Genomic DNA, 1,153,433 nt, shown 5'->3' with positions numbered 1-1,153,433 from the left:
CGACACAGTGAAAGGGTACAGTACCGCCCGACATTGAAAATAGGTACAACATACTTCATTATTCTTGTCTGAACAACATATTTTTTGTAAAAATAACTCAATTTCAATTAATACAGCGAAGCCGGATACCAGTGTGGGAAAGAATGACAATTTCTTTATTTAATTGATCACATGTGCACTCCCACAAAATAAATCCCTACATCCAGTTTGGTGAGACCTATGAAATGAATGAATGTATGGTCATCTGCTAACCGCAGATAGTGAATGTGAATATATGATCATCTTTGAGACGATCCTTTGGCCACCTTTGGTGGGACCAAAGAGATGAAATTTACCTGAGCTTTGAGCGCCTGAAATGTGGCTGACCAATACGGTAGCAAGGTGCTCCCCCACTTCGACAGAGGTGCGAGAGGACCTGAAGAACGGCCATGTTTCAGCACTCTGCCGCTGGATCTTGTGCTGTTAAGACCTGTCTTGGGTGTGCTCCGTAAAGACAAAAGAGTGGAGACATGGTATGCATGTGGAATATTTAAGAGTAGTTTGAAATAATAATTTCTCTATTTCAGGAACTTTTGTGGGGAGAATTAAATGTCGGGCAGGTAATATTGATGGGATCGTAGTAATCTTCGGAAGTGACCAACGGTCACAATGAAACCACGTGTAGCAATAAGTTGAAATACTTCCGTTTGCTTAAGTTAAGCTGAATTACTAGCGTGTGTACTATTAAGTTGAAATATTTAAGAAATAGCGTGGGTACCATAAGTTGAAATATTTAAGAAATAACGTGTGTACCATAAGTTGAAATATTTAAGAAATGGCGTGTGCAGCACTTGAAATTAGAGTCGAGTACTTCCACGTGGTGAGTACTGTTTGAGTCTCAATCTGTGTATGAGACAAAGGATAAAGAGAAGTACTCGTCCATGGTATCAGTTGAGGACTCGCGTGTGTGATGAATATGTTCTTAATATTACTTTGCGTGATATGATTCCGTGTGACGCTAGATTCAAACTCTGAGAGAGAAGCAAGGTGAGTCGGCCGTCTATCCAGCAACGCCACTTGGCTTGCATTGCACAGGAAGACGTGCATATATCTCCAGAGTTCATAGTAGGAAAGTAGAATTACAAAGTGGGGCAGTGTCGTGTGAAACTGGGATAAATACTAATTGAAGTGGGAAAGCTGAAAGTGATAGTGTTGTGACTATTTATTGTATTGTATTCCATGTTTTAGTGTGGTGTATGTCATGTAATTTGGGTATGTGTGGTTTGCATGGGAGAGTAGCAAGGTAGTTTCAAAAGATTAGTGGGTTATGCTTGTTCCTTCTGTACCGCTCGATCTGGAGGAAAGTTTCGTGATGATGATTGTGAGAGTCGAAGTGTGAGGTATAATAAAAGATCCACCATCCTATCCAGAAAGTGCACTGTAGCGTTAAATAATTACGGGACCATAAGGTAGAGAATTACCAATGTAAAGCCATGCCCACTGGGCGGAATTTCTCATGTGTTATTGTTGTAGGTTATAGAAGTTGTGTGTTTAGGTTAGAGAATTTATCGGAATAAATAAGATAGTGAAAAGAAAAAGATTGGTGGTCTTTTCCTTCGAACTGTATGTTGTCATGATGTCCCGAATTTATAATGTGTGCGCCATTCATATTCAGTGCGGTGGCCACGTGTTGATAAAAGCCGTTAAATAAAATAAAAAAAGAAAATGTGGTATTGCCAGTGCGTAGTGAACAGTCAGAGTTCTGTAAATTACTGATAGTCAGATGTGCGTTTCCGTTGCGTATTATTCATACAGGAGGTTGATTAGTGACTTAATTGTGAGTACGAGAGTTCATGTTACTCGATAAATAAGAATGAATCCACTCGCTTGGCCGACCACTCATCTTGCAGGCCTGACTGCTTGATGCCACAGTATGAGCAAGGCACGTGGGTGCCTCTCAACAGTCACGTTGATCACATACGTAAGCATACGATTCCGAAGCGATACGAAATCGAACGAGAACATAAGGTTGGTAGTGGGGAATGTGAATGGTAGATTTCGGCTTACAGGAAGAATTTTTGGGAAATGTAGCTCATCTGCACAACAGACTCTACAGAGGACGCTAGAGAGACGCAATATTGAGTACTTCTCAAGTGTTTGCGATCCGCACAAGCGAGAATGAAAGAGATGAGTCGTGAATTAATACTAGAATCCGTAGAGGGGAGGCTTGCGGAGTACGTATGTAGATGTAGAGATACATTCAAGAGCGAAAACATTGTGGCCACTGAAACTTCATGGCAGATTAAAACTGTGTGAGGGACCGAGACTCGAACTCGGGACCTTTGCCTTTCGCGGGCAAGTGCTCTACCAACTGAGCTACCCAAGCACGACTCGCGCCCCGTCCTCACTGCTTTAATTCCGCCAGTACCTCGTCTCCTATCTCCCAAACTTCACAGATGGACGGGGCGTGACTCGTGCTTGGGTAGCTCAGTTGGTAGAGCACTTGCCCGCGAAAGACAAAGGTCCCGAGTTCGAGTCACGGTCCCTCACACAGTTTTAATCTGCCAAGGAGTTTCATGTCAGCGCACGCTCCGCTGTAGAGTGAAAATTTCATTCTAGATTATGACCACTGTCCACTGTGAGATTCAGTGCCGATGTTCGCAGTTCACGATGCTGTAAAAATGAGTTCATATCCTTCCGCGTTGCTTTGTTAAGCTCAATAAGGCAACCATTCCCTAACCGCGAGAAACACCCAAATACCGTAACACCACTTCCTGCCTACTTCGATGCTGGCGCTACACATCATGGCAGCAGGAAACACCCTCCACTCTTTCATTGAGCGTTAACCGTTCCATCGAGGATTGAACCAGGATATACTGTCATTAATCACTCCAGGTCACTTGTCTTCAGTCACCAACGTCCACTGGCTTCACTCATTACGTCAAATCAAGCGTCCCTGAGGTCTGACTACAAAAATGTGTGGCTTATGAGGAGCTCTCTAAGGCTGTTCGCAGACGATGATGTTGTCTATAACAAAGCAGCAACGCCAGAAGATAATAACGATTTGGAGAATGACGTCCATAGCACTGATGAATGGTGCAGGCTCTGGCAGTTGGCCCTGAACGTAAATTAATGTAACATATTGCGCATCCATAGGAAAAGAAATCCACTAAATTGTAGCTACACTATTGATGACAAACCTCTGGAAACAGTATCTTTCTTCTTCTTCTTTTGCTTGTGCCTTCGTCCTGCAGTTTTCGCAGGGTCGGCATGGTTACAACGGAATTGGCAAGATTATCACGTGGCCGGACGCCCCTATTGTCGCCACCCCATACCCCCCGGGACAGAATCAGCGTAACCCAGCTGTCTGCATCTAGTGTGCACCATGAAATAGTGCGAACGCGTTTCAGATGCCTAAGAGTCGTATAACTGAGGCGGGATACGGGGACCAGCCAGGTATTCACCTAGTGGTATGTGGAAAACCGCCTAAAAACCACATCCACGTTGACCAGCACACCGGCCCACGTCGTTAATTCACCGGTCGGATTCGATCCGTGGCCGGCGCGCCTACCTGAGTCCAGGAAGCAGCTCTTGGATAACCTGGTGGGTCCAAAAAAAATGGTTCAAATGGCTCTGAGCACTATGGGACTTGTTATGGGGTCATCAGTCCCCTAGAACTTAGAACTACTTAAACCTAACTAACCTAAGGACATCACACACATCCATGCCCGAGGCAGGATTCGAACCTGCGACCGTAGCGGTCATTCAGCCAGTTATAAACCAAACGTTTATTTAATCGTTGACTTAGGTTTCGATATTTGTAAAAATACCGTCTTCGGAAGGAGTGGGGTCAAAAAATGAATATAAATGGTTACACACTATTTTCCATGTATAACAAAATATTAATAATAGAAAAAATATTTGTGAGGTAAGCGTACTCACATATTACATCACATCGTGGTAAACTAACATAGCTGAACCCGAGCGACTCTTGTCATGTATAAAATTGATATAAAAGCTGTAAACATCACATGCCATGGCTTATCAGAGCAGCCAAATTACTCGGCTTATGTCAGAAAAACGCATTAATGAACTCGCCCATTGGTAAAGGCATTTGTCTACATAAAATTATAACAGGAATCCAAAGAACAAAATATTTGCATATCGTAAGTATACACCATGCTAGAGATAAAGAACGACTGTTCAAAAGAACAGGCTCAAGCGATCAGGAAAAATTTGGATAAAGAGGGCGCTAAGTACATGCGCGTAACAACTCTAACATTCTGCGTGGTGTCTATTTGTTCTACGTCATGTCTCCCTATCACTTTCGCGCAACGACACTCTGAGCGTGTTTTTTAGGGAATTGACTAGTTTGAAACTGGGACCTGTTGCTGGTAAGGAGAAGCCAGACCACACATGACATGTAGAATACAGAAGAGTTCAGTGAGACTAGCGATGATATAACCAAATACTTAATGATTTCAGCGTCAGCTCCACTGCACTCCCTGTAAAAGAATCTTAATACTAACTAAATTTAATGGAAGGGGTTCAAGGCTTTCCTATTTTTAGTTAGCTGGTAAAACAACGTCGAAAAAGCAGTTAAGGTTACCATCGGAAATTTTATTCTACTCACAAAACATTGTTTATAAATTGCACTATTGATAAAAGGAAATGTTTTAATACAGGATGATAAAAACCAACTGCGTTCAACAAAAATGTGAACGAATATTCCCGGAATGGGTTTCCAAGTTCTACAATGGATCGAAGGATGACCTATGCCATATCACATCCCTAATCTCGGTTTAAATTAAGTTTCACAAAAGAGAAAACTATCAAAATGGTATACAGTGACCCTCAATTATCTTTAATTACTTATCTAACTTGTCATAAATTACAGTGGCTGATGTGGCTTCTCAATAACAATATAACAGAAAAATCATCGCGTTTCAAATTTTAACTTACGTAGCAAATGTGAATACCAAGAGCTTTAATTGACGATCGACACTAGTATTACGCAAAACGGGGGTGTAACAGATGAGACTTCTGCAGTTCTGAGTGAAGCTTTATGCCCTGTTATGCGGCATCGCGTGCGTTCATTACCTTGTCGTTGGTTAGGCAGTGTCAGGGGGCGTCGGACGGCACAGCTCCACGCACCTTGCCGACTCGGAAGCAACTCTCTCCTAACTTCTCCTTACTAGAATTTACCGAAGTTAGTTTAAAAAAAAAAACTATCTGGCTGTGTTTTCATCTGACCAATCAGGGTCTCAATGTTAACCTTAAGCTCCGCCTACAAAAATTCTGTCTATCCAATGACAAGCGTTATACTTTTCATGGTGGGGCAATGTTTTTAAAGTTTGCAACGTAACAGAGACGCGAAAAAGTCTCACGCTAAAACTTGCAGCTGGTGTGGCCCTTTTAGTGTTATCGTAAGATCTATACTGTTCTTCTGCAGGGCTCTATGTTATAACATGGGCTGGGGGTGGTCCTGATGGTTATCTGGCGACGTGGGTGTCTGTCCCTTATCGTAGGGCCTTCTCGCTTAACACGGTTCTGCTCTCGGCTTCTGTTCTCGTTTCTCCCCTCGGAACTGCGTCTGTCTCACGGTGGGAAGGTATGAAATGCATTTAGGCATTCTTGTGTTAGTCTGTGGTTTTCCATTTGCTCACTCGTTACTCGTATTACTTTGGTTAATTTATTGTCAGGATTTATTCGGAGCTATGTGACATACTGCCGGATTTGCTATCATGTCAGGGTTTTCATGGAAGGTGTTGGATTTGCCTGACACCTTACACAACTATGACTTGCTTGTGTCAAGTAACAGCATTCTGCATTAAAATAGGAATGAAAATTTCTTCTGTGAGGCTACTAATAATGAAATAAATTTCCACGTATACGTTACGTTTTAAACCTCTAATACATTTGCTGACAGAGTAGAGCTGCACGTAAACTCAGCGTGCAGAAGCTAGAGTTTCATTTACAAAGGACCACTGTAACAAATATTTGGGGAAAGAAGAGCAAATATGAGCTAAAACAACACCACTAAGAAGATAAATATCCGCTTAAGGAAAAATTGGATCGTGTTCGGAGTTATATACGTGCCCGCAAGCACTGCGTCTTGTCGGTATTAAGTCTATACACTATGTGATCAAAAGTATCCGCACACCCTCAAAAACATAAATTTTTCATATTAGGTCCAGTGTGCTGCCACCCACTGCCAGGTAATCCACATCAGCGACCTCAGCAGTCATTAGACATCGTGAGAGAACAGAATGGGGTACTCCGCGGAACTCACCGACTACGAACGTGGTCAGGTGATTGGGTGTCACTTGTGTCATACGTCTGTACGCATATTTCCAAACATCCCTAGCCCCACTGTTTCTGATGAGATAGTGGAGTGGAAACGTGAAGGGACACGTACAACACAAAAGCGTACAGGCCGACCTCGTCTGTCGATTGACAGACACCGTCGACAGTTGAAAAGGATCGTAATGTGTAATAAGCACACATCTATCCAGACCATCACACAGGAATTCCAGACTGCATCAGGATCCACTGTAAGTACTATGACAGTTAGGCGGGAGGTGAGAAAACTTGGATTTCATGGTCGAGCGGCTGCTCATAAGCCACACATAACGCCGGTAAATGCCAAACGACACCTAGCTTGGTGTAAGGGGCGTAAACATTGGACGCTTGAACAGTGGAAAAACGTTGTGTGGAGTGACGAATCACGGTACGCATTGTGGCGATTCAATGGCAGAGTCTGGGTAAGGCGTATGCCCGGTGAACGTCATCTGCCAACGTGTGTAGTGCCAACAGTAAAATTCGGAGGCGGTTGTGTTATGGTGTGATCGTGTTTTCCATCAAGGGGTTTGCAGCCCTTGTTGTTTTGCGTGGCACTATCACAGCACAGGTCTACATTGATATTTTAAGCACATTCTTGCTTCTCTCTGTTGAAGAGCAATTCGGGGATGGCGATTGCGTCTTTCAACACGATCGAGCACCTGCTCATAATGCACGGCCTGTGGCGGGGAGGTTACAGGACAATAACATCCCTGTAATAGACTGGCCTGCACAGAGGCCTGACCAGGATCCTATACAACAAGTTTGGAATGTTTTGGAACACCGACTTCGTGCCAGGCCTCACCGACGGACATCGATACCTCTCCTCAGTGCAGCACTCCGTGAAGAATGGGCTGCCATTCCCCAAGAAACCATCCAGCACCTGACTGAACGTATGCCTTTCGAGAGTGGAAGCTGCCATCAAGGCTAAGGGTGGGGCACTAGCGAAATTTGCCTGGAACACGGCAGTACGCTGGAATATTAGAAGAGGAGGAAGGACGTTTTGGAATCATTCATGCGATACTGCCACAAAATGAACGATGCAGGACATGAAGGCTGTCTGCCACTAGAACATGACCACAACCCAGCAGTTTCCCAAGGAATAAGAATCTTTCTACTATCAATGTAGGGACTACCGTTCATTAAAATCAGTAAAATGTATGCGCGTGTCACTTGCCTACTTTTCTAAACTATTTTCATAAAACGTTTGGCACTGGATCCAATAGAACGCAATGTTTTGCCTTTGCAGTAAACTATTAAAATCAAAAGCAGCTCAATAATCTTTATGCAAAGAATTGTTTCGCTTAATTCTTAATTAGTATTTACGTTTTGTGTGTGACAGTGTGCGTGGCTCCAATGGCTCTGAGCACTATGGGACTTAACTGCTTAACGACTTAAACCTAACTAACCTAAGGACATCACAAACGCCCATGCCCGAGGCAGTATTCGAACCTGCGACCGTAGAGGTCGCTCGGTTCCAGACTGTAGCGCCTAGAACCGCTCGGCCACTCCGGCCGGCAACAGTGTGTGTGTTTATTGTCTGTTCTATGACTATAAGATACTGTGCAATCCGAAGCGACGTACGCACAATCGTTTGGATCCTTTTGCCAACATTCCATTGCTGTCGAAGTTTTACTTACCACTGATTTCAAAGTTGTCATTACTTGCACAAGAAACAATATTTTTCTGTCAACTTGCAAGCCGGCCGCTGTGGCCGAGCGGTTCTACGCGCTTCATTCTGGAACCGCGCGAACGCTACGGTCGCAGGTTCGAACCCTGCCTCTGGCATGGATGTGTGTGATGTCCTTAGGTTAGTTAGGTTTAAATAATTCTAAGTTCTAGGGGACTGATGACCTCAGAGCCGGCCGTAGTGGCCGTGCGGTTCTAAGCGCTACAGTCTGGAGCCGAGCGACCGCTATGGTCGCAGGTTCGAATCCTGCTTCGGGTATGGATGTGTGTGATATCCTTAGGGTAGTTAGGTTTAATTAGTTCTAAGTTCTCGGCGACTGATGACGTCAGAAGTGAAGTCGCATAGTGCTCAGAGCCATTTGAACCATTTTTGTGACTTGCAATTTAGTTATAGGATGGCGCTGGGTAATTCGGTGCCCACAGTCACATTTTTTTGTACTATTAAATTATAAAATCCCGACAGCCCCGTAATACTATGGAGAATACCAACAGTATGTTGGCAGCGAAACCATAGCACTCCGTCTGCCTCAATGTGCGGGAGGGCTTACTGGCGACTGCCTCATGGGCCAGCCAGCCTTCCACAACGCCTCATAGGTGAGTCATATCAGGTCTTCCTGTGGGTGATTCTGCCTCGCCTGTTAGAGAATGTGCCTTTGGTGGCGCGAAGAGTAATGTGGCTTTTGCGTGATGGTACTCCAACTTACTTCCCTGTTGAGTGTGGAGCTACAACGTCAGTACAGACTAGAATTGTAAAACTACTGTAGGCTACCATAAGTAGCCGTAGACTGCGGCAGTCGTCCAGTCCGGATTGCGTTTTATTTTCTGACCAGCGGGTCGCTGCTGACTTGCCAGCGGACCTGCCATCTCTTTTAGGCAACACTCGGACGAATGTGGTTAAAGTTTTAAAGTTCTGTGCCCTGTCAAATGTTTTTACAAAGATTTTAGGGAGAGGATTTTAATTTGCTCACTGTGTGACAAGCTCGCCCATATTTTATGTAAGTGGCCAGCCAATAACAATTTCCTGTGACATTCTTGTTGCTATGTTTCCCCTTTCCTTAGGTTTTACTTTCTTAGGTAGCATTTTCCTTCTTTTCCTGCTTTGTTTGAATGTGTGCTTTAGTTTTCTTAGGTCTGTCCACATTCGTTCCTTTTAATTGTCAGGGCGCTGATGACCTCCATGTTGAGCGCCCATAAACCCCAACACACACACATCATAACCGCATTACCTGTACGTTAGGTGTGTTGCATACCTATTGGGGGTTACCTCGCTTCGATCGCTTTGTCTGCATATCCGATCAGTGTCTTATTAGGTTGCGCCAGAAACTGGAGGCTGTGAACTGTCTAGAATATGAGCGAGAACGTTTAAAGGGGCCGGCCGCTGTGGACGAGCGGTTCTAGGCGCTTCAGTCTGGAACCGCGTTGCTGCTATGGTCGCAGGTTCGAATCCTGCCTCGGGCTTGGATGTGTGTGATGTCCTTAGGTTAGTTAGGTTTACGTAGTTCTAAGTCTAGGGGACATGACCTCAGATGTTGTCCCATAGTCCTTATAGGCATTTCAACCATTTCGTTTAAAGGGCCGTATAGCCCACAAAAAAATGTTCAAATGTGTGTGAAATCTTACGGGACTTAACTGCTAACGTCATCAGTCCCTAAGCTTACACACTACTTAACCCAAATTATCCTAAGGACGAACACACACCCATGCCCGACGGAGGGCTCGAACTTCCGCCGGGACCAGCCGCACAGTCCATGACTGCAGCACCCTACACCGCTCGGCTAATCCCGCGCGGCTATAGCCCACTAAACATTCCTGTTCTACATAGTTATCTTACTGTTCGTTACTTAAAATTAAACGCTATTTGTAGCAAAACTGAATCTGGCAACGTTTAATTCAGGTTTTATGCCAAAATTGTTAATTTGTAATGTGAAACAGAGGGATCTTATAGGAAAGATGAAAAAAAAACAGTCCAAGTTTATCATACTGCGCTAGAAAACGCAATTTCCTCAAAAAAAGGTACAATTAAAATAACATATCAACATCGCTTCTGTACTTCGTCGAGTTTATATAAACCATGTTTCTGATATTCATAAACAAATTTCCCACTTTTTGTCATGACTGAAAACGTTCTATTGGCTACAAATCATAATAATTATCCAGATTTTATACCCTTGCGTATGTAAACCGTGCTTGGATCAGAAGTAATTGGTCTGGTTACATAAAAGTTCAGATGTTAGGCGATCAACTAATTTTTATTACTTATAAAATTCGATTTATGTTTCGTAAGGGTACACAATAGACTAACACTGAACGATGTTCTGCTCTAATTATGACAAAACAAACAAACAATAAAAAACAAATAGAAGAGGTCGGCTCCCAGTTTCTCTCTTTCACATTCATTTATGTATTCTTTCTTACCAGTGCTATCAGTACTACCGGTAATCTTACCATTTACTACGTCATTTACGTACTGTACAAAAACTACCGAACGTTAGTACTGGTGGAGCGCAATTGTAGTACAGACAGAACATTCCCACTTGCCGGTTGTGTTCTCATGGCTGACTTCAATTACTGAAACCCATACTCTGTCAAAGGCGTTTTATCTCCACCTTCAGGTGGGTCTACCTCCCTTGGAACGCATTTCCGACCATGTGTCCATACGACCATTTTTGCTCCTTATACTTTCAGCGATCGATTCCTGCAGTGTGTCTCCATTCTGCAAAGCCACCCTATATTCTAATATTGGTTCTTAATTTCCAGACTTTTGCCCTTGTTCTTGCACATACGTTTTTCAACCCTCCAATATTTATACATGGGGGTGGTGGATAAGTTTGCTGTGACCCTTCTAAGATAAAAGCAGGTAGATAAACAGAAATTTTAGCAGTATGAGATGGAAGAGGGGTTAATCTGTGAGGCTGTGTTACTAACATTGCAGCCATTTTGGCCGCCATCATCTTGGATGCAGCCAGCAGTTTTCAAATGCAAAGGCTTCGTGTCACGTCCCAACAAGCCCGAGAAAAACAATGGCGTCTTCCATCTGAACATAATTTTACTCACAGTCGTGTCATATTTTGTACAGGACCCAAAAGTGGATGATAACATACATAGTACGCTGTAGAAAGAATCAGTACGGAAGAAAGTGGGGTACTGAAGCAGTGAGGAATAACGAGGTACTTTTGAAGTCTGGTAAGGATGTGGATACATCCATAAGAAACACCAGAATGGACAGTACAGTTGAAGGGGAGTCGACATTTCTAAAAATGACAATCACATATGTTGGAGAGGAAAACATTGGTTCAAGGAACGTAGCTACGAAAGAAACCTCGGTCACAGATTAAATACTTCGACTGATCGACGAACGATAGAAGTGCAGAAATGTTCAGGGACATTTAGGAATACAGTAATACAAGTGACTGAGGAACGAAATAAATAGAAAGTGCAGGGAAACTAAGGCGAAATGGCTGCATGAAATATGAGAAGAAATAGAAAAAGGCATGACCGGCGGACGGTGTGACTCGGCGTACGGAAATGTCGAAACAACCTTCGGTGAAACTACAGGCAAGGGTGGCAACATTACGAGTGCAACGGGAATTCCATTGTCAAATGCACAGGAAAGAACTAATAGTTGGAAAGGTTACAATGAAGGGCTGTATAGGGGAAGTACTTGTATGGTGACATGATAGAAGAAACAGGAGACGTTGGGAACGAGATAGGGGGTCCAGTATTAGAATCAGGATTTGATAGAGGACTGAAAATCAAATAAGGCAGAAGGGATAGATAACGGTCCATCGGAATTTCTAAAGTCGTTGAGGAAAGTGACGACCAAACCACCATTCAACTTGTTGTGTAGAATGTATCAGACTGGTAATATGCCACAGACATTGGGAATAACGTTGCGGTTGACAGTGGAAGCAAGACTTAAGAAAAATCAAGACACGTTCACGGGATTTGTCGACCTGGAAAAAGCGTTCGGCAATATCAAATGATGCAATGACGAATATGCTGACTGCATTCATCTCTTGAGCTCCCTCTACTATTTTTGACCCTCACACTTCCCTCCAATACTAAATTAGTGATCCCTTAATATTCGAGCATGTGTCCTATCAACCTATCCTCTCGTCTAGTCAGGCTATGCCACAAATTTCTCTTCTCTCCATCTCGTACCTCCTCATTAGTTATGTGATTTACCCATCTATCTTCATCATTCTTCTATAGCACCACATTTCGAAAGCTTCTATCCTCTTCTTGTCTAAACAGTTTATCAGCCACATTTCACTTCAATACATGACTACAATCTGTTCAAATACTTTCAGGGAAGATTTCCTGACACTTTAATCTATACTCGATGTTAACAAATTGCTCTTCTTCAGAAACGCTTTCCTTGCCATTGCCAGTCTACATTTTATATTCTCTCTACTTCGGTCATCATCAGTTATTTTGCTCCCCAAAAAGCAAATTCATCTGCTACTTTCAGAGTCTCGTTTCCTAATATAATTCCCTCAGCATCACCTAATTTAATTCGTCTACATTGCATTATCCTTATTTTGCTTTTGTTGATGTCTATCGTATATCCTTCTGTCAAGACTGTCCATTCCTTTAACGGCTCTTCTATTTTGCAGAATTACAGTGTCATCGGAAAACCTCAGAGCATTTGTTTCTTCCCACTGTCTTTAATTCCTACTCCAAATTTTGCTTTGGTTTCCTTTATTGCTTGTTCAGTGTACAGATTGAATAACATCGGTGGCAGGCTAGCAACCTGTCTTACTTCCTTCTCAACTACTGTTTCCCTTTCATGCCCCTCGACTTTTATAACTGCAGTCTGGTTTCTGTACAAGTTATAAATAGCCTTTCACTCCCTGTATTTTACCCCTACTACCTTCAGTATTTGAAAGAGTATTCCAGTCAACATTCTCAAAAGCTTTTTTAAGTCTAAAATGCTGGAAGTGTAGATTTGCCTTTCCTTAACCTATATTCTAAGATACGTCGTCGGGTCAGTATTGCCTCGTGTTTTCGCACATTTCTCTGGAATCCAAACTGATCTTCCTCGAGATCGGCTCGTACCATTTTTTCCATTCTTATGCACAGAATTTGTGTTATTATTTTGCAACCATGACTTATTAAACTGATAGTTCGATAGTATTCACTTCTGTCAGCACCTGCTTTCTTTTGAACTTCAAATGGTTTACATGGCTCTGAGCACTATGGGACAACTTCTAAGGCCATGAGTCCCCTAGAACTCAGAGCTACTTCAGGACATCACACACATCCATGCCCGAGGCAGGATTTGAACCTGCGACCACAGCGGTCGCGCGGGTCCAGACTGAAGCGCCTAGAACCGCTCGGCCACCCCGGCTGGCTTTCTTTGGAACTGTAGTTATTATATTCTTCTTGAACTCTGCGAGTATTTCGCCTGTCTCATACATCTTGCACTCCAAATGGAAGAGTCTCATCAGGGCAGGTTCTCCCAAAGCTATCACTAGTTCTGACGGAATATCAGTATCGTCTGCTCCCAGGACCTTCTTTCGACTTGGGTCTTTCTCCTAATATCGTATCTCCCATATCATCTTCATTTACGTTCTCTTCCATTGCTATAATATTCCCCCCAAGTACCTCTCCCCTGGTGGCGCAGTGGTAAGACACTGGACTCGCATTCGGGAGGACGACGGTTCAATCCCGCGTCCGGCCATACTGATTTAGGCTTTCCGTGATTTCCCTAAATCGCTCCAGGCAAATGCCGGGATGGTTCCTCTGAAAGGGCACGGCCGACTTCCTTCCCCATCCTTCCCTACTCCGATGAGACCGATGACCACGCTGTCTGGTCTCCTTCCCCAAACCAACCAACCAACCTCTCCCTTGTACAGACCCTCTACATACTCCATCCACCTTCCGCCTTTCAGCTTTCCGTTCTTTGCTTACGACTCGTTCTCCATCTGTGTTCTTGATGTTCATACAGCTGCTTCTCTTTTCTCCAAAGGCCTCTTTAATTTTCCTGTAGGTGGTGTGTGGTTCTAAATCCTTTCATTTGTCCTCAAGTCATTACTGCTTATCGTTTTGCACTTCCTGTTAGACGTTTTATTCCTGCATTTTTATATTTTCTCCATTCATCAGTTAAATTCAATATCTCCTGTGTAATCCAAGCATTTTTACTTCGTCTTGTCTTTTTTCGTGTTTGATCCTCTGCTTCCTTCCTTCACTATTTCACCTCTCAAAGCTACCCATTCGCCTTCTACTGTATTTCTTTACTCTGTTCTCGCCGATCGTTGTCTAATGCTCCCTGTGAAACGCTCAACAACCTCCGGTTCTTTTAACTTATCCAGGTCCCATTTTCTTAATTTCCAACCTTTTTGCATTTTCTTCAGTTTCAATGTACAGTTCATATCAAATACATTGTGGTCAGAGTGCACATTTCCTTCTGGAAATGTCTTACAATTTGCCGGCCGCGGTGGTGTAGCGGTTCTGGCGCTGCAGTCCGGAACCGCGGGACTGCTACGGTCGCAGGTTCGAATCCTGCCTCGGGCATGGGTGTGTGTGATGTCCTTAGGTTAGTTAGGTTTAAGTAGTTCTAAGTTCTAGGGGACTTATGACCTAAGATGTTGAGTCCCATAGTGCTCAGAGCCATTTTTTTTTTTTTTGTCTTACAATTTAAAATCTGGTCCGTAAATTTCTGTTTTATCGTTATATGATCAATCTGAAATCTTCCGGCGTCTCCAGGCCTCTTGCACGTGTACAACCTTCTCTCATGGTTCCTAAACTAGGCGTTAGCGATAATTAAATTGTGCAATGTCCAACTTTTACCAGGCGGCTTCCTCCTTCATTCGTTTCCCCCACTCCAAATTCACTTACAATTTTTCTTTCTCTTCATTTTCCTATCATGGAATTCCAGTCACTTATGACTATTAAATTTTTGTCTCCTTTAATTTTCTGAACAATTTCTTCTATCTCATAATACATTTCTTCAATCTCTTCATCATCTGCGGAACTAGTGGGCATTATAAAGTTTTACGACTGTGGTGGGTGCGGGCTTCGTGTCTATCTTGGCTGCAATAATTCGTTCACTACGCTGTTCGGAGTAGCTTACCTGCACTCCTGTTCTCTGATTCATGATTATATATACTCCTACATTACCTCAATCTGAGCTTGCATTTATAATCCTGAATTCACCTGAACAGATGTCCTGTTCCTCCTGCCACCGAACTTCACTAATTCCCGCTATTTCTAACTTCAGTCTACCCATTTCCTGTTTTAAATTTTCTAACCTACCTGCCCGATTAAGGGATCTGACATTCCATGCTCCCATCCATAGAACGCCAGTTTTGTTTGTCCTGCTGAGTAGCCCCCGCCTGGAGATCCGAATGGGGACGTTGCCACATGTAGTAAGCGTTGCTTCATGCAGTAGAGAATGGCAAAACAGAGGCACGCCGGCGACCGAGGCGTTGCGAAGTAAGCAGGCACAGATAGCCTTGCTGACAGTAGCAGTCTACCAACAGGCTGACGCAAGGACGCACACAGACCGAGAGCCGAGCGAAGCCTGGAGAGTTCTGAGTAAGGGAACCTCCCCATCGCACCCCCCTCAGAATTAGTTATAAGTTGGCACAGCGGATAGGCCTTGAAAAACTGAACACACATCAATCGAGAAAACAGGAAGAAGTTGTATGGAACTATCAAAAAATAAGCACAATTTACAAACTGAGTAGTCCATGTGTAAGATAGGCAACATCCAGATGGGTGTAAACACATAAGCGCCGTGATCCCGTGGTTAATGTGTGCAGCTGCGGAGCGATAGGTCGTTGGTTCAAGTCTTCCCTCGGGAGAAAATTTTTATTTTTATTTTCAGACAATTATCAAAGTTCAGGTACTCACATATAATCATCTTCGCTCTCCAAAATTCCAGGACATGTTCAGATTTGCTTGGACATATGCAGGATTTGACGGTTTACACACGGAAAAATTTGAAAACGTTAAAAACATATGTTTTGACAAAGCACAGACAAAACTGTGCGACTGTGAAACTGTTGCATTCATTTGTTGCAGTTTATGTGACAAACTCTTATGTTTTCACACTTTTTCGGAAGTGATTATCACATCCACAAGAAAACCTAAATTGGGCAAGGTAGAAGAATCTTTTTACCCATTCACCAAGTGTACAAGTTAGGTGGGTCGACAACATATTACTGTCATGTGAAGCACATGCCGACACCAGTGTCGTATAGAATATATCAGACGTGTTTTCCTGTGGAGGAATCGGTTGACCTATGACCTTGAAATCAAATGTGTTCGGTTTCCATTGGACAGGCACGTCCTTTCGGCTACTAATCGCACGGGTTTGCGGTGCGGTCGCAAAACACAGACACTAAACTTCTTACAGTGAACAGAGACGTCAATGAACGAACGGACAGATCATAACTTTGCGAAAATAAAGAAAGAAAAATTTTCACTCTTGAGAAGATTTGAACCAGGAACCTCTCGTTCCGCAGTTGCTCACGCTAACCACGGGACCACGGCGCTCCTGAACACAGATTGTCCTAGACGTTGCCTATCTTATACATGGACTATACTTCACAATAAAGGATGACAGCCAAAAACAGTTGCAGGATAGAATTTTTTTATTAAAATTCTTGACCAAGGTTTCGGTACATATAAATATACCTTCATCAGAAGTAAAACTTCCTGAACATCAAGACACATTCGTTAGAAAAACCATATCAACGACAGTGAGAAACAGAAGCTTAAGTAACAGTGAAATTACTAAAGTAACACAGGCACAAAATCTTTAGTACTTACTAAAATTACATCATGCCATTGAGAATAATAAAACAATTATGCCAAAGGCGTCGTCAGTAATTTAAAACATCATCTCCATTTGTACAACATGTGTAATGGGCACAGGATCATAGCGAACAGTTTAACACCGTTACTTCGCCTATGAACTATTGAGACACGAGTGTGAAAGCACTAAGGTCGATTGTTTCGCCGCGAGAGGGCACTTGCATGTGCAAGACTCGCGTATATTAAAATCCATAAATACATACATAAGCGCATCAAAAATTATTAAAGGTTGTGTTAATTCAAACTCTGTCTTAATAATAAAACGTATCAGGCCAATTAAAGACATTTATGTAAAATAAAAATATAGAACCAAATTTACCTGTGTCCTAGTGTCAAACGGATAAAGCTTGCGCTTGGAACATCTAACGAGAGAGGGCACAAGTGTAATGCGCGAGAGTCTCGCGTAACGTAGGCATAAAATACATACTAGCGAAACAACCAAAATGTTATAATAAAACGAAACCATCTGTCATTATGAATAAAACATAGTAGTCATTTAACCACACATACACATTAAAATTCATAACTAACAAACATCACAATACTTGGAATCCCAACAAGCCAGGAAAAGCGCATTTCACCGGCATCAACAAGCAAGAAAATAATTACTAGTCAGCCAGACTAAATTACATTAAGGCAATGAGGGGTTTGAAACTGTCTAAAAAATTTTTGTTTCGAAGCTGCACCTGTTCATTAAGAACAAAACCATCTTTTAGAGACAGATGCTTAAAAATCTCAAATTCTTCGAGCAAGTCTAGTTTGTAACCTTTATTAGCTTCATGAAGCAGCTCTACGTCGTCCAGTTCACTTGGCGTGTGCTGTAAGAGCCATAGATGTTCAGCAAAGGTGGAATTGCCTGTATTACTTTAGTAATTTCACTGTTACTTAAGTTTCTGTTTCTCACTTTCGTTGATATGGCTTTTCTAATGAATGTGTCTTTCTGTTCAGGAAGTTTTACTTCTGATGAAGGTATATTTATATGTACCGAAACCTTGGTCAAGAATTTTAATAAAAAAATTCTATCCTGCAACTGTTTTTGGCTGTCATCCTTTATTGTGAAGAATTTTAACAGTTGCTGCTGTAGCCATGTTTAAAATCTTGACATTGACTATATATATTTTGCTTATTTTTTCATAGTTCCACACAACTTCTTCCTGTTTTCTCGATTGATCTGTGTTCAGTTTTTCAAGGCCTATCCACTGTGCCAACTTATAACTAAATCTGAGGGGGGTGCGATGGGGAGGTTCCCTTGTGAGTAAGGGAAGTGAGGCCAGCACGCTAAGTTACACTGCAATATACTGCGGGAGTAATAATAAAAAGCTACCACCGAGGGTAAGAAACGTCCTCCTGCCGGATATACATAGTGGAGCGCAGGCAGCAACAGGCAGAAGCCATCAGGAAGCAGTTCGGATCTGAGAACAGACGTGGTCCGTGTCCGAATGTTCAATCTTCGTAGGTGACGATTCAAGTCTGTTCCAGCTCGCAGGAGCCATCCGTTTGCCACCAGGTGTCAGCTTTAGCTCTGCAGGGCGGCCAGAGTTCGGTCGGCACCGTGGCTGAATAACTACAGCGAGAACTTCCAGCAGGACCGGCAGCAGCGCGGTCTCGGTCACTGGCGCCGCCGGGGACTGACGCCCGGACTTCACGGCATGCCCGGACCCACGGCGCGTGGTCCGTCCGTGACGGGAGCTCGCAGACATCGCGACTGACGGCTGCCCAGCCGCCGGTGCAGCAGGCGTCGGCAGCTGACCTCACGACGACGCGGCTCACAATGGGAGGCCGCCAATTGTCAAATTCAGATTCGATTCATACTGCGCATAATAAAAGCTCATGGCCAGAGGTGTAATGTGGCAAAGCACCAAGATGGACTTCTCAGCCGTTGTCGAGAAAATCGACAGTTAAAAGGTGAAATACTCTCTACGATTTGTAATTTCCTACAGCGTCGTGGCGCAGCGGTAAGCGCTTGGGTTCGTAATCCGAAGGTCGCCGGATCGAATCTCGCGCCATGGAAGTTTTTTTTAGTATTTGTTATTTGTAATTTATATATATATATATATATATATATATATATATATATATATATATATATAAAATTCCCGGCAGTCAGTTGCAACAATTATGCATATAATAAGTTGTTGAAAGTCGTTTGTCGTGGAAAAACTGGCGACTTCGAACATGATTATGTTTTCTGCAAACAAAGTTGTATTTCACAAATGTTATTAATTGTCTTCATAATGTTTACACGTGTAGTGAACGGAAGACGTAGAAACGATATTCCGAAACGAATACGTATAGTGTAAGTCAAACGTTCGAATTAGAGACCCCATATATATATATTTGAATTACAAAAAACAAATACTAAAAAAAAATTGCATGGCGCGAGATTCGATCCAGCGACCTTTCACTTACGAGCCGAAGCACTTACCGCTGCGCCACGACGGTATGTGAAGGTATACATCGTAGAGAGTTTTTCACCGCAACGGTTTCTATTAACTCGATTTTCTCGACAACGGTTGAGAAGTGCATCTTGGTGCTTTGCCACATTACACCTCTGGCCATGAGCTTTTATTATGCGCAGTATGAATCGAATCTGAATTTCACAATTGGCGGCCTCCCCTTGTCAGTGGGCGTACCTGTACTGGGGCGCCGAGCGGCGACGAGTTCATCTCAACCACAGGGCATCCCGGCTTCAGCAGAGCACTGGTGGCCTGAGGCTCCCAAGTGCGAGTGCGATCAGCGGCGCGCGTTGCACGCATTGTCCGAGAATCCACACAGCAGCAGCCAGGCGGAGGGATTCGCAGGGCCGGGCAGCGACGACGAGGGAGAAATTGTAAAGAAAGTTCAATAAATAATTGTGAGACGCCACGCTGTCTCAGTCTGCGGCGCAGCCACTGTGTCTGCTGCTAACAAGTGGTGCAGAAGTCATAACAGGAGACTATTTTACCTCTGGAATATTTTACCCAAGAGGACGCTATCATCATTTAAGGGGCTCCGGAAAGGTTCAAAATCATGAAAAGTTCAATTTTTACTTTTTTGCGTTTTCTGAATCTGCAGACTATTACCTTTTAATAGATATATAATTTATTCAATTCCGAAGACTACAACTATTTTTAAATTTTTTTTTGAAATGTGTTCTACATGGGCGTGACCCACTGTGGCGCTGTTAAACTGCTGTCAAATGGTGTTATTATTAACGTCCGTGTTCATCAGGTACATTTTAGTGATGTGAGATAAAGTATGTGTTGTGGCTAACCTGTGATGGTTCAATATATATCGCTGGTGTGATTGTCGATTGTTTCATGTTTATTTACTCTGTCGTTATCTCGAAAATATTCGTAATTAATTCTGTTTCTTGAGCCTCTGTTTTGTTGAGGTATAATAATGAGTAAAAGTAAAGTTATTAGAAATCCTCTGAAGGCTTTTAAGAAAAGGAGAAATGTTGGAAAGCCAAAGGTATGTGTTATTACTGTAAACAATAAAGACGATAACCAAGTGAGTGAACCTAACCTCTCAAGTACACCTGCCCATAGCAGTCAAAGTGGGAAAGAAAATACTTCACAGAAGAAGCTTGGTTCAATGAGTGAAAACTATGAATGTTTTATGGGCGAATCGGATGTGAATGAAATATTTGATATGTCGGTTCTCAAAGGAATTTTTTCAAACTGTGTAAGATGTATTCATTGTAGTGAAGTTGGTCTGGAACTCTCCATAATAAAGCACGTAGGACTTGCTAGTGAAATACAACTGAAATGTGATAAGTGTTCATACATGACCACCTTTTGGAACAGTGTTGCAGTAACTGCAACTGAAGAAAATGGTAGCAAAATCTACGAACACAACAACGAGCGATGCTTGCTTTAGACAAGGAACGCCTTCGGGCTGCAGACAGGGCTGTAAAGAGTCTAGAAATACAAGCAAGAGTAAACAGGAGGAGGAACAAGAGGAAGCTGGAGGAGGAGTTTGCAGAGGATGAAGATAATCCATCCTATGGACCTGGAATGCACTAAAAAGTTAATCCAATCTTTGTCGCTCGATTCCCAAAACTTTTATTTTCTCATACTAATTACATGTTTTCTAAGGATCTTCCAAACATATTTGTTTCAAACTTTCAGTAAATGTTACACAGTACCTTCTGCATAATTTAACACAGCCTTTTTTCAAAAAACTGTATATTTTTGAATATATAAATAAAAAATTGCAAAAAAATGTTGTGAATTTTCATTACAATTGAAAAAAATCATCTTTAATAACTGAACTAAAATTTTGTAAAATCCCTGTGTTAAGTTGTAGCCCATATTCCAATAAATAATCTGTAAAAAGTTCAACTTCCTACCTCAAATACTTTGTGAGGAAAGATGTAATTTATAAGCGTTATTTTAACATTGCAAGTATAGGGCGTTCCGGAGCCCCTTAACCATACAGGAGGGCTGTATGCCCTCGGGAAAAATTACGGTTGTAGTTTCCGCTTGCTTCCAGCCTTCGGTAGTACGAGCACAGCAAGACCGTTTAGGCTGATGTTATAAGTCCAGTTCAATCAATTATCCAGATTATTGCCCTTGCAACTACTGGAAAGGTTACTGCCCCTCTTCAGGAACCATACGTTTGTCTGGCCTATCAACAGATACCCCACCATTGCAGTTGCATCTGCGGTACTTCTGTCTGTATCGCTGAGGCACGTAAGCCTTCTCACCAACGGCAAGGTACACAGTTCATGGGGCAGGATGTGGATGGGAGGAGGGAGTATTTGAATACGTCTGCAATCACTACTCTGAGATGAATTGGCACACAATAGGAATTCTTGGCAGGCAGTATCAAATAAGACAGAGGAGAAGTGTTGCACGGCACGTTGTAAGTTTCTTGTAGTCCCCTTCAAAAATGGCTCTGAGCACTATGGGACTCAACTGCTGAGGTCATTAGTCCCCTAGAACTTAGAACTAGTTAAACCTAACTAACCTAAGGACATCACAAACATCCATGCCCGTGGCAGGATTCGAACCTGCGACCGTAGCGGTCTTGCGGTTCCAGACTGCAGCGCCTTTAACCGCACGGCCACATCGGCCGGCTGTAGTCCCCTTCACCCGGTTCTCATGCAACTTAACCAACACGGGTACTTGAATGCGAACGCAACCATCAACAGCCCGCTCCCTGAGGAATACAAGGTTCACCACATACTGAACTGCCTTTACATGTACCCACAGACCGAAATCCAATAGACTTAAATCCAGGGAAAGTGGCGGCCAACAAACCAGACTTCTACGACCTATCCATCTCCTGGAAAACTAGAGGTCCAGATACGGCTGGACAGCTAGCCCTTTATGGCGTGCGACACCACCGAGCTGAAAGAACAGTTGGAAATGTCCGATGCTCAGACAGCAGTGACGTCAAATAATGGGCTGTTGTTAGTTAGCTGAATGAACCCTATATTCCACACCAAATCATCACTACGCCAGCTACCTTGGATAAGTCCATGCAGAGAGGATTGACACCTGACCAGTATCTATGATTCTGTTAACTCCCCATTCACACGGAAATTTTCTTCACTCGCAAACAGAACGTCACTAGGGAAACGGCTGTTTTTGTCAGCTTTAGTGTCACCCATTCTCAATAGAACCTGGCTATCTGGATTAAGGGTGTCTGTGTTTGTACGGGGGGCCTAGACTTGGAGGTATGGAAAGTTGTTAATATTTCGGAAGACAAATGGTAACTTGCAAGTAACCACAAAAACTATCAGTTCCGATTCTGCTAAAAACCTCGGTAGAACCGACTTTGAAATTATTTTGTTGAAAGAAAAAAGCCTGACTAGACTACACTTTTTGCTTCAGCTGAGATAGTGATTTGGGGGGGGGGGGGGGGGAGAGGACGGCCCACTTGTCCCCATGGTATGTGGTCCCTTGATCTGGACAGTCTTCGGTGAGATGTTGTAACATTTGCATTTTGTAAACGTGCTGTCCTGAATGTAACTCGTAATTTTTGAATAGAAAGACGGTCAAATGGTGTAGACAGAAATTTACACAAGAAGGGCAATGGTGCTTTTCGTTTGAGCATAGTTTTATTTATTCACGTATTGTGTCGCAGGTTTTGCACAGCTATGCAAAAGTTGGTGATAACATCAGAAGCAAGGCTGTCCAACGCGCCACCCCCAAGCGCCCTGATGTTCACGATATGTTCCCCTGGCACCATTCATTAGCAAATTTCCATTCCAAAGATTTCTAATATTAAATCACATTTCAGAACAAAACTATTTTTTGTACGCTGTAAGCTGTATTCATTATTTTCCTTTACAAATATTAGACCTCGATTGCTGGGAATCATAGACAGTCACTTGAATCCTAACAAAGCTTTTCCATAAACAATAGCTTTTCTCTTTTTGAAAACAGTTGTTTGTACCGGTAGCCAATTCCCGTGCAATGTTTTTGGCACTATCCAGTATAGCTTTAAAGCTTGTGAGCATAGGTTAAGTTACGTGACTTATGTGTGGTTGATTATCCTTAATACAATATGCCTTAAGGAGAATGAACTCACAGTTTCAACAGTGACTGGGAGGAAGAAGATTTTTTTTTTCGAGTTCAGAAGAATAACTTTGAGTTTATTGTGCTACACTGTTGTGTGTAACCCCCAGAAAAGTAATGTAGAAAGTCGTTTTTCCATAAATCACGCAAACTTTAATAGTACCCTTTTAATTCTGAAAAACGAAAACATCAAGGTAGGGCTTTAAAATTTAAATCAACATACAGCGAAGTGTGTTTAGAAATCCAGCTCAGCGGAACAGTAACTTGACGATGGCCTCTTACAAATTTTATTTTGTTTTAGCGAAAAGAAAGAAACCTTTCAATGACAGGAAGAAGTTAAAGTGGCGATGGTCAGTGCCGTGGAATCTCTGTTCGATGGGCACAAACATAAACCTGCTCTTAGGTGTTCTCCAAAAGGATTTCGCCGGCCGCTGTGACCGAGCGGTTCGAGGCGCTTCAGTCCGGAACCGCACTGCTGCTACGGTCACAGGTTCGAATCCTGCCTCGGGCATGGATGTGTGTGATGTCCTTAGGTTAGTTAGGTTTAAGTAGTTCTAAGTTCTAGGGGACTGATGACCTCAAATGTTAAGTTCCGTAGTGCTTAGACCCACTTGAACCATTTGAACCAAAAGGATATCAGTTGTCTCACCAAACTGCTGCTACATGTGCTGAGCAGTTTTCAAAACATAAGTACCTGCATTCGTATCAATACGTTTCGTCTTAGTTGATGATATTTCCAAGATTCGAGATCTGTGTTTATTTCTTAGAACGATCTTTCATAATTTTACGGTTAACGAAGAGTCTGAAAAATACTGCCACTCCATAAACGAACTAGGAGGGACACATATTCACTGCATTACAGAAATTTGCGAAAGATGGCAACTTTCGACTCTCTAAACTTGTTGTTGTAACAATATATGGGGCACCTTCAATGACTGGAAGGAATACTGGGTTTCCTGCTCTTCGTGCATAAAATGATTCATTTCCGAAATTTCGATCTACCCATTGTATTATCCACAAGGAAGCTTTATGTGCGAAGCTTCTGAAGTTTGACTATCTCATGAACGTTGTAACTCGTGTAATAAATTAGATCCGATCGTCTTCAAAACTTACCGATCGCTCAGAAACCTTTTTAATATGTCAGGTTCCGAGCATGGTGACATAATTCTTCAAGCAGACGTAAGGTGGCTTAGTAGGAGGAAAATAATGTAACGATCCTGCAGTCTTCTGCATAAGAGATTTTCTCAAATCGTCTTCAGGACAATATTGTCAAGACCTTGGGAAGATAACGTGGCTTATAGAATAAAGTTCCTTGGCAAATACAGCCTCATCATTAAAATTAAACGAGATAAACCACCAACTGCAAATGACAATCGCAACATTTTAGCTATAAGTACACTAAATGTTTTACAGAAGAAACTAAAATCATGGACTGAAAATACAAAAATACTTTCCACATTTGAGTCAATTACGGAAACCGTAAATGTTGGCGAATGTGAGACATGGACTGTTGGAAAGCTGGCACTGAAGAGAATGGACGTGGTGCTACAGTAGAATGTTCAGAATTAGGTGGACTGATAAAATAAGAAACGAGGAAGAAAGAAGGTTCATATGGAAGTCACTGACAAAAAGAAAGGACAGGATGATAGGACATGTGTTAAGGCATCAGTGAAGAACATCCATGGTATTAGAGGAAGCTGTAGAGTGTAACATCTGTGGGGGAAGACACAGACTGGAATACGTGCAGCAAACAATTGAGGACGTAGGTTGCAAGTGCTGCTCTGAGACAAAGAGGTTGGGCCAGGAGAGGAATTCGTTGCGAGCTGCATGAAGTGAAACAGAGATTTGATGACTCACAAAAAAAGCAAATGTTGTTTTGCGACTTCGCGTTTTCTGCATCGCTGATCCTTTTAGGATAATTTGTGAACTTGTATTCGTTGTATATGTTCACTTATAACTCATGAATCACCTTTGTTTTCGTTTCAGTGATGTATAGCACTTGTTAGCTGTTTGGTAAATTGTATAGTCCTATTATTGTCTCCGACAGTTCCTGCCCGTGTGCAGAGACTGAAGCAATCCTGATCCCTCAGTTCCATGACTGACCAATGATTTGCATCTGCCCACACGTGCACACTGCGGTAATTTTCTAAGCCTCGTGAATTCTGCCTCATCTGTAAGTAAATCACAGTCTGTGAACTGCCAAAGGTCCGTATCTTATTAGGTCTTGGTTTCTGGATATATCATTATCGTAAATTTATTTCTAGTTTTGACTAATTCTACCTCTTGAGGGAACATCTGACACTCCGTTTAAAACAGAGCCGAAGAAATTTGTATAGGCTTGCGTATTCAGATACGATCGGCAACGCCTATTTAACACAACACGTGTCTAGTGCAGGTATAACATCGGTTACTGCTGCTAGAATGCCAGGTTTTCAAGATTTAAGTAAGCTTGAACATGGTGTTCCAGTCGGCGCACGAGCGATGGGACACAGCATCTCCGAGTTAGCGATGAAGTGGGGATTTTCCAGAACGATCATTTCACGAGTGTACCGTGAATATCAGGAACCTCGTAAAACGTCAAATTCCCGGCATCGCTGCGGATGGAAAAAGATCCTGCAAGAACGGGTCCAACGGCGAATGAACAGGATCGTTCAACGTGACAGAAGGGCAACTCTTTCGCAAACTGCTGCAGATTTCAATGCTGGACCATCATCAAGTGTCAGCGTGGGAACCATTCAACGAAACATCATCGAATAGGCTTTCTGAGCCGAAGGCCCCCTCGTGTACCCCTAATGACTGCACGACACAAAGCCTTACGCCTCACCTGGGCCCGTCAACACCGATACTGGACTGTTGATGACTGGAAACATTTTGCATGGTCGGACGAGTCTCGTTTCAAATTTTATAGAGCGGATGGACGTGTACGGTTGTAGATACAACCTCATGAAGCCATGGACCCTGCATGTCAGCAGGAGACAGTTCAAGCTGGTGCAGGCTCTGTAATGGTGTGGGGGTGTGCAGGTGGAGTGATATGGGACCCCTGATACGTCTAGATACGACTCTGACAGGTGACACGTACGTAAGCATCCTGTCTGATCACCGGCCTCCATTCACGTCCATTGTGCATTCCGACGGACTTGGGCAATTCCAGCAGGACAATGCGACACCCTACACATCCAGAACTGCTACAGAGTGACTCCAGGAACACTCTCCTGAGTTTAAACACTTCCGATGGCCACCAAACTACCCAGACATGAAAATTATTGAGCATATCTGGCATGCATTGCAATGTGCTGTTGAGATCTCCGCACCCTCGTACTCTTACGGTTTTATGGTGAGTCCTCCACGATTCATGGATTCAATGCCCTCCAGCACTAATTCAGGCATTAGTTGAGTCCATTCCACGTGGTACTGCGGTTCTTCCGCGTGATTACGACGGCTCTACACGATTTAGTCAGGTGTACCAGTTTCTTTGGCTCTTCAGTGTATTGCTGCATTCAAAACTCTCTAACGTCAAAAGAGAGCTAAGTGAATAACAATTTTACACAGGACCAACGAAATAATGTTGTATCACATAAAACTGCATTGATAGTAGCATTGTGATCTAATCCTGAAAAGGTCCAGCTTCATATTTTTCAGTGCCACACGTAAATAAAATGTTGACACAGCTTCGCTTATTTCATCTCCTGATTTATTTGCCCGAAGAGTATTCTTCCATTTTAACACGAACTTAACGCTGTTGACAATTTCAATAACTTCACAAACAAATAATAAACAGAGTACAAGAGCCGGCCGAAGTGGCCGTGCGGTTAAAGGCGCTGCAGTCTGGAACCGCAAGACCGCTACGGTCGCAGGTTCGAATCCTGCCTAGGGCATGGATGTTTGTGATGTCCTTAGGTTAGTTAGGTTTAACTAGTTCTAAGTTCTAGGGGACTAATGACCTCAGTAGTTGAGTCCCATAGTGCTCAGAGCCATTTGAACCATTTAGAGTACAAGATGTACATGTCTTTCCCATACTCACTGTGAGTCTATTACATCGTATGTGTATATGGCATCCGGATGGACACTAGAACTCTTGAATATCTCATTGTTTTATTTTAGATATAATTTTTTTTTTCAGAGCAAGCATATTTACAAGTTGGTTTATATAAGTACAGACTGCGAAGTACCGGGGTGGAGAAGTATGTGTAACACTTATATTCAACGGAATTTGCATTTGAGCTGCTTATCCACTCAACCCCCCCCCCCCCACCCCCTTCTTTAACCACCACCTTAACTTACTCACAACGGAAAAATGAGCGCTAAGAGAATTTATAGAATGACCCTGTAGTTGTTGTTGTTGTGGTCACCAGTCCAGAGACTGTGCAAGCTCTTCATCTCCCAGTACCTACTGCAGCCTACATCCTTCTGAATTTGTTTAGTGTATTCATCTCTTGGTCTCCGATTTTTACCCTCCACGCTGCCCTCCAATACTAAATTGGTCATCCCTTGATGCCTCAGGACACGTCCTACCACCCGATCCCTTCTTCTAGTCAAGTTGTGCCACAAATTTCTCTTCTCCCCAATTCTCTTCAGTACCTCATTAGTTATGTGATCTACCCATCTAATCTTCAGCATTCTTCTGTAGCACCACATTTCGAAAGCTTCTATTCTCTTCTTGTCCAAACTATTTACCGTCCATGTTTCACTTCCATACATGGCTACACTCCATACAAATACTTTCAGAAAAGACTTCCTGACACTTAAATCAATACTCGATTTTAACAAATTTCTCTTCTTCAGAAACGCTTTCCTTGCCATCGCCAGTCTACATTTTATATCCTCTCTACTTCGACCATCATCAGTTATTTTGCTCCCCAAATAGCAAAACTCCTTTACTACTTTAAGTGTCTCATTTCCTAATCTAATTCCCTCAGCATCACCCGACTTAATTCGACTACATTCTATTATCCTCGTTTTGCTTTTGTTGTTGTTCATCTTATATCCTACTTTCAAGACACTGTCCATTCCGTTCAACTGCTCTTCCATGTTCTTTGCTGTCTCTGGCGAACCTCAAAGTTTTTAATTCTTCTCCATGGATTTTAATTCCTAGTCCGAATTTTTCTTTTGTTTCCTTTACTGCTTGCTCAATATACAGATTGAATAACATCGGGGATAGGCTACAACCCTGTGTCGCTCCCTTCTCAACCCTTCCTTTTATGCCCCTCGACTCTTATAACTGCCATCTGGTTTCTGTGCAAATTGTAAATAGCCTTTCGCTCCCCGTATTTTACCCCTGCCACCTTCATAGTTTGAAAGAGAGTATTCGAGTCAACATTGTCAAAAGGTTTCTGTAAGTCTACAAATGCTAGAAACGTAGTTTTGCTTTCCTTAATCTAAGTCGTAGACCCTGTAGATGAGTAGTAGAAAGGAATGCGCACACACACAAATTAATAAAGTTATTAATCAATCTGTGTGATTAATAGTTATAAAAATGGACAAGAAATGAAATTTATCGTTTGACTGGTAAACGGTAAACCAAGTAAGTTTCACAAAGAGATGTACTATATCCAATAAAGATGTAAATATGCGATTCACTGAACAATGATTTAACAGAAGAAGTGCACAAGATAATGGTGTTGAGAATAAGTAGTTGACAGCTTTTTTAAAAGGGCATCTACTCTGAAGTACTGAATTCGGTATTGTGTTATAAGTGGGTTCAATCAACAGAGATAATGACATACCCCGAGTGTGCTACAGAAAGCTGCTGGGAAGTGAGAACACTGTGCAAAATCGTGGGTACCGTAGCGCCAAAACTAGAGCGTACGCTGCTGAGAGCGTCATAAAAGAATGACCGGTCCGTGTTACACCGATGCTCCAAATACGTAACCACCAAGATCTCAGTCAGTATATAGACAGCAAACAACAGTCATATAGTGCAGCCGCTGACCGCTGTACTGCTGGGTCTTTGATAATCGATAACCGCTGGTAAAACCCGATGAGGTGAACTTTAGAAAGAATATAAACTTCTGTCCGGATTACCGAGACAGTCTTACGCTTAAGTCGGCAAAGAGTATCTACAGACAAAGATACTATTAATACTATTAATGGGCCAGAGGAGACTCATTGCCGCTCGTGCACCGACACTGAAAACTAGTGCTTCGTGACCCCATCAAGCTCGAATGTTGCCAATCATAGAAGGCCACGGGAAAATGCGCCAATCATCTGTGTTCAGTGCACTCCACAAAATCAAACCAAGCTGGGTAACAACATTATGGTGCCAATCGTGGTCGTCGCTGCCAAACTTCAGTAGGGCTCTCTGACATCACATTACGTCTTCTCGAGTTGCCCAATCAACTGCCAGCATTTTGCGTGAAAATCGCAGCTAGAAACGAATAACATATCGTCCGGACAGTAAGTGCCTGTGCGTCGGGCATCCAATTGCTTCAGACCATTGAAAACAATACTACAAGCTGGTGTCGGTCGAGTGAAGCCCAGACGGCAAACATCAATAAAACGTCCGACGCTGGATCCAGAAAGCCGCGCTTGCCACCACTTCATGCCTAATACGATGGCCAAGAGCCGCAGGAGGCTGGCCGCCCTGAGCAACCAACACATGTTGTTGTCCACTCACCCTTGTATTCGCAGAAAACACGGCCCGGCTTGACCTCATGTTTTTATGACACACTCAGTGCAGATGGCTCTCGTCCAGCCCCAGCTCACCCTCAGAAGAAGGACAGAAGAGCAAGCAACGTCCCAACACCAGTTGAAATATCACAAATAAAAATCAGAGTCGTCATTACCTCTTTCATTTACATCAATGACAGTTCTTCTATCGCCCCCACTGAGACAGATTAATAAGATGATATCAAATCAAGAAAATAAGACAAATGAGACACGACGGGACACAAGACGCTTGTAACAAGATTTGTACACAAAGAGGCAAGACACTGGTGCACCTTCCTAATATGGTACATGGCCCCTTGCGAACACGCAGAAGCCCACAACACGACGTGGCATGGACTCGACTAATGTCTGCAGTAAAGCTGAAGACCGGCAGTTGAGGCCGAGCGGTTCTAGGCGCTTCAGTCCGGAACCGCGCTGCTGTTGCGGTTGCAGGTTCGAATCCTGCCTCGGGCATGGATGTGTGTGATGTCCTTAGGTTAGTTAGGTTTAAGTAGTTCTGAGCTCTAGGGGACTGATGACATCTGATGTTAATAAATCCGTAAGAGTACGAGGGAGATCTCTTCTGAACAACACGTTGATAGGCATCCCTGATATGATCCTTAACGTTCGTGTCTGGGGCTTTGCCGGCCAGCGGAAGTGTTTAAACTCAGAAGAGCGTTCCGGGGCCAGTCTGTAGGAATTGTGGACGTGTGGGGTGTCGCATTCTCCTGCTGGAATCGTCCAATTCCGTCGGAAAGCACAATGAACGTGAATGGATGCAGATGATCAAATAGGATGCTTACGTACATGTCACCAGTCAGAGTCATATCTAGATGATCAGAAGTCCCATACCACTCCAGCTGCACAATCCCCACACCATTACAGAACCTACACTAGCCTGAACAGTCCCCTGCTGAAATGCAGGGTCCATGGATTCATGAGGTTGTCTCCGTACCAGTACACGTCCATCAGCTCGATATAATCTGAAACGAGACTCGTCCGACCAGGCAACATGTTTCTCGTCATCAACAACCCAATGTCGGTGTTGACGGGCCCAGCTGAGGCGTAAAGCTTTGTGTCGTACAGTCATCAAGGGCGCACCAGTGGGCCTTCGGCTCCGAAAGCTCATATCCATTATGTTTCGTTGAATGGTTCGCACGCTGACACTTGTTGATGGCCCAGCATTGAAATATGCAGCAGTTTGCGGATGGGTTGCACTTCTGTCACACTGAACGGTTCTCTCCGGTCGTCGTTGGTCCCGTTCTTGCAGGTCCTTTTTCCGGCTGCAGCGATGTCTGAGACTTGTTGTTTTACCTGATTCCTGATATTCACGGTACACTCGTGAAATGGTCGTACGGGAAAGTCCGCACTTCATCGCTACGTTGGAAATGCTGTGTCCCACCGCTCGTGCGCCGACTGTAGCATTACGTTCAAACTCGCTTAAATTTTCATAACCTGCCATTGTAGCAGCAGTAGCCGATCTAACGACTGCGCTAGACACTTGTTGTCTTATATAGGCATTGTCGACCGCAGCGTCGTATTCTGCCTGTTTAGATATCTCTGTATTTGAATACGGATGCCTGTATCAGTTCCTTTGGCGCTTTAGTGTATTATTGAAGTATTTTTAATGCGAAAGTAACTGGTCATAAACCATTATTCAGGTAATTTTAATATGAAGTTTATTTCAAATAAATTTTGTTGGTCCGATTTTTCCAGTTGCATGACAACTTTACTGGATGAATATAACGAAACTAATTAAATCATTAGTATTTTGTTTTCAGAACAACAATTACCCCTACCACTTTTAAAACATACGAATTGAATGCTGGTATCAGTATTTTTCTTCAAATGACCAAATTACGAGATTTAGGAAAAGATGGGAAAATGTCAGTGGCAAAAGGATTTTGGGCTAACACAAATTTTTAATTACATGGTATTATCCAAATGTAAGGAAATAGCTAATAATTATTATTACCTTGTTGTTCTAATAGCTTCTACATTTGTTGGAAATGTTTGGTATTATCCAAATGTAAGTAAAGAGGTAATAATTATTATTACCTTGTTGTTCTAGTAGCTTCTAAATTTGTTGGAAATGTTATTTTCGAAGTTTGACTATGTATAAAAAGTGATTAACAATATAATACAAAAGGACTATGTACAGGACAGTTATTAGACTACTGAAATAGAAAATATAATTTTGCCTCTAGATGATTAATCTGTGTCTTTATAGACAAAAGTAACAGGCTGAGAGATATAAATGTAGAGTGTAACAGCATTCAGCAACCATAAACTAAGTTTTTACGTCCAAATAAAGATTGCACGACGCTTAATCCTATCACAATGTGAATTGAAAACTGGTTAGCTGTTTGAATAACTGAAGATATGAACAAGACTGCAAATCCCCTCACAGATCCCATACTGTTTTTGAGGACAGGTTTTGTGCCGTATCCACACTGGCAAACCCTCCTTGCCAGTGGAAAGCAACGGATATCTCGTTGCTGATGACAGGAGCCTCTTCCAGGAAGAACCGCTACCTCTGGCGCCGCTATTGATGCCGACGTTCCCGGAACCCAGCCTGCCGTGACGCGGCAGTTCCTGCTAATGCATCTGGTTCTCTCCCTCTCTCTCTCTCTCTCTCTCTCCACTTCTCTGTCTTCACCCCTAACCCACATCTCTCTCCCTCTCTCTCTCTCTCCACTTCTCTGTCTTCACCCCTAACCCACATCTCTCTCTCGCATTCTATCTCTCTCTCTGTCTCTCTCCTTTTAGATACAGAATTAGAGTTTCTGTGTGGCGTTATAGTAAGACTTGAATCTGGGTTCCAAACACGAAAGTTGTAACATTTATGTCTAAACTAATATATGATGTTTAAGTTTAACAAACAACGAAATTACAATGAAATGAACACCCTTAGCTGCTTACAGGCGTTGACATACGTCAACGGGAACAGATGAAAATGTGTGTCCCGACCGGGACTCGAACCCGGGATCTCCTGCTTACATGGCAGACGCTCGCCCATCTTTCTCTTTTTTTTTTTCATTTTGTTCGTTGTGTTTGTTCGTTGCGGACGTCACATGACATCCGGTTAAGTTCGTTTGTTGATCGTTTCACTCAGTTTCTTTATTATAGAGGCCAACCAGCTCTCTGACCGAACACGCTGAGCTACCGTGCCGGCTGTCCATCTGAGACACCGAGGACACAGAGGACAGCGCGTCTGCAGGGATTTATCTCTGGCACGCCTCCCACGAAACCCACATTCTCAACGTATTGTCCCGCACTACATTCGTAGTGCCCCCGCCCATTATACTCATTACTCGCGGCGCGTTGTCGATTCCCGTAAGAGTTCGGGCACTGTTTGTGCATTCGCACAGAAGAAGAAGATGGTCAAGTGGCCCGTGAGCCTTAACTATATACAGTGTTACAAAAAGGTACGGCCAAACTTTCAGGAAACATTCCTCACACACAAACAAAGAAAAGATGTTATGTGGACAGGTGACCGGAAACGCTTAATTTCCATGTTAGAGCTCATTTTAGTATCGTCAGTATGTACTGTACTTCCTCGATTCACCGCCAGTTGGCCCAATTGAAGGAAGGTAATGTTGACTTCGGTGCTTGTGTTGACATGCGACTCATTGCTCTACAGTACTAGCATCAAGTACATCAGTACGTAGCATCAACAGGTTAGTGTTCATCACGAACGTGGTTTTGCAGTCAGTGCAATGTTTACAAATGCGGAGTTGGCAGATGCCCATTTGATGTATGGGTTAGCACGGGGCAATAGCCGTGGTGCGGTACGTTTGTATCGAGACAGATATCCAGAACGAAGGTGTCCCGACAGGAAGACGTTCTAAGCAATTGATCGGCGTCTTAGGGAGCACGGAACATTCCAGCCTATGACTCGCGACTGGGGAAGACCTAGAACGACGAGGACACCTGACTGGACGAGGCAATTCTTCGTGCAGTTGACGATAACCCTAATGTCAGCGTCAGAGAAGTTGCTGCTGTACAAGGTAACGTTGACCACGTCACTGTATGGAGAGTGCTACGGGAGAACCAGTTGTTTCCGTACCATGTACAGCGTGTGCAGGCACTATCAGCAGCTGATTGGCCTACACAGGTACACTTCTGCGAATGGTTCATCCAACAATGTGTCAATCCTCATTTCAGTGCAAATGGTCTCTTCTATTGCTGTGTGTTTCCATTCCATGATTAATGTGATTTGAAGAGAAGTAATAAAATGAGCTCTAACATGGAAAGTAAGCGTTTCCGGACACATGTCCACATAACATATTTTCTTTCTTTGTGTGTGAGGAATGTTTCCTGAAAGTTTGGCCGTACCTTTTTGTAACACCCTGTATATACTAAGATGGTATCTGTTCTTGCGGTGGAACCGCGTGGCCGCTACGGTCGCAGGTTCGAATCCTGCCTCGGGCATGGATGTGTGTGATGTCCTTAGGTTAGTTAGGTTTAAGTAGTTCTAAGTTCTAGGGGACTGATGACCTTAGAAGTTAAGTCCCATAGTGCTCAGAGCCATTTGAACCATTTTTTTTTTTGTTCTTGCGGACATGCCCGAAAGAACAGATACCATCTTAGCATATAACAAAGAAAAGTTGTGCTGACTGCGTATCTGATTACGTGTACCTGATCCTGTTTCAAATCTGTCTACTAGCAAGCACACAATACCAATACACCCAAACTAATTGAAACCTGTGCGCGATAACGACAAATTAGCGGTAAATGCATTCAGATCTACGCGATCTTACTACAGCCCTGTAAATCTGAATAACTACAAAAGTGGTCCCTGTGCGAAAATACATAAACTGTGTAAAATAAATTTCTTACCTCGTATTGGTGTCACCTTGGATAACGCGTTGTCCTGCTCTCAGCACTACCAAATTAACTACAGTTGCTAAAGCTAAAATGCAAGATATTTGACTGAGACACTTTTAAAATTCGTTTACATAAAAACGACTTGGAATTCGGAGGTGGAACATGAACAAGAAGAATGACTGCAATATCGTACTTGAAAATTTCGTATATTGTGAAACTGATCTGCAATTGTTAAGCCTCTGTGGTGAACGTGTGGGTGCTATTCTGTCATTCTGCGCAACGGATTAATCTGGGATGTACCCTTTACCCTGTGGCTCCTGCAAGATGCAATTTCCACCTCCACACTGCTACAGCAGTCAGACAGACGCTTCTAACGTTCTAAAGAGAAATGCCTGAAAAACTTTCAGCAATAAATGTCTTCTGGAGTCGTCCGCTGTAAGGAAATGACACAAAAATTCACAAAATTTCTTACGTAACTAGTGGGATACTTGGGTACTGGAGTAGTGCTAGTTAGTGTAAGAAAAATATGAAACTAACGAAACTTATTATTTATTGTACAAAAATTCTGAGAAATCACAATGGCACTTTTAGTTATGAATTGAATAAGTTATATCCTGGTTCCTTTCGGAATGTGAAGTTACCTCTTGAGGATAGGATTCGCTAATGAAATTTCTATACAAAGTTTAAGATTGTTATTGACTTGGCAGAATGGCTGAGAGCCGCCCCTACTCAACTTGAATAATTATCTGTTAGAATGTTGCTAGGTACGGTCGAGGCTGTCACATGTGAAATGCAGTGAAGTGTACTGTTGTGGAGGAAATATGGGGCTCGCAAGAGCTGTAGCGCACAATACCGTAAGCTGTGATGAGTGCTGTCTGTGCCGCCTGCTGTTGACAAATAAGATAACTCTCGTTCTATCTGGATTGACCTACGCCAATCAAACTCTCCCTACGCCTTGTTGAAGTCAAGGACTCACATTCATCCCTAGTCTAACTATGGGCGTGGTACATCGGTCAGATAACCAGTCCACCGCGGTGCCACTCAAAAATTCGCTCACAGGCGTTTAAGTATAACTGTCCGTTCAGACCACACAATAAGTGTGGCGGCCAACACAGTGAACAACACTCAATCGCAAAGACTCAATATAGAGTCGCACTCTGGTTCGCTCTCGACAGAGGTGCTCTCCCAGTGAAGTACTGAGGAGAGACTTGTTCCTCGCTCTTTGAGTATACGTACGAGCGCACAAGCTCTCGTTATGTAGTCTCGCTCCAAGAGCAACAACGGAATAGCCCCTCTCCACGCCAGACGTGAAGGGGTATATCTTTCGGTCTCTTCCATTACTCCTTCAGCTCAAGGCGTCAGGAATAAGGTCTGCCAATCAGCATTGCTCTTCTAAATCGGGAGAATGACGTTTCGTTTAAGGCGACCAATCCGGAAATCTGTAGCATCGGCGTTTGGCGTTTGCTGTCTCCCTGTGAAAACCTCTGAAACTGCGTGCTATGTTTGTAAAGAATGCGTAGGCTGGGCGCTCCCACACAATGTAGCGGAATTTGTTTTTAAGCCGAACACGGGGCCGTTCCCCCTTTCACTCGGGCAAACGGTGTCTGCTCTAAGGGCAGTCGCAGGCCAATGTAGATAGGTTGACTCGTCCTCTGAAGTGACGGGCCTCCTGGCATGCGATTTGCCTCTCCCGAACTAAAAGGTTTTGTGACCGTTGTATCTCGATTGTGTGTGTGTACGCCACCCTCGTGTATTTCAACCTTGGTGCGCACTTGCGATTTACTTGTTATTTGCATATTGTTTACATGAATTCATACAACATTGACCTTATCTTATCGAGTTTTGGTTCGAATGAAGCGTCTTGATGTGCGGAATATGAGTGTGAGGGCGGAATATGTACACAATGAAGGTCAGGAGACCACAACGTTTTACATACCTCCCTCTTTCTGACAACTTTTGTTGGGGGTTTGTCAATGCAGAGGAAAACTTTGACAAAGTCAGGCAAAAATTTGGGTCAGTACCCACTCACCTACAATGAAGGGATCGATCCTACAAAACTGCAGCTCTGTAGGTGGCATCTGTGTGAGCCGAGAACACTGTCGTCACGTGTCATTTCGCTGCCCAGATCGGCACAGTGCGGACATTCGTTATCAGTGACATGTGCAAAACTTGCAGGAACATTGCATAGCCAAGAACAATATTGACTGCACGTCGCCCATCGCCGCGCGGGATTAGCCGAGTGGTCTCAGGCGCTGCAGTCATGGACTGTGTGGCTGGTCCCGGTGGAGGTCGAGTCCTCCCTCGGGCATGGGTGTGTGTGTGTGTTTGTCCTTAGGATAATTTATGTTAAGTAGTGCGTAAGCTTAGGGACTGATGACCTTAGCGGTTAAGTCCCGTAAGATTTCACACACATTTGATTTTTTTTGTCACCCATCATTTGCGACTACTCCCCGTAAATCTCCAAGTTAAGTATTGTCAGTCTGCTTTACAGAAATAAAACTATTAATGTTATTTATGTTATGTTATGTTAACCAGGGACCTAGAAACGACGGAGAGGCTCCGTCCCCGCCGCAGCCGCAGCCGACTACCGCAGTCCACTTCACCCCTCCTCCGCTCTACACCGAACCCAGGGTTATTGTGCGGTTTGGCCCCTGGTGGACCCCCCAGGAAACGTCTCACACCAGACGAGTGTAGCCCCCACGTTTGCGTGGTAGAGTAATGGTGGTGTACGCGTACGTGGAGAACTTGTTTGCGCAGCAATCGCCGACATAGTGTAGCTGACGTGGAGTAAGGAGGACCAGCCCGCATTCGCTGAGGCAGATGGAAAACCGCCTAAAAACCATCCACAGACTGGCCGGCTCACCGGACCTCGACACAAGTCCGCTGGGCGGATTTGTGCCGGGGACCGGTACTCCTTCCCGCCCGGAAAGCCATGCGTTAGACAGCACGGCCAACCGGGCAGGCATTAATGTTATTTGCTTAAATTGTTGTATAGCATTCCGAGAATGCAGCATCACTTAGGCACACTATACGAGACGACTGGACAAGACCCAAAACGTTATAGTGTCAATCGGAAGAAGAGAGATATAGAAACGACATTGTGACAACAGGTTTCGTTTACAGTCCCGCGCTCGCCGAGTGGTGTTTTCTGGTAGGCAGCAGGTAGTAAGACGAGGGGTCTGAGAACTCACGGACCTCTCCCCTTAACACTTAAATCCTCTTTCTTACTTTTTTTCGCTCAGTTTTTCTTCCTCCCCCCCCCGTCCCTCCCTCCACCCCTTCGTCTGCGCCCTAACCTGGGGCCTATCTCACCATGCCTTCGTTATGGCACTGCCTCGAACCATCATCCACTAACCACCCAAAAAATACAATAGATATTAACCAGCCGAACATGAGGAACAAAGTCCAACGACCATCGTCATTCGTCTTATTCTTTTGTATCTTGTTCTGAGCATCTTCCTTTGTCTGTTTGTATGTTTGTTCATTTCTAATGTTGTACGTGATGCAGAATCTCTTCCTGCCTCTTCGCCTCATTCATTCCACTATCCCTTCCATAATTCTTTGTTGCAGTCAATTCCTACGCAGTATATGTCCCAGCCAAGATGTTTTTTTCATCATTTGTAACTATTTTCTCTGTACCCTATTTCCTGCATTACTTCTTCATTTTTCTGTCAGTACACTTCAGTTTAAGCGTTCTTCTCCCCAGTTCAATACTTTCTAAACATCTCTCTTATTTCTTTTTATCTGTCCATGATTCACTGCCGTAAAACACTACACTCCAGACATAACATTTAGCAAATCACACTAGTACCATCCTATCTCACGCGGCATAATCCCACTATCTAGTTAAGCTGCAGTGCCATACTATACCGTCTGGCTAACGCACTGTACTCTCCCATCCTGGTACTGCGTTCAGAATTTTCCACATTTGCTCGGCTTCTACTATTGGTACAGGAAATACTAGTCATCAGAGACCGAAAATCGGCTGTTTCATAAGCTGGTTATTTTGAGCAGTTTCAACATTAAGGTTAAACTGGCGTGATTAAAAACAGATATAACTGAAAACCGGTTGTTTCAGCGTTAACCGCCACCCCTATCCAGTACATAAGGGTACTGTCCGCCCCCGGCAGCTGAGTGGTCAGTGCGACAGAATGTCAATCCTAAGTGCCCGGGTTCGATTACCGGCTGGGTCGCAGATTTTCTCCGCTCAGGGCAGGGACTGGGTGTTGTGTTGTCCTAATCATCATCATTTAATCTCCATCGACAAGCAAGTCGCCAAAGTGGCGTCAAATCGAAAGACTTGCACCCGGCGGTCCACCCGATGCGGGACCCTAGTCACACATAAGGGTACTAATCCCAAGGGGCAGTCTTCCTCCCTCCCAAAGACATCTTGTATGATTCACCTGTACATACGTTATTTCCAGTCTGTTTGGAACGTACAGCTGCAGTTAAGCATGGTTATAATTCCTCTTCTTCCCCCATGAACCATGTACCTTGCCGTTGGTGGGGAGGCTTGCGTGCCTCAGCGATACAGATGGCCGTACCGTAGGTGCAACCACAACGGAGGGGTATCTGTTGAGAGGCCAGACAAACATGTGGTTCCTGAAGAGGGGCAGCAGCCTTTTCAGTAGTTGCAGGGGCAACAGTCTGGATGATTGACTGATCTGGCCTTGTAACATTAACCAAAACGGCCTTGCTGTGCTGGTACTGCGAACGGCTGAAAGCAAGGGGAAACTACAGCCTTAATTTTTCCCGAGGACATGCAGCTTTACTGTATGATTAAATGATGATGGCGTCCTCTTGGGTAAAATATTCCGGAGGTAAAATAGTCCCCCATTCGGATCTCCGGGCGGGGATTACTCAAGAGGACGTCGTTATCAGGAGAAAGAAAACTGGCATTCTACCGATCGGAGCGTGGAATGTCAGATCCCTTAATCGGGCAGGTAGGTTAGAAAATTTAAAAAGGGAAATGGATAGGTTAAAGTTAGATATAGTGGGAATTAGTGAAGTTCGGTGGCAGGAGGAACAAGACTTTTGGTCAGGTGATTACAGGGTTATAAATACAAAATCAAATAGGGGTAATGCAGGAGTAGGTTTAATAATGAATAAAAAAATAGGGGTGCGGGTTAGCTACTACAAACAGCATAGTGAACGCATTATTGTGGCCAAGATAGACACAAAGCCCATGCCTACTACAGTACTACAAGTTTATATGCCAACTAGCTCTGCAGATGATGAAGAAATTGATGAAATGTATGACGAGATAAAAGAAATTATTCAGGTAGTGAAGGGAGACGAAAATTTAATAGTCATGGGTGACTGGAATTCGTCAGTAGGAAAAGGGGGAGAAGGAAACATAGTAGGTGAATATCGATTGGGGCTAAGAAATGAAAGAGGAAGCCGCCTGGTAGAATTTTGCACAGAGCATAACTTAATCATAGCTAACACTTGGTTCAAGAATCATAAAAGAAGGTTGTATACCTGGAAGAATCCTGGAGATACTAATAGGTATCAGATAGATTATATAATGGTAAGACAGAGATTTAGGAACCAGGTTTTAAATTGTAAGACATTTCCAGGGGCAGATGTGGACTCTGATCACAATCTATTGGTTATGAACTGCAGATTGAAACTGAAGAAACTGCAAAAAGGTGGGAATTTAAGGAGATGGGACCTGGATAAACTGAAAGAACCAGAGGTTGTAGAGAGTTTCAGGGAGAGCATAAGGGAAAAGTTGACAGGAATGGGGGAAAGAAATACAGTAGAAGAAAAATGGGTAGCTCTGAGGGATGAAGTAGTGAAGGCAGCAGAGGATCAAGTAGGTAAAAAGACGAGGGCTAATAGAAATCCTTGGGTAACAGAAGAAATATTGAATTTAATTGATGAAAGGAGAAAATATAAAAATGCAGTAAATGAAGCAAGCAAAAGGGAATACAAACGTCTCAAAAATGAGATCGACAGAAAGTGCAAAATGGCTAAGCAGGGATGGCTAGAGGACAAATGTAAGGATGTAGAGGCTTGTCTCACTAGGGGTAAGATAGATACTGCCTACAGGAAAATTAAACAGACCTTTGGAGAGAAGAAAACCACTTGTATGAGTATCAAGAGCTCAGATGGCAACCCATTTCTAAGCAAAGAAGGGAAGGCAGAAGGGTGGAAGGAGTGTATAGAGGGTTTATACAAGGGCGATGTACTTGAGGACAATATTATGGAAATGGAAGAGGATGTAGATGAAGATCAAATGGGAGATAAGATACTGCGTGAAGAGTTTGACAGAGCACTGAAAGACCTGAGTCGAAACAAGGCCCCGGGAGTAGACAACATTCCATTAGAACCACTGATGGCCTTGGGAGAGCCAGTCATGACAAAACTCTACCATCTGGTGAGCAAGATGTATGAGAAAGGCGAAATACCCTCAGACTTCAAGAAGAATATAATTCCAATCCCAAAGAAAGCAGGTGTTGACAGATGTGAAAATTACCGAACTATCAGTTTAATAAGTCACAGCTGCAAAATACTAACGCGAATTCTTTACAGACGTATGGAAAAACTGGTAGAAGCGGACGCGGGGAAGATCAGTTTGGATTCCGTAGAAATGTTGGAACACGTGAGGCAATACTAACCTTACGACTTATATTAAAAGAAAGATTAAGAAAAGGCAAACCTACGTTTCTAGCATTTGTAGACTTAGAGAAAGCTTTTGACAACGTAAACTGGAATACTCTCTTTCAAATTCTGAAGGTGGCAGGGGTAAAATACAGGGAGCGAAAGGCTATTTACAATTTGTACAGAAACCAGATGGCAGTTGTAAGAGTCGAGGGGCATGAAAGGGAAGCAGTGGTTGGGAAAGGAGTGAGACAGGGTTGTAGCCTCTCCCCGATGTTATTCAATCTGTATATTGAGCAAGCAGTAAAGGAAACAAAAGAAAAATTCGGAGTAGGTATTAAAATTCATGGAGAAGAAGTAAAAACTTTGAGGTTCGCCGATGACATTGTAATTCTGTCAGAGACAGCAAAGGATTTCGAACAGCAGTTGAACGGAATGGACAGTGTCTTGAAAGGAGGATATAAGATGAACATCAACAAAAGCAAAACGAGGATAATGGAATGTAGTCAAATTAAATCGGGTGATGCTGAGGGGATTAGATTAGGAAATGAGACATTTAAAGTAGTAAAGGAGTTTTTCTATTTAGGGAGTAAAATAACTGATGATGGTCGAAGTAGAGAGGATATAAAATGTAGACTGGCAATGGCAAGGAAAGCGTTTCTGAAGAAGAGAAATTTGTTAACATCGAGTATAGATTTAAGTGTCAGGAAGTCGTTTCTGAAAGTATTTGTATGGAGTGTAGCCATGTATGGAAGTGAAACATGGACGAAAACCAGTTTGGACAAGAAGACAATAGAAGCTTTCGAAATGTGGTGCTACAGAAGAATGCTGAAGATAAGGTGGGTAGATCACGTAACTAATGAGGAGGTATTGAATAGGATTGGGGAGAAGAGAAGTTTGTGGCACAACTTGACTAGAAGAAGGGATCGGTTGGTAGGACATGTTTTGAGGCATCAAGGGATCACAAATTTAGCATTGGAGGGCAGCGTGGAGGGTAAAAATCGTAGAGGGAGACCAAGAGATCAATACACTAAGCAGATTCAGAAGGATGTAGGTTGCAGTAGGTACTGGGAGATGAAGAAGCTTGCACAGGATAGAGTAGCATGGAGAGCTGCATCAAACTAGTCTCAGGACTGAAGACCACAACAACAACAACATGATTCCTCTTATCATGAGGTATAGGCCATATGTCTGGTGAGTATATACCGGGTGATCAAAAAGTCAGTATAAATTTGAAAACTTAATAAACCACGGAATAATGTAGATAGAGAGGTAAAAATTGATACACATGCTTGGAATGACATGGGGTTTTATTAGAACCGAAAATAAAACAAAGTATTGCTAGACACGTGAAAGATCTCTTGCGCGCGTCGTTTGGTGACGATCGTGTGCTCAGCCGCCACTTTCGTCATGCTTGGCCTCCCAGGTCCCCAGACCTCAGTCCGTGCGATTATTGGCTTTGGGGTTATCTGAAGTCGCAAGTGTATCGTGATCGACCGACATCTCTAGGGATGCTGAAAGACAACATCCGACGCCAATGCCTCACCATAACTCCGGACATGCTTTACAGTGCTGTTCACAACATTACTCCTCGACTACAGCTATTGTTGAGGAATGATGGTGGACATATTGAGCATTTCCTGTAAAGAACATCATCTTTGCTTTGTCTTACTTTGTTATGCTAATTATTGCTATTCTGATCAGATGAAGCGCCATCTGTCGGACATGTTTTAAACTTTTGTAATTTTTTTTTTTGTTCTAATGAAACCCCATGTCATTCCAAGCATGTGTGTCAATTTGTACCTCTCTATCTACATTATTCCGTGATTTATTCAGTTTTCAAATTTATACTGACTTTTTGATCACCCAGTACATTGTGTCCCAGAAGGAATGGTCATTTAACCGAAAAAAATTCATAGGGACATACACGTCTCATAAACAACTTAATGTTTATGAAAATAAAATTCTGGTTGCTTTGGTCGTAAGCTCTTCTCCCCTTTTGCATCTACACACAAAGAGTACTTGAGCTCAATCAGCCCTCAGTGGCTTATTTTCCAAATCTTTTCTTAATAAAATGAAACATAAATTTCGAGGTTTTAACTGCACGGAAAAGTGCTTCTTAAAGCGCCGCTCCTGGCACAGGGAGATGCTCTGGCCCTGGGTAGAATCTGCCTAGTAGATGAACAACGAGGGTTGGCGTGCCGACCAGCATGAATGTTTTTAGGCGGTTTCCCACACCCCACTAGATGAATACCGGGCTGATACCAACGTCCCACGTCCATTTCACGATTTCCAAACATTTAGAAAACTTTCACTTACTTCTACGTGAATAACATTACACAGAGAGAGTTGTGATACTCCTATTCTATTCTGTAGGGTAATGGGATTGCGAGAGGAAGGGAACCCAAACACCCATGAAACCAAGGGTGGCCAGGAATTCGGCTCATGGGCCATGCCCTGGCACGAGTGCCATAGTGCTCAGCCTTGTTGAACACTTCCCCCGCCACCACACCACACTGTCTGACGCTAAGGAGTGTTAAGATGAAATTCCGAACAAATTTTCGGTATTATTTAATTGTTTGTGGAGCACTGAAGACACAATATAATTTTTATGTGATACAGACCGTTAGTTGGTTGACTGATTTTGGGGAGGAGATAAAACAGTGAGGTCAACGGTCCCATTGGATTAGGGAAGGATGGGGAAGGAGGTCGGCTGTGCCCTTACAAAAGAACCATTACGGCTTTTGCCGGAATCGATTTAGGGAAATCAGTGTAAAAATCGGGACGGCTGGACGTGAGTTTGAACCATCATCCTCCTGAATGTGAGTCTAACCTGCTAAACACTGCGCCACCTCGCTCGATGGTACAGACTGTCAGCAGATGGGTAGATGCAGACTGTATCACGGGTTTTCGTGCGCGGTTGCTACGTAATGGTGACACACTGAAGTGGGAAAGAGACTGGTACACCCGCCTAATATCGTGTAGGGTCCCCGCGAGCACGCTGAAGTGTCGCAACACGACGTGGCCTGGACTCAATTAATGTCTGTATAGTGCTGGAGGGAAATGACACCATGAATCCTGCAGGGCTGTCCATAAATTCCAGGGTGGAATCTCTTCTGGACAGCACGTTGCAAGACATCCCAGAAATGCTCAATAGTGTTCATGTCGGGTGAGTGTGGTGGCCAGTGGAGGTGTATAAACTCAGAAGAGTGTTCCTGGAGCCGTCCTGTAGCAATTCTTGACGTATGGAGTGTCGCATTGTCCTGCTGGAATTGACCAAGTCCGAATGCACAATGGACACGAATGGATGCAGTTGATAGGCAGGATCCTTACACACGTGTCAGCTGTCACGTATCTAGACGTATCAGGAGTACCATATCATACCAACTGCACACGCTTCACATCATTACATAGTCTCCACCAGCTTGAACAGTACCCTGCTGACTTGCAGGGTCCATGGATTCATGGTCACCATACCTGTACACGTCCATCCACTCGATACAAGTTGAAACGAGACTCGTCAAAGCTGGCTACATGTTTTCAGTCATCAACAGTCGAGTGTCGGTGTTCACGGGCCAAGGCGAAGCGTAAAGCTTTGTGCACATGGACCGATGACATTAGCAGTTTGGTCCCATTGGAACTTACCACAAACTTCCAAATTTTTGCGAAAGATGCCACGCCGCAATACTAAATGAAATGTCGTCCTGTACCGGGTACGTCCTGGAAGGAACGAGCAAAGTGGAGACAGGCAGAGCCGTGGCCCGCAAACGGGGCCCGCATTGAGTTTTGCACGTGTGCAGCCTGCGCTGTCTTAAAGTAACCGTGTCAAATTTGTGACTAACCGTGGCCACCCTGCGCCGATGCGGGACAAAGGCACAAGGAAAGAAGAAGAAGAAACGAGCTGACTGGACATTTTTCTGTTATGTGCTTCTGTCACACAGATTATGAGTCGAAGAGAATTTTGAAATGTTTTGTTGTACTTATACGTATTTCGGCTTAATCCTTATCTTTCAATGTTGCTTCAAAAGGGATTCCTGAAAACCAATTAGGCAGGTGCAGCTGTTTCGTTTATACGAGGGCAGTTCAATAAGTAATACAACACATTTTTTTTCTCGGCCAATTTTGGTTGAAAAAACCGGAAATTTCTTGTGGAATATTTTCAAACATTCCCGCTTTGTCTCGTATAGTTTCATTCACTTCCGACAGGTGGCAGCGCTGTACAGAGCTGTTAAAATGGCGTCTGTAACGGATGTGTGTTGCAAACAATGGGCAGTGATCGAGTTTCTTTTGGCGGAAAACCAGGGCATCTCAGATATTCATAGGCGCTTGCAGAATGTCTACGGTGATCTGGCAGTGGACAAAAGCACGGTGAGTCGTTGGGTAAAGCGTGTGTCATCATCGCCGCAAGGTCAAGCAAGACTGTCTGATCTCCCGCGTGCTGGCCGGCCGTGCACAGCTGTGACTCCTGCAATGGCGGAGCGTGCGAACACACTCGTTCGAGATGATCGACGGATCACCATCAAACAACTCAGTGCTCAACTTGACATCTCTGTTGGTAGTGCTGTCACAATTGTTCACCAGTTGGGATATTCAAATGTTTGTTCCCGCTGGGTCCCTCGTTGTCTAACCGAACACCATAAAGAGCAAAGGAGAACCATCTGTGCGGAATTGCTTGCTCGTCATGTGGCTGAGGGTGACAATTTCTTGTCAAAGATTGTTACAGGCGATGAAACATGGGTTCATCACTTCGAACCTGAAACAAAACGGCAATCAATGGAGTGGCGCCACACCCACTCCCCTACCAAGAAAAAGTTTAAAGCCATACCCTCAGCCGGTAAACTCATGGTTACAGACTTCTGGGACGCTGAAGGGGTTATTCTGTTCGATGTCCTTCCCCATGGTCAAACGATCAACTCTGAAGTGTATTGTGCTACTCTTCAGAAATTGAAGAAACGACTTCAGCGTGTTCGTAGGCACAAAAATCTGAACGAACTTCTCCTTCTTCATGACAACGCAAGACCTTGAGAGGTGGCATGAGCCCCCTCTCATATTTCTATCTTACGATTCTCCTCTCTAGTTGCATGCGGTGGAGGGTTGCTTTTCCTTAACACGCGTACTTCCCACGCAGCGTCTCTCGTCACCCGGGTGGGCCGGTGACAGGCGGGCTCTGTGGAACAGGAGAGAGTTAAGCCGACGTGTGTGAGGCAGTCGAGTGAATGCTTTTCAGACGCCGACATTGTCAAGAGACACGCCCGCTGGGGTGTGAAGTAGCGGCTGGGCTAGAGGTTCCGTTACTTCAGAGAAACCTTGCGAAAACACTTTCTGGCGGGCTACCAGCGAGGCGTGGGAATGACTTGTGTACCCACGCAGTTGTGGCGGGAAAATTCCCGCACTTTCTGCAAAATCAGCACAGAAATTGGCGCCAAGAATCTCCATTGGTGGAATGGTAGTGCTCCGGCAATGGAGTGGAATTTCCGCCGGTTTTCGAGTTGCTGATTGGAACGTAACCACGGCCACTGTCGTGGGGGCGGGAATGTTCGGTGTTCGGCCTGTGCGGGTGCTCTGGGTAGTCAGCAGTCGCCTTTCGGTCGAGGACGTGGGAGCAACCAGCCCTCGCCTGCGGTACGCCAGATCGTGTTCTGGGAGATAAGAAGACTGTTGGTAATGTACGTCCGCAGCACCGGCAGATAGGGATTTTCCTAGGTGATAATCAGAGCTCAGCAGAGCGCGCCTGTTCATCCTTTTCTAACTTTGTTCAGTTTCGAGTAGCAGCAATTACTATTGGGTTAGCTGTGTGTCTCTCTTGAGATTTGAGTGGAAAGGAATTGGCTCCACATACCACTTCGTCTTAAACCTCACGATCTAAGTTAGGGACAACTTCACCTTTACTGTGTTTGTATGAATCTCCAATTTTAGCCAATTTGATGTTTTACATTTCCTGTGTCTCTTTTACTATTCTGCGTTTAATCTTAATAAATCATATTGTTATTTTGGACAGAACTTTCTTTCTGTTAATCAATAGAGCAACCCTATCATTCCTCACTATGCTAATGAAACCTTTGTTTATTTAACTTATTTATCAAATTAAATTATTGCAGGTGCCAAACTCTCTTCTACTCCACTAGCAGGGTTGATTAGAGTCAGTTCGCGTATTTGTTTTATCCTTGTGCAACAGCAAAAGTCGGAGTTAGAATAGGGGGGGCTTAGAGCATGATTTACACATGTGGATTCTAGTAGAATTTAGTGATAAATACACTACTAGCCCCGGCACCTCGCATAATATGGCGACCCTTGGCCTCGGATCTTTCCTGTGAATCTCTGATAAACAAACAGGATTCTTAGTAGGAACATTCAATTTTTTTTCTCTCTATTTTTTTTAATGATTAATACCCAAGTTTTTTTTTGGTAGTTCCGCGTTTAGTTTTAAGTAGCGGCGCATGACTACAGTTTTTGTTTTCAGTGTATATATTTTTTTGTTCATTGTTTTTTTTGTGTTTCGCTGATGTGGTGTCTGTACCGCATCGCACTTTGTCGGATTTGTGTGCGGTTTCTGTACCACATCAAATTGTGTTTGTGATTACAGCGTTGGAACAGCGTTGTTGAAATTTTATGTTTATGTGTAAAAAATATATGGAGTAGATTAATTTTATTGTGCATTTTAGATGAATTTGTTTTTATGAATGATAACGAGAAGTAAGGCACGACTATTATCGGGCGAAGCTAAAACAAAAGAGGATAGCATAATGGATAAGGGGCAGTTTACTGACGGGAATAGGTTCGGAGATGAGATGGGCACATTTTTAGCAGGACAGGACGCCAGGGGCATTGATGAGGAAGGTGATTTGGACGCGATCTCAGAGCAGCGTTGCGGCCGTGATTATGATAGTGAAGTAGAGGATGAAACAGAGACAGGCACACAGGTCGAGACGGTAGCAGAAGTTTATAGTCAAACGAACGAGTGCAGACAGAGGCCAGCTCGGTCACGTCAGAGCTCTAGCGCCCAGGTGTCCAGAGTTACATCGCCCATGTTTGAAGAGGATCAAGAAGATGACGTAAACCCAATACTGAGCTTCCTACGATCAATGAAAGAAGAAGCTGACGAACAACGTAAGAAGGAGAAGGAAGAAGCTGACGAACAGCGTAAGAGGGAGAAGGAAGAAGAGGAGAAACAACGTAAGAAGGAGAAGGAAGAAGCTGACGAACAGCGTAAGAAGGAGAAGGAAGAAGAGGAGAAACAACGTAAGAAGGAGAAGGAAGAAGCTGACGAACAGCGTAAGAAGGAGAAGGAAGAAGAGGAGAAACAACGTAAGAAGGAGAAGGAAGAAGAGGAGAAACAACGTAAGAAGGAGAAGGAAGAAGCTGACGAACAGCGTAAGAAGGAGAAGGAAGAAGAGGAGAAACAACGTAAGAAGGAGAAGGAAGAAGCTGACGAACAGCGTAAGAAGGAGAAGGAAGAAGAGGAGAAACAACGTAAGAAGGAGAAGGAAGAAGAGGAGAAACAACGTAAGAAGGAGAAGGAAGAAGCTGACGAACAGCGTAAGAAGGACACGGAGGCAATAATTTCGCATATAGGGGAAATTCGTGGGGAATTATTAACAATAAAGAAAGAATGTGGAGAAGCAAAACAAATGTCAACGGTAGCACAAAAAGTAGCAGGCCTTGCCAAAACTGCAGCAACAGGGGCAATGAAAGTCGCGGAAGCAACTTCTAAACTCGCAGGGCGCTTGCGACGTACAACACAATCCCACTCAAAATCCCTAGCATTCTTAAAAACTCAAGGTAATATCGCGGTTGCGAACTCCACGAAACGAATGGAAGAAGTAGAGAGTCGGATAGCAAAACTAGAGCAAAACGGGCACACGAGCACTGCGCGTTCGGATACCCATGATGGAGTACACAGAATTGTGTCTCCGAGGAAAAGCCCGCCGTGCTCTAGCCCAGTGACAGAGTGCGGAACTAACAATGCACACGCAGAAACAGCAAGTAATAGCTCCAATAATTATAGCCCACTTAGGAGAGTGAATTCTGAGTGCCACTTCCACTGTGATACAGAGGTTGCACATCACAGTTATCAGCAAGATAGAACAGGACACTCAGCAGACGTGCAAGTATCGGAAACGAGTGACAGCACCAGTGCGAGGATCAGACAGGATTTTGATCACAATCACTTCCTGTCGATACTGAAATTCCAGAAGTTCAAAGAAAATGGAGGGTCGATGTATCCGAAGAGCTGGGTGATGCAGTTTACAAATTCATTACCGGCATCATGGCCAACCCAGGCAAAATTAGAATTCATGTGTGGACACATCGAAGGCCAAGCCGCGGAAAAGATGCGGGGTGTGGCAGTGACGTGTCGGACTTATCAGGAATTTGTTGGTGCATTCCTGCGGACCTACTGGTCAAAGGAGACGCAAGATAGGATTAAAGAGGAAATAATATTTTGTCCTGAACTGGAAGTGTCCGGGCATAGGAGCGCAACCAAATTTCTTGATGATTTACTCAAGAAGAATCAATTTTTAGATAGTCCATATAGTAACGGAGAAATCATTAAATTTTGCTTTTCCAAATTGCCAGTTAGGTACCAACAGACACTTGTCGGCAAGTGTGGAGCTGACATAGAAGCATTCAAGATTCTATTGCGCGAACTCGAAGTAGTCTTTGATAAACAAGACGCAAAGGACAGGAAGAAGGGGCAAAGTAACAAATACCACCGGCCAGGAACAGAAGACGACAGCAGATTGCATAATCGCACTGGTCAGTTAGGAAACCAGGGTTACGGAAGTCAAGGTTACGCTATTCAAGGTTATGGAAACCAAAGACACGGAAACCAGAACGTCAGGGAGCAGGGTCAATCTAGACAAGGAATCTGGGATAGAAGGAATAACGAACGGCAAAGCGACCGTAATTGGAGAGAGCGAAACCAAGGACAACGGTGGAACCAGGAGATTGAAACCAGACCCGCAAATCCTAATGCACGTCAGAGGAGGGGGAGCCTAACTAGGGATTGACGCCAGACTAGTGCGAACACAGGCCGCCGGAATTTCGCACGTAATCTCGGACCTGGCCAACTACGGATGATACATTACGAAGATTTATCAGAAATCCTGCTCGAGGAACATAAAGCAACTCCTCGACATGATCGGCAGCCTCTTATCACAGTAGCAATAGCTGAAAAGAGTCTGAATGCGATAATAGATAGTGGAAGCTACATAACAGCAATATCTGAGGCAGCATACAAGAGGTGCTCTCAAGAGATGGACTGGCCTGTCCTATCGGTTAAGAAAACCAAAATAAAAGGGGCATTAGCGGGTAAATGTACGGAGGTCACCCAACAAACAAGACTGGAATTCTCCTGCCAAGGACACAAAATAGAGTCTAACTTCTGGATCGTGCCAAATCTGGCAATCGACATGATAATAGGAACGGACTTCCTAAATGAACATGAAGCGATAGTTGATCTAGGACGAGGTGAAGTGGTTTTGAGGAAAGGGAATCCCGTCCACATTAAGTTCGACGATCAGCTGATCCCAGCTCAACTACCGTCTAACTGTGTTCGGATAAACTATGCGTGTCTGAAAGACAGAAAGGAAGAACAGGACGACGTTGCGGATAGGGGAGAGGACACGGATGAGAATGAAGTCGGAATAATGGGAGAAATAAAGGAGAAAATAGGAGAAAAAGTGGAAGCAATAAAGAATATAAGGGGCGAACACCGCAAAGAACTTCATAAATTACTAGTAGAACATGCGGAGGTCTTCCTTCCCAAGACAGGATCAATAAAGAACTTCCAATATGAATTTCGTGTACGTCCGCACAACCAGTTTCGTGTGCCACCCTATCCAATCCCCTTGGCATATCGACAGAAAGTAGCAGCTGAAATTACGCGAATGCTGAGTGAAGGAATAATAGAACCTACGGCTTCAGCCTATAATAACCCGTTAAGAGTAGTCGAGAAGGCAGATGGTAGTATTCGTTTAGTCTTGGACTCGCGACAAATTAATACCATAATAGAACCCGAAACAGACAGACCGGAACGATTAGAGGAACTCTTACAAAACTTCCATGGAATATCAATCTTCTCATCAGTTGATCTAAAATCGAGTTTCTGGCAGATCGAGCTCCATCCAAATTGCAGACAGTACACAGCCTTTTTAGCATTTGGAAGATGTTACCGGTTTCGTCGTCTACCATTTGGTTTGAACGTTTCATCTGCCGCATTCATTCGGGGGCTGGACGGCATACTAAGCGATAATTTGAAACGTCATGTCACCAGCTATGTGGACGATTTGCTGATCGCGGAGAAATCTTGGGGAGAGCACAATGCGGTCCTCGGTGAACTCCTAGCGACATTCAAGGAATACGGTGTGACTATCAATATCGAAAAATCGAATTTTGGGACGTCCTCTGTGAAATTTCTAGGACATATCATCACGGGTGAGGGCATTGCGCCAAATCCCGAAAAGATCGAAGCGATTGAAAAGTTTCCCATTCCTACGACAAAGAAGCAGTTAAGGGGGTTCTTGGGGATCATAAATTTTTACAACCGCTTTATACATGTCAAAACTCAGAGCAGTCCTCGGTTGCATCAACTTACAGGAAAGAAGATTCCTTGGGAATGGGATGAGGCGGCCGAATCCGAATGGAAAACATTAAAATTCGCATTATTACAAGCACCCATCCTATCACACCCTAATTTAGCTGAAGAGCTTTGCATAGTAACGGACAGTTCATACTCCGGTCTGGGTGTCATGGTGTTCCAAGACTATGTACACGAAGGAAACAGGGTGTGGAAGACAATTGCGTTTGCTAGCAGAGTACTAGCCAAGAGTGAGAGGAATTACTCAGTAACCGAGTTAGAGGCGCTGGCTATTGTATGGGCGTTTGAAAAATTCAGATACCTTCTGTTTGGTCGCAAGACGAGGGTCTACACAGACCACAAGGCACTCGAGTTCTTGATGACTGCAAAGCTTAATCACAGGCGGCTCATTAGGTGGGCATCGTATCTACAGCAGTACAATTTTTCGATAGAATATATCCCCGGCAGTCAGAACATCATTGCAGACGCCTTATCACGGTCACCGATCGGATTTGAGCACAACATGGAAGAAGATCTGGAGGAAAATCACTACTGCCTTTACTATATGCAGAAAGTAGCCTTTGAAAATTTTATTACCTGTAGTATGCAGGACATCAAGGAGGAGCAAGACAAGGACCCTGCCCTGGTGTTATTGAAACAGAAATGGATAGACAGAAGACACGCCACCATCAGGCAGTTCTACCTCTTGCGGAAAGGCATAATTTTCCACCGAAATTATACCAATGACACTGAATGGGGGGTATGCATCCCTGAACACCTAATAAACAAGGTTATATGGCATACTCACCTCAGCTATGGACACTTCGGACCACGCAAGTGCAATCTCAAGCTAAGGACCATGTGTTACTTTCGAAACATGGAGCGTCGAATTCGGAGGGTACTGTCGGTGTGTAAAGACTGCCAAAAGGCTAAGCACACTACTGTGAGCATGCAGGCACCATTATACCCAATCGTACCGACCAAATTAAGACAATTAGCAGCAACAGATTTGATGGGACCTTTGCCAAGAACAAGAAGAGGATATACTTACGTATTAGTGTTTGTTGAACTAACGTCCAAATACGTTACCTTTACGCCACTGAAGAGGGCGACAGGACGAACTGTATCACGAGCCCTCATCCGGGATTTCCTACCACAGGTTGGTCATGTGAGTAGAATCATTTCTGATAACGGGCCACAGTTTAAGTCAAAAACATGGAAGGAGACGTTGCGTCGATGTAAAATTGATCCCATTTTTATATCTTCACACCATCCGAGCTCGAATGCTGCAGAACGGGTTATCAAAGAACTCGGAAACTTGTGCCGGTTGTACTGTAACAAACAGCACACGACATGGGACGTTTTCCTTAAAGACTTCCAGGAGGTGATCAATGAGGCACCCCATGGGATAACAAAATTGGCACCCATTACAGTACTGAAAAACCGGATTCCTAAGGACTTGATAACCAAGGTCGTAAACTTCCCACCAAGGGCGCGAACGCAGCACCAAGCCATAGTGGATTTGGCTCTCAAGAGGATACGGGCTGCAGCAGAGGTCAGGAAGAGACGTGCCGACAGGGGAGCTCGTCTACGACACTTCCAAATTGGACAAAAGGTGCTCGTTAAGTCTTTCCGACTTTCGAACAAACAAAAAATGAAATGCCAAAAATTCTATTCTGTTTACAACGGCCCGTACCGTATAAGGAGAGCAGCTCACCACAATGCTTATGAATTGGAGACGCTGAAAGGAAAGAAGTCCATAGGACTCCACCACATATCTCACATAAAGGAGTTCGTAGAATAGTAGTAGTGTAAGAAATGTACATAGTAGAATAGGCAAATATATGAACCTTTGTTCGGGGAACAATAATCGTTACATTAATAGATTAAGATTGCTAAAGTATTAACACGCTGCGTTGTCTTGCATAAGAATTTACTGCTGCTATCCTCTTTTTGTTTATGTTTGCGATCTCCAATGTCAATGGAGTAGGAGACACTACCTTTTCATGAGCAATGTTTTTGTCCTTTCCTATCTGGTGTCCATGTTAAGGGATAAGGATGAGTGACGAGACGTCGCACAAACGGGCGCATACAAGAACGTGCTCTTAGAAGCGTTCTGAGAGGTCGTGATACGCTCCATAGCGGCCACAACCAGTTCGTGAGACGTTCATACCAATGCTTGCAGGCACGCGTCAGTGCACTGCACGATTGTGGTATATTGCGCGATTTCGAGGGTGAATATGGGCAGTATAGTTTTTGCAGAGCTGCGCCGGTATCGTTGTCTTGCAAGTCGGGGTGAACCTGTGAGCATTTGACTCTAATGGTGCCCTAGACGAGAGAAATGAGGGCATAAAAGCCTACCATGTTAATGTGCTGGTTGGGGATTTAGCGTGCTGCTCGTTTTTGTCACAGATGAATCACCAAGGAATTGTACTTGGATATTCGTGACATACTGTGTAGCTGGCGTGTGTTGGGTGTCTGAATCCTCAACAGGAACCAGTCCTGGCTTGGTCATATTACATTGCTTCTGGAAAGGTGTACTTCGATCGCGAAAACCGCTTCACATAGAGAAGGAAGTTGCAACTATAAATTTATTGTCGTGTATAGCCATGGCTAACCCAGTCTCTGGAGTTTCAGTGAGGCGTAATGAAAACTCGGAGGTCATGTCGTACGGCGCGCACATCACTGTCGTCAATAGCGGCGAGCAGCAAGACATCTCAGCGTAACAGGAACTATGTAAGGGTATTGTATAAGGTAAATAAAAAAATAAATAAATAAATAAAATAAAATAAATAAATAAATAAATAAAAGGGAAAGTACGATACTAGGATAAGTTAAACGGTAGGATTTAACAATAACTAGATTAATATTGTGGGGGTTTTCTACCACAAGTGTGGCGCGCGCCTGTTGAGTTGCTATTTTTCAGGTCACCAAACCACAGCCCCGAGATGGAGGGACGACGGGCGAGCGAAAGTAGCGTAGTTGCATGTTCTTTATAGCACAGTAAAACTTAGACCTGCATAACAACATAATTTAATTAAAAGACGTAGAATGTAGATCGTTGGGATATGGTAGTTAATTCTTGAAGCATGTCTACTGTTGATCTATATAATTAATAGTAATATTAGTGCGGGCCCGCACATTTAGTTGTTCATCCATTACAAAGCATCAGTTATCACACACCATGTACATACTGAGATCGGTCTCTACACATATATCAAAATAAATTATTTCCATGTCTAGATTAGATGTTATAATGATTGCCATAGATTAATAACTATAAAAGTAAAATAAGAGTGTCTGAAATGACAGACCATCAATGTTTCATTAGGTAAATTTATTATAACATAGAAGGTCATGGGAAAAAGTTAGGCATAAGACTTTTGTAAGAATTGTACAGATGACGAGGAACGTGGCAATGCAGAGGCCAGCCAGCGCAAAAACAAGAGGTCTTCGGCTACCTGATAGAGGGCGAGCGTCCCGTCCTACACGCTGACAGTCACCCGGCTGCCTACCTGAGGGATTACACGGGACCCTTGCCCCGCCACAAGCGAAAGTGGGGCTGGCCGTTGACCCTGACACGCGACAGCCTGCTAGCTCTCCGGACGCGGCAGCCGCTTGGAGGGATTCCCTGCGGCAGACCACGTTGTCGTGAGTACACGAAGAAGATCACATATCGTGTCAGAACCTGCGCCTCATGTGCCTCAGGACAGAAAGGGACGCTCTATACTCACCTGTTTGGGTTTTTACAACTCACTAGCATTGGCCGATCTGCATACACAAAGCAGTATCGTGCCACACCAACAAATGTATGGTCTCATGTCTTACTTCTCCTCTCTATTAGAGAGCAGTTTTTAACAATAGTCGCTCCTAGTTCGATCCTGTATGGATGACCTCACACACTTGTGGAGTCACTCCACGTGCCATCATCCCTCGTCGAACTGCAATATTGGGAAACGTAAAGTTCTGTCCAGCGAGAGAAGAGACCTAGACTAGTGATGTATCCCAACAAGGAGATCTCAGAGACAATTAATCGACGTGAGGAGAACCTATCACTGTGTCTTCCTACCGTACTGCCGTGATCATATGCGTGGGTCTGACTACAATCTCAACAGCGTACTGCAGACACTCCAGAACTCCCTATTGCTGTTGCCACAACGTAGCAACTACAACCGACGTTTAGCCTTATGTGATGTCAGTACAGTGGAATCAGTGAAGTGCCACGGATATTTCTAACAATGTGATTTAGTGCCTCATTCTCAGCACAGTCGTGAACTTTGTGCAATGTGCACGCACAATTTGATGCCCCATGAACCTTGTTTTTTTGTTTTTCTTAAATTTCTTTCTCTTATGTTGTTTCTGTAATGTATGTTATACCTTGTATGCGTTTGTGTTTTACACTGTAATTCTTATTACAGATTACTGTATTGTTCTCCACATCATGTTTTTTTTGTATTTTGTGTTTATTGTTGTGTATGCTAACAGTGTGCCTGAAGTCCCCATAAACTGAAGCAGATACCACCACTGTCATTGTGAATGGACCATCAGTTCAGGGAACATTTTGTAAAGGTTATTCTTGCTGCAGGGAGACAGAATGAATCGGAGGTTGTAACTAGATTCTGAAAACTCACAAAGAGATTGTTAACTTAAATATTATCATGTGTGAATGAGGTCAGGTTAGTTTAATGATTAAAATTGTTGTAACATCTTGGGCATTTAATTGCGGAGCACTCCAACTCTGATTGTAAAGAATAAACTGCTCCATATTTGGCTCAGATGCCCGGGCCATGTTTAGAGCGTGAATGTCTGCGTGAATCGGTGTTTGGAAGGGGCTCCCTGGGTATGGATGTGTGATGTGAGTGTTAGTGTTCCATATTAAGAAGGTGAAGTTGGCTACATCATAAATAATCCTCCCTCTATGAGTTGCATTTTTCAGTTGCAATGATCTTTTTTTTATAGAGTGCGGTATGTGGAGTCACTTTGTAAGATTGTTCTTGGGCGATTGACTCACTACCTTGCTCCTAAGTGAGCCAACCGCTCACCAATTACAATCTAAAATGGCGTAGGGGCAATGAGAGGTGGCATGAGCCCCCTCTCATATTTCTATCTTACGATTCTCCTCTCTAGTTGCATGCGGTGGAGGGTTGCTTTTCCTTAACACGCGTACTTCCCACGCAGCGTCTCTCGTCACCCGGGTGGGCCGGTGACAGGCGGGCTCTGTGGAACAGGAGAGAGTTAAGCCAACGTGTGTGAGGCAGTCGAGTGAATGCTTTTCAGACGCCGACATTGTCAAGAGACACGCCCGCTGGGGTGTGAAGTAGCGGCTGGGCTAGAGGTTCCGTTACTTCAGAGAAACCTTGCGAAAACACTTTCTGGCGGGCTACCAGCGAGGCGTGGGAATGACTTGTGTACCCACGCAGTTGTGGCGGGAAAATTCCCGCACTTTCTGCAAAATCAGCACAGAAATTGGCGCCAAGAATCTCCATTGGTGGAATGGTAGTGCTCCGGCAATGGAGTGGAATTTCCGCCGGTTTTCGAGTTGCTGATTGGAACGTAACCACGGCCACTGTCGTGGGGGCGGGAATGTTCGGTGTTCGGCCTGTGCGGGTGCTCTGGGTAGTCAGCAGTCGCCTTTCGGTCGAGGACGTGGGAGCAACCAGCCCTCGCCTGCGGTACGCCAGATCGTGTTCTGGGAGATAAGAAGACTGTTGGTAATGTACGTCCGCAGCACCGGCAGATAGGGATTTTCCTAGGTGATAATCAGAGCTCAGCAGAGCGCGCCTGTTCATCCTTTTCTAACTTTGTTCAGTTTCGAGTAGCAGCAATTACTATTGGGTTAGCTGTGTGTCTCTCTTGAGATTTGAGTGGAAAGGAATTGGCTCCACATACCACTTCGTCTTAAACCTCACGATCTAAGTTAGGGACAACTTCACCTTTACTGTGTTTGTATGAATCTCCAATTTTAGCCAATTTGATGTTTTACATTTCCTGTGTCTCTTTTACTATTCTGCGTTTAATCTTAATAAATCATATTGTTATTTTGGACAGAACTTTCTTTCTGTTAATCAATAGAGCAACCCTATCATTCCTCACTATGCTAATGAAACCTTTGTTTATTTAACTTATTTATCAAATTAAATTATTGCAGGTGCCAAACTCTCTTCTACTCCACTAGCAGGGTTGATTAGAGTCAGTTCGCGTATTTGTTTTATCCTTGTGCAACAGCAAAAGTCGGAGTTAGAATAGGGGGGGCTTAGAGCATGATTTACACATGTGGATTCTAGTAGAATTTAGTGATAAATACACTACTAGCCCCGGCACCTCGCAACCTCACACAAGTCTTCGCACCCGAGAGGAGCTCACAAAACTTCAGTGGACTGTTCTTCCTCATGCACCCTACAGCCCCGATCTCGCACCGTCGGATTACCATATGTTTGGCCCAATGAAGGACGCAATCCGTGGGAGGCACTACGCGGATGATGAAGAAGTTATTGATGCAGTACGACGTTGGCTCCGACATCGACCAGTGGAATGGTACCGTGCAGTCATACAGGCCCTCATTTCAAGGTGGCGTAAGGCCGTAGAATTGAATGCAGATTACGTTGAAAAATAGTGTTGTGTAGCTAAAAGATTGGGGAATAACCTGGTGTATTTCAATGTTGAATAAAACAACCCCTGTTTCAGAAAAAAATGTATTGCATTACTTATTAAACTGCCCTCGTATTTTGCAAACACCTTCCAACCCATAGGTCACCTTATAGATCTTATAAGTACAGTTTTTCCGGAGACATTTAAGTCTCGTCTTTATCTGCGGTAATGATGGAAGCAGAGCAAAGGAATCAAAATTTGTACCACGGCTAGGACTGCACTATGGTCAACAGTGCTGCACGAACTACCCAAGTCGAGTACCCTCCCCAACATAAGCTTCAATTAAATAAGCTGAAGTTTCCAATCAAGTTAGAAAACATCTGTTATGGGTTCCATTTGAAATGTTGATCTATTTACCATTTCCGGCATTTTCTTGATAATCTTGTTCAGCGGGGCGAACGTGTTTAATATGAACTGAGGTAAGTGACCAGCCGTCCGTGTGAGGCTCTTTTGTTTAGGTTTTCCGCTGCCAAAACATCTGTCACGGTGGTGTCCTAGTTTCCGTTGCCAACGTTTTCCAACGCCAGTTTCAGATGCGAAATATGAAAGGTACCTTTTCCGGCGACTTACCGCCAACAGTGATCGAACATTAATGAATTTGTTCGTTTGTTCATGTGTAGTTATTAAGTTATTACGATAACTCGTAATGATGTGTAATGCATCATTTTACACTCACATCACAAATTAATTTGTAAATATGGCTACATGTTTAACGTTTCTAAGTTTTTTTTGTATTTTTTAAATATACAGACGCGAGTTGGTATTTCCTGTCCACCACATTCTACGCTTCACTGTAAAATAAATTGTTCGGAAGCGACGAGTTGTCAAGTAGAAGATTTCCTACTTTGTTTCGAAATTATACTTTGGTGTCTATCATACATTTCATATCACCGGATAAGTGATCAGAAACATTTGTTGCAGCTTTGTGCATCCCTTTTTATGCTAAAGATAACCTCAATGTGGAGTATCGCGTTTCTTGTATTGCATCTATGTACATCATTGTTCCTCTTGAACTGTACTGGATTACTTACAACAGATGTCTACACGGCGGTCCTGGGCGAGCACCACATATTATTCTTACAGCAAGTTTTTGAGCAATGAAGACTTTGTTTCTTAACGATGAGTTACCCCAGTACATTATTCCATATGACATTATTGAATGGAAATGTGTAAATTATGTCAACTCACTGATTTGTCTCTCCACAAGATTTGCAATGATTCTATGCGCGAATGTTGCTGAGCTGTTTTAAGAGTTTCCAAATGTGTTTTTTCCAGTTTAAATTCTTATCAGTATGGACACATAAGAATTCTGAAGTTTCCACCCTATTTATTATTTCTTCGCCATGTGTTACACATATCATTGGTGTGCAGAACTGAAAATGTTGTGCCTTTTTAAATCTGAGGGAGACATCATACGCAGAAAATCAGTCAATGAGACTTTTAAAAACACTGTTCTGCATTTCTTCTGTTTCTGTACGTATGCTTGTATTGATTACAACACTAATGTCATCTGCTTGTTGTATCTTAGATGGAAGATCATTTACCTACATGATGAACAATAGTGGACCTAAGATTGATCCTTGGGGAACCCCATGCATGATCTCTATCCAGTCAGAGTTACGTCCCTGGACTATATTGATTGGCTTAATAAGTACAACTTCCTGCATTCGTTTTATTGGAGATGACATTACTCATTGGATGGCTGCATCATCAGTCCCATAAAACGTCAAGTTATCTAGGAGAATACTGTGATTCAGACATTGAAATGCTTTCGATGAGAAGCAGAAAAAACTAGATGGGGCTATTTTATTATGAATACTTGTAAAATGTGGTAGATGAACATGTAAATGGCATTTTCAGTAGAGAAACTCTTCTGAAACCCAAACTGCGGTTTGCTGAGGGTATTATTTGTACTAAGGTGTGATACTATTTTAGAATTATGACCTCAAAAATGTAGAAGAATGATGTCAGCAGTGAGGCAGTTCTGTAGTTATTGACACCTTAAAGAGGGGTTTCAGAACAGCATATTTTGTTCTCTTTGCAAAACTGCCTTCACTTAGTGATGTATTATACAATTCAGATAACACTGGACGTATTATATGGGGTCAGATCTTTAGTATTCTAAACTTTTGACCGATTTTCAGATTCAAATGTGATTCTCAGGACTGTTTTTTTAACTTTTGTGCTATTCATGATAGTGAACATAGTGGCTTGTATGAAAGGCTTTCATGCTAATTACTACAACACATTTTATAACTCACAGCGGAAGTAATGGAGAAAATTGTATGTGGTCAAAGTTAGTAGGGATTTGGAAATACATTGACTAGCCTACACTTCCATCACAATTGTCAACTACCATTCCATTTCTGGTCAATGTTTCAAAAATACACTGAACTAAAGATTCCTTCAGTACTTTATTAAGCCTCATAAAAGAAAAAAAATCTAATATGGTGCATAAATCAAACGACATGATCCATCATCCAAATTATAAATATAATTTAAGGTACCAGAACGGAGCGCCATGCTCATCCAAATTTATTTGAGCATAATAACTTCTATTTCAGCCATATTAACCCTTGTTTCAAAACATCCAGTGCACTTAGAAATAAGGTTTTCTCTTTTGAACTTATGGAATCTATATGCTAACATGTGGTCAAATAAACATGTTTTCGGTGATATTCGACATTATATATTATCCCCAAATCACTGTCTCAACCACAATTGCTTGCAATTTGATCAATATATGCCTGACGTCTATTTACCTTATTTGTAGGAACAGTAACCATTACAAATGAGCCCTTGTCTACATACCGATGGTTAATGTTGGTATTCCTTAGTCCCATAATGTAATTGGCATCAACACTGTTTAATAAAATATGTGTTCTGGGGTAACAATGACCAGTGATCAAAGTAACTCCAAACCAGAGAAGTCATAAACATGACCTCAGAAATCGTAATATACTCTCACATATATACATGTCAACAGAAAGCTAACAGTGAAACTGTTTCGAAAGTTAACCTAGTAACAAACTTGATATAGTTGAAAACACAGGTTGCTTTCCAGGTAAATGATATCGGCGGGTTTTGCACCACCCGATTTTAAAACACTTTTTCGTATACAACTGTAAGTGGCAACATGTTCGACAAGTGTTGCGCAGGAAAATCGGTACTACATAGCGCCATCTAGCGTATATTGATGGAACTTTACCACCAAACAGTGTTGCTAAACACCCAACTGAGAGTCAGCAGAAAGCTGTAAATCTATAGATGCATGAGTGGTCAAACTAACCACGGCGGTCAAAACATACCAGGTTTACGGTACTCTATGGGATACACTATCAGAACCAGATGAGCTTTTATTTTTGAGAGACTTTATTTTTGCATTTACATCTTCGTTTATGTTAATACTCTGCAAGTCACACTTAAGTGACTAGCAGAGGGTTCATCGGACCCCCTTTACAATAATTCTCTGTTACTCCATTCTCTAACAGCGCGCGGAGAAAACGGATGCCAATATCTTTCCGCGCGAGCTCTGATTTGGTTTATTTTATTATGATGATCGTGTCGCCCTATGTAGATCGGCTTCAACAAAAAGCATGGCATTCGGAAGAGAAAGCTGGTGACTGAAATTTTGTGAGAAGATTTCGCCACAATTAGAAACGCCTTCGTTTTAATGGCGTCCACGACAAATTCTGTATCGTGTCCGTGACACGCTCTCCCTATTTCTCGATAATACAAAACATGTTGCTCTTAACGAAATTATCTCGATGTACTCCGTTAATCCTGTCTGGTAAAGATCACAGACCGCGCAGCAGCACACCAAAAGGGGACTGACAAGCGTAGCGTGTGCAGTCTCTTTAGCAGATCTGTTGCATCTCTTAAGTATTGTGCCAATACATCGAAGTCTTTTGTTCGCCTTTCGCACAATATTTTCTGTGTGTTCTCTCTCTCTCTCTCTCTCTCTCTCTCTCTCTCGCACGCGCGCGCGCGCATGTGTGTGTGTGTGTGTGTGTGTGTGTGTTGGGTCTTATGGGCGCTCAACGTCGAGGTCATCAGCGCTCTGACACACATTAAAAGGAACGAATGTGGACAAATTTAGTAAAATGGAAGCACACACGCAAAGAAAGCGGGAAAAGGTGAAAAATGCTGTATAAGAAAATAAAACTTAAGGAAAACGAGAAAGGAGTGTCAAGAATCCCACAGGAAATTGTCACTGGCTGGCCACTTACGTAAAATATGGGCTAGCCAGTCACCATTGAACAAATTAAACCCTCTCCCTAAAATCTTCGTAAAAACATTGGACAAGTCACGGAACTTTAACACTTTAACCACATTCGTTTGAGTATTTCCTAAAAGAGATGGCAGATCCGCCGGTAAGTCAGCCGCGGCCCGCTGGTCAGAAAATAAAATGCAATACATTTTCTATGTGGTTAAGGAGGGAGGTAATGGATTGTTATCCAAAACACCGATTTTTCAAAAATATTATTTTCTTGATCAACACAGTTTAATCTATGTTGTGTGTGAATTTTATCGTGATAGTAGCTTTAGAAATGCCTTTAAACTGATTAACTCTGCATTGGCAGCCACTCCCACCTTTTCCGACATTTGGGAAACTGCTTGCTTCAGCGGAATTTTTGCCAGTGTGAAGGCTATTTCCTTTCGATATCTTTGGCTGACCGTCTATATCTCTGGCTGACATCAATATCTTTGTCTGCAAACTTTCTTGTATGTGGTTTATTTACGTTTTGACAATACTAACACATAATAGTAAGTGGAAGGTTGAATTCGCAAACCTTTACGTGGAAGTCAATATTCATGCATAATCGGTGGTGGAAAAACTGTGTTTAGGAAACGGAGGTTTCATGTAAATCAGTCTACCAACAAAAAAAGTGGAAGCAGCTTGAAATGAAGAACATAAGCTCTCAGCTTCAGCATCGAAAGTTGGGACAGGAGAATTGCACAGGTGCGTGAATGATGTTGATATGGGTCCTACTGGATTCAGACTTGATTTAGAGCTTCTACGCCAGGCTATAAAGTTTTCATATTCATCTGTTAGCTCTAAAAATACGGAATGCACGATTGTTGTTGAAGAAAGAAGAGTGCGAATAGCTTGTGATTTTAAATTAATTTGTAATTCGTGTGGCTATGAATTTTCATTTTCCTCCTCCAAAAAAAAAAAAGTTACACTGATACCTATGAAGGCAATTTTAGGTTGAAAATGCTTTGAGATGCCTTGGGTAGGGCAGGGAACGAGGTAATTTCAAAAATGCCTCTGAGCACTATGTGACTTAACATCTGAGGTCATCAGTCCCCTAGAACTTAGAACTACTTAAACCTAACTAATCTAAGGACATCACACACATCCACGCCCGAGGCAGGATTCGAACCTGCGACCGTAGCGGTCGCGCGGTTCCAGACTGAAGCGCCTAGAACCGCTCGGCCACACAGGCCGGCACGAGGTAATTTATTGTGTGGTTTTCTGGACATGCTTCCACCTTGTGCAAGGTTTGAAAAAATAAATAAAGAAATGTTTGATGCTGTATGCGATACTGCCACAGTTCCTATGAAGAAAGCAGTGGAGGAACTGGTGGGAATAATCCAAAAAGAAATAGATCCTGGGGTAGATATTCATGACAGTGAATCTCTTACAAATCTTACTGATATGTGTCTGTAGATAGGACCTGGATGAAAAGGGGTGACATGTCTGTATGGATTTGCATCTGTTATTGATATTGACTCAGGTAAAGTTTTAGATGTAGAAATTATGTCTAAATTCTGCCACTACTTTGCAACAAGGAAAATGTCCAACAACGAAGACAATGAGAAGCTGTGGCAAGAAAAGCATGCAGTAGCATGCCTTAAAAATTATAGTGGCTCAAGTGGGGGCAATACAATAAAACGTGGTGCACAGTGACCTGCAAGCCAATAGCACCACACGTTGGAGGGTCCTCCCGTCGGAGCAGGAAGCCATGCGTCATAGGGCTGTGGCCTATCCGAAGCCGACTGAGGAGAACCTCGTCCAATTTACGGGCCTGGAAAGAAGCACACCACACACGCGTTGTCGGCGTAACTAAACGAAGGTTATTGTCAATCATTTCCAGCCACTCGTCCTCCCACCGACGCATGACTCGTGAGCTCAACAGCGACGTGAGTGCGTGCAGGTGGGATAACACACTGAAATACTTGCGGAACGAGACACGCTTCCTTGGTTGCGTTCGTTCCCAGCAATGCCAACGTGCCCTGGAACCCAGCAGAAAATCACCTCCTTCCCCAGGCGTTGTAGTCGGAGGAGTGCATCCTGGATGTTCTGGACTATTTTATCTGCTGGATACGAAACGTTGCAATGAGTGAAGGGCACTTGGTGAATCGGAACATACAAGAAATTTAGGGTGGGAAGAGCATCTCATCTGCTCCAGTGCCCGCAAGATCGCAAATTTAAGTTGTTCGTAGTTGTAATTACTAGGTATTTAGCTAAATTTATAGCCTTTAGATTTGATTTTTTTATCAGGTAACGGAAGTTTAACGGATTCCTTTTAGCACTCACGTGGATGAGCCCACACTTTTCATTATTTAGGGCCAATTGACAATTTTCGCAGCATATAGCTATCTTCTCTAAATCATTTTGCAAATTTTTTGATCTTCTGATCAATTTATTACACGATAAACGACAGCATCATCTGCAAACAATCTAAGGCTGAAACGTCCCCTTTTGAACAATTTTACAAGACTGTGCTTAAACTGAAGCACAATATTTTTAGCGCAACGCAATCTGACTTTCAATAATCTCTACAAGAGAATAGCCCTGACTAACATTAACCTGTACTTTTCACAAATCACTTACCTCACAAAAATCTTGGTTACTCCCACTACTGCAATACAGGGAGCGCCACTACTGCCAGCTAAATAAAAGATTCAAACTATGGAAGGCACTAACTACTGATAGGGATAGTTAGCAAATGAAAGATATTAATAGAGAACAACAAATGAAAGATATTAATAGAGAACAAACAATGTATTTACCTTGATATCATATATATATATATATATATATATATATATATATATATATATATAGAGCAGTTCATGACAAATTTCAAAACTCCGCCATCTCTCTCCCCACATCCACCACTGCTGGCGGCTCACCTCCAACTGCGCAACGCTACGCGCTGTTCGCATCCAGCTGCTGCTGCCCAACACTACAATGGCAGACAACAATGCAAACTAGCCACAGACTGCACACAGCACAGCCAGTGATTTTCATACAGAGGTGGCGTTACCAATAAAAAAAAACCTAAACAGCCTACTTACATAGCCCCCATGCTCCCCACAAAAAAAATTTTACAAATTGGTTTGGGCAGTGGCCAATACAGATTTGAAAAAATTTTTCATAATTACAATAACAAAGAAATCAAATGCACACACTTATTGATACAATGTTGGTCAAAAGCTAAAATTTTCTCACAGTCCATAAAGACAGTCCTGATCACTCATCACATTGCAGTGTTTTTCTCAAAGTCTGAGCAGTAAAAGAAAATGCACACGGAAGTAGTGGATTTCCATGCAGTCTTGAAAAAGTAGCGTTGTCCTTCCAACGGAAAGACAGTACTGACTCTCGACATGCAGACAGGTCATGGGCCACAACAGAGCAAACCCACAGCGGAGTCAATCGAAGTTTTGAAGAATATCGTTTGGTAGGTCATCATGTAAGTAGGCTGTTTAGGTTTTTTTATTGGTAACGCCACCTCTGTATGAAAATCACTGGCTGTGCTGTGTGCAGTCTGTGGCTAGTTTGCATTGTTGTCTGCCATTGTAGTGTTGGACAGCAGCAGCTGGATGCGAACAGCGCGTAGCGTTGCGCAGTTGGAGGTGAGCCGCCAGCAGTGGTGGATGTGGGGAGAGAGATGGCGGAGTTTTGAAATTTGTCATGAACTGCTCTATATATATATATATATATATATATATATATATATATATATATATATATATATATATGATATCAAGGTAAATACATTGTTTGTTCTCTATTAATATCTTTCATTTGCTAACCATCCCTATCAGTAGTTAGTGCCTTCCATAGTTTGAATCTTTTATTTAGCTGGCAGTAGTGGCGCTCGCTGTATTGCAGTAGTGGGAGTAACCAAGATTTTTGTGAGGTAAGTGATTTGTGAAAAGTACAGGTTAATGTTAGTCAGGGCTATTCTCTTGTAGAGATTATTGAAAGTCAGATTGCGTTGCGCTAAAAATATTGTGCGTCAGTTTAAGCACAGTCTTGTAAAATTATTCAAAGGGGACGTTTCATATGTCGACCCTTAGCCGAGGATACCTCACTGGAATCTTCTGATTTTTTTCTTGTAGTTTGTGTAATTAGTGTAGCTTTTGTTTATTGCTAGCGCGTAATTGTAGAGAAAATCTCCTTTGTAGTTGCAGTCTTTCATTGTTGTACAGTAAAACAGTTGTGGCATGCATGTAGATTTGCACCAAGTATTTCGCAGCTGCAATTAACTAGATATTATTTTCAGTGTTATGTTAATGTGTTCTCTTATTTTTGCTCTTCAAATTGTGTTTTTCTGTGTTGTCGTGTGAAATACTGTGACAATAATGGCGTGTGAAAAACGTAATACTAGGCTCCAAAGTAAACTGAGAAATGACAGTAAACACGAAAGCAGTGTGTTAGCGCCACCGAGTAATGAATTAACTATTGTTCAAAGTAGTAATTTGGTAATTGTGCATAGGGAAATGGAGCGGGCGACAAACAATGGTGTAGACAGTGAAACAATTAGAGAACAGGGAAGCATTATCGATCGATCGGTCGGCGACAGCTCGCCTCAGGAATCCGAAATGACAGGAAACAATCTCGCAAATGCTGTGGATTCAGGATTTGGGTCCTCAACGTTTTCTCAAATAAGTCAAGACACATTTTCTGCTTGTCAAAATGTGAATGTTGCCGGTGCAACTTCACTGCGGAAAAGCACTGAGGAACGTGTTTCAGACACCAGTGCATTGTTATTATAGTTAATGCAACAAATGGGACAAAGGCTACAAAAGTTAGACACAACGCTTGAACAAAATCAGAAACAAATGGAACAAAATCAGAGTCAAACACAGCAAAAGCTACAAAAGTTAGACACAATGGAACAACACCAGAGACAAACACAGCAACAGTTAGACACAATGGAACAAAATCTTCAAAAGTTAGACACAGTGGAACAAAATCTTAAAAAGTTAGACTCATTGGAACAAACTCTTGAACAAACACGTGAAGATTTAACTATTGAGTTACATAACATTGAATCGAAATGTCAAAAAGTCTGTAATGACGTAAAAACTCAAATTTGTGAGCATTTTCAACCTACTTTTTCGCGGCATGAAAATGCATTACAGAATCACGAAGCAGCCATAAAAGAACTGCAAACTATTGTTCATGAAAATCACGACACCTTGCAAGCTAAAATTGACTCAGTTGCATCTACCGATACCGTTATGCAACTTGCAAAAACTCAGGAAAACTTAAAGGACACAGTAGATACGATTTCAACACAAATGGACACTCTGAAACTTGGTTCAGAAAAACATACAGAGGAAATAATTTCACTATCGGATAAAGTAGCCGAACTTTCAGATCAGTTCACTAATTTATCTACAAAGGTAGATGATGATCTGAATGACACAACACCTGTAGCCTTTACTGACACTGAAGAGTATGAACAAATTAGAAAATTCAAACAAAATCAAAATCAAATCAATACACAGTACAAAAGAGAAATCCGGGAAGTACAAGATCAGTTGACGCAGGTAATACAAGAATTACATATTTCAGAGGACACTCGCGCTCCAGTACGGGAAGAGGGACATAGAAATACGGAACAACCACAAAATAATAACATAGGACATTTCGGAAATTATGAAAGAAATTGGCAAGGCGCATTGGATTTTGAGATGGAACCGCCGACACGACGTAACAATGACCGATATGCTACTCGCCGACACGATGATTTTGACTATAAGCTGTTCATTACTACACGTAAATTCAAAACGTTTAAGAATTCTGCCAACGACATTCATCCACAAGCGTGGCTCCATCAATTCTCTCATTGTTTTCCTCCCAACTGGTCATTGGAGCACAGGTTAGAATTTATGTGTGGCTACTTGGAGAATGAACCAGCTGTAAGAATGCGATCATTCACGATTGTCACAGTGAAGGAGAATTTTATCATGCCTTCCTCTCAGCGTATTGGTCTCAAGCTACACAAAACCGAGTAAAACATAGCATCATAATGATGAAACGTTTCGAACAATCTGAATTTTCCAGTCTTATGAAATATTTTGAAGACATGTTGCATAAGAATCAGTATCTTTCAAACCCATACAGCCCCTCAGAACTCATCCGCATTTGCTTAATCAAATTACCTGAACATTTACGGCATATTATTTTAGCAGGACGTTGCAAAGACGACATTGAAGCTTTTCAGGGACTGTTACAAGAACTGGAAATTGACACTGACAATCGCGGAACGCGAGAACAGGAGCACAACAATTACAGGTCACATCTGTTACAATTCCGCGATGACAGAAATAATACACGACAAGGCTATTCTTATAACGTAAATCGTGACCAAAACAGACACCACCCGTATGACAACCGTTGGCAGAGTAGTAATAATTACAGGGAAAGATCACCTCTCCGCGGTAATGACTATTACAGAGACAATCAGAGAAACAGACAATATGGGAACCAAAATAATTATTATTACGGGAGACAGAATAACTTTAGACGCAACGGTCCAGCGCGCAGTTACGATTCAAGGAGAAATTCTCCACCACTTAACCGACAAGAAAGAAACTATGGAATCTACCGACATGACGACAGACGATATGATCGTAACGACAGACCTGAATTGCATCAGAACTGGCGGGATTCAAACAGAGCTGGGCCTTCTCGTCAGAGTGAATTTGTAGAAGTTAGGTCTCCTAATCCCAATAACGACGCGCGCCAACAAAGGGACAGACAATGACTCGCACCGCAGGCAACAGCGTGCGTCGGCCGGCTCAGACAAAAATAACATAGACGCTAACCTTGAGAAAAATTCCAGTATTCTTTATCGACGTATACCGCATGATAATTGCATTCAACTTCAAACTCTGAGTACTATGAAGAGTAAAGAATTGCACCGCATTTCACATGTAAAACCGTTTATTGAAAAATAATCTGCTTTTTAACTTTGTCTTTGCCATATAACTTTTCACTTTACATTACTAGTATGCTTTGTCAGACTTAGAATCTGTTAATATGCAACAATGTTTGAAGTTAAATATCCAGTCAAGAACCAAGAGAACTTATTTAAACAGAAATTACGAATGCATTGTTATTGTGAACAGACGACACAGTGTTATTGTGTGTGTACATTCTTGCTTGTTAGTTGCACGTTTACGTAACGACTATAAGGCTCACATACTTAGAACATTTACCAGTACTGCTAATGAGATTTTAATGCAACATTTTGGCTTACTTGAAAATACATTATGGATTCAAGGTGCTTTCTGAGAGACACCAGGTGACACAGTGGTTAGTTTATTTGACAGCTACACGACTATATCACGACGCTACTAATGTGTGACACAATTTACCTTGTTGCTTTTGCGGTGTATCTGTTTTATATCTGTACAGTTTTTCTGAATTCTTCTGGAAAGTAAAACATGTTTTAGTAGCAACTTTTGTGGTATAGCTACAATGAGACAGCCTTTTCCATAGCACAACAATACGTTACAGCACAGTAGTTTCTTCTTCACGGCAATAAGCGTAATAACTAAAGAAATCTATACGCAAAGCAGTTCACTTTTGTTTATCATGAGGTAAGTACATTGACTTCTGCAGAACTTAGCTTTCGGAGGACGATAACTACACTTCCACAGAGATTATGTTGCAACAAGACGCACATTTAGCGCTACAGGACACGTATTTGAGTGATTAATTTTGCACTTAAATCATTTATTTTTAAAGATATTTGAAGTGCAATGATACAAGGGTTTTCCGTGATACATTTCATTCCATTGCTGTAATCTGTAACACCTGAGGGTATAATTACATTAATCCTCAGGGGGGTACACACCTACTTTGTGTACCATGTGTTTGGCAAGCACAAGGAGCCCTAGCTATTATGGCATTTGCTTATACAACTTAAACATCGGTACCATATTTCTCTAACACATAAATTACACAGCTATCTGATTATTTAACAAAGAAACAAACATTTTTTTTTACTACCTCAGTGACAGATGTTTACGTAATTATACCGTTGGATAACTTCACACTTACGAAATTGTATTTTGTCTGTACTTAGTGAACTGTTCATATTTTTTCAGACCCATTGTGATATTATGAGAGCTTTGAATGATATATTTGGTATGAGAGCATGATTTTAAAGTACGTTTGAGGTAGATGACACTATTGAAATGAGCAGAGAATATTTTTTAGGGTTTGAAATTATTGCAGAAAGCTACGACGTTTTTGAGATTTGACTGAGGTGTTATGATGTTATTTTTACGACGACGATGTGTATTATGCTGTTGAGGTATGTTTATGATCAATAAGCTGATGCTATATAAGGAATGTGATTACGTGTTTATATGTATATGAATAATGAATAGAAGTTAGGGACTATGGTTTGTGAAAAAGGTTGTTGGAAACCAAGAATCGTACTTTAAGAGTTATGAAATGTGTGTATATGCGTGAATGTATCACAATGCTGGCGAAAATTTTTTGCACGCTGTTATATTTATAGGATTTTGTTTCTACAGATTTGTAACCCAAATTCTTGACCTGTGAAATATATTTATATGAGACTGTCACTGTAGCGGAAACTGGTGTCATAAATATTTCGGTAAGAAAGTTCAGTGACCACCTGCACGTAATGCGTTGTGGGCACCCAGCTGAGCGGCCAGGTGTGTCAGACGCCTGGAGAAAAAGCCATTATTGCGAGCCCTTTTCAGCGGCACAGGTAAAAAAAAAAGGGAGGCCATTATCCTCGCTATTGACGTTTCTTTGTAGAGAGCATCGCAAATACGACACGCTCATTACTTGGAAACATATGATTACTCGTATTTTGTGCTACTTACTGAAATGCTTATGAATTGATGGGAAATATTCGTACAACTGCACACCTGATTAGGACAAGTGTCTTTCTACGAGAGTTGAGAGAATTTCTACTAACTTATGAAATGTCACATGACTATCGAATGATATTTTTATGCTTTGCTTTTCATAGTTGCTTATTTCATTTGATATCTAATTTCCAGCTGTGTTGCAGCATTGCTTTTATAAAATAAAATGCATTTGCTAATGTGAACACTTTCTGTCAACAGATCTATTAAATAATAATTTTGTAATCCACATTCTTAAAAAAAGGAGCTCTTGGAATGGAAAGAACAATAAGAAGGGAGTAATAACAGTAACTGCATATATAATTTTCTTTTCGAGTACTTGGTAATTTTTGTAGAATTAGTTTTAGTGGTGCACCACTTTAATTGCATAGACATTAAGATGTGAATAGACATTTCCCATATCTGTCTTGTTGTCTTTAGTGTAATATTTTTTTCTGCTTGAGCTTTGTCATGTTTAGATATAAGCTGCTGTTTGCCAGGCATAGTGTTACTGAATTTGACTTTGTGTTACTCTGCTAAGCCAGTTCACTGCTGATTTATTTTTCTTGTTTGCTGCTCATTGCCTGATATTAGTAGTAATATTGCAATTGATTTGCCAATGTCCATTTTTTTGTCATTACTGTTTGTGTTATTTGTTTTGTGCTGCTGCATTGCCTCGTCCCTTAGTTTAGAATCTGAGCTCAGTAGATTTAAGTTAGCTTAAGAGGGGGTAGACTATATAAGAAACAAACTATGATGAATTGGAAGCAATGCATTGACAAGGTATATAAAAAAAAGATTTGGGCCAAAATGAGTATTGTACAATGAGAAATAATTATTTTGAAAGAAATATGAATAGAATACAGGAAGGAGGTTTAGATAGGACTTTTTGGCAATGATGATGAATGAAGGGGGATCTCCAAAAAGTAAAGAAAGTTTTGTTTGCAAAATACTGCAGTAAAACAAACCCTGTCCTTTCCTTGTATTATTCCGCTATGTGTTTGTGTACCCTTGCGTATTTGTTTTCTTCCTGTCTCTGTGTACTGTTTCATAGAACTTTTTTCTCTTCTAATACTAAGTTACATTCACTATGATGAGGAATACTGTTATCCTCAAATATAATTGGCATTAATAATATGTTATTTTCTTTGTAAAGATGTTTAGACATTATTTATTCTGTTCTGTTTTAATGCTCATGTGTAAAGTTGATGTTTCAAAATTTATTCTGATCTTTTATGTATCTACTTATGTCTTAATTCCTGTAACACTGTTGTATATGTTATTTTGATTCTTTTGTAAAGCCTGTACTACAAATGTTATCTGTATTGTTATGTTCTTTAATGATGTATTTTCTACCTTTGTAATTGTATTCTTATGTTATAAAATTGTAATTGACACCAGTTCATCAAATTAAGTAACTTATAAGTTACATTTCACTGCACACGTTTCTGTTGGTCATAGTATATGGACAATATGTGAGAAGTAGGGACTGTTAGTGTTTGCGCGTGTGTTAATAATTCAGCAAGGGACTGGATAACAGCATTGCTGGTTCTAAGGACATTTCAAACAAATTTTTTTGTGAGTGGGCAAGTGGTGGTTTATGGACTTGCTATATTCTCCGCAAGACTCTTCGATGGTGATTGTGCACCTGCACAGTCACAACAGATGGCTGCTGGCCATCTCTATAAGGACTACAGTGGGTCTGCATCTTCGATGACCCACCAGTACCACAATCTCTACCAGGAATACACTGGGTCTGCACCTCTGGTGGCCCACCAATACCGTAATCTCTACCAGGACTACAGTGGGTCTGCTCTGTGATGACCTACCTACCAATCTTCTTCAAAACGTCGAATGACTCTGCTGTGGGTTTGCTCTGTTGTGGCCCATTACCTGTCAGCATGTCAAGAGTCAGCACTGTCTTTCCGTCGGAAGGGCAACACTACTTCTTCAAGACTGCATGGAAATCCACTACGTCTATGTGCATTGTCTTTTACTGCTCAGATTTTGTGAAAAACACGGCAATTTTACTGTGATCAACGATCAGGACTGTCTTTATGGACTGTGAGAAAATTTTAGCTTTTGACCAACATTGTATCAATAAGTGTGTGCATTTGATTTCTTTGTTATTGTAATTACGATTATGAAAAATTTTAACAAATATGTATTGCCCAGTGCCCAAAACAATTTGAAAAATTTTTTTTTGGGGAGCATGGGGGCTATGTAAGTAGACTGTTTAGGTTTTTTTATTGGTAACGCCACCTCTGTATGAAAATCACTGGCTGTGCTGTGTGCAGTCTGTGGCTGCTTTGCATTGTTGTAATACTCGCCATTGTAGTGTTAGGCAGCTGGCTGTGAACAGCGCATAGCGTTGCGCAGTTGGAGGTGAGCCGCCAGCAGTGGTGGATGTGGGGAGAGAGATGGCGGAGTTTTGAAATTTGTCATGAACTGCTATATTTATATATGATGATATCAAGGTAAATACATTGTTTGTTCTCTATTAATATCTTTCATTTGCTAACTATCCCTATCAGTAGTTAGTGCCTTCCATAGTTTGAATCTTTTATTTAGCTGGCAGTAGTGGCGCTTGCTGTATTGCAGTAGTGGGAGAAACGAAGATTATTGTGAGGTAAGTGATTTAGTGATTTGTGAAAGGTATAGTTTAATGTTAGTCAGGGCCATTCTTTTGTAGGGATTTTTGAAAGTCAGATTGCGTTGCGCAAAAAAAATATTGTGTGTCAGGTTAAGCACAGTCTTGTAAAATTGTTCGAAAAGGGGACGTTTCAAGGCGTCTGCTCAGATTGTCTCCTAACTCGTTCATATAAATAAGGATCAGCAGACAGCCTATAACACTACCTTGGGGAACGAAAGAAATCACTTCCGTTTTACTTGATAACTTTCCGTCAGTTACTATGAACTGTGACCTCTCTGACAGGAAATCACGTATACAGTCGCATAACTGAGGCGATATTCCATACGCAAGCAATCTGATTGCAAGCAGCTTGTGATGTACAGTATCAAAAGCCTTCTGGCAATCTAGAGATACGGAATCAATTTGAAATCCCTTGGCAACAGCACTCAACACTAGATGTGTTTCATAAGAACGATCTTTTCTAAATTCTTATCTCTTCTTTACAGAAGAATGGAAAAACTAGTGGAAGCCGACCTCGGTGAAGATCAGTTTGGATTCCGTAGAAATGTTGGAACACGTGAGGCAATACTGACCCTACGACTCATCTTAGAAGCTAGATTAAGGAAGGGCAAACCTACGTTTCTAGCATTTGTAGACTTAGAGAAAGCTTTTGACAATGTTGACTCGAATACTCGCTTTCAAATTCTGAAGGTGGCAGGGGTAAAATACAGGGAGCGAAAGGCTATTTACAATTTGTACAGAAACCAGATAGGAGTTATTAGAATCGAGGGGCATGAAAGGGAAGCAGTGGTTGGGAAGGGAGTGAGACAGGGCTGTAGCCTATCCCCGATGTTATTCAATCTGTATATTGAGCAAGCAGTGATAGAAACAAAAGAAAAATTCGGAGTAGGTATTAATATCCATGGAGAATAAATAAAAACTGAGGTTCGCCGATGACATTGTAATTCTGTCAGAGGCAGCAAAGGACTTGGAAGAGCAGTTGAACGGAATGGACAGTGTTTTGAAAGGAGGATATAAGATGAACATCAACAAACGCAAAACGAGGATAATGGAATGTAGTCGAATTAAGTCGGGTGATGCTGAGGGAATTTGATTAGGAAACGAGACACTTAAAGTAGTAAAGGGGTTTTGCTATTTCGGGAGCAAAATAACTGATGATGGTCGAAGTAGACAGGATATAAAATGTAGACTGGCAATGGCAAGGAAAGCGTTTCTGAAGAAGAGAAATTTGTTAACATCGAGTATAGATTTAAGTGTCAGGATGTCATTTCTGAAAGTATTTGTATGGAGTGTAGCCATGTATGGAAGTGAAACATGGACGATAAATAGTTTGGACAAGAAGACAATAGAAGCTTTCGAAATGTGGTGCTACAGAAGAATGCTGAAGATGGGTAGATCAAGTAACTAATGAGGAGGTATTGAATGGGATTGGGGAGAAGAGAAGTTTGTGGCACAACTTGACTACAAGAACGGATCGGTTGGTAGGACATGTTCTGACGCATCAAGGGATCACCAATTTAGTATTGGAGGGCAGCGTGGAGGGTAAAAATCGTAGAGGGAGACCAAGAGATGAATACACTAAGCAGATTCAGAAGGATGTAGGTTGCAGTAGGTACTGGGAGATGAAGAGGCTTGTACAGGATAGAGTAGCATGGAGAACTGCATCAAACCAGTCTCAGGACTGAAGACCACAACAACAACAACATGTCTTCGAGGTAATTGATAATGTTCAAATACAATATACATTCCAAAATCCTGCTGCATATCGACTTTAATGATACGAGCCTTTAATTTACTCGATTACTCCTATCGCCTTTCTTGAACATTGGTGTGACCTGTGGAACTTTCCAGTCTTTGGGTACGGATCTTTCGTCGAACGACCGGTTGTATATGATTGTTAAGTATGAGGCTATTGAATCAGCTTGTGAAGTGTAGTGATAGCGTATCACGATACTCTGAAAGTGCAGCATGGACCCGAAGATTTGCTTTTATTACGTGATTTAAGTTAGTTCATTACTCCGATGTTATTAATTTCTAAATTACTTATGTTGGCAGCTCTTCTTGATTCGAATTCTGGAATATTTACTTCGTATTCTTTCGCGAAGGAATTTCGGAAGACTGTGTTAGTTCAAATGGTTCAAATGGCTCTGAGCACTATGAGACTTAACATCTGAGGTCATCAGTCCCCTAGAATTCAGAACTACTGAAACCTAACTAAACTAAGGGCATCACACACATCCATACCCGACGCAGGATTCGAACCTGCGCGGTAGCGCGGTTCCAGACTGAAGGGCCTAGAACCGCTCGGCCACACCGGCCGGCCTCTGTGTTAATAATTCTGCTTTAGCAGCACTGTCATTTCCATTACTATCGCGCACAGAAAGTATTCATTGTGTCTTGCCGCTAACGTACTTTACGTACGACCAAAGTCTCTTTGGATTTTCTGTGAGGTTTCGAGACAAAGATTCGTGGTGGAAGCTGTTATAAGCATCTCACATTGAAATTGGCGCTAAATTTCGAGCTTGTGTAAAAAATCGGCGACCTTGGAGGTTTTGCGTTCGCTTAAACTTGATGTGCTCCTTTCGTTGTTTCTGCAACAGTTTTCTGATACCAAGGGGGACCAGCTTCGGTCTTTGTTAATTTAATTAGACTTTCCTCCAGCGCAGCTGAACCTCAGCTGCCGACATTGATAACTGCAGTGTTCCTTTTTTCCTCGACCGGGTCAAATCATTTCAGACGCAACTGGCAGACGGCTCGTTGACGCAAGTGGCGTGCAGCCGTAACACGGCTGATTCGCGCTGACGCTCGCACATCCGTCATAAACCAGAAATCGTCATCTGGGACAGTCGGCGCCGGATAGTGGCGTATCTCCCGTGATAAGGCCGGCAGTCGGTAGGTCTCCATGGTAGGCGCTGACGCATTCGCACCCGCGGTATCGCGGAACTCACACCAGAAACCTTCTCGCCAGCTGATACCCCTTATCGATATCTCGCAGCGTTCGCAGCCGTTCGATAGTGGCACATTTTCTCTGGTCAAGGCATCGTCCTTACGAAACGTTGTTTCGGTGACGTAATCAGGTAACGATCTACAGGAAGCGACAGACCACGTGCAGGAACTTCTCACAAACACCATCTGATAAAAAATACCCGAACACCCCTACGTAATACGCGATTGACGTTTAGACGTCACGGGAGGCGGACGCGCCCTAGAAATCTTATCCAGGGTGTTGGGAAATTCCCATTACAAACTGCAAGGACTTGTTCAGGGGAGTAGGTACATTATACAGGTTTCAGCAAATCATCCGATTTAGCACGTCTATATTTCTAATGTATATACGCAATTAATTTTATTTTTTGGCTACGAAGTCTTTCGCGACGTATTTCTTGAATAAAAATCTCTCGGTGTACATGCCGCGTCAATTCAGGATAAAACTCCAAGCTTTCGACCACTAACTCCATGGTCATCGTCAGGGCTGAAACTGACTGTCGTGAACTAGCGAGGCTCCCACTTTTATATACAAAGGACGGCTCCTGATTGGCTGGAATTTGTCATAGCAACAGCGATATGGCGCGTGGTGAAGTGGTGCCCTCTACTTCCATGCTTGCAGCGCCATCCCTTGAATCAGGAGGTAAAGTTCGGGAAGTTTTTCTCTGTGATTTTTCTTTATCCAGTGCACTCTTCCAAGTGTTGCTTAAGTGCATACGCGTTGTCTCTGTTAAAGTTATTATCGCTAAGTCTAATTTCGACTGCTTCCCGGATCACAGTCCCAGTAATTCGATGCGTGGGCTATTACTCTGGTTTCTTCAAATATAATCTTATGCTTGTTAAGCAAGCTATGTTCAGCCACCGCTGATTTTTCCAAATACCTGTATTTCAGGTGGCGATGGTGCTCGATGCAGCGGTCGGCAACGGTTGTTACGGACTGGCCCACGTAATTCTTGCCACATTCGCAAGGAATACTATAAATTCCCGGCACCCTTAAGCCGAGACTATCTTTGACTGGTCTCAACATTTCCTTAATTTTCCTAGATGGTCGGAAAACTGGTTTTATTCCTTGCCTCTTTAGGACTCTGCCTATCTTGCTTGTTGTAGCACCGCAAAAAGGAAGCCGCGCTGTGTGTTGGTCCTCTTCTTGTATGTGGTCGGCATCGTGTCTTACTTTCTTGGACGATACTGATTTAATGTCACCGGCAGAATAACCATTCCTCTTGTAAACAGTCGTCAAATGGTTAATCTCGGGACCGAGGTGGTCCTTGTCGGAAATAGTCCTGGCTCTGTGTACAAAAGTATTCAGCATAGCTCTCTTCTGAGACGGTTGATGGAAGCTGTGGCTATGCAGATATAAGTCTGTATGGGTTGGCTTCCTGTACACAGAATGGCCCAGTCGTCCATCCGGCTTTCGCTCCACCAACACATCTATAAAAGGTAACTTCCCATCCTTCTCTATCTCCAATGTAAATTTTATGTTTGGATGTACACCATTCAAATGTTCGACGAACTGCTGCAGCGTGTCACTGCCGTGTGGCCAGATTAAAAGTGGGAGCCTCGCTAGTTCACGACAGTCAGTTTTAGCCTTGACGACGACCATGGAGTTGTCGAAAGCTTGGAGTTTTATCCTGAATTGACGCGGAATGTACACCGAGAGATTTTTATTCAATTTTAATTTTTGATGAACGGGAAACAAAAAAATTTCTTTTTCATACCTTTTCATTAGTGTTCAATATGCTCCTCTTCAGATGCACGGCAATGTGGTATTCAAATTGTCCCCACACTGTAGCGAGCATGTCTTGAGTTACAGCTTCCACAGCTGCTCTTATGGGATGTCTGATTTCATTCACTTTTGTTGTTAACGGAGGCATATAAACAGAGTCTTTTATAAACCTTTCATACAGTCAGGTCCGGTGACTTTGGATGACAGTAACGTAAGGCTGAATCATTTGGTCCAGAGCGATACATCCATCGTTCAGTAATCCTTTGATTTAAAAATTCCCGCAATTCCAGGCGCCAGTGTGGTGGTGAGCCAGCCTGTTGGTAAATGAAGTCATTCGGATCAGTTTCCAACTGTGGGAAAAGAAAGTTCTCAAGCATATCGAGAGATGTGCTTCTTGTAACAGTGTTCTCAGCAAAGAAAAAGGACCATACACCTTTTCACAATAAACTGCACAAAGCACATTAAATTTTGGACAGTCCCTCTCATGTTGCACAACTTCATGTGGTTGTTCCGTATCTCATATTCTCACATTGTGAGGGCTCACCTTTCCATATAAATGGAATATTGCCTCGTCACTAAACAGTAAGCGCGGAAGAAAATTGTCATCCTCGATTTTTCCAAGAACTAAATTACAGAACTCCACACGTTGTTATATGTCACCTTCACGAAGAGCTTGCAGTAACTGAATTTTGTACGGTTTCATGTGTAAACGTCGACGCAACACGCGCCAGACGGACATCGGGGGCCTGTTGAGCTGTTGAGCTGCACGGCCAACGGATTTCTGTGAACTCCTTGTCAAACTATGGTGGATGCTTTCCACGCTTGTGTCAGACACTCCGGGACGGCCCGTCGATTTTCCTTTACACAAGCAACCTGTTTCTCAGAATTGTTCATCCCATCGTCTATTGCTCTGTGGTGTAGAAGGATCCACACCATACCTAGTACGAAAGTCACGTTAAACAGTTGTTACTGACCCGCACTGCGCAAAAAATAGAACACAAAGCCCTTTCTGATGTCGCGACACCATTTTTCCTTGAACTGAAGTGGGCGCACACTGCTGCTACATTGCGGGAACCATGTAAAACGCGAGAGTTTGCTCTTAAACAGTACGTCGTTCACGCACATATCTCGAATAACAAAATGGTTATGATGTTTTTAATCGGATAATTTTTTTTATATACACCCTGTATTTTGAATAGGAGACCATGTCCGGAATGGTGCCGTTTTCGTTCTACGACTGTTTCAGGTCAGATGTTTAACTCATCCACTTCTACTTGATGAATTGAATTAAGTGTGACGCAGTACAATTCGAAAGGAAACATAACGAAATATGCATTTCTCACTTAAGCACATTTGTTTGTATTAACAAAAAAAGAATTCAACATACTGTACATACAGAACAATACTGAAGCACCGGCTAGATGTGGCACCACCAACGTTGTTACAGACATCGTACCTGCGAAGCACGTTCTGGTACTCTCTGTGAGGTACTGTATGGGCTAAACAAAAAGTTTCGAACGCTTGGCATATTTTTTGATTTAACTAAAACATTTGATTGTGTTGATCACAAAATATTGCTCCAGAAGTTGGACCATTACGGAATACGGGGAGTAGCTCACAATTGGTTGACCTCTTACTTTAGCAACAGGTAGCAAAAAGTCATTATTCACAATGTTTATAACGGTAGCGATGTGGCGTCTGAGAGGGGTACTGTCAAGTGGGGGGTGCCCCAGGGATGTTGGGAACACTCCTGTTCCTTATTTATATAAATGATATGCCCTCTAGTATTACGGGTAACCCTAAAATATTCTGTTTGCTGATGACACTAGCTTGGCAGTAAGGAATGTTGTGTGCAAGATTGACTCGGTTTCAAATAGTGCGGTACATGGCCTAAGTTCAGGGCTTGTAGAAAATAAAGTTAAATCACAGTAATATTCAGTTTTTTACAGTTTCTGACACACAATTCAACAAGACCTGACATTTTAATCTCACAGAACGGGCATATGACTAGTGAAACTGAACAGTTCACATTTCTAGGTGTTCAGATAGATAGTAAGCTGTCGTGGAAAGCCCACGTTCAGGATCTTGTTCAAAGACTTAATACTGCCATTTTTACTATTCGAACGGTATCAAAAGTGAGTGATACTTCGACACATAAATTAGTCTACTTTGCTTATTTTCATTCGCTTAAGTCGTATGGTATTATATTTTGGGTTAAATCTTCCCATTCGAAAAGGATATTTTTGGCTAAGAAACCGGCGATTCGGGCAAAAAGTAGCGTAAGTTCACGAACCTCTTATTGGCCCCTGTTCGTGAGTCTGGGTATTTTGACACTGGCCTCTCAATATATGTATATTCCTTACTGTCATTGCTTGTTAACAGTAGTAGCTTATTCCCAAGAATAAGCAGCTTTCACTCGGTTAATACTCTGCAGGAATCAAACCTCCATTTGGATTGGACTTCCTTAACTCTTGTGCAAAAAGGTGTGCAGTATACTGCTGCACCCATTTTCAATAAGCTACCACTCCAATTCAAAAATGTTAGCAGTAATCCACGCGCTTTCAAATCGAAAGTGAAGAGTTTCCTCATGAGTCACTCCTTCTATTCTGTCGAGAAGTTCCTTGAAAAATTAAGCTGATTCTTATTGTATTGTTGATTAAGTTTACTTAAACTTATGGAACTCGTGTGAGTAGATCTTCCTCTGCCTCTACAGGAGTGTAGTAAATTAAACTTTGCATACGACCCAACGAGAAGTAGTCCGTAAGAGTTAGGTCCAGCGATCGCGGCAGCGACGCGGTTGGACCAGCTCAGTCTCTCCATCCTTCACCATATCGTCTGTTGAGATGTTTCTCAAACGCACATGAGAACAGAGGCGATGCGCATTCATCCAGAAACCGCGTTTCCTGGCGGACATTCAGTGTCACAGCTTCCAAGAACACATCGAGTACGTTTGTAGGAAGAGCAAGAATACAAGGCCAGTTAGTTTGAGTGGAAGGATGTTCAACCCAATCACATGACCGTCGAGAGTATCTGCCCACACGTTAATACCATACCGGTGGTGAAGTCCCTGAACATACGTGGTTCGAGTGTTTTCGTCTGCGCAGACATGGCCGTTTCGCAAATTGAGAACACAATCCCTAACGAACTTACATTCATCTGTGAACAGAACTCGGCTTGAAAACATGGATGTGTCCATACAGCGATGAAGGAACCACGTGCAGTAGGACGCGTGTTGTGGAAAATCGGCTGGAGCCATAGCGTGTACCCTTTAGGTGGTAAGGATGTACGAGGCTGAGTCAAATGAAAACCTTAAATTTGTAATAACAAATCGAAATTTCACGTCGTTACCCTGTAAGTTGGTAAGCGTGCTACAAACAGCGTGCAGAATGGCCTGTAGGTGGCAGCATAGTGCAGATGCACACATACCGTCGCAGTATCTGTATAAAGATGGCCGCCCCACTTGCAACTTGCACCAGGGAAGAACAGCGTTCTGTTATTCGGTTTCTGCGCAGTGAAGGTGTGAAACCTATTGAAATTCATCGACGAATGAACCAGTACGGTGATGCATGTTTGTCACAGCAACAAGTGTACGAATGGAGTAGGAAGTTGGCAAATGCTCCTCGTCCAGGTCAGGCACGAGTTGTGACTCCACAGAACATTGCAGAAGTTGAAGCCATAGAGAAGAAAAACCGCCGAGTGACACTGAATGACATTGCAGCATGTTTACAGATTAGTCATGGGTCAGCACACCACATTGTGCATGATGTGCTTCAGTTTCACCATGTGTCTGCAAGATGGGTGCTAATGCAGCTGACTCCTGAAACGAGAGAACGACGTGTTGATGCTTGTGAAGAACTTCTTCGGCACTTTGAACGAGAAGGTGATGGCTTCCTTGCAACAATCGTGACTGGGGACGAAAGCTGGGTTCACTTCCACCAACCGGAAACCTCATCACCAAAACCAAAGAAGTTTCGAACAGAACTATCAGCAGGGAAGGTTATGCTGACTCTCTTTTGGGACAAAAAAGGCGTCATTTTGGAGCATTATACGCATAGAGAGACCTCTGTCACCAGTGCATTATACACATATCTGCTAAAAAATCATCTGCGGCCTGCAATCAAATCAAAGCGACGTGGATTGCTGTCACCAGGTGTCCTTTTGCAACATGACAATGCAAGGCCCCACACTGCCCGTACAACAGTTGCAACAATCACAGACCTGCATCTTGAGCGTCTTGCTCGTCCACCATACTCACCAGACCTTGCCCCAAGTGATTGCCATATGTTTGGACCACTCAAAGACGCAATGGGTGGAAAGAAGTTCCGTTCTGATGAAGAGGTACGCCACGCGGTGTATGAGTGGTTGGACGGACTACCAAAAGAATTTTTTTCTAAACGAATTTATGCACTTTGTAAGCGCTGGAGGACTTGCATTGATCGTGGGGGAGATTATGTTGAAAAGTGATACAGCTTTGTACCACTTCTGCACAATAAATAATAATTTAAAAAATATTTAAAGTTGTCATTTGACTCACCCTCGTAACTGTTGGTCGCGCAGCACGTCCCAGACGATACTGTGGAGAACACCCATAGCACGTGCAACTAGTACTCGTTCACGGGTTCTCTTCAGTGCGGTGCGGTACGTCTTCTTCAAGTTAGGGCGTGCGGCGTTGCCATGTAACACCTCACTCGTGCCTCTTCAGGGTGAAGGTAACTGTTCCTCGGAGCGGCTGCGCAACTTGGGCAAAAAGTTTGTGTGATTGTGTGCTACTTCGCGGGAAGCGTTCTTGATGCAGCCGGCTACCACCGACTACCGCGAGCTTCGCCGTACACAAGGCGAATGTCTGTGTATTCTGAAAACGTGTACCGAACCATGTTCACTGTATCGGAGATGCAGAGTCATTGATAAGGTCTCTTAGTGACGCAGATGTTAAGTGACACCAGCTGCCCACGTGATGTACACGTATCCTGTCTCCACTATTCCATACCAGGACAAGGAACTCCGAGACTTGTCCCGTTCTCTCAGCAGATGTGGACGTATTGCACGTCTCAACTGAAACCGTCGTGGTGTGGGAGCGGTACGTTTCCGGACATGGGTTCCTATTCAAAATATTATGTACTCACTTCCCTCTACAAGTTACTATCAATAATTCGGCAACACCCCGTATCTATCTACATCTACATTTATATTCCGCAAGCCACCCAACGGTGTGTGGCGGAGGGCACTTTATGTGCCACTGTCATTACCTCCCTTTCCTGTTCCAGTCGCGTATGGTTCGCGGGAAGAACGACTGCCGGAAAGCCTCCGTGCGCGCTCGAATCTCTCTAATTTTACATTGGTGATCTCCTAGGGAGGTATAAGTAGGGCGAAGCAATATATTCGATACCTCATCCAGAAAAGCACCCTCTCGAAACCTGGACAGCAAGCTACACCGCGATGCAGTACACCTCTCTTGCAGAGTCTGCCACTTGAGTTTGCTAAACATCTCCGTAACGCTATCACGCTTACCAAACAACCCTGTGACGAAACGCGCCGCTCTTCTTTGGATCTTCTCTATCTCCCCGTCAACCCGACCTGGTACGGATCCCACACTGATGAGCAATACTCAAGTATAGGTCGAACTAGGGTTTTGTAAGCCACCTCCTTTGTCGATGGGCTACATTTTCTGAGGACTCTCCCAATGAATCTCAACCTGGTACCCGCCTTACCAACAATTAATTTTATATGATCATTCCACTTCAAATCGTTCCGCACGCATACTTCCAGTTATTTTACAGAAGTAACTGTTGCCAGTGTTTGTTCCGTTATCATATAATCATACAATAAAGGACCCTTCTTTCTATGTATTCGCAATACATTACATTTGTCTATGTTAACGGACAGTTGCCACTCCCTGCACCAAGTGCCTATCCGCTGCAGATCTTCCTGCATTTCGCTGCAATTTTCTAATGCTGCAACTTCTCTGTATATTATAGCATTATCCGCGAAAAGCCGCATGGAACTTCCGACACTATCTACTAGGTCATTTATATATATTGTGAAAAGCAATGGTCCCATAACACTCCCCTGTGGTACGCCAGAGGTTACTTTAACGTCTGTAGACGTCTCTCCACTGAGAACAACATGCTGTGTTCTGTTTGCTAAAAACTCATAAATCCAGCCACACAGCTGGTCTGATATTCCGTAGGTTCTTACTTTGTTTATTAGGCGACAGTGCGGAACTGTATCGACCGCCTTCCGGAAGTCAAGAAAAATGGCATCTACCTGGGAGCCTGTATCTAATATTTTCTGGGTCTCATGAACAAATAAAGCGAGTTGGGTCTCACACGATCGCTGCTTCCGGAATGCATGTTGATTCCTAAGAGTAGATTCTGGGTTTCCAGAAATGACATGATACGCGAGCAAAAAACATGTTCTAAAATTCTACAACAGATCGATGTCAGAGATTTAGGTCTATAGTTTGTGCATCTGCTCGACGACCATTCTTGAAGACTGGGACTACTTGTGCTCTTTTCTAATCATTTGGAACCTTCCGTTTCTCTAGAGACTTTAGGTATACGGTTGTTAGAAGGGGCGCAAGTTCTTTCGCGTATATAGAGAGAGATCGCACGTGATTGGCCAACCAGCTGCGACGCTATAATTTTGCCATGGGTTTCTCTCGATTCTTGTGTTCGCAGTGTTTTCTGGAGTTGGATGTTGTTTTGAAGATTTTTGGAAACCTCTTTCAGTCTATAGCGTACCAAGTCTACAGATTTCTTGTCTTGGGAAGAAACACACGCGACTACGAAAATTTCTGAGCACTATCATCTACAAAGTAGCATTCAAGTTTATAAATCGGGTTATCGGCAGTTCGATTCTCATTCGCACCAAATAGATTTTTTTGTAATTTTGTTCGAATTACATTTATCTACAAACAACCTCGTTGGCAGAACATCCGCAACTGAGCATTATAGCAGAGGCTTAAAATACCGCTTCAGTTGTAAATTTATTTATTTTCACACGACCGGTTTCGGACTGTTATAAGCCCATCCTCAGGTGTCGTACTGGTAATAGCAAAAGACGGGAGATAATTTTCACACGCAGCAACACACGTAAAAAACTAAAAACAATTTTTTCCAAAAAGTTTCAAAAAACTTTTAAAAAACATTTCGAAACCGCCAGTCGGGCTAGGCGCTATGAAACCTATGTCAATGTTCAAAAATGTTCAAATGTGTGTGAGATCTTATGGGACTTAACTGCTAATGTCATCAGTCCCTAAGCTTACACACTACTTAACCTAAATTATTCTAAGGACAAACACACACACACCCATGCCCGAGGGAGGACTCGAACCTCCGCCGGGACCAGCCGCACAGTCCATGACTGCAACACCCAAGACCGCTCGGCTAATCCCGCGCGGCTATGTCAGTGTGCAAGTGGCACCAGACAGTACTACGGACAACTGCCTGGGAAGGGAATATATACAAATATATACAAATGATATCACGACATTTACGCTGTGCTGTGGTCCCCGAGCGCCACATGTACCAGGCGCAGTGTGCTGCATATGAGCGCAGAGCAGGGAGTAGCGGATGCGAACGAGGAGGCAAATTGGTAAGCCAAAGTGGCAAAAGTGCTGCCATCTATTGACGGGAAGAACACGGGGCCACTAACCTGGCCGTCCACAATTTGAATATAGTGGTTTACATTTAAAATGAAGAAATAACAAAAAATTACATACAAAAAACACATGATATACAAGGTGCGACAATAAAGTAATGAGACTGGTTTTCTTTGCAAGATGTGGCAACCCTGAAGGCTTGCGTAGGCACAATATCTTTGACCTTGGTCTATAAGCTGCTTCTAGTCCAAGCGCCACATTGATGCAGCTGCTCAGTCGTGAGTTGTGCTATAATAAGTTAACACGTGTTTGTGTCTCTCGTCACGAAAATGGAACAGCATAATATTGTGCGACGGTATGCCATTTCCTTTTGCGTTAAATTGGATGAAAACGCGACGACAACTTATGGTAAGTTTCAGAAGGCTTTTGGAGAGGAGGTTACGTCAAGAGCTCAAGATTTTCGTTGGCATAAAATGTTTAGTGAAGGCAGAACGAATATTGAAGACCGCAGTGGACGACCATCAACCTCATGGTCGGATGTCAACTAGGCCAGGGTGAATGAACTCGTACGATCTGATCGAAGATTATCCGTGAAAATTATTGCAGAAGAACTGAACATCAATCGAGAAACGATTCGTCTAATAATAACTGAAGATCTTGGTATAAGAAAGATTTGTGCAAAAATGGTCCCCAAAAATCTCACACTACAACAGCGAGAAACACAAAAAAATGTGGCAGCCGATCTAATAGAGCAAACGGAAATCAATCCAGAATTGTTGAGCCGTGTTATCACTGGTGATGAAAGTTGGTTTTTTCAGTACGATCCAGAGACAAAACGATAAAGTTAGCAATGGTGTTCAAAGGTTCCATTTCCGTGACGAGAGACACAATCACTTGATAACTTATTATAGCACAATTCACGACTGAACAGTTGCATCGATGTGCTGCTTTTACTAGAAGCAGCTTATAGACCAAGGTCAAAGATATTGTGCCTACGCAAGCCTGCAGGGTTGCCTTATCTTGCAAAGAAAATAGGTCTCATTACTTTATTGTCGCACCTCGTAAGTTAAAAGTGCATTACGCGTAGTAAAAGAGCGTATTGAAGAGGTCGATCCAGAACTGTGGTAAAACTGAGTGGCAGGTGCGATATGAAATTATTATATAAACGGTAAAGCGCAATGAAACTTTCCTTTTACATGAGTGGCAAACAAATTTTATTATCTGCCGTCTTTTGCTATTACTAGTACGACACCTGAGGATGGGCTTATAATAGTCCGAAACCGTTCGTGTGAAAATAAAGTAATTTACAACTGAAGCGGTATTTTCAACCTCTGCCACATTCTTCTAATTGAAATGTCAATTAACAACTGGTGGAAGATAATCGTTTCACGTTTAATTACTAATCGCGTGAAAATGTGAGTTTCCATCATAATCTAAGTTTCATTTTCAAAACAAATCAGCTAATGTGAAATTGTTTTACCACGCTTTCATTCTCATTTCTAAACATCATTAGAGCAGTATGTCTTCTGGATTTTTACGGTACAAGACAGTTTCTCAGTGCACAATGATCTCATCTAAAATGTATAGCTGGGGAGGAAAAAATCCGCCTAAGTTCGAGCAGGACTCGCTGACCGAGGGCTCCACACAAATATAATTATACACGCTGTGAGTCACTCACTATTGCCACTTAAAATAACCCCGAAAGTATGGTAGCAGCTGAAAAGTTTGTGGGAAAAAAATTGCGTTGGCCAACGGGGGCCACAATATGACGACGGTTTTTTGTTGCTAGGTGGGGTCGCTTCAGAGATATGAAGGTCAACTTTCTTCTTTTTTTTTTAATGGCCTGCTGTAGTTTGTTACTTATTTTTTGATAGCGGCTATCGACACCATTCCAATCACGTCTAACAGTAAGGTCTCTGAAGGTCAACGAGGGTTACAAGACTAGCATCCATTTACAGAAGGTGTTCGAAGTGATGACCATTGGTATCAATGCAGTGCTGCAATCTTCTTATCACTGATCGACTGGTATTCCTTAACACATCGGCACATGCGCTGAGAATTCTCTCTCGCATATCTTCAAGTGTAGTTGGAACATCTTTATAAACAATGTCTTTTACGAATCCCCACAAGAAAAAAATCCAGAGGCGTCAAGTCTGACGAGTTGGCCACGACACATCTTCTCAGCGTCCAATCCAACGATCTGGGGATTGTCTCTGTAACTCATTTCTAGCCATCAGCGAAAAATGTGCTAGACGCCCATCATGTTGAAACCACATTCTGTTCCTTGTTGCTAAAGGTATTTCTTTCAATAACAGACCTAATGTTTCTTGCAGGAATTTGGTGTACTTCTGTCTATTAAGATTTCCTTCGAAGAAATAGGGGCCTATAATTCTGCCCTCAAGAATCCCACACCATACATTCACCGACCACGGTTTTTGGTGTGCGACTTGACGCAACCAACATGGATTTTCAGTTTCCCAATAGTGCATGTTAAGGAAATTAACATTTCCTTGGTTCGTGAATGTAACCTCGCCAGTAAATAAAATCATCCCTCTGACTCTGAAGTTGAGCGGACCGGCAGAATTCAATGCGTCGCATACAATTCGGATGGTTCAAATGGCTCTGAGCACTATGGGACTTAACAACTCAGGTCATCAGTCCCCTAGAACTTAGAACTACTTAAACCTAACTAACCTAAGGACATCACACACATCCATGCCCGAGGTAGGATTCGAACCTGCGACTGTAGCGGTCGCGCGGCTCCATACTGAAGCGCCTAGAACCGCTCGGCCACACCAGCCGGCGCATACAATCCGTACCAGTTAATTCTTGGTGGAGACTGATATGGTAAGGATGGTATTTATGGCGATGCAGAACACGAACAACACTACTCTGGCTCATGCCAGATTCCCTTACGATTTGACGCGAACTAACACAAGGATCTCGAAGCACAGTGGCAATAGAACCAATTTCCGTTTCCTCGTTAGTAACTTTCCTTTGCCGGATATGTTTCCGATGCGTTAAAAATCCAATTGTCCTCAATTTATCATACACATATTTAAATGGACGACGTGTAGGGTGAGTACGTTGGGGATATCTTTCAGCGTATAAGTCTCTGGCTCTCACTGAATTTCGTTGGTATTCTTCGTAAATGAGAAGCATATCGACTTGTTCTTCGGAGGAATACATCACTCGCATTCGCTTGATTCGACGACACTAGTCGTACCGTTCCTATTAGTGTTGTATTGCAAAACCGTCGAATGGTGTTTACATGTCAATGCCACGTTAGATGGATACGCCGTATTCGGCGAATATTTACTATTTGCACGATATGCAAGAGAGAATTGTCAGAACATGTGCTTCGATAAGTGTCTAAGTGGTAAGGAATATCACTTCCATGATAAGAATCTTTCAGCACTGCATTGATACCAATGGCCATCACTTCGAACATCTTCTGCAAATGGACGTTCATGCCACTTTTTTGACCTTCGTTGACCTTCAAAGACTTTACAGTTACACATCACTGGAATGGTGTCGATAGCCGCTATCAGAAAATAAGTACCAAACTATAGCATCCCATAAAAAAAAAGTTGACCTTCAGATCTCTGACGCAACCCCACCTAGCATAAAAAAAACAGGGTCATATTATTGCCTCCGTTGTCCCTTACAATATTTGTCCCACAAACGTTTCAGATCCTATCGTATTTTCGGAGTTACTGTAGCCGGCCGGAGTGGCCAAGCGGTTCTAGGAGCTACAGTCTGGAACCGCGCTACCGCTACGGTGCAGGTTCGAATCCTGCCTCGGGCATGGATGTGTGTGATGTCCTTAAATTAGTTAGGTTTAAGTAGTTCTAAGTTCTAGGGGACTGATGACCACAGCAGTTAAGTCCCATAGTGCTCAGAGCCATTTCAACCATTTTTTGAGTTATTGTAGGTGGCAATAGTTGGTGACTCACCCTGTACATATGAAACGTCCCCTTAGAAAAATTAATTAATTACTGTGCTTAAACCTCTTACATTATTTGATTTTCAAACAGCTGAGCAGAACTGAACGCACTCAGACATTTCGCTCTTTACCTATTCTGATCAACACTAAACTGACACAATATTTTTACCGCAACCCAACCGGACTTTCAAAAATCCCTACAAAAGAATGGCCCTGACTAACGTTAACCTATACCTTTCACAAATCACTTACCTCACCAAAAATCTTCGTTACTCGAACCACTGCAATACAGCGAGCGCCACTACTGCCAGCTAAATAAAAGACTCAAACTAGTGAAGGCACTAACTACTGATAGGCATAGTTAGCAAATGAAAGATTTTGATAGAGAACAAACAATGTATTTACCTTAATAGTGTTCAAAAGTCATAATATATATAGCAGTTCATGACATCCAGTCTTACAAATTTCAAATTGCGTTACAAATGCGTAGAAACAAAATCCTGTAAATATAACAGTGTCCAAAAAATTTTCGGCAGCATTGTGATACATTCACGCATATACACACATTTCATAACTCTTAAAGTACGATTCTTGGTTTCCAACATCCTTTTCATAAATCAGAGTCCCTAACCACTACTCCTTATTCCTTACCTTATTACACATGTACATATTCGTCGACACGTCAATCTTGCGGCGACACTTCAATATTTCATCATAATAAATACATAGCATAATCAAATTCCTCATATAACATCAGCTTATTGATCATAAACATACCTCAAAAGCATAATACACATCGTCGTCGTAATAATAACACCATAACACCTCAGCCAAATCTCAAAAACGTCGTAGCTTTCTGCAATAATTTCAAAACCTAAAAAAAATTCTCTGCTCATTTCAATAGTGTCATCTACCTCAAACGTACTTTAAAAATCATGACCCCCATACCAAATGCGACATTCAAAGCTCTCATAGTATCACAATGGTTACAAAAAAAAAATGAACAGTTCACAAAGTACAGACAAAATGCAATTTCATAAGTGTGAAGTTATCCAACGGTGTAATTACGTAAACATCTGTCACCGATGTAGTAAAATAAATGTTTGTCTCTCTCAGTTAAATAATCAGATAGCTGTGTAATTCTGTGTTAGAGAAACATTGTACCGATGTATAAAGTTGAATAAGCAAATACCATATTAGCTAGGGCTCCTTGTGCTTGCCAAACACATGGTACACAAAGTAAGTGTGTACCCCCCTGAGGATTAATGTAATTATACCCTCGGGTGTTACAGATTACAGCAATGGAATGAAATGTATCACGGGAAACCTTTATATCATTGTAATTCCAAAATCTTTAAAAATAAATGTTTTAAGTACAAAATTAATCACTCAAATACGTGTACTATAGCGCTAAACTGTGCGTCTTGTTGTAAGATAATCTCTGTGGAAGTATCGTAGTTATCGTCCTCCGAAAGCTAAGTTCTGCAGAAGTCAATGTACTTACTTCATGATAAACAAAAGTGAAATGCTTTGCGTATAGATATCTTACTTATTACACTTATTGCCGTGATGAAGAAAGTACTGTACTGTAACGTATTGTTGTGCTACGAAAAAGGCTGTCTCATTGTGGCTATACCACAAAAGTTACTACTAAAACATGTTTTACTTTCCAGAAGAATTCAGAAAAACTGTGTAGATATAAAAGAGAAACACCGCTAAAGCAACAATATAAACTGTGTCACTCATTAGTAGCGTCGTGATAAAATCGTGTAGCTGTCACATAAACTAACCACTGTGTCATCTGGTATCTCACAGAAAGTACTTTAAATCCAGAATGTATTTTCAAGTAAACCAAAATGTTGCATTAAAATCTCATTAGCAGTACTGGTAAATGTTCTAAGTATGTAAGCCTTATAGTCGTTACGTAATCGTGCAACTAACAAGCAGAATGTACACACACAATAACACTATGTCGTCTGTTCACAATAACAACGCATTCCTAATTTCTGTTTGAATAAGTTCTCTTGGTTCTTGACTGGATATTTAACTTCAAAAGATTGTTACATGTTAACAGTTTCTCAGTGTGACAAATTGTACTTAGTAGCATGAAGTGAAAAATTTTATGGCAAAGACAAAGTTAAAAAGCAGATTATCTTTCAATAAGCGGTTTTACATGTGAAGTGTGGTGCAATCCTTTGCTCTTCATAGTACTCAGAGTTTGAACTTGAATGCAATCATCATGCGGTATACGTCAGTAATGAACGCTAATATTTTTCTCAAGGTTAGCTTCTACATTATTTTTCTCTGAGCCAGCCGGCGCACGTGGCTGCCTGCGGTGCAAGTCATTGTCTGTCTCTTTGTTGGCGCGCGTCGTCATTGGTATTTGGAGGTCTAACTTCTACAAATTCACCTTGTCGAGAAGGCCCTGCCCTGTTTGAATCCCGCCAGTTCTGATGAAATTCAGGTCTGTCGTTACGATTATATCGTCTGTCATCATGTCGGTAGTTCCTGTAGTTTCTTTCTTGTCGGTCACGTGATGGAGAATTTCTCCCTGAATCGTAACTGCGCGCTGGACCGCTGCGTCTAAAGTTATTCTGTCTCCCTTGATAATAATTATTTTGGTTCCCATACTGTATGTTTCTCTGATTGTCTCTGTGATAGTCAGTACTGCGTAGAGGTGATCTTTCCCTGTAATTATTACTACTCTGCCAACGGTTGTCATGCGGGTGGTGTCTGTTTTGGTCACGATTTGTGTTGTGAGAATAGCCTTGTCGTGTCCAGTTATTATTTCTTTCATCGCGGAATTGCGACGGATGTGACCTGTAATTGTTGTGTTCCTGTTTTCACATTCCGCAATTGTCAGTGTCAATTTCTAATTCTTGTAAGAGTCCCTGAAAAGCTTCAATGTCGTCTTCGCAACGTCCTGCCAAAATAATATGTCGTAAATGTTCAGGTAATTTGATTAAGCAAATGCGGATGAGTTCTGAGGGGCTATATGGGTTTGACAGGTACTGATTCTTGTGCAACATGTCTTCAAAATATTTCACAAGACTGGAAAATTCAGATTGTTCGAAATTATTTCATCATTATGATGCTATGTTTTACTCAGTCTTGTGTACCTTGAGACCAATATGCTAAGATGAAGGCATGATAAAATTCTCCTTCACTGTGGCAATCGTGAATGACCGATCGCATTCTTACAGCTGTTTCATTCTCCAAATAGCCACACATAAATTGTAATCTGTGCTCTAATGACCAGTTGGGAGGAAAACAATGATAGAATTGATGAAGCCACGCTTCTGGATGAATGTTGTTGCCGGAATTCTTAAATGTTTTGAATTTACGTGTAGTAATAAACAGCTTATAGTCAAAATCATCATGTCGGCGAGTCGCATATCGGTCATTGTTACTTCGTTTCGGCGGTTCCATCTCAAAATTCGGTGTACCTTGCCAATTTATTTCATAATTTCCGAAGTACCCCGTGTTATTATTTTGTGGCTGTTCCGTATTTCTAAGTCCCTCGTCCCGTATTGGAGCGTGACTGTCCTCTGAAATAAGTAAGTTTTGTATTACCCGTGTCAGCTGATCTTGTACTTCCTGGATTTCTCTTTGGTGTTGCATATTAATTTGATTCTGATTTTGTTTGAATTTCCTAATTTGTTCGCACTCTTCTGTGTCATTAAACACTATCGGTTTTGTGTCATTCAGATTATCATCTACCTTCGTAGATAAATTATTTAGCTGATCCGAAAGTTCAGCTACTTTCTCTGATAATGAACTAATTTCCTCCATGTGTCTTTCTGAACCAATTTTCAGAGTATCTACTGTGTCCTTTAAGTTTTCCTGAGTTTTTGCAAGTTGCGTAACCGGATCGGTAGATGCAACTGAGTCAATTTTAGCCCACAAGGTCTCTTGATTTTCATGAACAATGGTTTGCAGTTCTTTTATGGCTGCTTCGTGATTCTGTAATGCATTTTCATGCCACGAAAAAATAGGTTGAAACTGCTCACAAATTTGTGTTTTTACATCATTACAGACTTTTTGACATTTCGATTCAATGTTATGTAACTCAGTAGTTAAATCTTCACGTGTTTGTTTAAGTGTGGTGTCTAACTTTTGAAGCTTTTGCTGTGTTTGTCTCTGATTTTGTTCCATTGTGTCTAACTTTTAAAGCTTTTGCTGTGTTTGCCTCTGATTTTGTTCCATTGTATCTAACTGTTGCTGCGTTTGTCTCTGGTGTTGTTCCATTGTGTCTAACTTTTGAAGATTTTGTTCCATTGTGTCTAACTTTTGAAGCTTTTGTCCCATTTGTTGCATTAATTGTAATAACAGTGCACTGGTGTCTGAAACATGTTCCTCAGTGCTATTCGGCAATGCATTTGAACCGGCAATATTCGCATTTTGAAAAGCAGAAAATGTGTCTTGACTTATTTGAGAAAACGGCGAGAACGCAAAACCTGAACCTACAGTATTTGCAGGATTGTGTCCTGTCATTTCGGATTCCTGAGGTAAGCTGTTGCCGACCGATCGATCGATAATGCTTCCCTGTTCACTAATTGTTTCACTGCCTACACAATTATTTGCAGCCCGCTCCGTTTCCCTATGCACAGTTACCAAATTACTACTTTGAACATTAGTTAATTCATTACACGGTGGCGCTAACACACTTCTTTCGTCTTCACTGTCATTTCTCAGTTTACTTTAGAGCCTAGTATTACGTTTTTCACACGCCATTATTGTCACAATATTTCACACGACAACACAGAAAAGCACAATTTGAAGAGCAAAATAAGAAAACACATTAACATAGCATTGAAAATGATATCTCGTTAATTGCAAGCGCAGCTGCGAAATACTTGGTGCAAATCTACATGCATGCCACAACTGTTTTACTGTACACGAATGAAAAACTATAACTACAAAAGAAATTCTCTCTACAACTACGCGCTTTCAATAAACAAAGGCTGCACTAATTGCACAAACTACAAGAAAAAATCAGAAGATTCCAGTGAGGTATCATGGCAGGGTCGCCATGAGAAACGTCCCCTTAGAAAAATTAATTAATTACTGTGCTTAAACCGCTTACATTATTTGATTTTCAGACAGCTGAGCAGAACTGAACACACTCAGACATTTCGCTCTTTACCTATTCTGATCAACACTAAACTGACACACAATATTTTTAGCGCAACGCAGTCTGACTTTCAAAAATCCCTACAAAAGAATGGCCCTGACTAACATTAACCTATACCTTTCACAAATCACTTACCTCACCAAAAATCTTCGTTACTCGAACTACTGCAATACAGCGAGCGCCACTACTGCCAGCTAAATAAAAGACTAAACTAGTGAAGGTACTAACTACTGATAGGCATATTTAGCAAATGAAAGATTTTGATAGAGAAAAAACAATGTATTTACCTTAATAGTGTTCAAAAGTAATAATATATATAGCAGTTCATGACATCCAGTCTTACAAATTTCAAAACTCCGCCATTTCTCTCCCCACATCCACCACTGCTGGTGGCTCACCTCCAACTGCGCAACGCTACGCGCTGTTAACATCCAGCTGTCCAACACTACAATGGCCAACAACAATGCAAACCAGCCACAGACTGCACACAGCACAGCCAGTGATTTTCATACAGAGCGCTTCGTGGTGTTACCAATAAGAAAACCTAAACAGCCTACTTACAAATATAGGTGGTTCATCCATCTTCAAGAATCTAGACAATTTTTGCCTGTGGTAGCAAAATATCTGTCCCAGGAATTCCAAGAATTTCGGGAATGACAAAAAAAATTCTTTTGTGTGATGTAGTTGTTGTTGTTGTGGTCTTCAGTCCTGAGACTGGTTTGATGCAGCTCTCCATGCTACTCTATCCTGTGCAAGCTTCTTCATCTCCCAGTACCTACTGCAACCTACATCCTTCTGAATCTGCTTAGTGTATTCATCTCTTGGTCTCCTTCTACGATTTTTACCCTCCACGCTGCCCTCCAATGCTAAATTTCTGATCCCTTGATGCCTCAAAACATGTCCTACCAACCGATCCCTTCTTCTAGTCAAGTTGTGCCACAAACTTCTCTTCTCCCCAATCCTATTCAATACCTCCTCATTAGTTACGTGATCTACACACCTTATCTTCAGCATTCTTCTGTAGCACCACATTTCGAAAGCTTCTATTCTCTTCTTGTCCAAACTGGTTATCGTCCATGTTTCACTTCCATACATGGCTACACTCCATACAAATACTTTCAGAAACGACTTCCTGACACTTAAATCTATACTCGATGTTAACAAATTTCTCTTCTTCAGAAACGCTTTCCTTGCCATTGCCAGTCTACATTTTATATCCTCTCTACTTCGACCATCATCAGTTATTTTACTCCCTAGATAGCAAAACTCCTTTACTACTTTAAGTGTCTCATTTCCTAATCTAATCCCCTCAGCATCACCTGATTTAATTTGACTACAATCCATTATCCTCGTTTTGCTTTTGTTGATGTTCATCTTATATCCTCCTTTCAAGACACTGTCCATTCCGTTCAACTGCTCTTCGAAGTCCTTTGTTGTCTCTGACAGAATTACAATGTCATCGGCGAACCTCAAAGTTTTTACTTCTTCTCCATGGATTGTAATACCTACTCCGAATTTTTCTTTTGTTTCCTTTACTGCTTGCTCAATATACAGATTGAATAACATCGGGGAGAGGCTACAACCCTGTCTCACTCCTTTCCCAACCACTGCTTCCCTTTCATGCCCCTCGACTCTTATAACTGCCATCTCGTTTCTGTACAAATTGTAAATAGCCTTTCGCTCCCTGTATTTTACCCCTGCCACCTTCAGAATTTGAAAGAGAGTATTCCAGTTAACGTTGTCAAAAGCTCTAGAAACGTAGGTTTGCCTTTTCTTAATCTTTCTTCTAAGATAAGTCGTAAGGTTAGTATTGCCTCACGTGTTCCAACATTTCTACGGAATCCAAACTGATCTTCCCCGAGGTCCGCTTCTACCAGTTTTTCCATTCGTCTGTAAAGAATTCGCGTTAGTATTTTGCAGCTGTGACTTATTAAACTGATAGTTCGGTTATTTTCACATCTGTCAACACCTGCTTTCTTTGGTATTGGAATTATTATATTCTTCTTGAAGTCCGTGGGTATTTCGCCTGTCTCATACATCTTGCTCACCAGATGGTAGAGTTTTGTCATGACTGGCTCTCCCAAGGCCATCAGTAGTTCTAATGGAATGTTGTCTACTCCCGGGGCCTTGTTTCGACTCAGGTCTTTCAGTGCTGTGTCAAACTCTTCGCGCAGTATCGTATCTCCCATTTCATCTTCATCTATATCCTCTTCCATTTCCATAATATTGTCCTCAAGTACATCGCCCTTGTATAAACCCTCTATATACTCCTTCCACCTTTCTGCCTTCCCATCTTTGCTTAGAACTGGGTTGCCATCTGAGCTCTTGATATTCATACAAGTGGTTTTCTTCTCTCCAAAGGTCTCTTTAATTTTCCTGTAGGCAGTATCTATCTTACCCCTAGTGAGACAAGGCTCTACATCCTTACATTTGTCCTCTAGCCATCCCTGCTTAGCCATTTTGCACTTTCTGTCGATCTCATTTTTGAGACGTTTGTATTCCCTTTTGCCTGCTTCATTTACTGCATTTTTATATTTTCTCCTTTCATCAATTAAATTCAATATTTCTTCTGTTACCCAAGGATTTCTATTAGCCCTTGTCTTTTTACCTACTTGATCCTCTGCTGCCTTCACTACTTCATCCCTCAGAGCTACCCATTCTTCTTCAGTTTCAATCTGCAGTTCATAACCAATAGATTGTGGTCAGAATCCACATCTGCCCCTGGAAATGTCTTACAATTTAAAACCTGGTTCCTAAATCTCTGTCTTACCATTATAAAATCTATCTGATACCTTTTAGTATCTCCAGGATTCTTCCAGGTATACAACGTTCTTTTATGATTCTTGAACCAAGTGTTAGCTATGATTAAGTTATGCTCTCTGCAAAATTCTACAAGGCGGCTTCCTCTTTCATTTCTTCCCCCCAATCCATATTCACCTACTATGTTTCTTTCTCTCCCTTTTCCTACACTCGAATTCCAGTCACCCATGACTATTAAATTTTCGTCTCCCTTCACTACCTGAATAATTTCTTTTATCTCGTCATACATTTCAGCAATTTCTTCATCATCTGCAGAGCTAGTTGGCATATAAACTTGTACTACTGTAGTAGGCGTGGGATTCGTATCTATCTTGGCCACAATAATGCGTTCACTATGTTGTTTGTAGTAGCTTACCCGCATTCCTACTTCCCTATTCATTATTAAACCTACTCCTGCATTCCCCCTATTTGATTTTGTGTTTATAACCCTGTAGTCACCTGACCAGAAGTCTTGTTCCTCCTGCCACCGAACTTCACTAATTCCCACTATATCTAACTTTAACCTATCCATTTCCCTTTTTAAATTTTCTAACCTACCTGCCCGATTAAGGGATCTGACATTCCACGCTCCGATCCGTAGAACGCCAGTTTTCTGATAACGACGTCCTCTTGAGTAGTCCCCGCCCGGAGATCCGAATGGGGGACTATTTTACCTCCGGAATATTTTACCCAAGAGGACGCCATCATCATTTAATCATACAGTAAAGCTGCATGTCCTCGGGAAAAATTACGGCTGTAGTTTCCCCTTGCTTTCAGCCGTTCGCAGTACCAGCACAGCAAGGCCGTTTTGGTTAATGTTACAAGGCCAGATCAGTCAATCATCCATGTGTGATATGGTTAGAAATAACACAGTTATAATTTTCGGATTTTTTCCTTTACTTGTACTGTGAAACATTGTTTTTTGGCAAATTTCATGATTCTAGGTAAACGGGAAGGACACCACAGGTTTTGATGAGTGAGCATGTGAGTATAAAATTATGTGACATAAATGCCCGTGTGTTTTGATGCTTTGAGTTCAAAGCATAACTTTTAAAATCAGTACCCTATAGTGAGTTTGTGGCTATCAAAATGTTTGACATAAATGTCCGTATCTTTTGATTACATTCACTTAGAAGCTTGAGTTTCACAGACCGCTTTGAGGCAATAGACCGAAGAATTTGGCATAAATTTAATTTTGATACGTCTACCCGTTCGCGAGAAGAACAGTTTTTAACACTCGGAGAGGCAGACAGGCTGACAGACACAAGCACAACAATGTGATCCTACTGGGGTTCCGTTTCCACCGATTGAGGTATGGACCGCTAAAAGATAAATAAAACTTAGGCACTACTAACTTCAAATACGAACTGCAAAGCAGAAAACTCTGAAATCGTTTCAGAGCGTATAACATAATCCAAATGAAACTTCCTTCATGGTCATTGCTTATTTTTTCGGAAGATTGTAATAAAAGACTAATACACTGCTTGACGCAGCACTTTAGTTTACTCCACTTCAAATGTGTAGTAGACATATACTAAATAACAAGCTAGAATTTTTGCTACAATCTCAGTGTCAAATACACGCCTTGAGACAGTCAATAGGCAACAGTATTTCCCGCGCGAAATCTGGCAAAAAAGTGGCGCCCACTTGCAAAAATTGTGTATGCTCTAACGTGAATTGACCCCTCTCTATATGTATGCGCATATAGACTCTCTAACGTGCTGGTATAAAGGGATGCTGGGAGCACAGTAACAGCAGAATGAGTCGGTCAGGGGAGTTCAGTGACTTTCAACGTGGAGTAGTCACCGTATGTCACCAGAGATACAAATGTGATCAAAAGTATCCGGACACCTGGTGAAAGTTCGTGGCACCGTCCATCGGTAATGCTGAAATTCTATATGGTGTTGGCCCACCCTGCACTGAGGAGAGGTATCGATGTCCCTCGGTGAGGCCTGGCACGGCGTTCCAAAACATCCCAAAGGTGCTCTATAGCTTTCATGTCTGGACTCTGTGCAGGCCAATCCATTACAGGGATGTTATTGTCGTGTAGCCACTCCGCCACAGGCTGCGCATTTTGAGCAGGTGCTCGATCGTGTTGAAAGATTTGTACGAAGTCTCAGACGGTGTTCAGGAAAGATAGATTAGGCAGAATTGGTGGTGGAGTGTTTGTGTCTGTCAGTAGTGGTTTATCTTGTAGTGCAGTCGAAGTAGATCTTCTTCTTAAGTTGCCAATCCTAAGATTGATTTGCAGCAGCTCTCCATTCAGTGCGATTGTCGGCCAGCCTCTTCAATTCCGTGAAACTTCCGCATCCTAGGTCCTGCATTATCCGGCTTATGTACTTTCTTCTAGGTCTGCCTCTTGCCCTTTTGCCCTCCACAAGGCCTTCCGTTATAGTGTGGAGAAGACTTTCATGTCTCAGAATGTGTCCCATCCATATATCTCTCCTCTTCTTGACCGTCTTCCAAAGAACTGGAACTTCCTCCGCTCTCTGCAGGACTTCTTCATTTGTCATCCTGGCCGTCCATGGAATTTTTAACATCCTTCGCAGACACCACATTTCGAATCCTTCAATCCTTCTTCTTTCGTCCTCTCCAAGTGTCCAGGTTTCGCTGCCGTAGAGAAGCACACTCCCAAGAAAGGTCTTCATTAACCGCTTCCTTAACGACAGACTTATCATATTTGATGTGAGGAGTCCTTTCCTTTTATAGAATGCAGTCTTTGCCTGATTTATTCTACTTATTACATCTTTCCTACTACGACCATCTGATGTTATTCTGCTTCCCAAGTAGACAAAGTCTTGTATTTCTTTCAGCTTCTCCGTGCGAATTGGTATGGGTGGAGGTTATACTTAACAGCCGAACTAAGCTAATAACTCGCTCCTTCTACCGACCCCCAGACTCCGATGATATAGTTCCTGAACAGTTCAGAGAAAATTTGAGTCTCGTAACAAATAAATACCCCACTCATACGGTTATAGTTGGTGTGGACTTCAATCTTCCCTCGATATGTTGGCAAAAATACTTGTTCAAAACCGGTGGTAGGCAGAAAACATCTTTCGAGATTGCCCTAAATGCTTTCTCCGAAAATTATTTCGAGCAGTTAGTCCACGAACCCACGCGAATTGTAAATGGTTGCGAAAACACACTTGACCTCTTAGCTACAAACAATCCAGAGCTAATAGAGAGCATCATGACTGATACAGGGATTAGTGATCACAAGGTCGTTGTAGCTAGGCTCAATACCGTTTCTTCCAAATCCACCAGAATCAAACGCAAAATAATTTTATTTAAAAAAGCTGATAAAGTGTCACTAGAAGCCTTCCTAAGAGACAATCTCCATTCCTTCCGAACTGACTATGCAAATGTAGACGAGATGTGGCTCAAATTCAAAGATATAGTAGCAACAGCAACTGAGAGATTCATACCTCATAAATTGGTAAGAGATGGAACTGACCCCCCATGGCACACAAAACAGGCCCGAACGCTGTTGCAGAGGCAACGGAAAAAGCATGTGAAGTTCAGAAGAACGCGAAATCCCGAAGATTGGCTAAAATTTACAGACGCGCGAAATTTGGCACGGACTTCAATGCGAGATGCCTTTAATAGATTCCACAACGAAACATTGTCTCGAAATTTGGTAGAAAATCCGAAGAAATTCTGGTCGTATGTAAAGTACACAAGCTGCGCAGTGCCGATGGTACTGTCACCGATGACTGTGAGTTATTGAACGCAGTTTTCCGAAATTCCTTCACAGGGAAGACGAATGGAATATTCAGAATTTGAAACACGAACAGCTGCTAGCATGAGTTTCTTAGAAGTAGATACCTTAGGGGTTGCGAAGCAACTCAAATCGCTTGATACGGGCAAGTCTTCAGGTCCAGATTGTATACCGATTAGGTTCCTCTCGGATTACGCTCATACAATAGCTCCCTACTTAGCAATCATATACAACCGCTCGCTCACCGATAGATCTGTACCTACAGATTGGAAAATTGCGCAGGTCGCACCAGCGTTTAAGAAGGGTAGTAGGAGTAATCCATCGAACTACAGACCTATATCATTGACGTCGGTTTGCAGTAGGGTTTTGGAGCATATACTGTATTCAAACATTATGAATCACCTCAAAGGGAACGATCTATTGATACGTAATCAGCATGGTTTCAGAAAACATCGTTCTTGTGCAACGCAGCTAGCTCTTTATTCGCACGAAGTACTGGCCGCTATCGACAGGGGATCTCAAGTTGATTCCGTATTTCTAGATTTCCGCAAAGCTTTTGACACCGTTCCTCACAAGCGACTTCTAATCAAGCTGCGGGCCTATGGGGTATCGTCTCAGTTGTGCGACTGGATTCGTGATTTTCTGTCAGGAAGGTCGCAGTTCGTAGTAATAGACGGCAAATCATCGAGTAAAACTGAAGTGATATCAGGTGTTCCCCGGGGAAGCGTCCTGGGACCTCTGCTGTTCCTGACCTATATAAATGACCTGGGTGACAATCTGAGCAGTTCTCTTAGATTGTTCGCAGATGATGCTCTAATTTACCGTCTAGTAAAGTCATCCGAAAGCCAGTATCAGTTGCAAAGCGATTTAAAAAAGATTGCTGTATGGTGTGGCAGGTGGCAGTTGACGCTAAATAACGAAAAGTGTGAGGTGATCCACGTGAGTTCCAAAAGAAATCCGTTGGAATTCGATTACTCGATGTTGTTGTTGTTGTTGTTGTGGTCTTCAGTCCTGAGACTGGTTTGATGCAGCTCTCCATGCTACTCTATCCTGTGCAAGCTTCTTCATCTCCCAGTACCTACTGCAACCTACATCCTTCTGAATCTGCGTAGTGTATTCATCTCTTGGTCTCCCTCTACGATTTTTACCCTCCACGCTGCCCTCCAATGCTAAATTTCTGATCCCTTGATGCCTCAAAACATGTCCTACCAACCGATCCCTTCTTCTAGTCAAGTTGTGCCACAACCTTCTCTTCTCCCCAATCCTATTCAATGCCTCCTCATTAGTTACGTGATCTACCCACCTTATCTTCAGCATTCTTCTGTAGCACCACATTTCGAAAGTTTCTATTCTCTTCTTGTCCAAACTGGTTATCGTCCATGTTTCACTTCCATACATGGCTACACTCCATACAAATACTTTCAGAAACGACTTCCTGACACTTAAATCTATACTCGATGTTAACAAATTTCTCTTCTTCAAAAACGATTTCCTTGCCATTGCCAGTCTACATTTTATATCCTCTCTACTTCGACCATCTTCAGTTATTTTACTCCCCAAATAGCAAAACTCCTTTACTACTTTAAGTGTCTCATTTCCTAATCTAATCCCCTCAGCATCACCCGATTTAATTTGACTACATTCCATTATCCTCGTTTTGCTTTTTTTGTTGTTCATCTTATATCCTCCTTTCAAGACACTGTTCATTCCGTTCAACTGCTCCTCCAAGTCCTTTGCTGTCTCTGACAGAATTACAATGTCATCGGCGAACCTCAAAGTTTTTACTTCTTCTCCATGAATTTTAATACCTATTCCGAATTTTTCCTTTGTTTCCTTTACTGCTTGCTCAATATACAGATTGAATAACATCGGGGAGAGGCTACAACCCTGTCTCACTCCTTTCCCAACCACTGCTTCCCTTTCATGCCCCTCGACTCTTATAACTGCCATCTCGTTTCTGTACAAATTGTAAATAGCCTTTCGCTCCCTGTATTTTACCCCTGCCACCTTCAGAATTTGAAAGAGAGTATTCCAGTTAACGTTGTCAAAATCTTTCTCTAAGTCTACAAATGCTAGAAATGTAGGTTTGCCTTTTCTTAATCTTTCTTCTAAGATAAGTCGTAAGGTTAGTATTGCCTCACGTGTTCCAACATTTCTACGGAATCCAAACTGATCTTCCCCGAGGTCCGCTTCTACCAGTTTTTCCATTCGTCTGTAAAGAATTCGCGTTAGTATTTTGCAGCTGTGACTTATTAAACTGATAGTTCGGTAATTTTCACATGTCAACACCTGCTTTCTTTGGGATTGGAATTATTATATTCTTCTTGAATTCTGTGGGTATTTCGCCTGTCTCATACATCTTGCTCACCAGATGGTAGAGTTTTGTCATGACTGGTTCTCCCAAGGCCATCAGTAGTTCTAATGGAATGTTGTCTACTACCGGAGCCTTGTTTCGACTCAGGTCTTTCAGTGCTCTGTCAAACTCTTCACGCAGTATCTTATCTCCCATTTCATCTTCATCTACATCCTCTTCCATTTCCATAATATTGTCCTCAAGTACATCGCCCTTGTATAAACCCTCTATATACTCCTTCCACCTTTCTGCCTTCCCTTCTTTGCTTAGAACTGGGTTGCCATCTGAGCTCTTGATATTCATACAAGTGGTTCTCTTCTCTCCAAAGGCCTCTTTAATTTTCCTGTAGGCGGTATCTATCTTACCCCTAGTGAGACAAGCCTCTACATCCTTACATTTGTCCTCTAGCCATCCCTGCTTAGCCAATTTGCACTTCCTGTCGATCTCATTTTTGAGACGTTTGTATTCCCTTTTGCCTGCTTCATTTACTGCATTTTTATATTTTCTCCTTTCATCAATTAAATTCAATATTTCTTCTGTTATCCAAGGATTTCTATTAGCCCTCGTCTTTTTACCTACTTGATCCTCTGCTGCCTTCACTACTTCATCCCTCAGAGCTACCCATTCTTCTTCTACTGTATTTCTTTCCCCCATTCCTGTCAATTGTTCCCTTACGCTCTTCCTGAAACTCTCTACAACCTCTGGTTCTTTCAGTTTATCCAGGTCCCACCTCCTTAAATTCCCACCTTTTTGCAGTTTCTTCAGTTTCAATCTGCAGTTCATAACCAATAGATTGTGGTCAGAATCCACATCTGCCCCTGGAAATGTCTTACAATTTAAAACATGGTTCCTAAATCTCTGTCTTACCATTATATAATCTATCTGATACCTTTTAGTATCTCCAGGATTCTTCCAGGTATACAACGTTCTTTTATGATTCTTGAACCAAGTGTTAGCTATGATTAAGTTATGCTCTGTGCAAAATTCTACAAGGCGGCTTCCTCTTTCATTTTTTCCCCCCAATCCACATTCACCTACTATGTTTCCTTCTCTCCCTTTTCCTACTGACGAATTCCAGTCACCCATGACTATTAAATTTTCGTCTCCCTTCACTACCTGAATAATTTCTTTTATCTCGTCATACATTTCATCAGTTTCTTCATCAGCTGCAGAGCTAGTTGGCATATAAACTTGTACTACTGTAGTAGGCGTGGGCTTCGTGTCTATCTTGGCCACAATAATGCGTTCACTATGCTGTTTGTAGTAGCTAACCCGCACTCCTATTTTTTTATTCATTATTAAACCTACTCCTGCATTACCCATATTTGATTTTGTATTTATAACCCTGTAATCACCAGACCAAAAGTCTTGTTACTCCTGCCACCGAACTTCACTAATTCCCACTATATCTAACTTTAACCTATCAATTTCCCTTTTTAAATTTTCTAACCTACCTGCCCGATTAAGGGATCTGACATTCCACGCTCAGATCCGTAGATCGCCAGTTTTCTTTCTCCTGATTACGACGTCCTCTTGAGTAGTCCCCGCCCGGAGATCCGAATGGGGGACTATTTTACCTCCGGAATATTTTACCCAAGAGGACGCCATCATCATTTAATCATACAGTAAAGCTGCATGTCCTCGGGAAAAATTACGGCTGTAGTTTCCCCTTGCTTTCAGCCGTTCGCAGTACCAGCACAGCAAGGCCGTTTTGGTTAATGTTACAAGGCCAGATCAGTCAATCATCCAGACTGTAGCCCCTGCAACTATTGAAAAGGCTGCTGCCCCTCTTCAGGAACCACATGTTTGTCTGGCCTCTCAACAGGTACCCCTCCGTTGTGGTTGCACCTACGGTACGGCCATCTGTATTGCTGAGGCACGCAAGCCTCCCCACCAACGGCAAGGTCCATGGCTCATGGGGGGGGGGGGGGGGGAATTACTCGATAAATACTACAATTCTCAAGGCTGTCAATTCAACTAAGTACCTGGGTGTTAAAATTACGAACAACTTCAGTTGGAAAGACCACATAATATTGTGGGGAAGGCGAGTCAAAGGTTGCGTTTCATTGGCAGGACACTTAGAATATGCAACAAGTCCACTAAAGAGACAGCTTACACTACACTCGTTCGTCCTCTGTTAGAATATTGCTGAGCCGTGTGGGATCCTTACCAGGTGGGATTGACGGAGGACATCGAAAGAGTGCAAAAACGGGCAGCTCGTTTTGTATTATCACGTAATAGGGGAGAGAGTGTGGCAGATATGATACGCGTGGTTGGGATGGAAGTCATTAAAGCAAAGACGTTTTTCGTCGCGGCGAGATCTATTTACGAAATTTCAGTCACCAACTTTCTCTTCCGAATGCGAAAATGTTTTGTTGAGCCCAACCTACATAGGTAGGAATGATCGTCAAAATAAAATAAGAGAAATCAGAGCTCGAACAGAAAGGTTGGGGTGTTAATTTTTCCCGCGCGCTGTTCGGGAGTGGGATGGTAGAGAGATAGTATGATTGTGGTTCGATGAACCCTCTGCCAAGCACTTAAATGTAAATTGCAGAGTAGTCATGTAGATGTAGAAGATGCAGTCGCCATCTCCGAATTGCTCTTCAACAGTGGGAAGCAAGAAGGTGCCTAAAACATCAGTGTAAGCCTGTGCTGTGATATTGTCACGCAAAACAACAAGGGATGCAAGCCCCCTCCATGAAAAACACGACCACGGCATAACACCACCGCCTCCGAATTTTACTGTCGGCACTACACACGCTGGCAGATGACGCTCACCGGGCATTCGCCATACCCACATCCTGCCATTGGATCGCCACATTGTGTACCGTGATTCGTCACTCCACACAACGTTTTTCCACTGTCCAATGTTTACGTTCCTTACACAGCGATGCGTCGTTTGGCATTTGCCGGCGTGATGTGTGGCTTATGATCAGCCGTTCGACCATTAAATCCAAGTTTTCTCACCTACCGCCTGTCATAGTGAGGCAGTTTGGAATTTCTGTGTGATGGTCTGGATAGGTGTCTGCCTATTACACATTACGACCCTTTTCAACTGTCGGCGGTCTCTGTCAGTCAACAGACGAGGTCGACCTGTACGCTTTAGTGCTATAGGTGTCCCTTCACGTTTCCATTTCATTATCACATCGGAAACAGTGGACCTAGGTATGTTTAGGAGTGTGGAAATCTCGCGTACAGACGATTGATACGACACCCAATCACCTGACCACGTTCGAAGTCCGTCAGTTCCGCGGAGCCCTCTATTCTGCTCTCTCACGATGTCTAATGACTACTGAGGTCGCTGATGTGGATTACCTGGCAGTAGGTGGCAGCACAATGCACCTAATATGAAAAACGTATGTTTTTGATGCTGTCCGGGTACCTTTGATGACAAAGTTTATCAGGAACATTTTAATCCTCCCAATGCTGTCCACATCGACTGTTGGTGGTGTGACTGTGAAGCTGTAATGCGACGGGACAGTCACAACTAAACCAAGAGCACATGGATCGTTGAACACTGCGGAGGGTGTTTGTAAAAAATCGCATATCAGCGGAGGGAATCACTCGTGAGTTCCACAGTGCTACCAACATTTCAGCTATGAACATGACTGTGCCTATGAAGTTAATAAGGATGTGGTCCAATGGTCCAGCAGATCCTTATAAGCCACATATTTCTGCAGCCAGTGCGGCACTTGAGGTGGTCTAAAGAGGGACACCATTGGGCAGTGGACGACCGGAAACGAGTGACATGCAGCAGTGCATCACGCTGCACCAGGTGAGAATCCGGCGCGCGAATCTGGGTTTGACGAATGTCTGGAGAATATTACCTGTCATTCTGTGTAGTGCCAACAGTGAACTGTGAAGGAGGAGGGTATTACGGTACGGGGGTGATTTTCATGTTACGATGTCGCTGCCTTACTACACTTAAGAAAACGCTAAATGCTGAAGGATACAGACGAGCAGTCTGTAATGCATATAGTAGAGCAATAGTTCGGAGTCGATTACTTGTTTCGGTGTGACAATGTCATAAAGCAGCATCTTTGAGGAAATGGTTTCTGGACAACTGCATTCCTGAAATGGATCGGTCTGCCCAGAATCTCCACCTGAAGCAAATGGAACACCTTTGGTGTGTATTCATATGTCCATCCTTGTAATGGATGGTTACAAGGACTTCAGCTGTTCAATATGAAATGAGAAAACACCTGCAGCTGTCACGCTTGCATTTAATTTATTTACTCAACCAGTTTCGGTGTTCCATTATACCATCTTCAGGCCGCTTGACCAACGTAAATTGGGAGAAATATAGTCCCGTGTGCTGTCATAACAGCAGCCAATATTGTGTAACCTGAATTTATAGATCTCTGGCTTCCGCAGCACTACCCCTTTGATAGTTAACTGACAGTTACATGACAGGGGGTACATCATACCAACATCAGTAATTGTTTACGATCCAGTGGGCCTACAGAACTGAAGATACCTTTTAGCGAGATTATGTAATAAAATTCAGATTGCTGCTGTAGTGACTTTGTCTTTTATTGTGATGGATCCATTTTTGCTAGAGAGCTATCTCTGATAACATTTGTGAAAGTTAAACAATATTTTTTATTTTATTTTAATGCTGTTTAATCGTGTTTTGTGATATACAGATTTAGTACTTACATCTCTACATCGTACACTGTACACTGTATTGAATTACAACGTGGTGTAGATTTAGGACTCTTATGCTATAATCTTTTTTGTGGTTTGCTGCTGTCATCAGTCTTCCCTTCTTTATAATATGACGTTTTATCACCGTATTTGACAGACTGACACATGTGACTGTTGACTAAAGAGGCTAAACAGTTACAATTGCTATGATGCTATCATTTTGGGCTGTATGTACGGTCTTTGTATTCAGTATGTCTGTGAATAGTTGTTTGTGTCTATCTGGTATCTTGGGTTAGGCATTCAATACAATATTGCATGAAATATTCATGTTTTAACTCGTTTGTTTATTTAAAATGATAGGCTGGTGATTCCTTTCAGTGATTTCATCCGATTTTTTCCCTCTACAACCGCTCTCCACAATTCTTGACAGTCTCTGTCCCTAGTCCATGAGGTCTACCTGCTCTTTGTTTAGCTGTAATTGTTCCTTTTATCTCTACTTAACAACCAACATCACAGACAGTCGACTTTGGCAGCTTTACAGTGGTTGAAATTGCCCTGATGAATTCGTTACTCATGATCTAATCAACAGTCTATGAAGTCAATGAGCTCTCCAGACGGCCCGTTCTGCTGTTACTATTTTTCTACTGATAACACAGTACTTCATGGTTTCTTTTGTACTGGGAATTCCCCCTTTCATGACATATGGTCGTGAATTTTGCACACGTAAGGGTGTTCTGATGATTTTGATCAAATAGTGTACATGCAACAAAAGTCCAAAACAGCTGCTGTGATTTACAATCTGGATTTTATACTTGAAAATACAATGCACATTCTTCAACTTATGTACAAACTGCAGTCAGTTTCATTGAATTTATGAGCTATTCAAAGGACATGATTAGCTCACCACAAAATACAAATCTTGCGCACTGCACATGGCATAGGGCTAGTAGCAAAAGCCCTTGTGAGACTCCAACATTGACATAAATCATGCTAGTGAAGTGATGTGCAGCTGCAAGTTGGGTGTGTGAAATATTTGCAGCAATATGGATCGACTTGGCATTGTGACAGAACGGCAGAAAGAAGCTCTCATGTACCCATGACCACAATGTGAACCAGGTTGCCTCATTTGTTGCTGTGTAACCACTGACTGTCGAGCGTGTCTGCACGGCATGGTGAGTAGGTTACCACTGCCGACTCAGGTGCGGTGACGATCTTGTCACACCTTGCGGCAAGTCTCACATCCAGTCTCTGGTTACACCGTTGCGTGATCTTTATCAATTTCCTGTAGTCTGTGTAACCTGCCACCAGATGTGACGAGATTGTTATCTGTGCCGGAACCACCGCTGATAACTTAGTACAGTATACCATCAATGAAAATGTGACCATATTTTGGCACTTCATTTTACAGGTCTGTCTTGATTACACAAACTTTTACACTCCACTGTGACCAGTTTCGGCTACTGCCATCTTCAGATCTGTTACAAACAAAAACAGGGTGTAACCACCTAAGTTCAGTTTGATGACGGTAAATCTATAGATTTAGCCGCTGGCGGGGTCCACGCGCGGTCAGAGTGTGAGGGGCTGTCCCCATTGCTACGAGGCCCGTGGCTCACCGGTCCCGGACACGAAAGTTGAGTCTTTACTAAATCTACCAGCCAGCCCCAACTGTTCACACTGTGTCGTTTGAATTTCGTTGTGGGCTGTTGGGACATTCCCGCGTGCAACAACACGTGTTTTCAGGTTGCCGAAATTCTAGCCGCCCTCCTGTGGAATTTAACTTGATTATTTTTCAATTTAAGTGCACCAGCGGAATCTTCTGCCTTGTGGCCGTTAACGTTCCGGTTACCTGCCCTGGCCGTTGACGTAAATTCAGGCAGTGTATGTTCCTCGTCGTGTTGTGGCTCTCCAGCACGGACAGCCGAATGTGTAATGCGTTGTGGGCGCCGATACCTTCTGCGTTGTTCCATTGAACTCCCTGTTGTGTGCTGGTCGGGTGGAGCGGAAGTTATCCTGTCGCTTGGTCCGTTGACTGTCTGTCGGTTGTGTTGCCGCCAGACTGAGAATTAAAAAACTTCCTGGCGGATTAAAACTGTGTGCCCGACCGAGACTCGAAATCGGGACCTTTGCCTTTCGCGGGCAAGTGCTCTACCATCTGAGCTACCGAAGCACGACTCACGCCCGGCTCTCACAGCTTTACTTCTGCCAGTATCTCGTCTCCTACCTTCCAAACTTTACAGAAGCTCTCCTGCGAAACTTGCAGAACTAGCACTCCTGAAAGAAAGGATACTGTGGAGACATGGCTTAGCCAGGAAGTTTCATATCAGCGCACACTCCGCTGCAGAGTGAAAATCTCATTCTGGAAACATCCCCCAGGCCTTGGCTAAGCCATGTCTCCACAGTATCCTTTCTTTCAGGAGTGCTAGTTCTGCAAGGTTCGCAGGAGAGCTTCTGTAAAGTTTGGAAGGTAGGAGACGAGATACTGGCAGAAGTAAAGCTGTGAGGGCCGGGCGTGAGTCGTGCTTCGGTAGCTCAGATGGTAGAGCACTTGCCCGCGAAAGGCAAAGGTCCCGATTTCGAGTCTCGGTCGGGCACACAGTTTTAATCCGCCAGGAAGTTTCATATCAGCGCACACTCCGCTGCAGAGTGAAAATCTCATTCTGGAGACTGAGAATTGTTGATCCGATTGCTTATCTCACCTAAACGAGCGTTAGTGTTTGAATTTCAGGCCGACTCTTGGAAACTTCTGAGCGCCGTTTGATGTGCTGCCTTCTCTTATTTGTCCTTGTTGTTTGTTCATGTATGGCGTCTAGCCGATTTTATATTATAGTAGTTTTGCTCTTAAGGCGTGAGATTGTTTTGGCCTTCAGCCTAATGTAGAGAAATGTTTTAAGATGAGGCCTTCTGCCTTTTAAAATTCAAATTCTTGTTTTTGAGTCTTAACTGATTATCCTTCAGCCGTTTTTAATTTAAAGTTGTTTTGCCCTTGAAGCGTGAGATTGAATGGCGCATTTAGCTGGGAATTAAGTTCTAAAATTAATGTTTAGCTTGCTCTATTTTTAATGTTTTCTTTACTCTTGTAATGTTTGTCAAATGAAGAAACTAGTATGTTAGAGTGCAACTGACAGTCACTCATTTTGGCCCCTTTCCACAAATTGAACTATACGCTCTGTCATGCGGGTATAGCACGGGATCTCACTTACTTTTCTCCGTCTCTCTCATTTACATTTGACTCTCCCTCTGGCGTTACGAATTTGCTTATTAATAATAATGATGCTGTAACTGTTGTTTGGCAATATTTACAGACAAAATGCAACCTAACGCTAGATTGCGTACTTACGGCTATACTGTGTGGCCGTTTTTTTGTACGACTTTAAAAGAGAGACATTATTAATTGATCACCGATGCATCGGTTCTCGATTGTGTTCAGGAGACGTACGTATTGATTGCACGAATAATTAACCTTTTGACCCGGATTGCCTTCACGCAGTCAGAATCTTCGATGAAAGTACCTAAGGGACCTATTTGAATATAAAAATGTAAATGAAAGAAAATTAGTGGAATTTCATAAGAGAAAGATTAAGAGATCGGAAATTGAACACATTAGTGGTCTCCCAAATACAATCGAGACACCGCGATAAAGGGCGAACCTGTAATAAAGCTCATATACAATTTGAACATCATTTTTGGTTAGTGAAAGAAAAGAATAAGAAGAAAATAACTGCATCGTAAAATATTAATATATTTTGAACAAATTGGCATTAAACTTCTAAACATTGATAAATACACAATAAATCCATGACTTACATCTGATATTTATTTTGTGGATGGCGCAGTCGAATAATCGCTGCTTTGTCAGTCCGTTGCTTCTTAAAATTAAATGCCCTTGCGTGTGCGTAACTACATGGTATCCTCACCCGAGTTACCGAAATGTTTGTTCGTCGTTTCACATAGTTTTTACACAAAATAAAAATACAACTTGTAGCAGTGCTATGCAGTACGTCTTAACATGTCGGCGACCAAAAGTACAAGGGATAATGAAGTCTCTAGAATATTTCTTAACCAAAGATAGATTGTTCTTTCTTCTGTTTCGCAGCTTCTTGCTATCAAGCGCCGCGGCAATGATTTTAAATATGTGCGTCCAGCGGGTCATAGTGTTTAGTTAGAGTATTTAAACGCTGGACGCGCGTTTTGGTATAGGCGCACATTAAAAAAAAAATATTTCATCTCTTTACTCTCGCGCTCTGATGCTTAGCATCTTTACGAACTACAGCTCGTTGGCTGTCCCTTTCTTTAATGACAAATATCCCACATGCAAAGTAGCTGAAATCCAATAATATTACACCCCTTATACCATGAACGCTGCCATCCTTCTCCACATGTACATAGTCTACATTGGTGAATGTACACAAGAAGTGTGAACGTAAGTTCGAGGTAGTTCACGATACAAAATGCAAACATGGATACAGTTACTCGAAGATAATTAACAACACAATTTCAGCAAATTTGCCAACGTGTGACACAGTCCAGAAACTGGAAAAATATCGAGTCGATTGCTTTTGTGCGTCTGACGTTACAGCTGACATGCCAAGACTCGAGACGGCTACATACTAAACGCTTTATCACTTACGGAAGGGCCGGGCGCGGTGGCCGAGCGGTTCTAGGCACTTCAGTCAGGAACCGGGCGACTGCTACGGTCGCAGGTTCGAATCCTGCTTCGGGCATGGATGTGTGTGATGTCCTTAGGTTAGTTAGGTTTAAGAATTTCTAAGTTCTAGGGGAATGATGACCTCAGATGTTAAGTCCCATAGTGCTCAGAGCCGTTTGAACCATTTTAGTTAAGGAAGGGTCAACTAGGTATCTCAGTTGCTTCGCTGCAAAGGATTGGTCCAAATAAAATAACAGTATTTTGAACGAAGTCCGGAAACGGTGTATCACTGAATTTCGTACAGCTATCATGTCCTGACACTAATGTTAGCGGTAGACTCACGAGTGCACCCTAGAACGCGCATATCGATATCGAGCGACGGTTACCTAGCAACACGACACTATAAGTTGTTGTGAGTACTTCGCTGGCCGCAGTCCCCACAACGCGTACGTCCACCTTGAAGAAGACGATAGCTGCTGTTATACGAAACATTGCCAGGAAGAATAAATGAAGTGAAATAAGATAAGCTTTAGTTCCAAATAGCATTACTGAAGCAAATCTATCATTCAATTTCAATGGAGTAATTACTTTTTCGTCACTTTTTCATACTTGTGGTAAATACTGTTTTATGATGACGGGACTACAAAAAATTGGTTACCAGAAGGCAACTTCCCTAAAAACACTTACTTGATGGAAGTTAAAAAAGTTCAATACAACTATACTGACAGCTCCACTCTACAAACTTTATCGGTTGACTTATGTGTATGTCATTACTTTAGTCGCTCCAGAGAAATGTAGTATCACACGAAGCAAGCCGGCCGGAGTGGCCGAGCGGTTCTAGGCGCTTCAGTCTGGAACCGCGCGACCGCTACGGTTGCAGGTTCGAATCCTGCCTCGGGCATGGATGTCTGTGATGTCCTTAGGTTAGTTAGGTTTAAGTAGTTCTAAGTTCTAGGGGAGTGATGACCACAGATGTTGAGTCTCATAGTGCTCAGAGCCATTTGAACACGAAGCAATATTAATTCTACGACTTACCTTTGACGAAAGATTGCAAAAAGGCAAAATCTAATTTATAACATTTCAGTATTTATAAAAGCCAAATAGTCCAGGAAAACTGGCTGTGCTGATCAATAAATATTCATAAGCTGCAAATGCTTTTAATCGACGTCTGGCAGCACAGATTAGAGTTAAATGCATTTGTGACGGTTTCTGCCTTCGATAAACTTTTGAGGACCAAAAAACAATAAAATGTTTGGACTTTTTTCAGTTTTTAGCGGCCGGCCGGGGTGGCCGAGCGGTTCTAGGCCCTTCAGTCTGGAACCGCGCGACTGCTACGGTCGCAGGTTCGAATCCTGCCTCGAGCATGGATGTGTGTGATGTTCTTAGGTTAGTTAGGTTTACTTAGTTCTAAGTCTAGGGGACTGATGACCTCAGAAGTTACGTCCCATAGTGCTCACAGCCATTTGAACCATTTTGTTAAGTCCCATAGTGCTTAGAGCAGGGATCCCCAAACTATTTTGAACAAGTGACCCCTTTTCCAAAATGAACTGTTACCTCAGACCCCCATGACCAAATTACCTACTTATTCGTAATGGTCCGCTAACTTAAAACAGCTGCTACGGAGTGTTATTTTTCATTCTGACTTAGGTCAATAGAAGAAGACAGAGTGAGAATTAGCAATGCTTTAAGTTAGCAGACTATTATGAATAAGGGGGCCTATCTTGAAAGTTTTAAATAAGAACTTGTGTTAATTTAATAGGGGTCGATTTTTAGACCTCGTCGACCCCCAGAAATCAGTTTTCGTTTATGTCGACACCTAGGAAACCGATATCGACCCCAAGGGGTCGATATCGACCACTTTGGGAATCCCTGGCTTAGAGCAATTTGAACCATTTGAATAACGTTTTAGCTTATGATCTATCCATTGGCAAAAGATTCCGGAATAGTCCCCCATTCGGATCTCCGGAAGGGGACTGCCGAGGGGGAGGTTACCATGAGAAAAAGATTGAATAATCAACGAAAGGATAACGTTCTACGAGTCGGGGCGTGGAATGTCAGAAGCTTGAATGTGGTAGGGAAACTAGAAAATCTGAAAAGGGAAATGCAAAGGCTCAATCTAGATATAGTAGGGGTCAGTGAAGTGAAGTGGAAGGAAGACAAGGATTTCTGGTCAGATGAGTATCGGGTAATATCAACAGCAGCAGAAAATGGTATAACAGGTGTAGGATTCGTTATGAATAGGAAGGTAGGGCAGAGGGTGTGTTACTGTGAACAGTTCAGTGACCGGGTTGTTCTAATCAGAACCGACAGCAGACCGACAACGATAGTTCAGGTATCCATGCTGACGTGGCAATCAGGAGGTGAAGAGACAGATAAAGTATATGAGGCTATTGTAAGGGTAATACAGTACGTAAAGGGAGATGAAAATCTAATAGTGATGGGGGACTGGAATGCAGTTGTAGGGGAAGGAGTAGAAGAAAAGGTTACAGGAGAATATGGGCTTGGGACAAGGAATGAGAGAAGAGAGAGGCTAGTTCAGTTCTGTAATTAATTTCAGCTAGTAACAGCGAATACTCTGTTCAAGAGGAGGAGGTATCCTCGGAAAAGGCCGGGTGATACGGGAAGATTTCAGTTGTTTACGTCATGGTCGGACAGAGATTCCGAAATCAGATACTGTATTATAAGGCGTACCCAGGAGTCGATACAGACTCGAATCACAGTATTGTAGTCATGAAAAGTAGGCTGAAGTTTAGGAGATTACTTAGCAAGAACCAATATCCAAAGAACTGGAATATGGATGCATTAAAGAATGACGAGATACGCTTGAAGTTTGTGACGTCGGTTGGGGATTCGTTGTCATTCGTTATATACAAAAGGAAATTTACATATATATATATATATATATATATATATATATATATATATAATATTTTTTTTATTTTTAATTTATCAGCATGCTTCTTTCTCTCAGGGATATTGTCTTTTCTTATCACTTTTACTTACGTGCATAAGTAAATATGAAACGGGTTCTTGAAGGGCCTCAGTTATTCATGTACCAACTGTAGATTTTGAACGTGATGACTAAAATATAGTTGCCGTTAACTGAATTGAATGTAATTTTGTTAATTTCTATTTATTGATTGCAAAGCAAGGCTTCAGAGAACTTCGATTGTTGCCGTGGAGCGGCCAAGATAAAACTTACTGAACTCATGGAATCTGTATAGTTTAAAAACATGAACTTTAACGTAAATTAATTATCTGTTGCAATTTTAAAAGGTTCGTACAACGAAATCTCTCGCATTTACATTTACTGTTAACACTTTGATAAATAAATTAATAGTTCGGCGCGTAATGGCCGCCCAGAGGCTCCATCGGAAGATGAGCTTCTCGCAGCGCAAATTACTGAAAAAATGCTTATTAAAAATAATTAGCCACTGCGAGCATTTGAGGTGACAAGTATTACAAAGAAATTCATTTTGTAATAACAATAACAAGTTAATTTAAGCAAAATACGAATAACTTACATAAAATATGCGTAGCCGCTCAATGGCTGCCTTCCGTACAGCGAAACAAAACAGTGTGTGTCTCATAAAATGCGTCCTTCCTCCTCAGCCGTACAATCGCGTCTCTTTCGATCCTTTTTTATTTTCATAGACATTAAATAAAGATGCTATCGCTGCATATCAGTTGTTTCAAGAACATTAACTATCTTTTACACTAATTATGTTCATAAAATACGTAAACTACGATTTACAACCGCTAAAAATGTCAATATTTATGTGACGTACCGTCACAAGTTCTATAAGGCTATAGATATAGCAATAAGGACTAGCTCAGTAAGCAGTTAAGTTGAAGAAAAATGGACCTCTCTACAAAAGGGCAATCACAGGTTGGAAATCAAACTGTCGGTACAAGGAAGGTAAGTGCGAAGAAACTATGAGTAACAGAAGAAATACTTCAGTTGATCGATGAAAGAAGGAAGTACAAAAATGTTCCGGGAAACTCAGAAATACAGAAATACAAGTCGCTGAAGAATGAAATAAATAGGAAGTGCAGGGAAGCTAAGACGAAATGGCTGCAGCAAAAATGCGAAGACATCGAAAAAGAAATGATTGTCGGAAGGACAGACTCAGGATACAGGAAAGTCAAAACAACATTCGGTGACATTAAAAGCAAGGGTGACAACATTAATAGTGCAACGGGAATTCCACTGTTAAATGCAGAGGAGAGAGCCGGTAGGTGGAAAGAATACATCGAAAGTCTCTATGAGGGGGAAGATTTGTCTAATGTGATAGAAGAAGAAACTTGAGTCCATTTAGAAGAGATAGTGGATCCAGTATTAGAATCAGAATTTAAAAGAGCTTTGGAAGACTTAAGATCAAATAAGGCAGAAGGGATAGATAACATTCTATCAGAATTTCTAAAATCATTGGGGGGAAGTGGCAACAAAACGACCATTCACGTTGGTGTGTAGGATGTAAGAGTCTGGCGACATACCAACTGACTTTCAGAGAAATATCATCCACACAATTCCGAAGACTGAGAGGGCTGACAAGTACGAGAATTATCGCGCAATCAGCTTAACACTCATGCATCCAAGTTGCTTACAAGGACAATGTACAAAAGAATGTAAAAGAAAATTGAGGATGTGTTAGATGACGATCTGTTTGACTTTAGGAAAAGTAAAGGGACGGGAGAAGCAATTCTATGTGGTTGATAATGGAAGCAAGTTTTTAAAAAAATCAAGACACATTCATAGGATTTGTCGACCAGGAAAAAGCGTTAGACAGTGTACAATGTTGCAAGATGTTCGAAATTATGAGAAAAATAGTGGTAAACTATAGGGAGTGACGGGGTATGTACAATATGTACCAGAGCCAAGATGGAATAATAAGACTGAATGACCCAGATCTAAGTGCTCGAATTAAAAAGGGTGTAAGAGATGCCGTTTTTCACCTCTATTGTTCAATCTGTACATCGAAAAAGCAATGATGGAAATAAAAAAAAGGTTCAGGAGTGGAATTAAAATTCAAGGTGAAAAGATGTCAATGAAAAGATTCGCTGATGACATTGCTATCCTGAGTGAAAGTGAAGAAGAATTACGTGATCTGCTGAACGTAATGAACAGTCTAATGAGTACATAATATGGATTGTGAGTAAATCGAAGAAAGCCGAAGGTAATGGGAAGTAACAGAATTGAGAACAGCTATAATCTTAACATCAGGACTGATGGTCACGAAGTAGATACAGTTGGAATTCTACTACCTAGGCGGCAAAATAACCAATGACGGACGGAGCAAAAAGGGCATTCCTGGCCAAGAGAAGTCTACTAGTATCAAATATCGGCCTTAGTTTGAGGAAGAAGTTTCTAAGAATGTACGTCTGGAGTACAGCATTGTATGGTAGTGAAATATGGACTGTGGGAAAACCGGAACAGAAGAGAATCGAAGCATTTGAGATGTGGTGCTACAGACGAATGTTGAAAATTAGGTGAACTGATAAGGTTAAAAATGAAGAATATATGGAGAACACTGACAAGGAGAAGGGGCAGAATCTCAGGACATCTGTTAAGACATGAGGGACTGACTTCCATGGTGTTAGAGGGTCCTGTAGAGGGCAAACACTGTAGAGGAAGACAAAAACTAGAATACATCCAGAAAATAATGGACGACGTATGTTGCAAGTGCTACTCTCAGATGAAGGGGTTGGCACAGGAGAAGAATTCGTGGCGGGCCACGAAAAAAAGCTTGTAAATCGAAAACGATACATCCTACAGAAAATTCTCGAGATACCAAAATGTACGAGCGCAAAATTTTTCCAGAATGGCCCGCTTAAAAGTCAGAATCGGTTCCACCGTTTAGCTGCAATCGATCGTCAAAGCTCGGCAATTTTCATCGACTTGACGGAAAAGTGAGTTATGCTCACGTTCCAACGCCTATAACTCAAAACCAGCTACTCAAAATAAAAACATGTCAGTTATGAATGTTGATGAACGTTAAATTCTGCGTAAAAAGTGCTCCCAAATTTCCAAATTGACTCATTCTTTTGTTGTGTCTAGTTCATACTGTCTAGACACAATGAGGTAGCTAGGTGCACGCTAAACTAACGCAGACGGGCTTGAAGTACTGGAACAGGAGACTTATTAATGCACTAAAGAAAAGTACGTAGTTTTATAATACTTAACTTTATTCTCTTGTTGGAATACATCTCTCTTGAATATTAGTACGCTATAAGCACTGATAGAAATGGCGCCTTGCTAGGTAGTAGCTATGGACTAAGCTGAAGGCTATTCAATCTGTCTCTCGGCAAATGAGAGGAAGGCGTCGTACTTCTGGTCGCAAGCAATGTCGTCCGTACAACTGGGGCGAGGTCTAGTCCGTTTGTGACCTGCCATGTGGTGGCGCTAGGTTTGCGATCACACAGTGGCGACACGCGGGTCCGACATGTACTAAGGACCGCGGCCGATTTAAGTTACCACCTAGCAAGTGTGGTGTCTAGCTGTGACACCACATTCCTCCCCCGCAAATCGGCGAACGGTCGTGAGATAAGGCTTCCGCCCGCCGTGGGGAGGACCCCATGTTGACGTATGCGATGAGGTGGGGAGCCTAACAACAGGCGAGGCTGTGCCACCCGCACCCGGCCATTCGGTCCGAGGGGAGCTAGGAAACGCCTGAAAACCTAGTCCAGGGTGCACGTCAACATGCGGTGTATGCGCACGTAATGAGACAGGAGGGGCCGAAGGGTCGACCTCCATTGCGTCGGGGAATCCGACGCGCGATGACGACATCTGGTCCGGAGCGGGCAAGAGTTCCATGGCGGAGGACGGCTGGTCACGGGAAGCGAGCGGCGGCGCGTGACCCAGGGAGGCGCGTGGCGGCTGCAGCGAAGCGTCCACTGCGGGCGGCGCCGGCGGCGGCTGCGGCGGCTGCGGCGGCGGCGCGACGCCATGGGGCAAAATGGAAGGCAGCGTCGGTAACACCTGGGGATGAGGCGAGCCAGTAGATGGGTCCCCAGGGCGCTGACCTGACGGCTCCGTCGCTGAAAGCAGACGGGGAGCGGCAGAACCCAGGCGACGACAGAGGCGCAGCTGATTGAGATGCCGACGCACCTCACCAGAGGCCCCCAAAACCAAATACATCGCGCGGCCGAGGCAGCGAAGAATGCGCCCTGCGAGCCAACGCTGTGAACCGCGATAGTTGCGATAATAGACAACGTCGCCAGGAGCAAAAGCAGGAGTCTGCCGCTGCACAGGAACCTGATGCGGCGGATGCAGCAAAGACATCCGGGTGCGATGAGGACGACCATGGAGCAATGCAGCCGGCGAGCGACCATCGCGGGGCTGAGAGCGATACGAAGACAAAAAGAGCAACAAAGCGTCCTCCCGAGAATGCGATTCTTTCAACTTCAACATCTGTGACTTGAAAGTCCGGACCAATCGTTCAGCGGCACCGTTTGACTGAGGCGAAAACGGCGCGGATGTCAGATGTTGAATACCATTGGCCTTGCAGAATGACAAATTCGGCGGACATGAATTGTGGGCCATTGTCGGAAACAATAGTCTGCGGAAGACCTTCAATGCAAAAGATAGCAGACAAGGCTTGGATTGTGGCAGAAGACGTCTGGAAGACATTCGGACAACAAAAGGAAAATTACTGAAAGCATCGACCACAACCAACCATCGAGCATTCCAGAATGGACCAGCAAAATCGATGTGCAAGCGTTGCCAAGGGGAAGTGGCTTTCGGCCATGCAAAGAATTTCCGCGGCGGTGCGGATTGTTGTTCGGCACACGCCACGCAAGAGGAGCACATATTTGTAATCGCAGCATCGATTCCGAACCAAGTACAGTGCTGACGAGCAAGTTGTTTCGTACGCACTATACCCCAATGTCCTTGGTGAAGAAGCTTTAAGACAGAGGACTGTAACGAACGTGGGACTACGACTCGGGATTGATCATTATCGGAACGCAACAACAAAACACCACGTCGGACAAAAAGTCTCTCCTTGTGAGCAAAAAAACGACGAACCAAAGGATCCTCGATCCGTGACTTTGACAAGGGCCATTGGGTAGCAACAAAACGCAAAACAGTAGCAAGGACAGGGTCAGCAGCTGTGGCTGCAGCGACACGACGAAAATCAATCGGAAACGATTCGACCACGTCATCGGTTTCCGAATCAATGAACATGCAAGCAAGTTCGGAAGAATCGAATGCTTTATCCTCAGCAACAGGCAAACGGGACAACGCATCAGCGTTTCCGTGCTTAGCAGTGGACCGATACAAGATATCGTAGCGGTACTGCGAGAGAAAAATAGACCAGCGAATGAATTTCTGCGCTGTACGTGGAGGTACAGGCTTGTTCGGATGAAAAAGCGATGTCAAAGGTTTGTGGTCCGTGATGATTGTAAAGTGACGACCATACAAGAAATCATGAAACTTTGTAACACCAAACACGAGAGCGAAAGCTTCTTTCTCTATCTGTGAATAATTTCTTTGCGCAGATGAGAGCAATGTTGACGCAAAGGCAATAGGGCGATCATGCGAGCCATCTTTGTGCGCAAGCACAGCACCGATCCCGAAATCCGATGCATCTACCATCAACAAAAGGGGTTTTCGGGGATCGAATGGCGTAAGGCAAGTATTTGAAAGTAACGCCGATTTCAACTGGCGAAAGGCGCGTTCGCATTCCGTCGTCCAGACGAACGGAACACCTTTACGGCGTAAGCGATGAAGCGGAGCTGAAATGGAAGAAGCATTGCGCACAAACTTTGCATAATAATTAATTTTACCCAGCACACTCTGTAGCTGTTTCAAATTCTGCGGAGCAGGTAAGTCCTGTATGGCACGGAGGTGCTCTGGACTCGGATGTATACCTTGGGCATTTATGACATGCCCCAGGTAGGGTAAGTCCCGAGCAAAAAACACACATTTGTCCTTCCTCAAGCGAAGACCATTTTGACGCAAGACCTGAAATAATGTTCGGAGGTTTTGCAAATGTTCGGCTTCTGTCTTTCCTGAGATCACAATATCGTCCAGATAGTTCGCAGCAGTAGGGACCGACGCACACACAGTTTGTAAATATTGCTGAAACAATGCAGGGGCGGATGCACACCCGAACGGCAGTCTTTTGAAGCGATACAAGCCAAGATGCGTGTTTACCACCAAGACGCGCTGGGATTCTTCGTCCACAGGTATCTGCAAGTACGCATCTGCTAGGTCCAATTTGGAAAAATATTTTCCCGGGCACAGTTTGTCAAAAAGATCTTCCGGGCGGGGCAAAGGAAAAGTAGCAGTCACTAGTTGGGGATTCACAGTTGCCTTGAAGTCCACACAAAGTCTCAGTTTTCCGGAAGGTTTTGGCAAAATTACTAAGGGTGAGGCCCATAGAGAAGCCTGCACACGTTCAATTACACCTTGAGATTCTAAATCGTGTAATGTTCTGGCGACCTCATCACGCAATGCGTGGGGAACATTGCGCGCTCTGAAAAATTTCGGTTGCGCGTTGTCTTTCAGTTCCAAATGCGCTTCATAGTTTTTAGCGCAACCAAGGCCTGGTGCAAAAATGTCTGCAAATTCTTCACAAAGACTAGAAACACTGGCGGAAGGCACAGTCTGATTCACTGATAGGACCTGATTGACTATAGACAAATTAAACAATTGAAACAAATCTAAACCAAACAAGTTCACTGCAGTAGAAGAACGAAGAACGTAAAATGATACAAATTTTGTTTGTCCCTTGTATGTTGCAAGAAGGCTGCACTGTCCTAACACAGGGATCTGCTGTCCTGAGTAACTAGTTAACTTAACATTTGCGGCACGCAATGGCGGTTGGCCCAGTAGTTTGTACGTGTCGTGATTGAGCAATGAAACTGCAGCTCCGGTATCGAGCTGGAATGGTATCACTTTGCCTTCAAAGTCTAAGTCCACAAAAAGTTTATTGTCCGGCTGACGACAAGAGCGACTGTCACGTGCAATTTGAACTGATACAGGTACAGAAGCACTTGCGACTTTACGTGATTTTCGGCGACGTCGACGCACATTTGTGGTGGGACGAACACAGTCACCGTTAGCTAAAGTGTCACGGGACGGGTGGGAATGAACTACATGAACGTCCATGGGTGAAGGTCCACGAGCCTGATTGTCCTGGGTTTGATTCCGGCGCGAAGCAAAAGGCCTGGAATTATTGTGATTGTCTGATCTAAGCTTTTTCTGGCAAACACTTTGAACATGTCCCTTCTTGTGACAGTAAAAGCAAATAGCTTGGCGTGACGGGCAATTTTCACGCGAATGTCTAGATGCACACCGCGGGCATGATTTCACTGCAGTTGCTTGCTTACGCGGCGCACGTGTTTGCAAGGTAGGCTGCCGCTGCTGCGATGGGCGCGAGGGCCGCTTAGCGTCCCGTGCAGCGGGCCCGGCGGGCCGGTTAATGTGACACACTGCTGGCGAAGTTTCAAAAGATGCCTGAGCAAAGTCAAGTGTGTCTTGCCTATCCAATATGTCGATCACTTGTTGAAGGGAGGGATTTACTAGTTTCAAAATCTGTTCCCGTATGCGAACATCTGAAACGTTCTGTGCTATTGCATCACGCACCATAGTGTCTGAATAAGGAAGTCCACATTCGCATTCAAATGCACACTCCCTAGTAAGTCCTTGCAAAGTTGCAACCCACTCCCTATTAGTCTGACCGGCCGTACGTTTTGTACGAAAGAACGTATACCGTTTTGCAACTACATTTACTGTTTCTTTAAAATAGGCATCTAAAGCAGACAATTTCTTCGTAGGACAGAGTTGCTACGTCGCGTCGGGGAAACAATTTCACTATCACACGGTAGGTAGACACACCGACACAAGAAAGCAAAAACGGCTGCCGCTCTTTACCTTGTATTCTGTAGGCTGCGAGATGAAAGTTGAACTGGCGAGACCACTCGTGCCAGGTCTCTTCGGCCGCCACGTATGGCCGAAAGGGAGGTGCAACAGCGTTTTGTGGCAGCGGTAGCGAAGAAGCGGCGGCCGCCACATCGGTTTGCAGCGCACGTTGACCCTGGACGAGCTGTCCAAGGGCTTCCAATAACGCCTGCGTCTGCTGATTCTGCAAGCGAAAAAATTCGGACAGTACATCTGGAGATTGTGGCGAAGCCATGACACAAGCAAATCAGAGCAAAGTGCAATCAATTTATGCAACGTGGGCGCGGCACCACTCCTCGGCGCCAAATAATGTTGTGTCTAGTTCATACTGTCTAGACACAATGAGGTAGCTAGGTGCACGCTAAACTAACGCAGACGGGCTTGAAGTACTGGAACAGGAGACTTATTAATGCACTAAAGAAAAGTACGTAGTTTTATAATACTTAACTTTATTCTCTTGTTGGAATACATCTCTCTTGAATATTAGTACGCTATAAGCACTGATAGAAATGGCGCCTTGCTAGGTAGTAGCTATGGACTAAGCTGAAGGCTATTCAATCTGTCTCTCGGCAAATGAGAGGAAGGCGTCGTACTTCTGGTCGCAAGCAATGTCGTCCGTACAACTGGGGCGAGGTCTAGTCCGTGTCTTGTGACCTGCCATGTGGTGGCGCTAGGTTTGCGATCACACAGTGGCGACACGCGGGTCCGACATGTACTAAGGACCGCGGCCGATTTAAGTTACCACCTATCAAGTGTGGTGTCTGGCTGTGACACCACATCTTTTGCATAGGTAAAAATAAAAACTGAAGTTACTATTTTTCGATAATGCTCTCCGGAACAGTTGCAGACGAATTTCATTCAAAGAGCTGGAGCTGACCCCCCTATACACAGTGAACTTAACTCCTGCCTCAGCGTCCTTATCAGATGTGGTGTTGGGATCCACGAAGTGCGAACCGAAGTGTTGGAGATTCACGTTCTTTTAAAATGTGGTTGTAAATTAGATTTTGACCTGTCAAAAAAGGTGGTTGGCTCAAAAAAAAAAATGGTTCAAATGGCTCTGAGCACTATGGGACTCAACATCTTAGGTCATAAGTCCCCTAGAACTTAGAACTACTTAAACCTAACTAACCTAAGGACATCACACACACCCATGCCCGAGGCAGGATTCGAACCTGCGACCGTAGCAGTCCCGCGGTTCCGCACTGCAGCGCCAGAACCGCTAGACCACCGCGGCCGGCAAAAAGGTGGTGTCAGAGCCACTGAGAGCATGAAGAAACAAGACGGCCGCCGAGTTGCAAGTCTTTTCACGTAACACCAAACAGGGCGACTAGTCTTCCCCGAGTGGAGAACACGTCCGACCCGCCCAGGTATCGAATCCGGGCCCGCTGCATGGTAGTCAGACGCTCTGAGCATTCAGCTAACAAAGCAGGCAGTTTAACATTAACTGGTGTGAACAGTTTAATGAGGGCTGATTTTCGTGTCTTGAGCATTATTCCGTCATTATCAGAAAGAGTTAATTGATACGGCGCTAGCTCAAAGGCGAAGTACGACTCGAAATATTGTCGTGACTTCGTATGGAAACGGATTTGACGGAAAATTGTATCAAATGTGTCAGGGTATGGTTCACCGCTCACATCATTCGAGAAGTGCTCTCCCTTAATGTTTTTCCCTTGAATATTTTTCATGCTCTTTTCCCTTTCATTAGATCATGCGTGTATGATTACCATAAACAAATGTAATTAACACAAAACACTATATATTACCTTCTTGAATAATTAAATAAATAAATTAAGCAAACTGCCTTGGTGGTTAAGCACCTAACTACATTGCCGTTAAATTTCAGTATTTGGACGAATGTGGATGATGTAACCTTCAAAACTAACTTGACTTCACAAAAACGTCTAAGGAGGAATTTAGCGCTTCGAAAATTTTCACGTTATTATTTGTATCTTTGCAAAGGAGTGAGCGAATTTTAAACTGAGGAGCTCTTTGTACGCAAAATTTAATGGTCTTCATCATTACGACTAGCCGTTTTTGAGTTACAGGCGTTGGAACATGAGCATAACACATTTTTCCGCCAAACTGGTAAAAATTTCCTGTCTTTGACTATCGATTGCGGCAAAACGGTTGAACCATTTCTATCTTTTAAGTAGCTCATTCTATGCGATATTTTGTGGTGTCACCGCTAGACACCACACTTGCTAGGTGGTAACTTAAATCGGCCGCGGTCCTGTAGTACATGTCGGACCCGCGTGTCGCCACTGTGTAATCGCAAACCTAGCGCCACCACATGGCAGGTCACAAGACACGGACTAGACCTCGCCCCAGTTGTACGGAAGACATAGCTTGCGACCAGACGTACGAAGCTTTCCTCTCATTTGCCGAGAGACAGATAGAATAGCCTTCAGTTTAGTCCATAGCTACTACCTAGCAAGGCGCCAATTGTATCAGTGCTAATAGCGTACTAATATTCAAGAGAGATGTATTCCAACAAGAGAATAAAGATAAGTATTAAACGCATCTACGTACTTTTCCTCTTATTCATTAATAAGTCTCATGTTCCAGAACTTCAAGCCCGTCTGCGTTAGTTAGCGTGCACCTAGCTACCTCATTGTGTCTAAGCTGTATGAAATAGACACAACATTATTTGGCGACGAGGATGGGATGCCGCGCCCACGTTGCATAAATTGATTGTACTTTGCTCTGATTTGCTTGTGTCATGGCTTCGCCACAATCTCCAGATGTACTGTCCGAATTTTTTCGCTTGCAGAATCAGCAGACGCAGGCGTTATTGGAAGCCCTTGGACAGCTCGTCCAGGGTCAACGTGCGCTGCAAACCGATGCGGCAGCCGCCGCTTCTTCGCTACCGCTGCCTCCAAACGCTGTAGCACCTCCGTTTCGTAGTTTCGACGCAGCTCAAGAGTCGTGGACTGAATGGTCCCGACAATTTGCCTTCCATCTAGCAGCCTACAGAATTCAAGGTAATGAGCGGCAGCCGTTTTTGCTTTCTTGTGTCGGTGTGTCTACCTACCGGGTGATTGTGAAATTGTTTCCCCGACGCGACGTAGCAACTCTGTCCTACGAAGAAATTTTGTCTGCTTTAGATGCCTATTTCAAAGAAACAGTAAATGTAGTTGCAAAACGGTATACGTTCTTTCGTACAAAACGTACGGCCGGTCAGACTAATAGGGAGTGGGTTGCAACTTTGCAAGGACTTACTAGGGAGTGTGCCTTTGAATGTGACTGTGGACTCCCTTATTCAGACACTATGGTGCGTGATGCAATAGCACAGAACGTTTCTGATGTTCGCATAAGGGAACAGATTTTGAAACTAGTTAATCCCTCCCTTCAACAAGTGATAGACATATTGGATAGGCAAGACACACTTGACTTTGCTCAGGACTCATTTGAAACTTCGCCAGCAGTGTGTCACATTCACCGGCCCGCCGGGCCCGCTGCACGGGACGCTAGACGGCCCTCGCGCCCATCGCAGCAGCGGCAGCCTACCTTGCAAACACGTGCGCCGCGTAAGCAAGCAACTGCAGTGAAATCATGCCCGAGGTGTGCAACTAGACATTCGCGTGAAAATTGCCCGTCACGCCAAGCTATTTGCTTTTACTGCCAAAAGAAAGGACATGTTCAAAGTGTTTGCCAGAAAAAGTTAAGATCAGACAATCACAATAATTCCAGGCCTTTTGCTTCGCGCCGGAATCAAACCCAGGACAATCAGGCTCGTGGACCTTCACCCATGGACGTTCATGTAGTTCATTCCCACCCGTCCCGTGACACTTTAGCTAACGGTGACTGTGTTCGTCCCACCACAAATGTGCGTCGACGTCGCCGAAAATCACGTAAAGTCGCAAGTGCTTATGTACCTGTATCAGTTCAAATTGCACGTGACAGTCGCTCTTGTCGTCAGCAGGACAATAAACTTTTTGTGGACTTAGACTTTGAAGGCAAAGTGATACCATTCCAGCTCGATACCGGAGCTGCAGTTTCATTGCTCAATCACGACACGTACAAACAACTGGGCACCCGCCATTGCGTGCCGCAAATGTTAAGTTAACTAGTTACTCAGGACGGCATATACCTGTGTTAGGACAGTGCAGCCTTCTTGCAACATACAAGGGACAAACAAAACTTGTGTCATTTTACGTTCTTCGTTCTTCTAGTGCAGTGAACTTGTTTGGTTTAGATTTGTTTCAATTGTTTAATTTGTCTATAGTCAATCAGGTCCTATCAGTGACTCAGACTGTGCCTTCCGCCAGTGTTTCTAGTCTTTGTGAAGAATTTGCAGACATTTTTGCACCGGGCCTTGGTTGCGCTAAGAACTATGCTGCACATTTGGAACTGAAAGACAACGTGCAACCGAAATTTTTCAGAGCGCGCAATGTTCCCCACGCATTGCGTGATGAGGTCGCAAGAACATTGCACGATTTAGAATCTCAAGGTGTAATTGAACGTGTGCAGGCTTCTCTCTGGGCCTCACCCTTAGTAATTTTGCCGAAACCTTCCGGAAAACTGAGACTTTGTGTGGACTTCAAAGCAACTGTGAATCCCCAACTAGTGACTGCTACTTTTCCTTTGCCCCGCCCGGAAGATCTTTTTGACAAACTGTGCCCGGGAAAATATTTTTCCAAATTGGACCTAGCAGATGCGTACTTGCAGATACCTGTGGACGAAGAATCCCAGCGCGTCTTGGTGGTAAACACGCATCTTGGCTTGTATCGCTTCAAAAGACTGCCGTTCGGGTGTGCATCCGCCCCTGCATTGTTTCAGCAATATTTACAAACTGTGTGTGCGTCGGTCCCTACTGCTGCGAACTATCTGGACGATATTGTGATCTCAGGAAAGACAGAAGCCGAACATTTGCAAAACCTCCGAACATTATTTCAGGTCTTGCGTCAAAATGGTCTTCGCTTGAGGAAGGACAAATGTGTGTTTTTTGCTCGGGACTTACCCTACCTGGGGCATGTCATAAATGCCCAAGGTATACATCCGAGTCCAGAGCACCTCCGTGCCATACAGGACTTACCTGCTCCGCAAGATTTGAAACAGCTACAGAGTGTGTTGGGTAAAATAAATTATTATAATAAATTTTTGCGCAATGCTTCTTCCATTTCAGCTCCGCTTCATCGCTTACGCCGTAAAGGTGTTCCGTTCATCTGGACGACGGAATGCGAACGCGCCTTTCGCCAGTTGCAATCGGCGTTACTTTCAAATACTTGCCTTACGCCATTCGATCCCCAGAAACCCCTTTTGTTGATGGTGGATTTCGGGATCGGTTCTGTGCTTGCGCACAAAGATGGCTTGCATGATCGCCCTATTGCCTTTGCGTCCAAATTGCTCTCATCTGCGCAAAGAAATTATTCACAGATAGAGAAAGAAGCTTTAGCTCTCGTGTTTGGTGTTACCAAGTTCCATGACTTCTTGTATGGTCGTCACTTTACCATCATCACAGACCACAAACCTTTGACATCGCTTTTTCATCCGAACAAGCCTGTACCTCCACGTACAGCGCAGAAATTCATTCGCTGGTCTATTTTTCTCTCGCAGTACCGCTACGATATCTTGTATCGGTCCACTGCTAAGCACGGAAACGCTGATGCGTTGTCCCGTTTGCCTGTTGCTGAGGATAAAGCATTCGATTCTTCCGAACTTGCTTGCATGTTCATTGATTCGGAAACCGATGACGTGGTCGAATCGTTTCCGATTGATTTTCGTCGTGTCGCTGCAGCCACAGCTGCTGACCCTGTCCTTGCTACTGTTTTGCGTTTTGTTGCTACGCAATGGCCCTTGTCAAAGTCACGGATCGAAGATCCTTTGGTTCGCCGTTTTTTTGCTCACAAGGAGAGACTTTTTGTACGACGTGGTGTTTTGTTGTTGCGTTCCGATAATGATCAGTCCAGAGTCGTGGTCCCACGTTCGTTACAGTCCTCTGTCTTAAAGCTTCTCCACCAAGGACATTGGGGTATAGTGCGTACGAAACAACTTGCTCGTCAGCACTGTACTTGGTTCGGCATCGATGCTGCGATTACGAATATGTGCTCCTCTTGCGTGGCGTGTGCCGAACAACAATCCGCACCGCCGCGGAAATTCTTTGCATGGCCGAAAGCCACTTCCCCTTGGCAACGCTTGCACATCGATTTTGCTGGTCCATTCTGGAATGCTCGATGGTTGGTTGTGGTCGATGCTTTCAGTAATTTTCCTTTTGTTGTCCGGATGTATTCCACGACGTCTTCTGCCACAATCCAAGCCTTGTCTGCCATCTTTTGCATTTAAGGTCTTCCGCAGACTATTGTTTCCGACAATGGCCCACAATTCATGTCCGCAGAATTTCAGTCATTCTGCAACGCCAATGGTATTCACCATCTGACATCCGCGCCGTTTTCGCCTCAGTCCAACGGTGCCGCGGAACGATTGGTCCGGACTTTCAAGTCACAGATGTTGAAATTGAAAGAGTCGCATTCTCGGGAGGACGCATTGTTGCTCTTTTTGTCTTCGTATCGCTCTCAGCCCCGCGATGGTCGCTCGCCGGCTGAATTGCTCCATGGTCGTCCTCATCGCACCCGGATGTCTTTGCTGCATCCGCCGCATCAGGTTCCTGTGCAGCGGCAGACTCCTGCTTTTGCTCCTGGCGACGTTGTCTATTATCGCAACTATCGCGGTTCACAGCGTTGGCTCGCAGGGCGCATTCTTCGCTGCCTCGGCCGCGCGATGTATTTGGTTTTGGGGGCCTCTGGTGAGGTGCGTCGGCATCTCAATCAGCTGCGCCTCTGTCGTCGCCTGGGTTCTGCCGCTCCCCGTCTGCTTTCAGCGACGGTGCCGTCAGGTCAGCGCCCTGGGGACCCATCTACTGGCTCGCCTCATCCCCAGGTGTTACCGACGCTGCCTTCCATTTTGCCTCATGGCGTCGCGCCGCCGCCGCAGCCGCCGCCGGCGCCGCCCGCAGCGGACGCTTCGCTGCAGCCGCCTGGCGCCTCCCTGGGTCACGCGCCGCCGCTCGCTTCCCGTGACCAGCCGTCCTCCGCCATGGACCTCTTGCCCGCTCCGGACCAGATGTCGTCTTCGCCCGTCGGGTGCTCCGACCACATGGAGGTCGACCCTTCGGCCCCTCCTGTCTCATTACGTGCGCATACACCTCATGTTGACGTGCACCCTGGACTAGGTTTGCAGGCGTTTCCTAGCTCCCCTCTGACCGAATGGCCGGGTGCGGGTGGCACAGCCTCGCCTGTTGTTAGGCTCCCCACCTCATCGCATACGTCAACATGGGGTCCTCCCCACGGCGGGCGGAAGCCTTATCTCACGACCGTTCGCCGATTTGCGGGGGAGGAATGTGGTGTCACCGCTAGACACCACACTTGCTAGGTGGTAACTTAAATCGGCCGCGGTCCTGTAGTACATGTCGGACCCGCGTGTCGCCACTGTGTAATCGCAAACCTAGCGCCACCACATGGCAGGTCACAAGACACGGACTAGACCTCGCCCCAGTTGTACGGAAGACATAGCTTGCGACCAGACGTACGAAGCTTTCCTCTCATTTGCCGAGAGACAGATAGAATAGCCTTCAGTTTAGTCCATAGCTACTACCTAGCAAGGCGCCAATTGTATCAGTGCTAATAGCGTACTAATATTCAAGAGAGATGTATTCCAACAAGAGAATAAAGATAAGTATTAAACGCATCTACGTACTTTTCCTCTTATTCATTAATAAGTCTCATGTTCCAGAACTTCAAGCCCGTCTGCGTTAGTTAGCGTGCACCTAGCTACCTCATTGTGTCTAAGCTGTATGAAATAGACACAACATATTTTATGCTTGGTCATTTCGATATCTTGAGAATTTTCTGTAGGGTGTATCGTTTTCGATCTATAAGCGAAAACGTGGAAAAAAGTCCAAACATTTCGTGATTTTTCGGCCCTCAGCGGTTTATCACAAGCCAGACACCGTCACAAACTCATTTAGTTCTTATTTGGGATGCCTGCTGGCGTAAACATTCCTTTCAGTTTGTGCGTATTTATTGATCAGCTCGTCCATTTTTGGGCTAATTTTCATGGACTATTTGGATGTTTGTAAATACTGAAGTACTATAAATTTGAGTTTGCCTTTTACAATTTTTTTTGAACGTAGGTCGTGGAAATAGTATTGCGTTGCGTGTCACTACATTCCTCTGGAGCCCAGACTGCTGTTCGCTGAAGTTGGGTTCTACCAGTTTTCCCAGCCTTCTGCGCATAATTACTGTCAGTATTTTGCAATCATGACTGATGGTTCAGTAACACCCCACCGGCCAGCACCTGTCTTCTTTGTAATCGGAATTTATCTTTGTTGAAGTCTGAGCATAATTCGACCATCTCACACACGAAAATGTCGGCAGCAAGGAATGGTAAGCGACTCTCGAAGAGAAACAGAGCTATGAAGCGTAAAAGTAGGTAAGTGATGTGCTTCACTCGTAATAGTACATAGTTTCCGGGTAAACTGAGAGATGACAGCCCTTTCTCAAATTACAGATTCTCGCCGATAGCAACTTTGTCGGTATGTGTGCGTGTAAACAGTGGTAAATGCCAGAAACATGGCTCCCGGTAGTAGAGTAGTAACGTGTGGTGGTGTCCTTGCAATGAAAGTGCTTTTCAGAGAGAATTTTTATGAGTCTGAGTGTGGTGTGGATAACTACGACTCAGGCAATGATCCTGAATATGTTCCTGAAAGCAAATGCGCTTCAAAAGTTTTTCCTAAACAGGTGAACAATGTTAAATTATGTCTAGATTTGTAAAACTACCGTTTGCTACTGTAGAATATCGTAACAAATATTAGACTACAATAGTTTTCCTATTAGCCTTGGTTAGTTAAGATTGTAACTGGATTACCTGTATGTTCGGGGTGTTGCATACATAGTAGGCGTTTCCTCATTTCGATCGCTTTCGTTACATTATGCAGTGTCTTACTACACTCCCCGAGAAACCGGAAGTGGTGAACCGTCTAGAAACTGAGTGACGTTATACAAAGGGCCATGTAACCTATGGAACATTTTTGTCCTAAATATTCTCCTCTTTGTTACTTAAAAGTAAACAGTATTTATAACAAAGTTGAAATTTATAATGTCCAGTTCAAGTTTTATTCGAAAATTGTTCGTTTGTAACATGAAATAGAGGGACGTTGAAGTAAAGATAAAATGATAGAGATTTATCATATAGCGCTAGAAAACTCATTTTCCTCAAATAAACGTAAAAGTTAAAAAAATTCAAAACAAGAACATATCAATACCGGTTCTACTGTATATTTCGTCTAGCTTATATGAAAGTGTTTCTGTCATTCATAAACCACTTTTCGCTTATTAATAATAACAGGAAACTCTGATCTTTATGAAGATCGTTCTATTGAGTACAAAATAACTGCAACAGCTATATAGATTTTTTATGAATGGGCTTGTAAACTGCACTTGCATCGAAAGTAATTTCTTTGTTTACATAAAACCACAGATGTTATGTGATCAACTAATTTAATTTTTATGCAATTTGTGCTTTCTAAGGACACCAAATACACAATGGACTAACACTGAACGATGTGTTTTTCTAATTATGTGCAAAATAAACAAACAAACAACAATGAAAAGTTACAGGCTCCGATTATCTCATACAGTCATTTATGTTTCTTTCCCTACCAATAGTACCAGTACTACCGGTAATGCTACTATTTACTATCGTAGTTTTGGTAGAGCGCAACTCTAGTTGTATCCCTTGCTACAGTTTACTCGAATTTCCGTGACAAGGTTACAGTAGAAACGTTAAGTGCCATCATGACATTGTTTATGTTCTGTAGTAAGGTGCTTACTAAAATTAATTTAATATTGTGCTGAATCTTAGATTGATATTTGATGATATTATACTTTGTTGTTGCAAAAATTGTTAGCTCAAATCTTAGTTTCGAAAACTAAGAGAATTTTTATCTTTCTATTTTTGAGGGTTTCACGGTAACGCTTCGAAAATTCGCACAGCAAGTGAACACTGGTAAGTCAAAGCTAATTCACGTTAATAGTACTCAGTTCGCAAGTAAACAATGTACAGTACCCACTGACCAACTTCTCGAATTTTTAAGAATACAATTTTGGACGGAATTTACCATTTTTAAAACAAATCGTTACTGTAAATATATTTGAAACAAAATGACTTAACTGAACAAAAAATCAAATTGCATGTACACTCCTGGAAATTGAAATAAGAACACCGTGAATTCATTGTCCCAGGAAGGGGAAACTTTATTGACACATTCCTGGGGTCAGATACATCACATGATCACACTGACAGAACCACAGGCACATAGACACAGGCAACAGAGCATGCACAATGTCGGCACTAGTACAGTGTATATCCACCTTTCGCTGCAATGCAGGCTGCTATTCTCCCATGGAGACGATCGTAGAGATGCTGGATGTAGTCCTGTGGAACGGCTTGCCATGCCATTTCCACCCGGCCCCTCAGTTGGACCAGCGTTCGTGCTGGACGTGCAGACCGCGTGAGACGACGCTTCATCCAGTTCCAAACATGCTCAATGGGGGACAGATCCGGAGATCTTGCTGGCCAGGGTAGTTGACTTACACCTTCTAGAGCACGTTGGGTGGCACGGGATACATGCGGACGTGCATTGTCCTGTTGGAACAGCAAGTTCCCTTGCCGGTCTAGGAATGGTAGAACGATGGGTTCGATGACGGTTTGGATGTACCGTGCACTATTCAGTGTCCCCTCGACGATCACCAGTGGTGTACGGCCAGTGTAGGAGATCGCTCCCCACACCATGATGCCGGGTGTTGCCCCTGTGTGCCTCGGTCGTATGCAGTCCTGATTGTGGCGCTCACCTGCACGGCGCCAAACACGCATACGACCATCATTGGCACCAAGGCAGAAGCGACTCTCATCGCTGAAGACGACACGTCTCCATTCGTCCCTCCATTCACGCCTGTCGCGACACCACTGGAGGCGGGCTGCACGATGTTGGGGCGTGAGCGGAAGACGGCCTAACGGTGTGCGGGACCGTAGCCCAGCTTCATGGAGACGGTTGCGAATGGTCCTCGCCGATACCCCAGGAGCAACAGTGTCCCTAATTTGCTGGGAAGTGGCGGTGCGGTCCCCTACGGCACTGCGTAGGATCCTACGGTCTTGGCGTGCATCCGTGCGTCGCTGCGGTCCGGTCCCAGGTCGACGGGCACGTGCACCTTCCGCCGACCACTGGCGACAACATCGATGTACTGTGGAGACCTCACGCCCCACGTGTTGAGCAATTCGGCGGTACGTCCACCCGGCCCCCCGCATGCCCACTATACGGCCTCGCTCAAAGTCCGTCAACTGCACATACGGTTCACGTCCACGCTGTCGCGGCATGCTACCAGTGTTAAAGACTGCGATGGAGCTCCGTATGCCACGGCAAACTGGCTGACACTGACGGCGGCGGTGCACAAATGCTGCGCAGCTAGCGCCATTCGACGGCCAACACCGCGGTTCCTGGTGTGTCCGCTGTGCCGTGCGTGTGATCATTGCTTGTACAGCCCTCTCGCAGTGTCCGGAGCAAGTATGGTGGGTCTGACACACCGGTGTCAATGTGTTCTTTTTTCCATTTCCAGGAGTGTACTTGAAATATCTTATTTTTGAGATTTTACTGAAATTTCACTGCGCAATTTCTCAAAACAACCAACTTGTCCTTTACCACTGTTTACACAGGAGGTCTTCGTAGCCTACCAGCTGGAAACAAACGAGCCCTTGTTTTTTAATGAGCTGTTGCATCTCGTCCCCTTTCCCTATTGCAACAGGGTCCGAGATTGGTTAGAGGAGTTAAAGAATTTTAAAAAATCAATTAAGTTTCAGCCAAAAAAAAACCGTAAAAAGGTAAAATGAAAACAAATTGTTTCTCGAACGACGTAACAGAATATTTCCAATTTAATGAAAAAAATTCCAATAACGTGGGCCTTTGTTAACGTCACACTCCAGTGAAATATTCAGTCCCGGTTCTCGAAAATTGAAGCACATGGCACCTCTTGAAAAAGTACTACACGAGCCAAATACGCAAAATTTTTCCATTCCCGACGCACAACAAAGAGCTGTATAAGTACCGCGCGCCAAAGCACACTACTATAAATTAGGTACGTTCGGATATTTCTGATATGAATGTCGCTACTGCTGGTTTGATATCTATGGTATCAATATAGATACAGTTATTCGATGACTTCATATCAGAGTATTGGGATCGAAAGAGTCGAATGGAGTCGCGGAAAATAACCTTTCACTATTAGGATAATGAGAATTAAAATGTTGCAGGATGTGCAGTACGCAGGAGATACAAGAGCTGTACTGAAAATACATACGTTGTAACGTCTGCAATTAACATTAATTTCCACAAGAAAAGCTAGCGATTTTTAAAGTGTACCCGCTACCGCGGGAAAGTGCTACAAGCATTCAGATATTTATAAATTAAATGTAGGTGAAGGAAAGACTTGCGTTTGTAGACAGCGCATCAACAAAAGAATAATTCAAGTGAACATTACGTTTCTATATAATAATAATTCTGCATCTAATAGTGGCACGTGTGTGTGTAGAATGATCTTTACGTAGATACGGGACAGACTGGGGAGGTCAACTGAATATAACACCAACACAGATTAGTGTACGACAACCCGATACCAAACGTCTCATATTTCTGTACATTTTACTTACGTGCATTGTCACAAACTATATGACGGAATGCAATGTTAATGACATCTATAAAGCTTTGAGCAGCTAATCAAGTAAGAGAGTAGTGTTTAAAAGGAATTTCTCTAACCGAATTGTAATCAAACAGTTTGTTTTCGTATTTTGATAATGCGTGCGTTTCATAAAAATCCATTTTAAAGATCATACCAAGCAATATATTTGGAATTTTAGGAAATGTTAGCTACAAAATCCGAATTGTAATTAATAAGAAAATCGACATCATATGTTTTGCAATATGGGATCCGGCATAAAATACTATTTTATATAGAAAATCACGAAATCCAAGATAATTATTATTATACGTTAATTTGGTAACTTATTCCACATAAAATCATAGTGACATAAACTTATGTAATTGACCTTATAATTACAAGCTTACGAAATTTATTGTAAATAGATATATTTTTGTATGTCGCCAAAATCTGTTCACTTCATAAAATACCAGCTTAATGCATATATCAAGCAATGTGCTTGGAATCCATAAAAACGTTATCCACAAAAGCCAGACTTTTATATTTATTTATCGGATCAGATATAAAACATTATTTTGAACAGAAAATTACGAAACTGTATCAAATTGGCAATTTGATTCATGTAAATCTACAGCAGGAAGAACTTTGAAATTAACTTTTTAATTGTACGTCCTGTATTTGGCAATTTCAGTAATTACTGTTCTGTTTATTTGATTGTTAATATATATATATATATATACTCGCGAGCTACAGATGCAAGAGAAAAAGGATTTAGTTGTTGATATGAGTTTTGTTATTGCTTATGGTGGAATGGAGAAAAATGAAAATTAAATACCGAGAAGATGTAAACCCACAAATTGTTATTACTCTGGCTGCGAGGAAGAAGCCTCACCAAGAGAAATAATGACAAAATATAGGAGGCAAATCGTGCGTCACTGACTTACAACAGAACGTCGTAATTCTTGTCGGCGATTGCTGCACAGGTATACAGCAGGATCTATGTTTGATACCGAAATAGTTATTTACAGTCGGAAGTTCCAAGAGGCTTTCCACGGATGATTCTGTTGTGCGCGGAGAAGTCGAAAAGTGGAAAATGCAGCGAAACGCAGGAAGAGTGCATTTAGTTCGACGCTCACTGGACTTGACTCTTAACACAAGCAAATGCAACGTATTACACATAAATAGGCAGAAACACACATTACTATTTCATTACACAATGGTGGAACAATCACTGGAAACAGTCACATCCACGAAATATCTAGAAGTAGGCATACCGAGCCAAGTAATCGTAGGTAAAACAGAGAACAGCCTGAGACTCAGTGCAAGAATCTTCTGAAGTGTAATTCACCCACAAAGGATGTAAGTTAAAAATTCTCGTTCCACCAACGCTTGAATTTTTCTGGCCAGTCAGCGATCCGTACCACATAAGTATTGACAGAGAAAACAGCAAAGATACAAAGAGAAGCAGCGCGTTTCATTACATGTTGATTTGGTAAGCGCGACAGTGGCACAGAGATCCTCTGGAGCCTCCAATCGTAGACGCAACAAGACAGGTTTTATGCATGTCATTGGCGTATTCTGTTAAAATTTGGATAGAGTACTTCTTAGCAGAACCAATATATTGCTTCCTCCCAGGTATACAAGATGTTAAAAAAAAGTAGTGACTATTTCAGGGCTGGTAGTAACAATCAAAATAAAAGAAAAACGTCCGAAAAACATAGGCTCTAAATGCTTACTTAAGAACTTTTCGCTTCGTGTCTCTTTTTTGTTTATTTATTTTGTTTTATTCTTCTTCTTATTATTATTCGCGTAACAACTCATATATTAAATGAAATATGTTACTATGAAAAGAGACCCGAAATACCTTTTAGTGATGCTGTGCTATGCCTTTCTTTGGATCATTACTTAACAAAACAAAATGTATTACGTTCCTATTGTTCTGGATCTGGCTTTCTATTAAAGGAACATTTTATCGTTACTGTAACTCGCCCTAAGGTTCAACATATCTTCCTTACTTTATAGTTATTGAAAAGGTTAATGAAAATTTCGTCGTTATCAATACTGATGTTACAGTACGCAATGATTGTTCAACGTCATAATTCTGCAGTGGATTTTTGTTAACAGTAAAACAACAATAAGTACCACGGCTAACACGAGAACATGAGACTATTATCGGAGAAAAAGATGTTTTTACTATAAGGTTGCCAGACCAGAACTGCGCACAGCAAGATTTCTTTTATGTGATGAAAATAAATTATCTCTTTTCACTATTAGTACTATATTATCAGCAGCCCGCGTCAACCTGTAAAACACATCATAAAATCTGCTGCTCTGCTCTGCAATTCCGAAGGCTGAAAGAAATAATTTTACTTCACTATTACCTGACCGCTTCTTTGCGGTATGATAGATTTCATTTACTGCAATTTAAATGAGCCGCGGCAGCGGCTGGTTCGTTCGTAGCGCCGCTCTGCACCACTAATAATGTTTAAACAACTGAAAATGTCTTAAAGGGATGGGATAAAATACCAGGCAAGCTTGACATAAATCATAATGCAAGGTTTCACTAAGTAACTCTATTCAAAACATTTAAACAATTTGATTAATTACACACCTTTTCAAAATCTTGCTTAATGGCGTCCCTCTTACAAACTTGCCAAAAGAATGCTACGCTAGCATACAATATCACGTCATAGGCTATCCTGCTCACGTAACTCCAAGAAGACGACAGAGAAATTAATGTTCGTTCTGTATTATTTATACTAGTCACATATTCTCATCTTTGTTTGATATTTATCGTCTGTGGCGGTTTCAGTACTCGCCGACACAGATGTTATCTAAAATAAATAATAAAAAAAGTAGATAATTTTATACAATAACAAAACATGATACACAATGTTTTCTCTTTATCACATAATATGTCTTTTGCTAAGAGACGTTACAAACTATGAGCTTCTTCATTATCGATACTATGTAACACATGTCTTTACTGCTAGCGCTTAGTTTCCAATTTCAGGGAGGAGATAGTGTAGACCAAAACAACAAAAACAAGTCAAGTAACATAGGTTTAAAACGCTATGAGCACTTCTTCATAATCGATATTGTGAAACATATCTCTTCCACTGCAAGTTCTGTGCTTCCTCTATTTCGGGAGGGTGTGGTACGGACAAAACTAAGAAAAAAAATGTCTAGTAGGAATGGGTGCCAATATGCATGTCTTAAGAGCTATGTTCAATAGAAGAGATGTGTTTCACAGTAGAGAGAGATGAACAACTGCTCCTAGTTATTAAGGTACTCATTTTGTAGCCCATACTTACTGGACTTCCTTTCTTGTTGTGATTTTTACCATTACCTCTCAAAATATTCGACACTTTTAACATCCTATATATGCTGAAGAGGCAAAGAAACTGGTACACCTGCCCAATATCGTGTAGAGCCCCCGAGAGCACGCTGAAGCACCGCAACACGACGTGGCATGTACTCGACTAATGTCTGAGTAGTGCTGGAGGGAATTGATAAATTATGCCTTCAGAGCTATCCATAAATCCATAAGAGTACGAGGGGCTGGAGATCTCTTCCGAACAGCACGTTGCTGGGCATCACAGATAGCAATAATGTTCATCTCTGGCGAGTTTGGTGGCCAGCGGAAGTGTTTAAGCTCAGAAGAGTGTTCCTGGAGCCACTCTGTAGCAATTCTGGACTTATGGGGTGTCGCACAGTCCTGCTGAGATACCCAAGTCCGTCGGAATGCACGATGGACATGAGTGGATACAGGTGATCAGACAGGATGCTTACGTACCTGTCACCTGTGAGTCGTATCTAGAGGTATCAGGCATCCCATACCATTACAACTGCACATTCTCCACATCATCACGTAATCTCCACCACCTTGAACAGTCCACTACTGACATACAGGCTCCATGGATTCATGAGTTTGTCTCCTTACCCGTACACGTCCATCCGCTCGATATAATTTGAAACGAGACTCGCCCGACCAGACAATATTATGTTTCCAGTCGTCAACAGTCCAATGTCGGTATTGACGGACCCAGACGAGGGGTAAAGCTTTGTGTCGCGCAGTCATCAAGGGTACACAAGTGGGCCTTCGGCTCCGAAAGCTGATATCGATGATGTTTCGACACTTGTTATTGGCCCAGCATTGAAATCTGCAGCAATTTGCGTCAGGACTGCACTTCTGTCACTTTGAACGATTCTCTTCAGTCGTCGCTGCTCCCGTTCTTGCAGGATCTTTTTCCAGCTGCAGATTTCATGTTTTACCGGATTCCTGAAAATTCACGGTACACTCCCGAAGTGGTCGTACCGGAAAATCCCCACTTCATCGGTACCTCGGAGGTGCTGTATCCCATCGCACTTGCGCCGACCTAACACAGCATTCAAACTCTTAAACCTTAACAGCCCACCATCGTAGCAGCACTAACCGATCTCTCAACTGCGCCGTATTCTGCCTGTTTACATTTCCCTGTATTTGAATACGGATCGATATACCATTTTCTTTGACGCCTCAGTGTATCTTCTTAAAAGAAGAAGTCCGAAATGCCACAGCTAAAGCGAAAAATAACAAAGCAGCGGGACCTGACCTTATTACTGCAAAAATGATCAAAGCATCTGGAGATCTTGATTTGAAAATCAGGCATGAAATATGAAACAGCATATGGAACAACGGAATATGGATAGAGGACTGGATCGTGTCGTAATAATTCCGTTTCATAAGAAAGGAAACCCACTGTGTTGTGAGAAGTACATAACCATTTCGTTGATTTCACATGCTGGGAAGATTCTTATAAATGTCATCTACGGATGTCCGAGAATCTACAGGGCTATTACAAATGATTGAAGCGATTTCATAAATTCACTGTAGCTCCATTCATTGACATATGGTCACGACACACTACAGATACGTAGAAAAACTCATAAAGTTTTGTTCGGCTGAAGCCGCACTTCAGGTTTCTGCCGCCAGAGCGCAGTGAGACAAAATGGCGACAGGAGCCGAGAAAGCGTATGTCGTGCTTGAAATGCACTCACATCAGTCAGTCATAACAGTGCAACGACACTTCAGGACGAAGTTCAACAAAGATCCACCAACTGCTAACTCCATTCGGCGATGGTATGCGCAGTTTAAACCGTCTGGATGCCTCTGTAAGGGGAAATCAACGGGTCGGCCTGCAGTGAGCGAAGAAACGGTTGAACGCGTGCGGGCAAGTTTCACGCGTAGCCCGTGGAAGTCGACGAATAAACCAAGCAGGGAGCTAAACGTACCACAGCCGACGGTTTGGAAAATCTTACGGAAAAGGCTAAAGCAGAAGCCTTACCGTTTACAATTGCTACAAGCCCTGACACCCGATGACAAAGTCAAACGCTTTGAATTTTCGGCGCGGTTGCAACAGCTCATGGAAGAGGATGCGTTCAGTGCGAAACTTGTTTTCAGTGATGAAGCAACATTTTTTCTTAATGGTGAAGTGAACAGACACAATGTGCGAATCTGGGCGGTAGAGAATCCTCACGCATTCGTGCAGCAAATTCGCAATTCACCAAAAGTTAACGTGTTTTGTGCAATCTCACGGTTTAAAGTTTACGGCCCCTTTTTCTTCTGCGAAAAAAACGTTACAGGACACGTGTATCTGGACATGCTGGAAAATTGGCTCATGCCACAACTGGAGACCGACAGTGCCGACTTCATCTTTCAACAGGATGGTGCTCCACCGCACTTCCATCATGATGTTCGGCATTTCTTAAACAGGAGATTGGAAAACCGATGGATCGGTCGTGGTGGAGATTATGATCATCAATTCATGTCATGGCCTCCACGCTCTCCCGACTTAACCCTATGCGATTTCTTTCTGTGGGGTTATGTGAAAGATTCAGTATTTAAACCTCCACTACCAAGAAACGTGCCAGAACTGCGAGCTCGCATCAATGATGCTTTCGAACTTATTGATGGGGACATGCTGCGCCGAGTGTGGGAGGAACTTGATTATCGGCTTGATGTCTGCCGAATCACTAAAGGGGCACATATCGAACATTTGTTAATGCCTAAAAAAACTTTTTGAGTTTTTGTATGTGTGTGCAAAGCATTGTGAAAATATCTCAAATAATAAAGTTATTGTAGAGCTGTGAAATCGCTTCAATCATTTGTAATAACCCTGTACTTATATAAAGAAATACCACCAAGGCAATCTAGGACTGTGCACAAAAGGAACGCGACAGCAGATTCTCAATGTCAGACAGCTAATGGAAAAATGCAGAGAATTCAATACCAATTTAATTGTTGTAGCAAGGCTTTCGACTGCATTCGCTGGAAAGAAGGGTGCTAGCAGAAATGGGCGTCCCTGATCATTTTATTAGGCTACTGACCATTAAAGTTGCTACACCAAGAAGAAATGTAGATGATAAACGGGTATTCATTGGACAAATATATTATACTACAACCACATGTGATTACATTTTCACGCAGTTTGGGTGCATAGATCCTGAGAAATCAGTACGCAGAACAACCACCTCTGCTAGTAATAACGGCCTTGATACGCCTGGGTATTGAGTCAAACAGAGCTTGGATGGCGTGTACAGGTACAGCTACCCGTGAAGCTTCAAAACGATACCACAGTTCATCAAGAGTTGTGACTGGCGTATTGTGACGAGTGACCAGGAGTTTTCAATTTGTGAGAGATCTGCAGAATGTGCTGGCCAGGGCAGCAGTCGAACATTTTCTGTATGCAGAAAGACCCGTACAGGACCTGCAACTTGCGGTCGTGCATTACCCTGCTGAAATGTACGTTTTCGCAGAATGAAGGGTAGAGCCAAGTATCGTAACACATCTGAAATGTAACGTCCACTGTTCAAAGTGCCGTCAATGCGAACAAGAGGTGACCGAGACGTGTAACCAATGGCACCCCATACCATCATGCCGGGTGATACGCCAGTATGGCGATGACGAATACACGCTTCCAATGTGCGTTCACCGCGATGTCGCCAAACACGGATGCGAACATCATTATGCTGTAAAAAGAGCCTGGATTCATCCGAAAAAATGACGTTTTGCCATTCGTCCACCCAGGTTCGTCGTAGAGTACACCATCGCAGGCGCTCCTGTCTGTGATGCAGCGTCAATGGTAACCGCAGCCACGGTTTCCGAGCTGATAGTCCATGCTGCTGCAAACGTCGTCGAACCGTTGTTACAGATGGTTGTTGTCTTGCAAACGTCCCCATCTTTTGACTCAGGGATCGAGACGTGGCTGCACGATCCGTTACAGCCATGCGGATAAGATGCCAGTCTTCTTTACTGCTAGTGATACGAGGCCGTTGGGATCCTGCACGGCGTTCCGTATTACCCTCCTGAACCCACCGATTCCATATTCTGCTAACAGTCATTGGATCTCGACCAACGCGAGCAGCATTGTCGCGATACGATAAACCGCAATCGCAATAGGCTACAATCCGACCTTTAGCAAAGTCGGAAACGTGATGGTACGCATTTCTTCTCCTTACACGAGGCATCACAACAACGTTTCACGAGGCAACGCCGGTCAACTGCTCTTTGTGTATGAGAAATCGGTTGGAAACTTTCCTCATGTCAGCACGTTGTAGGTGTCGCCACCGGCGCCAGCCTTGTGTGAATACTCTGAAAAGCTAATCATTTACATATCACAGCATCTTCTTCCTGTCGGTTAAATTTCGCGTCTGTAGCACGTCATCTTCGTGGTGTAGCAATTTTAATGGCCAGTAGTGTAAAATGCCGAAAGCAGCAGACCAGCCGTCCAAAACAACACCTAAACCCGGGGACGTAACCGGGAGTCACTTCCCATCAGGCGGCACGTCACAGCTTCTGTGCGCCGAAGCGGAACGTAGCGCCGCTCCCGCACACCCCGACTCGCAGAAAACTAGAACACTGACCACAGAAGACCCGGCAAACACCAACCAAACATCAATTAATATAAGTGGCTCTGAGCACTATGGGACTCAACTGCTGTGGTCATAAGTCCCCTAGAACTTAGAACTACTTAAACCTAACGAACCTAAGGACAGCACACAACACCCAGCCATCACGAGGCAGAGAAAATCCCTGACCCCGCCGGGAATCGAACCCGGGAACCCGGGCGTGGGAAGCGAGAACGCTACCGCACGACCACGAGATGCGGGCAATTAATATAAGTGAAGAGATCAATAAACAACAAGTAAATGAAGAATCAATTGCTCTGTTACTAATACTGAGTGCTTTCAAATAAATGCACGTATATAAAGGAAATACGTACAAATGGCTATCTCTACAGAATACGAGTCATTACTAGTAACTGAGTAAGTGCTTTCAATAGAAGTAACCCAAATTTTACAGCAATGTACAAGATACAGAGTGGCGCACGAAATGTGTTACCAATTGTTTCTTTCACAATTTACGATGCACATTAGATATCCCGCTGGGATCTCTACAGCAGTACCAGCAGAGCTTGGAAAAAGAAAAAAGTTACGAAATGATGTGTAATTCACGATACTGCCGCTAGGAGACTAGTGAAATGAAATTCGCCTGGTGCGGGTCTTTCGAGTTGACGCCACTTCGGCGACCTGCGCGTCGATGGGGATGAAATGATGATGATTAGGACAACACAACACCCAGTCCCTGAGCGTAGAAAATCTTCGACCCTGCCGGTAATCGAACCCGGGCCCTTAGGATTGACAGTCTGTCACGCTGACCACCCAGCTACCGGGAGCGGAGAGTATACTAGTAAGCAGCAATGGCTGACAATGGAAGACTGACGACATAGCAACGATCGGCTATTGTGTTACTTTTTCATGAAACGATCAGCCTTGTTGTGACTCAGAGGCGTTTTCGACAACAGTTTAACACACGATGGGTCCCTTGTGAGAAGACCATCCACAGGTAGTACGATAAATTTGTACTGGAAGGAACAGTATTGGAAGCGAAGCGACCTCGGCCTAAGCGTGTTTGTTCGCCGGAGAATATTGAAGCGGTACGAGTTGCTGTACAGAGAAGTCCCTGGAAGTCCGGGAATCTGACTTTTTTCTTTGGAGGTACCTAAAGGAAAAACATTTCCCGAAACGTGCACGTGATTTAATGGAGCTCAGAAGACTTATTGTTCAAGCTTGCAGTGAAATTACGGAAGACATGTGCCGTAGAGTAATCACGAACTTCAGTGTTCGTTTGAAGGAAGTTAGGAAACGAAATGCCCAAATCTCCAAGGACGGCTCTTCATTGCAGTATATGTTCCTTTCAGATTGTATTGACAACAAAGTTTGTATTCAATACCAAAATGGTAACACATTTCGTGCACCACCCTGTACGTCGATTTGATGGCAATCAAAATACACTGAAAATCTCATACAGGGAATACATGAACTTCTGGATACTGTCCAAAAAAAAAGTAACACACATAACTTCGAGCTAATCAGCTTCCTAATAGTAATCCAACCAGCGGATTTTTAAAAGGAAATAGTAACTGCCGGTCTCCATGCGGTTACACACTCTGCCGGCTGCTCTTACTTCAACAACACGTACATTAGGGCAACCAAGCAACACGTACACTCGCTCCAACGCAAATCGTTCAACGAAACGAAGGCACCAAAATCACTTACACATTCGATGGAGAGCGTTGCTCGAGATGGTCTCCAGGGATGGGTCTCTCAAGCACCAAAGCAATGCGACGAACAGCGCCCGGAGTTGACATCAGGCAGGTCCACCACAAACTCGCGACCGCCTTGCGAGGTAGACCCGCCGTGCCACTGCTGACCGAGCACGCGTGTTTTCCTCTTTCGTCCACGCAAGCACGTCCTTGCGCCTTGGAGCGAGTCCAACCAACACCGACTCAAAGGAAGGCCTCAGCGCTTGTTGGTGACGTCACGTCAGCTAGGCACGGCGAACGCCAGGTCTGTTGCAGGCAGAAACGCCTGGGCGTGCTTATCACTAATAAATCTCTTATTTTTGGACAAAGTGTTTGGTATTGTTATGGATTCGGCAGTTTTATTTAGATGAAAGATTTTCTTACTACCGTAAAGCTACAAAGGAAGATCATAGTTCTGCATTACTGAATCCTGTCGAAGCAAATGGTTCAAATGGGTCTGAGCACTATGGGACTTTACATCTATGGTCATCAGTCCCCTAGAACTTAGAACTACTTAAACCTAACTAACCTAAAGACATCACACAACACCCAGGCATCACGACTGTCGAAACAAACGTAAATCAATATGAGAAGATGCTTTGCCCCATTGCAAGCTTCTGAAATTTTACATTCAAGTAACTATATTTACTTGATCCATTTTGCTATCGAAACTTACCCCAACCCCCTTACATTGAACTCGTTTCTTTTATTTATTTATTTTCGTTTGACATCGTCACTGGAAATGTGAACTAATTTACATGTGTAAATGTCCAACTGTTGCCAGTCATTAGATTACAGTCGTTTTCAACCAAAGGAATTCTAAACAGGAAACAAAATAGCTTCATACATCGAAAATAATGCTGAGCTTAAACTTTTTTAAACATGCACATTATAAAAGATAAATATTCCCCTCTTGCAACTGAAAGGAGAAACTTTATAAGATAAAAAAATTTTATTTGATAAAACGAGGATCTAACTTTTGCCTCTTCTTCTGTCCCCCACCCCCTCCCCCAACGTGTACAGTCGCAAGATATTTCATTAACATTCAGTGCTCCTCACCCCATAGTCAACCAAGATACCTAAAGAAGAGAATATGTACACAGTTTCTTGTAAAATCAACCCAGTACAAACTTAACTTCCTTAGATTTACAAATAAGGTAAATGTGGTGTGCGTACTGTAAGACCTTCGGTACACACACCATCAGATTATTTGACTTCTCGCTCTAATGAAGTACGCGACTGTCAGCAATATGTCTCATGGTCTTATTGTGGCGTGTTTATCTTCTGCCGTTGGGTCAGACGATAGAAATGCCACTTGCACGCTTAGATAGCAGATTGACGGTGACCAACTTTAAACAGAACTTGATTAATTTTCACACACATTTATTAAAATAATAACAAGCGTAAAAATAACTTAACTTCGTTCTGGATGCTATTTATAATTGACAATCTGAAGTTCCTTTGGTCTTGGTACATTAATCTTATTCTCATATATCTCTGATACTTGACAAAAGTGTCTATACATTTATCTTCATGGCTATGTACAGGAATATGGTAATCTTATTAGGCGCAGACTGAAACTTGACTATAGACTGGTACAGACTAATGCAGACTGGTACAGACTGGTGCAGACAAATGCAGACTGATGCAGACTGACTAATCGGAGGTCTGTACACTCGTTATAATACCTCGCGCATTCCGGTATCACTGCGCGAGTGTGATCCGCGAGGAGAAAAGGTTCTACGTTAGCAGCAATCTCATTGGCTGCGTTACATGTTAATACGCGGATCGGCGGAAGCAGAATTTGGTCCGTCTCTATGGCAGCGCCATCTCGTAGTGTGGAGACGGACGAGCGCTGCGCCTGCGCTGTTGTGCTTAACGGGGCGCGCTCTAGTTGGAAAGTTGTGTACGCGCTGACTACGCGGAACTATGTACACAACAGTAAAGAAGCACGAATTCTGTTGCTGCTGGAGCACGAAGTTGTTTTTGTACGTCAATCCTTAAAACAGGTGGAAATTTAAGTTCAGGAGTACATTATTTGTTAAGAAGTGTAATGAATTGCGCAATTAATTGATTGCAGAAATCTCTCAGAACAATGTGTGTTGGTCAACTACCGCCAATAGTTTCACATTTTACTGTGTCCGAAAGGGAGACACCACCATTATGAGTAGGCCTGCAACAGACGCGTTCGCCGTGCCTAGCTGACGTGACGTCACCAACAAGCGCCGAGGCCTTCCTTTGAGTCGGTGTTGTTTCAACACCAAGTGCCACGAGCGCCAAACACCCGCTAGATCGCAACCGGGGCAAAGATCCTAGTACAGCCGGGTAATCGATAGTGTCGGGCCAAAGAGCTGTCGTGCCAGAAAAGGCGCACCACGGCTCAGTCGTGAGTGTTAGTTGCCTTTGAGATTGGAAGTGGTGAGTCGATGTTAGTCACTGATTCTGAACGAGGTGGTGTAACAGGGCTACGAGAAGCTGAATGTTCCTTCTCCGACACTGCAGAAAGACTTGGCAGGAATGTGGCCTCTGTACATGATTCCTGGTAGCGGTGGTCATGAAAATGTACAGTCACAAGAAGATCCTGCTCCGGTCGGCCATGTGGCACTGCCGGGAGGGAAGGCCATCGTGTTTGCCACATCGCTCTGGAACATCATACAGCATCTGCAGCAGCAGTCTAAGCAGCAATTGGCACTACAGTGGCACCACGAACCGTTACAAATCAGTTACTTCAAGGACAGCTCCGAACCAGGCGCCCTGTAGCGTGCATTCCACTGGCTTCGAGCGAGAGCTTCTTGAATACAGGGTGGTAGTTGTGAGCGTGGGGTTGATCAGAGATTCTGTTATTCTGCGCAACGGATTAATCTGAGATGTACCCTTTACCCTGTGGCTCCTGCAAGGTGCAATTTCCACCTCCACACTACTACAGAAGTAGCCCCCGGTTCGAGATGTTCCCTTGTCCAGTTAGTGGCTGACGCTACAGATCTTTATTTATGAAAATATACAGTAGAATCACCAACAAATTTTACATATTCACATACACCTTTACCTTTTATCCAAATAAATAGAGATTCATTAGGATTGAGTTTTCTCTTGTTACGTGTATACAATACAAGTGGAGACGTACAGTCATAAGCAGATTTACCAGTCTTTGTTAGCAAGTTCAGACACATGGTAGGTACGATAGGCAGTTACATCTCTATCATTAAAACGCAAGTCCAGGTACACTTGACACTCCACTACCACGTCTCACTATGGCAACAGTGAAACATCCATTTCCATGTGAGAAGGTATCGTTAATATCCAAGCTAAAATTAAGTGAACGTCCAAGAAATACACAAGGTCCATCGACGAGAGCGTGGGCTGCAACACTCTCCACTGGAATGCGATTCTTATTGTCCCCGGATGTTGTAGTAAGTTCGACGTTGTCTATGTTTTTGTAAACTGTTGTGCTTGGATATTAATGAAACATTCTCACATGGAAATGGATGGTTCACTATTGCCATAGTGAGAGGTTGTAGTGGAGTGTCAAGTGTACCTGGACTTGAAAGTTTTAATGACAGAGATGTAATTGCCTATCGTACCTACCATATGTTTGAACTTGCTAATAAAGACTTTGGTAAATCTGCTTATGACTCTACGTCTCCACTTGTATTGTATAACGTTCTAAAGAGAAATGCCTGAAAAACTTTCAGCAATAAATATCTTCTGGAGTCGTCCGCTGTAAGGAAATGACACAAAAATTCACAAAATTTCTTACGTAACTGGCTCAAATGGCTCTCAGCACTATGCGCCTTAACTTCTGAGGTCATCAGTCGCCTAGAACTTAGAACTAATTAAACCTAACTAACCTAAGGACATCACACACATCCATGCCCGAGGCATGATTCGAACCTGCGACCATAGCGGTCGCTCGGTTCCAGACCGTAGCGCCTATAACCGCACGGCCACTCCGGCCGGCTCTTCCGTAACTAATGGGATACTTGGGTACTGGAGTAGTGCTAGTTAGTGTAAGAAAACATGAAACTAACGAAACTTATTATTTATTTTTGCAAAAAATCTAAGAAATCACAACGGCACTTTTAGTTATGAACTGAACAAGTTATATCCTGGTTCTTTTCTGAATGTGAAGTTACCTCTCAAGGATAGGATTCGCTATACAAAGTTTAAGATGGTTGTTGACTTGACAGAATGGCTGAGAGGCGCGCCTACTCAACTTGGATAATTATCCGTTATGATGTTGCTAGGTACAGTCGAGGCTGTCGTATGTCAAATGCAGTGAAGTTGTGGAGGAAATATGGGGCTTGCAATAGCTGTAGCGCACAATACCGTAAGCTGCGATGACTGCTGTCTGCGCCGCTCGCTGCTGACAAATACGATAGCTCTCGTTCTATCTCTATTGACCTTCGCCAATCAAACTCTCCCTACGCCTTGATGAAGTGAAGGATTCCTATTCGCCCCTAGTCTAACTATTGGCGTGGTACACCGGTCAGGTAACCAGTCCACCGCGATGCCACTCAAAAATTCGCTCGCAGGCGTTTAACTATTACTCTGTCCGTCCACACCGCACAATAAGTGTGTCGGCCAACACAGTGAACAATGCTTAATCGCAAGGACTCAATATAGAGAGTCGCACTTCGATTCGCTCTCGACATAGGTGCTCTCCCAGTGAAACACTGAGGAGAGACTTGTTCCTCGCTCCAAGAGCAACAATGGAACGGCACCCCTCCACACCAGACGTGAAAGGGTACATCTTTCGGTCTCTTCCATTACTCCTTCAGCTCAAGGCGTCAGAAATATCGTCTGCCAATCAGCATTGTTCTTCTAAAACGGGAGAATGACGTTTCGTTGAAGGCGACCAATTTTTCTTTAGCTTTGCTTCCATTATTAGCCGTAACGTCAGAATTGCCTCTCTCGTCCCTTTACTTTTCCTAGAGCCAAACTGATCGTCACCTAGCGCATTCTCAATTTTCTTTTCCATTCTTCTGTATATTATTCTTGTAAGCAGCTTCGATGCATGAGCTGTTAAGCTGATTGTGCGATAATTCTCGCACTTGTCAGCTCTTGCCGTCTTCGGAATTGTGTGGATGATGCTTTTCCGAAAGTCAGATGGTATATCGCCAGACTCATATATTCTACACGCCAACGTGAATAGTCGTTTTGTTGCCACTTCCCCCAATGATTTTAGAAATTCTGATGTAATGTTATCTAACCTTTCTGCCTTATTTGACCGTAAGTCCTCCAAAGCTCTTTTAAATTCCGATTCTAATACTGGATCCCCTATCTCTTCTAAATCGACTCCTGTTTCTTCTTCTATGACATCAGACAAATTTTCACCCTCATAGAGGCTTTCAATGTATTCTTTCCACCTATCTGCTCTCTCCTCTGCATTTAACAGTGGAATTCCCGTTGCACTCTTAATGTTACCACCGTTGCTTTTAATGTCACCGAATGTTGTTTTGACTTTCCTGTATGCTGAGTCTGTCCTTCCGACAATCATATCTTTTTCGATGTCTTCACATTTTTCCTGCAGCCATTTCGTCTTAGCTTCCCTGCACTTCCTATTTATTTCATTCCTCAGCGACTTGTATTTCTGTATTCCTGATTTTCCCGGAACATGTTTCTACTTCCTCCTTTCATCAATCAACTGAAGTATTTCTTCTGGTTTCTTCGCACCTACCTTCTTTGTACCTATGTTTTCCTTCCCAACTTCCGTGATGGCCCTTTTTAGAAATGTCCATTCCTCTTCAACTGTACTGCCTACTGCACTATTCCTTATTGCTGTATCTACAGCGTTAGAGAACTTCAAACGTATCTCGTCATTCCTTAGTACTTCCGTATCCCACTTCTTTGCGTATTGATTCTTCCTGACTAATGTCTTGAACTTCAGCCTACTCTTCATCACTACTATATTGTGATCTGAGTCTATATGTGCTCCTGGGTACACCTTACAATCCAGTATCTGATTTAGGAATCTCTGTCTGCCCATGATGTAATCTAATTGAAATCTTCCCGTATCTCCCGGCCTTTTCCAAGTATACCTCCTGCTCTTGTGATTCTTGAACAGGGTATTCGCTATTACTAGCTCAATTAGTCTTTCTCCTCTTTCATTCCTTGTTCTCCTGTAGCCTTTTCTTCTACTCCTTCCCCTACAACTGCATTCCAGTCGCCCATGACTATTAGATTTTCGTCCCCCTTTACATACTGCATTACCCTTTCAATATCCTCATACACTTTCTCTATCTGTTCATCTTCAGCTTGCGACGTCGGCATGTATACCTCAACTATCGTTGTCGGTGTTGGTCTGCTGTCGATTCTGATTAGAACAACCCGGTCACTGAACTGTTCACAGTAACACACCCTCTGCCCTACCTTCCTATTCATAACGAATCCTACACCTGTTATACCATTTTCTGCTGCTGTTGATATTACCCGATACTCATCTGACCAGAAATCCTTGTCTTCCTTTCACTTCACTTCACTGACTCCTACTATATCTATATTGAGCCTTTGCATTTCCCTTTTCAGATTTTCTAGTTTCCCTACCACATTCAAGCTTCTGACATTCCACGCCCCGACTCGTAGAACGTTATCCTTTCGTTGATTATTCAATCTTTTTCTCATGGTAACCTCCCCCTTGGCAGTCCCCTTCCGGAGATCCGAATGGGGGACTATTCCGGAATCTTTTGCCAATGGAGAGATCATCATGACACTTCTTCAAATACAGGCCACATGTCCTATGGATACACGTTACGTGTCTTTAGTGCAGTGGTTTCCATTGCCTTCTGCATCTTCATGTCGTTGATCATTGCTGATTCTAGAGCCTTTAGGGGCAATTTCCCACCCCTAGGACAAGAGAGTGCCCTGAACCTCTATCCGCTCCTCCGCCCTGTTTGAGAAGGCCGTTGGCAGAATGAGGCTCTGACTTATGCTGGAAGTCTTCGGCCGCCAATGCTGATTATTTTTCAAAATTTAGGCAGTGGCGGGGATCGAAACCGGGACCGAAGACGTTTTTGATTATGAATCAAAGACGCTACCCCCAGACCACTGGCTGTTACACAGGTTATTAATTACCAGCATTTCACATTTCCATTAACCTCTGATCTCGCAACGTCAATTGCTTTGCCTAGACAAATGTATTCGCGAAACCTCATCATTCCACATTAAGTGTTTTTTTGGTGTGCGATTTTTTTCCCGTCTGTGTATCACGAGAGGTACTGCAGCTCTGCTCCTTTGGTTGAAGAACATGAGAGTCGCCATACTGGATTTCATCATGTTTAGTTAAAGCTTGTATTTGGAGTCTTTTATATTCAAATTTATATCTTATAAGTACTCGGTGTTTCGAAACAACAGAATCTTTCAGGAACATCGTTTGGAATAGTATTGTGTCCATCACTGAACATAATTGAGTCTGACACATTTTCCTGTAGTTTCCAAAGTGGTCTCTCCTGGTGTGAAGTCACATTCTAACAAACCATGTTCACTAGCAGTGTAAATAGATGCTAAAAACCAGCCGTTGTTCCAAATCATATTCAGACCTCCAAAGAGTATGTTTCAAATCATTTTGTGTCCAACATTAACGCTACATGGAGCTTGTTACTTACTTTGCTCAGCTCTTTATATTTACAACGAGCATACTTTTCTCGACAGTGCTAGATGTTCAGTAATGACAACTATCTTATGCATTGTATGTACGGGATCTGCTTTTTCGGTTATGCAGGAAGAAACTGTAAGCCAAAACTGTAAGCAGAAACAAGAAAAATAAAACCAAACATGCCCATCAGTAGAGGGAGTCAAGCAAAGAAGACTGAGGTAAAACAAATGCTATGTAAACGTTATGCAGTTATTGTGGAGGAACATAGAAGATTCAGATTTCTATGCTTACACTATCAAATCAGTTACTATCATAACAGGCAACAAGGAAGAAGTTAGTATATCTACTCGTGGTTGCTTGGCACAAGAAGGAGGGCTAAGCCAAATTTGAACATTCTACAAATCAAAACTTTTAACCAGAAGATTTAATTTTGAATTAAAAGTTTTGTTTAATAATAACACTAATAACCATTTAAGTAATACGGTATATCATTAAAGAAATATAGGAGAAAGATTCATTATTTTCAAAAGAATCATGCTCTTCACTCAGACCTTTGGCTGAATACAAGATTTTCTTGCAGACTACTTCTTTATATCAAGTCTGAAGAACAGACTTTAATGATTTCTTTTATCAGATTCATATTTTTTTGCTTTCATTCGATTTTATTTTATTTCGGGCTTTTCAGTATATAATGCTCCTGATCTGTATAAAATATTTGCATAGCTTGATAGATGAAAAGCATAAAATGTTGTGTCCATATCACCTACAGTAATGCGTTTTTTGGACAAAAGATTCATCTGTTCATCCATTTCTTCACATGTCTTTCCATCAATTGTTAACTGAATTCCATCGAATTCACCTCACAAGTTACTAAGATATTTAAACGCACAGTAAGGTCTTAACCCAAAAATTGAGTTTTCACTTACCTTTATTTTTAATGTCTCTACATTGCTATCTTTTTTTTTGTTTTTGATTTTTTCTTGGTTTTTTATGAATGTATCTTGTATCTCTGATTCACTTAGTGTGAAGACACACTATGGACTTTTGTCACAATTGCTGGAATGTGATCAAATTCTTCAAAATATTTAGAATGACTATAGGGAACCATTTGTTTTTCAGCTTCCCAGTTTTCTTCAATAACCATCAAAATATTATCACCTAAATCTTCGATTCCTTGTTTTACTTGTTCAGTTGCATCAACAACAAGGTGATCTTTTTTATATTTCTCATATTCAGTTCTTGGATGTTTCTTCTGTGACTGAAAAGCTTCCTTCAACTCTGCTTCTTTCTTTCTGTTTCATGTAGCTTTATTAACAATTTCCGAGTCATACTTCTCATTTAGATGATTCATATTTCGCCTGCATTTAATCACATAAAAAACGTAAGTTTTATATTTAGTATATGTCTATGACTACATTCAGTGTATGCTTATGTTCCGATTCATGTTCTTAAACAATTTCTAATTTGGTTTCTTTAATTTCTGCCATTGTGTTTACTTGTCATGTTTATCATCCAAAACTCAAATTGATCACCATTCCAAAATTTCACATTTCCTTAAAATCATCAAAATCCAAGTCGGCAACAAACGCATGGTAAAAATAACCTTCAGAAATATATTCAAAAAGGTATATCTCACTAGCGTTTTTTGCATTTTCGAATACATTTGACTCTAGTGAAATATTCTCTAACTACATGCTGATTTTCGAGAATGAAGTCGTCAAACACCACAACTGAAATGTCTTCAGACTCATCTAGTGGTATAATCTCATCGTTATTGTCAATAAATGTGGTAATTTTTCATCATTTTTGTCTTCCAGATTTTTTGCATATTTTCATAAATGCTTGAAATTTTGGTTGATCTAAACTCTTAGAGTATACGTACAACTAACTGATTTGTATCCTAGTTCAACCATCCTGGAGCTAAAATATTGTTGTCAATCATTAGCATTGTTTTTCCTCAGCCACTCTATCCTACTACTGCATATCAAATGTAATTAGGCAAAAGTTTGATATGCTTAATTTTTATCTCAGGAATTGTTACCTTTGGTTTCTAGTAGTAAATGAGAAGCTTGTGCAGTCCATAGATCATCACCTACTTCAATTGATGGGCAAGTCCTTAGTACACAAGAAAAATTTGGCTGTGCCTATGAAGGACAGATACAATCATGATGCACTAGTTGGTTTTTATACTACGTTTTTTACCCCAGACTCTACATCAAAACATAGTAAGCTGTACTGTGATGGAGAAACAATTGTCATTCCCATCACTCAATATAGACAGAAAAATCTAGACAAATCACCTTCCAAAAATTGTACCATTCGACTTAATTAACGCAAATTTTAATCCAGTCGATGGAATGTACATGGAGCATAGTGAACATTCTCATCAAAAAACCAACATTGCTTCATTCAAGCCCAATGCTGAGTTTGGGTTCAAATGGCTCTGAGGACTATGGGACTTAACTTCTGAAGTCATCAGTTCCCTAGAACTTAGAACTACTTAAACCTAACTAACCTAGGGACATCACATACATCCATGCCCGTGGCAGGATTCGAACCTGCGACTGTAGCGGTCGCGCGGTTCCACACTGTAGCGCCTAGAACCGCTCGGCCACAACGGCCGGCTGCTGAGTTTGGGCGCCAAACCACATCATCCACTGTTTGTACCAATCCATGACAAAATTCAGGACTTAAAAGTAACCACAAATTACGAAGATTACGATGTGATTCACTTAGGCAGTGTTACTGTGACAGTTATGATAGAAATGGTTCAGTAAAATCTTTGATTAAGTAGGTTGTTTTCCTTCTTCCGTGAACAAGATTTAAGATCTATCAATTTTACTCATTCCCAGCGAATGGGAAAAGTAAAAAATAACTTAAATATTCCTAACAAAGATGCCTAAACATGCCCAATTATACATCAGCTTCGATACCGTTCAAGTCGATGACGCAGATGATCCAACATATGTTGGAATCCTATAAAATTTGATTAATAACTCTGTAGCAAAGTTTTTCAACCTAATAACTACAAATAAATAAATAACAGCATATCTAGAATGGAGCTTCCATTTATTCCTTCATCCATTTTGTTGCATTTGAGATTGTCTCTCGCCAATGAATTAAGCATGGAAGGTCATGTATTCAACAGTATCAAGATAAAAAGTGAGAAAAATGAAGTATTTTATTTGCTGAACATTTTTCGTAGATTTTTTAAAACTTTTAAAGAAGAAGTTATGTAGGAAGGAGTTTTAACTGTTTTACTTGGAGTTCAAGTGCAAACGATACTGTTTATCTGTGGACTAATCACAATGTTGCTGGTGTTGAGATAAAAGATACACTTCCAAAAGAAAGTAAAATTCTGGTAGAAGACATGGAAATTTGTATACCTTTTGGTAAATATATATCTGAATATAGACTTGAATTACAGCAAGAAAGGCTTAAAAATCCGAAAATTCCCATATCTTTCTTTGAAGAAGAAACCAAAGATCGTGAGATTGACTAACAAAAGGAATTTTGAGTTATATATCGCAAATAACTATAAGTCTGAGAAGTTTGACTCGCCTTATTTCATATCATTTCTTGTAGACAAATCGTAAGAATAATTAGCTGACTGATTCTTCATTGTTTCATCATGTCAAACTGCAGAACATCTACTTGAAAAATTGAAGAAATTAACTTTTTCTCAAGAAATGTGGAATCTAAATCCACCTGTCAACATCCTGAAAGCTTACGATGCATTTCCCGATTTTAAAAGAGTTGAATAACTGGAGGCTAATGTTAACGTAAATCCATACACTTCTATAGAAAATTATCCTATCTCGTAAGCATATTGCAAAGGATGAACGTCTTGGCAACTCAAAAAGTTACTATGAAATTGTGTGTAAACTTCAACAATAAAATTCCGAAAGATGCATTTGCTTACAGAATCTTGAATGGGAAGAAAAATTTGACACCTCATGCATAGCTTCGAATTTTAAACGCATGTGCTTATAAGTTTAATTTTTAGCTTCACTATTTTTCATAGATGACAGTAGTTTGGTGTGTTCATCGTTTGAGCCTAGGTTTAGATGTTACTTGTAATATTCAAATGTAAAAGATTTTCCACATATGCACAGCACTTTATTATTTCTAAGATTCCTATTTTTTGATAGTTTTTATCACATTATTTGCATATATGTCGGCGTTTGTCTTTCATATAGTTGAGCGAGTGAAAGTGATTGACTGATTTCTCCACATTACCATTTTCATACGTTTTAATAGAAACCATCTACATTAACAAAAAAATATTTTTATAGAATTTTTCAGTATAAATGGGGACACTATTGAAGACAGTGTTAAATCCTTCAAAAAATTAAGTGTACTAGAAGTAAACATTTTCCAAAACATTACTGGATGTTATTACTTGAGTGGTAGATATCGAGAAAAAATCTGTACAGAAGATCAATATACACACAGAAAGTGAGACCTGTTCCTTAAGGACATAATGAGTTTAAAATTTGTTTGCCAGTCAGATACTTGATTCTGATGCATGGACACGATTTTTAGTATTTTGAAGATGGATATGTTAAACTGAGGTACAAAGAAATGAAGTAACATGAAGAACTCCATATTCAGAGTTCTTGACATAAATTCTGAAGACACAGAAAGTGGGTTTTTCTTCAGTTTTGCGTATCTTTTATAATTTTCGGTTAATGAACAAGCAACATTTAAAAATGATGTTTAATCATTGATGTAACATTTTTAATATTTTTAGCAGATCGTCATAATAAAGTTGATATGATTAATCTTCATCATTCATATGATAATCCACTAATTTAAGGGGCCATCCAAAAAGATTTTTTTTAGTTCTTTCTGTTTTTTCCCATTTTTCTATACGAGCTTCATTATAGTAATAAAGTGTGTACATATAGATATCGTCTCGATATGTAGATGTAATATAATCTACGCACCTTTCAATTGTTCTACTCTTAGGGATGGTTAAAAATGTTATTTGCAAATATTGCATTGGACTTGGTCATTCATCATATTGTCACTTTATTGTCTTAATTTAATAGGAAAAAATCTGCAACAGAATTATAAAAATTTATCAAGAAACAGCGAGAATGCTAGAAAAACGACGATTTTGCTTCTTTCATCATACTTTTTGGTAAAAACCTCGTTTTTTATCCCGAAACGTCAGAATATTATTCGATTTTTTGCTGATTAAAACAAAATATCGATATTGGGGTGGTTAGGGTGGTACCAGAAATTTATATGTATTCGCCTCCAAGGCAACTTTGGTATATAAAAGCACATAAAAAGTAAATTTATAGTACGTAAAAAAGCTGTATACTTAAATCCGCAAAATTATGGCAAATAGTTCTAATACTTGAAAGGAAAAGGGCTACATTTCACATTTCATCGGAAATGCTGTACAATCACAATAGTGTCTATTTTTCAGAGCAAGCTCATAATTTAACAAATGTTTTGAATCTAGGTAGAATTGTTTATATATTTAAAATTCTTCTAGAAGGCACATTTTGTAGCCCTTGTCATCCATATCCAAAATTTTCATGTTAAGCAAGCATGGAGGAGGAAATGTGTCTTTCTCGATTTTGAGATATTCTGCAAAAGCTGACTGGCCTGAAAGCCAATGCTCATACCCTTTTTGACGTTAGACAAATCGCTCTGTTTCCGCGTTACGTCAACTGCTCTGTTGTTCGTTTCCCCCAGACTCACTTTATAAACCCTCCACTGCTAGTGCTGCCACCTACCGTGTGTACTGTCATTGCACGTCGATGTCAAACATAGGCACTGGTCACATTAATGTAACTGGACCGTGTATGTAACCTCCTAATCTACCTCTGTCATTGTTGATCAACTGCTCGAGAAACAAGAATAGATGCATACTTGTGCTGATCCAATGTACCTCCCAGAATGACGCTATCACTCACGGAATACCACAGAAACATTCCCAGACCATAATGCTCACTCTGGCCTGGAGCCTTCCGACTATCGTTGCAGGATGTTTTCTGTCACACGCTTTACGCTGTACACGTCAAGAGCCATCTGTATTATGGAGCGGAAAACGTGATTTAATCTGGAATGACCACTCGCTGATCGTCAGGTAGCGGTATTGGCGTCAAATTCGAGCCTTTGTCACCGATGAACAGCAGTTGGTCCACGACCCACGCATCTGATGCGGAGACCCATATGCAGCAACGTTCGCTGAACGATCGTGAGAAGACGTTGCTGATAGCCGCTTGGTTTATCTGGGTAGTCAGTTACTCAAGAGTTGCACATCTATTAGCCCGTACGCATCCCTGCAGCCGTCGTTCACCATGCTGCAACGCAGTTGCCTCGGCGAAGGTTTTGGATACCGCAATTTTGCCTTGCACGGTATCAGAGTACCTGATGGCTCAACACAAAAGTTTTGCCTCACATTCAGATAGTGTTGAGGATCAGTGGACGAAGTTCAAAACCATCGTACAATATGTGTTAGACGAGTATGTGCCAAACAAGAACGTAAGAGATGGAAAAGAGCCACCGTCGTACAACAACCGAGTTAGAAAACTGCTGCGGAAGCAAAGGGAACTTCACAGCAAACATAAACATAGCCAAAGCCTTGCAGACAAACAAAAATTACGCGAAGCGAAATGTAGTGTGAGGAGGGCTATGCGAGAGGCGTTCAGTGAATTCGAAAGTAATGTTCTATGTACTGACTTGGCAGAAAATCCTAAGAAATTTTGGTCTTATGTCAAAGCAGTAGGTGGATCAAAACAAAATGTCCAGACACTCTGTGACCAAAATGGTACCGAAACAGAGGATGACAGACTAAAGGCCGAAATACTAAATGTCTTTTTCCAAAGCTGTTTCACAGAGGAAGACTGCACTGTAGTTCCGTCTCTAGACTGTCGCACAGATGACAAAATGGTAGATATCGAAATAGACGACACAGTGATAGAGAAACAAAATCGCTGAAAAGAGGAAAGGCCGCTGGACCTGATGGGATACCAGTTCGATTTTACACAGAGTACGCGAAGGAACTTACCCCTCTTCTTGCAGCGGTGTACCGTAGGTCTCTAGAAGAGCGTAGCGCTCAAAAGGAATGGAAAAGGGCACAGGACATCCCAGTTTTCAAGACGGGACGTCGAACAGATGTGCAGAACTATAGACCTATATCTCTAAAGTCGATCAGTTGTAGAATTTTGGAACACGTATCATGTTCGAGTATAATGACTTTTCTGGAGACTAGAAATCTACTCTGTAGGAATCAGCATGAGTTTCGAAAAAGACGATCGTGTGAAGCCCAGCTCGCGCAATTCGTCCACGAGACTCAGAGGGCCATAGACACAGGGCCGGCCGCGGTGGTCTAGCGGTTCTAAGCCCTCAGTCCGGAACCGCGCGACTGCTACGGTCGCAGGTTCGAATCCTGCCTCGGGCATGGATGTGTGTGATGTCCTTAGGTTAGTTAGGTTTAAGTAGTTCTAAGTTCTAGGGGACTGATGACCATAGATGTTAAGTCCAATAGTGCTCAGAGCCATTTGAACCATTTGAATAGACACAGGTTCCCAGGTAGATCCCATGTTTCTTGACTTCCGCAAGGCGTTCGATACAGTTCCCCACAGTCGTTTAATGAACAAAGTAAGAGCATATGGACTATCAGACCAATTGTGTGATTGGATTAAAGAGTTCCTAGATAACAGAACGCAGCATGTCATTCTCAATGGAGAGAAGTCTTCCGAAGTAAGAGTTATTTCAGGTGTGCCGCAGGGGAGTGTCGTAGGACCGTTGCCATTCACAATATACATAAATGACCTTGTGGATGAGATCGGAAGTTCACTGAGGCTTTTTGCGGATGATGCTGTGGTATATCGAGAGGTTGTAATAATGGAAAATTGTACTGAAATGCAGGAGGATCTGCAGCAAATTGACGTTTGGTGCAGGAAATGGCAATTGAATCTCAATGTAAACAAGTGTATAGTGCTGCGAATATATAGAAAGAAAGATCCCTTATCATTTAGCTACAATATAGGTCAGCAACTGGTAGCAGTTAATTCCATAAATTATCTGGGAGTACGCATTAGGAGTGATTTAAAATGGAATGATAATATTAAGTTGATCGTCGGTAAAGCAGATACCACACTGAGATTCATTGGAAGAATCCAAAGGAAATGCAATCCGAAAACAAAGGAAGTTGGTTACAGTACAATTGTTCGCCCACTGCTTGAATAGTGCTCGGCAGTGTGGGATCCGTACCAGATAGGGTTGATAGAAGAGAGAGTAGATCCAACGGAGAGCAGCGCGCTTGGTTACAGCATCACTTAGTAACCGCGAAAGCGTTACGGTGATGATAGTGGAAGACTCTGCAGGAGAGACTCTCAGTATTTCGGTACAGGCTTTTGTTGAAGTTTCGAGAGCATACCTTCACCGAGGAGTCAAGCAGTATCTTGCTCCCTCCTACGTATATCTCACGAAGAAATCGTGAGGATAAAATCAGAGAGATTAGAGCCCACACAGAGGCATACCGGCAATCCTTCTTTCCACGAACAATACGAGACTGGAATAGAAGGGAGAACCGATAGAGGTACTCAAGGTACCCTCCGCCATACACCGTCAGGTGGCTTGCGGAATATGGATGTAGATGTAGACGTAGATACCTTAACGACGGCGTCACGGGAACAATTGCATACTTTGATGTTTCAGAAATGCATCCCCCCTTGGCCTGAAAGCCAATGATCATACCCTTTTCGGCGTTAGGCAAATCGCTCTGTTTCCGCGTTACGTCAACTGCTCTGTTGTTCGCTTCCCCCAGACTCACTTTATAGACCCTCCACTGCCAGTGCTGCCACCCACGGTGTGTACTGTCATTGCACGTCGATGTCAGACATAGGCACTGGTCATATTAACGTAACTGGACCGTGTATATAACCTTCTAATCTACCTTTGCTATACTTTTTATACGGTATTATATGTGTTACCTGCTGCTGCCACAACAAATGGACGTGTACATAGATGTGATCCATTTGCTGTAAATTATTAATCAGTCAGTATCTGTTTAAAATAATCACATACAATATAAACATTTTTGGAAATGTCATGGTGTTTTGATTCTGTGAAAAAGATATTGACATCTGTTACACCGATACTAAGTAGGTTTCTGTAATGCATTTCTTATTCTTTAGATAAGTGTGTCGCCAAGGTCCAATGGTATATTTTTTAATTTTTGGTCATCAGTCTACTGACTGGTTTGATGCGGCCCGCCACGAATTCCTTTCCTGTGCTAACCTCTTCATCTCAGAGTACCACTTGCAACCTACGTCCTCAATTATTTTCTTGACGTATTCCAATCTCTGTCTTCCTCTACAGTTTTTGTCCTCTACAGCTCCCTCTAGTACCATGGAAGTCACTCCCTCATGTCTTAGTAGATGTCCTATCATCGTGTCCCTTCTCTTTATCAGTGTTTTCCACATATTCCTTTCCTCTCCGATTCTGCGTAGAACCTCCTCATTCCTTATCAGTCTACCAAATTTTCAACATTCGTCTTTAGCACCACATCACAAATGCTTCGATTCTCTTCTGTTCCGGTTTTCCCACAGTCCATGTTTCACTACCATACAATGCTGTACTCCAGACGTACATCCTCAGAAATTTCTTCCTCAAATTAAGGCCGGAATTTGATATTAGTAGACTTCTCTTGGCCAGAAATGCCTTTTTTGCCATAGCGAGTCTGCTTTTGATGTCCTCCTTGCTCCGTCCTCATTGGTTATTTTACTGCCTAGGTAGCAGAATTCCTTAACTTCACTGACTTCGTGACCATCAATCCTGATGTAAAGTTTCTCGTTGTTCTCATTTCTACTACTTCTCATTACCTTCGTCTTTCTCCGATTTACTCTCAAACCGTACCGTGTACTCATTAGACTGTTCATTCCGTTCAGCAGATCATTTAATTCTTCTTCACTTTCATTCAGGATAGCAATGTCATCAGCGAACTGTATCATTGATATCCTTTCACCTTGCATTTTAATTCCACCCCTGAACCTTTCTTTTATTTCCATCATTGCTTCCTCGATGTACAGATTGAAGAGTAGGCGCGAAAGGCTACAGCCTTGTCTTACACCCTTCTTAATACGAGCACTTCGTTCTTGATCGTCCACGCTTATTATTCCCTCTTGGTTGTTGTACATATTGTATATGACCCGTCTCTCCCTATAGCTTACCCCTACTTTTTTCAGAATCTCGAACAGCTTGCACCATTTTATATTGTCGAACGCTTTTTCTAGGTCGACAAATCCTATGAAAGTGTCTTGATTTTTCTTTAGCTTTGCTTCCATTATTAGCTGTAACGTCAGAATTGCCTCTCTCGTCCCTTTACTTTTCCTAAAGCCAAACTGATCGTCACCTAGCGCATTCTCAATTTTCTTTTCCATTCTTCTGTATATTATTCTTGTAAGCAGCTTCGATGCATGAGCTGTTAAGCTGATTGTGCGACAATTCTCGCACTTGTCTGCTCTTGCCGTCTTCGGAATTGTGTGGATGATGCTTTTCCGAAAGTCGTTTTGTTGCCACTTCCCCCAATGATTTTAGTAATGTTATCTATCCCTTCTGCCTTATTTGACCGTAAGTCCTCCAAAGCTCTTTTAAATTCCGATTCTAATACTGGATACCCTATCTCTTCTAAATCGACTCCTGTTTCTTCTTCTATCACATCAGACAAATCTTCACCCTCATAGAGTTCAAATGGTTCAAATGGCTCTGAGCACTATGGGACTCAACTGCTGAGGTCATCAGTCCCCTAGAACTTAGAACTAGTTAAACCTAACTAACCTAAGGACATCACAAACATCCATGCCCGAGGCAGGATTCGAACCTGCGACCGTAGCGGTCTTGCGGTTCCAGACTGCAGCGCCTTTAACCGCACGGCCACGTCGGCCGGCCCCTCATAGAGGCTTTCAATGTATTCTTTCCACCTATCTGCTCTCTCCTCTGCATTTAACAGTGGAATTCCCGTTGCACTCTTAATGTTACCACCGTTGCTTTTAATGTCACCAAAGGTTGTTTTGACTTTCCTGTATGCTGAGTCTGTCCTTCCGACAATCATATCTTCTTCGATGTCTTCACATTTTTCCTGCAGCCATTTCGTCTTAGCTTCCCTGCCCTTCCTATTTATTCATTCCTCAGCGAATTGTATTTCTGTATTCCTGATTTTCCCGGAACATGTTTGTACTTCCTCCTTTCATCAATCAACTGAAGTATTTCTTCTGTTACCCATGGTTTCTTCGCAGCTACCTTCTTTGTACCTATGTTTTCCTTCCCAACTTCCGTGATGGCCCTTTTTAGAAATGTCCATTCCTCTTCAACTGTACTGCCTACTGCGCGCTATTCCTTATTGTGAAACGTCCCCTTTGAACAATTATACAAGACTGTGCTTATCCTGACACACAATATTTTTAGCGCAACGCAATCTGACTTTCAAGAATCCCTACAAAAGACTGGCCCTGACTAACATTAACCTATACCTTTCACAAATCACTTACCTCACCAAAAATCTTCGTTACTCGAACTACTGCAATACAGCGAGCGCCACTACTGCCAGCTAAATAAAAGATTCAAACTACGGAAGGCACTAACTACTGAAAGGCATAGTTAGCAAATGAAAGATTTTAATAGAGAACAAACAATGTATTTACCTTAATAGTCATAACTGACATCCAGTCTTAAACATTTCAAAACTCCACCACCTCTCTCCCCACACCCACCACTACTGGCGGTTCACCTCCAACTGCGCAACGCTACGCACTGTTAACATCCAGCTGCCGCTGCCCAACACTACAATGGCAGACAACAATGCAAACTAGCCACAGACTGCACACAGCACAGCCAGTGATTTTCATACAGAGCGCTACGTAACGTTGCCAATAAGAAAACATAAACAGCCTACTTACATAGCCCCCATGCTCCCCACAAAAAAATTTTACAAATTGTTTTGGGCACTGGCCAATACAGATTTGAAAAAATTTTTCATAATTACAGTAATAAAGATATCAAATGCACACACTTCTTGATACAATTTTGGTCAAAAGCTAAAATTTTCTCACAGTCCATAAAGACAGTCCTGATCATTCATCACAGTAACATTGCAGTGTTTTTCTCAAAGTCTGAGCAGTAAAAGACAATGCACACAGAAGTAGTGGATTTCCATGCAGTCTTGAGGAAGTAGTGTTGTCCTTCCAACGGAAAGACAGTGCTGACTCTTGACATGCTGAAAGGTAATGGGCCACAACAGAGCAAACCCACAGCAGAGTCATTCGACGTTTTGTAGAATATTGGTAGGTAGGTCATCACAGAGTAGACCCACTGTAGTCCTGGTAGAGATTACGGTATTGGTGGGCCACCAGAGGTGCAGACCCACTGCAGTCCTTGTAGAAATAATGGTAATGGTGGGCCATCAAAGATGCAGACCCACTGTAGTCCTTGTAGAGACGGCCAGCAGCCATCTGTTGCAACTGTGCAGGTGCACAATCACCATCAAAGAGTCTTGTGGAGAATATAGCAAGTCCATAACCACCACTTGTGCACTAACAAAGTTTTTGAAATTGTCCTTAGAACCAGCAATGCTGTTATCCAGTCCCTTGCTGAATTATTAACACACGTGCAAACACTAACAGTCCCTACTTCTCACATATTGTCCATATACTATGACCAACAGAAACGTGTGCAGTGAAATGGAACTTACAAGTTACTTAATTTGATGACTTGGTGTCAATTACAATTTTATAACATAAGAATACAATTACAAAGGTACAAAATACATCATTAAAGAACATAACAATACAGAGAACATTTGTAATACAGGCTTTACAAAAGAATCGAAATAACATATACGTCAGTGTTACAGGAATTATGACATGAGTACATACATAAAAGATCAGAATAACTTTCGAAACATCAACTTCACACATGAGCATTAAATCAAAACAGAATAAATAATGTCTAAACATCTTTACAAAGAAAATAACATAGTATTTGAAAAATTCTACAACATATCTCTTATCAGACAAACACATAAAGACAGGAAGAACACAAATACACAAGAGTGCACAAACACATACCAGAATAACACAGGAGGAAAGGACAGGGTTTGTTTTCAGTGTAACATTTGGTACTGCAGTCCAACCCAAAACTTCATTCCATAGATCTTTCGTCTTATTTCAACATTTGTTTCCACCAAAAAAATCCTATCCAAGCATGCTTTCTGTATTTATATGTTCACATATTTCTTACCTCATTATTTATTTCCAAGAAAATCCTACCTAAACCTGTTGTCCCTAAACCCTACTTTTTTGGTTCATATTCTCTTTCAAAATACTTTTTTTTGGCCAAACCATTTTCTTACAGCTTCTCAATGCAGTTCTTCCAATTCATCACAACTCGTTCTCTCATATGGCCTACCCCATCTTAAGCTAACTTAAATCTACTGAGCTCAGATGCTAAACTAAAGGACGAGGCAATGCAGCAGTACAAAACAATTAACACAAACAGCAATGACAAAATATTCAAATTGGCCAAGCAAGCAGCAATATTACAACTAATATTACGCAATGAGCAGCAAACAAGAAAAATAAATCAGTAGTAAAACTGGCTTAACAGAGTAATGTAAAGTGAAATTTAGTAGTACTATGCCTGGCAAACAGCAGAAGCAAATGCAATAAATTATATCTAAACCTGACAGAGCTCAAGCAGAAAAATATTACAGTAAAGACAACAATGCAGATAAGGGAAATGTCTATTCACATCTTAATATCTATGTCATTAAAGTGGTGCACCACAACTTATTCTACAAAATAAATTACCAAGTACTTGAAAAGAAAATTATGAATGCAGTTCCTGTGAAGGTAAATGTCTTTTTGTGCTCCCCCATTTTTTTGAAAAAATTATTATTTACTCGATCTGTAGACAGAAAATATTTATATTAGTACATCTATAAAATTTTATTTTAACCAATGCTGCAGTGCAGCTAGAAACTAGATATTAAACAAAATGAGTAAATAAATACATAAAGCAAGCCATATAGCATTTCTCTCAATTAGCAAGACAATAGCCATGAAATGTTTCTCATCGTTTCATTAGGCATTTTAGTAAATATCATAAATTAAGAGCTCGACAGTATAATCATATGTTTTCAAGTTCGACCGTGTCGTTTTTTGCGATGCTTTCTACAAAGGAATGTCAATAGCGAGGATAATGGCCTCTTTTTTTTCACCTGTGCCTCTGAAAGGCACTCACTAATGACTTCTTTCCAGGTGACTGTCGCCCAACTGGGTGCCCACGACGCATTACGTGCAGGTGGTCACTTAACTTTCTTACGGAAATATTTACGACAGCAGTTTCCGCTACAGTGACAGTCTCATATAAAAATATTTAACAGGTCAAGAATTTGCGTTACAAGTGTGTAGAAACAAAATCCTATTGATATAACAGAGTCCAAAAAGTTTTCGTCAGCATTGTAATACATTCACGCATTTACATACATTTCATAACTCTTAAAGTACGATTCTTAGTTTCCAACAACCTGTTTCACAAACCAGAGTCCCTAACCACTACTCATTATTCCTTACCTTATTCGTCGACACTTCTTCATTATTTCATCATAATAGATACGTAGCATACTCAAATAACTCATATAACATCAGCTTATTGATCATAAACATACCGCAACAGCATAATACACATAGTCATCGTAATAATAACATCATAACACCTCAGTCAACTCTCAAAATCGTCGTACCTTCCTCCAATAATTTCAAAACCTAAAAAAAATTCTCTGCTCATGTCCAAAGTGTCATCTGCCTCAAACGTACTTTAAAAATCGTGATCCCATACCAAATATATCATTCAAACCTCTCATAATATCACAATGGGTCCGAAAAAATATGAACAGTTCACAAAGTACAGACAAAATACAATTTTGTAAGTGTGAAGTTACCCAACTGTGTAATTGCGTAAACATGTGTCACTGATGTAGTAAAAAAAGTTTATCTCTCAGTTAAATGATCAGATAGCTGTGTAATTTGTGTGTTAGAGAAATATGGTACCGATGTGTAAAGTTGTATAAGCAAATACCATATTAGCTAGGGCTCCTTGTGCTTGCCAAACACATGGTACACAAATTAAGCGTGTACCCCCTGAGGATTAATGTAATTATACCCTCAGGTGTTACAGATTACAGCAATGGAATGAAATGTATCACGGAAAACCTTTATATCATTGTACTCCAAATATCTTTAAAAATAAATATTTTAAGTACAAAATTAATCACTCAAATACATGTACTGTAGCGCTAAACTATGCATCATGTTGTAAGATAATCTCTGTGGAAGTCTTGTAGTTATCGTCCTCCGAAAGCTAAGTTCTGCAGAAGTCAATGTACTTACCTCATGATAAACAAAAGTGAAATGCTTTGTGTATAGATATCGTAGTTATTACGCGTATTGTTGTGATGAAGAAAGTACTGTACTGTAACGTATTGTTGTGCTACAGAAAACGCTGTCTCATTGTAGCTATACCACAAAAGTTACTACTAAAACATGTTTTACTTTCCAGAATAATTCAGAAAAAACTGTGCAGATATAAAACAGATACACCGCAAAAGCAACATTGTAAATTATCACTCATTAGTAGCGTCGTGATAAAATCGTGTAACTGTCACAGAAACCAAATACTAAGTCATCTTTAATCTCACACAAACTACTTCAAATAAGGAATGGCTTTTCAAGTAAACCAAAATGTTGCATTAAAATCTCATTAGCAGTATATGTTCTAAGTATGTAAGCCTTATAGTCGTTACGTAATTGAGCAACTAACAAGCAAGAATGTACACACACAATAACACTGTGTCGTCTGTTCACAATAACAATGCATTCGTAATTTCTGTTTAAAAATGTTCCCTAGGTTCTAGACTGGATATTTAACTTAAAAAATTGTTGCATGTTAACAGTTTCTTAAGTCTGACAAAGCATACTAGAAATGTGAAGTGAAAAATTTTATGGCAAAGACTAAGTTAAAAAGCAGATTACCTGGCAATAAACGGTTTTACATGTGAAATGTGATGCAATCTTTAACCCTTTCTAGTGCGCAGTTTCAGCTTCAACGAAATCATCGCGTGGTATGTGTCGGTAAAGAATACTGGAATGTTTCTCAAGGTTAGCGTCTACGTTATTTTTCCCTGAGCCAGCCGGCGCACGCGGCTGCCTGCGGTGCGAGTCATTGTCTGTTTCTTTGTTGGCGCGCGACGTTATTAGGATTAGGAGACCTAACTTATACAAACTCCCCTTGCCGAAAAGGCCCTTCCCTGTTTAAAGCTCGCCAGTTCTGGTGCAATTCAGCTCTGTCGTTACAATCACATCGTCTGTCATTATGTCGGTAGATTCCATAATTTCTTTCTTGCCGGTAACGTGGTGGGGAATTTCTTCCTGAAACTTAATTGTGCGCTAAACTGTTGTGTCTAAAGTTATTCTGTCTCCCTTGATAATAATTGTTTGTGTTCCCATATTGTCTGTTTCTATGGTAATCTCTGTCATATTCATTACTACGGAAATGCGATCTTTCCCTGTAATTATTACTACTCTGCCAACGGTTGTCGTACGGGTGGTGTCTGTTTTGGTCACGATATGTGTTGTGAGAATAGCCTTGTCGTGTCCAGTTATTATTTCTTTCATCGCGGAATTGTGACAGATGTGACCTGTAATTGTTATGCTCCTGTTTTCGCATTCCGCGATTGTCAGTGTAAATTTCCAGTTCTTGTAACAGTCCCTGAAAAGCATCAATGTCGTCTTTGCAACGTCCTGCTAAAATAATATGTCGTAAATGTTCAGGCAATTTGATTAAGCAAATGCGGATGAGTTCTGAGGGGCTGTATGGGTTTGAAAGATACTGATTCTTATGCAACATGTCTTCAAAATATTTGACAAGACTGGAAAATTCAGATTGTTCAAAGTGTTTCATCAGCATGATGCTCTGTTTTACTCTGTCTTGTGTAGCTTGAGACCAATATGCTGAGAGGAAGGCATGGTATAATTCTCCTTCACTGTGACAATCGTGAATGACCGATCGCATTCTTACAGCTGGTTCATTCTCTAAACAGCCACACATAAATTCTAATCTGTGTTCTAACGACCAGTTGGGAGGAAAACAATGAGAGAATTGATGGAGCCACGCTTGTGGATGAATGTCGTTGGCAGAATTCTTAAACGTTTTGAATTTACGTGTAGTAATGAACAGCTTATAGTCAAAGTCATCATGTCGGCGAGTCGCATATCGGTCATTGTTACGTCGTTTCGGCAGTTCCATTTCAAAATTCGGTGCACCTTGCCAATTTCTTTCATAATTTCCGAAATGCGCTGTGTTATTATTTTGTGGCTGTTCCGTATTTCTATATCCCTCTTCCCGTATTGGGGCGCGAGTGTCCTCTCAAATATGTCATTCTTGTATTACTTGTGCCAACTGATCTTGCACTTCCCGGGTTTCTCTTTTGTACTGTGTATTGATTTGATTTTGATTTTGTTTGAATTTTCTAATTTCTTCATACTCTTCAGTGTCAGTGAAGGCTACAGGTGTTGTGTCATTCAGATCATCATCTACCTTTGTAGATAAGTTAGTGAACTGATCTGAAAGTTTGGCTACTTTATCCGATAGTGAAATTATTTCCTCTGTATGTTTTTCTCAACCAAGTTTCAGAGTGTCCATTTGTGTTGAAATCGTATCTACTGTGTCCTTTAAGTTTTCCTGAGTTTTTGCAAGTTGCGTAACCGTATCGGTAGATGCAACTGAGTCAATTTTAGCTTGCAAGGTCTCATGATTTTCATGAACAATAATTCGCAGTTCTTTTATGGCTGCTTCGTGATTCTGTAATGCATTTTCATGCCGCGAAAAAATAGGTTGAAAATGCTCACAAATTTGTGTTTTTACGTCATTACAGGCTTTTTGACATTTCGATTCAATGTTATGTAACTCAGTAGTTAAATCTTCCCGTGTTTGTTCAAGAGTTTGTCCCAATGAGTCTAACGTTTGAAGCTGTTGCTGTGTTTGTCTCTGGTGTTGTTCCATTGTGTCTAACTTTTGAAGATTTTGTTCCATTGTGTCTAACTGTTGCTGTGTTTGTCTCTGATTTTGTTTCATTTGCTGCATTAATTGCGATAATAATGTATTAGTGTCTGGAATCTGTTCCTCTATGCTTTTCGGCAGTGCATTTGCACAGGCAACATTTACATTTTGACGAGCAGAAAACGTGTGTTGACTTATTTGAGAAAACGGTGGGGACCCAAAACCTGAGTCTACAGTATTTGCAATATTGTGTTCTGTCATTTCGGATTCCTGAGGCGAGCTGTTGCCGACCGATCGATCGATAATGCTTCCCTGTTCACTAATTGCTCCACTGTCTACGCCATTATTTGCCGCCCGCTCCATTTCCCTATGCACAATTACCAAATTACCACTTTGAATGTCTGTTAATTCATTACACAGTGGTGCTGATAAGCTACACTCGTCGTCACTATTATTTCTCAGTTTACTTTGTAGCCTAGTGTTACGTTTTTCACACGCCATTATTGTCACAATATTTCACACGATAACACAGAAAAGCACATTTTGAAGAGCAAAAATAAGAGAACACATTAACATAGCACTTAAAATAATATCTAGTTAATTGCAGCTGCGAAATACTTGGTGCAAATCTACATGCATGCCACAACTGTTTTACTGTACAACAATGAAAAACTACAACTACAAAGGAAATTCTCTCTATGATTACGCGCTAGCAATAAACAATAGCTACACTAATTACACAAACTACAAGAAAAAATCAGAAGATTCCAGTGAGGTATCCTCGGCTAAGGGTCGACATATGAAACGTCCCCTTAGAAAAATTATACAAGACTGTGCTTATCCTGACACACAATATTTTTAGCGCAACGCAATCTGACTTTCAAGAATCCCTACAAAAGAATGGCCCTGAATAACATTAACCTATATCTTTCACAAATCACTTACCTCACCAAAAATCTTCGTTACTCGAACTACTGCAATACAGCGAGCGCCACTACTGCCAGCTAAATAAAAGATTCAAACTACGGAAGGCACTAACTACTGATAGGCATAGTTAGCAAATGAAAGATTTTAATAGAGAACAAACAATGTATTTACCTTAATAGTCATAATTGACATCCAGTCTTACAAATTTCAAAACTCCGCCATCTCTCTCCCCACATCCACCACTACTGGCGGCTCACCTCCAACTGCGCAACGCTACGCGCTGTTAACATCCAGCTGCCGCTGCCCAACACTACAATGGCAGACAACAATGCAAACTAGCGACAGACTGCACACAGCACAGCCAGTGATTTTCATACAGAGCGCTACGTAACGTTGCCAATAAGAAAACATAAACAGCCTACTTACAATTGCTGTATCTATAGCGTTAGAGAACTTCAAACGTATCTCGTCATTCCTTAGTACTTCCGTATCCCACTTCTTTGCGTATTGATTCTTCCTGACTAATGTCTTGAACTTCAGCCTACTCTTCATCACTACTATATTGTGATCTGAGTCTATATCTGCTCCTGGGTACGCCTTACAATCCAGTATCTGATTTCTGAATCTCTGTCTGACCATGATGTAATGTAATTGAAATCTTCCCGTATCTCCCGGCCTTTTCCAAGTATACCTCCTCCTCTTGTGATTCTTGAACAGGGTATTCGCTATTACTAGCTGAAACTTGTTACAGAACTCAATTAGTCTTTCTCCTCTTTCATTCCTTGTCCCAAGCCCATATTCTCCTGTAACCTTTTCTTCTACTCCTTCCCCTACAACTGCATTCCAGTCGCCCATGACTATTAGATTTTCGTCCCCCTTTACATACTGCATTACCCTTTCAATATCCTCATACACTTTCTCTATCTGTTCACCTTGTAACCTCCCCACAGAAAATTTAAAAGACTATATTTATTAGTAATGGAGCCACAGCTAAGTGTGAACTCCCACAGAAATTTTAAAAACAATATTTATTAGAAATGGTGCCATAGCTAAGTATAAACTCCCCACAAGAATATTAATGGCAAAGACAATTAAATGAAAGCTCGCTATCTGACTCAAGTACAAGTTCCCATTAAATAATGAACGCTAATCCCATGATAATGAAACTGTAATGATAACCTAAACTCAATTCAACCGAAAAGTCGGTGTTTGCCCTGTGCGAAACGAGAATAAATTTCTTACCTTAGTGAAACTGCATGTCAAAATTCTGCTCTTATTGTTCTCTGGCGCTTGCATGAAAAGCATTGGAAGTACCTTTTAAAAATCTTTGTTAAAAGGAAATGGAAGGAAATTTGAATGATTGTCTGTAAAATTGCTTTTAAATCAAAATTATTATTGGGGGCGATTTTTGAAAGTTAAATTACAATGACTGTTCGTTACATTATCTGATGAGCGCAAAGCTGCATGATTATTTATTTAAATAAATTATACCTCGTCCTGAATCTCGACCATTGCGATGCCGACGCCCGCCGACTGCTCTCCGCTACTGCTAGCAACCGACTCCAAGCACTACTGAGGACTGACTGCTGCAGACTGACTGACTGCTCGCTACTGCGAGTCGAGCGCAACTGCTCTGGTCAGAGATTCTACAATGTCTCAGCATCGCTGCCGCACAACATACGTGTTTCATAACCCTCCACTGGGGGGGCAAAAATTTGGCAGCGATGGTGAGTCATTTGGACTTGCCATCGTAACAAATTTTTCCTTTAATTAACAAAATATTTAGATGTATCACATGAATTAAATGTTGTGCGCATGCACCGATTACAAAACATTACAGACAAGACAAAATATAAGTACAAAACAAATCAGGAAAGATGTATATACAAATTATTTGACAGATAACAAAGTGTACACACACTAAAAAATTCTTTAGCAGTTTCATAACAGGCAAAAAAAAAAAAAATCATGTTGACAAGTGTCATGAGTGCACATGCACTGCAGTGGAGAACATATCAGTAAAAGACGAAATGTATATACAAGAGTAACAAATGACATAAATCATAAAAGGTATACAGAATGAACACAAATCATATCGAAAATTGAGAAGAGTGCACAGGCACTGTAGTTCAGTTGAAAACATATTCACATAAGTGCACATGCACTGAAAATTTTTGAACATTTTCATAAGAAATAAACGCAAGTGTACAAAAAAAATCATCAAATCACAAAAGTATATACAATATAAATGACAAGAGTGCACACATACTGCACTTCAGAACAAATCAAAAAATGTCTTTAGTATTTTCACAATAAATAAACATAATAGCAAAAAAATCATGTCGACAGGTGACATAAGTGTACTCGCACTGGAGTTCAACAAATCGAGAAAAAATGTATAGGCCATGAACATACATGGTGTTAGTTAAAATTGATTTTCACTATTAGGATAGGAAAAGAAAGGATTGCATCATGGTTGTAGCACTTTAGTTTGCACATAGCTGCACTGAAAGTCCATATCTTTCCACAGAATCACAACTAAGTGATACAATCTGCAGTTCCGTTCCCAGAAGTATTTATCAGCGTATCAAGACAGCGAAACGTCGTAGTAGTATTCCATACTATCATTTGGCAGTATACCAGGTACACCAAACAGTGGGACCAGAATAACGTTTTCATCGCTTACGGTGGTGGACAGCATGTCGTGTCAACACCACGCTCTTAAGAGGCGGCACACAGTGCTCCATAACAAAGTCTTGATTAGTGATTACATAAGTAGTTTCTTCGCCTACAGTGGTGGACAGCATGTCGTGTCAACACCACGCTTTTAAGAGGCGGCACACCAACGTAGAATTAGTGCAAAAACCAAATATAGTGCTCCATGATAATGAGGATGGACAAGACAAATGGATGTTACAATAATTTCAGGTAGTTAGGTCAGAAGGTGAAGGACATTAACTAACACACAAGTCTTGATTAGTGATTACATAAGTAGTTTGCGGTATCCATACTCTAGTCATTGAACATTTCTGTACCATGAATGTAGTATTACAGAAAAATGTTCATTAATTAATTTATAGACAAGAGTGGTAATCAATCGTCATCAAGTATTGAGTATTACAAAACATTTTTCCTCATTCAAATGACATATTTACAAGTAACTATTAACACTCAGTGGCCTAGCAACTTTCGATTAGTACAAAATATTTATCATCATTCAGTATTAATATGGGAAGTCATCATTGAAAACACTAACAAAACGTTAAGTTACATTAATTATTGGCACTCAGTGGCCAGCAAGTATTGAATAGTATAAAACATTATTCATCATTCAGTATTCTTCATATCATTAAGAAATCATTATTAGAAAAATCAGTTAATTACAGTCATAGCATTAATAAGCATGGGCATTATAAGTTACATTAATTATGGGCACTCAGTGGCCAGCAAGTATTGAATAGTATAAAACATTATTCATCATTCAGTATTCTTCATATCATTAAGAAATCATTATTAGAAAAATCAGTTAATTACAGTCATAGCATTAATAAGCATGGGCATTATAAGTTACATTAATTATGGGCACTCAGTGGCCAGCAAGTATTGAATAGTACAAAACATTAGTAGCATTAATAAGCATGGGCATTATAAGTTACATTAATTATGGGCACTCAGTGGCCAGCAAGTATTGAATAGTACAAAACATTATTCATCATTCAGTATTCTTCATATCATTAAGAAATCATTATTAAAAATCAGTTAATTACAGTCATAGCCTTAATAATCATGGGCATAATAAGTAATTACATTAATTATGGGCACTCAGTGGCCAGCAAGTATTGAATAGTATAAAACATTAGTAGCATTAATAAGCATGGGCATAATAAGTACTCTCATTACAATAGATAGTGGCAATTATGTTTAGGTATCATTAAGAAGTCATTATTCAAGTGACATACTATTCAGAGCTGATCAGTGTTATTCAGAATTATCATAAACTAGTGACATTATCTGGGACTGTTAATACATTTTGTTTTTTCTGCTAGCAATGCATTGCTTTGGGTAATTATAAGGGAAAGCAAGAAGAAATAAGAGAAAAAATTGCTTCTAGGTTGTTCCTATAAATGAAAAGATTGTGTAACGTCATTCGTCATGAGTCAGCTGTAGCAAGGTTATCACATTTATAAATGATAGACACAAGTGGGTAAAAAAAATGCAAGTACTAGAACAGGTATAATAGGTAACAAGTTTAGTAAGTATCATAAAAAGCTTCTCCTGAAAGAAAAATACAAAATGGATTATTGAGCTGAAAGAAGAAACGCAGACTATGCTGAAAAGTAGTGAACTTCGAATTAACAGGTAGATGTGTATAAAAAATGTATTCCATAGCTGTCCTTTCCAAAACCTTCAGTCATCCTACTACGCAATATAACACCTGCTGTCAAAGCAAACTGCAACAAATACTTAAATAACTACATAGCATAAATACATAACTTCAACATTATCCTCATCTGTAAAGAAAAACTTCATTATTCATATCATCATAACTCCATCATTATCATCACCTGTAAACAAAAACTTCATTATTCATAGTACCATATTCTTCATCATTGTTCATTATCAGCATTCATTATCATCTGCAAAAATCATTTCATTATTCATCACACAACTATTCCTAATCCCTAGCATATTTCATCACTTAAAACTAAAATGTGTAGTTCTGTCTGACAGCTTGCATCAATCGCTTTGTATTCTGAAAGAAAAAATTAGTTAAGACTGCTATTCTGCGATGTGTATAATATATTCTGGTTAATGCTTGTTAATTCTGATCCATTTACTCGTCCTCATTAGCTTATTGCATCTTCTTTCGTTTATTCCATAGGTGAAATTCCCACTTCTGTTTAATTCATTTCCTGTACGCATCATTTATTTCTGAAATTGATGAACAAAGATTAATGTCTTGCATTTAAATCATATACCCATTAAATAGTGACTGGTTAATGGTGACTCAATTAAGCATACAACATAACATGACAGAAAACGTAATATCTCAAAGCACAGACAGTGTTTAAAGGCAAAAAGTGTACAGAGAATATCGTAATGCAGCAGCAAAAAAGGAAAATGTAAAACAGTCACGATGTTGAGATATCACAAGGCAAAATGTCAAAGTCAAATGGTGTGTGTTATACCTTAACTGGTTCACAGTACATATAAACAAAACATGAAAACAATCGTACGCACAAAAAAAAATGAAAAATGTGCACAGTCTGATGTGTAACGACAAAGAAAAGCGACCTGCTAACCTTACCTTGCCGAGCACTTGCCAAGAAAAAATACGATAGTCATCATCAGTAATTAGTCATATAATTATAATTGCATAAGTGGTCATAAAACGTGTAAGTTCATCTGAAAAATGTGCACGGTCTGATATGTAACGACAAGAAGAGCGACCTGCTAACCTTACCTTGCCGGGCACTTGCCAAGAAAAAATACGATAATCATCAATAGGTAGTCACATAAATGTAATTGCATAAGTGGTCACAAAATGTGTAAGTTCATCTGGAAAATATGCACGGTCTGATGTGTAACGACAAGAAAAGCGACCTGCTAACCTGACCTTGCCGGGCACTTGCCAAGAAAAAATACGATAATCATCAGTAATTAGTCATGTGAATATAATTGCATAAGTGGTCATAAAATGTGTAAACGGCCTCATAGCATGTTACATCGTAAAGTGGTTTCATTCGATAAAGGGTTTAATGTTTGACACATGATGGTTGCCTTTCGATTTTCTAGTTCTCAGAGTTTCGACGTGTACAACATTGGGGTGAGGAATGCTGCGAATCCGATATGGACCTGCGTATAGAAGTTCAAATTTACTGCACTTACCTTTTAATTTGCTGGATAAATAGTGTGTACGTACTAATATCTTCTGTCCAACGTGAAAGTCTCGGTGTCTACAAACCTGTTTTTGCTGTCTTCTCCGGCGCTCTGCGGCACGTTTGATGTTGTTCAGCGCAATGTCAATTATTTCGTGGTGTCGTAATCGACGAGATGTAGGAAAATTTACTAACTCTTTGATTTTGTTTGGTGGTTCAACGTTTTTCAGTATAACAGACGGAGATAGCATAGTGGATTCATTTGGTATTGAATTAATTACATCTTGGAATGAGTGTATGTGTGTGTCCCAATTAACATGTCTTTTGTGGCAGTATATTCTACATAGTTTACCAATTTCTTTCATTAGTCGTTCACAAGGGTTCGAAGAAGCGTGGTACTTGGATATATAAATCGGAGAAATGTTTCTAGCTCGTAACATGCGTGTCCATATAGCAGAACGAAATTGTGATCCATTGTCAGAAATTACTTTCATCACATGTCCTACATGAAATAAGAAATGCTTTACAAATGCTTTCGAAACAGTTTTGGCAGTAGCTTTACGTAACGGAGTGAAAGTAACAAATTTTGAAGTGAGTTCAACAGCGACAAAGATGTAGCAAAAACCTCTATTAGTTCTCGGAATTGGACCAAAAATGTCTACTGCGGCCATATGTCTTAATTTAACAGGTACAATGGGGTATAATGGAGGAATATGTGAAGTGGTGTCAGACTTAGCTTTCTGGCAAATTTTACATGACGCTAAAACTCGTCGTATACGTTTTTCCATGTTTGAAAAATAACAGTTCTGTCTCAGTATCAGAAAACATTTTCTTGCTCCATAATGTGCGTAGCTTAAATGAGTGTACCAGATTAATTTGTTAACCAGTTCGTCCGGAATGCATAATAACCAATTGCTGCTGTCTGGATGAGTGCGGCGAAACAGAATGTCATTGCGTACAGTGTAGTGGTTTCTAATCGTAACATTATTCTTATCTTGCCAAAGGTGTTTAATTTCTTTCCACACATTGTCTTTGCTTTGCTCTCGTGCTATGTCCTGTAATGACGATGAAATAAAATTTTCAAATGCAACTTGTTGAATGTACATGACGCTAAAATTTGCTTTGCAGAAGTTGGTTGCTACGTCTTGCTGATTGTTGCTGAGAGAACGAGAAAGTGCGTCTGCTATAACATTTTGTGTGCCGGGAATGTGAACAATCGTAAAATTAAATTCCTGTAAATAAAGTTTCCATCTACTTAACCTGTCGTGAGTGAATTTAGCCGAAAGTAAGAATTGAATAGCTCTGTGATCTGTGTAAACGGTCGTGTGTCTTCCATAAAGAAAATGCCTAAATCTCGTAAAAGCCCATACAACACATAATGTTTCTAGTTCAGTAACGGAATAATTTCGTTCAGCAGGTGACAAAATGCGGCTTGCAAATGCGATGTTTTTAATTACTATTGAGCCATCTTCTTCAATTTCCTGAAAAATGTGTACGCCTAAAGCTGTGTTGGAACTGTCGGTGGCAATAGAAAAATTTCTAGTAAGGTCTGGGTGCGATAAAAGTGGAGCATTCAACAAAGCATGTTTCAGGTTCGCGAATTCAGAGTGTGCTTGCTTATCCCATGACCAAATAGTGTTTTTACCTGTTAATTGGCATAATCTAGGCGTGTCTAAAGCAGAGTGATGAATAAATTTACGAAAAAAGTTAATTAAGCCCAAAAAACTGCGTAATTGTTTCTTTGTTGTAGGAACAGTAATGTCACGTAGAGCTTGAAGTTTTTCTGGATCAGGCGCAATGCCTTCTGCTGAAATTACGTGTCCAAGAAATTTTATAGAAGTTTTGCCAAAATGCGATTTACTGAGATTAATTGTAAGTCCTTGTGCATGGAAAGTTTGCAATAGTCGTTCTAAAATCACCTTGTGTTCAGACCAGTTAGCTTCTGCAATAAGAATGTCATTTACGTACATCGTAATTCTGTCTTTCATGCAAACGTGTGTCGGATGGCGTCAAAATTAATTAATGTTTTCGTGAACAAAATTCTGCGTGTCAAAATTATTGTTTACGTTACTGAAATATGCAATCTGTGCTGTATCTGGTTAAATTCTATCGTACGTGTTATTATTTACGGGAGGATGCTGTGGCATATCCACTAATTGAACTGCTATATTATTTCTTACTGACATGTTACGCTATAGATGACACCTATTGTCTGTTCATTCATCATAATATGCTGTTGCTGATGTTCTGGCTGCTGAAAAGATCGACTGTTATTGAATGTACGCTGAAAAATTGTGCTCATTAATTTTACGTCTGTCATAATAGTCACTTCTATACGGCGCATTGCGATAGGAATTGAAATAGTGTGTTTCTGTACGTAGTTATTCCTGCTGCTGTACGCTACCATTTGTTGTAGCTGGGACTATACGTGCACGTGGCGAAACATCAGAGCTTGGTTGACCTTGTAGACTACATTGTTGGTTACGTATGCTAAGCGACTGACTTTCATGCTGTTACGGTGAAAAACGTCTATTGTTACCAAAATGTGGTTGCTGTTACTGCTAATTTTACATATACTGATGATTACGATTTTTATGTTATTAAAATTACGGCGATAGTTGTCATTACGGGAGTGCCTAATGAAAATTGTCACATTCGGTAAAAATTGTCATATCCGGTGTTCAGTACATATTTTTAATTCTAGGTAGAGCAAAAGTTAAAGAGCTGTTTTGATAGATATAAAGGATAGTAGAAGAGAAGGCAGCAGTGCAGAAAACTAAAGATGAAACAGCACTACAGCAGCTCGGGGCCCTATGCTCGCTACGGCACATATTCATTAAAGCGTAATGAATCCCCTGAGGTCTATTACGCACTGCAAATACATTTTAGTTTTTGTGTTACAGGCAATAGCGGTAAAAATCCAATAGCAAATTGCTGTATCCATGCTAATTGCAGTTTTTGTAAAATAGGCAATGTTGATGAAAATACAAAAATAAATTGTCGTATCCAGTTCAAAGCCAGCTTCTGCATTACAGGCAATAGCGGTGAAAATACAAACATAAATTGTCTCATACAGTGCAAATCGTGTATCTGTGCTCTGTCATTATTAAATTCCTTACACTTTCTTACGGATAAAAATTGCTCGTAATCTACGTTCTCGCCACTGAATTTGAGAACACGTTCAGTTTTGTGTGTGAATCTGTTTGTCTGTGTCATTTCGGAATTCAAATTGCGTATCTTTTTAGGTTTTAAGTCGCGTAGCTTTTCGGATTTTAAGTCGCGTAGTCTCTGTAAATTGCTCACATTATACGCGCTGCGTGACTCTGACAAATGCTCGCAACGTGGCAGATTCTGTGACGTATTGGTGACTGAAATAGTTGTTAATTCTGTTACTTTAATACTTTCGTCAATTTGGTTGTTCTGACGTTCACTTTTATTATTGACTTCCGTATTCAGAGTGTGTGAAACTTCCACTGACTCTAAATTAAACTCGTCGTGTATCTGTACTGCGTTTTTAGGGCATTGTTCAATGACTGCATTAATTTCGTGTATCTGTGTTGCGTTTGCTGAACATTGTTCAGTGACTGCATTAACTTCGTCTTTATGTGATTCTGTTGTGCCTACACGTGCACTACTTAATTCTTGTGCAACAGTGCCAACTTCTTTATTACTGTTTTTAGCACAAGCCTTAGTATTCACACATAATGGTTCTTTAATGTCCTGACATTGCACGGTAACAGCTGTACTCTGTTCACTAACTTGTTTGTTCCGTTCGTTAAGGTTATCTTGTTTTTCGTTCGTCAGATTGAAACTTTCATTAATTGTTTCGCTAAGTTGTTTGAAATAGTTGTCGAACCTTTCATTCCTCTGTTTGAAACTTTCGCTAAGTTGTTTGAAGTGGTTGTCGAAACTTTCATTAAGTCTGTCGTACGTTTCATTCGTCTGTTTGAAACTTTCATTAAGTTGATTAAACATTTGTTGCAAAAATGCTATAATTTGAGCCTCAGTAGCATTACCTGCTCTATTCTCTGTACTGTTTGACGGTGTATCTCCCATTATCACTTTCTGTGTGACCATTTGGTCATTCCGTAATTTACAAAAAGGTTTATCAGTCGAACGTACCCTGTCAGTCACTGTTTCGGAATTAAATAAATCCGTCGCACTTTCAGTACATTGTCCGTTTTCATTAGAAAAATTTCTCTGCACGTTACTTGAATTTTCCAAACCGGGTGTGTTAACCTGGGCAGCGCTCATTCCAACAGAACGCCCCGCGTTATCAATTGTCGTCAAATTAACAGAGGAGACAATTGAGTTCGTTTGTTCATCAGTAAGATAATAATCATCATTAGAGGTTGCAACGCACTGATTGTCGGTGAACGCAGGATTGTCACAATTACTATCAGTCACAGTGTTTAAGTCGGTAAATTCGTTCACTACACCTCGCGACGTACTATTAATAGTCTTTCGCGGCATTTTTACAATAGTCACAATAAATCACAAAACAAATAAGTACAATACAAAAGCAACACACAAATACAACAGAGCAACGAATTGCCGTTGACCTGTAGTAAGAAAGTCACAAGATTAGTAAAAGCGTTGCGCCAAATTTTAATTATATCTAAGAAATAAGAGCAGATATCTGACTGTTTTTCAAAAGATTCTCACGAAATACGATCCTGGACTGGGTGTCGCCAAGTGTAACCTCCCCACAGAAAATTTAAAAGACTATATTTATTAGTAATGGAGCCACAGCTAAGTGTGAACTCCCACAGAAATTTTAAAAACAATATTTATTAGAAATGGTGCCATAGCTAAGTATAAACTCCCCACAAGAATATTAATGGCAAAGACAATTAAATGAAAGCTCGCTATCTGACTCAAGTACAAGTTCCCATTAAATAATGAACGCTAATCCCATGATAATGAAACTGTAATGATAACCTAAACTCAATTCAACCGAAAAGTCGGTGTTTGCCCTGTGCGAAACGAGAATAAATTTCTTACCTTAGTGAAACTGCATGTCAAAATTCTGCTCTTATTGTTCTCTGGCGCTTGCATGAAAAGCATTGGAAGTACCTTTTAAAAATCTTTGTTAAAAGGAAATGGAAGGAAATTTGAATGATTGTCTGTAAAATTGCTTTTAAATCAAAATTATTATTGGGGGCGATTTTTGAAAGTTAAATTACAATGACTGTTCGTTACATTATCTGATGAGCGCAAAGCTGCATGATTATTTATTTAAATAAATTATACCTCGTCCTGAATCTCGACCATTGCGATGCCGACGCCCGCCGACTGCTCTCCGCTACTGCTAGCAACCGACTCCAAGCACTACTGAGGACTGACTGCTGCAGACTGACTGACTGCTCGCTACTGCGAGTCGAGCGCAACTGCTCTGGTCAGAGATTCTACAATGTCTCAGCATCGCTGCCGCACAACATACGTGTTTCAACCTTCAGCTTGCGACGTCGGCATGTATACCTGAACTATCGTTGACGGTCTTGGTCTGCTGTCGATTCTGATTAGAACAACCCGGTCACTGAACTGTTCACAGTAACACACCCTCTGCCCTACCTTCCTATTCATAACGAATCCTACACCTGTTATACCATTTTCTGTTGCTATTGATATTACCCGATATTTATCTGACCAGAAATCCTTGTCTTCCTTCCACTTCACTTCACTGACCCCTACTATATCTAGATTGAGCCTTTGAATTTCCCTTTTCATATTTTCTAGTTTCCCTACCACGTTCAAGCTTCTGACATTCCACGCCCCGACTCGTAGAACGTTATCCTTTCGTTGATTATTCAATCTTTTTCTCATGGTAACCTCCCCCTTGGCAGTCCCCTCCTGGAGATCCGAATGGGGGACTATTCCGGAATCTTTTGCCAATGGAGAGATCATCATGACACTTCTTCAATTACAGGCCACATGTCCTGTGGATATACGTTACGTGTCTTTAGTGCAGTGGTTTCCATTGCCTTCTGCATCTTCATGTCGTTGATCATTGCTGATTCTAGAGCCTTTAGGGGTAATTTCCCACCCCTAGGACAAGAGAGTGCCCTGAACCTCTATCCGCTCCTCCGCCCTCTTTGAGAAGGCCGTTGGCAGAATGAGGCTGACTTCTTATGCCGGAAGTCTTCGGCCTCCAATGCCGATTATTTATCAAAATTTAGGCAGTGGCGGGGATCGAACCCGGGACCGAAAACGTTTTGATTATGAATCAAAGACGCTACCCCTAGACCACGGGTTTATAACGTGCCTAATTTTGTAGGTTTCTCAAATGACAGTTTGCCAAAACCGGTGCAGCAAAATAAAAATATTTGTCCAACTAACGACCTATTTTTATTCTGAGCTACACAATACAGTCGCCGAAAAACAACAGATGTGAATAAAATAATGAAATAATTACTTCATTAGAGCACATAATAAATTTGAAATACTCCACGCCAGAACTGTTGAACAGGTCACGTACAACAAATAGAAACAACGTAATCTGTCCAACATGCGCCATCATCATGCAGATACTTTGCTTGGTACGTTAACTGTACAATTTAGAAGACGGTACAGTTAGTAAGACTTTACCCTACATTAAGTTCAGGAGTGAAAAAAATGCAGAGAAAGGTCGGCCGGAGTGGCCGAGCGGTTCTAGGCGCTTCAGTCTGGAACTGCGCGACAGCTACGGCCGCAGGTTCGAATCCTGCCTCGGGCATGGATGTTTGTGATGTCCTTAGGCTAGGTTGAAGTAGTTCTAAGTTCTAGGGGACTGATGACCTCAGATGTTAAGTTCCATAGTGCTCAGAGCCATTTGAACATTTTTTTTTTCCAGAGAAAGCTGTTGTTGTTTTTAAAAACGGTTGGCTTGCAGGGCGCCTGTGTGTGCGGAACTGAGACTTGACACATTTTCGTGAAGCATGTTGTAGTCAGCATGAAATGGCAGAATGCACTCGCGGTAGTTCCTGCAATCTCATGCACATGAAACGGGTTTCGAGAGAGCTGCGTCCTTATTCGTACAGTAGATGGAGGAGGGGCAGAAGCTCCCATTCGCACAGCCAAGTCGTGACCGCGATGGAGGAACGGTTGCTGGCTACAAACGTTCAAGATCAAGATCTCGAGAATGAGATAGATATCGTGCCAGGGACCTTCGGAAGAAGAGACGTGACCGGGGTCGTTCTGAAAAGGATCCAGAGGGCCATTCTGCCCGATGCTGTGTCTAGACTGCAGTCTCATTCTTTCCCAATATGAAGCTCTTCGTTTGTAGCTTGTACACTTCGGACTAGGGCTGTTGATGTCGGGCATCCGATATATCGATATTTAAAATGGTGTCACTACTAGATAAGTTGGTAGCAATAGTTACACTATCACATCAGAAATTCCGACTGTATTGTAGCTCACGCAACGTTGACCCTGCAGACAGAAACAGTTAACTATACAAAGTTAACATAAAACTAAGAGTTAAAGCAAAATACTGAGTAAGTTGCGCTTTGCGGATACTACAATATACAGGGTGTTTCAAAAATGACCGGTATATTTGAAACGGCAATAAAAACTAAACGAGCAGCGATAGAAATACACCGTTTGTTGCAATATGCTTGGGACAACAGTACATTTTCAGGCAGACAAACTTTCGAAATTACAGTAGTTACAATTTTCAACAACAGATGGCGCTGCGGTCTGGGAAACTCTATAGTACGATATTTTCCACATATCCACCATGCGTAGCAATAATATGGCGTAGTCTCTGAATGAAATTACCCGAAACCTTTGACAACGTGTCTGGCGGAATGGCTTCACATGCAGATGAGATGTACTGCTTCAGCTGTTCAATTGTTTCTGGATTCTGGCGGTACACCTGGTCTTTCAAGTGTCCCCACAGAAAGAAGTCACAGGGGTTCATGTCTGGCGAATAGGGAGGCCAATCCACGCCGCCTCCTGTATGTTTCGGATAGCCCAAAGCAATCACACGATCATCGAAATATTCATTCAGGAAATTAAAGACGTCGGCCGTGCGATGTGGCCGGGCACCATCTTGCATAAACCACGAGGTGTTCGCAGTGTCGTCTAAGGCAGTTTGTACCGCCACAAATTCACGAAGAATGTCCAGATAGCGTGATGCAGTAATCGTTTCGGATCTGAAAAATGGGCCAATGATTCCTTTGGAAGAAATGGCGGCCCAGACCAGTACTTTTTGAGGATGCAGGGACGATGGGACTGCAACATGGGGCTTTTCGGTTCCCCATATGCGCCAGTTCTGTTTATTGACGAAGCCGTCCAGGTAAAAATAAGCTTCGTCAGTAAACCAAATGCTGCCCATATGCATATCGCTGTCATCAATCCTGTGCACTATATCGTTAGCGAATGTCTCTCGTGCAGCAATGGTAGCGGCGCTGAGGGGTTGCCGCGTTTGAATTTTGTACGGATAGAGGTGTAAACTCTGGCGCATGAGACGATACGTGGACGTTGGCGTCATTTGGACCGCAGCTGCAACACGGCGAACGGAAACCCGAGGCCGCTGTTGGATCACCTGCTGCACTAGCTGCGCGTTGCCCTCTGTGGTTGCCGTACGCAGTCGCCCTACCTTTCCAGCACGTTCGTCCGTCACGTTCCCAGTCCGTTGAAATTTTTCAAACAGATCCTTTATTGTATCGCTTTTCGGTCCTTTGGTTACATTAAACCTCCGTTGAAAACTTCGTCTTGTTGCAACAACACTGTGTTCTAGGCGGTGGAATTCCAACACCAGAAAAATTCTCTGTTCTAAGGAATAAACCACGTTGTCTACAGCACACTTGCACGTTGTGAACAGCACACGCTTACAGCAGAAAGACGACGTACAGAATGGCGCACCCACAGACTGCGTTGTCTTCTATATCTTTCACATCACTTGCAGCGCCATCTGTTGTTGAAAATTGTAACTACTGTAATTTCGGAAGTTTGTCCGCCTGAAAATGTACTGTTGTCCCAAGCATATTGCAACAAACGGTGTATTTCTATCGCTGCTCGTTTAGTTTTTATTGCCGTTTCAAATATACCGGTCATTTTTGAAACACCCTGTATGTGACTACACTGTTGTGACTTGGCAAGACAGCCAAGCCACTATGAGAGGAAGCCGAAAGGCACGCGTTTAAACCCACGCAGGCTGGCGTGAGGTCTGAAACAGGTCAAGGTCTTATTGTAGCAAAAATAGTACGTAGCTTCTGGAATACTGAACTTTAATCCATAATTGGTGAACATCGGTCTGACGGTACATGCATTACAAGATAAATAGCAAATGATAATGGCGCCTTGCTGGGTCGTAGCAAATGACGTAGCTGAAGGCTAACTATCGTCTCGGCAAATGAGTACGTAATTTGTCAGTGAACCATCGCTAGCAAAGTCGGCTGTACAACTGGGGCGAGTGCTAGGACGTCTCTCTAGACCTGCCGTGTGGCGGCGCTCTGTCTGCAATCACTGACAGTGGCGACACGCGGGTCCGACGTATACTAACGGACCGCGGTCGATTTAAAGGCTACCACCTAGCAAGTGTGGTGTCTGGCGGTGACACCACATACACTATGTGATCAAAAGTATCAGGACACACCCAAAAACATACTTTTTTCATATTAGGTGCGTTGTGCTGCCATCTACTGTCAGGTACTCCATATCAGCGACCTCAGCAGTCATTGACATCGTGAGAGAGCAGAACTCACAGACTTCGAACGCGGTGAGGTGATTCGGTATCACTTGCGTAATACGTCTGTACGCGATATTTCCACAACCCTAAACATCCCCAGGTCCACTGATTCCGGTGTGATAGTGAAGTGGAAACGTGAAGGGACACTACAGCACTAAAGCATACAAGCCGACCTCGTCTGTTGAACGACAGAGACCGCCGACAGTTGAAGAGGGTCGTAATGAATGGGCATCAGGATCCTCTGCAAGTACTGTGACAGTTTGGCGGGAGGTGAGGATTTCATGGTCGAGCGGCTGCTTATAAGCCACACATCACGCCGGTAAATGCCAAACGACGCCTCGCTTTGTGTAAGCATCGTAAACATTGGACGATTGAACAGTGGAATAACGTTGTGTGGCGGGACGAATCACGGTAAACAATGTGGCGATCAGATGGTAGGGTGTGGGTATGGCGAATGCCTGGTGAACGTCTCTTCCAGCGTGTGTATGCCAACAGTAAAATTCTGAGGCGGTAGTGATATGGTGTGGTTCTTCATGGAGGGGTCTTGCACCCCTTGTTGTTTTGCGCGGCACTATCACAGCGCAGGTGTACATTGATGTTTTAAGCACCTTCTTGCTTCCCACTGTTGAAGAGCAATTCGGGTATGGCGATTGCTTCATTCAACACGATTGACCACCTGTCCATAATGCACGGCCTGTGGCGGAGTGGTTACACGACAGTAATATCCCTGTAATGGACTGGCCTGCACAGAGTCCTGACCTGAATCCTGTAGAACACCTTTGGGATGTTTTGGAACGCCGACTTCGTGCCAGGCCTCACCGACCCACATCGATACCTCTTGCATGGGGGCTTAATTATAATAAATGAAAATAATTTTAATTTTTTGTTTAGTAGCTGTCTGTCCGATTACGAAGTCTCGTAAACGGTTGGCCCTGACTAGTATTATTACGCTATCTGACTGCATAGAACAACAACAAAGAATGAAATGGAAATTTTCATTAACACAATTAACTAATTAAGTCCCCAGCAACTATAAAACCTACGAAACCAAAGCACAAGTGTAACTGTTCTGTGTGTGGAAGTATGACTCAACGTACGCATCTGGCACGGTTCTTCTTCAATAACACAAGAAATTTTAAATATCATTTATACTGAATTAATTAAAGAAAATAAAAATACCATAATTACTCAAGAAAACCAGAATTACACTCTAATACAAGAACACAAGCCAGATGCTTTGTTGACTGAACCTGTAATGACGCATTATTTAAAACATGGAAATAATGAAAAATAAATCAAGTTTCGTTACCTTCATATATTGACCAAAATCACTCTAATCATTACAATATATCTCCACACCGACTCGCTATTACCACATCTCAACAAGAACTTTTCAGTATCACATCTCAGCAAGCACTCCCTACTAGCACATCTCAACAAACACTCTCTGCTACGAGTTCTTAACAAGCACTGACTACTACGAGTTCACCCCAAGCACAGTCCACTACGACATCTCAATAATCACTGCCAGTGGAGGCGGCGGAACAATACTCTCTAGCGCGATCTCTGGCGCTGTGGCTCAGTGTAGCCACCTTTCATATGCCCTTCCTCCACGGGCTAGAATTTGATGGTATTTTTGCCAGCATTGGTGGTGAAAATACCACCAAATTCGTCAAAAAAATACAGACAAAAATAAAAGATAATATTAATACGTAAATATAACATACTAGATAAAATTTTGGCTTTGCACTGACCTTTCAATAATCTAATATATAAAATACAGTAAGCAATACAAATTCCTTCATACATGTGACTTTACATAATAGTTTACACAAGTATTATGTGGTTAAACAGTTCAATCAATAGCGTCAGCAATGACGAATATGTGCAGGTAAGAGTCTCATAACTTTTCACAAACAGTAATACACAAAAAAATCAGTTTATACAAATATTCACATAAACGCTTTCTATAGCTCAAGAATAAGCAGTTGACAGTTCCAGCAGTAGCACCCAGCAATGGTCAACAGGTGCAAAAACCAACAAGTGACATTTTTTCAGTAGAAACAGTCCATCAGTGGCACCCAGTAATGTTGAATAGGTGCAGACACCAACAAGTAACACAATTTCAGTATAAGCAGTTCCATTAGTTGCACCAGCAATGTTGAGCAGGTGCACACACAACAGGTGACATCTTTTCAGTAGAAGCAGTCCACCAGTGGCACCCAGCAATGTTGAGCAGGTGCCGACACCAACAAGTGACATCATTTCGGTAGAAGCAGTCCATCAGTGGCACCCAGCAATGTTGAGCAGGTGCAGACATCAACAAGTAACACCGTTTCAGTATAAGCAGTTCCATCAGTGGCACCAGCAATGTTGAACAGGTGCAGATATCAACAGGTGACATCTTTTCAGTAGAAGCAGTCCATCAGTGGCACCCAGTAATGTTGAATAGGTGCAGACACCAACAAGTAACACCATTTCAGTATAAGCAGTTCCATTAGTGGCACCAGCAATGTTGAACAGGTGCAGACCGCAGTCCATAATATTCACTTTCACTAATCACACTGTTCATCAGCAGAAATTAAACATGACTAAATGTCACACATCATGTTGAAAAGTGCAGCACCATCACCAATCAGACAGTTCAGGCATGAACAATAGTTTGAATACACATACAATGCTTTTACACTAAACATACAAATCATAACAAACACACAAATGATATCAGATAATTGTCCTATTAACTATTACAATACACAAATACCAGTAAACCTATAATATTTATGGGTGTCAGTGCAAGCCACAACAAACAAGTAAAATAATATTTAGGAGATAGGTTGGGATCACTTCTCTGGGATTATAAAAGGAAAACACACAAAACACACTCACTCATCTTTCATCCACATTAGTGCTACTGTGTAATTGAATAGTGTTAACTGTGTAAATGCAATTCTGTCAAAATTTTATGTTCATCATGTGTATCAAGTAGTAGTGGCAGCAATGTATAACAGTCAATAATAGTTAGTCAACGTCATAGTCGTCATGTCAAGACCAATGTTTGCCAAGACAGATCAAAATGTACGGTTGCTGAACAACTGTCAGTGACCCAAGATATGCAATTGCTTCCTCTCTCCAAAAAAAAAGTATATACTGCTTAGTGATTTAACAAAGTGTGTGTGTAGACAATCTTCCTGCTACTTTAGTGTTCTAGTCTGCCATCTTTATCCTCCTTGTTCCATATAGACCAACGAAAAAAAAAATATGCTCCTCACTTACTTCACCTCTTATCCACCAAAACTCCAATAATCATCAGCATCACATAATCTCAATACATAACTAATACCTCTTCAATACGTCGATACATATAAACCTTATCATCAAAATCATTTACCTTAACTCTTGTCCACGAAAACTCCAATAATCATCAACTTCACATAATCTCAATAATACCTGTTCAATACGTCGAAACATATAAACCTTAGCACCAATATCGTTTCACTTCCATAACAACTCTTTCCTCTAGTCAGTCTCCTCGAACAAGTACAGACAAAATCCTAGTGCAAACTTCAATTCAGCATCCCATACAATCCGAAGACACAGTGTCCACACACAACCTCTGTATAATCCATCTGATCCAAATCTTCTACTCATTATAAATTATAAGATACATTTTGGTTCCTTGTCCATCATTAAATAAAAGAAATGCATACATGACCTCTAACAGACTTAGTTCGAATAACTCTCAGTAATTAAGTACGATTACGAAGTGTTAATGATCGTGATATTTCAGTGTGTACACCACTTCAAAAATTATGGCAAACAGAAGCAAACATGTGGAGTATTTCTTGTGTCAAGTGTCACTTCCTATTTCAATTACTCACGAAAAATGCAGTGTAATAACTGTCAATGGTCTAACCTAGTGTTGGTATGTCATGTCGTTAGCTTCCTTCCTATTAGCATAAATTTATACAGCTTCCATAAAACCTCCATCTCATGTGACTTCTATGAAGTTTCTTGTACTAATGTCGTTCGTAGCATTATAGCAGTTCATTTTCTTATCTTAAAAATATAAGGCACTGAGCATAAGCAAAACAAGCAATAGCGAGTAAATATACCAGTAGAGAACAGAATGTCAACAAATGGATACAGCACAATTCCTACAACGAGGCTCTGCCAAGCGAACAATCTATAATTAATACCACAGTGTAACCTAAACTCTATGTACGTACACAGTATATCAGCATTGCTATATTCTAAATTGAAGAGTAGTTGTGACAACAAACAGAAATGTGTAAATATGCAATCCATACGCACAGCAGCAAACATATATCTTACGTAATAAACAAGTCATTAGCATCATATCAGCATAAGCAAATAAATGTTCATATGTAATCTTAATAAGTAAACATGAAGGCGCAAGCAGATAAATCACAAAGTATAACTTACATACGTAACCATATCAGCACAATTAATCAGGTGACAATTAAAATGTAAATAAATAAGCACAGCAGGCACATAATAAAAAAATATGACATCAGTGAAAGAGCATAGCAGCCAAGCGATGCATAATATACATAAGTAATAACACTGTTCATTAATCAATAATTGTCAAAATCAGCAAATGTACACAAGCACGTCGCTTCACAAGTAAATTCATAGAACATGAAATTTAGCACAAAGTATGAGTCACGTAATCGCAAGCAGCAAATTACGTCTAAAGTACGTACCTAAGTGGAAATATGTTACCTGAAAAATAAACTCAATTAACAGTTACCTTTTTTTAGTTTATTACTTTTTTCTTCGAAATTACATTCCTCCTGAAACTTTCTCGATAGCAAGTCGTCTTAACGTCGGACACTCACAGAATTTACCTTAAGTTCTTAAATATTTTATACAACCATATCCTGAAAAATACTGAACGTTAATAACATAATTTATAAAGTCACCGTAGCTTTATACAGAATTTATTCGGAGAATTTAGACTGTGTATTTGTTTACGTCTGTCAGTGCATTCACACTGAGCGCTCGATCAGCTGTCGATGCGTGACGTAGAAAGTGATTGTTTGCGGTCAACAACTGCCTTGTGCGGCGCGCAGACTTCACTGTTGCTTTGAGTATCTGCCGCCGCCGGAACACGGCGCGGTATCCTTGTACTCTCTTCGTGTTTACATGTAGCTGTTAGTTTCTCACAAGTATGTCATTCCACAAAATTTTTTCAAAAGTATATCATTCCACAAAAATTTTAACGTTGCCTGTTGACATAATTTGCATTTGGCAAGAACAGATCGAATACGTTTTTCCATATTACTGAAGTAGCAATTTTCTCGTAATTTATGAAAGCATTTTCTGGGACCAAAATGTGCATAACTGAAATGTGTAAACGAGGTGTGGCCAAATTGTCCAATCTAACAAAGCGTCTAAGAAAATTACAGACACCAAGGAAACTACGAACATCACGTTTTGTGGAAGGAAAAGCATAATTACGAATAGCGTCTAGTTTCTCTGGATCAGGAAGAATACCGTCTGTAGAAACAATGTGACCGAGAAATTTCACCTGAGAACGACCAAATTCAGATTTTTTTTTTAAGTTCACTGTAATGCCAACTCTTGCAAAAATACGTAATAATGAATCCAAAATTTTGTTGTGCTCACTCCAAGAATGTTTAGCAATAAGAATATCGTCAACATATGAAGTAATATTGTCACGAAGATAATCAGGTAAATTTCGTTTAAATTACGAATGAATGCTGCAGAAAATATAGTAAGTCCAAACGGTAATTTCCGAAACTGGTAACAGTTACCAAAGGCTAAAAAGGCAGTATATTTTCTACAATCAGGGTGGAGTTCTATTTGCCAAAAACTTGCGCGCATATCAATCGTGGATAAAACTTTAATTCCATGGAAATGTTGAAGAAGTTCATCTAAATTTTGTGGACGGTCAGTTTCAGGAATAATAATATTATTTATCTGTCTGGAATCCAGAACCAAACGAATTGACCCATCCTTTTTAAGAACAACGTGTAATGGGCTGGTATAAGGGCTGACTGCTGGCTCAATAATGCCCTGATCTAACATGTATTGAAGTTCATTCTTAACCTTGTCTCTGTAAGCCAAAGGAATAGCGTACGTTTTTCCGCGAAATGGTGTGTGTTCTTTTACTTTAAATAAATATTTTAAGCCTTGTATAGTTCCTGTGTGATGACTAAACACTGTAGCATGTGAAGTCAAAATATGGTGCAGCTCTTCTCTTGCAACGTCATCTGGCACTTCAGCTTTTTTAACCTTTTCATTAATTAATTCTTCGCTACTAATTATATCCTCCATCGCGTCTCTGTATCTATTGTCATTGTCATGAATAAACACACTGTCGTCATAATGCTCAACGAAAACATCAGAAGTAAGAAACCTTAAACATTTTGTATCTGATTCAGATCTTGCTAAACACTCGAAAAATTTCAAACATTTCGGCATTCCGGCAACAGTCAAATTCACACTTCCTTCTTTAAAGTTCAAAATTGCCTTATGTGTGTTAAGAAACTCCATACCTAATATAATCCGTGTACTGAGTAATGGAACAATAATAAAATTAGCAGACAATTCGTATCCTTGACAAATGAAATTTAGGTTGGTCTGTTGTTTAACTTCCACACCTTTTCCAGAAATCGCTCCTCGAATTGTAGTTTTAGAAATAGGTAACACAGGACAGGCAATAGTTCTTTCACATATACGAAAAACTGATTCACTAATGACGTTCAATGGGCTCCCAGAATCTAAAACTGCAGTGAACTTATTCTTACCCACACATACTTCAATAACAGGATGTAAAAATGCGTCTACATTATTTTCCTTTTCGCCTAGCAAAATGTCTCTCATATCTTCCAGGCGTACGTAGTGTAAAGTTGTAGTGTCATTACTTTCTGAACCGTCTATATTGCTGCCAGAAGCCGAAGCTGCAAGTCATGGTCGATTGTTTGCGTCACGTCTTTGATTATTCCCGTCATTTCGCGGATCATTTTCTACTATTTCCACTTGTCTCTCTGAATTTCTGTCACGCGGAGGATGCCAATTAGGTCCTTCCTGTCTGTTAGATGCAAATTCTTGGTTGTGTCTGTTATTAAAATTTCTGTCTTCCTGTCTGTCTGCATAACTACTTCTCGTATAATTTCGACTGTCACTTCTGAAATTATTGTTAGACCAACTACCCTGGTTATTTCTGTAGTAAGAGTTTCTATTATTGTATGAATAATTTCTGTCTTGATGATATCGTTTACTGTTTCCGTATGATTGATCATTCCGGTAAGAATTACCGTTATTATAATTGTCTGTGTAATTTCTGTTAGAACGTCTGTTATTGTCATAAGGCTGGTATCTATTGTCCTGTCTGTTACGTCTGTCATTCTCAAAATTACCCATATAACGCCCGTTCCGATCACTATCCCTTTTCTCTGAAAATCTATCGTAATTACTGTTACTGAAAAAGTTACAAGAAGTCCCGTCGTCGTTGTCATACTCAAGTTCTTGTAACAAAGTCTTAAAAGTCTCAATGTCGTCTTTACATCTTCCAGCTAAAGCAATTTGTCTTATGGATTGTGGCAGCTTAGTTAAACAAATGCGAATTAATTCAGTCGGGCTATAAGGGTTGGACAAGAACTGATTCTTTCGAATCATGTCTTCAAAGTATTCTGCCGGCGTGCGGAACTCAGACTGTTTAAAATTACGCTGCATAATCAGACTATGTTTGACTCTGTCTTGTGTGTTTTCGGACCAATATGCCGATAGAAATGCATGATAAAAATCATTCAGATTATTACAATCTCTAATGAGTGCACGCATCCGCGTCGCCGGTTCGTTTTCTAAATATCCACACATAAATTCCAGTTTGTGACTTAGTGGCCAATTTGGTGGGAGTGCATACATAAATTGATCTAACCATGCACATGGATGTATGTCATTTTTAGAATTGCGGAAGATCTTAAATTTCCGAACAGTCAAAAAGTGTTTATAGTCAAAGTTTTCGCCTCGTGGCGACAAAGACCTACCGCGTCTGTCCCAGTCCCAATGTTGATTATTGTCAAGTTCGCGCGCCTGGCGCTCTCTTGTTGCGTCCCGTAAATGAAACAAATTATTTTCTTCAAAGCCCTCTGCTATCTGTGATTCTAAATTTCTTCTGCTGTCTTTTCCTACGATTTCGCCTTCAATTTGTTTGACTTGCTTTCGTAATGCCTCAACTTCCCTTTTAACGCGTTCATTAAATTTTCCCTGATTTTCAACATGCTTATTTATGTTGTGGTACTCTTCGGTTTCTGCAAATGGTAATGGAGCTGTATCATCTGAATCTCTATCCCCATTTAAACTAAGACTTGTCAATTTATCTGAAATCTCCTCAACTCTTTCCGATAAGTCACCTATTTTTTCTTTCTGTTTACTTACGTCTTCCGTAAGTGTCGCGACTCGGGTTTCAGTATTGACACATTTGGTAGTTAACTGTTCATATTGTTGTGTTAGGTTATTGAATCTGTCATTTGGTACGGATTCCTCGATTCTCTCAAATATTTCTTCTTTATCGTGTGCATGTTGTAAATTTAACTCTGAAAATTTTTGTACTATCACGCGATCTCTTTCTTCCTGTTCTCGATCCTGTTCCCTTTGTCTAATCTCTACTGCAATTAATCTATTATTGTGAGAATTCAAAATCGGTTGTACTTCTTCTCTGATTTCTTTCTTTAATTCATCTTTCATATTTTTGAAACATGTCCCTATTCGTGAGTCTAACCGTGTTTCCATTGTTCCCATATCAGTTTCTAACCGTGTTGCCAAAGTTCCCATCTCTGTTTTTAATTCAGCTCCTTGTGAGTCTAACCGAGATCCCAAAGTTCCTATCTCTGTTTTAAATTCAGATCGTAACTGTGATCCCACATTTAATATAGCACTCATCAACTGCTCCATAGTAACAGTTTCAAAATTCTTTTCACCCCTAAGATTTCCCACGAAACCAGTTTCCTTCGTCATAGCTGTAAAGCTATCTGAGTTCGATACTATTCCAGAATCTTCTGTCGTTAATCTCGGATTCTGAAAATTTTTTGATTGTGAAAAATTTTGAAATGGTTCTGGACTATTTTCCCGACTTATTACATTGTTTTCCACTTCATTATCCATCATACTGTTTTCCTCTGTTGGCGAGTTCGCCATGTTAACAATTTCGTCATTCTCACTATCCATCATTTTTGCCTTTTTCATTGACCGCGTAATCATTTACAAAACATACAAAACTCGTCACTATATGAAAATTACACACAATGACACTTTATCTCCAACAATACCATTCACACGAAATGTTTCCCTCAAACACGATTAATCGAACAATTGAAATAATTGCACTAAATTGTCAAACGCGTATACAAGACAACAAAATTAAATTCTGAAAAAAAATACCATTAGAAGAATGACAATTACCAAATCTACACATGCAAAATAGATTACAATTACTAAACTACAAATTACTACAACAATCCTACTGTCTACTATTTCTACAATCAGAAGAATTCCAAGGGACGATCCGAAGCAGCGGTCGCCACGTGCATGGGGGCTTAATTAAATGAAAATGCAAATAATTTTTAATTGGGGGCTTATTTAATATATAATGCAAATAATTTAGTTTTAAATTTTAGTAGCTGTTTGTCCGATTACGAAGTCTCGTAAACGGTTGGCCCTGACTAGTATTATTACGCTATCTGACTGCATAGAACAACAACAAAGAATGAAATGGAAATTTTCATTAACACAATTAACTAATTAAGTCCCCAGCAACTATAAAACCTACGAAACCAAAGCACAAGTGTAACTGTTCTGTGTGTGGAAGTATGACTCAACGTACGCATCTGGCACGGTTCTTCTTCAATAACACAAGAAATTTTAAATATCATTTATACTGAATTAATTAAAGAAAATAAAAATACCATAATTACTCAAGAAAACCAGAATTACACTCTAATACAAGAACACAAGCCAGATGCTTTGTTGACTGAACCTGTAATGACGCATTATTTAAAACATGGAAATAATGAAAAATAAATCAAGTTTCGTTACCTTCATATATTGACCAAAATCACTCTAATCATTACAATATATCTCCACACCGACTCGCTATTACCACATCTCAACAAGAACTTTTCAGTATCACATCTCAGCAAGCACTCCCTACTAGCACATCTCAACAAACACTCTCTGCTACGAGTTCTTAACAAGCACTGACTACTACGAGTTCACCCCAAGCACAGCCCACTACGACATCTCAATAATCACTGCCAGTGGAGGCGGCGGAACAATACTCTCTAGTGCGTATCTCTGGCGCTGTGGCTCAGTGTAGCCACCTTTCACTCTCCTCAGTGCAACACTCCGTGAATAATGGGCTGCCATTCCCCAAGATACCTTCCAGCACCTGATGCCCGCGAGAGTTGTAGCTGTCATCAAGGCTAAGTGTGGGCCAACAACATATTGAATTCCAGCATTACCGATAGAGGACGCCACGAACTTGGAAGTCATTTTCAGCCAGGTGTCCGGATACTTTTGATCACATAGTGTAGATGTACAGGCTGACAAAAGTATCGGCTGCACATTGTAAATGTACTATCAGTTTTGGAGCTGTATACATAAGTATTGATTTGTTATTAGATATTGTGTACATCAACTAGCTAGTAGCCTGCTTATTCCCGTCAGAGCAAGAAAAGAAAGGAAAACGATGCATGTTAACGCTTGGCGATAACCACTTTGATAACAAGGGAAACTGAATGTAAGTGGCCCAATAAAAGGTGTCCGATGGTTCCGTCGTTCGTTTTCGTCACATATCGGATACGTCCGGAACACTTCATGTCGCTTGCCCTATTTTTATTCATTTTTGCCAATGCCAGCGACCTACAGTAATAGTGTCAAAATTGCATGGAGAAGCTAAACGTTGCAGTTTCTTTTAGTAGCGCCGAGCGTCGATTGCGTCAGCATTTCCCCTCACATGTCTCTGGCCACCACAAAGACCAATCTTGTCATTTAGATTTTTATTCACAGTTTCTGCAATTGTTTTTGAAGAATGCCAATGTGAAGAAATAGCATACTAGTTGCGTTAAAAACTGTTTTTAACGCAACTGGTGCGCTATTTCTTGACAACGGGCATCTTGTTATTGCATTCACACCGCCACCCCACATTGCAATCGGACTGCTTTGTACCACCTATACTTCCTTCACACAGTCAAAGAGAAAGACTACTCCTGATGAAATCTCAAATAAGTAGTAAGACTCCTTCATACAGTGAAAGTAAAATTATGTTATACTACAACTACAAAAGAAATACTTCAAATATTTACCGAAAATTGCGAAGAAAACGTAACATGAAATAAAACTACAACTACATTGCCATTTTAGTATCGATGCATCGATATAACTGTAAAGGAAACGTCGCCGTTTTATATCGATATTTTCTAGGAAAATGTCGATGTTATATATCGATATTTTTTCAGCAGCTCTAACTTCGTATAGGCCTATTAAGTGAAACGCGAGAAAGAAGTCGGTGAGAGAATTGCTCGCGAAAGATAAGGTTCCTGGTTCAGGCCTCGGACTGGGGCACAGTTTTAATCTTTCAGGAAGTTTGAGCACATGCACTGGTGCGAAAGATTAATGGCGAAAGTAATTTTCGCATAATGTGATACTGTCGAGTAACATAGATCCATGAAACTTCGAACACACACCAACACATTTGGTGCTGTAGTAACGCTGACCTCATGTGCAATCCTTGTTTATGTGAGCCACGGCGATAAAATAGGAAACAGTGTTGTGTTGTGAAAATATGTTGAAGTGTGAAATGAAAGCCAATATACTGCGTCCACAACATGCAAAATGTATAAAGAATAGCTGATGACAATACTTGCTTTGGATAAACTCATCAACCTCTCTGGCGTATAAACATATAAAGCGCCGCCAGAGGGAAAATTGACAAACTCTCTTTGTTTCGCTGTACAAGTAGGAAGCTGTTGTGTAATAGTATCTCTGATGCCTGCTGCTTGTAAGGTGGAAACGAATGCATTGTAAATATATTACTTTGTGCTTAATTTCAGGATATAATTTAAAAGCCAAAATACTTACCCACTTTGTTCCTTTCTGAGAAGATCCTCTTCTTGAATTACGTATTAAGTAAATACATGAGTTTTCAAACGGCCAAAAGCCATTGAAAATCATTGCTGGATAGCGGCCACAAACCGCTGATAGCTTTATATTTCGGTGATAATTTGCGGGCTTCACCTGTCTTTCTGAATAATATTACAGGAATAAAAATCAGTAGAATATTTAGTTTTTTAATGATACCATAAAATATGAGTGCTCAGGAATAATTTTTTTTTCTTTATGTAATGAGATGCTCTGACTTAGTCGATTTCGCTTCATGAAATCTGATAACAGCGAATGTTTTATAAAAGAATAAACTTGAAGACAAATACTGAACAGATAACCGAAGTCGAGCTTTTTTTCATTCTAGATGCTCAAATAATAAGAATTATAGTGATTAAAATTCTTCTGGGTATTATGCCGCGTCATTGCAAAAAGCTAACAACAATAATGAACTAAAACCAACAGGGTCCTGAGGAAGGCCGTTGCTATTCGGCCGAAACGTCGGTTTTAGTTTATTATTGTTGTTAGTTTTTAGCAATGACGCGGCATAATACCCAGAAGAATTACAATAAGTATGACAGCGCCCGCGGGAGCCTACGTTCTTATAATAAGAATTACTTCATTACAGTAATTTTTCGTTACGTGAGTGTTTGTAGTGTTTGAATTGGCAATCACTCACGACAATGTGCGTTGTATGTCGAGCAAATCTTAACAATTTCATACTTTTGACGTCATGTACGCGAAGCTTTATCAGACACATTGGTTCGCAACAACATTTCAAAACCTTTTCCTCACGTAATGTCAGATCATTAAGAGCAACAAAAGCAAGGCAATTTTCTATGCTTTGTCGCTGCATTCATTTAGTTGTTTTCACGCGCTGAACAGTTGGTGCTCGCGTGTTATGTAAATCACTACAGACAATTCCAGTCGCGTAACCACTGAACAAATAAAGTCTATACAATCATTCATGCTTAAACATTATATATAAAATAAATCCAAATTCGAATGTACGCTAAGAGAGGGAAGGTCACGCTACGTGATGTTCAGCGTTAAGTGCACGACTGGGAGACCTATGGCAGTTTCCTCCCGAACTCTCACTCATTTCCACAGAGTTGTTAGTATCTTATGTTGAAACGTCCCCTTTTGAACAATTTTACAGGACTGTGCTTAAACTGACGCACAATATTTTTAGCGCAACGCAATCTGACTTTCAATAATCTCTACAAGAAAATGGCCCTGACTAACATTAACATGTACTTTTCACAAATCACTTACCTCACAAAAATCTTGGTTACTCCCACTACTGCAATACAGAGAGCGCCACTACTGCCAGCTAAATAAAAGATTCAAACTATGGAAGGCACTAACTACTGATAGGGATAGTTAGTAAATGAAAGATATTAATAGAGAACAAACAATGTATTTACCTTGATATCATCATTTATAAATATAGCAGTTCATGACAAATTTCAAAACTCCGCCATCTCTCTCCCCACATCCACCACTGCTGGCGGCTCACCTCCAACTGCCCAACGCTACGCGCTGTTCACAGCCAGCTGCCTAACACTACAATGGCGAGTATTACAACAATGCAAAGCAGCCACAGACTGCACACAGAACAGCCAGTGATTTTCATACAGAGGTGGTGTTACCAATAAAAAAAACCTAAACAGCCTACTTACAATGTCACTTCACCAGTCTCGCCCTAACGTTTCGCAGGACAGTGTAATTCGACGCTGAAAAGTTATGCCAGATGCGTATATTAGGTTAAGAAGTATGTCAGCCTGGGTTACATCACAATGTCATGCTGTTCCACACGATTGGTGACCGCGGAATCTAGAGTGATTCCTAAAGACGAGTTGTTGGGAAGTGGTATTCAGCTTGACTCCGTCACATGGATTAAGTATACAGTCGTAACGTTGCATAGAACGAATACAGGGAAGGCGAATGGTCTACTTCAGTTCATTGGGAGAATGGAAATGAATTGTAGCCCATCTGAAAGGGAGACCATGTACAGAAAGCTAGTGCCACCGATTCCTGAGCACTGCTGGAGGATTTGGGATCCACACCAGATTAGGTGAAAGTAAGACATCGAAACAGCTCAGAGTCGTGCTGCTAGAATTATTACCAGTAAGTATGCTCAACATGCGAATATCACGAAAATGCAGAATGAGATTTTCACTCTGCAGCGGAGTTTGCGCTGATATGAAACTTCCTGGCAGATTAAAACTGTGTGCCCGACCGAGACTCGAACTCGGGACCTTTGCCTTTCGCGGGCAAGTGCTCTACCAACTGAGCTACCGAAGCACGACTCACGCTCGGTACCCACAGCTTTACTTCTGCCAGTACCTCGTCTCCTACCTTCCAAACTTTACAGAAGCTCTCCTGCGAACCAAGCAGAACTAGGACTCCTGAAAGAAAGGATATTGCGGAGACATGGCTTAGCCACAGCCTGGGGGATGTTTCCAGAATGAGATTTTCACTCTGCAGCGGAGTGTGCGCTGATATGAAACTTCCTGGCAGATTAAAACTGTGTGGCCGACCGAGACTCGAACTCGGGACCTTTGCCTTTCGCGGGCAAGTGCTCTACCAACTGAGCTACCGAAGCACGACTCACGACCGGTACTCACAGCTTTACTTCTGCCAGTACCTCGTCTCCTACCTTCCAAACTTTACAGAAGCTCTCCTGCGAACCAAGCAGAACTAGGACTCCTGAAAGAAAGGATATTGCGGAGACATGGCTTAGCCACAGCCTGGGGGATGTTTCCAGAATGAGATTTTCACTCTGCAGCGGAGTGTGCGCTGATATGAAACTTCCTGGCAGATTAAAACTGTGTGGCCGACCGACACTCGAACTCGGGACCTTTGCCTTTCGCGGGCAAGTGCTCTACCAACTGAGCTACCGAAGCACGACTCACGCTCGGTACCCACAGCTTTACTTCTGCCAGTACCTCGTCTCCTACCTTCCAAACTTTACAGAAGCTCTCCTGCGAACCAAGCAGAACTAGGACTCCTGAAAGAAAGGATATTGCGGAGACATGGCTTAGCCACAGCCTGGGGGATGTTTCCAGAATGAGATTTTCACTCTGCAGCGGAGTGTGCGCTGATATGAAACTTCCTGGCAGATTAAAACTGTGTGGCCGACCGACACTCGAACTCGGGACCTTTGCCTTTCGCGGGCAAGTGCTCTACCAACTGAGCTACCGAAGCACGACTCACGCTCGGTACCCACAGCTTTACTTCTGCCAGTACCTCGTCTCCTACCTTCCAAACTTTACAGAAGCTCTCCTGCGAACCAAGCAGAACTAGGACTCCTGAAAGAAAGGATATTGCGGAGACATGGCTTAGCCACAGCCTGGGGGATGTTTCCAGAATGAGATTTTCACTCTGCAGCGGAGTGTGCGCTGATATGAAACTTCCTGGCAGATTAAAACTGTGTGGCCGACCGACACTCGAACTCGGGACCTTTGCCTTTCGCGGGCAAGTGCTCTACCAACTGAGCTACCGAAGCACGACTCACGACCGGTACTCACAGCTTTACTTCTGCCAGTACCTCGTCTCCTACCTTCCAAACTTTACAGAAGCTCTCCTGCGAACCAAGCAGAACTAGGACTCCTGAAAGAAAGGATATTGCGGAGACATGGCTTAGCCACAGCCTGGGGGATGTTTCCAGAATGAGATTTTCACTCTGCAGCGGAGTGTGCGCTGATATGAAACTTCCTGGCAGATTAAAACTGTGTGGCCGACCGACACTCGAACTCGGGACCTTTGCCTTTCGCGGGCAAGTGCTCTACCAACTGAGCTACCGAAGCACGACTCACGCTCGGTACCCACAGCTTTACTTCTGCCAGTACCTCGTCTCCTACCTTCCAAACTTTACAGAAGCTCTCCTGCGAACCAAGCAGAACTAGGACTCCTGAAAGAAAGGATATTGCGGAGACATGGCTTAGCCACAGCCTGGGGGATGTTTCCAGAATGAGATTTTCACTCTGCAGCGGAGTGTGCGCTGATATGAAACTTCCTGGCAGATTAAAACTGTGTGGCCGACCGACACTCGAACTCGGGACCTTTGCCTTTCGCGGGCAAGTGCTCTACCAACTGAGCTACCGAAGCACGACTCACGCCCGGTACTCACAGCCTTACTTCTGCCAGTACCTCGTCTCCTACCTTCCAAACTTTACAGAAGCTCTCCTGCGAACCAAGCAGAACTAGGACTCCTGAAAGAAAGGATATTGCGGAGACATGGCTTAGCCACAGCCTGGGGGATGTTTCCAGAATGAGATTTTCACTCTGCAGCGGAGTGTGCGCTGATATGAAACTTCCTGGCAGATTAAAACTGTGTGGCCGACCGACACTCGAACTCGGGACCTTTGCCTTTCGCGGGCAAGTGCTCTACCAACTGAGCTACCGAAGCACGACTCACGCTCGGTACCCACAGCTTTACTTCTGCCAGTACCTCGTCTCCTACCTTCCAAACTTTACAGAAGCTCTCCTGCGAACCAAGCAGAACTAGGACTCCTGAAAGAAAGGATATTGCGGAGACATGGCTTAGCCACAGCCTGGGGGATGTTTCCAGAATGAGATTTTCACTCTGCAGCGGAGTGTGCGCTGATATGAAACTTCCTGGCAGATTAAAACTGTGTGGCCGACCGACACTCGAACTCGGGACCTTTGCCTTTCGCGGGCAAGTGCTCTACCAACTGAGCTACCGAAGCACGACTCACGCTCGGTACCCACAGCTTTACTTCTGCCAGTACCTCGTCTCCTACCTTCCAAACTTTACAGAAGCTCTCCTGCGAACCAAGCAGAACTAGGACTCCTGAAAGAAAGGATATTGCGGAGACATGGCTTAGCCACAGCCTGGGGGATGTTTCCAGAATGAGATTTTCACTCTGCAGCGGAGTGTGCGCTGATATGAAACTTCCTGGCAGATTAAAACTGTGTGGCCGACCGACACTCGAACTCGGGACCTTTGCCTTTCGCGGGCAAGTGCTCTACCAACTGAGCTACCGAAGCACGACTCACGACCGGTACTCACAGCTTTACTTCTGCCAGTACCTCGTCTCCTACCTTCCAAACTTTACAGAAGCTCTCCTGCGAACCAAGCAGAACTAGGACTCCTGAAAGAAAGGATATTGCGGAGACATGGCTTAGCCACAGCCTGGGGGATGTTTCCAGAATGAGATTTTCACTCTGCAGCGGAGTGTGCGCTGATATGAAACTTCCTGGCAGATTAAAACTGTGTGGCCGACCGACACTCGAACTCGGGACCTTTGCCTTTCGCGGGCAAGTGCTCTACCAACTGAGCTACCGAAGCACGACTCACGCTCGGTACCCACAGCTTTACTTCTGCCAGTACCTCGTCTCCTACCTTCCAAACTTTACAGAAGCTCTCCTGCGAACCAAGCAGAACTAGGACTCCTGAAAGAAAGGATATTGCGGAGACATGGCTTAGCCACAGCCTGGGGGATGTTTCCAGAATGAGATTTTCACTCTGCAGCGGAGTGTGCGCTGATATGAAACTTCCTGGCAGATTAAAACTGTGTGGCCGACCGACACTCGAACTCGGGACCTTTGCCTTTCGCGGGCAAGTGCTCTACCAACTGAGCTACCGAAGCACGACTCACGCCCGGTACTCACAGCCTTACTTCTGCCAGTACCTCGTCTCCTACCTTCCAAACTTTACAGAAGCTCTCCTGCGAACCAAGCAGAACTAGGACTCCTGAAAGAAAGGATATTGCGGAGACATGGCTTAGCCACAGCCTGGGGGATGTTTCCAGAATGAGATTTTCACTCTGCAGCGGAGTGTGCGCTGATATGAAACTTCCTGGCAGATTAAAACTGTGTGGCCGACCGACACTCGAACTCGGGACCTTTGCCTTTCGCGGGCAAGTGCTCTACCAACTGAGCTACCGAAGCACGACTCACGCTCGGTACCCACAGCTTTACTTCTGCCAGTACCTCGTCTCCTACCTTCCAAACTTTACAGAAGCTCTCCTGCGAACCAAGCAGAACTAGGACTCCTGAAAGAAAGGATATTGCGGAGACATGGCTTAGCCACAGCCTGGGGGATGTTTCCAGAATGAGATTTTCACTCTGCAGCGGAGTGTGCGCTGATATGAAACTTCCTGGCAGATTAAAACTGTGTGGCCGACCGACACTCGAACTCGGGACCTTTGCCTTTCGCGGGCAAGTGCTCTACCAACTGAGCTACCGAAGCACGACTCACGCTCGGTACCCACAGCTTTACTTCTGCCAGTACCTCGTCTCCTACCTTCCAAACTTTACAGAAGCTCTCCTGCGAACCAAGCAGAACTAGGACTCCTGAAAGAAAGGATATTGCGGAGACATGGCTTAGCCACAGCCTGGGGGATGTTTCCAGAATGAGATTTTCACTCTGCAGCGGAGTGTGCGCTGATATGAAACTTCCTGGCAGATTAAAACTGTGTGCCCGACCGAGACTCGAACTCGGGACCTTTGCCTTTCGCGGGCAAGTGCTCTACCAACTGAGCTACCGAAGCACGACTCACGACCGGTACTCACAGCTTTACTTCTGCCAGTACCTCGTCTCCTACCTTCCAAACTTTACAGAAGCTCTCCTGCGAACCAAGCAGAACTAGGACTCCTGAAAGAAAGGATATTGCGGAGACATGGCTTGGCCACAGCCTGGGGGATGTTTCCAGAATGAGATTTTCACTCTGCAGCGGAGTGTGCGCTGATATGAAACTTCCTGGCAGATTAAAACTGTGTGCCCGACCGAGACTCGAACTCGGGACCTTTGCCTTTCGCGGGCAAGTGCTCTACCAACTGAGCTACCGAAGCACGACTCACGACCGGTACTCACAGCTTTACTTCTGCCAGTACCTCGTCTCCTACCTTCCAAACTTTACAGAAGCTCTCCTGCGAACCAAGCAGAACTAGGACTCCTGAAAGAAAGGATATTGCGGAGACATGGCTTAGCCACAGCCTGGGGGATGTTTCCAGAATGAGATTTTCACTCTGCAGCGGAGTGTGCGCTGATATGAAACTTCCTGGCAGATTAAAACTGTGTGCCCGACCGAGACTCGAACTCGGGACCTTTGCCTTTCGCGGGCAAGTGCTCTACCAACTGAGCTACCGAAGCACGACTCACGACCGGTACTCACAGCTTTACTTCTGCCAGTACCTCGTCTCCTACCTTCCAAACTTTACAGAAGCTCTCCTGCGAACCAAGCAGAACTAGGACTCCTGAAAGAAAGGATATTGCGGAGACATGGCTTAGCCACAGCCTGGGGGATGTTTCCAGAATGAGATTTTCACTCTGCAGCGGAGTGTGCGCTGATATGAAACTTCCTGGCAGATTAAAACTGTGTGGCCGACCGACACTCGAACTCGGGACCTTTGCCTTTCGCGGGCAAGTGCTCTACCAACTGAGCTACCGAAGCACGACTCACGCTCGGTACCCACAGCTTTACTTCTGCCAGTACCTCGTCTCCTACCTTCCAAACTTTACAGAAGCTCTCCTGCGAACCAAGCAGAACTAGGACTCCTGAAAGAAAGGATATTGCGGAGACATGGCTTAGCCACAGCCTGGGGGATGTTTCCAGAATGAGATTTTCACTCTGCAGCGGAGTGTGCGCTGATATGAAACTTCCTGGCAGATTAAAACTGTGTGCCCGACCGAGACTCGAACTCGGGACCTTTGCCTTTCGCGGGCAAGTGCTCTACCAACTGAGCTACCGAAGCACGACTCACGCTCGGTACCCACAGCTTTACTTCTGCCAGTACCTCGTCTCCTACCTTCCAAACTTTACAGAAGCTCTCCTGCGAACCAAGCAGAACTAGGACTCCTGAAAGAAAGGATATTGCGGAGACATGGCTTAGCCACAGCCTGGGGGATGTTTCCAGAATGAGATTTTCACTCTGCAGCGGAGTGTGCGCTGATATGAAACTTCCTGGCAGATTAAAACTGTGTGGCCGACCGACACTCGAACTCGGGACCTTTGCCTTTCGCGGGCAAGTGCTCTACCAACTGAGCTACCGAAGCACGACTCACGACCGGTACTCACAGCTTTACTTCTGCCAGTACCTCGTCTCCTACCTTCCAAACTTTACAGAAGCTCTCCTGCGAACCAAGCAGAACTAGGACTCCTGAAAGAAAGGATATTGCGGAGACATGGCTTAGCCACAGCCTGGGGGATGTTTCCAGAATGAGATTTTCACTCTGCAGCGGAGTGTGCGCTGATATGAAACTTCCTGGCAGATTAAAACTGTGTGGCCGACCGACACTCGAACTCGGGACCTTTGCCTTTCGCGGGCAAGTGCTCTACCAACTGAGCTACCGAAGCACGACTCACGCTCGGTACCCACAGCTTTACTTCTGCCAGTACCTCGTCTCCTACCTTCCAAACTTTACAGAAGCTCTCCTGCGAACCAAGCAGAACTAGGACTCCTGAAAGAAAGGATATTGCGGAGACATGGCTTAGCCACAGCCTGGGGGATGTTTCCAGAATGAGATTTTCACTCTGCAGCGGAGTGTGCGCTGATATGAAACTTCCTGGCAGATTAAAACTGTGTGGCCGACCGACACTCGAACTCGGGACCTTTGCCTTTCGCGGGCAAGTGCTCTACCAACTGAGCTACCGAAGCACGACTCACGACCGGTACTCACAGCTTTACTTCTGCCAGTACCTCGTCTCCTACCTTCCAAACTTTACAGAAGCTCTCCTGCGAACCAAGCAGAACTAGGACTCCTGAAAGAAAGGATATTGCGGAGACATGGCTTAGCCACAGCCTGGGGGATGTTTCCAGAATGAGATTTTCACTCTGCAGCGGAGTGTGCGCTGATATGAAACTTCCTGGCAGATTAAAACTGTGTGCCCGACCGAGACTCGAACTCGGGACCTTTGCCTTTCGCGGGCAAGTGCTCTACCAACTGAGCTACCGAAGCACGACTCACGCTCGGTACCCACAGCTTTACTTCTGCCAGTACCTCGTCTCCTACCTTCCAAACTTTACAGAAGCTCTCCTGCGAACCAAGCAGAACTAGGACTCCTGAAAGAAAGGATATTGCGGAGACATGGCTTAGCCACAGCCTGGGGGATGTTTCCAGAATGAGATTTTCACTCTGCAGCGGAGTGTGCGCTGATATGAAACTTCCTGGCAGATTAAAACTGTGTGGCCGACCGACACTCGAACTCGGGACCTTTGCCTTTCGCGGGCAAGTGCTCTACCAACTGAGCTACCGAAGCACGACTCACGACCGGTACTCACAGCTTTACTTCTGCCAGTACCTCGTCTCCTACCTTCCAAACTTTACAGAAGCTCTCCTGCGAACCAAGCAGAACTAGGACTCCTGAAAGAAAGGATATTGCGGAGACATGGCTTAGCCACAGCCTGGGGGATGTTTCCAGAATGAGATTTTCACTCTGCAGCGGAGTGTGCGCTGATATGAAACTTCCTGGCAGATTAAAACTGTGTGGCCGACCGACACTCGAACTCGGGACCTTTGCCTTTCGCGGGCAAGTGCTCTACCAACTGAGCTACCGAAGCACGACTCACGACCGGTACTCACAGCTTTACTTCTGCCAGTACCTCGTCTCCTACCTTCCAAACTTTACAGAAGCTCTCCTGCGAACCAAGCAGAACTAGGACTCCTGAAAGAAAGGATATTGCGGAGACATGGCTTAGCCACAGCCTGGGGGATGTTTCCAGAATGAGATTTTCACTCTGCAGCGGAGTGTGCGCTGATATGAAACTTCCTGGCAGATTAAAACTGTGTGGCCGACCGACACTCGAACTCGGGACCTTTGCCTTTCGCGGGCAAGTGCTCTACCAACTGAGCTACCGAAGCACGACTCACGCTCGGTACCCACAGCTTTACTTCTGCCAGTACCTCGTCTCCTACCTTCCAAACTTTACAGAAGCTCTCCTGCGAACCAAGCAGAACTAGCACTCCTGAAAGAAAGGATATTGCGGAGACATGGCTTAGCCACAGCCTGGGGGATGTTTCCAGAATGAGATTTTCACTCTGCAGCGGAGTGTGCGCTGATATGAAACTTCCTGGCAGATTAAAACTGTGTGGCCGACCGACACTCGAACTCGGGACCTTTGCCTTTCGCGGGCAAGTGCTCTACCAACTGAGCTACCGAAGCACGACTCACGACCGGTACTCACAGCTTTACTTCTGCCAGTACCTCGTCTCCTACCTTCCAAACTTTACAGAAGCTCTCCTGCGAACCAAGCAGAACTAGGACTCCTGAAAGAAAGGATATTGCGGAGACATGGCTTAGCCACAGCCTGGGGGATGTTTCCAGAATGAGATTTTCACTCTGCAGCGGAGTGTGCGCTGATATGAAACTTCCTGGCAGATTAAAACTGTGTGGCCGACCGACACTCGAACTCGGGACCTTTGCCTTTCGCGGGCAAGTGCTCTACCAACTGAGCTACCGAAGCACGACTCACGCTCGGTACCCACAGCTTTACTTCTGCCAGTACCTCGTCTCCTACCTTCCAAACTTTACAGAAGCTCTCCTGCGAACCAAGCAGAACTAGGACTCCTGAAAGAAAGGATATTGCGGAGACATGGCTTAGCCACAGCCTGGGGGATGTTTCCAGAATGAGATTTTCACTCTGCAGCGGAGTGTGCGCTGATATGAAACTTCCTGGCAGATTAAAACTGTGTGGCCGACCGACACTCGAACTCGGGACCTTTGCCTTTCGCGGGCAAGTGCTCTACCAACTGAGCTACCGAAGCACGACTCACGACCGGTACTCACAGCTTTACTTCTGCCAGTACCTCGTCTCCTACCTTCCAAACTTTACAGAAGCTCTCCTGCGAACCAAGCAGAACTAGGACTCCTGAAAGAAAGGATATTGCGGAGACATGGCTTAGCCACAGCCTGGGGGATGTTTCCAGAATGAGATTTTCACTCTGCAGCGGAGTGTGCGCTGATATGAAACTTCCTGGCAGATTAAAACTGTGTGCCCGACCGAGACTCGAACTCGGGACCTTTGCCTTTCGCGGGCAAGTGCTCTACCAACTGAGCTACCGAAGCACGACTCACGACCGGTACTCACAGCTTTACTTCTGCCAGTACCTCGTCTCCTACCTTCCAAACTTTACAGAAGCTCTCCTGCGAATCAAGCAGAACTAGGACTCCTGAAAGAAAGGATATTGCGGAGACATGGCTTAGCCACAGCCTGGGGGATGTTTCCAGAATGAGATTTTCACTCTGCAGCGGAGTGTGCGCTGATATGAAACTTCCTGGCAGATTAAAACTGTGTGGCCGACCGACACTCGAACTCGGGACCTTTGCCTTTCGCGGGCAAGTGCTCTACCAACTGAGCTACCGAAGCACGACTCACGACCGGTACTCACAGCTTTACTTCTGCCAGTACCTCGTCTCCTACCTTCCAAACTTTACAGAAGCTCTCCTGCGAACCAAGCAGAACTAGCACTCCTGAAAGAAAGGATATTGCGGAGACATGGCTTGGCCACAGCCTGGGGGATGTTTCCAGAATGAGATTTTCACTCTGCAGCGGAGTGTGCGCTGATATGAAACTTCCTGGCAGATTAAAACTGTGTGCCCGACCGACACTCGAACTCGGGACCTTTGCCTTTCGCGGGCAAGTGGTCTACCAACTGAGCTACCGAAGCACGACTCACGACCGGTACTCACAGCTTTACTTCTGCCAGTACCTCGTCTCCTACCTTCCAAACTTTACAGAAGCTCTCCTGCGAACCAAGCAGAACTAGGACTCCTGAAAGAAAGGATATTGCGGAGACATGGCTTAGCCACAGCCTGGGGGATGTTTCCAGAATGAGATTTTCACTCTGCAGCGGAGTGTGCGCTGATATGAAACTTCCTGGCAGATTAAAACTGTGTGGCCGACCGACACTCGAACGCGGGACCTTTGCCTTTCGCGGGCAAGTGCTCTACCAACTGAGCTACCGAAGCACGACTCACGACCGGTACTCACAGCTTTACTTCTGCCAGTACCTCGTCTCCTACCTTCCAAACTTTACAGAAGCTCTCCTGCGAACCAAGCAGAACTAGCACTCCTGAAAGAAAGGATATTGCGGAGACATGGCTTGGCCACAGCCTGGGGGATGTTTCCAGAATGAGATTTTCACTCTGCAGCGGAGTGTGCGCTGATATGAAACTTCCTGGCAGATTAAAACTGTGTGGCCGACCGACACTCGAACTCGGGACCTTTGCCTTTCGCGGGCAAGTGCTCTACCAACTGAGCTACCGAAGCACGACTCACGACCGGTACTCACAGCTTTACTTCTGCCAGTACCTCGTCTCCTACCTTCCAAACTTTACAGAAGCTCTCCTGCGAACCAAGCAGAACTAGCACTCCTGAAAGAAAGGATATTGCGGAGACATGGCTTGGCCACAGCCTGGGGGATGTTTCCAGAATGAGATTTTCACTCTGCAGCGGAGTGTGCGCTGATATGAAACTTCCTGGCAGATTAAAACTGTGTGGCCGACCGAGACTCGAACTCGGGACCTTTGCCTTTCGCGGGCAAGTGCTCTACCAACTGAGCTACCGAAGCACGACTCACGACCGGTACTCACAGCTTTACTTCTGCCAGTACCTCGTCTCCTACCTTCCAAACTTTACAGAAGCTCTCCTGCGAACCAAGCAGAACTAGGACTCCTGAAAGAAAGGATATTGCGGAGACATGGCTTAGCCACAGCCTGGGGGATGTTTCCAGAATGAGATTTTCACTCTGCAGCGGAGTGTGCGCTGATATGAAACTTCCTGGCAGATTAAAACTGTGTGGCCGACCGACACTCGAACTCGGGACCTTTGCCTTTCGCGGGCAAGTGCTCTACCAACTGAGCTACCGAAGCACGACTCACGACCGGTACTCACAGCTTTACTTCTGCCAGTACCTCGTCTCCTACCTTCCAAACTTTACAGAAGCTCTCCTGCGAACCAAGCAGAACTAGCACTCCTGAAAGAAAGGATATTGCGGAGACATGGCTTGGCCACAGCCTGGGGGATGTTTCCAGAATGAGATTTTCACTCTGCAGCGGAGTGTGCGCTGATATGAAACTTCCTGGCAGATTAAAACTGTGTGCCCGACCGAGACTCGAACTCGGGACCTTTGCCTTTCGCGGGCAAGTGCTCTACCAACTGAGCTACCGAAGCACGACTCACGACCGGTACTCACAGCTTTACTTCTGCCAGTACCTCGTCTCCTACCTTCCAAACTTTACAGAAGCTCTCCTGCGAACCAAGCAGAACTAGGACTCCTGAAAGAAAGGATATTGCGGAGACATGGCTTAGCCACAGCCTGGGGGATGTTTCCAGAATGAGATTTTCACTCTGCAGCGGAGTGTGCGCTGATATGAAACTTCCTGGCAGATTAAAACTGTGTGGCCGACCGACACTCGAACTCGGGACCTTTGCCTTTCGCGGGCAAGTGCTCTACCAACTGAGCTACCGAAGCACGACTCACGACCGGTACTCACAGCTTTACTTCTGCCAGTACCTCGTCTCCTACCTTCCAAACTTTACAGAAGCTCTCCTGCGAACCAAGCAGAACTAGCACTCCTGAAAGAAAGGATATTGCGGAGACATGGCTTGGCCACAGCCTGGGGGATGTTTCCAGAATGAGATTTTCACTCTGCAGCGGAGTGTGCGCTGATATGAAACTTCCTGGCAGATTAAAACTGTGTGGCCGACCGACACTCGAACTCGGGACCTTTGCCTTTCGCGGGCAAGTGCTCTACCAACTGAGCTACCGAAGCACGACTCACGACCGGTACTCACAGCTTTACTTCTGCCAGTACCTCGTCTCCTACCTTCCAAACTTTACAGAAGCTCTCCTGCGAACCAAGCAGAACTAGCACTCCTGAAAGAAAGGATATTGCGGAGACATGGCTTGGCCACAGCCTGGGGGATGTTTCCAGAATGAGATTTTCACTCTGCAGCGGAGTGTGCGCTGATATGAAACTTCCTGGCAGATTAAAACTGTGTGGCCGACCGACACTCGAACTCGGGACCTTTGCCTTTCGCGGGCAAGTGCTCTACCAACTGAGCTACCGAAGCACGACTCACGACCGGTACTCACAGCTTTACTTCTGCCAGTACCTCGTCTCCTACCTTCCAAACTTTACAGAAGCTCTCCTGCGAACCAAGCAGAACTAGCACTCCTGAAAGAAAGGATATTGCGGAGACATGGCTTGGCCACAGCCTGGGGGATGTTTCCAGAATGAGATTTTCACTCTGCAGCGGAGTGTGCGCTGATATGAAACTTCCTGGCAGATTAAAACTGTGTGCCCGACCGAGACTCGAACTCGGGACCTTTGCCTTTCGCGGGCAAGTGCTCTACCAACTGAGCTACCGAAGCACGACTCACGACCGGTACTCACAGCTTTACTTCTGCCAGTACCTCGTCTCCTACCTTCCAAACTTTACAGAAGCTCTCCTGCGAACCAAGCAGAACTAGCACTCCTGAAAGAAAGGATATTGCGGAGACATGGCTTGGCCACAGCCTGGGGGATGTTTCCAGAATGAGATTTTCACTCTGCAGCGGAGTGTGCGCTGATATGAAACTTCCTGGCAGATTAAAACTGTGTGCCCGACCGACACTCGAACTCGGGACCTTTGCCTTTCGCGGGCAAGTGCTCTACCAACTGAGCTACCGAAGCACGACTCACGACCGGTACTCACAGCTTTACTTCTGCCAGTACCTCGTCTCCTACCTTCCAAACTTTACAGAAGCTCTCCTGCGAACCAAGCAGAACTAGCACTCCTGAAAGAAAGGATATTGCGGAGACATGGCTTGGCCACAGCCTGGGGGATGTTTCCAGAATGAGATTTTCACTCTGCAGCGGAGTGTGCGCTGATATGAAACTTCCTGGCAGATTAAAACTGTGTGGCCGACCGACACTCGAACTCGGGACCTTTGCCTTTCGCGGGCAAGTGCTCTACCAACTGAGCTACCGAAGCACGACTCACGACCGGTACTCACAGCTTTACTTCTGCCAGTACCTCGTCTCCTACCTTCCAAACTTTACAGAAGCTCTCCTGCGAACCAAGCAGAACTAGCACTCCTGAAAGAAAGGATATTGCGGAGACATGGCTTGGCCACAGCCTGGGGGATGTTTCCAGAATGAGATTTTCACTCTGCAGCGGAGTGTGCGCTGATATGAAACTTCCTGGCAGATTAAAACTGTGTGGCCGACCGACACTCGAACTCGGGACCTTTGCCTTTCGCGGGCAAGTGCTCTACCAACTGAGCTACCGAAGCACGACTCACGACCGGTACTCACAGCTTTACTTCTGCCAGTACCTCGTCTCCTACCTTCCAAACTTTACAGAAGCTCTCCTGCGAACCAAGCAGAACTAGCACTCCTGAAAGAAAGGATATTGCGGAGACATGGCTTGGCCACAGCCTGGGGGATGTTTCCAGAATGAGATTTTCACTCTGCAGCGGAGTGTGCGCTGATATGAAACTTCCTGGCAGATTAAAACTGTGTGCCCGACCGAGACTCGAACTCGGGACCTTTGCCTTTCGCGGGCAAGTGCTCTACCAACTGAGCTACCGAAGCACGACTCACGACCGGTACTCACAGCTTTACTTCTGCCAGTACCTCGTCTCCTACCTTCCAAACTTTACAGAAGCTCTCCTGCGAACCAAGCAGAACTAGCACTCCTGAAAGAAAGGATATTGCGGAGACATGGCTTGGCCACAGCCTGGGGGATGTTTCCAGAATGAGATTTTCACTCTGCAGCGGAGTGTGCGCTGATATGAAACTTCCTGGCAGATTAAAACTGTGTGCCCGACCGACACTCGAACTCGGGACCTTTGCCTTTCGCGGGCAAGTGCTCTACCAACTGAGCTACCGAAGCACGACTCACGACCGGTACTCACAGCTTTACTTCTGCCAGTACCTCGTCTCCTACCTTCCAAACTTTACAGAAGCTCTCCTGCGAACCAAGCAGAACTAGCACTCCTGAAAGAAAGGATATTGCGGAGACATGGCTTGGCCACAGCCTGGGGGATGTTTCCAGAATGAGATTTTCACTCTGCAGCGGAGTGTGCGCTGATATGAAACTTCCTGGCAGATTAAAACTGTGTGCCCGACCGAGACTCGAACTCGGGACCTTTGCCTTTCGCGGGCAAGTGCTCTACCAACTGAGCTACCGAAGCACGACTCACGACCGGTACTCACAGCTTTACTTCTGCCAGTACCTCGTCTCCTACCTTCCAAACTTTACAGAAGCTCTCCTGCGAACCAAGCAGAACTAGCACTCCTGAAAGAAAGGATATTGCGGAGACATGGCTTGGCCACAGCCTGGGGGATGTTTCCAGAATGAGATTTTCACTCTGCAGCGGAGTGTGCGCTGATATGAAACTTCCTGGCAGATTAAAACTGTGTGCCCGACCGAGACTCGAACTCGGGACCTTTGCCTTTCGCGGGCAAGTGCTCTACCAACTGAGCTACCGAAGCACGACTCACGACCGGTACTCACAGCTTTACTTCTGCCAGTACCTCGTCTCCTACCTTCCAAACTTTACAGAAGCTCTCCTGCGAACCAAGCAGAACTAGCACTCCTGAAAGAAAGGATATTGCGGAGACATGGCTTGGCCACAGCCTGGGGGATGTTTCCAGAATGAGATTTTCACTCTGCAGCGGAGTGTGCGCTGATATGAAACTTCCTGGCAGATTAAAACTGTGTGGCCGACCGACACTCGAACTCGGGACCTTTGCCTTTCGCGGGCAAGTGCTCTACCAACTGAGCTACCGAAGCACGACTCACGACCGGTACTCACAGCTTTACTTCTGCCAGTACCTCGTCTCCTACCTTCCAAACTTTACAGAAGCTCTCCTGCGAACCAAGCAGAACTAGGACTCCTGAAAGAAAGGATATTGCGGAGACATGGCTTGGCCACAGCCTGGGGGATGTTTCCAGAATGAGATTTTCACTCTGCAGCGGAGTGTGCGCTGATATGAAACTTCCTGGCAGATTAAAACTGTGTGGCCGACCGACACTCGAACTCGGGACCTTTGCCTTTCGCGGGCAAGTGCTCTACCAACTGAGCTACCGAAGCACGACTCACGACCGGTACTCACAGCTTTACTTCTGCCAGTACCTCGTCTCCTACCTTCCAAACTTTACAGAAGCTCTCCTGCGAACCAAGCAGAACTAGCACTCCTGAAAGAAAGGATATTGCGGAGACATGGCTTGGCCACAGCCTGGGGGATGTTTCCAGAATGAGATTTTCACTCTGCAGCGGAGTGTGCGCTGATATGAAACTTCCTGGCAGATTAAAACTGTGTGGCCGACCGAGACTCGAACTCGGGACCTTCGCCTTTCGCGGGCAAGTGCTCTACCAACTGAGCTACCGAAGCACGACTCACGACCGGTACTCACAGCTTTACTTCTGCCAGTACCTCGTCTCCTACCTTCCAAACTTTACAGAAGCTCTCCTGCGAACCAAGCAGAACTAGCACTCCTGAAAGAAAGGATATTGCGGAGACATGGCTTGGCCACAGCCTGGGGGATGTTTCCAGAATGAGATTTTCACTCTGCAGCGGAGTGTGCGCTGATATGAAACTTCCTGGCAGATTAAAACTGTGTGCCCGACCGAGACTCGAACTCGGGACCTTTGCCTTTCGCGGGCAAGTGCTCTACCAACTGAGCTACCGAAGCACGACTCACGACCGGTACTCACAGCTTTACTTCTGCCAGTACCTCGTCTCCTACCTTCCAAACTTTACAGAAGCTCTCCTGCGAACCAAGCAGAACTAGCACTCCTGAAAGAAAGGATATTGCGGAGACATGGCTTGGCCACAGCCTGGGGGATGTTTCCAGAATGAGATTTTCACTCTGCAGCGGAGTGTGCGCTGATATGAAACTTCCTGGCAGATTAAAACTGTGTGGCCGACCGACACTCGAACTCGGTACCTTTGCCTTTCGCGGGCAAGTGCTCTACCAACTGAGCTACCGAAGCACGACTCACGACCGGTACTCACAGCTTTACTTCTGCCAGTACCTCGTCTCCTACCTTCCAAACTTTACAGAAGCTCTCCTGCGAACCAAGCAGAACTAGGACTCCTGAAAGGAAGGATATTGCGGAGACATGGCTTAGCCACAGCCTGGGGGATGTTTCCAGAATGAGATTTTCACTCTGCAGCGGAGTGTGCGCTGATATGAAACTTCCTGGCAGATTAAAACTGTGTGCCCGACCGAGACTCGAACTCGGGACCTTTGCCTTTCGCGGGCAAGTGCTCTACCAACTGAGCTACCGAAGCACGACTCACGACCGGTACTCACAGCTTTACTTCTGCCAGTACCTCGTCTCCTACCTTCCAAACTTTACAGAAGCTCTCCTGCGAACCAAGCAGAACTAGCACTCCTGAAAGAAAGGATATTGCGGAGACATGGCTTGGCCACAGCCTGGGGGATGTTTCCAGAATGAGATTTTCACTCTGCAGCGGAGTGTGCGCTGATATGAAACTTCCTGGCAGATTAAAACTGTGTGGCCGACCGACACTCGAACTCGGGACCTTTGCCTTTCGCGGGCAAGTGCTCTACCAACTGAGCTACCGAAGCACGACTCACGACCGGTACTCACAGCTTTACTTCTGCCAGTACCTCGTCTCCTACCTTCCAAACTTTACAGAAGCTCTCCTGCGAACCAAGCAGAACTAGGACTCCTGAAAGAAAGGATATTGCGGAGACATGGCTTAGCCACAGCCTGGGGGATGTTTCCAGAATGAGATTTTCACTCTGCAGCGGAGTGTGCGCTGATATGAAACTTCCTGGCAGATTAAAACTGTGTGCCCGACCGAGACTCGAACTCGGGACCTTTGCCTTTCGCGGGCAAGTGCTCTACCAACTGAGCTACCGAAGCACGACTCACGCTCGGTACCCACAGCTTTACTTCTGCCAGTACCTCGTCTCCTACCTTCCAAACTTTACAGAAGCTCTCCTGCGAACCAAGCAGAACTAGCACTCCTGAAAGAAAGGATATTGCGGAGACATGGCTTGGCCACAGCCTGGGGGATGTTTCCAGAATGAGATTTTCACTCTGCAGCGGAGTGTGCGCTGATATGAAACTTCCTGGCAGATTAAAACTGTGTGGCCGACCGACACTCGAACTCGGGACCTTTGCCTTTCGCGGGCAAGTGCTCTACCAACTGAGCTACCGAAGCACGACTCACGACCGGTACTCACAGCTTTACTTCTGCCAGTACCTCGTCTCCTACCTTCCAAACTTTACAGAAGCTCTCCTGCGAACCAAGCAGAACTAGCACTCCTGAAAGAAAGGATATTGCGGAGACATGGCTTGGCCACAGCCTGGGGGATGTTTCCAGAATGAGATTTTCACTCTGCAGCGGAGTGTGCGCTGATATGAAACTTCCTGGCAGATTAAAACTGTGTGGCCGACCGAGACTCGAACTCGGGACCTTTGCCTTTCGCGGGCAAGTGCTCTACCAACTGAGCTACCGAAGCACGACTCACGACCGGTACTCACAGCTTTACTTCTGCCAGTACCTCGTCTCCTACCTTCCAAACTTTACAGAAGCTCTCCTGCGAACCAAGCAGAACTAGCACTCCTGAAAGAAAGGATATTGCGGAGACATGGCTTGGCCACAGCCTGGGGGATGTTTCCAGAATGAGATTTTCACTCTGCAGCGGAGTGTGCGCTGATATGAAACTTCCTGGCAGATTAAAACTGTGTGCCCGACCGAGACTCGAACTCGGGACCTTTGCCTTTCGCGGGCAAGTGCTCTACCAACTGAGCTACCGAAGCACGACTCACGACCGGTACTCACAGCTTTACTTCTGCCAGTACCTCGTCTCCTACCTTCCAAACTTTACAGAAGCTCTCCTGCGAACCAAGCGGAACTAGCACTCCTGAAAGAAAGGATATTGCGGAGACATGGCTTGGCCACAGCCTGGGGGATGTTTCCAGAATGAGATTTTCACTCTGCAGCGGAGTGTGCGCTGATATGAAACTTCCTGGCAGATTAAAACTGTGTGCCCGACCGACACTCGAACTCGGGACCTTTGCCTTTCGCGGGCAAGTGCTCTACCAACTGAGCTACCGAAGCACGACTCACGACCGGTACTCACAGCTTTACTTCTGCCAGTACCTCGTCTCCTACCTTCCAAACTTTACAGAAGCTCTCCTGCGAACCAAGCAGAACTAGGACTCCTGAAAGAAAGGATATTGCGGAGACATGGCTTAGCCACAGCCTGGGGGATGTTTCCAGAATGAGATTTTCACTCTGCAGCGGAGTGTGCGCTGATATGAAACTTCCTGGCAGATTAAAACTGTGTGGCCGACCGAGACTCGAACTCGGGACCTTTGCCTTTCGCGGGCAAGTGCTCTACCAACTGAGCTACCGAAGCACGACTCACGACCGGTACTCACAGCTTTACTTCTGCCAGTACCTCGTCTCCTACCTTCCAAACTTTACAGAAGCTCTCCTGCGAACCAAGCAGAACTAGCACTCCTGAAAGAAAGGATATTGCGGAGACATGGCTTGGCCACAGCCTGGGGGATGTTTCCAGAATGAGATTTTCACTCTGCAGCGGAGTGTGCGCTGATATGAAACTTCCTGGCAGATTAAAACTGTGTGGCCGACCGACACTCGAACTCGGGACCTTTGCCTTTCGCGGGCAAGTGCTCTACCAACTGAGCTACCGAAGCACGACTCACGACCGGTACTCACAGCTTTACTTCTGCCAGTACCTCGTCTCCTACCTTCCAAACTTTACAGAAGCTCTCCTGCGAACCAAGCAGAACTAGCACTCCTGAAAGAAAGGATATTGCGGAGACATGGCTTGGCCACAGCCTGGGGGATGTTTCCAGAATGAGATTTTCACTCTGCAGCGGAGTGTGCGCTGATATGAAACTTCCTGGCAGATTAAAACTGTGTGGCCGACCGAGACTCGAACTCGGGACCTTTGCCTTACGCGGGCAAGTGCTCTACCAACTGAGCTACCGAAGCACGACTCACGACCGGTACTCACAGCTTTACTTCTGCCAGTACCTCGTCTCCTACCTTCCAAACTTTACAGAAGCTCTCCTGCGAACCAAGCAGAACTAGCACTCCTGAAAGAAAGGATATTGCGGAGACATGGCTTGGCCACAGCCTGGGGGATGTTTCCAGAATGAGATTTTCACTCTGCAGCGGAGTGTGCGCTGATATGAAACTTCCTGGCAGATTAAAACTGTGTGCCCGACCGAGACTCGAACTCGGGACCTTTGCCTTTCGCGGGCAAGTGCTCTACCAACTGAGCTACCGAAGCACGACTCACGACCGGTACTCACAGCTATACTTCTGCCAGTACCTCGTCTCCTACCTTCCAAACTTTACAGAAGCTCTCCTGCGAACCAAGCAGAACTAGCACTCCTGAAAGAAAGGATATTGCGGAGACATGGCTTGGCCACAGCCTGGGGGATGTTTCCAGAATGAGATTTTCACTCTGCAGCGGAGTGTGCGCTGATATGAAACTTCCTGGCAGATTAAAACTGTGTGGCCGACCGACACTCGAACTCGGGACCTTTGCCTTTCGCGGGCAAGTGCTCTACCAACTGAGCTACCGAAGCACGACTCACGACCGGTACTCACAGCTTTACTTCTGCCAGTACCTCGTCTCCTACCTTCCAAACTTTACAGAAGCTCTCCTGCGAACCAAGCAGAACTAGCACTCCTGAAAGAAAGGATATTGCGGAGACATGGCTTGGCCACAGCCTGGGGGATGTTTCCAGAATGAGATTTTCACTCTGCAGCGGAGTGTGCGCTGATATGAAACTTCCTGGCAGATTAAAACTGTGTGGCCGACCGACACTCGAACTCGGGACCTTTGCCTTTCGCGGGCAAGTGCTCTACCAACTGAGCTACCGAAGCACGACTCACGACCGGTACTCACAGCTTTACTTCTGCCAGTACCTCGTCTCCTACCTTCCAAACTTTACAGAAGCTCTCCTGCGAACCAAGCAGAACTAGCACTCCTGAAAGAAAGGATATTGCGGAGACATGGCTTGGCCACAGCCTGGGGGATGTTTCCAGAATGAGATTTTCACTCTGCAGCGGAGTGTGCGCTGATATGAAACTTCCTGGCAGATTAAAACTGTGTGCCCGACCGACACTCGAACTCGGGACCTTTGCCTTTCGCGGGCAAGTGCTCTACCAACTGAGCTACCGAAGCACGACTCACGACCGGTACTCACAGCTTTACTTCTGCCAGTACCTCGTCTCCTACCTTCCAAACTTTACAGAAGCTCTCCTGCGAACCAAGCAGAACTAGCACTCCTGAAAGAAAGGATATTGCGGAGACATGGCTTGGCCACAGCCTGGGGGATGTTTCCAGAATGAGATTTTCACTCTGCAGCGGAGTGTGCGCTGATATGAAACTTCCTGGCAGATTAAAACTGTGTGCCCGACCGAGACTCGAACTCGGGACCTTTGCCTTTCGCGGGCAAGTGCTCTACCAACTGAGCTACCGAAGCACGACTCACGACCGGTACTCACAGCTTTACTTCTGCCAGTACCTCGTCTCCTACCTTCCAAACTTTACAGAAGCTCTCCTGCGAACCAAGCAGAACTAGCACTCCTGAAAGAAAGGATATTGCGGAGACATGGCTTGGCCACAGCCTGGGGGATGTTTCCAGAATGAGATTTTCACTCTGCAGCGGAGTGTGCGCTGATATGAAACTTCCTGGCAGATTAAAACTGTGTGGCCGACCGACACTCGAACTCGGGACCTTTGCCTTTCGCGGGCAAGTGCTCTACCAACTGAGCTACCGAAGCACGACTCACGACCGGTACTCACAGCTTTACTTCTGCCAGTACCTCGTCTCCTACCTTCCAAACTTTACAGAAGCTCTCCTGCGAACCAAGCAGAACTAGCACTCCTGAAAGAAAGGATATTGCGGAGACATGGCTTGGCCACAGCCTGGGGGATGTTTCCAGAATGAGATTTTCACTCTGCAGCGGAGTGTGCGCTGATATGAAACTTCCTGGCAGATTAAAACTGTGTGGCCGACCGAGACTCGAACTCGGGACCTTTGCCTTTCGCGGGCAAGTGCTCTACCAACTGAGCTACCGAAGCACGACTCACGACCGGTACTCACAGCTTTACTTCTGCCAGTACCTCGTCTCCTACCTTCCAAACTTTACAGAAGCTCTCCTGCGAACCAAGCAGAACTAGCACTCCTGAAAGAAAGGATATTGCGGAGACATGGCTTGGCCACAGCCTGGGGGATGTTTCCAGAATGAGATTTTCACTCTGCAGCGGAGTGTGCGCTGATATGAAACTTCCTGGCAGATTAAAACTGTGTGGCCGACCGACACTCGAACTCGGGACCTTTGCCTTTCGCGGGCAAGTGCTCTACCAACTGAGCTACCGAAGCACGACTCACGACCGGTACTCACAGCTTTACTTCTGCCAGTACCTCGTCTCCTACCTTCCAAACTTTACAGAAGCTCTCCTGCGAACCAAGCAGAACTAGCACTCCTGAAAGAAAGGATATTGCGGAGACATGGCTTGGCCACAGCCTGGGGGATGTTTCCAGAATGAGATTTTCACTCTGCAGCGGAGTGTGCGCTGATATGAAACTTCCTGGCAGATTAAAACTGTGTGGCCGACCGAGACTCGAACTCGGGACCTTTGCCTTACGCGGGCAAGTGCTCTACCAACTGAGCTACCGAAGCACGACTCACGACCGGTACTCACAGCTTTACTTCTGCCAGTACCTCGTCTCCTACCTTCCAAACTTTACAGAAGCTCTCCTGCGAACCAAGCAGAACTAGCACTCCTGAAAGAAAGGATATTGCGGAGACATGGCTTGGCCACAGCCTGGGGGATGTTTCCAGAATGAGATTTTCACTCTGCAGCGGAGTGTGCGCTGATATGAAACTTCCTGGCAGATTAAAACTGTGTGGCCGACCGAGACTCGAACTCGGGACCTTTGCCTTTCGCGGGCAAGTGCTCTACCAACTGAGCTACCGAAGCACGACTCACGACCGGTACTCACAGCTTTACTTCTGCCAGTACCTCGTCTCCTACCTTCCAAACTTTACAGAAGCTCTCCTGCGAACCAAGCAGAACTAGCACTCCTGAAAGAAAGGATATTGCGGAGACATGGCTTGGCCACAGCCTGGGGGATGTTTCCAGAATGAGATTTTCACTCTGCAGCGGAGTGTGCGCTGATATGAAACTTCCTGGCAGATTAAAACTGTGTGCCCGACCGAGACTCGAACTCGGGACCTTTGCCTTTCGCGGGCAAGTGCTCTACCAACTGAGCTACCGAAGCACGACTCACGCTCGGTACCCACAGCTTTACTTCTGCCAGTACCTCGTCTCCTACCTTCCAAACTTTACAGAAGCTCTCCTGCGAACCAAGCAGAACTAGCACTCCTGAAAGAAAGGATATTGCGGAGACATGGCTTGGCCACAGCCTGGGGGATGTTTCCAGAATGAGATTTTCACTCTGCAGCGGAGTGTGCGCTGATATGAAACTTCCTGGCAGATTAAAACTGTGTGGCCGACCGACACTCGAACTCGGGACCTTTGCCTTTCGCGGGCAAGTGCTCTACCAACTGAGCTACCGAAGCACGACTCACGACCGGTACTCACAGCTTTACTTCTGCCAGTACCTCGTCTCCTACCTTCCAAACTTTACAGAAGCTCTCCTGCGAACCAAGCAGAACTAGCACTCCTGAAAGAAAGGATATTGCGGAGACATGGCTTGGCCACAGCCTGGGGGATGTTTCCAGAATGAGATTTTCACTCTGCAGCGGAGTGTGCGCTGATATGAAACTTCCTGGCAGATTAAAACTGTGTGCCCGACCGACACTCGAACTCGGGACCTTTGCCTTTCGCGGGCAAGTGCTCTACCAACTGAGCTACCGAAGCACGACTCACGCTCGGTACCCACAGCTTTACTTCTGCCAGTACCTCGTCTCCTACCTTCCAAACTTTACAGAAGCTCTCCTGCGAACCAAGCAGAACTAGCACTCCTGAAAGAAAGGATATTGCGGAGACATGGCTTGGCCACAGCCTGGGGGATGTTTCCAGAATGAGATTTTCACTCTGCAGCGGAGTGTGCGCTGATATGAAACTTCCTGGCAGATTAAAACTGTGTGGCCGACCGACACTCGAACTCGGGACCTTTGCCTTTCGCGGGCAAGTGCTCTACCAACTGAGCTACCGAAGCACGACTCACGACCGGTACTCACAGCTTTACTTCTGCCAGTACCTCGTCTCCTACCTTCCAAACTTTACAGAAGCTCTCCTGCGAACCAAGCAGAACTAGCACTCCTGAAAGAAAGGATATTGCGGAGACATGGCTTGGCCACAGCCTGGGGGATGTTTCCAGAATGAGATTTTCACTCTGCAGCGGAGTGTGCGCTGATATGAAACTTCCTGGCAGATTAAAACTGTGTGCCCGACCGACACTCGAACTCGGGACCTTTGCCTTTCGCGGGCAAGTGCTCTACCAACTGAGCTACCGAAGCACGACTCACGCTCGGTACCCACAGCTTTACTTCTGCCAGTACCTCGTCTCCTACCTTCCAAACTTTACAGAAGCTCTCCTGCGAACCAAGCAGAACTAGCACTCCTGAAAGAAAGGATATTGCGGAGACATGGCTTGGCCACAGCCTGGGGGATGTTTCCAGAATGAGATTTTCACTCTGCAGCGGAGTGTGCGCTGATATGAAACTTCCTGGCAGATTAAAACTGTGTGGCCGACCGACACTCGAACTCGGGACCTTTGCCTTTCGCGGGCAAGTGCTCTACCAACTGAGCTACCGAAGCACGACTCACGACCGGTACTCACAGCTTTACTTCTGCCAGTACCTCGTCTCCTACCTTCCAAACTTTACAGAAGCTCTCCTGCGAACCAAGCAGAACTAGCACTCCTGAAAGAAAGGATATTGCGGAGACATGGCTTGGCCACAGCCTGGGGGATGTTTCCAGAATGAGATTTTCACTCTGCAGCGGAGTGTGCGCTGATATGAAACTTCCTGGCAGATTAAAAATGTGTGGCCGACCGACACTCGAACTCGGGACCTTTGCCTTTCGCGGGCAAGTGCTCTACCAACTGAGCTACCGAAGCACGACTCACGCTCGGTACCCACAGCTTTACTTCTGCCAGTACCTCGTCTCCTACCTTCCAAACTTTACAGAAGCTCTCCTGCGAACCAAGCAGAACTAGCACTCCTGAAAGAAAGGATATTGCGGAGACATGGCTTGGCCACAGCCTGGGGGATGTTTCCAGAATGAGATTTTCACTCTGCAGCGGAGTGTGCGCTGATATGAAACTTCCTGGCAGATTAAAACTGTGTGGCCGACCGACACTCGAACTCGGGACCTTTGCCTTTCGCGGGCAAGTGCTCTACCAACTGAGCTACCGAAGCACGACTCACGCTCGGTACCCACAGCTTTACTTCTGCCAGTACCTCGTCTCCTACCTTCCAAACTTTACAGAAGCTCTCCTGCGAACCAAGCAGAACTAGCACTCCTGAAAGAAAGGATATTGCGGAGACATGGCTTGGCCACAGCCTGGGGGATGTTTCCAGAATGAGATTTTCACTCTGCAGCGGAGTGTGCGCTGATATGAAACTTCCTGGCAGATTAAAAATGTGTGGCCGACCGACACTCGAACTCGGGACCTTTGCCTTTCGCGGGCAAGTGCTCTACCAACTGAGCTACCGAAGCACGACTCACGCTCGGTACCCACAGCAAAGGTCCCGAGTTCGAGTCTCGGTCGGGCACACAGTTTTAATCTGCCAGGAAGTTTCATATCAGCGCACACTCCGCTGCAGAGTGAAAATCTCATTCTGGAAACATCCCCCAGGCTGTGGCTAAGCCATGTCTCCGCAATATCCTTTCTTTCAGGAGTGCTAGTTCTGCTTGGTTCGCAGGAGAGCTTCTGTAAAGTTTGGAAGGTAGGAGACGAGGTACTGGCAGAAGTACAGCTGTGGGTACCGAGCGTGAGTCGTGCTTCGGTAGCTCAGTTGGTAGAGCACTTGCCCGCGAAAGGCAAAGGTCCCGAGTTCGAGTCTCGGTCGGGCACACAGTTTTAATCTGCCAGGAAGTTTCATCACGAAAATGATCTGCAAACTCACATCATAATCTCTGGATGGAATACGACGTTATTTTTATGAAAGACTAGTGCGAAAATTTAGAGAAACGGCATTTGCAGCTGACTACAGATCGATTCTGTTGCAACCAACGTTACTGATGAGCCAAAACACTATGACCACCTATTTAATAGCTTCTTTGTCCGTCTTTGGAACGAAATACGTCACTGATACTGCGTATGAGGGATCCGACAGTTGGATGGTAGCTGTGTGGAGGTACGTGGCATTAGATGTCTACGTACAAGTCATGCAATTCGCAAAAGGGCCACTGATTTGCGTACGCGCTGATGGCGCCCGATAGCGACCCAGACTGGTTCCATAGGTTTTACAACGTGAGTTGACTATAATGCTCCTCAAACCACTGTAGCACGGTTGTGGTTCCGAGACACGGACAGTTATACTGCTGAATGATGACATCATCTCCGTCGAGGAAGACATGAAGCACGAAGGGTAGAGGTGGTTCGCAACTGCCAACGTGTCTCCGATTACTACCACAGGTCCCATAGAAGCGCAAGAGGTTGTCTCCCATACCAAAATACTGCTCCCGCCAGCTTGCGTCCGTGGAACTGCGCGCGGTTCGAGCCGCCGTTCACCTCGACGACGGCGTTTGTGGAGATAACCATTAACCCAATGTAATGTCCATTATAATTATCCGGGCTGTTATGCCGTGGTCGGTTGATGAATTCCGTATTGTTTCCCAACGTTTCGTCTCCGATTGCGGGAGACATCTTCAAGGGGGTCCGTAGCTTGATGGAAGGTCCAACACACACACTGGCTCGCTACTGACTGCCGCTAAATTCCGTGTCCGCGCGCCCCCGCGCCGCGGCGTGACGTCACGTGTTTTGAAAACGTCAGTGCAATTGGCCGCTGTCCGTCGCCGTCGATCGCCGTTGCCATCACCCAGTAGTGGACGAGTGGTACACATCATCTTTAACACCGGCATCCATATACCGTTTAATTTGACGCCCTCCTCCTTTCGGTTGAAATTATTTGGGTGTTTAGCGATTTCGATTGCCTCCCTGTAGAGCCTTTCGTAGTATCCGCTCGTGGCCGCTAGTACTTGCGTCTCCTCGAAACGAATATTGTGGTTCCCTGGCTGGAAAGCATGCTCCGCAACAGCTGATCGTTCCGTTTCTCCTATTCTACAATTTCCCTTGTGCTCTTCCAAACGTTTAGAAACAGTTCTTTTGGTGGTACCCACATAAACATCACCACAGCTGCATGGGATCCTATACACTCCAGATTTTTCCAATGGTTTGCGAGCGTCCTTGGCAGGCCTAAGGTATTCCTGTATCTTCCTGGTGGGAAACAATACGGAATTCATCAACCGACCACGGCATAGCAAAAATGGTTCAAATGGCTCTGAGCACTATGGGACTCAACTGCTGTGGTCATAAGTCCCCTAGAACTTAGAACTACTTAAACCTAACTAACCTAAGGACAGCACACAACACCCAGCCATCACGAGGGAGAGAAAATCCCTGACCCCGCCGGGAATCGAACCCGGGAACCCGGGCGTGGGAAGCGAGAACGCTACCGCACGACCACGAGATGCGGGCCACGGCATAACAGCCCGGATAATTATAATGGACATGATATTTCCGGCCGTGAAAGTTTACATTTTAGTATAACCCAATGTAGCACAAATGTGATTCATCTGAAGAGCCGACACGTATCTATTTATCGACGGTCGAATCCCGATGGTCCCATGCCCAGTGCAATCGTAATTGACGAAGTCCTTGCGTAACATGTGGACACGTAGGGATGGTGCGCTATGCAGCTCCATGTTCAACAATGTACAATGAACAGTGTGTTCCGAAACACTTCTGCGTGCACCAGCATTGTGCTCTTTCGGCAGAGATGCGATAGATCACGCTCCATCCCACTTTACAGAGCAGAGAAGCCTCCGAACCCCACGTTCTATGAAGAGTCGTGAATGTCCAACCAGTTAGCGCCTAGGTTTCACTATCCTTCTACCTCTTTCGGCAGCTGCACACGACGGTAGCACGAGAACATTCGACTAGCTTTGACGTTTTCGAGATACTCGTTCACAGGCTCTGTGTAAAAATAATTTGACCTTTGTCCAAGTCACTTATCTCAATGGATTTCCCCAGTTGCAGCCCATATCTTTGCTAGTGTGATCCTCTGTCTGTGTCTGCTCCCCTTACATGCTTTTGTTACCGCGTCACGTGTCAGCAACGCCAGTAGGCGGCATCGAACGTCGCGAAGGACAGTGGTCGTAACGTTTCGGCTTATCAGTGTAGTCGTTATTCATCATTCCATTTGCTAGTTGTAGTCTGCCCCCCCCCCCCCCTCCATCCTTCTTCCATCTATTGTCCACATTAAACAATGCCCAGTCCAAGTAATTAACACGCAAAGTCTTTTTTGAAGATTTGAGAGGAGCGAAGATTACAATAAACTTTCAGCTTTACTTAACTTGTCATGTTGATATGCCTTCAGCTCTTCTTGTCTAGAGGCCTGATCCTTGAAGCCGAAAAACTAACATCGGGTCCTCACGGTAGGTTTGAAGTTGAACTACATAAATTGGAAGACTGTTGTTGCACAATTTTTTACGTAAATATATTTTCCACTGATTTCCTCACATTTTAGTATATCATACAATATTTTGATTTTTAACATTAACACAGTCGAAATTACACTCTTCGCACCTATTATACAAAAACACGTCCGATCACGTCAGAGGGAAGCTTACGACTCTTACACTCTGTGGAAATAACAATATTTCAAAGGGTTTACTTTTTTCTTAACAAATGAATTTCTAGTAGTTTTCGTTACATTATTAATTTCGATTATTATTTCATAAATGAATCGAGAACCAAACATAGTAAACAGGACAGGATTGCGTAATTAATAATAGAAATTTTAAGTGCCCAAATAATTCGTAATTTAAAATGTTTCCAAACAAAATTTTTAACTGTACGTTCAGAACTAGTACTTATCGATCATAACATCGAAACTGCAATACACTACTGGCCATTAAAATTGCTACAACAAAAAGAAATGCAGATGATAAACGGGTATTCATTGGACAAATATATTATACTAGAACTGACATGTGATTACATTTTCACGCAATTTGGGTGCGTAGATTCTGAGAAATCAGTGCCCAGAACAACCACCTCTGGCCGTAATAACGACCTTGATACGCCTGGGCATTGAGTCAAACAGAGCTGGGATGACGTGTACAGGTACAGCTGCCCATGCAGCTTCAACACGATACCACAGTTCACCAAGAGTAGTGACTGGCCTATTGTGACGAGCCAGTTGCTGGCAACCATCGACCAGACGTTTTCAATTGCTGGAGAATGTGCTGGCCAGGGCAGCAGTCGTTCATTTTCTGTATCCAGAAAGGCCCGTACAGGACCTGCAACTTGCGGTCGTGCATTATCCTGCTGAAATGTAGGGTTTCGCGGGGATCGAATGGTCATAACACATCTGAAATGTAACGTCCTCTGTTCAAAGTGCCGTCAATGCGAACATGAGGTGACCGAGACGCGTAACCAATGGCACTCCATACCATCATGCCGGGTGATACGCCAGTACGGCGATGACGAATACACGCCTCCAATGTGCTTTTACCGCGATGTCGCCAAACACGGATGCGACTATCATGCCGGCCGCAATGGACGAGCGGTTTTAGGTGCTACAGTCTGGAGCCGCGCGACCGCCAGGGTCGCAGGTTCGAATCCTGCCTCGGGCATGGATGTGTGTGATGTCCTTAGGTTAGTTAGGTTTACGTAGTTCCAAGTTCTAGGGGACTGATGACCTCAGCAGTTAAGTCCCATAGTGCGCAGTGCCATTTGAACCACTTTTTTTTTTTTTTTTGCGACCATCATGATGCTGCAAACAGAACCTTGATTCATCCGAAAAAATGACGTTTTGCCATTTGTGCACCCAGGTTCGTCGTTGCGTACACCATCGCATGCGCAGCTCAGGGATCGAGACGTGGCTGCACGATCCGTTACAACCATGCAGGTAAGATGCCTGTCATCTCGACTACTAGTGATACGAGGCCGTTGGGATCCAGTACGACGTCCCGTATTACCCTCCTGAACCCACCGATTCCATACTCTGCTAAGAGTCATTGGATCTCGACCAATGCGAGGAGCAATGTCCCGATAAGATAAACCGCAATCCGACCTTTATCAAAGTCGGAAACGTGATGGCACGCATTTCTCGTCCTTACACGAGGCATCACAACAAAGTTTACCAGGCAACGCCGGTCACCTGCTGTTTGTGTATGAGAAACCGGTTGGATACTTTCCTCATGTCAGCACGTTGTTGGTGTCGCCACCGGCGCCAACCTTGTGTGAATGCTCTGAAAAGCTAATCATTTGCATATCACAGCATCCTCTTCCTGTCGGTTATATTTCGCGTCTGTAGCACGTCATCTACGTGGTGTAGCAATTTTAATGGCCAGTAGTGTTTTTTATAAAGTAATTCCTTTTCATAAATTTTAGCTTGAAATATAACATACTTCGTATAAAATTATATGAAAGTTTACAGAAAAGTAACTGAGATAACACTCACTGAAATAATACCGGTATCGACAACTAATGTTGAAGAAAGTAACGCTAGAGGAGGATCTCCCGTTACATAGGGGTAGCATTCATTTCACGCTAGGTGAGGAGAGCGCTACGTCAACGTGACGTAGGCACGCGTCATCATGAGTTTCAAGAGTTGTCCTATCGACTGTTGTGTGCATTCTGTATACATCGACTGTTGTGTGCGTCTTGAATCTGCACTGTTCATTGTTCTTAGTTGATTTACAACATGAAGGCAAAATTAAATCGAACTAGATGGTTTAATATTTCCAGCAACATTCGGAATTACTTCCAACTTCAGTTTCTCAGTTTAACGTTTCTGCCCACATGAATTATGTACAATTCATTGGCTTTTATAAAAATACGAAACACTTTAATTTCTCCCTATTTCACGTTTTTATCCACATGATTTATGCACGATTAATCGGACTAGAAATGCCTAGACACTCTCGTTACAGTTGTGATTCCTTCATTCAGATATTCGTAATGTTTATGAAACAGACAATAACATCCCATATTCTTTGGATTGCAGCATAATAATTAATTATTTCATGTTTCTATCCACAGGATTTAGACACGATTCATCGGATTTTTTGAAAAAAAAAGGGGGTAGCTTTCATTTCAGGCTAGAAAAATAACAAGACACTTTCGTTATGGTTATGATTCCTTCATTCAGATATTCGTTATGTTCATGAAACACACAGTAACATCCCACATTCTTTGGATTGAAGCTTAATAATTAATTATTTCACGTTCCTATCCACACGATTTATGCGCGATTCATTGGATTTTTTTTTTAATTGACTAAAAGCTTTTTTTTTTTACTTTTGTTATGGTTGCTTCGTTCAGACATTCATTATGTTCCTGAAACACATAATAATATCCCAAATTGTTGGGATTACAGCTTAATAATTATTCAACTGGGATGAGCGTAACAGATAACTCCTGTCACTTCGTTTGTACACATGTATTTACATTTAGCTTTGACGTTATCGCTACAACCGCAAAGATCGATATACGCACTCATGTGGTCGATTTAGGTTATTTACGTCACGATGACGTAGTATTACGTCACTATGACGTAGGGTTCTCTTCACCTAGCGTGAGAAGAATGCTACCCCGTTACATAGTGAAACAGGAAAGGGGATGACTAGCCAGTGTACCCTCCGCCATGCATCGTACGTTGGCTACCAGAGTATACGCGTAGATATTCGAGACTCAGATGTTGATCGCAGGCCCGTGGTAGCCTTTGCGGGCCACGGCCGTTGACGTCAGCGCCACGCTACTTTCCCCAGCGGCGTGCAGCCCTGTCGACCCCTCGCTTGAAACATGTCAGCGCTGCGACTCACGGAGGCGGCTGTGCGTGACGTTCAAATCGCTGCTCTCTGGCAGGAGTCGGACGGCCGCAGGCTCTGAGCTGCCAAGTCCCACTAGCATCTCGGCGGCAGCTGTTGCGAAAGGCAGGTCGGCGGGGCTGTGACGCCAAGTTCCGTGAAGGACTTAGTGCTCGCGACAGAAGCTCTGGAAACCATGGCTGCTGCAGGGGATTTTGCCGCACGACCACTTCGCGAGTCTACCGTATCAGGAATCCGGTAAAACATAGTACACTACTGGCCATTAAAATTGCTACACCACAAAGATGACGTGCTACAGACGCGAAATGTAACCGACAGGAAGAAGATGCTGTGATATGCAAATGATTAGCTTTTCAGAGCATTCGCACAAGGTTGGCGCCGGTGGCGACACCTACAACGTGCTGACATGAGGAAAGATTCCAACCGATTTCTCATACACAAACAGCAGTTGACCGGCGTTGCCTGGTGAAACGTTGTTGTGATGCCTCGTGTAAGGAGGAGAAATGCGTACCATGACGTTTCCGATTTTGATAAATGTCGGATTGTAGCCTATCGCGATTGCGGTTTATCGTATCGCGACATTGCTGATCGCGTTGGTCGAGATCCAATGACCGTTAGCAGAATATGGAATCGGTGGGTTCAGGAGGGTAATACGGAACGCCGCGCTGGATCCCAACGGCCTCGTGTTACTAGCAGTCCAGATGACAGGCATTTTATCCGCATGGCTGTAACGGACCGTGCAGCCACGTCTCCATTCCTGAGTCAACACATGGGGACGTTTGCAAGACAACAACCATCTGCACGAACAGTTCGACGACGTTTGCAGCAGCATGGACTATCAGCTCGGAGACCATTGCTGTGGTTACCCTCGACGCTGTATCACAGACTGGAGCGCCTGCGATGGTGTACGCAATGACGAACCTGGGTACACGAATGGCAAAACGTCATTTTTTCGGATGAATCCAGGTTCTGTTTACAACATCATTATGGTTGCATCCGAGTTTGGCGACATCGCTGTGAACGTACATTGGAAGCCTGTATTCGTCATCGCCATATTGGCGTATCACCCGGCGTGATGGTATGGGGTGCCACTGGTTACAAGTCTCGGTCACCTCTTGCTCGCATTGACGGCACTTTGAACAGTGGACGTTACATTTCAGATGTGTTACGACCCGTGGCTCTACCCTTCAGTTGATCACAGCGAAACCCTACATTTCAGCAGGATATTGCACGACCGCATGTTGCAGGTCCTGTACGGGCCTTTCTGGATATAGAAAATGTTCCACTGCTGCCCTGGCCAGCACATTCTCCAGATCTCTCACCAACTGAAAACGGCTGGTCAATGGTGGCCGAGCAACTGGCTCATCACAATACGCCACTCTTGATGAACTGTGGTGCATGGGCAGCTGTACATGTACACGCCATCCAAGCTCTGGTTGAGTCAATGCCGAGGTGTATCAAGGCCGTTATTACGGCCAGAGGTGGTTGTTCTGGGTCCTGATTTCTCAGGATCTATGCACCCAAATTGCGTGAAAATGTAATGACATGTCTGTTCTAGTGTAATATATTTGTCCAATGAATACCCGTTTATCATCTGCATCTCTTCTTGGTGTAGCAATTTTAATGGCCAGTAGTGTATCTCCGACATCGTTGCGGCCGGAAAAATATCCTGCAAGAACGGGACCAACGACGACTGAAGAGAATCGTCCTCAGTCAGGCAGTAGTAGCCGACCGAGACAGACGCAGCAACAGGGAAGTAACAGCTTTTGTGACATTTACGAGTTCCTAATGAGGAGCAAATTTTATTATATCATCTGTGTGCTTTAATATTTTAGTTTGTTGAGTTCTGAGTGTAAATTTAATATCTAATAGCCACAGTTCTCGCGTACTCGTTTTGCGTCGGAAAGTAAACCGATTTTGTGACATATTACAAGTTACTAATCAGGGGCGAATTATTTAATTTCACCTGAGGGCTTCGGTAGTTTGGTTTTTGAAAATCTGCGTGTTATTAGACACAGTTCCTGCGTTTTCGTCAGGATCTACAGTAGAGTTGCGCAGCACGAGCCGATTGTCCGTTTATGTGCATAGTTTAGTTTTCCACGGTCTTTAGTATGGACAGGGACTACGATTGTGGATGCGAGCCGAGTTGGTGACACTTCGCTCTCAGCTTCAGGCTGTGATGGCTTTGGTTACACAGCTTGAGGCTGCAGTGGATGGGCACCACTGTTGTGGGTCGGCCGTGTGGATCCAACGGACGACCAGGGCGTCAGAGTCCTCCGATCGGTCCTCACCGGTGTCCAACCCAGTTACTGCTCGCACTGAGGTTGACCCCTACCTGTGGTCGAGTGGGAGGTCGCCCCGGGTCGAAGCAGGTGGCGAAAGACTTCCCAGGCGGCCGCACATAAGACCTCCCCGGTTTGTCTGACAAACAGGTTCTAAGTGCTGTCTGTGGCTGTCACTGAGCCGGATGCTGTCGCCTGTCCTGTTTCAGAGGAAGATCCGGGCAATCGCAGAGGGTGGGATTACTGGTAGTTGGGAGCTCCAGCGTTAGGCGCTTTATGGGTCCTCTTAGGGACTTGGCTGACAAGAATGGTAAGAAAACAAACGTGCAAAAAAATGGCTCTGAGCACTATGGGACTTAACATCTGTGGTCATCAGTCCCCTAGAACTTAGAACTACTTAAACCTAACTAAACTAAGGACATCACACACATCCATGCCCGAGGCAGGATTCGAACCTGCGACCGCAGCAGTCGCGCGGTTCCGGACTGCGCGCCGAGAACCGCTAGACCACCGCGGCCGGCAAACAAACGTGCACTCCGCTTATATACCGGGTGGTCATTCCAGATGTGGAAAGGGTCCTCCCGGATGCCATGAAGCCGGCCGGTGTGGCCGTGCGGTTCTTGGCGCTTCAGTCTGAAAAGCGAGACCGCTACTGTCGTAGGTTCGAATCCTGCCTCGGGCATGGATGTGTGTGATGTCCTTAGGTTAGTTAGGTTTAAGTAGTTCTAAGTTCTATGGGACTGATGACCTGAGATGTTCAGTCCCATAGTGCTCAGAGCCATTTTTGATGCCATGAAGAGCACAGAGTGCAGCCATCTGTAGGTGGTTGCTCACGTCGATACCAATGATGTGTGACGCTTTGGATCAGAAGACATTCTCTCTGGTTTCGAGCGGCTAGCAGAAGTGGTAAAGGCTGCCAGTCTTGCTTGCAAGATGAAAGAAGAGCTGAACATTTGCAGCATAGTCGACAGGACTGATTGCGGACCTCTGGTACAGAGCCGAGTGGAGGCTCTGAATCAGAGGCTCAGACGGTTCTGCGACCGTGTACGCTGTAGATTCCTCGACTTTCCCCAAGGGTGGTTGGGTTTCGGGTTGTGCTGAATAGGTCAAGTGTCCACTATACGCAGGAGGCAGCTACATGGGTAGCAGGGGCTGTGTGGCGTGGACTGGGCGGTGTTTTAGGTCGGATGGTCTCGGGAAAACACAAGAAGGGCTTCAGTCACAAAGGGTGCAGACTGAACACAGGATGAACGTAGATACAGGAACAATTGGAATAACAGTTGTAAATTGTCGTAGCTATGTTGGGAAAGTGCCAGAGCTCCAAGCGCTAATACAAAGCGCTGATGCTCAAATCGTCATAGGCACTGAAGGCCGGACATAAGCTCAGCCGAAATTTTTGAGAAGAACCTAACGGTGTTCCGAAAGGATAAGCTAAACACGGTTGTCGGAGACGTGTTTGTTGCTGTCAGAAGTAGTTTAACTTGTAGCGAAATTGAAGTAGATACTTCCTGTGAGTTAGTATGGGCAGAGGTCATTGTTGGCAATCGGAATAAAATAATAATTGGATCCTTTTACCTACCTCCCATTTCAGATGATACAGTTACTGAAAGGTTTAAAGTAAACTTGTGTTTGATTTCAAACACGTACCCGACTCATACGATAATAGTTGGTGGTGACTTTAATTTACCCTCGATATGTTGGCGAAAATACGTGTTTAATTCCGGAGGTACGCATAAAACATAATCCGAAATTGTGCTAAACGCATTCTCTGAAAATTATTTCGAGTAGTTAGTCCATGAACCCACGCGAATAGCAAACGGTTGTGAAAACACACTTGACCTCTTAAAACACTCCGTCGTCAGGCCACGAGTGGCCTACCGGGACCATCCGACCGCCGTGTCATCCTCATGGAGGATGCGGATTAGGAGGGGCGTGGGGTCAGCACACCACTCTCCCGGTCGTTATGATGGTATTCTTGACCGAAGCCGCTACTATTCGGTCGAGTAGCTCCTCAACTGGCATCACGAGGGTGAGTTCACCCCGAAAAATGGCAACAGCGCATGGCGGCCTGGGTGGTCACCCATCCAAGTGCCGACCACGCCCGACAGCGCTTAACTTCGGTGATCTCACAGGAACCGGTGTATAAATAATCCTGAGTTAGTAACGAGCATCAAAACCGATACAGGGATTAGTGAACGAACACAGGGTTGTCGTAGTGGGATTGAATATTGTAATCCCCAAAACCTCTAAAAATGAGCGAAAAATATAATTATTCAAAAAAGCAGATAAAAATTCACTTGACGCCTTCCTGAGAGACAATCTGCACTCATTGCAAATTTATAATATAAGTGTAGACCAGGTGTGGCTTGAATACAAAGAACTAGTATTGGCAGCAATTGAGAGATTTATACCAAGTAAATTAACAAACGACGGAGCTGATCCTCATTGGTATACAAAACGGGTTAGAACACTGTTGCAGAAACAGCGAAACAAACTTGCCAAATTTAAACAGACGCAAAATCCCCAAGATTGTCGGTCTTTTAGAGAAACACGTAATTTAACACGGACTTCAATGCGAGATGCTTATAACAGTTTCCACAACGAAACTTTGCCTCGAAACATGGCAGAAAATCCAAAGATTCTCGTCGTATGTGAAGTATTTTAGCGGCAAGAAACAATCAATGCCTTCTCTGCGCGATAGCAATGGAGATACTATCGAAGAAGACAGTGCTGTCAAAGCAGAGTTACTAAACACAGCCTTCCGAAATGCCTTCACAAAAGAAGACGAAGTAAATATTCCAGAATTCAAATCGAGAACAGCTGCCCAGATGAGTAACTTAGAGCTGTGAGTACCGGGCGTGAGTCGTGCTTCGGTAGCTCAGATGGTAGAGCACTTGCCCGCGAAAGGCAAAGGTCCCGAGTTCGAGTCTCGGTCGGGCACACAGTTGCTGTTTGCAGCGCCCGTTGTTCAAAGTTCTCCATGAACACGTTAGCCACAGCTGGACTAAGAGGACTTCCCATAGCCAACCCGTCAATCTGTTCATGCTTCTTGTCGACTGAAGAGAGGGAAGACGCTTTCACCAATTGATTGGTCATTTTTAAAATCCTCGATGTCGGATCCTTCTGAAGTTGTTTGTAATTGTTGGGATCGCAAATGTCCATGATTTTTTCATGATAATCTTTACTCTTCATAATAACAGTAGCGTTGCCTTTATATGCAGAAAGCACGATGATGTTTTCATCTGCGTCGATGTCCCTCAGTGCCTTCCTTTGTGCCTGTGATAGATTACTATTAGGTGGCTTACGTGTGCAATGTAACAATGCGGACGCGGCCGAACCGCGGTATTGACCGTCTAGGCATGGCTGAACTACAGACAACACCCCAGCTGTGTACCTCCTTCCTGATGGAATGACTAGAACTTGTAAGTAGGCTGTTTAGGTTTTTTTTATCGGTAACGCCACGTAGCGCTCTGTATGAAAATCACAGGCTGTGCTGTGTGCAGTCTGTGGCTGGTTTGCATTGTTGTCTGCCATTGTAGTGTTGGGCAGCGGCAGCTGGATGTTAACAGCGCGTAGCGTTGCGCAGTTGGAGGTGAGCCGCCAGTAGTGGTGGATGTGGGGAGAGAGATGGCGGAGTTTTGAAATTTGTAAGACTGGATGTCAATTATGACTATTAAGGTAAATACATTGTTTCTTCTCTATCAAAATCTTTCATTTGCTAACTATGCCTATCAGTAGTTAGTGCCTTCCGTAGTTTGAATCTTTTATTTAGCTGGCAGTAGTGGCGCTCGCTGTATTGCAGTAGTTCGAGTAACGAAGATTTTTGTGAGGTAAGTGATTTGTGAAAGGTATAGGTTAATGTTAGTCAGGGCTATTCTTTTGTAGGGATTATTAAAAGTCAGATTGCGTTGCGCTAAAAATATTGTGTGTCGGTTTATGCAGTCATGTATAATTTTTCTAAGGGGACGTTTCAAATGAACACTATTAAGTTAAATACATTATTTGTTCTTTATCAAAATGTTTCATTTGCTAACTATGCCTATCAGTAGTTAGTGCCTTCCGTAGTTTGAATCTTTTATTTAGCTGGCAGTATTGGCGCTCGCTGTATTGCAGTAGTTCGAGTAACGAAGATTTTTGTGAGGTAAGTGATTTGTGAAAGGTATAGGTTAATGTTGGTCAGGGCTATTCTTTTGTAGGGATTATTAAAAGTCAGATTGCGTTGCGCTAAAAATATTGTGTGTCGGTTTATGCAGTCATGTATAATTTTTCTAAGGGGACGTTTCATATGAACACTATTAAGTTAAATACATTATTTGTTCTTTATCAAAATCTTTCATTTGCTAACTATGCCTATCAGTAGTTAGTGCCTTCAGTAGTTTGAATCTTTTATTTAGCTGGCAGTATTGGCGCTCGCTGTATTGCAGTAGTTCGAGTAACGAAGATTTTTGTGAGGTAAGTGATTCATGAAAGGTATAGGTTAATGTTAGTCAGGGCCATTCTTTTGTAGGGATTATTAAAAGTCAGATTGCGTTGCGCTAAAAAAACTTTTTTTCATGTGTGTATTTCCGGTAATTTCTACACTGTGTCAATACATGCAGTGCTCAAACAAGAAAAATTTGTATGGATGTGAAAGAGGGTAAGGCAGGCGGTAGACTTCGTTCATTGGCGGGATACTGGGAAAATGCAGTTGGTCTACAAAGAAGATTGCTTACAAATTAATTTATGGATGTCCATCTTACTGCATTGACTAGGGACGTCAGTTGGTGATATGTATGACAAGAAGTACCATCACGGCTGTATCTTGGGAAAGTCTACTGTTTCAGACGACAAGTTTCGGCGGCACATTACCGCTACCCTCAGGCCCCACCACTGCCAAAATTGTATTTGATTTCCTTGGCGCATTTACTGTGGGATCTCTGTCACCAGCACAGGTGGGCTAGCTTTCATCAGGAGTCTATACTCGACACCGCGTTGTCATGTGATTGGAGGTGGCGTCGAGTATAGACTCCTGATGAAAGCTAGCCCACCTGTGCTGGTGACAGAGATCCCACAGTAAATGCGCCAAGGAAATCAAATACAATTTTGGCAGTGGTGGGGCCTGAGGGTAGCGGAAATGAACCGCCGAAACTAGTCGTCTGAAACAATAGACATTCTCAAGATACAGCTGTGGCTGTACTTTTTCTAACACATATGCTTACAAATCACTTGTGCCTTTCACTCTGGTATATTGAACGATGTGTGGGACACGTACCAAATCGCGGGACCTTCAAAGTGTGCGAGTAAAGTCGTATGAATGTTCACAGGTTTGTTTGCAACACAAGAATATGCCACGGGAAAAAAGGAAGGAAGGAAGATTAGTTCTTTCATGTCCTATCGACAATGCGGTAATTAGAGGTGGAGCACAAACGAGGATTAAGGAAAGATGGGGAAGGAACCAACCTGGCATTTACCGCAAGTGACTTACGGAAATCACGGAAAATCTAAATCAGGATGGCTAGACGTGGACTGGAAGCAACATCCTCGTGAATGAGAGTCCAGTGTGCACCACCTCTCTCGATGATGCTGGATACCCTGAACTGGCAGACTGGTGGAGACCGACAGCAATTATCCTGCGATACCCTGACTGCAAAGTTTACGTGACCGCTTTTCAGGAACACTCACGGAACTTATGCAAACATAATGGAAGACCCATTTGATCAGAACATTTAATTGACACTGAGGAATGCGATAAACAACAATACTAGTCACCATGGGCTACTGAATAATGCAACCCTACACTTCCTTCAGATCAGTTTCGATTCCGTAGAAATGTTGGAACACGTGAGGCAATACTAACCTTATGACTTATCTTAGAAGAAAGATTAAGGAAAGGCAAACCTACGTTTCTAGCATTTGTAGACTTAGAGAAAGCTTTTGACAACGTTAACTGGAATACTCTCCTTCAAATTCTGAAGGTGGCAGGGGTAAAATACAGGGAGAGAAAGGCTAGTTACAATTTGTACAGAAACCAGATGGCAGTTATAAGAGTCGAGGGGCATGAAAGGGAAGCAGTGGTTAGGAAAGGAGTGAGACAGGGTTGTAGCCTATCCCCTATGTTATTCAATCTGTATATTGAGCAAGCAGTAAAGGAAACAAAAGAAAAATTCGGAGTAGGTATTAAAATTCGTGGAGAAGAAGTAAAAACTTTGAGGTGCGCCGATGACATTGTAATTCTGTCAGAGACAGCAAAGGACTTGGAAGACCAGTTGAACGGAATGGACAGTGTCTTGAAAGGAGGATATAAGACGAACATCAACAAAAGCAAAACGAGGATAATGGAATGTAGTCAAATTAAATCGGGTGATGCTGAGGGGATTAGATTAGGAAATGAGACAAAGTAGTAAAGGAGTTTTGCTATTTAGGGAGTAAAATAACTGATGATGGTCGAAGTAGAGAGGATATAAAATGTAGACTGGCAATGGCAAGGAAATCGTTTCTGAAGAAGAGAAATTTGTTAACATCGAGTATAGATTTAAGTGTCAGGAAGTCGTTTCTGAAAGTATTTGTATGGAGTGTAGCCATGTATGGAAGTGAAACATGGACGATAACCAGTTTGGACAAGAAGAGAATAGAAGCTTTCGAAATGTGGTGCTACAGAAGAATGCTGAAGATAAGTTGGGTAGATGACGTAACTAATGAGGAGGTATTGAATGGGATTGGGGAGAAGAGAAGTTTGTGGCACAACTTGACCAGAAGAAGGGATCGGTTGGTAGGACATGTTTTGAGGCATCAAGGGATCACAAATTTAGCATTGGAGGGCAGCGTGGAGGGTAAAAATCGTACAGGGAGACCAAGAGATGAATACACTTAGCAGATTCAGAAGGATGTAGGTTGCAGTAGGTACTGGGAGATGAAGAAGCTTGCACAGGATAGAGTAGCATGGAGAGCTGCATCAAACCAGTCTCAGGACTGAAGACCACAACAACAACAACACTTCCTTCACTCTTGATTAAAATTTGCGTGACATGTAGAAGTGAGAGAATGTTTAAATCATTCTGATCACCGGGTACAATAGAGTCAGTCGCGATCACTAGATCCGAATGGTGGAAGGCGAAGTGAGGACAGGTAGTCCACTGACAATGCGCCTGGACCTCCTGCTTTCTTCTCGAAGGAGAAATTGGAAATCTTTTGGTAAGGTCTTATCGGACCAAACTGCGGTCCCTAGCCTTACACACTACTTAATCTAACTTAAACTAACTAGCGCTAAGGACGACACACACACCCATGCCCGATGGAGGACTCGAACCTCCGACGGGGGAGCCGAACGGACCCTGACAAGACGCCTAGACCACGCGGCTACCCCACGCGCCTTTCTCAAAGGACACAGACAATTTTACCAGTGGTGTAAACTACTGTCAGAAACAGTTTACAACCGGGAAGTGGAATGACAAGTTTCGCTTCTCAGCAGAAGGCACTATTGTGCTCAAATGTAGAAAGATGACTGTTTCTCCAGAAAGCACTGGATGCCAAAGATAAACGTCTCGAAGCCTAAATGCGGCTCGCAGCTATTGCCCTTTGGAAACGTGAGACTCCGCTGAACGTATTGACTGTGCAAAAAACAAATGTTGAGACAGTGTAAGAACCACCAGGATTGGCTAACATACAGGGTGTCCAGAAAAGGACTCCCTGATTTCAAAATTAAATATCTCGAAAACAAAGATCGATAGAGGAATGCAGTAAACTGTATGTTTATTGTGAAAGCTGTAAGAAGTTTATACAGCAGTTTGAAATAATAGTTACAAAAGCTGCTAAAAGATGGCGCTGCCGGCCGCTTGTGGCCGAGCGGTTCTGGCGCTACAGTCTGAAACCGCGCGACCGCTACGGTCGCAGGTTCGAATCCTGCCTCGGGCATGGATGTGTGTGTTGTCCTTAGGTTAGTTAGGTTTAAGTAGTTCTAAGTTCTAGGGGACTTATGACCTCAGCAGTTGAGTCCCATAGTGCTCAGAGCCATTTGAACCATTTGATGGCGCTGTAATCGCCATGCGTAATGCCTAGTATAAATAGTGATCCGAAGCCCAGAGCGTTGAGTTCCACTATTGAAACGTGAAAGGAGGTTAGCGTACCGAAGGAAGAGATTAAAACCATGTACTCCATTGAACAACGCGTTTTTCTGGTGCTAGAGTACCACAGGTTAGAAGAGAGTCCTACGGCAACAAGGCGAAGTTTTCAAGCACGATTTAATGTTCCAAAAGGACCCGGTGCGAAAACCATTCGTACGCTCTTCGCAAAATTTCAACGAACAGGCAGCGTAACTGATGATCTAGTGGGGCATGTTGGCCGCAAGCAAACCGCAGTTACGCCTGAAAAAATCGCCACAGTTTCTGGAATTATTCAGTGAAATCCAATGTCACCCGTCCGTAGAATTGCATCTGAGACTGGTTTGAAGCGTTCCAGCACGCAGAAAATACTGAGGAAGAGCCTACACATGTTTCCATTCAAAATTCAAACGCACCAGGCCATACCCGTACGAGCTGTGCAACAAAGGGTTGCCTTTACTAATCAGATGCTCACAATGATTGATAGTGAAGGATTTGATGTTGGCTGCATCTGGTTTACAGATGAAGCACACTTCCACCTGAATGGATACGTGAATAAGCAGAACTGGCGATTTTGAGGTTCCGAAAAGCCATATTGGTGTGAAGCGAAACCCCTGTATTCTCCTAAAGTTACTGTGTGGGCTGCAGTATGCAGCAGAGGCATTATTGGCCCTTTTTTCATTCGAGAAACGGTCACTGGTGCACGTTACGTTGCAATTTTGGAACAATTTGTCGCCACACAGCAAGCGTTAGAGGAACGACAGGTACTGAATGGTTTATTCAAGATGGAGCCCGACCACATCGGACCGAACAAGTGTTTCGCTTTCTTGAGGAATACTTCGGGAATCGAGTCATTGCTTTGGAGTATCCCAAATTTACTGGTGCAGGCATAGATTGGCCTCCATATTCGCCGGATTTGACTCCCTGTGACTTTTTTTTGTGGGGCACAGTGGAAGACATGGTCTACCCGAAGCATCCTGCCATGCTGGACGAGCTTGAATCGGCGATCTCTGTGGCATGTGATTCCATTTCGGTCGAGACACTACGAAATGTGATGGCGAATTTCATTCTTCGTTTGCGCCACCTCTGTAGTGTCAATGGTGAACATTTTGAAAACATTGTGATGTGATTGTTTGCAAAGATTGTTTTCATACGATTATTTCACTTATGTATGCTGATATGAGCTGTACAGCGTACAGCGCCATCTGTTAGCAGCTTTTGTAACTATTATTTCAAACTGCTGTATAAACTTCTTCCAGCTTTCACAACAAACATACCGTTTACTGCATTCCTCTATCGATCTTTGTTTTCGAGATATTTAATTTTGAAATGGAGTCCTTTTCTGGACACCCTGTAAATAGACTACAGGTTAGATGGAGGAACAAACGGTGATGACGAAGACTGCCTCATTGGTCATATACGAAGGTAGACAGATTAGACAAGAGTGAAGCAACTTCTATTAAAACTAGACATGATTGTCTTAATGGGATTTCCGCGATCGTTCATTAAATAAAAATATGGCATTTCAGTCTTTGATTGCTATTTTTTATTTTCAATGACCGGTTTCAGGCTAGCTGCCCATCTTCAGATCATATATTGCAGTTACAGAGTAACTTGTCAGTGCAGAACTATCGGTTCGCTGTCATAAGAGTTATGAGAGCGAACCGATAGTTCTGTACTGACAAGTTACTCTGTAACTGCAATATATGATCTGAAGATGGGCAGCTAGCCTGAAACCGGCCATCGAAAATAAAAAATAGCGATCAAAAACTGAAATGCCATATTTTTATTCAACTTCTGTCTATTGAGGATGGTATAACGTACGGTGTTGGCTAATCAGCAAGAGGAAAGAGACTAGTGTTTTCTAAGGAGCGTGTAACCTCCCCATATATATATATATATATATATATATATATATATATATATATATATATATATATATATATATATATATATATATATAACATTCTGATTTAGTGTAACCTCCCAACAGATAAAATATGATTATATAATTCACATTTTTGCGTAACCTACCAACAGATAAATTCCGTAACCTCACAATAATAACGTGACTAATCTCTCAATAAAATTGTGGCTCACTTACATAACCCTTCATTAATTAACTGACTGTGAATTTAAACTGGTAAATTTTGGACGTCAGCAGTGCTGCGTCATGGCCCTGAGAGTGCATTCTGAATAAATTGAAAATTGTTACCTGATCAAGGTCGCCGGATAACGCATATATATCTGGTCCTATAAGAAATTTTTCTGGCGCAGCCCAGTGCAATGCTGGCCGATAGATTTTTCAAGCATAAAAAGAAACAACTGATTTTTTCTTTACAATAGTCGGGATGACCATGGATTGGAGAAATTAGTAAATTCTTTAAATTGAGATTAATTATTGTCAAAAGTTAATTTTTATAAGAAAGATTATTACAAAGATATTTTTTTTAAAACACATTTACATGGGACTTGATATAACAATACAACATATGCACGAGGCTGCTTTTACCTTATACTACAACGCTCAGGCTCCGCCATGGCTCCCCACGACCGGCCCAGCCAACTCCACACACACGACTGTTAGCTACTACTTAACTCCTACTCCCACACAGTTCCTACTGCGGTCAACACTTCTCTCTGGTCTGAGATTTTCTTATAGCTTACATGTCGCAGGCAGCGCGTGAGCAGTCCATCGAAATTACATCTGCTCGAGTGCGCTAGCAACAAATCCCTTAATCATGGACCTCTTACAAGCGTTTCCATCGATTTGCAGGTTGGAAGATCCGGGACCCAGCTAATCTGAATTTAGGAGAAGAGATGCAAAATGTGGCGATGCGAGCTTTCCTTTTAATGAACTTTCGATCAGAACTCACTTGATATTCGGGAGCCTACGCGACGAGCCTTCCAAGCCGAGAGCCGCCGTCGATTCGGCTGGCCTGCTGTATCACCTGAGCCGACGTATTAGGGACTTAGAAAAATGTTGGGCTGCTCTGCATTTAGCCTATGGTAAGGCTCGTTGGTTCCGCGAATGATTAATTCTGCAGCCAGCCTCCACCTGCAGTAGCAAGGTGATACCGAGCCACAGCTGTGATACGATGTCTGGGGATGCTGAAGTCATTTTATAACAGTTCAGCTACTTCAGACTTCGCTCAGAAGACTTGTATTTTAATGTCAATGAACAATCTGCTTGCAACTCTGACCACAAGTGTGACCCATTCCGTACTACTATCTGTTTTCAGTTAACACCATGACAATTCGCGTGCGGTAGCGTTCTCGCTTCCCACGCCCGGGTTCCCGGGTTCGATTCCCGGCGGGGTCAGGGATTTTCTCTGCCTCGTCATGGCTGGGTGTTGTGTGCTGTCCTCAGGTTAGTTAGGTTTAAGTAGTTCTAAGTTCTAGGGGACTGATGACCATAGATGTTAAGTCCCATAGTGCTCAGAGCCATTTGAACATGACAATTCGTTGACAGCCTGAGGTGCGACACTGTGTCAACTGCTTTCCTGAATTGTAGGAATATGGGATCTGCCTGCTGCCCTTCATCGATGGTTCATATGGTAGACTATCGTGTGAGAAAAGGGCAAGCTGATTTTCGCATGAGAGATCCTTTTATTCACGCCTTCCCGCTGCTGTTCACTTTATTATCAGAGTAATTCTTACTGCCTGATTCCCACTCTTCCTTGTTTGTTTCGTAGCGAAAATTATAACATCGAGAAAGAATGACTCGAAAGTGCAAAATCCTTCAGGGTATGTACAGGGTGTTTCAAAAATGACCGGTATATTTTAAACGGCAATAAAAACTAAACGAGCAGCGATAGAAATACACCGTTTGTTGCAATATGCTTGGGACAACAGTACATTTTCAGGCGGACAAACTTTCGAAATTACAGTAGTTACAATTTTCAACAACAGATGGCGCTGCAAGTGATGTGAAAGATATAGAAGACAACGCAGTCTGTGGGTGCGCCATTCTGTACGTCGTCTTTCTGCTGTAAGCGTGTGCTGTTCACAACGTGCAAGTGTGCTGTAGACAACATGGTTTATTCCTTAGAACAGAGGATTTTTCTGGTGTTGGAATTCCACCGCCTAGAACACAGTGTTGTTGCAACAAGACGACGTTTCCAACGGAGGTGTAATGTAACCAAAGGACCGAAAAGCGATACAATAAAGGATCTGTTTGAAAAATTTCAACGGACTGGGAACGAGACGGATGAACGTGCTGGAAAGGTAGGGCGACCGCGTACGGCAACCACAGAGGGCAACGCGCAGCTAGTGCAGCAGGTAATCCGACAGCGGCCTCGGGTTTCCGTTCGCCGTGTTGCAGCTGCGGTCCAAATGACGCCAACGTCCACGTATCGTCTCATGCGCCAGAGTTTACACCTCTATCCATACAAAATTCAAACGCGGCAACCCCTCAGCGCCGCTACCATTGCTGCACGAGAGACATTCGCTAACGATATAGTGCACAGGATTGATGACGGCGATATGCATGTGGGCAGCATTTGGTTTACTGACGAAGCTTATTTTTACCTGGACGGCTTCGTCAATAAACAGAACTGGCGCATATGGGAAACCGAAAAGCCCCATGTTGCAGTCCCATCGTCCCTGCATCCTCAAAAAGTACTGGTCTGGGCCGCCATTTCTTCCAAAGGAATCATTGGCCCATTTTTCAGATCCGAAACGATTACTGCATCACGCTATCTGGACATTCTTCGTGAATTTGTGGCGGTACAAACTGCCTTAGACGACACTGCGAACACCTCGTGGTTTATGCAAGATGGTGCCCGGCCACATCGCACGGCCGACGTCTTTAATTTCCTGAATGAATATTTCGATGATCGTGTGATTGCTTTGGGCTATCCGAAACATACAGGAGGCGGCGTGGATTGGCCTCCCTATTCGCCAGACATGAACCCCTGTGACTTCTGTGGGGACACTTGAAAGACCAGGTGTACCGCCAGAATCCAGAAACAATTGAACAGCTGAAGCAGTACATCTCATCTGCATGTGAAGCCATTCCGCCAGACACGTTGTCAAAGGTTTCGGGTAATTTCATTCAGAGACTACGCCATATTATTGCTACGCATGGTGGATATGTGGAAAATAGCGTACTATAGAGTTTCCCAGACCGCAGCGCCATCTGTTGTTGAAAATTGTAACTACTGTAATTTCGAAAGTTTGTCTGCCTGAAAATGTACTGTTGTCCCAAGCATATTGCAACAAACGGTGTATTTCTATCGCTGCTCGTTTAGTTTTTATTGCCGTTTCAAATATACCGGTCATTTTTGAAACACCCTGTAGATTAATACAGGGTGGGGGCAATAAAAGTGGCCCAGAGAACAGAGTTCCAAGGTACTAAGAAACACAGTAGAGGAAAGGAAATAGAGTACTAACCTGACTATAGCAGACGCTGAAAGTGACCACTATTCATCTCTTGGCACTTTTGGGCCCTGGTCAGTAAGTTGCTGAAGGCGGATCGAAGCTGGACTGCTGGAACTGCTGCAGTCTCATCCAAAATGTTCTGCTGCAGTTCTTGAAGGCTATCAGCGTCGTACTTGCTACACATCTTCAACTTGAGGGGTGCGCACACAAATAATCTCCCACTGACAGATCAGGTGATCTGGGTGGCCAGCTAGGGCCGCTACCAGACTGGTAACAACTCTGTGAGGCGTGAAGACTGTGGAAATGTGCTCCAAGGTTCGGCTGGACTGGTCACATTGTGACTACACTTCATTCACTTGCGCAATTATTAGCATCTTTCTCCGTGACGTCCATGTCACATATGCCGAGGCCTTATTATGCTCATACTAATGTTGCCACTGACTGTCATTTGTTTTGTCAATTTTACTACAATAAAGCAAAGTCATTTTAATTTATGGGTTATATAGTAGTCATAAGCTACCCCAGGTAAACAATAAAAATTCCAGTGTACTGTATAATCATACACAGTGAGATGTTAGAATCACAGAAAAGACAACCTTCTGTCAAAGTACCATATACAGACTAACCTTACTTAAAGTTACTTAACATCTTCCGACCCCTTGGACCGGTCGTGTCTTTGTACCACTCGTACTACACTTCTCAAGCCCGATTACCGGAACAATACAGCAAGTTACGGTTCGTGTCTTATTTCCACCAAATCAAATCAACTTATTCGCTACCGGCGCAATCCATATTTCTGCCCCTCCTAGAAGATCAGTTTCACAACACAGTTCTACGAGGTTCTAAAACGAGGTCACTTCATCGGGTGAAACCAAAACCAGTCCCCTCGTATTCAATGACCAAAAGTTCCAAAACCGACATACCATCATTCTACACAAGATGACTACCATAGCGTGGCGTTTTCTTCTTCCCATCTAGCGCCCTCCTTCACACACGCTCTCTCCTCTGCTCCCAGCAGCCTCACCAGAGCCATCCACTCGCTGACCGTTCATTATGCTGGCAAAATCTCCCTGTGCCTGCAGAGAGACTTCTCCCCCTCGCCGACGCGTGCCTTCCTTCTAGTTGGCCCCGGACGCCTCATCCTTACCACCAAACTCATTCTATGAAGACAAAAACCAGCCAATCGATCCCAGGAGAAACTCGAACCATCTAACATGGTTCAGTTGCGACCCAAATGTGGGCAAACTGAAGCCTACCGTCCCACGGCTGCTAATCCAACGTTCTACATTGGGTTTCTCATTACTTCTTATTGCTATTACTAAAGAATTATTACTTTACTCAGATACTGAGTAGCAGTACTGCAATAAACACCCATAACCCAAAGTTTTGCATCACCCCTTTACTTCCAAATTCACTCCACAGAAAACAAAAATATACTGTAGGGCGTGCATGTCCACTGGAGAGCCAAAGAAACTGGTACACCTACCTAATGTCGTGTAGAGCCCCGCGAGCATGCAGAAGTGCCACAACACGACGTGGCATGGACTCGACTAATGTCTAAAGTGGTTCAGGAGGGTATTGACACCACGAATCCTGCAGTGCTGTCCATAAATCACTAAGAGTACTGTAAGACGTCGTGGTCTCCCGACCTTCATTGCTTACATATTCCGCCCTCACAATCATATTCCGCACATCAAGACGCTTCATTCGAACCCAAACTCGATAAGATAAAGTCAATGTTGTATGAATTCATGTAAATAATACGCAAATAACAAGTGTGCACCGGGGTTGAGAGACTCGAGGCTGGCGTACACACACACATTCAAGACATGACAGTCACAAGAGCTTTTAGTTCGGGAGAGGCAGTCCGCACGCTGAGAGGCCTGTCCCTTCAGAGGACGATTCAGCCTATCTACGTCAGACGGCGACCACCCGTGGGGTGGACAGCATTTGCCCGAGTTAAAGGGGAGAATGACCCTGTTTTCGGCTTAAAAGCAAATTCCGCTTCATTGTGAGGGAGCGCCCAGCCTACACATTCTTTACAAACATAACACGCAGTTTCAGAGGTTTTCACAGGGAGACAGCAACCGCCAAACGCCGATGCTACAGATTTCCGGATTGGTCGCCTTAAACGAAACGTCATTCTCCCGTTTCAGAAGAGCAATGCTGATTGGCAGACGATATTCCTGACGCCTTGAGCTGAAGGAGTAATGGAAGAGGCTGAAAGATATACCCCTTCACGTCTGGTGTGGAGAGGGGCCATTCCGTTGTTGCTCTTGGAGCGAGAATACATAACGAGAGCGAGTGCGCTCGTACGTATACTCAAAGAGCGAGGAACAAGTCTCTTCTCAGTACTTCACTGGGAGAGCACCTCTATCGAGAGCGAATCGGAGTGCGACTCTATACAGAGTCCTTGCGATTAAGCGTTGTTCACTGTGTTGCCCACCACACTTATTGTGGGGTGTGAACGGACAGAGTTATAGCTAAACGCCTGCGAGCGAATTTTTGAGTGGCATCGTGGTGGACTGGTTATCTGACCAATGTACCACGGCAATAGTTAGACTAGGGGCGAATACGAGTCCTTGACTTCATCAAGGCGTAGGAAGAGTTTGATTGCCAAAGGTCAATCCAGATAGAATGAGAGTTATCTTATTTGTCAGCAGCGAGCGGCGCAGACAGCAGTCATTGCAGATTATGGTATTTTGCGCTACAGCTCTTGCGAGCCCCATGTTTCCTCCACAACAGTACACTTCACTGAATTCACACGCAACGGCCTTGACCGTACCTAGCAACATTCTAACGGATAATTATTCAAGTTGAGTAGGTGCGCCTCTCAGCCATTCTGCCAAGTCAATAACAATCTTAAACTTTGTATTGAAATTTCATTAGCGAATCCTATCCTTAAGAGGTAACTTCACGTTCCGAAAAGAACCCGGAAATAACTTGTTCAGTTCATAACTAAAAGTGCCATTGTGATTTCTCAGAAATTTTTGCAAAATAAATAATAATTTTCGTTAGTTTCATGTTTTTCTTACACTAACTAGCACTACTCCAGTACCCAAGTATCCCACTAGTTACGTAAGAAATTTTGTGAATTTTTGTGTCATTTCCTTACAGCGGACGACTCGAGAAGATATTTATTGCTGAAAGTTTTTCAGGCATTTCTCTTTAGAACGTTAGGAGCGTCCGTCTGACTTCTGTAGTAGTGTGGGGGTGGAAATTGCATCTTTCAGGAGCCACAGGGTAAAGGGTACATCTCAGATTAATCCGTTGCCCAGAATGACAGAATAGCACCCACACGCTGACAGTACAATGGAGAGAGCTCTTCTGAACAGAGCATTAAAGGCATCTCAGATATACTCAGTAGCCTTCACGTCTAGGGAGTCTGGTGACCAGCGGAAGTATTTAAACTCAAAAGAGTGTTCCTTGAGCGACTCTGTAGCAATTCTGGACGTGTGGGGTATCGCACTGTCGTGCAGAGATACCTAAGTCCGTCGGAATGCGGAATGGACATGAATGGAAGCAGGTGATCAGACAGGATGCTTACGTACGTGTCACCTGGCAGAACTGTATCGAGGCGTATCAGGGGTCCCCATATCCCACACCATTACAGAGCCTCGACCAGCTTGAACAGTCCTCTGATGACATGCAGGATTCACGGAATCATGAGGTTGTCTCCATACCCGTAAACGTCCATCCGCTCGACACAATTTGGAACGAGACCCGTCCGACCAGGCGACATGTTTCTAGTCATCAACAGCCCAATGTCGATGTTGACGGGCCCAGACGAGGCGCAAAGCTTTGTGTCGTGCAGTCATCAACGGTACACGAGTGGGCCTTCGGCTCTGAAACCTGATATCGATGATGTTTCGTTGAATGGTTCGCACGCTGGTTCTTGTTGATGGCCCAGCACTGTAATCTGCAGCAGTTTGCGGAAGCCTTGCACTTCTGTCACGTTGAACGATTATTTTCAGTCGTCGTTGGTCCCATTCTTGCAGGATCTTTTTCCGACCGCAGCGATGTCGGAGATTTGCTGTTTTACCGCATTCCTGAGATTCACTGTACACTCGTGAAATGGTGGTACGGGAAAATCCCCATTTCATCGCTACCTCGGGCACGTTGTGTCCCTTGCTCGTGCGCCGACTATAACACCATGTTCAAACTCACGTAAATCTTGATAATCTGCCATTGTAGCAGCAGCGATCTAACAACTGCGCCAGACACTTGTCGTCTTGTATAGGCGTTCCTACCGCAGCGCCGTATTCTGCCTGTTTACATATCTCTGTATTTGAATACGGAAGCCTATACCAGTTTCTTTGGCGCTCCAGTGTAGGAAGATATGGAAGATGAAACAAACCAATCATTAGGTAGAGGTCTAAAAGCAAAAATGGGAGAGCGTACGTTTCTAAGCCACGAAGCGAGCACCTACATGCTACTTTAGCGTCCGCGACCTTCTCCCGTAATACGCAGTCGCGCTGTGTAGAGAGAGTAAGCAGGCTGTCATGGGGACGATTCGGCGCCCGATTTGGTCTTCGGTAGGCGTGGTTGATTGCTGGCGTGAATCGATGGGTATATGAAAATTGTGGGCGCCCATACGATGTATCGACATTCTATCAATAGTCCTAGCTCGAACCATGTCAGAGGGTATAACGGATCTTTTACGTTGGGATAAAAATGGTTCAAATGGGTCTGAGCACTATGGGACTCAACTGCTGTGGTCATAAGTCCCCTAGAACGTAGAACTACTTAAACCTAACTAACCTAAGGACAGCACACAACACCCAGCCATCACGAGGCAGAGAAAATCCCTGACCCCGCCGGGAATCGAACCCGGGAACCCGGGCGTGGGAAGCGAGAACGCTACCGCACGACCACGAGATACGGGCTTACGTTGGGATAAATTTATTTTATTTTGTGTTAGATGTTTTCGTTAAATAGCTGAATAAATTGTAATTAGGAATAATTTAACTAAGCAGAGTAGAAAAGATAAAGTCAAAGAGATGTTCATTGGGCGGACATTGTCGTAATGTAACGTCATTGCGTTGTTCGGTTGTTAAAAAACAAGTCGTGTGTGTTCCGTTCTGCTGTTCGGTCGTCCGCGTATCTGAAAGGAATTAATTCGGGGACTAGAATAAACTTTCACATAATAGTTACGATTCGATGTTGCGACAAAAGTGGTTAACGTCAGTGTTAATTTGAATTGTGGGCAACTGGATTAGTTTTGATAGATACGTGAAAACGGACGTAACGAAAGTTGTTCGCATATCATCCTTGAACGTGAATTTTTTTTAATTAACGATTGCGGGCTCATTAAAAGCTATTATCTCATGATTAGGATCAATCCCTCTTTCCTCCTAGATAGTGATCATTCATTAACATTTACGTCATAAGAATAAGGATTATTAATAAAAGTGATGTTAAATGACAATTACGTGTTATTCCGTTAGCGTGGAACCGACGTAATATCTCTGAAATGACATTGATATATAATTTGTGTTAAATTCTGAACTGAGATAGGAAGTAAACTGAAATTAGTGATCATTTGAAGCGTACGAACACTTCGACTGAAATGTGCAGAAGCTCCATCGTGCATGAACCACATGTTGTGTCATACTTGTAGAGTCACATGTTCTAGCAGCACAGGTAGAGTATCCCGTATGAAACCATGATAACGTGCTCCATTGAGCGTAGGTGGAAGAACATGGGGCCCAATCAAGACATCACCAACAATGCCTGCCCAAACGTTCACAGAAAATCTGTGTTGATGACGTGATTCCAGAAGCGCTTAAGGTTTCCCTTCTCTAAAATGGCAAAATAGGTACGAACTTTAACTCAATAGTCGACATTATGTATTGCAGAGACATTAGCATTTCATACTTATTTGGACGACGCGCTGTTAAACAAAGGAACGTTGAGTCTCTGTACGAGTAATAAAATTAAATCTAAAAACATAATTAATAACGGCGAACTCCGCTTTAACAAACTGTCTTGCGTGTCGTCATCGGGCAATAACTGCTCAACCCTGGAGACTTGTGTGGTGAAATTAGAAGTCGGGCATATACAGGGTGTTACAAAAAGGTACGGCCAAACTTTCAGGAAACATTCCTCACACAAAAAGAAAGAAAATATGTTATGTGGACATGTGTCCGGAAACGCTTATTTTCCATGTTAGAGCTCATTTTATTACTTCTCTTCAAATCACATTAATCATGGAGTGGAAACACACAGCAACAAAACGTACCAGCCTGACTTCAAACACTTTGTTACAGGAAATGTTCAAAATGTCCTCCGTTTGCGAGGATACATGCATCCACCCTCCGTCGCATGGAATCCCTGATGCGCTGATGCAGCCCTGGAGAATGGCGTATTGTATCACAGCCGCCCACAATACGAGCACGAAGAGTCTCTAAATTTGGTACCGGTGTTGCGTAGACAAGAGCTTTCAAATGCCCCCATAAATGAAAGTCAAGAGGGTTGAGGTCAGGAGAGCGTGGAGGCCATGGAATTGGTCCGCCTCTACCAATCCATCGGTCACCGAATCTGTTGTTCAGAAGCGTACGAACACTTCGACTGAAATGTGCAGGAGCTCCGTCGTGCATGAACCACATGTTGTGTCGTACTTGTAAAGGCACATGTTCTAGCAGCGCAGGTAGAGTATCCCGTGTGAAATCATGATAACGTGCTCCATTGAGCGTAGGTGGAAGAACATGGGGCCCAATCAACACATCACCAACAATGCCTGCCCAAACGTTCACAGAACATCTGTGTTGATGACGTGATTGCACAATTGCGTGCGGATTCTCGTCAGCCCACAAATGTTGATTGTGAAAATTTACAATTTGATCACGTTGGAATGAAGCCTCGAAAATTTACAATTTGATCACGTTGGAATGAAGCCTCATCCGTAAAGAGAACATTTGCACTGAAATGAGGATTGACACATTGTTGGATGAACCATTCGCAGAAGTGTACCCGTGGAGGCCAATCAGCTGCCGATAGTGCCTGCACACGCTGTACATGGTACGGAAACAACTGGTTCTCCCGTAGCACTCTCCATACAGTGACGTGGTCAACGTTACCTTATACAGCAGCAACTTCTCTGACGCTGACATTAGGGTTATCGTCAACTGCACGAAGAATTGCCTCGTCCATTGCAGGTGTCCTCGTCGTTCTAGGTCTTCCCCAGTCGCGAGCCATAGGCTGGAATGTTCCGTGCTCCCTAAGACGCCGATAAATTGCTTCGAACGTCTTCCTGTCGGGACACCTTCTTTCTGGAAATCTGTCTCGATACGAAAGCACCGCACCACGGCTATTGCCCCGTGCTAATCCATACATCAAATGGGCATCTGCCAACTCCGCATTTGTAAACATTGCACTGACTGCAAAACCATGTTCGTGATGAACACTAACCTGTTGATGCTACGTACTGATGTGCTTGATGCTAGTACTTTAGAGCAATGAGTCGCATGTCAATACAAGCACCGAAGTCAGCATTACCTTCCTTCAATTGGGCCAACACTCGGTGAATCGAGGAAGTACAGTACATACTGACGAAACTAAAATGAGCTGTAACATGGAAATTAAGCGTTTGCGGACACTTGTTCACATAACATCTTTTCTTTATTTGTGTGTGAGGAATGTTCCCTGAAAGTTTGGCCGTACCTTTTTGTAACAGCCTGTAGAACAAACTTAAAAATCCATTCAAGCTACAGTGGAGTCGGCACAACACGACGTGGGCAGCTATAAGGGGCAGGATGGACGCCACATGACATCGGCCGATCCGACGTAAGCACCTTCCACCTAGCAAACATGTTCTCAAACGGTTGTAGCAAGGAAATGGTAGGTTTAAGGACATGGGCTCCAATTCAAAATACTGCCTACTGAGTCCCCTCTAGAAGTGCTGGTAATCTGTAAGGGGAATTTTGGAGTACCCATTATAAACGATAACTGCTTACAACGTATCACAGTCGTGCAGGTGAAGCCGAGACGAAGAAATTGATCCAAGACATTTGTGGTCTATCGAGCCGGGAAACAAGTCAAATCGAGCTACAAAAGCCGCCTATCTCCGTGCGATATTTTGTCTAAAACTGTCCTTGAATATTAAAAACTGTTTGTTCTTGCAGGTACGTATTTAAAATTGACGTTTTTATAAATATTACGTCCTAATATTGTGAATTTTAACAGCATAAAATTAAAAGTAAAATTGTTTTATTTGTCTGATCCTCTTACTAGGAAACTACCGAACTTGCAAGGGTTATGTTGAGATCGGAATGTGAACTAATTAGTTTTTTATAACGTTTGCAAATGTTTACTTTCTTTAATTACCCTCATGGTAAAGTTTAAATGAATAATGTTAACGCAATAATCGTCTCAGCTACGTAGGATAATTTGAGGTTATTCCCGGCTTGATAGACCGCAAATGCCCTGTGTGAAATTATTTGTCTCGACTTACCCTACACCACAGCGCTACGTCGTAAGCAGTTATCGTCTACGTCACGTATATTCCGAAGAGTCAGGTGTGTTGCACAACATTACAAATGGTTCAAATGGCTCTGAGCACTATGGGACTTAACTTCTAAGGTCATCAGTCCCTTAGAGCTTAGAACTAATTAAACCTAACTAACCTAAAGACATCACACACACCCATGCCCGAGGCAGGATTCGAACCTGCGACCGTAGCGGTCGCGCGGTACCAGACTGTAGCGCCTCGAACCGCTCGGCCACAATATTACAGTTCTTGGTCGAGTACGAGGGTGGTTTGATAAGTCTAATAAACCGACAAAATGAACTGTATCATTTTTGTTACGCCTTCATGGCTGGTAAACTGTATTATTCCAAGGATCGTATAAAGTTCAAAAATGTTCAAATGTGTGTGAAATCTTATGGGACTTAACTGCTAAGGTCATCAGTCCCTAAGCTTACACACTACTTAACCTAAATTATCCTAAGGACAAACACACACACATCCACGCCCGAGGGAGCCGAGGGAGGACTCGAACCTCCGCCGGGACCAGCAGCACAGTCCATGACTGCAGCGCCTTAGACCGCCTTTTTTTTTAAAAAAAAAAAAAAAAAAAAGAAAGATCTCATTTTGTTCTACATTGTTCGTTGAATTTGTTCGTTGCGGACACCCGATGACCCGTACAGAGGGTAGCTAAACCCTCTAACCGAACACGCTTTTTTTATTTCTTTTTTCTTATTTTGTTCGTTTTTGTTCGTTGCATCTGCTCGGTGCGGACGTCGCAAGACACCAGTTTCAGTTCGTCGTTGATCCATTAACTGAGTTTTTTTATTGCAGAGGGCCATCTAACCCTCTGACCGAACACGCTGAGTTACCGTGCCGGCGCTGAGCTACCGTGCCGGCACACCGCTCGGCTAATCCCGCGCGGCCGATCGTATAAAGAATTTCGAGAATGTGCAGCGTGCCTTTTCTTGTTGACGGCCGTCTGGGATGGTCAGTGTATTGGAGAAAACCGTGTTTCGTGTTATTATCAAACATTTTCTCTTGAAGGTTTGGACTGCCGCATAAACCAAAAGAGAGTTAAAGAAGTTCGCGTGGACTTTCCGCCGTCACTGGAGAACATTTATTTTTGGATTAATGAGTTTAAGCGTGGTTGGACAAGTACCGAAAACGAAGAGCACTCTGGCTGTTCAGTTGAGCTAACCAATAACAGAACCCATGGTATGGAAATACAACACCGCTGAATACAAAGTTGTGAGATTGCTGAGACTGAGCTAGTGCATAATATTCTGCTCGCAGAGATGACATTGAAGAAGCTGGGTGCTTGGTGGGCGCTGCGATTGCTCACAGTCGACCGAAAGGGCATCCGGCACAACATTGCACCACAATATATGGCTATGTTTAATCGCAGTGCGCAAGATCTTTTGCACCGATTTGTGACTCTTGATGAAACCTGGATCCATCATTACACACCAAGCGTCAAAACGGTTGTTAGAACAAAGGACAAAGGCTGGTGAAAATGCACCTAGTACGGCAAGAAAGGAAGGATGAATTGATTGTTGGTGTTAACAACGATCATCCTCCTTTACTGCAGATGACGTCACTGAGCACATTTGTTCTGTGCATGCAGTACACGTCAGGAGCCTAGTTGTTTCCACTGCACTGTGTGGAATGCGAAGGTTCTTTTATAGTTCACTAACCTGCTGTCTTCAAGCTGATGTCCCCAGCGCAGAAAACAGCACGCAGGTCGTAGGTTCTGTATCTTGAGGCTGAAACTGACTTTTAGCGAGGTTCTGTTCTGAAATAACGCATCACTTCTTTGGGATGCCACTCGCGTATTTTAATATAGCCACACGAGAAGACTACATGATCTTAATACAACCCTTTCTGATATAGCAAACACAATGTTTGTGAAAATGTATCTTTACACTATTTGTGGCACGTGTCTGTGCCTCATGACTATCGGAGTGAATCTTTTAATACTGAATACTGGCAAACACATCCTGCCACAGACAACATGACTGTACATCTCGACTGCCTAATCCAGAGTGACGAACCGAACTTAAATAAAAATTGGAAACACATCCTACGACAGACAACATGTCTGTTCTTCTCGACTGCCTAATCCAGAGTGACGAACAGGAACTTAAATAAAAAATTGGAAACACATCCTACGACAGACAACATGTCTGTTCTTCTCGACTGCCTAATCCAGAGTGACGAACAGGAACTTAAATAAAAAATTGGAAACACATCCTACGACAGACAACATGTCTGTTCTTCTCGACTGCCTAATCCAGAGTGACGAACTGCCCGAAACACTTCGCGCGCCATACCAGAAAAGGAGTGACCCAAACGCTTCCGAAGTGCTTCGTCTGCAATTTCGTCAGTCTTTTGTTTTTTATTTAAATTGTTTTTAACAATTCTAAAATGACTGACTGATAGCTGTTGAGATATTTTTATATTAAAAAGTGAAGCCATCCCAATGAGTAGTTTAACTAGTAATAATAACTACACTTTAACGTTTCGGCGCCCTTGCTCCGAACACAGCAGCCAATCACAGAGCAGTAGCATTATGCAGGCGGTCTTTTTCACGAGAATGGTACCGAATCTAACATCTGTCACAGGTACCTCACACCACATTTCGTGTCTATATACTTCTTGCATCTCCACTGCTCTGGTTCAAATGGCTCTGAGCACTATGGGACTTAACTTCTGTCATCAGTCCCCTAGAACTTAGAACTACTTAAACCTAACTAACCTAAGGACATCACGCACATCCATGCCCGAGGCAGGATTCGAACCTGCGACCGTAGCGGTCGCGTGGTTCCAGACTGTAAGCGCCTAGGGCCGGCCGTGGTGGCCGTACGGTTCTAGCGCTGCAGTCCGGAACCGCGGGACCGCTACGGTCGCAGGTTCGAATCCTGCCTCGGGCATGGATGTGTGTGATGTCCTTAAGTTAGTTAGGTTTAAGTAGTTCTAAGTTCTAGGGGACTGATGACCTAAGATGTTAAGTCCCATAGTGCTCAGAGCCCGTAGCGCCTAGAACCGCTCGGTCACCCCGGCCGGCTCCAGTGCTCTGGGAACAGCTTCTTGGAGCCTAATATATGTTGGCTGACTAAGCCAGAAATATTACACTAAGAAGGGAAACATCATTTGGGGGGGGGGGGCATCCTGAAGAAATAATCCTCATAGATTACTTGGAAAAAAGCAGAACCATAACTAGACCCTATTTTGCGTCATTGATGGATCGTCTGAGAGTTGCGTTGGCTGAAAAAATACCAAGGTTGCCACGCAAAAAAAGTGCTCTTTCACCGGGATAGAGCACCATCCCACACATCAGCGATAACAATGGCGAAAGTATATGAACTGCGGTTTGAATTGGTTGATTATCCACCCTGTTCACCAGATATAGTCCCAGCTTACTTCTTCCTGTTCTCTAACTTAAAACTTTGGCTTGCTGGGAAGAAGCTTTCATTAAATGAGGAACTGATAATTGCAGTCAACGAGTATCTTGCAGAGTTGGACAGAACCCATTTTTCCGATGTGGTGAAAATGGGGAGGATCGGTGCGCCTAGTGTGTATCCCTCCAAGGGGACTATGTCGAAAAAAATGTGAGCTGTTTACGAAAGAAACTTTTTTTTTGGGTAGTCATTAACCCATCCTCGTCAAAACCGCCTCGACTCTTCTACTTGCCACGAAAGTTGTGGAGCTTGTGAGTTTGGACTGAGGGAATGTTGGACCCCCCTCACCTTTTCCGGGCGCAAATTTCACCAGGTGCTGCTTACAGTACACCGAATTAGTGTACTTTCCGTGAAAATGCGCCGGCCGGAGCAGCCCAGAAATAACCAAACGTGCGACTTCCATTTGTTTATATGGTGTGCAGCTGCGGCAGCTCGCATGCGTGTCTCCACCCGCAGGTCGTGGCGAGGCCGGCGTATTTTCGGTCTCCTGTGTACCGAGCTCACGCCGCCATACGCTGATACCGGGCGCAAACACGGCACGCTGACGTCACGGTTTGCGTCAGTCATCTACCCGGCGCTAGCTCGCGGCGCTGCCGCCGGCGGCGCTGCGAGCGCTCCGCCGGGCGACGCTCGCGCATCTGCCGTCAGTCTGGTGCCGGCCGGCCGCGGGGAAGGATCGGGTGGGTGTTAGCGACTCTCGTCCCATACCCTCGCGGTCGCGTTTATTTCCGTTAACTTTTATTTTTTTTTATACACATTCTTTCGCTCGGCTTCCTCCATCACTATAGCGCTCCTATCAGTACAATTATGTTTTGTTATTATTGCATCTAGCATTTCGCTGCAGCAGAAAAATTACACGCGTGACGTATACCGTAGTTGATTGATGGAGGGCCTTTAAACGGCTCTGACCTGGTGCCGCGTGACAAAACCGCTCCGTCTCTGCATAAGTGAACCGCAGTGTGAAGGACCCCGGCGGTCACTAGCTGTGCACCGTCGCGGACGTACGGCAGTTTCTCGTTTATTACTTCCGCCCACCGGCGCGTCGCGCTGCGATGACGCCGCCCCCGCCACCCACGCCGCTGCACGCACACAGCCGGCCCAACAGACGCGCGTCGGCGCGCGAGTCGCAGCTCTGAGGGCGTCGACGTCATGGTCATCATGTCCTCGTGCGACGGCCGAGCGCACCTCCCGCTGCAGCAGCCGCCGGCCTCGGCGCCCATGGCGGCGTCTACGGTCGCGTCGTCGTCGCCGCCGCCCACTTCCGCCGCCACAGCCGCCGCCTCTTCGGGAGCGACGCCCATCCGCGTGGGTTTCTACGACATCGAACGCACCATCGGCAAGGGCAACTTCGCCGTCGTCAAACTGGCCAGACATCGCATCACCAAGACGGAGGTAAGACGTCAGACCGTCGTAATGCCAATCACACAAATTACGTTGGATGTGTAAAAACTTACACAGTACTGCCCTCTTACAATCTTTATAGATTATGTACAATGTACGTACAAAGTATGCACAATAATACTCGTCGGAGACTTCGGTTAGCTGGATATTTACAAAAAGAAACATAATTGGTTGGCTAGCGTATGATGTTGCACCCCCTTCCCACCTGAAATAATTAGCTACAGATATTATTATGTAATATAAATTTTTCTGGATTCACCTGGCTGTTTTAGGTCTTATAAACAAAAGACTGAAATGCGTAAAATATGGCACTCGAACATAAACAGAAGATTAAGCGTAGACCTCAGTCCCTTACCACAACCTTTATTTCGCCATCACACTCTACCAGCTATAAGGAAGTAATTTAATTTCAGTTGTTCACTTTGTTTAATGAACCATAGGACATTTAGAAACCTACTCCCCGACGTATGTGATGTAAAATTTGACGTTAAGTAAATATCATTTCGGCCTATGCAATGCAAAAAAGGTCTCTGCAGATCCGTAGATCAAACAAAAAGAAAGCTAGGATATACTTTAGAAATAGGCATACCTCTGTAACAACATATTACTTCTGTTCCCTAAACTTTTTGTTTAGGCGGAGTTGACTGTCAGAGTTTGTGTACGAATAATATTGTTAACACGAATACGTCGTTCAGACTGTGTATAAGTATCAGTTAACATTCTTTCACAGCTTCAAAAACAGTCTCACTTTAACAAGAAATGTTTACGTACAGAAAAAACCGGGTGTTGTCAAATGGTGAAAGCGCATCCTCTTTGTTTTCAACATGGCGAATTAGTCTGATGAATTATAAGTGTTACCGACATGTAATTGTTTCTGCTTCACTGAATTGGCACTTGAGCACTTTTTTTTATATATGTTTGGCTGGCTAGGTTTCAAAGTAATGTATACGGATATAGGAATGGCCAAGGCTAGAAAATTTATAGCAATTGTCTTTCTAGCGTGGAAACATCGAGATCAAATAGATCTTGTTAGGTCTTTAAACGCCAAGTAGGAATTTCTCAACGCTAAACCTCATCGTAATAGTAGGTAAAATGAAAACTATGTAGTGGAAGAAAAGTCTACAGCTATATTTCGAGCACTGCATTTAGCGGCACGTGAAAGACATGCTATACCTTTCCGAGCTATGAACGTGTACGCAACGGTAAGAGGTATGCCGGTATTCAAAATCGGTGCCGGCTTCTTATGCATTCCACTCGCATGCTTGTAGCACAGGTTAAAAAAAGATGGAACGGAAATGCTTCCATATAGTCACCTACAGATTCTGCGAAAAAGATCAATTGGTGGTTTCCTAATTATCTTCTTGTCATGTTTGTCTGCAATAAGAAAAGTTATTTTACGTGCGTGTTACAATCGTTGGAAAGTAAACGTATTGTTGACATGTTCTCCACATATGGTTTGCAGTCGAAGAAAGAAGGTTGCTTTACTTAATGTATCTATAATATGTATACATTTCGCAAGTGGATACGAGTAGACGGCAAAATGTGTTTATACAGAAGTTATGGTAACACGAGCATCATGTTATAAACTGAGAAGACAAAACTATTTTATATGGAATGAATGGTGCAGACATATGACGAACGTTTTCAGAAAACGACGGCTGTATATAAACCATGCATCAAGTTATGAATTTTAACGCATAGAATCTATACTTAACGATCATATAAAACCACTCGCTCGACGAAATATCCGTACCCAAAGATTGGAAAGTTGCACAGGTTACACTAATAATCAAGAAGGGTAGTGGGAGTCATTCACTAAATTATAGGCCCGTATCATTAATGTCGAGGGACATGAAAGGGAAGCAGTTGTTGGGAAGGGAGTAAGACAGGGTTGTAGCCTCTCCCCGATGTTATTCAATCTGTATATTGAGCAAGCAGTAAAGGAAAAAAAAAAGAAAAATTCGGAGTAGGTATTAAAATCCATGGAGAAGAAATAAAAACTTTGAGGTTCGCCGATGACATTGTAATTCTGTCAGAGACAGCAAAGGACTTGGAGGAGCAGTTGAATGGAATTGATAGCGTCTTGAAAGGAGGATATAAGATGAACATCAACAAAAGCAAAACGAGGATAATGGAATGTAGTCGAATTAAGTCGGGTGATGCTGAGGGAATTAGATTAGGAAATGAGACACTTAAAGTAGTAATGGAGTTTTGCTATTTGGGGAGCAAAATAACTGATGATGGTTGAAGTAGAGAGGATATAAAATGTAGACTGGCAGTGGCAAGGAAAGCGTTTCTGAAGAAGAGAAATTTGTTAACATCGAATATAGATTTAAGTGTCAGGAAGTCATTTCTGAAAGTATTTGTATGGAGTGTAGCCATGTATGGAAGTGAAACATGGACGATAAATAGTTTGGACAAGAAGAGAATAGAAGCTTTCGAAATGTGGTGCTACAGAAGAATGCTGAAGATTACATGGGTTGATCACATAACTAATGAGGTATTGAATAGAATTGGGGAGAAGAGGAGTTTGTGGCACAACTTGACCAGAAGAAGGGATCGGTTGGTAGGACATGTTCTGAGGCATCAAGGGATCACCAATTTAGTATTGGAGGGCAGCGTGGAGGGTAAAAATCGTAGAGGGAGACCAAGAGATGAATACACTAAGCAGATTCAGAAGGATGTAGGTTGCAGTAGGTACTGGGAGATGAAGAAGCTTGCACAGGATAGAGTAGCATGGAGAGCTGCATCAAACCTGTCTCAGGACTGAAGACAACAACAACATCATTAACGTCGATATACAGCAGGATTGTAGAATACATATTGAAGAGAACGGTCTATTGACACGTAGTCAACACGGATTTAGATAACATCCTTCTTGTGAAACACAACTAGCTCTTAACATACAGAAAGCGTTGAGTGCTGTTGACAAGGAATTTCAAATTGATTCCGGATTTCTAAAAGGCTTTTGACACTGTACAACCCAAGCGGCTAAACTGCGTGCTGCCACTTACGTGGCTAGATACGAGATTTCCTGTCAGACACACAGTTCGTTGTAACTCTCTGAAAGTCATAGAGCAAAACAGGAGTGGTTTCTGGCGTTCCTCAAAGTAGTTTTATAGGCCCTTTGCTGTTCCTTATTTATATAAACGATTTAGGGTAGAATCTGAGCCGACGTCTTAGGTTGTTTGCGGAAGATGCCGTCGTTTACCGTCTAGTAAATTCATTACAAGATAAAAACAAATACCAAAACGATTTAAAAAAGATTGTGAATGGTACGAAAATTGGCATTTCATCGGAAATAATGAAAAGTGGGAGGTCAGATGAGTACTAAAAGGAATCCTTAAACTTCGGTTACACAATAGTGTGATCTAAATGCCGAAAATTTAACTAAACACCTAGGAATTGCGATTACGAACAATTTAAATGGGAAAGAACACACAGAAAACATTGTGGTGAAAGCAAATCAAAGTCTGAGTCTGATAAACCTTGTGCGAGGTACGGTACTTAACGTGTTTTGCAGAGCATTCATGCGGATGTAGATGACTACGCGGTAAAAAGGTTGTGTAAAGATTCCAGAATTTAAAAGTGCATAAAATAATGGAAAGAGTAATTTTGCCGTTTAAGTAGTCGAACAACACACTGACGGTCGGCCGTATTTACTTCCTTCTCGAGTCAATAATGTTACGTTAGCTCCGTAGTGGCATTTGCTGCCATTTAATAATTGTTGCTATATGGGACACCAACAATGCTCTAAAGTAAAACTGCGACTTTTAATTCCCGTAGTAAAATTAAAATTTTCCGGTCTTGCCCTAAGAGTAATTTGTGCTGTTTATCGCTTAAGGCACTCGACCCCCCCCCCCCCCTTTTCCTTTGAAAAGGAGACTGCCGGTTTGCTACTCCCAGCTGTAAGAACATCGTCGACTGAACTTTAAACCAATTATCGTCTCACAGCTGGTGTGTGACGTCAATGTACATATTGATTTCAACTTTTTATCAGGCTTCTCAGCGCTACGACGTAATGTGTAAATATTATCGCAGTTTTTCTATCGAACTGCTAAGCGATAATTAAGTTCATCAGATAAATCTGAAAAATTGTTTGGCAGCATGACGTAAGTTTGATCTGAGGTTAATTACCGATCTTCTCCCGATATTCAGATGTGTATCTCGACTGAGGTATTTCCTTAACCTTGTGCGATATCTTGAGCGATTTGAAGAGGTCTGGGAAGCGACGTACGGGAAGATTAAGATCGGTTGGTTTGGGGAAGGAGACCAGACAGCGAGGTCATCGGTCTCATCGGATTAGGGAAGGATGGGGAAGGAAGTCGGCCGTGCCCTTTGAAAGGAACCATCCCGGCATTTGCCTGGAGCGATTTAGGGAAATCACGGAAAACCTAAATCAGGATGGCCGGACGCGGGATTGAACCGTCGTCCTCCCGAATGCGAGTCCAGTGTCTAACCACTGCGCCACCTCGCTCGGTGGGAAGATTAAGAACATCAGTCAAAAAAACAGTAACATAGAGCCTGACCGTTAGGCCTACTTCACCGAAATTGAATGCAAATGTCTGCCAAATAGATATCAAAAAAGAAAAGCATGAAAACATACTGAGTACCACTGAACAGATTATTATTACCGCAAAATATGTTAATAATTTGTACCCACCTTAACTCTTCCACTATACAAAAGAAAGATTTTAGAATAGCTGCGAATGGCAATAAATCTCAAAATATCTTAGTCCCTTGCTAGTGTGGATTAGCTCCCTCTTACATTCTTGTACACAATTAAGGCTCTCCTGAACAGTAAGGCTGCAGGTAATGACGTTATGTGCACTGAGGACATTAAATAGGATGGTGTGGCGATGGAAGATACCCTACAAAATAATAATGGATAGCTTGATGAACAGAAATATATAGAAAGATGAGATTGAAGGAACCTTACAATAGAAAAACACCCGAGAAAATGTGAGGGACATGATCAAAGTGGAAACGGAATGGCTTTCCCTAAGTAATGAGGGAATAAGACGAGAGTTCTGGATGGATGAGTGTGGAGAAGCAGTTGATTGTAGAAGAAAAAAGGGAGGAGGGTTTGGCAGACAACCGAGAAAGAAAAGGGCGTGAAAAATCTGAGTTTATGAGAAGAAGAACCGCTAAAATAATAGAAGATGCCAGGAGAAACAGGTGGAATGAAGAGTCAGAAGAAGCGGATGATGGATTCAAGAAAACAAAATAGGAGCCTTCTTTAAGGAGATGAGAAACGCGATAAAGAGCTATGAAGTGAGAGAGCCCTTTGTGAAAGGCTATAATGGTGAACTGAAAGGAGGAGCGAAAAATGTATGTGAGAAAATAAGAAAGTACGTCGACAATCTGGCGAGACTGGAACCCCCTACAGAAATGGCAAAGCTGCAGCATAAGAGGGAAAATGACGGAGGGCACACTCCGACCAGAATGGCAGTGGTAACAGCAATTCTGTGCTAGAATGCGAGATGGAGCTAACCCACAAATCTGTAAAAGTCCGTTATTGACACACAGATACTACTACTAATATATATTTATTACCGCAAAATATGTTAATAATTTGTACCCACCTTAACTCTTCCACTATACAAAAGAAAGATTTTAGAATAGCTGCGAATGGCAATAAATCTCAAAATATCTTAGTCCCTTGCTAGTGTGGATTAGCTCCCTCTTACATTCTTGTACACAATTAAGGCTCTCCTGAACAGTAAGGCTGCAGGTAATGACGTTATGTGCACTGAGGACATTAAATAGGATGGTGTGGCGATGGAAGATACCCTACAAAATAATAATGGATAGCTTGATGAACAGAAATATATAGAAAGATTGGAAGAGAGCCCTCGTTATTTCAGTACGTAAGGAGGGTGACAGAAAGGTACTGGGTAACTATAAAGGGATCTCACTATTAGGACAGTGTACAGTTCAGCATTGGAAAGCTCTGAAATAAAGACGGTTCGCAAGAGAGATGGATGTCGCCTACTATGTTCAGTTTGTTGCTGGATGAAGTGGTGGAACAATGGATTCAGTTGAGAAAAGCAATGGCTGTTGTTGAAACTACACCACAAGTTTCTACTACGCAATAGGCGATTAGTCACTGGAATTATTCACTTCCTTCAAGTATCTAGTATTTTTAAGTGGAGCGAATTAACGTAAAACCACCATACCACACCGTGGAGAAGGCAGCTCATGGAAGAATTCCAAGGAAGAGCGCTGAGTGAAAAGGGTATAAAAGAAACTCCACAAAAGCGATACCGGTATTCTTTTTGGAAGTGAGACCTGGACAAAATAGCTGAAAAGAACTATGGCTATAGAGTATCTGAAACGATTAAGAGTACAACAATCAGAGAAGAGCTAGGTCAAGGAGTATAGAAATAGCGAGATCATGTCACAAGAATGAAATAAAATAGTGCGCCTAAAATAGTAATGAATTATGTACCAATAGAGATCAGTAGAGGCCGGTGAAGAAGTGGAGAGATAAAGTAGAAACGAACCACCAACAATGGAGACACTGTGGCTTTTCTCGTTTGTGTACGGACTCGGACATCGTTCAAAGAGGCCCATACGATAGTTTATAGGCATTGGGGGGGGGGTTACACTGTGAGGTATGGAATATTTTAAATATTATGGAAGATTTGTAAGTAGCCGTAAGGGAGTCCCAGTTACTACCCAGTTAAAATCGTACATAACATCGACTTTTAAATCATTTTCTTGAAAGAAAACTACCTGGCTACACTACATTTTTTCCTTTGTCTGACAGCAGGGGTTGGGGCATGGGCGGTCTTGACGTTGTTACATTGCTTTCGGCAGTGTTGGTCCAATTTGGTAATCGGATACGGTTTCTGACACCACCATTCATCTGTGTACATCATTTGTCTGTATCTAGAGTAAACCTCATGTGCGGGTGTGACAAGGTATTCTAAATATACAACATGTACATGAACCAAGAGGAACAGTAAGTCTGGAAGGCCAAGAATGATGTGCTCGCATTAAAAAGGGTTAAGACAGGGATCTAGTCTGTCTCCCCTGCTGTTCATTCTATACATCGAAGAAGGAACGAGGAAATAAAATAAATGTTCAACAGGGAGTTTAGATTACAGGGTGAAAAGGATATCAATGACAAGATTCGCTAATGATTTTGCTATCGTCGATGAAAGTGACGAAGAATTACAGTATCTGTTTGGTGGAATGAAAAAAGGAAAGTAATAGGCAAGACCCTAACACCTGAAGAAGAAGTGGAGGAATTCTAAGAAGTGTAATTCTGATACGAAGGAGATCAGTCGATTAATTCTTGATTATTGTTCGTTGCCTGCATAAACGAAAGAGAATGCATAAACGCTGCTCGAAATGTATAAACTGAACGAGGAAAAGGTCCAGGAACAGCTGCCCCATTCAACAGTTTTTTTGTCGCGCGGTACTACGACAAATATTCAAGAGACAAATGAAATGAAATGATCGTACGGCATTGTTGGCTGGGAGGCCCCATTCGGGGGAGTTCGGCCGTCGTATTGCAAGTTCATTTTAGGTGACGCCACATCGGCGTCAATGATAATAAAAATTATATTGGAGGACACAAAAAACCCAGTCCCCTACCGAGAATCGAACCAGGGCCCCCTGCGTAGTAGGGTGTAACGCTACCGTTATGCTACGGAGGCGTACTTAAACAGACAATGTGGTTATGTACATAGCGTGGTGATCACAACGTTTAGAATACAGAAATTTGGTTCATACGGTTTTACACCGACAGTCATCCTTCCCGCTTACGATCCTCGAATTGATAGCATTGCTAAGATTTTTTATGTGATTCATTTTGCCAAATGGAATTTTTGGGCGTTTTGTTGTTTTGATTCCATAAACAACGCGCATAAATACGGAATTCTGTTGGTGATAGAAAGGCACGGTCGAGTGTTTTGGATATCCCTTGGTGTAGGCACTATTTGTATATCCAACAGAGGGATCGTCTTACAGCAACTGGTTCTTTAAACGCCGGATGTGTTATGCGATGCTCCTTAAGGGAAGTTCGAAGACAGTTTTTAGTCCATAGGCCGAAGAAATATGGTTTTTGGGTTCCGAAACCACGCCGCGGATTCCAAGACGACTACACACAGCAAGTGGCTGATATCTTTACGATGTAATCATAAGATCCAGATTTCGAACAACCTTGAAAATTTTCTTAACATTTTCATCTGTTTCCGAGATAGAAGAGGTTCAAAGTTGATCTAGTTGCATACGTAAAATCCAGTGTGAGGCGGAAACGTAGTTCATAGAGTGACACAGCACGGATAAATATGCTGTAAAGTGTCTCCGTTATCTTCTGGGAGCTCCAAGTTGTAGTACAGAAGCACATGCAAAATTTTTGTGCACGTAAAATTCTGACTCGGATGTAAAATTATGTATTTTTAAGTTATTTCAATTTCACAAAACCAAAGTATCAAAATTTTAATTACAGGCAAAGTTGTTTTCGTACGTGTGATGTGGCCTGCTGTAGCAGGGAAAAGAAGGAACCCGCGCAAAAATGCTCCTATCGGAGCACAAGCAAGGCAAATATGCTCCCTTCCTCAGCACTTTTAAAAATTTCCCCCAAAAATTTGGAATGTAAACATATCCGCGCTTTTTTATGCTGAATGCTGAGATAGAAGAAGACAGTGGCAGTGGAAAAGAGACGGAAAAGTAGTAAATACTGGCAGATAGCGGAACGTGGTTGTGGTATAGGAAGAAGGAATGAGACAAAGGCTGTGTTGGGAAAAGAATGAAGGAGAAAAGGACGTATAGGAAGAAGAAAGGAGATCGGCAGCGCTAGGAAGAGAGTGGAGGAGACTGCCAATGGGAGAGGAGTAAGAGAAAGTGGAAGTGGATGAGAGCCAGCGATAATAAGACAGGGGAAATAACAACGAGTAAGAGGGAGATAGTGATAGTGAGGTAATTAGTGAATAACTTTTATGTCCCATTTTGCACGATAAATCGTCATGATGTGGAACAAGTCATTTTACATTCATATTACAAATTAATTTGTACATCTGTTTGTACTCTAAACGCCGGCCAGGGTGGCGGAGCGGTTCTAGGCGCTAGTCTGGAACCGCGCGACCGCTACGGTGGCAGGTTCGAATCATGCCTCGGGCATGGGTGTGTGTGATGTCCTTAGGTTAGTTAGGTTTAAGTAGTTCTAAGTTCTAGGGGACTGATGACCTCAGAAGTTAAGTCCCATAGTGCTCAGAGCCATTTGAAACATTTTTTGTACTTTAAACATCACTATATAACTTTTTTTCCCCGAAATAAAAAACAAGATTACAGATTGAGTTAGCAATTCCTACCCACCACCTTTTACATATTACAAACCTAGAAATTCGTGTATGGAATAGAAGTTGTCAAGGAAAAGCTTTTTCAATTTATTATCAAATTTCACCTTGCTCTCTGTTAGACATTTTATGTCACTGGGTAAGTGGTCAAAATTTTTTGTTGCAGTGTGTGCACCCCTTTCTGTTCTAAAGACAACCTTAATGTTGAGTCATGAATTCTTCTAGTATTGTAATTATGTAGTGGATTATTTACCACAAACTTCATGAGGGAATAAATATACTGTGAAACAGTAGTCAGAATGCCCAACTCCTTAAACAGATGCCTAGAAGGTGATCACGGATGAGCACCACATACTATTCTTACAGCACGTTTTTACGCAATGAAGACCTTCTTTCTTAAAGATGAGTTACCCCAGAACATTATTCCATATGACATTACTGAATGAAAATAAGCAAAATATGTCTACTACTGATTTCTCTCTCGCCCAAATTTGCTGTGATTCTAAGTGCAAATGTGGCCGAACTAAGTTGTTTTAAGAGTTCCAAAATGCGTTTTTTCCAATTTAAATTATCATCAATATGGACACCTAAGACTTTTGAAGTTTCCACCCTATGTATTATTTCATCACGTGTTACACTGGTGCAGTACCCCTAGAGGTGCAGTACTGAATATGATGTGTTTCTGAGAAATTCAGGGTGAGACCATTCGCAGAAAATCAGTCAATGATACTTTTGAGAACTTTATTCACCATTTCTTCCATTTCTGTATTTCTGGTGTCATCTGCAAAAGGAACTAATTCTGCTTGTTGTATATTAGGCGGTAGATCATTTACGCATGAGAGAAACAGTAGTGGACCTAAGACTGAGCCTTGGGGAACCCCATACCTGATTTCTCCCCAGTCGGAATTATATCCCTGGATTCCGTTGGTTGAATTACTACTAACGCAAGTGCAACACCCTGCATCCTTTTAGTTAGATATGACATGATCCATTTGTTGGCTATACCGTCAATACCATAAAACTTCAAATTTATCTAGGAGTATACTATGATTTGAGTAGGTCACAGAAAATACCTACCGGTGCTATTTTGTTATTTAGTGCTTGTAATCTGGTGTGTGAACATGTAAATGGCATTCTCAGTAGAGCAACCCTTCCGAAACCCAAATTGTAATTTGCTGAGGATATTATTGTTGCCAAGGTGAGATACCATTCTAGAATTCGTCACTTCCTCAAAAATTTTGGAGAATGTCAGAAGTTAAATAGGTCGGTAGGTACTGACGTCTCTCTTCACCTTTCTTAAAGAGTGGTTGAACAACGGCGTATTTCAGGTTCTTTGGAAAAATGCATTGAGTTAAGTGATGCTGTACATATTTCGGCCAATACCGGACTTATTATATGGGAACAACTCTTTAGTACTCTATTGAAACACCATCAAAACCAGAAGAGCTTTTATTCTTGAGAGAATGTGTGACCCTCTTGACTTCAGAAGTAGAAGTCGGTGGTATATTCATATGATGTAATTTTATGAGAGTTACTTCAACATATTGCTGTGATGTTTCTCTTGAACTGTTGGTCCTTATGCTTTCTACTATATTTAAGAAATTATTATTAAATACATTTGCTATCTGTGAATTAAAAATTAAAAGGAAGGTCAGCGTTGGCCGTAATATTGATGTTTTATTGATAGCAGAATCGATTTTCGATCACATGATGATCGTCAGTGCTGTACAAATTAAACTGAGACACTGGCATCAAGTTATCAATAACCCAAACTGAGAAGTGATCACAATAAGCACCATGTGATCGAAAATCGATTCTGCTATCAATAAAACATCAATATTACGGCCAACGCTGACCTTCCTTTTAATTTAACATATATGGTCGTCGTGCACATAGCACTCCACGGAGTCGCCAGTCAATATCTGTGAATTGTAATTTATAACCCTTCCATTCAATTCAATAGTAATGTTATCCTCGTAGATTGTCCTGTCTCTTGCTTCACTATATTCCATATTGCCTTAACTCTGTTGTCAGAAGTACTGATTTATGGCATTATGTGCATGTTTCTAGATATACAGGGTGATTAAAAAAGAATACCACAACTTTAGGAATTTAAAACTCTGCAACGACAAAAGGCAGAGCTAAGCACTATCTGTCGGCGAATTAAGGGAGCTATAAAGTTTCATTTAGTTGTACATTTGTTCGCTTGAGGCGCTGTTCACTAGGCGTCAGCGTCAGTTGATGCTAAGATGGCGACCGCTCAACAGAAAGCTTTTTGTGTTCCTGAGTACGGCAGAAGTGAATCGACGACAGTTGTTCAGCGTGCATTTCGAACGAAGTATGGTATTAAACCTCCTGATAGGTGGTGTATTAAACGTTGGTATAAACAGTTTACAGAGGATGGGTGTTTGTGCAAAGGGAAAAGTTGTGGACGGCCGAGAACGAGTGATGAAAATGTAGCACGCCTCCAAGAAGCCCTGATCTTACCCCCTGCGATTTTTTCTTATGGGTGTATGTTAAGGATATGGTGTTTCAGCCACCTCTCCCAGCCACCATTGATGATTTGAAACGAGAAATAACAGCAGCTATCCAAACTGTTACGCCTGATGTGCTACAGAGAGTGTGGAACGAGTTGGAGTATCGGGTTGATATTGCTCGAGTGTCTGGAGGGGGCCATATTGATCATCTCTGAACTTGTTTTTGAGTGAAAAAAAAAACCTTTTTAAATACTCTTTGTAATGATGTATAACAGAAGGTTATATTATGTTTCTTTCATTAAATACACATTTTTAAAGTTGTGGTATTCTTTTTGAATCACCCTGTACAGTAGCAGCAGGGAGGTAGGAATGAGATATTAGCATCGAGAGAGCAAGAGGGAGACAGTGACAAGGAGAGGAGGCAGTAGTAGTAGGACAGAACGAGAAAGACCGTGACAGAGACGCGCGAAAGAGAATGACAGTGAGTTGGGCTGAATGAGTGAGAGAGACTGGGAGTGCATGGGTAAGAGCGACTTCCGATGGATTAGTGGATGTGAGGGACTTAGTCAGCTTTTGGGAGTGTGAGGTGAGTTGCATGTTAAAAAGAGGGCGAATATGTTGGCATGCCAGAATTTTTGGGAAAATTTTTAAAGGTGCTGAGGAAAGTAGAATGAGGCAACTGGTACCCCACTTATCAGTCAGAGCCTTTTAATGAACGGGAGAATACTGGACTTTCTTGTATTCCGATACGAGCAGTTTTCCGTTGATAATGTATAGTTACTTCCGTTCTATCCCTCTTGCTTGGCGTCTCTTGTTCTTTCTCTTGTCAAGTGGGATGCGGTACGAATCGAGAAACTGTCTTAATTGTATTACGCTAGGTTTTCGATTGATGACCACTTATTGTTACTGTTCACAGAATACTGTATGTCACTTTTTTTACCGCTCCCCAACGATTCTGCCGGTGGATTCTACTGCCCGCGGTGCGAAATACAAAGCAATATCCACACGTTTTTGTGGCCACAGGCGAAATTTTACTTATTGTCACAATGGGCCGATGCTGTTGCTTTACAGACTCCTATACACGTATCGATATTCGAACTGACTGAAAACCATCGTAAAACTTCTTCCAGTCAGTTGTCTTTACTTTTACTGTATGTGCACAGTAAATAAGAGATTTATGACTTACGTAATATTCCAGCAAACAAAGTTAACACTCGCCGCGGAGGCTGATGGGAACGACTGTAAATGGGAAAGGCCTTAACGGTTGCTCCCATCAGCCTCCGCGGCGAGTGTCAACTTCGTTAACACGTATAGTAACTCAATCTTCAGACAGTCATATGATTGTCCAATCAACTGACCTTGTAAAATAGCGAGCAAATCAAATAGCGTACTCAGAGAGAAATATATTACGGAAACCGTCTGTAGGTACACGTACGTTAAAGGAGAGCTTGCTAACAGAAGTATTGATGCCGAGATACATAGGCCTGTATTTTCTGTGTGTAGTTCTTGATTTGCTGGCTGTATTTCGTAGTTGATTGATTGGACAGTAGTTTAAACATCGAAGATAGGCACTTGTTTGGATCATATATTTTGATTTGTTGGCTGTATTACATAGTTGATTGATTGGACAGTAGTTTAAACAGCGAAGATAGGCACTTGACTGGATCATATATTGCTGATATACCAATGAATGTACTCTTTCACACAGTGCGGTGGCTGTGAAGTACAGATGTGCAGAGACTGTTTCCATTTATTTATTTATTTTTGAGCCATCGTTATTCTGATTGGTTTGATGCGGCCCGACACGAATTCCTCTCCTGTGCCAACCTCTTCATGTCAAAGTAGCACTTGCAACCTGCCTAGTCAATTATTTGCTGATTTTATTCCACTCTTTGCCTTCCTCTACAGTTTATTACACTCTACTGCTTCCTCTAGTGCCGGCCGCGGTGGTCTAGCGGTTCTAGGCGCTCAGTCCGGAACCGCGCGACTGCTACGGTCGCAAGTTCGAATTCTGCTTCGGGCATGGATGTGTGTGATGTCCTTAGGTTAGTTAGGTTTAAGTAGTTCCAAGTTCTAGGGGACTGATGACCACAGATGTTAAGTCCCATAGTGCTCAGAGCCATTTGAACCATTTTTGCTTCCTCTAGTACCATGGAAGTTATTCGCCGATATCGTAACAGATGTCCTATCATACTGTCCCTTCTTCTTGCCAGTGTTTTCCACACACTTCTTTCTTCACCGATTCTGCAGACGACCTCATTCCTTACCTTATCAGTTCACATAATTTTCAACATTCTTTTGTAGTACCACATCCCAGATGCTTCGATTGCCTTCTGTTCCGGTTTTCCCACAGTCCGTGTTTCACTACCATACAATTCTGTGGTCCAAAAGTAAATTCTCATAAATTTCTTCCTCGAATTAAGGTCGATATTAGATACTGTATTAGAGTTCTCTTGGCAAGGAATGCCCTCAGTGTCTGTGCTAGTCTGGGGCTAGTCTGCTTTTTGTCTCTTTCTTGTTTCGTCAATCATGGGTTATTTTGCTTCCAAGATGCAGAATCCCTTCGCTTCGCCTTCTTCGTAGTTTCAAATTTTCATAAGTTTATTGCTAGTATCATTTCTCGCACTGCTCATTACATCCGCCTATGTTCGGTTTATTGTCAATCCATATTCTGGTTTCAAATAACTTCCGGGAATTCAGCCAGGTAGCACTTTCAGCAACCGCCGATATTTCGGCGGGAGAACACCCCGCCATTTTCAGGGCAAACTGCAACGGACAGGCGGCGTACATGCAAATTTAATACCTCGGTTCTCCGACAGAAGCAGGAAAGATAACACACACACACACACACACACACACACACACACACACACACACACACACACTGAACACTAGTGCCACCAAAGATGACCAAAGTCAGAGCTATCGATAGTGAGACTATGAATTCGCAGGTGAGGCAGCATTGACTCTGTTCCTCTGTTTTTTGACAAGGGAGAGAGCCGGATTCCAAAGAGTTTAAACAGAAACCTCCATCCCTGTTAACAAGGTTGCTCGCTAATTTAATCTCAACTGCCTCCCTAATGACACTGTCCCAATAGCTGGACGTGCATGCCAATATCTCGGTGTTATTATATAACACGGGGTGACCAGTATCCAAGCAATGTTCGGCAATAGCAGATCTATTTGGCTGCTGTAATCGTGTGTGCCGTTTATGCTCAGTACATCTGTCCTCCACGGTCCTGATAGTTTGACCAATATATGCCATGCCGCAGCTACAAGGAATACGATATACACCCGCCTTACGCAGTCCAAGATCATCCTTAACGGAACTCAAAAGTGCTCTAATTTTAGATGGAGGTCGGAAAACACATTTCACATCGTATTTCCGTAAAATACGACCGATCTTATTGGACGTGTTTCATACGTAAGGCAAAAAGGCAGTAGACTTAGGTGTTGACTCAGAATTATCATCAATCACCCGATGTACAGTTGGTCGATAGCGCAACGCACGTTCAATCTGTCTATCACTATAACCATTTTGACGAAATGTAAGACGGCCGCGGTGGTCTCGCGGTTCTAGGCGCGCAGTCCGGAACCGTGCGACTGCTACGGTCGCAGGTTCGAATCCTGCCTCGGGCATGGGTGTGTGTGATGTCCTTAGGTTAGTTAGGTTTAAGTAGTTCTAAGTTCTAGGGGACTGATGACCAAAGCAGTTGAGTCCCATAGTGCTCAGAGCCATTTGAACCATTTTGAGCCACGAAATGTAACTTCAAGATGGGACAGCTCACCTGGCAAAGTCTCAGCGTCAGAAACGACATGTGCCCTGTGTACCAAGGTACGAAGTACCCCTTCAAGGCTGAGCCGAATGGTGACAACTATTAGCTTGTAAGTACAAGTCGGTGTGAGTACGTTTCCTGTAGACTGCATGTCCCAAGTTGTATACGCCAGGAGAAACTCGGGTCTCACATACTCTGGTGTACTCATTGGACTAGTCATTCCATTCAACAGCTTCTTTTTTGTTTTTTATTTTTATTTTTTATTTTGGTACTTGAGATTTCGTACATTTTTTTGGCAGTGTGTGAAAAGTGCGCCAGGACCGTCTTCCTCTAGCGCCCCTTCAGTTAAGTCCAGTATCGGTTTGTACGCAGCAACCGAGGTGAGCGGACACGGTTGCAACATAGTTCCTCAGCTGCGGAGGACAAATTAATTACCCTCTGCTCTGGGCGCTACCTACGTCATCACTTCGACATTTTGTACAACCATTGTTTTTTTTCAAAGATGTGAGCTGTGTAAGAGCAGAATAAGGTCTCACCTCTGGCCGCTGAAGCGGCAGGTTTGATCTATCAAAAATCACACCATTCAAAGTAGATTGAGCGCCGCGATTCGAATTGAGATAGGCTATACAATGAGTTACTGTTTCGTTTCCAGCAAGCCCGTCCTCCCACAAAGCTTATTACATTTTTCAGCGTCGCCGATTCTATACGGTGGTGTACGGAAACCGACCCCGAATAGTTGACTGCTCTTTGTCGTCCGCCATTTGTCATCTGTTGTGCGTAAAATTCCTCAAAGATTCGCGTATACGCAGCAGTGTTTACCGTTGTTCCAAAAAATGTGGGACCTACAATGCGACTTGTTGACACGACACATCATTCTACGAGCCATTTTTTTTATTTATTTTTTTTATTTTTATTATTATTATTATTTTTTTTCCACAGTTAAGAGGTGTTTGGGGAGTTCACATGTCCTGTCAAATGGAACGTGGCTTCATCACTCATGAAATACAACAGCAGAGCCAACATTCTACTGTCAACTGTTTGACAAAGCCACGTACAGTAACTCAAACTTTTTGCCTCATCTTGCTCCGCCAGTGACACGTGTCATTTTATAGGGTTTCCTCCCTATACGGTGTAAAACACGCTAAGACCTACGTGAAACGTTCAGCTTGTCGCTACAATTTCTGTGTCGACTTCTTTGGACTCTGGATCATTCGTGGTCGCATATCCGCGCTCACACTAGCAGTCCGAACAGACAGGTCTAGATTCCTTTTTTACCTTTGAAACTGACCCTGTAATACGCCGCTTTGTGACGAAATCCAGTATACTGCCCTTTCCTGGTATGGAAACACCAGGAAACTTCTCTGTAAAAATGTCATGCGTTACCTTAAATGAACAGGTAGACACGTATGCGTCCATTACTGCAATTCTTTCGTGAAGAGGTTAAATCTGGCTGTTATATTTGCTTCACACTCCTTAATCAAGTAGCAACGCCTTTCGTACTAACATGACATGACACGGAATATAAAGTTGATTTCAGGTACTCACAGGCGGTTTCCGGATAATTTGCCCTGTCAGGTCGCCAATTATAACAATCACCTGTGAATAGGGGAAATTAACTTTATATTCTGAAACTGATAATCAGGAGCATTAAATGTTAGGTAAAATTATCTATTGGAACTCTGTGGAGGTAACGTTGTAAGAAAACTGGGAGGCGACTTATATGTTACTCTTGTGAACATCAAGAATGATGGTATAGTGTTAGCTTTCATTTACTTAAAAAACTGCAAAATAGCTACGGCCCACAGTTTGCTTGGAAACAATTCGTTTGGTATTTTACTGACCGTGAAAAGAAATGAAATTTCCTTTCGGAGCATCTGAACTCAAGGAAGTTAACGTACTAGAGAAAAATTTCTGCAGGTTGTAATGAAAGTAAAATGCGAATAGTAATTGCATCCAAAATTGCTTTTGTAATAATGACCAACCAAACGAAAAGCTTCCGTATTCAAATACCTTACTTGCACCGAATGAAATTTATCTTCTCTTTTTGTCTAAAATGAAAGATGTTCTTCAAATGGCACACATTTGATAATGAAACTCGGCGACAGCGATCAAGAAAGACCCAATTCCCAACAAAGACGTAATCGTCAATCTCTCTCTCTCTCTCTCTCTCTCTCTCTCTCTCTCTCTCTCTCTCACACACACACACACACACACACACACACACAAATCGCACTGTCAAGGAAGAATGACACATCTACACACAACAAAATAAATACACACACACGCGCGCGCGCACCCGACAAATGACAATATCAAGCCACACACACAACACAAACAAAAGACGAGAGATAAACACGCAGCGACAGTTGGTAACATCACATACCGAAAACACTGACATGAAGAGAAAATGTAAAGTGCAAATGATGTATGCGATGTGTTGATCAAATGTTGGTGAAAGAATGCCGAAAATCGGCAAACTGGTGCACAGAGACTAACGAACACATCTCCAGGACCACACGTATGGGCTAACAGCGCTAGAAATTGTAACACCGAACGATAATTTCGCATTACGAAATTTTTGCTACAAAAATCGATTCTAACCTAAAAAAAACCTAAGAGAAAAACACGACAAAACGTTACATAGTTACATATTGTAACTAACACACAATACGTTTGTTGTATGTAGAAAAAGAAACACGTATTACAGGCCACGGAATATACTTTACAAATTAAAGATCGTCTACGAGGCTTAACCATGAGAGAGAGATATTTTACGTTGCCGATTACTTTTATGATGATATCATATACATTAGCATCTTCGTTTTTACAGTAGACACAAATAACGAGTTTAACATATCGCTGTTTTTCACAGACGAGAAATTTTCAGAAAATTAAATATTAGTTTTATTACGCGTTATTGATGGTTTCATTGATTCGAAAAATGGGGGAAATCTTTCAAGTACGGCAGTGACGCCACACAGTGACCTTGGCTTACTTTCAAGACCAGATTTCCTCCACTCTTCGTGAATAGGCTTGCTTACCCTCCACCGTCCAAGGGATACGGCGACCTCTTATTGCTCTTCCGTCTCGGTGTGGCACATTTGTCTCTTCTTACGGAAGAGACCGCCGTCACAGACCTCTTCGGGTTTGATTTGTAGAAGATGGAAGTCTTCTTTGATATTTCTAAACCAGGGAACTGTGGTTTTGCAGTTTGAAACAAAGATGTGGAAGATCTTCTTTGGTGAATGTACTCCCACCCATACATGAACGGACGGTGTGCACATGGTTTTGGTCATTTGTTGACAACCATGGAATAGCAAAACCGGACCGTGTTTTCGTCAACGGATACGTGAATAGGCAAAAATACAAGAATTTGTTCTACTGAAAATGCACGTGTATTTTGAACTGCCACAAAACTGGACTGTGGTGTGCCGTATCGCGCCATCGAATAGTGGGGCCCTCTTTTCTTTCATCTACATCATACTCTACAAGCCACATATTGGTGTGTGGCGGAGGGTACTATAGGTACCACTATCTGATCCCTCCAACCCTGTTCCATTCGCTATTAGTGCGTGGGAAGAATGATTGTCGGTAAGCCTCTGTGTTGGCTCTAATATCTCGAATTTTCTCCTCGTCGTCAGTACGCGAGATGTATGAGGGGGGAATTAATATGTAGTCTGTCTACTCCTGAAAAGAGCTGTCCCTAAATTTCAGTAGTAAATCTCTCCGTGGTGCACAACGTCTCTCTTGTAACGTCTGCCAGTGGAGTTTGTTTAGCACCTCCGTAAAGCTCTCTCGCCAGCTAAACGATCCCGTGACGAAACGCGCCGCTCTTCGTTGGATCTTCTCTATCGCTATCAGCCCTACCTCATAGGGATCCCAGATAGATAAACAATACTCAAGAATCGGGCGAACAAGCGCCTTATAAGTTACTTCTTTCGTGGAAGAGTTACATTTCCTTAAGATTCTTCCGATAAATATGTGTCTGCTTTTCCCACTATCTGTTTTATATGGTCATTCCACTAAAGGTCGCTCTGGAGTTTCTTTGAAACTACAAAGAACAATGTTACGTACCAAGAAATCATTCTGCGCTTTACTTCGCTGCTTCAGGAAGATTAGCGTTACTATTGGTTGCAAGCAAGTCGGTGTCGCTTGCAAAAAAAATTCATTTCTTAAGCGAATTTTTTTGGTGGTGGAATCACCTCTGAAAGTTTATGGCCCCCATGCGTATGTTGATGTAACGTGATCTGATTACGGCTATCAGACACATTCTTACATCGGACTAGGGCTTCACACATGTAGAATCCATTACTTCACAGTTACCTAATAGTAGTAGTAATAATAATAATAATAATAATAATAATAATACCCGTGGAGGCCCGGGAAAAGAATAGGCCTCCGGTATGTTCTGCCAGTCGTAAAAGGCGACGAAAAGAACAAACCACTAATAGGGCTAACCCCCCTTCAGTGTGATTAGTTGGTTCAGGACAGAACTAAAGAAGCCTCGGACAAGCGCCGTCATGGTCGGGGACGACGCTTGAACCCTATGCCCGCCCACAATGGTAACGACACTGCTAGCCAACTGGAAAATGATTTAAATCCAAATAGAGGTGTTTTGCAGGATATGCTTCCTGCAACCACCCTAGAAGGAAAACAAAGACAGAGGATGAGATGGTCAGATGAAGTTAATCGACACCTCATGTTCTGTTATTACCAAGCAACAAACCTAGGAACCAACACAACTGGATACAGATCACAAGTATACACAACATTTATTACCAGATACCCAGAATTAAAATTTTTAACAGAACAACGACTAGCTGATCAGATCCGTGTAATAATCAAAAATAACAGGATACCCCAGTCAGAATTAGAAAACATCAAACAACAAGTACAACAAATACCGGAACAAAATAATGTGCAATCAGAAGAAGAAGAAAATACAGTAATGGACTCAAACATCCCAGAGCAAACAAACAAAGAACAACACGCACCAATTAAACAATCAGAGGAAAACGAAATCTTAAGACAGCCACCAGAACAAGCACAAATAGAACACGAAGTGACACAGATGCTAGATATAGAAGAAAAATTTCAGCTAACATATATAGAATACAAAGACACAAATACAGACATAAGACCATTCTTGCATAGACCACCAAATAACCCACAAGTCGAAACAACAATAAAAACTATCAACACAATCATACACAACAAAATAAATGAAAAAACAACTATGGAAGAGTTACAACTACTGGTTTATATAGGAGCACTCACTACACTAAATATACACACTAGGCAGAGATCAGAACCAACCAACACAGAGAAGAAACCCACAAAACCAGCATGGCAACACAGGCTACAGATCAGAATAGAAAAACTGAGAAAAGACATCGGACAGCTAACACAATTTATAAGAAATGAAATCTCGGAAAAAAAAACGAAAAAGGTTAGGTAAAATCTCACAACAAGAAGCGACAGAGCAATTAGACGAAAAGAAGCAGAAATTACAAGCATTAGCCAAACGACTCAGAAGATACAAAAAAGTGAAAATAGAAGGAAACAAAACCAAACATTCAACACAAACCAAAAGAAATTTTACCAGACAATAGATAACACACACATTAAAATAAACAATCCACCAAACATAACAGACATGGAACACTTCTGGAGCAACATATGGTCTAACCCGGTACAACATAACAGGCATGCACGGTGGATACAAGCAGAAACAGACACATACAAGATGATACCACAAATGCCTGAAGTGATAATTTTGCTACATGAAGTCACCCAAGCAATTAATTCTACTCACAATTGGAAAGCCGCTGGAAATGATAAAATAGCAAATTTCTGGTTAAAGAAGTTCACCTCAACACATTCACATCTAACTAAATTATTTAACAGTTACATTGCAGACCCATACACATTCCCTGATACACTTACACATGGAATAACTTATCTGAAACCTAAAGATCAAGCAGACACAGCGAACCCAGCTAAATATCGCCCCATAACATGCCTACCAACAATATACAAAATATTAACTTCAATCATTAAACAGAAATTAATGACACATACAACACAGAACAAAATTATAAATGAAGAACAAAAAGGCTGTTGCAAAGGAGCACGAGGATGTAAAGAGCAACTGATAATAGATGCAGAGGTGACATATCAAGCTAAAACTAAACAAAGGTCGCTACACTACGCATACATTGATTACCAAAAAGCTTTTGATAGTGTACCCCACTCATGGTTACTACAAATATTGGAAATATACAAAGTAGATCCTAAATTGATACAGTTCCTAAACATAGTAATGAAAAATTGGAAAACCACACTTAATATCCAAACAAATTCAAATAATATCACATCACAGCCAATACAGATTAAGCGTGGAATATACCAAGGAGACTCATTAAGTCCTTTCTGGTTCTGCCTTGCTCTGAACCCACTATCCAACATGCTAAATAATACAAATTATGGATACAATATTACTGGAACATACCCACACAAAATCACACATTTGCTATACATGGATGATCTAAAACTACTGGCAGCAACAAATCAACAACTCAACCAATTACTAAAGATAACAGAAGTATTCAGCAATGATATAAGTATGGCTTTTGGAACAGACAAATGTAAGAAAAATAGCATAGTCAAGGGAAAACACACTAAACAAGAAGATTACATATTGGATAACCACAGCGACTGCATAGAAGCGATGGAAAAAACGGATGCCTATAAATATCTAGGATACAGACAAAAAATAGGAATAGATAATACAAATATTAAAGAAGAACTAAAAGAAAAATATAGACAAAGACTAACAAAAATACTGAAAACAGAATTGACAGCAAGAAACAAGACCAAAGCTATAAATACTTATGCCATACCAATATTGACCTACTCATTTGGAGTAGTGAAATGGAGTAACACAGACCTAGAAGCACTCGATACACTTACACGATCACAATGCCATAAATATAGAATACATCACATACATTCAGCAACAGAAAGATTCACATTAAGCAGAAAGGAAGGAGGAAGGGGATTTATCGATATAAAAAACCTACATTATGGACAGGTAGACAATTTAAGAAAATTCTTTATAGAACGAGCAGAAACTAGCAAAATACACAAAGCAATCACTCATATAAATACATCGGCTACACCACTAGAATTTCATAACCACCTCTACAACCCTTTAGACCACATAACATCAACAGATACGAAGAAAGTAAATTGGAAAAAGAAAACACTTCATGGCAAGCACCCGTATCATCTAACACAGCCACACATCGATCAAGACGCATCCAACACATGGCTAAGAAAAGGCAATATATACAGTGAGACAGAAGGATTCATGATTGCAATACAGGATCAAACAATAAACACCAGGTATTACAGCAAGCATATTATTAAAGATCCCAATACCACAACAGATAAATGCAGACTTTGTAAGCAACAAATAGAAACAGTAGATCACATCACAAGCGGATGTACAATACTAGCAAATACAGAATACTCCAGAAGACATGACAATGTCGCAAAAATAATACATCAACAGCTTGCCTTACAACATAAACTTTTAAAACAACAAGTTCCTACATACAAGTATGCACCACAAAATGTACTGGAGAATGATGAATACAAATTATACTGGAACAGAACCATTATAACAGATAAAACAACGCCACATAACAAACCTGACATCATACTCACCAATAAAAAGAAGAAATTTACACAACTAATCGAAATATCCATACCCAATACAACAAATATACAAAAGAAAACAGGAGAAAAAATTGAAAAATACATCCAACTGGCTGAGGAAGTCGAAGACATGTGGCATCAGGATAAAGTTGACATCATACCAATTATAGTATCAACTACAGGAGTCATACCACACAATATCCACCAGTACATCAATGCAATACAGCTACATCCAAACATATATATACAACTACAGAAATCCGTAATTATTGATACATGTTCAATTACCCGAAAGTTCCTAAATGCAATATAACACATACCGTACAGTTAATAGGAAGTGACGCTTGATCAAGGTCCGCGTCACTTTCCATTCTTAACCAGACCTAACGTCTGAGAAAGTAAAGAAATAATAATAATAATGCAGTGGCAGATACAAAAAACCTGTAGGTTTACAAAGCAGATCTTTTCTGGAGAAAGGAAATTTAAGGGGCATGCACCTGTTCAGAACACTGGAAATCAGAAAAAAGGATGTACAAGGGTAACCACTGCGTACAGGGACAATGCTAATCATTATTGTTGGCTTTCGTAGATATGTCACTAACTGTCCTCTGAAGCTGGAGATCGTATTCAGTTCTTTGGTATAACGCGGTAGGTTATTCCAGAGCCGGGTTTCTGCTACTTGAAAAGGACTTCGCAGAAGTGGCTGAGCCGATGGAGTCGGATACAGAGGATTTTGATCTGCTGGGAACTGGTGTTTCTGCCATGTTGTTCAGACAAGGGCGTTAAGGTCGACGAGAGATACGAGGAACAGTGTACGTTGATAAGGCAGTAGAGAAGACACCACGCAGCCAGAATAGCTGTGAATGTGATGGTGAAATACGATCAAAGAGTCGAACGTCAGAGATATAACCAACACTGGCATTCGTAATCAGTTCCAGACGCTGTGACTTTTCCTGAGGAAGACTTTGTAGGATACCATCGCTGTAATCAATAGCTGGAAGTATTTGTACAAGCTTAGTTTTCAGGTTGAAAGGAAAGACCTTTTTGTATTTTCCTAAGGAGTAGAGAGATGCTGACGCCTTCTAGCACATTGCAATTACGACTCAGTCCAATTTAGAATTGCCGCGCGGGGTAGCTGCGATGTCTTGGGCGTCTTGTCATGGTTCGTGCGGCTTCCCCTATCGGAGGTTCGAGTTCTGCCTACTTAGTGTAAGTTAAAGTTAGATTAAGTAGTGTGTAACCTCAGCAGTTTGATCCCATGGTACTTACCACAAATTTCCAATTTTTTCCAATTTAGAATTTAATCTGCTTTTTTTCTCCTAGACTCCTTGCTGAAGGAGACAAGTCGATGTTTGTCCCATTTAAGGTTGAAGATGGTAGGGATTCGTGGTATCTCGGGCTAATGAGCCTAGAATGACAGATCAGTACCGCTTGGGTTTTGCATGCTTTGGGCTTTCGTACACCCTGCGCCCATTTGATAATGTACACATGTCAGTATTGAGACTCTCGGCAGCTGTCTTCAGGTTTATTTGCTGCGCACTTAGATTCAGTTGGAGGCCATCAGTGTACATGTATCTGCAGTAGGACGCAACTGATACACCTCATAGACACAAAATGAAAAGATCATAGGCCCTAGTACTGACCCCTGTGGGATGTTCCTGTGGAGCTACCTTAAAGGTGGTCTATAAAAACAGGCCGCACGCCCTGACGGAACCAGAGATTACCGTAAGAACTGAGATTAACAAGATTTAAGTGATGCTGCTCTGCAAAGTGACCTCAAACATGGTAAAACTAATTCGTGCATACGTTACTGAACCTCGTTGATTGCGTCAGTTCTCGTCCGACAGAAGTTCAGCAACGTCGGGCCCGGTTAGCTCTTGGATGGGTGACCGTCTTGAGACACCATTGAGCAACCATTGTGACCATAGGCTATAAACAATCTACATCTACATGATTACTCTGCAATTCACATTTAAGTGCTTGGCAGAGGATTCACCGAACCACAATCATACTATCTCTCTACCATTCCACTCCCGAACAGCGCGCGGGAAAAACGAACACCTAAACCTTTCTATTCGAGCTCTGATTTCTCTTATTTTGGTGATCATTCCTACCTATGTAGGTTGCGCTCAACAAAATATTTTCGCATTCGGAAGAGAAAGTTGGTGACTGAAATTTCGTAAATAGATCTCGCCGCGACGAAAAACGTTTTTGCTTTAATGACTTCCATCCCAACCACGCGTATCATATCTGCCACACTCTCTCCCCTATTACGTGATAATACAAAACGAGCTGCCCTTTTTTGCACCCTTTCGATGTCCTCCGTCAATCCCACCTAGTAAGGATCCCACACCGCGCAGCAATATTGTAACAGAGAACGAACGAGTGTAGTGTAAGCTGTGTCTTTAGTGGACTTGTTGCATCTTCTAAGTGTCCTGCCAATGACACGCAACCTTTGGCCCGCCTTCCCCACAATATTATCTATGTGGTCTTTCCAACTGAAGTTGTTCGTAATTTTAACACTCAGGTACTTAGTTGAACTGACAGCCTTGAGAATTGTACTATTTATCGAGTAATCGAATTCCAACGGATTTCTTTTGGAACTCATGTGGATCACCTCACACTTTTCGTTATTTAGCGACAACTGCCACCTGCCACACCATACAGCAATCTTTTCTAAATCGCTTTGCAACTGATACTGGTCTTCAGATGACCTTACTCGACGGTAAATTACAGCATCATCTGCGAACAACCTAAGAGAACTGCTCAGATTGTCACCCATTTATATAGATCAGGAACAGCAGAGGTCCCAGGACGCTTCCCCGGCGAACACCTGATATCACTTCAGTTTTACTCGATGATTTGTCGTCTATTACTACGAACTGCGATCTTCCTGACAGAAAATCACGAATCCAGTCGCACAACTGAGACGATACCCCATAGGCCCGCAGCTTGATTAGAAGTCGCTTGTGAGGAACGGGTGTCAAAAGCTTTCCGGAAATCTAGAAACACGGAATCAACTTGAGATCCCCTGTCGATAGCGGCCATTACTTCGTGCGAATAAAGAGCTAGCTGCGTTGCACAAGAACGATGTTTTCTGAAACCATGCTGATTACGTGTCAATAGATCGTTCCCTTCGAGGTGATTCATAATGTTTGAATACAGTATATGCTCCAAAACCCTACTGCAAACCGACGTCAATGATATAGGTCTGTAGTTCGATGGCTTACTCCTACTACCCTTCTTAAACACTGGTGCGACCTGCGCAATTTTCCAATCTGTAGGTACAGATCTATCGGTGAGCGAGCGGTTGTATATGATTGCTAAGTAGGGAGCTATTGTATCAGCGTAATCTGAAAGGAACCCAATCGGTATACAATGTGGACCTGAAGACTTGCCCATATCAAGCGATTTGAGTTGCTTCGCAACCCATAAGGTATCTACTTCTAAGAAACTCATGCTAGCAGCTGTTCGTGTTTCAAATTCTGGAATATCCCATTCGTCTTCAATTATACGTTATAAACAATGTGTGTGAGGTTACGAAATAAAAAAGCGTATACACAAATTACTTTTTAATGTGCGTGACTCTTCCATCATACTTCGAGACTCTTCTATCATAAGGAAATATAGTCTCCTAATGCAATATACACAGTCCTTGTGTGTACTACATCGAGATATGCCAATTTACCGTACAAAAATTGCATAATTTTCTCAAAACTCTAAATCAGTGACACAAATTTTCACGCCCTACGAGAGCCTAGCATTTCGATTGCGCAGAGTAAAATGCAAACACTAGAACCGTCGTTACAGCATGTGAGTCAATTCGTCAAAGTACACATCGTTTTGGCGCCAGCTGTCGCGGTTGGTGAGCGCTGAGTTCACCACCAGACACAGAGCGAGGGCCACTTCAATGGAAACATACGGCATGTCGTGCAAAAACAAAAGCAGAAAGACCGAGGTGACATCAGCTGCTGGGAAAGTGATGTTCCGTGTTCTCTGGAAGTACGTGGGCATACTACACTCCGCATTCCAGTCTTAAGGTCAAACCGTGTGTGTCTGTTCCCACTGTAGCGTCTTCCGGGAAATTTTCAAGGGGCTTCAACGGAAGCGACTGGGATTTCTCATTTTCCGTTCGCGTAAGAACTGGAGTCCCCATGCTGCGAAATTTGAAACTGTAACCTGTCGAACATTTTTCGTAGAACCCACACATTGACTAGTTTTTCTTTTGGGTTCTTTTAATTCTCGCCTTTGGGACGAACATTTCGCCGGCCGCGGGGCCGACCGGTTCTAGACGCTTCAGTCTAGAACCGCACGCCTGCTACGGTCGCAGGTTCGAATCCAGCCTCGGGCGTGGATGTGTGTGATGTCCTTAGGTTAGTTAGTTTCTAAGTCTACGGGACTGATGACTTCAGATGTTAAGTCCCATAGTGCTTAGAGCCATTTGAACCATTTTTGAACGAACATTTCACACGACTCGTAGTTGTACGAAAGACGTAGTCACCCTGTAACTAGGAACAATAACATTTCGCGAAAACGATAACGCAAAAATGTGAAATTAGCGGTTTTTAATGAAATACAACAGAGTCGGCGATTTTCACAAAGTATCGCGAAATCGGCAATTTTTACGAAATATTGCGAAATTTGTCGTTTTCCCGTATTAAATAAGTTACAAATCTGAGGACAGCAGTTTACCAATATTCGTAAGTTATAGTTAGTCAGCGTTGAAATTGCATTTTGATTTCTTATTCCTTCAGTTTTAAAATTACGGTCCATTTCTCACATACCTATGATATGACATAAAAAACCACCTAAGTTGGGCAGAAACACCGTGGTTGGCATCAGACACCGTGTTTGGCAACAGAGTTTGGGCGAAAACAAGCACCGAATTTGCGAAAACATTAACGCCGAAATTGGAAAAAATAGCGATGTAATTATATAAACACAGAGTGTGGCCAAAAAACAACGATTGGCCAAAACTAATACCGAAACTGGCAGAGAGTAACACCGCAACTGGCTATAAAATAATACGATTTTTTCTTATCCCTACATATAACATACTTTTTCCTGGTGGCCCTTGTACGCTAGAGCTTTCCGCTAATAGTCACATCGGCTAGTTTCCGCTCGGAAGGACAAGAGGTTTTTGTTTCGTCCGAAGATGATAGGCACAGCTTTCCCCAGTGCTCCTAAGTTGAAGGGTGCTTGGAACCGACTAGGCTGATTTTAAGGGCGAATAAGTTGTCCATGACAGCCACTCCTTCTAGTGCCCTCTCAGATATCCGAATAGGAGACCATTCCGGAATCTTTTGTGAATGGGAAGAGCATCACGACACTTTCTCACTTAAAGGCCACATGTGCTGTAGATGCACGTTATGCGTCTTTAATGCAGTGGTTTCCATTGCCTTCTGCATCCTCATGCCGTTGAACATTGCTGATTCTTCCTCCGCCTTTAGGCCGGTATTACACTATCAAATTTCTTCGTCAAATATATTTGACAAATATTTTTGACGTGGCGCTAAAAAGGGGTATTACACTGTCGTCATATTTTTCGCCAAAGTTCAAGATGGCTGACAACAACTTGTTGTTAACCGCAACAGTTGCATGTACCATAATTGCACTGTGTGCACCTGCAGAAGAGAAGCTGGGGAAAAAAGAAACGTACCTGGGTGAAGCCTAGGGTTTTACGACGACACGATAAAAGCATTCGACAAAACTTGTTACGTGAGCTTATAGTGGAGGACCTTAAGTCGTACATCAATTACCTAAGAATGGATGAGCATACATTTCTGTTATGTGCTCAGTGAAGTGTATCCTCATATTACAAAGCACAATACTCACTTAAGAACTGCTATATTTGCAGAAGACTGGTTCACTGTAACACTGAGATTCCTTGCCACACGAAAGATTTAGGTTAGGTCAGGTCAGGTCGCCAATCTTATTTTTGTATTCATTGTGACTCACGTTGTAAAGCGCCTCATCAGCTTTATACATCTCTATTAATTTTGTAGTTGTCGGTACACACCAACTGTTTTTACCGGCAATGTTTATAAAAACACTACGGATGACTGAACGCTGCAGCGATGCTAGCGCTCCACGTGGTAACATGTCACATTGCAGTGAATAGAAGACAAGCGACTTCTCTGATGAAATCTACAGCGAGGCCCTAGATTTGATCAAATATTTGACGACATTTGACAAAGTTCCCTATTACACCATAAAATTTCTTTGCCAAAGATATTGGACAAAGAAATTTGGTAATGTAATACCGGCCTTAGGGGCAGTTTCCGACCCGAAGCACAAGTGTGTTCCCTGAACCTCTCTATGCTCCTTTGCCCTCTTTGATTATGCCGTTGACAGAACGAGTGTGATTTCTTATACCTAAAGTCTTCGTCTTCCACTGCTGATGATTTTGTTAAAAATTTGAGCAGTGGCGAAGTTCTATGCCTGGGTCCAAGACGTTTTCATTACTAGTCAAAGGCGCTATCCCCACTCCTCGTGATAAAAACAAGTTAACGAAACTGGACTGCACATATATTAGGAAAGGGGAGGCTTATGAAATTCAGTCGTAAAGGGGTATGTGGAAGACGAAACAGTTCCTGACTGATGTGATTGACAGCAGCACATACATCAACATTAAAAACGAAGTAGTGCATCGCAGGAGATGGAAGCACAATGCAGCAGAAAAGTAGTGATGCTTTTGTGAGACCTTTCCCTTGACTGACGTTGAATTAAGTATATTTCTGTTGCGCTATGTGGAGATTAGCCATGGGAGTTGTTAGGTGCGTGGGGGGGGGGGGGGTGGGGGGGGGGCAGTGTGCTGAAATGTTAGTCGGTTCTCGGAAACTTAATGGAAGTAGTGGGGGTCGCTACGGGTCTACTAGGTATACAACTTTGCTTCCGCCGTTTTCTCTCGAAGTTCGGGGCTTTACTGTGAAAAACTTACAAAAAAAATTATGATTTATAGTATTACCCATCGCTGGCCACCACATTCTCCCATCTTTCGGGTAGCATACGCATCCCTTGGCGGAAAAACTGGGCGTCTTTTGTGGGGATCGATGAATCGATTTCAATTTTGCACTTGTTCATTTGATCGGAAGTGCTGGTCAGCCAGACTGTATGCCACTGATAGAAAAATGTGGTAGTCAGAGAGAGCAACATATGGAGAATACGGCGGTAGGGATAGGACTTCTCATTTCAACGTTTCCATGTGTATTTTGACGCATTTTGCGACATGTGGTCGAGCACTGACCTGCTGTAAAATTACCTTCACGTGTCTATCGCTGTATTGTGGCCGTTTGTGTTTCAGTGCTGGGCTCGAACGCATAAATTGCTTTCGATAATGATGTCCAATCACTGTCTTCGTCTGTTGCAGTAGCTACGAAAACGGTCTGTCTTCCACCGCCATGCCAGTCTTCGACATCAAAACCACCGTTCTTAAGGCGTTGAAAATATTCTCTGCACGGTCTTCCACGAATAGTTCCCTCACCATTGGTCTTACCCAGCATTTTAAGAGCCACAGCCACAGTTTTTTCATGTTAAAGCAGAAACTTAAAACTTACCGCAAATGGCGAGAAATGGGTACGTAAGATGACGTACTTAATCGAGAATAACCTTATGATGGAATCACAAATCGACTAATATTTTTATGGCATTATGTTACAGATGCCTAAGCTTATTGTATCACACAAATGACTAACCACCTGAACCCCACTTGCCGCTACTGCCGTCTATGCAAAACGGCGGAAGCAAAGTTGTAGACCTAATAAATTTTGACGTTGGAACGGTGAGAGCATTTTAACGCTGTCTCGCGGATAACAGCTTGTGTAGCGAGCCTTGTTGAGACTAGTTAGTGTGTAGCAATGCGGAGAATTAATCCGGGTCTGCCAATAAACGATTCCTATGAAATCCGCGAAGCAGTACGTCGGGTAATTCGTTTCGCGCGCTCGAAACCGTCGGAAGTGCTGTGAATTCTGTGTGACGTCACTCGACTTCACGGAGAGTCCGAGCAACACCGACTCAAAGGAAGGCCGCGGCGCTTGTTCGTGACGTCACGTCAGCTAGGCACGGCGAACGCCAGGTCTGTCGCAGGCATACTCATAATGGTGGTGTCTCCCTCTCTGACACAGGAAAATGTGAAACTATTGGCCGTAGTTGACCAACACACATTGTTCTGAGAGATTTCCGCAATCAATTAATTGTGCAATTCATTACACTTCGTAACAAATAGTGTACTCCTGAACTTAAATTTCCACCTGTTTTAAGGATTGACATAGAAAAACAACTTCACGGTCCAGCAGCAACAGAATTCGTGCTTCTTTACCTTATTTATATATCTGAGGAAGTTACGTTTGTTCTGGGTTGCTTTTACAAGAAACTGTGAACATATTGGTGCTCTTCTTTAGGTATCTTGGTTGACTATGGGGTGAGGAGCACTGAATGTTAATGAAATATCTTGCGATTGTACACGTTGGGGAAGGGGGTGGGGGACAGAAGAAGAGGCAAAAGAGAGATACTTGTATTATCAAATAAAATTTTTTTATCTTATAAAGTTTCTCCTTTCCGTTGCAAGAGGGGAATATTTATCTTTTCTAATGTGCATGTTTAAAAAAGTTTAAGCTCAGCAGTATTTTCGATGTGTGAAGCTATTTTGTTTCCTGTTTAGAATTTCTTTCGTTGAAAACGACTGTAATCTAATGACTGGCTACAGTTGTACATTTACACATGTAAATTAGTTCACATTTCCAGTGACGATGTCAAACGAACGTAAATAAATAAATAAAAGAAACGAGTTCATTGTAAGGGGGTTGGGGTAAGTTTCGATAGCAAAATGGATCAAGTAAATACAGTTACTTGAATGTAAAATTTTCGAAGCTTGCAATGGGCCAAAGCATCTTCTCATATTGATTTACGTTTGTTTGAGCAGGATTCAGTAATACAGAAGTATGATATTCATTTGTAGCTTTACGATAGTAAGAAAATCTTTCATCTAAATAAAACTGCAGAATCCAAAACAATACCAAACATTTTGTCCAAAAATAAGAGATTTATAGTGATAAGCACGCCGAGGCGTTTCTGCCTGCAACAGACCTGGCGTTCGCCGTGCTAGCTGACGTGACGTCACCAACAAGCGCCGAGGCCTTCCTTTGAGTCGGTGTTGGTCCGAGGCGCGGACGGAAGGAGCGTTTCAACCGCCTGCTCCCGAGGGCAGCGCAGAGAATTTTACGGTTCTGAGACACAAAAAAAAAATTTACAAAAATCTGTCGAAAGCCCACTAGCTGTAAACGACCGGTGCATAGTGTTTAGTTTACTGCGGGATGCCACGCGATGCTGGGAAGCAGTGGATACAGCGTGTAAACGTCAGCGGCGGGAGATTAGGAGCGGCAGTTAGCAGCAGGAGCTGGCGGCGCGGTGGCGGCAAACATGTTTACACCAGGCGGCCACCGCCGCGGGCATTCTAGCCCCCTTATACACGGCCAGTGCGTATGCCGCGTTTCACGACTCACAAACAAGTCCCTGGGGAACGTGCGTAATTTTGGAAAGTGCTGCAACGGTGACCTTGTTGTTCCGCTCTTGCCAAAAAAGTTTGCCTCCGCCGCAGAATATGGAGTACTGCATACTTGGAAATTACACTGCGTTGTACACTCAGGCGACAAACAGCTCCCAATGCCGTTGCCTAACGTCCTTTCGGCCAGATTGAGATATTCACTCCGCAGCGGAGTGTGCACTGATATGAAACTTCATGACGGATTAAAACTGTGTGCCGGACCGAGACTCGAACTCGGGACCATTGCATTTCGCGGGCAAGTGCTCTACCAACTGAGCTACCCAAGCACGACTACTTCGGCAGACACCAACTAATTTAAATCACACTATAGTTAGAGCACAACTTTATTCTTATAGAAAGAATTACCAATAACATAAGTAAATATTTATGCCACCGATATATCGATATCAAAGTAACAATATCGAGTGCCGATATTATTATTTTTTACAATTTTTGATAAATATTTGAAGTTGTTTCTTTTGAAGTTGTAGAACAAATTTTACTCTCACTGAAGGAGTCTTACAACTTTTTGAGCTTTTAACACGTCCAGTCTTCCTGTTTTGACTGTGGTAAGCAAGTATATATGGTACAAAAGAAGCAGCATGAATGCCCTGGATGGGGTTGGGGGGGGGGGGGGAGGGTGAGTTGAATAACAAGATCTTCGATGTGAAGAAACAGCACACCAGCTGCGTTAAAAAACCGTGTTTAACGCACACATCGTCATTCTTCAAAAACAGTTGGTTAGAATGATGGAAAAAATCTAAATGACAAGACTGATCCTTGCTATAGGCGGAGACGTGTGGGGGAGGGGGCGGGGGGGTGGAATGCTGATTGGCGCTCGGCGCTACCAACACACAGTGCAACGTTCAACTTCATCACACAGTTTTGACACTATAACTGCTAGGTCGTTGGCGTTTGCAGAAATACAAAAAAATAGGGAAGTCTACCCAAGTGTTCCGGCAAATCTGATATGTGACGTAACCTAACGACGGACTCATCGCACGCCTTTTATTATGCCACTTACGTGCAATTAACACTGTTACCAAAGTAGTTACCGCCAAGCGTGAACGTGCATTGTTTTCCTTTCAATTCTTGCTCTGAGGGGCATAGACAGGCTGCTAGCTTGTTAAAGTACAGAATATCTAAAAATAAATCAATACTTCAATATGCAGCTTAAAACCGGCAGTATATAATGTGCAGCCGATATTTTTATAGGCAGATACGTCGTGTTTTCTCCGCCGATAGTTCGATACCTTTCCCGATATACGGAGGGCCGATAGTGATATTTTTTTTAAATATCGGTGTATAGGATTCCCGAGATTTTTAAAAATATCAACTGTCCTAATACCCACCCTCCACTGCTAGTGGTGCCACCTGCCATCTGTGAGTGGTTATTGCACGTTGATGTCGAACATAGGCGGTGGTCACATTAACGTGGCTGGACAGTGTACTACGAGGGCAGTTCAATAAGTAATGCAACACATTCTTTTTCTCGGCCAATTTTGGTTGAAAAAACCGGAAATTTCTTGTGGAATATTTTCAAACATTCCCGCTTCGTCTCGTATACTTTCATTGACTTCCGACAGGTGGCAGCGCTGTACGGAGCTGTTAAAATGGCGTCTGTAACGGATGTGCGTTGCAAACAACGGGCAGTGATCGAGTTTCTTTTGGCGGAAAACCAGGGCATCTCAGATATTCATAGGCGCTTGCAGAATGTCTACGGTGATCTGGCAGTGGACAAAAGCACGGTGAGTCGTTGGGCAAAGCGTGTGTCGTCATCGCCGCAAGGTCAAGCAAGACTGTCTGATCTCCCGCGTGCGGGCCGGCCGTGCACAGCTGTGACTCCTGCAATGGCGGAGCGTGCGAACACACTCGTTCGAGATGATCGACGGATCACCATCAAACAACTCAGTGCTCGACATCTCTGTTGGTAGTGCTGTCACAAATGTTCACCAGTTGGGATATTCAAAGGTTTGTTCCCGCTGGGTCCCTCGTTGTCTAACCGAACACCACAGAGAGCAAAGGAGAACCATCTGTGCGGAATTGCTTGCTCGTCATGTGGCTGAGGGTGACAATTTCTTGTCAAAGATTGTTACAGGCGATGAAACATGGGTTCATCACTTCGAACCTGAAACAAAACGGCAATCAATGGAGTGGCGCCACACCCACTCCCCTACCAAGAAAAAGTTTAAAGCCATACCCTCAGCCGGTAAAGTCATGGTTACAGTCTTCTGGGACGCTGAAGGGGTTATTCTGTTCGATGTCCTTCCCCATGGTCAAACGATCAACTCTGAAGTGTATTGTGCTACTCTTCAGAAATTGAAGAAACGACTTCAGCGTGTTCGTAGGCACAAAAATCAGAACGAACTTCTCCTTCATGACAACGCAAGACCTCACACAAGTCTTCGCACCCGAGAGGAGCTCACAAAACTTCAGTGGACTGTTCTTCCTCATGCACCCTACAGCCCCGATCTCGCACCGTCGGATTTCCATATGTTTGGCCCAATGAAGGACGCAATCCGTGGGAGGCACTACGCGGATGATGTAGTTATTGATGCAGTACGACGTTGGCTCCGACATCGACTAGTGGAATGGTACCGTGCAGGCATACAGGCCCTCATTTCAAGGTGGCGTAAGGCCGTAGCATTGAATGGAGATTACGTTGAAAAATAGTGTTGTGTAGCTAAAAGATTGGGGAATAACCTGGTGTATTTCAATGCTGAATAAAACAACCCCTGTTTCAGAAAAAAAATGTGTTGCATTACTTATTGAACTGCCCTCGTACATTAACGTGTCTTTTAATTATTAATTTTCATTCATTTTATGATGGAAGAATCTCTCTTGCGCTGTTTTAATGTACTCTGTGAATTACGTATGTCACGTTAGAGTACGAATTCCCTCCACCCCACTTCAGTCAAGTGTGACGTTAATTTTGCACTACTGTTGGCGAGATGCACTTCGGTCTACGTGGGTTCATAACATTTTGTTTAATAAATTGAAGGTGGGGGGGGGAGGGGAGGAAAGCGAGTGAAGTATTGATGTCAGCTGCATCGGGACCTTATGCACAATCAACAGCGACGAGTGAAAATGTGTGACGGATCGGGTTTCGAACCCTGCATCTCCTGCTTACTAGGCTGTAGCGTTAACCACTGCACCACCGGACACAGTGTTGGTCAGAATTCGCGGACTGTCGCGGCACGCCCTCGGCGACCGACATTCCCACCTAGCGCCCTCCATATCTACCACGCGCGGTACGTTGAGATTCCCGGAGGAGGTCAAACGTAATTGTGCATCAGCACTGAAGGTGGCGGATTCATTGCCCATCGAAACGAATCGATTATATGAATTCGTGGTGTATGTTCTTTTGGACACATCCAAAAGACGCTCAGGTGATGTCGTGCTCCTTGCCTTCAGGAAAGCATTTGACACCGTCCCGCACTGCCGTTGAGTGAAAAAAAAAAAAAAAAAAAGAAAACTTGCCGACTGTCGGAGCAGATTTGCGACAGATGAAAAAGTAATTTCCGTTGTACCCCAAGGAAGTGTGACTGGACCGTTACTGTTCACAATATATACGAGGGGCGTTGGAAAAGTCCGTACAAAGTCCGAGAGGCGGCACCACCAGCGCGTATCGAGGTCATTTTAGTTAGTAGCCTCTTTGGAAAGAATGCTCACCAAGTTTCAGGTGATATCAGGTGTTCCCCAGGGAAGCGTCCTGGGACCTCTGCTGTTCCTGATCTATATAAATAACCTGGGTGACAATCTGAGCAGTTCTCTTAGGTTGTTCGCAGATGATGCTGTAATTTACCGTCTAGTAAGATCATCCGAAGACTGTTGCAAAGCGATTTAGATAAGATTGCTGTATGGTGTGGCAGGTGGCAGTTGACGCTAAATAACGAAAAGTGTGAGGTGATCCACATGAGTTTCAAAAGAAATCCGTTGGAATTCGATTACTCGATAAATAGTACAATTCTCAAGGCTGTCAAGTCAACTAAGTACCTGGATGTTAAAATTAAGAACAACTTCAGTTGTTAAGACCACATAGATAATATTGTGGTGAACGCGAGCCAAAAGTTGCGTTTCATTGGTAGAAGATGCAACAAGTCCACTAAAGAGACAGCTTACACTACACTCGGGCGTCCTCTGTTAGAATATTGCTGCGCAGTGTGGGATGCTTACCAGGTGGGATTGACGGAGGACATCGAAAGGGTGCAAAAAAGGGCAGCTCGTTTTGTATTATCACGTAATAGGGGAGAGAGTGTGCCAGATATGATACGCGAGTTGGGATGGAAGTCATTAAAGCAAAAACGTTTTTCGTCGCGGCGAGATCTATTTACGAAATTTCAGTCACCAACTTTCTCTTCCGAATGCGAAAATATTTTGTTGAGCGCAACCTACATAGGTAGGAATGATCACCAAAATAAGAGAAATCAGAGCTCGAATAGAAAGGTTTAGGTGTTCGTTTTTCCCGCGCGCTTTTCGGGAGTGGAATGGTAAGGAGATAGTATGATTGTTGTGCCGGCCGCGGTGGTCTAGCGGTTCTAGTCGGGAGCCGCGCGACTGCTACGGTCGCAGGTTCGAATCCTGCCTCGGGCATGGATGTGTGTGATGTCCTTAGGTTAGTTAGGTTTAAGTAGTTCTAAGATCTAGGGGACTGATGACCATAGATGTTAAGTCCCATAGTGCTCAGAGCCAGTATGATTGTTGTTCGATGAACCCTCTGCCAAGCACTTAAATGTGAATTGCAGAGTAGTCGTGTAGATGTAGATCTAGATATTGGTCTATTTCTTTGTGTTTGGCATTCGTGTGAATCAAGGAAGTCGAGTGATTGTCAAAAAATGGACGAAAAAGAATTTCGTGTGATTAAACATTACTTTATGAAAAGCAAAACGCCTCAGCAGACTAAAGAGAAGCTTGATAAACGTTACGGTGACTCTGCACCTTTGATTAGAACAGTTTATAAGTGGTTCCAAAATGTTCGGAGTGGCCATATGGGCACAACTGACGCTGAACGTTCTGGACGCCCTGTGGAGGTTACGACTCCAGAAAGCATTGATAAAAATCCATGGATGACAGAACAGTTGAGGTACGTGAGATTGCTAGTGCTGTGGGCATCTCGAATAAACGGATAAATAATATTTTGCATAAACATTTGGACATAAGAAAGCTATCCACAAGATGGGTTCCGCTACTGCTCACGCCTGACCAAAAACGGAATAGCGTGAAGTGTTGCAAGGATGGTTTGCAGCTTTTCAGGAAGAATCTGCAGGACTTTGAGTGTCGTTTCGCCACTGTGGATGAAACATGGATACATTACTATACAGCCGGGCGGGCTGGCCGAGCGGTTCTAGGCGCTACAGTCTGGAACCGCGCGACCGCTACGGTCGCAGGTTCGAATCCTGCCTCGGGCATGGATGTGTGTGATGTCCTTAGGTTAGTTAGGTTTTAGTAGTTCTATGTTCTAGGGGACTGATGACCTCAGAAGTTGGAAGTCCCATAGTGCTCAGAGCCATTTGAACCATTACTATACTCCTGAGACCAAACAACAATCTAAACAATGGGTTACCAAGGGAAAATCTGCTCCAAAAAAGGCAAAGACCATTCCTACGGCCGGAAAGCTTATGGCGACTGTCTTTTGGGATTCGCAAGGGATAATCCTCATCGACTATCTGGAAAAGGGTAAAACTATTACAGGTGCATATTATTCATCATTATTGGACCGTTTGAAAATCGAGCTGCAAAAAAAAAAACGCCGGCAATTATCCCGCAAAAAAGTCCTTTCACGTCACGACAGAGCACCAGCGAAAAAAGTGGTCCAACTAAAACATTCATATTTCTTTTCGTACTACACGAATATGTAATAAAAATGGGGGTCCCTTTTTTAAAAAACTCTGTTGATATCCGTTTGACCTGTGGCAGCGCCATCTTGCGCGCCAACCATAGCGCCATGTGGTTTCCCCCTTCAAGCTAGACGAGTTTCGTACTTTGTACTTTTTTCGTTTGATTATTATTTCGTGAGATATTTGACCCGGTCACGATCGATGGACCACCCTGTATAGGCGTTGTGGACCGCAGTGCCATAGTCTGCGTGTTTACATAATTCTCTGTATTTGAATACGCGTGCCTGTAGCAGGTTCTTTGGCGCTTCAGTGTATTACAATTTTTTTGTTGCTGCACAGGGACATGAAAGGGAAGCAGTGGTTGGGAAGGGAGTGAGACATCGTTGTAGCCTCTCCCCGATGTTATTCAATCTGTATATTGAGCAAGCAGTAAAGGAAACAAAAGAAAAGTTTGGAATAGGTATTACAATCCATGGAGAAGAAATAAAAAGTTTTGAGGTTCGCCGATGACAATGTAATACTGTCAGAGACAGCAAAGGACTTGGAACGGAATGAACAGTGTCTTGAAAGGAGGATATAAGATGAACATCAACAAAAGCAAAACGAGGATAATGGAATGTAGTCGAATTAAGTCGGGTGATGCTAAGGGAATTAGATTAGGAAATGAGACACTTAACAGTAGTAAAGGAGTTTTGTTATTTGGGGAGCAAAATAACGCATGATGGTCGAAGTAGAGAGGATATAAAATGTAGACTGGCAATGGCAAGGAAAGCGTTTATGAAGAAGACAAATTTGTTGACATCGAGTATTGATTTAAGTGTCAGGAAGTCGTTTCTGAAAGTATTTGTATGGAGTGTAGCCATGTATGGAAGTGAAACATGGACGATAAGAGAATAGAAGCTTTCGAAATGTGGTGTTACAGAAGAATGCTGAAGATTAGATGGGTAGATCACGTAAGTAATGAGGAGGTATTGAATAGAACTGGGGAGGAGTTTGTGGCACAACTTGAGAAGAAGAAGGGATCGGTTGGTAGGACATGTTCTGAGGCATCAAGGGATCACCAATTTAGTACTGGAGGGCAGCATGGAGGGTAAAAACAGTAGAGGGAGACCAGGAGATGAATACAGTAAGCGGATTCAGAGGGATGTAGGCTGCAGTAGGTACTGGGAGATGAAGCAGCTTGCACAGGATAGAGTAGCATGGAGAGCTGCATCAAACAGTCTCAGGACTGAAGACCACAACAACAACTACTTTTTTTCATTTTCCAATATAGTTCTGAAGATTTATTTATCTGCAGCGTCAGATTGAAGCCGGTATTCTGTAAAAAAATGTGATCGAGACGATTGTTTATGTATTGTAAAATCGCGGTTGTGGTAGGTGCCAAATCCACCGCTACGGGCGGCGCTCCTTCTTTCGTCATACGGAGTATAGAAGGGCCAGGGAGGGGGCGCTTCACGGCACGTCCACGCGCCCATCGTGCTGAGCGCGTCGTGAGCTAAGCTGCGGCCTTGTGTGTGCTTGCTGTGACGCACGCAGCTGCTACAGGGCCCGGAATAGCGAGCCCTGACGCGCGACGCCCAGCCCTCTCACCTGCTACCAGCTGACAACACAGCCTCCTAGCGAGGCGCATACAGCACCCTGGACAGCAGACGCAACTCTCTGTACTCCGATCAGGCCTGCTTTCGGACTGACTACTCGGCAGGAGCGCGTGCAGGCGCGAGGCAGAGATGGCATCGTAAAAGGGTGGCTGCTCTGTCCTAACCGAGCCGAAAGCCGTCCTCTCACGGTACGACTAGCCGGTGACGTTAACAGTATCGAATAACACGTTCCTCTACAATGCGGAGCGTGAAATAAACAGTCTATCGTGTTAGATTCTTGCGTCGTGGACCGGAACGTGGTCTCATCACAAATACCCCTGCGTTGTGATTTTAAAGTTGATCTAAAGTAGGCACGCAAGCCACTTCACGGTCCATAGGTGTATGTAATTTATTTTTTTTTTATTTTTTATTTTTTTTTTCATCAAACCAGTCTTCTGACTGGTTTGATGTGGCCAGCCTTGTATTCCTGTGCCAACTCTTCATCTCAGAGTAGCACTTGCAAACAACGACCTCACTCACTTGCTTCATGTATTTCAATCTCTGCCTTCCCCTACAGATTTTGCCTTCTACACCTTCCTCTAGTACCACGGAAGTCATTCCCATCTTAATATACAGGGTGTTACAAAAAGGTACGGCCTAACTTTCAGGAAACATTCCTCACACACAAAGAAAATATGTTATGTGGACATGTGTCCGGAAACGCTTACTTTCCATGTTAGAGCTCATTTTATTACTTCCCTTCAAATCACATTAATCATGGAGTGGAAACACACAGCAACAGAACGTACCAGCGTGACTTCAAACACTTTGTTACAGGAAATGTTCAAAATGTCCTCCGTTAGCGAGGATACATGCATCCACCCTCCGTCGCATGGAATCCCTGATGCGCTTGTGCAGCCCTGGAGTATGGCGTATTGTATCACAACCGTCCACAATACGAGCACGAGGAGTCTCTAAATTTGGTACCGGGGTTGCGTAGACAAGAGCTTTCAAATGCCCCCATAAATGAAAGTCAAGAGGGTTGAGGTCAGGAGAGCGTGGAGGCCATGGAATTGGTCCGCCTCTACCAATCCATCGGTCACCGAATCTGTTGTTCAGAAGCGTACGAACACTTCGACTGAAATGTGCAGGAGCTCCGTCGTGCATGAACCACATGTTGTGTCGTACTTGTAAAGGCACATGTTCTAGCAGCACAGGTAGAGTATCCCGTATGAAATCATGGCGGTGAATCGAGGAAGTACAGTACATGCTGACGAAACTAAAATGAGCTCTAACATGGAAATTAAGCGTTTCCGGACACATGTCCACATAACATCTTTTCTTTATTTGTGTGTGAGGAATGTTTCCTGAAAGTTTGGCCGTACCTTTTTGTAACACCCTGTATGTCCTCTCCTCCTGTACAATCTCTATGTCAGTGTTCTCCATATATTCCTTTCCGATTCTGCACAGAACCTCCTCATTCGTTCCCTTATCACTCCATCTAGTTTTCGACCTTCGTTTGTAGCACCGCATCGGTCTAGCGGTTCTAGGCGCTCAGTCAGGAACCGCGCGACTGCTACGGTCGCAGGTTCGAATCCTGCCTCGGGCGTGGATGTGTGTGATGTCCTTAGGTTAGTTAGGTTTAAGTAGTTCTAAGTTCTAGGGGACTTATGACCACAGATGTTGAGTCCCATAGTGCTCAGAGCCATTTGAACCATAGCACCGCATCTCAAATTCTTCAGTTTTCTTGTGTTCCGGTTTTCCCACAATCCACGTTTCACTACCATACCTGTGCGGCTGGTCCCGGCGGAGGATCGAGTCCTCCCTCGGGCATGAGTGTGTGTTTGTCCTTAGGATGAATTAGGTCAAGTAGTGTGTAAGCTTAGGGAGTGATGACCTTAGCAGTTAAGTCCCATAAGATTTCACACAGATTTGAACATTTTTTGAACTACAATGCTGTACTCCAAACGTACATCCTCAGAAGTTTCTTCCTCAAATTAAGGCCAATGTTTGATACTAGTAGACTTCTCTTGTCTAGGAATGGCCTTTTATCCAGTGCTAGTCTGCTTTTGATGTCCTTGTCCCGTCCACCATTGGTTATTCCTTAACTCATCAACTTTGTTGACCATCAGTCCTGATGTTAACCTTCTTGCTGGTCTCATTTCTCCTACTGCCCACTACTTCCGCCTTTGTTCGATTTACTCTCAGTCCACATTCCGTAGTCATTAGACTGTTCGTTCCATTCAGCAGATCCGGTAATTCTTCTTCACTTTCACTCAGGACAGGAATGTCATCAGCGAATCGTTTGATTGATGTCCTTCCGCCTTGAATTTTAATTTCACTCTTGAACCTTTCTTTTATTTCCATCATTGCTTCTTCGATATAGAGATTGAACAGTGGGGGCGAAAGACTATATTCCTGTGGTACATCCATTTTATTCCGAGTACTTCGTTCTTGGTCGTCCACTCATTTTTCCCTCTTGGCTTTTGTACATATTGTGTATTACCCGTCTCTCCCAATAGCTTACTCCTATTTTTCTCAAAATTTCGAACATTATGTATCATTTTACACTGTCGGACGCTTTTTCCAGATCGACAAATCTCACGAACGTGTCTCGATTTTTCTTTAGTCTTGCTTCTATTATCAGTTGCAAGTCAGAATTGCCTCTCTGGTGCGTTACCTTTCCTAAAGCCAAACTGATCGTCATTTAACACGTCCTCAGTTTTCTTTTCCATTCTTCTGTAATATTAGAGGATGTAAAAGATAGAAGTATTTTAACCACGTCCAGTCGTGTAAATCTATACAGAAGCATAGAAACATTCTCTCTCATACAAGTTGCTCTAGTCCGACAACTATTAATAATGAATGGGCTGAGGTGTGAATGAGAATTTGGATTGAGCAGCGGGGCGGGGTAGTTAGTACAGTTTTGCAAAGCCATTGCGGGCTGCTGAGTAGCGCACCTGCCTACCGAACAGTTAACCCATATTCGAATGCCGGCATTGGCACAGATTTTCATTTGGTGCTCAATTCTGTATATGTACCTCATAGTTTCATTTGATAAATAAGTTGGTTGCAAAATCTTTATCTCGACGAAGTACTGCGTATCAAAGTGCTGCGGTGGTGGAATCAGCCCGTTGACAGTGTAATTCGAGAGGAGCGTGCAGCATACTGGAATAGCTGTGGGTCAGCAACTTCTGTTAATCAGGACCAAGCTGCAAATTTAACTTTTTTTTATTCACTCGGTAACTAGTTACGGGCCGGGGCCCATTTTCAAATCATCGTAACATAGTCCAAATGGTACCTTCTTAAATGCAGAAACTATGTAAAAAATGTGCAAACGATCAATTACAGTGCATACAGATAGAGATGCGCTGTATAACTGATAGTTTGCACATTTTTGATATGGTTTTTGACAAGGTCTTTGCATTTTCGGAAATACTGTTTTGACTACATTACGATGATGTGAAAATGAGTCCCAGTTCGAAACTAGTCATGGAGTGAATAAAAAAAGAGAAATTTGCTACTTTTGACTGGTTTTTCGTTGTACTGAAGTTGTTGAGCCACAGCTATTACAGCATACCGGAAGTTCGTATAGAATTGTACTGCTAACGAGTTGATTCCACCACCGCAGGTAACGTTTTGCAACCAGCTTATTATTATGCGCTGTAATTGTTCGTTTGCACGTTTTTGACATGGTTTTTGCAAACACTATGCCGACTGTGTTACGATTATATGAAAATGGGTCGCGGTCCGAAACGAGTCATCGAGTGAATAAAAAAAAGTGAAACTTGTAACTTTGGACAGGTTTTTCGTTGTACTGTATAATTGCATGCCGCATGTATAGCTGACGTTCGTATGAAATCAGAAAAATGTTAGCCCCTTTGAGAGCCTTCTCAGAACGGAAGAAATCATGGAATTCAAATACCACATTTCTGAGACGAACGTTGCCGGCCGGGGTGGCCGAGCGGCTCTAGGCGCTTCATTCTGGAACCGTGCGACCGCTTCGGTCGCAGGTTCGAATCCTGCCTCGGGCATGGATGTGTGTGATGTCCTTAGGTTAGTTAAATTTAAGTAGTTCTAAGTCTATGGGACTGATGACCTCGGAAGTTAAGTCCCATAGTGCTTAGAACCATTTATTTATTTATTTATTTTTTGAGACGAACGTTTGCTACAATTGTTTAGGTATGGCACTCATTGGCTTGCGAATTGGAGTAATTTGATAACGCAACCAATTCTTAACTTTCTTACTTTATTTACGTATGAAAAATACTACAGTTTCTAAATAATTTTTTGAAAGCTGTTGCAAAGTACGTTACTCGTTCTAAATAAACCAGACGAGAAGTCGTTCGCAGTAGCAAACCTTCCTTCACACGCAACCGTCTTTGTGTCTGGAGTAATGGCTCTTCAGTGTCCACAGCTGTTACGTAAGTGCGTGGTTTCTGGACTCTGCCAGATAACCTCAAGTCACCTACGAAACGGCTCGTAGTGTGTCCTGCTACGTTATTTTTTTATGTCCACTGTAAATAGCACGCGGCTAGGGTATATTTCTTCCTACCGTACATAACAGTCGGATACAAAGATGACTGCAATACAGAAAAGCATGTAGGATCAAGCACTTGGTGCAACCAATTCTGCATATCATTTTCACTTTTACTTTCTGGATATCCCTTCTCTATCCCTTCTTCTTTTACCACAGGGCAGCCAAGAATCCAATTAAGCCGCAAAATTAACTATACACATTCTGCTGAATTTTTGATGTCATTTCTTCCGTGCACTGTTTCAGCAGTTTCGTCCTGGAAAACTACTCACGTCTTAATTTTCTTTCTGTATTCTATTCTGTTTAGAATTTAATGCATGTTTATGAATATCTCTTCTGGATCTTCGTACTCGTGCACTTTCTTAAGCAATTTGCGCTTGCCTTTAAAATTTTTAAAAGTATCAAACAGATTTTCTTGACAGTTTGCTAGGATTCTTTTTTCGCTTTTAGCCACAGAACACTAATATTCTTTTTGTGAATTAAAAGATAATTATTTATAAGTATGTGTATGCATTGTTCTGTACTTAAAATTTTCTTCTCTTGTTCTGTTACATTAGATCTTTCTCAGAGTTTTTCTTTCCGCATTCTGGAGAGCCCATGGGGGTGTTTATCCTGTTTGATGCTTTCCCCTTCCCATGCTGGAAGTTGTCTGCTCTTTATGCTTCGTGTTTGGTTTTGGTGGTGCACTCTTGTTTGTTTCTACTTCAGGTTCCTCGTTAATGATTTACATTCCTGCGTTTCTTTTATTAAAGTATTTCTGTTTTCTCTACATTGTCCACCAGACACGTTAAATCGTCTGCAAATCCTGAAAAGCTATTTTTGGTACTGAGCAATTCTATAAGTTGGTGGCAGTATTAAATGGAATAGACTCCTAAGAATTCTGAAGTCAACAGGGATAAAATGTAGGTAGCGAAATGTTATTTAAAGCTTTAGTAGAAGCCAAACTGTAGTTCGAAGAATCGAAAGACACGAAAGGGAAAAGGGAAGCAGTGGTTGAGAAGGGAATGAGACAGACTTGTAGCCTCTCCCCAGTGTTAATCAACACTGAGCAAGCAGTAGAGGAATTGAGAAGAAATTTAGAGAGGGAATTATTCAGAGAAAAGAAATAAAAACATTAAGGTGTTGTCGACGACATTGTAATTCTGTCAGGGACGGTAAAGCACTTGAAAAAGCAGTTGGGCGGAAGCGGTAGTGTCTTTAAAAGATGATGTAAGATGAACACAATAAAAGTAAGGAAACGGTAATGAAATGTGTTGTTGTGGTCTTCAATCCAGAGGCTGGTATGATGCAGCTCTCCATGCTACTTCATCCTGTGCAAACTTTATCACCCAGTACCTACCGCAACCTATATCCTTCTGAATCTGCTTAGTGTATTCATCTCTTGGTCTCCCTCAACGATTTTTACCCTCCACGCTGCCCTCCAGTACTAAATTGCTGATCCCTTGATGCCTCAGAACATGTCCTGCCAACCGATCCCTTCTTCTAGTCAAGTTGTGCCACAAATTCCTCTTCTCCCCAATCCTATTCAATACCTCCTCGTTAGTTATTTGATCTACCCATGTAATCCTCAGCATTCTTCTGTAGCACCACATTTCGAAAGCTTCTCTTCTTGTCCAAACTATTTATCGTCCATGTTTCACTTCCATGCGCCGGCCGCGGTGGTCTCGCGGTTCTAGGCGCGCAGTCCGGAACCGTGCGACTGCTACGGTCGCAGGTTCGAATCCTGCCTCGGGCATGGATGTGTGTGGTGTCCTTAGGTTAGTTAGGTTTAAGTAGTTCTAAGTTCTAGGGGACTTATGACCACAGCAGTTGAGTCCCATAGTGCTCAGAGCCATATTTTTTTCACTTCCATACATGGCTACACTCCATACAAATACTTTCAGAAACGACTTCCTGACACGTAAATCTATACTCGATGTTAACAAATTTCTCTTCTTCAGAAACGCTTTCCTTGCCATTGCCAGTCTACATTTTATATCCTCTCAACTTCGACCATCATTGTTTTAAATCAGGTAATGCTGAAGGAATCAGATTAGTGAATGACTCACTGAAATTTGTTTTGTTATTTGGGCAGCAAACAAACGACGATAAGAAAAGTAACGTTGTAAAATGCAGAGCCGCAATAGTAGGGAAAGCGTTTCTGGAGGAGAGAAATATTTTAATATCTGATACAAATTTGTTAGGAAGTTAATTTGTCTCGATCCACTGTGTTGCCTTGTACGGAAGTAGGTGATTGGCGATAAACGGAACAGACATGAAGAGAACAGAAGCTTATGGAATGTCGTGTTCCCGTAGCCGAAAGACAAACTTTGGTGTGGGGGACCTGGGTTCGATAACCGGTACATACTCAAAATTTTCTTATGTAGCGATTTTGAAACTGTCTTCTCGTAGCCTCGTGAGATGCTTGAATAAAGAAGCAGCGGCATCAGCAGGATTCATCTGTAGGGAATAAGGGCTGGAGGGATTGGCAGTTTACTGACCGCATGTCTCACCGTCACAGATCGCTCGTCCTACCACCTCGGCTAATGCTGCGTTGACAGTGGCACCGGCAACGGTCGTCACAGTTCGCACGATAACATCGGACGAAAGCTTGGTCACGGTCAGGGCTTCCCAACCTTTTCAGCTGGCGGACCCCATCTTCAGTCGAAAATCCATGGCGGATCCCACATCAGTCAAGAGTACAGAAACTTTAAATTTCAGAGCGAAACCCAAAACTTTTTAATGCACGTGCCATTTTCCCAATTCGTCTAGCATGCAAGAAACAATATCATTAACACACGGCTTTATGAGACTTTCTGCAATGGTATGAGCTTTGCCTGTTTTTGCCACTCGATAACTAACCAAGAAAGAAGCTTTTAATGAATTTTTATTAATTGTTTTTGCATGAGTTTTCATGCAATGCTGAGAAGCAGCTAGTTCAGCACTCTTCCTTTTGAAAAAATCGATGTCTTTAGCCTGGAAATCCGGGTGAGTACCTTCAAAATGACGGTGCAATTTAACTGGAACCATTGAACTGTTCGGAAGGACTCGCGCACAAATTACACACTGAGCTTTACCCTCCTCTGTCTCCATAAACCCCATTTCTAAATAGCTTTCGTTGTATTTACGCTTCTTGGTTATTCCACTTCCATAGGATATTGCAACAAATGGAGTACTTGCAGCGTTTTCACATAATAAATCCGACAAAGCTCGCTACGCGCATGCGTAAAAGGTTTCAGCGCATCTAGCGCCGTGAGCCGGCGCAAAAAACGACCCCGTGTTGTTGCGAAACAGTCGATCAGAGAAGCCGCATTCTCCGGCACTAAACTGTGTATTCGTTCTCACTTAGGAACCGCAAAGGCTGCTTGGGAATACGACCTGAAGTAAAAGTACACGTTTTTCACACGGAAAAAAAATGATGAATTTGATTTTCACATTTTTATTCAATAATTTTACTCATTATTTTACACTATTTGGTGAAATGTGGCCGAGGACCCCCTAGAAAGAGCCGGCGGACCCCTAAGGGGTCCACGGACCACACGTTGGGAAGCCCTGGTCACGGTGATTGCGACCTCATTCTTCAGTTTTTAGCGGGGTTGAACAGGTTACGTTAGAATCTACTCTAAGTATGAAGTACGTTAGATCTTAACCTCCAAGCGTGGAAGAGTTCTGCAATGCGGCGTTTGCCATTAAAAAGTTGCAGAATGAATTATATCTGTCTCGAAAAGAACGTATCGCGTACTGTACACTCTGTCTTCAGTTATTGGAATTACCAGACAAGTTGCACTAAATACCCATGTATCACGAAAATATTTAGTTTCAAAGATACACCGCGCTTGTTCGGAGTATCGTTTATTATGCTACAGTGGAGACTTTGGTGTATAAAGGTTTTGGCAATGATGTTATGAGCACTAATAGTTAACTTACGTGGTGGAAGCAAATGTTCCTATTACATGATGAATGGATAAAGATTGTGTGAGAGTGAGAAAGTATTATTTAATTCATGAAAGGTAGATTTGTGGTTTCACAGCAGCTCACTTTATATTGGTGAACTACTGTCAGTTGATATCAGATTCTAGTACTGTAAACTTCACCGCTCTTTTAACACTTGCCCAGTGGTTTTGAGAAAGGACGAACAAGTGGCGGCAGTATTATTTAGGATTCAGTGTACCTTTTAATAAAGCAAATCAACCATATTACAGTGTCTTGTTTGTAGGGCTCTTGCGCGAAGCATAACCCCAAAATTCGCTATGGAATAAATAAAAAAATTCGTAGTATTTCGGCAGCAGGAGTGAAAATATTTACTTTGAAATTAGAATTTAGGGCATCTTAAATAGCATACAATATATTGTACAAAGACTTTGGAACTGTACTTTTCAGAACGCGGTGTAGGCCAAATCATGGGAAACATGTAATCACCAAATGTCAAAAATCAAAGTGTCACTTGTAGGTTTACTTGAGCCAGAACTTCATCTTTGACGCGAGTACTGGATTTTTTTAGTAGAGCTCAAATCATACCTATACAAGCACTTGAAATCTGTCTTGCTGAATTCATTTGAAGTTGTGCATCCATACGTCAGTTAACCATCAATGATTGTTATTCAGCATACATGTGAAAGACAAACAGAAAATCTGGAATAAGATACTCTGAACACGTTAAACAGTGAAAAGTGGAAACACATACGTCCACCACATTTGTAAGCCACTTCACGTAATAGAATAACAAGCCTACTGGCATAAAAACGCCAGTAAGCAGCAACAGTAATCTGTAGACAGCCGATGTCCACCTACCACAACCCAAAAATACCAACCACAGTAACTTTAATCATGACGTGCGCCATTCTTGGCACCTGGGCAATTTTTCAAGATTATAATGACAACTAAAGTTTGTGATAAAAATTTTGTCTACTTGTGGTTTCCAATAAACCTGCGATTTCAGTCCATAGATTCCGAACTATATCCCGATTATATTTACCAGCTTTAGGGCGCCACTAACTACTCCTTTAACTAAACTTCCCAGTTTGTCACTGTCCATGTCTCCTGTCATGTCGGCCATTATGAATGAAAAAAAGAAAACTGTTTTGAATTTCACCGATTGTCGTCCGAAATCTGAACGTTCAGACGATGGGTTCCGCTACATTGTGACCGCGCACGGAGTGACGTACTCATTTGAAAAGATCGGTGATCTTCGGACAACTTCGGTCGCCGGCGGAATCCAACGATATCGGGGCCACTATGAGCTAAGGCAGCTAGAGATGGGTCGAACTCGTTCATTCCCGTGAAGTACTTCATTCATTTCACTCTTTGCCGTGAAGCGTTCAAATGAAGTAGTTCATTCATGAAGTACGGAAGCCTGGCGAAGTTGCCCAGTTCGCCGTTCAGCCGCGGCTACGCTCGCTTCGCCTCGCTCGTACAATAAAGCTTCGTAATACTTCATATTTTTACCAACAGATGGCCAAACTATGCAGTAACGTGCACGCAACGTTTTGGGTCTTACAGCGTCTGAGTGAACTTAAATACAGGATGGTGGAAGGGGACAAAGGAAAGATAAACAGAGAAGCCTGTCACATATAAAGAAGGTATTACGTTTAATCTTGCTCGACATTTTCTCACGTTTTCTCATGAAGCGCCAAAAAGAGTCTTCATCTGCCAAGTGAAACCTTATTTGTTGTATTTATGGACTGAAAACTAGGGCTACCAACGAAATGCAGTCCAAGTTTATGTTCCTTTTAAAATTTAATCCAAAATAGAATGAGTATGTTTACCACTGTCACAAAGTCTATGTACATACGCTAAGTAATTATTCAGAAGTTTTCCTGGAGATTATATTTTTATTGAGAATAATAACCCTCTAAATTCAAAACGTAAACTGTCACCTGTAGTCATTGGTACGATTTCAGGTAAAATCCCTCTTTATTTTATTCGAAAGCAGTTTTTGTGTCTGTTCACGCTTATACAATGGTTAGCAACACGCGATCGCGTAAAAGTAATGAAATTTGGGGTTTCTTCGCCGATTTAGGTTATGTGAAAGCAAAGTGCAACTGTTGTTCTAAGTGTATTTCACCGCGCGATTCGTCGACAGGCAGTACAGGGAGGATTGAAGTGAAGGGAGAATGAGTGACGTAGCGCCAATGTAGTGGGAGAGGGAGAGGGGAAGAGAGTGAGTGAACGAACTGGAAAAAAAGTGTGGAGTGTACTTTCTGTGGAGAGTACTTTCTGTGGAGAGTTTGAAGTACCAGTTAACTGAAATTGAGTGGTTAGTTCACACTTCACTGGAGTGAAGCGTTCATTTAAACGACTCATTCACGAGCTCCCCATCACTAAAGGCAGCATTCACAGTGCGCAGACAACGATCATCAGACGCCAGCGCCAAAGATTGACCGACAGCTCGTTCACACTGCGTTCGATTTTTTTCGTCAGTCTTTGGCAGGGCCAAGGAGGTTGGGTGGGGTTAGGTTAGACCAGGGCCGGCCAGAAATTCTGCACGCATGCGGTGCTCCTGCACATGTGCAACTTCCGGGTCACAGGGTGCACGCCGCAGCCGTCAGCGCTCATGTAGTGCATGTTTGTACGCACAGATGTCGCTCCTCTGTTACACAAAGTGCGTTATCGACACCTCGTATGTGTATCACAACCTGGGCTGTGTCTGTAAGATCTGTTGCTTCAGAGAAAGCAACAAAGTATTTAGCCTTATTTATTAGCTGCCTGTGCAGATCGCCGGCCATAGCACTGATACGTCTTGTCACTGTTTGTTTGGATAGACTGATTTCTTGAAACCTGCTGACATTCGTGGGACACACAAATTCTGCAGCACCAATCAGACACCCTTTCACAAACTCCCCTTCGGAAAAGGGTTTCCCAGATTGTGCAATTCTTAATGCGATTTTAAAACTTGCTCGCAGTGAAGATTTAGTGTGGTCGTCATTCTGGAAAATTGAAAACAGTACATTGTACAGCGTACAGTAAAACAGACAGAAATGTAACACAAGAAACTAAGAGTTCAAGAAGTATCAGTTACTTTGACGTACAGTAAAATCGATGTGTCTCATTCATTTTATTAAGGACATTTAATTTTGCTTGTCGTTCTTCACTGTTGAGTACACTACACTCGTCTTTGTGATATGTATTGTAATGTCTTTCAATTGAAAACTTACGCCAGACGCCTATTATTCGGCGGCACAGCAAACACTGAGTTTTCACCAACGGCTGCAAAAAAGAATTGCAGATCCCAGTCATTTTTAAACGACTGAGAACATAGATCTCCCGTCCTTTGCTTTTTCACACTACTTGCCATTTCTCAGTGCTTCTCTGTTACGGTTACGGTCACCAGGGGTAAACGAAACTGGATATGTTGCGCTCTTAAAAAGCTTGTACCACACGGAAGTGGAGCCGCCGCCGTTCATTTAGGACACACGTCTAATAACAGATGTCGCTGTCGCACACGTGCGCACATGTGCAGCACTTCCGCACGTCTGCACACTGTGCAGCGTTTGGCCGGCCCTGGGTTAGACTCTATTCTATGTATGAAGTAGGTTAGATTCTTATCTGCTAGGTGGGCTGGAACCAACGAATCCTGTATGGTTGGAAGTGCTGCATTGCGGTTTTTGCTACTTATAAGCTGCCGAATGCATGTGAACGAGCTATATATGTTTCTAAAAGAACTTGGCGAGTGATGTAGACTCTGTCCTCAGTTCTTGGAATAGTCATACATGTCAGGTGAAGAGAGAAACGTTCTATTGTACATACACACTCGAGATGATTCGTGATGACCAATGAAAAGCAAGATTACAAACCGTGCAGCTTCAAATAAATTCAGCAAAACCGATATAAGTGTGTTAACTTACACTGACTGTCATTCTGCGTACTTTTGAAGGACAAACACACTACGTTTACATGTGACACATATTCCGAAAGTCGCAAACAGAATTTCGCAACTCGTTTTTCGCTGTCGTGTTTACATTTGACGGTCTGCAGCGGATTTGCTAGCCCAGCTAAAAATGGTGACTGGAAAACAGCTGTTACAGTTTCTGATTTAGTCAGGAAAATCGCTATTTTTCTTCAGTTACAGGAGGTGTAAACAGTTCCAGTCTAATATATTTGCTTATCCTTCACTGTACTAAAAGCCATTCCGTCCATATTGTCCGCAGCTCGTGGTCTTGCAGTAGCGTTCTCGCTTCCCGCGCACGGGGTCCCGGGTTCGATTCCCGGCGGGGTCAGCGATTTTCTCTCCCTCGAGTTGACAGGGTGTTGTTGTGTTGTCTTCATCATCATCATCATTCATCCCCATTACGGTCGGAGGATGGCAATGGCAAACCACCTCCGCTACGACCTTGCCTAGTCGGCGGTGCGGGTCTCCTCGGAGTGTGGGACCTCATCATCATCCGTCCAAATCATCCAAAAAATTTTAAAAACAAGAAACCTAACAGCCCAAGCACGTTTCAAAACCGGTTGCGTCTACATGGGAGAGAAAATCTATTGCGGAATTGGAAAACTGGCAACTAGAAGTGGATTTCCAGAATCGATTTTTACGTGTTTTACATGTCCACACAGAAGCCGTATTGGGAAATCGGTTTACGAAATCCACTTTTGGGAGTCCCATGTAAACAGGGTGACAGACCTTAGAATGAGATACTCTTTACGCCTAAAGCACTGAAAAGCACATACACCACATTCGCAAATCACCTCATGTAACAGAATCACTACCTTACTGGCGTAAAGACAGATGCATAAGTAGATAGCTAATGCCCACTTACCACAACCCCAATAAGATGCACTACAGTAATTTACGATTCGTCCCTTTCTCACTTCAACAATTTATTTTTTGAGGTTGTAATTTACGCCTAATATTTCTAGTAAAGATTTGTCTTCATGTGGTTTCAAGACATCGAGGCATTTGGTGTCAGGCGTGTTGATCCGTGACATTCAGAGTCATCGAGGAACAACTGATGCGGGAATGAAGGCAAGCGTGGGGGCTTCAAACATGTGGACTGTGGCAACGGAAAAGCATGCGAAGTTCAGAAGAACGCGAAATCCCGAAGATTGGCTAAAATTTACAAACGCGCGAAATTTGGCACGGACTTCAATGCGAGATGCCTTTAATAGGTTCCACAACGAAACATTGTCTCGAAATTTGGTAGAAAATCCGAAGAAATTCTGGTCGTATGTAAAGCACACAAGCGGCAAGACGCAGTCAATACCTTCGCTGCGCAGTGCCGATGGTACTGTTAACGACGACTGTGCCGCTAAAGCGGAGTTATTGAACGCAGTTTTCCGAAATTCCTTCACCAGGGAAGACGAATGGAATATTCCAGAATTTGAAACACGAACAGCTGCTAGCATGAGTTTCTTAGAAGTAGATACCTTAGGGGTTGCGAAGCAACTCAAATCGCTTGATACGGGCAAGTCTTCAGGTCCACATTGTATACCGATTAGGTCCCTTTCAGATTACGGTGATAGAATAGCTCCCTACTTAGCAATCATATACAACGGCTCGCTCACCGATAGATCTGTACATACAGATTGGAAAATTGCGCAGGTCGCACCAGTGTTTAAGAAGGGTAGTAGGAGTAAGCCATCGAACTACAGACCTATATCATTGACGTCGGTTTGCAGTAGGGTTTTGGAGCATATACTGTATTCAAACATTATGAATCACCTCAATGGGAACGATCTATTGATACGTAATCAGCATGGTTTCAGAAAACATCGTTCTTGTGCAACGCAGCTAGCTCTTTATTCGCACGAAGTAATGGCCGCTATCGACAGGGGATCTCAAATTGATTCCGTATTTCTAGATTTCCGGAAAGCTTTTGACACCGTTCCTCACAAGCGACTTCTAATCAAGCTGCGGGCCTATGGGGTATCGTCTCAGTTGTGCGACTGGATTCCTGATTTTCTGTCAGGAAGGTCGCAGTTCGTAGTAATAGACGGCAAATCATCGAGTAAAACTGAAGTGATATCAGGTGTTCCCCGGGGAAGCGTCCTGGGACCTCTGCTGTTCCTGATCTATATAAATGACCTGGGTGACAATCTGAGCAGTTCTCTTAGGTTGTTCGCAGATGATGCTGTAATTTACCGTCGAGTAAGGTCATCCGAAGACCAGTATCAGTTGCAAAGCGATTTAGAAAAGATTGCTGTATGGTGTGGCAAGTGGCAGTTGTCGCTAAATAACGAAAAGTGTGAGGTGATCCACATGAGTTCCAAAAGAAATCTGTTGGAATTCGATTACTCGATAAATAGTACAATTCTCAAGGCTGTCAAATCAACTAAGTACCTGGGTGTTAAAATTACGAACAACTTCAGTTGGTAAGACCACATAGATAATATTGTGGGGAAGGCGAGCCAAAGGTTGCGTTTCATTGGCAGGACACTTGGAAGATGCAACAAGTCCACTAAAGAGACAGCTTACTCTACACTCGTTCGTTCTCTGTTAGAATATTGCTGAGCGGTGTGGGATCCTTACCAGGTGGGATTGACGGAAGACATCGAAAGGGTGCAAAAAAGGGCAGCTCGTTTTGTATTATCACGTAATAGGGGAGAAAGTGTGGCAGATATGATACGCGAGTTGGGATGGAAGTCTTTAAAGCGAAGACGTTTTTCGTCGCAGCGAGATCTATTTACGAAATTTCAGTCACGAACTTTCTCTTCCGAATGCGAAAATATTTTGTTGAGCCCAACCTACATAGGTAGGAATGATCATCAAAATAAAATAAGAGAAATCAGAGCTCGAACAGAAAGGTTTAGGTGTTCGTTTTTCCCGCGCGCTGTTCGGGAGTGGAATGGTAGAGAGATAGTATGATTGTGGTTCGGTGAACCCTCTGCCAAGCACTTAAATGTGAATTGCAGAGTAATCATGTAGATGTAGGATAGGCGAAGCCTCCTGTGCAATAAGTGGTTTCATACGGATGCAGGTTACAGGAACTCTAGAGATCATCGGACTGATAGCTGCAACACGCCTTTCATCACGACCAGTCTAATGTACTGGAATTGCTTTATGTGGCCACGTCGTGTAGCTTAGGGCAGGTAGCTAACATAATAGCCCGTGACAACAGTTCACAAGGCACACGGCACCTCCTGGTTGGACCTTGTACATTTATTTCGCAGCGAGCGGGAGCTGGTAAACAGCTGGGAAGCGTTGAGCAAACGCGGACCCCGTTTGACGTCAGGAGCAGGCAGCAGGCGGCATACCGCTTGCCGTGTTGAGTCAGCTCTGTACGCCTTCTGCGTGCCTGTGACGCTGTGGAGGGTGGGGACGGGGTTGCGACACGCACACCACGTAACGACAAGCCCGCCACGATTTCGGCAAACACGGCTGCAGATGCGCCGCTACTTAGGCGCCTTCTTAACCGTTCGCAACACAATGGCGTTAATAAACCTGATGTAAACATTACACCATGTATTCTCCCGCGTCCGCTTGAATCTCATTGGATTTAGTTTCACGTGTAGCAGAAGTCGTGACCCGTACAGTCAAGTACGATCATGATGATACGTTCTGTGCTGTGTTATACGCGCATAGACTGACAAGGAGACGGCACGACCGTGGGGTCGGGGATTTGTCCGAAATTTTGTGTGGTGAAAGAGGACCCCTAACACCCCACGTGGTTAAAATATTAGGACGCACAACCCGGAAAATCCCGGGAAAAATCGATCCAAAGTTTCTTAGGTGCCTGATGAGTATAAAATGTTAGTCCATTGCCGAGCCGCCGTCTGGCCTAGATGTTTAGGGCTCGGACTCTTACGCCAGAGGTCTCGGGTTCGATTCCTCCTCCGGCACTTTATTTCTTCTGTTTCATTTTCTTTTTTTATTCCACCAATTATTCAGAAAGTTTCCAAAACCTACAGTATCTTTAACAAATTAGTTACATTATTGAATAAAAATTATTTTCTTTTTCGCTATTTTGTCGAAAGACGACATGTTGAGAAACGTGGCTGTTGTACTTAAGGTTTATAATTTATGTAAAAAACAGCTACCAGCCACATGTATGGTTTAAAAAGGTTTATTATCTTCAGACCATGACCGGTTTCGGATTTTCCTTTACAAATCCATCTTCAGATGGCAGATTACACGCATTCTTAGTTGGACCTAGTTTTGTTTGTGTTATTCGTTTGCTGCACTGGGAAAGAAAAGAAATATTTTGTTGTCATATCGGTAATGGTATTTTTACGAAAGATTTACTTCTTTTACAAGATCTAATTGCTCATGAGATGGTTTTTATAAACATTAGTAAACTTGCAGGTTAGTGTACTTACGAGCTGTGTAGTTCTGCCTGACGAAATATTCTTGCGTTTATGTTTTCGAACGCAAGCTTCATACACTTTTCAATATGCACTATGTGAGTGCTATTCCAGTCAATGGGCGTCACTTTTAACCTCATTTTATCATTTTAATTACACACGCAGCACACACGAATAACGTTTACAAAACGTGGCCCAGCTTCACATTACAACCAAGAAACAACGTTTGCAAAGAGCTTACAGTCGTAACAATGTTAACTTACAGATGCTGTATGGTCGATATGGGTACAGTAAAATATCTCTCGCACTCACATAGTGCATATTGAAAAGTGTATGAAGCTTGCGTTCGAAAACATAAACGCACGAATATTTCGTCAGGCAGAACTACACAGCTCGTAAGTACACTAACCTGCAAGTTTACTAATGTTTATAAAAACCATCTCATGAGCAATTAGATCTTGTAAAAGAAGTAAATCTTTCGTAAAAATACCATTACCGATATGACAACAAAATATTTCTTTCCTTTCCCAGTGCAGCAAACGAATAACACAAACAAAACTAGGTCCAACTAAGAATGCGTGTAATCTGCCATCTGAAGATGGATTTGTAAAGGAAAATCCGAAACCGGTCATGGTCTGAAGATAATAAACCTTTTTAAACCATACATGTGGCTGGTAGCTGTTTTTTATATAAATTATAAACCTTATTTTCTTTTTGTCGAAGAACACAATTCACGGCGGTGGGTTTTCCATTTTTCATTGTAAAGTATATAAGGAGAATCATTGGGTTTTTAATCAGAATAAAAACGGCGATTGGGAAACAATCAATTTTTATACATATAATAATTATAAAGAAGAACCGCAGTGGTAATTATCGTAAAAGCAAACAAAGCAGTCATTTTTGCGACATCTTGCGCAACATATAAAAGCGGATTTTTTACAATCACAGGGCGTTTGCAATAAATCTGTACAAAAATATGCCCCTTTAACATTTACGAAAATGTTTTGAGTTTCTGATAATTTTGAGGCAAACCAGTCATATTGAATCATGTCTCGGAATATTGGTGACGATAACTGATAGTGAATTACAGAATGAATTTTTATACAATCTTCCTGGGAATTAATTTCACGAGTCTCCTGTAACAGTGCGCTGCAATTTTGCTAGCAACAGAAGAAAAAAAAAGTGCCGGAGAATCGAACCCGAGACCGCTAATTATGTAGGCCACACGGTGGCTCGGCAATGGGCTAACATTTTATACTCATCAGGCACCTAAGAAACTTTGGACCGATTTTTCTCGGGATTTTCCGAGTAGTGCGTCCTAATATATTAACCACGTGAAGTGTTAGGGGTCCTCTTTCAACACACACAATTTCGGACAAATCCCGGACCCCACGGTCGTGCCGTCGCTTTGTGAGCGATAATGTGCGGGCAACAGCTTTGCCGGCGAATGGAACTTGGACAGTACTGGCCAGCCAGCGGTCCAACCAACCTGCAGTTCAGACGTAAAAAGAGACGGGCAAAGAAACGATATAGCTTCGAACGTCATTCAATTTTTAGAGAGAATTAAATAATATTCGGCAAAACTCCACCATTACCGCGCTTCTTAGGTGACTATACGGAAAGCATAAAATGGTATCGTTCTCATCTGACATAGTATTCTAATTACAAACAAGAGTGGAGAACCGCACAACAGTTGCTTAACCAACAATCTTTTATTGTACACACGACCGGTTTCACAACACTTCATCTGGTGGAAAAAATTAAAGTCACTTAGCCACGCGAGGTCATCCTCGCTCCAATACTGTCATGGAACCAAAGAAGTTCCGTGTCAAAAGAATAACAGGGACATAAAATTCAATTAAACCTTTCCCCGTACTGCGCGACAGGGAACACAAACAGTCGCTTTGGCCGTGCGCCTATTGAATTATCTACAGACTGCAGTAGCGCTCCTGCATAATTTCTAAGCTGCTGCCCGTATTTAGACAAATCAATGCCAGGCAATTCCACGTCTAGTGTACGTTTCGATGAAGATTCGAGCAGTAATATCTCCTTACTTTCCGTTCCACTTGACCATCGCCAGCTAGCTTTTCGTCGCACAGACCCAGTGCCATTCTTAACATAAATTACACTACATGGTTATGGAGGATTATACTTGTATCAAACACGAATTCATTTTGTTAAATAAATGTTCCGGTGAGCAACGTTTCACGATCGTCAATGGGTTCACTTATTTCGTTTCGTACAAGGGACACGTTCAGTGCGAGATCGCAAGTTCAATTTTCATTTCGAAGTTGCGGTAACAGTTATCACAGGAAAAAAATATTAGCTGCTAATGACTCAACACTTGCATCAGGAGGTTACAGAATGTGTTTCCTGGAGGTGCAGAGATCAACATTCTATGGGATGTATGTATTCCATTACAGGAAGTGAACATTGTCGACATTCAAGAAATCTTCAGAACAAACCATGAATACCGAATTAAAAATGGCGTGTTAAAGTGATCACAAACGTTCCCACCGACAAGATCGAAGGCGAACTCCTTAGGAGTTATAAGCCGTGCAGTACGTTCAGCTAGGGTTTGTTGTCCATAGACTGGTCTGATGCTCCACTCCATGCTAGTCTATCCTTTGCAAGCTTCATCTCCCAGTACCAACTGCAGCCTGCATCCTTCTGAATCTGCTTAGCGTATTCATCTCTTGGTCTCCCTCTACGATTTTTACCCTCCACGCTGCCCTCCAATACTAGAGTGGTGATCCCTTGATGCCTCAGGGATGATGTCCTACCAACCGATCCCTTCTTCTAGTCAAATTGTGCCACAAATTCCTCTTCTCCCCAGTTTTGTTCAGTACCTCCTCATTAGTTACGTGATCTACCCATCTACTCTTCAGCATTATTCTGTAGCACCGACGGCCGCGGTGGCCAAGCGGTTCTAGGCGCTTCAGTTTGGAACCGCGCGACCGCTACGGTCGCAGGTTCGAATGCTGCCTCGGGCATGGATGTGTGTCATGTCCTAAGGTTAGGTTCTAGGGGACTGATGACCTCAGATGTTAAGTCCCATAGTGCTCAGATTCATTTTAACCATTTTTTTCTGTAGCACCACATTTCGAAAGCTTCCGTTGTCTTCTTGTCTAAACTATTTATCGTCCATGTTTCACTTACATACGTCGCTTCATTCCATACAAATACTTTCAGAAAATAATTCCTGAAACTTAAATCTATACTCGATGTTAACAAATTTCTCTCCTTCAGAAACGATTTCCTTGCCATTGCCAGTCTACATTTTATATCCTCTCTACTTCTACCATCATCAGTTATTTTGCTCCCCAAATAGCAAAACCCCTTTACTACTTTAAGTGTCTCATTTCCTTATCTAATTCCCTCAGCATCACCCGACTTAATTCGACTACATTCCATTATCCTCGTTTTGCTTTAGTTGATGTTCATCTTATATCCTCCTTTCAAGACACTGTCCATTACGTTCAGCTGCTCTTCCAGGTCGTTTGCTGTCTCTGACAGAATTACAATGTTATCGGCGAACCTCAAAGTTTTTATTTCATGTCCATGGATTTTAATACCTACTCCGAGTTTTTCTTTTGTTTCCTTTACTGCTTGCTCAATATACAGATTGAATAACATCAGGGAGAGGCTACAACCCCGTCTCACTACCATCCCAACCACTGCTTCCGTTTCATGCTCCTCGACTCTTATAACTGCCATCTGGTTTCTGTACAAATTGTAAATAACCTTTCGCTTCCTGTATTTTACCCCTGCTATCTTCAGAATTTGAAAGAGAGTATTCCAGTCAACATTGTCAAAAGCTTTCTCTGAAGTCTACAATTGCTAGAAACGTAGGTTTGCCTTTCCATAATTTTTCTTCTAAGATATGTCGTAGGGTTAGTATTGCATCACGTGTCGACATCGCGGTCGGCTTCTACCAGTTTTTCCATTCGTCTGTGAAGTTTTCGCGTTAGTATTTTGCAGCTGTGACTTATTAAACCGATAGTTCGGTAATTTTACCTCTTACAACACCTGCTTTCTTTGGGATTGGAGTTAAATTCTTATTGAAGTCTGAGGGTATTTCGCCTGTCTCGTACATCTTGCTCACCAGATGGTAGAGTTTTGTCATGACAGGCTCTCCCAAGGCCATCAGTAGTTCTAATGGAATGTTGTCTACTCCCGGGACCTTGTTTCGACTCAGGTCTTTCAGTGCTCTGTCAAACTCTTCACGCAGTATCGTATCTCCCATTTCATCTTCATCTACACCCTCTTCCATTTCCGTAACGTTGTCCTCAAGTATATCGCCCTTGTATAGACCCTCTATATACCCCTTCCACCTTTCTCCTTTCCCCTCTTTGCTTAGAACTGGGTTTCCCTCTGAGCTCTTGATATTCATACAAGTGGTTCTCTTTTCTCCACAGGTCTCTTCAATTTTCCTGTAGGTAGTATCTATCTTACCCCTAGTGATATACGCCTCTACATCCTTACATTTGTCATCTAACCATCCCTTCTTAGCCATTTTGCACTTCCAGTCGAGCTCATTTTTGAAACGTTTGTATTCCTTTTCGCTTGCTTCATCCACTGCATTTTTATATTTTCTCCTCTCATCAATTAAATTCAATATTTCTTCTGTTACGCAAGGATTTCTACTAGTCCTCGTCTTCTTACCTACTTTATCCTCTGCCGGCTTCACTATCTCTCAGCTAGGTATCCAATCTTAGAGACTGCATATAGAATCATATTGGTGTAAAAAGGGGTGATGAAAACTTGATGGGATGTGATGGCATGTAACCTAATGCGAACCAGTCTATCGTGGATCTTATGGTGAAGCTGGCTATTCTTTAAAGCCTGTTTCAGATAGTGCGATAATATGTTTTATAGGCACTGGAAAAACTGACATCTAGAGGTTGAATTTGTCCAGTGGTTCCAGGTAGTACGAACTGCAGTATCACACACTTTTCTGTAGGAGTAGCTTGCTTTAAAGGGGAATGATTTTTATATGCAGAACAACAGTCTAACAAAAGAAAGTTATTTTTACCATCTATTGGCCAAAAGGATGACCGTAATTGTAACTCTTTTTTGGCCGACTTCCCACTCTTGCTTGCTGTGACTTACATACTCTCTAAGACCCTTGCAAGATCACCCACACGAGAAAAATCGCAGGGGGCAGAGAACCTCCAACTTCTCGCAGTACATACGTAATTTTCCAGAGTTTATCATCGAGATAAATATATACGAATGCATTGATGTTAGTTGATCTTGATACTACTCTCTTGGTTTCTCTAATTTCCAGGTTTCCTTTCGTATACGTTTCCTCATCAAATCCCCATTGGTCGGAGTTGAAAACAAATCTCTTACTGAACGATGGGATAAGTTTATCTCATCTACAAATTTTCCGCAGTTTGCTGTATATCGTCAAGTTGACGCTTTGTTTGAAATTTCGTTATCTCGCGTCTTCAAATTCTGTAGCACTGTTTGAAGTTATGCAACCATCCACTACTTCCCTCGAAGTCATTGTACCCTATGTCGCGCGCAGTTTGATGTGCATAACCTGTTGTGTCACTATCATGCATATCGTGTAAACTATGGTCGAGCGTCCTTGAAACGCGCAAACAGCAGTTTCTGTAACAAGTGCACCTTGCCCTCTCTTGAATGCCAATAGTTTTCTTATGCACTACAAGGTCATATTTCTGCGGAGTTATCCGAAACCTGTTCATAATTTTTTTTTTTTACTATGCTGCGTATGATCTTCCATGTACGTAATTATGTTTAGTACCCGCTCCTTGGACAACAATGGTTCTTTACAACGTTTTACTAGACACGGGATTTGTGGCTACCTGGCTGACAAGGACGATGAACTACATGGCTCGACTCTTCTTTTACAATATCTTCTTCACTTGTTAAGCACGTATTGTCATCATTGTACACCTCATGGACATTGTACAAACACTCGAACGTATACGGCCAACACCGACGCAAAGGCAGGCCTCGGCGCTTGTTGGTGACGTCACGTCAGCTAGGCACGGCGAACGCCAGGTCTGTTGCAGGCATACTCATAATGGTGGTGTCTCCCTCTCTGACACAGGAAAATGTGAAACTATTGGCGGTAGTTGACCAACACACATTGTTCTGAGAGATTTCTGCAATCAATTAATTGTGCTATTCATTACACTTCTTAACAAATAGTGTACTCCTGAACTTAAATATCCACCTGTTTTAAGGATTGACATACAAAAACAACTTCATGGTCCAGCAGCAACAGAATTCGTGCTTCTTTACCTTATTTGTAAATCTGAGGAAGTTACGTTTGTACTGGGTTGCTTTTACAAGAAACTGCGAACATATTGGTGCTGTTCTTTAGGTATCTTGGTTGACTATGGGGTGAGGAGCACTGAATGTTAATGAAATATCTTGCTATTGTACACGTTGGGGGAGGGGGTGGGGGACAGAAGAAGAGGCAAAAGAGAGATACTTGTTTTATCAAATAAATTTTTTATTTTATATTCTCCTTTCAGTTGCAAAAGGGGAATATTTATCTTTTCTAATATGCATGTTTAAAAACGTTTAAGCTCGGCAGTATTTTCGATGTGTGAAGCTATTTTGTTTCCTGTTTAGAATTCCTTTCGTTGAAAACGACTAATCTAATGACTGGCGACAGTTGGACATTTACACATGCAAATTAGTTGACATTTCCAGTGACGATGTCAAAGGAAAATAAATGAATAAATAAATAGAAGGAACGAGTCAATCGTAAGGGGGTTGGGGTAAGTTTCGATAGCAAAATGGATCAAGTAAATATAGTTACTTGAATGTAAAATTTCCGAAGCTTGCAATGGGGCAAAGCATCTTCTCATATTGATTTACGTTTGTTTCGACAGGATTCAGTAATACAGAAGTATGATCTTCATTTGTAGCTTTACGATAGTAAGAAAATCTTTCATCTAAATAAAACTGCAGAATCCAAAACAATACCAAACATTTTGTCTAAAAATAAGAAACTTACAGTGATAAGCACGCCTAGGCGTTTCTGCCTGCAACAGACCTGGCGTTCGCTGTGCCTAGCTGACGTGACGTCACCGACAAGCGCCGAGGCCTTCCTTTGAGTCGGTGTTGATACGACACCACACATTCCACTGACTCATCCCGCAGAAACGCTAGTATTTCATTTGCCACTTGTTTCTCAGTGTACGAAATTCCTTGGGTTCCTCTACGACGAAATGTCAACTTCGGCAGCTGTTGGTGTAGATATAATGCAACATTTGCTTTTTTATGGTTGCCATTTCTCTGCTTTGTCCCAACACTATTATTCTAGCGCTGTAGCACAGTTGTCAGTTACTAGTCGACACCGCTCCGTGGCCATATGCTGTACTCACAATTGGAAACCTCCTGTCCCGCCCCCCGTTGCCGTTAACACCCAATATTATGGTTGCGTCATAGACAATATGTGGGGCGTCGAGTGCCTTTTGCGACCTCGCACTCGAGAGGTTCCTTGTTAGTATCACATGTTGTTGTTGTCTTCAGTCCTGAGACTGGTTTGATGCAGCTCTCCATGCTACTCTATCCTGTGCAAGCTTCATCATCTCCCAGTACTTACTGCAACCTACATCCTTATGAATCTGCTTAGTGTATTCATCTCTTGGTCTCCCTCTACGATTTTTACCCTCCACGCTACCCTCCAACGCTAGACTTGTGATCCGTTGATGCCTCAAAACATGTCCTACCAACCGATCCCTTCTTCTTGTCAAGTTGTGCCACAAACTCCTCTTCTCCCCAATTCTATTCAATACCTCCTCATTAGTTACATGATCTACCCATCTAATCTTCAGCATTCTTCTGTAGCACCACATTTCGAAAGCTTCTATTCTCTTCTTGTCTATTTATCGTCCACGTTTCACTTCCATATATGGCTACACTCCATACAAATACTTTCAGAAACGACTTCCTGACACTTAAATCAATACTCGATGTTAACAAATTTCTCTTCTTCAGAAACGCTTTCCTTGCCATTGCTAGTCTACATTTTATATCCTCTCTACTTCGACCATCATCAGTTATTTTACTCCCTAAATAGCAAAACTCCTTTACTACTTTAAGTGCATCATTTCCTAATCTAATTCCCTCAGCATCACCCGACTTAATTCGACTACATTCCATTATCCTCGTTTTGCTTTTGTTGATGTTCATCTTATATCCTCCTTTCAAGACACTGTCCATTCCGTTCAACTGCTCTTCCAAGTCCTTTGCTGTCTCTGACAGACTTACAATGTCATCGGCGAACCTCGAAGTTTTTATTTCTTCTCCATGGATTTTAATACCTACTCCGAATTTTTCTTTTGTTTCCTTTACTGCTTGCTCAATATACAGATTGAATAACATCGGGGAGAGGCTACAACCCTGTATTACTCCCTTCCCAACCACTGCTTCCCTTTCATACCCCTCGACTATTATAACTGCCATCTGGTTTCTGTACAAATTGTAAATAGCCTTTCGCTCTCTGTATTTTACCCCTGCCACTTTCAGAATTTGAAAGAGAGTATTCCAGTCAACATTGTCAAAAGCTTTCTCTAAGTCTAAAAATGCAAGAAACGTAGGTTTGCCTTTCCTTAATTTAAGGTAAGTCGTAGGGTCAGTATTGCCTCATGTGTTCCAATATTTCTACGGAATCCAAACTGATCTTCCTCGAGGTCGGCTTCTACCAGTTTTTCCATTCGTCTGTAAAGAATTCGCGTTAGTATTTTGCAGCAGTGACTTATTAAATTGATAGTTCGGTAATCTTCACATCTGTCAACACCTGCTAGTATCACATGCTGATGTCTATCCAACTGCCTGCTGTTCTACTACAGATGGTAATTTGATCCAGCTTGTCTTTCTTTGTTGGCTCCAAGTTTCATGCCTCTAGGGAAAGTTCGGCGGCTTTACGCATGCCAGGTGATCGGGGCGAGGTTCAACCGGTCAGGGTTTCGCTGTGTCCTCCTCTGAAGCACACATTACAGAGCGATATTTCATTTAGTATTACCGCGTGACGTTTTTCAGTCGGCACAACTCTCTTCATTTCGGTAGAATCGTGGTGCTAACGCTGTTTGCACGTAACGATTTGTTCGTGATTCGGCCATTCACGGGTCCAGTGGTCGCCTGCACACAAAAAAAAAAGGCACTCTAGCGGTGTATCGTCATAAGTCTTTAAAAATGAATGGAAATGACGGAAGAGAGGGCTGAGAATTCGTCTAATCGACGGGTACCGCAAATTCGCTATGAAAAGACATTACAATACCATGCAGTAACAATTTGAAGAATTAGTTGGCAATCCAAGACCAAAAAATTGTAGTGACCGCTAGACGGGATTCATTTTTTGTGATAGAACAGTACAATTTCTGGTTCGCTTGCATAATTCCACTGTCAGTTGCAACATTTTTTGAACGAAGAATATGGAGACTTCATAGATTTGTGCAGAGTACTTTGGTTAAGTCAAGGGGCACGCCTGGAAGCATTTTTCGATTGAAAACTTGCTATTGTTTAATTTATGAAGGAAGCACTGTGGGACTTAACATCTGAGGTTATCAGTCCCCTAGAACTTAGAACTACTTAAACCTAACTAACCTAAGGACATCACACACATCCATGCCCGAGGCAGGATTCGAACCTGCGACCGTAATGGTTGCGCGGTTCCAGATTGAAGCGCCTAGAACCGCTCGGCTATAGCTGCTGACGAAGAAGGAGTGTAGGAATGAAAATTAGAACATACGGAATGGATTGTAGACCACGCATTTTACACAGTAAGACGCTGAAAATTGAAAAATAACTAATTTCTTGTTTATGGGGCTGCATTTAAAAGGAAATCGCGATGTGGTGCGCCAAATTCTGACACAAAACACCTCACTGGTGCTAAAGAAAACACGATGTTTGAAGAATCCATTGTAGCCATAAACAACTAAAAGCACAGTTTTCTAAAGGTTTTTTTGGACGTGTTTTCGAGACCGTGCATATGCAGATCAAGCTAATTGATCTACAGTGTTATTCCCCTTTTAGAAACAAACCCTTTTACTACATGAAGATAGTAACTGTTCCGAAAGAACAGATACCAATGATGACCAAGCAGCTTCACTAGAAAGAAATGATAATTAATCGAAATCCTCAGCTGCCAACGGGTGTTGTTCATATAACGCAAAGGGGACAGCTGAAAATGTGTTCCCTGACCGGGACTCGAACCCGGGATCTTCTGCTTACATGGCAGATGGATATCTGAGCCACCGAGGACACAGAGGATAGCGCGACTGCAGGGATTTATCCCTTGCACGCTTCCCGTGAGACCCACATTCGCGACTGTCCACAATCTACATTCCTATGCAGGAGATACCGGGTTCAAGTCCCGGTCGGGGCACACATTTTCAGCTGTCCCCATTGAGGTATATCAACAACACCCGTCGTCAGCTGAGGGTTTCGATTAATTATCAAATCCTTTTACGTTTAATGTGGCCAGCACGTCTAGATTGTTTTCTGCAGGTAGAGTTTTCACGTAGCCATAATGAGGTTACAAAAGTGATGCAAAATTTCGACCAATGTATGAGCGCGAAAGACCTTTTTCCGATAGTGAAACTAAATAAGTCACGGTTACGTGGCAACGTCGGTGCGAAAAGGTGTGAAATTGTGCCTGTGTGTCCCCGTGTCTCTTGAGCGCACCAAAAATAATTAAATAATACTGAAAATTTGTTTTGTATGTGATGAGTGTTGCTGAGAGACGTCGTATGCAGTGTGACTGCGTTGTCATTAAATGCAGCGGTTCACAGTTCCCCCTCACCCTCTTACTCTCAGACAGCATGACGTGCAGGTAGCCCTCTGAGTATCATGGCACTCGTCCCAAGGCACAGCTTGCAAGCCCAATTTCTGGCCGGACCAGCTCTGCAGGATACATACACTCCTGGAAATTGAAATAAGAACACCGTGAATTCATTGTCCCAGGAAGGGGAAACTTTATTGACACATTCCTGGGGTCAGATACATCACATGATCACACTGACAGAACCACAGGCACATAGACACAGGCAACAGAGCATGCACAATGTCGGCACTAGTACAGTGTATATCCACCTTTCGCAGCAATGCAGGCTGCTATTCTCCCATGGAGACGATCGTAGAGATGCTGGATGTAGTCCTGTGGAACGGCTTGCCATGCCATTTCCACCTGGCGCCTCAGTTGGACCAGCGTTCGTGCTGGACGTGCAGACCGCGTGAGACGACGCTTCATCCAGTCCCAAACATGCTCAATGGGGGACAGATCCGGAGATCTTGCTGGCCAGGGTAGTTGACTTACACCTTCTAGAGCACGTTGGGTGGCACGGGATACATGCGGACGTGCATTGTCCTGTTGGAACAGCAAGTTCCCTTGCCGGTCTAGGAATGGTAGAACGATGGGTTCGATGACGGTTTGGATGTACCGTGCACTATTCAGTGTCCCCTCGACGATCACCAGTGGTGTACGGCCAGTGTAGGAGATCGCTCCCCATACCATGATGCCGGGTGTTGGCCCTGTGTGCCTCGGTCGTATGCAGTCCTGATTGTGGCGCTCACCTGCACGGCGCCAAACACGCATACGACCATCGTTGGCACAAAGGCAGAAGCGACTCTCATCGCTGAAGACGACACGTCTCCATTCGTCCCTCCATTCACGCCTGTCGCGACACCACTGGAGGCGGGCTGCACGATGTTGGGGCGTGAGCGGAAGACGGCCTAACGGTGTGCGGGACCGTAGCCCAGCTTCATGGAGACGGTTGCGAATGGTCCTCGCCGATACCCCAGGAGCAACAGTGTCCCTAATTTGCTGGGAAGTGGCGGTGCGGTCCCCTACGGCACTGCGTAGGATCCTACGGTCTCGGCGTGCATCCGTGCGTCGCTGCGGTCCGGTCCCAGGTCGACGGGCACGTGCACCTTCCGCCGACCACTGGCGACAACATCGATGTACTGTGGAGACCTCACGCCCCACGTGTTGAGCAATTCGGCGGTACGTCCACCCGGCCTCCCGCATGCCCACTATACGCCCTCGCTCAAAGTCCGTCAACTGCACATACGGTTCACGTCCACGCTGTCGCGGCATGCTACCAGTGTTAAAGACTGCGATGGAGCTCAGTATGCCACGGCAAACCGGCTGACACTGACGGCGGCGGTGCACAAATGCTGCGCAGCTAGCGCCATTCGACGGCCAACACCGCGGTTCCTGGTGTGTCCGCTGTGCCGTGCGTGTGATCATTGCTTGTACAGCCCTCTCGCAGTGTCCGGAGCAAGTATGGTGGGTCTGACACACCGGTGTCAATGTGTTCTTTTTTCCATTTCCAGGAGTGTATAATTTTTACATTTTTCCGACAACAACAATAAACCGGATAATGACGACCGGCTTGTTAAAGTGCAGTTCGTTATTCAGTATTTTTCCAAAAAGTTTAAAGAAACGTTTAATTTAAGTCAAAAAATCTCAAATTGAAGGTATGATACCGTGGCGTGGAAGGTTAATTTTAAAGCTTACAATCCGTCGAAAATTACGAAATACGGCGTACTCATTCGGATGCTGTGTGATTCGAGTACGGGATACATTTCCTCATTCAAGATATATTCCGTCGCTGGACAGCCTTTAGCAAAAACAGAGATGGAACTATTGACACCTTGTGATGGAAAGTGGCATCACCTCTGCATGGATGGTTATTAGAACAGTGTAGAACTTGCAGAGAAGATAATTGAAAAGAAAATTAGAGTTTGTGGAACGATACGGCAAAATAGAGGATTCAGGAAAATTAAAGCGCGCAAAAGTCAACGTGTTTGAAGCTTGTCATCAACGGAAAGATGACAAGCGGCCGGCGACAAGCCAAGTAAACCGAACTATCGCTGCCGGAGCCAAGCGAATACATTTGTACGCGACGTGCTGACGGCAAAGTGTTAACTGCTTCTGTGCATGCTGTACTTGTTGTATTCCATCTAATATTGTCTTGGCAGCCCCTGTGGGAGTGATCCGTGTGGAACTGGCAATATTCTAGGGTGATCAAAAATACAGAAGTCCAAAAAAGGCCATTCCTAATACAGTGTAGGAAAATCGTTGGTGTTCACAGCACCTTCCAGTTGTCTCAGAATGGATAAACTCGGATCCTGTGTGGTTTTCAAAGGAATGTAATACCGTTATTCCTGCAAAATGTTGGCGAGTTCAGGAAATGGTGACGGAGGTAGTTAGCGCGAGGTAATTGCTACAGAGCATGATGGGAACATCTTGAATAGGTTTGTTTATTAATAAAACTTCTGCTACCAGTCACGATTTTTCCTTATTTTACGTTTCGTACGACTCGTTTCGGGAAATGATTTCCATTTTGAAGTTCGTTTCTTGTGTGTATTAAGCCATTTCGATTGACGTTTGAGACGCCATGCTAAACTCGCAGGATAGGACATGCAGTAGGAATTCTAGAAGGGGGCCAGAATGAGCGGCTGTCAGTTACACTCCAAACATAACACTTTATTTTGTTGTCCAAACATTACAGCGCAATTTCCAAGCTTGACTATCGACAGAAAACGTCATTAATTCTAAAACGGCTGAAGGCTCATGAATTAAATGCAACATATGTACAGATAGAAGGCTCTAGGCTTTAACCTTAAATAGTATTTAAGGCCAAGCGATTTAAGACTTCACTAGTCAGACGGATACTAGTCAGACAGATGAAGTTTTTTTTTAAAAGCGGCTGAAGTCCGATAAATTTAAAACAACATAACTATAATAACCTTTCAGTAGGCAGAAAGCCCAAGCTTTATGACCAATATGAGCGCGAGCCACGCACATCTCAATGTTGTCACACAAGAAATGCACTTGAAAATGGGAATCGTTTTCCGAAACGTGTCGTGCGAAAAGTAAAATAAATAAAAATCGTGACTGGTAGCAGAAGTTTTATTCATAAACAAACCTATAGTTTTCACAGTCTCAGGCTTTCAAAAATCATTTATAATGGATCAAATCAAAACATGTGGAAGTTCTTCAAGCGTTTTCTGCTCGGCAGCATCGGTCGACGCATGAGATATCGCGGTATTCCATATTGCCCGACTACTTCATAATTCCCGGAGTTAATCCTTATATGAATATAACACACAGGGTTTTAACTTAATCTAAGACGAGTTAGTGTAACTAATCAAAAATAATGTGAGGAAAACATAATTATTTTCAGGTGACAGGAGCCGAGGACTTTATTGTGGTAATGGAAACGAAATCTGTGTGTGTGTGTGTGTGTGTGTGTGTGTGTGTGTGTGTGTGTGTGGTCGTCTGGATACTATGACCATAAAAATGACCAGGCAAAGAAGTGACAGCTTGAACACTACCCTCTGGGCAGTATGGCCGCGAGACGAGAACGTACTGGGTGACAGTTATTGAAATATATAAAACGAAATCGTTGTAACTTCTGCTGTAGGACGTTCAAACTGCACGGTTGGCAGCGTGGCTTGATGGTAATCAGTAAACACATACATTGTTTGGTTTAGCGACGAAGTCCACTTTCATTTGGATGGGTTCGTCAATAACCAAAATTGATGTTGGACTGAGAATCCGCGTTTCGCGATCGAGAAGTCTCTTCAACCTCAACGGGTGACTGTGGTGTGCAATTTCCAATCGCGGAATAATCGGTGCGATATTCCTTGATGGCACAGTGACTCTATGAAGGTTTTGGAAGATTAATTCATCCCCATTATCCAAAGTGACTCTGACGTCGACAAGATGTGGTTCATGTAAAACGGAGCTCGACCCCACCGAAGCAGGAGAGTGATGTACTGGAGGAGCACTTTGGGCCGGCCGTTGTGGCCGAGCGGTTCTAGGCGCTTAAGTCCGGAACCGCGCTGCTGCTACGGTCGCAGGTTTGATTCCTGCCTGGGGCATGAATGTGTGTGATGTCCTTAGGTTTGGTTTAAGTAGTTCTAAGTCTAGGGGACTGATGACCTCCCATAGTGCTTAGAGCCATTTGAATCATTTGAGCACTTTGGGGACCACATTCACAGAAGCCACTGGCATGGGCCTCGATTGGCTGCCATATTCTCCGGATCTGAACAAATGTGACTCCTTTTTGTGGGCTATATTAAAGACAAAGTGTATAGCAATAACCCCAAAGCCGTTGATGAGCTGAAAACAATTTAGGTCATCGATGTTCCGACACTTCAGGGGGTCATGACGAATTTGGCTGTTCGTCTGCGCAACATCGTCACCAATGCTAGCAGGCACATCGAACATGTCATCACCTAAATCCGAATATCTGTTGTGACGTTTACATGTTGAATAAAGTGTGTGCACGCCGTAGTTTGTAACTAATTTACGTTTTTGTCATATAGTGGAATAATTCTCACCGGCTGCCAGCACTGACTGAATGTTGTCGTTTCTGGAAAAAGCAGCCGGGCATAACGCTTGAAAGACTAGATGGTACCGGAAAGCCGATAGCTCTTGTGGCTTGCGAAACCGTCTCGTGTATCCCCTGATGCACGATCGGAAGGCGATCCGCAACGTAATGAGATACGCTGGCAAAGAATGATCTTGTAACCCGGTGACTGCAGGGTAGTAACACGCGTGACACGTGTTCCCTGACCAGATTCGCCCTCGAATCCAATCATTCCTAGGTACGCAATTTAGCTTTGAAAGAAAAAGCCAGCGTGTCTTTTATATGCGCTGGCGTCACATTTCCAGACACTGTAGCTCAGCATACAGTAACAAAAACGACGCATTTTGGGGAGATCCCTAATGCAGTGTAGCACTGAAACTGTGTAGTTCAGTGATGCACAATTAGAACTACGAAAACTACCAAATGTGTGCAGTTTAGCTTCGCAAATACTGAAATAAATATGGCGGTTGCTCGGTTTGCACCTATCAGCCAATCGCAGTAGAGGACACGACCTTGTCAGCTAGCACAGGACATTTGACACACATGTCCCACACTAAATATATTATTATTATTTCTTTCTTTCCTTTCTCAGACGTTATGTGTGGTTAAAAATGGAAAGTGACACTGACCTTGATCAAGCGTGACTTCCTAAGGCTCTCGCGCATTACACTAGTGCCCTCTCTCGTTAGATGTTCCAAGCGCAAGCTTTATCCGTTTGACACTAGGACACAGGTAAATTGGTTCTATATTTTTATTTTACATAAATGTCTTTAATTGGCCTGATACGTTTTATTTATTAAGACAGAGTTTGAATTAACACAACCTTTATTAATTTTTGATGCGCTTATGTACGTATTCATGGATTTTAATATGCGCGAGTCTGGCACATGCAAGTGCCCTCTCTCGGCGAAACCATCTGCCTTAGTGCTTTCACACTCGTGTCTCAATAGTTCATAGGCGAAATAATGGTGCTAAACTGTTCGCTTTGACCCTGTGCCCATTACACATGTTGTACAAATGGAGATGATATCTTAATTACTGACGACGCCTTTGGCATAATTGTTTTATTATTCTCCATTGCATGATGTAATTTTAGTAAGTATTAAAGATTTTGTGCCTGTATTACTTTGGTAATTTCACCGTTACTTAAGCTTCTGTTTCTCACTTTCGTTGATATGGCTTTTCTAATGAATGTGTCTTTCTGTTCAGGAAGTTTTACTTCTGATGAAGGTATATTTATATGTACCGAAACCTTGGTCAAGAATTTTAATAAAAAAATTTATCCTGCAACTGTTTTTGGCTGTCATTCTTTTATTGTGAAAAACATTGCATTTAGGAACTTTCGGGTAATTGAACATGTATCAATAATTACAGATTTCTGTAGTTGTATATATACGTACGTTTGGATGTAGCTGTATTGCGTTGATGTACTGGTGGATATTGTGTGGTAGGACTCCAGTAGTTGATAGTATAATTGGTATGATGTCAACTTTATCCTGATGCCACATGTCCTTGACTTCCTCAGCCGGTTGGATGTATTTTTCAATTTTTTCTTCTGTGTATTTGTTGTATTGGGTATGGATATTTCGATTAGTTGTGTTAATTTCTTCTTTTTATTGGTGAGTATGATGTCAGGTTTGTTATGTGATGTTTTATCTGTTATAATGGTTCTGTTCCAGTATAATTTGTATTCATCATTCTCCAGTACATTTTGTGGTGCATACTTGTATGTGGGAACGTGTTGTTTTTTTAGTTTATGTTGTATGGAAGTTGTTGATGTGTTATTTTTGCTACATTGTCATGTCTTCTGGGGTATTCTGTATTTGCTAGTATTGTACATCCACTTGTGATGTGATCTACTGTTTCTATTTGTTGTTTGCAAAGTCTGCATTTATCTGTTGCGCTATTGGGATCGTTAATAATATGCTTGCTCTAATATCTAGTGTTTATTGTTTGATCCTGTATTGCAATCATGAATCCTTCCGTCTCACTGTATATATTGCCTTTTCTTAGCCATGTGTTGGATGCGTCTTTATCGATGTGTGGCTGTGTTGCTATGTAGTGTTTTCTTTTTTCAATTTACTTTCTTCGTATCTGATGATGATATGTGATCTAAAGGATTGTAGAAGTGGTTACGAAATTGCACTGGTGTAGCCGATGTATTTATATGAGTGATTGCTTTGTGTATTTTGCTAGTTTCTGTTCGTTCTATAAAGAATTTTCTTAAATTGTCTACCTGTCCATTATTATTATTATTATTATTATGTCCCAAACTAACCACAACCGTGTAAGGGGTTCATTAATATTCGATAGCGCACTTGAGCGGATGTAATTTCGATGGATTGCTCACGCGCTGCCTGCGATATGGAATATCTATGCTACAATAGAATCGCAGGTCCGAGCAGTGTTGGCAGTAAGTCGAGTTAGGAGCTCGCAGAGAGAAGTCGTGTTTTTTTAGCTCGCACAGAGCACGAGTTCTGGAGTTCGGACAGGGCAATGCAACGGTTGACTTGTGTTGGGCCGGTAGTGCAGAACGATGGCGGTGCCTGATCATGTGGTATAAGGTAAAAGAAAAAAAAAATCATTGTTCTTTGTTGCCGCGTGCATAGGTTAATTGCCACAACTGATTTAACCACAATTGTAATGTTGAAGTCCCACGTAATTCCTCGCAGAAATGTTTCAATAATAACTTTTGTTCTGAAGAAAACTTTTCCCAGTCATTTATCTGAGTTTAAAGATTTTACGAATTTTTCCTGTGCATACTAATGTTGATTAAGCAAAAGAAAATCAGTTGTTTTCCTACAAATGAAAATCTAGTGGCCAGCCTTGCACTGGGCTGTCCCAAAAATTTCTTATAGGAGCAGATACATAGATAGCCTTATCCGGCGGCATCATTGTGAGGTAAGAATTTTTCAGTTTATTCAGGATGATTTCACAGGGCCATGACGCAGCGTTGCTGACGTCAAAACTTATTAATCTCGATATGCAGTCAGTCTTTAATGGAAGGTCACATTAAAACTTGAAATTTTATTGTTGGAAAGAAATTTCTCTATTAGGAACTTCAACGAGATTAATCTGTTGGGAGGTTATACTGAATATGAATATTATAAGTATTTTTCCTGTTCGGAGCTTACAACCTTATTTCTAGAATACGATTCCAAAGTTCAACAAGCGAACTAGCTTTGAGGTTCGAGGGCAGTTGTCCGTGACTGGAGTGAAGCAGTTTCACGTGATTTGGAAAGCGAAATGAGCGAGAAGGCTGCTGCCTGTCGCAGCACACACAAGAGATTCAGAATCTAAGCTGATAGCGCTGGCTAAGATTTTCAATAGTTGGCTTAGGATTTTGACAGAAAATTCAAAACTGCCTTAAAGATTTAAAAGAGAAAAGAAATTTACGGGTAAACATTTCTGTTAAGAGAAGTAGCTAGAGCAATCTAAGAGAAAACGAAGTCCACCAGTTTAGAGCGTTATGTTCAGTCAATCAAAACTTGGAAGGTTTTTTCATTCAATTGCGTTTTCATCATCTTGTACTCTTATAAATAGATTCATTTTTGTGAACCACAAAAACATCTTTAGTATTTGAAAACGTATATTTTGTTGTATGGTCTACACTACCGTATACGTTTACATCCATACTCCGCAAGCCTCCTGACGGTGTGTGGCGGAGGGTACCTTGAGTACCACTTCAATTCCAGTCTCGTATTGTTCGTGGAAAGAAAGATTGTCGGTATGCCTCTGTGTGGGCTCCAATCTCTCCGATTTTATCCTCATGGTCTCTTCGCGAGGTATCCGTAGGAGGGAGCAATATAATGCTTGACTCCTCGGTGAAGGTATGTTCTCGAAACTTCAACAAAAGCCCATACCAAGCTACTGAGCGTCTCTCTTGCAGAGTCTCCCACTGGAGTTTAACTACCATCTCCGTAACGCTTTCGCGATTACTAAATGATCCTGTAACGAAGCGCGCTGCTCTCCGTTGGATCTACACTCTCTCTCTCTCTCCCTCCCTCCCTCCCTCCCTCCCTCCCTCCCTCCCTCCCTACCTCCCTCCCTCCCTCCCTACCTCCCTATCTCCCACCCCCCTGTCAACCCTATCTGGTACGGATCCCACACCGGTGAGCAGTATTCAAGCAGTGGGCCCACAAGTGTACTGTAACCTACTTCCTTTGTTTTCGGACACCATTTCCTTACGATTCTTCCAATGAATCTCAGTCTGGCATCTGCTTTACCGACTATTGATTTTATATGGTCATTCCATTTTAAATAATTCCTAATGCCTACTCCCAGATAATTTATGCAATTAACTGCTTCCAGTTGCTGACCTGCTATATTGTAGCCAAATGATAAAGGATCTTTCTTTCTATGTATTCGCAGCACATTACACTTGTCTACATTGCGTCAATTGGTTGCAGATCCTCCTGCATTTCCGTACAATTTCCCATTGTTACAACCTCTCGATATACTACAGCATCATCCTCAAAAAGCCTCAGTGAACTTCCGATGTTATCCACAAGGTCATTTATGTATATTGTGAATAGCAACGGTCCTACGACACTCCCCTGCGGCGCACCTGAAATCACTCTTACTTCGGAAGCCTTCTCTCCATTGAGAATGACATGCTGCGTTCTGTTATCTAGGAATTCTTCAATCCAATCGCAAAATTGGTCTGAGAGTCCATATGCTCTTACCTTGTTCATTAAACGACTGTGGGGAACTGTATCGAACGCCTTGCGGAAGTCAAGAAACACGGCATCTACCTGGGAACCCGCGTCTATGGCCCTCTGAGTCTCGTGGACGAATAGCGCGAGCTGGGTTTCACGCGATCGTCTTTTTCGAAACTCGTGCTGATGCTCCTTTTAACATCTCGAACTGTAAGTCCACTCTAAGACAAAAAAGTGGAAAAAAAGCGACGCAGCACGAAGGAATTACCGAATGGGATGGAAATCGGTAGATATGACGTACGTCCACAGACAAACAAATGATTACAATCAGAAAAATTCGATAACTTATTCAAGAGAACGAGCTTCACGAATTGAGCTAGTCAATAACGCGTTGGTCCAACTCTGGCTCTTACGCAAGGAGTTATTCGGCATCGCATTGATCGATAGAGTGGACGGATATCGTGCTGAGGGATATCGAAGTAGGCGCGTTAGATCGTCAGTCCCGAAATGGTTACAGAATCCTGCCCGTAATTCTGCAAACATTCTGTTGCGGAGGGATGCGGTGATCTTGCTGGCGAAGGTGGAGTTTGTCAAGCACGAATACAAGCATTATAAACACTTCGCCCTGTGCCGGAGGGCGTGATCTCGCTGAAATGTAAGGCCAAGATGGCTTTGACCTGGATGGGATCTCGTTGACTGGAGTAAAGTTGCCTTTAGTGATGAGTCCTGCTTCGAAATGAGCTCCGATGACAGCAAAGACGTGTCTGGGAGACACCCGCACAGCAGTGAACACCCAACCGCACTGGCCCGACAACCAGGAGTGATGATCTGGGATGCCTTTTCTCGTTAGGATCCCATGGTTGCCATCCGCCGCATCTAACGCCACAGTGGTACGTCTGCATTCTACGCCACGTTTTATTGCCCTTCAAGGCCGTTTGTCATTTTGGTTAGAAATCTTCTTCTCACCGGGGTAAAGAAGTCACACTTGGTTCTAGAATGAAATTTTCACTCTACAGCGGAGTGTGCGCTGATACGAAACTTCCTGGCAGATTAAAACTGTGTGCCGGACCGAGACTCGAACTCGGGACCTTTGCCTTTCGCGGGCAAGTGCTCTACCAACTGAGCTACCCAAGCACGACTCACGCCCCGTCCTCACAGCTTCACTTCTGCCAGTACCTCATATCAGCGCACACTCCGCTGTAGAGTAGAAATTTCATTCTAGAAACATACCCCAGGCTGTGGCTAAGCCATGTCTCCGCAATATCCTTTCTTTCAGGAGTGCTAGTTCTGCAAGGTTCGCAGGAGAGCTTCTGTAAAGTTTGGATGGTAGGAGACGAGGTACTGGCAGAAGTGAAGCTGTGAGGACGGGGCGTGAGTCGTGCTCGGGTAGCTCCGTTGGTAGAGCACTTGCCCGCGAAAGGCAAAGGTCCCGAGTTCGAGTCTCGGTCCGGCACACAGTTTTAATCTGCCAGGAGGTTTCAAGTCACACTTGCCCTGATCCGAGTAACGTTTTCGCGAAGTTCTCCGTGGAACCGCAGTGTTCCCACTCGCAGCCTCTGGACGTAGTACAAGTGTGCGCCGCATGAAACAGGGGCCGCGTGCTGTGATGAGATGTCCATGTGCCGCCGTGTTCATTTCGTGCGTCAGCGCCTTCCAGGAAGGCAAGGCCTGGAGAATTGGCGTGCCGCGTGGCCACTGTCCGCTCCCCGACAACTAGAGCAGTCCGCTGCCGTGTAAGAGCGAGGCACGCTATGTAACAGCCAACGGTTCAGGCGCCATTCGCTGCATTTCGCGGCAGTAACGCCGTAATCTCGCTTGTACAACCTGTCACCAAGAATGTCAAATATGCGAGAAGACGTTGCTACGCGCAATGCAGAGTTAAAAATTAATTTAAAAATGTGTAATTTTCAGTGGGAGTAATAATAATAATAATAATAATAATAATAATAATGGCGTGTGACGAGGGCCTCCCGTCGGGTAGACCGCTCGCCTGGTGCAAGTCTTTCGATTTGACGCCACTTCGGCGACTTGCGCGTCGATGGGGACGAAATGATGATGATTAGGACAACACAACACCCAGTCCCTGAGCGGAGAAAATCTCCCACCCAGCCTGGAATCGAACCCGGGCCATTAGGGTTGACAGTCCGTCGCGCTGACCACTCAGCTACCGGGGGGGGGGGGGGGGCGGACAGTGGGAGTAATTGTAAGCTCCTTTTTTTTATACATAAAACTAATCTTCAAAGTCAGTAACTTTATTTGGTGTAGTTTACTGATGACGCGCACACGACTAACATGAGTTGCGACGAATAAAAATTTGTACGAAGGGCAGGATACGAACCCAGGTCTCCATCTCACTTGGCAGATGCAGTAACCACTACGCAACCCTGGCACAGTGCCTTTGCAGAACTGCATAGTCTACCCTAGCACCTCTCCCTGCCCAGTCCAAATTCCCATTCCAGTGTCAGTCCACTTAGGATTCCCCCTACACTTGAACAGCAGCTCACCATCGAACGAATAAGGGGATCTTTCCTGCAACTCAGGCATAGCTACATCAATCAAAGGAAGCCATATGGTTCCAGAGACCTTTTTAAGTCCCAAATATCTGAGATTGTCTGGGCTAAGGGCTCATGCACCCAAGTTGCTAACAAGGATAATATGAAGAAAAACGGAAAAGAAAATTGAGGATGTGCTAAATGACGATCAGCCTGGCTTTAGAAAAGGTAAAGGCACCCAAGAGGCTATTTTGACGTTGCGGTTGATAATGGAAGCAGGACTACAGAAAAATCAAGACACGTTCATTGGATTTGTCGACCTGGAAAAAGCGTTCGACAGTGTCAAATGGTGGAAGATGTTCGAAATTCTGAGAAAAATAGTGGTAAGCTGTAGATAGAGAAGGGTAATATACCATATGTACAGCAACCAAGAGGGAATAATAAGAGTGGACGTCGAAGAACGAACTACTTGGATTAAAAAGAGTGTAAGACAGGGATGTAGTCTTTCGCCCCTACTTTTCAATCCATATATATATTAGTCTAATAGTGCTGCAGATTACGTGAGCCATGTGGACTTACAGCACCATTTTCAAATGTGTGTATCAGCTTCTTTTAAATATTCCGAAGTCAAATTGGATTTACGTACTACGAATCTGTACTTGTAGGCGGGGGAAATCCACTTGCAGCCAGTTTCCTCTACATTACTTCTTGTGCTTCCTTCTATCCAGTGCATGCCAGTGTTACATGATTCAGATAGGCCACGTCATGTAAATGCGCGGGATAAGACCAGTATCCGTTCCTTTCGAATTATGTTCTTCACACGGCGTTGAGTAAGCTTTACGTAGTCGAACTACGGTTGGGGAGAGATGTCCGGTTGTGCGGTCGCTAGGCATGTGCCTTTATGATAGAGAGATACATGCCATTCACGATTGCAGTCCTGTAAGCTGCTTTCTTGATTGTTGCTTTGGAATCAGTATGAGGTAGACCAACTGCCCTCCAGTAATATTCTTGTTAGTTACGTGGGGTAGGCTATTTCGTTATGCAAAATTCCATGATGTTCACGACTTAAACATCACACCGTCTTCTTCCCGCACACCTGCGCGTTATATCTACCGCGTATTCTAGAAACGATGGTTTTTACCTGTCGGGCAGACAGACCAGGAGTCCCATAAAATTAGTATGTCTCCTCTTTTGCAAAGCGTCGCCGTGTGCAGGCCTGAAAACCAGATCGGAAATGCCAACGGTCCACTTTCCTGATTGTTCGTGTCTGAAGGCGTATCTAGAAAGCACAAGATACTCAGAATACTCTCGACGCAGAGGTGGTGCGTGTATTATTCGTAAGACGGTTCACTGTAAGTGCAACAGGTTTCTTATGGTTAGAAAGAAGGTGAAACTACGACTTTGTCCTTTTACATTGTGTCCCAGGAGCAATGGCCAATATTGAGGGATAGGAAAGATAATTCGAAGCAAAAAAATCTAGTAAATACGGGCTCTAAAATGCATACCTTCAGAGCTATGAGCACTTGTTTAGTAAGAGAGATGCCTTTTAAATAATGAAAAACTGCATCAATTACTTATTTCTTCACGCTTAGCACAATGCGTTTCGAGAATTTACGCGCTTGAAAATAAGAATTTTTATATGCACAGTTGTGAAACAAATCTCTTCTTGAATGAGATTTTCACTCTGCAGCGGAGTGTGCGCTGATATGAAACTTCCTGACGGATTAAAACTGTGTGCCGGACCGAGACTCGAACTCGGGACCATTGCATTTCGCGGGCAAGTGCTCTACCAACTGAGCTACCCAAGCACGACTCATGCCCCGTCCTCACAGCTTCACTTCTGCCAGTACCTCGCCTCCTACCTTCCAAACTTTACAGAAGCTCTCCTGCGAACCATGCAGAACTAGCACTCCTGAAAGAAAGGATATTGCGGAGACATGGCTTAGCCACAGCAGGAGAGCTTCTGTGAAGTTTGGAAGGTAGGAGGCGAGGTACTGACAGAAGTAAAGCTGTGAGGACGAGGCGTGAGTCGTGCTTGGGTAGCTCAGTTGGTAGAGTACTTGCTCGCGAAAGGCAAAGGTTCCGAGTTCGAGTCTCGGTCCGGCACACAGTTTTAACCTGCCAGGAAGTTTCACATCTCTTCTTAATTTCGTATGAATATTTTTGGAAAGCCGGCGGCAGTGTCATTCGTGATTTAACTAATGAAAATCTGCACAAGTTATTTATTTATTTTTGTGCGTAGCACAACGTGTTTGAAGAATTTATGCAGGTGGATGAGAATAAATTCTCGAAACTCATTGCGCTAAGTATGAAAAAAAAGTGACAGGTGCAGCTTTTCGTTATTTAAATAATTGACACAGTGGCTGTCTTTCCAGAAACATCGGTGGTGATGAACGAAGTTAAGAAGGTGCGCGTATTAGAGCTCATGTTTAGTAGACTTTTTTGCTTCCAATGATGTTTCCTGTCATATCCTTGAATATTGATCATTCCTCCTCGGGACACCCTGTACACACCGTCAATCAGTGTTCACACCAAGTTCGCTGCTTACGTCATTTGGGAAACAAGTAGCAGGTACTTACAGGGAGAAAAGTCAGAAATTTGTGCCTTTTGTATCCAGTCTTGCAACGTCAAGAATTCATGAAACACGTCCGTCCTCAACACTTTCACTGTAATTTGGATTTTTGTTCCATGTTTCGAAGCTAGAACATATCCTAAATATTAAATAAAGGTATAAATTTCAGCGTAGATGTTTAAAATGCTGTTTGGTAAGTTCAGAAAATCGTGTTAGCCTTATCTTCGCTAAGAATGTATCAAGAGCATTATTGTGTGTTGTCTTTGCCGTCAGACTCAGTCACCAAGCTTCGGGAACGAATTCGGCGCTTTTGTTCGAAAACGTCTGAAAGTCTCGGAATAATATGTAATTAAATGGTGTGACGTCCATTAAAAACATTTAATAATTTTATTTAAAGCGGACCTCAGTTGGTACGGAATAGCCTCCGCGTGCAAGACGACTCAAGACACATGATTAGACGCAGCGAAACAAAATACAAGTACTTCGCATCCTCGTTTTGAACCCGGGTTCTGTACCAGCAGTGGCGAAATTGAAAATAAATAAATAAGTCGATTTTTATGTTTTAACCCATAAACTATTGCGTATTATTACTTTTCATACGACGTATAGAATTAAATTTGCCTATCAAAGGCGAATACGTATTACAATATCTCCGTTCTGCGTAAGCTATGCTCAATAATAAAAAAAATTGTTTCCATATTATCTGATGGATGTCTGAGCACCACTCTTGTTCATACATATCATCGTGTTGTTGTACGTTATATACTGACTATTGTTTAATTTAATTACCAACAGACAGTCTAGAATTGGGATGATAATTAGTTCAAATATGACTGTAATTGATCCTTTCAATAAAGATGTGTTTCATGTTGCTCCGCACAAAAACATTGTCAGGATATGAGGAAATAAAAGAAGGAAGGAATTAAAACTTTGATTTGTTAAGTTGATAAATCAGAATATTTTTTAAAGAAGAAAATTGTTTCTTGTAAATTTCGAAGCAGAGCTCAGCGCACAATTCCATATCTCATATTTTGCACGTATTTCGTATTTTTCCCGTATTTATACGTCTTCTGACGGGTCTCGAAGTTAAAGAATCAGTCTGCTTTCACGCTTCTGAAAGACCGAAGTAAAAGGATAATCTTCCACGTCGGATTTTGCTGAAGAGCTAGGGACGTCAGCTGATATGCTGTTGTTGTGTAGAACAACTATTCATTATTCTGTTTACTTTGAATTTAATTCCCCAGACAGCTGTATTTCATGACGTTCATTTATTGCGATCGATTTCGAAGCTCTGATGACCTTATCATGCAGATGCCAGTGCTTCGAAATCGAGCGTAATGGGAACTTTATCAAATATAGCTATTCGGAATTAATTTCAAAATAAAGGGAATAAGTAGTCACTCTACGCAAAAAAATTAACACGATAGTAAGGCAATTACCTTTCTCCCGTTCTGAACATGATCGTCCATTCTCCGGCAGTGTTCTTCCCCTGTGGCGATCGTCACCTCCGCGTCCGGCCGAGTTTTCAGCCGCAGTCACTGGTTCCTTTTCATCTCTTCTAAAATACTCGGCCCAGCATTGGGCGACCCCAGTAGCTGCATTGTTTTCGAGGCATAAATGTTGGAGGGTGCACTTCGAAGGACACAGAGCAAACCAGTGTTTGTTCCGTGTACTGCAGCTCTCTACAGTCTCTGTCATCACACGGCGCCCACGTTTCTTCTCGGTAAGGCCACGTCTGACGTCCGGGGTCGTCCTTCGGTGACGCGAGGGACGTTTCGTCCTCAGCGACCCCGTTTCAGCAGCCGCTGCGGTGTTGCGCGTGAGCCGCTAAGCACACGGGTTGTCATCCGCCTAGTCCACAGTACATTAATATTGGAAAAAGTAAGTTCAGTATTTCTCGTGAGACTAAAACTTCTTATGACCCAGATCACAGTCTGCATCCTCTAGACCACTGTGGATTGCAAGATACTGACTCCCGTAATAACGCGACTTGCAGAATCTGCATTACACTGGGCCGGCCGGAGTGACCGAGCGGTTCTAGGCGCTACAGTCTGGAACCGCGCGACCGCTACGGCCGCAGGCTCGAATCCTGCCTCGGGCGTGGATGTGTGTGATGTCCTTAGGTTAGTTAGGTTTAAGTAGTTCTAAGTACTAGGGGACTGATGACCTCAGAAGTTAAGTCCCATAGTGCTCAGAGCCATTTTTTTTTTTTTTTGCATTACACTGAGGTGAGCAGTCATGAGATACCTCTTAATACCGTGTCGGAACTCCTTTTGCCGGCCACAGTTCAGCACCTCCACTTGGACTCAAGAAGTGGTTGGAAGCCCCTTGCAGAAATACTGAGCCATTTTGCCTCTATGACCGTCGAGAATTGAGAAAGTGCGCAGGATTTTGTGCACGAACTGATCTCTAGATTATGTCCTACAAGTGTTCGGTGGGTTGCCATATCATTCGCTCGAATTGTCCGGAATGTTTTTCAAACTAATCACAAGAATATATATGAATATGGTATCTGTTCTTTCGGACATGCCGGAAAGAACAGATACCATCGATGACCAAGCAGCTTGCTAGAATGAAAGGACAATGAAATGAATACCGCTAGTTGCATACAGGCGTTGATATAAGTCAACGGTGAAAGTTGAAAATTTGTGCCCCGACCGGGATTCGAACCCGGGATCTTCTGCTTACATGGCTGACGCTCTATCCATCTGAGCCACCGAGGACACACAGGAGAATGCGACCGCAGGGACGTATCTCTGGCACGGTTCCCGTGAGACCCATGTTCCCAACTTTATTGTCTCGCACTATATTCATAGTGCCCCTGCCCATTATACTCATTACTCGCGGCTTTTTGCCATTTCCCGTAAGAGTTTGGGCACTTTTTGGCACAGAAGAAGATGGTCAAATGGCCGGCGAGCCTTAACTGTATACATGGTGGTCAGAAAATGTGTGAAATGCTTGTAGGGATGTTACAGGGCAGGTTGTACTGAGAAAGAAATTCGATACGTTGCTCCGTTTCCGAGTTATTTAGCATAGAATTTAGCCAATCGGGGCGTCGCGCGCTCACATTCAAGCGGCCTGCCAGGGGCGGTGTTGCCCAACGAGTGTTTTGTCTCGTTAGCTGAAACTTGAATTTACGCGCGCGACGATCTGATTGGCTAACTTCAATGCTAAATAACTCTAAAACGGCGCAACGTATCGCTTTTTTTTTTTTTTTTTTCTCTCCATATCTCAGTACAACCTGCCCTGCACATCCCTACAAGCGTTTCAGACGTTTTCTGACCACGCTGTATACATCTGTTCTTTCGGACATGAGCATCGTCTTCTGTGCGGATGCACAAAGAGAACCCGAACTCTTACGGGAATCGGCAAAAAGCCGCGAGTAATGAGTAAATGGGCAAGGGCACCATGAATATAGTGCGGGACAGTAAAGTTGGGAATGTGGGTCTCACGGGAGGCGTGCCAGAGATAAGTCGGTGCGGTCGCACTATCCTGTGTGTTCTCGGTGGCTCAGATGGATAGAGCGTCTGCCATGTAAGCAGGAGATCTCGGGTTCGAGTCCCGGTCGGGGCACACATTTTCAACTGTCGCCGTTCTTATATCAACGCCTGTATTCAGCTAGGGGTGTTCATTTCATTGTAGTCACAAGCAGTCATGGCCTGGTAACGTGGCGCAGTGCCATCCACAAAAACTCCATCTTAAGATACCAACGTGGTTTATGAATGGCTGCAAATGGTCTCCAAGTATCCGAAGATAACCGTTTCTAGTCAATGATCGCTTCAGCTGGACCAGAAGACGTAGTCCATTCCATGAAAACACAGCGGACACCGTTACGGAGTCACCACCGGCTTGCCTTGTGCCTTGTTGACACCCAGCGTCCATGGCTTCGTGGGCGCAGCGCCACACTCGAACCTTACCACCAGATCTTACCAACTTTTCCAGTAGTCTAGGGTCCAACTGATGTGGTCAGCCCCGTTCGTCTGCTGCCGTAGCACACTGACGCCACTTTTCGCCGCACTGTCCTAACGGATACGCTCGTCACACGTCCCGCATTGATTTCTGCGTTTATTTCACACATGTTGCTTGTCAGGTACCTGTTCGCAAATGCCGCTGCTCTCGGTCGTTAAGCGAAGGCCGTCGGCCACTGCGTTGTGCGTGATTCCTGAAATTTGGTTTTCTCGGCACGATCTTGACACTTTCGATATCGCAATACTGAATTCCCTAACGATTTCGGAACTCGAGTGCCCCATACTTGTAGCACGAACAAACCATCAGCGTTCAAAACCTGTTAATTTCCATCGTGTGAAATTACGGAATCACGTCGGAACCCTTTTAACATGAACTGCCTCAGTACAAATTACAGCTCCTCCAATGCGCTGCCCTTTTATGCCTCGTGTACGCGATACGACTGGTATCTGTACGAAATGCGGCTAGAAAAAAACCGGACTGATGCTGGAAAAAACATTTATTTACAATTATTTACAATTTCATGTTATCTCCTTCAATGTACTCTCCTCCTCGGTCTCTACACCGCTCCATACGAATTTTCCACTGTTCATAGCAATGCTGCAGATCATTTTCGGTAAGTCCATACATTACTTCCGTCGCTTTTTCTTTTACTGCTTCAACAGTCTCAAATCTAGTTCCTTTCAAAGCTGACGACTTCAGGGAAAAGAAAAAAGTCACAGGGGCCCAAATCAGGTGAGTAGGGTGGATGATCTAAGATGGGAATGTTGTGTTTTGCCAAAAACGTCTTCACTGACAACGCACTGCGAGCTGGGGCATTGTCTTGGTGAAGGATCCATGACTTTTTTCTCCATAAATCGTTCCGTTTTCTCCGTACTCGCTCACGTAGGGTAGCCAGGACGCTAATGTAGTAATGCTGATTCACTGTTTGTCCCTCTGGTACCCAATCAATGTGCACAATCCCTTTGATGTCAAAAAAAACAATAATCATTGCCTTGAATTTCGATTTTGACATTCGTGCTTTTTTTTGTCGTGGAGAACCAGGAGTTTTCCAATGCATCGATTGGCGTTTAGTTTCGGGATCGCAAGTAAAAAAACCACGATTCATCGCAAGTAATAACATTTTGTAAGAAGGTGGGATCACTTTCAATGTTTTCCAGGATGTCAGAACAAATCATTCTTCGGCGTTCCTTCTGTTCAATTGTGAGACACTTTGGAACCATTTTTGAACACACTTTGTTCATGTTGAAACTTTCATGAAGAATCTGCCTAACACTTTCCTTGTCAACTCCTGTTAACTCAGACACTGCTCTGATTGTTAAACGGCGATCTTGTCGAACAAGTTTACCGATTTTTTCAATGTTTGCATCAGTTTTTGCTGACAATGGTCTGCCAAAATCGTTTAAACCACTCAAACACTTGTGTTCGCGATAAACAATCATCGCCGTGCACTTGTAACATTACAAACGTTTCACTTGCAGATTTTCCTAGTTTGAAACAAAATTTGATGTTAACACGCTGTTCTTTCTGTACGCTCAACATTTTCCGACGCACAGACAAAACGTCAACTACTTAAAACAGACGCCACGGGCAGACTGAGTGCAGGAGGCAGATGAAACTCGAGCAGTAGGCGGAGCGAGAGTCACGTGACAGGCCACGCGACTTTCAGCCTTATTGCATTCGTTTTATTGTTTCACCAGTACTAGTCCGGTTTTTTTCTAGCCACACCTCGTATATGTCTATATCGCTATACAATGACTTAACGTCACCCAAACGTATACTAAAAGGGCATCTTGGTTCATGGTTTATGGTTAACGGTCACAGTTCCACGATGGCTGTCTAACGGCTTCCAGGGGCAAAAAAATCTGATCTTCGATATTTCGTACAATTAATCACCGAATTTAAAAATTTAACACAATAAGTTCCCTTCAGCCAGTCTATAAAATAAGCGATTTTAACGATTTTTTTTTTTTTGAAACTAATGAAACGACCATCGTAAATCGTTTTACATGAATTATTTATTATTCGACAACATTGTACCAGTTTTTAAATGAGCTGCGGCCGTCATTAAGTTCCCTTCAGAGGAGTTAAAATTGCTCTGTGCAAAATGATGTGTGTCCGTGACGGAAGTCCAGCAGTGTGCATATCTTACCTGGAGTCAGAAAACAATTTCCTTAATCCATAGGATATTGCGCACGGAATAGTATCACTGTTTATTGAAATTTGACAAAATAATAAAATATCTGAGGTTTGAAACAAAGATGTATTTTTATCTTGTAGTTTTATACCTTAATAAATAAATTTAAAAAAAAAATACCGAATGATTCCTGGGGGGGGGGGGTAGGGGGGGGTCTTATGGGCGCTCAACATCGAGGTCATCTGCGCGAATGATTCCTTGTAGACATGCGCGGACGTTCCTGAGAAGTAATTAAGTGGAATTTCAGACATAATTGTGCCCGCAATCCATTCAGTCTGCCTGAATGTATTTCATGCAGATTCAATCAGTTGCGGGCGCACTAATAAAGATATCTCTCAGAATATGGCATATCATCACGACTCGGGTGAACCACATTCGTGGACATTGTCCAAATAAAATTTGATTTTTCATTTTTCCCTTAAAATTTAGTATAAAATATCGATAATTGATTATCTATATTGGCAAGGAATTTTGAGTGCACTATATAACTAGAAACAAGTAGTAGTCTATTTTTAAATAAAATTATTAGATATGTATTAATTATCACATATTGGATGAAGTTTACGTTTAAGGGATGTAGATAATCCAGTTTGAACGAAAAAAAGAACGACGTGGCCGAAGCTTGAACTGAACTGTCGACCACTGAACTGTCGACCACTGAACTGTCGACCACTGAACTGTCGACCACTGAACTGTCGACCACTGAACTGTCGACCACTGAACTGTCGACCACTGAACTGTCGACCACTGAACTGTCGACCACTGAACTGTCGACCACTGAACTGTCGACCACTGAACTGTCGACCACTGAACTGTCGACCACTGAACTGTCGACCACTGAACTGTACCGGTTACCATTCTACAACGCTACAGATTAAGCTACGCATCCTGTATTTATAACGTCCTCATCTTTAGTAAATACTAAGAACTGGTTTTTTCCTGTAAACTTGTGAAAAAACATTCAGAACAACTTGCTTTTTCGCATCTTTCTAACGGTGTTCCACATTCGTATTTCGCTACGGAGCAGCAGCAGCGTCAACCAGTTTCATACTACGTACCAACAGCGCGACAGTGAAAGCACAACAGTACAGAGATTGCGATTGCATACGATTTTTGAAATTAAACATTACATAGCTTAAACATTATTAACAATACGTTGATGGTAGTTAGTACATTAGAATATCTTAGTTTCATTTGCCGTAACATTGTATAAAAAAAATGTTAATACATACGCAGGACGTAATTCCAAGAACGTAACGACACCAATGTACGTGTGCTGCGGCTGTTGACCAATCATTGCGTTTTTGTGTTTGTTTACATCAGGTTTATTATTATGTTGAACTAAGTATGCTACTACTACTACTACTACTACTACTACTACAGTTTATCAGTGGATCCGTCGCCGAAGTGGCGTCAAATCGAAAGACCTGCACCAGACGAACGGTCTACCCGACGGGAGGCCCTAGCCACACATTTCATTTCATTTACCATGTCGTTTTGGTTCTCCTAGCAGTGTACTACGGTGATGTGGCGGAGGATTTGAAGGTCTACCTGGACTGCAGACATGTACCCGCTAACAAACAGGAACATCGATTACGCAACGTTATTCTCTTTTTAGATAATAATTAAGTTCACGCACATCTGACGTGAGCAGTTCCATGTGTGAATGCGTTATCGGTGGAATTAATCCCCAGATTTCCGGGAAGACAGCCACTAAGGTACTGCCGCGTCTTCATTGACGGAAAGAGATAAGCTTGGCTCATCTGTCAGATGTACCTCGTTACGTAGACATCGAAGCTGACTCAGGAAATGAACCATTTGTCAAAACTGTTGGCGGATGTTGGAGATTAACGACGGCCATAAAAAGGCTTTTGTCAGCAACAGTTATTAATGTTGAAGTCAATCCTTAATGCGAGCACAGCCAAAGTCGTTTAAACAGGGGCCAGCAATACTGATATTAGTAGATTTCTGCTTGCCATAGCGATGTTTTGATCAGAGCCGAGCTGGAATCTTCCTACACGTCGGTCAGGAGCCTGAAGATGGCGTAGTAAATCACCGAAACTTGTAGCCAAGTAAAACGTTTGGAAACGAGAAGGCTGAAAGATGTTTAATTTGACATCGTATATTATTATCAATTTTTCGCGGAACACTTCTTCAGTTTCCGTGGAATACCAGTGCACCTAACTCCAGAGCAGTCCATTCCCCACATTTCATGTGAACTGGCAACAGAACGCGCATTCTGGGAGACAGCAGTGGCCCATGGACAGAGTGTGTAAAATACCGAATGTTGCAGGCAAACGCCGACGTCAGAAAGCGCTCTGACGGTTTACACGACACCCCCCCTCCCCTCCCCCACCGACCCCGCCCCCACCACCACCACCACCACACACACAAATGTTTATGCATACAAATGTTAACGCATAGGAACGCAGATAATTTTGGCCTATGGTACCTTAATATGTTCCCACTTCGGTGTGTTGGTTGCTTTTCTCTGCGTCTAACAATGTTCCTACAAACAAGTCAGAAACTCCACGTACTTGGAACCGCGAAGTGAGCGACGCCTGGCAGTGTAGGCTGCCCGTTTTGTTTCCCCGCGCCCAGATTAGATTATTACTTGTTCCATATATCATGAATACGATATTTCGTAATGATGTGGAACGTGTAAGGTTAATAAAAGGTGTCTATACAAGATATTACATTACACAAAATATTACATGACACTTAATTTTTTTTATTTTTTTTTTTATTTTTTTGTGGGTTGGGGAAATTACCCACTTACTATATCCAAAAATTCATTTAATGAGTAGAAGGAGTTGCCATTAAGAAATTTTTTTAATTTCCTTTTAAATGCTGTATGGCTATCTGTCAGACTTTTGATGCTATTAGTTAAGTGACCAAAGACTTTTGTGGCAGCATAATTTACCCCCTTCTGAGCCATAGATTTAACCTTGAGTAGTGAAGATCATCCTTTCTCTAATGTTGTAGCCATGTATACTGCTACTACTTTGAATTCGTTCGGATTGTTAATAACAAATTTCATAAGTGAATATATATATATTGTGAGGCTACAGTGAAGATTTCTAGCTCTTTAAATAAGTGTCCGCAGGATGATCTTGTATGAGCACTAGCAATTATTCTGATTACACGCTTTTGTGCAATGAACACTCTTTTACTCAATGATGAGTTACCCCAGAATATGATGCCATACGAAAGCAGAGAATGAAAATAGGCGTGGTAAGCTAATTTACTCAGATGTATATCGCCAAAATTTGCAATGACCCTAATAGCATAAGTAGCTGAAGTCAAACGTTTCACCAGACCCTTAGTGTGTTTTTTCCAGTTCAACCCCTCATCAATGCATACACCTAGAAATTTTGAATATTCTACCTTAGCTGTCGATTTCTGATCGAAGTCTATATTTATTAATGGGGTCATTCCATTTACTGTGTGGAACTGTATATACTGTGTTTTTTCGAAGTTTAAAGAGCGCATTTGCAGAGAACCACTTAATGATTTTCTGAAAAACATCGTTTACAATTTCACCAGTTAATTCTCGTCTGTCGGGTGTGATAGCTGTACTTTTATCATCGGCAAAAAGTACCAGCTTTGCATCTTCGTGAATACAGAATGGCAAGTCATTAATATATATTAAGAACGGCAGAGGACCCATGATCGAACCTTGGCGGCACCCCATTCTTGATTGTTCCCCAGTTTTACATGTACATCACATCTACCGATCCGATTTCACCCCTCCTCCGCCTCCTCCTCCCCCCCCCCCCCCCCCATCCGCCCCCGAGAACTCCTTCAGGACGTTGTGAACAAAATATAGAAGCTGCTGCGGCCTGTCCTGGATTGCGGATGGTAAGTATACTCTTGAGACCAAAAAAAAGAAGAAAGGCACCATGAAGAAATCATCGGAACGGGGGGAAATCGGATCGGTAGATGTAATGTACATGTAAAACCAAACAAATGATAACAATTTCAGAAAAATCGCAAGATTTATTCAAGAGAAAGTGATTCATAAGATGATGATGATGATGATGATGATGATGATGATGATGATGATGATGATGATGATGATGATGATGTCCCATACTCCGAGGAGCGTAGGGGACGATGCGGGAGACCCGCACCGCCGTGCTAGGCAGGGTCCTAGTGGAGTTGGTTTTCCATTTCCTTCCTCCGACAGTAATGGGGATGAATGATGATAATGCAGGCGACACAGCACCCAGTCATCTCGAGGCAGGAAATGTCCCTGACCCCGCCGGGAAGCGAACCCGGGACCTCGTACGCGGGAAGCGAGAACTCTATCGCAAGACCACGAGCTGTGGAGCAGGTCGATAACGTGTCAGTCCACCTCTGACTCTTACCCAAGGAGTTATTCGGCTTGGCACTGATATAACTGTTGGATGCCGCCCTCAGGTATATCGTGCCAAATTCTGCCCAACTGGTGCGTTAGATTGCCAAAATCCCGAGCTGGTTGGAGTAACCTGCCCACAACGCTCGAAATTTGTCAATTGGGAAGAGATGCGGAGACCTTGGTGGCCAAGGTAGGATTTGGCAAGCACGGAGACAGGCAGTAGAAACTCTCGTCGTGTGCAAGTGGGCTTTATCTCGCTGGAATGTTAAACCCAGGATGGCTGGCCATGAAGGGCAACAAAATGGCACGTGGAATATCGTCGACGTAGCGCTGTGCTAAAATGGTGTCTCAGATGACAACCAAAGGCGTACTGCTTGTATTCCACCGTCCAGCCACCTGTTCGCTGGTCATCCAGGCTCAGTTCGAAGCAAGACTTGTCACTGAAGACAACTGTACTCCAATAATTTTTTCATAATGTGGGGCCACAGTCATAATATATTTCTTTAAAGTCAGCACCGCCATTAGACTGAGTTTTTTTTAATTTGCAGTGTTACATTTACACGATCATGATTTCTGCTTAAAATGCTATTATCAATGTTACACAGTGCCTAAGATGGCATACTGTCTTATTTAAAATACACATTGTCTAAGGGTCAGTGTTTCTGGTAAAATCCTACTGCTCTACGACAGTATGCCATCTTAGGCACTGCATAACATTAAAACACTTGATAATGGCATTTTAAGCCGAAATCATGATCGTGTAAACGTAAAGCTGCAAATAAAAAACAACACACAGTCTAATGGCGGTACTGACTTCAAAGAAATTGTACTCCAGTCAGTGAGGGTCCAGGTCGACGCCTGGAGACGCCCTGGACAACGACCTACCTGACCACCACCAGCCATTTCTTTTTGGCAGCACGACCTCTGTGGTTGTCATCCGCGGCGATTTGTTGCTGTTTCAGCAAGATAAGCCCGCCAGAGAGATTTGTTTTCGTCTTGTCTTCGTGCTTGCCAAATCCTACCTGGGGCAGTAAGGTAACATAGTCTGTCTCTAATTGAGACCATCTGGAGCATTATTTGCAGGGCCTCCAACCATCTCGGGATTTGACGAGTTAACGCGCCCATTGGACGGTATTTGGCACGATATCCCTCAGCAAGACATCAAACAACTCGGTCAAGTAGTGCCAAGCCGAATTGGTGCTGTTATAGGGACCATAGGTGGACAAACACGTTGCTCAGTTTGTGAAACTGTTTTTCGTGAATAAATCATCCACTTTATCCTGAAATTGTAGTAATTTGTTAGTATGTACGTGTACAGACTTCACAATGTTTGTCAAATGTTTGACCACGTACGGTACAGTTCGACGCGTTTGTCAAGCATAGATCGTGTTTGACGTGTTAAAAGAAACCACACACACTACTGTACACTCACGCAAACTAGCGTCGAAGTTGGTCTTTTAAAATAGGCGAAGAAAATGATAACGAGATACATGGAGACGCATGGTGAGACAAGTTTATCGCTTAGTTTCCTAGTACTGCAACAAGTGTCTCTCTCTCTCTCTCTCTCTCTCTCTCTCTCTCTCTCTCTGTGTGTGTGTGTGTGTGTGTGTGTGTGTGTGTGTGTGTGTGTGTGTTCAAGTGGGTAGGTTGAGAGGCACCCACATGCCTTGCTCATACTGTGGCATCAAGCAGTCAGGCCTGCAAGATGAGTGGTCTGCCAAGCGAGTGGACTCATTCTTATTTATCGAGTAGCATGAACTCTAGTACTCACAATTAAGTTACAAGTTATTCTCCTGTTTGAATATTACGCAACGGAAACGGAAACGCACATCTGACTATCAGTAATTTACACAACTCTGACTGTTCACTACGCACTGGCAATATCACATTTTCTTTCTTATTTAACGGCTTTGACCAACACGCGGCCATCGCACTTAATATGAATGGATATCATGACAACATACTATTCAAAGGAAAAGGCCACCAATCTTTTTGTTTTCACTATCTTTTTTATTCCGATAAATTCTATAACCTAAACACACCAGTACATTTTCTACAAGAATTGCACATGAGAAACTCCGCCCAGTGGGCATGGCTTTACATTGGTGATTCTCTATCTTATGGTCTCGTAACTATCTAACATTACAGTGCACTTACTGGATAGGATGGTGGATCTTTTGCTATATCTCACACTTCGACTCTCACAACCATCATCACGAAACTTTCCTCCAGACCGAGCGGTACAAAAAGGAACATGCATAACCCACCGCCTCTGAACCTATCTTGCTACTCTCCCATGCAAACCACACATACTTCAATTACATGAAATACACCACACTGGCAACATGGAATACAACACAAGGAATACTCACAACGTTATAATCACTTTCAGCTTTCCCACTTCAATTAGTATTTATACCAGTTTCACACGACACTGCCCCACTTCGTAACTTTTCTTTCCTACTACGAACTCGGGAGGATATATGCACGTCTTCCTGTGTAGTGCAAGCCATGTGGCGTTGCTGGATAGACGGCTGACTCACCTTGCTTCACTCTCAGAGTATTATGGTTTGAATCAAGCGTCACACGGAAACATAATACGCAAAGTAATATTAAGAGCATATTCATCACACACGCGAGTCCTCAACTGATACCATGGACGAGTACTTCTCCTTATCCTTTGTCTCATACACAGATTGAGACACACACAGTACTCACCACGTCGAAGTACTCTAATTTCAAGTCCTGCACACGCCATTTCTTATATATTTCCAACTTATAGTACACACGCCAGTAATTCAGCTTAACTTTACCACTCGGAAGTATTTCAACTTATTTCTACACGTGGTTTCATTGTGACCGTTGGTCACTTCCGAAGATTACTTCGATCCACTTAATATTACCTGCCTGACATTTAATTCTCCCCACAAAAGTTCCTGAAATAGAGAAATTATTATTCCAAACTGCTCTTAAGTGTTCCACATGCATATCATTCTATCCACTCTTTTGTCTTTACGGAGCACACCTAAGACAGGTCTTACCAACACAAGATCCAGCGCCAGAATGCTGAAAACATGGCCGTTCTTCAGGTCATCTCGCACCTCTGTCGAGGTGGAGGAAGACCATGGTACCCATTAGTCAGCCACATTTCAGGCGCACAAAGCTCAGGTAAATTTCATCTCTTTGGTTCCACCAAAGGTGACCAAAGGACCGTCTCACAGATGACCATATATTGCACATTCACTATCTGTGGTTAGCAGACGACCACACATTCATTAATTTCGCATATCTCACCAAATTGGAGTAGGGATTTATTTTGTGGGAGTGCACACGTGATCAATTAAATAAATAAATTGTCATTCGGTCCTACACTGGTATCCGGCTTCGGTTTATTAAGTGAAATTGATTTGTTATTACAAAAAATATGTTGTTCTGACAGGAATAACGAAGAATGTTGTACCTATTTTCAATGTCGGGCGGTACTGTACCCTTTCAAGGTGAGCTGGGATGTAGAAGGCTGACGGGGACGGATGGAGAGTACAGTAGCATCTCGGCCCCAGTGAGCCGCGGCTCGGCAGGCGCAGCCTCTTGCGTCAGCCGGTGACGCACGACGCGCCGCTGACGTCCGCTGCGGCTGAGGCAGGGGGACCAGGAGGGCGAGCTAGCTGCTGCATGCCTGCATGCATGCCTGCGGCCCTACCGAACTGCCCCATCTGACCAGCCAGCCAGCCAGCCAGCGGAGGGGTGGTGAGCGCATTCTGAAGGCCGCAGTAAACCATCAAACGTGTTTGACAAAATCGCTCTTATCTAGCCACGGATTTGTCAAGCAAGCCCATACACGTTCAAACAGTGTTTGTCAGTTTAACCTCACTTCGAAGCAGACGCTATTCGTGTTCGTGTGTATTTTGAGCGTAGTGACTACGGCCACGATTGCAGACAAAGTAGTCCTGGCGTTGACTTCGGCATGGTGTTTAAAAAAAGAAGAAGAAAACAAGACTCTGGTCCAGGGAATGGCTTAAAATGATTTAACCATGGAAATATGCTAAAGGAAATATTACTCTCACAATCCGATGGTTACATCAACTTTCTTTGAATAGAAACTTAAGTCACTCCTAAAAGGGGAAACTTGTCTGTCAAGTTGGCGCTAGTCTAGCAACGAATGTGTCTAACAAATCCGTACACGTACTAAGAAAGTTTGTCAATTTAACCTTACTTTTGAAGCAGGCACTTTTCGTGTGTGCTGTATTTTGGCACTAGTGGGAATGGCTACAAATTAGATAATGCATTTCTAACATTGTATCTGGCACTGTGTTTAAATGGTTCAAATGGCTCTGAGCACTATGGGACTTAACTGCTGAGGTCATCAGTCCCCTAGAACTTAGAACTACTTAAACCTAACTAACCTAAGGACGTCACACATATCCATGCCCGAGGCAGGATTCGAACCTACGACCGTAGCGATCGCGCGGTTCCAGACTGGAGCGCCTAGAACCGCTCGGCCTGTGTTTAAAGAAGAAGAAAACGAGACGCTGGTCCAGGAAATGGTTTAAAATGAGAAATGTGCAACTGGAAAACTGTTAATGGAAATGTTTCACTCATAACCTGATGATTACTTCAACTTTCTGCGGATTGACAGTAAAACTTTAATAAGTTATTTAGCGTTATGTTGAAAAAGAAGACACGACTATGCGAAAATTTATTCTCTTCTATTTGGTTCTCTAATTACAGGTTATTAAAATACCGCAGCTTGGGAACATGTAGCCCACGTCATCCGTGGAAAAACCGGAGAACTTACATTTCTTTTATTTCATTCCACACCACCTCTATGTCACTGTATGCGTAATATATTGATATTCTTTATAACCACACCATGCGTAATATATGGCTGGTAAAGGTGTGGTACCTCCACCATTTTGGCCATTATCAGAGCTGTTTTATTCTATATTTGATCGTAGTTTTCATACTAGTGTAATTCATGACACAATGAGATAAATCGCAAGAAAACAATATTTCATTAAACATATGCGTCGAAGCGTCACCACGCACAACGTCATCAATCTTGTAAAACTTCCTGTCAGTCAAAATTTCTCTCAAACATGTCAAACACGATCTATGCTTGACAAACGCGTCAAACTGCACCGTACACGGTCAAGTATTTGACTAGCATAGTTAAGTTTGACAAAATGTTCGATCGTGCACGGAGGCCTTGATGCTGGACTATTGCCACCCAATTCACATGACTTCGTGGTACTATAAAAATAACTTCCTCTAAATATGTTTTGGAAAATATTCCGCTTGTAGCAAACACAATAGTTTAGAATCATTTTCTTTCATCTTAAACTGTTACGCATTTCCCTGTTACATCGTCTTTCTCAGTTGCTGTATTGTCTGTGATTATTTTCTACTCCACCTGGTGCGCAAGCTGTAAGAGGCTGGCGAAATACCATCAGAATAAGAATGGAATAATTCAGATTCCAAAGAAAGCAGGTGGTGGTAGCTGTGAATATCACCCAAGTATCAATTTAATAAGTAATGGTTGCAAAATACCATCACGAATAATTACTTACAGAAGTATGGAAAAATTCATACAAGCTGCCTCGGGGAAGAACGGTTTTGATTCTGAAGAAATGTACGTACACTTCAGGCAATACTGACCGTACGACTTATAAGATAGGTAAACGAGAGGTAAACTCAGGTTTAAAGCATCTGAGACTTAGAGGAAGCTTTTGACAATGATGACTGGAGTACTCTCTTGGAAATTCAGGCGGTAGCAGGAGTAACACACAGGGAGCGAAAGGCTGTTCACAACTTCTACAGAAACCAGGTGGCACTTACAGGGTGTTTCAAAAATGACCGGTATATTTGAAACGGCAATAAAAACTAAACGAGCAGCGATAGAAATACACCGTTTGTTGCAATATGCTTGGGACAACAGTACATTTTCAGGCAGACAAACTTTCGAAATTACAGTAGTTACAATTTTCAACAACAGATGGCGCTGCGGTCTGGGAAACTCTATAGTACGATATTTTCCACATATCCACCATGCGTAGCAATAATATGGCGTAGTCTCTGAATGAAATTACCCGAAACCTTTGACAACGTGTCTGGCGGAATGGCTTCACATGCAGATGAGATGTACTGCTTCAGCTGTTCAATTGTTTCTGGATTCTGGCGGTACACCTGGTCTTTCAAGTGTCCCCACAGAAACAAGTCACAGGGGTTCATGTCTGGCGAATAGGGAGGCCAATCCACGCCGCCTCCTGTATGTTTCGGATAGCCCAAAGCAATCACACGATCATCGAAATATTCATTCAGGAAATTAAAGACGTCGGCCGTGCGATGTGGCCGGGCACCATCTTGCATAAACCACGATGTGTGCGCAGTGTCGTCTAAGGCTGTTTGTACCGCCACAAATTCACGAAGAATGTCCAGATAGCGTGATGCAGTAATCGTTTCGGATCTGAAAAATGGGCCAATGATTCCTTTGGAAGAAATGGCGGCCCAGACCAGTACTTTTTGAGGATGCAGGGACTGCAACATGGGGCTTTTCGGTTCCCCATATGCGCCAGTTCTGTTTATTGACGAAGCCGTCCAGGTAAAAATAAGCTTCGTCAGTAAACCAAATGCTGCCGACATGCATATCGCCGTCATCAATCCTGTGCACTATATCGTTAGCGAATGTCTCTCGTGCAGCAATGGTAGCGGCGCTGAGGGGTTGCCGCGTTTGAATTTTGTATGGATAGAGGTGTAAACTCTGGCGCATGAGACGATACGTGGACGTTGGCGTCATTTGGACCGCAGCTGCAACACGGCGAACGGAAACCCGAGGCCGCTGTTGGATCACCTGCTGCACTAGCTGCGCGTTGCCCTCTGTGGTTGCCGTACGCGGTCGCCCTACCTTTCCAGCACGTTCATCCGTCACGTTCCCAGTCCGTTGACATTTTTGAAACAGATCCTTTATTGTATCGCTTTTCGGTCCTTTGGTTACATTAAACCTCCGTTGAAAACTTCGTCTTGTTGCAACAACACTGTGTTCTAGGCGGTGGAATTCCAACACCAGAAAAATCCTCTGTTCTAAGGAATAAACCATGTTGTCTACAGCACACTTGCACGTTGTGAACAGCACAAGCTTACAGCAGAAAGACGACGTACAGAATGGCGCACCCACAGACTGCGTTGTCTTCTATATCGTTCACATCACTTGCAGCGCCATCTGTTGTTGAAAATTGTAACTACTGTAATTTCGAAAGTTTGTCCGCCTGAAAATGTACTGTTGTCCCAAGCATATTGCAGCAAACGGTGTATTTCTATCGCTGCTCGTTTAGTTTTTATTGCCGTTTCAAATATACCGGTCATTTTTGAAACACCCTGTATAAGAATCGAGGGACATAAAAGAGAAGCAGTGGTTAAGAAGGGAGTGAGATAGGGTTGTAGCCTATCCCCAATATTATTCAGTCTGTATATTCAGCAATCAGTAAAGGAAACAAAAGAAAAATTGGAGTAGGAATTAAAGTCCAGGGAGAAGAAATAAAATCTCTGAAATTGGCCGATGACATTGTAATTCTACCAGAAACAGCAAAGGACTTGGAAGATCAGCTGAACGGAATGGACAGTGTCTTGAAAGGAGGATACAAGACGAACATCAACAAAAGCAAAATAACAGTAATGGAATGCAGTAGAATGAAATCAGGAGATGCTGAGGAATTAGATTAGGAAATCAGACAAAGTAGTAGATGAGTTTTGCTATTTGGTCTGCAAAGTAACTGCTGATGAGCGAAATGGGATAGAAAATGTAGACTGGCAAGAGCAAGAAGAGCGTTTCTGAAGAAGAGAAATTTGTTAACATTGAACATAGATTTAAGTGTCTGAAAGTATTTATTGGAGTGTAGCCAATGGAAGTGAAACATGGAAGATTAACAGTTTAGACAAGCAAAGAATAGATTTTTTTGAAATGTGGTGCTACAAAGAATGCTGAACATAAGATGAGTACATCACGAAACTAATGAGGAGGTACTAAATAGAACTGGGAAGACAAGAAATTTGCGAGACGAGCTGACTAGAAGATGGGGTCGGTTGGTACAACTCATTCTGAGACGTCAAAGGATCCCAAAGAGTACTGAAGAGTGGGAGATGAAAATAGTAGATAGAGATAAATACAGCAAGCAGATAGAAAGGATGCAGACTGCAGTAGTTATTCAATGAAGAGGCTTGCACAGGATAGAGTACGAGTAGTGTGGAGAGCTGCATCAGTCCAGCCTTCAGACTGATGACCATGGCAAATAGCAGTTTCTGTTTAACCTCTCCAACTCTTCCTTGGGGTCTACCTATCGATTTTTGCCATTATGTTGTTATTGTGGTCTTCACCCCTTGCTACTCCATCCTCTGCAGATCTCTACAGCTTTCCACAACTCACATCCACTGTAGACCTCTTCACCTTTCCACAACTCATATCCACTGTGCTTAGTGTAATCAAGCCTAGATCTCTCTGAACATTTATTACTCCCCTCCTCCACGCTTCCTTCATCACAAAATTGTCGATTCCTCGATGCCTCGGGATATGTCCTATCAACTGATCTGAGCCGTGTTGCGGCTCGCGTTGGTGTCGTTGGTAGGTTGGCATCGTGTAATAGGGATAGTGGCGTCTCGTTTTCTTCTCGTATTCACTGGCGCCACTACATTTGCTAGTGTTGTCTGTCCACGAGTGGCAACAGCAGCTGTAATCAATATCTAGTACCCTAGTACTATCTTTGGAAGGGGCGTCAAGTGTGTTCCGGGTCGGAGTGTGTCGGGTGGTTCGGTTGGGACAGAGCAGCAGTGAAGTCGGGCAGTGCGAGGACATGCCGGATCGAGGGGCTGTAGTTGCGAGGGCGACAACCTCGTTCTCAGACAGACCCAGGACGTTTGAGTTGAGTGAACATTAACCGAGTAGTGAAACCTCCACAATTTTAAGATCACGCCGTTTGTTTGCGCGTTGCTGCTCGTAGGGTCGCTGAGACGAAGAGCAATGAGTGGAGTGTTGGAGTTGGCGAAATTAATTAGCCGTCCTCCACTTTTATTATTAATCACTGAATTCCTTATGTTTATTGATGAAGTTCAACCAGCGGTATTTTTCTGCCTAGTGGCCGCTAACACCCCAGTTACCTGTCCTGGGGGCTAGCGTATTTTCGCTGCAGCGTACCTTTCCTCGCCTTGCCGCTGCTGCCCTGTAAGGCGTGTAATTCGACAGCCTACTTGATTGTGGGTCGGATATTTTCTTTTGTACTACTTTGGTCGTAAGGTTCTTTCTGCTTCTGGATGTTCTAAACACTGGATTCTGAAGACGCAGTGCTGTCCGCCGGTTCCACCTTGGCTGGGTTACTCCTGTGTTGGTTGTGAGTACCGTCCGAACCACGTGCTGGGTGACTGGCAGGAGTGTGTGTGTGCCGTGGACAAGCGCGCGGCGGCGACCTCGGGCACGTTTTCCGGGAAGAGCGATCCCTGCCGCTGCCGCTGCGGCTGCGATAAAGCTCCGCGGAATGTTTATCTGCGGACTCCGCGGAATCCCCTGTGATGGCGCTGACGTCGCGGCCGCATGGGCAATCAGACATGGCGGCGCAGCTGTCGGTGCAGGGGTAGGGTAGGGCGGCTACTGAATGCCAATGCACGTCTAAAGGTGTTTCTATACTTCAATTGTTTTATCTTGGCGGCTCGCGCATGCCAGCCCAGACGCGGGAAATTGCTGCGTTGCCAGTTGCAAACGACGCATGCGCCAAGAGAAGCAGCGCCATAGAATAGTATAGTTCGCGGGGGGAGCGCGCAGTTTATGAAGTAAAACCACCACGGCCGCATTAACCCTATCGCTGCTACAGAGACGTGCTCCCCGCATTCCGCGCTGTAAGCGATTTTGTCACTGCACTGCTCGCCTGTGCAGACACATCGTGTTCCGACTGATTTGACACATTTACCATTCGATTTCGCAAAAACTATGTGGCCCAAAAATTTGATTTTTACACATCTTCTTGACTGATACCTTCCCCCCATAATTTTGTTTCGATGTTCAACGCAGTTGTTGTGCAACATTAAATGTAGTAAACCATTGCACGAAATTTTGCAGAGTTTGCAGAGGTAAAAGTCCATAGCGTATAGTTTCCGTATGGTCGATTTTAGTTGCCACAATGTTGAGAATGAAATGTGGACAAGATACCTAAATTTCATATAAAATTTACTGTATAACAATATCTCATTTAATTTAAGTACCAGATAGATGTCGTATGTAATATTGAGAAATGTTCCATCTTTAGCGACTGTAATAAAACTTTTATATATACCAGAGTCATTTCGCTTTTTTTCTAAAACGTTCTGATTAAAACAGTTGGCGAAGTACACAAAACTGAATTGTGGACGTAATCAAACAGAGAAACTAAAAGATATTGTCAGTGAGGCACAGTGCGCAAACAGTTTATGTTCGTCACAACGGACAGCAAATACTTGCCAAAACATAGATCAGTCGACGAAAACATTGAATATGATGTTGCCAAAGCAGCGAAGCAAAGAATTGCGTCAAACAGTCAAGTAGCTCGGCAACGTATGAGCCGAAATTGTGCTCTAAATAATACTTTTAATACTGTCGCAAAAGAATATGTCTCAATATGAATAGTAAAACAGCGACTGCGGAAGAGAAAATATACAAACAAAACAGATAACATGAGTATTGTATGTGTGCCTTTTCATTGTTTTTAATTGCTGTGAAAAGTAATATTGGAGGACAAAATGATTATAATGAAGAGACAAAGCACTAGAAATTTCAAAAATTACATTCAAACGAATAAAATTCATGAAGTAAGACACTTCGATATTGTTTTTAAATAAAGAAAATATTAGGCACCGAACAAGGTTTGAACTGAGAACCTTTCACCTGGTAGTTTAACACCTTAACCATTACGCTAACGCAGCTCGTGGCTAGAGATGTGTCTTGGAGGACTGTAAAATATCACGCAAAATACCGACAAACCTTGTTGGTATGATTATGAATTACTGACGTTTCGTCGAAGTATAATAGGAAATAAACAATTAGCCGGCCGAAGTGGCCGTGCGGTTAAAGGCGCTGCAGTCTGGAACCGCAAGACCGCTACGGTCGCAGGTTCGAATCCTGCCTCGGGCATGGATGTTTGTGATGTCCTTAGGTTAGTTAGGTTTAACTAGTTCTAAGTTCTAGGGGACTAATGACCTCAGCAGTTGAGTCCCATAGTGCTCAGAGCCATTTGAACCATTTTTGAAATAAACAATTACCGCTGTTCTTTATTGCCAAAAAGCGGTTCCTGAGAATGATACAAATAAATTTCCTTGCTATCGCCTGAATTGGGAGTCTTATTGCTTGTTTGCTTTAGTTAATTAATAGAATATGAAGCAATTGGTATAAAGAATGCTTTTTCCAAACTTTCTATAAAAGAATGTCTGCTATCAAGACATAGCTTTTGTTCGACTACTTTATTTATGACTGAACATTTCTAAAACTGAAGACACTCGTCCGTGCTCTGCACTGCAGTCGAGCTCTGGCAACGTCGTTCTCTGTTCATTGGCTGACTGTGTTTTGTGACGTCAGATGCGCAGAACGAACGTAAACTCGGCCCGCCGTAAATGACGCGCACTTTAGATGGATCATGTTTTGTCCCATTGGCGTTGCCGTCAACACTACTGCAATGCGGATGCAGCAGACGGCAATTTAGCTGTATGGCCGGGCAATACTGCTGAAGTTACAGACTTGCAGGCGTATTGCCGAGGTGGTCCCGTGAAGAGTATTTCCTATTGCAGAGCAGTATTTGTGTCTTCTTCTTCCTTAGCGTTTGTCCCGCGTGCTGGCGGGGTCCGCTGTTTCGGCTCGTTGTCGCCAGTAGTTCCGATCTTGTGCTTTATCAGGGTGACGGCCTGAGGTCTTCATGCAGCGTATCAGTCCATCGCTGCCTTGGTCGTCCTGCTGGCCATTTCCCATTTACGTTTAGGTTGACTGTTGTCTCGTCTGCTCTAAAGACATGCCCGTACCAACGTAGGTGGCTCTCTCTCATTTTGTCTGCTATTGGTGCAACACTGTATAGCTTGCGAACTTCATTATTCGTGACGTGGTCATGCAATGTTAATCTCGAAGTCCACCTAAGCATTTTCGTCTCCATAACAGCAAGTCTTTGGTCTTTCTTGAAGGCCGGCATTCAGCCCTACTATACAGTGCAACTGGACGGATTACCGATCGGTATAGTTTTGGTTTGAGCTTGTTGAAATTTTCTTGTCGCATAGTACTCCAGTAACGGAACGCCATTTGGGCCACGCGCTACTAACAAGGGAGCCTCCCCATCGCACCCCCCTCAGATTTAGTTATAAGTTGGCACAGTGGATAGGCCTTGAAAAACTGAACACAGATCAACCGAGTTGTGTGGAACTATGAAAAAATAAGCAAAATATACAAACTGAGTAGTCCATGTCTAAGATAGGCAACATCAAGGACTCGCTAAGCCAAGGAACGCCGTGGTCCCGTGGTTAGCGTGTGAAGTTGCGGAACGAGAGGTCCTTGGTTCAAGTCTTCCCTCAAGATAAAAGTTTAATTCTTCATTTTCAGTTTATGTGGCAAACTCTTATGTTTACATCACTTTTTGGGAGTGATTATCACATCCACAAGAAAACATAAATCGGGTAAGGTAGAAGATCACATCCACAAGAAAACATAAATCGGGCAAGGTAGAAGAATCTTTTTACCCATTCGCCAAGTGTACAAGTTAGGTGGGACGACAACATATTCCTGTCATGTGACGCACATGCCGTCACCAGTGTCGTATAGAATGTATCAGACGTGCTTTCCTGTGGAGGAATCGGTTGACATATGACCTTGCGATCAAATGTTTTCGATTCCCATTGGAGAGGCACGTCCTTTCGTCTACTAATCGCACGGTCGCACGCTTTTGTGGTGCGGTCGCAAAGCACAGACACTAAACGTATTACAGTGAACAGAGACGTCAATGAACGAACGGACAAAAATGGTTCAAATGGCTCTGAGCACTATGGGACTCAACTGCTGTGGTTATCAGTCCCCTAGAACTTAGACCTACTTAAACCTAACTAACCTAAGGACATCACACACATCCATGCCCGAGGCAGGATTCGAACCTGCGACCGTAGCAGTCGCACGGTTCCGGACTGCGCGCCTAGAACCGCGAGACCACCGCGGCCGGCTAACGAACGGACAGATCATAACTTTGCGAAAATAAAGAAAGTAAAATTTTCACTTGGGGGAAGACTTGAACCAAGGACCTCTCGTTCCGAAACTGCTGACGCTAACGACGGGACCACAGTGCTCCTTTGCTCACACTGTCCTTGATGTTGCCTATCTTGCACATGGACTACTCAGTTTGTATATTTTGCTTATTTTTTCATAGTTCCACACAACTTCTTCCTGTTTTCTCGATTGATCTGTGTTCAGTTTTTCAAGGCCTATCCACTGTGCCAACTTATAACTAAATCTGAGGGGGGTGCGATGGGGAGGTTCCCTTGTAAGGCGGTTAGAGATTTCTGCACTGAGATTTCCATCGGCAGCAATTGTCGAGCCCAGGTACTTAAAAGTCCTGGCTGTTGGGAGGTCAACACCATTGATTTTGATGGTTACAGGGTCACTTAAATCTGTGGAAAGGTAATATGTTTCAACAAATTGAGCCGCAGTCCCACATCTGCAAGGCTGTCATTCCAGGCTTGAAGTTGTAGATTCTTATCTTCACTTTGTCGAAGGACATTAAATTACTTAGGTGCTAAAGGCAAGGGCTCCGGTCGAGATTGTACACTAGGAGGTTCCCTATGCTGATACGATAGCTCCATACTTACAAGGGAACCGCCCCATCGCACACCCCCCAGATTTAGTTATAAGTTGGCACAGTGGATAGGCCTTGAAAAACTGAACACAGATCAATCGAGAAAACAGGAAGAAGTTTTGTCGAACTGTGAAAAAAATAAGCAAAATGTACAAATTGAATAGTCGATGTGTAACGTAAGTAACATCAAGGACCATGTTATATGATGAGAGCCGTGGTCTCGTGGTTAGCGTAAGCGACTGTGGTACGGGAGGACCTCGGTTCAAGTCTTCCCTACAGTAAAAATTTTAACTTTTTTATTTTCTAGCAATTGACGTGTGTCGATTATCAAAGTTCAGGCACTCACACAATCAACTTCGCTCTCGAAAATTCCAGGACATGTTCAGATTTGCTTGGACATATGCAGGATTTGACGGTCTACACGGAAAAAATTGGAAAACGTTAAAAACATATGTTTTGACAGCACAGGGAAAACTGTGTGACTGTGAAACTGTTGCATTCATTTGTTGCAGTTTATGTGACAAACTCTTATGTTTTCATCACTTTTTTGGGAGTGATTATCACATCCACAAGGAAACCTAAATCGGGCAAGGTAGAAGAATCTTTTTACCCATTCGCCAAGTTTACAAGTTAGGTGGGTCGACAACATATTCCTGTCATGTGACGCACATGCCGTCACCAGTGTCGTATAGAATATATCAGACGTGTTTTCCTGTGGAGGAATCGGTTGACCTATGACCTTGCGATCAAATGTTTTCGGTTCCCATTGGAGAGGAACGTACTTTCGTCTACTAATCGCACGGTTTTGCGGTGCGGTCGCACAACACAGACACTAAACTTACTACAGTGAACAGAGACGTCAATGAACGAACTGACAGATCGTAACTTTGCGAAAATAAATAAAAGTAAAATTTTCACCTGAGGGAAGACTTGAACCAAGGACCTGTCGTTCCGCAGTTGTTCACGCTAACCACAGGACCACGGCGCTCCTGAGCTCAAGCTATCGTTGATGTTGTATATATTGCATATGGACTACTCAGTTTGTATATTTTGCTTATTTTTTTCATTGTTCCACACAACTTCTTCCTGTTTTCTCGATTGATCTGTGTTCAGTTTTTCAAGGCCTGTCCACTCTGCCAACTTATAACTAAATCTGAGGGGGGTGCGATGTGGAGGTTCCCTTGTTAGCAGTTATATACAACCACTCACTTGTCGAAAGATTCGTACGCAAAGGTTGGATAGTTTCACAAGCCGCACCAACACCCAAGAACGGAAATACTAATAATCCGCTGAACTAGAGACCCATATCACTAACGTCCATCTCCAGCAGGATTTTCTATCATATATTCAAACATTATGAATGATATCAGAAAACGAGTTATTGACAAATAGCCAACACGGGTTCAGAAAATATCGTTCTTGTGAAAGACAGTTATGTGTTTATTCTCACGAAGGTAGTGCTATCGACGGGGGATGCCAATTGATTCCATATTTTTAGATTTCCAGGAGGCTTTTGGCACCGTTCCTCACAAGAGACTTACAATCAAATTCCGTGCCTATGGAATATTTTCTCAGTTGTGCGACTGGATTCGTGATTTCCTCTCAGAAAGGTCACAATTCGTAGTAATTAACGGAAAGCCACCGAGAAAAGCAGAAGTAGTATGTGGTGTTCTCCAATGGAGTGTTATAGGCCCTCTGTTTTCCTGATCTACATAAACGATTTACGAGGCAATGTGCGCATTCCACTTAAACTGTTTCCTGGTGAGGCTGTTATTTACCGTCTTGTAAAGTGATTAAGATGATCAAAACGAATTGCAAAATGATTTAGGCGTCTGTATGGTGCACACAGTGGCAGCTGGCGATAAATAAGGAATTGTGTCAAGTCATATACAGGGTGTTTCAAAAATGACCGGTATATTTGAAACGGCAATAAAAAGTAAACGAGCAGCGATAGAAATACACCGTTTGTTGCAATATGCTTGGGACAACAGTACATTTTCAGGCAGACAAACTTTCGAAATTACAGTAGTTACAATTTTCAACAACACATGGCGCTGCGCTCTGGGAAACTCTATAGTACGATATTTTCCACATATCCACCATGCGTAGCAATAATATGGCGTAGTCTCTGAATGAAATTACCCGAAACCTTTGACAACGTGTCTGGCGGAATGGCTTCACATGCAGATGAGATGTACTGCTTCAGCTGTTCAATTGTTTCTGGATTCTGGCGGTACACCTGGTCTTTCAAGTGTCCCCACAGGAAGAAGTCACAGGGGTTCATGTCTGGCGAATAGGGAGGCCAAATCCACGCCGCCTCCTGTATGTTTCGCATAGCCCAAAGCAATCACACGATCATCGAAATATTCATTCAGGAAATTAAAGATGTCGGCCGTGCGATGTGGCCGGGCACCATCTTGCATAAACCACGAGGTGTTTGCAGTGTCGTCTAAGGCTGTTTGTACCGCCACAAATTCACGAACAATGTCCAGATAGCGTGATGCAGTAATCGTTTCGGATCTGAAAAAAGGGGCCAATGATTCCTTTGGAAGAAATGGCGGCCCAGACCAGTACTTTTTGAGGATGCAGGGACGATGGGACTGCAACATGGGGCTTTTCGTTTCCCCATATGCGCCAGTTCTGTTTATTGACGAAGCCGTCCAGGTAAAAATAAGCTTCGTCAGTAAACCAAATGCTGCCCACATGCACTATATCGTTAGCGAATGTCTCTCGTGCAGCAATGGTAGCGGCGCTGAGGGGTTGCCGCGTTTGAATTTTGTATGGATAGAGGTGTAAACTCTGGCGCATGAGACGATACGTGGACGTTGGCGTCATTTGGACCGCAGCTGCAACACGGCGAACGGAAACCCGAGGCCGCTGTTGGATCACCTGCTGCACTAGCTGCGCGTTGCCCTCTGTGGTTGCCGTACGCGGTCGCCCTACCTTTCCAGCACGTTCATCCGTCACGTTCCCAGTCTGTTGAAATTTTTCAAACAGATCCTTTATTGTATCGCTTTTCGGTCCTTTGGTTACATTAAACCTCCGTTGAAAACTTCGTCTCGTTGCAACAACACTGTGTTCTAGGCGGTGGAATTCCAACACCAGAAAAATCCTCTGTTCTAAGGAATAAACCATGTTGTCTACAGCACACTTGCACGTTGTGAACAGCACACGCTTACAGCAGAAAGACGACGTACAGAATGGCGCACCCACAGACTGCGTTGTCTTCTATATCTTTCACATCACTTGCAGCGCCATCTGTTGTTGAAAATTGTAACTACTGTAATTTCGAAAGTTTGTCCGCCTGAAAATGTACTGTTGTCCCAAGCATATTGCAACAAACGGTGTATTTCTATCGCTGCTCGTTTAGTTTTTATTGCCGTTTCAAATATACCGGTCATTTTTGAAACACCCTGTACATGAATACTAAACGAAATCCCCCAAATTTTGGGTACACGATAAATCAGTAAAATCTAATGGCTGTAAACTCAATTGAATAGTTAGGGATTACAATTACGAATAATTTAAATTGGAACGATCGCATAAACAATGTTGTGGGGAAAGTACACCAATTACTGCGGTTTATTGGCAGAACCCAGGAAATGCGACTGGACTACTAAACAGATCACCAACACGCGCTTCTCCGCCCTCTTCTGGAGAATTGCTGTGCGGTGCAGGATCCGCATCAGTTAGGATTGACAGACGAAATGGAAATAATTGTTTTGAATTATTGCAAAGTAGGAGAGAGAATGCCAAGTGCCAAGCATATTATTCGCGAATTGGGATGGCAATCATTAAAAGGGTTTTTTTCGTTGCGGCAGGACTTTCTCACGAAATTTCAGTCACCAGCTTTCTCCTCAGAATGTGAAAATGTACTGTTGGCGCCACCTACAAAGAGAGATTAGATTAGATTAATACTTGTTCCATAGATCATGAATACGACACTTCGTAATGGTGTGGAACGTGTCAGGTTAATAAAAGATGTCTGTACAAGATATTACATTACACAAAATATTGCACGATACTAATGTCTAAGGTTTTTTCCCCTTAATTTATATCTAAAAATTCAGCCAATGAGTAGAAGGAGTTGTCATCTAGAAATTCTTTTAATTTATTTTTAAATGTTAGTTGGCTATCGGTCAGGCTCTTGATGCTGTTTGGTAGGTGACCAAAGACTTTTGTGGCAGCATAATTTACCCCTTTCTGTGCCAAAGTCAGATTTAACCCTGCATAGTGAAGATCATCCTTTCTCTTGGTGTTATAGCTATGCACACTGCTATTACTTTTGAACTGGGTTGGATTATAAACAACAAATTTCATAAGTGAATATATATACTGTGAGGTTACTGTGAGGATCCCTTGATCCTTAAATAGATGTCTGCAGGATGACCGTGGGTGGGCTCTAGCAATTATTCTGATTACACGTTTTTGAGCAATGAATACTTTTCTACTCAATGATGAATTACCCCAGAATATGATGCGATACGAAAGCAGTGAATGAAAGTAGGCATAGTAAGCTAATTTACTGAGATTCTTATCACCAGAATTTGCAATAACCCTAATAGCATACGTAGCTGAACTCAGACGTTTCAGCAGACCATCAATGTGTTGCTTCCAGTTTAACCTCTCATCAATGGACACACCTAAAAATTTTGAAAATTCTACCTTAGCTACAGACTTCTGTTCAAAGTCTACGTATATTTATTACTGGAGTTGTGCCATTTACTGTACGGAACTGTATATACTGTGTTTTATCAAAATTTAAAGAGAGTCCGTTTGCTGAGAACCACTTAATAATTTTTTGAAAAACATCATTTACAATTACATCACTTAGTTCTTGGTTTTTGGATTTTATTATTATAGTTGTATCATCAGCAAAAAGAAATAACTTTGCATCTTCATCAATGTGCAATGGTAAGTCATTAATGTACACTCCTGGAAATGGAAAAAAGAACACATTGACACCGGTGTGTCAGACCCACCATACTTGCTCCGGACACTGCGAGAGGGCTGTACAAGCAATGATCACACGCACGGCACAGCGGACACACCAGGAACCGCGGTGTTGGCCGTCGAATGGCGCTAGCTGCGCAGCATTTGTGCACCGCCGCCGTCAGTGTCAGCCAGTTTGCCGTGGCATACGGAGCTCCATCGCAGTCTTTAACACTGGTAGCATGCCGCGACAGCGTGGACGTGAACCGTATGTGCAGTTGACGGACTTTGAGCGAGGGCGTATAGTGGGCATGCGGGAGGCCGGGTGGACCTACCGCCGAATTGCTCAACACGTGGGGCGTGAGGTCTCCACAGTACATCGATGTTGTCGCCAGTGGTCGGCGGAAGGTGCACGTGCCCGTCGACCTGGGACCGGACCGCAGCGACGCACGGATGCACGCCAAGACCGTAGGATCCTACGCAGTGCCGTAGGGGACCGCACCGCCACTTCCCAGCAAATTAGGGACACTGTTGCTCCTGGGGTATCGGCGAGGACCATTCGCAACCGTCTCCATGAAGCTGGGCTACGGTCCCGCACACCGTTAGGCCGTCTTCCGCTCACGCCCCAACATCGTGCAGCCCGCCTCCAGTGGTGTCGCGACAGGCGTGAATGGAGGGACGAGTGGAGACGTGTCGTCTTCAGCGATGAGAGTCGCTTCTGCCTTGGTGCCAATGATGGTCGTATGCGTGTTTGGCGCCGTGCAGGTGAGCGCCACAATCAGGACTGCATACGACCGAGGCACACAGGACCAACACCGGCATCATGGTGTGGGGAGCGATCTCCTACACTGGCCGTACACCACTGGTGATCGTCGAGGGGACACTGAATAGTGCACGGTACATCCAAACCGTCATCGAACCCATCGTTCTACCATTCCTAGACCGGCAAGGGAACTTGCTGTTCCAACAGGACAATGCACGTCCGCATGTATCCCGTGCCACCCAACGTGCTCTAGAAGGTGTAAGTCAACTACCCTGGCCAGCAAGATCTCCGGATCTGTCCCCCATTGAGCATGTTTGGGACTGGATGAAGCGTCGTCTCACGCGGTCTGCACGTCCAGCACGAACGCTGGTCCAACTGAGGCGCCAGGTGGAAATGGCATGGCAAGCCGTTCCACAGGACTACATCCAGCATCTCTACGATCGTGTCCATGGGAGAATAGCAGCCTGCATTGCTGCGAAAGGTGGATATACACTGTACTAGTGCCGACATTGTGCATGCTCTGTTGCCTGTGTCTATGTGCCTGTGGTTCTGTCAGTGTGATCATGTGATGTATCTGACCCCAGGAATGTGTCAATAAAGTTTCCCCTTCCTGGGACAATGAATTCACGGTGTTCTTATTTCAATTTCCAGGAGTGTATATCGAGAACAATAAAGGACCTAAGACCGAACCCTGTGGGTCCCCGTACTTGATACGCCCCCAGTTTGAGGAATCGGCTGTTGTTTTAACATTACATGAACCACTTATTTCAACTTTCTGCATTCTTCCAGTTAAGTATGAATTAACCCATTTGTGCACTGCCCCACTCAAACCATAGTGATTTAGCTTATCTAAAAGAATTCCATGATTTACACAATCAAAGGCCTTTGAGAGTTCACAAAAAATACCAATGGGTGATGTCCGGTTATTCAGAGCATTTAATATTTGATCAGTGAAAGCGCATATAGCATTTTCTGTTGAAAAGCCTTTCTGAAAACCAAACTGACATTTTGTTAGTATTTTATTTTTACAAATATGGGAGGCTACTCTTGAATACATTACTTTCTCAAAAAGTTTTGATTGAGCTGTCAGAAGAGAGATTGGGCGGTAGTTGTTGACATCCGACGTATCCCCCTTTTTATGCAATGGTTTTACAATCGCATATTTCAGTCTATCGGGGAAAACACCCTGCTCCAAAGAGCTATTATATACGTGGCTGAGAATCTTACTAACCTGTGGGGAACAAGCTTTAAGTACCTTGCTGGAAATGCCATCAATTCCGTAAGAGCTTTTACTTTTCAGTGAGTTTATTGTTTTACTGATTTCAGAGGGAGAGGGTGGTGGAATTACAGTTGTTTCAAACTGCACAGGTATGGCCTCTTCTATTAGTAGCCTTGCCTCTTCTAGTGAAGATCTAGATCCTATTTTCTCCACAACATTTAAAAAATGATTATTGAAAATATTTTCAATTTCTGATTGTTTGTTAGTACACGTGTTATACAGTTTTATGGCACTAGAGTCTTCCTGTTCTCTTGGTTGCCCTGTTTCCCATTCAATAATATTCCAAATTGCTTTAATTTTATTATCAGAGTTACTGATCTCAGACATGATACACATGCTTCTGGACTTTTTAATAACTTTTCTTAGTACTGCACAATAGTTTTTATAATATTCAACAATTTCGGGGTCAGTACCCCATTTTGCTGTTAGATACAGTTCTCTTTTACGGTTATTCCTTTAGTTAGCCAAGGTTTTTTATGTGTTTTCTTGGAATTATGTTTAACTATTTTCTTGGGAAAACAATTTTCAAATACCCTTGAAAATGTATCGTGAAATTAGTTATATTTCAAGTTTGCATCGGGTTCCTGATACACATCATCCCAGTCTAGCTGCTGTAGGCTTTCCCTAAAGTTTGCAATATTTATATTGTTAATTGAACGCACTGCTTTGAAAGTCTGATTTGATATACTGCATGGAGCTATGTCATGTACTGTAACTAGCTGTGCACCATGATCTGAAAGACCATTCTCAACAGGATAAGCATTTATGTCCTTAAACTTATCTTGGTCTATAAAAAAGTTATCTATCAATGTACTGCTGTTCTTTGTTATCCGAGCAGGAAGATCAATGATGGAGCTCAAATTGAAAGAACTGAGTAATACTAAAAGGTCATTCTTCCTATTACACTCTTTCAGGGAATCAACATCGAAATCCCCACAAATGATAACTTGCTTCTCCCTGTCTTGACAGATAGCACAACAAAGCATCCATGTTTTCTAGAAATAGCTGGAAATTCCCTGAGGGGGACCTATACACTGTTACAATTATGAAAGTGCCATCATTTAGTTTAAGTTCAATGGCACATGCTTCCATATGTCGCTCTACACAATTTTTTTTAGTTTCTAAATTTTTTACATTATGGATTAAAATAAATCAGAGCTCCCGCGCGCAGTTCGATAGTGAAGCGGTCGAGAAGCAGCTTGAAGGTGGCTCGATGAACCCCCCTGCCAGGCATTTAATTGACAGTTGTTGAGTAATCGTGTAGATGTAGGTGACCTGCAGATTACCGTTACGTACGTCCTCCGCTGGGCCACCCGCGAATGCATCACGCGCCCCGCCCCAAAAACTGCAATTTTTTTGTAATAAACGCGTGGCGTTTGGAGCTGTCACTTTTCTTTTTGGCCAAGCCCAGCGTATTCATTCAGTTTTAACGAAATCGGTGATGACGAACAGTCGCGGTCCGCTTGTGTTTGCAGTTACCTGTTTTTCTCGGCCAGCTAGTGTGCCTTGTGGTACAGGATGGACGCAGAGGCCGCCGCGAGGTGACGTCGAGCCACTGGCCAATCAGCGGGAGTGGCGCCAGCTGCACGTCGCAGTCCCTCCGCTATGCTCACTGCGCATGCGCGCTGGTTCCTACCTTGCAGCTCGCGCCGGCCGTTCGCGCGGGCTATTGTTCTCGTCTCCTCTCAGCCGGGCCTAAAACCGAGCCCCGGGCACCCCTGCCGCGCAATTACCTTTATTGCAGAAGCGAAGCACCTCGTTGTACTCGTTGCCGGAACTGCAATTTATGTCTGCGAATTTTACCTGCGGCGCCTGGTACTCGGGGCAAATTTCCGCTGAGAAATTACGGAAGACGCGGACGGCGAGAAAGGTGGTCCATTTGCGAACGAAAGGGTCCAGCAGAATACCGCGATGCGATCGGCAAGCCCATATAAGACAAGTGTCTGGCGCCGTTGTTACATCGGTTACTGCTGCTACAATGGCAGGTTATCAAAGCTTTAAGTGAGTTTGAACGTGATGTTATAGCCGGTGCACAGCATCTCCGAGATGGTGATTAAGTGGGTTTCTTCCCGTACGACCATTTCACGAGTGTACCGTGAATATCAGGAATCCGGTAAAACATCAGATCTCAGACAGCTCTGCGGCTAGAAAAAGATCCTCCATGAACGGGACCAACGACGACTGAAGAGAATCGTTCAACGTGAGAGAATCAGATTGCTACAGATTTCATTGTTGGGCCATCAACAAGTGTCAACGTGCCAACCATTCAACGAAGTATCATCGATATGGGCTCTCGGAGTCGATGGCCGACTCGTGTACCTTTGACGACTGCACGTCACATAGCTTTACGCCTCGACTGGGCCCGTCAACGACGCTGGACCGTTGATGACTGGAAACATGTTTCCTGGTCGGACGAGTCTTGTTTCAAATTATGTCGAGCGGATCGACATGTACGGCTATGGAGACAACAGCTATGGAGACAACCTCATGAATCCATGTGCCCTCCATGTCAGTTGGAGACTGTTCGAGTTGGTGGAGGCTCTGTAATGGTGTGGGGCGTGTGCAGTCGGAGTGATATGGAACCCCTGATACGTCTAGATACAGGCGTTCCCAGTGTTAACATAAATGGCGAGTTATCTACCGACGCAAATGAGATTCGTGCGCTTTGCTGAGTACTATGCTCGCGCCTCTGCGTCGGAGAATCACCGCCCAACATTTCGCACTCTCAAACGGCGGATGGAACAGAATGTCATCTCGTTCACTACACACCACAGTGAACCCCATAACGCCCCATTTACAGAGTGGGAGCTCCTCAGTGCCCTTGTATCTTCTCATGATCTTCAACCAGATCTGGTGCGATGGCGTCTTTCCATCGCACTGGTTGGAGAGCACAATCATACCAATGCTTAAACCCGGCAGAAACCCGCTTGATGTGCATAGCTTTTGGTCCAACGTTCTTTGTAAGCTGCTGGAACATACGGTGTGTCGGCGGTTGGGTTGGATCCTGGAGTCTCGTGGCCTACTGGCTGTGTGCCACGGCGGTTTCCGCCCGGGTCGCTCTACCACTGATAATCTTGTGTCCCTCGAGTCTGCCATTCGAACAGCCTTTTCTAGACGCCAACATCTGGTTGCCGTCTTTTTTGACTTACGTAAAGCATATAGAATATAATAATTCCAATCCCAAAGAAAGCAGGTGTTGACAGATGTGAGAATTACCGAACAATAAGATTAATAAGCCACAGCTGCAAAATACTAACACGAATTCTGTACAGACGAATGGAAAAACTAGTAGGAGCCGACCTCGGGGAAGATCAGTTTGGATTCCGTAGAAATACTGGAACACGTGAGGCAATACTGATCTTACGACTTATCTTAGAAGAAAGATTAAGGAAAGGCAAACCTACGTTTCAAGCATTTGTAGATTTAGAGAAAGCTTTTGACAATGTTGGCTGGAATACTCTCTTTCAAATTCTAAAGGTGGCTGGGGTAAAATACAGGGAGCGAAAGGCTATTTACAATTTGTACAGAAACCAGATGGCAGTTATGAGAGTCGAGGGACATGAAAGGGAAGCAGTGATTGGGAAGGGAGTAAGACAGGGTTGTAGCCTCTCCCCGATGTTATTCAATCTGTATATTGAGCAAGCAGTAAAGGAAACAAAAGAAAAAATCGGAATAGGTATTAAAATCCATGGAGAAGAAATGAAAACCTTGAGGTTCGCCGATGACATTGTAATTCTGTCAGAGACAGCAAAGGACTTGGAAGAGCAGTTGAACGGAATGGACAGTGTCTTGAAGGGAGGATATAAGATGAACATCAACAAAAGCAAAACGAGGATAATGGAATGTAGTCGAATTAAGTCGGGTGATGCTGAGGGTATTAGATTAGCAAATGAGACACTTAAAGTAGTAAAGGAGTTTTGCTATTTGGGGAGCAAAATAACTATTGATGGTAGAAGTAGAGAGGATATAAAATGTAGACTGGCAATGGCAAGGAAAGCGTTTCTGAAGAAGAGAAATTTGTTAACATCGAGTATAGATTTAAGTGTCAGGAAGTCATTTCTGAAAGTATTTGTATGGAGTGTAGCCATGGAAGTGAAACATGGACGGTAAATAGTTTGGACAAGAAGAGAATAGAAGCTTTCGAAATGTGGTGCTACAGAAGAATGCTGAAGATTAGATGGGTAGATCACATAACTAATGAGGAGGTACTGAATTGGATTGGGGAGAAGAGGAGTTTGTGGCACAACTTGACCAGAAGAAGGGATCGGTTGGTAGGACATGTTCTGAGGCATCAAGGGATCACCAATTTAGTATTGGAGGGCAGCGTGGAGGGTAAAAAATGTAGAGGGAGGCCAAGAGATGAATACACTAAGCAGATTCAGAAGGATGTAGGCTGCAGTAGGTACTGGGAGATGAAGAAGCTTGCACAGGATAGAGTAGCATGGAGAGCTGCATCAAACCAGTCTCATGACTGAAGACCACAACAACAACAACAAAGGTTTATAATTTATATAAAAAACAGCTACCAGCCACATGTATGGTTTAAAAAGTTTTATTATCTTCAGACCATGACCGGTTTCGGATTTTCCTTTACAAATCCATCTTCAGATGGCAGATTACACGCATTCTTAGTTGGACCTAGTTTTGTTTGTGTTATTCGTTTGCTGCAGAGCTGTGTAGTTCTGCCTGACGAAATATTCGTGCGTTTATGTTTTCGAACGCAAGCTTCATACACTTTTCAATATGCACTATGTGAGTGCTATTCCAGTCAATGGGCGTCACTTTTAACCTCATCATTTTAATTTCACACGCAGCACACACGAATAACGTTTACAAAACGTGGCCCAGCTTCACATTACAACCAATGCGTCCGTTTCACCCTCTCTGTATGCAGACGACATCGGCTTTTCGTACTGCTCCACCAGTACTGGTGTTACTGAGCGGCGCCTACAGGGCGCCATCTGCTGATACAAGGCGGCTTCCGGTTTTCAACCGCAAAGTCGTGTATTATGCGCTTACGTCGGCGTCGTACTATGCATCCGGAACAAGAACTTTACCGTACTGACGATCCCTTCACTGCAGTGGAGACACATCGATTTTTAGAACTGGTTTTCGACTCCCGCTTGACTAGGCTACCTCACCTTCGTCAGCTTAAGCGGAAGTGTGGCAGCACCTCAATTCCCTCCGCTGCCTGAGCAACACCACCTGGGGTGCGGATCGCTCTACGCTGCTGCAGTTCTGCAGGGGCCTTGTTGAATCCCGCCTTGACTATGGGAGTCTGGTTTATGGTTCGGCGGCGCCCTCTGCGTTGCGTTTTCTCGATCCAGTACACCACTGTGGCGTTCGCCTAGCAACGGAAGCTTTTGGGACGGGTCCGTTGACCAGCGTCCTGCCGGTGGCTGGAGTCCCTCCATTGCAGGTCAGGAGTGCACAACTGTTCGCCAGTTACGTTGCACACGTTCGTAGTTCCCCTGCGCGTCCGAATTACCGTCTCCTTTTCCCACCCACGGCGGTTCATCTCCCGCATCGGCGCCCCAGGTCACGGCCTGCAATTGCAGATCGCGTGCGATCCCTTCTATCTGGAGTCCTTGCCTTTACCACCTAAACTCGATGTCAAGTCGCTTACCCCTCCATGGTTTACGCGTAGGCCGCAGCTTCGCCTGGACCTTTCACATGGCCCAAAGGACTCAGTTCACCCAGCGGCTCTCCGCTGTGACTTCGTCTCGATTCCTGACATGTACCGAGGCCATGAAGTGGTTTACACCGGCGGTTCGATGGCTGACGGTCACGTCGGCTTCGCGTATGTCGATGGAGGACATACTGAACAGCATTCCTTGCCCGATGCCTGCAGTGTTTTCACTGCAGCGCTGGAGACTATATCTCGTGCTCTTGAGCACGTCCGTTCATGTCCTGGGGAGTCGCTCCTTCTGTGTACTGACTCCTTGAGCAGCCTTCAAGCTATCGACCAGTGCTACCCTCGCCATCCTTTGGTAGCGACCATCCTGGACTCCATCTATGCCAGGGCCGGCCAAACGCTGCACAGTGTACAGACTTGCGGAAGTGCTGCACATGTGCGCACGTGTGCGACAGCGACATCTGTTATTAGAGATGTGTCCTAAATGAACTGCGGCGGCTCCACCTCCCTGTTTATGTGGTACACGCAAGAGCTTGTTTGTGAAAGATTTTTCTCGGTGATGAAAATGAATAAATCAAGGTTTCGATCAAACATAAGTGATGAAAATCTTCGCAACTGCTTGCGTTTGTCAATGAGCCGTGTTTTTGCGCCAGATTTCAGCTATATCATTTATCATGACCAGTGATAAACGTGTTTGGATTTATTCCTTCCATAATTAAAAATTATTGTTTACTGATTGTGCATTATTGCCTCATTCTGCTCCATGTTACATTATTATCAGGAAAACTGGTCATTAAACCGATTGTTCCAATGTATACTTAGATTTAGGGGTTTTTATTAATGTGTGAAGGGCTACGCTCAGCTGAAGTCGATAACACATAACATTCATCTAATTGTCGGTTATTATGCAGATTTCAGACGGAAATGATGAAAGATGAAGGAATAATGGTATTGAAATAACAGGTGATAATCGAGAGGTCTGCGGTTATCATTCTGTTCAGAGGTCAGTGAGACAGAAATTATGTGGGTGTAACTGAGGGCACCGAGAATTAGCTATAGGAAACCTTGCATTAAAAAACTTCCTGGCAGATTAAAACTGTGTGCCCGACCGAGACTCGAACTCGGGACCTTTGCCTTTCGCGGGCAGGTGCTCTATCATCTGAGCTACCGAAGCACGACTCACGCCCGGTACTCACAGCTTTACTTCTGCCAGTATCTCGCAAAGGAAAAGGTCCCGAGTTCGAGTCTCGGTCGGGCACACAGTTTTAATCTGCCAGGAAGTTTCATATCAGCGCACACTCCGCTGCAGAGTGAAAATCTCATTCTGGAACCTTGCATTAGTTTAATTTTATTTGAAATCATGACCAAGGTTCGTTGGAAGTCGCCAAGTGCTCTCTTTTTTAAATACTACGTCAAAACATAACGCGTATTTACGTGCCGTCAGTGAAGCTGCCTTAATAAAAACCCACGGTTGTTAACTGTATTGCTTGTCTTACTGGGTTAAACTGTTCAGATAAAAGTAGACGTCTCAATGAGCAGACTGTGACAGTAATGTTTAATACGCGAAATACCTTCCCATGGTTGGCTTGCAAGCTGTGGAAAGAGCACTAGAATTCGCCGATACAGGGTATTCCAGCAAATGGATAAAGCGACATCTGTGCGTAGAAACATGCACTACACGAACGCTGACGGCTGCGGCGTGCACGCTGTGACCCGGAAGTTGCACATGTGCAGCAGCACCGCACGCGTCCACAATTTCTGGCCGGCCCTGATCTATGCCCTGGAACGGTCCGGTCGTTCAGTAGTGTTCCTGTGGATCCCAGGACATGTCGGAATCCCAGGCAAGGAACTTGCTGACAGGCTGGCCAAACAGGCTACACGGAAACTGCTTATGGAGACCGGCATCCCGCTAACTGACCTGCGTTCGTTTTTACGTGGCCATGTTTTTCGGCTTTGGGATACGGAATGCCATAGTCTCAGTACGCTCAACAAACTGTGTACCATTAAGGAGACTACGAATGTGTGGCAGTCCTGCATGCGGGCCTCTTGCCGGCTCCGCATTGGCCACCCTTGGGCGACCCTCGGCTGCCTCCTGCGGCGCCCGGCTGACAGTGGCCCATATTCTGGTGCACTGCCCCACTTTGACTGCCCTGCGACGAAATATTGGGTTACCGGACTCGTTGCCGCTAATTTTATCTGACAACGCCTCATTGGCTGATTTACAAGGGGAGGCCGCCAATTGTGAAATTCAAATTCGATTCATACTGCGCATAATAAAAGCTCATGGCCAAAGGTGTAATGTGGCAAAGCACCAAAATGCACTTCTCAGCCGTTGTCGAGAAAATCGGCAGTTAAAAGAAACCGTTGCGGTGAAATACTCTCTACGCTTAACACTTTTCTGCAGCTTCGTGGCGCAGCGGTACGCGCTCGGGTTCGTAATCCGAAGTTCGCCGGATCGAATCTCGCGCAATGCAACATTTTTTTTAGTATTTGTTTTTTGTAATTCAAATATATATATATATATATATATATATATATATATATATATATATATAAAATTCCCGGCAATCAGTTGCAACAATTATGCATATAATAAGTTGTTGAAAGTCGTTTGTCGTGGAAAAACTGAGGACTTCGAACAACATTATGTTTTCCGCAAACAAAGTTGTATTTCACAAATGTAATTAATTGCCTTCATAATGTTAACCACGTATAGTTAACGGAAGACGTAGAAACGATATTCCGAAACGAATACGTATAGCGTAAGTCAAACGTTAGAATTAGAATAGAGACCCCACGAACACAAATTTGCTGTGGCAGGTATGAAATATAAACTCCGTTACTCGCTCGTTACACTTGAAGGACAGATGTTGAATGGGCCGAAACGAGCCGCCGCATAACAGCGTAGTTGCCTGTTAACTTCCAAACAAGGTAGATGCGGTCCCTAGCGCAACTTATAACATCGTCGAAAATCAGTGCGGACGGGAGAGCTTTGGTACACCCTGTTAAAAACACGGAAAAATGGAGGCGGTACAATTGGAGAGCGATCCGCCTTCACCAACATGCATACGCAATTCATTGATAGTTTATATATATTTGAATTACAAAAAACTAATAATAAAAAAAATTCCATGGCGCGAGATTCGATCCGGCGACCTTCTGATTACGAACCCGAGCGCTTACCGCTGCGCCACGACGGTGTAGAAAACTGTTAAGCGTAGAGAGTATTTCACCACAACGGTTTCTTTTAACTGTCGATTTTCTCGACAACGGCTGAAAAGTGCATCTTGGTGCTTTGCCACATTACACCTCTGGCCATGAGCTTTTATTATGCGCAGTATGAATCGAATCTGAATTTCACATTTGGCGGCCTCCCCTTGTTAGTTTTACGTTTTATTCGTGACGTGGTGTTTATCATTTGATCTAAGTTTTAGCGCACGTCCTTTGTCCCTCTGTGTCTTCCACCCTAATGCTTTTGGGGTGGAGGTTTTAGTGTGTTACAGAGTGGCTGGCTTCCCCCTTTTTTATCTCATGGTCAGTCAGCCATGGTAATCTTTTTTGTCGTTTTAATTTCTTCTACTTGTTTCTTGCTTTCTGTGGTTTTCTTATTCCCTTTCGTCCATTTAAGTGTTTGTTGTCCTTCCGTCGTTCTTGTGGTTCTTCCTTTCTTTCCGTTTTGTGTTGAGAGTCCTGCTTGCTTTATTTTCTCCCTTGTGGCATTGTTTTATTCGGAAGAACGGACCGATGACGTAGCAGTTCGGTCCCTTCACCCCTCTTATAAACCATCCAACCAAGAGTATAGTGTTCCTTTGTCCACCTTGGTGATTACTACATTATGTTGTTTTAGTTTTTTGTGCATACTATTTATGATTTTATCATCAGATATTTTTGTATTTGTGTTCCTGCATGGTTTGTTCTTTCTGATGATTTGTTTCATTTCCTCTGTCATAGTTCTCTTGTTAGGTCTGGGACGATGTCTTGGTATGTTAGTTTTTTCATGTTGCCCTATGATGTACTCAGTGACAGCCCCCGGTAGCTGAATGGTCATCGCGACAGAATGTCAGTCCTAGGGGCCCGGGTTCGATTCCCGGGTGGGTCGGAGATTTTCTCCGCTCAGGGACTGGGTGTTGTCCTAATTGTTATTATCATTTAGTCCCCATCGACGCGCAAGTCACCGAAGTGGCGTTAAATCGAAAGACTTGCACCTGGAGAACGGTCTACCGACGAGAGGCCATAGTAACACGACATTTGCGTTTTTATGTACTCAGTCTCAGTAATAAGATTTTGTATGGTTCTATATGGGTGTTCAAATTGTATTTGGGCCTTTCTCAAGTAGCTGTTGCTCTTGTTTTGTGAGAGTTGTCAGTAAAATTAATCAATCATTCATAGAGAGAGAGAGAGAGAGAGAGAGAGAGAGAGAGAGAGAGAGAGAGAGAGAGAGAGTGTGTGTGTGTGTGTGTTTTAGAGCTGTTTTTGTTCGTGAGTTTATTTAATTTCTGTTCATGTACCTGCCATTTCTTTCACATTATTGGCTGTGTATAGTAATTTATTCTTTCCATTATATCACACAGTATTGAGGAGCTGGTGATTTTGGTTTGCTAATTTTAGATGTAATTTGTAGAAGCTGACATTCAGTTCTTATATTATTTTTCATAGTTGTGTGTATAGGTAGCAAATTTCATATTTCAGCTGTTCATATAGTACGCAATGCTTAATAAATGTCGAAAATGTTTTGCATCAAGGCGGACTCGTAATTGCCATATTGTTTTCGTGTGTACACGGACCAAACGGAAGAGTTTCAAGATAAAATTATCATTCGTACTTACCAGTAGATGTGTACGTTTTTTTTACTAATTAATGCCAGTAAACAAAAAAGGGGACAAAAGGAAAGAAACACAAAATAAGAATAGCTTTTGCCTGATTACAGCGAAGACAGTAATTTTGTAGCTACTACTTGTACAACTGTTGTGTACATAGTTCCGCGTAGTCAGCGCGTACACAACTTTCCCACTAGAGCGCGCCCCGTAAGCACAACAGCGCAGGCGCAGCGCTCGTCCATCTCCGCACTACGACATGGCGCTGCCTTAGAGACGGACCAAATTCTGCTTCCGCCGATCCGCGTATTAATATGTAACGCAGCCAATGAGATTGCTTCTAACGTAGAACCTTTTCTCCTCACGGATCACACTCGCGCAGTGATACATGAACGCGCGAGGTATTATAACGAGGGTGCAGACCTCCGATTAGTCAGTCTGCATTAGTCTGTACGAGTTCTACATTTGTCTGTACCAGTCTATAGTCAAGTGTCAGTCTGCGCCTAATAAGATTATCATATTCCTGTACATAGCCATGAAGATAAATGTATAGACACTTTGTCAAGTATCAGAGATATGTGAGAATAAGATTAACGTACCAATACCAAAGGAACTTCAGATTGTCAATTGTAAACAGCATCCAGAATCAAGTTACGTAATATCTATGATTCTTATTGTTTTAACAAATGTGTGTGAAAATTAATAAAGTTCTGTTTAAAGTTGTTCACCGTCAATCTGCTACTCTAAGCGTGCAATTTCTATCGTCTGACCTAACGGCAGAAGATAAACACGCCACGATAAGACCACGAGAGACATTGCTGACACTCTCCTACTTCGTTAGAGCGAACTTTGAACCATTTTACAGCGATGAGTAGCACCGCCGTTATTGGTGAGAGCAGAGCCGACAAGCCCAGTCACTGTACGTGCGCCGAGGTACGTCATTTTATGACGTCACATGTTCAACGTTTGTCATCCACTTTTGGGGTATTTAGCGACATTTGCGGTCCCGTATGCCTTATATTAAACTACTTGTCGCAGCGGGGTCTACGTTGCTTCGGGTATTTTTAAACGTCAACAAGAATGACCCTGTAGTTAGTGCTGTGTGCTGTTGCCCAGAAGAACGTGCGTAAACGGTAAGTGACGCGCGACCTACGGAGCGCAGAAAAAGTATAACTGTGAGCGTCTGTCGCGTAATCGGTGGAGCGTCAGTTGGTCGTACCAAGGGTCACGCCTGCAACGTAGCTCTTCGTGCTAGGTCATAGAGCAGGGCTTCACAACATACGTGCTCGCGGAGCAAGCTGTGAGCAGCAAGGCGCGAGCACGGAGCAGCGCGAGCACGCTACCCCCACTACCGGAGCGGAGAGCGGAGAGTGGGGAGAGTCACGTGGGGTACACAACAGCTGCCGCCAGTCGATGTAAATCCGCGGCCACCTGCAGGGATATCACTCACGAATTATTACTGCGACAAATGAAACAAATAAAGGAGAATGTACACGTGCCTCATAATTTTATTAGCTTAGTGTATGCCTCTACCATCTGTAGACACTGAAACTAAAGAATTCCACGACAATCCTATATTTTCAACACTTTCTTCCACTACTTAAAATATCACCTCCGGTTGTAGTGTTCTTCATGGCTACTACATCGAGGAGCTCCTCCCTCACCTGAAGATCTCTATTAACACCTCTAATAAATATGGCAAGCTGCGCTGTTCCAGTGATACCAACTCTTTCGTCCAGAGCTAGAGAATACGCCATAAAATCTTTACAGATATTTGCAAACTGGCTCTGGACGTCGTCTGCCATGTCCTGTATGCGACGCATAATGGTCATGTTAGATAATGGCACAATCAGAAACTGTTCAACTTGAGATGGACACAAATGTTCCGCAGCAGCTACCAAACATTCTTTTATTAAATCGCCATCAGTTAAGGGGCGCAGGGATTTTGCTAAAAGCAAAGCAGTTTTGTAACCCACTCTGAGAGCTGCCTCAGTTGATTTTTCTTCATCGTCCAGATCTTCTTCGGATAGCTTCCTTTTAAGTTTAATAACTTCCTGTGCACGATCTGGTCCATCACATTTTCCACGTCCGTAGTCTTTCGCGTGGTACGACATATAATGTCGCTGCAAATTAAATATCGTAAAAGAATTCAGCGTTTTGTGACATACTAATCATTTTGCAACACCAACTTTTTCAGTAAACAGATACAATTCCTCCCAATGGGGGTTGAACTGCGAAAGCATGGTTGGGGTTACACAACGGCGACTTCACATGATTCATAACCAGCGAAGTGACTGTTATGAGCTGATCGTAGTACTTTCAATAGGCACGCTGCGGCCCTATTCAAACGTGCGCGCGCATTTCCCCTCCCTCCCCACTCCGCGACCCTGCAGCTGCTCGCGAGCACGTGCCTGAGCAGACGCGAGTACTCGTGCTCAAAACCTGCCAGTTGTTAAGCCCTGTCATAGAGCTACTTGTTCACTGTAATAAAAAAAACTGAGTGAAGGTATTAACGATGAAATTCAACAGGTGTCATGGGACGTATCCACGATCAAATGCAACGAACAGTAACGAACAAAATGGCGGAAAAAGAAGGGCCCCGGGTTCGAGACCTGATCATGCCAGTTCTTGTTCTGTAGTATGTGAAGCTATTACATGGGACAACTTGTTCCTGGCAGGTAAAAGGACTATTTGAAATTTTTAGCAATAGTCTGTTGGCAGTCCGCCGTCGCTTCGTTTATTTATTTATTTTTTTAAATTTGTGGTAAGGTCTTACGGGACCAAACTGCTAAGTTCATCGGTCCCTAAGCATAGGCACTACTTAAACTTACTTACGCTAAGGACAACACACACGCCCATGCCCGAGGGAGGACTCGAACCTCCGACGGGGGGAGCCGCTTCGTTTATTTGAAAGTAGCAAACCTGTAGATTACATTTGTAGTCTCACAGAACAAACAATCCTGAAACTTCCTGGCAGATTAAAACTGGCAGAAGTAAAGTTGTGGGGACGGGGCGTGAGTCGTGCTTGGGTAGCTCAGATGGTTGAGCACTTGCCCGCAAAAGGCAAAGGTCCCGAGTTCGAGTCTCGGTCCGGCGCACAGTTTTAATCTGCCAGGAAGTTTCATATCAGCGCACACTCGCTGCAGAGTGAAAATCTCATTCCAGAAACAGAGACACAATTACATCACACGTGCGGAAGTATTACTAGTAATAACAACAATGATTACTCTTATTATTATTGTTGTTGTAATTATTATTACTATTAACAGCTCTGCATGTGTGATGCAATTGTTTCTTTATTCTTCTGTTCCGATTGCTTATGTTAGTCTGTGAAATTACAAATGAAGGTCTCATTTCAATAGTGGTACACCTCTAATTTTGTTCATTTCGATATACTGAGGCTTAAGCATATAACGCTGATGATTCTCTGAGATACCTGAAATGTTGCAGGCCTCCTCTGGTTGCAAGGGAGTACCATTTCTTCATATTGCCATCACCCTATAAAATTGCAGGTGAACCACTATTGAAATACGGCCTTCCAGTATATTGTATAGATTTACCCGCCATTTTAGCCGAGAGCGCTGCTTCCTGGACTCGGATAGGCGAGCCAGCCCCGATCGAATCCGCCCGCCGGATTACAGACGGCAGCCGGTGTGTCGGCCAGCCTGGATGTGGTTTTTCGGCGATTTTCGATACACATGTACATGGATTCGTGATTTCCTGTCAGGAAGGTCGCAGTTCGTAGTGATAGACGGCAAACCATCGAGTAAAACTGAAGTGATATCAGGTGTTCCCCAGGGAAGCGTCCTGGGACCTCTGCTGTTCCTGATCTATATAAATGACCTGGGTGACAATCTGAGCAGTTCTCTTACGTTGTTCGCAGATAATGCTGTAATTTACCGCCTAGTAAGGCCATCCGAAGATCAGTATCAGTTGCAAAGCGATTTAGAAAAGATTGCTGTATGGTGTGGCAGGTGGCAGTTGACGCTAAATAACGAAAAGTGTGAGGTGATCCACACGAGTTCCAAAAGAAATCCGTTGGAATTCGATCACTCGATAAGTAGTACAATTCTCAAGGCTGTCAATTCAACTAAGTACCTGGGTGTTAAAATTACGAACAACTTCAGTTGGAAAGACCACATACATAATATTGTGGGGAAGGCGAGCCAAAGGTTGCGTTTCATTGGCAGGACACTTAGAAGATGCAACAAGTCCACTAAAGAGACAGTTTACACTACACTCGTTCGTCCTCTGTTAGAATATTGCTGCGCGGTGTGGGATCCTTACCAGGTGGGATTGACGGAAGACATCGAAAGGGTGAAAAAAAGGGCAGCTCGTTTTGTATTATCACGTAATTGAGGAGAGAGTGTGGCAGATATGATACGCGAGATGGGATGGAAGTCATTAAAGCAAAGACGTTTTTCGTCGCGGCGAGATCTATTTTCGAAATTTCAGTCACCAACTTTCTCTTCCGAATGCGAAAATATTTTGTCGAGCCCAACCTACATAGGTAGGAATGATCACCAAAATAAGAGAAATCAGAGCTCGAACAGAAAGGTTTAGGTGTTCGTTTTTCCCGCGCGCTGTTCGGGAGTGGAATGGTAGAGAGATTAGTATGATTGTGGTTCGATGAACCCTCTGCCAAGCACTTAGATGTGAATTGCAGAGTAATCATGTAGATGTAGATGTACAAAGCTAAATATATTCCAAATATTAAAAATATATATGACAGATTTCTCTCCCGCCGACCGATGTGGCCGAGCGGTTCTAGGCGTTTGTCTGGAACCGCGCGACCGCTACGGTCGCAGGTTCGAATCCTGCCTCGGGCATGGACGTATGTGATGACCTTAGGTTAGTTAGGTTTAAGTAGTTCTAAGTTCTAGGGGACTGATGACCTCAGAATTTGAGTCCCATAGTGCTCAGAGCCATTTTGAACCATCTTGGCAGTCTGCTTTCGTTTCGTTTCTTTGAAAGTAGAAAACCTATGGAGGACATTTGAAGTTTCACGCGGTATGTAATCAGAAGAGAAAAATGACCAAACAGTTGTACTACTCATGGGGAAGTAATAAAAATAATAATAGTAGTAGTAGTAGTAGTAGTAGTAGTAGCAGTAATAATAAACAAAATAATAAGATCAATAGTAAGTACATAACGTTCAGCTAACCAAGCAAAAGAAGAACTGCCAAAAGAACATTTCTGCAAACTCCGAAACGTCCTTTTACGTTCCCGGTAAACGTTCTGCTATATAACAGTTTCACGCATAAACAGGTAAAAAAAAAAAAGTGACCAGTTTTGATTGAATGCGAAACCTTTGATACGAGCACCGCACGCTCCACCAACCCACCCGCGAGAGATTTACGTTAAACCGGAGTTTTGGTTAATACTCTCCCGATACACGACGTTTGGTACGTGTGTGTGTGTGTGTGTGTGTGTGTGTGTGTGTGTGTGTGTGTGTGTCATCTGGAGGTTTGGGTGTTAGTACTTTCTACCCTTTTTATTACTACTACTAACTGTTTTGGAGTACATTAATAGGAGGTGGGGTATTCTTGATAGCTTAGCTGTTGGGTGTGTCTGTTGATCAAAACGTAAACCATAAAAGGCCTATGGTGGAGAAGCAGAAACGAACAAAGTCAGTTATTTTTGCCTTAAGAATAGATCTGAACTTTGGGGACGTAGTACTTTGTGAGGTAATATATTTTTATGTATTTCCATTCTATGATGTCCTATGGATTGATAGGACTGAAGTAACCCCTTACACAGACACGAAGTATTCATAACACAAAAGAAAGTAATTAGAATTGTGCGTGGAGTTCAGACACACACATCTGGCATGCATATGTGTTCAAGCAGTTGGCAACATTAACGACGACCTTACAGTACATGTATTCCCTAATTAAATTTGTCAACAACCGATTGCAGTTAGAGAGTAACAGAAGTATTATGAATGCAATACTAGAAGAAGAAATAGTCTGTACTTCCCTCTAGCGAATCTGGATTTCGTCCAGAAAGGAGTGAGGTACACAGTTTACATCTTACTCGACATCTGACCATGAAAATAAAATGTCTGCCCGAGAGGAGACGTCTTTAAAAAAAGTGGTTTACCTTGTCCTCGATAACAGAATAAAATCAATCACAAACTTGTAAATAGCTAGCCTTTAACCACATGCAATATATATTGTATCGGCTCTGCAATCTTCGTGGATAAATTCTACATTTTAATGTGTACTGTGAATTTGATCTATGGAACGTGGAACAGGGTATCAAACCATCCTAATATTTGTCACACGTGTTCACTTGGCAGTCCTTCTGTAAAGCAGTAACGATTGGTGCTGTATCATCTGGGGACATTTTATCATTTGATGAAGTAGTTGATTTAATTGGATGTACTTATGATACGAAGGTGATAATTTGCTTCTCATGGAAATTACCTGAAGTCAACTTGAGATGAAGTGATCTCCTTTGTTTACGTCAATTCTTCTCGAGTGAAGAATGCGTCATAAGTGTTTTCCGTGGGTCCGGTACACTTGATTGTCAATGTCAAAGGTACTTAAGTAGGAGAAGACTTACGTAGTTTATACGTGATGCCCCGCGCTAAGGCCTTCGTGCAACAAAAGGGGCGCATTGTCTGAAGAGAGCACATGCGACGGGTTTGGTGCAGGCGCACTTCTCTTGAGTTACGAATATCAGGTGCGTAATAATGCGGCGCGGCACGTGGTAACGTACTTTAAAATTGAAGTACACACGACAGTACAGTTCTTGTGGGGAAAACGTCTAAATTGCACACAGATCCCCAGTAAAATTCTGGCAGTACATGGACCACTTGCTACGAGGTTTCCAGCCATAGTGAAACGGTGCCGCTAATTTGAGCGAGGTCGCACAAGCGTCGGTGATGCTGATCCGGAAGGAACTTCATCGACGGGGGCTGTTGATAAAATATCGACGTTCCAAGAAAAAAAATGGTTCAAATGACTCTGAGCACTATGGGAGGTCATCAGTCCCCTAGACTTCGAACTAATTAAACCTAACTAACCTAAGGACATCACACACATTCATGCCCGAGGCAGGATTCGAACCTGCGACCATAGCGGTCGCGCGGTTCCAGACAAGCGCCTAGAACCGCTCGGCCACATCGGCCGCCACAGCAGCATGCACTATCAGCTCGGAGACCGTGGCTGCGGTTACCCTTGACGCTGCATCACAGACAGGAGCGTCTGCGATGGTGTACTCAACGACGAACCTGGGTGCACGAATGGCAAAACGTCATTTTTTCGGGTGAATCCAGGTTCTGTTCACAGCATCATGATTGTCGCATCCGTGTTCGGCGACATCGCGGTGAACGCACATTGGAAGCGTGTATTCGTCATCACCATACTGGCGTATCACCCTGCGTGATGGTATGGGGTGCCGTTGGTTACACTTCTCGGTCACCTCTTGTTCGCATTGACGGCACTTGAAACACTGGACGGTACGTTTCAGATGTCTTACGAACCGTGGCTATACCCTTCATTCGATCCATGCGAAACCCTACATTTCAGCAAGATAATGCACGATCGCATGTTGCAGGTCCTGTACGGGCCTTTCTGGATACAGAAAATGTTCGACTGCTGCCCTGGCCGACACATTCTCCAGATCTCTCACCAATTGAAAACGTCTGGTCATTGGTGGCCGAGCAACTGGCTCGTTACAATACGCCAGTCACTACTCTTGATGAACTGTGGTATCGTGTTGAAGCTGCATGGGCAGCTGTATCTGTACACGCCATCCAAGCTCTGTTTGACTCAATGCCCAGGAGTATCAAGGCCATTATTAGGGCCAGAGGTGGTTGTTATGGGTACTGATTTCTTAGGATATATGCACCCAATTTGCGTGAAAATGTAATGACATGATAATTAATGGAAACCCTCATCTGCCGACAGGTATTGTTGATATACCTGAGCCACCGAGGACACAGATGAATAGCGCGACTGCAGGGACTTACCCTTGCAAGCTTCCCGTGAGACCCACATTCCCAACTGTCCACAATTCTGCATATGTAATATACCTAATAGATATTTGCCCATCCACTCATTACTCGCACACACTTTGGCGATTCCCGTAAGAGTTCGGGCAACCTGTGCACAGATGTAGGTCAATGGCTGGGTAGCGTTTAACTACTAATTTGAGGAAGAAATTTCTGGGAATGTACGTCTGGAGTACAGCATTGTATGGTAGTGAATCATGGACTGTGGGAAAACTGGAACTGGAGAGAATCGAAGCATTTGAGATGTGGTGCTACAGACGAATGTTGGAAATTAGAGGGACTGATAAGGTAAAGAATGAGAAGGTTCTGCATAGAATCCGGGAGGACAGGAATATGTGGAAAACACTGTTAAGACATGAGGGAGTGACTTCCATGGTACTAGAGGGAGCTGTAGAGGGAAAAAACTGTAGACAGACATTGGAATACATCCAGCAAATAATTGCGGACGTCGGTTGCTACTCCGGGATGAAGAGGTTGGCACATCAGAGGAATTCGTGGCGGGCCGCATCAAACCGGTCAGAAGACTGATGACGAAATGCAGGGGTCCAGATCCATACCCTTGTCAGGATTCAACCAAGCAGGGTGCTCTAAGGATAGTCTGTTCGCCCTCGAGAGCAGCAAAAAAACATAATCCCCAACATCGCACGTGCAGGATTGTCTTCCGAGGCGGTGGCAGCTACATCGGGCCAGCGGACTGTGGACTCAGCAGAAGCGAGCGCGCGTCGCCGACAAGTATGCTGCATCATGGAAGGCTCGTGTGGCAGCCCTTACGTCACGGATCGGTCGGTGGCCTCCAGGCGCCAGCAGACACGCCCCTCGCTGGACAGCAGCAGCAGACAGCAGTCCCTGCAGGCCGATCTCCGATGACTTGAGGGTGCGTGCGCAGGAGATTCTGCCTCTAGCCGAGCTCGTAGTATTCGTTGTCGCGTAGAGTCAAACCTGCAGTCTCCTCTTAGGAGACAGAGGCCAGCAGCGTAAGCTGAAAGAACTGGTCGAGCAGCAGCAGTGGCAGCGACTTCCCCTCGCGATGGGGCGAATGGCGTACGGCGTCTTGGTCCTGTTGATCAAGCTTGGAGTAGGCCAGCAGACGGATGGGGGTTACTACAGGGTGTTTCAAAAATGACCGGTATATTTGAAACGGCAATAAAAACTAAACGAGCAGCGATGGAAATACACCGTTTGTTGCAATATGCTTGGGACAACAGTACATTTTCAGGCAGACAAACTTTCGAAATTACAGTAGTTACAATTTTCAACAACAGATGGCGCTGCGGTCTGGGAAACTCTATAGTACGATATTTTCCACATATCCACCATGCGTAGCAATAATATGGCGTAGTCTCTGAATGAAATTACCCGAAACCTTTGACAACGTGTCTCGCGGAATGGCTTCACATGCAGATGATATGTACTGCTTCAGCTGTTCAATTGTTTCTGGATTCTGACGGTACACCTGGTCTTTCAAGTGTCCCCACAGAAAGAAGTCACAGGGGTTCATGTCTGGCGAATAGGGAGGCCAATCCACGCCGCCTCCTGTATGTTTCGGATAGCCCAAAGCAATCACACGATCATCGAAATATTCATTCAGGAAATTAAAGACGTCGGCCGTGCGATGTGGCCGGGCACCATCTTGCATAAACCACGAGGTGTTCGCAGTGTCGTCTAAGGCAGTTTGTACCGCCACAAATTCACGAAGAATGTCCAGATAGCGTGATGCAGTAATCGTTTCGGATCTGAAAAATGGGCCAATGATTCCTTTGGAAGAAATGGCGGCCCAGACCAGTACTTTTTGAGGATGCAAGGACGATGGGACTGCAACATGGGGCTTTTCGGTTCCCCATATGCGCCAGTTCTGTTTATTGACGAAGCTGCGCGTTGCCCTCTGTGGTTGCCGTACGCGGTCGCCCTACCTTTCCAGCACGTTCATCCGTCACGTTCCCAGTCCGTTGAAATTTTTCAAACAGATCCTTTATTGTATCGCTTTTCGGTCCTTTGGTTACATTAAACCTCTGTTGAAAACTTCGTCTTGTTGCAACAACACTGTGTTCTAGGCGGTGGAATTCCAACACCAGAAAAATCCTCTGTTCTAAGGAATAAACCATGTTGTCTACAGCACACTTGCACGTTGTGAACAGCACACGCTTACAGCAGAAAGACGACGTACAGAATGGCGCATCCACAGACTGCGTTGTCTTCTATATCTTTCACATCACTTGCAGCGCCATCTGTTGTTGAAAATTGTAACTACTGTAATTTCGAAAGTTTGTCTGCCTGAAAATGTACTGTTGTCCCAAGCATATTGCAACAAACGGTGTATTTCTATCGCTGCTCGTTTAGTTTTTATTGCCGTTTCAAATATACCGGTCATTTTTGAAACACCCTGTATACTCCATCAGTGATGACCGGGAAGTTGGTACTGCAGTTTAAAATAGCGCTCTCTCTCTCTCTCTCTCTCTCTCTCTCTCTCTCTCTCTCTCTGACATCTGGCGACTCCATCGGTGATTAGGCGCTGCAACTGAGAGTGAGATTAAGAAAGGCTTAGTACACTGTTCAAAAGAATTAGGGCAACACATCAACGTCCTTTTTGTTTTGATACAGATGGTACCGGTGGTCGCACTGCGCGGATTGAGATCTTCGCCTTCAGTGTAGGCAAGAATGAAAATAATTCGCCATCTATTGGCTGTGCTATGTATTATTGTTGATCCCTTAGAACGAAGTACCGCTGTCTCAGTGTTTTCTAATGAAATACGCAGATGGCTGACTAGTATTCCACCAAGCTCATGCCATCCGACATCTTAATGCAGTGCAGTGGAAAAAGAAAGGACCTTCGGTTATGTTGCGCAGTATCCCATGCCTCACCACGTGTCATCGGGAGGTTTTGGACACACCACAGGAAGATTGGTCTGTAGACAAGGCGAGTTGGACGAGGTTGCTGGCGCATTACGATCCCTCGCGAAGACCGATATCTGGCTGTCTCTGCGTTGCGGCGCCGTACGGCTACCGCCAGATCATTGCCAGACGATCTCAGAAGGCCCATTGGAGCAGCTGTGTCCGATCACACTGTAATGGACTGTTAACGAGAAGGGAACTGTTCTGTTAGAGTACCCCACTTGACACATCATCTTGAAGCTTGCCTTCAATTCTGCCGCTCCCATGTCAACTTGCAACTTTGTCACTGGCGAAACATGTCATTCACAGAATAGTGCATACGTCCTCTGACGCAAGATGATGGCCGTGGTCGTGTCCAGATATCCGTGGTGAGCAGGGCCAGCCAAATGTTGTCCAGGAAATCGACAGATTCGGCCAAGGTTCTGTGGTGATGTTGACAGCCGTACCGATGTTTTCCTTGTCCGTGGTCGTCTTATTGCCACGCAGAGGACTGTTAATATTTTTAAAATTATCGGGAATCCGATAAATCGATATTTAGCAACGTATCATCATCGTCTCGATTTATCGAAAAAATATCGATATAGCGACGAAAATGTTTTTGACTTGCCGGCCTATAGAAATATTGGCTCCTTACTGTAACTATATTGCCGGTTTCAGAGTTGTATATTTAAGTATTGATTTACTATTAGATATTCTGCACGTCAACAAGCTAGCAGCCTGCTTATCCCCCTTAGAGCAAGAACTGAAAGTAAAACGATGCACTATCACCCTTGCTGATAAGCACTTTGCTAGCAATGGGAACTCCCGCGTCCGGCCATCCTGATTTAGGTTTTCCGTGATTTCCCTAAATCGCTCCAGGCAAATGCCGGGATGGTTCCTTTGAAAGGGCACGGCCGACGTCCATCACCGTCCTTCCCTAATTCGATGAGACCGATCACCTCGCTGTCTGGTCTTCTCCTCCAAACAACCCAAACCAACCAACCTAGCAATGGTAACTGCATGTAAGTGGCACAGTAAAACGTGGCCAATGGGTCTGTCGTTCGGTTTCGTCACATGTCGGATTTGTCCGGAACACTTCATGTCGACTTCCATATCTGCAAACGCCAGCTACCTAGCAGTTGTCGTGTCAGAATTGCGTGGTGAAGTCAAACGTTTCAATTTCTGTTGGTAGCGCCAAGCGCCGGTTACGCCAGCATCTCCCCTCACACGTCTCGAAATGGTTCAAATGGCTCTAAGCACTATGGGATTTAACATCTGAGGTCATCAGTCTCCTAGACTTAGAACTATGTAAACTTAAGGACACCGATGCCCGAGGTAGGATTCGAATCTGCGACCGCAGCAGCAGCGCGGTTCCGGACTGAAGTGCCTAGAACCACTCGGCCACAGCGGCCGGTCACACGTCTCCGCCCACTTCAGAGGTCAGTCCTGTCATTTACATTAAGTTCATTATTTTCTGTTATTGGTTTCCAAGGATGGCGATGTGAAGAAATAATAGCCTCTGATGTGACGTCGGAAATTTTTGTTATTCCATTCACACCGCCACACGCCCCCCCCCCCCTCCCACCAGTGCAATCAAACTTCTACTTGCTTCACACAGTCAGAGAGAGAGAGAGAGAGAGAGAGAGAGAGAGAGAGAGAGAGAGAGAGAGAGAGAGACTGAACTTCTTGACATTTTAAAAGAACAATTTCAAATATTTACCTTAAATTGCGAAAAAAATATAAAATAAAAATATCATTGCTATTTCTATGTCGATATATCGGGGAGTATATCGCTGCTATATACAGGGTGATTCAAAAAGAATACCACAACTTTAAAAATGTGTATTTAATGAAAGAAACATAATATAACCTTCTGTTATACATCATTACAAAGAGTATTTAAAAAGGTTTTTTTTCACTCAAAAACAAGTTCAGAGATGTTCAATATGGCCCCCTCCAGACACTCGAGCAATATCAACCCGATACTCCAACTCGTTCCACACTCTCTGTAGCATATCAGGCGTAACAGTTTGGATAGCTGCTGTTATTTCTCGTTTCAAATCATCAATGGTGGCTGGGAGAGGTGGCCGAAACACCATATCCTTAACATACCCCCATAAGAAAAAATCGCAGGGGGTAAGATCAGGGCTTCTTGGAGGCCAGTGATTGAAGTGCTCTGTCACGGGCTGCCTGGCGGCCGATCCATCGCCTCGGGTAGTTGACGTTCAGGTAGTTACGGACAGATAAGTGCCAATGTGGTGGCGCTCCATCCTGCTGAAATATGAATTGTTGTGCTTCTTGTTCGAGCTGAGGGAACAGCCAATTCTCTAACATCTCCAGATACTGTAGTCCAGTTACAGTAGCACCTTCGAAGAAAAAGGGACCAAAAACTTTATTGGCTGAAATGGCACAGAAAACGTTCACCTTAGGCGAGTCACATTCATACTGAGTTGTTTCCCGCGGATTCTCAGTGCCCCATATACAGACATTGTGACGGTTGACTTTCCCGTTAGTGTGGAAAGTTGCTTCATCACTAAACACAATCTTTGAAACGAAAGATTCATCTGTTTCCATTTGAGCAAGGATAAAATCACAGAAATCGATTCTTTTAATCTTATCAGCTGCAGACAGTGCTTGAACCAATTTCAGACGATAAGGTTTCATAACTAACCTTTTTCGTGGGACTCTCCATACAGTTGATTGTGGAATTTGCAGCTCTCTGCTAGCTCTGCGAGTCGATTTTCCTGGGCTGCGAACAAATGCTTGCTGGATGCGTGCTACATTTTCATCACTCGTTCTCGGCCGTCCAGAACTTTTCCCTTTGCACAAACACCCATTCTCTGTAAACTGTTTATACCAACGTTTAATACACCACCTATCAGGAGGTTTAACACCATACTTCGTTCGAAATGCACGCTGAACAACTGTCGTCGATTCACTTCTGCCGTACTCAAAAACACAAAGCTTTCTGTTGAGCGGTCGCCATCTTAGCATCAACTGACGCTGACGCCTAGTCAACAGCGCCTCAAGCGAACAAATGTACAACTAAATGAAACTTTATAGCTCCCTTAATTCGCCGACAGATAGTGCTTAGCTCTGCCTTTTGTCGTTGCAGAGTTTTAAATTCCTAAAGTTGTGGTATTCTTTTTGAATCACCCTGTATATCAATATTTTGTGGCTAAGATGTCCATACTTAGGTATTTTTCAACAGCCCTACTAAGCAGTACAGCGAATAGATCCTGTTGGACCATATGGTGGCAGCAGGATAGGGTGGTGGCCTGAGTTCCTTCTAACGACAGGGCGTGTGTAGCGGGTGTCAGCGGAGGTGTGTTGTGAAGCCTGGACATTGAAGTAATGGAATGAATGGCTGTGAGTCCTGACCTAAATACCATCGTGGGTATATGGAACGTGCCTGACACTTGTGTTTGTAGTCTTGTTCCACTACAGACTCCAGAAAGTCTCGTGGGTTATCATCAAAGAATGGGAACAGATACCCCAAGTTGGAGTATGCTCCGTGGGTGTCGGGCAGTGATAAACACTCACGGAGGGCATACATGTTGTTGAAGTTCTAAAAGTCCAATCGAAAGCACCCAAAATGGATGAGTCACTGTTTCCACTTTGTTTTCGACACGTGTCGGACATCATAGTTCTTCTTTATGTGAACGCTCGGAGATTTAATGATGTTTTGTTATGCACTTTATTTGTAATAGTTAAAGGTATAGTTTGGTAACATGCCCAGACTTCCTTCTACTTTTCCTTGTGGTGTATGTTTTCCTTGTTTTTTGTCCGTTCCAATCGTTTTGTTTTTAGGTGTGGTGTTGGGCGTTTTTGTACTTTGAGCCTTGCTTGCGTGAGGAAAAAGGGACTGATGACCGTGTGGTTTGGTCCCTTTATACCCCAAACCAACCAACCAACCAACCGTCCTCACTGCTTAATGGAGTATGGCTGACGCTTAAAGTCATGTTCCCCTAATTCTTCTGAGCAGTGCATTTAAACTATCGCTTTCCGTGCGCTCTCTTGTGGTTAGGTAGTAATTACATCTTTTATACTAGTTTCCTCGTGTGCTCAGCTGTCCCAGTGGCTTCAGAGTTTCATAATTTCGTCTTTCAGGCGCCCTTTCCTGCTGAACCAGTGGCTGAATAATTACTGTCGCAGCATAACTGAACTGGGCTTTCTTCTGTCAGTCTGCTCCCTCACCAGTAGTCTGCCGATATCTGTCTACTGCCATGACGTCACTGGCGGTTTGGAGCGTTCGGCCGATCCCGCAAGTCGCAGTTGCTTCCGTTATCGCCTAGTTTCCTGATCATTGGGTGAGGCGGCTTGACTTCTGATGTCGCCAGTGAAGAATTTTAACAAAGTTTTAGTGTTATCCTGCTATACTATGCGGTGCAGTAGTAATACACATTACTTTTCCTTATTTCTTTCTTTTCTGCCATTGGCACTCTAGCACTTAAATGGTTACCAATACGCTACACTACATGAAGTTATCCTACGACCTCCTTTTCCTCTGTCAGATCCTGATCCCTTTCCTGTGAAGAAAGCGTGTATGATTTCACTAACGTTACTATTATGCACTCCGAGACAAAAAAAGAAAAAAAGATGCACCACTAAGGAAGTATCCTAGTGGAACGGAAATCGGTAGATGTATCGTACTGACAAACAAATGATCACAAGCTCAGAAAAATAGGATGATTTGGTCAAGAGAAAGAACTTTACAAATTGAGCAAGTCAGTAACAGTTTGATCCACCTCTGGTCCTTATGCTAGCAGATATTCGGCTTGGCATTCATTGGTAGAGTTGTGGGAACTCCAGCTGAGGGATTGGCACTTTAGGTCGTCAAAATTCCGAGGTGGTTGGAAGTTCCTGCCCATAATGTTCCAAACGTTCTCAGTTGGGGGTTGGCTGGTGACCTTACTGGTCAAGGTAGGGTTTGGTAAACACGAAGACGAGCAGTAGAAACCCTCACCATGTGTGGGAGGCCGTTATCATGGTTATATGTAAGACGAGGATTACTTATCATGGTGGACCACAAAACAGGGCGTAGAATAACGTCGACAAACCACTGTGCTCTTAAGAGTGTCGCAGATGATAACCAAACCGGTCCTGCTATGAAATGGGATGGTACCCAGACCATCACTCCTGACTGATAGGCGGCATGGCAGGGAACAGTCAGCTTGGTATCCCACGCCACTGTCCACGGTGTCTCCAGACACTTCTCATGGAATCTCATTGACTGGAGTAGAATTGTCTTCAGTGATGAGTCCCACTACGAAGTGAGCCCCAATGACCAGTGAAGACGCGCCGGGCAGCGGTGGGATACCAGCCTGGGTGTCACCCACCATGTGGGGATGATGGTCCGGGATACTACAGGGTGGGTCATAGAAAATTTATTTCCCGTTCTACAATGTTAAATTTCTGGAAATGGGAAGCTTAAAGTCCAATTGGAAAAATAAATGTGCAAATGTGATTAATGTTCAAACTGGTGGCCTTCAGCATCAATACATTTCTGAGTACGAGTCAGCACTGATTCCGTACATCGTACCAAAGTGTCCAATGAGATCTCTGCGCACACTGCCTGAATCTCATCCCAAAGTGTGTCCAGGTTACGTGGTTTACGTTTGTACATCTCATCTTTTACTGTGCCCCATAAGAAGAAATCCAGCGGCGTGAGGTCTGGAGAGCGTGCAGGAAATTCGATTGGTCCCCTGCGTCCTATCCACTGCCCTCTGGCACATTGTGATCCAGGTATGCTCGTACGTCCCTATGATAGTGCGGCGGGGCGCCATCTTGTTGCAAATAAAACTCATGATTACCGTATAATCCACGAATGGCAGGGAATATGGAGTCAGCAAGCATTGTTAGGTACGTTTCTTCAGTAACAGTACATTAAAAGCGAAAAGGCCCAATGAGTCCCCTTGCAGACAGACCACACCACACATTTACAGCAGGCAAATTGCCGGCCGTGGTGGCCGAGCGGTTCTAGGCGCTTCAGTCAGGAACCGCGTGACCGCTACGTCGCAGGTTCGAATCCTGCATCGGGCATGGATGTGTGTGATGTCTTAGGTTTAAGTAGTTCTAAGTTCTAGGGGACTGATGACCTCAGCATTTAAGTCCCATAGTGCTCAGAGCCATTTTGAACACCAGGCAAATTCACAGCTTTTTCAACTGTAATGTGAGGATTATCTTCAGCCCAGTACACACAATTGTGCCTATTGACAGTTCCATTGAGTTTTAATTGGGCTTCATCTGACCAAATTATGCTACCCATAAATCCCGGTTCACGTCTCACCATCTCCTGAACCCATTCACAAAATTCTAACCTTCGATCTGGATCGTCGTCACTCAGCTGTTGCACCAGCCTTGTAATGTACACACGAAACTTGCCTCTCTTCAGAATGCGTAGCACACTACTAGCACTTACCTTACTCTCACGTGCCGCTTGCCTTGAAGATTTTTGAGGCGAACGCTGAAACAGTTCCAAGACCGCATTTGTGGAATCATCACTTGCAGTTGTACGAGGTCGCCCTGATCGACCTTTATGCACAACACACATTGCTCCATGAATTTCGAATTTGTCTCGTAGACGTGTAATTGTTAACCTTGAAGGTGGTTCTGTACCATACTCACTTCTCAACTGTCTTCGAACCGCAGCTACATTCTCAAACTTCCAGTACCACTTAATTATCTGCTTCCGCGCTTCAAAGCTCAAACGCACGTCCGCCATGTTGCAGTTACTTCCTTGCGACTGATGCCACCTGTTGAAGAAACATAACATTACTTTCTCACAGATATTTAACCTTGTAGACAGGGAAATAAATTGTCTATGACAGTTCAAAGTGTGTGTACATTTTTTTGACGCACCCTGTATTTCTTTCCATACCAGGATCCCTTTGGTTGTCATCGGCGGCACCCTTACAGCCCAGCGGTACGTCACGATATTCTACGACCCGTTTTGTTTACCCTCATGACAAGCCAACTGGGCTTACATTTCAGCAGGATAGTAACCTCCCGCACAAGGCGCGAATACCTTCTGCCTGTCTTCGTGCTTGCCAAGCCCTATGTTGGCCAGAAATTGTCGCCGGATCACCCCTCAACTGATAACGTTTGGAACATTAAGGGTACTGCGCTCCAGCATCTCTTGATTTTGATCATCTAATGCGCCGTTCGGGCAAAATTGGCACGATATTCCTCACAAGGGAACCTCCCCATCGCACCCCCCTCAGATTTAGTTATAAGTTGGCACAGTGGATAGGCCTTGATAAACTGAACACAGATCAATTGAGAAAACAGGAAGAAGTTGTGTAGAACTGTGAAAAAATAAGCAAAATATACAAACTGAGTAGTCCATGGGCCACATAAACAACATTATGGAGAGTGGGAGCTCAGGAGCGCCGTGGTCCCGTGGTAGCGTGAGCGGCTGCAGAAGTCCTTGGTTCAAGTCTTCCCTCGAGTGAAAATTTTACTTTCTTTATTTTTGCATAGTTATTATCTGTCCGTTCGTTCATTGACGTCTCTGTTCACTGTAATAAGTTTAGTGTCTGTGTTTTGCGACCGCATCGCAAAACCGTGCGATTAGTAGACGAAAGGACGTGCCTCTCCAATGGGAACCGAAAACATTTGATCGCAAGCTCATAGGTCAACCGATTCCTCCACAGGAAAACACATCTGATATATTCTATACGACACTGGTGACGGCATGTGCGTCACATGACAGGAATGTTGTCGACCCACCTAACTTGTACACTTGGCGAATGGGTAAAAAGATTCTTCTACCTTGCCCGATTTAGGTTTTCTTGTGGATGTGATAATCATTCCCAAAAAAGTGATGAAAACATAAGAGTTTGTCTCACAAACTGAAAATAAAAAATTAAACTTTTCAGTCGATGGAAAATTTGAACCAAGGACCTTTCGTTCCGCAGCTGCTCACGTTACCACGAGACCACGGTGCTCCTACGTTCTCTCTGTCCTTGATGTTGCCTATCTTCCCATGAACTACTCAGTTTGTATATTTTGCTTATTTTTTCACAGTTCCACACAACTTCTTCCTGTTTTCTCAATTGATCTGTGTTCAGTTTTTCAAGGCCGATCCACTGTGACAACTTATAACTAAATCTGAGGGGGGTGCGATGGGGAGGTTCCCTTGTCAGAAGGACAATGTAACACCCTAATGAACCCCAAAACCCAATTAGGAAAGACCATCATGATGTAAAGTAGGGAAAAGTCATCCGAAGACCAGTATCAGTTGCAAAGCGATTTAGAAAAGATTGCTGCGTGGTGTTGCAGGTGGCAGTTGACGCTAAATAACGAAAAGTGTGAGGTGATCCACATGAGTTCCAAAAGAAATCCGTTGGAATTCTCAAGGTTGTCAATTCAACTAAGTACCCGGGTGCTAAAATTACGAACAACCTCAGTTGGAAAGACCACATAGATAATATTGTGGGGAAGGCGAGCCAAAGGTTGCGTTTCATTGGCAGGACACTTAGAAGACGCAACAAGTTCACTAAAGAGACAGCTTACACTACACTCGTTCGTCCTCTGTTAGAATATTGCTGCGCGGTGTGGGATCCTTACCAGGTGGGATTGACGGAGGACATCGAAAGGGTGCAAAAAAAGGGCAGCGCGTTTTGCATTATCACGTAATGGGGGAGAGAGTGTGGCAGATATGATACGCGAGTTGGGATGGAAGTCATTAAGGCAAAGACGTTTTTCTTCGCGGCGAGATCTATTTACGAAATTTCAGTCACCAACTTTCTCTTCCGAATGCGAAAATATTTTGTTGAGCCCAACGTACATAGGAATGCTCAACAAAATAAAATAAGAGAAATCAGAGCTCGAACAGAAAGGTTTAGGTGTTCGTTTTTCCCGCGCGCGGTTCGGGAGTGGAATGGTAGAGAGATAGTATGATTGTGGTTCGATGAACCGTCTGCCAAGCACTTAAATGTGAATTGCAGAGTAATCGTGTAGATGTAGATGACAGGTACAACTTTGCCGATGATATAACACCAGAAAGTCTTCATAAACACCAACATCAAGCATTACAGAGTATGTTTTTGTAGAAAGGAAGAAGAAAGAAAGGTCATCTTTACTTATTTGCCAAACATCTAAGTAATAATTGCAAATGAATACAATGAAATTTAAGTCCAAAGAAATGTGAGTCAATGCGTCTACAATACTAATTCACGGAAAAAGGAAGTCGCTTGCTAGCTATCGTGCTATGACATCATGCGAGAGCAGCTCTTGGCATAGTTGAGCGAACGGAGCGCGGCGAGATTGTTTTACTTTCAAGAGTCGTTGTTGCGTGACGTAGACGCGCGGATTTTGTGAACTGATATTCAGACTAGAGACTTGAACCGAGATAGTACGCTGACTGTGTATACCGAGTTGTTGGACTTTGTTAACGGAAGTAGGCAATATTGGACTCAACATTCATATAAGTGAACTTACAGAAAGGAATGGGCAAAATTTCAAAAGACTATAATACACGTTTAGTCTCTAGCAGGAGTCATTGAAACGAATACATGAAGAAGATACAATTACGCCGAGGGTTAAAGTTGTCGTAATTGTCACGATTCTTGAAACTAACAGAATTGCCAGTGTTAATTAACCGTGTGTGCGTGTGGCGTGATGTTTATGAAGTATGTAGTGAAAAGGAACAATAAAATTGTTAATCAAAAGTGGATATTCATCGTGTCGCCTCCATCATTCTATGAATATTTGGTAATTGCTCATCAAAAGTTAATGAACAGTGACTATTTAACTTGGAAGTAAATTCGTGGACTGTTAGTTGTGACAAGGAAGGCTTGGACATACATAATATTACGACGCAAGATAATTGAGACACAGTTAAAGAGTATCTGTGGGTCTCGCGTCATATATAGAGCGAACAATTTTACTTAGCAACGACCAATACGATCTGCAATTGAACTTTTTCCTCGCTTTCGCTGATGTGGACGATGCGCATGAAGGAAAATTCATCAATTATTGGACTAAAGTGTTAACCGGGCACATAATAATTCAACTTCAAACCATACGAGACGATCAGAGTGCGCAGTTCGCATTAATAAGGAAACTGTGCGGACTCACAATCAAACTTAAATCATTACGCGAAGAACGATTTCTTAAGAGCTCTTTCAGATGTCTCTCGTTATCCAACGGAGACATCCATCAGCGCGCGTCGCGTCTCGACTCCACCGACCGAGCTGTAGCAGTAACAGCAGCACGGCGTCGACGACACCAGCACGCGGCGGAGAGGGGACCTCGCAACAGCCAACAAGTCTTAACAATCAAAGCCAAGTATAAGGGCCACGGATGGACCAATGCGTTATTAACTTGCTCAATTTGTCAAGTCCTCTCTGGGATAAACCACCCAACTTTTTGAAATTTTAATCATTTGTTTGTCTGTAAATGTACATCACATCTACCGATTTCCGTCTCTTTCGGATAATTCCTTCGTGTTGCGTCCTTTCCTTTTTTTCTCCAATATTCTACGATGTTTTTGAAAGCTATAACCGCCATTTGACTGTGCAACAGGTTCTGTTCCACAATGTAGACCATTATGAAGTGTTAAAACAGCAACAGATGAAAGCACAATACAAGTATCAGACAAAAGTATCAGAAAAATAGCGGGGCTAACTGTTAAATAAATGAATGGGCTGTATGTTTTGTTCTTTTACTTGCGTATTATAAATCATTAGACTTGAGTACAACCCAAGTCATCCTCAAAACATGTATCTTCGTTTATATAAACCAATTTTGTCAAAAGTAAATGCGAGAACATTTGTGTAATATGCTAATCCACTGGCAGCAGTATCATATCAACTGAATCGTGTTAAGTGCCAATAAATTAGCATATTAGATAAATGTTCTCGCATTTGCTTTTCACAAAATTGGTTTATATAAACGAAGGTACATTTTTTGACGAAGATTTGCGTTCTACTCAAGTCTAATTATAATTCCTAAGTAAGGGAACAAATCTCGAAGCCCATACATTGATTTAACTGTTTGCCCTGCTATTTTTCTGATACTTTGTCTGATACTTGCACTTCTATTGCGCTTCAATCTCTTGCAGTTGTAACGGCCTAAGGCCGAAATCTAGGTTGTGCTATTAAACCTTTAGTATACTGAAATGGCGGTTATATCTTTCAGAAAGTTTTACGTGACTATGGCTCCATAGATAGGTAAAAATATTAAGTCTGTGATATTCCGCACGGGTTTTTTGTGAGCAATCTTCATCGTAGACTACACATACTTTCCCAGTATCCCGCAATGGACTGAAGTTCGTCACCTGCTTGGGTTTGTGTATAAATTCTGTTTCATACTGCCACAGATTGTTATATCCAGGTATTTAAAGAATAGTTGCGCGTGTAGACTTTGTAAACGTGCCTTTGCAGAGGCTCAGAAACGATTTTCGGTCACACAGCCCCGTAGCCAAACAACAGACTGCAGGGCTGTGATATCTGAGTGACTCACCACTGTTTCTTGCTGTGACGGGCGTTTTGTTTGTGTGTTGCAGGTGAGTACGCATATCAGCCGGCAGCCGTTCTGATGTTCGTGGAACAGTATGCGCAGCTGACAGGTTTCAGCGATTGGCTGGCGTCCACAGGTAAACGATAACACAGCCCTCGTACCTTTATTACAGCTGACGAACTAACAGTTCACAGAATAACTGCTAGTTGACGTAATTTGGATCACCGTCTCTGTGTAAGGAAATGAAACCTGCAGCCGTCCTTATGATATTTATTATATTCCTACCAGTGTCGGTGCGTCAGTGCACCATCTTCAGGTCTTAGCTGATACAGAAGGGGTTAATACCATTCTCATGCACGATGCATCAGTGGCCACCATAATTGGTTTACGCAGACTACATGTAACTGATGTTGCCTCTCCAACCATCGACTGTCGAGTGACAGGAGAAACACTCGAAACAGACTGAAGAGCCAAAGAAACCGGTACACTTGACTAATGTAGTGTAGGCCCCCCCGCCGCGAGCACGCAGAAGTGCCGGAGCGCTACATAGCATGGATGCGACTAATGTCTGAAGTAGTACAGGAGGGAATTGACACTATGAATCCTGCAAGACTGCCCATAAAGCCGTAAGAATACGAGGGGGTCGAGATCTCTTCTGAACAGCACGTTGCAAGATATTCCAGATGTGCTCAATAATATTCATGTCTGGGGAGTTCGGTGGCCAGCGGAGGTGTATAAACTCAGAAGAGTGTTCCTGGAGCCACTCTGTAGCAATTATGGACATACCAAGGTGTCGCATTGTCCTGCTGGAATAGCCCAAGTCCGTCGGAATGCACAATGGATATGAATGGATGCAGGTGATCAGACAGCATGCTTACGTCGTATGTAGACGTATCATGGGTTCCACATCACTTTAACTGCACACGCCCCACACCATTACAGAGCCTCCATCAGCTTGAACAGTCCCCTGCTGGCATGCAGGGTCCATGGATTCATGAGGTTGTCTCCATACCCGTAAACGTCCATCTGCTCGAAGCAATTTGAAAGTAGACTCGTCCGACTAGGAAACAGGTTTCCAGTCGTAAACAGTTCGTCGGTGTTGACGGCCCCAGGCTAGGCGTAAAGCTTTGTGTCGTGCAGTCATCAAGGGTACACGATGGGCCTTCGGCTCCCAAAGCCCATATCGATGATGTTTCGTCGAATGGTTCGAACACTGACGCTTGATTATTGTCCAGCAGTGGAATTTGCAGCAATTTTTGGAAGAGTTGCACTTCTGTCACGTTGAAATATTCTTTTCAGTCGTCGTTGGTCCCGTTCTTGCAGGATCTTTTCCCGGGCGCAAGAATGTCAGAGTTTGATGTTTCACGGGATTGCTGATATTCACGGTACACTCGTGACATTGTCGTACGGGAAAATCCCCACTTAATCGCTACCTGCTGTGTCCTATCGCTCGTGCGCCGACTATAACATCATGTTCAAACTCACTTAAAACTTGATAACCTGCCATTGTTGCAGCAGTAACCGATGTAACAACTGCGCCAGACACTCGTTGTCTTATGTAGGCGTTGCCGACCGTATTCTGCCTTTTTACATATGTCTGTATTTGAATATGAATGCCTATAGCAGTTTCTTTTGCGCTTCTGTGCATTTTGAACGTTTCTCCAGTCAGTTGAGAGTTAATGGTTGGAGAGAGAACGTCACAATTACGGGTAGTCTGCATAAACCAGTTACGATGGCCACTGATGCATCGTGTATACGACATCAGCTGCCTAAAGTTGGTGCATTGAATCGCCGAAACTGATAGCTATGCAATAAATCATATCATAAGGGCGGCTGTAGGTGTTTCGTTTTCTTACAGTAGTGAATGGGTTAGTCGCCCAGACTTCGTCACAAGGGCGGGGATACGAAAACCCTACTGTGGGTGAGTACCGATTGCGCGCGGAAAAACTTGACTGCTTGTCGAACTGCGCGCGATTCGGTTCAGCATTACCTCAGCAAACAGTTCGACTGCGTGTGAGAGTATGGTGCGAGAGAGCTGGTTGGAGATGTTTCCACTGAACTATTGGTAGCACTGATAAACAAAATATTCAAATAGTGTAAAACGGAAGACTATTACAGAATTGTGAGATATTTAAAATCAATTCGTGCAGAAGTTGCCTCCAATGGAATTGATATTTCTAGCCAAGACGTTGTTGTTGTGGTCTTCAGTCCTGAGATTGGTTTGATGTAGGCACTGCAGTCCGGAACCGCGAGACTGCTACGGTCGCAGGTTCGAATCCTGCCTCGGGCATGGATGTGTGTGATGTCCTTAGGTTAGTTAGGTTTAAGTAGTTCTAAGTTCTAGGGGACTGATGACCACAGATGTTAAGTCCCATAGTGCTCAGAGCCATTTGAACCATTTTTTGAACTGGTTTGATGCAGCTCTCCATGCTACTCTATCCTGTGCAAGGTTCTTCATCTCCCAGTACCTACTGCAACCTATACCCTTATGAATCTGCTTAGTGTATTCATCTCTTGGTCTCCCTCTACGATTTTTACCGTCCAAGCTGCCCTCCAATACTAAATTGGTGATCCCTTGATGTCTCAGAACATGTCCTACCAACCGATCGCTTCTTCTCGTCAAGTTGAGCCACAAGCTTCTCTTCTCCCCAATTCTATTCAATACCTCCTCATTAGTTATGTGATCGACCCATCTATCTTCAGCATTCTTCTGTAGCACCACATTTCGAAAGCTTCTATTCTCTTCTTGTCTAAGCTATTTATCGTCCACGTTTCACTTCCATACATGGCTACACTCCATACAAATACTTTCAGAAACGACATCCTGACACTTAAATCAATACTCGATGTTAACAAATTTCTCTTCTTCAGAAACACTTTCCTTGCCATTGCCAGTCTACATTTTATGTCCTCTCTACTTCAACCATCATCAGTTATTTTGCTCCCCAAGTAGCAAAACTCCTTTACTACTTTAAGTGTCTCATTTCCTAATCTAATACCCTCAACATCACCCGACTTAATTCGACTACATTCCATTATCCTCGTTTTGCTCTTATACCCTCCTTTCATGACACTGTCCATTAGGTTCAACTGCTCTTCCCAGTCCTTTGCTGTCTCTGACAGAATTACAATGTCATCGGCGAACCTCAAAGTTTTTATTTCTTTTCCATGGATTTTAATTCCTACTTCAGATTTTTCTTTTGTTTCCTTTACTGCTTGACAAGACGTTACTAACACTAAAAAACATATATCGATGTTGGAGGTGTGTTCTGCCGTCATTACCGAAAGCACTGCATAGAGTTCGTAGTGTTTCCCCGTAAGTGTCTGTTGTCAGTCTAAAAAGGAGGAGATATGCTTCTCATCAACGACTCTGTCTTTAATACCGTGTTCTTTTCCACTGAAAGTAATCTACGACAGATTTTTTTTTTATTGTTACAAAACTTTTCTGTGGTACCTTCGACTGCTGCTGCGAAGTTTATCAGTTACTTACAATTTATGTTTCAATCCACGGCCGGTACATCAGCTTAGCATTTTTTTTTTTTTTTGGTAGCGTAACAAAATGGCAGTTACATATGAAAAAGTATTAACTGAAATCGAATTTGAACCAACTCTAGTAGAGGAAAATTGAGGCGCTTGGGCTATCTTCCTTGTACAAGGAAAGTAACATTGGTAGAAGTAAATGGTTACGGTGGGTGTCTGGTTTGATTCCCCCCCCTCCCCCCCTCCCTATGAAGTTTAGGCTACTTTTGTTGAATTAATGAGCATTAAATCCGACAGCGAAAATGTTGTATGTTTTGCAGATTATTTGACCACGAACTTCATAGTGTTTGGTTTTCCGCCTGAAATTTGAGCTTCCAGCACTGTGGGTTCTGTAAGAACAACCATTGCTTCTGAGGTATTTCACAGGGCTTTCACATCTACATATATATCATTTTGTTGACACTATCATTCATCATCTGGTGAGCAAGATGTATGAGACAGGCGAAGTACCCTCAGACTTCAAGAAGAATTCCAATCCCAAAGAAAGCAGGTGTTGACAGTTGTGAAAATTACCAAACTATCAATTTAATAAGTCACAGCTGCAAAATACTAACACGAATTCTTTACAGACGAATGGAAAAACTGGTAGAAGCCGACATCGGGGAAGATCAGTTTGGATTCCGTAGAAATATTGGAACACGTGAGACAATACTGACCTTACGACTTATCTTAGAAGAAAGATTAAGGAAAGGCAAACCTACGTTTCTAGCATTTGTAGACTTAGAGAAAGCTTTTGACAATGTTGACTGGAATACTCTCTTTCAAATTCTAAAGGTGGCAGGGGTAAAATACAGGGAGCGAAAGGCTATTTACAATTTGTACAGAAACCAGATGGCAGTTATAAAGAGTCGACGGGCGTGAAAGGGAAGCAGTGGTTGGGAAGGGAGTGAGACAGGGTTGTAGCCTCTCCCCAATATTATTCAATCTGTATATTGAGCAAGCAGTAAAGGAAACAAAAGAAAAATTCGGAGTAGGTATTAAAATCCATGGAGAAGAAATAAATGTTTTGGATTCGCCGATGACATTGTAATTCTGTCAGAGACAGCAAAGGACTTGGAAGAGCAGTTGAACGGAATGGACAGTGTCATGAAAGGAGGGTATAAGATGAACATCAACAAAAGCAAAACGAGGATAATGGAATGTAGTCGAATTAAGTCGGGTGATGCAGAGGGAATTAGATTAGGAAATGAGACACTTAAAGTAGTAAAGGAGTTTTGCTATTTGGGGAGCAAAATAACTAATGATGGTCGAAGTAGAGAGGATATAAAATGTAGACTGGCAATGGCAAGGAAAGCGTTTCTGAAGAAGAGAAATTTGTTAACATCGAGTATAGATTTAAGCGTCGGGAAGTCTTTTCTCGAAGTATTTGTATGAAGTTTAGCCATGTATGGAAGTGAAACATGGACGATAAATAGTTTGGACAGGAAGAGAATAGAAGCTTTCGAAATGTGGTGCTACAGAAGAATGCTGAAGATAAGATGGGTAGATCACATAACTAATGAGGAGGTATTGAATAGAATTGGGGAGGAGTTTGTGGCACAACTTGACGAGAAGAAGAGACCGGTTGGTAGGACATGTTCTGAGGCATCAAGGAATCACCAATTTAGCATTGGAGGGCAGCGTGGAGGGTAAAAATCGTAGAGGGAGACCAAGAGATGAATACACTAAGCAGATTCATAAGGATGTAAGTTGCAGGTTGCAGTAAGTACTGGGAGATGATGAAGCTTGCACAGGATAGAGTAGCATGGAGAGCTGCATCAAACCAGTCTCAGGACTGAAGACCACAACAACAACAACATCATTCAAACTCAAATACCTATATTAAAATTAATGATAGAGATAGGTCTGATCGATCCAACAATAAAATGAAATTCATGTACAGTATATACAGTATTTGATTTTAAAGTACATAAATGGAAAGATGACACGTCTGTTACTTTAAAAAGCAAACTGGACGTGCTTTCACCATCGGATATAAAGAACATCTTTTGAGAAAAAACGGCACCAGTCCCCTAAATTCATCCTTTACCGATCATCTCTTAATTACTGGACACGTGCGTAAATGGCTCAAATGGCTTTGAGCACTATGCGACTTAACTTCTAAGGTCATCAGTCGCCTAGAACTTAGAACTAATTAAACCTAACTAACCTAAGGACATCACACACATCAATGCCCGAGGCAGGATTCGAACCTGCGACCATAGCGGTCGCGCGGTTCCAGACTGTAGCGCCTAGAACCGCTCGACTACTTCGGCCGGCACACGTGCCTAAAGCCATTGGCGATAGCAATATCCTGCATACCGAAAAGAAGGAGCGTAGGTTAGATGTTTTAGAGGAACTGTAGATTTTCAAACCTCTATCTGGTCATGATCGCCTCATTTTCAACGAACAGCTGCAGCTGCGAAATAAAAACTTTGGCGACTGCATAAAGCCGTTGCTTGATCTTCGATTCAGATTTCCTCATGCAGTTTGCCGAAATGTTATTTTCCTGTAACATCGCTGGTGCTGTTTTCTTGTATGTCATAACTGACGTTGTTTTACGTTACAAAATGTATCTCTGTTTAAAGCAGATAAATATGTAACTTCATCTTTTTATTATTAGTGCTTACGTTATGCCTGAATCAGCTTCATTACAATTTCATGTGTCTAGTTTTGAATGTACAGTAGCCTAGTTGTTTCTGCGGCTACTAGATGGCGCTCGTAGCAACACCATGTTTACTTGTCCACACTTTCTAACGTGGGCACCTCAGTTTTGTTACAACCCGTGTTTACTCAGGTACGAGCAGCCCTTAACGGCTCGCCATCTTATGTACAACTTCTCATGACGTCGCCTTCCGGCTTAGATTTTTTTAGAATGTGACTTGTAAGTACTGCATCTCTTTCCAGTCAGTACACACTTTAGTTTATTAATGTCTTACTATGTTTATTATGTTTTAGAAAAGTTTAATTCTGAAGACGACGCTCATAGTAGCGTCGAAACCTGGTCAATATTGACTTAATATTTGTGACCGAGGGCTTATTTGTTCTAATATGATTCTGACACGAGCACTGAACCTTAGCAGCTATGTTCAAAGTTTTACTTTAATAAGCGTTTCATGTTATTATTACTATCATCTTGTGAAAACAGTTACCATTTTTCTTTAAATATGTAAACGAATGACCCATTGTGGGGTTTAGTACTTCATGTATCATTTTAACCGCACTTATTCCCGTTTTAGCTTACCAACCCGAATTCTCGTAAAATGGGAAGGAAATTGCTGTAGTGCCAACTTAACTTGTTTCCCTCTGGGCGCAGGACAAATTGAGCACCACATGCAGCTGGCCTGTTTCGAACAGAGACCGCGCGCGCAGTTGACCCTCTTGAGACCTCGGGTCTGCGCGCAGTCGGGATGACCCGGTCTGTATGCGGGCAGTCTAATTTGTCGAGTATTACTGTACCTGCTTGAGGCCAGCGCAGTAACCGTGGGATGGCGAGATGGGTCCCTGGCAAGAGCACAGGCCCACAGGCGGCGCAAACATTGACCATGAAAGAAAGGCGGCTTTAGAAGTAACCAGGGAAGGTACTTGACTTCTCCTATCCTTCATGTTTCCACTATTTGACGGAAGACGCCGATTTCTGCCAACTGAAGACGGGGCAGAGTTGCGGAGGAAGCAAGGGAAAAAGGTGGAGGGCTATGTAAGAAAGGGCTGTCAAATATGAGGCAGATGGAAAAAAAAGTAGACTGTACACTATTTCAAATGTGATCGCCACAACTTTTAATACAATCATCCCACTGTGTGACAAGACGGTCAATGCATTCTTGGAAAAATGTCTGCAGTTACCTGCGGAACCACAATTGGAGTCAGGCAAGCACTTCCATGCGAAGCAAATCGACGGACGCGAATGTCTTTCTTTAGGGATCCAAAAATATGGAAATCGCGTGGGGAGAGATGAGGACTGCATGGAGGATTTGTTAGCGCTTTCCAGCGAAACTTCTGCAACGTACTCTAAACAACCTTGGCAACATGTTGGCGGGCAGTATCTGGCAAAGGACGACGCCAGGTAACTTTCCTGGACTTTTGGTTGGGTTGGGTTGTTTGGGGAAGTGATCAGACAGCGAGGTCATCGGTCTCATCAGATTAAGGAAGGACGGGGAAGGAAGTCGGCCGTGCCCTTTCAAAGGAACCAACCCGGCATTTGCCTGGAGCGATTTAGGGAAATCACGGAAAACCTAATTCAAGGTGCCCGGACGCGGGATTGATCCGTCGTCCTCCCGAATGCGAGTCCAGTGAGCTAGCCACTGCGTTGGACGTTTGGACTTGACAGCGCGCTTTAATGTTTCCAAAGTGTCCACGTATCTCTGCGCGTTAGTTTCGGCGCCGTGTTTCAGGAAGTCAACATGCAGCGGGACCTTGCGGTCAAAGGAAAAGGTCATCACGACGTTGCCAGTGCTAGCGTACCTTGTTTACGCTGCAGAAGTTTTACTGGGAGTCTCTTACAAATCTTCCACAGTCCCCTTTTATCTCTGTGCTACAAAGGGCGTTCAAAACGTTTTGCACAATCTTCCTCGACGGCCGGTGTGGCCGAGCGGTTCTAGGCGCTTCAGTCTGGAACCGCGCGACCGCTACGGCCGCAGGTTCGAATTGCTCAATAATATTCATGGCTTGTGAGTTTGGTGGCCAGCGGAAGTTTATAAACTGAGAAGAGTGTTCGTGGAGCATTTCTGTAGTAATTATGGACATACCGGGGTGTCGCATTGTCCTGTTGCAATCGCCCAAGTGCGTCGGAATGCACAATGGACATGAATGGATGCAGGTGATCAGACAGGATGCTTACGTAGGTGTCACCTGTCAGAGTCGTTTCTAGACGTATCAAGGATCCCACATCACTCCAACTACACACGCCACACACCTTTACAGAACGTCCACGAGCTTGAACAGTCCCATGCTGACCTGCAGGGTCCACGGATTCATGAGGTTGTCTGCATACCCGTACACGTCCATACGCCAGATAAAATTCCAAACGAGAAGTGTCCGACTAGGCAACATCTTTCCAGTCATCAACAGTCCAATGTCAGTGCTGACGGACCCAGGCAGACATAAAGCTTTGTTGTACAGTCATCGAGGGTACACGAGTGGGTCTTCGGCTTCCAAAGCCCATATCGATGTTGTTTCGTACAATGGTTCGGAGGGTGAAACATGTTGATGGCCCAGCATTGACATCTGCAGTAATTTACGGAAGGGTTGCAGTTCTATCACGTTGCACGATTCTCTTCAGTCGTCGTTGGTCCCGTTCTTGCAGGATCTTTTCCTGGCCGCAGCGATGTCGGAAATTTGATGTTTGAAAATTTGTAGTAAGTTCCTATAAGACCAAACTGCAGAGGTCATCGATCCCTAGGTTTACAAATAACTTAGTATAACTTAAACTAACTAACGCTGTGGACACACCCATGCCCGAGGGAGGACTCGAACCTCCGACGGGGGCAGCCGCGCGAACCGTGACAAGGCGCCCCAGACCTCGCAGCTACCCCGCGCGGTAAGATTTGATGTTTTACCGGATTCCTGATATTCACGGCACACTCGTGAAATGGTCTTACGGGAAAATCCCCACTCGAACACGTCGTGTCCCATTGCTCGTGCGACGACTGTAACACCACCTTCAAACCCATTTCAATCTTGGTAACCTGCCATTGTAGCAGCAGTAGCCACCCTAACAACTGCGCCAGACGCTTGTTGTCTTATACAGGCGTTGCCGACCGCAGCGCCGTGTTCTACCTGTTTACATATCTCTGTATTTGAATACGCATGCCTATACCAGTTTCTTTTGCGCTTCAGTGTAAGTTCCTATAGACAGACAGATTATATACATATACCTAACGTTACCGCTGGATATATTTCGTAAACCACATAAAATACTGACGAATCGATTACACAGACCGAACGTGGGGAGAGGGGCTACGGAAGAGACTGGAACAGCACATTACGTCCACATGCTAACACCTTTTTATTGGTCTTTTTCACTGACGCACATGTACATTACCATGAGGGGTGAGGTACACGTTCGACGGGCGTTTCTTGGGACGTAGAGGACGCATAAATTGGCCAGCCCGTTCTCCTGCTCTTACACCTCTGGACTTCTTTCTGTGGGGTACGTTAAAGGAGAATGTGTACCGTGATGTGCTTACAACCCCAGAGGATATGAAACAACGTATTGTGGCAGCCTGCGGCGACATTACACTAGGTGTACCGCGGCGTGTACGACATTCATTATGCCAGAGATTGCAATTGCGTGCAGCAAATGATGGCCACCATATTGAACATCTATTGGCCTGACATGTCGGGACACACACTATTCCACTCCGTAATTGAAAACGGAAACCACGTGTGTACGTGTACCTCACCCCTCATGTTAATGTACATGTGCGTCAGTGAAAAAGACCAATAAAAAGGTGTTATCGTGTGGACGTAATGTGCTGTTCCAGTCTCTTCTGTACCTAAGGTCCATCACCGTTCCCTTTGGATCCCTACGTAATTCGGTGCTCTCCGATACACACGATCGAACAGCGGAGGAGTGGTACTCAAGCGTCAACTTCAGGTTACAATATCTCCGGATGTAATTAACATTTTACAATGCAACAAACGGCACTGATTACGTATTTGTTTATATGTTCAGATGTGCTAACAAAACTAACGGGGTTCCACTTAAAAAACGCAGGCTTGTGTTAAAAAACATACTTCCGTGCATTTTTTTATGGTCTGTATTAACCAATTAGACTAGCCCCTCTCCTCACGTTCGGTCTGTGGAATCGGTTCGTCGGTATTTTATGTGGTTTACGAAATATATCCAGCGGTAACGTTAGGTGACTCACCCATATACGAGGGGCGTTCTATAAGTTATGCAACGCCTTTTTTCCGAAAGCAGGTTGTGTTTATTCGAGATTCCTAATTCATATACGCCATATTATTCCCCACTCTTTTGGCTACAAAACCTTATTTTTCCACATAATCTCCCTTCAGACGGCCTTACGCCACCTTAGCGTTATAGGCTGTATGCCCGCATTGTACCACTGTACTGGTCGACGTTGGAGGCAACGTCTTGCTGCATCAATAACCTCCGCATCAGTACGCTCTGCTTCCCGCGGAGTGCATCCTTCATTGGACCAAACAATAGAAGTCGGAAGTAGCGATATGGGTGAGGAAGAACAGTTCAATGGAATTTTGTAAGCTCCTCTCGGATGCGCAAGTTTGCGTGCGGAGCTGCCTTGTCGTGGAGAAAGACAAGTTCGTATGAATTTTTGTGGCGACCAACACGCTGATCTCGTTCCTTCAGTTCCCTAAGAGTAACACAACATACCTCAGAGTTGATCGTTGCACCATGACTGAGGACATCAAACAGAATAACCGCTTCAGAGTCTCCGAAGACCGTCGCTATGACTTTAACGTCGGAGGGTGCGGCTTTGAACTTTTTCTTCGTGACAGTCCATGGATTGCTGTTGTGTTTTCGTTTCGAAGTGATGAACCCGATGTTTCATCGCCTGTGAACATCTCCCACAAAAATTTGTAGCGATCAGCGAGCTGTTTGGTTGTGATCCGTCGGTCACCTCGAATGAGAGTGTTGCAGCAGTCACAGCGATGCGCGGCCGACCGGCACGCGGGGGTCGGACAGGTTTGCGATGATGACACACGCGTAGCCCAACGACTCACCGTGCTTTTGTTCATTGAGAGGTTTCGGCAGACATTCTGCGATGCCCTCCGTTACTGATACCACTTTGAAGGCTACGTATAGTGCCGCCACCTAACGGAACTTCATGAAACTATTCCACGATGTCCCACAACCAATTCCGCATTCTTTAAACCGAAACTACTCGAGAGAAAAATGTGTTGCATTACGAGGTGCATTCAAGCTCTAAGGCGATTTTTTTTCTCGGGACTGGAAAGAGATAGAAACTTGCACATTGTTTTAAAATGAGGCCGCATTCTTTGTCAATACGTCCCAGAGATGGCAGCACCGTACGAAAGATGGAATTTTACCGCTAGCGGCGAGAATGAGAACTGTTTTAAATACTTAAAATGGCGACGTTTTCCTTACTTGAACAGCGTGCAATCATTCGTTTTCTGAATTTGCGTGGTGTGAAACCAATTGAAATTCATCGACAGTTGAAGGAGAAATGTGGTGATGGAGTTATGGATGTGTCGGAAGTGGGTTCGTGGGTCTGACAGTTTAATGAAGGCAGAACATCGTGTGACAACAAACCGAAACAACCTCGGGCTCGCACAAGCCGGTCTGATGACATGATCGAGAAAGTGGAGAGAATTGTTTTAGGGGATCGCCGAATGACTGTTGAACAGATCGCCTCCAGAGTTGGCATTTGTGTGCACACAATCCTGCATGACGACCTGAAAATGCGAAAAGTGTCACCCAGGTGGGTGCCACGAATGCTGACGGACGACCACACGACTGCCCGTGTGGCATGTTGACAAGCAATGTTGACGCGCAATGACAGCATGAATGGGACTTTCTTTTCGTCGGTTGTGACAAAGGATAAGAGGTGGATGCCATTTTTCAATCCAGAAACAAAGCGCCAGTCAGCTCAATAGAAGCACACAGATTCACCGCCACCCAAAAAATTTCGGGTAACCGCCAGCGCTGAAAAAGTGATGCTGTCCATGTTCTGGGACAGCGAGGGCGTAATCCTTAGCCATTGCGTTCCAAAGGGCACTACGGTAACAGGTGCATCCTACGAAAATGTTTTGAAGAACAAATTCCTTCCTGCACTGCAACAAAAACGTCCGGGAAGGGCTGCGCGTGTGCTGTTTCACCAAGACAACGCACCCTCACATCGAGCTAACGTTACCCAACAGTTTCTTCGTGATAACAACTTTGAAGTGATTGCTCATGCTCCCTACTCACCTGACCTGGCTCCTAGTGACTTCTGGCTTTTTCCAACTCTCCATGGCCGCACATTCACCAGCCGTTTTGCCTCAGCGATTTTCCAGTGGTCAAAACAGACTCCTAAAGAAGCCGTCGCCGCTGCCATGGCATCATGGCGTCAGCGTTGTGAAAAATGTGTACGTCTGCAGGGCGATTACGTCGAGAAGTAACGCCAGTTTCAGCGATTTCGGGTGAGTAGTTAATTAGAAAAAAAATCGGAGGCCTTAGAACTTGAATGCACCTCGTACTTACTGAACGCCGCTCGTACAATGGGAAGTACCCCTTGCCACGCAGTTCATATTGGTTTGCAAAGTACGGATGTGTATATAGGATGGTATGAAAGACGAAACAATGCAGCCATTAGGTAGAGGTCTAAAAGCAACGATGGGAAAGTCGAGGTACGTTCCTTAAACACGAAGCGGCCACCTACACACGAATACACGCTACTTTAGCGTCCGCAACCTCCTTCCGGAAAACGCAACCGGCGCTGTCTTCAGAGAGTACAGCGGGTGGTCGGGGAGACCGTTCGGCGCCTCATTTGATCTGCGGTCGGCGTGTCTGAGTGTGCGTGCGTGTCACGTGACGAGTGCGTGAGCTGCGTCACGCACGCGCCAGATAACCGGGGCACCACTCCGCCTGCGTGGCCGCTACAGCTACCAGCTCCTGAATTTCTGGCTCAAGCCCTCCGCTGCTTCGTTGTGATAGTAACCACAAGGAGACTCCAGAAGCCTCGGTAACGAAGTGATCCTGTGCCATTGGGAGAAATGCGCAGCGCATCGTGTCTTACTTTCCGGCATACCTTGACGACCACTTACTTTTTATACAGTAGAAATTATTATGAAATGACGGATGGAACAGCCATGCGTTCGCCACTGTCACCAGCAATAGCGAATTTTTTCATGGAGGATTTTGAAGAACGAGCGTTGAGCAGTGCTCACCTCCGCCCATCATGCTTCTACAGATACGTCGACGATACTTTTTAATCTGGCCACACGGCAGTGACACGCTGCAGCAGTTCGTCGAACATTTAAATGGTGTACATCCAAACATAAAATTTACATTGGAGGTAGAGAAGGAAGGGAAGTTACCTTTTATAGATGTTGGTGGAGCGAAAGCCGGATGGACGACTGGGCCATTCTGTGTACAGGAAGCCAACCCATACAGACTTATATCTGCATAGCCACAGCTTCCTTCATCCGTCTCAAAAGAGAGCTATGCTGAATACTTTAGTACACAGAGCCAGGACTATTTTCGACAAGGACCACCTCGGTCCCGAGATTAGCCATTTGACGATTGGTTTTAAGAGGAATGGTTATTCTGCCGGTGAAATTAAATTAGTACTGTCCAAGAAAGTTAGACACGATGCCGGCCATATACAAGAAGAGGACCAACACACAGCGCGGCTTCCTTTTTGCGGTGCTACAACAAGCAAGATAGGCAGAGTCCTAAAGAGGCAAGGAATAAAACCAGTTTTCCGACCACCTAAGAAAATTAAGGAAATGTTGAGACCAGTCAAAGATAGTCTCGGCTTAAGGGTGCCGGGAATTTATAGTATTCCTTGCGAATGTGGCAAGAATTACGTGGGCCAGTCCGTAACAACCGTTGCCGACCGCTGCATCGAGCACCATCGCCACCTGAAATACAGGTATTTGGAAAAATCAGCGGTGGCTGAACATAGCTTGCTTAACAAGCATAAGATTATATTTGAAGAAACCAGAGTAATAGCCCACGCATCGAATTACTGGGACTGTGATCCGGGAAGCAGTCGAAATTAGACTTAGCGATAATAACTTTAACAGAGACAACGCGTATGCACTTAAGCAACACTTGGAAGAGTGCACTGGATAAAGAAAAATCACAGAGAAAAACTTCCCGCACTTTACCTCCCGATTCAAGGGATGGCGCTGCAAGCATGGAAGTAGAGGGCACCACTTCACCACGCGCCATATCGCTGTTGCTATGACAAATTCCAGCCAATCAGGAGCCGTCCTTTGTATATAAAAGTGGGAGCCTCGCTAGTTCACGACAGTCAGTTTCAGCCCTGACGATGACCATGGAGTTAGTGGTCGAAAGCTTGGAGTTTTATCCTGAATTGACGCGGCATGTACACCGAGAGATTTTTTATTCAAAATTCATTCTCCTCCTACAAAAAATAAGAACATTAAAGAAGATTGTTCAAATGGCTCTGAGCACTATGGGACTTAACATCGGAGGTCATCAGTCCCCTAGAACTTAGAACTAATTAAACCTAACTAACCTAAGGACATCACACACATCCATGCCAGAGGCAGGATTCGAACCTGCGACCGTAGCGGTCGCGCTTTTCCAGATTGTAGCGCCTAGAACTGCTAGGCCACCGCGGCCGGCTATTTTGGCTAAATTTCATACACAACAACATATTACGTAATATGCACCAAACGCAAAATCATACTGACCTGTATATTTCACTACCCACTTTTCCGAATTTCGTGAATGGACTCGCCCAGCGCTTTGGGCGAACGCTGAAGATCACGGCGAGGCATTCCGTCTGACGGCACCAGTCGAAGCGAGCACGTGGAAGCTCTGTCGTGAGTGGAAGACTGGCTACAGGTGTGCCTGTCCATACTCACGCTGCTAATAACCGGTTCGCAACAATTCATGTTGTTTCGGGCTGAAAATGGTGAACTCAGATTTCAGCACCTGTCACAATCCGGGAGAAGAAGGCCTCCCCCTCAGCTTCAAAATGTTGCAACAAATCAAGACAAATGTTTTTTCTGTGCGGTTTGTGATCCACCGTTAGACACCACGGGACACATCTTGCACACACTTTTAAACATGCAAGAGAGTGGGTAACTGCATCCACACTTCCTTTGCTTATTGACAGATGCAGCGCCAGCTGCCAAGTCTTAATGCATCTGTCCTCGCGAATGACATCACCTCGTTGCATCATGTCAGGTGTGACAGCCGCGGATGGTCTCGCCGACCGCTGCAAATCGTGGAGCTCCGCCGAACCGCCTTCTGATGACCTCGCTCACCCTCTGCCCCAACGACTAACTGCTATTCTATCGACAGCAGATGTTCTTTGCACAAGTATTTGTGAATATTACGCACAGTTTCTTTCTCTGCAGTGACAAATTCAATGACGGCACGTTGCTTGTAACGTGCATCACTTACAGACGCCATTTTGAAACTGTCCTGCAGCTACGCTATCTGTCGTTAGTGACGGAAACTTGATGCGCTAACTCGGGCGACTTCAAATAATACATATGTAACGTTTCGCGTTCGTAGCATTGTTTTCGGCTGAGAAATAAAAAAAAAATTCAGTTCATTACTTTCTGGGCACCTCTCCTATGTCACATACTTCGATCCACAGTCCCTTGGCAGTGTAGGAAATTGGAACGTCTAAGTCACTGCAACGAAAAGATGGGGCTACTTACGTCACATATTTTGATACACGCAAAATTCACTAGTGAAAACCTGCAGGGCACTTTCCGTTGGCCTAGAATCATGAAATTTGCAAGAAGCAAGGATTAACGGTGCAAATAAGGGGAAAAATACGTAATTATAGCGTACGATAAAATGTTTCTTTTACTTTTTTATTCGACGTGAAACTTGAAATTATAAAAGGCGTTAGCTCTGCATTCCGACTGACTGGGTCGCTGTGGTGAAAGTCAAACATCAGGCAAGGAATGATTTGGTTGGTCATTTGACTCGTTTCGGGATTTACCCACCACCAGATATTCGGAGCGATTCCTGGACGTAGATACGGCGTTACACATGCAACTTGTAATGCCATGTCCACGTGCCGCTATCGCTCCTGGATATCTGACGACGGGTGAATTCCGAGACAAGTCATATGAGCAATAAAGTCATTCCTTGCCTGATGTTTGACGTTTAGCAATGCGCCGGCCTCGGTGGCCGAGCGGTTCTAGGCGCTTCAGTCCGAGACCGCGCGACTGCTACGTTCGCAGGTTCGAATCCTGCCTCGGGCTTTGATGTGTGTGATGTCATTACGTTAGTTAGGTTTAAGTAGTTCTAAGTTCTTGGGGACTGATGACCTCAGATGTTAAGTCCCATAGTGCTCAGAGCCATTTGAACCATTTTACCAATGCGACGCACTCAGTCTGAGTGCAGAACTACTGATTATTATAATAAGTATCGCCTTCCTCCTCCAGAACGTTATGTCACATTTACGTAATTGAAATTGAAACATTCTAGAAAATCTTGCAGTCCCTGCGACCGTTATCTTGCCAGTATCATCGTCGACAACATGCAAAAAATGGTGAGGATTCTCGTTATCCAAAGTGGATAAAATGTCTATATAAATAATGAAGTTTCTTAAAAGACATCATAGTCTCCGTTGACTGTATGAAATATTGATTATTACGATTACAGTTTCGGCCTTAGGGCCATTTTCAAGTAACACTACAAAAGTTACCTAAACAACAACAAAAAAACACAAATGAAGCACAGAATGTTTTTTTATGTTTAGGTAACTTTTACAGTGTTACTTGAAAATAGCCCTAAGGCCGAAATTGCAATCGTAATAATAAATATTTCATACACTCAACGGAGACTATGATGTCTTTTAAGAAATATTATATGACTGTGAATCCCAATCATGAGAAGTTAATCATAATGAAATTTGTACAGAATCCTCGGAGCGCGAGTTCGGTCTTCTTTAAGTGACTGCTCATTATATCGAATGGTTAGCAGTGCGCAAAAGTCGGGACATGTGGTACGACTTTTCGCGGAACTGGTCTTGGACCCGCGACAATAGAGAAGATCGTCTGAAGATGGCAAGAAGTCGTCTTGGCGAAATATCGCGCCATTTGGACGACGATACCCGGCTGAATACCCGAGAAATTTTCAAGAATAGAGAATCTGCCAATGCGAGGCCAATGTGGCGTCTTAAGCGGAAGGACCTAGTACTGTTTCATTACACGACTACTGAACAATCACTGAAAATGGTGTACTAAAGCACCGAAACTGGTAATCATATAATAACGGCTGACGGTGTTCCATTTTATTACATAAGCGAACCGCCTAAGTCCCTAAAACCTCCAACCAAAAGGATGGACGTACACGAAAAAAAAAAAAAAGCACTGGAGATGTCAAAAACAGTACTGTACAATTACTAACGTGTTTACTTCAAACATGTAGGCCTACCGACTTCATCACAAAACGCTTCGTTATTTCAACTCGTATTTAAGATCGCAAACGCTAATCACGTACTAAAAACGATATACAACTAAATCGAACATGGACGCACAACGCTTAACAACTCTCTCTGTATTTCCAATACCTTTTAATCGTTTCCAAAAGTCGTCTGAACTTCAATTCAATTCAAAAGCACGGCGAACATAGGAAGCGCGAGAGACGCTTGGCGCCATTTTTCTGCCAAAGCTAATCAACCAATCACGGGCAAATTTACCTATGGCCACTCTCTCTGTATACAGGCTCTCTAATGCGACCAGGTTGACAGAGCGCCTCAAGGATGATGAACGAAATAAAGAAGTTCGAAAGTATTATAGAATAAAAATACGGAAGTTGAAGGAAAAAAAACAACAATGAGAGTGGGGACGGCAGCTGAGGGAAAGCAGGTACATGTGGTAGCGACGTGTGTGTGTGTGTGTGTGTGTGTGTGTGTGTGTGTGTGTGTGTGTGCGTGCGTGCGCGTGCGTGCGTGTGTGCGCGTGTGAGCCCCACCGCAGCGACAACCGTGGACATAGTAGTCGCAAACGTTGGCAGCTTCCCAGGGTTATCTGCCGCGGTTCAAGGCGCTTACACGCACAGTCCACAGACGCACACACAGGCACATACACGCAGCGTGCCTCGCGTCCGCGCATTCGGCAGTCGACGCCAAGCGGGAGTGCCCGCAGTTACACCCACCTCACCTCAATCTCACCCTCACCGAGGATTACATGTTCAAGCTTTCACGTGACAGCTGCTGCACGGCATTTTATATACGCTGAAGAGCCAAACAAACTGGTACACCTGCGTAATATCGAGTAGGGTCCACGAGAGCACGGCCAAGTGCCGCAACACGATGTGGAATTGACACGAATAGTGTCTCAAGTGGTGCTGGAGGGAACTGACACCTTGAATCTTGTAGGACTGTCCATAATCCGTAGGAGTACAAGATGGTGGAAATCTCTTTTGAACAGCATATTTGAACCATTTAGCCAAAATACAGAATTTTTCTTTAGACTTTGGTGTGGCGGGATGGTCCTTTCGGGGAACTGCCACAAAGGTCGACGTGCTTTGTGTCTGCACAACATGTTACTGAGGTAAGACAGTATAAACACCTCTGTGTTTTGGCAAAAGAAGCAAATTTTGACATAGGATCCAGAGAAATGTGTAGCTTTTACTTAAAATACAAATGACGCTACTCTGAAAGTCACAAATGGTAAAGAAGCCAGGCGAAAATACACTCCTGGAAATGGAAAAAAGAACACATTGACACCGGTATGTCAGACCCACCATACTTGCTCCGGACACTGCGAGAGGGCTGTACAAGCAATGATCACACGCACGGCACAGCGGACACACCAGGAACCGCGGTGTTGGCCGTCGAATGGCGCTAGCTGCGCAGCATTTGTGCACCGCCGCCGTCAGTGTCAGCCAGTTTGCCGTGGCATACGGAGCTCCATCGCAGTCTTTAACACTGGTAGCATGCCGCGACAGCGTGGACGTGAACCGTATGTGCAGTTGACGGACTTTGAGCGAGGGCGTATAGTGGGCATGCGGGAGGCCGGGTGGACGTACCGCCGAATTGCTCAACACGTGGGGCGTGAGGTCTCCACAGTACATCGATGTTGTCGCCAGTGGTCGGCGGAAGGTGCACGTGCCCGTCGACCTGGGACCGGACCGCAGCGACGCACGGATGCACGCCAAGACCGTAGGATCCTACGCAGTGCCGTATGGGACCGCACCGCCACTTCCCAGCAAATTAGGGACACTGTTGCTCCTGGGGTATCGGCGAGGACCATTCGCAACCGTCTCCATGAAGCTTGGCTACGGTCCCGCACACCGTTAGGCCGTCTTCCGCTCACGCCCCAACATCGTGCAGCCCGCCTCCAGTGGTGTCGCGACAGGCGTGAATGGAGGGACGAATGGAGACGTGTCGTGTTCAGCGATGAGAGTCGCTTCTGCCTTGGTGCCAATGATGGTCGTATGCGTGTTTGGCGCCGTGCAGGTGAGCGCCACAATCAGGACTGCATACGACCGAGGCACACAGGGCCAACACCCGGCATCATGGTGTGGGGAGCGATCTCCTACACTGGCCGTACACCACTGGTGATCGTCGAGGGGACATTGAATAGTACACGGTACATCCAAACCGTCATCGAACCCATCGTTCTACCATTCCTAGACCGGCAACGGAACTTGCTGTTCCAACAGGACAATGCACGTCCGCATGTATCCCGTGCCACCCAACGTGCTCTAGAAGGTGCAAGTCAACTACCCTGGCCAGCAAGATCTCCGGATCTGTCCCCCATTGAGCATGTTTGGGACTGGATGAAGCGTCGTCTCACGCGGTCTGCACGTCCAGCACGAACGCTGGTCCAACTGAGGCGCCAGGTGGAAATGGCATGGCAAGCCGTTCCACAGGACTACATCCAGCATCTCTACGATCGTCTCCATGGGAGAATAGCAGCCTGCATTGCTGCGAAAGGTGGATATACACTGTACTAGTGCCGACATTGTGCATGCTCTGTTGCCTGTGTCTATGTGCCTGTGGTTCTGTCAGTGTGATCATGTGATATATCTGACCCCAGGAATGTGTCAATAAAGTTTCCCCTTCCTGGGACAATGAATTCACGGTGTTCTTATTTCAATTTCCAGGAGTGTAAATCGCTGCATTTTCGGCGGAATTCTTTTTGGATACTAGCGAAAGCAGAGGTGACAGTATATCTTTTTGAATGGTCATCACGCAACTGTGGGCGTGTAGGGCCCCACTTAATATTTACAAAAAATGTGAACGTAGGCTTCAGTTTAGAAGGGCACTTCCCCTCCAGCGCTCTGAGCGACCCCCCACCATTGCCACCCTCCCCTCGCTTCCCCAAACGACTGCTCACCCAGCGGCCATGGCATTTTGCGCGCGCTATTCTCGAAGGGTTAAACCTTCGTGATAACACGCACAAGTAAATGCTTGACTTTTTCTTTTAACAGGCTTCCACACATAAATAAGACACGTGGATTTATCTTCCTCGCCGAGAATTACCCCGCAATACAATTTACACCACATGTAACAACTAATGAACTTTGGTCACCCATCGCCACAGGACACAGCGCACTATACGGGACTAGCAGCACCCAACGCATCACCTTGACGGTACGGTGTTACGCGCCGTGCGCTCTGCATGCCAAAGCATCAGCAGCGCTAAACAGTTATTCCTCACGCAGCGGAACGTAGATAGCTTAGCCGCGTCTTGTTCTTGTTGTTCTTGTTGTTGTTGTTGTTGTTGTTGTTGTGGTCTTCAGTCCTGAGACTGGTTTGATGCAGCTCTCCATGCTACTCTATCCTGTGCAAGCTTCTTCATCTCCCAGTACCTACTGCAACCTACATCCTTCTGAATCTGCTTAGTGTATTCATCTATTGGTCTCCCTCTACGATTTTTACCCTCCACGCTGCCCTCCAATGCTAAATTTGAGATCCCCTCATGCCTCAGAACATGTCCTACCAACCGATCCCTTCTTCTGGTCAAGTTGTGCCACAAACTCCTCCCCAATCCTATTCAGTACCTCCTCATTAGTTATGTGATCTACCCATCTAATCTTCAGCATTCTTCTGTAGCACCACATTTCGAAAGCTTCTATTCTCTTCTTGTCCAAACTATTTACCGTCCATGTTTCACTTCCATACATGGCTACACTCCATACAAATACTTTCAGAAATGACTTCCTGACACTTAAATCTATACTCGATGTTAACAAATTTCTCTTCTTCAGAAACGCTTTCCTTGCCATTGCCAGTCTACATTTTATATCCTCTCTACTTCGACTATCATCAGTTATTTTGCTCCCCAAAGAGCAAAACTCCTTTACTACTTTAAGTGTCTCATTTCCTAATCTAATACCCTCAACATCACCCGACTTAATTCGACTACATTCCATTATCCTCGTTTTGCTTTTGTTGATGTTCATCTTATATCCTCCCTTCAAGACACCATCCATTCCGTTCAACTGCTCTTCCAAGTCCTTTGCTGTCTCTGACAGAATTACAATGTCATCGGCGAACCTCAACGTTTTTATTTCTTCTCCGTGGATTTTAATACCTACTCCGAATTTTTCTTTTGTTTCCTTTACTGCTTGCTCAATATACAGATTGAATAACATCGGGGAGAGGCTACAACCCTGTCTCACTCCTTTCCCAACCACTGCTTCCCTTTCATGCCCCTCGACTCTTATAACTGCCATCTGGTTTCTGTACAAATTGTAAATAGCCTTTCGCTCCCTGTATTTTACCCCTGACACCTTTAGAATTTGAAAGAGAGTGTTCCAGTCAACGTCGTCAAAAGCTTTCTCTAAGTCTACAAATGCTAGAAACGTAGGTTTGCATTCCTTAATCTTTCTTCTAAGGTAAGTCGTAAGGTCAGTATTGCCTCACGTGTTCCAATATTTCTACGGAATCCAAACTGATCTTCCCCGATGTCGGCTTCTACTAGTTTTTCCATTCGTCTGTAAAGAATTCGTGTTAGTATTTTGCAGCTGTGACTTATTAAACTGATAGTTCGGTAATTCTCACATCTGTCAACACCTGCTTTCTTTGGGATTGGAATTATTATATTGTTTTTGAAGTCTGAGGGTATTACGCCTGTCTCATACATCTTGCTCACCAGATGGTAGAGTTTTGTCATGACTGGCTCTCCCAAGGCCGTCAGTAGTTCTAATGGAATGTTGTCTACTCCCCGGGCCTTGTTTCGACTCAGGTCTTTCAGTGCTCTGTCAAACTCTTCACGCAGTATCTTATCTCCCATTTCGTGTTCATCTATATTCTCTTCCATTTCCATAATATTGTCCTCAATTACATCGCCCTTGTATAAACCCTCTATATACTCCTTGCACCTTTCTGCTTTCCCTCCTTTGCTTAGAACTGGGTTTCCATCTGAGCTCTTGATATTCATACAAGTGGTTCTCTTCTCTCCAAAGGTCTCTTTAATTTTCCTGTAGGCAGTATCTATCTTACCCCTAGTGAGATAAGCCTCTACATCCTTACATTTGTCCTCTAGCCATCCCTGCTTAGCCATTTTGCACTTCCTGTCGATCTCAATTTTGAGACGTTTGTATTCCTTTTTGCCTGCTTCATTTACTGCATTTTTATATTTTCTCCTTTCATCAATTAAATTCAATATTTCTTCTGTTACCCAAGGATTTTTACTAGCCCTCATCTTTTTACCTACTTGATCCTCTGCTGCCTTCACTACTTCATCCCTCAAAGCTACCCATTCTTCTTCTACTGTATTTCTTTCCCCCATTCCTGTCAATTGTTCCCTTATGCTCTCCCTGAAACTCTGTACAACCTCTGGTTCTTTCAGTTTATCCAGGTCCCATCTCCTTAAATTCCCACCTTTTTGCAGTTTCTTCAGTTTTAATCTACAGTTCATAACCAATAGATTGTGATCAGAGTCCACATCTGCCCCTGGAAATGTCTTACAGTAGCTTTATTCTGAAGCAGGTCTGCATAACAGCGCTATATATCGGTAGATACCACTTCACTCTAGATAACGAATCAGTATGGTAGCCTAAGGGAGCGTGGTGCATCACATCTAATTCATTATTAGGAGGCGGCCGTATTGGGCGCAAGAAAATTTCTTAATAACATGTTTGTTTGCATAGCCGTCTTCCGCAGAAGCCGTTAAATCAGTTGTTATTGGCTCCTCTGTATCAAGCTAACTACAATTAATTAAATAGAATTTTACACCAGACGTGTTTCGCTTTTATTTATAAAGTATCTTTTCTGGTCACTGGCATTTCTTTCTCTTGTTTACAAACTCTCCAAACCACTGCTTCTTCCTTCTTTGTTAGCAGAGTCTGGTGTCGAGAGAAACTTCGTTACACATATACACTTGGCTGTTATTATCTTTCTGCACTTTTCTTGCTCTGGATTTGCGTTATTCGCACATCACCTCAGTTTTGGAAGTCGAATTGAAGTTGCGTGTGTTCTCACTCAGCACAGGTCAAGGATTTTACATTACCTGCCTTTTTGTTATTTCTAAGATCATGTTTGACATTATGTGACGTGCATTCATATAATTACGTAAATTGCAATTGTTTTGTCAGTTGGCACGTGAAGATACAGTATGCAAAAGGTGTAAGATTACAAAATAGTCCAACGTATCACGTCAAATTACACAATTTTTTTACGTGCAGGGCATAGACTCAAAACTAAAATTATTCGAAAGAAACAATTTCGGAGACTTCCTTGGTCTCATAAGGGTACGATTTTTGTGTGTATAGATGGAAGCGGCGAGTGAAAATTTGTACCAAGGCCGGTAATCGAACACGGGTCTCCTGCTTACTAGGCAGGTGCGTTCTTTTTTTTTTTAATTCCACAAAAACAGTAACAAAAATGGCTGCAATGAAATGAGATAAATAAGGTGACAGATAATTGCAGTCATAAATTACAGCATTCAGAGAATGAGGAATCATATTCAGTGTTTAGCAGTAGCACAATTTCGCACCTTCACTGTCACCTTCAACGGGTGGCAGTTCAGCATGCACATTTTCTTCCTCTGCAGCCTGAGGTTCCTCATAATTTCCCAGACCCAAATTACTCAGTCAGTAAATCCTTGATGTGTGTTCCTTCCAGGGTAAATTACGTGGGCAGAAGAGAAGTCCCGAACAGCGACATCGCAAAGTCCTTCACTGCCTTGCTATTTTTGTCAGTTCCAGCCTTCTAAACGCATCCTTAGGGAGTTCAAGATCTTCCTTTGTATCAGACACCAGATGTTTGCCGTCATATTCTTGTACCTTCTGTACTACTGATTTATTTTTCATGTGTGTCTTGCAGGTGAGGTTAGGGTCGGGAACGTGACCCAACCCGTCCCCTCTCCACGAGGAATCCAGTCTTCCAAACCAATACCCATTCTGTTGAAGACAATTCGGAGCATGTTACCATATTTCTTATTTCTGATACTTAATTGTTTTCTCGATTTCATTTTCCTGATGCATATTGTGTTCAATATGTTCATCGCTCCCAATATTGTTAAACATGTAAGTTCTATATTTACCCATTAACCAAATCACTTATTTTTTCTTCTGGTCTAAATATAATGTTAGTCGGTATATTGTTTGCTCAAGTTCATGTTATTTGAGCAATTTTCTCCCTAGTCCACCTCCTGTTGATAATCCGATCTCCACATGTGTAACGATGAGGCACACTATCAACGAGATTGAATTTGCAGCAGAGATTAGTGTCACTTAAACCGATGGCAAAGAGACGCTCATTAGTGCTGATGATGTTATTGACTACCTTGTACCACGCTGTCTGACGAAAGAATATCACTACTGATGTTTTTCCAGACCACATTCCGTGATATTCCAGCATATTTAGTTTCTATGTTAGTTTTCCTTTCATGTTTCCGTCTTTCAGCTAAAATCGCCTTTGCTGTAACGTTTTTAGAGTTTAAAAACTTTTTGCTGAGATATCGTAGTTCAAGATAATACTCCCTGATGTGTTTTAGCTTAAAACTTATTTTTTGTGTATTTATCGGCTGCTCTACACTTTCTGGCCTGACAATGTCGTATAGTTTTGCTGTAATGTACCCTAGATCGTTACACATTATCCTCCATGTTCGTTTGACACAGAATTAGTCAGAATTAGTCACTAAGCCACCTTGGCACATCGCTTTACACAACTCCACGTATTAACCTGGCATGCTTCCCTACTCGACCCAAGTTCTCGCTGCCACCCCCCCCCCCCCCCCCCACCCACCCTCGCCCGCCAAGAGGCTACTTTAAATTCGAGGAGGGAGGCGTTCCCAGGTAATCCGTGCAGTCGTGTGAACCGATGTGGAAAGGTGGCTTAGTGGCTAACGCTCCTGCCTATTAAGCAGGACACGTGTTCCGTCCCCGGCCTTGGTACAAATTTTCACTCGCCACTTCAATCTATACAGGGTGTTACAAAAAGGTACGGCCAAACTTTCAGGAAACATTCCTCCCACACAAATAAGGAGAAGATGTTATGTGGACATGTGTCCGGAAACGCTTAATTTCCATGTTAGAGCTCATCTTAGTTTCGTCAGTATGTACTGTACTTCCTCGATTCACCGCCAGTTGGCCCAATTGAAGGAAGGTAATGTTGACTTCGGTGCTTGTGTTGACATGCGACGCATTTCTCTACAGTACTAGCATCAAGCACATCAGTACGTAGCATCAACAGGTTAGTGTTCATCACGGACGTGGTTTTGCAGTCAGTGCAATGTTTACAAATGCGGAGTTGGTAGATGCCCACTTGATGTATGGATTAGCACGGGGCAATAGCCGTGGCGCGGTACGTTTGTATCGAGACAGATATCCAGAACGAAGGTGTCCAGACGTTCGAAGCAATTGATCGGCGTCTTAGGGAGCACGGAACATTCCAGCCTATGACTCGCGACTGGGGAAGACCCAGAACGACGAGGACACCTGCGATTGACGATAACCCTAATGTCAGCGTCAGAGAAGTTGCTGCTGTACGAGGTAACGTTGACCACGTCACTGTGTGGAGAGTGCTACGGGAGAACCAGTTGTTTCCGTATCGTGTACAGCGTGTGCAGGCACTATCAGCAGCTGATTGGCCTCCACGGGTACACTTCTGCGAATTATTCATTCAACAATGTGCAAATGTTCTCTTTACGGATGAGCCTTCATTCCAACGTGACCAAATTGTAAATTTTCACAATCAACATGTGTGGGCTGTAGAGAATCCGCACGCAATTGTGCAATCACGTCATCAACACAGATTTTCTGTGAACGTTTGGGCAGGCATTGTTGGTGATGTGTTGATTGGGCCCCATGTTCTTCCACCTACGCTCAGTGGAGCACGTTATCATGATTTCATACGGGATACTCTACCTGTGCTGCTAGAACATTCGCCATTACAAGTACGACACAACATGTGGTTCATGCACGATGGAGCTCCTGCACATTTCAGTCGAAGTGTTCGTACGCTTCTCAACAACGGATTCGGTGACCGATGGATTGGCAGAGGCGGACCAATTCCATGGCCTCCACGCTCTCCTAACACTCCACCCTCTTGACTTTCATTTATGGGGGCATTTGAATGCTCTTGTCTACGCAACCCCGGTACCAAATTTAGAGACTCTTCGTGCTCGCATTGTGGACGACTGTGATACAATACGCCATTCTTCAGGGCTGCATCAGCGCTTCAGGGATTCCATGCGACGGAGGGTGGATGCATGTATCCTCTCTAACGGAGGACATTTTGAACGTTTCCTATAACAAAGTGTTTGAAGTCACGCTGGTACGTTCTGTTGCTGTGTGTTTCCATTCCATGATTAATGTGATTTGAAGAGAAGTAATAAAATGAGCTCTAACATGGAAAGTAAGCGTTTCCTGACACATGTCCACATAACACATTTTCTTTCTTTGTGTGTGAGGAATGTTTCCTGAAAGTTTGTCCGTCCTGTATACACAAAATTGTTCGGATGAAACAGTGTATATACATCTCATTCTGTAACTGTTTGTTCATTAAATATGTTGTCGGGTTCTTTTGTCATGTGTGTGTATATTTCAATTTGCCTTAGATTATTTAATAATCGGCCTTTTTCTGCTTTTTTAGTGTCATTAGCAGAATACTTATATTCTGTTAAATGAGCACTGAATGCTGAAGGATTGGCTTCGCTAATATTACGAGTGTAATCCCAAAAGTAAGGTCTCCTTTTTTTTTTTTTTTCCTAAGTACTGAACTCTGTTTGTGTGGCAGTTGGTCACACTGTTATGAAGAGTGCTTCACGCGCTGTGTGTACACATGCGCGCGCCGCGCTGAGGCGCCGTCTTGGCTTGGCAGCCGTTGAGAATGGAGCTCCCGTTGGATTTTACCGCCACAAAGTGCGAATTGCGCGCAGTTATTCGGTTTTTGAACGCAAAGGGCACAACGCCGAATGAAATCCATCGCCAGTTGACGGAGGTGTATGGTGAGTCGTGCATGGATGTCAAAAATGTTCGTAAGTGGTGTAGAGGGTTTGCAGCTGGTCGGCCCGAAATTCACGACGAACAAAGGAGCGGGAGACCGTCAATTTCTGAGGAGACAGTGTTGAAGGTTGAGCAAAGCATGCTTGAAGATCGGCGGATCACCCTGGATGATCTCTGCACGTCGGTTCCTGAGGTTTCCCGAAGCACCGCTCACAGAATTTTAACGGAAACATTGAACTACCGGAAGGTGTGCGCAAGATGGGTGCCACGCATGCTGACTGAGGACCACATGTGGCAACGAGTTGATGCTTCCCGCTTATTTCTTCATCGCCTTGCAGCCGAAAAGGACAACTTTCTGGACTGGTTAAAAGAACATCTGGCCGGAAAGCGATTCGGCTCCGACGACGAGGTGAAAGAAGAGGTTCATAACTTTCTGAAGAACATGGCGGCGAGCTGGTATAACATGGGCATACAAAAACTGCCACAGCGTCTACAAAAATGGATTGACAGAAATGGTGATTATGTCGAAAAAAAGCTAAATGTTCAAGCTGTGAACATGTAAACGATTGTAGAAATAAACAGGTCTATGTGCTTATAAAAAAATAGGAGACCTTACTTTTGGAATTACCCTCGTACTATGTTCTCTACATCTCGTTTTGAAGTTTCTCCCTGTTTGCCTAACATAAAATTTATCAAAATAAGTACACTACTGGCCATTAAAATTGCTACACCAAGAAGAAATGCAGATGATAAACGGGTATTCATTGGACAAATATATTATACTAGAACTGGCATGTGATTACATTTTCACGCAATTAGGGTGCATAGATCCTGAGATATCAGTACCCAGAACAACCACCTCTGGCCGTAATAACGGCCTTGGTACGCCTGGGCATTGAGTCAAACAGAGCTTGGATGGCGTGTACAGGTATAGCTGCGCATGCAGCTTGAACACGATACCACAGTTCATCAATAGTAGTGACTGCCGTATTGTGACGAGCCAGTTGCTCGGCCATCATTGACCAGACGTTTTCAGTTGGTGAGAGATCTGGAGAATGTGCTGGCCAGGGCAGCAGTCGAAAATTTTCTGTATCCAGAGAGGCCCGTACAGGACCTGCAACATGCGGTCGTGCGTTATCCTGCTGAAATGTAGGGTTTCGCAGGGATCGAATGAAGGATAGAGCCACTGGTCGTAACACATCTGAAATGTAACGTCCACTGTTGGAAGTGCCGTCAATGCGAACAAGAGGTGACTGAGACGTGTAACCAATGGCACCCCATACAATCACACCGGGTGATACGCCAGTATGGCGATGACGAATACGCGATTCTAGTGTGCGTTCACCGCGATGTCGCCAAACACGGATGCGACCATCGTGATGCTGTAAACAGAACCTGGATTCATCCGAAGAAATGACGTTTTGCCATTCGTGCACCCAGGTTCGTAGTTGAGTACACCATCGCAGGGCTCCTGTCTGTGATGCAGCATCAAGGGTAACCGCAGGCATTGTCTCAGAGCTGATAGTCTACGCTGCTGCAAACGTCGTCGAACTGTTCGTGCAGATGATTGCTGTCTTGCAAACGTCCCCATCTGTTGACTCAGGGATCGAGACGTGGCTGCACGATCCGTTACAGCGATGTGGATATAAGATGCCTGTCATCTCGACTGCTAGTGATACGAGGTCGTTGGGATCCAGCACGGCGTTCCGTATTACCCTCCTGAACCTTCGATTCCATATTCTGCTAGCAGTCATTGGATCTCGACCAACGCGAGCAGCAATGTCGCGATACGATAAACCGCAATCGCGATAGGCTACAATCCGACCTTTATCTAAGTCGCAAACTTGATGGGACGCATTTCTCCTCCTTACACGAGGCATGAGAACATCGTTTCACCAGGCAACGGCGGTCAACTGCTGTTTGTGTATGAGAAATCGGTTGGAAACTTTCCTCATGTCAGCACGTTGTAGGTGTCGCCACCGGCACCAACCTTGTGTGAATGCTCTGAAAAGCTGACCATTTGCATATCACAGCATCTTCTTCCCGTCGGTTAAATTTCGCGTCTGTTGCTCGTCATCTTCGTGGTGTAGCAAATTTAATGGCCAGCAGTGTCCATGTTACTTTATACGCCACTGAAATGTTATATATTTGGCTCTTATCTATACCGTGTGTATGTATAATCTTGAAATGTTCCCTCTTGTCATGCCAATTTGCAGCATAGTTTTTCGAGGCAAGTGACTTACATCGTCGGAAATGTGACCTCCGTAGTGTACGGTTATAAAGCTACCGTTTTCTACTTGCTTGCTCTTTTCTAATGTAATCGGATTACTGCTCTCACTATGTTCTCTCTGTTCAGAAAAGTCATCTTCTTTTTTCTTCGGCGGATGTCCAAACCTCCAGTCCCTACTTCCCGATTTACTGCTAATTGGATTTGGCAGCTCTACACGGACCGCACGACTAGTATGCGCAAACAGTCGTCAGTCGGCCAGAGGCTTCCAGGCAAGGCTTCCGCGGAGCAGTCAAAGCAAACGCGCTGCGTCGGCGGAAACGTCGCGTCAGCTGCCGCCCGCCGCTAACCGGATTGGCTCCTGCAGCGATTCACTTGTCTACATTTTCTCTCGCACAGAGCTCCTTCCTGAACCTTTTTTTTTATCGATGCCACAAACAACTTCAAAAGTAGAGCCGAATAATTAAATTTTGAATCATACGAGGTGTGTTTTGTAAGTAAGGTCCGTGTAAACATCAGTACACAACGAAAGGTTATTTCAAAAAAGTAAATTTGTTTTCAGAAAGTACATCCTCCACTCTATTTTTCGACATACACTCCTGGAAATGGAAAAAAGAACACATTGACACCGGTGTGTCAGACCCACCATACTTGCTCCGGACACTGCGAGAGGGCTGTACAAGCAATGATCACACGCACGGCACAGCGGACACACCAGGAACCGCGGTGTTGGCCGTCGAATGGCGCTAGCTGCGCAGCATTTGTGCACCGCCGCCGTCAGTGTCAGCCAGTTTGCCGTGGCATACGGAGCTCCATCGCAGTCTTTAACACTGGTAGCATGCCGCGACAGCGTGGACGTGAACCGTATGTGCAGTTGACGGACTTTGAGCGAGGGCGTATAGTGGGCATGCGGGAGGCCGGGTGGACGTACCGCCGAATTGCTCAACACGTGGGGCGTGAGGTCTCCACAGTACATCGATGTTGTCGCCAGTGGTCGGCGGAAGGTGCACGTGCCCGTCGACCTGGGACCGGACCGCAGCGACGCACGGATGCACGCCAAGACCGTAGGATCCTACGCAGTGCCGTACGGGACCGCACCGCCACTTCCCAGCAAATTAGGGACACTGTTGCTCCTGGGGTATCGGCGAGGACCATTCGCAACCGTCTCCATGAAGCTGGGCTACGGTCCCGCACACCGTTAGGCCGTCTTCCGCTCACGCCCCAACATCGTGCAGCCCGCCTCCAGTGGTGTCGCGACAGGCGTGAATGGAGGGACGAATGGAGACGTGTCGTCTTCAGCGATGAGAGTCGCTTCTGCCTTGGTGCCAATGATGGTCGTATGCGTGTTTGGCGCCGTGCAGGTGAGCGCCACAATCAGGACTGCATACGACCGAGGCACACAGGGCCAACACCCGGCTTCATGGTGTGGGGAGCGATCTCCTACACTGGCCGTACACCACTGGTGATCGTCGAGGGGACACTGAATAGTGCACGGTACATCCAAACCGTCATCGAACCCATCGTTCTACCATTCCTAGACCGGCAAGGGAACTTGCTGTTCCAACAGGACAATGCACGTCCGCATGTGTCCCGTGCCACCCAACGTGCTCTAGAAGGTGTAAGTCAACTACCCTGGCCAGCAAGATCTCCGGATCTGTCCCCCATTGAGCATGTTTGGGACTGGATGAAGCGTCGTCTCACGCGGTCTGCACGTCCAGCACGAACGCTGGTCCAACTGAGGCGCCAGGTGGAAATGGCATGGCAAGCCGTTCCACAGGACTACATCCAGCATCTCTACGATCGTCTCCATGGGAGAATAGCAGCCTGCATTGCTGCGAAAGGTGGATATACACTGTACTAGTGCCGACATTGTGCATGCTCTGTTGCCTGTGTCTATGTGCCTGTGGTTCTGTCAGTGTGATCATGTGATGTATCTGACCCCAGGAATGTGTCAATAAAGTTTCCCCTTCCTGGGACAATGAATTCACGGTGTTCTTATTTCAATTTCCAGGAGTGTAGTTGCCAAGTTTGTTCAAACACGTATCATACCTCTCAACCAATTTTAAAATACCCTCTTCATAAAAACCTGCCGCCTGCTCCGATAACCAGGAGTCCACTGCCTTTTTCACGTCGTTGTCGTCATTGTAACGGTTGCCACTGAGGTGTTGTTTGAGGTGGAAGAACAGATGGTAATCGCTTGGCGCAAGATCAGGACAGTGGGACGGATGATCTGAAACATACCAGCCAAAACTGTCCAATAAATCGCGGGTCTGCCCTGCAGTCTGAGGTCTTGCATTGTCACGGAGAAGGACAATTCCCTTTGTCAGCATGCCGCGTCTTTTGTTCTGAATCGCTCTGCTTAGCTTTCTCAGGGTTTGGCAGTATGCTTCTGCATTGATAGTGGTTCCTCGTTGCATGAAGTCGACCAACAAAACACCATGGCTATCCCAAAATACCGACACCATGATTTGGCGCTGGGACAGAGTCTGTTTGGCCTTCACCTTTACAGGCGAGTGTGTGTGTCTCCATTCCATGCTTTGTTGCTTCGATTCGGGCATAATACGAGGTGCATTCAAGTTGTAAGGCCTCCGATTTTTCTCCTCCGGACTGGAAAGAGATAGAAACATGCGCATTGTTTTAAAATGAGGCCGCGTTCATTGTCAATACGTCCCAGAGATGGCAGCACCGTACGGCAGATGGAATTTTACCGCCAGCGGCGAGAATGAGAACTGTTTTAAATACTTAAAATGGCGACGTTTTCCTTACTTGAACAGCGTGCAATCATTCGTTTTCTGAATTTGCCTGGTGTGAAACCAATTGAAATTCATCGACAGTTGAAGGAGACATGTGGTGATGGAGTTATGGAGTCGAAAGTGCGTTCGTGGGTGCGACAGTTTAATGAAGGCAGAACATCGTGTGACAACAAACCGAAACAACCTTGGGCTCGCACAAGCCGGTCTGATGACATGATCGAGAAAGTGGAGAGAATTGTTTTAGGGGATCGCCGAATGACTGTTGAACAGATCGCCTCCAGAGTTGGCATTTCTGTGCACACAATCCTGCATGACGACCTGAAAATGCGAAAAGTGTCATCCAGGTGGGTGCCACGAATGCTGACGGACGACCACACGGCTGCCCGTGTGGCATGTTGACGAGCAGTGTTGACGCACAACGACAGCATGAATGGGACTTTCTTTTCGTCGGTTGTGACAATGGATGAGACGTGGATGCCATTTTTCAATCCAGAAACAAAGCGCCAGTCAGCTCAATGGAAGCACACAGATTCACCGCCACCAAAAAAATTTCGGGTAACAGCCAGTGCTGAAAAAATGGTGTCCATGTTCTGGGACAGCGAGGGCGTAATCCTTACCCATTGCGTTCCAAAGGGCACTACGATAACAGGTGCATCCTACGAAAATGTTTTGAAGAACAAATTCCTTCCTGCACTGCAACAAAAACGTCCGGGAAGGGCTGCGCGTGTGCTGTTTCACCAAGACAACGCACCCGCACATCGAGCTAACGTTACGCAACAGTTTCTTCGTGATAACAACTTTGAAGTGATTCCTCATGCTCCCTACTCACCTGACCTGGCTCCTAGTGACTTTTGGCTTTTTCCAACAATGAAAGACACTCTCCGTGGCCGCACATTCACCAGCCATGCTGCTATTGCCTCAGCGATTTTCCAGTGGTCAAAACAGACTCCTAAAGAATCCTTCGCCGCTGCCATGGAATCATGGAGTCAGCGTTGTGAAAAATGTGTACGTCTGCAGGGCGATTACGTCGAGAAGTAACGCCAGTTTCATCGATTTCGGGTGAGTAGTTAATTAGAAAAAAAATCGGAGGCCTTAGAACTTGAATGCACCTCGTATGCAAAACCCATGTTTCGTCTCGAGTTACGAACGGACTCAAGAAGCCGTCACCTTCTTCGTGATAACGAGTCAAGAACTTCATCGCACACTCAAATCTTTGGTTTTTGTGGTCCTCTGTTAGGAGTTTCCGGACCCAATGGGAGGACAATTCCCTAAACTTTAGGTGTTCAGAAACAATTTTGTAAAGCACTGTTCTCGACACATCAGGAAATTCGTTTGAGAGACCTCTTATTGTGAAGTGCGTGTTCTCACATATCCTCGCTTCAACTGAAGCCACCAAATCGTCTGTAATCAAAGAAGGGCGACCGGAGTGGTCCTCATCATGGGCGTTGTCACGGCCATCTTTGAATTCTCGTACCCACTTACGCACTTTGCTTTCACTCATAGCAGTATCACCGTACACTTCACAAATCTGATGATGAATTTCTGCAGCAGACAGGTTCCTTGCTGATAAAAACCGTATCACTGAGCGAACCTCACACGCGGCGCGCGGTTGATAGTCTCAAACATTTTGAAACCACAGAACAGAACCGTACAGGTTAGCTACTGAGCTGAAACTGAGCAAAGTTGTTCACAAGGCATGCCGGTACACGACGCACGCGCTCGTTGCGGTATGTGCGCGAACTACTAGTGTCTACAACAAAACGGACCTTACTTTAAAAACATGCCTCGTACATGGCGTTATGGGTATAAGTGCAGATGCTGCAATCGTTGATAACTTAATATTTTGCAAAGACAGACATAATGTCTTATGGGATAACAGCAATCAGTGATTTTAGAATGTTACTTAAAATCCGTCTTGATTGCAAATTTTTTATTATTCATATGACCAGTTTCGGTTCATTCAGAACGATCTTCAGATCTGTTATTTCAGTTACAGGTTGTAACCCGTCCAAATCCAGCAGCTTTCACATGCTACGTCACATAAAATTTTATGCTACGTCACATAAAATTTTACGTGACGTAGCATGTGAAAGCTACTGGATTTGGACGGGTTACAACCTGTAACTGAAATATCAGATCTGAAGATGGTTCTGAATAAACCGAAACCGGTCACATGAATAATAAAAAATTTGCAATCAAGACGGATTTTAAGTAACATGAGAACTTAATACGTACCAACTTTTGTGTGTTGGTTGTTTTTTCTTTGCGTTCAGTCTGCCCCCAAAAACGCCACGTAGTTCACTACCCGATATTTTCCGCGCGGTCGTTACTGTCTATCAATACAGATGAACAGTTTTGCGTCCACACTACCATATACACTTACGAGACAAAACATTACGGCCACCTGATTAACAACTTGTTGGTCCATCTCCGGAACGCAGTATGTCATCGTTTCTGCGTATCATGTTCACAATGTTCAAATGTGTATGAATTGCATAAAGTAAGTTAAACTAACTTACGCTAAGAACAACACACACACACACACACACACACACACACACACACACACACACACACACACACACAGAGGAGTGGCCGCCCAGCCCGTGACAGGACGCCTCAAACCGCACGACTTCTACGTATCATGGATCCGACAGTTTGTTTGTAGGTCTGTGGAGGTATGCCGCACCAGATGGTCACGTACAAGTCATGTAATTTCCTTAAACAGCGAGCCGCTGATCTGTTTACGCGATGATGGCGCTCGATAGTGATCCAAATGGGTTCCATTGGATTCACATCAAGCGAATTTCGTGGCCAAGACATGAACCACTGTATGACAGTACTTCCTCCTGGAAGATGACGTCGCCGGCAGGGAAGACATCGAGCGTGAAGAGATGCAGGTGGTCCACAGCTATCAGCGTGTCTTAGATTACATCTACATCTTTACTCCGCAAGCCACCTGACGGTGCGTCGCGGAGGGTACTTTGAGTACCTCTATCGGTTCTCTCTTCTGTTCCAGTCTCGTATTGTTCGTGGAAAGAAAGATTGTCGGTATGCCTCTGTGTGGGCTCTAATCTCTCTGATTTTATCCTCATGGTCTCTTCGCGAGATGTACGTAGGAGGGAGCAATATATTGCTTGACTCCTCGGTGAAGGTATGTTCTCGAAACTTCAACAAAAGCCCGTACCGAGCTACTGAGCGTCTCTCCTGCAGAGTCTTCCACTGGAGTTTCTCTATCATCTCCGTAACGCTTTCGCGACTACTAAATGATCCTGTAACGAAGCGCGCTGCTCTCCGTTGGATCTTCTCTATCTCTTCTATCAACCCTATCTGGTACAGATCCCACACTGCTGAGCAGTATTCGAGCAGTGGGCGAGCAAGTGTACTGTAACTTACTTGCTTTGTTTTCGGACTGCATTTCCTTAGGATTCTTCCATTGAATCTCTGGCATCTGCTATACCGACGATTAGTTTTATGTGGTCATTCCATTTTAAATCACTCCTAATGCCTACTCCAGATAATGTATGGAATTAACTGCTTCCAGTTGGTGAGCTGCTATATTGTATCTAAATGATAAGGGATCTTTCTTTCTATGTATTCGCAGCACATTACACTTGTCTACATTGAGACTCAATTGCCATTCCCTGCACCATGCGTCAATTCGCTGCTGATCCTCCAGCATTTCAGTACAATTTTCCATTGTTACAACCTCTCGATATACTACAGCATCATCCGCAAAAAGCCTCAGTGAACTTCGATGTTATCCACAAGGTCATTTATGTATATTGTGAAGAGCAACGCTCCTACGACACTCCCCTGCGGCACTCCTGAAATCACTCTCACTTCGGAAGACTTCTCTCCATTGAGAATGACATGCTGCGTTCTGTTATCTAGGAACTCTCCAATCCAATCACACAATTGGTCTGATAGTCCATATGCTCTTACTTTGTTCATTAAACGACTGTGCGGAACTGTATCGAACGCCTTGCGGAAGTCAAGAAAGACGGCGTCTACCTGGGAACCCGTGTCTGTGGCCCTCCGAGTCTCGTTACTACCACAGGTCCCATGCAAGTGAAGTAGAATGTCTCCCACCAGCCAGCACTACACATTTTAAACCGCCATTCGCGCGGATGACGGCGTTTGTGGAGACTGTCATCGATCTGGTGTAGCAAAATTCATCCGATGAACCGACACCTATCCATTGATCCACGGTCCAGTCTGGAGGATCCCGTGCCCACTGCAGTCGTGATTGACGATGTCCTTAGGTCGTCAAGTGAAAACGTAAGGATGGTCTGCTGCGGAGCCCTGTGTTCGACAGTGTACGATGAACGGTGTGCTGCGAAACACTTGTGCGTGCATCAGCATTGTACTCTTTCGCCAGAGATGCCATTGATCTATCCTACTTTATAGGACAGGGAAGCCTCCGAACCCCATGTTCTATGAAAGCTCTTGGATGTCCAACGGATAACATCTCAGTGGTAGTTGCACTGTCCTTCAAACACTTTCTATGGATGCTCACTACGTAGCACGTGAACATTCGGCCAGCGACGCCGTTTTCGAGATTCCTGCTCACAGTCTAGGTAATAATGCAATCGCCATTGTCTAAGCCGATTATGTTAGTAGGTTACCCCATTTGCAGCCCGTGTTGTCGCTAGAATGATTCCCCATCCATCTTTGATCCACTCGTATACTAGAGTTGTCCAGGAAGTAAGTTCCGATCGGTCGCGAAATAGACACCACAGTGAAAACCCGATGAAGCTTTGCACAGATGTGTTGGGTAGTGTCTCTAGTATGCCCGTCGATCGCATCAGGATGTTCTTTTCAGTTGTGAGCGAGTAAAGGTGCGTAGAACAATGACTTCTCCCGCCAATTAGGAGGGCCCGCTGAGAGGCTTCGCCTTAAGGGGCTCCGGAACGCCCTATACTTGCAATGTTAAAATAACGCTTATAAATTACATCTTTCCTCACAAAGTATTTGAGGTAGGAAGTTGAACTTTTTACAGATTATTTATTGGAATATGGGCTACAACTTAACACAGGGATTTTACAAAATTTTAGTTCAGTTATTAAAGATGATTTTTTTTCAATTGTAATGAAAATTCACAACATCTTTTTTGCAATTTTTTATTTATATATTCAAAAATATATAGTTTTTTGGAAAAAGGCTGTGTTAAATTATGCAGAAGGTACTGTGTAACATTTACTGAAAGTTTGAAACAAATATGTTTGGAAGATCCTTAGAAAACATGTAATTAGTATGAGAAAATAAAAGTTTTGGGAATCGAGCGACAAAGATTGGATTAACTTTTTAGTGCATTCCAGGTCCATAGGATGGATTATCTTCATCCTCTCCAAACTCCTCCTCCAGCTTCCTCTTGTTCCTCCTCCTGTTTACTCTTGCTTGTATTTCTAGACTCTTTACAGCCCTGTCTGCAGCCCGAAGGCGTTCCTTGTCTAAAGCAAGCATCGCTCGTACCATGTTAGAACCTATCTTCATTCCCATATTTCTAAATACCTTGCACCTTACAATGTTGCCATCATTGAAAATCGCAACAGCATCATACACACCAAAGTGAAGTGTTTCTATTCCAACAAATACAGTCTTGGGGATTCTCGACCATATAACACTATTTACACTTTCATTGGGGTTTTGAGTTTTTCCGTGAATACACTTTTTCAACAGTTCAGGTGCTGCTAAGTCTCTGAAAATAGGTTTTATCACCTCCATTATTGCATGAGGCAGACTATGCTTATGAGTGTACACTGCACCAGTTAGCAATCCTTTGTTATATTTACACCAACTGTCTTCTTCTTTGGGACACAAGCTATGTTGGGGATTTTCATCGTCTTTATTGTTTACAGTAATAACACATACCTTTGGCTTTCCAACATTTCTCCTTTTCTTAAAAGCCTTCAGAGGATTTCTAATAACTTTACTTTTACTCATTATTATACTTCAACAAAACAGAGACTCAAGAAACAGAATTAATTACGAATATTTTCGAGATAACGACAGAGTAAATAAACATGAAACAATCGACAATCACACCAGCGATATATATTGAACCATCACAGGTTAGCCACAACACATACTTTGTCTCACATCACTAAAATGTACCTGATGAACACGGACGTTAATAATAACACCATTTGACAGCAGTTTAACAGCGCCACAGTGGGTCACGCCCATATAGAACACAATTCAAAAAAAATTTAAAAATAGTTGTAATCTTCGGAATTGAATAAATTATATATCTATTAAAAGGTAATAGTCTGCAGATTCAGAAAACGCAAAAAAGTAAAAATTGAACTTTTCATGATTTTGAACCTTTCCGGAGCCCCTTAATGAATGCAGCCCACTAACACAACTGCCACGCACTTCCTTCTTCATGGCAATTCTCAGCCGCACTCTACAGGGGCAGACTCTCCTGCAGCCTTTTCGATGGGAAGTGTTCGATCACCCACAACACAGTCCTAATTGGCTCGTCCTATCCTCTCTGTTCACATGAAACGGTGGATACGAAGACAACACTTGGGCGCAGGCTACGCGCTATAGACCAGTGTAGAGCATTATCAGAAAGCACGGATGGCTGCCATCTACGACGATGGTGTTGGAAATTTGGTATAACGTTCCGACAAATGTCTAAGTCGGAGCGGCGACTACGTAGAGAAGTATCTGGAAAGTGTAGCTAACTCTTGCAAATAAAATGGTTCTGATTTCCACTGCCGGCCATTGTGGCCGAACGGTTCTAGGCGCTTCAGTCTGGAACCGCGCGGCCGCTACGGTCTCAGGTTCGAATCCTGCCTCGGGCATGGATGTGTGTGATGTCCTTAGGGTAGTTATGTTTAAGTAATTCTAAGTTCTAGGGGACTGATGACCACACATGTTAGGTCCCATACTGCTCAGAACCATTTGAAGACAGGTTATAAGATGGACATAAACAAAAAAAAAACGGAGGGTACTAAAATATTCTGTTAATGCTGAAGTATTTGTTAAGAAAATGAGATACTGAAAGTAGTAGAAAAGTTCTATTATTTGGGCAGCAAAATAAATGGGGATGTCCAACGTGGAGAGGATCTAAAACGTAAATTAACAGTCGCAAGACAATCGTATGCGAAAAACAGAACTATTTTGAAGTTTACTATGAATGTAAATGTTAAGAAATCTTTTCTGAAGGTACTTCTGTGGTGCGTAGCGTTATATGGAAGTGAAACGTCGACGCAAGGCAGCTCCAAGAGAGAAATTACAAATACGGTAAGGATTTCGTAATTGTGCTTCTGGACCTTGAGAAGACGCGTGATCATGTAAAAGGAATGCAACATTCGAGAAAGCCTCCAGAAGAGGAGAACTGGAAGCCCGACACTTAGAACAATAATGGAAATGTATCAAATGGTTCAAATGGCTCTGAGCACTATGGGACTTAACTTCTGAGGTCATTAGTCCCCTAGAACTTAGAACTACTTAAACCTAACTAACCTAAGAACATCACACACATCCATGCCCGAGGCAGGATTCGAACGTGCGACCGTAGCGGTCTCGCGGTTCCAGGCTGAAGCGCCTAGAACCGCTCGGCCACCCCGGCCGGCTCTTGCGCCATCTTCCCACAGGAACGACAGATCTGCTGACACTTGAGCTCGCCACAGCATCTGGGGCGGTCATTGTACTTGGGACTCGCGAATTGGTCTAACGCGACAGCGATGCGTGTGTGACGTCACCAGAGGGCCGCTAAGAGCCGTCTTGACAGACGTGACGCAGGCCTGTAGCAATTCCTCACCCGCCTGCCGAACATTTGTCAAGCCATTGGCGTCCCAGTGAAACGTAAAGTGCCAACCGCCGAGACAGTCGAATGAAGACATGTTGAATGTTGCTCTTGAGTCGTGAGGTGTGCTCCTGTCTTGCAGTCCCGTACCCGGAAAAACGCAAACTGATACCTGAAATGCCGTAGATTCTTTATTCCAAAGAAAAGTTCAATTTTATGAAACTTCCTGGCAGATTAAAACTGTGTGCCCGACCGAGACTCGAACTCGGGACCTTTGCCTTTCGCGGGCAAGTGCTCTACCAACTGAGCTACCGAAGCACGACTCACGCCCGGTACTCACAGCTTTACTTCTGCCAGTACCTCGTCTCCTACCTGTGTGGCTAAGCCATGTCTCCGCAATATCCTTTCTTTCAGGAGTGCTAGTTCTGCAAGGTTCGCAGGAGAGCTTCTGTAAAGTTTGGAAGGTAGGAGACGAGGTACTGGCAGAAGTAAAGCTGTGAGTACCGGGCGTGAGTCGTGCTTCGGTAGCTCAGTTGGTAGAGCACTTGCCCGCGAAAGGCAAAGGTCCCGAGTTCGAGTCTCGGTCGGGCACACAGTTTTAATCTGCCAGGAAGTTTCATATCAGCGCACACTCCGCTGCAGAGTGAAAATCTCATTCCAGTTCAATTTTATGTCAGATTGGTCCGATTAAGTTTTGTAGTTGAGCGCCCCTGCCATACAGACGCAACACAATACGTACAGGGAAGAACAAACACACTACGATTAGCTGGTCAGTAGCGTGGTGGTCCATATGTCGAACGCAATAACACTGGTCTCGCATTCGGGAGGACGACGGTTCAAACCCCGGTTCGGCCTTCAAGATTAAGGTTTTCCGTGATTTCCCTAAGTCGCTCCAGGCAAATGCCTGGATAGTTGCTTTTTATGGGTACGGCCGATTTCCTTCCCGACCTTTGACACAGTCCAAGCTTGTGCTCCGTCTCTAATGACCTCGATGTCGAACGTAACGTTAAAACCAATCTTCCTTCCTATTGATGGCAATAAAGGAGCTATTGTGAGTGCCATGGATCTGACAGGTCCTTGGTAGGCTTCCGAACGTGTGTGGCACCAGATTTCTAAGCACAAGTCGAGCAGTTCATGTAAGTTACTGGCCGGTACGTTTCTTGAAGTTTTTCCGGCGGACAGAAAATGCCATCATTTTTCTTGAGTGCATTCGTGACTCTATTTACTCGTATGCCGATCTTTCAGCTGACAACCTTTGAGCCATTCCCAAGGTGATCGCTTACAAGCTTTTTAGTCAACGTTTAAATTTCATAGAGTGGCTAGTACACGAGTTGTAAGATCCCCACCATGTGTTTCTGTATGAAATTAGCGCAAATTTGCCTCTCACTGTACAAAAAGTCTACGTGTTACGAAGGGTGTGTACCCACAAACTGTTCTTCAGTTCAAAATCGTATGTTAACGTTCACCACACAAAGCCTAATCTGAATTGAACTGTAACTGGTCTGACTACAAAATGTCTTTATATTAAATGCACAACTGAAGTGAAACAATTATCTGGCCCTAATCAAAATTCCCCCTACCTCGCGTCTTTACACCATTTTTGCAGGTTTCTCGTCAGTACAACAGCAAGCAGGCAGTGGTTAAGTTAGATCCATATTTTTAGATGAAATTCTCAAACAATATTACGTACCATATTGTGCAATGTGGTAACGCGTAATGATAAACCTTCTTTAAACGGTGGGATGGGGAGAGTAACTATTCCTATGAACTGATATTCCAAGACAACTATTTTAGAGTGAAGTATGTATTCAAAAGAACATATTAAAATCTCTCGTGATCTTCACGCGTAACATTGGTCTGAACAATACTGTGCTTAAGGAAGTGTATACTGATTTAAAAACTGTACTATGTTAACAGTGAATTTCTATGAAAACCAAACAGCTTAACTAGTTGATATGTTAATGCGTGACTCAGGGAACTGGGGTGGTCCTTCCCTCAGCTCTGAGCAAGTTAACTAAAGTGCGCGTCATTTATGTTGGCGGCCGAATTTAGATTCGTTCTGCGCATCTGACGTCACAAAACACAGTCAGCCAATGAACAGAGAACGACGTTGCCACATCTCGACTGCAGTGCAGAGCATGGACGAGTATCCTGTTTTAGAAACGTTCTGTCATAAATAAAGTAATAGAACAAAAGCAATGTCTTGATAGCAGACTTTCTTTTATGGAATGTTTGGAAAAAGCATTCTTTATACCAATTGCTTCATATTCTATTAATTAATTATATTGTTAAATTATTCTATTAATTAAACCAAGCAAGCAATAAGACTCCTAATTCAGGCGATAGCTAGGAATGGTGTTTGTATCAATCTCACAGACCGCTTTTTCGCAATAAAGAACAGCGGTAATTGTTTATTTCCTATTGTACTTCGACGAAGCGTAAGTAATTCATAGTCATACCAACAGTGTTTGTCAGTATTTTGCGTGACCTGTTACAATCCTCATGGAGTTTTATTGTCAAACGAGTTGCGTTAGCGTAACGGTTAAGGTGTTGGGCTGTTGAGCGCAAGGTCAAGAGTTCACACCTGGTGCGATGCTTAGAATTTTCTTTATTTAAAAACAATATTGAAGTTCCTTACTTCACGAATTTTATTCGTTTGAATGCAGTTTTTTGAAATTTATAATGCTTTGTCTCTTCATTAACCCTTTCGCTGCTGCCGACACGTGCTCCCCGCATTCCGCGCTGCGCGCGATTTTGTCATCACTGCACTGCTCGCCTGTGCAGACACATGGTGTTCCCACTGCTTTGACACACTTATCATTCGATTTCACAAAAACTATTTGGCCCAAAAATTTGATTTTAACACGTCTTCTTGACTGATACCTTCCCCACATAAATGACTTAATTTTGTTTCGATGTTCAACGCAGTTATTTGCAGCATTAAATGTAGTAAACCATTGCACGAAATTTTGAAGAGTTTGCAGCTAAAAGTCCATAGCGTATACTTTCCGTATGGTCGATTTTAGTTGCCACAATGTTGAGAATGAAATGTGGACAAGATACCTAAATTTCATATAAAATTTACTGTATAACAATATCTCATTTAATTTAAGTACCACATAGGTGTCGTATGTAATATTGAGAAATATTCCGTCTTTCGCGACTGCAATAAAAGTTTTATTTTAAAGCACTTCAATCAATGAAAGGTATGGCACATACACAATGGCACTCATGTTCTATTTCTTGTTTTGGTTCCACAGCCGCAGTTTTACCAATGGTATTGAAATATATTCCTTTTATGCAACTGTAATAAGCGACTTATTTAGACCAGATGCGTTTCTCTCTTTTGAAGCATCATCAGTGGACAGTATTTTGTCTCCTCCATTGCCAAGTCACCTTTCGTAGTTTTGTGCTGCGGTAACACAATATTCAACGTTTGTGTTGGCTGATCAGTGTTTTAGCAAATAAATGCTGTTTGTGTGTGCCACACACAAAAATTATATTTGACATAGCTCGGAGCACTTCACTGATAGACAGTATGTTCAAGTCCTAATGTTTTTGTAAGTCCACAGTTTTGTTTAATGTATTTTGTCTACTTCCTTTTGATTGATTGAAGTGGTTTAAAATAAAGCTAAACGTGCCCAGTGTAAATAAAACTTTTGTTACATTCGCGAAAGATGGAATATTTCTGAATATTACATACGACACCTATGTGGTACTTAAATTAAATGAGATACTGTTATACAGTAAATTTTATATGAAATTTAGGTATCTTGTCCACATTTCATTCTCAACATTGTGGCAACTAAAATCGACCATACGGAAAGTATACGCTATGGACTTTTACCTCTGCAAACTCTTCAAAATTTCGTGCAATGGTTTACTATATTTAATGCTGCATAGTAACTGCGTTGAACATCGAAACAAAATTAAGTCATTTATGGGGGTAAGGTATCAGTCAAGAAGATGTGTGAAAATCTAATTTTTTGGCCAAATAGGTTTTGTGGAATCGAATGATAAAGAGTGTCAAAGCAGTCGGAAGACCATGTGTCTGCACGGGCGAGCAGTGTAGTGACAAAATCGCACACAGCGCGGAATGCGGGGAGCACGTCTGTGTAGCAGCGAAAGGGTTAATGCGGCCGTGGTGGCTTTACTTCATAAACTGCGCGCTCCCCCCTAAACGTAAGCTTGCGAACTATGCTATACTATGGCGCTGCTTCTCTTGGTGCGTGCGTCGTTTGCAACTGGCAACGCAGCAATCTCCCGCGTCTGGGCGTGCGTGCGCGAGCCGCCAAGATAAAAGAATTTAGCTATAGCTGACAGTAATAATTCCGGCAAACTAGCTGCGCAGTGCTGCAGTCTTCTTCTCTTCAAAAAATAATAACATTATTAAAAATTTACATTCTTTTCGCCTTCCAATATATACATCCTATTCATCCTTGCTGTTCTTCACAATAATTTTTGTTGATCTGACAGATACAATCCCAAGTCCACACTACACTACTGAATACGTCCTTCACGTACGATAATTCAAGTAAGAATATATCAGTCTGCGCAGAGGCAAAGACTGTGCTACAAGACCAAAGATCCTTTAACAGTAACACATCTTGCGCTCTCTCTCTCTCTCATGTGCGCATCGATAACTCACAAAAATCAAAATGACATGCCCGCTTTACGGAGTTACAGTGGTCCTTGTGGCAGTCAACGGTAACTCGGCCGCTATATTGACGATGGAACATTGAGAGGAGCCAGTCTATTGTTAGTATGCGTGGAAAGTCAACTGCTTTATTTGCTGAATCGTTTAATTTTTCTTTGAAATTTGTTTAGCGAAATATAAGTTAAATGTCTCTAGAATGTGTTCAGCGTTCAGTTGCACTAATCGAAGGGACTAGACGTACATCTGCTCAGATACCTTTGAAGAGAAATATACGTAAGACGCAAATGATCAGAGGTTCCTTTTGTCCACGGCAACCCTAACTGTCTGTAACGAGAGAAGATGAAATTTCACAACCAGGACCCAGAAAGCGAACTTCCGACAATTTGGTCAATAACACTGTCAGTAGCACGTAGTAAGTCTTTAATTTTACAATTATTCTGCTTTTACATATTTTCATTCAAACAAAAATACTATTTCTGTTAGCTAACCACAACGCATTGGGAAGTTTACTCTATAACCTTAAAGTGGTCCCTGCTCATGTTGCACTGAGGCGAGAAACAAGAAGTTACGGTGGATGGACGAAAACGCTTTACGAACTTCCAGCATGATGGAGTGGGTCGGAACTTTTAATAACTTGTCTTACGTCTTGACCACACTATATTTTTCATCAATCTTACGCGTTTCGACTTTCCGTCATTGTTGCATTTGTCTCCTACTCGAGAATGTTGATGTGATGCAATGTATCGAATGTTTTTGTATGACTGACATAGCGATGCCTTTGAAAATGACGGAGAGTCGAAACGCGTAAGGTTGATCAAAAATAAAGTGTGGTCAAGACACGAGAAAAGTTGTTAAAAGTGCATCCAGATAACCGCGTCCTGTCACAGCAATTTCTTGAAAATTGCAGCTGATACTGGAACGTTACTTACAATGTCCTTCAGGACGCATATTTCACTGCAAGGCCAATCATCAAGGAAAAAAAATATAATTTTTGTTGAAACTTCCTGGCAGATTAAAACTGTGTGCCGGACCGAGACTCGAACTCGGGAACTTTGCCTTTCGCGGTCAAGTGCTCTACCAAGAACGACTCACGCCCCGTCATCACAGCTTTACTTCCGCCAGTACCTCGTCTCCTACTTTACAAACTTCACAGAAGTTCTCCTGCGAACCTTGCAGAACTAGCACTGCTGAAAGAAAGGATATTGCGGAGCTTGACCTAGACAGTTCAACTGAATAACAGGATATTAATGCTAACGAAAACGAAGAAATCGACGTACGCTAAACTTGTATGTATCCCGTACTGCAGTTAACCGATACAGTTCGAATGAGGTTCGAGATACAACCTATATATATGTGACATGCTACCAATATTTACATCCATTTTTCCCCCTTCATTTTCCAGAGAAATAATGCGATACAAACACGAGATATCCTTAACGTGAAAATACTACTTGCCTTGATACTCTTCACCTATATTTTTCGTCTCTCGTATTCCTGTGTTTCTGAATAGTCTTGTCGCTCTTTCATCTGTGTAGTAAATGCTTTCTGGCCAATTTTGACGCCATTGGTCAAAGCCGACGGATTGTATCCCCTGCATCACAAGACCCCAAATTCCGCATTTTTTTAAAATCGAAACTGGTCGAGAAAAAAGAAGTGTTACTGTGGTGTCACCGCCAGACACCACACTTGCTAGGTGGTAGCTTTAAATCGGCCGCGGTCCATTAGTACACGTCGGACCCGCGTGTCGCCACTGACAGTGATCGCAGACCGAGCGCCACCACACGGCAGGTCTCGAGAGACTTACTAGCACTCGCCCCAGTTGTACGGACGACATTGCTAGCGATGCACATTGACGAAGCCTCGCTCATTTGCAGAGCAGATAGTTAGAATAGCCTTCAGCTAAGTCAATGGCTACGACCTAGCAAGGCGCCATTAGCATTACATAGCTTGTATCTAAAGAGTCTCACTTGTATCGTCAAGAGCGATGTACCACAAGGATGGATTAAAGTTAAGTATTCCAGGAGCTACGTACTTTTCTTTATAGCATTCATTACGTATCCTGTTTCAGACCTATCTACTAGCCTGCGTGAGTTAACGCGTGCCTTTCGGCTACTTCCGAGTGGCGTGGCTGTCTTGTTACGCCACAACAGTTACATTACTTACTGAACGCCACTCGTACAGTGGGAAGCACCCCTTGCCACGCACTTCATATCAGCGCACACTCCGCTGCAGAGTGAAAATCTCATTCTATAATTTTTGTTGTTAGTGAACTGTAATAGTAGGACGTGTTCAGTATCCTTGCAAAAGAGATCTAAAGATAAAACAACTGCTACTGCTGCTACGTGCTGCTGGCGGGGCGCACCTTTGCCCGGCTGTCAGCTCGCTGGCTGCTGTGCCGGCGTCCCCCGGGCCGGGCCGGGCCGGGCCGGGCCGTTGCCCTTGCGCCACCCCCGCACGGCCACCCTCGTTCGCCCCGTCCCCCGTCAGGCGCCTCTGACGTCAGGGCGGCCCTGTCCGCCCCCACCTCGCCGTGCAGGTTGCGGACGATCGGCGAGGTGACTTCACCGACTCGGCATTTCGGAGTCGGATAGGGACAGTCTGGCGCTGACGTGGCGGCGGATCACGCGACGTGTCCGGACACATGAGACTGCCGCGGTGGGCTTCTGCGTCGGACGGCTGTCTGGCGAAGGAACGGCCCCTCATCGAGCCTCTACAATCGGATAAAAGTGATTTTATCCGCGGCGATACGACGTAGTGGTTGTCAATATTAAAATGCACTCTCAACCGTCGTTCGGAATGCAAAACCACTAACATCTACATTTATACTCCTCGAGCCACCCAACGGTGTGTGGCGGAGGGCACTTTACGTGCCACTGTCATTACCTCCCTTTTCTGTTCCAGTCGCGTATGGTTCGCGGGAACAACGGCTGTCGGAAAGCCTCCGTGCGCGCTCGAATATCTCTAATTTTACATTCGTGATCTCCTCGGGAGGGGGAAGCAATATATTCGATACCTCATCCAGAAACGCACCCTCTCGAAACCTGGACAGCTACATCGCGATGCAGAGCGCCTCTCTTGCAGAGTCAGCCACGTGAGTTTGCTAAACATCTCCGTAACGCTATCACGCTTACCAAATTACCCTGTGACGAAACGCGCCGCTCTTCTTTGGATTTTCTCTATCTCCTCTGTCAAGCCGACCTGCTACGGATCCCACACTGATGAGCAATACTCAAGTATAGGTCGAACGAGTGTTTTGTAAGCCACCTGATTTGCTGATGGACTACATTTTCTAAGGACTCTCCCAATGAATCTTAACCTGGTACCCGCTTTACGAACAATTAATTTTATATGATCATTCCACTTCAAATCGTTCCGCACTCATACTCCCACATATTTTACAGAAATAACTGCTATCAGTGTTTGTTTCGTCTTTCTAAGTATTCGCAATACATTACATTTGTCTATGTTAAGGGTCAGTTGCCACTCACTGCACATAGTGCCTATCCGCTGCAGATCTTCCTGCATTTCGCTACAATTTTGTAATTCCGTAGGCTCTTACTTTATCAGGTGACAGTGCGGAACTGTATCGAACGCCTTCCGGAAGTCAAGGAAAATAGCATCTACCTGGGAGCCTGTATCTAATATTTTCTGGATCTCATGAACAAATAAAGCGAGTTGGGTCTCTCACGATCGCTGTTTCCGGAATCCATGTTGATTCCTACAGAGTAGATTCTGGGTTTCCAGAAACGACATGATACGCGAGCAAAAAACATGTTCTAAAATTCTACAACAGATCGACGTCAGAGATGTAGCTCTATAGTTTTCCGCATCTGCTCGACGACCCTTCTTGAAGACCGGGACTACCTGTACTCTTTTCCAATCATTTGGCACCTTCCGTTCCTCTAGAGACTTGCGGTATACGGCTGTTAGAAGGGGGGCAAGTTCTTTCACTGAGGCCCTTCGAAAAAGCAAGACTTCGTCATCAGTTATTTTCTACTCGGTGGTTATAATTAAATTGCAACTATTCGCGGCAGCCTAGTAAGGGCTTTAATTATCATATGACAGCGAACTTGCGAGATATGCTACACTACTGGCCATTAAAATTGCTACACCAAGAAATGCTGATGATAAACGGGTACTCATTGAACAAATATATTATACTAGAACTGACATGCGACTACATTTTCACGCAATTTGGGTGCATAGACCCTGAGAAATCAGCACCCAGATCAACCACCTTTGGCCGTAATAACGGCCTTGATACGCCTCGGCATTGAGTGAAACAGAGCTTGGATGGCGTGTACAGGTACAGCTGCCCATGCAGCTTCAACACGATACCACAGTTCATCAAGAGTAGTGACTGGCGTATCGTGACGAGCCAGTTGCTCGGCCACCATTCACCAGACTTTTCAATTGGCGAGAGATCTGGAGAATGCGCTGGACAGGGCAGCAGTCGAACATTTTCTGTATCCAGAAAGGCCAGTACAGGACCTGCAACATGTGGTCGTGCATTATCCTGCTGAAATGTAGGGTTTCGCAGGGATCGAATGAAGGGTAGAGCCACGGGTCGTGACACATCTGAAATGTAACGTCCACTGTTCAAAGTGCCGTCAATGCGAACAAGAGGTGACCGAGACGTGTGACTACCACCTGTTCCCTAGGTCAAAGAACATTTGGCCGGAAATCGATTCAGCTCCGACGACGAGGTGAAAGAAGAGGTTCATAATTTTCTGAACAGCATGGCGGCGAGCTGGTATGACATGGGCATACAAAAACTGCCACAGAGTCTACAAAAATGCATCGACAAAAATGGTGATTATGTCGAAAAATAGCTAAATGTTCAAGCTGTAAACTGATGTATACCATTGTAGAAATAAGCAGGTCTGTACTTATAAAAAAAGTAGGAGACCTTACTTTTTTGATTACCCTCGTATTCCTCAAAATTTGCTTTTGTCGCTTTACGATAAATAAATAAATTAATAGATGTCCAGATATTCTTGATCAGATAGTGTGTTTGGACATGCTTGACCGTGTGTGCCGACAGTGTGCAAGCTTCTAGAAACAGTTTAGAGACAGTCTTCGTACGGCCATGACCACAATTGACATGTAACCAACCAGTCGCAGTTTGCTGAAAAAGTTTGAGACTATACGAAAAGTAGCCTTGTCTCAGCGGCAGTAAATCGAAAGCCTATCACGCCTAAAGAAATGAGGGATATGGAATATGTTTTACTTTTAATATCAGTCCGAACAAATGACCAAGTAACTGACAAACATGGCCTTACTAACAAGGGAACCTCCCCATCGCACCCCCTCAGATTTAGTTATAAGTTGGCACAGTGGATAGGCCTTGAAAAACTGAACACAGATCAATCGAGAAAACAGGAAGAAGTTGTGTGGAACTATGAAAAAAATTAGTAAAATATACAAACTGAGTAGTCCATGCGAAGATATGCAACATCAAGGAGAACGCGAGACAAGGAGTGCCGTGGTCCCGTGGTTAGCGAGAGCAGCTACGGAACGAGAGGTCCTAGGTTCAAGTCTTCCCTCGAGTGAAAAGTTTAATTTTTTATTTTAAGTTTATATGACAAACTCTTATGTTTTCATCACTTTTTTGGGAGTGATTATCACATCCACACGAAAACCTAAATCGGACAAGGTAGAAGAACCTTTTTACCCATTCGCTAAGTGTACAAGTTAGGTGGGTCGACAACATATTTCTGTCATGTGACGCACATGCCGTCACCAATGTCGTATAGAATATATGAGACGTTTTCCTGTGGAGGAATCGGTTGACATATGACCTTGCGATCAAATGTTTTCGGTTCCCATTGGAGAAGCACGTCCTTTCGTCCACTAATCGCACGGTTTTGCGGTGCGGTCGCAAAACACAGACACTAAACTTATTACAGTGAACAGAGACATCAATGAACGAACGGACAGATCATAACTTTGCGAAAATAAAGAAAGTAAAATTTTCAGTGGAGGGAAGACTTGAACCAAGGACCTCTCGTTCCACAGTTACGCTAACCACGGGACCACGGCGCTCCGGAGCTAACATTCACCTTGACGTTGCTTATCTTCGCATGGACTACTCAGTTTGTATATTTTACTAATTTTTTTCATAGTTCCACACAACTTCTTCCTGTTTTCTCGATTGATCTGTGTTCAGTTTTTCAAGGCCTATCCACTGTGCCAACTTATAACTAAATCTGAGGGGGGTGCGATGGGGAGGAACTACAGCCGGGGGGGGGGGGGGCGAATATGTTCTCAACTCCAGGACAGGAAGATATGTGATAAATGGACAGCACTCGCATGTTACAGTAGTGAGGGCATGTGTATTTGAAGTCTTCATAGCCCAGTCTTAACGTGAGAAATGGTTATATGACTGCCAATCTTTGGTGTTATGTTATACGTAGTTACTCTCATTACTGTATCCTTTCTAGTTCAAGATGTTGCGAGTAATAGGAAGTTCAGATATGTTCCTCTGTTTATCTTAAGACGATTGTACCGGTCATGTGGACATATTTTTAGCTCACAGTAACTTAATGTGACAGTAAGTTTTTTCGTTTCTCTAACCAGCCCTTGCTCCACAGGTAATTTACCTTGATTCCAAAAGTAGCAAACCATCACCGTCTGAGCTCCACAAATTCTAAACACAAGCTGATGCCTGTGCACGCATGTTTGTACTGCGTGGAGACGAAGGATGTGTTCGCATGGTCGCACAAAACGCTTGATCATGCGTGCTTGTCAATTTTGCACTTAGCTGTGTGCTCACCTTACGGTAGCTGTTTGCATGTAACTGCTCCCTTCTCTTTTACTATCACAATTTCCATTTAGATTTTTCTGTCATTTTCGTAAGAAAGGATCAATAAATATATTTTGCTGGTCGCCTTTTCTAATTTCACAGGTCTATAATGATATTCATTAAAAATAAAATAAAGCAGTTAGAAGCAGGCGCTTTACTAACGTTATCACTCTACTATGTATTTGTGGAAGAAAGCAGACATTTACCTTAACCTTGCGAGGTGCCGGGGTGGAGAATTTTGCATGAGAACGAGACATGCACTCGACCCCCTCCTTATCTACCACCTAATTAATTATCTGGACAACGGTGACGGAAGAAAATGATGGTGGACCCTGCTAGTTGGTAAAACCATAATTGTAAAACAATAATTTAATAAAAATCGTAATCTACTCAGAAAAAAAGAGAACTTTATCATAATAAACAACAGGAAATGGGATTCTGCATATATATATATATATATATATACGAAATGATATGCGGATTAAATATTACAGTGAGATTTATTATACATCACAACGTAAATGTCCATGATCATCGACACAAACAGTGGGCTAAAGGGCAGGGAATACTGAAATATTATGAGAATAAGAGTTGGCTCGAGAACAAGGGGCTCCTACTCTCTGTGTGATGCAATAGATTGACGATAACGACTGGAGGTCCTAATGAATCGAATATTAATCTCCCGACTATATAGCAGTATCGCAATTAGTAGTGAGAGCTCAAATGGGATCACACGGGGAAACAAGCAAGGTGGACTTGTAACAAGGCGAGCGCGCGTGCTGCTGAGGGATTCAGTATAAAACTGATAGGTCCTACAATGCCGGAGCGGCAAAATACTGTACCAGTACTCAAATCTGCAGCAGATCGTAGGCAGCGTCCTGTTGATGTAGCCGCCGACTTCTGCCTTGCAGCTACTCTGTGTCAACCCCTGGCCTGGAAGGCTGTCCGAGAATTCTAAGTTCTTCCGAAAAAGAACGACTAACAAGGGGAGGCCGCCAATTGTGAAATTCAGATTCGATTCATACTGCGCATAATAAAAGCTCATGGCCAGAGGTGTAATGTGGCAAAGCACCAAGATGCACTTCTCAGCCGTTGTCGAGAAAATCGACAGTTAAAAGAAACCGTTGTGGTGAAATACTCTATACGCTTAACAGTTTTCTACAGCGTCGTGGCGCAGCGGTAAGCGCTCGGGTTCGTAATCCGAAGGTCGCCGGATCGAATCTCGCACCATGCAACCCTTTTTTTTAGTATTTGTTTTTTTTTGTAATTCAAATATATATATAATTCCCGGCAATCGGTTGCAACAATTATGCATATAATAAGTTGTTGAAAGTAGTTTGTCGTGGAAAAACTGGCGACTTCGAACATCATTATGTTTTCCGCAAACAAAGTTGTATTTCACAAATGTTATTAATTGTCTTCAGAATGTTAACCACGTATAGTTAACGGAAGACGTAGAAACGGTATTCCGAAACGAATACGCATAGCGTAAGTCAAATGTTCGAATTAGAATAGACACACCACGAACACAAATTTGCTGCGGCAGGTATGAAATATAAACTCCGTTACTCGCTCGTTACACTTGAAGGACAGATGTTGAATGGGCCGAAACGAGCCGCCGCATAACAGCGCAGTTGCCTGCTAACTTCTAAAGAAGGTAGATGCGGTCCCTAGCGCAACTTATAACATCGTCGAAAATCAGTGCGGACGGGAGAGTTTGGTACACCCTGTTAAAAAAACGGAAAAATGGAGGCGGTACAATTGGAGAGCGATCCACCTTCACCAACATGCATAAGCAATTCATTAATAGTTTATATATATATATATTTGAATTACAAAAAGCTAATAATAAAAAAATGCAAGGCGCGAGATTCGATCCGGCGACCTTCGGATTACGAACCCGAGCGCTTACCGCTGCGCCACACCGCTGTAGAAAATCATTAATCGTAGAGAGTATTTCACCGCAACGGTTTCTTTTAACTGTCGATTTTCTCGACAACGGCTGAGAAGTGCATCTTGGTGCTTTGCCACATTACACCTCTGGCCATGAGCTTCTATTATGCGCAGTATGAATCGAATATGAATTTCACAATTGTCGGCCTCCCCTTGTAAGTCGCAAGACTGTCTGACTGACAAAGATCAGATCCCGCATCACACCGGCCTGTGCAATGCAAGAGCGAAGCCAACATTGCTCAGCTCCCTAATCTCCTCGAAAACTGTGAATCAGCATTCAGTGCTGATTCCAAACTCTCCTCGCACTGTCTCAGAACATCATTCGCCTCAATAGCGACCGTTCCTTCCAATTTCGAGTAGGGCTTTATGACGTCAACTAGCCTCAGTTTAAGTTGACCAATCGTGCCTCTGCTATTCAGCTGAACTTGACGTTTGACCGGCTACGAAAACAACCTGGCTAGACCACCGGCCATCCGGCGCCAAACAGCCGCACCCAGCAGGGCAAGGTCCACAAGTATTCTCAGAATCAAGAGGACAGTGCAGTCAGTCGGTGCCAGGAGTCTTTGTTCCGGACGCGCCGGAACGGTAAACACACAAACTGCGGCGACACTCAGACGTCTCGCAGGTCACTTCGCCCTGCATACAATAGGCGAAACTCGACCGACGTCAGTCGTTCCGCCAGGTGCTTAAGCCCATTGTACGAACCCCTCAGAATTCGGGGAAGTGCAACCCCCAACCGGAAATGAAGTGTGCCACGTCCTCAGATGCTCACCTCGCACGGACCACACAGGCAAGTAACCCAACATGCATAGGAATCAAGTGAAAAGTATTTTTGAGCTCTCAGTGTCTAAAAACCCTGCCACAATAAAGGTCAAAACTTAATTATGATTTGTAGTGTTGCTCACGCTGCTAAATATTGCATTTTCGGGCAACAACAATGTTATGTGGCAGGTGTCATTAGAGCACACTTAATAGTCATTTCTTGAAATAATGGATAAACTAGGCACTCATCTTTTCGTGTTTCCCACGCTGGTCTCGTTGTGAACTCATGGCTCAATCGTCGAAAATCTAGGTGGTGATGACTCCAAGCTCGGATGCAAAGAGGCCTAGGTGTTAATCTGCGATATTCAAAAGTTTTATAGATGTGTTTCATAAACCATTCTTGAAGATTAAACTTTTGCAAGTTAGCACAATGGTGTTGTAAAAAAAGTAATCAGCACTCCGAATTTAAGTTACACTTCTTTTTTATTATTTTTGTTGCAATATCACTTCATAATATAAAACATACTTGAAAATATCTTCCTCACTGTTAAAGTTCACATTTCATAAACTGACTAAAATTTGCGTCTTTTCAACATGACGACCAAGACTTGACTCCCTAATAACCGCCCGCATCTCGTGGTCGTGCGGTAGCGTTCTCGCTTCCCACGCCCGGGTTCCCGGGTTCGATTCCCGGCGGGGTCAGGGATTTTCTCTGCCTCGTGATGGCTGGGTGTGTGTGATGTCCTTAGGTTAGTTAGGTTTAAGTAGTTCTAAGTTCTAGGTGACTGATGACCTCAGCTGTTAAGTCCCATAGTGCTCAGAGCCATTTGAACCATTTTTTGAACCCTAATAACCGCTTACGCGCCCAAAAATCAGAGTTACAAGTACGTCAAAGATCATAGTGACAAAAGAAAGAATTCACATAAGAATAATATCATTGCAATATAAACATATCGATGTATCAAAGTACCTCTACATTAATGAAATCAAATCTGAATGTTGTCTCAGAAATATGTTAACTACTTTATAGAAACACAGTGGAATATTGCTGCTATCGAGAGGTTGAGGTGCGGTGCCGTAATGGTTACGTAATTGAAGTACCATTACAAGTGCAAATACTGTCATTACAATAACCTTATTCGGTCTGTTACCACCGTGCAATGACATAGAACATTAATAAAATTGATGAAAATGAGAGGCGACATGCAAAAGAACCTCTCAGCCTATAAGGGACGATAAAAAAAGTTCCGTTCGAAGGCCATACAGCCAGAATCGGTACGCCAGTTACGCAAAATCGCTGTCGTCATTCAGGCAGTCACAATCCCCTCCCCGTCTCCCGCTCCCCACGGACACACCAGGCTGTAGACACCCGTCTGTGACTCACCGTGTCCTGCTGCGTGAAAGAAGTCCGTAACTGCATACTGCACATCTTCGTCCGATAGGAATCATTGACCCTTCATGGCCTTTTTTAAGGGACAGAAGGGTTGATCACATGGGGAGAGATCAGGGCTGGTGTTATAGTCTCCCGCTTGAGTTGGCGTAACTTTTGCGTTACATCATCATTTCCGATATGGGGACATTCGCTATTATGAAGCGGTACGGAACTTGGTGCACCATTCCACAAATGTGGTTTTCGACAGACATGATGTCCCATACTCATCCTTTATTCTGCAGTGGATGTCTGCCGGTGCTTGTCCTTCGGCAACCAAGAAAAGAATAACAGCACGTTGATCCTGTTTAGATTGCATTTGGTAACAGGGCCACAGTTCACATTTCGTGTCGCAAAGACACGAATGTCACACTACTACCTTGCCTACGTATCGGTGTTTGGATACTCGCATCGGACTCGCCCTACGTCGCGCATATGCTGCAGAAACGCCTTCAAACGGAATTATCAAGTAAACTGATAAATCAGATCCACTTATGAATAAGTTTTTCTGCCCATACAGTAGTTACCTTGCGGCCTACTGATCAAAAATACTTACCAGTACACCTTCAGAATTAAAAATGCAGGGTGTCCGAAAAGTCTTTCCCTGATTACGTTAATTGATAACTCAGGCTAGAAGTAAGATACAAATATGAAACTGGTGTCTAATTGTCTACAAACCATCTAAGTTTTTTTTTTTTTTCACAGATCAGCAAACTTCCACATGAGCACCCTTGGTAGCACGTAGCACATCTAGGCGATATTCAATTTTCCGTCCACACAGCAGCTAACATCGCTGGAGGGATCGATTCAACGACAGTGGTTATCCGTTGCCACAGGGTTTCAAGATCTGGTACACGTGTTCGGTAGACCTCGTCCGTGACATAATCCCATAAAATGATGGGGTTATGTCAGGAGAGCGTGGAGGCCAAACCGTTGGCCCATCACGACCAATCCATCGCCCAGGAAAGGTCATATCGAGATAGGCACGGACGTCCAAACCCCAATGAGGCGGTGCACAGTCTTGCTGAAACAAGGCATCGGGGTGATACTGAAGCAGCTGAGGAACAGCATACAGTGGCAACATGTCCAGATACACTGCAGATGTGATGGTAGCCTCAGCGAAGAAGAATGGCCCCCCATAATTCGATCGTGCAATAGCGCGCACCCAACATTCACCTTTGGACTACCTCTGGTGCACTCCATGACCTCGCCAGGGGGTTGTGAACCCCAAAGGCGCACATTATGACGATTCACTACTCCACTGACAAAAAAGGTCGCTTCGTCGGAAAAGGAAATTCGTCTGATATAAGCATCATCGTCCTCAGTACGTGATAGCATTTCGACCGCAAAGTCATATCGACGTGTACTGTCACTGGGCAACAAGGCATGAACGATTTGCACCTTGTATGCACGAAACAATAAACGTTTGTGTAAAATGTAATGGACAGAGCTTTTTGGCATCTGTAATTCACATGAGGCCCTGCACACTGATTTTTTCGGACTTCGCAGAAAAGACTGCCTTACAGCTTCCACCCTGTCTACTGAGGTTCTTGGTCGACCAGACCTCGCAAGGTCAGTAACCGATCCTGTGTTCTTGAACCTCTCATACCAGGCTTTAATGCTCTTGACATCAGGTGGATTCCTTCTAAATGTTGTCTGGAAGTGTCTCTGCACTTTGGTTGGTGACCGTGTCTCATGGTAGCACAGGACACACTGTGCCTTCTTCTGATTGGACATGGCTTCTTGGGCACTGCACCTCATCCACTACTTACGTACTGCGAAACTAAAACACAAAAAAAAACTTTGATAGTTGTAAACAATTAGACACCAGTTTCATATTTGTATCTTACTTCTAGCCTGAGTATAAATTCATGTAATCAGGGAAAGACTTTTCCGACACCCTGTATATACACGTCAATGTTGTGCAATAACTATAACTGTACTGTATACTACATAGACGACTAATACATTTTAACTGTCATTAAATGAATAGTGGAAGCTTATTATTTCCCCAACAGTATTCGGTACATCAGATGCGTATAGTCTGGTATTCTTTAGGATTCTTTGTAATTATATGTTAGCGTCACTACGGATACAGAAACAATAGTATCGAATAAATCAAAAGCGCTACTTTGCTTTTGTTCTACAGCACTCATTTTATTGTGTTAACCAGTTTTCGGCTTACAAGGCCATCTTCAGATGCTTACTGACTGTTGTCACCAAAGAACTTACAGTATTTATAAACGACATTGAAAATGAAATTACACATCTAGATTGAAGCAGAAACGCACACTAAATAACATCTTTATCAGTGTGGTTCTAACACAATGTAAAAGGTCGAACAGCACTTAAATATAAAGTGAGTAAACAGTAAAAAACTTTTAACGGAAATCTGGAACAGCAAGACTACACAACTGAATGAAATGTTCTCGGGTTTCCAACTGCGTCAGTTGCTTAAAACTACACGAGCTTTCGACCAAGCACTCCTTGGACTTTGTCAAGTCATATCACTTGACAATGGCCAAGGAGTGCTTGGCTGAAAGCTCGTGTAGTTTTAAGAAATTGACGCGGTTGGAAACCCGAGAATATTTTATTCAATGTTATCGCCGCGAGACTCTGCATTCATGCAAGCCTACATAACTGTTAATATCAAAAAACAAAACAATAAAATGACATAAAATTAGTACTTGACAAGGCTACGCCAGGAGGCATAAAACATGCAGAGTGACAAATAAACCAATTAAAAGATAGAATTATCAATGTAACTACAGAATGTATGAAGAACTTAAGCAATATCAGTAGGATAATCAGAAATGAATAGATGCAGGGAAATGTAGGAATGTGAGGAAACATCAGGAAATGCCATCTTTGAATGTGTGGTGGTACTACATTTTAGAAAGGTAAAAAGTTAAACAATAAACAAACATAAAACGAGCAAACAGGAAAGACATTAACACTATACTCAAAACTGTGTCTATGTAACAGTTTGCATTAAATAAATGAGCAAATTAAAAAAAAACAGGCCTCGATGAGACAACTTGGAGAGGTGCCAGTGAAAAGAAAGACTCAAAAATTTTAAGTACCGACGTATGGGTAACATAGACAATTTCGGTAAAATAAAAGAACTCCGTGAATGCAGGAAACATTACTCATTAGTAACAGTAGCGACTACCTGATCAAAATTGATGTCTAACATTTTCTACAGTGCTGAAATGCTTCTGTTTAATGGAAGATTTGACATTCAGAGAGAAAGTTACTCGCAACTGATAATAGAACAGTTGTATTGAATAGGTTGGGAATCCTGTTGAACAGATTGGAAAATATGCACGTCTATGAGCCTGTCTGGAAAAATCAGTGTTGTGGAAGGTGCGAAGTACTGAATGATACGAGATACTGAGAGATTGGGAAACTCGTTGAAAGGAGGATGAAGGAGGAATATGGTGGTGGTGGTGGTGGTGGTGGTGGTGGTGCTGATGGTGCTGATGGTGCTGATGGTGCTGATGAAGCAGCTGTTGACAATGGAGTTTGGATCATTAACGCCTGCGGTATGGGCCCTGAAACGAACCCCTGAGGAGCACAAGAACTGCGACATAATGAACTCCCCTCCTGAGCCGGCTTTATCTCGCCTGACGCTTTGTACTGTAGGCACAGTGAGGCAGCCGCTACTTTTGTCGACACCCAGAGAAGCCGGTGAGTATTTCCACGGCGAGCCGGCGTTACGTAACAGGCTTAGCGGCGTATCTCTGGGCGCGCCAGCAACAATCGATACGGCGTGGTCGACGTTTCCCTCGCGTACTGCATTTTCCTTCGCTTCCCTCCACCGGGGCGTCGCGGTGTTCTATAAGGGGTTCGCCCCCTACAAGTTTCAGCGAGTGCTGCCCAGTCGATAGGTGTCCGTGGTGGCCCAGCGCAGGAGAAGGCGCCGAGGGCGGAATTTTTCCGTCGCAGGAGCGAGAATGTAACATCTACATCTACATGATTACTCTGCAATTCACATTTAAGTGCTTGGCAGAGGGTTCATCGAACCACAATTATACTATCTCTCTACCATTCCACTTCCGAACAGCGCGCGGGAAAAACGAACACCTAAACTTTTCTGCTCGAGCTCTGATTTCTCTTATTTTATTTTGATGAGCATTCCTACCTATGTAGGTTGGGCTCAACAAAATATTTTCGCATTCTGGAGAGAAAGTTGGTGACTGAAATTTCGTAAATAGATCTCGCCGTGACGAAAAACGTCTTTGCCTTAATGACTTCCATCCCAACTCGCGTATCATATCTGCCACACTCTCTCCCCAATTACGTGATAATATAAAACGAGCTGCCCTTTTTTGCACCCTTTCGATGTCCTCCGTCAATCCCACCTGGTAAGGATCCCACACCGCGCAGCAATATTCTACAGAGGACGAACGAGTTTAGTGTAAGCTGTCTCTTTAGTGGACTTGTTGCGTCTTCTAAGTGTCCTGCCAATGAAACGCAACTTTTCGCTCGCCTTCCCCACAATATTATGTATGTGGTCTTTCCAACTGAAGTTGTTCGTAATTTTAACACCCAGGTACTTAGTTGAATTGACAGCCTTGAGAATTGTAGTATTTATCGAATAATCGAATTCCAACGGATTTCTTTTGAAACTCATGTGGATCACCTCACACTTTTCGTTATTTAGCGTCAACTGCCACCTGCCACACCATAAAGCAATCTTTTCTAAATCGCTTTGCAACTGATACTGGTCTTCGGATGACCGTACTAGACGGTAAATTACAGCATCATCTGCGAACAATGAAAATAAGAGTCTTTAAAAGTAGATCAGTTTTGCTCTTTGGCAGCAAAACTAACTGACAATGTCCGAAGTAGAGAGGATATACGAGGGCTGTTCGAAAAGTGTCGGATTTTTATTTATAAAAGAAATCCTTATTCAGATAGAATTGATACTTGTTGCGTCATCAGTCTTCTGAATGGTTTGATGCGGCCCACCACGAATTCCTCTCCTGTACCAACTTCTTCATCTCAGAGCAGCATTTGCAATCTGCGTCCTCAATTATTGCTGTATGTATTCCAGTCTCTGTCGTCTTCTACAGTTCTTGCCAGCTACGGCTCCCTCTAGTACCATGGAAGTCTTAACAGATGTTCCATCATCCTGCCCTCATTGTCAGTGTTTTCCACATATTCCTTTCCTCTCTGATTCTGCGCAGAAGCTTCTCATTCGTTACCTTATCAGTCCACCTAATTTTCAAGGTTTCTCCGTAGCACCACATCTCAAATGCTTCGATTTTCTTCTGTTCCGGTTTACTCACAGTCCATGTTTCACTACCACACAATGCTGTGATGCAAACGTACATTCTAAGAAATTTCTTCCTCAAATTGAGGCCTATGTTTGATACTAGGAGACTTCTCTTGGCCAGGAATGCCCTTTTTGCCAATGCTAGTCTGCTTTTGATGTGATGCCGGCCGGTGTGGCCGAGCGGTTCTAGGCGCTTCAGCCTGGAACCGCGCGACTGCTACGGTCGCAGGTTCGAATCCTGCCTCAGGCATGTATGTGTGTGATGTCCTTAGGGTAGTTAGGTTTACGTAGTTCTAAGTTCTAGGGGACCGATGACCTCAGATGTTAAGTCGCATAGTGCTCAGAGCCATTTCATTTGCTTTTGATGTCGTCCTTGCTCTGTCGCCATTGGTTATTTTGCTGCCTAGGTAGTAGAATTCCATAACTTCATCAACTTCGTTGACCATCAGTCCTGATGTTAAGTTTCTCGCTGTTCTCATTTCTGCTACTTACCATTACTTTCGTCTTTCTTCGATTTACCCACAATCCATACTCTGTAGTCCATTCAGCAGATCACGTAACTCGTCTTCACTTCCACTCAGGGTAACAATGTCGTTAGCGAATCGTGTCATTGAAATCCTTTCACCTTGAATTTTAATTTCCCTTCTTGAATTTTTCCTCTATTTCTATCATTCCTTCTTTAGATTGAACAGTAGGGGCGAAAGACCAGATACCTGTCTTACACCCTTTTTAATCCGACCGAGCCTTTCGTTCTTGGTCGTCCCTCTTGTACATATTGTTTATTACCCGTCTCTACCCAAAGCTTAGCCCTATTGTTTGATACTAGTGATACTGTGGTAGGTCCGCTATTGTTTTCTATCTACATAAATGATCTTTTGGATAGGGTGGATAGTAATGTGCGGCTGTTTGCTGATGATGCTGTGGTGTACGGGAAGGTGTCGTCGTTGAGTGACTGTAGGAGGATACAACTTGGACAGGATTTGTGATTGGTGTAAAGAATGGCAGCTAACTCGAAATATAGATAAGAGTAAATTAATGAATAGGAAAAAGAATCACGTACCGTTTGAATACTCCATTAGTAGTGTAGCGCTTGACACAGTCACGTCGATTAAATATTTGAGCGTGGCACTGCAGAGCGATATGAAGTGGGACAAGCATGTAATGACAGTTGTGGGGAAGGCGGATAGCCGTCTTCGGTGCACTGGTATAATTTTGGGAAGATGTGGTTCATCTGTAAAGGAGACCGCTTATAAGACACTAATACGACCAATTCTTGAGTACTGCTCGAGCGTTTGGGATCCCTATCAGGTCGGATTGAGGGAGAACATACAAACAATTCAGAGGCGGTCTGCTAGATTTGTTACTGGTAGGTTTGATCATCACGTTCGTGCTGAGGAAATGCTTCAGGAACTCGGGTGGGAGTCTCTGGAGGAAAGGAGGCGTTCTTTTCGTGAGGAAACCAGCATTTGAGGCTGACTGCAGTACAATTTTACTGCCGCCAACTGATATTTCGCGGAAAGACCACAAAGATAAGAGAGATTAGGGCTCGTACAGAGGCATATAGGCAGTAATTTTTCCCTCGTTCTGTTTGGGAGTGGAACAGGGAGAGAAGATGCTAGTTGTACGAGGTACCCTCCGCCACGCACCGTATGGTGGATTGCGGAGTACGTATGTAGATGTAGACCATCAAAGCAATCCCCTTCACCTTCTACCCATCTCTGCTGCCACAGCTGGAAGCATCGCTGGAAAGCCTCTTTTGATTTGATGCGCGGTTGCTGCGTCCAGTGTCTTCACAGTTCTGAAATCTGATGCCTTTTCGAGTAAAAAAAAAAAAAAAGGCTCTGAGCACTATGGGACTTAACATCTGAGGTCATCAGTCCCCTAGAACTTAGAACTACTTAAACCTAACTAACCTAAGGACATCATACACATCCATGCCCGAGGCAGGATTCCAACCTGCGACCCTAGCAGCAGCGCGGTTCCGGACTGAAGCACCTAGAAGCGCTCGGCCACAGCAGCCGGCTCTTTACATTTTCAGTTTTGGTAAAAGCCGGAAGTTATTCGACATTAGTTCAGGGGAATAGGGAGGTTCATAAACCACATACTTGTTGTGTTTTAGCCAAGAAACTGTGAATTAATTGAGAACGATGGCCGGATGCGTTATTGTGGTGAAGGTGGCAATTGTCCATTGCCTCCAAGTCCCGCCATTTGCATCTTACAGCTTCACGAAGGCGACGCAGAACCTCTTCGTAGTACTCCATTCGAGGCAGGAAGGACGGTCAGCAAGACTTTGTTTGCTGTGGACCTGTCACGCTTCTTTGAGTCTCGGGAATCATGACTGGTACTTTGTTTCTGTGTCGCACCCTTACAACCAGGACTCATCACTAGTGACCACCGCGTAGAGAAAGCTGGGATCACTGTATCCATTATGCCCTGTGCGACCTCCGAACGAAGTTGCTTCTGCTCAGTTTTTAGCAACGTGGGCCCAAATTTTCCTGAGATCCTTAAGGTCCGATAAAATGGATTGAATGTATACAGCCGCGCGGGATTAGCCGAGCGGCCTGGGGGGCTGCAGTCATGGACTGTGCGGCTGGTCGCAGCGGAGGTTGGAGTCCTCTCTCGGGCACGGGTGTGTATGTTTGTCCTTAGGTTAATTTAGGTTAAGCAGTGTGTAAGCTTAGGGACTGATGACCTTAGCAGTTAAGTCCCATAAGATTTCACACACATTTGAACATTTTGAATGTATCAATACTAATTTTAACGTCGTCCGCAAGTTCTCATATAGTGATTCGTCCGTCCTGTATCACTAGGTCCCCTACGTGCCCGATAATAGCCGCCTTTGCGGGTGTTGAACGTGCTTCACTCTTCACTGATGAGCGGGCGGTGCCCATTGCTTCGTCACCAAACACTTGTCAAATCTTGAGGATTTTTTGAGCTTGAGAATCGGCGCACTTAAAACAGAATTTCATGCGGTGACGTTCTACGAGGGCCGTTCAGAAAGTAACCTCCGGTTGATTTAAAAAAAATACACCAAGTTAAATAAAAATATTTTAATATATACATCTTATAACAACATCTTTGCACTATTTTTCTACATAGTCTCCATAGCGATTGAGGCACTTATCGTATCTCTTCACAAGCTTTGAAATTCCTTCTGCATAAAAATCACTCGCTTGTGCCTGGAGCCAGCCTGTGACCGCATCTTTGAGCTCTTCGTCGTCATCAAACCGCTGTGACCCGAGCCATTTCTTCAAATGCATGAAGAGGTGATAATCACTTGGCGCCAGGTCTGGGCTGTAAGGTGGATGGTTGATAACGTCCCACTTGAAGGACTCAAGAAGGGCCGTTGTTCTGCGAGCAGAGTGAGGACGGGCGTTATCGTGCAAAAAAACGATACCGGAAGTCAGCATACAACGGCGTTTGTTCTGTATAGCCCGTCGTAAGTTTTTTATTGTTTCACAGTACACGTCTTGATTAATGGTCGTACCATGTTCCATGAATTCAACCAACAACACCCCTTTGGCATCCCAAAACACCGTTGCCATCAGTTTTCTGGCAGAAAAATCTTGCGAGGCTTTTCTTGGTTTGGTAGGCGAATTTGAATGTGCCCACATCTTTGATTGTTCTTTTGTCTCAGGGTTCACGTACTTAATCCAGGTTTCGTCACCGGTCACGATTCTGTTTAACAATGGTTCTCCTTCGTCCTCATAACGTGACAGAAAGTCTAATGAAGAGGCCATTCTTTGAGTTTTGTGGTGGTCGGTAAGAATTTTGGGCACCCATCGTGCACAGAACTTACGGTAACCCAATCTTGCTGTCACTATCTCGTACAAGAGAGTCTTAGAAATCTGTGGAAAACCAGTAGACAACTCCGACATTGAGAAACGTCGATTTTCACGAACTTTTGCATCAACTGTCTGAACGAGTTCGTCAGTCACCAATGATGGTCTACCACTCCTCTCTTCATCATGAACGTTTTCTCGTCCACTTTTAAATAAACGTACCCATTCACGGACAACTCCTTCACTCATAACTCTTGGTCTGTACACGGCACAAAGCTCACGATGAATAGCTGCTGCAGAATATCCTTTGGCTGTAAAAAACCTTATGACAGCACGCACTTCACATTTGGCGGGGTTTTCTATTGCAGCACACATTTCAAACTGCCACAAAAACTAAACTAGCGCAGGTACGACGTTCACTCGACCACGGCTTGATGCCGACTGACCTGTTGAGTGCGTGAACGCACAGATGGCGTCGCTACTCCCCCCCACAACCCGCACTGTGACCAATCGGAGGCTACTTCCTGAACCGCCCTCGTATTTTTCTGTGAGACTGCGCACAACACAAAATCCAAAGATAACCACTTACACGTGTTTACATGTCAACGGCTGGCCAGCGACTGGTTGTTTTCGCAGTCGTGAAAAAAATCTGCCATGCGCACTACGTGTGCCTACAAAAACATTGAGAGGGCATGCGCTCCGATACCATTGTTGCCTTCAACAATTAAAAATGTCAGATACTTTTTGAACAGATGTCGCGATATACAGTACAGACTGGCACAGCAATAAAAGCATTTCCACGAAATTTGGTATGTATGCAACTCCTATTTGTACAGAAATGCTGTGGCAGTAAGACACTATACTTCTCCTAGGGATATCGTACCGCTACATGCTACGCATCAGTTACAAGCACAAGGCTGTACTAAAAGTGTAAATAGTTTGAAATAATCAGAAATACATATCCTGACCTTGAATGGATGTAGTGACAAATTGTGGTTTTGAAAATGCTTTGATCTCAGAAAATAATTTCAATGTTTCTCACCAAAACAGCTCTGCACCTTAGAATACAACACTCTCAGTCAAACAAGTAATGTTCAGTTCCCGGGTTCGATTGTCGGCGGGGTCAGGGATTTTCTCTGCCTCGTGATGACTGGGTGTTGTGTGATGTCCTTAGGTTAGTTAGGTTTAAGTAGTTCTAAGTTCTAGGGGACTGGTGACCATAGCTGTTAAGTCCCATAGTGCTCAGAGCCATTTTAATGTTCAGTTTACAATTCTTGAATCTGTTACGCGCAAAAATTCTGTCTTTTCGTAACTGAGCGATAAGAAATTCTATTACTTCAGTATTACTATTTATCGTATGGATGTACCAATACAATTCAGAATAACACTCACGCAATGAAATGCAAGAACACAGGTGTCAATTGATCTTACAGAGTGATGTCTAGACAATCCATCCGCTCCATTGTTGTTGGGGAGGCACTGATGGTGTCCTTCCACTTTCCAGTGAAAGATCTCTTGGAACATTCCTCTACACCAGTGGTTCCCAACCATTCTTAGACCATTACCCCCTGAGTGCAATTAGACATTAGCTAGTACCCCCTCCCCTCCCCCCCCTCCTGCCCCGTCGCATCGTCCACATTATCACCAACTTTAGTGCGTAGCTAAACTGTAAAGGCTTTGTGTTATAATGAATAGGTGTATCGTAAGTGCTACCCACAACTACTTCTCAGAAAACAAACATATCAACATTGAGGGAAGACCCTTGCTGCGAAACATACTTCCCCTACATTACTCCTCTCCATTGCAGCACTTCCTTGACCTGCACACTGCAGCCGCATTAAAAATCAAACCAGGTCAGACGTGTGAACTATACCTAACTCTTCCTAAATCACTTTTGCTACACTCGCTATAGGACGACTTTAGGCGTTAATGCTTTGTATATAAGAACACGGTGTTCATCACTATAGTACCCCTTTATGTAGTTACTGGTGTGTCGTGGTGTCACTTCATTTATCTGCTTCGAAGCGTGTAATGAAGCAATTTCTGGACTATTGCAGGTACTATCTACAACTTGGAAAAGACATTTTCTTGAGATATTTAGTATTTGTTACGTATATGTCTCACTTTTACCATCAGCGGTGTACGGGAGAAAGCACAATATGTGTGTGTAATGGGTGGACTATGTGAGAACCTGTAAGCTCCATCGAATTAATGCTACTGACTGAGAAAATTTAATAGTCATGAGTGACTGGAATTCAGTAGTAGGACCTGGCCGGAGTGGCCGAGTGGTTCTAGGCGCTACAGTCGCAGGTTCGAATCCTGCCTTGGGTTAGTTAGGTTTTAGTAGTTCTAAGTTATAGGGGACTGAAGACCTCAGAAGTTAAGTCCCATAGTGCTCAGAGCCATTTGAACCATCAATAGTAGGAAAAGGAAGAGAAGGAAACGTAGTAGGTGAATATGGAATGGGGGCAAGGAATGAAAGAGGAAACCACCTGATAGAATTTTGCACAGAGCAGAATTTAATCATAGCTAACACTTGGTTCAAGAATCATAAAAGAAGGTTGTATACATGGAAGAAGCCTCGAGATACTGGAAGGTTTCAGATAGATTATATAATGGTAAGACAGATTTAGGAACCAGGTTTTAAATTGTAAGACATTTCCAGGGGCAGATGTGGACTGTAGATTAAAACTGGAGGAACTGCAAAAAGGTGGAAATTTAAGGAGATGGAACCTGTATAAATTGAAAGAACCAGGGGTTGTACAGAGTTTCAGGGAGAGCATTACGGAACGATTGACAAGAATGGGGGAAAGAAATACAGTAGAAGAAGAATGGGTAGCTTTGAGGGATGAATTAGTGAAGGCAGCAGAGGATCAAGTAGATAAAAGACGAGTGCTAATAAAAATCCTTGGGTAACACAAGAGATATTGAATTTAATTGATGAAAGGAGAAATAACAAAAATGCAGTAAATGAAGCAGGCATAAAGGAGTACGAATGTCTCAAAAATGAGATAGAAGTTTTCGAAATGTGGTGGTACAGAAGAATGCTGAAGATTCGATGGGTAGATCACATAACTAATGAGGAGATATTGAATAGGATTGGGAAGAAGAGAAGTTTGTGGCACAACTTGACTAGAAGAAGGGATCGGTTGGTAGGACACGCTCTGAGGCATCAAGGGATCACCAATTTAGTATTGGAGGGCAGCGTGGAGGTTAAAAATCGTAGAGGGAGACCAAGAGATGAATACACTAGGCAGATTCAGAAGGATGTAGGTTGCAGTAGGTACTTGAAGATGAAGAAGCTTGCACAGGATAGAGTAGCATGGAGAGCTGCATCAAACCAGTCTCTGGACCACAACAACAACAATTGAGAAAAAATAATGATTTACAACATACATAATCAGTATTACAAAATTGTGATAATAGTAATGATCTTTTGAAAATAATACAGTTTCGTGACTGAAACAGAATCGAATCGTTTAGTTTCTACCCCTCAGAAAATTTCATTTTACCCCTCAGGGCGTAATTACCTCCTCGTTGGGAACCGCTGCTGTACACTGTGGTCAATAGTCTGCCCTGAATCTTCACAGTCTCACAATGGGGCGTCCGAGAGTCCCCGTTTGTACATGAAGGATGTAATTCTTCCGCGTCCACATCGGATTATTTCCAGTTGACACCAGGTTCTTTTAGGCAGTTGCAAGACTGATATACGTGTGGGGTCTTCGAGGCCATGACGACGAACGCTGGTCTAGTTCCTCCACGTCTGCGTCCACACATCTTCAGTCTTCAGTGGTTGGACATCACGAGCTGTCCACAATGGTTTCCTCGACTTGAGACGCATGGTGGGCGAGCCGAGCGCAGTTTCCTGGAAAGGTAGCCTTTGGGAAGACCAAGTTATTTATCTTTTCCCATTCAAGTTCACTGCTTCTTGTCTTCTCAAATGTGGTGGAGCAGTGTTACTGAGAGAAGACAGTCAAGGTAGAGGAGTTGCTCTGAAGGTGACCGTTACGCTTCTCGTGGTACCTCTTACAGGCATTAAATAATAAAATGCAGCTTGCTCTTATAGTAGTTTAATGGCGTATTTGTTGTGATGTATCCATTTCAGCTAGATTGCCATCTTCAGAGCATCTGCGAAAGTTACGTAATATATTCTTTTAATTTCATAATAAAGTTTGTTACTTGTATTTTCAGATATACACGTCCATATATCATCATTGGTTGCTTTCAGTCTGTATTGCATTACCACGTTGTGTATAGAACTCTCATGGTACAAGCTGTTTTGAGGTTTGCTGCTGCTGATAATAATCATCCTTTCTTGTAATTTTTAGTATTTGACGTTTTATCGTCAGATTTGGCAGACTGACAGTTTCGGGAGTTGGCCTAGTGCTGTATGATTACAGCTGCTATGGTGTGTTACATCATTTTCGGCTGCTTGTGTTAATACGTTGTCTTCGACTAGGAATTCCATAAAATTTTGTATTAAATATTTATGTTTTAAATTCGTTTCTTTATTTAAAATGTCATCAGGGTGATATGTTGTGCGTATGTAGATATGTTACTTCAGATACTTTCATTGTTAAACCTTTACGTAATATGTGTAATATTTAATTGCTAACTCTATTCGTTCTGCGTTATGGTAATTGTGCCGTAAGTCGTTAAAAATGTAGATGGATTACTTTCATTCGCCAGTTCTCGTGTGCTGTCGATATCTTGAACCGAAGTTGCCTCGTGTCTGTCCTGTGTAAAATTGATTGCAATCCTGACATTTGATTTTGTGTATATTGGATTTTTTTTCCTGGCTAAAGTCTACGCAGGATCTTATTTTTGATTCTATACGCGAATTTGAAACTTGTTCTTCATTAGTGCGTTTAATTTGTTTAACATTATACCTAAATATGTTGCAGGTACATATGATGGTTTAGTCTATATTGGTGTTTCTATGAACAATTTTATGCCCCTGTGACCTTTTTTTTGCTGCGTAAATATAGGGTTCTCTTTTGTATAACTGCATTACTGTGTCTCGGTTGAAACTATTTTCTTGTGCTTTATATCGAAATGCGTCGAGTTCTTTTTGTGTGGCGGCTAAATTTAGCAGCAGATTCTGTACTCTGTTGATCATGGCTTGGATGTATGCGTGTTGTGTGCCTTTGGATGGCATGAATTAGTATGTATGATATGAATTGTCCGGGTGTTGGCAGACTACCACATCTGCACAACTGGCAATCGTCAAATCTGACATTAAAAGCGTCAAATTATAAAAATTACGAGAAAAGACGATTAACAACCGCAGCAAACCACAAAACAGCTTACAGCATAAGAGCCCTAAATCTACATCACGATGTAACAGAACAGAGTGGGGACGATCACTGATACATATGACGTAAGTGCCAAATTTGTATACCACAAAATACGATTAACAAATTTTATAATAAAATAAAAAAATATTATGTAACTTTCGTAGATGATCTGAAAATGGCAATGTTGTCGAAATGGATCCATCACGATAAGTACGTCATTAAACTACTGTAGTAGCAATATTAGTTGTATTACATAATATTTTACGAGACATCTTCAGCGCTGTGCAAGCCAAGTGGACCTTAAATCATTGACATTAGTCTGTTTGTATCGTTCAGATCAACACACACCTTACTGATATCCACTCTGTTAGCCCATACTGGTGCGCAATACTCAGCTACAGGCTATTCCAGGGACAAGGATGCTGTACGGACGGTGCCAGCTTGAACCCGTCACAAGAAGCTAGGGGTAGTTTCCGCATAATCTACATCTACATCTACATCTATACTCCGCGAGCCACCTTACGGTGTGTGGCGGAGGGTACTTATTGTACCACTATCTGATCCCCCCTTCCCTGTTCCATTCACGAATTGTGCGTGGGAAGAACGACTGCTTGTAAGTCTCCGTATTTGCTCTAATTTCTCGGATCTTTTCGTTGTGATCATTACGCGAGATATATGTGGGCGGTAGTAATATGTTGCCCATCTCTTCCCGGAATGTGCTCTCTCGTAATTTCGATAATAAACCTCTCCGTATTGCGTAACGCCTTTCTTGAAGTGTCCGCCACTGGAGCTTGTTCCGCATCTCCGTAACGCTCTTTCGCTGACTAAATGTCCCCATGACGAATCGCGCTGCTTTTCGCTGGATCATGTCTATCTCTTCTATTAATCCAACCTGGTAAGGGTCCCATACTGATGAGCAATACTCAAGAATCGGACGAACAAGCGTTTTGTAAGCTACTTCTTTCGTCGATGAGTCACATTTTCTTAGAATTCTTCCTATGAATCTCAACCTGGCGCCTGCTTTTCCCACTATTTGTTTTATGTGATCATTCCACTTCAGATCGCTCCGGATAGTAACTCCTAAGTATTTTACGGTCGTTACCGCTTCCAATGATTTACCACCTATGGCATAATCGTACTGGAATGGATTTCTGCCCCTATGTATGCGCATTATATTACATTTATCTACGTTTAGGGAAAGCTGCCAGCTGTCGCACCATTCATTAATCCTCTGCAGGTCTTCCTGGAGTACGTACGAGTCTTCTGATGTTGCTACTTTCTTGTAGACAACCGTGTCATCTGCAAATAGCCTCACGGAGCTACCGATGTTGTCAACTAAGTCATTTATGTATATTGTAAACAATAAAGGTCCTATCACGCTTCCTTGCGGTACTCCCGAAATTACCTCTACATCTGCAGATTTTGAACCGTTAAGAATGACATGTTGTGTTCTTTCTTCTAGGAAATCCTGAATCCAATCACAAACCTGGTCCGATATTCCGTAAGCTCGTATTTTTTTCACTAAACGTAAGTGCGGAACCGTATCAAATGCCTTCCTGAAGTCCAGGAATACGGCATCAATCTGCTCGCCAGTGTCTACGGCACTGTGAATTTCTTGGACACATAGGGCGAGCTGAGTTTCACATGATCTCTGTTTGCGGAATCCATGTTGGTTATGATGAAGGAGATTTGTATTATCTGAGAACGTCATAATACGAGAACATAAAACATGTTCCATTATTCTACAACAGATTGACGTAAGCGAAATAGGCCTATAATTATTCGCATCTGATTTATGACCCTTCTTGAAAATGGGAACGACCTGCGCTTTCTTCCAGTCGCTAGGTACTTTACGTTCTTCCAGAGATCTACGATAAATTGCTGATAGAAAGGGAGCAAGTTCTTTAGCATAATCACTGTAGAATCTTACGGGTATCTCGTCTTTACTTTCCTGCAAATGACGTGAGATGTCCGAATGATAGCGAATGAACCAGTGTGATTCCGATATATTTAGGATGAGAATCGTCCTTAACCGTTTTGTTACAGAAGGTGACTTTTACCGGCTGGCTTGCTAAGTTGAGATCGAAAGCTGACACTTAAGTTTTTGTAAGGCTGAGGCACAATCTGCAATTTCTGGAATAGCTCTCAGATCCTGGAGGGGCTTGGTTTGAAAGGCAGTGGCAGTATCAACTGCGTAGCAGAATTTCTTTGGTACGATTTCTGGCATGTCACTTATATACAGATTGAGCAACAGTGTTGCCAGGACCCTCTGCGAGTGGTTATTGAACGTTGACATCGAACATAGGTGGTGGTCGCATTGCTGTAACTGGATGGTGCGCAAATAAAGTAATGTGTCAGTAAACGTATTTATTAATAAACACAAACTGAAATATCAGTTTTTATAACACAGTATTAGCAGAATTTGGACTAGATCAAAAGACAACAAACATCATAAAAGAAACACTCACTGAGACCAAATCCAAAGTAAAATTTATGGGAGAATTGAGCACAGAATTTGAAATAGACACAGGAGTACGACAAGGGGATGTACTGTCCCCAGTGCTCTTCAATTGTGCTCTTGAAAAAGTTGTTAGAGAATGGAAAAAAGCTGGTGCACCAGCACACAGACTGGGACCAAGACATAAGGGCATAGAATTACACTGTTTAGCATTTGCTGATGACATGGCACTGATCGCACAGGACATTACTGATGCACAGAAACAGCTAGAATTGTTACAAGAACAGGCAGCTAAAATAGGATTACAAATTTCATTTGAAAATACAAAATTTATGACTGACGTCAAAGATGCACCTTCTGATCTCAAAATTGGTAATAACTACATCTCTCGAGTAAAAGAATTTAAATATTTAGGTGAATGGATTGCAGAAAATTGTAATGAAAAGAAATCTGTCAGATCAAGAGTCCAGGAAATGGAGACGGCGTTTCAGTTAACAAAAAACATTTGCAACAAAAAGAGTCTCTCGTGGAACTGCAAAATACGACACTACACAACAGTAATTAGACCCGAAGCCCTCTACGCATCTGAGACACTAAACCTTCAACACAGAACACTAAAAGAGGAATTAGAAGTGAAAGAACGTAAGATAATGAGGAAAATCCTAGGACCAAGAACTAAAGATGGGGTACATTATCCAAAACCCAATGCACAAATATATAAAAATATCTCCAAAATAACACACAATGCGCATGAGAAGAATCATGGGGCACTTAGAAAGAATGGACTCAAACAGGTTAACGCACAAAATCCATACATTTTTAAAGAACAAAACCACAAGACAGAACTGGTACAAACAGACGGAAAAAGACCTGAGAGAATTAGGGTCTCCAAATCTACATGATAGAAATGAAATCAGAAAAATCACAAACACGCGGGGTTTTGAGGAAGAAGAGAGAAAAACTAACCGACTTACATGGTCTACGCAACGAAAGCTAGCCCATTCGTTGTTTATGAAGGCATACTGGGCGAAAAGGAAGGCCAACAAATGTTGATTACGCGTGGTCCTAAGTGATCCATCCGCGAAGAAGAAGAAGAAGAAGAATGAAACTGCGAAATCCTGTCGCTCCCATTTCGTAAATCTCTCTCTCTCTCTCTCTCTCTCTCTCGCTCGCTCGCTCTCGCGAACGCGGAGGCTACAGTGGGCCGCTCCGGGCTGCCGTAGTATCCCTTTGAGGCTTTGCGAACTTTGTGTGTGTGTGTGTGTGTGTGTGTGTGTGTGTGTGTGTGTGTGTGTGTGTGTGTGTGTGTGTGTACACCTGGACCGAGACATCAGACGAACAGCAAGAGGCAAAGCGGCAGCGCAGCTGGGGCTTAGCATAGCTTGGCGAGAGCCGTTATTTACCATCCAGCTACACGCTCGGCCTCAAACGAGAAGCGACACCCTCCGGTCTCGCAATATCGCCGAGCAAAGAAGAGTTCCTCCTCAAGGGGTTGATATAAAGGGGTGAGCGAGGGGAGGGGCTCCGTGGGGGTCATCACCCTCACCTCCCACACCCATTCCACTACTCCCACACAACACGTTACTTCAGCGGTTTTTTTTTTCCTATGTTTTCATTATTACCTCATTTTCTCCCCATGAAGTCTCTTCCTTTTTCTGAACATGTTGTTCCCGATTTTTTATTTCTTCTACTTTGGATGCCTCCCGATTTAGTATTTCTTTTTAAAAGTAATATTTCAGAGATAGATCAGAAATGTAAAGACTATGGTATGAAGATTAGCATCTCCAAAACGAAAGTAATGTCAGTGGTAAAGAGATATAAACGGAATGAATGCCAAATAGGAGGAACAAAGTTAGAACAGGTGGACGGTTTCAAGTACTTAGGATGCATATCCTCACAGGATGGCAACATAGTGAAAGAACTCGAAGCGAGGTGTAGGCAAAGCTAATGCAGTGAGCGCTCAGCTACGATCTACTCCCTTCTGCAAGAAGGAAGTCAGTACCAAGACTAAGTTATCTGTGCATCGTTCAATCTTTCGACCAACTTTGTTGTACGGGAGCGAAAGCTGGGTGGATTCAGGTTATCTTATCAATAAGGTTGAGGCTACGGATATGAAAGTAGCTAGGATGATTGCAGGTACTAGTAGACGGGAACAATGGCAGGAGGGTGTCCAGAATGAGGAAATCAAAGAAAAACTGGGAATGAACTCTACAGATGTAGTAGTCAGGGCGAACAGGTTTAGATGGTGGGGTCATGTTACACGCATGGGAGAAGCAAGGTTACCCAAGAGACTCATGGGTTCAGCAGTAGAGGGTAGGAGGAGTCGGGGCAGACCAAGGAGAAGATACCTGGATTCGGCTAAGAATGATTTTGAAGTAATAGGCTTAACATCAGAAGATGCACCAATGTTAGCACTGAATAGGGATCATGGAGGAATATTATAAGGGAGACTATGCTCTAGACTGAACGCTGAAAGGCATAATCAGTCTTAAATGATGATGATGATTTTAAAACGGCTCCTTTCTGCTATTTCTGTTTCTTTAATGTTGTTTCTTTCTAGATCTTTCCTTACTTCTGTAATCCACGCTATTTTCGATTTCTTCTTCCAGAAATATAGAAGTATTTGTTTTGTAAGTCTGTTTCCATCCATCCGGTAGAGGCATCCGAAAAAGGTTATTTTTCTGTATTTTTGTAGATCTCATCATTACTTCTTATTTTCCAACCATCTGCAGTTATTATCGCTCCCATTATTTTTCTAATAATCGATCTTTCCAGTACCTCTAGTTTGTCCACCTTATAGTTCGTTAGGCATTCAGATCCATATAAACATTCTGGTCGTACCGCTGTGGATGTAGTGTTTTACTTTTTTTCTATATATACATTTCTTGTCTTAAATATTTTTGGTCATACCATATGCTCTTTCCATTTTGGTAATTCTTACATCTATTGCAGATTTTTCTAGTCCATTCCGTTGTATAGTTTCTCCAAGATATTTAAATTTATTTACTGGGTCTATTTTACCTGTTTGTGTTTATATGAATTTTGGCGCATTTTTTGTGTTTGTCATGAATTTTGGTTTTCCAGCTGAAATTTTGAGACCAGTTCTGTTTGCTATTTTTTCCAGAAGGTTTATGTGAATAACTGCTTCTGTCAGATTTTCTGGAAGTATTTCAAAATCATCCTCGAAAGCCCACCAGTACACCTTAATTCCATTTGTTTTCTTTCCCAGAGTTATTGGTTCATTTTTGTGATTTTTTTTAAGCTCCGAATTCCAGATCTTTACAATTTTTTCTAGAACAAAATTAAACAGTAAACGTGATAAACCATCACCTTGTCGAACACCAGTTTTTATTTCAAATGGCTGAGATACTTCCCCCACATATTTGACTTCAGATATTGTACCTGTTAGTGTTTCACGAATTATATTTGCTAATTGTGATTTAACGCAAAATTCTCTAATGAGGTTATCTATTGTTTTATGTTTTCACGTATATCAATTTCCAAATTTTTCATCCTGCTGTCGGTGAATATGCAATATCCCGTGGTGTGTGAGACCGTGCAACCTGTCAGGCTAATGGACCTATGTAGACTCAGTCACACTCCTCTTAAGATTACATATTAACTGTAAATACGCAACGAAAGCTCTATCTTGAAATGCCCTAACATAGAATCATCAGGTGGGTAATTGCAGTAATCTTACTGTATAACAATACATTGAATCAATAGAATAAATAAGTGGGTTGAAGGGATCTAAGTGCTCCATAAAATAAAAATACAAACGAAACATAACCGATTATTTATTATATTAACCAATTACAGAGTCTCAACATACTACGAGGAAACAAAGTTAATTTCTGACGACAAGACAAGGCAGCAGAGGGATGGCTACTGTATCCTAGCTGCATATTAGATCATTAATCCAAATTACCCGACTATTAATTTAGAAACTTCAGTGGTCGATTCAGTACCACAACAAACGATATTAACTGGAAGTATGAATTAAAAAAAGCCTTCAGTCACAAATAATCGTGTTTTATTAAATATACAAAATGATATCCACATGTGCCTCTTGAGTCAACTAATATGCATGAACAGGATGGAGAAACCAATGTATGATGGTGTTAAAAAAGTTAAAATCGCATTACTTGGATTATGTCCTAAGTTTACAGTGTTCATTTTTTCCACTGTTTCGTACGTATTTTACGAATTTGACTTACGAAATTCGTAATCTAACATCAAACCTTTTCATGACAGAAACGTGCATTTTATCTCATTCAAGAGCAAAAGTAAATCATGTATCAAGGCAACTAATACCTGAGGATGGACCCAAGCGTCAAAAATGCATCGATTATTGAATAAAACACGAAAATTGGTGACTGGAGGCGTTTTATAATTCGTACTTCCAGTGTATTGAATGCAGTCACGTTTGCTGCTGCAAAATATGGGTAAAGTTAAAACGATACGAAGACATGATCTGATTTTAGCGGAGCTGTGGCGGTTGTAGGCTTCCTATATAAACGTTAACCCCATTCTAGCGAGCTCTGCTGTTGTATACCTCCACCAGTATGCCGTGGCGGTAAGTCGGAGCACCGTGGTCGTAGTGCAGAATCAGAATCTCGCTCCTCACGACTCTGACATCTTCAAGCGCCGCGGCGTCTTCAACCAGCGACCTCTCTCCATCCACAATAAAATCAAGTGTCCACTTTTCTTCCACCAGCTCCCGATTCAGAAGTTTGCGCAAGTCTGGCCGCAAACGCCGATCAGGAAAAATGTTAGTCATTTCCGCCAAAAGCGTGTCAGTATCACGTTTAGCAGATGTCGTCAGTCACAGTCCAATCGGAGCAGATCTTCCTCGCTAGTTTGTCCTAGAAATTCCCGTCTGTTGACAGCCAGCAGTGGGCGAACCATAGCGTTGTTTAACGCCTGTGGATTTCCCGGACCTCTAGAAATGCACAAGCATTCAACAATCTTTTCTCACCGTCGTTTGCCCCCAACATTCCAAGACTTGTAGCCTGAAGAACCAAAGAAACGTACACCTGCCTAATATCGGCTGGAGCCCCCGCGAGCATGCAGAAGTGCCGCAACACGACATGTCATGGTCTCGACTAAGGCCTGAAGTAGTGCTGGAGGAAACTGACACGACGAATCCTGCAGGGCTGTCCATAAATCCGTAAGAGTACGAGGCGGTGGAGGCATCGCACTTTAGCTTTAAGTCCTTTATTTATAGGTAAAACCGGTTTGTCAGCATTTTAGCTGCTTCATCAGGCGCAAGAATTGTTCCGAAAGAGAAAAGAGAATGAGGTTGCGTCATCTCATTCTCTCTCCTCCATCGCAACATGATTGAAGAGCCAAAGAGACTGGTACACCTGCCTAATATCGGGTAGGGCATCCGCGAGCGCGCAGGAGTGCCGCAATAAAATGTAGCATTTACTGGACTGATGTCTGAAGTCGTGCTGGAGGGAACTGACGCCATGAATCCTGGAGGGCTATCCGTAAACCCGTAAGAGGGAGTGGAGATCTCTTCTGAACAGCATGTTGCAAAGCATCCCAGATATGCTCAATAATGTTCATATCTGGGGAGTTTGGTTCCCAGCGGCAGTGTTTAAACTCGTAAGTGTGTTCCTGGAGCCACTCTGTAGCAATTCTGGACGTGTGTGGTGTCGCACTGTCGTGCTGGAATTGCCCAAATGCGTCGGAATGCACAATGGACATGAATGAATTCAGGTGATGAGACAGGATGCTCACGTACGTGTCACCTGTCAGAGTCGTGTCTAGACGTATCAGGGGTCCCGTATCACTCCAGCTGCACACGTCGTACACCATTACAGTGACTCCACCAGCTTGAACAGTCCCCTGCTGAGATGCAAGGTCTACAGATTCAAGAGGTTGTCTCCATACCAGTACACGTCCATCCGCTGTATACAATTTGCGAGACTCGTCCGACCACGCAACATCGTACGATGACTGGGGCGAGGCAGCACACACACAGTGAGATAAGTAATGTTATTGACTTGGTACATATGTACCGTGTATTTATAAAAAAAAAAGTTTATGGGGTCTGCCGCTGTAGGTGTTGATTTTAGCCTTTGACTAAGCCTATTTAGGCAAGCTGTTTTATATTTTGTTCTGAAGAAGGCGTCGTTACCCACGCTGAAACCTAGGTAAACAACAGGTAGTTTGTGCAATCGAGGCGGATTTTTCATAATTATTTCGAAACTTACGATTGCTGACGCGCTGCAATGCTAGAAGTTCTTATTTATTGATTAATTTTCGTATTCAGAAGATATTTTAGTACGTTCTGCACAGTGTTTACTTCTTTTCTCTGACAGGGTAATTTTTTTTGGGAGAGGGAGTACAGTCATATCCGACATACGAGAGAAAGTTTGGCCTGACTTTGTTTTCAACGAGTGTGATAGGAGATGTACACGTTTGGTCTGCATTCGTCTCCAGTAGTACAGCAAGGGGCTGATGTGGCTTGCGGACTACTGCTGCAGAGCACAGAATGTGTGCCGTGCGCACACACACACACACACACACACACACACACACACACACACACACGGGCCAGAAAGGCGCCTGCTGCCCACGACCTGTAGTAGGCCGTGTGACGCTGGTGTCGCCCCCCCCCCCTTCCACAGCCACTGTGCTCGCCGGGCCGCAGTGCAGCGCGCGGCCGCGGTGCGTGGGCGTCCTCTGCCTCCGGCCCGGCCGGCGCGGCGCAGCGCAGCGGGCCCGTCCATCCCGCACCGCGGGGGCGGCCCTCTGGCTGGCGGCGGACACCCCTGCGCGGGGCGTGGTCGCGCGCTCGGCCGCCCCCACACCGCCGCGTCGGCCCAGGCGGCAGCGCCGGCTGGACTAGGCCGGCGTTTCTTAATACAGGGTGTATACGCCCCGGGAGATCCGGAAAAAACCCTAGAATTTTTTCATCCGGGTGGAAACCGGGATAAACCCGGGAATTTCTCATTGTTTTGGTTTTCAGTTAAATTTTTGTTATTTTGATGGGTGAGAATCAATACTCTAACAAAGAATATTACTGTATCCCGCTTCTGCAGAATAATACTGCAGCAACAAAACACGATCGAGAGAAAAAAAACGTTAGTAAAACTTCAGTCTCAAAAGAAATACGCCGTATACAACAGTAAAACACAGCGTTCATACAAGCGTTTGCCAACAGCAAAGAGTGTCAAAGCCTTTGGGAAGACTATGCAATTGTAGTTTTTCCTCCTATCTGTGTAATTATGTAGTTACGTAGTTCTCAATTCGATCGAGCAATCAATCTTTCATAATAGGAAACACACTCATAGCTCAGTCACTCAAAATGATTCAGAAATTTTACTTGTTAGAATGAAATCAGGCGATGATTCTTCTTCTCTGGAGGCTCGTGCTTTGCGGCAGTCTGCTAATCTGTACAAATAAAATGCCTCGTATTTTTGGGAGCGTTGTGTAATCAGTCGGGAAACCTCAGATCAAGCGGATATTTGGCTTTGATGAAGTTTAACCTTCCGGAGAAGTAATGGAGCTCTTGGATTATTAAATGCAGGTTCGTATCCAGTCTTTCGGAAGTTCCCTTCTGATTAACAACTACGCAATATATCGATGAATATCAGTAATTCTCAAATGTCAAATAATGTAAATTGTTACACACCTTTTGCATGAAGGAGCAATATATATATATATATATATATATATATATATATATATATATATATATATATAATCGCTTTTAATCGTATAATTTCGTATCAGTTATCTTTTGTCATAAATCTCAATATTCAGATTACAATTCTTCAAACAATGCTCAGGCTAATCGGCACGAAGACACTCTCGGAAGCTTTTTTCGAACAGCCACCAGAATAATTATGCGCTCATGGCATAGCTATTGTATGAAACTACTTTGCGCATGGATTCTGCGAGTATGAAGATAGAAAATTAGTAAACGTCATTCAAGGGTAGAATCGTATCAGAATAATTTGTCGAATATAAAGAAATATTACACAATGCTTCCTAACAACAAATTGTCTCCGATGAGCGCGACGTGAGAACTGTTTACTTTCGGCTCGTTTGAGCAGTTGCGGGCGGGCTTTTGTGCATGTGTAGTTGAGTCGCGTATGAGAAGTACCTTCTCCCGCTTCTGGCTACAGACGTGTGGTTGGGCGCCACTATCTAATATTGCCCTGGTTCGGAGATATCGGAGATCTGGGGATGATCCACAGAGCAGTCTGAGTTGTAGTGGCGAGTCTCCACGTGACCTGTGTTTAGTGATTTTGCTGTTTCCTCTTCATTTATTGCTCTCACATCAAACGAAAACGAAACGGATATCTATGGCCGTAAGTTATCAAATGAATTAAAATACCTTCTCATAATTACGGAAGGCTAAAATATGTTATTAGTTTCAGGTTTTAACACCACCTTTCTGACAGTCAAGCATTAATCGCCTTGCAGATCAATGAAGTTATTTTTGTCGGTTTGCTAAATAAATTTGGCTTTTATTAATTTTGTTCGCTGGGACATTCAATTTATTTGAAACGAAGTGCTTAATTCCATACTATGGGCTAGTTTCAACTGTTCGCTGCATTTCAGAAGTGCATGTTTCCATCTTCTAGCACGTACGGCATTATACCATAATAAAGAACCAAACATGAGATAATACAGTATCGGTACTCAAGAAAATTTACATCCGAATCTGGACATAACGAACGTGCACTTTAAGCCGAATTACGTATTGTAATACGGTTCACGAAATTCGGATGTGCTTGGAGTATCCTCTGATGTCTTGTTTCTTTTATTACATAGTGTAAGATCTTTTAATGTTTTACACCTACGAACCTATTTCTAACAGGCCACAGAAAAATATTGCGAATGGTTATTTGAAAAGCGTTACTTTCAGAGTAAATTTCCTTTTATGCAAGATGAATTATGTGCGAGAATGTACGATGAATTTCTTAAATCACGGAGCGTTTGTCTCTCATTTAAAAATCAACTATTTGAGGATGTACATTTAGAAAAATTTCAAGCTCAGAAGGCAAGACATTTATGTCTTTATTAACAATTTTACTGACACATTTGTGTGATGTACCTTAAAGCGTAACACGTGCAAAAAAAAAAAAAATTAACATTATATGTGAAAGCTTAGCTTCTCTTGCAGCTTATTAATCTTAGAGACCAATATTGTATCCAAAAGCTTTGCTTTCCTTGTAGTAACACTGTGTATGTTAGTTTAAACCATTAATTTTTCCTATTTGTGTGTTCGCGCTACTTAACACTGATATTGCTATTGGCTGACTACATCACGTATCCTACGCTAAAAGATCTGCTGTCACCGGCTGGCGAGATCACATGACGAGCTATGACTGGCTACAAAAGCGCACTGCAATCTTGATTTCAATGCTTCGGAAAGTAACATGCGGCGTTTGGTGGAATTTAAATTTACACTTTCGTAATACGAAAATATGCAGCTCACATGTTGCTGCACATCAAAGATCTTTCCAAACTGTTTTTTTTTTGTTTTCTTTTTTTTTACTGAGTTTGGTTTTCTAAAGGTCCTGGAAGTTATACACCAGTTTATAAAACCATAACCATTCAAAGGATTGATAAATTTTTAAGTTCCAAGGAAAACTATACTGTCACTTAACGCAGAAAAAGTGTATTAACACCTGGGAGAAAGTGTAATTTTAACCTGGAAATCCGGGAAAAATCCGGTAATTTTTTTTTCTTGTCCGCGTATACACACTGTAATAAGCAGCGTATCACAAAATACACCAATACTTCATAAGCAACTGTAACTTACGCTGTTCCAGGCATGACAGACCCAACAAATTCTCCTTGACTTCCGGAAGGCGTTCGATGCACTTCCGCTCTGTCGCCTGATAAACAAAGTAAGAGCCTACGGAATATCAGACCAGCTGTGTGGCTGGATTGAAGAGTTTTTAGCAAACAGAACACAGCATGTTGCTCTCAATGGAGAGACGTCTACAGACGTTATAGTAACCTCTGGCGTGCCACAGGGGAGTGTTACGGGACTATTGCTTTTCACAGTATATATAAATGACCTAGTAGATAGTGTCGGAAGTTCCGTGCGGCTTTTCGCGGATGATGCTGTAGTATACAGAGAAGTTCCAGCATTAGAAAATTACAGCGAAATGCAGGAAGATCTGCAGCGGATAGGCACTTGGTGCAGGAAGTGGCAACTGACCATTAACAAAGACAAATGTAATATATTGCGAATACATAGAAAGAAGGATCCTTCATTGTATGATTATATGATAGCGGAACAAACACTGGTAGCAGTTGTTGTTGTTGTTGTTGTTGTTGTGGTCTTCAGTCCTGAGACTGGTTTGATGCAGCTCTCCATGCTAGTCCATCCTGTGCAAGCTTCTTCATCTCCCAGTACTTATTGCAATCTACATCATTCTGAATCTGCTTAGTGTATTTATCTCTTGGTCTCCCTCTACGCTTTTTACCCTCCACGCTGCCCTCCAGTGCTAAATTTGTGATCCCTTGATGCCTCAAAACATGTCCTACCAATCGATCCCTTCTTCTAGTCAAGTTGTGCCACAAGTTTCTCTTCTCTCCAATTCTATTCAATTCCTCCTCATTAGTTATGTGATCTACCCATCTAATCTTCAGCTTTCTTCTGTAGCACCACATTTCGAAAGCTTCTAGTCTCTTCCTGTCCAAACTATTTATCGTCCATGTTTCACTTCCATACATGGCTACACTCCATACAAATAATTTCAGAAACGACTTCCTGACACTTAAATCTATACTCGATGTTAACAAATTTCTCTTCTTCAGAAACGCTTTCCTTGCCATTGCCAATCTACATTTTATATCCTCTCTACTTCGTCCATCATCAGTTATTTTGCTCCCCAAATAGCAAAACTCCTTTACTACTTTAAGTGTCTCATTTCCTAATCTAATTCCCGCAGCATCACCCGATTTAATTCGACTACATTCCATTATCCGCGTTTTGCTTTTGTTGATGTTCATCTTATGTCCTCCTTTAAAGACACTGTCCATTCCATTCAACTGCTGTTCCAAGTCCTTTGCTGTCTCTGACAGAAGTACAATGTCATCGGCGAACCTCAAAGTTTTTATTTCTTCTCCGTGGATTTTAATACCTACTCCAAATTTTTCTTTTGTTTCCTTCACTGCTTGCTCAATACACAGATTGTATAACGTCGGGGAGAGGCTACAACCCTGTCTCACTCCCTTTCCAACCACTGCTTCCCTTTCATGCTCCTCGACTCTTATAGTTGCCATCTGGTTTCTGTACAAATTGTAAATAGCCTTTCGCCCCCTTTATTTTACCCCTGCTACCTTCAGAACTTGAACGAGAGTATTCCAGTCAACATTGTCAAAAGCTTTCTCAAAGTCTACAAATGCTAGGAATGTAGATTTGCCTTTCCTTAATCTATTTTCTAAGATAAGTCGTAGGGTTAGTATTGCCTCCCGTGTTCGAACATTTCTACGGAATCCAAACTGATCTTCACCGAGGTCGGCTTCTACCAGTTTTTCCATTCGTCTGTAAAGACTATGTCTAGGGGGTTTGGTGGACAGCGGAAATCTTTAAACTCAGAAGACTGTTCCTGGAGCCACTGTGCAGCAATTTTGGACGTGTTGGGTGTCGCATTGTCGTGCTGGAATTGCCCAAGTCCTTCGGAATGCACAATGGACATGGATGCAGGTGATCAGACGGGATCGTTACGTACGTGTCAGCTGTCTTGTATCTAGACGTATCAGAGATCCCATATCACTCCAACTGCACACGCCCCACACCTTTATAGAGCCTCCACCAGCTTGAACAGTGCCCTGCTGACATGCAGTGTCACGGATTCGTGAGGTTGTCTCCATACCAATACACGGCCATCCGTTCGATACAATTTGAAAACGAGAGTCATCCAGGCAATATGTTCCCAGTCATCAAGTCCAGTATCGGTGTATTACGGGCCCAAGCGATGCGTAATGCGTCGTGGTGTGCAGTCATCAAGGATACACGAGTGGACCTTCGGCTCCGAAAGCCTATAGCGATGATGTTTCGCACGCTGACACGTGCTGACGGCCCAGCATTGAAATCTGCAACACTTTGCGGAAGGGTTGCACCTCTGTCACGTTGAACGATTCTCTTCGATCGTCGTCGGTCCCGTTCTTGCAAGATCTTTTTCGGGCCGTAGCGGTGTCGGAGATTTGATGTTTTACGGGATTCCTGATATTCACGGTACACTCTTGAAATGTTCGTACGGGAAAATCCACACTTCACCGCTACCTCGCAGGTGCTGTGTCCCAAAGCTCGTGCGCAGACTATGACACCACGTTCAAACTCGCTCAAATCTTGATACGCTGCCTTTGTAGCAGCAGTAACCGATCTAACAACTGCGCCAGACACTTGTTGTCGTATATAATCGTTGCCGACCGCAGCGCCATATTCTGCCTGTTTACATATCTTTGTATTTCAATACGCCTGATTATACCAGTTTCTTTGGCGCTTCAATGTATTTTCCTTTTCGTTCGCCTTCCTAGTACTTGTACTTTATCTAAATTATAGTTTAATGCCACGCTTTCTGTTGCATATGAGATTCTGGCTTCATTTCTTTGTAATGCCTTATTTTTGCATTTTTGGATAACTATTTTTTATTGTAGAGGTTTTTGGTGATAGCATGGGCTCTCCTCATTTTATGCAACCTTTCCTCTATTGCAGGTTTTTCCGAAACATTTTCTTGGATTATGACCCCTAGATATTTGATTTTTTTCCCCCTCTCCACTTGGCCAGTACCTATTTTCAGGAATTTTGAAGCATCCTTCACGTTTGTTACAAACAATGTTTTTTTCTGCAGAAAATCTTAAGCCAATTCTGCTCGACATTTCTTCCCGGAGATTTATTTGTATTACAGCAGATGCCGTATTTTCGGAAAGTATAGTAAACGCGAGACAGTTGATTTCGATATTTTTGCTTCCTCTTGCTAACCTTGTAGGCGAAATGTTGAGATCAATAAGATTTTATCTAATAATTCGTTCATGACGTTGCTGGATACTTCTAGAACACACATTGTGACGCGAGTAACATTTTCTCAATGATTTCTCTCCACTGAAGAGCCAACACATTTTGACCACCTTCTTAATAGCGCGTTTGTACGTTTTTGGGGCGAAATAAATCACTGATTCTGCATATCAGGGATACGACCGTTTGTTGGTAGGTTTGTGCAGCTATGTGGTATTAGAGGTCTACGCGCAGGTCACGTAACCGGGCCGCTGATTTGTGTACGCTGTGATGGCATCCAATAGCGACCGAGATGGGTTCCACAGGATTTACATCAAACTAATTTGGTCGCCGAGGCATCAATGTGAGTTCACTGTAGTGCTCCTGAAACCAGAGACATGGACGATTGTACTGCTGAAAGAAGCATGAAGGGATGCAGCTGGTTCGCAGCTGTCAGCGTGTCTTCGGTTAGTATCACAGGTCCCATGTAAGCCCAGGAGAATGTCTACCAAAGCATAATACTGCTCCCACCAGCCTGCGTCCACAGCGCGCTGCAAGTTTCGATCGGCCGTTCACGTCGATGACGGCGTTCGTGAGGCGACCATCGACCTACTGTAGCAGAAATGGGATTCACCCGAAGAATCGACGCTTTTGCATTGACCGACGATCGAATCCCGGTGGTCCCCTGCCCACTGCAATCGTAACTGACGATGGCGTTGGGTAAAGATGCAGGGGTGGTCTGCTACGGAGATCCGGAACACTTGTGCGTAAAATATTCCAGAGGTAAAATAGTCCCCCATTCGGATCTCCGGGCGGGGGCTTCTCAGGACGACGTCGTTATCAGGAGAAAGAAAACAGGCGTTCTACGGATCGGAGCGTGGAATGTCAGATCCATTAATCGGGCAGGTTCGTTAGAAAATTTAAAGAGGGAAATGGATAGGTTAAAATTAGATATAGTGGGAATTAGTGGGTGCTCTTTAGGCTGCATTTGCATTTCTAGCTTAGAGAAATGTTTTGACAATGTTAACTGGAATACTCTCTTTCAAATTCTGAAGGTGGCAGAGGTAAGATACAGGGAGCGAAAGGCTATATACAATTTGTACAGAAACCAGACGGCAACTATAAGAGTCGAGGGGCATGAAAGGGAAGCAGTGGTTGGAAAGGGAGTGAGACAGGGTTGTAGCCTCTCCCCGATGTTATTCAATCTGTATATTGAGCAAGCAGTAAAGGAAACAAAAGAAAAATTCGGAGTAGGTATTAAAATCCATGGAGAAGAAATAAAAATGTTTAGGTTCGCCGATGACATTGTAATTCTGTCAGAGACAGGAAAGGACTTGGAAGAGGAGCTGAACGGAATGGACAGTGTCTGGAAAGGAGGATATAAGATCAACATCAACAAAAGCAAAATGAGGATAGCGGAATGTAGTCGAATTAAGTCGGGTGATGCTGAGGGAATTAGATTAGGAAATGAGACACTTAAAGTAGTAAAGGAGTTTTGCTATTTAGGGAGTAAAATAACTGCTGATGGTCGAAGTAGAGAGGATATAAAATGTAGACTGACAATGGCAAGGAAAGCGTTTCCGAAGAAGAGAAATTTGTTAACATCGAGTATAGATTTAAGTGTCAGGAAGTCGTTTCTGGAAGTAGTTGTATGGAGTGTAGCCATGTATGGAAGTGAAACGTGGACGATAAATAGTTTAGACAAGAAGAGAATAGAAGCTTTCGAAATGTGGTGCTACAGAAGAATGCTGAAGATTAGAGGGGTAGATCACATAACTAATGAGGAGGTATTGAACAGAATTGGGGAGAAGAGGAGTTTGTGGCACAACTTGACTAGAAGAAGGGATCGGTTGGTAGGACATGTTCTGAGGTATCAAGGGATCACAAATTGGCATTGGAGGGTGGCGTGGAGGGTAAAAATCGTCGAGGGAGGCCAAGTGATGAATACACTAAGCAGATTCAGAATGATGTAGGTTGCACTAAGTACAGGGAGATGAAGAAGCTTGCACAGGATAGAGTAGCATGGAGAGCTGCATCAAACCAGTCTCGGGACTGAAGGCCACAACAACTACTACTTTAGGGTGAGATGCCATAGATCACCATCTATCCTACTTTACGGAGCAGACAAGCCGCGGAACCCCACGTTCTGTGAAGAGTCGTGGACGTCCAACCATTTAGCCCCTAGTGGTAGTTTGTGCTCCTGATGCTCACGGCAGTAGCACGTGAACATTCGACCAGGTTCGCCGTTTTCGTCGTTCAGACTCTGCGTGATAATAATCTGCCCTTTGTCAAAGTAGCTTACCTCAATGGATTTCCCTCATTTGCAGCCCATATGTTGACTAGTATGAACGCCAGATCCTGTCCAGTTCGTGTAGACACTTTGTTACCTCCTCGAGTGCCCGTAACCCCACCAGGCGACATCCAAAGTCGCGGTGGACAATTGTAGTGGTTTGCCTTATCAGTGTAATTGTCACTTTCAAAATGTTGTAGGTTATTCATACTACATGGTCCAGTTAAATTAACATGACCATCTATATCTCAACTAGAAACTTGCCGAAATCTGCATCTATTACACTAAAGACAGATCGGAAACTACGACTTTACTGCTTCTCTTTAAAATTTTGAAAGTACCTTATTGTTTGCCGTAACCGTACATTTGGTCTTCCTGGCTCTTTGCCGGCCGGTGTGGCCGAGCGGTTCTAGGCGCTTCAGTCTGGAACCGCGCGACCGCTTCGGTCGCAGGTTCGAATCCTGCCTCGGGCATGGATGTGTGTGATGTCCTTAGGTTAGTTAGGTTTAAGTAGTTCTAAGTTCTAGGGGACTGATAACCTCAGATGTTAAGTCCCATAGTGCTCAGAGCCATTTGAACCATTGTTTGAGCAATTTTACGCCATATATCGTAATGATGTGGAACGAGTCATTTTACATTGCATTTCAGATTAAGTTGTGAATAAGGCTACATGCTGAACACACACAAGTCTATTTTTTTTATTAAATATAATATACAAATGTGAGTTAGTAACTCCTACCCACCACCTTCTACACATTACAGCAATAGAAATTCAACGGAATAGGACGAGCTGTCACGGAAAAACTTTTTCTGTTTCTTTTCAAATTTTACTTTGCTGTTTGTCAGACATACTTTATCACTGGGTGAGCCATCAAAGATTTTTATTTCAGCATTGTGCTCCCCTTTTTGTGCTAAAGACAACCTTAACGTGGAGTAATGAACGCCGTTTTCCTTCTGGTACTGTAATTCTGTATGTCATAAAACATCATTGAACGGCAGTGGATTTTTTTGACAACAAGCAACATGAGGGAATGCATATACTCGGAAGCAGAGGTCAGAATGCCCTACTGCTTAAACATACCTACGAGTTCGTGGGTGAGCACCACATATTAGTGGTACAGTACGTTTTTGAACAACGAAAACGATCAGCTACCTCGGAACATTGCTGCGTATGACGTTATTGAATGAAAATGTGCAAAATTCGTCAGCTTACTGATTTGTGGCTCTCCATGATTTGCAATGATTCTAAGTGCAAATGTGAATGAACTAAGTGTTCAGGAGTTCCAAATCGAGCTTTTTTATGTTTAAATTCTCATCAGTATGGACATACAAGAATTTTGAAATTTCCGCCCTATTTATTATCCTCACCACGTGTTCCACTCCTCATTGGTGTAGTACCTCTAGGTGCGTAGAACTGAATATGTTGCGTCTTTTTAAAATTGAGGGTGAGATCATTTGGTGGTAATTTCCTATGGGACCAAACTTCTGAGGTCATCGATCCCTAGGGTTACAAACTTAACCTAACATAAACGAACCGGCTAGAGTTAGGGCGGAGGGATTACTGGACCATTCCTCGACATTTTGTGGACTCGAGATATGCTGGGTTCATTTCACAGGACCCGTGGAGATCAGTCAACGGTTCTCGAAACTTCCGTGCTTCTTTGCATAACATTCGAGAAAGTGTCTTAACTTACACCTAATTGACTCATAACTCCTTGTTGTTGTGACGTGTGCATTTGTTTTCTGTGTTGCAGGTGAGTCAGCAGAGCGCGATAAACGTTTTGGCTGGCAGCCAACTGTCTCTGGAACAGTGTGGTCAGCTTGCTAACTTCAGTGATTGGCTGACATCCACAGGTAACGACCTAACACAGCTGCTGATATCCAGAAGCAAAAATAAATGCTTTTATACCACCACTACTAATGTTGACACTACCACTATTGCTACTACTACACACGTGCACCGTCACGACCTTTACCAAAACACAAAACGGTAAAATCATAGCTAATCATTGGCGCTAGTGAGCAGTACTGAACAGGGAAATGTCAGCAAATAGTCGCGCGACACAAGATAGAACGCGACGAAATAAGTAAATTACACATTACTGGCGGAATTAAAGCTGTGAGGACGGGGCGTGAGTCTGCTTCGGTTGCTCAGTTGGTAGAGCACGTGCCCGCGAAAAGCAAAGGTCCCGAGTTCGAGTCTCGGCCCGGCACACAGTTTAATCTGCCAGGAAGTTTCAAATTACATATTTCCCATCCTCCTCCTATCCGGACTTCGAGCAGCACAGGCTCAATTAAAAATACGTATGTGTTGTATGTTTCATATTACAAATTATTTACAAGAAAAATACAAAATTCAGTCTGTGTAACGAAGACGATAACATGTTAGCTGAATCGCTGTTTTTTCTGCATTGCCATTGCTACTGAAATTTTGTTTTGTTCTATCTATTCAAGATACTTTCATTATCTCACTGACAATCGACATTCTAGGAAAAAAAGAGAAATTGGCGCGAATATGAACAGAATTGATCATTTTAATGTAGCTGTTTTTATCAATTTTAGAGCTATATTGACTATTACTCGACTGGAGCTGTTTCAAAAATATGACCGCCACCAGTAACAAAATTTTCTTCACCATCTTAAATTATTTAATGAAGCGAATTGTTTCGAGATATAAACGTCGTCTTCGGGTTACAATGACGATACGAAAACAGTTAATCAAAGTAAACATACAGGGGTTCGACAAAAATACGCGCAAACAGCGCGAGAAATGCATGCTTGAAAATAAATGCAGGCACCAACCAAGCCTGTAGCCTAGATTAGTTGTTGTTTCAACATTGTGTTTGGCGGCAATAGCAATTTAGAAGTCTTGGTAATTTTCCGACAACCTTCTTCTGTCTACATTATCAGAGGCTTTGACGTAGTCAATAAACAGCAGATTTTTTCTCTATTTAATTTTAAACACCTTTCAATTTAATTTTAAACACCATTCAATTATTTATATTTTATCAAATGTTTATTTGAAAACGACCTATCCTTACTTAACTAAGTATGCTACTGCACCAAGATATTTCCAAAAATTCCCGTGTGTCTCGGTGTTATCATCATCAAAATACATTCATCAAAAAAAAGTTTTGCATCACTTCGGTTCCCTGAGTTCCTGAACCTTTACAGAAAATTGGAATAGAGATCAACATAAATCTCATTTTCGCCCTTTTTATTGCTCAGGAAAACCACACATTCGATGTACCACCATACATCGAGACCTTCAGAGGTGGTGGTGGTGGTGGTCCAGATTGCTATACACACTGGTACCTCTAATACCCACTAGCACGTCCTCTTGCATTGATGCATGCCTGTATTCGACGTGGAATTCTGTCCACAAGTTTATCAAGGCACTGTTGGTCCAGATTGTCCCACTCCTCAATGGCGCTTCTGCGTAGATCCCTCAGAGTGGATGGAAGGTCACGTCGTTCATTAACAGCCCTTTTCAATCTATCTCAGGCATGTTCGATAGGGTTCATTTCTGAAGAACATGCTGGCCACTGTAGACGAGCGATTTAGTTATCCTGAAGGAAGTCATTCACAAGATGTGCACGATGGGGGCGCGAATTGTCGTCCATGAAGATGAATGCCTCGCCAATATACTGCCGGTATGGTCGCATTGTTGGTCCGAGGTTGGCATTCACGTATCGTACAGCCGTTTCAACGCCTTCCATGACCACCAGCGGCGTACGTCGGCCCCACATAATGCCACCCCAAAACAGCAGGGAACCTCCACCTTGCTGCACGCGCTGGACAGTGTGTCTAAGGCGTTCAGCCTGACCGGGTTACCTCCAACCACGTCTCCGACGATTGTCTGATTGAAGGCATATGCGACATCCATTCGCTGAAGAGAACGTGATGCCAGTCCTGAGCGGTCCATTCGGCGTTCTGTTTAGCCCATCTGTACCGCGCTACATGGTGTCGTGGTTGCAAAGACGGAACTCCCCATGGACGTCGGGAGTTAAGTTGCGCATCATGCAGTCTATTGCGCACAGTTTGTCGTAACGCGACGCCGTGTGGCTGCACGAAAAGCATGGTGGCGTTGCTGTCAGGGTTCCTCCGAGCCATAATCCGTAGGTAGCGGTCATCCACTGCAGTAGTAGCCCTTGGGCGGCCTGCGTGAGGCATGTCATCGACAGTTTCTGTATCTCCTCCAAGTCTGAACAACAGCTCTTTGGTTCATTCAGAGACGCCTGGACACTTCCCTTGTTGAGAGCCCTTCCTGGCACAAAGTAACAATGCGGACGCGATCGAACCGCGGTATTGACCGTCTAGGCATGGGTGAACTGCAGACAACACAAACCGTGTACCTCCTTCCTGGTGCTGGTGGAATGACTGGAACTGATCGGCTGTTGGACCCCTTTCGTCTAATAGGTGCTGCACATTGGCATGAGCCCCTTCCCATATTTCTATCTTACGATTCTCCTTTCTAATTGCATGCGGTGGAAAGTTGCTATTCCTTCACACGCGGACTTTCCACACAGCGTCTCTCGTCACCCAGGTGGTGCGGTGACAGGCGGGCTCCGCTGATCTCGAGAGGGTTAAGCCGACGGGTGTGAGGCAGTCGAGTGAATGCTTTCCAGACGCCGACATTGTCAAGAGACACGCCCGCAGGGGCCTGAAGTAGCGGCTGGGCTAGAGGTTCCGTTACTTCGCAGAAACTTAGCGAAAACACTTTCTGGCGGGCTACCAGCGAGGCGTGGGAATGACTTGTGTACCCAGGCAGTTGTGGCGGGAAAATTCCCGCGCTTTCTGCAAAATAGTAACTGTGATTGGCTTGCGCAGGGCATAGCTCCGTGACGTAGCAAAATCAGCGCAGAAATTGGCGCCAAGAATCTCCATTGGTGGAATGGTAGTGCTCCGGCAATGGAGTGGAATTTTCCGCCGGTTTTCGAGTTGCTGATTGGAACGTTTAACCACGGCCACTGTCGTGGGGGCGGGAATGTTCTGTGTTCGGCCTGTACGGGTGCTCAGGGTAGTCGGCTCTCGCCTTTCGGTCGAGGACGTCGAAGCAACCAGCCATCGCCTCCGGTACGCCAAATCGTGTTCTTGCAGTTAAGAAGACAGATTGGTAAGGTATGTCCGCAGCACCGGCAGACAGGGATTTTCCTAGGTGATAATCAGAGCTCAGCAGAGCGCGCCTGTTCGTCTTTTTCTAACTTTGTTCTGTCTTGGGTAGCAGCAATTAATGTTGGGTTGGCTATGTGTTTTCTCTAAAGATTTGAGTTGCAAGGAATTGGTTCCACATACCACTTCGTCATAATCCTCACAATCTAGTTTAGGGAAAACTTCACATTCACAGCGTTTGTTTGAGTATCCAATTTGAGCCAATTTGATTTATGATAAATGTTTCACGTGTTTTTGTTTATTATTTTGTGTTTAGTCTTAATAAATCATATTGTTATTTTGGACAGAACTTTCATTCTGTTAATCGATAGAGCAACCCTATCATTCCTCACTATGTTAATGAAACCTTCGTTTATTTAACTTATTTATCAAATTAGATTATTGCAGGTGCCAAACTCTCTTCTACTCCACTGGCAGGGTTGATTAGAGTCAGTTCGCGTATTTTTTTAATCCTTTTGCAACAGCAAAAGTCGGAGTTAGAATAGGGGGGGGCTTAGAGCATCATTTACATATGTAGATTCTAGAAGAATTTAGTGTTAAATACACTGCTAGCCCCGGCACCTCGCACACATGCATGGTTGTTTGCATATTTGGGTGGGTTTAGTGACATCTCTTAACAGTCAGTGGGACTGTGTGTATGATACCATATCCACAGTCCACGTCTATCTTCAGGAGTTCTGGGAACCCAGGGGACGCAAAACTTTTTTTATATGTGTATTTCATATCTAGTGCTGAGCAAGGAAGTTCGCCTGTCCTCTCAGTGTTTCCTACTACCTTCCTTACATACAAAGACGGTGGACAAAAACATGAAAACACAGAAAACGGAACAGATTACCATGCCTAATACGGTGTAGGAGAACCATCGGCACTCAAAACACGTTTCCAGTCGTTTCGGATTCGATAAGTAAAGATCCTGTATGATTTTCAAGCCAATCTTACACAATCCTTCCTTTAAAATACTAGCAAATTTAGGTAATGGTGCTACAGTTGTGTAGCGATCACGCACACTTCTCTCGAAAGTAGATGCGAAAGGTTCAAAGAAATGGGTCAAATGGCTCTGAGCACTACGGGACTTAACATCTATGGTCATGAGTCCCCTAGAACTTAGAACTACTTAAACCTAACTAACCTAAGGACATCACACAACACCCAGCCATCACGAGGCAGAGAAAATCCCTGACCCTGCCGGGAATCGAACCCGGGAACCCGGGCGTGGGAAGCGAGAACGCTACCGCACGACCACGAGATGCGGGCGAAAGGTTCAATAATACTGAGATCTGGTGACTGTGGTGCCAAAGGGAGACGCGAAAATTCATCCTGGTGCTCACAAAACCAGACCTACACGATCCTAGTTCTGTGACCATGAGTCACACATCACCATTGGAAAACCAACATTGACTCGATCAGCCAAAATGGTCACATAATCCATTCATTCAACCAAATGATTTTTTTCTTTCATTGCCCCACAGTCCAGGTTTCCATGCTTACCTGTTACGGCCATTTGCACCAATCATGAGTGGTTTTGGGATTCTGGCTCGCTCTGCAATTCTCTACTCGTGGAGCTCCCTTCCTGTTGTTTTGATGCTGACAGGGGTCCTGAACGTACGACTCAGGTCTGCAACTATCTTCTTATTTTTCACCACAGTACTGTCCATCTGTCACTGCCCCTCGACGTACACTTCCGTCTGCATTGTGGCTTCGCGAATGATGATTTTCCGCTTTCCCTGCATGCGGTATAAATCTTAAACACGGTTTCTCTTGAGACACCAAACATTCCGGCTACCACATCAGCACCAACAGTTTGCCCACGTTCGAATTCACTCAGCTCCAACGTAATGCCCTACTCTGAACATGATTGACACTTGCAACGTATTGAGGGCATTGCACATTTGCCGTTCGTGTTGCAGGAGCGACGTAGGTTAAGCAATAGATACATTATGTGATCAAAATGTCCGGACACCTGGCTGAAAATGACTTAAAAGTTCGTGGCGCCCACCATCGGTGCTGCTGGAATTCAATATGATGTCGGCCCACCATTAGCCTTCATGACAGCTTCCACTCTCGCAGGCATACAATCAACTGCTGGAAGTTTCAAATAACTTCCGGGAATTCAGCCAGGTAACACTTTCAGCAACCGCCGATATTTCGGCGGGAGAACACCCCGCCATTTTCAAGGCAAACTGCAACGGACAGGCGGCGTACATGCAAATTTAATACCTCGGTTCTGCGACAGAAGCAGGAAAGATAACACACACACTGAACACTAGTGCCACCAAAGATGACCAAAGTCAGAGCTATCGATAGTGAGACTATGAATTCGCAGGTGAGGCAGCATTGACTCTGTTCCTCTGTTTTTTGATAAGGGAGAGACCCGGATTCCAAACAGAGTTTAAACAGAAACCTCCGTCCCTGTTAACGGGGTTGCTCGCTAATTTAATCTCAACTGCCTCCCTAATGACACTGTCCCAATAGCTGGACGTGCATGCCAATATCTCGGTGTTATTATATAACATGGGGTGACCAGTATCCAACCAATGTTCGGCAATAGCAGATCTATTTGGCTGCTGTAATCGTGTGTGCCGTTTATGCTCAGTACATCTGTCCTCCACGGTCCTGATAGTTTGACCAATATATGCCATGCCGCAGCTACAAGGAATAAGATATACACCCGCCTTACGCAGTCCAAGATCATCCTTAACGGAACTCAAAAGTGCTCTAATTTTAGATGGAGGTCGGAAAACACATTTCACATCGTATTTCCGTAAAATACGACCGATCTTATTGGACGTGTTTCCTACGTAAGGCAAAAAGGCAGTAGACTTAGGTGTTGACTCAGAATTATCATCAATCACCCGATGTACAGTTGGTCGATAGCCCAATGCACATTCAATCGGTCTATCACTATAACCATTTTGACGAAATGTAACTTCAAGATGGGACAGCTCAGCTGGCAAAGTCTCAGCGTCAGAAACGACATGTGCCCTGTGTACCAAGGTACGAAGTACCCCTTCACGCTGAGCCGAATGGTGACAACTATTAGCTTGTAAGTACAAGTCGGTGTGAGTACGTTTCCTGTAGACTGCATGTCCCAATGATCCATCATCCTTCCTCCTAACCAACACGTCGAGAAAGGGAAGGCAACCATCCTCTTCCACCTCCATCGTAAAACGAATGTTCGGGTGGATCGAGTTCAGATGTTCTAGAAAGACATTCAAATTCTCCCTACCGTGAGGCCAAACAACGAAGGTATCGTCAACGTATCTGAAGAAACAGGCGGGTTTTAAAGGCGCCGACTCCAATGCACGTTCCTCCTGCTGGAAGGTTTCTTGGGGAATGGCAGCCCATTCCTCACGGAGTGCTTCACTGAGGAGAGGTATCTGTGCCGATCGGTGAGGCCTGGCACAAAGTCGGCATTCCTAAACATCCCAAAGGTGCTGTATAGGATTCAGGTCAGGACTCTGTGCAGGCCAGTCCATTATAGCGGCGTTATTGTCGTGTAACCACTCCGCCGCAGGCCGTGCATTAGGAACAGGTGCTCGATCATCTCCAAAGATGCAACCGCCATCACCAAATTGCTCTTCAACAGTGGGAAGCAAGAAGTTGCTTAAAACAGGCCTGTGCTGTGATAGTACCATGCAAAACAACAAGGGGTGCAAGTCCCCTCCATGGAAAAGACGACCACACCATAACACCACCGCCTCCGAATTTTACTGTTGGCACTACACAGGCTCGCAGATGACGTTCACCGAGCATTCGCCATAACCACACCCTGCCATCGGATCGCCACATTGTGCAGTGTGATTCGTCACACAACATTTTTCCACTGTTCAACCGTCCAATGTTTACGCTCCTTTCACCAAGCGAGGCGTCGTTTGGCATTTACTGGTGTGATGTGTGGCTTATGAGCAGCCGCTCGACCATGAAATCCAAGTTTTCTCACCTCCCGCCTTATTGTCATAATACTTGCAGTGGATGCTGATGCAGTCTGGAATTCTTATGTGATGGTTTGGATAGATGTCTGCCTATTACACATTACGACCCTCTTCAGCTGTCGGCGGTCTGTCAGTCAACAGACGAGGTCGGCCTGTGAGCTTTTGTGCTGTACGTGTCCCTTCATGTTTTCATTTCACTATGACATCGGAAACAGTGGACCTAGGGATGTTTAGTAGGGTGGTAATCTCGCGTACTGACGTATGACACAAGTGACACCCTATCACCTGACCACTTCGAAGTCCGTGAGTTCTGCGGAGCGTCCCATTTGCTCTCTCACGTTGTCTAACAACTACTGAGGTAGCTGGTATGGAGTACCAGGAGTAAGTGGCAGCACAGTGCACTTAATATGAAAAACATATGTTTTTTCGGAGTGTAGGGATACTTTTGATCACATAGCGTAAATAATTGAAATGATTTTAAAATGGGATAGAGAAAAATATTTGATGTTTATTGACTACGTGAAAGCCTGTATTAATGTAGGCGGAAGAAGGATACCGCACCATTTGCTTAGCACCATGTTAAAATAACATATCTTGGTTTATGACAAGGATTCTGTTTGTCTCCAACAATTTTTAATATATGTTGTTGATATTTTGGGAAAATGGCTAAAATAAACAGAATTTTACGCCTGTATCTTTAGCCACCAAACAACCTAATCACTACACTCCGCTGATGATCAGTTCTGACAGCCGACGGTAGCTCGCCTCTCAGAAAGCCACATATCCTTTAAATGTAACTGCAAGAGTTACACAGGGTGTTACAAAAAGGTACCGCCAAACTTTCAGGAAACATTCCTCACACACAAATAAAGAAAAGATGTTATGTGGACATGTGTCTGGAAACGCTTAATTTCCATGTTAGAGCTTATTTTAGTTTCGTCAGTATGTACTGTACTTCCTCGATTCACCGCCAGTTGGCCCAATTGAAGGAAGGTAATGTTGACTTCGGTGCTTATGTTGACATGTGATTCATTGCTCTACAGTACTAGCATCAAGCACATCAGTACGGAGCATCAACAGGTTAGTGTTCATCACGAATGTGGTTTTCCAGTCAGTGCAATGTTTACAAATGCGGAGTTGGCAGATGCCCATTTGATGTATGGATTAGCACGGGGCAATAGCCGTGGCGCGGTACGTTTGTATCGAGACAGATATCCAGAACGAAGGTGTCCCAACAGGAAGACGTTCGAAGCAATAGGACGTCTTACGGAGCACGGAACATTCCAGCCTATGACACGCGACTGGGGAAGACCTAGAACGATGAGGACATCTGCAATGGACGAGGCAATTCTTCGTGCAGTTGACGATAACCCTAATGTCAGCGTCAGAGAAGTTGCTGCTGTACAAGGTAACGTTGACCACGTCACTGTGTGGAGAGTGCTATGGGAGAACCAGTTGTTTCCGTACCATGTACAGCGTGTGCAGGCACTATCGGCAGCTGATTGGCCTCCACGGGTACACTTCTGCGAATGATTCATTCAACAATGTGTCAATCCTCATTTCAGTGCAAATGTTCTCTTTACGGATGAGCCTTCATTCCAACATGATCAAATTGTAAATTTTCACAATCAACATGTGTGGGCTGAAGAGAATCCGCACGCAATTGTGCAATCACGTCATCAACACAGATTTTCTGTGAACCTTTGGGGAGGCATTGTTGGTGACGTCTTGATTGGGCCCCATGTTCTTCCACCTACGCTCAATGGAGCACGTTATCATGATTTCATACGGGATACTCTACCTGTGCTGCTAGAACATGTGCCTTTACAAGTACGACACAACATGTGGTTCATGCACGATGGAGCTCCTGCACATTTGAGTTGAAGTGTTCGTACGCTTCTCAACAACAGATTCTGTGTCCGATGGATTGGTAGAGGCGGACCAATTCCATGGCCTTCACGCTCTCCTGACCTCAACCCTCTTGACTTTCATTTATGGGGGCATTTGAAAGCTCTTGTCTGCGCAACCCCGGTACCAAATGTAGAGACTCTTCGTCCTCGTATTGTGGACGACTGTGATACAATACGCCATTCTTCAGGGCTGCATCAGCGCTTCAGGGATTCCATGCGACGGAGGATGGATGCATGTATCCACGCTAACGGAGGACATTTTGAACGTTTCCTATAACAAAGTGTTTGAAGTCACGCTGGTACGTTCTGTTGCTGTGTGTTTCCATTCCATGATTAATGTGATTTGAAGAGAAGTAATAAAATGAGCTCTAACATGGAAAGTAAGCGTTTCCGGGCACATGTTCACATAACATATTTTCTTTCTATGTGTGTGAGGAATGTTTCCTGAAAGTTTGGCCGTACCTTTTTGTAACACCCTGTATATTCACAATCTTGACCCAAATAACGAAAGTCATGGCTTCAGAGGTCAAGAGCAGTTCCCAAGCAGAATGTTAAATTTCTCTTTAGTGCTTGCCCAATGTAGAGACTGAGTAACAACAGCGGATAAGCTAAGAGCCGTTTCACGGTATGTTTGTTATGCACGTTATTCTGTAACACCTTTCTGAGACTTCCATACACAAGAGAGCACCAGAACACATCAGTTGTTAAACGCTCGCCTGCAGCCACGTAGTAAATCGATTTTGGTGTAATTTGCTCCAGTGTAAGACAACTGAAGGTCACGCGCTAATACACTACGGCAAGAAGATATATTTAGTCTCCAGAGTAGTTAGTTTTGCTTCTTCATTTGTGTGTGTGTGTGTGTGTGTGTGCGTGTGTGTGTGTGTGTGTGTGTGTGTGTGTGTGTGTGTGTGTGTGTCGGGGGGGGGGGGGGAGGGTATTTTTCTGATCATGGAAGAAAAGTCGAATGGACGGCCTGTACTTTGCAAGGGAAGAAGGTGCCTCAAACATAAAAACAGACCATGGTTAGAAATATAAAACACTTAATTATCTACACTCCTGGAAATTGAAATAAGAACACCGTGAATTCATTGTCCCAGGAAGGTGAAACTTTATTGACACATTCCTGGGGTCAGATACATCACATGATCACACTGACAGAACCACAGGCACATAGACACAGGCAACAGAGCATGCACAATGTCGGCACTAGTACAGTGTATATCCACCTTTCGCAGCAATGCAGGCTGCTATTCTCCCATGGAGACGATCGTAGAGATGCTGGATGTAGTCCTGTGGAACGGCTTGCCATGCCATTTCCACCTGGCGCCTCAGTTGGACCAGCGTTCGTGCTGGACGTGCAGACCGCGTGAGACGACGCTTCATCCAGTCCCAAACATGCTCAATGGGGGACAGATCCGGAGATCTTGCTGGCCAGGGTAGTTGACTTACACCTTCTAGAGCACGTTGGGTGGCGCGGGATACATGCGGACGTGCATTGTCCTGTTGGAACAGCAAGTTCCCTTGCCGGTCTAGGAATGGTAGAACGATGGGTTCGATGACGGTTTGGATGTACCGTGCACTATTCAGTGTCCCCTCGACGATCACCAGTGGTGTACGGCCAGTGTAGGAGATCACTCCCCACACCATGATGCCGGGTGTTGGCCCTGTGTGCCTCGGTCGTATGCAGTCCTGATTGTGGCGCTCACCTGCACGGCGCCAAACACGCATACGACCATCATTGGCACCAAGGCAGAAGCGACTCTCATCGCTGAAGACGACACGTGTCCATTCGTCCCTCCATTCACGCCTGTCGCGACACCACTGGAGGCGGGCTGCACGATGTTGGGGCGTGAGCGGAAGACGGCCTAACGGTGTGCGGGACCGTAGCCCAGCTTCATGGAGACGGTTGCGAATGGTCCTCGCCGATACCCCAGGAGCAACATCGATGTACTGTGGAGACCTCACGCCCCACGTGTTGAGCAATTCGGCGGTACGTCCACCCGGCCTCCCGCATGCCCACTATACGCCCTCGCTCAAAGTCCGTCAACTGCACATACGGTTCACGTCCACGCTGTCGCGGCGTGCTACCAGTGTTAAAGACTGCGATGGAGCTCCGTATGCTACGGCAAACTGGCTGACACTGACGGCGGCGGTGCACAAATGCTGCGCAGCTAGCGCCATTCGACGGCCAACACCGCGGTTCCTGGTGTGTCCGCTGTGCCGTGCGTGTGATCATTGCTTGTACAGCCCTCTCGCAGTGTCCGGAGCAAGTATGGTGGGTCTGACACACCGGTGTCAATGTGTTCTTTTTTCCATTTCCAGGAGTGTATATAGATAACTAATCTATGGGTTCTGATGACTCAGTATGCTTGTATCAAAATATGTGACATACCTGACTGCATCTTTTGATTGCATTGACGCACAAGCTTAAATTACACCGCCAAGAGACCGTAGACCCTAGTACACTCTTGTTCAGAAAAAAAAACATGACACCTTGAACGACCAGAGATACGGCGGTCAGGTCCACAGGACACGTACATTACTATGTTCTGTAGAAGTGTTTGGCGTTTGAACCATGTCGGCCCACGAGTTTTACGAGGGTAAGTCAATTATTATCCGCAGTTTAGTTACATATTTGTTTATTTTGGTATTACTGTCGTTTTACGCTGATGACGCTTGCTTTGTTTATTTGTTGTTATATCTTTGCAATTTCCAAGCCGATGGATTAGTTTCGTTATCGCTGTCGTACTGTTAATCATGGCTGTTCCGCTGTCTATTTGCACGAGAGAAGAGCAACGTTCAGTGATCTATTTCTTGTGGTCCGAAGGCGTATCAGGTGTCGAAATTCGTCGAAGACTTTCGCTGCAGTACGGGAACATTGTTTTGCCACAAGGCAGTGTCTACGAATGGATTGCAAAATTTCGAAATGGTCGAACAAGTGTTACGCATGATGGAGCCGGACGACCGTTTACCGCCACAAATGAAGAAACCATTCAGCGTTCACTAGAAATGATTCTCTTAGACGATTTATTGACGAAGTGGCACAGCGTCTGCAAATTAGTCACGGTTTTGCCTACGAAATCATCCACAACAGACTTGTGTTTCACAAAGTTTTTGCAAGATGGGTCCTAAAACAACTCACACAGTTGCATAAACAAACTCGCTTGGACATATATCTGCAAAAAACATTTGGATCGCTGTGGTAACGAGGGGGACAAGTTCTAGGACAGGATCATTACTGGTGACGGAACATGGCTCCACCATTACGAGCCGGAAACTATGGAGTGGAAACATTCAAATTCGCCGTGCAAGGAAAAGTTCAAGACCCAACCGTCCGCAGGAAAACTAATGCTTACGGGTTTTTGGGATGCACAAGGTCCACTCCTGGAACATTATGGGAAAGCTGCATAACAATAGACAGCGTACGTTGCAATGCTTACTGCCATGGTAAAGCCTGCAGTTCGAAGCAAACGCCAAGGATTGCTGTCAAAAGGTGTTGTGTTGTTGCACGACAATGCCCGTCCGCATACTGCTGCCCACACTGCTGAAACGCTCCAGAAAAATTTATCCTCTATACAGTCCCGATCTTTCCTCTTCTATCACCTGTTTGGTCTACTGGAACAGGCATTACGGGGCCGTCGATTTGCCTCGGACGAAGCAGTGAAAGAAGCGGCGCATTCCTGTATCGCAGCTTAACCGAGAACCTTCTTTTATGACGGCATCAGGAAGCTTGTATAACTATGGCCCAAGTGCCTTGAAACGCAAGGAGACTATGTCGAGAAATGATGTTCTTGTAAGTTTCCTATTTGATTACATCCGGCCGCGGTGGCCGAGCGGTTCTAGGCGCTTCAGTCCGGAACCGCGCCACTGCTACGGTCGCAGGTTCGCATCCTGCCTCGGGCATAGATGTGTCTGATGTCCTTAGGTTAGTTAGGTTTAAGTAGTTCTAGGGGCCTGATGACCACAGATGTTAAGTCCCATAGTGCTCAGAACCATTTGAACCATTTGATTAAAAAATGGTTCAAATGGTTCTAATCACTATGGGACTTAACATCTGTGGTCATCAGGCCCCTAGAACTTAGAACTACTTAAACCTAACCTAAGGACATCACACACATCCATGCCCGAGGCAGGATTCGAACCTGCGACCGTAGCAGTCGCGCAGTTCCGGACTGCGCGCCTAGAACCGCTAGACCACCGCGGCCGGCGAACCATTTGATTACAATAAAAATTTTCAGTTACTTTGCGGATACTAGTTGGCTTAACCTCGTATGCGAGCACCGATGTCGCGGCAGAGCAGCATCTACCGGCTCTTGTCGCTGTAAACCGAAGGTAATGGATCAGTGTGACTTGAACAGACTTGCAGTATACCTCGCAGATGTATCCGCGAACCGTACCGTCAAATTAGTGTGTGTGGAAGACGGCACATTATGAGGAGAGAACGTGATGCATCCATCCGGGAAGCTACTGCTCGTGTGGGACGAAGTGTTTCGGCAGTGCAAAGGGTGTGCGCGGAATGGTACATGGAGGGTCGTAGAACACGACTAGATGGATCACGTCGCTCCACTCAGACCGGTCCCCTATAAGATCGACGTCTCATATCCGAATGACATTGCAGGACAGAAGTGAGCTCTCCTCGGCTCTGTTGCAACAGTGTAACATAACACACATTATCAGGGGTGGCAGTCCGTCGCCGTTTATTACTGCAAGGGTTACAAGCGCGTCGTCCACTTCTCCATCTTTGACGAATGTGCGGAAACATTTTAGACGGCAGTTGTGTATGCAACGACGTCACTGGTGACAGGAATGACATCAAGTAGCGTTTTCGGACGAAACCAGATTACGTTTGTTTGAAAATGATGGCAACATTTTTGTTCGCCGCAGACAGGGGGAGCGGCATGACAGTGACTCCATTCGCACAAGGCATACAGAGCCAACTCGAGGCCTTATGGTGCGGAATGATATTGGGTACAACCACAAATCACAGTTCGTGCGTGTCCAGGTCTCTGTGACCAGTATGACCTACGTGAATGGCGTCCTGTGACCTGTAGCCATACCCTTTCCGCACAACACACCAGACGCCATTTTACAGCAAGACAATTCACGAACACTTGCCTTCTTGGTATCATGGGATGTGGCCTTTTGCCATGGTCCGCCAGATCACCACACTAGTCGCAATTGAAAACGTGTGGGGTATGGCGAAACGACAGGTGCAGTTCTGTGACCAAATGGCAATCACCACAGATGAAATTTGGAACCAGGTGAACGCAGAATAGACGGATATAACGCAGGACGCCATCCGCGCCTTATACGCGTTGATGCCATCACGCATTGAACAAGTTACCAGGGCCGCTCATGGCGGAACCTGTGCCTACTAGGCAATAGGAGACATGCTGAACCAAGGTGACTGAAATGCTAATCATTTCTGCAGAACACAGTAATGTATATGTCCTGCAAACATGAACGTCCTTAGTCTTGCAACGTGTTCGGTTGTTTGCTTGATTGTATGTGACATAAATTTCAGCGTGATACCTCTACCCGTTCCTTGAGAAAGGTACGTTAACAGACAAATAGAAAGTGACTGGGTACAAACAATAAAGAAAGATCTTAATTTTATCCATTGTTTTCCAGTGTTTCGTCCGCGACTGTTTTACTTTTGTAAAATGAAGAACAAACCGCCTTCAGTTACAAGTTGCGTTTATTTACTGCACTATGCATTTCGAGCCCTGGAGGCTCATCTTCAGGTGCTTTTTAGTGATTTACATCAGGGTTTTTAGTTGTTTGCCTGTTGATATTACATTTTTGTGTTACAACATGGTATATTGTAGATATAAGTTTAACAGCGTTAATAATATGAAGCTAACTTACAGTTTAACATTGTATGATGTCTGCATCTGTTGTGCAGTTGGTATATACAATACACATCTTTAATTTTGCAGTACATACTGGGATATATACAGTCACACACTCTTTTGCACATTGTAGTAGCCAAACGTAAACGTGCCAAAGATTCTCGCTCATACAGATGTTCTACTTCTAAATATAATCGATTTTCTTGTTTCACAGAAGAAAATATGATATAGTATTACTAGTAGGTATTATTAAAATAATTATTTGGCACTATGTTGTAGGTTGTCAGCTGTTTGTACTATTATAGATTTGATTCCTCAGGAAAAAAAATAAAATTTTAAGGTGTAGAAGAAATTGTGGCTGTTAAACTCTGTTCATTCAACAAGTTTTCGGAATATTTTTCTTTGTGTAGCATTATTTCTAACTGTTCTAGTAGATTAAGTTTTTTACTGTTAGGTGGTTCTGTGTGAAGTACAGTTAGGCTGTTGGGGATGTGGTCAAGTCTGTGTTTATTAATATACATGTGGTTAGCTATTGTAGATTTTTCAAAATGGTTTAGTCGAAAGGTGTCGGTGTGTTCTTTATACCGTGTGTGGAAGGTTCTTCCAGTTTTTCCTATGTAAAATGCAGGGCAACTGTTGCATCGTAATTTATATATTCCACTGGGTTGTGTTATTGGCTTGTTTGTGTTCACTGTGTGAGGTAAGTGGTATCCAAGTTTGCTGTTTGTGGAGAAAGATATTTTAATATTGGTTATTTTGAATAAGTTAGCTATTTTTTGGGACACTGTGCCTAAGTATGGAATGCTTGTGAACATTTGTTATGTGTCGGTGGTTCTCTTTTCAGTGTTTTTGTGAGTGATGTAAATAAACGCAACTTGTGACTGAAGGCGGTTTGTTCTTTATTTTAATAAAGAAAGAATTGAAGAAAGCCTGTAAGTGCTTTAGCTATCAGAAAGATAGGCCTGTTTGGAGATGCAGCTGGGTTAAGGTTGTCTGAATTGTTTGCGCTAAGCGATAGCCTTGCGTGAAGGTCGCCCCCCCCCTCCCCTTCCCCCCACCCTTGAAGATAGTGTGTGTGTGCGCGCGCGCGCGCGCAGGTTCTGCTATCTCCCCAGGGCCCTGTTGTGGTTTACTCTGCCGTGAGTCAGCAGCGGAAGTACACATTACACTAATTAATCTGCACCCAGTCACTCGTTCAGTGACGTCAATCGCTCCTATCTCTGAGAGGGCAGCCTGGGAAAGTTTCGGCAGCACTGCTCGACCCTGAAACCTACTCGATCCACGTGTCCGCAGCTCGTGGTCTCGCGGTTGCGTTCTCGCTTCCCGAGCACGGGGTCCCGGGTTCGATTCCCGGCGGGGTCAGGGATTTTCACCTGCCTCGAGATGACTGGGTGTCTGTGTTGTCCTCATCATTTCATCATCATTCATGCAAGATAGGACTTAAAAACGGTTGCGAATTCGTACGCGCAGTTGAGCGCCCCACAATCTAATCTAATCATCGATCCATGCACAGCATTGCGTATGGTGAAATTGCTTGATTTGGTGATGCATCAACGCGGACTGCCTAATGTGTGTGCAGGGAATACCCGTACGAGGGACGTTCTATTGTTCCCCACTCGTTTGGCTACAAAATCATATTTACATCACCTTACTGTGACAGCCTGTATGCCCGCATGGTACCACTCTATTGATCAGAGTCCGAGCCATCGTCTTGCCCCATCAGTCACAAGTCGATCGCTGTACAGTTAGACGGTGGGCAAGCAGGTTACGTGATGAAAGCGGGCACGGCAATATTGAGGATTGTCCTCGCAGCGGCAGGCCTCGTACTGCACACACTCCAGACAATGTGCAGAGGGTTAACGAATTGTCACGCTACGTCGGGATAGGGGAAGGAAGTATTTGCAGAATACTGAAAGTGTTGGCGTTAAAAAAGGTTTGTGCCAGGTGGGTTCCCAGGATGTTGATAGTGGCTCACAAAGAAACAAGAAAAACGGTATGCAGCGAACTTTAGGAACAGTACGAGAATGGTGGAGATGAATATCTTGGAAGAATTGTGACAGGTGATGGAACATGGCTCCATTATTTTTGACCAGAGAGGAAGAGGCAATCAATGGAATGGCATCATGCAAATTCACCCAAGGAAAAGAAATTCAATACCACACCTTCTGCTGGAAAAGTTATGGCTACGGTGTTTTTCGATTCCGAAGGACTCTTGCTTGTGGACATCATGCCAAGTGGAACCATCATAAAGACTGATGCATATGTGAGGACACTGAAGAAACTTCAAGCTCGACTGAGTCGTGTTCGACCACATCGGCAAAAGCAGGATGTTTTGCTGTTGCACGACAATGCACGACTACATGTCAGTCAAAAAACAGTGGAAGTGATCACAAAACTCTGATGGACAACACTGAAAAACCAGCCTTACAGTCCTGACCTGGCTCCGTGTGACTATCATCACTTTGGGAAACTGAAAGACACCCTTCGTGGAACAGGGTTTGAAGATGATGACTCCCTTGTGCACGCTGCCAAACAGTGGCTCCAACAGGTTGGTCCAGAATTTTACCGTGCGGGTATACAGGCGCTGGTTCCAAGATGTGTGTATCCCTACATCTACCTTGTTGATGAATGCTGCCCGCGACCTATAAAACGACACGATAATTTAATATTTGGGTGAGCGCAACTTCAGCGTATTATATATATATATATATATATATATATATATATATATATATATATATATATATACTTATCGCGAATGGACCCAGAAGGATCACGCAAAGCTTTCTGACGTCGTTTCTTCCATACTTCTTTCATTCGTTCTCCATGTTTTCTTTTTCTTTCTTCTGTCCATTTTGTTCCTGGTCTCTTTAGTGCTTCCTTCTCCGACAATACATTCCACTTTTCCACCTTATTTCTAAAAGTTTTTCTATCTTTGACATCTTTAAGTTCAATATTTGCTTTTTGTAAATCTAATTTTACTTGGCTAATCCATGGTGTTGTTGATTTGACTTTTTCTATGTAAGTGAGAATTCTGTTGGTGAGTCGTGTGGGGGGAAGTCTAGTGACGTGTCCATAAAATTTTAATCTTCGCCTTCTTATGTCTGCTGCCAGGTTTGATATAGTTTCTGTGGTTCTTCTTGATTGTATCCGGTATCCTTCTTCTGTTAATTTTGGACCTAAAATCTTTCTCATAATTTTTCGTTCTTCTTTTAGTATTTTTTCTAAATCACATTTTGTGTGGAGTGTGAGCGTTTCACTAGCATATAGTGCTGCTGGCTTAATTACTGCGCAGTAGTGTCTGATTTTTGTGTTCGAGGAGATGCATTTTTTATTGTATATTTCATGTGTCATACCATATGCTCTCTTCATTTTCTGTTGTCTGATCTTCTGTGCAACTTTCTCTCCTCCGGTTGGCTCCAAAATTTCACCTAGGTATTTAAAATGTTTTACTCTATTTATTTTTCCATATTTTGTGTTCAAACTGTGTATATGGAATTTCGTACAGAAAAATTCTGTCTTTTGAAACGAAATTTGTAAACCTACTTTATCCGGGCATTCCTTAAGGATCTCTCTTTGTTTGGTGGCGATTTCTTCATCATCTGCAAGTATGGCCAAGTCGTCCGCGAATGCTAAACAAGATATCTCCACGTTGTCTTTGGTTCTACCAAGATGGATTGGTTTCCAGTAGGATTGATTTTTTAATTCTTTTTCCCATTCCTTAATGACTTTATCCAGGACTATATTAAACAAAAGTGGAGATAGCCCGTCACCTTGACGTACTCCAGTTTTTATGAGAAAAGGTTCAGAGATTTCTCCCCTGAATTTAACTTTAGATACAGTGTCTGTCAGTGATTCTTTGATAAGCCTTAGTGTTTTGGAGTCAAGTCCAAGTTCCTCTAAAATGTTAAACAAAGATTGCCGGTCAATTGAGTCATAGGCTTTCTTAAAATCTACAAATGTACAAATTATGGGGGCATTTCTAATTGCTTTGTGTTTTAATATTGTCTTTAAATTAAATATTTGTTCTATGCATGAGCGACATATATATATATATATATATATATATATATATATATATATATATATATATATTAGTGAAGAGCCAAAGAAACTGGTACGCCTGCCCGCGAACAAGCAGAAGTGCTGCAACACGACATGGCATGGACTCGACTACTGTCTGAAATAGTGCTGGAGGGAATTGACACCGTGAATCCTACTGGGCTGTCCATAAATCAGCAAGAGTGGAGGGGGGGGGGTCACTCTGGGCTATCACATTGTACTGCTGGATTTGCCAAGTCCGTCCGAATGCACAGTGGACATGAATGGATGCAAGTGACGAGACAGGATGCTTACGTACGTGTCACCTGTCGGAGAGTCCTTTCTAGACGTACGTGGGTCTCACATCACCCGAACTGCACACGCCCCACACCATTACAGAGCCACCACCAGCTGGAACAGTCCCGTGCTGAAATGCGGCGTCCATGGATTCATGAGGTTGTGTCCATACCCGCACACGTTCACTCGCCCGATAGAATTTGAAACGAGACTCGTCCGAACAGGCAACATGTTTCCAGTCGTGAAGAGCCCAATGTCGGCGTTGATGGGCCCAGGCGAGGCGTAAAGCTTAGTATCTTCCAGTCATCAAAGGTACTCGAGCCGCTTTCGGCTCCGAAAGCCCATATCGATGATGTTTCGCAGGCTGGCATTTGTTGATGGCCCAGCATTGAAATCTGCAGCATTTTTCGGGATGGTTGCGCTTTTGTCACGTTGAACCGTTCTCTGCAGTGATCGTCGGTCCCGTTCTTGCAGGATCTTTTTCCGGCCGGAGCGACGTCGGAGATTTGATGTTTTACCGGCTTATCGACATTCACGGTACACTTGTGAAATCGCTACTTCGGAAGTGCTGTGTCCCATCGCTCGTGTGCCGACTATAACGCCACGTTGAAACTGACTTAAATTTGCCATCGTAGGAGCAGTAACAGATGTGACGACTGCGACTTACTGCCTTACTTAGGCGTTGCCGACCGCAGCGCCGTATTCTGCCTACTTACATACTCCTTTATGTGAATACGTATGCGTGTATGTTTGGCGCTTCAGTGTATGTGTTCGTTGTCTACAAATCCTTAAATACGAGGGCAGTTCAATAAGTAATGCAACACATTTTTTTTCTGAAACAGGGGTTGTTTTATTCAGCATTGAAATACACCAGGTTATTCCCCAATCTTTTAGCTACACAACACTATTTTTCAACTTAATCTCCATTCAATGCTACGGCCTTACGCCACCTTAAAATGAGGGCCTGTATGCCTGCACGGTACCTTTCCACTGGTCGATGTCGGAGCCAACGTCGTACCGCATCAATAACTACTTCATCATCCGCGTAGTGCGTCCCACGGATTGCGTCCTTCATTGGGCCAAACATATGGAAATCCGACGGTGCGAGATCGGGGCTGTAGGGTGCATGAGGAAGAACAGTCCACTGAAGTTTTGTGAGCTCCTCTCGGGTGCGAAGACTTGTGTGAGGTCTTGCGTTGCCATGAAGAAGGAGAAGTTCGTTCAGATTTTTGTGCCTACGAACACGCTGAAGTCGTTTCTTCAATTTCTGAAGAGTAGCACAATACACTTCAGAGTTGATCGTTTGACCACGGGGAAGGACATCGAACAGAATAACCCCTTCAGCGTCCCAGAAGACTGTAACCGTGACTTTACCGGCTGAGGGTATGGCTTTAAACTTTTTCTTGATAGGGGAGTGGGTGTGGCGCCACTCCATTGATTGCCGTTTTGTTTCAGGTTCGAAGTGATGAACCCATGTTTCATCGCCTGTAACAATCTTTGACAAGAAATTGTCACCCTCAGCCACATGACGAGCAAGCAATTCCGCACAGATGGTTCTCCTTTGCTCTTTATGGTGTTCGGTTAGACAACGAGGGACCCAGCGGGAACAAACCTTTGAATGTCCCAACTGGTGAACAATTGTGACAGCACTACCAACAGAGATGTCAAGTTGAGCACTGAGTTGTTTGATGGTGATCCGTCGATCATCTCGAACGAGTGTGTTCGCACGCTCCGCCATTGCAGGAGTCACAGCTGTGCACGGCCGGCCCGCACGCGGGAGATCAGACAGTCTTGCTTGACCTTGCGGCGATGATGACACACGCTTTGCCCAACGACTCACCGTGCTTTTGTCCACTGCCAGATCACCGTAGACATTCTGCAAGCGCCTATGAATATCTGAGATGCCCTGGTTTTCCGCCAAAAGAAACTCGATCACTGCCCGTTGTTTGCAACGCACATCCGTTACAGACGCCATTTTAACAGCTCCGTACAGGGCTGCCACCTGTCGGAAGTCAATGAAACTATACGAGACGAAGCGGGAATGTTTGAAAATATTCCACAAGAAATTTCCGGTTTTTTCAACCAAAATTGGCCGAGAAAAAAAATGTGTTGCATTACTTATTGAACTGCCCTCGTATATGAAGTTGACGTTCATATGTAATGTTCCGATATAAAGACCTGTTTTTAATTATTATTATTTTTTTTTAATACAAGGTGTACAACTTTGCTTCTGCCGTTTGCCGATAGGTGGCGACAACAGTAAGTAGCGGTCGAAAGAAACAGATCGCAGACGTCAGGCAGTTAGCTTGGACCCCGGCCAACATAACCTCCTTCAAACATTAGTCGACTTATGTCTGCATCATAAACTTGGTCTTGATTGAAAATGTCAGTTTGAGAGCTTAATTCTCGTCATTTGCGGGAGTTTTTACTGTTTTATTTCGGTATGAAGAAAACAGCGGCTCAGTCTCATAGAATGCTCTGAGGTACGTATGGTAAGGACGCTATTAGTGAAAAGAACGTGTCGTGAGTGGTTTCAACGCTTCAAGAACGGTGATTTTAACGTCGTAGACCGGCGTATTGGTGGAAGAGAGAATGTTTCCGAAGGTGCATAATTGGAGACCCTGCTGAGTGAAGACTCACGTCAAACTCAAGAATAATTGGCACGATTAGTGGGAGTGATACAGGAAGCCATTTCAAAACGTCTCAAGGCTATGGGCATGATTCAGAAAGAAGCTGAAACCAAGAGACGTTGAACGGCGTTTGTGTGTTTGTGAACGGCTACTTCAGAGGCAAAAATGGATTTCTGCATCGCATTGCTACCGGGGACGAAAAATGGGCTCGTTACGATAACCCTAAACGCAAAACATCATGGGGATATACCGGCCATGCTTCCACGTCGAGGGCCAAACCGAATATTCACGGCTCCAAGATCACGATCTGCATTTGGTGGGACCAGCTCGGCGTCTTGTACTGTGAAACAATCACAGGTGCTCGTTATCGAATGCAATTAATGCGTTTGAGCAGAGCATTAAAAGACAAACGACCGCAATACAGCGAGAGGCCCGATAAAGTGATTTTTCAGCACAACACTCGACCCCACGCTGCAAAAGAGGTCAGAACGTACTTGGAACTTTAAATAGGAAGTCCTATCCTACTTGCCGTATTCTCCGGACATTGTTCGCTTTGACTATCACCTGTTTAGATCAATGGCGCATGGCCTGGCTGACCAACACTTCTGATCTCATGAAGAAGTCACAAATTGGATCGATTCGTGGATCGCTTCAGAAGATGAACAGTATCTTCGACGCGGGATTCGTACACTGCCCGAAAGATGTGAGAAAGCAGTTGCCAGCGATGGAAAATACTTTGAATGATACATTTGTAGCCAGTTTGTCTCATTAAAGCCTCAAATTTTGGGGAAAAAACGGCGGAAGCAAAGTTGTACACCTTGTATTATCGTTCAAGAATGTATGTACCTTAGGAGCGTCGTATTTATTTGGGCAGTTGAGCCGAGCTGCACCAACGGTCAAAAATAAAGAAGCAAAAATAAAGTTGCGCGCGCGCCTGTGTGTGTGTGTGTGTGTGTGTGTGTGTGTGTGTGTGTGTGTGTGTTTGTGTGTTTCTTCAGTGCAAGGCATCGACTTCCATCGCCAGCTGTGCCCCACACCGACAATGCAGCCGTAGACCGGAGGAAATTACGACACGAGGAAAACCGCAAAGACTTTGCGCTGGACAGGACGCAGTGCCGATATCGCAACAGCGCCAGCTGTTACGAAGTGCGCGGCAGAGGGTGCCTTTTATTGCACGTATACATAAGTTTTTCTTCCCGTTCCATTATGGAATGGAACGTGGGAAGAGTTGCTGCTTGTACATCTGCAGCGAGCTATTGTTAAGCTAATTGTATCTGCACCATCTCAGCAGGATAGAAAAGCGAATAACCTGGGGCGAAGGTCTCAATTTAAACATCGCCTGGGGCAGGCACTCAATATATTGCGATCTCTGCCGCCATGACCTTCGCCAGAGCTGGGAAACGCTGAGTGAATTTGAGTTTCACGGAACAGCAGAAAATAAGAGCTTCAAAGGGCATAGTGAGGATCGGGAATCGAAGTCAGCAATAAATACCCGCGCGCTACCAGCAAGTCCACAGTAGAGTTTCGCCCTTGCATTACTACAATTCTGTTTTGCTACAGTATATAAATGACATAGTAAATGGTAGGTTTACCGGTGGTACTGGGAGCGTTGCTAGGGACACACACACACACACACACACACACACACACACACACACGAGACAGAGAGAGGTTAACGGAGCTGACGGCTTCTCGTTGTTTTTTGTTTGTCTGTTTTGCACATAATCAGAACCGCACAGTTTGGTGTCAGTCCACTGCGTATTTGGCATCGTTGCAGAATACAAATTGCGTTTTGTACTTACTAAAAGTTTGTTGATCGCGTAGCTTCTGCGCTTGTATGTAACCAAAGCAATTGCTTTTGGTGCAAGTACTGTTTCCCTGCACAAACGTAAAAAGATATAATAATTGTTATTTTGTCGTCAATAAAATGATCAAAGGCAAGAGTTTCCTGTTATTATTGATGACTGTGAAGTTGCTTATGAATGACAGAAACATGTTTTATATAAGCTCGACGAAGCGATGTTTGACATTTTCGTTTTGCGTGGTTTCTTTGTTTTTCAATTTTTTTAATTTCCTTGAAGAATTGGAGTTTTCTGGTGCTGTATGACAAATCTGCATGGTTTTTAAAATTTTATTGCGACATCCTTTTGTTTTGCGTTAAAAATGAACAATTTTCGAATGAAACATGTATGAAACATTGACAATTCAAATTTTGCTGTCAATAGTATTTATTCTTAAGTAATGGACAGGAGGATAACTGTGTAGAACACAGTTATGTGGCTCTTTATATATCCTCATTAATTTTCCAGCCGGTTCACTGCTTCCAGTTTCTATGGGACTCTGGTACACCACTGATGGCGCACGCAAAGCGATCGATGTTAGGGAAAGACCCACAGATATGCAACACCCATAACATACAGGTAACGCCGGTACAGTCTTAAATGACCAAGGCTACTGGGCTAACTACCGTGGTCAATGCTTGCTTACGATAGTCTTCTGTAACCTACGATAGATTTACAACTCTGGTTCATAGAGTGGTTGGAGTCTAGACAGTGAGCACACGTAGCAGCAGCAAGAAGACAACTAGATCTATAGTGGAAACATCGTGCATAAAACCGAAACAACTACTCAGCAGAACTCAGAGAAGATACTGATTTACAAGATATATTTATTTATCTGCTGCCACTTAAAAATGACCTCGCACATTGTTACTAAGACAAGTCATATTTTCATAATTTCTCTACCTGTAGAGAATGTGAAACTAGTTTGATATTTCTAAGTCTCAATAAGAGCTTTTAATTCGAAGTAGCATACAAAACAAGTCTCGAACATACATTCGTTCAATTTATCTGTATAGGCATTGTAATGGTCGCCTAGTCGTAGATATTGCTAATTTAATCGCACTATTTCACTCCAGTTTACGGAGCTTGTTAGCACTTGATGTTGGGTTGGCGCCATTAAAATGCATTGTAGTAATCGCTGCTGCTTGCTGGATCGCTGCTGTGTCTCGTTGCTGATGCTGGCTCTAAATCTGGTTGTCTTGGGTTAAAAACATGAGGTCCCGTGTTTTTTATGTGCTTTTGATGATAAAGAACGAGCGAAACCAACAAATATGTAAACATCAAATATTTATTACTCTGGTGGCCATCTTAATTCCACTGTCCACCAAAGACCATGACACAACACAAAGTAGTACTTCCTTTACATGTTCTTTGCATTGTTTATCCACCTCAAACAATAACACAGAAACACACTTTACCAAAGTGACATTCCGACTGCCTCCTCGACCCTTCTTGCTGCTTGTATTTATAACATTGTCAAAGAACTACTAAAAAGAGATATAGTTTATAAGTCACATGTACATCTGTTATCATAATTCGTGCAGAAAAGTTATTAATTTGCATCGAGTGACATAATTTAACATGTTATTATAATGACAGACAGATTTGTTGACTTGACATAATAATTATTTGTTACAAAAAGGCCGTTTTTTAGAAGTTTGTCAATTGACTTCTCTAATTTGCATAAATAAGTAAATAACATGAATTATTAAGAATTACATTGGTTTTCGTCTAAAATAGGATTGATTACGTGAATACTGAGTGAAAACGCTCCTAGTGAACAAATAGGTTTCACTGGGTGATTTTTATTTAAGGAGATCCAAAACACCTAATTTGGCCACTATTTTTCGTACTTCATATTAATTAAAGATGAACTTAGTGTTTTTACATGATGACATTTGCTGTATCGGTGATCAAGTGATATTAACTTTTGTGTGGGTCAGTTATTCAGTATAATTTAGTGGGTTGACTGTTTATGGAGACGATGTTGTGCATTCATTGTTAACATACACAATAACTTTTCTATAATCATAAATACTCGTTAAACTGGTTGAATTTGGAGGGTATCGCATACTTCATTAAAGTAAAGCCTTTAATATGTTCCGTTACAGCATGTATTTTTATCAGCAGTGAATAAGATAGCCAACCAGTTGCAATAAATGATGATTTTCAAGGGACTTACACCCGTCTTCTTCACAAAGGCAAGGAACAAACAGTAAGTAAAACGATCTGTCTACAAATGTTTGCGTCTTGTCCTTCTGAAGAAGACTGGTTTAAATCCGTTGAAACCGTGGTTAAGGTTAATTGAAAACCATCATTTATTGTAACTGGTCTGCTGTCTTATTCACTTGCTGTTCTGGAAATGTTGCTGAAGTACAGCCATTTTCAAAATACTGAATATTTATATTACTTTTATATTACATTTGTTAAATGTCGTAAGTGCTTTGCACAGGGCATATTATCGGTACATCGTTGGCTTCCTTGTTTCTTCGTTTTGTTTGCATGACGTGTAGTGTCGTGTGTAAGGTAAAACTTGATATAAGCTAAGTAACCAGTTACATCATTGTCGTTACAGTTATTACTTTATCTAAGTAAACGATGATAAGAATGTTGTATGCTGGGGTCTGGAGCAAAGATGACATTCTACCTCGCCCCAGAGGTGTCCCGTTGGGCTCAGGTCGTGATTCTGGGCAGGCCATTCCATTTTGGGAAAGTTATTGTCCACAAACCATCGCCTCACAGATGCTGCTCTCTGGCACGGTGCATTGTCATGTTGGAAGAACTGTTCCCGTACTGCACGCAGTACACAGCGCTGTAATATGTGTCTGTATCCTTCCAGACAACATTTTCTTTAAAGAGACCACACCCTAAAGATACAAAACACCACTATACCGTGACACAACGTCCTCTGTATTTCGCTGTTGTCACCAAACATGAGGGCACGTAACGTTGTCCAGGCATTCGCCGAACTCTGATACTTCCATAGGGTTGCTACAGGTTTCAGTTTGATCATCACTCCACTATTTCCCAGTCATCCACTGCCCAGCGGCGTCGCACTTTTCCACCACCTGCAGCGTCGGTTAGCTTTGCCTACAGAAGTAAGTGGTTTATGAGGTGTCGCTCGATCATTGTATCCCATTCTTTTTGACATTGTGCTAGCTGGGCTACTGGTATCTCGCGACTCATTCCTTTCGCTGATTTCATTCTATTACTCACGACCACGCACCGCAGTGGTCGACTGTCCCCGGTTGTCAGTACACATGGTCTTGCCTAGTCTCGGTTCAGCTGTGAGCGAGCGAGGTGGCGCAGTGGTTACACGCTGGACTCGCATCCGCGAAGACGACGGTTTAAACGAACGTCCGCCCATCCAGATTTAGGTATCCCGTGATTTCCCTAAATCGCTCCATATCAATGCCTGGATGATTCTTTTGAAAGGGCACGGCCGACTTCCTTCCCCATCCAATCTGAGCTCGTCCTCCGGCTCTATTGATCTCGATGTCGACGAGACGTTGAAAACCAATCTTCCTTCCGTACTTGGTTTAGCTGTGCTTTTCCCTTCGCGATTCCCCTTGGCACTCACATCAACAATTGACTTGGGAAGCTTCAGAAGGGTTGAAATGTGTCCAGTCAAGTTGTTTACTCAGGTGACATCCAAGGACTAGTTCACTTCAGATATCATTGGTTCAAATGGCTCTGAGCACTATGGGACTTAACTTCTGTGGTCATCAGTCCCCTAGAACTTACAACTACTTAAACCTAACCAACCTAAGGACATCACACACATCCATGCCCGAGGCAGGATTCGAACCTGCGACCGTAGCGGTCACGCGGTTCCAGACTGAAGCGCCTTTAACCGCACGGCCACACCGGCCGGCTCAGATATCATTGAGCTGTCCTAACCGACCCATTTGCTGTTCCTGCTTCTCTGCTGTCAAAGCAGTTCTCCGTGTGTTCTTTCGTACTGGCTTGCTTGTCTATCCTTATATCTAGTGATCAGTTCCGCATTACATAGCCGTTTTTTGATGCTTTTGATTAGATTATCTTCATGGGACATCCACAACTGTTATCCACTATCAATGATAAAATCCGCTCCACTTGTAAAAAATTATTTATTTCTAAAAAGCCAAGCTCTACGCGGTTTCAGGACCTATGTCCATTCTTCAGGTGCATATTGAAATGTAAGCCCGCAAAAGATGCATAACAAAGTTTCAACTGGGTTAAAGTACACTCCTGGAAATTGAAATAAGAACACCGTGAATTCATTGTCCCAGGAAGGGGAAACTTTATTGACACATTCCTGGGGTCAGATACATCACATGATCACACTGACAGAACCACAGGCACATAGACACAGGCAACAGAGGATGCACAATGTCGGCACTATTACAGTGTATATCCACCTTTCGCAGCAATGCAGGCTGCTATTCTCCCATGGAGACGATCGTAGAGATGCTGGATGTAGTCCTGTGGAACGGCTTGCCATGCCATTTCCACCTGGCGCCTCAGTTGGACCAGCGTTCGTGCTGGACGTGCAGACCGCGTGAGACGACGCTTCATCCAGTCCCAAACATGCTCAATGGGGGACAGATCCGGAGATCTTGCTGGCCAGGGTAGTTGACTTACACCTTCTAGAGCACGTTGGGTGGCACGGGATACATGCGGACGTGCATTGTCCTGTTGGAACAGCAAGTTCCCTTGCCGGTCTAGGAATGGTAGAACGATGGGTTCGATGACGTTTTGGATGTACCGTGCACTATTCAGTGTCCCCTCGACGATCACCAGTGGTGTACGGCCAGTGTAGGAGATCGCTCCCCACACCATGATGCCGGGTGTTGGCCCTGTGTGCCTCGGTCGTATGCAGTCCTGATTGTGGCGCTCACCTGCACGGCGCCAAACACGCATACGACCATCATTGGCACCAAGGCAGAAGCGACTCTCATCGCTGAAGACGACACGTCTCCATTCGTCCCTCCATTCACGCCTGTCGCGACACCACTGTAGGCGGGCTGCACGATGTTGGGGCGTGAGCGGAAGACGGCCTAACGGTGTGCGGGACCGTAGCCCAGCTTCATGGAGACGGTTGCGAATGGTCCTCGCCGATACCCCAGGAGCATCAGTGTCCCTAATTTGCTGGGAAGTGGCGGTGCGGTCCCCTACGGCACTGCGTAGGATCCTACGGTCTTGGCGTTCATCCGTGCGTCGCTGCGGTCCGGTCCCAGGTCGACGGGCACGTGCACCTTCCGCCGACCACTGGCGACAACATCGATGTACTGTGGAGACCTCACGCCCCACGTGTTGAGCAATTCGGCGGTACGTCCACCCGGCCTCCCGCATGCCCACTATACGCCCTCGCTCAAAGTCCGTCAACTGCACATACGGTTCACGTCCACGCTGTCGCGGCATGCTACCAGTGTTAAAGACTGCGATGGAGCTCCGTATGCCACGGCAAACTGGCTGACACTGACGGCGGCGGTGCACAAATGCTGCGCAGCTAGCGCCATTCGACGGCCAACACCGCGGTTCCTGGTGTGTCCGCTGTGCCGTGCGTGTGATCATTGCTTGTACAGCCCTCTCGCAGTGTCCGGAGCAAGTATGGTGGGTCTGACACACCGGTGTCAATGTGTTCTTTTTTCCATTTCCAGGAGTATATGTTACAACAGTGCATCCCCGAGAGGCTTTCTGAGAGACCTAGCACTGAAGAGGATACTTTCTTGTCGTATACCAGGGATGCTCTATGTTAACATATTTTAACCTTAGTTAGGCCTCCTTTGCGGACTCACATTTTAATAAGGACCTGGAATGTGACATGAGAATGAAATTTTCACAATGTAGCGGAGTCTTCGCTGATATCAAACTCCGTGGCAGATTAAAACTGTGTGCCGGACCAAGAGTCGAACTTGGGACCTTTGCCTTTCGCAGGAAAGTGCTCTACCAGCTGAGCTACCCAAATTTTGAAGGTAGGAGACGAGGTACTGGCAAAAGTGAAGCCGAAAGGATGGGTGGTGACCCGTCCTCACAGCTTCACTTTTGCCAGTACCTCGTCTCCTACCTTCCATACCTAACAGAAGCTCTCCTGAGAACCTTGCAAGTCTTTCTTCCAGGAGTGCTAGTCTTGCAAGGTTTTTCAGGAGAGCTTCTGTGAAGTTTTCAAGGTAAGGGGACAAGATAACGGTGGAAGTGAAGCTGTGAGGACGGATCGTGAGTCGTGCTTGGGTAACTCAGTTGATGGAGCACTTGCCTGCGAAAGGCAAAGGTGCAGAGTTCGAGTCTCGATACGGCATACAGTTTTAATCTTCGAGAAAGTTTCGTGTGACATATGTCTTGATACTGGGTAATGCTTTCCGTTTTGGAAATAAATAATTTTTACAGCTTGCGATTAGATAGTGTAGTTACATTTGACACCCGTTCAGAGCACAGTAGGCGGTAACTCCGCGTGTATTGTCCGGCTCCGCTCGGATCAAATGACTGCTGGCCCGTTTCCTCTGCTTCGGTTTCGGTTTCGATTCGATCGACTCCTTGCGTGGTAGCCACGCAGAGTGGCCGCCCGGTTCGAGGCGCGATGTCACGGTTTGCGCTGTCCCCACGCCGGAAGCTCCAGTCTTCCCCCGGGCATGGGTGTGTGTGTGTTGTTCTTAGCATACGAGGTGCGGCTAGGAAAAAACCGGACTGATGCTGGAAAAAACATTTATTTACAATTATTTACAATTTCATGTTATCTCCTTCAATGTACTCTCCTCCTCGGTCTCTACACCGCTCCATACGAATTTTCCACTGTTCATAGCAATGCTGCAGATCATTTTCGGTAAGTCCATACATTACTTCCGTCGCTTTTTCTTTTACTGCTTCAACAGTCTCAAATCTAGTTCCTTTCAAAGCTGACTTTAGGGAAAAGAAAAAAGTCACAGGGGGCCAAATCAGGTGGATGATCTAAGATGGGAATGTTGTGTTTTGCCAAAAACGTCTTCACTGACAACGCACTGTGAGCTGGGGCATTGTCTTGATGAAGGATCCATGACTTTTTTCTCCACAAATCGTTCAGTTTTCTCCGTACTCGCTCACGTAGGGTAGCCAGGACGCTAATGTAGTAATGCTGATTCACTGTTTGTCCCTCTGGTACCCAATCAATGTGCACAATCCCTTTGATGTCAGTTTTTGCTGACAATGGTCTGCCAGTGCGAGTGTCATCACTGGTGTCTTCGCGGCCATCTTTAAATCGTTTAAACCACTCAAACACTTGTGTTCGCGATAAACAATCATCGCCGTACACTTGTTGTAACATTACAAACGTTTCACTTGCAGATTTTCCTAGTTTGAAACAAAATTTGATGTTAACACGCTGTTCTTTCTGTACACTCAACATTTTCCGACGCACAGACAAAACGTCAACTACTTAAAACAGACGCCACGGGCAGACTGAGTGCAGGAGGTAGATGAAACTCGAGCAGTAGGCGGAGCGAGTCACGTGACAGGCCACGCGACTTTCAGCCTTATTGCATTCGTTTTATTGTTTCACCAGTACTAGTCAGGTTTTTTTCTAGCCACACCTCGTAAGTTAGTTCAAGTAGTGCGTAAGTATTGGGACCGATGACCTCAGCAGTTCGATCCCTGAGGAATTCACACACACAATCCTTGCACGGTTGCATTAGAAGGAGCGTACTACTGTGGACGGGATGTGTTGAGCAGTCCCAGCCGGCAGTCGGCCTCTCTCGGCACACGTTGTGACAGGTCAGTTAGCTCCGTAGCAGCTGAGGGGTGCTGTGATTGCGCGCAATGGCTCCTCCCCTCCGTCTCTCTCCCCCCCCCCCCACCTCATTCCATTCTCTCCTCCCGCTCCCCCCCCCCCCTTGCCTGAACATAACCACACCCCACCCTCGTCGTGCCCCACCGCCAAGTCCTTTATCTCTGGTCGGCGCCCATTTCACGTCACGGGTACGTTGCGTCGGCAACCGCAGAGGGCAGCGGAAGTTTCCAATAGCGGTGAGAGGCTGAAGATCCGTACTGGAAAGGTACCACTCACTCGTCTTCTACAGTGACTTAAAATGAGCGAAGATAGACCGATATGAAAAGTCAGCGACGAAGGGAGTCATCGTAAAGCAACGATATGTATACGAAATACAGGATGGGAAAGGAAAGGGAAAGGATGGATGGGCAACTCGTGACTTCTAGCCGCACAGGTCATTGTGATAATGTAGTCGTGAAAGTTGCAAATCTACGCTAGAATGGGACGAACCCCGATGCTCCGCTGTTCTAGATCGGTTACCTTAACCGTCTCGGCCATCCGGACACGCCTGCCGTCCAACATAAATTCTCAGCCATGAACAGAGACGCAGTTTCCAAACACGATTTAATGTTCCAAAAGGATGCGAAACTCGTCACAAGGCCTTCGCCAGATTCCACCAGGCAGTGTGGCTGATGATATAGTGGGGAATATTGGCCTGAAGCAAGAAGTTACTCCTGAAAATGTCGCCAAAGTTTCTGGAATAATTCAGCAAACTTAAAGCAAATCAGCAGGTCGCTGTGGCCGAGTGGCTCTAGGCGCTTCAGTACGGAACCGCGCTGCTGCTACGGTCGCAGGTTCGAATCCTGCCTCTTGCATGGATGTATGTGATTTCCTTAGGTTAATTAGGTTCAAATGACTCTGAGCACTATGGAATTTAAGATCTGAGGCCATCAGTCCCATAGAACTTAGAACTCCTTAAACCTAACTAACGTAAGGACATCACACATATCCATGCCCAAGGCAGGATTCGAACCTGCGACCGTAGCGGTCGCGCGGTTCCAGACTGAAGCGCCTAGAACCGCTCGGCCACTCCGGCCGGCCTTTCGTTTAGTTATATTTAAGTAGTTCTAAGTCCAGGGGACTGATGACCACCGATGTTACGTCCCATAGTGCTTTGAGTCATTTGAACCATTTCAAGCAAACCCGTCTGAAGACTGGCTTGAAGCGTTCCAATAAGCGGAAAATACTGACACAGAACCTACGAACGTTTCCATTCAAAATCCAAAGCCACAATGCCACACCAGTACGACATGTACGAAGCAGATTATCACAGTTAATAATGAACGATTTGGTGTTGGCTGCATCTGGTTCACTTGAGTGGAGTCGTGAATAAACAGAAGTAGAGATTTTGGGATTCTGTAAATGTGTGTGAAACGAGACCACTCTTGTCTCACAGTGTTACTGGTTGGGTTGCGAAATGCAGCAGAGGCATTACTGGCCATTTTTTCATGCGAGAAACGATCACTACTGAACGTTACGTTGCAATTTTGGAACAATCTGCAGCCACACAGCAGGCGTCGGAAGATCGAGACACCGAGAGGCTAAAGTAAGATTAGCCCGTCTCAACGCACATAGCAGGCGTTTCGCTTTCTTGATGAACACTTCGGGAATAGAGTCACTGCGCTGGATTATTGCAGATGTTTTGGCACAGGGATGGATCGGCCTTTATATTGCCCCGATCTTGCGACTGCTTTCATTGGGGCACATACAAAGACACTATCTACCTGTATCGGAACCATCCCACCACGCTGGACGAGCTAGAATCGGCGATCTGTGTGGCATCTGAATCCAGTTCCGGCGCGACACTACAGGATGTGATGGAAAAATTTCATTGTTCGTTTGCGCTGTCTCAGTACTGCGAGTGGTGAATGTGCCGTGCGCTCACGTTTAATTTCGCGTAATTCCCGCTGATTTGGAATCCCTGTGGCCGCAAGAGCGCACGGAGCGTTACTGTCGCAGGTCGGAGGAGAAGGTAGTTAGGGGCTGCGGCGATGTGGAGAAGAGGAGAGAGTGACGCGGGCGGCGAGGAGCGCTAGTGAGGCGGCGTGTTGTGGTGGCCGAGCGTCTGCGGTGGGCCGCAGGCAAGAGTGGCGCCTCTGCTCACTGCGGGTTGGGCGGGGCCGAGCGTTGGTCGTAGCCGTGAGTATTGCTCGGGAAAGGCTACTTTAGCAGGACGCACAGTATTCCACTGCTGCTGAAGTTTGCAAGCAGTTTGTGTCAGTGTGCGATTTGCAGGGGGGGAAGGGGGGATTCCCCCCCCCCCCCCCCCTCCACTCTGCATCAGACCATCCCCTCCTCTGGCTTTAGTTTATGCGTCCCAACCTGTGATATTTATTTCCCACGCACTGGAGTAAAACTTTACATATAATTTAAATTTGTGGAGCCGAACACTGAAAGTTTTTAATACAGTCTTACTATTAATACTATTAATATGTTTGCTTATTAACCCAGATAACCCCGACGTCCTTCTGAAAGGACGACGTAACTCACTGTTGAAATTATTTACTTTTGCGAATAACGCATTGTTGCAACGGACTGTGACGCATTGTTATATGAAGTAGGCAGAGTCAGTTGCGCGCTGCGACAGTCAGTTTGACGCTGTCGTTTATAGTGAGTGAGAAACTGTGCCTTGAAAATAGGGCCGATTTTGCCTTGGACGAACTGACTGACCTTGTCATCGATGGGTATATATATTTTCTTTCATATTGCGTCAATAATTCTGAAACTTGTCATATAATATCTTAAAGAATTAACCTGTATTATTTATGGGCTCATATTACGATTGAAAGTTTTCGTCAGTTGTACTTCAATAATGTTTCTAACCGTCCTTCCAGAAGGACGTCAGGGTAATGTGTTGTCATTTTCTATTCACAGAAAACGATGTACACTTACGGACGTTTTGGACATGTTAGAATCAAAAGATGAGGAAATACCTAATACTGGTGTGAATGTAACATTACACCCTCCTCTAAATTCAACTGATGACGTAAAAAATGAAGATTCGGGTGCTGAAGAAAATCCAAGTGTAGATAAATTACCAGCAAGTCAGCTCAATGCTACTGCGTTACATGACCTAGAAGAGAGGGGCGTGGAAGCAACAGGAACAATAAAAGGAAACAGAGTTAAGAATTGTACTCTATCATTTGTAGATAAAATGATAAAAGAAAATAGAGGATCATATGAAATTTGTTCTGACTCAGCATCCGGGATTTCCATTGTACGTTGGAATGACAACAATGTTGTTACTGTAGCCACCAACTTTGACAGAGTGCAACCACTACGCTCTGTAGCAAGATTTACCAGGGAACAAAAGAAAAGGATTAGCGTGCTTCAACCTAACTTGGGAGGCATAGATCGAACTGACCAAAATCAATCCCTATATAGATGCTCTATAAGAGGGAAAAAGTGGAATTTCCCGATCACTGCACATTTTATAGACATTGCAGAGCAAAATGCCTGGGATATTTACAAGCACAACGAATAACCCATAGATCATCTGACATTTCGTCATCGAATTGTCACTGCAATTCTTGAAAGTAACAAAAGAGTCACTACCAGCACAGGATGTCTTAGTAACAGGGCAAAACAAGGTTCTAGATTTGATGGAAGAGAACATTATGTTGCTGAATTACCAACGGACGAGATAACAAAAAAGAAGAAGCAACTGAAATGTCGAAGTTGCCACAAAAAAACTACTGCTATGTGTGTAAAATGTGACGAACCACTTCATGTTCGTTGCTTTTTGTCTTATCATACTAGTGCATAAAATATGTGTATAGGTTATTTTCTTTGTTTTTTGTATTTATTAGCTGTTTTAGCCCATAATTCAAATTTATTTATGTTTATTTGAAAGTATAAAAACCAAAACAAGTTAATTGTGCAATGTCATATACTTTAAAAACATGTTCCCTTATTGTCCTGACGTCCTTCTGGAAGGACACCCATTTTTGGAAATAGTAAATAAAAATAAATACTCAAAATTGTTTTTACTTTCTTCCTTACAACCTTGTGAATGAATGTAGATAAGATATAAATCAATTTTTTAAAAACAAATAATTCAGGACTATCTGGGTTAATTTTGAAAAAATTTTTATGTAGTAGTTAAGCATTTCAAAACATTTAGAACTAGATCATCATTCTCATGTTGTTATTGTTGCTTTCGTCAAGGTGCGTCATCCGTTTACTTGCGAGCTTGCGGGGGAAGTAGTGTGGCAGTCATACCGCAGCAGTCGTACCGCAGAGTTGGGTGAGCTGGGGGCTGACACAGGGTGGTGACCGGCCCGGTACCTGTGCGAACATTCACCGTTAGGCCACCTTTTGGCAGCGGCATGGCGCGGAATAACGCGCCTGGGACGAAAGCACACATTACTAAATAACGCACCATCGTCTACTTCTAGTCCCTAGATACTATTTCGTGGACCTTCTTCAAATACTCGTTTCTTTTCCTTTGGTTTTCATTTCCGTTGTTAGCTGCATGTGCAAGTACCAAGTAGGCCGCCGCTGCGATACTTTTATCATCCTTTATACTGCAAGCCCGACACACGTGTGGCACAAATTCTGTTGCTTTGGTATAAATTAACCTGATGCATGCAACGTACGCCATATTTCCGTAGTCTGAATTGTATGGTGGATGTGATGTGTTGCTTAAGAAACTAAAACCTGCAATCAGATCCAAACGTCGTGGAAGACTGTGAAGAGGTGTCACCCTGCAGCAAGATAACGCTCGCCCACATTCTGCCAAACGGACAGCCGACGCAATAAAGGAGTTGAGATTCGAGGTGCTGGAACATCCACCATACAGTACAGACCTGGCTCCAAGTGATTTTCACATGTTTGGACCCTTAACGGAAGCACTACAGGGAAGAAGATTTGAAAGTGATGAAGACGTCATTGCTGCGGTGCAAAACTGGTTAGAGATGCAACCGAAAAACATTTTTTCTGATGAAAAAAAAAGAAAAGGTCGTAAAACGTTGTGGAAACTGCATTGAAGTCCAGGGAGGTTACGTAGAAAAATAACGCAGGTTTCAGTTTTCTATCATCGGAATAAGTACAGCTTTTCACAAATGTGCCTTTACTTTTTGAATACATACCGTATGTAGATAATTTTGTAAATAAGCCTTACCTATAATGTACTTTTAAAGATATAACAAGGGATGGCTTTTCTGATAGTGCATACGCGTGAATAGTGAGTTTCGGCATTAATATCTATTTATAAGTAACTGCTTAACCATGGGTAACGCCACGGTCGAAGCTAGTAACATATGTAATTATACTAACCCCCTAAGACATCCCCCCCACTGGTAAAAGCACAAATCGCACACTGGTTTGGGTTCATTGAGGTGCCGGGTTCGAGTCCAGTCTGACCTTTGCAAGTACTGGACGCGGTGGCGTCTGCTGTATGATACCCGTAGGTTTCCGACTACGAGTAACCTTCGTTACATCCCTCTCTTGGCGCTTTCTAAGCTTGTGTTGGTCAATGGGCGCTGGAGTTTACGAGAAATCCAGGTCAGCATCCGATTAGTATGCACGTCACTAGGTGTCGCGTGATGGCTATGTTGAATCAGTATCCTGGTTGCCAGTTGTTATGTATATAAATACAAGTATGTAATTATGAAGGTTTTTCCTGGTACTGCTTGAGCTACTCATTTCAGCTACTTCGAAGACAATGGTGTTTTGATCAATACTGGCAGGAACCGATGGTTGATACTTGTGACATAATCATTTGATCATATGTCTTGCTGTTTGTAATTTAAATTTACACTCCTGGAAATGGAAAAAAGAACACATTGACACCGGTGTGTCAGACCCACCATACTTGCTCCGGACACTGCGAGAGGGCTGTACAAGCAATGATCACACGCACGGCACAGCGGACACACCAGGAACCGCGGTGTTGGCCGTCGAATGGCGCTAGCTGCGCAGCATTTGTGCACCGCCGCCGTCAGTGTCAGCCAGTTTGCCGTGGCATACGGAGCTCCATCGCAGTCTTTAACACTGGTAGCATGCCGCGACAGCGTGGACGTGAACCGTATGTGCAGTTGACGGACTTTGAGCGAGGGCGTATAGTGGGCATGCGGGAGGCCGGGTGGACGTACCGCCGAATTGCTCAACACGTGGGGCGTGAGGTCTCCACAGTACATCGATGTTGTCGCCAGTGGTCGGCGGAAGGTGCACGTGCCCGTCGACCTGGGACCGGACCGCAGCGACGCACGGATGCACGCCAAGACCGTAGGATCCTACGCAGTGCCGTAGAGGACCGCACCGTCACTTCCCAGCAAATTAGGGACACTGTTGCTCCTGGGGTATCGGCGAGGACCATTCGCAACCGTCTCCATGAAGCTGGGCTACGGTCCCGCACACCGTTAGGCCGTCTTCCGCTCACGCCCCAACATCGTGCAGCCCGCCTTCAGTGGTGTCGCGACAGGCGTGAATGGAGGGACGAATGGAGACGTGTCGCCTTCAGCGATGAGAGTCGCTTCTGCCTTGGTGCCAATGATGGTCGTATGCGTGTTTGGCGCCGTGCAGGTGAGCGCCACAATCAGGACTGCATACGACCGAGGCACACAGGGCCAACACCCGGCATCATGGTGTGGGGAGCGATCTCCTACACTGGCCGTACACCACTCGTGATCGTCGAGGGGACACTGAATAGTGCACGGTACATCCAAACCGTCATCGAACCCATCGTTCTACCATTCCTAGACCGGCAAGGGAACTTGCTGTTCCAACAGGACAATGCACGTCCGCATGTATCCCGTGCCACCCAACGTGCTCTAGAAGGTGTAAGTCAACTACCCTGGCCAGCAAGATCTCCGGATCTGTCCCCCATTGAGCATGTTTGGGACTGGATGAAGCGTCGTCTCACGCGGTCTGCACGTCCAGCACGAACGCTGGTCCAACTGAGGCGCCAGGTGGAAATGGCATGGCAAGCCGTTCCACAGGACTACATCCAGCATCTCTACGATCGTCTCCATGGGAGAATAGCAGCCTGCATTGCTGCGAAAGGTGGATATACACTGTACTAGTGCCGACATTGTGCATGCTCTGTTGCCTGTGTCTATGTGCCTGTGGTTCTGTCAGTGTGATCATGTGATGTATCTGACCCCAGGAATGTGTCAATAAAGTTTCCCCTTCCTGGGACAATGAATTCACGGTGTTCTTATTTCAATTTCCAGGAGTGTATTTTCACTACTTCATTTAATATCGTTTACTGAAGGGAAGCGATTTTACACTGTTGCTCTTTTGAGGTGTTTGCTATCAGTCGGTTATTGAAATTCTCAGTTAGCTATTCTTGGATGTTTGCTTTTAAAGATAAATCCCAGAGTGTTTTAAGAAACGTCAATAAATTTGTTATGTCTCAGTACCTTTCCACTCAATACCAGCCAGCTCCCTACCGCATATCAGCGGACATATCGAGCAGATATTTGCTTGCAAAGAGAGCTTGCGGAAGACGAGTTTGATTATGCATGCTGATAGTTTGAGCTGTACAGCGTAGAGCGCAATCTGTTAGCAGCTTTTCGGACTACTTCGCAACTTCTGTATGACTTCTGTATAAAATTCTTACAGCTTTCACAATAAAAATACCTTTTTTGCTCTCGTCTGTCGATCTTAATTTGCGAGGTATTAAATTTTGTCTTCAGGGACTCCTTCATTGGATAGCATGTACATACAACTAGCATGAATCGCAGGCCCCTGATGATGCTTCGTAAATAAAAGGAAGCGAAACGTTTATGGCATAAAAATAAGAATCCTTTTATTTAGTTTAAGGGCGGACCACTTCACCATGAGGAAGAAGAAGAGGAAGAAGAAGGTGAAGGTGAAGGTGAAGGTGGTGGTGGTGGTGGTGGTGGTGGTGGTGGTGGTGGTGGTGGTGATATAGTGATGAAGAAAAATTATAAACTGATACAAATACGTGAAGCATGAAATTTAAATTGCTAATATCTGTAAACATTGATACTTACATGTATCTGACAGACCAGGTATTGTCCGGGTATTCATTCTCCAAATTTTGTATTAGAAATAGAAACAAAAATTGAACTGTGTTCGGTTTTAGGAGCTTCAGTCTGGAACCGCGCGACCGCAACGGTCGCAGGATCGAATCCTGCCTCGGGCATGGATGTGTGTGATGACCTTCGGTTAGTTAGGTTTAAATGGTTCTAAGTTCTAGGGGACTGATGACCTCAGAAGTTAAGTCCCATAGCGCTCAGAGCCATTTGACCATTTTTTGAACTGTGTTTGTAGTGTAGTCTTGAAAGCACCTGAGAAATGAAATTATGAAACAGTCGTACAAAGAAATGTGCACAATGTACACATGTGTACCTACAGCTGCTTTGCGTGTCGGCAGCACTATTTTGTAAACGTATCTGTGGCAGCGCCTCTTCGTAGCACTTTATAGATGGCTATTGTTTTCGCCTACAGCTGTTCACACTTCGCTGTTGAAAGCTGTGTTAACCGCTACCCGGTGTCAGGGATTTCCCTAAGTGTCTTAGTACTAAAGAATAAAGTGTTAAGACTTTATGCGTGATACGACATTTTTTCATGCGTCTCAGTGTGTATGACGTCATATCTCTGGAACTGTGTATCGTACAATGATGCATTTGTGCAGATACATTCAGCGGCATTTGTCTGCAAAATGTATTATGAATATAGTTAGCAGCAAAGAAGTAATAAATTTGAACGTCATGCACGATGAGATAGTTTTTGACACATCCAATTGTTTATAACGCCATACCTGCTGAACTATCATACATAGGTGCTTCTTATCCTCACCATGATCGTTGCCTGACAGTAAGAGATATGTGTACCAAGTCTGATTGAAATTGATCCAGCAGTTAGGAGATTTGGAAAGAAACACACACACACACACACACACACACACATATATATATATATATATATATATATATATATATATATATATATATATATATAAAAGCTCCGTCTTTAGGCCACAAGTGGCCCTTCCGGGACCGTCCGGCCGCCGTGTCATCTTCCGAGGAGGATGCGGAGAAGGAGGGGCGTGTGGTCAGCACACCGCACTCCCGACCGTTAGGACGGTATTCTTTGACCGAAGCCGCTACTAATCGGTCGAGTAGCTCCTCAATTGGCATCACGAGGCTGAGTGCACCCCGAAAAATGGCAACAGCACGTGGCGGCGGGATGGTGACCCATCCAAGCGCCGGCCACGCCCGACAGCGCTTAACTTCGGTGATCTCACGGGAACCGGTGTAGCCACTGCGGCAAGGCCGTTGCCTATATATATATATATATATATATATATATATATATATATATATATATATATATTGTTGTGCTCTTCAGTGCTGAGATTGGTTTGATGCAGCTCTCCATGCTACTCTATGCTGTGCAAGCTTCTTCATCTCCCAGTACCTACTGCAGCCTACATCCTTCTGAATCTGCTTAGTGTATTCATCTCTTGGTCTCCCTCTACGATTCTTACCCTCCACGCTGCCCTCCGATACTAAATTGGTGATCCCTTGATACCTCAGAACATGTCCTACCAACCGATCTCTCCTTCTAGTCAAGTTGTGCCACAAACTCCTCCCCAATTCTGTTCAATACCTCCTCATTAGTTATGTAATCTACCCATCTAATCTTCAGCATTCTTCTGCAGCACCACATTTCTAAAGCTTCTATTCTCTTCTTGTGCAAACTATTTACCGTCCACGTTTCACTTCCCTAAATGGCTACACTCCATACAAATAATTTCAGAAACGACTTCCTGACACTTAAATCTATACTCTATGTTAACAAATTTCTCTTCTTCAGAAACGCTTTCCGTGCCATTACCAGTCTACATTTTATATCCTCTCTACTTCGACCATCATCAGTTATTTTGCTCCCCAAATAGCAAAACTCCTTTACTACTTTAAGTGTCTCATTTCCTAATCTAATTCCCTCAGTATCACCCGACTTAATTCGACTACATTCCATTATCCTAGTTCTGCTTTTGTGGATTTCCATCTTATATCCTCCTTTCAAGACACTGTCCATTCCGTTCAACTGCTCTTCCAAGTTCGTTTGCTGTCTGTGACAGAATTTCAATGTCAGAATTACAATATATATTATTCAGTTAGATATTAAATATAGAATTCAAATAAAAGTAAAAAAAGAGTTGCTACCATGGATAAACGAAGTACCATCTTATCACTTACAAAACTAGAACGGTATGCATCCATCTGTCGGTGGCTCTGTTCAATTGCTCGAAACGTTTTATACTTAACAGCGCGCGGAAATCTTAAAAGTTGATTTTTTTCCTAGAGCTTGAAGAGTGTGTCGTACTTCTTTAGTACATCAAGGTAGGCACGCACTCACAGATGATTGCTGTCGAATAAAACTCAGTGCGCAGGTGCTAGCACCTGTGTGAATAGGCTCCCAATATTTTATCGTTCAAGAGTGCTGGAAATCACATCTTGAAAAGTGGTTTCCTTTTCGAGCTTTTCTCAAGAACTGCGTCTTGCTGCTATATAAAATTGACGTCCGGGGCACACCTTCAGATCCGCTTGTGCGACGGGCTACCCTTTCGTGCTAAGCACGAGAGAGCTTCGAGTCGAGGTTCAAGAGCTGACCGGACTCCCTGCGGCGACTGCGTCCGGTGGCGAGTACGGAGGAGATGAAACCTTGTTTCCTTTTTGAAGTGGCAGCCCGCGCTGCCCAGCGAGCCTCGTTCGCAGTATGTGGCCGCCTGAAGCACCACACAGAAGGCAGCGCTTTAACAAGTACAGCTCTCGAGAAAGAGAGCGGGCGCGTGTTCTCTGTACACTGTACATTATACAGAAAGCTGCCGTCCGCAAGAGGCGGTGGCTGTCCGCTCTGCTTTCACTGCCTGCGTCGTCCCTGAAAGCACCCTCCCCCACTCACTCCCGCTCTCCTGCCACACAGCTAACAAGTCACTTTGCATTAACCTGGCCAGCTGTAGCCTGTCGATAAAGGGGAGCGGCTTACACGCTCGCTACTCTCCGTGCTTCTTCCTCGTGGTCGATGGAGAATTTTAGCGTGTACATACGATATGTACATGCTACAGGCACAACTCCGTGGGAAATTTCTATAGCTGGTGGTGCAGCCTGATACTGTTCTTTCGAACGAAACCAGTGGTGACAACACATTTGCATCAAGACAGCTGTGGTGATTTCTTCTTATACCTGAGTCTGACATACATCTACATCTACATTTGTGCTCCGCAAGCCACCCAGCGGTGTGTGGCGGAGGGCACTTTACGTGCCACTACGTTACCTCCCTTTTCTTTGCCAGTTCCAGCCGAGTTCTTTGGCGTACTCTGTGTAGAATCGAATTGGTATCCCGTCAGGTCCAGAGGACTTTCCTGTTTTGGGTGATTTCAGTTGCTTTTCTATTCCTTGGACACTTACACTCAGTCGCAAAAGTATTCGGACAGCATGTAACGGCGCATAATTTTGCAGTTTGCCGCATGAACAAGTACAGAAATTGAACTTTGTAATGTATTTGGGACTCTGGGTACGATATCGCAACGTGAAACACGCGTCAAATACGAAGAATTGTCGTTGGACATGTGTCTGTTACGTAATATTTCGTGAAAACGGCATGGGAAGGTGCAACAAAAGTATTTGGACAAAGGCGGACAACGTGAGTGAATAGTTCATTCCGAGACGCACAGAGGGTGAAGCGACTGCAGTGTGTCAGACATTTCCGCGAGACGAAAGCGATGATTAGTAAACACGTATCGCGAGACTGTGCAGGTCGACGATGGAACGCAGAGGGAAGTGTTCTACGTTCGAGCAAAGGCAACTTGTCGTTTATCATCAAGCGAAGGGGAAAACCTGCAGGGAAATTGCCGCAATACTGAACATGAAGAAAAGTACAGTTCCCGACATTATTAAACGGTTCGAGAAAGAAGACCTATTGGAATTCCGTTGCAGTTCAGGACGGCCACGGACATTTTCACAGAGAGATGAACGTGTGATTGTGCGAAAGGTACAACAGAATCCGAAAATATCTGCCACAGGAATTGCAAGGGAGGTGGAGGGAGACCTCGGTATAAAAGTTTATCCCGAAACCGTGCAGAGCGTACTACGACGATCGCAGTACCATGGTCGAGTGGCACGGCGAAAGTCACTCATAAATGCAGTGAACGAGAAGAAACGTATGCAGTTTGCGAGGGAATACGCCGAATACGATCAGGCTTGGTGGAATCGGGTGATATTTTGCGATGAATGTAAATTTACATTATGGCAAAGCGACGGAAAGGCAAACGTGTGGCGAAAGACCAATGAAGAGCTGAATCCCAGGAACATCAAACCAACAGTAATGTTCGGAGGTATGTATATTGTACAAATGTGGTTACTCTTCAATTGCCCGAAAGTATTGCACCCCCTCCCCAGTCACCAGACCTTAACCCAATCGAACATTTGTGGGATAAATTGAAACGGACCCTCCGCGCGGAAATCATCTATACGAAGGAGACCTCGAAAGAGAAACTGCGCGAAGAATGGGCAAATATAGGCCCAGATTTCACGAAAAAACTCGTGGAAAGTATGCCTAGTATATTGGAGGAGGTACTGAAAATGAAAGGTGGACCCACAAGGTTTTGACATTTTCGTCGTACAACGTATGAACATTTATTGGACAGTGTCCGAATACTTTTGTAGCAGCAGAGTGTGCAGGATGTTTCATTTTTGTTGTTAATTTTTCTGTTATTTATGTTTTGGAAACGAAATAATACAATAATTCTTTTGTAATTAATGTTGTTACGCATATATATTGCTAATAAATATGTTTGGGTTTCATAGTGTTTCTCGAGTACTCATTGTGAAACTTCCCACTGCCCGGATACTTTTCCGACTGAGTGTATTTCGATGTCAGCCATTTTTTCGTTCGTGCGAGGATTTAGAGAAGGAATTCTGTGTGTGTGTGTGTGTGTGTGTGTGTGTGTGTGTGTGTGTGTGTGTGTGTGCGAGCGCGCACTGGAGTTAAACAGCGCCTCGGACGAAGCACCTTGTTTCATCTGGCTTGGGAGGCCTTTGTGCTGGGCAGGTAAGCAAGCGGCCAGGTGCGTTTTTCCTCAATTCAGTCCAGGCACAAAAAACTGACGTCCCCGGCGACCGCGGGCCTCGTATCTGAACCCACCTGCCGTTCTGACTGCCCGGGTCGTGGGGAACGCAGGTGGCAGGCGCCTGTTACGTAGGCAACCGGTCAAGCACGCTCCACATCGCAACCAATAGCCAATGGAAGCACGAGCGACGTATCGAATATAGCCATCAGCATTGCATTATTGTGTTCTCAAGCTGATAATCGGCCCACGCTATATAAGAGTAGTTACAGACGCGATGGAAAACTTTAATATTCGGAGAGGATTATTTTGCTTGGCAAGCGCACTCTCCTTGACGAAGAAACAGAATGGCGTAGAGAGCAATTTAGATGTCTCTGTTTGTACGTAAGCGTGAAATGCTTGCACCTAGTGCACTTGGCACTAAACTGCCGCTCCAGGCTTTTATTAGCATTAGTCTGAAACGTTCTACAAATCTCGGTTGATGCTTCTCGTTTCTTCCTCACTACAGGAGAAAATTTAAAAGCAGAGAACTAATTACCGGCGACCAACATAACATGAGGAAAGGCTAGCATTTACGCTCTGCTTATTACCAATTGGAAACTTTTACGTATTTACGTTAGTGATTAAAATGCGAAACAACAGCTATATCTCAGATAGTTTCTTATGCCAGCAGTGACGTATGAGAAGCACTTCAATTATTTTATTAAAATATGTATAAGAATGATAATCTCAATAAACCACGCTTAATAAAATGTGAAATACACGTGCGACCTGTCGCATAGGCTACAAAATCTGCTGCACTATGTAATCAAAAGTATCCGGACACCTGGCTGAAAATGACTCAAGTTCGTGACCCCCTCCATCGGTAATGCTGGAATTCAGTATGATGTTGACCCACCCTTAGTCTTGATGACAACTTCCACTCTCGCAGGCATTACGATCAGTCAGGTGCTGGAAGGTTTCTTGGGGAATGGGAGCCCATTCTTCACGGAGTGCTGCATTGAGAAGAGGTATCGATGTCGGTCGGTGAGGCCTTGCAGAAGTCGGCGTTCCAAAACATCCCAAACGTGTCCTATAGGATTCAGGTCAGGACTCTGTGCAAGGTATATTATTGTCGTGTAACCAATCCGTCACAGGTCGTGCATTATGAAGAGGTGCTCGATCGTGTTGGAAGATGCAGTCGCCATTTCCGAATCTCTCTTCAACAGTGGGAAGCAAGAAGGTGCTTGCAACATCAATGTACGCCTGTGATCCGATAGTAACACGCAAAACAACACGAGGTGTAAGGCCCCCTCCATGAAAAACGCGACCACACGATAACACCACCGCCTCCGAATTACACACGCTGGCAGATGACGTTCACCGGGCATTCGCCATACCCACACCGTGCCATCGGATCGCCACATTCTGTACCGTGATTCATCACTCCGCACAACGTTTCTCCACTGTTCAGTCGTTCAAAGCTTACGCTCCTTACACCAAGCGAGGCGTCGTTTGGTATTTACCGTCGTGATGTGTGGCGTACTTGCAGTGGATCCTGATGCAGTTTGGAATTCCTGTGTGATGGTCTGGATAGATGTCTGCCTATTACACATTACGACCCTCTCCAACTGTCAGCGCTCTCTGTCAGTCAACAGACGAGGTCGCTCTGTACACTTTTGTGTTGTACGTGTCCCTTCCCGTTTCCACTTGACTATCACATTGGAAACAGTGTAGGTTTGTGGAAATCTCGCGTACAGACGTATGACGCAAGTGACACCCAACTACCTGAGACGTTCGAAGTCCGTGAGTTCCGCAGAGTTCCCCATTCTGCTCTCTCACGATAATGACTACTGAGGTCGCAGATATGGAATACCAGGCAGTAAGTGGCAGCACAATGCACATAATATGAAAAACGTATATTTTTGGGGGCGCATCTTGTGAATGACTTCCTTCAGGATGACGACAAAAAAAAAAATGGCTCTGAGCGCTATGGGACTTAACATCTATGGTCATCAGTCCCATAGAACTTAGAACTACTTAAACCTAACTAACCTAAGAACATCACACATCCATGCCCGAGGCAGGATTCGAACCTGCGACCGTAGCGGTCACGCGGTTCCAGACTGAAGCGCCTAGACCCGCACGGCCACACCGGCCGGCAGGATGACGACATCGCTCGCCTAGTGGCCAGCATATTCTCCAGACATGAACCCGATCGAAGATGCCTCGGATACATTTAAAAGGGCTGTTTCTGGACGATGTGACCCACTAACCACTCTGCGGGATTTACACCGAATCGCCGTTGAGGACTGGGACAATCTGGACCAACACTGCCTTGAAGAACTTGGGGATATTATGTCACGACGAATACAGGCATGCATCAATGCAAGAGGACGTGCTGCTGGGTATTAGAGATAACGGTGTGTACAGCAGTCTGGACCACCACCTCTGAAGGTCTTGCTGTATGGCGGTACAAAATGTTATGTGTGGTTTACATGAGCATAAAAAGGCGGAGACGATGTTTATGTAGATCTCTATTTTAATTTTCTGTACAGGTTCCGAAACTCTCGGAACCGAGGTGATGCAAAACTTTTTTTGATGCGTGTATTCTGATCTGAAAATCACCGGAAACTGCCGCAACTAGTTATCTGTTTTTCTACATGCGATCTTGGCTAGTAAAGATTTTACAAAAAAGAAAAAAAAAGACCTGCGTTAATAAAAAATTCTTATTTGCACATAGGGAGGAGTCGGTTTACTTTTATGGCAGTTATAACGTTTTTAATAAAGCATTTATCTTGTAGTTTGGCATTGTTTTTTTTTTTTTTGTAATCATGTGGTGAGCAGCACAATTCTGTGGTATCAGAAAACCTTCGGAACTTTACTTACAGAATTAAGTTAAGGATACATTGTCTCTTGACTCTCCTGACAAACGTTTGATTTGGCACCTAGAACGTTTGACATTTCCATTTTTCGTTTTACATGTTATCACTCTCCACCACCCCACGCCCCTCTCCCCTCACCACTCCTTCCTCCTCCTCCTTCCCCCTCCCCTTTCTCTCCTCCCCCTCCTACCCCCGCCATCCTACCCCCCCTCCTACTCCTTCTCCTTCCCCTCTCCTTGGTGGTTCTCCCTGCAACTAATTCACGTAGTGTATTACTAAACTTGAGGATGTGGTCTGTCCACTGACGTCATTTTTCAGTGTTTGTTGTAGATTTCCGTCTTCTGAAAACCCCGAGGTAGGCCTACTTATGAATATCCTTTTATACTAGAATCCTCTACTTCTATGAGGAGGTGTTGAATAGAATTGGGGAGAAGAGAAGTTTGTGGCACTAGTTGACTAGAAGAAGGGATCGGTTGGTAGGACATGTTTTGAGGCATCAAGGGATCAGCAGTTTAGTATTGGAGGACAGCGTGGAGGGTAAAAATCGTAGAGGGAGACCAAGAGATGAATACACTAAGCAGATTCAGAAGGATGTAGGTTGCAGTAGTTACTGGGAGATGAAGAAGCTTGCACAGGATATAGTGGCATGGAGGGCTGCATCAAACCAGTCTCAATACTGAAGACCACAACAACAACAACAATAACAACAACAACAACAACAACACTTTTAAAATTGACCGTCCGTCTCCAGTGTTACACCCTGTACAGTTGAAGTACCCTCTGCCACTCACTTCACACTGGTGTTCAAAGTATATGTGTAGATATCCACAGATGAGGTTTGTCACGGCTACAAGGATCAATGCGTAAGTCAAACGTGGCAAAATTGGAGTTTGCTGCAGTGCGGCACTGGAACGTCCGCTCGGTCCTTGTCTTGGGGTGCGAGTCGCAGCCGCTGGTGCACTGGGCGTGTACTGCACAGCGGCCTGTGACGTCACCGCGCGAGGGCCACTTTTTGGCTGGCGTTGTAGCGATGTGGTGGAGGGGGGGGGAGGGAGACGAGGGGTTGTCGGACGTGGGTGTGGGGGTGGCGAAGAAGCGGTGGGCACCCATACCTGGGCGGCCTATCGACCAGTCGGTATCGACCTCTCGGAGAATGCTTCAGTGTCGTCCGCACCACTCTCTCTCTCTCTCTCTCTCTCTCTCTCTGAGCAAAAAAGAAGCCCATCACAATGCCTGCAGGCGGTGGTTACTTGTTTAATTTTCGTTTCCCCCTTTGCCCCGCTGTACCAAGCACACGACTTTACCATGCAGCAAAAAGTACGCATTTCAAGAATTTATTTTTGTATGATACAATTTAAACAGGACATATCACAAAGTCGAGAGTCTCACTGATTGCAATAGCAACGAAAGTGGTTTGTCCTCATTTCGATGCTGATGTATGTGCCGTAACAAATAAATAATGAAACGGAGAAACAAATCAACCAACAAAAGAAAAATGTACTATTGTTCATTTCGGGTAACAAAAGTCGCTCCGGGCGGAGCGGGATTATTCTGGAAGGGCAGTTAGCACTACTGTTGTGAGATAAAATTTGCAGAAAATTGGGACTTACGGAACTGGTGCTTTAAGGAATAGGAAGGACAGGGACCTAAAAGTTGGGGCAGAAGAAAATCGAACTAAATTTTCAGGCATTATGCAGGGTCTTGGCTCAAATGGTTCAAATGGCTCTGAGAACTATAGGACTTAACTTCTGAGGTCATCAGTACCCTAGAATTTAGAACTATTTAAACCTACCTAACCTAAGGTTGCCCGAGACAGGATTCGAACCTGCGACCGTAGCGGTCGCGTGGTTCCAGATTGTAGCGCCCAGAACCGCTTGGCCACTCCGGCCGGCCTATGCAGGGTGTCCCAGAATGAACGGCTAATATTTAAGACATATGACAGGAAGGCTCATTCGGAGCAATAAACTTCACATGGACATGTTTCCTATTCCGAATACTTTTCGAGGCAGAACGCTTCTAATGTGCAGTTGCTACTGAAATACTGGCGCACGTCCATGTGTGGCTGTGTCTTACCCATCCAACCTCTTTGACATTTTATTCTTGCCCAACTACATCGTTACTTCCGACGTCTTTGCTCGGGATATTAAACTAGCCTGTTGAAGGCGCTATTCATCGTGGCGTGGACTGAGAATGTAGCAGAGAGAAGCATCGCTTAACAGTGTTTGTATATGGGCTGGCTGAAATGCAACACATCTACAGTAATGAAGAATACGCAGATGAGGTGCATGTTTACGGCTTCTGCAGCGCTTTCTCATACGTCGAACTCCTCATCGTAAACTGTTCACTACAGTTTTCAGCACAACTCGTGAAACCGGTTTCTTCCAAGTCTTCTGAACAAGTAGTTAAACAACCTTTGCACGAGCAAGAACACATTATTGAACTTCTTGATGCAATAGTTTACCAACAGCCGTATGTATTGTAGAAATTTATTTTATTTTATGAACTTCTAATTGCTACCAGTTTCGGCATTACATTGATGCCATCTTCAGGCCCCACTCGTCATAGTCGTAAAATCGCTATATACGGAAGGAGCAATATAACTGGATATGTGAATCAATCGTCCTGTAACAGCTCTTGGTGGCCAGGTGACACGGGGGGGGTTTGACAATCGGTGTCATGCCGTTTTTGGTCAAAAACTACTTTACGGATGTGGGCCGACACGTTGTCATGATGGAAGAACCACTCGCCTCTGTTCCCTTTTCTTCCGGACACAGTCCCTCGAGCCGGCCGGAGTGGCCGTGCGGTTCTAGGCGCTACAGTCTGGAGCCGCGTGGCCGCTACGGTCGCAGGTTCGAATCCTGCCTCGGGCATGGATGTGTGTGATGGCCTTAGGTTAGTTAGGTTTAAGTAGTTCTAAGTTCTAGGAGACTGATGACCAAAGCAGTTAAGTCCCATAGTGCTCAGAGCCATTTGAACCACAGTCCCTCAGTCTTTTCCAGACCTCCAAGTAGAACTCCTGGTTGACAATTTAACCCATAGAACGAACTCCTCGTGCGCAACTCCTCTGCAATCGAAGAAACAAATGGGCATTGTCTTGATGTTTGACTTCGCTTGGCGAAGTTTTTTGGGACGAGGAGAGTCATTTGTCTTCCACTGGCTTGATTGCTGCTTTATTTCGGGTCATATCCATTGCACCACGATTCATCACCAGTAATCATTGTATAAAAAATTCAGGGCCCTCTTTGAGCTCATTTTGAAGCTCAAAACATGCCTGAAGTGGACGCACCCTGCGAAAAGGCGAGCGACAAAGTTGGTTGCAACCCTTTTCATGTGCATATCTGTGGTTAAAATCCTCTGGATTGAACTTGGTTCGGCGACGATCTTCACGAACGAGAGCATTGATTTTGTCGACGTTCTCCTGACTTCTTGACGTTGAAAACCACTCGTAGACTCTGGTTTTACTTAGGGCAGCACCCCCATAAGCATTACAGTAGTTTCCGCAGCCGATTTCCCCAACGGGAAACAAAATTTCACAGCCGCGCGTGCTCTCGACAATCCGCCATGACGTGTTCGCCGACATGGAAAAAGTTGTTCTAATAAAAAAGAAAAACCTCTGTTGGGCGACATAACTTCGCATACTGACCCATGGCGTGACCGTAACGGGACACCTGGTCGAACAATGGGTTCCCCCACTCTCCCTCCCCACCGCAGCTCCATTCCCATGACTTTTGGGTTCCCCCTCGTACAATGAACGTACGATTAGTACTGTATCTCACAAAATGTGCTGAAACTGACGGACCCTGAGAAATGTCCCTGGTGTGTTTCGAATCACACCAAAGGGAGCTACAATTCTGGCAACTAATTCCATCCCCGTATCAAATGGCTCTAAGCACTATGGGACTTAACATCTGAGATCATCAGTCCCCCAGACCTAGAGTTACTTAAACCTAAGGATATCACATACATCCACGCCCGAGGCAGGGTTCGAACCCGCGACCGTAGCAGCCGCGTGGTTCCCGATTGAAGCTCCAAGAACCGCTCGGCCACAGCGGACGGCTATCTCCGTATCCACGGGGGTCTCACACACAAGTGACTTTAGATATGCCCATAGAAAATAAGGGGATTCAAGTCAGATGACCTTTCAGGCCATGGAATAGGACCTTCCCTTTCAATCTAGTGACCAGGAAATACGGTATCGTTACTGCTCCGTCGTATTGTACTGTGCGTCTGCGAATAGTACTGAGTAATGAATGGGTCAATAGTACGTTCTGTCATGGGATAATGTAAATACGATACAACAGAGCCACCTTATGGACGAGTAAAGTAAACAAAACTTGCATCATGACTTCGTGATAATCATGATCGTCGTCCTTGCTCCCTTGCAGGAAAGCAGGACGTACATGTAAGTAAACAGCACAGTACATGTAAACTTTAAGTAAACAGCACAGTACATGTAAACTTGTACTCGTGTTAGTTAATGGTTCAAATGGCTCTGAGCACTATGGGACTCAACTGCTGAGGTCATTAGTCCCCTAGAACTTAGAACTAGTTAAACCTAACTAACCTAAGGACATCACAAACATCCATGCCCGAGGCAGGATTCGAACCTGCGACCGTAGCGGTCTTGCGGTTCCAGACTGCAGCGCCTTTAACCGCACGGCCACTTCGGCCCGTGTTAGTTACAAATAAGCTTGAAAACAGTAGTGCAAGACAAAGCTGTAGACAATTTTACATCCAACATGTAAGAGGAAAGGTAATGTAACTTCCTGAATAAAAGTATTTGTTTACAGCTAATGTCTGCGTTGGCGTTTTTCTATGCCAACTGGGACCATATCCGTAATTATCCGGACGACCTACGCCTGGCTTTCTTTGTTCCTAATACGCAACCAAGAATTGATGAACTTGCTATTAACTTTTATGACAACAAGATTAATTATTCTGCAGCTGTTTTAGTGTTGGAGGAATTGTGGTATTATAGGCCTAATTTGGAACAATTGGTGCATCAGTTTCGGGACGCTTATAGAGAATATGTATTTATGCCAAACGGTATAAGGTGTGCAAATAGGTACTTTGATTTTAGGCAAGGCCGTTATAGGCCATTGTGATACAGTTATTATAACCTCAATAAAATAACCTCAAAAGTCATACCTCAGCTGAAGGCCATCCTAGAAAATGGTCTCACGGATAGTGAGGTCTCCTGATGAGGGTAGAAAAAAAATATAGGCTTGTACATAAGTTATCGAAAGAGAAGCTACATTGGCATTGTAAATGTCCTAACGAATTTTGTTTGCATTTGAGGTGTTTATTATTACCACACTTGTATTATTTGTTGGACAAATCTCCTTAAGATGGCTTCTCCGACCCCAGGTTCCCTATCTCGAATCGTTCAGTGGAGCATTCGCTATGTCCTGTTAAATTTTTGCACGCCCTTAAGGAAACGCCCTGTGTCGGTTGGTAATTACTAATAAAATGATGATGATGATTGCTTCGTGGGGCGCTCAACTGCGCAGTCACCAGCGCCCGTACAAAGTACCAGTTTTTTTACACAGTCCAACCTAACCAACGTCACGAATGATGATGATGATGATGATGATGATGGCAACACAAAACCCAGTCCCTGGTCAGAGAAAATCCGCAACCGAATCTTAACCCGGGACCCCGTGATCCAGAGGCAGCAACGCTAGACATTGGACTACGAGCTGCGGACATCAATAAAATCGATACACGTGCGGCCCGATGTGCCACCACACAGCCAGTATTGGCTCTCGATGGTAAACGTTTGTCAACCACTGCAGTTAAATATTGAGTAACGTGTGGTAAAGTTAGGTAGCAGCCCCCGCCGCCCACTGGGTGACTGGCTCACTCGCTGAGCGGTAGGCCGGCGCGATAGTGTAGGTGTAGTTAGAGGAGTGGGTGGAGGTGTCGGCTGCGACTGGACGGATCCGGCTGCCGCCTCGCCGCCGCTGCGTCACGCACTCGCTTCTAAATACGCCGCGGCTCTCCCACGCACCGCGGGCCGCGTATTTTGAGCGGTGCGTGCGCCTCCCACCTCCCAGCTTCCTGTCGCCCTCCAGCGCTACCTGGCTGCACGACGGGACGGCTCCAGCCGGCGTCCCGGCTGACCGTGGCCGGTCAGGGTGAGCCGAGTCACGGCGTTTAATCGCTGCACTCCAGATGCCCGAGACGTGACGTTCCGGATCGTGTCGGTTTCTAGACGTCCATATCTATACTTTACAGACCCCGGTGAAGTATGTGGCGGAGGATATCTTGTGTAACAGTGTCATCACTTCCCTGTTCCAGTCGAGAACGCTCTGTGCGAAAAACAATTGCCGGTAAGCCTCCGCGTGAGCTCGAATCTTTCATTTTTACCTTCGTCGTCTTTTCGCGAGATATACGTAGGACGAGGAATACATTACTGGCCATTAAAATTGCTACACCACGAAGATGACGTGCTACAGACGTGAAATTTAATCGTCAGGAAGATGATGTTTTGATATGCAAATGATTAGCTTTTCAGAGCATTCACACAAGGTTGGCACCGGTGGCGACACCTACAACGTGCTGACATGAGGAAAGTTTCCAAGCGATTTCTCATACACCAACAGCAGTTTACCAGCGTTGCCTGGTGAAACGTTGTTGTGATGCCTCGAGTAAGGAGCAGAAATGCGTACCATCACGTTTCCGACTTTGATAAAGGTCGGATTGTAGCCTATCGCGATTGCGGTTTATCGTATCGCGACATTGCTGCTCGCGTTGGTCGAGATCCGATGACTGTTAGCAGAATATGGAATCGGTGGGTTTAGGAGGGTAATACCGAACGCCGTGCTGGATACCAACGGCCTCGTATCACTAGCTGTCGAGATGACACGCATCTTATACGCATGGTTGTAACGGATCGTGCAGCCACGTCTCGATCCCTGAGTCAACAGATGGGGACGTTTGCGAGACAACAACCATCTGCACGAACAGTTCGACGACGTTTGCAGTATCATGGACTAGCAGCTCGGAGACCGAGGCTTCGGTTACCCTTGACGCTGCATCACAGACAGGAGCGCCTGCGATAGTGTCCTCGACGACGAACCTGGGTGGACGAATGGTAAAACGTCATTTTTTCGGATGAATCCAGGTTCTGTTAACAGCATCATGATGGTCACATCCGTGTTTGGCAACATCGCTGTGAACGCACATTGGAAGCGTGTATTCGTCATCGCCATACTGGCATATCACCTGGCGTGATGGTATGGGGTGTCATTGGTTACACGTCTCGGTCATCTCTTGTTCGCACTGACGGCACTCTGAACAGTGGACGTTACATTTCAGATGTGTTACGACCCGTGGCTCTACCCTTCATTCGATCCCTACGAAACGCTACATTTCAGCAGGATAATACACGACCGCATGTTGCTGGTCCTGTACGGGCCTTTCTGGATAGAGGAAATGTTCGACTACTGCCCTGGCCAGCATATTCTCCAGATCTCTCACCAATTTAAAACGTCTCGTCAATGGTGGCCGAGCAACTGGCTCGTCACAATACGCCAGGCACTACTCTTGATGAACTGTGATATCGTGTTGAAGCTGCATGGGCAGCTGCTGTGCCTGTACACGCCATCCGAGCTCTGTTTGACTCAATGCCCATGAGTATCAAGGCCGTTATTACGGCCTGCGGTGGTTGTTCTGCGTACTGATTTCTCAGAATCTGTGCACCCAAATTGCGTGAAAATATAATCACATGTCAGTTCTAGTGTAATATATTTGTTCAATGAATACCCGTTTATCATCTGCATTTCTCCTTGGTGTAGCAATTTTAATGGCCCGTAGTGTATATTGCTCGAATAGTGATAACAAAACCAGCGGCTGTATTTGAATCTATTATGTCTCCATGCTCGTCGTCAAATATGGGGTGTCTTGCAAACCTGCTTTCACGGATCGCTATATAGCATTGAAAGAGATCGTATTAATGAGTTTTATTACAAAAAAGTAAGTGGCAGTACTTAAGTTTGACAATTACACAGAAGTGTCGCAAGCAAAGAGCGACTTACAGAATAAGTAATCTTCTTCAGTTCAAACAATGCCAAGTCTGAAACCTCCTGGCAGATTAAAACTGTATGCAGGACCGAGATTCGAACTCGGGACCTTTGCCTCGAGTCTCAGTCCGGCACACAGTTTTAATCTGCCAGGAAGTTTCATATCAGCGCACACTCTGATGCAGAGTGAAAATCTCATTCTGGAATGCCATGCCTGTCTACATAGAGCGCACAGGCGGTGTAACGAACGTTGACCCTTCTATCCAAGTTGGTAGTCTCGAAACTTCTGTTCAACTGGGGCGTCGCCACTCGTTCGCTGCGGTTATTTGCTCGTCACACAGGGGCCGCTGGTGTCGCGTTGTCGTCCTGGAAAGGGATCGGCCACCGTGTGATTGGCTGACGTCTTCTCACAGCCACCTCTTCTCTATCGTTCCCGGCTGGCGTGCACGCGCTTGGCTTTACGGCGTAACAGAATCTACGTCGTTTCTTCGTTGTAACACATGCTACCAGTATCGACACCACATGGTTTCATCTTCAGGCCCCCATACGTTACCTGTCATACACAACTGTTTTCATGTGCAATGTATAAAATCGTAAGCAGCGGCCCAAAATTAACTGGACCCCGCACCTTTCGTTCCAATAACAAGCCCAGCACTTTTAAGTCGTCGTATAATGATGCTGGGCTTGTTGTTGCCAAGGAAGATAAAGAATCCAGTTAGTTTTGGGCAGTTGAATATGATTCCGTTTATGAAAACGGCTGTGGATGGCAGATTATCTTCGTGGTCAGAAGATGACACCCTGTGGTGCCGAAACTGATGACATGTGTTAAAAAGAGGAAACGTACGTTACATTCAGATACAGCCGCTTGTTTCATCATTCAAGTACTACGTATCTGGCAGCCGTCCCCCTATCCTTGGGGATTACTAAAGGAATATATTGGTTGCCTCTTCGAGGAACGTACGATCTCGAAACTTTATCAGTGGCCGAGCGGTTCTAGGCGCTACAGTCTGGAACCGCAAACCGCTACGGTCGCAGGTTCGAATCCTGCCTTGGCCATGGATGTGTGTGATGTCCTTAGGTTAGTTAGGTTTAAGTAGTTCTAAGTTCTAGAGGACTGATGACCTCAGAAGTTAAGTCCCATAGTGCTCAGAGCCAGACGACGACGACGACGACGACGACGACGATGATAATGCTTATGATGATGATATGATCGTTGTATGCAGATAAGTGATTTACATAATTTTTACAGATATAAAAATAATGAATAGGAAAAAAAATAATGAATAGGAAAATAGGAATGCGGGTAAGCTACTACAAACAGAATAGTGAACGCATTATTGTGGCCAAGATAGATACGAACCCCACACCTACTACAGTAGTACAAAGTTTATATGCCAACTAGCTCTGCAGATGACGAAGAAATTGAAGAAATGTATGATGAAATAAAAGAAATTATTCAGTGAAGGGTGACGAAAATTTAATAGTCATGGGTGACTGGAATTCGGGTGCAGGAAAAGGGAGAGAAGGAAACGTAGTAGGTGAATATGGATTGGGGCTAAGAAATGAAAGAGGAAGCCGCCTGGTAGAATTTTGCACAGAGCACAACTTAATCATAGCTAACACTTGGTTTAAGAATCATGAAAGAAGGTTGTATACATGGAAGAACCCTGGAGATACTAAAAGGTATCAGATAGATTATATAATGGTAAGACAGAGATTTAGGAACGAGGTTTTAAATTGTAAGACATTTCCAGGGGCAGATGTGGACTCTGACTATAATCTATAGGTTATGACCTGTAGATTAAAACTGAAGAAACTGCAAAAAGGTGGGAATTTAAGGATATGGGACCTGGATAAACTGAAAGAACCAGAGGTTGTACAGAGTTTGAGGAAGAGCATAAGGGAACAATTGACAGGAATGGGGGAAAGAAATACAGTAAAAGAAGAATGGGTAGCTTTGAGGGATGAAGTAGTGAAGGCAGCAGAGGATCAAGTAGGTAAAAAGACAAGGGCTAGTAGAAATCCTTGGGTGACAGAAGAAATACTGAATTTAATTGATGAAAGGAGAAAATATAAAAATGCAGTAAATGAAGTAGGCAAAAAGGAATACAAACGTCTCAAAAATGAGATCGACAGGAAGTGCAAAATGGCTAAGCAGGGATGGCTAGAGGACAAATGTAAGGATGTAGAGGCTTTTCTCACTAGGGGTAAGATAGATACTGCCTACAGGAAAATTAAAGAGACCTTTGGAGACAAGAGAACCACTTGTATGAATATCAAGAGCTCAGATGGAAACCCAGTTCTAAACAAAGAGGGGAAATCAGAAAGGTGGAAGGAGTATATAGAGGGTCTATACAGGGGCGATGTACTTGAGGACAATATTATGGAAATGGGAGAAGATGTAGATGAAGATGAAACGGGAGATACGATACTGCGTGAAGAGTTTGACAGAGCACTGAAAGACCTGAGTCGAAACAAGGCCGCGGGAGTAGACAACATTCCATTAGAACTACTGACGGCCTCGGGAGAGCCAGCCCTGACAAAACTCTACCATCTGGTGAACACGATGTACGAGACAGGCGAAATACCTTCAGACTTCAAGAAGAATATAATAATTCCAATCCCAAAGAAAGCAGATGTTGACAGATGTGAAAATTACCGAACTATCAGTTTAATAAGTCACAGCTGCAAAATACTAACGCGAATTATTTACAGACGAATGGAAAAACTGGTAGAAGCCGACCTCGGGGAAGATCAGTTTGGATTTCGTAGAAATGTTGGAACACGTGAGGCAGTACTAACCTTACGACTTACCTTAGAAGAAAGATTAAGGAAAGGCAAACCTACGTTTGTATCATTTGTAGACTTAGAGAAAGCTTTTGTCAATGTTGACTGGAATACTCTCTTTCAAATTCTAAAGGTTGCAGGGGTAAAATACAGGGAACGAAAGGCTATTTACTATTTGTACAGAAACCAGATGGCAACTATAAGAGTCGAGGGACATGAAAGGGAAGCAGTAGTTGGGAAGGGAGTGAGACAGGGTTGTAGCCTGTCCCCGATGTTGTTCAATCTGTATATTGAGCGAGCAGTAAAGGAAACAAAAGAAAAATTCGGAGTAGGTATTAATTTCCATGGAGAAGAAATAAAAACTTTGAGGTTCGCCGATGACATTGTAATTCTGTCAGAGACAGCAAAGGACTTGGGAGAGCAGTTGAACGGAATGGAGTGTCTTGAAAGGAGGGTATAAGATGAACATCAATAAAAGCAAAACGAGGATAATGGAATGTAGTCGAATTAAGTCGGGTGATGCTGACGGAATTAGATCAGGAAATGAGACACTTAAAGTAGTAAAGGAGTTTTGCTATTTGGGGAGCATAGTAATTGATGATGGTCGAAGTAGAGAGGATATAAAATGTAGACTGGCAATGGCAAGGAAAGCGTTTCCGAAGAAGAGAAATTTGTTAACATCGAGTATAGATTTAAGTGTCAGGAAGTCGTTTCTGAAAGTGTTTGTATGGAGTGTAGCCATGTATGGAAGTGAAACGTGGACGATAAATAGTTTAGACAAGAAGAGAATAGAAGCTTTCGAAATGTGGTGCTACAGAAGAATGCTGAAGATTAGATGGGTAGATCACATAACTAATGAGGAGAAGAGAAGTTTGTGGCACTAGTTGACTAGAAGAAGGGATCGGTTGGTAGGACATGGTCTGAGGCATCAAGGGATCGCCAATTTAGTATTGGAGGGCAACGTGGAGGGTAAAAATCGTAGAGGGAGACCAAGAGATGAATACACTAAGCAGATTCAGAAGGATGTAGGTTGCAGCAAGTACTGGGAGATGAAGAAGCTTGCACAGGATAGAGTGGCGTGGAGAGCTGCATCAAACCAGTCTCAGGACTGAAGAACCACAACAACAACATAAAAATAAATTGCATCAGAGCTGCTTTTATAATATGTTTTATTTATAGCTGCCGGTTTCGAGCATGGTTCATTTTCAAACGGTGCGCAGTTAAGATCGTAAATGAGCCATGCTCGAAACCGGTAGATATAAATAAAACAGATATAAAAAGGTAGGTTTAGTGGGCTATCATTACAATGCATTTTATACAATTTGTTGTCGCAGAACAGCATATAGAAGATATATTGTTAAAAGCTATATTGTTAACAGCTATATTACTTTTTTAAAGTTCTTTTTGATATTTTCTTACTATTAGATAAGAAATCTTATACGCAATAAAAGATCAGGACAAGAGTAAGATAGCAATGTATGCATGAACATAATAAACATAGTTGTTATAGGTGTATAATAATAATATGTACTTCAGGATATCGCTACGTGAAGTTCATTGTGTAGAAGATTTATTATTTTTTCCGAACGTTTGTCGTTACCTTTCTCCGTTACTGAACTTACCACTTTAGCTTCATGAGAGGAAAACGCTTCCTTGACCCAGTCCACGATCAATGGTGTCGTAGGACACACCCTCCAAAATCTTACCTTTTCACTTTTGGAACACAACCTACGACCAGCTTACAGACAGACGTGATGACACTTTCTGCAGGACTTAATCATTTTGCAGGACACTGCTCAAGCACGTACAGTACTAACTGTTACTGATTTGTTTGACTGATGGGGCTGTTAAGTGCCATACCACCCACTGCACTCCCCTGACTTTAACCCCGGTGAGTTCAACTTGATTTCTAAACTGAAGGAAACACTTCACGGCATTCGTTTCAGAACTGCTACAAATTCGCCGAGCGGTTCCAGGCGCTTCAGTCTGGAACCGCGCGATCGCTACGGTCGCAGGTTCGAATCCTGCCTCGGGGATGGATGTGTGTGATGTCCTTAGGTTAGTTAGGTTTAAGTAGTTCTAAGTTCTAGGGGACTGATGACCTCAGAAGTTATGTTTCTAAAACGTATAGCATGAAGCATTTGGGTTAACATGTGAGCATCCTAAGTCGTTCTCTATATTTCGTGGTCACTTTTGAGCACATGCTGTGTGTCACGTTTTGGAAATGTTTCTGCTGGTGCTCGTATTCCATTCCGTCGGCCCGTCATTATTTACCTAACAGTTGGAACAGCTCTTTTCGTGCAGTACGAGGTGCATTCAAGTTCTAAGGCCTCTGATTTTTTTTCTAGTTAACTACTCACCCGAAATCGATGAAACTGGCGTTACTTCTCGACGTAATCGCCCTGCAGACGTACACATTTTTCACAATGCTGACGCCATGATTCCATGGCAGCGGCGAAGGATTCTTTAGGAGTCTGTTTTGACCACTGGAAAATCGCTGAGGCAATAGCAGCACGGCTGGTGAATGTGCGGCCACGGAGAGTGTCTTTCATTGTTGGAAAAAGCCAAAAGTCACTAGGAGCCAGGTCAGGTAAGTAGGGAGCATGAGGAATCACTTCAAAGTTGTTATCACGAAGAAACTGTTGCGTAACGTTAGCTCGATGTGCGGGTGCGTTGTCTTGGTGAAGCAGCACACACACAGCCCTTCCCGGACGTTTTTGTTGCAGTTCTTCAAGACATTTTCGTAGGATGCACCTGTTACCGTAGTGCCCTTTGGAACGCAATGGGTAAGGATTACGCCCTCGCTGTCCCAGAACCATTTTTTCAGCACTGTCGGTTACCCGAAATTTTTTTGGTGGCAGTGAATCTGTGTGCTTCCATTGAGCTGACTGGCGCTTTGTTTCTGGATTGAAAAATGGCATCCACATCTCATCCATTGGCACAACCAACGAAAAGAAAGTCCCATTCATGCTGTCATTGCGCGTCAACATTGCTTGGCAACATGCCACACGGGCAGCCATGTGACCGTCCGTCAGCATTCGTGGCACCCACCTGGATGACACTTTTCGCATTTTCAGGTCGTCATGCAGGATTGTGTGCACAGAACCCACAGAAATGCCAACTGTGGAGGCGATCTGTTCAACAGTCATTCGGCGATCTCCCAAAACAATTCTCTCCACTTTCTCGATCATGTCGTCAGACCGGCTTGTGCGAGCCCGAGGTTGTTTCGCTTTGTTGTCACACGACGTTCTGCCTTCATTAAACTGTCGCACCCGCGAACGCACTTTCGACACATCCATAACTCCATCACCACATGTCTCCTTCAACTGTCGATGAATTTCAGTTGGTTTCACACCACGCAAATTCAGAAAACGAATGATTGCACGCTGTTCAAGTAAGATAAACGTCGCCATTTTATGTATGTAAAATAGTTCTCATTCTCGCCGCAGGCGGCAAAATTCCATCTTTTGTACGGTGCTGCCATCTCTGGGACGTATTGTCAATGAACGCGGCCTCATTTTAAAACAATGCGCATGTTTCTATCTCTTTCCAGTCCGGAGAAAAAAAATCGGAGGCCTTAGAACTTGAATGCACCTCGTATTGTGCGTGCGAGTGCGCGCATGATTTATGGTGTTTTGCGGTGACTGTTTGCCGCTTGATGCCGAGGTGACGTCAGAGACGAAGACGGCGCCTTGTGGAAGGAAAGGAATGAAGGAATGGGAAGGGGGGGGGGAGGGGAGAGGAACACAGCGGCAGCCGCAGGCGCCGCCATTGTGCGAGCGGGGGTTCCCCTTTGTTAGCGTTAAACCGGCCTCTCAGTGCTGCCACAAGCCGCGACTAAACAACACCGCAACCTTTCCAGCCTGACCTTGCCCTCTGCCGTTTACCGCACTGTCGACCTCGAGTCCAGCTCCTTCTGCGCTTCAGGTACTTGGGAACGCACCGGCAAAGCCGAAGCTCGCAGAAGTCATTTTAAACGGTGCACCTCAGGCGTGTTGCGTAGCATCCGGGGGAACTCAAGGCTACCAAACGAAACGATAGGTATCTGTGCGACGGTCAGGAAGTGACAAAGAAAATACCAGAACGACACTGAAGCAAACTAGAGGCGCCTGCACTCGTTCAATTCTTATTGACAATACTAGTTTGTTAAACCTTCAATATATTGCAGCAACCCGGACACCAACAACATTTTGTCAATATTTTCAGTTGCTTTCGCTATGTTGTGTGGTTAAGACGTCGAACTCTCATAATAGAGCGTGTGCCGTAATTATAATAGCTCTAACTATAGATAACAACGAAAAAGAGGAAATTGGTCTGAAAAATGACTGAAAGAGGCTCGACTTGTTTGTTAATTTACTGACTGAAATCAGAATCAAGTTCCCGAAAGATTTCGTAAACTATTTTCTGATCAGTCCTAGACTTTAGGATAAATTACTAATGACGGCACATAGTAAAATAGAGAAGAAAGTAGATACGTTAATGACACATTAACCGCAGTCGGCCTGAGATTACTACTGTAAAATCAGCAAAAACAGTGAAATAATGGAAACGAGGCAATTATCTCTGTGTGGCAAGTTAAAACTTTTTCTTTTCGTTTTCTGATAATGTATTGAAATGATATCCATTTCGCAGAGTTCTTACTAGTAACTGCAGATATAGGCTATGCCGAATTGTTCGAAGTTAAAGCATTTTTTTCAAATTGCTGTGGAATTCGCTAACCTATACTACACGTTCAAATTAATAAAGTAAGCGGTGTGATAGATAATCCTCTGTTGACCGTCCTAAAGTGGTACATACAGTGATTACCCTTACATAGCCTTTTTACAAGTACATTGTGTTAAATGGCTCAAATGGCTCTGAGCACTATGTGACTTAACTTCTGAGGTCATCAGTCGCCTAGGACTTAGAACTAATTAAACCTAACTAACCTAAGGACATCACACACGTCCATGCCCGAGGCAGGATTCGAACCTGCGACCGTAGCTGTCGCTCGGTTCCAGACTGTAGAACCGCACGACCACTCCGGCCAGCACATTGTGTTATAAGACACCATAACTTCGAATCCCGCACAAAGGCGAATTGAAAAAAAAGTATGTACACTAACGCCGTACGGCTGGTTCATGAATCTGTGTCAATATCTGAATGGAGAATATTGCCAAACCTCACAGTTACAGCATGTATTGACAATACTGAGACTAATTTGAGGGCCGTCAGTTCTGCTCAGTATTTCTGTTATTGACAATACGTCAATATGCAACCTCAGGCTGTCAATGTATCGACGATTTGCCAGTATTACGGAACGTCTTAGGGCCCCTTAACTGAAAAACTGTCCACAGCTCGTGGTCGTACCGTAGCGTTCTCGCTTCCCACGCCCGGGTTCCCGGGTTCGATTCCCGGCGGGGTCAGGGATTTTCTCTGCCTCGTGATGACTGGGTGCTGTGTGATGTCCTTAGGTTAGTTAGGTTTAAGTAGTTCTAAGTTCTAGGGGACTGATGACCATAGATGTTAAGTCCCATAGTGCTCAGAGCCATTTGAACCATTTTGAACTGAACAACTCTCCGCCATGTCTTAGGTGTCAAAAGAAATGGGCGTAATTTGAGATATAGATAATGTGTCAAATAACTACGAAATTATATCTGTTGATGTTCAGCAGTTAACCGAAGTTTAACGGACTACTTTTAGCGCTCATCTGGATGTCCTCACACTTTTTTTATTTTTTGCAGTCAACTGCCAATTTTCGCACCATACAGATACCTTTTCTAAACAGTTTCGCAGCTTGTTTTGATCTTCTGATGACGTCACTAGACGACAGACGAGAGCATCATCTGCGAACAACCTCAGACGGCTGCTCAGATTGTGTCCTAAATCATTTTCAAGGAACAGAATGCGGTATCAACACGATGGGTGTCCGGCACATTTTTCGCTGATGGCTAGAAAGAAGTTGCAGAGACAGTTCCCAAATCGTTGGATTGGACGCGGAGATGCGTCGTGGCCGGCTCGTTTGCCAGACTTGAGGCCTCTGAATTTTTTTTTTTTTTTTTTTTCTTATGGCGATTCGTAAAAGACGTTGTTTATAAAGACATTCCAACTACACCTGAAGACCTGCAGGATTCATGGTGTTAATTCTCTCCAGCAGTGCTTCAGACTTTGGTCAAGTATATGCCTCGTCGTGTTGCCGCACTTCTACGTGCTCGCGGGGACACTACACGATATTAGGCAGGTGGACCAGTTTCTATGGATCTTCAGTGAAGTTTACTACTTTATGTACACAACGACTGTACGTCTTTCACGTAACTTCTATGCATAATGCCTGTGTTATAATGTCCATTGACATAATACATACGAAAAGACAAAAAAAGACGCACCACGAAGGAATTATCTGAAGACGGAATATAAATATAATATTATTGAGATAAGCGATTTCAAAAATCCTTCAGTAGTCTTAAGCCAGTTCTAATGCAATAGATTTAAGATGTCCGCCAATGTAAATAAACGACTACCAGACAGCCAAAATCGTAAATATTGACGTAAAATGTGATAATCAGTATTACCCACGCTACGAGGCCGCCATACCGTAATTAAGTGTACAGTGTTTATATGTATACATAAAAAATTGTGCAGTGGAATCACGTCAAAAGACAGTGACTAACTAAATAGTGCAGTAATGTAATGTTGCTCACAACAGCTCCGACACTGATCTAGGGATGAAAAACGAAACTGCGAGACGTCAGAATCGTAAGTGAACAAATATCAAATAGAACAGTGTATCTCATGATTTTTGCAACAAAACAGGTGATGCAAAGCTGACTGAATTCCACACAGGCTGTGTTGTCAATCATACTAAACATCGAGACACAGTTCTACACTAGCAAAAGACATCACTCGACGGCAATTTCTGGTCAGTCACTGCCCCCCCCCCCTTCCTCCCTCCAAATACTTTAACAGCGACTCCAGAAGCGAACAGTAAACAAAAACTTCTACATTTATCTAGTGTAAGGGAATTTATTTTTAAGTAACGTTTCTCTGTACGCATAAACGGCTGAAGATAGATGAAACATGCTCGAAACGTGTTACGTTATATTACATAAAACATGAAAAAAAGTGACTGTGATTGAAAATACAAATAAATAAACTTTATTCACATGAGCATGCGATGTGTTTCCATCGATCCACCGCCTAATTTCAGTGATCCCGTGCCCACTGGAATCGTAACTGACGACGTCTTTGGGCAACATGGGAACATACACTGAAGAGCCAAAGAAACTGGTACGCTTGATAATATAGTGTAAAACCCCCTCGAGCACGCAGAAGTGCCGCAAAAGGACGTGGCATGGACTCGATTACTGTCTGAAGCAGTGCTGGAGGAAACTGGCACCATGAATCCTGCAGGGCTGTCCATAAATCCGTAATAGTACTAGGGGGCGGAGATCCCTTCTTGAACAGCATTTGCAAGGCGTCCCACATATGTTCATCTCTGGGGAGTTTGGTGACCAGCGCAAGTGTTAGAAGAGTTATATTGGAACAAATAAGCCCTCGGTCACAAATATTAAGTCAAAATTGACCTGGTTTCGACGCTAATATGAGCGTCGTCTTCAGAATTAGACTAACTGTGCTAAAACATATTAGGTATATAGCACATTAATAAAATTAAACTTTAATTTTATTGATGTACTATATACCTAATATGTTTTAGTACAGTTAGTGCCTCATACATAGAATTCAGCCAGTGGCAGAATCGGTGATTGGAGAGTACCAGGGAGGTTTCCGGCCAGGACGGTCAACAGTAGATCACATCTTCAGCCTCCGGCAGCTCACTGAGAAACTGGGTGAATATGGTAAAGATTTGCATATTTTATTCGTTGATTTTAAGAAGGCCTATGATTGCATACATCGCAAGAGCCTGCTCAACTGTTTAAGGGAGTTTGGCATAGCAGAGAAACTCATCAATGTGATAAAGATCTGTCTGAACGAGACACATGCAAAGGTGAAGATGGGAAATCACGTAACTGAGGAATTTGAAATTGTGACAGGACTCAGGCAAGGAGATGGGTTGTCCCCTATCCTGTTCAGCTTTGCCCTCGAGAAGATCATACGCGAGACCTTCCAAGAGAACGAAGGGATTGAAATCGAAGGAAAGAGACTGGCATACTTAGCCTATGCAGACGACATCTGTTTACTGTCTAGGTCGGAAGAGGAGTTGGAGCAAATGACCAAAGCACTAAAGGAGGCTGCCAGCAAATTTGGGCTAAACATAAACGAAGCCAAGACAGAGTACCTCGTTATGACGCGTGGTCATTGTCAGACTGCTGGTCATCTACAATCACTGCAGGTTGGGGACCAGTCCTACAAGAGAGTGCAAGAATTCAAATACCTAGGGGCACTTTTCACTGAGAACTCGTCATGTGAAGCAGAGATCAATGCCAGAATACAGGCAGGAAACCGATCTTACCACAGCCTATCACAACTGCTTCGCTCCAGATATCTCTCTAGGCAGTTCAAGATTCGACTGTACAAAACCCTGATCCAGCCTGTTGTTCTATATGGCTGTGAGACATGGAGTATCTGGAAACAGGACTTCCATAAGCTCCTTGTCTTTGAGAGAAAAGTGCTTCGGAAGATCTTCGGTCTGGTTCTGGATGCAGATACAGGGGAATGGAGAATCAGATACAACCGAGAGCTTGAGGAACTATACCAGCAGCCCAACATAGCAGGAGCTGTCAAAGCCAAACGAATGCAGTGGGCCGGCCATGTGGCCCGGATGGAGGATCACAGATGGCCTCGGAAGCTCCTGGATTTCACACCTACAGGAAAGAGACCGCCAGGGAGACCCAAGAAGCGTTGGAGGGATGGACTCCATGAATATTTAAAACAAATGTCAATAGATGTGGACGAATGGCGGATAGCAGCCATGGACAGAATACAGTGGGGGAGGAAACTTGTAGATGCGTGCGGTCCACTGGGCCTGATCACGTAGTAGTAGTAGTAGTAGTAGTAGTAGTAGTAGTAGTAGTCTAATTCAGAAGACGACGCTCATATTAGCGTCGAAACCAGGTCAATTTTGACAATATTTGTGACCGAGGGCTTATTTGTTCCAATATAATTCTGACACGGTCACTGAACCTTAGCAGCTATTTTCAAAGTGTTAGAAGAGTGTTTCTGCAGCCACTGTGTAGCAATTGCCGAAGTCTGTCGGACTGCACAATGGACATGAATGGATGCAGGTGATCAGACAGGATGCTTACATTTGTATCACTATCTAGACGTATCAGATGTCTCATGTCACTCCAACTGCACACGACCCACATCATTACAGAGCCCCCACCAGCTTGAACAGTCCGCTGCTGAGATGCAGGATCCATGGATTCATGAAGTTGCCCCCGTACCCGTACACATCCATTCTCTCGATACAATTAGAAACGAGACTCGTCCGACCAGGCAACATGTTTCCAATCATCAACAGTCCAATGTCGGTGTTGGCAGGCACAGGCGAGGCTTAAAGCTTTGTATCGTGCAGTCATCAAGGGTACACGAGTGGGCCTTCGGCTCCAAAAACCCATATCGATGATGTTACATCGAACGGTTCGCACGCTGACACTTGTTGATGGCCCAGCATTGAAATTGCAGCAATTTGCGAAAGGTATGCACTTCTGGCACGTTGAATTTCTCTGTAGTCGTCGTTGGTCCCTTTCTTGCAGGATCTTTTTCCGGCCGCAGCGATGTCGAAGATTCGGTATTTTATCGGATTCCTGATATTCACGGTACACTCTTGAAATGGTCGTACGGGAAAATCTCCACTTGATCGCTACCTCGGAGAAGCTTTGTCCTATCGCTCGTGCGTCGACTGTAATACCACATTCAAGCGCATTTAAATATTGACGACCTGCGTTTGTAGCAGGAGTAACCGATATAACAACTGCGCCAGGCACTTGTCTTTATATAGGCTTTGCCGACAGCAGCGCCGTATTCTGCCTGTTTACATCTCTCTGTATTTGAATACGCAAGCCTATACCAGTTTGCTTGGCGCTTCAATGTACACTGCTGGCCACCGTAAATGCAACACCAAAAAGACAAGAGGTAGCACAACAAAATTTATTTTGTAGATAACATGTTGACCAAGTATCAAATGATTACGTTTACAGACGTCTGTGACATGTGGTTCCTGCCAGAATCAGTAGCCAGAGTAGCCGCCATTGTTGGAGATCACCGCTGCCACACGTCTCGGCATTGAGTCAAAGAGACGTTGGATGTGTTCCTGGGGTACAGCAGCCCAAGCAGCTTCCACACGTTGCCAAAGATCATCTGGTGTGGCAGCTGGGGATGTAATCTGGGTCACTCGTTGAGCAACCATGGACCACATGTTTTCTATCGGTGAAAGATCCGGAGAGCGAGCCGGCCAGGGAAGCACTTCAATCTGGTTATTGACGAAAAACCTTTGGACAATGCGTGCCACGTGTGGTCGCGCATTATCCTGTTGAAATATGGCTGTGGCTGAGCCCTGAAGGTAAGGAAGGACAACTGGCTCCAGCACCTCTGATATGTAGCGCCGGCTATTTAAAGTACCGGCAATGCGTACTAGAGGCGTGCGAGAGTAATATCCAATGCCGCCCCATACCATAATACCCGGTGCAAGACCAGTGTGGCGGTGCATAATGCAGCTGTCCAGCATCCTCTCTCCACGGTGTCTCCACACTCGAATCCGACCATCGTGGTGCTGCAGACAGAAGCGTGCCTCGTCAGTAAAGACAACGTCATTCCATTCTGCCGTCCACATCCGTCTGTCATCACACCATTGGCGACGGAGACGTCTGTGGTTCTGCGTCAATGGTAGACGAAGCAATGGACGTCTTGCGGACAGACCACTCTGCTGTAAACGGCGTCGAATGGTACGCGCAGACACTGGATGATGCGTTACAGACGCAATGTGCTGTGCTACGGTTCGGGATGTCACTGAGCGATCCGTCACTGCCATGCGCACAATTTGCCTACCAGCACGTGCAGTGGTGCACCGAGGTGAATGCGATCGACCACGTCGGTCCGTCGTACCCTCCTGCATCCAACGGTCACATATCCGCATTACAGTTGTTTGGTTTCGTCCAACACGACTAGCGATTTCTCTGTATGATAATCCACAATCTCGGTAAGCCACTATCCTTCCTCTGTCGAACTCGGATACTTGATCAAAAGATGTTCGCTGTTGTCTACGAGGCATAACTGATCGTCTTGTGAAACAACCACAAGGTAAACACATGTGCCGAACGTACACTCGTCGAAATCGCCAAGCCTTAAATGGCGCTATGAGGTGGCGCCACAGGCGCACGTGATGTGCGTCTGCGCTGAAATTCTAATCAGTTGCATATCTCATCGCTGCAAACTCATGGTGTAAATTTCACTTGATTCGGATGCTTCCTTGAGGGTGTTGCATTTACGGTGGCCAGCAGTGTATATGACTCTAGTTACGTGTCGTGATGTTTGCAATAGTTGCAACTCCATCATGGAAAATGGCCACGAAGCTGATAAAAGATTTAGCAGTAGACAGGTCTCTGGTTCAAATGGCTCTAAACACTGTGGGACTTAACATCTGTCATCAGTCCCCTAGACTTAGAACTACTGAAACCTAACTAACGTAGCACCGCGTTTCCGGACTGAAGCGCCTAGAACCGCTCGGCCACAGTGGCCGGCACAGATCTCTGAAAAAAAAAATCGGTATACAGTAGAGGTCATGTAATGTTTTTTAATATTTTGTGTGTTCATGGTTATGGAATATTGTGTTTAAGAGTAAAAGTATTGTTAATCGCACATGGCATTGTTTTTTTAGCAACTCCAGTACGAAATAAATGGAAAAGCCGACTACCTCGGCTTGCGTTAGAAACTCAGAACAAACACGCTGCACAGCTCTCGGCTCGACGCTTTTATGAAAGCTCCGACGTGAGCGGCTCATAAAAAGAGCAAAGGCACGCCACGCTTTACTCGCTCCGCTATTCAGCGCCCTTATCGTTTATCGGCGTTCCAACAGTAACATATTCCAAGTCACACTAGCATTCCCGGTGTACCAGGAAATACGTTTGTTTCCGTTGATAACCGCGTCGCCAGACGACTGAACGCTCTCGCAGCCTCACTTGCTTTCAGGCACAGTAAAGAGCGCAAAGCGTGTGGGGCAGCTGGGGAAGGGCAGCGTCTGACCTATGGGGCTCCACCGCTGGGAATAGCACGCCCGTGGCGCAGTAGTGCTCGATGAAAACAAGAAGCTAAACCATCGAATAGGTATATCAAGTAAGAGCAAGAGTGCGGCCGTCCCATGGGATAACGGCAGTCAATGCGTGGGGCAGCTGGGGAAGGGCAGCGTTTGACCTATGGGGCTCCACCGCTGGGAATAGCACGCCCGTGGCGCAGTAGTGCTCGATGAAAACCAGAGTTGGGGAACACGATCCTTTTTCCCGATTCGATTCCTACGATTCGTTCACGATTCATTCTAGTCTGCGATGGAACGATTCTTACGGAATGCAAAAAGTCCTCACAGATGGCAGGACATGTCTGAAATTGTCAATGGGGTTAGAATTGAACTGTGTCGTGATAAGATATCCCAGAAATAGTTTATTTATGAGTAAACATGCATATGACGTTACAAGTGTGATTCTCGCTTTATACGTGTAATGCCTTAATTGATGAAAGGTCACGTTTGATATGATTGCATCTATTGTTTTATTTCAGTAGGCCACGAAAGAGGAGTCGATTTGTGCGAAAGGTACGCGAAAATTACGTGGTATGCCAGTTTGGTTGTGTGGCTTGAACGTATCTAACTACAGACGTCTGTTTTATAGTAACAAAATCTAGCAGTGAGGCAGACGTTTTTCTGTGCTAAGATGTCTTTCCAAGTCCACATCACCCTTGTAATTCATAACGCAGCTGACAGCCCTCCCACACAGCAAATTTAGCTTAACTTTAATTTTTTCTAAATACAAAGCATAAGTATTTTCCTTTTAATTTGTCTGAGAACTTGCCGCTGTCACTACTATTTACGTGAGAAGACGACATACTTCTAAACAGTAGGATTCAATCATATGCAACGACATTACTTCACAAATTTAATATTAATCTGAACACGATAACATTCGAAAACTCGAAATTATTAATTAAAAAGCTTTCGTTTAAAGACGGTATTACACGGCGATCCGCCAAGAAAGGTATTAGTTAGAGAGCCTATATTCTCTCTATATAGGCTCTGTAATATTGGTCTAGTGCGACAGCCATTTAGTGGCAGCACTGGTGGAATTAACAGAATTATCAAATTAGCAGTGAAGTAATGTCGCTGTATACGATTGTATCCTACACTTTAGAAGTATGTCGTCTTCTCACATAAATAGTAGTGGCAAAAGCAATTTCTCAGACAAATTAAAAGCAAAATACCTATGCTTTGTATTTCGACGAAACTAAAGTTAAGCTAAATTTGCAGTGTGTGAGGGCTGCCATCTGGCGGTCGTAATCATTCGGCACGACTCGGCATGATTCGGAAGTTGCCTTTGAAGCATAGCATACTAAGAATCGATGAATCGTTGGAATTTGGAATCGTCACGACTCGGAAACACGCAATCGTTCTTACGATTCTTTTGAACGACGATTCGTCCGTATCACGATTCGATTCTTACGATTCCTCATTTAGAGTCGTTCAAATGAACGACTCATTCACGAATCGCCACAACTCTAATGAAAACAAGAAGCTAAACGATCGAATAGGTATATCAAGTGAGAGTAAGAGTGTGCAGTAGTGCTCGATGAAAACAAGAAGCTAAACGATCGAATAGGTATATCAAGTGAGAGTAAGAGTGTGGCCGTCCCATGGGATAACGGCAGTCAATGTGGGATGCAGAGCGGTAAGCTTCGCTTGGTTACCACCACGTTATGGCAGCTACTCGCGTGGGAAGAGCAGATAATCCTTGCTTCCATTTCGATTTCAGGGGTACCCCCGATAGTGCCAAATGAGATTGCAAGCATCTAAACCCAGCAGTCATTTAAATAAGCAAAATTACTTGGTGAAAGAAAAATTTGCATTCCTCAGAAACGTAGAAACACGAGAGGAAAGACTGACAGCAAGGCTTACTTTGAAGGATAACATGAAGGCACACAAACGCACGTCTATAGAATTTATAGGAGTACAAAAAGCTTTTGACAACTTTAATTTGAAATACACTCTCTGAAATTCTGAAGCTGTCCAGGATACAATACATGATCTGATTGGTATCTGTAATTTGAAGAGAAACCGGATCGTGGTTATGGAGAGTCGAAACAAATGAAAGTAGTAGTTCAGAATGGAGTGAGATAGTGTTGTAGCCTATCCCTGATAGTATTCAGTCTGTACGATAAGCAAGGAGTTAAGGAAACCGACGAGAAGTTGAAATAAACAGTTTGAGATTTGGCAGTGAAATTGTAAATGTTTCAGAGACGGCAAAGGAGTCGGAAGATTAGTTGAACGTAATGATTAGTGACTTGAGAAGAGGTTAAAAGAGGAACGCTAACAAAAGTGACGCAAAGTTTGTAGAATGTTGTCGAATTATATCAGGCGCTACTAGACCTAGATAAAGAAATGAGAAACTAAAAGTAGCTGATGACTTGTTGGTTTGTCAGAAAAATAACTGACGATTACTCAAGGTAGAGAGGATCCAAGATGAAGACTGGCAGTAGCAAGAAAATCGTTTCTTAAAAATGTGAAATTTGTTAACATCAGGTATAAACTTAATTGTTACGAGTCTCTACGGAGAAATAACGCAGCCATCGGTTCCAAATAATTGTTTAATACACTGACCTAGGTTCCTTCACCTTAAGGATGTCTTCTTCAGAATGAAACTTTGAAAGTTATATTGCGGGAAGGCAATAGTCAGAGTTTAAAGCAAGATTTTTTGACTTGAGCATATCTGCTTTAAACTCCGGCTATTGCCTCCTCGCAATTTAGCTTTACAAAAAATGGTTCAAATGGCTCTGAGCACTATGGGACTTAACTTCTAAGGTCATCAGTCCCGTACAACTTAGAACTACTTAAGCCTAAATAACCTAAGGACAGCACACACATCCATGCCCGAGGCAGGATTCGAACCTGCGGCCGTAGCGGTCGCGTGGTTCCAGACTGTAGCGCCTAGAACCGCTCGGCCCGTCCGGCCGGCTGTAGCTTTACAGCTTTTAAACAAGGGCATCCTTAGAGGTGTCGAAACCTAGGTCAGTGTATTAAACAGTTAATTTGCAACCAGTTTCCCGTGTTATTTTTTCGCTGAAACTTAACATACAGTTGCTGAAAGACAGCCGTGTTCCAAACCAGTGCACAAATCTTTTCTGAAAGTAAAGTACTTACCTGGAGTAAAGCGTTTCCGAACAAAGTTTCATTGTTTAGAGCATGGCTTTCTGGATCCATTCTGGAAGAGATATACATATTTCTCTTGTATGACCACCATATCACCATTGTGACAATATCACAATTGCAACCATGTCACCACCAAAAACTTGAAAGCACCACGACCACCGTGAAAATTACATGACTTCTCATACCACCAACACCACGAACACTGTATAACCATCACGACTGCCCCGACACCACCACCACCACCACCACCACCACCACCACCACGAATATTACATCACTGCCACCTCTCCCCTTCATCAATACATCAACCACCACCACCACCACCACCACCACCACCACCACCACCACTAACACTGCTGTCATCACTACAACAACTAACACTACTGCCACCAAACCGCCACCACAACCACAACCATCACCATCACTAACACTATTGTCACCATACCAGCACCACCGCCACCTCCATCACAGAAACAACAACAATAATATTGTCACCATAATACTGCCATCGCTAACAGCACCACTTCGTCGTCGGCATCGATGATCGTCACGCTGATCTCATGATTCATTTGACACCCCATTACTGGATATAGCATTTAAACTATATCATGTGTATCTTTAGAGACGTGGCCCAACACAAATTTTTCGTCAGTAACAGTGCGCGATCAGCATTTATAAACACCTTTTATCAATATACGTGAAATTAATTCGCATTTGCGAATATGGACAACCATTATCTGTGCCGGACCAGGACATGAACCCGGTTTTCCCTCTTACGGCGAATAGTGTCTTACCATTAGACTATCCGAGGACGGATCGCGGCCACATCCATACAGCGCTAACACTGCATCGTAATTTGGAACCACACAGGCTCTGCAATATCGTATTTTATTAATATAAGTTCATGTCATTACGTTTTCAAGGAGTTTGTCCTCGTTTTCAAGGAGTTCGTCCTCGTTTTCAGTGAATCTAATGTAGATCGGGATGTGGAGTGAAATACATACATGTGTTCGCGTTGAAGCTATTGTCGCCCGCCGTTCTTATCTTCATCATGTCGCGCGAAGTATGTCAGGAACGGACTTGAGTGCTCATCAGTTGCAGCATGCGCGGTACTGGTTAAGCTGGTCTCAGTGTCCGGGGGTCGTTGCCAGCCATCATCCATTGTTGATTAGCGCTGCTAATTAGTGGGGCAATGCTCGCCTAGCCCACGCCGCGTGTGGGAAGCTGCGCTTCTGTGCAGGCACCTGTTGCGCGCACAGTATTCCTAGCACAGGAACTGCGCTTTCCGTAGGGCAGTGCAAATGGCACAGCGTAACCAAGAGAACAAGTGCCGTTACCATTTACCATGTCAGGAACGCTGTCGGCTGTCTCAACAGCCGCACACAGTTGTGGACAACTGACGAGGAGAACACAAGTGCCATAATCGGATTTGCCAGAAACTTCTCTCAGTGGAAGAGGAATCACAATAAACCAACACAGCTTATCCGTAGGTACACGGCCGTTGTTGAGAAAACGACGGTCACAGTTTACGACGTAATTTAGATGCCTTTTAGCGCGCGATTTTTTCACACGAAACGGTGGTTCAAATGGCTCTGACAAGGGAACCTCCCCATGGCACCCCCCTCAGATTTAATTATAAGTTGGCGCAGTGGATAGCCCTTGAAAACTGAACACAGATCAATCGAGAAAACAGGAAGAAGTTGTGTGGAACTATGAAAAAATAAGCAAAATATACAAAGTGAGTAGTCCATGCGCAACATATGCAACAATATGGTAATAGTGAGCTCTGGAGAGCGGTGGTCCCGTGGTTAGCGTGAGCAGCTGCGGAACGAGAGGTCCTTGGTTCAAGTCTTCCCTCGAGTGAAAACTTTTAATTTTTGATTTACAGTTTGTCACAAACTCTTTATGTTTTCATCACTTTTTTGGGAGTGATTATCACATCCACAAGAAAACCTAAATCGGGCAAGGTAGAAGAATCTTTTTACCCATTCGCCAAGTGTACAGGTTAGGTGGGTCGACAACATATTCCTGTCATGTGACGCACATGCCGTCATCTGTGTCGTATAGAATATATCAGACGTGTTTTCCTGTGGAGGAATCGGTTGACCTATGACCTTGCGATCAAATGTTTTCGGTTCCCATTGAAGAAGCACGTCCTTTCGTCTACTAATCGCACGGTTTTGCGGTGCGGTCGCAAAACACAGACACTATACTTATTACAGTGAACAGAGACGTGAATGAACGAACGGACAGATCATAACTATGGGAAAATAAAGAAAATAAAATTTTCACGCCAAGGAAGACTTGAACCAAGGACCTCTCGTTCTACAGCTGCTCACGCTGACCACGGGACAACGCTCTCCAGATTTCACTATCTCCTTTATGTTGCATATGTTGCGCATGGACTACTCAGATTGTTTATTTTGCTTATTTTTTCATAGTTCCACACAACTTCTTCCTGTTTTCTCGATTGATCTGTCTTCAGTTTTTCAAGGCCTATCCACTGTGCCAACTTATAACTAAAACTGAGGGGGGAGCGATGGGGAGGTTCCCTTGTGAGCACTATGGGACGTAACTTCTGAGGTCATCAGTCCCCTCGAACGTAGAAATACTTGAACCTAACTAACCTAAGGACATCACACACATCCATGCCCGAGGCAGGATTCGAACCTTTGACCGTAGCGGTCGCGCGGTTCCAGACTCTAGCGCCTAGAACCGCTCGGCTACCCCGGCCGGCCGAAATGGTGGCACAGTGGCTAACGTCGCGGTCTCTCATTTTCGCCCGTGCTCAAAGGAGGCTACCACACGTTTCTTATCGAGACAGAGGATACAAGGATTTCACAGGAATTAAAAATTACGACTGGGTTTCACAGTTAAGTGTATACAGAGGCGTCCAGAAAAATGTTTACACTCTTCGCTAGTTAATATCTTTGGAACAAAATGACATATCGTTGCAGTTCTGCGGGGTAGTGTAGTCCATTGTTTTCTCAACAGCTCTTGGCACGCGTTATCAAGCAGATGACAGCGCGGCAATGAATGAAGTAAGACTGTCGCTTGAGCAAGGCAAGGCCGTATTAACGTGGTATCGGAAGTACGAAAACATGATACAGGTTGTGGCGTCCCCGGACTCCAACCGCGTGCTGATATTGTGGACGCCGTAGAGCTGCTACTGCCACAGCTCTGGCAGTGGACTTGAGACACGATGCGCGATGACGTGGGTCCCCGTTGGTGAACGGGAGACAGAAACGCGAAATCTTCTGATTTAAGGTTGAATGATTCATTGCCCGGATATGCAGTAGTTGTCAAATCTTATCTCATCCGCATCGTACACACCACCAATTGCGAGGAAACATTGTAATTATCAGTCTTCTCGTACGTTGTCGGCTCGTTGCTACGGAGTTGTTGAACCTGTATGAAACGAGATCCTCAGATACTCTTTCATTACGTCTGAGTGAACCTACGCCGTAATGTTAAAAAAAAAAAAATTCAAAAGTTCTCTTTTCAGTTAATGAAGTAGGTATTTTGATATTCAGATTAAATTGTCCCTGCTGAACAGTCGTTGGTTAATTATCATTGATTAAATCAATAATGTAGTCCAGGCTTGATATTACACTTGGAACGAACAGTTTATTGTTCCCTGGCCACTAAATACTTTACAACTTTCGCACCACACGCACACGTAGTTGGTTGGTAAAGTCAGTTCTGTTAAAATTAAGTTTCTTGACAATTTCGACAACTTGACTCTTCAGCGTAATTGTATTATCTTCGTGAAGTCGTGTAATAGTGTCCTACTCGAGACTAATTGAGTGTAGTCCTTTGATATACTATCCACTCTTCTTTTAATTCCAAATATTTGAAAGTCAAGTCCAATATTCACTAGTTTCGTCAATGAAGTTCAATTAACCCGTTATGCACGGTTAAACGCGTCTATCAGTTCCTGTCTCTGCTTAGAAAATCACTTTCCGAAGTTCGTGAATCACGTCACGCAAGAAACACTCCTGAACGCAAAACAATCTCGTCGCGTTCCGTGCCCTCAATAACTAAGACAAGAATCTGTTGTGTTGGCTGAAGAGCCAACACCGTGTTACTAGTGGAGGCCGAAATGCACGCGTTTTAACTCACGCAGGCTGGCGTGAGGAGGGAAGAACTATACTGACGTGAGATCTGGAACATGACGAGGAATGAGAATTCAGAAAGCGGACGTAATTAGTTTGATACTTAACTTTAATCCATTAATGATGAACGTCGCTCTTGACGGTACACGAGTCACAATATTATCTGTTCAGAATACATTCCTGAATATAGTAAGTATAGTAACTGAGTATGGTGCCTTGCTAGGTCGTAGCAAATGACGTAGCTGAAGGCTATGCTAAACTGTCGTCTCTGCAAATGAGAGCGTATGTAGTCAGTGAACCATCGCTAGCAAAGTCGACTGTACAACTGGGGCGAGTGCTAGGACGTCTCTCTAGACCTGCCGTGTGGCGGCGCTCGGTCTGCAATCACTGACAGTGGCGACACGCGGGTCCGACGTATACTAACGGACCGCGGCCGATTTAAAGGCTACCACCTAGCAAGTGTGGTGTCTGGCGGTTTCACCACAGAATTGTTCTCGCACGTCTTTACAGGACGAGAGCCAGCAAGCGACTTCTTCTGTGAAAGAGTATGTAGGCGCATTGAATTTCTTCGTTGCGCTTACAACACTCTTCAACATAAGTTATCTGTGACTAACATCACCTTGGACTTAGCTTTCAAGATATTAATTGCAATTATCAGTTAGATATTTGTCCATTAATTAAATGTGAGGTTTCTTCCTCCTCTTTTCATAACGAAAACTCTGTGATGTATAATGTTGTTGCTATCAAAACATCTTGGTGTTAGCTTATCGGCAAAGATGTATTTGCCAAGATAACTCTTCCCTACTTCATATTATGGTATTCTGTCTTAATTGACTTTAAGGGGTTCGTTGGCGTGTTATGAGGTACAACGGCACTGGGGTAATGTGTACGGAACTGGGCCACCAGCGCGTGCAATAATTCATTGTAATCGGGGTAAATTTGACGCCGGCGGTACTGTTCAGGATGTTTATAAGGACAAGTCTGGCCTACCAAAAACATCAATAAGTCCAGCTGCCAGCACTGCTGCGTTACAACATTTTACTAGGTCACCTTGAAAATCCGCGAAGCAGGGTGCACGTGAAAGCGAGGTAAGCCGATCAAGCTTACGACAAATTCTGAAGGTTGCAAAGTGCTTTCAAGGCATGCTTCGCGAGGATGAACAGTTTGCAGGGATGGTTATGTGGTCCGAGGAAGCGCATTTCAACTGAACGTTACTGTGAACCTCCACAAGTGCGTGTAGTGGGCTCCTGAAAATCCTCACTTTCACGTGGACAAACAAGTCAATGCGCGGTGTGTTAATGTGTGGTGTGGTCCGTCATCGCGCGGTTTGATTGGCCCATTATTCTTTGAGGGTACCGTAACTGTTGAGGTGCATCTCAATACTCTCAAACATCGATTTTGGAAATGAAAGATTTTAGCTTCAGCAAGATAGCGCTCCGCCTCACTGCCACAGAGATGTCACCACCTACTTGGGTCAAAATCTTCATGGACGACGGATAGCCGGCCGGTATGGCCGAGGGATTCTAGGCGCTTCAGTCTGGAACCGCGCGACCGCTACGGTCGCAGGTTCGAATCCTGCCTCGGGCATGGATGTGTGTGATGTCCTTAGGTTTAAGTAGATCTAAGTTCTCGGAGACTGATGACCTCAGAAGTTACGTCCCATAGTGCTCAGAGTCATTTGAGCCACGACGGATAGGTCGAAGAGTAGATCGCCAGACCTTACGCATCTTGATTTCTGCCTATTGAGACCTCGAAAAAGTAAGTTCCTCAACAGAAGCTGTTGTTGTTGTTGTTGTTGTGGTCTTCAGTCCTGAGACTGGTTTGATGCAGCTCTACATGCTACTCTATCCTGTGCAACTGAGGTCATCAGTCCCCTAGAACTTAGAACTGCTTAAACCTAACCAACCTAAGGACATCACACACATCCATGCCCGAGGCAGGATTCGAACCTGCGACCGTAGCGGTCGCGCTTCCAGACTGAAGCGCCTAGAACCGCTCGGTCACTTCGGCCGGCTGGCTGCGGTTACCCTTGACGCTGCATCACAGACAGGAGCGCCTGCGATGGTGTACTCAACGACGAACCTCGGTGAACGAATGGCAAAACGCCATTTCTTCGGATGAATCCAGGTTCTGTTTACAGCATCATGATGGTCGCATCAGTGTTTGGCGACATCTCGGTGAACGCACATTGGAAGCGTGTTTTCGTTATCGCCATACTGGCGTTCACCCGGTGTGATGGTATGGGGTGCCATTGGTTACACGTCTCGGTCACCTCTTGTTCGCATTGACGGCACTTTGAACACTTCGATCCCTGCGAAACGCTACATTTCAGCTACATTCAGGCCTTTCTGGATACAGAAAATGTTCGACTGCTACCCTGGCCAGCACATTCTCCAGATTTCTCACCAATTGAAAACGCCTGGTCAATGGTGGACGAGCAACTGGTTCGTCACAATACGCCAGTCCCTACTCTTGATGAACTGTGGTATCGTGTTGAAGCTGCATGGGCAGCTGTACCTGTACACGCCATCCAAGCTATGTTTGACTCAATGCCTAGGCTTATGGCCAGAGGTCGTTTTTCTGGGTACTGATTTCTCAGGATCTATGGACCCAAATTGCGTGAAAATGTAATCACATGTCAGTTCTAGTATAATATATCTGTCCAATGAATACCCGTTTATCATCTTCATTTCTTCTTGGTGTAGCAGTTTTAGTGACCAGTAGTGTATTTTCTCGGGAAAAGGCACGTAGAGTACCTCGAAAACTTTGACCGTGTCTTTCTCACAAACAGTCGAGTGTCTACGGATAAGCCGAGACGCATGTTCGCTCATTTAGACCCTTATTCCACTGAGCGATGTTTTTGGATAATGGAGGTATGGCATGTGTCCTACTGTCCTCGTAAGACGAGTGAAGGAGAATGTAGGTTCGATCAGAGTTGCTTCGTGAACTCAAATGGGAATCCCTGGAGAGAAGACTACAATCTTTTCGCAAGGCACTATAGCGGAAATTTAGAGATCGGGCCGCTAATGTACATTTCGCTTAAGGACCATGAATATAAGATGCTAGAAATTAAGACTCTTCCGGAAGCTTTTAGACAGCCTTTTTTCCCTGGCACTGTTCGCGAGTGAAACGGAAAAAGGGTTCATTAGAAGTGTTACGGGGTACCATCCACCATGCGGTATACCGGACAGTGACATAAGGAGAAACTGTGCCCCTCAATTTCCAAGTGAGTAAGTGACAGACTGTAAATCCAAGGTACGGCGATACTCCACGAAAGGTTCGTGTATGTCAAAGTACACTATAACAACTGAAAGCGACGCAGGTGAGTCTTCAGAGCGAGTACGTTTCACATGTGGCGCCACAGACTGAACGGTCACCACCTGCGCTGTTTGTGGCGTCTTGCAGCAAAGCAAAACACTGAAGTTATGAAAACATCGACCCACCGGGCGTCTTTGTGTGATGCTCCCACCCCCGCACAGAAGTAACACTGTTCTTGCAATGAGGTTGTAAATATGGACATTGTTAACGCAGGTAGCGGTTGGTGTGTGTGTGTGTGTGTGTGTGTGTGTGTGTGTGTGTGTGTGTGTGTGTAGAAATTCGCTCTGTTAGGTCTTATAGACCCTTCTGCTTTTCCTTATCTATATAAACGCTTTCGGAGCAGCCGTCGGGGGGAAGCTGTCGTTTATCGTCTAGTAAAGTCATGAGAAGATCAAAACAAGTTGTATAACAATATCGAAAAGCTGTCTGTATGGTGCGAAATTGGCAATTGACCCTAAATTGTGAAAAGTGTGAGGTCTAATAAATAGTGAAAAGTGTGGGGTCATCCACATGGGTGTTAAAAGTAATCCATTAAACTTAGATTACACAACAAATCAGTCAAATCTAAAGCCGTAAATTCAACTAAATACCTAAGAATTACAGCTGCGAATAACTTAACTTGAAAAGAAAACATAGGAAATGTTGTGGCGAAGTCAAACCAAAGACTGCGCTTTATTGGCAGAGCACTTAGAAAATGTACAGGGTGTTTCAAAAATGACCGGTATATTTGAAACGGCAATAAAAACTAAACAAGCAGCGATAGAAATACACCGTTTGTTGCAATATGCTTGGGACAACAGTACATTTTCAGACAGACAAACTTTCGAAATTACAGTAGTTACAATTGTCAACAACAGATGGCGCTGCGGTCTGGGAAACTCTATAGTACGATATTTTCCACATATCCACCATGCGTAGCAATAATATGGCGTAGTTTCTGAATGAAATTACCCGAAACCTTTGACAACGTGTCTGGCGGAATGGCTTCACATGCAGATGAGATGTACTGCTTCAGCTGTTCAATTGTTTCTGGATTCTGGCGGTACACCTGGTCTTTCAAGTGTCCCAACAGAAAGAAGTCACAGGGGTTCGTGTCTGGCGAATAGGGAGGCCAATCCACGCCGCCTCCTGTATGTTTCGGATAGCCCAAAGCAATCACACGATCATCGAAATATTCATTCAGGAAATTAAAGACGTCGGCCGTGCGATGTGGCCGGGCACCATCTTGCATAAACCACGAGATGTTCGCAGTGTCGTCTAAGGCAGTTTGTACCGCCACAAATTCACGAAGAATGTCCAGATAGCGTGATGCAGTAATCGTTTCGGATCTGAAAAATGGGCCAATGATTCCTTTGGAAGACATGGCGGCCCAGACCAGTACTTTTTGAGGATGCAGGGACGATGGGACTGCAACATGGGGCTTTTCGGTTCCCCATATGCGCCAGTTCTGTTTATTGACGAAGCCGTCCAGGTAAAAATAAGCTTCGTCAGTAAACCAAATGCTGCCCACATGCATATCGCCGTCATCAATCCTGTGCACTATATCGTTAGCGAATGTCTCTCGTGCAGCAATGGTAGCGGCGCTAAGGGGTTGCCGCGTTTGAATTTTGTATGGATAGAGGTGTAAACTCTGGCGCATGAGACGATACGTGGACGTTGGCGTCATTTGGACCGCAGCTGCAACACGGCGAACGGAAACCCGAGGCCGCTGTTGGATCACCTGCTGCACTAGCTGCGCGTTGCCCTCTGTGGTTGCCGTACGCGGTCGCCCTACCTTTCCAGCACGTTCATCCGTCACGTTCCCAGTCCGTTGAAATTTTTCAAACAGATCCTTTATTGTATCGCTTTTCGGTCCTTTGGTTACATTAAACCTCCGTTGAAAACTTCGTCTTGTTGCAACAACACTGTGTTCTAGGCGGTGGAATTCCAACACCAGAAAAATCCTCTGTTCGAAGGAATAAACCATGTTGTCTACAGCACACTTGCACGTTGTGAACAGCACACGCTTACAGCAGAAAGACGACGTACAGAATGGCGCACCCACAGACTGCGTTGTCTTCTATATCGTTCACATCACTTGCAGCGCCATCTGTTGTTGAAAATTGTAACTACTGTAATTTCGAAAGTTTGTCCGCCTGAAAATGTACTGTTGTCCCAAGCATATTGCAACAAACGGTGTATTTCTATCGCTGCTCGTTTAGTTTTTATTGCCGTTTCAAATATACCGGTCATTTTTGAAACACCCTGTAATAGATACACTAAAGATACTGCCTACACTACGCCTGACAGTCTCATTTTGGAGTGCTGTTGTGCGACCTGGGATCCTTAGCAGGTAGGTTTAAAGGAGTACATCCAGAAAATTCAAAAAAGAGCAGCACGTTTTGTATTATCCCGAATTAGTGGAGAGAGTGTCACGGACGTGATACAGGGTTTCGGGTGGACACCATGAAACTTTTCTTTAAATAATAAATGTGGGACTGATGTACTCTGTTTTGAATAATAAGAGCTGTCCAGAAGTAATAAAAACTTGTAATACAAAACTGAACTGTCGCAATGAGAAGGCAAGCCTTTAATGCTGGGGAAGTGAATAATATGATTGCAAGAATTCTGAACTCGATAAACTGCCTGAATAACGAACTTTGACGCAACACCTACGATAAGTAGTTTTACAAAACTGATCACAAATGCCGGAACTAAACCTGATACACAACACAGAAGAATGTTACTGTCTGTGAATGACGTAAGTTGACCCTGATTGAATTAAAAAAATCAAAATATTTAGCCCTTACCTCTATTCTGCGCATGTGGCCGAGCGGTTCTAGGCGCTACAGCCTGGAACCGCGCCATCGCTACGGTCGCAGGTTCGAATCCTGCCTCGGGCATGGATGTGTGTGATGTCCTTAGGTTAGTTAGGTTTAATTAGTTCTAAGTTCTAGGGGACTGATGACCTCAGACGTTAAGTCCCATAGTGCTCAGAGCCATTTGAACCATTTTTTTTCTATTCTGCGCAAATCTGGATAACGCGTTGCGGGACTGCTCCATCTTGCGCGCCGCTATGCTAAGGCTACAGATTACTGTATCTACACGGAGACACATGTGAGGTGCAATGAGTTCACTGTTAGTTGCAAATCGAAGTATTTTCGGAAAACACTTGGTTCCTTTTCTTCTTTGGAAAAAACCATGATCAATTAAAAATTGTAAGGGAATGTTAGATGAAAAATGGCGCTGCAATAATAAGACTTCAAAAAAAGTTGCCTTACAATTCCTGTTCACGTAAATAAAAGATTTCCTCCTTCTCAGATCAGTTGAGACTTTACACTTGAAACATAACGTTATAACTGCTTCCTCACTTTAATACAGCTAACCACTATCTGCCACCGCCCGTATGCGCACACAAAAGGTGATTACCTAACCCTGCGATACAGCTTACAACGTCGCTGCTCGCTCACACATAACAGCTCGAGACCAGAGATATGACATTATTGTACAGTCGGTTAATAGTGAAATGATACAATCAATCATTAAAGGCGTTTTGCCGGCCGGAGTGGCCGAACAGTTCTAGGCGCTACAGTCTGGAACCGCGCGACCGCTGCGGTCGCAGGTTCGAATCCTGCCTCGGGCATGGATGTGTGTCATGTCCCTAGGTTAGGTTTAAGTAGTCCAAAGTCCTAGGGGACTGATGACCTCAGCAGTTAAGTCCCATAGTGCTCAGAGCCAATTGAACCATTTTTTGAAAGGCGTTTTCCGTTGTGGCGGAATATTGCCGCGAAATTTCAGTCACCAACTCTCTCCTCTGAATGCAAAAATATTTTGTTGGTGCCGACCTATACAGGGAGGAATGATCATCGTAATAAATAAGGGAAATTAGACCTCGCATGAAAAGATATGTTGTTGTTGTTGTTGTTGTGGTCTTCAGTCCTGAGACAGGTTTGATGCAGCTCTCCATGAAGAGATGTAGGTGTTGTTTTTATCCGCGCACTATTCAAAATTGGAATAATAGAGAATTACTCTGAAGGTGGGTCGATGAAGCCTCTGCCCAAAAAAAGCTGATCATATAAATTGTAACATGACATCTGCATCTAAGCAGATACTCCGCAGGGCCCCGTACGGTGTGTGGCAGAGGGTGCTCTGTACCGCTACTAGTCATTCCGTCCCCTGTTCCACTCGCAAATGGAGAGAGGGAAAAACGGCTGTCTATATGCCTCGCGTATGATCCATAATTTCTCGTAACTTATCTTCTCGGTTCTTAAACGCAGTGTATGTTGGCGGGAGTAGAATCGTTCAGTTTCAAATGCCGGTTCTGTAAGTTTTGTCAATAGTGTTTCTCGAAAGGAACTTAGCTTTCCCTCCAGGGATTTCCATTTGAGTTCCTGAAGCATCTGCGTAACACTTACGTGTTGCTCGAGCCTATCGGTAGCAAATCTAGTAGCCTACCTCTGAATTGCTTCGATTTCCTCCTTCAGTACGACCTGGTAGGGGTCCCAAACACTCGAGCAGTTCTCAAGAATAGGTCGCACCAGCGTCCTATATGCGGTGTCCTTTACATGTGAACCCCATTTTCGTAATTTCTCACAATAAACTGAAGTCGGCCATTTACCTTCTCTACCACAGTTCTCACATGCTCGCTCCAACTCACATCGCTTTGCAACACTACGCCCAGATATGTAAACGACTTGACTGTGTGAAACAGCACACTACTAAAACTGTATCCGAACATTACAGGTTTGCCGGCCGGAGTGGTCGAGCGGTTCTAGGCGCTACAGTCTGGAACCGCGCGACCGCTACGGTCGCAGGTTCGAATCCTGCCTGGGCATGGATGTGTGTGATGTCCGAAGGTTAGTTAGGTTTAAGTAGTTCTAAGTTCTAGGGGACTGATGACCTCGGAAGTTAAGTCCCATAGTGCTCAGAGCCATTTGAACCATTTGATTACAGGTTCGTTCTTGCAACCCATCCGCTCAACTTACATTTTGCCACACTTAGATCTATCTGCCACTCATGACACCAATTAGAAGTTTCAAGTAACGTAAGTAATGAGTCATATAATTCACACATTTAGTCCTGGTACATTACAAACATTACAGAAATTCAGAAATCAAAGTAAACATCGTAAATTTTGCTCCTCTCTGCTTTTCTCCGAGTCGCGAAGTACTACGCGTGCCGAAACTCTTACGTACAGCCTCTAGTCTAGCAATGAAGTGGGGAGCCCGAACCACTTTGCTGGGCGTACCTACGGCGGGAAACCCAACATATGCGAACGGATTCCTCTGGATTTAATATGTTGTTACAACACATATCAAAATCATATATGAACTGAGTGGCCTCTGTAGGACCACGGATAGCCCCTTCGTGGACTGCATTTTCCTCTTCTTCTCCCAGAACCTCTTCATTCTTTCTCTTCTCCTCTCCCGCTCTTCTTCCGAGATCTTCAGTTTCCGTTTCTCCAGGCGGCTCCACTGGTGACATTCTAATCTTTTCCTGTATAAATCTCTGTCATTGATCTCCGGCATATTTGTCGGTGTATATTTGTTCCTCCAATTTTCCTTTCTTTCGACCTTGATCCCCAATTCCAACCAGTCCTTCCGAAGTTCAACAATCCACTTGGTTCCTGTCTTTCCCCTTGTCCTCCCTGTTGTTTCCCACACTCTCTTCGTCATTCTGTCCATACTCATCCTAACTACATGCCCAGCAAACCTTGCCGTTTTGAGTCTGATTTCCCCGGATATTGTTCTCATGTTCCGGTACAATTCGTCCCTAGGTCTTCGCATCCACCTCTCTCCACCTCTTTTGGGACCTAGTATTTTTCTCAGTATTTTCCTCTCTTCTTTCTCTAGTTGCTCTGCCCCATTTCTTCCGAGTGTCATCGTCTCAGCAGCATATAATACTGTATTCCTCACTGTTGCCTTGTAGTGGCTTATCTTTGCCTCTGTGGATATATTCTTTCTATTGTATACCTCTCTCGCCATGCAGAAGGCTGACCTCATCTTATTTATCCTCTTTGTTATTCCCTCCTTGCTCCTGTTCCTTCCTGTTACAAATTCTCCCAGGTATTTAAATTTGTCCACCATTTGCACAGTGCCTTCTGGTGTTCCCCAGTTTGCAGTGGTGTTTAATGTCTTTGTCTTGTTATAGGCGATCCTCAGTCCCACCTTTCTGGCTACCTTACTTAAGTTGTCGAGTTGTGTCTCTGCGTCTTCTTCCGTCTCACTTACTATCGCTATGTCATCTGCAAAGGCTAGACAGTCCACTTGAGCCCTGTCGTCCTTTTCGTCCCCCACATGGGTCTTAGGTATTCCCATTTCCTCGTTTATTGCTCTCCACTGCCTGATCACTTCGTCCAGTGTTATACTGAACAACAATGGTGACAATCCATCTCCCTGTTTAACACCAGTCTTGATCTCAAATTCTTTAACAAAGATTAATAAATAATTATAGTTTCGGTGCGTTAGCTCAAGACTAATCCCTGGACCTTCTATCATGCCAGCCAGTCAGATTGCGCTAATACTACTTCTAGCAACGTGGCGCACTTCCTCGCGAAAGTAGTACACGTTGTACCCCCTCTTGACCGCACGTCTCTCTTTGAAGTCATACGTAAGCTAATGGTTTTTCCCTCAACTAAGAAGTGAAGCGTGGAACTGAATCTTGCGCTTCCAGAGCCAGAAATGTTACAAAAGGTCATGGTTTTAGTTTTTCGTTTTCACTTATAGTCTCATTCTCCTCTGTTAATGAAACTATACTGAGAAAAATGTTGTCACGTATCTTTCCATATTTGCAGATAAAAGTGAGAGCAATATTTAAATTTTGATAAAAAAACATAATGACATGCTTCTTGAGAGAGACGCTACAAATGCTATGGCGTGGTGAGGTGTTAGTAACATTACAAACATCGAGAGACAATAAAACTTTTTAGCGTACGCAGTCAGATAAATTCTTCAGCCGTCGCACATCCTGAGGCTCTGGTGGCTATTGAGAACCATCTGTTTGAAGGCTCGTTGATTGTGGAAATACTGTACTGACTTCCAAGTAGGAGGTGTTAATGAATATGTTATCTACATCAGTACCCTGTGAACCACTGTGAAGTGGATGGCGGAGGGTAAGTGCCACTGTACCAGTTATTAGCGCTTTTTCCCGTTGCATTAAAGTATGCAGCGCGGGGAAAAAAAATTGTATGAATGCCTCTGTCGTGCTGTAATTAATCTAATCTTGTCCTCACGATACCTATCTGAGCGATGTGTAGCGGGTTGTACTATATTCCTAGAATCATCATTTAAAGCCAGTTCTTGAAACATTCTCAGTAGACTTTCTCGGCGTTCCGTTCTGTCTTCAAAGAGTGTGCCGGTTCAGTTCTTTCAACATCTCAGTGATATCCTCCCCCGGGGTAAACCAGCCTGTGAGCATTCGTAATGCCCTTCTCTGTATATACGTACAATATCCCCTGCCAATCCTTTGCCAGGGCACGGCCGATTTCCTTCCCCAATCCTAGCTTGTGCTCCGTCTCTAATGACCTCGTTGTCGACGGGACGTTAAACACTAATCTGCTCCTGCAGTAGGGAATGCGAATGCTCGACTGCAGTTTATTGGGAGAATTTTGGGTTAGTGTAGTTCATCCGTGAAGGAGACCGCGTATAAGACACTAGTGCGGCAGGTTCGTGAATACTGCTCGAGTGTTCGAGATCACGACCAAGTCGGATTAAAGCCAGCCATCGAAGCATTTGTTCGGCGGGCTGCTAAATTTGTTACCGCTAGGTTCGAAATGGATAAAGATTCAGAAAGGGGCCCGACAAGGCTGCATACTGTCACCGTACTTACTCAATCTGTGTGCAGAACATGTTATGAGGAATGCGAGGCTAGATGAAGGAGAAACAGGAATTAAAATATAAATGTAAACAACCTCAGGTACGCGGATGATACGATCCTGTTGGCAGAAAGTGAAGAAGAATTGAGAACACTCTTGCTGAAGGTGAAAGACGAAAGTGAAAAGGCCGGTCGTAGGCTGAATGTGAAGAAAACGAAAATTATGGCAACTACATCTACCAATTTGTGGGATATAGCAGGAGAAGCCATGGAGGTAGTGACCACATTCAGTTATCTCGGTTCCCAGATCTCGCTGATGGCGACTGCAGCCATGAAATCCAGAGACGTCTCTTGCTCGGTAGACAGGCGATGTCAAACCTTGACAAGGTTATAAGGCCCAGAGATATAACACTAGCAACAAAGATCCGTATTGTGAGGGCTATGGTCTTTCCAGTTGTGATGTATGGATGTGAGACCTGGATCATTAGAAAGGCTGAACGGCGAAGAATTGACTCCTTCGAATTGTGGTGTAGGAGGAAACTTCTTAGAGTTCCATGGACTGCAAAGAGTACCAACAGATCGATATTGGATCAAATAAAACCAGATTTCTCCCTGGAAGGTCTAATGTTAAAACAAAAGCTGACCTACTTTGGACACACAATGCGAAGGCATGCCTCGCTGGAAAAAACATTAATGCTGGGGAAGATTGAAGGAGCTAGAAGAAGAGGATGAGATGGATCGATGGCATCACAGAAGCAATGTGTTCCAACCTGGAAGGTCTACGGGAGAAAGTGCAAGACAGGAAAAAGTGGCGTGATTTGGTTCATGGGGTCACGAAGAGTCGGAACCGACTAATCGAAGAGAGAGAGAGAGAGAGAGAGAGAGAGAGAGAGAGAGGCATGTTCGAACAACACTCAACTTCTGCGGAGAACTCAAATGGAAGTCCTTAGGATGACCGGAATTTGAAGCCGTCAACGCACGTTTTCTCTAAGAATCATGAGAATAAAATGCGAGAAATTACGGCTAATACGGATGTATGTAGAAAGTAGTTTTTCCCTACCTCTGTTCGCGAGGAAAGGAACTGAGTAGTAGTAGTAGTAGTAGTAGTAGTAGTACAAGGTAACCTCCGCCACGCACCATACTGTGGCTTGCGGAGTTTGTATGTAGAAGTAGATGTAGAACTGGTTTTTAAATAAAACAAACGCTATTAACATTCTTCATCTGTATTCTTCATGTATACAAATTTCCCTCTCAACACAGTCACCCTTGCCGACTGACACATTTCTCGCAACGAGAGACCAGTTCGTTGGCACCGATACTGTAGAATGTTCGTTGACGGAGCCCCACAACATTACCTCTGCTTGTAGCGCATCGTCACTGTCAAGTCCTCGATTGTGTTTTGTAAATTTAGGAAAGAGATGAAAATCAGATGGTGCCAACTGGCGACTGTATGGAGGACGATCGATGGCATTGAACCCAAGGCGTAGGATTGTTTCAAATGTCTCAGCGCTCGTGTATGGCCTGGTATTGCCATGCTGAAGGAGAGAGTGTTCCTCTCTTCCAATTCGTGCTTTCAGTTTTCTGAGGGCCTCGCAGTATCTTGCACATCTTATGGTGCCGCTTTTAGGCATGAATTCCAAATGCATCACACCTCGAAAATCCTAGAACACTGTGAGCATATCTTTACCTGCTGATTGTGTGGTCTTGAACTTTTTTGGCGTCGGTGAGCCCTATCACACACGTTGACGATAGCACCACCTTTCCCCTTCATTACGAGCACGAACAACTGGACGTCACATATTACTGACGTCCATACAAGAATCATCATCGTACAGAGCTTTCATGAAACTCGTTTGCAGCACGCTGTTGCTCACCGACGTCGTTACGTCACGCATCGCCGTGTTATACGTTACAATCCGTAGCCCGCTAGCGGCAGAAGGTTCCAACGTGCGTCAGCGCGGCGGGAAAGTTGACCAAGTAATATGCATGACTTCTAATACCTCAGTCGATTTTGAGAACAGAATATACAGGGTGATTCAAAAAGAATACCACAACTTTAGGAATTTAAAACTCTGCAACGACAAAAGGCAGAGCTAAGCACTGTGTGTCGGCGAATTAAGGGAGCTATAAAGTTTCATTTAGTTGTACATTTGTTCGCTTGAGGCGCTGTTGACTAGGCGTCAGCGTCAGTTGATGCTAAGATGGCGACCGCTCAACAGAAAGCTTTTTGTGTTATTGAGTACGGCAGAAGTGAATCGACGACAGTTGTTCAGCGTGCATTTCGAACGAAGTATGGTGTTAAACCTCCTGATAGGTGGTGTATTAAACGTTGGTATAAACAGTTTACAGAGAATGGGTGTTTGTGCAAAGGGAAAAGTTCTGGACGGCCGAGAACGAGTGATGAAAATGTAGCACGCATCCAGCAAGCATTTGTTCGCAACCCAGGAAAATCGACTCGCAGAGTTAGCAGAGAGCTGCAAATTCCACAATCAACTGTATGGAGAGTCCTACGAAAAAGGTTAGTTATGAAACCTTATCGTCTGAAATTGGTTCAAGCACTGTCTGCAGCTGATAAGATTAAAAGAATCGATTTCTGTGATTTTATCCTTGCTCAAATGGAAACAGATGAATCTTTCGTTTCAAAGATTGTGTTTAGTGATGAAGCAACTTTCCACACTAACGGGAAAGTCAACCGTCACAATGTCTGTATATGGGGCACTGAGAATCCGCGGGAAACAACTCAGTATGAACGTGACTCGCCTAAGGTGAACGTTTTCTGTGCCATTTCAGCCAATAAAGTTTTTGGTCCCTTTTTCTTCGAAGGTGCTACTGTAACTGGACTACAGTATCTGGAGATGTTAGAGAATTGGCTGTTCCCTCAGCTCGAACAAGAAGCACAATTCATATTTCAGCAGGATGGAGCGCCACCACATTGGCACTTATCTGTCCGTAACTACCTGAACGTCAACTACCCGAGGCGATGGATCGGCCGCCAGGCAGCCCGTGACAGAGCACTTCATCACTGGCCTCCAAGAAGCCCTGATCTTACCCCCTGCGATTTTTTCTTATGGGGGTATGTTAAGGATATGGTGTTTCGGCCACCTCTCCCAGCCACCATTGATGATTTGAAACGAGAAATAACAGCAGCTATCCAAACTGTTACGCCTGATATGCTACAGAGAGTGTGGAACGAGTTGGAGTATCGGGTTGATATTGCTCGTGTGTCTGGAGGGGGCCATATTGAACATCTCTGAAATTGTTTTTGAGTGAAAAAAACCTTTTTAAATACTCTTTGTAATGATTAACAGGAGGTTATATTATGTTTCTTTCATTAAATACACATTTTTAAAGTTGTGGTATTCTTTTTGAATCCTGTGGTTAGCACACTGGACTCGCATTCGGGAGGACGACGGTTCAATCCCGTCTCCGGCCATCCTGATTTAGGTTTTCCGTGATTTCCCTAAAATCGCTTCAGGCAAATGCCGGGATGGTTCCTTTGAAAGGGCACGGCCGATTTCCTTCCCCATCCTTCCCTCACCCGAGCTTGCGCTCCGTCTCTAATGACCTCGTTGTCGACGGGACGTTAAACACTAATCTCCTCCTCCTCCTTCTTTTTGAATCACCCTGTAGATTTCGTAGGCGTTAGTTTTCAGCACACCCTCGTAATAAATGAGAATGACGTTCCTGATGCTGAACTTTTACTACGTGAACAGCGAAAAATGACGTCAGCGATAAAGTTTTTCCCTTTCATTATTTGGAGGGGGTGGGGTGGAATGGGACTGTCGCCGAGAAAAAGTTTCGAAGAGATTTGAAGTTATGTGTAAAGTTTGTAAGAAGTTGTCACATAGCGAAACTCGCAACTTGAACGCATGTACCTTGCGCCAGTTTAGCTATAGATCTTATCTGCTTAGGTCTTAAACCATCAGGTTGGTTAGCGGCAGTTCGGGATAAGTTTCTGTCATTGGCCATCCTCCTGACAGCGGTATAGATAGTGCAGCTGTTACCCTCCGTCATCTGGTTGATGTATTCTAATGTCGGCCTACCTCTTGTTTTTTTTTTACCTTCTGCTGACCCTTCAGCGATACTTTTAATGGTACCATCCTCTCTCAGCAGACGACCGATCCCCGTGTACCTTCTGTGTTTGATTACCTTCAGGAGACAAGGCTTCTCTCCCTCCACTACCTGGAGCACCTCTTCGTTTGGTATCTCGTCTAACCAGGAAATATCAGCATTCTGCGGTAACATTACATCTCGAAGGCTGGTACTTTATTGTTCTCCGCTTCTCCATATTTCGCTAACGTACAGCAGTACACTCCAAACATCTTCATGAGGGTTTTTTTTCTAGGATGTTTGTCTATGCTGCTTGATGGAAAAGGCTTCTTGTTGAAACCTGCTTTAGCCTGGTGGATTCAGCTTGCAATGTCCTTGTTAGTCTCATCTGGTATTATGTTACTCCCTAGTCTAACAACCCTACCACAACAAAGGTAAAATTTAATTATGATTGTAGTGTTGCTCACGCTACTAAATATTGCATTTTCGGGCAACAACAAAGTTATATTATGTGGCAGGTGTCATTAGAGCTCAGTTAATAAAGTCATTTCATGAAATAATGGATAAACTAGGCACTCATCTTTTCGTGTTTCCCACGCTGGTCTCGTGAACTCACGGCTCAATCGTCGAAAATGTAGGTGGTGATGACTCAAAGCTCGGATGCAAAGAGGCCTAGGTGTTATTCTGCGATATTCAAAAGTTGTATAGATGTGTTTCATAAACCATTCTTGAACAGTAAACTTTTGCAAGTTAGCACAGTGGTGATGTAAAAAAGTAATCAGCACTCCGAATTTAAGTTACACTTCTTTTTTATTACTTATCATTCCAATATAAACATATCGATGTATCAAAGTACCTCTACATTAGCGAAATCAAATCTGAATGTTGTCTCAGAAATATGTTAACTACTTTACAGAAACACAGTAGAATATTGCTGGTATCGAGAGGTTGAGGTGAGGTCCGTAATGATAACGTAATTCAGGTACCATTACACTAGGTAGGCGAAGGTTTCGACGGTCTCCAGTCTTTCATTGTTAAGTGAGCATGGACTATGATGTATTGTCTTCTCACCACAAAGATTTTTGTTTCACCTAGATTAATTTCCACATAAAAGGTGGAGCTGTGGGTGGTTTCTACATGGTGCAACCATCTTTCTTGATTGTTCATCTTCACCTAACACTACGGTACACTCACCATATCTCACAAGGGAACCTCCCCATCGCACCCCCCCCCCCCCCCCTCAGATTTAGTTATAAGTTGGCACAGTGGATAGGCCTTGAAAAACTGAACACAGATCAATCGAGAAAACAGGTAGAAGTTTAGTGGAACTACGAAAAAATAAGCAAAATATACAAACTGAGCAGTCCATGTGCAACATAGGCAACATCAAGCGGAATGTGAGCTCACGAGCGCAGTGGTCCCGTGGTTAGCGTGAGCAGCTGCGGAACGAGAGGTCTTCGGTTCAAGTCTTCCCTCGAGTGAAAAATTTACTTTTTTTATTTTCGCAAAGTTATGATCTGTCCGTTCGTTCATTGACGTCTCTGTTCACTGTAATAAGTTTGGTGTCTGTGTTTCGCGACCGCACCGCAAAACCGTCCGATTAGTAGACGAAAGGACGTGCCTCTCCCATGGGAACCGAAAACATTGATCGCAAGGTCATAGGTCAACCGATTCCTACACAGGTAAACAACACGTCTATACGACACTGGTGACGGCATGTGCGTCACATGACTGGAATATGTTGGCGACCCACCTAACTTGTACACTTGGCGAATGGGTAAAAAGATTCTTCTACCTTGCCCGATTTAGGTTTTCTTGTGGATGTGATAATCACTCCCAAAAAAGTGATGAAAACATAAGAGTTTGTCAGATAATAAATGTCTGAAAATAAGAAATTAAACTTTTCACTCGAGGGAAGACTTGAACCAAGGACCTCTCGTTCCACAGCTGCTCACGCTAACCACTGGACCACGGCACTCCTGAGCTCAGACTATCCTTGTTGTTGCCTATCTTGCCACGAACTACTCAGTTTGTATATTTTTGCTTATTTTTTTCATAGTTCCACACAACTTCTTCCTGTTTTCTCGATTGATCTGTGTTCAGTTTTTCAAGGCCTATCCACTGTGCCAACTTATAACTAAATCTGAGGGGGGTGCGATGGGAAGGTTCCCTTGTCAGCATGTATATTTTCTAATCAGGAATTTTAATTCCTTCTTCTTGATGTTCTCCATACTTTAGCACAACCATCTCTTCTCTATGCAGTCTCTTCATTACTCTTCTGCCCCTATAATTTATGCCAAACTGTCTCTCAGCATCTCAAAAAGCTGTCGCCAATCTACCCTGTCACATGCTTTTTCTAAGTCGATGGAGGCAATACATGTGTCGTGACGGTTGTATACTCTTTTCTCAAGAATCAATCGTAAGCCGAGTGTTGTTTCTCGTGTGTCTACACAGACTGGCAGTCCATGATCATTACATCTATCCTGCCTTCTTTCTGCCTTAAACGTCACGATCTTCGAGGCCTTTGTTACCAAACGGAGTGTCCTAGATTGTTCACATGCGTTTGAAGATGATTTCTTTGGTACTGGCATTGTGATACATTTTTGGGAGTCTGTTGGCAGGTCCCCAGCTTGGTATATAACTTTCATGAGATTGAACAGTTCCTGATGTAGGTGTTCTCCAGGAGCCTTGATCAGTTCTGCTGGTATATCAACTACTCCAGTAGCTTCTCCAGGTTTTAGTTGCTTGACTGCAAGGTTCAACTCATCGCGCGAGATACAGTCTCCCTTTTCTGCCGGATCGGTTTTCTCAGCAATCTCCAGTTCCAGATCTTCATTACTTCCTGCATATAGTTTTTCGAGGTATTGTTACACCTGTCTACTGTGTCTCATACAATAGTATCCCACCACCATTTTGGACTCCAGTGCATTGTATTTGTCTGATTCGAAACAACTGTTTAATTGATTTATAGGCTGAGTCTAGCCTCCTTGCATAGGCCCTCACAGAACCAAATAAAACGGGAGAATCTACGTAGATCACAATGCAGTTCGCTTCGCTGTGAGACCTTATCCTGTGTACTGATAAGGTAAGGAATGAGGAGGTTCTGCGCAGAATCGGAGAGGAATTGTGGAAAACACTGATAAGGAGAAGGGACAGCATGATAGGACGTCAGTGAACGACTTCCATGGAGCTGTAGGGGCCAAAACTATAGAGGAAGGCAGAGATTGGAATACACCCAGCAAATAATTGAGGACGTGCTACTATGAGATGAGGAGGTTGGCACTGGACAGGATTTCGTGGAGGGCCGCATCAAACCAGTCAGAAGACCAATGACAAAAAAAAGCCACTGGTTGCGTTCTTCCTGGAAAAACTACTCCCCCGCCGCTCGCTGTTTTTCACACACAGCGGCCGCCACACAGTCAGGTGACGTGTGGAGCAAACAGACGGAAGTATTTCACAAGTAGCACATGACTTCTCTCACACTCGCTGACTCACTGATCACCCACTACACTATGACCACCTACGTAATAGCCCGTATGTCCACCTTTGGCGCGGATAACAATCAGTTTAATAAGTCACGGATGCAAAATACTAACGCGTATTCTCTACAGACGAATGGAAAAACTGGAAGAAGCTGACCTCGGGGAAGATAAGTTTGGATTCCGTAGAAATATTGGAACACGTGACGCAATACTGACCCTACGACTTATCTTAGAAGCTAGATTAAGGAAAGGCAAACCTACGTTTCTAGCATTTGTAGACTTAGAGAAAGCTTTTGACAATGTTGACTGGAATTCTGAAGGTGGCAGGGTAAAATACAGAGAGCGAAAAGCTATTTACAATTTGTACAGAAACCAGATGGCAGTTTTAAGAGTCGAGGGACATGAAAGGGAAGCAGTGGTTGGGAAGGGAGTGAGATAGGGTTGTAACCGCTCCCCGATGTTATTCAATCTCTATATTGAGCAAGCAGTGAAGGAATCAAAGGAAAAATTCGGAGTAGGCATTAAAATCCATGGAGAAGAAATAAAAACTTTGACGTTCGCCGATGACTTTGTACTTCTGTCAGAGGCAGCAAAGGACGTGGAAGAGCAGTTGAACGGAATGGACAGTGTCTTGAAAGGAGGATATAAGATGAACATCAACAAAAGCAAAACAAGGATAATGGAATGTAGTCGAATAAAGTCGGGTGATGCTGAGGGAATTAGATTAGGAAATGAGACACTTAAAGTAGTAAAGGAGGTTTGCTATTTGGGGAGCAAAATAACTGATGATGGACGAAGTAGAGAGGATATAAAATGTAGACTGGCAATGGCAAGGAAAGCGTTTCTGAAGAAGAGAAATTTGTTAACATCGAATGTTGATTTAAGTGTCAGGAAGTCGTGTCTGAAAGTATTTGTACGGAGTGTAGCCATGTATGGGAGTGTAACGTGGACGATAAATAGTTTGGACAAGAAGAGAATAGAAGCTTTCGAAATGTGGTGCTACAGAAGAAACTGAAGATTAGATGGCTAGATCATATAACCAATGAGGAGGTGTTGAATAGAATTGGGGAGAAGAGAAGTTTGTGGCACAACTTAACTAGAAGGAGGGATAGGTTGGTAGGACATGTTCTGAGGCATCAAGCGTGGAGGGTAAAAATCGTAGAGGGAGACCAAGAGATGAATACGCTAAACAGATTCAGAAGGATGTAGGTTGCAGTAGGTACTGGGAGATGAAAAAGCTTGCACAGGTTACGAGTAGCACGGAGAGCTGCATCAAACCAGTCTCAGGACTGAAGACCACAACAACAACAACAACAACATCTGTGACATGTGGCATGGAAGCATGACGCGGCTTTGGTAGGTCGCTGGACAGAGTTTTACACAACTTCTCCACAGACAATTCACCCCGAAAATAGCGGGGGGGGGGGGGGGGGGCGATGAGCTGTGATGCCACGTTCAATCACATCCCAAATGTGTTCGATCGGGTTCAGATCTGGCGAGTTGGGAGCCCTGCATCTCAACTGGAACTCGCCACTGGGTTCCTAAAAAAGAAATGGTTCAAATGGCTCTGAGCGCTATGGGACTTAACATCTGAGGTCATCAGTCCCCTAACTAACCTAAGGACATCACACACATCCATGCCCGAGGCAGGATTCGAACCTGCGACCGCAGCGCATTATCTTGCTGGAAAATACCACAGTTGCCATCGGGGAACAGGATCGTCATGAGAGGTGTATGTGGTCTGCAGCTAGTGTGTCATACTCTTTGGCGGTCATAGTGCCTTGCACGAGCTCTGCTGGACCGATGGATGCCCTTGTGAATGTTCCCAAGAACATAAAGGAGCTGTCTCCGTCCTGCAGTACAGGTGTCGGGGAGCTGTTCCCTGGAAGACGACGGAATCGGTACCCCCCACCCCCACCCCTATCTGCATGAGGAATAACGTATTGGGATTCATCAGACCGTGCAACGCTCTGGCACTGCGCCAACGTCCAATGGCCATGGTCACATGCTCATTGCAGATGTCGTGGAACATTGCCACATGCGTGGGTCTTCGGCAGCAGAGGCCCATCGTTAGGAGCGTGCGGTGCACTGTTTGTTAAGATACACGTGTACTCCACCCAACCCTAAAGTCTGAGTTTAGTTCAATCACAGTTCGCCGCTTGTCCTGTGTTACCAGTCTGCCCGGCCTACGACGCCCGACATCTGAAACGAGGGGTGAACCCCACGACATCTGGACGTGGTTTCACCTTGGTTTCGCCACTTGTGGAAGACACTCAACACAGCACTCCTGGAACGCCTGACAAGTCGAGCAGATTCCGAAATGCTCGTGCCGAGCCTCCGGGCCATCACAATCTGCCACCGGTCAAATTGGGACAGATCGCACCGCTTCCCCATTCTACAAACAGATAGCAACCTCACTGATACTACATACACCGTGCATCAGTGTTCGATTTGTGCTTTTACCAGTGGGGGGGATCATGTCTTAGGGGGTTAGTATAATTATATATGTTACTAGCTTGGACCATGGTGTTATCCAAGGTTAAACAGTTATTTATAAATAGATGTTAATGCCGAAACTCACTATTCACACGTAAGCACTATCAGAAAAGCCATCCCTTGTTATATCTTTAAAAGTACATTATACGTAAAGTTTATTTACAAAATCATTAACATACAGGTATACGAGGGGAATTCAAAAAGTAAAGGCACATTTGTGAAAAGCTGTACTTATTCTGATGATAGAAAACTGAAACATGCGTTATTTTTCTACGTAACCTCCCTGGACTTCAATGCAGTTTTCCCAACATTTTACGAGTTTTTTTATTTCATCGGAAAATACGTTTATCGGTTGCATCTGTAACCAGTTTTGCACCGCAGCAATGTCATCATCACTTTCAAATCTTCTTCCCTGTAGTGCTTCCGTTAAGGGTCGAAACATGTGAAAATCGCTTGGAGCCAGGTCTGGACTGTATGGTGGATGTTCCAGCACCTCGAATCTCAACTCCTTAATTGCGTAGGCTGTCCTAATGGCAGAATGTGAGCGAGCGTTATCTTGCTGCAGAATGACACCTCTTCACACTTTTCCACGACGTTTGGATCTGATTGCAGGTTTTAGTTTCGTACGCAACAAATCACATCCAACATACAATACAGACCTGGCTCTAAAGCCTCGTTTACGCTGGGGCTACGTCTTGCAACATTGTGGCAAACGCTACGGAAATGTGGCGTGCGCCGTCTTGTCGTTTAGTTCTAAATGTTTTGAAATGCCTACCTACTACTGATGTGTCGGCAGCTGGGCCAACACCTTGTAGATAGAGGTGGCTTAAAAGGCACGCTAGACTAACGCAGACGGGCGTGAAGTACTGGAACAGGATACGTAATTAATGCTATGAAGAAAAGTACGTAGCTGGTATAATACTTATCTTTAATCAATCATTGTGGTACATCGCACAAAGGAGACTTTAATTACAATCACTGTAAGGCTAATGGCGCCTTGCTAGTTCGTAGCCATTAACTTAGCTGAAGGCTATTCTGTCTCTCGGCTAATGAGAGAGAAAGGCTTCGTACGTCTAGTCGCTAGCTCTGTCGTCCGTGCAACTGGGGTTGAGTTCGAGTCAGTCTCTCGAGACCTGCCTTGTGGTGGCGCTAGGTTTGCGATCACACAGTGGCGACACGCGGGTCCGACATGTACTACAGGACCGCGGCCGATTTAAGCTACCACCTAGCACGTGTGGTGTCTGGCTGTGACACCACAACTACATAACACTTTTTCTTAAAAACTTTGAGTGGTCGACTTAACAAATTTAAATTATATGTAAAGTATTACTCCAGTGCGATTCATAAACTGAAACCAGAGGAGGGGATGGTCTGATGTAGAGAGGGGGAAATCCCCCCCATGCCCCCCCCCCCCTGCAAATCGCACACTGCCGTGCATATGTCTGACCAGCATTCATTCCTCGCCAGGTTTCGCTGCTTTCGCCTGGACGGGTTTATATCGATAGATTGTCAGTGGTCATTATGCTGTGGTTGATCCTGTAGCTACTCCCCCTCAGTTTACAGACAGCTCCAGGTGGCTTGTGGAACAAAGAGATGGAACTATTTTACATGTAGCAGACGACTTACGACACACACAGAGATGATGGATCAGAGCTGGTTAATCGGGACCTTCTGCGCTCTCTCTCTCTCTCTCTCTCTCTCTCTCTCTCTCTCTGTCCCTTCCGCAGGCAGTTTCCACCTCGCGGCCCCCGAAGCCGTGGTAATGAGCCACCGTAGCCGGCCCGGTAGTCACTCCCTCCCCGCCTCCTGCCTGCTCCTCACTCCCCCTTCCCCACCCACCGTGTTGTCTTAGGCCCCGCCTCCCCTCACTGAGCGAGCCGGGCTACTCCACGCGCCGCACCTGCCGACTATGCCGCCACCCCCCACACCACCCCCCACCGGTTCATCGAGCGCTCGCGCGGTGACGTCACGGGCCGTATTGAGCGGCGGCGGTGACGTCAAGACGCGGCGGCTGACGTCAGCGGCGCGGGTGGAGGGGGCCCGCGTGGGCGGCCTGAGTCAGCGCAGCGCGCATTCCCCCGGCTCGCGGCGGCGACCCTGACGTCAGCGGCAGGGGGCCCGGCGCTGGCCCAGCCGAAGCGGGACGCGGGGGGCCACGGGCGGCGAGGTGCTGACTGCTAATGACTGCGTGCTGCAGGAGGGTGGGGTGGGGCGGCGACTAACGGTGTATTTAAAAAAAGAAAAAAAAACAGTACTAGCTGTCGCGCGGGAATACCGCGCACTGGCAGGTTCAGGGTCCTCTCGCCTCTACCCTGCCGCGATTTTGTGTGTGTGTGTGTGTGTGTGTGTGTGTGTGTGTGTGGCAGCACAGACGTAACATCTCGAATGTATGTAGCAGAATACTGAAGTATTGTTCTATGTATGTTAGCCCAGTCCTGACCGATTAAAGTACTCGGTAGTGAAGCCACTTTATAAAAAGGGAGACAGGGATAATGTTGACAATTATAGACCTATTTCTATGCCATCGGTGTTTGCTAAAGTTATCGAGAGGGTTGTACATACAAGGTTACTGGAGCATTTAAATTCACATAATTTGCTGTCAAATGTACAGTTTGTTTTTAGAAATGGTTTAACAACTGAAAATGCTATATTCTCTTTCCTCTGTGAGGTTTTGGACGGGTTAAATAAAAGGTTGCGAAAGCTAGGTGTTTTCTTTGATTTAACGAAGGCTTTTGACTGTGTTGACCACAAAATATTACTGTAGAAGTTGGACCATTATGGAGTAAGGGGAGTAGCTTACAATTGGTTCGCCTCTTACTTTAACAACAGAAAGCAGAAGGTAATTCTCCGCAATATTGACAGTGGTAGTGATGTTCAGTCCCAATGGGCCACTGTTAAGTGGGGGGTTCCCCAAGGGTCGGTGCTGGGGCCACTGCTGTTTCTTATTTATATAAATGATATGCCTTCTAGTATTACAGGTGATTCAAAAATATTTCTGTTTGCTGATGACACCAGCTTGGTAGTGAAGGATCTTTTGTGTAATATTGAAACATTATCAAATAATGTAGTTCATGAAATAAGTTCGTGGCTTGTGGAAAATAATTTGATGCTAAATCACAGTAAGACTCAGTTTTTACAGTTTCTAACTCACAATTCAACAGGAACCGATATTTTGATCAGACAGAATGGCCATATTATAAGCGAGACGGAACAGTTCAAGTTCCTAGGCGTTCGAATAGATAGTAAGCTGTTGTGGAAAGCCCATGTTCAGGATCTTGTTCAGAAACTAAATGCTGCTTTATTTTCCATTAGAACAGTATCTGATATAAGTGGCAGTTCAACACGAAAAGTAGTCTACTTCGCATGTTTTCATACGCTTATGTCATATGGTATTATTTTTTGGGGTAATTCTTCTGATTCAAAAAAGGGTATTTTTGGCTCAAAAACGGGCTGTTCGAGCTATGTGTGGTGTAAGTTCGAGAACCTCTTGTCGACCGCTATTCAATATTCTGGGAATTCTGACATTGCGCTCACAGTATATATTTTCTTTAATGTCGTTTGTTGTTAGCAATATTAGCTTATTCCCAAGAGTTAGCAGCTTTCACTCAGTTAATACTAGGCAGAAATCAAATCTGCAAGTTGAAATGCAATTCATTGACTCTTGTGCAGAAAGGAGTGCAGTATTCTGCTGCATCCATTTTCAATAAGCTACCACAAGAACTGAAAAATCTTAGCAGTAGCCCAAACACTTTTAAGTCTAAACTGAAGAGTTTCTTCATATCTCACTCCTTCTATTCTGTCTAGGAGCTTCTGGAAGAGCTGAAAAATTGAACAAATTCCAGTGTTACATTGTTGATTTTCTTTATTTAAACTTAAGAATTGTCGCCTGAATATGTTTTTTATATTTCATTTTATCTGTTTCTACTATCGTGTTATAATTTCATGTATTGACTCGTTCCATGACCATGGAGACTTCTCCTTAATTTGGTCCCACGGATCAATAAATAAATAAATGTCCTCCCCACGACAGCCGGCACACATTGCGAAAACATTGGTATCGTAGAACAGAGGTTCCCAGACTTTTTGTCACTGCGGACCGTTTCACTTTTTTAGCAGTCTGGGTGTACTACGCGACATTTTTAGAAATTCGGGCGTACCGCTATAGCTTATTCACTTTTATCGAATCCTGAGGTTGGGGAAGGGGGCAGGGGGTTTGGAGTGCGGAAGGTTGAGCGACGGCTGCCGCATGGGTGAGGATCGGTCCGGCTGGGGGGGAGGGCGGGGGTGGAATAATTTTCGCCATCCTGCTCAGTGCTGACTATATGAATACTGTTTTTACGTCATGCCGTTCAACTACTATGTACGTGGAAGCACTTCTTTAAAGAGTTTTTGTATGTCCATCCTAGTGACTGGAAGACTGGGGGTCTACGGCATTTCACTGTTGTAAGAAAATGAAACGCCTACAGCCGTTATTATGATGTCATTTATTGTATAGGTACTAGTTTCGACTCTTCAGTGCACCATCTTTAGGTCTTAGCTGATGCTGAAGGTGTCAACACCATCCATATACACAGTGCATCACTGGCCGACATACACTAAGTGATCAGAAGTATCCGGACACATGGCTGAAAATGACTTAAATGTGGCGCCCTCCATCGCTAATACTGGAATTCAGTATGGTGTTGGCCCACCCTTAACCTTCATGGCAGCTTCCACTCTCGCAGGCATACGTTCAATCAGGTGCTGGAAGGTTTCTTGGGAATGGCAGACCATTCTTCACGGAGTGCTGCACTGAGTAGAGGTATCGATGTCGGTCGGTCAGGCCTGGCACGAAGTCGGCGTTCCAAAACACCCCACACCCCAAAGGTGTTCTATAGGACTCAGGTCAGGATTCTGTGCAGGCCAGTCCATTACAGGGATGTTACTGTCGTGTAACCACTCCGCCACAGACCGTGCATTATGAACAGGTGCCCGATCGTGTTAAAAGATGCAATCACCATCCCCGAACTGCTCTTCAACAGTGGGAAGCAAGAAGCTGCTTAAAACATCAATTTTGGGCTATGCTTCGATAGTGCCAAGCAAAACAACAAGGAGTGTAAGCTCCCTCCATGAAAAACACGACCATGCCATAATACCACCGCCTCCGAATTTTACTGTTGGCACTACACACGCTGGCACATGACATTCACCGGGCATTCCCCATACTCACACCCTGCCGTCGGCTTGCCACACTGTGTACCGTGATTCATCTCTCCACACAACGTTTTTCTGCTGTTCAGTCGTCCCGTGTTTACGCTCCTTACACCAAACGAGCCGTCGTTTGGCATTTGCAGACGTGATGTGTCTCTTCTGAGCAGCTGCTCGACTATAAAATCCAAGGGTCAACACCCGCCTAACTCTCATAACACTTGCTGTGGATCTTGATGATGCAGTTTCGGGTTCCCGCGTGATGGTCTGGATAGACGTCTGCCTGTTACACATTACGACCCTCTTCAACTACTGTCAGTCAACAGACGTGGTCGGCCCGTGCAGTTTTGTGGTGCACTTGTCCCTTCACGTTTCCACTTCACTATCACATCTGAAACAGTGAACCTAGGTATGTTTAGAAGTACAGACGTATGACACCAGTGACACCCAATCACCTAACCACGTTCGAAGTCCGTGAGTTTCGCGGAGCGCCCCATTCTGCTCTCTGAGGTCGCTGATATGGAGTAACTGGGAGTATATGGCAGCATAATGTACCTAATATGAAAAACGTATGTTTTTGCAGGTGTCCGGATACTTTTGATCACAATTAGCTTAAGCAGAGTATCTGTAGTTGTGATGTCTCTCGAACCATCAATTGTGAACTGGTTGGAGAGAGAACTTCACAGTTACAGGTGGTCTGCTTCGGCAGATTGTCAGCCAGGGATGCATTGTGTATGCGAATGGTGTTAACCCCTTCAGCATCAGCTGAGGCTTGAAGATTGTGCACTGAAGCGCCGAAACTGGTAGCCATACAATAAATGTCATCATAATCGCCGCTACAGCTGTTCCATTTTCTTACAATCTTTAAACAGTTGTTCATGTTCACGTGTTGTACTTATTTGTAGCAAATAATTTGAAATTAAATACTGAACCGGTTTTGATGCAAATATTCAATAAGTATGGGAGTAATATATAGAAAAGCCAACGTCCTGACTGCCTCATGATCGCCCAGCCCAAACAGCTAAGGATAGATCATTGAAATTTGCAAAATTTGGAAATTTGAGGTAAGTTTCTATGGGACCAAAGTGCTGAGGTTGTGGGTCCCTAGGCTTACACACTACTTAATCTAACTTAAACAAACTTACGCCAAGGACAACACACACACACACCCATGCCTGAGGGAGGATTCGAACCTCCGACGGGGGGAGCCGTGAAATTTGGAAAGGATGGTGATGTTAGTGTAGGCGTCGTTTAAGAAGCGATTTTTGGAAATGGGAGATGAAAGATTTTTGAAAGTAGGTCACTATTAAGACAATTTTGAAGTTACAACTACGAAAATTGGTATTTGGTTTTTCAGTCACAAATAAAAAAATACGTGTTTCAGCATTTATGTAAATTTGACTCCTGTGGGGGTGAAATAGTGGGCGAAAGAGATTTTGAAAATAAATCATGATTTAAGAACTATTAAAGTATTTTTAAAGCTACAACTATGTAAACTGGTATCTGATTTCTTGGTAGAAATAAAAAATAAGTGTTAAAAAAATGGCTCTGAGCACTATGGGACTCAACTGCTGAGGTCATTAGTCCCCTAGAACTTAGAACTAGTTAAACCTAACTAACCTAAGGACATCACAAACATCCATGCCCGAGGCAGGATTCGAACCTGCGACCGTAGCGGTCTTGCGGTTCCAGACTGCAGCGCCTTTAACCGCACGGCCACTTCGGCTGGAAATAAGTGTTCGTTTCCTTGTTTTGGAAATGTCTGTCGCTAAGGGGGTGAAATAAGCTATGACATGTTTTATGAAAATATTTCATTGTGATAGCATTTCAATGCTAAATCTCTGAAAATTTGAATCTGGCTTGCACGCTAGAAGTAGAAAATAAATGTTTCATTGTCTCTGGTTAGTTTCCATTAGGAACGTGAGTGCATTCAGTGACTGTGGTACGATTTACAGATGATAGAGCACATTAACCAGTCTTTCTTTTTTGCAGGTTTTATTTGTTAAATCTAGATTTCGGCTATTGCCTAGCCATTAGCAGTGCACTATTTCATATTATCAGTTCAAGTCAGCTTCCTGTTGTTCGGGCGTCTGTCACAGTTCTTTCAAAACAACCTGTGTCATTAATTTGCACGTTCCCACATTTACAGCAAGCTGCCATTCATCGAACCAAGTAGAAATTCCGTGCACATCATCCTGCATGCTACTGCATCAGCAAGCAATCACAGAGTGGTTCAAATGCTCTGAGCACTATGGGACTCAACTTCTGAGGTCATCAGTCGCCTAGAACTTAGAACTACTTAAACCTAACTAACCTAAGGATATCACACACATCCATGCCCGAGGCAGGATTCGAACCTGCGACCGTAGCGGTCGCGCGGTTCCAGACTGTGACGCCGGCCGGCCGGCTGTCACAAGAGTGCTGCTCACCCTTTTCTCCAGAACATTTATGTTTACAGATCATAGCGATCCTATCACACTTCCCTGGGGCACTCTTCTCTCTGACGAACACTTGCCGTCCAGGACTACATACTGGATTCTATTGCTTAAACAAAGTCTTCCAGCTACTCCCATGTTTGAGAACCCATGCCGTATGCTCGGACCTTCGTTAATCCTAGCAGCACTAAGCATTTTAGGTCACCCGGAGCAACAATAAAGGGCAAAATCTACCCGTATTAGAATAGGCTATAAATCTTGTAGGATCTATTTATTCCAAGTAATTACATAGCGCTTTTAATGTGCTCAGTGACGTTACAGCAAAAAACATAATTTTTGGAACATTGTCCAAAAATGTGTAAGTTAAAATGCTGTTTTCCTCTGGTAAAAAGTATAAAAAGCAACTGTGGTCAAAACTTGGACAATGGAACTTCATAGCAACTAGAAATATAAGCCCTGTACTTGAATACACAGGCTGTCCAAAATTTCTATTCATTCTTTGATCTAATAACTGAATAATACAGTTTTGTCGCTTGCTCCAAAAAGTGCGCGCTTACGGTCTATCCGATGACATATGCGGTTGGATAGAAAGTTTTCTAACAGACAGAGAGCAGTATGTCGTCCTCAGTGGGGTGACTTCAACAGAAACAAGCGTAACTTCAGGTGTGCCCCAGGGCAGCGTAATATGTCCGCTGTTTTTTACGATTTGCGTAAACGATCTGGTTGATGGTATTGTCAGTGGCATTAGACTGTTGCCCGATGATGCTGTAGTCTCCAGGAAAGTAGCATCACACGAAAATTATGAACGAATCAATGAGGATTTGCAGAAAATAAATGCGTGGTGTAATGACTGGCAGTTGTCTCTTAATACTAGTAAGTGTAACCTATTGCTTATAACAAGGCGAAAATCCCCAGTAATGTACGAGTACAAAATAAATGCCCAGTCTTTGGAAGCGGTAACATCCGTCAAGTATCTGGGTGTGACTATTCGAAATGATCTCAAATGGAATGATCAGATTACACAAGTAACGGGCAAGGCGAACTACATATTGCGGTTTATCGGTAGAATCGCGAAGCGATGCAGTACTTCAACAAAGGAAATTGCTTACAATACGTTAGTCCGTCCAGTCTTATTGTTGGTCTGTATGGGACCCGTTCCAGTTGGGTCTGATTCAAGAGACTGAGAAGGTCCAAAGAAGAGCGGCAAGATTCGTGACTGGTACATTCAGCCATCGCGAGAGCGTTTCATATCTCATAGAAAGATTGAAGCGGGACACACTTGCAGATAGACAACGCTCACTAAATTCCGAAATCCGATCTTCGCCGAGGATGTAGGAATGGTGCCCCCCGCCAAACACCGCTTGGTGGCTAGCGGAATATACAGGGTGTTACAAAAAGTTACGGCCAAACTTTCAGGAAACATTCCTCACACACAAATAAAGAAAAGATGTTGTGTGGACATGTCTCCGGAAACGCTTAATTTCCATGTTACAGCTCATTTTAGTTTCGTCAGTATGTACTGTACGTTATCATGATTTCATACGGGATACTCTACCTGTGCTGCTAGAACAAGTGCCTTTACAAGTACGACACAACATGTGGTTCATGCACGATGGAGCTCCTGCACATTTCAGTCGAAGTGTTCGTACGCTTCTCAACAACAGATTCGGTGACCGATGGATTGGTAGAGGCGGACCAATTGCATGGCCTCCACGCTCTCCTGACCTCAACCCTCTTCACTTTCATTTATGGGGGCATTTGAAAGCTCTTGTCTACGCAACCCCGGTAGTAAATGTAGAGACTCTTCGTGCTCGTATTGCGGACGGCTGTGATACAATACGCCATTCTGCAGGGCTGCATCAGCGCATCAGGGATTCCATGCGACGGAGGGTGGATGCATGTATCCTCGCTAACGGCGGACATGTTGAACATTTCCTGTAACAAAGTGTTTGAAGTCACGCTGGTACGTTCTGTTGCTGTGTGTTTCCATTCCATGATTAATGTGATTTGAAGAGAAGTAATAAAATGAGCTCTAACATGGAAAGTAAGCGTTCCCGGACACATGTCCACATAATAGATTTTCTTTCTTTCTGTGTGAGGAATGCTTCCTGAAAGTTTGGACGTACCTTTTTGTAACACCCTGTATATGTAGATGTAGATGTAGACGAAAAGTTTCAAAAACAGATATAGAACAACTGCACAAATATAGTTTTCGGCATATTAAAACGCCCTACTGTTGGAGAAAATATTGTCATTTACAGATGACATTTACCCTTTGCACCCAAAATGGTTGATTCTGAGTGTCTGTTATACAAATGACTACAAACTTTACGTCCGCAGTAGTTAGTGAATATAAACAAACAAATGGAGATAGTACATAAAGGTAATAAAGAAGTAGCCGTAAAAGTACTTAAAGAAACAGCAGTTTTATGAATGAATTACTGCCGTTACTGCACGCCAAGGTTGCCAAATGAAATATAGATACAGTCTGAATTATGGTCGCAGGTAGAACTAATCCAGAGCAAACTATGCTCTTGAGCATAAAAGTTGAATGTTTATTTTCAAATTTTGACTATATAAATGAACAGTGCAACACTTTATAAGGGGAAACTCAAACAACAGAAAAAGATTAATGAACATAGGAGGTGGTGTGTGTGTGTGTGGGGGGGGGGGGGGGGTTATTATTATTTATAAAAATGAAAAGTTCACGAAAACTGTTTGCCCGTGTTTGATGGTCCTAGGGTTAAAGATCCTTTCGGAAATCTAGGAATAAGGAATGTTCCTGTTGCCATTCATCCACCATTCACGGGATATCGTGTGAGGAAAGGGCAAGCTGAGTTTCGCACGAGCGATGAGCAATGGTTTCTAAATCGATGGTTATTTTCTGTCTCTAGTGACCTAGATGTCCCAGAAAGTTCAACTCTCAGATTCCGTCTTTAAATTAGCGCATTGCGTTTCGTCGGCGCAACTCGTGCACGTGTCTACCATTAAGGCGACGGTCAATGTTCGCTGCTTGCTTGTTACGTGACTCTCCGTTGCCTGCCCGGAATAGAAATCGAAGTTAGCGTGCAACAACACGATTCCCGCCTCTAACATCCAATTTGCTGCTCACGAAAATGTCAGTTTTTTTTTTTTACATCTAATGCGCATAATCCTCTCCTGGGGATGTAAAAAGATTTACTTATGTGGATCAGCAGTTGTCACAAAATGTAATTAATGGCCAGTGGGTGGAAACGGAAGGTTACAGCCGAAGCACGTTATGACAGTGGGTGACAATATGTGATAAACAGCACGTGAAGACGAACATACTTTCTCTAGATGTGACATCATTATTACATTATTAAGGCACTTTGCATAAAAGAAGCAAAGACGCAAATAAGTGAACGGATGAACAGTGGGTTTAAAATTCAAGGTAAAAGGATATCTGTGATAAAGAGTCGCTGACGATATTGCTATCTTCAGCGAAAGTGAAGGAGAATTACAGGAGCTGTCGAATGAAATGAACAGTTTGATGAGTACAGAACGTGGACTGAGAGTAAATAGAAAAACATGAAAATAATGAGAAGCAGCAGAAATGAGAACAGCGAGAAACTGAACGTCAGAAATGGTGGTTTCTAAGTAGGTGAAGTGAAGGAGTTGTGCTACCTAGGCAGCAAAGTACCGCCGGAGGACATAAAAAACAGACTAACACTGGCAAAAAAGGCATTCGTGGCCAAGAGAAGCTTACGAGTATCAAACACTGGCCTTAATTTGAGGAAAATGATTCTGAGAATGTACGTTTGGAGTATAGCATTGTATGGTAGTGAAACATAGTCTTTTTGGAAAACCGGAGAAGTGAATCCAAACATTTGAGATGTGGTGCTACGAATAATGTTGAAAATTAAGTGGCAAGGAATGAGCAGGTTCTCCGGAGAATCGGTGAGGGAAGGAAAACATAAAGAGTACTGACGATCAGAAGGGCGGATAATTATAAGTAAGGGAACAAATCCCATGGTTCAAATGGCCCTGAGCACTATGGGACTTAACGTCTATGGTCATCAGTATCCTAGAACTTAGAACTACTTAAACCTAACTAACCTAAGGACATCACACACATCCATGCCCGAGGCAGGATTTGAACCTGCGACCGTAGCGGTCGCGCAGCTCCAGACTGTAGCGCCTAGAACCGCTCGCCCACTCCGGCCGGCAATTCCCATGGTACTAGAGGGAACTATGGAGGGTAAAAACTGTAGGCAGACGGAGATTGGAATACATCAAGCAAATAATTGTAGGTTGCAAGTCATACTCTGAGATGAAAGGGTTTGCACAGGGAAGGAATTCGTAGCGAGCCGCATCATATCATTGAGAAGACTGATGACTCAGAAAAAAAATGGAACCGTAGAGTTTTAATAGAAAATACTGCCATATGCTATAGGTGTTCATAAATTGGTCTCGATAATAAAAAGAAGTCAGTGTGAACATAGACCCAAAAATCGTATGTTAGGGACTTCCGAAAGGTATCCCCAGTGTTGATTATGCAACACACTTCAGGAGTCAGTTTTTACTCCAGTTCTTCTTTGAGGATCGTCTTGGCATGTGTTTTTAGTCTGTGTGATACACAAAATGACTTGTAAAACTTGCTCAAGCTACTACACAGGACAAATTGGCAGGAATTTTCGAATTAGATACACTGTACACATCAGCTGTTATACACAATACCAGTTTACAAAATCAGTAATAGCAATGCACACAAGAAACACTGGACCCCCAGTCGAAAACGTAGAAGAAGATGTTAAGATACTCCATCATTCCGAAAAATCTCTTACAGTGGATTTAATGGAGGAGGTTTAAATTCTTGTACACCGCAAAAAGCAGGAGAAAAAATTCTGAATGACAAAATAGACAGTGAATCAGTTAATTTCTTCAAATGTTTCTCTTGTACAACGTAACTGTAGCAGTTTTCGTAAGCATGTACATTTTCTGATTAAAAAATGTAATCGATAAATTTAGTAGTCAATAGTGGTAAAAATACATTTTATAACTGACCACCTTTTACATGTACATAACGTAATCCAAAAAATCTGTAACACTTCACACCGTGTAGAAACTCTTTGTAAACCATAGTGTCGTTCTATCTTTGTAGCATGTTTTGTAAGCCGGCCGAAGTGGCCGCGCGGTTCTGGCGCTGCAGTCTGGAACCGCGAGACCGCTACGGTCACAGGTTCGAATCCTGCCTAAGGCATGGATGTGTGTGATGTCCTTAGGTTAGTTAGGTTTAACTAGTTCTAAGTTCTAGGGGACTAATGACCTCAGCAGTTGAGTCCCATAGTGCTCAGAGCCATGTTTTGTAAACAAAGAGTGTAAGTGATGATTTGCGTGTGTATGATATTTTGTACTTTGCAGGAGCTGTAAGTGGACAAACAAAAGCACCATTTCTAACACTGGTATTTAAAAACGTGCAAAAACCGACTTGCCTGTTTCTCCGATTGTAGTCCAACCGCAAAAAGACGCAGGAGAGGCTGAAAGCCACACATGCATTTATTACCAAACATATTCTTGTAAAAAAAATCACTTGAAAATAAGAATAAATTCTCGAAGCGCGTTGTGTTAAGCATCAAGGCATAATTAACTGATGCAGTTTTCATTATTTAAATCATTGTGTGATTGTTTCTTTTAGCGTCAGCAGGTAGGACAATGCTGAAGAAACAACGAAGCAAGCATGCTAAATTTAAACAGACGCAAAATCCCCAAGATTGGCGATATTTTGCAGAAGCTCAAAATTTAGCGTGGACTTCAGTGCGAGATGACTATAGCAGTTTCCACAACGAAACTTTGTCTCGAAACCTGGCAGAAAATCCAAAGAGATTCTGGTCGTGTGTGAAGTATGTTAGCGGCAAGAAACAATCAATGCCTTCTCTGCACGATAGCAATGGAGATACTTTCGAAGACAGTGCAGCCAAAGCAGAGTTACTAAACACAGCCTCCCGAAATGCCTTCACAAAAGAAGACGAAGTAAATATTCTAGAATTCGAATCGAAAACAGATGCCAACATGAGTAACGCAGAAGTAAATATCCTCGGAGTAGTTAAGCAACTTAAATCACTTAATAAAAGCAAGTCTTCTGGACCAGACTGTATACCAGTTAGGTTCCTTGGGAGTATGCTGGCGCATTAGCTCCATACTTAACAATCATATACAATCGTTCGCTCGACGAAAAATCTGTACCCAAAGGCGGGAAAGTTCTTAGGTCACACCAATATTCAAGAAAGGTAGTAAGAGTAATGCACGAAATTACAGGCCCATATCGTTGACGACGACATGGAGCAGGATTTTTTACATATATTGTATTCGAACATTATGAATTACCTCGAAGAAAACGGTCTGTTGACACACAGTCAACACGGATTTAAAAAACATCGTTCTTGTGAAACGCAACGAGGCCTTTATTCACATGAAGAGTTGAGTGCCATTGACAAGGGATTTCAGATCGATTCCGTATTTCTTTATTTCCGGAAGGCTTTAGAAACTCTACCGCACAAGTTCTTTTTGCAGTGAAATTGCGTGCTTATGGAATATCTTCTCAGTTATCTGACTGGATTTGTGATTTCCTCTCAGAGAGGTCACAGTTCGTATTAATTACGGAAAGTCATCGAGTAAAACAGAAGTGATTTCTGGCGTTCCCCAAGGTAGTATTGCAGGCCCTTTGCTGTTCCTTATCTATATAAACGATTTGGGAGACAATTTGAGCAGACGTCTTAGATTGTTTGCATATGACGCTGCCGTTTATCGACTAACAAAGTCATCAGAAGATCAAAACAAGTTGCGACATGATTTAGAAAAGATATCTCAGTGGTGCAAAAATTGGCAATTGACGCTAAATAACGAGAAGTGTGAGGTCATCCACATGATTGCTTACAGGAATTCGTTAAACTTCGATTACACGGTAAATCAGTCAAATCTAAAGACCATAAATTCAACTAAATACCAAGGAATTACGAACAGCTTAAATTGGGAGGAACACATAGATAATGTTATGGGGAAGGCTAAGCAAGGACTGCGTTTTATTGTCAGGACACTTAAAAAATGTAACAGACCTACTAAGGAGACTGCCTACACTACGGTTGTCCGCCCTCTTTTAGAATAATGCTGCGCGGTGTGGGATCCTTACCAAATAGGACTGACGGAGTACATCGAAAAAGTTCAGAAAAGGGCAGGACGTTTTGTTGTATTATCGCGAAATATGGGAGAAAGTGCACTCAAATAATACAGGATTTGTGCTGGACATTATTAAAAGAAAGGCGTTTTTCATCGCGACGGAATCTTGTCACGATATTCCAATCACCAACTTTCTCCTCCGAATGCGAAAATATTTTGTTGACACCGACCTACATATGGAGAAACGATCACCACGATAAAATAAGGGAAATCAGAGCTCGTACGGAAAGATATAGGTGTTCATTCTTTCCGCGCCCTATACGAGACTGGAACAATGGAGACATGTGAAGGTAGTTCGATGAACCCTCTGCCAAGCACTTAAATGTGATTTGCGGAGCATACATGTAGATGTAGATATAGATGTAGATGAAATGGGCACGTGACCGTCAGCACAGGGCGCTGGTGCGGTGACAGAGCATTGCACGGTCTGATGAATCCCGATACCTACTTCATCATGTCGATGGAAGAGCGCGACCATCTTACAAGGAAACAGCTCCTTGTCACCTGTACTGTGCGGCGGTAACTCCTTTATGCCCCGGGGAACATTCACGTGGACATCAAAAAATGGTTCAAATGGCTCTGAGCACTATGGGACTTAACATCTATGGTCATCAGTCCCCTAGAACTTAGAACTACTTAAACCTAACTAAGCTAAGGACATCACACAACACCCAGCCATCACGAGGCAGAGAAAATCCCTGACCCCGCCGGGAATCGAACCCGGGCGTGGGAAGCGAGAACGCTACCGCACGACCACGAGCTGCGTGCCACGTGGACATGCATGGGTCCAGCACAGTAACATGACGACCAACGAGTATCGTACACTGGTTGCAGGTCATGTACACCCTTTCATGACGATCACGTTTCCCGACGACTGTGGCATTTTTCAGCAAGATAATGCACCATGTTGAAAGACCAGGAATGTGATGGAGCGGTTCGAGGAACACAGTGGCGAGCTTAAGTTGATTTTCTGGCCCCACAACTCGCCAGATCTTAACCCGATCGAATACACCTGGCATGTGATTGAAGGTGGCGTCGCAGCTCATCACCACCCTCCCTGTAATTTACGCGAATTAGATGACTTACATGTGCATATGAGGTGCCAACTTCCTCCGGTGACCTGTCACGGAGTCAATGCTTCCATGCCACGACACGTCGCCGCTTTTATCCATGCCAAAGGTGGACACGCCAGTTATAAGTTAGGTGTACATAATGTTCTGGCTAGATAAAATGAAACTAACTGGCAGATTAAAACTGTGTGCCGGACCGAGACTCGAACTCGGGACCTTTACCTTTCGCGGGCAAGTGCTCTACCATCTGAGCTATCCAAGCACGACTCACGCCCCGTCCTCACAGCTTTACTTCCGCCAGTACCTCGTCTCCTACTTTCCAAACTTCACAGAAGCTCTCCTGCGAACCTTGCAGAACTAGCACTCCTGGAAGAAAGGATATGCGGAGACATGGCTTCGCCACAACCTGGGGGATGTTTCCAGAATGAGATTTTCACTTTGCAGCGGAGTGTGCGCTGATATGAAACTAACTGGCAGATTAAAACTGTGTGCCGGATCGAGACTGGAACTCGGGACGTTTACCTTTCTTCCAGGAGTGCTAGTTCTGCAAGGTTCGCAGGAGAGCTTCTGTGAAGGTCGGAAAGTAGGAGACGAGGTACAGGCGAAAGTAAAGCTGTGAGGACGGGGCGTGAGTCGTGCTTGGATAGCTCAGATGGTAGAGCACTTGCCCGCGAAGGTAAAGGTCCCGCTGCAGTATGCGCTGATATGAAACTTCGCAGGAGAGCTTCTGTAGAGTTTGGAAGTTTGAAAGGTAGGAGACGAGGTAATGGCAGAAGTAAAGCTCTTGCCCGCGAAAGGGAAAGGTCCCGAGTTCGAGTCTCGGTCCGGCACACAGTTATAATCTGCCAGGAAATTTCAGTGTAAGTAGATATTATAAACCTCGGCGGAATGAAAGTGTAGGTAATGACAAGTTATATTTAGTAAGATGGTATCTGTTCTTTCGGACATGTCCGAAAGAACAGATACCATCGGTGACCAAGCAGCTCGTTAGAATGAAATGACAATGAAATGAACACCCTTAGCTGCTTACAGGCGTTGACATACGTCAACGGGGACAGATGAAAATGTGTGCCCCGACGGGGACTCGAACCCGCGATCTCCTGCTTACATGGCAGACGCTCTATCCATCTGAGCAACGAATGTAGTGCGGGACAATACGTTGAGAATGTGAGTTTCGCGGGAGGCGTGCCAGAGACGAATCTCTGCAGTCGCGCTATCCTCTGTGTCCTCGGTGGCTCAGATGGATAGAGCGTCTGCCATGTAAACGAGTGTGTGTATAAGGCAGATGCAGGTCGCTGACACGTTCTAGCTGGGGAAGGCCACCCGACCGTAATAGCTGTTTGGCAGACTGTAACTGGGGGAACCCGGCGCCAACGCAGTTGGTGTCTGCAGCAAAAATCCGGGCCCGCCGGACTGAGCTGCTCTTTTCTTTTGCCTTACGTAACGGCGCGCCACGTGCTGGCCTGCCTTTCCAGGGACAGGAGAGAAACAGGACAGGGGCAAGGCGAAGGCCGGCGCGAGGCCAGAGCCGGCTAACTAACTACACGCCACGGCGAACCAGGGACACGGGGCTTGTAATGTGCTCGCCGAGCCACATCTACAAGGTTACTCTGCAATTCACACTTACGTACCTGGCAGAGGGTTCATCGAACCCTTTTCATACTACTACTGTACCATTCCACTCTCGAATGGCGCGTGGGAATAAATCTTTCCGTTCGAGCTCTGATTTCTCATATTTTATTATGATGATCATTTCTCCCTACATAGGTGGGCGTCAACAAAATATTTCCGCATTCGGAAGAGGAAGTTGGTGATTGAAATTTCCTAAATAGCTCTCGCCGCAAAGAAGACCGCCTTTGTTTCAGTGACTGCCACCCCAACTCGCGTATCATATCAGTGACACTCACACCCCTATTGCGCGATAACACGAAACGGGCTGCCCTTCTTTGCACTTTTTCGATGTCCTCCGTCAATCCTACGTGGTAAGGATCCCACACCGCGCAACAATATTCCAGCAGAGGACGGACAAGTGTAATGTAAGCTTTCTCTTTAGTGGGTTTGTCGTATCTTTTCGCCAACAAAGCGCAGTCTTTGTTTCGCCTTCCTCACAGTATTATCTATGTGGTCTTTCCAATTTAAGTTGTTGTAATTGTAATTCCTAGGTATTTAGTCGAATTGACAGCCCTTAGATTTGTGCGATTTATCATATACCCAAAATTTATCGAATTTCTTTTAGTAGACCTCACTCTTTTCTTTGTTTAGTGCCAATTGCCACTTTTCGCACCATACAGAAATTCTCTCTAGATCATTTTTTAATTGGAATTGATCGTCTGATGATTTTACTAGACGGTAAACAATCTGGGGAGGGTGCTCACATTATAACCTAGATCATTTATGTAAATCAGGAACAGCAGAGGGCCTAAGACACTACCTTGCGGAACGCCAGATATCACTTCTGTTCTACTCGATGGTTCAAAATGCCTCGAATGGCTCTGAGCAGCACTAAGGGACTTAACATCTGAGTCCATCAGTCCCCTAGAACTACTTAAACCTAATTAACCTAAGGACATCAGACACATCCATGCCCGAGGCAGGATTAGAACCAGCGACCGAAGCGGTCGCGGGGTTCCAGACTGAAGCGCCTAGAACCGCTTGGCCACTGCGGCCCGCTCTACTCGATGATTTAGCGTCTATCACTACGAACTGTGACCTCTCTGTGAGGAAATCACGAATCCAGTCACAACTGAGACGATACTCCATATGCACGCAATTTGATTAATAGCCGCTTGTGAGGAACGGTGTCAAAAGCCTTCTGGAAATCTAGGAATATGGAATCGATCTGAGATCCCTTGTCGACGGCACTCATTACTACATGAGAGTAAAGAATCTGCACAAGAACGATATTTTCTGAAGCCGTGTTGGTTATGTATCAATAAGTCATTTTCCTCAAGGTGATTCATAATGTTAGAGTACAATATATGCTCCAAAATCCTACTACAAATTGAGGTCAGTGATACGGGTCTGTAATTCATGGGTTACTCCTATTTCTTTTCTTGAATATTGGTGTGACCTGTGCTACTTTCCAGTCTTTAGGAACAAACCTTTCGTCAAGTGAGCGGATGTGTATGATTGCTAAGATAGCCGCTATTGTGTCTGCATACTCTGAAAGGCAGTATCTTATACCGGAAAGCTGGCTCTGATTTGTCAGTGGCCTTCGGACGCTCAATATTTATTGCGCGACAGTACTGTCAATGTATTGCCCTAGAGAGCGCAACCAAGAATAATATTATTGCGCAATATTCATGTCCGGGACGCGCCTGTTAAAACTTTGCCTTCTTAGCGCACATTTCGGCGCTGATCTCCCATGTTCGAGGGTCATTCAATAAATAATGCCCCACATTTTTTTCTCAAAATATATTTATTGTTAAGAGTCTGAATTTGGTGACAATATACATCAATATTATATACATCATCATACTAGTGGTTAAAGAATGTTCGTATGTTCGTTCATGTTGTAATTCGCCTTTTATGACATTACATCTACACCCATACTCCGCAAGCCACCTGACGGTGTGTGGCGGAGGGTACCTTGAGTACCTCCATCGGTTCTCCCTTCTATTCCAGTCTCGTATTGTTCGTGGAAAGGAAGATTGTCGGTATGCCTCTGTGTGGGCTCTAATCTCTCTGATTTTATCCTAATGGTCTCTTCGCGAGATATACGTAGGAGGGAGCAATATACTGCTTGACTCCTCGGTGAAGGTATGTTCTCGAAACTTCAACAAAAGCCCGTACCGAGCTACTGAGCGTCTCACCTGCAGAGTCTTCCACTGGAGTTTCTCTATCATCTCCGTAACGCTTTCGCGATTACTAAATGATCCTGTAACGAAGCGCGCTGCTCTCCGTTGGATCTTCTCTCTCTCTTCCAACAACCCTACCTGGTACGGATCCCACACTGCTGAGCAGTATTCAAGCAGTGGGCGAACAAGCGTACTGTAACCTACTTCCTTTGTTTTCGGATTGCATTTCCTTAGGATTCTTCCAGTTGAATCTCAGTCTGGCATTTGCTTTACCGACGACCAACTTTATATGATCATTCCATTTTAAATCGCTCCTAATGCGTAGTCCCATATAATTTATGGAATTAACTGCTTGCAGTTGCTGACTTGCTATATTGTAGCTAAATGATAAGGGATCTTTCTTTCTATGTATTCGCAGCACATTACACTTGTCTACGTTGAGATTCAATTGCCATTCCTTGCACCATGCGTCAATTCGTTGCAGATCCTCCTGCATTTCAGTACAATTTTCCATTGTTACAACCTCTCGATATACTATAGCATCATCCGCAAAAAGCCTCAGTGAACTTCCGATGTTATCCACAAGGTCATTTATGTATATTGTGAAGAGCAACGGTCCTACGACACTCCCCTGCGGTACTCCTGAAATCACTCTTACTTCGGAACACTTCTCTCCATTGAGAATGACATGCTGCGTTCTGTTATCCAGGAACTCTTCAATCCAATCACACAATTGGTGTGATAGTCCATATGCTTTTACTTTGTTCATTAAACGACTGTGGTGAACTGTATCGAACGCCTTGCGGAAGTCAAGAAAGACGGCATCTACCTGGGAACCCGTGTCTATGGCCCTCTGAGTCTCATGGACGAATAGGGCCACCATGTTAAGGCAACGACACACTAAAAGTTTAGTAAAAACCCGATGTTATTGATAGGGTTTGTTATAATTAAATACCAACTATTGCTTTGTCAGCGATAAAAGCCTTCAGAAGATCGGAACGTGAATACAAACTCGTTGATTGCAGAGCTTCAGTGTAGCGTGGATGGCAGAGACACCGAATTACGAAAAAATGTATATCAGGTTCGCGTCCCGCTGTAACCATTTCCTTTTTCCTTTTTTTTTTCCAGAAAAAAGAAGATTGTCGAACTTTCTTATCACAGTAAGTCGTGTTTTTCGTAATATTCGATGCACAAGTACACTCTCTCCCAGGAGTGTTTTTGTCCAGTTTTAAGTGTTATAAGCTGATGGCCTTTCTCAAATATCATTAAACTTTACGTTTCGTAACGTAGACATTTTGCGCGCGTCCTCTTTCGTAAACAAACTGTGTGGTATGGGGCCCAGACGAAGCCGAGAGGTGCCGCTGGAGAGAGCTGAGAGCGCAAAATCACTTTATATCAACTCTTCCCGTGTGCCTATGGGGCAGTCTGTCGTGAGGTTGGATTTCTCGTGGGACCTACGTCGACGGTGGCTGCCTCGTCCAGTGTGAGGACGGCATTAGCGCGGAGGTCCTGCGTTTGATGGTATGGAAACGGCGACGCACAGGGTGGTGTGGTTAGGCGTGCGTGGTTGCTCCGTTTGACTGTATGCGGGGCGCATCGAACCGCCGTGTACTGCAGATGAATGAATGCCGGCTGCGACCACACGTGTGTCCACCGCTTAACGGATGGCCAGCCACCGCACGCACGATACGCGTGCCATCGCACCGCAGCCATTGCGTGCGCGGACTGCTCGCACAGCGCGTGCACGTCCTCAGACACCTCGACGCCGTTCCTCTGTCTCGGCGACATTTCCTTCTCGTCCATTGCAGTCACACCCACGTTCCTGACGACGATGTGCTTTTACTGCAGTGGTTCTGAACTTATCTTAGACCATTACTCCTGAGTGTCAGTTAGACACTAGCTAGTACCCCTGTCCTCCCTTCCCCCCTCCCCTTGGTCTGTTGCGCCTCCTCCCGCCCCCACCCCACTCGCCACCCCCACGTTATCACCAACTTTAGCACCTAACTAACGGGTAGAATGAAAGACCTTTCTTGGAACACTTTCATTTTAAAGTGATGAAAGATGAATGATATTTAGTGTGTGTGTGTGTGTGTGTGTGTGTGTGTGTGTGTGTGTGTGTGTGTGTGTGTGTCAGATTTATTTATTTATTTAGGGTATGGCATTTCAGTACATTTCAGTATTGGATCACGTTATTCTACGTTACGTAAAATTGGATATATTCACAGACAAACATCTAGTCCTTGTATACAGGGTGTTACAAAAAGTTACGGCCAAACTTTCAGGAAACATTCCTCACACACAAAGAAAGACATGTGTCCGGAAACGCTTACTTTCCATGTTAGAGCTCATTGTATTACTTCTCTTCAAATCACATTAATCATGGAATGGAAACACACAGCAACAAAACGTACCAGCGTGACTTCAAACACTTTGTTACACGAAATGTTCAAAATGTCCTCCGATGGCGAGGATACATGCATCCACCCTCCGTCGCATGGAATCCCTGATGCGCTGATGCAGCCCTGGAGAATGGCGTATTGTATCCCAGCCGTCCACAATACGAGCACGAAGAGTCTCTACATTTGGTACCGGGGTTGCGTAGACAAGAGCTTTCAAATCCCCCATAAATCAAAGTCAAGAGGGTTGAGGTCAGGAGAGCGTGGAGGCCATGGAATTGGACCGCCTCTACCAATCCATCGGTCACCGAATCTGTTGTTGAGAAGCGTACGAGCACTTCTGAAATGTGCAGGAGCTCCATCGTGCATGAACCACATGTTGTGTCGTACTTGTAAAGGCACATGTTCTAGCAGCACAGGTAGAGTATCCCGTGTGAAATCATGATAACGTGCTCCATTGAGCTTAGGTGGAAGAACATGGGGCCCAATCAAGACAACACCTACAATGCCTGCCCAAACGTTCACAGAAAATCTGTGTTGATGACGTGATTGCACAATCGCGTGCGGATTCTCGTCAGCCCACACCTGTTGATTGTGAAAATTTACAATCTGATCACGTTGTAATGAAGCCTCATCCGTAAAGAGAACATTTGCACTGAAATGATGATTGACACATTGTTGGATGAACCATTCGCAGAAGTGTACCCGTGGAGACCAATCAGCTGCTGATAGTGCCTGCACACGCTGCGCATGGTACGGAAAAAAACTGGTTCTCCCGTAGCACTCTCCATACAGTGACGTGGTCAACGTTACCTTGTACAGCAGCAACTTCTCTGACGCTGAAATTAGGGTTATCGTCAACTGCACGAAGAATTGCCTCGTCCATTGCAGGTGTCCTCATCGTTCTAGGTCTTCCCCAGTCGCTTGTCATAGGCTGGAATGTTCCGTGCTCCGTAAGATGTCGATCTATTGCTTCGAACGTCTTCCTGTTGGGACACCTTCCTTCTGGAAATCTGTCTCGATACAAACGTACCGCGCCACGGCTATTGCCCCGTGCTAATCCATACATCAAATGGGCATCCGCCAACTCCGAATTTGTAAACATTGCACTGACTGCAAAACCACGTTCGTGATGAACACTAACCTGTTGATGCTACGTACTGACGTGCTTGATACTAGTACTGTAGAGCAATGAGTCGCATGTCAACACAAGCACCGAAGCCAGCATTACCTTCCTTCAATTGGGCCAACTGGCGGTGAATCGAGGAAGTACAGTACATACTGACGAAACTAAAATAAGCTCTAACATGGAAATTAAGCGTTTCCGGACAAATGTCCACATAACTTCTTTTCTTTATTTGTGTGTGAGGAATGTTTCCTGAAAGTTTGGCCGTACCGTTTCGTAACACACTGTATATTCGATGGGTCTTTCGGGTGCCACGAGTAATTCCTCAAAGTCCCCACTGAACGCTCTAGCACTACATTCTTCTCTGATGTGTTTTATGGTCTGCTTAGGCGCGCCGCAGTCACATGCTGGCCAAGAGAGCAGTCCCCAGATCTTCCATGTCCAGTTCTTAATCGGTGCAGAGTTGACCAGATCTTGCGGGGCTGATCAAACCCAGGTACTGCCTCGGTAATACAGGGCATTAAGTTGTTGGGGCATTCTGGAGCCATACTCTTCTCCAAGAGTTGACGTCAGACCCAGTGAGGCTGTCGAGAGCAAGAGGAGGATGTCTTGAACAAAGCCTCTTGGTACTCAGATCAGGTATATCAATATGTACCGGTAGTTCAGGGTTTGCTTCGATCTTGTTGTATTCCATGACCAAGGCTGCTTCTCGTTGTATTTTTGGAGGTAGTGTATGACTCGGGACAGGTAGCAATATGTTAGGGGTGGACCTAACGGTTCCTGAAATAATACGCATGGTGTGTGTCAGAGCGAATGATGAAGGAATTCGAGGTACCTCGCAAGTGCTAACCACAACTTCTTCTCAAGTAACATAGCTACAGTAACTGTCCATAGTGAGGGCAGACACTTGTTACCAAACATGCTTCCCCTGCAATTACTCCTCTGCATTGCCTCACGTGCTTGACCTGCATGTTGCAACCCCATATAAAATCAACCAAGATAGAATGTATGTACTATACTTACAGATGTGAAAATTACCGAACTATCAGTTAAATAAGCCACGGCTGCAAAATACTAACACAAATTCTTTACAGACGAATGGAAAAACTGGTAGAAGCCGACCTCGGGGAAGATGAGTTTGGATTCCATGGAAATATTGGAACACGATAGATTAAGGAAAGGCAAACATACGTTTCTAGCATTTGTAGACGTAGAGAAAGCTTTTGACAATGTTGACTGGAATACTCTCTCTCAAATTCTGAAGGTGGCAGGAGTAAAATACAGGGAGTGAAAGGCTATTTACAATTTGTACAGAAACCAGATGGCAGTTATAAGAATCGAGGGACATGAAAGGGAAGCAGTGGTTGGGAACGGAGTGAGACAGGGTTGTAGCCTCTCCCCGATGTTATTCAATCTGTATATTGAACAAGCAGTAAAGGAAACAAAAGAAAAATTCGGAGTAGATATTAAAATCCATGGAGAAGAAATAAAAACTTTGAGGTTCGCCGATGACGTTGTAATTCTGTCAGAGACAGCAAAGGATTTCGAACAGCAGTTGAACGGAATGGACAGTGTCTTGAAAGAAGGGTATAAGATGAACACCAACAAATGCAAATCGAGGATAATGGAATGTAGTCGAATTAAGTCGGGTGATGCTGAGGCAATTAGATTAGGAAATGAGACACTTAAAGTAGTAAAGGAGTTTTGCTATTTGGGGAGCAAAATAACTGATGATGGTCGAAGTAGAGAGGATATAAAATGTAGACTGGCAATGGCAAGGAAAGCGTTTCTGAAGAAGAGAAATTTGTTAACATCGAGTATAGATTTAAGTGTCAGGAAGTCATTTCTGAAAGTATTTGTATGGAAGTGAAACATGGACGATAAATATTTTTGACAAGACGAGAGTAGAAGCTTTGAAAATGGGGTGCTACAGAAGAATGATGAAGATTAGATGGGAAGACCACATAACTAATGAGGAGGTATTGAATAGAATTGGGGAGAAGAGCAGTTTGTGGCACAACTTGACTAGAAGAAGGGATCGGTTGGTAGGACATGTTCTGAGGCATCAAGGATCAGGGCAGCGTGGAGGGTAAAAATCGTAGAGGGAGACCAAGAGATGAATACACTAAGCAGATTCAGAAGGATGTAGGTTGCAGTAGGTACTGCGAGATGAAGAAGCTTGGACAGGATAGAGTAGCATGGGGAGCTGCATCAAACCAGTCTCAGGACTGAAGAGCACAACTACAACATACTTACTGTTCGTACATCACTTAATTGCTGCACTCCTTATTTCTGCACTGGAAGACATTGGAAGACTTCAGGCTGTTAATGCTTTGTATCTTATCTCTCTAATAATAACATTGATAATACTAATAATAATAATAATAATAATAATAATAATAATAATAAACCCCGTGGAGGCCCGGGAAAAGAATAGGCCTCCGGTATGTTCTGCCAGTCGTAAAAGGCGACGAAAAGAACAAACCACTAATAGGGCTAACCCCCCTTTTAGTGTGATTACTTGGTTCAGGACAGAACTAAAGAAGCCTCGGACAAGCGCCGTCATGGTCGGGGACGGCGCTTGAACCCTATGCCCGCCCACAATGGTAATGACACTGCTAGCCAACTGGAAAATGATTTAAATCCAAATAGAGGTGTTTTGCAGGATATGCTTCCTGCAACCACCCTAGAAGGAAAACAGAGACAGAGGATGAGATGGTCAGATGAAGTTAATCGACACCTCATGTTCTGTTATTACCAAGCAACAAACCTAGGAACCAACACAACTGGATACAGATCACAAGTATACACAACATTTATTACCAGATACCCAGAATTAAAATTTTTAACAGAACAACGTCTAGCTGATCAGATCCGTGTAATAATAAAAAATAACAGGATACCCCAGTCAGAATTAGAAAACATCAAACAACAAGTACAACAAATACTGGAACAAAATAATGTGCAATTAGAAGAAGAAGAAAATACAGTAATGGACTCAAACATCCCAGAGCAAACAAACAAAGAACAACACGCATCAATTAAACAATCAGAGGAAAATGAAATTTTAAGACAGCCACCAGCACAAGCACAAATAGAACACGAAGTGACACACATGTTAGATATAGAAGAAAAATTTCAGTTGACATATATAGAATACAAAGACACAAATACAGACATTAGACCATTCTTGCATAGACCACCAAATAGCCCACAAGTCGAAACAACAATAAAAACTATCAACACAATCATACACAACAAAATAAATGAATACACAACTATGGAAGAGTTACAACTACTGGTTTATGTAGGAGCACTCACTACACTAAATATACACACTAGGCAGATATCAGAACCAACCAACACACAGAAGAAACCCACAAAACCAGCATGGCAACACAGGCTACAGATCAGAATAGAAAAACTGAGAAAAGACATCGGACAGTTAACACAATTTATAAGAAATGAAATATCAGACAAAAAACGAAAAAGGTTAGGTAAAATCTCACAACAAGAAGCAATAGAGCAATTGGATGAAAAGAAGCAAAAATTACAAGCTTTGGCGAAACGACTTAGAAGATACAAAAAAAGTGAAAATAGAAGGAAACAAAACCAAACATTCAACACAAACCAAAAGAAATTTTACCAAACAATAGATAACACACACATTAAAATAAACAATCCACCAAACATAACAGACATGGAACACTACTGGAGCAACATATGGTCTAACCCGGTACAACATAACAGGCATGCACGGTGGATACAAGCAGAAACAGACACATACAAGATGATACCACTAATGCCTGAAGTGATAATTTTGCAACATGAAGTCACCCAAGCAATTAATTCTACACACAATTGGAAAGCCGCTGGAAATGATAAAATAGCAAATTTCTGGTTAAAGAAGTTCACCTCAACACATTCACATCTAACTAAATTATTTAACAGTTACATTGCAGACCCATACACATTCCCTGATACACTTACACATGGAATAACTTATCTGAAACCTAAAGATCAAGCAGACACAGCGAACCCAGCTAAATATCGCCCCATAACATGCCTACCAACAATATACAAAATATTAACTTCAATCATTAAACAGAAATTAATGACACATACAACACAGAACAAAATTATAAATGAAGAACAAAAAGGCTGTTGCAAAGGAGCACGAGGATGTAAAGAGCAACTGATAATAGATGCAGAGGTGACATATCAAGCTAAAACTAAACAAAGGTCGCTACACTACGCATACATTGATTACCAAAAAGCTTTTGATAGTGTACCCCACTCATGGTTACTACAAATATTGGAAATATACAAAGTAGATCCTAAATTGATACAGTTCTTAAACATAGTAATGAAAAATTGGAAAACCACACTTAATATCCAAACAAATTCAAATAATATCACATCACAGCCAATACAGATTAAGCGTGGAATATACCAAGCAGACTCATTAAGTCCTTTCTGGTTCTGCCTTGCTCTGAACCCACTATCCAACATGCTAAATAATACAAATTATGGATACAATATTACTGGAACATACCCACACAAAATCACACATTTGCTATACATGGATGATCTAAAACTACTGGCAGCAACAAATCAACAACTAAACCAATTACTAAAGATAACAGAAGTATTCAGCAATGATATAAGTATGGCTTTTGGAACAGACAAATGTAAGAAAAATAGCATAGTCAAGGGAAAACACACTAAACAAGAAGATTACATATTGGATAACCACAGCGACTGCATAGAAGCGATGGAAAAAACGGATGCCTATAAATATCTAGGATACAGACAAAAAATAGGAATAGATAATACAAATATTAAAGAAGAACTAAAAGAAAAATATAGACAAAGACTAACAAAAATACTGAAAACAGAATTGACAGCAAGAAACAAGACCAAAGCTATAAATACTTATGCCATACCAATATTGACCTACTCATTTGGAGTAGTGAAATGGAGTAACACAGACCTAGAAGCACTCAATACACTTACACGATCACAATGCCATAAATATAGAATACATCACATACATTCAGCAACAGAAAGATTCACATTAAGCAGAAAGGAAGGAGGAAGGGGATTTATCGATATAAAAAACCTACATTATGGACAGGTAGACAATTTAAGAAAATTCTTTATAGAACGAGCAGAAACTAGCAAAATACACAAAGCAATCACTCATATAAATACATCAGCTACACCACTACAATTTCATAACCACCTCTACAACCCTTTAGACCACATAACATCAACAGATACGAAGAAAGTAAATTGGAAAAAGAAAACACTTCATGGCAAGCACCCGAATCATCTAACACAGCCACACATCGATCAAGACGCATCCAACACATGGCTAAGAAAAGGCAATATATACAGTGAGACAGAAGGATTCATGATTGCAATACAGGATCAAACAATAAACACCAGGTATTACAGCAAGCATATTATTAAAGATCCCAATACCACAACAGATAAATGCAGACTTTGTAAACAACAAATAGAAACAGTAGATCACATCACAAGCGGATGTACAATACTAGCAAATACAGAATACCCCAGAAGACATGACAATGTCGCAAAAATAATACATCAACAGCTTGCCTTACAACATAAACTTATAAAACAACACGTTCCTACATACAAGTATGCACCACAAAATGTACTGGAGAATGATGAATACAAATTATACTGGAACAGAACCATTATAACAGATAAAACAACGCCACATAACAAACCTGACATCATACTCACCAATAAAAAGAAGAAATTAACACAATTAATCGAAATATCCATACCCAATACAACAAATATACAAAAGAAAACAGGAGAAAAAATTGAAAAATACATCCAACTGGCTGAGGAAGTCAAAGACATGTGGCATCAGGATAAAGTTGACATCATACCAATTATACTATCAACTACAGGAGTCATACCACACAATATCCACCAGTACATCAACGCAATACAGCTACATCCAAACATACATATACAATTACAGAAATCCGTAATTATTGATACATGTTCAATTACCCGAAAGTTCCTAAATGCAATATAACATGTACCGTACAGCAAAAAGGAAGTGACGCTTGATAAAGGTCCGCGTCACTCCATTCTTAACCAGACTTAAAAAAAGTCTGAGAAAGTAAAGAAATAATAATAATAATAGAAAGAAGTAATAATAAAACAGAGTACACCACTATAGTATCCGTTACGTAGTTACTGCTGCATCGTGCTGCAGAAATAATTCATTGATCTGTTTCGTTTCGAATAATGAAGCAATTTGTAGACTACTGCAGATACTGTCTACAACTTGGAGATAACATTTTGTTCAGATATTTAGCATTTGTTATGTATATGTCTCTCACTTTTATCATCAGCGACGTACGGGACGGAGCACAACATAGGTCTGTAGTGTGTGGACTGTGTGACACACCTGTAACCTACACCGCATTAATGATATTAATCGAGAAAAGTTAATTGTTATGTTATATAATGAGTATTAGAGTCGGACAAAATTGTGATAATATTAATGATCCTTAGAAAATAATTCAGTTCTGTGACTGAAACAGCATCGAATCCCCCCCTCAAAAAATGTCATTTCGCGCATCAGCGGGCAATTCCCCCTGGTTGGGAACCCCTACGTTAGTGGGGCGGTGGCGGGTGTATGGCTCTTCCCCGCTATAATCCAACGTTCTTTGCCGTTCACCAAACGGCAGCTACAACGCCAATACATTTACACCAAGTTTGATTCCATATATACGTGCACTATCTCATCACAGTTATCCATACACCTATTGGTGGAAGTTAATAAGGAATGCCCCCCCCCCCCTTCTCACCATTGTCCTGCGGGAAGGGCAGAAAGCACTTGCAAAAGTTTACACGCGCCGGGCGATCGGTGTGTCTCAGTTCATGCACGACCGACATTTAGTACGGATACATGGACAGTGACTTACCGATAATCTCGTGAGCGGAACACGCGGACACGTGGGACTGCTCAGCTAATCGTCTAACCGATTTCTTTGGACATTGCAGCACCATGGCTTGCACCTCCGCCACCTTCTCTTCGGATGTGGACGGGGATGGCCAGCCTGATTTTGGAGCATTATCAACGCTTCCTCTCTTTCGAAACTATCACCTCTGAGTCGTATCTAGACGTGTCAGGGATCCCATAGCAGCCGGCCGAAGTGGCCGTGCGGTTAAAGGCGCTGCAGTCTGGAACCGCAAGACCGCTACGGTCGCAGGTTCGAATCCTGCCTCGGGCGTGGATGTTTGTGATGTCCTTAGGTTAGTTAGGTTTAACTAGTTCTAAGTTCTAGGGGACTAATGACCTCAGCAGTTGAGTCCCATAGTGCTCAGAGCCATTTGATCCCATAGCATTCCAACTGTACACGCCCCACACCATTACAGAGCCTCCACCAGCGTAAACGTCCCCTGCTGACATTAACGAGGTTGTCTCCATACCCGTACACGTCCATCCGCTCGATACAGTTTGAAACGAGATTCGTCCGACCAGGCATCAACAGTCCAGTGTCTTTGTTGACGAACCCAGGTGGGGCGTAAAGCTTTCTGTCGTGTAGCCATCAAAGGTACACGAGTGCGCCTTCGGCTCCAAAAGTCCATTTCAATGACGTTTCGTTGAATGGTTTGCACGCTGACTCTTGTAGATGGCCCAGCATTGAAATCTGCCAAAGGGTTTCACTTCAGTCACGTTGAACGATTCTCTCCTGTCGTCGTCGATTCCGTTCCAGGAGGATCTTTTTCCGGCCGCAGCGATGTCGGAGATTTGGTGTTTTGCCTGGTTCCTGATATTCGCGGTACACTCGTGAAATGGTCGTACGGGAAAATGGCAACTTTATCGCTACCTCGGAGATGATGTCCCATCGATCGTGCGTGGACTATAACACCACGTTCAATCTTACTTAAATCTTGACAACCTGCCATTGTAGCAGCATTAACCGATCTAAGAGCTGTGCCAGACACTTGTCTTATATAGGCGCAGCCGACCGCAGCGCCATATTCTGCCTGTTTACATATCTCTGTATTTGAATACGCATGCCTGTAGCAGTTTCTTTGGCGCTTCAGTGAATTACTCAGGTGACCTCCAACGTCTGGTCCACGTTCGAAGTCACCGACCCGTTCTGCAACACAACACTCACCGCCTTCTGTTATACTGGTGGATCCTCTTCTCGTGACATTTGGTGGTCAGTTTCGCATTACATAGTGGTGTCCGGATACTTTTGATCAAATACTGTACGTACCCCACAAACTACTCATTTCTACATGCACAGGGTTATTCAATAACAACCTGTGGGGTTTCAGAAGACCACTGCGCGAATAGCACATGACACAGAAAAGCGACACACACAGGTCTGTGGCGTAGTTGCAGAAAATCCAGCAGGGGCAGGCGTGTCAGAACATGGCATATAATTGAGTGATGCGTGCGTTTCGTGTCACTGAACTCGTTAAATGTTAACCAGTTGTTGCGGTTTTGCTACGTTTTTGTATCAGATATCACTTGAAAGCTCCAACAGGTAAAAGAATCGATGGGCGGTACAGCACATCCCATGGGACTTGCTGCTTATATGGTACGAAGAAAACAGGAGTCGGCAGAAGTGGTCAGCCGTATGTGGGAACTCCTTGCTAGAAAAGGACGGCACGTGTGGCTACATAACTGCCGGTACCCATCTGCGTGTAGAACCGTACTGGCTGCAGTTTTAAAATGCACTGATTATTCTGTACAGTGAGCTTTGTAATGGCTTTTGCTATAACATACAGCTGCTACTGGATGACGACGATTTAGCGCATAAATTAATTTTTGGTGACGAATCTACATCTACATGGATACTCTGCAAAACACATTTAAGTGCCTGACAGAGGTTTCATCGAACCACCTTCACGATAATTCTCTATTATCCCAGTCTCGTACAGCGCGCGGCAAAAACGAACACGTATCTTTCCGTGCGAGCTCTGATTTATCTTATTGTATTATTATCGTTTCTCCCTATGTAGGTCGGTGTCAACAAAATATTTTCGCATTTGGTGGAGAAAGTTGGTGATTGAAATTTCGTGAGAGGATTCCACCGCAACGAAAAACGCCTTTGTTTTAACGATGTCCATCCCAAATCGTGTATCATATGAGTGGCACTCTTCTGCCTATTTCGCGATAATACAAAATGTGCTGCGCTTCATTTTCTGTGTGTTCCTTCCAATTTAAGTTGTCAGTAATTATAATTCATAGGTTACTTTTGAATACATTACGGGAAAGGCAGTGATCAATGTCTTACAAATATTTACTATTACAAACAGTCTTGATCACGATTTATTTATGAAGGTGACCGGTTTCGACCACTACTGTGGTTATCTTCAGACCATTGAGTAGGAACCTCTTTCTGTTGGAGAATCACTACTAGTAGGTTCCTACTCAATGGTCTGAAGATAACCACAGTAGTGGTCGAAACCGGTCACATTGATAAATAAATCGTGATCAACACTGTTTTTAATAGTAAATAATTCATAGGTATTTAGTTGAATTTACGGCCTTTAGATTTGATTGATTTATCGTGTAACCGAAATTTAACGGATCCCTTTTAGCACTCATGTGGATGACCTCAAACTTTTCGTTATTTAGGGTCAATTGCCAATCACACCATATAGATATCTTTTCTAAGTCGTTTACCAATTTGTTTTGATCTTCTCATGACTTTACTAGTCCATAAACGTCAGCATCATCTGCGAACAACCTAAGACGGCTGCTCAGACTGTCTCCTAAATCATTTACATAGTTAGGGAAATGCAGAGGGCCTATAACACTACCTTGGGGTACGCTAGAAATCACTTTTTGTTTTACTCGATGACTTTCCGTCAATTACTGCAAACTGTGACCTGTCTGACTGGAAATCACGAATCCACTCACATAACTCAGACGATGTACTTTAAGAACGCAAGTTCACTACATCGTCACGCCCATTTGGACATGAGATAATTTCACTGAAGAGCCAAACAAACTGGTGCACCTGCCTGATATCGTGCAGGGCCCTGCGAGCACCCACAAGTGCCGCAACACGACGTCGCATGACTTCCTGGTAATCAGGCTCGTCCTCCTCGTTTCCTTGCAAGAAATCAAGAATGTACGTGTAAATAAACAGCACAGTACATGTAAACATGTACGCATATTAGTTGTAGTTGTAACTGTAAGCTGCAAAATAGCAATGCTAGACAAAGCGGGAACCTCCCCATCGCACCCCCCTCAGATTTAGTTATAAGTTGGCAGTGGATAGGCCTTGAAAAACTGATCACAGATCAATCGAGAAAACAGGAAGAAGTTGTGTGGAACTATGAAAAAAATAAGCAAAATATACAAACTGAGTAGTCCATGCGCAAGATAGGCACATAAGAAAGGATGAGCTCAGGAACGCCGTGGTCCCGTGGTTAGCGTGAGCACGTGAGGAACGAGACGTCATTGGTTCAAGTCTTCCCTCGATTGAAAAGTTTAATTTTTTTGTTTTCAGACAATTATCAACGTTCAGGCACTCACACATAATCAACTTCGCTCTCCAAAATTCCAGGACAGGGAAAACTGTGCGACTGTGAAACTGTTGCATTCATTTGTTGCAGTTTATATGACAAACTCTTATGTTTTCATCACTTTTTTGGGAGTGATTATCACATCCACAAGAAAACCTAAATCGGGTAAGGTAGAAGAATCTTTTTACCCATTCGCCAAGTGTACAAGTTAGGTGGGTCGACAACATATTCCTGTCATGTGACGTACATGCCGTCACCAGTGTCGTATAGAATATATCAGACGCGTTTTCCTGTGGAGGAATCGGTTGACCTATGACCTTGTGATCAAATGTTTTCGGTTCCCAATTGGAGAGGCACGTCCTTCCGTCTACTAATCGCACGGTCTTGCAGTGCGGTCGCAAAACACAGACACTAAACTTATTACAGTGAACAGATCATAACTTTGCGAAAACAAGTAAACGTTTCACTCAAGGGAAGACTTGAACCAAGGACCTCTCGTTCCGCAGCTGCTAACGCAAACCACGGGACCACGGCGCTCCTGAGCTCACACTATCCTTGATGTTGCCTTTGTTGCGCATGGACTACTCAGTTTGTATATTTTGCTTATGTTTTTCATAGTTCCACACAACTTCTTCCTGTTTTCTCGATTGATCTGTGTTCAGTTTTTCAAGGCCTATCCACTGTGCCAACTTATAACTAAATCTGAGGGGGGTGCGATGGGGAGGTTCCCTTGTAAGCTGGCTGCCGGCCGGTGTGGCCGAGCGGTTCTAGGCGCTTCAGTACGGAACCGCGCTGCCGCTACGGTACCAGCTTCGAATCGTGCCTAGCGCATGGATGTTTGTGTTGTCCTTAGTAAGGTTTAAGTAGTTCTAAGTTCTAGGGGACTGATGATCTCAGATGTTAAGTCCCATAGTGCTCAGAGCCATTTGTCTCCTTAAGTTGGCGCCTCCGACCCGAGGTTCTCTACCTCAAATTGTTAAGTGGAGCTTCATGTTTCCCCTGTGAAATTTTTACACGCTCTTACGGAAACACCCTCTACAATCTGTTGTACGTGCGGTCAAGTGTGGTTACGAACCGCTGGAAGAAGCATGAGCACCGGGCTTAAATAACACGAGAGGGCAGAAATAACACGAGACAGCAGTTGTCGTCGGGGTAAGACGCTAACCGCAGTTGTAATTAATTTTGGCGAGCTCTGTCTCTGAATAAAATCGTTTACTGGCGGTGCGGTCGGCGGAGAGTTTCTGGAGTCTCATTAACAGTAGTGGCCATTGGGTTCGAAAGCAATTCAGCAACTGGCGACAGAATATCGTCCTCCCTGCGCCTCTTTCAAATGCGTCGTTAATTTTGGCGCGATCGTCAGGTGGTTGTTCTCACTAGCGTAGGGAATTGCCAGCACAATGAAGCCATTGCCTAAGGACGGAGCAGTCGCGGATATGTCTTACGCTAAGATGGTTGCAGTTTTCTGGAAAGGACTCCGCGGGGACGGGTTAAATAACCCGGTCTCGCTGAATAGACGATACCTCGGCTACTGGCAGTTTAATTGCAGAAAATTCCGACGGTCTGGGCGGAAGGGGTGTGTTCAGCGCAGAACAGGCAACCTGTTGGATCTGCTCGGTTTTGGAGGGTGGGGGGTCTACATTAATCTGCTCGAATCGCTTCCTCCGTGAACAACTGCCTCTAAGATTCGACAAGTGTATGTCTCGGATTTGGTACCAGTCGTATTTGTTTGTGTACGGAACTCGAGCTTCCCGTGTTGTGTGGTACTTCAACTCTTTTGTTGGCTTTTTGCAGGAAACAGTAACAGTCCAGAAATTTGATGATGACTGGGTCCACAGCCTTCGTGAAACTTTTGCATGAAATCATTCCTCTTTAGGCTGTTGAAACATTTTTTATTGCGCCTTCAGTTTCGACACGTGGTGATTTTTAAGCATTCTGAAAGTAGTCTGTAATCAAATATAATACACGAAAATATGAAATTGACGTACGTTGAAAATGAAAATTTCTAAGCTTCTCACGTGGGATATTGTAGCCCGCTCAATAATATAAAGCTGTGATATGCTGTGTGAGAGCAGTTGCGTGTGGTGGTGTGAATTTATCTGCTATCCCTTGCACCGTACAAGTCAGACAGCTGATGAAATATCGATATAAACAAGTTTAAATATCGTGTAGCAAGTGTGGTAAATGGATCACAAAGGCGCAAAGATGGAATGATACAAATTTTATGGGCTGTGGAGTGCACAACTGCTGCTATGTGGAGTCGATCTCACGTGGCTTCGTGAAAAGTGTGCATAGAAAAGACAAAAGTGATAGAAATATGTGTTAAATAAAAATGAAATCAGCAAATAACACTGAAAATATAGATTAAAAGTAGGTAAAAAGATGAAGTGATTATTAAGTCACGATAAAATGATACCCACAGAATACAAGTACAGAAGTGGGTGTAAAATCTAAAATATAGACAGAATTTGCTGTCGACATATGCAGTACAAGCGCAAACAAATAAACAGATGTAGGAAAGAAACACACACTAACTAGTACCAAGCGTAGCATGGTCTAGAATATTTGACAGGATTAACATGGCTGAAGTTCGTCATATAAAAACAATGTTCCTGAAAGCCCAGGAATTTCGTATTTTTAAAGTCTGTTTGTTCATTCAAAATGTATTCTGGCTGGTCTTTCAATTCGATCCAAATAATCAAGCTGCCTTCCCTTTCCGATTCTATGGAGAATTTCTAATGAGTTTTCGATGTTACCTAAGGTGTTTAGTAGCCAGAATATGGTTTGCAAACGTTGATTTACAATTACCGCTGGTGTTACTTTGTTCTCTAAGAAGAATATTGGAACTTCTACCAGTTTGTCGTTCATAAAAGGTACTACATTTTCCACAGTTACTTCATAAACTCCAGTCTGTGCGTAAGGTTTACTGATTACGATGACGTATGGTCAGACCGAACGTGTTGCAAGCAGGGAAATCTATTCTTACTTTGATGATAAATTCTTCACCTATTCTTTCAAAAACCGATCCGCTGTATTGTAGAGACAAATATTTAGTTTTAGCTTCTACCCCCTTTGCAATGTGATTTCATCAATAATATTATAATTAAATAATTTTGCAGTAAATACTTTATCATTTGTGCAGTGAAAGCGTTATTCATTGCTATCCAAGGAACGCTACTTCTTTGTCAACTTCGTTCTGTTCTAAGGAAAGACTGATTAGTTTGTGAATCATAGAATGGAAAAACGTCTTCATGTGGGTTCGTGGGTGGCAGGAATAATTGTGGATGACATTATCAGTGCAAGTGGGCCTACGATATACGCCAAATCTATTTAGCAATACCATTGGCAGAAAAGAAATCGTGTACTTTTTATCGTCTTTATTGATAACAACCGACTGTTCCATTATATCTGCCTTAAGGGCGATAGCATTGTTCTCAACTAGTTTCTTGTTAATTTCGCAAACTATCTGGTTTTTACTTGCCTGTGTCGCCGTTATTCTCTCTGTCTCGGTCTATCTGAGCAGCGATAATCTTCGCAACTTTGACTGTGATTCTGCTCTCTTCTAAGAAAGATGAGTGGACCGTGTCCAAGGCAATTTTATTGGTGTTACATTCCTAATCAAACTACCTTCCATAATGGCGGCTATATTATCGCAATAAATAGTGTTTTAAGAGACTAAAGGGAAAGATTTCATTTAGAAACAATACAGTCATTACACTTTCTTTCCCTTTATTGTCATTTCATTCCCCATGCCCGCGCGTTCTAAGGAGCCCTTTCACGAATTGCGCGGCCCCTCCCGCCGGAGGTTCGGTCCTCCCTCGGGCGTGTGTGTGTGTGTGTGTGTGTGTGTGTGTGTGTGTGTGTGTGTGTGTGTGTGTGTGTTGGTCTTAGCATAAGTTAGTGTAAGTAGTGTGTAAGTGTAGGGACCGATGACCTCAGCAGTTTGGTCCCTTAGGAATTCACATACGCGTACACATTCCCCACGCCCCACAGGGGTGGGGGACGGGCTATCAGTGATATGAGGATAAAAGATTAAAAAATATTGTGAAACTGGACGCGGTGACTGACAAACTGAATGTTTTACATGATAAAAAGACAGATTCAGGTGCATAATTTAAAATATGTAAAAGGCAGATTTGTTCATTAAGTGAAAGACTGATAAAGATGAAACGGCAAATGAATGTTTCATAAAAGATAAAAAGACAGAGGGACAGTTGCATAAGTAAAAAAAGTAGAAAGCAGGTACGTTGCTGATTATCGTAGACATAGATCAGTGAAGTGATGAGTGGGTTTAGAGTGCCAGAAAGAGGGGTGTCATGGGACCATACTAGTTGGGGTAGAGAGTAAGAGGGTGTTTGGAGGGGGAATGTGGGAAAGTGAAGAGGGATGCCTTTACGGATCAAGCCTTAGGTTGTGGGTGAACAGGAAGGGAGTCGTGTCCAGAGGAGGTGGGGTGGGTTCTGTTTAGATCTGGCAAGGTAAGGGCAGATTTCATGGTGGGATAAGGGAAGGCTGGGAGAGGATGTGGAGGGTATGGAAGTGTAGCTTTGGGGTAATGTAGCGGTAGAGACGTGGCAGAGTAAGAGAAACAGTGGGCTGGCGGGAAACCAGGGGATGGGTAGTGTCAAGTTTAGGGGTAACATGGATAGTCGGAATTGTTCGAGATGGAAGACGGAGGGAGGGGAATTTTATAAGTTGGTAGAGGATGCGGTTGGGGGACGGTAGGCGGATTGGAAAGGCGTGCATGGCGTAGGGCGTGATAAGAGGAGGGAGGAGCGGAAGTCGATGCCACATTGGTATATCAGACGATTGGTCTGTTCAGGGATTCATAGGTATGGAGTATTGCGGAAGGGTGCAACCCCAAGTTCGGCCCGTTAGTATTTTTGTAATTTTAGTTTTTTGTAGGCTTTCTGTGGAATGGTTCGCAAATGGGGCTTCCATGTTAGTCCGAGGTATTTTAGTGTGTTAGTTAATGGATAGGACGGCCGTAAATAGCAAGGTAAAGTCCTGGGGTCGGAAGCTGCAGGTGATTTGGCCCATAATTGTTGTCTGATTCTGAGGAGCCACTGGCTGCACCAGGAGGTGGCCTGATTGAGACGTCGGTGTGTGTGTGTGTGTGTGTGTGTGTGTGTGTGTGTTGGGGGGGGGGGGGGTTCGATGAGACCTCTAGAGGGTAGGGTGGAGGGTGGGGAACGTGGTGTCATCGGCATACTTGAGATCAACAGGAGGAGGGGCTTTGGGATATCGGAGATGTAGACACACACTAGAGGAGAGAGGACGAAACCTAAGGGCACACCTGCAGTGGGACGGAAGACAGTTGAGATGGTGGTGTTGGCGGTAACGTAAGAGAGGCGGTTAGAGAGAAAGGATGCAATAAGACGGACATCATTTATAGTTAGAGCACAGGTCATCATTACACTTGCTCAGGTGCGTGGCTACAAATTTTGAGTACTCATCTGTTTTATTTCCACTAAGAATAAAACTGCGAACGTCGTGTCTCTTTGTCTATTTGAGCACGCTGATCTCCAAAACTACTAGAAGAATTTAAGAGGCAGCGTGCGGCAACATATAGACTTTATTTAATCAGAATCGCAGTACCAAAGTTTCATCTAAAATCATCTACTCAACTTAGCAGTTCGGATGTTTAACCATCACGGCGTAGTACACGAAAGAACCAACAGGTGGCGCTGTTAGCTTTTTAACTCAGGGACAGATGGAGTTTCGGAATTTTACGACAGTCGACATAATTAAGCGCCGCACAATTATCTTTACGAATACAAACCAACAGCGAACTCAGTTGGCTAGGACATATGGAGTTATTGATTTCGCTTTATATATTAAAAACTTAACGAAATTGCTTTGCCTGGCCGGCCGAAGTGGCCGCGCGGTTCTGGCGCTACAGTCGGGAACCGCGAGACCGCTACGGTCGCAGGTTCAAATCCTGCCTCGGTCATGGATGTGTGTGATGTCCTTAGGTTCGTTAGGTTTAACTAGTTCTAACTTCTAGGGGACTAATGACCTCAGCAGTTGAGTCCCATAGTGCTCAGAGCCATTTACACCATTTTTTTTGCTTTGCCTGGGCTCTGAGCACTATTGGGACTTAACTGCTGAGGTCATCAGTCCCCTAGAACTTAGAACTACATAAACCTAACCTGAGGACATCACACACATCCATGACCGAGGCAGGATTCGAACCTGCGACCGTAGCGGTCACGCGGTTCCAGACTGTAGCGCCTAGAACCGCTCGGCCACTCTGGCCGGCTTTGCCTGTTTCGATACATTTTATTTGTATTCTTCACTAGGAAAAACGAATGCGATAGATTTGCTTTCTGATTTGGATGCTTACTCATTACATTCTGATTTCGTTTTGTCAACGGATAAAATTGTCTAGAAAACGTTCGAGTCTTTCTGAATTCAACAGAACGGGTAAAAGACTGAGGGCTGTGCGGACTGAAGAATCCGGTGATGCCGAGACTTGGTGCAGCTCGAGACACGAGGCCTTAACCCGCTCTCTGGAAACTCCTTCCGAAAGCGAAGGCCACACGCAGTAGCTTGAAGCTACGTCTCTCCAACGTAACGTCATAGGAGCGCAAATTTTGACGGGAAGTGTCGCAGGCGAGCGAGTTTGTATACCACGGCTCCCGCTTATTCCTAACAATTTACCATTTCACTTTACATGTGTACAATTCCTCGTGAGCTTACGTTAAGCCGTGACCATAAACAAAGCACAAGGCCAGACGTTGCGCGCAGCTGACACAGACCTTGATGTCAGCTGCTCTTTGCGTGGTTTTCTCCCGTGTTAGTGAAGCAAACGGGCTCTTAGTTCATATCCCCAATCATACTACTTCATAAGTTGTATATAAAGAAGCTTTATAGTAAAAAAATTGACACTTTGGAAATCTCGGGCGCAGCTAGAAATTAATACCTGGGGAACCATGGGTTTCTCAGACAGTACATTTATAAAGTTACAGATTATTTGATGTATCAGAACTTTCTACTCGCTTCTTTCAGGTAACAGGCTATTAAATCGTTAATTTTGAGGTTGTTCTCACGCACTAATGTTCCAATTTCTGTTGCTAGGGCAGTCTTCATTTTTGCAATATTTCCTCGCAATTTATTCTGATGTAGAGAATATTTAGAACGTTTGAAAATAACATGGCTAAGATCTGCGTCGCCTTGTGGATGTTCGTAGCATGTGGAAGTGTCTATCGCTACAATCCGACAGAGGAGTGCAATGAAAAATGCCTGTCCCAACCTAATTCCAATAATTGGTGTCACATCTCGTCGGGAGATATGTCTGGTTGTAATATGGTGCTTTTCATATATAGTTGGCCGAATTGTGTGATGAAAACTTCACGATGTCACAGGACCTCTCTAGTCTATCAGAGTTTATATTGATGTCGGCATTGGAGAGACATTATGAGGCTCGATCAATAAATAACGCTCCACAGTTTTTCCCATCAAGTATTTATTCTTAAGAATTGCAATTTGGTGGCCGTATAAATCAACATTTTTGGCCGTATAAATCAACATTTCTTTTACTATCTATGCCGGCCACTGTAACCGAGCGGTTCTAGGCACTTCAGTCCGGAATCGCGCTGCTGCTACGGTCGCAGGTTCGAATCCTGCCTCGGGCATGGATAAGTGTGATGTCCTTAGGTTAGTTAGGTTTAAGTAGTTCTAAGTCTAGCGGACTGATGACCTCAGATGTTTAGTCCCATAGTGCTTAGAGCCATTTGAACCATTTTTTTACTATCTGTATTATTGTTCTACGTAGTCTGCATCATTCTGTTGCGTTAAGCCAGAGCTGTGATTGGTGAAAGCTGCTGTCGCGTGTTGCTAGGCATGTTTTCTCTTCGTCTTCAAAGTGTGACCCACGTACAAACAAAAAAATGTTCAAATGTATGTGAAATCTTACGGGACTTAACTGCTAAGGTCATGAGTCCCTAAGCGTACACACTACTTAACCTAAATTATCCTAAGGACAAACACACACACCCATGCTCGAGGAAGGACTCGAACCTCTGCCGGGACCAGCCGCACGTACAAACTACTCAAGTGGTCCAAACACATGTAAGTCCTAGGACGCCACGTCTGGGCTGCAGTGTGGATGAGGCAATGAAGTCCAACTCAATTTGGTGATGTGTATGTGGTGTGCATTGTAGTGTTGGAGCAACATTTCTCTTTGAGTGTATATTCCTGACGGTGTCTGGCTGGGGGCGATCTGAAATGTTAGGTAACGGAAGAAAACTTCACAGGTCAAGATCGCTAAAAAAGCATTTTATTGAATGACCAGTTTCGACGTAACTAAGTTGTCATATCGGATCTTATGCTTTAAAATATTACAACATATTTTCCATCAGTGTTGAAGGTCGTTCCACATTGCGTATACACTTTGCACTATCATGAATATCAGATTGCAACTTTGATGGGCAATATGTTGTAATCTTTAAAATGTAGGATCCGATGATAGCAGCAAAGCTCCGATATGGCCGGCCATCCAATAAAATGCTTTTTTAGTGATCTTCGCTTGTGAAGTTCTCTTCAATTACCATCTTTTAGATTTTCGTCAGATGCAACACTTCGGAAACGGGTTTTTCAGTTTCTGCAGAGTCTCTTCATACCCCTCTGTTGAGTCTATACGTGAAAGACGCAATGACGTAAATAAAAGAAAGGTTGAAGAGTGGGATTAAAATTCAGGGTGAAAAAGATATCAGTAATAAGATTTGCTGATGACATTGCTATCCACAGTGAAAGTGAAGAAGAATTACAGGATCTGTCGATTGTAGTGAACAATCTAATGAATACAGAATATGGTTTGAGAGTAAATCGAAGAAAGACGTAACAAATGGGAAGTAGCAGAGATAATCATACCTGAGGAATTTGACATCAGAATTGGGAAGCACGAAGTAGAAGTTAAGGAATTCTGCTACCTAGGCAGCAAAAAACCGATGAAGGACAGAGCAAGGAGCACATCAAAAGTAAACTAGCACTGGCAGAAAGGGCGTTGCTGGCTAAGAGAAGTCTACCAGTATCAGATGTGTGCCTTAATTTGAGAAATAAATTTATGAGAATGTATGTTTAGAGCACAGCATTGTAGGGATAAAACATGGACGGTGGGAAAGCCGGATCAGAAGAAAATAGAGACATTTGAGATGTGTTACTACAGACGTATGCTGAAAATTACGTGGACCCATGAGGTAAGGAATGAGGTGGTTCTGCAGAGAATCGGAGAGGAAGGGAATGTGTGGAAAACACTGACAAGAAGAAGGGGCATGGTGATAGAACATCTCTTAAGGCATCAGGAAATGACTTCTATGGTACTAGAGGGAGCTGTATAGAGTAAAAACTGTAGAGGAATACAGAGATTGGAATACACCCAGCAAGTAATTGAGTACGTAGGTTGCAAGTGCTACTCTGCAATGAAAAGACTGGCACAGGAGAGGCATTCTGTTACTACATTCTATCCGCGTGGAAGAGTGTCATCGCTGCATCTGTTAAAAGGTTGCATTTTTCACCTTACAGAGTTACAACTCTTGGTCGTAGAGCAGTGTTTCCCTACCTGGGGGGCGATTAACCCCTGAGGTATAAAATGAAATTTTTTGAGGGGTAAAAACTAAACAGCTCGATCCTGTTTGTTACGTAACACCCGGCCGGAGTGGCCGAGCGGTTCTAGGACCTACAGTCTGGAACCGCGCGACCGCTACGGTCGCAGGTTCGAATCCTGCCTCGGGCATGGATGTGTGTGATGTCCTTAGGTTAGTCAGGTTTAATTAGTTCTAAGTTCTAGGGGACCGATGACCTCAGAAGTTAAGTCCCATAGTGCTCAGAGTCATTTGTTACGTAACTAAATTATTGTCAAAAGATCATTACTATTGTCATAATGTTGTAATACTCTAATATTGATTTCCTCAGTTAGTAGATTAATGCGGTGGAGATCACAGGTTCGTCATATAATCCACCCACTACACACATACACACGTCTGCTGTGCTTTGTCCCATCCATCGATGATGATAAAAGTGAGAAATATACGTAACAAATGCTAAATATCTCAAGAAAATATCTTCTCCAAGTTGTAGACAGTATCTGCAGTTGTCCAGAAATTGCTTCATTACTCGCTTCGAAACAGATAAATGAATGAATTGAGAGGAAGATGCAGCAATAACTACACAAGGTCTACTACAGTACAGTATTATTATTATTATTATTATTATTATTATTGGCTGTGGTCATACACAAAGCAGTAACAGCCTGAAGTCTTCAGTTTCTGTCAGTTCAGAAGTAAGGAGTGCATCAAGTGATTTACTAACAGTAAATATAGTTGATTGGCGACTCCATAGAGTGTCCTGTGCATCACGACCAGATAATGGATATACTTGGAAGGAGAGACAGCATTGGTCGTTTTTTTTATTATTATTAACCGCAAAATCGATTTTCGGTCACTTAGTGACCATCTTCAGTGCTGTAGTATATAATTTAAATTGGTAGGCACTGGTGTCAACAAGCTTACAGCGATCACATAATGTTAATGTGATCGCTGTAAGCTTGTTGACACCAGTGCCTACCAATTTAAATTATATACTACAGCACTGAAGATGGTCACTAAGTGACCGAAAATCGATTTTGCGGTTAATAATAATAAAAAAAACGACCAATGCTGTCTCTCCTTCCAAGTTAATATAGTGCTCACATTTTAACTGATTGATTTTAAATGGGGTTACAGGTCAAGCAAATGCCGTAATGGAGAGGAGTAACGCAGGGTAAGTATTGTGGTGTCACCGCCAGACACCACACTTGCTAGGTGGTAGCCTTTAAATCGGCCGCGGTCCTTTAGTATATGTCGGACCCGCGTGTCGCCACTATCAGTGATTGCAGACCGATCGCCGCCACACGGCAGGTCTAGTCTAGAGAGGCTCCCTAGCACTCGCCCCAGTTCTACAGCCGACTTTGCTAGCGATGGTTCACTGGCTACAGACGCTCTCATTTGCAGAGACGACAGTTTAGCATAGCCTTCAGCTACGTCATTTGCTACGACCTAGCAAGGCGCCATACTCAGTTACTAACTATATTCAGGAATGTATTCTGAACAGATAATATTGTGACTCGTGTACCGTCAAGAGCGACGTTCATCATTAATGGATTAAAGTTGAGTATCAAACTAATTACGTCCGCTTTCTGAATTCTCATTCCTCGTCATGTTCCAGATCTCACGTCAGTATAGTTCTTCCCTCCTCACGCCAGCCTGCGTGAGCTAAAACGCGTGCATTTCGGCCTCCACTAGTAACGCGGTGTTGCCTCTTCTGCCAACACAAGTATGCTTTGTAACTACATTCTCTCTCTCTCTCTCTCTCTCTCTCTCTCTCACACTCACACACACACACACACACACACACACACACACACACACACACACAAACTAAATATCATTTATCTTTCATCATTTTAAAAATATCAGTGTTGCAAGAAATTCATTCTACAGTTTAGTTAGGTGCTAAAGTTGGTGGTGATTGGGGAGGGGTGGAGGCAACAGAAGGGGGGAGGCACTACGTAATGTCTATTTGCGCTCAGGGGTAATGGGCTAAGAAAGGTAGGAGAGTGTGGCGGTGACTGTGATGCACTTTGTTACTGCCAGAGGTGGGGACTTCTGTTGGCTGTTGTGTCGGCGAGACTTGCGGACCGCCGTGTGACCGGCCCCGGGCCCTCGGCACGAACCCTAAACGTATACAGCGTCCCCAAAGGTCGCCCAATCCACTGTCTGACGTCAGACACGCCGCGCTGCGCCGAGCATCGGAAAACGAAGGCGGCCGGCGTCGTAACACGGGGGGTCTCTCCAGAAGGCAAGGCCACCGCTCAAGGGCAACCGCTTCCTCTGTGCGAACCCGTTACAGTCACTGTACACGTTGTTGTTGTTGTGGTCTTCAGTCCTGAGACTTTGACGCAGCCTACATCCTTCTGAATCTGCTTAGTGTATTCATCTCTTGGTCTCCCTCTACGATTTTTACCCTCCACGATGCCCTCCACTACTAAATTGGTGACCCCCTTGATGCCGCAGAACATGTCCTACCAACCGGTCCCTTGTTCTTGTCAGGTTGTGCCACAAACTCATCCCCAGTTCTTTTCAGTGCCTCGCTCATTAGTTATGTGATCTACCCATCTAATCTTCAGCATTCTTCTGTAGCAGCACATTTCGAAAGCTTCTATTCTCTTCTTGTCCAAACTATTTATCGTCCATGTTTCACTTCCATACATGGCTACACTCCATACAAATACTTTCAGAAATGACTTCCTGCCACTTAAATCTATACTCGATGTTAACAAATTTCTCTTCTTCAGAAACGCTTTCCTTGCCATTGCCAGTCTACATTTTATATCCTCTCTACTTCGTCCATCATCAGTTATTTTGCTCCCCAAATAGCAGAACTCATTTACTACTGTAAGCGTCTCATTTCCTAATCTAATTCCCTCAGCATCACCCGACTTAATTCGACTACATTCCATTATCCTCGATTTGCATTTGTTGATGTTCATCTTATATCTTCCTTTCAAGACACTGTCCATTCCGCTCAACTGCTCTTCCAAGTCCTTTGCTGTCTCTGACAGACTTACAATGTCATCGGCGAACCTCAAAGTTTTTATTTCTTCTCCATGGATTTTAATACCTACTCCGAATTTTTCTTTTGTTTCCTTTACTGCTTGCTCAATATACAGATTGAATAACATCGGGGATAGGCTACAACCCTGTCTCACTCCCTTCCCAACCACTGCTTCCCTTTCATGTCCCTCAACTGTGCTTTCTGTACAAATTGTAAATAGGCTTTTGCTCCCTGTACTTTACCCCTGCCACCTTTAGAATTTGAAAGAGAGTATTCCAGTCAACATTGTCAAAAGCTTTCTGTAAGTCTACAAAAGATAGAAAAATAGGTTTGCCTTTCCTTAATCTCTCTTCTAAGATAAGTCGTAAGGTCAGTATTGCCTCACGTATTCCGTTTGTACGGAATCCAAACTGATCTTACCCGACGTCGGCTTCTACCAGTTTTTCCATTCATCTGTGAAGAATCCGCGTTAGTATTTTGCAGCTGTGACTTATTAAACTGTACCTGCTTATACAGACCGTCTCATTCGGAGACACACACACACCGATGTGGAAAGTCATGGGACACCTTTAACCCGGCGTAGTGTAGCAACTCGACGTGGCATGGACTCACCAAGTCCCCTGCAGAAATATTGAGCCATGCTGCCTGTATAGTCGTCCACAATTGCAGAAGTGTTGCCGGTGCAGGATATTATGCGTGAACCGACCCCTCGATTATGTCCCATAAATGTTCAGTGCGGTTCATTTCGCGCGGTCTGGCGGGCCAAGCCATTCTCTCTAATTGTCCAAAATGTTCTTCAAACCGTCTGCGAACAATTATGGCCAGGTGGAATGGCACATCTTCATCTACAAATATCCCACCTTTGTTTGGTGGCAAATGGTATGCAAGTAGCTGAACATAACCATTTCCCATAAATTATGTTCAGTTGGACCAGGAGGTCCAGTACATTTCTTGTAAACACATTATGGAGCCAGCGCCAGCCTGCACAGCGTCTTTTTGACAACTAGGGTCCATGCTGTCGTGTGGACCGCCGGACACTCGAACCGTACCATCAGCTCTTAGCAACTGTAATCGTAAGTCATGTGACCAGGTTGTAATGGTTCTTTATTTACGTGACCATTTCGGCACTCCAATCCCTGTTCTCGATACCGGTAATATCCTACTACTCTTCTGGGAAGTAACAGACATATTTTTGTGACAATATTCACATTTGGTTTTATTAATGTATAAGTACTCCGATGATATGGTTCTGAGAGACTGTCATAATCTTTGACTTACTTGTAACTGTTTTGGCGCGAATGCGCACAGAGCAGTCTGTTTCACTTTGCAGAAGTTATTTCGCTTTGTAAAAGAATAGTCAAGTCTGGTTAAAGTGGAAATTAAATATTTGAAAATTGATACAAAACTGTTTTCTTGATGATGTAACAATTAAGAAGTAGTATATGTGAATTTACAAGAAGTTTAATAAAAATGGGGAGCGTGAACAAGTCAAAAATTATTTCTACCGTACGATTGTTCTGATCTGGGATTGTTTATTCATTAAGAATTTCCTGAAAAACGCATTTGTTAGGTCTTCAGATACTGCTGAAATACAGATCAGGACTTTCTAGGAGTTAAAGTGGAATCACCCTAGAATCAACAAGATGAGCCATAACAACTTCGACGAAATCCATTCAAGGTAAGTGCCAAAATTAATGACTTTTTTACAGTGACTTCATTATTTCCATTCTGACGATACCATCCACAGTCAATAACTTTGTTGTTGCCCGATAAAGCGAACATATGCTGCGTGAGCAACATTATTAATCTGATTTCTAACCTACTATGCAAGTGGTGGTATTGTTAGGTCACAGTTTCCAAGTCGTCTAGGGTACAACCGATAAGATTACAAGCCCAAGGGAGGTGCCGCAGGCGATGTCATACCGTGAGGAAAGGCACTCACTCTCGTCATTTGCTGTCGTAGCTCATCAACACCTAATCTCGCCGCGCTGTTCCGACAGATAAGTTCGTCGTACGTCCCACATTGATTTCTGCGGTTATTTCACGTAGTGCTGCGTGTCTGTTATCACTGACAACGCTATGTAAATGCCGCTGCTCTCGGTCGTTAAGTGAAGGCCGTCGGCCACTGCGTTGCCTGTAACGCTTGAAATTTGGTGTTCTCGGCACACTCTTGACGCTGTGGATCTCGGCGTATTGAATTACCAGACGATTTCCGAAATGGAATGTTCCATGCGTCTTGCTGAAACTACCATCCCGCATTCAAAGTCTGTTAATTCCCGTCGGAACCAAAAATGTGCGTGAAATCTTATGGTACTTAACTGCTAAGGTCATCAGTCCCTAAGCTTACACACTACTTAACCTAAATTATCCTAAGGACAAACACACACACCCATGCCCGAGGGAGGACTCGAACCTCCGCCGGGACCAGCCGCACAGTCCATGACTGCAGCGCCCTAGACCGCTCGGCTATTCTCGCGCGGTAGGTAAAAGTCCTGGGGTCGGAAGCTGCAGGTGATTTGGCCCATAATTGTTGTCTGCGTTTTTGTAGAGTTGATTCTGAGGAGCCACTGGCTGCACCAGGAGGTGGCCTGATTGAGACGTCGGTGTGTGTGTGTGTGGGGGGGGGGGGGTTCGATGAGACCTCTAGAGCGGAGGGCGGGGAACGTGGTGTCAAAGGACAGCTCAGCCAGAGGACTGCCCTTTTATATCTTTTGTGCGCGATACTACCGCCGTCTCTTATGTGCTTATGCCCATCCCACGACTTTCGAGAGTGATATTGCAGCCCATATAAAAATCTGATTTGCTGCCAGTATTTCTGGAAACAACAGCTCACTGACTCACGGCCTACCTGCACACTTGGCCCACCAAAATCGCTGCGTATGCCCTCATTGTGGTGCTGTGCTGTTCTGCTGTAAACACTTCGACGCCGATATGGAACGTTCACATTCGACTTACAAAAACCCCTTACACACGCATATGCCAATGCTTCTAGTTGTTTTAGCTTTTCATAATCTTTTGTGATGCATAGTCTCTCCCATTATCAGAAGTCGTCACTCACTGTTAACTAATAAAATTTTTTTGTTTGTTGTATGTAACTTATTTTATGACACATGCTCTTTCTTTTAAGCTCATCATATTTAATAAAACTGCTTGTATATCTGTGTTGAAACCACAGCCATCACTTTACTGATTAAAATATCTTCCTGTGGGCGTATGTCAAGTAACGGACGATGACACAGCCTGCCGGAACATATCTTAATCAGTCAAGTGTTGACAGTTAATCGCGATTTTAACACGGAGTGGACATTAATCACTGATGATGGTTTTACTAAATGTAAAAGGCTGAGAACTTCGCCTAGCCGCGCCAACAGCTACTCTACGGCATTCTGTAACTCCCTATACGATATCACATAGCATTAAATACACTAGAAGATGCAACTTAGTTGAGAACCCGGTTGTGTGACTTCAATAAATACAGCTAATGCTGACTATTCACCTTTTAATTCAGCTTGAAATTATAATAGATTTAGCACCTGTATGTAAACAACTGTCATACTGTATGATCGGTCAAAATGTTCAAATGTGTGTGAAACCTTATGGGACTTAACTGCTAAGGTCATCAGTCCCTACGTTTACACACTACTCAACCTAAATTATCCTAGACACACACACACACACACACACACACACACACACACACACACACACACACACACACACACACACACATGCCCGAGAGAGGACTCTAACCTCCGCCGGAACCAGCCGCACAGTCCATGACTGCAGCGCTCGGCTAATCCCGCGCGGAATGAACGGTCAATCAGTTATCTTAATGAGCACATTATGACAGCATTTTGAAATGTTTATGCCCCCTGGAAACCTTTAGTGAGGCAAAGTGCAACAGGTACTGTGTTGAAAGGTCACTAATATAGATGACAACGCATCTTATATACATTACATGTAAGATGTGCCACAGGTACATATCATATTTTATTTTATGTTAAATGTAAGTTTACTTTATCGAGAAGAAGATACAGTTTTGAAATTACTCGTTTTTAATATGGTTTTTTTCTATAGTAGTTACTGAACGTATCAGACTGAAAATATATAATGATTACTTCCGATTGCAGTTCTCGCTCGAGCCGTTCATCAGTAATTAACCCCTGGCTCTTGTACCTACTTGTAGTTTAACCTGGAATCCGAATCGAGGATCGTTCTTTGCAAATCTAGCATAAAGCTGGGGTAAAGGTAGAGTTTAATATTCCGCGGTCCGTATGGGATACGACCCCACGGTCTTTCGATTTCAAGACACGCTCTTTACCACCAGATCAGCAGGCCAGACAATTTATAAGTTACACAGTATAATATCCTGTATATTCCTTCACCGCTGCCTCGTTGGTGTCATTGCCCCGTAGTGTATGCCTCTTGTCGCCTGCGAGACTCTCCTTCCTGTTCGCCTTCCACATCGGCAACCCGCAAATCACGAGCGTGTGGCGGGGCTGCCGCCTGCAGTGGCGCGAGCATTGCCGACTGGGTGGCCTCTTCCATTTTCATTCGTACTTACTGGGCTTGACAAGAACTGTTGCGAATTTCTGTAAAGGAATCCATAGAAATACTCGTCAATAGGGGCGAAGGTTACCAGTTAATCTCGGCCTGGAATCCTGCGTTAGCGCAAATACGACGGTGAGCGCGCACAGTTCTGCGTAGTACGCAAGGCGCATCCGGAATGCAGAGAGAGGGAATGGAGAGCAACCTACGGCCCACACGCCTCCCCCACCACTACCCCTCCAACGCCCTCCCCGTCCTCCCTCCAGCACAGGAAGTAGCCGCCCGCAGCCGTGTGGAGGGGGCCAACCGCAAGTGTAAATATTAGCAGATCCGCAATATCTCGACACTTCGCGCCAGACGATGATGAGTTGGACATTGACCGAAACGTCGCGATATCTTAACGCTGCCACCCGCTCGATACCCGATAGCTTTCCCTGATTAATTTTTACGTGTTATTACAAATACTTTAAAAAAATCTCTGTTACCTTTATACATGCAGACGACCACGAAAATTGTGTAGAAAATGCGTGATGTGGTGTACAAAAGGAAACAAAATTCAACTTATACAGGGTGTTACAAAACGGTACGGCCAAACTTTAAGGAAACATTCCTCACACACAAATAAAGATGAGATGTTGTGTGGACATGTGTCCGGAAACGCTTAATTTCTATGTTAGACCTCATTTTAGTTTCGACAGTATGTACTTTACTTCCTCGATTCTCCGCCAGTTGGCCCAATTGAAGGAAGGTAATGTTGACTTCGGTGCTTGTGTTGACATGCGACTAATTGCTCTACAGTACAATCATCAAGCACATCAGTACGTAGCATCAACAGATTAGTGTTCATCACGAACGTGGTTTTGCAGTCAGTGCAATGTTTACAAATGCGGAGGCGGTAGATGCCCATTTGATGTATGGATTAGCACGGGGCAATAGCCGTGGCGCGGTATGTTTGTATCGAGACAGTTTTTCAGAACGAAGGTGTCTCGACAGGAAGATGTTCGAAGCAATTGATCGGCGTGTTAGGGAGCACGGAACATTCCAGCCTATGACTCGCGACAGGGGAAGACCTAGAACGACGAGGACACCTGCAATGGACGAGGCAATTCTTCGTGCAGTTGACGATAACCCTAATGTCAGCGTCAGAGAAGTTGCTGCTGTACAAGGTAACGTTGACCACGTCACTGTATGGAGAGTGCTACGGGAGAACCAGTTGTTTCCGTATCATGTACAGCGTGTGCAGGCACTATCAGCAGCTGATTGGCCTCCACAGGTACACTTCTGCGAATTGTTCATGCAACAATGTGTCAATCCTCATTTCAGTGCAAATGTTCTCTTTACGGATGAGGCTTCATTCCAACGTGATCAAATTGTAAATTTTCACAATCAACAGGTGTGGGCTGACGAGAATCCGCACGCAATTGTTCAATCACGTCATCAACACAGATTTTCTGTGAACGTTTGGGCAGGCATTGTTGGTGATGTGTTGATTGGGCCCCATGTTGTTCCACCTACGCTCAAGGGAGCACGTTATCATGATTTCATACGGCATACTCTACCTGTGCTGCTAGAACATGTGCCTTTACAAGTACGACACAACATGTGGTTCATGCACGATGGAGCTCCTGCACATTTCAGTCGAAGAGTTTGCACGCTTCTCAGCAACAGATTCGGTGACCGATGGATTGGTAGAGGCGGACCAATTCCATGGCCTCCACGCTCTCCTGACCTCAACCCTCTTGACTTTAATTTATGGGGGAATTTGAAAGCTCTTGTCTACGCAACCCCGGTACCAAATGTAGAGACTGTTCGTGCTCGTATTGTGGACGGCTGTGATACAACACGCCATTCTCCAGGGCTGCATCAGCGCATCAGGGATTCCATGCGGCGGAGGGTGGATGCATATATCCTCGCTAACGGAGGACATTTTGAACATTTCCTGTAACAAAGTGTTTGAAGTCACGCTGGTACGTTCTGTTGCTGTGTGTTTCCATTCCATGATTAATGTGATTTGAAGAGAAGTAATAAAATGAGCTCTAACATGGAAAGTAAGCGTTTCCGGACGCATGTCCACATAACATCTCATCTTTATTTGTGTGTGAGGAATGTTTCCTGAAAGTTCGGCCGTACCTTTTTGTAACAGCCTGTATAAATGCCAGGCTTGTGCGAGGTGTTCAAATGGTTCAAATGACTCTGAGCACTATGCGACTTAACTTCTGAGGTCATCAGTCGACTAGAAGAACTAATTTAACCTAACCAACCTAAGGACATCACACACGTCCATGCCCGAGGCAGGATTCGAACCTGCGACCGTAGCGGTCGCTCGGCTCCAGACTGTAGCGCCTAGAACCGCACGGCCACTCCGGCGGGCGAGGTGTTCTATATGACTTTGCCATCATCGACGTGGATGAGACGGGTTGAGACAGGCAATGAGAGAGATTTCTTTAATAGAATTTATTTAGCCTCTATCTGCCTAGCTGTTCAGCCAATGACAGTGTTGCTTAATGTCTTTTCAAAAGAGGTTCAGAGTAAAGAATACGCACTAATACAATAAATGGCTTATCAAAATGGACATGAAGCAGAATTTATTAATGAAACAATATATTGCTTACCAAAATTGATATGAAGCGGACTTTAGTCATATACTGAAGAAAGAAAAATGTTCTCGCCGTAATGGGAACTAGGTGGGATGTTATAACGCTTCAACCAACTGATCAGGCCAGTGACGCAGTATTTCTGTAGTAGGCTGCCATATTTAGGTTCCATCTAGGAGAAAATTTGCCTTTGTGTGAGATCCGAAAACACCATATTTTGTTTCTTGTAACGTGAGTGGAAAACGTAGGCATAAAGGTGTTTCTCGTAATAAATATAACGCAGCGGGTATTTACTGTTCACGATTGTCCGAAAAAATACGTGGAGAAAACTTACAGGTCCTTCAGTAAAAGGCTTCAAGAACATCTCAATTTAACAAATTCCAAACCTCATTAACCTCACGCCTACGGGAAGAGGAATAATCCATAGAAAAGAGAGAGACCAGGTTTTGAATCTACTGGAGTAAGTGGAAATTTTTAGATACAACAAAGACAGTGTACAGAACACTTAGTCAGTTGGATTTAAGGCATCATATCTTTTGGTAAACTTTGATTGCTTGTGCGGTTCACTGGATTGTAAGGAAGCGATCGAGCGCTCTTGGTCACGTGTACATCATGACACAGCGTCCACGTGGTAGATAGTATTCACCTGGGCAGTCAGTATTGCCTTGCAGCCGGTGGAGGCAGGACTACTCTCGCAAGCTGTGCGTTCTGTGTCTGGTTTGAGACGGTAAGAAAGGGGCGTGGCTAGTTTGTTCTACTTTGTGCCTACGGCTTTACGCTTTTTCCACCGTTGAGTATGTTACGAACTGTATCTTAGATATCAGTTTTAGCCTTCATTGCTGTTTCCTTCTCTTACACATGCAATGAATGGTCAGTATATTGATTCGATCTACCTGACAACTTTGCTGGAGAATATTACAAGGAGAACCTCTTCAATACCCTTCGTTTGTCTAGTGTTTTAAATACTGAAAATATTTTCAGAATGGCAATAGTTTGACTAACAAGGGAAATGGCCAATCAGACATGTCGAAACCTGCCCTGAATGATTTTATTCAGGAAGAATACACCGAAAGGAAATGTAACAACTAAACGGCTTCTGATACCAAATGTAACAGTCGTGTTACTAAATGTGACACTTCTGTCACTAAATGTAACTGGGTTTTCTCTTTTGATGCTGTCAATTGTCAGGATGAGCATTCTAAAGCATTCTGTCAGGGTGAAAATATTAAATAATTTAACTTTTCTCTCTTAACAACATGTGGGCAGGGTGGGTTCTTCCTTGGCTCGGGTATGAGGTCGAATGAAACATCATTTTTACATAAGATAACTTTTATTGAAGATTTGTACAACTGTATCTTACGGGATGTTCTGATTCGGAGAGCGGCAGCTGTGTCGTTTGTGAAGTCTTCTGCTGCGGCAGCGGCGGCGGCGGCGGCGTCTGATTACGCGTAGCGGTGTGTATCTCGTGTCGCCGTCTCGCCCAGTTGACTGGAGACGCGCAGCGCGGCCCGTTTAATTATTGCGAGCGAAGTCGTGCATCGGATGGTGATACCTTGGATGTGGCGTCCCAGTGTTTCTCTTTTCTCTAAGCGGCCGCGTGTGTTCTGCGTCGGCCAGCGGAGCGGTGCGGCGGGGGAAGGCCAGTGTGGCGGACTCGAACCACGGACTCCCGCTTGCCAGTCTTCGGCTGTCAGGTCTTCATCCCAGCTCACAGGTGACTACTGATGTGAGGCCGTCTCCTTCCCGTCCTCACGAGTCACCCGGGTATGTAAAAATCCGACTTCAAATACCTTTTAACTTCTGTCTTCTGGCGCCGCAGCTGCTGCTTGCTATTCCATTACAGCGGCGGACTTGGTTCGTCTGTGCATGATGCAGACTCTTCTTACATGACGGTCTTCAGCACCGAAACTGACTGAAAACTACTGCTACGCTTCTTCACTTCTTCGTCTTCTTCGTCTCTCGTCTCCGTCTCCGTCTCCGTCTCCGTCCCCGTCTTCATCTGACTTCATCCCTCTGGCCCACTGCGTCTCGCGTATTTATTCACTTCAGTTTACTGGAGGTGAACGACTTCACGGTCATTGCCTCGTCTGTCACGTTGAAAAGCTTCTCGAAGAATCTTCTTAACGTCGATCGTTGGCTCTTGGAATGTAGGTGAGGGCTTTTGATCCCATGTGACGACTGAGAAACACGTGAGCCGGTCATTGCCTCTTCTGTCACGTTGAATAGCTTCTCGAAGAATCTTCTTTACGTCGGTCATTGGCTCTTGGGATGTAGGCGAGGGCCTTTGCTCACATACGACAACTGAGAAACACGTGAGCCGGTCGGGCGATGCCCTGACGTCTGAATCGACAGCGCCCGCTTATGTGGAAGTTGCTGACTTCACGGTCATTGTCTCTTCTGTTCTGCTGTTCGGCCCGCTGCTTGCGAGTATGTAACTCTCTAAACTAAACCAAGTTTTTCATTTATATCCTAATTTCTAGTTCACTTTGATTTCACTAATTTATTTACTTAAGTACCACTCAACATTCATCCACCCTTCGGAGAAATTCGCCCTCGAATTTACCACTCAACAGAACATAATGTCAAAATTTTAGCTGCTCAGACACACTGCAGGTATTTTTTTATGTTGAAGTTTGCCAAATTTCTAGCTCGCCAGGAGGCTGGATACTCTTTTGCCGTAACTGTAGGAGACAGCATATATGCAACACGGCTGAAACGTATCCTTGACTGATGCCACATCAGTGAACGGATAATACGGGTAGTAAAGACGCTACCTATACCACGCTTGTCCGCCCTCTTCTGGAATATTGCTGAGCGGTGTGGGATCCGCATCAGGTACGACTGACGAAGAAAAACGAAAAAGTTCAAAGAAAGGCAGTGCGTTTTGTATCACTGCGAAATAGGAGAGTTACGCGAATTTGGATGGCAATCATTAAAACCACCGCGCTCTGTTCGAATTGTAACGATAGAGAAATAGCTTGAAGATGGTTCGATGAACGCTCTGCCGGGCATTTAATGGTGAATTGCAGAGTAATCATGTAGATGTAGATGTTGACATATACGTTGAAAGCAGTATGGTGGTCTCAGTCACTAGTATGTTGACTGTCAATATAGTCCCATGTAGCGTGCAACTGTTATAGCCTATTGAACCGAATCCTAGAGTAACATCATCACCGCTCGATTGCACCTGAAATGCCCTGCTAAATCCACAGCACAGGACAGGTAGTTGGAATTGTGGAAAGGGGCCAAAATAAGCGGCTGTCAGTCACACTCGAAAACATATAACTTTATTTATTTGACCAAACATTACAGTACAAATTCTTGAACTTAGTTATCGGCTGAATACGCCACACTGTCTTATGCCTTAAGGTCACAACCACTTTAATCTAAAAAAAAAGGCTAAAAGCCATTAACTCAAAATTCATATGCCAGAAGAATATTTAGAAGGCAGAAGGCCTCACGTTAGGTAAGTTCTATAATTTGGCTGAAGGCCCAAAAATCTAACACTTGAAAAGCAACAACCTAAATTTAAAGACGACTGAAGGCCGATGATTTAAGACTCAAGGTAAAATTAAATAAAAAAACGCAAGGCAGAAGGCCTTATCTTCAATCAGGCTTAAGACCCCAAACAGTCTGATGCTAGAAAGACCAAGATCCTTAAGTTTAAAACGGATGAAGGCTCCATGACTTAAAACTCAAGGTAAAATAAATTTAAACAACAAAGCCTTATCTTAAATTAGGCTCAAGGCCTCAAACAACCTAATACTTGACAAGCAAGGAACTGTAATTTTGAAACGGCTGAAGGCCCATGACTTAAAACACCACTAAAAACAATTCCACTTTAATCCAAAACCATCGGCTATGAGTCACACAAATACACACAACAGAAAATAAGAAAAGGCAGTGCAGCTAACGGCGTTCAGAAGTTTCGGGTGTCGGCCAGCACTTGAAATACTAACGATCACTTATGTGAGGCAGGCAGTCGGCCCAACCTTTCTCGATCCGACGACAACCCAACCAACAGACAGTCAACGGACCCACCGACAAGGTAACTTGCGCTCCACTCGACCAGCATACAACCGGGAGTTCTATGCAAAATGTAAAAAGGCATGGACGCCCACAACCAAGCATACATTAGGCTGTCACACTAAACTACACACCGTGCTGGACAGCGACAACACGGTGAGGAAAGGACACTGCCTGAATTTACGTCGACGGCCAGGGCAGTTAACCGGAACGTTAACGGCCACAAGGCAGAAAATTCCGCTGCTGCACTTCAATTGCAAATAACCAAATACAGTTAGACTCCACCGGACTGTGGCTAAACCTTCGCCAACTCGAACACACACGTTGTTGCTCGCGGGAATGTGCCAACAGCCAACAACGAGGACCAGACAGCACAATGTGGACAGTCTTGGCTTGCTGATAAATTAAATCCAAACTCAACTTTCGTGTCCAGGGTCGGTGAGCCACGGACCTCGTAGCAATGGGAAAAGCCCCACACATTCCGACACCGTGTAGAGACCGCCAGCGGCCCGGCCAAAGTACGCCCTGCGGAGATTTCCTCGCTGCTCCACGCCAACCGACCGACTCCTCGCACACAGCCAGCCGGAAACTGTAAGCACCAGACCAAAGATAGTACAAGGTGCGAATACCGATACACACCGCTGCTGCCTCTCACGGAGAGAGCGAACAACAGCTTAATCGTAATAACTGCGGGAAACCAAACACAGAATAGGAACCAATGTTTAAACCAACGCATAACATGAGCACAACACTGCTCACTACCTTTAACAACAGAATGACGATGTCAAGATTTTTTTTTTAAATCAGTGCTTTGTACATCACTTCCACATGACGTGCTAGTAATTACAGTTCGAAAAAGTACAAGGATTGAAAAGCATTCGTTCTAAAATTTCAGAAGTGCATCTGTCGTGCTGCTCATTGCAGAATCATACTGCCAACACCGACTCATCTTTCGCAGTATCTTAGCACTATGATTCTGAGCTCAGGTCTACAGGGTATGACACTTCGAGTGTCACATGTACAAATATAGATTTTATTAGTAGACTGTTCCTTGGGGGTGAGCTGATGGGCAGGGAAGCATGACCAAATGCCATCACTCTGGATGCTGCTGATGATTTGTTTACATCGTGATTGGAGCTGTGATACTCTTTCTTCCATTGGTGGATTTACTGTATAGGTTAACTTGGAGTCTCCGTGTGCTGCTCCTACGTCCTCCAGTTGCGGCACGCCAGTTCCAGAACTGCTGGGATCTCACGCTGGCGCCTGTTTGTCTGTTGCAGGTGGCCATCAAGATCATCGACAAGTCGCAGTTGGACGCGGCGAACCTGCGCAAGGTGTACCGCGAGGTGGACATCATGAAGACGCTCGACCACCCGCACATCATCAACCTCTACCAGGTAAGTTAGCAGGCCATCGCTCTTCCAAAACCACACTCACTTGGAACATACACGTCCGATCAGTGCTAGTATCATCAACAATACCGCTCGAACTATTGCTTGCTGTAAAACTTTGTATTTCCTTTCAGGTCTCTACACGTACAGTCATCTACAGCCAATTTCTAATACATGGAGAGATATAACTAGGCTCAACGAAGGCCCAAAATTAAAAATTTTGTGCTACTGCGTTATGTCAGAAAGAGAGAGAGAGAGAGAGAGAGAGAGAGAGAGAGAGAGAGAGAAAGTCTTCCGAAGTAAGAGTGATTTCAGCTGTGCCTCAGGGGAGTGTCGTAGGACCATTGCTATTCACAATGTATGTAAATGACCTTGTGGATAACATCGGAAGTTCAATGAGGCTTTTTACGGATGATCCTGTAGTATATCGTGAGGTTGTAACAATCGAAAATTGTAGTGAAATGTAGGAGGATCTGCAACGAGTTGACACATGGTGCAGGGAATGGCAATTGAATCTCAATGTAGACAAGTGTAATGTGCTGCGAAGACATACAAAGAAAGATCCTTTTATCATTTAGCTACAATATAGCAGGTCAGCAACTAGAAGCAGTTCATTCCATTAATTATCTGGGAGTAGGCATAAGGAATGATTTAAAATGGAATGATCATATAAAGTTGATCGACGGTAAAGCAGATGCCAGACTGAGATTCATTGGAAGAATCCTAAGGAAATGCAACCCGAAAACAAAGGAAGTAGGTTACAGTACGCTTGTTCACCCACTACTTCAATATTGCTCACCAGTGTGGGATCCGTACGAGATGGGGTTGATAGAAGAGATAGAGAAGATCCAACGGAGAGCAGCGCGCTTCGTTACAGGATCATTTAGTAATCGCGAAAGCGTTGCGGAGATGGTATATAAACTCCGGTGGAAGACTCTGCAAGAGAGACGCTCGGTAGCTCGGTACGGGCTTTTGTTGAAGTTTCGAGAACATACCTTCACAGAGGAGTCAAGTAGTATATTGCTCCCTCGTACATATATCTCCGAAGAGACCATGAGGATAAAATCAGAGAGATTAGAGCCCACACAGAGGCATACCGACAATCTTCCTTTCCACGAACAATAAAAGACTGGAATAGAAGGGACAACCGATAGAGGTACTCAAGGTACCCTCCGCCACACACCGTCAGGTGGCTTGCGGAGTGTGGATGTAGAGAGAGACAGAGAGAGAGAGACTAAAATGGACACAGATAAAACAGTAATGTAAGACGCATTTCACGTAACTACATTGATGTGCAAATGTTGAGTATGGAAGAAAGTAACTTCTACATGATGTGTCACTGACAAGTAGCATAGCCCGATGAAACTTGGACAACACAGAGAATGAACTGCTCCAGTAATGTACAGAAGACGACCTGAAAGAATACGTGAGAACGAGACGAAGAGAAATAACACCTTTATTCGAAGAAGATAATTGTGCTCAAGTCACTTCGATTGATGATGGTCCTCTGGTCATTACAGACGGCAGGACATGGTTCTTACCTAGTGTGAGACCACCACGGGCGACGATGCAACGTGTTGCCATGCTGGCCACAGAGATGGTAAAGAGTTGTATCTATGCTCACAGAAGCGAGGAATGGTAATAGTGCGCAGATGGGCATTCGAACCCAGGTCTCCTGCTCACTAGGCAGATTCGCTAACCACTATGCCTCCGTGGTGCAGTGGATGTGCACAACTGCACGGACTACCCTGGCACGCCTCCCTCCTCAATCCAAATTCCCAATCACATCTCAGCCCGCTTGGTATTCTCCCTAGATTCGAACAGCAGTGCCGAGCTTCTGCAACTGTATTGGTATAGTACCTCTGCATCGAACGAAATGGGTGATCCTGGATGAAACCCGGGCATAGATACTGATACCATAAAAGAGGAAGCGAGATGTAATCGTGGTTGGTAGTCGCACTTTATAATTGACAATTATTGACATTACGCCTTTTTCAAAAAAAAAATTGAGAATTACGAATTGCGGATGAGCCACTAGATAAAGCTTTGCAAATACAGTGAAAAACCCAACGTACTCAGTACTCAAACAGTCCCTTATTAAGAAAACAGAATTACTGACAAACTTCCCCAAAAATACATATAATAAAACAACTTCAAGTAAAGGGTGACTCAGCGACACTTGAACACTAGTGCCAAGCTAAGATCCAATTACATAACATGATAGAACCACTACATTAAAAAAAAAATAGAGCAGAAACATTGATCTTTAAAAATAAACGTTCACGTGCTCAGACGTCTTAATAAAAAAAAAAATACCTGAGAAGGCAGCACAAGAAACTCAGTAGATGCTATGCCGTTTAAGGTTTACCAGTTGCCAGTCCCCAATATTTAAGGAAACAAGTTCATATACGAACAGGTTACATACAATATATCTTTATATTTATTGGCGACTCCATGGAGTGTTCTGTGCACCACGATCAAATAGTGAATATAATTGGAAGGAGAATCAGCATTGGTTTTACTATCCGCAAAATAGTTATGTAAAATTTTTAACTTCTAGCACTGAGGATGGTCACTAAGTGACCGAAAATCGATTTTGCGGATAATAGAACAAAAAAAAATACGACCAATGCTCATTCTCCTTCCAATTATATCCACCAGCTTAAATCGCGTTCGTGGAAGGAAGATAAATACTAAACTTTGGAAGGCGATATATGAACAACTCCCGGTAGTGGCCAGGTTCCTAAACACTGCCAGTCCTACACCTCGGATGACATTTTACTCCCCACCAAGGCGCTGGCACAGTCAAAAGTTTCTGCCCGAATCACAAAGACATTCCAATAACTCAAGAAACACTCGGCAGAACCTTTGACTCACACATGGGCAACTGTATTAATAGAGTGCAGGTTTTAAAAACGGCAACATAAAATTATTCGATTGCAAGCACTAGTAAAACTTTTGAGACAACTTTCAAATAACGGCCACCATTTAACTGGGCCAACTGAACTCTTCCACTCCGGCTTAAGGTTCGACTGTCAAAGTGTCACCATAATGTTGTTGTTGTTGTTGTGGTCTCAGTCCTGAGACTGGTTTGATGCAACTCTCCATGCACTCTATCCTGTGCAAGCTTCTTCATCTCCTTGTACTTATTGACACCTACATCTTTCTGAATCTGCGTAGTGTATTTATCTCTTGGTCTCCCTCTACGATTTTTACCCTCCACGCTGCCCTCCAATACTAAATTGGTGATCCCTTGATGCCTCAGAACATGTCCTACCAACCGATACCTTCTTCTTGTCAAGTTGTGCCACAAACTGATCTTCTCCCCAAGTCTATTAAATACCTCCTCATTAGTTATGTGAACTACCCATCTAATCTTCAGCATTCTTCTGTAGCACCACATTTCGAAAGCTTCTATTCTCTTCTTGTCCAAACTATTTATCGTCCATGTTACACTCACATACATGGCTACACTCCGTTCAAATACTTTCAGAAACGACTTCCTGACACTTAAATCTATACTCGATGTTAACAAATTTCTCTTCTTCAGAAACGCTTTCCTTGCCACTGCCAGTCTACATTTTATATCCTCTCTACTTCGACCATCATCAGTTATTTTGCTCCCCAAATAGCAAAACTCCTTTACTACATTAAGCGTCTCATTTCCTAATCTAATTCCCTCAGCATCACCAGACTTAATTCGACTACATTCCATTATCCTCGTTTTGCTTTTGTTGATGTTCACTTTATACACTGCTTTCAAGACACTGTCCATTCCGTTCAACTGCTCTTCCAAGTCCTTTGCAGTCTCTGCCAGAATTACAATGTCATCGGCGAATCCAAAGTTTTTATTTCTTCTCAATGGATTTTAATACCTACTCCGATTTTTTTTATATTACTTGCTCCATATACAGATTGAATAACATCGGGGAGAGGCTACAACCCTGTCTCACTCTCTTCCCAACTACTGCTTCCCCCTCATGTCCCTCGACTCTTATAACTGCCATCTGGTTTCTGTACAAATTGTAAATAGCCTTTCGCTCCCTGTATTTTTACCCCTGCCACCTTCAGAATTTGAAAGAGAGTATTCCAGTCAACATTGTCAAAAGCTTTCTCTAAGTCTACAAACGCTAGAAATGTAGGTTTGCCTTTCCGTAATCTATTTTCTAAGATAAGTCGTAGGGTCAGTAATGCCTCACGTGTTCCAATATTTCTACGGAATCCAAACTGATCTTCCCCGAAGTCGGCTCACCATAATAATAAAGTTTAAATGGCTCACAGTGCGTCGGTGATCAAACACAATTACTACGACTTACTTCATATCAGGTACACAATACGAGGGAGCGGTTTCCACAGCTTCACCGCTTCCCTTCAAATTTTGACCCCAGCGAAGTCACAGAACTTGTCTCTCCAAGCTGTCCATGTCGACAAAACGCCCAACCAGATTCACACCACAACGTGTAACAGTTATCACGCTCGTTCGGCAGCCTTCGACACTTGTCTCCCCGCGAATGTCACGACATCTCGAGGGTTACCCGTCGAAGGTTAACAACCAACCCCTTTCGCCCGCCAACCCGGAAGATAAGACACGCGAAAAGCAAAACGTAGCTCAACCACAATCGATCTCAACAAATATGAACAAAATAACACTGGCGCCAGCTCGCCGTGGCTCAGATACTGTAATCAAATGAAACCATATGATTCCAGAAACTCAAACATCCATTGTCGACGGAAATCGTAAGTTTATTTGCCGTTACAGACAAAAGATTTTTGAAGAAGACTTTTAAATGCCCGTTCGGCAGAGCAGCCCCATATTAGTCTAGTGCCATATTCGTTGCCGGCCCCTGTGGCCGAGCGGTTCTGGAACCGCGCGACCGCTACGGTCGCAGGTTCGAATCCTGCCTCGGGAAGGGTTGTATATGATGTCCTTAGGTTAGTTAGGTTTAAGTAGTTCTAAGTTCTAGGGGACTGATGACCTCAGATGTTAAGTCCCATAGTGCTCAGAGCCATATTCGTTTTCCCAGTATGTAGTAAGAGGGACAGTAAACAGGAAGAATATCCAGTACGCCCTGACCCACGCTGTCTGTTACCGCCATACAGCAGCGGTACTCACTCGTTGCTGGAGTAACGGTTATTCGTGTTTTGATGTCCCTGTTAATGCATATCTGTAAAACGAATATAGCATTAGACTAATTTGGGACCGCTTTATCGAATCAGCGTATGAAGTTCCATTTCAAAACTCATTTCGTTTGTAACGAGAAACGGACGTTTTCCATCGAAATAAGTGATGAGCAGTACTTATTTGGGCTGATTCCAGCTCAACATTGCAAAACCGAAACTGCAAATATCTTCCGACACACCTGAGAAAATGCGCCCGACGACTCTACATATGTGATTTACCTACTCCTACCGATGAGTTTTATGCAACCCGCAGCACTTTCAAACACATTGGCGAGATTTTCATATTCCACGCTCGCTACGTGCGTACTGTTAGTCCTACTGTAAAAAAAAATGAACTTTTTGTAGGAAATTTGTGGCATACGTTTTCGCTAGAGGCCATTGTTTTCGAGTTATTCAAGAAAAATGGACAAAAACTTCCTTCACACACATCCCCACTCCAATATTTGGCCCCCATATGTCAGGATTTTTTAGTATATTGTTCATGGCATTCCATCCTACCACTGTACAATGATGTGTGACTGCATGAATTATTTCCCAGATTCGACTTTTTTAGTCTTTATTGACTTTCCTTATTATGCCACCAGCTTAGTCAAACACTTGAAAATTGTAAAACTGACATTTGAGTAAATTTTACCTAACAGTATTGTGAATCTTGGTATTCGTCACGTCTTCTGGGTTTGTAAAGGTTAAGTGTGGATCGAATTGTCAAAGTAATTAGTTTTATCGTGATGTTTGCAAATGTCTTTCTTCTTTCATTACCTTCATAGGGACATTTAAATTAATAATGTTGACAAATAACCGACTATACTGGTGTCATACTAGCCCAGTCAATAAAGAACAAAAAAAGGTGGAATATTTAGAACAGTTGGTGTAGTCGGAAATTTTTGTAGAGTGGTAGGATGGAATGGCAAGTACGGCATAGAAGAATTCTGAATGGCGAGGGACGTGTGTGGGGGTGGAGGTGCGTTTGAGGATCACTTTTGTACGCTTTTCTGGAATAACTGGCCTCCAGTGGAAACATATCCCAGAACAAAATTTAGCTACGTTAAATTGCCTACAAAAATATCCCATTCATTTTTTTCTGTAGTACTAATAGTTTGCGCATATCGAACGAGAGAATATGAAAATCTCGCATGTGATTTTTAAAGGTACTGAAGGTGGCATAAAACCCACCAGTAGCAGCAGCTGAATCACCCTATGTGGAGTGTAACGGGAACAGGTGCAGATATTGTTCGTTGAAGTAATCAGCAACTAGTTGCATGAAAGAAATTTTATTTCCAGTATGTGTTTCAGCACCTAGTGCCCTTCTTCGGGTTATAATTACTGCATTACTTGCGAGTGTAAAAAACAGGATGTATTCAACGTGTTGCTGTGGTCTTGCGGTTCATAGCAGTACCGTGTATACATTTTCAAATAAAGCGGCAACCATAACTTTCTCAGGAATGACACTACGTGCCTGAAACTGGCAAAGGAAATACACTGAAGACCGAAAGAAACTGGTACACCTGTGTAATACCGTGTAGCACCCCCGCGAGCACACAGAATTGACGCAGCACGACGTGGTAAGGACTTGGCTAATGACTGAAGTAGTGCTGGAGGGAAATGACACCATGAATCGTGCAGGACTGTCCATACATCCGTAAGAGTACGAAAGGGTGGAGATCTCGACTGGACAGTACTTTGCAAGCCATCCCAGATATTCTCAATAATGTTCATGCGTGGTGAGTTTGGTGGCCAGCGGAAGCGTATAAACTCAGAAGAGTGTTTCTGGAGCAATTTCTTGGCAATTCTGGGCGTGTGGGGGTGTCGCATTGCCCTGCTACAATTGCTCAAGTCTGTCGGGACGCACAATGGACATGAATGGATGCAGGTGATCAGACAGGATCCTTACGGACGTGTCACCTGTCAGAGTCGTATCTGGACGTATCAGGGGTCCCATATCACTCCAACTGCACACGCCCCACACCACTATAGAGCCTCCACCAACTTGAATAGTCCCCTGGTGACAAGCAGTGTCATGGATTCATGAAGATGTTTTCTAACCCGTAGACGCCCATCCGTTCGACACAATTTGAAACGAGACTCGTCCGACTAGGCAACATGTTCTTACAAGGGAACCTCCCCATCGCCTCCCCCTCAGATTTAGTTATAAGTTGGCACAGTGGATAGGCCTTGAAAAGCTGAACACAGATCAATCGAGAAAACAGGAAGAAGTTGTGTGGAACTATGAAAAAAATTAGTAAAATATACAAACAGAGTAGTCCATGCGAAGATAGGCAACATCAAGGACAATGGGAATCAAGGAGCGCCGTGGTCACCTGGTTAGCGAGAGCAGCTACGGAACGATAGGTCCTAGGTTCAAGTCTTTCCTCGAGTGAAAATTTTAATTTTTTATTTTCAGTTTATGTGACAAACTCTTATGTTTTCATCACTTTTTTGGGAGTTATTATCACATACAAGAAAACCTAAATCGGGCAAGGTAGAAGAATCTTTTTACCCATTCGCTAAGTGTACAAGTTAGGTGGGTCGACAACATATTCCTGTCATGTGACACACATGCCGTCACCCGTGTTGTATAGAATATATCAGACGTGTTTTGCTGTGGAGGAATCGGTTGACCTATGATCTTGTGATCAAATGTTTTCGGTTCCCATTGGAGAGGCACGTCCTTTCGTCCACTAATCGCACGGTTTTGTGGTGCGGTCGCAAAACACAGACACTAAACTTATTACAGTGAACAGAGACGTCAATGAACGAACGGACAGATCATAACTTTGCGAAAATAAAGAAAGTAAAATTTTCAGTCGAGGGAAGACTTGAACCAAGGACCTCTCGTTCCGCAGCCACTCACGCTAACCACGGGACCACGGCGCTCCAGATTTCACATTCTCCTTGCTGTTGCATATCTAGCGCATGGACTACTCAGTTTGTATATTTTACTAATTTTTTTCATAGTTCCACACAACCTTCCTGTTTTCTCGGTTGATCTGTGTTCAGTTTTTCAAGCCCTATCCACTGTGCCAACTTATAACTAAATCTGAGGGGGGCGCGATGGGGAGGTTCCCTTGTCAGTAATCAACAGTTCAATGTCGGTGTTGACGGGCCCAGGCGAGGCAGTCAGCATGAGTACACGAGAGGGCCTTCGGCTCCGAAAGCCCATAGCAATGATGTTTCGCACGCTTTCAGTTGTTGATGGCACATCATTGAAATCTGCAGCAATTTGCGGAAGGGTTGCGCTTCAGTCACGTTGAACGTTCCTCTTCAGTCGTCGTTGGTTCCATTCGTGCAGGATCTCTTTCCGGCCGCAGCGATGTCAGAGATCTGGTGTTTCACCGGATTCCTGATGTTCACGATAGACTCGTGAAATGGTAGTACGGGAAAATCCGCACTTCATCGCTACCTCGGAGACGCTGTGTCCCATCGCTCGTGCGCTGACTATAATACCACTTTGAAACTCAAATCTTGATAACCTGCGATCGTAGCAGCAGTAACCGATCTGAGAACTGCGCCAGACGCTTGTTGTCTTATACAGGCATTGCCGACCGCAGCGCCGTATTCTGCCTGTTTACATATCTCTGTATTTGAATACGCAAGCGTATACCAGTTTCTTTGATACTTCAGTGTAAAATCTCTTTTGTCCAGCTCGTTGCTGATTTTTTTAAAGAAAAACAGTAATACAATTGCTGAAGACGGATAAAATAGTACAGTTTTTTTTTATATTTGGTGGCCGGCCGAAGTGGCCGTGCGGTTAAAGGCGCTGCAGTCTGGAACCGCAAGACCACTACGGTCGCAGGTTCGAATCCTGCCTCGGGCATGGATGTTTGTGATGTCCTTAGGTTAGTTAGGTTTAACTAGTTCTAAGTTCTAGGGGACTAATGACCTCAGCAGTTGAGTCCCATAGTGCTCAGAGCCATTTGAACCATTTTTTATATTTGGTACCTTAACACGTACGCACGTCACTGTGTCGAACAGTCTTTCTGCAAACACATCAAATACGAATAATATAGGCTTGAGATCAGGAGAGCGACGTGGGCGTGCAATTGGACCTCCGCTACCGCTCCAACGCCAGGGAGCATCGCCGAAGCTCCAGAGCAGAGTGTGTAGGTGTTCCATTTAACTGCATCCAGTCGTACTTACGAAGACATAATGCATGATCTTTGCTGAACTTACAGTGACTGTACACTTATCGTCCTCGTTGTTCCAGACATTTCACAGCTTTCGTTGGTTCAGGATTGCTTCGAAGTTCCTGTCCCAAAGTTGTTGTATTTTGCCTCGGCTATCAACTCCGTTCGTTTGTGCACAACATTTTGAGCCACCCCGTATCTGGTCACTGAAGGCATGGAACGAGCGAGACATACGATACATTGAAGGCGCCCAAGGGAGCCACTGAAACCAGCGTAGGAGGCGCGAGGCAGCCTGGGAAGTGTGGTGTGTTGTGTCTGGTCGAGATAGCCTGTCCCCAGGGCTGCAGCGGCGTCCTCTTTGATTCCTTTTCCTGCTCGTCTCCGCCGCCCGGAAGGAAGGCAGTGTTTTCTTTTCATCTCGTCGATCGGATTTGGGAGTCCCTACCGCTGACTAAGACAAGCGCTCCCGGGGTGATAAGCCCTTCCCCTTAGGAAATAGGGCCCCGGGGCGCGCTCCTTAGGACCGGTGGAACTGCTTCTGGCTTATATTGTATACTGACTCGTTTTTCTGTGTATTCCGTGGCGGCTCCCTTTCTAAACAAAACTGAAAACTGAACCTCAAGCGCTAAAGGTCAGTTAGGACAGAAGTTACTGTGGTTTCACTTATGTGAACCGCTGCTGTAAGAGTCCACAAGGAAGGAGATGCTTTTCAGAGCATTCACACAAGGTTGGCGCCGGTGACGACACCTACAACGTGTTGACATGAGGAAAGTTTCCAACCGATTTCTCATACACAAACAGCAGTTGACCGGCGTTGCCTGGTGAAACGTTGTTGTGATGCCTCGTGTAAGGAGGAGAAATGCGCACCTTCACGTTTCCGACTTTGATAAAGGTCGGATTGAACCCTATCGCGATTGCGGTTTATTGTATCGCGACATTGCTGCTCGCGTTGGTCGAGATCCAATGACTGTTAGAATATGAAATCGGTGGGTTCAGGAGGGTAATACGGAACGCCGTGCTGGATCCCAACAGCCTCGTATCACTAGCAGTCGAGAAACAGGCATCTTATCCGCATGGCTGTAACGGATCGTGCAGCCACGTCTCGATCCCTGAGTCAACAGATGGGGACGTTAGCAAGACAACAACCATCTGCACGAACAGTTCGACAACGTTTGCAGTAGCATGGACTAGCAGCTCGGAGACCATGGAAGCGGTTACCCTTGACGCTGCATCACAGACAGGAGTGCCTGCGATGGTGTACTCAACGACGAACCTGGGTGCACGAATGGCAAAACGTTATTTTTTCGGATGAATCCAGGTTCTGTTTACAGCATGGCGATGGTCGCATCCGTGTTTGGCGACATCGCGGTGAACACACATGAAAGCGTGTATTCGTCATCGCCATACTGGCGTATTAGCCGGCGTGATGGTATGTGGTGCCATTGGTTACACGTCTCGGTCATCTCTTGCTCGCATTGACGGCACTTTGAACAGTGGACGTTACATTTCAGATGTGTTACGACCCCTTGGCTCTACCCTGCGAAACCCTACAATTCAACAGGATAATGCACGACCGCGTGTTGCAGGTCCTGTACGGGCCTTTCTGGATAGAGGAAATGTTCGACTGCTGCCCTGGCCAGCACATTCTCTAGATCTCTCACCAATTGAAAACTTCTTGTCAATGGTGACCGAGCAACTGGCTCGTCACAAGACGCCAGTCACTATTCTTGATGAACTGTGGTACCGTGTTGAAGGTGCGTGGGCAGCTGTACCTGTACACGCCATCCAAGCTCTGTTTGACTCAATGCCCAGGCGTATGAAGTCGGTGGTTGTTCTGGGTACTGATTTCTCAGGATCTATGCTCCCAAACTGCGTGAAAATGTAATCGCATGTCAGTTCGAGTGTAATATATTTGTCCAATGAATACCCGTTTATCATCTGCATTTCTTCTTGGTGTAGCAATGTTAATGGCCAGTAGTTTAGGATGAATTCAAACCCTCATTTGATTCGACATTCAATTTAAACAGCTCGCTTGAATGAATAGAAGTGTTGTGCGTTAAGGCCCGTGGTGTAGTTTAGCTAGCCAACATAAAAAAACCACTAAACTCATGATTTGAAATTAAAACACGGAGAAAGAAATCTGACACACACACACACACACACACACACACACACACACACACACACACACACACACGAAAGGTTCAAAGGTAAAGAGACATGAGTTGCAGAAAGCACTCTCCCATCAGTAAGTAGCGGTAGGACAAGGAATCTCGCTAATTAACTGTAGTATTAATAAGCATCGTCGCACTTGCTAACTGAAATACACTCCTGGAAATGGAAAAAAGAACACATTGACACCGGTGTGTCAGACCCACCATACTTGCTCCGGACACTGCGAGAGGGCTGTACAAGCAATGATCACACGCACGGCACAGCGGACACACCAGGAACCGCGGTGTTGGCCGTCGAATGGCGCTAGCTGCGCAGCATTTGTGCACCGCCGCCGTCAGTGTCAGCCAGTTTGCCGTGGCACACGGAGCTCCATCGCAGTCTTTAACACTGGTAGCATGCCGCGACAGCGTGGACGTGAACCGTATGTGCAGTTGACGGACTTTGAGCGAGGGCGTATAGTGGGCATGCGGGAGGCCGGGTGGACGTACCGCCGAATTGCTCAACACGTGGGGCGTGAGGTCTCCACAGTAAATCGATGTTGTCGCCAGTGGTCGGCGGAAGGTGCACGTGCCCGTCGACCTGGGACCGGACCGCAGCGACGCACGGATGCACGCCAAGACCGTAGGATCCTACGCAGTGCCGTAGGGGACCGCACCGCCACTTCCCAGCAAATTAGGGACACTGTTGCTCCTGGGGTATCGGCGAGGACCATTCGCAACCGTCTCCATGAAGCTGGGCTACGGTCCCGCACACTGTTAGGCCGTCTTCCGCTCACGCCCCAACATCGTGCAGCCCGCCTCCAGTGGTGTCGCGACAGGCGTTAATGGAGGGACGAATGGAGACGTGTCGTCTTCAGCGATGAGAGTCGCTTCTGCCTTGGTGCCAATGATGGTCGTATGCGTGTTTGGCGCCGTGCAGGTGAGCGCCACAATTAGGACTGCATACGACCGAGGCACACAGGGCCAACACCCGGCATCATGGTGTGGGGAGCGATCTCCTACACTGGCCGTACACCACTGGTGATCGTCGAGGGGACACTGAATAGTGCACGGTACATCCAAACCGTCATCGAACCCATCGTTCTACCATTCCTAGACCGGCAAGGGAACTTGCTGTTCCAACAGGACAATGCACGTCCGCATGTATCCCGTGCCACCCAACGTGCTCTAGAAGGTGTAAGTCAACTACCCTGGCCAGCAAGATCTCCGGATCTGTCCCCCATTGAGCATGTTTGGGACTGGATGAAGCGTCGTCTCACGCGGTCTGCACGTCCAGCACGAACGCTGGTCCAACTGAGGCGCCAGGTGGAAATGGCATGGCAAGCCGTTCCACAGGACTACATCCAGCATCTCTACGATCGTCTCCATGGGAGAATAGCAGCCTGCATTGCTGCGAAAGGTGGATATACACTGTACTAGTGCCGACATTGTGCATGCTCTGTTGCCTGTGTCTATGTGCCTGTGGTTCTGTCAGTGTGATCATGTGATGTATCTGACCCCAGGAATGTGTCAATAAAGTTTCCCCTTCCTGGGACAATGAATTCACGGTGTTCTTATTTCAATTTCCAGGAGTGTACATACTCTGGTGTGATTTACCACGATTATACCAGGTGGTTATAAAGTGAAGCTACTCTCAGAGGTCGAGTGGAGTGTGGGCTCAGTTTGTGCATGTAAGGGAATGGATGGAATTTTACTATGTTTGTAAACGGATGCAGTGCGCCCTGCGGCTTATTTGGGTGACTTGCAGAATTTAGCGCAGATAGGTGTGTGTGTGTGTGTCCCTTGTTGACGCTACTGTTTGCGGCGATGCGTCATCCGTGTTCCGTTACGTAAAGGCGAACAGGCAGGTGCCCTATGGGAGCAGCTACCACTGAGAGAGAGTTTTACGTAACGTGAGCTTCATGCGTGACGCAAGCATTTCTCCGGAGGGCGCCCGTGTGTCAGGAACTGAAAATCACGTGGCAGCGTTTCTTGTAACGGAACGAACGTTGTGTATCTCCAAATAGTTGGGTGAATAGCACACAGCCTCGAGCAAAGAAACATCCTGTGTGGAACAGATTTTCCGTGTCGACAGTTTCTGAGAATGACAACAGTCAGATGAAGGACCACGGTAGTTACATCCGGTGTCTTGGACGCACGTCTCGACTGATCGAGGCGGCACAAAATTTTGCAATAGATGAAAACAAGATCCATTTTAAATAGTACTTTAAAAAGGAATAATCTCTAAAGCTAAAAATTTTAAATTATTCTTCTGCGCGTTCTTGGTGAAGCACTGTGTTTTTTATCGGTCGAACGAAACACGTTTGCCTTGTTTCACAAAATTCAGATATTTTTGTGGGGAGGTCTTACGGGATCAAACTGCTGAGGTCATCTCTCCATAAGCTTGCACACTACTTAAGGGGCTCCAGAACGCCCTATACTTGCAATGTTAAAATAACGCTTATAAATTACATCTTTCCTCACAAAGTATTTGAGGTAGGAAGTTGAAATTTTTACAGATTATTTATTGGAATATGGGCTTCAACTTAACACAGGGATTTTACAAAATTTTAGTTCAGTTATTAAAGATGATTTTTTTTTCAATTGTAATGAAAATTCACAACATTTTTTTGCAATTTTTTATTTATATATTCAAAAATATACAGTTTTTTGGAAAAAGGCTGTGTTAAATTATGCAGAAGGTACTGTGTAACATTTACTGAAAGTTTGAAACAAATATGTTTGGAAGATCCTTAGAAAACATGTAATTAGTATGAGAAAATAAAAGTTTTGGGAATCGAGCGACAAAGATTGGATTAACTTTTTAGTGCATTCCAGATCCATAGGATGGATTATCTTCATCCTCTGCAAACTCCTCCTCCAGCTTCCTCTTGTTCCTCCTCCTGTTTACTCTTGCTTGTATTTCTAGACTCTTTACAGCCCTGTCTGCAGCCCGAAGGCGTTCCTTGTCTAAAGCAAGCACCGCTGGTACCATGTTAGAACCTATCTTCATTCCCATATTTCTAAACACCTTGCACCTTATACAATTTTGCCATCATTGAAAGTCGCAACAGCATCATACACACCAAAGTGAAGTGTTTCTATTCCAACAAATATAGTCTTGGGGATTCTCGACCATATAACACTATTTACACATTCATTGGGGTTTTGAGTTTTTCCGTGAATACACTTTTTCAACAGTTCAGGTGCTGCTAAGTCTCTGAAAATAGGTTTTATCACCTCCATTATTGCATGAGGCAGACTATGCTTATGAGTGTACACGTCACCAGTTAGCAATCCTTTGTTATATTTACACCAACTGTCTTCTTCTTTGGGACACAAGCTATGTTGGGGATTTTCATCGTCTTTATTGTTTACCTTTGGCTTTCCAACAGTTCTCCTTTTCTTAAAAGCCTTCAGAGGATTTCTAATAACTTTACTTTTACTCATTATTATACTTCAACAAAACAGAGACTCAAGAAACAGAATTAATTACGAATATTTTCGAGATAACGACAGAGTGAATAAACATGACACAATCGACAATCACACCAGCGATGTATATTGAACCATCACAGGTTAGCCACAACACATACTTTATCTCACATCACTAAAATGTACCTGATGAACACGGACGTTAATAATAACACCATTTGACAGCAGTTTAACAGCGCCACAGTGGGTCACGCCCATGTAGAACACATTTCAAAAAAAAATTTAAAAATAGTTGTAGTCTTCGGAATTGAATAAATTATATATCTATTAAAAGGTAATAGTCTGCAGATTCTGAAAACGCAAAAAAGTAAAAATTGAACTTTTCATGATTTTGAGCCTTTCCGGAGCCCCTTAATCTAACTTTACCTTAACAGTGACAAGACGCCTAAGACCGTGCGGCTACTACACTTTTTAATCTATAGATTGTCGACATCACGTATAAAAGTTGTTTGTGTTGACTATTTTGACGCAGTTGCATTTGTGCTCTACAAACTTATGACATTCATTACGATAACATCCATATATATTACAAAATGAATGTATGTATGTATGTTTGTATGTTCCACATCTACTACTAAATCAATATCCCGATTTCGGCCAAACTTGGTACACATATCCTTCACTATCAGGCAACAGTTACTGTGGGGCAAGAATCATCTACCTATCGTAGTTATAGAGATGTGTCATTAACACTGAGATGCATGAAAAGCTGCCCCATCATGCATGGCGTTTAAGTTTATTACTTCTGTCGTATTGCTCTACCTGTAGTAAATTTCGCTGACAGTATGCAAATATTCCGCTAAATGCCCTTACAAAATATCATCTTGGTACCACGCTTAGTTCAGGAGAGATGACGTCATGAACACTGAGATGGGGCCTCGCAACGAACCTGTGACGTCGCACTAGTCGTCTTGTCCACACTTCGCGAACATTCTTCTCCGTGCAGGGTCCACAGGAAATCAAAACATCAATGAAAAGGTACTTGGCTTTTTTTTTTTTTTTCCATCAGTCTACTGACTGGTTTGATGCGGTCCGCGGCCCGCCACGAATTCCTTTCCTGTGCTAACCTCTTCATCTCAGAGTAGCACTTGCAACCTACGTCCTCAATTATTTGCTTGACGTATTGCAATCTCTGTCTTCCTCTACAGTTTTTACCCTCTACAGCTCCCTCTAGTACCATGGAAGTCATTCTCTCATGTCTTAGCAGATGCCCTATCATCCTGTCCCTTCTCCTTATCAGTATTTTCCACATATTCCTTTCCTCTCCGATTCTGCATAAAACCACCTCATTCCTTACCTTATCAGTCCACCTAATTTTCAACATTCTATAGCACCACATCTCAAATGCTTCAATTCTCTTCTGTTCCGGTTTTCCCATAGTCCATGTTTCACTACCATACAATGCTGTACTCCAGATGTACATCCTCAGAAATTTCTTCCTCAAATTAAGGCCGGTATTTGATATTAGTAGACTTCTCTTGGCCAGAAATGCCTTTTTTGCCATAGCGAGTCTGCTTTTGATGTCCTCCTTGCTCCGTCCGTCATTGGTTATTTTACTGCCTAGGTAGCAGAATTCGTTAACTTCATTGACTTCGTGACCATCAATCCTGATGTTAAGTTTCTCGCTGTTCTCATTTTTACTACTTCTCATTACCTTCGTCTTTCTCTGATTTACTCTCAAACCATACTGTGTACTTATTAGACTGTTCATTCCGTTCAGCAGATCATTTAATTCTTCTTCACTTTCACTCAGGATAGCAATGTCATCAGCGAATCGTATCAGTGATATCCATTCACCTTCTATTTTAATTCCACTCCTGAACCTTTCTTTTATTTCCATCATTGCTTCCTCGATGTACAGATTGAAGAGTAGGGGCGAAAGGCTACAGCCTTGTCTTACACCCTTCTTAATACGAGCACTTCGTTCTTGATTGTCGACTCTTATTATTCCCTATTGGTTGTTGTACATATTGTATATGACCTGTCTCTCTCTATAGCTTACCCCTACTTTTTTCAGAATCTCGAACAGCTTGCACCATTTTATATTGTCGAACGCTTTTTCCAGGTCGACAAATCCTATGAAAGTGTCTTGATTTTTCTTTAGCCTTGCTTCCATTATTAGCCATAACGTCAGAATTGCCTCTCTCGTCCCTTTACTTTTCCTAAAGCCAAACTGATCGTCACCTAGCGCATTCTCAATTTTCTTTTCCATTCTTCTGTATATTATTCTTGTAAGCAGCTTCGATGCATGAGCTGTTAAGCTGATTGTGCGATAATTCTCGCACTTCTCAGCTCTTGCCGTCTTCGGAATTGTGTGGATGATGCTTTTCCGAAAGTCAGATGGTATGTCGCCAGACTCATATATCCTACACACCAACGTGAATAGTCGTTTTGTTGCCACTTCCCCCAATGATTTTAGAAATTCTGATGGAATGTTATCTATCCCTTCTGCCTTATTTGACCGATTCTAATACTGGATCCCCTATCTCTTCTAAATCGACTCCTGTTTCTTCTTCTATCACATCAGACAAATCTTCACCCTCATAGAGGCTTTCAATGTATTATTTCCACCTATCTGCTCTCTCCTCTGCATTTGACAGTGGAATTCCCGTTGCACTCTTAATGTTACCACCGTTGCTTTTAATGTCACCAAAGGTTGTTTTGACTTTCCTGTATGCTGAGTCTGTCCTTCCGACAATCATATCTTTTTCGATGTCTTCACATTTTTCCTGCAGCCATTTCGTCTTAGCTTCCCTGCACTTCCTATTTATTTCATTCCTCAACGACTTGTATTTCTGTATTCCTGATTTTCCCGGAACATGTTTGTACTTCCTCCTTTCATCAATCAACTGAAGTATTTCTTCTGTTACCCATGGTTTCTTCGCAGCTACCTTCTTTGTACCTATATTTTCCTTCCCAACTTCTGTGATGGCCCTTTTTAGAGATGTCCATTCCTCTTCAACTGTACTGCCTACTGCGCTATTCCTTAATGCTGTATCTGTAGCGTTAGAGAACTTCAAACGTATCTCGTCATTCCTTAGTACTTCCGTATCCCACTTCTTTGCGTATTGATTCTTCCTGACTAATGTCTTGAACTTCAGCCTACTCTTCATCACTACTATATTGTGATCTGAGTCTATATCTGCTCCTGGATACGCCTTACAATCCAGTATCTGATTTCGGAATCTCTGTCTGACCATGATGTAATCTAATTGAAATCTTCCCGTATCTCCCGGCCTTTTCAAAGTATACCTCCTCCTCTTGTGATTCTTGAACAGGGTATTCGCTATTACTAGCTGAAACTTGTTACAGAACTCAATTAGTCTTTCTCCTCTTTCATTCCTTGTCCCAAGCCCATATTCTCCTGTAACCTTTTGTTCTACTCCTTCCCCTACAACTGCATTCCAGTCGCCCATGACTATTAGATTTTCGTCCCCCTTTACATACTGCATTACCCTTTCAATATCCTCATACACTTTCTCTATCTGTTCATCTTCAGCTTGTGACGTCGGCATGTATACCTGAACTATCGTTGTCGGTGTTGGTCTGCTGTCGATTCTGATTAGAACAACCCGGTCACTGAACTGTTCACAGTAACAAACCCCCTGCCCTACCCTCCTATTCATAACGAATCCTATACCTGTTATACCATTTTCTGCTACTGTTGATATTACCCGATACTCATCTGACCAGAAATCCTTGTCTTCCTTCCACTTCACTTCACTGACCCCTACTATATCTAGATTGAGCCTTTGCATTTCCCTTTTCAGATTTTCTAGTTTCCCTACCACGTTCAAGCTTCTGACATTCCACGCCCCGACTTGTAGAACGTTATCCTTTCGTTGATTATTCAATATTTTTCTCATGGTAACCTCCCCCTTGGCAGTCCCCTCCCGGAGATCCGAATGGGGGACTATTCCGGAATCTTTTGCCAATGGAGAGATCATCATGACACTTCGTCAATTACAGGCCACATGTCCTGTGGATACACGTTACGTGTCTTTAATGCAGTGGTTTCCATTGCCTTCTGCATCCTCATGTCGTTGATCATTGCTGATTCTTCCGCCTTTAGGAGCAATTTCCCACCCCTAGGACAAGAGAGTGCCCTGAACCTCTATCCGCTCCTCCGCCCTTTTTGCCAAGGCCGTTGGCAGAATGAGGCTGACTTCTTATGCCGGAAGTCTTCGGCCGCCAATGCTGATTATTTATCAAAATTTAGGCAGTGGCGGGGATCGAACCCGGGACTGAAGACGTTTTGATTATGAATCAAAGACGCTACCCCTAGACCACGGGCGCGTTTAATGGTCTTAACTTTACGCGCAGTTAATAACAAGTATGAAACCGGGATTTCCCTATAGATGGTGCTAGCTGTCAATATAGGACCAGTGGGACCGTGTCTGCAGCGCCATCTGCTTCCTTTAACGGCTGATGGCGAATGTAAGCACACAGCAACACAAGTTCCATACATCGGTAGCTGTTTCAAACCCATAAACATGTCGAGTTTTGTGCCTACGAACTACGACTTGCGGTCGACATCGGTTCTCTGTTATAATTTGAAGAAAACTGCCGCAGAATCGCAGCGAATGCTTGTCGAAGATTTCAGCGAACGTGCCGGCCCGAGTGGCCAAGCGGTTCTAGGCGCTACAGCCTGGAACCGCGCGGCCGCTACGGTCGCTGGTTCGAATCCTTCCTCGGGCGTGGGTGTGTGTGATGTCCTTAGGTTAGTTAGGTTTAAGTAGTTCTAAGTTCTAGGGGACTGATGACGTCAGCAGTGAAGTCCCATAGCTCTCAAAGCCATGCTCTTGGGAAAACACTGTCTTTCGTGCGTTTCAAAAAATTCAAAAGTGGTGATTCTGACGTGAGAAACAACGAGCACGGGAAACCACCGAAAAAGTTCGAAGACAACGAATTGCAGGCCTTATTGGATGACGATGATAATCAAACTCAACCTAAACTCACGGAACAATTGAATGTGACGCAGAAAGCCGTTTCTCTTCGGTTGAAAGGTATGGGAAAGGTGCAGAAAGTGGGTAAATGAGTTCCGCATGACCTGAATGAAAGACAGCAAGCAAATTGAAAGACCACTTGTGAAACCATTAACGCTGGTCGCTACCAACAGCAAATGATCGAATTAAATCGAGCGTTACGTGAAAAACGACCGGAATACGGAAAAAGGCAACACAAAGTCAAATCGCTCCATGATAACGTCCCATCACGCAAAGCAAAACGAGTCAGGTAAACGATCGAGGCGTTCCGTTGGGAAATTCTAGTGCATGCGGTTTATTCGCCAGACTTGGCTCCGTCCGATTATCATATTTTTGCGTCACTATGCGGCGGCGCGGTTCTTTCCGTCCCTTTACGACGAATCTGCACCTACCAGTGAGCATTGTCTCAGCAGATAATCAGTAGGAAAGCCGAGCGAAACGTACTGTACTTCGACGTGAACCAGGCTGCAATTGAAGTCACTAATCTACGTTTCGGGAGAAAGTTTTCGCACGAAATGAAAGGTTGGAAATTTTATCCTCAATTAATATATTCTGAAACTTGGGTGAACAAGTATCACTGCCAAGCCCGTGCTAGCCTTAACAGAGTCACTCACAATCCCTTTCACTCACGTTAGCAAGTTTATGGTGTTGCATTTCCCGAAAACGTAATAGCTACAAACATACTGATTGTTTTTGATTGAGAATGCTCGCCAAATATTGTCACAGTTTTTAGCCACCGACCTGCTCAATACGCCAGGCGGAATATAGCTCTTTTCTCGTCACAAAATTCACTTAAAAATTCCGAAATTTCTACACGCCCATCGGAATAATTATGCCGCCACTTTACCACACTTTTGATGTATGAAACACTGCTAGATCCGGCAACTTATCGTTTCCATCGGAACTACTACTACACACGTCCGAACTGTTTCATGGCTAGACTCCCCCTCTTTCTAGAATACTTCTTCTTTTTCAGCAGAGAAAGGCGCGCGAAGAATATTGTTTTACCATTGGTCAGTTTACTCAACAGCCAATAGCAAAACAACACTTTCCCGCGTCAGTCCGCGCTTTTCATCAATAACCAATCGCAAAATAATAAACCTAACGACTGCACTTTTTACCGACGTAATTATCTAATATGCTGAAGTTTTGCTTATGCATAAAGTTATTTACTATTGTTATTTATACCTGAATTAACTTTCCCTTTACCATAAACTTACTTTACAAATCTAATCTACAAAAATCCCCTTTGTCCATATCCATACTTGTTCGAAATGTTCCCACACTAAATCTTACTACGTAACTCGTTAAACAATTATCTTCATATTAACCTTAAACCCACTCACGCATCATTCATACTGCTAAAACACATTTATAACATTTTACATACACAAAAAGACATAATAACACTTTATGATAATACTAGAAAAGTTTATGAAAAACATTCTATTACTTTAGAGCACTCTAGTGGGCACAATCGAAACTAAATCAGTCCCCTATCCAATATTGTCCTCTATCGGCTGATACATAAACTACGTGAGCGTCCAGTCTCGCGTCACTGTCTGTCACTATCCAGCTCTGAGACACATCTCCCACTTAACCGCTCCAAGGCAGGATCGGTATACGGCGCTACGCCTCAACTAGGACGCGTTCTCGCTGAACAACGATTCAGTACGTATGAAGATGAACGAAAATTGCTCGCTTACTGGTTCGCTTCGAAAGAAGAACTGTTCTTTTGGCGTGGCGTCCATAGCCTGCCGGAGATGTGGGAGAAAGGTACAAATAGCAATGGCGATACTTTTGAATAAAATATTATCAGTTTCAGATAACAGACGTGTAATTATTGCAACCAAAGACCGCTTTCATAAACTCGTCTCCCCACACCACCACCACCACCACCACCACCACTCCCCCTCCGGGAGACATATGCCGGCACCCGAAAGATCGCAGTGTCACGTGGTGTGACGTATGCGCCACTTCCTGTCTTCATCATGGGCCTCGCTGTAAGATGCGTGAAATACCACCACATCATGCACCACGTTTTAATTTATTACTTCCTTTTTGTTTCCAATGGGCCCGCAGCTCGATATAAGTCGTGTATAGACATTATGAATTAAGTCCAAAAAGCTGATTCTTTTTTTGAGATGTTTATTTAATCACGACAGGCCTGTTTCAGCACTATTGCCATCATCAGGCAATCTGAAAGTAATAGTTTTCTAGGGCAGACTGTAGCCTACTTGTCATATACAGGGTGAAAAGTATTTAAACCGACAAACTCTGGGAGGTTGTAGGGGACATCAAAATAAATATTTTTCCCTTCTAGGATTATTTAAACCGTTGTAGGCCGTATTACGCTCTTCAGTTGATAGACGCCGTATTACGATCTTCAGTCGTTAGAGGGCGTATTACGCTCTTCAGTTGTAGGCAACTGCTATCCACCAGTGTAGTAGTGCATTGTCTCTGTTTACTAATGGAGCGATACACCTGGAGTGAGTACACTGACATGCTTGGTGCGTACTACGTAGCGCACCACAACGGACGAGCTGCACAGCGGGTTATCAACAATAACCTAATCACCGTATCCCGCATCATACGACCTTTGATGCTGTGTACCAACGTCTGCGTCAGTCCAGGTCATTTACCAGATTACCTGGACAGGGATGCCGTCGCACGGTAAGAAAGCTGCAATTTGAGGAAGCTGTCTTGCAGCATGTGGAGCGGGATCCTTCAGTCAGCACTCGTGCAATGTTACGTCACATGGGACGAATCAGACGAATCTAAGAACAGTCCTTCGAGAGCAATTGTTACGTCCATTTCACTTACAGCGTGTCCACAACCTGGAACCAGTTGATTATCCACCCAGAGCACAGTTTTCGGAGTGGTACCTGGAACAGTGTGAAATTTATCCTAAATTTCCGTCCTCTGTATTGTTTACCAATGAAGCAACGTTCAGGCGTGATGGAGTCTTCAACATGCACAGCTCACATGTTTGGAGTGAGGATAACCCACATCAATTGCGGTTCTTCGTTAATGTGTGGGTCGGTGTTGTTGGAGACTGTTTAATTGGGCCGTATCTGCTACCTAGTTGTTGTCTCTTGGTCATAAAAAAATGGAAAAGTGTTTGTTGGTTTAATTAATTTGCCGCCAGAGAAATCTTCCTCCACCGGTTTAAATACTCCTCATAGGAAAAAATGACATTAGGAAAAATATTTGTTTTGGTGTCCCCTACAACCTCCCAGAGTTTGTCGGTTTAAATACTTTTCACCCTGTATGAGATTGACAACCTTACATTTATGGAATTCTTAACTTACCTATAACATCGCTGGTTAGTCACTTACTCGTTTTTCTTACGTCTTTTAAAGTTATTTTATGACCTTGGTTAAACGTCAAACAAAAAATTCACACGCAACAAATAAAATTCAGGCTATAACTTCCAACAAATATAGCTTATGAAAGCTACGTCATAAAATAACTTTAAAATACTTAAGAAAAACTGTTAAGTGACTAACCAGCGATGTTATAGAAGAATTCCATAAATGTAAGGTTGTCAATCTCATATCTCACAAGTAGAGTACCGTCTGCCCTAGAAAATAGTACATAATAAAACCATTACTTTAAGATCGCCCGATGATGGCAATAACGCTGAAACAGGTCTGTCGTGATTAAATAAACATCTCAAAAAAAGAAGCAGCTTTTTGGACTTAATAAATAAATATTACTTCTTTGCTACCATCTCCATTCGCAACACATTTTCCAGACGCTATTCACATATGCCGCTGAATGTACCTACACAAATATGTCATTGTACGACACACAGTTCAAGAAATACGATGTCGTAAACACTGAAATTCGGTGGAAAAACTACCGCATCACACATGAGCAGCGCTTTTGACAGCTGTCAGCTGCGAAACGCAAACAGTAGACGATGAAAACAATAGCTGCCTCTAGAGCTATGAAGAGGTGTTACCACGAGAGTGGAGATTGTAGAGAGTGGCTGTACTTATACATTTGTACATTATGCATATTTCTTTGTAAGACTGTTTCATAATTTGAAAGATGTGCCGACATATGCATGGAACAGATTTTTTTTCGATGCTACACTACAAACACTGTTCATGTTTTCGTTTCTAATAGAAAATCAGTAAAATGTATACCAGGGCAATGCCGAGTTTGTCAGGCAGTTTACTATATAACTAAAGCTAAGCATACATTGGATTAGAGCTACGTACAGAGGAATGGATATTTGTGTGTTTATCGAGTTATGAATGAAGCACCCATGTTCCACTCCTACGTACAAGTTTTCAACACAATCTGAACTGAGTCTGATTCCCAAAGTCCTTTGTTTTCTGTGACAGAATAACAATCAAACCTCACCTTTTTTATTACTTCTTCCTGAAATTTAAATACCTACAGAAGTTTCACTTGTTTGCCCGTAATACTTCCGCTGTGTACAAACTGAATAACATCAGCGAAAGTCAACAAGCCTGCATGTCTCTCTTCTCAACTGCTACCTCTGTGATGTACATATGCAGACCGAAGTGCCGAGTAAAAAATTTGAACCAAGACCAGGATTCGATGATGATGATGATGATGATGATGATGATGATGTTTGGTCTGTGGGGCGCTCAACTGCGCGGTTATCAGCGCCCGTACAAATTCCCAACCTTTGCTCAGTCCAACCTCGCCACTTTCAGTAATGATGATGAAATGATGAGGACAACACAAACACTCAGTCAGCTCGAGGCAAGTGAAAATACCTGACCCCGCCGGGAATCGAACCCGGGACCCCGTGCTTGGGAGGCGAGAACGCGACCGAGAGACCACGAGCTGCGGACCTAGGATTCGAATCTGGGTCTCCCGCATGCTAGGAAGTTGCGCTAACCACTACGCCCCCCTGGCACAGTGGATTTGCACAACTGGACGAACTACCCTAGCACGCCTCCCTCGTCAATCCAGTCAGCCTATGCAATGCAGTTTGAATTTATCGAGAATACCAAGTGGGTTGAGGCGTGAATGGGAATTTGGATTGAGAGAGGGGGCGTGCTAAGGTCGTCCGTGCTGTTCAGCAAAGCCACTGTGTCAGGGTGGCGTAGTGGTAAGCTAATCCGCCTAGTTTGCGTGAGACCCGGGTTCGAATCTCTGCGTTGGAACAAATTTCCATTCGTCGCTTGAATCTGCATATATACGTTGTTGTGGCGTAACAAGCTAGCTACGCCACACTGAAGTAGCCGAAAGGGCACGCGTCAACTCACGCCGTCTTGCGTTAAGTCTGAAACAGGATACGTGATGAAAGCTATAAAGAAAAGAACGGAGCTTCTCGTATACTTAACTTTAATTCCTTGTGGTACATTTCTCTTGATAATACAAGTGAGACTCTCTCCAGATATGGTTAATGGCGCCTTGCTAGGTCGTAGCCATGGACTTAGCTGAAGGCTATTCTGTCTCTCGGCAATTGAGAGAAAGGCTTCGTACGTGTAGTCGCTAGCAATGTCGTCCGTACAACTGGGGCGAGTGCTAGTACGTCTCCCGAGACCTGCCGTGTGGTGGCGCTCGGTCTGCGATCCTGACAGTGGCGACACGCGGGTCCGACATGTACTAATGGACCGCGGCCGATTTAAGCTACCACCTAGCAAGTGTGGTGTCTGGCGGTGACACCACATACGTCATAGATGTCTGAGAATAGAAAAGATCTCTGGAACCATATGGTTTCGTTTGATGCTATCTCTCTGTTACGTAGCTCCATTCTTACAACTGCAGTCAGGTTCCTGTTCAAGTTATAGATAACCCTCTCTCTGTTGCCTGTATTTTATCCGTGCTACCTTCTGAATTTCATGCTCTAGCATCACATATTATCTCTAGAGGTAGGTGGAACTTCTAAAATTGGCTCTGGGTACTATAAGTATGTAGTGAAATTATCATTTGTAAACGTTGTGGAACTCTGTGGACAGGTTAACTCTTCCTACAGCCCATGTGGAACTTGTATTCTTACCTCTTCCAACTCCACATATTTTTCGAGTGCTTTTGCTGAGTAATATTTTTGTTTCTTCCAGGTGATGGAGACGAAGAACATGATCTACATCGTATCGGAGTACGCCAGTCAGGGAGAGATATTTGGTGAGTATGTCAACTCCCAAACATCCCTGCCATAAATGCAAACCCCTCACCTACTACCTGTAACACATCATTGTTAATTTCTACTATTCTCTTTTCAGTGTGTTAATAAACATTATTTCGGTTTTTTTTTTCATACTTCATCTTTGTGTCGATCTTGAAACTTTCTTTCAGTAATTGCTGTTCATCTACACTAGAGGCTAAACGTAAAATTTCAGTATGTACGCATAGCAAAGTGACTTCCTTATCCACGTGTGCAGTACCCTGTTTCACTTGTCAACACGGAACACGACAGTAGTCAGAGTTTTGGGATCAACTCGAAAACTCTGCGAGTATGAAACTTGTTGGTGGTGTTAGTTACCATCGCACCATGGCATTCGCAGAAACATACTCAGCGTCACTTTGCCAGATGATGGCTGGGTCTTCGCTTTTTTCGGTGCTGATGAATTCACGTATTCCCACAACCTACATCGCTCCACTGCCCCGTGGGCATAGTGGTGATACTCCCAGCACTTCTCCGTTGATAGACGGCGAAGCAGAATGCAAAATGGTGTGCCGCGTAATTCAGTGTTGGAAATCGAATTTTCTATTTTGAGTGAGCTGAAGGGCGATCTGTTTAATTGTTCAAAACCATTCAACTGCCGAGATCGCATAAAATATTTTTTATTTAAGAAAACTGGATTATAATGTGCTATATTTATCCAGTTGACATCGTGTGCGTGAGGTCAACGTAAAATGAACATATTTTTTACAACAAAAGATATTAAGACCTGAACATGACAGTATATACGAGGGCGGTTCAGAAAGTAACCTCCGATTGGTCACAGTGCGGGTTGGTGGGGGGAGTAGCGACGCCATCTGTGCGTTCACGCACTCAACAGGTCAGTCGGCATCAAGCCGTGGTCGAGTGAACGTCGTACCTGCGCTAGTTTAGTTTTTGTGGCAGTTTGAAATGTGTGCTGCAATAGAAAACCCCGCAAAATGTGAAGTGCGTGCTGTCATAAGGTTTTTTACAGCCAAAGGATATTCTGCAGCAGTTATTCATCGTGAGCTTTGTGCCGTGTACGGACCAAGAGTTATGAGTGAAGGAGTTGTCCGTGAATGGGTACGTTTATTTAAAAGTGGACGAGAAAACGTTCATGATGAAGAGAGGAGTGGTAGACCATCATTGGTGACTGACGAACTCGTTCAGACAGTTGATGCAAAAGTTCGTGAAAATCGACGTTTCTCAATGTCGGAGTTGTCTACTGGTTTTCCACAGATTTCTAAGACTCTCTTGTACGAGATAGTGACAGCAAGATTGGGTTACCGTAAGTTCTGTGCACGATGGATGCCCAAAATTCTTACCGACCACCACAAAACTCAAAGAATGGCCTCTGCATTAGACTTTCTGTCACGTTATGAGGACGAAGGAGAACCATTGTTAAACAGAATCGTGACCGGTGACGAAACCTGGATTAAGTACGTGAACCCTGAGACAAAAGAACAATCAAAGATGTGGGCACTTTCAAATTCGCCTACCAAACCAAGAAAAGCCTCGCAAGATTTTTCTGCCAGAAAACTGATGGCAACGGTGTTTTGGGATGCCAAAGGGGTGTTGTTGGTTGAATTCATGGAACGTGGTACGACCATTAATCAAGACGTGTACTGTGAAACAATAAAAAAGTTACGACGGGCTATACAGAACAAACGCCGTTGTATGCTGACTTCCGGTATCGTTTTTTTGCACGATAACGCCCGTCCTCACTCTGCTCGCAGAACAACGGCCCTTCTTGAGTCCTTCAAGTGGGACGTTATCAACCATCCACCTTACAGCCCAGACCTGGCGCCAAGTGATTATCACCTCTTCATGCATTTGAAGAAATGGCTCGGGTCACAGCGGTTTGATGACGACGAAGAGCTCAAAGATGCGGTCACAGGCTGGCTCCAGGCACAAGCGGGTGATTTTTATGCAGAAGGAATTTCAAAGCTTGTGAAGAGACACGATAAGTGCCTCAATAGCTATGGAGACTATGTAGAAAAATAGTGCAAAGATGAAGTTGTAAGATGTATATATTAAAATATTTTTATTTAACTTGGTGTATTTTTTTAAATCAACCGGAGGTTACTTTCTGAACGGCCCTCGTATGATCTCTAAGGAACCTGTTGTGCCGGCCGGCCGGAGTGGCCTTGCGGTTCTAGGCGCTTCAGTCTGGACCGCTACGGTCGCAGGTTCGAATCCTGCTTCGGGCATGGATGTGTGTGATGTCCTTAGATTAGTTAGGTTTATGTATTTCTAAGTTTTAGGGAACTGATGACCTCAGATGTTAAGTCCCATAGTGCTCAGAGCCATTTGAACCGAACCTGTTGTCTTAAATAATATTATTTTAGGCGATCATAACTATTGAATGGTTTTTATCAATGCTGGAAAAGTAGAACATTTTAGTGACTGGAGAGAAATCACAAAGGGGATCCCACAGGTTTCGATTTTGGGTTCACTCCTATTCCTTACACACACACACACACACACACACACACACACACACACACACACACAAAGTTTTGCCTCACCCCAGTTCCAAGAACTCATGAAGAAAGACGTTGACTGTGGATATTGTATTACAGACACAGTCCCTGTGACTGTTCAGAGAAGCCGGCCGCTGTGGCCTAGCGCTTCTAGGCGCTTCAGTCCGGAAACGCGCTGCTGCTACGGACGCAGGTTTGAATCCTGCCTGCGGCATGGATGTGTGTGATGTCCTTAGTTTAGTTAGGTTTAAGTAGTTCCAAGTTTAGGGGACTGATGACCTCAGATATTAAGTCCCATAGTGCTCAGAGCCATTTGAACTGTTCAGAGATGTCACTAAACCCGCCCAAAGATGTAAACAACGATGCATGAGCCTATTAGTCCGAGGCTGTCCGACAGCGGATCAGTTCGTCATTCCACGAGGAGGGACGTACACGGCTCGTGTTGTCTGTAGTTCAACCGTGCATAGACGGTCAATAACGCGGTTCGATGGCGTCCGCATTGTTACTTTGTGCCAGGAAGGGCTGTCATCAATGGAAGTGTCCAGGCATCACGGACTGAACCAAAGCGATGTTGTTCCGACACGGAGGACACACAGAGAGACAGGAACTGTCGATGACTTGCCTCACGCAGGCCGCCCAAAGGCTACTACTGCAGTGGATGACCGCTACCTACGGGTTATGGCTCGGAGGAACCCTGAGAGCAACGCCATCATGTTGAATAGTGCTTTTCGTGTAGCCTGAGGACGTCGTTACTACTCAAACTGTACGCAAAATGCTGCATGATGCGCAACTTTACTCCCGACGTCCATGCCGAGGTCCATCTTTGCAACCACGATACCATGCAGCTCGGTATAGATGGTCCCAGCAACATGCCGAATGGACTGCCCAGGATTGGCATCAAGTTATCTTCACCAATGAGTGTCACATATGCCTTCAACCGGACAATCGTGGAGATGTGTTTGGAGGCAACCCAGTCAGGCTGAACGCCTTAGACACACTGTCCAGCTAATGCAGCAAGGTGGACGTTCCCTGCTGTTTTGGGGTGGCATTATGTGGGGCCGACGTACGCTGTTGGTGGTCTTGGAAGGTGCCGTAACGGCTGTACGATACGTGAATTTCATCCTCCGATCGATAGTGCAACCATATCGGCAGCATTTTGGCGAGGCATTAGTCTTGACAATTAGCGCGATGGGGGCCATCGTGCACATCTTGTGAATGACTTCAGGATAACGACATCGCTCGCCTAGAGTGGCCAGCATGTTCTGCAGACATGAACCCTACCGAAGATGCCTGGGATAGATTGAAAAGGGCTGTTTTGGACGACGTGACCCACCAACCACTCTGAGGGATCTACGCTGAATCGCCGTTGATGAGTGGGACAATCTGAACCAACAGTGCCTTGAACAACTTGCGGATAGTATGCCACGACGAGTACAGTATTGCATCAATGCAAGAGGATATGCTAGTGGGTATTAGAGGTGTGTGTAAAGCAATCTGGACAACACCTCTGAAGGTGTAGTTTTGATGAGCAATAAAAGGGGCGGAAATGATGTTTATGTTGATGTCTATTTCAATTTTCTGTACAGGTCCGGAACTCGCGGAACTGAGGTGAAACAAAACTTTTTTTGATGTGTGTATATGAGCATGACCTTTGTCATATGGATGTTCTCCGCCTGCCTTTTGATTTTTTCACTATCTTTTCATTTCACGATGCTTTTTATGAAACTTTTGTCTTAAATTACTTGTCTAATGAATTAAGCTTCTGTTCTCTGTATCACGTTAATCGATCTGTTTTTGTCTTTAATTTCTTTTAGTAGTTGTTCATTAGATTTTCTTTGAGTGCAGGACGTTCTTGTAGCTCTTTTCCACGCTTGTGTATTGCTTCTAATTTTTTTCTTTTCGTATTACACCAAAGTCCACCCTTCAATACCATAATTTAAAATTTAACTATAATTTAATACTTCGTATCTGTATTGAGATGGGTGTTTGTTATTCAGTTACTCCTATTTCTGATTGCTTCTTCAGTCATTGAAACTCTTCTTTCAATACCCGTTATACTTCTGTTACCTGTTGTTATTGTCCTTCCCAAATAGTAACATTAATGACAATGGGAACGCAGGAGCGCCGTGGTCTCGTGGTAAAGTGAGCAGCTGCGGAACGAAAGATCCTTGGTTCAAATCTTCCATCCAGTGAAAATTTTAATTTTTTATTTTCAGTTTATGTGACAAACTCTTATGTTTTCATCACTTTTTTGGGAGTGATTATCACATCCACAAGAAAACCTAAATCGGGCAAGGTAGAAGAATCTTTTTACCCATTCGCCAAGTGTACAAGTTAGGTGGGTCGACAACATATTCCTGGCATGTGACGCACATGCCGTCACCAGTGTCGTATAGAATATATCAGATGTGTTTTCCTGTGGAGGAATCGGTTGACCTATGACATTGCGATCAAATGTTTTCTGTTCCCATTGGAGAGGCACGTCCTTACGTCTACTAATCGCACGGTTTTGTGATGCGGTCCCAAAACACAGACACTAAACTTATTACAGTGAACAGAGATGTCAATGAACGAACGGACAGGTAATAACTATGCAAAAATAAAGAAAGTAAAATTATCAGTCAAGGGAAGACTTGAACCAAGGACCTCTCATTCAGCAGCTGCTCACGCTACCACGGGACCACGGCGCTCCTACGCTCACTTTGTCCAATATGTTGCTTATGTGACCCATGGACTACTCAGATTGTGTATTTTGCTTATTTTTTCACAGTTTCACACAACTTCTTCCTGTTTTCTCAGTTGATCTGTGTTCAGTTTATCAAGGCCTATCCACTGTGCCAACTTATAACTAAATCTAAGGGGGGTGCGATGGGGAGGTTCCCTTGTTAGTATCTTTATGTTTCCACTTCGTTTAACGTATGAGTACCATTGTAGTGCCTTTTGTGTTTATTTCCAGTTTGTGGTTATCCAAAGCATTGGACAAATTTTTCGACAGTATTCATCTACTTGTTCAGTACTAATTCTGATATCTTTTGGTGCTGCATTGTATATATACTATGTGATCAAAAGTTTCCTGACACCGCCCAAAACATACGTTTCTCATATTAGGTGTATCGTGCTGCCAGCTACTGCCAGATACTCCACATCAGCGTCTTCAGTAGTCATCAGACATCGTGAGAGAGCAGAATGGGGTGCTCCACGGTACTCACTGACATCGAACGTGATCAGGTGATTGGGTGGCACTTGTGTCATACGTGTGTACGCGAGATTTCCACACTTCTAAACATCCCAAGGTCCACTGTTTCCGATGTGATAGTGAAGTGGAAACGTGAAGGGAGACGTATAGCAGAAAGCGTACAAGCCAACCTCGTCCGTTGACTAACAGACTGCCGGCAGTTGAAGAGGGTTGCAATGTGTAATAGGCAGACATCTATCCAGACCACACCACAGGAATTCCAAACTGCATCAGGATCCACTGCGAGTACAATGACAGTTTGGCGGGACGTGAGAAAACTTGAATATCATGGTAGAGCGGCTGCTCGTAAGCCACACACCACGCCGGTAAATGCCAAACGACGCATCTTTTGGTGTAAGGAGCGTAAACAATGGACGATTGAACAGTGGAAAAACGTTGTGGGGTGTGATGAATCACAGTACACAATGTGGCGATCCGATGGCAGGGTGTGGGTATGGCGAATGCCTGGTGAACCTCATCTGCCAGCGTGTATAGTGCCAACAGTAAAATTCGGAGGCGGTGATGTTATGGTGCGGTCGTATTTTTCATGGAAGGGCTTGCACCCCTTGTTGTTTTGCGTGGCGCTGTCACAGCACAAGCATACATTGATGTTTTAAGTACCTTGTTGCTTCCTAACGGGGAAGAGCAATTCGGGGATGGCGATTGCATCATCCAACACGATCGAGCTTCTGTTGATAATACACGGCCTGTGGAGGAGTGGTTACACGACAATAACATCCCTCCAATGGACTGGCCTGCACAGAGTCCTGACCTGAATCCTATAGAATACCTTAGCAATGTTTTGGAACGCCGACTTCGTGCCAGGCCTCAGCGACGGACATCGATACCTCTCCTCAGTGCAGCACTCCGTGAAGAATGGGCTGCCATTCCCCAAGAAACCATCCAGCACCTGACTGAACGTATGCCTGCGAGAGTGGAAGCTGTCCACAAGGCTAATGGTGGGCCAACACCATATTGAATTTCAGCTTTACTGATGGAGGACGCCACGAACTTGTCAGTCTCAGCCAGGTGTCCGGATACTTTTGATCACATAGCACTTAAATGTCAATTGCAGAGTAATCATGTAGATGTAGACACACACACACACACACACACACACACACACACACACACACGCCTTGTCAGACATGTATTGTTATGTATAAATAAAGTAATACAGTGGTGGGTTTCGGCGGCTGGACTCACGGATGTGGTTACTGCTTGTTTTGCAGACTACATCGCGAGGTTCGGCCGGATGTCGGAGTCGGCAGCGCGGCGCAAGTTCTGGCAGATCCTGTCCGCCGTGGAGTACTGCCACAACAAGCGGGTGGTGCATCGGGACCTCAAGGTGGGTGGCCTGCACGCCGCAGTCACAGCGCGCGGCAGTCATAACTGCCAGCTGGCTCCTCAGTGTACAGACTGTCCCAGGCGCAAGGACCAGTCTCCAGGAATATGGTGGGGACCACCATTAGAAGCAAAACAGTCTAGTAAAGATGGGCTCTGTGCCCCCGTCAGAGATTCGAGTCCCCCTCGTGTGTGTGTGTGTGTGTGTGTGTGTGTGTGTGTGTGTGTCTACATCTACATGATTACTCTGCAATTCACATTTAAATGCTTGGCAGAGGGTTCACCGAACCACAATCATACTGTCTCTCTACCATTCCACTCCCGAACAGCGCGCGGCAAAAACGAACACCTAAACCTTTCTGTTCGAGCTCTGATTTCTCTTATTTTATTTTGATGATCATTCCTACCTATGTAGGTTGGGCTCAACAAAATATTTTCGCATTCGGAAGAGAAAGTTGGTGACTGAAATTTCGTAAATAGATCTCGCCGCGACGAAAAACGTCTTTGCTGTAATGACTTCCATCCCAACTCGCGCATCATATCTGCCACACTCTCTCCCCTATTACGTGATAAAAGAAAACGAGCTGCCCTTTTTTGCACCCTTTCGCTGTCCTCCGTCAATCCCACCTGGTAAGGATCCCACACCGCGCAGCAATATTCTAACAGAGGACGAACGAGTGTAGTGTAAGCTGTCTCTTTAGTGGACTTGTTGCATCTTCTAAGTGCCCTGCCAATAAAACGCAACTTTGGCTCGCCTTCCCCACAATATTATCAATGTGGTCTTTCCAACTGAAGTTGTTCGTAATTTTAACAGCCACGTACTTAGTTGAATTGACAGCCTTGAGAGTTGAATTGACAGCCTTGAGAATTGTACTATTTATCGAGTAATCGAATTCCAACGGATTTCTTTTGAAACTCATGTGGATCACCTCACACTTTTCGTTATTTAGCGTCAACTGCCACCTGCCACACCATACTGCAATCTTTTCTAAATCGCTTTGCAACTGATATTGGTCTTCGGGTGACCTTACTAGACGGTAAATTACAGCATCATCTGCGAACAAACTAAGAGAACTGCTCAGATTGTCACCCAGGTCATTTATATAGATCAGGAACAGCAGAGGTCCCAGGACGCTTCCCTGGGGAACACCTGATATCACTTCAGTTTTACTCGATAATTTACCGTCTATTACTACGAACTGCGACCTTCCTGACAGGAAGTCACGAATCCAGTCGCACAACTGAGACGATACCCCATAGGCCCGCAGCTTGATTAGAAGTCGCTTGTGAGGAACGGTGTCAAAAGCTTTCCGGAAATCTAGAAATAAGGAATCAATTTCAGCTCCCCTGTCGATAGCGGCCATTACTTCGTGCGAATAGAGCTAGCTGCGTTGCACAAGAACGATGTTTTCTGAAACCATGCTGATTACTTATCAATAGATCGTTCCCTTCGAGGTGATTCATAATGTTTGAATACAATATATGCTCCAAACCCCTACTGCAAACCGACGTCAATGATATAGGCCTGTAGTTCGATGGATCACTCCTACTACCCTTCTTAAACACTGGTGCGACCTGCGCAATTTTCCAATCTGTAGGTACAGATCTCTCGGTGAGCGAGCGGTTGTACACTCCTGGAAATTGAAATAAGAACACCGTGAATTCATTGTCCCAGGAAGGGGAAACTTCATTGACACATTCCTGGGGTCAGATACATCACATGATCACACTGACAGAACCACAGGCACATAGACACAGGCAACAGAGCATCCACAATGTCGGCACTAGTACAGTGTATATCCACCTTTCGCAGCAATGCAGGCTGCTATTCTCCCATGGAGACGATCGTAGAGATGCTGGATGTAGTCCTGTGGAACGGCTTGCCATGCCATTTCCACCTGGCGCCTCAGTTGGACCAGCGTTCGTGCTGGACGTGCAGACCGCGTGAGACGACGCTTCATCCTGTCCCAAACATGCTCAATGGGGGACAGATCCGGAGATCTTGCTGGCCAGGGTAGTTGACTTACACCTTCTAGAGCACGTTGGGTGTCACGGGATACATGCGGACGTGCATTGTCCTGTTGGAACAGCAAGTTCCCTTGCCGGTCTAGGAATGGTAGAACGATGGGTTCGATGACGGTTTGGATGTACCGTGCACTATTCAGTGTCCCCTCGACGATCACCAGTGGTGTACGGCCAGTGTAGGAGATCGCTCCCCACACCATGATGCCGGGTGTTGGCCCTGTGTGCCTCGGTCGTATGCAGTCCTGATTGTGGCGCTCACCTGCACGGCGCCAAACACGCATACGACCATCATTGGCACCAAGGCAGAAGCGACTCTCATCGCTGAACACGACACGTCTCCATTCGTCCCTCCATTCACGCCTGTCGCGACACCACTGGAGGCGGGCTGCACGATGTTGCGGCGTGAGCGGAAGACTGCCTAACGGTGTGCGGGACCGTAGCCCAGCTTCATGGAGACGGTTGCGAATGGTCCTCGCCGATACCCCAGGAGCAACAGTGTCCCTAATTTGCTGGGAAGTGGCGGTGCGGTCCCCTACGGCACTGCGTAGGATCCTACGGTCTTGGCGTGCATCCGTGCGTCGCTGCGGTCCGGTCCCAGGTCGACGGGCACGTGCACCTTCCGCCGACCACTGGCGACAACATCGATGTACTGTGGAGACCTCACGCCCCACGTGTTGAGCAATTCGGCGGTACGTCCACCCGGCCTCCCGCATGCCCACTATACGCCCTCGCTCCAAGTCCGTCAACTGCACATACGGTTCACGTCCACGCTGTCGCGGCATGCTACCAGTGTTAAAGACTGCGATGGAGCTCCGTATGCCACGGCAAACTGGCCGACACTGACGGCGGCGGTGCACAAATGCTGCGCAGCTAGCGCCATTCGACGGCCAACACCGCGGTTCCTGGTGTGTCCGCTGTGCCGTGCGTGTGATCATTGCTTGTACAGCCCTCTCGCAGTGTCCGGAGCAAGTATGGTGGGTCTGACACACCGGTGTCAATGTGTTCTTTTTTCCATTTCCAGGAGTGTATATGATTGCTAAGTAGGGAGCTATTGTATCAGCGTAATCTGAAAGGAACCTAATCGGTATACAATCTGGACCTGAAGACTTGCCCGTATCAAGCGATTTGAGTTGCTTCGCAACCCAGAAGGTATCTACTTCTAAGAAACCTTGATGGTACGTTTGTGGTAAGATATACGTGTGTGGTGTGTTTGCAGGCGGAGAACCTGCTGCTGGACGCGAACATGAACATAAAGATCGCGGACTTCGGCTTCAGCAACTACTTCACCCCGGGCGAGACGCTGAGCACGTGGTGCGGCTCTCCGCCCTACGCCGCGCCAGAGGTGTTCGAGGGCAAGCGCTACGTGGGGCCCGAGATAGACATCTGGGTGAGTGAGTGTCCCAGCCGGGCTGCGGTGCCAATTCCTTGTTTGTTCACAGCAGCGCAAAGTGATGCAGATGCTTTCTTCTCCTGTCTTACAAAATAATAAGTACGAACTTCCAGCATGCTGGAATAGCTGCGGGTCAGCAACTTCTACATCTACATACATAATACGCAATCCACCATACGGTGCGTGGAGGAGGGTACCTCGTACCACAACTAGCATCTTCTCCCCTGTTCCACTCCCAAACAGAACGAGGGAGAAATAACTGCCTATATGCCTGTGTACAAGCCCTAATCTCTCTTATCTTATATTTGTGGTCTTTCCGCGAAATGTAAGTTGGCGACAGTAAAATTGTACTGCGATTCACGAAAAGAACGCCTCCTTTCCTTTAGAGACTCCCACCCGAGTTCCTGAAGCATTTCCTAAGCACGCACGTGATGATCAAACCTACCAGTAACAAATCTAGCAGCCCGCCTCTGAATTGCTTCTATGTCCTCCCTCAATCCGACCTGATAGGGATCCCAAACGCTCGAGCAGTACTCAAGAATAGGTCGTATTAGTGCCTTATAAGCGGTCTCCTTTACAGATGAACCACATCTTCCCAGAATTATACCAGTGCACCGAAGACGGCTATCCGCCTTCCCCACAACTGCCATTACATGCTTGTCCCACTTCGTATCGCTCTGCAGTGTCACGCTGAAATATTTAATCGACGTGACTGTGTCAAGCGCTACACTACTAATGGAGTATTCAAACAATGCGGGATTCTTTTTCCTATTCATTAATTTACTCTTATCTATATTTAGAGTTAGCTGCCATTCTTTACACCAATCACAAATCCTGTCCAAGTCATCTTGTATCCTCCTACAGTCACTCAACGACGACACCTTCCCGTACACCACAGCATCATCAGTAAACAGCCGCACATTGCTATCCACCCTATCCAAAAGATCATTTATGTAGATAGAAAATAACAGCGGACCTACCACACTTCCCTGGGGCACTCCAGATAATGCCATCACCTCCGATGAACACTCACCATCGAGGACAACGTACTGGTTCTATTACTTAAGAAGTGTTCGAGCCACTCACATATTTAGGAACCAATCCCATATGCTCGTACCTTAGTTAGGAGTGTGCAGTGGGGCACAGAGTCAAACGCTTTCCGGAAGTCAAGGAATATGGCATCCGTCTGATACACTTCATCCATGGTTCGCAAGATATCGTGTGAAAAAAGGGCGAGTTGCGTTTCGCAGGAGCGATGTTTTCTAAAGCCGTGTTGATGCATGGACAGCAACTTCTCTGTCTCAAGGAAATTCATTATATTCGAACTGAGAATATGTTCGGGAATCTGGCAACAAACCGATGTTAAGGATATTGGTCTATAATTTTGAGGATCCATCCTTCTACCCTTCTTGTATACAGGCGTCACCTGCGCTTTTTTCCAGTCGCTCGGGACTTTACGTTCTGCAAGAGATTCGCGATAAATGCAAGCTAAGAATGGAGCCAATGTAGTACTCTCTGTAAAACCGAATTGGAATACTATCAGGACCTGGCGATTTATTTAATTTTTTAACCCATTCAGCTGCTTCACAACCCCAGGAATGTCTATCACTATGTCCTCCATACGAGAATCTGTACGAGACTCAAACGGCGGTACGTTTGTACGATCCTCCTGCGTGAAAGATTTCTCAAATGCTGAATTTAAAATGTCAGCTTTCGTTTTGCTGTCTTCCGTTGCCAGGTCAGACTGATCAGTGAGTGACTGGATGGAAGCCTTCGACCCGCTTACCGATTTTACGTAAGACCAGAATTTCCTTGGGTTTTCAGCAAGACCTTTTGCCAAGGTATGACGGTGGCAGTGGTTGGATGCTTCGCGCATCGCTCTTTTTACAGCAGCACGAATCTCTACTAACTTTTGCCTGTCCTCATTCTCCCGATCTTTCTTGTACCGCGAGTGCAACTGCCTTTGCTTCCTGAACATTCTCCGAATTGCGCTGTTAAACCACGGTGGGTCTTTTCCGACCGTAACCCACTTTTTCGGGACATACTTGTCCAATGCGTGATTTACAATGTGTTTATAATTTGCCCATAATTCTTCGACGTCCATCGTACCGGAAGTAAATGAAGTCGATTCATTTACTAAGTGGGATGCTAACAACTGCTTACCTGCTCTTTCTAGTAAGGATACTCTCCTAGCCTTCTTGACCGACTTTTTAACTTTCGTAACCATAGTCGTAATGACAACATCATGATCACTAATCCCTGTCTCAACACTGACACTGTACGATGAAAACCAGTCCAGAGCTGCAAATTTCATTTTTTTTTATTCACTCGATGACTGGTTTCAGGCCGGCTCCCATTTTCAAATCATCGCAACACAGTCAAAAATTGTATTTCCGAAAATGCAAAGAAGTGTCAAAAATGCGCTAAACTGTTCGTTTGCACATTTTTTTACATGTTTTTGCATTTTCGGATATACCAGTTTTGACTATGTTACGATGGTTTGAGAGTGGGTCCCGGCCTGAAACTACTCATCGAGTGAATAAAAAAGTTAAACTTGCAACTTTGGACTGCTTTTTCGTTGTACTCAAAATAATAAGTGACAGAAGTGTTTACTTATCCTGCCTGCGAAAAACTTTTAATCGTTGTTGTTGTTGTTGTGGTCTTCAGTCATGAGATTGGTTTGATGCAGCTCTCCATGCTACTCCATCCTGTGCAAGCCTCTTCATCTCCCAGTACCTACTGCAACCTTATGAATCTGCTTGGTGTATTCATCTCCTGGTCTCCCTCTACGATTTTTACCCTCCAAGCTACCCTCCAAATTGGTGATCCCTTGATGCCTCTCGTGGTCGTGCGGTAGTGTTCTCGCTTCCCACGCCCGGGTTCCCGGGTTCGATTCCCGGCGGGGTCAGGGATTTTCTCTGCCTCGTGATGACTGGGTGTCGTGTGATGTCCTTAGGTTAGTTAGGTTTAAGTAGTTCTAAGTTCTAGGGGACTGATGACCATAGATGTTAAGTCCGATAGTGCTCAGAGCCTTGATGCCTCAGATCATGTCCTACCAACCGATCCCTTCTTCTAGTCAAGTTGTGCCTCAAATTTCTCTTCTCCCCAATCCTATTCAATACCTCATCATTAGTTATGTGATCTACCCATCTAATCCTCAGCATTCTTCTGTAGCACCACATTTCAAAAGCTTCTATTCTCTTCCTGTCCAAACTATTTATCGTCCATGTTTCACTTCCATACATGGCTACATTCCATACAAATACTTTCATAAACTACTTCCTGACACTTAAATCTATACTCGATGTTAACAAATTTCTCGTCTTCAGAAACGCTTTCCTTGCCATTGCCAGTCTACATTTTATATCCTCTCTACTTCGACCATCATCAGTTATTTTGCTCCCCAAATAGTAAAACTCCTTTACTACTTTAAGTGTCTCATTTCCTAATCTAATTCTCTCAGCATCACCCGACTTAATTCTACTACATTCCATTATCCTCGTTTTGCTTTTGTTGCTGTTCATCTTATATACTCCTCTCAAGACACTGTCCATTCCATTCAACTGTTCCAAGTCCTTTGCTGTCTCTGACAGAATTACAATGTCATCGGCGAACCGCAAAGTTTTTATTTCTTCTCCATGGATTTTAATACCTACTTCGAATTTTTCTTTTGTTTCCTTTACTGCTTGCTCAATATAGAGATTGAATAACATCGGGGAGAGGCTACAACCCTTTCTTACTCCCTTGCCAACCACTGCTTCCCTTTCATGCCCCTCGACTATTATAACTGCCATCTGGTTTCTGTACAAATTGTAAATAGCCTTTCGGTCCCTGTATTTTACCCCTGCCACCTTCAGAATTTAATCGATAGGGATACCAATTTCTGTGTCTATTTTTGTATCCACTTTTGAAAAAAATGTCGTGAGTATGTGTGCTGCTGTCGAGTTCGTTGGGTGGTGTGTGGAGAGACGGTGGTGCCCCGCCTGTTGCAGAGCCTGGGCGTGGTGCTGTACGTTCTGGTTTGCGGCGCCCTGCCTTTCGACGGATCGAGCCTGCAGTCGCTCAGGGACCGGGTTCTGTCCGGCAGGTTTCGCATCCCTTACTTCATGAGCTCCGGTGAGTACCGCTGCCTGGCACTAACCGCTGCGTCCAGTATGAGCATCATTTTCCAGTGGGTAAGCACGCACAATGCACAGTCGTGCGTATTCAAGTACCTGGAGCTTCTGATGAACAAGATAATTTCTGATGTAACTCTTCAGGCTTTCCCGGCGAGATCGTGACATGTGGAGTAATCGGATCTACTGCCGTATGTTTGTGTCGCGCGGGCGCGGACGGCAAAGAGAGCACCCAGCGCCCTCTGGCCATAAATACTGGACAAGATCCTCCAACACGGCAGTCTCAGGTAGCACCCGAAGAAGGCAACGAGTTAAGTGGCCGAAATATTGTGCCAGAGTGACCCAAACATCCGGCAGTAGACCCGATTATTCCACATGTCACGATAATTTCTGTCTCTTGCTATTCCTTAAACTAACAAACAGGTTTTGCCAACACAGGAAACGTGTTAGAAGTTTACAGTTAGAAATTCTCAGGCAAATTGGTAAACTCTAGGAAAATAGGAGTAATCTACTGTACAATATGTATAGGAACCAAGAAGGAACGGTAAGTATGGAAGACCGAGAACGATGTGGTCGGATTAAAAACGGTGTAAGCCATCCGTCCCTGGAGTTCAGTTCATACATCAAAGAAAGTCCACTCATCATCCACAACAGAAAACAGGTGTAATTAAAAGTCTAGTGGACAGACCTAAAAGGATCTGGAGGCCGAGTTTAAACATCTAAAGCAGGCTTTGGTAAGAGTGGATACTCTAGTAAGGAAACTGATAAGAGTTTTGCAACATTGAACCAAATCAAAGGAAGATTCAGCGTTGCGATTAAAATTCGGGGTGAAAGTATACCAATGACAAGGTTCGCTGATGGCGTTGCTATTCTCAGTGAAAATGGATATGATTTGCAGCAAGTGTTGAATGGAATGAACAGTGTACTGAGTACAGAATATGGATTTAAGACAAACTGAATAGAGACAAATGTATCTGATGTTATTCAGATTACCGAAAACCCGGATAATCTCTCAATTTACAAACCTTTTATTTGGGCGTTATTTAAAGGCACATTTTTAGCCATAGCATGTAAATCAATTTTTTTAATCAGAGAACCCTGTTTAACAAAGCCTGAAATCCAATGCAAGTTATCTTGTGCGCGGTCGCATGTGATTGCTGGTGAAACACAGAAAGGATGTCTAGTCTTTTGTTAATTACTTCTTCTGTTATCTGTTCTGGAGTGGAGTCGAGGGAGAGCCTCGAGCGTTAGACTGGCCGCTCTAATTTAAACTCTCTAATTTTATAAAAAGTCACTGCGTACTGCAGGACGCATACTAGTAATTAAATAAGGAAATTTCCACTGCGCACGGACGAGATACCGACGTGCGGATAATCAACACATCACTAGTGATTAATATTGTATTCCCAGTGTAAGTAGCATAGTGCACTTCAGTAATTATAGTTATGAGTAACGCTACTTGTTATTAAATTTCACTATAATCCATGCTCCTAAAATTTCAACATTATATGTAAACTGTATTTTCAGTATTTATCTCATTTTAGCTCAGAAATAACGTGGCCTACTAACCTCCTCCTCACGGCGTCGAAATTCTCCGATGCCACCTTATCATGATAGTAAATATATTCATTGATTTTTTAAAAATATTTCCATCCATCTCAATTCAGTTCAACAAAAACTATACAAAAACCAAAATAATATAAATAATCATATTTACATACAAATATATATTTTTTAAAATTTAATTATTTACAACTAACAAGGAACACCACATGAGCAGGTTGATGGTTTGGCCGTGGGTAACCCGTTGAGTCCTACGATCGCCAATTTTTACATGGAAAAATTCGAACAATTAGCTCTAGAAGAGGTGAATAAGAAACCATGTCGATGACATCGATACGTGGATGATACATTTGTGGTTTGGTCACATGGCAAAAAATCTTTAGAGGAATTCTTTTGTTATTTAAATACATTAAATCCTAAAATCCATTTTACCATGGAAATGAAGGAAGACAATGCAATATCCTTCTTGGATGTCTTCGTTATGAGACAGACTGATGGCAGCTTGAAACATAAAGTCTTTCGGAAGGTTACACATAACTACAGATATTTGCACAAGGATTCCAGTCATCATCCACCACAGAAAAGAGGTGTAATTAAAAGTCTAGTGGACAGAGCTAAAAGGATCTGGACGCCGAGTTAAAACATCTAAAGCAGGCTTTTGGGAAGAATGGATACTCTAGTAAGCAAACAAATAGAGTTTTGCAACCGAATAACAGGAGGCCTAAGGACAACGATAGGACACAGCAATGGAAGAACACGGTTTCTCTACGGATCAAATCGGCAAGATTTTAAGGAAACATAACCCTCTACCGATTTTCAGACCAACTAAGAAAATAGGCCAAGCACTTCTTTCCGTTAAGGATAAATTTACCCCTCTGTACAAGTGGTGTATACATCATTCCGTGTACATGTGGTAAGGTCTACATTGGAACTACAAAGACGAGTGTGAGTACACGGTTGAAGGAACATAAAAGTCTTTGCCGACTAGGGAAAACAGGCAAGTCAGCCGTGGCGGAACATGCTCTTCAGTCGGGTGATCACATAGTGAAATTTTCGGAAACTGATGTTTTATGTACTATGACGAACTATTATCCACGGCTATATAGAGAAGCCATCCAAATATATAAACATGGGGATAATTTTAACAGAAAAGAAGAAACTATGAAACTCAGCTGTATATGGACAGTGGCGCTGCAGAATCGAAGTTTTTATCTTTGACGTATTATGATCGATAGTATATTTTATCCTTGACAAGGTTTATCTCCGCTACACGTGAAATACAGACCACGCCCACTTTCCACGGTATTTAGGTCGTTCTTTGACGCCCGACTCGTCAGTCGGCAAGACTCAGCACAACCAGGACGAAACGTCAGGGATAGAAGAGTTCCATGGGCCACGGCCATACAACCCGGATGATTTCTCGGGAGCTGAAACATCCGGTCGTGAAAGCTTTCATTGTATGAAGTGAAGTGTAAAAGTTTGTGTGATCAAGACCGGCCTGTAAAATTTTATGTTTCGCTTTACCATGACTGTTATTGACATTACACGACACAAGAAGTTTACTATTACCAGTCACTATTTAGAACAGTGACTTGTAGTTTCATGTAGTTTAAAATAAACTCTTTGCAAGACTTCTGTTGGTAGGTGGGCATCCAACTCTCGATACCACGCGCCGCCTCTCGATCTTAACCGCCACCCTGTCGATTTTAGCCGCTGCCCTCTCCTTTCTTTTGTATCCCGCCTGGAAGGCGGAGCGTGAGTCTGCTCCTGAAAACGGAAGGGTAGGCCGTATGTAGGAAGCTAGGAGGAGCAGGCAAGGTAGAACCAGTGCTGTTTTTCTGGGGGAACGCTGGGGGACGCGTACCCCTAAACTTTTTCGTCGACAAAAGTAATTTTTTTACGATGTTGAGAACTTGGAAGAGTGCCAAAGATTTATTTCACAGACGTAATTATTTCATTTTTTCGTGTTGGTAATTGCAATACGAATGATACCAGTGCAATTTTTGGTGGGAAAATCGATGTCATTGACTGATTCAAGCATTTCGAAGCTGCGACAACCGTTCTCGACAACTGAATCGCTGGCAGCCAGTTCGACAAGCATGCCCCACTAGTGGTGGGCGATGATAGTGCTAAACGGATATGCGTACGCTCAAATCGCATGCGTCATTTGAGGTGATGTAAAGTGAAGCGTTCGATACGACATTCTCTTGTATGTTTGTGTGTTTTTCGGCATCGCCTGCTTCATTTGAGCTAAGTGAACTGAAGAGTCCGCTACTATTTTTTTGGTAGTTAGACATGTTGTTGACGTCATGGCTAAAAGCAGACGGGTGGTATCCCATGCTTCAGTTATAACTAATTTTCGCTGCATTATAACCCATGTCGGAGAACCCTCTAACATTTTTTTTAGAAAAAAAAGCACTGGGTAGAACACTTGGTACTGCAATTAAAAGTGGTATTACTTAACTTTGGCTGAGATGAGCACGTATCATTGAAGTAACTGAAGTAACAAAGTCTGTAATGACTAGGCCCCCTATGAAATAAAAGCTAAGTTGCTTGGTCGTCGGCTCGGAATCAAATGGGCAGAATCTGGAGCGGCGCTCGTAGAGCTGCACAGCCCCGGCTAGAGGGCGCTGTCGTCGGTGTCGGTGTCGTAGTGCCAACCTAAGAACTTTTACCTTTGCCGTGGCATCGTAGCTATCGATACCACACTTTCTAAGTGCCTTCCTCTGATTTTAAGGGGTTAGGACGTCAAACGGGCCGACTTGGAGCAGGAGAGACACCAGAGGACATGTTAATTTTCACTGTCTATACTTTTACAAATAAATTCATAAAACTTTAACAGCATGACCAGGAAGGATTCAGGATTCACACTCATAGCCGTGGAAACTCAAAAATGTAACAAAACACATTTTTTAACATGTGAAATTTCATTTTTTCACTTACTACCGGCTGCATTCGTTGCTAACGGTACACTTTTCTTCCTAAGTAAGAGAGATTCTTCGATGACTTTCGCACAGCTTTCAAACCATAGTTACAGGTGTATGAAACTCTAGAAGTTACTTGATTTACGAAAAAATGGTGTATGAAACTTCATGTTTAGAAAAAGTCAAGTTTTATAGTTAATTATCTCAATTTTTCCACAGTTTTTAATAGATTTGGAAAACTCTAGAGTTTCATACACTTGTAACTACTGTTTGTATGATATTAAAAGCTCATCGAAGAATCTCTGTTACTTAGGAAGAAAAGTGTACCTATAGCAACAAATGCAGCCAGTAATAAGTAAAAAAATGATAAAATTTCACATGTAAAAAAAGGTATTTTGCTACGTTTTTGAACTTCCACTGCGGTGAGTGTGAGTCCTCAATCCTTCCGGGTCATGGTGACAAAGTTTTATGAATTTATTTGTAAAAGTATAGACAGTAGAAATTAAAATGTCCTGTGGTGACTCTCCTGCTCCAAGTCGGCCCGTTTGACGTCCTACCCCCCTTAAGTGCAACCCTCTCGATTCGACAGGGCGCCGTCCCAATAGTAGATGCCGTTCCCTCCGTGTTACAAGCACTCTGCCCTGGCGATTCTAAACACTCTCCTCTAGTGTGACTAGTCAAGCACACTCCTATCGTCAGACTAGACACTCTCCCCTTGTAGACCAAACACACACACCTCGTGAGTGTAAGGGGGGGGGGGAGAGAGGAAGGGGGGCTCGAGAGCCATCCTGGGCTACCGGGATTAAACTGGACCAGCAGCAACTGCGGACGGCGTCTTACAGTGTGTTGGTGGGATCTGTTGCAGACTGCGAGTCGCTGATCCGCAAGATGCTGGTGCTGGACCCGTGCCGGCGGTACACGGTGGAGCAGATCAAGCGCCACCGCTGGATGAGCGCCGAGGCGCCCCGGCTGCTGCCCAGCGGCGCGGGCGGCACCTCCTCCGAGCCCAACGAGCAGATCCTGCGCCTCATGCAGAGCCTCGGCATCGACGGCAACAAGACCCGAGAGGTGAGCGGCCGCCTCCCGCCTCACTGCACTACCGACCGTTGTGGCCGAGCGGTTCTAGGTGCTTCAGTCCGGAACCGCGCGACCGCTACGGTCGCAGGTTCGAATCCTGCCTCGGGCGTGGGTGTGTTGATGTCCTTAGGTTAGTTAGGTTTAAGTAGTTCTGACAAGGGGAGGCCACGACGTTTGGAACGCGGATTTACTTCAAACTTCGTACACTCGTAGTACTCCATTAGGATAACAAAATGTGAAAGCCAGGGATCTCCAAACTTTTTAGTCCGCGGGCCACATTGACTCCTCCACGAAGTCATAAGGGCCAAGAGCTACCTAGTGGGATTAAAGCACCCTAGCTCTCCATGATCACCGTAATGTAAGGCTAAAGGAAAGATGAAATCGCAAAAAATATAAGCTAGCACTGAAACGAACTACGATTTTATGGTGTCACCGCCAGACACCACACTTGCTAGGTGGTAGCCTTTAAATCGGCAGCGGTCCGTTAGTATACGTCGGACCCGCGTGTTGCCATTGTCAGTGATTGCAGACCGAGCGCCGCCACACGGCAGGTCTAGAGAGACGTCCTAGCACTCGCCCCAGTTGTACAGACGACTTTGCTAGCGATGCTACACTGACAAATACGCTCTCATTTGCCGAAACGATAGTTAGCTTATCCTTCAGCTACGTCATTTGCTACGACCTAGCAAGGCGCCATTACCAGTTTATATTGAGATTGTAATTATGTATCATCAAGAGCGATGTTCTCCAATTATGGATTAAAGTTAAGTATTCCAGAAGCTATGTACTATTTTTGGCTACTATAATTACTTTACCTTGTTCCAGACCTCACGCCAGTCTGCGTGAGCTTAAACGCGTGCATTTCGGCCTCCTCTAGCAACACGGTGTTGGCTCTTCTGTCAACACAACAGATTTTTATTTAATTACATAATTTTGATTGGTGGACGTACCTGACCGAAATTCTCGCGTATTTTATTCTGGCGAATTTCACCGACAAAAAAGTGTGTCACTGCACATTCTTCACGAAAGCGTCCTGCAAAGTTAACGAAATCTCAAAATCATTGTTAGTAACACTATTACTGCAAGACGTAACAGAGGTAGAGTATGTCAACGCATTGTTATTTCAAGCGGCGCAACAATAAGTTTTGTTATGTAGTCTTGTAGCGAGTAGCATAGCCAATGTCGCGGTGTATTGGTCACGATAGGCCTCGAAACTCAATTGTTGGCAGTGTAGGTACCACCTAAAATATTTGGCGGGCCGGATACCGGGGGTGTCCGGCCAGCTAACGCGGGCCGGTTTGCTGGCCCTCGCGGGACGGTTTCGGCCCGCGGGCCGTAGTTTGGAGACCCCTGGTGTAAGCAATAGCGCGTACTTCTCAAGCGTTATTGAGAAAATAGCGGGATAATTTCTGTCAAATATATACCTGCGTGTGGCCATTTTTACCATGAAGCGGCGGCAGCCGAGTGGATAGCGTTCAAGCCCCGTAATCGCTGGATCGAGTCCCGTTCGTCAGTTTTTTTAATTTCTAACCCAGTCATTTTCTTTGCTATTTAAATTACAATTGATACAATGGGAAAAATACGTGTAATTGGATGAACTTTTAATAAATTTATAATGTTATTTGGCAGTGTAGAAATTTTTGTCATCACAAATAATATAATTTTCATAACTATCGACTAGTAAACGACCAAACGCATAAAGTGATACTGAAAATGTACGCTTGTCGGTGTCTTCAAAACTGTTCGTATTTAACCGAAAAAGAACGAGAAATTGCTTCTCGTGAAGACGCTATTAAAATACACTCGATACTGCATGACCAGTTATCAGCGCCGATATTGAGGAAATGCTACGTTGTGCATGGTTTGCTTCCAAATTATCAGCTGAAAGAGAGGTTTTTGAAAATGTTATCGAGGTTCGTTTTTCCACGGAAAACCTCAAAAGACCTTGCATATGCGGAAACAGCATTTATTCAATGCAGCTGATGCCGTTTAACTTTGTTTTCCATGTTTCTACGAAAAATACCATCCTGCCATTCTACTCGTAATGTCGGAAGCGATGATTAATTGTACATCTTTCGAAAGCCGTCCGTGCCGGTCAAAACTTGGAGTTAACAAGTACTTTCGGGCTCCATCCAGGCATAAGGGATTTCTCTAATTACGGACAAGCGTACATTTTCAGTATCATTTTATGCGTTAGGTCGTTTACTAGTCGATATTTATGAATATTATATTATTTGTGATAATAATTTATAGACTGCCAAATAACATTGTAAATTTAATAAAAGTTATTACACGTATTTTTCCCATTATATCAATTGTAATATAAATAGTAACGAAAGCGATCCAGCGATTACCGGGCTTGAACGCTACCCACTCGGCTGCCGCCGTTTCCTCGCAAGAATGGCCACGCACAGGTATATATTTGACGACCGAAAATATTTTGCGATTTTCTCAATAACGCTTGAGAAGTACGCTCTACTGCTTACACATTTTGTTATCCTAATGGAGTACTACGAGTGTACGAAGTTTGAAGTAAATCCGCGTTCCAAGCGTCGTGGCCTCCCCTTGTAAGTTCTAGGGGAGTGATGACCTCAGATGTTAAGTCCAATAGTCTTCAGAGCCATACCGACCGGTTATTGCCTGTTAGTACGCAGTTACTACACCCTGCGAGCACTGTCTGAGACTGCGTTTGTAAGCAAAATCTGCATTTCTCGAAGTGCAACTGTCAATTGTTACCTCGCGCTTGAGACTGAACTAGCAATGTTGATGTTTAAAAAAAATATCGGGATCCGAAAAATCGATTTTAAAAAAAATTACCATAGCTAGCTATCAGGTATATCGGGAAAGGGAACGATATACGAGGGGGAACCCAAAAGAAACCGGACCCCGAGGGCGCTTCCACTAGTGTAGGTAGTGCAGGGTTTTCACGCTAGATGGTGTCAGTAAGAGACGTTCATGAAACAGCTGTGCAGACGGCGTCAGTGTAGAACTGAACGTGCGAGTGTGGTATTGTGTTTCTCTGACTGTTGGCGGGTTACCTCTGCGAAGTCGTCATGGCAACTTTAAAAGAACAAAGAGTGTGTGTGAAATTTTGTTTCCTGCTTAAAAAAACTGCAACGGAGACACACCAAATGCTTCAGGAAGCTTTCCAGGACGACGCTATGAGCCGCACACAGGTTTTCGAGTGGTTTGGGCGCTTTAAACGTGGTGAGATGTGTGTTGAAGACCGAGCTCGTTCTGGACGCCCTTCAACATCGCTAAATGAGGAGAACATTGAAAAGGTCCGCCAAAAGATCAACGAGGATCGTCGCCAAACGATCGACCAAATTTCAGCAGAGACAGGAATCAGTTCGAGCTCGTGCCAGCGGATTTTGAGTGAGGATTTGCACATGAGACGTGTTGCTGCTAAATTTGTTTCGCGCCTTCTCACACAGGAGCAAAAAACCATCCGCATGAATGTGTGTCAGGACTTGAAAACAGTGATCCAAACTTCTTGAACAAAGTCATTACAGGGGATTAGAGTTGGTGTTACGGGTATGACCCAGAAACCAAGTAAGCGTCAAGCCAGTGGAGGACTCCCAACTCTCTCAGACCAAAAAAAGCAATGCAAGTGAGGTCAAATGTGAAGACGATGATCATTGTCTTTTTTGATGTTCGTGGAATTGTGCATCGGGAATTCGTACCCCTGGCCAGACTGTTAACCAGCACTTGGATGTTTTAAGGCGTCTGCGAGAGGATGTGAGGAGAAACACCCGGAACTTTGGCGATCAGGTGACTGGTTTCTGCATCACAACGCTCCAGCACACACGGCCTTACGAGTGACCCACTATTTGGCATCTCAGAGGTGGTCTGTCGTTCCCCACGCTCCGTATTCGCCGGACCTAGCGCCGTGAGACTTTTTCCTATTTCCACGAATGAAAAAAACGCTAAAAGGGGAGCGTTGTGACGATGTGGAGGCGGTTAAAACGGCTTCGCAAAGGGTACTGGACAATATCAAACTTGAAGAGTTCCAAACATGGTTCCAACAGTGGGAAAAGAGACTTGACAAGTGCATTGCATGTAATGGAGAGTATTTTGAAGGTGACTGAAGTAATTTTGTAAAAAGGTTCATCAATAAATTTTTTATGAGAACAATCCGGTTTCTTTTGGGTCCCCCCTCGTATTGACGGAAAAACATGGATGAAGTAAACTACAAAAACATTGATATTTCAAAAAACATTATCGATTTCAATATATCGAAAAAGAAACCGTACACTATGTGATCAAAAGTATCCGGACACCTGGCTGAAAATGAATTAAAAGTTCGTGGCGACCTCCATCGGTATTGCTGGAATTCAATATGGTGTTGGCTCACCCTTAGCCTTGATGACAGCTTCCACTCTCGCAGGCATACGTTCAGTCAGGTGCTGGAAGGTTTCTTGGGGAATGGCAGCCCATTCTTCACGGAGTGCTGCACTGAGCAGAGGTATCGATGTCGGTTGGTGAGGCTGGGCACGAAGACGCCGTTCCAAAACATCCCAAACGTGTCCTATAGGATTCAGGTCAGGACTCTGTCTAGGCCAGTCCATTACAGGGACGTTATTGTCGTGTAACCACTCCGCCAGAGGCCGTGCCTTATGAACAGGTGCTCGATCGTGTTGAAAGACGCAATCGCCATCCCCAGATTGCTCTTCAACAGTGGGAAGCAAGAAGGTGCTTAAAACATTAATGTAGGCCTCTGGTGTGATAGTGAGACGCAGAACAACAAGGGGTGGGACAACCATACCATACCATAACACCACCGCCTCCGAATAGTTCTGTTGGCACTACACACGCTGGCAGATGACGTTCACCGGGCATTCGCCTTACCCACACCCTGCCATTGCATCGCCACATTGTGTACAGTGATTTATCACTCCAAAAAACGTTTTTCCACTGTTCAATCATCCAATGTTTACGCTCCTTACACCAAGCGAGGCGTTGTTTGGCATTTACTGGCGTGATGTGTGGCTTTTGAGCAGCCGCTCGACCATGGAATCAAAGTTTTCTCCCCTCCCGCCTAACTGTCATAGTACTTGCAGTGGATCCTGATGCAGTTTGAAATTCTTGTGTGATGGTCTGGATAGGTGTCTACCTATTACACATTACGACCCTCTTCAACTATCGCCGGTCTCTGTCAGACAACAGACGAAGAGGCCTGTACGCTTTTGTGCTGTACGTGTCACTTCACGTTTCCACTTCACCATCACATCGGAAACAATGGACCTAGGTATGTTTAGAAGTGTGCAAATCTCGCGTACAGACATAGGGCACAAGTGACATCCAATCACCTGACCACGTTCGTGAGTTCCGCGGAGCGCCCCATTCTGCTCTCTCACGACGTCTGATGACTTCTGAGGTTGCTGATGTGGAGTACCTGGCAGTAGAAGGCAGCACAATGCTCCTAAGATGAAAAACGTATTTTTTGGGGATGTGTGGATACTTTTGATCACGTAGTTTATATGGACAGTACAAATGACGATGTACCTAGCTATAAAAATATCGGCTGTGCGTGTAAATGTACTGCCAGTTTTAGAGCTGTTTGTTTAAGGTTTTATAATTAGATATTCTGTACATCAACAGGCTAGCTGCCTGTTTATCCCCCTTAAAGAAATAAACGAAAGGAAAATCATTCACGTTCACGCTTGGCTATAACCACTTTGCTAACATGGTAACAACATGTAAGTGGCACAACGAAAGGTGTCCGTTGGTGCCGTCGTTCGGTTTCGTCACATATTGGATTTGTCTGGAACACTTCATGCCGACTTCCCTCTTTATTTTCATTTCTGCAAACGCCAGCGACCTAGCAGCTGTAATGTCAAAATTGCATGCTGAAGCTAAACGTTGCAGTTTCTGTTAGTAGCGCCGAGCGCCGATTACGTCAGCATTTCCCCCTCAAACATATTCGCCCACCTCATGGACCAATCTTGTAATTTAGATTTTTGTTCATCGTTTTCAACAACTGCTTTTGAAGAATGCGAATGTGAAGAAATAGCACAATAGTTGCGTTAAAAACTTATTTGTTGCAACTGGTGCGCTATTTCTTCACATCGGAAATCTTGTTATTCCGTTCACACTGCCATCAGCCTGTGCTATTGGACTACTTCCTTGTGCCACCTATACTTTATCAGACGGCCGAAGAGAGATATTGGACGTAATGAAACCTTCACGCAGTCAAATTGTGTTCTACTACAATTTCAACAGAACAGTTTCAAATATTTACCCGGTATTGTTATTTCGACGTAGATATATCGAGAAAAGTATTATCGGCGATATTTTTTAATACCTTTTGGACAAAATATCGATATATCAATATTTTATTAACGGACCTAGACTGAACGCGCTCTGGACTCACTAAGACACACATTTAGTACTCTCATTGAATTCTCTTCTCAATCCTAGTTTGGATTTGTATTTGGGCTGCGCTCTGGGTTTTGTTTGGATGGGATCTGGTTTTAGTGAGGTTTGGGTTCAGTGGCACTCTTTGTGAGTCTGAGACAGACACCTACATCCACATGCTGCAAAGAAGGTTCCCCACAACACACGGTCTCTTTCAGCGGGCAATAAGTGAAATATATATATATATATATATATATATATATATATATATATATAATATAGCAATAAGAGACTAAGAACAATGGGGACAACTAAACGCACTCGAAAGGAACACACAAGCGCCTGCGGACACGACATGACAGACATGCGTATGTGCAACGTAACAACAATCTCCAAAGGATGGACAGCGACACTCACACTGACAGCGGAAAAAGTGAAACAGAAGACGAACAGCAAGAGGAAGACGAGATGTAATAATAAATAAGAATAGGGTGCTGGCGATCTAGCCAAGAAAACACCGAGTGCAGTACACGGAAGAACACCTGAATTTAATACATGGGATTAGGAACACTATTTCCCTACAACTAACCAACCTTTTTTGTAATTACCAATTAAATTCGCCAACAATCGTGTAATTGAGATGTTTCGTTTTATTTTGACTACCAGTTTCGGCATTCCACATGCCATCTTCAGGCCCCATGCCCATATCTCAAAATAAACGATACTGTCATACAGTGCCATATATTCCTCGATGTCGTGAATTCAGTACCATATCCCAAGGGATTCATTCAAAGACTCGATTGCGACTGCTATGACACTATCTGACAATATTGTGTATTTTTGAGAAATGGATATGGGTCCTGAAGATAGCATAGTGGAATGCACGAAACTGCTAGTCAAAATAAATTAAAAGCAACATCTCAGTTGCACGGCTGGTGGAGAATTTCATTACTTCACCAGCCAATGTGCGCATGCCTTTGAAGGACCAGCAGAGACGGAAACCTTTTTGTTGTGACTGGCGGACGGCAGCTCGAAGAAACCATTTTGAGATATTCACCACCAGTCACAACCCGATGAGGTCACTAAGAAATTTCTCCTCTCTCCCGTCATCTTTTTATATTCTTCGTAAAACAACAAAATTTTATTTAAATTTCAGCTTTAAATTATTGTTATTTTAAAAAGTATTATTCTTGTAAAATGTTGTGGATAAAAACAAAAGGAAAGAAAACTACAAAAAAGATGAAAAATAAAAACTGTAATATGTACGACCTGTTTTATAACTTCAGGTAACAGGTCTATAGCAATAAGTAAATAAATAACTCTGGGTTGAGTTTGTGCTCTGGATTCATATTTGGCTGTGGGTTTGTTTGGTTGATCTGGGGTAGGAGGCCAAACTACGAGGTCATCGGTTCCATCAGGTTAGGGAAGGATGGGGAAGGAAGTCGACCGTGCCCAGCGTTTGCCCGAAGCGATTAAGGGAAATCACGTAAAACCTAAATCTACATCTACATTTATATGTGTAGGATAGTATGCAGATCTCAATGGTATGGTGACAGCGAATCATCAGCGTCGGTGCAGCCGAAATGTGTGAGCATGGATAGTTGGCGACCATATTATGTGACCAGTCTTCCTTCCACAGGCCTAACAGGACGGAACTATCCGCGTTTCTTGCGGCCGACTTTGCCTCCCCTGCTGGAAGAAGTCCCATTGATAATTCGAATGGTTCTGTGGCTGCTAAATGACGGTGCTCTAGCCCATTTCGCCGTTAACGTCCGGATGCGTCTCAGTCGCGTCTCCCCTGGTCCATGGATCGGACGAGGGGGTCCAGTTGCACGGCCTGCTCGTTGACCGGATCTCAACCCGCGCTATCTCAAAAGTATCGTGTATGCAGAGCCCATTTCGATGTGGAGACGCTGGAGCAGCGTATTCATGCCGCCTTTGACAGTGTTCGGATGAAGCCTGGCCGATGTGAACGAGTGAGACAGAACTCACAATGGCCTGAACACGCATGCGTTGAGGCACACGGAAACCATTTGCAACACATGCAGTAACTTTGGCTGCATGCGCGTACTAGGCTGCAGTCTTTGTGACAATGTATGGTTGAATAAATGGTCTCTAGCGTGGAAACCATGCATTTCCGGACATAAGTTCAAATGGCTCTGAGCACTATGCGACTTAACTTCGGAGGTCATCAGTCGCCTAGAACTTAGAACTAATTAAACCTGACTAACCTAAGGACATCACACACATCCATGCCCGAGGCAGGATTCGAACCTGCGACCGTAGCGGTCGCTCGGCTCCAGACTGTAGCGCCTAGAACCGCACGGCCACTACGGCCGGCTCATAAGTTCATGAGACCTTTTCTGTTCTGTATCCTCTCAACGGACAATCTCCAGAATTTGTACACAGTGGAAAAATCACCAAGTATACGTTTATAATTATGTGCATCTGTCCTGAGGTCCTTTTAGAAGTCTTTTGCGAGTGCTATACATCTACATTTATACTCCGCAAGCCACCCAACGGTGTGTGGCGGAGGGGACTTTATGTGCCACTGTCATAACCTCCCTTTCCTGTTCCAGTCGCGTATGGTTCGCGGCAAGAACGACTGGCGGAAAACCTCCGTGCGCGCTCGAATCTCTCTGATTTTACATTCGTGATCCCCTCGGGAGGTATAAGTAGGGGAAGCTTTTGTGCGCTGGCTGGCGTGAGGAGGGAACAGCTATACTGACGTGAGGTATGGAACATGACAAGGAATGAGAATTCAGAAAGCGGACGTAATTAGTTTGATACTTGACTTTAATCTATTAATGATTAACGTCGCTCTTGACGGTACATGAGTCACAATATTATCTGTTCAGAATACATTCTTCAAGATATTACTTCTAGTAACTGAATATGGCGCCTTGCTAGGTCGTAGCAAATGACGTAGCTGAAGGCTATGCTAACCTGTCGTCTCTGCAAATGAGAGTGTATGTAGACAGTGAACCATCGCTAGCAAAGTCGGCTGTACAACTGGGACGAGTGCTAGGGAGTATCTCTAGACTAGACTAGACCTGCCATGTGGCGGCGCTCGGTCTGCAATCACTGATAGTGGCGACACGCGGGTCCGACGTATACTAAAGGACCGCGGCCGATTTAAAGCCTGCCGCCTAGCAAGTGTGGTGTCTGGCGGTGACAGCACAGAAGCAATATAATCGATATCTCATCCAGAAACGCACCCTCTCGAAACCTGAACACCAAGCTACACCGCGATGCAGAGCGCCTCTCTTGCAGAGTCTGCCACTTGAGTTTGCTGAACATCTCCGTAACGCTGTCACGCTTACCAAATAACCCTGTGACGAAACGCGCCACTCTTCTTTTGATCTCCTCTATTTCGTCTGTCAACCCGACCTGGTATGGATCCCACACTGATGAGCAATACTCAAGTATAGGTCGAACGAGTGTTTTGTAAGCCAGCTCCTTTGTTGATGGACTACATTTTCTAACAAGGGAACCCCCCCCCCATCGCACCCCCCTCAGATTTAGTTATAACTTGGCACAGTGAATAGGCCTAGAAAAACTGAACACAGATCAATCGAGAAAACATGAAGAAGTTGTGTAGAACTATGAAAAAAATAAGCAAAATATACAAACTGAGTAGTCCATGCGCAACATAGGCAAAATTATAGGAGAGCATGAGCTCAGGAGCGCCGTGGTCCCGTGGTTACCGAGAGCAGCTGCGGAACGAGACGTCCTTGGTTCAAGTCTTCCCTCGATTGAAAAGTTTAATTTTTTTCAGACAATTATCGAAGTTCAGGCACTCACACATAATCAACTTCGCTCTCCAAAATTCCAGGACATGTTCAGATTTGCTTGGACTATTGCAGGATTTGACGGTCTACACACGGAAAAATTTGAAAACGTTAAAAACATGTTTTGACAGAGCACAGGGAAAACTGTGCGACTGTGAAACTGTTGCATTCATTTGTTGCAGTTTATATGACAAACTCTTATGTTTTCATCACTTTTTTGGGAGTGATTATCACATCCACAAGAAAACCTAAATCGGGCAAGGTAGAAGAATCATTTACCCATTCGCCAAGTGCACACGTTAGGTGCGTCGACAACATATTCCTGTCATGTGACGCACATGCCGTTACCAGTGTCGTATAGAATATATCAGACTCGTTTTCCTGTGGAGGAATCTGTTGACCTATGACCTTGCGACCAAATGTTTTCGGTTGCCACTAGAGAGGTACGTCCTTTCGTCTACTAATGGCACGGTTTTGCGGTGCGGTCGCAAAACACACACACTAAACTTATTACAGTGAACAGAGACGTCGATGAATGAACGGACATATCATAACTTTGCGAAAACTCGAGGGAAGACCTGAACCAAGGACCTCTCGTTCCGCAGCTGCTCACGCTAACCACGGGACCACGGCACTCCTGAGCTCATGCTCTCCTATAATTTTGCCTATGTTGCGCATGGACTACTCAGTTTGTATATTTTGCTTATTTTTTTCATAGTTTCACACAACTTCTTCATGTTTTCTCGATTGATCTGTGTTCAGTTTTTCAAGGCCTATCCACTGTGCCAACTTGTGACCAAATCTGAGGGGGGTGCGATGGGGAGGTTCCCTTGTAAGGACTCTCCCAATGAATCTCAACCTGGCACCCGCCTTACCAACAATCAGGATGGATGGGCGGGGGTTCGAACCGTGACCCTCTCGAATGCGAGTCAAGTGTGGTGACCACTGCGGCTGTGGCCTCGTGTCCGGGTGGTGTTTTCTGAGACGCGCTTTGTGTGTGCAGTCTCTGCGCAGCGGCAGCTACGACCACCACGCGGCCATCTACCTGCTGCTGCTGGAACGCCTGCGCCAGCACCGGTCGTCGCTGCCGCCGCTGGCCGCGCAGCAGCCGGAGCCGGGCGCGCTGCCGCCCGTCACGGCCGCCCCCGCCGCCGCCCCCGCGGCCGCCTCCGAGCGCCGCCGGCCGTCCGGTGTGGCGGAGCAGGCGGTGCGCAAGCTGGCGTCTGCCGCCGCCGCCGCGGGCGCCGGCGTGGGCGTGGACGCCGCGCGCCGCGCCAGCCTCGACCACCGGCACGACATCCTGCACGACCTCGCCGCCGCCAGGTGCGTACTGCGTGTGCGAGCAACGCCGACTCAAAGGAAGGCCGCGGCGCTTGTTCGTGACGTCACGTCAGCTAGTCGCGGCGAACGCCAGGTCTGTCGCAGGCATACTCATAATGGTGGTGTCTCCCTCTCTGACACAGGAAAATGTGAAACTATTGGCCGTAGTTGACCAACACACGTTGTTCTGAGAGATTTCTGCAATCAATTAATTGTGCCATTCATTACGCTTCTTAACAAATAGTGTGCTCCTAAACTTAAATTTCCACCTGGTTTAAGGATTGACGTACAAAAACGACTTCATGGTCCAGCAGCAACAGAATTCGTGCTTCTTTACCTTATTTGTAAATCTGAGGAAGTTAAGTTTGTACTGGGTTGCTTTTATAAGAAACTGTGAACATATTAGTGCTCTTCTTTAGGTATCTTGGTTGACTATGGGGTGAGGAGCACTGAATGTTAATGAAATGTCTTGCGATTGTACACGTTGCGGGAGGGGGTGTGGGACAGAAGAAGAGGCAAAAGAGAGATACTTGTTTTATCAAATAAAATTTTTTTATCTTATAAAATTTCTCCTTTCAGTTGCAAGAGGGGAATATTTCATCTTTTCTAATGTGCATGTTTAAAAAAGTTTAAGCTCAGCAGTATTTTCGATGTATGAAGCTATTTTGTTTCCTGTTTAGAATTCCTTTCGTTGAAAACGACTAATCTAATGACTGGCAACAGTTGGACATTTACACGTGTAAATTAGTTGACATTTCCAGTGACGATGTCAAACGAAAATAAATAAATAAAAGTATCGAGTTAATTGTAAGGGGGTTGGGGTAAGTTTCGATAGCAAAATGGATCAAGTAAATATAGTTACTTGAATGTAAAATTTCAGAAGCTTGCAATGGGGCAAATATCTTCTCATATTGATCTACGTTTGTTTCGACAGGATTCAGTAATTCAGAACTACGATCTTCATTTGTAGCTTTACGATAGTAAGAAAATCTTTCATCTAAATAAAACTGCAGAATCCAAAACAATACCAAACATTTTGTCCAAAAATAAGAGATTTATAGTGATAAGCACGCTTAGGCGTTTCTGCCTGCAACAGACCTGGCGTTCGCCGTGCCTAGCTGACGTGACGTCACCAACAAGGGCCAAGGCCTACCTTTGAGATGGTGTTGGTGCGTGCGTGCGTCAGCGCTGAGCGCGTGGTAAGCTCGTGTTCAGAAAGAAAAACAGGACGCTTTGAGCGACTACAGATAGGACGTTCATATTCACAGGACATGTACGTCAGTATGTTCTGAACAAATTACGACGGTCACTGCAAAAGAAATGCACACTATTTTTTTTTAAATCCATCTTTTATTCTACATGTTTGAAAGTCTTACAGTGTGTAGATACATCCTTTAGGAACAATATTTTCATTTCTCCACTTAATTTCCATCCCTCTCAAGTGCCTTACGCCATCTTGGAACCAGCGCCTGTATACGGTAAAATTTTGGACCAACCTGTTGGAGAGACTGTTTGGCAGCGTGCACAAGGGAGTCATCATCTTCAAACCTTGTTCCACGAAGAGAGTCTTTCAGTTTCCCAAAGATATGATAGTCACATGGAGCCAGGTCAGGGCTGTAAGGCGCTTCAGTCTGGAACTGCGCGACCGCTACGTCGCAGGTTGGAATCCTGCCTCGGGCATGGATGTGTGTGATGTCCTTAGCTTAGTTAGGTTTAAGTAGTTCTAAGTTCTAGGGGACTGATGACCTGAGATGTTATGTCCCATAGTGCTCAGAGCCATTTGAACCAGGACTGTAAGTCGGGTGTTTCAGTGTTGTCCATCCGAGTTTTGTGATCACTTCCACGGTTTTTTGACTGACATGTCGCCGTGCACTGTCGTGCAACACCAAAACATCCTGCTTTTGCCGATGTGGTCGAACACGACTCAGTCGAACTTGAAGTTTCTTCACTGTCGTCACATATGCATCAGAATTTATGGTGGTTCCACTTGGCACGATGTCCACAAGCAAGAGTCCTTCGGAATCGAAAAACACTGTAGCCGCAACTTTTCCAGCAGAAGGTGTGGTTTTGAATTTTTTTTTCTTGGGTGAATTTGCGTGATGCCACTCCATTGATTGCCTCTTCGTCTCTGGTGAAAAATGATGGAGCCATATTTCATCACCTGTCACAATTCTTCCAAGAAATTCATCTCCACCATTCTCGTACTGTTCCAAAAGTTCGCTGCATACCGTTTTTCTTGTTTCTTTGTGAGCCACCGTCAACATCCTGGGAACCCACTTGACACAAACCTTTTTCAACGCCAACACTTTCTCTGCGAACACTTCCTTCACCGACCCCGACGTAGCGTGACAATTCGTTCACTGTGATGCGTCTGTGAGCAGTCACCAATTCGTTAACCCTCTGCACATTGTCTGGAGTGTGTGCAGTACGAGGCCTGCCGCTGCGAGGACAATCCTCAATATTGTCGTGCCCGCTTTCATCACGTAACTTGCTTGCCCACCGACTAAATGTACTGCGCCCGACAGCAGCATCTCCGTACACCTATTTCAACCTCTTGTGGATGTTTCCCACTGTCTCGTTTTCACAGCACAGGAATTCTATGACAGCACGTTGCTTTTGACGAACGTCAAGTGTAGCAGCCATCTTGAAGACATGCTGTGACGGCGCCACTCACGGGAACAGGTTGAACTGAGTTTGAAAACAAGCGGGAAGGATGTATCTACACACTTTAAAACTTTCACACATGCAGAATGAAAACTGTGTTTTTGCAAAAAAAGTGTGCATTTCTTTTGGAGTGACGCTCGTATTAGTATTTCAGTCACCTTGGTTGAGCATGTGTCCTGGTGCCCAGTACGGACGGGATCCCCCACGGGTCTTTATAACATGTTCCATGTGTGATGGCGCCGACGTGTATAGGCACAAATGATGTCCCGCCATTCATGCTGCAAACACCTGGTTCCAACGTTCATCTGTCGTGGTTGGAATTGAGTCACAGCGCTTCATCTGTCGTTTCACCATATTCCCACATTTTCGATTGGCGACATGTCTGGTGATCTGGAGGGCCAGGGTAAAAGGCTGACGTCCTGTGACACCAAGAAGGTACGCGTTCGTGCAGAAACATGTCGTGCGTTGTCGTGCTGAAAAATGACATATGAGGAGTTGTGCGTAAAAGGGTACGGCTGTGTGTTGCTGGATGTCAGTCACGTGTCACAGTGATCACAGTGCCCTGGACGCGCACCAACTGTGATTTTTGGTTGTACGCAATAGCACCCACACCCTAAGGCCTTCAGCTGCCGCTGTATGTCTTGTGTGAATGCAGTCACTGTGATGCAGTTCCCCCCGTCTGCAGCCATCATTTTCATACAAACAGAACCTACCACATTTTCGATTGGCGACATGTCTGGTGATCTGGTGGGCCAGGGTAAAAGGCTGACGTCCTGTGACACCAAGAAGGTACGCGTTCGTGCAGAAACATGTCGTGCGTTGTCGTGCTGAAAAATGACATATGAGGAGTTGTGCGTAAAAGGGTACGGCTGTGTGTTGCTGGATGTCAGTCACGTGTCACAGTGATCACAGTGCCCTGGACGCGCACCAACTGTGATTTTTGGTTGTACGCAATAGCACCCACACCCTAAGGCCTTCAGCTGCCGCTGTATGTCTTGTGTGAATGCAGTCACTGTGATGCAGTTCCCCCCGTCTGCAGCCATCATTTTCATACAAACAGAACCTAGATTCGTTTGAAAACACTGTCTGATGCTATTTCATTCCGTTGTGACATAGATCGATACGCCATTGCCGTCTAGCATATTTCTGCGTATCCGTCAAATGTATGTAGAGAAGAGGCCTACGCGCACGTAATCCCAGAGAGTGTAAGATGTGTTACACTGTTCCAAGGTTGGGCCAGAGCTGAGGAGGAGGCAGATCTGTCCTGTAATGCCATTCGGATGAGGTGTCGACCTTCTCGGGGGGTGGTCTGGCTGGTACGACCTGACCCATCTCCTCGTGTTCTACGGCCTTCTGTGTACTACTCTGCCCACACCCGTTGCACTGCCGAAACACTTTGTTCCACACGAGTAGCAGTTTCTCGGATGCATGCTTCACATTCTCTCAAGCCAATAATAGGCCCTCTTTAAAACCCTCTTATTTGATGGTACCGTTCGCACATATGTCTGCAAGGCATCCTGCACATTTGCTCAAGTCGCACTGATCCTTTACCTTCGGTTTAATGGTGACAAGAAGAGCCACAGCATGTTTTAATGATAGGTGCTTCTGGGCCACGATATCGGGCCACGATATCGTTGTTGACCTCTAACATGCCGGCGGCATGGTTGAAAGGCTAATAATTTCTGCAGAACATACTAATGTACATGTCCTGTAAATATGAACGTCCTAATCTCTACTCGTTCAAGGTGTTCGGGTTTTTTTGACCGTTAGTGTACTTGTGTGCTCTCTATTAGATCTTTAATGTTGTTTTTATCTACTGTGCGAAAACTATTGTGCTTAACGCCTTTACATAACACATTTAATTAATTACTGTTGAAACGTATATCTGTAGTTTTAGAACTTTGTCAAAAAACTTAGGTTGTACGTCAGAAGAGATAAAAGGGGATTTCACTGCATTCTTTGAAATCAGGGCACTTATCTTTTTCTTACGTATATAACTGAGATGATAGTACGTTACTAGTTGACACAAAAATTGATATAATCTAGAAGTAGTGCGAGTACACAAACAGTACGGTTAGGGCGTAGCTCTGAAGGTGTATTGTATGGTTCACCAATACTACCGGTAATCCCACCATTTACTACGTCATTTCTGTAGTGAGCTACCAAACCATGGTTTTGGTAGAGCACATTTCTACCCATAACCCAGAGATCCGCGGATCATAGCCACGCTTTGCTGCCATTGATAAGGGGGGGGGGGGGGGAGACGAATAGAGCGGAAACTGCCAGCGATAAATTTATTAACCGAAAGATTTTATTGATAACTGTTTGGCACACTGTTGCAAAAGACTTATTTATCGAAAAATCATTAGATAAACTTTCTAAAATTACCGAAGAAAATTCAAAAACAGCGTAACTGATTTTTCAGAACACGATCAGGGACCAGAAGGCAATGCAATCACAGTTCAGCGAGATTACGAAGGAGCTGACTTACTGCATTTAGAGAATAATACACTTACAAAATTTTTAGTCGAACTGTGTTGATTAAGGAAGGCACCGTTATTTGAATAGAATTGTGTAAGGAATACTATTGTAAAAGAAATGTACATGCAATGAAATTTCGCTGAAATACGAGATTACTCGTAAAGTGCACAAGCCAATGGACATAAGGAATAGAACAGAAATACCGAAGCTGGCGAAATGCCAAGATTCGGCGAGCTTAAGGGGCTCCGGAACGCCCTATACTTGCAATGTTAAAATAACGCTTATAAATTACATCTTTCCTCACAAAGTATTTGAGGTAGGAAGTTGAACTTTTTACAGATTATTTATTGGAATATGGGCTACAACTTAACACAGGGATTTTACAAAATTTTAGTTCAGTTATTAAAGATGATTTTTTTTCAATTGTAATGAAAATTCACAACATTTTTTTGCAATTTTTTATTTATATATTCAAAAATATACAGTTTTTTGGAAAAAAGGCTGTGTTAAATTATGCAGAAGGTACTGTGTAACATTTACTGAAAGTTTGAAACAAATATGTTTGGAAGATCCTTAGAAAACATGTAATTAGTATGAGAAAACAAAAGTTTTGGGAATCGAGCGACAAAGATTGGATTAACTTTTTAGTGCATTCCAGGTCCATAGGATGGATTATCTTCATCCTCTGCAAACTCCTCCTCCAGCTTCCTCTTGTTCCTCCTCCTGTTTACTCTTGCTTGTATTTCTAGACTCTTTACAGCCCTGTCTGCAGCCCGAAGGCGTTCCTTGTCTAAAGCAAGCATCGCTCGTACCATGTTAGAACCTATCTTCATTCCCATATTTCTAAATACCTTGCACCTTACAATGTTACCATCATTGAAAGTCGCAACAGCATCATACACACCAAAGTGAAGTGTTTCTATTCCAACAAATACAGTCTTGGGGATTCTCGACCATATAACACTATTTACACTTTCATTGGGGTTTTGAGTTTTTCCGTGAATACACTTTTTCAACAGTTCAGGTGCTGCTAAGTCTCTGAAAATAGGTTTTATCACCTCCATTATTGCATGAGGCAGACTATGAGTGTACACTTCACCAGTTAGCAATCCTTTGTTATATTTACACCAACTGTCTTCTTCTTTGGGACACAAGCTATGTTGGGGATTTTCATCGTCTTTATTGTTTACAGTAATAACACACATCTTTGGCTTTCGAACATTTCTCCTTTTCTTAAAAGCCTTCAGAGGATTTCTAATAACTTTACTTTTACTCATTATTATACTTCAACAAAAGAGAGACTCAAGAAACAGAATTAATTACGAATATTTTCGAGATAACGACAGAGTAAATAAACATGAAACAATCGACAATCACACCAGCGATATATATTGAACCATCACAGGTTAGCCACAACACATACTTTATCTCACATCACTAAAATGTACCTGATGAACACGGACGTTAATAATAACACCATAATAACACCATTTGACAGCAGTTTAACAGCGCCACAGTGGGTCACGCCCATGTAGAACACATTTCAAAAAAAATTTAAAAATAGTTGTAGTCTTCGGAATTGAATAAATTATATATCTATTAAAAGGTAATAGTCTGCAGATTCAGAAAACGCAAAAAAGTAAAAATTGAACTTTTCATGATTTTGAGCCTTTCCGGAGCCCCTTAAATACCTTACATAAACAAAGCCAAATAATACAACTGAATTTATGTCAACTGCAGGGACGTTCAAAATCCAGTCACCATAGATTGCTTCTGTTTATTGATAACAATTAGAAATTTACTGTGAGCTAACTGACTCCCGGCCAATATCCTTTCACGAGCTTATCCTCTACTAATATCAGGTTAACTGGGGCTGAACTGCCGGCCAGGAAGGCTCTCAAAGCGGCACTAATTAGCGACACTAATTACAGGCCAGACAAAAGTACTCAGTCCTGCAGTAGATAAAACACAGTATACCTCGTGTAGGGGTCGTGAGAACAACATACGACAGAAGCATACAGACAGCCGCGCTAACCTCGCTCAATACACGAATGGAATGGGCGAGAAAATGGTTAACATTTTTACCAAGCACAATCCGCTATTTGGTACCAGTTTCCGCCCTTAGCACATTATGACGTCATAAAAAAATTGAGATGCGCGAAGAATTAGCTTTTCTTAAAACGGATTGCAAATTATCCAGCCAATACTCATCCAGTGTGTGGGTTTCCCATCTTCAACCATAAAAGTTTTCACACGGCTAACGCCAAATATTTAACACATTTGTAAAGTAATCAGATATTTGTGAAGCTGTCTTATGCGTGGGACTTGGGTGCTTTCTAGAACTCTGGATAGGGTCAGTGGTACTCTAGTAATGGCCACAACAGCGTCTCGCATGTAATTTCACTTTGAGGCACTACGCACTTTCCCCGAACTATTCCAGTGATTCTGACAATCATACTAAAAATGACAACTACCAGTCTGATTTAACCACTGGTGAGATTCAGCGACAGAACCTGTTATACGAGGGCCGTTCAGAAAGTAACCTCCGGTTGATTTAAAAAAAATACACCAAGTTAAATAAAAATATTTTAATATATACATCTTACAACTACATCTTTGCACTATTTTTCTACATAGTCTCCATAGCGATTGAGGCACTTATCGTATCTCTTCACAAGCTTTGAAATTCCTTCTGCATAAAAATCACCCGCTTGTGCCTGGAGCCAGCCTGTGACCGCATCTTGCTGTCACTATCTCGTACAAGAGAGTCTTAGAAATCTGTGGAAAACCAGTAGACAACTCCGACATTGAGAAACGTCGATTTTCACGAACTTTTGCATCAACTGTCTGAACGAGTTTGTCAGTCACCAATGATGGTCTACCACTCCTCTCTTCATCATGAACGTTTTCTCGTCCACTTTTAAATAAACGTACCCATTCACGGACAACTCCTTCACTCATAACTCTTGGTCCGTACACGGCACAAAGCTCACGATGAATAGCTGCTGCAGAATATCCTTTGGCTGTAAAAAACCTTATGACAGCACGCACTTCACATTTGGCGGGGTTTTCTATTGCAGCACACATTTCAAACTGCCACAAAAACTAAACTAGCGCAGGTACGACGTTCACTCGACCACGGCTTGATGCCGACTGACCTGTTGAGTGCGTGAACGCACAGATGGCGTCGCTACTCCCCCCACAACCCGCACTGTGACCAATCGGAGGTTACTTTCTGAACCGCCCTCGTATTTCAGTTTTTTGCAGTGACAGCTCGTGAGTACTCATTTTGGATGTTCACTAATGTTTTGGTTCAGATAAACTTGAAAGCATGAAACTGCTCGATAACAGTTACGATTATGAACAAATTTAAGAACTGCAGCTACTGCAATAATAACGAAACAATGACGTCAGATCTGATTTTACTGTACAGTGAGTGAGCTGACACATGAGGAGTGTGCTACCATCAAACGGACTTTAAACCAACTGGCAAATGAACGAAGATCACCAACTGCCGCAGCGTGCTGTCACCTAGTGGCACAGACTTGTAGTTGAGTGGTAAGGCGTAGCTGTGTGCGCCACAAACCGTGCACATTGTTAATAAAATCCGTACGTGTATCACTCATACGGCAGTCACGTCGCTCCAGTTAATTAAAACGTGCACAAATCAAGATGTGCTCGCGACCCTGAGGCCAAGTATCAGAGTCTAGAGGAACAGTCGCGAGGTGGATTTAACGAGTGTATATTTCAGATTATCTCGTCTACGTTACGTTTAACAACATTCAAAGAACAAAGTAAGAGCATATGGACTATCAGACTAATTGTGTGATTGGATTGAAGAGTTCCTGGATAACAGAACGCAGCATGTCATCCTCAATGGAGAGAAGTCTTCCGAAGTAAGAGTGATTTCAGGTGTGCCACAGGGGAGTGTCGTAGGACCGTTGCTATTCACTATATACATAAACGACCTTGTGGATAACATCGGAAGTTCACTGAGGCTTTTTGCGGATGATGCTGTGGTATATCGAGAGGTTGTAACAATGGAAAATTGTACTGAAATGCAGGAGGATCTGCAGCGAATTGACGCATGGTGCAGGGAATGGCAATCGAATCTCAATGTAGACAAGTGTAATGTGCTGCGAATACATAGAAAGAAAGATCCCTTATCATTTAGCTACAATATAGCAGGTCAGCAACTGGAAGCAGTTAATTCCATAAATTATCTGGGAGTACACATTAGGAGTGATTTAAAATGGAATGATGCCAGACTGAGATTCATTGGAAGAATCCTAAGGAAATGCAAGCGAAAACAAAGGAAGTAAGTTACAGTACGCTTGCTCGCCCACTGCTTGAATACTGCTCAGCAGTGTGGGATCCGTACCAGATAGGGTTGATAGAAGAGATAGAGAAGATCCAACGGAGAGCAGCGCGCTTCGTTACAGGATCATTTAGTAATCGCGAAAGCGTTACGGAGATGATAGATAAACTGCAGTGGAAGACTCTGCAGGAGAGACGCTCAGTAGATCGGTACGGGATTTTGTTGAAGTTTCGAGAAGATACCTTCACCGAGGAGTCAAGCAGTATATTGCTCCCTCCTACATATATCTCGCGAAGAGACCATGAGGATAAAATCAGAGAGATTATAGCCCACACAGAGGCATACCGACAATCTTTCTTTCCACGAACAATACGAGAGTGGAATAGAAGGGAGAACCGATAGAGGTACTTAAGGTACCCTCCGCCACACACCGTCACGTGGCTTGCGGAGTATGGATGTAGGTGTAGATGTAACCAAGAAATCGGCAGTGTATCAAAAGTTAGTCTTCATGTGCTCTTGTGCTCTGACACAGCGGCTGCCGCTGGTTATTCGTGAATTTTCTGAGCCTGCGGCAGTTTTGCCTATTAGGTGAAAATGGGACTCGTCGCTGCCGATATTTCGTCCATAAAAGCGGCATCTTGCTTTCAAATAGGCGATTTGGTAAACCCTTCGCTAAACCTGCTATGTTGGCAGAAGTTTTGTGAGGATGGAGATGCAACTCGTTAGTGAGATGACCAATCGATGTCCCTGAACTCTAGCCCATGCTCCCGCGATTCCGCCATGTTTGTTTCTCAGTAACCACGAAACTAATAAGAGCCCATGTCGTCTGTTTTACATCAGCGACCGAATCACTACTTTCGAAATTTTTTGTCATTGTTTTCACGGTTGACGAATTTGAAACATGATTTTACCGAAAATCTTTACACGAATCGGAGCAGTGAAACTTTCACCATTTTGATAGTAACCAGAAAATACCGATTCTTTAAAATATCGAACTCCCATCTATAAGCCGGCCGGAGTGGCCGAGCCGTTCTAGTCGCTTCAGCCTGGAACCGCGCGACCGCTCCGGTCGCAGGTTCGATCCTGCCTCGGGCATGGATGTGTGTGATGTCCTTAGGTTAGTTAGGTTTAAGTAGTTCTAGGGGACTGATGACCTGAGCTGTTGAGTCCCATAGTGCTCAGAGCCATTTGAACCATTTTGAACCCATCTATAAAACAATTTCAAACGTCTGATTATTTCACCAACGAGTTACTGTGTTACATATTTGACTTATAGCGTGCAAGCGAGAAAAAGATTAGAAGCGTTCCAGGGAAGTGTGATAGAACTGCTGTTGTTCTCTGTATACAGGGTGTTACAAAAAGGTACGGCCAAACTTTCAGGAAACATTCCTTACACACAAAGAAAGAAAATATGTTATGTGGACATGTGTCCGGAAACGCTTACTTTCCGTCTTAGAGCTCATTTTATTACTTCTCTTCAAATCACATTAATCATGGAATGGAAACACACAGCAACAAAACGTACCAGCGTGACTTCAAACACTTTGTTATAGGAAATGTTCAAAATGTCCTCCGTTAGCGAGGATATATGCATCCACCCTCCGTCGCATGGAATCCCTGATGCGCTGATGCAGCCCTGGAGAATGGTGTGTTGTATCACAGCCGTCCACAATACGAGCACGAAGAGTCTCTACATTTGGTACCGGGGTTGTGTAGACAAGAGCTTTCAAATGCCCCCATAAATGAAAGTCAAGAGGGGTAGGTCAGGAGAGCGTGGAGGCCATGGAATTGGTCCGCCTCTACCAATCCATCGGTCACCGAATCTGTTGTCGAGAAGCGTACGAACACTTCGACTGAAATGTGCAGGAGCTCCATAGTGCATGAACCACATGTTGTGTCGTACTTGTAAAGGCACATGTTCTAGCAGCACAGGTAGAGTATCCCGTATGAAATCATGGCGGTGAATCGAGGTAGTACAGTACATACTGACGAAACTAAAATGAGCTCTAACATGGAAATTAAGCGTTTCCGGACAAATGTCCACATAACATCTTTCCTTTATTTGTGTGTGAGGAATGTTTCCTGAAAGTTTGGCCGTACCTTTTTGTAACACCCTGTAGATAAGCGATTTGGCGGAGAGGGTGGGCAGCAATCTACTGTTGTTTGTTGATGATGCCGTGGTGTACGGTAAAGTGGCTAAGTTGAGGAACTGGAGGAAGAAACAAGACGACATAGACAAAATTTCCAGTTGGTGTGATGAATGGCAGCCAGCCCTATATGTGGAAAATGGTAAGTTGATGCGGATGGGTAGGAAGAACAAACCTGTAATGTTCGGATACAGTATTACTAGTTTCCTGCTTGACACAGTCAAGTCGTTTAAATATCTGGGCGTAACGTTGCAAAGTGATATGAGGTGGAATGAGCATGTGAGAACTGTGGTAGGGAAGGCGAATGGTCGACTTAGGTTTATCGGGAGAATTTTAGGAGACGACGGTTCACTTGTAAAGGAGACCGCATGCAGGATGCTGTGCGACCTACCCTTTAGTACTGCTCGAGTGTTTGGGATCGGTACCAGGTCGAATTGAAGGAAGTCATCGAACCAATTCAGAGGCGGTTTCCGAGGTTTGTTACTGTCCAAGATTCTACTCCAGGCGGGTGTAAAATCAATGTGCGCAACGGAGAATAATGAACTCTAAAATGAAGATTTGACCCTATCTGACTACTCCCTGAAGCAGATCTTAGGATCTCTTAGTTCTATAAATTACAATCTAAACATAAATGAACGATGAAGGCAACTAATCCTACTAAATGATAAACGTTGTTCCTGCTTGTATATTTGTTGTTGTGGTCTTCAGTCCTGAGACTAGTTTGATGCAGCTCTCCATGCTACTCTATCCTGTGCAAGCTTCTTCATCTCCCAGTACGTACTGCAGCCTACATCCTTCTGAATCTGCTTAGTGTATTCATCTCTTGGTCTCCCTCTACATTTTTTACCCTCCACGCTGCCCTCCAATACTAAATTGGTGATCCCTTGATGCCTCAGAACATGTCCTACCAACCGATCGCTTCTTCTAGTCAAGTTGTGCCACAAACTCCTCTCCTCCGCAATTCTATTCAATACCTCTTCATTAGTTATATGGTATACACATCTAACCTTCAGCATTCTTCTGTAGCACCACATTTCGAAAGCTTTTATTCTCATCTTGTCCAAACTATTTATCGTCCATGTTTCACTTCCATACATGGCTACGCTCCATACAAATACTTTCAGAAACGTCTTCCTGACACTTAGATCTATACACGATGTTAACAAATTTCTCTTCTTCAGAAACGCTTTCCTTGCCATTGCCAGTCTACATTTTATATCCTCTCTACTTCGACCATCATCAGTTATTTTGCTCCCCAAACAGCAAAACTCTTTTACTACTGTAAGCGTCTCATTTCCTAATCTAATTCCCTCTGCATCACCCGACTTAATTCGACTACATTCCATTATCTTCATTTTGCTTTTGTTGATGTTCATCTTATATCCTCCTTTCAAGACACTGTCCATTCCGTTCAACTGGTCTTCCAAGTCACAGTGACAGAATTACAATGTCATCAGCGAACCTGAAAGTTTTCATTTCTACTCCATGGATTTTAATAACTATTCCGAACTTTTCTTTTGTTTCCTTTATTACATTTTCTAAGTTAAATTAGTAATCAGTTGCCCGGCTCTGCCCGTAGTATGCCTGCGCGGTCTAATACCAGTAACGCGAAATGACTGACATCACCTACGTACCAAACACTAGAAGACACTACTTTCAAAGATGATCTACGGTAGTGTGGAACCTCAGTGGAAATGACCTGATCACAGCTGTTTACCTTTTATAGCCCTAATAAGACGAAGCAATTTGCGATATCACCGTATGTACTGCGTCCGGTGCGTCGAAGTGATGGTTCTCGTACTCGTCTGCAACCATGGAAGAACTCCAGCCACAGTAAACTCTTTCAAACACTAGGACGGCAGACGGTGGTCCTCCGTCTAATATACTGAATAGTGTCTTCTCCTCTCTGTGTTCTACAGACGAAAAACCCGAATTCCCAGCCACAAGGACGGAGTTCTCAATGTAAGTATAGGCAGAGGAAGTGGTCCCAACCCGGAGGTGAAGTCCAGAATTGTATAGGTTCGCAACAGTACAGTGCCTAACCGTTCCTACTATAAACTCTCCTGAGAGCAAAGACAGCAAGTCCGTCCGTACGAACAAAGCTGATATCGAGCGACCGGCCCGTCACACACGGCCGCTCACAACGGAAGACCTCGTCTCTCCACCGCTGGCCTCCCAGCAAGGCTCAGCTCCCCACCATCGTAATTCCGAAAACGAATCATATTCCCGAAACCACGGAGTATTCTCCCTCTTTACAGATTCTTTCGAACGCCGACCAACCATATTTTAGTCTTTCGTCGTCCAGCGCGGAAAGTTTGCGAGGAAAAACCTATACACGCACAATGGTACGCTTCCGAGTAAAAATCGTTGGTAATAACCAAGCCTGCGTGGTTTCCGAGATGCCGCTTCTTCGTTCCTCGCACCTGCGTCAAAAATTTGCAGAGTTTGTATTATCCGGTTACCCTTCCGGCCCTACTACAATAGCGGCCGGTCGCCCCTGTATTGTGTCTTCGCGCTCAGGCGTCGCAACGTCCATGTAGCTACTTCCTGTGTTCAAGCAGGACCAACACACCTGTCTGGGCCTTCCACCCAGGGCTGGAGTTCCGTCTGCCGTTTCATCTCCACTGGCGTTCCAACCTCTACTAGTACGAGGGGGGATCCAAAAATAGCCGGATTGTTGTCATAAAAAATTTATTGATGAACCTTTTTAGAAAATTACTTCAGCCACCTTCAAAATACTCTCCATTACATGTGATGGACTTGTCAAGTCTCTTTTCCCACTGTTGGAAGCATGTTTGGAACTCTTAAAGTTTGATATTGTCCAGTGCCCTTTGCGAAGCTGTTTTTACCGCCTCCCCATCGTCATAACGCTCCCCTTTTAGCGTATTTTTCATTCGTGGAAATAGGAAAAAGTCTCACGGCGCTAGGTCCGGCGAATACGGAGCGTGGGGAACGACAGACCGCCTCTGAGATGCCAAATAGTGAGTCACTCGTAAGGCCGTGTGTGCTGGAGCGTTGTCGTGATGCAGAAACCAGTCACCTGCTCGCCAAAGTTCCGGGTGTTTCCTCCTCACATCCTCTCGCAGACGCCTTAAAACATCCAAGTAAAAGTGCTGGTTAACAGTCCGGCCAGGGGGTACGAATTCCCGATGCACAATTCCACGAACATCAAGAAAGACAATGGTCATCGCCTTCACATTCGACCTCACTCGCCTCGCTTTTTCTGGTCTGGGAGAGTTGGGAGTCCTCCACTGGCTTGACGCTTGCTTGGTTTCTGGGTCATACCGGTAACACCAACTCTCATACCCTGTAATGACTTTGTTCAAGAAGTCTGGATCACGTGCAATCTCTGTTTTCAAGTCCTGACACACATTCATGCGGATGGTTTTTTGCTCCTGTGTGAGAAGGCGCGAAACAAATTCAGCAGCAACACGTCTCATGTGCAAATCCTCACTCAAAATCCGCTGGCACGAGCTCCAACTGATTCCTGTCTCTGCTGAAATTTAGTCGATCGTCTGGCGACGATCCTCGTTGATCTTTTGGCGGACCTTTTCAATGTTCTCCTCATTTCGCGATGTTGAAGGGCGTCCAGAACGAGCTTGGTCTTCAACACACATCTCACCACGTTTAAAGCGCCCAAACCACTCGAAAACCTGTGTGCGGCTCATAGCGTCGTCCTGGAAAGCTTCCTGAAGCATTTGATGTGTCTCCGTTGCAGTTTTTTTAAGCAGGAAACAAAATTTCACACACACTCTTTGTTCTTTTAAAGTTGCCATGACGACTTCGCAGAGGTAACCCGCCAACAGTCAGAGAAACACAATACCACACTCGCACGTTCAGCTCTACACTGTCGCCGTCTGCACAGCTGTTTCATGATGGTCTCTAGCGTGAGAACCCTGCACTACGTCTACTAGTGGCAGCGCCCTCGGAGTCCGGTTTCTTTTGGGTTCCCCCTCGTATAGGCAATCATTCATTACGCCGTTCTGATAATGAAGACACTCCGTCACCTTTCATCCAGCAAGCGTTAGTAATTATTTACAAGGCGTACGTGACAGTGTCAGTCTCTTTTATGTATTACCTAATTGTGTTTGTAGACAACGGCAAAGTATGTGGATGGGTGCTTGTAAGGTGCGAAATTATTGCCACTTTACAACTGGTGGGTTCGAACAACACGTCAGGTGTTACGGAGATGCTTCGGGAACTCAAATTGGAATCCCTGGAGGGAAGGCGATGTTCTTTTCGATTGAGAAAATTTAAAGAACCGGCATTTGAAACTGATTGCCGAACGATTGTACTGGCGCAACATACATTGCACGTAAAGGCTGCGAAGATAAGACACAAGTAATTAGGGCTCATACTGAGGCATATACCAGTAGATAGTCGTGTTTTTCCCTCGCTCTATTTGCGAGTGGCAGCGGGTACCGGGTAACCTGCGCCGCTCATGGTTTGCGGATTATCTATGCAGATGAAACTTCCTCGCAGATTAAAACTGTGTGCCGGACAGAGACTCGAACTCGGGACCTTTGCCTTTCGCGGGCAAGTGCTCTACCAACTGAGCTACCCCGTCCTCACAGCTTTACTTCTGGCAGTGCCTCGTCTCCTACCTTCCAAACTGCAAGGTTCGCAGGAGAGCTTCTGTAAAGTTTGGAAGGTAGGAGACGAGGTACTGGCAGAAGTAAAGTTGTGAGGACGGGGCGTGAGTCGTGTTTGGGTAGCTTTGTTGGTAGAGCACTTTCCAGCGAAAGGCAAAGGTCCCGAGTTCGAGTCTCGGTCGGGCACACAGTTTTAATCTGCCAGGAAGTTTGATATCAGCGCACACTCCGCTGCAGAGTGAAACTCTCATTCTGGTATCTATGCAGATGTTGATGTTTGAAATTATGCTTAAAGTTTGTAGGTAATCCTTAAGTGCTCTCATTATGAAACACACGATAAACATAGTCTGAATAATTTGCGCTTCGTTTGTAGCGAAAGCGAGGGTTTCACGCATCTAAAGGCTTATGACGTCATATCTCCTGTGCTGTGTGTCGTACACTGATATAATTCTGCAGGTATACCACATACATCTAGCTACTGTCTGAAAAGTGTGTTCCGAATAAAGCTTGAAGTAAAGTATTAATAAATTATAAAGTCGTGCATGATGTTTTACTGCGCGGCATTGTAACGAAAAGCTAGTTTTTCACGCATCCAAATGTTTATGTCGTTATACCTCTTCTACTGTGAGGCGTATAATGATGTACTTTTGCGAGTACATTCGGTGGTAAATGTCTATATTGTCTGCAAACTGGGTTGCGAATATAGTCAGTAGCAAAGAACTAATAAATTAAAATGTCATGTCTTGTGCTTGAACAGCGAAAATGTAGCAAGCGATGAACTTTTTCCCGTCATCTTTTTGTGCGGGACGTCAGCGAAAGTTTCGTAAGGTTTTGAAATTCTCTGTTAAGTTGGTTGGAAGTAACTAAATGCTGTCATTCTCAAAAATGGATGAATATAGTCTGGGTATTTGCGCGTGAGTTACGCTTCCTCGAGATAAACACACAGTTACCTAACTGTACCACTTGTCTCACTGTGTTGAAACTTTAACGTAACGTTATACCCCTTAATGAATAGGACAGCAATTTAAATTTTTAAAATTCGGCCTGTTATTAGACGAAATATTGAAAACCAGATTTTTGTTGCCCCTGGAAGTCTTTAGATCAGGGCCGGCCAAACGCTACACAGCGTGCAGACGTGCGGAAGTGCTGCCCGTGTGCGACAGCGACATCTGTTATTAGACATGTGTCCTAAATGAACGGCGGCGGCTCCACCTTCCTGTTTATGTGGTACACGCAAGAGCCTGTTTGTGAAAGATTTTTCTCGGTGATGAAAATGAATAAATCAAGGTTTCGATCAAACATAAGTGATGAAAATCTTCGCAACTGCTTGCGTTTGTCAATGAGCCGTGTTTTTGCGCCAGATTTCAGCTATATCATTTATCATGACCAGTGATAAACGTATTTGGATTTATTCCTTTCATAATTAAAAATTATTGTTTACTAACTGTGCATTATTGCCTCATTCTGCTCCATGTTACATTATTATCAGGAAAATTGGTCATTAAACCGATTGTTCCAATGTATACTTACATTTAGGGGTTTTTATTAATGTGTGAAGGGCTGCGCTCAGCTGAAGTCGATAACACATAACATTCATCTAATTGACAAACTGCCTATTGGCTTCTGTCTCGGGTTCTTCGGCCGACGTTCATCTAATGATTTTTCTGACGTTTCGCCAGCACGCTTTACTCGTGCTGGCGAAACGTCAGAAAAATCATTAGATGAACGTCGGCCGAAGAACCCGAGACAGAAGCCAATAGGCAGTTTGTCAACAAGTGGCCACGAAAGCCTCAACAATTTTGTATTCATCTAATTGTCGGTTATTATGCAGATTTCAGACGGAGCTGATGAAAGATGTAGGAATAATGGTATTGAAATAACAGGCGATCATCGAGAGGTCTGCGGTTATCATTCTGTTCAGAGGTCAGTGAGACAGAAATTATGTGGGTGTAACTGAGGGCACCGAGAATTAGCTATAGGAAACCTTGCATTAAAAAACTTCCTGGCAGATTAAAACTGTGTGCCCGACCGAGACTCGAACTCGGGACCTTTGCCTTTCGCGGGCAGGTGCTCTACCATCTGAGCTACCGAAGCTCGACTCACGCCCGGTACTCACAGCTTTACTTCTGCCAGTATCTCGCAAAGGAAAAGGTCCCGAGTTCGAGTCTCGGTCGGGCACACAGTTTTAATCTGCCAGGAAGTTTCATATCAGCGCACACTCCGCTGCAGAGTGAAAATCTCATTCTGGAACCTTGCATTAGTTTAATTTTATTTGAAATCATGAACAAGGTTCGTTAGAAGTCGCCAAGTGCTCTCTTTCTTAAATACTACATCAAAACATTACGCGTATTTACGTACCGTCAGTGAAGCTGCCTTAATAAAAACCCACGGTTGTTAACTGTATTGCTTGTCTTACTGGGTTAAACTGTTCAGATAAAAGTAGACGTCTCAATGAGCAGACTGTGACAGTAATGTTTAATACGCGAAATACCTTCCCATGGTTGGCTTGCAAGCTGTGGAAAGAGCACTAGAATTCGCCGGTACAGGGTATCCCAGCAAGTGGATAAAGCGACATCTGTGCGTAGAAACATGCACTACACGAACGCTGACGGCTGCGGCGTGCACGCTGTGACGCGGAAGTTGCACATGTGCAGGAGCACCGCACGCGTGCACAATTTCTGGCCGGCCCTGCTTTAGATAGACAATTTGCAACTCGTTCTGGGATAGCGATTTAGTATTATAGAGGATTTAGATAATAAGGATGCCTGATTGTATCGTTTAGCTTTTCATATTCACTAACTCCTCTCTGTCTTCTGTCGACCTGTACCAATTACAGGCCTATCGAATCGTGACACCCTAATGCAGACCTAGCGCTGTTATTGCAACACCACACAGCACCTGTTCGGCTCCAGTTATCGTTTGCGAGAGTGCGCCTTCTCAGTTTGAGGAGACTCTGTTGCGCAGAGGATCCCGCGAAGGCGGCGGGCGTTTGACGCTTGGCGGCAGGGGCCACGGAATCGGATGCAGCTGTTGACCCCAATCTGGACCGTCAGCGAGTCGAGCGCCTGATTGGCCCCGTTCGGCGCCGTCTGACCAGTGACCAGCTGAACGATCGGGTGAAAGCCTCCTCTACAATGACCGACGGCTCAAGATTCCAAAGACCACTCTCGCCAAGCTGGTTGCTCTCCCTGGTGGGAAACATAAGGGAAAATCCCCATCGCACCCCTCTCATAGAGGGTGGCAACTATTCAGGGTGTTACGAAAAGGTACGGCCAAACTTTCAGGAAACATTCCTCACACACAAATAAAGAAAAGATGTTATGTGGACATGTGTCCGGAAACGCTTGCTTTCCATGTTAGAGCTCATTTTAGTTTCGTAAGTATGTACTGCACTGCCTCGATTCACCGCCAGTTGGCGCAATTGAAGGAAGGTAGTGTTGACTTCGGTGCTTGTGTTGACATGCGACTCATTGCTCTACAGTACTAGCATCGAGCACATCAGTACGTAGCATCAACAGGTTAGTGTTCATCACGGACTTGGTTTTCCAGTCAGTGCAATGTTTACAAATGCGGAGTTGTCAGATGCCCATTTGATGTATGGATTGGCACGGGGCAATAGCCGTGGCGCGGTACGTTTGTATCGAGACAGATATCCAGAAGGAAGGTGTCCCAACAGGAAGACGTTCGAAGCAATTGATCGGCGTCTTAGGGAGCACGGAACATTCCAGCCTATGACTCGCGACAGGGGAAGACCTAGAACGACGAGGACACCTGCAATGGACGAGGCAATTCTTTGTGCAGTTGACGATAACCCTAATGTCAGCGTCAGAGAAGTTGCTGCTGTACAAGGTAACGTTGACCACGTCACTGCATGGAGAGTGCTACGGGAGAACCAGTTGTTTCCGTACCATGTACAGCGTGTGCAGGCACTATCAGGAGCTGATTGGCCTCCACGGGTACACTTCTGCGAATGGTTCATCCAACAATGTGTCAATCCTCATTTCAGTGCAAATGTTCTCTTTACGGATGAGGCTTCATTCCAACGTGATCAAATTATAAATTTTCACAATCAACATTCGTGGGCTGACGAGAATCCGCACGCAATTGTGCAATCACGTCATCAACACAGATGTTCTGTGAACGTTTGGGCAGGCATTGTAGGTGATGTCTTGATTGCGCCCCATGTTCTTCCACCTACGCTCAATGGAGCACGTTATCATGATTTCATACGGGATACTCTACCTGTGCTGCTAGAACATGTGCCTTTACAAGTACGACACAACATGTGGTTCATGCACGATGGAGCTCCTGCACATTTCAGTCGAAGTGTTCGTACGCTTCTCAACAACAGATTCGGTGGCCGATGGATTGGTAGAGGCGGACCAATTCCATGGCCTCCACGCTCTTCTGACCTCTTGACTTTCATTTATGGGGCCATTTGAAAGCTCTTGTCTACTCAACCCCCGTACCAAATGTAGAGGCTCTTCGTGGTCGTATTGTGGACGGCTGTGATACAATACGCCATTCTCCAGGGCTGCATCAGCGCATCAGGGATTCCATGCGATGGAGGGTGGACGCATGTATCCTCGGTAACGGAGGACATTTTGAACATTTCCTGTAACAAAGTGTTTGAAGTCACGCTGGCACGTTCTGTTGCTGTGTGTTTCCATTCCATGATTAATGTGATTTGAAGAGAAGTAATAAAATGAGCTCTAACATGGAAAGTAAGCGTTTCCGGGCACATGTCCACATAACATCTTTCTTTCTTTGTGTGTGAGTAATGTTTCCTGAAAGCTTGGCCGTACCTTTTTGTAACACCCTGTTTATTCACAACCGATACAAAAGTGTTCCATGTTAGCACACGTTACTGTCCTTCAAAGTAATCACCAGGGTTTTGTAGAACCCGCTGCCAGCGATGTGGAAGGCGTAGTATACCTTTAGTAGAGCCTGTTCTGTTGATGGTGCAAATGGAGCGGTCTGAAGTTACGGTGATTCTCGTGTACGACTCTGATGGCGTTATACTAACCCATTACGTTCCTCCACGGCAGACCGTCAGTGCACAGTATTACTGTTCGTTTTTGGAGCGTCACCTGCCGCCAGCTTTGCGAAGGAAGCGGCGACACTTTCTGCGCAATCCACCCATCATTTTGCACGACAATGCGCGGCCGCATACAGCGGAAGCTGTGGCTGCTCTGTTCGGTCGATGGGACTGGGAAGTACAGGGCTATTACAAATGATTGAAGCGATTTCATAAATTCACTGTAGCTCCATTTATTGACATATGGTCACGACGCACTACAGATACGTAGAAAAAATGATAAAGTTTTGTTCGGCTGAAGCCGCACTTGAGGTTTCTGCCGCCAGAGCGCTCGAGAGCGCAGTGAGACAAAATGGCGACAGGAGCCGAGAAAGCGTATGTCGTGCTTGAAATGCACTCACATCAGTCAGTCTTAACAGTGCAACGACACATCAGGACGAAGTTCAACAAAGATCCACCAACTGCTAACTCCATTCGGCGATGGTATGCGCAGTTTAAAGCTTCTGGGTGCCTCTGTAAGGGGAAATCAGCGGGTCGGCCTGCAGTGAGCCGGAAACGGTTGAACGCGTGCGGGCAAGTTTCACGCGTAGCCCGCGAAGTCGACGAATAAAGCAAGCAGGAAGCTAAACGTACCACAGCCGACGGTTTGGAAAATCTTACGGAAAAGGCTAAAGCAGAAGCCTTACCGTTTACGATTGCCACAAGCCCTGACACCCGATGACAAAGTCAAACGCTTTGAATTTTCGGTGCGGTTGCAACAGCTCATGGAAGAGGATGCGTTCAGTGCGAAACTTGTTTTCAGTGATGAAGCAACATTTTTTCTTAATGGTGAAGTGAACAGACACAATGTGCGAATCTGGGCGGTAGAGAATCCTCACGCATTCATGCAGCAAATTCGCAATTCACCAAAAGTTAAAGTGTTTTGTGCAATCTCACAGTTTAAAGTTTACGGCCCCTTTTTCTTCTGTGAAAAAAACGTTACAGGACACGTGTATCTGGACATGCTGGAAAATTGGCTCATGCCACAACTGGAGACCGACAGCGCCGACTTCATCTTTCAACAGGATGGTGCTCCACCGCACTTCCATCATGATGTTCGGCATTTCTTAAACAGGAGATTGGAAAACCGATGGATCGGTCGTGGTGGAGATCATGATCAGCAATTCATGTCATGGCCTCCACGCTCTCCCGACTTAACCCCATGCGATTTCTTTCTGTGGGGTTATGTGAAAGATTGTGTTTAAACCTCCTCTACTAAGAAACGTGCCAGAACTGCGAGCTCGCATCAACAATGCTTTCGAACTCATTGATGGGGACATGCTGCGCCGAGTGTGGGAGGAACTTGATTATCGGCTTGATGTCTGCCGAATCACTAAAGGGGCACATATCGAACATTTGTGAATGCCTAAAAAAACTTTTTGAGTTTTTGTATGTGTGTGCAAAGCATTGTGAAAATATCTCAAATAATAAAGTTATTGTAGAGCTGTGAAATCGCTTCAATCATTTGTAATAACCCTGTACTGTACAATGCACCATACTCCCCGGACTTAAGTCCTTGTGACTTTGATTTGATTCCGAAAATGGAGGAGCCACTTAGTGGCATTCGCTTCAGAACTGTTCCAGAGATTCGACAGGCAGTAGACCGCTCCATTCGTACTATCAACAGACCATGCTCTGCTAACGGAATAGTACACCTTCCACATAGCTGCCAACAGGTTATACACAACGCTGGTGACTGCTTTGAAGGACAGTAACAGGTGCAAACATGTAACTCTTTTGTATCGGTTGTGAATAAATAGTTGCCACTCCTTAAGTTCCAATGCTCCTATTTAGTGGTAAGACTGCCCAGTGGATAGCCCTTCAAAAATTAACACAAATCAAGCATGAAACCGGGAAGGTGTTGTACTGAACTGTGAAAAAAGAAGAAATAGAAACCGTGAACGGTCCAAGCTGAAGATGTGCAACATCGAGAGAATATGAATAGCCATCGCGTAATGATTGTGTGGTCACGGTCTTGGACTGTGAAGTGGGAGAACAGTGTTCAAATCTCCCTCGTGTCCTACTTTTTTTTCCACAAAATTATGAACCGTCTGGCCGGGTACTTCGCTGTATTCAGATTTGTACCTGTGTCATGGTGTAACCCCGTTTGCAACAGCGAGGTGTAACGAAGGGATCTCCAGGTGTACGAACTCCTATTTGTTCTACCAATGTAAGGACTATTGCGTTCCGGTTTGAAAGTTTTGACTCTTGAATTCCTTTGTAGTTCACACCCGTTTATGTGTTGTTTTCATTCTTGTGACCTGCACACGTGGCATTTCGCATGGCATTTCGCATGCATTCACTATTCATCACATTTGCTTGAGACAGTAATAGTGTTACCACAAGACTCATGTTCCATAAACACTACCAAAGCTACAGAACGGGAGCAGACACGTCAATGACCGAACTGATTTTTTTTGTGTGTCATCAATCTCTTGACTGGTTTGATGCGGCCAGCCACGAATTCATATCCTGCGCTAACCGCTTTATCTCAGAGTAGCGCTTGGAACATACGCGCTTCATTATTCACTGGATGTATTCCAATCTCTGTCTTCTTCTACAGTTTTTACCCAGTACAGTTCCGTGCAGTACCATGGAAGTCATTCTCTGACGCCTTAAGAGATGCTCTGTCATCCTGTCCTGTCTTCTTGTTAGTATTTTCCACATATTCCTTTCCTCTCCGATTGTGCACAAGTGGTTCAAATGGCTCTGAGCACGATGGGACATAACTTCTGAGGTCATCAGTCCCCTAGAACTTAGAACTAATTAAACCTAACTAGCCTAAGGACATCACACACATCCGTGGCCGAGGCAGGATTCGAACCTGCGACCGTAGCGGTCGCGCGGTTCCAGACTGTAGCGCCTACATCCGCTCGGACACTGCGGCAGGCGATTGTGCACAGAACCTCCCCATTCTTTACTTTATCAGTCCACCTAATATCCAACATTCGTCTGTACCACCACGTAATTTTCAACAATGGTCTGTAGCACCACATAATTTTGTGAAAAATAATAGGGATACGAGGAAGATTTGAACATGGATTTGCCATTTCATAGTCCAACGCAGTGATCACACAACCACGACGCATTGGTTACTCATACGTCTACATACATACTCCGCGTGGCGGAGGGTATACCTCGTACCACTAGCATCTTCTCTCCCTGTTCCACTCCCAGACAGAACGAGGGAAAAATGACTGCCTATATGCCTCTTTACAAGCCATAATCTCTCTCATCTTTGTGGTCTTTTCGCGAAATACAAGTTGGCGGCAGTAAAATTGTACAGCAGTCAGCCTCAAGTGCTGTTCTCTAAATTTCCTCAGTAGCGATTCACGAAAAGAGCGGCTCCTTTCCTCTAGAGACTCCCACCCGAGTTCCTGAAGCATTTCCGTAACACTCGCGTGATGATCAAACCTACCAGTAACAAATCTAGCAGCCCGCCTCTGAATTGCTTGTGTGTCCTCCCGATCCCAAACGCTCGAGCAGTACTCAAGAATAGGTCGTACACATATTCGCGCCATGTTGCACATCTCGAGCTTGGACCGTTTATTGTTTCTATTTTTCTTATTTTTCCACAGTTCAGTACACCTTCTCCCGGTTTTCATCCTTGATCTGCGTTCAGTTTTTCACGGGCTGTCCACTGGTCCATTCTACGACTAAATCTGAGGGGGAGAGATGGGACGCTTCCCTTGCCAGCAGGCTGGTGTCTCCTATATGTAGCCGTGGGAAAGATGGTTGCCATGCCTAGATTGGCTGGAAGAATCATAAGAAATGGAAAATCACCCACAAAGGTCTCGCGAAAGTATTCTCGTTGCACCAATTCTTGAGTCATGATCGCTAGTGTGGGACCCCTTATTCACTGGTTTGGTGCTGTCCACCACGAAGTTTTTGGCCGTGTCGAGCCAGAGTTATGCAACATTTTTTGAAAGACTAAGCCGTCACTTAACTGTGTATTACTCTATTTGCCTTCTGTACATCCAGATTTCGGCTTTTATGCCATTATGACGTACAGTGATAAACGTTCTTAGGCCATTAACACGTCGTATCTGTTAAGGCAGTCCAAAACAGATAAACATGTGGTGTTTATCTGTTCATTTCTCGTGCCAACCGCTTCCTGTCGGCATGTACACCGTAAGCAGTGGTAGTCTGCTAAAAAACAGCAAAACTGTTTGTTTTGCAAACAACTCATCTTACTTGCATAAAAAATTCTCGGTTTACTTGCCGCGTCAAGTTTGAGATTTTATCCAAATTTGACGCGGCAAGTAAACCGAGAACTTTTTATGCAAGGACTCCGTCGCGAAAGACTTCGTAGTCAACTCATCTTACTTCTCGTCATAGTTTCCTTTAAGGAATATGCATTTGGTCCAGCGAACCTCCGGCTTTTCAGTCCAACGGAAAAATAAGTTCTGTCAAACTGAAAAATACTCGTTGACAGCAACTGTTACTTCTTCATTTACCGAAAATTTCTTCCCAGAAAACCATAGTTTCAAGTTAGGGAACAAGAATAAGTCACTGGGAGCTACGTCTGGTGAATAGGGCGGATGAGGAATCATTTCCAAGTCCAGTTCACGCCGTTTCGCCATTGTTATCGCTATGTATGGGATAGTCCATGATCCCGGTGAAAGAGCACTTTTTTGCGTTGGCCTTTTTCCAGCCAACGCACGTCTCAAATGATCCAGCGATGTAGCATAATAGGGTTTAGTTACTGCACTGCCTTTTTCCAAGGACTGTATCAGAATTGCTCCTTGGGAATCCCATAAAACACTGACCATCACGTTACCAGCTGGAAAAATGATCTTTGTCTTCTGCGGCACACTTTCACCGGTTGTCCGTTGTTTTGACTACGGGTTGGACTCTTGTGAGTAATGATGGCTCCATGTTTCATCAAAAGTCACAAGTCGACGCAAAAGCATTGTGGGTTGAGATTAAACATCGCCATACATGTTAAAATATTGTGCCGGATGCACTTTTGATCGACTACGAGCAATCGTGAGAGAGCAGAAAGGGACGCTCCAAAAAAATGGCTCTGAGCACTATGGGACTTAACATCTATGGTCATCAGTCCCCAGTTTTCCGTGCAGGATATTATGTACTCGCTCAGTTGAAATTCCTACAGTCTCAACAATCTCATGAATTTTTATTCGGCGGTCTTACATTACCACGGATGTTGTCAGTGGTTTCCTTTGTGGTGACCTCAACTAGACCGCCAGCTCGCAGTTCGTCTTCGGTGTTTGCCCGACTACGTTTAAATTCATTAATCGAACAGAAATTGGTTTTCAAATACGTCCACTTGTATTTTTATTTCGTACTGTAACAACCTCCTCCTGTACGTATGTTGTGTTTTTATAAAATCCTATTTTTTTGAACATTGCATTTATCTGTTGTAGTGATTTATAGGGTATAAGACTTTTGAAGCAGGCCCATTTATAGGGGTTGAAACGTAGGTCAAGAGCTTTTGACTACCACCTTCTGCAACTGGTGGCTGTTTTTATTCCATATACACTACGTGATCGAAAGTATCCGGGCACCCCCAAAAACATACTTTTTCATGTTGAATGCATTGTACTGCCACCTACTGGCAGGTACTCCATACCACCGACCTCAGTAATCATTAGACATCGTGAGAGAGCAGAATGGGACGCTCCAAAAAAAATGGCTCTGAGCACTATGGGACTTAACATCTATGGTCATCAGTCCCCTAGAACTTAGAACTACTTAAACCTAACTAACCTAAGGACATCACACAACACCCAGTCATCACGAGGCAGAGAAAATCCCTGACCCCGCCGGGAATCGAACCCGGGCGCGGGAAGCGATGGGACGCTCCGCGGAACTCACAGACTTCGAACGTGGTCAGGTGATAGGGTGTGACTAGCGTCATACGTCTGTACGCGAGATTTCCACACTCCTAAACATACCTAGGTGAACTGTTTCGGATGTGATAGTGATGTGGAAACGTGAAGGGAGACGTACAGCACAAAAGTGTACAGGCCGACTTCGTCTGTTGACTGATGAGGGGCCAGCCGGAGTGGACGTGCGGTTCTAGGCGCTACAGTCTGGAACCGAGCGACCGCTACGGTCGCAGGTTCGAATCCTGCGTCGGGCATGGATGTGTGTGATGTCCTTAGGTTAGTTAGGTTTAATTAGTTCTGAGTTCTAGGCGACTGATGACCTCAGAAGTTAAGTCGCATAGTGCTCAGAGCCGTTTTTGAACAGAAGAAGGTCGTAATGTGTAATAGGCAGACATCTATCCAGACCATCACACAGGAATTCCATACTACACCAGGATCCATTGTAAGTAGTATGAAAGTTAGCGGGTGGGGGGGGGGGGGGGAGAGGTGAGAAAACTTTGATTTCATGGTCGAGTGGCTGCTCATACGTCACACATCTTGCCGGTAAATGCCAAACAACTCCTCGCTTGATGCAAAGTGCGTAAACATTGGACGACTGAACAGTAGAAACACGTTTGTGGAGTGACGAATCGCGGCACGCAATGTGGCGATCCGATGGCAGTGTGTGAGTATGGCGGATGCCCGGTGAGCGTCATCCGCCAGCGTGTGTAGTGCCAACAGTAAAATTCGGAGGCGGTGGTGTTATGGTGTGATCGTGGTTTTCATGGCGGGGGCTTGCACCCATTGTTTAGCGTGGCACTATCACAGCATAGGCCTTCATTGATATTTTAAGCACCTTCTTGCTTCCCACCGTTGAAGAGCAATTCGGGGATGGCGATTGCATCTTTCAACACGATCGAGCACGTGCTCATAACGCACGGCCTGTGGCGGAGTGGTTACACGACAATAACATCCCTGTAATGGACTGGTCTGAATCCTATAGAACACCTTTGGGATTTTGGAACGCCGACTTCGTACCAGGATTCACCGACTGACATCGAAACCTCTTAGTGCAGTACTCCGTGAAGAATGGGCTGTCATTCCCCAAGAAACCTTCCAGCATTTGACAGAACGTATGCCTGCGAGAGTGGAAGCTGTCATCGAGGCTAAAGGTGGGCCAACACGATATTGAATTTCAGCGTTACGTGTGGAGGGCGCGACGAACTTGTAACTCATTTTCAGCCAGGAATCTGGATACTTTTGATCTCATAGTGTATTATCTTTTCTTTTGTTTGTTGTATTTTTCTTCCTTCCCGTCTTTCTATATTTACGCCGGCCGCGGTGGTCTAGCGGTTCTGGCGCTGCAGTCCGGAACCGCGGGACTGCTACGGTCGCAGGTTCGAATCCTGCCTCGGGCATGGGTGTGTGTGATGTCCTTAGGTTAGTTAGGTTTAAGTAGTTCTAAGTTCTAGGGGACTTATGACCTAAGATGTTGAGTCCCATAGTGCTCAGCCATTTGAACCATTTTTTTTCTACACTCCTGGAAATTGAAATAAGAACACCGTGAATTCATTGTCCCAGGAAGGGGAAACTTTATTGACACAGTCCTGGGGTCAGATACATCACATGATCACACTGACAGAACCACAGGCACATAGACAAAGGCAACAGAGCATGCACAATGTCGGCACTAGTACAGTGTATATCCACCTTTCGCAGCAATGCAGGCTGCTATTCTCCCATGGAGACGATCGTAGAGATGCTGGATGTAGTCCTGTGGAACGGCTTGCCATGCCATTTCCACCTGGCGCCTCAGTTGGACCAGCGTTCGTGCTGGACGTGCAGACCGCGTGAGACGACGCTTCATCCAGTCCCAAACGTGCTCAATGGGGGACAGATCCGGAGATCTTGCTGGCCAGGGTAGTTGACTTACACCTTCTAGAGCACGTTGGGTGGCACGGGATACATGCGGACGTGCATTGTCCTGTTGGAACAGCAAGTTCCCTTGCCGGTCTAGGAATGGTAGAACGATGGGTTCGATGACGGTTTGGATGTACCGTGCACTATTCAGTGTCCCCTCGACGATCACCAGTGGTGTACGGCCAGTGTAGGAGATCGCTCCCCACACCATGATGCCGGGTGTTGGCCCTGTGTGCCTCGGTCGTATGCAGTCCTGATTGTGGCGCTCACCTGCACGGCGCCAAACACGCATACGACCATCATTGGCACCAAGGCAGATGCGACTCTCATCGCTGAAGACGACACGTCTCCATTCGTCCCTCCATTCACGCCTGTCGCGACACCACTGGAGGCGGGCTGCACGACGTTGGGGCGTGAGCGGAAGACGGCCTAACGGTGTGCGGGACCGTAGCCCAGCTTCATGGAGACGGTTGCGAATGGTCCTCGCCGATACCCCAGGAGCAACAGTGTCCGTAATTTGCTGGGAAGTGGCGGTGCGGTCCCCTACGGCACTGCGTAGGATCCTACGGTCTTGGCGTGCATCCGTGCGTCGCTGCGGTCCGGTCCCAGGTCGACGGGCACGTGCACCTTCCGCCGACCACTGGCGACAACATCGATGTACTGTGGAGACCTCACGCCCCACGTGTTGAGCAATTCGGCGGTACGTCCACCCGGCCTCCCGCATGCCCACTATACGCCCTCGCTCAAAGTCCGTCAACTGCACATACGGTTCACGTCCACGCTGTCGCGGCATGCTACCAGTGTTAAAGACTGCGATGGAGCTCCGTATGCCACGGCAAACTGGCTGACACTGACGGCGGCGGTGCACAAATGCTGCGCAGCTAGCGCCATTCGACGGCCAACACCGCGGTTCCTGGTGTGTCCGCTGTGCCGTGCGTGTGATCATTGCTTGTACAGCCCTCTCGCAGTGTCCGGAGCAAGTATGGTGGGTCTGACACACCGGTGTCAATGTGTTCTTTTTTCCATTTCCAGGAGTGTATATTTACGAACTTGCATCAGTATTCCCGTAATTTACGTTTCCTTTCCTGCCTTTGCTTCCTTTCCTTGTCCTCTCTTTGTTTCCGTTTCTTTTTTTTCTCTTCCTTCCTTCCTTTCTTTCTTTCTGGATGTGACCCGTTGGCAGGCGCCTCCCGACGCGGCACCTGTCGAGCGTGTCGGCGGACGAGGGGGTGGAGGTGGAGGCGGAGGGCGGCTACGGCAGCGCGTCGTCCTCCAGCTGCAACAAGAGCCTGAGCCAGCACCTCAGCTGCGACTCGGGCTGCTCCGCCGTCTTCGAGGGCTCCGGGCTCGACCTCGCCTCCAGCCTGCCCTCCTGCAGCTACAGCCGCGACGGCTCCGCGCTCGAGGTGAGTGCCGGCGCGAGCCCAAGCACAGTAGAACAGTGGGTCGCTGGGGCTGGCGGGCGGTGGTGTACAGCCGCGCCTTAAGCTGTCGGCACACGGGCCGTGCATCTGAGCGTTGAGCGTGCCGAGTTTCTGACGTCACAGCATGGAATAGCACGCTCGGGAGTCTTTCCGAACGTGCAGAGGAATATCTGGCATGTCAGATATTCTGAGCGTGCGTCTGAGCGTTGACCAATGACATGGCACAACGCCACCTACGTCACAAGCACGCCGTCTCCCTTCAGAACAGAGTTGTGATGCGCCATATTGGCATTCATTTCAAGTCTATACGTATATATGCCGTTCCGAGCACCAGCAAATTGAGTATCACTGCAAAACCCTTTGTTAACTGTGTGATTCGTTCCAATAAAATAATGAGAAAGATCATATTCGTGGCAAAAGAATTATTGTAACTTTCGTATAATGAGAGTAGGCTATTTGAAGGCAGCGACACACTGAAGATCCACCCAAAACGCATTGTTCTTGGTACAATTTGTTATAATTAAATTTCAGTTAGTAACATATCTACGATTAATGTTTTTAGCAAGCGTGAAGACACTATGATTAGTGGCATGTTGTCAGACGTTGGTTTAGCGTAATGAAGAGCGTCAGTGCCCTGTAATGAGTTCTTTTTGTTGGGGCGGTGGTTCGCGTCCTGACACAACCAATTTTTTTTTTCTTAACATTTGCGTTTTTATTAGGTTCCGATACTTTATTATTAGTTTAATACAAGTGTAGACTATAATATTTGATATTATGTAAATACAAGTTCACCTTTTTTTGGGGGGTGACTTTGTTCGATTGGCTTAATCTAAAGGGCAGCTTGCGCTACTTGTTTAAAGATATTTTACTCCTTCTTCTTTTACGCTTCGTAATTCACATGTTGCAAAGATTCTGCTACTGGGTAGGAACAGTGATCAAGTAAGACTGACCTTGGAGTTTTACTAAAATGTGGGAATCATGAAATAATGTTTATCTTATGCGGAGAAGTATTCCAAATTTGTAACGCACTGTTTGTAACGGAACTTTTATAAGCCTGTGTCCTTACTGATTGGACATGGTACTTTCCTTTTCGTGGACGATGGAAAAAAATGTGCGTTTTAATAGAGCTAACGTGGGAATTATGCGCACCCGTTGAGTAAACAGTGTGATTTACGAACTAGAAACATGCCTCAACTGTCGCTGGAGTGCGTTGCGATCGCGTATACCACGTTGGGGCCCACGTACCGTGTGCACAAGTCGCATCGTTCCTGAGCGGTCAGCAGCACGTTGAACTTCGCACGCTCAACGTTAACGTTCGACAGCACGGTCCGTGTGCCGACGGCTTTACGCATCCCAGTGTTCGCCTTGCAGCGTTGGTGGCGTGTGTCCCTTAACCCTAGAAACGGAGCACCAACCAAGGGCAAATTTTGCCCGTGTTACAATAAGTTGTAAATCTTGTAATTTGTTGTAATACGTATTTATTTTGTGTAATTCTGTTTCCATTGAGATATTAGTTTAACAGGAAATAGTGACAACATAATTTAAAGTTTAATTTTTTTTACGCTCATAGGGTGAATATAAAAACCAAGAACGGTCAAATCTTGGTCAATGAATGTTTGTATAAACAAGATAAGAATGTTTGTAATTGATACAAAGGCTGTCTAAAGTTTCTATGCACTATTTGCTCTATTAACTGAATAATACAGCTTTGTCATTGAGAGAGAGTTTCGAAAACAGAAATGAAAACACTTGCTAAAATACATGTTATTGTACATTGAAAACTCTCGGAATACACTTTTCACTTGGAGAGAATATTTTCACTTACAGACGACATTTACCTCCTGCACACAAAATGGTTGATTCTGAATGAGTCTTACACAGATGGCGTTCACAGCTTTCACATGTTAACTTGGTTTTTGTGATGTTGTCTCTCGCTCTCTAGTTACCTGCATTCTTCAAGCATAAGTAGCACCTTGCTTTCCTAGTTGGTTCTTCATTTGCATCAATTTTGTTTACCTCTAGTTTCTTTCCTAGGATGTCTCATATCGCGCAAATAATACACTCCTGGAAATTGAAATAAGAATACCGTGAATTCATTGTCCCAAGAAGGGGGAACTTTATTGACACATTCCTGGGGTCAGATACATCACATGATCACACTGACAGAACCACAGGCACATAGACACAGGCAACAGAGCATGCACAATGTCGGCACTAGTACAGTGTATATCCACCTTTCGCAGCAATGCAGGCTGCTATTCTCCCATGGAGACGATCGTAGAGATGCTGGATGTAGTCCTGTGGAACGGCTTGCCATGCCATTTCCACCTGGCGCCTCAGTTGGACCAGCGTTCGTGCTGGACGTGCAGACCGCGTGAGACGACGCTTCATCCAGTCCCAAACATGCTCAATGGGGGACAGATCCGGAGATCTTGCTGGCCAGGGTAGTTGACTTACACCTTCTAGAGCACGTTGGGTGGCACGGGATACATGCGGACGTGCATTGCCCTGTTGGAACAGCAAGTTCCCTTGCCGGTCTAGGAATGGTAGAACGATGGGTTCGATGACGGTTTGGATGTACCGTGCACTATTCAGTGTCCCCTCGACGATCACCAGTGGTGTACGGCCAGTGTAGGAGATCGCTCCCCACACCATGATGCCGGGTGTTGGCCCCGTGTGCCTCGGTCGTATGCAGTCCTGATTGTGGCGCTCACCTGCACGGCGCCAAACACGCATATGACCATCATTGGCACCAAGGCAGAAGCGACTCTCATCGCTGAAGACGACACGTTTCCATTCGTCCCTCCATTCACGCCTGTCGCGACACCACTGGAGGCGGGCTGCACGATGTTGGGGCGTGAGCGGAAGACGGCCTAACGGTGTGCGGGACCGTAGCCCAGCTTCATGGAGACGGTTGCGAATGGTCCTCGCCGATACCCCAGGAGCAACAGTGTCCCTAATTTGCTGGGAAGTGGCGGTGCGGTCCCCTACGGCACTGCCTAGGATCCTACGGTCTTGGCGTGCATCCGTGCGTCGCTGCGGTCCGGTCCCAGGTCGACGGGCACGTGCACCTTCCGCCGACCACTGGCGACAACATCGATGTACTGTGGAGACCTCACGCCCCACGTGTTGAGCAATTCGGCGGTACGTCCACCCGGCCTCCCGCATGCCCACTATACGCCCTCGCTCAAAGTCCGTCAACTGCACATACGGTTCACGTCCACGCTGTCGCGGCATGCTACCAGTGTTAAAGCCTGCGATGGAGCTCCGTATGCCACGGCAAACTGGCTGACACTGACGGCGGCGGTGCACAAATGCCGCGCAGCTAGCGCCATTCGACGGCCAACACCGCGGTTCCTGGTGTGTCCGCTGTGCCGTGCGTTGTGATCATTGCTTGTACAGCCCTCTCGCAGTGTCCGGAGCAAGTATGGTGGGTCTGACACACCGGTGTCAATGTGTTCTTTTTTCCATTTCCAGGAGTGTAGGCAACTGGAGTCCTTTCAAATCCATGGCTCGCTCTTCTACGTATGGTTTCAAAAGTTAGTGGCCTAATTCATGGAGATACATTTTTCTGGCGTTTGGTTTCCCTTCATTCCACTTAGGCGCATTCATCTTGAACAGTGTGTATGAGTTAACTGCAGCTATATCAAGTAGGCTGTAGAACATTGACAGTGGCCATCTTCTCGTACCCCTTTTTGTAGAATATGTCCTAACCATTTGATCTACGGCATCCACTCCCCCCTTAGTGGAATTATAGTACAGGTTTATGTGTGCTTTCTGTTTTGGTGTATGAACTTCTACTCCTGCATTACGGTGTTGTGTAGACAACAACAGATTTTTCTTTGGTTTTTCCTTTGTGATGTAAGAGACAATTTTTACTGGTGGCTTCTTAGAAGATGGGTCTGTGAATGCGAATTTGGAGGAATACAGCTCTCTGCCTGCTATCGTCTTAAGTTCCTGAGGTACATGTTTTCTGTTTGATTTGAGTGTCCCAACCAATTTAAGTTTGTAGCCTTGATAGAGAATGTCCGCCAACTCCACAGAAGTGTAGAAGCGGTCAGTTGTGACATTGTAGCCTATATTCTTTATTGGCTCCACCAGTCTCTTCACAATCTCAAGAGGACCTCGTTCACAGGCAGGTCTTCTGTCTTTTCCAGCATACACTTCCAGTTTTATTATGTATCGTTCAGTTGCACTACAAAGCATTCTGACTAATATTCCATATTTTCCAGGTTTGTCTTTGAAGAAAACTTTGAAAGGACAACGACCTCTGAAAAGACACAACATTTCATCAATTGTAGTGTCAGGTCCACTTCTGAAGTACCGTGGGAATATTCCATTCAATACTTCAAATACTTCACGCGGCGTCGCAAATTTGTCGCGTACACATTTTTCTGTCCTGCTGCTTTAACATCAAAGCGAAGAATTTTCAATAGCTGATATGCTCTTTTCTTACTCATACCTCCTCTATAAATAGCTCTTCCCTATAAATTTGACCATTTATCAGATAAAGAAATATTGGTGTCCTGGTAAACTCCCATTAGAATTAAAATTCCCAGCAATGAATATATTTCAGAATCGCTATCGGGAGATACTTTTTCTCTTTCAGCTTCTTCATTTGTATGGTCACGTATTTTCGTACTAATTCAGGAGTGAATTTTTTTTAAAATGATTCACATATGCTTGTTACTTTCGCAGCACTGGTTATTCCTTGACGTTCACGGACCATGTTACCAAAATCCATTTTACTATGTCTCGGAGCTTCTGCAAGATACATTCTGCGAGAACGTGTATCATATCTATTTGGAGCGTTATCTGCATGGTTTGTTTCTTCTTCATTGTCCTCTGCTTCTTGAATGGAATCCTTTTCTACTTCTGTATGATCTGACTCAAAATCACTTAAATCTGATAATTCGTCGTCGAGTAACAGTTCTGCAAGAACTTCTGCGTCGTTCAAGCCTCTATAACTCATCTTAGAAAATCTGCTTTACAATAAAGGCGTCCCTCTACCGTGACAAACTGCTAATAGTAATAATGGCAAGTCTAAAATCAACAATGAAAGTGAAACTCAACAATTAGACGCTCAACAAACCACTGTAAAACTCATGTTCGAGGTTGACAACAGAATAAAAGAAAGAAAATTTTGCCCGTGCTTGGTGGTTGTAGGGAAGATAATAAGAATTATGGTCGCATGGAGTACCAACCCCGGGCAAAATGTGCCCTTGGGCGTAAAATTCCTGTTTTGTACTTGCAGTTATAAAAATGTAACCATAGAAACCTACAGCATAGTGTATTGTAAGGTAACAGACAAATAGAAAAAGACCCAAAGACATAGGATATTTGCCATGACATTTTTAAAAAATAAAAATGTACGGGCAATTTTTGCCCGTGCTTGGTGTTTCTAGGGACAAGGGGGGAAACCACATTAGGAGGCTGTTTGACAGTGATTTTTTGAGATTTTTTTTTTGGGTGGGATCAATTAATTAAAAATTTAATAAAATTTAATGTCATTTCATTCATATTCCGAACAGTTTTTGTGAATTTTTTTGAATAGTTTCAGGCAAAAATAACAAAGTTACGCTGTGATGTCCGCTGAAGGTTATGAGTATAGTTCTCCAATTGCGTGCAGAGTAGCCGTTCCGATTTTTATCTGAAATCAAAAAGGTTTTTCTTACATTAATAACTTATTTTCTAAGAATATGAACCTCAATGCAGGTGAAACTAATGACAATTAAAATTTTTGTAGGCGTTGGAACAATTTACTTCGCTTTTCACGATTTTTTTCTCTAATTATGCAAAGAAAAATAACCTTAAAATCACGATATCATCTCACAAGTTGGTTCATATAACTCGTAACTTTATAAAGAATCGTACTATCAATTTTCATAATGATCGGTTCTATACTTTCTGACTGCACGCAGTTTAAAAAAGTCTTTGAAACATTCCTCGCAGGCCTTGTTTTGCAGTGGCAGCAGTGCCTTCCGACCTTCCTGCCGGCTCACGCGCTGGTTATCCATTTGTTCGGCATAATTGAAGCTGTGCGTGCCTACTACAATTCCTGCCTCGTTCATGACCATCAGAAGGGATGAATCTCCTTCATTGAATAAGCCCGCTGCTAAATACGATGCCAAATCAACGACTTTTAGTGTGGAGAGCAAGTGTTTAGGAGCTGATCGCCAAATAGTGGAATTACAACTTTCATTCGCATTTTGTGTGGGGCCACCTAAACATCTCTCCAGTAATTCATCCCTTGATAAATTTTCATATATCGGAAGAATTTCCTTCTGTACGTCGGGGTGCAATGGAGAAGGGTGCGGTTCATGTTCCATTCCAAGGGCTGTTCGTTTCTGCCACTCGCACCAGCTGTCCTCTCCCTCTGGGCAATACTTGTGTCGAGGATTTTCATCCGTGGAAAACATATGATAGTATGCCGCCATAATTGCTTTTTCCAGTCTTTACCCGATGTGCACTCGCATCTACGCTCATAAAATGTAAACGAATGCGAATTTCACTTTGAAGTTTTGACAGCGTGTTCTTGGATATTTAAGCTAACGATTTACGCAATAAAAAACTCGGATTTTTTTGAACCTCCTAAAGTGGTTTACCCCCTTAACCAACATCGCTATATGTTAACTGGCGCAGGCCGGCCGCGGTGGTCTCGCGGTTCTAGGCGCGCAGTCCGGAACCGTGCGACTGCTACGGTCGCAGGTTCGAATCCTGCCTCGGGCATGGATGTGTGTGATGTCCTTAGGTTAGTTAGGTTTAAGTAGTTCTAAGTTCTAGGGGACTAATGACCACAGCAGTTGAGTCCCATAGTGCTCAGAGCCATTTGAACCATTTGTTAACTGGCCGCAAGCGAGCGGAAGAGCAGGAGCTCTGACATATGGGTCTTTACTGCGCGACTTAAGGCTAAACGAGACGAGACAATCGGATATTTTCGGAGGGTGGGCGCTACGTTCGTATTAATTCGCCTCATAGGGTTATTTCTCCCAGTTACCTTTTCTATTACACTGTAGCAGTTTCTTCTCTGTAAGGTCCAAGTTTAGTCGAGCTGCAGTCTGCTACTTGGCAATGACACAACATGCGAAAGGTGCTTTCGTCCTTAAGTTTTGCACACCATTGATTTGATTATACATAAGTCTGGTAAACCACTAAAGATTTCCAATAATTCTGAAATGCACGTGCGTTCTGCAGATTTTTGAATCCAATTTCACAATTCGGTTCACACAAGACGACAAATTGTGCATTTATTACTTTGGCATACGGGACTGATCTGACGATATTGCACAGAACAAAATGTTGCCCGATATTATTACGTGTAGGAGCCGCTCTAACGCAAGGTGAGCAATTCCAGAATCTGAGTGTCTCTCACCGCAGTTTCCAGTGGGAGCATCAGCGACGCTGGATACTACACCTTTGAGTGCATTTATCTTGTTCCGTGCTTGCTGTGATTGACCTCGTGCAGAGTGTGGTATCCAAAAGTTCTCGAAATATAACTGCAACAGTTATGTCTTACCTATATCTTATATTGCAGCATCACTTTCGAGTTAACCCCTTCGGGAGTAATCACTCAGATCCTTTACGTTTATGCCAGTTTCAAAACTAAGTCCTGGATATATATATATATATATATATATATATATATATATATATATATATATATATATATATATATATATAATTTTTTTTTTTAAATCACACACACACTCCACGAGTCCACTGTATCAGGTCTTTACCACTCCAACTATTGTTCATTCTAGGGAATATGAAGACGTCGCCTGGAGCTAAGTGTGGTGAGTACCTTTGCTCCTCATGTTCTGCCTGAAACGTCTTAGAAAATCGCAATGAAACTCTAATAACTGGTTGGCCTGGACAGAACACTTTGTGAACAATCGCACCAGGGGTAGTGAGCTCTTTTTGGCCGAGGTGAAAGAGTAGTCTTTCATTCCAGAATGAGATTTTCACTTTGCAGCGGAGTGTGCGCTGATATGAAACTTCCTGGCAGTCTTTCATTGTTGGTCCCTTTCTGAAAACATGCCCATAAATATAACTTTCATCTCCAGTGAAGCAGCACGCACTTCATGGCAATACTTCTCATACTTCCTGCTACAATAAGTTCATATGTATCGTAACTTATTCCCTAGGTGTTGCAGAGGTCCTGGATAATTTGTCAGTGATCTTGCAGATTCAGATCCCTCACGTTCCGAACGTTTTCAACTGTGATGCTAGTTGACAGCCCACTGGAACTTTCCGTCATCCGTCCATTAACTACCGAGCGAGGTCGCGCAGTGGTTAGCACACTGCGCTCGCTTTCGGGAGGAGGACAGTTCAAATGCATGTCCTTGCCTTCAGCAAGGTCCGAGCAGGCACACGGGGAGAGGGGTTTATTAGTGATTGGGAGCTCCAACGTTAGGCGGGTGATGCAGCCCCGTAGGGAAATAGCGGAAAGGTCGGGGAAGAAGGCTAGTGTTCACTCCGTCTCATCCGAGATGTGGAGGAGGCCCTGCCGGCGGCGATAGAGAGCACTGGGTGCGCCCTACTGCAAATTGTTGGTCTTGTCGGCACCAATGACTCCTGGCGTCTGGGTTCAGAGGTCATCCTCAGTTCATACAGGAGGTTGGCGGAGTTGGTGAAGGCGGAAAGCCTCGCTCGCAGGGTGAAATTTGAGCTATTTGTAGTATCGTTCCTAGAACCGATTGCGGTCCTCTGGTTTGGCTCCGAGTGGAAGGCTTAAACCAGAGGCTCAGGCGATTCTGCTGAGATCCGGGGTGCAAATTTCTCGACCTCCGCTATCGGGTGGAGAAATGTAGGGTCCCCCCTGAATAGGTCAGGCGTGCACTACACGCAGGAAGCGGCTACAAGGGTAGCGGAGTACGTGTCGAGTGCACATGTGGGTTTTTTAGGTTAGAGAATTCCCTCCCTAGGCCCTACAAGACGCCTCCTGAGACGCGACAAGGTAGTAGTATGCAAAACGCAACATGGAATAACAATATTAATGTGGCAATAGTAAACTGCAGGATCATCTATAGAAAGGCCCCAGAACTGCTCTCATTAATAAACGGTCACAATGCCTACATAGTACTAGGAACAGAAAGCTGGCTGAAACCAGATGTAAACAGTAATGAAACTCTAAACTCAGATTGGAATGTATACCACAGAGACAGGCTGGACAGTGAAAGGGGTGTCGTGTTTATAGCGATAAAAAGTGCAATAGTATCGAAGGAAATTGACGGAGATCCGAAATGTGAAATAATTTGGGTGAAGGTCACGGTTAAAGCAGGCTCAAACATGGTAATTGGATGTCTCTATAGGCCCCCTGGCTCAGCAGCTGTTGTGGCAGAGCAACTGAAGGAAAATTTGGAAAATATTTCGAGTGGATTTCCCGACGCGAACCGGAACCGTGGCAAGGCGCCCCTGACCGCGCGGCTCTACACATGTGGCGTGCAATTTCGTGGGTTTCGCGCTCCACGAACCCTAAGTCCCTGAGTGCGATATTATTGCAGCCATCATGCACTTCACGTGCTCAATCGACGATGCGCCATGTCACTGGGTCACAATTGTTCACAGCTGAAGAACATTTTGGACAATTCGAGCGAATGATTTGGTCGTCCTGATCGCCTAACATGAATCCCATGGAACATGTGTGGGATATAATCGAGAAATCAGTTTTTGCACAAAATCCTGTCCCAGCAGCACTTTCGCAATTATGGACGGCCATAGAGGCGGGGGACTTCCGTATCGAGTTCTTGTACTAGACCCGGCAAATGTTCCAACATGATATTAGGAGGTATTCCGTGACTTTTGTCACCTCATTGTATGGCGAGTCTTCTGGCAGTATTTAAATTTACTCTTAACCGTTTTCCGCGCAACCTTCAGATTTTTCGTACTTTTGGATACCGCCCTGTACATAGTGTTCGGGTGTAGCTGTGACAGCCGGCTGGCGGTGGTGGGTTGTAACCTGTGTCGTAGCAGAGGCGTCGGCGGGCTATGAGTGGGTCTGGCGTGTTGTAGGTGTTGTAGCTAATAGCTGCGGCCCACTTGGCCTCAGGTGTGGCTGCCGGCAGCGGCGGCAGGTGTCGCGTGCGGGGGCGTGTCGACTCCGCCCCCGCGGCCCACCGCGTCGCCGACTCCGCCCCCGGGCCTGGTGCCGGCGGCAGCCGCTCTCGCGATACGCCCCCGTCTGCCGCAGCTGGCGGGGGCGGGCAGCTGCGAGGGGGCGGCGGCGGCAGCGGCGGCTGCGGCGGCGGTCGGCGGCTCCGGAGGCGGCGGGGGCGGCCCCGGGGACTTCCGCGACGGGCGGCGCGCGTCGGACGGCGGGCTGGTGGCGGGCGGCGGCGGCCCGCTGGGGGCGGCGCTGGGGCTGGCGGCGCGCGCCGGGGGCGTGCCCGAGCTGCACGGCGCGCTGCGCTGCCGCTACAGAGAGCCGCTGCCCAGGGCGGACCGCGACCGCGCCGCCAGGGAGCGCCTGGGGCTGGCCGCCGCCTCCCAGGGGCAGGCGCAGGGCCAGGGGCTGCAGCACCAGCTGCTCGCCTCGCGCCTCCTGCACTCCCGCAGGCTCCTGCTGCAGACCATGCACGCCAAGCACCAGGTCAGTGCCTACCCAGTACCCAGTACTCATCCGACGTAGTGTTACTAATCACCAGTGGATAATAATGTCACCAAACTCTTTTGGTGCCATTTCTTTCGTATCTTCAGCCCTCGTCTGTTCATCCCTTCTTCACTCCAGTCTCATTTCCTTTCCGTCACTCAGTTCTCCTTTCAGTTCATTCATTCATTCAATCAATCCCGTATTTGTTCGGTCCCGTGGTCTTTTCTGGGTCCCGTGGTCTTTTCTGGGTCCCGTGGTCTTTTCTGGGTCCCGTGGTCTTTTCTGGGTCCCGTGGTCTTTTCTGGGTCCCGTGGTCTTTTCTGGGTCCCGTGGTCTTTTTTCCGGTCCCGTGGTCTTTTTTCCGGTCCCGCGGTCTTTTTTCCGGTCCCGCGGTCTTTTTTCCGGTCCCGCGGTCTTTTTTCCGGTCCCGCGGTCTTTTTTCCGGTCCCGCGGTCTTTTTTCCGGTCCCGCGGTCTTTTTTCCGGTCCCGCGGTCTTTTTTCCGGTCCCGCGGTCTTTTTTCCGGTCCCGCGGTCTTTTTTCCGGTCCCGCGGTCTTTTTTCCGGTCCCGCGGTCTTTTTTCCGGTCCCGCGGTCTTTTTTCCGGTCCCGCGGTCTTTTTTCCGGTCCCGCGGTCTTTTTTCCGGTCCCGCGGTCTTTTTTCCGGTCCCGCGGTCTTTTTTCCGGTCCCGCGGTCTTTTTTCCGGTCCCGCGGTCTTTTTTCCGGTCCCGCGGTCTTTTTTCCGGTCCCGCGGTCTTTTTTCCGGTCCCGCGGTCTTTTTTCCGGTCCCGCGGTCTTTTTTCCGGTCCCGCGGTCTTTTTTCCGGTCCCGCGGTCTTCTTTCCGGTCCCGCGGTCTTCTTTCCGGTCCCGTGGTCTTTTTTCCAGTCCCGTGGTCGTGTGTTCTGTTTCCTATTTGAACATTCAGTAATTCATTCCATAGTTAATTTATTTATCCATTCATTAGCTTACTATTGACTAACTGACTCATTCATTTATTTTGCAAGTGATTGATTGATTCGTTTATTCATTTGTTTACCTGTTCATTTTGCATATGATTGGTTGATTTGTTCAGTTGTTCTGCAAGTAAATGATTCATTACTTCATTCATTCGTATTGCAGCTAATTAACTGCTTAAATCATTCATTCGGTTATGCATTTTTTCTTGGTTCATTTATTCATCCGCCCATTCATTCATTCATCCATCCATTCATCCATCCCTTGATTCCAGATCTCAGTGACATGTTCAGTCTTTGTTCTGTGCATAACAGAATATGCATTTCAAGGTGTTGGAACATCTTCCATTTAGTCTTGATCTCGACTGTCAGATTTCCTATTGTTTCGACCACTTAAAAGACTGGAGGCTGTGTGTTCAGCCTCGATTCAGAGGAGAAGCCTTTAGCCTAGGTACCTGCACAACAAAAATAAAAATATCTTTGTGTTCATTCTATAGTGCGATCTCGACTATAATTTTGAAAAGTGTGGACACAGTTACTTTGTATGGATTTTTTTTCCTGGCTATTTCAATGGACAGCTGATACGCATTAAGTCAGCATTCATCTCTCAAACCTCATATCCAAATCCCAGTGGTGCCTGTTCAGACACATGGAACTTAATTTGACAGAACCACTAAGACATTTATAAATGGCTGGTTAGCGGGATTTTGGCAATTTGAAGTGACTTTTATGTTGCAGGCAGCATGTTTCTCCATACAACAGTAACAATATCACAGCTGTGTCACACTGTCATAGTGAACATTTCAGTGGGAAATTCTTTTTCTTCTTCCTGCATGTCTTAGCCATTTGCCTATTTATGCCCTGTTGGTTGAAATTATTTTCATCTTTCCATCTCTTCCTTGGCCTTCCTAAACATTTTTTGCCCACTGGATGGTAACTCATCATTAATTTTGGTACTCTCCCGTCCTCCATTCTTGTTACATAGTCCTTCCAGTTGTTCCTGTATTCCTTAATGTACTCATTTAATCTTTTCACTCCCAGTTCTTATCTGATGTCAGCATTCGTCCTTCTGTTGGAGAGTGTACAGCCAGCTACTCTTCTCAGGAATCACATCTCTGATGCTTGTATTCTTCGCTCATTTCTTTTTATTAACATCCACAGCTCACTTCCACATGCAATGGGCGGTACTGACATAATTTTATAGAACTGAAGTTATTTTATTTCTTACGTTAGTTCTGAAGGCTATACAGATTTCTCTGTTAGTGTTATTACATCCTTCTAATTGCTTTTGTATGTCCATTTCTATCATAAATGGTATAGTATTACCAAAGAAGTTGAACCGATTACTCTATTTGTTTTATGATCATTTCTTCATATTTTGCTGGGAATTGGCTACTGGCCCTAAATGCCGTAACTTTTGTTTTCCTTGAAGGTACTAATACATTATGTAACTTAGCTGTTCAGGACTGTACCCATCATTGTAGGCAATATAAATTAACAGCAAAACAGCTACTATTCGAATAAGAGGTTTTGTTTAATTTTTCTGTATAATCTAATATCATGGAGCTTGAAAAGAGGAGCGGGGGGGGGGGGGGGTGATAATGATAATGATGAAAAAAGTCTTGGTAAATTTGGTAACATTGTTCTAATATATTAGAAAAATGTTTCGTAGCTACTTTCTGACCTACGCTCAGTAGTAGTAGTAGTAGCAGTAGTAGTAGTAGTATAGTTCATAGGTGCCTAATCGCACATCTAAAACAAACAGGTGGATAAACAGAAATTTAAGTCAAGTAACATGATATGGAAAATGGGAAAGACGTATGAGGTTATATTACCAAATGGCAGGCATATTGGAAGCCACTATCTTGGATTCAGTTCGTAATTTTAAATGGAAAGGAGTCATGTGACATATCAGACAGGTAGAGGATTACGTGAGAGAAACAGCAGTGTTTTTAATTTGATCATAGCTTCATTGACTCTCAAGTTATGTTGCATTTTTTTACACAATGAGGCAAGTGCTGGCGATAACACACAAAGGCTGTAAGATGTCCAGCACCTTATAAGTCTGTTATCAGTACATTTACTGGAATGTGAACACTAGCATCAACTGTCAGCGGTATACAGCTGACCCCAGTTTCCTATTACCGATTGTTATAGAATGATGCAAAATGGTGGTTGATGTTGCTTCATCCTTACTTGTTTTAAGTAACCCAGCTTCCAGTTTGACAGAGCAAGTTTCATGGAATATTGTGAGAAGTTTCACAGTCGTGCTGAGGGTAATAGGTGATATGTCTAGGTGGCAACAGCTGAAATTTTCTGCGATAACATGGGTACTTCTGTCTCCTGTTATCAAGAAGCTCCAATACTTCCGTTAACGTGATCAGCTTTGGCATGATCTGTAATGAAAAAACAGTAGTCGTGACACGAGAATGTTCCAATGAAAGGCACCATTGTTTTTTGTGCATTCTCTATGAGTTTGATATGTCACATAACCATCTATCGATTTGATAATTATGATTTGTATCCAAGGTGGTGGCTTCCAAAATTTTACGTCTTCCTCTCACACTGTGTGGCTCTTTAGTGGATACAGGAGGGAGTAATAGATGCTGTTCATGATCAGAGAATTGAGGTAATAATGTATTGTACATCTAACATCAATAGTAAAAAAATTCATAACTTTGTTGTTGTAGTGGCAGCATCAGTTGCAAACTGTAGTTTTGAATGTAGAGGTATATCTGTATACAAAAGATTTATAAATCAGTCACTCTTCAATACAATGTCTATTGAGATAATGTCGTCTGTAAATTTTAGTGTCCGCAGCTCGTGGTCGTGCGGTAGCGTTCTCGCTTCCCGCACCCGGGTTCCCGGGTTCGATTCCCGGCGGGGTTAGGGATTTTCTCTGCCTTGTGATGACTGGGTGTTGTGTGATGTCCTTAGGTTAGTTAGGTTTAAGTAGTTCTAAGTTCTAGGGGACTGATGACCATAGATGTTAAGTCCCATAGTGCTCAGAGCCATTTGAACCATTTTTTTGTAAATTTTTGTCATCTCACAAACACATAAAAATGGGGTTAGTATACGAAAGTTCAAACTATGCTTGCATCTCATTGGCAGCAGCTTAATTGTATGTGGCAGCACCCTCGTGCTGCAGTGTTGGCTGTAGGAAACACCAGATAATAGCCAATACCACACAAAATGGCCAGCATGTTGGTAACATAGCCTCACATTTTACCCCTCTCCAAGTTCTTACTACTTCACATAAGATTTATTTTGATTCACCTGTTATGTATTAGAAGTGCGCTTCCACACTTACGGACTATCCTGTGGTAGACCCAGGTGCCACAGTGCTTCTGAGAAGAAATGTAGTAATAAAAACATCGTGTGCATACAGGAGCCACTCGTCCCGAGGACACCGCGTGCCCACGGTCCGGTGCTGAGGCAGGCGTCGTACAAGATGGCCGTCCAGCAGGCACCGTTGCTGCCCCCGCTGGAGCCGCCCCCACTGCCGCTGGCCGACGACTGGCGCTCACTGCCCGGCTCGCTAGCTGCTGCCTGCTCACTCGCAGACTCCCAGGTACCGGCAGCGGCCAGGCCGACAGCCGGCCCATAGTACTGCAACGTACTGTGCCGTACCGCTCTGGTGACAGGCTCCCGTGCTCGCAGTTTGCTAGTTGTAGTAGTAGCGTTGACTCTTGTGTAGCCTGCAGAGTGAAGTGGTGAGCAGAATGTTTTCCTAGTGGCTCATATAGACAGTAGCTAGAACAAATAACTTGCTCGATTCAGTACTTACAATATCACCACTACACGCAGGGGAGTGCCCCCAATAGTGAGTCTACCACGGGAGACTCTGTGCCTTGAAAGGTAGCTCCGCAGAAATACAGAACACAATTATCACAAACAAGTACAGTAAGAAGAATTTGTGGAACTGTAACAGTGTTCATTTAATGTCATACAGTCAAGCAGTCATTGGGACTCTTTCAAGTGATATAACAAGTGCACACAAATAAAACTCATAAGAGCGGAAAATTTTTAGAGGCATAGCACAAGGTAGTGTAATGAAGAGCACTACAGAGCATCTGTATTGGATGTTAGTTATTCACAGTCTTTAATTCTGGAATGTTATTTCCTTACTATCTGTTGGCACCAGATTTCATAGTTTTTCCGACAAGGCTTACTTTGAAAAGTTGGCTGCAGCTATTCTAACATACATGTAACAGAAAAATAAAGTTACCCTCATCTAATACCTAACAATAAAGAGTTCATAATTCATTATATGAAATAAAAACTACTAGGGAAGATATGCATGTTAAAAATTTTACAAAACGTGTTTTAGTGTGTGACTGCAGGGACATATTGCAAAATTGTAAGACAACCATAGTGGTTGAAATTATTTTTTAAAATACAATTTTCAAGCGAAGAAGAGTTAACAACAACATAAACAGTGGGAAAATGACTGAAATGAGGATCTGAAAAATGGAAATAGCAGTGAGAGGACAGGTTAGCGTGCACATGCATGTGCACAGACTGTGCATGTCAAAATTATACCCAGAACAATGGAAATGTAATTAATTGCTATTAAAAGCAGCCTTCATAGGAGATGTGGTAGTTAAAGGTTAAGTTTATAATTTTGATTGCTCACTAAATTAGTAGTAAACAAATTTTCATGTGCTGGAGGCAACACTCCTAAATCTGCTGCTCCATCCAGCAAATGGCAGAAGAAATGCTTTCCTATTTCGATGGGACTGTTTCTTGATACAATTTCTGACGTGTTTAAATTTCATGGCATATCTGCGAGTCGTACCCTGAACAAAGAGAAATGCTCACTTTAACCAGCTGGGAGGTTTCACCTCCCTTGGTACATGCATTTGCTATTCCGAAATCTTTGTGGCAAAATGAATATTGACGTCTGTCTCAAGATAATAATCCAAGGATGTAGGCCTTTTGAACAAATGGCAAGTGCCTCAAACCACACTAGTAGAGCTATGGTCTCTTATCTGTACTGAAATCCCAGTTTAGGGCAAAATTCTCACATGTCATAGCAGGATATTTTTGTACTTTATTGGGGAGTGTTAAGATGAAGTTAAATTTATAATTACTACTTTGGAGAATTTGTCTTGGGAGAAAATTAATTTTCTTTCTTTAATATCTTTTAGTTATTTCTTTTCTAGTTGTAGATTTGGATTCGTAGAAATCATTTCCCAAATATCCTCTTTACACTGTAATTTAACAATATACTCATTGACAGATTCTTTGTCAATATTGCAAAAGTATACTGAAAAAGTGTCAACATCCTCATCATTGACGTCAATACAGACGTTTAATTTTTCTTGTGGAGACGCGTGCCTTGGGAATGTGAATCCCGTATTCTCTCCACCTCACTGACTTACTTGTCCCTGCCATATGTGACACCGGAGGACAGGAGTGTCAAGATGCATGGCAAACCTCAGGAAGTCTGGCTATGCCATTGAGGAGGAATTGTGTGTGTGTGTGGCAATCTACAGGACACACATCTGCTGGTCTGCAGGAACCTGCCCAATCCTTGCACCACAGGTCTTTATGCAGCAAGTGATAAACTCATCAAAACCATGGAATTCTGAGGCTTGTGGTCCATTTAATAGAATGCTATAGGTATCTTGCTGCATTACGTTATTACTTTCAGTATCTTGTATTGCTGTACTGTACTTTTATTTATCATTTTACATTTTAATTACTTTGCATATCTAAGTCATGGACATGTATAATAAACAAACTTGTCCCTTTCTTCTTGTCGCAGTTCATACTCTGTTGTTAAATGAGCCATTATGCTTCAGAGCTTTTCAGAGACTTTTTTGTGTTCAGATGTTGCCCTTGTAACTCAACCTTTTGCTTTTGAATACCTTACTGTTATTTCATGCATTTTTTTCTCAAGTGGTGTTCTCTTTACATCTGCAGCAACACTATCAAGTAGCACTTCCAGAACGTATAGCCTGTCTTTGATTTTTGTCACTTCTTTTTCCCATTCGTTATGAGTGGACAGTATTTCATATAATGCTACATTTTCAGCAGTGCATAGAACATGTTATTTTCTCTTGAGGTGATAGTACCAAATTCATGGCCTAGTTAAAAGTTTGACTTCATTTTAAACTTTCCTCTAATGTACACAGCTATTCTGCTGCCATCAGCATCCTGTAATGAAAGTATATCATGTATAGTTTTTTATTCAGTCATCCGTTTTGTGTAATTTTGGACTGACTTACAGTTGTAAACTTGCATTGCCTGTTGAAGTGTGAGGTAGTGAAACATTGCTAGGATGAAATTTGTAATCATTCATTAGAAAAGAAAAGAATAAATGAAAACAAGCCTTGGGAGAAATTGGATTCGGGCAAGTTCACTTGTAGACATCATTTTTTGTTCCTCCCAAAAAATACATAATTATTTTCAAATATATACTTTTTGAGATATTGTATCATGCGATTTAAGTACCACCACAAAAGTTTTCTTGATTTTGAGAACAAGTGGACTTCTTAAAAGTTGGCACATTCTACTTCATGTGTGATGTTTTTCGTTACCTGTGTGAGCATGAGATGTGAGAAACCTACTTTTCGATATCACAAGACTATTATGATGTACAATAATACAGTTTGCTGATTGATAGTTTTGTAATATATGCTTAAATATAAATTATTAATTCTAAATATTAGGCAAGTGTTTCTTAAAGTAATACTCTAACATAGTTTGTTGCTGTTTTGTATTTAATTAGAGAGTGAAGACCTGATTTAACATTAAATACACCAAATAAATGCAAACTTACAATTTTTTAATGACTACACATACTATTATTTACTTAATGTGATGCTGCACCAATGATGATCATTAAAGGCACACTTATGATAGTGAACTGGACAGAAAAGTTTCCCAGTCAATACAATACCTAAACTAAAAATATAGAAGAGAGTTGGGTAGTTTTATTGGCAAAAGAAACAGCACAAATGAGGAAGAATGAATTCTACATTGACATGATATTCCCTGAAAACATCAGAAATATTTGCAGGAGTAGGTGCATGTAGACATGAATTTAAAGGACAGTCATTTACAGTTAAAAAGTTTAGTGCACATTTTATTAGTTTCTATAGTAAGTGTGAGTAATTTGTGTTAAATGGGTTCAGACAGATTTGTTATACACATGTAACTGCTTCATGTGAAAATTTAAGTATACAGTGAAAAACATTTTCTAGTTGATTTATGTGTGTATCCTGTAAAAAATATTAAAAAGCACTAATAGTAAGTAATGGCTAGTATCATCATTAGTAATTTTTGTTGTGGAAATCGTTACTCAGTATGAAATGTTTATACCAAAGAAGCAAGGGAACTTGGTAGAAAGAAGTCGTAGAATAAAAGAAACACATGTATTTCTGCTTGTGGAAAGACTGAATTGTCATACTACAGTGAATCCTATTTTTTAAAAAAGGGATAAAAGTAGTGTAATGATTCAGGATAGAAGCACCAGTGTTAAGAGAGATTGTGCAGAAGTCGAGAAGAAAAACTTTGTTCCTTGTCCTTGTAATTCTTGAACATTTTAAAAATCCACTCAGCTAATGGCTTTCAGTTAGAAAGTTATGCCTAAAACCTTAAGGGATAATACAAGTAAATGGGAGCCCTCTTTTACAGGTTTTTAATTTGTGATATTTTTTATCTGCATGGGTACATAGATTTGATATTTGATGGACAATAAAGTATTATTTTCCATATTACACTTTACTTTCCAAATTTGATTTGACTTGCATTCTTAACTATGTAATTCTCTTCTGCATAACTTGAGGTCACTAAAGCAATTTTTTTAACCGTTTCAAAAATTTGGTGCTCATATCTGTATCATTACACGTGTGAACTCTATATTTGTCTTATGTTCTGAGTTTTGAGAATTAGCATGGCTTCAACTTTTATTTTTTATTTTTTTTAATGGTCTGGTGCTAATACTTATATCAGATTCTAAGCATGTGAGTGATTGGTTGTTTAGTATCTTTTTCCTAGAGATGTGATAAAAGGTGCTTCTTCAGGTATAGTGGTTCCTATGTGTGGCTAATGGATTCTGTGAATCCGTTGTTTTTGAATCTGCATGTAATCTTACTGTAGCTAATTGTTCCTATAAGCAAGAATCACACTGGAAAATTTAGAACAAAATGGACTGCTAGTGGTTTCTTAATGCATGTAGACCTTGTTTGGTAATTTATTTACTTTTATAATACTTAAGTTATTCAGAAATATTTATTTAAATTTATAGTTGTGAGTCTCTTTGCAAAGAGTAATGTATGTCAAGTGGAATAGATTATGATTTGTATAATTATCTGCTTGTTATGTTACCAAAGGATACTTGTGTAAGATGTTTCCTAGATTTGAAGCAAAATAAAATGTTCAAAGCATTTTTACTTTCATGAGTGTAACTCGTGTTTATAATGCTGCACCCTTATTTCAATTTATGAAAATTCAAGAGATATGGATACAGATTAGTGTTTTATTTACTCAGCTTTCTTTACCAATGCCCTGTTTTATTGGTAATTTATGAAGAGATGTTTTCATGGAGATTTGCAAAATTATGGGAGAACTGCTCTCATGCCGTCAAGATGTCCTTTTGCTAGATAAACATGACCGTATCAAGAAGGATCAGCGAAAATTTGTTTCATTAATGTTCTTGTTGTTATTTTGAGTTGTGGTGTTCAATGATATTGAAATGATGATTATCTTAGATTACTTGATATTTTATGCTATCAGTCGACTAGTGGACAGAAAGGAGAGAAAAAACTGCATACAACTTTTTATGAAAATGCTAATAATTGCCTTAATCAGAGTAGATCATACTGCTTTTCTTCATAACTCACTATTGGAGTATCTATGGAGATGGAAAAGCGACAGATTAACAGACAACTGCGCAAGATATCTTTCTTTATGTCACTTACATAGCTGTCCACATGTAACTTCTGTAAAACATGCAAATAATAACAATACAGTCATACATGTAAACAGTGTTTGAAGCATCCTTTGGAGTGATCATTTTGTGATATTATCTGTATGTGAACATATTGGATCCATCGACAGCAATGAAAAGTGTCAGCGTACAAACATACGCCAAAGGCTTTCAGATACTTCAAACTTAGATTCGTCTGTGAATAACACCTCATATCATTGCTGCATATTGCAGTTGTGATGTTGCTGTGCTCACTGTGATTGTTCAACCTTATTTTGTTTGTGTGATGAAGGTTTATTGGCCGTAATGCACCCCTTTAAACCTTGTTCATACAGACAGCATTGCACTGTTGAAACAAAGATTGAAGCTGTTTGCATACTATTTGCTTATTCAAGAATTTCAGGTTCTGTGTGAGTCCTCTGACATTTACTCTGTACAGATATGAGTTGATCTTCCTTGTATGAAGGTACTCAGGGTCTTCCAGATCGTGAAGCACTTGCTTTGGCACAAGTTTGTGTGAACCACTGCAATGTATACACCACTGTAAATTGGACTATGCCAACTTCTGTTGCTATTGTCCTACTAGAATAGCCTTCCTGATGCAGAGCTATAATTACAGCATGTTTTTCAAATCCAGTCACTTCCTTCTGCCCCATTAGGAGGAAATATGGTATGGACCTGACCAGGAGTACAAATACATTGCACACAATGTACTGTAATCTAAAGTGAATTGATATTAATATAATAGAGGGAAACATTCCACTTGGGAAAAATATATCTAAAAACAAAGATGATGTGAAACTTCCTGGCAGATTAAAACTGTGTGCCCGACCGAGATTCGAACTCGGGACCTTTGCCTTTCGCGGGCAAGTGCTCTACCAACTGAGCTACCGAAGCACGACTCACGCCCGGTACTCACAGCTTTACTTCTGCCAGTACCTTGTCTCCTACCTTCCAAACTTTACAGAAGCTCTCCTGCGAACCACGCAGAACTAGCACTCCTGAAAGAAATGATATTGCGGAAAGTTTGGAAGGTAGGAGACGAGGTACTGGCAGAAGTAAAGCTGTGAGTACCGGGCGTGAGTCGTGCTTCGGTAGCTCAGTTGGTAGAGCACTTGCCCGCGAAAGGCAAAGGTCCCGAGTTCGAATCTCGGTCGGGCACACAGTTTTAATCTGCCAGGAAGTTTCATATCAGCGCACACTCCGCTGCAGAGTGAAAATCTCATTCTGGAAAGATGATGTGACTTACCAAACGAAAGCACTGGCAGGTCGATAGACACACAAACAAACACAAACATACACACACAATTCTAGCTTTCGCAACCAACGGTTGCCTCGTCAGGAAAGAGGGAAGGAGAGGGAAAGACGAAAGGATGTGGGTTTTAAGGGAGAGGGTAAGGAGTCATTCCAATCCCGGGAGCGGAAAGACTTACCTTAGGGGGAGAAAAAGGACGGGTATACACTCGCGCGCACACACACACATATCCATCCACACATATACAGACACAAGCAGACATATTTAAAGAATTGGTCTTTAAATATGTCTGCTTGTGTCTTTATATGTGTGGATGGACATGTGTGTGTGTGCGAGTGCATACCCGTCCTTTTTTCCCCCTAAGTCTTTCCGCTCACGGGATTGGAATGACTCCTTACCCTCTCCCTTAAAACCCACATCCTTTCGTCTTTCCTGACGAGGCAACCGTTGGTTGCGAAAGCTAGAATTGTGTGTGTATGTTTGTGTTTGTTTGTGTGTCTATCGACCTGCCAGCGCTTTTGTTTGGTAAGTCACATCATCTTTGTTTTTATTACTGATATGATTATAATAGAGGGAAACATTCCACGTAGGAAAAATACATCAAAAAACAAAGATGATGTGACTTACCAAATGAAAGTGCTGGCAGGTCGACAGACACACAAACAAACACAAACAAACAAAATTCAAGCTTTCTGCAACAAACTGTTGCCTCATCAGGAAAGAGGGAAGGAGAGGGAAAGATGAAAGGATGTGGGTTTTAAGGGAGAGGGTAAGGAGTCATTCCAATCCCGGGAGCGGAAAGACTTACCTTAGGGGGAGGACGGGTATACACTCGCGCGCGCGCACACACATATCTCCATCCACAAGCAGACATATTTAAAGACAAAGAGTTTTGACAGAGATGTCAGTCGAGGCGGAAGTGCAGAGGCAAAGATGTTGTTGTATGACAGGTATGAGTGGCGGCAACTTGAAATTAGCGGAGATTGAGGCCTGGTGGGTAACGGGAAGAGAGGATATACTGAAGAGCAAGTTCCCTCTTTGTTTTTAGATATAAAGTGAATTGATAGCAACACAAACAGCAGAAGCAATATGGCCTATTCAAATGGAACCATCTTAAGTGAAGCCACATCAGCATCATTGTGGATACTCACCAGCGCCTCTCTACGTGAACAACCAGACAAACATACAACAGATTCTTAGTCTTTGCATGTTTATAATTGTTTTATTATCAGAATAGGGATGTGAAAGAACATTCAAAATGAAATCCTTGTTTTAGCCACATATCCATAGTTGTGACAGATGACTCAAAACTTTTGATAGGTAGTGTACATAGTCATAATAGTGAGTAAAGCAGATAGTGGACTTCAAACATTGGAAAATCCAGGCTGGAATGTAACAATATTATGAGAAGGAAAGTTGCCACTCACCATATAACGGAAATGCTGAGTTGCCGATAGGCACAATAAAAATCTTTTTGTTGTGCCTATCGGTGACTCAGCATCTCCACTATATGGTGAGTGGCAACTTTCCTTCTCATAAGATAGTAGACTTCAGTTAATGGGTAAGATACTGGCAGAATACTATAAGTCTACAAAATACATTGCTTTGGAAACAAGCAAAGGGAAGTCTAGGGTTAGGGTGGAATAACAACAGTATGGAAAGGAGAGATTGCCACTCAGTAGATAGAGGTGGTGTTGAGCTCGCAGACAGACACAATGAAAAAGACTGTTAAAATATTAAAGCTATAGCACACTGAGGCAGTGCCACATGCACGAGTTGTGCTTGTGTGAATTTGTGTGTGTTTCCGGAGTGCAGAAGAAAGACTTCAACTGAAATTTTAATATTTTAGCAGTCTTTTTCATTGTGCCTAATTGGGACTGAGCACCTCCTCTATAGGGTGAATAACAGTCTCTCCTTTACATATTGTTGCTTGTAAAACACGCATAAAATACATCACAGAATATTTCTCAAATGTGTGGGGCCATACCACATATGACTGATGGCATACAGAATGTATACAATGAAGGGCAGCACCAGGGATCACATGTTGTTTGACTCCTGGGACAACACTGCAGAGATGCTGAAAAAGCTAAACTGGTAGACACTTGAAGATACGTGCAGCCTATCCCATGAAAGCATTATTACAAAATTTCACTCTGTTGTAGAATCTTGTTGGTACTTGCTCCCTATGTATTGCTCCAGTAGGGGTTGTGAACATAAGATTGTACTAATAAAAATGTGCCTAAAGATGTTCAAGCAGTCATTCTTCCCATGCTCTGCACATCTGGATTGGGTATGTGCCCTAATAATTGCCACTATGTGAAGTACGCTTTGCCGTGCACTTCAATGGTTTGCAAAGTATGCATTGCATATTAAAAACAAACTGTTAAAAAAATTAACAAAAAGCACGTCATGTCCTGACTCATAATTTTTCTTTGATAAATTTGTGTAGATTCTGATAATAGAGCTTTCTAAAAATAGAAACTTTAGCAACTAAACTGTCTAGAAACCAACTTAAAATCGACTGTAAAGTCATAGTTTTTTAATTGATGGTCTGTTGGTCTTTCTACAAACAATCAGTAAATCACCAAACTCAGAAAATAATTTATATTTAAACAGCTCTCTTTAGACATAAAACATTTACTAGCTATAAATTCACAATATCTTCATCCATGCCATTAAAATCTTCATAGTTTGACAAACCCATCATTAATTAACACCCATCCACACTGCAATATATTACATTACATTATCAGTGAGAACTGTACGAGGTGGAATCCAAAATTTTCGGGACTGGTGCTGCCATCTGGAAAGTAGGAGTAGTAGATCTTTGCATCGCTAGGTGGCGAGAGCTGCATATCTGATGAGTCAGTGTGTGGCATGGCATTCAGCTGGGAGGACATGTTGCATGTCCACAGTGATTTCCGTAATACTCTGTGTTTGGTGTGTGGCAATTTTACGAATGATCCGCGAACAGAACAGCTCGTGTTTATCAAATTCCGTGCAAATCTCGGGAAAAGTGCTACGGAGACTCTTGCAATGGTTCAGCTGGATTTACAGTTATGAACCAGAGACGAAGCAACAATCATCACAGTGGAAGAGCCCGGGCTCTCCAAGACCCAAAAAAGGGAAACAGGTGCAGAGCAAAGTGAAGAGCATACCAAGGGAATTGTGCTCGAAGAATTCGTCCCGCCCAACCAAACAGTGTATTCCACGTACTACTGTGACGTTTTGTGACGGTTCCGTGAAAATGTGCGGTGACGATGGCCCGAATTTTGGCATCGAGGGAAGTGGCTGCTGCATCAGGACAACATGCCCTGTCACATGTCGTTGCTCACCAGGACCATTTTGGCAAAAACAACATAGCAGTTGTATCTCACCCACCGTATTCGCCAGATTTGGCATCGTGCGAATTCCCGCTATTCCCAAAACTGAAACTCAAGTTGAAAGGCCATCGGTTCGAAACTCTAGAGAGGATTCAAGAACATCGCTGGCAGTGATAAACACCCTGAAAGAACAGGACTTCCAGGAAATGTCTGACCAGTGGCAGAAGTGCTGGAACCGGTGTGTACGTGCATATGGGAACTCCTTCGAGGGTGATGGTGACTATTAGTCCAAAGGTAAAGTTATCAAAAGATGGCAGCACCAGTCCCAAAAATTTTGGATAGCACCTCGTATGCTACTCTAAGATGTAAACAACAGCATGGCCACAACGAACTGAAGTTTATTCTTCCTCCACATACAAGTGAACAATAGGTGAAAATATGGACACAAACATAGAAACCATCCAGGTACTTATACAAGCAGTTGCTGACAGTAAGTATGAACGCAATATGAGGGCAAGAGCCTGTGCACTGTGCTTACAAGGAAGAGGGTTCCAGCACATGGCACAGATGATGTTATACCATGTGCACAATTCATGTGGCCCATCACAGGTGCACAAGTTTTGTGGCTGGCTTGTGCAGGTGCTGTTGGCAGAATATCTGAAGTGTACTGCACTGTTAGCTAGGTGTTCGAGCACATATCAAAATATTATGCACAGAGCTATTGCAAGAAACAGTCATCATCTTTGTTTTTACTGGTATAAAATTTCTTTCTTATTCATAACATGGCCTTTGGTACACTCATTGGTTCCATGTTCTTGCTGCCATGCTATATACCCTTCAGCCAGATCAGCTGTACTCTCTGAGATAGCAGATCTCTTCTTACCCCTTTTTTCTGTTTGTTATAAGACATTGCCCATCAGAATCAACTCCAAGCCTTTAAAACACCAACCAAACTACATTGCTTAGTGGATTACAGACATATTTTCCAATCCTTTCAGTAGCACATTGACATGTACTGAAGACAATGTTTTGGTGTTACTACACCGAGTAACTGTGCTGAAATATCTCGATGTTATTTACGGAAACTGAAACAGTAATTACAATGTCATTTGAGGTGTTCATAGGAGACAGTTTTGTTACAGATATATGTCTTACATGTTGTGGAGGGTGTTTATATAATTTAATATGCTGTCTGTCTGTCTCCTCTTCCCTTCACTTTGTCCATTTCCCTTACCCCTCCTTCTGACCATATCATCCTCCTCCTCCCTCTTTCCACCTCTGCCTCCCCATTTCCACTTGCTGTCTACCTGTCTGCACCTTCCACCTGCCTCATGCTTCTCCCCCTTCTCACTTCTATCTATCTATTTCCTCCTCCCCCCTTGCTCTGTCTCTCCCTTCCTCTATCCATGTCAAATTGTCCCCGCTAGTGCTCATTTTCTCATGTTGCCTCTGCAGTACATTTCAATAAAGAAAGCTGATACTAGTCCCGCAACATGACTGTCGTGCAGGGCAGGGAACACATCAGAGGCTTGAAAATCTTTTATTTGCTCCTGACAAACAGCTCGCCATGCAAATCAGGTCTATATAGCAGGCCAATACAACAACACGACACGCCTGTTGTGCAGGGCAGCCTACATATTAGAGCCTCTGACATATAGGTTGCCCCCCCCCCCCCCCTCCCCCAAAGAAGGTTGCTTTGACAGGCTCTCACTGTTCCCACACAACATAACTGTTGTCCAGGGCAGCCTATACGCTAGGGGCTGGGAAAAACACATTTTTGCCCTCTCTCTGCTCCTATTGGAGCTAGGAGGCTATACTTCAATACTTCATTACTAGGTGTGCATCAATTACCAGTTGTGACTGGACAGACTGCGTCAGGATTAGATACACTATGTGATCAAAAGTATCCGGTCACCTGGCTGAAAATGACTTAAAAGTTCGTGGTGCTCTCCATAGGTAATGCTGAAATTCAATATGGTGTCAGCCCACCTTTCGGCTTGATGACAGCTTCCACTCTCGCAGGCATGTGTTCAATCAGGTGCTGGAAGGTTTCTTGGGGAATGGCAGCCCATTCTTCACGGAGTGCTGCGCTGAGGAGAGGTATCAATGTCGGTCGGTGAGGCCTGGCATGAAGTCGGCTTTCCAAAACATCCTAAAGGTTTTCTATAGGATTCAGGTCAGGACTCCGTGCAGGCCAGTCCATTACAGGGATATTATTGTTGTGTAACGACTCCGCCACTGGCCGAACATTATGAACAGGTACTTGATTGTTTTGAAAGGCGCAATCGCCATCCCCGAATTGCTCTTCAACGGTGGGAAGCAAGAAGATGCCTGTGCTGTGGTAGTGGCATGCAAAACAACAAGGGGTGCAAGGCCCCTCCATGAAAAGCACGACCACAGCATAAAACCACCGCCTCCGAATTTTATTGTTGGCTCTACACATGCTGGTAGATTAAGTTCACTGGGCATTCGCCATACACACACCCTTCCAATCGGATCACCATATTGTGTACTGTGGTTCGTCACTCCACACAACATTTTTCCACTGTTCTATCGTTCAATGTTTACGCTCCTTACACCAAACGAGGTGTCGTTTGGCATTTACTGGCATGATGTGTGGCTTATGAGCAGCCACTCGACCATGAAATCCAAGTTTTCTCACCTCCCGCCTAACTGTCATAGCACTTGCAGTGGATCCTGATGCAGTTTGTAATTCTTGTGTGATGGTCTGGATAGATGTCTGCCTATTACACATTACGACTCTCTTCAACTGTAGCCAGTGTCAGTCAACAGACAAGGCCAGACTGCGCTTTTGTGATGTATGTGTCCCTTCATGTTTCCACTTCACTATCACATCGGAAACAGTGGACCTAGGGATGTTTAGGAGTGTGGAAATCTCATGTACAGACGTTTGACACAAGTGACACTCAATCACCTGACCATGTTCGAAGTCCGCAGAGCACCCCATTCTGCTCTCCTATAATGTCTAATGATTACTGAGGTTGCTAATATGGAGTACCTGGCAATAGGTGGGAGCTCAATGCACCTAATATGAAAAATGTATGTTTTTGGGGTGTCCGGATACTTTTTATCACATAGTGTATATAAGATTTGGTTACAATTTTATGCAACATATAGAAAAGTATCCACAATAAGAGCAGATATAACATATTAAGCAATATTATTTTGTCCATTCACTTTGGTCAACATTGCAAAATTCTCCAATAGAATATAATTGGTGTTCCTTAAAGTCCTGTGCAATTGTCCTTTTGAATAGTCCTAACAGCAGACACTGCACTTCTCAGTCCAGTGTATTGAACATTTTTAGGGCTACCACTGAAAAACTGTCTTGCGTTCCAGTCAGTCGACAACTTGGTACTTCAATGTTCTTGTTGCGGGTGTCTTGATTATGAGTGTCTTGCCTCATGCTGAGGTCACCCTGGTTTTCCTTTACATGGCTGAGGCATAGAAACACACATTAGCTGAGTACTGTCATTATCCCTAACCTAGTAAATATAGGTTTGCAGTGCTCCTGTTTTTTACTTAATGTAATGATTCTGACAGCTTTTTTTGGAGCATTAACACCTCCTTACACCCTGCCGAGTGTCCCCATAACAGCAGACCATAATTAATATGGTTATGAAAGAGTGCATAATTAACTCTTAATAGGAACTGGTCCGTTAATTCACCTTTTAGTTTTCTTAGCCAGTATATAATACAAGAGAGCTTGGAACACAAATACTCTGTGTGCTCTTTCATTGTTAGTTTGCTGTCTATCATGAAACCTAGTAGTTTGACAGCCTCCATGTTATCCTGGCAGCCGACTTTGCTGGGACTGCATATCATGTGTTGTGTTTTATCTTGATCATTTTCATTTTATTTTAGATGAACCACTCTTTAATGCTTTCAAAGAGTACATCTGCTGCCAACAGAACTTGTTCATCCATTTTTGCCTGGGCAAAGAGTGTGGTATCATCAGCAAACTGTAGAATGTCGTAGATACAACCTATATTATTGACATAGATAGGGAACGAGAGGTCCTGTGATGAATCCCTGGGGTACACAATGCTCCAATTTTAGCTCTTGGGAGGTTGCTCCATGTACTGACACTAAGATACAAGATACTAATGAGACCTGCTGTTTCTGTGCCAAATTCAGGTGAAAGAACTCCGGCAGAGAGAGAGAGAGAGAGAGAGAGAGAGAGAGAGAGAGAGAGAGAGAGAGTGAGTGAGTGAGTGTGAGTGTGTAGTTTTTGACTTGGTGGAGCTTAATGCTCTATTCCAAGTTCTGAAAGAACAAAGTCAGGACCTCCAAACCACTACAGTGAGTGTTGAAACACTAAATGGTACAAAGTAGAAGGTAAAATTCACAGGAGAATAACCTGTTGTTTCGTAAATTACATTAAATAGCTGCTGCTTATCTTACATTTGAAGCTTAACATACTTTTGAATATAATGGTATTATTCAAAGCAAATAATTATCTATATCTACAGCAACAGAGCCCAGTTTACAATACATTACTACATGTCAAGCAGCTTTACAGTGAAAGAAAATAACTTATTGTGGTGTCTTTGAAATCTTGTGTATTCTTTGTCAGGCTATGAACCATTCAAACATTGCCATAAGAGCATTTGCAGTCCACTGATAATAATTTTCCAGGTATTTTATTATTATTATTATTATTATGGAACATTTACAGAAATCATTGAAATCTTTAAGAAACCCATAGAGTCTGTAACTGTTTAACAGGTCAAAGACAGTAAATAAATGGGAGCTGATATTCTGATAGCTCACCAGCTGCCCAATACCAAGGAGTAACTTCACAATTGTAATCACCCACGATTTAAACCTGGAACTTAGGTGTTCGCAGAAATTTATACAAGAGGGACAAGATTCAAAAGCTCCCATATGTGGTATAAATTACTATATTTACATGCAACACCTAAATTATAAACTGGTTTCATACTAACTGCTTCTGCTTGGTCATGTAAACACTCAGTTATTGATTGTGGAAAAATGGTTCTAATTGCTGGGTTTCCTCTTCAACTGATGTTCAATTTCATGGGAATGTTCAACTTTTTATGAAATACTCAGATTGCCACATTCTGCTAGTTTTTAAAAATATTTACTAATATTGATGGAGTGACATTTTGTGCAGCAAAGGAGAGTATTAAATATTAGTCTGAGGAAGAAGGAATCTTCTAGTTGGATTTACAGGAAACATCTAATGTACTGACTTATGTTGGAAAGGAACTGCTGATTTCTAGTCGTCAACCGTATAAAAGGACTGATGATCAGAAAACTGATGTTTGACCTGGTTAGCAGAATCCATTTATGTTCTAAAATGTGAACAAGGTAGCAGAAAACAGTTCTTGAGACTTGATTTTTGTCTTCCCAGTGTCATTTTTGGTGTTAACTTGGTAAATGACTCAAAGAATTTGAGAATACATTGACACACACAACAAAGTTTGACATTTTGTATGTGAAATGATTGATAGTCAGATCAATGCTTTGTGAAGGTAGATTACTTTGATAATTACATTGTAAGTGTATGTCACCTTTTTTTGAGTCATCAGTCTTCTGATTGATTTGATACAGTCTACCACAAATTCCTCTCCTGTGCCAATCTTTTCATCTCAGAGTAGTAACTGCTACGTACATTCGCAGTTATTTGCTGGATGTATTCCATTCTCTGTCTTTGTCTACAGATTTTACCCACTATAGGTAAGTCATTCCCTGATGTCTTAACACATGTCCTATCATCATGTCCCTCCTCCTTGTCAGTGTTTTCCACATTTTGCTTTCATCTCTGATTCAGCACAGAACCTCCCCATTCCTTACCATATCAGTCCACCTAATTTTCATCATTTGTCTGTAGCATCACATCTCAAATGCTTTGATTCTCTTCTGTTCGGGTTTTCCCACAGTCTAAGTTGTACTACCATACAGAGCTGTGCTCCAAACGTACATTCTCAGAAATTTCTTCCTCACATTAAGGCCCTTGTTAGGTACTATTAGACTTTTCTTGGCCACGAATGCCCATTTTGCCAGTGTGCATTTTGTGTCCTCCTCGCTCCATCCATCACGGGTTATTTCGCTGCGTAACTTCATCTACTTTGTACTCTCTAATTCTGACATTAAGTTTCCCGCTGTTCTCATTCCTGATCCTGCTCATTACTTTGTCTATTTTTGATTTACTCTTAGTCCACATTCTGTACTCCCGTGCTTTTAATTTCACCAAAGGTTGTTTTGAATTTTCTGTATGCCGAGTCAGTCCTTCCGACAATCATTTCTTAACATTTCTCTTGCAACCATTTTGCATTAGCTTCCCTGCATTTCATATTTATTTCATTCCTAAGTGATTTTTATTTCTGTATTCCCATATTTTCCTGAACATACCTCCTTTCATTTATCAACTTCAGTGTTTGTTCTGTTACCCGTGCTTTCATCGCAGTTACCTTCATTGTACCTCTGTTTTCTTTCCAGTTTACATGATTGTCATTTTTAGAAGCATACATTCCTCTTCAACAGAACTTCCTACTGAGGTATTTATTATTGCATTACCTAGTCTCAGAGAACTTAAAGTGTATCTTTTCATTTCGTAGCATTTCTGTATCCTACTTCTTTGTGCATTGGTTCTTCCTGACTTGACTCTTAAACTAAAGCCTGCTCTTCACAATCACAAAATTGGGATCTGAGTCTATATCTGCCGCTGTATTCACCTTACAATCCAACATCTAATTTCAAAATCTCTGCCTTACCAACGTGCAGTGTAACTGGAATCTTCCCATCTCTGCCAGCCTTTTTCTTTCTTGAACAGAGTATTCAACATTACTAGCTGAAATTTATTGTAGAAACCAATAAGTTTTTCTTCTCTTTCATACCTACTACGAAGCCCATATTTTCCCAAACTCCTTTCTTTTACTCCATCCCCTACAAATGCAGTCTAATCCCCTGTGACTATTAGATTCTCATCTTCCTTTATGCACTGAATTACCTATTCATATACTTTCTGTGCCTATTCATCTTCTGCTTATGACGTTGACATGTATACCTGAAGTCTGATGTCAGTGCTGGTTTGCTCTAGATTCTGACTAGAAAACTGCAATCATTGAAGTGTTCACAGTAACTCACTCTCTGCCCTACCTCCCTATTCATAATGAATCCTACTGCTGTTATAGCATTTTCTGCTGCTGTTGATATTACACTGCACTCAACTGACCAGAAATCCTTGTCTGCTTTCAGTTTCATTTCACTGACCCTCACTGTATCTAGACTGAGCCTTAGCATTTCTTTTGTGAGATTTACTAGCTTCTCTATAACATTCAAACTTTTGACATTCCACTTCACTAGTATATGCAAAGTACATCTTTTTTGTCTGTATGAGTATGGATACCACCTCTTTGCTTTAACAATCTGAAATTACATCCTCAAATAATTAAGTCAGCCAGGGTATAGAGGTTGTAAAATGTAGGGTGGCAATAACAAGATGAAAATTTTGAAATCTACATTTGTTTGGCTGTTTGAGGAAGAGTAATCTGGGCCAGCATTCAGCAATATTATGGGGGAAACCTGCCAAAATAACCTTAAATTGGCTGTAAAACAGATCCCTAGGACTGAACCAACATAAGCCTTGCCACCTCAGTTTGACATATTACTAAGTGCTAATGGCAATTGGACTCCTCAGTTGACGAGTTCACAACTGTATGTTGGTGTGTATTGCACCCTGTGGAATTTAGAAGGTTCCAATTCCTGGAGCGGAGATTTTATCTTCCTCCCCCCCACCATCTAGAAAAAAAAGGGTGCATTTTCTTTTCAGTTGATGTGTTGTGTCCCTAGATGAAATAGAGATGAGCACACTTATAGTGTAGGAAGACCATGTGATTGTAAAACTGAATATGGTTTCACAAAGCCTTGATTAACCACAGGCAAATGGTGAACTACTGTTGTGATCGAGGTGTGCAGGAGGAGGAGGTGTTTTTGTGGGAATTGGGGACAAATGTTGTGTAGATATACTGCAGCCATACCTATTTTATGGTGGCAAATGGCACTGGAATCTGCACAGCCGATAATGGAATGCTTTCTTGTCGTAGTTCAATAATGGTAGTGTGAGGAAGGAAAAGAGAATAGTTGTGGACTTACTCTGGCAATGTTCTGTAAATCATAACATTTACCTCGACTGCAGGACAACACCAAAACCACCACTGTGCCAAGGGAAAGGTAGTTTCCTGTGAACAGCCTGACAATCAAACAAATCTTAGTTCTACAGAAACTGCTAAAGTCAAAATTATTTCTAGTCATATTCAGCACTGCTATAGGGGATAGTCAATTGAAAATGAGACAGATGGAAAAAAAGTAAGTAAACCGTCTATTATTTCAAAAGTAATCACCAACTGTTAATACATTCATCTCACTGTCAGACAAGATGGTCAATGCCTTCATGGAAAAATGTTTGCAGTTGCCTACAACAAAAAACCAAGGTTTACAGTAACTTCTTGAGATTGAGATTTATGCCAGTTTTCAGATATGAAGTATCCAATTCATGTTTTTCAATAATTACACATTGCATTAGTACACTGCCAAAGTTCTGTAATAATTTTACATGTTTCTGTGTTGTGCTACAAAAATTAGTCATTCCATTAATTTCACGATAAAGTACAAAACACAATCTTTTCTTCATTTTTTTCTTTTTGAAATCAATATTTTATTGTTTGTAATAAATGCCACCTGTCTATAATTAATCTGCAAAATTAACTTATGTGGACATTGTGACGCATATTTTGGAAAATTATTTATTTTATTTTCATAACTAGGTAAACATCTTTTGTTTCTACCACATTTCTAAAAGTTTTTCATTTGTATAAAATATAATTTTATTTGAAGCTGTCTTTATTATTAAAAGCAGAAGCAATACTGTTATTTAATTTGACACACAAAATATTTGAGATGTTTCAGAAGGAATTGTGTTTTATATACACGATGAAACTCATGCCAAAGGCATAATTTCTGTTCGCTCTTTGTATTCAGACATTTCAGTTAATCACTTCAGGGCAGTCTTTCTATTTAAGCTCTTAGACTGATGAGATACTGCACATTTAGTCTTTGTTTGATCAGTACAGTAAAGTGAATATGAAAAGTTTCTGTGTTATGTTAAAATATTAATTGTGAACTAAAAATAAAATTTGTTAATACCAAGCATACAGTATTACTTTCCAGTTTTATCATAGGAAACAATGTGAAACTATTGCAGTTTCATCAAGTTTTTGAAATGGAAGTGAACTTAGGATACTGATGCCATAATCAAAATAAGTAGTGGTTGCATAACAGTCTTCTTTAGAGAAATACAATGTCTGTTGCAAAACTAGCTGAGTATCCCTTGCTCAGGTATGTATTTATTCCAGTCTTCTATTAGTCCATCTCCTACTGCCTCTCTCTCTTGATGTGAAGTATATGTCACACATATTTAACATATTTCACACACATTTGTACACATATCTCACCTGTATCTCTAGCTAATATGCCCTACAATTTCATTTTCATGCAGCTCCATGTTTATGACCTTGTATCTCCTGACCTATGTGTTGTAAAATGACATAATTTAAGTTCAGTGGTATGTATGATTACCGCCTGCAAAATGTTACAAATACAGTTAGAAGAATTAAAACATCATGCTTCATGTGGTAGCTTTACTCTATGAACAGCGAAAATGTAGCAAGTGATAAACATCGTTACTTTTGTGAATCTTCAGGTTTTGGCGGCGCAAAGACTGTTCCATTAAGTTTCGGGTGTGCAACCGCAAGAAATCTCCTTCTTATATTTTGGCTGTATAACGTTCAGCCATCTTCAGAGTGAGCCGCAAGACTGCCGCTCCAGTGCTCGCTTTGTCCCTTTATACTGTTGTACCGCGCTACTGCGCATGCAGCCACAGATGCAAATGCGCCAGAGACGTTGGTTGGTGGTAGAGACGTGCATAATGCAAGAGTTGTATCTATGACTCCGCAGTTGATCTGTGTTGGCATATTGATATATCATTGTGAGCTGCACTGTGATGACGTCTTTGCGAGTTTATTACAGCAAGTGCCGGATTCCATGATTTATCAAGATTGAAACCACTATCTCTATTAATTAAATTCATCGTCAAGCGAATTTCAATTGCCTCCTTCACTATCGAGTCCCAAAAGGATGACGTAGTTGCCAAAATTTCGACGTTTTCATACAACATACTGTGACCATTAACAATACAGTGCTCTGCCACTGCCGACTTGTTAGGTTGTAAAAGTCGTGTGTACTGCCAGTGTTCTGTACATCTTTCTTAGACAGTACGAGTTGTTTGTCTGATGTGAGAAAGGCCACATTCACATGGAATTTTGTAAACTCCAGGTTTTCGGAGCAGCAAATCATCTTTGACGGAGCCCAGGAGTGCAGCTGTCTTGGGTGGAGGACGAAAAATCACTTTTACTTTGTGTCATTACTTTTATCATTTTGTGGAGGTTGTCAGCAAGACAAAGTTTTGTAAAGTTTGTTGCTCTCATTCTCAAATAGTGCATGACTAAAGCAAGGGTATTTGCATGTCATGGGCTACACTGCTTTTTCATTGCCCACCCACCACTTCCTTTGATTCATAGGTGGTTCTTACCCCCACAGCAATTCTATCAAGACAGTAAGTAACATGTGTATGAAGTCTGGTTTAAATGTGTCCACTGGTTTATGAGAAGATGTGAAACATAAATACACACATTTTTAAAAAATTTATAGATTAGTTTAATGTAATTAGATAAATAAAAAATCTACTTACCAGGCAGTGACAAACACACACATAAAAGAAGGTTATAATTACGCAAGCTTTTGGAGCCAGTGGCTCCTTCTTCAGGCAGAAAGGTTGAAGAGGAAGGAAGAGGGGTGAAGGAAAAGGACTGCAGAAGTCTAGGAAAAGTGGTAGATTTTGTAAAAGTCAGGGGAGACTTACCGGATGGGATGAGAAGGAAAGACTGATTGTTGTGGACTGCACCAGACAAGATTTGAAAACCTGAGAGCTTAAAGGTGGAAGACAGGGTAATATGCAAGACAGAGATTACTGCTAAAACATTGTGTATGGCCTAATAAGGGCGAAAAGCTAAGTGTATTATATGTATGTAACAAAGGTGGAGGGGGACAGAAAAATATAGATAGGTAAGAGAATGAAAGATATAGAAAACTAAAACAGAGTGAAGAAAGTACTAGTTACTATGAAGAAATGCTGAGACTGAAGAAATCAACTTTTATTAAGGCCAGGTGGGTGGCGAGAACCAAGGAAATGTTGTCGATGCCCATTCATCCTAACTGATAGCTGTGTGGTAATCATACTGATGTAAAAGGATGAACAGTGTTTACATAGCACTTAGTATATGACGTTTTGTTTCATAGCACTGTTTGGCCTGGGGAGAAATTGGGACTGTATGGAACATGTGTAAGGGCTCCCCAGCAAAACTTCGATAGTGTAGTCGAAACAACAGGCATAGCAGCTTTGGGAAAATCGCAGTGACCTTTTCCTTTGGCTGCAAGGGCCTGCTGCTCATTGAATTTCTGGTTCATGGCATCACGAATAATCCAGAGCAATGTGTGGACAATTTTCAAAAATTTAAGCCTGCCATCAAATCCAAACGCCCAGAAATGTTAAGACAGCATAATTCTGTTGGAGAATAATTACCAATCATATGTTACCAAGATTGTTTTGACCATGATGCAGAATGCTTGTTGGGAAGCTCTTGCACATCCTCAATAAAGTCTTGATCTCCCTCAATGTGACTTACATATTTTTGGAGCTCTGAAGAAAGACATTCATAACCGTTGATTTGCTTTGGACAAAGAGGTGCGGGCCTGGGTACAATCATTGTTCCGTAAGCAACTGCAAAAATTCTTCCAAGAATGCATTTACAGTCTTGTCTTACAGTGGGATAAATTTGTTGACATTTATGGTTATTACTTCTGAAATAATATTTACTTACTTTTTGCCCATCTGCCTTGTTTTCATTTGATTGCCCTTGTAGGTATATGGTTTAATACAATCACATACAATTATATCTTGAAATTTATCAAATGCAGGTATCACCTGTCTGGGACACACAACCTTGGTAACTAATATTCAGATAAAATAGCCATTGACTCGCCATCACCAGTTTTGCTCATCAGATGAAAGTGTCATCAGACAATTATTGCCATTGTGGCAACATGTTAAGAGGTTTAAAGCACCACGTGGCAGCACCTGAATGTTAATATCCAAAAAAAGTAGTGAATATAGATGTCTATATCCCAGATACCAGCAGTTCTTCTTGTCCATCGTTTGTGAACACCTATGACCTAGAATAAATTTATAGACCATGTAAATAATCATAAAATAATGCTGTAAATTATAATGCATTGGAAGTTTCGTATGCTGCATTGGCACTATTATACTGAAATCATGTCAAGACTTTCACCTTTAGGTTGCTGGTAAATACATTGTGTGGAGGCATTGTCTGCATTTTGTGATCCAAAAGTAACCAAACAGGAGGAGAACCAGCAAAGGGAGTATTATTGACAGTGATATATTGAGAAATGTACAGAAAAACGTGCAATTTGCTGCATCTGTGGAGTGGTAGGAATGTGTTTCGGAAATAGGGAAGAGGGAGAGAGAGGTTTGAGTTGGATAAAATGTCCTCGGTTTTCAGTGCAAGTCACTTCGAACAAGCTTTGACAGCAATGGTAGACACATCTGATGAAAGATAAAGTGTTTGAGTCAAAGTGAGGTGACATGAAAACCAGAAAGTTTTATTCAGTTGCACCACCACAAAAACCTCAGAGAACGCACAACTATTATCTGCCTGAGCACTAAATGTTCTGTCTAAAAGCTTCTAAAAAGTCATCTTACTCACATGTTATGACTATAAAAAAGGCTTTTGTGTGCAATGAACATATGGGTTTGCTTTATTTGTGTCCAAATAACTAGTGACTGTTTCATAATTTCTGTAGACCTGAAGCAAGGAATGTTCTCAGTAACATGTTATTGCAAGCAGTATGAAAGAACTTTACACAGCACTCACGTGAAAGTTATCTTCACCAGATTTCCACTGCTCTTGAAGCATTTCCTTAGTCTTTGGTATGCAGATCCATATTTTCCCCTCCTCGGTTGGATAGACATGTTCAAATTGCTGACTTTATTTGTGTCAATAAGTTAGACTTACAAAGAGCAAAATCAGGGATACACAGATGATATAAGAGAACTCTGAAACCACTCAGTATAACTTTCTGAACTATTTGCTAGACTATTCTACAGCTACATTTACATCTACACACTTACTCTGCAAGCCACTGTACAGTGGGTGGCGGAGGGTACCCTTTACCACAACTACCTATTTTCTTTCTCATTTCATTTGCACATAGAGCAAGGGAAAAACGGCTATCTATATGCCACCATATGAGCCCTCATTTTTCTTATCTTATCTTTGTGGTGCTGATCGGACCCACTGGTGACAAATCTCTCGGCTCGTCTCTGCAATGCTTCGATGTCTTTGTGGATTACAAACACTGGAGCAGTACTCAGAATAGGTTGCACTAGCATCCTATATGTGGTCTCCTTTACAGATGACTCACACTTTCCCAATATTCTCCCAATACACCAAAGTCGACCATTCACCTTTCCTACCACAGTCCTCACATTCTCATTCCATTTCATATCCCTTTGCAATGCTACGCCCAGGTATTTAAATGATGTGACTGTGTCAGACAGGACACTACTAATGCTGTATCTCAACGTGTGGGATTGTTTTTTCCCACTCATCCGCATTAACTTTTTTTTTCTACATCAAGGGCCAGTTACCACTTATACACCAACAAGTATCAGCCTACTGCCATTATCTGCAACATCTTCCTGTACACAACAGCATCATCAGCGAACCAGTGCATATTGCTGCCCACCCTGTATGGCAAATCATTTATGTATATAGAAAACAGCAACAGTCCTATCACACTTCGCTGTGGCACTCCTGATGTTACCCGTCTCCAATTAACACTCGCCATTGAGCACAACATACTGGGTTCTGTTACTTAAGAATTCTTCTAGCCAGTCACATATCTGAGAGCCTATTCCATATGCACATACCTGTGTTAACGGTCTGCAGTGAGGTTCCCTGTTGAATGCTTTTCGGAAATCTAGAAATATGGAATCTGGCTGTTGCCCTTCATCCATAGTTCACAGTATATCATGTGAGGCTAGAGCAATGTGGGTTTCACACTATCAATGCTTTCTAAAGCTGTACTGATTCGTGGACTTGAGCTTTTGGTATCTAGGAAATTTAATTTATTCAAACTCAGAATATTTGGAAGCAGACTGGTGGTAAGGATATTGGTCTGTTATTTTGTGGGTCCATTCATTTACACTTCTTATATACAGGTGTCACCTGCACGTTCGTCAGTAGCTTGGCACTTAGTGCTGGTCGAGAGATTCGCAATAAATGCGGACTAAGAAAGGGCATGCAGCTTTACTGTATGATTAAATGATGATGGCGTTCTCTTGGGTAAAATATTCCGGAGGTAAAATAGTCCCCCATTCGGATCTCCGGGCGGGGACTACGCAAGAGGATGTCGTTATCAGGAGAAAGAAAACTGGCGTCCTACGGATCGGAGCGTGGAATGTCAGATCCCTTAATCGGGCAGGTAGGTTAGAAAATTTAAAAAGGGAAATGGATAGGTTGAAGTTAGATATAGTGGGAATTAGTGAAGTTCGGTGGCAGGAGGAACAAGACTTGTGGTCAGGTGACTACAGGGTTATAAACACAAAGTCAAATAGGGGTAATGCAGGAGTAGGTTTAATAATGAATAGGAAAATAGGAATGCGGGTAAGCTACTACAAACAGCATAGTGAACGCATTATTGTGGCCAAGATAGATACGAAGCCCACACCTACTACAGTATTACAAATTTATATGCCAACTAGCTCTGCAGATGACAAAGAAATTGAAGAAATGTATGATGAAATAAAAGAAATTATTCAGATTGTGAAGGGAGACGAAAATTTAATAGTCATGGGTGACTGGAATTCGAGTGTAGGAAAAGGGAGAGAAGGAAACGTAGTAGGTGAATATGGATTGGGACTAAGAAATGAAAGAGGAAGCCGCCTGGTAGAATTTTGCACAGAGCACAACATAATCATAGCTAACACTTGGTTTAAGAATCATGAAAGAAGGTTGTATACATGGAAGAACCCTGGAGATACTAAAAGGTATCAGATAGATTATATAATGATAAGACAGCGATTTAGGAACCAGGTTTTAAATTGTAAGACATTTCCAGGGGCAGATGTGGACTCTGACCACAATCTATTGGTAATGACCTGTAGATTAAAACTGAAGAAACTGCAAAAAGGTGGGAATTTAAGGATATGGGACCTGGATAAACTGAAAGAACCAGAGGTTGTACAGAGTTTCAGGGAGAGCATAAGGGAACAATTGACAGGAATGGGGGAAAGAACTACAGTAGAAGAAGAATGGGTAGCTTTGAGGGATGAAGTAGCGAAGGCAGCAGAGGATCAAGTAGGTAAAAAGACGAGGGCTAGTAGAAATCCTTTGGTAACAGAAGAAATATTGAATTTAATTGATGAAAGGAGAAAATATAAAATTGCAGTAAATGAAGCAGGCAAAAAGGAATACAAACGTCTCAAAAATGAGATCGACAGGAAGTGCAAAATGGCTAAGCAGGGATGGCTAGAGGACAAATGTAAGGATGTAGAGGCCTATCTCACTAGGGGTAACATAGATACTGCCTACAGGAAAATTAAAGAGACCTTTGGAGAAAAGAGAACCACTTGTATGAATATCAAGAGCTCAGATGGAAACCCAGTTCTAAGCAAAGAAGGGAAAGCAGAAAGGTGGAAGGAGTATATAGAGGGTCTATACAAGGGCGATGTACTTGAGGACAATATTGTGGAAATGGAAGAGGATGTAGATGAAGATGAAATGGGAGATATGATACTGTGTGAAGAGTTTGACAGAGCACTGAAAGATCTAAGTCGAAACAAGGTCCCGGGAGTAGACAACATTCCATTGGAACTACTGACGGCTTTGGGAGAGCCAGTCCTGACAAAACTCTACCATCTGGTGAGCAAGATGTATGAGACAGACGAAATACCCACAGACTTCAAGAAGAATATAATAATTCCAATTCCAAAGAAAGCAGGTATTGACAGATGTGAAAATTACCGAACTATCAGTTTAATAAGTCACAGCTGCAAAATACTAACACGAATTCTTTACAGACGAATGGAAAAACTAGTAGAAGCCAACCTCGTGGAAGATCAGTTTGGATTCCGTAGAAACACTGGAACACGTGAGGCAATACTGACCTTACGACTTATCTTAGAAGATAGATTAAGAAAAGGCAAACCTACGTTTCTAGCATTTGTAGACTTAGAGAAAGCTTTTGACAATGTTGACTGGAATACTCTCTTTCAAATTCTAAAGGTGGCAGGGGTAAAATACAGGGAGCGAAAGGCTATTTACAATTTGTACAGAAACCAGATGGCAGTTATAAGAGTCGAGGGGCATGAAAGAGAAGCAGTGGTTGGGAAGGGAGTGAGACAAGGTTGTAGCCTCTCCCCGATGTTGTTCAATCTGTATATTGTGCAAGCAGTAAAGGAAACAAAAGAAAAATTCGGAGTAGGTATTAAAATTCATGGAGAAGAAATAAAAACTTTGAGGTTCGCCGATGACATTGTAATTCTGTCAGAGACAGCAAAGGACTTGGAAGAGCAGTTGAATGGAATGGACAGTGTCTTGAAAGGAGGATATAAGATGAACATCAACAAAAGCAAAACGAGGATAATGGAATGTAGTCTAATGAAGTCGGGTGATGCTGAGGGAATTAGATTAGGAAATGAGACACTTAAAGTGGTAAAGGAGTTTTGCTATTTGGGGAGCAAAATAACTGATGATGGTCGAAGTAGAGAGGATATAAAATGTAGACTGGCAATGGCAAGGAAACCGTTTCTGAAGAAGATAAATTTGTTAACATCGAGTATAGATTTAAGTGTCAGGAAGTCATTTCTGAAAGTATTTGTATGGAGTGTAGCCATGTATGGAAGTGAAACATGGACGATAAATAGTTTGGACAAGAAGAGAATAGAAGCTTTCGAAATGTGGTGCTACAGAAGAATGCTGAAGATTAGATGGGTAGATCACATAACTAATGAGGAAGTATTGAATAGGATTGGGGAGAAGAGAAGTTTGTGGCACAACTTGACCAGAAGAAGGGATCGTTTGGTAGGACATGTTCTGAGGCATCAAGGGATCACCAATTTAGTATTGGAGGGCAGCGTGGAGGGTAAAAATCGTAGAGGGAGACCAAGAGATGAATACACTAAGCAGATTCAGAAGGATGTAGGTTGCAGTAGGTACTGGGAGATGAAAAAGCTTGCACAGGATAGAGTAGCATGGAGAGCTGCATCAAACCAGTCTCAGGACTGAAGACCACAACAACAACAACAAGAAAGGGCTCAGTGAGATAGAGACCTCTTTGTGAAATGAAACCGGAATGTCATCCAGACCAGATGAGCTATTTGTTTTCAACTCTTTCAGTTGTTTTTCTATGCCAGGAATGCTTATTACTATGTCATCCATATGGGACCCTGTGCAATGGTCTAATGACGGTATATTAGATTGATCCTCCTGTGTGAACAATTTCTTAAACATGGAATTTAAAACTTGTGACAGAAGAACCAATGTTCAGCTTCCTGTTAATGGCAGATGGTTTTAAGGGTCCCTGTGGTTCATGGCAGGCACTGTTCACTATTTCACTTTCTAGTTCATGTTGTTTGAGAGTGGAGTTCTACTCATTTTAATAAAATTCTATGAGGCAAACTGTATGATAAGTTGTTACATGCATCCTGTTTAGTGGTTGGAGACATATTTGAACTCTAAAAATAGAAGGTCACTTTAACAAATAATACCACAGGAATAAGGCTGAATTCAGGTTGGAGAAACATTGAAAATGTTGTGTTCCACAAGATTTGGTGAATGGCCAGCACCTGTTTTTGATCAAAGTACACAATTTGCCATGGACATAGGGGGGACTTTGAAAACTCTGATGTTTGATGTTTGCTGATGATACAGTTATGCTGACAGGTGCCCGAAACACATCCATGCTAGACACAACCACGAAAATAATTGGACATCTTACGACTGATTCACAGGAAACTGTATAACCCATAATCTTACAAATGCTCATGTTATATAAAAACTATCAAAAATGACCAACAGATACCAGAAGAGGAGATCAATGAGCAAAAATTAAAAACTGTTGTTTGTGAAGTTCGTATACCATCCAGATTGGTAATAAATTGCTGTGGCACCAACACGTAGATAAGTTAACCAACATACTGAACCATCTTAATGTTGTTAGGGTTGCCTAAACTTACAAGTCAATATATTTACTCCATAATGATATTTTTAGCTAATATAATAATGATGAAGATGAACTGTGAAATTCACAACCACAGTACCAGGTGTTGAAGTAATTTTCATATGGACTATCCATCCCTCTCTAAGTTTCTGAATTTAATTTTAAATTCTGGTGCATAATACTGGTTCCCAGTAGACACAAATAAGGAAATTTATAACACTCAGATATTAAAAAAAGTAAAACAATGCATCATTAGTCATTGCTTCTGTAATTTATTGGAATAAATGGACTTGGAGATTTACATCCAGTTAATTTCAGTGTTCATGTTAAACTGGTTTCAACTTTGCAATTCTACAGAATGCAAACAGAAATCAGCCGCCAAATTGGCATCTCTTTGGGGATCTTTGAAGGGTGATCTGCTTTTATGAAAGGTGGGTGTTTATGAAATTTTGTGTGACTGTGGTAAAACGTACACAGGACAAGTCGTACACACTGTACAGAAACATTGCTTTGAACACCAGCGATACACTTGCCTTGTACAGCCCAATAAATCTCCAGTGGCTGAACACTTATATTTCCATTGGCCATAATGTGAATTATGGGAAAGTTAAGATACTGGCCGCAGCCCCATCCTACTGGGGTTAGGGATCAAAAAAGCTGTGGGGATACAATTAGCACACAAGCTGCTCAACTTAGATGAGAATTTCCAGCTCAACAAATTGTAGAAGCTCCTCATTTCACGTCTGCACTCTCAAAGGAAATACTGTTCTAAGTCTTCACTGCCTGGCATTCCAACATATTCCATCCATAATAATCAACCGCATACTTTATAAGCAGTGTAGGTCTGCTGACTGTCTTCTCACTTTGTTTTACTCTTAGATGGATAAATGTTTTTCTATGACAAATGGTCTTCTTACCAACAAAGTTATCTCTGATACATGAACGTTTACTCCGCATCATTGTGTAAAGTGATTTAAAAATCTTGCAAGCAATTTACCTTGAGATCGGCTGAAAGGTTGCCAATCGAAATATTGGAACAAGAAATAATTATATCCTGAATACACACCCAAAACATGGTGGAATATCTACATAATGATTTTTACAAGGTATTAAAAAATCAGCTGAGTAGTATAAGAAGAGTGCAAAGTTTGAAATAGCTGTATTTCTACTAATACACATAACACTGATCAGTCAGAACATTATGACTACCTAGCTAATAGTTGGTATGCCCACCGTTGGCACAGGTAACAGGGGCAACATATCATGACATGGAAGCAATGAGGCCTTGGTAGGTTGCTTGAGCGAGTTGGTACTGAATCTGCTTACAAAAGTTGCTTAATTCTTGTAAATTCCAGGGCCGGGGGCAATGGGCTCAAAAATGGCTCTAAGCACTATGGGACTTAACTGCTGTGGTATCAGTCCCCTAGAACTTAGAACTACTTAAACCTAACTAACCTAAGGACATCACACACATCCATGCCCGAGGCAGGATTCAAAGCTGTGACTGTAGCGGTCGTGAGGTTCCAGACTGTAGCGCCTAGAACTGCTTGGCCACTCCCATCGGCGGCGATGGCTTCTGAGGCTATGCTCTGAGGCTACACATTCCAGATGTGCTTGATTGTGTTCAAATCTGGTGAGTTGGATGGCCAGCACATCAATTGGAACTCACCACAGTTTTCCTTGTGACACGGTGTATTATCTTGTTGAAAAATCCCTTTGCAGTCAGGAAACATGATCATCATGTTGGGGTGTGCATGGTCTGCAACCAGTATATGATGTTCCTTGGCCATCATGGTGCCTTGCACAAGCTCAACTGGACACAAGGGTCTCTATGTGAATGTTCCCCGAGTGTAATGGAGCCTCGGGTGTCGAGGAGCTGTTCCCTTCAAAGACAACAGATTCACACCCTCCCATCGGTGTGATGAAGAAGGTATCGGGATTCATCAGACCGTGCAATGCTCTGCCACTGTGCCAATGTTCAATCCCGATGGTCACATGCCTATTTCATTTGTAGTCGATGATATTGTGGTTGTTACTGCGGCAGATGCATGGGTTGTCAGCTGTGGAGGCCCATCGTTAGGAGTGTTCAGGGCATTGTGTCTTCAGACACACTTGTAATCTGCTCAGCATTAAATTCTGATGTTAGTTCCACCACAGTTCACCACCTGTCCGTTTTTCCAGTCTGCCCAGCATACGATGTCTGACATCTATAATGAGGGGTGGTCACCAACCCCATTACGTCTGGACATGGTTTCACCTTGGTTTCAACATGTGTTGAAGGCACTCGCCACAGCACTCCTTGAACACCTGACAAGTTGTGCGGTTTTTGAAATGCTAGTGCTGAGCCTCTGAGCCATCACAATCTGCCTTCATTCAAAATCGGATAGATTGTACAGCTTCCCCATTCTACACACAGACAGCATGCTCACTGATACTACATGCACCATGCATGTGTCCAAATAATAGTCGTTCCTCACCAGGTGACAATGCTATCGCCTTGACAGGTTCATATCGATGGTAGGTCAGTGGTCATAATGTTCTGGCTGATCAGCGTATATGAAGTTTAGAATAATTCCTGTAGCTATCAGTATGAATAGATTACAACAAGTTGTGATTCATTCCAGAATGAAATTTTCATTCTGCAGTGGAGTGTGTGTTGATATGAAACTTCCTGTCAAATTTAAAATTTGTGCTGGACTTAGACTTGAACTCAGTCCTTTGTCTTTCATGGGCAAGTGCTCTACCGAATGAGGTATGCAAGCATGAGTCAAGAACCATCCTCGTAGTTTCATTACAGCCAGTACCTCGTCTCCTACCTTCACAAAAGCTCTCCTGCGAAAAAAGTTACATAGGCAGTGATCATATTAATGTGACTGGTCTATGTATTTGTCATAATAAATGATAGTGAATTTAGGACTAAATATGGAATTCACCCTACCCCCAAGAACCGTGGACCTTGCCGTTGGTGGGGAGGCTTGCGTGCCTCAGCGATACAGATGGCCGTACCGTAGGTGCAACCACAACGGAGGGGTATCTGTTGAGAGGCCAGACAAATGTGTGGTTCCTGAAGAGGGGCAGCAGCCTTTTTAGTAGTTGCAGGGGCAACAGTCTGGATGATTGACTGATCTGGCCTTGTAACACTAACCAAAACAGCCTTGCTGTGCTGGTACTGCGAACGGCTGAAAGCATGGGAAACTACGGCCGTAATTTTTCCCGAGGGCATGCAGCTTTACTGTATGGATAAATGATGATGGCGTCCTCTTGGGTAAAATATTCCGGAGGTAAAATAGTCCCCCATTCGGATCTCCGGGTGGGGACTACTCAAGAGGACGTTGTTACCGGGAGAAAGAAAACTGGCATTCTACGGATCGGAGCGTGGAATGTCAGATCCCATAATTGGGCAGGTAGGTTAGAAAATTTAAAAAGGGAAATGGATAGGTTAAAGTTAGATATAGTGGGAATTAGTGAAGTTCGGTGGCAGGAGGAACAAGACTTTTGGTCAGGTGAATACAGGGTTATAAATACAAAATCTAATAGGGGTAATGCAGGAGTTGGTTTAATAATGAATAAAAAAATAGGAGTGCGGGTAAGCTACTACAAACAGCATAGTGAACGCATTATTGTGGCCAAGATAGATACGAAACCCATGCCTACTACAGTAGTACAAGTTTATATGCCAACTGGCTCTGCAGATGATGAAGAAATTGAAGAAATGTATGATGAGATAAAAGAAATTATTCAGGTACTGAAGGGAGACGAAAATTTAATAGTCATGGGTGACTGGAATTCGAGAGTAGGAAAAGGGAGATAAGGAAATGTTGTGGATTGGCAGGAGCCAACCCACGGAGTTTGGAGGAAGCCGAAAGGCACGCGTTTTAGATAACGCAGGCTGGCGTGAGGTCTGGAACAGGTCAAGGAAATAAGACTAGCAAAAAAGGACGTAACTGTGGAATACTTAACTTTAATCCATAAATGGTGAACATCGCTCTTGACGGTACATGTTTTACAGCATCAATAGTAACTGGTAATGGCACCTTGCTAGGTCGTAGCAAATTACGTAGCTGAAGGCTATGCTAACTATCGTCTCGGCAAATGAGAGCGTATTTTGTCAGTGAACCATCGCTAGCAAAGTCAGTTGCACAACTGGGGCGAGTGCTAGGAAGTCTCTCTAGACCTGCCGTGTGGCGGCGCTCGGTCTGCAATCTCTGATAGTGGCGACGTATACTAACGGACCGTGGCTGATTTAAAGGCTACCACCTAGCAAGTGTGGTGTATGGCGGTGACATCACAGGAAACATAGTGGGTGAATATGGATTGGGGGAGAGAAATGAAAGACGAAGCCATCTGGTAGAATTTTGCACAGAGCATAACTTAATCATAGCTAACACTTGGTTCAAGAATCATAAAAGAAGGTTGTATACATGGAAGAATCCTGGTGATACTAGAAGGTATCACATAGATTATATAATGGTAAGACAGAGATTTAGGAACCAGGTTTTAAATTTTAAGACATTTCCACGGGCAGATGTGGACTCTGACCACAATCTATTGGTTATGAACTGTAGATTAAAACTGAAGAAACTGCAAAAAGGTGGGAATTTAAGGAGATTGAACCTGGATAAACTGACTAAACCAGAGGTTGCACAGAGTTTCAGGGAGAGCATAAGGGAACAATTGACAGGAATGGGGGAAAGAAATACAGTAGAAGAAGAATGGGTAGCTCCGAGGGATGAAGTAGTGAAGGCGGCAGAGGATCAAGTAGGTAAAAAGACGAGGGCTAATAGAAATCCTTGGGTAACAGAAGAAATATTGAATTTAATTGATGAAAGGAGAAAATATAAAAATGCAGTAAATGAAGCAGGCAAAAAGGAATACAAACGTCTCAAAAATGAGATCGACAGGAAGTGCAAAATGGCTAAGCATGGATGGCTGGAGGACAAATGTAAGGATATAGAGGCTTATCTCACTAGGGGTAAGATGGATACTGCCTACAGGAAAATTAAAGAGACATTTGGAGAAAAGAGAGTCACTTGTATGAATATCAAGAGCTCAGATGGGAACCCAGTTCTAAACAAAGAAGGGAAAGCAGAAAGTTGGAAGGAGTATATAGAGGGTCTATACAAGGGCGATGTACTTGAGGACAATATTATGGAAGTGGAAGAGGATGTAGATGAAGATGAAATGGGAGATACGATACTGCGTGAAGAGTTTGACAGAGCACTGAAAGACCTGAGTCGAAACAAGGCCCCGGGAGTAGACAACATTCCATTGGAACTACTGACGGCCTTGGGAGAGCCAGTCCTGACAAAACTCTACCATCTGGTGAGCAAGATGTATGAGACAGGGGAAATACCCACAGACTTCAAGAAGAATATAATAATTCCAATCGCAAAGAAAGCAGGTGTTGACAGATGTGAAAATTACCGAACTATCAGTTTAATAAGTCATTGCTGCAAAATACTAACGTGAATTCTGTACAGACGAATGGAAAAACTGGTAGAAGCCGACCTCGGGGAAGATCAGTTTGGATTCCGCAGAAATGTTGGAACACGTGAGGCAATACTGACCCTACGAGTTATCTTAGAAAATAGATTAAGAAAAGGCAAACCTACGTTTCTAGCATTTGTAGACTTAGAGAAAGCTTTTGACAATGTTGACTGGAATACTCTCTTTCAAATTCTAAAGATGGCAGGGGTAAAATACAGGGAGCGAAAGGCTATTTACAATTTGTACAGAAAGCAGATGGCAGTTATAAGAGTTGAGGGGCATGGAAGGGAAGCAGTGGTTGGGAAGGGAGTGAGATAGGGTTGTAGCCTGTCCCCGATGTTATTCAATCTGTATATTGAGCAAGCAGTAAAGGAAACAAAAGAAAAATTCGGAGTAGGTATTAAAATCCATGGAGAAGAAATAAAAATGTTTAGGTTCGCCGATGACATTGTAATTCTGTCAGGGACAGCAAAGGACTTGGAAGAGCAGTTGAACAGAATGGATAGTGTCTTGAAAGGAGGATATAAGATGAACATCAACAAAAGCAAAACGAGGATAATGGAATGTAGTCGAATTAAGTTGGGTGATGCTGAGGGAATTAGATTAGGAAATGAGACACTTAAAGTAGTAAAGGAGTTTTACTATTTGGGGAGCAAAATAACTGATGATGGTCGAAGTAGAGAGGATATAAAATGTAGGCTGGCAATGGCAAGGAAAGCGTTTCTGAAGAAGAGAAATTTGTTAACAATGAGTATAGATTTAAATGTAAGGAAGTTGTTTCTGAAAGTATTTGTATGGAGTGTAGCCATGTATGGAAGTGAAACATGGACGATAAATAGTTTGGACAAGAAGAGAATAGAAGCTTTCGAAATGTGGTGCTACATAAGAATGCTGAAGATCAGATGGGTGGTATTGAACAGAACTGGGGAGAAGAGGAGTTTGTGGCATAACTTGACAAGAAGAAGGGAACGGTTGGTAGGAGATGTTCTGAGGCATGAGGGGATCTCAAATTTAGCATTGGAGGGCAGCGTGGAGGGTAAAAATCGTAGAGGGAGACCAAGAGATGAATACACTAAGCAGATTCAGAAGGATGTAGGTTGCAGTAAGTACTGGGAGATGAAGAAGCTTGCACAGGATAGAGTAGCATGGAGAGCTGCATCAAACCAGTCTGAGGACTGAAGAAAACAACAACAACAACAACAATGGAATTTACAGATGCAGTGCCAAAAGTAGAAATAATCTATTCATAGACCATGTAACCTGTTCTAGCTTTCAGAATAGAGTTTAAATTATAGATGGTATGTGGAACTGGAGACACCCAAATATTCAAAATGAAAATAAAATAGTACCATATTAGCCAATCCTCCTGTAATTTGGCAGGTTACTAAGACTCGGGTCTATAGACTCTGATTAACATGGGTACCTTTCATGAGATTACATCACAAAGCCTGACATAAAAGTCTTGCTCCAGTTGATTGTAGATGTAAGGTGACCAGACATCATGTATTAGCCAGGATAGTCCCTTGTTTTGAGTATATGTTGAATTGCCACTTTTCTTTCATGGCAATCTCTTATCAGCATAAAACATCATTAACTATAGCTCTCAAAAATTCCAAATCTGCAGTTTTGCTTCAGTTTGATTAAAAATTTAAAGATACTAATAAGTGGCAAAGCAAAGCACTCCTTATATTATGGGTCTACAACACATATACACATGAAACTGTGTGGAGACTTCGCTTGGAAAAGTACAGGTGCAAATGACAACTGAGCTGTGCCGGTATGCACTATCAACTAACAAATCATAATAGCTTATGTTTGACATACATGTTGCCAGAAGTAACAAAAACTGTAAACAGATATGCTCGAGTGTGAGTCAAAACAAAATTCATTACAGCTGTGACTGGTAGAATGACTCCCGTATGAAAAATTTTCCAGGACTGTATGGATGGAATAAATTCAGAGATACTATACAAGTATGTAACTTATGCATTATTTATTTGTTTGTTTGCTTCTTTGTTATTAGTTCTGAAATCTTTGTATTTATGATGAAACAATTTTGCACATTTTCTTTTGTCCTTTGTTTCATTGAGAAAAATTCTAAATGTCCCGTTTTCTTGTTTAAAAAATATGGTAACCTTCTTTTAGACACTTTCTTGAAACAATCTTTTGGAACGACTGAGGCACTTGATTCAAAGCAGGAGGTACAATACCTCAATCCAGATACTCAGTTTCTCACATGAGACAGAATGTTCATTAATATGAATTAATTGAAAATCCGTAGGGCTGCACTGATAATTTTCTGAATGCATTGCGTGACAAAATTGATTCCAGATTCGCACACTCTCAATTGAATGTTATTGTTTACTACATGAAACAATAAATCCTATGAAGCAAACTAAAGAATTATGGCATAAATAGCATCTCTCCTGCATGTGTGGAATCTTACTTGCACACAGAAAGCAGAGAGCCTCCATAACAGACTGCATCTTGGGAATGAAAATAAACTCAGAATAGGGGAACATAACATGGAGTTCCACAAGGATCAGTACTGGGTCCAGTCTTATTTCTAATGTAAATAAATGATCTTCCAGTGAAATTAAAGGGCAGTTCAAAAACTGTAATGTTTGGTGATGCCACAAGCATGCTAATCAAGGGTCCAAACTCAGCCCAAGCAGGCACAGTCCAGATCATACCTGAACATACCTACAAATGGTTCACCACTAATGGTTGAAGTATTAATTTCACATATACTCACAGCATGCGTTTTCAAACAAGCAATAATGACTTGTAGCACCAAAAGTACACTGACTCAGTGACTTCTTACATAGTAGAACACAGTAATTGTCCTCAATGGTGAATGTTCATCAGAGATAACGGTATCAGCAGGACTGGCCCAGACAGATGTGAGAGGGCCGTTCTCATTCTCTATATACAAGGACTGAATGAAAAGTAATGCCTCCACCTTTGTTAATTGGGTTGGATGGGAATATTTTAATAAATCAAATGCAGAAATAATGCTTAGAATGTAATCTTCAATTACCAATATTCACTTTTCCACACAATCACCAGCCAATTTTATACATTTCTGCAAACGACGAATAAGATTTCTGAAGCTGTCACAGAAGAAGTACGTCCACAACCACAGTCTCACAGTCGTAATGACGTACCCACATTTTGTCCCGTGTCACAATTGAATGGAGAAAGGCGTCACCTTCATTCTCGTAACGCCAGAGGAGTTCCTGGCAAATTTAAAGTCTGTGCTCTTTCACTTCAGGAGTCACCATCCGGAGTACCTATCATGCACAGAACTTCCGATAGCCAAGCAAAGCAATAATGTGACCCACACGTTCTTGTGAAATGCTGATTGTGCTTGCAGTTTCTCTCTATGTGATACAATGGTCATCCTGAATCAATCTGTCAACGTTTTGCTTGTGAAACTTGGTGGTTGCTCTCACAGAGTGTCCAACTCTTTGTCTGAGACGCGGGTCAGATGTTCCCGCCTTAACATTTTTAAACTTACTCATCCAATGACACACAGTACTCACATCAGCACAATCACCATAAATTGCTTTCATTCTATGACGAATCTCCTTTTGGGGTGACACCTTCTGCTGTCAAGAATTCAATGACTGCACGTTGCGTAAATCACATTGATCGATCGTCTGCGCAGGTTCCATACTTTACACTGTAAAAACACAACCATTCAATGCTAAGGCTTTCCGCCAACTGGAGCTGTAGAGAAGAGGCTACAGAACAAGCCAGTATCTGCTGCATACCAATGCTGCCAACTGTTGAAGAGTTACAAAGGTGGAGGCATTATTTTTCAGTCAACCCTCATACATAAATGATCTCATGGACAGGACGAGCAGCAACCTGCAGCTGTTTGCTGCTATGTTATGGGGTATGGGTTGGTGTCATCATTGTGACCTTAGAAGGATACAAGATGGCTTGGACAAAATGTCTATGTAGTGCAATGAATTGCAGCTTGCTCTACATTTAGGAAAATGTAAGCTAATGCAGATCAGTAGAAGAACAATCCCATAATGTTCAAATACAGCATTGGCAGTGTGCTGCTTGACAAAGTTACCCTATTAAATATCTAGGCATAATATTGTAAAGTGATTTGAGATTAATGAGCATGAAAGCGTTATAGTAGGGGAAACAAATGGTCAATTTCCTTTCTTGGGAGAATTTTAGGAAAGTGTAGCTCATCTATAAAGGAACAAATAGAACACTAATGTGACACGTCAGTGAATAATACTGGAGCGCGCGCACGCACATGCATGCACGCCCCCCCCCCCCCACACACACACACACTCTCTCTCCAGGTATTTCTGTTCCCAGAACACCATACAATTAAAGCTTAAATATTTTTGGCCAACAATCAGCTTCACAGATGGCCTTATCATTAGCTAGTTGTAAATCTAGCAGCATACAGCTAGTGCTGAAGTTTGGGCATGTCAGTAGGTGGTTATCTGTTTGGACATTCCCACAGTCACATAGTGGTTTTCCATTAAAGAAGCTGGATTTTGTTTCAGGTGGTTTTGGTGATGGTAATCCCCCAGTATTTCATTTGCTGCTAGTTAATTTCTCCTCCATTTCCTTGAAGGTGCTCCCTTGGACAGCCAGGGCCATGTCATTATCATATATAAACTGCCTGGCATTGGGATGCATTTGCTGGTCACTGGTGTTGGGTTGGGTTGTTTTGGGGAAGGATACCAGACAGCGTGGTCATCAGTCTCATCGGATTAGGGAAGGATGGGGAAGGAAGTCGGCTGTGCCCTTTCAAAGGAACCATCCTGGCGTTTGCCTGGATCGATTTAGGGAAATCACGGAAAACCTAAATCAGGATGGCCGGACATGGGATTGAACCGTCGTCCTCCCGAATGCGAGTCCAGTGTCTAACCACTGCGCCACCTCACTCGGTGTCACTGGTGTATATATTAAACAGGTTGTATGAAAGGAAGAAGACTTCAAAGCAATTCAGAGGTGAGGCACTAGATTTCTTATCGGTAGGTTCGATCAACATCTATTAGAGAGACGCTTCGTGAACTCAGATGGGAATTCCTGGAGGGAAGATAACATTCTTTTCATGAAACGTTATTGAGAAAATTTAAAGAACTGGCATTTGAAGCTAACCATAGATTGATTCTATCGCCACTGATGTACATTTTATCACAAAGACGAGAGAAATTAGGGCTTGTACAGAAGCTACAGTTGTTTTTCCCCGCAGGGTGTTTGCAAGTGGAATGGGAAAGGTAATGAGTAGTAGTGGTACAAGGTTCCCTCTGCCATGAACTGTACAGTAGCTTGCAGAGTAAGTATGTAAATGTAGATGAAGTTAAGTGGAGTCAATACATAGATGAAATAACCGAAAAGCTCAGTTCAGTGTGTTATGCTCTTGGAAGCAGCTGTCACTGTATTGACGTAAAGACAAGAGTGTTGGTTAATTTGCCTTGTTGTCTTAAGGAAATGTCTCTTGGGGCAGTGCATCTTTAGTAAATAAAATCTTTGTTCAGTACAAGTGAGCAGTTTGTTTGTTTTCTTTGCAACATTCTCCATTACAACTTCCTGTAATAATACTGTACATATATGGAGAGTGAGTGAGTGAGTGAGTGAGTGAGTGATGATGAGGCAAGGGAGAGTGCCGGCACACAGCCAACTCTTCACAAATAGCACCAAGGGGGCTGCCAGTCTTAATGTCCTCATCCAGCAGATAGATCACCATCAATAGTGTCACATGCCCTCTCTCCATGAAACACAATGCAGAAGTTCAGTATTGAAAATAGGACATCGGCACAAAGTCTGGTGATCACAAACCTTGTGGCCACCACCTCTCCTCCCTTTGGTAGCCAAATACTGGTGGTAAGAATTTTTTCCACCACCAGGATTAGAACTGCCATACACCCTGGGGTTGAGTACCACCACTCAAGTGTGCATTTGCCACTGTAACCATAGAAGCAGATAGAAAGGAGCAGTAAGAATATTGTGTAAAGCAGATAACTGTACATATTGCAGAAACCTTTTTAAGGATCTCTGAGCACAGTTAACATATTGATTTTTGTTGGTTGTGATAAAAATCACTTTCACCTCAACTGCAGTATACAGTCACAATACAAGACACAAAAATAATTTTCATGTAGATTATGCCTCTTAGTCCAGGGTTCAGAATGAAGGTAGAAGCTTCCATAGTAAGATGTTCAACAAGTTCCCATCTCTAACACAGAGAAAGCAAGTGGATAATCCTACCAGTTAAAAAAAAAAATTAAAAATATACCTCATTAGCCGCTCTTCCTACAAATTATCTGAACACTAACTGACAGAAAGTCATTGAGTAATATGTGGCATTTTCCAAGGAAGTATTATAGGCCCTCTGCTGCTCCTGCTCTGCATAAACATTTAGATGCCAATTTGTACAGCCCTCTTAGATTTTTTGCAGATCATGCTGTCATTTACCATCTAGTAAAGTCATCAAATGATCAAATCCAATTGTGAAATGATTTAGAAAAGATATTTGCATGATACAAAAAGTGGCAAACGACTCTAAATAATAAAACGTGTGAAGCTATCCACATGAGTTCTAAAAGGAATATACTAAATTTTGGTTACACAATAAATCACAAAAATGCAAAGGCTCTAAATTCAAGTACTTATTTAGGGATTACAATTATGAATAACTTAAATTGGGTCAATCAGATAGACAATGTTGTTGGGGAAGCAAACCATACTCTGTGATTTAATCACAGAACACTTAGAAAATGCAACAGGTCTGCTAAAGAGACTGCTTCCACTCTGCTTGTCCACCCTCTTATGGAGTACTGCTATGCAGTGTGGGATCCGTGTCACATCAGATTGTGTTATTGTGAAGTAGTCGGGAATTGCCACAGATATGATATGCAAACTGGTTGGCAGTCACTAAAACAATGGCATTTTTCAGCAGAATCTTCTCATGAAATTTCAGTCATGAACTTCGTCCTCATAGTTTGAAAATATTTTGTTGGTGGCCAATTACTTAGGGAGAAATGACCATTGTAATAAAATCAGAGAAACTAGAGCACACACAGAAAGATTTAAGAATCCATCTTTGCCACACATTGTTCGACGGTAGAGAAATAGCTTGAAGGTAGTTCGATGAATCCTATTCCAGGCACTTATTTGAATTTCAGAGCAATCATGTAGATGTGAAGTCAGGAAGTGAAAACCCTGTTAGTCACATGAGAAGTAGCAGTGTTTGTTGTACCCTTGTATGCTATTATCAACATGAAAAACATTTTCTATAAAATTTCCACTGTAATGAGATAAATGTTAAGTTAGTAATAGCAGGTGAATAGCATGTATGTGGTAGAATTGACAGGCAGCAGTTTTCTTTTTTTTCCAACGCAAAAGCTTCCTTACTAATTTAATTGATTAAATTTAGGTGGCATAAATGTGTATATCATTAAGCAGTGTAGCATAGTTTATTATTAATACAGTATACATAATTCAAATTTCTAAGATGTCCTTGTCTCATGACTCTACATCTACATCTACATCCCTATCCCTGATGGTTCTCCTTCTTGGTGGGATCTACAGAACACATAAGTTAGTGAGTCAATGAATGAATGCATGATCATTGAGCTCCATTTTTATTTGGGCAGTTTTTAGGTTTTTTATGTTTTTAGTACTTCTACCATCAGTCAGTCCAATTCAGTCATTATATGAGGGGGAGTCCAATGAAAACTAAACACCCACCACAAAGGTACCATGGATGGTTCCATTCAAAAGTAATAACCACACACATTAACATATTTATCCAACTGGGAGATGAGATGATCAATCCGTGTTCAGTAGAATGCAGTCGGCCACTGATGGGTCACCAGCTGCCCCCACTCTTGCACCCCCTTGTCTGACTAAAAGTGACATCTACCCAACCACCCAGGATGTGCTATTGTGGCCCGTTACTGTGCCCCCACTGAGAGAATCTCTGCTCTTGTAGACCAACAGCTTCAACCTATTACCCGGAACCTATCCTCCTATATAAAAGATACCAACCATTTCCTCGACCGACTCTCCATAGTTCCTGTCCCTTTACCACACGGTGCCCTGCTCGTCACTATTGATGCCACCTCCCTGTACACTAACATTCCTAATGCCCACGGCCTTACTGCTGTCAAACACTACCTTTCCAGACGCCCTATGGATTCCAAACCGACGACCTCCTTCCTAGTCTTCGTGACCAACTATATCCTCACCCAAAATTACTTCTCCTTTGAAGGCATTACCTACAAACAAATCCATGGTACGGCTATGCCACCCGCATGGCACCATCCTATGCTAACCTATTCATGGGGCATCTAGAGGAATCCTTCCTAAAAACCCAGAATCCTAAACCCCTCAACTTGTCCGGATTCATTGATGACATCTTTGCTATCTGGATTGAAGGTGAAGACACTTTATTCACATTCCTCCAGAACCTCAACAACTTCTCCATTGCCTGGTCCTACTCAACTCAACAAGCCACCTTCCTAGATCTTGACCTTCACCTCAGAGATGGCTACATCAGTACCTCCATCCATATCAAACCTACTAACCACCAGCAATACCTCCACTTCGACAGCTGCCACCCATTCCATACCGAGAAGTCCCTTCCGTACAGCCTAGCCACCTGTGGTCGTTGCATCTGCAGTGACAAGCAGTCCATCTCAAAATATACTGAGGGTCTCACTGAAGCCTTCACTAACCGTAATTATCCTCCCATCCTTGTACAAAAACAAATCTCCCTTGCCTTATCTTTCCAGTCTCCCACCACCTCCCAAAGTCCCACAGTCCAGCCACAGAGGAGCATTCCCCACGTAACTCAGTGTCATCTGTGACTGGAGCAACTGAATTACATTCTCCACCAGGGTTTCGATTACCTCTCGGCGCATGCCCTGAGATGAGAAATGTCCTGCTCGCTATCCTTCCCACCCCTCCTACAGTGGTATTGTGCCGTCCACCGAACCTACACAATATACTCGTCCATCCTTACACAGCCCGTGCTCCCAATCCCTTACCTCATGGCTCATACCCCTGTAATAGACCTAGATGGAAGAGCTGTCCCATACATCCTCCTACCACCACCTACTCCAGTCCGGTCACTAACATCACCTATCCCATCAAAGGCAGGGCTACCTGTGGAACCAGTCATGTGATTTACAAGCTGAGCTGAAATCTCTGTGCTGCATTCTATGTAGGCATGACAACCAACAAGCTGTCTGTCCGCACGAACGACCACTGACAAACTGTGGCCAAGAAACAAGTGGACCACCCTGTTGCTGAACATGCTGCCAAACATGATATCCCTCATCTTAATGACTGCTTCACAGCCTGTGCCATATGGATTCTTCCCACCAACACCAGCTTTTCTGAATTGTGCAGGTGGGAACTTTCCCTGCAATACATCCTATGTTCCCGTAACCCTCCTGGCCTCAACCTTCGTTAGCCACTGTCCTCACCCATTCAGCCCCCTCCCTGTTCCCATTCCAGCACTACACAGCTGTCATTTCACCGCCACACCCACTCTTTTAATTTCTTTTATTTCTCTCCTTTCCGCTACTTACCCCCTCCCCCCTCCGCACCTTCTCTCCTGCCCACCATCTAAACTGCAACACTTGACTGTCTGCCACTACCACCATACTATCCCTACCCCTCCCTGCCCCAGTCTCCTCCTTACCCCTACCCAGCACTGGTGCTGCTGTGGTCTCAGCTCTCTGAGACTGCAGAGAGAGAGAGAGAGAGAGAGAGAGAGAGAGAGAGAGAGAGAGAGAGAGAGTGTGTGTGTGTGTATCTTTTTATTGTGCCTATCGTGACTCAGCATCTCCGCTATATGGTGAGTAGCAACTTTCCTTCTCTGGTATTGTGACATCTACTTGTCTTTTATCAGATTGCCAGAGATGTGGAAATCACATTATTGAAAGATCTAGGCTGTATGGAGGATGTTGCAGCGTTCCCCAATCAGACTGAGAAACTTGATGAGCAGAGGTCCCCTGAAGTCAAAGGAGAAGGTCATCAAGACCTTGCTGGAGCTTGTGTGAACAGCTTTGGATTTTATTGCTTGGTCAGATGTGAGTTTTTTCCACTGTTGCATTTGCCATTTCAGGCTCAAAATGGTGGCAGCACATAAGATCACAATGACCTCCTCCTTTGACTGCAGGGGCCCTCTGTTTGTCAAAGTCCATGAGTATGAACCATAATCAATGAAGAAATGCTGCAGAAACTGTGATCCACTATAAAGTCAAAACCCTAAGGAATGCTTTCAGATGGAATCATCCTGTTGCATGACAATTCCTGTTCCCAGACTGCCAATTGAATGAAGGCTACACTTCAGCAATTTGGTTGGGAAATACTTCAATATCCTCGATACAGCCCAGATAGTCCACCATGCAATTTTCACATTTTTAGTAACCGGGAAAAAGAAACATGTGGATGTCGGTTTCAGTCTGATGAGGAAGTTCAAGAGTGGGTGCAGTTGTGGATCCTTCAGCAACTGATCACATTGTATAAAACAGAAATTGATTGCGTCTTCCCCCAGGGGGTTAAATAACATGTATGATGATTACTTTTGAATGGAACCATCCGTGGTCACACTGTGGTGGGTGTTCATTTTTCATTTGACTGCCCTTTATATTGTAAACATGATTTGCTTTATTCGAGACTGTTCCATATACGAACAACTCCCATTTGTATCATGATGCCTTGAACCAAAACCAAGTTTGCACTCAGCTTAAATTAATGAAAGGTCAAATGTAATACCATGTAGTAGTGCTGTCATCATTATGATGTAGAAAGGAGAGAACACACAAAAAAACACTGCCCCTTCAACTACTCATAGAAGATGATTTGAAGAAAGATAAATCTACAGTTACAGCATTTTTTGATTTAGACATTTTGAAGTCAGAAGGGATAAAATGTAGAAAACTAAAGGCTGTCTACAAATTCATGTGACACACTTTTACAGTGACAACACTGGTTTGTACCCTCTTGAATTTTCAACTGATACTTACTGCCTCACACAGATATTTTCTGCAGTATCAGTACAGTACTACTGTACGGTGTTACACCCCGCATTTAAACACTGCAGTTTATTCCAGTATTGGTTTTACAGTATTTACAGTGACCAATCCAAATTTCACAGAATGGACAAATTATTTATCTACAACTTAGGTCCTTAAATGATGACTTACATTTCTTGTACAGTGTTGCATTTTTCATTAAGAGAACATTTTGTTTCTTAGCTTCTTGTCAACTTGCAAGACTGTCTGAAAGCTATGTGACAGATTCATAATTTGGTATTGCAGATTCTGCTTCTGGGCATACTGCAAGTCAATAATAACAGCTTTGATTGGAATATTGTGATATTTTCAGATGGAGCAATTACTTGTAACTCAGGTTGCATTGAAATCTGCATCACTATATTTTTTTGCAATGTCTTATCAACACTTTGTCCATTGAGGTATGTGGCCTTTTTTGAGCACTGACTGTGGAGGGAACCTGTGTCATGAAGCAAAGGGAGAAAAGGTGCAAGTAAATGAAATATAGTTTTTGAGAAGCTGGAACATGTAACAAAAATGGAAAAAGATGAGAGATTAAAGTGTTAATGGAATTCAAGATTGAGGAAAAAGGATTGAAATGATAGAAACATTTGAAGACACTGGATGATGTGAGGGTGCCTAACCATAAGCAGTTTATGATCACTATGCCCATATTTGTATGGATGCCCTTGTTTATTTACATTGTTAGTCATCAGCAACATATCATCTGATCTAATTGCATTTTATGAGAATATTTATGCAGTTAGCTCCACTTTACATGTTATATGAATGACACATATGTAACAAATATGCATGTTTTTATGCAGTGATTGCATAAAAGTCATGGAAAGGCACTGGATGTGATGTTAATAGGAAATCAGTCCTCCACAAACCTTTGAAACGTATGTAACAGGTTGAAGCAAGAATGCTACAAGGTTTAGGAATCACTGGTCCCCACATCATCCATTACTATTCACAACTGTTCTTTTGTAGTCAGTGCTGGATTCACCGAGTGTACACAGATTTTGACAGCATCCCATAAATGCTCGACTGGGTTAAGATAGTGTGATCTGGGAGACCAAACTGTGGCCAAGAATTAACTGGAGAATTAATCAAATCACCTCTGTTCAATCAAACAGCAGTGATTTGTTCCACTGTTCTGTTGAAATGCTATATCTCCATTGCTGTGCTCTTAATGCCGGAAAGGGATGCAGATGGTTAGGCAGAATGTCCACATATTGTGCATCTGTCATTCTTTCCTGCAGCCAGACAATGGGGCCTAGTGTGAACGGAGCCCAGAGTGTAGGAGAAGCAACTTCTACCTGGACACAACCTTGCTGACACAAATGATCGAAAGATTCGTAGGGGGTATGTATGACATATTTCCATGTTGCTGTCAGCTTGATACAGTTGATACCAAGGGTCAAGTACATGGTCTGATGCCATTCATCAGCTTTGACTAGTGATGTCCTGTGCAAAGGATGTAAGTGGCCTGTTATTAAATATCATCTATGTTTGTCTTAGTAAATGGTGTAAAATAAACTGTTTATTCCAAATATGTCATGATTTACAAGGATGTGCTTAGGCAGGAACCTGAAAGTACAGTATAAAATATTGCTAGAGAAATGAGTAGCAATCATATTTATAATTTTGGTTCTTATAAATATTTGCCTGTTTTTTCTGAATGTGACATTGTAGGGGTGCAGTGTATTTGAAACACATTGTTTCTGTAGGGGATACATTGTTGTTAGCAGTGGCAGATTTTTGTGGTAAATATTTGTGCATGTTGTTTGGTTTGTAGTAGTGGTTCAGTTGAATGGGATTGAGTCTCTGGTAGTTATAGGTTATTTATTTGGTTTTGGTTTCTGAACTCTTAGTTCTCAGTTTTAGTTTGTTGTTTTATATACTGCATGTTGGGTGTGTTATGGAGTTTTGCCTTGGAGTTGTATTTGAATATCTTATTGGTTGCAGTATGCTTTTGTGTGTGTGTGTGTGTGTGTGTGTGTGTGTGTGTGTGTGTGTGTGTGTGTGTGTGTGGGTGGGTCCAGCCTTGATTCATTTGAGGGGGGTTTCCATGAGTATGCTTTAATAGCTCAAGTAAAATTTGTGGTTTTATTAGGTGGGATGGTCTGGTGTTGCTCTCTTCATTAAGCTAGGTAGGTCAAGTGAAATTTGAGATAATAATAATTATTCTATTTTTCTGGGTTGAGGGGTGGGCTGTGGTGGTATCATTGTCTTTATTTGAGCTATATTGGTTAAGTGAATAGTTGATTCCAATTTTGTGTTTTTTGTATTTTTTTTATTTGGAGTAATTTGTTAGTGTTCTTTCTGATTGTGTGGTTGTCTTGAATTGATGTTAGTGTTATGTCATATTTTTAGTTTGTTACCACCCAAAACAGCCTAATTCTTATGATTGACCCTTTAATTTCATTTCATTATGTGACTGAAATACTTTGCATTTTTCTTATGTTTGCTTGTGGCAGTAATAGTTTATCTTGTGGTTGCCACCTTTAAGCATGTAAGTGGTTTTCTTAGTAACTTAAGTGAGCTGCACTGTTTATTCCAAATATCACATATATGACATCACAGGTCAAATCAGACAGGTGGAATCAACAGTGCACTAATGTTGATATGGATTCATCAGACAGCTACATGCTGCCACATTTATATCGTCTAGTGATGATGTTTGTGGGTCAGAGCCATCAGCTGATCTCTATGTTGAGGTGTCAGCAAAGGGACATGACTCAACTGTTGGCTGCCAAAGCCTGAACAGTTAATTTGTCTCCACTCAGTCCTGGTAGAAATGGGTTGCTGATATCTCATGTTCAAATAGGCAGTGGTCTGGCCCACAGAAGACTGTCGACTGTGCAGTATGTCACTGCAGTAGTGACGTGTCTGCCATTTGACACATACACATTTCACCCTGTGTGCCAATTTACATTTATGGAAACATTGTCTATGATGTTGAAGATTCATACTAGACACTTGTTCTTGAAAACCCAAATTATTGTCTGATCTTCAATATGCTATCTATGAGTCTTGCAAAGATTATTGTCATACGTTTGAAGTTAGTAAATTTGCGATGTGCCACTGCACACTTGTCTGCAGCAGAGAGCTCAGATTGTGCACGATGCCATAAAGTGCACTTTGCTGCAACATTCAGGCATTTAGGCATTATGTGCAACATGTACAATAACCCTTTTCATGAATTTTGGCTATATATCGGTGTGCTGACTGTGTAAAGATTCTTGCACAGTGAAGGGTCAGGTGATATGTTGGTGAAGACACAATAAAAAAGCTAAATTCTGTCCAAACAGGCCTTGAAGGCCCAATGGTACCAACCTGCCACCATGTCATCCTCAGCCCACGGGCAACACCCACTGCAAATATGGAGGGGCATGTGGCCAGCACACCACTCTCCCAACCATTGTCAGCTTTTGTAACCAGAACCACTATTTCCCAATCAAGCAGCTCCTCAATTGGCGTCACAAGGGTTGAATGCACACCACTTGCCAACAGTGCGTGGCAGACTGGATGGTCACCTGTCCAAGTGCTAGCCAAGCCCAACGGCAGCCTGCTGATGACATGGAGAATGTTAAAAAAAAAAAAGCTGTCTTAAGGCAGCCTAATCTAATCTCCTATTAGAACTATACTGATACAACTAAAATAATAATAGTAGTTGAAGTAGTAATAATAATAATAATGATAATGATAGTACTTAGCAAAATTCACTGACTGCCAGTGATCTAGTTTGTGTGAATACTTCTCAATGCATTGTGAAGAATTTCAAGCCAATATTATAAGTTTTTTTTCCTCTCTCTACAGAGTACAATAAATGAAATGTAACAGGACATTGCTGATACTTTTCCCAATTTTATTAGTGATCTTGCCTGATAAGCACATAAAATTAACACAAGTTCCATAATACAACACCATACATCACGATGCTCTACACAGTACCAATACTTTAATAATGTGTCTGACACAAAATGCACTTCACCCAACAGGACAACAACAACTTACTCCAAACTATGGTACATGTCAAAGATATAAATCATGTTGCAAAAAAAGCAGCACATTCTTATTGCATCATAGCTTTTGCTTGCAACTTCATCTGCGTCGACCTTGAACCCAAATGAATTTTGAGAAATCCTGAAGCTTATTATCGGTGAGAAAAATGTATATAAAAAATTGAAGATTAAGCTGTCAAAAGGGTGAAAGTGATTTTTACTGCCAACTCGACAACCTTATCAATGATAATAGTTACATCAATTCAAGAATGTCTATGGATAACAAGATTAAAGTGTTAACATTATTATTATGATGATAAAAAGTTCCAAAATACTTTTTTTATGGACTCTGTCATTTCTATCTTGATTTATTTAGTTTAGTTTTATAAAATTTCTGCTCCCCAAGTTTTTTCTTCACACATAATGAAATGATCCTTACATGAAATTGAGTTCATCCACATGAAAAAATAAATTTGATTATGGCAAAATTGTTTTCACAGAAAAGCATCTAAAGGTTCCTAAGACAGTTCCCCTGTATCTCGTAAGGATTTCTGTTTCCCTGTGTTGACCCAGATAAAGGAAACACTCACTATGTGTATATAACTCATCTTCTAGGTGATGTATCAAGATAAACATGTACCAGATTTTAAGTTAAGACATCTGGAAATACAACTATGAAAACCACATGCAGTTTCATGTAGTAACTTTTGCATGTAGTTGTTACGGTCTTCAGTCTGAAGACTGGTTTGATGCAGCTACTCTATTCTGTGCAAGCCTTTTCGCCTCTGAGTAACTACTGCAACCTACATCCTTCTGAATCTGCTTACTGTATTCATCTCTTGGTCTCCCTCTATGATTTTTATCCCCCATGTTTCCCAACAGTGCTAAACTGGTGATCCCTTGATGTTTCAGAGCGTGTCCTATCAACCGATCCCTTCTTCTAGTCATGTTGTGCCACAAAGTCCTTATCTCCCCAATTTTATTCATTACTTCCTTGTTAGTTGCATGATCTATGCGTGTAACCTTCAGCATTCTTCTGTAGAACCATATTTCAAAAGCTCCTATTCTCTTCTTGTCTAAACTATTTATCATCCACATTTCATTTCAATATGTGGCTACACTCCATACAAATACTTTGAGAAAAGACTTTATGACACTTTACTCAATATTAACAAATTTCTCTTCTTCAGAAAAACTTTTCTTGCCATTGCCAATCTAGATTTTATATACTCTCTACTTCAGCCATCACCAATTATTTTGTTGTCCAATTAGCAAAACTCATCTGTTACTTTCAGTGTCTCATTTCCTAATCTAATTCCCTCAGCATCATTTGATTTAATTCAACTACATTTGATATCCTTTGTTTTGCTTTTGTTGATGCTCATCTTACATCCTATCTCCAAGACACTGTCCATTCCGTTCAAATGCTCAACTTCTCATCTTCATCCATGACCTCGTCCATTTCTGTAATACTACTCTCAATTTCATCTCCCTTGTATAGACCCTCGATATACTCCTTCCACCTTTCAGCTTTCCCTTTTTTGCTTAGGACTGGTTTTCCATCTGAGCTCTTGATATTCATGCAGGTAGTTCTCTTTTCTCCAACGGTTTCTTTAATTTTCCTGCAGGCACTATCTGTCTTTCCCCTAGTGGTATATGCTTCTAAATCCTTGCAAATCTTTGCATGATGCATGTACAAATGTATGGACAGACAGACAAAAAATGTTCTAAAAATAATTTGTGTTGGCTTCTGTTGGTGCTATAAGGACCCCTTATATTAAGTTTTCTTAAATATCTCCTACATACGGACATTAGCCAGTTACAATTTTATCATACGTATAGATTCCTTTTGTTATTTTGTAAACATTTCAATAATCAGTAATGTTTATGATGATGGTGATGATGATGGTGATAAAATGGTGATAATTGAAAAATTTTGGATAAATTAACTATCTAAAAACAGACATATTTCACCAAATATGAGTGCAGATGTGATCTAAAAACATATTTCACTTTGATACATGTGTATACTTGGTTTAGATTTAGTTTAAGTTTTTAAACACACATGTAAAAATAAACTGTATGTGGTGTTTTATTGGATCACGATGTGTTAAGCAAGTGTATTTGATTTTTACTAAATAGCAAGAGTGCACCATTGATTGGCTTCATTAAAACAATCACAGTGGTCAAAACCCAGTTATGGCAATCAAATAAAGCTTTTCTAAAATTAACTGAGGCTGGTTGTGGTCCAGCTCAAAAGTTTTTTGCCCTCATCAGTTCTTTCAGCTTCTCATCACAACGATGTCAGTGGTTTGTTTTTGTCATTTACAGCCTCCTCCACTTTCACTGAGTCCTGCACCTGGCTCCTACCTTCCGGGAGGCCTGCCTTGGCAACCACTGGGACCGTCGGTCTGTGACAGTCCCATCCTCGAACTCACGGAGCACATGGAATCCGTCTGAAGGCAGTGGTGCAGAATGTTCGAAGGCTACATTTTACTTCAGCCCCCCTGTGGGCTTCTGCCATTATGGGCCCAGTATTTGATTGCTTGAGAATGATTTATACTCCAAAACAGATTAAATTTTAAGAGTAACGTGTACCTCTCGAGCCTGAATATGATGCTCATTTTGCACTTCATGTTCGCCTGTTAAACTTCAGCTCAATCAGGAATCCAATTTTTTTCTTTGGAAATGTGGTACACTACTTATAATCTACATCGAGTCACAGGTACTGACAGACCAAAATTCGGCCCGTAGGCATGTAACATATTTTGGTGTCATATAATTTTTAAAATTTACAGTTTTGCAAAGGTATGTGATGGGTGAGCTTTTCTTTTGTGTAAAACTGGAACATATAAATTGTGATCACTACCTTTTTAGTTTTAAATAATCCAAAATATTCCACAGAAATTTAGAAGAGACAAAAAATGTTTGTACACAAATCATACAGCTACTGGCTAAAATTTTGTACATTTCTTGGGATGTGGGAAAGGTAATGAGTAAAGGTCTCAAATTTCTGAGGATTGATGGATGTGACTGAACTGCAAATATGTGCTTTTTTGTCCAAAGACATATAGGGTTGTGTTGGAGATGAACTAGACTTTACTGGAGAAGTTGATTACAATAGGAGAAAGCCATTTTATGTGAGATGGTGTGAAAAATTTATAGGGCTTCATGATTGCTCAACATAATGTAGGAGATGAAGTGGTACTTGTGAAATGTGTAACTGCAACTATTGTAGTGAGCAGAATTTGAATACTAGTCATATGTGTGTCATTGTTGGTGTTGTTGTTAGTGAAAGTAGATGCAATGGCTCCAGATTTCTGTGGCACTTGTGCTCCAAGACAAGACTGTTTCACTTTCATGATTCATGTGAAAGGATGTACTTAATTTTGTGGTGCATATTTCAGTTTAATGTTTTTAAGTATTCAAATTGCAATCAGTTTATATTTCATCATTTGTAGTTAGTCTCTTTTTATTCTTCAAAGAAAAAGGAACATGAAATGGCAACAAAGCCACACAAAATGTACGGCCTCCAAAGTTAATCACCAATGTGATTTGCCTAGGTTGAGAGTTCCTAAGTTGTGATAATGCCTCTAGAATTCTAGTCTGTAACATAACATTATTATGATATCTGGAGTGATGATTTTTCATTATTTTGACTGTAATTTGTTCATATATACATGTGTGCTCTGATGAAACAAATGTAAATAATGCTGCAAAAATCTGAAGGAATTGTTGTTTTGTGCTATGATAACTGTGCATGGTTTGTGTTAAAGCAGGCCATTTACAAACTGTAAATAAAAAATTCAGTTTCATCAGTTTGATCATCTTCAGGCAACACGTGTGGAACATTACAAACATTTTTCACAATTGAAGGCAATGCTGTTGCATCTAATTTGTATGAAGTAATCCATACTGTCTTTCGTAGCCTGCGGACATTGTAACAGTGTTTTTAAATTTGTATAGCAAGTGGCCAGTGGCAGCTTTCTGGTGCTGGCACCTCTGCACACTGGCTTCGTAGTGCTTCCACGTTTTGGATATTAAAAAATAGTGGTGCAGAGATGAAATGTAAGTTTCTCTCTTTTACGAAGTGTATCTGCGGTAAAGTGTGAATGAGAGATATTTTAAAAAAAATAGTTTTTGCCATTTTACACACATTTCTTTATGACCAACTATGAGAAAAATACAGCAAGTTTGAGAATTTATTTCAAAACTTTTACTGAACTGATCAATTTATTTTCAGCACTGAGGTGAGATCCAATTCCTTCATTGCTCTAATATTTCAACTACATACCTTTCATCCATTTTTTGAGAGAGCATGAGACTCAACCACCACAGTCTGGATGATGTCCTTTCATCGTTCCATATAGCTAGTTGGCATAGTGTATAAGAAAAACCCAGAATCGATTACAACCAAAGCTAGAAATGTTAAAAGTGTAATATTCTGTTATGAAGGTCCTGCTGCTTCACACAAATAGCTTACACAGTTGACCCCACCCTAAATTCTGTCTGAAATGTAATATATTTGTCTCAGAGAGAACAGTTCTCAAACTTTGATTTGTTATGCAAGAGAGACAAATTTATAACAAATTCGAGTTGACTTTCCTTTGAAAAATTAACACATTTTGAATAATTTTATATGTATTACTGTAACCAAATGATTGCATATCATTTATAGCTATAATAATTTATTACACAGGACACAAGTCAAATTTATAATGAGACATAATTACTTTTTAAACAAAGAACAGAATGAAAATATTCCACCTGAGATTTTCCATTGTTTAAATAGTATTAAACATCATACATTATTATAAGTATCAATGCAGCATCATTTATAACAGTCCACAATTAAATGTAAAATTTTCTTGTTCAAACTGAAATTCTGTTCTCTATCCATGATGGTACAGTAGCACTTCTCCATCAAAAGGTTGCAGAACAATCTCATTTTAGAGAACCAAGCTGGCTGTTAAATATCCTTCAGCATTTTAGCTTATTACAAATTTTTATCCTCATACAGAGTACTGTCTCAACATAAAGTTTAAAAGAGATCGTTGGAAATCTGAAATGTTCTCTTCCTTGACTGCTTTTTTTATGCTTATATTGGATAAGTTGGTTATTTATGATTATTTAGTGCTAAACTGCAACATCTGTGGCATTTTGGGACACATCCTATGCCATTTGGATGGAACCAGTAATTATAGTTATCAAAAGTATTTTGTATCACACTATCTAGCATTTTTTTCTGTTTACTGATAGGTATCATTACATTTACTTGATCTTCAGGAAAGTGTTTCATTTTAAATATTGTCATGTCCCACCAAGCACCAATGGAGAATTAACTTGATGTTATCGTGGACTTACCATCACAATTCATTTCATCAACAGTCAGCTTCATTTCTATAGCTTCCCTGGAAACAGAATCTCAAATCACTGTGGTGACCAGGACATTATTATAGTCAATGGAAGACTGTTAGTGTTGAACTGTTCAGCAACAGCAGATCTGTTAAGTATTAAAAGGCGAAACCTTCTTCATTGACATAAAGAAGATAATCCTTCTGTTAGCTGCTTTTATTCCACTAGCAGTTTCTGGTTCAATAAATTGTGACACCTGTCCTTCTCACTGATCTGGTGCCAAAGGACTATTTGTATTGAAGAGTTGTGACTTTCATAACAGAATGTAGCACATTTGACATTTGTGTCTTTTACCTGCTCAGGCTTTTTAATGTTAGTAACACTTTCTTGCCAACTGAGGATATAGAATGCCAGTGTCTGGAATAAAAAGACAGTGTCTGAGTTGCTCGTATGATAACTGCAAAAACTGTACAAAAGTCAACTAAATTTTTTTTTTTTTTTTTTTTTTTTTTTTTTTTTTTTTTTTTTTTGCGTGGAGTCATCAATATGACGGCTTTTGGAAATGTCAAGTACAGTTACAAACATAAAATACATTTAGATCTTAGCCTTAATTCTGGACCTAAATGTCTTTCATTATAGAGAGTGGTTAGAAACCATGTGAAAAGCTTCTAAGGGTGGTGCAGGGTAGGTCATGCTGGGAAATAATTGTTAAGAAAAAAATTCAATATCTTGCAGCATTTCCAACTTAATTAGCATTGAAGTTAGCCAATCAGGCCATTGTTCGCACAGATTTGAGCAGCCCACCAGAGATGGTGTTGCCAAACATATTCTTTATTTGGTTTCTTAAAACCGAGTAATAGAACAATAAAAAAATCGAACTTGGGATGGTAGTAAAGATTGGAGGTTGAGCAGTCTTGTGCACTGTAATCTGCACTATGAGAGCACCTGACACTGCTTGTATCCAGCGGGTGACTTAAATTAACGTGTGCAATGGCCATTTTGGGCTAGCTTCAATGCTAATTGACTCAGAAATAGCTCAATGTATTTAACTTCTTTCTAACAATTATTTCTGTGCACAACTGACCCTGCAACATCCTACATTGCATAGAATACCAGGACAATCTGACAGTTCTTTTACTGACATACTGGTCCAACGTCGTGCCAGTTTTTTTAATAATTTTATATTTTGGCTTGTGCACAGCCATCTTTAACATTTTTCTTTTCTCATCGTCTTCAAAATGGTAATACATGGCTGTAATGTGTCACATAAATTGTTCATAAGTATTAACATAATACCTGCTAATGATCATTTATTGTGCTTGTACAGTACATTCTTTGTCCACAAAGGTTGCAATTTTAGAATTCATTATGGTTAGTTTGATGTCTGGATTTATCTGAAGGCAAAGATAATTGTTCAGAGCCAAAATTGGTCAGAGAGAAATATAACGCAGCAGTCTAAATGGACAATATATTTATTATAGCCGTTGTTCCATTTAAGTTGTTCAGATATGTACAGAGTGCTCAAAGTGTGAGCTCATCAGTTATTTATGACTGCCAAATCAGTGGAAAGGCATCACAGTAAAATTTGCAATTATTACGAAGTCAGGCCACCATAAACTTCAGGAAGGCAGTGGTGAAGACACAGAAGCATATGTTAAGACTGGAGATATCAAACAAATCAGAGGCTTATTACACTAGACTACTGCTTGGATAGCTCACTCAGTAAACCACACACCTGTGAAAGGCAAAGGTCCCGGGTTCAAGTCCCAGTCTGGCACACAGTTTTAATCTGCTAGGAAGTTTAAAATCAGTCCACACTGCACTGCATAATGAAAAATCACTTTCTAAGCAGACAAATTGTTGAACTTGGTTCTTCAGACCTGTTACATGTAAAATTATCAGAGATGCACAGTAAATTTGACATTGCTAGATGTATTGGAATTAATCATGAACTTGTTTTTGTAGTCCATCAAGTATCAAGATGACGTCTATGAATAGCAGTCTTGCTTTCATGGACAGTACACAGGTACACTAAAATGAATGAAAAGAATTTTGAAAAATTACAAAATATAAAGATTTTAAGCATAAGTAAGAATCTGGGAATCGTTCTTGACACCCTTGCACCACTGTCAACTGCTTTTAACAAATAAATGAGAGTCTAAAAACTGGTAGTCATTCATAATCACTTACAATCAAGTAAACAGTTGAATACAGTATACGTGTAAAGCACATATTGCGCCTCATAGCAGCACTTACCAACATGCAAATGGTGGCACTGTGTTGATGAAAATAAATATTTTGAGGAAAACAGTGGGCTTAGAGTGTGATACAGCAGAAGTTTATTACTGAATGTGTGTAAAAGTTGGAGAATAGAGAAACAGTGCTAATCATCCAAAATGTGTAAATAATGTCAACCTAAGTGAGACTGATTGAAAAGGATTCTATGAATAACCCATCACAGAGAAACAAAGAATCATACGATTTACCTCATATAGTGAACACACATACAAAAAGTGACAAAACCATGGGTTCTGATAGCAAAAGTTCTACAAGAAAGAGAGATATTCGGAATAGAATAGGAGAGTCTCAGAGGATCCAATGTCATTAGATATCATCAAGCAAAATGTGGGAGGAGTCCACAAGAGTGGATGTCATATTGGGATAGAGAAAGAGAGAGAGAGAGAGCGAGAGAGAGATCAATTGACAAAATAGTTTGAAAGTATAAGGGCATCTGAGATAGAGCTGAGCAGCTACAGGAAAAAGTGAAAGGAGAATTGAATACCTGAGGGGAAAAAAATGATAGACAGATAGTGAAACTGCTCACGAGAAGCCACTTATCTTTCTGTAATACGTGTATCTAATTCCAGCATGTCCTTTATTAATTTATGACTTGTCATTTCTCCTCAGTGCTTTTATTAAATTGCCAGGCTGTAAAATAATAGTTTATCTTTGGCGCAATGTGTCGTACATCCATCTGTTTTGCTAAACTTGCAATTGAGAAAAAGATGGAGTGATAGTAATATACAACATGTCCACAGCGTATTGATCAGTGGTAAAGTATAAGCTCTGTTAGTGGTTATAGCAAAATGAGTAGTCAAAAATAGATTACGAGCTCACACTAATGTATGCACTTTTCAAATATAAATTATTTCAAGTAATAATTCAGTGAACTCACCTCCTTACAACAACTTTTGGGAGATGTGTTTACGCTAGTGCATTATGTTGAGCTTTGTTCAGTAGAAGATATGTGTTTCACAGTAGAAAAGATGAATAAATACTCATACCTCTTACAGTATGCACTTTAGAGCCCATGTCAACTGGACATCTTTTTCTCGTTTTGGTCCCTACTACAACCTCATAAAATATGGAAAGCAAAGATCTTGCCGCAGAAGAGCTCCACAGTCAGTGGTATTGGAACAATTTTTGACTCGTTTGTTTCTGGGCGAGGGTACCTTCCTCATATTGATACATCTATCCTTCCCCATCATTTTGAATGTATGTAACATGATCATGGAACCACCCTGCATATATTATGCGCAGAAGGTACGTACACATACATACTACTTGCTGCCAGCATTGGGTTACTTTTCATAATGTAGCATTATACCCTATATGCGTGAGTGTCCATAGAAATTTATCCTGGAGGATGGGGAGACAAAGTTCCGATTTTTGATAAAAATGAGTTGACCAGTTTCGAGATGTGTTATGTCAAAAGAACTAAATTTTATAGGTGACACAAAAAAAAAAAAAAAAAAATGTTATACCGCAGAGAACTGATGGTTAGCTACTCAATACTTGACACAGATTAATTTCATACTTAAAAGGGAAGTTTTTTTTTCCACAATTATCTTCAAAGTATACCGTTTTGTGTTATTAAAATGGTTATGGACGTGATCTGAAATTACATCCTTATATGATAAAATCTAACATGTATCTAAGAAAATGATCAATGAGTTGGGAAATATAGATGTAAACTCTGTTCTCTGTTCTCCAGGTTGCAGGAGGGAGTAGGGGGCAGGAGGGTGGAGAGGGGGGGGGGGGCAGCAAGTGTCAGTTCTTCTCCCCCCACTTGTGTACACCTAAGCTTGTATGTTTGTCCAAGAATTAACCTATTTTATGCTTACAGTAGCACTACTGATTTCAATGGGTTAAATTTTGGATCACTTTATTTACTTGATTGTTTTGGTAGAGTGCGAGCCCTGATTTCTCTTATTTTATAGTGATGATCATTTCTCCCTACGTAGGTGAGTGCCAACAGAATGTTTTCACAATCAGAGGAGAAAACTGGTGATTGAAATTTCATGAGAAGATCTCGTCGCAGCAAAAAACACCTTTGTTTTAATGATTGCAACTCCAATTCATGTATCATGTCTGTGGCACTATCTCCCCTAGTTTGTGATAATACAAAATGACGTGCCCTTCTTTGTACTTTTTTTATGATTTTAGTAACAACTTCTTGTCAGTCATGGATAAATCAAACAGCATATTAAAATATGAGAACAGTCTGGTGGTAGCTTTACGGTTCTGGTGGTCTCAGGCACCTACTTTTCTATGACACTGGTAACTGTTTCTTCAGTGGTACATCCGAATAAAATTCTCTCAGTATTTGAGGTGCATCATTTTGAATAAAATTCTCAAGCTTCTGAAACCTGTCCCTGCCATCTTGTTCAGAGTAAAAAGTACAGACCACAGGGTTTGGCATTGCATTCTGTCTTTGAAAGCAAGTCATCAGCTTTAGAACTGCTACTTCCCATTTGAATAGCCAGTCCTCTGACAGATGAAGAATCCTCCCACTACCAGGAACTGAACCTGGGTCCTCTGTATGGCAGACAACTATAGTGATTACTCAGCTACAGAGGCAGACATGGAAGTCAGATTGGCTGCTAACATGTTGGAATAGCAGACTGCAGCTTTGCAGCAAATTCTATAAGAAAACAAGACATAAAGACAGCAACCTGCATGGAATGGTCCAGTCTGCGTGGTTGTGCTGTTTGGATGTGACAATAGGTGCTGTCGCTGTTGTTTGGACAGCAGGTGCTCTCTGCTATTCTGCACTCTATAACACTCCCCTCACATGATGGCTGGATAGTTTTCATCAGTCAGTGTTTATGTTTTGATCTCCTGTAGCTGCAGAATGACAGTATATTTTATGCACTTGTATGAGGGAGTATGAATGATTAGAATAGCAGTGAATGCTGTATGAATATGTACATATATCACTGTGTGTGTGTGTGTGTGTGTGTGTGTGTGTGTGTGTGTGTGTGTGTGTGTGTGAGTGTGTGTTTGTGTGTTTATGTGTAAAATTTTCAATATTAGCAATAACTATTTTTAAATGTACAGATAGCGTACTACATTACTGCTTCAGTAAATGAATGTCAGGATATTCCAGTCAATAACACTGTAATGCATCACTATTCCATATTTTAATGGTGTATTTTCAAAAGTGCAGTTTTTTGCATACAAGAAAATCAGTTTTGGTTTGGACTTTTCCAAGCTGAGGAACAACGTATGTGCTCTGCTGGTCAGAGCACGATGGTGCACTGTTTTGTTACTAAAGCAGTTTTTTTATTATTTATATATGCTATACATAAAGGTACATGGGTGTGTGCTGTCTGCAGGAACTGGAATTGTAAGGAATATCCTCACGTTGTAGTGACTGTATCAAGAATCATACTGGGAGCTGCTGTGGACCAAACTGCAGAAGAATATAGCAACACTTGCCATCTTGTACAGGAGAAAGCAAATAATTCTCAAGTGTCTTCCAAACATCAGCATAATAAACAAGAAAATAGCATGAATTTCACAACTGTCCAACACATGAACTCAAGCAACTGCACTCACATACACATCTGCGAGGATCATTAAGCAATGCACTATATCTCATGTCAGGTATATGAAAGGATGATGTCTTGCAACTTTTTCTCAAAAATGCTTGCTTGGAATATCTGAATGATGAGCACTAATTTAAATTCTCTAATTTAATAATATGTTACTAAAACCAGAAATGTATAAAACAAGAATAGAAATCCATTACTACTTCACTTACAGCTGTGCTCCATCAATATCAAGTGTAAAGTTCGTTTTCCAGTCCAAGACCAGTGTGCAAAATTGCATACTGGACACATCAGTGCTATTTTCTTATATTTGTTTTATTCTCCTCCATCTAAGACACTCATTTTAGAGTAGCTTATAGGGACATGAATCCTCTTAATATGTTTAAAAACTGTGTGGGTATGAATGAGTATTTAATATGCTCACTGTGAAAGAGTGAGAAGCATGTAGTATTTTGAAACGTGGGGGTAAATCATTTTTCCATGTGAAAGAAAAGAGAAATGGTATTTAACATGCCATGTTACAGCTGTTTGGCTCTTGCAGTAGTCTTCTGCAGTTTGGACCTCTTTTTGTTGGGATAAGCTATGTGTATTGTGCAGTTTATTGTAACTATTGTTATTCATAGCTAAACTATTTTGTAGTTTGAAAGTGAAAAATCACTGTTGGTAGTTTTTAACTTGTCGTTAGCAGCAATATGCTTGCTTGGGCAAGATTTGTAATTGTGTATATCTTTGATCAGCAACTGTTTCGCTGTTGTGAGTCCTCAGTTTATTCTTTTTAAATCAGCAAAATGCAAAATGAGTTTGTAAATTGTATATAATTTATATAAAAACAATTTCTGTGACTCTCCAATGTGATAAGTTTTTTCTGTCACTGACTAGGCAAAGATTTGGGGAAAAAAGCAAATTTTCTGTTGCTGATCTCAGAATTTATGGTTGTAGATGGCATAATATGTGTATGCAGTAGGTATGTAGTACTTGTCAATAAATGAGGTACAAATCTCTTTTTTTGTAGGTGAATGGCGAGAGGACTTTCATATGTGCAATTTTCCTAGCCATGTTTTGTAAGTTTGTAACTTCTTGTATGTGTTTGGAATTGGACACTTTCTAAGGACTGTTTTGGAGAATATTTACAGTCTAATAATTTGTAATAATTTCACTGACAAATGTGATTTTATTCACTGTTCCATAACATCTAAGGAGCCTTATTGTATGAAATTGAATAAATTGTGCACAAGCTCATATCGATTATAAAATTAAAAAGAAAAAAAGCTGCTGCATTTATGCTAACATGATGTTCCTGTGTTACCCAATTTCCTATTCTGCTATCAGGATCTTGGTTGCGGAGCAAGTAATCAAAATTAATTTACCTCTATACTTCGAAAAAAAGGAAATGCAATCATCTACAAGAAAAATTTGTACATTGCATATTCTATGCTATCGACAAAATTTCAAGTAACCCTAATTGTAACTGTAATGCCTACTAGTGACTGAAACATGCACTATTGGAACAAAGTTTTTGTAGCTTGTCATTACGAATGTAAAAGTTTGTGACTAAAGAAATAAATACTGATAAAATACATTGGAACAAAAATGCAGTACTATACCGAATACACACATACAAAATATAAACAAATGGTTGTAAACTGACAAGTATGTGGCCTTCCATAATTTTCTTGTACTAAGCAAAATAGACAGCCACAGTTGCTCAAGGAAAGGACCCATCACTCCAGATACTAGATCTGAAGGGACTCATGAATGTAAGAAATAGATAGGGAGTGACAGTAGGTGTCCACAAGACAAAAATGTTATTTCTTTTCTTGTTTTGTTTTCTACAGATTTCACTCTCACACAAAATTGAGATTCTTTTCAGATGCCTTTTATTCCTCATTTGTTTACTGCTTTTGTGTTAATATGAGTCAACAGGAATAGAATAACAAAGGATGATCAGATTTAAATGCTCTCCAGACTGTAGAAAAGCAGGAACATAAAATAATAATGTAGTTATAACAATGAAAATAATCAATTTTTGACAATGTAATGTAACTGGATAGAGAAAAGTATCTACTCACCAAGCAGCAACAGGAGAACATGCAAACACTAAACTTATGCAAGCTTTTGGAGCCAGTGGCTCATTCTTCTGCCAGACGAGTTGAAGGAGAAGAAAGAAGGTGAAGGAAAAGGAATGAAGAGGTTTAGGAAAACGGATACAGTTCTGAAAAGTCACCCAGAACCTCAGGTCAGGGGAGACTTACCAGATGGGATGAGAAGGAAAGTCTGATTGTTATGGGCTGCAGCCGGTGAGATTTGAAAACCTGAGAGCTTAAAGGTGGCAGACAGGGTAATATGCAAGACGGTGATTACTGCTAAGAGATCATGCACAAGTTAATAAGAGTGAAAACCTAAGTGCATTGTGTGTATCAGAGATATGAGGGGGAATGGCAAAAAGTAGACAGGTCACAAAATGAAAGATGTAGAAACCTAAATGAAAGAAAGGAGTAGTTACTGTGAAAATACACTGAGATGTATAAAATTAACATAAATTAATCACCTGGCCTTAATTTGTGTTAGTTCCTTCCATCTTGGCATTTCTTCACAGTAACTACTCCTTCCTTCACTCCATTTTTGTTTTCTACATCTTTCATTTTCTGACCTGTCTTTTTTGCTGTCCCCCCTCCCATCTCTGTTACATACAATGCTATTAGCTTTACATTCTTATTAACTCATGCACGATCTTTTACCAGTAATCTCTGTCTTGCATATTACCCTGTTTTCCACCTTTAACCTCTTAGGTTTTCGGATCTCATCCGGTGCAGTCCACACCAATCAGTTTTTCCTTCTCATCCTGTCCAGCATGTATCCCCTGACCTGGGGTTCTGGGTGACTTTTTCCTAAGCCTTTACAGTCCTTTTCCTTCAACCCCTCTTCTTTCCCATCAACTCTTCTGCCAGAAGAGGGAGCCACTGGCTCTGAAGGTTTGCGTAAGTTAAGTGTGTGTGTGTGTGTGTGTGTGTGGGGGGGGGGGGGGGGAGAGAGAGAGAGAGAGAGAGAGAGAGAGAGAGAGAGAGAGAGAGAGAGAGAGAGAGAGCATTTTTCTCCTGCTGCTGCTGCTTGGTGATTGTATATTTTTATCTATGCAATTACATTATATTCTCAAATAATGCAGCTAGTGTGATTGGAAACAAATCCACATTGAATGGATCATGTGACCGTCATTAGATTAGGTATCTCCCCATCCATTACAGATAATGGTTGCTATATGAGACCCTGAGTATTAGTATAAGACCGAAAGAAATGCCCCCCCCCCCCCTCCCCCCTCACCCAAGATGAATGTATTGAAATCCTAGTCGTCAACTGTTGAAGTAAACAGCCTGACAAAAATAGAGTGAAACATCAAAACGGGAGGAGGAAACAAAATACCACATCATGTTTTGAGAAAGTATGTGTTCAGTGTTTACAAAATTGAGTCACTTATCAATATGACAAAGCACTGTCTCTGGCCTACGTGCGTGCGCTTACTTGGTTGTGAAGGTTGCCATAAGGCCATTGTATCCTCTTCTGATGTGAACTGCTTCACAACTGTTGTAACTTATGTAATAAAAGCAATACTAACAATGTTATTTATTACACTGAAGGAAGGCATCCCAGATATGCCCAATAATGTTCATGTCTAGGGAGTTTGATGGCCAGCGGAAGTGCTTAAACTCAGAAGAGTGTTCCTGGAGCCACTCTGTAGCAATCCTAGATGTGTGGGGTGTCACATTGTCCTGTTGCAATTGCCTAAATCGTCAGAATGCACAATAGACATGAATGGATGCAAGTGATCAGACGGGATGCTTACATATGTGTCACCTGTCTGAGTCATATCTAGACGTATCAGGGGTCCCGTATCACTCCAACTGCACACGTCCCACACCATTACAGAGCCTTCACCAGCTTGAACAGTCCCCTGCTGACATGCAGGGTCCACGGATTCTCCATACCCGTACATGTCCATCCACTTGATACGATTTGAAACAAGACTTGTCCGATCAGGCAACATGTTTCCAGTCATCAACAGTCCAGTGTTAGTGATGATGGGCCCACTGCAAGGAGTAAAACTTTGTGTCATGGAGTCAACAAGGGTACACGAGTGGGCCTTCAGGTCTGAAAGCTCATATCGATGATGTTTCATTGAATTGTTTGTACATCAGTGTATATGGCTACCAGTTTTGGTGTTTCAGTACACCTTCTTCAGGCCTTAACTGATGCTGAGGGTGTTAACTTCAATTGTACACGATTCATCAGTGGCCAAAATCTATGAACTGGTCTTCGCAGACTACCTATAACAGAGATCTCTCTCCAACAATCAACTACATGTTATTGGAGACACATGACCATTGTTACAGATAGTCTGTGAAAACCAGTTCATAGATGATGGCCATCAATGAATCTTGTATGCGACTGGAGTTGACCCCCTCAACCTCAGTTAAGGTCTGAAGATGTTCACTGAAGTGCCGAAACTGGTAGCCATATAATAAATAACATTGTGAGGACAGCTGTAGGTGTTCCTTTTTATTACATAAGTGAATGACCAAAGTCCCTCAGACCTCTGGTCAGAAAGATGGACATACAGAAAATGTTGTAACTGGTCCTTCATGCCCTGGATACTGGTGCTGGGACAGATTTCCACTAGAGTTCTGTTGGGGACAAATCTGGGGACCTCACTGGCTACAACAGCACCTCCAGCATCACACAGATGGTTCATAGGGACATGGGTTAACTGCAGAAGAGTACTATCCTTTAATTAATTTCTTTTATTTGTGTCAGTGATCACAAACTGTTTGGTCCTTAGATTACCATTTTGGTCAGCAGTGACCATCTTCAGATCTGCAACAAAATATGGGACATGAAATACAAGTATTTGACAAGATTGCAACTTAAAGCAATAAAACATGCCATAACTAAAAATTATTACATTCATGGATATGGAAACATGCAATCAAAATGTGATGAGGCATACCTGTTTCATGAAGTGTCCTAATGTAATAAAGATATAGTGGCATCACCAGAAAATATATACAAACTCAGCTTAGCATCATTGCACATACTTAAAATGAGCTGTAAACAGGCCACAGTACTGTCAATGGCACTACTGTTTACTGTTTGTAACACACTCCAGGACAGTAGTGGCAACACATGTATGTGCTGTAAGCTTGTTAGATCTTGCTACTGTAAGTCTGCACACATTTGTCAGTTATACAATTGTACAGAATGCAATAAATGAGGAGTACAACAGGTAAAGTCAATAGTGGGCTTCCCAAATGTATAAGTTCTTACTGTGATAAAACACGATAATTGAAACACGATAATTGAAACACGAATAAAGTTAAATTTAAAATTGTTAAAATGTTGGTTGATTGGTTTGGGGGGGGGGGGGGGGGGGACGAAACAGCTAGGTCATCAGTCATGTCAGAGTAGGGAAGCATGGGGAGGAAGTCAGCTCTGAAGGGCAATTACAGAAAACCTAAATCAGAGTGGCTGGTTGTAAAAAGGAAAATAGTCAAATGACAATATGTGATTCTGAGATGCTCTTGTGGTTATTTTAGAAAAAAATAGTGACATTCACAAGAACAAGCTGTGCAGTTAATAAAATATAAAGTTGATAGAATAACTAAGGAAAAAATGATGAAAACAAAAAACTAAATAATTGATTTTACTATGGCATATTTCATTGTTTTATGCTGTAATCTGTTCACTGCTTGTATTTCATGTCCCATATTTTACTGCAGATCTGATGATGATCATTGTTGAGTAAAATGGGTAGTCTAAGGACCAAACATTTTGTGATGATTGACAAAAATGAAAGAAATTTATTCTACACTTCCTGGAACACTGTTTTAATCAGCAACCACATTGTAGCGTTTGGAGCATTACCCTATTGAAAAATGGTACCACGATACTTACATGTGAGAGGTATTGCGTGAGGCTGTAGGATCTCTGCGACATACTGTTGTGGCATCAGAATTCCCTCAACCACTTCCAACCGTGGCATGAAATAGTACTTGATAGCCTACAGAGACACCAGGAGTAACATCACTGTGCCTCTCCAAAACACTGTGTGACAGTTTGTCAAGGACCAGCTAAGAGTATCAGTCTTGACAGTTTTAAAGATGAACTTAAACTGGACTCAACATTGGTAATGCCTGGTAGCACACCAAGTGAAACTTTGGAAGTCGCACAAAGAGCACAGCTTCGTGTACAATGTAAGTATAGCATTATAAATTTTGATAACACAACCAGTGACAGTGGCCAGTAGAGAAGAAAGCTCCTCAGAGTATAGACTGATTAAAATGTATCAGAGGCCAACCAAGCACGACCGTGTGTGATGGAAATGGTGTTGACTGAACACGAGGTAGGTGGATGTTTGGATTTCAATGAAGTCGTACAGGAGTTTGGTGAAGTTGTACAGGAGTTTGGTGATGCTAATGCAACAAAAATGTGTATAATATAAGGTAAGTGTGGAAACATATGTCTGTCATTAATTTTATTTCATTTAATTTTAATTTAATAATTATGTATGTCATGAATTTTCGTTCATTTACTTAATAAAGTATTGTCTAAAATGAAACAGGCTGAAAATGGCACCCACATGTGTAAACCCATTGTTGTAAGTAATACTTCACATGATATATTCTGTTTAATTTCCCTTGTTCCCTGAGACCTATAGTTCTGCTTGGAATTCATTGACATAATTCAGAATGTTTCTTGCATTTTGCAACTTCTGCCAACATATGTGATTTATCACTGTTCAGCAGTGCAGTGAACACACATTCAATGCATAGTGAACTGGTGTGCATTTGTTTCTTTGTCTTTGTGTTGCACTGTGAACGTGTACCACATGTGAAGCTAAATGTCTATCTAGATACAAGCTTTCACGAAACCTGTCTCTCCCGTGTGTCTTTTACACCACAGCAAGCAATTGGTATGAAATGCAATCCATGAATGTTGAAAGCCCAGAGTGGTTATTATTTTCGTTTCTTGAGCCAGAGCAGATGGAAAACTATTTACTTATGGGTATTCAACTTTATAGCAGACTGATTTTTGGCTCTTATACACCCATCTTCAGGTGTTATAACTTCTTGCTGTGACCTCGAGCACCACGGTGGACGAGTACAGAATGCGGTGTGCTACCAGCGAGTACAGACAGAATTGTTTGCAACTTTATAGCAACAATGTCCAGACAATGCACTGCAAGATTAACATTGTTAGTAATGTTAGTGACACGAATTGCCATTAGGTGCCAGTATTGGTGTGGCAGCACAGGGTTGAAACCCAAGTGTCAGAGGATATTACCAGTGCAGACAGCAAACACGGGTCTGAAGTGAGCAGGGCTTTACTCATAAAGCTATTCATTTTATGAGAGCAATAATAACTGTGCTGCTACTATTTGTGAATACTGAGGCATTGAAGGAATACAGAGATGTCCTCCTTCCACACTGAGGTTGAAGAACATGATTCAGAAGTTTAAATTAACTGATGATTTGGTAACTGCTTCCAAGAGAGGCTGATGTCTAATTGCACCACAAAATGTTGAAGTTACTGTTGCCATAGCTGAGAATGCTGGATGCAGTGTGGAGGTGGAAGGTGAGCACAGCGAGGGAGGTAGCCAGCATCCCACCTCTGATGTTTTGGGCAGCAGTAGAGCAGCCTCCAGGCTGTTATGGGTGCACACGGTCATCACATTGAGTAACATTTGTAATCTGGAATACAAACATTGTACGCAGTTGGCAACGTTACCCTATTGTGTGCAAATTAAAAAGTATTGCTTACAGTGATTTATTCATTATTTCTCTTCCACGTGTCCTCACAAACATTTCCACAAAGTTTCGTTGTCCTATGACAAGTTGTTTCTCACGGGGACCTTTCAAATGGTGAAAGTTTAATTAGAACCACTTTGTACTGCAAGAACTCTGCTCCTCATCACGTATCCTACCTGCGTCGGTCACCGTGTCCCTTCCTCTTCACTGCATACTCCCCTCTGGTCTGCACTTGACAAAAATTGAACAAATCATGTGTTCTGAGTGTGTGACATAACTTTATTCTGGTTGACATATATTTTTTCTCTCATGTGTTTTGTTTGTAAAAATATAGATATATTTCAACCAAACAGTAATTATCATGAGCATAACACACGGAGGAAGAATGACATACACAGTGAACTCAGAAATTTGAGCTTGGCACAAAAGGGTGTCCACTACACTGGAGCAAAACTCTTCAATGCTCTTCCTCCCGAAATAAAGACAAAGATTCATAACAATAGTGAGTTTAAGAAAGCTCTAAAAATATTTTTGCTAGAAAAAGCTTTTTACAGTCTAGATGAATTTTTAACTAAATAAATTGTAATATTTTAATATTATATAATACAAGTTGACATAATGCCACTATGATTTTTATTTAACCTAAGCTCTGTAACTGTGTGTGCTCCTTATCTGTTCTCTGTAGTGTCTTAATGATTCTAAGAAAATATGTATTTTCTTTTTTTGTATTGCTGCCCAAAGAATTTACTGTATAAATTTTTATATAATTATGTACTCATATTTCTTTATATGCTATTAGATTAGCAGATTGTAATTGTAAAAAACTGACTCGTTCCACGTCCTTGTGTATCCAACACAGTTGGACCTACGGAACACGAAATAAATCAAATCAAATCAAATCAATTCTGGAGTCATAACACAAAATGTATTACACTGTAAATGGTCCAGTTCTGCTTCACTGACTGACAATCCATACCTCGATCTGCTTTTAAAGACATATTCGCATCAGAAGGACATATTAAGTGTGGTATATGAAACTGAGATGTCTGGGATTAATGACATTCTGGAACCATTTGACTATGTCTCAATATGCAAAGAAGTAGACTGTGGGGGCACTCGATATTTTCGTGTGGGATGACAAAATCACTGGACCCGGCTCTGGGGCCCACTGCTTGATTTTGGATGGGATGTGCTGATGTGAATGGGTTATGATGTGCTTGGTGCACAGTATGGTCAACCGGCCTTGTGGTGGTCAGATGTGATCAAATGCAGATGACAGTAAGGCCCCTTTCAGACACTGTCAGATGTTGACAAATAGATATGGGTTGTTTGCAACTAACGGGTTCAAAGGAACAGTTCATAAAGATGAACGGAACGAGCGATGAATGAATTCTAAGGAACAGTCTTTCACAGTTCACTTCAGTCACGGCTTTCTACTTATAGTTCCCGGGAACGGGAAACGGTCAGTCTCATTCCCGCAACGGCACGTAGGCCGGTCTCATTTCAGCCTCGGTCTCATTCCCATTTGTCTCGGTCTCGCTCGGCCGGACTCGTCCTTCTTTGCGTGGCCACGCGTCGCAGTTCCACTGCCGACTGCTCGTAGTTAGTTCAGTATAGAGCTGTTCGTTACATCCACTGCGCACGCCCGTTCTAGATCTATTTCTAACCTTTTTTGAGCTCTGAACTTCTGGTTCTGTTTGTATTCTACTCAGTGTCCAAGACCGGTAGTTAAAATGTATTTTATAATTATGTAAATTACATAAAATTACGTGATATGTAATACATACATCTTTCCACGTAACAAAATGGCATATCAGCTTACTTCACTGTTTCGATAAAAAGCGGAAGAAATACTTGTGAAAAGGCAATATATGTTTGTTATTGCAAACGCAAAGGAAGTTGGTATGGCACAGACAAGTGACCATTTTCCGTATTTTTTTTTTATCCAAGGTAAAAGAGCATGTTCATTGTTAAGGAAGACTTACAACCGGATGAAGTTCATGTTCCATAATTGAGTGTCTGGTGTCACATTTTGTAAAGAGAATATGATAACTTCTACAATATTATTTCAGTGGTACAGGGTGGTGCACGAAAAATCGACCCCAAGTACTAGACTGCTCATCGTCGCCTACCAATTGTCATCTATTGTTTTGAAGTTGTTGTTTGCATTATCTTATTTGTTATTTATTCACTGCCTAATTTATTACATGTTTATCTATTCTGCTCATAGCGGTCAACAAATCCTGCATAATTGGCAAGCAGTCTGTACTCTGGGCCAGTTTTTCGTGTGCCACCTCATATTATTTCACTGTGATCAGCCACATAACACTACAGTTGGCTAAACAAGAGGTTTTGCGGACTCACAAGAATTACAAGTGTGTGAGAATTCTGTTATGAATAAAAACTCTGCACTCCAGGGCAGAGGCAAGTGTCCCCTCTTGGTGCCTTCCATCTGCAGTCACCTATGTTACTAATTTTCAGTTTTTCATAAGAACTGTATACCAAGCACAAATGACTGACGAATGACTAACAATGAACAGTTCCCAAAAAAGAGCGATCACCAGTGAACTAGTTACCAAGGATGAATGCGTTTGCCCATCTCTATTGTCTCATTCCAGTACACGGCATCTCCGTGTCCTTCACAGCAACCACTCAACATCTGACTTTTTTGATGCTTCTTTCATGCTGTACCAGGCCTGGTAACAACACTAATGTGCTCTGCTGCCTCAGAGAATTGCAACTCTAATCATTTACATGCCCACTGATGATGTGTACATGTCAAAGTTATGTCGAAATCCAAACATGCCTTCTGAGTGCTTCACTGTTTTTACATTAAATATATCCACAATTGTGAATATGGCTAACCTTCAGCAGTAGAATAGAATGACAACAATGAAAATTTGTGCTGGAGCGGGATTCAAACCAGATTTCCTGCTTATCAAGAGTGGTCACATTAAATCGGATTTGGCTATCCATGCGTGGCTCACAGCCAGATACAAACTTCCATATGTTGTCAACCATGCATATATGACCTGTACTCGCATGTCCATTATGTATATTACCGTAGAGGTGAGACATTTTATGTAAAAGTCACTTGCCGTTGTCTGTGGATAATTATGACATTGCAGTGCCTGTGTTATTATGAATTATGATGCAAAGTTCCTTTGGACATGCATGCATATGGTGTTTTGGTCTGGTGACAAGTCGTGCACGGACAGTGAAATGGTAAGCGAGAAATGCGGATTCGAGTCCCGGTCCAGCATAAATTTTCATAGTTGTCATTCCATTCTACAGCTGATGGTTATCCATATTCATAATTACAAACACCTTTAAAGTATTTCATAATGGCTGTGGTCACCACAGTGCCTACTGTCCACAGGAACTTTACATTATAATTCAGAATAACACAGGCACTGCAATATCGTATTCACTGTTGTTGTCAGGCAGGGTATTGCAACAAAGAGCCACAGTTTGAAGCACTCCTATGAAGCAGTGGAGCTGATATACTATAATACAGGGTGTTTGAAAAAGATCAATTTTATTTCACAAGACTATACCTTTTATATGAATAAAGATGGAATCTTGAAGTGAATTTCAACCTACATATTGAAACTCAAAGTTTGCCTTGCCATCAGTTGTAAGTTGTAGATTCATATCATTCCAAGTATAGAGATCTTCCTTGGTTAGCTAAACAGCTGGTTCATCATTATCCAATGTGTGTCAAGCTGAAACTGGGTAACTCAACAAGGTGTATTTTGTGGCCTCAGTTTCACCATGTGCATTTCAGTTGCAAGTGTGTGGTGTGGCTTTTGTTGGGAGCACTGGGCTATATCTCCCACAGCTCAAACCATCTGATGATGGCGCCAGCAGTTTGAAGTTTGTTTGTTTATTTCATCCATCCGATTGCATCAGCAGCACTATTGTATGATTCGCAAACATTGGTGGTTTGTGCAGGTCGAGGAACAGATGGGATTTGCAGTATTGCCAGTTACAACTGACAGTTGTGGTACTTGTAAATGCAAGCTTTGCAGTTGAACAAAGCCTGTGTCTGGCAAATTATGTCTCTTACTTGCTTACATAGAATTTGTCACTTACCGCACCATCGGCAATGACAACACACAACAAATGGATAAATTCAACACACAACAAATGGAATAAGAATTTACCAAATAACTGGCTACAATCACATTCAATCCTTGCAATTGCTGTGAAATTCAGAGCAGAGCACTCAAACTGTTATTAAATGATCACAGGCTGCCAGAGAATGAGTTTTGCAGGTGCGCAGAAAAGCCTAAACTTGACTGCCATCATTTGTGACTCCACCTGCAATGTGTCACATGATATCCATGCGTCAGGGATATGACTTTCTCGAATCCTGCCCTGAAATGAGATCCATTCTTCATGAAATCCTCCCCACTCCACCAAGAGTGTCTTTCCGCCGTCCACCTAACCTTCGTAACCTCTTGGTTCATCCCTATGAAATCCCCAAACCGCCTTCCCTACCCTCTGGCTCCTACCCTTGTAACCGCCCCCGGTGTAAAACCTGTCCCATGCACCCTCCCACCAGCATCTACTCCAGTCCTGTAACCCGGAAGGTGTACACGATCAAAGGCAGAGCCACGTGTGAAAGCACCCACGTGATTTACCAACTGACCTGCCTACGCTGTGAAGCTTTCTATGTGGGAATGACCAGCAACAAACTGTCCATTCGCATGAATGGACACAGGCAGACAGTGTTTGTTGGTAATGAGGATCACCCTGTGGCTAAACATGCCTTGGTGCACGGCCAGCATATCTTGGCACAGTGTTACACTGTCCGGGTTATCTGGATACTTACCACTAACACCAACCTGTCAGAACTCTGGAGATGGGTACTTGCCCTTCAGTATATACTCTCTTCCCTTTACCCACCAGGCCTCAGCCTCCGCTAATTTCAAGTTGCCGACACTCATACCTCACCTGGCATTCAACAACATCTTTCCCTCTGTACTTCCGCCTTGACTGACATCTCTGCCCAAACTCTTTGCCTTTACAAATGTCTGCTTGTGTCTGTGTATGTGCGGATGGATATGTGTGTGTGTGCGAGTGTATACCTGTCCTTTTTTCCCCCTAAGATAAGTCTTTCTGCTCCCGGGTTTGGAATGACTCCTTACCCTCTTCCTTAAAACCCACATCCTTTCGTCTTTCCCTCTCCTTCCCTCTTTCCTGACGAAGCAACCGTTGGTTGCGAAAGCTTGAATTTTGTGTGTATGTTTGTGTTTGTTTGTGTGCCAGCACTTTCGTTTGGTAAGTCACATCATCTTTGTTTTTAGATATATTTTTCCCACGTGGAATGTTTCCCTCTGTTATATTCAGATATACAGTATAAACAAGGATGTATGTATGTGCATGTGTTTGTGTCCTCCTCAACCAGTTGACTGATTTTAATGAAACTAGGTAAACATATCCCTTACAGTCAAGCAACAGTCACTGTGGGGGGTAAGAACCACATATCTATCATAGATCAGAAGATACGACATCATAAACAATGAGAATCATTAAAACCTGCTGCACCACCCATGATGTTTAAATTTATTACTTCTGTAGTACTAACTCTATTCACAACAAATTTAGCAGACAGTATCCACATATGCCACTAAATGAACCTACCACAGGTAGTTCAGGAAATATGATGTCATAAGCACTTAAGACATTGTGCATGACATTTAAATTTATTACTTTTGTGACACTACCTCTGTTTACAAGACATTTTGCAGACAGTATCCATATATGTCACTGAATGTGTTTACAAAATTATATCATTGTGTGACACCATGATCAGGAGATATAACATCATAAACACTGAGATGTGTGTTAAGCTGCCATATCATGCATTATGTTTAAATTTATTACTTCTTTGTACTAAGTCTGTTTGCAATATATTTAGTGTAGTACCTACACAAATGTATCAATGTATGACACATATTTCTAGATATATTACATTATAAACACTGAGACGCTTGAAAAAATGGCACATCATGTACAACGTTTTAATACATTTATTCTTTACAACTAAGACACTCCTACAGTCAAGACAACACAAGGAAGTCCCCAAGACCAGAAAGTGCTTTCAACAGCTTCCAACTGTGAAGCACAAGTGACTGCAGGTGAAAACAATAGCCCTCTATAGAGGCTTTTAAGAAATCGCATTGGAGACATGTAACTATAGTTGAGACAGTGTCAGAACACCCCTGATAGCTCAGAGTGCTGTTGCCAGCTTTCTACTGCAAAGCTGCAAGTGAAAACAGTAGCCATCTATGGAGCCATCATAACAATGAGTCATTACCATAGAGATGTTAACAAAATTGTTCTAGGTCCTTTTTTAGTTGAGGCAGACTTGTGAAGCTGCTGTGCCCAGCCCACTGCAACTGTCAGGGATCATTCTGAGTTAAACAATGTTGCAGGGAATTTGTATTTTCCATTCTACATGTCTTAATTTGGGTACTGTACTAACACCTTTGCACATTACACATATTTCTCTGTACGATGTTTTGTAATTTCAAAGGTGTTTCTGTTATGGTGTAAAGCCAAGTGCCGGGACATCACTTGGGAATGACAGGGAAGAGGAGGTTGTGAGAAGAAGTCAGCCAGTCGCACACTGACCATACCTCCCTCCAGGAGTACAACGTGGCAGCAGTAGTCCCTATGGGGAGAGGACATAAGCGTTGTGACCGACTGATGATGGCCGAGTTCAATAGCAGCTTCAAGATTAGCCACTTGGATAGCAGTGTCAACGATAGCAACTTTGACAGCAGTTCAGGACAGTTAGAGATCGGCAGTCACTCCAAAGACTGATTATTTTGTACGTCGCCATTTGCTTGTGACACATCTGTGTATTTGCCAAAGTTAAGTATTGTATTTGATTAATTGTAATAAAACTCACTAATATGACTTGTTTGATTGTTTGTCTAGCAAATCGAGTATGCAGGTTTCCTAGACACAAAAAGATCGATGACGAGGCTGGATGAAACAATTTCCACAAGTCTGGATGAAACAATTTCCACAAATACACGGAAATGAAATTTTTTGATACTGCATTACAAATACAGTTACATTTCTGTTTTTATTTCTAATATAAAATTGGTAAGGTGAATACCCAGGTAATGCTTGATTTGTCAGCTGATAGTGCATCATCATTTGCCAAACAGCCTTATAACAAATGCTGCTACTTGCCTTGCAGCCACTAAGAAATTTGACACCCCTAATTTAGAGGTTCAGATACTTTGAAGAAAAGAGGGGCTAATGAGATAATTATTAATTTTTCGCAGGAAGTTTCAGTTTCTTACTTTATAGAAGAAAGGAGCTTTTTAATATCTTACTAGGGGCGGATGTGGACTCTGACCACAATCTATTGGTTATGAACTGTAGATTAAAACTGAATAAACTGCAAAAAGGTGGGAATTTAAGGAGACAGGACCTGGATAAACTGAAAGAACCAGAGGTTGTACAGAGTTTCAGGGAGAGCATAAGGGAACAATTGACAGGAATGGGGGAAAGAAATACAGTAGAAGAAGAATGGGTAGCTCTGAGGGATGAAGTAGTGAAGGCAGCAGACGATCAAGTAGGTAAAAAGACGAGGGCTAATAGAAATCCTTGGGTAACAGAAGAAATATTGAATTTAATTGATGAAAGGAGAAAATATAAAAATGCAGCAAATGAAGCAGGCAAAAAGAAATACAAACGTCTCAAAAACGAGATTGACAGGAAGTGCAAAATGGCTAAACAGGGATGGCTGGAGGACAAATGTAAGGATGTAGAGGCTTATCTCACTAGGGGTAAGATAGATACTGCCTACAGGAAAATTAAAGAAACCTTTGGAGAAAAGAGAGCCACTTGTATGAATATCAAGAGCTCAGATGGCAACCCAGTTCTAAACAAAGAAGGGAAAGCAGAAAGTTGGAAGGAGTATATAGAGGGTCTATACAAGGGCGAAGTACTTGAGGACAATATTATGGAAATGGAAGAGGATGTAGATGAAGATGAGATGGGAGATACGATACTGCGTGAAGAGTTTGACAGAGCACTGAAAGACCTGAGTCGAAACAAGGCCCCGGGAGTAGACAACATTCCATTGGAACTACTGACGGCCTTGGGAGAGCCAGTCCTGACAAAACTCTACCATCTGGTGAGCAAGATGTATGAGACAGGGGAAATACCCACAGACTTCAAGAAGAATATAATAATTCCAATCGCAAAGAAAGCAGGTGTTGACAGATGTGAAAATTACCGAACTATCAGTTTAATAAGTCACAGCTGCAAAATACTAACGCGAATTCTTTACAGACAAATGGAAAAACTGATAGAAGCCGACCTCGGCGAAGATCAGTTTGGATTCCACAGAAATGTTGGAACACGTGAGGCAATACTGACCCTACGACAAATCTTAGAAAATAGATTAAGGAAAGGCAAACCTACATTTCTAGCATTTGTAGGCTTAGAGAAAGTGTTTGACAATGTTGACTGGAATACTCTCTTTCATATTCTAAAGGTGGCAGGGGTAAAATACAGGGAGCGAAAGGCTATTTACAATTTGTACAGAAACCAGATGGCAGTTATAAGAGACGAGGGGCATGAAAGGGAAGCAGTGGTTGGGAGGGGAGTGAGACAGGGTTGTAGCCTCTCCCCAATGTTATTCAATCTGTATATTGAGCAAGCAGTAAAGGAAACAAAAGAAAAATTCAGAGTAGGTATTAAAGTCCATGGAGAAGAAATAAAAACGTTGAGGTTCGCCGATGACATTGTAATTCTGTCAGAGACAGCAAAGGACTTGGAAGAGCAGTTGAACGGAATGGACAGTGTCTTGAAAGGAGGATATAAGATGAACATCAACAAAAGCAAAATGAGGATAATGGAATGTAGTCAAATTAAGTCGGGTGATGCTGAGGGAATTAGATTAGGAAATGAGACACTTAAAGTAGTAATGGAGTTTTGCTATTTGGGGAGCAAAATAACTGATGATGGTCGAAGTAGAGAGGATAAAAATGTAGACTGGCAATTGCAAGGAAAGTGTTTCTGAAGAAGAGAAATTTGTTAACATCGAGTATAGATTTAAGTGTCAGGAAGTCGTTTCTGAAAGTATTTGTATGGAGTGTAGCCGTGTATGGAAGTGAAACATGGACGATATATAGTTTGGACAAGAAGAGAATGGACGCTTTCGAAATGTGGTGCTACAGAAGAATGCTGAAGATTAGATGGGTAGATCACATAACTAATGAGGAGGTATTGAATAGAATTGGGGAGAAGAGGAGTTTGTGGCACAACTTGACAAGAAGAAGAGACCGGTTGGTAGGACATGTTCTGAGGTGTCAAGGGATCACAAATTTAGCATTGGAGGGCAGCGTGGAGGGTAAAAATCGTAGAGGGAGACCAAGAGATGAATACACTAAGCATATTCAGAAGGATGTAGGTTGCAGTAAGTACTGTGAGATGAAGAAGCTTGCACAGGATAGAGTAGCATGGAGAGCTGCATCAAACCAGTCTCAGGACTGAAGACAACAACAACAACAACGACTCAAAAAAGGTGTTGTGTGTTATAAATGGGTGGGAGAGCCCAACTGGCAAGTCCAGCCACCTAATTAGAAAGGCTTTCCCAACCCTTTGTGCTCACAGGCACCTTCCTTTTGCTGAGAATGAGAGCGTGTGCATAAGGATATCTGATAAGTGTAGGTGACTGTAATTGTGTGTGAGTGTCTTCGTGAGACACTGTGGAGAGCTTTGGACATTAGTGCAAAGAGCTCATGATAATGGACTTTACTCCACTGCCTCTCCTGTCCCCTCTGCAGTAAAGGAAGGGAAAATTGGCAACAGCGCATGGTGTACCAGGACAGCCCCCTATCCATGTACGGAGTGTACCAAAAAAGTATGGCCAAAGTTTCATGAACCATTCCTCATGCATAGAAGAATAAACTGTGTTACATGGACATGGGTCCAGAAATGTTTTATTACCATGTTAAAGCTCATTTTCTACTTTCTTCAAAATGACATGAATCATGGGAAACACAACTGGTTTGAATCATACTCAACAAAAAGAATGCAAGAAGTTGTGCTGAACTGAAACAATGTGGAAGGCAAAAAATATTTAGTGACAAGGGAGAAATGATGAACCATGAGGTTCAATTTTGGGTCCTCTCCTATTCCTTATTATATGCTGTCAGTCATCCTCATGTAATTGTGCAGTCACATCATCAACAAAGACATTCTTTCAGTGTTTGGGATGGCTTTGTCTGTGACTGTTTTTAAGGGCACCATGTTCTTAAATCCAGACTCAACAGAGAAACATACCATACTTACTCGGAGAATACTCCATTTGTTCTGCCAGAACATGTACCTAGTGAATCAGAACATGTGCTTGATGCATGACTGAGCTGTTCCTCATTTCAGTGTTAATGTTCATAGGATTCTAAATAACAGATTTCACGACAGAGGGAGGTGGGCCAATTCCTTGGGCTCCATACTCTCCAGACCTAAACTGACTTGACTTTTATTTGTTGTGCTATCTGAAATCTCTTGTGTATGAAACCCAGGTGCAAGATCTACTGAGTCTTTGTGCTCATACTGTGGAAGGCTCTGAAACAATACCCAATTCTCCAGTGATACATTAGCACATTTGGGATTCAGTGTGTCAGCAGGTTTATGCATGTATCCTGGCTAACAGAGGGCAATTTGAACATTACGTATACAAAACTGTTTCATACTTTGCTGATATTTTCTTTTCCTATTTATCCCATGATTAATGTGTTAAAGAGCTGCAGGAAATGAACACTAGTATACAAGTAAAGTGTTTGTGGATCTATATCCATATAACATATTTACTTCATCTATGAGTAATAAATGTTTCCTAAAAGTTTGGCCACACCTTTTTGTTACACCCTGTACCCTCTAGAGTCCTGAAAGTTGGTCCGATGTCTAATTTTATTGAAACTGATTTTCACAAGTGATAAGGACACAAATAAGTCAAAAATGCAGAGAAAAATTTTATTTTCATTTCTACACATATTTTTCAGATGGTATCATATGTGATCCTGTGGTATATGTTAATAAAAAGTAATACATATGAGTGTTACAACAAAATTATTCTTAAGTTATAAAATAATCCTGTTTTTGTGTGAGAAATGTAACATAAGTTCAAATTCACTTCTTGTGAAAAAGATCAAAACAATTTCTTTCAGATGTAAAGCACAGGGACATTTGACATGTGCTACATTGTACAAACATTAGACATCTACAACCCCCTAACCTGCATTCTGACCTATTTTTCTATATGTTGTTCATCATCTGAGGTATGTGCTTAGCATTTGATACCCTGAACGGCAAATATGGTAAAGCTTTTGGTGCTCTTGCTTGTTTTGCTGGTGGACCTTTGTCATCATCTCCCTCACCATCATTGCTCGAGTCTGATCAAGCTTGATATTGGACGATGTCTTTTCTCATAAATTTATTACTTTTCATTGCTTGCCTATATTCTAGCCAAGCTGCTGCAACAGCAAAATCTATGAAGTGGTGGATCACACGTATTGTCCATTTGTTAGTTCTGCTTCTCATTGCATATTTTCCCAGTACCCTATCCAGGAGATCCACACTACCCATATATTTGTTATATTTTGTAACAGCATTTGGACATAAACCTTATCTTTCTTTGACCAACGTTAAATTTTGGGCAGTGGGATGAACACCAAAAGCAGAAGATGCAATGTAAATAGGTTTATTGTCAAACCATTTCATTGCAGCTATTTTTTCATCACTCCTGACAACCTGTTCAAAAGAACTTCTGCCCTCCCTTTTCAAATCTAAATTTCTCTTGTAATTTACAGCTTTTGGAAGACGATTAGCCATGTTAGTCCCAGTTGCTAAGATTGGTCCATGAGTTAGGAGACTATCTAGTAAGGGGACAGATGTGAAACATCTATCGATGTATATTAGTGACCCAGGTGGCAAGGAATCTGAAAGCTTTAGAACAACACAACCTTCCAATATCAAGGTTGTCAAGTACTGGAATTTTTCCAGACGTGATATCTTTACTCCTTCCTTGGTATAGCAAAAAGTTATGTAGTACACCACTGGATGAAGCTAGCACAAAGTTCTTCAAGCCAACTGGGTGAGGTTTACCCCTAACATACTGTCTTGTTCTTACTTGACCTGTAAATGGTATCATCTGCTCATCTATACACACATGAGTTGGTTGGGAATGATTTCGAAATGCATTTCTTAGTCTGTCAAGGAGTGGTTGTATCTTCCAATAACTGTCACTTTGTTTGGTTTCCTCTAATACAGCATTGTCATTAACCAGTTTAAAATTATTTCTTATCAAGTAAATCCTGTCCCTGCTAATTGTATCTGCAATCAGTGGATAATTCCAACACATTCTCAATCTAGGAAACCCCAGTAATGCGATCAGCATACTAACCCACCATAACTTTCTTAATTCTGTTCCACTACAGTCCATTGACTTCCCTGTTAGTGTACCATGACGTAAACTTATATAATAAGCCATATCATCAAACAATGTTTGATCAGTATATTGTGTGAATTCAATGGTGACTTCACAGTTGGAATTTCAGGTGTTGCAAATTCTGGTTATTCAGGATTAAACATAGAAATTAAAGTAAAATAACATAAATCTTTGCAAACTATACATTAAACATGCCATACAGATTTGTATCTAGCAACTACTTACTCTGTTGTGTGTCTCCATTTTGCACCTCTGTGTTGGATCTCACTCAAAGGTACCCCATCGTCATCTGATTCAGATGATGACTCATCAGCTGATGGAGTTTGTGATCTTGCAACTGAACTCGGGCTCGTTTACTACCTATTTTTCACGTGGCTCATCTGTAAAGGGGGTTGGTAGTAAACAGTTGCATTTGCGCCCCTATTATTGAGTCTGATATTGGCTGGCTTTTGAAGAGCAGTGAATTGAACTATACACGTTCAGATTGAAACTTATTTATTCAAAAGAAACACTTTAACTTTGTGGCCATGCATTTTTAAGTTCACAAATAATAATCAGTGCAATTCGTACACTGTTTGTCTCACACCCACACACTTTCACTTTGTTCCTTCGCATACCCTGGCATCCATGCTTGCACTCGCGGCACTTTGCCGCTCCCAACTCACCACCACAACTGCCAACGACCAAAGACCCCGATTTTCCCGCTCACATCCACAGTCCTGAGTCGGGTCACATGACACCACAGTAGTCAAATAATTGCTAAACATGGCCACAATTCGTTTACAATATTTTATAATATTTAAATACTTAAATCTAAATACATTATATAATTTTACAAATTATCACCACACTTATATAATTCGTTGCAATTAAAAGAAAACCAAAACACTCTCCAACGGAACTACAACGTCCATCAAAACACAAACAAGTATTTTCCGGTCTATTTTGCCCAGCATATTATCTCTGCTGCCGTGCTTTAAATTTTAAATTACTTGAAAGAGTTCCTTATTATCCCCTGTTACCTTACAATCTGACAGCTATATCAAGCTCATCTTCTTTTTCAGACAGTTCAAATTCAAAAGCATTTGAATCTTCCACTGTCAAAAGTTCTGCTATTTCTTCATCAGTTAGCCCTACAGCAGGGAAAAATGGGATTACTCAGTTCATTATTTTCATTAGAGAAATACAATAAATACCCAATATATTTACATGTAAGGGAAAGAGGTCATTTAATACAGGATAATGACAGCAAACAGTAGAACATGAAGAAACAAACACACGCACCACTATAACCAAGTAAACAATGAGAGGAGATTTATAGTAATAGAGTCCCGAGGTATCAAGGATGATACCTGCAATTAAGTAGAACATTTTGTTCATGAAGAATAGTTTTTTGGTAGAGATATTTATTTACAGGATAAATGAACCATTTGCAAATATAAATATGCTTCTAAATGTGTGAAATTGCAAAAGATAAGAATATTTACCTTTTTTAATTCCCGACATGGTGCATGCCATCATAACACTCCCTTTCCAGCTGCTGCTGCCACCTGTCGGGATGGCGTGAAGAAGCTTAAACAAATGATGAACAGAACGCACTGACTGTATACTCTGTGATACCGGCAGGTGCTCTCACCCAAGCAATCGAAAAACGCGTAACAAAATTTTATACCAGAGGTATCACATATGATACCCATGGACACTAGAGGAAACAACCGTCATAATCTTGAGTACAGGCCTGCATACAACTTCCTGACAACACACACTGGTGGCTGAATCTGTATCATAACTGTGCTGCAATACAGACCTTCATGTAAGAATTTTAGACCTGAAACTTGCTTGGTTTTCCCATGCTTTCACCTCCAACTTGGCCTTCTAATGAAACTATGAAAATTTATACCGTCTGGATTTACATACATACTCTGCAAATCACTGTGGAATGCATGGCAAAGTGTACATCCAACTATACCAGTTATTAGAGCTTTTACCCATTGCATTCCTGTATGGACTATTGGAAGAATAAATGTTTAAATGTCTCTATGCATGCTGTAATTAGCCTGACTTTGTCCTCATGATCCCCATGGGAGCAATATACAGGGTGAGTCACTAACTATTGCCACCTAGAATAACTCCGGAAGTATGATAGTAGCTGAAACCTTTGTGGGACCAACCTTGCATGGGACAACAGGGCCCATAATTGATGTTGGCTTTTGTTGCTAGGTGGGGTCACGTAAGAGATATGAAGGTCAGCTTAGTTCTTTTAAATGGAATTCTATAGTTTGATACTTATTTTCTGATATGGCTATTGAGACGAATCCAATGATGTGTAACAGTAAGGTCTTTGAAGGTCAACGGAGGTCAAAAAGGTGGCATGAACTTCCATTTACAGAAGGTGTTCGAAGTGATGACCATTGGTATCAATGCAGTGCTGCAATCTTCTTATAATGGATTGAGTGGTATTCCTTATCACTTCAGCACTTATCGAAGCACATGCTCTGACAGTTCTCTCTCCTATATTGTGCTAGTGGTAAATATTTACCAAATAAGGCATATCCATCTAACATGCCATTGACATGTAAACACCGTTCAACAGTTTCGTAGTGCAGCATTAATATGAAGGTAAGACTAGTATCATCGTATCAAGCAAATGTTAATGTTGTATTCCTTCAAAGAACAAGTCAATATGCTTCTCCTTTATGGAGAATGCCAACAAATTTCAGTGAGAGCCAGAGACTTATACGCTGAAGGATATCCTCAATGTACTTACCCTACAAGTCATACATTTAAATATGTGTATGATAAATTGAGAACAACTGGATCTTTAATGCACTGGAAACATATCTGGCAAAGGAAAGTTACTAACGAGGAAATGGGAATTGCTACTCTTGCCACTGTGGTTCAAGATCCTTATGTTAGTTCATGTCACAAGGGAATCTGGCATGAGCTGGAGTCACGTTGTTTGTGTTCTGCATCACCATAAATGTCATCCTTACCATATCAGTCTCCACCAAGAATTAACTGGTACGGATTGTATGTGTCACATTGAATTCTGCCAATGGGCTCAACTTCAGATTCAGAGGGATGACATTTCTTAATTTGATTTTATTTACTGATGAGGCTACATTCACGAACCATGGAAATGTTAATTTGCATAACATGCATTATTGGGCAACTGGAAGTCCATGTTTGCTGCAGAAAGCTGCACACCAAAAACCATGGCCATTGAAATTATGCTGTGGGGTTCTGGAGAACAGAATTATAGGCCCCTATTTCATTGAAGGAAATCTTAATGGTAGGAAGTACACCACATTCCTGCAAGAAACATTATGTCTGTTATTGGAAGAAATACCTCTAGGAACAGGAAACAGAATGTGATATCAACACGTGGGCGTCTTGCACATTTTTCACTGATGGCTAGAAATGAAATGCAAAGACAGTTCCCTAATTGTTGGACTGGACACAGAGGAGATGTTGTGGCCAGCTTGTTCACCAGACTTGACGCCACTGGATTTCTTGTTTCGTGGATTTGTAAAAGACATGGTTTATAAAAACATCCCAACTACACCTACAGATATATGAGAGAAAATTGTCAGAGCATGTGCTTCGATAAGTGCCGATGTGATAAGGAATACCACTCAGTCCATGATAAGAAGATTGCTGCACTGCATTGATACCAATGGTCATCACTTCTAACACCTTCTGTAAATGAACGTTCATGCAGCCTTTGTGACCTTTGTTGACCTTCAAAGACCTTACGGTAACACGTCATTGGATTCATCTCGATAGCTGCTATCAGAAAATAAGTACCAAACTATAGCATCCCATTTAAGAAAACAAAGTTGACCTTCAGATCTCTGAAGTGACCCCACCTAGCAACAAAAACCCAATGTCGTATTATGGCCCCCGTTGTCCCATTCAAGTTTGTCCCACAAACTTTTCAGCTCCTATTGTACTTCCAGAGCTATTTTTGGTGGCAATAGTGACTCACCCTGTATAGAGTGTGGTGATTTATCCCTAGAGTCATCATTCATAGCTGGTTCCTGAAAGTAGGCTTCCTTGGGAGAGTTTACATGTATTTTCAAGAGTATGGCGGCTCATTTCTTTCAACATCTCTGTGACACTCTCCCACAGATGACCATTCATGCAGCCTTTCTCTGTATATGTTCAGTATCCCTTGTCAGTGTTATCTGGTGTGTATCCGACACACTTTAGCAATATTCTAGGATGGGTCACGCAATGGATTTGTAAGCAGTCTCCTTTGCAGACTGACTGCATTTCCCTAGTACTCTATCAGTAAACCAATATCTGTTATCCATGGTACCCATGACTGAGCCTATGTAATCATTCCGTTTCATGTTCCTACTGTTACACCCAGGTATTTGTATGACAATACCAATTCCAGTTGTGATTCCTTGATATCATAATCACAAGACAATACTTTTCATTTTTTGAAGTGCTTATTTTTACATTTTTGAACATTTAATGCAAGTTGTGAATTTTTGCACCATTTTGAAATCTTATCAAGATCTGATTCAATATTTGTGCATTTCTTTCAGACTGTATTTAATTATAGATAAAAGCATCATCTGCGAAAAGTCTGAGGTTACTATTGATATTGTCGACAAATTCATTAATATATAACATGAACAGCAAGGCACCCAACACATTTCCCTTAAGTACACCTAAAGTTACCTCCACACCTGTAAGTGAGTCTCCATTGAAGATAACTTTCTGCATCCTCCCTACCAAGACATCCTCAATCCAGTCACTAATTTTGCTTGATACCCCATACAATCATATTTTTGGTAATGAGCATAGGTGTGGCACTGAGTCAAATGCTTTTTGAAAATCAAAGAAATACTTCATCTGCCAGACTGCCTCGATCCATAGCTTTCAGAATTTCATGTGAGAAAAGTGTGAGTTGGAAATTACATGACTGATGTTTTTAAAATAGAGGAGCTAATTCTGTTTGAGACACCTCATTATGTTTGAGCTCAGAATATGTTCTAAGATTCTACACGAAATGGACTTCAAGGATATTGGACAGTATTTCTGTGGATCACTCCTGCTATTCTTCTTTTGTATGAGTGTGACCTGTGCTTTCTTCCAACTATTGGGTACAGGTTTTTGTTCATGGGACCTATGGAAGACTGCAGTTAACAGAGGGGCTAACTCAGCTGAAAATTCGCTGTAAGATGTGGTAGACATTCCAATGGGCCATGGAGCTTGGTTTAGTTTCAACGATTTCATCTGTTTCTCAGTGCCATTGGCGCTAATATCAATTTCATGTGTATTTTAGTGGCACGACAATTGGGGCAAACCTTCTGAGTTTTCCTTTGTAAACAAACATTTGAAAACAGAGTTAAGCATTTCTACTTTTGTTTTCCTGTCACTGCTAAATCTACAGAGCAAGAACCAACTCGTTTTGTCAACATTTTTTTTATTAAGGAAACTACACTGCTGGCCACCGTAAATGCAACACCCTGAAGGAAGCATCCAAATCAAGTGAAATTTACACCATGGGTTTGCAGCGATGAGATATGCAACTGATTAGAATTTCAGCGCAGACGCACATCACGCGCGCCTGTGGTGCCACCTCATAGCGCCATTTAAGGCTTGGCGATTTCGACGAGTGTACGTTTGGCACGTGTTTTTACCTTGTGGTTGTTTCACAAGACGATCAGTTATGCCCTGTAGACAACAGCGAACATCTTTTGATCAAGTATCCGAGTTCGACAGAGGAAGGATAGTGGCTTACCGAGATAGTGGATTATCATACAGAGAAATCGCTAGTCGTGTTGGACGAAACCATTGTAATGCGGATATGTGACCGTTGGATGCAGGAGGGTACGACAGACCGACGTGGTCGATCGCATTCACCTCGGTGCACCACTGCACGTGCTGATAGGCAAATTGTGCGCATGGCAGTGACGGATCGCTCAGTGACATCCCGAACCGTAGCACAGCACATTGCGTCTGTAACGCATCAACCAGTGTCTGCGCGTACCATTCGACGCCGTTTACAGCAGAGTGGTCTGTCCGCAAGACGTACATTGCTTCGTCTACCATTGACGCAGAACCACAGACGTCTCCGTCGCCAGTGGTGTGATGACAGACGGATGTGGACGGCAGAATGGAATGACATTGTCTTTACTGACGAGGCACGCTTCTGTCTGCAGCACCACGATGGTCTGATTCGAGTGTGGAGACACCGTTGAGAGAGGATGCTGGACAGCTGCATTATGCACCGCCACACTGGTCTTGCACCGGGTATTATGGTATGGGGCGGTATTGGATATTACTCTCGCACGCCTCTAGTACGCATTGCCGGTACTTTAAATAGCCGGCGCTACATATCCGAGGTGCTGGAGCCAGTTGTCCTTCCTTACCTTCAGGGCTCGGCCACAGCCATATTTCAACAGGATAATGCGCGACCACACGTGGCACGCATTGTCCAAAGGTTCTTCGTCAATAACCAGATTGAATTGCTTCCCTGGCCGGCTCGCTCTCCGGATCTTTCGCCGATAGAAAACATGTGGTCCATGGTTGCTCAACGAGTGACCCAGATTACATCCCCAGCTGCCACACCAGATGATCTTTGGCAACGTGTGGAAGCTGCTTGGGCTGCTGTACCCCAGGAACACATCCAACGTCTCTTTGACTCAATGCCGAGACGTGTGGCAGCGGTGATCTCCAACAATGGCGGTTACTCTGGCTACTGATTCTGGCAGGAACCACGTCACAGACGTCTGTAAACGTAATCATTTGATACTTGGTCAACATGTTATCTACAAAATAAATTTTGTTGTGCTACCTCTCGTCTTTCTTGGTGTTGCAGTGCCAGCAGTGTACAATAAACCACCAACAGTAACACACTCTTCAAATTCAGAAAACAATAAGGATCGCTTGTGCGGATCAAGCAAATAACAACTAATTCCTATAATCAGAGTTCCCTTCGACTCTATACCCATACAACTATTCCATGTCGATGTCGGGTGTTAGCAGCTGGTAGATAGCCTAACACGATGGAAGTGATGTATACCAATAGTTGCGGAAGAGAGGATGGTCGAGGTGGCACTGGACCGGCCGATCTTCTCCACACTCAGCAAGTCGAGAACTGCCTGCTAAACGGCCAGGCGTTGGTTTATATAGTTCCGGGTGGAAGGAAATTTCTGGGACTATTTGCACCCACGTGATTGACAGTTGTGCCCCCTTCCTGTGCTGCTGGTTGATGCATCGCTGTGTGTTTGTTGTCAACTGTGGTACTTGCTTGTAAAAACTCTTGCATCAGCCAGACTTCACAGTGGGGTCGGCAACCCACATCGCTGGTGTGTGTGCAGTGTTATTGCTGCAGCAGGCATCTGTGATGACTGCAGAAGTCCTCCTTCCCACCCCTCCCAGGGGCGAGGCAAAGGCACATCTCAGTGGTGGTCCCAGGTTCCACTGGTGGAAGGAGGCTACATGTGGCGGCAGAGGTGCTGGTGCTGGGGGAGACTCATTGGCATCCATAAGAGAGGGCCACCCACAGGGACTCTGCTAAATCTGGTGGCAGTGGCAATGGCGGCAGCGATGGCTGCAACATTGGCGGCTACTACGACAGTGGTGGCTGCAACGGTGGCAGTGGTGAAGGGACACCACTGAACCTCCAGCCTTCCGGAAGACCTCACACTGAAGGTGCAGCGCCGGAGACAATTGCAGCGCTGGGCTCGGCCCTTGATAGTGCCATAGCTGGTCGAAGTTCTTTCAACAGAGGGAACCGTCATTGAAGATGACAGTTGCCAGGGTGTGGCCGAGAAGTGTGGAGACCTCGGTGGGAACCCAGCAGGGGCGGCCCTTGGGAAACACCAACACCCAGACTGGATCCTGTGGAGAGAACTGCAGTTGCACTGAGACTGGAGCAGCTGGATGAGGGAAAGCAGCAAACAGGAGTGACAAGGGGGTCCGATGAGGGTGGCCGTGCAACTTCTCTGCTAGAGAGGACTCATCGTGACCATAAGAATGATAAGTAGACAGGAAGAGGTGAATGGTAGTTGCCTGTGAGTGATGCTGAATCAGTTTGGCCATCTGCGATTTAAACGTGCAGACAAACCTTTGAATCAACCCAGTGCAGCTCGATGCCCGACATAGCGCAGAAGGAAGTAAACTTTGTCTACGTAAACTGTGGGCCATTGTCCGTCACAATCGCCTCTGGTAGACCCTCGATGGTGAAAATGAGAGAAGTCTCGAATGGTGTGAGCGACATTCGTCGAGAACGTGCATGCGATGTACAGACAACCACAACTGGCGTCCACCAAAAGGAGCCAGTAGGACCCTAGGAATGGAACCGCAAAATCCAGATGGAGCCAGGACCATAGGGAGGCAGTTGGAGGCCATGGAAGCAGGCATTGTGGTGGCGCGAACAGCTGACACTGACAGGAGGAGCAGGAACCCACAATGTGGCTGATGTCACTGTCCATTCTCCACTAAGAGACATGTTGGCAGGTGAGGCACTTTGTCAGGACGATCCCCCAGTGTCAAACATGTAGGAGTGCGAGGACCCACTGATGGAGGGAGGACGGCATCACGATATGCAAACGATCAGTGTCCCCTAGGAGAAGAAGAATCCCATCACAGGCAGAAAAGTCGTTGCGGTGAGGCCAGTAAGCCCAAACCACCAGGTCCGTCACCTGACGACGGTCAGAGGGCCACCCGAGTTGAACATCTTGCAGAATCGTCTGGACAACTGGCTCTGACGGCTTGTGCTGTGCGATGAGCTGGGTGTTCAGCGGCAACGTGGCGATGATGGGGGGGGGGGGGGGGGGGGGGGCGCGTCATCCGGATGAGAAGAAGAAACTCAATCAGCATGGAAGTCGGAAACCACCCCCACAGGAAGTCGAAAAAGAAGATCGGCGTTGGTATGGAGGGCTGTGGCATGGTAATGGATGTCGTAGGTGTACCCTGCAAGAAACAATGCCCACTGCTGCAGGCGGCGAGCAGTCCAGGTAGCGATGGCAGATGTAGTGCCAAACACGGAGACCAAGGGCTTGTGGTCCGAGTAGAGCATGAACCAGGGGCCGTAGCTGAAGGCATGTAACTTCTTGAATTGAAAAATGATGACTAAGGCCTCCTTCTCGATGTGCTTGTTGTACTGTGCATGTGGTAATCCAATGCATCAGTGTCCAAAATAAAGGCTTGGCAGGGTCGTATAGAACGGGGCACCGTGCAGCGAGAAGAGCAGATTTAAGATGCTGGAAAGCTCATTCACATTCTGGTGACCAGGTCCAGGGAACATTCTTGCGAAGCAGGCAATGCAGAGGCTCCGCCAGAGCCGCAGCATGTGGAATGAAACGCAGATAATAGGTGAGTTGTCTCAAGATGGATTAGAGCCGGGAGACGTTTGTCGGTGGTGGGAACTGCTGAAAGGCCTTAAGGTATTGCGGCATTGGGCGAATTTCCGTGGTGTTCAAGACATGGCCGAGATAGGTCACTTGTGGCACAAAAATTGACATTTGGCCCTGTTGCACTGCAACCCTGCAGCCAGCACAACCTCAAAATGTCATCGAAGATTCTCAGATTGCTAAAGTGTTGCAAGATGGCTGGAGTGCTGGCGATCCCAAAGGGCAGGTGGTTGTACCAGAAGAGCGCAAAGGGAGTACTGATGACGAGGACCTCTTGAAAGGGAGCGTTGACCAGCAGTTGGAGGTATGCTTCCCTAAGATCAATCTTGGCAAAGATCTTTCCACCTGCCAACTTGGACAGAATATCATCAGCCTTTGGGATAGGGTAAGAGTCAATGATAGACTGGGCATTGACAGTGGCCTTAAAATCGGCACATATGTGGAGGGACCCATTCAATTTTTCGAGGATGACACACACTCCTGCCTCCTCGAGGTGACTCAGTTCCTTGTGTAGGGCGTCTCGCAGAACTAAAGGCACTGAACGAGCCTTGTGAAACTTGGGAACCGGCAGGGGAAGTAGTTCGACATGCACTTCTAAATCGGACACCTCCGGAGAAGCATCAGAGAAGACATCGGGGAAGAAATCGAAAAGCTCCTGTAAAAGAGTGTCAGGGGACACAGTTTGGACTGCTGGGGCCAAATCACGGATCTCAAGGACAAGAGAATGAAAAAGATCCATCCCCAACAGATTAGTGGCTGTAGGGGCCAGTAGGATGAAAACTCCGGCAGTGAGATCATGAGAGGGACACTGCACCTGCACCAGGAACCACCCCTGCATGCAGATAATGTCATTACTAAAGCTCTTCAAGGGGCAAGGAACTGGATGGAGCGTCAGACCACCCAAGTGGCAGCGAGAGTCGTCATCAATAATAGTAGTCAAGGACTCTGTGTCCAGCTGAAAATGAAGAGGAATCCCATTGATCTGGACCATCAGAGTGATGGACACCACCTTGTGTGGGAAGACCATCTGGACAGAGGACACCCTTGGCAGCTGGTGCAAATCCTCTAAGACCAAGTCTGGAGGGTACAGCACTGTGAGGTCCACCTCCATTAATGGAGTGGAAAACATCAGTCTGATGACCTTTCGTCCCACAGGCGGAATAGACCACCCAACGGAAATGACAATCGTGGCGCTGGTGCGAAACAAAGTATTGATTACAGGAGGGCAACCTCTGACATTGCTGAGCCCAAGAGCCCATAACCTGGACTGGAGGAGGAGGCAGCAGTGGGATGCCCACCGTGGGCCGTCAGCATGGCCACTGCTCCGGTGACTGTGGCTCCAAGTGACGTCGGAGTGGCCGTGCAGCAAAGACCTGTGACGAGGTGTGGAGTGCCACAGACGAATAGGAAGACTGTTCTTGGGCAAAAATGGCCAACAGATACGTGTCCAAGGAGTGATCCGTCAGCTTCAACATATCCATTTGCAGGGCATCATCAGGACCAGAATCATGTCGCGAACGAGGGCCGAACCATAGGGCAAGCAATCCACTCCCTGTAAGACTGCGATGGAAGCTCCTGACAGCTGAAGAACGTGTGACGAGCTGCCGTGATGTGAACCTGAGTATCGAAATACTCTGCTAAACTGGCAGTCAGCTGTTCGTAAGGAAGGGCACAGGGTTCTACCTCCGGATGCAACTGCTGCACTAAACGATAAATGTCATGACCCAAATAGGGAAGAAGAAATGCATGGTATTGGCCAGTGTCAATGATTCCATGCGCAAGAAATATTGTTCCAAGCGAGCCACATAATTACTCCACAGTTCAATAGTGTTGTGACTCGCCGATCATTCAAAGCGCCGCCGCGCAATTACGCGCGTCCTCTACGTGCGGCGCTGTCTGCCAGCCATGCAGCAGCTGCGCCACCTAAGCGGCCAGCCGAGCAGCGGCCGCTAGACTGGGACTCAGTGCTCATTCGAATGCTAACGTGGACACAAGTCTTACTTGTCAACTTACTCTGTGACTTATATGTGTTGTGTCGTTCTGAAATATGTGTTAAACTTGACGTTATAACAATTGGCGACGAGGATGGGATTTTTCCTTTTCACCGTTGACGCACAGGGTTCCATGGCTACTGTCGAGCAACTATTGCAAAATCTCCTTGAACAGCAAACGCTTCTAACAGCGGCCATTCGCGATTTCGTCGCGGCGTCAAATGCGGGGCGTTTCTCGTCGTTGGCTATACCTCCTTCTCCTCCTTACGACGAGACGGCGGAAGACTGGTCTGATTATGAAAAACGTCTTCGACAGCACTTCTTGGCATTTCATGTCACGGACGAACAACCATGTAAGTCTCTGTTCCTTTCCTGGATTTCACCTCAAATGTATCGGTTGTTGTCGCAATTGGCTCCTTTGAAGGATCCTGCATCTTTGTCCTTTGCTGAAATTTCCCAGCACCAAGAGTGTGCTGTAACGGATGATGTGCTTAACTTACAAAATTAGTCACGGTGGAAAAAATACTAGTCTATGAAATGGTTAAGTAGAAGCAAGCTTCTGGCGCGGAGATTATGCTATTCTCACGTCAGCAGGATGTAAAGACTCTTCTAGGCATCATAGCCTCGATGTGAAGCCATTTTGAAATTTTAACTAATTAAGGAAATTTCTTAGTCCGAGAATATCTACTATGAAGTGTGAATTTACCGGATAATTCGGTTATTACCATCATTATTACTATCATTTTCTTCATACCGCTGCTGGAACACATGTGCATGAAGATCATTTAACGCCTTTTGGTCATTATAGAAGAAGTTCCCTGTCTACGGAATCGTTTTCATGTTAATATCAAACATCAGCAATTACTCGTAGATTACATTAAAACTAAAGTAATTGATGAAGACGTTACTTGATAACAAAAACGCGCTGCCTTTCTTCATTTACTTGCCCCTAGAAATGGCTGTCGAACACTGCCAAACCAAAAGCTTTGGGATCATACTGCCTTCCGATATACGTCGCTGTCGGTTCTTCCATATGATTTGGTCGACGTGACCTATTTCGAGTTGTGTATGACAGAGAATGTTTTAGAAAATCAATTGTTTTCCTTTGCAATAAACAGAAAGATTTTCATTCTAAGCTACCCAAGTTGAAAATTTTCGCAATATTAGTTCATATTTAATATTCGCTTCTATAATGTAGAAAAGTATTTCACAGTTGCCAAACCTGCACCCGACTCATTGTCCTTACACTTAGTCGCTGACCATAAATTCTAGCTCAGAGTGACACCAGTTTAAGTAACCTAATGTAGCGAAGACTGTTTGCCAGTGCTCTTTCTCACCGGAAACTATGCAATTCAATCATAGGGCACCATAAGTACACTGTAACAGTAATTTCTGTGTGTATGGAATGCATACGGATCTCTTCCACGTCTATATACAATATGCCTGACCTAAACGGGCCCTTTATCATTACAGGTCCTGGGCGATGCAACATCATACTGACAACAGTAATGTGCTTATACCGACAACCTCACTGTTCGCTTTACCTGATTTTGCAATCATTTAAATAAAACAACATGATCTTCCAATGGGAGTCATTTCGTCCCCCTTTTCCTTCTGTGAAGTTTGCCAGTAAGCTTTTTGCCTTCCACCCAGCGAAATGCGGCAGAGTACGGCCGATAAACGATCCACAAACCACGATGTAGTGCCGTTAAGACAATTTCTTTAAATATTGGCGTAGCTGAAGGAACTTAGTCTCTTCTTAAATCGTCTTATGCAGCAACATTCACAGATATCTCAAATAGGAAAACTCTTTATCCAGGTACGAAGGTTTTAAAACAAACTTCCCACAGTTTATGTCAGGTTGATCTTTTCGTCTGATAGCACTGCGTAAGTATTTTGTCTAAGAGGTGTCACAAGTAGTGTTCCTGTAGCTGTGGGAATCATTGGTTGAAAACGAGTTTAACACCAATGGTTACAGCACTGCTAAATATTCAAAATGTTTATCAACCTGAGTTCATCCACAAACTGAGGTGTATTTATATGATTGAAGCTAGACTGTGTATCCTTGTCTTCCTTGAGTGGGTATTGGAAGGCGTTGACACACACGTATACAATACAATGAATACTTCGAACGCTATAGTTAACGTTGCTCTCATAAACTAATTTTGCTCTTTAATTCTTCTGGTTCTTAAGCGTGCAATATGTGTTGCGGATACAGTCATAGAGAAAAAAACTGACCGCCGAGTCTTTCAGTGTCAATACCTTTCAGAACCTGCTCTATAGCTACTAAGGCAAATTGCTTGTTTTGAAATCCATACATTTAATAATGGAGAAGTGAACGCTGTTCAAAAGTGATATTTAAAATATTCAGTTGGATTTAAGGCGACAAAATTGCCCATATTTGAAGGTACCCAGAGAAAAAGTAAATTGCTAGAGCCTCTGCTAGCAACTGTCTGCAGAGAGTTCCTAATTGCTACTGTGGAAATTTAGCATAGAGGCCCTATAGTAACCAAGAGGTTCCTTTCCTTCATACTTATCACCCTGGCATGTGAGTCTTAGGTGAAGAACAATACTGAATTTCATATCGTTGACGGTCGATTCGAATTTCTTCAGAGACGCTTGTATTGTGAAGCAGCTTTGCAGTCAGAAAGCCGAGATCTATGACTATTAATACAACTTACTGTGTTGAGCTACCAAGAGGATTTGATGTGTAAACGTTTTCTCCTGATTTCGTTACAGAATTTTTTCTGGAAATTCGTAGCCCCATAAAATAAATCAGAAAAAAAGCTGGCAGATGCTGGCCCCTACCACGATTAGAACTGACGGCTCATGGAGCTGCTGCGACACGAGACATGGGCGGTACCACGGGGCTACGGACAGACTGCTGCAAGCATGCCACTCTCATCATGGTGTTGGTCGCTCAGCCTCATAACGCATCGTGAAAGTTAATAAAAGTTGTCACTTATGTGAAGAATAGCATTTCTTTAGCCAAAAAATTGAATTTTCTGTCTCAGTGTCTTAGATTACATGAGCATTATATAGCACGAGTCATTCAAATTGAAGGGGAATATCAAGTAAATTTAGCGAGTCAATTCAGTACCATACGTGGAAGTGATTGCACTGTCACAGTGTTGCCAAATGTTTGTGACGATGTTTCCAGTTCTCAGCTGTGCTAGGAACAGCTGTGTAGCGTTATGGGAGGAGAATCCCGTGCTCGTGTCATAGGAGGATACGTAGAGGAGGTGCGGGGTTTGATTAATATGTAGCATTTTCTCCTACCAGTAGTGTCAAACACTCAGGTGTGTAATCTTCCATCACGATTACGGTTTCCCACAAAATATATACGAATAAAACACTTGCCTTGTTAGTTTGTGACAAAAGATTATTTCAGTACAATAGAAAGTCTTTGGAAATCAACTTCGCCCAACTGTCACGAAAAGCAAGATAACAAACACTTTGCACCTCGAAATCTATTGCATCTATGTGCAGTCTTGTGATCATACAAGTAGAATTTCATGAATTGCACAAGACTGTAGAAAAATGTTGGTGCAAATGGAAGCTGTAAGAAACACAGTTAACTAATTATTCTGTACCACGTAATAATCAATTAATTTGAAAATTCAGAAGAGAACAAACTAAAAAGACAGAAACTAAAGTGCAGATGCGGGCACTGTGCAGACCTGCGCTTTTTTATCTTCAGATTTATACAAATAATGTATACTAACCTGCGTATTCATTGCTTTCGTAATGTTTCCCTGTTGTTTAGTCTTCTAGTGATGAACTGGATCCACACCCATGAGTCTGATTGTTTTTTTTTGTATCCTTCCATCTACTATCTTTGTGTGTTATCGTTCGGTGTTCAAGAAGCAAAATATTTTGCCTGCTCGCACGAGTTATTAAAACGACGTCGCATGAAGGATAACGAATTATAATCAAAATACAGTAAGACGCCAATTTGTCTGTCGTAATGGTGTTAAGTCGACAGAAATAGTTGGGTGTTATAGCCTGCATCACCGGCATCCCGTTGTCGTCTTCTCTTATTGAGATTTTCATATTACCCTGAACACAAGACGCCGAGATAAATGTGTATATTCTCCGTGACGAAACATCCCACATTCCATTCATCCTGATCCACTCTTTACGTATATCGGCAGCAATGAGTGATAGGAAAGCTGTTGTGAGACGAATAACAGTGAAAATGGTAGTAATAACAAATCAGTAATCAAGGATGTTTACTGCATTGCAGACGATTAACAAAATAACCAAGAAAGGCTCAGTGTTTAATCGGCCCACTGCATAGGTGTTCTTACCACTTTGTTACTGAATTTTGTTCTGGTTTTTTGCAGAGAGAAAAGCCCTATAGCCATACATATCCCTAGTACAACGAGATATTACCTATCAACTATCCTCGCTTTACATCACGAGACGAACATGGCGTCACCGAGCTGATATTTGAAATACATTTCTGTTTTCTCTCTCTGTCTCTCTGTCTCTATTTTTATTTTTATTTTTATATTTTGAGGAAAGCATCGAGAAGCGCGAATAATAAGTAAGTAGGAATATAACCTGTTTACAGTTATTTTCATTGGGATACATAATGTAAAAAACAACTTTTAAGTGTATTATTGCGTAATTCCAGTTATTGACTGTCAATTCGTGAGCTTCCTCGCATTCAGTGGGGTGAAACCTATCAAAGAAGCAAGCAAAACTCAAACATTTCTTCCACTATGCGCAACACACAAACGAAATCTCGTTGCTCTGACGGGTTGTCCGCTATATTGGACGGAAAACATATCTGATTCATGTTGCTAAATACAGCTCTATCAGATACCAATATGGATGCGTACCAAGTGTACAAAAGTATATCTTGAAATACGCAGGAAGTCACATAGAGGTATTCAACTGAAACATAGCCATGACCAAGATTGTAACTGGGGTCGACAGCATCGTCGTCTACCACCTTGACAACTCGAACGGTAACAGTGCTCGGCCGATTAATTACGTTTACTGGTATCAAAGCTACAGCATGATAGCACAAAAATGTTAATAACCCGAAGATAATTAACTTTGGAACCCATAGAAAGTAAAGCTGTCATCAATTGGAAGAGTGGTTTGGACACCACAGTGCTTTAATAGGCACGGTCTTGTTGGAGGTGGTATGCCATTGCTTTCCTCCGACCTTTGAGTTGACTTACCTAGCCAGTTAATAGGGGAACCTACAGTTTAACGTGGCTTTTGGACCACAGTGCAACCGGCCAGAGTGGCCGTGCGGTTCTAGGCACTACAGCCTGGAGCCGAGCGACCGCTACGGTCGCAGGTTCGAATCCTGCCTCGGGCATGGATGTGTGTGATGTTCTTAGGTTAGTTAGGTTTAATTAGTTCTAAGTTCTAGGCGACTGATAACCTCAGAAGTTAAGTCGCATAGTGCTCAGAGCCATTTGAACCACAGTGCAACTCGGCATTTTTCACATCAACAAACACTGCCCGATGGGAAATAAAAGTAAAATGACACATAAAAATCGTGGGCCTGACGAGGGATTGAACTTGAGACCTTCGTATCCGTAGTCTTGCCATTTATCACTTTGCTACCATGCAGCTGCTACTATGGTTTCTGCTGAGCATTAAAATTAAGGATCTCTCTTTTGTGTCTGCGTTGGCACTTTCGTGTCCCTTAGGAGACCTTACTTTTGGGATTACCCTCGTATACGTATGTGTAAACGCCTTCCGATGCCCACTCAAGGAAGACAAGGATACACAGTCTAGCTTCAATCATATAAATACACCTCAGTTTGTGTATGAACTCAGGTTGATAATCATTTTGAATATTTAGCAGTGCTGTCCCCACTAGTGTTAAACTCATTTTCAACCAATGATTCCCACAGCTACAGGAACACTACTTGTGACACACTTAGACAAAATACTTACGCAGTGCTATCAGACGAAAAGATCAACCTGACATAAACTGTGGGAAGTTTGTTTTAAAACCTTCGTACCTGGATAAAGAGTTTTCCTATTTGAGATATCTGTGAACGTTGCTGCATAAGACGATTTAAGAAGAAACTAAATTACTTCAGCTACGCCAATGATTAAAGAAATAGTCTTAACGGCACTACATCGTGGTTTGTGGATCGTTTATCGGCCGTACTCTGCCGCATTTCGCTGGTTGGGAAGCAAAAAGCTTACTGACAAATTTCACAGAAGGAAAATGGGGACGAAATGTCTCCCACTGGAAGATCATGTTGTTTTATTTAAATGATTACAAAATCAGGTAAAGCGAACAGTGAGGTTGTCAGTATAAGCACATTACTGTTGTCTTGTTACTTCTGAATGGAGGTATATCAGACATCTTCCGTGGTTAGTTAACAGGGATGAAAGGGTCTTGATAGGAGTCCTTGTTTATTACAAAAACTGCCGTCTTTTATTTTCAAGTTTAGTTTTGTTTACTGATACTGGCGAAAATTTCGGTAATTCATGTCTGTTCACAGCTAGACAGCAATATGATATGATTAGATTAGGTTAGATTAATACTTGTTCCATAGATCATGAATACGACATTTCGTAATGATGTGGAACGTGTCATTTTAATGTAAGATTTCTGTACATAGCGGTATTCAATTACTTTACAACAATTTTTTACCCCCCCCCCCCCTCTCTCTCTCTCTCTCTCTCTCTCTCTCTCTCTCTCTCTCTCTCTCTCGCCCCCCCCCCCCCCACACACACACACACAGACACATTCTTTTTTTATTTTTATTTGTTTGGTGTGCTCAACTATCGGCGAGGCACGAAAACGTCCGTGAATGAGTTTCTTAGTTTTGAGTACAGTTACGAATGAAATATAAAAACAGGTATGAGAGGTACTGATTTATGACGCTTAGTTTGCAGTCAGTTCTGAGTATTATTAGTAAGTACGCTCCAGTCCCTAAACCTAGTTACAGAAATGCGAATCAGACGCATTACGTATACCAGTCCGTAGCAGCCGCGTCTTTGAGACGCCAGCTATTGTCACTTCCCAGCTCGCTGTAGGATCACATAGATTCGTCTTCTTCCTGCTAGTACTGTAACTGAGATTTGGCAACTCTGTGATCGACGAGTTACTTCCTGGTGTGCACGGAATTAAGCCTCAAAGTTCACTTGATATTTCCTGTCATTTCCATTGAATAATCTGATTTATTATCGCTTTAGGTTGTAAAGTTCACTTGATATTTCCTGTCATTTCCATTGAATAATCTGATTTATTATCGCTTTAGGTGTAACAAAAGATCAAAATTTACGGTTTTCAGCCCAGGAAAGCTGTTGCACGTGGAAATCGCAACTAATCTCGTCCTTTAAATAGCGTTCTACGAGTTGGATCAACTTTTGGCCTCGTAAGAGGAAGGCACAACACATACCTCTTCGCTAGCTGTGTGGTGACGTGTTGAGCTGTGAATAAGCGTCTGTTATGGTTCGCGGTTCCAGTCTCGCAGACGGTAACGTTTTCATCCCTTCTGCGAAAGAGCCACAAGCACACAGATCAAACATCGATAATGAAATCGTGACAAAATACTTTCAGCTCATACTGCAATGGTGAAAACTTACAATGCTGCACAACACGTGACACCTCTTTCCGCTGCTGACAAGCAAATTTTGGGTTTCCAGGAATACATAACTTTATTTATGAAACACCACATTTGCGTACCTGTTGAGTGTGACACAGCATACCAATTAAACACAGACCCAATCGAAATCTAAGTGAGTAGTATTTTACTAATTCGTGCCGATAGAGGCACGCTTGTGTACAGATACTCAGTTTTATTAAAACAGACTTTCGTCGTAAGGTTATCGTGGGTAGTTTTATTTCATTTCTTATAATACAGTCCACAATTCTCGTAAGATTTCTTTTAGTGTTGTTAAAGCAATACTAAACATGAGAGAGAAATTAATCATCAACGATACATGCGAATTCTCTGATGTTATCTATAACAGTCTGACACTGCACATGCGGTTTATTGATTACATCCATGTAGAAAACTTGTTCTGAGTTAAAGCTGTCAAACAAGGTTTGAAGAAGAATAAAATGCCACTATCAGACGACAGCTAATGTAGAAAATACTTTTCTATATATGCACGATGCGCTCACCCCATTCATAATACAAACGCTTCGAGATGCATCTGCTGTCTCGCCGTCTATTAAATCTGGAAAGAAGTTAGCCCTTTTTCCACATGCAGCTATTTTGGGTTGAGAAGCGAATGGAATTATGTTCAAAGTTCCATTAAATTGATAACTTCAGCAGACAGCAGAATTGCGTTTTAAAAAAATGTAGCAGCAAATGTCATAGAATTCGCGTCGTTTTATCTATGGTGCGCAACGCTTACCGTTACGCTACTACCTAGCATGTGGCTACTGCAACTCTAGAAATCAACAACAGTTCTTCCAGACTTCCTTATTCCATAGTGTCTTGAGATAGTGCGTATGGCCGGATCCAGACTTCTGAGAGACAGACAGTTACAGCTTTTCTTTTGCGCTGCACGACGTTTTCAACAAATAGATAGCGCAGTAGAGTAGTTCAAATGGAAAGGAACACTTGCTATTTAAATTTCTGCATCCTACACTGTTGGAAGTTCTGTGTAGGTGGCGGTTACGTGATTTTATTGCGGTGATTACAAAATAGTCGAATGTAAGCACTGGGTAGCCGAGGCAGCTAGTTCATAGCGATTCAGTCAACCAAGTAAATGAATGTACTGAACATCCTGCAAATCACTACAGGGAGCCGGTGTGTCAGAATTCTCATCGACTGTGCTGCAACGGTGTTATGATAGAAAAATGTGTCACACCGCAGCGTATTTCGTAGTCTGTTGGATTGATGAGAGGTTGCTGTGCTGATGGTCTGGGTTCGATTTCAACATTTGCCGATGATTTTTAATAGGGAGAGACAGATTCTATTCTCTTCTGGCTGCGCCAAGTGAAGAAGGGATAATGACATTGTGGTCTGAAATTCACATTAAACATGATATTCCTTCACTACAAAGTAGACGTCAGTTTGAACCACAATAAAGTCAGGAGTGGCGAAATGTGGGAACTCTATCACCAGTAACCTTTCTTATACTGGTTATTTATTTCTAGTGACGAAACAAACGCTATGTAGGGTCACAGGACACTTATTCCATCTTTTATTTGAGCTTCTGTATGTCGATGAAATTGGTTCTGAACTCAGACCCGGTACTAAAGTTTTCATTATGCATTGTCAAGCTCTAGCATGAGAGCACCTACCTGCTGGTGGAAATAATTTTGATTTTTAATGCATTTTCATTCGCGGTCTACACTAACGAAATCTGACGTTTTTGACTCCCAGTGGGACACCGAACTATTTGAGAGTTCACTGTATGTTCAATGATGTTATTCCGAGCTGCTGGTGGAGAAAATTTTGGTAGCTGACGTCTCTTTGTGTGTAGTCAACTACGATATGCGTGGGGTTCGATTCCCAGTCAGCACTGAACTCTTCGTCATATTATTTCTAGTTCAAACATGCTTACATATCGCTGCTGGTGTAACAAACCCATATTTAACGTTCGTTTTCTCTAGAATATAACAGCGATAGGTGCCGGGTTGGAGTTCTGGGAAGGAAAAAAGTAATTTTTCGTGTCGTTCTTTCAGTTAAAACATCTAGCTACTGCCGATAAAAACGGATGTGTCACAGTTGATTGTGCTTCGCAAACAATTCGATTAGGTTCTGGGTTCGAATCCCTGTCCAACACAAAGCTTTACATCATGGCCTTTCAAGTAAGTTACTTGTGAATCAGCATTATTTAACATCTCTCGTAGTTCGTTAACAGGGACAATAGATGCTGTTTAGGAATTCGCGTCCGTTAAAAATGTTTACGTTATGTAATTTAAAGTTGATATTTGCTGATCCTCTCTAAAATCGAGATATATCACTCTCTGTATGTCTACTCAGGAATGACTGTTAGTTTCCGTCAGTTGCGAAATCTTAGTCTGCATGACCTGGGTTTGAATCCATACGCAGAACGAGTCGGTTTGACGTGTCATTTGAAGTTCATACATCTTCTCAACTACCTGCTCGTGAATAACTTAAACTTTTAATGTCATTTTGTGTTAAATAACAATTACGATATTTTACATTGAAGAGGAAATCATGAATACGACGAACTTACTACGTGCATTACGTATCTGACGTAATAATGAGAGTGGTAACATTTCAGGTATGTTATTTATTTCAGTAAATGTGAGCTTACAAGCCTTAAGGACAGTCTTATCTGTGACAAGATGTTCCCTGATATTTCTAGTATCGTGGTATAACTTTACATCTTGAGTTATTGCGATACAGAGCAGTATTTTCTAGTGGTGACTTGTTGGAACCATTTTCAATAGTCAAACGACTGTACCAAGGAGCGAGTAGAGGACCTGCTAGACAGCTGCGTTATGTGGGTTGCATGCGAATCAGGCGTAATGCAATTCAGGTCGTTCGGATACTTTTGAGCATGACTGTACAAGTTTCAGAAATTCAAATAACAATCTCCCAATAGACCTGTCTCAGTACATAGGCTCGAATCCAACGAAAATACATCGCTCGTAATTTCTATTAATTGCACTTTAACTACAGCAAATCTAGAAAGCCATATGATAACCAAAAGTAATAATAATCTTTAAAAAAAATTCTCATTAACGCTAACATGTTAGAGACATTATTGGATGTAGCTCTACTTTATTTACATAAAACAATTACTGCGACATCTGAGGAATCGAAATTCGTATCGTACGACACAGCTCTCTGAAGCAATCAGCACTCACTGTTCCGCCGATCGATACCACAGACATACGTGTTGGTGCCGTATCGCTGTCGCCTCAGTGTAAAGCAGTTTGGTCGCTTCAACTATGGACTGGGGGTTGTTTGTGTGTCGTATTACGAGTCGCGTCAACGTATCGCATCGCCCCAATGAGAACGGCGTGTTAGTCGTCCCCGGAGTATAGCTGTTGGTAAAATATCGATATATCGATATTTCTTCCAAAATTCATAGGTGTATACGATGATATTTTATTGTATATGTCGATATATAGATATCTAAATTGTAATATCCTGTGCCGATATTTCTATTTTATGTTATACTTTTTCTCAGTTTTCACTAACTATGAAAGGTGGCTACCCTGAGTCACAGCGCCTGAGATTGCGTCAAAGATTATTATTCCGCCGCCTCCACTGGGCGCACTAGTAGTTTAGAAAATGTCGAGGGCAGGGCGACAGAGTAAACGATCTGAGTGTTGACTAAAATGTTGTACTGTTCGGTTGGTGTAATGTATAGATGGAAGAATAAGCAATTGTCAGAATATATTTGAGAAAATAGATGGGCTTTTGATTTATGATGCTGGTGTAATGGAATATTTTCGTCAATATATAATGAGGTAAAACGGTATTACAGTTTTCTTTAATAACGATCCCTGTTGCTCACAGGTACAATCAACAAAGCATCTGGCTCGTGTTCATTTATTAGACTTGTAATTCTGGTTTCTATGTGCAATTATAGTATTTCTGGTTTTTCAGTTAGTTCATTGTAAATGGTGTTTAAAATATTTTATCGTATTGAGAAAGAACCGAGCCAGATACAAGTACGTTGAGTCACACTACCACACACAGAACAGTTACACTTGTGCTTTGTTGTTTCGTAGCTTTTATAGTTGCAGGGGACTTAATTAATAAATTGTGTTAATGGAAATTCCTTGTCATTCTTTATTTTTATTTTATGCAGTCAGATTGCGTGCTAATAATAGTCAGGGCCACCGAGACTTCGTAACCGATCACACAACTAGTAAAGTTATTGCATTTATTCATTAATATGAGAGTTTGCTTTTTAATTAAGCCCCCATGCACATGGTCGCTATATTTGAGATTTTCTCGACGTATTCCAAGGAAAGAATCCTCTCGGATGATCAGCCGAGTGTTGACTTCGGGTTGTCGCAACGTTTCAATGGGTTTCGTACCCATGATCTTTAGGGGAAGATCACTTATCATAAAAAATACTGCTTTCATACGTGAAAATCTGATTGAGCCGTGGTAAAAAATTGCTGTTTTTAAGAGCGCACCGCAGCGCGTAGTGTGAAGCAGTCGCCCTCCGTTTCTGGCGGTGGCGCCGCTGTGGCAATCACAGCTTTTGGTGTCTCCCTCTGGTGGGAAAGGGGGAAGGTTGCCTGTTCACGTGCATTTAAGGGGCGCTATGAGCTCGCCAGTCAGTCAGTCAGTCAGTCAGTCAGTCAGTCAGTCAGTCAGTCAGTCAGTCAGTCAGTCAGTCAGTCAGTCAGTCAGTCAGTCAGTCAGTCAGTCAGTCAGTCAGTCAGTCAGTCTCTCGTCCACATTTCTTAGGCATTTAGTGTCTGTCTGTCGTTCGGATCAACGCTTAAAGCCAGTAAGAGAACTCAGCGAGTGGTCGCCCGGTCGGGGCTTAGTTCCTGCATCTGATTCTGCGCGTTAGGCCGCAAATATCTATTAGGTACATTACGTATGTAGATTGTGGACAGTTGGGAATGTGGGTCTCACGGGAAGCGTGCAAGGGATAAGTCCCTGCAGTCGCGCTTATTCATCTGTGTCCTCGGTGCCATGTAAGCAGGAGATCCTGGGTTCAAGTCCCCGTCGGGGCACACATTTTCAGCTGTCTCCATCGAGGTATATCAACAACACCTGTCGGCAGCTGAGGGCTGCAATTAATTACCATTTATTCTAGAGAAGCTGCACGGTCATTAATGGTACCTGTTCTTTCGAGAACAGTTACTATCTTCATATATAAAGGGAATATGACTTTGCTCGTCTTCTGTGCGTTCCTATACCGTTCATCCGATTATGATGAAAATGATGAGTTGTGCTGGTCAAGTCTACTAAGGTTTCTGTTGGGTAAGAACCACTTGCCACCCACAAGGGTAGGGGTGAAAAGGGGTGGTGAGATAAAAGCTTGACTCAGGAAATTCTGGAGAAATTTTAATCAAATTTTGTATGTACATACTCATTAGTTGTGTAATTATTTGTGTACTATGAGGACAACATACCCCAACCAACCCCAGGGATAGGGTGGGAGTGAGAAGACGTGACATGTAAAAATATTCGGTAAGGACCTATATTAGCGTCAAATCTTTGTTTTTCAGAGTCGCTAGACTTATTGGTGTCAGCCACGAAGGCGTTTCATCCCTAGAGACAGTGGAGTTGGGTGGGGGGGGGGGGGGAGAGGGGGCGCAAAGATAGCGACACATTAGGATATCTCCGTAACACCTTTTTTACCAAAACTTGCAGTCTGCGAAAATTTGCATTGACAGTTTAGTGACATGTATGGCTGGCGCCTGATGACCCGGCACACCCGCCACACAGCAGTGCTCTGCAGGCTGCCATCCCGCCTTACCCCTAAGCGTCTTCACTGCGCCGTCCGCTGCAGTAAAGAGGGTACCACCATCACCTGGCAGCCGACACTACCTTTGCATCCGAAAAGCCACCGGGCTGCCTTTATACGACCGCAGCCTGCAGCTCTCCGTCTGTGCAACGCCGAGCCTATTGCCGAGTCTGATTCCGAGCAGCGACAGCTCCAAAACGCAGCGCTGCCGGACCAAGATAACGCCAGTGTACCACCGATTGTGACCCCGACCGATTCTGACCTTGTAGTGTAGCCCATAGCGACAATTATTTTTATCAGGCCACGGCGATCTCTTGTGTTCCGTCGAACAGAATCAGTATTCTGTTGTTCATGCAGTCTCTTGCTTTCTTATACAAACAAAGTTATATCGTTCAGTGCTGCCTGCACACCTTCCATGTGCACATTATCCCACAATGGAACACTTCAGTAAGGCGCCCCTAGCATCTCAATGATTGGGCGTTTGGGATGAAAAGATGTGACAGAAAGGCATAACTCAGGAACATCTTGAGCAGTTTCAACCAAATTTGGTTTATACATGGCACATCGGTCAAGTAAAGTAAAGTAAAATTCCTCTACTACCGCTGGGTGTAGGGTTACGATGAGAAGGAGTGACATGTAGAAAGTCCGAAAACGACATGTTGGTATTTATTTCCTGTAATTAGCTGACTTCGAATACCTTAAAAATATGAAGCACGATCTTTCTCTCATTTGTATTGTTCAATGCATCAACCGCATCGTGCTTTGCGGCCAAAGAACATGCCACACGGCTCTACACCACAGACACGTTTAGCGTCCTCACTCGAGTCGCACGGTGTAAAACAGTGGAGAATCAGAATTGTCAGCGACAGTCTTTCTTTTCTCGTAATGTCAATCAGCTGCTGGTGTAACTACAAGTTTGCTCAAAATTCCGATGATACTGCAGGGCGAAATTCGCTACGGATACGAATGAAATACGTGTACAAATAAGTGTGAAAAAAATCTCTTTCTAAGAGTCATCAGGCGCAATTTCTCTGATGTTTCGGCAGATATTTGCTATTTAGCTTTTACGCTATTTAGCTGTAGTCAAACCAGACAAATACTGAAACTGAAGCTGTGAGGACGGGGCGTGATTTGTGCTTGGGTAACTCAGATGGTAGAGCACTTGCCCGCGAAAGGCAAAGGTCCCGAGTTCGAGTCTCGGTCCGGCACACAGTGTTGATCTGCCAGGAAGTTTCATACCAGCGCACACTCCGCTGCAGAGTGAAAATCTCATTCAGACAAATACTCTTCATCAAGTCTTTCATGTGGCGTCCATTGTCGACGGAAAGCCTGACAAACAAAATGACTCTTAAAGAGGAATGTTTCGTGTTCATTGACAGAGGGATCCCAAATAACTCTAATGCAACGGTATTCAACGTGTGTGCAGCGGCGCACTCGTGAATCACGAATAACCGCCTGGGGTAACGTCGATTTGTTTCGTAGTTAGTGCCAAAGATGACACTTGTGGAAAGTTTCATTTCTTGTGTCAAGCTGCGTGGCAGCGGAGTAATTTGACTTTACTGTGAGGAGACTAAAGCCATGGGCTAGCGATATTCACGTATACAGATGGCGGTAGTACCGCGTCATCATCATCATCATCAGTTAGCTGCTATATTAGCAGGTCCTTTGTCTCTCCATTTTCTGCGATCCATTGCTTCCTTCTTAAGGCTGCTGTATGTTGTACCTTCCATCATGTCATCCTCGCTTCCTTTTCCCTTCTAAAACTGTTTTTATCAGTCCGTCATTCTTTCTTAATATATGCCCAATCCAATTTCTTTTTCTTCTCTTTATTACATCTAGTAACTATCTTTTCTCTCCCACTCTTCTCGGTACCTCTTCATTTTCTACTCTGTCCATTCAACATTCTTTCCATCCTCCGCCATGTCCAGATCTCAAAAGCCTCCAGCCTTTCTCTTTCTTCCTCATAGTCCATGTTTCAGCGCCATATAGAAGAACACTCCATACAAGACATTTTATGAGTCTCTTCCTGAGTTCTCTGTCCAGACCGCTGCAGAAAATTCTCCTTTTCTTATAAAACGCCTCTTTTGCCATTGCTATCCTTGTTTTAATTTCTGTGGTGCACATCCAGTCGGAGTCTATCCTGCTTCCAAGATACTTAAAATTTTGCACCTGTTCTAGTATTTCTCCATTCAGCATAATTTTTATTTCCTTATTTCCTCCTAATGCCAATACTTGTTTTATTTGTGTTAATTTTCATTCCATATATTTTACCGTTAGTTTCAATGGTGTCCACCAAATCCTGTAATTCTTTTTCCCCTGTTGCTAGAAGGACCATTTCATCAGCAAACCTCAAAAACCCTACTCTTCTTCCTCCAATTTTCTACTCCTTTGTCACCTAATGAGCATTGGTCAATCATATTTTCCAAGTAGAGGTTGAAAAGAGTAGGTGATAGACAGTATCCTTGTCTTACTCCTTTTCCTAGTCATATCCAGTTTGTACTTTCTCCTCTCACTTGAATTGAAACTTTTTGATGAAGATATAATGAGTTTACAAGTCTTCTGGTTTTCCAGTCCACTCTCTTTTCCCTCATTATAGCCACAAGCTTGTTCCAAGCCATATTGTCAAATGCCTTTTCTAGATCGACGAAACACATATATAGGTATCTTCCCTTTCCAATAAACCTTTCTCCCAAGATTCGTAGGAGCCCTATTGCATCTCTGGTGCCCGTATTCCGTCTAAAGCCAAACTGCTCCTCGCCAAGATTCACTTCCATTACTTTTTCAAGTCTCTTATTAATTATTCTTAAATCACTTTGGCTGCATGTGAAATGAGGCTGATTGTCCTGTGCTCGCTGCATTTCTTGGTTCCTTGTTTTTTCGGTAATGGAACCATTACTGTTGTCAGAAAGTCCTCAGGCCATTCACCACGGACATATATTTTATTACATAATCTCAATATTTCTCTTATTCCATCTTGGTTCAAGCATTTTAATATTTCTGTCGGTATCGTATCTGTACCTACCGCTTTGCAATTTTTAATTGCAGCTATGGCAGACTTTACTTCTTCCATTATGATGGTTGGTCCTTTCTCGTCATCACTTACACTGCTGTGTGATTCAATTTCAGAGTTTCTGGTTTGCTATTTGTGTCATATAGTTCTTTTAGATATTCTTCCCATCTCTGGAGGACATCGTCACGATCTTTGTACACTAACTCTTCGTCTTTACTCAAAATTTCCACAGTAGCACTTCCTGTTCTGTTTTGATCTCATGTCATAGTCTTTACTCTGTTGTATAGTAAGTCGTGGGTGACTGGAATTCGGTAGTAGGAAAAGGGAGAGAAGGAAACGTAGTAGGTGAATATGGATTGGGGCTAAGAAATGAAAGAGTAAGCCGCCTGATAGAATTTTGCACAGACCACAACTTAATCATAGCTAACACTTGGTTTAAGAAACATGAAAGAAGGTTGTATACATGGAAGAACCCTGGAGATACTAAAAGGTGTCAGATAGATTATATAATGGTAAGACAGAGGTTTAGGAACCAGATTTTAAATTGTAAGACATTTCCAGGGGCAGATGTGGACTCTGACCAAAATCTATTGGTTATGAACTGTAGATGAAAACTGAAGAAACTGCAAAAAGGTGGGAATTTAAGGATATGGGACCTGGATAAACTGAAAGAACCAGAGGTTGTACAGAGTTTCAGGGAGAGCATAAGGGAACAATTGACAGGAATGGGGGAAAGAAGTACAGTAGAAGAAGAACGGGTAGCTTTAAGGGATGAAGTAGTGAAGGCAGCAGACGATCAAGTAGGTAAAAAGACGAGGGCTAGTAGAAATACTTGGGTAACAGAAGAAATATTGAATTTAATTGATGAAAGGAGAAAATATAAAAATGAAGTAAATGAAGCAGGCAAAAAGGAATACAAACGTCTCAAAAATGAGATCGACAGGAAGTGCAAAATGGCTAAGCAGGGATGCCTAGAGGACAAATGTAAGGATGTAGAGGCTTATCTCACTAGGGGTAAGATAGATACTGCCTACAGAAAAATTAAAGAGACCTTTGGAGATAAGAGAACCACTTGTATGAATATCAAGAGCTCAGATGGAAACCGAGTTCTAAGCAAAGAAGGGAAGGCAGAAAGGTGGAAGGAGTATATAGAGGGTCTATACAAGGGCGATGTACTTGAGGACAATATTATGGAAATGGAATAGGATGAAGATGAAATGGGAGATAAGATATTGCGTGAAGAGGTTGACAGAGCACTGAAAGACCTGAGTCGAAACAAGGCCCCGGGAGTAGACAACATTCCATTGGAACTACTGACGGCCTTGGGAGAGCCAGTCCTGACAAAACTCTACCATCTGGTGAGCAAGATGTATGAAACAGGCGAAATACTGTCAGACTTCAAGAAGAATATAATAATTCCAATCCCAAAGAAAGCAGGTGTTGACAGATGTGAAAATTACCGAACAATCCGTTTAATAAGCCACGGCTGCAAAATACTAACGCGAATTCTTTACAGACGAATGGAAAAACTAGGAGAAGCCGACCTCGGGGAAGATCAGTTTGGATTCCGTAGAAATACTGGAACACGTGAGGGAATACTGACCTTACGACTTATCTTAGAAGAAAGATTAAGGAAAGGCAAACCTACGTTTCTAGCATTTGTAGACTTAGAGAAAGCTTTTGACAATGTTGACTGGAATACTCTCTTTCAAATTCTAAAGGTGGCAGGGGTAAGATACAGGGAACGAAAGGCTATTTACAATTTGTACAAAAGTCAGATGGCAGTTATAAGAGTCGAGGGGTATGAAAGGGAAGTAGTGGGTGGGAAGGGAGTGAGACAGGGTTGTAGCCTCTCCCCGATGTTATTCAATCTGTATATTGAGCAAGCAGTAAAGGAAACAAAAGAAAAATTCGGAGTAGGTATTAAAATCCATGGAGAAGAAAAAAAAAACTTTGAGATTCGCCGATGACATTGTAATTCTGTCAGAGACAGCAAAGGACTTGGAAGAGCAGTTGAATGGAATGGATAGCGTCTTGAAAGGACGATATAAGATGAACATCAACAAAAGCAAAACGAGGATAATGGAATATAGTCGAATTAAGTCGGGTGATGTTGAGGGAATTAGATTAGGAAATGAGACACTTAAAGTAGTAAAGGAGTTTTGCTATTTGGGGAGCAAAATAACTGATGATGGTCGAAGTAGAGAGCATATAAAATGTAGACTGGCAATGGCAAGGAAAGCGTTTCTGAAGAAGAGAAATTTGTTAACATTGAGTATAGATTTAAGTGTCAGGAAGTCTTTTCTGAAAGTATTTGTATGGAGTGTAGCCATGTATGGGAGTGAAACATGGACGATAAATAGTTTAGACAAGAAGAGAAAAGAAGCTTTCGAAATGTGGTGCTACAGAAGAATGCTGAAGATTAGATGGGTAGATGACATAACTAATGAGGAAGTATTGAATAGGATTGGGGAGAAGAGAAGTTTGTGGCACAACTTGACCAGAAGAAGGGATCGGTTGGTAGGACATATTCTGAGGCACCAAGGGATCACCAGTTTAGTATTGGAGGGCAGCGTGGAGGGTAAAAATCGTAGAGGGAGACCAAGAGATGAATACACTAAGCAGATTCAGAAGGATGTAGGTTGTAGTAGGTACTGGGAGATGAAGAAGCGTGCACAGGATAGAGTAGCATGGAGAGCTGCATCAAACCAGTCTCAGGACTGAAGACAACAACAACAACAACAACAACAACAACAATCTTCCCTTCCTGCCCAGTTCTTCAATTTCATCACATTCCTCTTTTAGCCATTTTTTCCTAGCCTGCTCTGTTTCTCTTCGCAGTTCATTATCTAACCCTGGGCATATCTTTCTTGCATCTTCAGAGCTCTTGTTTTTCAATTTTCTTCTCTCCTCAATCTTGGAAACCATTTCTTGTTTGACCCATGTTTTTTTCCCCTTTTCCCTTTTACATATCCTATATTTTGCTGTCCTGCTTTAATGATTCCTTCTTTCAGCATATTCAAGTACTCGTTGGCATTATCAGGTGGTTCTTTGTCTCGTAATGTGTTTAGAAACTCCCCAGACAGCATTTCTCTAATTTGTTCTTTGCTGGATCTTCTCTTCTCTAGATCCCACTTCTTCATCATGGTCGCCTTCTTCATTTTTTTTCATTCTTATTTTTATTTCTGCCATAAGTAAGTTGTGGTCGGTACTAATATCTGCACCTAGTAATGTGTGCACCTTCTTGATTCCATTCCTGTATCTTTCTACTACCAGTATAAAATCGATTTGCTTTCTGTATTTATCCCCTGGTGATTTCCAAGTGTAGAGCCTCCTCTTGTGGTTCTTGAACCATGTGTTTGCCGCTATCAGCTGCCTTTCCCTGCATAAGTCAATTAGTCATTCACCTTCCATAATTTCTCTTTCCAAGAACATGACTGCCTACTATGTTTCCCTCTTTCCCTTGCCGGCCGAAGTGGCCGTGCTATTCTAGGCGCTGCAGTCTGGAACCGCGACCCCGCTTCGGTCGCAGGTTCGAATCCTGCCTCGGGCATGGATGTGTGTGATGTCCTTAGGTTAGTTAGGTTTAACTAGTTCTAAGTTCTAGGGGACTAATGACCTCAGAAGTTGAGTCCCATAGTGCTCAGAGCCATTTGAACCATTTTGAACCTCTTTCCCTTTTGCCACAATGGCGTTCCAGTCTCCCATTACTATTTTGCAGATTTTTTTATTTTCGTCCATTATTCTCTCTATTACATTGTACGTTACCTCTACAATGTGGTCATCATGTTCTGAAGTTGGTATATACACCTGGACAATCAGTAAATCTTTTAGTGATCCTTTCAGCCTTACACCAATAACCCGGTCATTTGCATAGTCTACATATTCCACACATTTAGCCAATTCCTTTGTCATAATCATTCCTGCTCCATTCATTCCTTTTACTCCTCCTCCTGAGTAGTACAACACATATTCATCTGACTGCAACGCTCCATGTCCATTCCATCTTACCTCAGCAACTCCTACGAGGTCCATATGATTCTTTTCCATCTCTCTTTTAAGGTTTTCTAGTTTTCCTGCTTGTAGCAGAGTTCTAACATTCCAGGTACCAATTCTCGTTTTGATTTTTTGACTCCTTTCAAGTTAATCATAGCGTGTAGGCTTTCACGGCCGGCGTCTTCAGTAATTAAAACTTCCGGGCTAAGAGGCCGTGGTTCAATAGTAGAAATACTTCTGCCTGACGTTTCGTTGCCAGCTGCGGAATAAGGTGGATGGGCTAACATTTAGATCCATGGAACATAGTGCAGAAGTGTCTTCTAATAGACAGAAGAAGAAGTTTGACTATCTACATAATAGCAAACAGGAAACACCGGTTATAGACGATTCTCGAACGGTTATAAATTTGTCCGGAAAAGAGTTATCCAGGGAAGAAACTTCTGTTCTCTCGAAAGGAGGTAATTTTGCAATTACTCCACTGAAGATTCCAACGGAGGATATTGTAGCTAATATAGAGGCGAGGATTCGGCTGTTACCATCACACACTGCTGATGAAGTTAGGATGGAAACAGCCAGGATACTGCGTAAAGCTAAGACACCTAGCAGTAATCTGTCTCAAGGAGAAAAGAAAGCATTACTGGAGATTAATGCGGACAAGAGTATTATTGTACTTTCTGCTGACAAGGGAAATGCTACCGTGGTGATGAAGAGTGAAGACTACCACAAGAAGATCAGTGACCTTTTGGATCTTACCACTTATAAAAAGTTGAAAAAGGATCCTACAACGAAAGTGTTGACAGTTACCAATCAATTAATAAAAAAGTCTTCTATTCCTTCAGAGGATAAAAAAGGTCTTTGTAAAACGGAAGCTTATCCTCCTAGATTATATGGGCTACCTAAGGTGCATAAACCTAATGTCCCACTTAGACCGATAGTAAGTGCTATTGGATCCCCTACTCAAGAGCTGGCTAGACATCTTGCCACCTTGTTACAACCGTTTATTGGAAAAACTGATCATCATATTAAAAACTCTATGCACTTCATCGAAAAATTGAAGGAGATTACCGTCAGCCCCAGTGATATTCTTGTCAGCTTTGATGTGTCGTCTCTGTTCACCATGGTTCCTGTCAACGAAGCTCTTGCTTGCATATCTGACATATTTCCGACATATAGTAGCTTTGTTTAGACATTGCCTTTCCACGACTTATTTTCAGTATAATAATGAGTTCTATGAACAAATTAATGGAGTGGCAATGGGTAGCCCTCTAAGTCCAGCCGTTGCTAATATTTTTATGGAATTTTTTGAACAGCAAGCACTGCAGTCAGCCAGAAAAAGGCCTTTGAAGTGGTATCGGTATGTGGACGACACTTTTGTCATATGGAATCACGGTGGAGAAGAACTGAACCGTTTTTTGAAGCATTTGAATAGCATTAATTCAAAAATACAATTCACTATGGAGACAGAAAGTAATGGACAGATAAATTTTTTGGACGTCTCAGTAATTAAACGAGCAGATGGGACTCTGGGTCACAAAGTCTATAGAAAAGATACGCATACCGATCGTTATCTTCATAAGCATTCAAATCATCATCCCAGGCAGAAGAGAGGTATTATCAAGACATTGGTGGACAGGGCTAATAAAATCTGTGAGCCAGCTTATTTGCAAGAGGAACTAAACCACTTGCGAACCGCTTTCCAGAAAAATGGGTACGCTGGCAAGGAGATAGATGGAGCACTCCATCCCAGAAGAAAAATGTCCGAAAACGTGCAACAACAACAACCATCGGTGGGGAAAGTTTTTCTTCCATTCATCCACAATGTTACGGACCGTATCGGGAAAGTACTGGCCAAGTTCAGAGTTGAAACAATCTTCAGACCCACCAAGAAGATTAGTGAATGCTTAAGATCGGCGAAAGATGCACGACACCCTCTAGCTACTCCTGGTGTCTATAAGATTCCGTGTAGTTGTGGGAAGGTTTACATTGGAACCACAAAAAGAAGTATCAATACTCGCCTAACTGAACATAAAAGGAACTGTCGACTGGGACACACGGACAAATCGGCTGTAGCGGAACATGTTTTTGAAACGGGTGACCATGAAATAAAATTTAGTGAGACGAGCGTGCTAGCTAAGACATCGAATTATTATGCACGTATGTATAGAGAGGCTGTAGAAATTTTTAAACACCACAATAAGTTTAACAGGAAAGAAGAAGGCTTGAAGCTAGATAAGATATGGCGATCGACTCTGTACCAAAGATGTGACAATCGATTACGTTCGATCGAGAGTAATGACGCCAGCCAGAGATAGTTTTACTGTTGACAACACGTGACGAGTGGTGGCGCCCTCTACGCGCTCTATATAAACAGGACCTCCACGGCCTAGCAGCCAGGCGTAGACTCACCTCAGATGATGTTGCCCACAGCTGGCAACGAAACGTCAGGGAGAAGTATTTCTACTATTGGACCACGGCCTCTTAGCCCGGAAGTTTTAATTCCTTTCAAGTTGTCCCCTCCGGAGATCCGAATGGGGGATTATTTTACCTCCGGACACTGATTTAACATGAGAGGAAGCCATTTTTGTGCATAAAATGGAGACTGCATTATGCAGGGAGGATAATCTGCGATGGTATTCCATTGCTTTCCGCAGTTCTGCAGGCCGCCCCTAACATGGGATGCAGACGCCTTTCTTAGTCGCCCGCTCCGTGTCAGACGCTGCATGAGAAGTATAGGTTGGAAAATGAAAGACCCCTAACCCTCGAAACCTAATCGCGTCAGGGTCGGAAACGAACAAGAGTTGGCCGAGGACGGCCAGATAGGAAAGATAAAAGTGTGGAGACTGGCATAAGTAAGCGGAAGCAATGCCAGTACCGCGTACACAAGTTATAAAAGAGCACTGAATTGCCGCAGCTCTGATTTGTTCTCAGGTGATTCAACTGAAAAAGTTTCCGACGTGATTCTGGCCCCACGACGGGAATCAACACAACGCGAAATGGTATTTGGAGCTAGACGCATGGGACATTCCATTTCGGAAATCTTTCGGGAATTCAATATCCCGAGGTTCACAGTGACAAGAGTGTGTCGAGAATACTAAATTTCAGGCATCACCTCTCACCACGGACAACGCAGTGGCCGACGGCCTTCACTTAACGACCGAGAGCAGCGGCGTCTGTGTAGACCTGTCAGAGCTAACAGGTAAGTAACACTGGGCTAGGGTAGCAGACGGCGGACGCCAGTGTTTTTGTTAACAGCACGACAGCACCTTTCCTGGACTCGAGACCCTGTCGATTGGAGCCTATACAGCTGGAAAACCATGCCCTGGTCAGATGAGTTCCGATTTCAGAGCTGATGGTTGGGTTAGAGTGTGGCGCAGACCGCACAAAGCCGTGGACCCATGGTGTCAACAAAGTACTGTGCAAGCTGGTGGTGCCTCCATAATGGTGTGGAACCCAGTCCATGGAATGGACTGGGTTCTCTGGCACAACTGAACAGCTCATTGATTGGAAATGATCATTTGTAACCATTCATGGACTTCATGTTCCCAAATAACGATGAAATTTCTATGGATGACAGTGCCTGTGTCACCGGACCGCAGTTGTTTGCGACTGGTTTGGAGAACATTCTGGACAATTCGAGCGAAAGATCCGGCCACTCGTATTATTCGACATGAATCCCGTCTGAGCCGCGCGTGGCTCGTGTTCCCGCCATCATGTACAGTGTGATTCAAAAAGAATACCACAACTTTAGGAATTTAAAACTCTGCAACGACGAAAGGCAGAGCTAAGCACTATCTGTCGGCGAATTAAGGGAGCTATAAAGTTTCATTTAGTTGTACATTTGTTCGCTTGAGGCGCTGTTGACTAGGTGTCAGCGTCAGTTGATGCTAAGATGGCGACCGCTCAACAGAAAGCTTTTTGTGTTATTGAGTACGGCAGGAGTGAATCGACGACAGTTGTTCAGCGTGCATTTCGAACGAAGTATGGTGTTAAACCTCCTGATAGGTGGTGTATTAAACGTTGGTATAAACAGTTTACAGAGAATGGGTGTTTGTGCAAAGGGAAAAGTTCTGGACGTCCGAGAACGAGTGATGAAAATGTAGCACGCATCCAGCAAGCATTTGTTCGCAGCCCAGGAAAATCGACTCGCAGAGCTAGCAGAGAGCTGCAAATTCCACAATCAACTGTATGGAGAGTCCTACGAAAAAGGTTAGTTATGAAACCTTATCCGTAACTACCTGAACGTCAACTACCCGAGGCGATGGATCGGCCGCCAGGCAGCCCGTGACAGAGCACTTCATCACTGGCCTCCAAGAAGCCCTGATCTTACCCCCTGCGATTTTTTCTTATGGGGGTATGTTAAGGATATGGTGTTTCGGCCACCTCTCCCAGCCACCATTGATGATTTGAAACGAGAAATAACAGCAGCTATCCAAACTGTTACGCCTGATATGCTACAGAGAGTGTGGAACGAGTTGGAGTATCGGGTTGATATTGCTCGAGTGTCTGGAGGGGGCCATATTGAACATCTCTGAACTTGTTTTTGAGTGAAAAAAAAAACCTTTTTAAATACTCTTTGTAATGATGTATAACAGAAGGTTATATTATGTTTCTTTCATTAAATATACATTTTTAAAGTTGTGGTATTCTTTTTGAATCACCCTGTATTTTACACCCTGTTTTTAACGTACTTCCACCTCACTACGTTAATTTAAATTACTACTGTCACTGAGTTGCTGCTTTGCCTGACCGTGAGCGGCGATAGCAGCGCGTATCAACATAACCCCTCTTGTAGTATCTTTGCTCGACTGCTATTACTTCCTGGTCGTTGTCTGTCGTAAGCCAGTTCGGGTCGCGGGTTCGGGTCTGCCAGTCAGTTGGAACGCGTCTGGAGCGCAGTCCGGGCCTGCCAGTCGGGGAGTTGCAATGCGGCACTGGTGCAGTCGGGTTGGAGCAGCAGTGAGGTCTGCGTCGACATGGCTTGCCCGACCATTGCCGCCACGCATCACTTGAGCCGGGCCACGGTCTGGGTGGATCGTCGGTCGGTCGTCTTACCGGACGACGCGTTTTGGCTCACCGTTCGTTCATGAGTCGGCTGTGTGTGTGTGCATCGACTCTCGATTTCTCTTCGTGCGTGCTTAGTTACTGTTGGGTATCATTCAGGTCTTCGTGCAAGTGTTTGTCAGGTTGTGTGTGTAGCTGGCGTTATTTCCACTCACGACTATTTTCGATGTTGTCGCCATTCTGAGGGTAGTCGGTCGGTTGGTGCGGACCAGGGAGTATATCTGCGTGCGGTGCAGTCGGCTGGGTCAGCTGGCGGTCCCTGCGCTGTGTCAGAGCATGTGTGGGGCTGTCCGATCACTACGAGCTTTGTGGCTCACCGACCCAGGACGTCAAAGTTGAGTGGTGTGTAAGTACCCAAGCGACGTCCGTTCATGTTGCGTCGTTCGTTTCGCTGTTGGAGGAGCTTTTCCTGTGAGCAACACCGAGTGGTTGCAGTGGTGAAATTGAGCCGCCGTGCGGTGGAATTAACTATATTGGTTCACTGCAATACGAGTGCACCAGTGGAATTTTGTGCCTTGTGGCCGTTAGTGTTCTGGTTACCTGCTCTGGCCACTGACGTAAATTCAGGCAGTGTTCCTTTTTGGTGAAGTTTCAGATTCAAGTGTACCAGCGGAATTTTCTGCCTTGTGGCCATTAGTGTTCCGGTTACCTGTCCTGGCCCCTGACGTAATTTCAGGCAGCGTCCTTTCCTCACCTGTTGTCGCTGTCCAGCATGGTGTGTAGTTTTGACAGCTTAATACATATTTCATTGTGGATAATCACGTCCATAACATTTTGTGTTTGAGTTCTCATGTACCGATTGGTGGCAAGCAAGTTGTTTTGTCAGTCGGTCCTTGGCTGTCCCTTGGGTGGGTTACCGACGGATCAAGTGTAGTTGGGCCCACCACCTGTCTCACCTAAGTGAACGTTAATGTTTCGAGGGCAGCCCCCCCCCCCACCCACCCCCCCCCTGAGGCGTCTGAGTGCCGTTGTCTGTACTGTCCTTTTCATGGGTGTTTAATGGTCTATTGGTGATCTATTGTAGCCGATGTTTTAAAAGAAAAAAATTATTGTGTTTTATGTAAATCAATTTATGTAAATCAATTGTGGGCCTTCAGCCGCTTAAGGGGCTCTGGAAAGGCTCAAAATCATGAAAAGTTCAATTTTTACTTTTTTGCGTTTTCTGAATCTGCAGACTATTACCTTTTAATAGATATATAATTTATTCAATTCCGAAGACTACAACTATTTTTAAATTTTTTTTGAAATGTGTTCTACATGGGCGTGACCACTGTGGCGCTGTTAAACTGCTGTCAAATGGTGTTATTATTAACGTCCGTGTTCATCAGGTACATTTTAGTGATGTGAGATAAAGTATGTGGTGTGGCTAACCTGTGATGGTTCGATATACACTCCTGGAAATGGAAAAAAGAACACATTGACACCGGTGTGTCAGACCCACCATACTTGCTCGGGACACTGCGAGAGGGCTGTACAAGCAATGATCACACGCACGGCACAGCGGACACACCAGGAACCGCGGTGTTGGCCGTCGAATGGCGCTAGCTGCGCAGCATTTGTGCACCGCCGCCGTCAGTGTCAGCCAGTTTGCCGTGGCATACGGAGCTCCATCGCAGTCTTTAACACTGGTAGCATGCCGCGACAGCGTGGACGTGAACCGTATGTGCAGTTGACGGACTTTGAGCGAGGGCGTATAGTGGGCATGCGGGAGGCCGGGTGGACGTACCGCCGAATTGCTCAACACGTGGGGCGTGAGGTCTCCACAGTACATCGATGTTGTCGCCAGTGGTCGGCGGAAGGTGCACGTGCCCGTCGACCTGGGACCGGACCGCAGCGACGCACGGATGCACGCCAAGACCGTAGGATCCTACGCAGTGCCGTAGGGGACCGCACCGCCACTTCCCAGCAAATTAGGGACACTGTTGCTCCTGGGGTATCGGCGAGGACCATTCGCAACCGTCTCCATGAAGCTGGGCTACGGTCCCGCACACCGTTAGGCCGTCTTCCGCCCACGCCCCAACATCGTGCAGCCCGCCTCCAGTGGTGTCGCGACAGGCGTGAATGGAGGGACGAATGGAGACGTGTCGTCTTCAGCGATGAGAGTCGCTTCTGCCTTGGTGCCAATGATGGTCGCATGCGTGTTTGGCGCCGTGCAGGTGAGCGCCACAATCAGGACTGCATACGACCGAGGCACACAGGGCCAACACCCGGCATCATGGTGTGGGGAGCGATCTCCTACACTGGCCGTACACCACTGGTGATCGTCGAGGGGACACTGAATAGTGCACGGTACATCCAAACCGTCATCGAACCCATCGTTCTACCATTCCTAGACCGGCAAGGGAACTTGCTGTTCCAACAGGACAATGCACGTCCGCATGTATCCCGTGCCACCCAACGTGCTCTAGAAGGTGTAAGTCAACTACCCTGGCCAGCAAGATCTCCGGATCTGTCCCCCATTGAGCATGTTTGGGAGTGGATGAAGCGTCGTCTCACGCGGTCTGCACGTCCAGCACGAACGCTGGTCCAACTGAGGCGCCAGGTGAAAATGGCATGGCAAGCCGTTCCACAGGACTACATCCAGCATCTCTACGATCGTCTCCATGGGAGAATAGCAGTCTGCATTGCTGCGAAAGGTGGATATACACTGTACTAGTGCCGACATTGTGCATGCTCTGTTGCCTGTGTCTATGTGCCTGTGGTTCTGTCAGTGTGATCATGTGATGTATCTGACCCCAGGAATGTGTCAATAAAGTTTCCCCTTCCTGGGACAATGAATTCACGGTGTTCTTATTTCAATTTCCAGGAGTGTATATCGCTGGTGTGATTGTCGATTGTTTCATGTTTATTTACTCTGTCGTTATCTCGAAAATATTCGTAATTAATTCTGTTTCTTGAGTCTCTGTTTTGTTGAAGTATAATAATGAGTAAAAGTAAAGTTATTAGAAATCCTCTGAAGGCTTTTAAGAAAAGGAGAAATGTTGGAAAGCCAAAGGTATTTGGAAATATGGGAATGAAGATAGGTTCTAACATGGTACGAGCGATGCTTGCTTTAGACAAGGAACGCCTTCGGGCTGCAGACAGGGCTGTAAAGAGTCTAGAAATACAAGCAAGAGTAAACAGGAGGAGGAACAAGAGGAAGCTGGAGGAGGAGTTTGCAGAGGATGAAGATAATCCATCCTATGGACCTGGAGTGCACTAAAATGTTAATCCAATCTTTGTCGCTCGATTCCCAAAACTTTTATTTTCTCATACTAATTACATGTTTTCTAAGGATCTTCCAAACATATTTGTTTCAAACTTTCAGTAAATGTTACACAGTACCTTCTGCATAATTTAACACAGCCTTTTTCCAAAAAAACTGTATATTTTTGAATATATAAATAAAAAATTGCAAAAAAATGTTGTGAATTTTCATTACAATTGAAAATAAATCATCTTTAATAACTGAACAAAAATTTTGTAAAATCCCTGTGTTAAGTTGTAGCCCATATTCCAATAAATAATCTGAAAAAAGTTCAACTTCCTACCTCAAATACTTTGTGAGGAAAGATGTAATTTATAAGCGTTATTTTAACATTGCAAGTATAGGGCGTTCCGGAGCCCCTTAAAATCTTCTTCTGAAATTTAGTTATTGTCGTTGCGTTGCTTTTCATTTAGTGTGCGTTCGACCATTGAAAATTTAAAGGTTAAGGTATTTTTGAATTTTTGGAAAATCAACTGTGGGCCTTCAGCCACTTAAGGCCCTATTCTCAAAATTTCCCCTTAAGCGAAAACATTGCGGCATTCTGCCTTAAAAGATTGAAATTTAATTGTGGCCTTCAGCCGTTTGTATTGCACGTTGCATATGTTTGTTTTATCTACTTTTGCCTTGAGGCTTTCCCTGAAAGAATGGCATTTTCGCAGTTGTAAAGGTTCGGCTATGTGTTGTTATGGTTTAAAGGTGTTATTAAATCACAATTTTGTGTGAAGCTATGCGCCACCTTATTTGGCCCTTTCCACAATCCTAACCACCTCTTGTTGCCCAGCGGGTTTAGCGGGCTTATCGCCGTCGAACATTTATGAGACATAATTGAGAGGTTAGTTCGTTCACAAAATCCTGCACCGGCAACTCCTTCGTAATTATGGACGGCTATGCAGACAGCATGGCTCAATATCTCTGCAGCAACTTGTTAAGTCCATGCCACGCCGAGTTTCTGCACTATTCTTGGTAAAAGGGGGCCCGACAGGATATTAAGAGGTATCCCATGATATTCGTCACATCAATTTAGATCAGGGCTTAACAACTGGCCGGTTTTGAGCGCGAGTACTCGCGTCTGCTCAGGCACGTGTTCGCGAGCAGCTGCAAGGTCGCGGAGTAGGGAGGAGGGGAGGGAGGGGAAATGCGCGCGCACGTTTGAATAGGGCCACAGCGTGCCTATTGAATTCGCGCCGACTGTGTAACGTTTAAAGTACTACGATCAGCTCTTAACAGTCACTTTGTTGGTTAAGAATCATGTGAAGTCGCCGTTGTGTAACCCCAACCATGCTTTCGCAGTTCAACCGCCATTGGGAGGAATTGTATCTGTTTACTGAAAAAAATGGTGATGCAATATGTTTAGTATGTCACAAAACGCTGAATTCTTTTACGAAATTTAATTTGCAGCTACGTTATATGTCGAACCACGCGAAAGACTACGGACGTGGAAAATGTGATTGACCAGCTTGTGCACATGAAGTTATTAAACTTAAAAGGAAGCTATCCGAAGAAGATCTGGACGATGAAGAAAAATCAACTGAGGCAGCTCTCAGAGTGGGTTACAAAATTGCTTTGCTTTTAGCAAAATCACTGCGCCCCTTAACTGATGGCGATTTAATAAAACAATGTTTGGTAGTTGCAGCGGAACACTTGTGTCCATCTGAAGTTGAACAGTTTCGGATTGTGCCATTATCTAACATGACCATTATGCGTTGCATACAGGACATGGCAGACGACGTCCAGAGCCAGCTTGCAAATATCTGTAAAGATTTTATGGCGTATTCTCTAGCTCTGGACGAAAGTGTTGATATCACTGGAACAGCGCAGCTTGCCATATTTATTAGAGGTGTTAATAGAGATCTTCAGGTGAGGGAGGAGCTCCTCGATGTAGTAGCCATGAAGAACACTACAACCGGAGGTGATATTTTAAGTAGTGTTGAAGAAAGTGTTGAAAATATAGGATTGTCGTGGAATTCTTTAGTTTCAGTGTCTACAGATGGTAGAGGCATACACTAAGCTAATAAAATTATGTGGCACGTGTACATTCTCCTTTATTTGTTTCATTTGTAGCAGTAATAATTCGTGAGTGATATCCCTGCAGGTGGCCGCGGATTTACATCGACTGGCGGCAGCTGTTGTGTACCCCACGTGACTCTCCCCACTCTCCACTCTCCGCTCCGGTAGTGGGGGTAGCGTGCTCGCGCTGCTCCGTGCTCGCGCCTTGCTGCTCACAGCTTGCTCCGCGAGCACGTATGTTGCGAAGCCCTGATTTAGATGTTGGCCCGCCCCCGTAAGCATTCATAATATCGCAATTGAACTACCGCGCGTTACAATTGGCACCAGTGGTGATCGTTCTTATAAAGTCAATAAACTATGGAAATTTTTTTTAAATTTGTTAAATGGATGTCAAAATCGAGAACTTGCTGACGACAAGGGAAGTGGTAATGAAGATAGAAACACGACTATAGAAAATATTTAGATTTTGGTTTCATGTGCACCATTTTAAACGGTGAAGTGCGTCCACAGTGTGTTTTTTGCATCTGAAAGTGTGACTGGGGCCTCCCCACGGGTAAACCGTTCGCCGGGTGCAAGTCTTTCGATTTAAAGCCACTTTGGCGACATGCGCATAGACGGGGATGAAATGATGATGATTAAGACAACACAAACCCAGTCCCTTAGCAGAGAAAATCTCCGACCCAGCGGGGAATCGAACCCTGGCCCTGAGGATTGACACTCTGTCACGCTGACACTCAGCTACCGGGGCCGGACATTTGAAAGTACCTTCTGTTCAATGCATGGTACGTAGCAAAAATGGTTCAAACGGCTCTGAGCACTATGGGACTTAACTTCTAAGGTCATCAGTCCCCTAGAACTTAGAACTACTTAAACTTGACTAATCTAAGGACATCAAATGGCTCTGAGCACTATGGGACTCAACTGCTGAGGTCATTAGTCCCCTAGAACTTAGAACTAGTTAAACCTAACTAACCTAAGGACATCACACACATACATGCCCGAGGCAAGATTCGAACCTGCGACCGTAGCGGTCGCGTGGTTCCAGACTGTAGCGCCTAGAACTGCTCGGCCATCCCGGCCGGCGGTAAGTAGCAAATTAGTCATTTACAATATATTCTTAAGAACGAATTGGTCAAACCAAGAGAATATTTTTCTAGACTATTGAGACAAATGAAAGAACAAATATAATCATTTTCCAAGCAGGTGAAAATCTCGAATAAAGCATCTCTAGCTTTCTACAATGCAGCAAAATGTATGAAACCCCATACGATTGCAGAAGAACTAGTTCTATCGTGTGCTGCGGACATGGTGTCCATTATACTTGAAGAATCCATGGCAAAGCAGTTTTTGCCTATTCCTTTGTCTGACACCACAATTACTTGTCAAAGTCAAGATTTAAGAGAGGAGTTTCATGAATCAGATACAGAAAAAAAATTACAGGGAGGGATTTTGGTTTGCAGGTTAATGAGGCCTTTGGTAGCACAGAGCGAGGTGGCGCAATGGTTAGCACACTTGACTCGCATTCGGGAGGACGACGGTTCAATCCCGCGTCCGACCATCCAGATTTAGGTTTCCCGTGATTTCCCTAGATCGCTTCAGGCAAATGCCGGGACTGGTTCCTTTGAAAGGGCAAGCCCGACTTCATTCCCTATCCTTCCCTGATTGAGTGAGATCGATGACCTCGCTGTTCGGTCTCTTCCACCAAATCAACCCAACCCATTGGTAGCAATAGACATGCTCACTTAATTTGCAATGTACGATTTATTGATGAAAAAAGTAATGAAACTATTGAAGAACTTTTTTGTAAGGAAATTAAGACAGATTTGTTCGAAATGGTGAACAACTTTATTACAGAAAATAAGATTAACTGGACTGACAGTGTTGCCATACGTGGACTGACGCTGCGCGATCCATGTCAGTGCGTTACAATGGTCTACAAGCACTTAACCGCGGCGAAGCTCCTGACGTTATCCATAGAGAAGGACTTGCTTCGCAACATTTGAGTGTTGATCTGAATCAAGCACTGCAAACTGTCATAAATGTGGCTAACTTCATTAAAATGCGTCCTCAGAAAGCTAGAAGGTACGTCTCTCCTGTTTCTAGCAGCACTCGTTGGCTTTCAAGGGGAAATGTATTATGGTGCATTTTTAAACAGGCGAGAGGGCTGATCTCACCTGGAAGATGAAAATCAATCAGTGCTAAGTGTGTTCTAGGCGCGGAATTTCTGTTAAAGGTCGCATAATTACACTGCTGGCCACCGTAAATGCAACACCCTGAAGGAAGCATCCGAATCAAGTGAAATTTGCACCATGAGTTTGCAGCGATGAGATATGCAACTGATTAGAATTTCAGCGCAGACGCACATCACGCGCGCCTGTGGCGCCACCTCATAGCGCCATTTAAGGCTTGGCGATTTCGACGAGTGTACGTTCGGCACGTGTGTTTACCTTGTGGTTGTTTCACAAGACGATCAGTTATGCCTCGTAGACAACAGCGAACATCTTTTGATCAAGTATCCGAGTTAGACAGAGGAAGGATAGTGGCTTACCGAGATTGTGGATTATCATACAGAGAAATCGCTAGTCGTGTTGGACGAAACCAAACAACTGTAATGCGGATATGTGACCGTTGGATGCAGGAGGGTACGACGGACCGACGTGGTCGATCGCATTCACCTCGGTGCACCACTGCACGTGCTGATAGGCAAATTGTGCGCATGGCAGTGACGGATCGCTCAGTGACATCCCGAACCGTAGCACAGCACATTGCGTCTGTAACGCATCATCCAGTGTCTGCGCGTACCATTCGACGCCGTTTACAGCAGAGTGGTCTGTCCGCAAGACGTCCATTGCTTCGTCTACCATTGACGCATAACCACAGACGTCTCCGTCGCCAATGGTGTGATGACAGACGGATGTGGACGGCAGAATGGAATGACGTTGTCTTTACTGACGAGGCACGCTTCTGTCTGCAGCACAATGATGGTCGAATTCGAGTGTGGAGACACCGTGGAGAGAGGATGCTGGACAGCTGCATTATGCACCGCCACACTGGTCTTGCACCGGGTATTATGGTATGGGGCGGTATTGGATATTACTCTCGCAAGCCTCTAGTACGCATTGCCGGTACTTTAAATAGCCGGCGCTACATATCCGAGGTGCTGGAGCCAGTTGTCCTTCCTTACCTTCAGGGCTCGGCCACAGCCATATTTCAACAGGATAATGCGCGACCACACGTGGCACGCATTGTCCGAAGGTTCTTCGTCAATAACCAGATTGAATTGCTTCCCTGGCCGGCTCGCTCTCCGGATCTTTCGCCGATAGAAAACATGTGGTCCATGGTTGCTCAACGAGTGACCCAGATTACATCCCCAGCTGCCACACCAGATGATCTTTTGGCAACGTGTGGATGCTGCTTGGGCTGTTGTACCCCAGGAACACATCCAACGTCTCTTTGACTCAATGCCGAGACGTGTGGCAGCGGTGATCTCCAACAATGGCTGCTACTCTGGCTACTGATTCTGGCAGGAACCACATGTCACAGACGTCTGTAAACGTAATCATTTGATACTTGGTCAACATGTTATCTACAAAATAAATTTTGTTGTGCTACCTCTTGTCTTTCTTGGTGTTGCATTTACGGTGGCCAGCAGTGTATGTTACATATTTGAGAAGTTGAACCCACAAAATAAGTCCCTGCAAGGCAGTGAAACTAATTTCATTCAGATTATTGACAAAGTTTGAGCGTTCAAGAAGAAGGTGCTTCTCTGAAAGAGAAAAATGGACAACGGAGCAGAAACTGACTACTTTCCATGTTTGCTGCATCTTATAAACGACAATGAGAGAGGCCTTGCTGCGGGAGGTGTTTCTGAACTTCATATTAATTTTGAAAAATACTTTCGTGAAAACTGTGATAGGTTTTAGTTGATTCCGTGATGATTCTACTTCTGAGCTCAGCATTGCAGAAGAGGAAGTGCTGATAGAACTTTCGTGAGAGTCTCCACTAAAAGTGAAGTTTTCATCGATGAAATTGCCAGCATTTTGGTATTCAGTAACAAAAGATTTTCCAAACTTGAGCAGGAAAGCACAGAAGGTCTTAATTCCTGGGTGTTGTGTGCTGTCCTTAGGTTAGTTAGGTTTAAGTAGTTCTAAGTTCTAGGGGACTGATGACCATAGATGTTAAGTCCCATAGTGCTCAGAGCCATTTGAACCATCTTAATTCCTTTTCCAACCTTCTACATTTGCGACAGTGGGTTTTTGGCAGTGGCTGTCATTGAAACAAAGTACAGATGAAGACTACGTGTGGAGAAAGGTTAGCTGTATCTCATTTGGTGCCCAAATCTGGCTAGTTTTGTAATAATAAGCAAGCGCAAGTGTCACGTTGAGGCAAGGAATACCATTGTCCGTAACTTTTTATTATTAATTATTTCAGTTTTTACTAGGTACCCTTTAGGGGAGCCACAGAAAGAACACAGTTGGTCAGGGGAGCCACGAACTCAAGAATGTTAAAAACCGTGGCCATCGCGCGTTATTCGTTTTATCGATATGTTTTTAGAGGGACAGTAAAGCATCAGGGATAACCAGTGCTGGGGCAGCGACTCGCTTGCTGCCCTGCTTGCTTGCTGACTGCTTCTGCCATGCAGCAGCGCTGCTCAATCGCTGCTGGACTGCTGCTTATTTCATGTGTTTACTGCACTCTTAAATCATATCGATAAAACGAGTAACGCAGTAACCAATTTTGGGCTGCTCCTTCGAATGGGCGTATAAACTTCTGCTTTAAAAAATATTTCTAACGGTAAACAAACCGATGCTTTCCGTCGACTCTGGACTTCGCTGAAAGAGGTGTCAGCAGCGTTTTGTTGGGCAGAGTAAAACTACACACTGTAAAAACGAAATTGTAAACATCTGTCGAAATACCACAGATAGCGTTAGCTACTGCGTAGACCGAAGTTGCTCCGTGTAATTTCGACGCTGTCGGTCTTCCTACTATATCCCGGATTCCGAAAAACATTGGAGATTTTAGGGGCTTCCACGAGAAAAATAAACTGTGGGAGGAAACCCGTGTACGAAATCGCCGTACACCGAGGCAACATTCACAGGAGACAAGGCCTATCTACGAAGCAGTTAACTCCATCTTCTCCACTGGCGGACGTGGGGAACAGTCGCGAACACTGAGTAACAAACAGCATTGCGAGACGATTCGCCCATGGACCGTCAGCGTACAAACTCATGTTTGTTATATATATATATATATTAAGGGGTTCATTAGGGTTTCATCACTATTCGCTAGCGCACTTGAGCAGATGTAATTTCGATGGATTGATCACGCTCTGCCTGCGATATGGAATATCTATGCTACAATAGAATCGCAGGTCAGAGCAGCGTTGGCAGTAAATCGAGTGTAGTAGCTCGCAGAGAGCTGTCGTGTTTTGTAGCTCGCACAGAGCACTTGAGTTCTGGAGTTCGGACAGGGCGGTGCAGCGGTTGACTTGTCTTGGGCCGATCGTGCAGAACGATGGCAGTGCCTGAGCGATGCAGTATAAGGTAATAAAAAAAAATTGTTCTCTGTTGCCGTGCGCATATGTTAATTGCCACAACTGATTTAACCACAATTGTAATGTTGAAGTCACATGTAATTCCTCGCAGAAATGTTTCAATAATTTTTGTTCTGAAGAAAACTTTTGCCAGTCATTTATCTGAGTTTAAAATGGTTCAAATGTCTCTAAGCGCTATGGAACTTAACATCTGAGGTCATCAGTCCCCTACACTTAGAACTACTTAAACCTATACTGACCTAAGGACACCGTAGCAGTCGCGCGGTTCCAGACTGAAGCGCGTAGAACCGCTCGGCCTCTGCGGCCGGCTATCTGAGTTTAAAGATTTTACAGATTTTTCCTGTGCATACTTATGTTGATTAAGCAAAAGAAAATCATTTGTTTTCCTACAAATGAAAATCTAGTGGCCAGCATTGCACCGGGCTGTGCCAAAAATTTCTTATAGGAGCAGATATATTATCCGGCGACATCATTGTGAGGTAAGAATTTTTCAGTTGATTCAGGATATTTCACAGGGCCATGACGCTGCGCTGCTGGCGTCAAAACTTATTAACCTCGATGTGCAATCAATTTTTAATGGAAGGTCACATTAAAATTTTATTACTGGAAAGAAATTTTTCTATTGGGAACTTAAACGAGATTTTTTCTGTTGGGAGGTTACACTAAATGTGAATATTATAATTATTTTTCTGTTGGGAGGTTACAATATATACATACGGGGGGTTCAAAAAGTCTCTCCGCAGTGCCGTATGATTGTTAGCCGCGCGTGCCGTATGCCGCAGTGAATATACCGAAATGAAACTCAGTGAAATAAGAGTTATTAATTTATTGAATATTCATTTTTACTTACAAATTTCCACATTAAATGTTGAGTGTCCCCCCCCCCCCCCCCCCGTTGTTGAATACAAAATTCAGTTCGTCTAATCATGTTTCCAAACACAAGCTGTAACATCAGCAAGCAGTGACACTGAAACGAGAGCTGTATGAGCGGTTGCACCATCTTGTTGAAAATAGCCGTTCAGTATTTCACTTAACACAATGGGTACAGAATGTCACTGCAGTATCATTGTGCGTTTATTGTTTCGCTGAAAAATATGGGAACCACAATCCGACGTCTAGAAATTGCAATCCAAATTCCTATTTTCACAGAATGAAGTGGTTGTTCATGAATACACAATGGATTTGCAGTACTCCACATACGAGAATTTTGCGAGTTTATGTACCCGGATAAATGAAACGACGCCTCATCAGTGAAAAACGTTTCATTAAGAATATCCCTTCCATTTTGTTGAACGAAATATTTGAACCATTCACAATAATGCAGTCTCTTGCCATAATCAGTATTTTTCATTTCTTGCACGACTTTCACTTTGTATGGGAAAAGTTCTAATTTTTTCCTTACAACTGTGTGGGCCGTTCCGACACTAACATCGATTTCCTGGGCCAGTGTTCTTACTGACTTGTTCGGACTCGTGGACATTTTATCGGAAATATCGAGTAGTTTATCCTCAGACAAAATGCTAAGACGACCACTTCTCGGTGCATCAGTCACTGAACCTGTACTTCGAAATTTGTTAATCAAATATCGCACAGTATCGCGATGTGGGAGTGTTGTCTCCGGGAGAACTGAATTAAATGTTTGATGAACTGAAACTGTGTATAGACCGCCAGCTTTGAACACTTGTACGACTAAAAACAGACGTTCTTCAATGGTTTAACAGTGACAAAAACTAAACAAACGAACAAAGGAACTGAACTTAAACGTTCACGTCAACACGTAACGACACACACCAACGATACTACTGACGCTGGCTGACATAAGCGGGACAGTAGAATGTTGGGCGAGTCCACTTGAAGGGAAGTAACACAGGCAGGCGAGCAATCATACGGCACTACTGAGAGACTTTTTGGTGTGTGTGTGTGTGTGTGTGTGTGTGTGTGTGTGTGTGTGTGTGTGTGTGTGTGTGTGTGTGTCAGTGTATAAAATACATGTGACTTACACACTGAAGCGCCAAAGAAACTGGTACAGTTCCGTATACAAATACAGAGATATGTAAACAGGCAGAACACGGCGCTGCGGTCGACAACGCCTGTATAAGACAACAAGTGTCTGGCGCAGTTGTTAGGGTGGCTACTGCTGCTACAGTGACAAATTATCAAGACTTATGTGAGTTTGAACGTGATGTTATAGTCGGCGCACGAGCGATGGGACGCAGCATGTCCGAGGTAGCGATCAAGTGGGGATATTCGCGTGCGACCATTTCACGAGTGTACCGTGAATACCAGGAATCCGGCAAAACCATGGAGGTAGAATAAGGGGAGATGGCGCTACATACTTACGCTGTACCTTGTTTTGAAGCCAGTAGGCGGGGCCTGCCGCCATCTTGGATCCCTCAAAACATTAGCAGACGAGTGTCTACAAATGCTTCTTTTTCGTCATTTCTGTCGTGAGCACGCGATATTTGTTTTATATAGTTAATGATACAGTGTTTTAGTGAACAACACAGCATAAGGAACGCAACTTCAAACGTTTTTCTGGTCTTAAATGCGTATGTAGGGAACTTTGCTTTAACAAGTATGTAACCCTTTAAGTACTTATAATTTAACCACTGTAACAGATGTTCCATACATTTTAGTTAAGATTTAATTAACTACATGTAGTTACATTACTTTTATATTAAGTCATTGCATTTTAAAACATTAGTCCCCATTCCCAGGATATTTCTTGCCAAGAGTTTTCAGGTGCTTGGGAATAACGAAACAATGAAAACCAAGTGTATTGCTTATCTCCAGAGAGCTCTTCGCGTTGGATTGATAGGAAATCTGACGTCAAATCACAGAAATAAAACCATACTGTAAAACTTTACAGTGCATCAGAATTTCAAGTATATATTAGAAAATAGCGCTTAAATAGGTCCACTTACGAATGAAATGTGATTTGTTTAAACTTTAGACTACAATCAGAACGATTAGTACACCCGTAAGCAACGCAAGCCGGCATTTTTTTTATCAAAACACTTCACGACTAAACGGAATCAAACCACCAGAAGCGAATGTTTTGGGGTAGCTAACATGGCGGATCTTCACTTGGGTCGGCTTCAAGTTTGTGACGTCATGACAACTCCTCTTATTTTTACCTCCATGGGCAAAACATCAAATCTCCGACATCGCTGCGGCCGGAAAAAGATCCTGCAAGAACGGGACCAACGACGACTGAAGAGAACCGTTCAACGTGACAGAAGTGCAACCCTTCCGAAAAATGCTGCAGATTTCAATGCTGGGCCATCAACAAGTGTCAGCGTGCGAACCGTTCGATGTAACATCATCGATATGGGTTTTTGGAGCCGCAGGCCCACTCGTGTAGCCTTGATGATTGTACGACACAAAGATTTACGCCTCGCTTGGGCCCGTCATCACCGACATTGGACTGTTGATGGCTGGAAACACGTTGCCTGGTCGAACGAGTCCCGTTTCAAATTGTATCGAGTGGATGGACGTGTACGGGTATGGAGACAACCGCACGAATCCGTGGAACCCGCGTTTCAGCAGGAGACTCTTCAAGCTGGTGAAGGCTCTGTAATGGTGAGGGGCGTGTGCAGTTGGAGTCTAGACACGACTCTGACATGTGACACGTACACAAGCATGCTGTCTGATCACCTGCATCCATTCATGTCCACTGTGCATTCCGACGGCCTTGGGCAATGCGACACCCCACACGTCCAGAATTGCTACAGACTGGCTCCAGGAATACTCTCCTCAGTTTAACATTTCCGCTGGCCACCAAACTCCCCACATGAACATTATGCAGCAGATTTGAGATGCCTTGCGACGTGCTGTTCTGAAGAGATCGACACCCTCTCGTACTCTTACGGATTGATGGACAGCTCTGCAGGATTCATGGTGTCAGTTTGCTCCAGCGCTATTTCAGACATTAGTCGAGTCCATGCCATGTTGTGTTGCGGCACTTCCGCGTGCTCGCAGGGGACCACACGATATTAGATACGTGTACCAGTTTCTTTGGCTCTTCAGTATACAGGGTGTTTCAAAAATGGCCGGTATATTTGAAACGGCAATAAAAACTAAACGAGCAGCGATAGAAATACACCGTTTGTTGCAATATGCTTGGGACAACAGTACATTTTCAGGCGGACAAACTTTCGAAATTACAGTAGTTACAATTTTCAACAACAGATGGCGCTGCAAGTGATGTAAAAGATATAGAAGACAACGCAGTCTGTGGGTGCGCCATTCTGTACGTCGTCTTTCTGCTGTAAGCGTGTGCTGTTCACAACGTGCAAGTGTGCTGTAGACAACATGGTTTATTCCTTAGAACAGAGGATTTTTCTGGTGTTGGAATTCCACCGCCTAGAACACAGTGTTGTTGCAACAAGACGAAGTTTTCAACGGAGGTTTAATGTAACCAAAGGACCGAAAAGCGATACAATAAAGGATCTGTTTGAAAAATTTCAACGGACTGGGAACGTGACGGATGAACGTGCTGGAAAGGTAGGGCGACCGCGTACGGCAACCACAGAGGGAAACACGCAGCTAGTGCAGCAGGTGATCCAACAGCGGCCTCGGGTTTCCGTTCGCCGTGTTGCAGCTGCGGTCCAAATGACGCCAACGTCCACGTATCGTCTCATGCGCCAGAGTTTACACCTCTATCCATACAAAATTCAAACGCGGCAACCCCTTAGCGCCGCTACCATTGCTGCACGAGAGACATTCGCTAACGATATAGTGCACAGGATTGATGACGGCGATATGCATGTGGGCAGCATTTGGTTTACTGACGAAGCTTATTTTTACCTGGACGGCTTCGTCAATAAACAGAACTGGCGCATATGGGGAACCGAAAAGCCCCATGTTGCAGTCCCATCGTCCCTGCATCCTCAAAAAGTACTGGTCTGGGCCGCCATGTCTTCCAAAGGAATCATTGGCCCATTTTTCAGATCCGAAACGATTACTGCATCACGCTATCTGGACATTCTTCGTGAATTTGTGAGGGTACAAACTGCCTTAGACGACACTGCGAACACCTCGTGGTTTATGCAACACGGTGCCCGGCCACATCGCACGGCCGACGTCTTTAATTTCCTGAATGAATATTTCGATGATCGTGTGATTGCTTTGGGCTATCCGAAACATACAGGAGGTGGCGTGGATTGGCTTCCCTATTCGCCAGACATGAACCCCTGTGACTTCTCTCTGTGGGGACACTTGAAAGACCAGGTGTACCGCCAGAATCCAGAAACAATTGAACAGCTGAAGCAGTACATCTCATCTGCATGTGAAGCCATTCCGCCAGACACGTTGTCAAAGGTTTCGGGTAATTTCATTCAGAGACTACGCCATATTATTGCTACGCATGGTGGATATGTGGAAAATATCGTACTATAGAGTTTCCCAGACCGCAGCGCCATCTGTTGTTGAAAATTGTAACTACTGTAATTTCGAAAGTTTGTCTGCCTGAAAATGTACTGTTGTCCCAAGCATATTGCAACAAACGGTGTATTTCTATCGCTGCTCGTTTACTTTTTATTGCCGTTTCAAATATACCGGTCATTTTTGAAACACCCTGTATATATACGAGGCGTATTTTTTAAGTAAGTACCGTTTTGAAATTAAAAAAAAGACGTCCCAAGATATCTCAATAATTTTATTTTTACATAAAAGCCCGTACCTCAATCTACTTTTCTACATAATGTCCGTCAATAATGAGGCACTTGTCATAACGTTGCACCAGTTTTTGAATACCCTCCTCATAAAAGTCTGCCGCCTGACTTGTTAACCACTGCATCACAACTGTTTTGACTTCGTCATCGTCTTGAAGACGCTGACCGCCCAGGTGTTTCTTCAAGTGCAGGAACAGATGGTACTTACTGGGCGCAATATCGGGGCTGTACGGAGGATGATCTAGAGTTTCCCATCGAAATATGTGCTCGAGATCTTTGGTCAAATTCGCCACATGCGGACGGGGTTTGTCTAGCATGAAAACGATGCCCTTGCTCAACTTCCATGGAGCCGGCCGGGGTGGCCGAGCGGCTCTAGGCGCTACAGTCTGGAACTGCGCGACCACTACGGTCGCAGGTTCGAATCCTGCCTCGGGCATGGATGTGTGTGATGTTCTTAGGTTAGTTAGGTTTAAGTAGTTCTAAGTTCTAGCGGACTGATGACCTCAGATGTTAAGTCCCATAGTGCTCAGAGCCATTTGAACCATTTGAACTTCCATGGACTGTTGCTTGGATTCTAGTGTGACGTAGGCCACCCTTGTTTCATCGCCCATAACAATTTGGCTTAAGAAATCATCACCGTCGTTTTGGAACCGCTCAAGGAAAGTCAGTGCACTGTCTAAACGTTTGGTTTCGTGCACATGCGTTAACATTTTCGGTAATTCAAGTGCTCGGTCACAATGCCATACAAAACACTACGAGAAACATTAGGAAAGTCATCCGCACCTTATTGTCCACTTCCTGCCCCAAACTTTCATTAACGACCAAAGGACGCTCACTCCGTTGTTCATCATGCACATTTGTGCGGCCATCTTTAAATGCTCTCACCCACCTTCTTACCATTCCATCACTCATAATGTTTTCTCCGTATACTGCACAGATCTCACGATGCATATCGATCGCTTTTAGGCCCTTAGCGCTAAGAAATCTTATAACAGCCCGTACTTCACAGTCGGCGGGACTCACGATTATCGGAGGCATCTTAAACACTCAGTACACAACGTAAATTAAGGTACAGGCTTTCATATGAAAATAAAATTATTGAGATATCCTAGCACGTCTTTTTTTAATTTAAAAACGGTACTTACTTAAAAAACACGCCTCATATATATATATATATATATATATATATATATATATATATATATATATATATATATATATATATAGGGTAAAAAGTATTTAAACCGACAAACTCTGGGAGGTTGTAGGGGACATCAAAACAAATATTTTTCCCTAATCTCATTTTCTCCTATGAGGAGTATTTAAAGCGGTAGAGGAAGATTTCTCTGGCGGCAAATTAATTAAACCAACAAACACTTTTCCATTTTTTTTATGACCAAGAGACAACAACTAGGTAGCAGATACGGCCCAATTAAACAGTTCCCAACAACACCGACCCACACATTAACGAAGAACCGCACTTGATGAGCCCTAGTAACTGTGGCATGTGTGTTAGCCTCACTCCAAACATGCGAATTGTGCATGTTGAAGACTCCATCAGCCCAAACGTTGCTTCATCGGTAAACAACACAGAGGATGGAAATGTAGGATGCATTTCACACTGTTCCAGGTACCACTGCGAAAACTGTGCTCTGGGTGGATAATCAACTGGTTCCAGGTTGTGGACACGCTGTAAGTGAAATGGACGTAACAATTGCTCTCGAAGGACTGTTCTTACATTCGTCTGATTCGTCCCCATGTTAAGTGCAAATGCACGAGTGCTGATTGAAGGATCCCGCTCCACATGCTGCAAGACACCTTCCTCAAACTGCAGCGTTCTTACCGTGCGGCGGCGCCCCTGTCCAGGTAATCTGCTAAATGACCCGGTCTCACGCAGACGTTGGTACACAGCAGCAAAGGTCGAATGATGCGGGATACGGCGATTAGGATATTGTTGTTGATAAACCCGCTGTGCAGCTCGTCCGTTGTGGTGCGCTACGTAGTACGCACTAACCATATCAGTGTACGCACTCCAGGTGTATCGCTCCATTAGTAATCAGATACAATGCACACTACAACTGAAGAGCGTAATACGCCTTCTAACTACTGAAGATCGTAATACGGCCTCTATCAACTGAAGAGCGTAAACGGCCTCCAGCGGTTTAAATAATCCTCGTAGGAAAAAAATGATATTAGGGAAAAATATTTTTTATCATGTCCCCTACAACCTCCCAGAGTTTGTCGCTTTAAATACTTTTCACCCTATATCTATATAATTAAAAATAATAAATATAATAAAATTAAAGCGAACAGCCATGGGTACCAGGATGGCCCCCTCATATGCCAACCTATTCATGGGTCGCTTAGAGGAAGCCTTCTTGGTTACCCAGGCCTGCCAACCCAAAGTTTGGTACAGATTTTTTGATGACATCTTCATGATCTGGACTCACAGTGAAGAAGAACTCCAGAATTTCCTCTCCAACCTCAACTCCTTTGGTTCCATCAGATTCACCTGGTCCTACTCCAAATCCCATGCCACTTTCCTTGACGTTGACCTCCATCTGTCCAATGGCCAGCTTCACACATCCGTCCACATCAAACCGACCAACAAGCAACAGTACCGCCATTATGACAGCTGCCACCGATTCCATATCAAACGGTCCCTTCCCTACAGCCTAGGTATTCGTGGCAAACGAATCTGCTCCAGTCCTGAATCCTTGAACCATTACACCAACAATCTGAAAACAGTTTTCACATCCCACAACTACCCTCCAGACCTGGTACAGAAGCAAATAACCAGAGCCACTTCCTCATCCCCTGAAACCCAGAACCTCCCACATAAGAACCCTAAAAGTGCCCCACTTGTGACAGGATACTTTCCGGGACTGGATCAGACTCTGAATGTGGCTCTCCAGCAGGAATACGACTTCCTCAAATCCTGCCCTGAAATGAGATCCATCCTTCATCAAATCCTCCCCACTCCACCAAGAGTGTCTTTCCACCGTCCACCAAACCTTCGTAACCTCTCGGTTCATCCCTATGAAATCGACAAACCACCTTCCCTACCCTCTGGCTCCTACCCTTGTAACCGCCGCCGGTGTAAAACCTGTCCCATGCACCCTCCCACCACCACCTACTGCAGTCCTGTAACCCGGAAGTTGTACACGATCAAAGGCAGAGCCACGTGTGAAAGCACCCACGTGATATACCAACTGACCTGCCTACACTGTGATGGATTCTATGTGGGAATGACCAGCAACAAACTGTCCATTCGCATGAATGGACACAGGCAGACAGTGTTTGTTGGTAATGAGGATCACCCTGTGGCTAAACACGCCTTGGTGCACGGCCAGCACATCTTGGCACAATGTTACACCGTCCGGGTTATCTGGATACTTCCCACTAACACCAACCTATCTGAACTCCGGAGATGGGAACTTGCTCTTCAAGATATCCTCTCTTCCAGTTATCCACCAGGCCTCAACCTCCGCTAATTTCAAGTTGCCGCCACTCATACCTCACCTGTCATTCAACAACATCTTTGCCTCTGTACTTCCGCCTCGACTGACATCTCTGCCCAAACTCTTTGCCTTTACATATGTCTGCTTGTGTCTGTATATGTGCGGATGGATATGTGTGCGAGTGTATACCTGTCCTTTTTTCCCCCTAAGGTAAGTCTTTCCGCTCCCGGGATTGGAATGACTCCTTACCCTCTCTCTTAAAACCCACACGCTTTCGTCTTTCCCTCTTTCCTGATGAAGCAACCGTGGGTTCCGAAAGCTTGAATTTTGTGTGTGTGTTTGTGTGTCTATCAACATACCAACGCTTTCGTTTGGTAAGTTGTTGTTGTTGTTGTGGTCTTCAGTCCTGAGACTGGTTTGATGCAGCTCTCCATGCTACTCTATCCTGTGCAAGCTTCTTCATCTCCCAGTACCTACTGCAACCTACATCCTTCTGAATCTGCTTAGTGTATGCATCTCTTGGTCTCCCCCTACGAATTTTACCCTCCACGCTGCCCTCCAATACTAAATTGGTGATCCCTTGATGCCTCAGAACATGTCCTACCAACCGATCCCTTCTTCTGGTCAAGTTGTGCCACAAACTCCTCTTCTCCCCAATCCTATTCAGTACCTCCTCATTAGTTATGTGATCTACCCATCTAATCTTCAGCATTCTTCTGTAGCACCACATTTCGAAAGCTTCTATTCTCTTCTTGTCCAAACTATTTATCGTCCATGTTTCACTTCCATACATGGCTACACTCCATACAAATACTTTCAGAAAACAGAAAAGACTTCCTGACACTTAAATCTATACTATATCTATAAGTTACATCATCTTTATATATATATATATATATATATATATATATATATATATATGTGTGTGTGTGTGTGTGTGTGTGTGTGTGTGTGTGTGTGTGTGTGTGTTTGCATTGTCTTAACGTGTGTGAGTGTGTGAAATATATATCATTTATATGTCTGCTTCGTATATGTGTGCCTCCTTAAACAGAAAATGAGGTATTGCAATGCGTGCCAGACACAACCAGTTTGGTATACAAGTCTTGGTGATAGTCGTTCAACGTTTGTTTGAAATTTATGTTATACTTTTACACGACGTGGTGGGCTTTCAACAGGACAATTTCGAAATGAGTCAGTCTGTAAGGAATGACGAGGAGAGGTAACAAAGAAGAGCAGTCAAATTATGCTCTAAGCAGTCGACTGCCGTTTATTTCCGGTAAGTGGAGGGCTACAGTGGTGATCAGCCGTAGATGATGGGCCCGTGCACGGCGGCGGCGACGACGCGGGCGGCAGGCACGACCGCGGGGGCGGCCACCACGTGGGGGGCAGCCAGCAGCACGCCGCGCTTGTCGCGCCCGGGGGCGGCGGCCAAGGCGGGGGCGGCGGCGGCGGCGGGGGCGAAGGCGGCCGAGCAGGCGGCCAGCGCCAGCACCACCAACAGCACCACCTACAACAGGACCGCCGGGGTGTCCGGTGTAATAGCAATCCCGTGTACAGACCTAGAACGAAATCTGAAGTAGTGAAAAATAGAGATAATGTTACTGAGAGACCATGGTGACATACACTCCTGGAAATTGAAATAAGAACACCGTGAATTCATTGTCCCAGGAAGGGGAAACTTTATTGACACATTCCTGGGGTCAGATACATCACATGATCACACTGACAGACCCACAGGCACATAGACACAGGCAACAGAGCATGCACAATGTCGGCACTAGTACAGTGTATATCCACCTTTCGCAGCAATGCAGGCTGCTATTCTCCCATGGAGACGATCGTAGAGATGCTGGATGTAGTCCTGTGGAACGGCTTGCCATGCCATTTCCACCTGGCGCCTCAGTTGGACCAGCGTTCGTGCTGGACGTGCAGACCGCGTGAGACGACGCTTCATCCAGTCCCAAACATGCTCAATGGGGGACAGATCCGGAGATCTTGCTGGCCAGGGTAGTTGACTTACACCTTCTAGAGCACGTTGGGTGGCACGGGATACATGCGGACGTGCATTGTCCTGTTGGAACAGCAAGTTCCCTTGCCAGTCTAGGAATGGTAGAACGATGGGTTCGATGACGGTTTGGATGTACCGTGCACTATTCAGTGTCCCCTCGACGATCACCAGTGGTGTACGGCCGGTGTAGGAGATCGCTCCCCACACCATGATGCCGGGTGTTGGCCCTGTGTGCCTCGGTCGTATGCAGTCCTGATTGTGGCGCTCACCTGCACGGCGCCAAACACGCATACGACCATCATTGGCACCAAGGCAGAAGCGACTCTCATCGCTGAAGACGACACGTCTCCATTCGTCCCTCCATTCACGCCTGTCGCGACACCACTGGAGGCGGGCTGCACGATGTTGGGGCGTGAGCGGAAGACGGCCTAACGGTGTGCGGGACCGTAGCCCAGCTTCATGGAGACGGTTGCGAATGGTCCTCGCCGATATCCCAGGAGCAACAGTGTCCCTAATTTGCTGGGAAGTGGCGGTGCGGTCCCCTACGGCACTGCGTAGGATCCTACGGTCTTGGCGTGCATCCGTGCGTCGCTGCGGTCCGGTCCCAGGTCGACGGGCACGTGCACCTTCCGCCGACCACTGGCGACAACATCGATGTACTGTGGAGACCTCACGCCCCACGTGTTGATCAATTCGGCGGTACGTCCACCCGGCCTCCCGCATACCCACTATACGCCCTCGCTCAGAGTCCGTCAACTGCACATACGGTTCACGTCCACGCTGTCGCGGCATGCTACCAGTGTTAAAGACTGCGATGGAGCTCCGTATGCCACGGCAAACTGGCTGACACTGACGGCGGCGGTGCACAAATGCTGCGCAGCTAGCGCCATTCGACGGCCAACACCGCGGTTCCTGGTGTGTCCGCTGTGCCGTGCGTGTGATCATTGCCTGTACAGCCCTCTCGCAGTGTCCGGAGCAAGTATGGTGGGTCCTCGCTGGAAAGCACGCATAGAAGGCCGGCCGGAGTGGCCGAGCGGTTCTCGGCACTTGAGTCTGGAACCGCGCGACCGCTACGGTCGCAGGTTCGAATCCTGCCTCGGGCATGGATGTGTGTGATGTCCTTAGGTTAGTTAGGTTTAAGTAGTTCTAAGTTCTAGGGGACTGATGACCTCAGATGTTAGGTCCCATAGTGCTCAGTGCCATTTGAACCATTTTGAACTTGTCTAATGACGTGATAGAAGAAGAAACATGAGTCAACAGGGAAGAGCCAAGGAATCGAGTATTACAATTAGAATTTAAAAGAGATTTGTGAAGAATTAAGATCTAACAAGGCAGAAGCATTAGATACCAGTCCATCAGAATTTTTACAATCATTGTGGGAGAGGCAACAAAACGACTATCCACGTTGGTGTGTGGAATGTATAACTCTGACGATATACCATCTGGTTTTCGGAAAAACATTATCTACACAACTGCGAAGGTTGCAAGAGCCGACAAGTGTGAGAATTATCTCACAATCAGCTTAACAGCTGATGCATCCAAGTTGCTGACAAAAATAATATACAGAAGAATGGAAAAGAAAATTGAGGATCAGTTTGACTTTAGAAAATGTAAAGGCACCAGAGAGGCAATTCTGATGTTGCGACTGATAATGGAAGCAAGACTGAAGAGAAATCGGGACACGTTCGTATGATTTGTCGACCTGGAAAAAGCGTTAGACAATGTAAATAGTGTAAGATGTTCGAGAAAATAGGAGTAAACTATAGGGGAAGACAGATAATATACAAGATGTACAAGAAGCAAGAGGGGATAATAAGAGTACGAAGTGCTCCGATAAAAAGGGTGTAAGACAGGGATGTAGTCTTTCGCCGCTACTGTTCACTCTGTACATCGAAGAAGCAATGATGGAAATAAAAGAAAGTTTCAGGAGTGGAATTAAAATTCAAGTTTTGATGACTTTGCTATCCTAAGTGAAACTGAAGAAGAATTACAGGATCTGCTGAATAGAATTAACAGTCTAATGACTATAGAATATGGATTGAGAGTAAATCGAAGAAAGACAAAAGTAATGAGAAGTAGCAGGAATGACAACCGCGAGAAACTTAATATCAGGATTGATGGTCACGAAATAGATGAAGTTAAGGAATTGTACTACCTATAGAGCAAAATAATCCATGACGGACAAAGCAGAGAGGATACAAAAAGCAGACTAGCACCGGGAAAAGAAGGCAGTCCTGGCCAGGAGACAATATTGACTGGAACACTCTCTTTCAAATTCTGAAGGTGGCAGGGGTAAAATACAGGGAGCGAAAGGCGATTTACAATTTTTACAGAAACAAGATGGCAGTTATAAGAGTCGAGGGGCATGAAAGGGAAGCAGTGGTTGGGAAGGGAGTGAGATAGGGTTGTAGCCTCTCCCCGACGTTATTCAATCTGTATATTGAGCAAGCAGTCAAGGAAACAAAAGAAAAGTTCAGAGTAGGTTTTAAAATCCATGGAGAAGTAATGAAAACTTTCAGGTTCGCTGATGACATTGTAATTCTGTCAGAGACAGCAAAGGACTTGGAAGAGCAGTGGAATGGAACGGATAGTGTCTTGAAGGGAGGATATAAGATGAATACGAACAAAAGCAAAACGAGGATAATGGCCGGCCGAAGTGGCCGTGCGGTTCTAGGCGCTGCAGTCAGGAACCGCGAGACCGCTATGGTCGCAGGTTCGAATCCTGCCTCGGGCATGGATGTGTGTGATGTCCTTAGGTTAGTTAGGTTTAAGTAGTTCTAAGTTCTAGGGGACTAATGACCTCAGAGCCATTTGAACCGAGGATAATGGAATGTAGTCGAATTAAGTCGGGTGATGCTGAGGGAATTAGATTAGGAAATGAGACACTTAAAGTAGTTTTTCTATTTGGGGAGCAAACGAAATGTGGTGCTACAGAAGAATGCTGAAGATTAGATGGGTAGATCACATAACTAATGAGAAGGTATTGAATAGAATTGGAGAGAAGAGGAGTTTGTGGCACAACTTGATTAGAAGAAGGGATCGGTTGGTAGGACATGTTCTGAGGCATCGAGGGATCACCAATTTAGTACTGGAGGGCAGCGTGGAGTGTAAAAATCGTAGAGGGAGACCAAGAGATGAATACACTAAGCAGATTCAGAAGGATGTAGGCTGCAGTAGGTACTGGGAGATGAAGAAGCTTGCACAGGATAGAGTAGCATGGAGAGCTGCATCAAACCAGTCTCAGGACTGAAGACCACGACAACAACAGGCTAGAGCGGCGTGCGGTACTCACTGCTAGGATCCTCATGGCTGGACGGCTGATGTGTTGAGCTGCGTCGACTGCAGACAAGACAGGTGCCGGGAAGCGCCAGCCGCCGCCTTTTGTAGTCGCGGGACCGCGGGGACACGCCCTGGATTAACGGGGCATTGTGTAGCGCGCTCTGCCCAAAACTTCCCCGCAGACCTTGGCCGTCTTTGGCGCTCGTTAGCAGCTGTGTACATCCGTGATGCCACGGGCGATACGGGCCTTTACCTGTCCTAAACATCTCTAGAATACACTCACCGTACATCATCTGTCCTCAGATTAATCCTAGCTATACCAACTCATTTTCCATGACGTACAATACCGAGGGGGTGAACACCACAAAAAAAATTAAAAAAGAAGGAACGTATTTCGTTCCTTGTTCTTAAATTTATTAACAATATACACGCCAAGAAAGAAAAAGAAAGAGGAACAGCAATGCACCACGAAGGAATCGATAGATGTGATGCACAGACAAATAAATGTCACAAGAACTGGATGGTTTATTCAAGAGACAGAGCATCACAAAACGAGCGAGTCAACAACTTGTGTTTTTGTAGGAAATATAATGCAATAGGGTTTCGGAGCATATACTGTATTCAAACATTATGAATCACCTCGAAGGGAACGATCTATTGATACGTAATCAGCATGGTTTCGCAAAACATCGTTCTTGTGCAACGCAGCTAGCTCTTTATTCGCACGAAGTAATGGCCGCTATCGACAGGGGATCTCAAGCTGATTCCGCATTTCCGGAAAGCTTTTGACACCGTTCCTCACAAGCGACTTCTAATTAAGCTGCGGGCCTACGGGGTATCGTCTCAGTTGTGCGACTGGATTCGTGATTTCCTGTCAGGAAGGTCGCAGTTCGTAGTAATAGACGGCAAATCATCGAGTAAAACTGAAGTGGTATCAGGTGTTCCCCAGGGAAGCGTCCTGGGACCTCTGCTGTTCCTCATCTATATGAATGACCTGGGTGACAATCTGAGCAGTTCTCTTAGGTTGTTCGCAGATGGTGCTGTAATTTACCGTCTAGTAAGGTCATCCGAAGACCAGTATCAGTTGCAAAGCGATTTAGAAAAGATTTCTGTATGGTGTGGCAGGTGGCAGTTGACGCTAAATAACGAAAAGTGTCAGGCGATCCACAGGAGTTCCAAAAGAAATCCGTTGGAATTCGATTACTCGATAAATAGTAGAATTCTCAAGGCTGTCAATTCAACTAAGTACCTGGGTGTTAAAATTACGAACAACTTCAGTTGGAAAGACCACATAGATAATATTGTGGGGAAGGCGAGCCAAAGGTTGCGTTTCATTGGTAGGACACTTTAGAAGATGCAACAAATCCACTAAAGAGACAGCTTACACTACACTCGTTCGTCCTCTGTTACAACATTGCTGCGCGGTGTGGGATCCTTACCAGGTGGAATTGACGGAGGACATCGAAAGGCTGCAAAAAAGGGCAGCTCGTTTTGTATTATCACGTAATAGGGGAGAGAGTGTGGCAGATATGATACGCGAGTTGGGATGAAAGTCAATAAAGCAAAGACGTTTTTCGTCGCGGCGAGATCTTTTTACGAAATTTCAGTCACCAACTTTCTCTTCCGAATGCGAAAATATTTTGTTGAGCCCAACCTACATAGGTAGGAATGATCATCAAAATAAAATAGAGAAATCAGAGCTCGAATAGAAAGGTTTAGGTGTTCGTTTTTCCCGCGCGCTGTTCGGGAGTGGAATGGTAGAGAGTTAGTATGATTGTGGTTCGATGAACCCTCTGCCAAGCACTTAAATGTGAATTGCAGAGTAATCATGTAGACGTAGATGTAGATTTACTTAAATTTTGTGCCAGGATACGTTTTCGCTGGAGGCCATAGTTTTACAATTATTCAAGAAAAACGTACAGATGTGACCTTCAAACTCGAAAACCGTGGCCACCAGCGAAACGTTATCCCACCACAAACTTTGAGTACATTAAATTTCCTACAAAAAGGCCCTGTTCGTTTTTTCTGTAGGACTAATAGTTTGCGCATAGTGAACGAGAGAATATGAAAATCTCGCACGTGGTTTTTGAAAGCGTTGCGGGTTACATGAAACTGAAACGTCCCCTTTGAAAAATGAAGAATGACAGTGCTGGAAAAACTCTTACGTTATTTGATTTTCAAACAGCTGAGCAAATCTCAACGTACTAAGACAGTTTTCTCTTTACTTATTCTGATCATATACCAGGATGATATACGTTTCATGAGTCACTTACCTTACAAAAATCTTCGTTACTCGAACTGCTGCAATACAGTGAGCGCCAATACTGCCAACTAAATAAAGGATTCTAACTACTGAAGGCACTAACTACGGATAAGCACAGTTAGCAAATGAAAGATTTTGATAGAGAACAAACAATGTAGTTACCTTAATAGCGTTCAAAAGTCATAATATATATACAGGGCGTCCGAAAAGACTTTCCCTCATTACATAAATTGATAACTCAGGCTAGAAGTAAGATATAAATACGAAACTTGTGTCGAATTGTTGACAACTATCAAAGTTTTTTTTCTGTTTTAGGTTCGCAGTACGTAAGTAGTGGATGAGCCATGTTAACCAATCAGGAGAAGGCACAGTGTGTCCTGTGGTACCATGAGACACGATCACCAGCCACCGTGCAGAGACACTTCCAGACAACATTTGGAAGGAATCAACCTGATGTCAAGAGCATTAAAGCTTGGTATGAGAGGTTCAAGAATACAGGAACGGTTGCTGACCTTCGGTGGTCTGGTGGACCAAGAACCTCAGCAGACAGGGTGGAAGCTGTAAGGCAGTCTTTTCTGCGAAGTCCGAAGAAATCGGTGCGCAGGGCCTCATGTGAATTACAGATGCAAAAAAAGCTCTCTCCGTGACATTTTACACAAAATTTTATTGTTTCGTGCATTTAAAGTGCAAATCGTTCAGGCTTTGTTGCCCAATGACAGTACACGTCGATATGACTTTGCGGTCGAAATGCTATCAGGTAGTGGGGACGATGATGCTTGTCTCAGACGAATTGCCTTTTCCGACGAAGCGACCTTTTTTGTCAGTGGAGTAGTGAATCGCCATAATGTGCGCATTTGGGGTTCATAACCCCCTGGCGAGGTCACGGAGTGCATGAGAGGCAGTCCAAAGGTGAATGTTTCGTGCGCGCTATTGTACGTTCGAATTATCGGGCCATTCCTCTTCGCTGAGGCTACCATCACATCTGCAGTGTATCTGGACGTGTTGCAACTGTATGCTGTTCCTCAGCTGCTTCAGTATCACCCCAATGTCTTGTTTCAGCAAGACGGTGCACCGCCTCATTGGGGTTTGGACGTCCGTGCCTATCTCGATATGACCTTTCCTGGGAGATGGATTGGTCGTGATGGGCCAACGGTTTGATCTCCACGCTCTCCTGACGTAACCCCATTAGACTTCTTTTTATGGGGTTATGTCAAGGACGAGATCTACCGAACACGTGTACCAGATCTTGAAACACTGCGGCAACGGATAACCACAGTCGTTGAATCGATCCATCCAGTGATGTTGGCTAATGTGTGGACGGAAGTTGAATATCACCTAGATGTGCTACGTGCTGCCAAGGGTTCTCATGTGGAAGTTTACTGATGTGTGAAATAAACTTTGATAGTTTGTCAACAATTAGACACCAGTTTCATATTAGTATCTTACTTGTAGCCTGAGTTATCAATGTATGTAATCAGGGAAAAACTTTTCGGACACCCTGTATAATTTTGTGACATCCAGTTAAAGAAATTTCTTTTTTCTGACGGACAGCCGTCCAGATCTTCCGTTCTCAAAACTCCGCCATTTCTCTCCCCACATCCACCACAGGTGGCAGCTCATCTCCAACTGCCCAACGCTACGCGCTGTTCGCATCCAACTGCCCAACACTACACAAGCGAATATTCCAACAATGAGTCCAACCAGCCACAGACTTCACACAGCACAGTCAGCGATTTTCATACAGAGCGCTACGTTGCGTCACCAACACAAAAAACTAAACAGCCTACTTACAAAACCCATCGTTAGGGGCAGTTGAGTCACTCCGCATATCTTCATAACGTGTGTTGTGAATGAAAATCAACAACACTTAAAAAAATTGTATTTTTTTGTGTTAGTCATAAAGTACACCTCCCATCGGTGTGCAGTTTATGGAAAATGCATTGGTACTAACACTGTGCTAAAAGATATTATGTGGTTCTGGCACTACTTACTGATCAGTACCCACTTAAAAAGTACAATGTAAAACACAAAAAACGACGCCTCAAGAAAGAGTTATCTGAATGGGACACAAATCGATAGATGTGACAAATAAATGATTACAATTTCAGAAAAATGGGATTATTTTGTACGACAGGAAGAGCTTCACAGATTCGGCAAGTGAATAACGCGTTTTCCTACTTCCAGCCGCTGTGCTTGGCATCCACTGACTGAATTGTTTGGTGCCTCCTGAGGAAATAAGTGCGCAGTTATGGTGTTGGTCCAGTGCCAGTCCTTATGCAAGCAGTCAATCGGCTCGGTATTGACTGATAGACTTGTTGGATTTAGATGTGCTCCTAGTCATATCGTGCCAAATTCTGTCCAACTGGCGCGGTACATCGTCAGAATCCCGAGCTGGTTGGAAGGCCCCACCCGAACTAGTCCAAACGTTCCAGTTGAGAACTGGCGACCTTGTTGGACAAGGTAGGGTTTGGCAAGCATGAAGAAGAGCGGTAGAAACTGTTTCCTTGTGCAGGTGGGAATTATCTTTCTGAAGTGTAAGCAGAGACTGGCTTGCCATGAAGGGTAACAAATCGGGATGTAGAAATATCGCCGACGCACCACTGTGTTGAAAGCGTGCCAAGACTGACAAAGGGTGTCCTGCTATGGAATGAAACCGCACATTCGATCATCACTCCTCGCTGTCGGGCTATACGGCGGGCAATAATCTGGTTGGTTTCCCAACACGGTCGGGGACGTCTCCAGACTCGTTCGGCCTGGTATCTCATTGGCTGGAGTAGAACTGTCTTCAGTGATGAGTCCCGCTTCTAAGTGAGTCCTGATGACTAGCGATGATGTGTTCCCCAACTGGGAACGTTTGGATTTTGAAGACGTAACGCGCCAGTTGGACAGAATTTGGCACGACGTCCTTCAGGAGGGCATCCAACAACTGCATCAGTCGATGCCAAGCACAGAGCTGGAAGTGGGCCAACGTGCTACTGACTTACCGAATTTGTGAAGCTCTTTCTCTCCTATAAATTATCCTATTTTTCTGAAACTGAATCGTTTGCTTGTCATGTCTACTGATTTGCGTCCCGTTCAGATAATTCTTTCCTGACGCGTCATTTCTCGTGTTTTTCGATGTACGTTTTAAGTAGGTACTGAGCTATAAGTAGGGTCCAGAGCCTGGAAATATCTATTAGCACAATCTTAGTACCAATGCATTTTACACAAATTGTACACCTAGTGGAGGTGTACTTTATAACCAACATAAAAATATAAAAATACACATTTCTTTAAGCTTAATTGATCTTCGTTCACAACACACGTTTTGGAGATGTACGGAGAGAATCAGCCACCCCCACTGATGGGTTTTATGTAACCCGCAATCCCTTCAAAACCCACGTGCGAGATTTTCACATTGTCTCGCTCGCTAAGCGCAAACTATTAGTCCTACAGGAAAAAAGAACAAGATCTTTTTGTAGGAATTGTACTGTAGTCAAATTTTGTGCTGGGATACGTTTTCGCTGGAGAGGAAAACGCGTTTGATGGTCACATCCGTACGTTTTTCTTGAATAATTTGAAAACTATAGCCTCTAGCGAATGCTTATCCTGGTACAAAATTTAAGTACAGTACATTTCCTACAAAAAAATCCTGTGCATTTTTTGTGTAGGGCTAAGTGAGCGAGAGGAATGAAAATCTTGTGTGTGGCATTTGAAGGCGTTGTGAATTGGTTAAAGCCCATCGGCAGGGCAACTGAATCACCCTGCATAAATGTGTAAGAAGGGTCCTAAACGTAAAAATGTGAATACGGCATTTGTTGGGAAAAGTCATATACAGTATATTGCTAAGACCTAAATTTTTGATTTGAGCTTTACCGTAAAATTTGAAACACTTACTGAATCTGGTATAAGAAATGATCAAAAACAGTAAAAATTTAACAAAACTTTGAAATATGAAGTACAAGACTAGATTAGAATATTTTTGAAAATGTGGGCATAAAGTGCCCCCCCCCCCCCCCAAACCACCTGACACCGCACTCTCTTGGTATTGTGATGGTTAAATATGGTTCAATACACACCGCCAAAAATGGAAAGTTTTCCGCCATGCAGCACCAGTCTGATATGCATCAAACTTCGTGGAGACCTTAATCACATCACGGGTATTAAATGTTTAACATTCATTCCATTTGGATCTGATTACTGTGAGCTTTGATCATCATGAGCACGGGTACTCATTGTGGCATGGAATCAGACAGCCTCTGTATGTGATTTTGAGGAATTTCTTCATTGTCTGAACCATGTACTATGTCAACTGAAGAAGACAGTTGGCCGGAGGCTGAGGTTACTATGAAATCATAGTGCAAAGCTGGGCAAAATGGCTATCCTAAGAAAATGCTGCTTTTCTCTGGCACCATGTCAAAGATAAGCATATGAAACGTACTGTATGTTTATAAGCCGTATATGTTCCTTAACTATTATTCAGATGCTACATTCATAGTAAAAAAAGTGAGCTTAAATGAACGTCTGCAAAATAAATACTTTGCCCAGTAAGTAGGGCAAAATGGCCAGAGACACAGAAAAGGAAAAATAAGACTCATATGAATTGAATCTGGTCTTCACAGGTTTGTATTTGGATATTTCTTCCTAAACTGTATCAACCGATCCCTGTCTGCTATCTTTTTCTTTTTGTTGGCTGGCTGTGGTAGATCGTTCCATTAAAAAAGCTGAAGCACCAGACTGCAATCACTTACTGATATGCCATTATATCTTCGTTGCATGTCAAAAGTGCGATTACACCGTTCTTACTCTTGCTCTTGGTTGAGAACACATCTGAATTTGCCAAGACAGTAGCATCGCAGTCTCTCTATAAAATTGTATCTCCTGAGACACTGAATAGTTGGGCTACTACAGCAAACGGCATCTTTTCTTTGCTTACAACATCCAATGCTTGTTGCATAGCTAGGGAATCCCATGATTGTTGTCGTGATTTTCTTAAATACGAACTAACGACAGCAGCACACACACTAAAAGGAATATTGTCAGGAACGAGAAACTCCAAAATCAGAATAAATTGCCACAGTTAGTGAAGTGGAAACGTGAAGGGACACGTACAGCACAAAAGCGTACAGGCCGACCTCGTCTTGGCTCTTGTGAATGCGGAGCAATCGGCACCCCTGATCGCATCGTCTGGGAAGGTGCCATAAAACAAGATGTTATAGAACAGGATAGGAGATTAGATTACATTAGATTCAGTTTTCGTTCCATAGACCCAAAAATGAGATGATTCTTGTGGGTGTGGAACAAGTGACAAAGAATAAACATAAAAGACATAAAACGTTTGAATATACTACTCACTTCCCTAAATATTTGTCAAATTACGTGAATACGTTACAGTAAACCGTAACTGCTAATATTTACAGAATGAAACATAGTTATCCAGATTTAAAAAATGAGTCATACACAAAATACCTAATCTTGACTGCTATGACCAAGTGCTGTCAAAACTAAAATCTGACAGACATTTTTACTTAAATAAATGATGACTAACTGACAACCTCAGCTGCTGATAGGTGTTGTTGTTATACCTCGATGTGGACAGCTGTCCACATCGAGGTATAACAACAACACCTATCAGCAGCTGAGGTTGTCAGTTAGTCATCATTTATTTCAGGGAAAAGCTGCACGGTCATCAACAATAACTGTTCTTTCGAGAACAAGTTACTGTCTTTGTATATATAGTTAAAGGCTACCCAGCCATTGACCTTTGTCTGTGCGAATGCGCACAGGTTGCCCTAACTCTTACGGGAATCGCCAGCGCGTGCGCGAGTAATGAGTGGGTGGGCAAATGTCTATAAGGTACAATACATATGTAGAATTGTGGACAGTTGGGAATGTGAGTCTCACGGGGAGCGTGCAAGGGATAAGTCCCTGCAGTCGCGCTATTCATCTGTGTCCTCGGTGGCTCAGATGGATAGAGCGTCTGCCATGTAAGCAGGAGATCCCGGGTTCGAGTCCCGGTCGGGGCACACATTTTCAGCTGTCCACATCGAGGTATAACAACAACACCTATCAGCAGCTGAGGTTGTCAGTTAGTCATCATTTATTTCAGGGAAAAGCTGCACGGTCATCAACAATAACTGTTCTTTCGAGAACAAGTTACTGTCTTTGTATATATTTTTACTTAAGCTGGTGTAACAGTCCCTGTTAAGATATTCATCTACAGAGTAGAAGGAGTTGCCTATCAAAAAGTTTTTCGAACTCTGTTTTAACCGTGTTTGACCTGAAACCAAGTTCTTAATGGTTGCTGGCAACTGATTGAAAACGTGCTTCCCTTTTTGGAGCAAGGTAAGTGATTTTAGGTCTTTATGTAAATTGCTCTTATTCCTAGTATCGATACTACATATTCAGCTATTGATTGGAAACAGAGACATATTACTTGAAACAAATATCGTTAAGCAATAAATATGCTGAGAAGCAGCGGTTAGAATACCCAGTTCCTTGAACACGTTTCTACATGATGCTCTTGCATTTACACCACAAATGAGTCTTGTTGCACGCTTTTGCACTCTAAAAACTTTTTCCCAGTTTGACGAGTTACCCCAGAACATGATTCCACATGACATAATAGAATGAAATGAAGGAAAGTATGCAAGCTTTCTTTATATTTATATCTCCTACATCTGACATCATTCACATTGCAAACACAGATTTGTTTACGAAATTCAGCAATTCTGTGATTGCTCTTCCCAATTGAATTTATTGTTGAGTTGTAATCCCTGAAATTTAACACTTTAAACCTCTCCAATCTGCACGTTATATACATGCTGGAAGGAAATCTCTTACAGGTTCTGAACTGCATGCAGTAGGTCCTTCAAAGTCTAATGACAGTGAATATTAATGTCAATGAAAATTTGATTAGCAGCTATTTCTAAATCTGTACTTGATTTCCTATTTATTGCAATATTTGTGTCATCTGCAAACAAAACAAACTTACCATCTGTGCAGTGTAACAAACAAGAAATCATTAATGTACACAAGAGAAAGCAATGGATCGAAAATGGAACCTTGAGGAACACCACATGTAATTAATTCCTAATCAGATGAAGACTTAATCTAGAGATGTTTCGCAACGACGCCTTTTGTTTTCTGTTAGGTAGGTAAGACTCGAAACATTTTGCAGCACTGCCCGTGACACCATAATATTCTAATTTACTTAAGAGAATGCTGTGATTCACACAGTCAAAGACTTTTGACACATCACAGAAAATGCCAGTAGCCTCTAATGTTTTATTTTACAAATTAAATTCTCCTCACTGTTCATGTAAATATTGGAAACATTAAGGAACTCAGAATGTGACTTGGACATTATATTATTTGCAGTCACATGCTTAAAGAGACACTTGAACACAACCTTTTCAAATATTTTTGAAAAAGCCGGCAAAAGTGAAATTGGTCTGTAATTTGATGGTATCTCGTTATTCCCTTTCTTGTAAAGAGGCTTAACTTCAGCATATTTTAGCCAGTCTGGAAATTTTCCACTGATACGATATAGATCACACAAATAAATTAAGACAGAACTCAACTTACATGAGCACTCTTTGATTAACTTCATTGATACGCTATCATAATCACTAGCATACTTTGATTATAAGGATTTTAGATGGATTCTACTTCTTTGTTAGACGTGAGAGTCATTTTCATGTTACTGAAGTTATTTGTGAGGACTGGTCTCAGATGTGCCATTGCACTATTCACAGACCCTGATAACTCAAACCTGTCAGTAACAGGCACAAAGCGCTTCTTTAACAGGTTTGCAGCACTACATGGACTTGTTACGAGTGTCTCATTTATTTTTAGAGTTATCTATTGTGATTCCTTTTTTCCCATTTCTGTGTTTTCACTATATTCCATATACTTTTTGTTTTGTTGCCTGATGTAATTATCTTTTTCTCTTAATAAAGATACTTTGATTTCTGGATTACTTGTTTCAATATTTTGCAGTATTCTTTGTAATGCATTACAGTGCTAACATCAGAGCTGTTCCTAGACAGTAGATACAGTCTCCTTTTTGTCCCACATGTAATCCATGTTTTATTTGGAGAGTTCTGTTTGTTCTGATTTATCTCCAGGGGAAAACCATTTTCAAAAGAGGAAGTACCTTTAATAATGAATGCTTTGTACTTTTCCATTTGAGTCAGAAGTATTGTAAACATCTGTCTAGTTCATGTCTTTGAGCTGTCTCGTAAAATTTTCATTTTTGGACTGGTTTATTACTCTCCTGTACTCAGATTTAATAGATTTTATGTCCTCACAAGTTTCAACGGTTAACAGAAAATGCTTCATGATATGATCAGATAGGCCATTTACTATTGGTTTTGTGATATGACTTTTTTCCCTAGATTTGTCTTCAAAGATATTATCAATAGCTGTCTCAGAACATGTACGAGGGTTGGAACTTAAATAGTGGCAACTATTTATTCACAACCGATACAAAAAGGGTACATGTTTGCCCCTGTTACTGTCATTCAAAGTAGTCACCAGCGTTGTGTAGAACCCGTTGCCAGGGATGTGGAAGGCGTAGTATACCGTTAGCAGAACCTGTTCTGTTGACGGTGCGAATGGAGCGGTCTACTGCCTGTCGAGTCTCTAGAACAGTTCTCAAGCGAATGCCACGAAGTCTGGGAAGTATGGTGGATGCTACAGAACTTCCCAGTCCCATCGACCGAACAGAGCAGCCACAGCTTGCGCTGTATGCGCCCGCGCATTGTCGTGCAAAATGATGGGCGGGTTGCGCAGAAAGTGTCGCCGCTTCTATCGCAAAGCTGGTCCCAAGTGATAATCCAAAAACGAAGAGCATTGACGATCAGCCATGAAGGAACGTAATGCGTTAGGACAACACCATCACAGTCGTACACGAGAATCACCATAACTTTAGACCGCTCCATTCGCACCATCAACAGAACAGGCTCTGCTAAAGGTATACTACGCCTTCCACATCGCTGGTAACGGGTTCTACTCAACGCTGGTGACTACTTTGAAGAACAGTAACAAGTGTAAACATGTAACGCTTTTGTATCGGTTGTGAATAAATGGTTACCACCATTTAAGTTCCAACCCTCGTACATACCCTAGATGCAAAGTTCACAATAGGAATTAAATTGAATGATAGTGTTACTAATTGCAGTAATTGTTAGCTGGAAGAGGTTAGCAATAAATCTACGTTAAAATCGCCAGCAACCACTACTTCCTTGTTTTTCACTGTGAGATTGGATGACAGAGTTTTCTTATTTTTTATGAAGAGGTTAAAGTTTCCTGAAGGTGCTCTGTACATACTTAATACACTCCTGGAAATTGAAATAAGAACACCGTGAATTCATTGTCCCAGGAAGGGGAAACTTTATTGACACATTCCTGGGGTCAGATACATCACATGATCACACTGACAGAACCACAGGCACATAGACACAGGCAACAGAGCATGCACAATGTCGGCACTAGTACAGTGTATATCCACCTTTCGCAGCAATGCAGGCCGCTATTCTCCCATGGAGACGATCGTAGAGATGCTGGATGTAGTCCTGTGGAACGGCTTGCCATGCCATTTCCACCTGGCGCCTCAGTTGGACCAGCGTTCGTGCTGGACGTGCAGACCGCGTGAGACGATGCTTCATCCACTCCCAAACATGCTCAATGGGGGACAGATCCGGAGATCTTGCTGGCGAGGGTAGTTGACGTACACCTTCTAGAGCACGTTGGGTGGCACGGGATACATGCGGACGTGCATTGTCCTGTTGGAACAGCAAGTTCCCTTGCCGGTCTAGAAATGGTAGAACGATGGGTTCGATGAGGGTTTGGATGTACCGTGCACTATTCAGTGTCCCCTCGACGATCACCAGTGGTGTACGGCCAGTGTAGGAGATCGCTCCCCACACCATGATGCCGGGTGTTGGCCCTGTGTGCCTCGGTCGTATGCAGTCCTGATTGTGGCGCTCACCTGCACGGCGCCAAACACGCATACGACCATCATTGGCACCAAGGCAGAAGCGACTCTCATCGCTGAAGACGACACGTCTCCATTCGTCCCTCCATTCACGCCTGTCGCGACACCACTGGAGGCGGGCTGCACGATGTTGGGGCGTGAGCGGAAGACGGCCTAACGGTGTGCGGGACCGTAGCCCAGCTTCATGGAGACGGTTGCGAATGGTCCTCGCCGATACCCCAGGAGCAACAGTGTCCCTAATTTGCTGGGAAGTGGCGGTGCGGTCCCCTACGGCACTGCGTAGGATCCTACGGTCTTGGCGTGCATCCGTGCGTCGCTGCGGTCCGGTCCCAGGTCGACGGGCACGTGCACCTTCCGCCGACCACTGGCGACAACATCGTTCGTTGTACTGTGGAGACCTCACGCCCCACGTGTTGAGCAATTCGGTGGTACGTCCACCCGGCCTCCCGCATGCCCACTATACGCCCTCGCTCAAAGTCCGTCAACTGCACATACGGTTCACGTCCACGCTGTCGCGACATGCTACCAGTGTTAAAGACTGCGATGGAGCTCCGTATGCCACGGCAAACTGGCTGACACTGACGGCGGCGGTGCACAAATGCTGCGCAGCTAGCGCCATTCGACGGCCAACACCGCGGTTCCTGGTGTGTCCGCTGTGCCGTGCGTGTGATCATTGCTTGTACAGCCCTCTCGCAGTGTCCGGAGCAAGTATGGTGGGTCTGACACACCGGTGTCAATGTGTTCTTTTTTCCATTTCCAGGAGTGTATTATAAAGGAGTGTCTTTGACCACGCAACAGTCTGTTAATTAACAAGGAACGAGGAACTGTGGCGTAATCTGAATTCGCTGACAGCTAAAATATCAGCTTGTGAAGTGCAAGCCTACGTGGCTGAGAGACAACCGAGAAGAGGCCATACATCGTGATAACGAGACGCGCCACGGTAGAACATTCGCCTGCAACAATGCTCTGGAAGCAGTGAGGAGACGAGCCTCGGGGAGGACCAGGAAAGATTTCCTGAGACCCTCACAGCCATCTCCCACGGTGGATCCCGAGTTGCACTTTAGAGCGCCAGTGCCCTCACCCTCCATCTACTGCCCTGCACTCTACGACAACTCCACCGGCAGAACGAGGGTGACTTCTTAAGCCGGAAGTCTTCGGCCACCATTGCTGATGACTTCTATTCATAACTGAAGATCGAGAGAGGTGGTGCAGTGGTTAGCACACTGACGTCGCATTCGAGAGGACGACGGTTCAAACCCGCGTCTGGCCATCATGATGTAGGTTTTCCGTGATTTCCCTAAATCGCTTCAGGCAAATGCCGGGATGGTTTCTTTAAAAGGGCAAGGCTGACTTCCTTCCCCATCTGCATCTACATCTACACTCCGCAAGCCACCTGTGTGTGGCGGAGGGTACCTTGAGTACCTTTATCGGTTCTCCCTTCCATTCCAGTCTCGTATTGTTCGTGGAAAGAAGGATTGTTGGTATGCCTCTGTGTGGGCTCTAATCTCTCTCATTTTATCCTCATGGTCTCTTCGCAATATACAGCTTGACTCCTCGGTGAAGGTATGTTCTCGAAACTTCAACAAAAGCCCGTACCGAGCTACTGAGTGTCTCTCCAGCAGAGTCTTCCACTGGAGTTTATCATCTCCGTAACGCTTTCGCGATCACTAAATGATCATGTAACGAAGCGCGCTGCTCTCCGTTGGATCTTCTCTATCTCTTCTATCAACCCTATCTGGTACGGATCCCACACTGCTTAGCAGTATTCAAGCAGTGGGCGAACAAGCGTACTTTAACCTACTACCTTTGTTTTCGGATTGAATTTCCTTAGGATTCTTCCAATGAATCTCAGTCTGGCATCTGCTTTACCGACGATCAACTTTATATGACCATTCCATTTTAAATCACTCCTAATGTGTACTCCCAGATAATTTATGGAATTAACTGCTTCCAGTTGCTGACCTGCTATATTGTAGCTAAATGATAAGGGATCTTTCTTTCTATGTATTCGCAGCACATTACACTTGTCTACATTGAGATTCAATTGCCATTCCCTGCACCATGCGTCAATTCGCTGCAGATCCTCCTGCATTTCAGTACAATTTTCCATTGTTACAACCTCTCGATATACCACAGCATCATCCGCAAAAAGCCTCAGTGAACTTCCGATGTCATCCACAAGGTCATTTATGTATATTGTGAATAGCAACGGTCCCTTGACACTCCCCTGCGGCACACCTGAAATCACTCTCACTTCGGAAGACTTCTCTGCATTGAGAATGACATGCTGCGTTCTGTTATCTAGGAGCTCTTCAATCCAATCACACAATTGGTCTGATAGTCCATATGCTCTTACTTTGTTCATTAAACGACTGTGGGGAACTGTATCGAACGCCTTGCGGAAGTCAAGAAACACGGCATCTACCTGGGAACCCGTGTCTATGGCCCTCTGAGTCTCGTGGACGAATAGCGCCAGCTGGGTTTCACACGATCGTCTTTTTCGAAACCCATGCTGATTCCTACAGAGTAGATTTCTAGTCTCCAGAAAAGTCATTATACTCGAACATAATACGTGTTCCAAAATTCTACAACTGATCGACGTTAGAGATATAGGTCTACAGTTCTGAACATGTGTTCGACGTCCCTTCTTGAAAACGGGGATGACCTGTGCCCTTTTCCAATCCTTTGGAATGCTACGCTCTTCTAGAGACCTACGGTACACCGCTGCAAAAAGAGGGGCAAGTTCCTTCGCGTAGTCTGTGTAAAATCGAACTGGTATCCCATCAGGTCCAGCGGCCTTTCCTCTTTTGAGCTATTTTAATTATTTCTCTATCCTATTGTTGTCTATTTGGATATCTACCATTTTCTCATCTGTGCGACAATCTGGAGAAGGAACTACAGTTCAGTCTTCCTCTGTGAAACAGCTTTGGAAAAAGACATTTAGTACTTCGGCCTTTAGTCTGTCATCCTCTGTTTCAGTACCATTTTGGTCACAGAGTGTCTGGACATTTTGTTTTGATCCACCTACCGCTTTGACATAAGACCAAAATTTCTTAGGATTTTCTGCCAAGTGAGTACATAGAACTTTACTTTCCTAATCCCCTAATCCGATGGGACCAATGACCTCGTTGTTTGGTCTCCTTCCCAGAATCAGCCAACCAGCGTTCCCTAACCCGATGGGACCGACGACCTCTCTGTCTGGTCCATTACCTCAAACCAACCAACCGACCATAGTTTATGTTGATGCAATAATTTACCAACAAACGTATGTATTGTAGAAATTTATTTTATGAACTTCTTATATGCTACCAGTTTCGGGATTACATTGACTCCATCTTCAGGCCCCACACGTCATAGTCGTAAAATCGCAATGCACGGAATGAGCCATGTAACTGCATCGGTGAATGAAATCGCTATACAACAGCTCTTGGTGGCCGGGCGACACAGACACACCCCTGGCCACCAAGATCTGTTGCACAGCGATTTGATTCACTGATCAAGTTAAATGGTTCCTTCCGTGCATAGCGATTTTACGACTATGACGAGTGGGGCCTGAAGATGGCTGAGCCGTGGCGCGGCTGGCGCCAGTGCTCTTGCACTTAGAATGGCATCGCTGCCATCGATTATAGGGTCCCCATCTTTGCCTTCCGCGGTTCAGGCCGGTGGTCGGGTGGTTATCGGGGAGAAAAAAGGGACAGCGGAGTGATTCACAGGGTCGGAGGTGGCTTGTTGACGTTTACCGTGAGGCCTGTGGTACGACGCCTGTACGCCATGGGCAGGGTCAGCGAGAGATCCCGGCAGTGACTTGATGGGACCTCGGGTATGGTATCGCGGTGGTGCACTGTTGTGTTTTGGGACTTTTCTGCTGATAGGGCATGTATAGGTTCTTGTTACTGGCCATTGAAATTGAGATGTGTCTATGGCGTGACGAAGGAAATGTGTGATGCTCGCGGCTGTTGCATGTGAAAACGCTTCGTCTGCCTAGTGTCTGTGCAGGAAATTGTTGTTGTTGTTGTGGTCTTCAGTCCTGAGACTGGTTTGATGCAGCTCTCCATGCTACTCTATCCTGTGCAAGCTTCTTCATCTCCCAGTACCTACTGCAACCTACATCCTTCTGAATCTGCTTAGTGTATTCATCTCTCGGTCTCCCCCTACGATTTTTACCCTCCACGCTGCTCTCCAATACTAAATTGGTGATCCCTTGATGCCTCAGAACATGTCCTACCAACCGAACCCTTGTTCTGGTCAAGTTGTGCCACAAACTCCTCTTCTCCCCAATCCTATTCAGTACCTCCTCATTAGTTATGTGATCTACCCATCTAATCTTCAGCATTCTTCTGTAGCACCACATTTCGAAAGCTTCTATTCTCTTCTTGTCCAAACTATTTACCGTCCATGTTTCACTTCCATACATGGCTACACTCCATACAAATACTTTCAGAAATGACTTCCTGACACTTAAATCTATACTCGATGTTAACAAATTTCTCTTCTTCAGAAACGCTTTCCTTGCCATTGCCAGTCTACATTTTATATCCTCTCTACTTCGACCATCATCAGTTATTTTGCTCCCCAAATAGCAAAACTCCTTTACTACTTTAAGTGTCTCATTTCCTAATCCAATACCCCCAACATCACCCGACTTAATTCGACTACATTCCATTATCTTGCAGGAAATTATGTAAAGTAAATAGCTGATACCACGGCGACGTCTTGCTCTCACGCGTTGTTGAATATATTTCGCAATTACTGAATGGTGAAGATATCCCACGTGTAAAGCAAATCAAGCCATTTGCGCCATACTGAGGTACTGTTTTATTCTGCTTAAATCTGTGTGAATTTATATGCCCTTCTTCAGTTGCAGAAGTTATAGAAGTGTCTAAACAGAGAGATATGTGGAAAGGGATGTAAAGTTGAAACCATTCCAGTAAGTGAATACACTCGAACTCTGTATTACTAAAGGTGCCTTTCGATACCAGCACCTACCTTGGGTAATAAGTGTTATTCGGAGGTTGTCATGGTACTGTAAGTAATTATTATACACATAATTGTTTATTCTGATTATACTAAATTGGAGATGTAAGGTCGGTTGTGTGCCGATGTAAATTACTATTGCCTCCTCTGTATGTCAGCCAGCATTGTCAGTGGCTTAAATCATTATTCCTGTCATATTTCGAGTTTTGTATTCGCGGGTTTGCTTAAGCTGACGCTGTTGAGTTGTAAGGCCTATAAACAAGCAAGTCAAACTGAGTATTCTATGAGCTCAAGACGATATTCTATTACGTGGTACCTTCGTTTGTTATAAGTTAGAAGTATTTTTCGTGTTATTAATATTCTGCTGTTTGCTTTGTCTAAAGAGGAGCTAGTTCTGTGAAGTAGTCGTTTATATTTTATTAGTGTGTTACGCGTTGTGCCTTTTCATGTTAATTGTTTTTTAAGAAGCTACAAATGACTCTGTGTATTATAACGATATGTTTACGTAATGTGTATACATAAACATACAGTTATAAATGTCCCCGTTCGTAGTCGCTAATTATAACAATATGTTTACTTTTGTGCTGTAACATATAGCTATAATCAGCGGTGGAAACATATTTGCGAACGCCGACCGTGTGCGGCTGTTTCTTGCTGGATCGTCTGATCAGTCGGAAGTTGCATTGCGGAAGAGAGTAAATGCCTATTCAAAATATAATTATTTTTGGATAGCTCAACATGAATTTCCTAAGGGACCGTAGTTTATCATGCATTTACCAATAGAATATGGCGCGGAGAAAATATTTCGCCGCATACAACTTCCGTCCGATTTCGACGAAAGAATTCGTGACTGTGAACTCTCTATTTGGCAGAAACATAGAGAAAATTAAATAATTTCATGAATAAGTGAGACATAGATTCTATATTAAATGAATAGTCCATACACCAGTTCCAATTTGAATTTATGGCAATTAATAGACGAACTTACACTGCAATGAAGGATTTAACATGGATGCCGTTTTGACTGGCACTTCTCGTAATGAAAACAATCCCTTTGACGTTTTCACATACACGTCGCACAATAAATCTACTGCTAGGCACTTTTAGTATTACACATTTACTTTACAGTAGAACAATATTAATTTTAACGATAATAATACGGCGGCAAGACATGCGCTTCCGACACAAGTTACAGGAGACAAGATAAGAATGAGTAACTGTTCATCGAGAATATCTCGTACATCAAAAAAATGTGTAAAAAAGTGTTCTTCTTCTGTCCGTTTTTCGCGCCGCGGTTTTCAGTCAGTAACTCACAGCATTTCTGACGGCGCTTCGACAATAAACAAGTTACGTCACAGGTCGTTCACCTTTTACATTCTCGCAACATTATTTGCTAACTGTAGCTGTTGCCGAGCGACTGCTCGATTAGTGAATGATTTAAAATGATAAGGCAATCACATAATGTTACAGTATGTTGCAGGTAGCTGAAACTGACGTGTTCCCGGGGGTCGCGTCCTGACGGGGTTGGTAGTGGCCCTTTTTGCTACGGCACACCCGGCTATCCTCCTTCAGTACATTTGTCTCGCTTATATCATTGCTACGTTTGTCGAGTGGAATTAGGGCTTACTGTAATCACCTTATATGTTGAAGTTAAGTATCTCCGTTGCCAGGGCGTGAACCTTCGTGGATATAGTCATATTCTCATCTGTAAAGATTGATAAGTGTTATTCATTTGTTCTCGTCACATGTATGATTATGTATCTTGTTATATTTAATGTCGGTAAAATGTAAGTGTTAGCGAGATCCGAATTGGGACGTTGTATTCTCCTCTTGTGGAAACAAATTTGAGTGATTTTATTCCTTTTTAAAGTAGCTTTTAGATGCGTACATTTTGCCTCAATGTTTGGTGTTTTTATGGCTTACACGCAAATTAAAGTTACAATAAAGGTAAATTTGGCAACGGAGGGTTTCGTGTATTTATTAGTTGCTACGTGGAAGCCGGCCGGAGTGGCCGTGCGGTTCTAGGCACTACAGTCTGGAGCCGAGCGACCGCTACGGTCGCAGGTTCGAATCCTGCCTCGGGCATGGATGTGTGTGATGTCCTTAGGTTAGTTAGGTTTAATTAGTTCTAAGTTCTAGGCGACTGATGATGACCTCAGAAGTTAAGTCGCATAGTGCTCAGAGCCATTTGAGCTAAGTGGATCCTAAGCTAAGAGCAGGAACCCTACCAAAGGCATCAATGTAATGCCGAAACTGGTAGCATATAAGAAGTTCATAAAATAAATTTCTACAATACATACGGCTGCCGGTAAATTTTTGCTTCAAGAAATACAGGCCAGTCGTTGTCCCACAGTCCACAATGCATCAACAAAGAACTATAGTTTAAGTAACAGCTGGGTTCGAACCCGACATCCAACACTTTTTGATTACAAGGCACAGACGCTACCGCAGATCACAGGTAATATGCACAGCAATAATATGATTTATTTGATTTGTTACTCCAAGTAACTTTATTTCTGTGGAAACATGTCCACAACTGATAGAAAGCACGTAACACGTAATCACACAAAGCGTGCATCACAATATGCAGAGAAATGCAAAAACCCTCAGAATAAAACTATGTTCAAACGAATTTTTTTTCTCGCGTACTTCTGTATCTGTTTGATACGTCACATGACTCACTTCATGTGAAAATCACGATGTTGATCCAAGATAGCAGCACCCATAATGACCGCCATGTTGCTAACATAGCTTCAAGTTTATGTTCATGCACATGTCTTTTGTTCTAGAAGAGTGGTTCCACACGTTTCGACCACCCTGTAGATGCAGACTGAGGAATTGCAGGTCCGTGGCTAACGTAGCCGCGTTTTGTTAGGTTAAGAGAAAAGCCTGTTCTGCGAAACCATTCGGCCTGCTTGGTTATTCATGGTGTACGTGCTGAGAAGGCGACACGTGTTATAAGCACCGGCCTTGCGGCGTTGTCCCACTAAGTGGCCCGGCAGGCCGAGGTCGCACTAAGTGCCGCTTGTTGTCAACTCACTATGAGTCGATTGTTCCGATCGCTGGAAGAACTAACGAGGAGAACACGAAAACTGCCACAACCCAGAAACTTCGCTCGTTGGAAGAAGAGTCAAAATATCCGTAGACACTAGACCGTTTCTGAGAAGATAAGTTTTCGACGTAACTTAGATACATTTTAGCACGAGGTATACTCAGCCTAACAAGTGGCATAGTGGTCAGCGTCGCGATTTCTCACTTTTTGTGTCTCGTGCTCGAAATCCGATTACTGTTTATTTTACTTTCTTTTTGTTTTCTTTATTTATCTACCCACGATTGCAGAAGGTTACTACACGAAAGTTTCTTATCAGTTTGGGGGATGCAAGAGCGGTATATTAATTGTAAAATTACAACTGGGATTCACAATAAATGTCATACATTTATTATATAAATACATGTGTCTCGGTATTTTCAGGGTTTACAATCTTTTTAAATTGTCATGTTCTTATATTTCATTCTTATATTGTTTCTTACTTCTTATATTTTATTCTTGTGCTTATTCTACAGAGAGATTTAGTGCGTTGACTGAGACGATACCGTTCCTAGAAACTTTCGAAACATAGCAATTCTGAACATTAAGAGCATCGCGCGGAGGTAGGTTTGCAACAGAAACCTGACTTCGTATGAATCTCACTCGGGAAAGAAAAGTCGTTAACATTTCTGACGATTTCGCGCATTGACAATAACTTCGCGGCAAGCCATGTATAACGGATCACTTTCCGAAAGCTGGCTCCTGCAGTTGATTACGAATCAAGATAAACCACAGAAATTTCGCCGAAAACAATTTCAAATAATTTTTTCCATTTAACATTTGATTTATTGTCTTTTTTTTCTTTTTGATTCATTCACCATACACTTAGTAGACGAATAAGGACGTTATTTTATTATAAATTGGAATACGTTAATGAGTAATCTTCTGTGGACATGGATACATAAATGAAAAACAAAAATAATAATCTAGTTCAGAACACGGGACGCAAAAGCGTGCCACCACTTCGCTTAAATTGTTTAGTCACTGAAAGGCACATAAAGTTCTTCGAAAACTCTGACGGTCGTTGGCTCAGAAACGGTCGAGTATCTACAGGTAAGCCGATACTTGTATTCATTTATTTTGATCCATTCTCCACTTTCGGCAACGGTTCTGGGAGATCAGGTTATGGCACTTTTCGTGTTCTCGTAGGCCTCATACACAAATGTTCATCCAAAAACCACGCCAAGATGAAAATAAGGTTAAATGTGACTGAAAAAAAAAACAGTGTCCTCCTGAATTCACACTGGGTATTTTGCCATTGTTTCCAGGCCAAGTCTCCTTACAAGGATAAGGCATTACTGCACAAATTCAGTGTCGAAGGTTTGCAGGAGAGCATTTATCAGCATTACAAGAACCAAGTTGGAGAGTGTCCAGAAGCTGATGTTTGTGAACAAAGGACCGCAGAAAAAGAAGGGTAGACAGAGCTTTGGAGAACGAGCACAAACCACAAGGGGAGTTCAATAAGCAGTGCAAAACTTTTTTTTTCTGAAAACAGATTGGTTTTGTCAGGATTCAAATACATCATGTTGTGAGAGATTGCAGGGCACTCTCACTTCTGATACGGTGTTATGCTGCACAATGTTCTTAGGGAAATTGATCTTTATTACTTGGTTCCTATACCTGGATACGATCTGACTTCATTCATATGATGAAATGGTTGGCAGTAGCTAACGCTCTTGCTTATGTGCTCTAGTGAAGGAATAGTGGTAAGCTTTACCTGTGTTCAAAGGAAGAGGGTGCTCATTTAAATGACGGCAGCTGAGGGCCGAGGGGACCGCTTTTTCTCCGGAACCTGGGTGAAAACCTTGCAGACTGCCTAGCTCCTCGGTCTCATTGTGCAGACACATCGGATGGCGCTTGGTCGGTCGGCGCCGCTTCCAGGTAGGCTGACTAGTGTCAAGGAGTCGGCGCTGCTATGGGCAGAGCATTGGTGACTGGCAATAATGGACCTTCGTTGGGCAGGAAGCCGATGATTCGACTGCGTTTCTGCGAATTTCTGTGGCACAGGTCAGTGGCGCCCATATGTCAAGACTCAACTAAAAAACATACACTCCTGGAAATGGAAAAAAGAACACATTGACACCGGTGTGTCAGACCCACCATACTTGCTCCGGACACTGCGAGAGGGCTGTACAAGCAATGATCACACGCACGGCACAGCGGACACACCAGGAACCGCGGTGTTGGCCGTCGAATGGCGCTAGCTGCGCAGCATTTGTGCACCGCCGCCGTCAGTGTCAGCCAGTTTGCCGTGGCATACGGAGCTCCATCGCAGTCTTTAACACTGGTAGCATGCCGCGAGAGCGTGGACGTGAACCGTATGTGCAGTTGACGGACTTTGAGCGAGGGCGTATAGTGGGCATGCGGGAGGCCGGGTGGACGTACCGCCGAATTGCTCAACACGTGGGGCGTGAGGTCTCCACAGTACATCGATGTTCTCGCCAGTGGTCGGCGGAAGGTGCACGTGCCCGTCGACCTGGGACCGGACCGCAGCGACGCACGGATGCACGCCAAGACCGTAGGATCCTACGCAGTGCCGTAGGGGACCGCACCGCCACTTCCCAGCAAATTAGGGACACTGTTGCTCCTGGGGTATCGGCGAGGACCATTCGCAACCGTCTCCATGAAGCTGGGCTACGGTCACGCACACCGTTAGGCCGTCTTCCGCTCACGCCCCAACATCGTGCAGCCCGCCTCCAGTGGTGTCGCGACAGGCGTGAATGGAGGGACGAATGGAGACGTGTCGTCCTCAGCGATGAGAGTCGCTTCTGCCTTGGTGCCAATGATGGTCGTATGCGTGTTTGGCGCCGTGCAGGTGAGCGCCACAATCAGGACTGCATACGACCGAGGCACACAGGGCCAACACCCGGCATCATGGTGTGGGGAGCGATCTCCTACACTGGCCGTACACCACTGGTGATCGTCGAGGGGACACTGAATAGTGCACGGTACATCCAAACCGTCATCGAACCCATCGTTCTACCATTCCTAGACCGGCAAGGGAACTTGCTGTTCCAACAGGACAATGCACGTCCGCATGTATCCCGTGCCACCCAACGTGCTCTAGAAGGTGTAAGTCAACTACCCTGGCCAGCAAGATCTCCGGATCTGTCCCCCATCGAGCATGTTTGGGACTGGATGAAGCGTCGTCTCACGCGGTCTGCACGTCCAGCACGAACGCTGGTCCAACTGAGGCGCCAGGTGGAAATGGCATGGCAAGCCGTTCCACAGGACTACATCCAGCATCTCTACGATCGTCTCCATGGGAGAATAGCAGCCTGCATTGCTGCGAAAGGTGGATATACACTGTACTAGTGCCGACATTGTGCATGCTCTGTTGCCTGTGTCTATGTGCCTGTGGTTCTGTCAGTGTGATCATGTGATGTATCTGACCCCAGGAATGTGTCAATAAAGTTTCCCCTTCCTGGGACAATGAATTCACGGTGTTCTTATTTCAATTTCCAGGAGTGTATTTGTGAAGGCACGAGACTTTCAGGGAGTTTACGGCTGTTTTTTGGAAAGTTCGAAATGGACGCAACAGGGGAGATAACGATCTTCTTATGCATAGCTGTGGTTCGATCCAGGTCATGCTTTTAGCAAAAGACATGACATAAATGCGTGGGGAAGAGGCCGAGAAGCTGAATCTTTTTTCCTTTTCTCCCAATTAGTTTTTAAAGTCGCTGATTAGTCAAATCTGTGTATGCAGAGCAAGGGGCGGTCTCCCAGCTTCGAGTGCCGCTTTCCAGCTTGTAATTGGCTTGGGCTAAAGTGGGAGTAGTCTAAGATGTAAATGTGCTATGCTACCGAGCTGGCGAGGAAAGCTGAGAGAAAAAGAGGACTCTCTTGTACTTGCGCTTCGCTGGTAAAGAACTGCAGTTGTTTACTTAAACAGTGAGACTTACGTCCTTTGCTAGTGTGTCACTTAGAGCCTGTACCAGTCACCATCTGAATCGTCAGAGGTACTGCTTCTAGCATCAAGCACACAACGACTGATGTATGGGTGTACTTATTTGTTTTCTAGTCGGCTGACATTCCGTCATGGATAGTCATGGTACGGAGTCAAAAATGGTTTGGCAGACCAGCAAAAGGGGCTGCCTGCACACTTGAATACACTGGGGTTTCAGAGGCTAATAGGGAAATATATCTGTTCCGAATTATCTGAACGCGATAGTCGATGACTCCAGTCGCCAAGCGCGTCATGGTGTGCTGCCCTGACCAGCAGAAGGGTAAAGTATTCGCAGTTATGGCGTAGGGCTCCAATATATGTTTCTCAGCACCCAGCTCTTTGGAACCATATTTGTCTTTATGGAATAGTAGAGTACAGAGGCTTGACTGTAGCGTAGTTTTTGGGTCATACCACGGATTCACATGTATGAAGTCAGGTAAAGCATTTAGTTCTGGTTAGCGTCGTGTGTTGATCCCCAGCTGTTCTCTTTGTTCACCATAGACCGCATATCATTGTAAGCGTTTGTCCAATAAAAGATGTTTGTGTGCCGTTTCTTTAGCCATTTTTTGTCTTGTGATGTTAAAAATGAATAAATCTACACTCCTGGAAATTGAAATAAGAACACCGTGAAGTCATTGTCCCAGGAAGGGGAAACTTTATTGACACATTCCTGGGGTCAGATACATCACATGATCACACTGACAGAACCACAGGCACATAGACACAGGCAACAGAGCATGCACAATGTCGGCACTAGTACAGTGTATATCCACCTTTCGCAGCAATGCAGGCTGCTATTCTCCCATGGAGACGATCGTAGAGATGCTGGATGTAGTCCTGTGGAACGGCTTGCCATGCCATTTCCACCTGGCGCCTCAGTTGGACCAGCGTTCGTGCTGGACGTGCAGACCGCGTGAGACGACGCTTCATCCAGTCCCAAACATGCTCAATGGGGGACAGATCCGGAGATCTTGCTGGCCAGGGTAGTTGACTTACACCTTCTAGAGCACGTTGGGTGGCACGGGATACATGCGGACGTGCATTGTCCTGTTGGAACAGCAAGTTCCCTTGCCGGTCTAGGAATGGTAGAACGATGGGTTCGATGACGGTTTGGATGTACCGTGCACTATTCAGTGTCCCCTCGACGATCACCAGTGGTGTACGGCCAGTGTAGGAGATCGCTCCCCACACCATGATGCCGGGTGTTGGCCCTGTGTGCCTCGGTCGTATGCAGTCCTGATTGTGGCGCTCACCTGCACGGCGCCAAACACGCATACGACCATCATTGGCACCAAGGCAGAAGCGACTCTCATCGCTGAAGACGACACGTCTCCATTCGTCCCTCCATTCACGCCTGTCGCGACACCACTGGAGGCGGGCTGCACGATGTTGGGGCGTGAGCGGAAGACGGCCTAACGGTGTGCGTGACCGTAGCCCAGCTTCATGGAGACGGTTGCGAATGGTCCTCGCCGATACCCCAGGAGCAACAGTGTCCCTAATTTGCTGGGAAGTGGCGGTGCGGTCTCGGCGTGCATCCGTGCGTCGCTGCGGTCCGGTCCCAGGTCGACGGGCACGTGCACCTTCCGCCGACCACTGGCGACAACATCGATGTACTGTGGAGACCTCACGCCCCACGTGTTGAGCAATTCGGCGGTACGTCCACCCGGCCTCCCGCATGCCCACTATACGCCCTCGCTCAAAGTCCGTCAACTGCACATACGGTTCACGTCCACGCTGTCGCGGCATGCTACCAGTGTTAAAGACTGCGATGGAGCTCCGTATGCCACGGCAAACTGGCTGACACTGACGGCGGCGGTGCACAAATGCTGCGCAGCTAGCGCCATTCGACGGCCAACACCGCGGTTCCTGGTGTGTCCGCTGTGCCGTGCGTGTGATCATTGCTTGTACAGCCCTCTCGCAGTGTCCGGAGCAAGTATGGTGGGTCTGACACACCGGTGTCAATGTGTTCTTTTTTCCATTTCCAGGAGTGTATTTAGATCACGACTTCTCCCAGTGTTCCGATTAACATTACCTTTACCATTTGCATTGACGTCATGAGTACAATTGAAACTAAGAAGCTTGGATACAAAACACTATTTTTGATCTCCGATCAACACGTGGGTCTTACTGGGAGGGCCTTTATGCTCACATGGTATCACTCTTCTGGTGGACATCAGAGCCAACGCCTTGCTGCATCAGTAACCTCACCACCATCCAGGTACTGCTTCTCATGGAATGCATCCTCCAATCGGGCCAAACAGACGGAAGTCGGAGCATACGACATCCGGGTTGTAGGGTGGTTGAGAATGAACAGTCCTATGAAGTTTTGTAAGATTTCTCGGATGCAGAGACTTGTGTGAGGCCCTGCGTTGTCGTGGAGAAGGGCCAATTGGTCTTCATTTTTATGGTGGCGAACACTCCCAACTCGTTTCTTCAATTACAAAGGGCAGCACAATACACTTCAGAGCTGATCGTTGGACAATGAGGACGTACATGAAACAGAACAAACCCTTCAGAGTCCCATGAGACTGTCGTCATTACTTTACTGGCTGAGGATGCGGCTCTGAACTATTTCTTCGGAAGGAAGGTGGTGAAGCGCCACTCCATCGATTACTGGTCGGCATACGCGAGGTCGGACAAGTCTGCGCGATGATGTCAAAAGCCTCGCCCAACGACTCACCGTGCTTTTGTTCACTCCAGGTTTCCGTAGACAATCTGCAAGCTCCTATGAATATCTGCGATCCTCTGGTTTTCCGCCAAATGAAACTCAATGACAACTCTCTGCTTGGGACACCTCTGTTATAGACGTCACTTTGAGGACTACGTATAGCGCCGTCACCTATTGGAACTCCATGAAACTATAGAGACTCAAGAGGGAATATTCCACAACGTCTCAAATGCCACGTTTTCTGCCGAGCAGAAAACGTGTTACATTGTTCCTCTTATATGAGGGGCAGTCAAATGAAATCCGACACTCGCCACAATGGAACCACAGTATGGTTCCATTCAGAAGTAACCACACCACACGTTTAAAGATATTTACCCCACTGGGAGATAAGACGTTCAATTCAAGTTCCATAAAACGCGGTCGGCAGCTGACGGGTTCACCACCGCACCCACTCTTGCAGTTCCCCATCCGGCTGAAACCGAAGTCCGCGCTTGTCTTTCTTCAGGTCACCAAAGATGTGAAAAATCACTCGGTGAAATATCGGGGCTGCGCTGTGGACGTTGCAGTCTTTCCCAACCAAATCGCTCAAGAGTAACCTTCGTACGATTGGCAGTTTGTGGGTGGGCGTTATCGTGCAACAGAGTGATTCCGTCGAACAGTATTCCGACAGCTGGAGAGCAGACGGCAATGTCGGCAGTGGAAACATCTCATAGCTTGTAAGGGATCCGTGATACCACGAACATAGATACTAGTATCCGACACCAAGGTCGATAGCAGACAGGAGTCGACTGTCGAGCGCTGCAGGAGGCTGTGTCGAGTGAGCAGTGGTACTGGAGAGACGGGCAAGAATGGTGGTCGAGTGAGTAGTAAACGGTAAATTCACCGGAGTATGACAAATGAGCGCGTCTCCCTAATCGTCGCGGGGTTGACCCTCATCGATACCGATTCGCGAATGATATGAAACCAAAAGTGACAAATGCCGAATTACGTGTTTCGCGTCAACCGCGTCGGCCAGCATCAACCATGGATTGCAGTGAGGATTGTTGTGAATGTTAGCCATCGTCATTGCACGTGACGAAGTACTTGAAATCAGCAACCAATAAAAAACCGTAATTAAACGTGTAAGGTGAAGGTAGAAACTGCCTCATAATTTGTGTGTTAGTAGAAAATACATAGTTTGTACATCGCAACCTTTGTGGTCCTTAATAATAGACAAACTTTCAACCATTCCAGTATTCAGTCTCAGAACAGCCGCACTCGGCTGAAATACCCCCGAAACCACAGCAGAAAAACCGATGGCCTTTCATCCATTAAGCACACGGTCATATAATTATAATAATTAACTGATTAGCGGCTTCGGTAAATTACACAAACCCAATCAAGGACCATAACGGGGGTGTTTCAAGCTCCCCCACCAAATAAATACTGACACAAGTTCCAATAGATCTTCTTCGACTGCAGGGACTCTATGCTTATCGAGTTCTTCGACTATGGAAGCACAAACAATGCGCAGCACTATGAAGATACTTAGCGATGTGCAGTGAAGTCAAAATGCCCATGAATGCTGTCGAACGAAATTATTCTGTTGCACAATAACGCGCACCCCTACACTGACGATCTTATGAAGACTACGCTTCGCCTATTTGGTTGGGTAACAATGCGACATTCTCTATACAGTCCGGATCCTTCACCGTTTCACATCTTTGGCGACCTGAAGAAAGAAATACTTGGACGTCGGTTTCAGTCAGCGCGGAAGCGCAACAGTGGGTGCGGTCGTGAAGCAGTCGGTGGCCAACCGCATTTTATCAAACTGATCGCCTCCTCTCCTAGTGGGATAATGTCTTTATGCGTGTGATGAATACTTCCGTGTGGAACCGTTTCATGCTCCCATTGTGTCGGGTGTTAGTTTTTCATTTAGCTGCCCCTTTAGGATTTTTGAAGGAAGTGTCTCTTCAAAGTGTCTGTCGTGGCATTTGCCTTAAGCCGTTCAGGGGAACCACGAAAAACCTAACTCAGAATGGGATGATAAGGCCGAGCAGCGAGACTGACGAACGCGCAGTTGTGTGCTATCAAATGGAGTTACGACACTGGGAGCTCTTACCATGTCAACGCTGATGGAAAAGTTTGCGGCCACAATGTGCGATGTTATGAAGTCAAGTAGCAAGCAACGATGGCAACACCAGCAGCTTCAACTGAGATTTTTGGAGGTTTCCCTTGGTCGTAAAGCGAATGCCAGAACTGTCCCCTTTCTCCAAATAAATTCCTTATTAGGACATATAACACACCCCGCCCCTAATCCGACAGCAACAATAAATAGTGTTGTAGCGGAATAAAGTAGGCAGAACCTTAGACCCAATAGAGGAGTTGTATCCCCCTCAGGGGCGGGAATGAAAATATAAAAAAAGGAAAAAAAAAAGGATTTCAACCACAGTCCTACCATGTCGCAACCTCGCTCGGTAGAGGACAACACAAAAAGTTCGATTGACCAAGTCTATATATAATATACAGGGTGTTTCAAAAATGACCGGTATATTTGAAACGGCAATAAAAACGAAACGAGCAGCGATAGAAATACACCGTTTGTTGCAATATGCTTGGGACAACAGTACATTTTCAGGCAGACAAACTTTCGAAATTACAGTAGTTACAATTTTCAACAACAGATGGCGCTGCAAGTGATGTGAAAGATATAGAAGACAACGCAGTCTGTGGGTGCGCCATTCTGTACGTCGTCTTTTTGCTGTAAGCGTGTGCTGTTCACAATGTGCAAGTGTGCTGTGGACAACATGGTTTATTCCTTAGAACAGAGGATTTTTCTGGTGTTGGAATTCCACCGCCTAGAACACAGTGTTGTTGCAACAAGACGAAGTTTTCAACGGAGGTTTAATGTAACCAAAGGACCGAAAAGCGATACAATAAAGGGTCTGTTTGAAAAATTTCAACGGACTGGGAACGTGACGGATGAACGTGCTGGAAAGGTAGGGCGACCATGTACGGCAACCACAGAGGGCAACGCGCAGCTAGTGCAGCAGGTGATCCAACAGCGGCCTCGGGTTTCCGTTCGCCGTGTTGCAGCTGCGGTCCAAATGACGCCAACGTCCACGTATCGTCTCATGCGCCAGAGTTTACACCTCTATCCATACAAAATTCAAACGCGGCAACCCCGCAGCGCCGCTACCATTGCTGCACGAGAGACATTCGCTAACGATATAGTGCACAGGATTGATGACGGCGATATGCATGTGGGCAGCATTTGGTTTACTGACGAAGCTTATTTTTACCTGGACGGCTTCGTCAATAAACAGAACTGGCGCATATGGGGAACCGAAAAGCCCCACGTTGCAGTCCCATCGTCCCTGCATCCTCAAAAAGTACTGGTCTGGGCCGCCATTTCTTCCAAAGGAATCATTGGCCCATTTTTCAGATCCGAAACGATTACTGCATCACGCTATCTGGACATTCTTCGTGAATTTGTGGCGGTACAAACTGCCTTAGACGACACTGCGAACACCTCGTGGTTTATGCAAGATGGTGCCCGGCCACATCGCACGGCCGGCGTCTTTAATTTCCTGAATGAATATTTCGATGATCGTGTGATTGCTTTGGGCTATCCGAAACATACAGGAGGCGGCGTGGATTGGCCTCCCTATTCGCCAGACATGAACCCCTGTGACTTCTTTCTGTGGGGACACTTGAAAGACCAGGTGTACCGCCAGAATCCAGAAACAATTGAACAGCTGAAGCAGTACATCTCATCTGCATGTGAAGCCATTCCGCCAGACACGTTGTCAAAGGTTTCGGGTAATTTCATTCAGAGACTACGCCATATTATTGCTACGCATGGTGGATATGTGGAAAATATCGTACTATAGAGTTTCCCAGACCGCAGCGCCATCTGTTGTTGAAAATTGTAACTACTGTAATTTCGAAAGTTTGTCTGCCTGAAAATGTACTGTTGACCCAAGCATATTGCAACAAACGGTGTATTTCTATCGCTGCTCGTTTAGTTTTTATTGCCGTTTCAAATATACCGGTCATTTTTGAAACACCCTGTATATACTGCATCAACATCCATACTCTAAACCACTGTGAAGTGCAGGGTGATGGGTACTTCCCACAGCACCAGTTATTTTTTTAAATAAGGTTTTATACCGTACGATGTTTAACAGTTAATTCAACATTGTAAACTGGAAATGATTTGACACTTGGTTCAGTCTTCGTGTTTATACGAACCTGTCGGTTTATTGTTGTTGTCAAACAGTTCGTTGACAATCCTGGGTGATGACATTCGCCACAGTTTTCCTTAAGGCTGTGTCTAATGCAATGATAAAAAAATCATAATACTTTCTTCATTTTTTAGTATTTTCCTGATTTTGTGCTCTTGGTCCTGTAGATAAGATAGCAATTTTAATTTCTCAGTATGTCACAGGTAATAGCTGGAGTCTACTGTGTGAGTGATCATCCGTGGGAACGTCCGGTGCCATGATTGTTGTTGTGAATTAGTTTGGCGCAGTCCTGTTTATCAGGTTGTGTATTAATTTGCTAGTTTTCGAAATGTTTACGACTGTTCGACACACAATCCTGTTCTCCAGAGTGTCTGGTTCACTGCGTCTGTCCTGATCAGGTGTGAGCCCGCTAGTTTTTCATTGGCCGTTACCGTCCTCTTAACAACCTTGCAGCACGTGCTGCGGACTTCTGATGATAAAAAACGAAGTAAGACATTTTCCCGTATAATGTTACACCATTATTATGGAAATTTCGACTCAGTGGTATTCTTGAATGGATTGCCTCGCCTGCCATAGTAGCCGAGCGGTTCTAGGCGCTACAGTCTGGAACCGCGCGACCGATACGGTCGCAGGTTCGAATCCTGCCTCGGGCATGGATGTGTGTGATGTCCTTAGGTTAGTTAGGTTTAAGTAGTTCTAAGTTCTATGGGACTGATGACCTCAGCAGCTAAGTCCCATAGTGTTCAGAGCCATTTTTTGGCTTGCCTCTCACTGCGCACATACTTTCTTCGCAGTCTTCTCTCCGGGACTGAGGGCGCTTCTTGTTACGGGTTTTATTTTTTATTTATTTATTTATTTATTTATTTTTTTTGCACGTAGGACTGTCGCATGAAGCCGAGTGTAAATAGAATCTTTGTGTGGTGCACTGGCGCTGTTTCAGACTCTGATCCGCGTATGTTGAACACAACCGCTGTCGGACTGACTTGTAGGTTTTCTAAGATTTCGAATGTCCTATGTATCAGCATATCAGCGCACTTCGACGTGAAATCATTTAGCACGACTTCTTTCTTTTGTTTTCAGAGCACATGTGCTGTAAGCAACCGGAAATACGAGGCGTGTCCGAAAAGTTTCGGGGAGAGAGATGGCAGAATTTTGAGAGCGGACGATCTGGACGTGTGTCCATCAGAAAGAGTAGATTTGTAATACTGTATATCATGAACTGATATATATATGATGACTTTTGAACATTATTGAGGTAAATACATTGTTTGTTCTCTATTAAAATCTTTCATTTGCTGACTATGCCCATCAGTAGTTAGTGCCTTCAGTAGTCAGAATCTTTTATTTAGCTGGCAGTAGTGGCGCTCGCTGTATTGCAGTAGTTTGAGTAACGAAGATTTTTGTGAGGTAAGTGATTTGTGAAAGGTATAGGTTAATGTTAGTCAGGGCCATTCTTTTGTAGGGGTTGTTGAAAGTCAGATTGCGTTGCGCTAAAAATATTGTGTGTCAGTTTAGTGTTGATCAGAATAGGTGAAGAGCGAAATGTCTGAGTACGTTCAGTTCTGCTCAGCTGTTTTAAAATCAAATAATGTAAGAGGTTTATCAGCACAGTAATTCAATAATTTTTCTAAGGGGACGTTTCACACTATATTGTGCTTACATTTGTTAGTGGTCGCTCAACATGTTTAAGACAATCCCTGAGCCCACCAGTGGGTTCTGTAATGCTGGTTTTGAACGCAAGGAGTATTAAGCCAGCTGAAATTCAACGTCTATTTGGAGAGATTTATGATGAAAATATAATGGTTGATAGAATGGTGAGAAACTGATGAGACAATTCAATGATGGACAAATCAATGGCTGGCTGCTTTGACCGAGCGGTTCCAGTTGCTTCAGTCCAGAAACGCGCTTCTGCTACGGTCGCAGATTCGAATCCTGCCTCGAGCATAGATGTGTGTGATGTCCTTAGGTTAGTTAGGTCTCAGATGTTAAGTCCGATGGTGCTTACAGCCATTTGAACCATTTTTAACAAATCAATGTTCATGATGAAGCACTGAGTGGGTGCCTTCTGTTGTCAATGACGCTTAGGTTGAGAAAGTGAATGAGAAAATTTGTGAAAAGAGACTGTGGGTTTTCCGTGGCGTTGAACCGTAATAAAACACATTTAGGATCGAAACGACATTTATTTCATCACTTAATAGAGCGAATACAGAAAGATGGCTGTCGAACATAGCGTTAGAACACAAATACAAGAAGACATAACCAAAGAGCATAGTCAAACAACTGTCGCTTCGTGTCAGAGACACCACAAGACGTTTCACAATAAGAATGCTTTGTGATGAGTTTCCACAAATTTCAAACATTGTTCTGCAGGATAATGCAACAAATTAGTTAAATTTTTGCAGACTACGTTCCTTGTGAGCTTCGAAAATGCTTGCAGATGTCCACAAAACGAAGCGACACGGCAGCGGTTTGACGTTTCGTATTCGATACATTGATGAAGGTGATTACTTCTTTTACAGAATTGTGACCGGTGATGAAACTTGGGTTTGTCACGTCACTCCAGAATCAACACAACAGTAAATAGAGTGGAGGCACTCACGATCCCTCTGTTGTTGTTGTTGTGGTCTTCAGTCCTGAGACTGGTTTGATGCAGCTCTCCATGCTACTCTATCCTGTGCAAGCTTCTTCATCTCCCAGTAACTACTGCAACATACATCCTTCTGAATCTGCTTAGTGTATTGATCTCTTGGTCTCCCTCTACGATTTTTACCCTTCACGCTGCCCTCCAATGCTAAATTTATGATCCCTTGATGCCTCAAAACATGTCCTACCAACCGATCCCTTCTTCTAGTCAAGTTGTGCCACAAACTTCTCTTCTCCCCAATCCTATTCAACACCTCCTCGAGACAGACAATATATAAGACCATAGAAGACGTTGAAATGACAACATCAGCTGCAGACAAGAAGAAGAATACAGTAAAATCCGTTGCTGCACACTCTTTGCTAGATGGACCTGCAGTTTTTTGCGGATGTAAACTCAATTTTAGTATCGACATTAACGATACATTTACGCATGGCAATGGATGGTTGACAGTTGCGATTGTACGAGGTGGTACTGGTGTTCCAAACGTGTCTGGACTCGAGAGCTTCGTTGACAGAGACATCATCGCCTACAAGACGTTTCATGTTATGCTCTGTGCAAAATTCTACAAGGCGGCTTCCTCTTTCATTTCTTCCCCCCAATCCATATTCACCTACTATGTTTCCTTCTCTCCCTTTTCCTACTGACGAATTCCAGTCATCCATTACTATTAAATTTTCGTCTCCCTTCACTACCTGAATAATTTCTTTTATCTCGTCATACATTTCATCAATTTCTTCATCATCTGCAGAGCTAGTTGGCATATAAACTTGTACTACTGTAGTAGGCATGGGCTTTGTGTCTATCTTGGCCACAATAATGCGTTCACTATGCTGTTTGTAGTAGCTTACCCGCACTCCTATTTTTTTATTCATTATTAAACCTACCCCTGCATTACCCCTATTTGATTTTGTATTTATAACCCTGTAATCACCTGACCAAAAGTCTTGTTCCTCCTGCCACCGAACTTCACTAATTCCCACTATATCTAACTTTAACCTATCCATTTCCCTTTTTAAATTTTCTAACCTACCTGCCCGATTAAGGGATCTGACATTCCACGCTCCGATCCGTAGAATGCCAGTTTTCTTTCTCCTGATAATGACGTCCTCTTGAGTAGTCCCCGCCCGGAGATCCGAATGGGGGACTATTTTACCTCCGGAATATTTTACCCAAGAGGACGCCATCATCATTTAATCATACAGTAAAGCTTCATGTCCTCGGGAAAAATTACGGCTGTAGTTTCCCCTTGCTTTCAGCCGTTCGCAGTACCAGCACAGCAAGGCCGTTTTGGTTAATGTTACAAGGCCAGATCAGTCAATCATCCAGACTGTTGCCCCTGCAACTACTGAAAAGGCTGCTGCCCCTCTTCAGGAACCACATGTTTGTCTGGCCTCTCAACAGATACCCCTCCGTTGTTGTTGCACCTACGGTACGGCCATCTGTATCGCTGAGGCACGCAAGCCTCCCCACCAACGGCAAGGTCCATGGTTCATGGGGGGACGATCCCTCTAAAAACAAAAATTCAAAACAAAATTGCCTGCACAAAAAATCAGTGGCATTCTGCTTATAGAGTTCATTCCTAGAAGTGAAACTGTCAATGCGATACGATACTGGGAAACATTGAGAATACTTCGAGGCGCAATTCACAAGGCGTTGAATGCACAGTGTGTGGCTTCATGCGACGCACATACCTATTCTGCTGGAGTCACTCAAAACCTTATTCAACAATTCGGTTGGGAGCAGTTCCATCACGCGCCGCACAGCCCCGATCTCGCACTTCTGTCTATTACTTGTTCTTGAATCTGAAACGTGATTTTGGAGGAAGGCGCTCCGACAGCGATGACGACACAAAAAACGGTGTTCAGAAGTGGCTGTCTTCACTGGCGGCATCTTTCTATGATGATGGCATATAAAAATTCCTTTTCCTATATGACAAATGTCTGATCAACCGTAGCAACTGTGTAGGAAAATAGTTTAAGATATGCTCTTTCTTCGAAAAGCGTTTTTATGAGTTTTTCCCAAAAATGGTATTTACTTCCTGGATACGTCTCGCGTGTCTCCACACCACAGTAGCCAGAAGACCACTTCTATTCGACTTGCTTGCGCATATTTAGAATTTGGGCCATAGATCAGGGGTTTTATAGTGAGTATATGTTTAATCACTTTGCTTTCTCTTATATGAATGTGTGACGTCTGTTCTCTAGGACATACTCGAAAGAACAGAAACAGAACATTAATATACACACATAAAAAAAGTTTTGCATCACCCCGGTTCCCAGAACTCCTGACGATAGAGGTTCACTGTGGATATTGTATCACAGACACAGTCCCTTTGACCTTTCAGAGATGTCACTAAACCCACCCAAAGATGTAAACAACCATGCATGAGCAGCGCCTATTAGAGGGGGTCCGACAGCCGATCCGTTCCAGTCATTCCACCAGGAAGAAGGGACACGGCTCGTGTTGTCTGTGGTTCAACCATGCCTAGACGGTGAATACCGCCGTTCGATCGCGTCCGCACTGTTACATTGTGCCAGGAAGGGCTCTCAACAAAGGGAGTGTCCAGGCGTTTCGGAGTCAACCAAAGCGATGTTGTTCGGATATGGAGGAGATAGAGACAGAAACTGTCGATGACGTGCCTCGCTCAGGCCATCCAAGGGCTACCTACTACTGTAGTGGATGACCGCTACCTACTGATTATGGCTCGGAGGAACCCTGACAGCAACGCCACCATGGTTCAAATGGATCTGAGCACTATGGGACTTAAGCCGGCCGGAGTGGTCGTGCGGTTCTAGGCGCTGCAGTCTGGAACCGAGCGACCGCTACGGTCGCAGGTACGAATTCTGCCTCGGGCATGGATGTGTGTAATGTCCTTAGGTTAGTTAGGTTTAATTAGTTCTAAGTTCTAGGCGACTGATGACCTCAGAAGTTAAGTCGCATAGTGCTCAGAGCCATTTGAACCATTTTTGAACTACTATGGGACTTAACTTTTGAGGTCATCAGTCCTAACCTAAAGACATCACATACATCCATGCCCGAGGCAGGATTCGAACCTGCGACGTAGCGTTCGCGCGGTTTCAGACTGAAGCGCCTAGAACCGCTCGGCGACCAGAGGCCGGCAACGCCACCATGTCCAATAATGCTTCTCGTGCAGCCACAGTACGTCGTATTACGACTCAAACTGTGCGCAATAGGCTGAATGATGCACAACTTCACTCTTGACGTCCTCCACGACACCATGCAGCGCGGTACGGATGGGCCCAAAAACATGCCGAATGGACCGCTCAAGATTGGCATCATGTTCTCTTCACCGATGAGTGTCGCATATGCCTTCAACCAGGCAATCGTCGGAGACGCGTTTGGAGGCAACCCGGTCAAGCTGAACACCTTAGACACACTGTCCAGTGAGTGCAGCAAGGTGGAGGTTCCCTGATGTTTTTGGTGTGGCATTATGTTGGACCGACTTTTGCTGCTGGTGGTCATGGAAGGTTCTGTAACGGCTGTACGATACGTGAATGCCATCTTCCGACCGATGGTGCAACCATGTCGGCAGCATATTGGCGAGGCATTCGTCTTCATGGACGCAGTTGGCGCCCCCAACGTGCACATTTTGTGAATGACTTCCTTGAGGATAGCGACATCGCTCGACTAGAGTGGCCAACATGTTCTCCAGACATGAACCCTATCGAACATGCCTGGGATGGATTGAAAAGGGCCGTTTATTGACCATGTGACCCACCAAACAGAGAGATTTGCGCCGAATCGCCATTGAGGAGTGGAGAAAGTAAAACAAAACAAAACAGACAAACAAACCTCTGAAGGTCTCGTTGTATGGTGGTACAACATGCAATGTGTGATTCTTCACGATCAAAAAAAAAAAAAAAAAAAAAGGACGGAAATGTTTATATTGATCTCTGTTCCAGTTTTTTGTACAGGTTCCAGAACTTTAAGAACCTAGGTAATGCAAAACTTTTTTTGATGTGTGTATATCAACAGCCTTTTCGTCGTCCTTCTAAAGATGTTACGTCCAGACCAATAGTGATGGGACAGCCTAATGGGCAGTCAGTTGGTTTTTTTCCGTTCGGTCGGTTATTTGTTCAGTTGAGTGAAATAACCAAATGAAACTAGTCTGTGGCCACGTAACTTTTCAGGTTTTAGTTAATGTGTTGGCTACTTCAGTTATATCAATGTTTTTTTGAGTTTCTGGGTTTGAGAGATTTCACTTTCATCCTTTGGGGGTGGAGGGCTGCAATCCAGGGGGCGGGCATGTGGTAGGGACAGGAGAAACCGACCAGCTAAAACAGATACCGGCATTTTAGTTCTGAAGACCCGTACTTTTTGCTATTTCTTTGGTCCCAGTTATAAAAGATAATTGTTTAATTTTTAGTAAGAGCCAAGAAAAAATCGAAATATCAATTAGCCATAACAGCGGTGCAAAACACTTTCGTTTCAAGTAAAGCTTTGTTTGAAAAAGTAGCATTTTTTCTTCGTGATATTTGGATTGGTTTGAAATATTGTGTCATTGTACAAAATGGGAAAAATGATCAGTGATATTTTAATAACAATGCTGACAGAAACGAGCAACAAACAGGTGCATAAGAATTGGTACAGCACTGCTGAGACAATAAATACGATCAAGTACATATTCCCAGCAAGACTTGCCCCCACCTGGTCTACACACTAGGTTTTTGCTGTCGCCACCTGACATCTGTCGTACTGTTTGGCACTAACCACAGTTTGGAAATATTTTTATGAAGTGGCTTAGCAGTGAAATACAATGCTTCATTTGCTTTAAAAGATTAGAGATTTGTCTGCCATTTCTGTGAAATAATAAAAGACGAAAGAAGTTACTATAACACTAACAAATTAAGAACTTAACAATTCATGCATGTTGTTGTTCTGATCTTCAGTCCTGAGACTGGTTTGATGCAGCTCTCCATGCTACTTTATCCTGTGCAAGCTTCTTCATCTCCCAGTACCTACTGCAGCCTACATCCTTCTGAATCTTCTTAGTGTATTCATCTCTTGGTCTCCCTCTACGATTTTTACCATCCACGTTTCCCTCAAATACTAAATTGGTGATCCCTTGATGCCTCAGAACATGTCCTCTTCTAGTCAAGTTGTGCCACAAGCTCCTCTTCTCCCCAATTCTCTTCAATACCTACTCATTAGTTATCTGATCTACCCATCTAATCTTCAGCATTCTTCTGTAGCACCACATTTCGAAAGCTTCTTGTCCAAACTATTTATCGTCCATGTTTCACTTCCATACATGGCTACACTCCATACAAATACTTTCAGAAACGACTTCCTGACGTTTAAATCTATACTCGATGTTAACAAATTTTTCTTCTTCAGAAACGCTTTCCTTGCTATTGCCAGTCTACATTTTATATCCTCTCTACTTCGACCATCATCAATTATTTTGCTCCCCAAATAGCAAAACTCCTTTACTACTTTAAGTGTCTCATTTCCTAATCTAAATCACTCAGCATTACCCGACTTAATTCGATTACATTCCATTATCCTCGTTTTGCTTTTGTTGATGTTCATCTTATATTCTCCTTTCAAGATACTGTCCATTTCATTCAACTGCTCTTCCAAGTCCTTTGCGGTCTCTGACAGAAGTACAATGTCATCGGCGATCCTCAAAGTTTTTTATTTCTTCTCCATGGATTTTAATACCTACTCCGAATTTTTCTTTTGTTTCCTTTACTGCTTGCTCAATATACATATTGAACAACATCGGGGAGAGGCTACAACCCTGTCTTACTCCCTTCCCAACCACTGCTTCCCTTTCATGTCCCTCGACTCTTATAACTGCCATCTGGTTTCTGTACAAATTGTAAATAGCCTTTCGCTCCCTGTATTTTACCCCTGCCACTTTTAGAATTTGAAAGAGAGTATTCCAGTCAACATTGTCAAAAGCTTTCTCTAAGTCTACAAATGCTAGAAACGTAGGTTTGCCTTTCCTTAATCTTTCTTCTAAGATAAGTCGTAAGGTCAGTATTGCCTCACGTGTTCCAGTGTTTCTACGGAATCCAAACTGATCTTCCCCGAGGTTGGCTTCTACTAGTTTTTCCATTCGTCTGTAAAGAATTCGTGTTAGTATTTTGCAGCTGTGACTTATTAAACTGATAGTTCGGTAATTTTCACATCTGTCAACACCTGCTTTCTTTGGGATTGGAATTATTATATTCTTCTTGAAGTCTGAGGGTATTTCGCCTGTTTCATACATCTTACTCACCAGATGGTAGAGTTTTGTCAGGACTGGCTCTCCCAAGGCCGTCAGTAGTTCCAATGGAATGTTGTCTACTCCGGGGCCTTGTTTCGACTCAGGTCTTTCAGTGCTCGGTCAGTCTTCACACAGTATCATATCTCCAATAATAGTGGTATGATCCCTGATTACAACGTGATTTTTGAGCAGAGTTTGAAAAAATTAGAATCAGTAGGAGAATACTGGTGTTGCAGGGAACGGTAAACAGGATAAGTTTTCTTTCATTTGGTATTAAAATTTAATAGTTTTTTTTTGCAATTTTGTTCGATTTCTACATTTATTACAGGAGGAAATAACAGGAATAAAAAAAACCGAAAAGCGGTCATTTCATAAACCTGTTGTTTTGAGCGGTTTTAACTACCAGGTTAAAAAACTGGTGTAGGAAACAAAAAGTTGTTTTAGCGGTAAAGCGCCGCCATCCCCTAGCGTCTTTGCTTCCTCCTGTTTCTGCCAGGGTGCAGCCGGAGCAAGGAGGTGGCGCGTGGCCGATGCGCGCTCTACTCTACCGGGAATTGCGCTGGTGGAGACTGGCCACCTCCTCCCGTCGGCTTCTACCCTGGCCCTGGCAGCAGCGCACGCTGACGTGGTGCGTGCGGGGGAGACACGTGTTTTTTAAAATTTCGTCACACCTTTTGGTTAAAAGGAAATGCAGACAGCCGCAAAATTTTGGCAATGTTACTTTCTTCTTCACGTATCCTGTGATGTAATAAAATAAAAGTGATTTTGTTATTTAATGGAAAAGTTGAAATTTGAGATTTCGTTTACGTTTTGTCAATCACACAATTGGTGTAAGGATCATGGATTGACCATCGTCATAAGATATTGCATTATGAAATAATATATGAACAGTCTTTACTTGCAGTTTCGCGTGGCTTGAGGCAGACACAGCTAGTGTGCTATTGATTAAGAAACTGCATTATCGTCTTTGTAGATACGATCATACCCGATTGTGAAGTTATGGTAATGACAAAACAACAATTTCCTAAGGGACCAGAAAGTTCTTAAGTGCGCAAAAACAACTGTATCATCACACAAAAAGGGAATTCAATATTAAAGGTGATGCAAGAAGACGATAAAACAGTTTTTTTTTCTATGTCACACGCGCACTGGACTGCTGATCTTGTTGTCTGTAATCTTAGCAAAATGCATAATTAAAATGAACATAATACTGAGGAGATGATAGGAATGAGCACTGCTAAATGATTCAGTATTCTCAGAACAAATATTTATTATAAACTAAAACATATATCGTACCTTAAGCTTAGTACTACAATGACGGTAGATTTTTATGTCCGTATCATGTTCATTGAGCGCTCTTTTATATAGCCATTGTCCTCTTTGAGTCACTCGTGCATCGTGACGATAAGTTATAACAGTTCTTTACACTTCACTCAAACTTAGACGTAACACGTTTTTATACATTTAGTAAAAATTATATCAGACTGCCACAAATCTGCGTCCGTCTTACTTAAAAAAAACAGTACAAGCGTTCAGCGCTCAAGGCTTCATTTGTTCTCCAGCGAACAAAATAGTGAAGGATCGCATATCGATCCGTATTCTTCGCAGTTTATATTGCCGCTCAAAGACGACGAATTACGTTATTTAAGAAATTGCACCGTCGCATCGCGACGCCTTATTATACATTAATCATTCTTTATAAACAAGTATTCCCCTTCTGGCTGAAAGTGTTAATTATTTGCTGTGTTAATGAAGACAAAAATCACAATCCCTAAGAGAACTTTTATGCTTGCTCAGCTTTGTACCTTAACTCCCAACGAAGCTTTTTATTAATTACGTGTTGTTTATTAACTACACCTGGAACAATTTAATGCACAGCAATCTATCTACGAGTTTTGAATGGTGAAAGAAAAACTAGTGCTTCAGTACATAATTAAACGAATATGTATAATGCTTATTTTAACTTTTGCATACCCACCGAGATGTTTTAGTCTTTAATTGTATACAACCGCTTCACTTCACCTAATGACTGGTTTCATTCACGAGGAGAACACAGCAAGCGCCATCAACCGATTTCCCAGGTATTCCACTGAGTGAAAAAGGGAGTCAAGCGGTTTGTCTATGGATACTTGGATACTTGGCCGTTTCTGAGAAAACGACTGTCAAAGTTTTTGAGGTATTTTCGAAGTACTTCATAGGTCTTTTACCAAGCAGTATCCTCATACGAAATGATGACTCAGTGAGTGGCGTTGCAGCTTTTTTAATTTTGCGCACGTGTTCAAAACACGATTACTGGTTTTATATATTTAATTTTATTTTTATTGTTTTCATTTATCTAATCGTGTCCGTAGAAGCTTACGACATGACTGTTTCTTATCAATTTAGGGGGTTCGAGGGTGTTATTTTAACTTTAAAATTACAACTGGATTTCACAATAAGTGTCACAGATTTACTATATAATGTATGTGTGTACGGCATGTTGAGTGAGGGGTTGCAATTTTTTAAAATTCTAATATTCTGATATTTGATTATCATGTCAGTTCTTATATCAATTCTTACATTTTATTCCCACAAAATATTCAGGATGATTTTGGTTCATTCACAATCGTTGAAACACGCGAAAAACACAGATATTCCAAACACCATGTGCATCGCGCAAAGGCATGTTTTCTGCACTGCATTCTTCACATGAATCTCGCTCGGGAAAGCGACGCTGTTAACATTGGCGAAGATTTCGCGCGTTGACAAATAATTTTTGCGGCAAACCGTTCATAGCGGATCACTTTTTCGAGAACTGGCCCTCGCAACGGATTATGAATCAAGATACTCTACAGGTATTGCATCGCCCGCAGCTCGTGGTCGTGCGGTGGCGTTCTCGCTTCCCACGCCCGGGTTCCCGGGTTCGATTCCCGGCGGGGTCAGGGATTTTCTCTGCCTCGTGATGGCTGGGTGTTGTGTGATGTCCTTAGGTTAGTTAGGTTTAAGTAGTTCTAAGTTCTAGGGGACTGATGACCGTAGATGTTAAGTCCCATAGTGCTCAGAGCCATTTGAACCATTTGAAGGTATTGCATCGAAAGCAATTTCAAATATATATATATTTTAAATTCATTCATCTGACATTACAAGACGAAAAGGGGCAACGTTATATCAGTATACTCTAGAAAACATTTGCGTAGTAATCTTCTATAGACAGTGGTATAAAAATGAAAAACAAAAAAAAAGTAATAATCGAGTTTCGAACGCAGGGCGTAAAATTGAGAAGATGCTACGCTAACCACGGTGCCGCCATTCCGTTCGACGAGACAGTGCGGTAAAATATATATAAAGTATCTAGAAAATACCTCGAAAATTTTGACCTTAGTTTTTTCAGACACGATCGAGTATCTATATATAAGCCAAGGCCCGTGTTCACTGGGAAATCGGGTTATGGCATTTGCTGTGTTCTGCTCGTCAGAACAATAACTGGATGAACTCAGTCAACTAAAACTCTAAACAGAGGTTTCAATTGAATGAACGAATCAATGCATGCTTCACCCACCAGAAAAACTAGTTTCACTTGGAAAGTGAATGAATAACTCCATCAGTACGGGAACACCACCGCATTGTGTCAACAGTTCTCTTTCAGTTTCTGCCAGAGAATGGTTTCACACGAAAGAAATGAATGAATAGTCCAACAGAGTAATTCCACTGTTTCCATTCGGTTGCTCCCATAGACTAGTTTCACTCAAAAGAATGAATCCGATACGTAAAACAACAATTGCCAGCCCCGTTAGCCGCGCGATCTAACGCACTGCTTTTCTGGGTGGGAAGGCGTGCCGGTCCCCGGCATGAATCCGCCTGTCGGATTAGTGTCGAGGTCCGGTGTGCCGGCCAGCCTGTGGATGGTGCCACAACTGCTATATCGTTATGTTGTCAGCAGTGGAAAGCGAAACGTAGTAACGTATCCGTTGAGGGCAACATGAGTTGTTGTTTGCATCATTTCGTTTTTTCACTTAACTTTCGTCTAAGAGGAAGCGGACACAACTTTGTGTTCGTTTGAAGCTGTCACCACAAAATTTGAAGTGATCCTAATTTTCAGTTTCTCCATTTGGAATAGCTAGGACTGCCCTTATTATACGCCGGCCGAAGTGGCCGTGCGGTTCTGGGCGCTGCAGTACGGAACCGCGAGACCGCTACGGTCGCAGGTTCGAATCCTGCCTCGGGCATGGATGTGTGTGATGTCCTCAGGTTAGTTAGGTTTAACTAGTTCTAACAAGGGAACCTCCACATCGCACCCCCCTCAGATTTAGTTATAAGTTGGCACAGTGGATAGGCCTTGAAAAACTGAAAACAGATCAATTGAGAAAACAGGAAGAAGTTGTGTGGAACTGTGAAAAAATAAGCAAAATATACAAACTGAGTAGTTCATGGGAAGATAGGCAACCTCAAGGACACTGAAAATGCAGGAGCGCCGTGGTCTCGTGGTAACGTGTGCAGCTGCCGAACGAAAGGTTCGTGGTTCTCAAATCTTCCATCGAGTGAAAAGTTTAATTTTTTATTTTCAGTTTATGTGACAAACTCTTATGTTTTCATCACTTTTTTCGGAGTGATTATCACATCCACAAGAAAACCTAAATCGGGCAAGGTAGAAGAATCTTTTTACCCAATCGCCAAGTGTTAGGTGCGTCGATAACACATTCCTCTCATCTGACGCACATGCCGTCACCAGTGTCGTATAAAATATATCAGACGTGTTTTCCTGTGGAGGAATCGGTTGACCTATGACCTTGCGATCAAATGTTTTCGGTTCCCATTGGAGAGGCACGTCCTTTCGTCTACTAATCGCACGGTTTTGCGATGCGGTCGCAAAACACGGACACTAAACTTATTACAGTGAACAAAGACGTCAATGAACGAACGGACAGATAATAACTATGCAAAAATAAAGAAAATAAAATTTTCATTCGAGAGAAGACTTGAACCACGGACCTCTTGTTCAGTAGCTGCTCACGCTACCACGGGACCATGACGCTCCTGAGCTCAGGGTGTCCATGATATTGCATATCCGCCCCATGAACTACTCAGTTTGTATATTTTGCTTATTTTTTCACAGTTCCACACAACTTCTTCCTGTTTTCTCAATTGATCTGTGTTCAGTTTATCAAGGCCTATCCACTGTGCCAACTTATAACTAAATCTGAGGGGGGTGCGATGGGGAGGTTCCCTTGTAAGTTCTAGGGGACTAATGACCTAAGCCGTTGAGTCCCATAGTGCTCAGAGCCATTTGAACCTTATTATACGGAAACTATATTTGTTTCAGGGTATGCCTCGAAGAAGAATACTAAATGTGTCGGACTGAAAGACGAAGAGCTAGAGAGACACTATTTTTCTGTAGATAAGGTAATAGGAAAAGTGTGAACTGTGACATTGATAAACCTACTGCTGTTTTCAAAGGCAAATTTAAATGTGAACTGAACGTAATTCCAAATAGTTGTGGGTGTTATAATTGTGGTTTGATGAATTTTTAGTGCGTATTTAAAGGAAAAATTCGTTTGCTGCCGTTAATACAAGATACCCCTGGTCTAGAGCCGGCACGGTAGCTCAGCGTTAATGGATCAACTACGAACTGAAACGGGTGTCTTGCGACGTCCGCCTCGAGCAAATACAATGAACGAAAACGAACAAAGTGAGATTAAAAAAAAAGGGGGGGTAGCGTCTTTGATTCATACTCAAAACTTCGGTCCCGGGTTCGATCCCCGCCACTGCCTAAATTTTGATAAATAATCAGCATTGGCGGCCGAAGACTTCCGGCATAAGAAGTCAGCCTCATTCTGCCAACGGCCTTGTCAAAGAGGGCGGAGGAGCGGATAGAGGTTCAGGGCACTCTCTTGTCCTAGGGGTGGGAAATTGCCCCTAAAGGCGGAAGAATCAGCAATGATCAACGACACGAGGATGCAGAAGGCAGTGGAAACCACTGCATTAAAGACACGTAACGTGTATCCACACGACATGTGGCCTGTAATTGAAGAAGTGTAATGATGATCTCTCCATTGGCAAAAGATTCCGGAATAGTCCCCCATTCGGATCTCCGGGAGGGGACTGCCAAGGGGGAGGTTACCATGAGAAAAGATTGAATAATAAACGAAAGGATAACGTTCTACGAGTCGGGGCGTGGAATGTCAGAAGCTTGAACGTGGTAGGGAAACTAGAAAATCTGAAAAGGGAAATGCAAAGGCTCAATCTAGATATGGTAGGGGTCAGTGAAGTGAAGTGGAAGGAAGACAAGGATTTCTGGTCAGATGAGTATCGGGTAATATCAACAGCAGCAGAAAATGGTATAACAGGTGTAGGATTCGTTATGAATAGGAAGGGCAGAGGGTGTGTTACTGTGAACAGTTCAGTGGCCGGGTTGTTCTAATCAAAATCGACAGCAGACCAACACCGACAACGATAGTTTAGGTATACATGCCGACGTCGCAAGCTGAAGATGAACAGATAGAGAAAGTGTATGAGGATATTGAAAGGGTAATGCAGTATGTAAAGGGGGACGAAAATCTAATAGTCATGGGCGACTGGAATGCAGTTGTAGGGGAAGGAGTAGAAGAAAAGGTTACAGGAGAATATGGGCTTGGGACAAGGAATGAAAGAGGAGAAAGACTAATTGAGTTCTGTAACATGTTTCAGCTAGTAATAGCGAATACCCTGTTCAAGAATCACAAGAGGAGGAGGTATACTTGGAAAAGGCCGGGAGATACGTGAAGATTTCAATTAGATTACATCATGGTCAGACAGAGATTCCGAAATCAGATACTGGATTGTAAGGCGTATCCAGGAGCAGATATAGATTCAGATCACAATATAGTAGTGATGAAGAGTAGCCTGAAGTTCAAGACATTAGTCAGGAAGAATCAATACGCAAAGAAGTTGGATACGGAAGTACTAAGGAATGACGAGATACGTTTGAAGTTCTCTAACGCTATAGATACAGCAATAAGGAATAGCGCAGTAGGCAGTACAGTTGAAGAGGAATGGACATCTCTAAAAAGTCCATCACAGAAGTTGGGTAGGAAAACATAGGTACAAAGAAGGTAGCTGCGAAGAAACCATGGGTAACAGAAGAAATACTTAAGTTGATTGATGAAAGGAGGAAGTACAAACATGTTCCTGGAAAATCAGGAATACAGAAATACAAGTCGCTGTGGAATGAAATAAATAGGAAGTGCAGGAAAGCTAAGACGAAATGGCTGCAGGAAAAATGTGAAGACATCGAAAAAGATATGATTATCGGTGGTGGTGGTTAGTGTTTAACGTCCCGTCGACAACGAGGTCATTAGAGACGGAGCGTAAGCTCGGGTTAAGGAAGGATTGGGAAGGAAATCGGCCGTGCCCTTTCAAAGGAACTATCCCGGCATTTGCCTGAAACGATTTAGGGAAATCACGGAAAACCTAAATCAGGATGGCCGGAGACGGGATTGAACCGTCGTCCTCCCGAATGCGAGTCCAGTGTGCTAACCACTGCGCCACCTCGCTCGGTTATGATTGTCGGAAGGACAGACTCAGCATACAGGAAAGTCAAAACAACCTTTGGTGACATTAAAAGCAACGGTGGTAACATTAAGAGTGCAACGGGAATTCCACTGTTAAATGCAGAGGAGAGAGCAGATAGGTGGAAAGAATACATTGAAAGCCTCTACGAGGGTGAAGATTTGTCTGATGTGATAGAAGAAGAAACAGGAGTCGATTTAGAAGAGATAGGGGATCTAGTATTAGAATCGGAATTTAAAAGAGCTTTGGAGGACTTACGGTCAAATAAGGCAGAAGGGATAGATAACATTCCATCAGAATTTCTAAAATCATTGGGGGAAGTGGCAACAAAACGACTATTCACGTTGGTGTGTAGAATATATGAGTCTGGCGATATACCATCTGACTTTCGGAAAAGTATCATCCACACAATTCCGAAGACGGCAAGAGCTGACAAGTGCGAGAATTATCGCACAATCAGCTTAACAGCTCATGCATCGAAGCTGCTTACAAGAATAATATACAGAAGAATGGAAAAGAAAATTGAGAATGCGCTAGGTGACGATCAGTTTCGCTTTAGGAAAAGTAAAGGGACGAGAGAGGCAATTCTGACGTTACGGCTAATAATGGAAGCAAGGCTAAAGAAAAATCAAGACACTTTCATAGGATTTGTCGACCTGGAAAAAGCGTTCGACAATATAAAATGGTGCAAGCTGTTCGAGATTCTGAAAAAAGTAGGGGTAAGCTATAGGGAGAGACGGGTCATATACAATATGTACAACAACCAAGAGGGAATAATAAGAGTGGACGATCAAGAACGAAGTGCTCGTATTAAGAAGGATTAAGACAAGGCTGTAGCCTTTAGCCCCTACTCTTCAATCTGTACATCGAGGAAGCAATGATGGAAATAAAAGAAAGGTTCAGGGGTGGAATTAAAATACAAGGTGAAAGGATATCAATGATACGATTCGCTGATGACATTGCTATCCTGAGTGAAAGTGAAGAAGAATTAAATGATCTGCCGGACGGAATGAACAGTCTAATGAGTACACAGTATGGTTTGAGAGTAAATCGGAGAAAGACGAAGGTAATGAGAAGTAGTAGAAATGAGAACAGGAATCAGGATTGATGGTCACGAAGTCAGTGAAGTTCAGGAATTCTGCTACCTAGGCAGTAAAATAACCAATGACGGACGGAGCAAGGAGGACATCAAAAGCAGACTCGCTATGGCAAAAAAGGCATTACTGGCCAAGAGAAGTCTACTAATATCAAATACCGGCCTTAATTTGAGGAAGAAATTTCTGAGGATGTACGTCTGGAGTACAGCATTGTATGGTAGTGAAACATGGACTGTGGGAAAACCGGAACAGAAGAGAATCGAAGCATTTGAGATGTGGTGCTATAGACGAATGTTGAAAATTAGGTGGACTGATAAGGTAAGGAATGAAGAGGTTCTACGCAGAATCGGAGAGGGAAGGAATATGTGGAAAACACTGATAAGGAGAAGGGACAGGATGATAGGACATCTGCTAAGACATGAGGGAATGACTTCAATGGTACTAGAGGGAGCTGTAGAGGGCAAAAACTGTAGAGGAAGGCAGAGATTGGAATACGTCAAGCAAATAATTGAGGACGTAGGTTGCAAGTGCTACTCTGAGATGAAGAGGTTAGCACAGGAAAGGAATTCGTGGCGGGCCGTGTCAAACCAGTCAGTAGACTGATGACAAAAAAAAAAAAAAAAAAAAAAAAAAAACACCAGATCTATATTGCAACGCACTGTGTTATGGACTCACTTCAAATGATCGAACAATTTAAGACAAGTCAAAGAATTATTTCAACAATAATCGTAGCTACAATGCAGTATTTGCTAGGGTCATTACTAAGGCTAAAATTTCGGATACAATGTCACACAAAGTATATCACTTTCATGACTTTTTTATCACTGATCACGCCCACTGACTCAATTGGTCGTACTTCGACCACAAGCGACAGTGATCCACAGTACTGCGAGACGCTGGATCACACACAAAGACAGATGCTATTAGCACCCACTGCTAATTATTATGGTTACTAAATGAGCTGCATTTTCAGCGAATAGCAACTGTGAATAACTGTGTCAGAGAAACTAGCATCGCAAACTGGAATTCACGTCAAGCAAACACTACTGGACCCTTCCGCACAAGATGCGATTCAGCGTCATATACAATACAATTGTCATAACGCTAGACATTAGTTTACATTAGATAAGCTTCGCCCAACACTGGCTGAAGCTGCATTTTTGAAAGCTGCAATTCATTGTTGTAACTGGAAAACCCAGTCACAAATTTAAGTGCGTAATCCAGTGTTGTCGAGTAGGACAATGGTTGGCGTATAAAATGTTGTCGATTCGAATCTCGTCAAACGTATCGAAACTGTTTTTATTTCTAAAGCTAATCTACATGTTTGATTATTATTATTACAATTATCCACTTAATTGTAAATGTAATTTTTTTATTTCTAATTTTTTGCCGGGTCATTGTACTGACTTTATTTGCACTTGTTGTTGTTGTGGTCTTCAGTCCTGAGACTGGTTTTGTGGCGGCGTTCGTAGCGACAAACAATTCGCTGTAGAAACGGCTTACGAAGTCACTGCCACACTTTTAATAGCGGGCCGACCGGTCCGCTGGAACAGTGAACAGAAAGATGAAAACCCAAACACTCTGATTAAATAAAAGTCGGTACTTATCTTTATTAACGAAGATACAGAAACACAGTAGTGAACTCCGTGTCTGCAGAGATCTGTCTAGTTCGAGTCGGAGCGGCTAGGTCAGCGTCGGCTGACGACAAACAACAACTCTGCTGCGATGAACACACAACTGACTAGCAAGTACACAATTCGGTGGCGAGTATACAACTGAGCGGCGAGTACAGAACTGTCCTAGCGCTCGCGACTCCAGCGCTTAAGAACCCAGAAGCCAGCGGTGGCGCGCGCAGACTTGCGGCGATTTCCTGTCTCGCTGGCGCTGCTTATGCGGACGGCGTCCGGACTTTGATGCTGCCAACCTTTTGGCAGCGGGCTCGGGTGGCATTACTGGCTAGGATATAACAACTGGTTTGATGCAGCTCTCCATGCTACTCTATCCTGTGCTAGCTTCATCATCTCCCAGTATTTACTGCAACCTACCTACTTTCTTTTTGTCAAGTTGTGCCACAAACTCCTCTTCTACCCAATTCTATTCAATACCTCCTCATTAGTTATGTGATCTACCCATCTAATCTTCAGCATTCTTCTGTAGCACCACATTTCGAAAGCTTCTATTCTCTTCTTGTCCAAACTATTTATCGTCCATGTTTCACTTCCATACATGGCTACACTCCATACAAATACTTTCAGAAACGACTTCCTGACACTTAAATCTATACTCGATGTTAACAAATTCCTCTTCTTCAGAAACGCTTTCCTTGCCATTGCCAGTCTGCATTTTATATCCATTTTTCTTAATATCATTTATTTCCCCTTTGACTCTGCCCGTGTCGCCTGTAATCTCCAACCAAGTGCCAACGAGGACCGCTCATCGATGGTACAGCGGCAGCTCGTATAGTTGGTTTGACAATAGTTTTAGGTAACCAATGAGAGAGAGAGAGAAATTAAAGTTTCATATTAGTGATGAAACTGAAATTTTTCTGTCTTTACTTTGCTCGTAGAGGTTAGTTTTAATCGCCGTGAACAAATGATCGTGATTTTTCTTCTGCCACAAGTAGGTGACCTCCATTTTCTCTCATACATAAGAGTCCCGAGGTTGTGGTCAGGTCAGTCATCACTTAACATCAGCTGCCGAAAGAACATTTCCGACATGCCTCGCGGTGGCCATTACCAACGTTACTCCGCATTACACATTAACTGTTTGGGTTGTGACCTGTCGTGTGAGTGTGTGTGTGTGTGTGTCACCAGTAAGGGATGGTAGCTGGCAAAGAATGTGGCAACAGTGTTGTGGTCAGTGACAGACTGGCGTCAACTATCAAGTAATTTTCATGAACTGTAGTCTGCGTTCATGCCGGTCTCCAGGTTTCAGCGGTGATACAACCCCGTAACACACGGATCTGTTGGTGACGTCAGTTACATTAATGTTTTCACTCAGTCTCTGAGTCTGAGAGATTTCACGTACATACACTATGTCATCGAAAGAATCCGGACACCTGGCTGGAAATGACTTACAAATTAGTGGCGCCCTCCATCGGTAATGCTGGAATTAAATATGGTGTTGGCCCTCCCTTAGCCTTGATGACAGCTTCCACTCTCGCAGGCATACATCCAATCAGGTGCTGGAAGGTTTCTTGGGGAATGGCAGCCCATTCTTCACGGAGTGATGCACTGAGAAGAGGTATCGGTGTCAGTCAGTGAGGCCTGGCACGAAGTCAGTGTTCCAAAACTCCCCAAAGATGTTCTATAGGATTCAGGTCAGGGCTCTGTCTAGGCCAGTCCATTGCAGGGATGTTATTGTCGTGTAACCACTCCGCCATAGGCTGTTCGTTATGAACAGGTGCTCGATCGTGTTGAAAGATGCAATCACCATCCCCAAATTGCTCTTCAAGATGTGTTTTAAACATCAATGTAGGCATGTGCTGTGATATTACCATGCAAAACAACGAGGTGTGCAAGTCCCCTCCATGAAAAACCCGACCTCACCATAATACCATCGCCTACGAATTTTACTGTTGGCACTACACACGCTGGCAGAGGACGTTCACTGATCATTTGCAATCCCCACACACTGTGTGTACTGTGATTCGCCACTCCACACAACGTTTTTCCACTGTTCGTCTAATGTTTACGCTGCTTACACCAAGCGATGCGTCGTTTGGCATTTACCGGTGCAATGTGTGGCTTATGAGCAGCCACAGGACCGTGAAATGCAAGCTTTCTTACCTCCCGCCTAGCTGTCATAGTACTTGCAGTGGATCTTGATGCAGTTTGGAATTCCTGTGTAATGGTCTGGATAGATGTCCGCCTATTACACATTACGACCCTCTTCAACTGTCGACGGTCTCTGTCAGTCGACAGACGAGGTCGACCTGCACTCTTTTATGCTGTACGTGTCGCCTCACGCTTTCGACTTCACCATCACATCGGAAACGGCAACCGTGGACCTAGGGGTGTTTAGGAGCGTGGAAATTTCGCGTACAGATCGAACTGAGTCTCGCGTCTGTCGGCCGTCGTAATTTAGTATATTATTTACCACAAAAATTTATTGATGATGGTGATTGTTGCCGTCTTACGTGGTGGGCCTTAATAAAAATGATATTTCATTTTGATTTACAATTAAATGTCTTTCTGAAGTTCTCTTTTTTAACAATATTAATCTTCAGTGGAATTATTTGTTACGTTAACGAACGTTAGACTCGCTGAATCTTAAAACATGAGCGTATAAGTTGAACAATGGAATAAACTTTTCGTATTAATTTCTACGGCTAGTCAGTTCACTTTAAAGTAAAAAATCTTTAGTTATTAATTACAACTACGGCCCACACACGCGCGAGAGTATTTTTTTCTTACCTCAGTTAACCATTGCACTGTAGACCTGGCTCTGGCTCTCGGCTGTGGTACTGAAAATAAGAATCTTAAAGCTACGTATTTTCTACAACGTCGGTCGGCTGTGGAGAAAAATGTATATTATATTAATAGCGGGCGAGTTTTCCGCTTCCGCAAATTTTTTATAAGTTAATATTGCCACTTAATGGCGTCGTTGGCTGCATCGGCCGCTGCGATTGTTGCACTGTAAATTACTCGAATGCAGGTTAATTAAAAGGAAGGCGGACATGAAACCAGAATCACCTCTTACAAATTAAAAGTGCATAATAATATTAAATCAATATATTATCTGCTTAATTAGTACAAATATGCTTACATTTGCCAGCACTCGCAAGATGTCCGTCTACACGCAACCAAGACAAGAGAAGAAGTGAAGACGACTAAAAAAGTAACAAAAGAGCGTATCTTGTCGTCTCTTTAGATCATTTTGTTATATTTCTTTGCCCTCGAAACTTACACAGAGAGATTATTATAATACGGATACATGAGAAAAATGTATATTATTCAATTTTTAAATGTTTCTTCTTTATAAATACTGTTTTTTAAGTCTTTTCTTATTATTTCCCTGGGGACGCTACATGAGGTCGCTGATATGGAGTACCTGGCAGTAGGTGGCAACACAATGCATCTAGTATGATAAACGCAAGTTTTTGGGAGTGTCCGAATACTTTTGAACACAAAGTGTACATACTTTTTTTCTCACCCACCCTTTTCCGTGCGGCTTTGGGGCCCGTGGCGCTATCGCCGTAGCCTCCTCCTGCCGTTGCGAGGAGGTGGCGCGGTAGCCGGCGCGAGCGCAGAACTGTCGGCACCTGCGCTGGCGTTCACTTACTTGTCTCCGCGCCACCTCCTCGCTCCGGCTGCTCTTTTAGCTCTGGGAGCAGAAGGACGCAGTCGTGGAGCTTGCACGGCGATCCCCATCACACGGTAAGATGGATGGTCCAGTGGGATATCATAGTCAAGATCTGAACACATATCAAGTACGCAAACAGGAGAAAAAAAAAGCAAAATAAAAACAGTGAACGGTTGAACCTAAGAAGTGAGAGCAAGTGGACCGCTGCAGTGTCGTGGTTGGACTGTCAAGCGGACGAGCCGTATTCAAAACTTCCTCGTGCATTTTTTTTTACTGTGAATAGTACAACTGAGGACCACGTTCCAATTTCAGTCCTTTGTTCTTTTCTTTTCTTTTCTTCCAGTACTCCTTCATCTGTTCACTATGTTTCTTCTTTCTGTCTTCACACCATTTTGAACCAGTGTTTTTAGCTACCGTGTCTTGGAGTCCTTCCATTTTCAATACTTTTTCCCGAAAGGATTCTCCGTTGTTTACATCTTCTATTTTTATACTGTTTTTCCTAAATCCTTTTTTACTTCGTTGATCCAAATTGTTCTTGACTTCTTATCCCACAAATATTTGAAAATCTTGTTAGTTAATCTACTGTTTTGCATTCGAAATTGGAAATTTGTGGTAAGTTCTGTGGGACCAAACTGCTAAGATCAGTCCCTAGGCGTATACACTACTTAATCTAACTTAAACTTACACTAACACCAACACACACACCCTTGCCCAAGGGAGGACTCGAACCTCCTGTGGGGGGGGGGGAGCCGCCCGAACCGTGGTAAGGCGCCTTAGACCGCATGGCTACCTCTCGCTGCGGATTCGAAATAGATGTCCAAAACATGAGTCTTCTTTTTCTCATTACGTTTCAAATATTTTCTAAAAAAAAATGTTCAAATGTGTGTGAAATCTTATGGGACTTAACTTCTAAGGTCATCAGTCCCTAAGCTTGCACACTACTTAACCTAAACTATCCTAAGGACAAACACAAAACACATGCTCGAGGGAGGACGTGAACCTCCGCCGGGACCAGCCGCACAGTCCATGACTGCAGCGCCTGAGACCGCTCGGCTAATCCCGCGCGGCAAATATTTTCTATATTTTGGTATATTTCAGCATCACTTCGTAATTTCCAACCTTCTGTTGTGTTTTGTGGTCCTAATATTTTCCTTATAATTCGCCTTTCTAGTACTTCTAATATGTCTAAATTGTAGTTTAATGTCAGGCATTCGCATATAAGGACTCTGACTTCACTACTGTGTTGCAATGCCTTATTTTTATATTTCTGGATTGGCAATTTATTTTTATTTTCTTTTTTCACAATAGTGTGTACTGCCCGTCTGCTCACTTACATGTCTGTCCTCTTTCTGTAGTCTTGGTAGTTGTCATATTATGCATTCGTTATAGAGTATGAGTCATATGGTAAGATCACGTTTCAGTCGCAAGCAACAGGGTGAATAATGAGAGCAGACGACTCACAGAAACGAAAACAACAAGTAATTCAAGAGTCGAAACTCCTAAAACGGAATGCAACTTAAAAAAAAAAGGTTAAAAACATATGTTTTGATGGAGCCCAGGGAAACTGTGTCACTTTGAAACTGTTACGTTCATTTGTTGCAACATATGTAACAAACTATTATGTTTTCATCATTTCCTTGGGAGTGGTCACATTCTCATTCACCCGAACACCTAAATCCGGCAAGAAGGCATATCTCAGTCACCAGGCGTACAAATTAGGAGCGTCGGTAAGAGACTCCTGTCATACGACACACCAGACGTGTTCCGGTTCCCATTCGAAAGCCAATTCCTTTCGGCTGCTATTAGACTAGTTGCGCAGAATCAACTCACAACTGCCATTATAGGTCCCTTCCTCACACCCCACTGCTGCAAACGGACGTTACACCACAACACAGATGTTGTTGTTGTGGTATTCAGTCCTGAGACTGGTTTGATGCAGCTCTCCATGCTACTCTATCCTGTGCAAACTTCATCTCCCAGTACCTACTGCAACCTACATCCTTCTGAATCTGCTTAGTGTATTCATCTCTTGGTCTCCCTCTACGATTTTTACCCTCCACGCTGCCCTCCAATGCTAAATTTGTGATCCCTTGATGCCTCAAAACATGTCCTACCAACCGATCCCTTCTTCTAGTCAAGTTGTGCCACAAACTTCTCTTCTCCCCAATCCTATTCAATACCTCCTCATTAGTTACGTGATCTACCCACCTTATCTTCAGCATTCTTCTGTAGCATCACATTTCGAAAGCTTCTATTCTCTTCTTGTCCATACTAGTTATCGTCCATGTTTCACATCCATACATGGCTACACTCCATACAAATACTTTCAGAAACGACTTCCTGACACTTAAATCTATACTCGATGTTAACAAATTTCTCTTCTTCAGAAACGATTTCCTTGCCATTGCCAGTCTACATTTTATATCCTCTCTACTTCGACCATCATCAGTTATTTTGCTCCCCAAATAGCAAAACTCCTTTACTACTTTAAGTGTCTCATTTCCTAATCTAATTTCCTCAGCATCACCCGATTTAATTTGACTACATTCCATTATCCTCGTTTTGCTTTTGTTGATGTTCATCTTATATCCTCCTTTCAAGACACTGTCCATTCCGTTCAACTGCTCTTCCAAGTCCTTTGCTGTCTCTGACAGAATTACAATGTCATCGGCGAACCTCAAAGTTTTTACTTCTTCTCCATGAATTTTAAAACCTACTCCGAATTTTTCTTTTGTTTCCTTTACTGCTTGCTCAATATACAGATTGAATAACATCGGGGAGAGGCTAAAACCCTGTCTCACTCCCTTCCCAACCACTGCTTCCATTTCATGCCCCTCGACTCTTATAACTGCCATCTGGTTCTTGTACAAATTGCAAATAGCCTTTCGCTCCCTGTATTTTACCCCTGCCACCTTTGGAATTTGAAAGAGAGTATTCCAGTCAACATTGTCAAAAGCTTTCTCTAAGTCTACAAATGCTAGAAACGTAGGTTCGCCTATTCTTAATCTTTCTTCTAAGATAAGTCGTAAGGTTAGTATTGCCTCACGTGTTCCAACATTTCTACGGAATCCAAACTGATCTTCCCCGAGGTCCGCTTCTACCAGTTTTTCCATTCGTCTGTAAAGAATTCGCGTTAGTATTTTGCAGCTGTGACTTATTAAACTGATAGTTCGGTAATTTTCACATCTGTCAACACCTGCATTCTTTGGTATTGGAATTATTATATTCTTCTTGAAGTCTGAGGGTATTTCACCTGTCTCATACATCTTGCTCACCAGATGGTAGAGTTTTGTCAGGACTGGCTCTCCCAAGGCCGTCAGTAGTTCTAATGGAATGTTGTCTACTCCTGGGGCCTTTTTTCGACTCAGGTCTTTCAGTGCTCTGTCAAACTCTTCACGCCGTATCTTATCTCCCATTTCATCTTCATCTACGTCCTCTTCCATTTCCATAATATTGTCCTCAAGTACATCGCCCTTGTATAAACCCTCTATATACTCCTTCCACCTTTCTGCCTTCCCTTCTTTGCTTAGAACTGGGTTGCCATCTGAGCTCTTGATATTCATACAAGTGGTTCTCTTCTCTCCAAAGGTCTCTTTAATTTTCCTGTAGGCAGTATCTATCTTTCCCCTAGTGAGACAAGCCTCTAAATCCTTACATTTGTCCTCTAGCCATCCCTGCTTAGCCATTTTGCACTTCCTGTCGATCTCATTTTTGAGACGTTTGTATTCCTTTTTGCCTGCTTGCATTACTGCAACACAGATACAAATTTGAATACAGCGACAGCGGAAAAAAAAAAAGAATTGACACCAGTGAAGTTTGAACACGGACTCACCGGCGTGACCACTATCTGTCAGTTTTGCATGGTGAAAAGAAGAATTAGTCTTTCAGTATATAATTAAATGAATTCGTACATCGTTTTTTTAAACTTTGGTGTACACACTGAAATGTCTTCGCATACGCCTGGGGGTGGGGCTATACCCTGGGCGTGTGTGTACCCTTGTTTGTATTTAGTACCAATCCTCTACTCCACCTAATGAAAGTACTGCAGACTGATTTCTCTCAGAAAAATAACAGGATAACTTAATCAGTTAAATAGAAAAAAATGGTTCAAATGGCTCTGAGCACTATGGGACTTAACATCTATGGTCATCAGTCCCCTAGAACTTTGAACTACTTAAACCTAACTAACCTAAGGACATCACACAACACCCAGCCATCACGAGGCTGAGAAAGTCCCTGACCCCGCCGGGAATCGAACCCAGGCGTGGGAAGCGAGAACGCTACCGCACGACCACGAGCTGCGGGCAGTTAAATAGAGGTTTTGGTTGAATGCACGAATGGATAAAGGCTTCAACCGACAGAAAAGCTAAAGTCTGGCTTCACTGGAAAAGAAAGAATAAATAACTCAGTGAGTACCGGAAACACCATCGGATTGTGTCAACCGTTTTCATTCAATTGCTTTCAAAGACTGGTTTCACTGAAAAGGATGAATGAATAATTCAACCGAAGCGTACAGCTCCAGCCAAATGAGTAGATTGTTTTTCAACAACCGACTGAGTCATTTGTTTTGATTCTGTTGTTCCCATTAGTACCAAAGAAGTATTAAATGATATTAAGATCTGAAGAAAGGATGCAGTAATACCCCCAGACTTTCGCGATAGGTGGGACCGAACAATAATCATGTACTCGTAAGCTGAATTCACGCAAGTCGGGGTCCAATTTTGCATATAATTACATACAAATTATGTTCAATTGGAAACAGGGACTGAAGGCAACAATGTAGCTTAGAAGAAAAATGTTTCAAAAATTGTTTAGCCATACTTCATCATCATCATTTATTACTGCATATACAAACGGCATTTAGGCCCATGGCGGAAGACAAAAATACACAAATACAAGATATAAATAGAACATAATGAAATGATTGTCACATCAATTTCACGAATCGCGGCAAAATAGTTGTAACATCATAGAAGTTTATGACATGTGTTTGGCCATTTACTTCAGTCTCGGGCATCTTCAGTGCTGGCTGTTGGATCTGCTTCTTACAGGGAAACTAAGGTCCCCTCTCTCCACCTTGTTCGTGGACGACGTCTTCCATGTCTACCATTTGGCTGGTGTAGAAATACTCTGATAGGAAGAGTGCCCTCTGCACGTAGAATATGCCCTGTTGAACGATACAACAAATTATGTTAGAGTACAGTATTACGCAATGCAACAATGTAAAACGAAGTTACTACGATGTAGGAGGCTTCATAGACTTTAGCAATACAGTCTGATGAGTCAATTTTATTTTCATCTCACCCAAAAATTCGTCGAAAGACACTACTAACTTTTTTATTCCCCGTTTTTAACAGAAATGGGTATCTCGGAGGAGTTTTTTTTCTTTTTTTTCTTTTTTTTTAAATTCGTAAGCCTTTTTCTGCCGTCAAGTTTAGAACTGTCAATCGATGTTCAGACTTAACTGAATCCAAGGAATCAGCTTGTTAAATGTTTTGCTATTGCTTACGCATTTCTATAAGCTCATCAATTGTCACTCCTGATTGTGTTATTGCAAGCAGTTCTTGAACATAATTACCATCTACCTACAAAATTAACTGCCACGCAAGATCGGCCGCATTTTGAATCACGTTATCAATTATAGCAGGATCTGGTGCTGATTTCCCAGAGGCTATTTGAAATTTATTGTGAAATGTCATTCCCTTGTCCAATAATTCTCACGACATCTAAAACACTGAACTGCTTCCAAAAGCCTTTAACAGAGAGATCGTTGTTTTGTTTCATAGCTTCATTACTTGAGCAAACGATCATCTCTTGTAGTAAGTTTTAAATGTTATAAATGACTCCTTGGTCTGTCAGCTCAAACAAGCAGGTTGTATTCTGTGGCAAAAATATAACTTTCAAATGTGGGTCGAAATTAATTACAGTAGCACAAGGCTGACCTGGTGTGTTGTCGATTAATAGTATCACTTTAAATAGGATTTATTTCAGTTGGCAATAACGTTCGACTTGAGACACGAGGTGATGGCCAAATCAATCCTGACAAAGGGAAGCTGTCGTCCAAGCAATAGCATTCGACTTCCAAATGACGGGCAAGCCGGCTATAGATGTATTTTTTAAAGCTCTTGAGTTTTCTGAAGAGAGGTTTTAATTTACAGTCACCATCTGCATTCGCACCAACCATCACTGTGAATCTATCATCGGCGACTGCGACTTTAAAACCTGGAAATGTTTCCTCTTCATGAGCAATAAACGTTGGTGTAGGCATATCGGTCCAGAAGAGACCAGTTTGAACTGCGTTTGACTGGTATAGCCACCTTCTTCAATCAGTGCGATGAGTTGCTCTGGATAGAGCCTCTCCACTTTCTGCGATGCTCTGCCAACTACGACTACTTCTGAATCGGCTAAACTAGCCGCTACTAGCTTTAAACATTTCATCGTCGGCTGCCTTCCCTGCTTCTTCTCTCAATCTCTCCAAAATCAGCTAAGTTTGAGAGCCCACCACTTCGTGAGCAACAACACAATTTTGCACTCTTACTTGATTACCACACCATAATTTTAACATTGTCTCAATCTGAGCGGTAATACCACGACGTTTACGAATGATAATTGAATCCAAAGACGTCATTTTACAGAGCTTCGAGAATTTTTTCTTACCCGTATAAGAGTCGAGGGACATGAAAGGGAAGCAGTGGTTGAGAAGGGAGTGAGACAGGGTTGTAGCCTCTCCCCGATGCTATTCAATCTGTATATTGAGCAAGCAGTAAAAGAAACAAAAGAAAAGTTCGGAGTAGGCATTAAAATCCATGGAGAAGAAATAAAAACTTTGAGGTTCGCCGACGACATTGTAATTCTGTCAGAGACAGCAAAGGAGTTGGAAGAGCAGTTGAACGGAATGGACAGTGTCTTGAAAGGAGGGTATAAGATGAACATCAACAAAAGCAAAACGAGGATACTGGAATGTAGTTGAATTAAGTCGGGTGATACTGAGGGAATTAGATTAGGAAATGAGACACTTAATGTAGTAAAGGAGTTTTGCTATTTGGGGAGCAAAATAATTGATGATGGTCGAAGTAGAGAGGATATAAAATGTAGACTGGCAATGGGAAGGAAAGCGTTTCTGATGAAGAGAAATTTGCTAACAGCGAGTATAGATTTAAGTGTCAGGAAGTCGTTTCTGAGAGTATTTGTATGGAGTGTAGCCATGTATGGAAGTGAAATATGGACGATAAATAGTTTGGACAAGAGGAGAATAGAAGCTTTCGAAATTTGGTGCTACAGAAGAATGCTGAAGATTAGGTGGGTGGATCACATAACTAATGAGGAGGTATTGAATAGGATTGGGGGAGAAGAGAAGCTTGTGGCACAACTTGACTAGAAGAAGGGATCGGTTGGTAGGACATGTCCTGAGGCATCAAGGGATCACAAATTTAGCATTGGAGGGCAGCGTGGAGGGTAAAAATCGTAGAGGGAGACCGAGAGATGAATACACTAAGCAGATTCAGAAGGATATAGTTTGCAGTAAGTACTGGGAGATGAAGAAGCTTGCACAGGATAGGGTAGCATGGAGAGCTGCTTCAAACCAGTCTCAGGACTGAAGACCACAACAACAACAGTAAGAGGGCAGTTCATTGGCGGGGCTGTCTGTTGTACTCAGGTGATTCATGTGAAAAAGTTTACAACATGATTACAGCCGCACGAGCGGAATTAATAGACTTTGAACTAGGAATGGTAGTTGGAGGACTGGTAGATGGAAATCTTTAGGGACTTCACCAGCCGAGATCCAGAGTGTGCTGACAAGGGAACCTCCCCATCGCACCCCCCTCAGATTTAGTTATAAGTTGGCACAGTGGATAGGCCTTGAAAAACTGAACACAGGTCAATTGAGAAAACAAGAAGAAGTTGTGTGGAACTGTGAAAAAATAAGCAAAATATACAAACTGAGTAGTTCATAGGAAGATGGGCAACATCAAGGACGCTGGAAACGCAGGAGCGCTGTGGTCTCGTGGTAACGTGAGCAGCTGCCGAACGAAAGATCCTTGGTTCAAATCTTCCATCGAGCGAAAAGTTTAATTTTTTATTTTCAATTTATGTGACAAACTCTTATGTTTTCATCACTTTTTTGGGAGTGATTGTCACATCCACAAGAAAACCTAAATCGGGCAAGGTAGAAGAATCTTTTTACCCATTCGCCAAGTGTACAAGTTAGGTGGGTCGACAACATATTCCTGTCATGTGACGTACATGCCGTCACCAGTGTCGTATAGAATATATCAGATATGTTTTCCTGTGGAGGAATCGGTTGACCTATGACCTTGCGATCAAATTTTTCGGTTCCCATTGGAGAGGCACGTCCTTTCGTCTTACTAATCGCACGGTTTTGCGATGCGGTCGCAAAACACAGACACTAAACTTATTACAGTGAACAGAGACGTCAATGAACGAACGGACAGATAATAACTATGCTAAAATAAAGAAAGTAAAATTTTCACTGGAGGCAAGACTTGAACCAAGGACCTCTCGTTCTGCAGCTGCTCACTCTACCACGGGACCACGGCACTCCTGCGCTCACATAGTCCATGATGTTACCTATGTGGCTCATGGACTACTCAGTTTGTATATTTTGCTTATTTTTTCACAGTTCCACACAACTTCTTCCTGCTTTCTCAATTGATCTGTGTTCAGTTTTTCAAGGCCTATCCACTGTGGCAACTTGTAACTAAATCTGAGGGGGGTGCGATGGGGAGGTTCCCTTGTGAGAATACCAAATTTCAGATATTACCTCGCACCACAGAGAACGCAGTGGCCCGCGGCCTGTACTTAACGATCGAGAGCACTAGCATTTGCGTAGACTTGTCAACGCTAACAAACAAACAATACTGAGTGAAATAACCGCAGACATCAATGTGGGACTACGAAGAACGTATCCGTTAAGGCAGTGACGCGAAATCTGGCGTTAATGAGCTATGGCAACAGAGGAATGACGCGACTGCCTTTGCTAAGAGCACAGCTTTGTCTGCAACGCCTCTCCTGGGCTCGTGACGATATCGGTTGGGTCTCGGATGAGTGGAAAACCGTGGCCTGTCAGATGAGTCCCGATTTCAGTTGGTAAGGGTTGATGGTAGGTTTCCAGTGGGGAGCAGATCCCATGAAGCCATGGACCCAAGTTATCAACAAGGCACTGTACCAGTTGGTGGTGGCTTCATAATGATGTGGGCTAAGTTTGCATCGAATTGGTTGGGTCCTCTGGTCCAGCTGAACTGATGACTGACTGGACATGGTTATGTTCGCCTGCTTGGAGAACATTTGCAACTATCCACGAATTCATGTTCCCAAACAACGATGTCATGTCACTGGGCCACAATTGTTGACGATTGTTTTGAAGAACATTCTGGGCAATTCGAGCCACTCAGATCACCCAGCATGAATTCCATCAACCGTTTATGGAACTTAATCTAGAGGTCAGTTCATGCACATCCTTCACCGGCAACACTTTCGCAATTATGAACGGTTATAGAGGCAACATGGCTCGCTATTCCTGCAGGCGTCTTCCAGAGACTTGTTGAGCCCATGCCAAGTCCAGTTGCCGCACATCGCCAGGCAAAAGGAGGTTCGACACGATTTCAGGAGGTATCTCATGACTTATATATTATTATTATTATTATTATTATTATTGGTGTTTTGGCCTTAAAGAGCACGTTTGGACTAAACTACATGGCCAGTTCCTTTTGCTGCCTTCCTTGCTGCCCAAGCTTCCCTCATTCGCTCGCTGTGTTTCTGTTTCCGGTCCTCTGTTCATGCTTCTTGTCGGCTTTGTGTATTCGGCTTCATCTTGATTGCCTTTTTGGTTGCCCATATTTCTTTCATCTTCTGGGTGTAATCTTGCTTGCGTTCTTCGGTCCATTTTACACCTGTTCGTTTGTCACATTGTATCTCATGTAGTTTACTTTTCTTAATGAAGTTTCTGAATTTTATTCTGTCGTTTATTGTGTCTGCTGTTATGTTGAGTTGGTTCAGGTCGTTTTTTACCTCTGCCACCCTATTGTTGTTTCTAGTGGTTACCCAGTCAAAGATCTGTTTGGTCAGCCTGTGTGATGGCATTCTGTATAGGTGTCCATAGAATTGTAGTCTGCATTTTCTAATCTTTTCGGTGATTGTCTCCGTATGTCTGTATAGTTCCTCTGTAGGTTTCTTGATCCATATTCCGTTGTTAGTTGCGCCAAATATTTTCCTAAGTATTTTCCGTTCTACCTTTTCTAGTTGTCTGATACGTGTATGCCCTAGGATTAGTGTGGTCTCTGCTGCATATAGTGCCTCGGCGAGCACCACCATGTCGCAGTGGCGTAATTTGGCTTTTTGTGAGATAGACTTCTTGTTGTAATGATTCCACACTACTTTGTATGCCTTGTCCAGTTTAGTTTTTCTTTCTTCGTTTGAGTCTCTATTATGTCCACTCATTTGTAGTGTTTCACTGAGGTATTTGAAGTTTGCCGTTTTGTAAATCGTGCCATACTTTGTGTTCAGAGATGAGAGTTTCTTTGTGCTTATAAACTGTGTCTTTACCGGGTGATCAAAAAGTCAGTACAAATTTGAAAACTTAATAAAACACGGAATACTGTAGATAGAGAGGTAAAAATTGACACACATGCTTGGAATGGCATGGGGTTTTATTAGAACAAGCCCATATTGCTAGACGCGTGAAAGATCTCTTGCGAGCGTCGTTTTGTGATGATCGTGTGTTCAGCCGCCACTTTCGTCATGCTTGGCCTCCCAGGTCCCCAGACCTCAGTCCGTGTGATTATTGGCTTTGGGGTCACCTGAAGTCGCAAGTGTATCGTGATCGACCGACATCTCTAGGGGTGCTGAAAGACAACATCCGACGCCAATGCCTCACCATAACTCCGGACATGCTTTACAGTGCTGTTCACAACATTATTCCTCGACTACAGCTATTGTTGAGGAATGATGGTGGACATATTGAGCATTTCCTGTAAAGAACATCATCTTTGCTTTGTCTTACTTTGTTATGCTAATTATTGCTATTCTGATCAGATGAAGCGCCATCTGTCGGACATTTTTTGAACTTTTGTATTTTTTAGTTCTAATAAAACCCCATGTCATTCCAAGGATGTGTGTCAATTTGTGCCTCTCTATCTACATTATTCCGTGATTTATTCAGTTTTCACATTTATACTGACTTTTTGATCACCCTGTATATATACTACCTGCAGAACGGAAGGCGGTTAATCAGAAATATTAAAAAAGTAAGAAGAGTTAGCTAATAGCCTTAAAGCCACCAAAAAAGGGTTGTCTAGTACTAATTCGATTCAAGGGGACGAATTAAAAACTTAAATACGAATTTCTTAAATTTAAAGACATGCGGACGAGATAGCTGCAAAAGAAGGTAAAATTTATAACACTGAAAATACCTTATCATTGTTACCTAATGTGGTGTCCCTAAGGCAATTTTTACGGACAGTGCGTGTTTAATGCATTTAAAAAAACGTGAATAAAATAAAACAAACAAGACTTAAAGGCATTTGTGTAGAACTGTACAATTAATATTTACAAAAAACTGTAACGTAAATACTCTAATGAGAAAAAGACCTTAGCGCTGATAATGTCGCAGTAAAAAATATATTGAAATAAAATGATTATATCTTTGTGTAACTATATATAAGGTGGACAAAACAAATCGTTCTTTTTCTGCTTCCTTTGTTATATGGAGACTGTGTGTAGCGCTTAACGCTTGCAGATGTTAATATTATTTTCTCTTCTAGACGATGTTAAGGTGTGTATGTAAATTATTGCTTAAAATACATGTATAAAAATAGCTAATGTTATTATTTCAAGATAATGCAAGCACCTCATCTTAATGTTTCACTTGAAGAGAGAGATTAATTAGTATTTTTCAGCTGCTACGACGCCCAAAAGCCGTTATCGCAGACTGGCAACAATTGGCCGCCATTACGCGGCAGATTTAAATATTATGTTATTTTGCAATTTTCATTCATAGCAGTGGCTACGAAATCATTTCTAAAAGTTGGCCAAGTTATGGTGCCACTACAGAATCAGGATACAAATATGCAGGATAATGTTCCGTTATTAAGTGATATTGATCGTGATAGGGAGATGGGAGACGTTCCTAGTCACCATAGGAATGACAACAGTGATACGCTATTTTCGGGTGAATCACCAAGATCTAGTCAGCACATAGAAGTACCAGAACAGATGGTCCCTACTAGGGCAAGTAGCAGTATCACAATGAATAGATTAACGACGGCACTATACTAAGGAGTTACAGACTGAGACAGGAAAAAAGTGCGAGTCACGAAGAAGGTTCAACAACGGTTTAAAGAGGTAAACGATAAGTTGCAACAAATAGAGGAAATGTCAGATCATGAATTCGAAAGTGTACATGGTCAAATCTCAGATACGCAATGCCGAGTAGAAGCGTTAGAACAATGTAAAGAATTTGGTGAAGCATTTAATGCCCCCAAACGCTTGGACTAGGTTGACGGAACGTCTACAAGATTACTTGATCAAAAAGTACAAGAACAAGTTGAGCTACTAGCACTACTGCCCAGTCTTCAGGCTATACTGTAGAAAATCAAAAACAATTCCTGTGAGCTTGCGAACATACCAGAGTCTATGATGAGGAAAGTCCTAGTTTTGAAAAAAAATTAGATATAAAGAATACGATGATGAAGAATTGAGCTTTGAAAGTAGTATACCAAGAGGTATCATGAGTACATGCAGAAACTATAGGAGGTGTCCGTGTTTTAAATCTTATGACAATAAGTATGTGTACCTTCCACATTACCTGAGGGGCCTTGCATTATAACTACGTAGTCTGCAAGCTATTATGTCAAGTAAGGTCTGTGGGAGGAAGTAACTTTAATGGTAGTTGACTCTGCATTGTGCCACGCTTGCTATAATTTGTAAATGTGAGAGATTCGCTAGTAAAGAGATTGTTGTTTATCTGAGAATTAGGTGGTAAAAGTTCGCGATGTGTGAGTTGTATAGTTTAGGCTGGTGGACATCTGGAAGCAGTAGTGATGCGATGTCTCTCGTGGCCTGATACTAGACTGTACATTGTATTTATTAATGTTAGGAGAGTTATATAAATATTTTTTTATATTAACTTAGGTTTATTAATAGTTACCTGAGGCAATATGGCCGTTGTTTAATATTAAGTAATCAACAGAATGAGCTCAGATGATTCCCGAGTTCGAAATTGGTTAAGTAGTCACGTTCAATAGAAACTGAAACAGAAGAACTACAGATTACATTAAAGGAAAATTTACAAAAAAAGCGGAAAGCAGATCAAGAACATACATTAAAAAACAATAGCACCTGTGTTTTGGGTTAATGACATTGTATCAATTAAGGAATTCTATTCTAGTGAAGAAGGAAACAGGCAAATTTTTTCCACACGGGGTCCCCTTCAAGGCATAGGTGTACTTAGTCCAAAAGTAGTATACCCAGTGACATGAAAATGGATTTAAAATATTGACAAATTCATATCACCAGGAGAATCTGCGATCTCTGCAGGTTCGGCAGGTTGAAGACCATAGGGCCCCCAGTTAACTGTTTCACTATTTACATCGAAATAACCATCAACCACTTACATAAACGAAATTTAATTAATTAGCCGGTTTCAGGCAGTTAGTGCCCTTCTTCGGAAAGTTATAACTATTGCCTTATTTGCGAGTGTCATCAATCAGATGCTCCCAGTATATTTCTCTGGTCATGTGGTTCATAGTGCATGTACTACGTGACCACAGCAATATGCTGCACGCATCTTATTGTTGACACTCGCAAATGATGCGACAGTTGTAACCTTCTGAAGAAGGGCACTAACTGCCAGAAACCGGTTGAGAAATTAAATTTCCTTTTTGTAAATGGTTGATGATTATTTCGATATATACAGTTGCAGTTGCTAAAAATGCATAAAATACTAAACTTGTTTCAGTATTCCATATTTCGTTTCCTGTGGAGCGGTTTCTTCAACTCTTTCTATTCTGTTGTCTTTAATTTAAATCATCTTCCACTGTTCTGTCCTAGTTTTAGTGGTAGAAAGACACTGAGATCACAAATGACCTATTACACAGACCCTTACCTCAGTTCTCTCATAGCTGAAAGAAGTGGTTGAGATAATGTAGGGTGTCTCAAACGTTTTGTCTCAATTTGAAACTGGTGATGGTGAGTCCACATTCGATTATAGTGAGATAGGGAACCAGCCAATGATCATAAATGCATATTCTTGTGTTATGGACATACACAACATGGCAACAACATAGCGCATAGTAATTGTTCAAAGAGACGACTGTCAGTCTCAATGGGTGCATAGCAATGGCACATTACGTTCTGGCGCACTCCCTCAAATATTCCTGGTGTCTATTGTATCAGGAGACAAGCAGCTTGGACCCTAGCAAGCAGGTCTTGATCCGTTTCTACAGGTGTTTCATACACCAACGTCTTGAAAGTAATCCAGAGGAAAAAGTCCAGTGGTGTCAGATATGGCATCGCACTGGGCATGAAACAGGACCTTCCTTTCGTGGACAACAAAGGGTATAGTCTCCAAGAACTCTGGCTGTAAATCTCGCAGGAACAACAGGAACGTGGAACAGTCAAATGGGGAGGCAGCAAATAAGGTCCTATTAGATGATCTTGGACAATGCCCGCCCATGCATTGACAGAGAATCGTTGCTGGTTGCCACCAGTGTGGTGGCTGACATGAGGATTGTCCCCATCGCAGACATGGCTGTTGAAAACATCATCACAGGTGAATGAGGCCTCATCTGCTAACATTTTAAACTGTACGAAGTTTAGCAATACAGCACTGTGATGGATAATCCATTGACAGAAGTGAATGTGGGGCTCAGAATCCAATGGTCCCAGTGCTTGCACACGTTTATGGTAGGGGTGTAATCCCTGTTCCACCAGTACTCTCCACACTGTATCCTTCGAAGTGCGTGTTTCATGAGCAAGTTGGCGGGTGTTTATTTCTGGGTGGTTGGCCATATGATACATCAACATCTCCTCAAAGTCTGGTGTTCGGAAACGTCTTTGGCGGAAATCTTGGCTGGCTATCTGTGGTGTAAATGACCCCATTTCTCGTACGTACATATACTCTTGAGATAAACTTCTTCCAGTTGGGATGATGTTTGTTGGGAAAGTGTTCTCTGTACATTCATACTGCTTTAATGGCATTACGTCAAGCCACACTATACACTAAATGCATGTCTGCCAACTCATCTTTGACTACACTTCATGCACTGTACACAATAACACACCTCGCCATCGACACATCACAAGCAGTCTAATGCGATAGAGAACTGATGTGTGTGTGTGTGTGTCTGACACAAGTTAAACCACAGGGGCGAGGCATGTTGTCATTACATGACACACGTTATGAGCTATGATGTGTGCAGTGTGTCTATTTGGTGGTCAGGACTGTACACTGTTTGTCACCCACTGCCTGTTCCAGTGTGCAACAGCTGTCTGGGATCTTTGCGAGAGTGTGGTAGAGCCTCACGCGCCATTGCAACACACTCATTGAGACTAGCGGTTGTCACTTCGAACGCTTACTATGAGCTACATTGTTGTTATGCAGTGTGCGCTGTGTATGTCCATAAAACAATAAATTTGCGTTTCTAACCATTGGTTCCCTATCTCAATATAATAAGTGTTGACCCACTAACACCTGTTTTAATTTGACCCAAAAGGTTTGGGACGGCCTGTATAAACAAAACCCTTTACAGTATTGAATGTGAAGCTGGGAAATACAGGTGATGTATTATGTATGTTATGTACACTATGTGATCAAAAGTATCCGGACACCTGGCTGAAAATGACTTATAAGTTCGTGGTGCTCTCCATTGGTAATAGAGGAATTCAATATGGTGTTGGCCCACCCTTAGCCTTGATGACAGCTTCCAATCTCGCAGGCATACGTTCAGTCAGGTGCTGGAAGGTTTCTTGGGGAATAGCAGCAGCCCATTCTTCACAGAGTGCTGCACTGAGGAGACGTATCGATGTAAGTCAGCCCTGGCATGAAGTTGGCGTTCCAAAAATTCCCAAAGCATTCAGTTCAAGACACTGTCTAGGCCAGTCCATTACAGGGATGTTATTGTCGTGTAACCACCCCACCAGCCCGCCCGATTGGCCGTGCGGGACTGAGCGCCTGGTTCCCGGCACGAATCCGCCCGGCGGATTTGTGTCGAGGTCCCGTGAACCAGACAGTCTGTGGATGGTTTTTAGGCGGTTTTCCCTTCTGCCTCGACGAATGCAGGCTGGTTCCCCTTATTCCATCTCAGTTACACTATGTCGGCGATTGCTGCGCAAACAAGTTTTCCACATGTGTGTACACCACCATTACTCTACCACGCAAACATAGGGGTTACACTCGTCTGGTGTGAGACATTCCCGGGGGGGTCCACCGGGGGCCGAACTGCACAATAACCCTGGGTTTGGTGTGGGGCGGCGGAGGGGTGAAGTGGACTGCAGTAGTCGTCGTGGGGTTGTGGACCACTGCGGCGGGGACGGAGCCTCACCGTCGTTTCTAGGTCCCCAGTTAACATACAATACAATACAATACAATACAATACAACCACTCCGCCACAGGCCGTGCATTATGAACAGGTGCTCGATTGGGTTGAAAGATGTAATCGCTATCCGCGAATAGCTCTTCAACATGGGAAGCAAGAAGGTGCTTAAAACATCAGTGCTGTGATAGTGCAACGCAAAACAACAAGGGGTGCAATCCCCCTCCATGAAAAACATGACCACATCATAACACCACTGCCTCCGAATTTTACTGTTGGCACTACATTCACTGGCAGATGACATTCACTGGGAATTCGCCATACCCACAGCCTGCCATCGGATCGCCACACTGTGTACCGTGATTCATCGCTCCACACAACGTTTTTCCACTGTTCAAACGTCCAGTGTTTACGCTCCGTACACCCAGTGAGCCGTCGTTTGGCATTTACCGGTGTAATGTGTGGCTTATGAGCAGCTGTTCGACCATGAAATCCAAGTTTTGTCATCTCCATCCTAACTGTCAGTGGATCCTGATGCAGTTTATAATTTCCGTGTGATGGTCTGCCTATTACACATTACGACCCTCTTCAACCGTCGGCAGTCTCTGTCAGTCAACAGACGAGGTCGGCCTCTACGCTTTTGTGCTGTAAGTGTCCCATGACGTTTACACTTCACTATCACATCGGAAACAGTGGACCTAGAGATGTTCAGGAGTGTGGAAATCTCGCATAGAGACGTATGGCACAAGTGACATTCAATCACCTGACTACGTTCGAAGTCCGTGAGTTCCCTGGAGCGCCCCATTCTGCTCTCTCCTGATGTCTGATGACTACTGAGGTCGCTGGTATGGAGTACCTGGCAGTAGGTGGTAGCACAATGCACTTAATATGAAAAACGTATGTTTTTGCAGCGCCCAGATAATTTTGATCACACAGTGTATGATGCTGAAATACGTGTTAGGCACATCACATAAACAGGGGGAAGAAGACAGGTAAGGAAGTTATTTCCTAACTGGAGTATGATGTTATAACCAGTAACTGAGAAACTAATAGTTGGTTGGTTTTGGGGAAGGAGACCAGACAGCGTGGTCATCGGTCTCATCGGATTAGGGAAGGATGGGGAAGGAAGTCGGCCGTGCCCTTTCAGAGGAACCATCCCGGCATTTGCCTGGAGTGATTTAGGGAAATCACGGAAAACCTAAATCAGGATGGCCGGACGCGGGATTGAACCGTCGTCCTCCCCAATGCGATTTCAGTGTCTTACCACCGCGCCACCTCGCTCGGTGAGAAACTAATAGTCTGGTGAGTAAAATGAGTTGCTGTAGTTAAGACTACCTTTCATTTTGGTATACAGTCAGTAGCACACTGTTGCATTTTGTTTTTCTGTGAGCGGAATGTGATGGCTTTGATAACAAAGGTTACAGATAAACCTTACAATATAGTAAAAACTGATACATCTCTGGCAGGCTGCCATAAGGAACAATTGTAAGTAGGCTGTGTTTAGGTTTTTATGTTGATAGCACCACGTAGCGCTCTGGATGAAAATCCCTGACTGTGCTGTGTGCAGTCTGTGGCTGGTTGGACTCATTTTTGGAATATTCGCTTGTGTAGTGTTGGGCAGTTAGATGTGAACAGCGCTTAGCGTTGCGCAGTTGGAAGTGAGCCGGCAGCAGTGGTGGATGTGGAGAGATGGTAGAGTCGCTATAAGCGGACAACCTGGACGTGTGTCCGCCAGAAAAAGGAAATGTGTAAAGATGGATGTCATATATATATATATATATATATATATATATATACATATATATATATATATATATATATATATATATATATATATATACTCCTGGAAATTGAAATAAGAACACCGTGAATTCATTGTCCCAGGAAGGGGAAACTTTATTGACACATTCCTGGGGTCAGATACATCACATGATCACACTGACAGAACCACAGGCACATAGACACAGGCAACAGAGCATGCACAATGTCGGCACTAGTACAGTGTATATCCACCTTTTGCAGCAATGCAGGCTGCTATTCTCCCATGGAGACGATCGTAGAGATGCTGGATGTAGTCCTGTGGAACGGCTTGCCATGCCATTTCCACCTGGCGCCTCAGTTGGACCAGCGTTCGTGCTGGACGTGCAGACCGCGTGAGACGGCGCTTCATCCAGTCCCAAACATGCTCAATGGGGGACAGATCCGGAGATCTTGCTGGCCAGGGTAGTTGACTTACACCTTCTAGAGCACGTTGGGTGGCACGGGATACATGCGGACATGCATTGTCCTGTTGGAACAGCAAGTTCCCTTGCCGGTCTAGGAATGGTAGAACGTTGGGTTAGATGACGGTTTGGATGTACCGTGCACTATTCAGTGTCCCCTCGACGATCACCAGTGCTGTACGGCCAGTGTAGGATATCGCTCCCCACACCATGATGCCGGGTGTTGGCCCTGTGTGCCTCGGTCGTATGCAGTCCTGATTGTGGCGCTCACCTGCACGGCGCCAAACACGCATACGACCATCATTGGCACCAAGGCAGAAGCGACTCTCATCGCTGAAGACGACACGTCTCCATTCGTCCCTCCATTCACGCCTGTCGCGACACCACTGGAGGCGGGCTGCACGATGTTGGGGCGTGAGCGGAAGACGGCCTAACGGTGTGCGGGACCGTAGCCCAGCTTCATGGAGACGGTTGCGAATGGTTCTCGCCGATACCCCAGGAGCAACAGTGTCCCTAATTTGCTGGGAAGTGGCGGTGCGGTCCCGTACGGCACTGCGTAGGATCCTACGGTCTTGGCGTGCATCCGTGCGTCGCTGCGGTCCGGTCCCAGGTCGACGGGCACGTGCACCTTCCGCCGACCACTGGCGACAACATCGATGTACTGTGGAGACCTCACGCCCCACGTGTTGAGCAATTCGGCGGTACGTCCACCCGGCCTCCCGCATGCCCACTATACGCCCTCGCTCAAAGTCCGTCAACTGCACATACGGTTCACGTCCACGCTGTCGCGGCATGCTACCAGTGTTAAAGACTGCGATGGAGCTCCGTATGCCACGGCAAACTGGCTGACACTGACGGCGGCGGTGCACAAATGCTGCGCAGCTAGCGCCATTCGACGGCCAACACCGCGGTTCCTGGTGTGTCCGCTGTGCCGTGCGTGTGATCATTGCTTGTACAGCCCTCTCGCAGTGTCCGGAGCAAGTATGGTGGGTCTGACACACCGGTGTCAATGTGTTCTTTTTTCCATTTCCAGGAGTGTATGTCAAAAATGTTCGTAAGTGGTGTAGAGGGTTTGCAGCTGGTCGGACCGAAATTCACGACGAACAAAGGAGCGGGAGACCGTCAATTTCTGATGAGACAGTGTTGAAGGTTGAGCAAAGCATGCGTGAAGATTGGTGGATCACCCTGGATGATCTATTCACGTTCGTTCCTGAGATTTCACGAAGCACCGCTCACAGCATTTTAACGAAAACATTGAACTACCGGAAGGTCTGCGCAAGATGGGTGCCACGCATGCTGACTAAGGACCACATTCGGCAACGAGTTGATGCTTCCCGCGCATTTCTTAACCGCCTTGCTGCCGAACAGGACAACCTTCTGGACTCAATTGTCAGGGGTGACGAAATCTGGGCATAACACTTTACACCTGAGACCAAGCACCAATCCTTCTTCGTCAAAGCCGCCGAAATTCAAACAAACACAGTCTGCCAGCAAAGTCATGACAAACGTTTTTCGGGATCGGAAAGGGATATTGTTGGCCGACTTTATGCCCACTGGGACCACAATTAACGCAGACAGGTACAGTGAGACTCTGAAAAAACTCAAACGGGCAATTCAGAACCGGAGAAGAGGAATGTTGAGCAAGGGCGCACACATTCTCCATGACAACGCTCGCCCATACATCACTTGGCAAACCGTTGCTCTCCTGCAACAGTTTCAGTGGAACATAATAACCCACCCACCCTATAGTCCCGACTTGGCGTCCTGTGACTATCACCTGTTCCCTAGTTTCAAAGAACATTTGGCCGGAAAGCGATTCAGCTCCGACGATGAGGTGAAAAAAAGAGGTTCATAACTTACTGAACAGCATGGCGGCGAGCTGGTATGACATGGACATACAAAAACTGCCACAGCGTCTACAAAAATGCATCGGCAGAAATGGTGATTATGTCGAAAAATAGCTAAATGTTCAAGCTGTAAACTGATGTAAACACTGTAGAAATAAACAGGTATATGTACCGTACTTACAAAAAAAAAAAGGAGACCTTACTTTTGGGATTACCCTCGTAGTTAAAGGCTTATAGATTTACCGACGCATTGATGATTCTTTGCATTTATGTTTCCGCACATGTTTGACTTACCACAGATATGACATCTGAAACTGCAGAGAGTGATGTAGGTTAAAAGCCAGCATGTAACTCCTTATGGAAAGATGAATCCAAACCTTTCCCGTCTCAGTAAATTTAAAAATGTTAAGCGTTGTGCTCAATGAATTAAAAACAAAATAAATGCGTTACCTTTGATTATCATTACTGTAATAATGGTATAACCTGATCAAGTAGTGCAAAAATCTCTCATGTTCTGAGCTACGAAAAGGAAAATGTGTATGAGGTATGTTCAAAAAAACTCCGGAACATTCGTAATTTCGCGCCAATGGTGTATTGGAGCGGAATGTTGTTGAGCTTCCTGCACACCCCTGTATTCAATGTGTAACTGCCGGAAGTTCCATTGTTGTATGTTGTATTGTTCAGTGCTGTATTGAGTAGAACGTAATGTGGCACAGTTCGCGGATTTCGAGATGGCTGAGTTAGAGGAGCAATACGTCTGCATTAAATTTTGTGTGAAACTCAAGAAGACCTTTACTGAGACACACCAAATGATGCAGGAAGCCTACACAGAGGAGTGCTTAAGCCGTATTCGGTGTTAAGAGTGGTTCACATGGTTTAAAAATGGCCGGGCGGAAAGTAAAGATGACCCTCAGTCAGGATGCCCTTCGACGTCTACTTTCGGCGTTCATGTCGGAAACGTCAACGAAATTGTGCTTGCCAATGGAAGACTGACTGTCCGAGAGATTGCAGAAGAATATAACATTTCAGTTGGATCATGTCATGAAATCCTAACACAGCATCTTGGAATGCATCGTGTTGCCGCCAAATTCGTCCCACTGCTCACAAGTCAAGGCCAGAAAGACCTTCACCTCGCAATCTGTGAAGAGCTTTTGGATCGCGCAAATCAGTACGAGATGTTCCTTATGAGAATAATAACTGGTGACGAGACGTGAGTCTACCGTAATGATGTTGAGACCAAGGCTCAGTCTTCACAATGGTTGGTTCAAATGGCTCTGAGCACTATGGGACTTAACATCTGTGGTCATCAGTCCCCTAGAAGTTAGAACTACTTAAACCTAACCAACCTAAGGACATCACACACATCCATGCCCGAGGCAGGATTCGAACCTGCGGTCACGCGGTCCCAGACTGAAGCTCCTAGAACCGCACGGCCACACCGGCCGGCTCTTCACAATGGGTCGGGAAAGGTTCTCCAAGACCAAAAATGCTCATCAGGTCAGGTCAAATGTCAAAGCTATACTGACAGTTTTCTTTAACTTTGAAGGATCAGTTCATCATGAATTCGTGCCACAGGAACAAACTGTTAACCGAACCGATGGTACTATCAGGACGTGTTGCGACGCACGTGGGAAAATGTGAATAGAAAACGGCCTGAAATGTGGCGAGACAATTCATGGCTCTTGCAGCACGATAAGGCACCCGCACGTTCATGTCTGTCGGCGCGTGGCTGTTGCACAAAAAACGGTATTACTGTGCTACCCAATCCTTCGTACTCTCCAGACCTGGCTCCTACGGACTTCTTCTTCTTTTTTTTTTTTTTTTAATTTTCAAAGTTGAGAACCCCCTGAAATAACGAAGATTTGCAATGGCAGACGAGATAAAAGAACATTCGCAGGCGATCAAGTAGGAAGCGAACCAAGGCCGCTTCCGGAAGTGGAAACGCCGTTGGGGGCGGTGTATCGATTGCGGAGTATAGTATTTCGAGGGAGACCGTGCACAACAAGTAAAAGAAGTGCAGAAAAATTTTGTGGACAAAGTTCCAGAATTTTTTGAAGAGATTTCGTGATTGGATGGTAGCAGAAAGGGGATGAAATACGAATAGAGTAATAAACTGAGAAATGGGAAGGTCATTTACTAGATTACAGTATGTAATAAACAACAGTATTGCTGAATGGACATACTTAAGTACTCTGAACGAGGTACGTTAAGTGCGAAATGTGCTGATTTTAACTAACCAAGCTGAAATACGTGACAGATAATTGTCTTACGTGAAAATGCCAAAGGGAGAGCTAATCTCAAGTAAACTTCAAAATAAAAGGTAAGTGTATCTAAGAAGTGATGTAAGTCGAGACATGCTACAAAGAAAAGTAATGGTAAATGTGACGGTGATTTTTGTAATATGTGAAGATAGTACAGAAACTGTGTATGATAATTGTCACGACTATTGTAGGAAACCTACCTAATGTTCATTAACTAAAAGGACTGAAATAAAGGAAATACATTTATACATGTTTTTGGTTGTTTGAAGAAAAAAAAGGGTTTGGTCCCGAGAGACGTTAAATGCAAATAATAATAATCGAATGAAAGTTAAACTGTTGTTATTTAGGAAATAATTTATGTTATGCAACTGTTGCCGGTTGCGGTAGCGCTTATACGTGCTCTGCACTTGAAGAAAACGACTGTACCGCAGTTTATGTCTCCCACTTGCTTGTGCAGAATTTGTCACTTACCACCGCGATCAGCGTGACTACTTCCAAAAAATGGTATAAAAATTCACTAAATAACTAGCAACAATCACGTTGCTCGCATTGGCAAAGAAATTCATAGCACAGCGCTGAGAACACTCATTGGTTCTCGGAGAATGCAAGACGTAGATGCGCAGGACAAGCCTAAAGTCGACTGCCATCATAGCTGAAAGATAACTGTTCACCCATCAGTAGTGACTGTGGCTGTACAAGAACAGATTGCATGTAAAATGCAGGAGAGTTACCGCAAAATAGTTTATGTAATTTAGTAGCCTGAATAGATGGAGCTCTTTTACAGCACCTGCTCGACCGCAAATGGGGAAGTCTTACCTCACGTTCAACTGGCACTGTATAGCAGGTCCACTACAACGAATAACTTCAAGAACGGCGACCACAAGACATTTTTAAGGTAGAAGCTGACATACATAAAATCGGGGTGACTGATCATGCACGGAGTGAAACACACCAATACTATCCACCATCGTGGCATCCGTTTGGGCACTGGCACCTTTTACACAAGCCCAGTTGAGAGTCTGTATGCAGAAGCTGCTGAACTGCCTCTGTCCTACCACTGTAACTTTCTCCTTTTCAGGTATGCATGTCGTTTGGAGTAATGTGATGTGTTCCGGTATTGGTTTCCGGCACACTGCTCAGTATTTACAGTAGAGCTCTTTGCACTGTATCAGGCCACAGAATACATCCAGCAACAAAGGCTTTTCAATTGTGTCATCTGCTCAGTCTCTTTGAACGCCCTTCAAAGCCTCTGAGCACTGTACACTGCCCATCCCTTAATGCAATTGGTCCAGGAAAACCGTCATTTGCTCACTCTTGATGGCGCCACCATACTGTTCATGTCGGTCTGACAGGAAACAAGGCTGCTGACGCTGTTGTCAAGGTTCACCCTGCTAGTTCTTACATTCCCTCCAGTGATTTCTGTGTTGCCGTCTGCCAGCAGGTGTTAGTTAGTTAGTTAGTTACGTGTTCCATTGATCAATAGCACGGAAATATCATTATGGTGTGGAACATGTCAAATGCACAAGAAATGCACACAGGAAACAAGTTTTTTTTTTCTTTTTACATTTTAGTGTTATTCCCTTAAATGGCACAAAATGCATATATTATATCTCCAGATATATTTACTCATATTCAAGAATTCATCTATGGTATAGAAGGAGTTGTCAAGAAGCTATGATTTCAATTTGTTTTTGAAACTATTACTGGTGTCTGTCAGACATTTTATTTTATCTGGTAATTTATCAAAAAGTTTTATAGCAGCATATTTTACCCCTTTCTGTGCCAAAGATAGGTTAAGTAAAGGATAGTGTAGGTCTTTCTTTTTTCTGGTATTGTAATCATGAATGTCGCTGTTGATTTTAAACTGGTCCATGTTGTTGGGAAAAAATTTCATTACTCAGTAAATGTACTGTGAAGCAGTTGTAAGAATTCCCAACCTTTTACACAGATGCCCACAAGATGTGCGACTATGAAACCCACACATTATTCTAACTACTTTCTTTTGGGCAGTGAATACTTTTTGCCTAAGTGTTGAGTTGCCCCAGAACTTTTTTTTTTTTTTTGCAACACAACTGGTCTTTCCTTCATGTTGGGCACTGCCCTTTTAGCCATCGTCATTTGTTAAGTGGCGCTCCCCCACCACTTTGCGCACATTGCGCCCAACTTTTAACTGTCCGTCATTTCCTGAGCGAAAGCCTATTTTTTAACCGTTTACGTTCCGGCTTGGGTTTGCCGTCTGAGTTATCAGCTCTTTAAGTGAACACACTGGCTGTCGACCGCGTTTTACTTTTTATCCATCATAGCAATATGACGAAGGCGATTTAATTTTTTAGTTCCGGACCTCTGTTTTTCTATGGCATATTTTATAGACCTTTCTCCGCGTCCCTGTTTTTAGCTGTCTTCTCTTCTGTTGATTGGTGTTGAAGTATACTCGTTTTTAACTCCTCTCTTTATCTTCGTGTTTCACAGTTTTGACATGGGCTCGTATGACCGCAGTTGTTTTTTCGCCCTAAAACAAAACAAAAGAAACAGAACAAACAGTTGTAACCAAAAGCCATTTCGCAACGCTTCACTACATGGAGCTAAGTAGTATTTCAAAGTGCAGCCTTAAGACTGACTACTACCTGTTTGAAAAACTTCATTCTGTATCAACAGTTTAAAAAATGTTACCTATCATTATTTGTGTGGGAAATTTTCTACACTAAAATACTGAGAAATACATTTTATTATATTTTTTTGGGATGTCTCTCCCTCAGAGCTTTTATCTATGAGCTGTATCCGGTTTTATCAAACATGCAAAAAAAATTCTCAAAATCATTATTTGCAGCCATTCATTCATTTCTGTGCATTAATCTCTATGTATGGATCATCTCGGGAGCATGTCTAGATTAGAAAATTCTGGGTATTCAAGATCAATTTAAGTAGCAAACTCTCTTTTTTTTTTTTTTAAGGTTTCTCAGGTGAATAGCATAGCTTTTCGTATTATACAAAGTACAAATGAATTTCTTACAGGTTTAAGCATGGCTATTACTCAGCAACTGTAGGGCCCGCGCGAGCATGTAGATGTGCCGCAACATGAAATGACATGGTCTCGACTTATGTCTGAAGTAGTGCTCGAGGGAACTGACACCATGAATCCTGCAGGGCTATCCGTAAATCCATAAGAGTATGAGGGGGGTGGAGTTCTCTTCTGAACAGCAAGTTGCAAGGCATCCCAGCTATGCTCAATAATGAACATGTCTGGGGAGATTGGTGGTCAGTGAAAGAGTTTAAACTTAGAAGTCTGTTCCTGGAGCCACTCTGTAGCAGTTCTGGACATGTGGGGTGTTGCATTGTCCTGCTGGAATTGCCCAAGTTCATCAGAATTCACAATGGGCATGGATGGATGCAGGTGATCAGACAGGATGCTTTCGTATGTGTCACCTGTCAATCTAAATGTTTCAGGGGACCCATATCACTCCAACTGCACATGCCTCACACCATTACAGAGCCTCCACCAGCTTGAACAGTCCCCTGCTGACAGGTAGGGCCCATGGACTCATGAGGTTGTGTCCATACCTGTACGCGTCCATCCACTGAATACAATTTGAAATGAGACTTTTCCGACCAGGCAACATGTCTCCAGTCATTAACAGTCCAATGTCAGTGTTGATGGGCCCAGGCAAGGCAAAAGGCTTTGTGTCATGTAGTCATCAAGCATACGTGAGTGGGCCTTCGGCTCCGAAAGCCCGTATCAATTACGTTTCGTTGAATGGTTCACACGCTGTCACTTGTTGATGGGCCAGCAATGAAATCTGCAGAAATTTGCGGAAGGGTTGCATTTTTGTCACGTTGAATGATTCTCTTCAGTCGTTGTCGGTCCATTCTGGCAGGATCTTTTGCTGGCCGCAGTGATGTCGGAGATTTGATGCTTTTCCAGCTTCCTGATATTCACAGTACACTTGTGAAATGATCGTACGGGAAAATCTCCACTTTATCGCTACCTTGGAGATACTGTGTCCCATTGCTCGTGTGCTAACTATAACACCACATTCAAACTCACTTAAATCCTGATAATCTGCCATTGTAGCAGCAATAACTGATCCAACAACTGCACCACATACTGGTTCTCTTACATAGGCTTTGCTGACCACAGGCCATATTCTGCCTGTTTACATATCTCTGTATTTGAATACAAATGCCTAAACCAGTTTTTTTTTGTTTTTTTTTGGCTCTTCAGTATATGATCCTGTGCTAAGCCAGATGAAGCAATGTAATGAGGATCGAGTTCATATGGATTAAGACAGAGGCTACTCAAGTTTTTCGAATACATCAGCAAGCAATAGCACATCCATTTTCAAATACAGATCAGATGAGTCTCCCAGTGTCTTACACCTCAATAAATGCCATACACTAAGCTTTTTGGTATCCACTTTCTGTGGTTGTTTCACCTGTTTATAAGCTCTTAAATTCCTCAATCAGAAGTAAATGGTCTCATAGCAAAGCAGGCTCATTACTAGGGCCCACATTTTAATGACTTAAAAACAATCAAATGTCCAAGTATTTATGACCTGAAACTTACATAAATGTGACCTTAAAAAATAAGATATTACTTTATGTAAGTTTATTTAAGAACATTCTTGTTGATTTTTTTGTGTGCTACATAATACAAAATTCACTTCTGAACACATTATGAATATAGTCTTTATTTTTGCAGTGTTTGATACTAACTCGCACTTATTTTTTAAATCTCTGCATGTGTCTAAAAACACATGAAGTACAGTGCAAACAATAACACCTATTCAAACAATAAAACCATGTTTTTACTACCATACACCATTTGTTCGAAATATTCCAAATTAGGTAATATGTCAACTTCAGTTACTGCAGAGGTACACTGGATAACAAGATGCAGCTACGGTTATCAGTGAGGACAGTTATGTACTCTGACAAAACTCCTCTCCACATCACAGGAGTGTATCTGAGGCAGCAAGATCACTGCAGGCCAGCTTCAATGTTGTTCCATGAAGACTTCCACTTATTTTACACATTGCAGTATATCCAGGAGTCCACTGGAGAACACTTTGCAATTTGTTGTACACTTTGTCAGTGACATGACAACAAGCTTTATCCAAGTCACTCTGCACTTGTTGCACAATATCCAGGGAGTCACACACATGAGTACCAGCAGCTTCCAGTTGTGTGATGGCTTTTGAAACCACTGAATATTTGGCATTGACGTATGCCAAGTTTCAACACAAGGTATCCGTAAAGACCTCTTTCTCAGTTTTGGTAGCACTTGATTCTTCGCTATCAAGCTCACAAGAGATTACCTTTATTTTGGTTGTAGTTGGAGCCGTAATACTCAGTAGCATTAGGCCAAGAACACCACGTATAAGAACAGTCTGAGGGAAGATGTGCAATAAATCTACTTGTTCCTCGAATTTCTACCACAACGGAGCTTTTATGTCGATTTTCTTGTCACTGGAAATTATTTTGTCCACATCAGGGAAATTTGATTGCACCTTGTCTGCAACTCTTTGTAATGCATGTGCAATGCAAGTAACATACATCTACACATCTACATCTACATTCATACTCCGCAAGCCACCCAACGGTGTGTGGCGGAGGGCACTTTACCTGCCACTGTCATTACCTCCCTTTCCTGTTCCAGTCGCGTATGGTTCGCGGGAAGAACGACTGTCGGAAAGCCTCCGTGCGCGCTCTAATCTCTCTAATTTTACATTCGTGATCTCCTCGGGAGGTATAAGTAGGGGGAAGCAATATACTCGATACCTCATCCAGAAACGCACCCTCTCGAAACCTGGCGAGCAAGCTACACCGCGATGCAGAGCGCCTCTCTTGCAGAGTCTGCCACTTGAGTTTATTAAACATCTCCGTAACGCTATCACGGTTACCAAATAACCCTGTGACGAAACGCGCCGCTCTTCTTTGGATCTTCTCTATCTCCTCCGTCAACCCGATCTGGTACGGATCCCACACTGATGAGCAATACTCAAGTATAGGTCGAACGAGTGTTTTGTAAGCCACCTCCTTTGTTGATGGACTACATTTTCTAAGCACTCTCCCAATGAATCTCAACCTGGTACCCGCCTTACCAACAATTAATTTTATATGATCATTCCACTTCAAATCGTTCCGCACGCATACTCCCAGATATTTTACAGAAGTAACTGCTACCAGTGTTTGTTCCGCTATCATATAATCATACAATAAAGGATCCTTCTTTCTATGAATTCGCAATACATTACATTTGTCTATGTTAAGGGACAGTTGCCACTCCCTGCACCAAGTGCCTATCCGCTGCAGATCTTCCTGCATTTCGCTACAATTTTCTAATGCTGCAACTTCTCTGTATACTACAGCATCATCCGCGAAAAGCCGCATGGAACTTCCGACACTATCTACTAGGTCATTTATATATATTGTGAAAAGCAATGGTCCCATAACACTTCCCTGTGGCACGCCAGAGGTTACCTTAACGTCTGTAGACGTCTCTCCATTGATAACAACATGCTGTGTTCTGTTTGCTAAAAAATCTTCAATCCAGCTACACAGCTGGTCTGATATTCCGTAGGCTCTTACTTTGTTTATCAGGCGACAGTGCGGAACTGTATCGAACGCCTTCCGGAAGTAAAGAGAAATAGCATCTACCTGGGAGCCTGTATCTAATATTTTCTGGGTCTCATGAACAAATAACGCGAGTTGGGTCTCACACGATCGCTGTTTCCGGAATCCATGTTGATTCCTACATAGTAGATTCTGGGTTTCCAAACACGACATGATACTCGAGCAAAAAACATGTTCTAAAATTCTACAACAGATCGACGTCAGAGATATAGGTCTATAGTTTCGCGCATCTGCTCGACGACCCTTCTTGAAGACTGGGACTACCTGTGCTCTTTTCCAATCATTTGGAACCCTCCATTCCTCTAGAGACTTGCGGTACACGGCTGTTAGAAGGGGGGCAAGTTCTTTCGCGTACTCTGTGTAGAATCGAATTGGTATCCCGTCAGGTCCAGTGGACTTTCCTCTGTTGAGTGATTCCAGTTGCTTTTCTATTCCTTGGACACTTATTTCGATGTCAGCCATTTTTTCGTTTGTGCGAGGATTTAGAGAAGGAACTGCAGTGGCAGAGGATTGGAAACCCCTTGGTTGTGTTAGCCATGTATGAAGCACCACCTGTTACTAGCAGCAAAACCTTTGTCTCTGTTCACATCATCCGGCCACAGTAGCTTCATAGAGTTGTCAAACAAAATGGCACTGTTGAGGTTTTTACTCTCGCAAGAGCTTCACATGAGTAGGAATATTTTTTTAGGCCCGTCAACTTTCAGAACAACAACAATGCTCGTGCACATCGGTGGTTTCATCTGTGGACGGCCAGACCTTTTAATCAGCAATACTACTTCATATTTTGTGGAACAGCACCTCATAGCACACGGATAAATAGTTATTTCTCAATGTAGATTCATCTGGAATTGTGTATGTTGTGTCCTTCTCCAAGAACTGTCTGAAGGGTGGATTCTTTAGCTTCTTCAGTGGGATGTTGCAAGGCACCATCATCTCACTCAAGTCCTGGAAGAATGCATCCTCAAATAACAAGGTTTGACTACTGTCATTCTCAGCATTTCTCTTCATACAGCTACTGTGTTTGGAGACATTACAGTGTTGTTGGACATTAAAGTGATTTTCTCTACTACATTTAACTTCACATAGTTTACAAAATAATATTTTCCTGAGAGTGCTGAAGACTTATGTCCAAAATCATGAACAAAACCTTGTAACTTCATGCTGTTGGGTCACCTTACTTTCGACATGTTGGGTCAGAATGAGTCTGCATTCAAACTGAATAGTGTGAGCACATTTGCGGTGTTTATTACTTCAGAAGCTGCCTTTGTTGACTTGGAGTGCATTTTGTTGACCCACACTGCAGTATTTTACATTAGCGAACCGTCTATTTCTATCCTATGTCCTGATAAATCAAGCTTTGGAGTAATTTTTGCCATTATTTGTGACAATATCACCTGAAACATGTGAGCAATGTTTTCATGTTTTGTTCTTGTACCTTAAAGACACAAAAGATATATGCATTTTTGGCAATAATTGGCAAAGTATGATGTATTATTGCAAAAGTTGTCTGAAATAAATTACTAAAAAAGTTGTAAATATGAGCTTTATGCACACTAAAAATAAATTTATCTACACTACAATACCTGGATCTGAGCAACAGTCCAGGAAAAAATATGATTTGTCCTTAAAACCTGAGCCCTACTCATTACTCTCATATTCATATATCAATATGCCTTTCTGATTAATTACGTTAAAGTCTTCAGCCATGTTCGGCGGTGCCAGCGATTACGTTTGCTCATGTTTCTGACCAAAAAAATGGGCATCATGGATGCTCAAGTTATGAAATACAATGGGTACCTTAAAACTAGATCTACACTTCAAGTTACAGATGGAATACGCACCTCATCCACATAAACCAGTAAAATAACAGCCAGCTGTGTAATTTGTTTCACCTTCCTCAACTCTTCATGGCAAGTATGACAAAGCTTTACTGACTGAAATTCTAATTCTGCTCCGGAACTTATGTCCATCTTTTTATTTTGCAGTAAGAATTCATTCACAATCTTGGCAATTAGATATAACTGATCTGTGAATCATTTTGTAAAATGACACCTCTGTATAATTTAAAATCTGAATATACATCACTGCTGCTAAAATACAAGTAACAGGCTATACTGAAATGTGTAAGCACATGTACTTGATCAGAATATCAACTATGATCTGTGAGCTATGTCTACATGTGACAAATGGTTCCAGCACACACTCAGTGTCTGTAAACATTACAAAAGACATCTTTTGCTTGTTTCTGAAGCTCACAAACTCTACATATTCATTCTTCTCATTTTGTGACAATAAGGCAACAACCATATTCTTCCGTCCTTCTATCCTTTCAAGACCCACTCCTCAACCTCCATTTTCTTCTCCCTTGACAAAAAGCCAATCATAATCAGAATATAGCATACCACGTACAACTCACTAGCAAATGGTACATTAGAAAAATTTGATTGTCTTGCTAAGGTAATGAGACATGATAGGCACATATTTTTACTGCTGCAAGTTAGCCAGAATTGCCGATTTGAAACAAGCATTCTCCCTTGACTGGATATTTATCACTTCATGTTTATTTTCCATAGATTTGCGTAGCATTTTGTACAGTCCTGCAAAAAAATGCTTTATTTTTGTTTACACTGATCCATAGTTTTACTGTTTCTTTTAATGCTAAACTTGAAAGGTATCTTTTTGCTTAGAGGGGTTATGCTTTTTCTGTATACTGCGTGTCTTGTTCTCACTACCTTTTTTTTTATTTTATTATTTTATTTTATTTTATTTTATATATGGAATGTGGGTGGTTAGATTTACTGTGAGTTATGTTTGCAACTATTTATGCCACCAGTGGAACATAACGTCAGCTAGATCTAAAATTAAAAGTGCCTGCCCGGACAGCAATACGTGTTATTGTTGTGCTTCCAGGATTCGGGTAGTCATGCCGGCAAGGTGTCAAATCCACCAAGTGGATTAACGGTGAAAGATGGTGTGCCAACCAGCCTGGATGTGATTTTTAGACTGTGTTCCCACATCTGACTAAGTGAATACTAGGCTGGTACCCATGTCCCACCACAGTTACAAAATTTGCAAACTTTCAAAAACGTTCACTCTTTCACATGGCTAACATTATATGCAGACAATTGTGGTGCACAAAATTCCCATCCCTGGGGTATAAAGGGAGAGGCAACAGGAAGGGTATCCAGCCACGCTTGACAATTAACCATACCACATGTGATATAACAATGATGGCCTCGTTCACTATGGGACAGAGACACAAGGAAAATAATTGGAGCCTTAAAATAGAAAGTAATGAAAAGCTGTATCACCCAGTCAATAATGTCAATTATAGTTTGCTAGACTACACATGATCTTTCACTCCCATGAAATGGTGATGATAGTTCATTTATTGTGCCCAGTGTTCCTCGAACATTATCTGCAATAACAGATGCTGCTTTCGAAACATTGTTTGTATTCATCAATGACTGTAGTAACAACTTTGCAAAAACAATAGTGAGCTTGAGCTAACAGAGATCTATTTAGAAGATGCTCTCTCTCTCTCTCTCTTTCTTTCTGTGTGTGTGTGTGTGTGTGTGTGTGTGTGTGTGTGTGTGTGTGTGTGTGTGTCTTTCATTCATGACAGCCACTGTAACAGCACTGCTGGCAAATGGCCAAGAATCATGTGACTTAATGGGAACCATACTGAAGACAGTACAGCAGTAAGCTTATAAACCATGGGCCAGAAGTCCTGTAGCCTTACTACTCCTAACAGTTGAATAAATGATTTTGCAAAGTGTATGTCTCCACTGACTACACTAAGGCGTGTCTTGGGTTAAAGTGTATTCCTTTTCCAATTAAATGCATTATACTCAACCCATTCAACAAGTGTTTATTGCAGAATTTTTAAACAGTTGGAGATTCTCTTTATGCACGGGGAACTTTTTTTTCTTGATTTATCATGAAGAACATCTATTGCTCTTGCCTACGAGTACAGATATTTGAACATCTATGGCCCAAGATCTACCCTCTACACTATCATCAATCGGATATACCAACTGTTGTGTACTAGAGTACTACTTCATACACAACCATAAGGAAAGGTGAGCTACAGTGTGGCAACTGTCATTATAGAAACGCTGGACAGGAGCAGAAACGGTTAGTGAACAAGTTACTACTTCTCATTACAAATAATGCAGCAAGAAAGAGAGTCCAAGTAATACAGTACCAACAAGGATGAAGCTCTCAGAACTAAAGCACAAACTATGGTGTCATAGCTGTGACTAGCCGGCGTCCGTGTAGTGTCATGTAGCGAAGTGGCTCCTAGTGTGAGTGGACTGTGTGGCTTCCACTGGCAATGGAAAAGAGTGCTTGTAGTCTGGAGCCACTGCAGGCATGCTACATTGGACACTGCTATCAGAGTCTGCCAGAAACCTGCAATTTCATTGCAAACTTTGAGACACCGCTATGGTGGTATCCGTACATGACACCACACCAGTCCTGTTTAGCTGTAGGTCGTGCCCAGTGAAACTCCATCCAGTCCTTCTGCCACCAGAGCAACATGCACAATCAGCTGCCATCAGTGCCATTTACAACCTATTGTACTCCATCATATCTATATAATAAACATGTGTATGTCCTAAGGCTTCCATAGTACTTGCGACATGGTGCACTTTAACAGTTGTGACTGTTGATTAATCAGAATGTTGAAAAAATGTGTTTTCCTGTATTTCTAAGAAATTTCATTTTCTGTTGGTATTCTGTAAAATCTTTTGCCAAGTAGTTCTAGTTTGTCACCAGTTTCATTTTTTAACTCAGTTTTTGTAGAACACTTAGTGTATCTGAATATTTATAAATAAAAACACATTCTATGATTTTTTTTAGTTTTACATTTAATTTATGATGCAAACTGAGTGTGTGGTTATTTGCCCTTTGGATTATAAAGAATTTTTGTTTGTTTCAAAAAAGTCGTATCTATTATGAACTTGCTGATTAATTCACTCAGTTTAATAGCTGAAACCATTTAGGAACTGTGAAAACAATACATTATGCTGTATAATCACAAAGAAACAGAACAGCTGCCCATTACTGACCCTCTTATAGGAAAATTCAAGTACAGCTTGCTGATACATATGCTTCAAAGTGAACACACTAATCATAGCTTTCGGAGCTATTAGTTGCTTCCTCAGGCATGAAAATGTGACATGCTGGAGAAGATTACAAAAAAAACTATGGGACAGGCTGGAGAATGTTAGAAAAAACTGACAAGTCACCCATACCTTACCTCTTCTTTCCTCCTTGAGGAAGGCAGTTCTGAAAGCCAGTCAAGCACTGCACTTTTCTCAAGTGAATTTTCCTTTCGATGCAATATTAGGCTGCACCATTAAAGACAGTGTTTTTTATTTAACTACTTCTGAACATAACTTTTTTTATATCTACTTTTCTTATTTCTCGTGGTCCATTATTCTTTTGAGTTATTTCAGTAAGTGATGCTATACTGAGTCTCTTGTGGGCATCACATTCACGCAGCAATGAAATTTGGAATAAATGACAGTTTTGATATGCCAGTCAAAAGAAACAAACTCCTCTTCACTAATTGGACCACTGCCTATAGTGTTTCAAAACCTGCAACTGAGCTAAAAAATTTTTTGTTCAATAACAAGGAAAAAGCTTCTTCAGATAAGCAAAACCATGCCTCCCCTTTTCTCTACTACTGCACTTCAGCATTTCACCAGCTTCTAATTTCTCATGTGCAGCGTTTCCTGTTTAAAAAAGAATAGAGTAAGAAACTGTTTTATTTCACATTTGTTATTTATTAAAAAACTTACTTTTTTAAATTTTCATGCTGTATAACTAAAAGACAAAGTTCACATTTCAATAATAAAACTTGTCAAATGCAGGAAACAAATACACGTGCAGAGTGTGAAATTATGCTATTTGCTTTACAAAATCTCTCAATGCTGAACTCAACATTAAATGTTGATACTGTTGATAATGACAGTATTTACTCTTATCACTGTTTGTGTACAATATGTAAAACACTTCTGTAACCTTAGTTCTTTCATTAAACTACATAAACCGGAAAAAAAATTGTGTTACAGAAACAAATTTTTCTGATGACTAAGAGACAAAACATGTTGTTGATCTGTATACAGACTTTTACAATTAAGAGCAAATGGACAGACCTGTTCATACATTACCTCATCAACAGGCTCTCATATTTAACAGAATCTAAAAAAAATTCACACTTAACTCAAACTTTACTCCTAAATAGTATTTCAGACTGCATGCAAATTTGAAGCTCTTGAAAATGTATATGTTAATTCCAGCTCTAGACAATGCATAATATTATTTTGAAAAATGTTTCCCACAATCTGGAATGTTAGATGTTACAAACATGAAAGTCGCAATCTGCAACAGCCAATTAGGTACTACCATGGCTGAGAAATATCTTCAGTTAGTCCTGAATAGAATCTAAAAGCGTTGAGAAATAAGACAGTGTCCAGCTAGTGTAAGATGATCTCAACTGTTGAGATGGAAAATATGAACTTGAATATCAGTCTTCCCAGGAATGTGACCTTTTTTATTTATAGGTCCAAAATGATGTAACAGTGTTCTGGTGATTATGGCTACTCTGACATGCCAAACCAATGTTCACAATGCTTCTCTGACGCATTTTCATGATTATGACATATGGTAGGTTCTGTACACATCTGCTGTCATGGCAAGAGCTTATCTAATGCTGTAAATTGTGCTTCAGAAAATGAAGTAGATCCGTATTGCCAAACTTAGGTTCGTGAAGCTGTGGCTGACCCTGACCCTCAAACCAGAAAATATGAGAATCTGAGCCAAAGAACCCAGGTCCGTGAGACTGACACACAGCCCAAGGCCCTGAACGGGGTACCAGAGATGCTAACTTTGTTGGCATATTATTGGCACGATTTATAATTCACGGGGGACCGTGGTGGATTATGAACCACAGGCCATCGGTCACACCACTTTGTTAAACTGGGACTGGCTAGCAGCTTTTTCCATTATGATCACAGCCCGAGATTAGATTGACATAAACTGAGAAATAATTTAAAACTGTTTGACTTCAAATTCTCTAGGAACTGTCATCAACCCAAAGGTTCAGCATTTCCCTCTTGCCTGCCTCTGCCACACTCTTGAAAACATTCCACTCAGCAGTGGGGATGTCTTTTTATTTTGCTTCTGAAACAAGTACAGAATCTGCTGGTCATTTTTTTCCTTCATAGCATTGGGCTTTGTACCCATCAACATGGTGTCAGCCTGCCCCACTGTCAGTCTGGGTACCGGCTACAAAATGATCCTCGGAACAGTATTGTACTGCCATGCTTTGGTCACCCTATTCACACAAGTGAATGCCGAGCCCTCGTTCTTGTACGGTGTTCCAGACAACTGGATAGGTTCCTCCTGATCAGACAGCTCAATCCTTTCCACGGGTGCAGTCTCCAGCACTTCCACCTGTTCCTCTGTCATCTTACCATCTGAAAACGCACAAGCACAACAGCCTGCCTCATCAAGCTAACAGTTTTCTCCCCCACTGCTTCTTGACTTGAGTTACTAGTCTTGTTACGGTTGGTTGGTTGGTTTGTGGGATTGAAGGGACCAGACTGCTAGGGCCATCGGTCCCAGTCTTGTTATCATCGACCCCTTTCATTACAGAGTCATTAGCATTATTAATTTTGCCTGACTTCATATCTATCAATTTGCATTTTTGCTTAAAAGGTGGTTCACCTTCATCTGTGTCAGTTATTAATTTTTAGCACCCCCTTTACTTGTTTGCTGTTTGAGGCCTCTGGTTTCTATATTTTTCTTCAGCTTTAGTAAGCCTAATGATGTGGTCTGGATTACTCTTAATTTTCATTTCTGTGCACCCAACATACACTTCTTTCTGAGTTACTCCTCGCTGACACCTGTTTCCATTCCATCCGTTCCTGCCTCTATAGCTACACCAGATTTTTCCAACCGATCTTCCTCTTCACCATCATATTCTTGTTCCTCTTTCTGGTCTTCTTCCATCCCTTCAGAATACTCACCTTCTTGTGATATTTCCCCTTTAACTACAAGGTCGGAAGAATTCACACTCCTCACTGCAACAGTTGTATCTGCATTCTTTGTGACAGGGACTTCTTGCAGAGATCTGTGAGGTTTGAGAAACCCCCCCCCCCCTCTCTGCCCATGCCCCATCACCTGTGTAGCACTGTTGCCCCTTCCCTTAACTCCTCTTTCAGAGCTCTTTGTGGATGTGTCAGATTCCCAGCACTATGTGCAGCAGCCGAGGTCTCTTCCATTGTGAGTTTTGAACAGTCTCCCTTTGTAACTGTAATTTTAGCACCTAGGAGACCTGGGAGATGCCCCACTAGTACTAAGTATGTGTCCGGTGAGTTCTGAATCCCAGGTCATCTCATGAAAAGGTCCCACAGAATTCTTGGTTCACTCAGAGCTAATTTCAGATTTTTTTTGCTATGATTCCATGAAACACTGACGAAGGTGTGGACAGTCTGAGCGGAGTCTCAGATGCCAAGGCTAGGCTGATACTCTGAGTGGGCACCCAGTATGCCTGAGGCTCTGTATGAGACGAAGCTCCACTGTGCCATGCATCTCTGTGAACACGTCACACCACACCTTGTGGGGTGGGGAGGAGGGGGGGGGGGCAGTTTCATTTTGAGCCCAGGATAACACCTTCATAAGTATGCCGACTTGTGAGTCTGAAAAATTCTTCAAAAGCTGCATAATTTGAAGAGTGTTCTCTAAAGCCAATGCACCCTCCTCCATAAACTAACACAACAGCACGCAGAAAATGAACAAGGGAGACAACTGGAATTGCAGAGCTGCACTTTTCCTCACTAAACAATAAAGCTGGCCTCAAGCTGGAAGTCGCTTTGAATGCCACACTGGTTTAATAGGCATGGTGGTCAGAGATTGTATACTCTTAGACCTTTGAACTGGCTGACCCAATAAGGTACAGGGACCTATATTTTAACACAGATTCTGGATAAGTAGGCTATTTGGCACTATTTCCCAATAACAAATCACTGCCATAAGTGAAATAGGTAATGGCAAAAAGTCCTAAAGATGACTGGGATTTGACCCCAGACTTTTGGATTTATTCTTTAACTAGTGAAAAACCAAACCACTCTTCACTAAGAATGATGAACAGGCCAGTAATTATACATCAAACTGCAAGTTAGCACCTATTTACCTTCCCTCTAGAAATTCAATGCACACTTCCCATCACCATGCTGCATAATGATATTAGAGTGTATCAAATATGAACTAGAAATCAAATATGGCGGCTATGGTAGTGGACAGAAATGGATGTGACTTTGACAGAGTGGTCATGGGAATGTCAGGAATAGTGCTGTGGCAATAACAGCAATAACTGTTTAATGATCGAGCCAAACATGGTCGACAGTGGGGAACATACCCGTGCAACCAAGAATTGTGGCTTCTTGAGAGAGAGAGAGAGAGAGAGAGAGAGAGAGAGAGAGAGCCCAGCTAGCACTCAAGCTTATTTCAAGGTGGATATTGAGTTTAGGTTCAGTTGAAAATTCAAGATTGAAAAATCAACCTGTTACACAGCTTATTTCAGGGTGGATATTGAGTTTAGGTTCAGTTGAAAATTCAAGATTGAAAAATCAACCTGTTACACAGTTTACATCAAGCTGTAAAAATTTAGCTTGAATTAAAATAATTTTCCCAAGCTTGAAATAAACTGTTATTTCCCTGGAAGGCTGTACAGCAGATGCGCGTGCAGCATAGTTTTCATAGATGTCCACGGGAAGCGCCACAAGCGTTTATAAGCCTTGCACTGACTCTGCTCGGTTTACAGCCATTTTACCTTTGTGACACGCGTTAATGATTGTTGACTGTTGTGAAGTTTGTTTTATACTGGAAAATAGTTCGGTAAGTGTGTGGCGTCTTGTGCCTTACTGCTACACCAGGTCTGAAGAAGATATATAGTGGATTACAGGTATGTTGGTGCATTTTTCTCTAGTGGTACGTTAATATTACAAATGTTAAAGACTATTACGTAACATAAAGAAATATCATATTCTTTTACATAGAAAAATTGAGCCCGGATGAAAGTGAAATGGATTACCAGCTAAGAATACATATTACAAGTTGTTCAGCAAAAAGAGATCATTTTAAACTAGCTCTCTAGTACGTGGCACCAATAAATTAAAACTTAATGTTATTTTTAAAATTTCGCCTTTTTATATATATCGCCCTATTACATTTGTTTACTTGTAAGTACTCGCGTGTGTCACACCATGAATGAATAATCGTGAAGTGCAAAAAGTTTCTTTTTGAATACAAATAGTAATGACATGGTGAACGGGAAAAAGTACATCAAGAACCAGTCTATACATACGTGTCAGTCTTTTATATTTACGTAACTTTGACTGCTCTTCGATTGCGGTAATATGAAATTTCTTCCCGTTAGTATGACACTCTTGCACAAAGTAAACATGCTCAAAAAATTCAAGTCAAAGAAGTCTTAAAGTTGGGGCAACAGTAAAATCAGAGTTGCAGTCTGTTATTACGCCATCAGTCTTGAGAGATTTTGTTGAAGCTGTTAATTCTTTCTGTGGTGATGGACACAAAATTTCTTGTGACTCATGCTTGGCAAAAGTTAAGCATATTCATAATAAGCGTAACATTACTTTTCGTATTTAGGTTGATCAGTTTCAAATTTTTACATTTGTTATGTTTAGGTGTGGCTAACATTTTCTTTTACCTGTTACAGGATCATTATACCAGCAGAAGTCAGCGAAATTTGATCCTGCTCTGGTCTGTGTGCTGGGGCCGGAGGGGCGTCAGAATAATTAAATTTTGAAATAAAACAATTTTAAACACTTTGAAAATAAAAAATTTTAAACATAAATGTCTTGATAATTTTTTCACACCATTTCCATTCTGATATTTATTTAATTAATTAGGTTCAATAAATTCAGATTAATAATTATATAGCTTAATACAAGCTGTAAATACCAGGCTGTATTCCACGTGTGTAGATACAGCTGGAGCCAAACTTGATAAGTCAAGCTTGAAATATAGCTTGAACTCTGCCAACTTTGATGTTTGTTTCAAGCTTGAATCCAACTAACAGGCCTGAATATTCCAGCTTTGATCAAGCTTATATACTTGAACTTTACATCTGGAAACAAGTTTGAAACCGGCTTACTGTGCTATCTGGGAGAGAGAGAGAGAGAGAGAGAGAGAGAGAGAGAGAGAGAGAGAGAGAGAGAGAGAGAGAGAGAAGCACCATGGATCTTACAAACTACGGAACATTTGAATTCTAACGGTGCAAGAAGAAACTGAGTGCAGCGGTTATAGGGAAGTGAACACACAACACAGTGACTTCGCCACTATGGGGAGCCATAACTGTGCCACAAAGTGTATTATTACATGCACCCTGTGACAAAAAAAGCTGGGATATGCTTACTTCCTCTCTTGTTTTGTCATCTGCCTCCTCAAATTCATTTTATTTTCATTTTTACCTAATTACCATTAACAAAGAAACAAGAAATATAAACAAAAATATTTGGGTAAATAATAATGTCATTGAAGCTAGGGAAAAATTAAAACTACTCCACAGTGCCATGCTGAATAATAGAGAGATTCCTGAGCTAAAGGAAGCCTTCAAAATATATCAAGCACACTATAAGGATTTACTCACACAGACCAGGAGCAAATATGTTGCAAATAAGCTTCAAAACTCACACAATGTAACTGCTGGCATCTGGGCAGTCATAAACAGTTTTAGAACCCGCAATGACAAATCCTGTATGGACTTTACTATTAGCCACAGTGGCATGCTCATAAAAGACCAACTGGAAATTGGAAATATTTTTAACGAATATTTTTCTTCCTTAGGGGAAGCCATAAATGACAAACATAAAAACATGCACTACAGTTTTACAGGTAATACATGTGACCATAGTATATATGTAGCCCCCACAAACTGTGCAGAAATAATGGACATCATTAGCTCTCTAAAACCCCCTAATTCAGATGGGCATGATGGCCTAAATATTGATGTTTTAAAAGCTTGTAGCCAAAATGTCTCTGTGTCTCTGTCTGTAGCAGTCAACAATATAATAGAATCAGGCACCTTTTCAGACAGACTAAAAATAACACAGGTAACACCCATTTATAAAAAAGGTGACAATAACAAAATAGAAAATAGTTGAGAAAGTTATTTACAATAGGATTATAAACTTCCTTAACAAACACAACCTGATGTTTGAAAATCAAAATGGATTCCTAAAAGTAAATCAACTAGCACTGCAGCTGCTCAACTAATTGAATGGGTGTTAGAGAGTATCGAAAGCAAGAAACATGTGGCGGGTGTATACCTAGACCTGGAAAAAGCCTTTGATTGTGTGAATGTTGTCATCCTATCAGACAAGCTATGGAACATGGGCATTAGAGGCGCTGCTTATGACCTAATAAAGTGTTATATGAGCAATAGGAAACAGTTTGCTGAGCTTTAAACAGAAAGTGGTGTCTACAAATCAATTACATAAAATGTGGCATACCCCAGGGATGATGTTGGGAACCCTTCTGTTCTTGATCTATGTAAATGACATTAAATACTGTACTATAAAATCCAAAATAGTTCTGTATGCCAGTGACACGTCCATTGCGTGTAAAAAGGAATCGTGTAATGAACTAGAAGCCGAGTGTAATAATGTGACAAAAGAAATTGTTCAGTTTTTTAATGAAAACCACTTAAATGTAAGCACCAGTAAAATATGTTTGATGGAGTTTAACAAAAGTAGTTTGAATAATGAAATTAAATTATACATTGGCAACAAACTAGTAAAGAAAGAGTCTAGTGTAAAATTCGTTGGCCTAACAATCCAAAGCAACCTGAAATGGGACACACATATTGACTCCCTAGCAACTATGTACATATTACATTCATTTACTGTTTGTCTAGTTATTTACTGGTTTTTACAATGCCATAAGTTTATCCACACTGGAGGCATCTAGTGCAGCCTCAAGGTCATTAAGACAATGAGTAATGAAATTAATTTCATGTGGTTTAATGCTAAGTGTTGGGTCGGTAAGCACAGAACCTTGAAAATAATTTTCTGAGAAAAACACTGCAATGTTGATAAGTTCTTAAATGGAAACTTTATAATTCTTTTTTCAATGAACCTATATATGTGCATTACCACACGTACATTCATAAAAACTCGGTAATCGGCATACAGATATTTTATAGCGGGGAATTTGACACTTTTCCTTTCCTGTTGCAATATTATGGTTGGGTTTGTCATAATTTTGGTGGAGGAAGCTACATACTGCTGTAATTGACCAGATGATTCACACACACACACACACACACACACACACACACACACACACAGCCCAGATTATGTACTTTCACATCTTTAGGTACCATTCTGGGATTTTTTGCGCATCAAGGCATAAACATTTACGAATTCATGTCAATGTACTGTGCTGCATGTTAGCAACATTACAATATGCTAAAATCGAGGCAAAATGGTTGCAGTTTTCCTATGAATACATTGAGAATGTGACAGCAAATCAGGCAATTAACGTACAATGGTATGACTGTCCACTCACAACATTAACAGAGGAACATAGGTGGGAGCTTTTCTAGCGCAAAGGAGAGAGGACACTGACATTTGTAAATAAGTTTAACAGATCACATGAAGCCATATCCACAAGAAGAAATTTCTTCAAACTAGGTAAATAGAGAAGGAGGAGGGTACATAATTTTTATTATTGGCGTAGTGGACCCCATGTAACTTGTAGGTTGAAGGAAAAGGTTATGTGGACCCAGGAGAGGGAGAATCTGTATTGAAGTTAGATCAGCAGTCGACAGCTGATGTACCACGGAAGGTGAAAAACTGACACACCAAAAAATTATTTTAAAAAGTATTTTTCTGTAAATAAAAATTCATTTGGGAGCCACTCTTACAGTTTTTTCTAGTAAAGTATAATTAACTGCTGAGCAATTAGATGGTTAGTTACAGGTAGTTCAATACATAGCTGAAGTGTCTCAAGCAGCAGAATGGGTGAATGTGGATGCAAAGTTATTCTGCCTTTCAAAACCTGTACTCCAAATGGAGATATTAGACTTGCAGAAAGAGATTTCCTTACAAACATATAAAACATCATCCAATGAAGAATTCTACAATAAACATGTCCTAGAAAAACATGAAAACTGCAAAAAATTAGCCATGTACATGGCTACTAAGTTTGGCTCCACACATATGAGAGAAATTTCATTTTCAAAAATGAATTTTTTGAAGAAAAAATATCGCTCAAGATTAATGGCCACCCAACAGGACACTATTCACGTAAGCTGATCCCCACATGAACCTAAATTTAAGACAATGGCTCAGGACCAAAAATTTAATTTCTCCCATTGAGTTCTGAATACAAATAGACCAATCTATTGTATTTCAAGTTTGGTGAGTGAAAATGAAAATAATACTGAATATACATTTTCTAGATATTTCCATAGAAATTTGGCCATCTTTTGCATTCCATTTCTGTGTGAGTGAAAATAAAAATAGAGTAGAGTATAATTTTTCTGGATTTTTGAATACAAATATGTCTACCTATTGTACTGAATATTATTTTGTGAGTGAAAATTAAAATAAAAATTAGTAAGAAATATGAGGTTTTTCTTCTGGACCTCAATAAAAATTTTCCAAAGTATCTGGACCCCATCTAAAGTTACTTGCTGGCCCCTGGGTTAGATGGACCCACAGAAAGGATTACCTATACCACGTTAGAGAAAGATTTTGAGAGGAACACAAGCACTGAAGGATTGTAAATGGTTGAGAAGTATCATCCTAGAGAAGAATGTGTCTGAAATACTCTTACAGACGTAAGAGATGATAGTGAATTTTGTTACCAATTTGTGAAGCGTCCTCCAAACTAGTATAGTATAGTATAGGAAGACTTACCTTTATCATAAAGTTTACTGAGAGAGACATGTCCGTACATGAACTAACATATAAAGCAGGGCCAGAGCTTTGCTACTGATTATACGGGCTTGTTATTACCTCACAGCACGTACCTCCACAGATACAATAGAGGAAGGTTCAGTTAAAAATAAATGACCTATATACAAACTATGGTATATCACACCATCAATTATGTGATTACCTCATCTAAAATAAAGAGGCAACATAGATAATTTGAGATGTAAAACTGAGAAGAAAAATTTACCCCCCCCCCCCTTCCTCATATATGTATGTATTCTAGTGTACTGATGAAAAATTAGCTAACCAAATCAAAAACGTACCTATGGATTGTTTAAATACATATAGGCAAATAATTCATCTTACCATAAGTTGTAAAGTGAAGTGGATATTTCCCGCAAATCATTAATAAATGAAAAGTATAAATATACTAAAATAAAATATGTAAAACAAGTAAAAAAAAACAACGATATTAATAGAGGTTAAAATAACGTTAAGCATCTGTAGGCCCAATCACCAAAATGCGCACGCACGTGTGCGTGCCGCCTCCCCCCCCCTCCCCCGCCCCCATCCCCCCACACACAGTGGAGTGGGGAAGGGGGAGGGATAGCAGACTGCGTGTGCCTGGAAGAGGATACAGGAACTAGATGTGGCAGGATGGGACTCCCAGGTGTAACATCAGGAGGCTGTGGGGGAGGGAACGGGAGAGGGGGGTGGGGCAACAGTATTCTGATCACTATGGAGTGGGGAAGGGGGAGGGATAGCAGACTGCGTGTGCCTGGAAGAGGATACAGGAACTAGATGTGGCAGGATGGGACTCCCAGGTGTAACATCAGGAGGCTGTGGGGGAGGGAATGGGAGAGGGAGGTGGGGCAAGAGTATTCTGATCACTAATTTCAAAACACCAAATTTAAGTTAAAAATAATTTAATTGAATGGATAAAAAAATCTACTCATCATGCAGTGGAAGAACACACACACAAAAGAAGGTTGTAATTAGGCAAGCTTTCGGAGGCAGTGGTTCCTCCTTCAGGCAAAAGGGTTGAAGGGGAAAGAAGAAGGGTTGAAGGCAAAGGACAGGAGAGGTCTAGGGAAACAGATACATTTCAGGAAAGTCACCCAGAACTGCAGGTCAGGGGAGATGGTGGTTGTTGGGATGTTTAAGGGGGACTAAACAGCTAAGGTCATCAGTCCCCCATTCCAAAAACAGGCGAGACATAAATGCACGAAGCAGGTAAAACCCCAAGGAGAAGGAGACTCCCCCCCAGGCCCTAAAAGAACACAAATGCGGTAACGAACACTACAGACACGAAGAGTACAGATGAACACCAGACAAAAAGAAACAGAAGAAAAGAAGATGGCCGGAGACTGGTTGACTGACCGCAACAACAAAAAAGGGAAAGAGTCAACCAACCGACTACACACTAAAATCGGCAACCAAATATGAGAGACTCGAGGACAAGCGACACACAAAGGGAAAGGAGCAGGACCTCCCTAAATGGAACCATAAAAAGGACTACCACGGATAAAATTTAAAACGTCATCAGCCATGGAGGCATTGTCGCTGAAAACCAAAGTCAAAGTGCCCAGGAGATTAAAAGACTGCCGGAAGGTGCGCAGTCGGGGACACTCCAATAAAATGTGGGCGACCGTCAGCCGGGACCCACACCGACACAGGGGGGGGGGATCCTCCTGATGCAAAAGATGGCCGTGCATCAGGTATGTATGGCCGATGCGGAGCCGACACAGGATAACAGGGTCCCTGCGAGAAGCCCGCAGGGAGGAGCGCCACACATCGGTCGTCTCCTTAACAGCCCGCAGTTTATTCGGGGATGTCATGCCACGCCACTCAGCAGTCCACATCCCAAGCACCTTACAGCGCAACACCAGCTGCTGATCGCGAGCCGTGAGGCCGATCTCCAAAGCTGGGGCGTTGATCGCCCCTTTGGCCAGCCTGTCAACACGTTCGTTCCCCGGGATGCCAACGTGACCTGGCGTCCAAATAAAGACCACCGAACGACCAGAGCGGGTAATGGCGGAAACAGACTCCTGAATAGAGGACACCAGAGTAGAAGACATATAGCAGCGGTCGATGGCCTGGAGGCAGCTCAGGGAGCCACTGCAGATGACGATGGATGTACCTGAGCAGGAACGCATATGCTGAAGAGCGCGCAATATGGCCACCAGCTCTGCAGTAAAAATACTGCAGCCAGCCAGCAAGGAGCACTGTTCAACATCGGCAGCGTGAGCAAAAGCGTAGGCAGTGCGACCATCAACCAGGGAACCATCAGTGTAGACAGTCTCACAGCCCGAAAATTAGGCGAGGAGCGCAAGAAAACGGCGACGGAGGGCCACAGGCGGAACCAAGTCCTTGGGTCCCTGTGCCAAGTCCAGACGGACGGACGGCCGGGGCAAACACCAGGGAGGCGTAGGTGCACGGACCCGGAAGGGAGGTAGAAGAGGGAATGACCCCAGTTCGGACAGTAGGGACTGGATGCGGACAGCGATGGAAAGCCCAGACCTAGGTCGCCATTCGGGCAGATGGAGGACCACGGCAGGGAAAAGCAGACGACGATTGGGATGGCCGGGCGAGCAATGCACGTGGACAGCATAGTCGGCGAGCAGTCGATGGCGGCGAATCCGCAGAGGGGGAACCCCGGCCTCCACCAGTAGACTATCCACGGGGCTCATACGGAAAGCGCCAGTTGCAAGCCGAACCCCACAGTGGTGTATGGGGTATAACAACTTCAACACTGAGGGTGATGCAGACCCATAGGCCAGGCTCCCATAATCAAGCCGGGACTGCACAAGGGCTCTGTACAATCGCAGCAGCGTGCAGCGATCTGCACCCCAAGACGTGTGGCTAAGGCGGTGGAGGGCGTTGAGGTGCCGCCAGCATTTTTGCTTCAGCTGAGTAAGATGAGGAACCCACGTGAGCCGGGCATCAAACACAAGTCCTAAGAAGCGGCAAGTCTCCACCACTTCAAGCAGGTGGCCGTCGAGGTAAAGTTCAGGATGAGGGTGGACCGTCCGACGCCTGCAGAAGTGCATAACTCGAGTCTTGGTGGCAGAGAACTGAAAACCGTGAGTCAGAGTCCATGATGCTGCCTTGCGAATGGCTACTTGCAGCCTGCGTTCGGCGACTCCTGCAGTCGTGGAGCTAAAGGAGATGCAGAAGTCGTCGGCATACAAAGAAGGAGACACCGACGACCCCACGGCTGCAGCCAGACCATTAATGGCCACTAGAAATAAGTAGACGCTCAACACCGAGCCCTGCGGGACCCCATTTTCCTGTATATAAGATGAACTAGAGGCGGCACCCACTTGCACCCGGAAAGAGCGGCGCCATAAAAAGGTTTGAAGAAAATCCGGGAGCTGACCACGAAGACCCCAGTCATGTAACGTAGCAAGGATGTGATGCCTTCATGTGGTGTCATACGCCTTCCGCAGATCAAAAAAGACAGCAACGAGATGCTGACGTCGGGCAAAGGCCGTACGGATAGCAGATTCCAGCCGCACCAAATTGTCCGCTGCAGACCGGCCCCGACGGAAGCCACCCTGGGATGGAGCGAGGAGACCGCGCGACTCAAGGACCCAACACAAACGCCGCCCCACCATACGTTCGAGCAATTTGCACAAAACGTTGGTGAGGGTAATGGGACGATAGCCGTCCACCGCCAGTGGGTCCGCACCGGGCTTCAAGATGGGGACAATAAGACCCTCTCGCCATTGCGACGGGAACACGCCCTCGCTCCAAATGCGGTTAAACATGGTGAGGATGTGCCTCTGGCAGTCCCTGGAGAGATGCTTCAGCATCTGTGCGTGGATGCAGTCTGGTCCTGGTGCTGTATCAGGGCAATCGGCGAGGGCAGCGAGAAATTCCCTCTCGCTGAAAGGAGCATTGTATTTTTCAGAACGACGCATGTGGAAGGATAACGGCGTCTGCTCGGCTCACTCCTTTAGAGAGCGAAAGGCGGGGGTTAAGTTGCAGTCGCAGAGCTCTTAGCAAAGTGCGCAGCAAGGTGTTCAGCAATGGCGGCAGCGTCCGTGCAGACAGCGCCGTCCAAGGAGATCCCAGGGACACCCATAGGGGTCTGGTATCCGTAAATCCGCCGGATCCGGGACCACACGAGCGAGGGGCAGACATGGGAGCCCAAGGATGAGACATACCTCTCCCAGCACTCCTGCTTACGCCGGGCGATAAGGCGACGGGCCAAGGCACGGAGCCTCTTAAAGGCGATGAGGGTCTCCAGAGACGGGTGCCGCCTATGACGCTGGAGAGCCCACCGACGGTCGCGAATAGCCTCAGCAATCTCCGGCGACCACCAGGGTACAGCCTTCCTCCGAGGGAGTCCAGAAGAGCGGGGGATGGCAGCCTCGGCCGCCGAAATGATTGACGTGGTTAAGACAAGGACCACCTCGTCAATGGCCCCCTGTGGGGGAGACTCGATGGTTGCAGCGGAAGTAAAAGCCGGCCAGTCAGCCCTGTGGAGAGCCCAGCGGGGCAGGCGCCTAGAAGAATGACACTGGGGCACTGACAAATAGATGGGAAAATGGTCACTACCACACAGGTCAGGATGCACTCTCCAGTGGAGGGATGGGACGAGGCTGGGGCTGCAAAGAGAGAGATCGATGGCCGAGAACGAGCCGTGGGCCACACTGAAATGCGTGGGAGCACCGGTGTTCAAAAGGCTAAGGTCGAGCTGAGCCAACAAATGCTCCACGGCACGACCGCGGTCATCGGAGACAGTCCCACCCCATAGAGGGTTGTGGGCATTGAAATCGCCCAGCAACAAGAAAGGTGGCGGCAATTGGGCGATCAGAGCAGCCAGGACATGCTGCGCGACGGCACCATCCGGTGGAAGGTAAAGACTGCAGACGGTAACAGTCTGTGGCGTCCACACCCGAACAGCGACAGCCTCTAAAGCTGTCTGTAGAGGAACAAACTCGCTGTGAAGAGATTTAAGGACATATATGCAGACGCCACCGGACACCCTTTCATAAGCTGCCCGGTTCTTATAATAACCCCGATAGCCACGGAGGGCGGGGGTTCGCATTGCAGGAAACCAAGTTTCCTGAAGTGCAATGCAGAAAAAAGGGTGAAGGCTGATAAGATGTCGGAGCTCAGCTAGATGGTGGAAGAAACCGCTGCAGTTCCACTGGAGGATGGTATTGTCCATGGATGGGAAAGGCGTGAAGGGACTGGGGAGGGAGATAACGCCTCCGGGGCCCCTGCTGCTACTGAATCACCATCTGTACAACAGCCATCCATTGCGTCCGAGGGACTGGCGAGATCCAGGTCCTCAGCGGACGCCAGAATCTCCACCTCATCTTCGGACGCAGAGGGAGAAGGTTGCGGTGGGACAGGTGCCACCGCAATTTCAGGATGCTTGGGAGCTTTTTTCTTCGACTGCTTTGCGCGCTGTACCTTAGGTGGTTCTGGCTGGGAGGGCCTCACTGGGTCAGTCTCAGGGACTGAAGACGACTGTGACGCCCTACGACCAGCGACCGGTGGTTGTTTGACAAACTTGCGGGTGTCCGCTTTGGCACTGGGCAAAGCCTGGGATGGGAGGGCCCCAAGGGACCCCTTCCGGGCGAGAGGAGCCGAAGAAGGCTCACGCTCCTCCGGCTGTGAAGGGGGAACAGATGTCCCCGGTGGTTGGGGTGGTGTTGCTCCTGAAGTAGATGGAGCAGGAGCAACAGGGAGTGAAGTGCCCCCCACAACCAAGGGGGCCGGTGAATTCTGACAGAGCTGAGATCAAACTGGTGTTGCAGCAGCGGCATAGGTAGACGTCATGGGCACAGGATGTAGCCGCTCATATTTCCGCCTTGCCTCGGTGTAGGTCAGGCGGTCCAGGGTCTTATATTCCATTATCTTCCTTTCTTTCTGGAATATCCTACAGTCCGGCGAGCAGGGGGAATGGTGTTCTCTGCAGTTAACACAGATAGGAGGCGGGGCACATGGAGTATCAGGATGCGAAGGACGTCCACAATCCCGACACGTGATGCTGGAAGTACAGCGAGATGACATGTGCCCGAACTTCCAGCATTTAAAACACCGCATCGGAGGAGGGATATATGGCTTCACATCACAACGGTAAACCATCACCTTAACCTTTTCGGGTAAGACATCACCCTCAATGGCCAAGATGAAGGCACCGGTGGCTACCTGATTATCCCTCGGACCCCGATGGACGCGTCGGACGAAGTGAACACCTCGTCGTTCGAGGTTGGTGCGTAATTCATCGTCGTACTGCAGAAGAAGATCCCTGTGGAATATAATACCCTGGACCATGTTGAGACTCTTATGCGGCGTGATGCTAACTGAAACATCCCCCAACTTGTCACAATTGAGCAACCTCCATGACTGGGCAGAGGATGCCGTTTTGATGAGCACAGAACCAGAGCGCATCTTGGACAAGCCCTCCACCTCCCCGAACTTGTCCTCTAAATGCTCCACAAAAAACTGAGGCTTAGTTTGCATAACAGATTCACCATCGACCCGCGTACAGACAAGGTACCGGGGTGAATAATCTCCACTGCTGTCTTTAGCCATGCGTTCCTCCCATGGAGTGGCCAGGGAGGGAAATGATCTGGGATTGAATTGCTTGCCGTTGAGGTTAGACCTCGATCGCTTAGAGACTGCTGGTGGAGGCCCACCAGCGAGAGATGATGTACCACGCTTCATTGTGGGTCATCCGCCCTGATGCCACCCACTCCTACCAGGGGCTCTCCCCATGGGCGCCACACAGCCACAGCAAAGGCCACCTGGCAGGATGGCCTTTGCCGGGAGTCCTGATGCCCCAGAGGGATAGGCATCTACTCCTCGGCATACGTGGGGAGGTAGCAGCTCAGGCATCAGCAGTGCGATTCCTGTGTAGTCAGGGGGCTACAACCTAGAGGGTACATGACGACCCCACCACAACGGACTGGCTACCGTGCTGGATGTCGGGTGTCTAAATATCCATGTACATCATGAGGGCAAAGATGGAAGTGCACATTGGAGGGAATGTACGCCACCCGGAACACACTGCAGGGGATGTGGCCGGAAGCTCGATGGAAGTCCATCTCCATGAAAAATCAGGTGTGCCAGATCTTAGGACAAGATGGATTTTTAGATGCACTCCGTAAGGTGTCCTTCCCCAAATGGTACACACTAACGGAAAAATTTAGAAACGGAGTGGTCAAACCCCTTAGGGGAACATCACAGTAAAAGCCGAAACTTTTGAGACTCCTTTTAGTCACCTCTTACGACAGGCAGGAATACCACGGGCCTATTCTTACCCCCGAACCCGCAGGGGGGGTCAGGGGAGACTTACCACACAGGATGAGAAGGAAGGACTGATTGTTGGTTTCTTTTTTTTTTTTGTGGTTTTTAGGGTGCAAACACCTAATGTCATAAGCGCCCAGTATAGAACCACAGAATGCTGGGACCGCAAGTCTAAAAAACCATTGCGAGATCCAATACAGAAAGGAAAAAAAATAAATAAAATGTCAAGATGTTACAGAAGAGTATCTAAAAGACATTGACAAGACACCGGAGTCACCAGGTAGAAACCAAATCTCTTTTGTCATATTACAGCTTTTTAAAAAACTTAAAACACAAACTACAGCTCGCACGTCATCCGCTAAAATGTCTGGCAAAGCGGGCGGCAGCCCGACCCTGAGACATGGGGCTAAAATAGGGGCAGAGGATCAGGAAATGTCTGTCTGTTAATGGCTGGCTACAGAAAGGACAGCTGGGTGCAGGGTTGCAAGCGGCAGTGCTCTATTCGCAACTGAACTAACATTACTTCCTCACGGCGAGACGGCCAGGAGGAAGTCGACCAGGCTGTTGGGAGAGGTTTGACTTCTCTGAGTTTGTTCCCATGAAGGGAGCACCAATGGTCATGCCAAAGTGCCACAATACGCCACTAGAGAAAAGTACAAATATATTGCGAGGGAACAGAGTACGAGGTGGGCCTACCGAGATGGACTGCGGCCTTGGCTGCAGTATCAGCAGCGCCATTCCCAGGCACACCAACATGGCCAGGAACCCACATGAACATCACTTGGGCTCCTCCATCTGGGAACAAATGGAGGCAAACCCGGATCCATCGAATGATGGGGTGGACTGGATCTGGATCATCCAGACTCTGAAGGGCACTGAGGGAGTGAGAGCAGATCACACAGCAAGTGAGCTGGTGCCTCTGGACGTAGTGAACAGCCTGACAGAGGGCAAAAAGCTCTGCGCTAAAAATTGTGCACCGATTGACAAGCCGGTATTGAAACTTATCAGTCCCGACGACAAAAGCACAGCCAACACCGTGGGCAGACTTAGAACCATCAGTGTACAAAAATATTCGAGAAATTTGCAGTGGTAGGTCAGCTCAGGAGTTAAATCCTTCTAGAACGATCTGAGGTCAAAATGAACATGAGCCTGTGCCTGAAGCCAAGCTGGAGAAGGGCTCTCCCCCATTCGGAAAGTGGTAGGAAGTGTGAACTGCAGCTGCTGAAGTGGTGATGAAAGCGGGCGCCGGGAGGCCACAGAGAAGAAACGTACATCTCATATTGGCAGTCAAGAATGTCATCAAAAAAGGATCAATGGTTGGGTGGCCTGGCATGGAAGAAAGCTGACACACATACCTACTGAGTAGGAAGTCACGCCGGTATGACAATGGTAGTTCACTGGCTTCTGCGTAGAGACTCTCAACTGGGCAAGTATGGAAGTCACCAGTGGCGAGACGGATCCGCAAATGGTGGATTGTAATTAGACAGCCTAAGACAAATGGCCATGCAGACAATGCATCCATAGTCCAACTTGGAGCGGACAAGAGGTTGACAGAGGCGGAGGAGGACAGTCCGGTCAGCTCCCCAAGAGGTACCACTCAATACACGAAGGACATTGAGGGACCGGGTGCAGTGTGTAACCAGTTACGACACTGAGTTTCCTATCTAACGTAAGCCCTAAGAACTTCGTTGAATCCAAGAATGGGAAAGCATTTTGGTCCAGTCACAAGGACAGTGGAAGAAATGCCTTGTAATGCCAGAAGTGACGCAAATGGATTTGGTAGCAGAAAAGCGGAAACCATCTGTGACACTCGACGAATAGAGACAGTCCAGACAACGCTGAAGACAGCATTGCAGGAGACATGACAACTGGGAGCTGCAATAAATAGCAAAGTTGTTAACGAAAAGAGAGCCGAAAATGCCAGCTGGAAGGCAGTCCATAATTGGGTTGATGGCTATGGTGAAGAGGACGACACTCAGTACGGAGCCCTGAGGCACCTCATTCTCCTGTGAAAAGGTGTGGGATAAGGAGGAACCCATATTTCCATATTTACCCGGAAAACTTGGCCTGTTAAAAATTCCCGGATGAAAGTGGGAAGATGATCGCGAAGGCCCCACGTGTGCAGAGTACGTAGAATGCCTGTCTGCTGACAGGTATCATAGGCTTTCTCCAAATCAAAGAAAACGGCCACTGTTTGTCGCTTCTGCAGAAAATTATTCATGATGAATGTCGACACGGTGACGAGATGATCAACCACTGAGCGGCACTTTCAGAAGCCACACTGAGCATTAGTGAGAAGATGGTGTGACTCCAGCCAACACACTAATCAACCATTGATCATGCGTTCCATGACCTTACAAATGCTGCTGGTAAGGTAAATTGGGTGATAGCTGGAAGGAAGAGATTTATCTTTACGAGGTTTAGATAGGGGAACAATAATAGTTTCACACCAAATGTGGGAAATACACCATCAGTCCAAATACGGTGTAGGTATCGAGGAGAAAGTGTTTTCCCACAGGGGGAAGATTCTGCAGCATGAAGACGTGGATTGTATCAGGCTCAGGAGCAGAAGATCTGGATGAGGAGAGAGCACGCTCAAGCTCCCTCATAGTAAAAGGAGTATTCTAGAATTCTCGATTCAAAGAGAGAAAAGAGATTGCATGAGCCTCCTCCACCTATTTCCAAGGAAATAAGGCAGGATGGTAGTGGGTGGAGCTCGAAACCTCCGCAAAGTACCAGCCCAAAGCATTGGAAACATCGACAGGGTCGACTATGACGTTTCCTGCCACAGTCAGACCAGAGACCGGGGAGTGGGCAGTAGTCCCGGAAAGCCGGCACAGGCCACCCAAAACGAGTGAGGACGGAGTAAATCTGTTGAACGAGCTGATAAAGGAAACCCAGCATGCTTTCTTGCTTTCCTTAATAATGCGATAGCACTGCACACATAGTTGCTTGTAGCGGATGCAGTTCGGTAACGTAGGATGACGGTGAAAGAAACGAAGCACACGCCATTGGGCACAATCACATTGCCGCACTCCACAGTCTACCAAGGTACTGGGACCTGACAGGGAGAAGTAGTAGTACGAGGGATAGAGGATTCGGCTGCCGAGATAATAACGTCCATGAGGTGCTTGAACTGGTCATCACAGCTGGGAAATGGCCGTTCATCCAAGACTGTCAAGGGGGAATATAGCCTCCAGTCAGAAAGAGGGAATTTCCAATGAGCGGGCTGCTGTGGCGGGATATGATTGTACAGGCGAGTCACACAAGGGAAGCGATCACTTGAGTAGTATCAGAAAGAGCACACCACTTGAGATGTCAAGCGAGCTGGGCAGAGCAGATAGAGAGGTCTAAGTGGGAATAAGTGTGCATGGAATCAGAGAGAAATGTGGCTTCGCTGGTGTTAAGGCACACAAGATTAAGATGATTAAGAAGATCTGCCAAAATAGAACCTCTCGGGCAGGCGACAGGCGAGCCCCAAAGAGGATGAAGGGCATTGGTGTCACCGAGGAGCAGAAAGGGTGGAGGAAGCTGAGCAACAAGCTGCATCAGGTCCTCCCTAGTGACAGCAGAAGACGAAGGGATATAAATGGTGCAGAGGGAAAAGGTAAATTCAGGAAGGAAAACATGGGCAGCAACTGCTTGCAGGTGGGTGTGCAGGGGATAGGACGATGGCAAACATTACCTTGTAGAAGCAGCATGACCCCACCATGAGCAGGAATCCCCACCGTAAGGGGAAGGTCCAGCTGTAGCGAAGTAAAATGGGAAAGAGCAAAATGGTCTTGAGGACATAGGTTGGTTTCTTGGAGACAGACTACAAGCAGACATTGCGATCGCAGGAGCAGATGGAGGTCTGCCCTGTTAGACCGAAGGCCACGGATATTCCATTGTAAAACAGCTATAAAATTTAGGAACAGCGGAGAATGAATAAGAAACAGTCACCTCGACGGCCACTCAGGGTGGGCCATCTAGGGAGAATGGCCACTGGAATCCATAGGTGGAGCATCTTTGTCCATCAACTTAGCAGAAGCAATGCAGTTTCCCCAGTGTCGGTCAGTTGAAAAGGACCGATGAGTCGAAGAGGGCCGACGAGTTGGAGAGGGGGGAAGACTGTTTGCCTTTGGATGATTGTTCTGAATTGGAAGTTCGCTGCCGGCGTTGCAACAGTCTTTGCCAGTGAGGGCGAAGAACGGGTAGCAGGATCAACAGACTGGGAAGTGGGAGATGGTGTGTCAACTTGAAGGTGAGGCGACTTTGCCACCATTGAACTGAACTGTAAGTCACAAGTTTGTGTACCCATGTTTTGCATGGGACGGGGAGAGGCTAACATGGTGCTGTAGCTTCCAGACAAAGGGACATTTGGTTTATGGCTCGCCAACAGTTTCTGGGCAACAGGAAAAGGTACCTTCTCCTTCACCCTTATCTCCTGAACAGCCTGCTGAGCTTGATAAAGGGGGCAAGAATGAGAAGGAGCAGCATGTTCCCCATGACAATTAACGCAGTGGGGCGAAGGGGGTGGACAGGCGCCCTCGTGTGCATCCCTGCTACAAGTGACACATTTGGATGCATTTTTACATGATGTGCTGGTATGATTGAACTGGTGGCATTTATAACACCTCAACGGAATGGGAATGTAAGGGCACACAGAGCATACTCTGCAATAGTGTATTGTGTGTTGCCAGTATACATTCTCTACCTATGCCCATTCATCCTAATTGGTAATTTGGTGATAGTCAAGAAAATGTAAAAGGCCGAACAGTGTTTATGGTGGTCATGGCAATGTAAAATGCAGAACAGTGTTTACTTAACAGCTGCTATATAACATGTATCATTTCACAGGTGGCTCTCCCTTTAATAGTATACGTTTTTCTAGTTACAGGACTGCTATAGGTAGTGGTAGGAGGGTGCATAGGGTAAGTCATTCAGCAGGGACTGTCACAGAGGTAGGAGCCATAGGACAGGGAGGTTGGTGCAGAAGGAGCATAGCGTCTGACAAGAATATTGGGGCAAGATTTCAGACAGAAAGGATCTCTTTTCAGGGCATGACATTAGGAAGTCATCGACCTATCAAAGTAGCTGATTAATACATTCCAGACCAGGATAATACTGAGCCACCAGTGGTGTGCTCTGAAGTTGTTTTTTGGAGGGATCAGCAGTACCAGAATTGGATGTGATGTCTCGGGAACTCTGCTTTTGAACTAGGCTGGTGGGGTAACTATGTGCAGTGAAGGCTGAGGTTAGATTGGTGGTGTTTTGCTCTATAGGGTCTGCATCTGAACAAATTGCAATTTTGTATTGCATTGTATCCATCTGTGGATGATTGTTGTCAAGGGTAACTGTCAACCAAGAAATTCAACCAATGCTAGAAATAGAACAATAGCTGACAAGCCCTACTTTAGGTCAGACTTTGCCAAAAGAGCAACATATTGCTGTAAACATACTAGGAAAGTTGAGTGTGGTACCCGTTGTCTAAGAATTGACTGCCAAAGATTAGAAGATACTCTTTTGGAATCTCTAGCTCAATAATATTTTCAGAATTAATAAATAAAGTTTCTGATTATTTGACTGTGGATTAACCAGCTTGCACAGTTTGGTAGTTTTTGGAGGTAAAAAGCAACAGTCTGATGTATTCTGGTATAATTAGACCAAATATTTTAGTTCAGAATACATATTTGCGGCTATAAAGACACAAATGATGAAAAATCATGAGTATCTAAATAACAATGCCTACGAATGGGGAGTTGAGCAGCTAAGTGATGCAAATATAGTGAACAAAGTTAGTTTGCTAGAGGAAGAGCACAGACAAGGCGGTCAGGGAACTTGGTCTCATACTTACTGTGGCACTGAGATATGTTGCCCTACCATTATAGTATGTAGGACAAAATTTGTTTGACTGTACCAATGTTTTACTCTTGTGCAGTGGCACCCAAACCTGGGGCAAGGGGCTTGAATCCTGGGCAGGGAAAAAATTTTCACTTCCAGTGTTTGGCCAGAAAGGGGAGGAGAGGTGTTGGCACAAAGTTCCTGATCGTCAGACTTTGCGTCAACGTCCTCATTTAAATATAAAACGTCTCTGCGGTGACTCATAAAGTGAGGGATTGTGACACTGTGGATGGTGATCCATCAGTCAGGTGGGGACGTTAAGCTCGGGGGCTCCCTTGGTACTGTTTGCGACAAGTAGGCTGTGTGTCAGCACCAGGTTTCACCATAACATAAACATTACATTACATCACACACACACACACACAGTATCACAAATAATGTAATGAAGCATGTTGTAAATAAATAAGAAAGAGGATAACATACCAGTGTTTTGACTGTCCGAAAAATGAGTACTATTGTAAGGAAAGGAAAGAAAATAGAAAAACAATAACAGAAAAAATTGGACAGTTGTTTTTTGAAAGTAAACTGAAAGCAAGCAAAAAGTCTCTCTCTCTCTCTCTCTCTCTCTCTCTCTCTCTCTCTCTCCCTCTCTGAGGAAAATTTATCTTGTTATATGATTATTAAAATTATCAGGTAATTAAAATGTGCAAAGACCTGAAGCTTACTCTTTTACAATATTTCTTAATGGAGTAAGAAATAAAAGCCTGCCAGTTTTCTAGAGCTGAAATTTTTTCAATGTTTGGACCTCAGTGTTAGTATTAAACACACAAACAGATTTTACACTTGGCGCACTGGCTGACAGGTGGTGGCTGTAAATGGGAAATGCCTTTGCAGTCACCGTGGCCCTGTCGAAGTAGCTGATTAATACATTACAGACCAGGATAATACTGAGCCACCAGTGGTGTACTCTGAAGTTGTTTTTTGGAGGGATCAGCAGTACCAGAATTGGTTGTGATGTCCCAGGAAATCTGCTTTTGAACTAGGGTGGTGGGGTAACTACGTGCAGTGAAGGCTGAGGTTAGATTGGCAGTGTTTTGCTGAAGAGTGTCTGCATCTGAACAAATACATTTGCCTCAAATGCCAGGGCGGTGTGGGAGGGAATGTTTGACATGGAAAGGATAGCAACTGTCAAAATGTAAATACTGTTGTTTGTTGGTAGGTTTAATGTGGACGGAAGTGTGTAGTTGGTCTTCAGTGAGGACGAGATCAACATCAAGGAAAGTGGCATTGGATTCAGAATAGGACCCTGTGAAATTTAATTGGAAGAAAGTATTCAGAGATTCCAGGAATTTTAACAGGTCAGTCTCACCATTAGTCCATATGGCAAAGATGTCATCAATGTATCTAAACTAGACCAGAGGCTGAAGACTTACGGATCCGAGGGAAACCCTCTCCAAGCGACCCATGTAGAGGTTGGCATAGGAAGGAGCCATCCTGGTCCCATGGCCATGCCTCTGATCTGTTTGTAAGTCTGCCCCTCAAAGGTGAAGTAGGTGTTGGTAAACATAAAAGTTGATTAAGACGAGTAGGAAGGACATCATAGGTTTGGAATCAGATGGACACTGACTGAGGAAATGTTCAGCAGCAGACAGACCATGTACATTGGGGATGTGGTGGGACTGGGACAAAAAAATGGTTCAAATGGCTCTGAGCACTATGGGACTTAGCTTCTGAGGTCATCAGTCCCCTATAACTTTGAACTACTTAAACCTAACTAACCTAGGGACATCACACACATCCATGCCCGAGGCAGGATTCGAACCTGCAACCGTAGCGGTTGCGTGGTTCCAGACTGTAGCGCCTAGAACTGCTCGGCCACCCCGGCCGGCGGACTGGGACAGGCACAGACAGACAATCTAGGAAATGGTTCGTATCTTTGACATAGGAGGGGAGTATTTGTACTATGGGTTGCAGGTGTTGATCAACTAAGGCAGACATAAGTTTGGTGGGTGCTTTGAAGCCAGCAACCATAGGACGTGCAGCTGCACACTTCTGTTCACATTAAGCCTACCAACAAACAACAATACTTACATTTTGACAGTTGCCATCCTTTTCCCATCAAATGTTTTCTCCCATACAGCCTTGGCGTTTGAGTCAAACATATTTATTCGGATGCAGACCCTACATAGCAAAACACCATTATCACCTCAGCCTTCACTGCATGTAGTTACCCCACCAGCCTAGTTCAAAAGCAGACTTCCCGGGACATCACAACCAATTCTGGTACTGCTGATCCCTCCAAAAATCAACTTCAAAGTACACCACTGGTGACTCAGTATTATCCTGGTCTGGAATGCATTAATCAGCTACTTTGACAGGGCCACGACACTTCCTCAAATCGTGCGCTGAAATGAGATCCATTCTGTCTGAAATCTTACCCACCACACCTAGAATAGCTTTTTGTTGCCCTCCCCATCTCCACAATATTCTTGTTGGACCCTATACTCCTCCTGTACCCATCTCCCTAACCTATGGCTCCTACCCCTGTGACTGTCCCCACTGCAGTACTTGCCCTATATGCCCCCCTACCACCACCTATAGCAGCTCTTTAACTGGCAAAACATATAATACAAACAGAGAGCTACCTGTGAAACAACACGTCATGTACCAGCTGTTATGTAACCACTGTTTGTCGTTTTACATTGACATGACTACCACCAAATTATCAATTAAGATGAATGGGCATAGGCAGAGGCTGTAAACTGGTAACACACAATATCCTGTTGCAGAGCATGCTCTGCAACATGACAATCGTGGCCTCGGTGACTGTTTTACCACATGCACCCTCTGGACTCTTCCCCCAGACACCAGTCTCTCAAAACTCCGCAGGTGGGAAGTAGAGCTAAAACATGTCATCAGTTCTCACCACCCACCTGGCCTCAGTTTACATTCATTTCTCCCACCTCAGTTTTTCTGCACAGTAACTAGTCTTTTCTTCACTCCATTTTAGTTTTCTACATATTTCATTGTCTTACCAGTCTATTTTTCACCATCCTCCTCCCCCTCCCCTCCAACCTCTGTTACACACAATGCACTTAGCTTTTCACTCTTATTAACTCATGCATGATGTTTAAGCAGTAATCTCCTTCACCATATTACCCTGTATTCCAGCTTTAAGCTCTCAGATTTTTAAATCTCATGCAAGTAGTCCCCTACAATCAGTCTTTCCTTCTTATCCCATGTGGTAGGTCTCCCTGACATGCGGTTCTGGGTGACTTTCCCGAAATGTACCCCTTTCTGTAGACGTCTTCAGTCCTTTTCCTTCGTCCCTCTTCCTTCATCTTCAAGCATTCTCCCTGAAGAAGGGCCCACTGTCTCCAAAGGGTTGCCTAATTACAACCTTATTTGATATGTGTGTTCTGCTGCTGCTGCTTGGTGAGAAAATTTAAGTTGTTTCACACATGAATCGACGCATGTGCAACAGGGCTAGAGTGTGAATTCCTCCTTCACACATCAAGTAACTAACCCCCATTAAGCGGACACATGAATGTGCAGTGATGCTGACTGCACCCCGTTAATTTTCTGCCACTTCCTGTGTTACACACCAACTGAAAGTAAGGAAAAGTACCAAGTAATAATAAGTTTGGAAGGAATATGGCTCACCTTTTCATGCACTAATGCAAACACAATTAAAAATTCTAAGAGAGATCAATCTTATAGTTCTCAAAGGAATTTTACCAGTGATATGTAAACCCACGACATTTGCACATATTGTATGTGCAAACAAAGTTGACACTCGGCACGGTGGCTGATGGGAGCGATTGCAAAGGCATTATCCACTTACAGCTGCTCCCATCAGCCAGTGCGCCACATGTCAACTTTGTTTGTGTGTTTAACACTAACACTGAGGTACAAACATTGTAAAAATTTCAGGTCTAGAACACTGGCAGGCTTTTATTTCTCTCCAAGTCTTTGCACATTTTAATTACCTGATAATTTTAATAATAAAACAAGTAAAATTTTCCTCAGGGAGACAGAGACAGAGAGAGAGAGAGGGGGGGGGAGGGAAGGGGGGAGGGAGGGAGGGAGGGAGGGGAGAGAGAGAGACTTTTTGCTTGCTTTCAGTTAACTTTCAAAAAACAACTGTCCAATTTTTTCTGTTATTGTTTTTCTATTTTCTTTCCTTTCCTTACAACGGTACTCATTTTTCGACCAGTCAAGACACTGGTATGTTATCTTCTTGCTTATTTATTTACAACATGCCTCATTACATTATGTTTATATGGTAAAACCTAGTGCCGACACACAGCTTACTCCTCGAAAACAGTACCAAGGGAGCCCCCAAGCTTAACGTCCCCACCTGACTTATGGATCACCATCAACAGTGTCACAAGCCCTCACTTTATGAGGTACTGCAGAGACGTTTTATATTTAAATGAGGACGTTGGCGCAAAGTCTGATTATCAGGAACTTTGTGTCAACACCTCTCCTCCCCTTTCCGGCAAAATACTGGAAGTGAAAATTTTTTCCCTGCCCTGGCTTGAAGCCTACTTACCCCAGGTTAGGGTGCCACTGCACAAGAGTAAAACATTGGTACAGTCAAACAAATTTTGTCCTATATACTATAATGGCAAGGGCAACATATCTCAGTGCCACAGTAAGTATGAGACCAAGTTCCCTGACTGCCTTGTCTGTGCTCTTCCCCTAGCAAACAAACTTTGTTCACTATATTTGCATCACTTAGCTGCTCAACTCCACATTCATAGGCATTGTTATTTAGATACTCATGATTTTTCATCATTTGTGACTTTGTAGCCACAAATATGTATCCTGAACTAAAATATTTGGTCTAATTATACCGGAATACATCAGACTGTTGCTTTTTTCCTCTAAAAACTACCAAACTATGCATGGATTATCTGCAAGCTGGGTAATCCACAGTCAGAAAATAGGAAACTTTATGTATTAAGTCTGAAAATATTATTGAGCTAGAGATTCCAAAAGAGTATCTTTTAATCTTTTGCAGTCAATTCTTAGACATCTGGTATCACACTCAATTTGCCTGGTACATTTGACAGTAAGAAGTTGCTCTTTTTGCAAAGTCTGATGTAAAGTAGGCCTTGTCAGCTGTTGTTCTATTTCTAGCATTGGTTGAATTTCTTGGTTGACGGTTAGCCTTGACAACACTCATCCACAGATGGATACAATGCCATACAACATTGCACATTTCTTGTGTGATGACTTCCACTATATTAACAAAAAGGCATTTTGTACAGGTACATGCCTGAAAGCAATTATTTTACAGAACTAAAGAAAAGATCACTAACACCCTCACTGACTTCAAATGGCTAATGAACAATACTGCACTTTTTGCTATGAATTCTTTTTTATGCAGCCAGTGCAAACATATTCTCAATTCTTAATAACTCCTCATACTGTGTTTACAGATATCCATCGGGCAATTAGAATTATGTAGCAACAATATTGGCAACATACTAACTTATGCAAAATGACAGATGCTAGTCAGAAAAGAAGTTAGTAGTCACTTTCAAATGAACAAAAAGATGTGCTGTGAAAACCAGAATTTTTGGTTTCAAGAATTCAACTTTAGCTCCGTAAACTCTACAGTCCTCACTGAACTCACACTCCCAAATGCAATATGATACATTTTGATCACTTGTAGGTGATGACGGCAAAATGCCTCAACTCTGTCACAACGTTGCACACAAGATACGCGGAGAATTTGATGCTCTTCACATCCACCATGGGCTGAGCATGGCTCACTTCAGCATCTCACCTGTAAGCAAACAATTCTACTAGCTCAAAGATAAACTTTTTCTATGAAATTCATAAAAGCAAATTATTGTACACTATTGTATGTGACACACAGCGTCTCCATGCACTGTCAGAATCAAATTTAAAATGTGGAGCATTTAAAGTAAACAGTATTTGTCATGGACTGATATTACATTAAGTCAGTCTGCTTGGAATGCAGCAGCGAACTGAAGTCAAACAACTCAAACCACCAAAATTTGCCTCATATGAGCAAAATATAGCATAGATCTAAAATACTTTCAGCTCTTGCAATGTTTCATTTGACAGGTAGATTTATATCTGAAGCACTATGGGCACATTATGGAAAATTTGGGAAAATTTTAGAATAAGTTACAGGCCAAAATGTTATTGCAGAAATACGTGAGAGGAAATGATCATTTCTAAAATCATATAAAACTAAGCAAACCCACAAAATACACTGTTCACAGAATGTGACCTATCACAACTTATTTAGCACCAAACAGTAATTAAAATTTGGTGGGCTGTCTTCTGACTGGTTTGCTTTCCTCTTCAAGTAACACTTACACCAAAGAATTATGTGCTGTACATACTCATAACATATGAAAATTACAGGATATAGACATCATGATATTAAAGTACAAGGGTTGGAACTTAAATAGTGGCAACTATTTATTCACAAGTGATACAAAAGATTTACATGTTTGCACCTGTTACTGTCCTTTACCAGCATTGTGTAGAACATGTTGCCAGAGATGTGGAAGGTTTAGTATACCATTAGCAGAGCATGTTCTGTTGATGGTGCGAATGGAGCGATCTAAAGTTATGGTGATTCTCGTGTACGACTGTGATGGTGTTACCCTAACGCATTACATTACTCCATGGCTGACCATCAATGCACAGTGTTACTGTTCATTTTTGGAGCATCACCTGCCTCCAGAGTTGTGAATCAAGTGGCAACACTTTCTGCGCAATCCATCATTTTGCGCGACAATGTGCGGGTGCATACAGAGCAAGCTGTGGCTGCTCTGTTCGGTCGATGGGACTGGGAGGTACTGTACCATCAACCGTACTCCCTGGACTTAAGTCCTTGTGACTTTGATTTGATTCCAAAGATGAAGGAACCACTTCATGGCATTCGCTTCAGAACTGTTCCAGAGATTCGACAGGCAGTACACTGCTCCATTCGCACCGCACTCTGCTAACGGTATACTACGCCTTCCACATCGCTGGAAATGGGTTCTACACAATGCTGGTGACTACTCTGAAGGACAGTAACAGGTGCAAACATGTAACTCTTTTGTATTGGTTATGAATAAATAGTTGCCACTATTTAAGTTCCAACCCTTGTCACCACAACTGCCGTTAGGCTACTCAAGGCAGCATATCAATCCAGATACCACAAATTTAATCTTAAATCTGATGCTTGACTCAATGGTATGCAATGTAATACCACATTAACTTATCACAATAGAAGAATGTTGTGATCTCTAATGTCAAAAGACATCACTGTTTTACAGATGGTACATTTATTGTGTAATAACAGCACAGCTGCCCGTGTTGCCTTAAAGCTGAGAAAATGGAGAGTGAGATGGGGTGGGAGGGAGGGAGAGGGGGTGGGAGGGAGGTAGAGGAGGTGAGAGAGAGGGAGATGGGGTGGTTGAGAGGGAGAGGGGGTTGGAGAGAGGGAGGGAAATAGGGAGGGAGGGAGAGGGAGATGGAGTGGGAGGGAGGTGGAGATGGAGTGGGAGGGAGGGAATGAGGGAGTGGGAGGGAGGGAATGAGGGGGAGATGGAGTGGGAGGGAGGTAAGGAGGGGGAGATAGAGTGGGAGGGAGGGAAGGAGGGGGAGATGGAGGGAGGGAAGGAGGGGGAGATAGAGTGGGAGGGAAGGAGGGGGAGATAGAGTGGGAGGGAGGGAAGGAGGGGGAGATGGAGTGGGAGGGGGAGATGAAGTGGGAGGGAGATGGAGTGGGAGGGAGGGAGGGATATGGGGAGGGAGGGAGGGATATGGGGAGGGAGGGAGGGATATGGGGAGGGAGGGAGGGAGATGGGGAGGGAGGGAGGAATATGGGGTGGGAGAGAGGGAGATGGGGAGGGAGGGAGGGAGATGGGGAGGGAGTTGTGATGGGAGGGAGGGAGGGAGATGGGGTGGGAGGGAGGGAAGGAGGGGAGATGGAGGGAGGGGGAGATGGAGGGAGGGGGAGATGGAGGGAGGGGGAGATGGAGGGAGGGGGAGATGGAGGGAGGGGGAGATGGAGGGAGGGGGAGATGGGGTGGGAAGGAGGGAGAGAAGGGGAGGGAGATGGGATGGGAGGGAGAGGAAGATGGGATGGGAGGGAGAGGGAGGTAAGGAAGGGAGGGATGATTTAGTGTACATAGAGAGGGAAAGGAGAGGGAGGTGGAGATTGACCAAGAGAGAATTTAGGATGTATGTCCAATTCCAATACATATTCAGCAGTTATTGTGAAGCTTTGCCGGGTTCTCTAGTTTTTAATAATACTAAATTACCATGTATTAAAGCAACTTGTCTAATAATGTGTACCGTATCTATCATAACTGAAATCAATTTGTACAAAAAATTTTCACTTTGAACATAACAGGTGTTATAAATAGCTACAATGGAAGTTCCTCTATGGCTAAACATACAATAAAGGAAAGGCAACCACTCACCTACAGCTGACGTGTGGTGCAAGGAAGCCTCTTATCATGGAGGCTGGCTCAGTAGATACTTCATTTCTTTTACCCAAACAGCTCTTTGTTCTTCATGCCTGCAGTTCTGCATCTGTGAAAAACAAGGCATCAGATAAAATCACTCATATTCAATTTCTGTTATTACTATGAGAAACAGTTACAAGGCAACATTTTCAGTCCACTACTGTCTCCAAGAAAGGAGCCACTACACAGGATGTTAATTTAACACCAGCTGAGATATAAAAAGAGTCCAATGACAAGAACTGATTTACAACTCTCAGGTTATGTAGACACATAACACCAGCTCAAAATCATGGAAAATGATAATCATATGTAATGAAACAAATGAGTACCAATTGCTATTGTTTCTTTGTAGGAATGAGTTATGGCACACTATCCTACCGTGAGCATTATACGCACAACATCTTGCTTTTTTTCACATGAATTCTAAGTTTTGCATTATGAAAAATCAAAGCAACTAATACACATACAATGAATTTGTCAAATACAGCCATATATTGTAGTCAACACAATTTTTCACATAAAAAATGGTTAAAATGGAGCTTGCAGTCTTTTACTAGATCAATGCTTATGGATTTATTTTGAGGATATCTTAATGTACTTCTGCTATTACTTATACTATGATGTACAAGAGGTTTGTAATGAGGTACTTGTTCATAAAAGCAAGGAGAGAACAGAATTTGCATTTCTTAGTCATACCCACATATCATTCTGTACTTTGTTCAGTGCAACATTTAGCTTCAGGCTGATGACTAAAAATCAAAATCAGTCCCTATGGCAGCCTGTAAACCACATTTTCCCCCGTCAGTCAAATACACATTCTTAACTGTTATAAATGATAATCAATGCCTCTGCTGATACATATATTCTTAGCCACTAATTCTATGGACATTCTTTGTTCTTTTTTCATGTACACATGTCCTGTATATTGTGTGTGAACAGTATTGCAATAATTTACTAAAAATTAAAAACAACAAGCTATTGGCCCAGTAAAAACAGTTTGCTAATAATTCCAGAAAATAAAGCTATATTCTGCAATCTACTTGAAGCTGATATTATGGCATTAAATTCATTACCTATTACATAAAAACTGAAAGGAAGAGAAAACTACAATAATTGGCAGTTTGGAATGAAAACATATCTCCAAAACAAAACAAAAACCAGGAATGCGTCCCACATGAACTAAAAGATGAGGTGCAACTGTACAACACTAGAGGAAAAATAGCATTGTTAGTTTATCCAGCAATTTATGTGCCCCTATAGAAAACTACAACTGCAAAAGAAGCTCAGGACAATGAATGAAGCATCAGGACCTCGCAGAAGCATTGGTTTGCTGACTAAGCCCCTCGTACCTCGACTGTAGCATTGCACATCAGCGGAATATATATACAAATTTCCACTTTGAATAACTCAAACGATTGGAATTTTGAAGTGAAGAGATGTGTGGGTAGGATGAATTTCATTGGCAGTGTTACCGGATGACTGAAAACCCATGATTATGGATCTAGAGAATTTCAATGTATGAACAACTGGAGACTATTAAAACTAGACTCTACAGAAAGTGAAGTACAAGACATGTTGCCACTTTATGAACAGTGACACAGCTCTTAAGGGAACAAGAAAAGTAACAGCAACTATGCACACAGCTTTTGCAAATGACCAAGATTTTATTTTTGATTTGATTGAACCAGAGAGGCAAAATAACAGTGGTCAGAGCACTGATATGCATACTGAAACGGAGTGTATTGTGTGATATCTCTGTCATTCTAGAAACGCCAACCAGTGCCCTAAAAGAGAAGGAGTAGTTCCTGTGCTAGATCTCTGTTGACCACAATTTCTTCAGGAATTAATGACCCAAGTATTATATGTTATTTGGCCTTCAACGCTTCACACTGGAAGATAAAATGTGGTGCAGTTCCATCCTCCATCCGCAGTGTCTTCATTTAGCGGCTTCTTTCTCTATGCCCATTGTTTGCAGGCACTTCTTGAAATTCCTATGGCCAGTCATTAGATCTACTGTAAGTTTAATAAGCCTCCAGTTCAAGCACAGGATTGCAGAACTTCTCTTAAACCATGGCTTTGACAGCAGTAGGTTGCCAGGTTTTTGTTTTTGTATTTTATTTCAATATTCTACATGTCACCTCCTGGTCCAGCTATGTAGTTTAGATTTCACCATTGCCTTAATGGCAGTTAAGACTGGTTCCAGTTCAACAAATGGAGCCATTATCTCTGCACTGTCCAGTCTATCAGCCTGTACATTGCTTCTAATTTCTGAATGACCAGGGATGCACAGCAGGTTTATCTCGTAGCTTTCTTCCCGCCTCACAAGGGTTTCATAGCATTTTGGAATGATTTTGGTCTCATTGCAGAAACTGAGATGTTTCAGAGCTGCTCGGCTGTCTGAATGTAGATTCTATGATACACGTAACTACACAGATACTCCTCCACACATACTTTAATAGCAAATACCTCTGCCGTAAAAAGGTAGAGAGACTACGCTCACCTGTCAAGGCTGCACACCATATAACCTGATCTCAGCACATTCATCTGTTTCTGACCTGTCAGTAAAATAGACTGTATCACACGAACAATATCATGGTTGTTTCTTCCACTGGGCCTACCTCCTACAGCTCCGTAGAAGGGTTTATTGAAGTAGCTAGATGTCACTCTACAGTCAACTGGCATTTTCCGAATCATTCCATTATATTAGTACGATATTCTGCAAATACAAAAGAGTTCTAGTTTTTAATTTGTATGCCCCACTGCAGCCTCCACTGTTACCCAAATATTTAATTGTAGGTATGCCCAGCGTCATCTCCAACCCAGCAGTGGGAGCACTGCTAATTATATTCATTACAGTTAGGCAGACCAATCTCTACACCCTCTTGAGCTCCTTAATAGTCGAATTATGTTCTGTTTTATTCTGTCACACTGTAGCATAAAAAAATTATCTTACAGATTTTACTACACACTTGTAAATCCAGTGTATGCACTTGAGACTTCTTCATGTGAGGCAGTTTGTGTTAGTTTTAATCCAGAATTACCCATAGGTAGCACACCCTGCCGGTATTTTCATCGAAGAGCTTAAGATTCCTGTAAATGTCCTAGGTATGCATCCTCATTAATAGTACTACAACAGTTTTCCTACAACTAACCCTTCAATCCTGTTTCCTACAACAATTTTGCTCTATGTTCAGAGCACATTATACCAGTGGTCCAACAGTACTTGCAAATTTCCCAAGTATTACAATGATTAAATTGCCCACGTACCCTCAATAAATATAGTCTTTAGCACTTAGCTCCTTAATGAGCTCATTCACCACTAGCTTCCACAGTAGCAGAGGACAAGACCCCATTTTGCAGACACCCTCTAGTTGTGCTGATCACCATTTTCAGATCCATCACATTGGATTCTATTTTTCGTTTACTAAGCATTGTCTTAATCCACCTTATATCCCAGTCAGTCAAGACCACAAAAGGAAGAATATGGAGAAAATTTCAGCTGTCACAAATTTTTGTTCACTAGTAGGAGAGTGTGTCATGAACAACATATTAAAAATCCTGAGCAATGCAGTGTGAGAATTTGGGCAGGGTGGGGCGCCTGTTCCTCAGCAAGAGAGGAAGGGTTGTGTTCTAAGGTCACTTTTTTTGTTCTTGTTGGCTATCTCAGAAACCATGGCATTTGGCGGATATATTTCCCACAACAAAAGTAAATTAAAATATACTTGATACAAAAAAGATCCTATCCATTTCTTCTCTACAACTAACAGTTTACACACTACAAAGGATGTAAAAAATCAGAGTTTATTAAAATAGTGTTTTAATGAGTGAAATTAATGTTTATTATTAAACAAAGTGGATTACGAATAAACTTTAGTTGTGTGTACCACGTCTAAGCACAGTAGAACCATATTAAGGGATAAATTGTGTTCTGGGGGAGGGATGGACTGGAGTGGGGGTGGGTGTAAATGCACGAGGGAAGGCAGTGACCCGTTAGCAATCGTGCACTTACCCCTTCACAGGTCTGTGAACTGTAGAACAAACAGTTAATTTACACTCTCTCTACCCCACTACATTAGAAAAATCACTGCAGGATATTTCATATATTATACCCACCCTTTTGAAGCACATCCTATAAAGTACCCAGACACTCAAGGGTTGGGGGTTGGAGGGGTGGGTGGAGCACTATTTTCCACAAAGTGTGTTAACACTACACTGAATAAAGATATAAATTATTAATTATATGCACACAAGAAAAATGTACAGACAAATTCTATGTAAATCTTTGCACACTCTTCTTCACTGTTAGAGGTGAAATTGATAGATTGTTAAGTCATCCTGTACAGCAGTTGTAGTGTTCTTCTAGGAAAGGCGACTTCCTCTGCCATGAGAACTACTCTCTTTTCTGCTTAAAGACAGACTATACCTCCCCGAGCATTTCCTGTCCAGCTCTCTTACGAAAGTAGACAGAATAACTTCACTGATCTTGTGTTTACACAGGGTGGTCCATTGATAGTGACCGGTCCAAATATCTCACGGAATAAGCATCAAACAAAAAAACTACAAAGTATGAAACTCGTCTAGCTTGAAGGTTTGCTTTGTAATAGATGGTGCTGTAATAGTAACAAACGTATAAAGTATGTGGTATCATGTAACATTCCGCCAGTGCGGACGGTATTTGCTTCGTGATACATTACCTGTGTTAAAATGGACCATTTACCAATTGCGTAAAAGTTCGATGTCATGTTGATGTATGGCTATTGTGATCAAAATGCCCAACAGGCATGTGCTATATATGCTGCTTGGTATCCTGCATGGCATTGTCCAAGTGTCTGGAGCGTTTGCCAGATAGTTACGTTATTTAAGGAACCAGGAAGTGTTCAGCCACATGTGAAACGTCAACCACAACCTGCAACAAATGATGATGCCCAAGTCGGTGTTTTAGCTGCTGTCGTGGCTAATCCGCGCATCAGTAGCAGACAAATTGTATGAGAATCGGGAATCTCAAAAACATTGGTGTTGAGAATGCTACATCAACATCGATTGCACCTGTACCATATTTCTATGCACCAGGAATTGCATGGCGATGACTTTGAACATTGTGTACAGTTCTGCCACTGGGCACAAGAGAAATTACTGGACAATGACAGATTTTTGCACGCGTTCTATTTAGCAACAAAGCGTCATTCACCAACAGCGGTAACGTAAGCCGTCATAATATGCACTATTGGGCAACGGAAAATCCACAATGGCTGCAACAAGTGGAACATCATCGACCTTGGCAGGTTGCGTTCCTTTATTTTGTTTGCGGATGACACTGTCGAATGTACACTAATGTGATCATTTTCAACAACGTCCAGAGGTATCTCGAATGGTGACTTTGTGTGCAAGTTGTTTTCCATACGAAAACACAGTGAAATACAAACAATACTTTATTTATTGCTATATTGTGTAACTGAGTAATGATCACGTTTTACCGCCCACCAAGTCATGTTGTGCAATTGCTTCGCCTGTGGGTACCAATGCCCACATTGACCATTACTGACATGTAGTTAATATTACATTGAGGGATGGATATTTTTATTACAGAGATGTTTGCATCTGATGAGGGAGCACCAGGAGTAGCGAGAGCAAGCATGGCTGCAGCAACAACTTTTCCAGAAGACATATCAGAGAAACGATGATGCCATGATATGGAAACAAGGAAAGCAGCTTCTTAGAAACGAAGATAAATGGCTTCGTAATGTTAGGAAAGAACGGAGAGCTATAGGTCAAGAGTATGCCAACCATAAGGGTAATCTTGTAACTTGAAGGGAATTGCGGATGATCAGAGTGTGTTCGTGCCAGTATGAGTTCCACAAAAACATCAACAAAGGTCAGTAGGAACAAGGGTTCAATGAGTTTTATAATTTAGGCAGCCATAATCTGCAGTCAGCTTTCCTGTTTACCATGATTAAAAATGGCTCTGAGCACTATGGGACTTAACTTCTGAGGTCATCAGTCCCCTAGAACTTAGATCTACTTAAACCTAACAAACCTAAGGACATCACACACATCCATGCCTGAGGCAGGATTCGAACCTGCGACCGTAGCAGTCGTGCGGTTCCGGACTGAAGCACCTAGAACCAGTGCATGGTCTTATTTACGTCAGGAACAGTCACGCAGGGAGAAGACAAAATTGTATTACTTGCTCAGTTCAAATGGGTCTGAAACTAGAGTGTGCGAAAGATCCTTTCAGAATACTTTAGCCATATTTGCTGGAAGAATTGATAAGGTATTCAAGAATAAAGGTGAAAAATCAACCCCTCCTCATGATGGTAGAGGTAAAGGTGAACCTGGTAATAAAACACCTCCCCACAAAGTTGACGTAGTAGAATGTTTCAGAGAAAAATTTCTGGTTTATGAAAGCCATTATGTGTATCATAAAAATAACGGTAGAAAGTATTTTAGACAAGATTAATATTTATTTATTGTACTGTGCAGAGGAGCAGATGTCCATTTCTCATTTTATTTTCCGCCAATTTTTTTTACAAAAACTGCAATTTGTCATTTCATCCATCAGTGTCCGACTTTCGTCAAACAAGCATTGCTTTTGCTGGTAAAAATAATAGCTGCTGATAATGATAAGGAAAGAACAGAGTTAATTGCAGAATGTGAATTCTATCAGCAAAAGCTGAGTATGCATGCTTAGCAAATCAGATGGTAACGTTACAGTGATAACATTTGATTTGATGAAAGCTTTGCCTACACCGGTCATCTCAGCTGGAGTTTGCTATTACAAATATCAGTTGTGGACATATTGCTTTGGATACAGTCCATATTAATTCATGCAGTCTAAGAAAAAATCTTACCTTCGTAGTCTAGGATGTTACTGAATTTAGCATATGTTAAAATTAAGGACTAAGTAAGGAACACATACTGTTTTGTTTTCTCCAAAAACATTTCTGCTCTGATATACAGCCCTCTAAAGATGACACAGTGCATACCATTTTGACGATGCAAATTTTGAAAAAAATTTTAAAATGCTGTATCTCTGGAACAGTTCTAGATATTTTGTTGGGTGTCTTATTTGAAAGATAATTGCTTTATGATTACGAAGAAATCCTCCATTTGGACTTATCTGTCAAAAGTTCTTTTACTGTAGTGTTCTAAACTTTTTTATAATTTATGGATTTTTTTTTCAAAAATGCCAATCCATAAAATTTTGATTTTTTTCTGTTTGTTAGTACAATGTAGTTCTATGTTCCCTGAAAAGGAGAGCTTCCACTTTGAGGTTGAGCAAGTTTTATAAACAATTGAAATTTTTTCCATAGATAAAGCCTCTTTTGTTACAGCATTATCACATAAAAGGCTCATAAAAATCAAAAGCTAGCCTTATTTAACATAATTTTAGTTTTGAAAGATGAGTAAGAGACTAATTTTTCAAGCATTTTAATGATTCCAAAATGTATGTGAAAGGTCCAAAGACTTAAAGGTTTCAGTTTATACAGTCATACACACATGCCACAAACATCCCCCTTCACAAGTTGTGACTCTGAATATCATCCTGCTATTTCTGAGGTGTTGGCAGAGCAAAAGGAATTTCTTCTTGCTAGCTCTTTAAAGTCCTGCAATACAAGCTCACCCATTACTTTGAGTCCAAAAATGTGTCTTCTGAATTCCTTTCACAGGAGTAGTTTGTTTGGACTATTTTTCTTTTTTCTGCTTGCAGAATTCTTCGATTTCCTCTTTGGACTAGAGAATGATGACTGTGGATGTGTAAGATTTCACGACTCTCATAAAATCCCCAGCATTCTGAATCACAGAGGTATTTGGCCTGGAAAGATTATGTTTTGTAGCATGGTGCTTCAGCAGGCCTCTTACACCATCACAAGGCCCCTTCCCGTGACCAGAAGCAGTGTATACCCAGTCAGTTGGCACAAGCGACTTACTCAATACAAACAGCTGGTAACAATTTTAAAAATGAGTAGGAGCACCATCGAAATAATGGTGATCTTCTCTGCCCCTGTCTGCAGTTGAAGAATTTTGAGCATTGCTAGCAAAGCATGTGCTGAGTCATGTCCTGTATCATCACTTATAACTGCAACACTTGTGGTCTTGTTTTGAAAATATGTCACTCCAGTAAAAATTGAAACCTAGTCCTTACTTCTTGTAGGAGAATTACAGACCAGTTCTCAGCAAAATCACAGTGAAGCTCTAAACATAGTTCTTCAGCCTGTACAAACCCTTTCACTTCTGCAAGGTGTTGTTGCAATTTCTTCATATCTGGTGTGTTACTGCTTTCACTGACCGTTCATCAATGAAATTGTCAAAGGCAACAGTTTTCTTCATTAGTTTATTTTTATCCCATGTTGCATATGTAATTTCTACAGAGTTATCTGGTATGCCCCCCCCCCCCCTTTCCAGGGCAGTCACCACATTCTTGAAACAAACAAGTCTTTTGCTTCACATCACAAGCTACTAATGACTACACACGCCCAACCAAGGTGTCATATTTCACGTGCTCCAGTAAGCCCTTCAAAGTTACTACACAAAGTTCAAAATTTGCACAGTACACACATAAACAAACGTCTCTAGATGGGTGTGGAACTACCAACTTAGGTTCTAGTGCATAAAATTTTGATCTTCCAATATGTGAAGTTGTTTAGTTGCTCTCATAAATTGCAGAAGTTTCTTTAATACTGCGAGTCATGTACCTCTTCACTTCCACAGCTTTTTGACCTTCAACTGTTACAGTTGTAGTGTCTTTATTTATTTTTATTTGGTATGCGTATTCCATAGATCCGTACATGCGAGTGATTCGCCTGGATGTGGAATGTGTCAATACAATTGTACAAATACAATTAATGCTACAGAATAGTAATATAATACAATGATATAGATATTAATAGTATCTCATTTACAAGCTGTCATTAAACTAGTATTGCAATTCTCAATATAACATTATAACATTAACACTATGACATTAACATAATATTGTATCATCCATCTAATAACTAAGAGACTAAATACATCTATTATTAAGGGAGGGCATTACTTCTGGAAAATAATTCATCTAACGAGTACAGTGGATGGTCGAGCAGGTATTTTTTTAACATACCTTTGAACAGCGTTTCATTTTCTATTGTACATTTAATATAATTAGGCAATGCATTAAAAGTCTTTATAGCAGCATACTTTACTCCCTTCTGTACAAGTGTTAAATTTTTTAGTTCAACATGTAGATCATCTTTACCTCTAGTATTGTAGTTATGATATGAACAATTGGTTTCATACTGAGCATAGTCTTTATTAACTACATTCATCAGAGAGTATATGTACTGACATGTTGTGGTCAGAATACCTAACTGTGGAAAAAGTTTTCTACATGAGGTTCGTGGAGGAACCCCACACATGATTCTGACTGCTCTCCTCTGAGGAGTTAAGATTTTTTTTGAGGCTGGTGAATTACCCCAGAATATTATTCCGTAACTCATTAATGAGTGAAAGTACCCAAAGTAAGATGATTTTAAAATGTTGATGTCCCCAAAATGAGTAATTATTCTTAGAGCAAAAGTTGCTGATGAAAGCCTTTTTAGAGTAAGGGACACATGCTGTTCCCAGTTGAGCCTACTGTCAATGTGAACCCCCAGGAATTTAGTGGATTGCACCTGTTCTAGTTCCTGGTTGTCATGAGCAATTACTATATTCTCTAGAGTTTTATTTTTTGTGTGGAACTGTATAAAATTAGTTTTTTTTAATATTAACTGAAAGAGAATTAATTGAAAACCAAGCTGTAACTTCTCTGAGTATATCATTAACATCAATCTCCAGATCAGCAGTAGACTTACCATCTACGACAATGCTTGTATCATCAGCAAACATTGTGAATTCACAATTTTTACTAATGGACAGGGGTAAATCATTAACATATATTAAAAACAGCAAGGGTCCAAGGACAGATCCTTGGGGAACTCCATGCTGAATTTTGCCCCATTCAGAATCCACTAGATTAGGAGATCCTTTGTTGCAGCCATTTAGAACCAACTTTTGTTTCCTGTCTTCAAGATATGATTTTAGCCAGTTACCTATAGGCCCTTTGATTCCGTAATGATAGGCCTTCTCCAAGAGTATCTTGTGGTTTACACAATCAAAGGCCTTGGAAATGTCACAGAAGACACCAACTGGTGACTTCTTACTATTAATAGACTCCAAGACATCATTTGTGAGTGAATATATGGCACGCTCTGTGGAAACGCCTTTTTGAAAACCAAACTGTCTATGGTTAATAATATTAAGTTTATCTAGATGTGTCATAATCCTGTTATACACTGCCTTTTCAAGAACCTTTGAAAATGTTGTTAAGAGAGAGACAGGACGATAATTTTTTACATCTGTAGCATCGCCAGACTTGAAAAGAGGTCTCACAATGGCATATTTCATTCTCTCTGGAACAACTCCCTCATAAAGAGATGTGTTGCAAATGTGAGCAAGTACTACACTTACATCATTACTGCAGGCTTTCAACAGTTTATTAGAGATGTTATCTATACCTGAAGGTCCTTTACTTTTCAATGAGTGAATTATTTTTTTTATTTCATTAACAGTTATGGGTGTTACATTTATATCATTAAAACATTGTGGGAGGTTAAGTTTCAGAATATCTAAAGCTTCCCCAAGGGCACCACTGCAACCTATTTGAGAGGTGACACTTAGAAAGTGGTTGTTAAATGTGTCTGCTATCTGTTTACTATCAGTTATTTCCAAATCGTTAATTTTTAGGACAGCAGTTTTTTCATTGTCAGATGGTGCAGTACCTGTTTCCCTCTTTATTACATTCCAAATCGTTCTGATTTTATTGTTTGAACAGTTAATTTCAGATTGCATGCACATACTTTTAGATTTTTTAATGACTTTAGTTAAGATTTTGCAGTATGTCCTATAATATTTCATCTGCAGGGGATTATTGGATTGTCTAGATATTATATACAGTTCCCTTTTTCTCTGGCATGATATTTTTATGCCCTTGGTGAGCCATGGTTTTTTGCTTGATTGCCTGTTCTGTAGTCTACAGACCTTTTTTGGAAAGACATTTTCAAATATACCTGATAATTCATCAGTAAATAAATTATATTTTATATTAACATCATTTGCAAGATAAACATACCTCCAGTCAGTCTCCCAAATGCATAATTTGAATTTTTGGATATTTTCCTCATTCATGTTTCTAATGGTTTTCCACTGTGCACTAGCTTTGTTCTGATTTGTATTAAAGTTGTCAATTGTATTTGCCCATCATGATCAGAGAGACCATTTATGACTTTTTCAACTTTGATGTGATTAGTTTTACTCATATCTACAAAGATATTGTCTATTAGAGTGCTGGAAGTGGCAGTAGTTCTTGTGGGAAAACTGACAGTGGAGACGAGGTTGTAGGTATGCATTAAATTTGCAAACTCTGTCTTAGAAGATGAGCTTTCTAGGAAATCTATATTAAAATCTCCAGTCACTATAATGTCCCTATTTTTTCTTGTTAGATACAATAGCACAGAATCTAATTGTTTCATGAATACTTGAAAATTACCAGATGGAGCCCTGTATACTGCTACGATTACCAGTTTCTTGTTAGCTTCTACTATTTCTGTGACACATGCCTCAAAGTCTTTCTCTACACAATATTTCTCTACATTTATTGTATTAAAGGACAGGCTGTTTTTCACATAAATAACTGCCCCACCTTTGCACATATGCTTTCTACAAAATGAGGTAGCTAAAACATAGTTTGGTATATTGAGCATTTCGATGCCAAAAGTGATATGGTGTTCTGTCAGACAGAGAATATGAGCACAATTAGCGCCTGTTGGTTCATCAATATTTACAATAAATTGGTCTAACTTACAGAGCAGGCTTTGAATATTTTGGTGAAAAATTTTGAGCTTATTTTTAATTACATGATTGGTTGTGGTGCTGCATTTGTTGGGACTGAGTTTTATTTCTTTTGACATACCAGTATTACAGGAACAGTTTTCTGCAGGGAGGAGGGAGCTGTTGTGCTGGTAACACCCACATTTGTTGTTATTAACTACATTACTTACATTCTGATTGGAACCTTCCCCCTTCTGCCCCAGTACCATAAAAAATCCCCATTTGCAGCTGAGGACTTTCTTGATCTCAGGCACATCCTATGTGGAGCAGCTGCAGTCACTACTGTGCTCCTTTTTGCCATAGATGGTGGATCTCCTGTTGGCGAGGTTTCTACACTGTCAGCTTGTACACTTGATCCTGTGGGGGTTGGTGTTGCTGTTCCTGCTATTGAAGACTGTTCTTCCTCAAATGCTGCTGCTTCACAAGTTGGCAGTGGACTAACGTTTCCCACTTGAGTTGTAACTGCTGGTGCTGTCTTGCTTTTGTATAAAAGACCTGTTTGTGTTGATTCACATACAGGTGCTGGCACTCTAGCAAGAACAGTCCTATTTATCTTCCAGATAAAATGACTGCACTATTTGCACTTGAGCTGCTTCTACAGGATGACCATAATAGGGATCTGGGCTTCCAAAGACTCCTTTTACAGACATTTCTTTATTTGTCTACCATGTACTTTGATACTGATGGAACGTGGTTCAACACTGTTTTCTTTGAAAATGTCTCTCAAATAATAATTAAAACTTGCACATTTTCACTGTAGGATGCACAACATTCAACAGCTGAATTGATATTTGTGAAAAATTCCTGGCAAGAGGAGCAAGAGTTCTTTGGTTCATTTTCTTCTCGAGATGGAATTTCTACTTTGAAGAGTGTGGTCAGTTTTTCTGTAGTGTATTTATCCACAGCTTTAGTAATTTCTCTGCACTTTCTTGATGCATAGAGCTTATGACTCGACTTCAGTGACCACGTTTCCTTAACAGGACTAACACCTACCTCTGTAATTGATTGATTCAGAGTATTTAATTCTTCCTCTATTGATGTAAAAATCTGCATCATCTGCACCATGGGAGGCTTCATGTTGTTCAGATACTATCATTGTTGTTATTCTGTCAAAAAATTTAGAGCACAAAGAATTGTCACTGGAAACATCTTCACTTTGAAACAGGGTCTTCAAATGAGAACACTTATTCCCAACCTGAACAAAGCTTGTTTTTTTGTATGCCTTATATATCACTCTTTTATGCATATGCAAATAGTCAGCACATTTCACACTCCTGTGGCCCCAGTCAGAAGACATTTCAAACAGTCATTTCACAAAACACACTGTAACTGTGTCAACTGGCAAATTCCTCACAAAAACACAGAACTCACTGGATGGTCTCAGATTTCTTAGAAGCCTCTTCAGTAAACAAATTAGCACTGAACAACTACAATATAGAAACCTGCAATGAACAACCACAACCAAGAAATTGACAAGAACTACAACAAAGTGTAAGAAATATCTGTAACAAAGAAAGTGAAAAGAAATAATTGGAACAAAGACAATCATAAGAAATAACTGCAACAAAGACAATAGAAATGAACATTGTAACAAAGAAATTAGTAAGAAACAACTTCAGTGAAGACATACATTACCCTTTATTAAAATAAAAGCTGTCCAACTTAAAAGTGAGAGCTCTCCTTTACAGAGAATATAGTACATGGTACTAATCAACAGAAAGATATCTAACTTTTCTGGATTAGCATTTTTGAAAAAAAAAAAATTCTATAAATAATAAGAAAATTCAAAAGGCAACAGTGAAAGAACTTTGACAGCAATGTCCAAATGGAGGATACCATTGCAATCATGAAGCAATTCTCTTCCAAATAAAAAAAAAACTCTAGCAAAATATCTAGATCTGTTACAGAGATACAGCATTTAAAATTTTTTTCCAAACTTCGCATCTTCAAAATGGTGTTTGCAGTGTCATTTTTGGAGGCCTGTATCTCAGGGCAGGTATTTATTTTGGAGAAAACAAAAAAATACGTGTTTCTTACTTACTCCTGAATGCTAAATTCAATAACATCCAAGACTATGAAAGTACCCCCCTGCCTGAAGTGATACAGATTATGCTTTTGGCATCCACAATATGCACAATGATGATGCATACATGTTTCTGTGGAATGAATCCATTGCGTCAAGAGGGCCACAAGAAATTGGTTCTTGTTTGCTGTTTTACATACACAATTTTGTCAGGACTGAAAAACTAATAATGTACTAAGATCAGTGTGGAGGGCACAATAGAACCATAGAAGTTGCTGTACTGTGCCAATACATTGTAAGCAGCTCAGAGTTCTCTGTGAAGGAAATAGACCATACATTGTTAGTTGCGGACACTCGTACCTGCTCTGTCATCAGGATTTTGGCTTGGTTCAAAATTTTCCTAATATTTATCTTTCTGAACACTGGAATGATGTCGCAGTGAGTGAATTCCTTATTTTGATAAAGAATTCATTCAAGGTATAAATATGAATGTGGAATGTTTATTTTCAACAAAACAACTCAAAAGAAACATCATGAATCGAAAAATGTCTTATGGCAATTGTAAAGGACAATGATAATTAATTGAAACCCTCAGCTGCCAACAGGTGTTGTCGATATACCTCAATGGGGACGGCTGAAAATGTGTGCCCCGACCGGGACTCGAACCTGGGATCTCCTGCTTACATGGCAGACGCTCTATCCATCTGAGCCACCGAGGACACAGATGAATAGCACGACTGCAGGGACTTATCCCTTGCACACTTCCTGTGAGACCCACATTCCCAACTGTCCACAATCTACATACATTATGTACCTAATAGATATTTGCCCATCCACTCATTACTCGCGCACACTAAGGTGATGATTCACGTAATAGTTCGGGCAACCTGTGCGCATTCGCACAGGCGAAGGTCAATGGCTGGGTAGCCTTTAACCATTTATATGAAGATAGTAACTGTTCTCGAAAGAACAGATACCACTGATGACCACACAGCTTCTCTAGAATAAATGATATTTAATTGAAACCCTCAGCTGCCAACAGGTGTTGTTGATATACCTCAATGGGGACAGCGGAAAATGTGTGCCCCGACCGGGACTCGAACTCGGGATCTCCTGCTTACATGGCAGATGCTCTATCCAACTGAGCCACTGAGGACACAGATGAATAGCGGAACTGCAGGGACTTATCCTTTGCACGCTTCCCATGGGACCCAGAGAGAACAGTTACTGTCTTCATATAAATAGTTACAGGCTACCCAGCCATTGACCTTCGCCTGCGCGAATGCACACAGGTTGCCCGAACTATTACGTGAATCATCACCTTAGTGTGCGTGAGTAATGAGCGGATAGGCAAATATCTATTAGGTACATTACGTATGTAGATTGTGGATATTTGGGAATGTGGGTCTCACAGGAAGCATGCAAGGGATAAGTCCCTGCAGTCGCCCTCTTCGTCTGTGTCCTCGGTGGCTCAGATGGATAGAGCATCTGCCATGTAAGCAGGAGATCCGGGTTTCGATTCCTGGTCAGGGTACACATTTTCAGTGATCCCCATTGAGGCATATCAACAACACCTGTTGGCAGCTGAGTGTTTCAATTAATCATCATTTATTCTAGAGAAGTTACGCGGTCATCAATGGTATCTGTTCTTTTGAGAACAGTTACTATCTTCATGTAAAGTACAATGGTTGAACATACAGTGGTTGTGGTCTGAAGCAACCAAAGGATTCAAAATATGGTATAAATAATTGAAACAAAGACAAGAGCCACTTCAGGAAATTGGTGTGGGCAAACAAACATCCACATGCAGGAAATTGGTGTGGGCAAACAAACATCCACATGCATCAGAATTCTCAAACTGCTTTATCATAATGGACATGTAATTACAGAGGCAAAAAAGAAGGATCTGCTCAGTTTGATTCTTTATGTACCTCCACATCATCATGATTTCCACAAAAACTTAAAAGTGTCTTCAAATGCTGTAGAAACATTGCCTGTGGAAGATTTTGGAATGCAACATAGTGCTTAAAATTATAGAAACAAATGTAAAATGTTACATGTAATCCATACAATGTGTAATAATAATGTATACTATTGTCACATGCAATGTATGATGGACTTTGTGCAATGAACAGCATGAATAATCAGCATACTAACGGATCTGTCATTGAGAATGTTCAACTACTCGGAGCGAAAATGGATTAAGCCACAACAAGACTGCTAATATTCTACTATATAATTAATGTTTGTAATATGTCGATGAGAGAATATTGTTCATTAAGCCCACAGTTACATCACATGCATGTTAAAAGGCTGCAATGCATCAAGGAAAAACATTCTTTGTGAGCCCTTATTATTAGGCCTGTTTCCTCCGTATTGACTTCCCTGGGGTTAGTCCACTTGTGCTCTCAGTGTCTCAAATATCCAACATCCCGAGTCAAGAACAATATATATCCTTGAATTAACACATACTGACTTGTGTGGAGTGATGGAGAGATGATGAGTTCAAGGTGCTAGATATTTACTGACTATTTGAGTAAGATATTTTTGTACACACTACATGATAAAAATCAAGCACCAGAAATTATCAGAGATTTCAAAAAGCTAGTGGAAAAACAGACCGGTAGTAAAATTTGTGTCTTACATAGAAACAGTGGAAAATTTATAATTTTTATTAATCTTGCAAGTGTCACATGTACAATTACAGCTTATGGTTTGTTATATGATTATAACTATTTCTTTAAGAATTTTCTTTAAATACTGGAGAAAAAATTGTAACACGCAACATTAAGTAGAAGACAATAAGTCATGTATGGTATAAAACTGACAATGTGCTACCAGCAGTGATATTGCACTGGTTTTTACATCTTTGTATTTTGGATGTTATGTTAGTTACACTGAAGTTTTGGGATTAAGAAATTTCAATTAAATAAGTCAATCTGGGATGGTTGCCATATACTTTTGATGGAACTGACGATGCGGTTCCAAGATTGCACATTCTCATATTGTCTGAATTTCCTGTATACATGCATTTGCTCCTATTGGTGGAGATAGCAATCCATGGGCACCACTTGTTCCTCATAAGTGAATGTTACATGCCTCAGCCATTATTTCTAGATGTTGTATATTCTCATAAAATGGTATTTATGAACGTTTATTGATGGCAGTCCTTTACACACTGTAAGCTGTCAAGGGATGGGGGCAGGGGTTGGATGGATAGGTAGGTAGGTGTGTGGGGGAGGGAGAGAGGGAGAGAGAGAGAGAGATATTTGTTAACAGACAGTTGGCATCACAGGCCCTAACACCACTTTCCGTGACCTTCCATGATATTATTTTCATCCACTCAACAGATCTGTTACCACTGTTTCATAAAGAAATACCTTCCTATCAAACATTGTAAAGCAATTTCCATCAATTGTCACCACTGGAATACCACTGAAAGTGTTTTATATGATGTAATGATGAAAACAAAATGTAGCTGTAAATGAACAAGTGGATCGTGTACCATGTATCCAGCACAACCTAGTGGTTTAATCAATTCTGCTTCCAGTTTTTCCCTAGGTAGGAGTTTGCACTTGTCTCATGACAGAGTTGTTGATGGGATACAGTGTATCTAAAAACACAATTTTATATGACTGACAAAACACTGTGCTAGAAAGCCATATTCTACTCATTATACTATGTCTCTGATCGATGGTGAACTGTAACACATATTCATATCTTCTGATACCAGTTTTGTGTTGTATTTTGTAGCCTTTGAAAATGACAGAATCTCGAAATGCATAAGGTGATTTTGGAAATAATAAAAAGTGTGGTCAAGACATCAGAAAAGTTATCAAAGTGCTGCCAAATGGCCACTTCACCTCATAGCATTTTCATGAAAATTGCAACTGAAAGACAAAGAAACAAACACTGTAAAATCAGTTGCCTCCAGTACAATTGTGCCTTAATATATCAACCAATCCATACAACAAATTAGATCAAGCAAATGCTGAGCAACCATCCACAAACAGAAAGTCCATCTTTGTAAGCCTATCTTTCCTAAAGATGACTTCATACCAAGATACCAACCTCTTGGACACCAACCTCTTCAAGATGTATATCATAAAAATAAGCTGCTCCACCAACAATAAAATACACAATAACATCATTCTGCAAACAGCATAGAACAGAAGCTCTAAATACTTCACCTTGCCAACAAAAGCATGAAACTTTCCTTTCTTGAAGAAACTGAAAAATTTATGAACGCAAATGCACCATCTGATCACCTATTTAACGACCAAACTGAATTGAGAAACAAATTTTTCCTTCAGAATTCTGAAGACTTCCTTTACATCTCAAAAACCTTCTGGTATTCCTCTGTAAGGATAGAAGCTGAAGCAACGAATTAAAATTTGTGCCATGGCTGGGACTTGAACCTAGGTCACCTGCTTACTAGGCACAAATTTTAATTTGTTGCTTCAGCTTCTATCCTAATCGAAGTTGAGACTTGTATGTCTCCAAGGAAATGCAATGCCATGAGATCATCAGATCAACATATCACCTGCTGTGTGTAGAATAACACAGAAATACACTGCAGTGCATGTGGTGTTGTTATTGCAGTTTCTACAAAGATTTTTTTTAACAATGCAGTGAGTCAACACTGACTGTTGCCCTTTTAATGAAACAATGTCATGACATCACTTCTTGTGTGGAAGGATACAAGAAACAAACAAAAATTACTGACATTACTGAATTTTTTGAATGAGAAATTCCTATGCTACAAAACAACAGTATCAAGAACAGTATACTGTGTATTAATGTACTGTAGTCATAAAAAAGTAATTTTAACTTTAATAAATAACATAAGTGTAATATACATAGAGCTTTTTTAATGCGTTTGACCTTCAAAACTCCTCAAAAATTCTTACTATTATTACAGTATTAGAAACTGTATTAGATATCAGATGTTGTGGCTTAACCAAAAAAAAAAAATTATTATCAAAAATGGGTTTCCCCATTTATTTAGTTATCTGCAGTTGTACTTTATAGAAAAAAGGTGACTGGTTGCAGCTTTCTATGTTTATAAGAGTCAAACAGCTTGAGCATCAGAACCATGAGAGACTGTGAAAGGGAATTCTTATTGATATGGATCACTCTCATTATGTAGAAGAAATCTGAAATAAGTACAATAAGAAATTCTGCAATCCCACGTAGACACCTTTGGACAACAATCAAGTACTCAACACAATATGAGCCCCAAGACAGATAAAAAAGAAAAATGTTCTCTTCAGGGAAACCCTAGCCCTTAATACATGAGGTGTGGTCTCTCAGGCTGTGCGATAATTTTCAAACTCTCTCTCCAAGGTCAATTTTGGTAAAATGCTTCTATACAACCCCCACTCTCCTTGCATTTCCAAACGTATTTTATTTTATTGACATTTGCTTTATCACTTTCTTTATTTTTTGTTGACATACGTGGGCTTTTCTAGACCTTGGCTCATGAACTACATGTGTTTTCTTTAGTATAGCACAAAATGTGTTTGCAGTGACATGTCAATTTTAATACTCCAAAGCTTGATGTAGTTGTTGGTGGGTGGCTGGATAGATAGATAGGTGGATAAAGATGTCAGTGATATAGCTAAAAAATAGACAAAAAGTACTTCAATTCTGCAATAGCATGTGATCACAATTCTCCTAGTAAAAAAAGATGAACATTCAGAAGAAGATCTTTAGGGCGATGGTGATGGGGACCTTCCTGTTTCTTCAATAGAATACTTAAAGTGTTAGTTAAAATCAAATGTGTTCTGGACAGTGGTAAAGAAAATGTAGATCCCAGCACTGAATGTCAGTTTTACAGTTTTCTTGCTATTTTTATGTGAACGTTTAAACCCTGAAATTTAGTTGTATGTGAAAATTTACTTGCTGCAGAGATCATTATTCAGAATTCACAATTCATTTTTCTAATAGTTCATTTATGAGCAGTATTTGAAAAACTACACAAAAGTAAGTGATTTTGTGTAATAAAAAGTAAAATACTGAAGCCTTTATTTAGTGCAATAAAGCAACAAGTAGTATTTACACAACACTTAAATAATTGCAAAAATAAATATTATATAGTTTAAATTAAAATTTTCAAATGATTCACACCTTAAATCTCAGTTTAAACATAGTATCCCACAAACAGAAAAGGCATCTCATTAGTTAAGGGATACGCAACTCCTGACTTCGAACATGCAATCACAGTTCTAAGTCACTTCAAACAATGATCATGGCAAGCCTCAATGGCACATGTTAAAAGCATTCGGAGATACTTTACAGGGACTAGGACTTGAAGCTACAATTTTTCTAGAGAAGCAAACCACAATGTCACTGGTTACAACGATGAACGCTGGGCACAAGACAGTTATTCAGTCTTGAGTTTTCTGCTTAAATCACACAAAGCTGTAATTTCCGGAAGCAGCAAAAAACAGCTCACAGCAGTTCTACCAACCACTGAAGCTGAAAACATAGCCCTATCCTCAGCCTGTCAAGCTTTAAAAAATCTCCATTCTGAATCAAAGTTAATTACAAGTGTTTTGAATCACGTTCACACTTTTACTTATAAAATACTTTATTAAAATATACATAGGTTCACTTCATAAAAGACACACGAAGACTATCTATTGCGCCTCATCACTCACGCATATATACACAAACATAGCTGTCACCACAATCGATACTTCTCGAACATACTCGATATAACTTATTCTAGAACGATGTTCTGGAACTTTCTCATAACCGATATAAATGTATTACATAATTCCAACACACCTCCTTACATTTATATCGCGATGTTTAACATATTCCTAATTTTAATGAATTTTTCTTTACATAACGACTTTGTGAATATATCTGCAACATTTTCATTTGAATCAACTTTAACAATATCAATGAGTCCCTGTAAATAATACTCATTCACAAAATGGTAATGCACTTCTATGTATTTTGAATTCTTTGTAAAATTACCAAACTTCGCTATATTTAATGCTCCTGAAATATCTTCATATGTGACAATAGGTTTTTCAAATTTAACATTAAAAATGTCTAAAATATCATGTATAAGTTTCACCTCGCTTACAGCTTCAGACAATGCTACATATTCTGTGAAAGTTGAAGCCTTTGTAACACTCGCTTGTCTTCTTGACTTCCAAAATACAACATTACCAAATAATCTAATTACATAACCAGAAGTTGACTTTCTATCCACACTATCACCTGCCCAATCTGAATCCACAAAACAATCTAATATCTCAGCACTTTCATTCCTACAATAGTTTAATTTCAAATCTTTAGTTAAATATAAATATTTCAAAATTCTCAAAGCATATTTAAAATGAGTACTACTGTAACAACTTTGGAATCTGCTCAAGTAATTCACACTATAGCTAATATCTGGTCTAGTACCCGAACTTACGTACAAGAGTGCACCTATCAAGTTTCTATATCTAACGTCATTACAATCTTCATACGCTGGTTCTAACTTTAAATTTACTTCCATTGGAGTTTTGTACAAGATCGAATCTTCAATTTTATATTTCGCAGCTAACGAATCAATATACTTTTCTTGACTCAAACTCGTAACTCTTGTTTCACAATCATAATATCGATCCCAAGATATCTTTTTACCTCACCTAAATCTTTCATATTAAATTGTTTTGACAATACGTTCTTCATCTTAACAATTTTTTCTTTTCTCACACAGCAAATGAGCATATCGTCGACAAAAATAATCAAATAAATCAAGACATCTCCATCTCGCAATACATAAAGACAATAATCATATTTACTCCTTTTAAAACCTAAACTTCTTAAAAACTCATCAAGACAATTGTACCAAGCTCGTGAGCTTTCTCGCAAACCATACAATGCTTTATACAATTTACAGACTCTATCCGTACCATCATCATATCCTCTTGGCTGCTTTACATAAACTTCAGATAAAACTTTACAATTTAGAAACGCAGTCTCTACGTCCATTTGTTCTATAACCAAACCTTCTTGACAACAGTATGACAACAAAATCTTTAATGTTTGCATATTGGTTACTGGAGAATAAGTATCCTCGACGACTTCTTTTTGTTGAAACCCCCTGACAACTAATCTTCCTTTGTAAACACTTTCTGATTTCTTTGTGAAAACCCACTTTACATCAATGGCTTCTTTATCAACTGGTTTATCTACTAATTCCCATGTTTTGTTTTTGTTCAAACAATCAATTTCCTTATTCATCGCTTTTTCCCAATAATTTGATTCGGCGCTGTTAATCGCCTCCTCAAAGCTTTCCGGACTATTTGCACTGCAAAAGTTTACATAAATAAAGTTGCTGTAAACATAATCATTTAATATTTTTGGTTTTCTTTCTCTAGATGATCTCCTCAACCCAAGTACCTTCTCTGGTTCATGATTATCAGAAAGCTTTTCATTTTTCTCAATTTCCTTCTGTTTTTCTATTAGTTCAGTTTCATTTTCTATACTTTCGTGTTCAGAATCACTAAAATATTCACTTACTGAATCATAATCTTTAAACCCAATACATTTAACATCACTTTCAACAATGTCCACATGTCGAGCAACAACTATCTTATTATTTATTAGCACTCTGTAGCCTACTTCACAATAACCCATTAAAACCCCCAAATCGGCTTTCCTATCCCATTTTGACTTCCTCAGTTGCTCAGGTACTCTTACAAAAACTCTACTCCCATACAATTTCAAATGATTAACATTAGGTCTTTTCCCCAGTAATATCTCATAAGGAGTTTTCTTTTCAATGGTGTTAGCTAAAGTTCTGTTTTTGAGGTACGCTGCTGCACAAACCACTTCAGGCCAAAATCTCTTGTCTACTCGCGCTTCGGCTAGCAGACACCAAGACATGTCCATGATGGATCTGTTACTTGTTCTTCCCTGGTTACAATCACGTTTGAAGTGACCTGCTTTGCCGCATCGATAACATACTTGCTCCTGATTTCTTGAATTCAATTTTCTTTCTGTGTGAAATGCATTTGATTTTACCTCTTCATTTCCAGTTTTTGCATTCAGTAATGGAATCTTACTTTTAACGTATTCAACTGTCTGGTCCTCTTCCTTCAAGACGTCCACTAAGTCCCCAATATAGCTCATTGACTCTGGTAACGTTCGCAGCATATAATTTAACTTCTCCTTTTCCGTTACTTTAGCGCCTGCAGATTTCAGCTCATTTACAGTTTTTTCAAATGCACTGAAAAATGTCCCCGTATCACTGTAATCACTTAACCTCAATTTGTCCAACTTGTTTCTGCATAATATTTGAAGGGCTGTCGACTCTTTCGAATATAATTCATCAAATTTCTTCATGATCTCGAAAGCACTTTCTCTGTCACTCACGAATTCTAGTTGCTTATTTGTGATTACACCATAAATATAGTTGATAGCCTTCAAGTCCTCTTCATCCCACGTTTCGTTGTCTGAGCTCACTTTTGCCCTCGTAATCACTGTATGACATTTCTTCATTTTTAGGTACATGATTATCCGCTGCTTCCTGTTCCCATAGTCCTTGCCATCAAATACAGGAATAGTTATATCAGCCATGTCGAACTTTCTGAATAACACGCGACCGCCACAATATAATATTTAACTTCTACTTTTCTTTTCAACAACCACGCTCTGCTACCATGTTTTGAATCACGTTCACACTTTTACTTATAAAATACTTTATTAAAATATACATAGGTTCACTTCATAAAAGACACACGAAGACTATCTATTGCGCCTCATCACTCACGCATATATACACAAACATAGCTGTCACCACAATCGATACTTCTCGAACATACTCGATATAACTTATTCTAGAACGATGTTCTGGAACTTTCTCATAACCGATATACATGTATTACATAATTCCAACAACAACAACAGTGTGCAATTGATATTAGTAAAACTAGTGGTTACATTGGAAGAATCAAACATATTTGTATCAGATATTTTATTAGAGAAAAACAGACTCAGCTGAAGTTTTTGCCATAGCAGATTCTCACAGATAAGTTGACTAAATTACTCAAGAATACATCATAAATGACTCAGGAATTTTGACAGATAGTAGTTAGTTTCTACAGGTATTGATTCTAGTGGGGGTGTTGCAAATGAGAATCTGTGCCCCAGGTGATATAGGGGCCTGTATGTTCTTGCCATTAATTCTATGAACATTCTTCATCATTATTTCAGACACGTGTGTTCTGTATTTACATAGAAAAGTAATAAAATGTTTATTTGTTATTCAAACCTGGATCGCTTTAGTGAAAAATTAACACAGTCATTTCTTATAGACTTTTCTCGTTTGCATTCATGGTTGTAAGCTCAGTGAAGAGCAACTACTGCCATGCTGGAAGGGTCATTCCATGTCAATTCAACACATCTCTCAACCTGACCCTCTTGGATTTCTTTCAAATCTGGTGCATTCAATGACCCAGATAAGAGATAGAAAAATTCCAATTTGCAGATTTGTATTACAACTGTGAAGAAAGTTACAGGTCTGGAAAGTTTGGAATTTGTGCTAAATTTACATGCTTGTGTCACAACATCAATGACTAATTCTAGTTCTAATTCAGTTACAGTAATGAAAATGGGACCATTGGAAAGTTAACGAATAGACCTTTGCATTGATATGCCACAGGGCAGGTTTTGGAGAATTTTCGTACTAAAGGTCAGTGACCTTGACCTTTGACCTTGAATATCTCGAAACACGCCATCTTCAATTTAAAAAATATATATATTTAATTGCTCCAGTATGTTACTATACATATGGTAAATATGATGATGACACACCAAAGACATCATGCACAAAAAATTATTTTGTCAACTTGAATACACCATCAACATGCAGTAAGCAGCTATGTATCCAGTTTTTTCTGTAACACTAGCCGATAGCAGTTACTTTTATTCAGACTAGTTCTTTAATATTTCTAGCTGTGAACAGCCAATGAGAGACACTTTTATTTCAACCAATCAATATTAGCCTATTTTAGTGAACAGCCAATGAGAGACACTTTTATTTCAACCAATCAACATTAGCCTGTCTTAGTGAACAGCCAGTCAGAGAGACTCTTATTTCAACTAGTCACCATTAGTCCACTGATCTCCATATATTATGCAAATTTTGTTTCGTATGTTTTATGGCTGTGGTTTGTTTAATAAAGCGCAGTCTAAATGTGTCACAAAGTAATATTTAGTAAAAAATGGATTTCAAGTCAAAATTTTATTGTTGCAATCTGTTTAGGGAAGAAGCTCATGGAAGAATGCAGAAGAATTTAAGGAATGTTCAGGAGTGGATGGTAAACAAATATCCTAATGTATTGTAAGGTGGAAAAATTTGCAGTAAATGTAGAAAAAAAATATCACAAAACCCAACAATCACTGCAGATGTTGCCTCAGTTATGCCAGGTACTTCCAGAAAAGATTTAAGTGAAGTAGCATCAGATCTGGCACTCCATGCTTTAAATATTAGTCTTCAGTATTTAGGTGAATCTCCTGTGAAGAAAATGAGGCTTCAGAGTGAGAAAAAGCACCCAAAGCAAAAACTGAATAAAATAGCCTCTGTGTTGGAGCATACTTATATGGCACAACCGGATAAAGAAGAGAGTGAAAATGGAGAAATTATCAACGAGCTGAAAGATAAGTTTCACAATTCAGACCGTATGTGTGACAACACATAAAATTCTAATTGTACTTCCAAAGAGTTGGAAAATAAGGAAAACTATGAAAGAATTTTCTGCTTCAGGTTACATGGTACAGAGAGCAAAACAGTTAGTAGCAGAACATGGTATATTAGCAACACCAAATCCAAAGCCAGGTAAGACATTATGTGAGAAAACTGTTCAGTGTGTGCATGATTTTTACTGTGATCATTGTGTGAGCTGTATGATGCCAGGAAGAAGTCTTTGTGTCTGTGAAAGAAAATGGAATTACAGTACATAAACAAAAGCAGCTAGTGTTGCACAACCTTAAGGAACTGTATGCATATTTCAAAGATAAATACCTAGATATAAATATTGGATTCTCCAAATTCTGTGAGTTTCAGCCAAAGCACTGTGTTCTTGCCAATGCCAGTGGAACCCACGCTGTTTGTGTATGTGTCTTGCACCAGAATTTCAAGTTAATGATTGAAGGTTGTAAACTTAAAGCACTAACAAAGAGTGAAGAATACACATTACCATCATACAAGCACTGTGTAGCATTTGTTACATGTAATCCTGCACTACCAGTATGTTTCTTAGGTTCATGTCCCTATTGCCCAGGCATGACAAGACTAACTGATTATCTGTATGGTCTGTTTGGTAAGAACTGCACTGACGAAATTGCGTATAAGTGTTGGTTAAATACAGGCAAGGTAGTTCTAGAGGCTATATCAAAGGTAACAGATGATTTCATTGAACTGTTTGCATCAAGGTTACAACAGCCCCTACCACACTCATTTATCTCCCAGCAGCAGTCACGTTTCAGTAAAATCACTAAAGAAGGTCTCAAAGCAAATGAGTTTCTTGTTCTTTGTGACTTTGCAGAAAATTACTCTTTCACCATTCAGGATGAGGTACAAGGATTCCACTGGAATAATTCACAGGCTACAATTGACCCATTTGTAGCTTACTACAGAGACTCAAGCACTAATGAAATACGATATGCATCATACATGGAAATATCTGACTGCCCTCAGCATGATACAGTGTGTGTCTATTCTTTCCAGACAAATTTTATCAATTTCTTAAAATGTCAGATTTCAAATCCAAAGCACATTTAATACTTTTCGGATGGATGTGCTGCCCAATACAAAAACAGAAAGAACTTTATGAATCTGTCCTACCATCAAGAAGATTTTGATGTTACAGCAGAATGGCATTTCTTTGCTACAGCACATGGTAAAGGACCTTGTGATGCGGTAGCATGGACTGTAAAGAGATTAGCAACACTTGCCAGCCTCAAGCGACCTTACAAAACTCATATTTTGACATCACAACAGTTGTTTGAGCGGTGCAAGGAAAATATTCATTCATGTGTCTCCCATTATACATTGGTTTCCCTTCATGAAGGAGATACGGCCAAGCTGAAGCATTTCAAAAACACAAGGACAATTCCAGGTACCCAAAAGCTTCAATGTGTAATACCTGTTAACAAAGGGTTAGTAATGACAAAGACATATTCTCCTTCTTTAGTGATAGAGAAGAGTCAGTGATTGTTATGGTGAATGAAATGTAGTTAACAAATATACATGGATTTGTTGCCTGTATGTATGACAGTCATTGGTGGGTTGCATATGTCTTACAAACATGTGAAGAAACAGATGAAGAAAAGGTCAACTTCTTGCATCCTCATGGACCATCTCCATTATTTGTGTTTCCTGCCAAACCAAACACTTGTGTCATCAGAAAATGTGACATTATCACAAGAGGTGATCCAGTGATACCATCTGGAATGACATACAATCTCCCTGCATCAGATCTGGTAAACATTAACAATTTAGTTGGAGAATTGTGAGGAGAGATCTAATAACTTTTCATTGCATTTTCATTACAACTGTAATGTAAATAATTCATAATACCACTATAATGATGTAAACCATATTTTTGTACAATATTACTCATGGATTATACTTTATCATAATTTGTGTTTCATATATGTGTGTTACCTTATTCATTTCGGTAGTGTACTGATGCTGACAAAATAATTGTTTGTGCATGATGTCTTTGGTGTGTCATCATGACATTTACTATATTTACAGTAACATACTGGAGCAATTAAATATATTTAAAAAAATGAAGATGATTTTGGGATATTCAAGGTCAGAGGTCAAGGTCGATGACCTTTAGTACGAAAATTCTCAGAAACCTGCCACGTGGTGTATCAATGTAAAGGTCTATTCGTTAGCTTTCCAATGGTGCCATTTTCACTGCTGTAACAGAATTAGAACCAGAATTACAGTCATTTATGTTGTGACAGATGCATGTAAATTTCGCACTAATTCCAAACTTTACAGACCTATTTCTTCACATTTCTAACACACACCTGCGAATTGGTAATTTTCTGTCTCTTATCTGGGTCATTGAATGCACCAAATTTGAAAGAATTCTGAGATGGTCAGGTTGAAAATGTTAATTTACTGCGTTGAACTGATATGGAATGACCCGTAATCTTTATTCACTAACTGAAGAAAACCACGGATTACTGCAATCCACACACTGCACTAAGAAAGAACTGATTCCTAACACCAACGTTTAATATTAGCTCTCTTACACAACTAATTTATCGTAATCAGTCCCTCCTAACTGCATACCCGTAATGAATCCAAGCTTGGATGTGTGATGCTCTTTGATAGTGAAAATTAAGCATACCTAGCGGCCATACCAGGTCCAATTACATAATTTTTTTGGGCATTTATGCAGTTTAGGGGGTACATGCGCTGATAATGAGAAAAGTACCTATTTTTGAAGGAAACACGTATTTCTGAAGATAAAAAGTACTTATTTTCATATGGGTGCAAAAAAAAGATCAATTAACTGTCCGCTTTCACCAACTTACTCATGTTGCTATGCCAATATGCTGCAGACACTTTAATATATTTCCTCACAGAGTTCTTTACCCATAGGTAATGCTTACAGTTTTACACATCCTAACCATGACTGCTATTGTTGGCTTTGCATATTGTTGCATATGGTATATGTCCCTGTTGCTCCCAGTTATGTATCTTGATCAGTGCGCCCAACAACCTATATTTCTCTGTTGAGGCTGTCTGTTTTGATGTATCGTATATTACTGTGTGTGCCAAAATGTCGACAAATTTTCCATTTTGAGTGACTTTGTAATGGAAGATTTATACCATGTTACGGAGAACACCCAAAGCTCTATACAATGGGCAAGGCAACAAGGTCTTTTGAAGAATGATTTGGTGTGAGAAAATGGGAATTGTGTTGGATACAACGAGATGAAGCTGGAGAAAACTACAGGGAAATTATGGTGAAATTTGGCGTTGCTCCGTTGGTAGGGTCTGTAGAAAGAAATGTTCAATCAGGAAAATGTCGTTTTTTGCTGGCAGTCATTTAGACATTTCTAAAATTTTGCGACTGTCTCAAATGTGGGCTTTCGAACTCAATAAGCAAAAGTTTTTAATGAGGGAGCTCAAAATTGGCAGTGAGCACACAGTGGTCAATTGGTGCCAATTTTGCAGGGATATCTACCATGGATATTTCTTGAAACATCCTGGCAGATTAAAACTGTGTGCCCGAGCGAGATTCGAACTCGGCACCTTTGCCTTTCCATTCTGGAAACATCCCCCAGGCTGTGGCTAAGCCATGTCTCCGCAGTATCCTTTCTTTCAGGAGTGCTAGTTTAGTTCTGCAAGGTTCACAGGAGAGCTTCTGTAAAGTTTGGAAGGTAGGAGACGAGATACTGGCAGAAGTAAAGCTGTGAGGACCGGGCGTGAGTCGTGCTTTGGTAGCTCAGATGGTAGAGCACTTGCCCGCGAAAGGCAAAGGTCCCGATTTCAAGTCTCGGTTGGGCACACAGTTTTAATCTGCCAGGAAGTTTCATATCAGCGCACACTCCACTGCAGAGTGAAAATCTCATTCATGAATATTTCTTAATTGAGCCAATAGTTTTAGGTGACCCTGGTGATACTGTTGAAATAGATGAGGGCTGCTTCGTCAGGAGAAAGTACCATCGAGGTCATACGGTGCGGGAACAATGGGTCTTTGGTGGTTATGACGTTGAGACAAAGCAAAGCTTTACGGTTGCTGTACCACGACGTGATGCTACCCATTTGCTGCCAATTTTGCCACAGTGTGTTTTGCCTGGAACCAAAGTAGTTTCTGATTTGTGGCAAGCTTACAACACCATAGGTAACTTGGGCTACAATCACCTGACTGTTAATCATTCGCTTTATTTTGTCGATCCCTTTACAAACGCAACCACAAATCACGTGGAGTCAGTCTGGCAAAAAGCTAAAGAAAAAATAAAAGGCGTTTCGGAACTCACCGTGCTATGCTGAATAACTACTTGGCGGAATTTCTCTGGTGCGTCAACGTTTTGGGAAAAGTCCATTCCACAATTTCATTGAGCATGTTCGAAAAATCTATCCTAATGCTGCAAATTAACTTGAGGTAGCTGTTTTTTATCTAATCTGTGATTCGAGCTTTAATGTATACTGTGCAAAATAAACAAATATGATTTTCTGAGAAAATTTTGTTATTAATTCCATCTTTTTTGGAAAAAAAAAATATGTTTTGGGAATTCCGTGCATACATATGCGAGACATTTTTTATAAAAAAATTTTTTTTGAGACAGTTAATTAATATTTTTTTTAGGGGTGCACCAGATTCCTTGTCAATGTGGCAAGTCGTATATTGGTCAGACGATGCGTACCGTCGAGGATCGACGCCGTGAACACCAGAGGCACACTCGACTGATGCATCCGAGCAAGTCGGCGATCGCTGAACATTGTTTGTCGGAAAATCACGCTATGGAGTATGAACGCACGAGGATTCTGGTACAGACGTCGAGATACTGGGACAGCGTTGTTAGAGAGGCCATCGAAATTCGCGCCAACGACGACCTCATAAACCGTGACTGTGGCTATAATGTTAGCAAGGCTTGGGAACCAGCGATTGGGTTAATCAAGAGTAAAGCGAGGAAACGTATAGTTGTGACGACCACGGCGGACAGAGCCATCACACCGACGCCATCTCAGACGCCGTCGCAATCTGTTCCACCGCGCGACCGAGGCGCGGGGCGCGGACAGCGGAGGGGGCGCGCCGCGGGCGGAGGGTATTTAAATCGGCCGCCGCCGCGACCGAACCCAGTTCCCTCTGAGCAGCCATAGCGTACGGATCTACGTACCGGCACGTTCACAGGAGCTCAGTCCGTCAGTTTACCTGATGATGGCGACATGTATGATCGCCGAAATATTGTGCCCGTTGGACACTGTAGTCCGGCAGTACACCCGTGGATACTTTGATTATCAAATACGCCGGGAGAAACTCGAGAATCAGTACTACTAATATTCCATGAGCGCAATAAATCCTCAAAACAATGCACAGTTTTCTCTTTAAAACAACAAAGATCAATCCACGGCAGACAGCCCAAGTAAGAAAGAATAAGTTTAAATGATTCCTTTTAAAACACCGGGATTTCCAGTAACGGCTGAAGGCCTTACTTCAGTAAAATTGCAATATCTTATCGGCTAAAGGCCGAAATAATATTTCAGATCAGCTAAGGAAATTCTTTAAAAGGCAAGCATTTACAAATTCCTGCTAAAGGCCATATTAAGGAAAATTCAAGTTAATTCTCCGGCTGTAAAGCCAAATAGAAAAATTTTCTTTAGATAATAAAAGAGAGGCTTTAAAGATAAGCTTTTACACAGTACAATAGAAAAACATCTTAAGAAAACTTGAAGTATCTTGTCGGCTGAAGGCCCAAGCAATTACTCAAGAATAATTGAAGACCACCTTAAGATAAACATTTACACAATACGGCTGAAGGCCGTTTCAAGAATTCAAGACAATTAAAGAGAAACCTTACAGACAAGGACTTACATATTAATGTCACAGATTCTGAAACAAACGGGGCTGAAGGCCTAAACATAGAGCAACAAGAATTTTAAATAAAACACGGCTGAAGGCCTAATCTTAAAATAGTTGTCATGAAGTTCGGCTGAAGGCCATATACTAAACACAAAACAGACCATATTATTACGCGGCCAAAGGTCTGGCACAGTACCTGCGCCCAAATAAAGTGATGATCACAAACAACAAAGTGGTGCTCCGAAGTGTTCCAAGGGTCGGCTTGGGGAGGAAACTCTAACCACAGTTTAGGTGAGACAGGCAGCCAAGCGTAACACTAAACAATCGGGTGGCAACACGACCTAGGGATGGCTGAGGAACCAACCAACAGCCTAATCAATTCCCTTCCATCCGACATATTTGCTGCTCTATTTCAACACGCAGACAGCATTCATCTGCTCAGTGGAAATCACAGAAGCTATACACAGTTCCACGTAAATTCACTTACACAATAACTCGGATAACCGTAAAAGCAATCATGGTGGAACAACAAGGACGAATCAATTCGATACACAGAGTGTTTCCACAAGCGGTCGGCGACCAAATACACGTCGTCCAATGAGACGACCGACCGAATGACCAACCTAGGTCATTCGCACTCAAGTTACGTGTGTCGGCGTGTGTCCGAAGCTGACTGCAGCTCCAACCCGACTCAATTCCACATCTGTTCGGAACACAGAGACACGGCGACCCGGGCACACTGGCTCGGACCCATCCATGCAGAGGTAACTCTTGCCCATTGGCCACAACATCTCTGCGCAAGGTATCAACCGACCCACGTCCGGCACGATGACCAAGTGACGAGACCCAGAAACGGTGAAAGGGCCAAATATACACTCCTGGAAATGGAAAAAGAACACATTGACACCGGTGTGTCAGACCCACCATACTTGCTCCGGACACTGCGAGAGGGCTGTACAAGCAATGATCACACGCACGGCACAGCGGACACACCAGGAACCGCGGTGTTGGCCGTCGAATGGCGCTAGCTGCGCAGCATTTGTGCACCGCCGCCGTCAGTGTCAGCCAGTTTGCCGTGGCATACGGAGCTCCATCGCAGTCTTTAACACTGGTAGCATGCCGCGACAGCGTGGACGTGAACCGTATGTGCAGTTGACGGACTTTGAGCGAGGGCGTATAGTGGGCATGCGGGAGGCCGGGTGGACGTACCGCCGAATTGCTCAAACGTGGGGCGTGAGGTCTCCACAGTACATCGATGTTGTCGCCAGTGGTCGGCGGAAGGTGCACGTGCCCGTCGACCTGGGACCGGACCGCAGCGACGCACGGATGCACGCCAAGACCGTAGGATCCTATGCAGTGCCGTAGGGGACCGCACCGCCACTTCCCAGCAAATTAGGGACACTGTTGCTCCTGGGGTATCGGCGAGGACCATTCGCAACCGTCTCCATGAAGCTGGGCTACGGTCCCGCACACCGTTAGGCCGTCTTCCGCTCACGCCCCAACATCGTGCAGCCCGCCTCGAGTGGTGTCGCGACAGGCGTGAATGGAGGGACGAATGGAGACGTGTCGTCTTCAGCGATGAGAGTCGCTTCTGCCTTGGTGCCAATGATGGTCGTATGCGTGTTTGGCGCCGTGCAGGTGAGCGCCACAATCAGGACTGCATACGACCGAGGCACACAGGGCCAACACCCGGCATCATGGTGTGGGGAGCGATCTCCTACACTGGCCGTACACCACTGGTGATCGTCGAGGGGACACTGAATAGTGCACGGTACATCCAAACCGTCATCGAACCCATCGTTCTACCATTCCCAGACCGGCAAGGGAACTTGCTGTTCCAACAGGACAATGCACGTCCGCATGTATCCCGTGCCACCCAACGTGCTCTAGAAGGTGTAAGTCAACTACCCTGGCCAGCAAGATCTCCGGATCTGTCCCCCATTTAGCATGTTTGGGACTGGATGAAGCGTCGTCTCACGCGGTCTGCACGTCCAGCACGAACGCTGGTCCAACTGAGGCGCCAGGTGGAAATGGCATGGCAAGCCGTTCCACAGGACTACATCCAGCATCTCTACGATCGTCTCCATGGGAGAATAGCAGTCTGCATTATCGAAAGGTGGATATACACTGTACTAGTGCCGACATTGTGCATGCTCTGTTGCCTGTGTCTATGTGCCTGTGGTTCTGTCAGTGTGATCATGTGATGTATCTGACCCCAGGAATGTGTCAATAAAGTTTCCTCTTCCTGGGACAATGAATTCACGGTGTTCTTATTTCAATTTCCAGGAGTGTACGTCGGCCGATGAGACGACCAACCGAACGACCGACAAATGGTCGTCCCGCTCCAATCTCCTTCCGTCGGATAGGTCAGGTGTGTCCCCAGCAGTCGACGAGCACTGGCTGTCTGCACCTCACTGGTGCTCCGTCCCCGACTCCGCTGCTACTGCGCCCCGAGTGAGCTCCCAACTCCACTCCAGACAGGACGACCTGGAAATACACTACTGGCCATTAAAATTGATACACCAAGAAGAAATGTAGATGATAAATGGGTATTCATTGGACAAATATATTATACTAGAACTGACATGTGATTACATTTTCACGCAATCTGGGTTCATAGATCCTGAGGTATCAGTACCCAGAACAACCACCTCTGGCCGTAATAACGGCCTTCATACGCCTGGGCATTGAGTCAAACACAGCTTGGATGGCGTGTACAGGTACAGCTGCCCATGCAGCTTCAACACGATACCACAGTTCATCAAGAGTAGTGGCTGGCGTATTGTGACAAGCCAGTTGCTCGTCCACCATTGACCAGACGTTTTCAATTGGTGAGAGATATGGAGAATGTGCTGGCCAGGGCAGCAGTCGAACATTTTCTGTATCCAGAAAGGCCCGTACAGGACCTGCAAGATGCGGTCGTGCATTATCCTGTTGAAATGTAGGGTTTCGCAAGGATCGAATGAAGGGTAGAGCCACGGGTCGTAACACATCTGAAATGTAACGTCCACTGTTCAAAGTGCCGTCAATGCGAACAAGAGGTGACCGAGACGTGTAACCAATGGCACCCCATACCCTCACGCCGGGTGATACGCCAGTGAATGGACGTGTACAGGTATGGAGACAACGTCATGAATCCATGGACTCTGCATGTCAGCAGAAGACTGTTCAAGCTAGTGGAGGCTCTGCAATGGTGTGTTGTTGTTGTGGTCTTCAGTCCAGAGATTGGTTTGATGCAGCTCTCCATGCTACTCTATCCTGCGCAAGCTTCTTCATCTCCCAGTACTTACTGCAACCTACATGCTTCTGAATCTGCTTAGTGTATTCATCTCTTGGTCTCCCTCTACGATTTTTACCCTCCACACTGCCCTCCAATGCTAAATTTGTGATCCCTTGATGCCTCAGAACATGTCCTACCGACCGGTCCCTTCTTCTTGTCAAGTTGTGCCACAGACTCCTCTTCCATTGCCAGTCTACATTTTATATCCTCTCTACTTCGACCATCATCAGTTATTTTGCTCCCCAAATGGCAAAACTCCTTTACTACTTTAAGTGTCTCATTTCCTAATCTAATTCCCTCAGCATAACCCCACTTAATTCGACTACATTCCATTATTCTCGTTTTGCTTTTGTTGATGTTCATCTTATTCTCTCCTATCAAGACACTGTCCATTCCGTTAAAATGCTCTTAGTGTCTGTGTTTTGCGACCGCACCGCAAAACCGTGCGATTAGTAGACGAAAGGACGTGCCTCTCCAATAGGAACCGAAAACATTTGATCGCAAGGTCATAGGTCAACCGATTCATCCACAGGAAAACGCGTCTGATATATTCTATACGACACTGGTGACGGCATGTGCGTCACATGGCAGGAATATGTTGTCGACCCACCTAACTTGCACACTTGGCGAATGGGTAAAAAGATTCTTCTACCTTGCCCGATTTAGGTTTTCTTGTGGATGTGATAATCACTCCCAAAAAAGTGATGAAAACATAAGAGTCTGTCAGATAAACTGCAACAAATAAATGCAACAGTTTCACAGTCGCACACTTTTCCCTGTGCTCTGTCAAAACATATGTTTTTTACGTTTTCAAATGTTTCTGTGTGTAGACCGTCAAATCCTACATATGTCCAAGCAAATCTGAACATGGCCTGGAATTTTGGAGAGTGAAGCTGATTATGTGTGAGTGCCTGAATTTTGATAATTGTCTGAAAATAAAAAATCAAACTTTTCACTCGAGAGAAGACTTGAACCAAGGACTTCTCGTTCCGCAGCTGCTCACGCTAACCACGGGACCACGGCGCTCGTAAGCTCACACTTTCCTTGATGATGCTTACCTTGCGCATGGACTACTCAGTATGTATATTTTGCTTATTTCTTTCATAGTTCCACACAACTTCTTCCTGTTTTCTCGATTGATCTGTGTTCAGTTTTTCAAGGCCTGTCCCTGTGCCAACTTAAAAACTAAATCTGAGGGGGGTGCGATGGGGAGGTTCCCTTGTAAGTCTACAAATGCTAGAAACGTAGGTTTGCCTTTCCTTAATCTTTCTTCTAAGATAAGTCGTAAGGTCAGTATTGCCTCACGTGTTCCAATATTTCTACAGAATCCAAACTGATCTTCCCCGAGCTTGGCTTCTAGTTTTAGACATGTGGTGGTTTTATTTGTCAAGTTCTCTAGTTTGAAGGTACCAAATAAAATGTTCGGTGCAACTGTCGATGGTGATTGCCTGATGTGTGACTTTGCTCCAGTCCTACTACCCTACAGACTATCGTGCTGAGTTTGTGTCATTGCGTAAAGGGTGGAATTACATGTTGTCTCGGCACTGCAGTCCTCAATCATTGCTCAGTGGAGTATGGCAGGCGGCCAGACTCATGTTTCCCTAATTCTTTTAGTTCCTCGTGCCACCGATGTTTTAGCCACTGTTGTGTACATAGTTCCGCGTAGTCAGCGCGTACACAACTTTCCCACTAGAGCGCGCCCCCCAAGCACAACAGCGCAGGCGCAGCGCTCGTCCGTCTCCGCACTACGAGATGGCGCTGCCATAGAGACAGACCAAATTCTGCTTCCGCCGATCCGCGTATTAATATGTAACGCAGCCAATGAGATTGCAGCTAACGTAGAACCTTTTCTCCCCGCGTATCACACTCGCGCAGTGATACATGAACGCGCGAGGTATTATAACGAGTGTACAGACCTGCGATTAGTCAGTCTGCATTTGTCTGTACCAGTCTGCATTAGTCTGTACCAGTCTGTACGAGTTCTACATTTGTCTGTACCAGTCTATAGTCAAGTTTCAGTGTGCGCCCAATAAGATTACCATATTCCTGTACATAGCCATGAAGATAAATGTATAGACACTTTCGTCAAGTAGCAGAGATACATGTGAGAATAGGATTAACGTACCCAGACCGAAGGAACTTCAGATTGTCAATTGTAAATAGCATCCAGAACCAAGTTAAGTAATTTTTATGCTTGTTATTATTTTAATAAATGTGTGTGAAAATTAATCAAGTTCTGTTTAAAGTTGGTCACCGTCAATCTGCTACTCTAAGCGTGCAAGTGGCATTTCTATCGTCTGACCTAACGGCAGAAGATAAACACACCACGATAAGACCACGTATTGCTGACACTCGCCTATTTCGTTAGAGCGACAAGTCAAATAATCTGATGGTGTGTGTACTGAAGGTCTTACAGTACGCACCCCACAGCCACCAATCCCGATTTTGTGCAGACTGGACCTGGCAACGTTACGCAGTTCCCCCGTGAGTGCCGGAGTACCGGTGTGTGTGTAGCTGGGCAGGCAGCCAGAGAGAAAGTGAAGCCTTGGGCCCCGCCCACGCATTCTGATGGGCGACGCGTCTCGGCCGGCACGCGTACACAGCACGTGGTGACTAGTGGCGGTTCCTCTGCACAGCACAGTCGCCCGTCAAGACACACACGCTGCTTCCCTGACGACCACACTCACTTTCATGAGATACGCAGTCCCACGGGTGACCGAGAGCGTGCCACATTCTAAAATTGCTATTTTTTGTGCCACTGAGGTGGCAAAAGTCACGGGACAATGATATGGACATACACGGGGTGTTCAAAAACTCTATCCGCAGTGCCGTATGATTGTCAGACGCGCGTGCCGTATGATTGTTCGCCACTTCCCTTCAAGTGGACTCTCCCAACATTCCACTGTTTCGCTTATCTCAGCCAGCGTCAGTAGCATCGTTGGTGCGTGTCGTTACGTAGTGACATGAACGTTTAAAGTTTTATACGAAGACAGTAACTTGTTCTCGAAAGAACAGTTACTGTTGATAACCGTGCAGCTTTCCCCTGAAATAAATGATGACGGTCATCAACAGTAACTGTTTTTTCGAGAACAAGTTACTGTCTTTGTGTATATAGTTAAAGGCTACCCAGCCATTGACCTTCGTCTGTGCGAATGCGCACAGGTTGCCCAAACTCTTACGGGAATCGCCAAAGCGTGCGCGAGTAATGAGTGGGTGGGCAAATGTCTATAAGGTACAATACATGTGTAGAAGTGTGGACAGTTGGGAATGTGAGTCTCACGGGAAGCGTGCAAGGGATAAGTCCCTGCAGTCGCGCTATTCACCTGTATCCTCGGTGGCTCAGATGGATAGAGGGTCTGCCATGTAAGGAGATCCCGGGTTCGAGTCCCGGTCGGGGCACACATTTTCAGCTGTCCACATCGAGGTATATCAACAACACCTGTCGGCAGCTGAGGTTTTCAGTTAGTCATCGTTTAAGTTTTAGTTCCTTTGTTCGTCTGTTTCGTTTTTGTCACTGTTAAAATGCTAACCATTGAAGAACGTGTGTTTTTAGTCGTACAAGTGTTCAAAGTCTTCAGTAAATACAGTTTCAGTTCGTCAAACATTTAATTCAGTTTTCCCGGAGACAACACTCCCACATCGCGATACTGCGCGAGCTTTGATTAACAAATTTCGAAGTACGGGTTCAGTGAGAGATGCACCGAGAAGAGGTCGTCCTAGCATTTTGTCCGAGGATAAACTCCTCGAAATTAATACTTTGAGGTTTACCGATGACATTGTAATTCTGTCAGAGACAGTACAGGACTTGCAAGAGCAGTTGAACGGAATGGACAGTGTCTTGAAAGGAGGATATAAGATGAACATCAACAAAAGCAAAACGAGGATAATGGAATGTAGTCGAATTAAGTCGGGTGATGCTGAGGGAATTAGATTAGGAAATGAGACACTTAAAGTAGTAAAGGAGTTTTGCTATTTGGGGAGCAAAATAACATGATGGTCGAAGTAGAGAGGATATAAAATGTAGACTGGCAATGGGAAGGAAAGCGTTTCTGAAGAAGAGAAATTTGTTAACATCGAGTGTTGATTTAAGTGTCAGGAAGTCGTTTCTGAAAGTATTTGTATGGAGTGTAGCCATGTATGGAAGTGAAACATGGACGATAAATAGTTTGGAGAAGAAGAGAATAGAAGCTTTCGAAATGTGGTGCTACAGAAGAATGCTGAAGATTAGATGGGTAGATCACATAACTAATGAGGAGGTATTGAAAAGAATTGGGAAGAAGAGGAGTTTGTGGCACAACTTGACTAGAAGAAGGGATCGGTTGGTAGGACATGTTCTGAGACATCGAGGGATCACCAATTTAGTATTGGAGGGCAGCGTGGAGGGTAAAAATCGTAGAGGGAGACCAAGAGATGAATACACTAAGCAGATTCAGAAGGATGTAGGTTGCAGTAAGTACTGGGAGATGAAGAACCTTGCACAGGATAGAGTAGCATCAAACCAATCTCAGGACTGAAGACCACAACAACAACAACCTACTCGATATTTCCGATAAAATGTCCAGGAGTCACCCAGGAAATCGATGTTAGTGTCGGAACGGCCCAAACAGCTGTAACGAAAAAATTAGAACTTTTCCCATACAAAGTGACAGTCGTGCTAGAACTGAAAAATACTGATTATGGCAAGAGACAGCATTATTGTGAATGGTTCAAAAATTTCGTTGAACAACATGGAAGGGATATTCTTAATGAAACGTTTTTCACTGATGACGCGTGGTTTCATTTATCCGGGTACATAAACTCGCAAAATTCTCGTATGTGGAGTACTGCAAATCCATTGTGTATTCATGAGGAACCACTTCATTCTGCGAAAATAGGAGTTTGGATTGCAATTTCTAGACGTCGGATTGTGGGTCCCATATTTTTCAACGAAACAATAAACGTACAACGATACTGCAGTGATATTCTGTACCAATTCATAGGAGAACTTGTGTTAAGTGAAATACTGAACGGTTATTTTCAACAAGATGGTGCAACCGCGCATACAGTTCGCGTTTCAATGTCACTGCTTGCTGATGTTTTTGGTGATCGCATAATTTCACAGGGACTTCGGCCTCCACTATTGCCTGACCTAACACCACCTGACTTTTTCTTCTGGGGTACAGCGAAAGCAACTGTCTATAAAAACCGTCCAAAATCCATCGATGAACAGAAAGCTGCAATATCCACTTTCACTGCTTCTGCTACAGAAGAAATGTTACAGCTTGTATTTGGAAACATGATTAGACGACTTGAATTGTGAAAATTTGTAAGTAAAAATGAATATTCAATAAATTAATATTTCACTGACAAGGGGAGGCCGCCAATTGTGAAATTCAGATTCGATTCATACTGCGCATAATAAAAGCTCATGGCCAGAGGTGTAATGTGGCAAAGCACCAAGATGCACTTCTCAGCCGTTGTCGAGAAAATCGACAGACAAAAGAAGCCGTTGCGGCGAAATACTCTCTACGATTTATGATTTCCTACAGCGTCGTGGCGCAGCGGTAGGCGCTGGGGTTCGTAATCCGAAGGTCGCCGGATCGAATCTCGCGCCATGCAACTTTTTTTTTTGTATTTGTTTTTTGTAATATATATATATATATATATATATATATATATATATATATATATATATACTGGCGACTTCGAACATGATTATGTTTTCCGCAAACAAAGTTGTATTTCACAAATGTTATTAATTATCTTCATAATGTTTACATGTGTAGTTAACGGAAGACGTAGAAACGATATTCCGAAACGAATACGTGTAGTGTAAGTCAAACGTTCGAATTAGAGACCCCACGATATATATATATATATATATATATATATATATATATATATATATATATATATATATATATATATGAATTACGAAAAACAAATACTAAAAAAAAAGGTTGCATGGCGCGAGATTCGATCCGGCGACCTTCGGATTACGAACCCGATCGCTTACCGCTGCGCCACGACGCTGTAGGAAATATAAATCGTAGAAAGTATTTCACCGCAACGGTTTCTTTTGTCTGTCGATTTTCTCGACAACGGCTGAGAAGTGCATCTTGGTGCTTTGCCACATTACACCTCTGGCCATGAGCTTTTATTATGCGCAGTATGAATCGAATCTGAATTTCATAATTGGCGGCCTCCCCTTGTGAGTTTCATTTCGGTATATTCACTGCGGCATACGGCACGCACGGTTAACAATCATACCGCACTGCGGAGACACTTCATGAACACCCATTATAAATGGCGGTAATAGCGCGCAGCACACAAGCTGTAAAAGGGCAGTGCATTGGCGGAAGTGTCATTTGTACTCTGGTGACACGTGTGAAAAGGTTTCCGACGTGGTTCTGTCCGCCCGTCGGGAATTAACAGACTGTGAATGCGGAATGATAGTTGGAGCTAGAATACCAAACTTTAGGCATTAGTTTATAACGATATAGCCTTCCCCAAAACTCATATGAAATGTCTGATACCGCTTTTTTTATATGCATCCGGATAGTTATCGCACAATTCACTGCTTCCTAAGGCCTTGTATGTGTGTCTTTATATATATCATTCTGTTCTGTTTGATAAAAAAACTTGATAATCATTGCGAAGGCGTGTGGAATGTTCTGGAAGGACGTGCGTTGTCATAATTATCGGTGGATTGTTGTCATTGATAAAATTATGTACATACACTAAATTAAGTAACTAATCAAAAATTTGAAGTAATAAGTCCTTAGAAATAAATAACTAGAAACTGTAGAGATGTTAGCATGAAAAATCAGTGCTTCTAATGAACAATATGGTAATCTAAAAATCCAGTAACAGAAGACCTCACTATCTTGAGAAACACCTTAAAAGTTATTACCAAGGGATGTAATTTCATTTGTTATTTATTTTCATGTCCTCCTCTATAGTTAATATTCTTTGTAATTACATTTATAATTAACTCGCTTACATCTCAGTTTTCCAGTTTCCAGAATTTGAGGGCTTATTTGTGGATTTTGTGTAATTAATTGCACAAAGCACGAGCTGTGTACTACTATTGAATATTAGTAACCAAGTCCAAACTGTAATTAATTATGTAACTAAAATGATTTGAGAGACATTACTGTAATTAAAGTTCAGAATGATTTTCTTATGGAAAACTAAAGATATAACTATAAAAGATTGTCGCTGAATATTGTATTTTATACCTTATTCGGCTGTAACATCAGTTTCTTTACGTTTCGTAAATTTTAATTGTAACATCAAAATTGTACAAAATTGTAATGCATTGTTTTCGAAGTTATTGTTAAAATTCTAGATAAAGCGATGCTGTGGGAAGTCAGTTTTGAAGTTACTTTTGGAAGTAAAAGAGATCAGTGAAGCCTGTCCGTGTTTTGTTTACATGACGAGTGTGCAGTTCGGATGTCAATTAATGTGAATAAATTTTTTGAAGAATGAAAATTTCGCATTCACTCATCAATGTACCAGGTTCAAATGGCTCTGAACACTATGGGACTTAACTTCTGAGGTCATCAGTCCCCTAGAACTTAGAACTACTTAAACCTAACTAACCTAAGGACACCACACACATCCATGCCCGAGGCAGGGTTCGAACCTGCGACTGTAGCGGTCGCGCGGTTCCAGACTGTAGCGCCTAGAACCGCTCGGCCACTCCGGCCGGCAATGGACCATGCAGAAGAAACTTAAGGGGCTCCGGAACGGCCTATACTTGCAATGTTAAAATAACGCTTATAAATTACATCTTTCCTCACAAAGTATTTGAGGTAGGAAGTTGAACTTTTTTCAGATTATTTATTGGAATATGGGCTACAACTTAACACAGGGATTTTACAAAATTTTTGTTCAGTTATTAAAGATGATTTTTTTTCAATTGTAATGAAAATTCACAACATTTTTTTGCAATTTTTTATTTATATATTCAAAAATATACAGTTTTTTTGGAAAAAGGCTGTGTTAAATTATGCAGAAGGTACTGTGTAACATTTACTGAAAGTTTGAAACAAATATGTTTGGAAGATCCTTAGAAAACATGTAATTAGTATGAGAAAATAAAAGTTTTGGGAATCGAGCGACAAAGATTGGATTAACTTTTTAGTGCATTCCAGGTCCATAGGATGGATTATCTTCATCCTCTGCAAACTCCTCCTCCAGCTTCCTCTTGTTCCTCCTCCTGTTTACTCTTGCTTGTATTTCTAGACTCTTTACAGCCCTGTCTGCAGCCCGAAGGCGTTCCTTGTCTAAAGCAAGCATCGCTCGTACCATGTTAGAACCTATCTTCATTCCCATATTTCTAAATACCTTTGGCTTTCCAACATTTCTCCTTTTCTTAAAAGCCTTCAGAGGATTTCTAATAACTTTACTTTTACTCATTATTATACTTCAACAAAACAGAGACTGAAGAAACAGAATTAATTACGAATATTTTCGAGATAACGACAGAGTAAATAAACATGAAACAATCGACAATCACACCAGCGATATATATTGAACCATCACAGGTTAGCCACAACACATACTTTATCTCACATCACTAAAATGTACCTGATGAACACGGACGTTAATAATAACACCATTTGACAGCAGTTTAATAGCGCCACAGTGGGTCACGCCCATGTAGAACACATTTCAAAAAAAATTTAAAAATAGTTGTAGTCTTCGGAATTGAATAAATTATATAACTATTAAAAGGTAATAGTCTTCAGATTCAGAAAACGCAAAAAAGTGAAAATTGTACTTTTCATGATTTTGAGCCTTTCCGGAGCCCCTTAAGTAACATTCAAGATCGTTACAAGTTCTCACCACAGACAACACAAGACTTCGCCCAACGAGAGAGAGCACCACCGTTTGCGTACCGTTGTCAGTACTAACAGACGAGCAACACAGCGCGAAATAACCTCAGAAATCAATGAGGGACGTGCGACGAACTTATCAGTTAGGACAATCCGGAGAAATTTAGCGTCTATGGGCTATGGCAGCAGACGGCAGAAAAGAGTGCCTTTGCTAACGGCACGACATCACCCGAAGCGCCTCCCCTGAGCTTGTATTGTGATCACATCGCTTGGACCCTAGACTACTGGAAAACCGTTGTCTGATCAGATGAGTCCCGATTTCCGTTGATAAGATTTGATGGTAGGGTTCGAGTATGGCGCAGACCCCACGAAGCCCTGGGGTGGGGGGGGGGGGGGGGGGAGGGCAAGGCATTGCGCAAGCTGGTGGCTGGTGGGCTACATCTACATCCACATTTATACTCCGCAAGCCACCCAACGGTGTGTGGCGGAGGGCACTTTACGTGCCATTGTCATTACCTCCCTTTCCTGTTCCAGTCGCGTATGGTTCGCGGGAACAACGACTGTCTGAAAGCCTCCGTGCGCGCTCTAATCTCTCTAAATTTACATTCGTGATCTCCTCGGGAGGTATAAGTAGGGGGAAGCAATATATTCGATACCTCATCCAGAAACGCACCCTCTCGAAACCTGGCGAGCAAGCTACACCGCGATGCAGAGCGCCTCTCTTGCAGAGTCTGCCACTTGAGTGTATTAAACATCTCCGTAATGCTATCACGGTTACCAAATAACCCTGTGACGAAACGCGCCGCTCTTCTTTGGATCTTCTCTATCTCCTCCGTCAACCCGATCTGGTACGGATCCCACACTGATGAGCAATACTCAAGTATAGGTCGAACGAGTTTTGTAAGCCACCTCCTTTGTTGATGCACTACATTTTCTAAGCACTCTCCCAATGAATCTCAACCTGGTACCCGCCTTACCAACAATTAATTTTATATGATCATTCCACTTCAAATCATTCCGTACGCATACTCCCAGATATTTTACAGAAGTAACTGCTACCAGTGTTTGTTCCGCTATCATATAATCATACAATAACGGATCCTTCTTTCTATGTAATCGCAATACATTACATTTGTCTATGTTAAGGGACAGTTGCCACTCCCTGCACCAAGTGCCTATCCGCTGCAGATCTTCCTGCATTTCGCTACAATTTTCTAATGCTGCAACTTCTCTGTATACTACAGCATCATCCGCGAAAAGCCGCATGGAACTTCCGACACTATCTACCAGGTCATTTATATATATTGTGAAAAGCAATGGTCCCATAACACTCCCCTGTGGCACGCCAGAGGTTACTTTTGTTGTGGCGTAACAAGCTAGTCACGCCACACTGAGGAGGAAGCCGAAAGGCACGCGTACACACACGCCGACTGGCGTCAAGTCTGGAACAGGATACGTATTGAATACTATAAAGAAAATACGTATCTTTGGAATATACTTAACTTTTAATCAATCCTTGTGATACATATCTCTTGACTATACAAATGAGACTCGTAAGATACATGCACTGTGACAATTGGCGCCTTGCTAAGTCGTAGCCATTAACTTAGCTGAAGGCTATTCTAACTGTCTCTCGGCAAATGAGAGCAAAGGCTTCGTCAGTATAGTCGCTAGCAACGTCGTCGTACAACTGGGACGAGTTCTCGTACGTCTCTCGAGACCTGCCGTGTGGTGGCGCTCGGTCTGCGATCACACAGTGGCGACACGCGGGTCCTACATGTACTAATGGACCGCGGCCGATTTAAGCTACCACCTAGCAAGTGTGGTGTCTGGCAGTGACACCACAACTTTAACGTCTGTAGACGTCTCTCCATTGATAACAAAATGCTGTGTTCTGTTTGCTAAAAACTCTTCAATCCAGCCACACAGCTGGTCTGATGTTCCGTAGACTCTTACTTTGTTTATCAGGCGACAGTGCGGAACTGTATCGAACGCCTTCCGGAAGTCAAGAAAAATAGCATTTACCTGGCAGCCTGTATCTAATATTTTCTGGGTCTCATGAACAAATAAAGCGAGTTGGGTCTCACACGATCGCTGTTTCCGGAATCCATGTTGATTCCTACATAGTAGATTCTGGGTTTCCAAAAACGACATGATACTCGAGCAAAAAACATGTTCCAAAATTCTACAACAGATCGACGTCAGAGATATAGGTCTATAGTTTTGCGCATCTGCTCGACGACCCTTCTTGAAGACTGGGACTACCTGTGCTCTTTTCCAATCATTTGGAACCCTCCGTTCCTCTAGAGACTTGCGGTGCACGGCTGTTAGAAGGGGGGCAAGTTCTTTCGCGTACTCTGTGTAGAATCGAATTGGTATCCCGTCAGGTCCAGTGGACTTTCCTCTGTTGAGTGATTCCAGTTGCTTGTTCGGATGCAGTGAAAAGAGTCCTGATAATGTTTGACTACTTGGAGATCATTTGCAGGCATTCATGTTCCCAAACAACGATGGAATTGTTATGACTGACAATGAGCCATAGCACTGGGCTGCTATTGTTCGCGATTGGCTTGAAGAACATTCTGAGCGAATGATTTGAGCACCCAGATCGCCCAACACGAATCCCATCGAACATTTATGGGACATAATCGAGTCAGTTGGTGCACTAAATCCCGCACCACCAACCCCTTCATAAGTATTGAAGGCTACAGAGGCAGCAAGGCTCAATATTTCTGCAGAAGTTTTCCAACGACATGTTGAGTCCACGCCACGTCGAGTTACTGCACTACGCGGGGCAAAAGGAGATCCGACACGATTCCAAGATGTATGAAGTTCATCCTGAAATTTAATAGGCCAGTCATTGCGCCCAGAAAACTTGAAGAAGTACAACAACACAATTTCTGTTTTTCAGTGTGTTTCGCTGCAACAAACCGTCAGGTGCAAAGAATCTGACCTATTTGAGCCCATTTGTTTGTTTTCTGTTCATTCCTGTGGAAATAGCTTTTGAAGGCCAGAAATGTAGAACCGGAGCCGTCGAAGGCTGAGGGTATGGTCGTGTTATAAGTGGAGGAAGGAGAGCCTAAGAATGGAAAAGTAAAGTCTACAACTTAAGGTCTCGCGTTGAATCCACACGCTCTCCTAGGACTTTTAGTTGTTACTTGCCACTTTTTTCACGTCTGGAAGTATTTTTTGATGTGAAGAACTGTGGGAAAACCATGGCGCCCAGTTGAGGTCCCCATATAACTGGCTGTGTCAGTCAGTTCAAAGGTCGCAGGAAGGCAACAGCATACCACCTCCAACAGGACTGTGTCTGTTGGACTACGGTGGTGTTCAAAACAAATCTCTGAGTCGATGGCAGTTATGTACTAGAAGAAACTCGTAGAAGCCGTCCTCGGGGAAGATCCCTTTGGGTTCCGGAGAAATTTAGGAACGCAAGAGGCTACGACTTATTAGAAGATAGGTAGGGGAAAGGCAAACCTACGTTTATAAAATTTTTAGACCTAGAGAAAATTGATGACAGTGTTGACTGGTTGAAATTTTGAAGGTAGGAGGTAAAAAATACAGGGAGTGAAAGGCTATTTACAATTCGTACTGAAACCAGACAGCAGTTATAAGGGTCAAGCGACACGAAAGAAAAGCAATGGTTGAGAAGGGAGTGCGACAGGGTTGTAGCTTGTTTCCGATTTCATTCAATCTGGACATTGAGCAAACAATAAAGGAAACCAAATAAAATCCAAAGTAGGAATTAAAGTTCAGGGGGAACAAATAAAATCATTGACGTTGGCGGACGACGTTGCAAAGAGACAGCAAATTACTTGGAATAGCAGTTGAACAGAATAGACAATGTCTTGAAACTAGGATATAAGATGAACATAAACAAAAGCAAAATAAGGATAATGGAATGAAGTCGAATTAAATCAGGTGGTGCTGACGGGATCAGACTAGGAAACAAAGAACTTTAAGTATTATATGAGTTTTCTTATTTGGGCAGCAAAATAACTGATGATGGCCGATGTAGAGAAGATACAAAATGTAGACTGCCAATAGCAAGGAAATTATTTCAGCAAGAGAAATTTGTTAATATCGAATGTAGATTTAAGTGTTAGTAAGTCTTTTCTGAAAGTGTTTCTGTGGAGTGTAGCTGTGTGTGGGAGTGAAACATGGACGATAAACAGTTTAGACAAGAAAAGAATAGATTTCGAAATGTGGTTCTACTGAAGAATTCTGGAGATTAGACGGGTAGATCCCTTAACTATTGAGGAGGTACAGAATAAATTGTGAACACAATAAATTTGTGGCAAAACTTGCCTCAAGGAGGGATCGGTAGATTGGACACATTCTGAAACATTAACAGATCACCAGTTTAGTACTGGAGGGAGGTGTGGGGTGAGGGAGGGGGGGGGGTAAAAATTGTAGACGAAAACCAAGAGATGAATACACTAAGCAAATTCAGAAGCGTGCAGGTTGCAGCAGTTATTCGGAGATGAAAAGGCTTGCACAGGATGGAATATAATGAAGAGCTACAACAAGCCAGTCTTCGGACTGAAGACCACAACAAAAGTGTACTAGAAACGCCCCCACCCTTACTCTCTAAATAATCTTACTGCCGTGTATAAAATAACTTTAAACGTATTTTTGAAAAAAGAGACAGCATTGGTCGTATATTTTTTACTATTGCAAAATCGATTTTCTGTCACTGAGTGACCATCTTCAGTGCTATATTGTATAACTTAAATTGGGATGCACTGTTGTCACTAAGCTTACGGCTTACGGCAATCTATGTGATTGCCGTAAGCTTAGTGACAACAGTGCATCCCAATTTAAGTTATACAATATAGCACTGAAGATGGTCACTCAGTGACAGAAAATCTAAGCTTAGTGACAACAGTGCATCCCAATTTAAGTTATACAATATAGCACTGAAGATGGTCACTCAGTGACAGAAAATCTATTTTGCAATAGTAAAAAATATACGACCAATGCTGTCTCTTTTTTAAAATATACCTGTTATCTGGTCGTAGTGCACAAGACAACATGGAGTCGCCAATCAATAAACTTTAAACGTGTTCTTGATAAATGATTTGATGTATTAAATATTTGACGTTAAGCATGTAAAACCTAATTATGTTGGTTTCATTAGTTTCAGATTAATAACACGTAGACTGACGAAAAGTTTTAAAAAAGGTTTGAAATTATGTTTTAAGTTTGTTGGAAGTCTCTAAATACTCTCATTATCAAACAGTGCACGAATATTGTCGGGGTAGTTTGTGCTCGGTTTTAAGAAAAACTATTTTTTTTAACGCATTTCAAGCATATGAAGTCAAATATCTCTTAATACGTGTCGTTGCAAGTAATACATCTCTATATCCAACCAACAGCTCAATATATAGCATCTGTACTAGGAATAAGAACAATCTAAAATCACTTACCTTGGTCCAAAAAGGGGTCCAATATTCAGGAACACATATTTGCTATAAATTGCCAGCAACCATTAAAAACTTGGTATCAGATAAAGCACGGTTTAAACAGAGTTTGAAACACTTTTTGATAGGCAACTCCTTCTACTCTATAGATGAATATCTTAACAGAAACTGTTAAGCCACCTTAAGTAATGTGTCTTCTAGATTTCAGTTTTGACAGCACTTGGTCACAACAGTGAAGATCAGGTATTTTGTGTATGATAAATTTATTAATAGTGCATAACTATGTTTCATTTTGACAGTGTGTTAATTCTGTAAATATTAGCTGTTCCAGTTTACCACATTGTATCTGGCTAGTTCGACAATCTCCTAACAAATCATCGGGATAGTATTTATATTCAAATGTTTTATGTTTTTGTGTTATACTTTCTGACATGTTCCACACCCACGAGAATCATCTCATTTATTGGGTCTATGGAATGAAAACTGAATCTAAGCTAATCTAATCGTAAAAGATATACCGGGTGATCAAAAACTCAGTATAAATTTGAAAACTGGATAAATCACAGAATAATGTAGGTAGAGAGGCACAAATTGACACACATGCTTGGAATGACATGGGGTATTATTAGAAACAAAAAATACAAACGTTCAAAAAATGTTCGACAGATGGCGCTTCATCTGATCAGAATTGCAATAATTAGCATAACAAAGTAAGACAAAGCAAAGATGACATATAATTAGATTTGCCAAAGTCTTTATTTGCGTTTTCAGTAACATGATATGTCTTGTAGGCGATGATGTCTCTGTCCACGAAACTTTCCAGTCCCGAAACATTTGAAACACCTGTTCCTCCTCGAACAATGGCCATTGTCAACCATCCGTTGCCATGGGTGAATGTATCGTTAATGTCGATGCTGAAATTGAGTCTGCATCCGCAGAATACTGCTGGTCCATCTAGAAGAGCGTGTGCTGCGACAGATTTAACTGTGTTCTTCTTCTTGTCAGCTGCAGAGGTTGTCATTTCGACATTTTCAATAGTTTTGTAACAATAGCTGTAGTCGAGGAATAATGTTGTGAACAGCACTGTAAATCATGTCCAGAGTTATGGTGAGGCATTGGCGTCGGATGTTGTCTTTCAGCATCCCTAGAGATGTCGGTCGATGACGATACACTTGCGACTTCAGGTAACCCCAAAGCCAATAATCGCACGTACTGAGGTCTGGGGACCTGGGAGGCCAAGCATGACGAAAGTGGCGGCTGAGCACACGATCATCACCAAACGACGCGCACAAGAGATCTTTCACGCGTCTAGCAATATAGGGTGTTCTAATAAAACCCCATGTCATTCCAAGCGTGTGTCAATTTTTACCTCTCTATCTACATTATTCCGTGGATTATTAAGTTTTCAAATTTATATTGACTTTTTGATCACCCGGTAATTTTGCATTGGTGTGTGTAGATAGTCTCTGCAAAATGTGCTACAAATAGTATTGTATGGAACTGGGGACCTAGAACCGACGGAGAGGCTTCATCCCCGCTGTTGCCCTCAGTGGTTCACATCACTACAAGAGGCCACAGCAGTCCACCCACCCGACCGCCGCCCCACACCGAACCCACGGTTATTGTACGGTTTCGGCCCCCAGTGGACAGTGACTGAAGGTGAAGATCCCACACTCAGCAATTCTGTGTATTCGTCTCATACGTCAGAGAAAAATAAGCTTTGTCTGTCCAGGGTCAGCCCCCGTCAAGTCCAGTCCTTGCAAGAAACTGGAGAGTGAAGTCAACACATCGCTGTGTGTCCTGTGGTGCAAACTGCTGTACGATGTGGATCTTGTACGGATACCACTTGAGAATGGTTCGAAGCACCTTCCGTACAGTGGAGCGCGGGATGTTCAACTCTCGTGACACAGAACGCATACTGCCTGACGATCGGGAATTGCGCGCAGCCTTGTCTGCCGTAACAATTGAGATTTCATCATCCAGCCCTTCCCGGAGCGACGCCCAGTTCTCTAGTTGATTCGGACTTCTTCGTCACGCTCGGCACACCAGGTGGAGAAAGACGACCGTTCCGTAAGCTTTTCAGTCGGTGATATTCTCGAAGTGCAGCTGTAGCATTACTGTTATTTCGATAATAGAGCTTCACCGATAATGCAATGCTACTTTTGTGCAAGCTCATGTTGACTCGTCAACAAGTGCACTGTGACTGGTCAGGTGTGTTAGACTATGAATCACAGTGACTGATTACGGCACCTGGTGGCCAAACTGGCATGTTTCTTTCGTTGTTTCTGCAACAGTGTTCTAGCCCGTTTGTGTACCAAAGAAGATCAGCTCCGTCGTTTGTTAATTTATTTGGTATAAATCTCTCCATTGCTGTCGATACTATTTCTTTGAATTGAAGCCACATCTGGTCTACACTTACATTATCGATTTGGAATAAGTGGAGATTGTCTCTCAGGAAGGCATCAAGGGAATTTTTATCTGCTTTTTTGAATAGGTATATTTTTCGCTTATTTTTCGAGGATTTGGGGATTACAATATTCAATCTTGCTACGACAGCCCTGTGTTCACTAATCCCTCAATAGGTTTTGATGCTCTTTATTAACTCAGGATTATTTGTTGCTAAGAGGTCAAGTGTGTTTTCACAACCGTTTACTATTCGTGTGGGCTCATGAACTAATTGCTCGAGATAATTTTCAGAGAATGCGTTTAGCACTATTTCGGATGATACTTTATGCGTACCTCCGGAATTAAACATGTATTTTCGCCAACATATCGAGGGTAAATTAAAGTCACCACCAACTATTATCGTATGATTCGGGTACGTGTTTGAAATCAAACTCAAGTTTTCTTTGAACCTTTCAGCAACTGTATCATCTGAATTCGGAGGTCGGTAAAAGGATCCAATTATTATTTTATTCCGGTTGCCAACAATGACCTCTGCCCATACTAACTCACAGGAAGTATCTACTTCAATTTCGTGACAAGTTAAACTACTTCTGACAGCAACAAACACGCCTCCGCCAACCGTGTTTAGCTTATCCTTCCGGAACACCGTTAGATTCTTCGTAAAAATTTCGGCTGAGCTTATATCCGGCTTTAGCCAGCTTTCAGTACCTATAACGATTTGAGCATCAGTGTTTTATATTAGCACTTGGAGCTCTGGTCCTTTCCCAACACAGCTATCGTACACCCCGTATTAATGCTTCCAAGTTTGGTACTCGTACGGTAATTAGTTCCCGTGTTAAAACGTGCTGAATAGGGAAAGTTTAATGACGACCACCCGGTATATGGCGAAGCTCGACGTAACGGAAGACCTGCGACTCGTCTGTATTACGAACGTTTTCCGCTACGAAGCCCGCACCGCACAAACTTTTTGCCCAAGTTATGCAGTCGCTCCGAGAAACAGGTACCTTCCCCGCGAGGAGGCAGGACTTAGGTGATCCACGGCAACGTCGCACACCTCAATTTGAAGAAGACGTACAGCATCGCGTTGAAGAGAACCTGTCTAGAGTACGTAAACCGGGGTTACTTTGGCCCAATTTTTGCTTGTCTTTTCATATGTGGCAAGAAAACAAAGGATAGTAATGTTGAGAAAATTTCAAATACTTTTTTCTAGCATTGTCAAAGACTTGAGGTATCATTTAATACAAATATTAAATGAAATGCATCACATCTGTAGCTGTGGTACCATAAAAAAGTGGGCCAATGTTACCCGCACTTGGGGTTACTTTGACCCACTCAATCATTTCTTTAAAAAAAGGGCAAAACATTATTGGATCAAAGTAACGTTAATGAATATCTCTAGAGTAGACAAAGAGGAACATGATGTACAATTAAAACACCTAATTTCGAAGAGAAGAACAGGAAATATTGAAATTTATTCTTAATTAAATATAATAAATTTACAGTAAATACAGTAAATGTTTTAGCATTTTACATTCCCTTTCAAGGTTAGAAAATGTGTTTACAGTGTTTACAAAGAGATTATCATATGTTTATGCTACAATACAGGATGCAGTTGAGACTCATTAAATAAAAAACTGAAGCTCTTTCATCTGCAAGTAACCACGTTTGATTGGTTGTGGTGGATTGATAATTCTCACCAAATCCCCCCATGGATAAAATAGTTCATCTTTTTGTTCTGGCCACTTGTAATATGATTTTGTCTTTTCCATGCAATTTACATTAGCTCCTTCCTCACTCACCTCTGACACAATTCCAGGATATTCTTCATGATTGTACAAAACTATAACATATTCCCCAACTGATAATTTTCCCTTCAAAATTGTTTGTTGCTGGACGTCACCTTCCAAATCTGATGAAGTTTCAGAATTAGCATCAGACTCTAACACGATTGCGTCCTCATTTTCTGAAGAATCTGAGTCGAAAAGACTCCTGCACGGTCCTCCCCTTTCTCTTTTGATGCTATCACCTACATCTCTGCTATGACAGGGCTGTACAATGTTTTCTGGTGTTATACTTTTCCCTGCAGTTAACATCAATTTTCATTATGAAAGTTGACCTGACGTTATCTTCTGAAGGCACTCTTCCAAAATTTCCGGATTATAATTCACGTAGTTTCGTGATCCAAGTTCTTTTTTTATATTCTCTAGGCATTTTGAGACTATAAGATCTGAAACAAAAGATAAATACAACATTATTAACTACGAGATATAGATATTTACAGAATCCTCTGGGGTTATTTTAGTCCGGACCAAAGTAACCCGTAATTCTACAGAAACGTGCACCATTTTACATAACATTTAATTATATTATCTGAATTGTATTTCACACAAACTACAGTCTTTCATCATATTATCTAATAAAGAAATAATGCAAAATTGCTCTACCTTATATTTAGCTTAATTGGCGTGATCAAACCAGGCAGAAGTTTTGGACATATAAAAGCCGCTAAAACTTTTACAATAGATGAAAATTGCAGTGGTGCCAACACAATTTCACTTCGTGAAACTCACAGCCCTCTAGATCGTTCTTTTCACATTGTGAATGTATACTGCCCTCTTAATCCCATGTTAGCGATGTTACTTTCGCGGGGAAAAAAATGTAAAACTTTTTCCGATGAGTGGGCCAAAGTTACCCGCAAAGAGCCAAAGTAACCCCAGCTTACGGTACTCTTACAGTTGCGCATGCAACGGGATTTAGTCACAGTAACGTCTGCTTTAACAACTGTTACATCCGAACCACCTACAAAGGGGTACACGCTATGGGTTCTAACAACCCTACCACAACAAAGGTCAAAAATTAATTATAATTGTGGTGTTGCTCACGCTGCTAAATATTGCATTATCGGGAAACAACAAAGTTATATTATGTGGCAGGTATCATTAGAGCACAGTTAATAAATTCATTTCACGAAATAATGGATAAACTAGGCACTCATCTTTTCGTGTTTCCCACGCTGGTCTCGTTGTGAACTCATGGCTCAATCGTCGAAAATCTAGGTGGTGATGATTCCAAGCTCGGATGCAAAGAGGCCTAGGTGTTATTCTGCGATATTAAAAAGTTTTTTTGAGATGTTTCATAAGCCATTCTTGAAGATTAAACTTTTGCAAGTTAGCACAATGGTGATGCAAAAAAGTAATCAGCACTCCGAATTTAAGTTACATTTCTTTTTTATTACTTTTGTTGCAATATCACGTAACTCACAAAACATCACTTCACAATATAAAACATACTTGAAAATATCTTCCTCACTGTTAAAGTTCACATTACATAAACTGACTACAATCTGCGTCTTTTCAACATGACGACCAAGACTTGACTCTCTAATAACCGCTTACCGCCCAAAAATCAGAGTTACTAGTACGTAAAAGATCATAGTGACAAAAGAAAGAATTCACATAAGAATAATATCATTGCAATATAAACACATCGATGTATCAAAGTACCTCTACATTAATGAAATCAAATCTGAATGTTGTCTCAGAAATATGTTAACTACAGAAACAAAGTAGAATACTGCTGGTATCGAGAGGTTGAGGTGAGGTGCCGTAATGGTTACGTAATTCAAGTACCATTACAGGGTCCAGCCGATTTTCTTCAATGCGCTGCCTCCTGCAACGCTGCATCGACACACCCATGTTTCCAAGCCTAGTTCTCTCCACAGATGAATTAAGTTCACTAGGCACTGTGTTGTGAAATCGTGAAACAGCCATGTCTGGACACGAAAATCCTCGTACCATGCGTTTTCAGGGATTGCAGCACCGATTTGGTATTATTGTGTGGCGGGTTTTCTGGGCGGTTGTGTGATTGGGCCATACCTCCTTCCAGTCAAGCGAACTGGCCCTGCATACTTCATCTTCCTATAAAACGTATTGGACCCGTTGTCGGAAGGTGCGGCACTGAATGTCCATCACTGCTCACGTGCGATCCGGAGACATCTCAGCAGACGATACGGTGAAAGATGGGTAGGCCGAGTTGGTCCAACCGCGTGGCCGCCTCGATCGCTGGATTTAATGCCTACGGACTACTTCCGCTGGCACGAGCTGTGCCCGCTGCACTACAAATTGAGGAGACAACAGGGGTGTGGAGAGTGCGCACCAGAACATGCTTCATAGGTAACAATGTCTGTAACAGCGTGGGCGGTCGCCACATCGAGCCGCTGTTGTAAAGCATCACTAGTGTTCTGTACGTACAGTATGTTGGATTCTTCTTTGTTGTGGAATAATGTAAACACTTAATGTTTAAGTTTTAATACAAACAAATGTGCTTAATTGATGGATGGATGTTACGTTATGTTTCCTTTCGAACTGTTACCTAGTAACTGTACTGCGTCACGCCTAATTAAATTCCTCAAGCTGTGGTGGATGAGTTAGGACCCATTTTCAAATCTTCGTAATTATTCAAGCACAAATCCAAAATGAACAAGCTTTATACCAATGAAAAGAGGAAGTTTCGAAGTGTTTTTCAGTGTTTGATATCAATTTCATAAATTTAATAATTTTTACTTAATTATTTTTTAATAATTATAAATGCAATGAATGTAATAAATGTTCAATGTGGCCACCGTTGGCTGCATGGCACACATCGGAGCGGTAGCCAAACTCGTCCCACACACGCGAAAGCGTATCTGCTGTTACTGACTGCACAGTAGCAGTGATCCGGATCTGCAGATCGTTCAGAGAGGTTGGTAGAGGCGGTACATAAGAGCTTCCTTCACATAACCCCATAGGAAATAGGCGCAGGATGTGACATCACGAGATCTCGGTGGCCAGAAGTGCAGAGCCAGGTTCTCAAGTCCCCTGCGACCCATCCAGCTCTGAGGAAGGGAGTCATTCAAAACGCCTCGTACATCACGGTGCCAACGGGGTGGACCTCCATCCTGTTGGAAAATAAAGTCCTGGGAATCTTCCATAACTTGAGGGCACAGCCATTGTTCCATCATGTCCAGGCCCGTGATTCCCATTACAGCTCTTTCCGCAAAGAAAAATGGTCCCTAAACCTGTGTACGGCATACGGCACAGAACACGTTGATTTTCGGTGAATCTCTTTCGTGTTGCAATGGTGAATGTGGATTTTCCAAAACCCATATGCGAACACTGTGTCTTGACTTTTCCACTAAGATGGAACGCCGCTTCATCGCTAAAAATTACACGCTGTAGAAATGCGCCATCTTTGCTAGTACATGACCACAAAATGCGAGACTCTTCTCTTTGTCACTGGGTTGAGAACCTGCACAAGTTGTAATCGGTAGGGCTTGTACAGCAAACACCGTCTCAGAACTTTCTGTACAATTGGATGGGGTGTTCCAAGTTCTCGACTGGTTCTGTTAGTAGACTTGCTGGGACTGCACACAAAACTTTCCTGAATCCGTCGGACATCATCCTCTGACGCACGAGGTCGGCGTGTGCTGTTTCCTTTGCACACACTCCCAGTCTGTTTAAATTGCTTAAACCAAAGGCTAATGCTCTTGGGAGTTGGTGGTTGAATACCAAATTTGGTACGAAAAGCCCGCTGCACTACAATTTGCGACTCACTATTCGCGAACTCAAGAATGCAGAAAACCTTGTGCTCCACGGTCGCCATCTCACTCACAGCTGACAGTGAAACGGAATGGCGGCCCTATTGCCACGCGAACTCTACCGGCCGCTTCTGAAACTATCACCGCCCGCCGCCCGTCAAAAGCTTTGAAACTTGTTTCATTGGTATAAAGCTTGTTCCTTGAATACATACGAATGTTTGAAAACGGGTCTATCATTTAGAATAACCTCGTATTATGTACCCATTCCCCTCTACAGGTCCTAGAAGTTTGTAATTGGAATTTCTGAAAAACGTGCATATTAACAGAAAAAAGTAAATGACAAAAATCAGGAAATGGGATGCAAGGTATATAATCTGTTACGTATGAGGCGGAACTATGTGCCTCAGGGAAAAAGGGTGACCCGTCAGTGTCACGCATTTTGACTTTTTTTTTATGGGCCTCCTGCCTCCCCTATAGCCCTACCTTTTCCTCTCCAAAAATGCCGCCATCCTCTAGTGTCGATGCAGCACACAAGGGATGCTATTAACTGCACGCGTTGATCACTAGGCTGACGTGAGGATCAATGGACTATACTTGACGGGATGTATCTGAAACATCTTAGTTGATTAGAAAGTTAGTAGACAGGAATACAATTAAATAGTTAGGTTTAATACAGCATCAGCGGTGAACGTCTATCTTGACTTTGTACAATAATATTTACAAGTGCAGTTATAGAATCAACTGCGAATACTGCTTTACAATTCTGACTGCTTCACACATGTAGATCAATTGTCAATGCATAAACTGTATGTGGCGCCTGGCTAGGTCATAGCTACTGACTTAGCTGAAGGCTATTATAACTAGCGTCTCTGCAAATCAGACCTCTGGAGCTATAACAAGTGAACCGTCCCTATTAAAGTTGGCTGTAGGAATGGACAGTGCGCTAGTGGCGACTCGCGGGTCCGATGTGTACTGACGGATCGCGGCCGGTTTGAAGCCTATGACCTAGCAAGTGTGGTGCCTTGCGGTGACACCACACAATCTATAAAAAAGAAATAAGAATAAAAGTATCGATGCACCACGGAAGTCTTATGCAAATTAGTCACACACTGATACTGATACAAGTATTGATGGGAAAAGTAACTTGTAAACTTTGGAGGCCGATGCATGAATGTAAGACGCTGCAGTGCAATTTCACAGAGCAGCTGACAAGGATAGTAAACTGGGGACATGTCTTTGCGAATTTCACTCCTTGTACTCAGTTGGACAGTAACTACGAGGGTGCACACTATTATCGTAAAAATACAGTTTTCATTCTGCATGTGTGAAAGTTTTATAGTGTGCAGATACATCCTTCCCGCTTGTTTTCAAACTTAGTTCAACCTGTTCCCGTGAGTGGCGCTGTCACAGCATGTCTTCAAGATGGCTGCTACACTTGACGTTCGTCAGAAGAAACGTGCTGTCATAGAATTCCTGTGCTGTGAAAACGAGGCAGTGGGAAACATCCACAAGAGGTTCAAAAAGGTGTACGGAGATGCTGCTGTCGATCGCAGTACAGTTAGTCGGTGGGCAAGCAGGTTACGTGATGAAAGCGGGCACGGCAATATTGAGGATTGTCCTCGCAGCGGCAGGCCTCGTACTGCACACACTACAATGTGCAGAGAGTTAACAAATTGGTGACTGACACACGCATCACAGTGAACGAACTGTCACGCTATTCTGGGATAGAGGAAGGAATACTGAAAGTGTTGGCGTTAAAAAAGGTTTGTGCCAGGTGGGTTCCCAGAATGTTGACAGTGGCTGACAAAGAAGCCAGAAAAACGGTATGCAGGGAACAGTACGAGAATGGTAGAGATGAATTTCTTGGAAGAATTGTGACAGGTGATGAAACATGGTTCCATCATTTTTCACCAGAGACGAAGAGGCAATCAATGGAGTGGCATCATGCAAATTCACCTAAGAAAAAAATTTCAAATGCACACCTTCTGCTGGAAAAGTTATGGCTACAGTGTTTTTCGATTCCCAAGGACTCTTGCTTGTGGACATCATGCCAAGTGGAACCACCATAAATTCTGATGCATATGTGATCGACACTGAAGAAACTTCAAACTCGACTGAGCCGTGTTCGACCACATCGGCAAAAGCAGGATGTTTTGCTGTTGCACGACAATGCACGTCCACATGTCAGTTCTAAAAACCATGGAAGCGATCACAAAACTCGGATGGTAACACCGAAACACCCACCTTACAGCCCTGACCTGGCTCCATGTGACTATCATCTCTTTGGGAAACTGAAAGACTCTCTTCGTGGAACAAGGTTTGAAGATGATGATCCCCTTGTGCACGCTGCCAAACAGTGGCTTCAACAGGTTAGTCCAGAATTTTACTATGTGGGTATACAGGCGCTGGTTCCAAGACGGCGTAAGGCAGTTGAGAGGGATGGAAATTACGTGGAGAAATGAAAATATTGTTCCTAAAGGATGTATCTACACACCGTAACACTTTCAAACATGTAGAATAAAAGATGGTTTGAAAAAAAATAGTGTGCATTTCTTTTGGAGTGACTCTCGCATGCCCCAAAACAGGCACGTGAATAAAATACACAGATGGAAGTTGGGCTCAGAGAAGCCGGTTGGAGTAATTGGCGAATCGCTCGACATCTGAAGAGTAGCGATGCCACTATTAGATGATGTCGCCAAGAATGGGTGAACCGTGACCGAACACTAAGAAGGAAGCGGTTGACCTATAGAGACGGCAGTCGCCAACAGACACTCGGAGTCCCGTATTCAATATTGCCAACGATCCGACGTGCAGCTGGTGTTTCAGTGACCATAAAGATCATTAGTAGACGGATTACAGAAAGTGGTAGAGCCCACGGCGCCCCTTCCGCCGTCAACCATTGACATCTGTATAACGACAAGTCCTTTTGCTGCTGTGTCGGGCACATTCGGCCTGGAATCTCAATTGACTGAAGTGGAAGTGTCTTTAGTAATGACTCCCGCTTCGAACTGAGCCTCGATGACCAGTGAAGATGTGTCTGAGATGCCTCAGACAGCAGTGGGGATACCAGCCTGCCATACGCCTCGAGAACCGGGAGAGATGGTCTGGAGGGCCACCTCATTTCATAGCAGGACCCCTCTGCTTGTCATCCGCCGCTCGGTTACAGCATAGAAGTACGGCGGACGATATTCTACGTCCATTTTTGTTACCCTTGTAGCGACGCTGCCGCGCGCTAATTCAAGCTCGCCGGTGTGTGTGTGTGTGTGTGTGTGTTTTGTGTGCGTGCGTGTGTGTGTGTGTGTGTGTGTGTGTGTGCGCGCGCGCGTGGGTCAGTGCAGTGCTGTGCGGTCGTAATTACTGTACACGACGACTGTGTAGTTCCGCACCGAACCTCTAGAGGCGCTGTGTTTTCTAGCTTTTATATACGTTCTGTTTATTATTATTATTATTCCTTGTTTTTTGAGTTAATTGGTAGTTCCGTGCCTCCTGGCTTGTGTGGACGAGTACTGTTTTCCCTCCAATAACTACGGAAGTTTTCACAGGATTAAGGATCCTTCTGTAGAGGCCGGAAGCAAATTTTGTAACTCCGATCTGTCATGAATGCCGGGCGTCGTCAAATACGCACTCGCAATAAAGTTATTGTTGCTGAACTGAATGTCTTTATTCTTCTGAATCACGTTAAACAAAGGTCGTACAGCCACCAGTTTAGCTGAACCCGACACCCTCCATGTCAAGGCAAAGTGGGCTTACATTTCAGCAAGATAATGCCAGCCAGCACACAGCGAGATTTTCCACTGCTTGTCTTCGTTCTTGCCAGAATCTACCTCGTCCAGAAAGATCGCCGGATCAGTCTCCAGCTGACAACGGTTTCAACATTATGGACAGGGCCGACCAACCAGGTCGCGGTTTTGACGATCTAACGCACCATTTGGACAGAATTTCGCACGATAACACTCAGGAGGACAGCCAACAACTCTATTAATCAACACCAAGCCGAATGAATGCTTGCATAAGGGCCAGAGGTCGGCCAACTCGTTATTGGCTTACTCAATTTGAGAAGCTCTTTCTACACTACTGGCAATTAAAATTGCTACACCAAGAAGAAATGCAGATGATAAATGGATATTCATTGGACAAAGATATTATACTAGAACTGACATGTGATTACATTTTCACGCAATTTGGGTGCATAGATCCTGAGAAATCAGTACCCAGTACAACCAACTCTGGCCGTAATAATGTCCTTGATACGCCTGGGCATTGAGTCAAACAGAGCTTGGATGGCGTGTACAGGTACACCTGCCCGTGCAGCTTCAACACGATACCACAGTTCATCAAGAGTAGTGACTGGCGTATTATGACGAACCAGTTGCTCGGCTACCATTGACCAGACGTTTTCAATTGGTGACAGATCTGGAGAATGTGCTGGCCAGGGCAGTAGTCGAACATTTTCTGTATCCAGAAAGGCCCGTACAGGACCTGCAACATGGGGTCGTGCATTATCCTGCTGAAATGTAGGGTTTCGCAGGGATCGAATTTAGGGTAGAGCCACGGGTCGTAACACATCTCAAATGTAACGTCCACTGTTCAAAGTGCCGTCAATGCGAACAAGAGGGTACCGAGACGTGTAACCAATGGCACTCCATACCATCACGCCGGGTGATACGCCAGTATGGCGATGGCAAATACACGCTTCCAATGTGCGTTCACCGCGATGTCGCCAAACAGAGATGTGACCATCATGATGCTGTAAACAGAACCTGGATTCATCCGAAAAAATGACGTCTTGCCATTCGTGCACCCACGTTCGTCGTTGAGTACACCATCGCAGGCGCTCCTGTCTGTGATGCCGCGTCAAGGGTAACCGCAGCCATTGTCTCCGAGCTGATAGTACACGCTGCTGCAAACGTCGTCGAACTGTTCGTGCAGATGGTTGTCGTCTTGCAAACGTCCCAATATGTTGACTCAGGGATCGAGATGTGGCTGCACGATTCGTTATAGCCATGCGGATAAGATGCCTGTCATCTCGACTGCTAGTGATACGAGGCCGTTTGGATCCAGCACGGCGTTCCGTATTATGCTCCTGGATCCACCGATTCCATATTCTGCTAACAGTCATTGGATCTAGACCAACGCGAGCAGCAATGTCGCGATACGATAAACCGCAATCGCGATAGGCTACAATCCGACCTTTATCAAAGTCGGAAATGTGATGGTACGCATTTCTCCTCCTTCCACGAGGCATCACAACAACGTTTCTCCAGGCAACGCCGGTCAACTGCTGTTTGTGTATGAGAAATCGGTTGGAAACTTTCCTCATGTCAGCACGTTGTAGGTGTCGCCACCGGCACCAGCCTTGTGTGAATGCTCTGAATAGCTAATCACTTGCATATCACAGCATCTACTTCCTGTCGGTTAAATTTCGCGTCTGTAGCACGACATCTTCGTGGTGTAGTAATTTTAATAGCCAGTAGTGTAGCTCCAGAGCCAAAAGCCTCATGGATTCAGATCATGAGATCTTGCAGGCTGTGCATCTAGAAAACCTCTGCAGATAACACTTTCGTGAAAGGTTGTATGAAGCAGATCGATCACTGGGCGAGCGACATGTCCATCTTGTACGATTGGCTGGTTGATTCGGGGGAGAGGATCAAACAGCGATGTCAGCGGTCCCATTGGATTAGGGAAGGACGTGGAAGGAAGTCTGTCATTCCCTTCCAAAGGAAGCCATCTAGTGAAATCACAGGAAACCCAAATCAGGATGGCCGGACGGGGATTTGAACCGTTCTCCTCCCGAATGCGTGTGCTAACCACTTTGCTCGGTCGTCTTCCATGAAAACAGTGGCTTCCATACAGTTGCTCACTTGCAAAGCAGGAATAACATGCTGTACAAGTAATTCTCGCTAACTTACCGACGTCACGGTATACTTGAGAGGCCCTCTTGGTGTATTCTCTTCAAAGAAAAACCGACCGAGAATAAAGGCACTTGTGAAACCGCGTCCGGCCACCCGGATTTAGGTTTCCCGTGATTTCCCTATATCGCTTCAGGCAAATGCCGGGATTGTTCCTTTGACAGGGCACAGCCGATTTCCTTCGCCATCCTTCCCTAATCCGATGAGACCAATCAGCTCGCTGTTTGGTCTCTTCCCCCAAATCAACCCAACGCATTTGTGAATCCACACCGTACGGTCACAAACGGCGATTGCAGTGGCTTGCCGTGTACAACTCGTGGTTTGAGAGTACCCTAAATTCGTCAGTTCTGTGTATTCACTATGTCATTAACTTCGATCTGTGCCAGTAACTGAAGTGCAAATTGAGAACTTTGGTGCGGATAATAGGGTTTCAGTTGCTGCACCGTTTGGATCTTGTACAGATACATGTTGAACCGTGAATTTACAATCAAAATCTTTTCTTAAAGAATATTTACTAGCGATTCATCAAGAACATTAACACATTTAATCACACTAGGTGAGCGTCGAAGTAGTTGCCAGGGAGCAGCTGACGAAAATGAAATTACCTCTAACAAATGGGAATTTTATTCATAAAAGTCTTTTCAAAAACAAATTTAAAATTCATAAGCAGAAAAGCACCCTCGAAATATCAAGTTACGATTTTATTTAGAGGCAGAAAGAACAATATTGACAGTATGAGCCTTCGGGCTGAGGAGCTTGCCGCTCCCTTTCAACACGGCCGTAGTCACGACCGCTCACAACAACCTCTGAAAGACTACACTGGTGCAAATCTGCAACACACCAGATTACTTTAAACTAAAAATTTTAACAACTCACACAAACACATTAACTATGCACCCCGTAAGAGGGATGTAAATGGTACAAACACTCACACTTAGAAATTATTTGCCACCGAAAGTGCAATTAGTTTTTAAAAGGACTCTTACGGTGGGAGGGTGGCAACTTTATAAATATGACTATTTAAATAAAACCCATGAAATTCAGACTTACATAAAATGTACAACATGCTCTACATTACACATATACCGCCTCGCAAGATGATAGGCAAGATAAAACATATTTCAGGGATTCGGCCTTTACACCTTAATTCTATAAATTCGTTAATACCGAATCCGACAAACATGACAGAGGCAGCTATTAACGTATGGCAGATTGACAGGGGGATTACTGAACAACCTGAACCGCAGATTGCTCTAACCGTCCCCAACTCCACGAGGGAAAAACGGACCACCCAATTCACAAATAACCACCTTCCCGCGGGTGGGCAAACGGAGAAGAATGGTGGGACGACCCCAAAACAAAGCGGCTGGTGGCCTCACCAAGAAAACAAGTAGAATTTAACAAGTAAATGAAACAACATATCTCCAATCACTTAACTTCTAATAAACTGCATTTTCTGGCGAAGACCTGGCGCAACAACCCCAACGCTTTCCCGAACCGTCCGCTGCCAGTCGCTTCAACGGACGTTCACTCCTGTTGCTCTCGTGTCGACCGCGAAGCCACTACCCCTTTTTATACGGCGCGGCCCACTGGACTCACGTGGCGACCTCACATGCGCCGACGCTCAAGGCGGACAAGTCATCTTGTGTCTCAGTGCGCGACCGACCAACCGACCGATCCAATGGCCAATGACCGTTGCCCGAGCAACTCGAGCAGACTGGCGGCCTAACGCGCAGACTCAGATGCAGGAACTCAGCCCCGACCGGGCGACCGCTGGCTGAGGTCTCTTACTGGCGGAGTGGCTAGGCTCTTATTTTCTGGCTTAAAGCTTGATCCAATTGACAGACATACTCGCACTCCGACGACAGACAGACACCAACTGCCGCACAAATGCGAACGAGAGACAGACCAGCAACTGGTGACGCGAGATTGACCTAGCCTCACTCCGACTGACCAATTCCGATTTTTTTTAAATGTGTGGTGGTGCTGCTGAAGTCTGATCAACTTCGTTGATTTTTACTTCTGTAGGGAGTGGAAAGGGTAAAAATTTTCTCTTTATTTATTTATTCTTCTTTCAGCTTTAGTTTGGGCACACAGAAGGGTCCTTTAACTCGCTGCTTTTGGTGTGTGTTTGAAAACATGTGTGTAGAAGTGCTAAAGGACTTTATGTCCTTAAATTATGGAGAATTACGTAGGGCTATCACTTACGGAGGCTCAAATACTATCGCCTTGGGTACTTTATATTTGTGGTTGCGTAAGGGTTCTACCGTACCTACTGTGATGAGTTGTGGTGTACTCTGACGTATCATGTCCAACTTCCGAAATAAGGTTCGTGCCTTCTCCTTGACCTTGTCTGAGAGGTAAGATTCGCTTAAGGCTCGATGAATGTCATGATTCCGGATCCACCATTGAGCACCAGTGATCCATCGTAGGCATCTGCTTAGTACAACCTGTAACTTCTTGTAGTTAGTGGCACACGTAGTACCCCAAGAGGTCGATCCATACAAAATAGATGGTTCGACTGTGGCGTGGTGCCGGCCGGAGTGGCCGAGCGGTTAAAGGCGCTACAGTCTGGAACCGCACGACCGCTACGGTCGCAGGTTCGAATCCTGCCTCGGGCATGGATGTGTGTGATGTCCTTAGGTTAGTTAGGTTTAAGTAGTTCTAAGTTCTAGGGGACTTATGACCACAGCAGTTGAGTCCCATAGTGCTCAGAGCCATTTGAACCATTTTTTTTGTGGCGTGGTACAGCTGGAGTTTCGTGCGTTGGCTGACGTACGAGATCTTCAGAAATGGGAGGAGAGCTCCCAGCATTTTGAGGCCAGACGTCTTCTTCTCCATAATGTGATGACTATACAGCAGTTTGGCGTCCAGATGCACTCCAAGGTATTTTACAGTTGTTGCCCAGGGGAGTGGCTGGTCTGATATCCGTAGGCGTTCATTGACGATGGGTCTCCGACGTGTGAAGACAATAACTTTGGTTTTCTGTGCATTGACATTTTGTTCCTGTGGGTCCAATGGTCCACTAAATCTAGTTGGCGCTGCATCCGTGTGACGAGGTGGTCCACTTTGGTGCCTGCAGTCAGGAGCGCTGTGTCGTCGGCATAGAAACTGGCAGTAACATGTGGCACCGTCGGGAGGTAGTTAATGTATAAATTAAACAGCAGTGGAGATATGGCCGATCCTTGTGGAAGTCTTTCAAGGACAGGCCGTGTTGTTGAATTCTTGTCATCAATGCGAGCAAATAATCTGCGATCTTGAAGAAAATTGTCGAGAAGTTTTAAATAGCAGTCTGGTAGGGGAGTGGTACGTACCAACTCCGAGCTCATAGTGCCCTTAAATGCACGTGAACAGGCAACCTTTCCGCTTTCCCACCAGAGGGAGACACCAAAGCTGCGATCGCCACAGCGCCGCCACCGCCAGAAACGGAGGGCGACTGCTTCACACAACGCGCTGAGGCGCGCTCTTCAAAACCAATTTTTATTACCACGGCTCACATGTGTATTACAGACCTCTGAAATTTCTGTAGTATTGGCGTTGAGATGGACAATTCTCGCCGCAAGCACAGCCCGAGGTACGTGCTGCGTGGTCAGTTACAGCAACAGCAACCTCGTCAGTAACTTCCACCAGTACAAGACGCCTTCTTTTTCCAGGTGCCACGCCAAACTCATCCGCGTTTTAGAATTTCATTATCATTTTATTTAAACCATTTAATGACATCAGACCTCTCCTCAGACCTTTAAGTCGGAGATACTCTCTCAATGCAGCAGTGTAATTGCTGCCGTTCACACAAAAACAGATACACAAGCAGCTCACTGCCCCTCTCTCAATAGCCATACTGTTCATTCACGTTATGGTTCACCAAATGACAGCATGGATGCCATACAAACAGAGTACAGCTCCAGATTTGCACGTGGTGGACAAACCTGAAACTAATTTAGCCAACGTAAATCGGTTCCGCAGTAAGGCATTAGCATATCTAGCAAGTTTCGCTGCCATACGATAATTACATCCCACACTGCACCTTCGTGAGCAGCTATTCTTTACTTATAATCACCCAGTACATAGAGAGCAGCACATATACGCCATAACTTCTACACTTCACTTCTTTAATGTATAATATGTTGTTGTGGTTCACAGCCCGTTCTGCATAATTTCTGTGTTTGGCAAAGCAAGCATCACAATCGCGATATACGTGTGTTCCTCATCGTCAAGCGTAACTCGTTCGCTATGAGGGCAGAAATCTGATGCGTCAGGGGCATAAATATTGCGCAGTAATATCCTGCCGTTATCTCACACCTTCGTGCATTATGTTAACACAATATTTATTGTCTCAATAATATTGAGCGTCTGACGGCCGCTTAGGACAGGTACGCTCCCTTCGTCCCCAAATGTTCAACTTGTTCTTGGAAGCAATAGTGACGAAAATAAGACAAAGGTTTAGGAGCTGGGTTAAGATTCAGGTGAAATGACGTTAACGGTAACTTTTGTGAGGACATTGTGTTGTGTACACAGTTCCGCGTAGTCAGCGCGTACACAACTTTCCCACTAGAGCGCGCCCCGCTAAGCACAACAGCGCAGGCGCAGCGCTCGTCCGTCTCCGCAACACGAGATGGCGCTGCCTTAGAGACAGACCAAATTCTGCTTCCGCCAATCCGCATATTAATATGTAACGCAGCCAATGAGATTGCTGCTAACGTAGAGCCTTTTCTCCTCGTGGATCACACTCGCGCAGTGATACATGATAACGAGTGTACAGACCTCCAATTAGTCAGTCTGCATTTGTCTGCACCAGTCTGTACAAGTCTGCATTTGTCTGCACCAGTCTGTACAAGCCTGCATTTGTCTGTACCAGTCTATAGTCAAGTTTCAGTCTGCGCCTAATAAGATTATCATATTCCTATACATAACCATGAAGATAAATGTATAGACACTTTGTCAAGTATCAGAGATATATGTGAGAATAAGATTAACGTACCAAGACCAAAGGAATTTCAGATTGTCAATTGTAAATAGCATCCAGAATCAAGTTAAGTAAGGTTTATGCTTGTTATTATTTTAATAAATGTGTGTGAAAATTAATCAAGTTCTGTTGGTCACCGTCAATCTGGTACTCTAACCGTGCAACTGGCATTTCTATCGTCTGACCTAATGGCAGAAGATAAACACGCCACGATAAGACCACGAGACATATTGCTGACACTCGCTTACTTAGTTAGAGCGACAAGTCAAACAATCTGATGGTGTGTGTACTGAAGGTCTTACAGTATGCACACCACACACTGCTATAGGAAATAAATGTGGGGAAGAATTGCAGGAGCTGTGGAATGGAATGAACAGGCCTATGTCCATGCAACACCGAAATTGCAGATAAAATACTTTCTGCACCATCTAAAACTTCTCGCCACTTTATATCCCTCGATAACTTGTACTATACTTCTATTTCGGAAACTGTCAGCTTTGTTACAGAAACTATATTTAATTTGTAATGGATGTAATAGTGTATTTATTTGTGAATAATGGCTCTGAGCACTTTGGGACTCAACTGCTGAGGTCATTAGTCCCCTAGAACTTAGAACTAGTTAAACCTAACTAACCTAAGGACATCACAAACATCCATGCCCGAGGCAGGATTCGAACCTGCGACCGCAGCGGTCTTGCGGTTCCAGACTGCAGCGCCTTTAACCGCACGGCCACTTCGGCTATTTGTGAATATTCGAGGACTTTTCGGAAAGTAAGGTCCGATCAGGCGCGAAATGGAAACAGTGAAAATACGATGAAGCTTTGCACAGATGTGTTGGGCAGTATCTCTAGCATACCCGTCGATCGCATCACGTCGCTCTTTCCAGTTCTGAGCGCACTGTGAGCACATGAACATGTCTAGAAAATTGTGTCTCCCGCCAACTATGAGGGCCTGGTGTGAGATTTCGCCTGATCTCAAGCAGCCCACATAGCGTGAATGCCATGTGTATTGTTCGTCATGACAGTTCTCGACCGCACTCTGCAGGGGCAATGAAGATGCTCCTGCAGCGTTTTCGACAGGAAGTGTTTGATTACCGACGATACAGTCCGCAATTGGCTCCTCTTGAGTGTCATTTCTGCTCACTTGAATCGTTGGCCATGAAGACGACATTTTGGGACAGATAACGATGAACCATGATTTATTTTCAAAGAATATTCTTAAGAAGTTATTTTATTTACTAGCGATTCATCAAGAACATTGACACATTTCATCACACTATGTAAGCATGGAAATAGTTGCCAGGGAGTAACTGATGAAATCGTAACCAAATTCCTTTTAACAAATGGGAATTTTATTCACTTTAATAGTGCCTAAAAGCATTTTTTAAAAGAAACAGACTTAAAATTATAATCAAAAAGCACCCTCTAAATATCAAAGTTACAATTTATGCAGAGGTAGAAAGAAACAAGTTTTGATTGTATGAGCTTTCGGGCAGAGAACCTTGCCGCTCCCTTTTGATACGGCCGTAGTTACGACCGCTCACAACGGCCTCTGAAAGACTACACTGGTGCAAATCTGCAACACATCAGATAACTTTAAACTAAGAGTTTTAACAATTTACACAAGCACACAAACTACGGAAATAGTACAAAACACTAACAATTAAAATATTAACCTTGCCACCAAAGGTCCAACTTGATTTTAACTTCTAAGAAAAGTCTTACAGTGAAAGGATGGCAACTTTATATACTAAAATAATCATTTAAATAAAAGCCCATGAAATGCAATCTTATATAAAATACTACAAGTTTGGCCAAACAGTAGTTAAGATGCTCTACAGTACACAGATACCGCCTCTCAAGATCACAGGCAACAATATCAAAGTTTCCAAAGATCAAAACATATTTCAGCTTATAACCTCCCCGTGAACATTTTTAAAGTCAATAATAGTGAAATTGTAACCTCCCAACAAGAATATGAAAGTCAATGTTAAGTGAAATGTTGTCTTCCCACAAAACTGCATAATAAAAATGAGCCAAGCGTAGCCTCCTTGCAAAATTAAAGAATAATAATGGCCCAAATGTAAACTCCACACGAAAGTTAAAGGATGAAGATTGCTCATTAAACCCATAATAATATTAATTAAATAATGAAGCATCAACTGAATGTAACATGTGAACAGCAATAATTTAACCTGTTAAGTCTTATAAGGGTAGCAACGCTGACCTTCGGCCCTGTGAAATAATTAAACCTGAATAGAGAAACCAAAATTCTTACCTCAGTAAAACTGCATCTATATCTGCTCTTATTTTTCGGCACAGCTCCGTGCAATGCTGGCCCATGTTTAATTTTGATTCTTGGAGGGAATGCATAGGAAATATTACTTGACTTCAAATGAATCTTTTTGTTTAAAACAGTTACTTTATAAGAAAATTATTATTGGGGAAATTCCTGAACAAATTAATTACAATTAACATATGTTATTAGCTGAGCGCAATGCTGCTTCATTACCTTCTAAAACAATATATCTCGTCCTGAATCGTGACCAGAGATGCAAGGAGAGCACGCCGCCGACGCATGCCGACGCCCGCTCAGTACAACCGTCCACTCGCTACAACTGCCGACCGAGTTCAACTCGCAACTGAACCACTCTCTCTGCCGACTCCACACACACAACTACTGTACCAGACTGCTACTACTCTCCAACTGTCTCTGCCGACTCGCTACACGCAACTGAACACTCGCGCGGTCAAGCGCAGACTAGCAATGATAAATAACTCTCTGGTCAGAGATTCTGTCATGCCTCGCCATCGCTGGTACTGAATACATACGCGTTTCAAGGTATTAGGCCGTTACACTCCAAGCAATAAATTCGTTAACACACTAAATCCGACAAACATGACAGAGGCAGCTACTAACGTACGGTAGATTGATAGGGAGATTACCGAACGACCCGAACCGCAGGTTGCTCTAACCCGCCCCTACTCCACAAGGGAAAAACTGACCACCCAATGTATAAACAACCACCTTCCCGCGGGTGGGGAAACGGACAAGGATGGTGAGACTACCCCATACCAAACAGGCTGGTGACCTCACCAAGAAAACAAGTAGAATTTAACAAGAGTAAGTCAAACAACATATCACCAATCACTTAACTTCTAATAAACTGCGATTTCTCGAGAAGATCTGGTGCAGCACCCCCAAATCGCTCTCCCGAACCGTCCGCTGCCAGCCGCTTCAACAGACGCAGGAAGGCGCGCCAATCTCCCGTCTCACGGCGTAGCAGCTCGCACCGGCCAGACCGATGTCTGTTGCTCTCGTGTCGACCGCGAAGTCGCTACCCCACGCTATACGGCGTGGCCCACTGGATTCACGTGGCGACCTCACATGCGCCGGCGCGCAAGACGGACAAGTCATCTTGTGTCTCAGTGCGCGACAGACCAACCGATCGATCCAACCGCCAATGACCATTGCCTGAGCAAACTCGAGCAGACTCTCAGCCTAACGCTCAGACTCAGATGCAGGAACTAAGCCCCGACCGGGCGACCACTCGCTGAGTTCTCTTACTGGTGGAGTGGAAACATTCTCATTTTGCTAGCTTTAAAGGTTGATCCGAACGACAGACATACTATAGCTCTCCGAACGACAGACAGACACTAACTGCCTAACAAATGCGGGCGAGAGACAGACTAGCAAGCTGGGGACGAGAGACTGACCGACTGGCGAGCTCATAGCGCCCCTTAAATGCACGTGAACAGGCATCCTTTCCCGTTTGCCACCAGAGGGAGACACCAAAGCTGCAATTGCCACAGCGGCGCCACCGCCAGAAACGGAGGGCGACTGCTCCACACTACGCGCTGCGGCGCGCTCTTCAAAACAGCAAAAATTTACCACGGCTCAAACGAGCTGCAGACCAGCATAGAAAATTGGCGGAAAGGACAGGCAGCGGCCTTCTGCGACGAGGCTATTGGAAAGTTGGTACAAAGCTACGACAAATGACGGAGCGGCGACTGTGTAGGAAGGTAGCTGGAAGCTGTAGGTAACTGTTACAAATAAGATATTTGGGCTGGTATGGGGCTGGATCGAGTCTCCATCGATTGTCATCGCGATCGTTGCTTGTCTTCTTCGCATCTTTGGCGGATGGCTATTTAACTGCGGTGCGCGTTCTCGGCAGGGGCTTGCGTTCGGGTATCAGCTGTGTGAGCGGCAGTGACGTATGGACCTGGCGAATAACTCGAGTCGGTACGGCGAAGGAGCGTGGCCACCTGCTGCGGCGTGTTTCACCGTTTCAATGCAGATCCGCTGCCGATGGTGACTGGGATTTCCTGGAGATTTGAAGGACAGATTTCCTTCGTGTCTTTTACATGTTACTCAAAGTGAACGAACTGGAGTCGTCGAATTGTTTCTTGGTGGGTTCTGTTCACGTTAATTGAATACCCGAGAGCACTGAAAACTGTCTTGGTTGTTTCAGTTATTTGTCACTGTACTTGTCTGGGCGCCTGATATGTTGATGGTATTTAAGGGAGTGCTAGCTACGCACAACAAATAGACATGAAGCCTTGCTTAATGCGTAGCTAGAGGTCATGCCAAATAGTGCGTAAGTGCCTGACGTTCAAGAGTGGGCCGAAATGCCGGCTGGAGTGGCCGAGCGGTTCTAGGTGCTACAGTCTGGAACCGCGCGACCTCTACGGTCGCAGGTTCGAATCCTGCCCGGGCATGGATGTGTGTGATGTCCTTAGGTTAGTTAGGTTTAAGTAGTTCTAAGTTCTACGGGACTGATGACCTCAGAAGTCCCATAGTGCTCAGAGCCATTTTTTTGGGCCGAAAAAATTTTCCTATTTCCTGTTTCGATGTTATTATTTTATTTCTTTGTTCTAGAGAACTGGCTAATCAGGTTTTAAGAGCCGTTACTGGGCAAGTGCTCATTTAGGTTAGTGAGACTTGGGTTCATTGGTGCAGTGTATAATTAAAGACTTATTTATAACCAGTTGGGCAGATACGTTTGTCTATCTGATGCACCAGAATGTTGTCTGCCGCTGATGTGTTTATGTTCCAGATATTTGGCAGTGGTCGACGCGAGCAAAGTCCGATAGGGGTATCACGGTGGAAGAGGGAAATTTAAGAACATGGATCGGTGTGTGTGGTTACGTTGTTAGTGCCTGCAATTCCATCTTTCCGGTGAAGCGTTGTGGTTTTCTGGAAGCTTAATTATACCCCAAAGTTGAGTATAGCTCCATTTTACCTTCTAGTCCGTGAATCTCCTCCATCTGGTAGCACATTTCGGTCTGCTCGCGTACATCACTAATTTTCAACGTAAAAATTGTAATCGCTCCATGTTGAGACTATTTAATATACTATAATTATATGATGGCCATGAAATGTGTGTGAACCTCGTATCTGTCAGTAATACTAAAGAGAAACTTAGTCGAGTGGATTAGTTTGATAATACTTTAATTTGTTATAATTCATTAAAATCGTTCCATAGAAGCAGTTTTAGAATTTGTAACTCATGAAGCATTCAGTTATGTCAGTTAAATTTTATTAATGGGCTTTCATGAACATTGTTTTAGTTAATGCATTAATGTTCCAGTCTGAGTATTTTTGCTGGTTCTGTAGGCCAGGTGCCTTTTGTTATAATCGTGTTACTCTTGGTTTCATTAACAGCATGTGTTTATAATAAAGAGGTGTTTGGCAACTACAAACTGGTTATGTGTTTAATTTCAATGTGGCCAAAGGAATGACGCATCAATATTTTTAATTTTCACAGTTGCTTCCGTTTAGTGACCGATCGGGCTTTACTTTCCAAACAGTCCTCGTAGATGGAAACGACAAAATGGTAGTGGCTACGTCGTTGTTTATCTTTGCATATGGAGAGTCCCTGCGAGCAGAGACGAAGAAGAGCAGCTTGAGTCATGAAAGAGTGTGAAAGTGTTTGTTGGACGCCCCCACAGACACGGTGTGCAGCTAAGATCGCGCCTTTGTAGGCGCACCCGCTTTGTTAACGTACGAGTAATGAGATCACGGTAAAACTGGACAGGCATAGGATGCTGCAATTGTAACTATTGCCTGTACCTTAACCATCCGTGGGTCTGGAGACGACTCGTCGTACTAAACCAGCAGCAGCAACGGTAGTTGCTCAGCATTGTCGTCGGCTACACTCTTCGTCGTCCGCACAGCCACAACATCGTAAGACCTTCAAATGACAAAATATAACTAATATAGTGGAGGAATTAAGCAGCGGGATTTCTTTCACAAACTTTAATAATTTTCGTCAATAATAACTTGCAATAGTTAAAACTTGTAGGGCACCTGTGTTGTCCTCAAATATATTACCAAGCACGGTCCCTTTCCATGCAATCATAGACTGTCGTAAAAACATGTAAACTGATTCACTACTTACTGTCAGTTTTGTTTGTTTGCTAATGACCAGTTTCAGTCTAAATTTTGTTGCCTCATTAAGTGTTCATTCTTGAATTGCATAACAGAGGCTTAACTAAATATTCAAAACTGCATATTAACTCCACTCACTTAAAGTGACGTAAAATTTCACTGTCAAAACTAATAACTAAAGATACAGCACAAATTAAGAGTGCACAATTTCATTTACTCTCTATTTAGCTTAGCGAGTGACTTCTGCTGGCGTGGCACGTACTTTATTTTTCTTATGTTTAAAATAAGCTGCTCATTTGCTTAAAGTAAATTCAATTCAGCCTCTCAATAATCAAAAGTTAATTGCTTGCCTTTTTCCAAATTTTGCATTAAGTTACATTGAGGTTACTAAAAATCAGTTTTATGTAACAAAGTTTCAGTTTCAATCGGTCGTTTATTTAACCAGCAACTCCGTTTAACTTTGCTTTCAAAATTTAGTATTTCAGATTAAGTAACTGCAAGCTCAGTGCTTCCTGATTATTTTGTTTTCTCGTAAAGTGTGTTGTAGAAAAAGCGTGATTATTTGCTTAGTGTCCTTTGCCATCACCTTTCTTAGGATTCTCGATATTTATTGCCCTAGAGGGCTGACGAGCTTTTAATTATCCTTCTTTTCGCTAATCAGTATTTTTTTGTATGAAATATTACGTGGTACCTTTTTCTCCTCAAGTGTGATTCGTGAGCTATTGCACTGGAGACCACCATTTCAAAATTATCAGTATTTATATTAGATTTAGAACAGATTCCTCCTTCAGAACGGCCTGTTGTACACTTTCCTCCTACTAACCGGTGTTATTTTCCTTCGTTAACGATGAAATTTCGTTACGGATACACAAATTCCATATATTAAGTTTCGAATAAATACTGAATTAAAATGGCTCTGAGCACTATGGGACTCAACTGCTGTGGTCATAAGTCCCCTAGAACTTAGAACTACTTAAACCTAACTAACCTAAGGACAGCACACAACACCCAGCCATCACGAGGCAGAGAAAATCCCTGACCCCGCCGGGAAATACTGAATTAATCACTGACAATTCTATTTACTTTTTAAGTAGTAGACAGGAAGGTAACTATGTAGAACAAAAATGTTCCATAGGTTTTGCGGCTTTTTGTATATCCCCACTCACTTTCTAGCCGGTTCACTGCTTCCGGTTTCTAGGGGAGTGTACTAAGCCACTGATCGCATACATGAGCAAAACAATCGAGATGAGGTAACGCCTGATAGGTATGCAACACACGTAACGTACAGGTAATGTGCTTAGGATCTCAGCTGGCCAAGGCTACTATGAATGCTACCGTACTCTACACTTACTTATGGTAACCTACAGTAGCTTCTGGTAGTTTTACAACTGTGTTTTTGAGTCATTAGTCTTCTGACTGGTTTGATGTGGTCCACTGGAATACCCCTCTTGTGCCAACCTCTTCGTTTCAGAGTACTACTTTCATCTTACGTACTCGATTATTTCTTGGATATATTCAAACCTTCGTCTTCCCCTGCAGTTTCTACACTCCATAGCTGCCTCTAATACCATGGGAGTTATTCCCTGATGCCTTAATACATGTCCTGTCATCCTGTCCGTTCCTCTTGTCAGTGTTATCTAGAAGTTCCTCTCCACGCCAATTTGGCAGCGAACCTACTCATATCTTATCTTATTACGCCCCTCACTTTTATCATCCTTCTGTAGCACAACTGCTAAATCCTTCGATTCTCTTCTTTTCCGGTTTTTCCACAGTCCATTATTCACTGACATACAGTTTTGTGCTCCAAAAGTACATTCGCAGAAATTTCGTCTTCGAATTAAGGCCTATGTTTGATGCTAGTAGACTTCTTTTGTCCAAGTATTCCCTCTTTGGCGCTGTTAGTCTTTTTTTTATTTCCTCCTTGCTCCGTTTATCATGTGGTATTTTGCTTCCAAGGTTACACAACCTCATTACTTTGTGGTCCCCAATTTTCATGTTAGGGTTTTCGCTAATCTCATTTTCGCTGCTCCTCATTATATAATTCCATCTTCGGTTTACTATCACTCCACACTTTGTACTCATTGTACTTCATACAGTTCAACAGCTCCTACAGTTGTTCCTTGTTTTCACTGAAGATAGCAATGATACTAAATCCAACAAATAAATGAGGATGTGCTACTCTAAGGCGAAGTTGTGGAGGGGCTGCAGTCAGAAAACAAACCAAGAAACCTATTCCTCCCAGTTTAACAGCATTAGATTTTCATTTCGTGGCAGATTCGCATAGTAAATCATAACCTACGCAATTTTTGTAATTTTTTTTGTTCTTCTAGTTTCTCATTCTCGCTGACTGCCATCCTGTTTCTAGTATCATATTTTGCTGGTGACTGGCAACTGCGTACAGGTTTTCTCCGTTTGGTTGGCACTGCAATGCCTGGAAAGTATAGAACGCTCGCTGCTGTATAAAATTGACGTTAAGTGGTAGGAGCCTTCGAGACCTTGCCCAGTGGAATCTGTTTCACGTGCTGAATACAAAGCCTGCATTTGCGCTAGGTGAGGCATAGTGCAGCCCAACCACGCGTAATCGGCACCTCTCATTCTTTTCACTCTGCAGCTTTTTTTTTTTTTTTTTTTTTTTGTCATCGGTCTACTGACTGGTTTGATGCGGCCCGCCACGAATTCCTTTCCTCTGCTAACCTCTTCATCTCAGAGTAGCACTTGCAACCTACAGTTTTTGCCCTCTATGGCTCCCTCTAGTACCATGGAAGTCATTCCCTCATGTCTTAGCAGATGTCCCACCATCCTGTCCCTTCTCCTTATCAGTGTTTTCCACACATTCCTTTCCTCTCCGATTCTGCTAGAACCTCCTCATTCCTTACCTTATCAGTCCACCTAATTTTCAACATTCGTCTATAGCACCACATCTCAAATGCTTCGATTCTATTCTGTTCTGGTTTTCCCACAGTCCATGTTTCACTACCATACAATGCTGTACTCCAGACGTACATCCTCAGAAATTTCTTCCTCAAATTAAGGCCGGTATTTGATATTAGTAGACTTCTCTTGGCCAGAAATGCCTTTTTTGCCATAGCGAGTCTGCTTTTGATGTCCTCCTTGCTCCGTCCGTTATTGGTTATTTTACTGCCTAGGTAGCAGAATTCCTTAACTTCATTGACTTCGTGACCATCAATCCTGATGTTAAGTTTCTCGCTGTTCTCATTTCTACTACTTCTCATTACCTTCGTCTTTCTCCGATTTACTCTCAAACCATACTGTGTACTCATTAGACTGTTCATTCCGTCCAGCAGATCATTTAATTCTTCTTCACTTTCACTCAGGATAGCAACGTCATCAGCGAATCGTATCATTGATATCCTTTCACCTTGTATTTTAATTCCACTCCTGAACCTTTCTTTTATTTCCATCATTGCTTCCTCGATGTACAGATTGAAGAGTAGGGGCGAAAGGCTACAGCCTTGTCTTACACCCTTCTTAATACGAGCACTTCGTTCTTGATCGTCCACTCTTATTATTCCCTCTTGGTTGTTGTACATATTGTATATGACCTGTCTCTACCTATAGCTTACCCCTACCTTTTCAGAATCTCGAACAGCTTGCACCATTTTATATAGTCGAACGCTTTTTCCAGGTCGACAAATCCTATGAAAGTGTCTTGATTTTTCTTTAGCCTTGCTTCCATTATTAGCCGTAACGTCAGAATTGCCTCTCTCGTCCCTTTACTTTTCCTAAAGCCAAACTGATCGTCACCTAGCGCATTCTCAATTTTCTTTTCCATTCTTCTGTATATTATTCTTGTAAGCAGCTTCGATGCATGAGCAGTTAAGCTGATTGTGCGATAATTCTCGCACTTATCAGCTCTTGCCGTCTTCGGAATTGTGTGGATGATGCTTTTCCGAAAGTCAGATGGTATGTTGTCAGACTCATATATTCTACACACCAACGTGAATAGTCGTTTTGTTGCCACTTCCCCCAATGATTTTAGAAATTCTGATGGAATGTTATCTATCCCTTCTGCCTTATTTGACCGTAAGTCCTCCAAAGCTCTTTTACATTCCGATTCTAATACTGGATCCCCTATCTCTTCTAAATCGACTCCTGTTTCTTCTTCTATCAAATCAGACAAATTTTCACCCTCATAGAAGCTTTCAATGTATTCTTTCCACCTATCTGCTCTCTCCTCTGCATTTAACAGTGGAATTCCCGTTGCAGTCTTAATGTTACCACCGTTGCTTTTAATGTCACCAAAGGTTGTTTTGACTTTCCTGTATGCTGAGTCTGTTCTTCCGACAATCATATCTTTTTCGATGTCTTCACATTTTTCCTGTAGACATTTCGTCTTAGCTTCCCTGCACTTCCTATTTATTTCATTCCTCAGCGACTTGTATTTCTGCATTCCTGATTTTCCCGGAACATGTTTGTTCTTCCTTCTTTCATCATTCAACTGAAGTATTTCTTCTGTTACCCATGGTTTCTTCGCAGCTACCTTCTTTGTACCTATGTTTTCCTTCCCAACTTCTGTGATGGCCCTTTTTAGATATGTCCATTCCTCTTCAACTGTACTGCCTACTGCGCTATTCCTTATTGCTGTATCTATAGCGTTAGAGAACTTCAAACGTATCTCGTCATTCCTTAGTACTTCCGTATCCCACTTCTTTGCGTATTGATTCTTCCTGACTAATGTCTTGAACGTCAGCCTACTCTTCATCACTACTATATTGTTATCTGAGTCTATATCTGCTCCTGGGTACGCCTTACAATCCAGTATCTGATTTCGGAATCTCTGTCTGACCATGATGTAATCTAATTGAAATCTTCCCGTATCTCCCGGCCTTTTCCAAGTATACCTCCTCCTCTTGTGATTCTTGAACAGGGTATTCGCTATTACTAGCTGAAACTTGTTACAGAACTCAATTAGTCTTTCTCCTCTTTCATTCCTCGTCCCAAGCCCATATTCTCCTGTAACCTTTTCTTCTGCTCCTTCCCCTACAACTGCATTCCAGTCGCCCATGATTATTAGATTTTCGTCCCCCTTTACATACTGCATTACCCTTTCAATATCCTCATACACTTTCTCTGTCTGTTCATCTTCAGCTTGCGACGTCGGCATGTATACCTGAACTATCGTTGTCGGTGTTGGTCTGCTGTCGATTCTGATTAGAACAATCCGGTCACTGAACTGTTCACAGTAACACACCCTCTGCCCTACCTTCCTATTCATAACGAATCCTACACCTGTTATACCATTTTCTGCTGCTGTTGATATTACCCGATACTCATCTGACAAGAAATCCTTGTCTTCCTTCCACTTCACTTCACTGACCCCTATTATATCTAGATTGAGCCTTTGCATTTCCCTTTTCAGATTTTCTAGTTTCCCTACCACGTTCAGGCTTCTGACATTCCACGCCCCGACTCGTAGAACGTATTCCTTTCGTTGATTATTCAATCTTTTTCTCATGGTAACCTCCCCCTTGACAGTCCCCTCCCGGAGATCCGAATGGGGGACTATTCCGGAATCTTTTGCCAATGGAGAGGTCATCATGACACTTCTTCAAATACACGCCACATGTCCTGTGGATACACGTTACGTGTCTTTAATGCAGTGGTTTCCATTGCCTTCTGCATCCTCATGAGTATTGGGACAACGTCGGTACCATTCCAAAATACCGTCACCAACCCCCGCCCGCCCCCGCCCCCGCCCCCGCCTACGTATACGCGCTAGACATGAAATGTTTTCATAACACCGTCACCCTTCCAAAGCATCGTTAGTCGAAGGTCGCACGCAATGTATCCGGCACGTGGTGCCTCTCTAATCGTTATTACCGTAGCGGGTTGTGACATAGAGAGAGTCCATTCCAAAGCATCGTTAGTAGACAACAACAAGATCGCACGCAGTGTATCCGGCAAGTGGTGACTCTCTAGTCGTTATTACCGTAGCGGGTTGTGCCATAGAGAGAGAGAATCCCTTTCTGGAACTCGAACCCTGCTCCTCCTGGGTGGAAAGGCCAAGTGCTCCCACCTAACACAATTAAACCACCAGACACACATGGAATTGATGGGAAATTAAAAAATGCCGGAGCCCTTTCTGGGACTCGAACCCTGGTGCTCCTGGACGGAATGCTCAAGTGCACCTCCAACACATGAAACCTGTCTAGATGCGGGAGAGGAAGGTTAGGTTAGTGTACTTTATTTATTTTGGTCGAGAAACTGACGCAAAGATCGATCCTAATTGCGTAATTAATCACAAAGATAGGCTCTAATTACACAACTATATGCAAAGCACTACAGAAGGACGGCATAAAATCGCAATACGCTGCGAAAACTGACGATACCATACAACTGGTGTTATCCTGCCAAGAAAAAAATTCGCAGAACCACTCGAAACCAGCGACAGAAACATCGAAACTCTACCCTACACCTACAAGCTGCCAGAGTTGATACTAGCTAACTTTGAGAAGGGTGTATTTCCTGCTTTTCATGTATGCGTGTTTCTACTGCATTACAGAGAAGTTATTATCAGAGTTTTTTTTCTTTGTATACGTCTACGGCATTGCATGTTTCGAATTCTTTAAGTTCAATGGGCTCCATGTACAATTAATCATAAATAGAGTGATGGTAGAAATGCTGTCTGGACGCTTCCATATGAGGTCTACTTTTTTCGTATTTGGTCTTCGTGGTCCTTATGCGCAATTAATGTTAGCTGCAGTAGAGTCGTTTGGTAGTTACCTTGAAATGAGGGTCTCTAAATTTTGTGTTTACAGTTCCTAGGAAAGAACACCGTCCTCCAAGGACTTCTGTTTGAGTTCTGAAAGCAGCTCCATGGCACTTACAGGTAACAAATCTAGAAGCCGTTCGCCGAAATTCTTCAACATGACCTGGAACGGATCAATCCCACCAGTGAAGTAAGCAGGACGATAGTAATACTTCACCTGAAAGTTACTGGTTTATTATTCCTACTCATCAGCATTAACTTGCATTTTTTCCGCATTTAAGGCTAGAGACCATTCATCACACCAAATGGAAATTTTGTCTAAATCGTCTTGTGTCCTCCTACAGTCACTCAGCTTTGATGACTTATCGTAGACCGCTGCATCGTCGGCAGACTACTGACCCGCCAAATCATTTAAGTATAAAGAGAACAGCAGCTATCCAATTGCACTGGGCTGCATATTGGATATAGCCACTCTCGTATCGCTGAGCCTGTTACATATGCTCGTGCCTTCGTTAACGGGCTGCGATGGGAGATCGTGTCATGTACCTTCCAGAAATCTAGAATATGTAATCCACCTGTTACCTTCCTTTGTAGTTCTAGATATATCATGTGAAATAAAGGCATGCCGAGTTTTGAACGAATGATGCTTTCTAAAATCAGGCTGATTCATCAACATAAACAGCTTAGCCTCAAGAATGTTTATTATATTCGAACTGAGAATACGTACAAAGATTCGGGAGCAATCCGAAGTTAGGGATATTGGTCTGTAATTTTGCGGTCTGTTCCTTCATCTTTCTTGTATACTGGAGTGACCCGCGCTTTCTTTCGTTCCTTTATACCATTCGTTTCGATCTTCGTATTGGACGAGAAAGAAAGAGAGAGAGAGAGGCGGGGTGATGGACCAATTCCCTGGAGTACTCCTTCTAAAATCTAACAGGAATGCCATCCGGACCAGATGATTTGTCTGTTTTTCAAATCTTGACGGTGCTTCCTTATGTCAGTTATACATCTTCCATACGGGGGTCCGTCCGAAGGTCAAGAGACTGCATGTTTGTACGGTTTTCATGCTTGAACGATGTCTTAAACGTGAAATTTTAAACTTAGGTTTGGCTTTTGATATCTTCAACTGCCGCACCAGACTGGTCAACAAGGAACTGACTGGAATCCTTAGACTCGCTTACCGATTTTACACACGGCCTGAAAGTTCTCGGCTCCCTGCCAAATCTTTTGCTAAGTTGTGACGGTGGCAGTTACGTGCTTCACCCATTAATATTTCGGCAGCCGGCTAATGGCTTACGAGACCTCGATTCAGTCTATTAAACGTGCTTGATTCGATTATTCTATTCCCTACAGCTTACAGCCATGAAATATCGGTCAAATTATACATCATCTTCGTTTTCCATTAATGTCGATGGTACTTCATTCCTAAATATACGGCTTACAAGTAGTATTGTTTAGTGCTCGTCGCAGTTATGAGTACCGGTAACTACAAGCGAGGTTCATTACAAAAGCGAATCATTACAAAAGCGATACTATCTGACTCGAAATAGCAAGGTATCTATGACAGGGTATGCTAATACACAGAAAATTCGGTGCATAACTGATTCTTTGTCTATGTGATGCACAAAACTAATTTCATTTTGTTTTGAGGTTATTTATATATTTATTGATATTAGTTTCAGAAGCTATCCCCGACAGCCCCGCATCGCCATCACTGTCAAGATGGTACTTACTTCCGGAGGAGGGGTATGGAAAAGATGATAATGATGACGATGATGATGATGTAATATTTCTCTGTGAAATAATAAATATCGAGTAAAAGCACTACATATTTTGGAACACAACCTACGAGCAGCTTAGAGACAGAAGTGATGACACTTTCTGCGGGACCTGACCATCATTTTGCAGAACAATGCTCAAGCACGTAGAGTGCAAACTGTTACTGATTTGTTTGACTGATGGGATTGCTGAGTGCTGTACCACCTACTGCGGTCCCCTGACGTAAGTCCTCGTGAGTTCAACTCGATTTCTGACTGAAGGAAACACTTCAAAGCAATTGCTTGACGACTGCTGCAACTCATCGATTAACAGACCGCGCCACTCGAACTGTCGACACATGTGACACTGCTAAGAGCATCACTGGCAAGGGTTATACACTATGCTGGAGGCTACTTTGAAGGTCAATAAAACTTTGAAAGACATATTTATTTTGTACGAGCTGTAAATAAATAGGGTCCACTGTTAAATGTCCAATCCTCGTATATAAACTCTCTCCTAGTATCCACAATCTTCTACAAGACGAGGCCCTTACAACAGAGTATACCACAGAGGTGCATGTGTGTTTGATGCTTTAGAAATACGCAGTGTGTTGCCTCTACAGTTGCTAAATTCATCGTATCATCCACAGTGATTAAATGATACACTGTCACTGATGCGGCCAAAGATGCCAATACAGAGATAGAATGTATTGTACTTAAACTGCCAACAGCCTCGATTTTTACATCAGTCTATCGCACACCCTTGTTCAATCTATTTCAGTAATGTCCAGCCTTGTACCAATCCATATATCCTCAATTTACACTATAACTTTGATGCCACTGACTGATCTCCATGACAGCAGCAATATCTCCCTCCCTGTAATACTATTACTTGGAGTGCAATAAGACTCTCTTCACCAACTGTTCGGTGTTGTAATCAAGGAAGAAATTAACCGCATATTTACCTTCTCAGAGGAACCGAAAGTATAAGACCACTCGGATTACGTTTCGCAGACTCATCCATCATTCAATTTGATTTCGTTTGGCTCCCTTACAACTCAGCTGATGACGCCATTCTTACGTGCTCTCCGTCCCACACAGCAACTTGTGTGATGAAGACGCTCGATCTGCTCACCACACAACGAATTCAACCACTGGTGGTGTTAAAGATTAATATGTTTTAGAACAGTTAGTCTAATTCTGAAGACGACGCTAGTTTGACTGATTATGGCATTGGTCTTCCGCTCCTAGTCTGCTTCTGTCTGTAACGGTAGGCTCAATTCAACGTCATGCTTATCTGTTGAACAAAACAAGAGTTAGTTTTACACGTTACAACAAGTAAAAATCAGTGATAGTGGTCAAGGTTCATGGCTGGACTTGAGAGCATCTATCTTTTGTGGTGACCTTCATTATCATCCTTTAAACTGACTGGCGTGTTGTTTTAGCGTCTCTGCTTAACTCAAATAGTTAAGCCCAGACTCGACTAGCGTCTCTTACAACACCCCTACGGCCCAAATCATCAATAAGCTCTGTCGATCACGCTATTGCGTGCGACCAGCCACATGATTTACGTCTTTCTATGACGGTTCAAAACTCGCCTTTTCACACAACATCCTCATCGAGCCGATTACGAATTATCCATGTTTGATGCGTCCCTATCGCCTAATTTCGATTGACAGGCCACCGGATAGTCGTTTTGATCACCGGACTCACACTATCAACACAATTGAGATAACAGGTGCGTCTCGAACACTACTGCGTCGGACAGACCACCTCATAATTATCACCCGAAACACCCACAATCGCCATACGCCGATAACGCAACGGGTGGGTCCTGAACACTACCGCGTCGGACGTCATACCCTGCACTCGTCTCAAGAAACGCAACACATTCGGTGGGACGCAATATCCACCTACCACATCACAACACGCTCAACACACCCCAAATCCATCCACCACAGAGCCAGATTTTATCCTGAAAGCTCTCCTGTCCAATAGCCTTGCCATAAAATTTTGTATAGGAAGTTATCTACATAAGATAACCCCTTCTATAATTAATCTAATACTTCTAAATATTGTTCGTGTCATAGATGAAGCAAATTTTCTATACTAAGCGACCCAGTGGTCCCCATACAACAAAATTTAACATCAAACACATAATATACACACAATCCATACCAAAATAAGACAAGCACATGAAAATAGGAAAATAAATACACACATCATAAAACAAATAATCACAAAACACAAATAAAACACTGCCTATACTAATACAAATAAACATCGCCAACAAATCACAAAAATCTAATCTAATTATACACTACTTTGTTCCCGGCCGCGTTCTTCCGCAGCCGAGTGTGCAGCCCTAGTCATTCTTGTCTGTTTTGCGCAGTTTGCGTACGGCCAGGGTTCGCCGGACGTATTTTGATTATTTGTATAGGTTCTGGATTGCGGTCTTCACTCGCTCTCCAGTTCTGCACTGGTTGATCCCGTCCATTTTTATTGGTTGGTTTCCAGTTATTATTACCCTGGTTCCACCTACGTTCCTGTGGCGGATAATGTTTGTCCTCTATTATCGCGTCACTGTGGATTGTTTCTTCAAGTTGCATGCTTTGTGAGCTGTACCGCGGAACTTACCCGTAAGATGACAGTTGTCTCTACGAGGAGTCTCAGCTTTTCTATCTAAGACCAGCCCGCAAATATGACAATTAACAGCCTTTTCATACAAGTCATCATTTCCTTTGATTTGGTCATGGGAATATTGATGCTGTAGAGCTTGTGAACTTGCCATCAAAGTTTTCCAAGCTCAGTGAGAAGCCAAACCGCTGGATCGCCCCCCTACATAAGACTGATAGCTATTAAGTTTACAATCATATGCGCATACAACTTGGAACGCAGCCGCATAAGGCTCAGTGAGAAGCCAAACCGCTGGATCGCCCCCCCCCCCCCCCCCCCCCCTACATAAGACTGATAGCTATTAAGTTTACAATCATATGCGCATACAACTTGGAACGCAGCCGCATAAGGTACATGTTTTTGTGTGAAGGTTGTGTGTGAGGCTAAGGGGTTCCCTTCACAACGAGTAATAGGAGCCAGCAAGCATCAAAATCGGCGTACACAACAAAAGGACAACGCTGCTGGTGGTGAGTATTTTTAAATTTAATGAAGTTATTTTCCTCAGTGGGCATAACAACACGTACCGGGTCCTTGCATGCACAATCTAATAGATGTGTCGCTAATAACTCTTGAGATGAAAAATAATTCAAACACCTTATACAAATATGTTGTTTATGTTCATTTTTACTTAACTGGGAGGAAATGAGTCGGGACATGTCTTTGATCCAGACGTAGTGGTAATTATCACGTTCGGAGAAGAGCAGCATGTTGACATGCAACTCTCGCTCACATGCAAATTTTGAGAAATGGAGGGGGCCTACTACTGTATGCTTGTTCTGCTCATCTGACTTGCTTTTCTTCTCCAGGCCACAAACGTGGACCGATATTGCGGTATTCTGAGCTTAAAACTTAGGTATGTCCTGGATTCTTAAAGGGAACTCTATTCCGTCAAAGTTGTACTGTCTCTAAATATCTTTGACTTTGTAACTGCTGGGACGCTCGGGATGATGTTTGTAATTGTAATTTCTCTCGCAAGCCAGGACTGACCATGCAAAACACGCATTATCATAGTTATTTTGAACATTAACGCACGCCTGCTTTTTCTCAATATCTATAGGGAGTTTAATATAACTGGACCCTCCATTATTTGAATCATAGACATGTATATGGATGTCGAGGTGTGGTATACTGCTGAGCGCTTTAGCGGATCCACGTACTTCCATCTCGGAAAATCGGTCCATAATGGCGCTCAAGGTGGATTCTCGGTACAACTCAGCAATCGATGTGCTCCGAGAAATAACACCATTTTCACCCCATATATAATGCAGAGTAGCCGTCTCCGCGTCACCTTGATGTTTAGGGGGGTGACTCAGTTCACTGCATAATACCGCACTGCATTTAATGGCGTTAAATTCCGGATCTTCTAAGAGTTTGAGGAGCTCGGTCTCCAAGACGGGGAGGCACGCCTCCAAAAACCTTGCAGGATGCTCTCAAGTCCAGCCATGAACCTTGACCACTATCACTGATTTTTACTTGTTGTAACGTGTAAAACTAACTCTTGTTTTGTTCAACAGATAAGCATGACGTTGAATTGAGCCTACCGTTACAGACAGAAGCAGACTAGGAGCGGAAGACCAATGCCATAATCAGTCAAACTAGCGTCGTCTTCAGAATTAGACTAACTGTTCTAAAACATATTAATCTTTAACACCACCAGTGGTTGAATTCGTTGTGTGGTGAGCAGATCGAGCGTCTTCATCACACAAGTTGCTGTGTGGGACGGAGAGCACGTAAGAATGGCGTCATCAGCTGAGTTGTAAGGGAGCCAAACGAAATCAAATTGAATGATGGATGAGTCTGCGAAACGTAATCCGAGTGGTCTTATACTTTCGGTTCCTCTGAGAAGGTAAATATGCGGTTAATTTCTTCCTTGATTACAACACCGAACAGTTGGTGAAGAGAGTCTTATTGCACTCCAAGTAATAGTATTACAGGGAGGGAGATATTGCTGCTGTCATGGAGATCAGTCAGTGGCATCAAAGTTATAGTGTAAATTGAGGATATATGGATTGGTACAAGGCTGGACATTACTGAAATAGATTGAACAAGGGTGTGCGATAGACTGATGTAAAAATCGAGGCTGTTGGCAGTTTAAGTACAATACATTCTATCTCTGTATTGGCATCTTTGGCCGCATCAGTGACAGTGTATCATTTAATCACTGTGGATGATACGATGAATTTAGCAACTGTAGAGGCAACACACTGCGTATTTCTAAAGCATCAAACACACATGCACCTCTGTGGTATACTCTGTTGTAAGGGCCTCGTCTTGTAGAAGATTGTGGATACTAGGAGAGAGTTTATATACGAGGATTGGACATTTAACAGTGGACCCTATTTATTTACAGCTCGTACAAAATAAATATGTCTTTCAAAGTTTTATTGACCTTCAAAGTAGCCTCCAGCATAGTGTATAACCCTTGCCAGTGATGCTCTTAGCAGTGTCACATGTGTCGACAGTTCGAGTGGCGCGGTCTGTTAATCGATGAGTTGCAGCAGTCGTCAAGCAATTGCTTTGAAGTGTTTCCTTCAGTCAGAAATCGAGTTGAACTCACGAGGACTTACGTCAGGGGACCGCAGTAGGTGGTACAGCACTCAGCAATCCCATCAGTCAAACAAATCAGTAACAGTTTGCACTCTACGTGCTTGAGCATTGTTCTGCAAAATGATGGTCAGGTCCCGCAGAAAGTGTCATCACTTCTGTCTCTAAGCTGCTCGTAGGTTGTGTTCCAAAATATGTAGTGCTTTTACTCGATATTTATTATTTCACAGAGAAATATTACATCATTATCATCGTCATCATTATCATCTTTTCCATACCCCTCCTCCGGAAGTAAGTACCATCTTGACAGTGATGGCGATGCGGGGCTGTCGGGGATAGCTTCTGAAACTAATATCAATAAATATATAAATAACCTCAAAACAAAATGAACTTAGTTTTGTGCATCACATAGACAAAGAATCAGTTATGCACCGAATTTTCTGTGTATTAGCATACCCTGTCATAGATACCTTGCTATTTCGAGTCAGATAGTATCGCTTTTGTAATGATTCGCTTTTGTAATGAACCTCGCTTGTAGTTACCGGTACTCATAACTGCGACGAGCACTAAACAATACTACTTGTAAGCCGTATATTTAGGAATGAAGTACCATCGACATTAATGGAAAACGAAGATGATGTATAATTTGACCGATATTTCATGGCTGTAAGCTGTAGGGAATAGAATAATCGAATCAAGCACGTTTAATAGACTGAATCGAGGTCTCGTAAGCCATTAGCCGGCTGCCGAAATATTAATGGGTGAAGCACGTAACTGCCACCGTCACAACTTAGCAAAAGATTTGGCAGGGAGCCGAGAACTTTCAGGCCGTGTGTAAAATCGGTAAGCGAGTCTAAGGATTCCAGTCAGTTCCTTGTTGACCAGTCTGGTGCGGCAGTTGAAGATATCAAAAGCCAAACCTAAGTTTAAAATTTCACGTTTAAGACATCGTTCAAGCATGAAAACCGTACAAACATGCAGTCTCTTGACCTTCGGACGGACCCCCGTATGGAAGATGTATAACTGACATAAGGAAGCACCGTCAAGATTTGAAAAACAGACAAATCATCTGGTCCGGATGGCATTCCTGTTAGATTTTAGAAGGAGTACTCCAGGGAATTGGTCCATCACCCCGCCTCTCTCTCTCTCTTTCTTTCTCGTCCAATACGAAGATCGAAACGAATGGTATAAAGGAACGAAAGAAAGCGCGGGTCACTCCAGTATACAAGAAAGATGAAGGAACAGACCGCAAAATTACAGACCAATATCCCTAACTTCGGATTGCTCCCGAATCTTTGTACGTATTCTCAGTTCGAATATAATAAACATTCTTGAGGCTAAGCTGTTTATGTTGATGAATCAGCCTGATTTTAGAAAGCATCATTCGTTCAAAACTCGGCATGCCTTTATTTCACATGATATATCTAGAACTACAAAGGAAGGTAACAGGTGGATTACATATTCTAGATTTCTGGAAGGTACATGACACGATCTCCCATCGCAGCCCGTTAACGAAGGCACGAGCATATGTAACAGGCTCAGCGATACGAGAGTGGCTATATCCAATATGCAGCCCAGTGCAATTGGATAGCTGCTGTTCTCTTTATACTTAAATGATTTGGCGGGTCAGTAGTCTGCCGACGATGCAGCGGTCTACGATAAGTCATCAAAGCTGAGTGACTGTAGGAGGACACAAGACGATTTAGACAAAATTTCCATTTGGTGTGATGAATGGTCTCTAGCCTTAAATGCGGAAAAAATGCAAGTTAATGCTGATGAGTAGGAATAATAAACCAGTAACTTTCAGGTGAAGTATTACTATCGTCCTGCTTACTTCACTGGTGGGATTGATCCGTTCCAGGTCATGTTGAAGAATTTCGGCGAACGGCTTCTAGATTTGTTACCTGTAAGTGCCATGGAGCTGCTTTCAGAACTCAAACAGAAGTCCTTGGAGGACGGTGTTCTTTCCTAGGAACTGTAAACACAAAATTTAGAGACCCTCATTTCAAGGTAACTACCAAACGACTCTACTGCAGCTAACATTAATTGCGCATAAGGACCACGAAGACCAAATACGAAAAAAGTAGACCTCATATGGAAGCGTCCAGACAGCATTTCTACCATCACTCTATTTATGATTAATTGTACATGGAGCCCATTGAACTTAAAGAATTCGAAACATGCAATGCCGTAGACGTATACAAAGAAAAAAAACTCTGATAATAACTTCTCTGTAATGCAGTAGAAACACGCATACATGAAAAGCAGGAAATACACCCTTCTCAAAGTTAGCTAATATCAACTCTGGCAGCTTGTAGGTGTAGGGTAGAGTTTCGATGTTTCTGTCGCTGGTTTCGAGTGGTTCTGCGAATTTTTTTCTTGGCAGGATAACACCAGTTGTATGGTATCGTCAGTTTTCGCAGCGTATTGCGATTTTATGCCGTCCTTCTGTAGTGCTTTGCATATAGTTGTGTAATTAGAGCCTATCTTTGTGATTAATTACGCAATTAGGATCGATCTTTGCGTCAGTTTCTCGACCAAAATAAATAAAGTACACTAACCTAACCTTCCTCTCCCGCATCTAGACAGGTTTCATGTGTTGGAGGTGCACTTGAGCATTCCGTCCAGGAGCACCAGGGTTCGAGTCCCAGAAAGGGCTCCGGCATTTTTTAATTTCCCATCAATTCCATGTGTGTCTGGTGGTTTAATTGTGTTAGGTGGGAGCACTTGGCCTTTCCACCCAGGAGGAGCAGGGTTCGAGTTCCAGAAAGGGATTCTCTCTCTCTATGGCACAACCCGCTACGGTAATAACGACTAGAGAGTCACCACTTGCCGGATACACTGCGTGCGATCTTGTTGTTGTCTACTAACGATGCTTTGGAATGGACTCTCTCTATGTCACAACCCGCTACGGTAATAATGATTAGAGTGGCACCACGTGCCGGATACATTGCGTGCGACCTTCGACTAACGATGCTTTGGAAGGGTGACGGTGTTATGAAAACATTTCATGTCTAGCGCGTATACGTAGGCGGGGGCGGGGGCGGGGGCGGGGGGGCGGGGAGGGGGCGGGCGGGGGCGGGCGGGGGCGGCGGGGGTTGGTGACGGTATTTTGGAATGGTACCGACGTTGTCCCAATACTCTCATGTCGTTGATCATTGCTGATTCTTCCGCCTTTAGGGGCAATTTCCCGCCCCTAGGACAAGAGAGTGCCCTGAACCTCTATCCGCTCCTCCGCCCTCTTTGCCAAGGCCGTTGGCGGAATGTGGCCCCTGTCATTCTAGTCGAGCAATTCGCCATTGCGTTATACACTGGAACGCCAAAGAAACTGATATTGGCAAATTGGCAAATTGCTGAAGATTTCAATGAGGGGCCATCAACTAGTGTCAGTATGCGAACCAGTCGTCGAAACATTATCGATATGGACTTTCGGAGCCAAAGGACCACTCGTCTACCCTTGATGACTGCACGACACAAAGCCTTACGCCTCACCTGGGCCCGTCAACACAGACATTGGACTGTTGATGACTGGAAACGTAATGCCTGGTGGGACGAGTCTCGTTCCAAATTGTATAGAGAGGATGTACGGGTGTGGGGACAACCTCATGAATCGAGGGACCCTGCATGTCAGCAGGGGACTGTTCACGCTGGTGGAGGCTCTGTAATGGTGTGGGGCGTGTGCAGTTGGAGTGACCCCTGATACGTATAGATGTGACTGTGACAGGTGATACGTACGTAAGCATACTGTTTGATCACCTGAATCCATTCATGTCCATTCTGCATTCCGGCGGACTAGGGTAATTCCAGCAGGACAATTCGACACCCCACACGTCCAGAATTGCTACAGAATGATTCCAGGAAGACTCTTCTGAGTTTAAACACTTGCGCTGCCCACCAACCCCCCCCCACCCCTCCCCCCCCCAGACATGAACATTATTGAGCATATCTGGGATGGCTTGCAACGTGCTGTTTAGAAGAGATTTCCACCTCCTTGTACTCTTACGGATTTATGGACAGCCCTGCAGGATTCATGGTGTCAGTTCCCTCCAGCACTACTTCAGATAATAGTCGAGTCCATACCAGGTCGCGTTGCGGCACTTCTGCGTGCACGCGGTGGCTCTACACGATGTTACGCAGGTTTACCAGTTTCTTTAGCTCTTCGGTGTACATTTGTGTTGTTATTTCTTTACTCTCCTTTCTTTTAGTTTTGCAGTATAGATCGTCAACTAACTGGACATAGACGAGATAGCTCTGTTGCTGCACAAATGTACAATAGTCACATAGCACTTCAGCTCGGGTACGCTGTAAATTAATCCGTTTGATTTCGAGATTTGCAGTAATGTTTAGATTCTTTTCTCCTTGGTGTATTTTGCTGTCGACTATGAGTTCGCGTGAACATTTGCACCATTTGGGGTTGGGTTGTTTGGGGGAGGACAAACAGCGATCATCGGTCTGTCGGATTAGGGAAGGACGGGGATGGAAGTCGGCCTTGCCCTTTGAAAGGAACCAGCCCAGTATTTGCATGGAGCGATTTAGGGAAATCACGGAAAAACTAATTCAAGATGGCCGGACTCGGGATAGAACCGTCGTCCTCCCGAGTGCAAGTCCAGTGTGCTAACCACTGCGCCACCTCGCTCGATTCACCATTTGATCAAACGTATCCACACTTCCCTATGTAACGCTGAATTGATCACTAGAGGCGCACGTACAATGTAAAAGGAGATGAGAGTAGTGTGTTGTCAGTAGAGAAGTAGTGATAGCAGTATGGGTCGGCCAGGAGAGGTCATTGGCTTCGAATGTTCGTTAGACATTGGATGTTAACTCAGTAACAGAGCCATCAGGGACATTATAACCCTTCTAAAGCCACCCAAGTCGACTGTTCCTGTTGCAGTTGTGAAGTGGAAACGCGAAGGAACAACCAGAGCTAAACTAAGATCAGGAAGACCTGATGCACTGAAGGGCAGGTATCGTCGAGCGTTGCGGAAATGATTTTAAAAGACACAAACTCGTGCAATCATAGGAAGCAATGAGTTGTGAGTTCCAAAGTGCTACCAAAATCCCGGCAAGCATAATGAGTGTAGGGAGCTAAAAAATTGGGTATAATGGTCGAGCAGCATTTCATGAGCCACACATTTCTATAGTTACTGCTATGCGGTGCTTGATAGTGGATAACTGGAAAAGAGTGATCTACACTGACAAACCATGCTAAGGTCTGTGACAATGTAATGGAGGTGTTTGGGTTTAAAGACTGCATGGAAAACATCACCTGCCATCTTATGTGGAGCCGATAGTGAAATACAAATTAGGTGCTGCTACAACATGGGGATATTTTTCCTGGTTACTGTGTGGTCCCAGTATTGCGCTTAAGAGAACGCTAAATGCGGGAGAATATCAACTCATTTCACAGTACTGTGTACTGAATGCAGGATAGGAACAGTTTGGAAATGATGATTTTATCAGCGTGATGATGATGATGTTTGGTTTATGGGGCGCTCAACTGCGCGGTTATCAGGTCCCATACAAATTCCCAACCTTTGCTCAGCCCAATCTCGCCACTTTCATGCATGGTGATGAAATGATGAGGACAACACAAACATTCAGGTGAAAATCCCTGACCCCGCCGGAAATCGAAGCTGGGACCCCGTGCTCGTGAAGCGAGGACGCGATTGCGAGACCACGAGCTGCGGACGGTTTTATCAGCATGACAATGCACCCTGTCTTCAAGCAGCAACTGTGAGGCAGTGGTTTGTTGACTGTAACAATCCCGAAATGGACTGACTTGCCCAACTGAGGCCAATAGAAGACCTTTGGGATGAGGTAGAGAGTCTGCTCCAGACCTCCAGCATCCAGCAAAACTACCGCCGCTGCTTTCAGTTGACGGAGATCGGGCGGCCATTCGTCCACAGACGTTTTGACATCCCATTGGAAATGTCCACATCAGAGGCCAAACCGCCATGAAGGCGAAAGTTGGACACACACCCAGTACTCATGTCCACAATAGGTCTCTTCGTCAATAGTGTACTTCCAGAAAAAATATTTAAAAAAACCTATCAACTTGAAAGTATGAAACTTGTTTTGAATCGTTTCTCATGGGAACTGTACGCTACATTAAACAAAACACTGCATATTGCATTGACTCCAAGTGTGTTGTACACATTTTTCCTACCTGTATTTCGAAAACAGTTCTTAAAGCCATGAGGCCTTTCTTCATTTATTAGTTTTTTAGTTTATATTAAATTATTTAATACTGGTTTGAAATCGCGGTGTGTGTGTGTGTGTGTGTGTGTGTGTGTGTGTGTTTAGGAATGTTATCAATTTCAATACTGCTGGTTTCCATATCTCTCGTTGTAAATTCTATCTGTAATAGTTATAGCTTGTCAGGAAACCAAACCCTGCTTACACAAGTCGAAGAACATGAAAGGTTGCACACTCCTCTGTCATGCCCTTTCTCTCTATAATAGAATTTCTGACGACAGAAGCTTTGTATAAAATAAATATCAAAGCTAGGAGAAACGCTTTTCAGTAATAATTCGAAGATAAACAAATTTATACTGCAAGAGGCATTCAGTGGTTAACGTGGAATTTGTTTGGGCTACAAGGTGGAATATTCCGGTTTCGGTTCCTATTATTTTATGTAGTTCCCATAGATACCGGCGCTATACGTGGCGTCTGTAACAGAGGTACGTTCCAAGCAGAGATTTTCTTTTGGCGGAAAAGCAGAGTATCGCAGATATTCGTAGAGATTTGTAAAATGTCTGCGGAGACGTGGCACTGAACAAAAGCACGTTGAGTCGTTAGGCAAGGCATCTGTCATCATCGTAACAAGGTCGCTCTAGCCTGTCCAACCTCCAGCTTGCCGGCCGACCGCACACAGCTGTGACACTGCAAAGTTGGAAAATGCGGACACTCTCAATCGAAGCGATTGACGGACCACAGTCAGACACTTCACTTCTCAACTGGATGTCTCCGTTGGTACTGCTGACACGCTCGTCCACCAGCTGGGGTACTCAAAGCTGTGTGCTCACTGGGTTCCCCACCGCCTAACAGAACACGGTAAAGAGCAACGGAGGAACATTTGTGTGGAATTGCTTGCGCTTAAGGCTCATCATGACAGTTGTTTGCGGAATATCGTCACAGGCGATGAAACACGGGTTCATCACTTCGAACTGGGAGCAAAACGGCAATCCACGGAGCAGCTCCACCTCTTCTCCGAAGAAAAATGTTCAAAGCCACACCATCAGCAGATAAAGTGATGGCGACGGCCTCCTGGAACTCTGAAGGAGTTATTCTGTTTCATGTCCTGCCTCACGGTGCAACGATTAACTCTCAAGTGTACTGTGCTACTCTCACGAAACTGCAAAGGAATTTCCTTATCCATGACAACGCAATGTTAAAAATGGTTCAAATGGCTCTGAGCACTATGGGACTTAACAGCTGAGGTCATCAGTCCCCTAGAACTTAGAACTACTTAAACCTTACTAACCTAAGGACATCACACACATCCGAGGCAGGATTCGAACCTGCGACCGTAGCGGTCGCGCGGTTGAAGACTGAAGCGCCCAGAACCGCTCGGAAACACCGGCCGGCGAGAACGCAAGCCCTCGTACAAGTCTGCGCACCCGACAGGAGCTCACAAAACGTCACTGGGCTGTTCTTCTTCATCCACTCTTCAGCCCGGATCTCGCACCTTCCAACTATCTGGCGCAATGAAAGATGCACTCTGGAGGAACCAGTACTTGGACGATTGGGTGTTTATTGACGCAGTAATACATTGGCTCCGACGTCGATCAGTAGAATGGTACCAGCCAGTTGGTGATGTAGGGCCGTCACACTGAACAGAGATTATGTTTAAAAATAAGGTTTATAGCCAAAAGAGTGGGGGAAAATATGGTGCATTGGAACCCTGAATAACACCAATCTGCTTTCAGAGAGAAAAAGTGTTTATTACTTATTGAACGCCCTCGTAAGCGCCAACAAAATGGTGACGTGTTGAAACAAATGTTATTTTCTTCGTACATATAGTCAACACGAAAGTGTCCACCGAAAGTAGAACTTTGAAGATGTCGCAAAATTGCTATTCAGTTTAGGATTCCGCCTTCAAATTGCGATCAAAATCGTAGATACCGTTCTCGAGTTATGTTAAGCACCAATTTAAAAAAAATATGGTTTTCAGAAAAACGGGTTTTAAATCTTGTGTGACTTTTTTGTAGTTAGACATACCTGTATTCAGGGATCCCTGGACCACACAGCAATCCTTCCAGATCCAAAAGGTGGTGGTCCTCCATCTATTGATGGCCACAAAGGTCCTGTGGGCCTCTTTGGCAGCTTCTGTCATCCGCTGCTCTGCTCGCTCGATACGTTTTTCGTCCGCTTTTGTGCAGAAGTTGTAATAGGTCGACCCGATCTCAAGTTCGAACTCATTCATAATTTCCATAATGGCTGATGGCCGCCGTTGAAATACATGTCACTATTTTTTCCCACTGCGATTGGTTTTGGAGACACTTTTTCACTAAGCGCCCTATAAGTCGATGATGGAGTTTCTGGCGAATTTGGGATGAACACTACGATGAAGTATACTTCCCAGAGAATATTATAAACAGAAAAAATCGGTTTTTTGAAATTTTCAAAGAGGACTACCCCTTTAACCTGTTTCCTCTCCCGTGTGATTCAGTTCCTCCGCAGTAGCTAGTCGCTCTACCAACCTAACCAGGAGCATTCCTCTGTAGCTCCATGCATCGCGATTAATTTTCAAAGAATATTCTTAAGAATTTATTTTTTTACTAGCGATTCATCAAAAACATTAACACATTTAATCACACTATGTAAGCATGGAAGTAGTTGCCAGGGAGTAACTGATGAAATCATAACCAAATTCCTTTTAACAAATGGGAATTTTATTCACTTTAATAGTGCCTAAAAGCATTTTTTAAAAGAAACGGATCTAAAATTATAATCATAAAGCACCCTCTAAATATCAAAGTTACAATTTATTCAGAGGCAGAAAGAAACAAGTTTTGACTGTATGAGCTTTCGGGCAGAGAACCTTTCCGCTCCCTTTTGACACGGCCATAGTTACGACTGCTCACAACAACCTCTGAAACACTGCACTGGTGCAAATCTGAAACACACACGATAACTTTAAACTAAGATTTTTAACAATTTACACAAGCACCCGTAGGAGGGATGTAAATGGTACAAAACACTAACAATTAAAATATTAACCTTGCCACAGAAGGTGCAACTTGATTTTAACTTTTAAGAAAGGTCTTACGGTGAAAGGGTGGCAACTTTATATACTAGAATGATCATTTAAATAAAAGCCCTTGAAATCTTATATAACATTCTACAAGGTTGGCCAAACAATAGTTAAGATGCTCTACAGTACACAGATACCGCCTCTCAAGATCATAGGCAATAATATCAAAGTTTCCAAAGATCAAAAAATATTTCAGGTACTAGGCCATTACACTCCAAGCAATAAATTCGTTAACACACCAAATCCGACAAACATGAAAGAGGCAGCTACTAACATACGGTAGATTGATAGGGAGATTACCGAACAACCCGAACCGCAGGTTCCTCTAAACTGCCCCTACTCCACAAGGGAAAAACGGACCACCCAATTTATAAACAACCCCCTTCCCGCGGGTAGGCGAACGGAGAAAAGTGGTGGGACGACCCCAAAGCAAAACGGCTGGTGACCTCACCAAGAAAACAAGTAGAATTTAACAAGAGTAAACCAAACAACATATCACCAATCACTTAACTTCTAATAAACTGCGATTTCTCGAGAAGACCTGGCGCAGCACCCCCAAATCGCTCTCCCGAACCGTCCGCTGCCAGCCGCTTCAACGGACGCAGGAAGGCGCGCCGATCTCCCGTCTCACGGCGTCGCAGCTCGCACAGGCCAGACTGATGTCGTGGGTTGACTCCTGTTGCTCTCGTGTCGACTGCGAAGTCACTAGCCACTCGCTATACGCCGCGGCCCACTGGACTCACGTGGCGACCTCACATGCGCCGACGCTCAAGACGGACAAGTCATCTTGTGTCTCAGTGCGCGACCGACCCACCGATCGATCCAACCGACAATGACCATTGCCTGAGCAAACTCGAGCAGACGCGCAGACTCAGATGCAGGAACTAAGCCCCGACCGGGCGACCACTCGCTGAGTTCTCTTACTGGCGGAGTGGGAAGACTCTCATTTCGCCGGCTTTAAAGGTTGATCCGAACGACAGACATACTAGCGCTCCGAACGACAGATAGACACTAACTGCCTAACAAATGCGGACGAGAGACAGACTATCAAGCTGGGGACGAGAGACTGACCAACTGGCGAGCTCATAGTGCCCTTAAATGCACGTGAACGGGCAACCTTTCCCCTTTCCCACCAGAGGGAGACACCAAAGCTGCGATTGCCACAGTGACGCCCCCGTCAGAAACGGAGGGCGACTGCTTCACACCACGCGCTGTGGCACGCTCGTCAAAACAGCAAAAATTTACCACAGCTCACTCCACATTTCAAAAGTTTCTACTCTCCTCTTTTCATATTGCTTATCGCCCTCACTTCAATCATGTAGAACATTACTCTCCAGACAAATACGATTAGCATTTAGTGAGTAATGCAACACGACCTTATCCCACCTTGCTGGCAAGGCCTATGTGCCCTCATGGTACTGCTCTACTGGCCGACATGGGATCCAACGTCTTTCTGGTAGACGAATGTGTCAGCAGTATCAGAAGAGACGTCGAGTTGTGGATCGAGGTGTTCGATTGTGATTCGTCCATCACCTCGAATCAGAGTGTCTACTGGATCCAACACTGGGGAACTCACAGCTATGGATGGCACACCGGGAGATCAGACAGGTTTGCATGACATTATTGCGATGATGACAGACGTATCGCCCAACGACTCACCGTGCTTTTGTTCACTCCCATGTCTCCGTAGACGTTCTGCAGGCGCCTATGAATATCTGCGATGCTCTGGTTTTCCGCCTAAGGGAACTCCATGACAGCTCTCTGCTTCGAACACATCTCCGCTACAGACGCCATTTTGAAGGTTACGTATATCGCCGCCACCTATCGGAACTTCGTGAAACTATAGTGACTGAAGCAGGAATATTCCACGATGCCCCACAACGAATTCCGCATTTTTCAACGTAAATTCTTAAGAATTTATTTTTTTTACTAGCGATTCATCAAGAACATTAACACATTTAATCACAATATGTAAGCATGGAAGTAGTTGCCAGGGAGTAACTGATGAAATCATAACCAAATTCCTTTTAACAAATGGGAACTTTATTCACTTTAATAGTGCCTAAAAGCATTTTTTAAAAGAAACAGATTTAAAATTATAATCAAAAAGCACCCTCTGAATATCAAAGTTACAATTTATTCAGAGGCAGAAAGATACAAGTTTTGACTGTACGAGCTTTCGGGCAGAGAACCTTGCCGCTCCCTTTTGACAGCGCCGTAGTTACAACCGCTCACAACAGCATCTGAAAGACTATACTGGTGCAAATCTGCAACACACCAGATAACTCTAAACTAAGATTTTTAACAATTTACACAAGCACCCGTAGGAAGGATGTAAATGGTACAAAACACCAACAGTTAAAATATTAACCTTGCCACCGAAGGTGCAACTTGATTTTAACTTCTAAGAAAAGTCTTACGGTGAAAGGGTGGCAATTTTATATACTAAAATGATCATTTAAATAAAAGCCCATGAAATGCAATCTTATATAAAATTCTACAAGTTTGGCCAAACAACAGTTAAGATGCTCTACAGTACACAGATACTGCCTCTCAAGATCACAGGCAATAATATCAAAGTTTCCAAAGATCAAAACATATTTCAGGTATTCGGCCGTTACACTCCAAGCAATAAATTTGTTAACACACCAAATCCGACAAACATGACAGATGCAGCTACCAACGGACGGTAGATTGATAAGGAGATTACCGAACAACCCGAACCGCAGGTTCCTCTAAACTGCCCCTACTGCACAAGGGAAAAACGGACCACCCTATTCATAAACAACCATCTTCCCGCGGGTGGGCACCATTATCATCTAGCGGTGTACCTGTGGCAAGGTCTATATTGGTACTACGAAAAGAAGTGAATGCCACAGGTAAACTGTTTCGTGGTCAATACCATCTCTAATAAAATCCAGCATCGATACATTCACAGTGAGCGTACCCAGGGAAGGAGTTTTAAAATTAAGTTTCAGGGACAGTCGGATTAAAGTCTAAATAGCAAGCTAGCCCACTCGGTAGTGGAAGCGATGTTTCCAGGCCGTCTGCTCTAGATGAAATGAGCAGAAATCAAGACGGCACTCGCTGAGCTCCACAGCGCCGGCCAGAGGGCGCCGTGTTCGGCGTAGTTAGTCTTCTCTCGTAGCGCCAACTTACGAGAGCGTGCACCTGCGTTGTGGCATCGTAACTATCGACACCACATATTCCCACATCCCCTATCATGTTTTTATTTATTTCTCAATTCGTCGATCAGTATTTGAATTTTACGCCGTTATCACCCCGAACACCCGACGGCAGCGCCGTATTGCGCCCATCATTGCTGTTGTTGTTGTGGTCTTCAGTCCTGAGACTGGTTTGATGCAGCTCTCCGCGATACTCTATCCTGTGCAAGCTTCTTCATCTCCCAGTACGTACTGCAGCCCACATCCTTCTGAATCCGCTTAGTGTATTCATCTCTAGGTCTCCCTCTACGATTTCTAACCTCCACACTGCCCTCCAATACAAATTTGGTGATCCCTTGATGCCTCAGAACATGTCCTACCAATCGATCTCTTCTTCTAGTTAAGTTGTGCCACAAACTCCTCCCCAATTCTATTCAATACCTCCTCATTAGTTATGTGATCTACCCATCTAATCTTCAGCATTCTTCTGTAGCACCACATTTCGAAAGCTTCTATTCTATTCTTGCCCAAACTATTTCTAGTCCATGTTCCACTTCCATATATGGCTACACGCCATACAAATACTCTCAGAAACGACTTCCTGACACTTAAATCGATACTCGATGTTAACAAATTTCTCTTCTTCAGAAACGCTTTCCTTGCCATTGCCAGTCTACATTTTATATCCTCTCTACTTCGACCATCATCAGTTATTTTGCTCCCCAAATAGCAAGACTCCTTTACTACTTTAATTCCTCATTTCCTAATCTAATTCCCTCAGCATCGCCCGATTTAATTCGACTACATTCCATTATCCTCGTTTTGCTGTTGTTGATGTTCATCTTATATCCTCCTTTCGAGACACTATTCATTCCGTTCAAGTGCTCTTCCAAGTCCTTTGCTGTCTCTGACAGAATTACAATATCATTGGTGAACCTCAAAGTTATTATTTCTTCTCCATGGATTTTAATACCTACTCCGAATTTTTCTTTGTAACAACTGAAACGGCTTCTGATACCAAATGTAACAGTTGTGTTACTAAATGTGACACTTCTGTCACTAAATGTAACTGGGTTTTCTCTTTTGATGCAAGTCAATTGTCAGGATGAGCATTCTAAAGCATTCTGTCAGGGTGAAAATATTAAATAATTTAACTTTTCTCTCTTAACAACATGTGGGCAGGGTGGGTTCTTCCTTGGCTCGGGTATGAGGTCGAATGAAACATCATTTTTACATAAGAATAACTTTTATTGAAGATTTGTACAACTGTATCTTACGGAATATTCTGGTTCGGAGAGCGGCAGCTGTGTCGTTTGTGAAGTCTTCTGCTGCGGCAGCGGCAGCGGCGGCGGCGTCTGATTACGCGTAGCGGTGTGTATCTCGTGTCGCCGTCTCGCCCAGCTGACGGGAGACGCGCAGCGCGAGGTGGCCGGTTTAATTATTGCGAGCGAAGTCGTGCATCGGATGATACCTTGGGTGTCGCGTCCCAGTGTTTCTCTTCTCTAAGCGGCCGCGTGTGTTCCGCGTCGGCCAGCGGAGCGGCGCGGCGGGAGAAGGCCAACGTGGCGGACTCGAACCACGGACTCCCGCTTGCCAGTCTTCGGCTGTCAGGTCTTCATCCCAGCTCACAGGTGACTACTGATGTGAGGCCGTCTCCTTCCCGTCCTCACGAGTCACCCGGGTATGTAAAAACCAGACTTCAAATACCTTTTGACTTCTGTCTTCTGGCGCCGTGGCTGCTGCTTGCTATTCCATTACAGCGGCGGACTTGGTTCGTCTGTGCATGATGCAGACTCTTCTTGCATGACGGTCTTCAGCACCGAAACTGACTGAAAACTTCTTCGTCTTCTTCGTCTCTTCTCTCCGTCTCCGTCTTCGTCTCCGTCTCCATCTCCGTCTCCGTCTTCATCTGTCTTCATCTGTCTGGCCCACTGCGTCTCGCGTATTTATTCACTTCAGTTTACTGGAGGTGAACGACTTCACAGTCATTGCCTCGTCTGTCACGTTGAAAAGCTTCTCGAAGAATCTTCTTAACGTCGGTCGTTGGCTCTTGGAATGTAGGTGAGGGCCTTTGATCACATGTGACGACTGAGAAACACGTGAGCCGGTCATTGCCTCTTCTGTCACGTTGAAAAGCTTCTCGAAGAATCTTCTTAACGTCGGTCATTGGCTCTTGGGATGTAGGCGAGGGCCTTTGCTCACATACGACAACTGAGAAACACGTGAGCTAGTCGGGCGATGCCCTGACGGCTGAATCGACAGCGCCCGCTTATGTGGAACTTGCTGACTTCACGGTCATTGTCTCTTCTGTTCTGCTGTTTTGCCCGCTGAATGCCAGTATGTAACTCTCTAAACTAAACCAAGTTTTTCATTTATATCCTAATTTCTAGTTCACTTTGATTTCACTGATTTATTTACTTAAGTACCACTCAACACTGCTTGCTCAATATACAGATTGAATAACATCGGGGAAAGGCTACAACCCTGTCTCACCCCTTTCCCAACCACTGCTTCCCTTTCATGCCCCTCGACTCTTATAACTGCCATCTGGTTTCTGTACAAATTGTAAATAGCCTTTCGCTACCTGTATTTGACCCCTGGCACCTTCAGAATTTCAAAGAGAGTATTACAGTCAACATTGTCAAAAGCTTTCCCTAAGTCTACAAATGCTAGAAACGTAGGTTTGCCTTTCCTTAATCTATTTTCTAAGATAAGTTGTAGGGTCAGTATTGCCTCGGGTGTTCCAACATTTCTACGGAATCCAAACTGATCTTCCCCGAGGTCGGCTTCTACCAGTTTTTCCATTCGTCTGTAAAGAATTCGTGTTAGTATTTTGCAGCCGTGACTGATAGTTCGGCAATTTTCACATCTGTCAACACCTGCTTTCTTTGGGATTGGAATTATTATATTCTTCTTGAAGTCTGAGGGTATTTCGCCTGTCTCACATATCTTGCTCACCAGATGGTCAGGACTGGCTCTCCCAAGGCTACGAGTAGTTCTAATGGAATGTTGCTTACTCCCTGGCCCCTGTTTCGGCTTAGGTCTTTCACAGTTCTCTGTCATACTCTTCACGCAGTATCATAGCTCCCATTTCATCTTCATCTACATCCTCTTCCATTTCCATAATATTGTCCGCCCACCCCGTCTGTTAACAGACTGTATTACCTATTGTGCGAGGCACAACTTGGGTATCCGCCTGAGCGTGGGAAACTACCTAGAAATTCATGTTGGCCGGCGTACCAGTCCACGGTCTTTAGATAATCTGCCGCGTGATCAGGATCTGCCTGACCTCCTTGTCTCGCAAACTAGAGCACTGCTTGTTATGCTACAAGAGCAGGTATTAATGTACAACCATCTCTGTCAGAGAAGTAACCTGAGTCAGATCCAAGCAATACTGAATGCAAGCTTGAGTTCGAATCGTAAGGCTAGAACAGTATTCGCCCGACTACTTGGACGGCCGTAACATGTAGCGACATTGGCACGCGTCCACTGCAAACGGAGAAGTCGGCCACGTACGGCATTGCACAGCCGACTCACGGTCGGATCCCAGTGAAATAGGATTGGTCGGACGTAGTCAGTGCAAATGAGCGCTTGTTGCTGTCCCTGACTGTGTGTGTTTTGTACTTAATTATCAGCTACGGACTTGTAAGTTGTGAATGAGGACACTGAAGCTAATGAAAAGGTCCCTATGACGACTAAGGTCATCTACCTGGCAAATTTCGCGGACAATAGTACAGATTCATTAAAGAAATTTAATTGTCTGCTGCCTGTATAATATACACTGAGGTGATACCTCTTAATACCGTGTCGGACCTCCTTTTTCCCAGCGTAGTGCCGCTTGTCGAAAAATTCGTTCAAATGGCTCTAAGCACTATGGGACATCTGACTTCATCAGTTCCCCAGACTTAGAACTACTTAAACCTAACTAACCTAAGGACATCACACACATCCATGCCCGAGGCAGGATTCGAACGTGCGACAGTAGCAGCAGCGCGTTTCCGGACTGAAGCGCCTCGAACCGCTCGGCCACAGCGGCCGGCTTGCCGCATTTCGACATGACATGAAATCGACAAGTAGTTGGAAGTCCCCTTCAGAAATACTGACCCGCGCTGCCTCTATAGCCATCCATAACTGCGAAAGTGTTGCCCGCACAGGATTTTGTACTACACCTACATTCTACATCTATACTCCGCAAGCCACCCAACGGTGTGTGGCGGAGGGCACATTACGTGCCAGTCATTACTTCCCTTTCCTGTTCCAGTCGCATGTGGTTCGCGGGAAGAATGACTGCCTGAAAGCCTCCGTGCGCGCTCTAATCTCGTGATCTCCTCGGGAGGTATAAGTAGGAAGCAATACAAAAATGGTTCAAATGGCTGAGCACTATAAGACTTGACTTCTGAGGTCATCAGTCGCCTAGAACTTAGAACTAATGAAACCTACCTAACCTAAGGACGTCACACACATCCATGCCCGAGGCAGAATTCGAACCTGCGACCGGAGCGGTCGCTCGGTTCCAGACTGTAGCGCCTAGAACCGCACGGCCACTGATACCTCATCCAGAAACGCACCCTCTCGAAACCTGGACAGAAAGCTACACCGCGTTGCAGAGCGCCTCTCTTGCAGAGTCTGCCACTTGAGTTTGCTAACCATCTCCGTAACGCTATCACGCTTACCAAATAACCCTGTGACGAAACGCCCCGCTCTTCTTTGGATCTTCTCTATCTCCTCTGTCAACCCGACCTGTTACGGATCCCACACTGATGAGCAATACCCAAGTATAGGTCGAACGAGTGTTTTGTCAGCCACCTCCTTTGTTGATGGACATTTTCTAAGGACTGTCCCAATGAATCTCAACCTGGTACCCCCCTTACCAACAATTAATTTTATATGATCATTCCACTTCAAATCGTTCCGTACGCATACTCCCAGACATGTTACAGAAGTAACTGCTACCAGTGTTTGTTCCGCTATCATATAATCACACAATAAAGGATCCTTCTTTCTATGTATTCGCAATACATTATATTTGTCTATGTTAAGGGTCAGTTGCCACTCCCTGCACCAAGTGCCTATCCGCTGCAGATCTTCCTGCATTTCGCTGCAGTTTTCTAATGCTGCAACTTCTCTGTATACTACAGCATCATCCGCGGAAAGCCGCATGGAACTTCCGACACTCCAACTGACCTCTCGATTATCTCCCACAAATGTTCGAAGTGATACACATAGGGCGGTCTGGGTGGTCGAATCATTCGCTCGAACTGTCCGGAATGTTCTTCAAACCAGTCGTGAGCAACTGTGGCCGGTTACATGGCGCATTATCATCCATAAAAATTCGGTCGTTGTTTGGAAACATGAATGGCTGAAAATGGTGTCCAAGTAGCCACACACAACCATTTCCAGTCAATGATCAATTGAAACAGAGGATCCAGTCCACTCCACATAAACACAACCCACACCATTATGGAGCCGCCACCAGCTTACACAGTGCCTTGCTGATAAAGTGGATCCATTTCTTCGTGATGTCTACACCACACACCAACCCGACCATAAACTCGTACCAAATGAAATCGGGACTCATCTGACCGATATGTTCAGAAGCCAAGAAGAGGCACTGTTGCCAAAGAACTCGCATCCGTCGCCTGTTGCCATGGCTCATTGACGCCAGATTTCGCCTCACTGTCCAAATGGGAAGGTTCATCGTACATTCCACAATGACGTCGGCAGTTAGTTCACGCAGCGTTACTTATCTATTAGCCCTGACAGCTCTTTGCAAACGCCGTTGTAAACGATTAGCTTTTCAGAGCATTCACATAAGGTTGGCTCCCGTGGCGACACCAACAACGTGCTGACATGAGGAAAGTCTCCAACCGATTTCTCATACACAAACAGCAGTTGACCGGCGTTGCCTGGTGAAACGTTGTTGTGATGCCTCGTGTAAGGAGGAGAAATGCGTACCTACACGTTTCCGACTTTGTTAAAGGTAAGATTGTAACCTATCGCGATTGCGTTTTATCGTATCGCGTCATTGCTGCTCGCGTTGGTCGAGATCCAGATAGGCAGAATATGGAATCGGTGAGTTCAGGAGGGTAATACGGAACGCCGTGCTGGATCCCAACGGCCTCGTATCACTAGCAGTCGAGATGACAGGTATCTTATCCGCATGGCTGTAACGGATCGTGCAGCCACGTCTCGATCCCTGAGTCAACAGATGGGGACGTTTGCAGGACAACAGCCATGTGCACGAACAGACCGACGACGTTTGCAGCAGCATGGACTATCAGCTCGGAGACCGTGGCTGCGGTTACCCTTGACGCTGCATCACAGACAGGAGCGACTGCGATGGTGTACTCAACGACGAACCTGGGTGCACGAATGGCAAAACGTAATTTTTTCGGATGAATCCAGGTTCTGTTTACAGTTCTGAGGACAGTTCTGAACAGAACCCCAAGAGCTCTATCGAAGAACCCAATAACATTTTTCTATGGCGATAACAGTTCGAGATAGATTGATTTAATGTGGGACACACTTTCTCTACAGAAAATATAAATATATTCGTACAACAGTTCTGATGACAGTTCTGGACACTACGTGAAGAGTTCTATCTAAAATCCTAGTAGCATTTTTTTGTGCAGGTAATACTTAGGTCGGCGTCAACAAAATACTTCCGTATTCTAAGGAGGAAGTTGGTTATTGAAATTTCGTGATAAGATTCCGCCGCAACGAAAAAGACATGAAACACAGCCACGATGTGGTAATTGTCCCACTATATACTACCGGTACCTCATTACTGAAACGTCCTATTGTAAAATCTGTTTTGATATACTGTTTAATATAGTGAACTTGAAAGCAAGAAGTTTTCAGGCTTGAGTAAATATATCTTAGAGTATAAGCAACATTTCTTTACGTCTTCAGATATTACTAGTGAATTCAAAATCTCTGTAAGTTCCGAAAAATGTGAAATGTCTTTTGTCACTGTTAACTGTCCTGAAACGTGACTTTTAAATAATATTGCGACGCTTTCAGTTTTTTACAATTGCTTTGTTGTATATTTGTATAAAAATGAAATTTGTAATGAGATAACATTAATAAAAGTTGAGTGCTGCATTTGAAACGAAACCGGAGTAGTTGCGCAACAGAAACGCTATCACTTTCTTTTTCATCCATCTTCTTTTGTTTTCAGAACAAATAACGAGTAGATAGCTTTTTAATTTTATCTTGTATTTTGACCACCGTCTTAATCTTTTCAGTTTCTCTTTGATATACATTACGTTGAGGTATGTATGATGTGTATGGCTTTCGTAATTGTGACTGTAACCACATTTGTTTTAGGCAGTGTACTGCGTTATTTTAGCGATGGGATAACACATTTCTTTTGCATGTTAACTTTGCTGTATTGAATTTTACACATCTATTCCCGCAGGTTTCGGTTTTCAACCGTCATCCACAGAAACCGGTCGAAATAAATGTGTAAAGTTTAATACAGCAAAGTTAACATACGTTTCTTCTGATTTTAACAACGCCTGTTATGTATTTTGGATGTTATTGTTCTTTGGCTTAGCGCTCGTATTTTGAGCCCACAACTATTGTTTCAAGTTTTCTCCACATACCAACTCGTATGGCATTGCTCACTGGGTGTCAAATGCATTTTACCTCATCTCACCTACTACTTTGTACCAAGAACACATCACAACATTGGTGAGGAATTTAAGGTGTAGTAAGTTGTGACACATGTTGTTCCAGTTAAGATCCTTATGTTTTTGCTGCACTTTGTTAGATCTTAGTCTATCTATTAGTTAACTGTAAATTACTTTTGGCTGTTTTTTATTCCTGGAGCATGTATTTTGCTATATGTGTAACTCTTTCACGAAAGATTTTACGTAGTTTATTGTCCGTTTGGTTTAACATTAACCATTCAGCTATAAGCCCCTCCTCACTGCTACTAAGCGTATTTAAAGGATAGGAACATGCCAGACGAAAATAAATCCACAGATCATCTGAGATGCGAACAATATTTTTATTTTCTAAATACAACATGGGCGGTGAAAAAAGTAACAAATATGTACAATAACAGTATCGTAACAATCGGATCTTACAGTGGAATGTTCACAGGTTTGAGTCTGAACAAGCTCTGGAACCTTCAAAGGAAGTCGAGGGTATGACAGGGAGAAGTAGGGAAATCTTTTGACTGGGAGACCGTTAGTTCCGATTGCCGCGTTAAGAACATTCGGCTGCAGTATGAGGAAGGAATGCTTTGGAGTTGTGTACCTTTAAGTTTACGAAGACGCAGAGCCGTAGTCGAAGCTATCGACTTGTTTTCACAGGAAGTGGAAAGGACGCAGCTAGCTGTATATTTAGCTGCTTGGACGAACGCTGTTGCGAGAGTGGAAATCGGACATTTCTCCTTTGGAACAGAAGTCACGCAAACTGCGAGAAACCTTCCCACGTGATCCGAAGCGGTGGAGTGGGTTTCGCGTCGGGATTTCTTTTGCCTCCGTTAGCTGGAGTTTTTCCAGGCACGTCTCGGCAGTTTTTCTTCGGAAGGACAGCCAACGCAGAATGCGTGTCCGACATGTGTGTCACTCTTTGAGAGAGAGAGCGTAGAAATGAGTAACTGGAATAGGGAGCGAAAAACAGTGCGGAAGATCAGAGTTGTGGGTTGAATGCTGGGTGTGGAGTATTTGTATGTCAGAAGACTAACATTTAATTTTTGTATCCTCGATCCACACCAGTATGCCTAGTGCGTCTTTTACAGTTTGCAGGAAAGGCAGTTTGCACATTCCAAAACTTACTTCCAGGCTCGAAAAAGTGTAAGTATGTCTCCTGAGACATATGCGAGCAGGAATGTCTCGTTTTCACTGGAGTAGGGTGAGTTGAGTCCCGATAAGAGAATGGTTTTCTATGCTGCTTACAGCTTGAGTCCGTGAAAAATTAGAGCGCAAGGTAGTCAGATGGTAGGCAGCAGTTCGTAGTATGCGAACACAATTCTACCAATTTCGCCGGGTCTGTTCACCCGCTGCATTGCAGCCAGTTTTGGTAAAGTTAACGTTGGGATTTAGAACATGTGCAGATCGAATCGTGAAATACACTATCCATCAATCCCGAGCTGTTTTGATGATACGTGGAATTTATTAATCAATACATTTCACCTCACAGCGAAGAGAAAGCATTCTCCACAAACCGTTTTGTTTTACAACTAAGTATTCAGCAGACCGCATACGGAGAAACAGCAACAGGGAGAGAATCCTATAACGTGTGGAATGGAATACGTATGGATTTCCACCTCTGTGAAGCCATGAGAAATGTGTGATTCACCTGAAGCCAATATTGGCGTATGTCAGATTTGTTATGCAACCGTTTGCCGCGGTAAGCATTCACGTATTAGTTTTATGAATTCCAACGTGTTTTTCTTATTGGAACAAGAAAACGGCGTTTGAACTTAAAAAAACTAAGAGCCGTATGTACTTAGCGTTAACTTCGCTATAAGAGCGTACTTAGGTTTCCTGTTGATAGCTGCGTGCGAAAAACGCAGTGCAAGAGGTATAATTTCTTTGTGTAACCGCGCTGTGCAAGGATAAACAGCAGTCGTCAGGAACTGTGGTGTAGCTCTAACGCTAGAACTAAAATGTAGTAGTGGCAGGAAGGGTTTGAAGACTAGTACGCAGACAAGCTAAGGTGGGACTGTGTGCTATCGTTGAAGCGTAGAGTTTGGAAGCGTGACACTATTTCTTCAGCTCTGAGCCTTTTAAGAATCTGCAGGAGTGGGATGTCTTTTGGCAATCTCTCCGAGTACACATTCCTCGGGCTGAGGAAAAGAAGAGGAGATGATACACTGTTTTGCGGAATTAACTGATGGAACGAGGTAGGAAAACATGAGGACGGGATACAGGATTTTGTGAAGTTAAATGGTGGAACGAGGTGGTTCTTGGGGAAACGTTGCAGAGCTTGACAAGACTGTCGGGTTTAACCGCAGTGGATAACCGCATCTAGCCGTAGTAGGCATAGTGTGCGAACGCGGGAGCAGCCGCGTAGGCAGCGGGGGCGGCGTAGGCTGCGGGGGCGGCGATGGCCGCCTTAGCCACCAGTGGAGCGGCTACTGCGGGGGCTGCAGCGTAGGCGGCGGGGGCGGCGAAGGCTGCCTTGGCAACGAAGGGTGCCGCCACTGCAGGCGCTGCGGCGTAGGCGGCAGGGGCGGCGAAGGCTGCCTTCGCTACTAGTGGAGCAGCGACTGCGGGGGCTGCGGCGTAGGCAGCGGGGGCGGCGTAGGCGGCGGGCGCTGCATAGGCTGCGGGGGCGGTGAAGGCGGCCTTGGCCACCAGCGGAGCAGCGACCGCCGGAGCGGCGGCGTAGGCGGCGGGGGCGGCGTAGGCGGCAGGGGCGGCGAAGGCGGCCTTGGCAACGAACGGAGCGGCGACTGCGGGGGCGGCGGCGTAGGCTGCGGGGGCGGCGAAGGCTGCCTTAGCTACCAGAGGGGCGGCGACCGCAGGGGCGGCAGCGTACGCGGCGGGGGCGGCGTAGGCCGCGGCCGGGAAGGTGTAGGCGGCGGCTGCGGGGTAGGCGAGGGGGGCGGCGGCGGCAGCGAGGAAGCCGCGCTTGTCGCGGGGGCGGACTCCCGGCTGCTCGACGGGCTCCGTGTCCTGCGAGGGGGCGGCGGCCTGGGGGCGGGCCTCCGCCTCCGGCTCCAGCTCCTCCCTCTGGGCGGCGGCGCTGCCCAGCAGCAGCAGCACGGCGCAAGAGATCACCTGTGGGAGGCGTACATCAGCAGGTCACTCCAGGGAGTTAAGAAATGACTGAGGCTAAGGTGTACGGCGACACATCACAAAGTAAGTTCCACGTTATTATGGAAGTGCAAGTTTGAATGCTGCATTACACTTCAAAGTGACACAGATACATAAAATTGTTTTTCACTGTAGGCACGAAGACTGTGTAAACAGCGATCGGATCGTTCTAGCAATCAGTCACTTCTTCGTCAGTAAAAATACCCTCCTTTGTCACAGAATAGTGTGTGAATGTCCTCACCGTTGGAAAATCTTTTTCCTCGTGGATTTTTTTCAGCTTGCCGAAAGACTGAACTCGCACGGCGCAAGATCAGGATTTCACCCAAATCTCTGCGGCCTCATCAAATAGTTGACACCGTTTCCGTACAGCTGGACTCGGTATTGCGCTTTGTCCATATACCGCGAGAATTCGACTCTGAATCTGTACGCAATTTAGACAGTGGCCACCCTGTGATTTTCGAGGAAAAACTGCAGCAAGTAGGCACTGTGCGAGGGAATTTAAAACCTCGATTTGCACAGGAGTTCCGGAGAGATAAATCAGGACTCCATGCAGAATCGTGTTCCTCTGGCTGATTCGTTACGATTAATGGAGGTAAGATTTGGTGTTGAATTAACGAACCTATGTCAACATGTATTGAGTTCCACTTCCTTTTAGTCAGTGACCAGTACTATGAATAGACAGATGGAGTTGCGATAGGAACCCCGTTGTCGCCTATTATTGCCAATTTGTCTACGGAAGACTTAGAGATACGTGCCTTGGAGTCGGCAGCTTTGAAATCAGCGTGTTTTGTGAGATATGTAGACGATACTTCTATTGTTTGGCCTCATTGCAGTCAGAATTTGAACGGCTTTTTAGAACACCAGAATTCAATCCAACTGAATATTCGTTTCACGGTGGAGGTGCAAAAGAATGGCTGCCTTTTCCTTCTTGATGTGTTGGTCAGGACGAAGGTTGATGGTATGTGGGGACATGCCTTTTGTAGGAAACCTAATCACACTGACTTGTATCTGCAGGCTGATGGTTGTCACCATCCGGCCCAAAGTGAAGAGGTACTTTGTACCTTGCTTCACAGGGTCCACCTTGAGAGTTCGTCAGCCGAGTTAACCTACCTTGAGGCCACCTTTCGTCAGGAAGGATACAGTGAAAGGGAGATCAGATTTACCGGGCACCGGGTGAGTGACGATAATATGCAGTTGGCACCAACGTCTACGGCCTTTCTACCTTGCGCAGGGAGCAATACCAGTACGATTCGCCTATTTTGCGGATATATGATGTGAAATGTGTTTTACAACTTCCGTCTGAGATCACAGTCGTTTGAGACTCTTTTAACGATGATCTTGGTTTGTGTGAGGTGTGTGTGTAATGTATTCCATGCAGCTGTGGCATGTCATATATTGGACAGACTGCCAGGGCTGTGGAGGTCTGGTGTACTGAACACAAGTGGCACACTGGCTTACAACAGTCGAACAAATCAGCCAATGCAGAACCTTGTCTTCACACTGGTCATTCTATGGAATATAACAACGGGGAGATTCTGGCTTGCCTTTCCAACTAATGGAGTAGTGCCGTTATGGAAGCCGAATCCTGCCTCGGGCATGGATGTGTGTGGTGTCCTTAGGTCAGTTAGGTTTAAGTAGTTCTAAGTTTCCAGAATTCTGGAAACATCTCCCAGGCTGTGGCTAAGCCATGTCTCCGCAGTATCCTTTTTTCAGGAGCGCTAGTTCTGCAAGGTTCGCAGGAGAACTTCTGTAAGGTCTGGAAGGTAGGAGACGAGATACTGGCAGAAGTAAAGCTGTGAGTACCGGGCCTGAGTCGTGCTTCGGTAGCTCAGATGGTAGAGCACTTGACCGCGAAAGGAAAGGTACCGAGTTCGAGTATCGGTCGGGCACATAGTTTTAATCTCCCAGGAAGTTTCAGTTCTAAGTTCTAGGGGACTGATGACCTCAGATGTTAAGTTCCATAGTGCTCAGCGCCATTTGAACCATTTGTTATGGAAGCAGTTGAGATCACTCTTGTAACGGAGGTTTTTCCTTAATTTCTGCGAGGAATCCTGCTTTCTCTCTCCCTTGTCGAAAAACACAGTTAATGCTACCTCAGCCATTGTTTAGTATTTTTCTCTATCGATAACCTCTGGCTTCAGTCACCTTTGGTGGTGTGGTGACGCTTTTGTTAACAGCGTGCGTGTGTGTGTGTGTGTGTGTTTTATTTTTCCGGATTTTCTCTGCAAATCGAGGTTTTAAATTCACGTACATGCTGCAGTTTTACCCTAAAAATGTGTGGTCACCTGTCGAAGTATTCGGCGGTTGTCTTTGACGTCACTCGGCTGCATTTCCGTAAGTTAATTGAATATTGTACAGGCTGGGAGAAAATCAGTTCTCACACACAATTTATGTGGATCTAGAACCAATTTCAAAAACACCTCGATGTTGCCTACGAACTCCTTCTTCCGGGCGCTTCCAGAGAACGGCGCCAGGTGTACGGTCCTCGTCATGAGGAGCACGCGCAGTGTTTATGTGTGCGTGGAGTAAAGCGTCGGTCACGTGACCTGATTGAGAGTGTGGCCAGGACGCGACGAATTGACGGATGAGCGACAGAGCCGCTTTCCACACATTGCGACAGCACGGGCTGTCGTGTACTCCAGCGAGAAGCGGCACATTTCTTTCACCGCTGGCACGCTACTGGCAGTATTCCAATTAGGTGCGTTTTGTGCTTACTCAGCCGTTCAACGACCGTAAACACTTCTATTATTTGTCGCAGGTTTGACTCGGAGCCTCCACAACGATAGTCATACAGTATCTCATTGACGTACTCCTGGCAGAGCCAAACGAGAAAAAAACGTCCTGTTACTGTTTCTTGACCTTGCAGATCGCTTTGATTGCGTGGGCTGGTGAAGTCTATGGTATTAATGGTATCCCACCTGCATCGATTGAGTTTTATTGCAGAAAGCAGAGGATAAAATTGACAGATTCTGTTGCGAGAATGAAATTAAACTGACAATGAGTAGCTTTAATATGTTGTGTCCCACAAGGATCCGTATTGGGTCCACTTTTGTTCTTAACCTATATAAATGATTTTCCAATGACTGTAGAGTGCAGTTGAAAACTGTAACGTTTGGTGATTAGAGAAGCAAACCTATCACGGGTCCAAACTCAGGCTTACCAGGGACACCTCAAGTGATAGCTGAATACGTCCACAACTAGTTCACATCAAACAGTTTGAGTCTTAATTCTGCAAACATGCATGCTACTCAGTTTAAAACAAGCATAAATAACCCGCCAGTAACTAAGTAGACATTAGTGGTCATATAATAAGTGAGAAACTGTTCTTTGGATTCCATTTTTGGGTTTCAACTAGATAACAGGTTGTTACGTAGTTAACACTCAGTCCAACCAATCAAGAAACACAATTAAGTACATCTTGCCCTTAGTCACCTAAAGACAACGTATTTACTCAGCTGAAGCGAACAGTAATATCACTGAGAAAAGCAAATTAACGTAATCAGTGTAATCAAGTAAATATTAAGATATCAATAAAAGACATTTCATATAACTGTGGATGCAGCAATTTCTTTTGAAAATGATATTTTCTTTCCAGTTGACCAGGTCACTTTTATGTGACATAGCCACAAACTTTATTAAGTGGTATGGTGAATTCATTGTTAATGAAATGTGCAGATTAAATTCCTAAGGATTCACATCTTTTGTTATTATGTTCTACATTCATCAATGTTCTCCTTCTTCATGGTATCTGTGGATCACGAAGATGAATGATCACCCATCAGCTACAAGACTTGATTCAAACAATGGACTAAGGGAGTTCAAATATTAGGCGAACCAATGTAACACCAAAAAATCAGAAATGACTAAATATTTTGCTGCGAGTGCTGGAATATTTCCACAAAGAAGACGACAGCACTCCAACTGGGTTAGTAAGTTCGCTAGTGGTAAGAACTACAGTACTGGCAGTTTGCTATTCCACCGGCAAACTGACTCTCCAGTTTGATTCAAATCCGCGGACTCTAAGAAGGTCGAAGAAATGAAAAGACTCATCACCAGCGGTCTGAAAGCTATTCCCAGCTGGCAGCTATCATTCCAACGACAATTCCATGGGAGACAATTGCTTTGAAATGAAGTTCTCCAGGCGCAAACAACACCCACCATATGGCGTTCTGTCGGCCTCGCAAAGGCTGAAACGAGAAAGTTTCTTCACAGCAATAGAGGAGTAGGAACCAAAATCGGCCCAAAGTCGAGACTTCAAGAGACGGATGGCACCATCAGAAGAATTAGTCCCTGCGCATTATGAAAAACTATAAATCTGGAAATCCCTTAAAATATTGCACACAGGAACAACAGAATCCAAAGTAAATCTCCAAAAATCGGGAGACCAGTTCCTTCTGATCTATGAAGTCCAAAGAAGCCAACACGTATTTCTACCCTGATTACCCCACCCAGTGCAGCCCAGGGACCTGATAAAGCACCTGACATTGTATGCTTCTACGTTAAACTATCATCTGTTTTCTAACATACAATTTGTAATATGTAATTCATCTTATGTGTGACAGCAGAACAATTTTATCCCTATAACGTTTACTTCTTTTCCTTCTTTAAATTTATAATGTAATGCTCCTAAGACGAATAAAAAAACCGTTAAATTCTAAGAATCATCATTTATATTGAAAAACTGTATTGACCGGATTTGTTGGACACTAAACGGAATCATTTCATTCAATATAGATACCATCATAACTTAGCTTCAGCATAGTTGTGGGATGTTTACATCGTAATCGAGGTGAAGCTGTGACTTTCGGTAGCCTTCGGCTCCAAGTTTAGTATATCATTTGCTTTTTTGCTAACGGTTTTATAATGAATATTAGCATGCGTCATATATGCATCTAGATCCACATGAGTGCTGCGCAGTTAATACTTTTCCCCTGACAGAGGATTCTTAGAACCACTATCAGACTATTTCACGACCCTCCCATTGTGGAATATCACGTGGGAAAAATCAACACCTAATTGTTCCCGTACAAGCTCTGACTTCTCTTATTTAATTACGATACTCCCCTCTCCTTATGTAGGTGAGAGACAAGCAAATATTTTGAGTTCGGAAGAAATATGGTGATTGAAGTATCATGAAATCTCGCCATAACGAAAAATGCGTTTGTTTTAATGGTTGCCACCACAACTTGTTTATCGTATCAGTGACACTCTCTCATCTACTTTGCGGTAACACTAAACAAGCTGGACTACTTTCAACTTTTCCGATGTCTACCATCAGTCATACCTGGAAGGACTCGGTATCACGCACGAAAAAGCGTGGTGTAGGTTGTGTATTTAATAGATCTGTTGCATCTCCTAAGTGTTCTGCAAGAAAAAGGCAATCTTTGGTTCGCGTTCCCCACAATGTATCCTATGTGATGATTCCAATTTACGTTGTCCGTAACTGTAATGGGCTGGTATTGAGGTGAATCTATAGCCTTTAAATTGTGGAGTGCCCACTTTTCGATATGAAATGAGATGGTTAAGATTATTAGCACAGAAGACGCCTGGCATGAAAGATTTATTTGCACGGTCGTGCGATAGTGCTGTGCGTCTTTTAAAGGACCTATTCAAAACTATTGTTCCCACATTCCTAGTCTTTATCTAGCACTCGCGACTGTGGTCACAGAATAAATTCTCAGACGCGCTGCCGGGATCGCAAACGTCCGGTCCAGCTGTCACGATTTTTGCACCGTAAATGTTCGTGGAACTGAAATAGGAGCGTTTAACAGAAAAGTGACCTTCCCACGGAACGCTCTTAGACATTTTAAAGACAAGTATTCGAGGAAGACGGTGTGATAATTCTACTGGCTGCACCATATACGTCGTTAATGATAATGAGAATAAGATACAGAGATTAGGGTGGGTACCGAGGTACAAAGCAATGATTCTCACCTTCCAAACGTGGATGAAATAGAACATAAGCTAGAACTAAACTGTCCGAAAAGGTCTCGGAAGGCCCAACGGTATCGACCGACCACCATCTCATCCTCAGATGTTAGGTGTCACTGGATGCGGATATGGGGAGGGTCAGCACACCGCTATCCCAGCCACTGTCAGTTTTCGTGACCGGGGCTACTACTTCTCAATCCAATAGTTCCACAATTTGCCTCACAAGGGCTGAGTTCACGCTGGGAATAGGACATGGAATCGTTAACTTTGGTACAGAGAACCCTTCGTCTTGTATGTAACAGTAGGGCGAGAAGGTAAAAGTAGCGCCACTTGAGAGCCTTGTGGAGCTGCAGAATTGTGTAAAGTTGTAGACATTGGTCCCAGATATAAATTACGAGAAGTTACAAAGTAATCCCGCTTTCAACTTGAAGGGTGATTTGAGTACTGCAGTTCCTTTCTGGGGTTGTCCTATAACAGATGGTAGTCCTTTTACTTTCTCTGACATTCGCACTCATTTACCCAGTCAGTCACAGTTACGCCTGCTCTGAACCCTGGTGAAACTTCAGATGCAATAGGAACGGTAGGTGACAGATAAGATTCTAGAACCAATTGAAGATTGAACACTGGACCTTAGAGGCAGATATGGGTATAAAGATAGGAAGCATTAGTGATACTAGTCCGCAGCTCGTGGTCGTGCGGTAGCGTTCTCGCTACCCCGCGCCCGGGTTCCCGGGTTCGATTCCCGGCGGGGTCAGGGATTTTCTCTGCCTCGTGATGACTGGGTGTTGTGTGACGTCCTTAGGTTATTTAGGTTTAAGTAGTTCTAAGTTCTAGGGGACTGATGACCATAGATGTTAAGTCCCATAGTGATCAGAGCCATTTGAACCATTAGTGATACTACTATAGAGCCTTGTGACACTGGAGAACTGAACTGCGTAAAATTATCGAGACTGGTCTCAGTGGTGACTCCGAGATGACGATGTTTGCTCTGTTGTGCATGTCATATATAGTAAAAAAGTAATGTTGTATCTACCATGGTGCCATGTGTCACTGCCGAATTATGTAAAATTACCGAACGATGTCAAGTATCAGTCTAGGATGTGTTGCACGTTGACGAGGTCCAGAAGACCATATTTGATTTGTTGTATATATATGATATATGAAAGAAGTAATGTTGGTCCTATGATAATGACGTGTGACACTGGAGAATTTTTTTCCAGTAGTGGTCCTCTGATAGTGACCTGTAACAGTGGAGAACGTATTTCTGTAAATTTACAGAGGTTGATCTCAGATAGCAATTTACGGGAAATTACCTGTGATGAGCCCCAGATGGAGTTGTTTGCTCACGTGTATATATTTGATCTAGTAAGGCAGGAGTAGTGGTCCTATTGCAGAACGTTGTGGCACTGCAGAATTTGTGCAGACTTACAGATTGTTCTCAGATATTAATTTACGACTAGCTATCTGCGGTGAATGCCAGACATCAGTCGTCGTTCTGCAGTCTGAGTCTGATTTAGGAAAAAAAACTAATGTTTATTCCACTCTGGTAACTTGTGGCACTGCAGAATTTATGACATCATAGTGATTGGTGTGAGATGCAGTATGTAAGAAGTTATACGTTGATGTGTCTTGAAAGGAGGATATAAGATGAACATCAACAAAAGCAAAACGAGGATAATGGAATGTAGGGAATTAGATTAGGAAATGAGACACTTAAAGTAGTAAAGGAGTTTTGCTTTTTGGGGAGAAAAATAACTGATGATTGTCGAAGTAGAGAGGATATAAAATGTAGACTGGCAATGGCAAGGAAAGCGTTTCTGAAGAAGAAAAATTTGTTAACATCGAGTATAGATTTAAGTGTCAGGAAGTCGTTTCTGAAAGTATTTGTATGGATTGTAGCCATGTATGGAAGTGAAACATAGACGATAAATAGTTTGGACAAGAAGAGAATAGAAGCTTTCGAAATGTGGTGCTACAGAAGAATGCTGAAGATTAGATGGGTAGATCACATAACTAATGAGAAGGTATTGAATAGAATTGGGGAGAAGAGGAGTTTGTGGCACGACTAGAAGAAGGGATCGGTTGGTAGGTCATGTTCTGAGGCATCAAGAGATCACCAATTTAGTATTTGAGGGCAGTGCGGAGGGTAAAAATCGTAGAGGGAGACCTAGAGATGAATACACTAAGCAGATTCAGAAGGATGTAGGTTGCAGTAAGTACTGGGAGATGAAGAAGCTTGCACAGGATAGAGTAGCATGGAGAACTGCATCAAACCAGTCTCAGGACTGAAGACGACAACAACAACGTTGATGACCTACAGATGACCATGTTTACTCATTGAACTTACGAAATGTGACAAAAAAAATTGGTATTATTATAGTGCCTTGTGGTAGTGTACAGTGTAGTTGTGTAAAATTGCAGAGACTGATATCAGATGGCTATCTACAGCAAGTTTTCAGTTGTGACTCAGAGATAATGATATATGCTCTGTTGTACATGTTTGATGCTGGAAAGAAGTAATGTTGGCCCTGAAACGGTGCCTTGAGGTATTTCAGAAAAAAACTAATTTGACTGTCGGACATTGCATATAGACCGTGGCTAGTGAGTCAGCCTGTCGGTTATGCACCAGCAGAGTATCGGGCTTGAAGTGTAGACGCATACGTAGCTGCGGACTTACCAGAAAGCGGTTCATGTTGTAGGCGTGGTGGGCGGTGCTGCTGTGGAGCTAGCTGGAGTGTGCCCCGGACAGCGCGCAGACGGCTTTTATACCGGCTGCCCGCTCGCCTCTTACGACAGCAGGCGAGCGCCGCAGAAGTCGCATCACGCCCTCGAGATTGTCCAACAGCCCGGAGGCGGCTTTCGCGGCGGGCGCGCTGCCCACCATCCGGCACCCATTCGTCCCGTCTGCCTCTGGCCTTGTTGGCTCACCGTCCGCATAGGCGCCAGCCGGCACGTTCGCTAGCCCTGTCCGCCGCGGCAGCCCTTTACACTGGCCTGTGATCAGTCATCATTTGGTTGAAGAATTACGAAAGAAGACTGTATATGAGGAACAGTCCTCGAGACACCGGAAGGTTTCATACTGATTACATCATGGTAAGACAGAGACTTTGGAACCAGATTTTAAATTGTAAGACATTTCCAGGGGCAGTTGAGAACTCTGAGCACAATTCATTGGTTGTCAACAGTGGATTAAATCTAAAGAAACAGCAAAAAGATAAGAAATTTAGGAGGCGGGCCTGTGTAAGTTGAAAGAACCAGAGGTTGTTGAGAGTTTCAGACAGAGGATAAGGGCAACGACTGACTAGACCTGTGGAAAGAAATACAGTAGAATACGAATGGGTAGCTTCAGAGACAAATATTAAATGTAGCAGAATGTCAAATAGGTAAAAAGACCTTGAATAACACAGGACATCTACATCTACATACATACTCCGCAACCCACCATACGGTGTGTGGCGGAGGGTACCTCGTACCATAACTAGTATCTTCTCTCCCTGTTCCACTCCCAAACAGGCGAGGCAAAAATGACTGCCTATATGCCTCTGTACGAACCCTAATCTCTCTTATCTTACCTTTGTGGTCTTTCTGCGAAATGTAAGTTGGCGGAAGTAAAATTGTACTGCAGTCAGCCACAAATGCTGGTCCTCTAAATTTCCTCAGTAGCGATTCACGAAAAGGATGCCTCCTTTCCTCTAGAGACTCCCACCCGAGTTCCTGAAGCATTTCCGTGACACTCGCGTGGTGATCAAACCTACCAGTAACAAATCTAGCAGCCCGACTCTGAATTGCTTCTATGTCCCCCCTCAATCCGACCTGATAGAGATCCCAAACGCTCGAGCAGTACTCAAGAATAGGTCGTATTATTTATAAGCGGTCTCCTTTACAGATGAACCACATCTTCCCAAAATTCTACCAATGAACCGAAGACGACTATCCGCCTTCCCCACAACTGCCATTACATGCTTGTCCCACTTCATATCGCTCTGCAATGTTACGCCCAAATATTTAATCGACGTGACTGTATCAAGCGCTACACTACTAATGGAGTATTCAAACATTACGGGATTCTTTTTGCTATTCATCTGCATTAATTTACATTTATCTATATTTAGAGTTAGCTGCCATTCTTTACACCAATCACAAATCCTGTCCAAGTCATCTTGTATCCTCCTACAGTCACTCAACGACGACACTTTCCCGCACACCACAGCATCATCAGCAAAAAGCCGCACATTGCTATCCACCCTATCCAAAAGATCATTTATGTAGATAGAAAACAACAGCGGACCTACCACACTCCCTGGGGCACTCCTCACCTCCGATGAACACTCACCATCGAGGACAACATACTGGGTTCTATTACTTAAGAAGTCTTCGAGCCACTCACATACTTGGGAACCAATCCCATATGCTCGTACCTTAGTTAGGAGTCTGCAGTGGGGCACCGAGTCAAATGCTTTCCGGAAGTCAAGGAATATGTCATCCGTCTGATACCCTTCATCCATGGTTCGCAAGATATCATGTGAAAAAAGAGCGAGTTGCGTTTCGCAGGAGCGATACTTTCTAAAGCCGCGCTGATGCATGGACAGCAACTTCTCTGTCTCAAGTAAATTCATTATATTCGAACTGAGAATATGTTCGAGAATCCTGCAACAAACCGATGTTAAGGATCCGTCCTTCTACCCTTCTTATATACAGGCGTCACCTCCGATTTTTTCCAGTCGCTCGGGACTTTACGTTGGGCAAGAGATTCGCGATAAATGCAAACTAAGTAAGGAGCCAATGCAGTAGAGTACTCTCTGTAAAACCGAATTGGAATACCATCAGGACCTGGCGATTTATTTAATTTCAACCCATTCAGCTGCTTCACAACCCCAGGGATGTCTATCACTATGTCCTCCATACGGGAATCTGTACGACACTCAAACGGCGGTATGTTTGTACGATCCTCCTGCGTGAAAGATTTCTCAAATGCTGAATTTAAAATGTCAGCTTTCGTTTTGCTGTCTTCCGTTGCCAGGCCAGACTGATCAGTGAGTGACTGGATGGAAGCCTTCGACCCGCTTGAATTTAACTGATTAAAAAAGAAAACATAAAAACGCAGCAAAAGAAGCAGGCGAAAGGAAATACAAACGTCTAAAAAATAAGATTGACATGAAGTGGAAAATGGCTAAGCAGGAATGGCTAGAGCTTAAAGGTAAGCGTTGGAAATTATATTTCGTTAGGGAAAGTCAGAACTAGGCCTAGAGGGGAGAGGAACTTGAAGGCAATATTGCAGAACTCGAAGACGATGTATACAAAGATGAGATGTGAAATAAGATACTACGAGCAGAATTTGACAGAGCACTAAAAGACCTAAGTCGAAATTAGGTTCCGCGAGTACACGACATTCCGCCAGAACTACTACTAGCCTTGGTAGAGCTAGCCATGACAAAGCTCTTCCATCTGGTGTGCAAAATATGTGCATAATACTAACACGAATTCTTTACAGAAGACTTGAATAGCTGTTAGAAGCTGAGCACGTGCAAGATCAGTTTGCATTCCGGCGTATGTAGGAACACGCGAGGCAATACTGACGCTACGACTTCTTTTAGAAGACAGGTTAAGGAAAGGCAAACCTATCGTTATAGCACTTGCAGACTTACATAAAGCTTTTGATAATGACTGGAATGCCCTCTTTGATATTCTGATGATTGGAGGGGGATAATACAGGGAGCGAAAGGCTATTTACAATTTGTACAGAAACGAGATGGCCGTAACAAGAGTCGAGGGGGTGGAAGGGATGCATTGGTTGAGAAGCAGTGAGACAGTATTGTAGCCTATCCCCAATGTTATTCGATCTGCACATTGAGGAAGCAACAGAGGAAACCAAAAAGAAATTGGGGTAGGAATTAAAGTTCAGGGAGAATAAATAAACATTTTGAGGTTTGGATGACATTTTAATTCTGTCAGAGACAGCAAAGGACTTGAAAGAGCAGTTGAACGAAATCGATAGTGTCTCGGAAGGAGGATATAAAATGAACGTCAACAAAGGCAAAACAAGAATAATGGAATGTAATCGAATTACATCAGGTAATGTTGAATCAATTAGATTAGAAAACGAGACACTTAAAGTAGTAAATGATTTTGTTATTTGGGCAGCAAAATAACTGGTGATGAGAGGATGTAAAATATAGATTGGCAATGGCAAGAAAGGCATTTCTGTAACAGACAAGTTTGTTAACATCGAATATAGATTTAAGTGTAAGGAAGTCTTTTCTGTAAGTATTTGTATGAAGCATAGGCATGTATGGAAGTAAAAGATGGACGATGAACAGTTTAAACAAGAAGAAAAGACCAGTTTTTGAAATGTGGTACTATAGAAGAATGCTGAAGATTGGATGGGCAGATCATGTAACTAATAAGGAGGTAATGAATAGAATTGGAGAAAAAATAAATCTGTGGCACAACCTGACTAGAAGAAGGGTTAAGCTGATAGGACCCATTATGAGACATCAAGGAATCACCAATTTAGTATCGGAGGAAAGTGGCGGGAGGACGGAGGGGGGATTAGAAATTGTAGAGGCACACCAAGATTAATACATTAAGCGGATTCAGAAGGGTGTAAGTTGCAGTAATTATTCAGAGGTGTAGCAGCCTGCACGGGATTGAGTAGCATGGAAAGCTGCATCAAACCAGTCTTCGGTCTGAAGAACACAACAATAACAACAGTCATCTATCCAGTGGTTAGAGGCCGTCCTTCACCTTTTCCTAGCTTGTGCTAATATTTTGCTAATTTCTCCGTAGGTGCTTCGCCCTTGGGGCGATCAGAGGCTGCCTCCCCACTATGAGCCGTTGTAACAAGCTGTGGTCGGTCCGACTGGCTATTCGATTAAAGCGCATTTCCTCGCCTTCGAATCGGACATTATCCAGCGATTGACGTTTATCTGTAGCGGCGGGAAGATGCACCAGGAAGCAGAGTTTGTGGCGTCACACTTACAGGGCTCATATGTTAATATCGTGTGTTTTGCATACTGATTGCAGGTAAGCTTTTGGTCTACCGAGGGACTTGCCCTCAATTTTAGACGATGACAAGACAATAGAAAGAAAACTAAAACAAATTTCTTTCTTTCACGTCTATAATCACAAACTTGTAGGTTGTCAGACTATCGGTTTCGATTAGCAATGGTCATCTTCAGATCCCTTTTAAAAACATGACCTAACATAATGTTTTTAAAACAGATCTGAGGATGGTCAGTGCTGACCGAAACCGGTAGTCTGAGGACCTACAAGTCTGTGATCACAGACTGAAACAAAGAAATTTATTTTACACTTTTTGGATCACTGTTCCGTTCGCGACCATGTGGTGCATTTTGTGTGGCGTCAGGACTGCTGCCCAATATACAGTCTAAGACAAAAAAGAAATGGAACGACGCACCATGAAGGAATTATCCGAATGCGACGAAAATCGGTAGATGTGCTGTAAATGTGCAGGCAAACACAAGATTAAAATTTCGGAAAGATGACTTATTCAAGAGAAATGGCTTCACAAATTGAACAGCTCAATAACGCTTTAGTCCATCTCTGTTCCTTACGCAAGCAGTAATTCGGAGTGACATTGTCAGATGCTCTCCTGAGGGATATTGTGCCAAATGCTGTCCAATAGAAGTGTTACAACGTCAAAATCCCGAGCTGGTTGAAGGGCTCTTCCCAGTATGCTGAAAACGTTCTCAATTGGGGAGAGATCCCGCGACCTTGCTGGCCAAGGCAGGATTTGGAAACCACGAAGAAACTTTCGCCGTATGCGGGCGGCGATTGGCTTGCTAAAATGTAAGCCCAGAATCGTTTACCGTGATGTGCAACAAAACGTGTCATAGAATATCGTCGACGTATCGCTGTGTTGTAAGGGTGGCGCGGTTGACAACCAAACTGGTACTGCTATGAGAAGAAATGCCACCCCAGACCATGGAAATGGAAATGTTCGTTTGGCGTCATTGTCCGGGACGCCCCTTAAGGGGCAGGTCCGTCCACCTTGGTGCAGGTCTTATTACATTCGACGCCATATTGGACGACCTGCGCGCCGGTGTAGATGAAATGATGATGAAGGCAACACCCAGTCCTTGAGCGGTGAAAATCCCTGACCCAACCGGGAATCGAACCTGGGCCCCTTAGGGCGGCAGTCCGTCACGCTGACCATTCAGCTATCGGGGCTGGCCCCGGACCATGACTCCTGGTTGTCGGGCCGCATTGCAGGGTACACCTCTGTCCGGGCTTTTCCAGAAAACTGTTCGTTTGTCATCGGTGTTCAGTTCGAAGCGAGACTCATCACTGCAGACAACTCAATTCCAATCTATGAGACTCTAGGACTAAGACGTTTCTGGAGACACCCCGGGCAATGATAGGATACCAGCCTGAGTATCGCCTGCCACAGAGCCCAATAGTCAAGAGTAATTGTCTGGGGTATAGTTTCTTTTCGTAGCACAATCCCTTTGGTTGTCATCCGCGGCACCTATACATCACAGTGGTACGTTGACGATATTCTACGCCCCGATCTGTTGCCCTACATGGCAAGCCATCCCTGGCTTACATTTCAGCAAGAGAATGCCCGTCGCACGCAGAGTGTTTCTGCTGCTTGTCTTTGTGCTTTCGATACCCTGTCTTGGCCTGCAACGTCGCCGTATCTCTCCCCAGTTGAGAACGTTTGGAGCATTATGGAGAGAGTCCTGCAACCAGCTCAGGACTTTGACGATGGAAAGCACCAGTTGGACAAAATCTGGCATTATACCCTTCAGGAGGAGAGCATCCAACAACTACACAATCAGTACCACGCAGAATAACTACTTGCATAAGGGCAAAGGTGGCCCCACGTGTTTATGTTTCGCTAGATTTGTAAAATACAGGGAGCGAAAGGCTATGTACAATTTGTACAGGAACAAGATGGCAGTTATAAGAGTCGAGGGACATGAAAGGGAAGCTGTGGTTGGGAAGGGAGTGAGACAGGGCTGTAGCCTATCCCCGATGTTTTTCAATCTGTATATTGAGCAAGCAGTAAAGGAAACAAAAGAAAAATTCAGAGTAAGTATTAAAATCCACGGAGAAGAAATAAAAACTTTGAGGTTCGCCGATGACATTGTAATTCTGTCAGAGACAGCAAAGGACTTGGAAAAGCAGTTGAACGGAATGGACAGTGTCTTGAAAGGAGGATATCAGAAGAACATCAACATAAACAAAACGAGGATAATGGAATGTAGTCGAATTAAATCGGGTGATGCTGCAGGAATTAGATTACGAAACGAGACGCTTAAAGTAGTAAATGAGTTTTGCTATTTGGGGAGCAAATGGTCGAAGTAGAGAGGATATAAAATGTAGACTGGCAATGGCAAGGAAAGCATTTCTGAAGGAGAGAAATTTTTTAACATCGAGTATAGATTTAAGTGTCAGGAAGTCGTTTCTGAAAGTATTTGTATGGAGTGTAGCCATGTATGGAAGTGAAACATGGACGATAACCAGTTTGGACAAGAAGAGAATAGAAGCTTTCGAAATGTGGTGCTACAGAAGAATGCTGAAGATTAGATGGGTAGATAACTAATGAGGAGGTATTGAATAGGTATTGAATGGAGAAGAGGAGTTTGTGGCACAACTTGACTAGAAGAAGGGATCGGTTGGTGGGACATGTTCTGAGGCATCAAGGGATCAGCAATTTATATTGGAGGGCAGCGTGGAGGGTAAAAATCGTAGAGGGAGACCAAGAGCTGAATACACTAGGCAGATTCAGAAGGATGTAAAATGCAGTAGGTACTGGGAGATGAAGAAGCTTGCACAGAATAGAGTAGCATGGAGAGCTGCATCAAACCAGTCTCAGGACTGAAGACCACAACAACAACAACAACAACAACAACAGATTTGTAATGCTCTTTTTCTTGAATTTTAATCACTTGTTTGTGCATGTGCATCACATTTATCGATTTCTGCCCTATTCGGGTAATTTCTTCGTGTGGGTCTTTTTTTGTCACAGAGTGTAACTGAAGAGAGATTTTAATGTGTTTTTCGACGGCTGGCTCGCTATATTTGAGCCATCAACTGTTTTATTAATACTATTAATGTACGAACACGGTATGAACACAGGTACTGGAGAATGTATGTAAAACTGTTTTTACGACTGTGCCTGCAGTTAATGCAGCCTTTGGTTTTACAAGGAATTCCCAGAGGCAGGATTGACTTCTTCATATCGTATGAACGGTGACGTAGGTTAAAATCCAAGGTACCAAACTCTGCAGCAATTCAGCATTGTGGGCCCTCGTTTCATCTGCATCTACAAAGATATACCGCAAGACACTGTACTATGCATGGTGGAGAGTATCCTGAACCACTGCTAGTCATTTCGTTTCCAGATTCACTCGAAAACAGAGCGAGGGAAAAACGACTATCTACAGGGTGTTAAAAGAAGGTACGGCCAAATTTTTAGGAAACATTCCTCACACAAAGAAAGAAAATATGTTATGTGGACATGTGTCCGGAAACGCTTACTTTCCATGTTAGAGCTCATTTTATTACATCTCTTCAAATCACATTAATCATGGAATGGAAACACACAGCAACAGAACGTACCAGCGTGACTTCAAACACTTTGTTACAGGAAATGTTCAAAATGTCCTCCATTAGCGAGGATACATGCATCCGTCCTTCGTCGCATTGAATCCCTGATGCGCTGATGCAGCCCTGGAGAATAGCGTGTTGTCCACAATACGAGCACGAAGAGTCTCTACATTTGGTACCGGGGTTACGTAGACAAGAGCTTTCAAATGACCCCATAAATGAGTCAAGAGGGTTGAGGTCAGGAGAGCGTGGAGGCCATGGAATTGGTCCGCCTCTATCAATTCATCGGTCACCGAATCTGTTGTTGAGAAGCGTACGAACACTTCGACTGAAATGTGCAGGAGCTCCATCGTGCATGAACCACACTTGTAAAGGCACATGTTCTAGCAGCACAGGTAGAGTATCCCGTCTGAAATCATGATAACGTGCTCCATTGAGCGTAGGTGGAAGAATATGGGGCCCAATCAAGACATCACCAACAATGCCTCCCCAAAAGGTTCACAGAAAATCTGTGTTGATGACGTGATTGCACAATTGCGTGCGGATTCTCGTCAGTCCACACATGTTGATTGTGAAAATTTACAATTTGATCACGTTGGAATGAAGCCTCATCCGTAAAGAGAACATTTGCACTGAAATGAGGATTGACACATTGTTGGATGAACCATTCGCAGAAGTGTACCCGTGGAGGTCAATCAGCTGCTGATAGTGCCTGCACACGCTGTACATGGTGCGGAAACAACTGGTTCTCCCGTAGCACTCTCCATACAGTGACGTGGTCAACGTTACCTTGTACAGCAGCAACTTTTCTGACGCTGACATTAGGGTTATCGTCAACTGCACGAATAATTGCCTCGTCCATTGCAGGTGTCCTCGTCGTTCTAGGTCTTCCCCAGTCGCGAGTCATAGGCTGGAATGTTCCGTGCTCCCTAAGACGCCGATCAATTGCTTAGAACGTCTTCCTGTCGGGACACTTTCGTTCTGGAAATCTGTCTCGATACAAACCTACGGCGACACGGCTATTGCCCCGTGCTAATCCATACATCAAGTGGGCATCTGCCAACTCCGCATTTGTAAACATTGCACTGACTGCAAAACCACGTTCGTGATGAACACTAACCTGTTGATGCTACGTACTGATGTACTTGATGCTAGTACTGTAGAGCAATGAGTCGCATGTCAACACAAGCACCGAAGTCAACATTTCCTTCCTTCAATTGGGCCAAATGGCGGTGAATCGACGCAGTACATACTGACGAAACTAAAATGAGCTCTAACATGGAAATTAAGCGTTTCCGGACACATGTCCACATAACATCTTTTCTTTATTTGTGTGTGAGGAATGTTTCCTGAAAGTTTGACCGTACCTTTTTGTAACACCCTGTATATGGCTCCGTATGAGCCCTAATTTCTGCCGGCCGAAGTGGCCGTGCGGTTAAAGGCGCTGCAGTCTGGAACCGCAAGACCGCTACGGTCGCAGGTTCGAATCCTGCCTCGGGCATGGATGTTTGTGATGTCCTTAGGTTAGTTAGGTTTGACTAGTTCTAAGTTCTAGGGGACTAATGACCTCAGCAGTTGAGTCCCATAGTGCTCAGATCCATTTTGAACCCTAATTTCTCGGATCTTATCTTCGTGGTGGCTGGCTCTGAGCACTATGGTACTCAACTGCTGAGGTCATTAGTCCCCTAGAACTTAGAACTAGTTAAACCTAACTAACCTAAGGACATCACAAACATCCATGCCCGAGGCAGGATTCGAACCTGCGACCGTAGCGGTCTTGCGGTTCCAGACTGCAGCGCCTTTAACCGCACGGCCACTTCGGCCGGCTATCTTCGTGGTCCTTACGCCCTTACGCGCAGAGTATGTTGGCGACAGTTGAATCGTTGGGCAATCAGCGTCTAATGCCGATTCTCTTAAAGTTTCTCAACAGTGTTTCTCGAAAAGATCGTCGCCTTCCCTCGCGGATTCATATTCGCGTTCCCGAAGCAACTACGTCACACTTAACGTGTTTCTCAAACCTACCGGTAACAACTCTAGCAGCCAACCTCTAAATTGCTTCGGTGTCTTCCGTCAGTCCGACCTGATACTGATCTCAAACACTCCAGCAGTGCATAGGTCGCACCAACGTCCTATATGCGGTCTCGTTTACAAGTGAACCATTCTGTCTTAAAATACTCCCAATAAACTGAAGTCACAATTTGCCTTCCCTACCACACTTCTCACGTGCTCGTTCCACCTCAAGCCGCTTTGCAACGCTACGCCCAGATATTTAAACGACTTGATTGTGTCAAGCAGGAGACTAGTAATACTGTATCCGAACATTACAGGTTCGATCTTGCTACTCATAAGCATTAATTTACATTTTTCCACATTTAGGGCTGTTGTTGTTGTTGTTGTTGTGGTCTTCAGTCCTGAGACTGGTTTGATGCCGCTCTCCATGCTACTCTATCCTGTGCAGGCTTCTTCATCTCCCAGTACCTACTGCAACCTACATCATTCTGAATCCCTTGATGCGTCAGAACATGTCCTACCAACCGGTCCCTTCTTCTAGTCAAGTTGTGCCA

General features: G+C 43.4%; 3 protein-coding genes across 3 annotated transcripts; 1 reads left to right on the top strand and 2 right to left on the bottom strand.

The window, feature by feature from the left end:
• Positions 1-262,895: 262,895 nt before the first annotated feature.
• LOC126209954 (serine/threonine-protein kinase MARK2-like) lies at positions 262,896-812,269 on the top strand. The gene is made up of 14 exons (XM_049939069.1): positions 262,896-263,613; positions 657,398-657,514; positions 683,497-683,560; positions 690,530-690,645; positions 693,883-694,053; positions 698,049-698,172; positions 703,524-703,726; positions 714,887-714,994; positions 715,136-715,206; positions 745,417-745,639; positions 755,706-755,855; positions 756,048-756,245; positions 760,587-760,769; positions 812,002-812,269. Exons 1-14 carry the CDS (start codon positions 263,371-263,373, stop codon positions 812,128-812,130), a joined length of 2,100 nt encoding a protein of 699 aa, XP_049795026.1. The 5' UTR covers positions 262,896-263,370; the 3' UTR covers positions 812,131-812,269.
• A 29,896-nt stretch (positions 812,270-842,165) lies between these two features.
• LOC126209953 (uncharacterized) lies at positions 842,166-851,630 on the bottom strand. The gene is made up of 2 exons (XM_049939068.1): positions 850,610-851,630; positions 842,166-842,275 (listed from the first exon to the last, which is right to left on the bottom strand). The coding sequence occupies exons 1-2, from the start codon at positions 851,628-851,630 to the stop codon at positions 842,166-842,168; spliced, it is 1,131 nt and encodes a 376-aa protein (XP_049795025.1).
• A 279,953-nt stretch (positions 851,631-1,131,583) lies between these two features.
• LOC126210118 (cuticle protein 16.5-like) lies at positions 1,131,584-1,143,015 on the bottom strand. The gene is made up of 2 exons (XM_049939261.1): positions 1,142,972-1,143,015; positions 1,131,584-1,134,327 (listed from the first exon to the last, which is right to left on the bottom strand). The coding sequence occupies exons 1-2, from the start codon at positions 1,142,984-1,142,986 to the stop codon at positions 1,133,572-1,133,574; spliced, it is 771 nt and encodes a 256-aa protein (XP_049795218.1). The 5' UTR covers positions 1,142,987-1,143,015; the 3' UTR covers positions 1,131,584-1,133,571.
• Between the last annotated feature and the right edge of the window lie 10,418 nt (positions 1,143,016-1,153,433).

Source organism: Schistocerca nitens, chromosome 10 (assembly GCF_023898315.1).
Source record: "Schistocerca nitens isolate TAMUIC-IGC-003100 chromosome 10, iqSchNite1.1, whole genome shotgun sequence".
Classification (NCBI taxonomy): domain Eukaryota; kingdom Metazoa; phylum Arthropoda; class Insecta; order Orthoptera; family Acrididae; genus Schistocerca; species Schistocerca nitens.
The sequence above is the reverse complement of the archived record's forward strand: the minus strand, read 5'-3'. Positions and strand labels throughout refer to the sequence as shown.

Coding starts and splice junctions, on each gene's coding strand:
- LOC126209954 (XM_049939069.1), top strand. CDS start 263,371: ATGGTCATCATGTCCTCGTGCGACGGCCGAGCGCACCTCCCGCTGCAG. Junction 694,054..698,048: donor GGCCCGAGATAGACATCTGG/GTGAGTGAGTGT, acceptor CGCCTGTTGCAG/AGCCTGGGCGTGGTGCTGTA. Junction 745,640..755,705: donor GCGACGGCTCCGCGCTCGAG/GTGAGTGCCGGC, acceptor ACTTGGCCTCAG/GTGTGGCTGCCGGCAGCGGC.
- LOC126209953 (XM_049939068.1), bottom strand. CDS start 851,630: ATGGAGGTGGACCTCACAGTGCTGTACCCTCCAGACTTGGTCTTAGAG. Junction 842,276..850,609: donor TGTCAATTTTTGTGCCACAA/GTGACCTATCTC, acceptor TCCCTGCTGTAG/GGCTAACTGATGAAGAAATA.